This window comes from Pan paniscus, chromosome 6 (genome assembly GCF_029289425.2).
Source record: "Pan paniscus chromosome 6, NHGRI_mPanPan1-v2.0_pri, whole genome shotgun sequence".
Classification (NCBI taxonomy): domain Eukaryota; kingdom Metazoa; phylum Chordata; class Mammalia; order Primates; family Hominidae; genus Pan; species Pan paniscus.
The window spans coordinates 143,518,045-144,671,477 of record NC_073255.2 but is presented as its reverse complement, the minus strand read 5'-3'; the positions used below and the strand labels follow the sequence as shown (position 1 = coordinate 144,671,477).

The 1,153,433-nt window shown below is 39.0% G+C and overlaps 10 protein-coding genes, 3 long non-coding RNA genes, 1 other non-coding gene and 4 pseudogenes across 34 annotated transcripts; 4 read left to right on the top strand and 14 right to left on the bottom strand.

Moving 5' to 3' along the window:
* Positions 1 to 15,730: 15,730 nt before the first annotated feature.
* LOC100980369 (phosphatidylinositol N-acetylglucosaminyltransferase subunit C-like) lies at positions 15,731 to 17,388 on the bottom strand (annotated as a pseudogene).
* A 13,173-nt stretch (positions 17,389 to 30,561) lies between these two features.
* Positions 30,562 to 59,836, top strand: SLC26A3 (solute carrier family 26 member 3). The gene is made up of 20 exons (XM_055114818.1): positions 30,562 to 30,996; positions 31,494 to 31,633; positions 33,436 to 33,546; positions 34,141 to 34,322; positions 35,684 to 35,848; positions 37,868 to 38,020; positions 38,468 to 38,550; positions 42,032 to 42,179; positions 42,291 to 42,404; positions 42,510 to 42,587; positions 45,627 to 45,722; positions 47,115 to 47,221; positions 48,704 to 48,773; positions 48,866 to 48,958; positions 50,539 to 50,634; positions 51,258 to 51,491; positions 53,282 to 53,336; positions 57,352 to 57,494; positions 57,616 to 57,681; positions 59,379 to 59,836. The coding sequence occupies exons 1-20, from the start codon at positions 30,866 to 30,868 to the stop codon at positions 59,400 to 59,402; spliced, it is 2,289 nt and encodes a 762-aa protein (XP_054970793.1). The 5' UTR covers positions 30,562 to 30,865; the 3' UTR covers positions 59,403 to 59,836.
* A 3,596-nt stretch (positions 59,837 to 63,432) lies between these two features.
* CBLL1 (Cbl proto-oncogene like 1) lies at positions 63,433 to 81,527 on the bottom strand. Of its 4 annotated transcripts, none has more exons than XM_003811209.6 (6): positions 81,050 to 81,527; positions 76,173 to 76,340; positions 71,720 to 71,820; positions 71,250 to 71,333; positions 69,737 to 69,810; positions 63,433 to 67,089 (listed from the first exon to the last, which is right to left on the bottom strand). In XM_003811209.6, exons 1-6 carry the CDS (start codon positions 81,060 to 81,062, stop codon positions 66,054 to 66,056), a joined length of 1,476 nt encoding a protein of 491 aa, XP_003811257.1. In that variant the 5' UTR covers positions 81,063 to 81,527; the 3' UTR covers positions 63,433 to 66,053. The 4 variants fall into 4 exon arrangements, with proteins under 4 accessions (XP_003811257.1, XP_008961821.1, XP_008961822.1 ...); XM_008963573.5 differs by having other exon boundaries at positions 71,720 to 71,817; positions 81,050 to 81,185; XM_008963574.6 differs by lacking the exon at positions 81,050 to 81,527 and adding an exon at positions 80,389 to 80,848.
* Positions 81,158 to 82,479, top strand: LOC103784907 (uncharacterized). Its single transcript, XR_610589.6, has 2 exons — positions 81,158 to 81,293; positions 81,827 to 82,479. It is a non-coding gene; the product is annotated as an uncharacterized LOC103784907 (long non-coding RNA).
* A 26,772-nt stretch (positions 82,480 to 109,251) lies between these two features.
* SLC26A4 (solute carrier family 26 member 4) lies at positions 109,252 to 166,648 on the bottom strand. Its single transcript, XM_008963570.3, has 20 exons — positions 166,268 to 166,648; positions 164,640 to 164,779; positions 155,836 to 155,946; positions 153,733 to 153,917; positions 152,971 to 153,135; positions 143,968 to 144,120; positions 143,785 to 143,867; positions 138,199 to 138,346; positions 137,162 to 137,275; positions 132,934 to 133,011; positions 132,698 to 132,793; positions 131,375 to 131,481; positions 129,307 to 129,376; positions 127,246 to 127,338; positions 126,179 to 126,274; positions 125,319 to 125,549; positions 122,977 to 123,031; positions 117,157 to 117,302; positions 114,731 to 114,814; positions 109,252 to 111,913 (listed from the first exon to the last, which is right to left on the bottom strand). The coding sequence occupies exons 1-20, from the start codon at positions 166,429 to 166,431 to the stop codon at positions 111,890 to 111,892; spliced, it is 2,343 nt and encodes a 780-aa protein (XP_008961818.2). The 5' UTR covers positions 166,432 to 166,648; the 3' UTR covers positions 109,252 to 111,889.
* Positions 166,649 to 183,278: 16,630 nt separating this feature from the next.
* LOC129398200 (WW domain binding protein 1-like) lies at positions 183,279 to 203,833 on the bottom strand (annotated as a pseudogene).
* Positions 185,058 to 185,319, top strand: LOC112440510 (barrier-to-autointegration factor-like; annotated as a pseudogene).
* Positions 203,834 to 205,283: 1,450 nt separating the features above from the next.
* BCAP29 (B cell receptor associated protein 29) lies at positions 205,284 to 248,242 on the bottom strand. 7 transcript variants are annotated; one of them, XM_034964758.3, is made up of 9 exons: positions 248,131 to 248,242; positions 247,567 to 247,673; positions 244,447 to 244,547; positions 234,294 to 234,444; positions 232,397 to 232,532; positions 228,021 to 228,129; positions 215,152 to 215,252; positions 213,315 to 213,350; positions 206,728 to 210,269 (listed from the first exon to the last, which is right to left on the bottom strand). In XM_034964758.3, the coding sequence occupies exons 2-9, from the start codon at positions 247,656 to 247,658 to the stop codon at positions 210,234 to 210,236; spliced, it is 762 nt and encodes a 253-aa protein (XP_034820649.1). In that variant the 5' UTR covers positions 247,659 to 247,673; positions 248,131 to 248,242; the 3' UTR covers positions 206,728 to 210,233. The 7 variants fall into 7 exon arrangements, with proteins under 7 accessions (XP_034820646.1, XP_034820647.1, XP_034820649.1 ...); XM_034964757.3 differs by lacking the exon at positions 213,315 to 213,350 and adding an exon at positions 212,208 to 212,336; XM_063606332.1 differs by having other exon boundaries at positions 247,997 to 248,132.
* LOC112440624 (small nucleolar RNA U109) lies at positions 225,022 to 225,165 on the bottom strand. Its single transcript, XR_003028640.1, has one exon. It is a non-coding gene; the product is annotated as a small nucleolar RNA U109 (small nucleolar RNA).
* LOC134730814 (uncharacterized) lies at positions 239,985 to 244,248 on the bottom strand. The gene is made up of 2 exons (XR_010112783.1): positions 241,390 to 244,248; positions 239,985 to 241,017 (listed from the first exon to the last, which is right to left on the bottom strand). It is a non-coding gene; the product is annotated as an uncharacterized LOC134730814 (long non-coding RNA).
* Positions 248,243 to 249,991: 1,749 nt separating the features above from the next.
* DUS4L (dihydrouridine synthase 4 like) lies at positions 249,992 to 264,435 on the bottom strand. 6 transcript variants are annotated; one of them, XM_063606333.1, is made up of 9 exons: positions 264,228 to 264,257; positions 263,761 to 263,849; positions 261,772 to 261,880; positions 261,248 to 261,384; positions 257,163 to 257,284; positions 254,613 to 254,730; positions 253,126 to 253,248; positions 251,846 to 252,072; positions 249,992 to 251,126 (listed from the first exon to the last, which is right to left on the bottom strand). In XM_063606333.1, the coding sequence occupies exons 4-9, from the start codon at positions 261,361 to 261,363 to the stop codon at positions 250,879 to 250,881; spliced, it is 954 nt and encodes a 317-aa protein (XP_063462403.1). In that variant the 5' UTR covers positions 261,364 to 261,384; positions 261,772 to 261,880; positions 263,761 to 263,849; positions 264,228 to 264,257; the 3' UTR covers positions 249,992 to 250,878. The 6 variants fall into 6 exon arrangements, with proteins under 6 accessions (XP_063462403.1, XP_034820652.1, XP_008961808.1 ...); XM_034964761.4 differs by having other exon boundaries at positions 263,761 to 264,435; XM_008963560.6 differs by lacking the exons at positions 261,772 to 261,880; positions 263,761 to 263,849 and having other exon boundaries at positions 264,228 to 264,366.
* Positions 264,436 to 264,447: 12 nt separating this feature from the next.
* Positions 264,448 to 627,075, top strand: COG5 (component of oligomeric golgi complex 5). Of its 2 annotated transcripts, XM_003811197.6 has the most exons (22): positions 264,448 to 264,634; positions 270,313 to 270,452; positions 274,075 to 274,132; positions 280,086 to 280,140; positions 280,238 to 280,307; positions 301,083 to 301,203; positions 416,028 to 416,158; positions 456,264 to 456,429; positions 466,649 to 466,761; positions 466,959 to 467,036; positions 504,226 to 504,307; positions 530,102 to 530,306; positions 544,663 to 544,824; positions 546,997 to 547,096; positions 569,804 to 569,914; positions 571,390 to 571,452; positions 579,671 to 579,774; positions 591,791 to 592,028; positions 597,793 to 597,869; positions 617,236 to 617,362; positions 617,856 to 617,935; positions 624,829 to 627,075. In XM_003811197.6, the coding sequence occupies exons 1-22, from the start codon at positions 264,448 to 264,450 to the stop codon at positions 624,941 to 624,943; spliced, it is 2,583 nt and encodes an 860-aa protein (XP_003811245.1). In that variant the 3' UTR covers positions 624,944 to 627,075. The 2 variants fall into 2 exon arrangements, with proteins under 2 accessions (XP_003811245.1, XP_054970783.1); XM_055114808.1 differs by lacking the exons at positions 591,791 to 592,028; positions 597,793 to 597,869; positions 617,236 to 617,362; positions 617,856 to 617,935; positions 624,829 to 627,075 and adding an exon at positions 582,821 to 583,034.
* GPR22 (G protein-coupled receptor 22) lies at positions 340,686 to 358,685 on the bottom strand. 2 transcript variants are annotated; one of them, XM_057302927.2, is made up of 3 exons: positions 358,266 to 358,685; positions 356,406 to 357,336; positions 340,686 to 354,668 (listed from the first exon to the last, which is right to left on the bottom strand). In XM_057302927.2, exon 3 carries the CDS (start codon positions 354,640 to 354,642, stop codon positions 353,341 to 353,343), a length of 1,302 nt encoding a protein of 433 aa, XP_057158910.1. In that variant the 5' UTR covers positions 354,643 to 354,668; positions 356,406 to 357,336; positions 358,266 to 358,685; the 3' UTR covers positions 340,686 to 353,340. The 2 variants fall into 2 exon arrangements, with proteins under 2 accessions (XP_057158910.1, XP_063462401.1); XM_063606331.1 differs by lacking the exon at positions 358,266 to 358,685 and having other exon boundaries at positions 356,309 to 356,582.
* On the bottom strand, positions 378,309 to 388,854 carry LOC112440487 (large ribosomal subunit protein eL43-like; annotated as a pseudogene).
* HBP1 (HMG-box transcription factor 1) lies at positions 625,925 to 663,945 on the bottom strand. 5 transcript variants are annotated; one of them, XM_024929725.3, is made up of 11 exons: positions 659,219 to 663,945; positions 648,371 to 648,550; positions 645,824 to 646,052; positions 642,480 to 642,621; positions 641,962 to 642,073; positions 641,746 to 641,858; positions 638,990 to 639,146; positions 638,121 to 638,265; positions 632,290 to 632,607; positions 628,145 to 628,286; positions 625,925 to 627,033 (listed from the first exon to the last, which is right to left on the bottom strand). In XM_024929725.3, the coding sequence occupies exons 2-11, from the start codon at positions 648,537 to 648,539 to the stop codon at positions 627,016 to 627,018; spliced, it is 1,545 nt and encodes a 514-aa protein (XP_024785493.1). In that variant the 5' UTR covers positions 648,540 to 648,550; positions 659,219 to 663,945; the 3' UTR covers positions 625,925 to 627,015. The 5 variants fall into 5 exon arrangements, with proteins under 5 accessions (XP_024785493.1, XP_003811248.1, XP_054970786.1 ...); XM_003811200.8 differs by having other exon boundaries at positions 648,371 to 648,554; positions 659,377 to 663,945; XM_055114811.1 differs by having other exon boundaries at positions 659,377 to 659,437.
* A 2,973-nt stretch (positions 663,946 to 666,918) lies between these two features.
* Positions 666,919 to 786,876, bottom strand: PRKAR2B (protein kinase cAMP-dependent type II regulatory subunit beta). The gene is made up of 11 exons (XM_003811199.5): positions 786,329 to 786,876; positions 761,315 to 761,350; positions 709,275 to 709,327; positions 702,995 to 703,078; positions 689,129 to 689,235; positions 683,636 to 683,789; positions 679,022 to 679,123; positions 676,795 to 676,869; positions 672,984 to 673,049; positions 672,709 to 672,847; positions 666,919 to 668,975 (listed from the first exon to the last, which is right to left on the bottom strand). The coding sequence occupies exons 1-11, from the start codon at positions 786,633 to 786,635 to the stop codon at positions 668,842 to 668,844; spliced, it is 1,257 nt and encodes a 418-aa protein (XP_003811247.1). The 5' UTR covers positions 786,636 to 786,876; the 3' UTR covers positions 666,919 to 668,841.
* Positions 786,877 to 922,599: 135,723 nt separating this feature from the next.
* On the bottom strand, positions 922,600 to 966,073 carry PIK3CG (phosphatidylinositol-4,5-bisphosphate 3-kinase catalytic subunit gamma). The gene is made up of 11 exons (XM_003811195.3): positions 965,749 to 966,073; positions 961,619 to 963,625; positions 958,569 to 958,634; positions 958,233 to 958,458; positions 956,365 to 956,468; positions 951,820 to 951,966; positions 949,277 to 949,367; positions 948,318 to 948,448; positions 947,215 to 947,326; positions 945,190 to 945,347; positions 922,600 to 926,374 (listed from the first exon to the last, which is right to left on the bottom strand). Exons 2-11 carry the CDS (start codon positions 963,611 to 963,613, stop codon positions 926,096 to 926,098), a joined length of 3,309 nt encoding a protein of 1,102 aa, XP_003811243.1. The 5' UTR covers positions 963,614 to 963,625; positions 965,749 to 966,073; the 3' UTR covers positions 922,600 to 926,095.
* Positions 966,074 to 1,048,582: 82,509 nt separating this feature from the next.
* Positions 1,048,583 to 1,056,410, bottom strand: LOC130541657 (uncharacterized). Its single transcript, XR_008955739.1, has 3 exons — positions 1,056,228 to 1,056,410; positions 1,053,699 to 1,053,889; positions 1,048,583 to 1,051,435 (listed from the first exon to the last, which is right to left on the bottom strand). It is a non-coding gene; the product is annotated as an uncharacterized LOC130541657 (long non-coding RNA).
* Positions 1,056,411 to 1,153,433: the final 97,023 nt, after the last annotated feature.

Genomic DNA, 1,153,433 nt, shown 5'->3' with positions numbered 1-1,153,433 from the left:
TTCCTATTGTTGCTGTAACAAATTCACACAAATTTAGTGGCTTAAAACAATACAAATTTATTATCTTACACTTCTGAGGTCAGAAGTCCAAAATCAGTCTCACTGGGCTAAAATCAAGGTGTCAGCATGAAGGGTTCCTTCAGGGGGCTCTAGGGGAGAATCCATTTCCTTGCCTTTGCCAGCTTCTGGAAGCTGCTCACATTCCTTAACTTGTGGCCCCATCCTCCATGTTCAAAGTCAGCAACGTAATGTCATCACAGCTTCTTCTTCGACTCTATGCTCCTGCTTCTCTCTTATAAAGACACTGTGATTACACTGGGCCCACCCAGATAATCCAAGGATATCTCCTCATTTCAAGATCCTTAACTTAAACACATTTGCAAATTCCCTTTTGCCAAGTAAAGTTACATATCCATCCACTGGTCCCCTGAATTAGAACATGGACATCTTTGCAGGCCAGCATTATTCAGCTGATCACAGTACTATTGTAAACATAGTCTTGACCTCAGGTAACACTAAAAACGTTTCAGAGACCCCCAGGGTCCAGGCTGGCTACTCTACAGACACCCAAAATAATTGTGGTTTAAACAAAATGCATATTTCTTTCGCACATTACTGTTAAGGTATAAACTGTAGAATGGCTGTCATGGCAGTTCTACAGTGTCAGGGACCCAGGAACCTTTCCTCTTGCTCTGCCTTAATCTGTAGGATTTGGATGGTTTTGCCTTAAAGGTATCACCTTCATCTGTATGATTCAAGGTGACGCATTACCCATGGTTAAATTCTATCCAATGAGAAGGAGGAAAATGGTGAAAAGAGGGCACACTCTTTTTCTTTAGGGAAAGACTCAGAAACTACATACTTTATTTCTGCACATCTCCTGTTAGCCACACCTGGGCATGTGTTCACACCCAACTGCAATGGGACTTGGAAAGGTAGCCTTTAACCGGGCAATCATGGATCTAGCTAAAAATTCTATCAGAAGCAATAGAAGTCCCTACCTTGGTTCTCATGAGGAAAATCTAACCTAGTAATGGAGATTACTGAGAATAGCAGAGCCAAGACATTTCTCAAAGAAATGAAGCCAGACCAAGCCTTCCCTGAGGCCTACCTCTGAACTTTTCAGTTGCCTGAGACTTAACACTTTCTTTGTTTTAAAACCTATTTGAGCTGGGCGTGGTGGCTCACACCTGTATCCCCACACTTTGGGAGGCCGAGGTGGGTGGATCACCTGAGGTCAGGAGTTCGAGACCAGCCTGACCAATATGGAGAAACCCAGTCTCTACTAAATTAGCCAGGTGTGGGGGCGCATGCCTGTAACCCCAGCTACTCAGGAGGCTGAGGCAGGAGAATCGCTTGAATCCAAGAGGCGGAGGCTGTGATGAGCCGAGATCATGCCATTGCACTCCAGCCTGGGCAACAAGAGGGAAACTTTGTCTCAAAAAAAAAAAAAAACAACCTATTTGATTTGCAGTTTCAGTTATTTGCAACTGAAGCTATCTGCTTCAGTAACTGTATAGTATTTTTCCATTCAAAACATCTTACAGGGTCTTACCAGTTTATATGCAGTACAGGAAAAATAGCATAAATTATTTAAAGATGGAACCACCCAGAACATTTGGGGGAAAAAATCGTCACTATGTAGTTTTAATATTGATTCACATTCCTCATTAGCTAAAAATTCAACCATAATTTTTTTGAGAAGTCTTGAACACTGTGGATTAATGAGTCTAACTTCTTTATTGTATAAGTTGCAAGGCTACAATCGAAGGTAGTATCATTCAACACAAAACTAAGAATATCTTATTGGGGCTAATATGGGGTCTTCATGATTCACAGACTCTGGCTTCTTCCATCTTGTTCTATATCCTCTTAGAGTGGTTACGTGTGTGCATATGACCTCAAATAGCACCACCACATCTGAAGTCTCGTCAGCAGGAAAAGTGAAAGGAAGGTCATTCCAAGGCCCTCTGAGGGGTATTTATAAATTTTTATTGAGAGAAATCATCTATCAATAATCCTTTAGGTTTTACCAAAAAAAGAACATAAATAAGGGTTATCATTTACATAATTTATTTTGAATTTTAAAACAATGTTTTATTCCCAAAGCTGTAAAATAAAACAAAACACCAAATTATCATAGGATTTAAGAAAATGTTGAGGTAAAGGCACATTTTAGGTCATCAATCGATGTTGAATGAATGGATGATAAAAGACCAATCACAACAAACTTGCTAAGAAAATTGCATGAAAAGAGATGCTTATTTCTTTTATATAAACCAGAGATCTTGAGTTGTTACCCCCAAACTCACAATAGATGTGAGAATGTTCAATTCATATTTTCTGCTGTCAAAAATTTTCCTCTTACAGACTCAGAGAAAAAGTGTCTAAAAACTTGAATATAAGGAAATGAATTTTTTCAAACCAACAGGAAAGACAAAAAGGAATATTTGCCATTAGGAAAGGGTTATCAAAGTGGTCTTAGCCTTCACTGCTGAGCCTGGTATCACTTAGCATCTTAATAATATGCTCTGGAAGACGCACTGTATAGTCAGACTTTTGTATGTGACAACGTAGTGTTGGAAAATGAAAGGACAAGCCAATAGGACTGAACCTGTTTTGAAGACTTTTAAGGGCTCTATAAATATGCAAAGAGGTGGAACATGAAATTTGGAGTTGATCACTAATTCAAGTAAAATGTATAAGAGAATGAATTTTTGAGCTTACAGTTGTGTGTCTAGAAAGGGATATAAAATTCACAATGGTCTGTCCTCTGACTTTGCCTGCCTTTCCTTGCTGGATTAGATTGGATCAGCAGGGTGTCAAAGTGAAATATTTTTAATGTTACAGAACAAAAGAGAAAAGCCATTGGGAATACTGTTTTCTATTTTTTAAAACAGGGCAATGTAGTACTGACTGCAAGTACATAAAAGTCAATTATTAATTAGTATTAATTAATATGGTCAAGAAAAACTTCTCTCTTTTCAATAAAGGGAGTCATTTTTCCTTCCTTTTCATACCCTACTGCCCATAATGTATGTGTTCGTCCCTCTCTGTTTTTTGTTTTTGTTTGTTTGTTTGTTTTGTTTTGTTTGAGACGGAGTCTCACTCTCTCGCCCAGGCCGGAGTGCAGTGGTGCGATCTCAGCTCACTGCAACTTCCGCCTCCCAGGTTCAAGCAATTCTCCTGCCTCAGCCTCCTGAGTAGCTGGGACTACAGGCGCATGCCACCACGCCTGGCTAATTTTTGTATGTTTTAGTAGAGAGAGGGTTTCACCACATTGGCCAGGCTGGTCTCGAACTCCTGACCTCATGATCGTCCGCCTCAGCCTCCCTAAGTGCTGGGATTACAGGCATGAGCCACTGCACCTGGCCTCTCTCTGTTTTTAAAATTTTGATTACCCGACAAATAATACATTAAAGTTGGCAACATTTGCATAATCAATCTCTTCTTAATGAATTCAACAGACTTTCAATGATTATAAACAGTAACACTAGGACAAGAAATACTTAAACTTACAATGGGTCGCATTAGTCAAAGAGGTATAATAAATGAAAATATTGTGATTTTCGCATAGGAGCAATGCTGCAATAACAGGGTTATGTTTGTAACCAAATGTCTGATGCCATATATTGTTTTAATGACCATACTATCACATTTAATCAATTCTAAATTATATGCCACACAGTAATACACTTTTTAATGTGTATATAAATCAAAGACCAATTCAGTTGCACAACCAAGTGTAAGAATTGTATTTATTTAAGGGCGCCTATGGAGAATTTTGGTGGCAGGAGCAGTGCTGATCTGTATGAACGTTGATCATCCCAAGAAATATTGTATCTGGGGCTCAGGAGGCAGAGCAGTTCCTAGGAAATGATCTACATGCAGAAGAAACCGGGACCCTGAAGGTTCAAGGCCAATGGAGGCAAGGTAGGCCCCAGTTCATTCTTACACACTTCAATTGGGAGAAACTGAGGGTGGTCTACGAGCAGAGAGGAGAGAGTCTGAGGACTTCTATATTGAATACCTGGCAGAGCCAGGTAGTACCTCCTTTTACCCAAGCTTTGGTTGGCTCTGGGGATCTCCTATACAAAGCTTATCTGTTTTGCTCATTTTAGATGTTCTTTGTTTCTAGTTCCTCTGTTCAGCAATTGGAATAGTAGTATTTAATCTGTCCTATGAGCACATCCAGAGAATGGCATTTTTGCCTCACATTCACCAAAACCTTAAAAAAAAAAAAAAAAGATCAGTGCTATTGAAACAGGTACAAAAGGTGAACAATTACAGTTTCTCTTCTCATCTAAGCCTACTAACACTACCAAAATTTCTATCATAAATAACTCTTGGTTAGCTTTTTTGTTAACAAGTAAAATTGGTGTGATAGAAGGGAACTTTCCATTTTACCCTGAAAAAAACACTTTTTTTTTTTTACAATGACCATGTGTAACTTTTGCACCAAGAAAATTTTTCTGTTTTGAAAATGAGCATGGGAAAGACTATAGAGAAATGGATTGACTTGAATCAAATTAAAGAAAAGTGGAAAAGAAAATAAAATAGATACGGTAAAGCTGATTGATGCAAGATCTTGGGTAATGAGTAGAGCAGTTGAGGCTTCCCCTGCTTACTGATGACTTTCTACTCAAATTACAGCAAGGAGAGTTTACAAAAGGGTCTCAAGGATGGAAGTTAAGGGGTTTGACTGTGGGAAAACTTGTTCCAGGGGTAGCCCCTAACTCTGCCAGTCCAGATCCATGGTAACAGCAACAACCATCTCTTCTCCTTCAGAAGAAATTCTCCAAGAGCCTCACCAGCTCACCAGCTGTCATGATGCCAGTTTTGTCAATCTGTGATTCCGGAGTAGGGTCATAGCACAAAAGGGACTTAGCAAAGGAATTCAATGATGAAAACAGTATTTCAGAAAATTAAACTTGACAGCAGCATGTAGTATGAATTAGAAGATATAGTAGCAATAGGAAAAAACCCTAGAGAGAAAGTAGAAAATGGTATTTATTGAGCACACACTCTATGCCATAATTTTGGTTTTCTTACATAATTTAATCCTAAAATAACCCGTCTTCACTATGTAGAAGTTATTATTCTTATTTTACATATGAACAAATTAAAGGGTGATTAGGTGGCTTACCCACATTCTCACTGCAAATAAGTTCAGAATCAGGGCAGAGGCAACCTTAATGGAGATGGAAAGATGAAGCTAAGAGACACTGTGGAGGAGGAAGGGGATTTGGTGACTCCACAAGACAGTCAAAAATGAAAGAGGAATCAAGGCTGATTTCAAACTCCTAAGCCATGGTGTTAAAAGAGTAATGCGAATGAAATTGGGGAAACCAGGAGATAAATTTGTAGGAAAGAAAGGAGTGGTTTTTTTCTAATGTTAACAATAAAACTATAAGTATTTTTTAAAATTCAGCAATACAATATGATTTACATTGAAAAGTAAAAATCTTCTTCCTTTTCTCATTCCCACTCTCAAATCTTAGTGACTATTCACTGCCTCTTGTGTATTCTTCCTTAAAAGTTTCTTTCACACAAATAATTATCATACACTACCAACTCTTATTTACGTTGCCATTAATAGTATATTTTTAAGCTAGAGCTTTCCAGGTGTGCCTCATTCTTTTTAAAAGCTGCATAGTTTTTCACTGTACTCACTTATCCTTAACCAATTCTGTACTCAGTTAAACTTAACCAATTCTGTATTGATAAGTATTTTGGCTGTATTTAGTAGGATTGTTTATGGTGTTGTTTTTGCCACTGTTATTACTTACAACTACAAAACATTGCTGCAATGCAAATTCTTGTATGAAATTTTTCTTTTTCTTTTTTTAATTTTAATTTTTATTTTTGAGTTGGTCTCTCCTTATGTTGCCAGGTTGTAGTGTAGTGGCTATTCAGGCACAATTATAGTGCCCTACAGCCTCAAACTCCTGGGTTCAAGCAATCCTCCCTTCTCAGCTTCCTGAGTACTGGGACTTCATGTGTGTGCCGCTGTGCCCAGCTTCATTTTTAACTGACATATAACAATTTTCCATATTGGTGGGTTACATAATAATAATGTAAAATGATCAGATCAGGGTAATTAACATATCTATCATCTTGAACATTTATAATTTCTTTGTGTTGGGAACATTCAATATCCTCCTTCTAGTTGTTTGAAACTATATTATTATTAACTATAGTCATTCTACAGTGGCATAGAACACAAGAACTTATTTATTCTATCTAGCTGTAATTTTGTATCCTTTAGCAAGTCTCTCCCTATACCCATCTTCCTTCTATCTTTCACAGCCTCTAGTATCTCCTGTTCTACTTTTTACTTCTATGAGATCAACTTTTTTTTAACTTCTACATGTGAATGAGAACATGCAGTGTTTACCTTTCTGTTCCTCCTTATTTCACTTAACATAATGACCTCCAGTTCCATCTATGTTGCTGCAAATGACAGGATTTCTTTTTATGGCTGAATAATATTCGACTATGTATGTAAACATTTTCCTTATGGCTCTTTATGGTTCGTTCATCTGTTTTGGGCCACCTATGTTGATCTCATATCTTGGCTGTTGTGAATAGTGTTGCAATAAACTTGGGGGTGCAGATGGCTCTTTGATATACTGGTTTCCTTTCCTTTAAATAAATGCCTAGTAGTGGGATTGCTGGATCGTTAGGTAGTTCTGTTTGTAGTTTTTTCCAGAACCTCCATACTGTTCTCCATAGTGGCTGTACTAATTTACATTCCCACCAACAATGTATGTGTTCTCATTTCTCTGCAACCTCACCAGGATTTATTTTTTGTCTTTTTGATAATGGCCATCCTAAGTGGATCATTGTGGTTTTGATTCTGATGATTAGTGATGTTGAGCATTTTTTTCCTATATTTGTTGGCCATTTATATGTCTTCTTTTGAGAAATGCCCATTCAGAACATTCGACCATTTAAAAATCAGATTGCTTGGGTTTTTTGCTGTTCAGATGTTTGAGCTCCTTGTATATTTGGATATCAATCCCATGTTGGATGAATAGTTTGCAAATATTTTCTCTCATTCTGTAGGCTGTCTTTTTACTCTGTTGATTATTTCCTTTGCTATGCAGAAGCTTTTTCATTTTATATAATCCCATTTGTTTATTTTTGCTTCTGTTGCCTGTGCTTTTGAGGTCTTATTCATAAAATCTTTTCCCAAACCAATATCCTCAGGCATCTCCCCTGTATTTTCTCCTAGTATTTTAATGGCTTCTGCTCTTACATTTAGGTATTTGATCCTTTTTAGTTGATTTTTGTATATGATGAGAGATGAGGGCCTAGTTTCATCCTTCTGCATATATGAATATCCAGTTTTCCCAGCACCATTTATTGAAGAGACTGTCCTTTCCTCCAATGAGTGTTCTTGGTGCCTTTATCAAAAATCAGTTGGCGTATGAATTCACTTATAGGTTGTCTATTCTGTTCCATTGGACTATGTGTCTGTTTTTATGCCAGTACCCTGCTGTTTTGGTTATTATAGGTTTGTAGCATATTTTGAAGTCTAGTAGTGTGACGCCTTCAGCTTTGTTCTTTTTTTTCCTCAGGATTTCTTTGGCTCTTTGGGATCTTTTTGGGTTCTATACAAATTTTAAGTTTTTTTTTCTATTTCTGTGAAGAATGTCATTGATATTTTGATCAAGATTGCACTGAATCTGTCAATTTATTTGGGTAGTATTGTATGCAATTTTAAAACATATTTATGAACATGTATTTCTTTTTTTTTTTTTTTTTTTTTTGAGACGAAGTCTCGCTCCCACTGTCCCCTGGGCTGGAGTACAATGGTGTGATCTCGGTTCACTGCAACCTCCGCCTCCCAGGTTCAAGGAATTCTCCTGCCTCAGCCTCCCAAATAGCTGGGATTACAGACACACACCACCACACCCGGCTAATTTTTTGTATTTTCAGAAGAGACAGGGTTTCACTATGTTGGCCAGACTGGTCTCGAACTCCTGATCTCATGATCTGCCCACCTCAGCCTCCCAAAGTGCTGGGATTACAGGTATGAGCCACCATGCCTGGCCTATGAACATGTATTTCTGAGAGAAATTCATATTAATGGCAGAGCTGGCCGGGTGCGGTGGCTCACGCCTGTAATCCCAGCACTTTGGGAGGACGAGGTGGGCAGATCCCCGAGGTCAGGAGTTCTAGACTAGCAGCCTGGCCAAAATAATGAAACCTTGTCTCTACTAAAAATACAAAAAATTAGCCAGGTGTGGTGGCAGGCGCCTGTAGTCCCAGCTACTTGGGAGGCTGAGGCAAGAGAATTGCTTGAACCCGGGAGGCGGAGGTTGTGGTGAGCCGAGATTGCGCCACTGTACTTCAGCCTGGGTAACGAGAGTGAAACCCCATCTCAAAAAAATAAATTAATTAATTAAATAAAATAAATGGAAGAGTTAGGTCAAATAATTTCTTTTAAATTATAATAAATGTCTTTTAAATGTTAATAAATATTACCAAATAAACATACTAACAAATAGCCATACCTACAGAACACAGGGGGGCCTTACTCTCCACACTTTTATTATTTTATTTTATTTTATTACTTTTATTTTATTTATTCTTTTGGAAATGGAGTCTCACTCTGTCACCCAGGCTGGAGTGCAGTGTTGTGATCTTGGCTTGCTGCAACCTCTGCCTCATAGGTTCAAGTGATTCTCTTGCCTTAGCCTCCCAAGTAGCGAGGATTACAGGCGCCTGCCATCACACTCAGCTAATTTTTGTATTTTTAGTACAGACAGAGTTTCGCCATGTTGGCCAGGCTGATCTTGAACTCCTGACCTCAGGTCTTCTGCCCGCCTTGGCCTCCCAAACTGCTGGGATTACAGGCGTGAGCCACAGCACCCAGCCAGAATGTGTATTTTCAAACTAATTCATCTTGCCAAACTGACACATGAATAATGTGACTATATTGTTTTAAGTTGCTGCATGAAATGTTTTTTGAGTTTGAGGAGCTTCAAGGTCACTTACAAAGAGCATTCTTGTAGGTAGTTAGAAGTATAGGATCTACATTTGAATGAACAAGGAGGAGTATAGATGTTGATTTTGGAATCATGCCCATGAAAAACTAAAGTGTTCTAAAAGAGTAAGTGTACAGTGAAAAGAGCAGAGGAACAAAACTAAGCTCTGGGAATGAGAAGTGATGACAGAAAGAAGAAGATGAATCAGCTATAAGGAAACTATAAGGCCTAGGAAAATTCGGAGAAACTTAAGATTACAGAAGGCAAAAGAGGAGAGTCCAGGAAGTGAGACGTGTCACATGTTGCATCAAGAACTAGGAAAATAACCAAAAAAGAAGTTATTTGCTTTGTCAGATAAATGAAAACAGGTTTATTCAGTTTTATTATCCATATGGTGGAACTCATGTGAGCCACATCTATGGTTGAAACCTTTGCTATTTATTAGAAAATTCCACCATAACATGACAGATGAGAAACCCAGCTAGCTCTTTAAATTTTTCCAGAGACGAAGTTGGCCCATTTCCAGAATGTTAAATAATGCTGGCAATAAAATGGAGGGTAGTTTTGAAATGACCATTCTCACCATCCCATCCCAATGTACCCTGCACACCCATTGTTTTACTAGCAGTTGCACCTTTAAAATGAAGACTCTAGCAATGCAAGGGAGGCCCGAAAGGTTGAGGATAAAAGGTTATCGTGTTACATTTAAACATATAAAATTTAATCTTTATTCCAATATTGCTATAAGAAGTCTATTCATACTGCTACACATAATAAAATGAACTGAAATAAGAAGCAATAAAGAAATCATGACTTATTCTTGGAATGAGAATCATGAACCCTAGGTGACTAATGTCAAGACTGTGCAAAGTGTACTTCCTGCCAGTGTCTTAGCATCGCCTCCCACTCCCTTCCTCAACCACCCACACCCTCCATATATATCTGAAGATGACTTCAACTCCACTATGCCTCTCCAATCCAAGCTCTTCCAATGGAAGAAGAATGCCTTATAATTGTATTCTACAGGATTATTTCTTGTCTTCCTTTTGTACTCTCAAGACTCAAGTTTGACCAAGATAAAAGACATCAGAAAATATAATTTGTTTCTGACTGGTGATTACTCACTGATTTTACTTTTTGCTCTCTATTCTAAAATATGAGTTTTCATCTGATGTCCCTGGACTCATCTTTGTGGTGGTGGTGGTGGTGTTGCTGCTGCTGTTTTAGCTTTTTAAGAGATAGGATCTTGCTGTGATGTCCAGGCTGGACTGCAGTGGCTATTCAAAGGTGCAATTATAGCGCACTACATCCTCAAACCCTCTGCGCTCAAGTGATCCTCCCACCTCAGCCTTCCAAACAGTTGGGGCTACAGGCACACACCATAGTGGCTGGCTCTGGACTCATCTTGACACTGAGAGGGATTAGTAGAAATTCATATTAAATTTAGGAATTATATATTTGCTGCGTTAGACTCCTTTTGGGGTCAATCTTTATGAAGTATATAATAATAACTGTCTTGGCCGGGTGCAGTGGCTCATGCCTGTAATTCCAGCACTTTGGGAGGCCGAGGCAGGTGGATCACCTGAGGTCAGGAGTTCGAGGCCAGCCTGGCCAACATGGTGAAACCTCATTTCTACTAAAAATACAAAAAAATTAGCTGGGCGTGATGGCAGTCACCTGTAATCCCAGCTACTCGGGAGGCTGAGGCAAGAGAATCACTTGAACCCGGGAGTTGGAGGTTGCAGTGAGCCGAGATGGCTCCATTGCACTCCAGCCTGGGCGACAGAGCGGGGCTCTGTCTCAAAACAAAAACAAACAAACAAACAAACAAAAGAATAACTGTCTCATTTCCAACTTAACAGGGAAACAGAAAGAGATGCTCTGAATGGACACACTGGATCCTTGAAAATGAAGCCTGGAGTCTATTAAAAAAAATCAGTATGATTTGAAGTCAAGGCATAATAGTAAGTCTAGGGGAGGTGAAGTTTTGTTCCCTCCATGACCAAGAGATTTGCCTCCCAGTGTAATTTCTGCCCATTTTGTCAATGATGTTTGGGGATGCACCTGCAGTCAAACACTGACTGGTCAACTCAGGAGAAGGAAAACCAAGCTCATTATTTAAATGTAGTCCACTAATTGTTACACACAAATTGTCATAATTGGCCAGTCAGGCTAGCCACAATATTAAGTCTCTTAACTTTACTCTATAACTCTTCATATTTCTTCACATATGCAAGTCTGATGAAAACTATGGACACTTTCCCCTGAAAAATTCACATTTGCATACCCACCCCACCCTCTGACACACAAACATGCACACACATGTCTTTTGTAGAGCTTTAATAGATACCCTGAATTCTAACCACGTATCCCTGGGGGTGCCCAGACAGGCACTTCTGTTACCTTTAGATGAGTTTGAGTCAGGAAAATTTTATCCAGAGATTCTTCTAGTAAAATTCAGCACAGCCAAGAGGCCATGCCTTTCAGGCTATAGAGTAGGGTGATACCACACTACTAAATATAAAAATACCTCTCTCAAAAGTGATATGAGTAATGTGCTGTCACATCTGGAACAACCCCGTGGGTGGAAAACTTGATGGCTTGGGAGAACATGGAAGGACCTCCAAAATCCCCTTTTTTAAACAAGTGCTAATTTTCTTCTTAAATTGAGTACACGTCCAGGCTGGGCATGGTGGCTCACGCCTATAATCCCAGCACTTTGGGAGCCCAGGCAGGCAGACTACCTGAGGTCAGGAGTTCAAGACCAGCCTGGCCAACACGGCAATACCCCATCTCTACTAAAAATACAAAAATTAGCCCAGGAGCAGTGGCTTACACCTGTAATTCCAGTACTTTGAGAGGCGAAGGCAGGAGGATCATCTGAGGTCAGGAGTTCGGGACCAGCCTGGCCAACATGGTGAAACCCTGTCTCTACTGAAAATACAAAAAATTATCCAGGCATGGTGGCACATGCCTGTAATCCTAGCTACTCAGAGATGCTGAGGCAGTAGAATTGCTTGAACCATGCAGGCAGAGGTTGCAGTGAGCTGAGATGATGCCACTGCACTCCAGCCTGAGTGACAGAACAAGACTCAGTCTCAAAAAAAAAAAGAAAAAGAAAAAATTAAGTACACTTCCTTCCACCATAAATGGAAGAACAGAATAAAACAGGATTTTTTTACCTCAATCCAAATTTGTAAATGGGGTCACATTAAGATTTCAGTATAAATTTGAAATCTTTTAAAAGAAAGATTGGTGATTCTAGTCTATCATATTTATGCTTTAAATTAATATGCTTGCTTATTTGTTTATTGACTCAACAACCTTATTGAGCACTGGCTATGTGCCCAGCACTATGCTAGGCACATGGGACAGGAAGATATATAAATAAACACAGTCCATCTCCAAGAAGTGGGAGAATGGTGAGAAACCAAGAGTATTTAATGCAAGGTATAATGTCAAGGGATAAAGTGTGACAAGCTAAAAAAAGAACTGTTTTCTAGGATATACAGGTAAGTCAATACATTTGTTGTATTAAGCCTTAAATATTAAATTATTAAGTGTGCTTCTAAGTTATAATCATACAATGGCTTTAAATATAGTTTAGTAACATATACTATCAAAGCTTTAACTCCATGAAACCTGGGCTAAACTTTTAAAGGATATTCCTTATTTTGGTGTTTGAGGAAAAGTTTTTGCTTTTTTTTTTTTTTAAAGAAATAAAATGAACACCCATCATAACGGCTAAAACTGAAAAGACTGATAGAGCTAAATGGTGGCAAGGATAGGAGCATCTGGAACTCTCATATGTTGAGTGTAGGAATTTTAATCGGTAAAACCACTTTTCAAAAATTATTTAGCAGTTTCATATAAAGTTAAACATATTTCTATGCCATGACTCAGCAATCCTCCCAGGACCCAAGAGAAATAAAAATATGTTCACAAAAGACTTTTATAAGAAAGTTTGTAATAGCTCCAAATTGGAAACAATCCAAACTTCATTAACAAGACATTGTATAAACAGAGTTCGTCATATTCATACTAATGGAATACTATTCAACAATAAAAAGAATGGGCAACCAATACACATAACAATATAGATGCACCTCAAAAACACTGTGCTGTGAGATAGCAGCCAGGCACAAAAGAGAACGTACTGCACGTCCCATTTGTATGAAGTTCTAGAACAGGCCAAACTAATGAAAGATGATAGAAATCAGAACAGAAGTTGCCTCTGGCAGTTGGCTGTGATGAACTGAGAAGCACGAAGGAATTTTCAGAGAGAGGAACATTCTCCACTTCGGGAGGGTGAGTGTTACACGATGTGGTAGGCAGAATAATGGCTCCCAAAGATGCCCACATCCTAATACTCCAAACCTGAGAATATGCTACCTTTTATGGCAAAAAGGACTTTGCAGATGTGATAAAGGTTAAGGACTTTGCCGGGCGCAGTGGCTCATGCCTGTAATCCCAGCACTTTGGGAGGCTGAGGCAGGCAGATCACGAGGTCAGGAGTTCGAGACCAGCCTGGCCAATATGGTGAAACCCCGTTTCTACTAAAAATACAAAAATTAGTCAGGCATGGTGGTGCATGCCTATAGTCCTAGCTACTCGGGAGGCTGAGGCAGAAGAATTACTTGAACCCAGGAAGTGGAAGTTGCAGTGAGCCGAGATCGTGCCACTGCACTCCAGCCTGGGCGACAGAGCGAGACTGTCTCAAAAATAAATAAATAAATTAATTAATTAAGGACTTTAAGATGGGGAGATTATCTGGGTGGGTCTAATCTAACCATATGAGCCCTTAAAGTACAGACCTTTCCCTGGCTGTGGGCAGAGAGAATGGTATCAGACAAAAAGGGCAAAAAGATACAATATTGCTGGTGCTGAAGATGCAGGAAGGGGTCATGAGCCAAGGAATGTGGGTGGTCTCTAGAAATTAGAAGAGACCAGGAAATAGATTCTCCTTCAGAGCCCCCAGAAAGGAACACAGCCCTGTCAACACCTTGATTTTAGTCCAGTGAGATTCATATCAGTCTTCTGACCTACGGAAGTGTAAGATAATAAATTTGTGATGTTTTAAGTTATTACATTTGTGATAATTTGTTACAGGATCAATAGAGAACTAACACACATAGGTATACGCATTTGTCAAAACTCATCAAAAGGTACATTCAAGATCTATATATATATCACTGCATGTAAATTATATCTTGTTATGGATTGAACTGTGTTCCCCAAAAAGATATGATGAAGTTCTAATCCCCAGTACCTCAGAAAGCCTTTATTTGGAAATAGGGTCATTGCAGATCTAATTAGTAAAGATGAGGTTATACTAGCGAGTGGGATAGGCCCTTAACCCAAAATGACTAATGTCCTTACAAGAAGGGGAAAGACAAAGATATACCGTGAGAATGCCATGCAGTGACAGGGGCAGAGACTCAAGTGACACAGCTGCAAGATGAGGAATGCTAAGAAGTGATCACCAGGAACTAGAAAGAGCCAATCAGGGATTCCACTCAGTGTCTGCTGGGGGTGTGGCCTTGCTGACACCTTGATTTTGGAGTTCTAGTCTCTGAAACTATAGAATAAATGTCTATTGTTTGAAGTCACCCAGTTTGTGATACTTTGTTATGGCAACCCTAGGAAATTAATATATATCTCAAAAGTTTGTTTAAATCTGGAGTAACAAAAAGAAATAAAATATTACAGATACAGTTGAAGCCCCTTTCATAGTCCTGCCAGTAAACTTCCCTCTCTCCATGGAGGTAACCACTATCCTTAATTTCTTATCTATCATTTCATTGCTTATTTTTATACATTTGCTATATATCTATGAATCGAGCATTTTTGCATGTTTTTATTTTTTCATTTATTGGAACAAAAATAGAAACTCCTCATTTCTTTCTTTTTTTTGATAAGTGTATGGCTACAATGATTTGATATGTGTACACATTATGAAATGACTACCACAATGAAGCTAATGAACACCTCTATCACCTCACAGTTACCTTTTCTGTGTACATATATGGTGAGAACACTTAAGAGCTACTGTCTCAGCAAATTTCAAGTATACAATACAGTATAATTAACTGCAGTCACTGTGCTATACAACAGATCACAACAATTCATTCATCTTATAACTGACAGTTTATACTCCCAGACTCTGTAAACCACCACTTTATTCTCTGTTTTTATGAATTCAACCTTTGTTTTGTTTTTGTTTTTGTTTTAATGTATTGCAACCTCCATCTCCTGGGCTCAAACCATCCTCCCACCTCAGCCTCCTGAGTGGCTGGGATGACAGGCGTGTGCCAACATGCCCAGCTAATTTTTAAAATTTTTTGTAGAGATAGGGGTCTCAAACTGGACTGATCTCAAACTCCTGTGCCCAAGCAATCCACCCGCCTTGGCTTCCCAAAGTGCTGGGATTACAGGTGTGAGCCACCACGCCTGGCCTGTACTGTTAGTTTTTAATAGAAACCACATCACTTCATTTGTTACAGCAAATAATAAATAAGACACAATAATTCAAAAGGGACCCAAAAAGCTTTCTCATCCCACAAAATAACAGAAAAGATAAGCACCCAAGCCTTTGGTTAATTTTTTCCTTTGATCCCTGTTCTCTCACCCACATTGGCATGCTGCTTCCAAAATAGAACTTTGCCTTTAACTTTTACACGAGGTAAGATGCTAGTCCATCAACTTGCCTTCATAATGTAATGGAGGTACCTAACTTAGCTGAGGCACCTGGACAAGAATTTGATTTCAACTTCATCCTAAGGCCCATGACTGGTTTCTTTAAAAAGCTGCAGGTGAATGAGGTAGAAAGGACAGAGACATGAGATGGAAACTAGAGAAGGACGAAGAGGATGACTCCACGCACTATAGGACCGCAGGCCTCTCAAGGCTGAAAACTCAAAGAGCAGTGTGACACCCACACAGCTGGGGAGAGCACATGCCTTCAGTTTCTCCTGTAACATGGGCCATGGGGCAAAAATCTGGATGGCAAATGTCACCATGATGAAGGCATACAGGGACCAGGGAAGGCATGAGGACAGGCAGACAGAAGCAACGATGGCCGTGTTCAAGGACAATGTGATGGCTACAACGGCAGCATTGGTGCCACAGTGAAAGCAGATGAGGTGGCCTAACAGCGTGAAGACTAACACAGCACAGATGGTGTCAGTGCTGACAGAATGTCAGGGTCTTCGACACTAGCAAACAGCCATAAATGAAAGTAATGAAGACTACAGGCTCTTCAAGTCAGCCCACCAGACATGCCCACTCTACTTCCACCCTTCACCTCTAATCAAGATCAAATAAAACATATGCAGTCAGTGAAGAAGCCAGGCCAGTCCCAGAAGGCCAGTGGGAGACCAGAAACCCTTTGTCCATGTAACATCAGATAACCACAAAAACATAGACACCACGCAGCTGATGGATCACCACACTCAACTCAAATACCCCAGTCCAATATTGGTATTTCTGAGCACAGCTCTTTCAGGTCCACATAATTATCAGGGAAGGGCTGTCACTCACCTAAGGGCTTCTGCCACTTGCCCTCCTTAGTGTTAGTTACAGGTTGGCATGATTTCTTTATGCACTGTCTACTGTCCTATTAATGAAGAGTAGATAGCAGATAAAAGATATTAGGCTATTTATAAGGTCAGTAGACTATCAACCAGACTATCTAGTGGATTAAGGATATTTATTTTTTTTTTGCTATTATAAATATTGCATATTTATATATGCTAGAAATATTCATTAACATGAGTCAATGTTTGTTAAGGATACATACTAGTGGAATTGCCAGGTCTTAGAAGATATATATCTTCAATTTGACAAGACAGTCACACGCTGCTATCGGAAATGACTGCCCCAATTTACAACTCACAACGATAGTATAGGTGTTCCTATTGCTCCACAGCCTCTGTGACTCTTGGTATTTTCAGGCATTTCATTTTTACCATCTGATAGACAAAAGCAGATTTACCATAAAGCAAATGAGGTTTAGGCTTCAGGACCTTTCATTTGCATGGGCCCCTTCAAAGGCCCTGTAGTTAATTTTATATGTGAAATTTTGTAATCTTTTTCTTAAAACGACATCCACAAATTGCATAATCTTCATGCTCCACTGAAGCTAGTTACAGCCCTGCTAATGATGGATGTGAAATGTATATGGTTGTACTTACTTCTCCCTGATTACTAGTGAACTTGAACATATTTTCATATGTTAATTGGCACTTCAAGTTTTCTGTGAATTTTGCCTTTTGTTTATTGATTTGTAGGAGTTCTTGATATCTTCTGGATATTAATCTTTTCTAAGACTTAACTGGGCAAATACCTTGTTCAGTCTAGAGCTTGTCTTCACTTTTGTTGTGGTGTCTTCCATGATTTAATTTTAATAAAGATGGATTTGTCAGTCGTTTCCTTTATGCACATTTACGTGACTTGTTAAGAAATACTTTTATTCCAAGGTTATAACAGCATACTTTTTCTTCTAAAAGTTTAAAATTTTACCTTTTCTATTTAGGCCTTTGGTCAATTGAAAAAATGTGTGTGTGATTGCTGTGAAATAGAGATCTAAATTTTATTTGTTCCACATGGATAGCCAGTTGTCTCAGCACCATTTATTGAATAGTCCATCTTTTCTCTAATGCCACGTAACCTCTGTTATATATCAAGTTTCAATACATGTTTCTAGGCCTTCTGTCCTGTTCCATTGGTATGTTTATTTCCCACAGCACAAACATATAACTGCCATAATTACTATAGCTTGATAATAAGTCTTTATATCTGCAAAATGTTTCCCCATTTTTTCTTCTTCAAAGTTGTCAACAAATGTTGCATGTTCTCACTAATATGTGGGAGCCAAAAAAGTGGATCTCATAGAGAGAGAAAGTAGAAAGATGGCTACCCACAGGCTGGGAAAAGTAGCAGGGAGCGGGGATGGAGAGCTGTTGATTAATGGGTACAAACATGCAGTTAGATGGACGGGATAAGTTCTAGTGTTTCATAACACAGTAGGGTGGCTGTAGTTAACAATACATTATTGTATAGTTCAAAATAGCTAGAAGAGAAAATTTGGAATGTTCCCAAAACAGAGAAATGATAAATGTTTGAGGTGATAGATATCATTATTACCCTGATTTGATCATTACACATTGTATGCATACATCAAAATATCACATATATCCCATAAATATGTACAATTATTATGCATCAATTTCAAAAATTGTCTTGACTTTTCTTGGCCCTTTGTGCTTCCATACAAGTTTTAGGCCAAGTTTGTACAGTTCTATGAAAAAAAAAAAAGAAAAGAAAAGCTTTTTCATTGTAATAGCATTTATGTAATAGATTAATTTGAAGAAAACATCTATATGATATTGAACTTTCACACTCATGAAGATTTATGGCTTCATATTTTTCTTTTTTCCTTTTTTTTTTTTTTTTTTTTTTTTTTTTTTTGAGACGGAGTCTCGCTCTGTCGCCCAGGCTGGAGTGGAGTGGTGCGATCTCGGCTCACTGCAAGCTCCGCCTCCCGGGTTCACACCATTCTCCTGCCTCAGCCTCCTGCGTAGCTGGGACTACAGGCGCCTGCCACCACCACGCCCAGCTAATTTTTTGTATTTTTTAGTAGAGACTGGGTTTCACCGTGTTAGCCAGGATGGTCTCGATCTCCTGACCTTGTGATCTGCCCGCCTCGGCCTCCCAACATGCTGGGATTACAGGCGTGAGCCACCGCACCTGGCTATATTTTTCTTAGGTTTTGTTTTTGTCCTTTAATAATGTTTTGTAATTATCTCTATAAAGTTCATCATTATATATCTTTAGATAAGATTTACTCCAGCTAGGCACAGTGGCTTGCGCCTGTAATCCCAGCACTTTGGGAGGTCGAGGTAGCAGGATAGCTTGAGGCCAGGAGTTGGAGACCAGCCTAGAAAACATAGAAAAAACCCATCTCTACAAAATAAAATTAAAATTAAAAAATTTACTGCTGTAATCCCAGCACTTTGGGAGGCTGAGGGGGGCAGATCACAAGATCAAGAGTTTAAGACCAGCCTGACCAACATGGTGAAACTCCCGTTTCTACTAAAAATACAAAAATTAGCCAGGCGTGGTGGTGTGCACCTGTAATCCCAGCTACTCAGGAGGCTGAGGCAGGAGAATCGCTTGAACCCGGGAGGCAGAGGTTGCAGTGGGCTGAGATCGCGCCACTGCACCCCAGCCTGGGCGACAGAGTGAGACTCCATCTCAAAACAAATAAATAAATAAAATTAGCCAGGTGTGGTGGCATGTGCCTGTAGTCTAAGCTACTTGGGAGGCTGAGGCAGGAGGATCACTTGAGCCCAGGAGTTCAAGGTTTCGGAAAGCTATGATTGAGCCACTATACTCCAGCCTTAGTGACAGAACCAGACCTTGTCTCTTAAAAATAAAAAACAAAAAGGATTTATTTCTACTAATCTTTGTAGCTTTTGTTGCTATTACCAATGATATCTTTCTTTTTATTACATTTACTACATGGTTATTATTAGTATATAGGAAGGCTATACACTATGTAATATATATAGTGTAATAATTTGCCTTTGTTCAGCTTGTATCCATCAATCTTGCAATACTCTCTTATTTGTTCTAAAATAAATCATTTTTATGCTGATCAATAATTCTGAGCCTCTACCTTTAAGTGCAATATTTTCCAGTTCTTCCATCAACCACATCTAAATACAAAATTTAATCAGTGTATAGTGGTTCTGAATAAATATTCTGTACATCTGTTAAAATTATAAAAAGCAGTATTATACAGTAAAGACATGACAAAGTTAGGCTTTCTGGATTCTAGCTGGCTTCAATAAAAGTCAATAAAAATTAAAAATTGAGATTTCACCACAAATGAAAACTCAATCTATTCATTTGTAAAATAGGAATAAAAATACTAAGCTATCTATGGTTGTTATGAGGATTAAATGGGATAAACCCAATAAAACACATTGCAAAGTTACAGCCCATACTAAACACTAATTAAAGTTAGCTAATATTGATAAAAGAATGATAAGTGGCACCACAACTCATTCAGTTACGCAGTTAGCACAGGTGTGAGCCAGATTTAAAAACACAGGTTAAATTAATTTCTAACAAACGCTAGTGACCTGTCCACATTCTTTTGGAATTGTCTTATATCAAACATAATTCGTTGATTGAACTGTCATTGAACCACTATTTATTGAGTCATTGTTCTGTGGTAGATTCATTCTAGGTACTGGGCATACAGCAGTGAATTCGCCAAAGTCCCTGCCTGTGTGGGGCTTTCATTCTAATGAGAAAGCCAAACATTAGCCAAGTAAATAATTGTGTATTTTTAAATTATGATGCTATGTTTTAAAAAGTACATGCAAATTAACCAAGGGACTTAAAAAAATACTCTGAGAGAATGCCACAAGAGGGGCTAATTGAGATTAGGAAGTCAAAGTGGTTCTCCTTGAGAAAGTGATGTTGAAGCTAAGTAACAGCCAAACCGAGAGAGAGAGAGAAGTGCATTTAAGCAGAGAAAATGATGTCTGCAAAGAGTGGGCAAATTTGGGACTACAGGAGGCCACCATGGTGGGAGTGGAGAAAACAAAAGTAAGAGCAGAGTCAGATGAAGTTGGAGAGTTGTGCAGGGGGAGATCATGCAAAGACTTTGGAGGCCTGTTTTCCTCTGTGTAATCATCAGCCCCACAAAGAGGACTAGTGTGAAAAGATCATTCTGATTAATGAGTGGTAAAGAGATGGGAAGGGCTGCGAGAGGAAGCAAGAAGTGCAGCAAAAGGTAAGAGTGAAGATGAAGAAAAGTGATAGCTTTGGGATGTATTTTGGAGGCATGCTCAATAGGGTTTAAGGATGGATTGGCTGCGGGTGGGGAGAAGGTCTGCAAGAAGAAGTGTCAGAGATGGTTCCCAGGTCTCTGACATGAGTAAAGGGGAATATTCTTTACTGAAATGGGGAAGACTAGAGATGGAGCAGATTTGGGAGGAAAGATCAAGAGGTCTTAATCTCAATATGTGTCGTGTTTGAGATGCCTATGAGGCATCCAAGCAAAGATGTGGAATAGGCAGTTAAATATGGGGACCTAGAGAGCTGGGGTTAGAAATCTGAATGTTGCTGGGAGCCATGGGACTCTTATTTAGGGTAAGAGGGTAGCAAGAGAGGAGAAGGAAATTCAGAACAGAATCTTAGGAAATGCCAAAGAAAGAGTTAGAGGAGAAATTGGCAAAAAGGATGAGGTGAAAAACAAGTGCGTTAAAAAATTTTTTTTAGCATTTCAAGAAGAGAAGATTTTAGCCCGGCATGATGGCTGAGGCCTGTAATCCCAGCTACTCAGGAGGTTAAAGCAGGAGGATCACTTCAGGCCAGGAGTTTGAGACCAGCCCGGGCAACACAGCAATACCCCATCTCTAAAATTAACTAATTAGTTAAATAATTTTTAAAATAAAAAGAGGAGTTCATGAAAGAGTAGTCAGCAATGCCAAATGCTTTTAAGTAAGATGAGAGTTGAAAGTATTCATTGTGTTTAGCAACACAGGGTTTATTGCTCTTAGGAAGAGCTGTGGTGGGGGCAGAAATTGGAATGCAGATGTGGCCTGTGGCTGGGAGTTGGGTGAGTGTTCCTAATGAGGGCCTTTATCATACCAGGAGTTAACCTATACACCACACTTCTGCAGCCCATGACAGATTCCATGGAGTCATCCAGCCAAAAAACACCACCACTAAACTCTTATCTAAACAGGTTGGTAAAATGTCAAGGAGATAACCCTTGAGAAGATTCTTTTTTTTTTTAAGTACACGTGAGCATCTGCTGTGCAATCTCTGCAAACCAATGAAATTACATACACACAAGTGCATTAAACCACCCATTGGTGGTTTAATCTCACAAGGAACTTGAGGAAGCAATTTTCATCATCACTTCTGCTGATCAAAGTCTCAAAGGTCAAGACCACATTGCAGTCTTTTCATTGTTGTAAAAGTTAATGAAAGTTAATTATTAAAGCTGACAGAAAGGTAATTTGTCCACTGTCTTACATAGCCTATATATAGACATCCCTATGCATATGGATGCACACAGAGCCTGTAGACCTGAGTGGATGGACACTGCCTCTTAGAACTAGAACTTAGAACTTTATCTTGAAAATGTACCACTGTTGCAGAAGCTCCTCGCAGAGTATGTGTCAGGTAGGAACCAAATTTATGATTGTTATATTCAAACTGGTTTTCTGTTCCTTGAAAATGGTATTTTTTCTAATCAAAGCCTATTTAGGAGTTATTATGTTCTTGAGTTTATTCCATGTGTGTGAATATTTTGAATGAATCCACTAATAAGATATGCATGTATGTCTGGAGCGCTAGCAATGTGGAATAAATATTTAAGTAGACTTTAATTTAACAAGTAAATGGTTGTAGGCATCATTAAGTCTTAAATAGCCTTTTCAAAGATATTAGTGTTCTTGTTTTAATTATTCAGATAATTCCTTTAATTCTCCACTCAAATCTGACTTTATAGATAGATTGTCTGCTCTGAGGGTTGGCAAAAAAAAAAAAAAAAAAAAAAAAGCAAGCTTTAAGGAAAGAGTTTCTCCAGGAGAGAGAATCACCTACTAGAAAGGATTCAGAAAGGCCATCTGGTCCCAGCCAGGCATAGGGATATGTATCTATAGTCCTAGCTACTCAAGAGGCTAAAGCAGGAGGGTAGCTTAGCCCAAGAGTTTGAGGTCAGCCTAGGCAACATGGCAAGACCTTGTCTCTTAAAAAAAAAGGGAGGGGGCAGGGGACATACGGTCTAGAAGTGAGAGATTTATCTGCTAGACATCCTAGAAAGTCCAAGACTAAGGGAAACAGGGAGAGAAGAAAAGGCAATGAGAGTAAGAAGGATAGAGACTGGAAAGAGAAGAGAGATGGGGAGAAAATGGTCACTGGAAAGTAGCAGAATGCCCTATGCCACAAGTAGTATAATATAATATAATATATTAGTAATGTATGGGTACTTATCCCATACATTACTAACTCTATCAAGATAAAATCTATTTTATTCTTTAAAATGTCAGCAAAAGATTATACAACTTTCTTTATATATGCAAGTGAGGAACAATTTATCAAATTATTGGACTAAATAATTCTCTTTTCTGAAGTAAGTTAGTCATTTGGAAAAACTGTGTCATGAAATTTGACTGCATAAAGATCATTCCTTTTTTTTTTTTTTTTTTTTTCTGAGACGGATTCTCACTCTGTCGCCCAGGCTGGAGTGCAGTGGCACAATCTCTGCTCACTGCAACCTCTGCCTCCCAGGTTCAAGTGATTATCCTGCCTCAGCCTCCCAAGTAGCTGATACTACAGGCATGCTCCACTGTGCCTGGCATTTTTTTTTTTTTTTTTTTTTTTTTTTTTTTTTGTATTTTTAGTAGAGACGGGGTTTCGCCATGTTGGCCAGGCTGGTCTCGAACTCCTGACCTCAGGTGATCCTCCCACCTCAGTCTCCCAAAGTGCTGGGATTACAGGCGTGTGCCACCCCATCCGGCCAAGGATTATTCCTAATGAAAATTTAGGAAGCAACTAATTTGATTTCAGAAACAAGAAAAATGGGGTAACACAATACATACTTTGCCTTCTCCCTCTGGATAAGGGAATAAGTAAGTATATAAAGAAATGAACAAATGTTTAATACCTCCTAAACAGCTCACATTCGACTAAGAAACAAAATCATTCAGAAAATGAGAATGAATATTTTTCAATTACAAGAATAAATATGTAATAACACAGTCTAGTGCTTCTCTACAATAAAGGTCTTTGATTCTCCAAAGAGAAAAGAAGAGGCTCCTCTAGCCTCTGTGTCACTTTGTTGAGAAGCAAGGGGAAGAATAAAGCAAGTCACCTCAAGGAGATTTGTCCCCAGGCCACCAGGCTCATGTTTTGTGTTGTGGATATTGAGTGTAGGAGTGTGAGGCTTTCATGCTCAAAAGCAAGGACCCTGATGGTGCCTCACCTTGTTCTTTTACCTTGTCTCTCTTGGGGGTAGGGGCTGAGACCCCTGACATTGAATACGTAGCAGAGAAGAAGATGTAGTGGAGAGAGTCAGTTATTCACAAGATGTGGCTTCTCATGCTGGCTCTGGGAAGTTGAGAAAGTCATTTATCTTCTCTCATCTCCATTTCTTCATCTGTAAATTAGCGACAATACAGCCTATCTTGTCTGCCTCCATCCACAGTAATACTCAAGGAAGAAAAGTGAAAGTGCTCAGAAAATCTCAAAGCCTCACAGAAATGGCCAGGGATTCTCTTTCGCCTGCTGTGAGCCTACTGGGTGTCAAACCCCTTGCTATGGTGCATCCCAACATTTCTCTAATGGTTTAGCCTATGGGCCAACAAAGCCTTCTGTTTCAGTGTTTGGAACTCTCAATAACCTTTGACATGATTTGCTTATTGCCCACTGCTTTGTCATCACCCCTGCCAAACCTATCTGTTCTTTAAAGTCTAACCCAAGACTCACAGTTCCTTCACAAAACCTTCCTAACTCCAACCCACATTTACATCCCTTCTTCCAATTTATTATCTGCACCAATTATTTTGGGCACTTCTCCTGTGTATGTAAACTTTGGAGTTTAGGTCTACATCATTTATATATCTTTTGCTCATAGTTCAGTTTATTTCAACAAACTTTCTTGTATACTTACTATGTCATAGGACCTAACAAAAGAGGGAAAAATGGTTAAGATTTGGGCCTTGCCCTTGGGAAACTCAGTCTTAAAGGGAACAGAAACATAAACAAATAATGTATGACATGGAATAGACATATATACAAGGTACTTACAAGAAGGAAATGATCAACTCTACCTAGGGATTCCATGAAGGCTTTACATCATTTTCTTATCTTCTACAACTGTGTTAGGAACTGAGTTCCTGACAAATAATAGGCTGATACATGTTTGTTGAAGGAATGAAGAAATGAATCAATGGTCAGCTGAGTTGTGTTTTGTTTGTTTGTTTGTTTGTTTGTTTGTTTTTAGAGACAGGGTTTCTTTATATTGGCCAGGCTGGTCTTGAACTCCTGGCCTCAAGCAATCTTCCCACTTCAGTCTCCCAACGTGCCAAAATTACAGGCATGAGCCACTGCACCCAGCTGTGCTGAGTATTTTTAAGAATGAATTGGAATCTACCAGGTATTGGAGAAGAAGAACACAAAGGAAATCATGTGTACAGAGATACGGAACTGTTAAATATCATAGTGTGTTAGGAACCTGCTGCAATTGTGAAGGAGGAGTGAAGAAGCTTGTGAGATAGACCAGAGCCAAAACATGAAGGACCTCGTATGCCATTCTAGGAAGCTCGGATAGATAGATTATTTTAAAACTATGTTAAAACAAACTGGGATAAAAATGGAAAACTGCTACTTCTAAAGATAAGCTCAGAGTAAACATAAAGTCATAGAAAAGTTGGCAGCACTAACATTTTCCAACAGGTTCCAGCTGACTTTTGTGGACCAGTTGTAAATTCCGTCTAAACAGTCAATATTTAACTCACTTCTGAGACTGCTACCTATGAACTTAAGGCTAAGAAGCCTCCCTTTGTATACCCTGCTTTCAGTTTTAAGAACAGCCCTAGAAGGAAAATAATGGTCTCCTCCTTTTGCTATTAGGAAATTGAAGCCTTGGGCCAGGTGCTCATGCCTGTAATCCCAGCATTTTGGGAGGCCAAGGCAGGCAGACCACTTGAGGCCAGGAGTTCGAGACCAGCCTGGCCAACATGGCGAAACTCCATCTCTACTAAAAATACAAAAACTTAGCTGGGCATGGTAACAGGTGCCTGTAGTCCCAGCTACTCGGGAGGCTGAAGCAAGAGAATCACTTGAACCCAGGAGGTGGAGTTTGCAGTGAAATGAAATCGCGCCACTGCACTCCAGCCTCCACCCTGGGTGACAGAGCAAGACTCTGTCTCAAAAAAAGAAAAGAAAAGAAAAGAAAATTGATGGCTTGAATCACTGGCTTATAGCAAACATAGTTAAGATATGGCAAGGCAAGGATTTGAAACCTGGTGTGCTTAGTTGCCAAAGTCTCACTCTTTTCTGTTGTACCTCCCAATTAATTTAGGTTTGACTTCCTTCTTCAGCATCTTGGGCAATGTAGTAATAGAATTGATGAAAAATAGTAGTAACAATTATTGCCCACCTCAGCCTCTGACCCCTTCTGAGCTCTCTTAATCAACCTCAGTGCTGAGAGCCCTCCCCTCCATTCACCACTCCAGCCCTCTCCCATTCTGATGCCATCATCTCCCTGCTTCTATCCAGCCTCACACTAACCAGAATGTGGAGCTTTTTGTGCGCTTGATTTCTGATTCCTCTGGCTGCCAATGGAGATCCCTCTGAAGGTGCTCACTGGAGCAATTATTCTGCTTGTTCCCCCATCTCTCACCCACTCCCCCAAGTACAGTTATCAGGACGCTGCTGTATTTCCCATTGTCCAAGGACTAATTCATGAAATAGGGCTGGCTTACCTCTGGTTTTGCACTGACTGGCTCAGAGATATTTTGAGATCCATGAGGTGAGTTGTGTTTTCAGCAGATTTCAGGCACAGTATGGCATTTTCAGTGATGTCTCTATCGAAGGCCTTCCTCAGCTTGAACAGCTATGAAGGGGTGATGCTGCTAGGAGCTGCCTTGTCCAAGAGTGGAGGCATCTAATGTGACTGCGGAGGGGCTGGGAAGTGTTCTGCACCCTTGCTTGTCTGCTGGTTTCAAATGACCGCTAATTAAAGACAAATCCTAACACCGCTCATCAGCATCTTGGTTCAAATTAGTTGTTTCCCAGCAAAAAGGGCAGACCTCTGAAAGACTAAAAGTCTTTCACAGAATAGATAAACACTGAGTGGAAAGGTCAGGGTCAAAAGACACTTCTCAGCAGAGCGGGGCAGGCAGAGTGGAGGTTCTCGTAACTGGAGGCCAGTCTGCAGGTTGGAAATGGGTGGAACTTGAAGTGGTGGAGAGGTATGTACGTGAAAATCCCTAGAAATATCAAAAAGTTATTAATACATGGGAATAGTTAAACTGAGAAACTGAACTTCAGAAATTAATCCCAGGATTAAATTTCTGCTCAAAAAGGAAAAAAAAAAAAAAGCAGAGAACAACAATGTGTATGACTAAGCCACAGCACCAAGATATGTAGGTATATGAATGTCTTCATGTGTGTGTCTATGTATGTAATATATATATCATAAAGGCCAAAAAAATAATAAAAAGCACGTCATAGGGAAGCAAATAAAAGTGGAAATATATACAAACAAGGCTTGGGATTCTATAATTAGTAAGAGGAAGGGACTCTGTGAATGAATTTCAATCCCCAAATCCACTGACACCCTAAGGAACTCAGAGATCCATGAAGATAGAACATGAAAAGGCTTTTACATTAATATGGGCGTAATATTTGAAATTGGAATTGTGATTCCAGGAACCAGAAAAAAGTGTTTTCTAAGAATTTCTGGCAAAAATGTAACTTGTTCAGGTGAAAAAAGAGTTTAAACAATCTCTTTTTAATTCCTAATTAAAGATGAGCCGAGATCTCGCCACTACACTCCAGCCTGGGCGACAGAGCAAGACTCCGTCTCAAAAAAAAAAAAAAAAAAGGTCCTGCTCAAGAATCTCAGAAATGATGACATGGAGAATGTCATTAATGACTATCTGGAACGTCTCTTCAGCAGAGGCACCATTGGGTTAGTTGATTCAGAGGCCCACATTGTATGTTACACATGGAGGCATAGCTTTTGGAAACGGGGATGGGTGCAAGGGGAAAACAGAAAGGCTGGAATGTGGCCCTCAAGATTTCTCTCTAAAGTCTGGAAAGATTTCTTTTCTTTTCTTTTCTTTTCTTTATTTTTTGAGACGGAGTCTTGCTCTGTCACCCAGGCTGGAGTGCAGGGGCATGATCTCAGCTCACTGCAACCTCTGCCTCCCGGGTTCAAGCAATTCTCCTGTCTCAGCCTCCCAAGTAACTCAGATTACAGGTGCCCGCCACCACGCCTGGCTAATTTTTGTATTTTTAGTAGAGACAAGTTTTCACTGTGTTGGCCAGGTTGGTCTTGAACCCCTGACCTCAAGTGATCCTCCTGCTTCAGCCTCCCAAAGTGCTGGGATTACAGGCGTAAGCCACCGCGCCTGGCCGGAAAGATTTCTTAAGCTCCCCTGATTCCTACCCTGAGCAGTCCCCTTGCAGGCAGTGCTTGGGTATGAGGAGGAGGCTTTTACTGGCAGGACAGCCAGAGTTCAGGCTCTTGATTCAGCTGGAGGTATAAGAAAGCCCACTAAAGAGACAGCCATAGCCATCCTCAGAGAAGGAAACTGATTAGAAATGAAGTTATATTTCTCCCATCACTGTCATCGGCAAAAAAAATTAAAATAAAAAAAAATACAACAGCCAGAAGAATAAAAGTACCTTCAAGATCTTTTTTAGGGAAGACAACTAATAAATTTCTGTGAACTCCTTGAGGAAAGCATGAGTAAAGCAAGCAAAGAGCAGAATCTTTTTTTTTTTTCCTGGCCATAGCAGCATCTGACAGAAGTACAAATACACAGTGCTGAAGTCTTCTTCATCCTAAGGTTGGCTAGGTTGGTTCCTTCAAAGGATTAAAGCTGTTCTTATAAGATATTCCAGATACCCTTTGTGAGAAATCCAAGATGTCAGAAGTGATTGACCATGGATTAGATCTTAATTATTATTGCCCCAACCATGTTGTTGGTAATCAGCCAAAAAAAGACAAAAATCCATGCTCTGCACAGCAATGCACAAGTCACCTCCACTTTGTGAGCAAGTTCTTCTGACAATGGGAAGTACTGTCTAGTTAGTGGGATTTGACCCCTGAAGTGTGGGTGGAGAGATGGAAGAGGGAATGGAAACAAAAGAGAAAACAAGCACTTGGGAGTGGCAGGGGAGGAGAGGCCCAGAAAGAATAGCAAAGGAGGATCTAAATGTCATAACCGAGGCCCTGGTGGTGCACCTTTCAGCAACTTGGGAGGCTGAGGTTGAAGGATTGCTTAAGCCTAGGAGTTTGAGGCCAGCCTGGGCAACATTTGAAAGATCCCTGCCTCTACTGAAATATTTTAAAAATTAGCAGGGCATGGTGGGCCACACCTGTAGTCCCAGCTACTCAGGAGACAGGAGGACCGCTTGAGCCTAGGAGTTAAGAGGCCATAGTGAGCTATGATTGCACCACTGCACTCTACCCCAAGCGACAGTGAGATCCTGTCTCTAATAATAATAATAATAATAATAATAAGGGAGTCATAACTGAGCTCAGAGGAACTCAAATTCTGGAGATCAAGCCAGAGATGTGGGGCAGAAGCAGTATATTGTGGTCAAAAGTGAGTACGGAGGACTTTAGAGGAAACTAGAAAATGGGATGGGAGAGAAAAATGAGTGATCAAAGAGAGGTCAAGTGGGGCCAGCAGTAGAGGCCAGCATCTGATTCCTGGTTATAACTTGAGCTCTGCAAACATGCTGAAAATCCCATAAGGTATATGAGGGCACGGTGTAACAAGATACTATCTAGTGTGAGATAATTCAATTAATCACTGTGATTGAAGTTGAGGAACAAAACTTGGGCATTATAAGTAGTAATACAGAACAAGATTAGAGGGAAAAAATGCTAGCAGTTAGTTGGAATGTTCTTCGATTATGTTCATATTGAACAGTAGAGAAGCTGCATGACATAGAAAAGAGAGCAAAGAAGTCTGAAAATGCAGGTACCATTTCTGCCATGTTAACAAGCTGTATGTCCCAAGAAAAAGTATTTCCAATTTAGTGTGGGTTTGGAGTGTGTGTGATTATTTTATCATTTGTAAGAATAAAATAATAATAATAAAATAATAAGTGTAACTGCCTCAAAGAATTGTGAAGGCTAACTTGGTAATGTGCATTTAAACATTTTGTCAAATTGATCTTTTAAGCATAATAGAAACAGGATTGAGATAAGAATTAAAAACTTAAACATTTTGTGTAGAAAATGCTAATAATCAAAATAATAACTACTATTTAGTAAATGCCTATAGTGTGTTGGATGTAAACCAGATGCTTTGGAAACCTTATTTAATCTTCACAATCACCTGAAACTTGAATATCTTTATCCCCATTATACAGGCAAAGCTCAGAGAGGTTAAGGAACTTGCCCAGGATCATTCCTTTAAAAAGACCTTATTACTCACAAATGAAGTAAACAAATAATATTTAGTTTGTTTCATAGTTTCCTTAACTATAAATTGTAAAACTCTAACTCCCAGAAACAATAAGGAAATAACTGAAATAGGCAATACCTTTGAATTTCACAATTTTTTAATTTTACAAGGTAAAAGAATCAAATTTTAAAATTCTGTTGGGTAAATTGGAACAGTCTGGACTGGAGTTGGGGCAATAAAAAAACTTTAAATCTAACCTGTCCCAACACTTAAATGCCTTAACTTTGGAAATATTTCTGGGAAAAAAAGTTGATGAGAATATCTTGCCTTGTAAGTAAAAAATTGACTAATTGATTCATAAACTGAGTCAATTTTGTTACTTTTTGGCAAATTAAAAAATAAAGCTCTTGTTTACTTACCTAAAAGAGCCACGTCCAGCTCACTGGAATAAAACATCGCTGTCGCAAAACGCAATCTAGGTCCCTTAATCCTGCCTTTTTTGATCTTAAAAGGTGGTAACATTCAGTTCGGAGCTCACTCATCTGTAAATTGCATCACATTATCTCTGAGTTATTTAAGAAGCAAGCTCTGTTTGGTTTCAGGCATTTTTAACCTGCTAAAGGCAAGAAGAAGTGTTCACCACATAGTTGCAAAGGTCTTCAACTTGCCACAGCCAACAGAAAAATCAAAATGATTGAACCCTTTGGGAATCAGTATATTGTGGCCAGGCCAGTGTATTCTACAAATGCTTTTGAGGAAAATCATAAAAAGACAGAAAGACATCATAAGACATTTCTGGATCATCTCAAAGTGTGTTGTAGGTAAGATATTTTTTAAAGTATTGGCATTAGGAATACATTTTTGAAGCACTTTCCCCTCAATTTTCTAACTTTCCAACTCTCCTTTCTGGCTCTAGTCCACAGCCTACAGTCCTTTCCTCTTTAGTTTCCAAACCTCCTACTCCCTGACAGAGTTGGAAAGGTAGTGTCTAAAATGAACCCCATCTCGGCTTATCAACACGGTCTTTCCAAATTAGACAACTAACAGATGGGGACAGAGGAAAATTCTCATTTGAAATATTGCATGATTTGAGCTGAGGATGACAAATAGGTCTATTATGGTTAAAGAAAAGCAAGCATTTTAAAAAATCCTTTGTTGGTGACCAGAGGGCAGCTGATTATGTGTAAAGAATGTGACTGGGAGTGAAATTACTAGTTTAATCTTTAGCATATTACCAACTTTACCAATTTCCCACCGACAGGTACTAAACTTAAAATTTGATGTTAATTGACTGACCTGTGGCTTTCCATGTTTTCAGCTGTTCCCCACAAAAGGCCAAGAGAATTGTCCTCTCTTTGTTCCCCATAGCATCTTGGTTGCCAGCATACCGGCTTAAAGAATGGTTGCTCAGTGATATTGTTTCTGGTATCAGCACAGGGATTGTGGCCGTACTACAAGGTAAAATTTTTTTTAAGTATAATTTATATACCATAAAATTCTTCCTCTGAATGTGTACAGCTCAGGGACTTTTCGTATATTCACTAGGTTGTGCATCTGTCACCACTATCTAATTCTGGAACATTTTCACCACCACCAACCCCTAAAAATCCCTTACCCATTAACTTCACATCCCCCACTACCCTTTCTCTGTGGATTTGCCTCTTCTGGATATTTCATGCAAATGAAATAATACAATACATGGCACTTTGTGTCTGGTTTCTTTCACTCACTGTAATGTTTTCAAGGTTGATCCATATTGTAGCATGTATTGGTACTTCATTCCATTTTATGGACAAATAAGTATTCTGTTGTATGGACATATCACAATTTTTTTATCCGCTCATCGGTTGATGAACATTTGAGTTGTTTCCACTTGGGGGCTATTATGAGTTATGAGTAATGCTATTTTGAATATTTGTGTACAAATATTTGTGTGAACATGCTTCAATTTTCTTGGGTATATCACTAGGATTGTAATTGCGGGATCATATGGTAACTCTATATTTAATCATTTGTGGAACTGCTAACTTATTTTCTAAAGTAGCTACACCATTTTACATTTCCACTAGCAGTGTATGAGGGTTCAAATTTCTCCATATCATCAACACTTGTTATTGTCCATCTTTTTTCTTTTAGCTATCCCGGTGAGTGTGAAGTGGTATCTCATTGTGGTTTTCATTTGCATTTCTCTAATGACTAACAATATTGAATATTTTTTCCAGGTGTTTATTGGCCATTTGTATATCTTTTGAAACATGTCTATTCAAAGTTTTTATCCATTTTTAAATTGGGTTATTTGTCTTTTTGTTGTGGAGTTGCAAGTGTTGTTTCTATATTCTGGATACCAGACCCTTGTCAGATATACAATTTGCAGATAACTTTTTTATTCTGTGAATTATTGGTTAACTTTCTTGATAGTATCCTTTGAAGTACGCATTTTTAAATTGTGATTAAGTCCAGTGTATCTGTCTTTTTCATTGGGTGCTTATGCCAGGGGTCCCCAATCCCTGGGCCACAGACCAGTACAGGTCCGTGGCCTGTTAAGAACTGGGCCACACAGCAGGAGGTGAGTGGCAGGTGAGCAAATGAAGCCTCATCTGTATTTACAGCCACTCCTCATTGCTCTCTTTACCTCCTGAGCTCCACCTCCTGTTAGATCAGCGACAACATTATATTCTCATAGGAGTGCAAACCCTATCGTGAACTGTGCACGCAAGGGATCTAGGTTGCGTGCTCCTTATGATAATCTAATGCCTAATGATCTGTCACGGTCTCCCATCACCCCCAGAGGGAACCATCTAGTTGCAGGAAAACAAGCTCAGGGTTCCCACTGATTCTACATTATGGTGAATTGTATAATTATTTCATTATATATTACAATGTAATAATAATAGAAATAAAGTGCACAAAAAATGTAATACACTTGAGTCGTCCCAAAACCATCTCCCCTTCCCCAGTCAGTGGAAAAATTACCTTCCACAAAACCAGTCTCTGGTGCCAAAAAGGTTGGGGACTGCTGGCTTATGCCATAGGTGTCATTTCTAAGAAACCATTGACAAATCCAGGTCACAAAGATTTATACCTATGCTTTCTTCTAAAAGTTTTATAGTTTTAGTTCTTACATTTACATCTTTAATACATTTTGAATTAATGAGGTAACTTATTTTTAGGATCCAATTCTAAATACCATAAGAACCAAATGAGAATGTCTTTGATTCCTCTTGCACAGAGTAAGGGCTCTGCTGCTTGTGTGTTTACAGGTTTAGCATTTGCTCTGCTGGTCGACATTCCCCCAGTCTATGGGTTGTATGCATCCTTTTTCCCAGCCATAATCTACCTTTTCTTGGGCACTTCCAAACACATATCCGTGGGTAAGTCAGTTACTGAGCTGATTAATGCTCACATTGTTTTTTCTTTATGAATTTTATTAGCCATAGCTTGTATCAATTCCAAATTTCACATAATCCAGGAGAAGAGTCATGGTCTCCTGTGAGAATTAGGACCAGGGTTTGAGATGGAGGGCAGGGTCACAGATGGCAGCCATTTTATTTATTTGTTTATTTATTTATTTATTTATTTTTATTTTTTGAGACAGAGTTTTGCTCTTGTGGCCCAGGTTGGAGTGCAGTGGCACGATCTCAGCTCACTGCAACCTCCGCCTCCCAGGTTCAAGCGATTCTCCTGCCTCAGCCTCCCAAGTAGCTGGGATTACAGGCATGCGCCATCACGCCTGACTAATTTTTGTATTGTTGGTAGAGACGAGGCTTCTCCATGTTGGTCAGGCTGGTCTCAAACTCCCGACCTCAGGTGATCCACCCGCCTCGGCCTCCCAAAGTGCTGGGATTACAGGCGTGAGCCACCACGCCCAGCCTCGCCAGTCATTTTATATGCTCTTATTCTGTGGTTGAAAGACAATATGCTTTAGAGAGGCATATACTGACCACGATTCACCCACTGTTAATTAGGTCCGTTTCCGATTCTGAGTATGATGGTGGGACTAGCAGTTTCAGGAGCAGTTTCAAAAGCAGTCCCAGATCGCAATGCAACTACTTTGGGATTGTCTAACAACTCAAATAATTCTTCATTACTGGATGACAAGAGGGTGATGGTGGCGGCATCAGTCACAGTGCTTTCTGGAATCATCCAGGTGAGCACCTTCTCATGTAACTTGCCCACCTCAATCTGTTCATCTTGACTGTTACACATCTCTCTATTTTTCCTCCCCCCTGCCACTCCTTCCCATCTTCCCTTTGGTTTGTGTCTCTCCCTCATGGCCCATAGGAAATACTGTAAGAAGGGTCACTCACCACAACCAGAGGGAGAGGAGTGGGTCAACAGTACAAAAACGAATGAATGTGGGTCTAGACAGAAGGAAGAAGGGGAATGGAGAGGCACAAACAGTGACAAGCGAAATGCTTCAACATATATCTGGGAATTGATAGAGTCAAGAAACAGCATATCTGGGAATTGATAGAGTCAAGAAACATAACTGTATACAAGAAATCATCATACTGGTGGCTTTGGAATTTTTTTCTTTAATTCTTCAGCAACTATAATCTAGTTGGAAGGGATGGGGGCTTTGAACTGTTCATGTCAATTTTGGGGAAAACTGACGAGGATTATGGTGGAGCCTAAAGTCTCACTCCCAAGCCATATGCTGACACTCTTGCTGAATAGTGAAAATGTCATGGACTTTTTGAGATGTTGCCTAAGTTTATGGATAATGATATTATTGGTTAAGACCATTTCTTAAAGAAAGAAAAAGTCAGTTTCTACAAGGACATAAGCATGTGTCTTATTGACAATTTGGTTAGTTATTTCTAATACATTTCTGAACTTAGTATAGAAATGGAACCCAACTGGGCTTTGGGCAGCCACAGCTCTGGCTGCGTTCTGGAGACGTGAGCAGAAAGACAGGTCAAGTATCCAAGGGAAGGAGAATCCATCCAATTCACTTGATTGCAAAACAATGATGCTTTAGGGGGGAATTAACCATCCTTTTCCCCCAGCTAGAATCAAGCACTTCTGATGTCCAATATGCAGTTATGTATTTCTTAAGCAAGTTGAGCAACTTTGAGGAAATAGGATAGACACTCGCTCATGCATGCTCCAGCAGCTAGAAAGTATAACTTAAAATTACATCAGCAAATTTATGAGGGCTGATGCTAGGTAAGATTCTACTAGAAAAGGCCTATGAGTCTTCCAAAGACAGCACACTTAAAAATAAATTAAGTGCAAATAAGCCTGTTACTTCTTGGGGGCAAACTAGACTTATATCCTATGTGAATACCATGTAACGTTCCACCTGGATGATGCGGTGGAAGGGAAGGAGAGAGAGGAGCCCTGGGTGGGAGGTGTCCCAGGAGGCAGGGACATTTGCTTCTTCAAGGCATGTACATACAGGTTGAGCCTTTACGTTTTGTGTAATATTATTTCAGTTGCGGATCCTTGAGTTTGCTGAGGTATACTCCTAATCTATGCTGACAAAGGCTTTTGTTCTCTTTCCAGTTGGCTTTTGGGATTCTGCGGATTGGATTTGTAGTGATATACCTGTCTGAGTCCCTCATCAGTGGCTTCACTACTGCTGCTGCTGTTCATGTTTTGGTTTCCCAACTCAAATTCATTTTTCAGTTGACAGTCCCGTCACACAATGATCCACTTTCAATTTTCAAAGTAAGTATTTCTTTCACCTAAAAAATACTGAAATACATGAAACTCACTACTGTGTTTTTAGAGAACTTTCCTTTAATGCCTTTGCCATGGGGTTTACCTACAGGTTGTAAAATTTATTCATATTAAAAAAGAAAGCAGCACTTTGGGAGGCCGAGGCGGGTGGATCACGAGGTCAGGAGATCGAGACCATCCTGGCTAACACAGTGAAACCCCGTCTCTACTAAAAATTAAAAAAAAAAAAAAAAATAGCCGGGCATGGTGGCAGGCACCTGTAGTCCCAGCTACTCCGGAGGCTGAGGCAGGAGAATGGTGTGAACCCAGGAGGCGGATCTTGCAGTGAGTCGAGATCACACTACTGCACTCCAGCCTGGGCAACACAGTGAGACTCTTGTCTCAAAAAAAAAAAAAAAAAAAGAAAAGAAAAGAAAAAGAAAGTAAAGCCAGGCATGGTGGCTCATACCTGCAATCCCAGCACTTTGGGAGCCTGAGGCAGGAGGATCACTTGACACTTGAACCCAGGAGTTCAAGACCAGCCTGGGCAACAAAGTGAAACCTCACCTTTACAAAAAATAAAATAATTAGCCGGGCATGGTGGTGCATGTCTGCAGTCCCAGCTTTTTGGAAGGCTGAGGCAGAGGATCTCTTGAGCCAGAGAGTTAGAGGCAGCAGTGAGCTGTGATTGCACCACTGCACTCCAGCCTGGGCAACAGAGCGAGACATAGTCTCAAAAAAAAAAAAAAAAGAAAGAAAGAAAAAGAAAAGAAAAGAAAAGAAAAAAGGAAAGGAAAGAAAAGAAAAAGTAGCAAGGGAACAATACTGAAAATCAACCACATCTACTATACAGCTAATGTTAACAACAAAATTAAGTAACACTTCTCTTAGATTTGACTCAAGTATTTTCCAAAAGGAAAAAAAAAAAAAAAGTCTATGTTTTAAAAGCTTTACCATTTTGTCCCAAGTTTTAAACTGTTTCTTAAAATCTTATTTTGAAAGAAATTTGTTAATTGAGTTATGATGTTTTCCTGTTTCTTGAAAAGCATGTCTCATTCTTTTAGAATTGAAGTTCTTGGGTCCTTTTTGCATCCTGTTTAGAAAGCAAAAGAACATTTACCACTATGTAGATAGGGCAGCAGTTCTCCCCTCCTCCAGAGGATGCAAAGTAGAACAGATAGTGTTCTTAGTTTTAAAACTTGGGACAAAATGGTAAAGCTTTTAATAACATAGATTATTTTTTTGAAAATACTTGAGTCAAATATAGGAGAAGTGTTACTTAATTTTTGTTGTTAACATTAGCTCGATGGTAGATGTGTTTGATTTTTAACGACTCCCAAAAGTTTTTGGGAGTTGAGACAGAACTTGCTCCAAATTGGAACCAACACTCTCTTCCATCCAGAGGTATTCCAAAAGTGGAGTGTTCTAGAAGCAATTTGGGATCCAGTTTTGGCCTGCTTGAGCTTTTTGGGGTACGTGGATATGGAACCCAACTAGCTTCAAGAAGTATGTGCACATGCATAGTGCACAGTTAGCCAGAAAACTATTTTCCAAAAGTGACATAGAGAGTCAGCTAAGAAATATGAGGGGGTGTAAACCCCCAAAAAGGGCCAGGAATTGAGCATACTAAGCAAAACTATCAAAGATCAGAAGTTATTCCCTGGACAGAGTAGTGATGGCTGTGAAATAAAAAATGATGACCAAAGAGACCTAATAAGGGCAGAAGACCAGTGGTAAAAATGTGAAAAGTATCCAACAAAATTTGACACTAGCCAAAGAGATTCCCAGCAAAAATGCCAGAAGCATTCTTAAACTAGTGTGCCACCTACACTATGCTAACTTACTCTTCTCATATCTCCGTCGCTACTCTCTACAATTTCACAATTAAACCGGGGCAATACAGGAAATCACTATCAGTCTCTATCAGTCTTTTTGCTTCCATGTTTATTTTTATTTGTTTGGAGATGCGTTGTATCCAAATTGTGCATTAATATAGGGCTTTGGTGGTTTTTGTTTTTATAATTGTAGGTACTAGTGTCTGTATTCTCACAAATAGAGAAGACTAATATTGCAGACCTGGTGACAGCTCTGATTGTCCTTTTGGTTGTATCCATTGTTAAAGAAATAAATCAGCGCTTCAAAGACAAACTTCCAGTGCCTATTCCAATCGAATTCATTATGGTAATTGATCATTTTCAGACTCTGTCATAGCTACTCTACTGTTTATATGTTGTAAGTCCTTCACCATTTGTAGCTCAGGAAGTTTTAGTGGGGCAGAGGCCATCTCTGCAGTTTTCGGGCATAATGTTTAGCATGGTTTTATTTTCATTCAGAATTTAATAACTTCCTCTTATGATTTTGAGTTAATTTTTTCCATGTGAGACAAGGATAGTGCAGAGAGCAAGACCCTTGACAAAATGTCGTGTTAGAGCCGTTTGAATTTAGCTGTGGTTCTCAATCCTGGTGGCATGTTAGAATTGCCTCCGAATTTCTTAAAAAGTAACAAAGCCTGGGCTGGAGTTCTTACTTAACAGGTACAGAAGTGGGTTTTGGCAATTTATTTTTCTTCAAAGCAAGACTCTTACTTGCATCTCACATTTCTAACTTGGGCCATTTGCAACTTTGCAGACCGTGATCGCAGCAGGTGTATCCTATGGCTGTGACTTTAAAAACAGGTTTAAAGTGGCTGTGGTTGGGGACATGAATCCTGGGTAAGTGTGTCTTCGATGATGGCATCACCATGCACTAAGCAGAGAGTTAGCAGTAGTGACAGGAGAGGTACAATCCGAACTGCAGGTCAGCCTGCAGGTAACCCTCATCAGAATCCTCCCTGCACCCTGCATCCCTAAGGAAGGCTCACTGCTTTCCTTTTAGGAAGGTGCTACAAAGAAAGGCAGGGTGTGCAGCTCTTTTTTTTTTTTTTTTTTTTTTTTTTTTGGCCTCCCCACAGTGAATGCAGTTCTTAATATCAGAAGGCTTCTCCTTGTGGAAGAACTCACAAACAAGACAAGCAGGGACACAGACCAGTAGAAACTCACAGGAAAGTAAAAGTTAGCAAAGTAGTGAAAGTCTAAAAATAAGCAAAGTAAGGCCAGACGCGGTGGCTCATGCCTGAAATCCCAGCAGTTTGAGAGGCCAAGGTGGGAGGATCACTTGAGCCCGGGAGTTCAAGACCAGTCTGGGCAACACAGCAAGGCCCCCATCTCTTGTTTTTTTAAAAATATATAAATAATACCATAAAGAAAAATAGGCAAAGTAAACTGCTTCTCCTCTTAAAGAAACATCGAGTGAAACCAGATTTCCTTGTCCATAAATTACTATAAACAATATGTAATGCTTTGTTTGAAGTTACTGGAGCCAAGTTCTGAAAGTTCAAAGAAGACACTGAAGGAACACAGGCACTCCACGTGAGCAGTCCAGATAGGCACACTCTGTCCTTTCTCCCGATCAGATTCAAAACAAGGGCAGAGCAACTTTTCCCACTACAAAAGGATGAGAAGTCCAGTTTGTACAAGAATTTTAAAATGTATTTCATTACATTCAGTGGATTGAGAAGGAAGATCATTTTGTGTTGTTTTTTCTAACCACAGCATCAGTTTCTTCCACCTTACCAAGGAAAAGGTGTTTTCCTGTTTTGTTTTGTTTTGTTTTGTTAAAAGACTTCCCTCCCTCTCTATGCTTAACAAATATTTGAGAATTCGAGAAATCAACATTTATATGTACTTTTTTACTTTAAAACAGCCAAATTCTTTTAAAGGCAAATATATGTACTTTTTATTTTTTTAAAGAAAAAAAATTTTTTTATTACCAGATCTTCGTGTGTTACATTTCACGAATCTCAAGCATCACTTTTAATTTTTAAAGTTTTAAAGTGGAAATTAGGCTGAAACTGAACGACTGTTTCTAGGGTTTCCTTCTATTCTGCCACTTTGAAGTGATTTCACTTTACTTAAATGTCTTGGGAGACATAAACCAAATAGAAAAAATGAATACTTGCAAAACCAAACAGGATCTTGTCAGAAGGGCTTGGAAAATAAAAGATAAACTTAAGATCACTGAGTTACACCTTAAATACCTCAACAACAGTCTTATTTAGTGAATGTATTTTCAACGTCAGTGTATCTCTCTCCACAGTGTGTAGGGTGTGGCAACGAGTAACCATTACATTCAATAGAGTAGCAGTGTAACCTAGTAGGTAAGCTCCAGTGTTCTAGAGGCAGAGTACCTGAGATTTGATTCTGACTCACTTTTTGAGCTTGAGCACATTACCAAAAACTCTGTGCCTCAATGTTCTTGGCTGTAAAAATGAGGCTAAAAATAATAGCTATCAAGTAGGATTCTTTTAAGAGTTGAGTGAGTTAATACATGTAACATGCTTAAGTGCCTGACTTACAATAAATGTTCAAATTACACTACTATTGTTAACTAGTTTAACACCTAAATTAGGTAGCAAGCACTTGAGCTTTTTATGCTCCATTTTTTTTCTGGGTGATGATTGAGTAGGTATTTTAAGTTTTTGTTGATTGCAAATAGACTATAACTGGAAGGTAGTGATTATTAATTATTGCTAACCTACTGTTCATGAGTATGTCACCTTAGAAGTTATTTTGCAAAGTCTCATACACTAAATACAAATAATTTGGCTGAAGAAAAGTGCTCATTGAAACAGTAAAGGAAACACAAGGAGTATATTCAGATTCCAGAGGGATCCTATAATAATAGCTAACAGGCACTTTGTGTTTTACAGTGTGTAAATAGTATTTGCATTTATTATTTGACCCTCCCACTAAGCTGTGAAGAAAAGAGAACAAGGACGGGCGCCATGGCTCACGTCTGTAGTCCCAGCACGTTGGGAGGTCGAGGCGGGTGAATCACTTGTGGTCAGGAGTTCGAGACCATCCTGGCCAAGATGGCAAAACCCTGTCTCTACTAAAAATACTAAAATTAGCTGGGCGTGGTGGCACGCACCTGTAGTCCCAGCTACTTGGGGGGCTGAGGCGGGGAGATCTCTTGAGCCTGGACAGTGGAGGTTGCAGTGAGCTATGCACTCCAGCCTGGGAAAGAGGAGACCCCATCTCAAAAAAAACAGAGAACAAATGTTATTATCCTCGCTCTGCAAATGAGGAAATTGTGACTCGGGAAGGGCAAGTGGCAGAGCCAGGAAATGAACCCAAGTCTTTAGACTGTAAATCTTCATCACATCATTCTGTCTATGGTGTTCAGAGACCAGAACAAAAGAATAATAAGATCCTGGTTATTAAAAAACAAAAACATTCCAAGCTAACTTTTGGATTTATAATGGCATCAGATATAATAGTACTTCTTCAAAATTATGGTAAAATAGTACTTCTTCAAAATTAGAGATAAAAATGTATTACCATAGATATTCACAAAATGTGGAACAGCAATTCAGAAAGAGTTGATTGGACCTAATTAACCCACTTCCAATAAGTCTGATGTCAGAAATATATGCTTATAGGAGTGGAACATTTTAGTAAATTGATGTTGAGTTTAAGATACATGCACCTTTTATGATACAATTAGTAAATATAATTGAACTGGTCTACGTTCATAAGGCTTAAGCACAGAAGTACGCCCTGTGAGTTGAAGGTTTCTCTGACATATATCACCTTAAAGAGAAACCTACTCTCCATTAGGGTCATGGTTGCCTCTAGCATTTCTGTGAAGTGCAGGGCAGAGTCCAAGGCCCATCTCTTTGCCAGGAGTTTTCCATGAAAGGTTATTATTATCAATGGAAAGAAGACTTTTTTGCTTTCCTTGTCTCACAATTGTGTTTGCTCAAAGGACTTCATGTATGGATAACTATTGGGAGCATTTTGAGTGATGCTTTGCAGCCCAGTGTAACAATACAAGTGGAATAGAAGACATTTTGCAGGAAGCTTATTAAGAATACACACGCACATTATAGTGTGGTTTTACTGGCAAAATCATATCTGATTTACCACTATCCTTGGATTGAATTTGCAGTCTTTTACCAAATTCAGGCAGTGTTGCTTTTCAGCATTAAGAAAGCAGATTGCAAAATTGTTAGTGGAGCTAAATTCTCGTTAATCATACTCCAAAGTGAGACACAACTCAGCCTAGATTGCATTCATTCATTGATTTGCCCAATGGTTATATCAGTTTATAAATTGATTGGTGACATTCAGACTTGCTTAATTTCAATTTTAGATTTCAGCCCCCTATTACACCTGACGTGCAGGCTTTCCAAAACACCATAGGAGATTGCTTCGGCATCGCAATGGTTGCATTTGCAGTGGCCTTTTCAGTTGCCAGCGTCTATTCCCTCAAATACGATTATCCACTTGATGGCAATCAGGTAAGTAAACAAACTACACTGGGTCTCACTGGGCAACTTTAAATAATATTTTGCACACATAATATCAATGGTGCCACTTCTGAAAAAGGTTCCTTCTTGTCTTCCTGTCAGGAGTTAATAGCCTTGGGATTGGGTAACATAGTCTGTGGAGTATTCAGAGGATTTGCTGGGAGTACTGCCCTCTCCAGATCAGCAGTTCAGGAGAGCACAGGAGGCAAAACACAGGTATGTCAAGATCTTTGCTGCAAGCACTGTCCTAGCGTTAGTAACTAGGAAATTCAAGCCAGGGGAAAAGTTGAGTTGGTGATGATAATTTTTTTATCCTCACAGATTGCTGGGCTTATTGGTGCCATCATCGTGCTGATTGTCCTTCTAGCCATTGGATTTCTCCTGGCGCCTCTACAAAAGGTAACACTGTCTTTGGATAGCATCTCTACTTTTAGTGGTAAATCAAGGACCCCGGTTCTTAAATTCTGAAAGCACAAACTAAACTAGGGGAAATGAGGTAATGACAAACTCTCAAGTACTCTTCTTAGCCAATACTCTGTATGAGCCAAAAATATTTCTTTTCCCCTGGCAACATGTTCTGAATGTTAGGAACACAGATGCCCAACCTGCCTTATCTCCTCTACACTTTGCATGTGCATAGCCCCAGATAGAATTAATGTTGAAATAGGAGGGCACCCTGGCACCACACTTTCAACATGCATGGACTGAGTAGAGGTTTTCTTAAAGGTTAAGGTAATCAGGCCCTCTATCTAATTCAGAGAATGGCCCTACCAGCCACACAACTCATTCTTAGGAACACACCCTGAAGCTTCTAGAACTTTGGTTTAACTCCAAGACCAACACTGTTGGATTGTGGGATGGGAGTGAACAGCCAGCACAGACCTCCCAGCCCTACTCTCATGCTCCTCTGCGTATAAGCTTGAGGGTTTAGTTGAATACTTTGTAAACTGCTGCAGCACTCAGATATAAAACATACCATCAGACCCTGGAAAGCAAAGGCTCTCTAGGAAACAAGATGACAGTAAATACATTGTTCCTTGTGGTTTTAATATAATTTTGAGGTGGTACATGGGGCCCTGTTGACCTCCTTCTAATCCTGGCTCTGCTACTTATTATCTGTGTGATTTTGGGCAAATTACTTAACCTTGCTGAACCTCAAGCGCCACATTTGTAAAATAGAAAGGGAAATAATACCCACTACACAGAGTGACTATAAAAATAAATAAGATCATGTATGTGAACTACTTAGCTGAGGGTTTGGCATATGATAAATACTTGATAAATGATAATCATTATTGTTAATAATATTATTATTCTACATTGTATTACACTCCTGGCTATAAAAGACATAGAGATATGATACAGCCCACAAATGTCTATTGGCTGTTACCTAGGCCTTTTTTCCTCGTTGGTTGGTAGCCGAATGGTGACTTTGGTCCCAGGTTGCTGGATTCCCAGTGTGGTCATCTCAAAAAGCTCAATGGCCAAATCCATCTTCAAGCAGGGCAGAGAACAATTTGCCAAAAATATGCATTCTCCATAGGCTATACTTCTGATTTCAAAATAAGTGGCATAAAAGGAATGAAAAAGTCACCACTAAAGAAATAGAAGAATGTTATCTCAATAAAAATAAACGCACACACACTCACCCCTACAGAGAGAACTCCACCCTCTCATGCTTCTCCCCGGGTGTAAACTTGAGTTCTACCTAGCCCACATCAATTTGGAGACACTAAAGAAATAATTACCAAATCTTGTCCAAGATTTAATCAAAGCCCCTTTTATAAAGGGTCCTGTGATATGTTCTTTTTAGGCCATTGTGGTCAGGAATGTCTTTGTTTCAAACACCTAAATAACTATTTGCTTCTTTTTATCATATGAAGGCAAAATAACCCATAATAAAAGCTCATAATAGGTATTTATTGAGTGCTCACTGCCTGTCAGCAGAGCTCTAAGCATTTTCTCTTCATTTAATCCTTTATATCAAATGCAGTATGAATACCAGATTACTGCGGAAATTATCCCCCTTTCCTTTCTATGATTTCTTAATGCTCTGTAATCTTTACTTTAAAAGTAATCTGTTGTATATGTATGTCATCGTAAATTATTTCAAATTGTTTTTCCGTAGAATACTGACTAGGTGGGAAATAATGCCCAATGAAAAAAAAAAAAAGTCTCTTCGCACAGGTGTCTCTTGACATATTTTATACTTAGAGAATTAAAAGTCCTGCAAAATGGAGAGGCCCATTGTACAGTCCTCTGACTTCTTCGCCTAGCTACCACAATGGCGACATCTTACATAGCTGTAGTACAATATCAGTACTATACATTAGTATAGTATGTTAAGTAGATTACAGACCTTATTCAATTTTCACCATTTTTTAACTGGCATTCACTTGTGTGCCAAATTTTTAAAAAGTCACTTAAGACCATATTTCTTCTAAACTGTGACCTCTATTCTCACAGTTAGTAAAATTAATTGCTTAGATATTATATTATAAGGATTACCTGTGAAAATTAGAAATAGGCAGATCAGTTCAACTGTCCTCAAGATATAAAAATAAAAACTGTGTTTGCCTTTTCTTTGTACACTGTGTTTTCATGGTATAGCAGTATACAAATTCCATACTCCATTCAGAATAAAATAAATTGGCAGGGGGAACAGGACGGTGAGGGGCATGTTCCTACAATTACGATAAAATCCAAAGAACGAAGAGAATATACTTAGCTATTCAGCATTTTTCACCTTAACTATCACAATTCCTGCAAGATAAAAGATCACATTCTGGCTGTGGAAGAATTGGAAGCCTGAAGCGTGGCTGTAGGGACTAGTACTGGCCTGGGAAATATTCATTCATTGGCTCAGCCACTCATTCACTGACTAATTTTAAAGCCCCTCCTGTATGCATTTAACATAGTAGGTGCTGGGGATATAGCAGGAACTAGATAGATATGTTTCATGCTGTCCCAGAAAGCCCGCCTCAAGTCATCTCATTCCAGGACCTCAAGCTCCCCAAGCTTTTATTTTTTTTTTTAACAAAGAGCAACCCCCATCTCCTTGACTCCAATAAACAAACACACATTAGACTGTCTCTGCTTGGGAGGAATTTATTTCAAATGTTTGTCTGTCATAGGTCTGAAGGTCTGCCTTTCTCTGTCCCAAGGTGCAGGCTACTAAACGCCATCAGATCATCTATCTCATAATCACAAGAGCAGCCTAGGCCTTGTCACTGTTGTGGGGACAAAGTCATTCATAGGAACAGGTCAGAGTCCCAGTTCTGGTGTGTCGTGCATGGCATCGCACACCGGAAAAGGGTGTAATGCTTTGATTTGCTTTGAGGCCCTTTAAAGCACACACTTATCTATAGCCTTCACCTTTGCTTCCCTATGGTTTATTTCATTAACTTAAAGTACATCTGATGTTTGTGTTTTTCACAGTCCGTCCTGGCAGCTTTAGCACTGGGAAACTTAAAGGGAATGCTGATGCAGTTTGCTGAAATAGGCAGATTGTGGCGAAAGGACAAATATGATTGTGTAAGTAGAGGCAATAGTATTTGAAAGAGAGATAAATCACAATAGCATTTTAATGCTAATGTGAAATGCATGTTTATATTGTAAACTAAGTGAAATTTTGTTTCTATATATCCGTTCAAAAAAACCTTAGTTTGTTTTATTTGCTATTTTTAAATTGCATATTCTAATGGTCATTTTCTGGGACTTTAATTTTTTTAATGGCTACTTTTAATTTAAAAGAATGGGCCCCATGAAACACTAGTCTAGAACTTCCTTAGGCCTATTCTAAAAGTTCTTGCAGTAATCCCAAGTACCACAGAAACTCTCTGAATTTAGGGTACGCATGGCCTCTGTTCTTCATTACATAATGTTTTTGTTTCCACGAATCTGTGAAGAACTTATTTTCTGAACATTGCTTTTGGAAATACTCTCATTTGGAAAGGTTCCCCCTTGCTCTCACATGCTTTGCTATTTTAACAGGGTCAAAGTCTGTAGTGTAAAAATGCCTGTTAACATACCCTTAGGTATTTAAAGATCATAACTAGTAAACTACACTTGGTTTACTTTTGTGGGGTGTTTTAACACCCTTTTGGCATGCTAAAATTCTTATAAAGATAGCAACCACTAATTAAATCAACAGACCAAGAGTAAAACATTAGTATAAGCTCTACCAGTTAATTTGCTGATTTTTTTTTTAAGAGATAGGATCTCCCTCTGTCACCCAGGCTGGAGTGCAATGGTGCCATCCTAGCTCACTATAACCTCAAACTCCTGGGCTCAGGCAATCCCTCTGCCCCAGCCTCCTGAGTAGCTATGACTACAGCTGCACACCACCATCCTCAGCTATTTTTTTTTATTTTTTGTAGAAGCAGATTCTCACTATGTTGCCCAGGCTAGTCTTGAACTCCTGGCCTCAAGTGATCCTCCCACCTCAGCCTCCCAAAGTGCTGACATTACAGGTGTGAGGCTTCACGCCCAGTCTAATTTGCTGATTTTAATGAACAGCAGCTGGTTCTATTAGGTTGGTGCAAAAGTAATTGCCGTTTTTGCAATTATAATTATCACTGTGACAGATAATTCCATTTCCTAAATGAGTTGGAGATGGGATTAGAAATAAGTACACTTTCTTTGAATCCTCTTATATTTGTGTGTGTTTTTGTGGCCCAGAACCTGAGCCAGCAGAAATGACCTCTTGGGAAAAGTGTCTTCTGTGCACTTTGCTCCCTGGCCCAAGATGACAACTTTCAATTTCCACCACCTCTGGCAAATTTTTAAATTTTTTTTATAGGGACAAGGTCTCACTGTCTCTACAAAAAAAAAATAAATAAAATAAAGTTTTTTTAAAAGACCCCGTCTCGACATTGTACTTTAATCAAAGTAAATTGTAGTGTATGTGTTGCTTTCTTTTCACAGTTAATTTGGATCATGACCTTCATCTTCACCATTGTCCTGGGACTCGGGTTAGGCCTGGCAGCTAGTGTGGCATTTCAACTGCTAACCATCGTGTTCAGGACCCAATTGTGAGTGCTCAAAGTGCTCTGCATCCTGGCAGGCTTGGACCTGCCCAAATCAGAAGAGGAAAAAAAATGTCACTGGCTAAGAGAACAGTAGTTGGTTGATAGGTGTGCATTTCTATCAGGATGGGGCAGTTTATCCTCCCTCCAGTTGCTCATCTCAAGGCCTGAAGGGCAATAGCATGGCCCAGCTTTAGAACATCAGCCCAGGGAGGAGACTTGCTATTGGTCTGCTTCTGGCTTTGACTCCAGTTCAAATAAATCATATAAATCTCTGAGTCTCAGCTATAAACCAGAAGTAATTCTATTCCAAGCAGGTTTAATGTCTTTGCCTTGTACTTGTTAAACATGGAAATGTGTTACTGAGATTGTGAGATTCTTTCCATCTAGTGGATGGATTTCCTCTTTATAGGTTGTTAGATTGCCCTCGTACCTTTAAAATATGGAGCTGGATTAGAGAACTTCTCAAAGGCCCCTCTTACCTTAAAATTCCACAAAAGCCATTTGGAATTCTTGATTTTTAATAATCATTCAGTCCAAGCATCTTTTTAATTTTTATTTATTTATTTATTTATTTATTTATTTATTTATTTATTGTTTTTTGAGACAGACTTTCTCTCTTGTCGCCCAGGCCGGAGTGCAATGGTGTAATCTCGGCTCACTGCAACCTCTGCCTCCTGGGTTCAAGCAATTCTTCTACCTCAGCCTCCCAAGTAGCTGGGACTATAGGTGCCTGCCACTGGCTAATTTTTGTATTTTTACTAGAGACAGGGTTTCACCGTGTTGGCCAGGCTGGTTGGTGAATTCCTGACTTTGGGTGATCCGCCCGACTTAGCCTGCCAAAGTGCTGGGATTACAGTCATGAGCCATGGCGACCAGCCTTGATTTTTTAAAATCTCTGCCATGTAACATCACTACCATGTGGTTGCTCAGCCTATTTTGAATTACATGGTGTGACAGAAAAAGATGCTTCCTTGGGAACTAAGGAGTTCTAGAACAGAAATTGTTATCACAAAGTCAATCCCTGACTGATGGAATACATCCATATTGAAATACTCCCGAACTCTTTCATTTATTTGTATTTCATTCCATTTTTTACTGGGAACCCATCAAACATAGAGACAAACTGAATGGTCATAAGCAAGTCATTTTACTTTTCCATGTTCTCATCCATACAACTGGGTAATCATATCCACCTTACCTCATGGAATAACTGTGATATTCACAATCAAAATGGCAAAAGCATATGGAGTGCTTTGTAAACTGTAACATGACAAATGGGAGGCACTTTTTAGGTGCTGTGAGAGGACACAAAGATAAGTAAAACAAGGTGTTCACCTTCCAGAGTCTCTGATGGCATGATGATTCCCCAACCTTTTACATTTTGAAAAGTGAGCCTGCTTTGGTATGCTGGAAAAAAATCAGTGTTAGCCTTATAGGCTTAACAAACATACATGAATGATTTACTTGGTGTTTTTCTCCCTACAGTCCAAAATGCAGCACGCTGGCTAATATTGGAAGAACCAACATCTATAAGAATAAAAAAGATTATTATGATGTAAGGGAGATTCATTTTTTTCTTTGACTTGCTAAATGATATTAACTATGGATCTAATGGGCAACACCTAACAATGCTTCTCTGCCTTACAGATGTATGAGCCAGAAGGAGTGAAAATTTTCAGATGTCCATCTCCTATCTACTTTGCAAACATTGGTTTCTTTAGGCAGAAACTTATCGATGCTGTAAGGTTTGGGGTTATTTAATTTTTTTCCTTGTAATCTTACTGAATTCTGGGAATGTCATTGTTCTGTAAGGTCATTGTTGAGGCTGGGTTGTGTCACATATGTTGAGGTGGGGTTGTGTCAGTATTTTTTGTCCCACGTCCCAGAGCAGATGAAACTACCTTATGGGGAGTTTGTTAATAGGTTGGGAAATAAGCCTCTTCAGATGACATCTAATATAGAAGAATCCTTTTCTCAAATTCTGATGTAGAATAAAAGAAATTTACCAAGTTTTGGGCTGCTAGCTTTTAGTAGGTGTCATCCTACAGATTTTCTTTGGGCATCAACTTCAGAAACAATGAAGGAGCATTTAATATTTGACCGCATCCTCAAAGAGATTCAGTATAACAGTTGTAAATGAATAGTTAATACTGAATAACTATAAATACTGAGTGTCCCTGGCAAACTGGAGAGATGACGACAAGGAAGCAGTCTTGACAGTTAAGAAAAAAAGCTCAGTCCTCCCTCTTGAAACATGCCTTTGGTCTACTCTGTACCTTGCATACAGCCTCTGCCTTAAACCTTAACTATTATTATTAGTTTGATATGCATCTGATATTTTTCTACCAAGTTTTTTGTTGTTGTTTGCAAAATGAGATTATATTGTATATTTGGTTTTCTGTACTGCCCTTTTCGATTACTCTAGTAAACTTCCATCTAACTATATTTTTTGTCAAGGATTTTTTTTTTTTGAGACAAGGTCTCGCTTTGTCACCCAGGCTGGCATGATCACAGCTCACTGCAACCTCAAACTCCTGGGTTTGAGCAATCCCCCTACCTCAGCCCCCCAAGTAGATGAGACTCCAGGCATGTGCCACTACACCCCACTAAGTGCTAAGTTTTAAATCTTTTGTAGAGATGAGGGCTTGCTTTGTTGCCCAGGCTGGCCTTGAACTCGTGGCCTCACGGAATCCTCCCACCTCAGCCTCCCAAAGTGCTAGGATTAGAGGCTTCAGCCACCACGCCTGGCCAAGGATTTTTTATTACATAATTTGATCCTCCTCTCTTACTTATCTGTAACTAAATATTACAGCAATAAGAATTCATTAGTGTTGAAAAAAACAAAGATTAGCCTCAAATATAATACTAAAATTATAAAATAAAATTGTACAATAATAAATAACATACAATTATAAATTTTAATAAGATAAAAATTACATACAAGCAGAATACTTATGTAGGTGCAACTCGTACTCAATAAATAGAAAATAAGTAAAATAAAATTCCCTAAGAGTTGTGTAGGTTCCAAACACAAACAGATTCAAATAGAGTTTATGTCCATTCATGGATAATTTATGGATGAATCCTGGACTGTGTTATACAAAAGCTTTTGACTGTTGATAACTGCATACAGGTGGAGCAGACCATGGGTCTGACCCAATGTTCTGGCTGATGTTGTTTAAACCACTTTTAAATTTTGTCACAAATATTTTTATTATCTGTCCCAATCCCTCAAATCACTCCAGTTAAAGTTGTTAGAATTATGCTATATAAATAACAGAATATTCAGTACTCTTGTAACACAGCAATGGGTTTCTCAGGTTGGCTTTAGTCCACTTCGAATTCTACGCAAGCGCAACAAAGCTTTGAGGAAAATCCGAAAACTGCAGAAGCAAGGCTTGCTACAAGTGACACCAGTAAGTTCCTTGACCACATTTCTATGCATTATAGCTAAAAGCTTAGTAAAGGATGATTCAAGGTGTTAGTTCCATTCCTTTAAATGAAATGCCAGATAAACAAGGGATTTCATGTGTCAATGACTGTTATATTTTAAAATGACATCCTTCTGAGGGTCTCCCTAAAATTTTTATTCTCCTGGGAAAAGTACCAAACACAATTGTCTACAATCTTGTTGTTGTTTGAGACAGTGTCTCGCTCTGTGGCCTAGGCTGGAGCGCAGTGGTGCGATCACAGCTCATTGCAGCCTTGACCTCCCAGACTCAAGCGACCCTCCCACCTCAGCCTCCCAAGTAGCTGAAACTACAAGCACATGTGCCACCATGCCTGGCTAACTTTTTTATTTTTGCAGAGATGGAGTCCTACCATGTTGCCCTGGCTGGTCTCAAACTCCTGGGCTCAAGTGATCCTCCCACCTCAGTTTCCTAAAGTGCTGGGATGACAGGCATGAGCCACCACACCTAGTCCAATCCCATCGTTTGGCTCAACTCAGAATCAGTGCTTCTGAAACTCACTGGCTCTCTCTGACATACACAATGTTTTTCTTGGTCACAGTTTTCATACTTGTTATCCTCTCCTGCAGAAAGGATTTATATGTACTGTTGACACCATAAAAGATTCCGACGAAGAGCTGGACAACAATCAGATAGAAGTACTGGACCAGCCAATCAATACCACAGACCTGCCTTTCCAGATTGACTGGAATGATGATCTTCCTCTCAACATTGAGGTCCCCAAAATCAGCCTCCACAGCCTCATTCTCGACTTTTCAGCAGTGTCCTTTCTTGATGTTTCTTCAATGAGGGGCCTTAAATCGGTAATTTCTTTGTTTTTAATGGAAACAACCAATCAATGACTAAAGGTAAAAAAACAAAAAAAAATTGTATTTGTGGGCTGGGCACAGTGGCTCATGCCTGTAATCCCAGCACTTTGGGAGGCCGAGGTGGGTGGATCACCTGAGGTCAGGACTTCGAGACCAGCCTGGCCAACATGGCGAAGCCCCGTCTCTACTAAAAATACAAAAATCAGCTGGGTGTGGTGGCGTGCACCTGTAATCCCAGCTACTTGGGAGGCTGAGGCAGGAGAATGGCTTGAACCTGGGAGGTGGCAATTGCAGTGAGCCGAAATTGCACCACTGCACTCCAGCAATACAGTGAGACTCTGTCTCAAAAACAGCAACAAAAAAAACTGTATTTGTGGAAGGATGCTCCTTTAGGTAACATACATTTAATTAGAAGCAAATGATAATCTTAGAGTATTCCATGGAGGGAAAGGTGGTGTTCAGTGGACTCTTGAAAGGGCATTTTCCATGAGACTGGGTACTATATTGAAGGGAATCAAATCTACAGTTCTAATGTATGCTGAATCTGCTGGTGGACAACTATGCTCACGTTCCTTTCAAATTTCAATTCTGTGGTGTTCTCAAATCTTTGTGGGCACTGTGTCTAAATTATTCTGAAATCAGAGAAGATCTGGAAGAGTGGATCCTTTTGTTTTATCCTCATCCATTATAAGCTGATGAAATTTCACTTGGCTAAAACCCAAATAGATATATGAAAGAATAAATGTCACATGTGATTTCAAAACACGACTGAAACAATCAGATTGCAGTCTGTTTTCTTTCCACAGATTAATAACATTTCTAAAATAAATTAGTTTCTAACAGAAATGCAGAAACATATAAAAAGAAAATTTAAGAAATTCTACATCTTTCTCTCTTTTTCTTGGGTTTTCACAAAAATCTGCCCAAGTGAGAGCTGACCTAAGATAAGACCTATTAGGCATGGGTGAACTGGATACAAAATTAGAAAATGGAAGAATTTTTTTTTAATGTTAACATCATGTAACTCTCAAGTCTACTTGCGTTTTCTTTTCTTTTTTGGTTTTGGTTTTTGTTTATTTTAGCTTTTGATTACTTTAGCTTTTGTTTCTGCATTTTCACTCACACACACACATTTATTTTTTGGTTCTAGCAGTATAACACAAAGGACAGGGGCTCTAATTCTTAGTTAAGTGCCTAGAAGAGGTTCTGAAAGTGTTTACTGATGATGGCAATGACATTAATGATCATCTCACCTGATCAAACAATATAAGCTACTTTTCTTACTTTACATGATCTTACTCATATCACTACTGGTATTTGTTCTTAGCCTAGAGACCAGAAAAATGTATAAAGATTCATTGGTGCTAGATACATCCATTCATTGTGGACAAAAATCATTAGCAACTCATGGTCCATAGGTTCTTTTTTAAAACTTTTATGTAGCAAGAAAGCTCTAGTTGAGATCATCCCAAAGAAGACACTATTTTAAAATTAAATCAGAGTTGTTCTTACGAGTTTGAGACAGAACATTTTCCCATAATACTTCCTTCAAGAATGATCATTTTTAACTTCTTACTGAGGAGAAGGGCTCCTTTATTTGGGTTTATTTCTGTCACAGAGCCTTGTTTTTAACTTTAGTATCTTCTGACACTATTATCTCTTTTCAAAATGTTAAAGCTTCTAAAAGCAATATATCACCCGTAAGGTATAATTCTGATTGTTTTCTTTATATTTCTGACAAGTGAAACTGTTCCCTAAGGAAGATATACTTTTCTTTTTAACAGATTTTGCAAGAATTTATCAGGATCAAGGTAGATGTGTATATCGTTGGAACTGATGGTAAGTGGCTTTATTTTTGTTTTATGTTCTGACAATCACTTCAGGCTCACTGCCAACTCTCAATCTAGACAGCCTCTCCAAAGAATGAGTATTTTATATAGTCATGATGAAAATCTAATATGCAGCCAACCCAATAAAAATCCCTATGGAAACAGCATCTTTGTATTTTAGATATGTTGATACGTAATTAAATACATTCTACAATTTGAATCCTGATTTCATAGGCAACAAAGGAGGAACATGTTAACTATTTTTCACTCTAAACTTCCTGAAAAGGTAGCCTTGTTTTCTGTCTCTCTTCCTCCCTTCTCTTGCACAATCCAGCCCATAACAATTTGGTTGAGCTTCACCTGCTGATGAGACCATCCTTGCCAAGGTTATCAGCGATGTCCAGATTGTTAGGATTAACGGCCTTCATCTCAGGTCCCTCTGCAGCAGCTTACTTGAGCATCTGGCACTCTCTCTAGCATTTGTCTTTGAAACTCTCTCCCTCCCTGACTCTGGCAGGACAGTTCTGATTCACCTCCTACCTCTCAAACATCTCCTCAGGGTCTGACATTGGTTCTTCTCCCACTTTCAGTCTCCCCCAAGCTTCAACCGTACACTCTATACCATAGTTCTAATTCCACAGACTCTTTCTAGTCAATTTCCTACATGTTTATGATTTCATGTGCATCTACTTGTTAATGAATCCCCAAACTATACCTCCAGCCCAGGCCTTTCTTCTAAGCTGCAGACCAATGGACTCGACTGTGGACATCCCCAGGCACCTCAGATACACATTTTTAGAACTACGTATATGATTCCCCCTCCCAAAAATACTTCTTTCCTATCACAATCACTGCATCACTGCTTACCTAGTTTTCCAGATAGAAACCCTGAAACCATCACCAATTTCTCCTCTCCTTCCCTCTAGTCAATGAGTTACCAGGTCCTATAAATATTTCCTCTTAAATCAGTCTCTTCCTCTCCATTTCCAGAACTTTAATCTAGACCCTTCTCACTTCTCAACTAGGCCTTCTAGAAGGACTTTCTAACTAATATCCTTGTCCATCCCTATAATGCTCTCCCATCCCATTTTCTGAAAGAAGGCTTCTTCAGGAATTTTTCCGACAATAACTGAAAACATCCTTGCTTCCCCAGCCAGAGCACTGGGTCTTCAGACTGTTTGTATCTACAGAGTACGCACGTATCACATAATTTTGCAGTTCAGTTTCTGTCCCTACTAGACTATATGTCTTCCAGGGCAGGTATTGTTCCTGCTTACCTTCTTCCTGTCTCTTCCCTAGATCCTAGGACATGATGGGCATTCAGTAAAGACTTATTGAATACCTACTATTTATCAGGCACAGTTCTGGGTGCTGGGAATACAGCAGTGAATCTGACAAGCCTCTGTCCTCATGAAGCTTATAGTCTCATAGGAAAGCCACATAATAAACAAACAAAAGCATATTTCAGGTAGTGATAAGTGCTAAGAAAAAAGCAGAGTTAAGAAACAGAGGCTGGGAGCGGTGGCTCATGCCTGTAATCTTAGCACTCCAGAAAGCTGAGGCAGGCAGATCACTTAAGCCCCAGAGTTTGAGACTAGCCTGGGCAACATGGTGAAACCTCGTCTCTAAAAAAAAAAAAAATGTTAGCCGGGTGTGGTGGCATGTGCCTGTAGTCCCAGCTACTCAGGAGGTTGAGATGGAAGGATCGCTTGAGCCTGGGAGGTCGAGGCTGCGGTAAGCTGTGATCGTGCCACTGCACACTAGCCTGGGTGACAGAGCAAGACCCTGTCTCAAATCAAAAAAAAAAAAAAAAAAAAAAAAGAAAGAAAAGAAAGAAAGAAAGAAAAAGAAGAAAGAAAGAAGAAAGATGAAATAAGAAAGAAAGAGAAAAAAGAGAGAAAGAAAAAGAAAGAAAAGAAAAGAGAAAGAAAGAAAGAGAAAAAAGGAAGGAAGGAAGGGAGGGAGGGAGGCAGAAAGAAAAACTGGTGATCAGGGATGTCCAGCAATATGACATTTTGAGTACAGACTAGAACGAAGTGAGGCAGTCAACCTTGACAGTACTTAGGGGGAGCTTTTTAGGGAGAGGAGACAAGTGGTACACATGTCCTTCGAAAAGTATAAAATTGGCATCCTTAATCTCTCCGTTTCTACTGGATCCTGTCCCTAAAATATACAGACATATTCTAGTTTCAAGACTTTTTTAAAAAACTTTTAAGTTCAGGGGTACACATGCAGGTTTGTTACATAGGTAAACTCGTGTCATGGGGGTTTATTGTATAGATTATTTTGTCACCCAGATATTAAGCCTAGCACCCATTAGTTATTTTTCCTGATCCTTTCCCTCCTCCCACCCTTCACCCTCCGATAGGCCCCAGTGTGGGTTGTTCCCCTCCATGTGTCCATACGTTCTCATCATTTAGCTCCCACTTATAAGTGAGAATATGAGGTATTTGGTTTTCTGTTCCTGCATTACTTTGCTAAGGATAATGGCCTCCAACTCCATGTACCTGCAAAGGATATTTTTTTTTTAATTTTTTATATGTTTTTATATAGTATTCCATGGTATATATGTACCACATTTTCTTTATCCAGTCTATCATTGATGGGCATTTGAGTCCATGTCTTTGCTATTGTGAATAGTGCAGCAATCAATGTATGCATGCATGCGTCTTTATAAAAGAATGATTTATATTCCTTTGGGTATATACCCAGTAATGGAATTGCTGTGTCAAATGGTATTTTTGTCTTCAGCCCTGTGAGGAATCGCCACACTGTGCTTATACACTGTTGGTGGGAGTGAAAATTAGTTCAACCATTGTCAAGGCTTCCTTATAATTAAAAATATCCCCTTGATCCCAGAAACCTTTAATTTACTAACAATTTTACCCTTTCCTCATCATCCCAGATATTTTGGAAAGTATCTGTTCCTGCTGTCTCTGCTGCCTGGCATTCTTTTCTGTCTTTATCAAAGATTATCACCTTCCTTCCCATTGCATGCCACCCACTCCATCCCAGATCCTGGTGGCCACAGTGCCCTCCACGCTCCCTCTCCCTCTGTCACTGAAAGCTTCCTGTAAACAGAAGAATCCATCTTCATAACTGTGTACCTTCTCTTCCTCCACTTTTCTCCAAATCCTAGGCACGTTTAGACGGTATCTGCTCAAGTTTTCCCAGATACCCACCAAGAGGAAAATTTCTCAGAATTTTCATAGTACATGATCTATATCTCTCTTATATATTCAACAAAAAATATGAAGACATACTATGTGCTGGGAATTATTTTAAAACTAAGAAAACAATAAAGGAAAAAAACTAGATTGCTCCTTTCCCTCATTATTATACCACACGTTTTCTGTCAGTACTACAGGAATATATAAATGTTCTATCTTCCTTGAGGGCAAGATTCAGGTCTAATTTATCTTTTGATCTTTCTTATTACTCAGCCAGAGTTTTGCACATGGCAGACATAAGGTAATAGTTGGTTGAGTCATCTATGTAAATGAATGCTGTTTAGTGCCTACAAAAATGGGATTTCTCAAAGATGATTAGAGAGGTAAGTGGTAAGGAAGATGCTTTCTCATAAAACCCAGCAGCTTTGGGAAAATGGGCTACAATAAAGAACCACAGCATATCACTGGTCCATAAACATATGTTCCATTTTGGCAGAATCCCAAACTTTAATAAGAAGCCACACTTGATACTCTAATCATTAAGCAGGGAGATCAATTCACTAGGCTCCTGCCTAAATGAATTTTCTTCTAGGAACTACTGTTTTTCATTTGCTCCTTTGCCTTCCTCCTTTTTACATTAGGGCATTAAATTTTTTTTATTAGAAAGGTATTTGTTAGTTCCAAAAGACATTGTACTAAAGATAGACCGGTATTATACCACTGCAACCCACACACACTTAACCAAATGTCAATGAAACGCACATTTGCAAATGGAAGGTGAAATTACTAGCCTCAAGGGGAAACCGGTAGCCAAACAATTGTTTCTTCCTAAAAGTTATGTTTTTTTCTCTTCAGATGACTTCATTGAGAAACTTAACCGGTATGAATTTTTTGATGGTGAGGTGAAAAACTCAATATTTTTCTTAACAATCCATGATGCTGTTTTGCATATTTTGATGAAGAAAGATTACAGTACTTCAAAGTTTAATCCCAGTCAGGTATCAGCTCTTTGGTGACTTTCACAATTGCATAAGCAGCCATCTGCACTCCTTAAATTTCTCTTTTTCAACATTAAAAAAAATCAGCCCCTAATCCATATTTCCATTCTCTTTTTCTCAGGAAAAAGATGGAAAAATTGATTTTACCATAAATACAAATGGAGGATTACGTAATCGGGTATATGAGGTAAGATTCTTCAACAGGTTTATCTTCACCTAGACATCACAGCAAAAAAAACCCTTCAAAGTAGTGAGGCCACTTCCTGCATGTGGCAGAAAGTCCAGCACTTGCTTGAGCCTCTGTGCCTCATCCCTAGAAAACTGAAGCAATGCTAACCAATCTCACAGGGAGTTTTCAGGGAAAGAAACTCAGACCCGTACAAAAACAGGATGAAAAAATAGTGATAATAGATCTCCATTAATGCAATACTGAGCACATCTTCTTTTGTTTTTCAAACCACTTACAACAATGCTCTTATTCTGGCCCTGTAATAATCCACGTAGCAGGGAAGGTATTGCTCTTTCCATTTACAGGTGAATTAGCAATGAAAATGATAAGCGAATACACACCTCCCAATAGCCAGATGCTTGAGAAGTCCCTAGCACAGTGCCCAGTCAAGCAATGAAACAAGTTTCTATCCTTCCTTACTAGAGTGAGTTGCCAATTCAGCATTTAACTGGAGAGTCCCATTTCATTGTAGATGTTCATTTCTAGAACATTCAGTCCTTTAAAGCAATGTTTCTAGTTTGGGAAAAGTAGAATCACAAATTAAAATGGGTTTCTGCTGTAGGCCAGGTAGATGGCAGGTGTATTACATTCATTATCTCAATCCTTATAACAATATACAAAGAAGATATCTTCATTTTCCAAATGAAAAAAAAAAAAAGGAAACAGGCTCAGAGAGCTTAACTAATCTGCTTGAGGTCACATACCAAGTGACCCCAACAGGACTGCACTAAGATCTTTCTGATGACAAGATCTGTCTTCTGTTCTAGTACACCATCTCTATCCTCTAGTGAAAGACTTAACGGATTGAGGGACCAGAGAAAGAATTTAATGATTGTCTTCAAGCATGGCAGGCAGCTGGTGGTATTTCTCTTAGTTGAAAGGTCTCAAAAAAGGAATTTCTAGTCAAAATGAAAAAGAAATGTAGAGCATAAGATAAATCTGGAACATTATTAAGAGTGGTATCAAGTAGCAAAGGTCAGATGAAAAGGCCATTCTAGAAAATTGGATAGACCTGAGGTAAGAGGCGAATGTACATAAGCACCATGATTCTGTCTCCCAGGACTAGATTCCAGAGAAACCCAATAAAACTGGCACCTTGCCTGAGTACCTTATAAGAAAAGTCTCACACCAGAAACCCTCTCCTCAGTAATTGTATTCAGAATTGTCACCAAGTATTGGAGGATAAAGGGTAGGAACAGCATTTACCTCATGTCTGACCCAAACACTAGAACCAATTGTCTAACAAATGTAGCTAGCACAGTGGTGGAACTTGGCTTCCCCGTATTAAAAAAAAGAAATATTTAACACCAGCTCTTTGGTCTCAAGGAAGGTAAATCACCAGCTGTGGATAGGCCACCAGTGGTGACTGGGGTAACAGCTGAATATACCAGGCCAACACACATAGTCCTTTGGAATAAATGTGAAGAAAGATATTGCTACAACACACTGTACCATTACTTTAAGTTAGGCCTTTGAATTACAATGTGGTATCACATAGATTTATGTTAAACAAGCAGTGATGGAACGTACTTGATCATTAAAATTCAAGACAAAAAAAAACCTGTTAACTCTGGTAAATTCTAGCTCCTAAGATGTGATTATTGTAACAGACCTTGACGAGTATTTTAAAACAAGAACTTTCTGTCTTCTTCCAGGTGCCAGTTGAAACAAAATTCTAATCAACATATAATTCAGAAGGATCTTCATCTGACTATGACATAAAAACAACTTTATACCCAGAAAGTTATTGATAAGTTCATACATTGTATGAAGAGTATTTTTGACAGAATATGTTTCAAACTTTGGAACAAGATGGTTCTAGCATGGCATATTTTTCACATATCTAGTATGAAATTATATAAGTATTCTAAATTTTATATCTTGTAGCTTTATCAAAGGGTGAAAATTATTTTGTTCATACATATTTTTGTAGCACTGACAGATTTCCATCCTAGTCACTACCTTCATGCATAGGCTTAGCAGTATAGTGGTGCCACTGTTTTGAATCTCATAATTTATACAGGTCATATTAATATATTTCCATTAAAAAAATCAGTTGTACAGTGGATGTGTCTTGTTTTGTTAAATTTGTTAGCTTTCTGAAACATGCTTGCTGTGGGTCCTGTTATATAGTGGTCTGGCTGGAAACCTGCTACATGAGAATCTTCTAACAGAACCCCTGTAATCAGGCTTCTTTGCTCAGATTTTATGATTACCAGTTTTTTAAAGCATCCAACCTCCTATCCAGATTTTAAACACAATCCTTCTAATGTAATATCTGTACCTATATAGATTTAGTATGAAAACTATACAAGCTAAAAAATGAGAAAGCAAGGAAGGTGAAAAGAAAAGATGGGTAGCCAATTCTTCCGGGTCTCAGTGGGAAGAAGAAAAACAGATGGCAGGAAGTAGTATGACTCTCTTCTTTTTTCACTGCTGGTTATTATTTGTAACTCACAGGGCAGAATAACAGCTCTAGAGCTCAATTTATCTGGAGGAGATTCAGCACACCTGCTTCTCTTTTTCCACTGGCATGGCTCTTGGTGCAAATTTGTATTTATGTAATAGTTAGAAATTAAACATCAGCACCAACAGAAAAATATTCAACGCCCTTCATTAAACATCAAACAACTTTGTCAATGGGAAAAGCTGCCCCAACTGTTTTAGATCTTACCTCTCAACATTGTTGTCAAAGTACCTTTCCACTCTCTGGTAGTGTCTTTGAGAGGGTTTGTCTATTGGACTTAAAACTACATACACAAAGGTAAGATAAAGGTTATTTACACAGCCAATCTTAAAAGTAGAATATCAGCACTCTTTAATCTTCCCTTTTTGTAGAGACACGATCTATGTTGCCCATGCTGTCTCAAACTCCTGACCTCAAGCAATCCTCCTGCCTCAGACTCCCAAAGTGCTGGGATTACAGGTGTGAGCCATTGTGCCCGGCCACAGCACTCTTTATAATAGTGTTTAACTTTTTGAGTCATGGACTCCTTATAGAGTCTCATACACCCTATGGACTTTGGGGGAAAAAATACATATACACACACACACACACACAATTTACATATAAAATGCCTCACAAATCTTGGGTTAAGAACTTCTCCTCTAAAGAGAGTAGGAAGTCGAAATTGAAAACAGGAGCCTATTTACTCAATCATTTGGCTTGAAGTTGAGGCAAATGCCTTATATATAGGATTGTCGCTGAGGTCTCCATCTTCCCAAGCAAAGGTGCCCTCTGCACTCTTCTTGCCAACCAAACCAAACCAAACCAAACAAAAACAAAAAACTCAAGAAACAAGCACAAGCACTCCAATTCTTGTGCCCACATCACAGTACATTCAACCTTAACACCTTAGAGGTTTACTTATCCTTATCCTTAAATGTTTTTTTTCTTGTAGGCCACTAAGGTTGGGTATGCTTCTAGTAATGGGAATACATGGGGCTGAGCCTCTACTTGCCTGCCTCAGAGCACATATTGGAAATTTCCTAGTACCAAAATCTGATCCCTAATTTAGGAAGAAGTCAAGAGACCATGTTGGAAGATAAAAATAAACTTATATAAACCAGAACAAGATTGGAGGGGAGAGGATGCAACTGGGAGACAGAACAACTTGTGAAGAGACAAATACATTACAGAAATTCATAAAGTGTGAAAGTAATACATGTTGAGCAGTTTATCTTTAAAATTATTTTATAAGTTATTTAAGCACTTGATACATATTTTTGTCTAAACACAGGAACTTACCACTTAGAAATGTAAATGAAATTTTTTAAATGGCTGACCCTACACTGCATGAACAAGAATATAAAAGAGGGATATTTAATTCATGTTTCTAGCATCTTCCTCTGGATTTCAACATGTCAAGGCTGATCTGCTGATCTTCCCCTAATCTGCTCTACCAGCATTTTTTCTACCGCAGTTAATGACAACTCCATTTTTCTTAAGCTGATCAAGCCAAAAAATCCACCAGGAAATCCTACTGACTCTCTTTTTAAAATATAGTCATTTAACTGTCAAAAGAGCCCCAATAATGTCAGTACTATGATTTCCCCTATTTTTTAAAAAAGCAAAGTAAATGAAGACTCAAAGAGCAAGTAACTAGTCTAAATTAGATAGTCACAGGTGGTAAAGCCAGAAATCTGTCTGGACAGTCTAACTCTATACAACCCAGGCTTTTAAATATTAGAAAGCATCACTTCCCAAAAGAAATTAAAACCTAAATAAAAACTGATTACAAGATAGGACTAAACTCAGGAATAATTATAAGTGCATTCCACAGATTTGTTCCAAACTCACTAATTTAGCATTGTACAATTATATCCAGAAAAGCTGCTAGGAAATAGTAATGTTCAGAATTAAATACATTTTCTCTCATGGTTTTGTATGTATTTTGGTAATGTATTTTTAAACATTAAGATTTATGTCCTGGCCACAATACTTTGAATATAAGGAAAATTTTTGAAGAAAATTTAAAGACGACTATCAAGAACAATTCCTAAGTTAGAATGTAAGCTCCTAAAGGGCAGAGACCATCTATTTTGTTCATTATCATACACCCACATCTAACATATATAATAGGTATTTAACTTTATAAATCAATAATTCATATATATGTATCTTTATGTATGTCCTTCCACAAGTCACCCACTTCCCACTTCTTGATACCTGTAATGTTACCACCATCATCTCTTGTGTAAATTATTAAAACACCCTACTAACTGGTCCCTCTGCTTCCATCTTAGCCTCCTTTGTCTTATCACACAGTCAGAATAATCCTTTTACCAAAAAAAAAAAAAGTTTTAACATTTTTAAGTGAATAGATTTTTTTTAAAGAAGTCCTACCCAATTTGGAGAACTAAACCCATGACTTATTATTGTTCGTTTCAATTCTGTGCTTCTACAGTGCCAAAAAATACAAAATTTTTAAAGATGTGGATGTGGGAAAATTAAGCACTAAAGTGTTAAGAATTCTGCCTTAAAACTTTTTCCCTCAATGATGGAAAACTGAAGGGACATGAATCAAAACAAGATGTTTAAAAATCCAAATTAGGTTTTATTAGCATCACTGCCAAGTATTTTACCTGGCTTATCTCCACTTCTCGTTAAGCCTAGTATATCTGATACTGCTTTGATTACACATATACTGTATTAAGCAAACTGATTGGTTTCTAGGCCATAATTTAGCAAATTACAAACCAGTGAAGAGTAGTAAGTCCACTTCAATCAGAATATAGTATGTTTATATTAGCATGAAGAGTAAGTCCACTTCAGTCAGAATATAGTATGTTTATATATGCTTAACATCAACATACTAATTTGACGGCTAATCTAATGAAGAAATATCTTTGAGTACTCATGCACTTTTTTCATGTACTCATAATACGGGGCATTTTCAAAAAATGAAAGACGTAACTGTAGAGTTTTCCCAAAAAGATTACAAAAGATACTCTTCCAATATATTAGTCAGAACAAAGCCTTCGGCAGTTCCGTATACTTCATACAGCCTCTTACTGACTTTAAAAGATATGTTCAAATATCTCTTCCATTTACATTTCAGTGGTATCTAATTAGTATCTACATGATAATTTTGAGCAAGTAGTTTTTACAAGGCAAAATGAATACAGTTTCTTACAGTCTTTGCAACAGATATTTCCCCAAATACTGTATTATACTCTGAATAAACATGCCAATGAAGAAATATGACATTCAACTTGATGGTTTTAATCTTTTAGAAGTGAACTTACTTTTACTGTAGAAAGTTGTATCAATATAAACATGGAAAATTCTGCATTCTCCCAGATGTGCCAAAACATAAAAATTCATCTAGGCAAAATAGTATTTATGCTTCCATTTTATTGTTTTTAAGAATTAAACTGCCACCTCAGTAGTCTTAAGAGCAATATAATGAAACATACATACATTTAATTTAGACTTATGTCCATCATAGCTTCAAAGGCTTCCCTGAAATAAGGCTGGGATTCACATCTTTTTCCGTAAGGAAAGAAACACTAACAGTAATTTTGTTATCCTTCTACCCACCCACCCTCATTCAAACAATTGATGAATTCAAGTCTAACACGATTTAAAACTTTTGTCTGCTACAACATTCATCTGATATGCCTCCCTGCATAACATAGATTTCTTAAACCTAATTGAAAATAAATCATTTTTTTAAAACTCTACAAGGGTTCTCTTAATTCAAAATTTTATCATGATACTGATTTTCTCGTCCAATACATAGGCTAAGTGGTTTCTTACCACATTCAACTCTAGTGACTTTTAATAAAAGCAGGATAGCTCTTCATAAATAGTTGAGAAGCTCTAAAGTGATTTTGGCTATTTTCTTATTACATGGAACAAAGAATGGTTTGGATTTTTAACAGTAATATTTTAATAGCTCCTAAACAGGGGGATGAAAAGGAATCAAGTTTGCACCAGTCCAAGTACCTACAGTAATATGATAGAAGCACTCACCACCATTTCACACTATCACTCCCATGCTTTTAATAACAAGCATTTCTCACTAGAAATATTGCATTAACACTGGACTTTCAAACTGCTAAATGTAGAAAATCACTTGCCTGACTTAAAACAAAGAAGTTTATTAGTTATTTTTGGCCAGTCAAGGTTGAAACGGCCATTTTGTTATTTCTAACTTCTGCTCTAGGGTTCGGAAATGATTTTGCATCTGATCATTCAAGATGAGAATTTGTTTCACCTGTACCTGACAGAATAAAATGGTAAATTAGCAATCAGATCACCCTTTGTCAAAAGAAGTATGTTCTAAATGTATACACTACAAACTATCTAATAAATGATATCTGCATACTACATATTTCATGTTTTATTATGCACCATTTTAGTGGGGAGGAAAAACTTCACAGGGATTTATTCAAAGGATATAAATAATATCCTAAGAATGTTGATTTATACATACGAGTTCTGTATAAACTGTTAAGTGGTCATCTTAGCTAAACTATAACAAGCCCCTATAATGTAAAAGCTGACTCGAAAGGCACCATGTAAAGCACTGAAATCCACAATTTAGCTGTTATTTCCTCTTCTCCAATACAAAATTATCTGGTAGTCTTCACTGTTGACTCCATGCTAAAATGTTCCAAATTCAGACTGCTTTACAGACAAAAGGAATAGGAAATAAAAGTTTCTAAATTTCAAGTTAGAGGAAAAATCCTATCACACAGCAATGAAACCTGAGCAAATGCAAATTTGTGATTACAAGAATATGTCCTTCATTAATATATTATGCAAATTCCTCCATGGCATTCAAACTGTAGTTGAAAATCCTATAAACAAGAACCCACTTAAACACAGCATCAAACTCTACCATGAAATGAAGAATTACATAAAGCCTATTCAGCCCTATTCAGTTTAAGACAATGAACAAAACGGAACACATTTCATCTAAAGAACACCATTTAAACCCATTTAAACAGTTCTATAAAATAATGTTACTTAAGATCAGTATGTGTGGTGCATATGTGATTCCGACCATTCAGTAAAAAAGCATTAATGAGTAACAGCATTCCCCCACCAGCTTGAAGCCTGTAGAGTTGATTATTTTGGCCATCTCTTTCCAAATAATTAGTAATGTCTTTTAACATTACGAACAAATATATCTTAGTACTAGAATTCCAATGTATTTTGGTGCTCCTGAGGCTGCCTAAAAATGAAAAGGCATCCAAGTGAAGTGCATTGTATACTTACTATACCTCGAAACCTCAACATTTCAGTGCCTAAAATGTGAAATAATTCTCTATCATTTAACAGTCTGCCTTACAGCAAATTCTAGTAGATTTTTACTTTTAGGATTTTATTATAACTTTGGGAAATTAGTGGTAAAACATATGGTTTAAAAAACAGTATGTGGCTGCACTTAAATTCACATAAAAATAGCATTTTTACAACCATATTGAAATTTAATCCTTTTACACAGGTTAACAAAATGTATCACAAGAAAAACTAAACGTTGGGTTTAACAAAACAAAACTTTTGAAGTAAAACAATGAAAAATTTTTTCCAATTTTTTACAAATGGTCACCTCTGGGTCAATTTACTAAACTAGGGGAACAAAGAGATGTTAAAATATAGCTGTGCTCAACTGAGCCACTTATCTGTACTACAGTATGGTACTTGAAATCAATCTTAAGGTCAAGATTTAAAACCATTTTAAGAAACAAGACCCTATGTGTTTTATACTACCTCGGTAAGAGGTACTCTTCCTTCCCAAAACAGTCAAAGCTTAATTAAAAGACTGACTATACATAAGTTTTTTTCCCCCTCATATCTTCCGTTCAAAATACTATTATCATTGGTAATACGGTCTATATCTCGTCTGATCTGGATGATGTGGTCCAGGAAGTGGGGTTTGAGAAGGCGGACCCTGCAATCGTGGAGGAGGTGGTGGCCCTCTTGGTGCAGGCCATATACCAGGACTCATTCCCCCTGGTTGTGTAAATGGAGGGCTCAGAGTTCCTTGATCTTCAGTGAACTGGGGTAATGAGTTAGGATTATAATGGTGAGGAGGGGGTGCAGTTACAGGTGGACCACCATGTTGAGGTGGGGGAGGTCCTGGAGGAGGATGATTCATATAAGGTGGCATCTGGGCAATAATATGTCCAGGGGGAGGGGTTATTGGTGGTGGAGCAGAGGTCATTGGTGGAGGTGGAGCTTGGCTATATACCAAGTGAGGAGTACCTGCAGCCTGGGGAGGATGTGGCATTGGATGGCTTATTGGTGGTGGAGGAGGTGGGGGTGGTGCATAATGTTGCTGTGGAGGCATAATATGATGAGGGTGCGATACCACTGGTTGACCCTGATATTCAGGATGATGGTGAGCAGGTGCTGGGGCAGGAGGTGGTGGTTCTCTAGCACCTGAATTTGAGTCATCCTGAATAGGGACGGTTATTAAATTGCTGTGTTTTCTTGTTGAAATACGAAAGGTTTCCTGACTGACCGATCGAGGTGGAGGTGGAGCCATGGACAATTCTGCTGGAGGAGCACGAATATCCTCGTGTGGCTGATTATAGTGCTCATGTGGCACATGTTGCAAAGGAGGTGGTGGCATCATGATGTGCTGCTTTGGCGGAATATGGCTCATATGGTGCTTGTCTGGTGGCATTATAAAACGCTCAGGGATTTCAGTTGGTGGTGGGGCAATAGGAGGATGAACATTTTCAAGTGAAGCACGGGTAACAGGTTTTCCAGCTCTCATATGGCGATGGTTGATATGAGCCTGTAAGTCTCTCTGAGACAAATATGTTCTCTTGCACCCTTGAACAATGCTACACATGAAGAGAGAACCTCGTGTACACTGCTCAATTCGCTGCACAGGATCACTACAGCTAAATTAGAAGGGAAAAAAATGTGATTTACTAAAAGAGAATACAAAAAATTATGTAATTTTCAAAAATATGCCTGTTTTTAAAATTTGACTGTTACATAAAACATAGCAAAAGTCCACAATTAGAAGTTACAGTTATTCTATGCAAACCTTTAATCTTCCCTACTTTGTTGTCTGTTAGCCATTAAGATAGGCATTTCTGTCAACTTCACAACTCCTAATATCAAACGGTATGTTTCAAGAAGAGACCTCATTCTTTCCAAGGCCTAGAATTTATCCAGTTTTCTCAAACAATTGTACCTTCTGCATCCATTTGCCAAAAAACCCAGCAAGAAAAAAACCAACGGGTAGATTACTTACAATCATGGAATTCAAACTTGTATGGTATTATTGAGTGATAACTGTTTGTTGAGCAAATAATACTAAGTGGAAAACAGTAGAAGACACTGCAAGGACTACAACAAGTAACATCAGCCTCATCATTAGGGTTCTTAACATTAAACAAACTATTTCAATCCAAGCCTTGACTACTAAAAGTCCTTTAAAGAAGGGTTTTTTCTGAACTGTCAGACAAATTTACACTTTGCTAACTTTCTAATTTGTGAGCACTAAATTTAACTTAACATTTTCTTAAAAACTCAGGGTCAAAATTATAACTTTTTTCATTTACCATATTTAATCCATAATTGCCATTACAGCTTTCTTGACACAGTGGGGAAAGAGGACTGAAATAGGAATCTGAAGATCTTGGGATCTGGTATTGGCTCAGTAATTTGAAGTCACTGAACCATTTTTGAGTTTGTTTCTTCATTTATACAATGAGGTTAAAGTATCTACCTACTTCACAATGTTTTTATATCTATTTCATATTACCTAAAAGAATATTAATATCAAATGAAACAATGAAAGTGACAGTATTTAATCCCCAATTAAGCACTATATATAAATATATGTGTGTATACATATATAAGCAATTATCATTGAATATGTGTGTCAGGTCATTTGACACTATACTAAATGGCTCTATACTCTTGATTTTGAGTTGTGTCTATCTTTCCATCCTTACTATAAGGCTGGCACTCCTTACTGATGTTATTATGCTTCCCTTTAGTGGCCATCTGGCACACTTTTTGCTTCTAGTTCACTGTAAACTCCGAACTATCTCCACCTTAACAAGATGTGAAGCACTTTCTCTTGGGTGGTGCTTAAGAACAGTAATATATACTGTTTAACTCTGACTGCCATTTCTTCACTTCCTGATCTGGGTCTGTTAATCCAGATAGGCTTCTGTCCTAAAATTGCTACTAAGGACCACATAAGTGAGGTGTGACATTTAGTACTTTGTTACATTTAAGTCCATTAGTAAGGTTAGTACATTAGAATATTCAGTACATTAGTTACATTTAGTACCTTGGGAAGTAATTTCTTTAAACAATAAGTACCTTTTAATTTCCTTTTAATACTTATACAAAAGAGGAAACCTTTAAAAGTCCTCTAAATAATGTTTTATCACATCTGAAATCCTTTATCCCGATGAAGCAATTAAATTTACTATGTAACTTAAAATGAATGTATACCATGCCGAAAAATTAGGCCTGAGAGAAAACACCCAAAAAACAAGTGATATGTATTTCTAATGTCTTAATTCTTCTGAATTATAATTCAATAAACAAAATATTTTTTAAATTCATAGAACAAATGTTATAATCTGTTACTTTAAAATGCTAATAAAAACATGCCAAGAGAATTAGTTGTCACTGAGCTGTTAATAAATCACCCCTCTCTCTCCTGGTGACGTCAAATTTTCCTACACCATAAAAGGGAATCATTGCTGACAAGTGTCCACAGCTTTGTTATCAATCAATACCACAAATCTTGGTGTAGCTTTAAGCACAGGTTATAAGTGATCTAAGAAGCCTATGGCTACTCCAAGCAAGTATCTTTCATTCTTTCTTAAGCCTTCCTTATCAAGGATTCTGAACTGATATAAAAATTCTTATTCTGTTTTCTTCAAGACCATCCCAAAATGGACCTAGCTTTTTATAACTTGTTTGAGACTATGTAATGATGGTGTTCTAAGATATACTCCAAATACAATAATCAGATTTGAAAGTAACAAGAGCTTATATATACAGTGCTTACTATATGCCAGCTACTATATATATGTATCTGTGTACATATGTTATATATATATAAAACCTCATTTAATCCTAAAAATACCTCAAGGAGGTAGGTACTATTATCAGTCTCATTTTATCAATAAAGAATAGCCTATGACAGTAAAAACAGCTAATAAATAGCAGAACAAGGATTCGAACCCAGGAATTCTAATTCTGGAGTCTTTGCTCTCAATATATCTTAATACTTCTTTAATGTCCCATTTAAAAAAGTAACTTTTTTGTTTATAATAATACTTCTATAATGGCAAAGAGATTTCATTTTGACCAATTTGAGTTGACTGATAGTGGCTACCTTGCCCTATATTAAAGAGAAACCTAACGCAAGCTGGGCTCACAGAAAAAGATTAGCCATGTCTGTATGTTTCATTTCCTGCCTGATTTACATCACTCCCTAACCTTTAATCCAACTTATAAATCATTGCACTAAAACTTTATTATTTAAAAAAGGTAATGATAATCTTATCTTACCCTGGACACATCTTATCTCCCTTTTTTTCATGTAAAATAGCACAGTCATAGCAAAAAACATGCTTGCATGGAATCTGTAAACAAAGACGTATTACAGTTAAGCATATTAGAACTTATAATATTTTTAAAATACATATATATATAGTAACCTATACATAAGGCTTAGAAGACACTTGAGAATACCTGTTAAAATGAACATTTATTAAGTACTAATTATAATAACCTTTTTCAATCACAAAGCCTTTTGAGAACATGACAAAAACTATGGCTCTTTTCCCAATAAATGTACACACATGCATTTGCTTATACTTTCTGGAGGTGTAAACCCTATAAATTTCACCCATGGTCCCCACACGTTTTTTTCCTTTTTTTTAAGAAACAGATCTTGCTCTGTTGCCCAGGCTGGAGTCCAGTGGTGTGATCACAGCTCACTGTAACCTCAAACTCCTGGCTGATGTTCCCACCTCAGCCTCCAGAATAGCGAGGAACACAGGTGTGTGCCACCACACCAGGCTAATTATTTTATTTTATTGTACAGACAGGGTCTCACTAAATTGTCCAGGCTGGTCCCAAACTCCTGGCCTCTGGCAATCCTCCCACCTCAGCCTCCCAAAGCCCTGGGATTATAGGTGTGAGCCACCACACCCAGCCCCCTGCAGGTCAAAAACTCCTGAAGAATACTTTTAATTATGTGGGTTTTTTTTTTTAAATCTTGTTTCTCCTGAAACTATTCCAATGCAGTAAAATAACAAGTATGTCCTATATTTAACGTAAGCAGCATCTTCCTCTGGTAGTTTTAAGTTAATTAACTAATAAAAATCTAAAAATCAATCAGAAGGATACATTAAATGTTAGAACCACATTTTTAAATTCACAGCCTGTTACTATTTCTTTACTATGATGTTCAGCAAAGCAACAGTGCATAATCCACGCCATCTACCATCACAGGTATGTTATTGAATTCAATTTTTTTTTCTAAAGGCAAATGCAAAACTATCTTTTCTGGAGGGAAGAAATGTGAAAATTACTATAAAATTACAGTTAGGATTGTAAAATTTTTTAAATGATTATAATTCAATTTTCAGAAATAATAATTACTATTAAGCCTCTCTGAGTCTCAGGAAAAAAAGAGAAATTATAAATATTATTAATGTAGTTTTATGTAAAAAATTGTGGCCTTCAAAAATAAGCAGTTTTGTTCTATTTATTAAGAAACAAAAATTTCCTTAATAAACTAGAATAACTGTAAATTCACTGGTATCAAACACTCCAAAGAAATTAGTTTTCAGAAATTATTCTAATTTTCAGTTTTATTTAATATTTTATAAGAATTCAACAATTTGTCAAGATAATCATATTAAATTCATAGTATTCCAATACTTCCCTTAGTTATTTCATACTTATTTAAAATTTCGCAAACTTAGTCATTAAACAATGATAAACCTATCTAAATTTCAGAACCCCACCTCTATGCAAATGCTTACTTACAAAAACAATATTTAATTATACTTACCATTCTCCCATAGATTTTAATAGGCAATCCACACTTGTCACAGAAATGAACTGGTGTATCATCCTTTTCACCTAAGATGTTTATCTGTTGAAATGATATAATTAAAATTACCTTCTTATACAATTCTAAAGATTGTATCTACACAATGAATCGGTCAATATTTTATAAAAGTTATTAAAACAATTAGAAATAGAAGCCTCTTGGTATAATCTCCATTTATTCCCCACCATTAGCTGTGATACCATTAGTTTTTCTTCTTAGTGTTAACAGTTATTGATTTTACTGAAAATTACTTCAAATTATTCTTGAAAATAGAGTATTAACAAATGATTTGTATGTGCTGAAAATCATAGTTATAATAAGTTCATAACATTCTTAATGTATTGTGCATTACTCCAATAAAACATTTTAAGTATTTAATACTTAAAATATTTTATTGTTATAATACAATTTTTCACTTTTAATTATACCTGAAAGTCCCAAAAAAGGTGTCCAGGAAATCTTCGCTGATTTGCAAACAGCTCACCCCCTTTACAGTCATACCGTTCTTCTTCATTATAATCAAATCCTTCTGAGAAAAAAAAAGTATTGCCCATTAACTTTCCAAATCTCAAATTTCATTTTGGAAGCACATATACATGGCAAAATAGACCTTTTCACTAAAAAGCTCATCTGATGCCTTTCAAAGCTTTTCTAAGAATAAGACAATCAAGATTACTTTAAAACAACAGTTAGAAGTGATCTTGGTGATCTAGTCCAACTCTTTTACTTCATTATTGAGAATATTACTGTATGGAGACTCATAATAACTCAACATATAGAAGATAAGTGGCAAAGCCAGGAACAGACCTCAGATCTCTTGACTCCCATTCAAATGCTCTTATCAATTCATGAAACTATTTCTAATGTAAAACTTTACTGATTACTGATGATCATGCTTGTTGCACAAATTTTTAAGATATTGATCACCATTTATTCTAGTCTAGCTACAAAAATGGTATGCTAAGAGACTGATTTTATTGCCAATAGCATAATGAAAACATAAAGCATTCTATGGATTTTATTAGCAAACAACTTATCCTCTTCTTTAGCCCTAAAATGAGTGATTTAGACACTTTAACATATTCATATTTCATCCTGTCAATTAAAACCACTCCCTGATTAATTACCCAAACAACAGGAGCCATATCGTATTCTCATGTATCCTTTCCTACAATGCATTTATCAATATCAATAAACTTAAGATATATGAAGATGAAAGGGGCTCAATTTCTCTGGCCTAATTAAAAAGTTGATGGCAATCTTCTCATCTCCTACAAAAGAACAGAAAACCAATCAACAGTCTGATGGGAATTCTAGGTAGAATCCAATTACCTAAAGTAAAGCTGAGCAGACAAATATATCCCTCCAAGGAGCCAGGCTTCTCACGACTCTTTTGGCCCTAGAACTGGTAAACAGAGTAGCCAAGCACACAAGTTTTAACTTTACCCACATGACTAAATTACAGCACCTATACACAGACACAGACACAGACACACACACACAGAGAGACACATTCACATTAACACACAAACAATGATGCAAGAAGTTTTTGAAGCTGATAGACACTTCAGTGTACTGCTATTTAATTACTGCCAATACGAATGTATAATCCAAAGTCAGGATGCTCTTATAAGTTACACCTGAGTGTTCCTAGGCTCCTATATCACCCATTTACACCTTAGAAAAGCTGGTGTGATCTAAAATTCAAAATAAGGGAACTCAATTTTTCTTTTCTTTTTTTTGAGACAGAGTCTCACTCTGTCCCCCAGGTTGGAGTGCAGTGGTGCAATCTCCGCTCACTGCAAGCTCCACCTCCCAGGTTCACGCCATTCTCCTGCCTCGGCCTCCCGAGTAGCCGGGACTACAGGCGCCCGCTACCACACCCAGCTAATTTTTTGTATTTTTAGTAGAGACGAGGTTTCACTGTGTTAGCCAGGATGGTCTCAATCTCCTGACCTCATGACCCGCCCGTCTCAGCCTCCCAAAGTGCTGGGAAAACAGGCGTGAGCCACCACACCTGGCAGAAACTCAATTTTTCAAACCAGAAAATTATTGAGATAACAGCCAAGGAAATTAGGAGCACATTATCATTTTTCAGAGTAGTTCCACCTGTACTCCCATCATTAAACTATATATATTTTGATGGATGCCTAGGAAAACAACAATCAAAAACAAACTTATTTTACTCCAAAATCCGAGAGGGAAAGGAGAGAAAAGGATTTTGGCTTTTCTGCATTGTTTGAACTATTAAAGAATGTATTTGTACACTAACGTGTTGTTTTAAAAAACTATTTTTTTAAACAAAGCCAAAGCAGGAGTGACCCTAAATTAGAGGTAGTGCAACAGCAGCCCTAGGTTATTACTAACACGATTTCTAACATTTTGACTTGAAATATACTTGTTTAGATGGCAGAGGAACCCTACGATAAAAGAAACCATAATGTATGTTGTAACTAAAGCAGTTTGATTCTACAAAATAAATACAGACAAATTGCTGGAATAGAACAGAAAGTCTAGAAATACAAAAAAATACTTTTAATACAGGGGTCCCCCAACTCCCAGGCCTTGGACCAGTACCCTTGGCCTGTTAGGAATGCGGCCACACAGCAGGAGGTGAGGGAAGGGCTAGGGAGCATTACCACTTGACCTCTGCCTCCGCCTCCCGTCAGATCAGCAGCCTCATTAGATTCTCATAGGAACGCAAAACCTATTGTGAACCGTGCAAGAGAGGGATCTAGGTTGGTGCTCCTTACGAGAATCTAACTAATGCAACAGTTGCATCCCGAAACCACTCCCCGCACCCTGCCATCACTCTCCATCTGTGGAAAAACTGTCTTCCACGAAAACAGTCCTGGTGCCAAAAAGATTAGGGACTGCTGCTTTAACATATATAAGATAACAGTAAAATCCCTATTCAGCAAGGAAAAGAGTTGGGACAATGTTTCGAGGGAAAAAAAAAAAAGCCAGATCCCACCTTTTTTCCCCTTAATAACCATAAATGTTCTAAAGCAGTATCAGTGAACTTTTTCTGTGAAATGCTAAATAGTGAATATTTACGCTTTGTGGACCATATGGTCTCAATCACAATTACTCAACTCTACCATTATAGTGTGAAAGCCCCCATAGATAATACTTAAATGAATGAGCATAGCTGTGTTCCAATAAAATTGTTTATAAAAACAGGGCTACATTTGGCCCACAGACATAGTTTGCTAACCTGTAATCAAGGGTAAGATGGAAAAACTCTTTTATACTGGTGAAATAGGGGAAGGCCTTTCAAATAATGTCACAAAACCCAGCAGTCATAAAAGCAAAGACTGGATATCTGACTATATAGAATCTTCAAGATTCTCTGCAATAACTGTAATCCCAGCACTTTGGGAGGCCGACGCGGGCGGATCATGAGGTCAGGAGATCGAGACCATCCTGGCTAACACAGTGAAACCCCGTCTCCACTAAAAATACAAAAATTAGCTGGGCGTGGTGGTGGGCACCTGTAGTCCCAGCTACTCCGGAGGCTGAGGCAGGAGAATGGCATGAACCTGGGAGGCAGAGCTTGCAGTGAGCCGAGATCCCGCCACTGCACTCCAGCCTGGGTGACAGCGCAAGACTCTGTCTCAAAAAAGATTCTCTGCAATAAATATTTTGTATACAAAATTCAAAAGACAAATGAATATATACAATATAGGCCAGGCACAGTGGCTCACGCCTGTAATCCCAGCACCTTGGGAGGCTAAGGCAAGAGGACTGTTGAGTCCAGGAGTTCAAAACCAGCCTGGGCAACATAGCAAGACCCCATGACTACAAAAATTAAATATAAAAAATTAGCCAGGCAGGTGGGGTGCACCTGTAGTCCCAGCTCCTCACAGGAGACTGAGGTGGAAAGATCACTTGAGCCTGGACTATCGAGCCATGATCCCACCACTGCATTCCAGCCCAGGCAACAGAGTAAGACTCAGTCTCAAAAAAACAAAAACAAACAAACAAACAAAAATATATATATACACACACGCACATACATAACATATAACAAAAACCCTATTAATTTACAAAGAACTCAGAAGAAAGGATCTAAACAAGAATGATCAATACTATGAAAAAATATACACTCTTTCATAATTAAAATAAATTTACATCAAAACAAAAATTTTAAAAGGTTTCTAGTACTCAGTATTGGTGTATGGGAGTAAAAACTAACATACCTTTTTATTATTTTTTTTTTAATTCCAAAGACTTTAAAACTACAAATTTGGATATTTTAAAACTTGACAGATACTGTGGATTTTAGAGTTTGACAAGTACTGTCAAATTGCTCTTAAAAAAAAAAAAAGGCCAAATCTGTGCAAAGTACAAATTCTACAAAGTATACATACTAAACTGTATGTCCAAGAATATTTGGTGCAACGTTTTTTGTAACAGAAAAAACTGGAAAAACTGTTAAATAAATTATGGTATATCTATAAATACCCAAACCTATTTTTTTAATGAGGTACATCTGTATGTACTGATAAGAAAAAAATCTCAAATGCATATTACATGAAAAAATGGCAACTACACATAAAAAATTAATACTTTTGTATAAAAAAGTCAACAGGGATTATCTTTGGATAGAAGGATTTTACTTTTAATGTTATGCTTTCTGCAATACTGTTGAGATTATTGAACAATGGGCAGTATTGCTTTCAACAACAAAAGGAACCAAATCAAAAAATATTTATAAAGGAAAATAAAAATACAATGTGCTACAATGAGAAGTCAAACAAGGTTGAAGAATGAATAGAATATGTAAGACAAAAAGAGGTAGCTATAAGATCACACAGACTGTCCGAGGCAATCAGATAAAACAGAAAGAGTGTTGGACCTATTAGTTAAACAAATTACCTTCATCACCAGGTGGAGCCTTTGCAGGCATCCTGTTTATAGTTCTTTGAGTTCGCGGTGCAGGTTTCGCTTTGTTTGCTTGTTTGGAGATGAGCTTTATAGGAATTCGTCTGCGAACATCAAGACCACCCAAGGATCCAGAACTATTAGTGCCTTGTAACTCATTGTCTGTGTTAGGAAAAAAAAGTTGTAATTTCTTTTAGTTTTTCTTTTTAAAGATTATTCTGCCACAGGTATTAAAACAACATACCTAACATTATCAAGGTTAAAGATCTGGGTTCTGATTTTCAATATTACATTAAGTTTAACTGCTAATTTTATTTATTTTGGATCAACACTTAAGGCAATGCTTTTTAACCCCTTTTGAGATACGGAATCCTTTAAGAAATTGATAAAAGTTATAGGACCTCTCCCTAGAAAAGTGAATAAAATTTTTCACATAATTCCAGAGAAGTTTACAGAAACATGAAACCATTAATGAACCCAAGAACCATTGTCTTGAACTACAAGAGAATTTTTTAAAAGAAAAAGAGTAAGAAGGAGAAAAAGAACGAAAACCATCCCTGTCTCCATGTCTGATCATCAAGCATGCAAAGCAGAAAATAAATTTAGTAAACTGAACTTACTAATACTGATGAAGGCAAAATTAAATAATGCATTTGAAAATGAAGTTAAGAAATGTGATTATTCCTTAAGCGCAAAATAATTATTCTAAAAATCATTCAGAAATATAGTAAAAATCATTATACCATTTAGTAGTAAAAACATGCAATAATGTATTTGTGCTATAACATGTGACTGAGTTCTTAGTCGGCACTGTAATGGAAAATTATAATTTAAGAGGATGCAAAGTTCCTATACTACAACTAGGTCTAAACAAGTGTCACTTTCTAGTCCCTGGAGTCTTTGCTTGTTATTGTCTATAGAATAAATTAAGTCTTGTCCCATGAGTAACAGGAGTATTATTTCATAGAACTGACTCCATCTAAAGCTTAAGAGTTACCTTTTTTCAAGTAGATGAAAATATATAATACAGAAAATATTTAACTTGACCTACTAAAGACAAGAAGGAAAATGCTTAAAATAGGAAATACAAATAACGTATTTTTTAATTTGTAGTGTTTTAAACATGACAAGTTATTGAACAAGGTTGTATAACTGCCCCTGCAGGAAATATTACAGTCAAGACTGATAGCCAAACCAACCACATTAAATTCAGCAAAGCCAAATTTGGAAGTAGTAAGCTAGTACCAATGGCCTCCAAGGCTACTAGGATTACAGACACACACTAAGTTCACATTCATTTGCACTTTTTCTGAACAAAATATCCAACAAAATTAAAAATGGGTCCATAACGATTATTTTAATCTACTTACTACTCTTATAACAGCTAATCCTAAAACAAAGAGGGGTGGAATTACATGGTTAGCTAGAATCTTGAGTTAGGGTTAACCCAACTTGATCAGCTTTCAACACTTCATTAAATAGACTCACAAGCTGATTAATGTATTTGATCTGTTTTCATTGTAGTTGCTTATGTATGTAAAAGTACTTACAAGCAATGCATTGGCCAAAAGAAATATGAATGACTTTTTTCCTTGCTCAAAAAGTATTCCTGACATTCCAATGAACTAAAAAGCAAGTCGTTGTAGACATATAATCAGTTCAATGCTGTCCCTCAAATATTAAATATTCAAATATCAAAATGGTTTAATCGTTTTACCTTTGTGAATAATGAAAATACCAACACTTCATTACAAGTCCTTTTCACACCATCCTGAACACTTGAGGTCTCTACTGTTGCTTGCATAGTCTACCACTTTCAAGAGCTGGCTGGCCCTTCCCACTCTGCTTCACAGATTCAAGTTCATGAGGTACAGCATTTAATAATGATAACATTCTGGGTTTCTTTGGGACTTTTTTGCTTTTTGTTGTTTTTAAATTAAGAATCAGAGCATAAAGCACTATTTCCTTTTGAATACAGTAACAAATTATAAAGTCCTTAACAACAAAAATTTCTTAGATATTACATAGAAAGTGACTAAGGACTACTGGCCACTTCAGATAAATTCACTTTAAAAAGGCACAACACTTCCATATCATATAGTTTAAAAAAGATTGGGGATTTTTTATCTTGAATAAAAGGAACCAACAAATATTTTACAAAATCTGGGATCTTTTACAAAATCTGGGATACAGTTACAGAAGTGCTAATTCTTAGAATGACCAAAGAATAAATCCAGTGTTAATGGGGAGCCCCTTGGAGTAATTTTTCTGGCAAGATTCTATTAGAACACCTTCATTTTCACATTTGAATGTTTCGGTATGATCATAAAATGGGTCATTTTTGCATAATGTTCAAGGGTTTCATCTGTTTCCCCAAGGACCTCTTAATCCTTTAATATTACAATTATTCTTTTGAGATGCCTATCCTGTCATGATTCTTCAATTATCTAGCTAAGTGGCATTTCCTCATTTGTCAAAGCCTTTGTGATTTAAACAATTATCAAATTCATGTTTACGAATTTCATGAAAACCAGAATCTTCTACAAGGTTTATAATTTTATTTCACAATCAGTGCACAGTATTTGATACTGTCTTCTGATACTAAACATCAAAGAGATTGATTGATTTAAAAAAAATAAAATAGGTAAGAAGCTAGTGTTAAGCAGAAGGGACATCTGAGAGGGAACTAATTTTTTAAGTGGTCAGCTCATTCGTGAGTATTTTCATGTTAAGATGAGTTTTACTTCCTTAGGCAATCTCTAAACTTCAAGAATTAAGATAATAAACACTCTTTACACTCACCCCTATTATGATTTCCTAACATAATAGCCTCTAAACTATGGCAGGAACTTGACTCATAATTCCAGTAGTGGGCTCAAATAAGAATTACTTTCCTAAAGTTGAATGTTTGCTATTCTAACATCAAAATCCCAGTTTCAACTCTATAAATTCCCAAACACTGGAATTCTTTAGAGCCTCGTTCTAGGCCGGCTTCTCCTCTGAACACACCCTTCTTAAGTGGTCTCATCTGTCCTCATGCTTTAAAATACCAGCTATAAATAAAAGTACTAACTTCCAAATACGTATTTTCAGTGCAGATCTTTCCTCTCATCTCCACTTGGCATCTCTCCTGTGTCTCAGTAGTTATCTCACACTAGCAGTCCAAGACCAAACACTTGTTCCCAAATTCCCGTCTCACCTCTACAAAAAAAGATTGTTTTCTGCCCCAAGTTTTCCTCAACTCAATAATGGACCCTACCTAGTTGCTCAAACCAAAAGCCTAGGCATTTCTCCTTTCTTTCACATTCCTTCAAACACCACCAGAGTATTTACTGAAGCTGCCCATTCTCCTTCATTTTCACCAAACCAACCTTCCCTTCCCGTCTACTGCAATCAGCTATTTTCCATCATTCTTACCTCCCTCTCTTACACCATTCTTCATAGAACAGCCTATTATATTTTTTAAGAGACTGTGTTCCTCCTCCACTTCTGTTCAATGGCTTCATATTCACTTAAATTAAAATTCAAACGTTTACCACGGCTTTCAATGACCTGAATGATGTGCCTGCTGCCCTCCTTTCCAATCTCACTTCAGGACTCCTATCCTCTGGCTATTAGGAGGCTGCAGCTGACTTCACTGTATCTTCCTACCTCAGTGCCTTCGCACTTGCTGGAAATGCTCTTCCTCTTGCTTTTTTCCCAGGGCTGGGTTCTTCTCATCCATCAGATCTTAGCTTCCACAAAGACCATTCCTAACAACCCTCTCTGAAATTTCGTCCTATCAATCTCTCCACAGCACTCGTTTATTTTCTTCAAAATAATCCGCAAACATTAAAAAAATAATAAATTTTTAAAAAAAGAACGTATTGTCTGTGTTCCTCCATAAAACAGAAGTTCTATCACGGACCTGGTCCGTCTCGTTTACCATTCCATCTTCCATCTCCCGACCTATAGATATCTGCATGTATCTTGCATAAATAAACATACACACCTACATAAATAAACATACACACCTAATTATATAACCAAGTAGACATCTGATGAGTGAGGACAACTCAATACTCAAGAAAAAGCCTTTTTTTCTCTATTTGTGATACGGTCGCTATAAATGTATGGGGCACATAACTCCAAGAAGCACTCATTCAATATCCAAGAACCACAAAGAAGCAAAAGCCAGAAAATACATAACAAAGGGTGGAGCCACTCTTACTTGGAGAAAAGTATGAGAATGCCTTGATTTTAAACTCTTCTTTGTAAATACCCTCAAATGATGAGTAAGGACCTCAGCTGAAGCGCGGGGCATGCTTTTGGTTTAGGTAGAAAAACTGCTCCGAGTTTGATTCCAAAAACTCTATCAGACTCCCTTCTTTCACCCCTCTAGTCCATAAAGGATCGGAGAGACGACAGGAGGTGACCACTGCAGCACCCGCCCAAAGCTGACTGAGACAGCAGGAAGTCTCCAACCCATTCTCGCCCGTCCACTCCCAGCGTAAAGAGGATTCCGCGACTCGGAGACCGCAATCTACCCGCCAGTCTCCATAACGTAGGCCAGAGCAGCTGGGCTAAATAAAACAGAGCCGGGGCTCTCCCTTCCCAAAGGCCTACATCGCCCACTGGTCCGGGCTCGGAGCTCAGCAGAACCAGAGTAGGAGCGGTTGTTGCCGGCACGGAGGAGGTAGGTACCACACCAGACGGTAGGCCAGGAAACCGCAGGCCCCTGCCGGGCACAGGAAGGCATCTGTGAGATTTCTTCTCACTGCCACACCCTAGTGTTGTGGGGCGAGCGTAATCCCTTTTGCCTGCTGGGCGACCAGCCCCAGGCCGGCCAAGGGGGCATGGAACTGGGACCCCCACTGCCTCCGCCTCCTTACCAGTGTGATCCATGATTCGGCTCGCAGAGCACAGTGGGAGCGGAAGTCAACCGCGCCGGAGTCGCAGCGAGCGCTTGCGCACTGCCTTCCGGAGGCCGGGAGGCGGAAGTCCAAGCAGGTTGTCCCAATTTTGGCCTGCAAAGACTTCCTTCTCTCGCCTCTACTACCCAACTCCTGTGAGGGACTCAGGCATAGTTCGGGCGGAGGCAGAAAGAGCGAGCGCGCGAAGAACTTCGGTATCGAGGTTGCTAAGGCTTCTCCTCATGTGCTTCAAGAGAAAGTAGACTTTAACTGTGGAAAGGACACCAGGGGGACCGGGGAAGGGGAGAGCAGTGGTAAAAATGAGCCAGAAGCATATAAGGCGACTGCCCGCCCCCGCGGAGAGCTGCCTTCTGGGACTTGTAGTGCGCGGGGCCCCCGTAGCCGGCTGGCTGCGCAGGCTCGGCCGTTGCGCTGGCCCCACCCCGGCGGGCGGAGTAACGGTTTGGAATCCCCCGGGGTCAGCGAGCGCTTGTTTCCTCCGCCTGGTGTAGCAAAAGTGTAAACACGGGCGCTCCGGAAGGCGCCCTCCAGTGGGAGGTTGCTCAGGGGATGGCGGAGCTGTGAAACTCGCAGCTAGAAGGAAAGTCTCAACGCTTATTGTCTAAATTTTGCTTTGTCGTGACGAGCTACCTAGACCCACGCAGAGCTAACTTGGTATATGCCCCGGTTCCCATCTCTTAAGTCTCTTTACAGTTGAAACACGTTTATAATGCTTGACTGCCACTCACTTTCTAGGGAGAGCGCTTGTGACGCTACGAACCTCTCGAACACCTGACGACTGGGCGCCAGGGCCGGATGGAGGGTGGAGAGCCAGTGCGGCGCAGCTGCCTCCTCTTAACGGGGACACCTTGCAGGAATGTGCGGAGTGGAGCTAACGGGAGCGGATAGAAACCGAGGGAGGGGAAGAGAGCGCGAAGGCTTGGCCGGAAGGAGAGGTTAAAAAGGAAAGGCCTAAAATGAGGAAGAGAGTTACCACAACAAGCAGTACCTAGTTCCAGTTCTTGGTCCCAGGAGTTTGTGGTTGTTGCTGCTTTCATCTTCCTCAGCGAACACAAAAGGAAAGTGCCAAGGGGCGATTCCTAGGACCTTCAGTGCAGTCTCCACCTTGCGGACTTGGCTCATTTGTGTCCACTCCTTTCTCCAGCCTTTTACACTTGATGCTCTTGGATGAATAGAAAGGAGCACAATTAATGGAAAACACAAGCTTGGGAGTCAAGGGATTTGGGTTCTATTCTTGTCCTCCGTTGGTGACGACATCATTACCTTGGGTTATTCAAGCTTTCAGTGCCAGAGTTCCTATATCAATAAAAGATTATTACATTGACCTCTTAGAGAAATGTTTTCATGGTACTGAATTGCAAATAAAGTATGTGTAGCAATGTGTTGTATCTTTGTAGTTGTACGGTATTATCTGTGAATCATGCTGTGATGATCAGTGCGATTTAAGTGCACCATGTTATTTGGTGATTATTTTCCTGAGATCTTGTAAAAGATTTTTCCGCTCTATATATGCAGCTTTATAAACAAGTTTTTAGGTACATTCACAACTAAGGACATTTGTGAATCAAAATTACCCCTGCTTTTTTTAAATGTAAAGTCCTGTATTGCTAGGTGGTTTTCAAGATGCTTTCAGTTTCTGGGATTATTGTTTTGGGCATTGGGGCTTGCCTAACCTTTTTCCCATACCTCCCTATTTTTCTAAATACAGTGTTGATATAGTCAGGCATTTTTCACCAATTTGGGTTTTTTTTAAAAAAAAGTTTTCACTTAGAAAGTACTTCTTTTTCATATTAAAAAAAATTTTTTTTAGAGATGGGGCAGCCCAAACTGGAGTACAATGGCACAATCATAGCTCACTGCATCCTTGGACTCCCGGGCTCAAGGGGTCCTTATGCCTCAGCCTCCGGAGTAGCTGGCACTACAGATGCTCATCACCACCACTGGCTTTGATTTTTTTGTTCTATCATACTTAGCCTATCAGCTAACGGTTAACCTTCAGATTCATGGAAATCCAGGTTCAGAATAGTATTATTAATGTCTGCTGATGCTAATATTTAAATAATTAGATTAAAAAGAGCTTTCAAATTGTATTTTATATAATTTAACCTGTAAGTTAGAAGTTTTGTTGGCATTTTATGGTGCATCAAGAAAATTTACTGAGAGAAGAGGTACTTATTTTAGATCTGATAAAATGTTAAACATTTGTTTGATTTGATTTGACATCTCTTACTTTCAGGCATTGCTTTAGCATCTGTGGTCTGTATTTACCCCCTTAATTGTGGTTGCCTTGAATTACCAATGCAGTAGCAGTGTGATAAATTAATTTCTTTACCTATGTTTTATTACTGCCCTCTAGTATCTCTTTTCAGGGACCAGCGTGCTGTAACCAGTCACAATTTCTTTATCAAGAGTTGCCATTAATATTTATTTATAGAGCATAAGGTTTATATTGCTTATGTATAAGTTATATATAGTTTAGGTGCTGACCTAAGGTTTATAAAAGTGAAAACTTATTGTAATGGGCAGTCTGAAGCACTGAGGAGCACCTTTTTATCTTACTGGCAAGACCATCTACTACCTATGAATTATAAGGTAGTGGTCTCCAAGATGTTTTGATAGCCTCCCATTTACATAGTTACTGTTTATGCTATGAGAAAAGTAAGAGGGGTATCAGAGAGCTTGTTTTCCCCAATAGCCTATTACGGACTCCTCAGTACCAAGTAAGGACAAAAACCTTCATCTCCTAACACACTTTCAACTGTATCCCACTGAGTGCCTGCCTAGGACTGCATAAGGCAAAAGCTGTATAAATAATGGCCCCTACTTCAAGGATCCTACAGGATATCATTTTTAGAAATATGTGAAGATCTATATAATTTAGTTCTAAGTGTTGAGAGGAAATTCAGTGCTACCTACATTTAGATAAAGTAGTGGGACTGAGAGTAGTTAGGTTGGCTTTATGGAGGGATTTAAGCTGAGCCTTATGTGAATGGATAAAATTTGGAGAGGAGGAGAGCAATAAAAGGCATATCACACAGAGAAAAGCAAGGGCACAGATGTGAGAATTGTATGGTTTCTATAGAGGACAGTGAAGAGCTTTATTTGTACTCTTGATCCATGTTTGGGAGTTCTGAAAAAATAAGTTATTATGGAGCACCTTGAAAAAGTAAGATTTCAGAGTAACAGTAAAGAAATAGAGCAGTTAACAAAACCCAGCATAATATATTCATAGAAACAATATAATCCAGCAAAATATATTCAAAAACAATGAGCAGATCTTAACTTGGGGTGGGGAGATGAATCAGTTGATGAACAATCAGTCAGAATTAAAGTGTAATACTATTACACCTAGACCAAGAACAATTGACCAGGAAGCCAGAGATACCTATGATAGCCAAAATGCCATGAAGTATGAATGAATTGTTAGTAAAAAAAAAAAAAACGGATCCAGGTAGTGTCCAGTATATGTTAATACGTTTGATAAGCAGAAATGGAAAAGGCAGTAAAATATCCTGGTTAGATATATGCCTTATCAAGCTATGGCAGCCAGCTTTTCAAACACCGTCAAAAACTGGGCAAGAGGCAGATTCAGAGAATAAGAGGGAAATAGACTGTAAAAACAGAATGTTGCTGATTGAAAGCATTGTCCCGTTCCTGTCTCGAAGGAGATTACATTCTCGTTGAGGCCTGGCAATATATGTACTCATTTGAAAAGGAACCTTTTGATCTAGAGAGGTCCTGCAGCCTTCCTTCTTTCTGAGAAGGACAATTTTGTAGTGGATATCCTTTGAGCTGGATAGACCTGTCCCTCCCTACAGCTTCTTTGCTAATATAATTGCCTCCAGTTCACTCCTAAAAGAATGCTTAAGGTATTAAACTGCTCTGTAGTAAACAATTAGTCTGTATATTGTTTCCTAAACTTAAGAAGGCTTTTGTTCAAGGGCCCCTGACCCTAACCTCAGCTGCCACTCCATGCCAGTTGAAAAAGGCTTTCAGCCTTCCTTGGTGCTATGGTTTGAATGAAGGTATTCCTCCAAAATTCATATGTTGGAACTTAAACCCCAAGGTGGTGATATTAAGAGGTAGGGCCTTTTGGGAAGTGATTTAGCTGTGAGGGCTTTGCTGTCATGAATGGTATTGCCGTTAGAGTCTTCAGAGAGCTGCCTGTGAGCCATGTGAGGACAGAGCGTTCATCCCTTCCAGTATATAAGCAACAGGGTGCTCATCTCGGAAGCAGAGAGCCCTCACAAGACACTAAATCTGCTGACACCTTGATCATGGACTTCCCAGCCTCCAGAACTGTAAGAAATAAATGTTTATTGTTTATAAATTACGCAGTCTCAGGTATTTTGTTACAGCAGTACAAACAGACTAAAACACCTGGTCCACTTAGTTTGTAAGTAGATCCTGTTACTGTTAAATAAATGTTTCTGTCAGAAATACATTCTACATCATAGTCCAGTACATAAACTCACAACATCTAAGCATATATGTAAGTGTCATGAAACTATACTTACCCTTTCTATATGCAGTTCTCTCTGCTATTTTTATTCTGTCCCTTTAAAAAAAAATGTTGGTTATAATACACTAAAATAATGTCAAAGTGCACTAATTGGTTATAATTCAAGTTTGAAAACCACTGCTTTATAGCTCCCATGATGTTTTGAAGAGCTTTTTGTATTGGTCAGGGTTCTCTAGAGGGACAGAACTAATAGGATAGATAGATCCTATTATTATTAAATTATTAAATATCCTATTATTATTAAAGGGGACTTTAATTATTAACTCACACAATCACAAGGTCTCACAATAGGCCATCTGTAAGCTGAGGAGGAAGGAGAGCCAGTCCAAGCCCCAAAACTGAAGAACTTGGAATCCGATGTTTGAGGGTAGGAAGCATCCAGCACGGGAGAAAGATGTAGGCTGGGAGGCTAGGCCAGTCTTGTCTTTTCACATTTTTCTGCCTGCTTTATATATTCTAACCACCCTGGCAGCTGATCAGATGGTGCCCACCCAGATTAAGTGTGGGTCTGCCTTTCCCAGCCCACTGACTCAAATGTTAATCTCCTTTGGCAACACCCTCACAGACACACCCAGGATCAATATTTTGCATCCTTCAATCAAGTTGACCCTCAGCACTAACCATCATAAGTCTACTACTTGTCAGCTTGAACCCATACACATCTCCTGAGATCACACATCATCTTCAAATAAAGACAATAATAAGGTCATAATTACATCTAACATAATAAAACCATCCTTTGTACAAACGGAAACGCACCAATCCCCTACCCAAATACTATTACATAAAGTTAACAATATTTAAATGCTGATGTGAAGTCAATAAATCTTATGTCACATGGTAACAGAAAAAGGAAATAAAATGGAGATATTTTCTTAGTACAAGTGTATACATGCACAAACATGTTTTTAACAAAAGAAGGAAGAAATACTCAAGACAATTACAGTCCTTGTGTCTGCAGCTGGTCATGTGGTCGTAGCTGGTATTGATGACTACCCTCTTCTACTGTCCGTTCTGTATTCCATTTGGCTTCAGCAGGCACCTCAGCAGGTCATGGTTTTTTCCTGGTGGAGTGACCCAAACCTTCATTCCTGAAGTGTCTAGGCCATTTGTAGTCCCGCCTGGATTGTGCTGTTGTAGTTTCCTGTTAATCTTAATCACAGGGCATGGTAATACTAAGAGACACCCTAATGGATCTCCTGTATTCCATGTGTACTCTTCCCTGCCTCTGTTGTGGAGTAGTAGACTGATTTTGTCTTGATAGTCCAGGTCATTCACCCCAGCCAACACTGTAACTCCCTTCTTAGCCTGTTGACTTAAAGGTAATAAGAGCCCAAAGTGTCCAGGTAGCAATCTTAACTTCCAGTTTAATGGAATCATTGTGTCTCCTGGTGGCAGTGTTCCTCCCTCTGGAACTAAGACCTCTAAGCCAGCAGAACGTAATGTTGCAGGAACAGGAAGCAAAAATTTTACTAGTGGATCGCTAGGGGTGATGGTGAGTGGTGCCACTTCCATTTCCACCCTTTGATTCCTGGACCTGTGAATCCTGGCTATGGGAGAAACAGTACCATATATTGGACGCTGCTTCAGAGCATCCATGGCTTTCTGGAGGACTTTGCCCCAGCCCTGCAAAGTACTGTCACCTAGTTGGCATTGTGACTTCAAAAGGCCATTCCACCATTCTATTGATAGAACGGTGCTTCAGGGTAATTGGGGAACATGGTAAGAAGAGTGAATTCCATGAGCATGAGCCCACTGCCACACTTCTTTAGCTGTAAAGGGAGTCTCTTGGTCAGAGGCAATGCTGTGTGGAATAACGTGACAGTGGATAAGGCATGCCATGAGTCCATGGATGGTCATCTTGGCAGAAGCATTGCATGCAGGATAGGCAAACCCATATCCAGAGTAAGTGTCTGTTCCAGTGAGGACAAACCTCTGCTCTTTCTATGATTTAAGAGGTCCAATATAATCAAACTGCCACCAGGTAACTGGCTGATCACCCCGAGGAATGGTGCCATATCGAGGGCTCAGTGTTGGTCTCTGCTGCTGGCAAATTGGGCACTCAGCAGTGGCCGTAGCTAGGTTAGCCTTGGTGAGTGGAAGTCTATGTTGCTGAGTCCATGCATAACCTCCATCCCTGCCACCATGGCCACTTTGTTCATGGGCCCATTGGGCGATGGCAGGGGTGGCTGGGGAAAGAGGCTGAGGGGTGTCTACAGAACAAGTGGGTCATCTTATCCGCTTGATTATTAAAATTCTCCTATGCTGAGGTTACCCACTGGTGAGCACTCACATGGGTTACAAATATCTTCACTGTTTTTTACCCCTCAGAGAGGTCCATCCACATACCTCTTCCCCAGATTTCTTTGTCACCAATTTTCCAATCACGCTTCTTTCAAGTCCCTGACCATCCAGCCAAACCATTGGCTACAGCCCATGAATCGGTATATTGTTGGGAACAAGCCCCCCAAAATCTGGCCATAAACTGGCCCCAAAACTGGCCATAAACAAAATCTCTGCAGCACTGTGACATGTTCATGATGGCCATAACGCCCATGCTGGAAGGTTGTGGGTTTACCAGAATGAGGGCAAAGAACACCTGGCCCACCTAGGGCAGAAAACCGCTTAAAGGTGTTCTTAAACCACAAACAATAGCATGAGTGATCTGTGCCTTAAGGGCATGTTCCTGCTGCAGATAACTAGCCAAACCCACCCCTTTATTTTGGCTCATCCCCTCGTTTCCCATAAGGGATACTTTTAATTAATCAAATATCTATAGAAACAATCCTAATGACTGGCTTGCTGTTAATAAATACATGGGTAAATCTCTGCTCGAGGCTCTCAGCTCTGACGGCTGTGAGACCCCTGATTTCCCACTTTACACCTCTATATTTCTGTGTGTGTGTCTTTAATTCCTCTAGCGCCACTGGGTTGGGGTCTCCCTGACCAAGCTGGTCTCGGCAGTATATAATCACACATCTGGCCATTTCTCCTTCCATGCAAAGTGCACAACCGGGTGCACTGCTCAAAGTTCTGCCCTCCAGGAAGATTTCCCTTCACCACTGTCCTTCGGGGATGTCTTAGAAAGGGGCTGTAGTGCTGCAGCTGTCCACTTTTGGTTGGTTCCTGCATACCATGCAGAACCATCTGTGAACCAGGCCCTAGTCTTCTCTTCCTCTGTCAACTGATCATAGGGAATTCCCCATGAGGCCATCGGTGCAAGCTGGAGGAGAGAAGGCAGGGTGGCAGGATTGGAGACCATGGGCATTTGAGGCACTTTCTCATGTAACTTGCTTGTGCCTTTAGGACCTGCTCAAGCCTAATCACGTATATACCACTTCCACTTGATGATGGAATGCTGCTGTGCAGGACCCACTTTATAGCTAGATGGGTCAGAAAGCACCCAGTTCATGATAGGCAGTTCAGGTTGCATGATGACCTGATGACCGTTAGTCAAACATTCAGTTTCCACCAAAGCCTAGTAACAGGCCAAGATCTGTCTCTCAAAAGGAGAGTAGTTATCTGCAGAAGATGGCAGGGCCTTGCTCAAAAATCCTAGAGGCCTCTGCTGTTATTCACCTATGAGGGCCTGCCAAGGGCCCCAAACTGCATCCCTATCAGCTACTGACACCTCAAGCACCCATTGGATCTGCTGGGTCATATGGCTCAAGTGGCAGAGCAGCTTGCACAGCAACCTGGACCTGTTGCAGAGCCTTCTCCTGTTCTGGACCCTACTGAAAACTGGCAGCCTTTTGGGTCACTCAATAAATGGGCTGGAGTAACACACCCAAATGAGAAATGTGTTGCCCCCAAAATCCAAATAGGCCCACTAGGCATTGTGCCTCTTTCTTGGTTGTAGGAGGGGCCAAATGCAGCAACTTATCCTTCACCTTAGAAGGAATATCTTGATAGGCCCCACACCACTGGACCCCTAGAAATTTTACTGAGGTAGAAGATTTCTGAATTTTAGTCGAATTTATTTCTGGTCCTCTGGCATGCAAATATCTCACCAGTAAGTCCAGTGTGTTTGCTACTTCTCACTCACTGGATTCAATCAGCATAATGTCATTAATGTAATGGACCAGCGTGATATCTAGTGGAAGCGAAAAGTGATCAAGGTCTCTCTGAATAAGATTAGGACACAAAACTGGAGAGTTGATATATCCCTGAGGTAGGACAGTAAAGGTATATTGCTGGCCTTGCCAGCTGAAGGCAAATTGCTTCTGGTGAGCCTTATGGACAGGCATAGAGAAAAAGGCATTTACCAAGTCAATGGCTGCATACCAGGTACAAGGAGATGTGTTAATTTGCTCAAGCAATGAAACCTGGTACAGCAGCTCCAATTGGAGTTACCACTGGGTTAAGCTTATGGTAATCCACTGCCATTCTCCAAGATCCATCTTTCTTCTGCACAGGCCAAATGGGAGAGTTGAACAGGGATATGGTGGGAATTACCACCCCTGCATCTTTCAAGTCCTTGATGGTGGCACTAATCTCAGCAATCCCTCCAGGGATGCGATATTGTTTTTTATTTACTATTTTTCTAGATAGAGGCAGCTCTAATGGCTTCCATTTAGCCTTTCCCACCATAATAGCCCTCACCCTGCCAGTCAGGGAGCCAATATGGGGGTTCTGCCAGCTGCTAAGTATGTCTATGCCAATTATGCATTCTGGCACTGGGGAAATAATCATAAGATGAATTTGGGGACCCACTGGACCCACTGTAAGTTGGACCTGAGCTAAAACTCCATTAATTACCTGACCTCCATAATCCCCTACTTTAACTAGAGGACAACAATGACGTTTTCGGTCCCCTGGAATCAACGTCAGCTCAGAGCCAGTGTCCAGTAGTCCCTGAAGTGTCTGATCATTTCCCTTTCCCCAAGATACAGTTACCTTGGTAAAAGGCCAGAAGTCTCCTTGGGGAAGGATGGGAGAAAGATACTGTCAGTAATGTAGTGGGGTCTTTCATCAAGGGGACCCAGCCTCCCCTTCATTCAAGGGGTTCTGGGTCTGTAAACTGGCTCATGTCTGGAAATTGATTGAGGGGGCATGATTCTCTGTTTTTATAATTTAAATTAGTATTTTATCCATTTGACTTAGAAGTTTTCTGCTTATATAAATTAAGTAGGAATGCAGTAGGCTTCCTATCAATTTCACTTCTAGGAACACTGTGATTAATTAGCCAATGCCAGAGCTCTACATGAATCAGACTATTCTGATTGCCACTTTGCCTCTGCTTTCCATTACAGTAGCTACGCCCACCTTGCCTTTTACAGTTGAGTGCTGCTACTTTGCCCCTGCCACCTTGGGATCCAGTTATTCCCATTGTATTTAAATTTTGTAGTTGAGTGACTATGGTTCCCACTGTTAGCTCTGACATACAGAAAACAGCAATTACAGGGCTCTTCAAAGATGCAGGTGCTGCCCTCCCAAATGTGTTTTGCAAGGCATTGGTCAAGGATATATCTTCTGGACCCTCTCAGGTGGGATGAGTAGGTCTAAAGTGACTAATCCACTCCACCATCCCAGTCTCCCTAAGCCTTGGGATCCCTTCCTCTACATTAAACCAAGAGAGATCAGGCATTTCCAGCTTGCTCACAGTGGGCCATCTTTTAATCCATATTTTAGCTAACCAAGAAAATAAACTATTAGAACCTTTTTAACTCCCTGAGCTGCAACATTAAATGGTGTCCCTACTTAGTGGGCCCAATCAATAAATTCAGCCTGATCCAATTCTATGTTCCTTCCACCATTATCCCACACCCTTAATATTCATTCCCATGCTGGTTCTCCAGATTTCTGTTTATATAAATCAGAAAACTCAAGCAGTTCTTTTTGAGTGTAGTGCACCTCCTTATGGGTCACACTCAACCTCACCTCTAGGCACCCGTCAGGACTTTAGTCTAGTTGTAGGTCTAGAAGCAAAGAGAGGTGTTGGGGGTGTCTCCTGAGGAGAATCAACATTATCTTGCCTGGCAACTGCCTGAGGGGATGCCATCACTGTTGCCTCAGGCATCACAGGTGTCTCCTCAGACAAAGGTGGAAAGACTGATGGCAGCATGGGTCAGGGAGGGGATGTTCCCACTACTGGGGATGGGGAAGCTGTTCCTTCTGGCAAAAAAATGTTCATCAGATCTTACAAGCTCAGTGTCCCCAGCTTCATCAGGGTTCTCCCACACATCCCCATTCCAAGTTTCAGGGTCCCATTCTTTTCCAATCAATGCCTTCACTTTAACAGTAGACACCTGGCGAGGCTGTGCATTCACCTTTCATTGCAGATCAGCCACTCATGTGATGAGAGCTTGTGTCTGTTTTTCCACAATTTCAGCTCTTTCTCTACAGGAGATAAGACTCTCACTCAGGGCAATCTCAGCAGATTTGAGGCTCAGTGTCTGTTTCTGTGTAGGAAAACTGGGAGACAGAATCCCTGAGTTCATTATTTTCTTTCATCATTTTGTCCAGTGAACTTAGGAGCAACCAACCAACCAGCTCCATTATGTTCCTTGGTTCTCCACATATGGTCAAAGGTATTATATATAGAGTCACTAAACTCCTTGCCTCCCACGAGCAATGAATCAGGAGTGTCAAATGCATTTATTTCGCATAACTCTCTAAACAGTTCATACCAAGGACTATCAGTGTTCTCCATACTATTAGAAGTAGAGTCCTTAGCATTTTTGGGTCTAATCATATTAAGCAGCCACCTCCAGAAACCCCCAAACCAACCTAACTACTCCATCCTTAATATTCTGTTCCTCTGAACCACACTCCTGGTACCAAAATCTCATACACACACACACACACACACACACACATATATATGAGTTTATTCAGTATTAACTCACACTATCACAAGGTCACACAATAGGCCATCTGCGGGCTGAGGAGCAAGGAGAGCCAGTCCGAGTTCCAAAACTGAAGAGCTTGGAGTCCGATGTTCGAGGGCAGAGGGCATCCAGCAGGGGAGAAAGATGTGGGCTGGGAGGCTAGGCCAGTCTAACATTTTCTCGTTTTTCTGCCTGCTTTATACGTGCTGGCAGCTGATTAGATGGTGCCCATCCAAATTAATGGTGGGTCTGCCTTCCCCAGCCCACTGACTCAAATGTTAATCTCTTTTGGCAATACCCTCACAGACACAACCAGGATTAATATTGTACATCCTTCAATCCAATCAAGTTGACACTCAGTATTAATTATCACAAGCATACAGGCAAAAGACAGTCATTTTCAAACATGAAGGAACTCAAGCAACACAACATGCCTGAGTTTTTCTTGGGACAGGGTAAACATCTGTGTATATGTGTATGTTTATTTATATACCCATATGCAACAAGCAAATACAATTAGAGAAAATTTTAAACTCAGGAAGTAAAAAATTGGGAAAATAATTTATTGAACAGCAAGTATTTATTAGTGCCTACTACGTGCCAGACATTCTTCTAGACACTTCAGATACATCATTGAACAAAGCAAATAACTCATCATGCCTGCATGAAACTTACATTTTAGTAAAGTATAGCTGATTTAAATATGTAACTTTACTAATACTAAACAACTATGGAAATTATGATTAGAGAATAAAAGGCAAATATTTCAAACCTGGATAAAATAAATACCATGTAACTGAAAAATTGTTTTGGAGAGAGGAGACAAACCTAGTAGGTACTAATTTTTCACAAAGTGTCTACTTTTACAGTTTAAAATTGAAAAGCAGTTTAAAATACAGTTATATGCTGCATAATGATGTTTTGGTCAACTGCACATGCAAAGGTAGCCCCCTAAAATTATAATGAAGTTGAAAAATTCTTAGCACCTAGTGACATCATAGCCAACCTAACATCATAGTGCAACTCATTACTCACACGTTGCGGTGATGCTGGCATAAACAAACTGGTGCTACCAGTCATATAAAAGTGTAGCACATAAAATTATATACAATACATAATACTTGATGACAAATTATTATACTAGTTTATGTATTACTGTACCTTTTATCATTATTATTATTATTATTTTTGAGATGGAGTCTTGCTGTGTCGCCCAGGCTGGAGTGCAGTGGTGCGATCTCGGCTCACTGCAACCCCCGCCTCCTGGGTTCAAGTAATTCTTCTGCCTCAGCCTCCCGAGTATCTGGGACTACAGGCACATACTGCCATGCCCAGATAATTTTTGTATTTTTAGTAGAGATGGGGTTTCACCATATTGGCCAGGCTGGTCTCAAACTCCTGACCTCGTGATCTGCCAGCCTCGGCCTCCCAAAGTGCTGAGATTACAGGCATGAGCCACCATGCCTGGCCTTTTTATTATTATTTTAGAGAATACTACTACTTGTTTTTTTAAAATGTCAGCTGTAAGACAGCCTCAGGCAGGTCCTTCAGGAGATATCCAGAAAAAGACATTGTTATCACAGGAGATGACAGCTCCAAGCTTGTTATTATCCCTGATGACCTTCCAGTGGGACAAGATGTGAAGGTGGGAGACAGTGATACCGATGATCCTGAACCTGAGTAGGCCTGTGCTAATGTGTATCTTTGTCTTAGTTTTTAACAAAAGGTTTTAAAAGTGAAAAACATTTTTTAATAGAAAAAAACTTACAGAACAAGGATATAAAGAAAAAATATCCTGTACAACAAAAACACAAACAGCTGTACAATGTGTTTGTGTTTTTAAGCTGTGTTATTACCAAGAGTCAAAGACTTAAAAATTAAACAGTTTATAAAGTTAAAAAATTACAGTAAACTTAATTATTGATGAAATAAATTTTTTATAATTTTAAGTTAGCGTAAGTGTACAGTGTCTATAAAGTAGCATACAGTGATGTCCTAGGCTTTCACATTCTCTTACTGACTCACTCCATATATGGTAAGTGCCCTATACAAGTGTACCATTTTTTATCTTTTACGCCATATTTCTACTGTACCTTTTCTGTGTTTAGATACACAGATACCATTGTGTTATAGTTGCCTACAGTGTTCTGTACAGTAACATTCTGTACAGGGTTGTAGCTTTGGAGCAATAGACTATACCATATAACCTAGACGTGTGATAGGCTGTACCATCTAGGTTTCTGTAAGTTCACTGTACGAAGTTTGCACAATGATGAAGTCACCTAACACATTTCTCAGAACATATCTCCATCATTAAGTGATGCATGACTATTAAGAATAGTATCAAGAATAAAAAATATTCAGCCTCTTGGAGATTTTCATAATTTCTTAACCTAGAAAGAGCCTTTGGAAAAAATACTTCCCATGTTAAAGAAAAAAAAAATTTTTTTGAGACGGAGTTGCTCTGTTGCCCAGGCTGAAGTGCAGTGGCGCGATCTTGGCTCACTACAACCTCTGTCTCCCAGGTTCAAGCGATTCTACTGCCTCAGTCTCCTGAGTAGCTGGGACTACAGGCATGTGCCACCATGCCTGGCTATTTTTGTGTGTGTGTGTTTTTAGTAGAGACGGGGTTTTGCCACGTTGGCCAGGCTGGTCTCAAACTCTTGACGGCAAGTGATCTGCCCGCCTCAGCCTCCCAAAGTGCTAGGGATTATAGATGTGACCCACCACGCCCAGACTGAATTTTTTTTTTTTTTTTTTTTTTACTTCATGTCTTTTTGTTGTATCAAATTTAAATAAAATTAATTAAAATTAGAACTTTTAAATTAAAGAGGATCTATTGTAGAGCAGTCAGGGTCTAACTAGAAACTGCTTCAAGTATTTTAAATGAAGGAATTTAATACGTGGAATTAGTTATTCAGGTAATGGAAGAGCTAAATCAAACATGATAGTAGCAGGCGTGGTAGCACTTGCCTGTAATCCCTGCTACCTGGGAGGCTGAGATGGGAGGATCGCTTGTGCCCAGGAGTTTGAGACCAGCCTGGGCAACACAGCAAGACCCTGTCTAAAAAACAAACAAACAAACAACAATGACAACAAAAAACCCAAAACATGATAGTAAGTTAAAGTGGTGATTAGTAAGAGCCAGAAGCCACTCCGTTTTTAGACTGAAAGGACAAAGCAAGAAAGCAGTGTTCAACTGAACCACAGGGGCCCAAAGAAAGCACAGCTCCGCCGGGCGCGGTGGCTCACGCCTGTACTCCCAACACTTTGGGAGGCCGAGGCGGGCGGATCACGAGGTCAGGAGATCGAGACCATCCTGGCTAACACGGTGAAACCCCGTCTCTACAAAAAAAATACAAAAAAAATTAGCCGGGCGTGGTGGCGGGCACCTGTAGTCCCGGCTGCTCGGGAGGCTGAGGCAGGAGAATGGCGTGAACCCGGGAGGCGGAGCTTGCAGTGAGCCGAGATCGCGCCACTGCATTCCAGCCTGGGCGACAGAGCCAGACTCCGTCTCAAAAAAAAAAAAAAAAGAGAAAGCACAGCTCATATGAAGACTATACCCTGGCTTCTCCTTTTCTCACAGCCTCCAGTTTCCACGAGTCTCTCATTGACTGATTCCAGACAGATGTCAGCTGACACACAGGAGCCTAGGAAATGCAGACTGCAGAGATGAAACTCCTTGCAGTACTGGTAGAGCAGAGGCAGGGCAAGGAACAGGCATGTAGGCCTTGAATATACAGTACTGTAGTACTTTAGAAGTTTTGTTACCTGGCTACACATATAGATATATAGAGAGATAGTTGGGTGTGCTCTTCACCTGTCAGTGATAGTTGTCTTAGTCCATTCAGGCTGCTATAACAAAATATCATAGACTGGGCGGCTTATAACAACAAAAATGCGTTTCCCACAATTCTCAGGGCTGAGCAGTCTAAGATCAAGGTGTTGGCAGATTCAGTTTCTGGTGAGGGCCCTTTTCCTGGCTCATAGATGGTTTTCTAGTTGTGTCCTCACATGGAAGGCGGCTCACTGGAGCCTCTTTTTTTTTTTTTTTTTTTGAGACAGAGTCTTGCTTTGTAGTCCAGGCTGGAGTGCAGTGGGGCGATCTCGGCTCACTGCAAGCTCTGCCTCCTGGGTTCGCGCCATTCTCCTGCCTCAGCCTCCTGAGTAGCTGGGACTACAGGTGCCCGCCAACACTCCCGGCTAATTTTTTGTATTTTTAGTAGAGACATGGTTTCACTGTGTTAGCCAGGATGGTCTCGATCTCCTGACCTCGTGATCTGCCTGCCTCAGCCTCCCAAAGTCCTGGGATTACAGGCATGAGCCACTGCACTCGCTGGAGCCTCTTTTTGAGGGCACTAATCCCATTCATGAGGGTGCTACCCTCATGACCTAGCCACCTCTCAACAGTCCCACCTCCTAAGACCATCACATTGGGGGTGAGATTTCAACATATAAATTTTAGGGAGATAAAAGCATTCAGATCATAGCAAAAGTTATTCCTGAGTAGAATGATTTAGGGTGATTCTTAGAATTTTATTCTAGTCTTATTTGAGGGGTTTTTAGTTGGAGTTTTAATATTTTTCACCCACATATTTTGATGAGCTAAATCACTAATGAACTTAAGTTTAAAACTATGCTAAACTGAGGTAGAATTCTAGAATCATAAACATACAGTGTTTTCCAGTATTATCACCACGTAAGTCAATCCTGTATGTTTACTTGTGCAATTGATAAGCTTAGGTAAGAAGTTGATTCCACTTAGGTAAGAAGTTTAAATTAAATCTGAGGCAAATTAATTATGCATTGTATTTTTGTAACAGCTCTCCCCCCATTTCATTGGTAAGTATTTCAGTATGAATCTCTAAAATATAACATAGCGACAATGCCATTATCACACCTTTGTCTCTTCAAAAAGTCAAGGTCACGAGGGGAGAAAAGGGTAGGAGGACTTTTTTGAATTAATAAAAGTAAAGACATTTAATCACTATCATTATTTTAGAGTATACTACTACTTGTTTTTTAAAAATATTAACTGTAAGACAGCCTCAGGCAGGTCCTTCAGGAGGTATTCCAGAAAAAAGCATTGTTATCATAGAAGATGACAGCACTTTTTCAAATGCAATGAAATTGATTGGATCCAAATTCAGGGGAAAATAGCTATACAAGTTTGGAGAAATTTTAATATAGATGGGCTAGAAGATGATATAAGATAATTATTCTTGAGTATATTAATGGTATTTTGGTTAGGAGATGAATGCTGACTCGGTAGGAGGTAGCATATCATGATGTGCAAGTTACTTTCAAAATATATATAGGTAGATAGGCATATAGATAAGGCAAGGATGGCAAAATGTTAACAATTGGTGAATCTTGGTGGGGGGCATGTAGTATTGTATCCTTTCAACATCTGTGGTGTTGAAAATACTGTATAATTAAAAGTTGGGGAAAAAAACTCTAGACAGATTCATTTGTAACAAAAATAAATGGAAACAAAACAAATTAAAATAAAGGATATCTGGTGCTATAAATTGAATATTTGTATCCTCCCAACTCCACCTGTTAAAGCCCTAACCCCCAGTGTTTATAGTGTTTGGGGATGGAGCTTTGGATGATAATTAGGATTACATGTTCATGAGGGTGGGGCTTCATGGTGGGCTCAGTGCCTTTATAAGAAGAGACACTGAAGAGCTTTCCTCTCTCTGTTTCTCTCCACACACATGTGCTTAGGAAAGGCTATGTGAACACACAGTGAGAAGGTAGCTGTCTGCAAGCCAGCAAGAGAAGTCTCACCAGAACCCAGCCATGCTGGCACCCTCATCTCAGACTTCCAGCCTTCAGAACTGTGAGAAAGTAAGTTTCTTTTGTTTACATCACCCAGTCTATGGTATTTTGTTATGGCAGCCCAAGCTGATTCACACAGATTTTGGTACCAAGAAACAGGGTGCTGTGTAACAAATACCTAAATATGTGGAAGCAGCTTGAAACTGCATAATGAGAGACTGGGAGAGCTTTGAGATGCATACTAGAAATATGACCATTAAGGGCAATTCTGGGGAGGTCTCAGACAGAAATGAAGAACAAGTCATTGGAAGAATATAATAATTGGAGGAAAGGTGATCTTTGATATAAAGTAGCAAAGAATTTAGCTGGACTGTGTTCTAGTATTTTGTGGAAGGTAGAACTTGTGAGGCTGAATTGGATATTTTACTAAGCAAAGTGTCCGAGGAGTAGCTTGGTTCCTCCTGACTGCTTATAGCAAAATGTGAAATGAAAGAGATGAATTGAAGAAGGAATTAAGCAAAAGGGAACCAGAGCTTGAAGATTTGAGAAAATTATCAGCCTATCCATATTGCAAAAAATGAGAAAACTTGTCCTGAAAAGAATACTAAGGGTGTGGATGAACATCCATTTGATAAAAAGATCATGAGTGCAGTTCGTGAACACAATCAGCCATTTCAACAGAAAGCAGGCATAGAGATGGGATTATACCAGCAGAGACACCACCTGTTTGAACTAAAGGGGACAAAGAAAGAGAGGGCCCGGTGCAGTGGCTCACACCTGTATCCTAGCACTTTGAGAGGCTGAGGCAGGCGGATCACTTGAGCTCAGGAGTTTGAGACCAGTGTGGGCAACATGGTGAAACCCTGTCTCTACAAAAAATACCAAAAAAAAATTGCCAGGCATGGTGGCATGCACCTGTAGTCCCAGCTACTTGGGGGAGCTGAGGCAGGAGGATTGCTTGTGCCTAGGAAGTTGAGGCTGCAGTGAGCCATGATCATGCCACTTCACTGCAGCCTGGGAAACAGAGCCAGATCTTGTCAAGGAAAGGGGAGGGGAGGGGAGGGGAAGGGAAGGGGAGGAGGAGAGGAGAGGAGGTTGGAGAGGAGAAGAGAGGAGAGGAGAGGAGAGGAGTGGAGTGGAGTGGAGAGGAGAGGAGAGGAGAGGAGAGGAGAGGAGAGGAGATCCTGTCAAGGAAAGGAAAGGAGAGGAGAGGAGTGGGGAGACAAGGGGAGGGGAGTGGAGGGGAGGGGAGAGGAGGAGACGGGAGGAGAGAAGAGGAGAGGAGAGGAGAGGAGACCCTGTGAAGGAAAGGAAAGGAGAGGAGAGGGGAGGGGAGGGGAGGGGAGGGGAGGGGAGGAGATCCTGTCAAGGAAAGGAAAGGGGAGGGGAGGGGAGGGGAGAGGAGGGGAGGGGAGGAGAGGAGAGGGAAGGAGAGGAGAGGAGATCCTGTAAAGGAAAGGAAAAGAGAGGGGAGAGGAGGGGAGGGAGAGGGGAGGGGAGGGGAGGGGAGGGAGAGGAGAGGGAAGGAGAGGGAAGTAGAGGAATGGAGAGGAGAGGAGAGGAGAGAAGAGAGGAGATCCTGTCAAGGAAAGGAGAGGACAGGGGAGGGGAGGGGAGAAGAGAGGAGATCCTGTCAAGGAAAGGAGAGGAGAGGGGAGGGGAGGGGAGAAGAGAGGAGATCCTGTCAAGGAAAGGAGAGGAGAGGGGAGGGGAGGGGAGGGGAAGGGAGTGGGAGGTATGACTGACTTCTTGGATTTTACAGGACAGGACCATAGAGCTATTCAGCTGTGAAAGTGAGCTACTCTTCAGGAAAAGGAAAAAAGGACCCCAAAGGCAATTGAGAGATCATCAGGACTGCCACTCCTACCACAGGCTAGGAGTGCATGGGCCCAGGGGGATGGCGTAGGGCAAGACTGCCTCCACCTTGGTTTCGAAGGTCTCTGCCCAGCAAAGCTTCATGTTTGTGGCCGCACATTAGCAGTGGGGGTGATGCTACTACCTCAATGAGTCTGGAAGACCGAGATTTGAGCCAAAGAGGAATTTCCTCCAGGCTTAAGATATAACAGAATTTGCCTTGCTAAGTTTTGGACTTGCTTGGGACCCATCACTCCTTCCTTCTCTCCTATTTCTTTATTTTTGAACGGGGATGTGTATTCTATGCCTGTCTCGCCATTTGATTTTGGAAGCACGTAACTTGTCTGGTTTCACAAGTTCATAGCTGGAGAGGAATTTTGCCTCAGGATGAATCTTATCTGTACCTGGTTTAGATATTTAAATGAGACTTTTTACTTTAGGTTTCAGAATTGATCCTGGAATAAGACTTTTGGGGATTGTTGGGATGAAATGAATGTATTTTGCATGCAGTAAAGACATGAATTTTGGGGGACCGGGGGCAGAATATTATGGAGTGTATCCTCCCCCAATTTCATGTGGATGCTGTAACCCTCAGTGATGGTATTTGGGTATGGGGCCTTTGGGAGGTAATTAGCATTAGATGAGGTCATGAAGATTGGGCCCTCATGATGGGATTAGTTTCCTTATAGGAAGAAACACCAGAGAGCTTGCATGTGCCTGCCCCGAGGAAAGGTCTTGTGAGCCACACTGCAAGAAGGCTGCTGTCTGCAAGCCAAGGAGGGAGGTCTCACCAAAACCCAGTCATGCCAGCACCCTGATCTGACTTCCAGCCTCCAGAACTATGAGAAAATAAATTTCTGCTGTTTACACCACCCAGTCTATGGCATTTTGTTATGGCAGCCCAAGCTGACTAATATACCTGGGAATGACCTAATTTCCCTGAGTTGCACAGAAAATCCTTTACAGTACCATGAAAATAAAATATACTAGAAAGAGAAAAGATTGGTACTTAATTGCAGTGAATCTCTCACTGAGAGGCTAGAGAATAATATACTCTTTCTTTGTTAGGAATAAACACTCCAGATTGTTGGAACAGAGTGTGAGCTCTCTATCTAATTTGCTGTATGGGGAGGAGAGTGTCAGTCTTCACCTAACTTTAGCTATTCTATTTATTGTTACTGTTTGCTTATCTCCTGCAATAAGAGGCAATACAAATGATAGCCTAGTTCTCCTTAACCTAAAGGAATTCAGAATGAATCTTTTCTGCCCAGTGTCCAATTCAGGACATTTATTTGGCCCTTTATTAATGCCCCAGGGAACAATCTACCTGCTTCCTTGGACCCTGTTAACATTTAAATCTTTTTCAGCTATCTCTAGGGTGTTAAACCACACCATCAACATTCACTTATCAAAAGAAATTGTACTGATTTCTTTAATTGTAGAATTGACTCAGTGTTTTAGAATAGCAGTTAAAGGATTTGGGCTCTGGAATTTAACTCAGCAGTTTACTTCCCGAGTGGCCTACCTTAGGCAATTCACTTAACCTTTCTTTTTCTCAATTTCCATTATCTGTAAAATGAGGATACCTGTTCCCACCTGTAGTGTTTTTGTGGCAATTACATTAGCCAGTGAGGCCAGGTGTGGTGGCTCACACCTGTAATCCCAATGCTTTGGGATGCTGTGGTGCGACAATTGCTGGAGCCCAGGAGTTTGAGGCTGCAGTGAACTGTGATTGTGCCTCTGCACTCTTGCCTGGGCAACAGAGCAAGATCCTGACCCTAAAAATAATAATAAGTAAGTAAATAAAAAATAAATTAGCCAAAGAATTTAAATAACTAGCATCACAACTTTCACAATGCCTAACAAATAATAAGCACTTAATGACTGTGAGTCATCTTCGTCTTTGTCTTCATCATCCTCAAATTTGACAGGTAGATAAAAATCCTAGACAGAAACCGTTTTAGGAGATGGTGTCCACTAGGTGGCACCAGCCGCAGGTAAATAAAGTCTTCCACATACGTTTCACCAAAAGTTTGGAAGTCATGAAGAGATGTAAAATATTTTGCATTATTGCAATGGCAATAATGCAATATATATAGAGAGATATATAAATATATTGTGGCCCCAAAACTAGATATTTCCTCCCAAATAATTACCTAATGGATGTCTTACAAGCAAACATGTTTTGATTTGTGATTCCGAGGCCCCAGGAGATTCTGATGCAGGGATCAGCAGACGAACTTTGAGAAACTCTCGTATTCTGTAGCTGGGTATGATGGTACGATACTACACCTCACCATCTCAGGAGTGTAATTAGGGTCAGGTTTGGCTAACAAATGGAGCTTTTGTTTTGCAGAAATATATTCCTCCTACTTATGTTGTAGCAGGGTGTGATTTGGAGAAGAACCCTGTTGAAGGTCAGAGATTTTGTACCTAACATTCTGTGGAAGGAAACTCTTTGTGGGCAGTAGGGAGGGGAGTAGACAGCTGACACAGGGACAAGAACTTGGTTGGAAGAGCAAGAGTTCAAATAAGGTTTTTAGGCAGTTTTTCTACATGACAAGTAAATATCCGCAATCCTTTTGTAATTGGATGTTTTTCTGATATCTGAGAAACTCTTAGTAAAGCAAGAACAAAATGGGCTGGACATTTGAGTTATAATACTTTTCAACTTTTCTGTCTTGACTCCTTTCTGTTATCCCTAAGCCTTCAAGCAAAATCTTATTAAACATATCCTAGTTATGTTTAAGGGAAGTAAGGCTGTGTCCATCTTTGAGATGTATTATCATACCAGTTGAAACTGAGTTATAGAATTAAGGTGACAAGCTTTTAAAAATGTGAATGCACTCATTCATAGAGAAATTGAATAAAAGCCTGGAATTCCTACATAGGATGGACTGTTTTGTCATTCGGGTATCAAAGGGCAAGGTGATCCCAGAAGACTGGCCATGTAATACTCTAAATCAGCTGAAGACCTAGGGGCTGGAGATGGATCCCAGATGGGGAGAAGTTGACAGAAAAAAAGCATAAAAGGGTAAAAGTGAAGAGGAGATGTAAGCAAATTGGAACATAATTAAATTGGGTAGAAGAAGTTGAAAAGAGCATTTTGGGAAGTCGATCTGTCCTGGCCTTTCTGTCTTAGAAAGAAATAAAAGAGAGGCCTGTGGCAGAACAATTCCTTCAACTTCCTGACCCCCCACTCCCATCCCATCCTAAATTCCTTTCATCCCAGGGAAAGGGGAGTATTCATCCTATACAAGTTAGATCCCCTCTTGTCTTTTGTCCACACACCATCAGTTATCTATTCCCTCTTGTACATTTTCAATTCTTCTTTCATTACTAGTTCTACTCTCTAAGTATGTATGTGTGTGGGAGGATCCCTTGAGCACCAGGAGTTTGAGACCAGCCTGGGCAGTATAGCAAGACCCTCTTTCTATAAAACAAATAATACAAAAATTAGCCCGGCATAGTGTGGCAAGTCTGTGGTCCCAGCTACTCAGGAAGCTGAGTGGTAGGTTCACTTGAGCCCGAGATGTCAAGGCTGCAGTGAGCTGTAATTGTGCTACTGCACTCCAGCCTGGGCAACAGAGGGAGATCCTTTCTCAAAAAAGAACATAGTATCAGTGGTCACCAATATTTTTAGTTCTCCTTCCCTTCTTAGACATTTGGAAGTATTATATTTGCCCACTTTTTTTACTTTGGCCACCGAAATGTGAGTGAAAGTTACATGTTGCTTCTGGGTGGAAATATTTGAAGCAGGTTCACAATTCTTGCTTTTATTGTTTTCTTTTGTTCTTCCTTGCCTTCAAGAAAGGTGATCCTGTGTTGAGATAATAGATGTCTAAGATCAAAGCAGCCTAGAATGCTAAGTCATCACATGGAAAAAAAATTGCCTTGACCCACAGCAAACATTCAGCAAGAAAAAACCACCCCAAACTTTTCTTGTATAAGTCACTAAAGTTTTTGCTCTTTTTAGTTCTGAGGTATGAATGTGTTAGGTTACTGTAGTATAATTAAACCTATCCTGACTAATATAAATGCTATGCAAACACATATTTTAAATACATCTATTTTAGCCCCCACTTCCAACTAGCTGGCCACCCATAAGCCTCCCTAAACAGAAATTATGGAGCTGCCAATGCTTGTGAACTGACCCTCTTCAAGTCTCCCATATTTCAGTAATTATCAGCACCATCCACTTAGTTACTCAATCCAGAATTCAAAAACAGGGATTATCTCAATTCTTCCCTCTTCCTCCCCTCACAGTCTGATCACTAAGTTTTCCTAAGTTTGTCTCAAATAGATCCTGAACATCTGCAATGGCCTTCTTCCTGTTCCTACTTCCGGTCTTGGAATATTTTATATATATATATATAATACAATACCTTCTTGTGGTACAAAATCAGAAGTTAATAAAGGGTCTACAGTAAAAATTCTGGTACCCCCCAGGTACCCAGTTCCTTCCTGTAGGCAACCAAAATGACCAGTTCCTTTTGTATCCTTTGAGATATGCTCTGCACATAGAAACAAACAGTCTACACTTCTCTCAGAATAATCTTTTTTTTTTTTTTTTTTTGAGATGGAGTCTCGCTCTGGAGTGCAGCGGCACAATCTCAGCTCACTGCCACCTCCGCCTCCTGGGTTCAAGCGATTCTCCTGCCTCAGCCTCCCAAGTAGCTGGGTTTACAGGCGTGTGCCACCAGGCCCTGCTAATTTTTGCATTTTTAGTAGAAACAGCGTCTCACTATGTTGGCCAGGCTGTCTCGAACTCCTGGCCTCAGGTGATCCACCTGCCTCAGCCTTCCAAAGTGCTGGGACTACAGGTGTGAACCACTGCACCTGGCCAGAATAATCTTTTAAAAATACAAATCTGACCATATTTTCTGAGTCTGAAGCCTTTCAGTGCTTTCCCATTACAAACTTTTGATTGTTTAGCATCCTGGTTTGATGACCTCCTTGCCTTTTCTCTCTCTTACCACCCTCCAGTCCTGCTGATCTTTCACTTGTGAGACAACCCCCCTCCCCACTGAGTTCTTTCCTGACTCAGAGTGTTTACCTATACTGTTCCCTCTGCCTGAAAACTTTTTCCCCAGATCTGCACATGCCAATTCCTTCCTTAAATGTTACCTCTTTAGAGAGTGTGCTATTCTTATCATTCTCTATTATTGCCCTCCATTTGTCGCCTTCAGTCTCTACCTCCTTATAATGGCTATGGCTATGTAAGTAGTCATTATATATTTATTGGTATGTTTACTTCTTTATCGATCATCTCCCACATTAGACTATAAGTTCCGTGAGAACAGAAACTGTCTTTTTTTTTTTTAACCATTCCCTGGATACCCAGCCCCTAGTTCTGTGTCTATTACAAAGTAGGTGCACATTAAACATTTGATGAATGAATGAATGAGGAACAAATGGAAAATCTAATACTTTGGGGTAGGAATGCAGATGGGCAGAGGAAGATGAAACTAAAAAGAGAAACTAGCCTCAACTATTTAATCAGGCAAATTTGGCCTCCATATTGTTTCTCCCCTGAGTGTAGGTTTTTATCCCATGCCTCCTTACACCATGTGGCTGGCTCTGCCTCTGGTTAGGCCAGCCACTTATTATGCAGAAGAAGGGCTGGGGAGAAAGAAGAGCAGAGCATCACTCCCACACTTTCAAGCCCTTTAATTCTTTGGGAGAAGGTGGCAGTAAGCACAGAATGCTCATTTGCCACAGCTTGTATTTTGTTGTAAACATTTAATAACGGGTTTAAACAGAAATATTGAGCAATCACTCCTTGCTTTGTTTTAGGGACCAAAAGTTTCTTTATTACAAGCAAGTAAAATCAGAAGAAACAATGACTCTCACACAGAAACAGTAACATGTTTATAAGGAAATGTTAACTCCACAATCTCAAATCAATATCTACTTCTACCTATATGTTTTTAAGTAGCACATATTTCTTTTTCTACCATAAAAGTAGTGCTTCATGTAATTATAAATAATAGAATACTAAAATTATCTTTAAAGGATAGGCTATGAAAATAAAAATCACATCCATGGAACAAGCCTTTTATTTCTAAATCACAAAAGCGAGTATGTCTGCTTTCATCTCTTACTCCCTTTGGAAACAAAAAACAAAAGCCTCATTCATCTCCACTTTAATTTCACCTTCTGAATTTATTTCTAGATACCTAGATCACCTGATTGGATTAGTGAGGTAATGTAACCCAGCCATTTGTCTTTATCTCTTACCACACTGGAGGATAAAACCCAGGCTCCTTTATGTAGTATATAAGGCTTCTCGTTAGCTGGCCCCAGGCCACCTTCCAGCCTCATTTCTTACCACCTTCTTCCCTTACTCACTTAACTGGGAACTTACTGGAGACAGGTCATGGGCTCATGTGTGTGTTCTAAAGGTCTAGCCCTCTCTTACTCAACCAAATACTTCCAGGTCAGGGAATAGAAAGATGTCCAGACCTCCTTCTTTTGTATATGGCATAGGCTTAAAGGAATGGGTTAAATGATCCTGCTGTGCTGATTTACTACAAATCGATGAGCTAGGAAGTGAATGCAACTGGAGAGAGTAGGCTTCACTACTTTGGTCAACATGCGGAAATAAGAACCGTCCTCAAGTGTTAGGCAGTGCCACTAGTTTGCAAATGCCTTGACAAGAATCATACCTGATCTTTCTTGTGAAGAGTCTCTCCCAGCTTGCAGTACTGGCTGGCCAAGGACTTGTAAAATTCTTTAACATCTAAAAGGTGACCTTTACATGCTCCCCAGTATCACCTAGAGCTCCTCCATGGCTGAGGTGGCTGTGGGCAAAAATGAAATTGCAGAGAAAGAGTATGTCCTCATTGGAGGCTCACCAGAAGTCATTGCAAATGAATTCTACAACAGAATATTCAGTGTTCAACTTACCCTGACTATAGGAAGTCTAATATCAGAGCTATTCCTCTAATTCAGAATGTCTTTGTTCAGCCATAAGTCTGGGAATGGTGTCAGAAGAAGAGGTATATCTGCACTTGGAGTGCATTTTTAAAAGGGTCCCCAGAAGGAGTCTTGTGCTGATGGCATAGTTAAGCTTCTTGATTGTGGTGGTGTTTACACAAAGCTATACATGGGATAAAATTGCATAGAGTGCCCCAACACACACACACACAGACACACACACACACACACACACGTCCATGTATAACTGGTGAAATGTGAATAAGGTCTATGGTTTATACCAATGCCAATTTCCTGTTGTTTTTTTAAATTGTACTGTAGCTAGGCAAGATGTTAACATTGTGGGAGCCTGGGTGAGGGGTGCATGGGAATCTTGCCATATATTTCTTTGCAAATTCCTGTGAATTTATAATTATTTCAAAATAAAAAGTTTTAAAGGAGCTGGAAGGGGACTCAGAGTATTGGAGCACTTGATCTAAAACAATGCTTTGGGAATCACCTTGAAACTAGAAGACCTTATGCAAAAACAGCACCTCAATGTTCACGCCCAAAAATGTTCCTGAAGAAAAGGATGAAGTGGGCTGACTTGGTTGGCATATTCAAAATGGATATAGACATTAAAGGGCCTTTAATTCCCTGAAGCTCTGTTAACATACGAGTGAATTCCCAGGCCATTTTCTGGAGACCAATAGGTAAGGCAGACAGGCAAGCAGGTGAGCTGTCACAGTAAGTCTTTGGAATAGGCCTGCAAGCTCAGGAAACTCTGAATGTCTTATGTACTTAATGACTGCCATTCTCAAATTATGTTAACCTTACTCAGCATCACTGACTTTAGCTTAATGCATTCATCTGAGAGTATTTATTGCACCTCTACCGTGTGTCTGACACTCTTTACTCTTCTGAATACTTGGGATAGGTCCAGGAACAAAATAAAGAACCCTGCCTTGGTGGAGCTTATGTTCTAGTATAAGCGAGGCGGCAGGAAGAGAAACAGTAATAAGTGAATTACAGAGCATACTAGAAGCTGATATTAATGAAAAGAGCTGGGTAAGGGGGACCAAGAATTCAGGAGATGGTGTGGCATGTGGGGGAGGGAGTGTTGCTCACTTCTCTGAGTTCTTGAAGGATATGATTATATTGAAATCAATCCTCTATTTGGATTTTATTTTCCCATTATGAAATCCTCTACCCCACCATTCCTTTCTTCTTCTTAGTCTTTCTCTTCCTTCCACCTTTTATTTTACCTTCCTCTTTTCTTTCTTCCGTTAATTTTCCCTTTCTTATTTCTCTTCCTTCCCTAATTGTCATTCTTTTTCTCTGTGGTTCTCTTACCTTTTTCTCCCTTACTTTCCCCTCTGACCTTCCTTTCCTTCTCCCCTCATTGTTTCTACTTTTTCTCTCTTCCATTCTTTTTCTAGGTATTTGTCATTATGTGATTTTCTTACAGAACTGAACTTCATGTGATTTAACTAAAGTTTGTGTGGTTTTTGTTACACTGTTAAATTGTTTGCATGACAAATGCTACTCTAACTGAAACCAAACTTTCTTCAGATACCTAACCTGATGCAAATGGAAAATAACCCTAATTTCATTGATTCTCACCTCACAGATCTGAGCCCCAGATAGAGGAACCCCACCCCACCAAATATTTCTGGAATGTGCAAGGATGCCTCACCAGAATGTTCATAGTAGCACTATTCATGAGAGTCCAAAACTGGAAACGACACAAATATCCACAAACAGTAGGATGAATACATAAGTGGTGGTAAATTCTACAATGGAATGAATACTATACAGCAGGGAGAGTGAATGAATGATTGCTATATTGAATAAGATGGATGAATCTCTTGATTATAATGTTGAGTGAAAGAGGACAGACACAAAAGAAAGGGGGAAAAAAGAAATAATCTTTGATTCCATTTCTATGCAATTCAAAAAAAACAGATTTTAAAAGTCAGGACAGTAATTGCCCTTTGGGGCAACCAACTAAGAGGGAGCATGAAGAGTTTATGTGGTGCTGGTGGCATTCTGCTGCTTGATCTGGGCACAGGCCACCCTTGTGTGCTTGTTTGGTGAAAATTCTTCAAGCAGTACACTGTGATTTGTATCCTTTTTTACATATGTTGTGCCAGAATGAAAAGTTTGCTTAAAATAATAATAACCATTGCACAAAATAAACTGGAAATATTTGGATAAGAATCACAAGGTTTAACTGTGATATTTGTGAGTAATGTTGTTTATTGCACTGATAAATCTACAAAAAGGAATTACAAACAGAAGTGGTGCTATAAAGAATGCCTCATAATGATGACTGATAAGAGCAATGACAAACTTAGAATGAAGTATTTTTATTATATTTTATTTATTTATTTATAGAAACAGGGTCTTGCTGTGTTGCCCAGGCTGAGACTCTAACTCCTGGGCTCAAGGGACCCTTCCACCTCAGGCTTCCAAGTAGCTGAGACTACAAGGGCATGCACCACTGCTCCTGGCACATTCTTTATTATATTTAATAGTTTTGTTCAGAAAGGACACATCCGAGTAGTTTAAAAGACAACTTTACATTTATTTTTAAATGTGTGCAAATATTTTCAAATGTACATGATTTGATTTTTTAATTTGTTAAAACTCATATACAATACTGGAATCTTATCCTATAGGTTAAAAATATAACAAAAGGCAGCTTTAATTTCAAGTGAAATTTTCATTGATAAAACAAAACTAAAATTATGCTTACTATTCACAAAATACATAGAAGAGACAGTATTCCCACAGTCTGCTGACTTATGTCATCACAAATGAACCCAGAATTTACAAACTCTAGCCTTGTTGTAAAACGTAACTTTGGCATTTCCTTCAAAAAAGTGAGCAGTGCATATTTCCTTTATTGAACAAAGGTATTCATTCATTTTCTGCAAGACTATTACATTCAGTCTTTTTTTTTTTTTTTTTTTGAGACGGAGTCTTGCTCTGTCGCCCAGGCTGGAGTGCAGTGGCACGACCTCGGCTCACTGCAAGCTCCGCCTCCCGGGTTCACGCCATTCTCCTGCCTTAGCCTCCCAAATAGCTGGGACTACAGGCGCCCGCCAGCCACCACGCTCGGCTAATTTCTTTTTTTCTATTTTTAGTAGAGACGGGGTTTTACCATGTTAGCCAGGATGGTCTCGATCACCTGACCTCGTGATCCACCCGCCTCGGCCTCCCAAAGTGCTGGGATTACAGGCGTGAGCCACCGCGCCTGGCCTACATTCACTCTTTAGTGAGATGATTTGTTGTCAATATAAGCAAGTAGTGCTGCGAAAATGAGGCAGCATTATAATCCTAGTTATGCTGTAACCAGATTTACAACCAGAATTCAGGATTAACCCATTTGTATGATCATTAATCCTATTCTTTCAGAAATAGACACAGTGTTTCTGGTTGTATTTCACAAGAAAAACAGAGAAGCCATTCTATCTTTAGGCAGGGGTGACTGCAGGACTTGAGTGTGCACAAATTTTGGTAAATGCAGGGGTCCTGGAACCAATCCCTGGAGTATACCAAGGGATGATGTAGTTTTCAATCAAGCAAGACATTCTCAATTGGGGACCTGGGTATAACTTTTCTCTAGAAATGAAGTACAACTTCATTCACTCCAGTGTGAAATATATGGGAAAAGTCCCCAAGATCAAAGCCTGTGTTGTATAAAATATCTAGAAAATTGTTGGCACTTAGGAAAAAAATAAATAAAAAGAAAAGATACAAAAACTTTTGGTCAAAAAAACCTGTATTTTTCAGTATGTACATTCCAAATGAATGTTTTTATATTGAGTTCATTTAGAATGCTTTGTCTTTAAAAATTCACTTTAAACACAGACTACTATAGGTAGTTCAATTTTTAGATTTTTTTTTAAGTGGTCAGAGTTCAGTTAAAGATTACTTACTTTACACACTGCTAAAATTTTTGAGAAAAAATATAAACTCATTTTAATCACCATGGTTATGTAAGCACATCAAAAAAATTTTCACTCAGAATAGCACTGTTTTTATGTCAGATTTTACACAGATCATACCTATATATGCCTCCATGCAATGATCATTTCTATAGACTAAGATAATTAAAACTGCATTTTTAAACAAAATAATCTGTCATTTGTTATCTCAGTTGTGATCATGATTATTATCATATCAAAAAAAGATTTTTATAAACCATGAAAATCTCTTTATTATTTCATTTGTCTGCATCAATATTTCAAAATATATTGGCCTGGTTCTGTAGCTTTTAGGTAAACCATTTCCAGGATCAAAGAGATCCTCAATTCCGGCTATATGTAATAACACTTCATTATTAGATACTAAGCAAATTTGCATTTTTAAAACTCCAACTTATTATCCAAAGTTATTTTCAAAGGCTTTTATTGATAAATGCATTAATCATTTTATTTCAGCATTTACTAAATGTGACCTTACATGGTGATCAGTGCAGCTCATGGATATCCAGGTCAGTCAAAAACTGATTTTTCTTTATGATTAATCATTCGTGACTCGCTTGACCACAGAGGCTGTTGGGTCAGCACTCACTCTAACTGAACAGAGATATGCCAGGGCCCACGTGAACATTATTAGCAAATCTGTGATGTGGATCAGCAGCATATTATAACACCAGCTTATCCTGGACGCTGCCAAATCGTCTGAATAATTCTCGCCATTTTGCACATGTTAGGGATAAGGTGTTTATTTTATAAATAAAGCCTAGAAGCAGTCTTAGTGCTTCTCTTTCAATGGCTTAATAGAAAAAAGAATGAGTGTTTTGAGTCTGAAGAAATAGTCAATGCAGTGAGGAAGTTTTGTCTTGTATTCCTTGCTCATAGAGACCTCCCGAGCCCACTTTCAGGATGCAAGTGTACGCATAGCCTGTGGAAGCAAGGGAAAAACAAAGTGTTGATACAACTGAATTCTCCTTAAATCTGCATTATCTTTTTTATAAATATGTTTTTATAGTATTGATTGCTTACTGCTACTCATCTTAGGTGTATATCATCACAATAGAAATAGGGTAAAAACTTCATTTCGTATTCATTATACTTTTTTTTTTTTTTTTTTGGAGACTGAATCTCACTCACTGTTGCCCAGGCTGGAGTGCTGTGGCACGATGTCAGCTCACTGCAACCTCTGCCTCCCAGGTTCAAGCAATTCTCCTGCCTCAGCCTCCCGAGTAGCTGGGATTACAGGTGCCTGCCACCACACCCAGCTAATTTTTTTTTTTTTTTTTTTTTTTTTTTTTTTTTAGTAGAGATGGTCGGGGGGTTACCATGTTAGTCAGGCTGGTCTCAAACTCCTGACCTCAAGTGATCCCCCTGCCTCAGCCTCCCAAAGTGCTGGGATTACAGGCTTGAGTCACTGAGCCTGGCCTGTATTCATCACACTTTAATTGGATTTATTTAAGAGCAATGATTACTATTTATTGAGCACTTACTATGTACAAGGCACTGCTCTTGTTACTTTACATTTATCCTTTAATTTTCACAACTCTGTGGTATTATTACTACTTTACATGAAGATACTAATATGAAGACAGGATAAGTAATTTGCCCTGGGGTGCACAGCCAGTAAGTAGCAGAATGAGGACTAGCACCCAGGTCTGTCTTGTTCTAAAGTCCATGCCCTTGAAACTATTGTGCTATATTGTTTTACCATCTATAGAAACCCTCCCTGAATGATTATTTTACGTGGCAACCAATAAATATCCTATAATATAGCAGTCTTAAGTTTTAATGTTGACATATGAGTTTTTACTCAAACTAAGGCACCCTATATCCATAGAGTCATAAACTACTAGAGCTAAAAGGACTTCTCAGGTCGATAATGACTTTCCTGGGCTCACTAAGCTGGTGGGCCAAGATGCAGGTACTGTGATTTTCACTCTAGCAATGTATTTCCTCCACAGAAATCTCTGCCTGTCATCCTTACTGCCTGATTTCACTATAGGGGGTTGAATGTTTTCTTTGCAACATTTTTTCAAGACCTAGAAAAAGGCAGAGAAGGCAGGCTTATCAGATTTGATTATGACACCAGGTAACGGGTACTGGGGTAGACAATATCCCGGATGATAGATTCAAAACACAAAACTGGCCAATGTGGTGGCTCATGCCTGTAATCCCAGCAATCTGGGAGGGCAAGGCAGGTGGATTACTTGAGGTCAGGAGTTCAAGACCAGCCTGGACAACATGGCAAAACCCTGTCTCTACTAAGAATACAAAAAAAAAAAAAATTATCTGGGCGTGGTGGCGAGCGCCTGTAATCCCAACTACTTGGGAAGCTGAGGCACACGTGAGAATCTCTTGAACCCGGAAGGGAGGGGTTGCAGTGAGCTGAGATTGTACCACTGCACTCCAGTCCAGGTGACAGAGTAAGACTCAGTCACAAATAATAATAATAATAATAATAATAATAATACAAAACTATGTCAGTAAACAAGAACCAACAAGATGAAATCCAGCAGAAATAGGTGTAGTTCTGTATTAGGGTCAAAACTCAATTAAATAAATATAAGTAGGGAACTCTACTAGACCATAGCTTGTATGAAAATGCCCCAGTCTTTAGTTGGCCCATGCTCAATAGAAGCTAAAATTCTGATGTTGCTATTATGAAAGGAAACACATTTTTAAGCTGTAGTAATAGGAATATCTTGATGAGATCAAGGTAGGTCATGGTTGAATAATCTCCATGGTGGCCTGGCCGCATTTAGGGTTTTGTGTCCCCATCGTGACCAGAGAAGCATTGACTGCTTGTTTGTAAGGAATAGAAGGAACTAGAAGAGTCTCAACTGGAAGAGAGTCTGCTGGAGACCTGAGAACTATTCTCAAATATTTGAAGGGCTGTTCAGTGGGAAGGTCTGTGTTGCTAAGGAAGGCAGATCTCAGTTCACTAGGTGGTTACTACAGAAAGGCCAAATTGAGTTCTGTAAGCACAAGTAACATTTAGAGACTTCCAACCATGTAACAAACTCCTTTGAGAAGGCGCTAGTGGCCAATGTCTGGAAATGTTCACATAAAAGCTGAATGAACATTCATCAAGGATGGTGTAGGAAGGATTTCTGCATGGGCTAGAATGTTAGACTACTTGATTCTAAGAAATCTTTCAACTTTTTACAATCCTGTGATCTTCCTTCAGTGTTCACCTCTTATCCAGTGGCGAAGCTGCAAAATTTACTCAGATGCTACAAGTTCAGACAAGTTTCCTAGGAATAGTCTGATGTCACAAGAGCATCTGAAATACACAGAATCAGTCTAGGGTGGGGAGAGTGTGTTTTTAAAGCCTTTATCAGTCATATGAAGGAAGGTCATAGGGTTTCTGTTCCTCACATACTATTCCTGAGGCTTATAAAGTTCCTAGCTTAGAAGTTTCCTCTATTCATTTTTTTCCTACCCCATGGCCTTACATCTCTAGAAGAGCAGTATGCAGAGGTGTAGGTATCAAATCAGGAGCAGTGTGTTGGCTCTTGCCAGTTGCTGATCATCCCCAAATGCCTGGGACAAAAGATCCCCAAGTACTTAATGTCTTCAAGGGAGAATTCTTATTTTCTCTTTTTCCCTGCTATGAAGCCATCTTTTCTGCATTTGGGGGAATTATGTTCCCTGACAGTTCTTAATCAGATATATTCACTATTTGTATTACTCTAATTATTCAAAATGTAATTCAAATATTTTCTTCAGAAGAAAATGATCATACCTCGTCCTGGACATCAAGTTCTTCTTCCGTCAGCTCTGTTTCTATTAATTCAAGGGTATCTTTACAATCCTGAATGAGAGTGATCTTGAAAAAGAGAACACAGGGTAGAAATAGAATAGCATCAACCCACCTGATGCTCCACTGAAAATGATTTGAAGCTTTCCTGGTGCTTCTCATCTATCTTTACATACTTCAGAATCCTCTTCAGCTGTATTGTTCTTTTATATTTCCCAACTAAAATTTTTTGTATATCATTGTTTTGCACATTGAAAGGTGAACTGGTATACTTCTCCATTGTCTAAACTCCTTTTCAGCTCTCTTCCCCAACCTCTTGAGTGTATGCCTCTTAACAAGTCACCCCCTCTGCCTAAATGATTCAGCAGTCAATAGTGCATCTCTCAATGGCTAAGCTAAGAGCACTTAACACAGCGTTGAGTGTGCAATGAATGCACAGTGAAGCACTTGTCACTGATGACAAAAAACAGCCACAAATGGAATTGGGTGGAAATTAATTCTATTGGAGATGGAAACCAATGTCTATGGACCAAGTTGGTTATTCAGAAAAGCTCTACTTTTTAGAGGTGGCATGTAATTTAATCTTCTACACAGAGGAAACCAACGACAATTTTGGCTTTGTGTTTTGCATGGAAAAGGACATTTTCAAAGCAACTCCAAATATATATCCAGGCTAAAATAACATTTTGAAATGCTACTTAGCTACTTTTCAACTCAAATAGCCCAATTCTCTTAGCTAGTATGAGAACGAATTAGAGGGTTAAGTCCCTGTGCAAATGGTATGACATAATGGGAAAGGTAGAGGATAAGTCTAACTACAAGTTGTGTCCTGAGATAGTCCTGTGATGGTAAAATAAAGGGATAGGAAGAAGGTTGTGTCATTGCAGTCACAATATCTTTGATACAGAGGGACTCCCTCTTGAAGGAGTTTATCATCATTCACCTACTTATCACATATAAAGCTTTGTGCTAGACTCTGAGAAGACACAGAAATATAAGCCTCTTGATCTCACAGGCCACCAGGAATGTCCAACCCACTTTTAGTGGACCAGTAAGTATGTAATACAAGCATTCCATTATGCTTAGTCTATTTGTTTAAGGTCCAAAAAAATCCATCCCAGCCACTCACAATACCTCTCTGATTGCAAACAAGACTGAGTCTAACCTAGTAGAAACACTCTTGGTGAGTGGTTTTTATGACATTCATAGCCTAAAATCTTAGTAAGCATGGGTATAAACAAATAAAATAACTGTTTTCATGTTGGGAAAGAACTTGATACCTTGGTTCTGTTTTACTTTTAATGTGGGTCTCTTAAAGGATACTTCATATGATCCAACTTTCTTATCACCTATGGGTTAGAGAATTTTAAGTTGGATAGAAAAAGGTTTATGAATTTTCAATGATAAACAGTTTTTTTTTTTCTTTAGATTTGTAGCTTTACTCTTTTTTTTTTTTTCCTTTTTTATATTTAAGATCCACAGCTTGGTAGTTAGGACTAGTATTTTACCAAGGAACATTAAATAGAACAATCTCTCCACTACCAGTGCCTAAAAAGAATAATATAATATCATTTCCTAAGTTAGTTTTCTTCAATCAACTGCCAATCTACAATAAGGATCTACTTGTTCTATTTTTAGCAAAATGGGAAGCAATTTAAAATATCCACGATGTCACTGGAATCATTACTGTTATTATATCTTGATAGGTATTTGCTTTAGTTTCCTAAATTCACTATGAGAAATGAGATTCTTGTACCACCAGGAGCACCATTAGGCCAAGCCCAATGAACCAGACCAGAATGCTCACCTCTTCTGGGTATTTGACAGAAAAATTAACAAAATAATACCCATGGGAAATCAGGGCCTATTCTGGAGCCAGATGCGCTACTGTTGTGCCATGAGGCCTCCCATCAGGGCCTATTCTATTTTGTAGGGAAAAATTAACCCTGGGCTTATTTGTGGCTTGATTTTTAAATTTCTTTTTCAAAGATCACTTATGGCCTGGTGGATCCTGTTTAAAGACATTTATAATTCAAGGTTTTCCAGATTGCTGAGAATTTAAGTGGAATTTATGTACACAAATCCCAGATCACAAAAGATCCAAGATTCAATACTCTTAAAAGGCATTATAGCTAATGCCCACTTTTATTAATAAACCTACACATTGTAGAACTATTCAGTACTGGGTACTACCAGGTAATTTCCTATAAACTATCTTATTTAGTCTTCATATCTACCTAGCAAGGTTAATGTTTTTACTTCCATCTTACTGATGAAAAAAACTGAGGCTCCAAGAAGTTATATACATAGCTTAAAATTCAACAGCTAGACTAGACTTGTGTAATGTTTGCCATTTATAGAAATCATGATAGTTTAGAAATGATACATCTGTAGAAAGGTTGAATATTTACCGTTTCTAAAATGGAATCTTGACCCTTTTGAGATTTCACCTGGTTCTGTAGATAGAGTATAGCATCATGGACCGTCAAAAAGAATGTGTCCTTTCTAATGTTGTCGTCAAAGAACCCGCATTGCTCCAGCTTTTCTATCACATAATCTTCAAAAGAAAGACACAATGTTTTGTTAGTTCCTAGGAAAAGAAATTTTTGTTTGTTTGATTTTGAGACAGAGTCTCATTCTATTGCCCAGGCTGGAGTGCAGTGGCATCATTGCTCACTGCAACCTCCGCGTCCCAAGCTCAAGTGATCCCCCCACCTCACACTCCCAATTAGCTAGGACTACAGGCACACCCTACCATGCCCAGCTAAGAAAAGAAATTTTAAAGCATCAACCTATACTAAGTTTTTGTAGCTCCTCCTTTTATTTATTTATTTTTCTCTTATCCAAAATGTGACCCAGATTTGAAATGACAGTTTCTTTTCCAGTAGCATATAGAATGGTTATCCCACAACTGGTCATAGTCAACCTTGTGGACGATCACGTCCCTTTGGCCAAGCCAGTGTGTCCATCCTCCTGCTGCTGTGGGCCAGGCTGCTAATGTTTCACAGCTGTGCCCTTCTCTGGAGACTTTCCCTTGCCCGTTGGGAGCTGTGTCATCTAAAGAGGACTGGGTCTGTAATTCCAGCACTTTGAGAGGCCGAGGAGGGCAGATCACTTTGAACCCAGGAGTTCTGGGCAATATGGTGAAACCCCATCTCTACAAAAAAATACAAAAATTAGCCAGGTGTGGTTGTGTGCACCTATAGTCTCAGCTACTCAGGAGGTTGAGATGGGAGGATCACTTGAGCCCAGGAGTTTGAGGCTGCAGTGAGCCACAGTTGCACCACTGCACTCCAGCCTGGGTGACAGAGCAAGACCCTGTCTCAAATAAATAAGTAAATAAAGAGAACTGGGAGGTTTCATCCCCACACATGGCTGGCCTGCAGCCACTGACTGAGTCATTACTGGGGGAGAAAGCAGGTCCCCTTGCCTCAAGGAGGCATAACCTTCTGGTACTCTTCCTGTGGTGGTGCTCCCTGTGAAATCAGGGATCTACGCTGGGCTTCAGAAACCATGTCTTTGATCAGCTTCTTCCCCTTCCCTATCCTGCTCCCCTCACTGCTTCATAAATTTCCTCAGGTGTACTCTCAATAAATCGCTTGTGCAAGAATCCCCATCTTGGGCTCTGCTGCTAAAGAATTCAACCTAAGCCTTAGCACTTTCCTACGCACATACATTCATAAAGAAACACACAGAGACTCACACCCTTGAGAGTCCTCCTGTTCTAAGGAATCTAAGTAATCTCCAGCTTTGCCCTCCTCATAACAATATCCCCCCATTGTCAATATCCACCCCACCCCCACCCACTGTCAAGATACACATTTCCATACATTACCAGCTCTGTGGCACAAATTGGAAGTAATATCTTTCTGGGTTCAAAATGTTCTCAGAGTTTTTATGCTTTTTGTTTTTAAAAAAAAAATAATAGAGACGGGGTCTCACCGTGTTGCTCAGGCTGGTCTCAAACTCCTGGCCTGAAGTGATCCTCTGACCTTTGCCTCCCAAAGTGCTGGGATTACAGATGTGAGCCGCCATGACCGGCCTATTTACTTATTTAAATCTTAACTCTAGCTTGGCAATCAGAGGTTATTTAAAGGTTGTTTCTAATTATGGACTTATGAAGGAAATCAAAACAAGGCAGGAAGGAACCACTAGGTAGGAAAGATGTGGGAAGAAATTTACAAGTATGAAGAGATAAAGAAAATTGAAAAGAGAGTAATTTTTTCTTTTGTATAGGAGATAACCTTATATGGTCAAAATGATAAGGAGAAAAGAAAAGTAAATCTTTGTCCTAAGGTACAATGCCAATTTTAAAAAAGGAAGTACAGGACAAACTGAAGGTTTAAGCAAGTTGTAGAAGGTTTGTAGAAGATAAATATCATGAAAAATTTTATGTGATTGAGTTGGCTAAAAGTAGAAGGGAATTATTTATAAGTTTTTCTAAAAATTGAGCATTAATATTAAAGTACACTGATGGAAGGCTAAAGTGTGGGCCTATGTGTTGGAACAATAGAGTTTTCTCAGAGGATTGGTTTACTCTTAATAGAAAATTGTGAGAGGATTTTCTCTTCCAGGTAACTGGCCTAGAAAACAGAGATTTCATGTTTCATCAATATAACTCTTCTTGTGCTTTTTGCCTTTGAACTCTTTTTTCACTTTGGTTTTATTTCATAATGACCTATGATCCTATTTTGATCAAATGTTTTAAACCTTTGGTATTTGACAAACTTCTCAAAAATCAAAATTAAGTCTTTTTGACCTTGAACTAACTTTGGGATGTTCCAGAGGACCCTGGAATTTCTTAAAGAATCTGTAAAAGAGAGATGTTAAACCAAATGGCCTTATCTGATAGGTTAAATTATATGGGAAGCACTGTTAAAATAAGAAATGATGTTTAACTTTCTTTGTGCTATATTTTTATAGATATGTTATTAATATGTTCCAAAATTATATAACATTCCTAGAAATGTGATAGGTCTTGGTATAAATGCTACCAGTCATAATTTTGGTTATTTTAAATTGTTGTGTGCCACAGAAATATCCAAATATCCTTGTCAATTGGGTAACTCACATCAGATCTTTAAATATAGCCACTTTAAGTCTTGTTGTCCACAGTTAATTGTTTTGTTCTGATACTTTTTCTGAAAGCTCTTTGTAAGCCATTATAATTCTAAAGTGCTGTGACTTCAAAGAGTTATATGGGAAGAATGAAAAGAACTCTGACAAATACAGGTTTCTAATAACTTTGAATTCATACCATTCGATGGAATTAAACTGCCAGCCAAGATCAAACAGAGCAAGAATTAATTACATGAGACTGAATGAACTGATGGAGAAGAATTACAGGTTTTATGGCTTTTTTATTTGAAACATTGCTGGTTCTTTTAATATTTGTTTTCCAGATCTAAAGAAAATTTTTCTTTAAAGCTATCTGCAGTTTACAGCCACTTGGTTAAGCATACTTTTTTTTATTTTTTGAGACAGGGTCTCACTCTATCACCCAGGTTGGAGTGCAGTGGCACCATCTGGGCTCACTGCTACCTCCACTTCCCCAGATCAAGTGATTCTCAGCCTCAGCCTCCATGCCCAGCTAATTTTTTGTATTTTTTGTAGTAACGGCGTTTTGCCATGTTGCCAGGCTGGTCTCAAACTCTGAGCTCAAAGCAATTGTCCGCCTTGGCTTCCCAAAGTGCTGGGATTACAGATGTGAGCCACCGCACCCAGCCTTGTTAAGCATACTTTCATAAACAAAAATTGAAACATTTGCTTTTCCTCTCTACCTGATCCTTCCAGAATTTGGAAACTCTTCGTGAGTATTCTTATTTTTATGGCAATATGATTATTTACATGAAAGTTCAATAAGAATCTGTTCTTTTAAATAGAATACAATTGGAAAACATTGGTTATATTATCAAGGCTTTGAATAGAATATCATATTTGAAAATGTGCACAGAATTCCTGGCTTCAAGGGCTGCTAGCCTTACAATGAGTGAATAAAAAGTCGTTCCTTCCTGGGAGGCCCAGTAACTTCAAGATATTAGATACATCAGGCAAAGCCTAATGTCTGCCTTGGTTTGACTTCATAGCATCAAGACATTTTAAAAAGTCCAATCTGAGATTCCTTGTCAAAATTTTTAGCAAAGCAATTATTTTTTGGAGACATGGTCTCACTGTGTTGTCCAGGCTATAGTGCAGTGGCTATTCACAGGCACAATCATAGCGCACTGCAGCCTTGAATTCCTGGGCTCAAGCAATCCTCTCACCTCAGCCTCCCAAGTAGCTGGGATCACAGGCAAGCAACACCTCGCCTGGCTTGGCAAAGCAAATTTGAAAGGAGTCACCTATGTAGTTATTCTTGCTGTACTGTGTAAATAATCAATCAGGCCAAGTTTGAGACTAAACTTATTTTGTAAACAAATTGGTCTACCATGATCATCTTTGATAGAAATGGAGGTGACTATAGAAAGAAAAACATATGGTTCAAAAGAAAAGCATAGTAAAACTGTTCTTAGACTGTAGCCCTGTTCAATATTTATGAGTTTTTATTATCTACCTGTAGACTGAGCTGGATTCTTAATTCTTTTAGCTTTCACTAATATCTGGCTACAACACTCCAATGAAGACCAAGAACTACTCAGTTCCTGAAGCTCTGTAAGCTGAAGCTGAGCAACTCAGTGTAAATTTCAAGAGATGAATCTCATGCTTAAACTGTGGGCCACATAGAGAGTTCGCCAGAATGCTGGATGCCACAACTAGAGACAATAAAACTACAAACCAAAACAAGAAGTTGTCAACTTCATGCTGTAGACAGCTCCAAGACTGTCAGAACAAGACTCCCTATCATAAGATTCTTATCCCTTTTAATTTTCCCTTACTTGTGCCTACCTCTTTCACTTGGCAGGATAGTGCTGTAGTTAAAACTTCACAATGAGTAGCTTCTTTGGGTAACTTACACTTTCTGCTTTAATTTAAATCAGTCATGGAATGCTAGATTACCTGCTAACTCAACAAGGAAGCATCTGTGCAGTTGGGTGACACTTCTTGTTGCACATATATAAATACATCAGGTACTACAGAGAAGACTTCTTGGTTAAAACAGGTAGTCTCCTTGTCAGGCTATTCAATTTTAGTTGGTTTGGTTCATGGGAATCCTGGCTAAGGAGCATACTATAAACCCTTGGTATTATCTTCCTGATAGTCATAATAGCAGTCTTCCTGGTACATTATACCCTCTCAAAGTTTTAAATGTTTCCAAAAAGCCACCTGTCAGACATCGAATGGTCTCTCTCTGAAACAACAAAAACTCAGAGAAATACATGATAATGAGGAGGGCACCATAAGCTACACATGACCTCCTGAGACCAGAAACCCAAAATGATGGTAACAGAGTAGCGCTGATCTCCTACATTTTGTTCACTCTTACCTAGGTGAGAGCCTGATCAAAACGGGGAAAATCATCAAATAAAAATGGTAAAGGCCATTGTTTTAGTCCTCTTGAGCTTTGCCCTCCCAGAGCTTTGCAGCTTTTAGTAGCCAGAACGAAGGAGTAGAGCAGCCTTCGGTGGCTCAAGGGCCAAGCAGCTGTGCCCATCCTGGGGTCATGCAAGGCACAGGCACATAGTAAAATAAAAAATAAAAATAAAAGGCCATTGTTTTAGACTAAGCTCCTGCACTAGACCACAACAGACAAGACTAAAAATCAAAATGGAGTCACTCATGCTAAAGTTTCAAGTTATCAAACCTAAACTAAATTGTTATCTGATACTTGAAGAAATCAGGAGAGAGAGGTAATAGCAAATTTCCTAAAACAGGACAGTTTAAATTTCCAGTTGGCATAATAATAAAGCTTCCTCTGCAATAATCCTTATACAAAAAAGTATCCTGACATGACCTCATGTTAACTAATCCATTATTTTCCTATTGTTCTGTCTCACTGTCTCTGACTTACAAGAAAGTAACTTTGAATGGACTAATATACTCTTTGTTGCTTGCTTTTGCTGTCTTTGGCCTTTTCTGTCTATAATACCGAACTCCCGCTTAGTTCCTTGGAACACTTATTCTGTTTTATGGAATGAAGCAGTGCCAGATTCTAGAACTGCAAATAATGACAATTGAGATCTTTAAAAGAAAAAAAAAAAAAGGCCTTCAGACATAATGTGACCACAGTCCCAGGTAGGAGAAAGGGCTTATGGGAAAGTCTTACAGGTAGATATGTAGAGATATGTATTTACCTTGAAGTGATGCAAAATACACATTCACATCAATTCTTTGGAATTCTTTGACAATCTAAAAATAAAAAAGGAGAGTTTGTAACAATTAATAACCTTATCTGCCCATAATTCAGTAGCATTCAGTTACTTGCTCAGGAGAAACATTATTACTTTCATGGTTAATCAGGACTTTAAGGAAAGGTTATTATTGCAAAACCATGGAGGTTTTCAACCTACAGTAATGGTATAATTAGGATTATATCTCAAGAGATGGCAACATCCAGCGCTCAATAGCACAGCACTTGAAAGCGTGGAGGTGCTAAATAAGCATTTGTGGAAAGAAAAGAGTACAGGAGGCTTCTTAATATAGGCCCTGCTGATTGGAGAAGAGATATGGGTGTGGCTATGCTCATCGGGTTCAAAATGTTACTATTGACCTAAAAGTCAAGGCCTCTATTTTGAATGTCAGTGTCCTACTGTGATTTTATGCTACAGTTTTACAAGATGTTACTCATTGGGAGAAACTGGGTAAGGGGTATATAGGATCTAAATATTATTCCTTACAACTACATGTGAATTTATAATTATGTCAAAATAAACATTAATTTTAAAAAGTCAAGACACAAGACCCATGGTCAATAATAAAAGAGAATTTGAGAATTATGGAGGAAAACAAATCAAGACCTCTGTTCAAGTATAAAGTTTGGAGTCTTCTTTAGCTATCATAACTGTCATTATAATATTTGAAAGTAAATATTCATTGTGTGGGAAGTATTCTGGCATTAAATATGTTAAGACTGTCCCCAAAAGTAATTCATTGAACTCTCTGGCCAATATAGTCTACAATGGATCTCAGCCAATGCTTAGAGTGAAATGTACAACAAAGAACAAGAGTGTTTTCAAATGAGCTAATAACAAAATCTGCTAAGAGAACTAGAACAGAACCTGTCAGCATATTCTCATACTCTTTTGCCAAGCACAATCACTTCTCTACCCTACCTACCTAGTACCCACATCCTGGAATCATTTCCTCCCCTTATAGAGGTAGCAAAGAAGCCTTAGCTAAGTGGAACCTCAGTTAGGAGTCAGCTTTATATTATTACATCTGATTGTTGGTGTCTTGACCTGCTTACTTTTCTGCCTGACCCTTTTGATACCTACCTGAAGCTTCACTAAACTTGATGCTTCAGGTGATGTCCTATTCATCTTCTTTGGAGCACTTACTACAGTTGTTATTTATAAGATGACTTAATGTTTGCCCTCTCCTCCAGATTGCTAAGTCCCACGTAGGTAGAAACTGTGTCTACTTCATCACTAGTCTCTTGTGCCTGGCAGAGTGCTTAGTACACATTAGGCATTTCACATCTATTTGTTGACAGAATTAATGAACCTCAGCTTGCATAACTGGTTTCTGATATCATTAATGTTTCTATCCTGCATACTCCTCAACTCTTGCTTTGACTTTCCAGATGTCTGACCTGCTTCCTACTCTAACCGCTTAATAATGCCTGGCTTTTCCAGTCCTAACATACACCTGGTATTCCTTATCCTGTTGCTGTTAACATAACAAATAGAAATGTAATACTTAATAAACTTCTGCCCATTTTTTTGTTTTCATATACCACGTGTTATACATTCTCAGAAAGATAAAACATAATAAATGTGAATTAATTTGCTGGGGAGTATCTTTGAACCAGATATTCTTTTTTTTTTTTTTTTTTTTTTTTTTTTTTTTTGAGATGAAGTCTCACTCTGTCACCCAGGCTGGAGTACAGTGGCACAATCTCAGCTGCAACCTCCACCTCCCGGGTTCAAGCGATTCTCCTGCCACAGCCTCCTAGGAGCTGGGACTACAGGTGTGCGCCACCATGCCCAGCTAATTTTTGTATTTTTGGTAGAGACGGGGTTTCACCATATTGGCCAGGCTGGTCTTGAACTCCTGACCTCATGATCCACCTGCCTCAGCCTCCCGAAGTGCTGGGATTACAGGCGTGAGCCACCATACCCAGCCTGAACCAGACACTCTTCTAAACACCTTATATCTATTAGCTTATTTAATCCTTGTAACAACCTGTGAAGGTAGATACCATCATTACCTCCATATTACAGATGAAGAAACTGAGATATAGACAGATTAAGCAACTTGCCCAGGGTCGTACTGCTAGTAAGTGGTGAAGCCAGTATCTCCCCCAGGTAGTCTGGCTCCAGAGCCTATGCTTTAAAATATTACACTTTTTTACAAAAGCATTCACCTAGAAAAATTACAAAGCCCATGTATTTGCCCTGTTGCAATACTGGACAACCCATATCATTTTACTATTGCTAAAGCTCCAAATGTATAATTCAGAAAACCAGAACCTTACCACCCGCAGTGACCTCACTCCAACAACGTCCAGGAAAGATATAGCTCCACAGTCAAGCACAAGGCTATGGATTGGCACTTTGGGAACGTTCACTTTGACTGGAAGCTCAGAGTTCCAATCCACTTGAATCTCTATTTCCTTGGTTGGGATATCAAGTTCCTCCGGATCTTCAATATCCTCATCAGGCTCAAAAGCATTATTTGTTGAACCAGCATCACTTATGATGCCATTCTAAACGAAGAAAACACTGTCAACTTAATTGTCAAAGATTTGAAATCTTTCAACCATTCATATCAAATTATCCAAAAGACCTACACACTGTTCCTTGGTAAGCAAGACATCAAGGAGATGAATTTTTAAGGATGGGTTTCACCTCAGCCCAAACTTTGATGTTGTCTAGGAAGAAAACTGGGAGAACAGAGGAGCCAGGAAACTTTTGTTTTCTGGAAGATTGTGGAACTTTGCCAAGAAATACACTGGCCAGAGAGTCTGAGTAAAAGTTAATAGCTCCAAAAGTTTATGGACTTAGACTGCCTTCTATGGTGGGTAGTTTTCTGGCATTGAATTTGCACTTATTTTGTTCCTTTCAGTAAAAATAAAGTATAGAAAATAATGCAGACACTGTTCATGGTGGGGAAAAAAATCACATCCTGTGTTTCCAGGCAGCGCTGCTGATTTTATTTCATTCCCTTCGACTCCCTCTTGCCTATAAGAATAGCTCAGTTGTTCTTTGATATGTATATGTCATTTGTTCATTCACATCTGGATACTAAAGAGGGTAGATTTAATTTTAGACCCTCTAACTGCTCTCATCAGGGAAAGGAAATAATTTAAGGGGGAAAAGAAAGATGTCATCTCACCTTTGTTGCTCTTAATTGTCCACTTTTTATTAGTTTCTGTATTTTCCTCAGCGCTTTCAGCCTCTTATTATATACTCTAATGGCATCAAATCCAACCTTTGGAAATAAACGTCAAGTTACTTAAAATGCCTGGCACCTAAAGCTTATTAATGGCAACTGTTATCTGGAAAGGCTGTTTCTCAAAGGGTATAATTCCTTGAGCTATCCTGCCAAAAAAGAAATTGTAAGGTCTGATGGAGTAGATCTCTGTCTACTCCCAGGCTACCCTGCTCCTACCCAGAAGCTCTGAGAAGACAGTAGCATATCAAAGGCTCCAAGACAGTAAAAGACAAAACAGAAACACACACACACACACACACACACACACACACACACAAAGACACACACACACACACACCCCAGAATACCCTCTTTAGTTTAAGTCTGGGTTTTCCAAATTCCCTTGGTATCACAGAGCCCTTTTGTTATTGCAAAATCTGTGAACATTCCTCTGAATCAGTTTGCCCTGGAACTCACTTAGAAAAACACTGATTTAGAGGCAAACTCCAAGTTCAAAGCATGGCATGGCATTCAGTACCAGAATTTTCTACTTATTTATTCCACTAGTATATTTTACTTTTTGCTGCAACTGGGCAACCCTACCTCCAATACATGTTTCCACTGTCTCTCAGCTCACATAGTTCTCAAACACTTGACATGACTTTTTTCCTTCAGCCAACTGCCGCACAAAGCCTGTTAGTCCAACTAACCTGGATCTCTTCCTTCTATGAACTCTCAACTGTCTATACTACTTATTTGAAACTTACTCAAATTCTGCCTAGAAACATCTCTAATGTTTTTGTCTGGCATAGTTATTGCTACCTGGGTTTTAACATATGTGTTTTTTTAATCCCCAAATAGACTGTAAATTATTTGAAGGCAAGGATGTTATATTTTAATTCTCATTGCCCTACACAAAGGGAAGAGGGTCTAGGGCCTATTCCTGATTGGAGCCCAGTAAATACTTGTAGAATGAATGAAGTCTCAAAAGAGGTTAGAAAACAAATTTCTAGGGATAAAATACTTACTGTGGACTTGATACATTTTTTAAAACCATCGACATTGCCATAGAAAATAGGACTGGAAAATCTAAGAATCTTCACTCCTTGAGGTTCTTCAATCTGGCATTAAAAGAAATTGTCTGGGGTTAAATAATTTCAAGCCTCAAGTATTTAATTACATTTCTGGCTACTTAGCAAGAAGTCAAGTCACAGTTGCTCAGAGGAGCTGGGTAGCAGCACTCAACTTTTCTTTCTTTTCTTTTTTTTTTTTTTTGAGATGGAGTTTCACTCTGTTGCGCAGGCTAGAGTACGGTGGCACAATGTCGGCTCACTGCAACCTCCACCTCCTGGGTTCAAGGGATTCTCCTGCCTCAGCCTCCCAAGTAGTTGGGATTACAGGTGCTGCCACCACACCCAGCTAATTTTTCCATTTTTAGTAGAGACAGAGTTTCGCCACATTGGCCAGGTTGGTCTCAAACTCCTGACCTCAAGTGATTCACCCGCCTCAGCCTCCCAAAGTGCTGGGATTACAGGTGTGAACCACCGTGCCCGGCCTCTACAACTTTTCTTGAATAGGGAGGCAACAGGTTACAAAAACTCTTGGACCTCTACAGTCTCATAGAAGGTCAAAGTTAGAAAGGGCCTTAGAAAGCAATTTATTCAACCCTCTGATTTCCAGAAAAGAAACTGAGGCTTAGAACAGTGCCATGATTTGCCTGAAGTTCATACCACTGACCCTCCTGATTTTGCTAACATTCTTTAAAAGTAGCAAAGAAAAAAAGCAAAATCAATGGGATTTGCAGAACTGAGGTCTATGATATCATCTGTTCTCACCCTGACATACAATGGCCACACCCAAAATAGAACCCAGGAATCACAGAATCATAGACTTTTCTAGTCTTCAGGAATCAGCAATTTTAGTCTAGCTGCTTCAAATGAGAAAACTGAGGTCCTGAGAGGCTGAATGACTTGGGCAAAGTCTCACCAAGATGGAGCCTAGAAGTCAGAATTCCCTAACTCAGCTTAGAGCTCCCTCCCCAAAGCCAAAAAAATCTCTAAATCATTTTAGCTCTTAATGGCACTTGGCTCAACATAACAGAAAGATCACGGAAATAAATTAAGTAGCAGCTACTGAAATCCCAGTTTCAAGGTCCAACTTTTTTTAATGTTAAGGTAAAATTAGACTACAACTTCCTAGGGTTGACATTATTATTATTATTATTTGCTAAATTTGTATTTTCTTAATTTACTTTCTCTGCTTTTTTATCTTTGTTTCCCCTAGTCACCACTAAGCAATTTTATTTGCAGGTGACACAAGTCCATCAATGGGATGTTTAATTTCTTTGTTTTTCATTTCCTGTGTCATATTTTATTTCTTCTAATTCCAAGGATAAAGCAAAGTGTCAAATAATAAGGTCTCGGTCATAGAGAACTTGATAATCTCTTGTTAGAACTGAATAAAGAAAATATTACAGAAGATAAGAATTATATACCAGATAAATAAAATTTTGGATGAACATCTAGAAATTGCCTATTATTTTAAAATTCCTCTTACAACAGTTTTATATTAAAATGACACTCAGCTGGCCAGGTGCGGTGGCTCACGCCTGTAATCCCAACTCTTTGGGAGGCCAAGACGGGCAAATCACTTGAGCTCAGGAGTTTGAGACCAGCCTGGGCAACATGGTGCAACCCCATCTCTACTAAAAATACAAAAATTAGCCAGGCGTGGTGGCACCTGCCTGTAATCCCAGCCACTCGGGAGGCTGAGACAAGAGAATCACTTGAACCCAGGAGGCAGAGGTTGCAGTGAGCTGAGATCCTGCCTCTGCACTCCAGCCTGGGTGAAGAGTGAGACTCCATCTAAAAAGAAAAAAAAAAAGACATTCAGCTAGCATAGACAAAATTCATATAAGCCATGGGTGTCAGAAGGTGCACTGGATCAAAAGTTTTCATGACACTCCCTGTGGACTAACAGACTTTCCCAATAGGCATTTCTCCCTTTGGCTACCTTGTACGTAAAATGGAGCTGCTGAAACTTCAGGCTAGTAAACCCAAGTCCAGCAAATGTCTCACAAAGGTACATACGTTTTTGTAATTCTTGGTACTTTTGTAGATATCTGTGCTAGGGATGCTTCCAAGGCCATTCCAAGAAGGACTAGAAGAAAAAATATCAAGGTCAAGATTTTTTGGAACAGCCGTATTTTGGAATAAAAAGTTAAAAACAACAGCTACTAAAGAGCCCATCATTCTGGTGTTTTGGACTCTGTCTTTATTGCAGATGACATTTTCCTGTAGCTAACTCTGAAATGAACAGCTGGTGTTTGTGTGGAATCGGCAGGGGAGGGGAGAACTGTGCCTCTCTTCTGATGGCTGAGAGAAATAATGAGCATCATACTTGCACGTGCACAACACGTTATAGGATAAGCATAGAGCTTTCATGCATGTGAAATCTTATTTAAGCCCTGCCATAACCCTGAAAGGTCATCAGTATTATCCTGATTTTTATTGTTAACTAAACTTCTTAAGAGAAGTGAGAAAAGGCCTGGAGGTAAAGGGCAGCAGAGCCTCTGTCTTTAACCCCTGGGTCTTCCAGTGCCTGGCACTTCTTTGTGACTTAGTCATTTTTTATAGAAATAGGAGACTGGAGGACCAGAAATAAGTCCTTCCTGTCAACCAGACTATTGATTTCTTGTTCCTGATGCAATCAGATAAATTCCGTGATTCTTCATGTGTGACTAGAGACATGCTAAATACAATTCCTGAAGAAAGAGTATCTGTTTAGTGTACTTTCAGCATTGTGCTCTCTGGATCAGCATGATAATTACTGGAAATTAAATACTGTGGAGGATACTGCTTTTTGTTGGCTAAAAGCCTAGATACCAAACTAGCAGCTAAAATGTGCCACCAGTTATTCCTTGGCTTACAGGGTTGTGCTGATTTTTAACTTAAAAGTTTATAAGCTAATCTCTCTCTGTAAAACCCTTCTTTTCCAACCACATCCACACAAGAAAAAATAGACACTGAGGCATATACAGCATGAGAGACAGCATCTTCTAAGGAGTGTTTCTGAGACATGTCCTAGAAGCAAATTGAGAACTTTGGGAGCCTGCAAACCTTCTCAGGCCCTTGGGCAATCATTTAGGATGCTGAGGTAGAAAACACAAGCCTTTTGGGTAGGCACCAATATGCCAAGGTAGGGAAGGAGGGCAGGAAGGAGAACTGGCTGGTGGGACAGGAGAGGTGAGCTGATGCTAAGCTGAAGACATCTATCTTGATGTTTTTCCAGGTGTCTTCTTCTTTCACAGCCCAAGCACAGGCAGAGCAGGGGCCAGAAGTCTGGAAAGACGATGGACACATTGAGGAGGGAGAGAAAGACTCTGTTCCCCTCTAGGCCTAGGAGGGCACTTAACTAAGGCCTCTCTAGAATCAAAACAAAACCAACCAAAAAACCACCTTCAGGCTCCTCACCTTCCCTCACAGGCTGTTTTCCATTATTTAAATCATGTCTTTGCTGCCTTCACTCTGCATATGAGCTAATAGTTTCCTTCACATAATTGTGTGGTTTATTGGTTATATGCCTTATTGGTTATATGACAGATTTGAATGAATTTTGGCTGTCATCAGCTATTTTAAAGTCCTCCTGTTCTGGGTTATGTAACTTTTGGTTACTAGCTTTAAAAAAGAAAATGAACTATAATATATAACAGCTGTCTTGTCCCAAGCCTGGGGCCGAGCGCCTTACATTCCTCATCTCATTTAAAGAAGAAACTACAAAGCAACTTCAGCCTTTGACTAAACTATGTACTTTTTAGTCTTACCACAACTAAAAGGAGAGCACAGCAGTAGAGGACATGAGTAGGTACATAGGTTCAAATCTTAGCTCTGCCACGTACTAGCTGTGTGATCTTAGGGATGCTTCTTAGCCTTTCTGAATTTCTCTTTTCTCACCTGTAGAATGAGACTAATCAAACCTATTCATAGGCTATTTTTGAAGATTAAGTATGTCTGTGAAACACTGCTTAATGCATAGAAGCACTCAATATACAGTAACTATAACGAAAGAAAGTGGCTTCACTATATTTATCAAAATGGTATAAGGAAGCTCAGAGTGTGTTGTTCTGTTTATAGGAAATCTGGGTTTTACGTTACTCACAACTGAACTCTCAGGACCACAGTCAATAGTCCAAATATAAGGCCAGCTAGTAAACCGAGATCCAGCCCCAGAATGATGGACACTATACACGTAAACACCCAGATAACCTAGGGAAAAAAATAGAAATGAAAAGAATTATATTAATGTATCAGGTACCATCATGTGATAACTACCTATAAAAATAAGATCAATGATCCACAAACAATTTACAGTTTTTTTTTTCTTTTGAGACAGGGTCACACTCTGTTGCCCAGGCTAGAGTGCAGTGGAACCATGATAGCTCACTGCAGCCTCCATCTTCTGGACTCAAGTGATCCTCCTGCCTCAGCCTCCCAAGTAGCTGGGACTACCCACAGGTACATGCCACCAAACCCGGCTAATTTTTAATTTTTTATTTGTAGTAGAGACAAGGTCTCACTGTGTTACACAGGCTGGTCTCAAATTCCTGAGCTCAAGTGATCCTCCTGCCTCCCAAAGTGCTGGGATTACAGGCCTAAGCCACTGTGCCTGGCCAAACCACAGCTTTTTAAAAATATTGTGACTTCATTCATTTTATATTTAAGTAGCTGTAGAAACTGGGCTTCTCAATTAAGACCAACTGTCCCATTTTATTTATTTCTAAATTTTTGAATAGCTAATATATTTGCATGGTTCATAAGGGAATTATCATTAAAAAGGGGAAAACTCTTGCTCACAACCCTCCCCCTTCTCCACCCATTCCCAACTTCCCTCCCTCCTTGTATCCGCTTTTATTTCTGCCTGTGTCTGTGCTTTTCCCCAGCATTTCTATTCTGGTCTCTTTTTCACTTAACGATTTGTCTTGGAAAATTTTCCATATCAATATGTAGGAAGTCTTCTCATTCTTTTTACGGTTTAATTTAGAGAGGAACTCTGAAGGATTTAGCTTCTGATTTTTAGTTTCTCAGAATAGTTGTGAAGGTTATGTTAGTCAGAGTTAAAGTCAGCATGGGTTTTTACATTTTGTATTTTGTTTTTGCATTGTTTTGTATGTTGTTTGTCCTTCTAAACTAGGGTGTTTAAACATTTTTTTGCTTTTTGCGTTTAGAAGGCCAAAGGTGTATGAATGAGCCTCATATGGGATTCTTGCTGGAAATTGACCTTCCCAGAGATACAGAATCTTCACAAAATGCAGTTCACATGGAAGACTTCATGGCTTTGATTTACCCCCACAATTCTAATTTCTCCTCTGGAGTTCCCAAAGCACAAGTGAGACTTAGGGGATGGGGGGAATATAGTGACATGGCAGGAAGCATATAAGAACCAAATCTTATTTCAGATAAATATGGGTGGTAGGTGACTTACAGCATCAATCTTATTTTGTCTCCACAGACGAGGAATGTCACACACCTGCATAAACATCCCTTTCAGGTTGGCAATTACGACAGCTGCCAAGACCGACTGCCAAGAGAGACAGAGAAGGCTGTGTTATTCAGGGAATGGTTTTCCATGTGATGATTGTTAAATCTCCTGTTATTTATCTGGTAGCAGAGTAGTGAAGGGAAATTATGCAATCGGTATGCAGAGAAGCAGGGTTATACCTTCTGCAAGGGTTCCAGAAGCTTCCCCAGGGCAAGAATGGCGATCATCACAATCGCAGCAGAGATGATGCCAGCAACCTGGAAGACACACACCTCCTATGAAAAGGATTCGTCCTTCTCCCTGGTGTCTTCCAGCTCACTGGATGTGTGTATGAGACAGCCTGTTCACAGACACACTTCATACTTCCCTGCCTCCCCCTTCTGCTCAATACTGTCGAGAAAAGTGATAGTTATTTGCTCAAGCCACAAAACTGAACAAAAATGGCATCTATATATGCTATGGCAGAGAAGTTAAAGAAAATATGGAGACTGATCCTGTGAAATTAAAGCCAGTTTGACAGGGATTTTATTGGTGATAGTACACACCTGCGGTTTCGGCGTCCATTCAGGCCAACCTTCTAGTTATTTACCATGGCAGGAAACATGGACCAATCCCCCCTTTCCCAACAACAGAGATCATTGTCATATTCTTGGGAAATAAATTCTTATGGCACATAGCTGATTCTTCTGCATTATTGAAGCTGCAGCTATAATAGCAACTCTGATAACACTTCGTACTTGTAGCACATGGTCTCATTAAAGTCTCAGAGAAAATAAATTTACTCATCCTATTGCAAATTCGAAATGCCACATTTGCACATTGAGAGGTGGGATTGTGTCTCCTGCCTCCTCTGACAGTTCCACGGAGGCAGGCTCAGAGCTTTGCCCCAAGGCAGCCTGAAACAGTGGCTATGGAGTGACAGGGCAATAGCAGGGGTGAAAGGAAGCTTCAGAAACTTTACCTTCGCTGGCAAAAATAGCTCTCCTAAGATCCATACTAGTTAGGAGAGAGGCTGAGGGGGTGGGGACTACTCTCTCGTTTGATTAGATGACCAATGAATTCTCTGTTGAGACAGCTGGGGCAGAGCCAAGATGAAGATTAGAAGCTCTGAAACAAAGAAGAAAAGGAGACAGGGAACTACAAGCAAAGCAATCAGAGAGGAAACAACTGGGAAGATTTTGTTGAGCACAAGTGCTGTCTAGTGCAAGAGGTCTGAGTTACGGGAGACAGACACAGCAAATATAAACAGAAAATTAGAAAGCACTTGCTCTACCTGGCAAATTGATCATTTATATTTAGATTATAGTTGGGTCAGCCTGAGGCAATATGATGTGTATGAGGTACTAAAAAGCGTGCTTTGTATGTCTGGCTGGCTTTTCTATGCTCTTCCTATCCCCATCCTAGATTCCCAGTACCCTGGTGCTCTTTCCCTTCTCCTGACTAAGCAGAGAAGCTGATATCCTACTTCCCTCCCTTCTCTTCGCTTTCCTTCATATCCCTTCCCTTCCTCTCCCTTGTCCTTCCTTCCATTTTCTTCTTTCCTTCCTTCCCTTATCCCTCCCTTCCTTCCTTGCATGCAATTACTCAACCGGTATTTACCGAGCCACTTGCATCTCACTGTGGATGGGGAGCTCTGTGAACTGGAGAAAGATATGGAGATTTGGGGACAAGGACCACAGTCAGCTGCCAAACTCGTGGCAGGAGAGTGGCCACCTACTTGCCAATTATATGTCATAATGAGTCTCCAATTATGGGAGGCCAAGGCTCATTTTGGCCACTATATTAAAATCGGTGAGTGATCAATTATTTGCACTTACTTGATAAGGCTTGTTTGTGAGAAACTCTGTAGACTTTATATCTACAACCGGATTCAGTTACTAAAAAATTATTCTGTTAAGGGAGGGGGTAATCAGAGCTAAAGAGTGGTTTGTAATCAGAATTACTTTTCTGTGAGTCAGTGGAAGTCAGATGGGGGTGAGGGAAAGAAAAGGCTCCAATGTTTAATTCTTCTACAATCTGTAGATGTGCTAAAAACAGTTCGTGTCCACCAATACTCATTCTTCCATTCATTCATTCAGCAAATATATGCCAGGTGCTTCTTATGTGCCAGGCACAATATATGTATCATAGATGCTAAGATGCTATTCTTGCCTAAAGGAGTGAAACAATGAGCATTTACAAGTATGTGCTAAGACTTTACATTTTCTTGCCTAATCCTCACAATATCCCTATGAAATGGATGCAATTATCATTTCCATTTTGTAGATGCTGAAACTGAAGTTCCAACATAAGAGAAAACATGAGAAGCCACACAAGAGAAGCCCTGCCAGTTTATTTGTCCATCAGTCCCTGGATTTCAGTTCAGGCACTTAGACTTTTAACCCCAGAATTTAGTATACATTTCAATAATTAAACATGAAGCCATTTCTTTACTCGTTTCATTCTTTAATGCTGAAATCCTGGCATCCTTCATTCCTAAATATAATACATGTCAGTATGTGGCAGGGGGTATTAGCTTACCAGAACACCATTATCCCCCAAACCCACTGCCAAGGAGGTCACTTTACATGGGCATACTTACTGGGACAGCCAGCCCATGCCTCATTTGAGCCTGGAGGTAACATCAGGAGAATGGACATCAGCAGTTTGAGATTTGCCTGCACCTGCTGAAGACCATGTGCTCTGGAGAGCTTGTCAGTGCTCCGTCTCAAATGAAAGCAGCAGAAGTTCCTGCTGCTGACAGCTGCAGCCTGAAATGTGCACAGCTTTGGAAATTGGCTCTGACCTCTTCCCCTTGACCACAGATCTCTGGCTATGCCTCTGGATATGAGCTGTATTATTTTACCTGCTCCCTCAGAGCTGGAAATATTTGCAAAAAAAATAAAAAATTAAGAAAAATTCTGAAAATAAAATTTTTTGTTGAAAAGCAGCCAAAAAACTGGAAGAGGCCAATTCTTCCAAGTCTGTCACAAGATCCATTATAAATAGGAAAGGAGCATCACATGCATATTGGGGACAATTAAAGCTCTCCCTGGGCAAGTCACTGTTGGAGTCATTAGTTTTTTCAGTTATTCTCATATATATATATCAGAATATATATATATATATGTGTGTGTGTGTGTGTGTGTGTGTATATATTTGACACAGAGTCTAGCTCTTGTCACCCAGGCTGGAGTGCAATGGCATGATCTTGGCTCACTGCAACCTCCACCTCCCAGGTTCAAGTGATTCTCCTGCCTCAGCCTCCCAAGTAGCTGGGATTACAGGCATCCACCACCATACCTGGCTAATTTTTGCATTTTTAGTAGAGAAGGGGTTTCACCATGTTGACCAGGTTAGTCTCGAACTCCTGACCTCAATTGATCCGCCCACCTCAGCCTCCCAAAGTGCTGGGATTACAAGCATGAGCCACTGTGCCCAACTTATATTTATTTTTTAAGTGTCCCCGCCTTAGTAAAACCCATTTGAAGACTGTGAAGACTGTGCATGTGTGCGTGCATGTGTGTGTGTGTGTGTGTGTGTGTGTGTGTGTGTGTATTGCACTATGTAGTTTGGGTTTGTTGTTCTTTGGAATCTCAATGTACTTCTTACTCCTAAATAATAGTTCTTTCTGTGTTGGGAAGATAAGGACCTCAAGGCATAAGAGACAGAAGCAAAATTCCTGAGTCTGTCCCTTGTGCCCATCTGCTTGGTGTGGTCTCTTTGACTGTGTCCTGCTGGAAAGAGTGGCCTTTGAGTATGGCTCCTGAGCTTTCTGAACATTGAAGGAGGGATTATCCAGAGATTAACTAGGATGCTGGCTTTTTGGCCACCTTGTAAAGGCAACAACTGCAAACCACATTTAAAAGATAAGATTAAACCCACATGCAGAACTTCAACAACATAAATCTTACTCAAGAAGAAATGCCAAAAATGTTACAACAAAAATATTCTTGGCTAGCAAACTGTTGTTCTGTGGGACCAAACGCCCCTGGAGGAAGTTCCTGATCCTTCTAAAGGAAATGTGAATAGAGCTTTTCACTTTCCTGAAAATAGAATAGCTCCTAAAGCCAGGAAGCGCTTTTACCAGGCCATCTGTCTCCCCAGGTAACAAATTAACAAAAATCAGCATCCTTCATTACTGATTCCTTGTCAGTTGTTATTGACCACAGCAGGTAAGTGTAGCTACATGACAGGTAAGCACTGACAAATAGATTTGAGAATCACTGTATCAGAAAACCATACATGTTGTTTTTTAAGAGATTTCAGGTGAGGGAGTGGAACAAGAGGAATAGGCCTGAGGTGAATCAGATTAGGAAGTACAAGTCTGAAAGGCAAATTGTCCTGCTAAGCTCGGTGCGAGCCTTCCTCTGTTGCCATTCCTCGACTTGTTCTCTGAGATGGATATCATAAGGCTGTTGTTCCTACCTGTGTCTTTCCTCCAGTGCTCTCCTGGACGGCCGTGCGGGACAGAGCAGTGGTGGCCACAAAACAAGAGAAGAATCCTGAGAAGATGTTGCTGATCCCAAAGGCAATGAATTCCTAAGGAAGAGACTGGATGACAACGATCCTACAAATTGAATCTTTGCAAGACCTTCGCTGAGTATTTCAGGAAGTACATTAAGAATGAAAACTCCCATGCCTACTCTGCGTGGTGGTCCAGTTTAATTTTTACCGTGATAGGTACTTGGGGTCCTTGTACGACATCAGGAGTTTGGACTCCATACCATCTGAGAGAGGTCTCATTGCTCACGATAATTTTTAAAGTTGACAAGAAATAGCACCTGATCATTTGCTAAGCTTTTTCACTGCCTAGTGAATGGAATGTCTGCAGCTCTCACATAAAGTGTTTTTCTGTGGTTGAATATTCGCTATGAAGCATATTACGACTAGCAGTGCTGTTATTCTGCTTGATTACTAACCATTTAACTACTGTTATTGCTATACTGTATTTTCAGAAACATATAGATACAGAACTTGCAAATTTGCAAGCAGTGTGAAATCAGCTTACCTGGCAATGTATCACATGCCTACAAAAATTGCCTGCATATATTAACTGCACAGTGAACCACCTCGATTTAAAGTGGTCACAACTATTATTAATGTTTGTTGCACTGTTTTGTCACATTATAACTGCCATTAAAAATAATTGCCAAGAGGTACTGGGTTACATGAAGAATTCTCTTTCTGACCTAATATGTTCACTTTGAATGTTATTTATGACCTGACTGAATTAGCTCTTTTAAAATTAGTGTTATTTCAACTTATTTCTTAAAAAAGCAAAGTGATGCAGTGTGTCTATTCCAAAATAATTTCTAATTAGCAAACACAAGAGGAAAACCAACCCAATAAGGTCTGGTGAAAGAATCCAACCCCTTCTTTAGCTGACACCAAAATCTTTTCCATTTATGTTTTTTTCCTGTTTCCAGCCCTATAAAACCAGTTCAGCAAAAGGGCACCCATACCTGGTTCCCATCGATGGTGTAATCATACTTGGTGGCATATACTTTTCCTACTGACACTGCAATAGCATAAGCCACCACAGCGATGGAAAATGATGCAGCCAGCATCTCCGAGAACAAGCTCACAGGTGGAAGTTCAGGAGGCAAAAACCTAGTGAGTTTTTAAGTGAAAAATGCTGTGAAGATTTGACCACCATTCTTTTTCCCCATCTCATCAAATGCTATATCTGCTCAGTCACATATTAGACATGAAAGTACTTGATCCAAAAGAACAAAAAGCACACGAAATACATACATGATAGTAGCAGCTTTTATAATGTTTAATCAGAAGTTGGTGTTATCTTACTGGCTGATTTCTTTGTCCTCTATTTTTGAGCCTACCCATGCTGACTCTTCTCTATCTCTCACATGAATAAATCTGCTGTTACTGATTCTTTAATATCATACAGCCCCATCCATGCCATTTCACATGTTAGTGTTTCTCCTTCCACAATTCCATCTTAAAGTTCTTTGAATTTAAAAGAGATTCTAGCCATAATATGAGATTTACTGTGTTTGAAGAGGTATCAGCTCTGTTAAAGAGACAAAGAACGTATGATGCTAAAAGAGCTCAGTGGAAAATCCTTTTTTGAGAGCCAGGACATTTAAAATCTTCTTAAGGCAAAAAAGATTAAATTAATATAATTATCACAATGCTCCATAGTGACTAAAATATCTCAATGATTGTGGGGTCCAATGACTACTGTTTGACAAAACCAGAGCTACCCTACAAACCATATAAAAAAGTTAACCTACACATTATACCATGAGGTTCTCTCAAATATGAAAATTTGGGAGATGGACCTATATCTTGATGACTATCCATATGGTATAATTCCAGAGGCCCCCAGCCATGAAAGGTCTCCCCAACCTACATCACTTATGCCTAAAGTTTCTTTAATAAGGAAACTACATTTTCCCCTATAATTAGAGAACAGTGGTAAAAATAAAATAGAAATAAGGTTCTTAGAGAAAACCATAGAGAAAGCATCCTAGGTATTGTTGAATCCACCGCTCTTGTCTTGTCTTGTTGATAAAGGAACTTAGACCTGGAAACGTGAAGTGATTTGCTTGAGGTCAGTTAGTGGGTCCAGGTCTAAATGTTAGATATTAGACGATTTCCTACCTAACAAGGTCTGTCTGGTTCTCTGCCCTTGTAGCCTTACTCTCCCTACCAGTGAGGTTAATTTTCAGACTCCTTTTCTCCTTATATCCCATCCTACCCCACAATGAGACTGTGGAATGAACCCCATCTGTAGACAGACAGGATGTTGGAAACCCTGATCCAACAGTTGGGCGACTCAGCATGACATCACCTGCTAGTTGGGGTGTGACTTGGGACCACACTTCTCAAAACAGGCTCCTGACTTGCTCCTGAGACCCAGTCAACCCTACTTCAGGTCACTCGGACTTGTCAGGATAACTTTCCAGTTTCACATACAGCTTAGTTTTGACAGCAGCCTAATGCAATTTGCCTGCCTGGCTGCCTAGTTCTCCAAATATGACCTGATCCTTGATTATCCAGGTTTGCAAAGCGTAAAGTGCAAAGACTTAAGTCAAAGGACCAGAATCACTCTCAAATGACTTTAGGCATGTTATTTAAACCCACCACATCCCAGTTTCCTCAGCTGTCAAATGGGGACTATATATTCTTCTCATATGATTCAATGAGGAATCACTTGTGTAAGTAAGTAATTAGTATCTACACATATAGTAGGTTCTTGGTATATATTGGGAGAACCTAAGTCTGTCATACTCCTGCCACTCATGTCTGCTGTCTTGCTGAACCCTAAGTGTGCCAATTATTTGCCCCAAACCAATTGAAGTCCCGTCTGGATATCTTCTAATGACCTATAAGTAAGCCTTTTTTCCTTGCCCTTGCCCTTGCCCTTGCCCTCCTTCTGTAGATATAACTCTCCAAATTTTTTGCTCAGTGGGCCTGTTTGGCCCCAGCCAAGCATGTCAGGCCTGATCATAAGACAACACTATGAAGAACCCAAGGGAGTGAGCATGTGAACACACACTTATCTGAAAAGATGAAGACCGGGAGAAGTGAACCCTGAAGGGCCCAAAATTCCACAAACGACAGGCCAGCGTCATAAGCAGAATACCAAACAGAATACCAGAGTACTTCAGACTGGGTCTGAACACTTGGCAAATGCACCACCACTCCAGCTAGAGGAGAAGAGTAGCCCTCAGAAAGCAGCCAGGAAAAAACCCCTGTGGTTTTGTTGGCTTTGCCCCTGTGCCACACTTTCAAGTACAACTGCAAAGCACATACTTTAAAAACAACAGTAGGCCTGAATTCCCCAAACCAATGAATGGAACCCAGATTGATGGGACAGGGCATGTTCTGCAGGCCACCTATAACTTGATACATTCTAGGAAACCTGACAAAAGGGGTCTATAACAGTGCCTGTAATCCCAGCACTTTGGGTGGCTGAGGCAGGCAGATCACCTGAGGTCAGGAGTTTGAGGCCAGCCTGGCCAACATGGTGAAACCCAGTCTCTACTAAAAATTAGCCAGGCATGGCAGTGTGTGCCTGTTGTCCCAGCTACTCAGAAGGCTGAGGCAGGAGAATTGCTTGAACCTGGGAGGCAGAGGTTGCAGTGAGCCGAGATCATGCCACTGCATTCCATGCTGGGTGACAGAGTGAGGTTCTGTTTCAGAAAAGGAAAGAAAGGAAAAGAAAAAGAAAGAAAGAAGGAAAGAAAGAAAGAAAAAAGAAAGAAAGAAAGAAAAAGAGAGAGAGGAAGGAAGGAAGGAAGAGGAGGAAAGGGAGGGAAGGTAGGAAAGGGAGGGAAGGGAGGGAAGGGAGGGAAGGAAGGGAAGAAAGAAAGAGAATGAAAGAAAGAGTAACAAACATGACAAGAGGACCTCTAGAACTGACGAAGACAGGAGGCAAGACAGTGAATAGGGATTAAAATTTAGAGGACAGAGCCGTCAATCTTGTTATGGGTTTATACACACACACACACACCCACACACACACACCACAGAGATCATGCCACTGCATTCCAGGCTGGGTGACAGAGTGAGACTCTGTTAAAGAAAAGAAAAGAAAAAAGAGAGTAACAAACATGACAACAAGGGGACCTCTGGAACTGGCAAGGACAGGAGGCAAGAGAGTGAATAGGGATTAAAATTTAGAGGACAGAGCTGTCAATCTTGTTATGGGTTTACACATACACGTGCGTGCACACACACACACACATACACACAGACACACACACACCACTATAACAGAAGAGGTAAAAGAGAAGCCTGGGCAGGAAGAGTGAGGAACTGGGCAGATTACGAGTTGCAGATAAGGACCAGTTGCATGAGAAGAGAGGCACACGACTGGCCCTCATAGTGTCTGCTGGTTAAGAAAGCACCCAGGATGAGAGAATGAGTGAATCCTAGTGGGGCGCTTAGATGTTGACTGGACAAGGAAAAGTTGTATGTTTCTACCAGGAAAGGGAGTAGAGGGAAGGGCATGGAGCCACTGTTTTTGGCTGTCCAATGGGGCATTGTTATTGGGGACTAACTTATGGTCCTAACGTATGGTCCTAGGTTAGGAGTGATCCTAACTTATGGACCCTCAATAGGATAAAGGGAACTACGAGCAGCAGGCTTAATGGAGGATTGAAGCAGGGAGGAGATCAAAAGGGGGCATATCACAATCTCTCTGTCCCTCTTCCTTTCACTGTGCTTACCTCAGGGCCACTTTAAAACTCTGCTTGCTTTTTTCCAATCTCTCCACTCCCTTTCTTTTTCAGGTTTGTTAATATCATCAGAATTGCTTCTGTGCTACCAAGTGAGATCAGATAACCAAGGCCTTTGTTGTGGCTTGTTTATAATGACATAGGCTTGGGTATTTTATTCCTTCAACAAGTGTTTTCTGAGAGCTTACTGTGAGATGAGCTCTGCGCTCTGGGACAGAGCTGAACAACACCAATGGGGTCACTGCCCTCATGGAGTAGCTTAAAGTCCCTGGGGCCAGGCAGGTTAAATTAGCTGACCAAGCTGACCAGGTGGTCTGTCAAAGATTCAGCTTCATTAAACTCAAGGGCAAGAGGCTAGAAATCTGTTCTCAGGAGGAGAGCACAGGAAAGCTCTGCAGAGGACCTGGAGGGATAATTTAGGGCAGAAGAAATGAGTTCCCCAAACCAACTAATGGAACACGGATGGATGGGACAGGGCCTGCTCTGTGGACCACCTATAACTTGATACATCCTAGGAAGCCTGACAAAAGAGATCTGTAAAGTATCTTTTTCTGTAATTGTTTCTAACTAATGAAATTATGTAATTGTTAGATTAGATTTGTTGATCCTCTCTTAAATAGTTTCTCCAGTTTCCTTGAGGGCAAGAATCACTTGAGGCACTTTTGAAAAATATTAATTCCTGAGCCCCACCTCTGGAAAGCCTGATTCAATAGGTTTGGGGTGGGAACCAGGAATCTGTGTGAAAAAGGATCCCATGTGATTCTTACAAAAGGGTAAGTTTGAGAAACACTATAATGGATAGCATGTAAATTAAGTCCCATGTAGCCAGCTGTGCTTTTTCAAATAGTTTGGAACAGATATTAGAAGAAATTATAAGATTCATCAAATGGGAATACAGCAGTTCCCTGTAGAATAAGCTCTGGGAATAAGCTTGCCTGAGGAAGTTTCTATTAAGAGCATGGAAAACAAACACTGGTACCAAACAGTGGCTCCGTGCCCTTCCCTCCCCTCCACTCCCTTTCCTGGTAGAAACACCGGTACCAAACTCTTCTAGTCTTAGGGAAAACTAGTACTCTTGATTAACAGCAAGTCTAGTCTTAAATGTTATGAGTGTATGTTACAAATATAATAAACATCTAGGCCTCCTTTGTAACCCCATATGAGAAAATTATGGTGTAGGGTGTCTTGACTACTCTTCATTTCATGAGAGATCTCACTGGTGTTTCATAATAAGCTTGAGTTGAGGCTTCAGCTGTTTTCATTATCCTTGTCTTATATAGGAGAATCTCCTCAGGTCACGAAACTGGAAGGTGACAGAGATGAATGAAGGACCTTGATCTTTTACTCTTCTAATTCACCAAACTACCAAATGTTTCTAAAACTTCCCTTGAAGATAATGCATTTTACTTATGGGTACGAGGATATAATTATTATCCAAAATTGATTAAACTAAATGATAGAGAATTTAGGCCAGACGTCCCTGATTCCTTAAGCAGATTGTTCACAGTGCAATAGATGTTACTGAGAAATGATTCTATTTATATTATATTATAATGTTATGTATAAGTTTAAATCAGGACTCTGGTGTTAACCGTACATGTTCTGCCATGTTTTAAGAAAATGAAGAAAAAAGAGCATATACGGGCTGCTTTTAAACAAATGGCTTGACGTTTATCTACACACATACTGTTTGTCTTATGGTTGTTTCTTCAAGATCACACACAAATAGGACTATTGAAGGAGCATCAGTGAAATGAAGCTTGTAATAAAAGGTTTCACTTAAATAAAAAAGACTGACTTACTGACTTAATGTATTAGTACTAGGAGGAACACCACACTCACCCCCTTGGGATGGATTTAACAATGCCAGCATTGTAATTTTTTTCCAGGTTGGCTCCATATGAAATGGCAGTAGCAATTATCGTCTGAAATAAAACAAAAGATGTTAAAAACTCCATTGGTTTTAATAATTCCTTGCTTGTCAACCAAATAATGCTGAACTTTCTAACTACATATTCTACTTACCACAATTACTTCTATAGGAATAGGGACTGGGATTTTGTGTCTAAACCGATCATTTAATTCCTTAACTGCCATGCAGACGACAATGGTGAGCAATCCAGCAGTGAAATCAGCAAGATTGGTATCACCAATATTTTGAAAAATCTCAACCAGCGTCTATAAAAAGAAAATAATTTTATATACTTCCTGCTGTTACACGCACATGAGCACACACACACGCACACACACACACAATCAATTCTCATATGAATCTTCCCACATGAAAAACCATGATATCAGCATCAAACAACACTCAAAAGTTTCAGTAAAATGATAAAAATGTGTTGGTTGATACAGAGACCATTACATACATACAATTGCTGCAATATATATATACACCAAGTTTTTTATGATTGTTTACTTGGAAAGGAAAAACTGGGTGATTTCTACATTCTTATTTTTGCTTCTCTGTATTTTTTTGATAATAAAGATGTCTTAAAAGAAAAAATGTCATTATAAACATACTGCCTTTTACTTACAGAAATGCTTTACAAGTTTATATCTTAAAATGGGTTTCTAGGTGCTATCGAGTAGCCTGATTTTTACTACAGTGATACAGCATTGAGACTGAAGGCTGATAAACCTGAAATTCCCAGTTGATCAGTTGGTTGTTTTTGTGTGTGTGTGTGTGTGTTCTTTCTTTCTAGCTTTCTTTTTTTGGGGGCACAATTAGCCAGTATTTTAGGTAAAGTTCTTTCCTAAACCTGAATGATATAGATAATAACAAAAAATAACAAAAAATCCTAAAATACTTCATATGTGGATACAGGTAGACTGACTTCATTCTTTCTGGCAAAGAAAAGCTATTGAATTGACATATAGGCCAAGCATACTTTAATTTAAAAATTAAAACAATTTCATGTTTTATTTAAAAAATTTGATTTTATAATGATATAATTATATCAAATCTTTTTTTTTAATTCCTAAAGCTGAATTGAATCTGTAGTTTTTTTCTGTTTTTTGTTTTTAAATTATACTTTAAGTTTTAGGGTACATGTGCACAACGTGCAGGTTTGTTACATATGTATACGTGTGCCACGTTGGTGTGCTGTACCCATTAACTCGTCATTTAACATTAGGTATATCTCCTGACAAGCATACATTTTTGGAAATAAATTTGGCACTTAATTTTATTTCTCAAACTTGAACTAAGATAACATAAAAAAAACTTTTTTTTTTTTTTTTTTTTAGCTCTCTTGCCCAGGCTGGAGTACAGTGGCCTCGAACTCCTGAGCTCAAGCAATCCTTCCACATCACCCTCCAGAGTAGCTGGGGCTACAGGCGGGCATCTATATTTATTTTATTTATTGTAGAGAGTACAATAAATAGGCTATTTTATTTTTTGTAGAGATTGGGGCGGGAGGAGGTGGGGGCAGGGGACGGTGTCTCACTTTGTTGCCCAGACTGGTCTCGAACTCCTGGCCTCAAGAAATCCTCCTGCCCAACCTCTCAAAGTGTTGGGGTTACAGGCATGAGCTACCACAACTGGCCAAAAAAAATCTTTAAGTAGACAGATGAATCAATTCAAGAAAAACTAGTTTTGTTTTGTAAATAGGAGACTTCTGGGAATCAAGGGTGTTTTCAAGGAAATTAGCAAGGAAGAATCCCAAGGAAGAACACTAATATCTTTGTTATATTAACTTCAGTCCTGTAGAAGGCAGGATTTAAGAAGGTATCTTTGAGACGTTTCTTTGAGACAATCTCACAGTGAAGGTAACTTTTCTTTAAATGAGCTTTTTTATAGACATATTTTATAGGAAGATAAAAGAATGGAGCATCTTATAGTTTATAACATTTATAACATGTATTTTACTTATTTTCACAGATAAACTACTCTTAAAATAATTATAATGATGATCTGGTGACAATTATGTATGAGCTTAATGAACTTTAAGTACTTAATGAACCTTAAGTAATCTAGGAGTCACTTTGCCAGCAACCTCAACTCTCTGGAACACATTCAAGAAGAGTAAGGGAATGGGGGAGAAGTTATTATGCAAGCAAAATACCTCCTACCAAACACTTGGACTAGAGTTCAGGCATTTAACTTGTAGGAAGACTCTTGAACTTTCACTCAGAGGGTACTTTTGCTCTTTCTTGAAATCCAGTACTAACAAATTCACTTTGTCTGGTTTTCAGAGTCACTGAAAATTGCTAAAGGCAGGTACACTGACAGAAACAAGATGATGCCAGGGACAGCAGAGTGAAAAAGAAAATGGGATAACTACCACCAGCAGACACGATAACAAGAACTTAGGGCATTTAACACAGGAGCAAACAGCCCTACCTATCCCAGAGGCTTGAAGGTTATCATTGCTGTTTGGTCCTTTACATAATCAGTTTTCTGATGAATGACCCTGATTAATTCAGGAGCTAGGTATAACATTTTGATGAGTTGTCTATTCATTAAAGGTGTACTTTTCAACTCAAGATGCAAAAATTAAAACTTGAAAAACAAAACATTTGGAATCATTATCCCAATCACACAAACATTTTTACCTTACAAAAATAATCACTACAGGATTCCAGTTTAATCTATGAGAATCAATTAGACCTTTGAATAAAAAGTATGTCTGGTGGATTAGAAATGTAACATGAGGTTCAAAAACCAAAATCAGTTTATATTACACAATTGCATCATGCAAGGTATCTGAGTATGTAAATAAGTTGCCTACATATTGAGTAGTCATTCAGAATCTTTTAAGAAGAGCTCTATGATAGAAAGTTTAATCTGTGCAGAAATAAAACTCACCATGTAAACTGCAATAGTCAGTTTACATTATTATTGTATAATAATGTTATATAATAATATAAGAAAAGATTATACTTATATAATCATATAAGATTATATAATCATATAAGATTATATAATAATATAACATATAATAAGATAAGATTATATAATAAGATAAGATTATATTATATAATAAGATAAGTTTATATAATAAGATAATATTATATAATGAGATAAGATTATATAATAAGATTAGATTATATAATAAGATTATATTATATAATAAGATAAGATTCTATAATAAGATTATATTATATAATAAGATAAGATTATATAATAAGATTATATTATATAATAAGATAAGATTATATAATAAGATTATATTATATAATAAGATAAGATTATATAATAAGATTATATTATATAATAAGATTATATAATAAGATAAGGTTATATAATAAGATAAGATTATATTATATAATAAGATAAGATTATATAATAAGATAAGATTATATTATATAATAAGACTATATAATAAGATAAGATTCTATTATATAATAAGATTATATAATAAGATAAGATTCTATTATATAATAAGATTATATTATATAATAAGATAAGATTATATTGTATAATAAGATAAGATTATATAATAAGATAAGATTTTATTCTATAATAAGATTATATTATGCAATAAGATAAGATTATATTATGCAATAAGATTATATTATGCAATAAGATAAGATTATATTATGCAATAAGATAAGATTATATTATGCAATAAGATAAGATTATATTATGAAATAAGATTATATTATGCAATAAGATAAGATTATATTATGCAATAAGATAAGATTATATTATGCAATAAGATAAGATTATATTATGCAATAAGATAAGATTATATTATGCAATAAGATTATATTATGCAATAAGATAAGATTATATTATGTAATAAGATAAGATTATATTATGTAACAAGATAAGATTATATTATGTAATAAGATAAGATTATATTATGTAAGATAAGATTATATTCTGTCATAATATAAGATTATATTCTGTCATAATATAAGATTATATTCTGTCATAATATAAGATTATATTATGTCATAATATAAGATTATATTATGACATAATATAAGATTATATTATGACATAATATAAGATTATATTATGTCATAATATAAGATTATATTATGTCATAATATAAGATTATATTATGACATAATATAAGATTATATTATGTCATAATATAAGATTGTCATAATATAAGATTATATTATGTCATAATATAAGATTATATTATGACATAATATAAGATTATATTATGACATAATATAAGATTATATAAGAGTATATAATAATATAAGATTATATTATATAAGAGTATATAATAATATAAGATTATATTATATGAGTATATAATAAGATTATATAAGATAAGATTATATAATATAAGATTATATTATATAATAATATAAGATAAGATTATATAATAATATAAGATAAGATTATATTATATAATAATATAAGATTATATTTAACGACATAGAAATTAGACTCTACAAAAACACTGAACAGTACTTCTAATTTAGTTTACTGTTAAAATACCATAAAATATGTTAATAGTATGGATACACATATGATTCTGTATTTTAGCTTAGTATTCCAAATAATTCAAATTATGATAATGAACTTTTTGGTAATAGATAATATTTTACTATATTTCCTGCTGTGTTTGGAAAATTTTAGGACAATTTCATTTAGATAATTTCTTTGTTCTTGCCCAGGATTACCTGTGTTTATGAAACCATAAGAAAAAATTATGCCCAATAATGTGTATGAGAAAGTTGATCAATTTACTATTGGAACTGAATTTATTTTTGTTTATTTTATCTCTATGAATATCACAAATGCTTCACGACCACCTTTTGCTGTCAGGCATTTCCTTCCATATCTTTTGTGTATACATGTATAGATCAATCCTTAAAGTGTTACTTTAATACAATGTATAAATTTTACATACTGAAATAGGTACAAAGTAACAAATCTAATCAAGCTTAGTGGTGGCTTTCAAAGCTCTCACCCTTGTCTACTGAGGCAAACCATTCAAATTGAATGGTGGGAAATCAACCCCTAAGTGGACTGGGATTTACTTAGATAACTGAGTAGCTGCATGGTAGCATCAAGGGTATTGACTAATTCTAAACTGCTGCCAATACCCTGTCATTCTCCCTTCTGCCTCTTACATCCAGTATCTCTGACATTTGTAAATTAACTGATTTCTTTTTCTTCTAATATTTTCTCCCCTATTTCTTTGCATTTGTTATTTCTAGTTGTCAGCACCTCTTTGGGGGAGAGGGCAGGACAAACCAAAGTGCAACCTTAGAACAAAGATAAGTTAACACTCCAGGTAAAGTATTTTACAACAATCTTACAGTCTTTCCTGGGAGAATCCTCTACTACTCTGCATTTATTGAAGGATTCTTTCATGTATAATTGCAATGGTAATGTCATAAGCAAAATTCTCTGTTCAGAGACTAAGCGGCTCATTTAACCCTATGTAATCGTTTTCAGACCTGCTGATTTTTTTTTTTTTCAGAAGAGCAAACTTATATTCACCACCATATAGGGATGACTGAAATACCTTCTCCAAGTTGGGTGGCCTGTGAGGAGTTTCTTGCAAAATTCTATGCTGTATGCTAAACTGAGATTTCAAGAAAAATATTCAACAGGAAATAAGTTACATAATGACTGCACTTGGTTTAAAAACTATTTTTGACCTTGGTCTAGTGTTTCCTGCTCACTTTTGTCCCTGTCAAAGTGAAATCATTTGCAGAAAGTTTCTTCTTAAACATAATCCTATGAGACCAGAAGAACTATTTCTCCTGTTCTGCAGGGGTCCTGAAATGGCCATGGACCCAGGTCAACAATTAGTTTGGACCTCCTGTGATCTGTGTAGATGAAGGCCTAGCAATGTTTGCCCAGTGAGGTAAGAATACTCAGTAAGAGATGTCTTGGTAGGTTAATGAGTCACTGGGTTTGTATAGGGAGTGAACAGTGCCTGGCACGTGGTAAGTATTCAATATATGTTTATTGAATAGATAAACTGAATGAATGAGAATGAAGGACTAAATGAGTGAAGATTTGATGGAGAAAATGTAAAAGTAAGTAAAAGCAAGATGTGCCAGGGGCTGCAAAAGTTACAGAGCCTGTCAAAATAAGGCAGTCAGAGGTCTCAAAAAGAACTAAGGATTGGCCAGGTGCAGTGGCCCACACCTATAATCCCAACACATTAGGAGGCATGCGGTAAGATGACTGCTTGAGGCCAGGGGTTCAAGACCAGCCTGGGTGACATTGCAAAACCCCTGTCTCTACCAAAATAAAATCTTAAAATTTTTAATTTTAATTTTAAAATATGGGCTGGACATGGTGGCTCACTCCTTTAATCCCAGAACTTTGGGAGGCCGAGGTGAGAGGATCACTTGAACTCAGGAGTTCGAGACTAACCTGGGCAACATAGCAAGACATTGCCTCTACTAAAATTCAACAAAGAAAAAGAAAATTAGCCAGGTGTGGTGGGGCACACCTGTAGTTCCAGCTACTCATGAGGCTGAGGGGGAAGAATCGCTTGACACAGGGAGATGGAGGTCACAGTGAGCTATGACTGTGCTACTGTATTCCAGCCCAGGCAATGGGGCAAGACCCTGTCTCAAAAAAAAAATTCTTTTTTAATAGAAAACTGAGGATTTGACAGGAAAAAACATATCAAGAATGACCCATATAATGCTGAATCAAAAACTTTTGCTAATGTTTCCTAATAGGCTGGGTCCCGAGGAAATGAACGGCGAGCTTCATGAGGTCTATTCATCTGTGATAATAATAATAATAAACTCAATTCTTACTATGTGCCAGATATTGTGCTAAGTGCCTTACATGTATTTTCTTTTTCAATCCTCACTGCTCTAAGAGGTAGCTACTATTACTACTCCCATTTTACAATTGAGGACACTGAGGCTTAGGGAATTTGAGTATAAACATCATGGGTAGTGGGTGGAGAACCAAGACGCCAACTCAAGTCTGTTGAAGTTCAAAGTCCATGATCTTTTTTGTTTGTTTTTGGTTTTTTGTTTGTTGTTGCTGTTATTGTTGTTTGAGACAGGGTCTCACTCCCATCACCCAGGCTGGAAGGCAGTGGCATGATCTTGGCTCACTGCAGCCTCAACTTCCTGAGCTCAGGTGATCCTCTCACCTCAGCCTCCCAAGTAGCTGGGACTACAGGTGCGTGCCACCATGCATGTCTAATTATTTTTGTATTATTAGTAGGGACAAGGTTTTGTCATGTTTCCCAAGCTGATATTGAACTCATGGGCTCAAGTGATCCACCTGTGTCAGCCTCCCAAACTGCTGGGATTACAGGCATGAGCCACCACACCTGGCCTCATGATCTTATTCACTATGTTATTCTGCCTCCTCTGTCTATTCTCACTGCTTAGCGTAGTACCTGGCCTGTAGTAAGCACTTGGTAATATTTGTTGAATGGATGGAGTGTAATAGTATGGGATTATGGCACCATTATAAAATTGAGCAATTATTGACATACTCACCAATTCTTAGATATGTGTACATGGCCTTACATTGTTTTAGAAGCTAATAGGTGGGTCTTTAAAGACTCAAACTCCATTCTTAATGTTGACACATTATTTTTGTATGATATCATTCCCCCCAAGCTAGGATGACATCATGTTACTATTATCACCATTTTTCAAGCACCAATAACATGCTTTATATAGAACACATTTTTAGATCCGAAACCTTTTTCAAATCTAATTAGTGTGATCTACATCCTGCTTTTGCATTTCTTTTGCATGGTGAATCATCTCTGAATCTAATGTTCCTTTTCATCTATAATTGTTGAGACATTTACATTATGCATTTTACAGACTCTCATGGTTAGAAAAAGCTTTTAGAGATACATCTCCAATCATTTCATTTCACCAATAAAAAAGAAAAGATGCCTTGAAATAATCATTTCAAAATAACTCCTTTATTTAGAGTACTTGTTATGTACCAGCCCCTGGGCCAAGTGCTTATCTATTCTTATTAAACAATCCAGTGAGGCATATACTATTACTAACCCAATTTTGCAGAGAAGGAAACTGAGGCATGGTGATTGGCTCACATGGCTAGTAGACAGCAGAGCCAGAATTTGAATCAAGGTCCATCCAGTTCTAAAACTGAGCTTTCAATTAGCACCCTACATGATGTATCCACGGTCACTTACCTGTTAGAGACAAAGCTGAGGCTAGAAATCAAGTCTGTTACATTCCAGAGCAGCCTTTACTTCATTAGACCACTTTGTTTTCATTAATGTTTTTAAGTACAATAGTATTTCTGACAGAAGCAACCAAATGTTTTCAATGGCTCCCAAAGTATGCATAGAGAAATGTGGGTGCTCCAAGGCCGGGCGTGGTGGCTCACGCCTGTAATCCCAGCACTTTGGGAGGCTGAGGTGGGTGGATCACAAGGTCAGGAGTTCAAGACCAGCCTGGCCCAAATGGTGAAACCCTGTCTCTACTAAATATACAAAAATTAGCTGGGTGTGGTGGCGGGCGCCTGTAATCCCAGCTACTCAGGAGGCTGAGGCAAGAGAATCGCTTGAACCCGGGAGGTGGAGGTTGTGGTGAGCCAATATCATGCCACTGCACTCCAGCCTGGGTGACAGAGTAAGACTCTGTCTCAAAAAAAAAAAAAAAAAGAAAGAAATGTGGGCGCTTCAGACTCAAGTTTTGTTTTGTTTTGGTTTTGTTTTTGCTTGAAACAGGTTCTTGCTCTGTCACCCAGGGTGGAGTGCAGTGGGGCGATCACAGCTCACTGCAGCCTCAACCTCCAGGGCTCAGGAGATCTTCCCACCTCAGCCTCTCAAGTAGCACACTACAAGTGTGCACCACCACACCCGGCAAATTTTCGGATTTTTGGATTTTTTCTTTCTTTTCCTTTTCTTTTCTTTCTTTCTTTCTTTCTTTTTTTTTTTTTTTAAGAGATGAGGTCTCACCATATTGCCAAGGCCGGTCTCAAACTCCTGGGCTCAAGCAATCTGCCCACCTCAGCCTTCCAAAGTGCTGGGATTACAGGTGTGAGCCACCATGCCTGGCCCAGACTCAGAGAATGAATACAATTGTTTCTGGAATGAACAGTGACCCATCCCTGGAGCAAGAAGCAACACTTACATAGATAATAGAGAGAACTCCATTGTAGTTTTTGGTTGAAACATTGAGGACAATCTTTAGCTGTGAGACCAGCACTTGGAAGGCAGCAGCTGTTGTGAAGCCACCAACCAAAGGATCTGCCAAGTACCTCACTATGAATCCAATCTGCAAGCCACCAAATATCAACTACGATAAGGAAAAGGAAAGAAAAATTAAACGTTTGCCTGAGATAGAAACCTACTCTCTGGAAATACTAAATCAAGCTTAATACCAATGAAAACACTAGTAGCCTGCCTATAGCACAAAAATACTGGTAGAAAAAAATATGAATTTCTTAATACCCTATCACTCCCCTCCCTCCACCACTCTAAAATTTGAAAACTAAGTGTAATAAAAACCTTGAAGTATTTCTATACATGTACTCAGAAAAGCAAAAATCCATAGCTTATTTCTGTGGCTTTCGGTCCTGTGTCTCCGCTCACCAGAACGCTTTTTCTCCTTTATGGATTCCCGTATATTTCCCTTCTCTCATCCTCAATTGAATCACACATGTTCTTCTGCGCTTTTTTTCTGTCTCTGACTTTGATGGTAAGTGAGCCTTAATAAGTGGGGTCTTGCTTACTATTTTAGCATCTGACCTAAAACAACGTAATTTAGAAAATAATTTTGGGTTCCAGGAAATTACTTTGTTTTGTTTTTAGAAGAATCTTTAAGTCTATATGCTTTAAAGTTAATTTCAAATAAAAATTACACCCATCTATATTTTACTTGTAAGTTCATTACCTGTATAATTCCAACCAGCAGAGTCAGGGCACTGGCAATCAGGACTCTAGCTGTATCTCTAGCTGCAGTGTCTATCATAGTAGTATTTAATACAGTTCCATTGCTGCTGGATACGAGAAAGTGTTCGTCGGGTGCCATGCTCAGAACAACAGATCCCACCATTAAACTCACCACTGGAAAAGGTCCTGGGGAAAAAAAGTCTTTAACAATTAATCAGTTATTAATCACAAATGTTCAATGTGTCTGCATAGGATTTAAAAAATGTATAAAAGATTTAGCTGTGACTAGGAAAATATTGTTTGTTCACGAAAGAAGCTGAGCCGGACCCAGTGGCTCACATCTGTAATCGCAGCACTTTGGGAGACTGAGGTGGGAAGATCGCTTGAGCCCAGGAGTTCCAGACCAGTCTAAGCAACATAGTAAAACCCCATCTCTACCAAAATAAGACAAAAATTAGCTGGTTGTGGTGGTGCGTGCCTATGGTCCCAGTTACTTGGGAGGCTGAGGTGGGGGGATTGCTTGAGCTGGGGAGGTGGAGGCTGCAGTGAGCTGAGATCACGCCACCGCACTCCAGCCTAGGTGACAGAGCCAGATTCTGTCTCAACAACAACAAAAAGAAGCTAAAAACGCAGATATCTCGAGGCATTCATGACCTAGAAATAGGCGAGAGAGACACATAGGTAGATTATTAGAATACAACATTCAGGATGCTTCGTGAGTATATCAAAAGGTCGTCTAACCTGTCTGTGTGTGATCCTCATGTGTATGGGTGGTGGGGACAGGGATGAGAGTTGTCAGGAAAGGTTTTCTGGCAAAGGTAGCACATACATTGAGTGTTTACTTGTTCTGCTCAACTTTTATTTCATATAATCTCATTAATTTCCTAGAGTGTCCAATGTCCTGATCTCTGTGGATCTGAGTACCTTGATCAATATCACAGGGTCGAAGTTAGGATTAAAAAAACAGCAAAGGGAGTATGAAGTTTCTTTCTCTTTTTGTAAGACAAAACATTTTTTCATATCAAATGTCAATCTGTAAGATTTTACATTTTAAAAAATATTTTTTTTTCAGCAACTGCTCCGTTCACTACTGTTATTTTTATCCATGATGATGATGATGATTCTACCCTCTCATCATGGAAGGCTTTATGGTTTTGAGGTCTCAAAACCCAACCCCAGTCACCTGGAATATCTCAATGTATAGAATACCAAAGAGAAAAATCAGCTTCCATGTTCCTCATATCTAGTCAAGCACTCAACACTGATTGATTCTCCAAGGTGTGGAAGTTCTTTCAATCAAAAGCTCTTTCTGATCTCCTTCTAAGGAAATACAACTAAGGACAAAAACATGGGTTGGGGATAAAGTAGATGGTTGCATTTATTTCAAGAGGATCATCGAGGTAGACATGTCTAGCCAGCAGATGGATGTAGGAGCAAAATTTTCTCTAGTATAAATGTCAAAGTCACAAAATAGCATTAAAACACTCATTTACTAGGACATTCTAACAAACGAGAATTCAAATTTTAGGAATAGCAGGAAAACTTATTATAAGCCATACCAAGAAAGAAAGCCAAGCTTAGCTTCTAAATTGTTTTGGTAAGATTTTGCCAGTCTTCTAATATTAGTGATTTAAAATAAGTATGCTCTTTAATTAAATCATGAACATGTATTTGATGAACATACTTAGTAATTTCTAAGTTGATCCAGTAAAATGGTAGGTTCAAAGACCTTGTGTCATTTTTTCCCTGTCATTATCACTCCAAAAATGGAGTCAAATTGATCACGTTTTTAAAAACCAAAACATGCTAAAATGTTAAGGTAGGCTGTCATTTTCAGTTTTTTGATTTTTCCACTTCATTAAAAAAGTTACCTAACATCAGTGAATAGAAAAAGCAGGCAAAACACTGAAATCCCATTTCCCTGAGAACATTAACACAGATATATTAGGTTGGTGCAAAAGTAATTGCGGTTTTCACAATTATACTTTTAATTGTGAAAACCGCAATTACTTTTGCACCAACATAATAGCGGTATAATGCACTTAATATAGCCAAAACACTTTAAACATGAGCAAATATAATTGTAAAATATGCTTATAATTACCAACTGAGATATGTCTTGATGTTCCAAAGATAAAGTATGTCAGGATAGGGAAAAAAGCAGAGTAGAGACCATATCCGACAGGAACTGCAGCTAGTAGGGCATATGCCATCCCTGAAAGCACATGCAAAGTGATTACATTCACAAACCAAAGTTACAGTATGCAGAAAGTCCTCAACTTACAATGGTTCCACTTATGACTTTGCCTTTATGATGGTGCAAAAGCAATATGCATTCAGTAGAAACCATACTTTAAGTAACCATACAACCATTCTGTTTTTCACTTTCAGTATATTATTCAGTAAACTACATGAGATATTCAATACTTTATTATAAAATAGGCTTGCATTAGATTATTTTGCCCAACTGTAGGTTATTATAAGTGTTCTGAGCACATTTCAGGTAGGATAACCTAAGCGATGATGTTCCATAGGTTAGGTGTATTAAGTGCATTTTTGACTTAAAATATGTTCAACTTGCAATGGGTTATTAGGATGTAACTCATGATAAGTAGAGGAGCATCTATCTTTCTACTGCAGAAAGAAGGGCCTTTACACAGATACTCTCAATTTATAGTTTCGACAGATCAGCCTGTCCTGAGTTGGTCTCCTTATCTTGCATACAGACTGGCTATGCTAGGATGCAGAACAGGATCCAAATCACCTGGAACAATGATTGCATCTACAAACATCACCTGCTCAAATGAATGGACTCAGTTGATCAGTAATTCAGTCTTCCACCAATCAGATCAGTGGGAAAAAACAATCAAGTCAAATGTTGATTAAAAAACTTGGTCAGGCCTGGTGTCCTACACCTATAATCCCAGTGCTTTGGGAAGCCATAGGCAGGAGTATCAGTTGAGCCCAGGAGTTTGAGACCAGCCTGGAAAACATAGCAAGGCTCCATCTCTACAATAAAATGAATGAGCCCAGCATATTGGTTCACGCCTGTAGTCCTAGTTATTAAGGAGGCTGAGGCAGGAGGATTGTTTGAGCCCAGGAGTTTGAGGTTACAGCAAGCTATGATCGTGCCACTGCACTCCAGCCTGGGCAACAGAGCAAGACCTTATGTCTAAAAAAGAAAAAAAAAGTTTTGGTCAATTCACTCCAAAGGCTCAGACCAGTTTTGCACAGAGGCAGTTGTGTCTGAGCTCAATATTTCTCTGCGTTCTGAGGGACACAGTCATTGTTACACTGCCCTTTCTCCTTTTTTGGTGGGGAAGAAAAGTTAGACCCAAAGAAAAAATATGATAATTATACTCAGCAGCAGACAAGACAACTCTACCCTGATGAAGTTGACCAACTCCTCCACTAGGCAATGGCAGCAGCCCCTAGACCCATTAATGCCTGGCTATAGAGAAATCAACATTCTAGTTTACATGAGGGTTAGAAGAGGATGATGACATTCTTTTCCTTGGTTAAATACTTAGGTAGCCAGCATATCTTACTCCGTTTTACCTCCTCACCCTTCACTCACTCACAATGAGAGAAAATCAAGCCTTTTCACTCTTGAGTCATTAATAAGGAATTACATTTATAGTAGTTTATTAAAAATGGCAACAGCCTGAATATGCTGGCCCCCACACACTCAATATTACTTATCAGATGAACGTCCCCAAGCAGGGAAGTGGTTAACTAAGTTATACTTCATACTTCGTAATTCTATGAAATGAAATTGATGTGATGCTCAGAAGTACATTCAGTAACGTGGAGAGATGTGAAGTAAGAGGGAAAAAAGTGAGTAAAATCAAGATTCAAAACTGATAGGTATGTATGCTTCCTCTTTTGTAAAAAATACACTCCCACTCCAGCCTGTGGGAGTGTAGGCATTAAAAAAAGCCGGAGGGACCGGGCGCGGTGAGTCACACCTGTAATCCCAGCACTTTGGGAGGCCGAAGTGGGTGGATCAGGAGGTCAGGAGCTCAAGACCACCCTGGCCAAGATGGTGAAACCCCGTCTCTACTAAAAATACAAAAATTAGCCAGGCATGGGGGTGGGCACCTGTAATCCCAGCTACTCAGGAGGCTGAGGCAGAGAACTGCTTGAACCCAGGAGGCGGAGGTTTCAGTAAGCCGAGATTGCGCCACTGCATTCCAGCCTGGGCAACAGAGCAAGACTCCATCTCAAAAAAAAAAAAAAAATCTGGAGGTATTTTGAATAAAATATGAAGTAATTTACATATACAAGAAACACAATACACAATGAATAATATAATAAATTTTCATGTATCTATCATCTAGCTTAAGAAATAAATTACTGCCAATGCAGCGGAAACTCTCAGTATACTCTTCCTCAATCACATCCTCTTTCCTTCCTCTACCCTCAGAAGGCAACAATTATCCTGAATTTGGTGCTTATTATTTCCAGACATTTCATTATACTTTTATATAGATAAATATTTATGTGCCTAGTAAGATATTTACTGAAATATCAATGGGTTATCTGTATGGTAGGATCAGAGGAGACTTCTAGTTTGTGGTGGAGGTATTTTTTCATGTTCCTTATATGTATTTTCTAGTTTTCTACAATAAGCATTCATTCATTCAACAACAGTTGATTATGCACCTACCATGTGTCAGGCACTGTTAAAACAAAGTCTCTGCCCTTGTGGAGTTTGTATTCTAGAAAAATATATCTATTAGTACAATTGTTTTAATATACAAATTACAAACAGGAATTGCAATAGTCAGTAGTCCCAACAGCATGGAATAAAATAGGAAGGTGACTCCACAGAAGGAAGATAAGAAAAGAAGGAGCAGGGGATGAAAGCACAACTTGTCTATTTCATATGGACATTTTTCAAGTCCTTCTCAAACTTCCATTTCCCCAAACTGGGCTCTGCAGTTCTTAATATGCCTGGAAAAGGGGAGCTTTTCAGTTTTCATATAGAGTGTCCCATTTAGGGACCACTACTACTCAAATATACTGGAATCATCTTTATTATAAAGAAACTTGGTACAACAGTTTTAAAATTACACAATTTGTAAAGAAATCTGGGGCTAGGTGTGATGGCTCATGACTGTAATCCTAGCATTTTGAGAGGCTGAGGTGGGAAGATCACTGAGGCCAGGAGTTCAAGACCAGCCCGGCCAACATGGTGAAATCTCGTCTCTACTAAAAATACACAAATTAGCTGGGGATGTTGGTACATGCCTGTAATTTCAGCTACTCAGGAGGCTGAGGCACAAGGATAGTTTGAACCCAGGAGGCAGTGGTTGCAGTGAGCCAAGGTCATACCACTACACTCCAGCCTGGGTGAGAGACAGTCTCAAAAAAGAAAAAAAATTTGAAGAAATCTGAGCCATTGATTTAAATGATAGAATTTCTCTGTTGGTAGTCATGATTTATAGCATGGTGACAAATACTGGCAAAGCAGGTGCTAATAAACAGTTGAAATTTATATTAAATTTAAATTTCTTCTAAAGGTAAAGCCTTCCACCATGTGAGGACGCAGCAAGGAGACGGGCTGTCACCAGAAACTGAATCTACAGGCATCTTCATGTTGCAGAAATAAATTTCTGTTGTTTAAACAAACAAATAAATAAAAGTCAAAAGGAGAAAGCAGACAGCAGACTCCTTAAAGTTGTGAATAAAAATAGCACTACAAGGGTTGCATCGATCTTTTGCTGTCTGATGGGAATTTGTTTTAATAACAAAAATCACAAAGATCCCATCATCCTTAGCAACTTCCTGGCTTCCCAGTAACCTGAGCTGGTCTTCTTGGAGTTGTTCTACTACTCAGCTGCTCAGCCAGTGGTTACGGCATGGACATTGTCATCAATGGAAACCACACCACCACCTCCAAAATCTGAATTTTGAGCCTCTCTCCAGCTACAGCCTCCAAGCCTTCCAGCTCGTCTACTGCAGAATCCTTATTGCAACATTTATTTGTGCTCACGAGGCTTCTAATCAATTAACCGATCCACTTTCTCCCTATCCTCCACACCTTCCTGTCTTCACTTCCACCCTTGCCCACACAGATTCCATGGAATTTTGCAAATATTCTTAACTCCCTTTTTTCACTCTCTCTTTCCTTCCTTTTCTTGTCTGGCAAAACCCCAATTTGGCTGACCTCAAACATCCACCTTATCCATGAGAGCCTTTGAGCAGCTAGATAAACTGGACTGAAGGCATCTACATCTGGGCTAACCAATTTCATGTAAAATGTGTGACCACAAGTGCTAGATGGGCACTCAACACTGCCTGGGGACCCAGTTACATTTCCTCAGGGGGTGTGCCTTTCCTCTCCTTGAGACAACTATTCAAACCTCCCCTACTTACCTCAATCTGCCCAAACCCTTCTCCACCAGACTCAAAGTTAAGAGACATATTCTGCATTTAATCGAAAACACAGAATCCATGAGATGCTCCCAAGTTACTTTTCATCAAAATTTCAAACCTGTCTGCATCTACACCATTTGGGCTATCTTCCTTTGAAAATGGAAGAAATATCCCTCCTGCCTTTAAGGAGTAATTCTCCTAGTTCCGTTCTCAAACCCCTCCACGTTTGCCCCTTTTTACTACTTTGCTTCTAGTTATTTCTCTTGTACTTCTTGCACCACAGATCTCTTTCTTTCTACTAGGTCATTCCTATCGGTTCACAAATACGTTCTAGTATCTCCCATATTAAGAAAAACAAATTCTCCCTTCACTCTGTCTTCATCTCTTATCTCCCTCTGATTCATGGCAAAACTTCTTAAAAGCAGTCTGTAATCCTTCATCATACCCCACCCCTCAGGCAAATTCAACACTCTCAGCCCCTCTATGCGTTTTTTTTTTTTTTTTTAACCTTCTCTCTTGGCTTCTGATCCCACATTCCTTTGGTTGTTCTTTGTCTTCAACTTCCTGCACCAGGCTTTCTCAGGTTCTTGGCTGCCCCTCTCCTTGCCTTCCTAACTTCTAAGTACTCTGGCTCTCTTTTCGTCGACACCTGCCCTTTCTTCCTAGGTAATCACAGGCATTCCCACTCTTGTAAATATCACCTCTTCAGTGATGCTTTCCTGATTTTTATGTCTAGCCTAGACCTCCCCTCTAACCTTCACACTTGCAGTAGCTCCCACTTCTCTATGTGGCATCTCCACTTAGATGTCTCACCCCTGTGTCTCAAACTTAGCATATCCAAAAGGAAACTTGATTTCCTATCCCAAACCTGCTCCTCAGCCTGTCTTTGCCATTTAGATAAATGATGTAATGTTCTATCTGGTTGCTCAAGCCAACAACCTTGGAGGCATCAGTGATTTTCATCCACACTCATCATTATGTGTCAGTGATTCTTGCTGCACAATATATTCCTATCTTGCAGCTCTCTTCATAGCCTGCATCATCTGGTTCAAGCTGACACACCCATTCTCCCTTTAATTCACAGCAATATCCCCACAGGGCCAGGAATAGGGTGAGGCAAATGAGGTGCCTAGGGTACAGTATTTAAAGAGGCATCCTGAGAGTGAGTGCCTCCCTTACCTCATCCTAATCCCAGTCCTGCCTCAATTTATTTCATGGTTTACTCACCCTCCCCCACTGCACTCACCCACACTACAATTCTTCCTCTTCCTCCCTGGAAAATACTAAGTTTTCTGGCCTCAGGGCCTTTGCACCTTTACCTGGTACACTCTTTTTTTCTGCTTATCACATGGCTGTCTCCTTCTCATTCTCTTGTCTTTTACTAAATTTCACCTTCTCAGTAAGGTCTTCCTTGACCATTATATCTAAAATAGACCTCCCTTCCTGGCTGGGCACAATGGCTCACACCTCTAATCCCAGCACTTTGGGAGGCCGAGGCAGGCAGATAACTTGAGCCTAGGAGTTCCAGACCAGCCTGGGCAACATGGTGAAACCTTGTCTCTACAAAAAATACAAAAATTAGCCAAGCATGGTGGCACATGCCTGTAGTTCCAGCTACTGGCGAGGCTGAGATGGGAGGATCACCTGGGCCCAGGAGGCCAAGGCTGTGGTGAGCTGTGATCTCACCACTGCACTCCAGCCTGCGCAACAGAGCAAGACCCTGTCTCAAAAAAATATAAAAATAAAGACCCACCTTTCAAATTAATCCCTATTGCAGTATATTTAATCCACCACAATAGATATTGCAATCTATAATTATTTTTCTATTTATCTACTTATTTAATTCCCATCCCTACCCCTCAAAATAATTTTACAAAGCTCCATGAAGTCAGCACCTGTGCCTGTTAATGAACCACTGAGTGCACATGGCTGGATACCTGGCCTACAGAATTAGTTTATAAATATTTATTAAGTGAATGAATGATAAATGAATGTGTAACTGAGCCAGATTAACCTCCCAGAAATTCACCTTACACAGAAAACTTTATAGAGATAATGTTTCTAGAAAAGCATCTTACCCATAAAGTAAGGAACTACACAATAGACACCGGATTAAAATCCCAGCTGTACCACTTACCAGCCACGTGACCCTGGGCAAGATTTAATAGATTTTTTCACCTACTGAAAATGAAATAATAATAGACCTACCTAGCAGGATTGTTATGAGGATTAAATGAGATAGCTGGCAACATTCTTACTTAGCATAGTGTCTCATGCTTATAAACAAAATGAATTCTTATAAGATACTTGTCTATGAAAACTGGGGAGACATGGAGCATGAACCACCATTTTTTATATAAAGAAGATTCATTATCAGGAATGCAATTCAATCTTTTTCACTAAATATACCATCTATTATGTGCCTGTCTCTGTGCTAGGCACCTGCTGAACAAACATGAATTAGGCATGGTTCCTGTCCCCCAGGAGTCACAGGGTGTCACCATGTCACAGCCCTTAGAGCACAGTGTAGAATACTTGGCATTGTTTAACTTAGGAACCACACAGCCCATCCTAGTCTCTCTCCCGTCCACCTTTGTGATTAAGAACATGCTTGATCAGGCTGAGACTCCACCCTGGGTTCATAGGCCACCCTCCTTCTCTGCGGGCATCTACCTGGCCTGATCTGAGCAATCTTGAAAGCTCCATAGCCAAATTTTAGCTCACAATATTGCTCAACATTCATTACTAGCTTCTGAAATAGTCTATTTTCAAGCCATCCCCACCCCACCCTACTTCCCATCACTTGGCAAACTCAGACTTAGCCATCAGGGAAACTCAGCTTTGACATTCAACTTCCAGGAAGCTATTCAAGATCGCCTAAGACCGCTTTGAGTGAACCTCATTTGCACTCCCTTAGCAAGTAATTTGCACTCCCCTGCCACAGCCCTTATCACATTGAATTGTTTTCTCTTTCTCCATTGGACTATGAGTTCCTTGGAAGCAGAGGATGCATCTTATTCGTGTCAGCATACCTAGTGCCTGGAACATATTAGGTGTTTCACAAATTATAATAAATAAAGAAATTTCTGTTTTCATGATTCAGGGTCTTTGGGAAATTGGTCAGGGTGTTGGGGGTGGGGCAGAAATGAGATGGTGGGGATAGGGGACAGAGGAGAATGCCATGCTGCTAGGCACCAACTATACACAGATTTCTAAGATGCTTATGGGAATATTATGGTATGAACTCAGTTTATAAAAGAACAAATAACCGCCTATGTTGGCACATTTTCCCACACATTAAAATAAGAGGATGAATTTTTTAAAAAAGGGATGAGGGGCAGGCAAAACATTCATGTGGAGTCCAGGCTAGGAAGCTCCCTTCACTTTTCCTTAAGCCAGTTTCAAACTACACCTCAAGATCCATGTGTGGGAGGCTGGGCATCGTGGCTCATTCCTGTAATCACAGTACTTTGGGATACCAAGGAGGGCGGATCACTTGAGGTTAGGAGTTCCAGACCACCCTGGCCAACATGGCGAAACCCCATCTCTACTAAAAATACAGTAATTAGCTGGACATGGTGGCACATGCCTGTAGCCCCAGCACTCAGAAGGCTGAGGCACAAGAATCACTTGAACCCGAGAAGCAGAGAGGTTGCATTGAGCCAAGATCGTGCCACTGCACACCAGCCTGGGTGACAGAGCAAGACTCTATCTCTAAAAAGCAAAGCAAAACAAACCAACAAAAAAGATCCACGTGTGGATATAAAATAATTTAATGTGCTGCAATCATCATTTAAAAAACCTAAGCATAATAGAACAAAGTGAAAGATTAGCACATTGTTATAATAAATATTTCACAGGAACTTTAGATATATATGTATATATCAGGATGTAACACATTTCTTTTTTTTTTTTAAATCTTGACTTGAAACTCTTTACACATTTCTTATTGAATTGTGGTCAATGAAAATAGAGAAGCTGGCTGGGCGCAGTGGCTCACGCCTGTAATCCCAGCATTTTGGGAGGCCAAGGCAGGCGGATCACGAGGTCAGGAGATCGATACCATCCTGGCTAACCCGGTGAAACCCTGTCTCTACTAAAAATACAAAAAATTAGCCGGGCGTAGTGGCGGGCGCCTGTAGTCCCAGCTACTGGGGAGGCTGAGGCGGGAGAATGGCGTGAACCCGGGAGACGGAGCTTGCAGTGAGCCAAGATTGCGCCACTGCACTCCAGCCTAGGTGACAGAGCGAGCCCCCGTCTCAAATAAAATAAAATTAAAAAAAATTGGGAAGCCACTGCCTAGTATATGCCTCTAAATTGGACCTCTGCACCTAGTGGGGCAGCAGTTTCCCAGGAAGAGAACTCTAAGGAAGGAGAGAAAAGAGGTGACTCTCTCCACTAAGGGGCTCTACAGGAAAGATACAGGCCTTGAAGGGTAAGCAAACATCTGTCACAGACCTATGGTAGCTGGGGAGAAGTGTTAAACTCCTGCTGGAGACCAGAACTCTCAATCCGCCAACATCTTACCTTGCAGCGTGGCCACTAGCCCAGTACTAACTCCCGAAATGACGTCACTAAGCAGCCATTCCTTGACTCGGTATTTGGGGAGCCACTCCAAGATGGGCACGAGACTCTTTAGCACACCAAAGGCTCTCTTTCTTGAACAACTGTCAAAAAGCAAGAAAACTGGGTTTTCAATCCAATCTCAGTCACAACCAATTTGCAAATCACAAAGTTATGAACTGGATTCTGCTGATGTTTATAACTATTTGGAAAAAGAATAAGAATTTCCTGAAAATAATAACCCTGAAGTGCTTACCATGCTTTTGCCAAGAACTGTATCTATCCTTTTAAATGCACTCTTCTAGAGAACACAGGATTAAGTGTCCCACCCCTCGCTCACATTTTTAATCCTCTGAGAAAATATTCCTACACAAAAACCTATTTTCTGGTCCAGCCAGAGACTGATGGATGTGGAGTCTCTAAATGGAGATTAATTTTCAGACTCCTAATCCAGGCGCCTTATTATTATCATTTTCTTTAAAGAAGATAAACACACTGAGTATATTTTGGCAATACAAGCCTGGAGCTAGTTTTTACAAAAATCTTAGCATGAGGAATGTATACCTTATACCTTGCTACTTGGTAGTTTTTAAATTCAATGACCTATAGATAAAAGAAAAATATCAAAAGTAGGTGGTATAACTCCTGATTTGAATAAATTGTTTTTTAATTAAGGCATTTATGGGACGATTGGACATTTTAATAATGACTCAATTTTTGATATTAAGAAGTTATTTTTAGATATTAAGGTGTGATCATGAAATGTGGTTATATTTTTTAAGACTCTTTAAAGATATTCAGTAAAATACATAAAGACAGTATGCTATATGAGATTTGCTTAAAAATAATACTGGAGGGAGAAAGTAGGTGTAGATACAAGAAACAAGAGTAACTTGGATTTGATCACAGTTGAGGCCGAGTGATGGGTTAAAAACGGTGAGGGTGGGGAGTTCATTATACTACTACGTCTACTTATGCATGTATTTGAAATGTTCTATAATGAAAGGTTTTAGAAACTCTAATTTCTTTATGTTTGTGACATCTAGTTACGGCATGTTTGGGTTTAGAGACTGAGGGTGGCTTTCCCCAGGGGTCCCACAGCCTGCTGATGAAGTACTTGGCACACCCCGCGCTTCCCTGGGTTCTAGCTTGCATCCTGGTCTCTAACTGAATGGTAGCCCGCCTACTTAGCTTGAGTGTTTCAAGGACTCCTCCTGGTCAAGAGCTGGGTTTCCCTATTCATTTCATTTAAACAAGCTCCCAAGAAGGCAACAGGGACCCACTGTACCCCAAGAGGCACTCCAAGTTTCCTTCAGAGAGGAAAAAGAGAGATGGGGCTCCTAGAATCCACTCTCCCCAAAGGCGAGTTTCCCAGGTAAGTTCATTTCGGGCCCGAGACTGATGGAGCCACCCTCCGACCAGAAGGGCGGCGTGGAGGACCGGAGACGAAAGTCGGGCCTCTGGGAGAAGCAGCTGGCGCCCAGGGGCTCCGCCGCCCGCACCCCACTCTCGCCCGCTGGGGACGCCCTCCCCTCCCCAAGCCGTGGACGCCCCGCTCCGCTTCTCCCTACGCGGGCCCGCGCGGCCGCTACCTGCAGCACTTGGCCAGGCTCTCCCGCAGCGTCTTGCGCTCCTGCAGGCGCCGCTCGTGCTGTTGCTGGAAAGCGAGCTCGCTGTAGACCGGCCGCGACACCACGTAGCTGCAGCTGTACTCGGGGAGCTGCGGCGGCTCCGACCTGCCGCCTGGCGCTGCCATGACCTGCGAGCCAGAGGACAGCGAGGAGGGAGGAGACGCGGTAAGCGAGGACGATCGGAGGTGAAGAGCGAGGAACAGAAAGAACGGGATCACCTGTTAGCTGCAGCCAGGCCCCCCTGCACCTCGAGTCTGGTCCGCGTCCTGCAGCCCTCGGCGCTCGCGACAAGCGCCCCACGGCGCGCACGGCCAGCCTGCAGGGGGGCACCTGAGAACCTTCGGGTCTCGTGGCCTGCACCCGCTGCCCGGGGTTCCCCAAACTTGAAGAGAGTAAGCCCCTGCTCTGGGGGCTTCCCGAGTTCCACCCAGTCCCCTATGGCCCGCAGCCAGGGCGCTGTCCGCGTCCTGAAATCTCCCCCAAACCGAGGGGCTGGGGCAGGGGCCAAAGGCGCTTGCAAGGCTGGAAGGGGACACTGAGATTCCCTCCCTCCCCGCACCTGACCCGGGACGCAGCTCCAGGTGCGCACTGGAGGAGAGGTGCAGGCCCCCGGGCCAGGCGTGGAACCGTCAGGGCGCGCTCCGCGGGTCCCCAAGAGGCGGACGCTGCAGGCACATTCCAGCAGCTGTCGCAGCCCTCTCGGGGGCAGAACTTTCAGCTTATTGAGCAAGTCTCTCCCCTCGTCCTGTTTTCCGAGCAGCCTGTTCGCTCTCGGCGTCTCAGAAAGAAAGCTGTACTGCCCCCTGCCCACCTGATCCGTGCCCACTCAAGAGTCCCATCCGCAACCCTCGAGGCCTCCCCGGGAGTGGAGCCCGGGCCGGGCGGTGTGGGCATCTTCAGGGCGAACTCACCTGTCTCTGCTCGCGCCCCGCCCGGAATGCCCCGCGGACTACCCTTCCGCTGCCTTTATAGCGCTCTCAGAAGGCAGTGGGACGTTTTATTTACGGAGCAACAGACACCTTGGTCGAAGGGAAAGACACACACAGACTGCGGTCTTTCCCAACCGATCCTATCAGGAAAGAAATCCTACCCCTCCTGCATTCTTTCCCTTTCCCGAACCGGGAAGGCTGAGACTCTTACTGGCTGCCACGCAGGGGCCACCCGGATCCTCACTCATCCCGTTACTAATCTCAAGGGCTGCGAGGTCAGGGGCGGGCCAGGCCCTGTGGGACTCCTTAAAGAAGAGCAGAGCCCGCCTAGAGGAAGAGGTCCGTGGTCTCTGGGAGCCTGCCACAGGTGCTCTCATACCACATGGGGAGGAGAAGAGGAACAATGGCCAGGTTTCTATATTAATAAGTCCTTGAATTTCTAGAAAGTCTTTTAGGAGCATTCAATGGGTGGAGGATACAGAGAGTTCACGATTTACTCAGATTTTAGCCACTTATTCTACGTGTGCATGTGTGTGTGTTTTATTTCACAATCCAAATCAAGCCGTCCAGGTGGCCCTTTCTTACCCACTAGACTCTGTTTTTTCTTTTTCTCATTCTCCTGGACAATCAGGGAAGGAATAAACTGGACTACATGGAAATCAAGACTATAAGAGAGGGAGGAGGAGCCGGAGCTATCCTACCTCATCAGTGTTTTGTCTTCTGTTGGGATGAACTTTGTTAAAACTAATGCATGGTTAAGATGAAAGGCAGAAGGAAGGGTTTGATAAACCAGAACATTCTCGCCTGATTGTTAGTGTTCTGAAGTAAATACAGAAGAGGCTCCAAAATACAGACCTCTGTATATCAACCTTCCGTAATCCACCTACCTTGCATATGCAGACCATGACAATTCTACGAGCTCCTGGAAACAGAACTCAGAACTCCTCCCCAGAGAACCCTGATGCAAATTCTCTGAAATGGTAGTCAGCATGTGCGTTTTCCTGAGAAGTGAATGAGTCAACAGCTTTCAACAGATCTTCAAAGGCTTACTTCACCCAATGAAGTTAAGAACCACTAAAGAAGAAACCTAAAAGGAAAATCCAGGTCATGAACTTTGCAATTTTTATTCACATACAGAGAAGAGGGGAGGAATGTCTTGTGTATGTTTCACTTATGTATACCACTGGTTCTTAATAAAGGGCTTTTTTTTGCCTCCAGAGGTCAATGCCTGGAGACATTTTTGGTTGTCACACCTAGGGAGATGCTATTGGGATCTAGTGAGTAGAGACCAGGGATGCTGCTAAACATCCTACAATGAAGTTTGCTATCACTCCAAGGTTTTGCATGCGACTTAAACTGTACATTTATTAATAAATTGCTACATGTACTAAAATATGTATCTCTCTCCATATATGTATATATGCGTGTATTTTTTCATTATTGTTGGATGTATAGCTCAACTCCACTACAACAGAGGAAAGTATTTGTTTTAAAGTAGAATCTGAATACACTCACTCTGTATACCCTCATCCATACCTTCAAGGTCTGGTGAAAACACTATCTCTTGCAAGAACATTCTTTGATGCTGTTCAGAATTAACCCAGACCCTTTTCTGTATTCTCTTAATACCTTATCTGATCCTCTCTTAAGTTACTTCTCACTATTTACCTTAGTAACACAATTTTATTTACATACAAGTCCTCTCTCCCTCACTAGACAAAAACTTCTTGAGGGCAAGCACTGTGTCTCCTTTCAACCATTATTATCTTCTGTCATGTTTTTTGAACAGATTTATCTATAGCCCAAACATACCTTTTCAAAAAACTAAAAATTAATTTACATATTTGATCTAAGGCTTTGTTTTTCTCCATTAAGAGCATGCTGTGGATATCTTTGCAAGTGAGTGCATAAGGATTTTTCTTAACCTTGGAGATGGCTGTCTAGGATTTCAGAATATCAACTCATATTTGTAGCTCCATGGCAACTCACCTACACAACTCACAACTCTTTATTGAAGGCATTCTGTACCAATATAAATATAGTCCATATCCCATTCTAATATGGATTTCTGCTCCTTGTTGCTTGCTATTTTGAACACTTTTAGTCTGGTCCAGTCAGGCCTATAAACCACTTTGCATCAGAACTTGGCAATGGTTTGCTGGTTCAGAGGATTAAGGAGTGGGGTAAGGCTGGCAGAAGGACAGAAGAGAAAAGACTTGAATAACAACAGGAGGCAAAAGAGTAACTTAGCTTGGCTAATAGAATTCTTATTTGAAATGCATCTCTCTATATAAGAGTTTGGTTCAATAATCACAATATAATAAGTCCTGCATGTATCTGGATGAAGATAATTGCTTTTTTCTGTTCAATGCTTTTCTATAGCAGAAATAGCTGGGGCAGAACAAAATGGTATCTCTGTTATAGGATTCTATAAGGGTGTAGAACTGCTTTTCTCATAGGTAAAAGGCAGACCATTTGAATTTGGCTTTTTAAAAACAGAAGAGTAGGAGGAAATAACAGCTTGCTCTCTCCACCCTATTTAATTGTGATATTAAACACCTTAGATTACTCACTTGGGCTTTATAAGGCAACCTTCTCCTGTTTCACACAGAGGTGGGTGGTTCTTATTTATCAGACTTTTAAAATATTCAGGACTTCTTTCCAAAGAAATAGATGCATCACTTAAAAATAAATATCAGACAATATTATTGATACTTTACAGTACTTATTTAGCAGTTAATACTTTTTTAAAAGGCATTTTCTTATTTATCATTTAGGCATTTGCAGTGTAAGACAAACTCCCTTGTTTGATTATGCATTCACCTGTTCATTCATTCATTCATTCAAGGATTTATTAGGAAATTATTTGTGCTGGCTGTGGGTACAATGATGAACAAAAGCTTATACCCTGGCCTCATATTTATGGGTGCAGTAGACACTAATCAAATGGTCACAAAATGTGTATCTTATTTCACTGATTATAAAATACAGATTTTTCACATTTTATCAGGGTTCATGTTATAATTGATGATCTACTATATATTATAGTTTAATTGATAGCGTATTTTGTGATTCATAAAATAATTATGAGTTTTATAATAGAATTCTATAATTAATAAAATATAGATATTTACATAAATTTATAGTGTATCTATGCCTTTTTTTTCTTTTTTAGAGATGGGATCTTGCTATTTTGCCCAGGCTGGACTTGAACTCCCAGTCTCCAGAATAGCTGGGACTATAGGTGCACACCACCACACCTGACAGAGTATCTATGCTTTTGAGTGACTACGTGTGCTACAAGAATGATTTAATTGAATCCTTCGTTTATTTAACTTAAGAGCAGTCAATCTTGCTACATTATTTTTGTCTGAGAGCGAATATTGTGGTATAAATTTTTTTTTTTTTTTTTTTTTTTTTACAATTTAAAATGTTCTCAAATCAGAAGAATTGCAAAAGAATGCAAACATGTTGGCTGGGCGCTGTGGCTCACAGTGTAATCCCAACACTTTGAGAAGCTGAGGCGGGAGGATCACTTGAGCCAGGCCTAATCCTGAGCTTTTATTTCATTATGCGTGTTAATTTTCTCAAGATAGCAAATGCTAAATTTTTGTCATACTTATACAAAAAGAGAACTGAACTGAACTTTCTTTCTATATTTCTGATCTCTTCTTCTCTGAGCAACTTATTGGGCTTATTCTCAGTAATCATACAGTTTTGCACTCAATTGTTTTCTTGGTTTTTTGTTGTTATTTTTATCTTGCACTCAATTGTTTTCTATTTGTTTACTGTATGCTACTTTATTTTCTTCTCCAGTTATAAGATATGCTCCCTAGGGACATAAATAGTATATGTCTTTTATGGTGTTACAAAAATAAGATGTGCCTATAGTAAATAATTTGGAAACTACATTAATGTATAATATAGTAATCACATTTTATCTCATTATCCAGATAATCACTGTTTTGCTTATTTCTTTTTTATTTATTCTTTCTATGCAGACATAGGTATACATTTTTATTAAAGTAAAATTATAATGCTAGTCTCTTTATTTCCCTACACAATACCTTGACAAATTATGACAATATAATAGGTACCAGACTTGTTAAATTATTGATCAATTGATTGTTTAACAATGGAATTTTGAGAAATATTTGGGTAGAAAAAAAAACTAGTTTTAAAAGAAGAGAATCCAACCCTTAAAACATCAAAAAATGAAATTATTTGTAAATATTATGTGGCAATCCATTCAATTTTAAACAACTTACAGTGTCAATAAAACTATAACTCAATAAATTTCTCAGGCAGAGCCCATCTGCCTCTTCTTTAATATGAATGCAAACTTGATATGTGGTTTAGTAAATTGCTAGAATGAAATGATGGCATAGTTTTGGGTTTTGAGGGGTTTTCTGTGTGTGTGTGTGTGTGTGTGTGTGTGTGTGTTTGTTTTAAACAGGGTCTGGCTCTGTCACCCAGGTTGAAGTGCAGTGACACTATCTCAGCTCACTGCAACCTTCACCTCCAAAGCTCAAGCCATTCTCCACCTCAGCCTCCCAAGTAGTTGAGACTATAGGCATGTGCCACCACACCCGGCTAATTTTTGTATTTTTTGTAGAGACAGGGTTTTGCCGTCTTGCTCAGGCTGGTCTCAAACTCCTGGGCTCAAGAGATCCACCTGCTTCATCCTCCCAGGGTGCTGGGATTACATGTGTGAGCCACCACACCCAGCTGGGTTTCTTTTAATGTTTGTTTTAATGATGATTTTTTTTTTCAAGAGATGGGGTCTCGCTTTGTTACCCAGGCTGGTCTCAAACTCCTGGGCTCAAATAATCCTACCACCTCAGCCTTCCAAAATGCTGATTATAAAATGACATTACAGGCAGGAGCCAACCGCACTTGGCCTGGATGTTTTCTTTCTTTTTTTTAGAGATGGGGGTCTCACCTCAGTCCCTGAAGTAGCTGGCATTACAGGCCTGTGCCACTATGTCGAGCCAATAATGGCATAGTTTTCTAAGCAAAGAATAATTTCAGGACCCTTCCAAATTTCTTATTATTTAAGTGTATTGCACTTTTAAAGTTATCCTTGCATATCTTATCTCATGAAATCTGTGGTTTGTTAATGGAAGGAGAAAAGGGAAGCTTGAGGATTGTTTCAAGTAAACACTGATGTGCTGTGTTACCACGAGTTGGATGTTTAAGTATTCCATTCATTCGTTTAATTATTCATTCATTGATTCATACATTTATTTACTTACACCATGAGTATTTAGTGAACCCTTAACTTGTATCAAACACCATCTAAGTGTCGGGGATACAGCAGTGAACAAGTTTGTCAAAGTTCCTGCCTTCAAAGTACTTATATTCTAATGGGGGACAGTGATTATCAGCAAAAAAATAAATCAGATAACATTCTGTTGTGATGAAATGCTATGGGAGAAAGAGAAAGATGTCTTGTGGAATTATTGATGGAGCAACACACAGCAAGGGGAGGAGGAGGACCACCTTAGAGGGGGTGTTCAGGGAAGGCCTTTCTCTTTCAGAGGAAATGACATTTGAAGAGAGACTAAAGGATGAGAAAGAGACAGCCTTCCTGGAAGAGGAAACAGCAAATGCAAAAACTCTGAGTTAGGAAAGAACTTGATGCACTTGAGAAACAAAAAGAAGGCCGGCAAGACTGAAATCCACATAAGTCAGACCCGGGCACAGCAAACTGGACGTCCTCAGTATATATGTGGCAACTGAAACCAGGCATTTAGGGTGAGGAGAGAAGCAGATAAAAGACCAGCACCAAGCCCTCAGACGGTCCAACATTTAGAGGTCATTTATAGGAGGAGAGGAGGGGCCTCTTCTGTAAAATGCTGAGAATCTTTGAACTCAGGGGGTGAGGAAAAAAACACCTCTAAAATATTTTGAACTTCTTGCAGATACTTCTCTCAATAAAATTTCTTTTGTACCTGTATTTTTTAATGACACTTGTAAAGGGGAAAAAAAATCTGAACATTTGAAACTTGTCCCTCTTTTTTTTTTTTTTTCTGAGACAAAGTTGCACAGGCTGGAGTACAGTGGTGCAATCTCGGCTCACTGCAATGTCCGCCTCCTGGGTTCAAGTGATTCTCCTGCCTCAGTGGTACAATCTTGGCTCACTGCAACATCCGCCTCCAGGTTCAAGTGATTCTTCTGCCTCAGCCTCCCGAGTAGCTGGGATTACAGGCATGAGCCACTTTGTTCCAAGATCTCATCCAGGTTACCACATTACATTGGGTTGTCCTGTTTCCTTAGGCTCCACTTGGCTGTGATAGGTTCTCAGGCTTCTCTTGCTTTTCATAAACTTGACAGTTTGAGAAGTATTGGCCAAGTATTTTACAGGATGTTCCTCTTTTGGAATTTGCCTGGTCTTTCTCATTACTACAGTAGTGTTTTATGGGAGAAAAACCATACGAAGTGCCATTTTCATCATAAATTATCAAGGGTACATAGTCAACATGACTTATTGTTGATATTAACCTTGATCACCTGAGAGGTAGTGTTTATTAGGTTTTACCACTGTAAAGCAACTCCCTTTACCTCTCCCCTTTTCCATTCTTCTATAATCTCTCTTATTCTTTTTTTTTTTTTTTTAAGACATGATCTCATTCTGTTGCCCAGGGTGAGTGCAGTGGCACCTTCATGGCTCATTGCAGTCTCGATCTCCCAGGCTCAAGCGATCCTCCCACCTCAGCCTCCCAAAGTGCTGGGATTGCAGGCGTGAGCCACCTTGCCCAGCCCATTCTGCAATCTTCGGAAGGAAGTCACTATATGCAGCCTATGCTTGAGGAGTGGGGGGTTGAATTCCACATCCTTGAGGGTAGAATACCTAAATAAATTATTTGGAATTCTTCTGCAAGAGAGATTTGTCTCTTCTCCTCCATTTATTCATTTATTCAATTATTTCTTCATGTCATAAAATCATGAATATTTATTTTATATGTTGCATTATAAACCAACAGTACTTTTTAAGAAATCAAATTGTTCCAGGCTTGGCCATTAGGAGCTCTTTCAGTTGGCTTCTGTGCCCTTTGACATAGCCCCACCAATGTAGGGTGGTTTTGTCTTTTGGTTTTGGAGCATTTTCTTACTTTTTGGCACTGTAAGATGCTCCAGGCTGATCTTGTGTATTTCCTGTGTAAAATCAGCCATTTCTCAAAGGAACACTTGTTCCTTTTATCAGTGAATGGTATCAGCAACCAAGATCTGGGTGACAGAGTGTTCCCTGCTGCAGGGGAACTGTTGCTCTAGGCCCTTTCAGCTGACAGAGCAAAGAAATATGTGTGTATATTAACCAAGGCATATATACACATCAATAATATTTCTATATCTAATCATCTATATTTCTATTAAATTAAACATAAGTTCATACTAATTAAGAGATATTTTTATTTTATAGTATTTTGTACTATTTGAGGTGATGTTTTAATAGGTCAATTTGTTACTTTGTCAATCATTTTAAAAGAAATTATACTATGTTTGAAATGCCCTAGTGATAAGATAAATTATATATACGTATGTCTTGATAGTTGTGGATTACTAGATGCAAAACAAATGGTCTACTGGTATTGTTTGTTTGTTTGTTTTAGAGACAGGGTCACACTCTGTCACCCAGGCTGGAGTGCAGTGGTGTGATGATAGCTTATTGCAGACTCCATCTCCTGGGCTCAAGCGATCCTTCCACCTCAGCCTTCCAAATAGCTGGGATTACAGGCATGCACCACCATACCTGGCTAGTTTTTAATTTTTTGTAGAGATGGGGTCTCACTATGTTGCCTAGGATAGTCTTGAATTCCTGGTCTCAAGTGACCCTTCTGCCTTGGCCTTCCAAAGTGCTGGGGTTTACAGGCGTGAGCTACCGCGCTTGGCCCCTGTAAAAAATTTTGTGAATCAAACTTCTTTAAATATGTTAGGAGAATTAGATGATTAAGATAACTCACATGAGTTATTCTTTTATTAAATAAAGAATGAGGCCAGGCCCAGTGACTCATGCCTATAATCCTAGCATTTTGGGAGGCTCAGAAGGAGGACTACTTAAGCCCAGGAGTTTAAGACCAGCCTGGGCAACACAGTGAGACCTCATCCCTAAGTAAATAAATAAATAAATAAATAAATAAATAAATAAGCCAGACATGGCGGGGTACATCTGTAGTCCCAGCTACTTGAGAGGCTATGGTGGGAGGATCACTTGAGCCTGGGAGTTTGAGGCTGCAGTGAGCTGTGATCACACGACTGCACTCTAGCCTGGGTGACAGAGTGAGATCCTGTCTTAAAAAAAAAAAGAAAAACAAAGAATGATCACCACATGCTTTCGTATGTTGCATGACACCTCAACATGGTAAAAAATGAATTAGTTCAAAGATGGCCGAATAGGAACAGCTCCAGTCTACAGGTCCCAGCATGAGTGACGCAGAAGACGGGTGATTTCTGCATTTCCAACTGAGGTACTGGGTTCATCTCACTGGGGAGTGCCGGACAGTGGGTGCAGGACAGTGGGTGCGGTGCACCGTGCGTGAGCCGAAGCAGGGTGAGGCATCACCTCACCTGGGAAGTGCAAGGGGTCAGGGAATTCCCTTTTATAGTCAAAGAAAGTGGTGACAGACGGCACCTGGAAAATCGGGTCACTCCCACCCTAATACTGCACTTTTCCAACGGGCTTAAAACGGCACACCAGGAGATTATATCCCACACCTGGCTTGGAGGATCCTACGCCCATGGAGTCTTGCTCATTGCTAGCACAGCAGTCCGAGATCAAACTGCAAGGCAGTAGCGAGGCTGGGGGAGGGGCGCCAGCCATTGCCAAGTTAGTTGTTTGATTAGGTAAACAAAGCGGCTGGGAAGCTCGAACTGGATGGAGCCCACCACAGCTCAAGGAGGCCTGCCTACCTCTGTAGGCTCCACCTCCGGGGGAAGGGCACAGACAAACAAAAAGACAGCAGTAACCTCTGGAGAATTAAATGTCCCTCTCTAACACCTTTGAAGAGAGTAGTGGTTCTCCCAGCATGCAGCTTGAGATCTGAGAACGGGCAGACTGCCTCCTTAAGTGGGTCCCTGACCCCCGAGTAGCCCAAATGGGAGGCACCCCCCAGTAGGGGCAGACTGACACCTCACACAGCCGGGTACTCCTCTGAGACAAAACTTCCAGAGGAATGATCAGGCCGCAGCATTTACGGTTCACCAATATCCGCTGTTCTGCAGCCACTGCTGCTGATACCCAGGCAAACAGGGTCTGGAGTGGACCTCCAGCAAACTCCAACAGACCTGCAGCTGAGGGTCCTGACTGTTAGAAGGAAAATTAACAAACAGAAAGGACATCCACACCAAAAATCCATCTATACGTCACCATCATCAAAGACCAAAGGTAGATACAACCACAAAGATGGGGAAAAAACAGAGCAGAAAAACTGGAAACTCTAAAAATCAGAGCGCCTCTCCTCCTCCAAAGGAACGCAGCTCCTCACCAGCAATGGAACAAAACTGGAAGGAGAATGACTTTGATGCATTGAGAGAAGAAGGCTTCAGAAGATCAAACTACTCCGAGCTAAAGGAGGAAGTTCGAACCAATGGCAAAGAAGTTAAAAACCTTGAAAAAAAATTAGACGAATGGCTAACTAGAATAACCAATGCAGAGAAGTCCTTAAAGGACCTGATGGAGCTGAAAACCACGGGACGAGAACTACATGATGAATGATCAAGCCTCAGTAGCTGATGCGACCAACTGGAAGAAAGGGTATCAGTGATGGAAGACGAAATGAATGAAATGAAGTGAGAAGAGAAGTTTAGAGAAAAAAGAATAAAAAGAAATGGACAAAGCCTCCAAGAAATAGGGGACTATGTGAAAAGACCAAATCTATGTCTGATTGGTGTACCTGAAATTGACGGGGAGAATGGAACCAAGTTGGAAAACATTCTGCAGGATATTATCCAGGAGAACTTCCCCAATCTAGCAAGGCAGGCCAACATTCAAATGCAGGAAATACAGAGAACGCCACAAAGATACTCCTCAAGAAGAGCAACTCCAAGACACATAATTGTCAGATTCACCAAAGTTGAAATGAAGGAAAAAATGTTAAGGGCAGCCAGAGAGAAAGGTCGGGTTACCCACAAAGGGAAGCCCATCGGACTAACAGCTGATCTCGGCAGAAACTCTACAAGCCAGAAGAGAGTGGGGGCCAATATTCAACATTCCTAAAGAAAAGAATTTTCAACCCAGAATTTTCATATCCAGCCAAACTAAGCTTCATAAGTGAAGGAGAAATAAAATCCTTTACAGACAAGCAAATGCTGAGAGATTTTGTCACCACCAGGCCTGCCCTAAAAGAGCTCCTGAAGGAAGCATTAAACATGGAAAGGAACAACTGGTACCAGCCACTGCAAAAACATGCCAAATTGTAAAGACCATCAAGGCTAGGAAGAAACTGCATCAACTAACGAGCAAAATAACAAGCTAACATCATAATGACAGGATCAAATTCACACATAACAATATTAACCTTAAATGTAAATGGGCTAAATGCTCCAATTAAAAGACACAGACGGGCAAATTGGATGGTCAAGACCCATCAGTGTGCTGTATTCAGGAAACCCATCTCACGTGCAGAGACATACATAGGCTCAAATTAAAGGGATGGAGGAAGATCTACCAAGTAAATGGAAAACAAAAAAAGGCAGGGGTTGCAATCCTAGTCTCTGATGAAACAGTCTTTAAACCAACAAAGATCAAAAGAGACAAAGAACGCCATTACATAATGGTAAAGGGATCAATTCAACAAGAAGAGCTAACTATCCTAAATATATATGCACCCAATACAGGAGCACCCAGATTCATAAAGCAAGTCCTTAGTGACCTACAAAGAGACGTAGACTCCCACACAATAATAATGGGAGACTTTAACACCCAACTGTCAATATTAGACAGATCAACAAGACAGAAAGTTAAAAAGGATATCCAGGAATTGAACTCAGCTCTGCACCAAGCGGACCTAATAGACATCTACAGAACTCTCCACCCCAAATCAACAGAATATACATTCTTTTCAGCACCACACCACACCTATTCCAAAATTGACCACATAGTTGGAAGTAAAGCACTCCTCAGCAAATGTGAAAAAACAGAAATTATAACAAACTGTCTCTCAGACCACGGTGTAATCAAACTAGAACTCACGATTAAGAAACTCACTCAAAACTGCTCAACTATATGGAAACTGAACAACCTGCTCCAGAATGACTACTGGGTACATAACGAAATGAAGGCAGAAATAAAGATGTTCTCTGAAACCAATGAGAACAAAGACACAACACACCAGAATCTCTGGGATACATTCAAAGCAGTGTGTAGAGGGAAATTTATAGCACTAAATGCCCACAAGAGAAAGCAGGAAAGATCTAAAATTGACACCCTAACATCACAATTAAAAGAACTAGAGAAGCAAGAGCAAACACATTCAAAAGCTAGCAGAAGGCAAGAAATAACTAAGATCAGAGCAGAACTGAAGGAAATAGAGACACAAAAAACCCTTCAAAAAATCAATGAATCCAGGAGCTGGTTTTTTGAAAAGATCAACAAAACTGATAGACCACTAGCAAGACTAATAAAGAAGAAAAGAGACAAGAGTCAAATAGATGCAATAAAAAATGATAAAGGGGATATCACCACCAATCCCACAGAAATACAAACTACCATCACAGAATACTATAAACAACTCTACGCAAATAAACTAGAAAATCTAGAAGAAATGGATAAATTCCTCAACACATACAGCATCCCAAGACTAAACCAGGAAGAAGTTGAATCCCTGAATAGACCAATAACAGGCTCTGAAATTGAGGCAATAATTAATAGCTTACCAACCAAAAAGAGTCCAGGACCAGATGGATTCACAGCCGAATTCTACCAGAGGTACAAGGAGGAGCTGGTACCATTCCTTCTGAAATTATTCCAATCAATAGAAAAAGAGGGAATCCTCCCTAACTCATTTTATGAGGCCAGCATCATCCTGATACCAAAGCCTGGCAGAGACACAACAAAAAAAGAGAATTTTAGACCAATATCCTTAATGAACATTGATGCAAAAATCCTCAATACAATACTGGCAAACCGAATCCAGCAGTACATCAAAAAGCTTATCCACCATGATCAAGTAGGCTTCATCCCTGGGATGCAACACTGGTTCAACATACGAAAATCAATAAATGTAATCCAGCATATAAACAGAACCAAAGACAAAAACCACATGATTATCTCAATAGATGCAGAAAAGGCCTTTGACAAAATTCAACAACGCTTCATGCTAAAAACTCTCAATATATTAGGTGTTGATGGGTTGTATCTCAAAATAATAAGAGCTATCTATGACAGACCCACAGCCAATATCATACTGAATGGACAAAAACTGGAAGCATTCCCTTTGAAAACTGGCACAAGACAGGGATGCCCTCTCTCACCACTCCTATTCAACATAGTGTTGGAAGTTCTAGCCAGGGCAATCAGGCAGGAGAAGGAAATAAAGGGCATACAATTAGGAAAAGAGGAAGTCAAATTGTCCCTGTTTACAGATGACATGATTATATATCTAGAAAACCTCATCGTCTCAGCCCAAAATCTCCTTAAGCTGATAAGCAACTTCAGCAAAGTCTCAGGATACAAAACCAATGTGCAAAAATCACAAGCATTCTTATACACCAATAACAGACAAACAGAGAGCTAAATCATGAGTGAACTCCCATTCACAATTGCTTCAAAGAGAATAAAATACCTAGGAATCCAACTTACAAGGGATGTGAAGGACCTCTTCAAGGAGAACTACAAACCACTGCTCAATGAAATAAAAGAGGATACAAACACATGGAAGAACATTCCATGCTCATGGGTAGGAAGAATCAATATCATGAAAATGGCCATACTGCCCGAGGTAATTCACAGACTCAACGCCATCCCAATCAAGCTACCAATGACTTTCTTCACAGAATTGGAAAAAACTACTTTAAACTTCATATGGAACCAAAAAAGAGCCCGCATTGCCAAGTCGATCCTAAGCCAAAAGAACAAAGCTGGAGGCATCATGCTACCTGACTTCAAACTATACTACAAGGCTACAGTAACCAAAGCAGCATGGTACTGGTACCAAAACAGAGATATAGACCAATGGAACAGAACAGAGCCCTCAGAAATAATGTCGCATATCTACAACCATCTGATCTTTGACAAACCTGACAAAAACAAGCAATGGGGAAAGGATTCCCTATTTAATAAATGGTGCTGGAAAAACTGGCTAGCCATATGTAGAAAGCTGAAACTGGATCCCTTCCTTACACCTTATACAAAAATTAATTCAAGATGGATTAAAGACTTATATGTTAGACCTAAAACCATAAAAACCCTAGAAGAAAACCTAGGCAATACCATTCAGGACATAGGCATGGGCAAGGACTTCATGTCTAAAACACCAAAAGCAATGACAACAAAATGCAAAATTGACAAATGGGACCTAATTAAACTAAAGAGCTTCTGCACAGCAAAAGAAACTACCATCAGAGTGAACAGGCAACCTACAGAATGGGAGAAAATTTTTTCAACCTACTCATCTGACAAAGGGCTAATATCCAGAATCTACAATGAACTCAAACAAATTTACAAGAAAAAAGCAAACAACCCCATCAAAAAGTGGGCAGAGGATATGAACAGACACTTCTCAAAAGAGACATTTATGCAGCCAAAAAACACATGAAAAAATGCTCATCATCACTGGCCATCAGAGAAATGCAAATCAAAACCACAATGAGATACTATCTCACACCAGTTAGAATGGTGATCATTAAAAAGTCAGGAAACAACAGGTGCTGGAGAGGATGTGGAGAAATAGCAACACTTACACTGTTGGTGGGACTGTAAACTAGTTCAACCATTGTGGTAGTCAGTGTGGCGATTCCTGAGGGATCTAGAACTAGAAATACCATTTGACCCAGCCATCCCATTACTGGGTATATACCCAAAGGATTATAAATCACGCTGCTATAAAGACACATGCACACGTATGTTTATTGCGGCACTATTCACTATAGCAAAGACTTGGAACCAACCCAAATGTCCAACAATGATAGACTGGATTAAGAAAATGTGGCACATATACACCATGGAATACTATGCAGCCATAAAAAATGATGAGCTCATGTCCTTTGTAGGGACATGGATGAAGCTGGAAACCATCATTCTCAGCAAACTATAGCAAGGACAAAAAACCAAACACCGCATGTTCTCCCTCATAGGTGGGAACTGAACGATGAGAACACATGGACACAGGAAGGGGAACATCACACTCTGGGGACGGTTGTGGGGTTGGGGGAGGGGGAGGGATAGCGTTAGGAGATATATCTAATGCTAAATGACGAGTTAATGGGTGCAGCACACCAACATGGCACATGTATACATATGTAACAAACCTGCACATTGTGCACATGTACCCTAAAACTTAAAGTATAATAATAATAAAATTAAAAAAAAATGAATTAGTTCCTTCTTCCAACCCCATTTTTTAACTTACTCCTTCTCTTGGCTTTCCCATCTTGGTGAATGGCATCCCAATCCCATCCATCCCATTGCCCAAGCCAGAAATGTAGCAGCCACTTCGATTCCTTCTTTTCTGTTCTTTCATGTCATCTATGGTCAAGTCCACATTTTGAATAGCTCTCCAGTTCTGTCTGCTTCTGTCCCTTTCCACCACTGCTGCCTGGGGTCAGCTTAGGATTACCCCAAAGCAATAGCATCCTAATAGGTCTCTTTGCCTCTTCTCTTGTTCTACTCACAAATTATTCTCCAAAGCAGCCTCCAAAAGTCTAAGAAATGCAAATCAGGTCAGGTTCCTCCTTAGTTTAAAATCTTTCAAAGGCTCTCCATTGCCTTTGACAGGGCATTGCTAATGCCCTGCCTTTCTATGCACCCATGGCACTGAGCTCTCTTTTATCTCTGGACCTGGTGACTTGCTTCTTCCTCTGCCTGGAACTCTTTCCCCCTTTCTCCATCCCTCACTTCTTAGTTTAGCGTTCCCTTTGATAGTTACTTCTCTAATAACCAAAGGCAAGGTTAGATTACCTTCCTACATATAACCTTAGCACTCTTAACTATGTGTGTACTTACCACACTGAAGAGTACTTGTCTGAATCCAGTATTAGACTATAAACTTCCTGAAGGTAAGGAGTTTGTTTTTACAGAGACAGGGTCTTGCTCTGTTGCCCGGGCTAGAGTACAATGGTGTGATCCTAGCTCACTGGAGCCTCGCCCTCCTAAGCTCAAGCCATCCTCCTGCCTCAGCCTCCTGAATTGCTGGGACTACAGGCACATGCCACTGTGCCCGGTTAACTTTTAAATTTTTGTTAGAGATGAGGTCTCGTTATGTTGCCCAAGCTGGTCTTGAACTCTTGGAATCAAGCAATCTTCCCACCTCAGCCTCCCAAAGTGCTGGCATTACAGGCATAAGCCACCACCCTCAGCTAGTAAGGACTTTTTAAAGAATATAGTGGAGACACGTTTTCTCAGTTTCAGTCCTAGCTCTACCATTTTCTATCTGAGTGACCTTGAGCAAGTTATTTAGCTTCCCTTGACTCAATTTTATCATCTTTAAAATAAGATTATGTGAGAATACTACCTATCTCATAATGTTGGTGTAAAAAATAGTTGCAATGCCTGGCACATAGTAAGTACTTGATAAATGTTAACTATTATAATTGAGGTCTGGAGCCCTGGGAGCAGTTTAAGTTAGATCTTGGTATATTTTGAGCTTCATTCCAAAAAAAAGGTACATGAGTATATGTATATGCTATTTGATGTTGCCAGGAATAGTTAATTTTATCTGTCAAAAATTTCTTCCTAGCACACTCTTTTGAGTCACGGATTTTGGCTTTTAAGTAAGCTAAAGGTTGTTAATTGGGAGAATGGCCAGAAAAACTTATCCACAGCTTTCGAATCACATGTTGAACAAATCTGGCATCACAAGCGTCAAGCTGCCTTCTGTTTCTAATCATTTTTCTTTCTAATTTAGTTTCTCCCACCCAAAGAAATTATAATTTATTTTCATTGCAGTGTCCATGAAAGATGTCACAAGATGTAAAAGCAATTATTTTCAAGAGGATGAAACTCATATTTGCTGAACATCGCAGTTGGCTTCATCCCAAATGCTAAGCAGTAGCAATACTTCCCTGGATTGAGACAACGTGTTACTGATCTGAGAAGGCTGGCAAAAGTCTTGGCTGAGAAAACCTTTCTTCTCTTCTATATCTCTAAAATTCTTTAAAAATGAGCGTGCGTGCATGCGCATGTGCACACACACACACAGAGTGCATCATCTTAATTATGAAAGGTTCTCTAAGACCATACAGGTCAGTGGCCTGGGCCATGAAAGTTTTGAACCCAAGCCATGTTTCAAAATAGACTTCCTTATGAGAGTTTCACTTTTCTTCCTTACGTTTCACTTTTCTTTTCTAAGCTTTTCTTTCTTTTCATTCCCAACTTCTACTTCTTGCCCCCTTACTGTAACCTTAAAAGAATAACCTCTTTGCTCTTGATTTCCCCTATTTGGTCTTTCTCTTACATATCTTATGGTTTTCTAAGTTTAGGCATCTGTCCCTGCTTAGAAGTTCCTATAAAATGATGTAAATCAGGAAATGACCTTTTGTCAACCCTAAAGCCCATATCTTGTAAACAATAAAGTGCTTACAAAAAAAATTACAAGTATAGAAAAGAATAAAAGTCAGGAACAATGCTGTTTATTCCTCCTCTCTGTTTATCCAAATCTATACATCAAGCCTTACATCACAACCTCCTTTTTCTCCAGGATGTATCACCAGCACCTCACCTGGACTGAACACTCTTTCCTCAGAGATTTTACTGTATTTTTATTTCTACTACAGATTTGACATTATCTTGTAGTTATGCCAGTTCCTTCTGGGTTTATGTTAATTCCCAGCAGAAATAAGTTTCTTGAGGGCTAATCCTTATCTGTGACCTTGGGCAAGTTTTCTAACCTTTCTTACAAGTATTAGTAAGTAATAGTCATTCATTACATTGTCATAATAATGAAATACCATGATAGAACTTTCTGGGCCATAGTAATGTGCTCAATAAAGTTAAATCCTTTCCCTTTTCTCCTTCTTTTTGTGGTCTCCTCCATGGTGCCCATTGCCATCCAGTGGGAGGTGATATAGAGCACTGATTCAGAATATGGGCTGGAGTTTGATTCCCAGCTTAGTCACTCCCTAAGGAATTTAGGAAGCATACTCAGTCTCTTGTCAACCTCAAATAATCAAAAGGGTTAGAATCTAGTTTAAAGAGAGTTTATTCAAGCACAAAGTTGAGGATGGCCGCTTGGGAAGCACAGATTCCAAAAAATGAAAGTCAGTGTTTGAAAGTGTAGAAGTTTGGGCTCATTCACTTAGATAAGTTTGGGGAGCTTCACAGAATTTCAACCCTTTCTATATAAGGCTTTATCTTATTGGTTACGGCAGTCTTTTTCTTTTCAGGAAAGGTAATTTTACATTCTACACTGAAGATGTAACAGTCATGGAATCTTTTGCACCATCTGGCCTGAATTAAGTACAGGACAATAAAAGAGGACGATAATCTATAACAAAGATTAGTGATTGGAAGGAGAGAGGGTCTGGTCTCTGGTCTCTCCTAGTCATTTACAGAACACAAACAATGAGGAACAAAGTTAATCCATAGTGTAAAAAGCATATTGGCCGGAGAGGCCTGTTGTAGAAGGTACCGTTATGGGAACTGGAGCTGCTGATTAAGCTTGATTAAGATGACAACCTCCCGAAAGCACTGAGGCTTCACGGCAGAGCCTATGGGGGAAAAGCAGTGGGGAGCCTGGCCAGTATTGGTGAAGTGCTGGGCAAGAAGCTGGAGGAAAGGGGCTTTGACAAGGCCTGTGTTGTCCTTGGCTGGTGCTAAAGAAAGAGGAAGATCTTGCCCAGGTATGGCTGAAGGACACATGTAGCACCAAAGCCAAGCAGCCCCAGGACTGCTTTGGATGCCTTCAAGAGTGGTGTGAAGCCTTCTTGTGATGCTTTCTGGGAAGCCCTCAATGCCCAGCCCCAGCATTGCGTCTCCAGAGTTTGCAGCCAAGTAGGGGACTCCTCCTCTGTCCTCTACAAAGGAAATGATTGCTGTTGTTGTGCTTGTGTCTAGTGGACTCTAGGGGTGTTTTGGGAGTTTTCTCCCCTAACCGTTTCAACTTTTTTGCAATTCTAACTCTTTCATGCACCTCCCTTCCTTTTCCTCTACCTGGTGATACTTGCCAACTTTCCTGATGGATTTCTGGCCCCGTCCCTCACCCCTACCCTCACTTCTAGTGTTTCACACCATTTGGTTCCTTTTTTTTTCACAGAACAGTCATTGTCTCTGTGAAGATTTTTAGATCAATAAAGTCAGTGGCTATAAAAAAATAAAAATCAGAAGGTACAGCCACAAGCTACATGGCACAGACCACAGTCACATCTCACTCAAAGCTTGAAGTGTTTCATGGGGTTTGAACAGCATTTTAACTTTTATTTATCTTCACATTTCCCCCTTTTCATCAAGATCTTTCGAAGAAAGCACTGCAGATGATCTCAATAGTTTTGACTCCTTTTATGTTCAGGAGTTTCATCCCCCGTCACTAGGAAGTCTCATTCCTAGGATGTTACATTCCATACTGAGGTGGGATTGGATTTCTTAAGGAAGTCAATTTCTGGGAGATCTCAGATATCACAAATATATGTGAAAAGTAAGTTGAGCTCTCAGTGTATCCCTGAGGCATGACTGTCCATTGTACTGTCTGTTCTCCCAAGTGAAGGCAAAGAGAACTCGACTGTCTTTCTCCACAGGAATACTAAAACATGCACTGCATAAATCTATCACAGTGAAAAACTCACCTTCAGCGGGGATGGTAGTCAACAACATATGACTGTTTGACACTAGCAGATGGCAAGGAATAACTATGTTGTCAATTGCTCTCAGATCCTGTACAAACCTCCATCCTCTGTCATCTGGTTTTTTTACAGGAAGGGTTGGAGTGTTACACAGGCTTCTACAGGGAATAATCAGACCTCTTTTTATATAGTCTAGAACTATAGGTTGTATTCCTTCTAAAGCCTTTGGCTTTAAAGAATACTGTTTAAGGTTTGGAAGAGGTTTTGATGAGTTTATTTAAATTTTGATTGGGGAAGTCAAGATAATTTTTCCAGTATCAATGAAAGACTGACCACAACTAATCAGGTATTGCCTTTAACAATTTTTGTATTCGTTTATCAATCAATAATTCGGTGTCCTCTATGGCAATATAAATTGCAGCTTGTGAATTTAAAAGGATCAGATTCTGAAAAATTCATAGTGTCTAGTAATTCAACTTTGTCTTCTAATTCTAAAAATATTTTACCCTTTTGGGAAAAAGAAATATGGGTATTATATAGTTCTAAGAAATTTCTTCCTATCAAATGGATAGTGGCTTAGAGAACGAAGAGAAAAATACGAGTCTCTTGTAAAGGACCTACTTGAAAAGCTATAGGCTAAGATTTATGTGCCAATACAGGAATATCAGTGACACCCACCATTTAAATGGTTTACTTTAAGGAATGGGACCTTGTAATAAGGTGGGATTTGCTACAGATAATGCAGCTCAGTGTCAATAAGAGCTTATGTTTGTTCTCCATTTCAGATACTTTCTATTTCTCCCAAAATATAAATATGGAGGAAAGGCAAGTTCTCTTTAAGTTCCTTGGAGCACCCCCCTTTTCTTTTTTTCCTTTGCCTGTTGTTGTTGCCTCCATTTTAGTTTTCAGCAATCTTTCTTAAGGTGACCAGGGTGTTTTTGCAATAATGACAAAGCAGAGGGTTAAATTCATTCTGAGGTTTTTGGGGTATGTTTTGGAGGTTCGGACTGGGTAGATAATTGTTTTAGTTATAAATTCATAATCTTATTAGCCTTATTCTTTTGTTTGTCTTCTTTTTCTCTTCTTTAGTTAAGGCATGACATAATTGATCAGCAAAATTGACCAAATCATGAATGTGAGCAATTGTCCAACTATGGTGTTGTCCTTTTACTGTTAGTCCTAATTCTTCATCTAAGTAACCCACTTATGAAATTGAAATTGAGGAGAGTATCATTTTGATGATTAGCCTAACTCTCCTTGGATAATCCTGAATATGGTTTAAATATTTTTTCGAATCTCTCAAAATATGTCATTTCTGACTCATCTGAATTTTGTTGACATTGTTGTATTTTATTCCAGTCGACCATTCTTTGGAAGGTCAAATGAAGGGGTGGCTTGAGCAAAGCCTTTGAAACCTCATGGTCACATTTGTGGTCTTCTGAAAATGTATGAAAGTCCTTCAAGTGGTTCCTCCAATTTGCCTTAGCTCTTCCAATCTTTAGCTTTACTTTCTGATACTAACATGTGAACTACTTAATACAAATTGGAAAAATCAGGGTTGTAAACTTGAATATTTAGTTCAAATTTCCTGACAAAACCAATGGGGTCTTGGTGGGGATGAGGAAATTCCTTAATTATGCCTTTCATGTCTACCTTTGATCATAGTTGATAAGTTAAGGCAGGTTCTCCTCTACCAGATACCAGCCATTCACAAAATGTAGCTAAAACAACAGGAGTGGGAAGAAGGGGAAGGGGAGGAAAAGAAGGAAAGGCTGGGCAGTGTCGTTCAGATGAGGAAGAGATGGAGAATAAAGAGTTGGGGAAGCAGAAGGAGGAGTAAAAGATTTGGCAGTTTTTTTTTTTTTAATTTAGAAATGGTTTTAGAGGGCTTTTAATTTTCTTCCTGTAGAGGAAGAACTTTGTCAGAGAGCTTTTCAGATGCTTCTAAGTACTGTTAGAAGTAACTCTCCCAATTATTTTGTTTAATTTTAGAAATAGCTTTTTCTAATTGTGCACATAAATAAGCTAATTTAGGTATTTCAAAGATAGCCCACTTTGGTCATTGTTGTTTGGGGTCTTCATGGGTTAAGAAAGACAATTTTTCTAGATATTGACTGGAGGTTGCACCACAATATTATACAGGAATCCAGCTGGAATTTCTAAAGGTGGATCTCTCCTTAAAAAGGAAGACTCAGTTTTAGATGGATGATTGCCCATAATTTGGATTCTCTTTTTAAGTGATCAAAGATGAAATGGGAAAGATGTTTTTGATCTGGTATGTTGCTTAATGGGGATTATTCCTTGAGATGACACCAGTGAATCACTTCTCTCTTCTTACCTGTCTTGGTGAAAGCCAGGAATCCTGGGCACTTAAGGCACTAGAAGATCAGCCTTTCATATGTGCCCACCAGGTTAAGCAAGATTTCCTGTGTGTTCTTCTTTGAGAACTCCCTACAGTACTATTGCATGTTATGAGTAATGAGTTCAGACACTCCTGCAAGACCTTATTAGCCTAAGATGCCTTTTGGCCAGGAGAAACAGTGTCCCTTATCTTTGGTACTTATCTTCATCCTCATAGAAAGCTTTTCTCTCTTTCTTTCTTTTTCTTTCTTTCTTTTCTTTTTTTTTCCTTCCTTCCTTCTTTCTTTCTTTCTTTCTTTTTTTTTTTTTTTTTTGGTGGAGTCTCACTTTGTCACCCAGGCTGCAGTGCAATGGTATGATCTTGGCTCACTGCAACCTCTGTTTCCCAAATTCAAGTGATTCTCCTGCCTCAGCCTCTTGAGTAGCTGGATTACAGGCACATGTCACCACACCCGGCTAATATTTTGTATTTTTTGGTAAAGACAGAGTTTCATCATGTTGACCAGGCTGTTCTTGAATGCCTGGCCTCAAGTGATCTGCCTGCCTAGGGCTCCAAAAGAGCTGGGTTTACAGGCATGAGCCACCGCATCTGGCCATCCTTATAGAAAGCTTTTCTTTTTGGTCACTCAAAAACAAACAAAACAACTTTAGATATGTCAAATGAACCAAGCTTCAGAGTTTAGCCAGGTTTTTTTCTTTTATGCAAATTTTGCTTAAGCCACATTCACTTCCTCTTTTCAGAGAAACTTTCTTTCCCTGACCAAAATTCAAATGAGAGAAAAAGCTGTACAAATGTTAATGAGCAGTTACAAATAACACTTAACCTTAGAGAAAAGTGAAAACCACAAATCTGTGAACAGAAGAATATCTAGAGAACAGACAAAAACTCTTACCTTAAAGTAGAGCTTCAATTCCAGCTCCGTCAAGTGTGGAATTGGGTCACTTGAGTAAAGTCTGATTCTCAACCCAAATCAGGGAGATTCAAAACCTGAGAGGGTCTTCACCGGAGACCCTCTGCTGGCTCCAGTGAAGCCAGGTGAATGAAAACTGTTCATGCTGGTACCAGGATCCTAACTGTGGGCAATGCAGTGGGGAATCAACAGAGGCTTGCTTTAGGTCCTTTCATGGTTGCCAAAATGTCAACTTGAAATAAGCGTCAGAATCTAGTTTGATTTAAAGAGAGTTTATTTTGAATTTTGAAGAGAGTTTATTCAAGTACAAAGTTTGAAGATGGCCTGGGAGACACAGATTCCAAAGAATGGAAGACAGCACTTTGAAGTGTAGAAGTTTGAGGTCACTTAATATAGATAAGGTTTAGAAAGCTTAACAGAATTTCAATATTTTTCTGTATATGGCTGAATGTGTAGTTACAGTAATCCAATTAGACAAGGTAATATTTTTCTTTTCAGGAAAGGTCTATTTAACATTCCACACTGAAGATATAAAATTTGGGAGGTAATTAGTGCTACCTTAACTGAGTTAGGTACTGATAGGGTTTGGTTCTGTGTCCCCACCCAAATCTCATAGTGAATTATAATCCCCATAATCCCCATGTATCAAGGGAGGAAACTAGTGGGAAGTGATTGGATCATGGGGGCAGTTTCCCCCATGATGTTCTTGTGATAGTGAGTGAGTTCTCATGAGATCTGATGGTTTTATAAGGGGTTCTTTCCCTTTCATACACTCTCTCTCTCTCTCGTCTGCCACCATGTAGGATGTGCCTGCTTCTCTTCTACCATGATTATAAGTTTCCTGAGGCCTCCCCAGCCATGTGGAACTGTGAGTCAATTAAACCTCTTTTCTTTATAAATTACCCAGTCTTGGGCAATTCTTTATAATGGGTGAAAACAGACTAATACAGGTACAAAAAATAAGGCAGTTAATCTATCACAAAGATCAGTGATTAGAAGGAGGTCTGGTCTCTTGTCTCTCCTCATAATTTACAGAAGAAGAACACTGAAGAAGAGAGTTAATCTATAATCTAAGGAGCAGAAGTTACAACTCCATGCTCCATGGCTGAGATCACAGTCACATCTCTCAAGACTTAATGTGTTCTCTGGGGTTCCAAGAGCTTTTAAATTTTATTTATTTTCACATTCTCTATGCCTCATTTTTCTTATCTGAAAATTGGGGGTAATATTACTACTTGCTTCATGGGCTTGCTGCAATATTTAAATGACAAACAGTTCATAATGCAATTAGACTCTAGCACATGGTGAGTACTCAAGGAACCCTGGCTGCTCTTATCACAAGGATCGGTGTATAGCAGGCATCTAAAAATATGCAAAGTAAATTTGAAAAAAGTTTATGGCATAGAAGTAGATAAAGCAATCAGAACCTAGCACATGGTGAGTGCTTATTAAAAAGTACAAGTCCTTTTATTTATTTTTACATATTTATATTTTTGAGATGGGGTCTTGCTATGTTGCCCAGGCTAATCTCCTGGATTCAAGTGATCCTTCTACCTCAGCCTCTTGTGTAGCTGGGATTACAGGCATATGCAACCATGCTCAGCAGTATGAGTTCTTTTTTTTTTTTTTTTTTTTTTTTTTTTGAGACGGAGTGTCGCTCAGTCACCCAGGCTGGGGTGCACTGGCTGGATCTCAGCTCACTGCAAACTCTGCCTCCTGGGTTTATGCCATTCTCCTGCCTCAGCCTCCCAAGTAGCTGGGACTACAGGCGTCTACCACCACACCTGGCTAATTTTTTTGTATTTTTAGTAGAGACAGGGTTTCACCGTGTTAACCAGGATGGTCTCGATCTCCTGACCTTGTGATCCGCTGCCTCGGCCTCCCAAAGTGCTGGGATTACAGATGTGAGCCACCGTGCCCGGCCTATGAGTTCTTTTAATAAACAGATTGAGGTAAACTTGGTCACTGTTTTCTACCCAATGACTGTCTTCTTTTCTATTTAGTTTGCCAATCTATCTTACACCTGGACTGTAAGTGATTTGCTGCACCAGTTCAAACTGTGTTTAAGTCATAAAAAGGAAAAGTTTGGAAAACCAAAGTCAGAAATAATTAGCAAGTGAAATTATAATCAAACAGGAAAGGTGTTTAACAAGCATGAATGAGAGATTCCCAGTGGCATACATCTTATTTAAAATCTTAATTAGAGTTCTGGAAAAGGCAAAGTCATATGCTAAAGTAATGTTAATGTAATTACATTAGAAATGGATGGAAATGTGAATACAGGCTGATGACCTATATAAAGAAGCCTGTGGGCCAGGGCAGTGGCTCCTGCCTGTAATCTCAGCACTTTGGGAGGCGGAGGCAGGAGGACCACTTGAGGTCAGGAGTTCGAGACCAGCCTGGCCAACATGGTGAAACCCCATCTCTACTAAAATTACAAAAATTAGCCAGGCATGGTGCTGTGTGCCTGTAATCCCAGCTACTCAGGAGGCTGAGGCAAGAGAAGCACTTGAACCGTGGAGCCAGAGGTTGCAATGAGCCAAGATTGCACCACTGCACTCCAGCCTGGGTGACGGAGCAAGACTCCATCTCAAAAAAATAAATAAATAAAGAAGCCTGTGCACACTGGTTGCAATGGGGCAAAAATAAATAAATAAATAAATAAAAAGAAAGAGGTCAAAATAAGGCTTTTTTTTTCTTTCCAAAGAACTCAGAATGTATTATAAACATCTCATTAATCTGTTCAGTGTTTCTAGAAAAGTAAGATAAGGTACTTAATTGAGTCATATTACTTAAAATTGTTTTAAAAAATTTGTCAGTCTTATATTTTAAGAAATCAACTAGTTCTATAAAGGATGAGTAAGAGAAACCACAGTCCTCAGCCCCTTCTCCCAGTCTTCTTTTCCCAAAGGCAACCACTCTCAAATGCTTTAGCTGATTCTTTGACAGGTCTCTCTATAACTGTAATTAATACTCCTGCATTTCTGTTTATTTTTTCTCACTTTTTGCGATGAGGATTTGGCTCTCTTTCTTGTGTGCCCACCACTACCAAACCTCTGCACACTCGCTATTTCTCCATCCTCCTTAATACAGGGTCATAATTTTGGTCAGATCAAATTATGGTATTAATGGTATTTGGATTATTATAATGTTTTCTATTCAAAATGGAGGGGCTGGGTGTGGTGCCTCATGCCTGTAATCCCAGCACAATTGGAGGTTGAGGAGGTAAGATCACTTGAGCTCAGAAGTTCAAGACCAGCCCTGGCAACACAGTGACACATTGTCTCTATTGCTTAAAAAAAAAGGTAAAAAAAAAAAAAAAAAAAAGAATGAAGGTGTGTGGTAAACCACTATTAGTTTTCATTTGCTAGACATTTTTTGGGGTGAGGGGTTGTTCTTTTGAGTTTTGTCTTGTTTCTTGTTTGTTTTTTCATCTTGCGTTACTTGCTTTCTTTTCTGAGACCAGTAATATCTATCACTATTCAACCCCAATTCTCCAGCTTATCCCTACGTCTTTCAGTATGTTGATTCACATCAGGTATCTGATCAACTTCATGTTCTAGAAAAAAACCCCACCCAAAATTGTCTGAGCTGTTTCACAGCTAACAATCTCCCTTTACCAACATCCTGTAGACCTCTGCCTCTCTCTGTGTAGATCTCCTTTCTCAAATATTTTCCCATCCTTTTGGTGGAGTACATCCTCTATCCACTAGCTTCCCAAGAAAGGGTATGTGGGAGGTAAAGCTTTTGAGAACTTGCAAACCTGAAGTATGATTCTTCACTCATACTTGATTTGCAACTTGACTGGCCCATAGAATACTAGGTTGGAGATAATTTTGAAAGCATTGTGTGTTAGTCTGTTCTCACATTGCTCATAAAGACATAACCTGAGACTGGATAATTTACAAAGAAAAAAAGGTTTAATGGACTCACAGTTCCACTTGGCTGGGGAGGCCTCACAATCATGGCAGAAGGCGAAAAGCATGTATTACATGACAGCAGGCAAGAGAGAATGAGAGCCACATGAAAGGGGAAACGCCTTATAAAACCATCAGATCTCGTGAGACTTATTCACTACCATGAGAACAGTATGGGGGGGACAGCCCCCATGATTCTATTATCTCCCATCAGGTTCCTCCCACAACACGTGGGAATTATGGGAGCTACAATTCAAGATTAGATTTGGGTGGGGACACAGCCAAACCATATCACATTGTTTTACTGTCTTCTATCTTCCAGAGTTCCTTTTGGGAAATCTGAACTTGTTCAGATGCCTCAACCTTTGCGTGTTGTGTTTTCTGGAAATGTGTAGAATTTTCTCTTTGTGCGTTATTCATCAGTATGGGTTTTATGCTATGGTTTGAATATGTCCCCTCCCCTCCAACATTCAGGTGTTGAAACTTAATGGCCAAGGTGATGGTGTTAAGAGATGGGGCCCTTAAGAGATGCTTAGGTGATGAGGGCTCCTCCCCTTGTGAATGAGATTAGGTACACTGAAAAAGGGGCTTGATGGAGGAAGTCTGTCCTTTTTTGCAGCCCTCACCAGATACCAAACCTGCCAGTGCCTTGGTCTTGGATGCCTCAGCCTCTAGTACTAAGAGAAAATAAATTTCTGTTCTTTATAAATTACCCAGTCTCAGGAATGTTGTTATAGCAGCACAAACAAAATAAGACAGTTTATTTTTGGGCATTGGGCTGAGGATTTAGTGAGACCTATTTTTTCCTGAGGGCTCTTTTTTACTTTCTGATTTTTTTTTTCCATTTTTATTATGAGACAAGGTCTTGCTCTGTTGCCTGGGATGTAGTATAGTGGTGTGATCTTGGCTTACTGTGGTCTTGACCTTCTGGGCTCACGTGCCTCAGCCTCCTGGGTAGCTGGGACCACAGGCATGTGCCACTACATCTTGCTAATTTATTATTGTTCTTTTTTTTTGTAGAGATGGGGGCTCACTCTGTTGCCCAGGCTGGTCTCAAACTCATGGACTCAGACGATCCTCCTGCCTCAGTCTCCCAAAATTCTGGGATTATAGGTGTGAGCAACCTGAAATTTTTTTTTTATACTTTTCAATTCTGATTTCATGAGTGCATTGTAATAAAAATTCATGACGTTTCTGAAGACATTGAGAGTTTTGTTGTTCTTCCCGCACGCTTTCTGTTTTCACTATATATATTTTTTTCCTGTTCAGGTGTTTCTCGAATCTCTCATGCTTGATTACCTGCTCATATTTAAAAGTGGAGGCTTCAAGAGCTGCCTGGAAACTGAGTAAATAGGTGAGGCTTGATCATGGTGAGATATCCTGTAGGGTGAGCTGCCTGGGCCTTTGGTTGGGGAAGCCCTGATGTCAACATCCATGTGAGTGTATTTGGATCTTTCTTCTTGGGTCTGATAGATTCCCACCTACAAAAGACTTATTTGGTGTTCTGCCTGGAAGTAAATAACTGCTGCCATCATTCTGAGATGAGGAGGAAGTTTTGCATTTAGTAGGCATACATCATTTACTTAACCCTCCTGTTTTTTGTTTGTTAAAACACACCCTCTGTTTTACCCTCTTCAAAGAGGAAGACTGTCTTCTGCTGGGGTGAGGGAAGGAAATCACCCAGCATTTGGAGGAAGAGAGGGGCATCTAGGGATATAACTGCTTCTCCAACAGCTTTCAACCAACCTTCTTTCATCCATCACAGCCCTGCCCCTCTTTTCTAGGAGTAGTTGTGCCTTCAATGCCTGAGCCTTGATTATTTGGTGGTTTAAATTGACTTGGTTCTTGGAACCAAGGAGGAAAAAGAGTTCAAATTTTCATCAGTTTTACCAAGTCCATACCACCTGTTATCTGCTTTGTAGCTTTCAAAAAGTTGGTGCTATTTCTTCTCATGTTCACTGTATCCTTATAGGTTTATGCTTAAGAAACAAAAACAAAAACAAAACAAAACAAAACAAAAAACCCTTTACCATACCATAGTTTCAGTGCAGTTTAGGAGAGAGTGAAAGTGTGTGTTCAATTAGCCATCTTTTTGCAATTCTGCTTTTTTTATGGTATATTTTATAGTGTTTAGAGATTTTTTTGCAGCTGCCTTCTTTTGGAAAAACCAAAGGCAGCAGACTCTGGGCATGCTGAACTGGGGCTACTTGCTCCATTTCAATTCTTAAATTTAGAACTATGCCTCTGCTTCCCTCACAGACAGTCCAATTAAAAATAAAAACTCTCCAAATCAAGAATCAAGAACAGTTATGGGACTCTGATTGCAGAAAGCATTTTCAAAAGCATTTAGCATTCAAATAACTTACCCACTGAGATAGACAGAACAATGGTCTCCCAAGGATGTTCACATTCTAATCCCCAGAATCTGTAGGTCAAATTACATGTCAAAGGGGAATCAAAGTAGCAGATGGAATTAAGGTAGCTAATCAGATGACTTTAAAATAGGGAGATTATCCTGGGTCATCTGCTTGGCCTAATGTAGTCACAAGGATCCTTAATTGTGGACGAGGGAGACAGAAGAGTTATTGTCAAAGTTATATGATGTCAGAAAGACTTGACCATCTCTTCCTGGCTTTGAAGATGGAAGGGGAACATGAGCCAAAGAATGCGGTTAGCCTCTAGACACTGGAGCAGGAAAGGACACAGATTCTCCCCTAGAAGCTCCTGAAGGGAACCAGCTCTGCTAACAGCTTTTTTTGGGGGCAGAGGGGGGATCAATTTTTATTTGGGCTCCTCACAGTGGTTATAGTCACTCTTCCGAACAATCTCAGCACAGGAAATGCATCACCAAGACTGCCTAGAAAAGTCTGACCAGTAGCACCTTACTGCTTAAAATACACATATTCACAATAACTGACAAAGGATAATGTGCCTCACACAGGAATGTGTTTGCGTTTGCAAATCTCTCAACTGGCTGTAGCATCAAACCCTCCACTAACCCCTTCCATCTCATTCAGCTGGAAAACCAGTCTCAATCACATCTCCCGGCGCCGGAACCAATTCCTTATTAAATCTCTCCCTGAGCGGGGTAGCCTCCTGTAGCGGGGGCCAGACTGCGACTTGAGAATCAAGCCCAGCTCCACAGGTTGCATTTCCATCTTCTTGTGCCTTTAGGGTAGGACACTGCAATGAATCACACAGTTAGCACTCCACCACTTCCCCACTCTAACTGGGGAAAGGAACTTGAGAGAGTCAGAATTCATCCATTTGATCTGTTCACTGAAAAAGGATTCATTTTGGTAGAACTTGTTTGCCTTTGAGACACTTCAGTGAGTTATTTGGGATTCTTTAAAAAGGTGGAAAGAAAGGTGTCTGAGGGCTATGACACAATCCAGTCACCTTTGGCCACATGCCAGCTTGCTTGTGCCCACTGGACTCGGCAGAGGGAGGCAGGCCCTGCAGTACCCCCAGTGCCCTCAAAGCCTCCTCCTGGCAATTCTGGGCAGGGCCGAGGTCTGGGCCACAGCTAGTCCAAGACTGTCTTTGAAGACTCAATCAAGCTTCTGTCTGAAATTCCACCTTCTTCTGTCCCAGGTGGTTGTGGACACCCCTAGGGGCTGGTACAGAGGACCAGGCACAGCCGAGGGAGGCAGACAGGCTCAGAGCACATTTCCATTTACAGGGAACAGAACACAGGCTCCCATGTGTCCCCGGAGCAGTGTGCAAGTTGCAGTGGTGAGTAGAGTAAAACTTCTATGTTGAGCACAGTTATCTCTGGCAAACACAGGGGCCTGCAGTCAGTCCACAATGCTGTGGAATACACCTGAGTACATAGTCAGACATTTGCCCCATAAACAGTAAATGCGTAACATCAGTTACTTAGAGAGGGCCATTTGTGCTCCAGACATGTGGTTTGCATGAGGAGAATGGCTGTCACTCAAAGTATCTTCCTAGGGAAACAGGGCTCGGGCTCACACACAATGGTCAGGCACAAAGGGTTCACCCAAAAAGTTACAGTGTACGGACTTCACTCTGTTCAACATGGATTTTGGTTTTGTGGAATCCAAATGCACTAATTTACCTCACAGCCTTGGATTTGTCTGTTTGGGGACATGTATTTTTTCTATATATATATATTCTTACCACAACGTCAATGCCTTGTCTGAATATCATCATTGTTCAAGGGTGGGGGGAAATCAGATTCTTCATGTGAACAGGGCTGCACGAGGAATGTTCATTTCAGCTGTTTGCCGCCTCCATTCAGATTATTCCTATCACAGCTCAGCTGGTGATCCGAAGCTAAGCAACAGGCACAAGGATCCTGCGGGTCTTCCAGATGGCTGTGTTCACCTCCTATCTGAGAGACTCTTTACACAAAAAATGAGTTGCCCCACTCAAAAGGAGTGGGGACAGGGGCAGGGACAGAACATGAAAACCACAGATAACCAAGGTGTTTCTTCCAAGTGGTCAGTTTAAAACAGACAACGACCAGCCATCCATCCCCACAAAAAACCAAAAGACAAACCACAAAAAAAATTTATTCAGAATCAAAGACAAAATACTGTGTGAGAGCCAGGCTGGAGGGGCCCTTTCTCAGGGTCCATCCCTTCCTCAGTCTCCTATCTCTTTCCTCCTATGTGTGAAGAACAGTGAGACATAAAGACCCGCGGAGCATGTGCTCGGGATGGAGGCTGACGCCGGCCACCTGTGGGCACAGACCAAGGGGCAGAGATGCAGAAAGCTGCACATCTATCCACCACCAGAGCTTAGGGCCACCTGCTCACGGAGGTTTCAGAGACAGCCTCCACTTTAGCCTTCACACAAGACATCTCCTTCTGGCTCAACTGCAGCCAGGCTCTTTGAAGGCCAACTTGGGAAAGAACTACAAACGTCATTTTTCAGAAGAGAATTCTTGCCTGCTCACTGGTGAAGTTATTTTCAGTTGTCTTTTGTTGTCTGTTTTCAAAAGGAAAATAAAAAAAAGAAAAGGCAGTATAATCTTTCACACTGGAACCAGCCTGCAGCCAGCCAGAGGCCACTGGGAAAGGGCCTCTTAGTGATGCACACTGGATGAATCCATCACCTGGAATTTCACAGATCACAAGCCCCCTACCAACCTATCATACAACTGCCCATCAGCTCTAATCCTCCCACAGGATTAGCTCAATGCTGGCTCTGCAGACACTGGGAGCCACAGGCGACAAAGCCTGGGCCTCTGCAGGCTTCCTTCTTCACCCAGGGCTAAGATGGGTTGCCTCTCTGGGACTGAGACACAGTGACGTTCTCTTAAACTAAACTCAGAGCACAAATCCACTTCGTCACCAAGAATCATCTCAGGGCACAGTCCCAGCCTCCTTCCTTGGGGGCCTTTAAAACGCATCTCTCTGAACCAAACAGGTAGGTGAGATAGGACTTTAAAGGGAGAATAAAGGGGATAGGGATGGGGTATGAGGAATGAGAAACAGAACCAACTTCTCAGCCCTCCACAACATTGTGCCTTTGTAGGGCGAGAGGCATCCACACCCCAAACTGTACCTGGAGATGGAGGAAAATGCAGGAGAGGAGAAAAAAAAAAAAAAAAAGGAATCAAGTGGCTGTACCACTTTCTCTGAAAGTCATTTAATGCTTCTCTCGTGGTTCTCCCCTACCCTGGTTGCTTTGCCAAGTTCTTGGGTGCTGGCAGAGCCTGATCTAGCTGTGGGAGCTGCTGCTCTGGGAGTTGGGAGAGTACTGCTCGTTGATGGTGTTTAGCAGCAGGCATGCATGTAGCTGTGGCAGGTGCAGGTGCCCAGGCTGTCAAGCCTGCTCCTCGGAGGGCTGGAAGAGGCCTTCCTCCTCATCACCAGGAGGCTGCACATGGCAGCTGTCGCAGAAGTCCAGGGGCCCATCCAGTGCATCAGCGATGAGCATGTTGAACTCTTTAAGGCTATGATCATGGTGGCCCTGGCATACGCACTTCAATGCCCGAGTCACCAGTGAAGCAGCGATGTCTCCTGAGCATCTTCTCTTTGCTGTTGAGCGGTGCGCTGCCATGTTCAGAACTGTCATCTTTCAGCAGCTCCTCCTTACATTCTGCATCCTTGTCCAGGAAGGCCCCTGGGTCCAGCTCTCCCAGGCCGGCTACAGAGCCACTGGGCTGCATCCCCAGGGCTTTGGTGGCTACTCGGTCACCTGGTAGGTCAGAGGGCTCAGGATCAGCGATGCTTGGGGGTCTTGTGATACTTCTGCTGGGCTCAGACAAGGGATTCCCTTGGATCCCCTGGTGGGATTGGCGCCGGGGGACTGCCATCTGCCAGGCCTCACTGTGGAGGCAGGAGCTGCTGCTGCTGCATAGCTGGAAGGCACTGTATGCTGGGGGAGAGTTGGAGGCTGGTTCACCACTTCCTCATAAGGAGGTAGTTAAGTAGTTTAGCAAAAACCTGAAGTAAAAAGGCAGCACTGAGTGATTGAAGGCTTCTCGGCAGGGGATCAGGTTGATTTCATGTTGCCGATGCTGGGCCTGAAGGCGGTGCTTGGCTTGGCGGTGGTGGCCAATGTAGCAGCAGCTAAGGATGATGATGATGGTCCACACCAGCCAGAGCTACCAGAGTTCCTAGCAGTAGTTGCAGCACTGAGACTGTCTGCAGCAGTGTCCTCTGTCACAGATGTAGCTTTGATTATTGGTATGCACTCAGGCTTCCTTATCCTGTGGGGGTTCAGCCCTCGCTGACAGGGGGCTGGGCAGCGCCGGGAGGAGCAGGAGCACCGTGCCACCTAGGAACCTTCTCCTCTCCATCCCCCTCCTGCTCCTGTCCCTCTGCCACAGCACTGCCACCTCCCTCCTCCCTCTCCTCCTCTACCCTCTTCTTCCTCGTTCCTGCTTTTTTCTGCCGATAATTTGACTTTAGCACAGTAAGACTGATTTTGGACTTCTGACTGCTAGAATTGTAAGATAATAAATTTGTGTTGTTTCGAATCACTAAGTTTGTGGTAATATGTGAAAGCACCAATACGAAATGAATACACTCACTATAAATTAAAGAAAAAGTATGATTCATATTACTTTAAAATCTGAGAACCCAGAAACAAATCCACGCACCTACAGTGAATTCATTTTCTACAAACGTTCCAAGAACATACATTGGAGAATGGGCAGTCTCTTCAATAAATGGTGCTGGGAGAACTGGGTACCATATGCAGAAGAATGAAACTAGGTCCCTATCTCTTGCCATATACAAAAATGAAATAAAAATGGATTAAAGACTTAAATCTAAGGCTTCAAACTATGTAACTACTACAAGAAAAAATTGGAGAAATTCTCCAGGACATTGGACTGGGCAAAGATTTCTTGAGTAGTACCCCAAAAGCATAGGCTACCAAAGAAAAAATGGACAAATGAGATTACGTCAAGTTAAAAAGCTTCTGCACAGCAAAAGAAACAATCAATAAGTGAAGAGACAACCCACAGAATGGGAGAAAGTATTTGCAAACTATCCACCTGACAAGTGATTAATAGTATATATAAGGTGTCCAAACAACTCTATAGGAAAAAATCTAATAATCCAATTATAATATAGGAAAAAGATTTGAATTGACATATCTCAAAAGAAGACATACAAATGGCAAACAGGCATATGAAAAGGTGTTCAACATCATTGATCATAAGAGAAATGCAAATCAAAGCTACAATGAGATATCATCTCACCCCAATTAAAATGACTCATATCCAAAAGACAGGCAATAACTCTGGAGAAGGTGTAGAGAAAAGCAAACCCTTTGGACACTGTTGGAGGGAATGCAAATTAGTACAACCACTATGGAGAACAGTTTAGAGGTTCCTCAAACAACTAAAAATAGAGCTACCATATGATCCAGCAATCATACTGCTGGGTATATAACCCCCCAAAAGGGAAATCAGTGTATCAAAGAGGTATCTACACTCCCATGTTTGTTGCAGCATTGTTCACAATAGCCAAGATTTGGAAGCAACCTAAGTGTCCATTGGCAGATGAATGGATAAAGAAAATGTGGTACATATATATAATGGAGTACTACGTAGCCATAAAAAAGAATTAGATCCTGCCATTTGCAACAACATGGATGAAACTGGAGGTCATTATGTTAAGTGAAAATAAGCCAGGCACAGAAAAACAAACGTTACATGTTCTCACTTATTTGTGAGATGTAAAAACCAAAACAAGCACATAGGGAAAGAGAGTAGAAGGATGGTTACTAGAGGCTGGGAAGGGTAGTAGGGGTTGGTAGAGGGGAGGTGGAGAAGATTAATGAGCACAAAAAAATAGGAATAATGAATAGAACCTAGTATTTGATAGCACAACAAGGTGACTATAGTAAAAATAATTTAATTGTATATTCTAAAATAACTAAGAGTATAATTGAATTATTTGTACAAAGGATAAATGCTTGAGGGAATGGATATCCTATTTTACATGGTATGATTATTACACATTGCATGCCTGTTTCAAAACATCACATGTATCCCCATAAATATCTATACCCACTATGTACCCACCAAAAATTAAAAACTAAAAAAAAAAAAAATTAAAAAAAAGAACTCCAAAAAATTTTTGAGGTTTTCAACAGATTGATTATATTAACTCTGCCCTCCCATTCCTTATCTAGAGGAAGATTTATATGGAAATAATGATAGTGAAGCTTCAGGGCTTTTGGTACACAGGTATCAAGAATACTGGAGTTGTAGAGTGTCCTAGGTAGAAAGGAGAAGCTAGGTTGCAGCCGTGAAGCATCCCTGGTGAATTGTCCCAAGAGATCTTAGGAGAAAGGTATCTGAATCTCCAAACCTCCAGTTATTTGTTGCAATTTCTGTTCCTATTCTGAATAAATTCATACCTAATTTTGTTTTGGTAATTTTGTATTGTTTTTCTTACAGAGAACTCCCCAAGTTGTATCTGCTCTAGGCCCCAAATATTGAGATCCACTCTGCCCTTGCCTTTTTCTTTTTTAATTATTTATTTAATTTTTTTATTGAGATGGGGGTCTCACCCCTTTACCCAGGCTGGAGTGCAGTGGTGCAATCATGGCTCACTGCAGCCTCTGCCTCCCAAGCTCAAGCAATCCTCCCACCTCAGCCTCCTGAGTAGCTGGGACTACAGGCATGCACCACCGCATCTGGCTAATTTTTGGTGGAAATGGGGCTTCACCATGTTGCCCAGGCTGGTTTCGAACTCCTAAGCTTAAGTGATCCACCTGCCTTGGCCTCCCAAAGTGCTGGGATTACAGGCATGAGCCACTGCGCCTAGCTGCATTTTTCTTTTTTAAATAGACATATGCCAGGCCTGGTGGCTCACACTGTAACTCCAGCACTTTGGGAGGCTGAGGTGGGAGGATCACTTGAGCCCAGGAGTTCGAGGCTAGCCTGGGCAACAAAGTGAGAACCCCCCCAATCTCTACAAAAAATGAGAAAATTTAAAGAGGCTTGGTGTCGCATGCCTGTAGTCTCAGCTATTCAGGAGGCTGATGTGGGAGGATCACTTGAGCCTGGGAGGCCAAGGCTGCAATGAGCTGTGATGGTACCACTGCATTCCAGTCTAGGCAACAGAACGAGACCCCATTTCAAAAAAAAAAAAAAATGATGTAAAAACATCATAATATATGTGCATATATACATATATATGTAATTATTTTAATCATTGAGAAAGGAAAAAAAAGTTGCACTTAAGGTTCAAGTGACTAACAAAACACCTCAGACCCAGGCCCTTTCATAATATCAAATCTGCCAATGGGATTTGAAGTGAAATACATCCATGTCTGGATGTATTTTAAGAATGTTGGTCAAAATTGCATCTGATCCTATCATAATCTTAAGAAAACAGGACACACTCTGAAGATGGGGAATGGGAAGAGTCACCTGAAAAGAATCTGACACACTAGAATTGAACTGAATTCAATCCAGATAAGCAAACATTAGTTGCATACCTGAGCAAATGGGGCTCTGTGCTTTCTCTGAGGTGGAAGAAGAGGGGTGGCAGGGGAATGACTGATCACAGTTAAGAATAGGCATCCTCAGGCCAGGCACGGTGGCTCACGCCTGTAATCCCAGCACTTTGGGAGGCCAAGGCGGGTGGGTCACCTGAGGTCAGGAGTTCAAGACCAGCCTGGCCAACATAGCAAAACTTGGTGTCTACTAAAAATACAAAAATTAGCCAGGCGTGGTGGCGGGTGCCTGTAATCCCAGCTACTTGGGAGGCTGAGGCAGGAGAATCACTTGAACCTGGGAGATGGAGGTTGCAGTGAGGTGAGATCGTGCCATTGTACTCCAGCCTGGGCAACAAGAGCAAAACTCTGTCTCAAAAAAAAAAAAAAAAAAAAAGCCATCCTTAACTATCTACCAGTTTCAACACTGTGCATTTTCATTCCAGAAAACTAGGGGGTCCACCTTTTGTTTCCCAATGTTTTCAATGATGTAAAATGCACTTACAAGTGGTTAATATGGTTAATGCTACAATATGAATGTAGTTAATACCATCTAACTATACACTTAAAAGTGGTTAATACTAGTAGTTAATACCAAAGAGGTTGTACTAACCAACCACTTTAAAATGTATCGTTCAGTGGTATTAACTACATTCATATTGTTGTGTAACCATCACCACCATCCATCTCCAGTACACTTTTTATTTTTAAGACATTTTAAAATTCCATTAGATTATTGTTTTTAGATGGGGAAATTTATGACTGGGCATCAGTCTTTGTATAATGTTCAGAATAGTTCACCATGAGAAACTGTTAAACGTTCTTAACATGTATCAACTCGTTTAGTCCCACCAGCAAGACTTTAGAGTCTAAATCACCTTAAAGATGAAGAAACTGAGATGCAGAATGGGTAATAAATAAAGCAGATGAGATTTGAACACAGGTAATCTACGCATGTAACCACTATGTTCTATTGATTCCAGAGCATTTTCTGCCAATAAAGATTCTCATGAAATGTCACCAACAGGGGATAAGGTAAATGCCTTGTCATAGGACGACGGGTCTCATCCACCTTTTCTGCTCTCACATACTGGATGGTTATGGCAGTCTCATTACTAACACTGTTACCTGGGGCAGGAATTCTCACCGGTGGTAGTGGTAAACAGGGCATATGAGTCCCTGTGCTTTAAACAAACCGAACCCCCCAGGTGATGTGTATATGACCTATGAGAAGTTGTTTGTAGAATTCTGTTGCAGGAGAATATTGATATAGGGGGAACGAAAGCAGGTCACAAAACAGTATGCATAAAAATAGGTGTGATCTTATTTTTGTAAATATTTGTGTGTGTATATATATATATATATAAATTAGACAAACAGCTATTTTTTCTTTCATTTCTACATTTACCATGTATCAATTTTGTTTCAAGAGGAAAAAAAACCAACAAACTTAAAAAAAGAAAGTTTCAGCAAGTAAACCTCTATGGAGGATTATTCCAGGAAGCCCTTGGCTGAGAAGTGGTGCTCTAAGGGTCTTTTGTGCTACGGGAAATTGACAGCCCTTGGGAGAGACTGAAATTCTTTACCATGGGTGGTGCTTCAGGGAGAACAACGATTTCTGAAGGAAACAGACTTCAGAGAAGCCTGGCTAACCAGGAAGACACCTAGTTTAGGGGGCAAAGCCAACACTTCAAACACATTCTTTGCTCAAATTTAGGAAAAGAGGTGATCGCCAAGAAAAAGTTGGAAACTTTTTCCTAACTTGTTTACACACCTTGTTTACACATTAAGCTCTTATGTGCTATCTTTGTCTATATAATGTGCCTGAATGTTCTTGAGGTGTTTGTTCTTGTTGTGGTGTACACCATACTAAATACAAAGAGGCAGAAGAGATTTGTAAACTTTTATAATGTGAAATGCACAGCTATTGTGGGGGTGCGATGCATGATGCTGATTAATAATGGTTAAGTCAAATATAAAAAGTTGAGCATGCAGAGACAGTAGAGGATGTAATTTTTAATTAAGATCCCAACATAAAAGGCAAAGATACGAAGGTTTTGTGCTGCATAGGACAAACATATTTATGGCTTTTTATTATGTCTAGGATGTTGAGACAATGCATTGTAGTTAGCTGGTGTCATTCACAGCAATTCAGGACAGGTGTGGTGCTTATGGCGTCAGGGACACAGCTCCTTGTTGCTCCACTTTGCATGGCCTCGACCTCATGATCTAAGATAGCAGCATATATGTTTCAAGCAGCAGGACAGAGGAAGAAAAAAAAGAAACTGGCCCCACATGACAGTCCTATTTCCACTTACATACAAGGAGATGGAAAATGTTATCTTTATGCTTGACAGCTGTTTATAAAAAAATACAAAACTGGAGCATGTATTAACACAGGTGAATGAAAGAATGGATACTGGGGGACAACCGGTACCCTCTGCCACAAGCATCTACTGCAGGATGTCTCCACCTTGGCAACACTGACATTCTGAGTGAGAGATCATTCTTTGTTCAGGTCCTGTGCATTGTGGAATGGGTTTAACAGCCTCCCTGACTTCTATCCACTAGCATTCCCCTGGTTATGACAACCAGAAATGTCTCTAGGTATTGCTAAATGTTCCCCTCAGGATGACCTCTCCACTTCCTGTTGAGAACTACTGATTTACTGTGTGCAGGAACTGTGTTAATCACTGAGGAGACAAACCATAAATGAGATCATTTCAGATGGTAGTAAGTGCTATGATGAAAATAAAATAGGGTAAGAAGGCAGACAGGCCTGGGATGCAACATGTACTACACATGCAAACATACTGACAGGGGAAAGAATTTGGCTTGTTCCAAGAAGAATCAGAATGCAGGTATGCCAGGATCTATATCCTAGGGAAAGAACAACAAAAAGAAACAGGTGTGATTGGCAGAGCAGGTGGACTGAGTTGAGGCTGAAGAGTAGATGGGAGCCTGGTGAGGTCTTGGTGGTTTAATCTTAACTGCAGTTGGAAAGAATTGGAAGACAAGCAGGGAATGACAGTTGGAAAGAATGGGAAGACAAGCAGGGAATGACATGATTAGTGTTTTTTTTGTTTTTGTTTTAAACCAGGTGGCTGCTGAGAGCATGTATATGAGAGAAGCATTAGAGAAGATACAAGGAGATGAGGAGGTCGTCATAGTCCATGTGAGAGATGATGATGGCTTGCAGTTAGGCAGGGGCAATGGCAATAACAATGGCAAAATACAATTGAAGGAGAAAAGTAACTAAGATAGGAGATGGCTAAGGCTATCTTTGACTTATCCAAATGGCTAATAGGGAAGACGGAGTGGTGTTAAAGAGTAATTGTTTTCCACACCCCTTGAAATTCAGTTCAGGCCATTACAGATCTGTCCTGCATGCTCCTGTATTAATTTACTATGGCAGCAGTAACAAATAATCACAAACTTGATAGCTTGAAACAATAAATTTATTCCCATAGTTCTGGAGGCCAGGAAGTCCAATATCAGTTTTATTGGTATCTGCAGGGCCATGCTCCTGCTGGAAGAGGCTCTGGGGAAGAATCTGTTCTGTGCCTCCTCCAGCTTCTGGTGGCTGTCAGCATTCCTTTGCTGCGGCTCCATCACTCCAATCTCTGCCTCTGTGGTCACTGTGCTTTCTCCTCTGCTGTGTGGTAATATCTCCCTTTGCTTCTATATAAGCATAGATGTAGCTGCATTTAGGGCACTCCCAGATTACCCAGAATAACCTCTCCATCTCAAGACTAACTTAATCACATCTTTCGCTATAGAAGAGAACATTTCCAGGTTCCAGGGATTGGTATAGGGATATCTTTTGGGAAGTCATAATTAAGCCTACCACAGTTCCTAAAGTGTTTGAAATCATTTCTGGTGCAAGTAATAAAGTTGTGTTTGTGTAGAGATCAAACTGGAAAGAAACACTGCGAAAGTAATTTTAAAAATGCCGTTCAGCAAAGAAATGTTAGAAAAAGAATTTCATAAGTGGATTTCCAAGATTACTAAGAAAAGGATGAAAAAACACAGGAGGGTTCCATGGACTCTAGACGGATCATCCCAGACATTAAAGTCAATGCTTAAAAGCACGGTTATATTCACACATTGTATAGTGGGCACTCAAATGCACAATAGTCTGTCATGTTAGCACGGCTGGGGATAAGCTGGTGGTGGCACACAGATGGGAGGGATAGCGAGAAGGCAGTGGACACTGGAATGGGAATGCAGAACTGAACCAGCCCACAGAGGTAGGGCAAGGCAACAGGTTCGGGTACATCCAAGTAGCTGTGGCTAGCAGGCCCAATGAGGAAGCAGGACTGACACTGCAGCAAAGCAGAGACCACTAACAACTCCCAGAATGGGTAATATTTAGAGATCCAGGCAGGCTGCTGGCATCAGGCTAATATCTCAGAGAGTAGTTAAACTTTAGGCTCTTGATTGGGGTTCCAGGGCAGGACTTTGTCACTAAAAGGGAATCCTAGTTCTCAGCATACTAGGAAAAATAGCCAAGAGAGGAACTTATGCCCTAAAGAACAAGGCATGAATCTAATTAGCAGCACTGGGGTCCAAGATAGAGCTGGACAAACAACAAGGATAACTCATCCCAAATTCTGGAGTGCTTATCCAGAACTTGCTAAGTGCTACTTCCTAAAGACCAGAACCTCCAGGCAGATTTGCAAGAAGGGGGAAAGTCTAATAAAACTTTAGGTAATTCTGATGGAAAAAGGCAAGAATAACATTCCTGTGTTTGAATTTATAATACAGCCTAACACATAAAGAAGTCATTATTGACAATGGGAAGGAAAGTAATTTAATATGCAACATAACTCAATCCATGAAATAAATATTTATTTATGTAATACAATTTGCTAAACACCACCATTATTAAGGAGAGTACTAGGACAAACTACCAAACACAGCATATGAAACAGTTGGGCACGGTGGTAAAGGGCACAGACTCTGGAGCCACAGCTGGCTAATACACTGCAATATTTTATGTTTAGCAAATTATAGCTGGTCTGTGTATAACCAGAAGAGCGGTATCTGGGGGATCAGGATATCTAAATTCTAGACTCACAGCCTGGCCCTGAATCTAACTATCAATGTTGCCTTGGAAAAACTGCTCAAACTTTTGATGTCTAAAGTTTCAGACTTGTAAACTTGAGAGGGTTGAGGTCCAAGGTCCCTTAAATGTAAACTTTAAAATGCTTTTTTGGGAATCTTTCAAATCTTCAAGCTCTTCAAAGTGCAACCAGACTTTCTCCTTACTATACAGTCTGAACAACTTTGAGAATCACTGTATTATCTTAGTTTATATAGTAATCCTGACCTAAATTTTATTATTCTCATTTTGGAGACAAGGAAATAGAGGCCTAGGTTAGCATGGCTAAATAAGTGATAAAGCTGGGATTAGATTTTAACTCTGCCCATTTTAAAGCTGTGCATTTTCTATTTTTCTGTAAGTTAGTCTGACATTAGACTTAATTTTCACATAGTAGGCTAGGATTCCAAACACTCAATATCTATATGTTTATCCAGATAGCTCTTACTTTGATATTTCTAAGTCTATACTTTGAGCTAACATTTGCTCTGTTCTCTCCTATTTCAGCACTCCCTTTTCTTGTTATTTATGGTGTTGTCAGCCCATATGGTCTAACTCTCATTTCTTACTCCTGTTGAATGTCTCCTACATGTCTGTTTTTTAGCAGTAACTCCTGACTTTTATCTGAAATAAAATTTTTAGGTACTTGCTCATTTCATCTACTTTATGATGAAAAAAATTGGCTAGGTCTGAAGTTGGTGCTAGAATTATAATAAACAGAGGATGAAACAAAGACAAGAGAAATAAAAACTCCAGTATTTTCCTTTTTTTTATATTTAGGTTTTCATGAGACAAGGAAGATGATTTCATGTCTAAACACTGGAACAAATGAAATCATATTAATATTATAATCACTGCCATCTTCTAAAGGAAATTCTAAATGAATATTTGAATGGAAAAATAGTACTTAATATTTAGCTTTCAGAATACAGAAACATTGTAGAAAGACTGTGTGATACCAGTGTATGTATTTTTGAGGTAATATTTATATAATTAGTTACTCTCACAACCAAGGGAAAGAAATACTGCTTTTTGGATACTTTCTAGAAATACTGCTTTTTGGATATTTTCTACGTTAACTTTTCAAGAATTCTACACTGTTGTAAAATAAATTCAGTTCAGTGGTATAGCAGTTATACAAATATATGTAAGCTCTATTACTAGATTAACTTGAAACAGTAGAGTGGTTACTAATTATGTGTTATTAATAAAAATATCAACAAAAAGACCAAAATGTGCAAGGGCACAGTAACAAAAATGTAATTATCAATATAGCTATCTTATTAGAGTAAACCATAGTATCATCAGGCTTAAAAAAAACTAAGGTCATTGTTTTTTTCTGACTCTTCCTTATAAATACAGTGGATAACTCTGATCAGTTATCCTTATTTACATTCCCTGTGTACAAATTTGCTGATATTGAACACTATTTTCAAACACATAATCATCTGATTAAATAGGTTATTATTACTGAAAACTTATCAAAGCTTTCAAGGCTATTAATGGTTTCATGCAACTTAAAACTTCTAATTTTGGAAGCAACCAGTTAATGAATTTTTTCCTTTTGTTGGTAAACAGCCACCATATACCAATGACATTATCAATATGTAAATATGGTATTTAACATGCTTATATTTTTCTTAAGAGCTGGAATACAGACTTTGCAATATATCTGAAACATCATCAAATATTTTGATAATGCCATTACAATACAACCTATGTGTGGCATTAAAAAAATTACGAACCGGTCATAGTGCATTTTTCTGAACTTAAATTTTCTAGAGGCTAACATAACAAAATTATCATTTTGACACAGTATATTGCAAGTGTCTTTTATAAAGTTCACAGTCTTTTCTTGTTGCCTCTTTCTAAACGATCCTGTAAGGAAAAAAATATGATTTATGTAGTACAGCAAAGAGAAACAGATTCATAGACATGACAAGGACTTTTAAAAAACATTCTCTCTTCTATGTATACTTATGAGAATAATTAAATGTGAAAAAAAGGATTGAGAAAGTCTAAAATTTTAAAAACTATAAAATTTGTGGTTTTTACTTAGGAAAAAGAACACTCTTGGTAAGTTCATTTTTCCCCTTGCCTTAATCTATTTTGCTTTTGTTTCACAGGTTACACTAGGAAAACATGATTTCTAAAATTCCCCTACTGTTAACCCAATTAAGGTTTTTGGTAAATGAAAGAAGGAAGGGACAAAAACCTCAGCTAGGGTGGCTTTGGTTTTGTCCTTCAGATATTTGCCAACAGAACTGACTTCTCAAATTATACTTGGCTGATCATGTTATAAAGATTACTATATTACATCATTTAAAACTGAAGGAAAATGGAATAGAAATTAATCTTAAGAGATCACTTGTGCTAAGAAAGTAAATGTCTACATCATGAAAAATATCTCATAAAATGGGGTTGCAGAGTGTTATTGCTTGTATAAAGAAGTTCGTCAAGCTCTTGTTCAGGCTGAACATTAATGCTTCCATAGCAACTTTAATAACATTAACTTTTGCAATCAAATAAGAAGACAAGAGTAGAGGAGGTAAATTACTTTCACATGTTTACATATGTGGCCCCCTTTTGATAAAAAACAAAGCTTTAATGAAGCTATTATGGACAAGTCCCTTAAATGATGGCTGATTTTCCAAAATGAAATTTAAAAACTGGCAGGTGCTGATGGGTTTGTGCTGCCAATAATCTCTAGTTAGTTCTGTTTTTCTTTTTTTTTAGAAGAGAGGCAGGGCAAATAAGGAAAGGACTACATGTTTTGAAGGGACTGTTTTCTAATATTTATTTAGTGCCTATGACAGGGAGGGGACCAGATGGGGAAATCCAAAAGGATTTAAAAGATGCAAATTGGGATCTATTTACAGTAAAGAAATCAGCGTTTCCCTCTTTAACCTTTGTTTCCTTAATATTTTAATGATCTTTCGTTTTATGATTCTTCCAATGAAAGTATGTCAACTATGTAAAATTCAGGAAGCTAGTTCCAAAGAACCTTAGCATATAATTCAATATCTAAGATTAGTTTGACAACAGAAGTAAATTCATGAGGACAATTTGATAGAGCTTTTTACCATAGAGGATCTGTAACTATCTTTTGCTTCTCAAGCAGGGCTCAGACGAACATTAAAGCACAAGAGTTAAAGAAAAGGGTTCTCGGCTGGGCACGGTGGCTCGAGCCTATAATCCCAGCACTTTGGAAGGCCCAGGTGGGCGGATCGCTTGAGGTCAGGAGTTCGAGACCAGCCTGGCCAACATGGTGAAACCCTGTCTCTACTAAAAATACCCAACTTAGCTGCGCATGGTGGCATGTGCTTGTAGTCCCAGTGACTCAGAAGGCTGAGGCACAAGAATCGATTGAATTGGGGAGGTGGAGGTTGCAGCGAGCTGAGATTGTGCCACTGAACTCCAGTCTTGGTGACAGAGTGAGACACTGTCTCAAAAAACAAACAAACAAACAAAATGGGGCTCTTAATGATATCTAAATCTGAGAATCTTATACAGGGTCTCATATTGGACAACGGTGGGGGATGGGTAGGTGAAGGAAAAAAATGTAACCAGTCAGGACATAATAAATAGCATTTTTGATTATAAATATATAAAGTGCTTTCTTATACAGGATCTGGTTTAATTTTCATAAGGTATTACAACCTTTATTTAAGTAGTAAAGTACCTGAGGAGCATAGATGTCAAATGAGTCACCTGTGGGTTACAGAAGTGGTAAACTATGGAGCTGATATTTTGTTTTCCTTCCAACAGAGATATTATGGGAAATTGGTTTTACAGGTGATGAAAAAGTACACACACCAAACAGGGTGGTAAGGCACCTCTGGGATTATCAATAGCAGAAAAGCCACCACCACTTCTTGGGCTGGAGGGATGAGGGTTATGGAGCCCAGGTGCGAAGGCCAGTATGTAGAAGCTGCCCAGTGGGACCTAGAGGGAAGGAACTGGAGTCATAAAGGAGAAGGCCTCTACAGCAGAAAGAGTAGAAGAAATCCCTGGCTTTCCCCTTCCTCCTGCCTTCAGTCTTCTAGTGCCTGCCACTGGCTAAACCTGCCCAGACTGAGTCAGACAGCAAGGGAGCCTTGGAAACGGGCCTCCCAGAGATACAGAGTAAAGCAGTGGTGAGAGGAGAATGAATCCAAGAACACAATCCAATGATCAGCAAAGGCCAAAGAACATAGTGGTTAATGACGGAGGTTCTGGAGAAAGATTCTCTGACTTTGAATGCTATCACTTTCTAGTTACTTTCGATAAATTATATAACATCTCTGGGTCTCAGTTTCCTCATTCACAAAATAGGGATATTAAAATACTTTCAATTATTGAGCTGTCATGGAGAGTAAACAAAACAACATATACAAAGCCCTTAGCCAAGTGCTTAGTCCAGAGCATACTCTCAACAAATGACATCTATTAAATATTTCAAAAACTGGATACAAGCAGAAATTAGATCAAGTCCTAAAGTGCTATCAAACAAGGCCCTACTCTCGGCATGGTGTCTGGCATAATCTGGGATGGGGTCTTTTCCACAGAAACAGGTATAACAACTATTATAACAACTATTTTCTTGGGAAGGAATCACTTTTTTTTTTTCTGAGATGGAGTCTCGCTCTGTCACCCAGGCTGGAGTGCAAAAGCGCGATCTCGGCTCACTGCAACCTCTGCCTCCCAGGTTCAAGTGATTCTCCTGCCTCAGCCTCCCTAGTAGCTGGGATTACAGGCACTTGCCACCATGCCTGGCTAATTTTTTGTATTTTTAGTAGAGACAGGGTTTCACCTTGTTAGCCAGGATGGTCTTGATCCCCGTGATCTGCCCGCCTCAGCCTTCCAAAGTGCTGGGATTAAAGAAAGGTGTGAGCCACCACGCTCAGCCAGGAATCACTCTTAAAAGCTTTCTACTTCCTTTACCAAGAATGCAGCAGCTTCAGGCTGACTGTGGCTTTTCTGTGGGGAGGAAATGGGTTGAGGAAATCTCACTGTTATATATATTCTTCAGAATTAAGAGAACCAATGGCTGTTACCACAATGGAGACATTCAACAATGGAGACATTCAACAATGGACACTGGCCATAAGAAACTGAAGGCATACTTCTGGATTTCCTTTCTCCATTCAAAGATCTAAGCATGTCTGACATTATGGCAAAGTCCACTAATGTCGATACTCAACCTGGTTGAGTAAACCCTAATCTCACAAATAGGGGGAAAATGTTGTATTTCTAGGCAAGAGGTCTCTGAAGTGACTTCTTCACTTTCCAAGGTGGACTTTGAAAGATACCACGAATAATTATCATGCCCCAGTGAGGTCAGCAATTTTAGGGTCTCTATTTTCGAGATGGGGAAGGGGTGGTCTTGCTGACAATCTACCTATCTGCTCCAGGCCATGTGAACTGAGCCCTCAGTGTCCTGGGATTGGAGCATACAGGGTATTCACCCTTCTCTGGCTACCTTGTCTTTTGCTATTGTCAAAGTAGGCTAGTTAAACCAAACATGCAAACCAACTGGGAATATCAGATTACAAATATGTGCTTTGGATTACTTAATTACTGGCTTTAAACCAAGGCCAAAGTGGTTGGTTGAGAATAAGTCATTCTTTCAGCAAAACTCCTACAGAGGAAGTAATACAGATGATGATGATAATACCTATCATTTCTTGAGTGTTTACTGTCAGCTAGGCATAGTGCTAAAAAACCTACACATTTTATTTAGTTCTCTTAACAATCCAGTGAGCCAGGCATCATTATTGTTTCAATTTTTATAGATGAAAGAAGTGAGCCCCAAAGGGATGCTATAACCTGCCTAAGATAAAAAACCTAGCATGCAGCCAGGTATAGGTAGGTATTCCAAGTAGGTCCGACTACAAAGTCTATGAGTATAGTGTCTGCTTGCCTTGTGCCAGGAACAGTGCTGAGCCTTGGAGATACCATGACCATTAAGATGCAGGGAAATGTGTACAGTGAAATAAAAAGCTATTATTTGTAAAAAGCCCTGACTGAAAGCCACAAAGGCTGCCAAATTTTGAAGACAAGCCCAACCAGTCTGTCTTGGGAGAAACTGGGAGGGAAGGCCAGGGCTGTCTCTGGAATGGTCTCTTCCCCAATTGATCAAAGTGTGTCTGGGAAATCGATTCAGGTTACTGGCTGGCAACAGAAGGGAGGGAGGAAAGACAAGCCTAACAGGGATGACCATTTCTTTTACTGAATTAGAGAGAAAGAGAAAGAAAACCTATGGCCCAGATCTGACTTTGTGGCTTTAACAATGAAACATTTTTTTCCCATTTCCATCTTTCAAATCAACATTTGGAGGTAAACGATAAATTTGAACGCTAAAGTCTTGTCCTAATATGTCTAAAACACTGAGACAAGAGTAGTGTGATGTGGAACTTGAAATTCTGGCCTCATTTTGGCATGAATATGGCAAACATCCCAAAGAGCAAAACTCATCTTTTCTAGAACCAGTCTGTTTTCCAATGCTGCCACTTTTGTGGCTTAATTCTTTTGCTTAAAAATTCACCAAAACTGGAATGCTGTAAGTATGCAAGTCAGCAATTCCTTAAAATTATCTTGTATTTTCCTGCAATGTCCTAATCTTTACCCTCTAGGTAAAAATCTGGCTTCTTTAAATCGTTTAACAAAGCCAGGATTAAGTACATCATCTTGATTAGTTAAGGACAAATAACCCAAATAATTTACTTAGGTAATTACTATTTCAAAACATTTAGGTGCATAAAGTGCATGTCACACCCACCTGAAGTTCAGAGTGTTCTTTCAGGAGTTGATCATATTCTTTCGAAAGTCTCTCTGACTGCATCTTCATTTCCATCACATCATTTTGTGCCTTAGAAAGGGCTAGAAAATATCGAATAGTTTTATTTTTATTTCAGAATAATTTCAAATTTATAGAAAAGTTACAAGACTTAAATAGAGAACTCCTGTATAGTCTTTACTCAAATCCACTGTTAACATTGTGCTACATTTGTTATCATATTCTCTCTCTTCACACACACTATTATTTTCTTGACTCATTTGAGAATAAGGTGCAGGCATCGTGCCCCTCTACTCTTCAATACATTTCTGTGAATGTATTTCCCAGAAACAAAATATTATCTAACATAACCATAGTATAGTCACCAAATTTAGGAAACTTAATATGAATACAATACTTTAAATCTAATTTATCATCCATATGCCAATTTTTGGAACTGTCTTAATCATGTCCTTTTAGCATTTTCTCCACTGCTAGTCCAGGATACAGTGCAAGATCACATATTGCATTTAGTTATCATATCTCTTTCATTTCTTTTAATCTGGAATGATTCCCCACCATTATCACAGCCCTCTTCTCCCCATCTTTCATGATACTGACATTTTAAAGAATACAGGCCACTTTTTAGATAGAATGTTCTTTCACTTTGTTTTTGTCTGATGTTTCCTCATGAATAAATTCAGGTCATGCATCCACTTACATATGAATATAAGTGATATTAAATGCTTCTCAGGGCATCCAGAGGCCCATTACATCCAAAGTTCCTCTGTCCCTCACTGGTTTTTCCATTTTATACTTACAATTTTAACCTTTGTAACTAAAGCAGCAATATATAGGAAGACAATTTAGTCTATGCAAACATCCTGCTCCTCAAGATAATGGCACACAAGAATTACTATATTGACCTTTACCTACCAAGGAGCTACAAGTCATATGTCAGCAGATTCATAGCCTTAGATAGAAGTAAAATAAATAAATAAATATATATATATATAAAACAATACATTGTGAAGAAGGTGCTAATGAGCAAAATATGTAGAAGAGCTGTACAAAATGGGGTAGAAAAATTAGAGTTGTCATACTTGAAACTTTTATCTCATATAGTGCTTTCAGAAATCATTTTTCCAAACTCTGGGAATCCTGAAGTAGCTCTGTATCATATGTAGCCTTCAGAAGTTCTACATTTGGAAGTATTTTAGGGTAGGAGTTTAAGGGAAAAAAGTAGAACTTATAAATTTAAAAGCTACTTTTCTGGCACAATGAAATAAAATTATAGGTTCCAGTTATAAACAATCTTTTCTCTTGAGAAGTCATCATATAGGCATTTTTATATAAATATATAAGCCATTATCAACTAAAATGCTTTTTGTATCAGTACTTTCTAGACAGTATTGTCAAATGTTCTACATAGTTCTACATCTGCGTTGTCAATACGGTAGCCACTACTTAGATGTGGCTATTGTGAACTTTAAATGTGACTAGTTTAAGTGAGGACCTATATTTTCAATTTAAGTTCAATTAAATTTAAACAGCCACATGTGAGCTAGTGGCTAGCCATATTGGGCAGCACAGCTCTATAATTTCCTCCATGTTCCTTATATAGCTGCATAATTCTAAATAAGGTATTAAAGACCGATTTTGACAAATTTAATGTGATGTCACTTGCTAAAGGTATGAGTCAGGTATGGAAGACACTTTTGGGGATGGTTAGATTTCATTAGGACCACCTTCACAACATAAAGAGTTATACGTTAGTTTTCAATTTGGGTTCTACAAGGCATTTCCTAGAAGCTACTTGAAAATATGATGCATGGTGGTGGTATCTTCAGAGCTCAGCAAAAAAGTTTAAGACCCTGGATTTCTGGTACATAAAATACACAGTAGATTCCACAACCTAATAGTGGCTGACTAGCCTGCAATGGTGTTTATTTTTTTTTGAGACAACATCTTGCTCTACCACCCCAGCCAATTTTTAAATTTTTTGTAGAGATGAGGTCTCACTATGTTGCCCAGGCAGGTCTTGAACTCCTGGGCTCAAGCAATTCTCTCACCTCAGGCTCCCAAAGTGCTGGGATTACAGTTGTGAGCCACTGCCCCTGGCCTACAATGGTAGTTTTAAGAATGTTGTTGTTATGGTCCGAATGCTTGTCTCTCCACAAAATTCATATGTTGAAACCTAATTACCAATGTGATCGTATTGGGAGGCGTGGCTGGGGAGTGATTAGGTCATAAGGGCGGGGTCCTCATTAATGGGATTCGTGCACTAATAAAAAGAGGCCCCAGAGAGCTGCCTTTCCCTTTCCATTATGTGAGAACATAGCAAGATGGTACCATCTATGAATCACGAAACAGGCCCTCATCAGAGGCCTAATTTATTGTGGCCTTGATCTCAGACTTCTTAGCCACCAGAACCGTGAGAAATAAATTTCTGTTGTTTATAAGCTACTGAGTCTAGAGTACTTTCTATTAAGACAGTTGGTCAGGTGCTTGTAATGAACAGGAGTTGGTCTTAATGTTAAAAACGATTTATACTTGAATTTCTGACATTAAGAAGTTATTTAATAAATTTAGTATATCTTAGATATCAACCCAGTAGTTCCTTTTTAAAAGAAGCTAGAAAACCACTTGTACAGCCTATCTAGGAGTTTCTTCTGGTTACTACCGGTATAAAGTTATTAATGGAACAAATGCAGACAAATACTGTTTTTCTGCCACTTATTAAGCCAAGGTATAAACTGTGTTTCTTATTTCATTTTGTATTTCAGTGGATATTAATAAATCTAATGAATACTATCACTCCAATTAGGGGAGGCTATTATTGTCTAGACACATCTTGGACTGTTTCCCAGTCCTTTATCTCATTTTATAAAAATTATTGTGTTTTGGATGCCTTCCACCTCCTTTTGCAACTGCATCTGTAACCAAGGGACTATATAAACTTGTTATCTGACATGTGAATATGCTTATTTTATTTTGAGGCATATTATTTTGGAAACAGCATATATAAGAAAAATATTATTGGACAAGGAGGCTTTAGATGATACATCTAAGTTGCTACTGCAATTTTCTTAACTGCAAAAACGGGCTGCTATCACTTGCCAGTGGCTTTATGGAAATACTGAGGTATTTGCTAAGAATACTGGCTAGATTCAATAAGAGACTGTTATGTCCTAGGTTATGGTCCATTAGATATTTTTAAAGGCACATGCATCATTTATTAATATAGAAAATGAATTCAACTAATGTTACAGTGACACATAGTAAGCAAAAATATTTGTTGTCTTTCCAAGTGTCAAACGTTCACTTACGGAACTATTTGCAAAAGTGGGAGGAGCTGGTGAGACTAATGTACCGTGTAAATGTATTGTATCACTGTGATTTCGACCAGAGATAGAAACACTGCCAGTAAAGCTCTGCCAGGAAATGGAAGTTTTTAGAGGCATTGGCATGACAGCTAAAGTTGGGCTGCTGTACAATAGCTGCAAGGATTGAGCCAGAGGAAAACATATTTTATTTGAAAAATTTCCATATGTCTAGTGTTGGTTTCTTTCCAATTTATTTGGTTCTCTTTTTGAGAATTCAAGAGTGTGATACACTGGAGTTATTCAGTATTTAATCCTCACATGTACTACTCCTTTGCCAATGATCACTTATTGGATTGTTAATCTACAGTAATGCTTCCAAGATACTTGGAAAGTAGACACACAAACTTCTGTTCAGTAAGGACATAAATTGTGGTTTAATTATATTATCATTCTTTTGTACATGCCTATATTGTCAGGTCTGTGTAGGTAAAGATTTACATTTTATTCATCACTTCAATCAACACTTAATCTCTTTTAACCTCACACCCATCTATTGATAAAGTTTGTTGATAGCTATTAAGTTCCTTTATAGCTCTCCAATCCATACCTTCCACTCCAGCTCTGTGACCACTGTCCTCATTTCCAGATTAGATTATTAAGTGGATTTCTCATGTAGTTGCCCGTCTACTTTAATCCATTGTCTATAATGCTGTCAAAGTGATTGCTCTTGTGCCTAAAAACCCTCTAAGAGTGCCCTGAAAATGTTAACGTACAAACATGGCATATGAGGCCCTTCAGGATGGCTTCTAGGCCTACTGCTCAACTCTCTCCACTGGTTCCATCTTATTTTACACTCCAGTTGCCTTGAGCTCCTTGTAGTACCTCAAAAGTGCCATACTCCTTTGGTTACATGCTGCTCATTTTTGTTATAACACCTTGTCCATCTCCTCCTACTTCATCTGGCTAATTAATGTCATCCTTTAAAATGTCAAGAAAGTGTCGATCTCCAGTGTTGGCTTCTACTACAACTCAAGTTTCACCACAGCACGTATTGAACTGAAGGGCAACTATGCCCTTACTAGACTATGGACTACTCAAGAAACAGAGCTGTGTCTTATCTGTCTGTCTGAGTACCTAGCATATTGCCTAGTATTGGTAAGTGCTTAAAATATGCTCCTTGAAGGAATGAAAGAATGAATAAATGAAAAGTGTAAGCTTTAAGCATTTGAAAAATTCACTTGTGTGTAAACAGTTCACTTGGAAATGATAAATGTCAGGTGAACAATACAAAGTGTTACTTTAGTTACCTGATAGTAATCTTGATAAAAACACCTTCAATCAAAAACCAAAATACTCAGGATAGCCAAAACAAAGCAAAGAGACCATTCTTGAAATATTTTGAAGAAAATATACTCATGTTACAAATATCTCATACTACTCCAGAATCAAAAATAAAATATAAATAAATAGTACCAAAGAATCCAGCCCAATTAAAAAAAATCCCTAAACATTGATTCTAAGAATGGAGCAGGAAATGTTCAAGATAAGCCTGGAGTATCTTGTAATGCCAGAAAGTAAGGAAGTGCTCCAAAAATGAAACAAACAAACAAACATCCAAAATGGAAATGTGTCAAAGGGACACAGGAGCCAAATGAAAGAGCTCCCACTGGACAACCTGAACAATAAACTAAAGTAGTATTAAATTATAACCCAAATTATAAAATAAATACCTATGAGTCCATACTGACAAACAAATGGTAGAGAACAGACAAATCTGTGTAGAATTCCAAACAATTTACACAGATACTCTGCTTTCAAGGAGGTTGAGCGTAACTTCCCTTTCTTATTTTTTTTCTTTTTTTAATCCACTCATTTGCACACTGATCCCCATTTCTGAAGTGTGGGCTGTGAACAGCGATTCACAAAGATTACGGTATGGAAAAAGGAGGGAAAAGAGGAACTTTACAGTTCAGAAACTAGACAAGCACTATTTTAGCCAGGTGATCAAGGTCAACATCAAAACTGATAAGTTATGTTAATAATATGTACTCTTGACACAATGTGATGAAAGCTGGCACCTCTGTGACTTTCAAAACCTACACAAAAGTAGAAAACATGGAATCCAGGCCAGGCACAGTGGCTCACACCTGCAATTCCAGCACTTTGGGAGGCCGAGGCAGGCGGACCACCAGGTCAGGAGTTCAAGACCAGCCTGGCCAACATGGTGAAACCCCGTCTCTACTAAAAATACAAAAATTAGCTGGGCATGGTGGTGTGTGCCTGTAATCCCAGCTGCTCGGGAGGCTGAAGCAGAATTGCTGGAACCGGGACCCGGGGGGCGGAGGTTGCAGTGAGCCAAGATTGTGCCACTGCACTCCAGCCTGCACTACAAAGGGAGAATCTGTCTCGGAAAAAAAAAAGAGAAAGAAAAAGAAAGAAAACATGGAATTCAGGAAAGAGGGTATCAATACAGGAAACAGGCAAAGGAAATCCTCATAATGATGATGAATATATAGTTGTAATAATATGATATAGTAAAAGTTATGATATATTTAAATTGAAAGGATGGAGGGGGATGGGAAGTATGAGAAGCCAGGAGGGAAATTGGGTGAGATAAAGAGATCTAAGTCCTCGTCTTCCCTATAACAAAGTCAAAGATAATATCCCATACTGAAAGAGCAAGAAAAAACTACCTAAACACTGCATTTAGAAACCTGGAGGCACATATCAGAGAACATTTTTTTTTGAGACAGGGTCTTACTCTGTTGCCCAGACTGGAGTGCAGTGGCACAATCTTGGATCACTGCAACCTGTGCCTCCCAGGCTCAAGCGATTCTTCTGCCTCAGCCTCCCGGGTAGTGGGGATTACAGGCACGTGCCACTACCATCCGGTTAATTTTTATATTTTTAGTAGAGACAGTGTTTCACCATATTTGGCCAGGCTGGCCTCAAACTCCTGAGCTCAAATGATCCACGGGCCTCGGCCTCCCAAAGTGCTGGGATTACAGGCGTGAGCCACTGCGCCCGGCCTCAGAGGACATTTCTAAAGGAGTTGAATGTAGTTGCTTCTGGGGACAGGGCCTCAGGAGACTGCTCTTTTTCATTATAAGCCTTGTGTTACTATTTTGCTTTAAAAATATGTATATGTAAAACTTTGATAAAATAAAAAAAAGTAAAAGGTGCTCCAGATAAATACTCCCTTTTATAACAAAGGCTCCCAGAGCTGGGAAGACCTCTAGAGATCTAGTCCCATTTTTTATTTCCCTAACATAATTATAATGAAAAGAACATGCTAATTTCTTAAATCATTTCTTCTGCAAAGTTTTATTATTACATATCAATGGTTCTAATAAATGTTCTAAACAAACAGCCACGCTCTAACACTAATGAGAATTGGTTCTGTTTACTGGCATATCCTCTCTTCTCCCAATGCCCTACATTTAAGACTTGTGGCCCCATTTCACATAGCACACTTGTGTTCCCATTTTACATAGCACACTTGTGTTGTGAGCTAACAGATGCATAAAACCTGCCAGATCCTGTCCTAAAGATCCTAAGATTGCATGAAACATTCTTCAAAAGTGAAGAATGTGGCTTAATCACCTGCTGAACTTATTAAGTTTGGAGAAAGGGAAGTTACTGTGAAAAGATTTTTCTCATGAAAAATAAATATAATTTGAAGGTTCAAAAAGCCAACAATGAAAATACTTCTTGATAGTCAGTTTTGCTTAATTACATTATTTGGAGCTATATAATAGACACTAAAGTTTAACTAGTTCAGTCTCTCATTTTACAAAAGAGAAAACTATGCCTAAAAAGAGTCAATGACTTCACCAAGATTACCCAGTGTATCCTCAGATTTTGCAATGTAATTCATATAACTTAGCAAAAGCTATATGAACAGCTTCTAATATTTAGGGTCTACCAACAAAGTAAAGTTGGAATACAGCCAATTAATTAGATAATTCAAGCCAAAAAACTACCGCCCTAGATTACCTGGGTATTTGGAAGAGGTTTTTTATTTTTATTTTTAAATTCTTTTTACAATAAAAAGCTATCTTTTTCATTAAGCAAAAGAAATTCATTGTAGAAAATAATTTAAACTCTAGGAAAAAGTCATCTGTTGTACATACTAAGGAAAACCACTATTAATAGTTTAGTGTTTTTTCCTAATTGAAAGTGTTTTAAAACTAGAGTTGTACAGTTTAATTTTTGTACCTCACTTGGCCATAAACATGAACCTGCCATAAGCTGATATCATTAGAAAAGTATTTACCATGAAGGATTGTAGTAAACATGCATATCTAGGTATGGAATAAGACAGTAGAAAAGAACACCAAGGCATTCAAAGTAATTATCTCCTTCGATCTTTTAGGGGCTACATCAATGGACCCCTCAACCATACAGCATTATCATTCACTGCACCTAGTGTGACACATCGACTTCTAACAGACCACTCTGCTTTTTGCTTTGCTCTTCTCACTCAGAACAGTAGTATCATTTCACTCATTTTTCTGCCATTCTATGTCCATCAACACATTTAGAGAATTGTGCTCGATTACATCTTTAACACCTGGAACATTCCTTGATTCAGTATGCATTTAGCACTCTCCACTCATGTTTTTGGTAGACTAGCCCATGTTTCACACTGGGGAGGAAATGAATCCCTTTATGTACATATGTTTGGTTTACCATCTGGACTACAAGCTCTTCTGAGAAGAAACTGTTTTCTCTTGCTTTAATGTCCCTCTGTAGAGATTATAAAAGCTTTTCCTCAGGGTAGACATCGTTATGTTTGCTAGTACTGTGAGTAATATATAAGGTATCTTTGAATTTCTGTCTTAATATCTTCCCTATAGCTATTCCTCCTGGTTACTGAAAGACACATAGTTTATGAGTATAGGCCTTGACAACAGATAAGAAGCTCACAAGAAAGGGAAACATCACAACTAAATGGGAACGTAACAGGGAACCAAACAGGATGCAACATCACCATTATATATTAGTCTAAGAAAAGTACTCCGATAGCAAGCAAACCCTTTTTTCTGTTTTGACAATAACATCAATATGTGAAGATAACACAGAGATGAACTAATAAATGCTAATAAATCCTTTATTTACCTAACTAAAAGGATTGGTCATGAGTTTTATTTGCTTTAAATAATTAAAATACTATTAATTATATATTGCCTACTGGCACAACCATCAAATAAACTATACTATTCTTTCTTAATGCAGTTTTTTTTTTCAGTTGATACAAGAAGGGACAAAGGTGTCAAAGAAACAGAAACTTCCAGACATGAAAACAAATATGTTTTTTTCTTATTTAAATCACAAAAGTGCATTAAAAGGCAACAAAGCAAACAACAACAACAACAACAACAACAACAAAAATGACCAAAAACAGCAAACGGTTTTTAAGCATTAATAATTTTAAAATAAGCTGTGGGCTTTGATATAACTGTAGGTAAAAGATAACTAAGTTCACGTCCACAAAAATTTACAACTGTAAAACATGCTTAGGGTAAACTTTTAGAATTTATTTTTAGATGAATATATGGTTCATTTGTAAGAAACTGGAAATCATATGGTTTTAAACTTGTATACAAAGCTTATGTCTTATTCTTAACACTGAAGAGGCAGGTATTTAGGGTTTTGGGTATACAGATCAGCAATTCCCCTGTAATTTCTATCTTGTCTTGATCTCCAATTTCTCTGGAAAAACACTTCAGCTATTTTTCACTATCTGGTCCCTATGTTAACTGGCAATAAAAAGTAAAAAAAACTTAACATCTTCAAGGGTATCAAAGTTGGTCTGCAAAAGGTAATTTTAGTTTTGTTCAACGTAAGTCAAGGTGATATGAAAGCATTTATCCAGGAAGAGAGTTGAATTATCATTATTTTAAGTAGGGGACTAAGGGTTCTGTTTCCTGGTCCAAATCTAGTATCTCTATTGCGTGCTGCTAATACTTAGGTACCCATAATAGGTCTTTACACTCAGTTTCTCATTGTTAGTATATGCTTTAAGAAATTTATTTAAAGTATGCTTTATCCTCAAGAGGCACACTTTTTAAGGAAAGTGTTAATTATGCTCCACATTAAATGACTTTACAACGACTGAATTACTTGAAAAGTTCTTTTAAAAATTGCTGAGGCCCAGGCACAGCAGTTCATGCCTGTAATCCCAGCGTTTTTGGAGGCTGAGAAGGAAGGGTTTGAAGCCAGAAGTTCAAGACCAGACTAAGTAGCAAAACGAGACCCTGTCTTTACAAAAAATTAAAAAAATTAGGCGGGCATGGTGGTGCACACGTGTAGTCCCAGCTACTCAGGAGGCTGAGGCGGGAGGATCTCATGAGTCCAGGAGTTCGAGGTTGCAGTAAGCCATGACTGCACCACTGCACTCCCACCTGGGTGACAGTGAGACTCTGTCTCAAAAAAAAAAAAAAAAAATTGCTGATGAAACAAAGAAGGAACAAAGGAAAGCAGGAACAAACAGAAGAAAGGCATGGTCAAGAAACTTCCCCCAATTACTGTTTTCTCTTTTCCTTTATGTAGGAGACATATACTGCTAATTCAACCTTTACTACAAGATTGGCAGCCCTAAGAATTCCTTTTAAAATATGGGATATTTTTTATATCTATATGTATTCCTGCTCCTAAAAGAATGAAGAACAGACATTTCCACATGCAGCTCAATCACTTTTTAAACGATATTTACTTTTATCATTGCTTGGATGCATACAATGACTGAATGCTACATATTTCTAGTTATAAGAATAAAGGAGACCGGGCGCAGTAGCTCACACCTGTAATCCCAGCACTTTGGGAGGCCGACGCGGGCAGATCACAAGGTCAGGAGATTGAGACCATCCTGGCTAACATGGTGAAACCCCATCTCTACTAAAAATACAAAAAAATTAGCCAGGCGTGGTGGCAGGTGCCTGTAGTCCCAGCTACTTGGGAGGCTGAGGCTGGAGAATGGCGTGAACCGGGGAGGCAGAGCTTGCAGTGAGCCAGATCCCACCACTGCACTCCAGCCTGGGTGACAGAGTGAGACTCCATCTCAAAAAAAAAAAAAAAAAAAAAAAAGAATAAAGGAAGGTATTCATTTATGAAAATAAGTAGTTTTCCTGAAAGAGACCTTTAAAGTCAATCTCCTTGGACATCAGAAGGTTTTTCCACTAAATACAATGTCTGTGCTAGGGTGATATTACTGCACGGAAGCACCGGTAATAGTTTACAAACTTTGGTCAAAATAGGAGTTGGAGGTTAAAAACTGAAGGTGTTTGCCACTACTGATAGAGTGTTCTTAGTAGCTGCCTTCAGAATGCCACTTTTTAAATTTGGGGCTAACTAGCTTAAATAAACATTTGTATTTACGTTTTGTTTCCAATAATACACTTGGGAGAAAATGTTTCACTTAGATTTAAGTAACACAAAGGATAAGAAAATTCATATGGAAAACACCCTATTTTCCTCTAAAAAAAAAACATTGCTTTTTACTCAATTTTCAAATGTAAGATCTCTTTCTAAATCTTTCTTAAGCCTTGTCACCTTAACACCCTCAATATTTAGAAATCAGTGAATATTTTTGAGTGGTACTGTGCACAAAGCATTGTACCACTGAATTCATCCAAATCATGCACTATTAATTGATATATTTTCTTAGTTCTTACCTTACTGAATTTAACTGGTTTAGGTCAACAGAACATGACCAAGGAAACACCTTCTTTAGAAATGGAACTCTGATCTTCTCAAGGTCATTACAAATGTTATTTTTTAAAAAAACTTAGGGTAAATAAAACGTGTTCATAAAATATTATACATCTTGCTGGAACCAAACAGGACACACTCAAACAGGTAAAATCTGCCTTTACCTGAACACTAATTCACTTTGAAAGTAGCTCTGCAGTCTATACTTCAAACACAGAAGCTGGTATCAGTTGTTATCAGATTGTAAACACAATGCTTACATTGTCAAAGAGTTCATTTTCTCTAAAATCTGATTTTGTCTTTTAAAGAAATGCTCATGTAATACTAAGTTAAGTTTTATGCTAGATTTAAAGAGTTAAAACTCAAAATATCTCAGAGCTGGAATTTTTGAAAGGTGAAAGGAGAAACTAAATTGCGCAGGGTTAAGAGAAGTGTAGCACACATACACTCCTGTCTATCTTTTATTTTTGTGCCACCCTGCTTACAACATAAGAAAAGAGATTCTTGGTGGATACAGAAAAAAGAAAGCAGGATTTTGAAAGAATATTTTTGTGTTTTGGAAATAGATGGTTTCATTCTTCAAAAGAATTAGTAGCAATATTTTATGCAGGGTTAAAAAAGAACACTAGTTTCTCTTCTGAAATGTCTGTTGTAAACGGTAGGTAACTATTAAATTCATTTTCATATAAACAATAACATTTCTTGATCATGTTCGAAATCTTTTGGAATTACAGAAAAGGCAACAGTACCAACTAGAAGATTCTTGAATTTTGGGCTATACTATGCCAACTACATAATATACCACTTTGTCTATAAGGGTAATTTATTTTTTAACTTATTGCTTCTGAACTGTCTTCTTTTTTTCACTTGAAATAATAAGGAGGAAAGTGACTAAAGAATTTTGTATCACATAAATATTCTCCAGCGGATTTCTGTTCTATTCACAGAATTAGCTTTTATTTTTATGTTTTTCATCTCAAATTCAAATACATCCTGATTGAAGTAAACCCTATCCAAACAACGTCCCTTAACACCAACTGAAAGTGAGGTTTCTCAGTGTCTGGCCAACATAAAAAACTATCTGTTGTATGCAGAAATGTTGCAAATCATCAAGCCACAAACTTACACTGAGTTTTCTTGGATGACCCTGAATTTGGGTTATCTACTTTTCTGTGCTGTGCAGATGCAACAAAAATAATTTGTTCTTTGACTAAGAAAAAAACACTAGCAAAACTGTTTTTTTTTAATGTAGAAGAAATTGCTGCCTTCAGGAAAATGGAGTTGGGATGCTCCACTTCAAGCCTACACTGCAATGTTATGTGGGAAGGAGGCACTCAAATTCTTAGCTGACATCCCAGATATTGTTGCCTACTCTGTGCCTACCCATCTCTTTCAAGGAACGCTTTCCTTATGTCTAACAGGTAGAATATATTAGTGCTTGAAATAAACAATATATTTTCTTGTAAGAAAACTGTTACCCTACAATTGCTTCTCTGAGAGGAGGAATATACGATGATGGAAAAATGTGATTCTTTTTATAAAAACACATTTATAAACAACTTTTTAGGAACACAGCTCTTTTGCTAAGGCAAGAACATCTGTATTTACAACACAGATCTGAAACACCTACATGTTTTTCTGTATAACAGAGCATGTTTCTCTTGGCTGACACAATGTTTTATCTTCATATTTGAACAAGAATTTATAAATAGGTCATTCTCGGTATCTTAGAAGAACATTTAGGCATTAGTTTTGTTTTAGGAAAAACAGTGAAGTGTACAGCATAAAATATCATGCTAGTCGTTTTACTTTTTCACATGTACACAAAGTTACCATCTGAAGTCTTCCTTAATTCAGTTTTCAGTTTCTCCTGGTCTTCTACTAGTTTTTTATTTTCTGCTTCCAAAACACATTCTTCATCTTTACCATGGCTTTTCAAAATCTATTGCAAAAGGAGATACAGGAAGAAATAAGCTTAGATTGCAATAGCCAGACATTCTTACAGAAAATAAGCTGAGTAACCTATCTAAAATTACCTGTTTATAATTTATTCTTTGTCCTTTTCAGAATTTTATAGTTTTCTACAATGTACTTTTGCTAACAGAAACTTAATATTTGGGAAACACACAAAGAAGATTTACTATTATGGCAAAATCTCTAAAATGAACATAAGAATTTCTAGTTGTTGTGATTAAAATAATGTTCTCAAAAGTATTTAGGTAAATAACGTCAGTCTTTCTTCCTCAATTAATGAGAAATGTAAATCTAAGGGAAAAAAACAGTTCTGAGGATGATATTAATTAGAAAACCATTATGTTCTGATTGTAGAGCTATCTACTCAGCCTATTTTTATACAGACAAATTTGTAAGAGAAGAATATGTCAGAGTGGAGATGGGTAAGTGGGAAATGACAGGACCATTTCTACAGCTGGAAAGTTCTAATTTTCATTGAATAGTTTCCAAATTACTGTTATTCCATTAATCCTTTATAATGCTCTTTATATTTTAAAATTGATTCTGGCTTTAAAAATGTTAGTGTTTGTAGCTTATCTTTTCTAGGCAAGAAAAATTAAGATCCATATAGTAAAACAACTGATCAAAATAAAATTATCATGGAGTAAAAATTTAATAATCTGTATTGTGAACAGAAACTATAATTATCATCAGAACTAAGAAGCTGACTTAAAGAAATGATAAAGCATTTAAATTACCTAGAAAGACAAAGTAAATGTTTGAAAAACATAATATGTATACTGTTGTGGGTCAATAGATTAAATAAAGAGGCAGGCAGCAACTTTTTTTTTTTTTTTTTTTTTTTTTTTAAGAAACAGGGTCTCACTCTGTCACCCAGGCTGGAGTACAGTGGTGCAACCCATAGTCTCTTCAGCCTTGACCTCCTGGGCTTAAGTGATCCTCCCATCTCAGCCTCTTGAGTAGCTGAGACTATAGGCGTGTGCCACCATGGCAGGCTAATTTTACAAAAAATTATATATATATATATATATGTGTGCATATATATGTTTATTTATATATTTATATATAAATATATATAAATATATATTTATATATAATTTTGAAATATATTTATATACATATAAATTTTTAATATATTTATATATTTATAAATATATTTTTATATATACAAATTATATATATAAATTTATAGATCTATAAATTTATATATAAATATATAAATTTATAGATCTATAAATTTATATATAAATATATAAATTTATAGATCTATAAATTTATATATTTATACACGTGTGCGTGTATGTGTGTGTGTGTGTGTGTGTATACTGTATTGCCCAGGCTGGTCTTGAATTCCTGGCCTCAAGCAATCCTCTCACCTCAGCCTCCCAAAGTGCTAAGATGACAGGCATCAGCCACTGCACCTGGCCAGTGGCAGCAACTTGATACTGACAGGTTCTATAGTCAGGTAAAAAAGGAACACAGGAGAATTTTAAACAGACTAACATAAGAGAGGAATTTCTACTGCAGGGTGATTCATTTTCTAATGTAAGCCAATATATTCATCAAAACACAAAGTTCTACTGAGCAATGACTACATGCAAATATTTTTACAATGCAAGGTGCTGTAAGAGATAAAAATATAAGAGAAACATGGTCTCTACTTTTGAGTAACTTCAATCTAGTAGAAAGGACGAAACGAGCATAAAAACTGTAGCACAAGACCAAATACAGTACTACTGTGCTATATAGAGATTAGGCAGCTCAGAGAAGGAATTAAAGCTCTAATGCATATATTATATAATCCCAAGGACTGTTTTTTGGAGAAGGGAGGATTGAAATACATTCTGAAACTAAAGGAGCCTCATATCTTCTCAAATTAAAAGTTTTTCTTTTTTGTAAAGAGCAGCACAAGAAAAAAATTTCTCCAAATCTCTTTTAATGTGTTGCCTACTTCAAGTTGAAAACAACTCCAGCTATTACTTCACTGAATTCAGTTCATAAAATCTCCAGTGATTACCCAAATTAGAAGAGAATCATTGAGTTGCAGGAACGTTTTCGCTGACTGCTTGAATTTTCATGCCATTGACTTGGAAAAGGTGGATTTGTGTTAGTCTTGTAAATAAGCTTTCACTACTGCACCTGTAAACTTGCCTAAATTTATGATGTGTAACTTGACGCTGGAGAAAGACCAAGAACACTGAAATCTGAAATTTAATGATTACCAGCTACAACAACGCAAGCGTTCACTGTCTCATCCAAATTATCCCACCTTGGTTAAGTTACGTGGCTGGAAAAAAAAATCAGGGCAAAGTAAAGCTCTATCACACTGAAGTAGTAAAATTAAAAGTTAATTGGTCTTTCATAATTATTTCATTTCTTTAACTGAATATCAGAACAGAAAGGGGTCATAGGTACCACGTGGAAATTGTTCTATCGGATAACATAGGAGTTGAGGGCACAAAATAATGTGGTTATGAATGTGGATTCTAGAGTCAGGCTGCTTAGGTTCAAATTTTAGTTCTGTCACATATTAGTTGAATGATCTTGTACAAGTCACTTAACCTTTCTATGCCTCCATTTCCTCATCTATAAAATGCAGATAATAACAATACCAAACTCAAGGGACTTTTGTGAAAATTAACAGTTAAAAACCTTGTTGTGAAGTATATGAAGCAATACCTGGCACAATGTTAACTATTATTTATAGCTAAGGAACTTTGAGGCCCATTAACATAGGTGATTTGTGCTAGGTCACATGTTGGAACTAGCACCTAAGTCTCTCGGATCTCAGGGTAATGCAGTTTCCACTGGATAATGTGTCTCTGATAGAGAATGAAGAGGTATGGCTGGGTGCGGTGACTCTTGCCTATAATCCCAGCACTTCTGGAGGCCAAGGTGGGAAGATTGCTTGAGGCCAAAAGTTTGAGATCAGTCTGGGGAGGAAGGGAGGGAAGGAGAGGAAAGGGAGGAAAGGAAGGAAAGGAAAGAAAGGAAGGAAGGACAAAACAAAGGGGGTGTTTTCACAAGCTTATCTTTCCTTAGCTTATTTTTCAAAACCTACATGAAGTACCTTGAAACAGACGTCATCTTTTATATTCTCACTTATGGCCTTTGTTGGTCACTTTATTGGTCAATTAGTTATACTCTGGGCACTGACAGCTGCTTTTATGTGCTGCTCAAAGACTTTCTCCCCACTATGTACTGGCTTTAGCCCAGCATATCTGTGCCTCCTCTGATTGGGTCACAGCTATGCAGGAAGCAGCAAATCAGAACAGTATGGAAACAAAGGAGAGGAAAACAAACAAACAGAAAGAATAAATCACGCAGGGTCAAGGAATTGGTAATCATGACATAAGTTTCCTTGCATGGGTAACTGGTTCTGAAAACAATTCCAAGAGAAAAGCTGCAAAAGTATTTTGAGGAAGGTGCTTTTCTTAAAAGGGCAAGACTAATTTAAGTGTATTAAGTATGGTATGTATGAGAAAAATAACACTTTCCATTTTCTTAGAGCTAAAGAATAAGAGGAAAACAACTGAAGAGGAAAAAAAGCAGTGTTCTGATGGTTACAAATCATTACTCCAAAATGATGTGTATAATTTTAAATTAAGATATGTACATGATCAGTTGTTCTATAAATACAAGGCTGCGTGCTTTTGAGTTTAGTTATCACTATTAATCAAAGCTTTAATGACTGTGTTTTTATTTTTGCCACTGTGAAATGAGATCAAAAGATAGAAAATAAAGGAATAACATTAAAGATTTCAAATATTATATGCAATTATCAATCTGGCATCAATGACGTTTCTCTGCTTTCTATAAACCAATCATTTAAAAGAAAACTAAAATCTAGGCTTAAAAATACTTTAACTGAAAAAGAAATAGAAACAGTTATAAAGACTTGCTTTAGATTATAAAATAAACCTAACGGTAATGAAGGAATTAAAATTCATATTCCCAGAATACTATTTTCTCCTTAAATCACAGAAAATAGGTCCAATGGTATAAATCCACTATGGAGAAAAAGCAAATCTAAATAATAGTAAAAATATTAGTGGGAACAAGCATTTCTACAGAACAGTAAAACTATTCTTGAAATAATCATTACATAAAATACTGTTAATTATGGTCATTTTCTGCTTATAAAATATAAAAATGCTCTTTTTGATGCTGAAAACAAATGCATTACTCCTCGGGAACACCAACAACATTTAATTTTTACAAAGAAAATTAAATACCCTTTTTAGTTTTTCATTTTCTTCCATAAATTTTTTGGCAGCCTTGTTAGTATTTTCTGCTTGAGTTTTAAGTACACCTTTGTTTGACAGTTCTTTTGCCAGTTGAGTAATAAGCGTAACCAGACGTCTCAACACTCTAAGAAAAAAAACCAGAATAATGTATTACTGGCCAATCACCAGAAACTTATTTTAAAACAGTCATTGCCAAATTACTCCCCATTAGATATAGGTGTGGTGGTGGCAGATAATGTTTAGGCAGAACCCATTATTCTTTTTTTAATTCAAGTCTCTTAGTAAAAACAGGCCCGTGTCTCATTCCTTTGGAATCTTTGTTAGAAGACCAGCATTTAGAATACAGGTTCAGTGGTACTTATTTGTTTTCCTGTAGAAGGCTTTAGCTTGGAGGAATAGAAACAGGAAAATTTCAGACAGTGTGACAGGGCCAGTAGGAGAATTATTTTTTTTGGCCCAGTTCAAATTCTGCTATTTAAGGAACATTGTGTAAGGTCAAACAAGCCGAAGAACAGCTCATTCACATCTGTTTATGGGTAACTGCCATTGTTAGAAGAAATAGTGATGACTATCTTCAATTATTCATTCAGCAGACATTCCTTTACTCAGGAAATGCTAAGTGTTAAGACACTCTGCTAGGCACTGCAGACACAGCGGAAAACAGCAAAGTCCATGCCCTCGGGGGGTTTAGCTCCTAGTTGTGGAAGCAAAAGTTAAAACAGTATTTAATTACAACCATGAATGACACTAGAAAATGAAGTATATATACATTCTTTGAGCACTTGTAAGAGAAGACCTACCTACTTTGTGGGTAGTGATGGCCACAGAAGGCTTTGAGAAAGAGGCTAATGGATGAGTAAGAGTTAGCCAGGAAATGAGGAAAGAAAAGAGTGTTCTGGCAAAAGGAATAGCTTGTGTAAAGACTCTAAAATGGGAAAGAGTTAGGTACACCACAGAACTCAATCAATATCTGTTGCAAGATGGAATGAATGAATAAATGGTGAAGGTCTGTAAGGGTGGAATGTATTGTACATGTCAGAGACACGTATGAGACAAGGCTCCAAAGAGAGGCAGGAGCCTAATCATTCAGGGCCTTATGGACTGGGCAAACCTACAAGCTGTTAAATACTGTTTGTTACTTGGGTATATCATCTGAATTCTTTTACAAAGATGTTATAAAAAAATCTACAGGCCGGGCGCGGTGGCTCACATCTGTAATCCCAGCACTTTGGGAGGCCGAGGCGGGAGGATCATGAGGTCAGGAGATCGAGACCATCCTGGCTAACACAGTGAAACCCTGTCTCTACTGAAAATACAAAAAAATTAGCAGGGCACAGTGGCAGGCGCCTGTACTCCCAGCTACTCAGGAGGCTGAGGCAGGAGAATGGCGTGAACCCAGGAGGTGGAGCTTGCAGTGAGCCGAGATTGCGCCACTGCACTCCAGTCTGGGCGAGAAAGCAAGACTCCATCTTAAAAAACAAACAAACAAACAAAACTACAGTAGGCTGGGTACAGTGACTTGTGCCTGTAATCTCCGTACTTTGGGAGGCTGAGGTGGGAGGATCACTTGAGGCCAGGAGTTTGAGACCAGTCTGGGCAACATAGTGAGACCCCATCTCTACAAAAAATTTAAAAATTAGCCCTACATGGTGGTGTGCCGCCTGTAGTCCTAGAAATGAGAGGTTGAAGAGGCAGGATCACTTGAACCCAGGAGTTTGAAGTTACAGTGAGCTATGAAGGCACCACTGCACTGCAGCCTGGGCAACAGAGCGGAAGGTTGTCTCTCTTAAAAAAAAAAAAAATCTACAGTAAAGGTGGACAAAATGAGAAAGGGAAGCATAAGTCATGTTTTTAAATTGTGCTTCTATTATTATTTTTTACTTACAGCCAAAAAAATAGTGAAAATCCAGAAATGTAAAGATTTCTTTGAGACCTAAAAAGTTTCATCTGTGTGTGTTCATAGGCATCAGGTCTGCTGGTGGAGCTCTTCTCAATGGTATGAACTGAGGAATATTTCCTTACTTCTCTCACAGCATCTATTACAGAACAAAAGAAAACAGTACTTTTGGCTTTTACGAATATAAACTTGTTAAAAATGGAAAGCAGTTTTAGAAAAACTGACTAAACTTTTAAATAATGGACTTTAGGCAGAGGCGACCTTTATGTCATTCCGTCTACAGTACCCGGGAACTTTTCATGCTCAAAGTAGGTGCTCTATAAATGGACACTAGTAGCAAATTTTGAATTACTATAGCATTTTTAAAATTATTCATCTAGTACTTACCATCATTTTATTGTTTCTCGTCTCTAACTACACTGCAAACTACTATCCTTTACATTTTCTGTCTCTAAGATGACTAAAATTCAGCCTATTGACAAAGACAGATGTCATATCCCATTACAATCAATTCCAAGAGACTATCCCATTTCTCTTAGTACACTAGCATTTTATTACATATTATTACTTTAAATGATTGAGATTTTCAAAATATTTGGTTATACTGAAATTTCCACTGGCATAAGTTTGTTAACATGGGATTTGATCTGTGGTGGCATACACTCCTCCGACTAGTGCATAGCAGCTGCTACTGGAAAGGTTCAGACAGCTGCTCCTTTGATGCTTTCAGTTCTGGGAAGTCTCAGATGCAGGGGAACCACTTCTTTCCAGTGGAAAATAGATATCAGCTTATAAGGGTCTACATTGAGTGCATTCTTAGTTCCTGGATTCTTGTATGTACTAGGGAAGGCATCTGCCTTATAAGGTCTCAAAAGCCAGTGGAAGTATATGAACAAGTTTGAATGCTCCCCTTTCATGCGACCAACAGAAGTCTTGGGTAAGAGTTATTGCCACACAAGGAGACTCCAGTTAGAAAACTGGGGCCTTTTTGACTACTATTTTATTTTTAGCAGCTTTATTGAGATATAATTCACATACCATAAAAATTTACCTCTTTAAAATGTATAATTCAGTAGTTTTTAGTATATTCACAAAGTTGTATAACCATTACCACTATCTAATTTCAGAACATTTTGGTCACCCCACAAAGAAAATCTATACACATCCCTCAGCCCCTGGTGACCAGCAATCTGCTTTCTGTCTCTACAGAACTACCTGTTCTAGACATTTCATATAAACTGAATCATATACTATCTGTTCTTTTGTGTCTGGCTTCCTTCACTTAGCATAATGCTTTCAAAGTTCATCTGCACTGTAGTATGTGTCAGTACTTCATTACTTTTATGGCTGAATAATATTCCATTGTATGAATGTGGTAACATTTGGTTTATCTATTCATTGGTTGATGGCATTGAGCTGTTTCCACCTTCTGGCTATTACGAATAATGCTGCTACGAACATTCATGTGCAAGTTTTATATCGACATGTGCTTTCACTTCTCTTGGTACATACCTAAGAGATGAACTGCTGGGCCATATGGTAACTCTATGTTTAATTTTTGAGGAACTGCCAAACTGTATTCCAAAGCAGCTGTACTACTTTACGTTCCCACAAGCAGTGTATGTTGGTTCCAATTTCTCCATATCCTCAGCAACACTTGTTATTATATTTTTGATTATAGTCATCCTAGTGGGTGTAAAGTGGCATTTCTCTGTGGTTTTGATTTGCATTTCTCTGATAGCTAATGCTGTTGAACATCTTTTCATGTGCTTGTTGATCATTTGTATATCATCTTTGGAAAAATATCTATTCAGATCCTTTACCCATTTTTAAATTGGGTTATTTGCTTTATTTGTCTCCCAAATGTCTTTCATAGAATTTTTTTCAAACTGAGAATTTTATAATGGATACTCATTACATATAGTTATGTTTCTGTAGTCTCTTGACATATAATACTTTTTTAAAAAGGTGCCAGGCCAATTGTTTTCTAGAAAGTTGTCACATTCTGGCTGGGTGTGGTGGCTAACACCTGTAATCCCAGCACTTTGGGAGGCAGAGGCAGAAGGATAGCATGAGGCCAGGAGATGGAGACCAGCATGGGCAAAATGGCAAGACCCTGTCTCTTTTTTTAAATATTAAAAAATAAATAAATAAGCACAAAGAAAGTTCTCACATTCTGAATTTGTCTGAGTGTAGTCCAATTTCTTTCTCTAACTCCTGTATTTTTAGAAAACCAGAAGTCAGACTTGATTGCTTCTGCCAGGCCTCAGAAAGTAAAAATAAAATAAAACAAATACTTGATTGGATAAGGTTTAATACTTTTGGCAAGAATCCCTCATAGTTTATGCTGTGTAATGTTAGTTTGTCTCATACTTTTTGATGCTAAATTTGATTACTTAGTTAAGATGGTGTATTAGTAAGGGATCTCCAGGGAAAAAGAACCAATAGGGGGTGTGTGTGTGTGTGTGTGTGTGTGCGTGTGTGTGTGTATGGCGAAGAGTGGTACAGGGGGCAGACAGAGAAAGAGAGAGAGAGAGCTCGAGATTTATTTTAAGGAACTGGCTCATATGCTCGTAGAGGCTTGTTAAGTTTAAAATCTGGAGGGTAGACTGGCAGTCTGGAGATCCAGGGAAGAAATACATCTTGAGTCCAAAGGCAACCTGCGGGCAAAATTCCTTTTTGCTTAGAGGAGGTCAATCTTTGTTCTATTAAGGCTTTCAGCTGATTAGATAAAGTCCACTAACCTGTTTTTATTTTCCCTTTTACTGTTGAAATCTGGTAGTGTGAGTCTCCCAATTTTGTTATTTGTAAAGATTTTTTGACTGTTTTATGAGTTCTTTGCATGTCTGCATAAATTTTAGAAGCAACTGATCAACTGCTACAAAAATGCCTGTTGGGTTTCTGACTGGGACTGTGTCATGTCCGTAGAATTTTGGAAGAACAAACATTTTAATAATATTGAGTATTCCAACTGATGAAAAATCCCCATTTATTTTGATCTTCTTTAATTTCTTTCAGCAATGTTTTTATAGTTTTCTGTATAGAGCTGTTGTGCCTCTTTTATAAAGTTTATTTCTAAGGTTTTTAGGCTTCTTGGTGTACTTAGAAAATGAATTTTTAAAAATGTCATTTGCCTATTGTTTACTGCTTATAGTATAGAAATACAATTACTGATATACTGAATTTTTGTATACTGACCCACCTGTATTTTGTGACCCCACTATATTAATTTCTTTGACATAATAACTTTCTTGTAGATACTTTAGGATTCTTTCTTTCTTTCTTTTCTTTTTTTTTTTTTTTTTTCTTGAGACAGGGTCTCGCTTTGTCACCCAGGCTAGAGTGTAGTGATGTGATCACGTCTCACTGCAGCCTTGACCTCTTGGGCTCAAGCAACTCTCCCACCTCAGCCTTTTGAGTAGCTGGGACTACAAGCGTGAGCCACCATGCCTGGCTAATTTTTGTACTTTCTGGTAGAGATGGGGTTTAGCCATGTTGCCCAGGATGGTCTGCAACTCCTGAGCTTGAGCAAACTGTCCAACTCAGCCTCCCAAAGTGGTGGGATTACAGGAGTGAGCCACTGTGCCAGGCCAGGATTTTCTATAAATAATCATGTCATCTGCAAATAAGGATATTTTACTTCTTTCTTTGCAATCTTTAAGCCTTTCATTTCTTTCATGACTTATTATTACCCTGGCTAGGACATCTATTACTCAAATGAATAAACAGAGTGTAAATATCCTTGCCTTGTTTCCAATCTTATGGGGGAAGACTTTGATATTTAAGTATGATGCTAGCTTGAGGTTTTTTGTAGATCTTCATCAGAATGAGAAATCTTCCTTCTAAATCTTTAAAAAAAAACTGAGTGAATATTATTTTTTTCACTGTCAATATTCAATATAATGGGTAGATATTATTAAGGTGGAAACTAAAATCACCGATTTTAAATCTTTTTTAAAAATAAACATTCAAACCTATAATTTTTCCTTTAAGCAGTGCTTTAATGGCATCTTAAAACTTTAATATATTGTATTTTCATTACTGTTCAGTTAAAATATTTTCTAATTTCCTTTGTGAGTTCTTTGACCCAAGGATTACTAACAAGTCTTGTTTAATTTTCAAACATGTATAGGTTTTCCAGATTTCTGTTACTGATTTCTATTTTCATACTCTGTAGGGGCTGGGCACAGTAGCTCTCATCTGTAATCCCAGCATTTTGGGAACAGGAAGGATCACTTGAGGCCAGGAGTTTGAGACCAGCCTGGGCAACAAAGCGAAAGTCTCTATAAAATAACAAAAACAAAACCCCCATACTCTATATGATTCCAATCCTTGGTAGGACTTCAATCCTTTGTATTTATTGAGACTTGTTTTATGGCCCAGAATACAGTGTATCTTGGTGAAGAGAGTTTAGTATATTCATGTGCCCTTGCAAAGATTATGTACAGCAGGGGTCCCCAACCCCCGGAACCATGCACCTGTACTGCTCCACGGCTTGTCAGGAATTGGGCTGCACAGCAGGAGGTGATTGGCAGGCCAGTGAGCAAAGCTTCATCTGTATTTACAGCCACTCCTTATCGCTCACATTACTGCCCAAGCTATCAGATCAGTGGTGGCATTAGATTCTCATAGGAGTGGAAGCCCTTTTGTGAACTGCGCGTGCAAGGGATCTAGGTTGCACGCTTCTTATGAGAATCTAATGCCTGATGATCTGCCACCATCTCCCATCATCCCCAGATGAGAATGTCCAGTTGTAGGAAACAAGCTCAGGGCTCCCAGTGATTCTACATTATGGTGAGTTGCATAATTATTTCATTATATATTACAATGTAATAATAATAGAAATGAAGTGCATATAAATTTAATGTGCTTGAATCATCCCAAAACCATCCCCTGCTCCTGCATATGGAAAAACTGTCTTCCATGAAGCTGGTCCCTGGTGCCAAAAAGGGTGGGGACTGCTGATGTACAGTTTACAGCTGTTTGGAGAGGCTTGATTTTTATACTTTTTTAGGGTAAGTCTGTTTTGCTTTAGGCCTTAGTTATAGTAAATTTCTAATTCCTGGGATATAGTCTCTATTCCTAAGGAGTAGCCCTTCTGTGATTTTAGTGGAAAGGTTCAAGGTCTTTACCAAGCCCCTCTAACGTGATGAGGCTCATACTCCAAACTCTGTCTCTCCTTTGTGGCCAGCAGCCAAAATTTCTTCTCAGCCTTGCTGCTTTTTGCTGGCTGTTCCTTTTCATTGATCTCCTTGGAGTCTTTCCTACACATCCATGGTTGAAGAGTCAACCAAGAATTTAAGGGGAGTTTACATGTGGATTTTGGGGTTCCCTTTTTGGGTTCTCTCCTTTCTTAGACATCCTTCTTATTTTTGAATCTATCTGACCTCTGACCCCTTAAGTCAGTTAAGACTGTCTTTTTGCTTTGAGTTCTATATAGTTGTCTATGCCACATGACTGGAAAGCGGTTGGAAGAAAGGCTATATAAATGTGATCACACCCAGTATGATTCCCTTCTTTTAAGGGTTGACGGCCCTTTAGTTTCTGCCTGCTTTTGGTTGCTCTACAAGGCCTTCAAATACCTTTTTTCATATTTTATCGAGGGTTCATAATTTTTAACACAGGAGAAATAGTCTAATACAACCCGTTTTGCTATGACCAAAGCCAGACTCCAATGTCTTTAACAAAATTGTTTTAATTTATTGAGGCAAAATTCATATAACATAAAAGTAAACACTTTAAAGTGAACAATTCAGTCGTGCTTAGTATATTCACAATGCTGTGCAACTACCACCTCTATCTAGTTCCACATTTCCATACTCCAAAATAAAACCCAAATAAATCACTCTAAAACTTAAAAAATCCTTAATTTTTGACTTTATATTTGTATGCCATATCTATTCCTGAAAGTCTTAGTTTCTAATACCATGAACATACTAATTTGCTTGATGCTGCACTATACATAAAACATATTTTAAATTACCAACAATAAAACTATTATAAAGTTTCAGATTTCATTGTAATCCTCTTGGTTCTTAAAATGTACCTTACCAGCGAGGTAAAAAGTTAAGAGTACTATGTTCAAGAGTAATTATTTTTCTCTGTGTTATATATTGCAATCTGATGTACTATTCAGTTCATTTGTTCTGACTTATTTTCAATTCTACAGCTTGCTTTTTTCTAGCTCTGTACAATTTGAAGTTTAAATTCTAGAACAGTTTAAGAAGCAGTAGTAATATCTGTTTTCTGAAAGCAGTAGGGTTTCTTATAAAACTATCTGGTTTTTTGCTTTTTTTTTTTCAAATAGGGGTCCTTTTTGATAACTTTCTATAATTTTTCTATATAAATTAGTCTGCTTAAATTTTCTATATCTACTGGTGTTCATTGGTAAATCATATTTTTCTACAAAATTATACATTTTATCTAGGTTTTCCAATTTATTTGCATAGTTATATAAAGTAGTCTCTTAAATGATCTTTAGAAAATTTCCTGTATCTTAATGGCTATTTCCCCTTTGTCATTTCTCAGATTGCCTCAATAATATAGTAAGAGCATGCCAACCACTACCAAAAAACCAACAAAGATAATATATATTTACGACTTATTTTGAATAGGCAAATAGTGAGTACTATGAAGGATCATTATGCTTCGTGATTCATCTTCCTTGGTAATTAAATGGGAATAATTCTCCTGAATCCATTATGCAGAAAAGCTGAAGATTAACCAATAATATTAAAAAGGTTTATTAATGTCAATGGTCATGTAAACATACCTGTAGAATACATCACCTGTATACTAAAAAGGTAACTATGTCTGAAAAATGGAATGGAGTCAACAATAAGGGAAGGATGTGACATATAGTCAATTTTCTATAAACCATCTGAAGATGATCCAATTTTAGATCAGTTATGGAAACTTTCAAATTCCTGGGATGCATTTCTGCTAACACTAAACATACTCTTGAAATTCCCACTTCCATTCTGTCTCTTACCAGCACCTAAAATACACACACATGCACACACACTTGTATGCACACACTCAGTTAGTGTTGGCTCTAAGAATACAAATACTTCTTAATAGCTACCTTATTTTGGCTGGGTGCAGTGGCTCACGCCTGTAATCCCAGCACTTTGGGAAGCCGAAGTGGGTGGATCGCTTTGAGCTCAGGAGTTTGGGACCAGCCTGGGCAACATGACAAAACCCTGTCTCTATTAAAAAAAACAAAAATTAGCCAGGGGTTGGTGGCTCTCGCCTGTAGTCCCAGCTACTTGGGAGGCTGCAGCTGGAGAATTACTTGAGCCTGGAAAGTGGAGGTTGCAGTGAGCCGAGATTGCACCACTGCATTTCAGCCTTGGTGACAGAGTGAGACCCCGTCACAAAAAAAAAAAAAAAAAAAAAGAATACATATAAAAAGAAAATGTATAAAAAAGTTACCTTATTTAGAGAGATAACCAAGAAAAAGGAAATAAATTTCCAAGTAAAATATAAATTAAGCATGAGTAATCCACTGGTTTTGCATTATTTACATCATTGTAGTGGACTCAAACATCAGACTCTGCACTTTACATATGTTACTGCGTTTAAATCTTAAAACACAAAAGTAGGTGTCATTACTCCATTTTGGATGGAGACCTAGAGGATAAGCACCTATCTGGTTGCCTTAACTATCCATGATGTCCTTGTTCTCTGGGAATTAATTGCCCTGTTTACCCAAAGATGCAGGCTTCAGCCAGCAGTCATGATTCTCCCTTGTGACCTTCCTGGTTACAGGAGATGAGGAGTAGATACCTGGTGCTAGCTGGTCCAATTTTTTTTCCTTTGATGTGGAATTGGGATTCAGAGATGATGAATTAACCCTTGCATATGTCTGGAATGGGTACCACACCTGGCAGCTGCGTGGTACCCATTTACTGCCTTGGAGATAGACAGAATATCAGAGTCCATAATAAAAAAGAATGAAGTATATATAGGAAAAATGTATGGCCAAGAAAAGGACATTTCAGTTCCAGGTACTAATCCCTCCCTGGAATTTGGCTTCCTTCCTTTCTTGGGCTACTCTGCAACAGCCCCGTATTTTATTACAAATTTTTCCTTTTTTGGTCAAGCGAGTTCAAGTTGGTTTCTTTTTTTTTGAGACAGAGTTTCACTCTTGTCACCCAGGCTGCAGTGCAATGGCGCGATCTCGGCTCACTGCAACCTCTGCCTCTCGGGTTCAAACAATTCTCCTGCCTCAGTTTCCTGAGTAGCTGGGATTACAGGCACGCGCCCCCATGCCCGGCTAATTTTTGTATTTTTGGTAGAGACAGGGTTTCACCACGTTGGCCAAGCTGGTCTGGAATTCCTGACCTTAGGTTGATCCACCTGCCTTGGTCTTTCGAAGTGCTGAGATTACAGAGGTGAGCCACCGCGCCCGGCCAAGTTTGTTTCTAATGTAACCAAAAGAACTTATACTACAACTCCCCTCCCTTACATGATAAGTGACAGTTTTCAATAGAAATTTTTGTGATAATTTTAGAGTTAGAAGATCATAAAATCAGGAGCTGCAGAGATTCTTTCCATCTCTCCCTTTATTTCACAAGATGAATAAATCAAACCCAGGAAATAAAAGCCATTTCAAAGGTCCTTTAGTTAGCTGGTGGCAGAACTGGAACCGGTTTTCCTTATTGTTCTTTACTGACTTCTCATAACTAGTTATATGGCTAGAGATTCAATCCATAACATTAATAATGTACCATGAGACAAATATTTACATCTTGAAAAGAGGCACAAATCATTCACACCTTTCTGTTTTTGACAATACCATCCCTTCTCATACCAGATGTTCTTAGTTTTATAAAGAGGATTCTATTTGAGAGATTGGTGGTTTGGAACATGGAAGACATTTTCTGACAAAACAGTGTCAAAGATGGCGGTTAGGGTCCCAAGTTCGCCTCTCTAAATCCTATATAACCAACAACACAACAACTCTGAGGGAATTCTGAGGGAAAACATACTCTGTGCAAGAAGGGGCATTTCAAGAAGTAGCTAGGTAATCTTAGACAAGTCACTCAATTTCTCTGAGCTCAGTAACAACTGGAAAAACATGGTGATTATTAAGACTCATGGAACTTCTGGTTTGACAAGAACCTAAAGGTCTACTTTTAATTTTTAAAATACTGTTACCATGAAAATTTAAAACTGAAAACGAGTACTGATATTATGTAAACAAATGGGCATGGTCATTTCCCAATAAAACTTTATTTACAAAAATAGGTATTTGGCCCACAGGCTATATAGGTTGCTGACCCTGCTATGTAACAATGCTGTTATCACAACCAAAGTTAACAAAAATTCCCTAATATTATACAATCACTCCATATTCAAATTTTTGCGGTAGTCCCCAAATCTATGTTGCAGTTTTGTTTGTTTGTTTGTTTTTTTAAGGAAGGATCTTGCTCTGTTGCTCAGGCTGGAGTGCAGTAGTTCACTGCAAACTTGAACTTCTGGGCTCAGGCAATCCTCTAGTCTCTCAGCCTCCCGAGTAGCTGGGACTATGGGTGCACATCACCACACCTGGCTAATTTTTACATTTTTGTAAAGATAAGGTTTTGCTATGTTGCCCAGGCTAGTCTCAAACTCCTGGACTCAGGCAATCCTCCCACCTTGGCCTCCCAAAGTGCTAGGATTACAGGCATGAGCCACCGCGCCCGGCCATGTTTATTTTTTAATCCAGTCCAAATGCACACCCTGCATCTAAGACTCCTTTGGAGAGCCTAATGATTCTATTCTTTTATTTGCCTTTCTAACAGCTAAGCTCCTGGGTGCCTAGGACATCACAGTAACAAAGGAGAGACAACACCATGAAAAATAAAGTCTGGTAACTCTGAACAGCAAGGTATGCATTAATATACAGCATTTAAATCTTAAAATAACCTAGAAGGGGTTAAGAATCATTGTGCCCTGTTGAAACTTAAGCTTGAACATACAGAATGGTAGTTATCTATCAACTGTGTATCAATATATCAGTATTCACTCTATGTACTATCGATATACTATATAAAGTCAACTGTACACCAATTGTAACATCAACTCTATTAATTAAAAAGAAATTCATTTAAAAAAATAGAGTTATATTTATTCAAAGAAGGGATCTAGTACTTACCTAGAAATAGAACAATCAATAGGATGATAATGGTAAGGAAAGCCTTGTTCCAAAAAGTTGCAATTTTACCCCAGACATTAAATGAAAAAATCTTCTGCCATCTGTAAAGCAATACAATTATATTAGGTATAAAATAACTAAAATAAAGTTTTGAAATACTTTTTAAATACTGAAGTAACATTTTAGTAATTGTGTAGCAAGTGAAAATTACAGAAATTTAATTTTAAAATTTATTAATTCTGACATGACAGAATATCTCATGAATTAAAAAACAACTCTTTCAAATTTAATAATAACCTGATATTTGATTATCCTCTGGTGGCTTAAATATTCTAAAAGTAAACCATACATGAGCAAAACCTTAAAAAGGAATTCTTGCAGTAGTAAAATATTCTATTGTTGATAGAAGCTACTACTCTGTATCTTTTTCATGGTCAGAGAAATGACTTAGAAATAAAGATATATTGTTCCAACAATTGGCAACATTTCAGGAGTGGGGTCTAACTCTGCATACTGATTTTTATATAGTACACTTTTAACTCCAAGTAAAAGTTTCTCTACTTTAACCATGAGGGAATTATAAAAACTACCCAGGTATTATATACATAAATTGAAAAAATCTTAAATATGTAGCTTGATAATTTTCACCCACACACTATATATATATATAAAACCATGTAATTACTACAGATAAAGATGTGAACATAGAGGAAATGAGATGGGGAAATAGTCTAGGTGGATTGAACAGTATAAACAAAGACAGTGGTAAGAAAGCATGGGTTATAAATGGCAAAGTGGCAAAATAATCCATCACGCAATAGGAAAGGTAACAAACTTTGTACAAGGGCAATTTGAATGAGTAACACTTTAGTCAAAAGGAGGCAGAAAAATGTAGTAAGCACTTAAATAGCTTCAAGCACTTACAACTTGAAAAAAACAGTTTCACTTTAAGATTAGGACACATTTAAGATTTAAGATTAGGACAACTTTTAAGTAACTACTTGAAATTGGTGGGGTGAGGGAGATTCATACAGATGAATCGGTTCATTTTGTCTCTGCTTCCAAGTCCAAGCATTTTATATAGCCAATATTTAAATTATGCAATATAAAATTTTATATTTTTAAGAGAACATAAGTGGTAATACCTTGATCTAGGTCCAAATGTAAATTTACTTATTTCTTCAAGGTTTGGTGTGGTGTAAAAGGGAACGTAAGAGATCTCTCATAGGGAACAACTAGCAGTTGAGCACCTTATCATAGCTAATACCTATTGTGTTCTCACTATATTATGGTTCTAAGTACTTTTACATGTTTTATCTCATTTAATTACAACAACTACCATAAGGGGTAGACACCAGTACTATCTCCATTTTACAGATGGGGAAACAGATCAGAGAGGATCAAGAGCATGCCCAAGGTTAGTAACATGCAGTTATAGGTGACCTGATTTCTGAGCATGTGCCTTTAACCACTGGGTTATGTAAGAAAATAATAGAGACTAAATGATGAAATATTTTCTTTAAAGATTATGGTGATACAAATATAAAAGATAAAAAGATGTGGATACACACATAGGACATATTGTGAATGATCTGCGTGCATACATACCGTATTTTCTTTATATTTGTACATGAGAATACATTTATATATCATATGCAAATATACACACATCTATCTAATAGCTACTTGATCAGGATGGGTAAAATTTTTATTTGGCAGGAAGAAAAATATTGATCCATAAGTTACAGATCACTCTGATGGAGTAAAGATCAACTGACAATTTTTCCTTCTTTGCAAACCCTTAAGCCTTATCTATAAATTAGATGTTTATATACAAAATCTTTCTTTCTCTTGAGTATATAGGATTCTATCATTGCAAATATTACCAAAAAGCAAAACAGGGTGTTACTGAGTTTGAAACAAAACCTACAGGATGAGAGGCAGCATGATGGAGTAGAAAGAACACTGGACTAAGAGCCAGATTTTTTTCTAGAATCTGTCACTTACCAGCTAGGTAACCGTAGGCTACTTGCCCTCCTGGGTCTCAGTACGTGATATATAGAACATGGGTGGAATGGATCAAATAAGATCAAAGACCCTACAGTATAATTCAGTTTTTTTTCTTTAGTAAGAAACAACTTACTGAGCTTAGCTTAGCTGATAGAGAAGGACAGAAGAGAGCAGAAATCCAGGGAGGTAAGGAGCAAGTTAGGAGTTGTGAAAGACTATCTGGACCCTGAGCTAAGGTGAAACTTTAAGAAGTTTCTCCCAGTCCTGGGATTTTAATACACTTTAGTGGGTTATTTCTAGGATCTCACTTATGAAATACTTCCTTTTATGCCAGGAGTATGAACAAATGTCTTGCAACATTTTTATTACTTGTGTATTTCCCCATTCATACTATCAAATTTCTGGATCTAAAACTAAACGACTAAAAAGTAGGTTACTGCAAGGGTAAAATGAGCCACTGCTTGGCTTGAAACACTGTACTTGGTTCTTCAAGACCTTAGAAGTTCCGTCACTAAAGAACTAATGCTAATACATGGTTGTGATACTTTCCACATTCAGCACTTTTAATATACATTCATTAATTTTATGTGAAATCAAAAGTAGTAAAATTGTCATTAAACATTAATGAAACTATTTAACGGTTACAAAGGCGAAAACTAAGAATAATTTATTGGCTTTGGTTTCTAAATTGCTGTTCCAGTGCCTCAGTGAAACACTTTTACATCCATGCTGTACTGTAAACATGATTTATCCACTTACATTTATTTAGTTCATGGCTCCAATTCAGGGCAATAAAACAAAGGTAAAACCTGAGACAAGGCAGGGCAGGTGTTGAAAGTATAATCGTTGCTTTATTATATCTGTAATCAACAGAATCAAAAGTATAGGCGCCTTTTCTTTTAGAAGGGAAGAAAAAGTTATTTCACTTGTACACTTAACAGAGTTTTATATAAAATGTTATTTTAATATTGTCATTATATACTACCTAATTCGTTAGGTGAGTTTATTCTCAAAGACTTTCGAAACTTTTTAATGTTCAGAAAACTTTTTCCATTTTACATTAGGAGCGATCCAATATTTATCACAGTTAACGATTTGAAGGTTTCCTACCTCTGAGGAGGAATAAAAGGTAGGCAGAAGATTAAAATGAGTCCTATTTCGGCATAAAGAAAGGTTGCCACTGCAGCCCATTGAAGTGTCATTTTTTTTCTTCACACCTGAATGGAGAAACACTTATTTTATCTTGCTTGCTTTCAAACAAAACCGGGTTCAAGGCCCCGAGGCGCAGCGTTTCTGTCCAGGGGATGGACAGTGTCCCACCTTCCCCCACCTGGGAAGGCAGGCACGGACCCCGGTCAGGAAGGGGAAAAGGGTGGCCCGGGAAGCGGGTGTCGTCACCTCCCTGGGAGTCGTGGGAACTGGCGAGGCGGCCCGCTGGCCACTGCCTTTTCCGCCAGCTTCGCGGCGACAGAAGCCCAACGCCTCCCTCCACCAACGCCCAGCTTCCCGGCCCTCCCGCTCCCAGAAGGCGCCGCGGGACCTCGACCACCGCGCCGCGGACCGGGCCGGGCCGGGTCGGGCCAGGCCAGCTCCGCGGGGTTCTCCAGACCAGGCAGCGGCGCTCTCCCTCCGCGGCCTACGCCCCACGGGTCCCCGGGTCGCAGCCGCCCTTACCCGCCGGCAGCCCGCCTGGCTCCCCGCGCTGCTCCGCGGCCGCCGACGCGCGGGACGTCAGACGCCGCGGCTGGGCGGGGGAGGGGAGCCAGGGCCCCACCCCGCCTCCCGCCCCGCAGGCTCCCGCCCGCGGGTCCGTCCCGGCTGAGGTCACAGGCGGCGCGACCACGTTTATTGGCAACAATTGTTTTCTAATTGGCGGCAGGTCAGAGAATGAGTTAGACTTTTGACCTCATGCTTGGAGGTCGGAGCGCAACTTCTTCAGGAGGACAGACTTTCCACTGCTAAGTGCGGCCCCGGCGGGAGGGTGCCGGGGTCCAGGTCTAAGGAGCGGCGCCGGGCGGCGGGGCTGGATTGGGTGGTGCAAATTCAGCGAACGCGCTTAAGACGCACTCCTTTCCGGTCACCTACTCTCTCTTCATGGTGGGAACTGTTTGTGTCCAGAATTAAGCTATATTTAATAAAGGGCCAGGATGAGGTGGTCGTGCAGCATTTTGTTCTGGAGAACCTAGGATCAACTGTATGTCACAACATATTCCGTAGGCGTTCCCGTTCCCGTCCATGGGCTGGGAAGAGACAGTAAACTTTACCGTGATGTTTGGGGACTGGTACGAAAGGTGGGTATGGGGATATTCTTTCACTATTTTCCAGCTTTTCAAACTGTGCGTGTACATTTAAGTTGTTGAGTTTTTTCAACAACGTATCAGGAATTTAATAAAAGTACTATCCTGGTGACAATTATTTGGGGAATAGTAAATAAATGTTGAAAATTGATAATTATAGAATATAAAACATTCAAAAACACATTTAAGTTGGTGCTTTTTCTTAATTTATCACTAATATTCTAGATCACATGTAACAGAAAAAATAGAAAAATAGACTTTGAACATAAATTAACCATAAGAAAGATTTTTTTTTTTTTGAGATGGAGTCTCCCAGTGTCGCCCAGGCTGGATTGTGGTGGTGCGATCTCGGCTCACTGTAGCCTCTGCCTCCGAGGTTCAAGTGATTATCTGGCCCCAGTCTCCAGAGTGGCTGGGATTACAGGCGCCTGCCACCATGCCTAGCTAATTGTTGTATTTTTAGCAGAGACAGGGTTTCACCATGTTGGCCAGGCTGGTCTCGAACTCCTGGACTCAAGTGATCTGCCTGCCTTGGCCTCCCAAACTGTTGGGATTACAGGTGTGAGCCACCGCGCCTAGCCAGGAAGTTACTTTTTTTTTGAGACAGAGTCTTGCTCTGTTGCCCAGGCAGGAGTGCAGTGGCGCAATCTCAGCTCACTGCAAGCTCCACCTCCCAGGTTCACACCATTCTCCTGCCTCAGCCTCCTGAGTAGCTGGGACTATAGGCACCCGCCACCACGCCCAGCTAATTTTTGTATTTTTAGTAGAGACGGGGTTTCACCGTGTTATCCAGGATGGTCTTGATCTCCTGACCTCATGATCTGCCCGCCTTGGCCTCCCAAAGTGCTGGGATCACAGGCGTGAGCCACCGCGCCCGGCCAGGAAGTTACTTTTAATCAAAAGTGTTAGAACTTCTTGCCCATCCACGCTGGTTCCTTCCAAACACCGAGCACATTACTCTAGTGATGATGCTGTGCTCACAACACTAGGGTAATTCAATTCAGAGTTCTGACCATACCTCCCTATTTTGTACAGTATTCATAGAAAATGAAACAGCGAGTTATCTTTAAAAAAAAATGCATTAACTGAAAAGTGAAAACAGAATGTACTGAGAAAAAAGATGGCACCACAGTGCTTATGTTAAAATGGATTCATTCAATATTCCCAAACGTGAATTAAACAGTTTTACGTAATTGTTTCCTTATAACAGTTTTCATGTTGGCAAAACAAAATAATACTTTAATTATGAACGGTTTTATTTCAGTCTGAGACACTTAATTCTTGCAGTGCATGCCCACCGATAACAAAATCTATTAATAACACTCCAAAACCATGGGACTTTAAAGTTACAATCAACGGCTGAGAGGCATAAAAGTAATATTAAACACAGAGTATGAAAATTAGGTTTTAAAGTTAAAAACAAAACCTGGTTACTATTCTCTAGGAAATATTTCAAATATATAATCATCTCCAGGTTGGACACCAAATTTTCTATACTTAAGATATGGTAGATTGCAGTTAATTTTATCTTTTTAGGTAGGAGATTATTAAGCTTTCAATCTTTGGAGGATCTAGAAGTTTTGAAATGTACCAAATTTAATGTCATTAACCAAATGGAATTTTTAATATAAGTTCTGAGTGCAATTCTATTCAGAATTTCCTGTTCTTTTTCATTTTGGATGGATGTTGTTATTTGTTCCACCACTTTTTTGCACCTGCATACTTCTTGTTAATTTATAGATACTATAAGCCATAATTTCTTAGTATTAAATTTTATTTTAAAATGTTAAAAACATGATTACTTTAGGAAAAAATTCCCACTCTACCCATCCCCCCAATATCTATAGAACAGGATTCACAGCAGTATTTGTCAATGTTTGCCTAGGATGATCAGGATGTTTGAACCACTGGGAGTTTTCTTTAAACTGTGTATTTCTGGGTCTACTCCAGATCTACCTAATCAGAATCTCTGAGGGTGGTGTCTACAACTGATTTTTAAAAAACGCTCCCAGGGATTGTTTTTATACTAAAATTTGAGAGCTACTGGTTTAAGGTACAAAATATGACCTTCTGTGGTTTCACTGTGGGTCTAAAAGTATATATTAAAATTATTTGGGAAGTCTAGTCAAATGCCATAATGGTCTGTAAGGTAATCTATGATTGCTGATGTGCTTGACAGAGCATTAAATACCCTTTTTTCCTGCCTTGAAGTTATCTTTTCCATCATGTACATTAAATGTTGATGGAAACACATGTAAGGAGTCCCGAGTTCAAGAGCAATGTCAACCCAGTCCCAGATGCATTTCAGTGGGGTTTCCTCATATCCAGCAAACATGGCCGGGTTTGCTAAGAGTCCTCTTGCAACCATCACACCTACAAATTAAAGCACACCATATTTGTCCATACATTAAGAACCCCTAGTTATTAGTTCAAGCTCAATGAAGCAAACAATATATTTTTAAAAAGTATTATCACAAGGTTTTGTAATGTCTTTATTACATTAATATGTTTAATCCGATTACAAAAGAATTAATTTTGGTACCTTTTGTAAACCAGGAAAGTTTAAATGTACGTACAGAAATCTTTATTTTTTAAAGATTTCTATATTAAACCATTAGTCTTTAGTTTTTCTTTAGGGTAAATCTGGATTGTCATAAATTGGGCTGCTTAAAGTTCAGTTTATCTATATTCTCCCATCTAGCAATTATAGGGCTTGGCATGCCAATAATTTAAGGGAATAATGAAACTGCATAGCAGTTCTGGGATTCCTTTAGCTCTTATCATTCTCAAGTTCACTTACTCTTATTTCTAGGTGCTTTATTTTACTAGTAGGCTATCTGGAAAATTCTTCACTGGTCACTAGATATGATGGTGTCAGAAAAGTAACTGAATTAATTTATCCCAGTTAAGATAATCCATGTTTTTCTAGGTAGAAAACTTAACATCATTTTAATAAATCGCTTAGCTTAAAACAGTACAATGGGAAAATATGGCTTAATGTTAAACAAAACAAATGAAAATCAAATTAACATTACTTCCCCACTCTCATTTCTTCCCCCCCAATTAAAAGAACCCAAGTACTTATTTCTTACCATCTGTCCCAGTAATCCGCCACACATTTTCTGCTTCCTTTAAGCTTCTGATGTCTCCATTAGCAATTACAGGTATAGACATATTTTCCTTAATTATTTTAATGGAATCATAGTGCACTGGCTGATGTCTTTCTTCAGCAGTTCTTCCATGGACTGTAATCCAGGAAACTCCTGTTGCTTCAGCCTTTTGACAAAGATCTACAGTTCTTTTAAGGTCATCATGGATCCTACAATTTCAAAATTACATTTATCTGTTCACAGCACACGAATCTTAATGCTAATATTAACTGACTAAAATGATATTTCATCTACTAAATTAGTTAGCTTTGCTATATCATATTATTACTCTATGTCATTATCAGCAAGGTTTTCTTCAGGGATCAGTTCCTACACAAGACCTCAAATTTAGCTATTTCACTATTGACAACAAAGGACAAAAAACAAGTTTTATCTTAGACCTAGTGCTTCTATGTTTTGGCTTTGATAAATGAAAGAGCCATGAAAGTACTGTCACAGATGAATTTAAACCTTAATATTTGCTGTGCATGCCCCCATCCCCCAGTGGGAGAACATAATACTTTATCTTGAAATATGTTTTCAGGCTGGGCACCGTGGCTCACTCCTGTAATCCCAGCACATTGAGAGGCTGAGGCAGGTGGATCACTTGAGGCCAGGAGCTCAGGACTGGCCTGGCCAACGTGGCGAAACCTCGTTTCTACTAAAAAATACAAAAATTAGCGAGGTGTGGTGACACACACCTGTAATCCCAACTACTTGAGAGGCTGAGGCATGAGAATTGCTTGAACCTGGGAGGCAGGGGTTGCAGTGAGCCAAGATCGTGCCACTGCATTCCAGCCTGGGCAACAGAGTGAGACTGTCTCAAAAAAAGAAATATGTTTTCAACCTGTCACGGAAAAACTGATTCCTGGTTTATTTTCTTTTCATTGTGAAATTTTAGTGCAAATATTTTTCCTATTTTCTACACTTGGCACCAGTAATGTTTCTTAACATTAAATACTACATAGCTAAAGTTGAAAGTTTGGTGAAACTTAAAGGGAGGCTTTAACTTTTGTTAAAAGTACAAAGAGGAAGTTTTTCAGGACTATAAATGAAAATTATGGTATATATTCTTTTACTAAATGTCTTATTTTCAACATTTCCATACACCAGCTACCAATTTATTTAGGATAGATACTCCCAACAGCATCAGACAAAAGCAATAATCTTTCATTTCCTAAGTAATGGATTATCCTATCAATAGATTGAAATACTGTCTTTACCTTATTTTAATAGAAACTGAAAATCCAGGGGTTTCCACTTGATTTCTTACTTGTTTCACCATGTCTTGAACAAGCTCTGGCTTGTTTATTAAGCAAGCCCCATAACCTTCTGCCATTGCCCACCTTTGTAAAGCAAACACATGAACAAGTGAATTATAAATAACTGGAAGAGAAGACAAAATTCTGAAAGCACTGAAATGTAAGTGCATCCATTTCTCTAGTGATCTGGAAGAGAAGCAGATATAAAAAATTCATAGATTCAACATTTCTAAGTGGATCAATATGAGATTAGGAAAACATGTTCCCAGATCAAAAAGTACTCAGGAGAAATGGTTTTCATTGGCAAGTGAGAATATTAAGTTAAAAGTCATTCAACCAAAACAGGTTTAAATATTTGAAGTAATTGCAATGACTTCAGATTTTAAAAATTCCAAATTTGATGTTTATTGTGCATAACAAGAGGTTTTATTAGTCTCAATAGTAGAAAGATATTTTTGGTTTACAGCATTCCAATACCACTAAACAGCTAATTTTACCCTCCTAATGAGTATACAAATATGTCTAATCTGATTTCGATTACGCTATACTTAACAACTTTGCTTTTATTCTTTGGACACATTTTGAATTACTGATAACCTACTACAGTGCCAGTAAAGTAGAACTATTATTGTCAGGCTGGGCGCGGTGGCTCAGGCCTGTAATCCCAGCACTTTGGGAGGCCGAGGCGGGCGGATCACCTGAGGTTGGGAGTTTGCAACCAGCCTGACCAACATAGAGAAACCCCGTCTCTACTAAAAATACAAAATTAGCCTGGCGTGGTGGCGCATGGCTGTAATCCCAGCTACTCAGGAGGCTGAGGCAGGAGAATCGCTTGAACCTGGGAGGCGGTAGTTGTGGTGAGCCGAGACCACACCACTGCACTCCAACCTGGGAAACTCTGTCTCAAAAAAAAAAAAAAAAAAGAAATATTATTGTCAAATTAAGTACGCCCTATCAACACCCAGTTATTTAAACCCAAACAAGTAACTGTGGTATAGAAAGAAAAAGTGATTATAATAAGGTATTTTTATAAGGGGAATTAATTAGGAGGAAATATGTGGTGATTTCCTAAGTCAAACAATCTGTTTTCAGAGCAAGTATATCTGACATGACAGTAAAAATACATTTTAGGGATTGCCGTAAACATTAGATTCTCATATAACTACTTAGGGATGAGATTCAAGGCACAGCCACATAAAAATTCTATTGGTAAGGGGAGACAAAACACCTGTCAAAGGTCTATACATCATTTCAGTCATCAGAAAAGACCTTTGAATTTATGTTTCTAAATTACATTTCCCTATATTTTCTTCCTTCTTGTTTTGAGCCCTGGGACTGTAACTCTATTTTCTTTTTATTTTTTGGAAAACTAGAAAGATATTTTACCATGTTCACACAGTTTTTTTTCTACTCTTTTGGAAAATTCTTCCAACTTCTTTGAGCTTTACCTCTGAGGGCAACCACAGTTAATGTCTATTCCATTCGCATAAGGACAGACTATACGAGCAGCATCAGATAAAAGTCTTGCATCGTTAGCAGCAAACTGAACAATCAATGGGCAATCACCTGACAAAATGAATAGCTCAACATTAAAATTCACAGGAAAAAAACCTCATGCACACACACACCAAACTTTAATGTTTGTACAGGATAAAAGAGCAATAACGATTTTTTAGCCTAAGAAGCATCTGTCCAAATAATATAACATTAAACAATTTAAAATATTTAAAATTAAAAGCAATTTACACGGTAAAAAATTCAAACAGTATAAAATTTGATAAATGAAAACAATTCTAATACTTTTGACAAAATAGACCCTCTTCCCAAAGGTGAGAATTAGTTTACTGCATTCCAGAACAATTTTTTTGTATACCTGTAAAATTTAAACAAGTGTGAACAATCTATATATACCACTGTGCCTACTGTTCCTTTCTTTCCTCATGTATCTGGGAGATGTACTCAGACCTATTTTCTTCTTTATAGTGGGATATTCCGCTGTACAGATGGACCATATAGTGTATTTTTAGACTGTTTCACATGCTCTGAGTATATTCAAAGGGTAAATTCTTAGGAGAATTGTTAATAGGCATTTAACATACAACACTGTGATAGATATTACAGAATTATCTTCCAAGAGTTTACCAATATAGACATATACCAATATGGATAAAAGTTCTTGTTTCCTCACAACTTATCATACAGTGTATATCCAACATTTGAATATTCTAATTTGTGAGCTCTCTTCATATTCTTTGCATTTTTCTGTATATAATTTTTCCATTAGTTCTTTTTATTTGTAATTTTTTTAATAAAACAAAGAAATTAGTATTGCTATCTATCATGTGTTATAAATATTCTCCTCAGTTTTTTGTCTTTGAGTATATTTGTGCTCTTACATATAAAGGTTTAATTTTTTTTTTTTTTTTTGAGACAGAGTCTGTCACCCAGGCTGGAGTGCAGTGGCACAATCTCAGCTCACTGCAACCTCTGCGTCCCAGGTTCAAGTGATTCTCCGGCTCAGTCTCCCAAGTAGCTAGGATTACAGGCACCTGCCACCATGGCCAGCCAATTTTTGCATTTTTAGTAGAGATAGGGTTTCACCATGTTGGTCAGGCTGGTCTCGAACTCCTGACCTCAGGTGATCCACCCACCTTGGCCTCCCAAAGCACTAAGATTACAGGCATGAGCCACCGCCTCTGGCCCAAAGTTTTAATTTTAATACAGCCGAATGTATTAAAGCTTCCTAGGTTTTAAAGAACATATTTTTCGTATCCTTGGGTCAGTGTTATAAACTCTGTTTAGATGTATTTCAACATTTCTTTTGAGGAATACTTGTATGAGATTCACTGGGTGTTTATGAAAATGCAGATTTGTGGGCATCATCCTAGTTGCACTGATTCAAGATTCCTATGGCAATCTACTGATTTACAGGATTATCATGGTTTAGGAGAATTTGCTTTATTCTTTATGGAGATGTAAGGTGCTTTCCCTTTTGTAACTCAAGAGAGTTACAGAATTTCAATTTAACAACCATTTATTGGTCTAATATATTTCCAACACTGTACTAGATGCTGAGGATACAAATCAAGCTATTTCTAAAGCTACAGCCCTCAAGGAGGCCGAACCTAATGGGAGAAACAGGCATATAAAGAGGAAATCATAATGCAGTAGAATTAAGTGCAACGTAAGAGCCTGTGCTTAGCAGGGAGGACATGAGTAGAGGATGATCAAAAAAAAAAAAAAAAAAGATTCATGGCTACAAATATTGAGAGCTGAATGACGAAACATAAACTACAGTTTGCAAGAGAGAGAGGGGGTCTGGTGTGAGAAGACAGGGTATGTTCAAGGACTTAAAATAACTTAGGAATTTTGAAGGATAAAGTCAGTGGGGTGTGGGGAGAAATTGAAGGAAGATAAGGCTACAGAAGATGTATTCAGAGGTCAGATTATGAAAAACTGTGTATTATCTTTAGGTGCTGAAATTTTAGTCTTTAAGCCAGTAGTTCTCAACCTTTAACAAGCTCAGAATTACCTGGAGAGCTTTTAAAACACAGATTGCTGGACCACATATGCGGAATTTCTGATTTAGTACACCTGTAAATCTCCATTTCTAACAAGTTTCCAGATAATACTGACGCTGCTGGTCTGGGGATCACACTTTGAGAACAATGAGAGAAAAATTTACATGTTCAATAGGTCACTTTGGTCTCCTTGGAGGATAGTTTGGAATGGTACAAGACTAGAGGCAGTGTGACAGGAATCTACTCTAGTAGCCCTAGTGAGAGGAGAGGGTTTCAAAGTGACCTTACACTTTGGTATATACACTGATAGTTTGCAAGGCATTCAGTAATAACATGTAAAAAATACTTATTAAAAACACTAAAGAACTAAAGCTTCTTCACATAAAATCTCTAAATTGTGTTGTTTCTGATAAGATAGTTGAGTTTGTAAACAAATTTAAAAAGTTTTACAAAGTCAGTACACTCGGTTTCACATACCTTGATTTGTGGTAAATTCACTGTCTCTGGCTTTTATAGATTTGACAAAATCAGCGGCAACAATCATTGGTGTGTAACACAGATCACAACTATATTTTCTTACTAGTGTCCTAAAAGCCAACCTGTGAGCATATAAAACTTTAATTATGCATTTAGAAACACCACAAACATATTTTAGTGCATTGTTAAATATTTATCAGAGAAAGTTCTACCTATGGGGAGATGGAGGAGATTTACTTTTCCCTATTATTCCTGTTAAGTATTACTAAAAACCTTGGATATTATATATAAAACAAACACAAGAAAATTTTGAAAGGTGAAGAAAAGATGTCCAGATAGGCTAGTGACCTCAGGACCTGAGGAATGACAGGGTGGTGAGTTCTCTGGGTTTTATTTTTGTCTCAAATATCCTAGACTTGAAGAAGCTGGCCACCTGGAAACAACAATGGATGCAGACAAAACCAGCCCCAACAAAAGCCTTCTCTAACCAAAGGACCAGGAAAACGTTCAGACTGACCTAGTAAGACAGAAAACTTTTAGACAGTTCTACTCCAGCCATACTGTAGAAAAAGCTATGGCTTTATCTCCATTAGCAAAGGCCAAGTGGGAATCCTAGACTTCTACCCTCCAAAGGCTGTAACAAGGTGCTCCAACATTCTATTGATACCAAGGCCAGGTTAGGATCTGAAACTTTCATCTCTGGTGGCCACTGAGGTCACTCCCAGCCCAGTGGTATCAGTGGAGGCCACAAGAGGAGCCTGGACTTCCATGCCTGCCAGCAGTAATGAAGCACTCTTCTCCCTCCCTGCTTGGTGTGGTATCAGAGGAGGCATAGTGGAGAGCCAGGACTTTCATTATTGCCCAGCACATATGAGGCTACCCTCACCATGGGGAACTGGAACTCTCATCCCTGCCCTGCAGTAATGAGGAGCTCCTCACCCACCAGATGTCGAAGGAGGCCAAGTGGAGAACTTGGACTTCTATCAGATAGCAATGAGGTGGCACCACTCCCCTACATCATTCCCTGCTGGAGTGTTGTCAGAAAAAGCCGGTTAAAACAGAAGGTGCAATAGTCAAAATCAATTAATGTAATCCATCATATTAACAGGCTAAATAATAAAAATCACATGATCATATAGATGCAGAAAAGGCATTTGACAAAATACACTCATACATAGTTAAAAAAAAAAAAAGCTAACTCTCGGAAAACCAGAAGTAGAGGGAACCTTCCTCAGTTTGATAAAGTGTATCCACAAAATTCCTACAGAACACTTTTGCCTTAGGAACAAGGTAAGGAAGTCTGCTCTTATCACCCTTATTCAACACAGCGCTGAAACTTCTAGTCAGTGCAATAAGGCATGATAAAGAAACAAAAGGCATATGATCAAAAGGAAGAAATCCAACTGTCCTTATTTGCAGATGACATGGTTGTTCATATAGACTCTGAAGGAATTTACAAAAAAACTAGAACCAACAAGTGAGTTTAGCAAGTTTTCAGGATATAAGATCAACATACAAAAATCTATTTCTATGTGCTAGCAATAAACATGTGAACACCAAAAATTAAAAATTCTATTTACAAACATGCTCAAAACAAACCTGGGTGTCTTACAAAACATGTGCAGAACTTGTATGCTGAAAACTACACAATACTGATGATAGAAATCAAAGAAAATCTCAATCAATGGAAAGATATACTGTGTTCATGGATTGGGAGACTCAACCTAGTAAGAAAGTTCAGTTCTTCCCAAGTTGAGGTATAGGTTTCACACAGTTCTTATGAAAATTCCAGGAGGGTTTTTTGCAGAGATAGACAAGGTCATTCTAAAATTTATTTGTAAAGCAAGGGAACTAGAATAGCTAAAACAATTTTGAATAAGTAAATAAATTGGGAAGAACCAGTCTACCTGATTTCAAGACATATTATAGAGCTATATAGTAAAACTGTGTGGTATTGGTGGGGAAAAAGATACAAGATCAATGGAACAAAACAGAAAATGCTGATTTCTCACAAAGCAGCAAAGAATTAGCGGAGAGATAGCCTTTCTTTTTTTATTATTATTTTTGAGACAGAGTTTTACTCTTGTTGCCCAGGCTGGAGTGCAGTGGTGCGATCTTGGCTCACTGCAACCTTCACCTCCCAGGTTCAAGCGATTTTCCTGCCTCAGCCTCCCAGCAGCTGGGACTATTGGCATGCGCCACCACGCTGACTAATTTTTGTATTTTTAGTAGAGACAAGGTTTCACCATGTTGGCCAGGCTGGTCTCGAACTACTGACCTCAAATGATCTGCCCACCTTGGCCTCCCAAAGTGCTGGGATTAGGATTTGATGGCGTGAGCCACTGTGCCTGGCTGATAGCCTTTCAAAAATGATGCTGGAGTAATTGGACATCCATAGGCAACCTAACCTAAGCCTCACACTTACATAAAAGTTAATGCAAAATTGATCATGGACTTAAATGCAAAACATAAACCTATAAAACTTTTAGGGAAAAAAACTTAGGAGAAAATATTCAGGATCTGGGGCTACATAAAGGTTTCTTATACTTGACATCGAAAGCACAATTTACAAAAGGAAAAATTGATGTTAGACTTCATTAAAATGAAACTTTTGTTCTGCAAAAGATCCTGTTAGGAGCATGAAAGACAAGCCATATACAGGGAGAAAATACGTGCAAATCACACATCTGACAAAGCAGAATATATATCTAGAGTATAATAGAAAACAAGAAAACAAACAAATGGACAAAAGCACTTGAATAGATACTTCTACAAAGACAACATACAAATGGCCAATAAACACACAAAAAGATGTTCAGCATCATTAATCATTAGGGAAATGCAAATTAAAACTGCAATGAGATACCACTTCACACCCATTAGGATGATTATAATAATAAAATAAAAACTCCCAGAACATAACAAGTGTTGATGAGGATGTGGAGAAATTAAAACTCTTGTTCACTGCTGGTGGTAAGGTAACATGGTGCAGCTGCTATGGAAAGCAGTACAGTAGTTGCTCAAAAAATTAAACATAGAATCACCGTATGATCCAGCAATTCTACATCTGGGTACATAGTCAAAAAGAATTGAAAGCAGGGTCTCAGAGACCTGTTACAAACCATGGGTATTTGTATATGGGTATTTGTACACCCATAGTTCATGACAGTATTATTTGCAGTAGCCAAAAGGTGGAAGTTATCTTGTGTTCTATCAATATATGAATGGATATCAACAGATGAATGAACAAAATATACATAAAATGGAATATTATTCAGCCTTAAAAAGGAACAACAGTCTGATATATGCTACAACATGAATGAACCTTGAGGATGTTATGCTGCATAAAATATTAGCAAAATAAATCCAGTTCTGAACAAATACGTATAAGACTTATATGAGGTACCTAGAGTAGTGAAGTTCATAGAGGGTGAAAGTAGAATAATGGTTGCCAGGGGCTGCTGTGGGGAACAGTGGAATGGGGAGTCACAGTTTAATGTGATAGAATTTCCATCTTCTATGATGAAAAGAGTTTTAGAGATCAGATGCACAACAATGTGAATGTAATTAACACTGCTGAACTGTATACTTAAAAATGATCGAAAGGTAAATTTTATGTTACGTATATTTTATAACAAACTTCTAAAAAAACTCAATAGTAAAAGAGCAAACAATCCAATTAGAAGATGAGCAAAAGATACGAAGAAATATTTCTTCGAAAACTGAACACACAACTACCTTAGGACCCATAATTGCACTCCTATTTGTCCCAAGACTTAAGTTCACATAAAAATCTATACATCAATACTTATATCTATTTAATATCCATTATATACTTATAGGTAGGAGTTACAACCACCACCATTTTTATAGATATAAAAAGTGCAGCTCAGAGAAGTTAATTGTTTACTCAGGATCACATATATACTAGGCAAGTAGTAGCATCATGACTCAATTCTAAATCATGATTCCAAAGCTAAGAGTTTGAAGTTCCCATACGGTGGGTGGTCTTACAGTACTTTTAAAAAGTCAGAGCATAAAAGGGAAATTTCATCTTAGTTCATTAATCATTTTGCAACACTTACTTTGAATATCGAACCATTGGGGCACAGACTTTTACCAGCTGTCCAGAATGAAACATTTCTATGGGATCTTTTTTTCTTTCCTGACATATTGTCGTTTGCATGCAGTCACTCTTCATTAACACAGATATGTTTCAAATCTGAAAAAGACAATAAGCTTGTATAGAGAAAATATGTTTTCACTATATTAATTCCATTCTAACAATTTCAACTGCCAACAACATATATTTTTTATCAGGCTTGTGGGCTCAGAAATTTTTTTATTAATAGCTTATTTTCACAGTATCCAATATGATACTATAGAATGCTGCCTCTATTTGTAAGATAAATAGATGTGGAAAATTACCCAAGATAGTTGTGGAAACACAAGATGCAGAAAACGAGATTTTTTTTTTCCCTAGTTTACCATGTTGTAAGTTTTCATGTTATTTAAAAATTTTTTACATGTTACTTTGTTGGGATTGGTAAGCCAAGAAATTTGGTTTGAATTATTTTATATATGATACTCGACTGGCATTTGGAAATACCTTGTTTTATTCAGGAAAGTTAAATGGCATTAATAGAGCAACTCTTAAGTAGTCAGTGTTTCAAAAGATATGCTGGTGCTTTTATTGTAATTCTTGAATCCTGTTCTGTCTGTGAATCAGAAGATAAACGTTAATTATTTTTTAAAATTTTAATGTGATATTATCTAGTGAAAATTTCAACTATAATTCTACAATTGCATTGTAAATCACTTTTATACCCCAAGAGGTACAGGTACGAGTGATGAAATTATGGAGTTTGTAAATGTTTTACATTTGCTATACTTAAAATCCTACCATTTCACAGTGTTGGCTACTTTTCATATTCCAGTCCTTGGCCTTAGTAACTTAGAAACAGGTATGTATGAAGGAAAAATGAAGCAGAAAATAACAACAACAAAAAAAAGAATCAGATATGGGCCAACTTTAGAATGGTCTAATTGCTCAAACTTTAGAGTCTTTAACCTTTAAGCAAGGAGTTGAAATTAAAAATAGCCAAGGTACTTAAGGATGTCAGGATCTTGCAAGAAACCGCTGGAAGCACCAATATTTAAGTAACAGAGGAAAAGGGGAGAGCAAAAGAGACTGAAGATGAACTTTGGAGCTGGGAGGAATAAACCTAAAGAGTGATACTCAGAAAACAAGAGAGAGACCATTATGAAGGAAGGAGGGGATAGGTATCTTAAACATCAGAGAAAAGTAAGGCAAAAATAAAGCGCAACGGCAACAAGGTCATTAGTGATTTTAGCAAGAATTACTTCATTTTTATCCACTCCTGCAGTCATAGTAAATGGCATACAGAAGGCCTCAATATTTATTTGCTGAAATAATAAATCAGTAGCTTTCAGGGGACTGGGCTCACACCTGTAAACTCAGCATTTTGGGAGGCCAAGGTGGGAGGCTTGCTTAAGGCCAGGAGTTTGAGACCAGCTTGGGCAATATAGTGAGACCCCCATCTCTAAAAAAATTATAAAAATCAGCTGGGCGTGGTAGCAAGCAACTGTGGTCCCAGCTACTCCAGAAGCTTGGGCAGGAGGATCCCTTGAGCCCAGGAGGTTGAGGCTGCAGTGAGCCACGATCCTGCCACTGCATTCCAGCCTGGGTGACAGAGCTAGACCCCAACTCAACAAAACAAAACAATCAGTAGCTTTCTACCTTAGTTGTACACTACATTGACCCGAGGAGCTTTTAAGAATTAGCATGCCCAAGCCATACCCTAGACCAATTAAATCCAAACGTCTGGGCTCAGGATGCAGGCATCAGTGTTTTTATTAAAGCTCTTCAGGTGCTTTCAACGTGCAGCTAAGCTTGGAATTACCGGAATAAGTAAATCCAAAGATTCCAAAGCACCTGGTACAATTGTTTGTTTAAATGGGTTCCTACCTTACCTATTAACTCCTTTTAGAATATGGATTGAGTCTTATGTTTGTAAACTCATGAGAGCATGCAGAGTAGGGGGGTCAAAACTTTCGCTGTATGAATGAATATTACTCACTCTTCTAAAATCTTCCACTGGGGGGAATAAAGCCAAGGAAGGAAAAACAATTCCTAATTCACAAGTAATGAATGAATCACCCCTATTCCCATCATGACTAAGATCTTACATACTAGGGAAAATCCTCTGAGACAAAGAGAGCATAATGCAGTGTAGCATAAGACTTGCTTACCTGAGGTGTTATGAGTATGAAATGCATTTAGAGTTATAAAATACTTAGAACAGCGATAAGCACAGGATAAGTAATAGCACCTTTTTGAAACAGAATGTAGAAAACCACGTAGCTCTGGAACTGGATAAAATTGGTTTCCTGGATACATACCTACTGTACAAAATGAAAAAGTTATCTTCCAGCTTCGTTTTGCGAAGAAGCTTAAGACTGTCTTGCATACTTGTGGTTGCCTGACCCTGTTAATTTATCAGTATTTATCTTAGAAGAAAGAAATCTAGGTCAAAAATGCGAACGTATTAGTAAAGAAGATACAATGGGAACCAACCTGATGCTCTTACAGCGTCAATACTGTTAGTTGAGATGTGGACCATCTATCAGTTTGTAATTAAGAAAAAGTCTGGCACGTGACTGAAACTGAGGAAGAAGTAGAAAAGGCAAAAGGTCAAAGGTCTCATGGGAAGGAAGGAAGGTAGAAACAGTGAGTTTCATTGGTCCTTTTATGGTTCAGACTTCCTTCTTCATCGACTCTCCCTAATTCTCTTCACTGTTCATCCCCAGCAACTTTTCTTCCCAAGCATTTCCTGCGGGCTTTTATTACCCCAGGAGTGCCAATCAAGGCGTGGAACAGATAAAGCTGTGTAGCAACTAACGCGTGACGCTTGTGAGTGTGGAGGGCAAACGAAGCTCCCTGAAACCTCCGCTGTGCTCTCCTGCCTTACGCCGCGCGGCCCCCGTTCTGAGGTTTAATACTTGCTTCACAGATAAGCGCTGCGGCCACGTTCCGGTGCCCACCTTCTCCTTGGCCAGGGCACGACGCCAGCCCAGGGGGCGCGGCCCTGAGCTGCTGCGAGAGACAGCTGAAAGCGCCGGCCCGACGGCCTTGGCTCCCTCGGTGCGCTGGGCGCAGAGCACTCGGACCCTGGGCGCCCACTGCTCGAGTACCTGCGCGGCTCCTAGCCAGGCTTAGCCCAGGCGCGGGCTGAGAGTCAGTTCGCCAGGTGGGCCTGGAGCCATGGGCTGGGTGGGCGGGCGGCGCCGGGATTCTGCGTCACCACCTGGGCGGAGCCGTTCTGCTGCTGACGACATCAACCCGGCACCTGCCAACATGGAAGGTGGCGGCGGCAGCGTCGCTGTAGCTGGCCTCGGAGCTCGAGGCTCTGGAGCGGCTGCAGCGACAGTCCGGGAACTTCTGCAGGACGGTAAGGAGACGGGGTCTGACCAGGTCGTGGGGTTGGGGGTCTTCGCTGCTCCGCACCTGGACAGCGAGGTGGACCCAACCCGTTGCTTTGCAGAAAGTTTTCCAGTCTGGACGTGACCACTCCCCTCCGCCCGGCTCCCTGGCTTGGGTACTGTTCTAGCCAACCTATTTACTCTGGGACTGGCTCCCTCTTTTCTGGAGTCTTGGGGACACTTGGTTTCTGTGTGCTCCTCATTTCAACTCGACCCCCCCCCCCCCCCCGCCCATGCCTCCAGCTTCCCTGAAGTTTCGGGAGCCCAAACCCTGTGGACCGCGTTGGCAGCCAACGGCTGCTGCCGCAGTTCTTGACGAAGGGGTGTAGCGTTCGAGCTCTTCAAAAGTGTAAGCTCTAGAACAGACGGCAGACGCATAATGAAATAGGGCCTTGTTTTAAAGTAGAACTGGAAACGCCTACTCCTTTAACAAATGGACTGTACAGGTGACCCCTCTTGCAGGCTGGTTTTTTTTCCCCTCCTTTATGAGGCAGTTATCTACAGTGACACGTGGGGGAGGGTTTGAGACATTCGTTCAGGTTGGGATTAACCATTTGTACAGAATCTAGCAGTCAGATTTTATTGCTAGTCAGTTTGGAGAGAAGTTGCCCAAAATAAGAAAAGTTAGATATAATATACTTGAAAAGCATATTCAGTTGTGTCAATCCAGTTACCATGTCCCGAATCTCTTATCCTTCAGAATAAAGTTCACATTTATAAGCATAAAAATAAAGCCCTTCTCACCTGTTCTTAATTTTTTCTCTAGTGGCTATCGCATTCTACCTTGTACTAAAATCATTTGTATACTTGTTTTAATCTCTTCTGTATTGCAAACTTTTTTTAATATCCCACAGTGTGAATAGCAGTATCTTGCATACAGTAGGTGCAGAATGTTTTTTAAATTGATCATCGCAGTTAGAAGCACATGCACACATTTGAAGACCAAAGTGGGTAATAAATGAAATAAAGTTCCAAATTATTGTTTATTTTCTCTGACTGTTAAATATTTTATTGTCGTCCTGAATTACATGCCTTTTCATGATAATTTATGTACTTTTGTCAAAAGCAGTGATGTTTTCTGAACTGTTTCATGTTGGAAACTCTAGGTCCGGGTCTCTGTCTAAAACTTGGCTAAACTGAATTTAAACTTTAGATACAAGGCAGAGACCCTGATATATTTGCAATTGCTCCTGATACATGTGCAATTCTTGCCCTCAAGTAGTTCACCATCTAGTAGAGGAAATAATCTTGTAGAGCTATAAAGGTAGGTGCTGTAATATAGTGATGTAAGATAGCAGTAGGATTGCATATAAAGTAGAGCATTAATACAGAGGAGAATGATAACTGGGGGTTGGAAACTGGTTAGGAAATGTCAGAAAAGGCTTTCTAGGTGGAGACATTTTAAACTGTAGACAGGACTTCCCCAGGTGAACAGTGGAACACTGGATATATGTTTCAGTAGGATGTATTTCAGGAATTGTAATCAGTTCTTGGACGGTAAATACTCTTCAGTTCTGCCTTCTGTATTTTCCTCCTTGGTTCTCTGCCATTCTCCACAGTGATTGTTTAAATCTTCTTTACCCTTTTCAAACCTTTCGCTTCAAGCTCAACAAATGACTTTAAGCTTCCCTGGGGAGAAAAAGAGGATCCATCAGATGTGAACTTTCTCCATTTCTTGCCCATCAAACCTATGAATTTAACCTCAACGTATAACCATCTGTTGCACCTTTTTTCCCTTGCCTTTTCAATTGCAACGGAAGTGGAGCCTCTGCTCCTTTCTTTCTTTCTTTTTTTGTTTTTTTTTGAGACAGAGTCTCGCGCTGTCGCCCAGGCTGGAGTGCAGTGGCGCAATCTCGACCCACTGCAAGCTCTGCCTCCGGGGTTCACGCCATTCTCCTGGCTCAGCCTCCTGAGAAGCTGGGACTACAAGCGCCCATCACCATGCCTACCTAATTTTTTGTATTTTTAGTAGAGACGGGGTTTCACCGTGTTAGCCAGGATGGTCTCGATCTCCTGACCTCGTGATCTGCCTGCCTTGGCCTCCCAGAGTGCTGGGATTACAGGTGTGAGCCACCACGCTCGGCCAAGTCTCTGCTCCGTTCTAAGGATAGTGCCTCCTACTTTGCTCTGGATTTTTTTTTTCCTGTTTCCTAGGGACTCAGTCACCCTCAATCTATGCCATTGAAGTAACTTTGCAAGGTTTTCAATGACTTTCTTGCACATACGACAAATGGACACTTTTTTGGTCCTTTAACTTGTAATAACATTTGATTCCTTTCTTGAAATACTTTCCTCATGTGGTTTATGGGTGCCGTGCTTTTTAAAAATTCTTAATTCTCTAGGTGCTCTTTTCCAGGTTCCTGTAGATACTTGTCAGTTCAGTTTGTTCTGAATTAAGCGGTCTCTGTTGCCCCTCCACCCCCAACATTCCTGAGGAATTAAGCATTTCCAGCAGAAACTTTGATTCACTATATCGGGGATTTGGCCAATGACAGAGTATCGGATTGATAGGCTTGGTGAGCACAGATGCATAGTATGAAAATTGGTGAGGTGTTTCTGATATGCCTCCTATGGGAATGAGGAAACTATAAAAGAGAAGCATTATATAATTCATCTCTTTAAAGGCTGTCAGCCCTCAAATGCCACATCCCGTTGTGTTTGATCTTTGTAAGCTCTATGACAATACTAATACTTACTTTCTTTATCCCTTCTTTTGGCTTTTGCCATTCTTTTTTGTTTCTCTTTCTCCCTGAGCACTCTTTAGTCTCTTTGATTGCTTTCATTTTCTCTGTCCACCCCCCACTTTCCTGTCTTCCTCATTTTCCTGCCTTTTTGTGCATTCTAAAACTTTTTTTTCCTAAATCATCTGGTCTTGTCTGTGGTTTCAGTATGCTCCTTACCTGTCTTCTGAATTATAAAACTATATTTTTAACTGCCTACTGGACATTTCTATCTTAATTTTTTTATGATATGCCATTCCATAACCTGTATGGACATTTCTATTTTGATAGTAAACAAGCAGTGCTAGTTCTATAATACACATGAAAACCTACATAAGAACAAATAGTACAAGTTTTACATATGAAAAAATGAAATGAATTCACTTTTTCTGTTCTTCTCTCCTAATCTTTTCCTCTGGTAGTTTCTGTTATCTGTGTTTCCTATGTTGTTAGGTAAATGTGTGCTTGTTCCCCTTGTAAATTATGAATTCCTTGGAGGCAGAAGTTTATGTTCATCTTGGTATATTCGGTGTCTAGTGGTCTAAGTTAGTGCAAAACTAAATTTCCTGTATCAGTTGCTTAATCCAGAAATTTGGGAATCCTTGTTTGTTCTACCTAATCACCCATTTTCAGCTTGTCACTAAGTCCTACATCCTGTGCAGTGTGAATATTTGTCAAATTTGTCACTTTGACATTCTTAGTGCCACTTATTCAGGTCTTAGTCGGGCCTTCATTATGTCTTAGGCTGTTAACATGGTACTTTACTGGCCTCTGTGGTTCTATTTCTTGGGTGTATTGGTTAATTGGCTTTGTGGGAAAATAGAAAAAGCCCTGATTTTTGTAGTGTTTGCTGATTACCATGGTGTAAATACTCTCACCATCGTAGATTTTAAGATATCTGTGTGAAAGGTCAACTGGCTCACAGAATTCCTGAAAATGTAACAGTCGGTGCTCAAGAGCCAATAAGAGGCAACTTCAGCACATTGCTGTGTGACTAATCCTTTTTCCATCATCCTCTATACAGCTGCCAGGATTATTGTTCTGTAACATAAAGCTGGTAGTGCAATTTCTTGCGTTAAATGAGATATGGTTAAACATTTCAAATGTCTTACAAACCTCTTTTCAAACTGCGCTCCAACCTTTGGAACCACATCTGTCATTCTTTACCATTTCTGTCCAATATACATGTGCTATGATCTAGACACACTGAAATCAGTATTCCCCTTATTTCTCAAAATATGCCATGGCATTTGCCACTGCTAAACCTTCCCTTTGCTTGGAATGGCTTTTTTCATTTGTGTGGCTGACAGGACTCTTAATTCTGAGAAGCACTTGGCAAATTAGAAGGAAATGTGGTTCTCAGACTTAAAAGCAGCCAAAGTAGCAGTTTCCTTCTTTCATTCCACTACATTTTAAGAATAATCAAGAGTATGAGCCTTTACTTTTTGTTGTTGGTTGTTACCAGAATGATACTAATGATACATCAGCTGATGTATAGATTAGTTAATTCATGGAACCTGCCATGTGTCTGGTATTGTTCAGACACTGGAGAAGAGTTAGCAAACAAAACAAAGACCTTCTTCCCCTCTTGGAGCATACATTATAGCAGATGTAGACAATTTAGGTTTTCTTAAAAGTACTCTATTTTGTTTGTTTCATAATCTCTCTCAAGGCAGCTTTACTTGTATCTACTGTATCATTAGGAGATTTGGTACATGGTTACCATGAGCTCCCTTCTGGGTATCTATTTTTAGCTTTCAATTCTCTTAATTTTTCTTTCATCCACATATTTGTGGATTTCTATATTGAGGGGTATCTTTTTAACATCTGGTATTACTTCTGTTTTCTGTCTATTGGCCTATTTTAAACAGCTTTTCTTTCCATTAACATATTTCACCCATAAATCCTAAATTTCAGTAACACCTATAAATTTATATTTCCTATTGTTACTAAAATTCCAGATTCACTTTGCTATAACAGTATTTGTGTATTGATCTAGAGATATCTGAGGCCATAAATATTACATATATATATATATAGTCAATTTTCCTGTTGTCTTTTCACTGACAATGATCGTGTTTTCTTGGATTAATAGTTATAGCTAGTAGTTATGTTTTGTTTTTTTTTGAGATGAAGTCTTTTTTTTTTTTTTTTTGGGACAGAGTCTTGCTCTGTCGCCCAGGCTGGAGTGCAATGGCGCAATCTCAGCTCACTGCAAGCTCCGCCTCCCGGGTTCACGCCATTCTCCTGCCTCAGCCTCCCGAGTAGCTGGGACTACAGGCGCCCACCACCACGCCCGGCTAATTTTTTTTTATATTTTTAGTAGAGACGGGGTTTCACTGTGCTAGCCAGGATGGTCTTGATCTCCTGACCTCGTGATCCACCTGCCTCGGCCTCCCAAAGTGCTGGGATGACAGGTGTGAGCCACCGCGCCTGGCCAGAGATGAAGTCTTGCTCTGTCACCCAGGCTGGATTGCAATGGCACGATCTCGGCTCACTGCAACCTGTGCCTCCCGGGTTCAAGCTATTCTTCCGCTTCAGCCTCCGGAGTAGCTGGGATTACAGGCACCCGCCATGATGCCCAGCTAATTTTTGTATTTTTGTAGAGATGGGGTTTGAGGTTTCACCATGTTGGCCAGGCTGGTCTTGAACACCTGACCTCAGGTGATCCACCCACCTTGGCCTCCCAAAGTGCTGGGATTACAGGCATGAGCCAGTGTGCCTGGCCAGTCGTTAAGTTTTTAATCTCTTTCTCAATGTTATACTTCCTTTAGGGTCATGATAAAAGTAAGCATTAAGCAGTATAGTGGAGTGGTTCAGAGTATGGGATCAAAATATGTTAATTATGATTATAATTGTTCTGTTGTTTAATAACTGGTTTAGTACAGGGTAATTAAGGACTTTTCCTTATTTTTTCCCCAATCCAGAGTGTTATAGTGACTTTTTAAACGAAGACTTTGATGTAAAGACTTATACTTCTCAATCTATTCATCAAGCTGTAATTGCTGAACAACTAGCAAAACTTGCCCAAGGAATCAGTCAGTTGGACAAAGAACTACACTTACAGGTAATTCTGATCTTCAGGGTCCCTATGGATTATTCAGCCTAAAGTGATAATTTAGCATTTTTGTAATCTTATTAAATACAAATGCATATTTACATGAAGAAGTACATACTTACCAGTGTGACTTATTTTTCAAAGTAAATTTTTGAAATTTTCTGTAAACCACTTTTTGTTTGTGGAAAAACTAATATACCACCTCACCAAAGCCTTTCATTCATACTTCCTGTTCACCACCTTAACTGATGTGCAATGAATATAGTGGGCAAAAAATAGGATGTGTTCGATAAAGATAATAGAAAATGGAATTTTGGAAGTAAAACAATATGAATAAGAAAAATTGGGATGTTACATTCGCAATTCATACTTTATTAGCACAAAGTGTAGCATTTGCTGAAATTACAGAAAGTTGATAAATGTTATTGTGAGTAGGATACAATATGAGATGTTAGGCGACGGGTCCTAATTTCAGCTATGCTGTTAACTGACTTTAATATCACTTAATGTCTTTGAGTCTTGCTTTTTTGTTTTTTAATCTATCAGATGGGTTGGAATAAGCAAGAGGAAGAGGAGACTGTAGTAGATAACTTTGAAGATTCCTTCCTCTACTAAAATTCTGTAAATTTTATAGGGCGATTTTATGGCATAATTTCTAGTGTTGCCTTTGATTGAGTAGGTATTTCATACATATTTAAATGAATGAAGATATGTATGAAACATAGATTGTTTACCAGGAAACATAGATTTGGTATAACCTGAGACATATCCACTTGATCTTTTTTGTGTCTTAGTTTCTTTGAGTGGCTTAGATAGGACTGGGATGCCTTCTAAGGTTATTTTAACTCTAAAATTCTGATTATGTATCATTTGATTTCAATCTTTATTGACAGATATTTAGAAAACACGTTTAGGCCGGGCGCAGTGGCTTATTCCTGTAACCCCAGCCAGCACTTTGGGAGGCTGAGGCGGGCAGGTCATGAGGTCAGGAGTTCCAGACCAGCCTGGCCAACATGGCAAAACCCCATCTCTACTAAAAATACAAAAATTAGCTGGGCATGGTGGTGGGCGCCTGTAATCCCAGCTACTCGGGAGGCTGAGGCAGGAGAATCACTTGAACCTGGGAGTTGGAGCTTGCAGGGAGCCGAGATCGTGCCATTGCACTCAAGCCTGGGCAACAAGAGCAAGACTCCGTCTCAAAAAAAAAGAAAGAAAACACGCTTAATTGTCAAGCTTTGGGTTAGACTGTGGGGATAGCCAAATAAATAGAATACATTTCTTGGCTCTCCAAGGACCCACAGACCAGTGGCAGACACAGACAGAAATAATGGCAGGCAAGCGAGGCCTGTTTTAAATAGAATAGTGTAAGTTGTTTATGAGAGCAGGGATAATGTATTTAGTTTTGTCTAGAGTTCTCGGGGTGGCTTTTTGCAAGAACCACCTGGAATTCTTTTAGTCCTTTTATGCTTGGTATTTTCCTTATTCCTTGTATGCAGCATCTACTCTGCAGGAATCAATAAGAACTTAAAATGTATTTACTATCACTTAGAGGGGAGAAGTTGTAGTGGCCTAGGATGTGAGGTAGAGGAAGTCTCCGAGTCCCAGTAGTCTATATCAGTGAGATGACTAAAATTGTAAAACATTTACTATTAGGGTTTAGTGCAGGAACTAGAAATCACTCTAAGAAAGACACTTCATACAGAGAGTTTGGATGCTTATAAAATTGTTGGGTGAATAGCTAGTGGACGGAGTTGAAGGAACCACCACAGATGCAATACAGAGGCCTGGAAGTACCTGTTCTTACCTTCCATGCCAGTGCTAAAATTCTGCCTCTAGATATCTGATGACTAAATCCTGGAGTGATCAATGTGGTTCTCTTAACTGTCTCTAAATTCTCAGGTCTCAGGACCTTTATTACTAGCTGAAACAGTAAGCTTTCCTCTCTCCCTTTTTTTTTTTTTTTTGAGACAGAGTCTTGCTCTGTCACCCAGGCTGGAGTATAAGTGGCACGATCTTGCTCACTGCAACCTCTGCCTCCCAGGTTCAAATGATTCTTGTGCCTCAGCCTCCTGAGTAGCTGAGATTACAGGTGTGCACCACCACACGTAGCTAATTTTTTTGTATTTTTAGTAGAGACAGGATTTCACCATGTTGGCCAGGCTGGTCTCAAACTCCTGACCTCAAATGATCCACCCACCTCGGTCTCCCAAAGTGCTGGGATTACAGGTGTGAGCCACCGTGCCCAGCCTAGCTTTCCTCTCTCTTGTCTTCCACAACTCTTGGAAAAATCATTTAATTGGTTGCAAGGGAGTCTATGAAACTATAGTTTTAGGCTTTTTAACCTTACCAAAGTATTACTAGTGATAAAGGAGAATAGATAATTTTTAAAAAGTTCGTCTTGTTAAGATGGACATATTGATGACCGTATCAGTAGGCTGGGAAAAATTCAGACATCTTCTGGCAACCTTACGAATAAAAGACCGAGATGACCAAGAGTAATACTTTGAGTAGATATGATAGAAAGAAACTTGACAGAATGACAGTGATATCTGAAACAAGACAAAGTGGAGGATTTAGGGGTTCCAGTCTTTGGTGATTAAGAACTTCAGTCAGCAGACTAGACATGAAACTAAGTATTCATTGGAATAAAAGGCACACAATAATAAGGATTCCTGCATTATTCTAAAGATTTGCATGATTTTGTGATGTTTCTAGGAATGTCTTGCATGTCGCCTTTAGTAACCTTGGTTTTTTTGTTCTGGCCATCTGCAGTGCCCTAATTTTCATAAAAGTATCAAACATCTATAGGGAAAAGGATTTGCTGTGGGTATGTGACACTGGGAAACTGGAAGCAGAGAGATGTTCAGGTATAGGTGAGCACTGAGTGCTGTATCTTTCCAGAGTAGGATGTAGCCTTGGTGGTGCTGAATCAAATTCAAGAACAAAGAGAACCTGATGTTTGAAAATGTTCTTTAAAGGGAAAACATAATAATGGTGTGGCAATAATTAGCTGTTTTTTACATTTTTTGGCACAACTCCACTTGTACATCTCTTTAAGATAGCAAGGGGCTTGTCTGAGTGTTTGTGTTCCCCTAACATTCATATGTTGAAACTTAATCTCCAATATGATAGTATTAAGAGCTCGGGGCTCTTATTAGGGTTTAGTGCAGGGCTCTTAATACTATCATATCATATTGGAGAGGCCCGAGGAAGACTGTTTGCCCCTTCCACCATTTGAAGATAGATACAAGGTACCATCTGTAAGGAATGGGTTCTCACCAGATGCTGAATTTGCCAATGCCTTGATGCTGGACTTCCCAAACCCCAGAACTGTGAGCAATAAATTTCTTGTTTGTAAATTACTCAGTCTAAGGTATTTTGTGTTTGCAGTCCAAACAGACTAAGACAGGGCTAAGAAAAGGCTGTAACTCCTCTTGCTCTGTGTTGAACTAAATGTATGTGTGTTCCCGCTTACAGCTCATCTCAGACACACCTTAAAAACCTGTGTTTTTTTCTTTTGTATTTGTATTTGCCTCGTTTCTACACCAAGAGAGACTGTCCATTCTACATTGTGGTTACAAGGAAAAATACCTAACAGAGCAAAAGCTAATCATTTATTTTTGATTTTCAGGTTGTTGCAAGACATGAAGATTTACTGGCACAAGCAACTGGGATTGAGTCGTTGGAAGGTATATTTCTAATAACTGCTAGAGATTATGTAGAGCTAGACCAGGGATTGGCAAGCTTTGGCAAGCTACTTTGGATGGCAAGTATTTTAGACTTTGCCAGCCATACAGTCTCTGTTGCAACTACTAAACTCTGCCATTGTAGAGTGAAAGTAGGCAGATAATATGAAAACAAATACGTGTGGCTATGTTTCAGTAAAACTTTAGTGAAACTTTGCTGGCCCCTGAGCTAAATGATCTGGGTTCAAATCCTTGTTTTACTGCTTACTAGGTGTTTGACTTTGAGCAAGTTAGTTAACCCTTCTCTGCCTCAGTTTTCTTATTTGTAAAACAGGAGTATAATGTGTACTAACATAGCATTATTCTGAGGATTAAATGAATTAGCAAGATACTTAGAACAATGCCTGCACATATTTAGTGCACCTGTAAGTGTTAGTTAATTAAAAAAATAAAAACATCAACAATACCAGAGTGACTAGTAGTGGAAGAAGGCATGAATTTTTTTCTTATTTTTGCCTTTCTTGGAGCCTTTTTTGCAACTCTTTTTAATGAAAATATAGTCAAGTAATAATTGGATTTTTATTTTTACAAATCTACTTATTTTTGTTTGACTAAATCTTTTATGAATTTTTCATTCCCTCTTGATTAAATTAAACTACATCTCATAAATATGAAATGTTACTATTGTGTTTTACATTATTACTTGTGATTACTATTATTAATCATTGTACATCAGAAGAAAGGTAAGGGGTTTTTCTCGATGTTGATCAAATTCTTAAGGAGAGAGGATATTGTTTTCTGTGATGCAGTACTCTTTAATGCTTCCCCCAGTATTTCTCATGTACTCAAAGATACTAACTTATTCTCAGCATGTACAATATTTCTAAGATACCCTGATGAAGAACTTAGTATTTTTGGAAATAATAGTTTGTTATTTGAAATCTGGGATACATATCTGACTAGGTTCTTAGGAAGATTAGGAAGCTCTAAGTACCGATTGACTTAGTACTGGAAATTAATTGTTATTATTAGTCATTTCAACTTTTATTTTAGATCCGGGATGGTATATGTGTAGGTTTGTACCTGAGAATATTACATAATGCTGAGGTTTGGGGTACAAATGATCCTGTCACCCAGGTAGTGTGCATAGGACCCAACAGTTAGGTACTCCCTCCTCTAGTAGTCCCTATTGTCTATTGTTGTCATTTTCAGGTCTATGAGTACCCAATGTTTAGCTCCCACTTATAAGTGAGACTGTGCAGTATTTGATTTTTCTCTTCCTGCCTTAATTTGCTTAGGATAATCACCTTCAGTTCTATCCATATTGCTATATAGGACATAGTTTCATTCTTTTTTTATGGCTGTGTAGTATCCATGGTATATATGTACCATGTTTCTTTAATTCACTGTTGTTGGGCACCTAGGTTGATTCTGTGTCTTTGTTATTGTGAACAGTGCTGTGATGAACATACAAGTGCATGTGTCTTTATGGTGGAACAATTTATTTTCTTTTGAATATATATCCAGTAACAGGATTGCTGGGTCAAATGGTAGTTCTGAGTTATTTGAGAAATCGCCAAACTGCTTTCCACAGTGGCTGTACCTTCCCACCAAAAGCATATAAGCATTCCCTTTTCTCAGCAGCCTCACCAGCATCTGTTGTTTTTTGACTTTTTAATAATAGTCATTCTGAATGGTGTGAGATGGTATCTCATTGTGGTTTTGATTTGCATTTCTCTGATGATTGGTGATGTTGAGCATTTTTTTTTCATGTGTGTTGCCTGCATGTATGCCTTCTTTTGAGAAATGTCTCTTTATGTCTTTTGCCCACTTTTTAATGGAGTTGTGTTTTTGCTTATTGAATTAAGTTTCTTATAAATTCTGGATATTAGACCTTTGTCAGATGCATAGTTTGCAAACATTTTCACCCGTTCTGTAGGTTGTCTGTTTATTCTATTGATAGTTTCTTTGGCTGTGCAGAAGCTCACTAGTTTTAATTATGTTTTTCAATGTCATAATATTTTTATGCATTTTTGAGAGCAAGTAATATTTTAATGGCAATCTTGAAAACATGCTAGTTTTTTATTAATAAGGATGGCATGGTAGTACATTGAGTGTGTATAGGTCTAGATGAATCACCGCAACAGAAATATTTCTCATTGTGGTTTTTAAATATGTGTTTTAGTTCTATAATGTGCTTGTTTTTCCCAGAATGATGTTCAAAGATTAAAATATTTGAAATACACTGCTAGACTGAATTAGAATGATTATCTCTTGTGTGAGTGTGTAGAGTACAAAGGCTGGCTACTTTTTTCCTATGATTATCTCAGAATATTCACTAGATTATTTGAACATAAAAGATTGAAGTGTAGGCCAGTGTGCAGTGGCTCACACCTATAATCCCAGCACTCTGGGAGGCCAAGGTGGGAGGTTCACTTGATCCCAGAGTTCAAGACCAGCCTGGGCAACATAATGAGACTCTATCTCTATAAAAAATAAAACATTAGCTTGGCGTGGTGGTGCATGTTTCTAGTCCCAGCTACTTGGGAGGCTGATGTAGGAGGATCGCTTGAGCCAAGGAGGTTGAGGCTGCAGTGAGCTGTGATTGTGTCCCTGCCCTCCAGCCTGGGTGACAGAGCAAGACCCTAGACCCTGTCTCAAAAAATAAATAAAATAAAAAACTTTAAATGTGAATTGGTTAGCATTCATTTTAGCATGATGTGTCTAGATGTTATTTTGAGATGCTGAAAAGTAAGTGTGGTGTGTATACATATTAGAAAAATTGAATATTATTCTAGCTTCTACTTCATCTGCTTTATTCTCCTAAATATGTAAAATTTTTTTAGCATGTAAGTAGTTTGGAGGTATGTTTAAGCCTATTTTATTTAAAAATGTTCTTTTTAAAAATATTCTTCCAAATATTACTTTTGAGAATTTGCTAGGTTTCAGAAAGCTATAGCAATAGAGTTTTTGTTTTCATGGAATTTTGAGGAATATTTATTAAGCTTCTTTTTGTCAAAAAGAGGTAGCCTCCCATCCTGGCTAACATGGTGAAACCCTGTCTCTACTAAAAATACAAAAAATTAGCCAGGCGTGGTGGTGGGTGCCTGTAGTCCCAGCTACTTGGGAGGCTGAGGCAGGAGAATGGCGTGAACCCCGGAGGTGGAGCTTGCAGTGAGCCGAGATCGTGCCACTACACTCCAGCCTGGGCGACAGAGCGAGACTCCATCTCAAAACAAACAAACAAAAAACAAAGGTAGCCTCATTCATTTATTTGTTCATTCAGGCAATCAAATAGTAATTAATAACTTGTTAAGTACTAGGCACTTGTGAATGATAGACAAAGTCACTGTCCTTTTGGAACTATGTTCTGGTCCTGGAGGTAGATAAAAAAAAAAAAAGTACAGGTAGAAAACAGGGCTGGGCATGGTGGATCATGCTTGTAATCCCAGCTACTTGGAATGCTGAGGCATGAGAATTGCTTGAACCTGGGAGGCAGAGGTTGCGGTGAGCCGAGATCATGCCACTGCACTCCAGCCTGGGCAATAGAGTGAGACTGTATCTCAGAAAACAGAAAGAAAAATTTTATTTGTAAATTCTATAGAGAAAATAAAACAGGTGATGGGGATGGATGAAGGAGAGGGAAGGCCTTTTTGAGAAGATGACGTTTGAGCCAAGATCTAATGATGAGGAGGAGCCATCATGTGAAGATTTGAGGAGAAGACTGAACAATAAATGGGAAAGCAGGAATTCATTTGGCATGTTTGAGGGGCAGAAAGTAGCCCAGAATAGCTGATGTTTAGTGAAGGAGGGAGAGGATCATAGATAAGGTTCTTGGGAAGGAATTTGGATTTAATTCTAAATGCAATGGTAAACCATTGGAAGAGTTTAATCAGGTTATTGTATGATGAGATTAATACTCGGAATAGTTTACTCTGATAGCTCTGTAGAAAAAGGCAATGGTGGAATCAGGGACACTGGTTTGGAAGCTATTAGAATAGTTGAAGTTGATGGTGCATTGGATTAGAGTGGTGGCAGATGGAGTAAAATGTAGGCAAAGCTGGTAGGGTTTGTTGATGGCATATGAAAGAGCTGATGGAAAAAAGTCACCATGAGTTATTCCTAGGATTTTAGTCTCAAAAATTGGATAGATGATGGTATGAGTAATGGAGATGACATAGCCTGGAGAGAAGTGTGATTTTTGATGGGTTGGGGGGTAGGGCATAAACTGTCTTGGGTATCTTACATTTGATGTAACAGTACAGGGGAAGAGAGAGAAAGAGGACAGAGAGATAGGGAATGAGAACATAGGCAGATATATAAAGAAAATCTTTTTACATAGATGTATGTGTATACGTCTGTATGTGTGTGTGTGTGTATAAAATCAGTATTTTATTGAACAGATACTATTTAAAACTTTGGGACTGAATGAAATTCCTGAAAGATTGTAGATGGAGAAGAGCAGATGGCTGAGGATCACGTCTTAGGGTACTCCAGCACATGTAGAGGTCTGACAGAGGAGAAGTGGGAACAACTAATGAGATAATAGGAGACCCAGGAAGTGTGATGATTTGAAAGCCTAGACAAGGCCGGGCGCGGTGGCTCACGCCTGTAATCCCAGCACTTTCGGAGGCCAAGGTGGGTGGATCACGAGGTCAGGAGGTCGAGACCATCCTGGCTAACATGGTGAAACCCCATCTCTACTAAAAATACAAAAAAAAAAAAAAAATTAGCTGGGCATGGTGGTGGGCCCCTGTAATCCCAGCCACTCGGGAGACTGAGGCTGGAGAATGGCGTGAACCCGGGAGGCGGAGCATGCAGTGAGAGGGGATCAAGCCACTGCACTCCAGCCTGGGCGACAGAGCGAGACTCTGTCTCAAAAAAAGAAAGCCTAGACAAAAAATATTTTAGAAAGGGAGTAGTCAACTGCTGTGAATTTCAGAGAGCTGGAACAAGGTTAAGACAGAACCAACAATAGAATTTGGCAACTCGTAGATTTCTGGTGACCTTGGTAACATCTGTTTTGGTGGAGTATTGGTGGAAACCCATTGAGACTGGGTTGTGGAGAGGATATGATGTAAGAAAATGGTTATAAGTAATGGCAGTGTATTCTTGGCAGTGTATGGTGAATACACCACAAAACCAGCAGAAAAGTGGGAATCTTTGGTTCAGAGAGGATTCTATTGAACTGAACTCTGTTATTGTATACTTGTATGCTGATAGGAATGTTTATTTGTTCCAATATTATTTCATTTAAAATATGACAACATGTCTATACTTAAATTTAGATATTAATAGAATACTATGCTTTCAAAACAACTATGCCAGTTGGATATAGAAACTGAATTTTAAAGAATGGCATTCAAAATAATTAAATATCTGTACTAATTGAAAGCCTAAATAATAAAATTTATGCTTGATCTTCCTGAAAATATTTTTCCAATTTTGTGAAAATTTCCTCATGTTGTAAACCTAGAGAGTTGTAGACTAAGCTGTGGACTATAGTTTTAATATAGGAGTGATGGGGCAAAGGGGATATCATGGAGGATCAGTCATACTTTTTTGGTAATGTGTTAAAATATACATAACATAAAATTTATTGTTTTTAGCATTTTAAAACATACAATTCAGTGGCATTAAGTACATTTACAGTGTTGTGCAACCATCCTCAGTATCTAGGTCCATAACTTTTCCATCACCCCAGATGGAAACCCCATATCCATTAAGCAGTCAGTTCCTATTCCCTGTCAGGCTTCTTTTGTGAGGCAAAGATTGGAGGGGGAGACCAGTTACAGGCTTTTACAGCAGTGTGGGTAAAAGATACTGGTTGCTTGGATTAGGATGGTGACAAAAAAAGTTAAAATTATATATGCATGTATTTTCTTTTAATTTAACTTTTTACCCAGTTGGATGCCCTGTAAATTTGTAAAGCCAATGTAAACTTATGTTTTCCTAGGTGTTCTTCAGATGATGCAGACGAGAATTGGGGCTTTACAGGGAGCTGTTGATAGGTACTGTTCTTAATTTTATAAATAAATGGAATGGGAATGTTTTTATCCATTGATATTTTGAAAATGATTTTATTCTCACTCCTCTCTTTTCCTGTAGGATAAAAGCAAAAATTGTTGAACCATACAATAAGATAGTTGCCCGGACTGCACAACTAGCAAGACTTCAGGTAGTTTCTTACTTTTATTTCTTTATACTTTATTATTCATTTTGTTTTCATAAGTGGACAAAATTTAAGAGTATGAGTTTGGAAGAAGTAAGAGAATGGGAACAGAAGGTAAGAGAAAAGGAGAAAAAAATACTAAAAAGCCTTAAGATGTCTAGCTCAAAAAATACAAATCTAAAGCGAATTCTTTTCACTGTCATTGCAGTATATAATTGTTTATTAACTTACTTATATCTTCTTCAATTTCTTTCATCAATGTTTTATAGCTTTCAGTGTATAGATGCTTCACCTCCTTGGTTAAATTTATTTCTAACTTTTTTTTTTGTAGCTATTGTAAATGGGAAATGGGATTGTTTTTCTGATTATTTCTTTGGATAGTTCATTGTTAGTGTATAGAAATGCTACTGATTTTTGTATGTTAATTTTGTATCCTCTGACTTTACTGTATGCATTTATTCTAGCACTCTTTTGGTGGAGTCTTTAGGGTCCTTTATCTAGTTTTCTGTCTAAAGGATCATGCTGTCTGCAGACAGGGATAATTTTACTTCCCTTCAGATTTGGATGCCTTTTATTTCTCACTTGCCTAATGGCTCTGGCCAGGACTTCCAGTGGCTATGTTGATGAATAGTAGTGGTGAGAGTGTGCATCCTTGTTTTGTTCCTGATCTCAGAGGAAAAGCTTTCAACTTTTCACTGTTGATTATGATGTTAGTTGTGGGCTGGTCGTATATGGCCTCTATTGTGTTGAGGTACATTCCTTCTATAGAGTTTTTTTTGAGTTTTTAACATGATGTGTTGTTGAATTTTACCAAGTGCCTTTTCTGCATCTATCAAAATGATCATATGATTTTTGTCTTTCATTCTGTTAGTGTGGTATATCATTTATTGATTTGCACATGTTGAACCATCCCTGCACCCCAGAGATAAATCTCACTTGATCATGGTGAATGATTCTTCTAATGTGCTACTGAATTCGATTGGCTAGTATTTTGTTGAGGATTTTGCATCTGTGTTGATCAGGAATATTGACCTGTAATTTTCTTTTCCTATAGTGTCTTTGTCATTGACAGAAGGGTAATATTGGCCTAATAAAATGAGTTTGGAAATATTTTTCCATCTTTGATTTTTTTGGGGAGAGTTTTAGAAGGATTGGTATTAGTTTTTCTTTAAATGTTTGGTAGAATTCAACAGTAAAGCCATCAAGTCCTGGGCTTTTCTTTGTTAGGAGACTTTTTATTACTGATTTAATCTCTGTACTCACTATTGACCTGTTAAGATTTTGTTTCTTTATGATTCAATTTTTGTAAGTTGTATATGTCTAGAAATGTATCAGTTTCTTCTAAGTTATCCAGTTTGTTGGCATATATTTGTTCATAGTAGTTTCTTATAATTCTTTATATTTTTGTAATATCAGTTGTAATGTTTCTTTTTTCATTTCTGGTTTTGAGATTTCTTTTTTTTCTTAGTCTAGCTAAAGTTTTATTGATTTTATTTATCTATTCAAAACACCAACTCTTATAGCAAGGCATGGTGACACGCCTTTAGTCCCAGATACTCGGGAGGCTGAGGCAGAAGAATTGCTTGAGCCTGGGAGGTGGAAGTTGCAGTGAGCCAAGATTGCACCATTGTACTGGAGCCTGGACAAAAGAGCGAGACATTGTCTCAAAAAACAAAAAAAACAAAAAACCAAAACACAACTCTTGGTTTTATTAATCTTTATTGTTTTCCTAGTCTGTATTTAATTTATTTCTGCCCTGATCTTTATTATTTTCTTCCTTCTACTAACTTTGGGCTTTGTTTGTTCTTTTTCTAGTTCTTGAGGTTTAATACTAGGTTATTTATTTGAAATCTTTTTTGATGTAGACATTTATTGCTGTAAACTTTTGTCTTAGAACTGCTTTTGCTGCATCCCATAACTTTCGGTATGTTGTGTCATTTGTCTCAAGACATTTTAAAACTTCTCTTTTAATTTCTTTTTTGATCCATTGGTTGCTCATAAGCATGTTGTTTATTTTTTTTGAGAAATTTTTGGTGAATTTTTTGAAATCCATCCTTTATTGATTTCTAGTTTAATACCATTGTGGTTGGAAAAGATATTTGATATGATCTCAGTCTTCTTAAGTTTGTTAAGCCTTATTTTCTAGTCTAACATATGATCTATCCTGAAAAAAGTTCCATGTGCATTTGAGAAGAATGTGTATTCTGCTGCTATTGGACGGAGTGTTCTGTATTTGTCTGTTCAGTTTATTTGTTTTAGAGTGTAGTTAAAGTCTGTTGTTTCAAAATTGATTTGTTGGTTTTTTTCTTTCTTTTCTTTTCTTTTTTTTTTTTTTTTTTTGAGATGGAGTCTCACTCTCTCACCCAGGGTGGAGTGCAGTGGCCTGATCTCTGCTCACTGCAACCTCCACCTCCCAGGTTCAAGCCATTCTTCTGCCTGAGACTCCCGAGTAGCTGGGATTACAGGTGCCCGCCACCACGCCTGGCTAATTTTTGTATTTTTGGTAGAGATGGCATTTCGCCTTCTTGGACAGACTGGTCTCGAACTCCTGACCTCGGGTGATCTGCCTGCCTTGGCCTCCCCACGTGCTAGGATTACAAGTGTGAGCCACTGCACCCAGCCTATTTTCTTTCAGCACTTTGAATAGATCATCCCTGTCTCTCCTGGCTTACAAGATTTCTACTGAGAAATCTGTTCATAGCCATCTTGGGATTCCTTTGTATGTGATATGCTTCTTTTCTCTTGTTGCTTTCAAGATCCTCTCTGTTTTTGATTTTTGACAATTTGATTGTAATATATCTTGGGGTAGTCTTGTTTACATTGAACCTGATTGGAGATCTTTGAGTTTCCTATACCTGGATATTTTTTACATTCCACAGATTTGGGGAATTTTTGTTATTATTTTTTAAAATAAACTTTCTTCTCTCTCTGCTCCTTCTGGGACACCCATAATATATAAATTGGTTTGCTTGATGGCATCCCGTAATTCTCAAAGGCTTTCTTTACTCTTTTTCTTTTTTCTTTTTGTTCCTCTGACTGGATCATTTCAAATAACCCCTTTTCAAGCACACTGATTCTTTTATGTGATTGAGTCTACTGTTGAAGCTCTCTTTGGAATTTTTTTAGTTCAGTCATTGTGTTCTTTAGTTCCAGAATTTCAGTTTGGTTCATTCTTATGGTTTCTGTTTCTTTGTTGAACTTCTCATTTTGTTTGTTTATTGTTTTCCTGATTTTGTGTACTTATCTAGTTGTATTGTCTTGTAGTTCATGGAGTTTTTAAAAGATGATTATTTTGAATTACTTGTTAGGCAGCTCATAAACCTCAATATCTTTAATGTTTGTTCCTTTGGTGGTGTTATGTTTCCCTGATTGTGATTCTTGTTGCCTTGTATTGGTGCCTGCACATTTGAAGAAGTAGGAACTTACTCCACTCTTTGCAGACTGGCTTTGGCTGGCAAAGTTCTTCACCAATTAGCCTGACCAGAGATCCTAGGCAGGCTTTCTGGTGTGGTCTGTGGGCAGGCTTACTGCTGGTGTCTTCAGGCAGGCTGTTGTGGTACCTAGGTTAGCAGGTGCACAGGTCTGGTGCTTGGGTCCATGAGGTTTGGTCTGCAGACTATATTTACTGGGGCAAATGTGGGTCATGAGTTTGCTGGAGCAGACTTAGATCCAGGGTTCACAGTGCCAAGCTGGCCCCTTGTGGAGTGGACGCATTGACTATTAGGGCCCTAGTTCACAAGAGCTGGTCTGAAGCCTGGTCCCTTGGGAGCTGACCTGGCACTTGGACCGGCCTTTAGCTTGAATCTGCAGGAGCCAACCAGTTGCTGGCACCTGGGACCTTGGGGATGGGCCTGGAGCCTGAGTCCACGATGCCTGGCTTTCACTGGCACCTGGGACCATGGGGGTGGGCCTGGAGTCTGTGAGTCAGGCCTGGTCTTGGGTTTACCAGGGTTAGCCTGGAGCTTGGGTTTGCAAGGGTGGTCCTGGAGCCTTGGTCTGCTGAAATAAGCCTGGACTCTGGGTCCGCTGAAGGCTGCAGTCTGTGGGTGCTTGCTTTGTGCCTGGAGCCATGAGGGTCTTCCTAGAGGCTGGGTGAGTGAGTGCTGGCCTGGAAGCTGGGTCTGCAAGGGCTTGCCTGGAGACTGGGCCACTGAGGCAGGTGTGAGTCATCAGGTCTTGGGGGCAGGCCTGGCACTGGGTTCTGCTGTGATGAGCCTGGACCCTGGGTTTGCCAGAGGAGGCCAGGTTCTGCTGGGATGGACCTGGACCCTGGCTCTGCCAGAGGAGCCTGGACTTTGTGTCTGTTGGAGTGTGGGGCCACAGGGGCTGACTTGGAATGTGGACCCGTAGGGCAGGCTTGGAGCCTGTGTCCTTGTGTGCTGGCCTGGTGTCTGAGGCCACAGGTGCCAGCCTGATGCTGGGGCAGACCTGGTGTTTGGGGCCACTTGGGCTGGTCTGCAGCATGAGGCTTCAGGGGCTGGCCTGGTGCTGGAAGTCTGAGTGCTAACCTGGCACTAGGGCTAGCCTAACATCTTGGGCTATGCAGGGTTGCCTGGTGCTGGGTTGGGCCTGGAGCCTGAGTTGGGATTAGCCTGAAGCCGAGGGCTGGTCTGGAGCCTGGGGTCACTGGGACCAGCCTGGTAGTGGAGTGGGCCAGGAGATGTAGTCTGGAAGTACTGGCCTGGAGTCGGGCGGGGGCAGCCTGCCCAACACAGTTTTAATGGGGCAGGCCTAGTGTTGGGGCTGAGGCAAAGTCCAGTGCTCAATTCCTTCTCTTTTCTCTCCTCAACGAGCATCTGTCTCCTTGCTAGCTGGCTGGTGTTGGGGGACGCAGGTAATGTGACACTGTCCTTCCTGCTCTCTTCAATGTGCCTCTTTTTATTTCTGTGCTGTATTCACGTGCTGTAATGTCTTACCTGGTTTCTTTAACTTTTGTGAAGATGTTTTTGTGTATGGATAGTGGTTCAAATTAATGTGTCTGCAAGCTGGAGTCCTGGAAAGTCTTCCTCTGCCGTCTTACGAATGTCACTCATAAACATATCACATTGATTTTTTTTAACTAAAAATTATGCTTTAATACCCTGTTTTTTGGAAAGTATTATCCTTTTCTGAATTCATCTATATTGCTTTTCCCTTTTTTTTTTTTTGAGATAGAGTTGTGCTCTGTTGCCTAGGCTGGAGTGCAATGGAGCGATCTTGGCTCACTGCAGCCTCCGCCTCCCAGGTTCAAGGATTCTCCTGCCTTAGCTTCCCAAGTAGCTGGGATTACAGGCACCCGCCACCACATTTGGCTATTTTTTTGTTGTTGTGTTTTTAGTAGAGACAGAGTTCACCGTGTTGGCCAAGCTGGTCTCGAACTCCTGACCTCAAGTGATCCACCTGCCTCGGCCTCCCAAAGTGCTGGGATTACAGGCGTGAGCCACCATGCCTGGCCTTGCTTGTTTTGTTTCATTTTTATTGCTGTAGAATATGTCATTATATGAATATTCCGCTTATGGAATTTGGATTGTTTCCAGATTGGGAGCATTATGAGTAATATGGCTGTGAAAACTTTTTTACAAATATATGTTGGCTCATGCTAATACCCCTTTGTGTAAGTTATATCCTGGGAGTGAGATTTCTGGGTTATAGGGTTTCTGATTTTCAACTTTATTAGATAGTGCCAAACTATTTTACCAAATGGTTATACCACATATGCTATCAGTATATGAGAGTTCCTTTTAGTTTGTATCCTTGTCAACACTTAGTGTTGTCAAACTTGTTAGTTTTTGCTAATATTTTAGGTGTGTGGTGATATCTTGTTGTGGTTTTGTTTTTCTAGGAGCTAATTACTAAGGAGATTGAACCTCTTGTAAGTCATCTATTACGTGTGTTTCAGATATTCCTCTGCCTACCCATTTTTTTCTCCTTCTCGCTCTTGTCTGTTGTTGGAGAGAAGTTAAATTTATCTAATTTTTCTTTTATGGTTAGTTCTCTTTTATGAAAAATTCTCACAAGATAACTTTCTCTACCCTGAAGCTATGAAGATATTGTATATTGTCTTCAAAAACACGTATTGTTTTGCCTCATATGTTTAGATCTATAATCTACCTGAAATTGCTTGTAAATTTACTAATCTTTTTAATTAAGTATCTAATCTGCTGTTAATCCCATCCTGTGTGTTTTTATAGTTTTTTTTTTTTTTTTCTTTTTTGAGATGGAGTCTCACTCTGTTGCCCAGGCTGGAGTGCAGTGGCACGATCTCGGCTCACTGCAACCGCGCCTCCTGGGTTCAAGCAATTCTTCTGCCTGAGCCTCCTGAGTAGCTGGGAGTACAGGTGCCTGCCACCATGCCCAGCTAATTTTTGTATTTTTAGTAGAGACGGGATTTCAACATATTGGCCAGGCTGGTCTCGAACTCCTGACCTCGTGATCCGCCCGCCTCAGCCTCCCAAAGTGCTGGGATTACAGGTGTGAGCCACCATCCCCCGCCTATAGTTTTCATCTCTAGTTTATATTTGTGTCTTTTTATATCTTCTCTTTCTGTTATGACATTTATATTTCAATTTCATTTATATAAATACACACACGCATAAATACATATATATATATATATATTTTTTTTTTTTTTGAGACAGGGTCTCACTGTGTTGCTCAGGCTGGAGTGCAGTGGCACGATCTCAACCCACTGCAATCTCTTCCTCCCAGGCCCAAGCTATCCTCCCATCTCAGCCTCCTGAGTAGCTGAGACTATGGGCATGCACCACCACACCCAGCCAATTTTTGTATTTTTTGTAGAGACCGGGTTCTGTCCTGCTGCTCAGGTTGGTCTCGAACTCCTGAGGTCAAGCATTCCACCTGTATTGGCCTCCCAAAGTGCTGGAATTACAAGTATGAGCCACTGTGTCCGGCTGACATTTATGTTTTCATTTACCTTCTTGAACATATACATGTTTATAAATTTTTTTTTTTTTTTTTTCAAGACAGAGTCCCGCTCTGTTGCCCAGGCTGGGGTGCAGTGGCAGGATCTTGGCTCACTGCAACCTCCGCCTCCTGGGTTCAAGTGATTCTCCTGCCTAAGCCTCCTGAGTAGCTGGGATTACAGGCATGTGCCACAACACCTGGCTAATTTTTGTATTTTGAGTAGAGATGGGGTTTTACCATGTTGGCCAGGCTGGTCTCGAACTCTTGACCTCAGGTGATCCGCCTGCCTCAGCCTCCCAAAGTGCTGGGATTATAGGCATGAGCCACCGTGCCCAGCCTATAAAATATATTTTAACATTTAATTCTTTATTATTTCTAGGTTTGTTTTTGTTGATTGACTTTTCTTCTTGTTTCTTGTTATGAGTTTTATGTGTTTTGCTTCTTTACATACCTGGTAATTTTTTATTGGATATTAGAAATGTGTATTTTATGTTTAGGGTTCCTAGATTATTTAAAATTTCTTTTAAATAATGTTGGACTTTTTTCTGGTTCACACTTAAGTTACTTGGAATCAGTTTGATTTTTTTTTTTTATTTAATTTTAATTTTTATTTATTTATTTATTTTTTGAGACAGGGCCTTGCCCTGTCACTTGGGCTGGAGTATAGTGGGGCAGTCTTGACCCACTGTAACCTCCAAGTGCTGGGCTCAAGCAATCTTCCTGCCCCAGCCTCCCAAGTAGCTGGGACTAAAGGCACACACTATCATGCCCAGCTAATTTTTTTTTTTTTTTTTTATTGTAGAGATGGGAGTCTCACCATGTTGCCTAGGCTGATTTCAAACTCCTGGCCTCAAGTGATACTCCTACCTGGCCTCCCAAAATGCTGGGATTGCAGGCATGAGCCACCATTAATCTTTTTGAGATTTAGTTTTAAATCTTTGTTAGTACAGGTCCAGAACAGCCTTTAGCCTAGGGCTAGTTTAGCCCTGTTTACTATTAGGTCTTTCTACTGTTGTTTCAGTGTTTCTTTTCCTGTGCTTCCTCTCACATATGCACAGATTGGTACTCAGAAGACTGGAAGCTATTTTTCTGCTTATCTGCACAACCTCTGTTTTTGCAGCTTCTTTTTCTCCAATTCTCTGCCCATAAACACTAGCTTTTTTGGCTTTCTTGAAATGTAATCTCTACTTCCCAACTTCAGAGAGACTGTCATGCTCTGTTTCCCTTCCCTTCCCTTTGCTGTGGCCTGAAAATTGTCTCCCAGTGGTAATCTGAGACAATTGTTAAGCTCATTTTCTTGTTTCTCTCAAAGATCACAGACCTGTGTTTTCTGTTATCCAATTATTGTCCAATTATTCATTCCTGTTGTTCTAAAATTATTTCGTGTATTTTGTTCAATTTTCTAGTTGTTTAAAATGGAAAAGTAAGTCTGACCCTATTCCATCATTGTTAGAAGTCACACTCATTATTAAAAATTGAGTTATAAGTTACGTACCATAAAATAATCACTTTAACATGTACAGTTTAGGGGTTTTTACTATATTCACAAGATTGCATGTTGTGAATACAATATCTAATTATACTATAATATTATCTAATGCCAGAATATTTTCATTACCCAAAAAAGAAACTCTATGCCCATTAGCAGTTACTCCCTCTATCCACTTCTCTACGCCAAGCTCTCAACTAATCTGCACTAATCTGCAGTCTTCCTTTTTGGATTTCCCTATTCAGGACATTTCATGGAAATTGATCATTCATTATGTAGTATTTGCCTTCTTAATGTAATGTTTTCAAGGTTCATCCATATTGTAGCATATGTCAGTACAGTAAGTTCTTATTTAATGTCATTGATAGGTTCTTGGAAACTGCAACTTTAAGTAAAAGAACATACAGCAGGTCCTTGAATAACATGTCATTTCATTATAACACTGAGGAGGAAAAAACTGGGTTTTATTATACGTTGCTTTGTTGTTGTTGTTTTTTGAGACAGTGTCTTGCTCTGTCATCCAGGCTGGAGTGCAGCCTCTTGAGTAGCTGAGACAACAGGCACGCACCACCATGCCCAGCTAATTTTTTTTTTAATTTTAATTTTTTTTAGACAGTGTCTCTCACTATGTTGCCCAGGCTTGTCTCAAACTTCTGGACTCAAGTGATCCATCTTCCTCAGCCTCCCAAAGTGCTGGGATTACAGGAGTGAGCTGCCTGGTCCATTGTTTTCACTTAAAGTCAAAAGAACCAGTTGATGATGTTTAATGAGGACTTAGGTACTTCTTTACTTATATGGTCAAATAATATATCATTTTATGAATATATCACATTTTGTTTATCCATTCAATTTGTTTATCCTTTCATCAGTTGATGAATATTTGGGTTGTTTCTACTTTTTAACTATTTTTGAGTAGACTGCTAAGAACAAACGTTGCATAAATAATATTTGTGTGTGCTTTTTTTTTTTCAATTCTTGGGTATATACCTGAGAGCATATTATGGTAGGTCATATGCTAACTCTATGTTTAACATTTTGAGGAATGCCAAACTATTTCCAAGGCAACTGGACTGTTTTCCATTATTACCAACAATGTATGAAGATTCTAATTTCTGTACTTTTTTTTAATACTGCCATCTTATTGAAGTGGCATTGTTGTCTTGAGTAAATGGCCGAGTTTTGTTGTCTTACAGCCACACAAAACTAGGACGCAGACACACAAATAGTGATGTTCAGAGTGGAAGTTTAATAGGCGAAAGAAAGAGAAGAGCTCTCTCTGCTGCAGAGAGGGGTCCTGGAGAACTGGGTTGCTGCTTTTATGGTGAAATGCAGTTGAGTTTTATAGATGAGCTTGAGGAGGCAGTGTCTAATTTACATAGGGCATGAAAGATCGGTCAGACCAGGTGTGCTATTTGCCTAAGGTGCAAAAAACTAGTTAGGGCTAGGTGTGCCACTTGCATAGCATGTGAAAAAGCTGGCCGCCCTGCCCTAATCTTTTATTATGCAGATGAGTTCTCTGGCTGGCTGGCGCTGTGTTGCCTGCTTCTTTACTGTACATGTGGTGACAAAGAAAAGCAAAGATGGAGCCTCCATGTTGAACATACCTGGCTTCCAGGTAGCCCTTTTCTATTGACACAGCTGCTGGCATTCACCTGTTCAATTTCCAGCTTGCTTATCTATGTCTGCAGCTCGATTTTTCAGGCTGCTCTTTGTCAGAAAAGAAATGATTTGGGAGCTGCTTTTTGTTAAAAGGGAAATTCTGCCAAGGACTCTGTTGCCCTTATTATCTGCCTAAATAATTTCTATCTCCTGTATCATTATTGGGTATGAAGTAGTATCTCATTGTCATTTTGATTTGCATTTTCCTAATGGCTAATGATATTGAGCATCTTCTGTGGTGCCTTTTGGCCATTTATGTATCTTCCTTGGAGACATGTCTATTCAAATAATCCTTTGCTCTTTTTTTTTTCTTTCTTTTTTTTTAAAATTATACTTTAAGTTCTGGGATACATTTGCAGAATGTGCAGGTTTGTTACATAGGTATACATGTGCCATGGTGGTTTGCTGCACCCATCAACCCATTATCTACATTAGATATTTCTCCTAATGCTATCCCTCCCCCTTGGCCCCACCCCCTGACAGGCCCTGGTGTGTGATATTCCCCTCCCTGTGTCCATGTATTCTCATTGTTCAGCTCCCACTGATGAGTGAGAATATGCAGTGTTTGGTTTTCTCTTCCTGTGTTAGTTTGCTGAGAATGATGGTTTCCAGCTTCATCTTTGTCCCTGCAAAGGACATGAGCTCATTCTTTTTTATGGCTGCATAGTATTCCGTGGTGTATATGTGCCACATTTTCTTTATCCAGTCTAACGTTGATGGACATCTGGGTTGGTTCCAAGTCTTTGCCATTGTGAACAGTGTTGCAGTAAACATACGTGTGTGTGTATCTTTATAGTAGAATGATTTATAATCCTTTGGGTATAGAATGATTTATAATCCTTTGGGTATATACCCAGTAATGGGATTGCTGGTCAAATGGTATTTCTTGTTCTAGATTCTTGAGAAATAGCCTCACAATGGCTGAACTAATTTACACTCCCACCAACAGTGTAAAGTGTATAAGGAAGGGCTCCAGTTTCAGTTTTCTGCATACAGCTAGCCAGTTTTCCCAGCACCATTTATTAAATAGGGAATCCTTTCCCCATTGCTTGTTTTTGTCTGGTTTGTCGAAGATCAGATGGTTGTAGATATGTGGTGTTATTTCTGAGGCCTGTTCCATTGATCTATATTTCTATTCCATTGGTCTATGTATCTGTTTTGGTACCAGTACCATGCTGTTTTGGTTACTGTAGCCTTGCAGTATAGTTTGAAGTCAGGCAGTGTGATGCCTCTAGCTTTGTTCTTTTTGCTTAGGATTGCCTTGGCTATATGGGCTCTTTTTTGGTTCCATATGAAATTTAAAGTAGTTTTTTCTAATTCTGTGAAGAACGTCAATGGTAGCTTGATGGGAATAGTATTGAATCTATAAATTATTTTGGGCAGAATGGCCATTTTCACGATATTGATTCTTCCTATCCATGAGCATGGAATGTTTTTCCATTTGTTCATGTCCTATCTTATTTTCTTGAGCAGTGGTTTGTAGTTCTCCTTGAAGAGGTCCTTCACATCTCTTGTAAGTTGTATTCCTAGATATTTTATTCTCTTTGTAGAAATTGTGAATGGGAGATTGCTCATGATTTGGCTCTCTATTATTGGTGTATAGGAATGCTTGTGATTTTTGCACATTGATTTTGTATCCTGAGACTTCACTGAAGTTGCTTATCAGCTTAAGGAGTTTTTGGGCTGAGACGATGGAGTTTTCTATATATACAATCATGTCATCTGCAAACAGAAATAATTTGATTTCCTCTCTTCCTATTTGAATACCCTTTATTTCTTTCTCTTGCCTGATTGCCCTGGCCAGAACTTCCAATAATATGTTGAATAGGAGTGGTGAGAAAGGGCATCCTTGACTTGTGCCAGTTTTCAAAGGGAATGCTATGGGTTTGTCATAAATAGCTCTCATTATTTTGAGATGTGTTCCATCAATACCTAGTTTATTGAGTGTTTTTAGCATGAAGGGCTGTTGAATTTTGTGGCCTTTTCTGCATCTGTTGAGATAATCATGTGGTTTTTGTCATTGGTTCTGTTTATGTGATGGATTATGTTTATTGATTTGCATATGTTGAACCAGCCTTGCATCCCAGGGATTAAGCCGAGTTGTTCATGGTGGATAAGCTTTTTAATGTGCTGCTGGATTCAGTTTGCCAGTATTTTATTGAGGATTTTCACATCGATGTTCATCAGGGATATTGGCCTGAAATTTTTTTTGTTGTGTCTCTGCCAGATTTTGGTATCAGGGTGATGCTGACCTCATAAAATGAGTTAGGGAGGAGTCTCTCTTTTTCTATTGTTTGGAATAGTTTTAGAAGGAATGGTACCAGCTCCTCTTTGTAACACCTCTAGTAGAATTCAGCTGTTGATCTGTCTGGTCCTGGGCTATTTTTGGTTAGTAGGCTATTAGTGCTTCAATTTCAGAACTTGTTATTGGTCTATTCAGGGATTCAACTTTTATCTGGTTTAGTCTTGGGAGGGTGTATATGTCCAGGAATGTATCCATTTCTTCTAGATTTTCTGGTTTATTTGCATAGAGGTGTTCATGGTATTCTGTGATGGTAGTTTGTATTTCTGTGGGATCAGTGGTGATATCCCCTTTATCATTTTTGATTGTGTCTATTTGATTCTTCTCTTTTCTTCTGTGTTAGTCTGGCTAGTGGTTTATTTTGTTAGTCTTTTCAAAAAACTAGCTCCTGGATTCATTGATTTTTTTTGAAGGGTTTTTCATGTCTCTATCTCCTTCAGTTCTGCTCTTAGTTATTTCTTGTCTTCTGCTAGATTTTGAATTTGTTTGCTCTTGCTTCTCTAGTTCTTTTAATTGTGATGTTAGGGTGTCAATTTTAGATCTTTCCCACTTTCTCCTGTGGGCATTTAGTGCTATAAATTTCCCTCTAAACACTGCTTTAGCTGTGTCCCAGAGATTCTGGTATGTTGTGTCTTTGTTCTCATTGGTTTCAAAGAACTGATTTATTTCTGCCTTAATTTTGTTATTTGCCCAGTAGTCATTCAGGATCAGGTTGTTCAGTTTCTATATAGTTGTGCGGTTTTGAGAGAATTTCTTAATCCTGAGTTTTAGTTTGGTTGCACTGTGGTCTGAGAGACTGTTGGTTATGATTTTCATTCTTTTACATTTCCTGAGGGGTGTTTTACTTCCAATTATGTGGTCAATTTTAGAATAAGTGCTGTGTGGTACTGAGAAGAATGTATATTCTCTTGATTTGGGGTGGAGAGTTCTGTAGATGTCTATTAGGTCTGCTTGGGCCAGAGCTGAGTTCAAGTCCTGAATATCCTTGTTAATTTTCTGTTTCGTTGATCTGACTAATATTGACATTGGGGTGTTAATGTCTCCCACTGTTACTGTCTGGGAGTCTAAATCTCTTTGTAGATCTCTAAGAACTTGGTTATGAATCTGGGTGGTCCTGTATTGGGTGCATATATATTTAGGATAGTTAGCTCTTCTTGTTGCATTGATCCCTTTACCATTATGTAATGGGCTTCTTTGTCTTTTTTGATCTTTGTTGGTTTAAAGTCTAAACAATCAGAGACTAGGATTGCAACCCCCACTTTTTTTTTTTTTTTTGCTTTCCATTTGCTTGGTAAATATTCACCCATCCCTTTATTTTCAGCCTATATGTGTCTTTACACATGAGATGGGTCTCCTGAATTCATCACATGAATGGGTCTTAACTCTATCCAATTTGCCAGTCTGTGCCTTTTAATTGGAGCATTTAACCCATTTAAATTTAGGATTAATATTGTTATGTGTGAATTTTATCCTGTCATTATGATGCTAACTTGTTATTTTGCTCATTAGTTGATGCAGATTCTTCATAGTGTTGATGGTCTTTAACTTTTGGTTTGTTTTTGCAGTGGCTGGTACCAGTTTTTCCTTTTGATATTTAGTGCTTCCTTCAGGAGCTCTTGTAAGGCAAGCCTGGTGGTGATAAAATCTCTCATCATCTGCTTGTCTGTAAAGGATTTTATTTCTACTTTGCTTATGATGCTTAGTTTGGCTGGATATGAAATTCTGGGTTGAAAATTCTTTTCTTTAAGAATGTTAAGTATTGGCTGCTACTCTCTTCTGGCTTGTAGGGTTTCTACAGAGAGATCTGCTGTTAGTCTGATGGGCTTCCCTTTGTGGGTAACCTGACCTTTCTCTTGGGCTGCTCTTAACATTTTTTCTTTCATTTCAACCTTGGTGAATCTGATGATTATGTGTCTTGGGGTTGTTCTTCTTGAGGAGTATCTTAGTGGTCTTCTCTGTATTTCCTGAATTTGAATGTTGGCCTGTCTTGCTAGGTTGGGGAAGTTCTCCTGGATAATATCTTGAAGTGTGTTTTCCAACTTGGTTCCGTTCTCCCCATCACTTTCGGGTACAGCAATCAAGTGTAGGTTTGGTCTTTTCACATAGTCCTGTATTTCTTGGAGGCTTTGTTTGTTCTCTTTCATTCTTTTTTCTCTGATCTTTTCTTCATGCTTTATTTCATTAAGTTGATCGTCAGTCTCTGATATCCTTTCTTCCAATTGATCTATTTGGCTATTGATACTTATGTATGCTTCACGAAGTTCTCCTGCTGTTTTTCAGCTCAATCAGGTCATTTATGTTCTTTAAACTGGTTATTCTAGTTAGCAATTCCTCTAACCTTTTTTTCAAAGCTGTTAGCTTCCTTGCATTGGGTTAGAACATGCTCCTGTAGCTTGGAGGAGTTTGTTATTACCCACCTTCTGAAGTCTCCTTCTGTCAATTTGTCAAACTGATTCCCCATCCACTTTTGTTCCCTTGCTGGTGAGGCGTTGTGATCCTTTGGAGGAGAAGAGGTATTCTGGTTTTTGGCATTTTCATCCTTTTTGTGCTGGTTTTTCCTCATCTTCGTGGATTTATCTACCTTTTGGTCTTTGCTGTTGGTGACCTTTGGATGGAGTTTTTGCATGATGTTGGTGTTGATGCTGTTGATTTCAGTTTATTAGTTTTTCTTCTAACAGTCAGGCCCCTCTGCTGCAGGTCTGCTGGAGTTTGCTGCGGGTCCACTCCAGACCCTGTGTCCTTGAGTATCACCAGTGGAGGCTGCAGAACAGCAAAGACTGACTAGAAAAAAATCACCGTGAGACTAGTGTTAAGCATGAGAACTAGTATTAAATGAAAGTTATAAAGAATACTGTAATGACTATATGTTTTGGCAAAGAAATATAATTCAGCTGTAAAAAACAGTGGGAAGAGCATATGCAAACAATTTTAAAAACTATTTTCTGCCATCATACTTTTGACTGTAGTGTTTGTTTTGTTGCTCAGGTATTTTCTGTGTATTGTGCAGCAGAGCAAATGAATAATTATACATTATTCTAATTTTGTTATCTCCTGTGTCCTTGAGAGCTAGGAATCTTAATGTGGAAGAAATTATATACTGTTTATATTTATATAGATGTAAGAAGGCTAAATCCGCTACTTCTGATTTTTAATTAGAAGTATCAGTATGAACTTGAGATACTTTAATGTTATTTAAAAATAGTATATACCTTATATTTGTGTGTATATATATATTTGTGCATATGTATATGTATGTTAATCTGAGAATGTTTTATGTGTATTATGGCATAAATCAAATGAATATTTATGTGATATTTTAATGCTGGCATTTCCTTGCTATGTCTATGGAAAAGTCCCAGAAATGAACAAACCTAGTTCTGTGAATGTGGTCTTGAAATGCTGTTTTCTGCCTGGGCGCAGTGGCCCATTCCTATAATCCCAGCACTTTGGGAGGCCAAGGCAGGTGGATCACATGAGGTCAGGAGTTCGAGATCAGCCTGGCCAAGATGGTGAAACCCCATCTCTATTAAAAATACAAAAATTAGTCAGGCATGGTGGTGGGCACATGTAATCCCAGCTACTCAGGAGGCTGAGGCAGGAGAATCGCTTGAACCCTGGAGGGGGAGGTTGCAGTAAGCCAAGGTTGTGCCATTGTACTCTAGCCTGGGCGACAAAAGCGAAACTGTCTCAAAAAAAAAAAAAAGTAATGCTGTTTTCTACTAAAAGAAACCAGGGCTTCTTTGAGAAATCTTTGATTCCAGGTCTTGGGCATGAAATGTATAAAATGATTCTGGAACATTTTTATACCAGATACCAAGGAGGCTATCAACGACTGCTCGGTTCATGACAAAGGAACTCAGGAACTGACTTGAATAGGCTTTGGGTGACCAGCTATTTTAGTTTTACTACTGAAAGTCCTAAAACTTGGGAAACTTCTCAGTCTCAGGCAAAGTGGTACAGTTAATCACTCTCAGAGGCTTCTGCTGGCCGAAATGGAACACTTTGAGCATCAATAAGGATAAGAGCCATGATGGGTTGGGCATCCCTTATTATGTTTAAATCCATTTCATAAAGATATCAAAAAAAAAAAAAAAAAAAACCCCAGAACACCCACCTCCCCCCCGCCCCCACCGACTAATTTTTCATTATTGGTGAATATTAGGAAATTATTCCTTCATTTTGAAAACTAATAAGGGAAAGATTAAGTATTTATTTTTAGTTTTCAGTATGAACAATACTCCTAGGTAAACAAATAGTCAATGAGGTAAAGTTTATTTTTATAGAGAAATTTCATATGCTTGTAAATAAAGACAAAATGACAGAATTGGATTATTACTATTTTGCAGTCACTTATGTTTCAGTGGATTTTGACATTGAATATCAGTGGCTGATACTCAACACAAAAAGAGAGAAAATCATACATCTCTTAAAATATACCACCCTCTAATGTTTAATCTTGCCAAAAATACTAAACTTAAATCTGATGAAGCTGCCCACATCCAACTACTAATTTACAGGTAATATAGAAGATAGAGGAACTTGTTAAACTGCATCAAGGGAATACAGTCAACAAAACCCAGTCTGTGGGAAACTTTAGGACAGATGATCCAATATATTCAACAAATTGCAATGAAAAAAAGAGAAGGTGAGGGAACAGATTAAAAACAAGAAAAATTAAACCATAGCACTTAGGTATTTGTACTTCAGTAATAAAAAAAATAAAAGTAAGGAAGTGATTAATGTAAAAGAGTAGTGGTTTCTCTTGGTTGGCATGAAGGGTAATGGCATTGGGAGGGAGTAAATGAGGGCTTCTGTGGTGGCTCACATGATCCTGTCTCCTGATCTGTGTGTTGCTTCTAAGTTCCTTTAGCTGTGTATCTCTGAGTGTGGTTTTCCATGCTTGTGTTATTTAATAGTAAAAGTCTAAAATAAAAAAACAGGGAGGGAAAGGAAATTGATTGGAGGGGAGGCAGCTATATTGGGAAATGGTGAGAACTGATGCCTTATAGATCAACTTATAATAGCTTAGACTTATTAACTAAGGATTTTATTAAATGGTATTCCCAGAAGATTCAACATAATCTGTAAGTAGAGAGCCATTAAAGTTTACTAAAAAGGGGGTTGGAGTGCTGAAAACTGTGTTTTTTTTTTTTTTTTGAGATGGAGTTTCGCTCTTGTTGCCCAGGCTGGAGTGCAATATCACAATCTCGGCTCATTGCAACCTCCGCCTCCCGGGTTCAAGCGATTCTTCTGCCTCAGCCTCCCAAGTAGTTGGGATTACAGGCATATGCCACCACACCCAGCTAATTTTGTATTTTTAGTAGAAATGGGGTTTCTCCATGTTGGTCAGGCTGGTCTCGAACTCTCGACCTAAGGTGATCCGCCCGCCTTGGCCTCCCAAAGTGATGGGATTACAGGCATGAGCCACTGCGTCTCGCCCAAAAACTGCATTTTTAAGAAGATAAATCTGGCTGGGTGGATTTCAATGAGAGACTTGAAAGCTAGCCGAGAAACCACTATGTAAAGGTAATGGTGATAAAGATGTGGATTAGGGTGATGCTTGTAGGAATAGAGGTAAAATAACAACTTTTGTTTTATGCAGTAGGATAGTTGGTAAGACTTGGTGACAGATTAAGTATGGTTGCTAAAAATAAAAACAGTAGAAATAAAGATTGCATGTTTTGAGAGCATACCCTTTGTTGGGTAGGATTAGGGAATTCTGGATGACAATCTTAGAGTAAGAGCTTAATTTCTTCTTACGATGTATTTAAAATCTCAGAGGAATGAGATTTTACGTTCCAAATTGTTTATCTAAAAATGTCAGTTCTAACAGGGAAGGTGCTGATAATGTTTCCAGTGCAAGATATCCAAGTTACTGGTGTCGAATCCGTACAGGTCTGCAGCAACCTCAATTCTTGCCTCCTCAGAAGAAAGAATTCGACTGAGGGGCATAAGGCAGAAAAAGAGACCAAGGTACATTTCAGAGCAGGAATGGAAGTTTATTTAAAAAGGCTTTAGAACAGGAAAGAAAGAAAGGAAAGTACGCTTGGAAGAGTCCCACGTGGGCACTGAGGTCAGGTGCAGTGTTTAACCTTGATCCGAGGACTTTATAGCCTGGCTCCTTTCCCAAGATTCTTCCCTTAGGGTGGGCTGCCCACATGTCCAGTGCCCTCCTTACCCTTAAGAGGTGAGCACAGGCAGTGTGTTTAGGAATTTCTATGCATGCTCACCTGAGGCTTTCTTCCTTTTTCAGGTGGAGTGCCCCCGGAAGGTCATACTCCACCATTTTGTGTCTTAAAGCACATGCCCTGGAAGTTGCTTCTCCCTGGCATTTGCATTCAATTAACACTTTAATGCACCAGGCGTGGACCATCAGGAAATGTCCTCTCCCTGGCACTGACTGCCAATTTATCAGTTTTAGAGAGGCAATGTGATAACTTCCAAATCATCAACCGACGTTCCTAGTGGGTGGGGCAATAGCCCTCTCCTGCCCCACTCTTGACTGTCTAACTACCTGCAACAATAACAGTGATTGTTTTTGTTAAATGCATACTTGGGACAGAGATACGAGGGTGACTTTTCAATGTTATTTCTTTTTATTTCTTGAATTTTGAATCATGTGCTTGTATTATCTATTCAGAAAACGGATAATATTTAATTAAAAGATAAAGATGCCCCAATTGTCAATTTCCATGGGAAAAATTCTCCTTTGGCATTCCTTTTTTTTTTTTTTTTTTTTAATTTAAGTATTTCCGATTAGTTTCTCTGAAAAGCAGTCAGGTAAACATGTTTAATACTTGATTGGCTTTGACTTACATGTGTTTGTAAATATATGTTTGTTTTATGTTTGAGTATGGTGTATGCATACATACGGTGTATTGCTTGTGAGTGCATGGGTGTGGCTGTGTGTGGCTCTGGTGTATGTATTTATTTCACCCATAAAAGAATGTTTATACCTGGAGGTTCAGGGACCCTGGCTTCTCAGAGCTTTTAATTCTTATTGCCACCATGTAGGATTTTTCTCCTTAAACAGGGGAGATGTCCTTGCTTCTCAGTTAGCCTTGGGGCCATTCAAAAATGGTTGTGATGCAGCAGTATGGAATGTCTCTCTTTCCTTTGTAATCACTACTGAGGCTGAAGATCACTACATGTTGGTTATTCAGTATGTCACCCTCTACCACACTCTCCCTCATGCAACTGCTGTGAATCCAGCTTCTGTAATAAAGTGTCCTAAAATACATGAACCTTTATTTCTTATCTCAGCCTTTTGATAGCTAAAGACCTAGTATTAGATCTGGGAAAAGGAATAGGAAGTGTGTGAAATAGTTTTGTTGTTTATGTGCTTTCTCTTTTATAATTTATTAGTGATTAAAAATCACCACGCATGGTGGCTCACACCTGTAATCCTAGCACTTTGGGAGTCTGAGGTGGGAGGTTCACCTGAGCCCAGTAGTTTGAGAGCAGCCTGGGCAACATGGCAAAACCTCATCTCCACAAAAAATACAATTAGCCAGGCATGGTGGCACACGCCTGTAGTCCCAGCTTGTTGGGAGCCTGAGGCAGAAGGATCGCTTGAGCCCAGGAGGTAGAGGTTGCAGTGAGGTGTGATCATGCCACTGCACTCCAGTTTGGGCAACTGAGCGAGACCCTGTTCTCAAAAAAAAAAAAAAAAAAAAAAAAAAAAAAAAAAGATTAGGAAAATAATGAAATTGAGAGAAGTTTTAAGACTACTCCTGCAGGATATAGGAAAGAGAAGCTGGGACTGAAAATAACAGGAGGCAGTAGTAGGAAGCTGAGCAACCTAGCATAGTGATTGTCAATTTTGGCTGCACATTGGTACCACCTGGGAATATTAAAAACATGAAAACATAACTCATGCTTGGTTCTAACCCATAGAAATGCTGTTTTAATTGGTCAGGGCTGTGGCCTGGGCATTGGAACATTTTCAGTCTACCCACTTGAATTTGTAATCAAGACTGAGAACCACTGGCCTAGAGAAGAAAGCTGGTTTAGGACTGAAAGAATCCTTGGGTCTCACAGTGCCTCAATTCCAAGTTCTCTCCACTTGGGATGAATTGGAGTTTATTGTAAAATGTAAATATAGTACTTCCGTGTGTTCCCTAGGACATTTGATGCTTTTTAAGACTTGCGATTATTTAGGTTTGTGGTTGGTGGGAAACAAAAAAAGCATGAGTGAATCTTTAGCATCTGGAAAGAATGGGTAGATTCACATATTAAGCACAATGTGAGCCACTGTTTTTTTTTTTTTAATTTAAGTTCCGGGATATATGTGCAGGTTTGTTACATAGGTAAACATGTGCCATGGTGGTTTGCTGCACCTATCAACCCACTGTGCTTGTTATTACTATTTATTAATAGTAATAAAACTTCATGGATCAACTAACTTAACATTGTGATGTTTGCACAGGTTGCCTGTGATTTGCTTCGGAGGATTATTCGTATCTTGAATCTCAGTAAGAGACTCCAAGGACAACTGCAAGGGGGAAGTAGAGAGATAACAAAAGCTGCTCAGAGTCTCAATGAACTTGGTAAGTTTTTTTTTTTTTTTTAATAAAAAGTTAGTAGAGATTTAAATATTTTTAAGTCACTTGATTGGTTGACTTTTGTTATCACCATTAGCAAGTACTATTAAACAAATTTTTAAATAATTGGCTGTATACAATATTGTAACACTTCTCAGAATGAGTAAGTACAAGTAGTTGATTTCACTGAAATGCTATTTATTTTAATTATATAGTAAAATTGTCCTTTTTCATATACAGGTCTGTGAATTTTAATACATATACAGATTTATGTAAGCACTATTACAGTCATGATACAGAACAATTCCATCACTCCCCCAGCTTCCCTCATTATCCCTTCACGATGATGCCTACCCGCTTCTGCTAGTCCTGACAGCCACTGATCTTTTCTCCATCATTGTAGTTTTGTCTTTTTGAGAATGACACATAAATGGAATTACAAAGTAGGTGACCTTTTGAGGCTGTCTTCTTGTACTCAAAATAATACCTTTGAGATTTATTCAAGTTTTGGGGTGTACTAATAGTTTGTTACTTTGTGTTTGATTGAATACCATTGTATGAGTAGCCTGCAGTTTGTTTATTGATTCACTGATTGAAGGACATTTGTGTTGTTTCCAGTTTTTGGTGATTATGAATAGGTGTACAGGTCTTTATGTGAAGTTTTCTTTTCTCTAGGAAATATTCTAGAGAAATGCTGTTTTTAACATGACAAATCCCATGCTGATACTATGCCTAGAAGATTTTAAAAATTTATTTCTTTGTTCATTCTTTTCTCAGACATTTATTGCAGGACCTTGACAGTCAAGAGTTTAATGTTCATGGTTTTGACTATTAACCAGCTGCAAAGTCCATGATGCAGCAGTTCATAATTTTTCAGGCAAAATTTTGAATAGCTAGTGAGTGCACATAGAACTGCCCAACACTTTTAATGTGGCTTGGTGGTTTTCTTCTTTTCACTGGGTACCCACTTATTTTTCTGAAGTGGATATATGTAGTGGCATTTGTACTTTGTAGGCTCAGAAGTCTTTAATTATATCCATTTCAGATATCAAGAGTCTGCTTATTCTTGTTATTGTGCTTTGAAAGCAGTTATGCCAAAATAGTATCAGAGAAATGTACATTACATGTTCTTTCTGAATTTTCCTGTCTTTGATTTTTTGATTATATAGTCATGCTATGCTGTAATGCTTATTCCATATTTTTTGTTAATCAAGGAAATCCTTCACAAATAATGCTTCAACAGCATTGCAATTGTATACTGCTGAAATATAGGTTTTGCTTAGGAAAATCATTGGGAATATCTCTAACTTGTGATTTAGTAGGCTTGGAAAATGTCATATAAAAAGTTGAACTTTTAAGCTGGGTGTGGTGGCTGGTACCTGGAGGCCCAGTTATTTGGGAGGTGGAGGCAGGCAGAATTGCTTGAGGCCAGGAGTTTGAGACCAGCCTGGGTGAACAGAACAGATCTCCTCTTGGCTCTAAAAAGTAAAAATTGAGAAGTAAAGAAAATTAAAACAAAATAAAAGTTGAGCATCATAGCATGTGCCTGCTGTCTCAACTACTTGGGAAACTGAGATGGGAGGATCACTCGAGCCCACAAGTTAGAGGCTGCAGTGAGCTGTTATTGCACCACTGTTCTCCACCCTGGGTGACAGAGCAAGATCTTGACTCTTTAAAAAAAAAAAAAAAGTTAACTTTAAACAGTGAGTAATGCTTGTGTGTTGTTTTCACAGTATTATCTAAACATAGAAGGGTAAAAATCCAAGTATCAGCCACTGTTTTGCTCTATCACATTTAATATCTGTGCACCAACAATAGTTTGTAGGATTATGGAATCATTAAACATAGATGCATATTATTCCAAGGCTTATTATGGATGTTTGTCATCACTGACACTCCTTCAATATTAAAAAAGTGCTAAATTTTGATTGGATTATGATTATAATTTCTTCTATAGTTGACAGATTCTGTAATACAAATGGTCATGTCTTCGAAAAAAAAAAAACAAAAACAGGCACAGCCGGGCACGGTGGCTCACGCCTGTAATCCCAGCACTTTGGGAGGCTGAGGCGGGTGGATCATGAGGTCAAGAGATCGAGACCATCCTGGCCAACATGGTGAAACCCCGTCTCTACTAAAAATACAAAAATTAGCTGGGCGTGGTGGTGTGTGCCTGTAATTCCAGCTACTCAGGAGGCTGAGGTAGGAGAATCACTTGAACCCAGGAGGCGGAGGTTGCAGTGAGCCGAGATCCTGCAACTGCACTCCAGCCTGGTGACAGAGCGAGACTCTGTCAAACAAACAAACAAACAAAAAAACCCCACAAAAAAACAGGCACAAGTATTGATCATAATGTTCTGAGTTAGTATAATGCAGTGTAAAACCATTATCCTTCCAATGCGCTGTTGGCTTTACCTAAAGTTTTTATAAAGATTGTTAAAAAGTTTTTGAGAAAATATAGTTCATGGTGGAATGATCTCAAAGTGGATTGTGTTAATCTAATTTTTAAAAGCTTTGCAGATGATGTGTGACTTAATATTTGCAAAGACATCATGTCTTTTTTATTCACCACTGTAGTTCAGTCTTGACCAGTCCTGGCATTTATAATAAGGAGAAGCCAAGGAAAAATAAGTTGCTACATTTGGAATTAATATTTGAGTAAAAGTAATAATTTTGCAGTCACTATTACAGTTATACACATGTACACTAAATGACACTTCTGTGATTGGAACTTCTCTAAAATTGTCAGTGTCTTTATCAGTGTGGTTCTGTTTTTCATTAGAAAGCATTAGAAAGAATAAAATAATGAAGAGTAACAGTGTTTATACCATAGACCCTTGAAATTAACTTAAAAGCAATGTTTCAAACTTGAAAGGTTTGAGGCTTGATTTGGGACACCCAGATGAAATACATTGTTGTCTGGAAATTAAGTATATTCTATGAGACTGGGATGTGGAGTGACTACTAGTGGATACAGATTTGTTTTTAGGGTGATGAAAATGTTCTGGAATTAGATAGTCGTGACTTTTGTGCCACCTTGTCAGTGTACTAAAAACCACTGCATTGTACACTTTGAAAGGGAGAGTTTTATGTTCCGTAAATTTGAAATTCGTCAGTGTTGTGTGTATTAATACCTTTGCTTTTTTATTATGGACTAGTATTCCATTGATACATCATAGTTGGTTTATCCATTTACATGCTGATGGACAGTTGGGTTGTTCCTAATTTTTTTAATATTACAAATTAAGCTGCTATGAACATTCATGTACAAGTCTTTGTAGGAACATATCCTTTCATTTCTCTTGGATAAATACCTAGGATTGGAATGTCTAGATCATATGGTAGGTATATGTTTAGCTTTTTAAAAAATTGCCAAGATTATTTTTCAAAGTTGTTGTAATGTTTACATTCTTTTTTTTTTTTCTTTTTGAGACAAAGTTTTGCTGTTGTTGCCCAGGCTAGAGCACAATGGCGCAATCTCGGCTCACTGCAACCTCCGCCTCCCGGGTTTAAGCAATTCTCCTGCCTCAGCCTCCTGAGTAGCTGGAATTACAGGCGCCCGCCACCATGCCCGGCTAATTTTTGTATATTTAGTAGAGACGGGGTTTCACCATGTTGACCAGGCTGGTCTTGAACTTCTGACCTCAGGTGATCCACCCTTCTCGGCCTCCCAAAGTGCTGGGATTACAGGCGTGAACCACCGCGCCCAGCCAATGTTTACATTCTTACCAGTAGTATTTGAAAGTTCTACTTCCCCCTACAACCATGCCAACACATGTTACACTGTCTTAATTTTAGTCATTCTAATAGGTATGTCGTGGTATCTTGTTTTGAGTTTTCAAAAAAAGCTGTAGTTAATAAAAGAGTTGAGTAAGGTTTCAATATACTAGATAAATATACAAAAAATTAATTGTATTTCTGTATACTCCTAGCAACAAGCAATTGGAAATTGAAATTCAAAAATACCACTTATAACAGCATAAAAATATGACAGACTTAAGGATAAGTCTAACAAAAGATGTGTAAAACCTGTACACTGAAAACTACAAAATATTGTTGAGAACAAAGAAGACCTAAATCAATCAATCAGTCAATGTTGTTCATCAGTTGGAAGACTTAATATTGTTTATTAAGATGTATGTTCTTCCCAACTTTATCTATGAATTCAACAGAATTTCAGTTTAAATTCCAGGGGGGCTTTTAGAAATTGATAAGCTGATTTTAAAATTCATATAGAAATTCAGAGGATCTTGAATAGCTAGAATAACTTTTAAGAGAAAACAGAGTTGGGGGAATAACCCTACCTGATTTGAAGACTTATTACAAAGACTCCTTAAAGTAATCAAGACATAAAGATCAATGGAACAGAGATCTCAGAAATAGACCCACATATATATGAACAACTGATTTTTGACACATTTAGTAGAGAAAAAATAGTCTTTTCAACAGATGGTGCAGGAACAATTGGATCTCAATATGCAAAACAGTGAACTTGTATCCATACTTCATTTCACATAAAAATATTAACTCAGAATGAATTCGTGTCCTAAATGTAAAATCTAAAACTACAGAACTTAAAGTAGGAGACTCAGAAGATTTTTTTATTTTTATTTTTATTTTTTTCTTTTCTTCTTTTCTTAAATTTTTAATTTTACTTTAAGTTCCGGGATACATGTGCAGAAAATGCAGGTTTGTTACATAGTTATACATGCGCCATGGTGGTTTGCTGCACCTATCAACCTGTCATCTAGGTTTTGTTGTTGTTGTTGTTTTTTGAGACGGAGTTTCACTCTCGTTGCACAGGCTGGAGTGCAGTGGCGCCATCTCCGCTCACCGCAACCTCCGCCTCCTGGGTTCAAGCGACTCTCTTGCCTCAGCCTGCTGAGTAGCCGGGATTACAGGCATTCACCACCACGCCTGGCTAATTTTGTATTTTTAGTAGAGACAGGGCTTCTCCATGTTGGTCAGGCTGATCTTGAACTCCTGACTTCAGGTGATCTGCCCGCCTCGGCCTCCCAAAGTGCTGGGATTACAGGCGTGAGCCACTGCGCCTGGCCTAGGTTTTAAGCCTCACATGCATTAGTTATTTATCCTAATGCTCTCTCTCCCCTGCCCCCTGACAGTCCTTGGTGTGTGTTGTTCCCCTCCCTGTGTCCAAGTGTTCTCATTGTTCAACTCCCATTTACGAGTGAGAACGTGCAGTGTTTGGTTTTCTATTCCTATGCTAGTTTGCTGAGGATGAAGGCTTCCAGCTTCATCCATGTCCCTGCCAAGGACATGATTTCATTTTTTTTTATGGCTGCATAGTGTGTGTAGCACATTTTCTTTATCCAATCTATCGTTGATGGACATTTGCGTTGGTTTCATGTCTTTGCTATTGTAAATAGTGCTGCAGTAAACATACATGTGCATGTGTCTTTACAGTAGAATGATTTATATTCCTTTGGGTATATCCCAGTATTGGGATTGCTGGGTCAAATGGTATTTCTGGTTCTAGATACTTGAGGAATCGCCACACTTTCTTCCACAACTGTTGAACTAATTTACATTCCCACCAACAGTGTAAAAGCATTCCTATTTCTCCACAGCCTCGTCAGCATCTATTGTTTCTTGACTTTTTAGTAATTGCCATTGGCGTGAGATGGTATCTCATTATGGTTTTGATTTGCATTTCTGTAATGGTCAGTGATGTTAAGCTTTTTAAAATGTTTGTTGGCTGCATAAGTGTCGTCTTTTGAGAAGAGTCTATTCATATCCTTTGCCCACTTTGTGATTTTTTGTTTGTTTCCTTGTAAATTTGTGTAAGTTCCTTGTAGATGCTGGATATTAGACATTTGTCAGATGGGTAGATTGCAAAATCTTTCTTCCATCCTGTAGGTTGCCTGTTCGGTCTGATGATAGTTTCTTTTGCTGTGCAGAAGCTCTTTAGTTTAATTAGATACCATTTATCAATTTTTGTTTTTGTTGCATTTGCTTTTGGCGTTTTCATCATGAAATCTTTGCCCATGCCCATGCCCTGAATGGTCTTGTCTATGTTTTCATCTAGCGTTTTTATAGTTTTGGGTTTTACATTTAAGTCTTTAATCTATCTTGAGTTAATTTTTGAATAAGGTATAAGGAAGGAGTCCAGTTTCAGTTTTCTGCATACGGCTAGCCAGTTTTCCCAGCACCATTTATTAAATAGGGAATCTTTTCCCCATTGCTTGTTTTTGTCCAATTTGTTGAAGATCAGCTGGTTGTACAGCTGGTGTAGTGTTATTTCTGAGGTCTCTGTTCTGTTTCATTAGTTACATATCTCTTTTGGTACCAGGACCATGCTGTTTTGGTTACTGTAGCCTTGTAGTATAGTTTGAAGTCAGATCTCCTGATGCCTCCAGTTTTGTTCCTTTTGCTTAGGATTGTCTTGGCTATATGAGCTCTTTTTTGGTTCCATATGAAATTTAAAGTAGTTTTTTCTAACTCTGTGAAGAATGTTAATGGTAGTTTGATAGGAATAGCATTGAATCTATAAATTACTTTGGATAGTATGGCCATTTTCACAGTATTGATTCTTCCTATCCATGAGCATGGAATGTTTTCTTATTAGTTTGTGTCTTCTCTTATTGCCTTGAGCTGTAGTTTGTAGTTCTCCTTGAAGAGGTCCTTCACTTCCCTTAGTAGCTGTGTTCCTAGATATTTTATTCTCTTTGTAGCAGTTGTGAGTGGGAGTTCATTCATGATTGGGCTCTCTGCTTGTCTGTTGTTGGTGTATAGGAATGCTTGTGATTTTTGCACATTGATTTTGTATCCTGAGACTTCACTGAAGTTGCTTATCAATTTAAGGAGTTTTTGGGCTGAGACGATGGGGTTTTCTAAATATACAGTTATGTCATCTGGAAACAGACAATTTGACTTCCTCTCTTCCTATTTGAATACGCTTTATTTCCTTCTGTTGCCTGCTTGCCCTGGCCAGAACTTCCAATGCTATGTTGAATAGGAGAGGTGAGAGAGGGCATCCTTGTCTTGTGCCTGTTTTCAAAGGGAATGCTTCCAGCTTTTGCCCATTTAGTATGATATTGGCTATGGGTTTGTCATAAATAGCTCTCATTATTTTGAGATATGTTCCATCAGTACCTAGTTTATTGAGAGTTTTTAACATGAAGGTATGTTGAATTTTATCAGAGCCCTTTTCTGTGTCTGTTGAGGTAATCTTATGTTTTTTTTGTCATTGGTTCTGTTTATGTGATGGATTATGTTTATTGATTTGCATATGTTGAACCAGCCTTGCATCCTGTGGATGAAGCCGAGTTGATCATGGTGGATAAGTTTTTTACTGTGCTGCTGGATTCGGTTTGCCAGTATTTTATTGAGGATTTTCACATCGATGTTCATCAGGGATATTGGCCTGAAGTTTTCTTTTTTTGTTGTGTCTCTGCCAGGTTTTGGTTATCAGGATGATGCTGACCTCATAAAATGAGTTAGGGAGGAGTCCCTCCTTTTCAGTTGTTTGGAATAGCATCTGAAGGAGTGGTACCAGCTCCTCTTTGTACCTCTGGTAGAATTCGGCTGTGAATCCGTCTGGTCCTGGGCTTTTTTGGCTGGTAGGCTATTAATTAGTGCCTCAATTTTGGGACTTGTTATTAGTCTATTCAGAGATTTGACTTCTTCCTGGCTTAGTCTTGGGAGTGTGTATGTGTCCAAGTATTTTTCCATTTCTTCTAGATTTTCTAGTTTATTTGCGTAGAGGTTTTTATAGTATTCTCTTGGTGGTAGTTTGTATTTCTTTGGGGTCAGTGGTGTTATCCCCTTTATCATTTTTTATTGTGTCTACTTGATTCTTCTCTCTTTTCTTCTTTATTAGTCTAGCTAATGCTCTATTTTGTTAATTTTTTCAAAAAACCAGCTCCTGGATTCATTAATTTTTTGAAGGATTTTTCGTGTCTGTGTCTCCTTCAGTTCTGCTCTGATCTTAGTCATTTCTTGTCTTCTGCTAGCTTTTGGGTTTGTTTGCTTTTGCTTCTCTAGTTCTTTTAATTGTGATGTTAAGGTGTCGATTTTAGATCTTTCCCGCTTTCTCCTGTGGGCATTTAGTGCTATAAATTTCCCTCTAAACACTGCTTTAAATGTGTCCCAGAGATTCTGGTATGTTGTCTCTTTGTTCTAATTGGTTTCAAAGAACTTCTTGATTTCTTCCTTTAATTTTGTTATTTACCCAGGAGTCATTTAGGAGCGGTTGTTCAATTTCCATGTAGTTATTTGGTTTTGAGTGAGTTTCTTAATCCCGAGTTCTAATTTGATTGCATTGTGGACTGTTTGTTATGATTTCCATTCTTTTGCATTTGCTGACAAGTGTTTATTTCCAATTATGTGGTTGATTTTAGAATAACTGCCTTGTGGCACTGAGAAGAATGTATATTCTGTTGATTTAGAATGGAGAGTTCTGTAGATGTCTGTTAGGTCCACTTGATCCAGAGTGAGTTCAAGTCGTGAATATCCTCGTTAATTTTCTGTCCCGTTGATCTGTCTAATGTTGACAGTGGGGTGTTAAAGTCTCCCACTATTACTGTGTGGGAGTCTGAGTCTCTTTGTAGGTCTCTAAGAACTTGTTTTATGAATCTTGGTGCTCCTCTCTCTCTATATATATTTAGGATATATTTAGGATATATATTAGTATATATATTTAGGATAGTTAGCTTTTCTTGTTTAATTGATCCATTTACGATTATATAATGCCCTTCTTTGTCTTTTTTGATCTTTGTTGGTTTAAAGTCTCTTTTATCAGAGACTAGGATTGTAACCCCTGCTTTTTTTTGTTTCCCATTTGCTTGGTAAATTTTCATCTATCCTCTTATTTTGAGCCTATGTATATCTTTGCACGTGAGATGGGTCTCCTGAATATAGCTCATCAGTGGATCTTGACTCTTTATTCAGTTTGCCAGTCTGTACCTTTTTAATTGGGACATTTAGCCCATTTACATTTAAGGTTAAAATTGTTATGTGTGAATTTGATCCTGTCATCATGATGCTAACTTGTTATTTTGCACACTAGTTGATGCAGTTTCTTCATAGTGTCATTGGTGTTTTCATTTTGGCATGCTTTTGCAGTGGCTGGTACTGGTTTTTCCTTTCCATATTTAGTGCTTCCTTCAGTAGCTCTTGCAAAGCAGGCCTGGTGGTGATGAAATCCCTTAGCATTTGCTTGTCTAGAAAGGATTTCCTTTCTTATTTCTGCTTTGTTCATGAAGCTTAGTTTGGCTGGATATGAAATTCTGGGTTGAAAATTCTTCTCTTTTTTTTTTTTTTTTTTGAGACGGAGTCTCGCTCTGTCGCCCAGGCTGGAGTACAGTGGCGTGATCTCGGCTCACTGCAAGCTCCGCCTTCCGGGTTCACGCCATTCTCCTGCCTCAGCCTCCCGAGTAGCTGGGACTACAGGCGCCCGCTACCATGCCCGGCTAATTTTTTGTATTTTTAGTAGAGACGGGGTTTCACCGTGTTAGCCAGGATGGTCTTGATCTCCTGACCTCGTGATCCGCCCGCCTCGGCCTCCCAAAGTGCTGGGATTACAAGCGTGAGCCACCGCGCCCGGCCGAAAATTCTTCTCTTTAAGAATGCTGAGGCCAGGCGCAGTGACTCATGCCTGTAATCCCAGCACTTTGGGACGCCGAGGCGGGCAGATCTCGAGGTCAGGAGTTCGAGACCAGCCTGACCAACATAGTGAAACCCCTTCTCTACTGAAAATAGAAAAATTAGCCAGGTGTGATGGTGCACACCTGTAATCCCAGCTACTCAGGAGGCTGAGGCAGGAGAATCACTTGAACCTGGGAGGCGGAGGTTGTGGTGAGCCGAGATTGCGCCACTGCACTGCAGCCTGGGCGACAGAGTGAGACTCCATCTCAAACAACAAAAAAAAGGAATGTTGAATGTTGGCCCCCACTCTCTTCTGGCTTGTAGAGTTTCTGCTGAGAGATCCGCTGTTAGTCTGATGGGCTTCCCTTTTCTAGGTGACCTGACCTTTTTCTCTGGCTGCTCTTAACATTTTTTCCTTCAATTCAACCGTGAAGAATCTGATGATTATATGTCTTGGGGTTTATCTTCTCATGGAATATCTTAGTGGTGTTCTCTGTATTTCCTGAATTTGAATGTTGGCCTGTCTTGCTAGGCTGGGGAAGTTCTCCTGGATAATATCCTGAAGAGTCTTTTCCAACTTGATTCCATTCACCCCATCTCTTTCAGGTACTCCAATCAATCATAGGTTCTTTATTTTTACATAGTTCCATATTTCTCCGAGATTTTGTTCATTTTTTTTTCATTCTTTTTTCTCTAATCTTGTCTGTATGCCTTATTTCAGCAAGGTGATCTTCAGACTCTGCTATCCTTTCTTCCACTTGATCTATTCGGCTGTTGATACTTGTGTATGCTTCACTAAGTTTTTCAGCTGCATCAGGTCATTAATGTTCCCCTCTAAACTGGTTATTCTAGTTAGCAGCTCCTGTAACCTTTTATCAAGGTTCTTAGCTTCTTTGCATTGGGTTAGAACATGCTTCTTTAGCTCAGCAGAGTTTGTAATTACCCACCTTCTGAAGCCTACTTCTGTCAATTAGTTCATCTCATCCTCCGTCCAGTTCTGCGCCCTTGCTGGAGAGTTGTTGCGATCATTTGGAGGAGAAGAGGCATTCTGGTTATTGGAATTTTCAGCATTTTTTCACTGGTTTTTCCTCATCTTTGTGGATTTATCTACCTTTGATCTTTGAGGCTGATGACCTTTGGATGGGGTTTTTGTGTGGGGGTCTTTTTGTTGTTGTTGTTGCTTTCTGTTTGTTAGTTTTTCTTCCAACGGACCCCTCTTCTGCAGGTCTGCTGCAGTTTGCTGGGGGTCCACTGCAGACCCTGTTCACCTGGGTATCACCAGTGGAGGCTGCAGAACAGAAAAGATTGCTGCCTGCTCCTTCCTCTGGAAGCTTCGTCCCAGAGGGTCACTGGCCTGATGCCAGCTGGAGCTCTCCTGTGTGAGGTGTCTGTCAACTCCTGTTGGGAGGTCTCTCCCAGAAACATAGAAGATTTCTGTGACTTTGAATTAGACAGTGATTCTTAGATATTACCCAAAGCACAATTCACAAGAGAATAAAGTTGATAAATTAGATTTCATCAAAATTTAAGAAGCTCTTCAAATGATACTGTTACGAGAATAAAAAGACAAACTGTGGACAAGGAGAAAATATTTGCAAAGTATATTTGATAGAGGACTTGCATCCAGACATATCAAAAGACTCAAAACTTAATAGGAACTCCAACAACCCACTTAAAAAATAGGCAAAAGAGTTGAACAGACACTTCACCCAAGATGATGACAGATACGCATCTGTAAACATGCTCAACATCGTTAGGCATTAGGGAAATGAAAATGAAAAGTATACTATTATCTTATTGTCAGAGAATAAGCAGAATTATTTTAGTGCAGACATATTTATTGTACTTTTTAATGCAGGTTATTATGTAATAGTTTAAAAAATAAAACTACAAAGTGTAGATTGAATGATTAAGTTATATCACATAGATTCATGATTTTTCTTTAAGAAGAGTCTTGGGACTAGATGAAAATTTAGATAGGCATTACTACAAAGTGGTGATGTTATTTAAGCATGAGTAAGGTAAAGTACTTACTACATTCATGGCTGCCAAGAGACAGTATTTACCTGGGTAAATTTGTCATAATCCAGGATCTGTTCTCTTTCTTACTCTTTCTGGCTTAGAAACTTTATTTTGCTATACTGAGAATTGATGTAATAATTGTTTATAGATATTTTATTGCCTGACTTGTTCTAAAGAGGGCATTAATTTGACTAACAGTAAATCAAAAGATAATGAAAAAGAGACTAGCAACAAGAGTAAAAGAAGGATGATTTGTAGGGAGTTTCTTTGACAGCCCAGCTTTTACATTAAAGTCCTCAATTGAGGCAGGAAGGATTCATCATTCTCCTCTCCACCTCCCATCGATGGATACTCTGCTTTTGAGGGGAAATGGAATATGGGATTCACAGGAGGGTGAGGATGACTGTATCTCTTACACACCATAATGACAACTCATCCTTCTGAAATTTTCCCAATTCTGTATATTAATGCATTTAGTCTCTCGAATGTTAGAACGATTCTCTACTAATCCCACTTGTGAAAACAGAATTGTTAGTATATTTATGGTTCAAATGTATAGGTTACCGTGATAAACTTTGTCTCTTTTTTTAATATTCTTTGCTGAATCAATCTCTTCGTTTTATGAAGTCTGCTTATTTATCTAGCAAGATTTTTAGTTTTCATCAATAATATATCTATATCCCCCATATTGAGTCTCATGATAACATTAATTCTAGGTAGCTATTTAGTATTATCTAATCTATTTTTGACTTATCCTACAAATAGAGATTAAAGGAGGAAAAATTTTCCATAAGGTAACCAGACCATACCTTCATGAATACTCTTTAGTCTGTTTATGAAAATCATGATTTATAATTCGTTTAATTTATTTATCAAACAATTAGGTTTCAATATACATGAGCCCTGTAGCTTGTTAGAATCTCCTACAGAGTGAGTAAAATGCAGTTTCTGTGTTTGAGAAGTGTAAGATCTGTCGTTATCTATAAACTGAGCATAAAACTGATAATGACAACAACAATATATTGATGATGATGATGATAATATCCATGGGGTAAACCAGTCTCTGCCTAGTCTTCCTATTTTGGCTCATCTGCACTTTGCATGAAGTAACAATAAAAAAAACTTTGGTCATTCTTTTATCATAAAACTTGGAAAAATTCATTTACTTATTCAGCCATTGTTTATTGAATATCTACTATGTGTGCTATGTGCTATTCCAGACACTGAAAACACAAGACACTGAACAAAACAGAAACCCCCTACCCTTTGTAGAATGTATATTCCAGTGGGTCCTAAGGACACCCATCTGGTGTATCTGTAAAAATCTGATTCTAAAGCCTGAGCTGGTAAACCACCAATGCTATACTCTTTTCTTAAACTCTGTGGCAGCATTTAATTGCTTCATAAAAGGGATTTCTGCTATTGGTAGGTCTCCCAGTGTCCTTTAAAAAAAAATCACATTATTATTGTACTTTCTAAGAATACTTTATACAAAATAGATTTAAATGTATATTATAATTAAGTGAAAATGAGAAAATGACTTCTGGTTGAGCTATAACCTCATAATCCAAAATATAAAATATGTGTGTGTGTGTGTGTGTGTGTGTGTAAAATAGGCCATGTTTATATAGAAAATGTATTTTATGTTAGGATTGTGGGTTGACTGTTGTTAGTAACTTAATATTCTATTTTAAAGCTTTATTGCATTATTGAAGAATCATTTTTTAAAAGTATAATCAAGCAATTTGATATGATAGAAAATATTTCCTCTACTAATTTTAATCGCTTATGGTCTATTTTCTGAGTTTTACATTTTTATTGCCTAGCTGCAATATATTAACACCACGTGTCATGAGACAATATTCTTTTATTTTATTTTATTTTATTATTATTATACTTTAAGTTTTAGGGTACATGTGCACAATGTGCAGGTTTGTTACATATGTATACATGTGCCATGTTGGTGTGCTGCACCCATTAACTCGTCATTTAGCATTAGGTATATCTCCTAATGCTTTCCCTCCCCCCTCCCCCCACCCCACAACAGTCCCCGGAGTGTGATGTTCCCCTTCCTGTGTCCATGTGTTCTCATTGTTCAATTCCCACCTATCAGTGAGAAGATACAGTGTTTGGTTTTTTGTCCTTGCAATAGTTTGCTGAGAATGATGGTTTCCAGCTTCATCCATGTCCCTACAAAGGACATGAACTCTTCATTTTTTATGGCTGCATAGTATTCCATGGTGTATATGTGCCACATTTTCTTAATCCAGTCTATCGTTGTTGGACATTTGGGTTGGTTCCAAGTCTTTGCTATTGTGAATAGTGCCACAATAAACATACGTGTGCATGTGTCTTTACAGCAGTGTGATTTATAATCCTTTGGGTATATACCCAGTAATGGGATCGCTGGGTCAAATGGTATTTCTAGTTGTAGATCCCTGAGGAATCGCCATACTGACTTGCACAATGGTTGAACTAGTTTACAGTCCCACCAACAGTGTCAAAGTGTTGCTATTTCTCCACATCCTCTCCAGCACCTGTTGTTTCCTGACTTTTTAATGATTGCCATTCTAACTGGTGTGAGATGGTATCTCATTGTGGTTTTGATTTGCATTTCTCTGATGGCCAGTGATGATGAGCATTTTTTCATGTGTCTTTTGGCTGCATAAATGTCTTCTTTTGAGAAGTGTCTGTTCATATCCTTCGCCCACTTTTTGATGGGGTTGTTTGTTTTTTTCTTGTAAATTTGTTTGAGTTCATTGTAGATTCTGGATATTAGCCCTTTGTCAGATGAGTAGGTTACAGAAATTTTCTCCCATGTTGTAGGTTGCCTGTTCACTCTGATGGTAGTTTCTTTTGCTGTGCAGAAGCTCTTTAGTTTAATTAGATCCCATTTGTCAATTTTGTCTTTTGTTGAACATTGCTTTTGGTGTTTTAGACATGAAGTCCTTGCCCATGCCTATGTCCTGAATGGTATTGCCTAGGTTTTCTTCTAGGGTTTTTATGGTTTTAGGTCTAACATGTAAGTCTTTAATCCATCTTGAATTAATTTTTGTATAAGGTGTAAGGAAGGGATCCAGTTTCACCTTTCTACATATGGCTAGCCAGTTTTCCCAGCACCATTTATTAAATAGGGAATCCTTTCCCCATTGCTTGTTTTTGTCAGGTTTGTCAAAGATCAGATAGTTGTAGATATGTGGCATTATTTCTGAGGGCTCTGTTCTGTTCCATTGGTCTATACCTCTGTTTTGGTACCAGTACCATGCTGCTTTGGTTACTGTAGCCTTGTAGTATAGTTTGAAGTCAGGTAGCATGATGCCTCCAGCTTTGTTCTTTTGGCTTAGGATTGACTTGGCAATGTGGGCTCTTTTTTGGTTCCATATGAAGTTTAAAGTAGTTTTTTCCAATTCTGTGAAGAAAGTCATTGGTAGCTTGATGGGGATGGCATTGAATCTATAAATTACCTTGGGCAGTATGGCCATTTTCACGATATTGATTCTTCCTACCCATGAGCATGGAATGTTCTTCCATGTGTTTGTGTCCTCTTTTATTTCATTGAGCAGTGGCTTGTAGTTCTCCTTGAATAGGTCCTTCACATCCCTTGTAAGTTAGATTCCTAGGTATTTTATTCTCTTTGAAGCAATTGTGAATGGGAGTTCACTCATGATTTGGCTCTCTGTTTGTCTGTTATTGGTGTATAAGGATGCTTGTGATTTTTGTACATTGATTTTGTATCCTGAGACTTTGCTGAAGTTACTTATCAGCTTAAGGTGATTTTGGGCTGAGACAGTGGGGTTTTCTAGATATACAATCATGTCATCTGCAAACAGGGACAATTTGACTTCCTCTTTTCCTAATTGAATACCCTTTATTTCCTTCTCCTGCCTAATTGCCCTGGCCAGAACTTCCAACACTATGTTGAATAGGAGTGGTGAGAGAAGGCATCCCTGTCTTGTGCCAGTTTTCAAAGGGAATGCTTCCAGTTTTTGCCCATTCTGTATGATATTGGCTGTGGGTGTGTCATAGATAGCTCTTATTATTTTGAGATATGTCCCATCAATACCTAATTTATTGAGAGTTTTTAGCATGAAGGGTTGTTGAATTTTGTCAAAGGCCTTTTCTGCATCTATTGAGATAATTGTGTGGTTTTTGTCTTTGGTTCTGTTTATATGCCGGATTACATTTATTGATTTTCATATATTAAACCAGCCTTGCATCCCAGGGATGAAGCCCACTTGATCATGGTGGATAAGCTTTTTGATGTGCTGCTGGATTCGGTTTGCCAGTATTGTATTGAGGATTTTTGCATCAACGTTCATCAAGGATATTGGTCTAAAACTCTCTTTTTTTGTTGTGTCTCTGCCAGGCTTTGGTATCAGGATGATGCTGGCCTCATAAAATGAGTTAGGGAGGATTCCCTCTTTTTCTATTGATTGGAATAGTTTCAGAAGGAATGGTACCAGCTCCTCCTTGTACGTCTGGTAGAATTTGGCTGTGAATCCATCTGGTCCTGGACTTTTTTTTGGTTGGTAAGCTATTGATTATTGCCACAATTTCAGAGTCTGTTATTGGTCTATTCAGAGATTCAACTTCTTCCTGTTTTAGTCTTGGGATGGTCTATGTGTCGAGGAATTTATGCATTTCTTCTAGATTTTCTAGTTTATTTGCGTAGAGGTGTTTGTAGTATTCTGTGATGGTAGTTTGTATTTCTGTGGGATTGGTGGTGATATCCCCTTTATCATTTTTTATTGCATCTATTTGATTCTTCTCTCTTTTCTTCTTTATTAGTCTTGCTAGCAGTCTATCAGTTTTGTTGATCTTTTCAAAAAACCAGCTCCTGGATTCATTAATTTTTTGAACGGTATTTTGTGTCTCTATTTCCTTCTGTTCTGCTCTGATTTTAGTTATTTCTTGCCTTCTGCTAGCTTTTGAATGTGTTTGCTCTTGCTTTTCTAGTTCTTTTAATTGTGACATTAGGGTGTCAATTTTGGATCTTTCCTGCTTTCTCTTGTGGGCATTTAGTGCTATAAATTTCCCTCTACACACTGCTTTGAATGTGTGCCAGAGATACTGGCATGTTGTGTCGTTGTTTCCGTTGGTTTCAAAGAACATCTTTATTTCTGCCTTCATTTCGTTATGTACCCAGTAGTCATTCTGGAGCAGGTTGTTCAGTTTCCATGTAGTTGAGCAGTTTTGAGTGAGTTTCTTAATCCTGAGTTCTAGTTTGATTACACTGTGGTCTGAGAGACAGTTTGTTATAATTTCTGTTTACATTTGCTGAGGAGTGCTTTACTTCCAGCTATGTGGTCAATTTTGGAATAGGTGTGGTGTGGTGCTGAAAAGAATGTATATTCTGTTGATTTGGGGTGGAGAGTTCTGTAGATGTCTATTAGGTCCGCTTGGTGCAGAGCTGATTTCAATTCCTGGGTATCCTTGTTAACTTTCTGTCTCGTTGATCTGTCTAATGTTGACAGTGGGGTGTTAAAGTCTCCCATTATTATTGTGTGGGAGTCTAAGTCTCTTTGTAGGTCACTAAGGACTTGCTTTATGAATCTGGGTTGTCCTGTATTAGGTGCATATATATTTAGGATAGTTAGCTCTTCTTGTTGAATTGATCCCTTTACCATTATGTAATGGCCTTCTTTGTCTCTTTTGATCTTTGTTGGTTTAAAGTCTGTTTTATCAGAGACTAGGATTGCAACCCCTGCCTTTTTTTTGTGTTCCATTTGCTTGGTAGATCTTCCTCCATCCCTTTATTTTGAGCCTATGTGTGTCTCTGCACGTGAGATGGGTTTCCTGAATACAGCACACTGATGGGTCTTGACTCTTTATCCAATTTGCCAGTCTGTGTCTTTTAATTGGAGCATTTAGCCCATTTACATTTAAGGTTAATATTGTTATGTGTGTATTTGGTCTTGTCATTATGATGTTAGCTGGTTATTTTGCTCGTTGGTTGATGCAGTTTCTTCCTAGCCTTGATGGTCTTTACATTTTGTCATGTTTTTGCAGTAGCTGGTACCGGTTGTTCCTTTCCATGTTTAGTGCTTCTTTCAGGAGCTCTTTTAGGGAAGGCCTGGTGGTGACAAAATGTCTCAGCATTTGCTTGTCTGTAAAGGATTTTATTTCTCCTTCACTTATGAAGCTTAGTTTGGCTGGATATGAAAATTCTGAGTTGAAAATTCTTTTCTTTAAGAATGTTGAATATTGGCCCCCACTCTCTTCTGGCTTGTAGAGTTTGTGCCGAGAGTTCCGCTGTTAGTCTTATGGGCTTCCCTTTGTGGGTAACCTGACCTTTCTCTCTGGCTGCCGTTAACATTTTTTCCTTCATTTCAACTTTGGTGAATCTGACAATTATGTGTGTTGGAGTTGCTCTTCTCGAGGAGCATCTTTGTGGCATTCTCTGTATTTCCTGAATCTGAATGTTGGCCTGCCTTGCTAGATTGGGGAAGTTCTCCTGGATAATATCCTGCAGAGTGTTTTCCAACTTGGTTCCATTCTCCCCATCACTTTCAGGTACACCAATCAGACGTAGACTTGGTCTTTTCACATAGTCCCATATTTCTTGGAGGCTTTGTTCATTTCTTTTTATTCTTTTTTTCTCTAAACTTCCCTTCTCGCTTCATTTCATTCATTTCGTCTTCCATCACTGATACCCTTTCTTCCAGTTGATCGCATCGGCTCCTGAGGCTTCTGCATTCTTCACGTAGTTCTCGAGCCTTGGCTTTCAGCTACCTCGGGTCCTTTAAGGACTTCTCTGCATTGGTTATTCTAGTTATCCATTCGTCTACTTTTTTTTCAAGGTTTTTAACTTCTTTGCCATTGGTTCGAACTTTCTCCTTTAGCTCGGAGTAGTTTGATCTTCTGAAGCCTTCTTCTCTCAACACGTCAAAGTCATTCTCCTTCCAGCTTTGTTCCATTGCTGGTGAGGAGCTGCGTTCCTTTGGAGGAGGAGAGGCGCTCTGATTTTTAGGGTTTCCAGTGTTTCTGCTTTGTTTTTTTCCCATCTTTGTGGCTTTATCTACTTTTGGTCTTTGATGTTGGTGATGTACAGAAGGATTTTTGGTGTGGATGTCCTTTCTGTTTGGTAGTTTTCCTTTTAACAGACAGGACCCTCAGCTACAGGTCTGTTGGAGTTTGCTAGAGGTCCACTCCAGACCCTGTTTGCCTGGGTATCAGCAGCAGTGGCTGCAGAACAGCAGTGGCTGTAGAACAGTGGATGTTGGTGAACCGCAAATGCTGCTGCCTGATCGTTCCTCTGGAAGTTTTGTCTCAGAGGAGTACCCGGCCGTGTGAGGTGTCATTGTGCCCCTACTTGGGGGTGCCTCCCAGTTAGGCTGCTCGGGGGTCAAGGACCCACTTGAGGAGGCAGTCTGCCCATTCTCAGATCTCCAGCTGCGTAGTGGAAGAACCACTACTCTCTTCAAAGCTGTCAGACAGGGACATTTAAGTCTGCAGAGGTTACTGCTGTCTTTTTGTTTGTCTGTGCCCTGCCCCCAGAGGTGGAGCCTACAGAGGCAGGCAGGCCTCCTTGAGCTGTGGTGAGCTCCACCCAGTTGGAGCTTCAGGGCTGCTTTGTTTACCTAATCAAGCCTGGGCAATGGCAGGCGCCCCTCCCCCAGCCTCGCTGCTGCCTTGCAGTTTGATCTCAGACTGCTGTGCTAGCAATCGGTGAGACTCCGTCGGCATAGGACCCTCCGAGCCAGGTGTGGGATATAATCCCCTGGTGTGCCGTTTTTTTAAGCCCGTTGGAAAAGTGCAGTATTAGGGTGGGAGTTACCCGATTTTCCAGGTGCCTTCTGTCACCCCTTTCTTTGACTAGGAAAGGGAACTCCCTGACCCCTTGCGCTTCCCGAGTGAGGCAATGCCTCGCCGTGCTTCGGCTCGTGCACGGTGCGTTGCACCCACTGTCTTGCACCCACTGTCTGTCACTCTCTAGTGAGATGAACGCGATACCTCAGATGGAAATGCAGAAATCACCCGTCTTCTGCGTCGCTCACGCTGGGAGCTGTAGACCAGAGCTGTTCCTGTTCAGCCATCTTAGCTCCACCCACCCCATGAGAGAATATTCTTAAAACCAAATATGTCATAGAAGCATTATGATACATTTATTGTGGAAGAGAGGGGTAGTTTAAACTTGTTTCATCCACTGATGTTCTTATTGTAGCTATGATATTTCTTAATCTGATAAAACAATACTTATAGGCAAACGTTTCTCACTTATGTATAGATGAAAGTATGATTTATATAACCTTGCCATACAATAGGGACCCATTAATTACTGAAGTAATTAATGTTTTTTGAGATGTCTATAATATGTTGCAGTTGGTGAAGATTTTAGAAAGTTTTATTTCGGCCGGGTGTGGTCGTTCATGCCTGTAATCCAGCACTTCAGGAGGCTGAGGTGGGTGGATCATGAGGTCTGGAGATCAAGACCATCCTGGCTAATATGGTGAAACCCTGTGTCTACTAAAAAAAAAAAAATACAAAAAATTAGCTGGTCATGGTGGTGGGCGCCTGTAGTCCCAGCTACTCGGGAGGCTGAGGCAGGAGAATGGTGTAAACCCGGAAGGCAGAGCTTGCAGTGAGCGGAGATTGCACCACTGCACTCCAGCCTGGGCGATAGTGAGGACTCCATCTCAAAAAAAAAAAAAGAAAAAAGGAAGTTTTATTTCAAGCCTATTAAAATTGTTCATTGATAGGAAAGGTTGAAAATAAACCATGAGCTTTGAAAGAAGCTGCAGGCTACAGCCTACACTGTGAGCCAGGTGAAAAACTGTAAGTCCCCAGAGGGTGAGAGTGGAAGAGACTGCCTCCAGGATACACACCCCTACAGGGGAACCTGACAATCCAACCCACAGGGGAAGACCTTTATCCTACTCAACACTGGAACTGATTTAGGGAGTGGTGACATATATAAAAGTAGGAACGGCAGTGGGAGCAGCCTTGCGTGCTTTCCCAGTCTGCAGAGTAGACCAAGGGGAGCCATTCATTATTCTGCCTCACAGTGTATCTCATGGAAGTCCGCCAGCTAACTCAGGAAGCGTCACAGGTTGAAAGAACCTCCCAACTGAATTTCATGATAACCTCGAATGAGGAAGAATTTCCTAGGCCAGAACCAGAGGGTGAGTGGCAAGTGTCCTGTAGCCACAAGCTAGGGAGCTGGGTGCCCCAGCTGTGTGAGCCAACTGGGAGGGGCGTGACCTGAAACCTGTGGTTCCTGTTTTCCCGCAGGGAAGGCATATGGCTTGGGGCAGTTTTGAGTAGAAGGTCTAGAACTTAGCTGGATGCTGCTACTGGGAAACTGTGGGTATGAGATCTGCCTTGCCAAGTATGCGGGGAGCTGGGTGAGCTGGGTGAGCTGGGTGGGGTTTACTATCACCTGTTACTTCCCACTCCCTACATAAAATTCTCTGTGCAGCAGAGGCAGTTAATACAGCTCTCTGGAACATTACCCCAGTGCCAGAGAAACCTCCCTCAAACTCCTGCCCAGGGGCTGCTGCTTGCCCCACTTGTGGAGAGTCAGAGCAGGGACCTGCCTGACCCCAGCCCCCACCTGGCTTTACCCCTCCAGCCACCCTGGTAGTTTAACACAAAGGACAGAAACTTTCGGGAGCTTTATGGCCCTGCCCATTCCTGAGAAACCAAAGCACCGCCCCTTGGTAACATAAGACCAACACAAATACCACTGTTAACTACTGCAGCTGGTGCTCTTTTGCACACATCATTTCCTGGCTGGAGGCCAACTAACACAGTCCATTACATCATCTCCAGGTAGAATAATACTGCACCCAGGAAGGAGAAAACTTGTGCATGACCTTACCTGTCACCATTGCCTCTACTACCCTGGCCAACCAGGAGGTCCTGAGTCTCTCCACATAACCTTTTCATTACTACTACAACCATCATTTCAGAAAGCCAACACATTAAGACTGTCCATAACCAAGGAATCTCACAGTCTGTGTCACTTTCCTGCCACCCCCATCAGAGCTGGTGCTGGTACCCACTGCTGGGAGACTTGAGGACAGGCCATATCTCTGGATTCCTTGCAGGCATTCCAAGCAGCAGCCTAGAGTATGGCAGCCACACTGGGCATCTAGACCCAGAGGAACAACAGCATTCACAGTATTCTTACCCTTAGGGACACCTGTTTCTAGGGGAAGGGAGAGTGTACCACATCAAGGGACCACCCATGGCACAAAAGAACCCAGGCGGGAGGCCTTGAGTCCCAGATCTTTCCACTGGTGGGAAGTTTCTTTCAGGAGAGATACAGTTGCCGTGCTGGGCTTAGCAAGGAAAGTCTGCAGCTCTGCCCCAACAGTCAGGCAGTCCTGGTGCTTGTGAATAGCCTTGGAGAAGATGACTTCTTTTCCCCCTCATTCACCACTGCAGACACAGGTGGGGCTTTTCCCATGGGAGCTTGGCATGGGTATACCTATAGACAACCTCTCTGAAACACTTCAGGGTGACTGCATCCCCACAGGAGGAGCACTTTCCAAGTGCAGGATTGCATGAGAGGCAGAGGCACAATTCCTCTCCACTTGAAACATCAACATTCCTGCAGATGAATTTTCTGCCAGCCTGACAAGGGAGCTAAGGTGGCTCCAGTCCCTCCCTCTGGTAAGACCTCAGTGTGTTTCACTGAGAGCTTCCTCGGCCACCTCTGTCAAGGCTGGGACCTTTCCCCACCATTGGGTACTGCATTTACCCACCTGCTTTAGCCAAAGCTGGTTTTTACCTGTGGACACCTCCTGTATTGGCCTGAAGCCTAAAATATTCAATCCAGTAAATAAAATACTGGGGAAAAAATAAATATAAAAGTGCACATCACAGGGGAATGAGATTAAGCGTCAAGAGACCTCTACCATTTCAACCCTATGGGAGACAGTGAACTTGCTCACATGACCAACATATTGCTACTACAACCAGCAGCAGAGAAAGCTATCATACAAAGACTCTTAATAACCAAGGAACTCAGAGTTTCCACCCCTGAAAGCACCAAGAACTGAATTCTCTCTTTGAGAGATAAACAAAATGGATAGACCATTAGCTAGATGAACCAAGAAAAAAAAGAAGATTCAAATAAGCTCAGTTAGAAATGAAACTGGAGACATTACAACCAATGCCACAGAACGCAATAGATCATTTGAGACTACTATTAACACCCCTATGCATATCAACTAGAAAACCTCGAGGAAATGGATAAATTCCTGGAAACATACAACCCTCCTAGATTAAATCCGGAAGAAATAGAAACCCTGAGCAGACCAATAACAAGCAGCAAGATTAAATCAGTAATAAAAAAAATTGCCAACAAAGAAAAAGCCCAGGGCTAGATAGATTCACAGCTGAATTCTACCAGATATTCAAAGATGAACTGGTATCAATCTTACTGCAACTATTCCAAAAGATTGAGAAAGAGGGAATTCTCTCTGAATCATTCTGTGAAGCCGGTATTACCCTGATACCAAAACTCAGAGAGGACATAACAAAAAAAGAAAACTACAGAGCAATATCCCTGATGAACATTGATGCAAAAATTTTCAACAAAATACTAACTAACCAAATCCAACATCACATCAAAAAGATAATGCATGGTGATCGAGGGGTTTTATTCCAGGGATGCAGGGATGATTTAACATGTGCAAATCAATAAATGTGATATATCACATAAACAGAATTATAAATAAAAACTATATGATCATCTCAATAGATGCAGAAAAAGCATCCGGTAAAATCCAGCATCCTTTTATGATAAAAAACCCTCAACAAACTAGGCATAGAAGGGATTTCCTTCAAATTAATAAAAGCCATATATGACAAACCCACAGCCGACATCATACTGAATGGGGAAAAGTTGAAAGCCTTCCCCCTGAGAACTGGAACAAGACAAGGATGCCCACTTTGATCACTTCTATTCAACATAGTACTGGAAGTCCTAGTCCTAGTCAGAGCAATCAGGGAAGAGAAGGAAGTAAAGGGCGTCCAAATTGGAAAAGAAAGTCAAACTATCACTGTTCACTGATGATGTGATTGTATACATAAAAAACCCTAAATAAAGACTGCTCCAGAAGACTCCTAGATTTGATAAACAAGTAAAGTCTCAGGTTACAAAGTCAATGTACACAAATCAGTAGCACCGCTACACACCAACAACCACCAAGCTGAGAATCAAATCAAGAACTTAGCCCCTTTTGCATCTGCAAAAAAGATAAAATACTAGGATATACTTAACCAAGGAGGTGAAAGATCTCTACAAGGTGAACTACAAAACTGCTGAAAGAAAACATGGATGACACAAACAAATGGAAACACATCTTGTGTTCATAGATTGGAAGAATCAATATTGTGAAAATAACCATACTGCCCAAAGCAGTCTACATATTCAGTGCAATTCCCCATCAAAATACCAACATTATTTTTCACCGAATGGGAAAAAAAATCCTAAAATTCATATGGAACCAAAAAGAGCCCAAATAACCAAAGCAATCCTAAGCAAAAAGAATACATCTGGAGGTATCATATTACTGGACTCTTAGTTATACTACAAGGCTGTATACAGTTACCAGAACAGCATGGTTCTGGTATAAAAGTAGGCACATAGACCCAATGAAACAGAATAGAGAACTCAGAAATAAAGCCAAATACTTAGAACCAAGTGATCTTCAACAAAGCATACAAAAACATAAATTGGGGAAAGAACACCCTATTAAATAAATGCTGCTGAGAAAACTGGCTAGCCACATGTAGAAGAATGAAACTGTATCCCTCTCACTTTATATAAAAATCAACCCAAGATGGATCAAAGACTTCAATCTAAGACCCAAAGCCATACAAACCGTAGGAGAAAACCTAGGAAAAACTCTTCTAGACATTGGCCTAGACAAAGTATTCATGACTGAAATCCCAAAATCAAATGCAACAAAAATAAATAAATGGGACCTGGTTAAATAGCGTCTCTACAGCAAAAGAAATAATTGTCAAAATAAACAGACAACCCACAGAATGGGAGAAAATAGTTGTAAACTGTGCATGTGACAAAGAACTAGTATTCAGAAGCTACAAGGAACTCAAATCAGCAAGAAAAATAAATAATCCCACCAAAAAGTGGGCAAATGACATGAATAGACATTTCTCAAAAGAAGATATGCAAATGGCCGAGAAACATATGAAAAAATGTTCAACATCCCTAATCATTAGAGAAATGCAAATTAAAACCACAGTGAGATTATCAGCTTATTCCGTCTAGAATGGCCATTATTAGAAAGTCAGAATACAATAGATGTTGGTGTGGATGTGGTAATGCTTATACACTACTGGTGGGAATGTAAATTAATACAACCTCTATGGAAAACAGTATGGAGATTCCTTAAAGAACTAAAAGTAGATCTACCATTCAATCCAGCAATCCCACTGCTGGGTATCTATCCAAAGGAAAAGAAGTCATTATATGAAAAAGACACATGCACACATATCTTTATTGCAGACCAATTCACAATTTCAAAGATATGGAACCCACCTAAATGCCCATTGACCAATGAGTGAATAAAGACAACGTGATGTATATGTATATACACACCATGTAATACTACTCAGCCATAAAAAGGAATAAAGTAATGTGTTTTGCAGCAACACGGATTAAGCTGGAGGCCATTATTCTAAGTGAGATAACTCAGGAATGGAGAACTAAACATCAAATGTTCTCATTATAAGTGGGAGCTAATCTAAGAATACGCAAAGACTTACAGAGTGATAAAATGGACTTTGGAGATTCAGAAGAGGAAGGGTATTGAGAGTGTGGGATAAAAAACTGCATATTAGGTACAAAGTACACTACTTGCGTGATAGGTGTACTAAAATCTCAGAATTCATCACTAAATAATTTATTTATGTAATCACAACCACTTGTACTCCAAAAGCTATTGAAATAAAAATCAAAAGAAAAAAATACCATGAAACTGTTTCTAGTTTTCCCTTTATTGTGAGTCTGAAGTGACTTGTTTCTTAAATGCATTGAAATTTTTTGTGTGTGACAACTTCTTCATAGTTAATGTAATGTATATGTGTATATCTACAGTGTAATGACAGATTATAAAGATTTTCTGTTTGTACATTTGATTTAAATGGTCTCTAAATTGCTTACATATGTGACTGGGTTCAGCCACCACCAGATGGGGGTGATGTTGTGCTCAAATCCAAATGGCCAGAAAGGCTTATGCTTAGATATGTGTTTGTATGTGGTAGAGATAAGCATATAGAAATTATACACACAAGCACACAAACCTTTTTTAAAACTAATTGAAGTTAATGTTGCTAAAATTTATATTTAACAGGTAATACTCATAACTCATTTATGATTCTATTTGTTCTTTTATCATATAGTGTAAAAAATTCAGGGTAACATCTAGACAAAAACAAGGAGCTCTTTTACTGTAAACATTAGTATGTTGTTTTTCATACATTTTAAAGTTGCAAGCATTTCTAGATATGTGTTCTGTTTCATATGGTTGTTTAATAATGTTCATGGAAGCTCTGTATTTTACCTTACTATCACCCCTTGCTGGAAGACTTATAAAGTTTGAGAACAATTTATTTAGCTTAAGGTACTTCCAACTAGTAATGTATCAAAGTTTTTTATTTCTTGGTTCTAAGGGATTTTCTTTTTCATTTGGGTGCTTATGCCAATAGTTCTCAAGTTCTTTTCCCTTCTAGTATATATTACTAATAATATTAATTTGAAAAAAATGTGTCTTAATCTAAACAAAGTGCCTCAGAACTACAGGCTTAGTCTATTGTTGACTGTTCCTTTAAAATTATGCTAGCTTTCTTCTTGATGAATTACAGCTTTGGGTCTCTAAGTATAATATTGTACAGGAAAGTTAGGTGGGTTGTTCTACTTTTCATTGCCAAGATAATTTATTCCTTTATATATAGAAAAGCCAATAACAATATGAAACAGTTTTTATCAGTCTTTGTTTTGGTAAATACGGCAAATTAAGATTGCTAAAGGCTGTTAGAATGGTTGAATGTAAATTTATGATTATAGGTGTACCTGTAGAATTTTACACTTTCATATTGTATAAACAACAGGGCAGGGAGGCATGATCTTCTCAGAAACATATTCAGTAAAATAGCTTGCAGTTTTATTCATTTGTTTTTAACTTCTATGTTAGAGATTTGAAATCTCTTTTGATGAATCAGAAATGTGATTTGATGAATCTTTTAATATCATATCCCAAAGGAAGATACATGCTGATGACATGGTTTTATTATTACAACTAGGAATATATCCTGTTGCCAGTGGTGATAATCTATATTATTTCCTTATTAATTATATTAAAACTAAAGTTATTTCACTGTTGGAAAAAACCCTGAAATTATTATATCTGGTAAACCATTCTCTAAAACCCAATCAGTTTATATTATGTAACTAAAAAGTGCCTAATATATCTTATGGTGAATTTATTTTCGTGGGCACATCAAGAAGGCATGATCCTCAGAATGAGGTAGTACACAGAGATTTATGAAGTTGTTTCTGTAGCAATTACAGAGATTAGTAACATCTGCTTTGAAAAAAAAATCCGTATCTAAATTGCATGGTCTAGGTCTCTGGAAGTTCAGTTGTTCACTTCTCAAGTTTATCCAGAGTCGCTTCTTGAGGAGAATGCAGAATTTGTCAGCAAAAGTTCCTGAAAACCCCCTTCATATGTTCCAGGAAAGAACAATTGGATAGAATCTTATTTTTCAAGACAGGATGCCAACTCTTACATCTTAAATTGGTTTCCATGGCACGTGGATCTATATTCAGTGTAGCATACATTACTGATTGACTTCCCACTTCCTTTGTTTCCATTCTTTCTTTTTTACAGGGTCTCAGTTTGGTTGAGTGCTCTTCTTCCTAATAATACCTTTGGGCTCAAGGAAGGGACTACTTAATTGCACCAGTGCTTAAATCATGATAGATCATGATAGTTTCATTCCTTTACGTAATGGTTTAAACGTGGACATGCGACTCATCTGGGCTCAGGAGACTTGAGGAGAAGTGAGCTGGGGGATGTTTTAGAAAGGTTTTCTTTGCAAAAAAAAAAATGTAGATGCAAAGGAGGAATTAGAGCTGGAGGTTAGATACTATCCCTACTTCTAAACTTTGAAATTGAGATACACTATTCGCCTATTTGCACTGAATTAACAGACTCCAGTTCCGTCTTTAACATTCCATTCTGTCATCTCATTTTAAAAATTTCAGGCTAGGCATGGTGGCTGACACCTCCTAGCACTTAGGGAGGTCTGAGGCAGCCTCATCTCTTGAGGTCAGGAGTTTGAGACCAGTTGGGCCAACATGGTGAAACCCCACCTCTACTGAAAATACAAAAAATTAGCTGGGCATGGTGACGCGCTCCTTTAATCCTAGCTTCTCAGGAGGCTGAAGCAGGAGAATGGCTTGAACCTGGGAGGCAGAGGTTGTAGTGAGCCAAGATTGTGCCACTGCACTCCAGCCTGGACAACAGAGCGAGACTCCATCTCAAAAAAAAAAAAAAATTTATTCCTCTTCCCTTTGTTTTTTAAACTTTTCTGGATAGGTTAATAGGAATACCTTACGTTAGTGTGGTGTTTTTCTTTTTTAAATTTTAGAATGGTAAGTATGCTTAATATGAGATCTACCCTCTTAACAGATTTTTAAATGTATAATATGGTATTGTTATCTATAGGCATGGTATTGAACAGCAGATCTCTAGAACTTACTTATCTTGCTTTACTAAAATTTTATGCCCATTGATTAACAACTCCTCATTTCTTCCTCTCCCCCAGCCCCTGGCAGCCACAATTCCATTATTCGCTTCCATGCATTTGTCTATTTTAGATACCTTATGTCAATGGAATCATGCAGTATTTGTCTTTCTGTGACTGGCTTATTTTACTAAGCATAATATCCATAAGATTCATCCACATTGTTGCATATTTCAGGATTTCTTTCTTGTTTAAGTCGGAATAATATTCTGTTCTATGTATATATATCACATTTAAAAAATTCAGTCATCAGCTGGTGGACATTTAGGTTATTTCTGTATTTTGGCTGTTGTAAATAGTGCTGCTGTGAACATGAGAGTGCAGATACCTCCTCAAGATCCTATTTCAGTTATTTTGGATAAAAACCCAGAAGTGGGACTGCTGGATCGTATAGTAATTCTATTTTTAATTTCTTTGAGGAATCACCATACTATTTTCTATAGGGGTTGTACAATTTTGCATGCCCACTAACAGTGTAAAACGATTCCAATTTCTCCGCAACCTCACCAGCACGTGTCTGTTTTTTGTTGTTTTTGTTTGTTTGTTTGTTTTTATAATAACCATTCTAACGGATGTGAGGTGGTATCTCACTGTGGTTTGGATTTGCATTACTCTGATGACTGGTGATATTAATGATCTTTTTATATACTTGTTGGCTGTTTGTATGTGTTCCTTGGAGAAATGTCTATTCAAGTCCTTAGCTCATTTTTAATTGGGTTTTTATTTTTGCTATCGAGTTGTAAAGTCCCTTATACGTTTTGGAAATTAACCCTTTATCAGATACATGGTTTGTGAATATTTTCTCGCATTTCATAGGTTGCATTTTCACTGTCTTGTTTCCTTTGCTGTGCAGAACCTCTTTAGTTTCATGTAGTCGCACTTGTCTGTTTTTGCATTTGTTGTCTGTGTTTTTGGTCACATCTGTGAAATCATTGCCAAGACCAATGGTACAGAGTGTTTCCTCACGTGTCGTTCTAGGAGTTTTACAGTTTCAGGTCTAACGGCTAAATCGTTAAGCCATTCTGAGTTGATTTTTGTGTATGGTGTAAGACTAAGGGTCCAATTTCATTCCCTTGCATTTGTATATCTGGTTTTCCTTGTATTTGTTGAAGAGACTGTCATTACCTCCTTGTGTATTCATGGCAACCTTGTTACACATTGGTTTATCATATATGCATGAATTTATTTCTGGGCTCTCTACTCTATTGCATCAGTTTGTCTTTCTTTTTGCCAGTACCATACTATTTAATTATTATAGCTTTGTGTATGTATATATAAAGAAGTATGATGATACCAGCTATGTTATTTGTTTCTCAGAGTTCTTTTGACTATTCAGGGTCTTCTGTGGTTCCATATGAATTTTAGATTTTTTTTTCTATTTCTCTAAAAAATGACATTGGAATTTAGATAGGGATTGCATTGAATCTGTAGACCACTTTGAATAGTAGGGAAATTTTAACAGTATTCAGTTGTCTAATCTATGAACATTAGAAGTATTTCCATTTGTTTGTCTTCTTTAGTTCTTTAGTTTCTTTTATTTGTAGTTTTGAATATACAGGTCTTTCACTTTCTTACTTAAGTCTGTTCCTAGTATTTTATTATTTGGATGCAATTGTAAATGAGATTGTTTTCTTAATATCTTTTTCATATAGATTGTTGTTGGTACATAGGAATGACACTGATTTTTGTGTGTTGATTTTGTATTCTGCAACTTTACTGAATTTTTTATGTTAATAGTTTTTTGGTGGGGTCTTTATGCATTTCTGTAAATATTAGATCATGTTATCTGCAAACAAGGACAGTTTTACTACTTTCCTTTTGATTTGAATGCCTTTTATTTCTTTTTCTTACTTAATTGCTCTGGCTAGGATTTCCAACACTATAGAAGTTTTGGTGGAGCAGGTGCAGGCTAATACTTGTTTGTTCGTTTGTTTTGTAGAGACAGGGCCTTGCTTTGCCATTCAAGCTGGAGTGCAGTGGCAGTGGCGCAGACATATCTCATTGTAACCTCAAACTCCTGGGCTCAAGTGAGTCTCTTGCCTCAGCCACTTGAGTGGCTGGGACACAGGCATGCCACCATGCCTGGCTAATTTTTAATTTTTATTTGGTAGAGATGGAGTCTCGCTATGTTGTCCAGGCTGGTCTCGAACTCCTGGGCTCAAGTGATTCTCCTATGTTTGCTTCCAGAAGTGCTGGGATTATAAGTGTGAGCCACTGTGTCTGGCCTTGTTTTGTTTTTGATCTTAGGGAAAAAGCTTTCAGTCTTTCACAACTGAGTATTTTGTTAGCTGTGTGTTCTTCATATATGACCTTTATTGTGTTAAGGAAGTTTTTCTTTTATTTCTGTTTATTAAATGTTTTTATCATGAAATGGTGTTGAGTTGGGGTGCTCTTTCTGCATCAATTGAAATGGTCATGTGTTTTTTTCCCTTCATCCTATTAATGTGGTATATTATATTGATTGTTTTTTTTTTTGTTTTTTGTTTTTTGTTTTTTTTTTTCGAGACAGAGTCTCACCGTCGCCCAGGCTGGAATTCAGTTACACGATCTCGGTTCACTGTAACCTCCGCCTTCTGGGTTCAAGCGGTTCTCATGCCTCAGCCTCCCAAGTAGCTGGGATTATAGGCGCATGCCATCACACCCAGCTAATTTTTGTGTTTTTAGTAGAGATGGGGGTTTCTCCATGTTGGCTGGGCTGGTCTCCAACTGCTGACCTCAAGTGATCTACCTGCCTTAGCCTCCCAAAGTGCTGGGATTACAGGCATGAACCACTGTGCCCAGTCAGTTGACTGATTTTTGTATGTTGAACTACTCTTGTATTCCAGAGATAGATCCTAGTTGTTCATGATGTATGATCCTTTTAATACACAGCTGAATTTGGTTTGCTAGTATATTGTTGAGGATTTTTTTCATCTGTATTTATACAGGATATTGGGCTGTTGTTTTCTTGTAGTGTCTTTGACTTTGGTGTCAGGCAAATGCTGGCCCTCATAGACTGAGTTAGGAAGCATTCCGTTCTCTTTAATTTTTGGGAAGAGTTGTAGAAGTATTGATATTTACTCTTTAAATGTTCGGTCCAACTGGGTATGGTGGCATGTGACTGTAATCTCAGGTACTCAGGAGACTAAGGTGGGAGGATCATTTGAGCTCAGGAGTTCAAGACCAGCCTGAGCAAAATAGCGAGAGCTTGTCTCTTAAAAAAAAAAATAAATAAATGAATTAAAAAATGAATAAAAATAAATAAAAAATAAATGAAATAAAGTATTTGGCCAAACTCACCTGTGAAGTCATCTAGTCTGAGATTTCCTTTCTTGGAATTTTCTGCTTTCTTTTATGTTAATCAAATACTTTTGTGTCTTCTATTTTATTTTGTTTGTGCACTTTTTAGCTATGTGCTTGTACTATTTTTCTAAGAATTACACTGTAATTCTTAGAAATTCACTGGAGATTGCAACATGCATCTTTAATTACCACAGTCTACTTAGTGTTGAATTACTTCAGGTGAAATAGTAGCTGCTTTGAAGTCTTTGCTAAGTCTCACATATTAGCCCTCTCTGAATCAATTTCTATTGACTTTTTTTTTCCTTTTCATGCATATGGATCATGTTATCTCATTTATTTGCATGTGAAATAAATTTTGGTTGAAAACTAGACATTGTGGATAGTACATTTTATTGATTGTAGATTCTGTTATGTTCTCTGAGGATTGCTCATGTTATTTTTGTTCTAGCCTGTAGAACAAATTTAACTTGTCTGGTCTTAAACTGTACATTATTTTCCCTGCATTGTGTAGTTGCTGGTTTTGCTCAGTTCTTTAATCTTACAGCTGCCACTTTGGGAGTGTAGTACCTTATGGTTTTCCCTGTGCCTGTGTAGTTAGCTGTCGCCAAGGATTCTGGCAAAGTTGGTACTAAAATTATGGCCCTTACCTCTTTTTCCTTTGTGTGTTTCTTCCCTATCCTTTCAGTTGCCGTGCCAGCCATGAGCTCAGTCCTCTGACACCGCAAGTTAGTAAGGCCCCAGCTTTCTGCCATTATAGCTGTGCACTGTTTAGGGAATGCTATCAGTCTGAAAAAGCAGCAGACTCACTCATTTTACAGATCTTGTAAGGGTAGATTCCTCTCTGACTTTCGATTGCTTTTTTCTCCAAATCCCCATTGGATCTCTGCCACGCATATGTATGTTAATGATAAGGCGGGGATTTGGTCTTGCTCCTGTGGCTCTCAGGATTCCACCCACTGACCCCTCGTCCCCAGCTTTATGTGAAATAACTACTCTGCCTGCCCTGATTCCTGTTCTCAGCCATCTACAGAATGTAAGTCTGTATCTATGGGACTTGGAATGGGAGTTGTGGTAGTGAGTGCCATTAGACAAAAATGACCAGACTTGCAATTCTTACTCATTGCAATTTCTATAATTAAAAGTAAATCTTTCTTTGGTTATTTCTGTCCCCTTCAAATGCAGTTATTCATCGTTTAATGATGGGGATATGTTCTGAGAAATGTGTCTTTAGGTGATTCATCTTTGTGTAAACATCATAGAGTGTATTTACACAAACCTAGATGATGTAGCCTACTACACACCTAGGCTATATGGTATATCCTATTGATGTTGCTGTATTGAATATTGTAGGCAGTTGTAACACAGTGGTACTTGTCTACTTAAATATATCTAAACATAGAGAAGGCGACATATTATGCTAAGGTCACTGTGGCTGTGACATCGTAGGCAATAGGAAATTCTCAGCTCCATTATAATCTTATGGGACCACTGTTACTAATTAAAGCATCATTATGTGGCACATGACTATGGTGTGTTTTTAGAAATGCTTTATATAGGTTTAGAGCTTATCTGCTGGAAACTATGCCTGACCAGTTCACTCTGCCATTAGTGGAAGCTAGATGAAACTAATTTGTATTTGCCTGTTTCTCATAGGCACTCAAAGACTGTAAAATTGGATATGCATTGTAAATTTAAATCACTTTGATAACAATCTATGTAGGTTGAGAGCTTATGCATTATTTTTAGTTTGAAATTGGAGGTAATATTAAATATAAACTTAAATTTTATGTATATAAAATTTCTGTACTCCCAAAGAACAAACGGATATAAGAATGTTGTCAAGTATCTTTACTTTGGTTTTTGGGGTCTATTGCTATTAAATTACTTTGTTTTGAAAAGATGACATGTCTTGTGGAAATTTTTAATACTCAAATTAGTTTCATGTTATTATTTTTCTAGCTATTTAACAATTTATTTTCTAAGGCACATCTTTCCCTTATTTTAGAAGAACAGCAGAAGATCTGTGCCAATAGAAGTTGTTCTTTCTTTTTGCCAAAACTAATTCGAAGTAGCAACACCTTTTTCATAGTCTTTGAATATATTTAATATGGGGATTCTAAGAGATTCTAGATGTTGCATGTGTTGAACTCATGGGTCTTGTCACTGGTTTAAGTTCGGTCTTGTTTCTATGACAAGAACAGTGTTGTGCTTTCTAGAAGATATCATCTAAGCCTGTGTCTTCCAATGTGACTTTAGCCTTGTGGTAACATTATTTAGGGATTCAGATTTGTGGGACACAGGCAGTTAAGCAAAGAGAGAGGAGTCTAAAATTATAAATAAATTCTGTTTTACAATGAGAAATTTAATTTATTCAGCCTTAAGTTATGTTCACATATTTAGATATTCTTTGATTTCAAGAGAAGTAAGGGCTTAGTGATAATAGCTATTCTAATTGATGGATTTACTCATAGTGGTAATATTTAATGATACAATTGCTCAGTATTTTGAACTCTAATGCTTTTGATCCTAACAACTTTTGAGGCTAAAGGATAGTATCTTACTCTGTTTTGTACTGCTGTAAAGAATACTACAGATTATATAGTTTATAAAGAACAGAAATGTAGTATCTCACAGTTCTGGAGGCAGGAAAGTCCAAGAACAAGTTGTTGCCATTCAATGTGGGCCTTCGTGCTGCATCCTTACGTGGTGGAAGGTAGAAGGGTAAGAGAGATGAACTCTGTGTTCCTTTGTGGGATAAGAGCAGAAGTGAGAGAACCCACTCCTGCAAACCCTTTTTATAGCAGCATTGCTGTATGTGTACATAAGGTGGAGCCTATATGAGCTAAACATCTCCCAAAAGGCCCCACCTCCCAACACTATTACATTGGGGATTAAACTTCCAGCATATGAATTTTGGGGGACACATGCAGACCACAGCAGATCATGACATGTTCTGTGGTGTTTTTTCTGACTTCACATCAGTGCAGCTCAACAAGTATGGCACAATAGGCAGAATAATGGTCCCCCAGAGAGTCCTGGTTTAATCCTTGGAACCTATGAATATGTTACCTTACATTGCAAAAGGGTCTTGGCAGGTACGTTTAAATTATAGGCTTTGAGATGGGGAGATTATTCTGGATTGGAAGATGAAGGCAGAAGAGTGGGTAGGTGATGGATGAAGAGACAGGAAAGATTTGAAGCATGAGAAGTACTTGATTTGCCATTGTTGGCTTTGAAGATGAAAGAAGTAGATCATAAGCCAAGGTATGTAGATGTCTTCTAGAAGCTGGGAACTGTCCTCAGCTGATAGCCTGCAAGGAAGTGAGGTCCTCAGTTCCACAACCATAAGGACTTCCATTCTGCCAGCAACCTAAATGACCAGGGAAACAGATTCTCCCCTAAGGGCCTCCAGAAGGGAATACAGCCATGGAAACATCTTGGTTTTAGCCTATTGTGACCTGTTTTGGACTTTACCTTCAGAGCTATAAGGTAACAAATTTGTGCTTTTTAAGCCTCTAGGTTTGTGGTAATTTGTTACGGTAGCAATAAGAAACTAATACATGCAGCATTTGTACCATGTCAGTTACATGGAAAGAGTACTGTTTGTTTTGGAGGAAAAAGAATGATTTTTGAAGCTCTTCTCTAGAAAGACATTAGAGTTAAAACAAAGCAAAATAAACTACACACGCACACACACACACACACACACACACACACACACACACTACCCATTGTTGTTTTTGGTTTTTTGTTTACTATGTTTTGGCTCTTCTGACAGAAAAGTGCCAGAATTGTAAGACCTTTTATTGCCAGAAACTAGATATTTTTTTATACACAGATACAAAATATTAACTGATGATTTAAAAATAAACAGCTGTAATGGGATATTGCTTATAAAATATCTTTTATATGTGTCCATCTGTTTATGTGTCTGTTTTGGAATTATGCAGATTAATGAAGTTCATTCTTAGTCTTTGGGATACTTACGGGATATTATCACAGATCTGGCTACAGGTGCAGGGTGAGTCTATTTCTTAGTCATAGTTATTTAATTTCTCACGGAAGAATATATTTATTCAAGATTTTAGTACAGTGAGCAGGAAATTTCTCATGGAATTTTCTATTGAGGCTGCTTCTTCAAAATCATGTTTGTTTCACATTGTGTTGTGAAGAATCCTTGTGATTTGGATGAAAGGAATGTTGAGCTGTTTTACTCTGGTCCCCAAATTTTGCTTTGTTGAGGGTAGTTTGCTTTTATCTTGTTTATAAATTTGAGTTTTGTAAACTATTTTATTTGGAAAAGAAAAAGTTCCTTTGCTAAAAGGGCTTTGAAAATGAAAGCCATATTTTTTCCTGGGAGAAGTAATAGAACATTCATTGGCAGCTGTAGGGTACGAGCCTTCACCTGGGAAAAGACTTGAGGAAGAATTGCATCTTGGGACAAAGTGGAGAGCATGAATGGTTAACATATGTATCAGCAGTCTATGTGGAGTAAGAGAGTGAGTAGGATAAAATGGTGTTTTATTGGGATGTGCTGTATGATAACCCACATCCTCCAGCTTGATCTAGTTACTCTTCAGGGATGGAAGAGTACCCAGGATATTGATCTCTTCTTTGGAAGATAAAGAAGCAAAGTAATCTCTGCTTGGTCTTTTCCATTAATGCCAAGTTGTGATAATTGCAGGACAGAAGGTAGAGGATAGAGAGAAGGTATTTTGTTTGTATGCTGTTGTTTTTGATGAAGTTTGAAGATACTGAAGAATAGCCACCTAATCGATTGATTTAGAGACTTTCTACCTAAAACTAAGTATGAAATTGATATTTTAAAGTGAGTTAAATGGTAGCAACAACAATAAAAACTGCAAGGATTAGTTAGGAAGACTTCTACTGAGGGTAAATGACTTTGAATAAATCTTGTTGAATGGACACATGGAGGCTAGGTATTTTAAGATAATAATGAGAACAACACCGTATTCATAAACTTTTTTCCATCAAAGTAATACTTTACTAATACTTTAGAGGCTTCATAATATCATAAAGTGATGCCATAAACTATTGTAATCATTTCTGCTGTGTAATTTGTGATTGAGAGACAAGAAAGAATAGGCTTTGAAACCATTTAGATCTTGGTTTAAATCCCATTTCCATCCCTGTTTCTAACTGTGAATTACCAGAAGTTAACTTCTCACTCAGGTTTCAGAGGACTGTTAGGAAGATATAACAAGCCAGAGTAGATTTCCTTTGACCCTGCCCAGTATATAGTAGGTCCTCAAAATATTGCTTTCCTCCTGTTTTCTTTCTTTAGAAATATAACTAAACAACAAATTTGTGTGATATTTTGATGTCACACACTTGGATCACTTGGAGCATACATCATAATCTGTGATCATGTGTTCTACTTCTGTGTGCTCAAAAATACTATTCCCCATCCCCCATTACATCATGTAATGCTTTTCTTGGAAAAAAAAAGATGGTATTTTTGTACACACATTTCTCATGCATATTTTTCTGGGAACAAGATATTGAAGTATTACTGTAAAGATTTCTGCATTAAAGATCGACACTGGCAAGACACCGTGGCATGTGCCTGTAATCCTAGCTACTTGGGAGGCTAAGGTGGGAGGATCTCTTGAGCTCAAGGGTTTGAGGTTATCCTGGGCAATATAACAAGACCCTATCTTGGAGGAGGAGCGGGATGGGGGACGATACTGGAAGAGAGTAGAAACATTTAAGAAAAGTGAAAATCAAGTCTCTGAAATTTCTGTTGAGGTAAGAAATCATAATCATTCCTTTTAAAAATAATTTATTCCTTTAAAAAATAACTACATCATATAATTGAATTGAAAATGCATTTGTTAGTTGTTTTTTAAATAAAATTTCAGAATAATATAAAAGTTTCCATTGATTGCTGTATGGCAGGTATTATGCTGAACGTTGTTTGTGCTTATCTCATTGAAGCTTCCCAACTCTGTGAGGTAGATGCTGTCATTTTGCAGATGGGCAAAGAGAATCAGAATAAGATTAAGTAGTGTTCCCGGATCACACAGCTAGTAGGAAGAAGTCTTGGATTTCTTTTTCTTTTTTAAAAAAAAATCTCTTGGGCAATTATTTGCTGTGTTGCAAGTTAGTTGTTGAATACATATGCCCTTAAAGTTTTTGATATGACTGAGAGGCTTTCTTTGAGGGTCATTCCTTTATAAGTAGTTATTATGTTACATACTTAACGTGCATTCTGAAGTAAGTATTTGAGGTTACAATGTGAGTTTTCTTCCTCACTAAACATAGATTTTTTTCTTTTTTAACAATGGGTGAACTTGTTTTCTTGGACTTTCACTTTTATTTTTTCAACTTGTACTCTGGTAGAGGTGGTAATGGGGATCAGACTTCTGTAAGACAAAAGTATATGTGAACTTAGAACTTTAGTAAAATTTGGGTAGGGTTATAACAATATTGTTTGTCACCAGAAGCTGAGTGAACTATACAGCTTTCTTTTTTAAATTTAATGTGATAGATGGCACCTCTTCCATTGATGTGGCCTGCATTTTCTTTTCAACCATCATTTATCTCGGCTGAGATATGAGATTGGTTTGAGATTTAAATGTGTTCATTTTTAATATTCCAAGAAAATAAGAATACATTTTAGTGAAGAGTTTATATTTTGCTTCTGTTTACTTAAATGTATTTTAGAGAACATTTAAGGACATTAACCAGGCATCATTTAAAGGGTCCCTGCAGTTTTAACATTTTAGTGAAGTATGAAAAAAGTACATACACTGTAAATGTACAACTTAATGAATTTTCACCTCTATAGTTTTCATAGCCTGGCCTAATTACAGATACAAGAAAATAGAGAAAAACTTATTCAAGGAACATTCCAAAGGTTGGAAAAATCACAATGTTTGGTTGCTCAGGTCTCTAAAAATGGAAAATGGCAGGTTTCATATATGTGACATTATAACTTTGGGGAAATACATAGTTTTGAATGCAGGAGGAAGAAATGAGAAAAATGCTGTTATTTAAAAAAAAATTTTTTTTATTAATATTTTGAGGCAGGGTCTTACTCTGTTGCCCAGGTTGGAGTGCAGCGGTGCAATCTTGGCTCACTGCAACCTCTGCCTCCTGGGCTTAGGTGATCCTCTCACCTTAGGCTCTTGAGTAGCTGGTACTACAGGCGTGCACTACCATGCCCAACTAATTTTTGTATTTTTTGTGGAGGGATGGGGTTTTACTATGTTGCCCAGGCTGGTCTTGAATTCCTGGCCTCAAGTGATCCACCTTCCTTGGCCTCCCAAAGCGCTGGGATTACAGGCATGAGCTACCACACCCAGCCTATTATTCTTTTGGCTTAAACCAAATAATTGATAATTATTATATGTTTTCATCTTTTTCACTTTCTTCAAAATATTACAAGGGAATGAGCATGTTGTATAGTATGCTCATAAATAAAAGATAACAGAAAGCAAAACACAAGAGAAACAAGACCTGGATGTCTTAGTCAACAACTTAGTCTCAATCTAGACAGTACTTTGTGAGAAAATGTCTTTTTCTAAATATTGTATCCAGGAGACCAATTTATTTGATTTTCACAGGCTCAATTTTTCATATATATTTTTTATTTAATAATATAATTTTACACTTATGTTTGGTTATTATCAGTATGGACCCAAAATGTAACAGAGGAAGGAATTTTTATGAAGGCCTGCCATGTGCTATATTTTAAAATTTTTTTAAATAAATGGGCTTGGAATAATCAGCTCAATTTTGTATATTTTTAAAATGAAATACTACTGTCATAATGCTTTCAATGGTTTAATAAAACAATGTTTCTTATAAATATTTTTAATTTGTAAAGTTATATTAACAATATATGTTCATTGTGAAAACTAGAAAATTGAGGCATATGTTGATTGCTGAAAATTAAAAACTACAGATATAACCTTGAGATTCATTATCAGCATTTTCAGAAACTAATCTCTCAACTGTTTGCTTATGCATTACTGTGTTTATTATACATACTATTTTGTACCTAAGATTACATTATGGACATAATGCCATGTTAATAAACATAAATCTATGTCATAATTTTAGTGGCTGGATAATATTTAAAAACTATCCAATACTTTATGTAATAATCTATTGTTAATTATTTTAGTCATACTTTTTTTTTTTACTGGTATAGACACTGTTTTGATCATCCTTAAACATACATCTTCGCACAGTTGTTCAGTTTTTTTCCTTATGATACATTTTAGAAGTTGAATTTCTTGGTCAAAGGTCATGTTTGAGGTTTTTGCTTAATATTTCAAAACAAAATATATTTTGTGTAGTAACGTGAAAAATACTCATAGGTTTATCAAAATTATTAGTCATAAGCATTTAAAAATTATTTGCTAGCCAGGCACGGTGCCTCACACCTTAATCCTGATACTTTGGGAGGCCCAGGTGAGAGGATTGCTTGAGGCCAGGAGTTGGAGATCAGCCTGGGCAACATAGTGAGACCCCCATCTCTTAAAAAAAAATTAAAAATTGTTTGCCAAGCACATGTGAACATTGGTATATTAGTTTTAAAATTTATTCTAATTTGGATTTGTTTTTGCTGTATGTGGTTGAACAGCTGTGTGTTTGTCATTCTTTTTCATTGATGAGTTACCTGTTTGTATTCTTTGCCTATTTTCCTTTTGCCATGTTGGTTTGTAACTATTTTTTATACAGTAGAGGTAAATTTGCTTTACTACATAGGTTGTAAATGTGTTTCCCAGTTTATTCTTTGATGTTTTAGGTTTAATTTTAGAAGTTTTATAATTATACTTGTTAATCTTTTACTTAATAATGGATTTATTTGGTTCCTCACCACAATATTACAAAAATATTCACCTCCATATTCTTGGATATTTTTATGATTTTACTTTTACCTATCTGCTATTTTTTTGGTATAACTTAGGCACATAGCAACCACATCTCACAACTCTAGGCAGTACCATTTACTGTCACATAGACTATAATGTGAACTGTGCCTCCTGGAGTTGTACAACTCACTGACTTTGGGAATGGTTAAGCATTAAACCCTGTTTTTCCATTGTTTAGTTACTTTTCCAACACTACTTAATGAATAATCCATCACTTCACCACAGATTTGAAGTATCTTATTTTTCATAATAATTCTTACATTTGCTTGAGTCTTGTATGGACTTTCTATTGCAGTTCAGTTGTTTGTCTGTTTTCCTTTTTTAAATCTTGGGATTATGGTTTTTGTTGCATTTTAGTTATTATTCACTTATTACTATTTACAGCTAGATTTTTTTAGTGTTTTCTTTTTTATAGTTTTTAATAGGAAAATATAATTGGACATACGCATTTTCCACTGGCATTTTTTTTCCAAGACTGTGTCTTTGAGTAATTTGTAAGGCATCTTAATTCTACATTTGAAAAATATGAAGACATTGCTGCAATATCTGGATTTGAATTATTTTCTGTTATATATTATGTTGTATTTTAAGTCTCGGTGATGTATCTGGTTGAAGATTTGTGATCAGGGGTTGAAAATGAGCAGAATTGTATTTTAGGTAAATGGAAATGGAAATTGTGAGAGATTGCTAGCCTCTGACTTGATTTCTTCACCTCACAGTGGTCTAGGATATTGAGGGCGTAAACTATGATGATGGAAATAGAAAGTGAAAATGTATGTTTTTCACCATACACTTCCATACTGGTAAGTCTAGAAAGACTTTCTCTAGGCTTTGGGATTAAATTATAATTTTTTTTTGGCCTGGCAAACATGAATATAACCTATTTTTCAGCTTTATCTCTGTCTGTTTCTACATTCATAGAGTGTGGAGTATACTAGTGTCAAAGTGAATTGTTTCCTGGAGACTTGCTTTTCTTGCTTCTGTATAATTGCCCAAGTTTGTGCCTCTGCCTAATATGCTGTCCTTGCCCTGTTGCCATCAGCCAGTCTCATCCCTCATTCGGAGTTCATTTCCAGTGCCATTTGTTTTCTACAGCTTTTCCAGGTACATGTGCCTCCTTTTCCTTTGAGCCCAATTGCTCTTTACTTATATTCTTATGATATTTTGCTTTGTGACATTGATGTTGGCATATTTATCTTATCTCCTCTGCTTCTGTAAGCAAGTACAACCCCAATGTTTTATGAAATGTTCAAATTTGGCGTTGAGTGAGGGCTAAGTGCTATCATAATGGACCCTTTAAAAGTGCTTTTATAATTTTTTTCAGTGCTTACAAGATAAAAGACTTGTATACTATAGTAACTGGGATTTATGATTACTGTTGTCAGGCAATTTAGTCTGGTGTATTTGTGTCACTAGATTCTGTGACATGTTATTCACTAAGTTTTTAGAAACATTTATGTAGTTTGAGAAGCTAGTTACATTGTAAAATTGGTAAGCATATGTGTTAATATAAATAGTACCCATAGAAGAATAATGTATTTAAAAGGGTCTTATTTCTTGTATTTGACAATGGTGATAAAACATTTGTGTAGTGTCTTTTATCATGTAGTTCAGAACACAGTTAGCTCTTATTGTATGTTCTAACTGTATCTTTGAATCAAATCATCAGTTTTGAGGATCAGAAACTTCAGGCAAAGTAGACTTTTCTTAAAATTAGTTAATGAAAGTTCAGTTCTTTAGCTTATTTCAGAATTTGGTAACAGCAACCTCTGCACAAAACAGAGTGGCATTCTCGAGATTTTAGTCTTCGCTTCAGCTCTGGTGGCTATTCAAGTTTTTGTTCTGCACTTAACCATTTCTCTGTCAATTATTTTCCATAATTTTGTTGAGAGAGAATATTTATGGAAGGTATTTCTGAAGGTTATCAGTCCATGCTCCATTTCTCTTAATTAGTGAATCTCTGAAGGTTGTGGGGTAAGGGAAGGAGAAGGTAACTGTACTAGAAAACCTAGAGGCCATTTTTGTTTTTAAGACACTTGTCTTCTTTTCAGTTGGAGGTACTACCCTCCCCTTTCTACACAGTCTGATTGACCTCTTAGGTGTGTTACGAAATGATTCAAATCCACTGTTTTAACATTCTAGAATCTATCCCTGGATTAAACCAGAGTTGCAGAGGGTTTTATACCTAGACAACCATTCCCATCTAATTCTTTTTACTTAATTTCACTTTAGTTTGATGTTATTATTGTACATTGAGGAAAACTATAATCATTAGCTATGTGAGACTTCTTGTTGCCTTTTCTATAAGGTTGTTGTGGCCAGTGTTATACATTGAGGGATATAAGAAACAACCATGTGAGACTTAAGGTATCATTAAGTGTATATAGTTGTGGAATATATAGTTGTGGAAAACATTGAGAAGACCCATAAGAGACATGGGAAGGCCCATGAGAGTCACTGCTCTCTGGTCTTAGTACCAATAGTTTGTACTTCTACTGAGCATCTAGGGAGTTTTTAATCTTACCAATGCTGAGACATGTAATCAGCTCCTTTTCCCTGTTTAAATGACCTAGTAGAAAGTATGTAGAATTCAAAGAAAGAGCCTAAAATAAAAATTAAAAAGAAATCATAAGGAGCAATTTGTGGCTCACCTCTTGTAAGAATACAGGACTTAATGATACAAGTATTGTTTCATTCTTTTCATGCTGTTTGCTCTGATTTTATTATTTTTTCATTTAGTTCAGTTGTGTCTAAAATTCTTAAAGTCATCTTGCTGGTAGCGATGGTGCACGCCTGTCACCCCAGCCACTCGAGAGGCTGAGCAGGGAGGATTGCTTGAACCCAGGAGTACGAGGCCAGCCTGGGCAACCTAGTGAGACCTTGTCTCAAAAAAGAAAAATAAAATGCTAAAGTTATTTTATATTATCTTTAGGATAAGGGAGGATATATATAAATAAAATTATATCTAACATTTACCAGTTTTGCTTCCCTGCTTTCTTCCTAACACTGATGATGATTTTTATTTTAGTTTTGGGTTACATACTCTTTGGAGGATCTTACTGAATTTGTGAATCTTTGTTAGTGGCTTTACACTGTTTATCTGGAATATATTATTTGGCAAATATTTTTCTGTAACATGGCCATATTCAGTCACCTGAATTATTGAGTTATGGTCTTTGTATCTTTTTTTTTTTTAGATGCAGTTTTGCTCTTGTTGCCTCCCAGGCTGGAGTGCAATGGTGCGATCTTGGCTCACCACAACCTTTGCCTCCCAGGTTCAAGCGATTCTCCTGCCTCAGCTTCCCAAGTAGCTGGGATTACAGGCATGCACCACCACACCCGGCTAATTTTGTATTTTTAGTAGAGACAGGTTTCTCCATGTTGGTCAGGCTGGTCTCGAACTCCCAACCTCAGGTGATCCACCCACCTCAGCCTCCCAAAGTGCTGAGATTACAGGCATGTGCCACCATGCCCAGCCTTGTCTTTGTGTCTTTAAGTTGTATTCACTGGCAGCTGATTTTCAATAATGCTCATTTTCAATAAGTTGTGATAGGTTAGTTTCATGATTAAATCAATGAAAATACTAAAAACCAAAAGTAATAACAAAAGATAATATCGATGTGGTTGGAAAAAGTTCTTAGTGAAAGGGTTAATAAGAAATGTTCCTAGAGTAGTGTTTCCGTAATACCATTTGCGGCATTTATTAAGTATCAGTGTTACCTAAACTATTATAATACAGAATAGGAATTTAAAGGATGTCATAAAATTATCAAGATTAGGTTACTGTTTACTAAATTGCATTAATGGTACAAAGTAAATAATAACAGCAAAAGAAAAATGTTTGATTCAAACCTCTACCTAACCTGAATGGCATTTGTTCAAAACATACAAAATACAATTTGTAAGTATTTTCACTGCAAGTTTATTTTAGAAGTAATTCTTTTATGTCAGTTATGTTTTAGTGGAAGTTTTATAGTGAAATGAACAAAAATGTGCAAGAATAGTACTTCTGGTTTGAGTAAGAATTTTATGAAAAATAGTAGCCATGCAGTTTTATAATTAATTGAGTAGTATGGTTGAGTGAAGTACATAACAGTTTATGGTGAATGTTTTGTGTTTGATAGCATTTTATCTTCTGAGAGTATATGGTTCTTAAAGGAAGCTTTTGTCTAGATAACCTTGTTTAAAGAAACAACATTATATTTCTTAGAAATCTAATGTAGTACTGGATTATAGTATATATAATCCAACTAAAATTTAATCAGTTAAAATGAAGTAAATGGAGGAGTTTTTTTCAAGAAGGCAGTACAGTCTGAATTAAGAGCTGCTTCTGTGCCTTTTCATTTATTACGTGAATATCACCTTGATACATAGTCTGTCTTCTGATATCTAAAGTAGTAATTCTTAAACGTCAGCACACAAATCACCTGAGAGTACTTATTAAAATATATATTGGTTGGGCTTGGTGGCTCACACCTGTAATCCCAGAACTTTGGGAGGCCAAGGCGGGAGGATTGCTTGAGACCAGGAGTTTGAGACCAGCCTGGGCAACATAATGAGACCCTGTCTCTACAAAAAAATTTTTTTTAATTAGCTGGGCATGGTGTTGCCTGCCTGTAGTCCGGGCTACTCAGGAGGCTGAGGTGAGAGAATCGCTTGAGCCTCAGAGTTCGAGGCTGCAGTGAGCCATGATTGTACCACTGCACCCCAACCTGGGTGAGAGAGCGAGTCCCTGTCCCCCCCCCAAAAAAAAAAAAGATTTTTTTTTCAGGACTGCAACCTCAGAGATTCTGACTCAGTAAGTCAGAGAGTCAGAGATGGGGCCCAGGAATTGGCATTTTAAAAAGTACCACAGAATCTCTGATAGAGGTGGACTACATTTTGAGAAACAACCTTCTAAACAAGATACAACAATAGGGTCTGAGGTTAAAAATTTGTTTTCAATTCCACTAATATTTACTTACCAGTCGGTATGTATCAGGTACTTTTTTGGGAGGCATTATAAAAGCAGTATAAAGGTATTATAAAAGTAGTGCGAAAGTACATTAGTATTACCAACTGTTATTGTATTGTGTGCATTTAAGACAGTTTTTATAAAGTAGGTAGCTACAGTTTGCTAGCATTTTGTTGTTTGTAAGAAGTGATAGTTGGAAAAAATTTAACAGCAAAAGAAAAGACAAAGCTTTTTGAGAATTGAGAGTGAGACTTTTAAAGTACAGAGTATGTAAATTTGATATTTTATATTTCAACCTGTCCTAAGGCATTAGCAATATTTTGGATGAAATATATATCTTTGATTCTTCTTTACCCAATCAATATGCAGTATACCCAACCAGTGTACTCAGTTTATAGTATATGACATATGGGATTGTGTATAATATTACTGGCTGATTGAAGTATAAATATGTTGATATATAATTATTACCTCACTACAGTCCCATATGTATTTCTCACTCCTACAGTCTACGTTTAATATGGCCAGTGCTCTCATTTGTTAGCATTAATATTTTAAAATTTTATATTAAATTTAAAATTTAATTTTTCAAATCTTATGAGTATTATGTGTCCACAGCTGTCTGAGGGAAAAGCAGTTTCCCCATAACCTTGTCATCCTCGCTAGCCACTTTCTCTCTTCATCCTGAGAAATTGGTTGATGTGCTTTGGTAGTCTGCCTTGCTTAATACCTCTGAGAAAAATATGACATATTGCTCTCATGGAAGCAGGGTGATGAAAATGACCTCAATCCCAGACAGACTTAGCTCACCTCCCTTATCTTACTTGATGCTTCAGGGTTTGATAGTGGCAGGGAGTTGATATTGGTGTCAGTGACAGGAATGACAGCACATTTTACCACTTGCTGGTGCAAGTACAAAGCTGTCATATTTGAAAGCCATGGATACAGCTTATGGAGGCCTGTAGAAAATGTATGAATAGAATGGGAGAGACACTTAGGATTATTTTCACATGTTGTTTTAATATGAGCAAGGGAAGAAATATTATTGTGATTACGTTCACTTGGCTCTTTTTGTCCTAAAAAAATGAGTATTTCTTAAAAGTTATGGCTTTTGTATTAGTGATAAGCCCACTTTTCCATTTGTTTCCACATTTCAATGCCATTTTGTTCTAAATATCTGTAAATTGTAATATTTAATATTTATTCTGCTTGTTATGATGCATTGTTTGTTGTTATATTTCTAGTATGTGCAGCCTGTCAATGGGGGTGTCTTTTGCTTTTTCGAATGCTTTTTAGAAAAAAGTCAATCTTCAAATTAGTTTTCTTTTGTGAGCTCTAACCTACAATTCTGTATTCTATTCGTATTTCTCTAAGAGCTTAGCATCTTTGAATATTTTAGGTCTTTTTCCAGCCTCATCTGGGTTCTTTTATTTCCTTACTTTCTCTTTTACGATATGATCTGAACTTTTAAAATTTCTAACATTTATTATTGGTCAACTCATTTTTAACTTTTAACTTTCTTAGAGTTCACTGCAGTCCCTGAGTGGGGGCTTACATTCATGAGTACATACAAGTGCTCATCTGAGATACAAAGAAAATAGTTGGTCAAAGTTTACTTTAGTTTTCTTATTTCTCATCTTATTTAGTGAAAAGGATAAAAGAAATACATTATTTTATGGTTTTCCCATTGCTTCTTGCCTTCATTCTGAAATATAACCTTCTCAGTTGCCAAAGGTAACTTGGCAATTAAAAATTTTAATTTTTAATTGAAACTGAAAATGTGAATTTTCTAACATGATTTTGAAATACAGTTTGAAGCCACTTAAATGGACAGAAAAAGCTTTATTTGCCCTTTCATTACTATTGTCCTTTAGAAATGTTGCAATTTTAAAACATTTTAATTAAAAACTGTTTTTATGTAGCCATTAACAAAGAATGAGGACGATATGTTTATAAAGAGTTGGATGGATGCCCATAATAAATTATTCAGGGAAAAAAGCAAAGGATGACATTTGTGTGTTTCACTTCATATACATTGGTATTTTCTCACTGTGTATTTTTTATAGTTAAAATAGTTGTTAGAAAATATGTGTTTAATGGAAAAATGGAATGAACCAATTGAAAAATATATAAAGTAGATAATTTAAAATGTCAATTCGAAATTTTCATTCCGAATAGCTTCTAATAACTAGAACATTATTTAATGTTATTTTCCTTCATTGAGTTTTCTGCCTTGCCAGATATTCTTTTTGTTTTTGCCTGTGTTATCAATGTAATTTATGCAAAGCATAATTAAATAGTTATTTGAGTATTGCGGGTAATCTGTTTCTTATGGTCTTCCTTATGGTCATCATTTTTAATTCTTCAGTCTCTTATGCCAGTTTTCTTTCCTAGCTAGTTAGTAAATATTGACTCTGCCTTCACGTTGCCTGTCACATCTGTACACTCCCTTGTCAAGCTAGTGCCATCACTTTTTGCCAGGCCTTTCACTAGCTATGAAGGTGATGGCAGCAGCTTCCTATCTTCTGTGTCTCATCAATTCTATGTATTGCTGCTTTATTTGTTTTTTTGAAGCTCATTTTTTCACCTTGTAATTCCCCTGCTCAGATACCTCTTCTAGCATAAGATAGAAGGCTTTCTGTCTTATGACCCAAATTTAACTTTCTAGATAACTTCTCGCTACTGTATTACCTTTCTTCCAAAGAACAATTTGCTCTTCCAGAATATGCTGCAGCAGCTTTATTCAGCAATGTTTTTCTTTTTACTGTTCTTAAATTCAACATGATCCCTTTCTTCTAAAGTCTATTAAGAACTTTATTCTTCTTTTATAGTATTTACCACATCTACCTCTGATTTTAGGTAATGCCATACTTTTTAATACCTTGACTCTAGATTTTAAGCTCTTGAGGGTAATGACTCTTTCATATAATTCAGAGTATCTGCCAAAATGCCTCTTTTCTGTAAGATTTTAAATGCTAATTGAATCACAAAGCTTACTTAATTGTGTAATCATGAAATGCAATAAAATTAAAAGTTTTATTGACTTTGGGAAGTAGCCTTGAAATACTATGTGGAATAAGCCCTACTAAGGTCCTGTTTTCTAATGATTTTAGATTTTTTAACCCTTAAGTCTAATTTCAGTTCAATGAGGAATCTGGTTTTTAATGCCCAAGGAACTGAGATTTTGCTACACATTCGTCCCCCCTTATCTTCAGGGATACATCCCAAGACCACCAGAGGATGTCTGAAACTATGGATAGTATTGAACCCTATATATAGTATATCATGTACTATGTTTTTTTCCTATACATACATAACTATGATAAAGTTTAATTCATATATTAGGCACAGTAGGCTATAACAACAACTAATAATAAAGTAGTACAATTATACATAAATTTATAAATAAGTTTAAATATAACAATTTAAAACTTATAAATTGTTTATTTCTGGAATTTTCCATTTAATATTTTTGGACCACAGAGTTCACCATGCTAACTGACCATGGGTAACTGAAACTGCAGCAGGTAAAACCACGGATAAGGGGAGACTACTGTTATTTTAGTTAAAGGATGAAAGAATAGAACATACAACTAAAAATTGACTTGGGTCAGAAGTACAGAATTATCATGAATGGCCCTTTTAAAAGACATATAATTATAAATAATTCTACCTTCACAATAAGTTTGAACATTTGTTCAGTAGTAGTTGGTAGAGTAACAACTCCCTTAAATTAACACACAAAACAAAGCAAATAAAATGTACCACATCTTGTTGAGCTCATCTTTGGTTGGTATTTAAAATACTATGCAGAATAAGCCCTACTAAGGGCTACTAAGGGCTTCTTATCCTTTGGAAGAACTGACCCAATTAACTATGTAGAAATTGATATCTATGCCTATGATTTATGATATATGGATAGAAAAATTTAGTTTTAAGAAAGATCCCATATTGAGTTTATTGTTGCCTCTATTGCTTTTGCATTTTTAATTTTTTCATTCTAACAGGAAGAATTAGCCTTAATGCTTTTTTGAGCAAAATTATTTGAAATAAGGTGAAAAATTCACACATTGTAATGAAGACCAACGTAAAGAAAATAGAAATATTTCATCTTTTCATAGAACAGATGTTTAATACAAAAAGTTGTCTAAGCTTCTCATTCTCACATTTAAGCTGAGGTCAGTAGTTGGAAACATAGTTGTGACTTGTTCTTGAAGCTAAATTTTTAACACATAAATATTATTTTGGTTTACATATTATATACTACTTAGCACATTAAAAAGCTGTTAGAAGTTTTCTGATAGGTATGAGTTTTCTTTGTCGTAAATCAGTTGATGCACTTTTGTATACCTGAAAGATCATTACAGGTGGTCAAAAATGCTTGTTAAATGTCTGCTTCAGTGTCAAGTATAGAAATGATAGCAGTTTAAAGGGCAATGTAATATTTACCATTTATTTCTTATTTAATTTCTTATTACAGAGGACAAGAAGGCATGAAAGCAGTTTAGACAAATATATTAGAAATCTCTTTTTATACTGAGTTCTTTGGCATAGTTATAAACCTGAAGAGTAAAAATATTTAAAACACAAGGGAGTTTTTCTTAATATGAAGGTTCTAAAAATAGTCTAATTTTTATTAAGATTATAAAACTAGATATTAAAATTTTAATTTATGCTTGGGAGTCCAATTATAAAATTCATTTTTTAAATTCTTAAATGAAGATATTAATAAGCTTGTTTTATTTCCTGGGGTAAAAAATAAAAGAAGATTAGGAGCTGGTCTGTGCCAAATGTATTTACTAAACGAAAATTTTCTTAATCCTTTTGTGCCTGAAGTGTTAATTTCTCTTTGGGGTTTCAGAAAATATCTTACTTGCTTATGCTACATTTTGTCAAATTGAAGCATTTTTTTAAATTCCAAAAAACAGTAGAAAATAAGACAGAAGGAAATTGGGCTTTTGCCAAGATTTGACATTATGTTAACATTATTATCAGATGTAAATTACTATTTAATTTGTCATGTAACCTTAGTGAGTTCAAGCTACTGCATGGTATTCATTTCTCCAAGGATTAGGTATTCAGTAAACTAGACTGGATAAATCTCATTTATTTATATAAAAGTGATATATTATTGAATTTTTAGACATTTAATATTTTCTTTAAAAATGAATTGCTACTTGGTTTAGTGGATACAGTTTCAGAAAATAGAATAAAAGTTGCTCAGCTGACCAATTACAATGCAGTATTTTCCTATTTTAAATAACTTATTGCTAAATTTCTGATAGTGATATTGACACTTATTGATAGATTATTACATTATAACAATTGGAAAATATTTGTTTGATATGAGGTTCCCAATTCTTGTAATCTGTAGTTAGGGTTAGTAATTTCATGATTTTCCCACATGAGTTGAGGGTGGGAGAGAAAAATGCCTAAAGTTAAATTAAGTGATGGTATGGTAGAAAAGTGACAAGACTTATTGTTACCTTAGTGATTTCAGTGTGGAAATAAAACAACTACATTTTGAATTACTTGGGAGCTATGATTTGGTGGGAACATTGTATAAAGTGTATTACCCTAAAGTTGTATGTATCTAAAATTAGAGGCTTTGTTAGACTTTTCTATAATGATTTAAAGTCTTTTTTTTTTTTTCATTCCTGGTATTCAGATTTGGGTAGTTAACTTTCTATTATACAAAAGAGCTGAGTTGAATAAAGTTAGGAAGTCAGCTTATTTTGATGTACTGTTCTTTTTTTTTTTTTTTTTTAAATCATTGCACTATATTAATCCAGAGCATTTGGCTTAGACTTAAGCAAAGTGAGGAAGGAAGAAAGAGGCTGGTGTTTTAGTATTCTTCCTTCCCTTTAGTTTCATTTCATTTGTATATTATAGGCATACTGTCCTTGAACTTAGAAAATCAATCTTTTTTTTCCTAGTAAACATGAATTTTAAAGTTTCTCTATTTTGGTGTGTATACAGAGGTTTTTTTGGTTCATTAATTTTAAAATTTTGATAAATTCTATGATTTTTTACATTTAAAAGAATAAAGCTTCATACGTACTTAATTATTTTTGATGCATCAAATATAGCAAATACACTATACCAGGAAACATAGCATAGTGGTATGGAAAATACTGGATTGTTTTGAGCCCATAATTTTGGTTTTTAGATTAAAATGCTACTCCAGTTGTAATCTAAATATATCTGTAGTTTGTGGCTTAGAAACAATGCATTTTAACTTAAAAAATAAAGCAAGGATACCTATGTCAGTTACATTTTAAAGTTATACACTGTTTTAAGGCTATGTATTTATTCCTTAAAAAATATGACTTACATGAATATTTTCTGTTGGACATAATATTGACAAAATATACACATGATAGTACTTTAACAAACTGCCATGCAACAAATACATTAAGTAATGAAGAAATTGAATATATATGACCTATCTAATTGACATTCACATTGAAAATTTACAACATAACCAATACTTAAAATATTTTTCTTATATTTGGCAGTAATATCAGTTTTTACAATTTAAATTTAAAACTCATTTGAATGTGGATTTGGTGAAACTTAGACTTTTCTCTAGTCTGTGACAACCTGAGGCACTAAACATTTTTCTCTTATTTCACTATCTTCAAAGGTAATTTTTTTGTTTCTTTTAGGATCTATCCAAGAGTTGTGTATTACAGCATTATTAGGCAGGGGATCAGCTTCTACTATAGAAACAACTCGCTTTTTCATTTTACTTTTCAAGACCTTTTGAAATTTTTGTCTAGTGAATGCATATAATAGAGGGTGAAATATAGTTGTTCCATAAGCCATGACTAAAAAACACAATCTTAATTTTACTAAAAGGTCACTTGGGCCTAAACATAAAATGGTGGTATTTAAAACAGAAATTGGTGTCCAGCAGAGAAGAAATGTAGAAATAATCAATAAAGACATCCTGAAGACTCTCTTTTGTCTTTCTCGTCGTTCACGGTGTCGTTTCACAGCTCGCCGGAGGGCAATTATTACAGAAACTGAAGTTCTTACACCAAAGACTACATTTCTCCCACCACTGCTTTGTGACATGTCTGTAGCCTCATGTTGTGTGGTTAGAGAAATTGTCTTTTTCTTTCTTGCTTTCTTCTTCTGCCCTGTTGAAAATCTTGTGCCTATTCGAATATTAAGAGCCTGAAGTATTTTGGTGTATGTGATTAACATTACTACAACAGTGAAAAAGAATATTGGGATCTGTACTAACAGGTGATAATACATTCCCAGTTCAGTGTAGTATTCATTTGTACTGACACATAAAAGTGTCTTGTTTTCCCAGGTATTTCCACTTTGAAGACTGAAAAAATTTACCTCAATAAAAGGAATCAGGAAAGAGAAAAAAGAAAAAATCCAAATGGATATCATTAACATTACAGCTCTGCCCATTGTCAGAATTCGGTTTGCAGGTTTTACAGAGATGTCATATCTGTCCAAAGTGATAGCAAAAACGTTGATTGCTGTTGAGACACTTGCAAAAGATACACAAGCCTCATGGAAACAGCAAATGAGAGCAGTGTTACTCTCCAGTGAAAGCAGAAGGATAACTATAGTTAGAGGAATACATCCCACACAAATTATTACATCAAGTACATGAAGATTCATTGTAATAATGTTACTGACAGAGTTGATTAAGTTGGATTTCATGCAGTAAAGTACCAATACAGTGAGGTTGCTGCCAAGTCCCAACACAATTTCTAACATAAGAAATCCGGTGAGAGACACTTGAAAGCTTAACGGATATGATAGTGGTTGGTACATATTGGTGTTGATGTCATCAATGTCATCTCGCACTGTAATGTTAGATTCAGACTGCATGTTGATTTCCAGAATGGGAGAAAAACACATTCTTTTGGAGCAGTTGGTTTTTTTCCCTAGAAAGTGAAATAGAATAAACTATTTGATATTTGGCAATTTAAATGACGTATAACGTGTTCTTTGTAAGAAAAAAAAATCTTTCAATTGTGTACTTAGTTTAATTTTTAAGTTTGTAAACTATTAATAGAAAATGTAGAATTAAGAACCATCAAGTTTGCATTGTTTTGATATAAAAGAAAATTGTGTTTTCCTTTTGAAGAAATAACTATGGAAATTGTTCCCCTGTAGTGCAAAGTTACTTAATATGCTAAAGGGCTTTTCTCATTTGAGTATTTCAAGCTTATTATTTGAGATAAAGTGTATTTTTGTATGATAAAACTTCCTAGCATACAAAATTAATTTCAGCCCAGTGTCTTAAAATTTCATTTAAATGTTGTGAGTAGGTACCAAATGAATGCTATTTTAATATGCTCTAGCATAATGAGTGTAGGTGTAATTATTCCTGTGAGATTTCAAATGAACAGGACAAATGTTCATTTAAAATGACAAATGGTACAGAGCACTAGTTTGAGATGCTTTATCCATGTTGATTGAATTCATATTCAGAAGTCAACAATGTGCTTGGTGATATTTGGAGTTATTTCCCACAGAAATAGGCCAGTGATTAATATTTTACATATCACAGTTACAATGCTCACTGAACTTTGCAATTGGCAAACTTAAAAATTAGAAGAAGTGGGACATTATGCTAAAATAAAAAGCTACAAAGCTTGGTAAAAGAGCATTAATCACTCCTATGAAATGATTTATTTTGTGACCACACCCTCTTGTATCTTGTGGAAACAGAAAATTGAAATTTAATATCACATTAAGAAATAGCCATTTTTGAAGTAGTTTAAAGGAATATATCAGTTGACATTGTTTAAACTGAGTTTTTAAAGTAAAAGATGAAATTTTAGGGAAAAGGAGTATGTGAAGCCCGTTTTTTGAGGAAGCTTTTAAAGTTACACATTACCTGTGAAGCCTTTTGTATATATCACCCATTGTCTAATTTTGAAGAAAAATTAAAAAAAATACAAACGCTTTTGCTAATTCATGCAAATCTATATTTTAATATATAGGGGTTTAGAATAATTTGTAAAAAATAATGTCTAATGTTCTGGGCTAAAATGTCAGTTAATCAGTATATTCATTTTAAAATATGAACTCATACAACCAACTATATTTCACATTTCAAATACAGCATTTCAACTGCAAAATCATATTCAACATAAATTATAAAAGCTAATAATTTTCAAAATTCATGTTAACTTTCACTTGATGTTATATTTGACAAGTTTTAGAATACAGTTTTATTTATGCACTTTTTTTGGGAATAATATTGCAGAAACACAAATGGTAACATTATTTCTTTTGAATTAGTATGAAGTATTACTAGAGGTATATTTATTCGAGTAAGTTAAGGTCTTAGCTAACATTGAAATCCTATAAAAATGGAAAATTTTAAGTGTGCCAAATTTTCTGAACTGACAGATTAAACATCAGGTCTTTGTCACATCAGTTAGATTTATAATTAAATAAAGCAGAAATGTCAAGTTAAATGATGATTAAGAAAAATACATTTTCTCTAGAGCAAGATTCTGTTCTTTCGTAAATGTTAAACAGTGTGGTGGGGTGCATGCATCTTCTGACCTACCTGTTTGCTGTTGCCTTATAGGCCTTTTGGTTCACTATGACAGTTTTTGGCAAATTGATACATGATATCATTGACAGATTTTGACATGAATTTTTACCTGACAACAGTGAAGTAGCTGTGTTTTATTTCATGTCTTGTAGGAATTCTTTCGTTTTCTCTCCAATACTTCAACTGCATGCATTATGAGATTTAGTTGGCTGATGGATTTCTAAAGAACAGTACATAATATTTGTATTTGTTTTGCTTTAAAAAGTCACGGCCAAGAGGAATTTCCTCAGATGATAGGAATTATGTTTCCCTTTGATGGAGTACATGATAATATTTCTTTATTTTCCAGAATATGTGAAAACAAAAAAGGAAACATAACGTTTGTAGCTTCTAAAATATATTTAGACATCCTTTTGTTACCATTGTAAATCTGTTTTTAATAGCAGTGCTCACTATTTTGAAATGATTTCTTGATCACATAACTTGCTTTATATTATAAATCCAGGCCATGTCCTTTTGATAAAAACCATCTGCTGTTTAATTTTGTTTGTTTTCATTAGAAGAGGATACATAATTGGTCATAAAAGTCAGATAGAAAAATCCATTAGTCATACCAATTGATATGAATATCTGAATATTTAGTGCTGAAAACACTTCCTAAATCTTCCTTTTGTGTGCTGATAAAGTATTTTCTTTTCTTTTTGGAAATTAATGTTTCATTATGTCTTCCAGAATCAGTAACTTCCACAATTCTGGTATATGAAAGTATAAACTTCCCCTTTTAAAAATTCTTTTCAGGCTTTTACAGTTATATTGTTTTTCTTTTTGTGGTTATTTTATGTAGCATCTTCTTAGGATACAGTTGATTTTTTATATTCCATCAGTAATGTAGACCTATTCCCTGGTTTTAACTCCTTAATGTCTTAAAGTCGTGTTGCAAGAACATCTTGCAGTTCGTAGTTCAGACAGCTAGGGAGATGCTCAGTCAATTGCATTCTTCATATTGTCAGTTGTAAATACTGAATTAGCTGCTATCGGCCCTTGTGAAAAGAAGAAAATTGGTTAAGAAATAGGGTTTTTAATAATTTGTAATTAATTGCAAGTTACTTTAGTTTTGTTTAAAAACTATCCAGTATTTGTTATCAAAATAACCAAACTGTTATTATTAGAGCCACAGCTATATGCATAAAATTAAGTTTCTTTAAATAAGTCTTTTTTCCTAATAAAGATTGTATATATTATGCTATTTAACAATAGAGTTCACATTTCAAATACAATTGTGAGAGAAAAGCTATATTTTTTAAAACTAATTTCTGCTCTCATTTTAGAAGCTAACCTGTATTTTCAGAGATGATGAACAATTAGCATACACTAAACATACTGTTATTTCTTCTTTGTAATAAATTTAACAACATTTTTTGCTCTAAAAATATTGTAACTTGCCTAATTATTAGCACATGGTTTGAATTTTAACTCATTAAAACAGATTTCATAAGATACTATAAATTTCCATTGATGAATTGTTCATGTGGTTGAAATACAAAAGGTAATAAAAATTGTAACTGCAAATTAATTTTCAATGAACATGCCAAATAATAAACTTAACATAAAATTAAGTAATAAGTAACAGCAAAATAGTAAACCTAGTTCTTTTAAGAAACATAAGCATTTTTGAAACACTGGAGAAAAACTGTACTGATTACATTAAGAATATTTAGTATATCTGAAGTGACTCAAAAGCTGTCTTCATAATGAATTTACAAAGAATATTTGTATTTAACAATGCATCCTAAAAAATTACATTTAAAATGTAGCATGTCTTAAAAGAAATAGATCTTAAAATACATGTCTAACAATAAGTAGAATTAAACAAACTCTTAAAATTTAGGCTGAAATTTTTCAAAGTAATTTTTACCCCAACTATGCCGGTTCAAAAGCAGCTGTATACTATAATAGGAACAAATCTTACCTCTGCTAAAGATTTGATAAATTCTTGATGTAGTTGAAGCATTTCCAGTTTGGATTGATTCATTTTGTTCACTTGTTAGTAGAGGACTGGGGGAAGAGGGTCATAAACATCTCTTCGAAAATGACCTTAATGAAAATATGTGTCTGTAGTGTGCCATTGTTTCAGCAGTACTGCTAATGTATGGAACATGTAGTGCTGCTTAGAGGCTGCTGCAGTCTCTCACTCTTCCTACTGTGGAATCAATAAGCATCTGAAAATACATAATGAAAGTAATTTAACATACTGAAGGCTTCTCGTCTCCAGAGACAACATTTAGATTCAGCCTTTCTAAAAAGGAACGGCACTGCTTTTCAGAGGAAAGCCTGTTCCGGGCAGCTTTTGCAGAATGACAGCCTACCTTGTCGCTTCTCTCCACTGCAGAGAGATGCAGTGTATTCACTAATTTTGATTGGTCAGTTGTATTGGGCTTAAACTGTGCTTCATATGTATAGCAGGGATTTCCCCCGCTCCCCACTGTTTTATATAAAGGACACTTTTAAAAAGGCTAAATTTATGAGTGGTTGTATGTTGTTCTTAAATAGAATATGTGTAAATTAGTATTTTAAAAATGTGTATTCTATTCTGGTTTGTTGGTCACTTATGCCAAACATTAAAAAAAATGCAGGGAGGTGGGGGAACAGGAAAGAATTACATAGTAAAAAGTATATATGCTTTCTAAAGCCTTGATAATTGCATTTGAGAATATTTTAGTCATATATAGGTTTTTGATTGAGATTCTTTGTTCTACAAATAGAAACCCACTGCATCTTTACTGTGAGCCACATTGAATTTTAAATAGTTTGTTTGTATTCAAGTCATCTTCTCTGGGTATTCCAAATTGTTGTGAGCATCTCAAGGTGTTAAACATTGTCATGACTTCAGTATTCATTCATTTGGGTATTCATTCATTTCATTCATTCATTCATTCAAAATAGTAATTAGATTGACCTAAGGTGATAATACCCTAAAATATTTTTTAAACATTTCATTATAGTAGCTTAGTCTCGGGTATAAAACTTCAATCAGTAATCATTGTATTACTTTTGGAGATTACTACTTGGTCTTCACCTTTCATAACCCTTTTATTTGATAGATGTATACTGATCATTTGCTATAATATTTTATTTCAATTGGCTTATTCTATTTTTGACCTGGGCACATTTCTTAGTAGATTGCTGTTTCTTAAATATGATATGTAGCTACACGCTAATATTGTTAGTAAAATATTATTTTAAAGGATAAAGTAAGTTTCATGTCTTTATAAGTTATAAAGCCAAATCATTATAAGATAGATACATTTTCAAAATGAAAATAATGGTACAAGTACTGAATATGTAAAATTAAATATTTAAATATTTAAATTAATTTTAAAAAATTTAATTAAATTTAATATTAAAAATAAAATTAAAATATTTAAAATTAAATTTCTATTAATTTTAGTTACCTATAAATAAGTTCCTGTTTTTAATGATGAGGATAAATTTCTTTTAGACTTAAGTAGATAAAACAGCTGGACTCTGTTGACAAAATAGAAGACATTACATGTGGCTAAACTGATAGAATGTTAATTATCACCTGTTTCCATTATTTTAGGAATATTTAGTGACCTTCATTTTTCAAAATGTATACTGGTTTTTATTTGCAATTGGAACTATTCTCTTATTATTTGAAAAGCAGTATGCATTTTTATAATCTTCCACTGGTAGTGTTGAATCTTTATACGGGAATAGCTGACCAATATGAGTTGTGAGTTGCATTTCTATAGAAGTTGAGAGTAATATGGTGGAAAATTTTGTTGTGAATTTCTAAAATCTTCTGCACAGCTTTGGGTGGCAAGGCTTTGGTAATTCTAAAAATGAAAATGTTGTGCTGCTATTCATGCATTTTCAAAGTTGGGGAAAAGGATCTTGCTAGAATGCCAGCCATTTATAAAGAAAACTTACACACACTGAACACACACACACACACACACACACACACACACCACAGCACACACATTCATTTAAGCTTAAAACTAAGACCAGAGAAAGCATGGCATCAGTGGAAATATGTGATGGGGATGAGAAGATTATTAACACAGCAGAGTGCTTTTCTGCCAGAGTTCAAGTATTTGCTTATGTTTATCATCAGAATATCCCCATGAAGTAGAAGAAACAAAGGTACAGAGAAATTTACTGACTTGAAAGTGTCAAGGTAAGTTAGCAGCAGAGTCAATGTTAAAACTGCAAACCACGCTGTACTAGGCGGTTGGCCTTCTCTCTTTGGAAAATTATGAAGGTCTTGGGACTTAGAATTGGATAATCTAGATTTAGTTGCTATTTATTACCTATATAACTTTTGGCAAGTCAAACATCCTTTGGGTCAACTTTGATTCCTTTTGTTGAAGTATATTTTTGTGCTTTGTTTAACTCTTTGTGAGACAGTGTTTTCAAGTTATATTCAGATTATTTCAAAAAAACAAAATCTGGGGTTTCTGAGCCATAATGGTAGCTCGAGCACAGACAGTGCTCTTTATTTTCTGTATGAGTAACTTGTCTCCAAGGATAAATAAGATATCACAAACTTTTTTTATTGTGTACAGTGCTTAGTATAATTTTATTTCCTTTTTAAAAACCACAAATTGGTGATTAACAAGGTATGCTGAAATCTTAACAAGGTAATTCCAACTTTCCCTGTTTTTAACAAATATGCAAATATCTCAACTACTGATTGAGAATCAGATTATATTATTTTCATGAAAAAAATTAATTACAGGCCGGGTGCAGTGGCTCTCACCTGTAATCCCAGCACTTTGGGAGGCTGAGGCGGGTGGATCACTTGAGGTCAGGAGTTTGAGACCAGTCTGGCCAACATGGTGAAACCCTGTCTCTACAAAAAATACAAAAATTAGGCATGGTGGCACAAGCCTCTAGTCCAGCTCCTCGCGAGGTTGAGGAATGAGAATCGCTTGAACCTGGGTGGCAGAGATTGCAGTGAGCTGCGATTGCATCGCTACCCCTCCAGCCTGGGCAACAAGGTGAGACTAGGTCTCAAAAAAAAATAATAATAATTTCAGATTATCAATTTATGAAGATCCTTGTTCCCGTAGTAACACTCACACTTGTGCATTTAATATATTTTGTGCAATTAATATAACGTTTATATACTAACCTAGGAGAGCAGTTTGACTTCCTAATAATAACTAAGCACTAGATATGATTCTAACCCCAAAATACAGCTCAATTAAAATCCTTTTTTAAAAGTCGTGCTTTTCTTTTTAGTTATAAATATTTTAATTGCATATCTGTTTTAATTCCTCCTATGGGAAGTCTCTAACTAATTTTATGTATTTGTTTTCTTAAATTTGGACAACCGTGACTATGACAGAGTAATTTATTGTATATTTACATTGTACTATTCATATCAAATCATTCTTACCCAGCTTGTGGCTAGTTCTGATGCCACAGTTTTGAAGATTCTCTGAGTTTGTAAATAAAAACTCAGCTTTGTGAAATATTGGAATTCACCATAACTGAAAGTACTTTGAAACAATTTTAAGGTATCTATGTACAAACAATTTTTAATTGCTGAAAATCAGTTTTAAGCTGTATTGCGACAAGGGTCCTTTTTCAGTGGATACTTAGCGTAGTAAACCTTGAACTCTCTCTGATACTGGAGCCCATAGAAAAAAGGTTTATTTTGCTTTAATGCCAATTCAGAGATTTTATTTGGCTTCTCAACTTTACATTTCTTTCACAACAAATATTTTATCAGAAAAATAGAAATGGACCATCTGCTGAACTTCCATCAAGTGGGGAGTAGCAGAAGTCATAGAGAATCAACAACATTGGTGATTCATTTTCTATATGAGAATAACTGAATACTGATTATATTTGATAAAGCACATGCATCAGAATTGCATACACTTAACAGATAGAAAATCCAAAGCCATTCTTTCCCATCCTTCCCTACTTCACCTAAATTGGGCATTTACGTTTTTTTCATTTTTATTTTTCACACTGTGTTTGTAAGTCATTTGCCAGTATCACATACATTATAAAAGTGAATACATGGCATTTCTTTGCCATTTTTCCATCCATACCTACACTTTGGATCCTGTGACTATTATTACAATTTATCCTCCCTCTGTTGCACAACTGTTGGCATGTCTACTTTGGGGCTTTGTCCAAATTATTACCTTCATGTCCAGTTTTCTGGTTTACTGTTTTGACTGCTTACTATCCCTCTTTGCCTTCCTAAATATTATGGATTTTATTGATGTTTTTCTCTTATATTTTCATCAAGGAACTACACAAGTAGCCATGTTTGTGCTCCATCACCCCATTGATTTCTCTTTTCTCTTGCTTCCTTTTTTTCTTTGCATAATTCTCTTACTCTTAAGTTATGCAGAATCAAATTAATTTTGTGTCCTGAGGCCAAGTCCATTGATCAACTAGATTACATATTTAACAAAGCTGTGTCAAGTCCCCTGTTTTGTGCTGTTATGACTCTTATGCTGTGCTGGGGGACATAGCTGACTGTCTACAATCTAGTGCTCTGTTATTGATACTAGTTAGATACATAACATTTTTGTAAGAAGGCTGCCATTCTTTATATAAAGAGCCTGAGAATGGCAGAGTTTCACTATAGGCTGTAGTTCTACTATAAACTCAGTAACATCCACTATACTACTTGAGTCATCCATTTGGGAAAATGAATGCATTTTAAGAGTTTAATTAATAATTCTTAAAGACTGTAATCACTGGTGTCTTTCTGCCAGGTATATTCAGCAGTGTTTCTTCAGTTACTGCTACCTTCTGATCTCTGTTTAGGGGTGCAATATCTATAAAAAGTCCTGCTGTTATTTTGATTGGTATTGCAGAGAATCTGTAGATCAGTTTGGAAAGAAATGACATCTTAACAGTATTGAGTCTTCTAACTTATGAACATAGTATCTCTACTATTTTTAGGGCATTTTACATTTATTTCGTCAATATTTTGTAGTTCTTGGCCTATAGATCCTGCACATATTTTGTTAGATTTGTATTTAATTATTTCTTTAGTACTGTTGAAGTAGCACCTAATTTTTTAAAAAAAATCCAGTTGTTTATTGTTAGTATATGTAATTAGGATCATATTGAACTCATATCCTGCAACTTTACTAAATTCATATATTAGTCTTGGGAGTTTTTTGTGTGAATTCCATGGTATTTTCTATATAGACAATTGTCTGCAAATAGAGATAGTTTACTTTTTCCTGAAACATGTGAGACTTACTTATATTCTTGCCTTCTTGTACTGCCTAGGACCTCTGGTATTAGGTTGAATGGGAGTGTGTTGGGAGAAACAATCCCCATAAGCCCTGAATATCCCTGAACATTCCTGCCGGATATGCTGAGAATGCAAAGCCCTAACAGAACTACCCTTTACTCCATCCATTTCTCAGGAAGGGGTTGTAGCTAGCAACCTTGAGGAATGAAGTAATGACACCCTAGACAAATAGAATACAAGCAGACTTGCTTTTCTTTGTTATAAAAATGGCAACTTTCCCAAGCTCAGTGCTCTTCAGCTGTGAAAAAACCCGCAGTATACAGAGCATCCACAGTCCCTTTGCCAGGGACTTGGAGGGCAAGGTGAATTTTCACTGATATCATGCTCATACTGCTTGCTGCATCATGGGTAATACAGTTCTTTGGTTTGGACCCAGGCATCTTACATCTTATGTTGGCATCCATGAAACAGTAACAGGCTAGCTTCACAGCTTATAAATAGGGTAGAATCCCAGACCCTAAACAATTTTTGACATTTTTGGCTACAAGCATATGATGTTGACAGAGATATGGTTTCCTGTAAGAGAAAAAAAGCTCTTGTGGGCTGGTTTAGAGGATATGAGACCAGTAGCGAATGCTCTTGTTTAAGTGGTGGGGTAGTAGTACAGAGTAAGAGTCTCCTAACGACCTGCCTGTTAATGAATTTTTTGAGGCTAAGCAGTGAGGGGTGGAAATGAATGAAGCTTCTCAAATAGTGCCTTGGTTATTGCTCACTCTCTAGGCTGGAGGAGGAAAAATTATTATTATATCAACAAAACAGCAAGCCTCAGGGCCCTAAGGCAAAAGGCAGTATGGCTGTAGCTGCTGAATGAAGGGCTTCTGAGAGCTAACATAAAAGATGTCAGCAATGAGGATGTGGAGCTTTGGGTAGACTAAGTATATTATAAGTTCGTTTGTGGAGTCTGAGTGGGCAGCCACTTGAAATTGAATGTAAATGCAGTCTTGCTGACTGGTACATAGCTGCTCTTTTACTTTGTGGACTCCCATTTTTCTCTACCCCCTCTATTCTAACCTCAGCTGCTTAAGATAAAAGCCAAATATGGTAGGGAACCTCAGGGAGGGAGAGAAATTCAGACTTTTTTTTAGCTCTGTTGACTAGAGATGCTCAATTCGCCATCCTACGTGGTCCTGTGGGAAAAAAGCACAGTAGGTGTCAAGGTAGGCTGAAGGCACTGAGGACTGCAGGGTGGAGTTCTAGCAGCATGCACAGGGGCAAATTAGAGACCCCTAGGCCCAAGCACTTCCAGGAGCACAGCGTCACCCTGGAGTGAGAAACCAAAGCAGAAGAAAAGCCTTCCCACCACCACAGTCCTCTGCAGAATAGATTTTCCCCGCTACCTTGTCTTCCCCATGCTCCTGGTTAGGAAATAATGTAGTCTCCTGGCAGCTATGGCTGTAGTCCCTTTTGTGCATATGTTAAATTCCTTGGTCTGTGTTCCTACAGGGGGTAAAACACTCAAATTTTAAAAAGCTAAAATGTAGATGGAGCCTCTGGGCCTATTCAGTGTACTATTGTTTTGGGTTCCTCTGCTAAATGTATAATTAGTATTGATAATTTTATGTTCTTACACTATGAATACTTATAGATTTAGAGGAGATTCTCCTATTCATGGGCTGCTGCATGTAGAGAGGTGTTCCCCTGTCCCCTTTCCCCTCCCTGGGTGATTCAGCAAAAATAATGTATCATCCCAGGAGGGAAGAAAAGAAAATCACAACTTTGGTTAAAGGCTCCATGACTGCTGGAGAACTCAACCATTTCCCAGTACAGCAGTGCCACCTGCCTGACCCAGCTACCAAGTGCATCTCTTTTGAAAAGGCAGATACAGCTTTGAAAAGGGATGCAGCTGACCTGGCCTTAGTATCATTTTGGCTTTCCGTGAAGTAGAACCTACCCCTTTTGGGGAAAAGCTTATTTCTCACTTTGCCACCTGAAGCAAAGCAATTGACTCATTACTGCCCTGGATTTAAGGAATTTCTTGTAAATACCTGGGCCTGTTTCACTTACAGTTCAGCCCAATTAAAAGCTGATGCAGTTGTTCAGGGTCAGTGCCAGCTACAGAAAAGTGAGAGTGTGTTCCATCACTCCATTCTTATAGCTTTGACCAATATGCCCCTTGATTAACCTTTTTATATTTTTACTGGCTCCTGGCCTGTTGCCAATAGCCTAACCTTCAGGTCTGCTGTTAGAAGACTAACAGATTTAAAACAACTTTTCTTCGGAAACAAATTATAGTTGCCAGTCAGACAGTCTGGCTTACTCAAACCTGTACCTCCCAGATTGCCATCATTTCTACCTGGATTCGTTATTGTATCAGATATGGTAATAAATCCACTATAATAGTCTGGGCAATCATTGTGTCCTGGTTTTTGGGAATAGGGACTTCAATCAGTGTCCCACCCCTGCTTCCGCTTGTAGGATGAATTCCTTTTCCTCCTTCATGGCTAAAGATTTTTTTTTTTTTTTTTAGGCATTTTTCTTCTCCTAGTTCTAATGTGTTTTCAACAGTGCTCAAAGCGTATTGGGGTTGTTGCCCTTCCCTCTGGGGTTTAAGGCTCCCCTCTGACCCCTTACCCCCCATATTAAAGATGGTAGAAAGGATCCAGCCTGGACTTCATGCTTTCCCTCAGTGGCTTCATGCTTCCCTCAAGCCTGCACCATGAGAAATGCTTTCTCAGGCCTTTCACCATACACTCAGTCTTTTTGTGTATGCCTGTGAACATCTGGTGAGATCTTTGCAAAAGTCCATGAATGGGTATGAATTCCCTTTGTGTCTGTAGATCCTCTGGCTTCTATATTTTCTTGTGAACACACACTTAGCCTTTAGCAATTCATTAACGGTTTTGACTGAATTATTCTTACTGATGTCTAGTATTGTCTTCCCCAGGTACTCAAGTGCTCACATCCCATGTGTCCTGCCTTTCATTAGAATTTGGATTGGTTGGTTTCCCAGTAACTGCAGCACTCTGATGAGTTCAAGAAGTTTCTATTTGTAGATCATTTGTTTTTCCCTTGTTCTTTTTTGTAGTTACAGTGTGAGCTATGTTCTATCCAGCTTCGTGCATCTCATATGGAAGCTGGGATTTTAATTGATATCACAATGAACCTGTCTATCTGTTAGGGAACATTCACACCTTTGTATTGAGTCCTCAGATCTTTAAACATGGTATATTTCTCCACTTATTTAGGTTGCTTTAATTTCTCTTGGTAATATTTTGTAATTTTCAGTGTAGAGGTCTCACACATATTTTGTCAAGTTGGATAGTGCTAGACTCATAACATTTTTGATACTATTACAAACAATATTTTAAAATTTTGATTTTGTTTATATAAAGAAATACTGTTGAATTTTGAATATTGAACTTAAACCATATGATTTTGCCAAACTCATTTATTTATTCTTTTCTTGATTCCTTACAATTTCCTTCTTACAGAATTATATTTGAATAAACAAAGGTTTATGTCATCCTTTTCAATCTTAAATCTGTTTTGGTCTTGCCTTATTGCCGTAGCCAAGACCACAAGTAATATTAAGTAGAAATGGTGAGAGCAGACATAACTGCTTTTTTCCATGTCTTCAGGGGGAAAGTATTCAATCTTTCATTATTAGGTTTGATGCTAGGTATACGGTTTTTATGGATATCATTTTTCAGGTTGATAAAGTTTCCTTCTTTGTTGAGAATTTTTATCAGGAATGCATATTACATTATTTAAGATTTTTTCCATTTAATGAGGGTTCATATGGTTTTTCTCATTTAATCTAGTAACATGATAAATTACATGGATTTGTTTTTTTAATGTTAAGCCAACCTTGCATTTTTGACATAAACCTATTTTGATAGTACTACCTTTTCAGATATTGCATGGTTGTATCAACAATTATTTTTAAAAAATCTTTTGCCTATGTAGTCATAAGGCCTATTGGTCTGTCATTTTCTTTTATTTTAATATTTTGATCTGGTTTTGGAATCAGGACAATGCTGGACTCCAGTGAGTTGAAAGATGTTCTTTTTCTCTAATTTTGAAAATGTTTTTGTAAGATCAGAGTTAGTCCTTTCTTAAATGTTTAATAAAATTCACTAGAGAAGACATTTGAGCCAAGAAGTTTTATGTTGTTCAAAGTTTTAAATTATAAATTCAAATTATTTAATAGATAATAGATTCATATTTTCTATTTCTTCTGTGTTTTGATATATATCTTTTGAATAATCAGTTTACATTTAAAAGTTGCTAAATTTATTAACATCAACTTGTTTTTAATATTTCCTCATTGTATTTTAATTATCTGTAGGATCTGTGCAGATATCTTCCCTTTCATTACTGATATTTGACAATTTGTATCATCTTTTTTTCTTTTTGAGTTTGCCTACAAGTTTACCAATTTTCTCAATCTTCAGAAATAATTAGCTTTTGATTTCTTTGTTCTTAATGAACAATGTTGTTATGTTCTTTTTCTGTTTTATTGATTTCTACTCTTTAGTATTTCCTTTCTTCTCTACTTTGGTAAAAGTTTCATCAATTTAAATTTTTTTTATACATGGTTCAGTATTGTTTTACCAACATTCCACAACTTTGGATGTTTTATTTTATATCGCTTAGTTCAGTATGCTTTCTAATTTTCCTGAAGTATCTCTTTGCTGTTACTTGGGTTATTTCAAAGTATGTTGTTTTTTTTTTCTTTTTGAGGCAGAGTTTTGCTCTCTCACCCAGGGTGGTACGATTACTGCTCACTGTAGCCTCGACCTCCTGGGCTCAAGAGATTCTCTCACCTCACCCTTCCAAGTAGGTGGCACTACAGACATGTGCCACCAGGCCCAGCTAATTTTTGTATTTTTTGTAGAGACAGGGTCTCACCGTGTTGCCTGGGCTGGTCTTGAACTCCTGGACTCAAGCAGTCCTCCAACCTCAGCCTCCAAAAGTGTTGGGATTACAGGCATGAGCCACCGTGCTCGGCCAAGTGTATTTTTCTAGTTTTTAAATACTTGGTGATTTTTCAAAGTTTTTTGTTATTGGTTTCTAATTTAATTTCATTATGGTCAGAGAACATAATTTGTATGATTTCTGTTTTTTTAAATTTGTTTAGGTTAGTTTAATGGCTCAGTATATAATCTATCTTGGTGATTGTGCTGTGTACTCTTGAAAATAATGTGCTTTCTCTCATTGTTAGGAGTAGTGTTCTATAAATGTCAAACAGGTCAAGTTAATGATAGTATTGTAAAATCTTCTCTAGCCTTACCGATACTGTTTTTACTGTTCTATTAACTTTTTTTTTTTCCCTGAGCCAGAATCTTGCTGCATCACCCAGGCAGGAGTACAGTGGTGCTATCACAGCTCACTGCAGCCTCAACCTCCTGGACTCAGGCAATCCTCCTTCCTCAGCCTCCCAGGTAGCTGGGACCACAGGTGTGTACCACCGTACCTGGCTTTTTTTATTTTTCCCAGTAGATATGGGGTGTCCTTATGTTGCCCAGCCTGGTCTTAAACTGCTGGGCTCAAGGATCCTCCTGCCCTGGCCTCTCAAAGTGCTGGAATTACAGTCGTGAGCCACCACACCTGGCCCTGTTCTATTAACATTTAAAATAAAGATAATTTTTTTTTTTACTGAAAAAAAGAGTTGTGAAATCCTTGCCTATAATTGCAGATTTGTCAGTTTTAGTTTTTTGACTTCATCTGGTTTTTGTTTCATGTGTTTTTATCGGGTGCATGCACATTTAGGATTGCTATGAAATACATGTCTTTGTGCTCAATGATAATCCGTTTCTCCTGTCAGTAAAGCTATTCCAGGTTCATTCTATATAGTTTGCATCATATATATAGATTATTTTTTAACCTTCACTTTTAACTTAACTTGTTTATTTTTGAGGTGTATTTTCTGTTGATAGTAATGGTTTGTTCTTGCTTTTTAAATCCAATTTGATTGTTGTCTTTTAATTAGAGTGCAGAGTATTTGCATTTAATCTAATTTTCATATGGTTAGGGTTACATCTTCTGCCTCTCATTTGTTCTGTTTGTTCCGTGTATTCCTTGTTCATTTTTTCTGTTTCCTACCCTTTTTTGGATTCAGTAATTTTTACATTTCCATTTTACCTTCTCTGCTGACTTATTGGCTGTATATATATAATAATATAAATGTGTGTGTATATATGTACATATAATATATATAATATATGTACATATATTTGTTATATATACATATAATGTACATGAAGTACATGAATTCTCACTCTGTTGCCTAGGCTGGAATGCAGTGGAATGATCTTGGCTCACTGCAACTTTGACTTCCTGGGCTCAAGTGATCTTCCTGCCTCAGCCTCCTGAGTAGCTGAGACTACAAGCACTTACCACCACACCTGGCTAATTTTTGTGTATTTTTGTAGAGGTGGAATCTTGCTATGTTGCCTAAGGCTGGGGTCTTCAACTCCTGGCCTCATGTGATCCTTCTGTGTTGGCCTCCCAATGTGTTGGGATTACACATGTGAGCCACTGCACCTGGCTTAGCTATATTTTTTAGTTTTCTTGTTTTAATGGTTGTTTTAGGTTTTTTGATATACATGCTTAACTTACACAGTCTAGTTTGAAGTAATAGCACATCATGTATAATGTTAGAACCTTACTATTAATACAATATAATTTCTATTGGCCCCTTCCATCTTTTCTGCTGTTTTTTACTTCATAGTACAGTGTCACTATTTTTGTTTTAAATAGCCAGTTATCTTTCAGTTTTTTAAAAAGTTTATGTTTATCCGCATATTTGCAATGGCATTGTTCATTTCTTTTTGTACATCAGGGATACCTTCTGGTATATTTTCCATCAGCCTAAAGAACTTACTGTGACAGCTTTTGTAGTGCAGGGTTGTTTGCAACAAATTCTTTCTGTTTTTCTTGTCAAAATATGTTCTTTTTGTCTTCATTTTTGACTTTCACTCAATAATAGCTCTATACAGACACTTTATTCTTCCATCATTCAAAAAATGTTTTGTTGTTTTATGGCATGCTTGGTTTCTGATGAGAAGTCTGTGATCATTCTTATCTTTGTTCCTCAGTTCTGTGATGTATCTTCTTTCCTCTAGCTTCTTTTAAGAGTTCCTCATTATTTCATTGTTTTTATAATTTTCATTGTGATGTACCTTGGTGTAATTTTTTGTGTGTACTCTCCTTCCTTGCTTGGGGTTCACTGATATTCATGGATCAGTGTTTTTGTTGTGGTTGTTGCTGCTATTGTTATTTGTTGTTTTTGTTTTTTCATCAAATTTGAAAAAATTATTTCATTGTTTCTTCAAATACTTTTTTTCCTTAGAACATTATTCTCTTTCTAAGACTTCAAAAACTCCTATTTTAGACCGGGCGCAGTGGCTCACGCCTGTAATCCCAGCACTTTGGGAGGCTGAGGCGGGGGGGATCACGACTTCAGGAGATCGAGACCATCCTGGCTAACATGGTGAAACCCTGTCTCTACTAAAAAATACAAAAAATTAGCCGGGCATGGTGGCGGGCGCCTGTAGTCCCAGCTACTTGGGAGGCTGAGGCAGGAGAATGGCATGAACCTGGGAGGCGGCGCTTGCAGTGAGCTGAGATTGTGCCACTTGCACTCCAGCCTGGGCGACAGAGTGAGACTCTGTCTCAAAAAAACAAAGAAACAAACAAAAACTCATATTTTAGACTTGGTATTTTTCCCCATGTCATTGATGCTTTTTTTTTTTTTTTTTAGCTCATAGCTTTAATTTGTTTGGGTAGTTTTGGTTGCTCTGGTTCCTGTTTCATCACTCTTTTTAATCTTTTATAGTGTCTGATTTGTTGTTAAGCCCCTCTAAGGAACTTTTCAGTTCAAATATTGTGTTTTTCAGCTCTGGAAAGTTTTATTTGATTAATTTCTATAGTTACAATTTCTCTCTATTGTATTCATGTGTTTCTTTAAATCTGTGAATATACTTTTAATAGATATTTTAATATCTTTGTCATGTAATTTTGTCATCTTTTTTGCATTCTAGTATTTCTAATAATTTGTTATTGGGTGCTGGTCATGTTGTTGGAATACTATGAATGGATTTTGTTATCCATTCATGAATGTTGTACTTTGTTCTATCAGGCAATTAAGTTACTTGTGGATCAACTTGATCCTTTCACGCTTGTTTTTAAGCTATGTTAGGGCAGCTTTAGAGGAACATTTATTCTAAGGCTAGTTTAGCCCTACTGTTAAGGCATACTCCTTCATAGAGCCATATTGAATGCTCCTGTTATTTAATGGTATCTCCCTTTTTAGCATTCCAAGCTAGAATATTTTGCAGTATCCTGTGAGTTTGAGAGTTGATCAGTTTTGCAGATTTTCTGGTAGTGGTTCTTTGCCTGGCCTTTTTGAGTCTCACTGTGTACATTTATAACTTAGTATTTCTTTGAAGATTCAAGAGTCCCTATATAGAATTTTCTGGTACTGTTTCTCTGCTTAGCTTACCTTTTTTCTGTTATTCTGACCTGAGAATTCCAGCTTTCTCAGCCCTTCCTTAACTCAAATTTGTCCCTTCAACTAATTGAGTTCGTTGTGTTTACTGAGGTTTTCCCCTTACATTATAGGGGAAAGTATATTTAGCCGGAAGCTAAAGTATATTTAGCTGAAAGCTATATTTTAGGGATCACAGTCCTGCATTGCCTGCTGTCTAATATCTGAAAAGAGTAGTTTCATAAATTCTGCCCCATTTTCTAGTTGCTAGGGTAAATCCTATACCAATTATTCTGTTAGGTTGGAAGTAGAAGTTTTAAATCTGTTTTTACAACTTAATTGTCATGGCACTTCTTTTAGCAATTATGAACTACCTTGAGGCATTTCTTTTACTGGTATCTTAAAGTTATGTCTTAAAGTTATTGAAAATCTTTGGTGGTGGTTTTACTTTTTACTCCTTGTTTCTTATGTTAGAACCAATAGGTTAGCAATATTCTGAATCATGCAAATCTGATTCTTGATGTTTAAAATATCTGCTCTGGGCCAGGCACAGTGGCTCATGCCTGTAATCTCAGCACTTTGGGAGGCCGAGGCAGGCAGATCACTTGAGGTCAGGAGTTCGAGACCAGCCTGGCCAACATGGGGAAACCCTGTCTCTACTAAAAAATAAAAAAAAAATTGGCCAGGTGTGGTGATGTGTGTCTGTAGTCCCAGCTGCTTGGGAGGCTGAGGCACAAGAATCGCTTGAACGCGGGAGGCAGAGGTTGCAGTGAGCAGAGATAGCACCAGTGCACTCCAGCCTAGGTGATGGAGTGAGACTCTGTCTCAAAAACAAACAAACAACAGATCTGCTCTGGACAGTTTTCTTTCATAAATGCTTCCATAATTTTTTTGTTGTTGGAGGAAAAGATGTGCTGGAGAAAAAAATCATAAACTATACAAATTTATGCCCTATGATCTCTAGTCATTTCTCTGTCTCTCTCTCTCACAGGTGTTATTATATATACCATCAGTTAGCAAACTTTTTCTACAAAAGGCCAGATAATAAATATTTTAGGCTTTGTGGGCTGTATATAGTCTGTGTCACATATTCTTTGTTTTCTTTTTCAACCTTTTAAAAATGTAAAAACATTTTCAGCTTGAGGGCTGAGACCACCACCACTTTGTTCCCATAACCTTCCCCTTTCATTTTTACCAGGAGACCTTACTTCTTACTTTATTGCAAAAACAAATAAATTTTATCAACTTTTTGCTTCCTGTGCATCTCATCTAAAAGCATATCTAGACCTTCAATTATTTGTCTATCTTTCATTCTTGTGTTGAGGGAAGATAGATGCATGTCCTTTCGTTTAAGCCTAAACCCACTTTGTGGATTCCCCTTCCATATTCATTCACACGTTGTTCTAGTTTGCACTCCTATGTATTATCTTCCCTGACTCTTCCAGCTATACTCTGTTAACATGCTCTGTTCTCACTTTATTCCTGCTGCTTTAAATTTTGTATTCATGCCATCCACCACGACAGCTTATCTTATTATGTACTTTTAGTTGAGTTTAAATTGCAAATGGAAAAAATAATGGTCTTTAAACTGTAATAAAGTACTTAGGTATAAGGTGTTTTACATACTCATTTCTGAGTCAATCTTGGCAACATTTTCTTTATTTCATAAATTAACAGCTTTTTTTCCTCCAGTGACAACATATTAAGACATATTAGAACATCTCAAGCAAAAATCTTCTGCGATGGGGAAGGAAATACTCTCTAAAAGGCAAAATATCAAGTACAGATTTTTTTTTTTTTTAATTTTAGGAATCAGACTAGATCTAGGCACATTGTGTTGCAGGCATCACCTCACAAATCTGCCAACGCATGTCTTTTCTGAGCTTCAACACAGCTGCTGTCCTAACCAGCAGCTCTCCTTTCCTCTCCTTGATAGTGGTTTGCATTTTGGTGTTATGGTTTATGTTGGGGAAGAAAAAATACAAAAGAATCTCTTTTTCATTTTTCTTATGATACTATGGGTTTAAAAAACTATAATGTGAGTTAAGTAGCAGTGGCTTCTTCAGGATCATCCTTATACTAAGAAACACAAAGGGCATTAGGTGTTTTAAATATAGATGAGTCCATTTATATAAAAAATACTTTAAAGAATAAGATTACTTGTAAAGAATAAAGACATTAAAAAACTACATGTTCTTACAACAATTTGTTCTATTCTTTTTTCCCTGTAATACAGTTATTCCTCCCCCGTTCCCCACACAACAGATTTGTAATGTAAGAATAGAATCATGGTGCAGCCTGCAACTCCCAGAGGTAAAACACACAGTACTAGACTTCCATCTGTAGATTTTACTTTTCAGATTTCATATTATTTTCTCAGAGTTAAATTCAAATTTAAAATCATTTAAGATTTCAAGGATTGTATTCATGTTGTTCTTTTAAGTGGTTTCATCATATTGGATTCTGTGTTTAGATATTTTATTAAGCATAATTTATTATTTTTCAATTATATACACTAGGCAACTGCTTGTGTCTTAAATTTTAATTGCTTGCTTTTGTCATATTGAATTAGTTTTGAAATAGTCTTTTACTGTTGAATATTTCCCTTTTGATGAACTTAAAATAGTATCATTAATGAATTTTTTATCTTTTTGAGTAAATTTCTTATTTGTTTTGATTTGGATATTTCACATATACAAGCATAACTCAGAATTATTCAAAATTGAAGAAATGTGGTATGAATCATCTGAAGGATCAGTAATACAATAATTTAATATTTTTAAATTCATGTTTGACATTGCACTTGGATTTGGAAACATTTAGCCTAGAATAAAGACAGTTTATTGGTATTATAATAGCTGTGTTAAGTATTTGAATCTTTTGAATCACAAATGAACTCTTATACTAGTAGAATCAAAATCTGTGCCATATTGTGCTCTCTTTTTGAACATGTGATGTAATGAAGATATTTCAGATAAGTTAAAAATACCATTGTTTTACTAGCTTTAGAAAGGAGACCAGTAAAAGTGTTATTTGACTGATGTAATCTGGGGGAAATTGCTCTGTGAAAACATTAGGTGATTTTGCATTTAGATTTTGACTGTTCTTCCTCGTTATAGAAGATTCTTAATTTATAGTAACTTGTTTATTTGCTGAGACAAGAGTATAAAATACATTTGGTTTTGCTGATGTTCAGGAAGAGAGTCATTTAGCTAATGTATGAGCTTAGCTTTGCTTACTTACCCAATTTCATCCTTGTTAGTTATCTATATATTCCTCAGATTCTCATTATTAATACCATATGCAGCAACTCTCAAAACTCACATTTAAAAACTGGGAAAATCTTGAAATTCCTATTGTTTATATCTATTGAATGTACTATATTAATATGAGAGATTTAACTCCTGTACTTTCAGTTGTAATGCTTACTCACTTTTATTTTGTAGACATGTGACTATTGTTCAGATTATTTTGAAAATCACCATAGGAAGGTCTGATTGCTTGGTTAAACATTTAACAAATATTCATTACATTCTGTGTGTCCAAAACGGTATAAGGTGCTAAGGGAACAATGACAATGCATTTGTAGTTTAGTAAAAGATGCAGATGAATACACTATGATAGTATACAGTAAGTGCAGTACTAAAGATTAAGTATAAGGTGCTATGCAGTTACATAAGACAGACACTAGTCTGCAGGGAAATGATCATGGAAGGCTCTCCAGAGGAAGTGGATAAACTAGATATGAAGAATACTCAAGTATTTGCCAGATCAAGGGGATGGGTGCTTGTTCAGATTGGTGAAAGTGTATCATACAAAGAGACAGCCTTTCCTAGAAGAAATTAAAGATGGGGAATACAAGAAAAGAAGGACAGTTCATTAGTCCGTTTTCACACTGTTGATAAAGACATACCCGAGACTGGGAAGAAAAAACGGTTTAATGAACTTACAGTTCCACATGGCTGGGGAGGCCTCACAATCATGGGGAAAGGCAAGGAAGAGAAAGTCATGTCTCACATGGATGATAGGGGCCAAAGAGAGTGCTTGTGCAAGGAAACTCCCATTTTTAAAACCATCAGAAACTCCCATTTTCAAAACCATCAGATCTTGTGAGACTTATTCACTATCAAGAGAACAGCATGGGAAAGACCCGCTGGCACGATTCAATTACCTCCCACCGGGTTCCTTTCATGACAGGTGGGAATTGTGGGAGTTACAATTCAAGGTGAGATTTGGGTGGGGATGCAGCCAAACCATATCAGACAGGGAAGCGTTGAGAGATAGGGCCAAATATTATATGGCCATCCAAGCCATATTAGGGAATTTCAACTTTTACAGGAGAGCATTGATGACTCCAAGGGAGTAATGTAATCCGACTTGTATTTTAGAAAGATCACTCTGACAATAATGTCAAATGGATTGGAATATTGGGAGCATAATTAGAGATAGGGAAGTCCAGTATGCCAGGCAAGAGTTCATGGTGATAAGAATTAAGGATGGAACAAAGTAATGGGATCTGTTTTAAGGAGATATAGGAGCAGTGAGGTGTGGTTAAAGAAGTAGGGCTGACTTGCAAAATTAAATGGATAGTAGGTCTACTCACTGAACCATTCGTAGGAGGAATGGTTCTGTGAGGGATAATTATATGTACATAATTAATCCTTGAACAATGTGGGGGCTAGGGTTGCTGACTCCCCATGCAGTCAAAAATCCATGTATAACTTTTGACTCCCCAGAAACTTAACTGCTAATAGCCAATTGTTGACTGGAAGCCTTACCAATAACATAAATAGTTGATTAACACATATTTTGTATGTTATTTGTATTATATACTGCATTCTTACAGTAAAATAAGCTAGAGAAAAGAAAATGTTATTAAGAAAATGATAAGAAAGAGAAAGTATATTTAATGTTCATTAATTGGAAGTGGATCATCAAAGATTTTCATTCACATCGTCTTCATGTTGAGTCGGCTGAGGAGTAGGAGGAAGAAGAAGGGTCGGTTTTGTCTTAGGGTCGCAGAGGCAGAAGAGATGGAGGAGGTAGAAGAGTAGGCAGGAAAGGCAGGCACACTCAGTGTAACTTGACAGAAATACATGGCAATTTCTGTCTGACTTTTTTGCTTTTTCATTTCTCTAAAAATGTTTCTGTATGGTACCAATCCTTTCATCATTTACTTTAGTTTCAGCACCTGTAATATGGAAGGGTCCATGTTATAAAAGAAGTCAAAAGTAGTCTTGAATAATTGGAACCATTCTGCTAGATTGTCTAATGTCAATTTGTTTTCTGGCACTGCTTCTTCTACATCTTCTTCCTTATCTTCTGGCACTGGTTTGGAAACACTCCTGAAACCCTTCACCACTGCCACCTTTTTCTCATATCTATGATCTCTTTCATGGTTTCTTTGATTGGCTCTGCTGTAAATCCTGTGAAGTCATGCACAACATCTGGATCCAGTTTTCTCCAGCAGTAATTTATTGATTCAGGCCTGATGGTTTTCATGGCTTTTTCTGTAACAGCAATGGCATGTTCAGTGGTGTAATCCTTCCAGACTTAAATTATGTTCTCTCTATTGGAGTTCTCTTCTATAGCATTGACAGCCCTTTCCACAGAGTACCATATGTAATGAGCCTTAAAGGTCCTTATCACACCAGATCTAGATGTTGAATTAGAGTTGTTGTGGTTGGGGCAAGTAGTCTACTTTGATGCCCTGGATGTTGAACCTCATGGGGTTCTGGGTGGCCAGGGCATTGTCTGATATCAAAATAACTTTAAGGCAAGGTACTGACTTCAGGGACAAACCAACAGTGGAAGCAATTAAGAAAAGGTGTTCTCGTTGTCCAGGCCTTCTTGTTGAACAACCAAAAGACTGGCAGTAGTGTTTATCTTTTTCCTTCAAATCTTGGGGTTAGTAGCTTTAATAGATAAGGACAATCCTCCTGATCATAAGCCCAACTGCATTTGCACAATACAATGGAGCTAGCCCATCTCTTACTGCCTTAAATCCTGGTGCTTGCTTTTCTTCCTTACTAATAAATGACCTTTATGACATGTTTTTCCAGATTAGGGTACTTTTGTCCACATTAAAAACCTGTTCAGGCATATATCCTTTCTCCTCAATGATTTTCTTAATAGCACCTGGGAACTCATCTGCTTCCTCTTGAGCAGCAGAAGCTGCTTCTCCTGTTACCTTGATTTTTTTGTTCTTGTTACATAAATTAAGCCTTTATTCTAGGCTAGTGTTGTCTCAAATGATAGAGCTTCTACTGGCCTTTCAATTTCTTCAGTCTTCTGATGGCCATCTTTGCCATGTTGGTGGAAGTGGCATTGTAGATCCAGGCACCATCAGCTACTGTTTTCATGTAGGAACCACAGTGTAAGATCCCTACTGCTTGTTTCTTCATCTTGGTTTAGCCACAGAAGGAGCAGGTGTACTTGGCAGGATGGCTGATTTCAGTTTTCTTCAGTGTTTTCCAGAGGGAGGCACCATAGCAATCCCATATTTACCAGTGATTTCAACCTACTTGGTGAGTTTTAGCTATGTAGCTGTGAACTAGACACAAGCCCAGAGAGGACTATCTTGATATTTTTAAAGCCACACCCCTTTCTAAACTTATTAAACCATCCTTTGCTGGGATTAAATTCTCCAGCTTTAGATCCTTTACCTTCTTTTTGCTTTAAGTTGTCATATGACCTCACTTATTTCTTGAATCATATAGCTGTGCCTTTTTTATAGCAATCATGCACCCACATAAAAGCTACATTTTCAATATGAGATAAAAAGATATTTTGCAAAAAGTGCTGCTGTAGCTGCAGCAATGGCTTCACAATTTTTCTTTTCTTTTTTTACAGTGGTCCTTATGCCGGATTCATTTATCTTGAGATGGTGGGCAACCATAGCTGCAGGTCTCAAAATTCAGCACATATCAAGCAATTCAGCTTTTTCTTGTAATGTCCTGTCTTTTCTCTGCTTCTTGGAAACACTTCCAACAACATCACTAAGGGCACTTCATATGAGTCCTATGAAGTTTTTCAAGGTTTATGGTATTGCATTAAAAACTATGAAAAATAAGTGAGAACTGCAAGAGATCACTTTCTATTGTGATAACACAATACTGGAGAGAGACAGACTGCTCAAGTGAAGATGATAGCATCACTTAACATTTAAGGGGATAATTGTAACACTTGAGATCACAGCAATAGCAAAAGGATGTGGCTACCAAATTGTTACAGTAGTACAGTATGTACTACAGTTAATTTTTCTGTTTTCTTTTACTTTAAGTTCTTGGATACATGTGCAGAATGTGCAGGTTTGGATACATGTGGAGAACGTGCACGTATACATGTGCCATGGTGGTTTGCTGCATCTATCAACCCATCATCTAGGTTTTAAGTCCCGTGTGCATTAGGTATTTGTCCTAATTCTCTCCCTTGCCTTGCCCCCCACCCTCTGACAGGCCCCTGTGTGTGATGTTCCCCTCCCTGTGTCCATGTGTTCTTATTGTTCAACTCCCACTTATGAGTGAGAACATGTGGTGTTTGATTTTCGTACTACAGTTAATTTTGTGCAGTTGTGATTTAATACCACATCTTTATGTTTGTTTACATTTTTCTCAACTGTGAATGGTGCCATGTATGGTCTGCAGGTGTTTTCATGAGTTTTGATAAATTTTAATTTTTATAATATATTTGTGTATATTTTATGGTAGTGATAAAATAGACTGGTATCCACATATATTTTATATATTCATGACATATATTTTTCTTAATTTTTTTGATATTTCTAGGCTGTGTGGTTCATCTGCAAGTTTTTTCAAATTGTTGCATCAGATCTCCAAAAAAATTTCCAATGTATTTATTGGGAAAAAAATCTGTGTATATGTGGACCTGCACATTTCAAACCTATTCAAGAATCAACTGTACTCTGGGACATGTTGAATTTGAGGTGCTTATTAGACATCCAAGTGTAGAGAGCTAATAGGAAACTGTATATGTGGATTTGAAGTCCTGGAGAAAGAAAAGGGCAGAAGACACAGATCTGAGAGTTGCCACAAAAGGGGGGAAATAGGACAGATATCCTGAGGAATTCTAACATGTAAGGGGTGAGCATAGGAAGAGAAGACCAAAAGACTAACAGGCATTAGCTAGAGAGGTGGGATGGTATGAAATGATGGAAACTAAGAAAGCATGGTGCTTTAAGGATGAAATATCAACATTGTAGATGAGAGTTGAAGAGTAGCCTTAGGATTTAGCCAAAAAAAAGAAAGAAAGAAAAAACATGGTTGGTGACCTCCGCAAGACAGCTTCAGGAATATGGTAATCACACAAGTATTGAGATCAAGGTGAACATTAGTGTGAACTCATTTTTCATATGCCTCTTTCAATGAAGAAGTAATTTCAGCTGTTCAGCAATATAACATTCCATGTTTTGGGGGAGGAGGGTGTCAGTAAGAATATTATTATTATTTTTGAGACAGAGTCTTACTCTGTCATCCAGGCTGGAGTACAGTGGCATGATCTTGGCTCACTGCAACCTCCACCTCCCGAGTTCAAATGATTCTCCTGCCTCAGCCTCCCATGTAGCTGGGATTACAAGCGTGTGCCACCACGCCCAACTAATTTTTGTATTTTTAGTAGAGATGGGGTTTCACCATATTGGCCAGGCTGGTCTCGAACTCCTGAACTCAGGTGATCCACCCACCTCAGCCTCCCAAAGTGCTGGGATTACAGGTGTGAGCCACTGTGCCCGACTGTCAGTAAGAATAAAATTAATTTGTGGAAAGTTATTTTTGAAGACTTTATAATCCAAATAAAAGCCTGATTTATGAAATGCTGTAACCTGGAACTTTAGATTTTAAAAGAAAAAGAGAAATAGATGTCATAATGTAGCTTGAATTTGAAATAACTGGGATTTAATCTAAACTACCAATGACCTGGAGTTTCATCTTATAGATAATATATGGTTATTGACAGAGTATTATGAGATACTGTATGAAAAATGCTATAATGCCTATAGCCTCTAATATAATACCTTGTCAAGTATGTGTGTTTGTATGTAAATATGTGATATACTGAACACCTTATATATAACTATATCCTGGTTAATAACTTCAGGACACTTTTCCTCTTCGTATGTATATTATCGTGTGACAAAGTGAAAGTTTAAAACAACAAACATTTATGAAATTACATCATTTCTGAAGAATAATAGCCCCCTAAAGATGTCCATGTCCTATTTCCCAAAACCCCCAAATATGTTACATTATGTGGTGAAAGAGACTTTGAAAATATGGTTACAATTATGGACCTAGATATGGGCTAAGTAATACATGAGACCTTAAAAGTGGAGAACTTTTCCCAGCTGATGTTGGAAGAGATGAGTCAGAGAGGTGAGGCAGAAGGGTGTTCAGAGAGATTCAAAGCGTGAGATGGAAGTAGGGAGCTATGAGCCAAGGAATGTGGGTGGCCTCTAGAAGCTGAGAATATCCCCCAGCTGACAGGCAGCAAGGAAACCAGAAAGTCAGTGCTGCAACTACAAGGAACTGAACCTTGTCAAAAACCTGGCTGAATCTGGAAGCAGTTCTTTCCCAGAGCCTCCATTAAGTAACACAGACAGCCAATACCTTGATTTCAGGTTTGCAACACCCAGAGCAGAAAAAGCCAATTGAGCCCACTGGACTTCTAACCTACAGAACTGAGATAGTAAATTGTATTGTGTAGAGCCACTAATTTTGTTGTAATTTGTCATGGCAGCAATAGTTAACTAATGCAAAGGGGTGGGAATCCAGAAGTGGCTTAGCTGGGTGATTCTGGCTTAGGACCTCTCATGAGGTCGTAGTGAAGTTGTCAGCCAGGGTGTGACTGTGGTGGAAGGATGTACTTTCAAGCTGACTCACATGGTTGTTGGTAGGCCTCCATTCCTCACCATGAGGGCCTCTTTCCAGGGCTGTGCATGATGTGGCAGCTGACTTCCCAGTGTGAGTGGGGAGAGAGAGAGAGAGACAGTGAGAGCATGTGGGTACACAGTATAGAAGCCATAATGTTTTTTATAGTCAAATCTCTAATATGATGTATCGTTATGTTTGCTGTATTCTGTTGTTCACGTGGACCAACCCTGGGATAATAATGAATTACATTACAGAGGAATGTGATTACCAGGACGCAGGGATCATTGGGGGATCATGTTGAAGGCTGGTTACCGTAAGTATGTGTGCCTAAGATGACAAACTGTCAGTTCCGTATTACCTAATTAGCCATATATAATCCCAGGTCTGCAGTGTAATTTTAAGCAAGTTATTTAGCCTCTCTAAAACTCCAGTTATTCATTCAAAATTGAAATAGTTGAAATTAGTTTTATGTGTCAACTTAGCTAGTTTAAGCAAATAAGGTGTTTCTTAAAGGTCTCAGGACTTACTATTTTTGAATATGCGATTTGAAGATTAAGGATCTTGAGATATTTTTGATAAGTTAAAGGAATGGTTGAATATAGAAGACTATCACTGATTTACCTTGTCTCAGATTATTCTTGAACTGGTCAAGTTTGTCATATCATGTGAATATGGCTGCTCCCTCTGTAATGACATGGATTGTTCCTAGAGCTGCTGAGTGGTGCCTTTATTGCAAGGGGCACTATTCTCAATGAGGTCTTTATGAGTGGCACTTGTCAAGTTGTGCAGTGGGCAGTCTGTGTATCCCTACACAGTGGCCCTGTATTTATGTATTTTTGACAATTTTAGGACTTAAGTCTGTAGGTATAAGTGTCTCTTTTGTTTGTTGGTGTGTCTTGTAGCATAGTGCCTAGTGCATGATTACTCAATAAATATTTGTTAAAAGAATGGATGAGTGCATGAGTGAATGGTTGATGGGGCAGTATCACTATTCAACTACTTAAATGCTTTTCATCGTATACCATTCTTTTAGTCATCACAATATTTTTTATTTAATTTTATATTGTGATACCAAGAAGATTCTATTTACACTAAAGAATGAAATAGAACAGTTTGTAAGATAGTGGAATAAATGAAGGCATAAGTACTTGCTAGCTAGTTTCTGATAGATTAAGGCAATTTTCCAATTCATCTTTCATTATATAAGTCCAAAATGGATTAACAGTAAACCTGTTTGTAAATAGTAGTCTCTTATGTGTTGAAGAATTGCTTTCAGTTTGTGTATGCTCATCATAAGTATAGAAAAGTTTAATAATCTTAAGTATTTTATGGGCGGTATGCAAGATAGTTTAGTTGAAGAATCTTTTCAGGAATATTTTAGTTGAGGATATTGTATCTTGAGGAATTATGCTATTCTCTCTTACTTAAACCTTTAGAAATGTGTATGGTTTTAAGTAAAAATTTAACAAAGACCTAGGAAGAGTGTGTTTTTGTAACTCCACTAATATTTATTAGCTACATTTCTACAACATTTTTTTTTGAGACAGGGTCTTGCTGTGTTGCCCAGGCTGGAGTGCAGTGGCCTAATCACGGCTCACTGCAGCTTCGAGCTCCTGGGCTCAGGAACTCCTGGGCCCCTGGAAGCCCCTGAGATTCTCCTATCTCAGCTTTCCAAGTTGCTGGGACTACCAGTGCCCGTCACCACTGGTATTTTTTGTAGAGACAGGGTTTTGCTATGTTGCCCAGGGTGGTCTCAAACTCCTGGGTTCAAACAGTTCCCCCGCCTTGGCCTCCCAAAGTGCTAGGATTACAGGCATGAGCCACTACACTTGCCCTACATTTCTGCTTATTAGTTTCAGTTATAAGAAATTATGAGGGTATGTGTGTCACAATCCAAAAAGAAGTACTCTTTAAGACTGATGCTTTTTTAAATTGTATTTTTGGTCATCCAAAAGAGTTGTGTTACTCAACTTCAATTCAATTTTGATGTGTTTCTTATGTGAAAATCGCTATTCTTTTATTACAGGAGAGGCATAGTCCTTGCTCTTTAGAGTTTATGATATAGTATTTGATGATTTGGGATATGTAAAACTAAGAGAAGTATAAAAATAACTTTAATATGATCAGTATTCAAAAAGAGATATTAACAATGTGCTATGAAGGTTCAAAATAAACCATATTGTTTGAAGAATTAGAACAAGTTTCATTAAATAAAGTAGGGGGTGAAAGAACAGGTATAATTCTGAAAAGCAGGGTTGGAGTGGCGAAAACAGTGTAAGAAAACTGCAGGTATCTTTCAGCTTATAAAATCCTGAACCATTTGGCCTGTGCAACTTTTCATGGCTAACTTTTTACTTTTAATTATTGCTCTGAGCGATGATAAGATGGACTTGAATAATTTAAACTCTGTAAAAATAATACTGAATAATTTAGACTCTATTGTAAAAATAAATTATATGATTAATTTGCTGCTCTATCCTGCAACCAGCCAGTTTACTGAGGATAGGAGAATTGTGGTAGTATTAGCTAGACTAGAGGATAATACAGAATATAGAGACTTATAGAACTGAGAGGGACATAGAGAGACCAGTTAATTCATCATCCCCGTTTTGAAGATTAAGAAACAACAGAGAGATAAGTGCCCAGTTTTCTACACATATTTACTCTGATGGAACTGTTCCTGTGTAAGTCTATGTCTTTCAACTGTCAGTCCATTAGGACTATTTGAGGTAGGCGTCTAATTCATTTTTGTTAAGGTAACTGAATCTGAAATATTTAATTTGTGCAGAATCTGTAGATTCCTACAAACAAATCAGTCCAGTGCTTTCCCTGCTTTCTGTGTCTCTTACTAGAGATCTCATTTATAGCTCACCTAGAAGACGGTAGAGAATATATGAAATATATAATATCAATTTGGCTGTAGGAGAGACTGTGAGTGGGATGGGTAGGAACATAAGTATGCCAGTTGGCATAAGTCCTTCATGGCACAGAAACATGAGGAAAAATTCTAAACTATGTTGATAGAGGAAGAGATTGAGCCCACCATAAATTAAGATTAGGATTTTAACAAAAAAAATATTTCTGGGCTGTCAGCAAAGTCATTTACATTTTTAGTTTTTATTAGCATCACAATTTAAAGTCTCTCCTCTATCATAATACTTCATTACATTAGAGATAATATTTTGGCCTGAGGTATTTTTTGACAGCTTTATTAAGATATAATTAACATATCATGTAATTCACCCATTATAACTTGTGCAATTCAATGGCTTTTAGTATATCCAGAGAGTTGTGCAATTGTAGCCATAAACTAATTTTAGTAGATTTTTATTATTCCCTGAAACCACTTCATACCTATTAACAGTCACTCTCCTTTCCTCCCCAAACCATGCAGTCCTAGGCAACTAATATTCTAGAACCAATATTCTGTTTCACAGGTTTGACTATTGTGGATATTTCATGTAAATGGGATAATATAATATATGATCTTTTATGCCTGGCTCTTTCACTTAGTATATATTTTCAGGGTTCTTTCACATTGTAGCATGTGTCAGTACTTCATTCTTTGTAATTGCCAGATAATATACCATGTATGGATATACCACCTTTTGTTTTTCTTTTCATCAGCTGACAGACATTTGGGTTCTGCAAATATTTTCTCTTTTTCTGTGAATTGTCTTTTCTGAAGTAATTTTATTTTAGTTTAAAGGTAATACAATTTGAGAGATATAACATCCTATTTTCATGGACCTGCAGCAAGGGAAAACCCTTGATGTTGCATCTTTTAAACATTATTATAGACTCCTCTCAAGCTTGGAAAGAGATTAGGATGTATAAATTAAGGAACTGGAGAGTTATACTGCTAGGTCAGCTATTTTATTACAGTAGATTCCAGACTGTATCTCTAAATTCTGTTCTTTCTTTCTGGTGTTTCTTTTTCCAGCTTTTAAAATCTTGTATTTGTATTCTCTGAAACACATCTATTATAGCATATTATTGGGTCTGCCATCTACCCAAAGAGTCTGCAACCCTAAATTATCTCTCTTGGTGACAGATTACATGCTACAAGTTTCTCTTATAGACTTTTTTTTTTTTTTAGGTGAAATTGATTTAAACCTCAGATGAGACTGTATTTCCAGAAGGTAACATGTAGCCAGAGGCATATATGTGAAAGTAGGGAGGGAATATGGTTGACATACTGTTGGGCTGATGTTTACCTTTAGTGCATAGGTATTTTAAAAAAAAAAAAAAAACCTGTGGGTTACTCCTGACACATACAGCCATATCAAGCTTTCTCTTTTGTCAAGGCCAGATGTATTAGTCTGTTCTCACATTACTATTAATATAAAGAACTCCCTGAGAATGGGTAATTGATAAGGAGATTTAATTAGCTCCTGGTTCTGCAGGCTGTACATTCTTCTGCTTCTAGGGAAGCCTCAGGAGACTTATAATCATGGCGGAAGGCAAAGGGGAAGCAAGCATGTCTTACATGGCTGGCAAAAGGAAGAGAGCAAGGCCAAGGGAAAAGTGCTGCACACTTTTAAACAGCCAAATCTCTTGAGAACTCACTGACTATCACAAGAACAGGGGGGGATGTCTGCCACCATGATCCAGCCACCTCCCACCAGGCCCCTCCTCCAACATTGAAGATGACAATTCAATATGAGATTTGGGTGGGGCCACAGAGCCAAACCACATCACCAGATGCTTGGTTCTTGAAATTGTGTAAGATTTCTTTCCTTACCTTTTAGATAACATATTTGCTCAGTTCATGGATCATAGTTTGGGCTAGAAGGAAAAGAGCATTGCTAAACTAATGCATACCAATAGGTTTATTATTTTGAAGAATATTTCTATTTTAAAATGTGACTTATTAAATAAATCCCTGATTGATAGAATTTAAACTCTTTTAGTGAAGTGAATAACTTTGAGCAGTGGAGGAGATTTTTGAGCATTAGTCATTAAAATTTAGCACATATGGTCTAAGTAAATGCCAGAAGAGATACAAGTAATGTGCTGTGAAAATTCAGAAGATGGATAAGTTATTTACAATTTGGAAGGTTAGAAAATATGTTATGTGGAGCTGGCACTTGAACTGAGTTTTGAAAGATAAGATTTTATTGGGCTATTTGGAGATTGGGAAGGTGCATACACTTGGAGTCAGGGGAATAATCTTCTAGTTTGACTAAAATGTAAGCTCTGGATTACAGGTCAAACATTGGATTGAATGCACACCTTTATTTCTGCTCTCTCCTTTATGTTCACTAAAATGACAGTGAAGGGCTAAAAAGGCATAAACGACAAAAACAAAGAATGGAGACAAGTTAAGGACTCAGTCCCCTAAGATCGTTCCCACTGCAGATGGCAGTTATAAGTCCCAGGTTATCAGTAGTATTTCTCATCTACCTGCTGTAGATTAAGGGGTTTCCCACAACTCCCTCCTCAGGATTGGTAATTCTTTTTTTTTTTTTTTTTTTTTTTTTGAGACGGAGTCTCACTCTGTTGCCCAGGTTGGAGTGCAGTGGTGCGATCTCGGCTCACTGCAACCTTTGCCCCCCTGGGTTCAAGCCATTCTCCTGCCTCAGCCTCCCGAGTAGCTGGGATTCCAGGCTCCCGCCACCATGCCCAGCTAATTTTTTTTGTATTTTTAGTAGAAACGGGGTTTCACTGTGTTAGACAGGATGGTCTCGATCTCCTGACCTCATGATCCACCCACCTCAGCCTCCCAAAGTGCTGGGATTACAGGCATGAGCCACCACGCCCGGCCTGGGATTTGTAATTCTTTAGAACAACTCACAGAGCTCAGAAAAGTGCTTAACTTAATATTACTGTTTGTTGTTGTTGTTTTAAAATAAAGTATACAACTCAGGAACAGCCAAATAGAAAAGATATATAGAGCATAGTACGGGGGAAGGGGCACAAAACTTCACTTCCCTCTCCCATGGGTTGACCTCTCAGCACCTTGATGTATTCATCAACTCAGAATTTCTCTGAACCCTGTGGTTAGGGGTTTTTATGGAGGTTCCATTACATAACCATGATTGATTAAATCATTAGCCATTGGTGATCGACTCAGTCTTCAGCCTCTTTTCCCTCCCCAGAAGTTGGTGTGGGGTGGGATTGAAAATTCCAATCCTCTAATCATGCATTGATCTTTCTGGTGACCAGCCTTCATCCTGAAGCTGTCTAGTGGCCACCATCATTCTATTAGCATGCAAAAGACCGTCTTATTAGTCCAGAGATTCCAAGGATTTTAGGGGCTGTGCCAGGAACCTGATACAATATTTGGGACAAAGATGAAATATTTATTTTTTATTATATTACAACATCCCTCTCAGCTTTTTTTTTTTAACCAAGAAAAACAACCAAAACTGAACTATCATATAGCTGCTGAAAGTTGTAGTTATTTTACTGATTTCTGCTGAGGTGTTGAGAATTAAGACCAGAATAATCTTATGGTAATTAATTCATTCAAACAAATACATATTGAAGTTCTCCTATGTCCTAGATATTACTCTAAGCACTAGCGATACAACAGCCAAATTTCTGCTCTCAAGAAGATTAAAAGAATGTTTTAGGGACAGTTAGACAAGTAGATTCATACACAGTACCCTTTACTGATGTGGAGAATACTGAGTGAGGAGCCATTTTATGGGAGAAATAACAGTTCATTTTGGAAGTATTAAATTTGGCCTACCTTTCCACTACCCAATGATATATTAGTCAAGAAATTCATGGAGGATGTTGGGGCCGAGGATATAAATTCAGGGTAGACAGTGTGTCGATTACAATGATCCAAGAGGCTCAGCTCCTTCTCAGCAGAATCATAGGCCTGCCTCTCCCCTTTGCAAGTTCACCTTACCAAACTTAGACTCCTTCTCTCCTTCTCCTTCAGCACCTCCTGTTTTCTAATGTATCCCATTTTTGAAATGTCATTTTGGCACAAAACTTCTACTTCCTTTTGCCCAGTCTCTCAGACCCTGCTAAAGTACAAAATTGTCTTTATTTGCAGATGACATGATAGTCTACTTAGAAAACTCAAAAGGATCTATTACATTAGGTTATAATCTATTATATTTTACATAATTATTACATATGTAGTTAATATGGTTATGTTAAATATATTTAAGAAATATAATTAATAAAATTTAGCCAAATTTATGGAAATAAGATCAATTTATATAAATTATTTTCCTATATACTACATATAAAGTTATAAGTGTAATTTTCTAAGTAAAAGATACATTAAAGTAGCAGCAGAAAAGTAATGTATTTAGAAAAGAGCAGGTTTGGTGGTGGTAGGAACAAAAGCCTATTTATAATGGGCTCGAGAAAATGGGGAGAGCAAATCCAAATAGAATACTGACAACTTACCTGAGGAATTTTCCTGTAAAGTGCAGCAGAGAAACTAGTAGTAACTGGAAAAGGATGTAAATTTCAAAGATTTTTTTTTTTCTTTTATAAGCTGTAGGAATTGCATCATAGTTATATCTGATGGGAATGATTCCGTAGAGAAGGGAAAAATTGATGATGTAAGAGAGTGAGGGGAGCATTCCTGGAAGAATGTCCTTGATGAGGCAGGAGGGCATAGAACCTAGTGTACATAGTGGAGAGGTTGGCCTTATGGTAATGATCGTGGGATTGGGTAGCAGAAATTGGGTTGAACACAGGATCATTAGAAGAGAAGAGGTCAGGAAGTGGTGATGAATGGCATAGTTTGATGATATGAGATTCAAAGCTGGAGTTTTGAAGAGGGTGGAGGGAGAAGAGCCTGGAAATATCAGTAGGAAGCAAAGTGGACAACAACCTAACCTCCAGACCATGTGGTAGAAGGGATAAAGGAGAAAACATTGCCTACTTGAAAGACTGTAGAAGGAGAGCCAAGTTTCTGTTAGAACAAGAAGGTATGAATTTATTTTCTTCATAAAGCCTGTTTCTCTCTGATCTAAATTATATTCCTTCTCATGGTCTTTTCAAGCACTTAAATCGCCTCTAGTTTATAATTACTTCTTTGTAAGTACCATTGTTTGGTTGTAAACAGTATAAAGTCTCCCATACAGTAGCTTAACAGTAACAGATGCATCTTTCTCATGTGATAGTCCAGGGGTATTGTAGGGTAGGAAATATAACTTCTCAGTCCTCCTAAGTTTGTAGTTGGGAGAGAGTCCTATAACAAAAGACAGAGTAAGAAGAGAAAAACAAGCAAGTTTGCTAATGTGTGCAGTGCACATCACTCAGGAGAAACCTCAACGAAAGATAAAGCAGTGGCTTAAAACTCTGGCTTATATAACGTTTTTGACAAAGAACAATACATTTTAGAGAAGTGACAAGACAAAGAAAAGCAGTTTTAGGCTTCCAGAGGCGGGAAACCGTGGGAAGGTAAATTTATGGGAATAAACTAATGGAGTAAGATTTGTTTGCAGATTTCTCTGGTGCTGCCTCTGAGCTGGTAAGACTTGTCTCCAGTAAAGGAGAATTTATATCCTGTCTTGGTAGAAAAGAGTGGAGGATAGAAAGAGCCCTTAGTCCATTTGCTGCTTCTTAATTGCCTTTAGCTCAAAAATATTTATGTCAAAGAGTCATATTTTGGGATGATAGAAACTAAGTTTCTTCTCTTTTTCTGGTCCACTATGCTTATTTTCATCCATAGGGCCTCAGTAAGATTGCTTTATCTTCAGGCATTGAATCTAGTTTCCAAGTAGGAAAAGAAGGAAGAGGTATTGACTACCTGAGAAAGTAAAACTTTCCCATAAGTCTTTGACAGATTGGAACATATATCTAATTGGCCATTTCTTGCATGTTAACTGTTTCTCATGGACATATTTTGCTAGAAAAGGAGATTTATTTAGCTGGGCACCTTATTACCATGAACAAAATTATAGTTTGGTTAGTTATGATCAAGGGGAAAGTGGATATTGGTTTAGAAATTTGCAGGTACTGTAATGAAAAAATACTTAGTATATACTGTTGTAGGAAAGCAAGAATTTCAGTTTCTATGAGGAATGTCTGATTTGATTATGGTTTAAAAATGCATATTAAGATGTACATTAATATGTGCATCTAAATATATATAAATTAAAAATAGACATGTGAAATGTATATTAAAATCATATACTTCCTTTCTGAAGTATCTAAGAGAGCAACTGTCACAGAGTAGCTATTCAATAATAGTTGTCCAGTGGAAGGACTTTAAGTATCTGAAAGAGCACCTGTCACACAGTGGCTATTCGATAATAGTCGTCCAGTAAAAGGCAAGACATATTCACTTTCTTCCAGGCACCAGTATTCTATATTTTTAGCAGAAACAAGAAAGAAGTTACTATGGTTCTTAACCTAAGATGCCTAAACCTCAGGTTTTGGCTTGTTGTTTTAAAATGATGCCAAAGGGCTATGCTATCTACTAACATAATAGATTAATACCAAGCAGAATGCACTGGGGCTAGCTATTCACCATTTTTGGAGTAGAGTAGGCAGAGGAAAGGGCACTTGGTGACGTAGTCAGAAAGAAATCATGTGACAATGTGTTATAATGCCTTACACTGATGTAAAAATTCATGGTTTTTAAATGATTTGGTAAATATCTCATTTGAAACTCATACTAATTCAGAGAGGAGATCCCAATTTAATGAATGAATAAACTGAGGCTCATTAAATTCCTTGTCTAGGTTTGCATGGCCGGTAAATGGTGAAGTTGAAATTAGATCTCTGATTTTTGACTTGGTCAATACATGCTGTTTGACCACAAATAGTGTCATTGAAATGTCTTACTTAATTCAAGTATTACTGTAAATGGACATTGACTTCTTTGAAAAGACGAATCAGGGTTATATTTGCTTTATAAATACATCATACTATTTGCAATTATTATTAAATACTACACTTTTTATTTAAACAAGGCACACTGCGTCTTGATGACATTTGCTGAGCACTCATGATCCAACTCTGCTTTAATTCTCTATTGCTTTAGAATTTTTATTATATTCCTTTATTCCCCTTTTAATTCAATTTTAGTTTTCTTTCCATCAGTTGAAAGCAAAAATTAACATTTCATGAATTTTTATTTACAATAAAAGTTTAAAGTGAATGCTACACATAAAATAGAACTTTTTTTGTCATAAAATATGCATAACAAAATTTGCTATTTTAACCAATTTTAAGTATGTAGTTTTATGGCATTCAGTACATTCACATAGTTGTGCAACCATAACCACCACCTGTCTCCAGAACTTTTTTATCTGTACCAACCTGAAACTCTGTAGTCATTAAATACTAACTGCCCATTCTCCCCCACCCTCAGCCCCTGGCAACCACCATTCTTATTGTGTCTATGATTTTAACTACTCCAGGTACCTCACATCAGAGGGATTATATATTTGTTTGTTTGTTGACTAGCTTATTTCATTTAGCATAATGTCTTCAAGTTTCATCTATGTTGTATAGCATGCGTCAAATTTTCCTTCCTTTTAAAGGCTGAATAATTCGCTGTATGTATATACCACATTTTGCTTATTCATCTGTCCATGGACATTCAAGTTGCTTCAGTGTCTTGGCTACTGTGAATAACCAACCTGTCTTCATCCTTCCCTCTCCCCATCCTTCCCAACTTCTGTCTGGTTATCACCAGTCTATTCTCTACCTCTATGAGATCCACTTAATTAGCTCCCACATATGAGTGAGAACATGTGGTATTTCTCTTTCTGTGCATATTTCACTTAATATCATATCCTCCAAGTTCATCCATGTTGCCACAAATGATGTGATTTCATTCTTTTTTATGGCAGAATAGTATTCCATTGTGTATATATACCACATTTTCTTTATCCTTCATTCATCAATGTACATTTGAATTGCTTCCACCTCATGGCTATTGTGAATATTGCTGCTATGAATATGGGCTTACAAATACCTATTCAAATCCCTGTTAAATATCTTTTGGTATATATAGAAGTAGAATTGGTGGACCATATGGTAATTCTATGTTTAGTCTTTTGAGAAACAACCATACCATTTTCCACAGAAACTGCATCATTTTACATGTCTGCCAGTGATATATGAGGATTTCAGTTTTTCTTTTTTCTTTTTTTTTCTGGGACAAAGTGTCTGTCGCCCAGGCTGGAGTACAGTGGCACGATCTTGGCTCACTGCAACCCTTGCCTCCTGGGTTCAAGCAATTCTCGTGCCTCAGCCTCCCGAATAGCTAGGATTGCAGGTGCCTGCCACCACACCCAGCTAATTTTTGTATTTTTAGTAGAAACGAGGTTTCACCATGTTGGTCAGGCTGGTCTCAAATTCCTGACCTCAAGTGATCCACCTACCTTGGCCTCCCAAAGTGCTGGGATTACAGGTGTGAGCCACCGCGCCTGGCCAGATTTCAGTTTTTCTATATACTCCTCAACAATTGTTATCTTCTGTTTTTCTTTTTTAATTGTGGAAAAAACAAATACCATGTAATTTCCCATCTTAGTCATTTTTAACTGCACAGTTTAGTACTATGTTTATATTGTTGTAGAACAGATTCCCAGAATTTTTTCCCCTTGTAAAATGGAAATTCTATACCTATTTAACAGCTCTTAATTTTCCTCTCCCCCACCTGCTGGCAACCACCATTCTACTTTCTGTTTCTATGAGTTTGACTACTTTAGATAACCCATAAAAGTAGAATCAGACAGTGTTTGTCTATTTGTGACTGACTTATTTCATTTTGCATAATGTCCTCATAATCTGTGTTGCAATATGTGACAGGATTTTGTTCTTTTTTTTTTTTTTTAAAGACGGAGTCTCCCTCTGTCGTCCAGGTTGGAGTGCAGTGGCATGATCTCAGCTCACTGCAACCTCCGCCTCCCAAGTTCAAGCGATTCTCCTCCCTCAGCCCACCAAGTAGCTGGGACTACAGGCATTTGCCACCACATCCAACTAATTTTTTGTATTTTTAGTAGAGACAGGGTTTCACTGTGTTAGCCAGGATGGTCTTGATCTCCTGACCTAGTGATCCGCCCACCTTGGCCTCCCAAAGTGCTGGGATTACAGGCGTGAGCCACCGCACCCAGCCAATTTTGTTCATTTTTAAGGCTAATATCCTATTGGGTTTATAATGCCACATTTTCTTTTTCTTTTTATCTTTTTTTAAAATTTTATCTCTTAATTTATTTTTTATTTCAATAGGTTTTTGGGAGCAGGTGATGTTTGCTTACACAAATAAGTTCTTCAGTGGTGATTTCTGAGATTTTGGTGCACTCATCGCCCAAGCAGTGTACACACTGTACCCAGTGTATATACCACATTTTCTTTATGCATTTATCTCTGCCAGTGGACTTTTGGGTTGCTTTTACCTCTTGGCTATTTTGAATAATAGCTGCAGTGAACATGGATATGCAGATATTCCTTTAAGATCTTGTTTTCCATTTTTTGGGGTGTATGCCCCAAAATGGGATTATTGTATCATATGGTGATTCTAATTTTAAGTTTTTTCCAGGAAGGTCTATATGGTTTTCCATAACAGCTGCACCATTTTGCATTTCTAGACACAATGCACAAAGGTTCCAATTTTTCTACATCCTTGCCAACAGTTGTTATTTTCTGTTTTGTGTATTTTTTTAATAGTGGCCATTCTAACTGGTGTGAGGTGATATTTCATTGTGATTTTGATTTGCATTTGTCCAATGATTAGTGATGTTGAACATCTTTTCATGTGCTTGTTGGCCACCTGTCTCTCATCTTTAGAGAAATGTCTATTTATATTCTTTGCCCATTTAAAAATCAGGTTATTTGCTTTTTTGTTTCTTAATTGTAGGATTTCTTTATATATTCTAACCCTTTATTAGAAATATTATTTGCAAATATTTTCTCCCATTCTGTAGGTTGCCTTTTCACTCTGTGAATTGTGGTATTTACATGGAAATTTTACGTTTTGATGTAGTCCAGTTTATTTTTAACTTTTTTTGCCTGTGATTTGGTGTCAATATGTGAGAAATTGCCAGATTCAATGCCATGAAATTTTTCCTTTATGCTTCTTCTAAGAGTTTTATAGCTTTAGCTCTTATGTTTAGGTCTTTGATCCATTTTGAGTTAAATTATGCGTATAGCTAAGGTAATGGTACCATTTTATTGTTTGGCATATGGATATCCAGTTTTCCCACCACCATTTGTTGAAAACACTGTCCTTTTCCTGTTGAATTGTGTTGGCACCATTGTCAAAAATCATTTGACCTTACACGTAAAGGTTTATATCTGGGCTCTCTATTCCACTGATCTGTATGTCTGTCTTTATGCCAGTACCAGACAATTTTTATTATTGTAGCTTTGTAATATGTTTTGAAGCCAGCAGGTGTGAAACTTCCATCTTTTGTTTTGGCTGTTTGGGGTCCCTTGAGATTCCATATGAATTTTAGGATGCCTTTTTCTGTTTCTGCATGCACACACAAAATGCTGTTGGGATTTCAATAGGGATTGCATTAAATCTGTAGATCAATTTGAGTAGTATTGACATCTTAACAATATTAAGCCTTTCAATTCAAAATCATGGGATATCTTCCATTTATTTGTGTTGTCTTTAATTTCTTTCAGCCATACTTTGTAGTGTTCAGAATACATGTCTTTTGCCTCTTTATTTTCTCTAAGTTTATTCTTAAGTGTCTTACTCTTTTTGATGCTAAAATTGTAAATGGGATTATTTTCTTAATTTCCTCTTTGGATTGTTCACTGTTAGTGTACTGAAATGCAACTGATTGTTGTGTGTTGATTTTGTATCCTACAACTTCGCTAAATTCGTTTATTTTTACAGTTTTTTTTTTTGGTGTGGAATCTATAAGGTTTGCTATATCTAAGATTATGTCATCTGTGAACAGAGATAATTTTACTTCTTCCTTTCCAATTTGGATGCCTTTTATTTCTTTTCTTGCCTAATTGTTCTGGCTAGGACTTCCAGTACTATGATGAATAGAAAAAAATAGAAAATTTTTTGTAGAATTTTTTTTGCGAAAATGGATGCATCCCTGGACTTTTTATAGTACATGGTAGAATATATGTACTATAAATAGAATATGACTTCAGAAATCCCCATTTTTCTTCCTAGTTAGAATTTTTTAAGTAGAAAAGACTTTATTTTCATGTAGAGGCAGCTTTTCTTATAAGGCCAGTTTGATATTAATGGTAATTTTTGGTTAAGTGATATTCTTACACTGAAACGATTGCATTTGAGTTTTTAAGCATTATTGTATTTTCCTCTGGTCTGTACTTATGTCATGTTCTTATTTCAGTATCCTAAGTTCATGTCCTCAGAGGATTAGGTGGTACTATCCTGTTAACTTCCACTCCCTCTCTTTTGTATATCAATTACTCTTGAATTGCCAAAATATTTTGCAGCCTGGCATATTTTGTCAGTTTGAATTTTATTTTAACCCAGCAATGTTTTGTCTGACCTCTCTGTGTTTACTTTTTCAACTTTAGTTTACTACAGAGCAGTTATTTTTATAGAACATTATGGTCTTTTCACTTGACATACTCTTTTTGATTATTCTTTTTGTACTTAAGATTTAATGCTTATGCCAAAGCATTCAAACACATGAGATAGGATATGGTCAAAATAAGAATGGCAAAATGATGGTAATTGTTGAAACTCAGTAATGGGTACAAAGGATCATTCTCTCTTCTTTCATGATATTTTTACAATAAAATGTTCACACACACACACACAAACACACACACACACTTCCTGTTTAAAATAGCAGTTCTTTAGGCTCTGTATTTGCAGTCTGACCTTTATTTAAAAGTCATTGTTGATTGGGCAGGTTCGTACCTTTAATCTTAGCACTTTGGGAGGCTGAGGGCAGGCAGATTGTTTGAACTCAGGAGTTCTAGACCAGCCTAGGCAACAAAGTGAGACATTGTCTCTACAAAAAATTAAAAAATTGGCTAGGTGTGGTGGTGCATGCCTGTGGTCCCAGCTACATTGGAGGCTGAGGTGAGAGGAAGTTGAGCCTCAGTATCCTGAAGCTTGAGCTTGGGAAGTTGAGACCACAGTGAGCTATGTTTGTGCCATTGCAATCCAGCCTGGGTGACAGAACGAGACCCTGTCTAAAAAAATTAAAAAGAAAATCAATGTGGCAAATAGGATTTTTCTAGTAAATAATAAAATCTAATAGTAAGATGATAGAGTTTGATGATGCCCCAAATAAAAAATAGATTATCTTTCATATATTCTCTATACTTCAGTGATTTTTCCCCATCTTTTTATTTTAAAAAGTTTTAAATTAGAGAAAAGTTGAAAGAATAGTAAAATAAACACCCCTTACCCATAACCTAGATTTGCCAGTTGTAAAACCTTTGCCATGTTTGTGTTATCTCCCTCTATAGATATCTTTACTAATTTTTTGTCTGCCTGTTTTATCAATTATTTATAAAAGGATATAAAACTATTTGACATAATTGTAGATTTTCAAATTTCATTCTTTTTTATTTTTGCTACATTTATATCAAACTCTGTTGTTATGTGCAGACACACTTAGGATGTATTGGGTGTATTAGTTCATTAGGGATGCTGTAACAAATTACCACAAATTTGATGGCTTAAAACAATACAGATTTATTTTTTTACAAATCTGGAGATTAGAAGTGTGAAATGAGTTTTAAGGGACTAAAATCAAAATGTCAGCAGAGCTGGTTCCTTCGGAACACTGTAAGTTAGTTTTCTGTTTGTTTGTTTTTGGTTTTGTTTTTTTTTGTTTGTTTGTTTTTTTGGTTTTTGGAGGTTGTCCACTTCCCTTGGTTAATGGCCCTGCATCGTATCACCTTTTCTCCTCCTGCTTCCATTCTCACAGTGCCTTCTTCTGTAATCAAATCTCCCACTGCCTCTATTTTATAAAATCACTTGTGATTTTATTAGGGCCTGTCCAGGATAACCTCCCCATCTCAAGACCCATGGCATATCTGCACTGTTCCTTTTAGCATGTAAGGTAGCATTTCACAAATTCTGAGGATTAGGTTGTTGGATATCCTTAGAGTACATTAATCTGCCTAGCACAGATGGCAGCACTTCCCAAATTGTTTTATAGATTGAGTGCAGTCCTTATCAGAATCCAAATTGGTGTTTGCTGCAGATATTGTAAAATGATCCTAAAATTCATACTGGAATGCAAGCAACCCAGAATAGCTAAAACAAATTCTAAAAAGAATAGCCAAAATCAACTTGAGAAAGAACACAGCTGGAGGACTTACACATACTGATTTTAAAACTTAGTACAGAGCTACAATAATTCATACAGTCTGGTAATGGCATAAAGATAGATATGTAGATCAGTGAAATAGAATTGAGAGTCCAGAAATAAACTCTGACATTTATAGTTAATTAATTTTTAACAAGAATGTGAAGACAATGTAATTGGTAATGAATAGTCTTTTCAAAAAATTGTCCTGGGACAACTAGTGTCTACATGCAAAAGAATGAATATGTATCACTTCCTCATACCATGCAAAAAAGGAACTAAAAATGTATCATATACCTAAAGATCTAAAACCATACAATCTCTTAGAAGAAAACATGAGTAAATTATTGTGACCTTGGTTTCTGAGATAAAACACCAAAAGCACAAGTGACAAAAGGAAATGAGATAAATTACACTTCATCAAAATTTAAAACTTTTGAACATTAAAGGACATTATCAAGAAAGTGAAAAGACAATCCACAGAATCAGAAAAGATGTTTTTAAATCATGTATCTGACACAGGGTACTTGCATACAAAATATATAAAGGACCCTTACAACTCAAAAAAGACAACCCAACTGTATTAGTCCGTTTTCATGCTACTGATAAAGACATACCCAAGAGTGAGCAATTTACAAAAGAAAGAGGTTTAATGGACTGACAGTTCCATGGGGCTAGGGAGGCCTCATAATCATGGTGGAAGGTGAAAGGCACGTCTCACATGGCAGCAGATGAGAGAAGAGAACTTGTGCAGGGAAACTCTCCTTCATAAAACCATCAGATCTCATGAGTCTTATTCATTCTCACAGGAAAGACCCATCCCCATAATTCGATTACCTCCCACCAGGTGCCTCTGACAACATGTGGGAATTTTGGGAGCTACAGTTCAAGATAAGATTTGGGTAGGGACACAGCCAAACCATATCACCAACTAAAAAATGAGCAAAAGCCAGACACAGTCCTGTAGTCCCTGCTACTCTGGAGGTTGAAACAGTAGGATTGCTTGAGCTCCAGGAGTTGGAGATCAGCCTTGGCAACATAGCAAGACCCCATCTCTTAAAAAAAAAAAAAAAAACTGGGCAAAGAATTGAATATAGGCATTTCTCCAGAGAAGATGTGCAAATGGCCAATGAGCACATGAAAAGGTGGTCAGTATCATTAGTCATTAGGAAAATGCAAATCAAACCACAATGATATACCACTTTACACCCCCAAGAATGACTAAAATTAAAAAGACATATGGTAACATTCTACTCCCTCTGAGCTGTCAGATCCATAATATGCTACTCTTCCAAGATGATATTTTATTTAGTTCCTTTGAAGGATTAAGTAAAATATGGTTGTTCCATAAAGATTCCCTATAGTAAGGGACAGCTAAAATATTTTAGATAAAATTTTAAGTGGTACTCTTAGTAATATTCTGTTACTTAGTATCTTTCATTGTACAATAGGTTTGTCACACACTCATTCTTGGCTTTTTTTAAACAGCAGACAAGAAATGTTCATGGTGGAATTGACATGGTGACCTCCATTTTATTTAGCAAAATATCTGATGCCTGTGCTTCAAGCCAATATAGTTTTTGTTCTACCTTCCTAACTCCTCTTTATAAGCATATTCATTCATTATGAAAATTGTGTTTAGTAGCTCAAGAGCTCTTAAGCTAAGAAAATATGAGAACTTGCTGGTAATACGCCAGTGAGTGTTGTGTAGAAGATTAAACAGCTCATCCTGCAGCTGCTCTGCATGTGGAACCTTCATTGACTTCAATTCTCAGTTAACTCTTTTGGTCTATAGCTTCAGGCCTAAATTGGGGGTTGATTGAAGATAGAAAAAAATGAATATAACAGAGAGAAGATGTTTTAGTTTCCTAGGGCTACTGCAGCACATTACTCAAACTGAGTGCCTTAAAACAACAGAATTATTCTTACATAGTTCTGGAGGCTAGAAGTTTGAAGTAAAGGTGTTAACAGAGCCATACTCTCTTGAAGGCTCTAGGGGAGGAATCCTTCTTTGCCTCCTGTAGCTTTTGGTGATTGTGGTCATTCTTGTTGTTGCTTGACTTATAAATGTGTCATTCCAATCTCTGCCTCTATCTTCACATGGCTTTCTCCTAGGTCTCTGTGGCTTTACATGGCATTCTCTTCTCTGTAGCTGGGTCCAAATGTTCCTTAAAAGGTGTCTTTTAGGGGCACCAGTCATTGGATTAGGGGCCACCCTAATCCAGTTTAACTTTATTTTAACTAGGATAGTAGCAGGAGGCAGACAAATCCTAAGCAGACAGGGACAGGTCCCTGATGAAACCCCACCTTCAAATGAAAGACAATTTAAAGTGTGAAGGCCAACCTACAAGTCTTAGATAAATCCACATACCAGATTGAGAACCTCTCTTCCTGTTTAGCGTACTTTCCTCTGATTGATCCCCACCTTTCACCTGTTTTACATATACCTACCCTTTCCTAATTGGTTTTTTGTACTGTCGAGCCCACCTTTGAGTGGTGCCTTTGTTGTAGTCTTTTTTGCATACTCACAAACCAGTCAGCACGCACTTCCCATTCTGAGCCCATAAAAGCTTCGGACCCAGCCACACTGAAGGAGAGACACCCGCCTTTGAGTGGGGGACCACCCTCACATCCCCTCTCTGCTGAGAGCTGTCCTGTTGCTTAATAACACTCTTCTCTGCCCTTCTCAACCCTTGATGGTCAGTGTAATGTCTATTCTTCTTGGATGCAGGACAAGAACTTGGGAACTGCTGAATGTGTGTATGAGCTGTAACATGGGTGGGCTGGGGCAATCCCAGCCCAGCCACAGGCTGAGCTGGTGCACAAGCAAGGCACAGCCCAGTGGGCTGAGTGGGTAGGATGTCTCCTGTGGCAGGTCTGGGGCTGAGCGAGGCTTTGGTGGAGGCGTCACCAGCTGGAGGAGGTCCAGCTGGCAAAAGTCACCGAGAAAAATCCAGTGTCAACTGTATTACACCTGGGAAAACCCTGCTTCCAAGTAAAGTCACATTTACAGATACTGAGGGTTAAGACTTCAGTACATCTTTTTTTGCATAATACAATTCAGTCCATAACAGAAGAGTATATATTTTTGTCCTAAAATGTATTTAATTCTCAAGTTGTGAAATAATTTGTGTGTGCATTGTTTTCACAGGGAGTTAACATGAAGGGAGTTTAGTGAAGAACAGTGAATAAGAGAAGAAATTATCAAGTTTGGGCCATGTAAATTTTGATGTATAGGAAAAGCCAAATCTCAGTTGCTGATCTCTGGTCACCTCTCTTGAAGTCCGTGGTAGTTTGGAACCCTCCATTATTTTCCTTACCTCATGACCTCCACTCTTCAGCTGGACTCCAGTGTGGTCTATCTATATAGCCTTACTTTTGGAGAGAGGTCAATAAAGTGTTTATGATCATATAGATGAACAAGACCAGAGGAATTGATTTTTGTGGCCAGGTTTGTCAGATTGGCCCTTCACTGCTGTCGTGCAAACCTCGAAACCCGTATTATCGAATAGTAGTCAGAGATTACTCGGATATTTTTCTGGGGCTGCAACCACTGTCAGTTTCTTTAAGTACTTCATCTTTCTCCAGAACTCCAGTTCCTTACTGAAGTTAGGGTTCCTAGTTGAGATCAACTGAATCTACTATACCCAATTTAAGTAGAAAGGATTTATTATAAGATTTTAGAATGTATAAAGAGAACAAAGTTTTACAGGTCTAGAGAATCAAACTTTGATCTGAATGCCCCAGACAGTTGAAACACACAGCTACACTATGGGGCCATTCTAGCAACAACACTGCAATGGACAGAATGTTTATGTCTCCCCCAAATTCATATTTTGAAATTCTTACCTCCTAATGTGGTGATATTAGGAGGAAGGGCTTTTGAGAAGTTATTAGATCATCATGATGGAGCCCTTATGAATGCTATTAGTGTCTTTGAAAAAGGGATCCCAGAGAGCCCTCTTGCCCTCTTCTGCCATATGAGGATACAAGCCTACAGCCCAGAAGAGAGCCCTTACCAGAAGCTGACCACGTTGGCACCCTGATCTTGAACTTCCAGCTTCCAGAATTGTGAGAAGTAAGTTTCAGTTGTTTATAAGCCACCCAGTTTATGGTACCTTGTTATAGCAGCCTGAACTAAGACAAACACCATTTGCGTCACTTTCCAAATCCTGCCTTAGTAATTATGAACTTGGGCAAGTTAATTAACTGCTGTGTGCCTCAGTTTGATCATCTGTAAAGTGGAGCAGATAAATGTATTAAATGAGTTGTTGTATTAAATGAGTAATATACAGGTTCTTATAACAGTGTCTGGAGACATAGGGTCTGTAGTGCTCGAACTGCTATAACAAAGTACCACAAACTGGGTGGCTTAAATAACAGAAATGTGTTGTCTTACAATTCTGGAGGCTAGAAGTCCAAAATCAAGATGTCAGTAAGTTTGCTTCCTTGTGTGGTCCATAAGGGAGAAGCTGTTCCATGCCTCTTGCCTAGCTTTGGTTTGCTGGCAGTCTTGGGAGTTCTTTGGCTTATGGAAACTTTACCCCCGTCTCTGCCCTTGTCTTCACATAGCATTCTCCATGTGTGGGTATTGTCCAAGTTTCCTCTTTTTATAATATAAGGACACTAGTCATATTGAATTAGTGGCAACAGCCCTATGTTTAAATAAGCTCACATTTTGAGGTACTGGGAATTAGGACTTAAACATATGAATTTTAGGGAGACACAGTTCAACCCATAACACATAGTAAGCATTATATGAATGTTTATTATTATTGTTATTTCTGATGACTTATTGTGTTATCACCCCAGGTAGTTCTTCTAACCTTTTACATCAGCGTATTGCATCTGTAATGTGTAGATTAGAGAGTAGATATTCTGAGTTAACTTAAAGCCCTTAAAATTTGCAGACCTTAGTAATTACCATTAATAATGTTCATGTTATTTCTTCATAGTATGGACTCTTCTGACTGTGGATATGTGACTCTCATAATACCTATATAATATTTCTTGTGTTTTTTTTTTTTTAGTAAAATTCAGAAATAGAATAAAAATTAATCTGACTAGAAGTTGTTATGGTATCATGTATATGAAGATTCTGTGGTCATTAATGTTTATATGATGGAGACTCTTCATAGGAGAGTAGGATATAAATAGATGTGTATCTTCCTCATCTTTTTTTTTTTTTTTTTTTTGGAGACAGAGTCTCACCCCTGTATTATTGCTTGTAAGTGCTTTATACTATATTAATAAGACCCTTTATTGACCTGATTTTTAAAGGAGTAAACAAAGGGCTTCTATCAGTGGATTTATATGGATTTTGTTTCTTTTAGTATTGCGTCTAAACCAGTATGAAGTAGTCACTGTGTTTTTCTAAGTGTGTTCCATGGGTTTTAGTCTTACTGGATCTTTTGAAAAATCTGAAGGGAAAAAAGTGGGGAATGGATGGTATCCTGTGGATAAATAGATGTGGGAAATGTTATATATTATATTCTTCTTTTGGATGTTCATTGTGCACAGTAATGGTTTTGAGGAGTATTGTGGTAAAGTACCTACTTAATTTTGTGTTTACCCTAGGATTCCCTTAAGTTATAACACCTATTAATATATTGCAAATTCAGTGTCCACTAAGCTTTTAATTTTTTGGAGTGCTTGGACCTGAGTGAAGCAGACCCTCTAGCATCCATAATTAAGAATTATGTGATCAAGTTTAGCTCTTTGGGAACAAAACACTTTAATGTATATAAGGGTATCATTCAGGATTTTGGATAGGGGACAGCCTGGTTTATAATTCTGTTTTCTAGTCTGTCAAAAAAGGTATAATGTAAATGTAGAATTAATATCTGTTTCTGTCTTTATACAGTGCTAAGCATATAGGCATTTAATGGCTGTTTGAAATAGAAAATCCTTCTTGATGTCTTTCGTAAGCATAGTGAAGAGGGAAAATGCTTTTTTCAGGGGTTGAATAAACCCCATAGCTCTGTTTGATATATTTCTTTTGCAGTTTTTCTTTTTTTCAAAAAAAAAAAAAAAGTTTTGTTGAGGTATAATTGGTGTCAATAACCTGCACTTGTTTAAAGTATATAACTTTATACATTTTTATATATTTATAGGCCTGAGAAAGCATCAACATAATCAAGATAATAAACATATTTATCACTCCCAAAAGTTTCCATGTGAAACCTCCCTTCCACCCTTCTCTGAAAACCCCTCCAGGCCCCAGGGAACCACCAACCTACATTTTTTATTTATTTATTTTTTATTTGGAGACAGACTCTCGCTCTGTTGCCCAGGCTGGAGTGCAGTGGCATGACCTCAGCTCACTGCAACCTCTGTCTCCTGGGTTCAAGTGATTCTCGTGCCTCAGCCTCCGGAGTAGCTGGTACTACAGGCACGCACCACCACGCCCTGCTAATTTTTTGTATTCAAGTAGAGACGGGGTTTCATGATGTTGCCCAGGCCGGTCTCAAACTCGTGAGCTCGGGCAGTCCGCCAGCCTCAGCCTCCAGAAGTGTCAGGATTATGGGTGTGAGCCACTGCGCTCAGTCTCACTAACCTACATTCTACTTTGCGTTTTCTAGAAATATTTTGCAATCTGTGTCATCTGTTCATTGTTTTTCTGCATTCTTTTCATTATTTTTAAATTTTACCTCATTTGTTGACTTATTAGCTATAGAATCTTAGTTTGTTGTTAAAGGGTTCATAGTAAACATCTCTAAATTATCAGTGTGTATCTTCCTTGCATTCCCAGAAGAAATTCCTCATGGTCATGGCATATTATTCTTTTCATATGTTGCAAGATTCTGTTTGCTAATATTTTCTTGATATTTTTGCATCTCTGCTCTTGAGGGAGATTATTTTGTAGGTTTTTTTTTTTGTAATGTCTTTGGTTTTTGTATTAAGGTAATCACATTTGCTAGTGTTTTGAAGACTTTTGTGTATATCTCTTGAGGGATAACGTTCTGTAGCATTCTTTTTTTCCCTACTTTTGGGAAATGTTCCCTCTCTCATTGTATAGAATTGATTTCTTTTTTCAGTGATAATGAAAACATCTGGGCCTGTTGATTTCTTATTCAGAATGTTTTAAACTACAAATTCAGTTCCCTTAATGTTCTAGATCAACTCAGATAATCTTGTATGAGCTCTGGTCATTTTGCTAAGTTGTTCAGTTATTCATAGTTTTCCACGATGATATGCCTGTGAGGTCCATAGTTATATCTTCTTTTTAATTCCTGTTACTGATACACTTAATTCTTCATCACATCCCTGCCTGATTAAGAAATTCAGACTAAAATCTTTTACAAAAGCAAATATCAAAATATAAAACTGTGGTTTATAGAGGGTTATCTAGAAGACTGATGAACAGTAATCTGGAGAGGAAAGATGCCTTTTTTTGATCCGTTCAACAAACTTTGTATCTTTGAAATTAAAATAAATTGTATTGCAAAGATTAAGGCTTATCACAACAACCACATTTGAACTCTTTCTGAAGCATCAATCTTCTTGGCTGCAATCATATCAGATACTCTACAAAGAACACAGCTACTAGAGAATACTGAGATAAATAACAAATTTAAATTAAGACAAAACAAAACAAACAACCATTAAATAACACCAAACAACATGAATGTTTAAGGGTTATAATATTGACAGAACTAATTTATCCAATCACAAATGAGATTTGGGCTTTCCACATACTGAATAGTGTTCCAGAAGCCAAGGAGAATAATGTTCCAGAAGTCACTTAAATCTAAGATAGTCCAGTTTTTTAAAAATTGCTTTAAAGATACATCCACACACAGACACATAAACACACACAGAGTCATGGCTTGCTTTTTTTTTTTTAAGTTTCATTAAAGAAACCTTAGAGAACACAGATGTTAGTGGAAAATGTCATCCAAAACTCCAAGGACAACTACATATACATTTGATTTTCAGTTCATTATTCTGGATGCAAATAGTGTTTTATTTTTATTTATTTGTATTTTAGTTTAGTTTTGTTTTGTCTGAAATAGAGTCTTGCTCTGTCACCCCAGGCTGGAGTACAGTGGCACAATCACAGCTCACTGCAACCTCCGCCTCCGGGGTTCAAGCGATTCTGCTGCCTCAGCCTCCCAAGTAGCTGGGATTACAGGAGCATGCCACCATGTCCAGCTAATTTTTGTATTTTTAGTAGAGACAGGGTTTCACCATGTTGGCCAGGTTGGTCTTGAACTCCTGAACTCAGGTGATCTGCCTGCCTGTATTTGGAATACTTTAATCATATTTAAGTAGAGATCTGATGATGAAACATGTCTTTGAAGAAAAATATTTTCAAGACAATTTTTCACATACAGTTGCAGAGTGTTGCTAATAAGGTGTAATATAATTGAAAACACAGTAAAATAAAATTATAAGGCAAAAATTTTAAAGTCGTGGTATTTGCACAGAAACGCAAATGGCTTATAGAGAACAGAGAACATAATAATGTGGGCTTAAAATTTTAAGATTTTAATATGTGATAGCCTAAATATAATTAGACAAATAGAAAAATTATAAATAAAAGCTCACAATATATAAAACCAATAATTTAAAAAAATTTAACGAATACAATGCTTATTCCAACTAAAAATAATTTCTTAACCTTTAAAGAATGAATGAATTACAAAAAATATTTTACCACCAATTATCTATTTTTTTCTAATAGTAAAAATAAAAGAAAAAGAAAAAGAGAATGGAGGAGGTATATTTATCAAATGAAATAGAGAAAGGCATCATCATCAAAAACACATAAAGAATTTATAGTTTTTTTTTTTTTTTTTTGAGACGGAGTTTCACTCTTGTCGCCCAGGCTGGAGTGCAGTGGCACAATCATGGCTCACTGCAACCTCCGCCTCCCAGGTTCAAGCGATTCTCCTGTCTCAGCCTCCTGAGTAGCTGGGATTACAGGCATCTACCACCATGCCCAGCTAATTTTTGTATTTTTTGTAGAGACAGGGTTTCACCATTTTGGCCAGGCTAGTCTCGAACTCCTGACCTAAGGTGATCCACCCGCCTCGGCCTCCCAAAGTGCTGGGATTACAGGCGTGAGCCACTTTGCCTGGCCAAGAGTTTATAGTTTTAAATGGGAAGATAACCAAAGCCTGTTAAATAACACGTTCATGTAACAGAATAACCATAAGTCTATATTTGAAAACCTATTAAACCTTTTTAATAATCTTTGAAATTAATCTTTACATAAAATGAAATAGTAAATATTCACTGACACATCTTTAAAATATGTAAAAATATATTTCAATTAAAAGTTATTTCTTACAAAAATTTTAGAGAAAACAGGTACATCTTTTCAGAGGCCAAATATTACATGATAGAAAGAATACAGAACTAGAAATGAGAACACCTGTGCTTTAATTATGCTCAATTCTATGACCCAAGAAAAATCACTAAACTTTTCTGAGACTCCAACAGTGAAGATTAAAAAACCTGTGTTGCTAACCAAGTAGGGTTGTATGGAGCAAGTAAGGCAATATGCATGAAGCACGTTTTGTAGACCGTAAACAACTACATGCAAGTTATTAGTTATTATTTTCATAATAGGGTATTATTCTTTTGATCGGGATAGGGAGAAGAAGGACCCGGAAGAACATGTAGAGATAATCTTAAGGAGTTCAGGTATTACAGAAAACAAACACAGGTTAAAATTTGTTTGTTTGTTTTGAGACGGAGTCTTGCTCTGTCGCTCAGGCTGGAGTGCAGTGGTGCGATCTCGGCTCACTGCAACCTCCGCCTTCCAGGTTCAAGTGATTCTCCTGCGTCAGCCTCCTGAGTAGCTGGGACTACAGGCGTGTGCAACCACGCCTGGCTAATTTTTCTGTATTTTTAATAGATATGGGGTTTCACCATGTTAGCCAGGATGGTCTCGATCTCCTGACGTCGTGATCCACCCGCCTCGGCATCCCAAAGTGCTGGGATTACAGGCGTGAGCCACCGTGCCCATCCTAAAATTTGTATTTTTCTGACTAGTTCTTAATTGATACCATCACATAAACTATGCATAGAATAGCCTCAGGCTTAAGTAAACTCCTTTAGCTGAATCTTTATATTTCAAGTCTAAGGCACTTCTCAGGACACGTTCATCTTTCTTGTTCTTCAAAGCTTCATGGAAATTTAGAATCAAAAGTCTTCTTTTTTGTGTCTCTCACAAAAGGGGGAAGGAAAATACCTTACTATTAAAAATGAGAATTAGTTTTCCTTTCCTAAGTCTCACTCTGTGTCTGCTTTGGCTACCACAAAAAATTGCTCAGAGCCAATGGAAAGAAAATACATTGTCCATCTGTTCTTCTGGGCACCATTTTTCCTTTTTTCCTGACTTTCTAACTGTGATACTGTTGATATGACATTATACTTTAAAAACATGAATTTAAACAAAACCTCATCCCTCCATCGTCAACAGAAAGATATTTCAGGTACTTTATTGAATGCCTACCTTCCAATCAGTACCTAGCTAGAAATAACTGTCAATATCTCTCCTTAGATGCCCTAGGTAAAATCAGCAGGGATATATAAACAATGACCACTACCATAAACTAAGGATCTAATTGACATCTACAGAGCACTCCACCAAGCAAAAACAATACAAATTCTGCTCAACTACACATGGAACATTATCCAATATAGACCATGTTCTGGGTCACAAAACAAACCTTATAAATGTAAAAGAATTGAAATAATACAAAGTATGTTCTTTGGCTGGGCACAGTGGCTCATGCCTGTAATCCCAGCACTTTGGGAGGCCGAGGCAAGCTGATCACTTGAGGTCAGGAGTTCAAGACCAGACTGGCCAACATGGTGAAACCCCATCTCTATAAAAATACAAAAATTAGCCACACGTGGTGGTAGGTGAAGCAGGAAGCGGGGGCGGGGGATGGGGGCGGGGGATGGGGAGGTTGCAGTGAGCTGAGATTGCGCCACTGCACTCCAGCCTGGGAGACAGAAGGAGACTCCGTCTCAAAAAAAAAAAAAAAAAATTGTTCTTTGATCATAATGGAATCAAATTAGGAAATTTTCTAAACCTTTGAAAATTAGTACATTTTTAAATAATCAAGGGATCACAAAGGATCTCTGAGAAATTTCTCTTTGATTTTGAATTGAGTGAAAATGAAAATACAAAATCAAAATCTGTGAGATGCAACCAACGCAGCAGTTAAGAAGGAATTTAATAACATTAAGTGTGTTTTTAGAAGAAAAACTTTGTTATTAGAAAAAGGTCTCAAATCAATAATACGAACTCCTGCCTCAAGAAACTAGAAAAAAGGTAAAATAAATCCAAAATTAGAACAGAACTAATAAAGAAGATGAAATCAATGAAATTGAAAACAGGAAAATAGAGAAAAATCAATCAAACCAAAAGTTGACTCTTTGAAAACATCAATAAAATTTGTAATCTCCTAGTAATACCAACGAAGAGGAAAAGGAGGAAAACAAATTACTAATTATATAATAATATTCACTGTTTGCCTATCATATTTGCTATGAGTATTTTCCCAGGCTGTTGATTTTTAAGTTTTTGTTTACATTTTATTTCTTGAGGCCAACATGGTGAAACCCTGTCTCTACTACTAAAAATACAAAAATTAGCCGGACATGGTGGCATGCCCCTGTAATCCCAGCTACTTGGGAGGCTGAGGCAGCAGAATCACTTGAACCCCAGAGGCGGAGGTTGCAGTGAGCTGTGATTGTGCCACTGTACTCCAGCCTGGGGTGACAGAGCAAGACTCTATTTCAGACAAAACAAAACTAAACTAAAATACAAATAAATAAAAATAAAACACTATTTGCATCCAGAATAATGAACTGAAAATCAAATGTATATGTAGTTGTCCTTGGAGTTTTGGATGACATTTTCCACTAACATCTGTGTTCTCTAAGGTTTCTTTAATGAAACTTAAAAAAAAAAAAAAGCAAGCCATGACTCTGTGTGTGTTTATGTGTCTGTGTGTGGATGTATCTTTAAAGCAATTTTTAAAAAACTGGACTACCTTAGATTTAAGTGACTTCTGGAACATTATTCTCCTTGGCTTCTGGAACACTATTCAGTATGTGGAAAGCCCAAATCTCATTTGTGATTGGATAAATTAGTTCTGTCAATATTATAACCCTTAAACATTCATGTTGTTTGGTGTTATTTAATGGTTGTTTGTTTTGTTTTGTCTTAATTTAAATTTGTTATTTATCTCAGTATTCTCTAGTAGCTGTGTTCTTTGTAGAGTATCTGATATGATTGCAGCCAAGAAGATTGATGCTTCAGAAAGAGTTCAAATGTGGTTGTTGTGATAAGCCTTAATCTTTGCAATACAATTTATTTTAATTTCAAAGATACAAAGTTTGTTGAACGGATCAAAAAAAGGCATCTTTCCTCTCCAGATTACTGTTCATCAGTCTTCTAGATAACCCTCTATAAACCACAGTTTTATATTTTGATATTTGCTTTTGTAAAAGATTTTAGTCTGAATTTCTTAGGCAGGGATGTGATGAAGAATCAAGTGTGTGGAGCTTTTTAGATAATTTTATGATTGTGTTCTGAGAATGGCCTCAAGAAATAATATGTAAACAAATAACTTAAAAATCAATAGACTGGGAAAATACAAAATAATGGGAAAATAGCAAATATGATAGGCAAACAGTGAATATTATTATATAATTAATACAAAGGGATTTAAGACAAAAAGGGAGCAAAAATTATTTAGAAATTCTCAAGAGGAAATATAGTTAATAAACAGTATTCAGCTTCATAACTTAGATTAGACTATCAATAAGAACATATTTCTTATAGAAGCATATATAATATTCAAAAACAGTAGTAATATCCAGTGCTATCTGTGGTTAAATTACTCCCATAGATTGTTGGAAAAAGCATATAAAGTAGTATAGCCATTTTGAAAAGTAGTTTGATAATTTGTATCAAGAAGCTAACGTGTTACTTTGATCCAATAATTCTGTCTTTGATTCTCTCCCAAGAAAATAATTCTGGATATTGAAAATCTTTATAAAGATGTTTAAAGTAGTCATTTATGATAACAAATATTCCATCTTAAACTGAAGGTTAAGTAAATTTTGGTCATTAATTTGATGAAATATTGGGAGCTGTCAAAAATTGATATTTTTATAAGGACCGTCTTAGGGTAGGTAAATGTATCTAATATTAAGTTAATAAAGAAGACATTGTAAATAAGTATAATTACAAATAATAAGAGCAAAACAACTCATGGGTAAAAATTTAAAAGGATAGATTTAAAAAGAATATAGTAGACATTTACTTTTAAGCTCAATCAAGGTTTTAAGTATTTTAGAAACATCTGAAGGTTGCTTCTGAGACATATATTTGTATGGTGCTCTTTATAAAGTTGGTGTGTAGGAGGGAGCCACTTTTGTTGGTGACTGTCGCCAGCTGCCCAGACCCTGTACCTCAGTTTTTCCTTTCTCTGCACTTTCTCACATAAATATCCAGGAGGAGGGTATATGCTGTTTTTCTGTTACTTGAGGATTTGGAGATTCATAAATTTCTGAGATATTGCTGTGCAAATTCCAATGCTCCACTGGCCAGTGGTTGCCTCTGTGTTATGGGGTTATATAATTTCCCCTCTTTTTAATATTTCTCTGACTTCTAAAATATCTTTAATGAAAACGGCATTATCTTAAAAGCTTTTATCCAGTTACCAGTTAATAATCTTTGCGTTAAACTCTTCTCCCTGAGGTAATATATTCTGCTTTTCCTATAATGTCCCATCTGCTGTTAATCTCATACAGACATTATACATTTTAACTGATTTGTCTTACTTTATTATCCATGTCTATTTGACATGGTCCGTCTTTTTTGATGGGGGAACATATGAAATACAGTTATAGTAACTGTTGTGAAGTCCTTGTCTAAAAATGCTATACTCTGTGCCATTGGTTCATACGTAGTTTTTAATGGGAAAATATAAAAATGCAAAAACACATTTTTAGCATATATAAGTTATAATACTGCCCACTAAATTTAAGAATTAGTGTATTAGAATAACGTTGTATCTGCTATCTCTGCTAATTTTTCCAAATGTTGTTAATGTTTCTATGTATCCCAAATAATATATAATTTAGTCTTATGTTTCTCAGTATGAATTACCTGTTGCTGTGTTTTCTAAAAGTTGTTCCTTAACATTATGTTATTGAGATTCATTGTTATTGGTATTTATACCATATGTACATACCTGTCATTTGTCTATTTTCACTCTTCTGTAGTAGTACTTGGAATGAATATATTACAAAATTTTTTTCTTTTATTGATGGTTATTTGTATTTTCAGCTTTGTTTTTAACAGTGCTACTATGAACATTCTTGTACATGTCTTCTGATACACATATATGAAAACATTTCTGGGGTATGTGCCTAAGAATGGAATATTTTAGTCATGGGGCATACACATATGAAACCTTATCAGATAGTCCCATATTGTTTTCCAAACTGGTTTTTACTAACTTACAATGTTGCTATTTATATATACACACATATATACATACGTGTATGTGTGTATATATACACACACATATATACATACGTGTATGTGTGTATATATACACACACATATATACATACGTGTATGTGTGTATATATACACACACATATATACATACGTGTATGTGTGTATATATACACACACATATATACATACGTGTATGTGTGTATATACACACATATACATACGTGTATGCGTGTATATACACACACATGTACATACGTGTATGTGTGTATATATATACACACATACATATATACATACATGTATTTATATACATATACATATATACATTCATGCACACGTACATATATCCCTATGTATGTATGTTACTGTTGCAATTAACACTGTAATAAATGCGTTTGTGCTCAAATATATTCACCTTTTTCTTCTTTTTTAAAATTATTATTTATTCCCAGAAGCAGAATCATTGATTTAGAGGATGTGATTTTTTTTTCTAGTAGACTAGCCACCTTATTTTAATTTTTGGTATTATTTTTCTTGACTTCTATTTACTTTTTAGAATTTAGTTTTATTTATTATGGAAGTTATACATGTGTAATAAACTCAAATAGCTCTACAAGGTTTGTTTTTAAAAAATGGCAATGCTCTGCCTTCTTCCTGGCCTCATTTACTCTTTCTCAGAGGCAAACTTCTCAGTCTTTTTCAGCTAATTATTTTAGTATTTGCCTCCATATCTGTAAATAATCTGCTTATATTTCTACTTTTTAATTTTTAACTTCTTTGACTCCTCATCATGGTGCATGAAGATTTACCCTCCTCATTCCTTTCAACTTCCAGCACCAACCCAATTTCATACGTGCATTCCTCATTCATCTAGTTTTCTTCTAAATAAATAATTTAGTGCTAACATTATTGTGAAACATAAGTGCATAGCTGAATTCTTTAGCAAACTGTAGTTGTACTTTCCTTTTTTTGTTTTCATTTACACAAAGGAGGAGGCTAGTGAAAGAAGGGACAGTGGGCCGGGCACGGTGGCTCACGCCTGTAATCCCAGCATTTTGGGAGGCCGAGGCGGGTGGATCACAAGGTCAGGAGATCAAGACCATCCTGGCCAAAATGGTGAAACCCCGTCTCTACTAAAATACAAAAAATTAGCCAGGCGTCGTGGCGTGCACTTGTAGTCCCAGCTACCCGGGAGGCTGAGGCAGGGGAATCACTTTGAACCCAGCGGGCGGAGGTTGCAGTGAGCCGAGATCGCACCACTGTACTCCAGCCTGGCAACAGAGCAAGACTGAGCCTCGGGAAAAAAAAAAAAAAAAAAAAGGGACAGTGAGGATTTTGGAATCAATAAAGACATTTTCTATTGCAAAATAGGAGAACATGTTAGTCAATGTGAAGCCAGAGGTTCATGAATGGAAGGGCAACTATAATAAACTAGAATAAACCAGAACATTTATTCCGGTAGCCATGTGTACTATTGACTAGAATATTGAAAGCCTAGTAAAATGACTGATGTGCTTGAATTCCCTTTTATCTAATCTAGTAGATTAAATTTTTCTCATGTTAAGTAAACCAAGAGATGATTAATATCATTTCTTTTCCACTAAAAGCACTAGTCTCATAGTTTTCTCCTAAGGAGATGATAAATACATTAAATTCAAATAGATTAGTTTCATTTCCTGCTACATCATTGTGGTATATGAAGGGATCCAAGAGATATTTGTATTAAGTGGCTAGGAAGTTAATTCTGGCTGTGCACTCCACATTGATTAAGGTTTAATTGTCAAGATGTGAGTAATGCTGCCATATTTCAAAATTTGGCATTATATATATTTTTAAACGTTTACATATTTTTAAAAGTTAAACTAGTTATTTAATACTTTCATTGTTCTAACCTGGGCAAATTTTTTGAACAGTTATATCTGTTATGATTTTTACATCTTTACCCTTTCAATGTGCAAATTGGAAGAATATCGGAGGAATACTATCTCTTTGAATATAAGCTCTATTCTTTTGAGGCCTGGGATTATCTACTGAAAAGACTGTGGTCAGAAAGACCAGGATTTAAATTCTGTTTTACCGGTTACTAGCCAAGTGAATTTGTTCAGATTACTTAGATTCTTCGGATTTTAGTATCTCCATCTAGGTATGATGAGATTTCTAGCAAGATTGTTTAGAAAATTACAAGTAACAGATGCATTAAAGTAATACACACTTTGCGTCTAGCTTAATGTATTATACATGCTATATCTTCAAAAATGTTAGTCATTGTTATTAGAATCATCATCATCATCATTTTGTTCTTGGCTCCAGTCTCTAGATGTGCTTGACAAAGAGCAGATATATAAAGACTTGTAACGCTGATAGTGATTGTATGCATCAGATAAATGGGAGGGGAAATTTAGTATCATAATCCCTCTATTCTTCTGTGGTGAAGGGCAGACGCTGGGGTTTGTTACTACATTTTTTTCCTGTTTTTTTTTTTTTGTTGTGTTTTTTTCCCTCTGTTGCTACATGTCTCTTACTGAAAAGCAGGTTTGTGGAATAATTAGTAACTAAAATAATATAGACCTTTCTCCCTCCCAGCTCTTAGAGCCCTTTGTACTGCAAATCTAGCATGTTGTTTGGTTACTTCTTAAGGTGAGTGATTGTAAATATGGTTTGGATAACTGGGGAGGTGGAAGCTGGTGGTGGTTATATAATATGATGAGGGCCACTTTTTTGCTTTTAAAAATACTGGGGCCCAGCTACTCAAGAGGTCAAGATGGGAGGATCACTTGAGGCCAGGAGTTTGAGACCAGCTTGAACAACATAGTGAGACCCTGTCTCTTAAAAAAAAAAGAAAATAGTTGGATGTGATGCCAGGTACTGGTAGTACCAGCTACTTGGGAGGCTGAGGTGGGAGGACTGCTTGAGCCCGGTAGTTCGAGACTATAGTGAACTATAATCACATGTGTGACAAGCCACTACACTCCAGCCTGAGCAGTGTATTGAGACTTCCCCCATCTCTTAAAAAAAAAAACAACAGCAGCAGCAGCAAAAAAACTATACTTGCATCTTGAGAATTTTCTGAAAATGTGAGAATATTTATTTACTTTAAAATACTAAATTTGACACTTTTAAATGTGATCTCTTGACATTTCCTTAAACTTGTAATAATCATCATTTCTATTCTTGCCTTACCAAATCTGTCTTATTTGGAGCATTTAACTCCAGCATAAATTACTTATTAAATAGGAAATATTTGGGAAACTGTATTTTTTAAAATACGGATTTTGAATGGCAACCCTGTTTAATAGCGTTTTTTGTTTTTTTTTTTGAGAAGTTATACATATTTTGATACCTTGATATTTATTCAGTATTGAAATATTTGAATATGTATGTTTTTGTTTTAAACAGATTATCTTTCTCAAGGAATAGATCTTTCTGGAATAGAAGTGATAGAAAATGATCTACTTTTTATTGCAAGAGCCCGACTTGAAGTGGAAAATCAAGCTAAGCGCCTACTAGAGCAGGGTTTGGAGACTCAGGTAATAAAAATAAGACTGTTTTTTAATGTAAAAAATGTGTCATAATACAGGTGAACATTTGACTTTGAGTTCAAAAAAGTAATATGTGTCTTATAGTAATATATCACTGAGAAAGTATGTCTACAATTTAAATCAAAGAATGGGTCATCGTTAAGGGAAATTTTAATATATGTTTAATATATTTAATTTAAAAATAGACCTAATGTTTCTAATGTATAATGTATATAACATGAAATGTATTTTTTATGATGTGCATATATAGATAGATAACTAGCTGACCATGCCTGCTTTGTCTAAAGCACGATTGCTCATTTAAGCCCTTCAACAACCCAGTAAGATTGGTATTATTGTTAATTTTATTTTGCAGTTGAAGAAACAGAGCTTAAATAAGTTGTTGAAAATCACATAGCTAGTAAATTATTTAGTTTGGATTCAAATTTTAATCACTCTAGTCCCAGAACTTTGCACTCTTAATCATTATGCCATAATTTAAAAAATTTTTGACTTGACATTTCTCCTAAGGTATCATTTTCCTGATGCTTAATTTTCTGAATTGGAAGAAATTCAAAGGTATTGATGTATTAGATTCAACAACTTAGAATTAGATCTTAGATCTACCCTTGTATTATACCCAGATATTTTCTCCATTTGTATTGGGCTCCAATATAATTATTAATAGAGTTTTTTCATATCCTCTAAATCAGGAATTTCATTTTGTGCATTTATGTTGGACAGAAACAATATTATTAATGTGCTGTTCTTAAGCCTCTAAATCAAGAAGGTACTTATTTGGCTTCTGATTCCTAAATAGTTGTAATTTTTAAAATATAACTGAATCAGGTACTTTTTCTTTTAAAATTGAATATCATATACAAAATGAAAAGTGGACAAATCATAAACTTTCATATAGAATGAATACCACAGTGTGAACATACCTGTGAAATCAAAACCCAGGATAGAAATAGGACATTATCAGTACTCCTAGAGTTTCTTTACCCTCTCTCACAATTTTTACTCTCTTCTGGCTTCCCCAAAGATAATTATTATTCTAACTTCTAACATTAGAGATTACTTTTAGTTGTTTGGTCAATTATGTTTTAACTCTAGGTCTCCCTGTAAGGATGAAACTGTTACACCGTTTAAAAAAAAAAGAGTATTTCTCTACATTAAATAAGAGAAGATACCTTTCTTTAGATCTTCAGAAGAGAAGGAAAGATAACTCTATTAATCAAACATTTTGCCCTGAATTTCAAAACAAGAAAGGGCAGTTACCTTCCTAAGAAGTGGCCGCTGGATTTGACTCTGTAGCCCTCCATCCTGTATGAATTATGCCTTCTTTGGGATTTTATGCAGGGAATTTATTTTCTATAACATATTGTCCTCTTCCTCATATGGTTGTTTTCATCTCCTAATCCTTCTGTGTCTCCCATCTCTAGGACTTCAGCAGTACTGTTTTCTCTCCATTCCAAATCCCACATCCTGGATGTTACCAATACCTATGGAGATGGTTATTCTCATACGTTGGGCTCACAGTCGTTTGACATCTACTAGCCCAAACTTGAGTCTAGTGCCCTTCCCTTCCATCCTATTTCAGAATCTTTCCCTCCTTATCAACGTTGAATATTGTCATTAGTATCATTTGGTCTAAGTCTCCAGTGTCTCTTCCTTTGACTGTAGATTCCTGTTTTTTCTGCCCTCCCACTCCCTTGTTCCTGTTATAACTCATAATTCTTTTATTAACCTAAAACATCAATCTGTTGGCCGGGCACGGTGGCTCACACCTGTAATCCCAGCACTTTGGGAGGCCAAGGCGGGCAGATCACCTAAGGTTGGGAGTTCGAGACCAGCCTAACCAACATGGAGAAACCCCCTCTCTACTAAAAATACAAAATTAGCCAGACATTGTGGTGCACTCCTGTAATCCCAGCGACTCGGGAGGCTGAGGCAGGAGAATTGCTTAAACCCACGAGCCGGAGGTTGCGGTGAGCCGAGATCTTGCCATCACACTCCAGCCTGGGCAACGAGCAAAACTCCGTCTCAAAAACAAAACAAAACTAACCCATCAGTCTGTTAACTCATCTACAGCATAAATGTCTTTACTACTCGATGGTTTTCTACTCTGTCAACCTCATGTCTGTCCCCTTCTCTGGCTCTACTTATTTTTTTATATTAAATTGATCAAAGATGTGTCTCTTCAACTATTCACCTCACTAATGATTCTCAAACTTCACCATGCATCAGAATTGATGGGAGGACTGGTTAAAACACAGACAGCTGAGCCCAACACCCAGAATTTCTGATTCAGTAGATCTGGTACCAAGAAGTATTCCCCTTGATGATACCCTCAAATTATTTCACCCTTGCCTTTCTACTACTCCTGCACAGCAAAATGCCATCTGTGGACCCTGCAACATTTATCCCTATTTTACTTCTATGCCTAGTCTTTTCATTGCTCTTAAAAAACAAAAACAAAACAAACAAAACAAAACAGACAACTGTAAGACTGTTGTAACTAAAATTTATGATTCTTAGATGCAGCTGGGCTTCAATTACTTTTTTATTACGTCCAGTTCCCTCTTCCATTTCACAGATGGTTGTTTCAGATTTTCTTTATTCACTGTAAACCTCCAGTCTCTTCTCTCTCATTGTCATGAGATGATCTTGTCACACTCCTTACAAGGAAAATCAAGGTCACAAGGCATGCATGTTTTTGACTTCATGCGAAGTTCATTCTTAAGGACACAACTCCATCAGATCTCTAACCTTCCTATTTAAGGCTAATTCCACACCATCCTTTCTGCCCTGCTTCTTTACTTTGCTTTTTGGCTTATCTGAATCTTCAACCTTTTCCTTTTTATTAGCAGCAAACAAAGATACTAAAATTTCTCTCACTTGAAAGGAAAAAGGATTCTTCAATGTTAACTGTTTACTTAGTTATATCTTATTATGTAACTATTTCCTAGTCTGTTTACTTCATAGTCAAACTATTTGGAAGAATAAGCTGCTCTTACTGTCTCCTTTTCTTGACTTCTCATATAGTCCCCAGTCTACACTATTGTGGGTTCTAACATGACTTCTTCAATGAATCTACTGAAAGTAGATTACTTCCAGTAATCTACTGAAAGTAGATTACTTCCAGTAATCTACTGGGTGACTACTGGGTGACCTCCCAGTTTCCCAAAGGACTTTTTTTTTCTTTTCTCAAATTTTTGATATTGGTAACCATTTCAACTTCTTGACAACCTTTCTTCTCTTCGTTTCTTTATCTCAATCTCTCCTGTTTTTTTTTTTTTTCCTTGACATTGCTTTTTGGTTTCTTCATAATTGTAACAATTTCTGCTTACTTCCTTAATCTTTGTGCTCTCTCTGTGTGACCACTTTTTATTCTAAATGCTTTTCCTTGATGATCTCGTATATTCCCATTTGCTGATAACTTTAAAATCTCAATCTGCTTCCAAGATCTCTTTTTGTAAACACCAAATCTTTATAGCTTCCTGCCCTGCCTGCAGGATGCTTGTATTGGTTAAAGTTTGTTTATAGAGAACAGAACTTACTTTAGCAAGTTTTAGTAGATAGGGGTTTATTATAGGATATGGTTGGGAGGGCTCAAGAAAAAGACCATAATCTGAGCCTCTCAGAACTACTGAACTGTGGAGAATTGGGCAAGTTGGGCAGATATTGCTACCTCCATGTCAGGAAACTGCCCACTGGTGTTTTATATAACCTTCATTGCATTTGATAGCTTCAGAGCCATATTTCCTCTGACAAGATCTGGATCAGCAAAATAGATGTCCCCTGTTCTGCCTTTTGGCACTCATAATGCTAGGGACTATACACCAGGCCCCATTAGAGCTGATAGAAGAAATCCAAACACTCTATGACCAAGCTTGGCAGGGAAAGCAACAGAAGTAGGAAAAGTACAGCCTCTGCCATCTAAATGTCAAACAAGTTCTTATAGTTAACGGAACATTAGTCATATCTGGACCCTTTTACAGCAAACACATACTAAAAGGAAGCCAGAATGTATATTGAGCAAGCTCATTCTTAGTATCATCCACATTATTCCATGAGACCATCATAAAGACTCTGTAACTCAGAATATTAAAACACAGAGTTGTCAAATATATCTTCTCCTGTGTTTGTTAGCTGCTGTGGAGCACCACTATTCAACTGGAAAACTTGGAAATCAGCTCATCTAAGGACCAGCACACTTTTTGCGAAGAGACAGATAGTAAATAGTTTAGATTTTATAGGCCATTTAGTTTCAGTTATAACTACTGAACTCTGCTGTTGAGGCAGGAAAACAGTCATAGACAATATGTAAATGAATGAATGTGGTTGTGTTCCATTAACACTTTATTAGCAAAAACAAGCAATAAACCAGATTTGTCCCACGAGCATAGTTTGTTGACTCCTGTTCTACTCTGATTGTTTCTGTATTCTTGTTTCATACCTTAGCTTTCTCATCCTGATTACTGTATTAGTCTTCTATTAGTGTCTGATTTCCATTTAATACTCATACTGCTTCCACAGTGATCTTAATATAAGGCATATCTAGTCATGTCCGTTTGCTACTTAAAATTCTTCAACAACTTTGCTCTTTATAAATCTCAAACTGTACCCCCATTTGCTTTTTGCCATCTTGCTACATCCCCAAATGACACTTATGGCTGTCCCTTGTTTCCCTGAACATAACAGGTTTGTTCAGCCTCTGTGGTTTGCATTTAATGTTAAATATTCTTTGAACACAGTTACTGGTCGAATTTACCTGGCCGTTTGTTTTGTATTCATTCTTTACCCAACTTTGTCCTCCTTAACTTCCCCAAATAGCCTTTCCTGATTCTTGTGGGTGGTTTTAGAACCTCTATTTAGGGTTATAATAGCACCTTTGAAAAAAAAAAAAAAAAAAAGAAGATGCTTAATAATGTTATTTATTATATTTGAGCATTTTATTTATCACACTTGTTATAATATATATATGTTTTGATGTACTCACTGGATTGACGTTCATTAAGACCTAGTACTATATCTTTTATCTCTGTTTTTCCATTCTTTGAATTGCTCAATAAGTATTTGTTAAATATTAAATAATTGGATAAAACACTAGATGAAGGTCTTAATGTTTATTTTTCTTTTTCCTTTTTTGAGATGGAGTTTTGCGCTTGTTGCCCAGGTTGGAGTGCAGCGGCACAATCTCGGCTCACTGAAACCTCCGACTCCTGGGTTCAAGTGATTCTCCCGCCTCAGCCCCCCGAGTAGCTGGGATTACAGGCACGTGCCACCACATCCAGCTCATTTTTGTATTTTTAGTAGAGACGGGGTTTCGCCATGTTGGCCAGACTGGTCTCAAACTCCTGACCTCAGATGATCCACCCGCCTCTGTCTCCCAAAGTGCTGGGATTACAGGCGTGAGCCACAGTGCCTGGCCCTAATGTTTCTTTTGAAGGATGATTGCTCAAATTATCAAATTCTTTGATAATTACTTCTCAAAGAAATACTTAAGGAATTCCAAGTCAACCTTGAATAAAGATGAATATTTCTACAGAAAATTGATATTAGCATAGTTTGTTTAGTTGTGAGAAAGATGGCAATTTATATTTCAGGGAGTGCAATGTCATAAGCCTTTTGTATTAATCTAATGGGAAACCTTATGTATATATACTACCTAAAATTTTGCATCTATGACATGTTTTTGATGTATACATTTGTATATATCTTTATGCAGTTCTTAAAATTTTATTATATTTTAGAGTCATGGGACTCAAACCAAGTAATTCTAGAAAGGAAACAGTACCAACGTTTTTGAAACCAAAATATTATCTTCAATAGGGTTGGATAAATTTAACATGTCAAAAAGGAATGGTTACTTTTAAAGGCTTTTTGTTTTTTGATTTAATTCTCTTATATTTAAAGTAAGAAAGTATTTTCTAGCCTAGTTATTTCTAAATAAATATATATTAGATATTTTATTATCTTGTGCACATTTTTACCAGTTGTCAAGTTTGACTTTTCTTTGGTTTTTAAATTCATATTAAAAATTAAGAGACTGACAAACTTTTAGGAAGTTAGTGTTCCTTAAATATTGATAGTTTTGTTATCTGTTTAGACTATATAAATTTATTCAAAAGATTTATCAAAGTAGATGACTGTTGTTATTTAAGCAGTGGCCTATTTCTAATAAATCAGATTAAAAAGACAAAAGTATGAAAGTAATGTGTGTCTGCACGGGTAGGTGTAGAATGATCTGCATAGATCTTAGAAAAATAGGAGTCAGGGAACTATAATTTTGTTGTATGTCTCAGCATGGTTCATAGGAGGATAGGTTCTGCTCAGTGGAGGGGGAGTATTTTCTCCCTGTAAGGCCATATGTATCATATTATCATAGTTTATTGACATTATCCCTTAATATTATCCAATTCATTTGTCTTATTTAGATGTATAAAGTAACCTTCTGAGTACAATTTGGCTCCTCTGTTAGTCCATTTGGGTTGCTGTAACAAAACACCATAAACTGGGTGGCTTATAAACAGAAATTTATTTTTCACAGTTCTGGAGGCTGGGGAAGTCTGAAGGCTGGAGGTGCCAGCAGATTGGGTATCTACTGAGGGCCAACATTCTGATTCACAAATGATGCCCTCTTGATGTGTCCTCATGTGGTAGAAGGAGCAAAGGCACCCTCAAGCTTCTTTTATAAGGGCATGAATCCCATTCATGGGTGCCCTGCCCTCATGATGTAGTCACCTCCCAAAGGCCACACCTTCTAATACTATCACCTTGGCAGTTAGGATTTCATCGTATGAATTGAGGAGGAAAGACACAAACATTCAGACTATTGCAGCTTGCTGTATAATTTTCCTAAAGGGAGAAAATGTATTATCTGCCAATATTAACATTCTGGTTCAGTTCATGAAATTTACTGTATTTCTTATGTATAAATTGATATTTGTGTTTGTAACATCTTTCTGAGTTTAATTGTGTGTGTCTGTCTTCCTCAGACCTAGCTTTCTCACAAAGTCAAGTTTCAGGTTTTGTGGAGCTGAGGGGATTAAACTCTTAATAATCACGTCACTGAGATAAAGCTTCTTGGGAAGCAGGCTGTCGTAGTAGAAAGAGCCTGTGTTTGGGAGCTAGTGCCTTTTCTTCTCAGAGAGCAACAAGACAGAGGTGTCATCCAGCTCTGTCAGCAGGCAATTTAGGAATTAAGAGTGAAACGAACCATTGTTCAGTCTCTGTTCTTTGTCAGGCTCTGTGTTAGTCACTTTACATTTGTTATCTCAATTGCAGTAACAGATCTGTGAAGAAGATATAATTATCCATTTTCTGTATGGTTAAGGAAACAAAGAGATGGAAAGGTTAGGAAATTAACTGAAGATTACATAGCTGGCAAGTAATAGAATCATGATCTGGAGCTCCTGCTTCCTCCCTTCTTTAGTAAGACCAAGCAGTTTATTCTAACTTTATTAAATAATTATATTGAAAATTATTTGACAATTTGTGAAGCAATTTGTATTGAAAAGGGAATTTTTATAGCATAAAATTTTTTTTAGGAAGTCTCCATTTGATGATTAATCTAAACTGGTCCTTCAGCATTCCTCAGAATTTTTGTTTTCTGGCCAACTGTTTTTTTTTTTTTTTCATCTTCTGAAATTACTGTTTTACGCTCTCTTTACTTTCCATCAACCATCTTCTCTTGCCATACCCCCATTTTACTCTGAGCAGATGTCCTTAATTCCTGCTTCACTGAGAGTCCTCTCACACCACCTCTGCTCTAGATCCTATTTTTTATTTTCTTAGAACCTTATCTTGTTGACATTTCCATCCCTCATTTCCCTTATACTGTCTCCTTCTCATCAACATTTAAACGTGCACATTTTCTGCTACTCTCCTCATATGTTCTCTGCTTTTCAGTCTCACAAGCTTTCTATTAGTCGTTCACATCCCATTTTCCTTTCTTCTTTAGGGCCTTGGTACTCTTTTTATGCCTGGAATATGCTTCACGCTCCCTGTTAGAACAGATGCTACAGCTTATATGTATTTTATCCTCAAATTATATTCTCGCATGTATCAGAGATTAAAATAAATGTATAATGTTTATTATAAATATAGACTAAAAGAATTACAGTATTTTAACTTTGAAGTACTATTGCATTCATGAATGATTACGCACTTAGTTTATAGGCTCTTAGCCTGAATAGATGTTCAGTAAACAAGGAACTTTTGAAAAATTACATCATATTATCAGTTACATTTAATAATTAATTTCTGACATTAATTTGATTCCTCAAAAGTGTTGATGATCCTCTCTTATTGAGTATGTAGTTGATGCCCATCATTTTCAATATCAGTTCATTGTAAAAGTTAAAATAGCATGAGTCTTTAGTGCTATCTTTACCAGTTGTGAAATTAGTAGTATTTAATAACACTAAAAATTCTCCATCTTCATTGTCTTCAGTGATTTTTAGATTTTTGGTTATTGACTGATAATTCAATGAGATCTTTTGTTAAAAACTAAATTGTTACTTTCTGTTGAATCATGTTAAAGAAATGGGTGATGTTTCTATTCATTGAATTCTGCCCTCACTAAAATCATAAAAATAGTAATAATAATAATAATAATACAGTCACCTAACTGTAATTTGCAGATAAATTGTCACTTCATTTTTATGGCTGCTATGTTCCCCATGCATCCTCCTTAAATTCTCCTTATGTTGAAATCCTAACCGCCAAAATTATGTTATTTGGAGGTCGGCCTTTGGGAGGTAAACAGGTCATGAAGGTGGGACTCTCTTGAATGGGATTAGTGCCCTTATAAAAGACTTTTTGCACTTACTATCTACCTTCCCCTCTCCTTCTACCCCTCATTTTACTCAGAGCCTGAGAGAGCTGCTTATCCTTTTGCCATGTGGGATCATATTAAAAAGGTGTCCGTTGTCAGGGAAGGGAACATCACACACCAGGGCCTGTCGGGGTTAGGGGGCTAGGGGAGGGATACCATTAGGAGAAATAGGTAATGTAGGTGATGGGTTGATGGGTGCGGCAAACCACCATGGCACGTGTATACCTATATAACAAACCAGCACATTCTACACATGTATCCCAGAACTTAAAGTATAATTAAAAAAAAAAAAAAAGGGTGTCTTTCTGTGAACTAGGAACATGAGTCCTTATCAGATACCCAAACTGCTGGCACCTTGAACTTGAACTTCCCGGTCTCCAGAACTGCAAAAAATAAATTTCTCTTGTTTATAAGCCCAGTCTATGGTATTTTGTTACAGCAGCCAGAACAGACTAATATAATAGCTATTCCTTTGTTATCTGAAGCAACTATTTATTAGAAGAAAGTTAGTGTAATTTCTTTTTTTAGCATTCCTTTCCAAACCAAAATTGTTTTAGTAAATGCAAATAACCTCTTTCATCAGTACTGTTTTTTCCTAATTAATTGCCTAAGTGTTTTGTATTTATTTGTATGTTTTAAATAGCTTTGTAGTATTATAAAATACTATCATATTGCAAAATGTCTATTTTCAGATTTATAAACTAAATGACTGTTTAGATATGGAGGAGCTACTGTTTCTTTCTACACAAAAAATACGTAAATAAACTTCTGACCTTACAAAAGTCTTATTACTTCTGTATCGGAAAGATTTATAGTGATATCACTACCATTTTCTTTGGAAAAATTTGGAAGGACTGGTGATGTAGAGCACATCTTCTGGGGATGCACAGAATATGATCATATTAGAAAAAACATTTTTCAACTCTATAGGCAGTCTGTCACAGCATGCAACTAGATATGCCATCCACCTGCAGCTCTTCCTGGTTCCCATTTCTCTCTTTTCTACTCACCATACAATCTTTCACTGACAGAAGTCACACAAAGAAAGGGAGAGGACATTATTTGTTTATTTATTTTTTCAGGATTACAACAGACTCCATTACCTCAGGCTTTAACTAGCTTTCAAAAATAGGTGGTAGAAATTGTGATCTGGATCAGTTCCTGCATCACCATAGATACCAGTCCCCCACAGTAAAATGATGACATTTTAATTAGGAAGATGACTTTACCTTGTGAATTAGAAGCTTTCCCAGTAAACAAGTATGAGACTTTCTGGAGGTTCAAGGTGGAGGAAGATAATGTGTTTACTTGTCTTTAGAGGTCATCAGGAAAGAGGATTTCTGTGTTCACTTCTTTCAGAGCTTAGTACCTGGCTATAATCTCGACCCTGTGGTAATTGTTGCTAGTGATAGTAACTAAGTATTCATGAACTTGCCTTTTCCCTAAAGCAGAAGACCTTCTTGGTCAAGCCTAGGGTCCTGGTGCTTATCAACTGTCAGCCAAAAGTACCATGACAACCTTAGAGAAGCCAGCTCTAGAGAACCTAGACCTAGACCTAGCTACTCTAAGAAAATAATGTAGAATTGAAGTTAAGTAGATAAATATCTATATAGTATACAGTAAGAAATTTTGATATTATGAGCTCTTTTCACTTTTGCAGTTAAAAATTCTGAATTATTTCTGGTACAGCAAGGATACTAGTTCAAATGCATTGTGTTCAGTGAGCTCTATGGAAGTTAAGCATTATCTTAAGCTTCAAAAAGAAGGTCCTCCTAAAGTTGAACACAGTGATTCCTTTTGTAGTTTGCGATAGTAGTTCTGCAGGCAGCAAGCAATTGTTTTGGGATGTTTTCCTTCCCTTATGACCCAACAAACACCATTTGCCTAGCTTTAAAAGGTACAGCTTTTATATATTTAGCTGTTTTTCTGACTTGTCTCATGGATTATACAACAGAGCCCATCATTTGGGCCTGTGTAAACTCCTTTGTATATTTGGTCCCAGTATTGTTTTTACCACTAACTAGAGTTTCAGTAATTTTTCCCCTCTTGTTCAAAACTTGTTCCTTGGCACACAGTAAACAACTTGAAAGAATGAATGTAGTAAGAGCTCGCGTATTTCCTTTATGACCTTCAAATGATAATTTGCTGTTGTTTCCCCAAATATTTGTCTGTTTGTTCCCATCACTATAGCTTTCATTAGATTTAATGGAGACCTGATGTGGAGTACATTGGTATTCAATTAAATAAACTTTATGACATGTATAAATAATAATTTTAAAAGTTACTCTTCGGCAATTTCTTTTTAGAGATAACATTGTATATCGTTATTAATAATAGTTACATAATATGTACCGTCATAGCTTTTATAATTTAAAAGGATATTTTAAAACTAATCATTTAAATTTTTTTTCTCTAAAGCTTAATGTTAGTTGTGTGACATGTCCTTTTTATTTTATCCTTAAATTTGAATGGAAATTAATTTGAACTCTTACATAACACCCAAAATCATGGGTTGGTAAACTACAGCCCGTGGCCTGTTTTTTATGTTGCCGCAGTGCTAAGAATTATTTTTATATTTTTAAATGGTTGGAAAAAAGCAAAAACAAACAGCATACGTAGTGTGCAAAGCCTAAACTATTTGCTGTATTGCACTTTAAAGAAAAAATATGCTGATCCCTGCTTTAAATAATTGATTTTCTTGGCAGATACTTTCATCTTTTCTTTTCTCCTGCTCTTTTTCTCTCTGTCTACCCTTTCCTCTTTTACGATGTGTCAATTACCATACGGCATTTCTGTATGCTTTTGTTTTACACCAAATGTAAAGTATGACTTTTATTCTAGTTTCTATATGCAGTCATGTTATTTTCATATTCTTTGACAAATTCTCTTCTTGTGAACAATCCACAATAACATTGGCTACTTTATTATTTTATTTTATTGCCATCTTGCAGTGTGGACTTACATCTAATTAACTGTCTGCTTTTAGACTTAGGGTATTTTGGTGTTATTACTTCCCATAGTTTTCCAGTTCACTGAATGCATTTCATTTCAGTTATTCATGTGAATAATTTTTCAATAATGGACTAAATTTATTGTATTTCATATAGAATTCTGTTACTGCTCTTTGATTAAAATTTGGTAGTCACTGTAGTCTATGTGTAATTGCTTTCTGCTTCTCAAAAATTTCTCAGAACTGTGTTTGTACTTGTATAAATCTATATGATTTTACTTAATTTAAACACTCTTGTGCTGGAGTGTTATTATAGTAGTAAATACTAGAATTTTATTTTGTAATTCAGAAAAATTACAGGCAGCAACTTTTTGTCTTTATAGATTAATTTGCATTTCCATGGTTTTACATAATTAGAGTTATACAGTGTGCTCTTCCTCTTATCTGGCTTTATACATTCAACATAATTATTTTGAGATTCATGCGTGTTATGTGCATTGATAATTTGTTCCTCTTTTATTATGTCATTACTTATGGAAGTATCTTTATACGTTCACCTATTGATGAGCATTTAGGTTATTTCTACTTTAAGACTATTGTAAATAAAGCTGCATTAACACTCAAGTACAAGTCTTAGTTTCAGCTTATATTTTCATTTCTGTTAGGTTAATACCTAAGGCAAAAAAAAAAAAGGTTAGATTTTTGCAAAGACTATTATGTTTACTTTTTAAAGAGAATACCAGTTTTCTGAAGTGGTTCTATTAGTTTACATTTCCACATCCATAGTTTAGGGTTCTGGTTCCTCCAGATTGTTGCCAACATTTGATGTTAGGAGTCTTTTTAATTTTAGCCATTTTAGTGGGTGCGTAGGAGGTTCTCGTACTTTTTATGTGCATTTTCTTAATAACTACTGATGTGACAAACTTTTTAACTGCTTAATAGTGAAGGTTTTTGTTCAATTTTTGAAGGGTTTGTTGTCTTCTCATTACTGAGTTGTAAGAATTTTTGTTACATTCTGGATGTAAGTCTTTTATCAAATTTTGCATTGTAAATTGAATTAGTCGGTTTTCACACTGCTATAAAGACATACCCACGACTGGGTAATTTATAAAGAAAAGAGGTTTAATTGACTCATATTTCCGCAGAACTGGGGAGGCCTCAGGAAACGTATAATCATGGCAGAAGGGGATGAGGCATGTCTTACATGGTGGCAGGCAAGAGAGAGGAGTGTGTGTGGAGCTAAGGGGAAAGAGCCCATTATAAAACCATCAAGTCTGGTGAAAACTCACTCACTATCATGAGAACAGCAAGTGGGAAAACCACCCCCATGATCCAATCACCTCCCACCAGGTTCCTCCCTCTACACATGGGGAGTATGAGGATTACAATTCAAGATGAGATTTGGGTGGGGTCACTGCCAAACCATATCATAAATATTTTCTTCTGTGTCTTTCCTTTTTTTCTGTTATCATGCACTTTTAGTGTATAGTTTGATGAGTTTTAGTAAACTTATTTATTTATTTTAATTTTTTTTTTCAGACAGAGTCTCGCTCTGTCACCCAGGTTGGAATGCAGTGGCACGATCTCGACTCACTGCAACCTCCATCTCCTGGAATCAAGCAATTTTCCTGCCTCAGACTCCCGAGTAGCTGGGGCTACAGGCACATGCCACCACACCTAGCTAATTTTTATATTTTTAGTAGAGACGTGGTTTTACTATGTTGGCAGGGTTGGTCTTAAACTCCTGACCTCAGGTGATCTCCCTGCCTCGGCCTCCCAAAGTGCTGGGATTACAGGTGTGAGCCACCTTGCCCAGCCAAGTTTTAGTAAATTTATACAGATGTGCAACCATCTCATAACCAGAATATTGCCATCATCATACAAAAGTTCCTTCATGCTTGTTTGTAGTCAGTTCCTCCTCCTACCCCCAAACCCAGGCAATTACTAATTTGGTAGATTATAATTTCTGTCTTCTTAGTTTTTTTCTGAAAATTTTATATAAATACAGTCATATGACAGGTAATCTTGTGTATCTAGCTTCTTCACTTAGCACAATGTTTTATTTAGAATGATCCATTTTGTTGTATGCAGTGATCCCCAGCCTTTTTGACACCAGGGACTGGTTTCATGGAAGACAGTTTTTCCACACATGTGGGGGCAGAGGTGGTGGTTTTGGGATGAACTGTTCGCCTCAGATCATCAGCATTAGATTCTCATAAGGAGCACACAACCTATGTCACTCGCGTGTGCAGTTAGCAATAGGGTTCGCACTCCTATGAGAATCGAAGGCTGCTGCTGATCTGACAGGAGGCAGAGCTCAGGTTATAATGCTCACTCCCCTGCCGCTCACCTCCTGCTGTGTGGCCCAGTTCCTAACAGGCCACCGACTCTTACTGGTCAGCAGCCCAGGGGCGTTGGGAACTCCTGGTTGTATGTATAAATAGTCCATTGTTTTTCATTGATGAATAATATTCAGTTCTATGGATATATACATTTTGCTTGTGTCTTGATAAGTTGGTAGACTGCTTTTGTTTATTATGAATAATGCTGTCTTTTCCTCCCTTGATATTGTCTTTTTGAAAAGCAAAATTTTTTGTTTTGATAAAGTCTAGTTTATCCATGTTTTCTTTTGTATATTATGAAAGAAATTTTTGCCTACCTAAGGTTACAAAGTTTTTGTCTCATGTTTTCTTTTAGAGGTTTTAGAATTTTACATTTTAATTTTTATGTACAGTGCAAAATTAATTTTTTTCCATAGAGAAAGTCAGTTTTTTGAGCACCTTTTGTTGAAAAAGACCTTTTTTTTTCTTTCATTTAATCCTTCATTGTAATTTGTGGATACCTTTGCGTTTTGAGGTTATTTAATTTCCTGTCAGTCTTTCCCATAATGGTTTTAATATCTATTAACGATTTCTGCCTAAATCTTTTTCTTAAATTACTTAGGGATTATGAAAGTGTGATTTTCTATTTTTGTTATTCCTTGTGTTTACTAGCTGCGATTATTTTGTAAAGAACTTTAACTCATCAACTGTGCATATTTGGTTACCCTGAATTGCAGTTTCTTTTGAAAATGATATATAAATACTTAGAAATTTCACTGTCATTACCACTTTATAGAGTAATGAGTTGATACAGTAGTCATCACCAAAGTTAGCAGATGAGATGTGATTTTATTTTTTTGTTTTTCATCTGTTAAAAATTATTGTTATGGGCCCATGTATTTTTTTATATATTGTCTTTCAATCAATTTGGTGCTGGATGAGGCTGTATGAACTGTTAACAGCAAGCTAGATTAATAGTGGCTTAAACCAACAGATTTGACTGGGTGTAGGTGGTGCTAACATTGTTTCAACTATTCAACAAGGATTCAGGCCTTTCTTTTTTCCATTCCATCATCCTTAGTGTGCTTTTGCTTGTCCCATCATGGTCACAAGATAGCTGTCATGCCGGTAGCCATTATGTCTGTGTTCAAGGTACAGAGGTGGGGCAGAGCCAGTTGTGAGTCAAAAGGTGTTGTTATAATATCCTTCCCCAAATTGCCTAAGCCAACATGTCCTTATGTCTCACTGGCCAGATTTGAGTCACATGCCCAGCCTAGCTATCAAGAAGACTGTGAAAACAAGTGTCTGGCAAAGAGGAACAGAATTGTCAACATTGGCTCAGGCTACTTATCAGCCATTGCCTGAGAAAATTAGGTTTTTATCAAGAAAAAAGAAGAAAGGAGTTTTGGGCAATAGCTAATACATAATGCTTGCCATAAATATCTTTGGTAAAGCACAGAATGACTTTACATTTTATTATATTTAAAAATAAGCTATGTTTTTATGGCTTGCCACATTAATTTGTCATTATTCCATTTTCCTATAAAATTCATTTTATTGTTAAATAAACATTTTCAATAGTTTCCTTTTAATATTAATTACTATTATCTAATATGACTTGGAATATGTTATTCTGTGTATTGACATTATTTGAAAACTTTAATGCCAAACTATGACTTGTTAGAATGTCTTCTTCAGATATTTTGTTAAAAATTGAGAAATTAAAATAGCTCTTCTTCTCCATATTGATCATTTTTATACTCTCTTCCTCATTTTTTTAGGCACTCGGTGTATCACTTTCTGTAGAACTTTCCTCTTCTAATCCATGTTCATCTTCATTCTACCTCTTGTCATTTTTCTCTCATTTCCCACCCCCCACTCCTCACCCCCCTGGCCTTTCTATATAATCCTTTTTCTTTTTCTGCCTCTCTTCAAAATAAAGGCTAGAATAAAGTTGATTTCTGGTGTATGAGATCATATTGTACTATTAAATTTCCTTTTTAGTATCTTAATTTTATTTGTATTATGTACTGTTGACTGTTGATTGTTAACAGGTTCTGAAATAATTATATTAGGTTAGCTGAGAAGTACACATCAAGCATTAATGGGTTGCATGTTACTGAATCAGCAAAGCTACTGCTAAGCTCTGAATCACAACCAAGGTAGCTAATATAATTCTTGCTTTTAAATTATGGTATTTAATATGATTCTCTTTTCCTTTAATTCTTGTAATCTCCCATGGAGCTCCATTAAGTTTTCAGTCTTCTAGACATGTGTTATCTCCAGAAAAAGTGTTACGTGTGTGTAACATAATAGAGCATATGCACACAGATATTATAAGCTGCCTTAAATATTTTGTCCTGTTATATAGTTGTCACATGTATGGTGTTTTGGATTTATTAAGTGTTCTTCATAAATATTAGGATTTTATAATTTCTCAATGATTGTACATGATTAAGGTACTGTTCTTTTTATTGTCTTAAATTTACCTGAAAATCGGCCTAATTTTATTAAATACATATTCTACCCAGGGGGAGTGGTTTAAAGAATTATCTGCTTTGGCTGGGCGCAGTGGCTCACGCCTGTAATCCCAGCACTTTGGGAGGCCAAGGTGGGTGGATCACCTGAGGTTGGGAGTTTGAGACCAGCCTGATCAACATAGAAAAACCCTATCTCTGCTAAAAATACAAAGATTAGCCAGGCCTGGTGGCACATGCCTGTAATCCCAGCTACTTGGGAGGCTGAGGCAGGAGAATTGCTTGAACCCAGGAGGCGGAGGTTGCAGTAAGCCGAGGTCTTGCCACTGTACTCCAGCCTGGGCAACAAGAGTAAAATTCCTTCTCAAAAAAAAAAAAAAAAAAAAAAGCTCTGCTTCATGGTAAAGACGATTTGATTTGTACCTTTTACACACTATTTAAAAAAGCTGTATCGCTTTTTAGCAGTTAGGATTGTCTATACAGTGAAAGATAGCTACTTTGAATTTTTGCTTGAGTTGACTTTGCATGTTTCTGACTATAACCTCTGTCTTTGGGAAAACACAGTGAGTTGGGAATGTGTTGATCATTTCTTTCTTTCTACTTCCCTCCACCCTTTACTTCTCCCTCCCTATCTTCATTCTCCCTCTCTTTCTCCCCACTTTTCTTTCCACCCCACCCTTTCCCCGTCTTTTTAATGTGATTCTGGGGTTTCTTATTTTTCATTTTGAGTGTGAAATGGTGCACTTATTAAACTTTGAAGAAATATTTTAGTTTTGAAACATCCATGCTAATAAATTATTTTGGAAGTAAAATTTTTAAATCTCTGTGTGGTTTTCCAGTTAAAATCAGTTGGACTCAACTAAGTCTTTATCATAAGTCAGAGTTTTGTGAACTGAGTCACTTTGCAGAATTTCATGACTATAACAGCAGAGCAACATGAGCTAAATTTGTATTCTGTATTTGTCCTTTTCCTTCCCTCAATTTGTTGCCCTTCTTTTATAGACGAAACACTTAAAAAAGAATTTAACTTCTAAAGAATATTTTATTAGAGGAAAAAGTAAAATGTGATTGTTAGTCTTCATGATACAAGGATTTCCTTTCAGAGTTTCAATGTTAATGGTATTATCCACTGTGGGCCCCTGGACTTGCATATTTATGTCATTTTTTGCATTTTATTTCTCATCAAATTCCGTCACTTTTTATTTCTAATTTCAATTATATAAAGTTTTAAAAATCCTGTCACACTTGATTTAATGCTGTATTTATGCTCACAAAGGTTATCTCATATTAGCCTATGGCTTTGTAAACTAAAATATTGCTTGCTATTTCATGAAACAATCTTTATAGCAGTCTTGCTACATCTCTGTTCCATTAGCTATGCCAGCAGTTGCTTTGGTTACAGTGTTCCTGTTTTGGCAAGCTTGGGTATCTTAAACAATTATGCTTCTTGTCTATTTTTGTGGAATTTTATTTTCCTCCCATGTAATGCTACAGAGAGGTTGAGAAAGAAAGAAAAAAATCACATCATATTTATTTCTAAAGCAGGGGAAATATTTTGGTTTTGTAAAGAAAACGATTGTGCCATATTCTGAAATGCTTTTGAGGATGAGGAAGTCTTTTTTTTTTTTAAGTATCTTTTTCACTTAAAAAATATCTTTTCTGGCCAGGCATGGTGGCTCACGCCTGTAATCGCAGCATTTTGGGAGGCCGAGGCAGGCGGATCACAAGGTCAGGAGATCGACACCATGCTGGCTAACACAGTGAAACCCTGTCTCTACTAAAAATACAAAAAAAATTAGCTGGGCGTGGTGGCGGGTGCCTGTAGTCCCAGCTACGTGGGAGGCTGAGGCAGGAGAATGGCGTGAACCCGGGAGGTGGAGCTTGCAGTGAGCTGAGATTGTGCCACTGCACTCCAGCCTGGGCAACAGAGCGAGACTCCATCTCAAAAAAAAAAATAAATAAATATCTTTTCTACCCTGTTACATGGTCTTTTATCAAATTTTATATTATAATCTATGAGGTTAGGAAATTTCATAGAAGATTGATTTGTTGAAACTTACAGTGACAATTCATAGAAAAGTTATTCTTAGAATATTGATTATCCAAAGAGAAGACATTGTCTAGAAGATAGCGCAACTTTTGCAGTATAATTTATCTTTTTCTAGCGTAGTATTTTAAAAATGGTTTTGGTCTGTTTGAGATCTTTTACAATTGCCAGAGAACATATCTCACCTGCAAAATGGGTACATCTGGAGATCGTGTAAAGTCATGGGTTGACAGGATGACCTGTTGGAGGGAGTACAGAATGAGAGTGAAAGACCCAAGACCTGAGCCTGGCCTGCCACCAAGCAGCTGTGGGCCCACCCCCTTGGTAGCTTAGTTTCCTTAACTATAAAGTTAGCATTATGCTACTTATCATGCCTATCTTGTGATGACAAAATAAAATCAGTAGGTGTAAAGGCCTTTTTAATAGCTGGAAGCAATATTTACTCATAAGGTGTTATTGATCACGGGGAGAAAGTGTCTTCTTGGAGTATACTGTTTTCTACAGATCGTGATGGGGTATTGCAGTGAATGCAGACCACCTAGGGGCACAGAGTACCAAGAATGGGAGTGGTTTTGTAAAGAGGGAGTTTGGTAGGGGATGTAAGGAAACAGTAGAATTCCTAGAGCTGATCCTGGAACATTGAAAAAATAGGTATACAAAGCAGGCAGTTCCAAGATGAGCAGTGAATTGAAGTACTCACATTGTATTTGTCAAGGTTTCTTATGCAGTGAGAAAGAGGACTTCATTAGGGACAATTTATGATTTTATTGACCTAAACTGTAATAAAATTGTAATTTATAGCAGAGTATGGGGAGTCTGGTATGCGAGGCAAGAAGTTGATTAACTGTTCTCTGCTTGCTTAAAACCGTCAAGCTCCCCAGAGAACACAGTGACCTGGAATACTAAGAAATAAGAATTTTTTCCATGGACAGTTTTTATGGAGACTTTAAAGTTGAGGAATACATGTGGTATGCAGGCGCCTTTTAGAAGGTTTGAGCTAACGTGTGTATTTGTACAGAAAAATAACATAAGTAATGGTTTCCAAACAGTGACCTGCAGATTGGTGGCAATCATGCCAAGGTTTCATCAGTCCCCTCTACAATTAAAAAAAGGACATGGTAGTGACTTTTTCATAAAGCAGTGTTAATGCTACTTAAAAACAGCTCTAATTCTGATTTTTATCCTTTTTTTTTTTTTTGGTATTTCAATATTCTTTCCCTCATGAATTAGTGATAGTAGATAGTGAGTTGTTTTTTAATATTCTTAGTGAAACAGAAAATTCATTGGTCATTCTACTTCCTTTTAAGCTTTATTTTACCAATTTTTCTAAAAAATAGGCCTTTCTTTAATTGGTATTAATGGTTATTTGCAAATAAGCATTGTTATTTGGAAAAAACATCAACTTTAAAATCAGACTTGAAGCCCTACTCTGCCGTCTATTCCTTGTCTCTTAACTTCTCTATACTTCAGTTTCCCTGTCTTTAGGAAATGATAGCAACTATGTTGAACATTTTTTTGGGGAAAAGTAGACATCATATATGTAAAACACCTAAAATAATGCCTGGTTCATAATAGGAGCTCACTAGATGATTGCAGCAGAGAAACTATTGTTATAAGACCATAATTTTCATCATTAGTAAATTGGGTTTTCTGTCCTTGGAATAAGGATCATACCCTTTTATACTCTGTGCAAGGAACACCTGGGCATTAGAGAACCAGGTAAACCTCTGGAGGAAAGTGATCAACGTGGTATTGCTGAGGAAAATAATGTTTTTTTAGGGGCAGGGACTGAGTCTCGCTGTGCTGCCCAGGCTGGAGTGCAGTGGCGCAATCTCAGCTCACTGCAACCTCCACCTCCCAGGTTCAAGCATTTCTCCTGCCTCAGCCTCCCAAGTAGCTGGGACTACAGGTGGCCGCCACCATGCCCAGCTAATTTTTGTATTTTTTGGTAGAGACGGGGTTTCACCATGTTGGCCAGGGTGGTCTCGAACTCCTGACCTTGTGATCTGCCCTCCTTGGCCTCCCAAAGTGCTATGATTACAGGCTTGAGCCACACGCGCCTGACCAATAAGGTTTATTAATTTGGCTTTCAGGGATGATGTAAATAGTGGTTCTCAAACTTTGGTGTGTATATGTCACTTGGGATGCTGCCTTGAAAAAATGCAGATTCCTCCCACATGCAAAGGAATGAAATTATTCCCTTACCTTGCACCATATACAAATATTAACTCAAAATGGATTAAAGACCTAAAGGTAAGACTTGAAACTATACAACTTTTAGAAGAAAACATAGCGGGAAGTGTCATGACATTGGATTTGGCAGTGATTTCTTAGATATGACACCAAAAGCACAGGTAACAAAAGCAAAAATAGACAAATGGGACTACATCAAACTTGTAAACGTTTGCACAGCAAAGGAAATATTCAATAGAGTGAAAAGGCAACCAATAGAACAGGCTGAAATATTTGCAAACCATTTATCTGATAAGAGGTTAATATCTAAAATACACAAAGGACGCTTAGAACTCTGCAGGGGTCCCTCCCGCAGACCCTGACCCAACGACAGATAAATAATGTACACTGACACAGATATTATGCTTTTCAGTCTGCTGAGCGTCCAGGCAGCTTACAGACTCCCAGGAGAGTGCCATAAACAGTTGCAACTGGGGCTGTACTCGCTGGCCTTCCGGGCATTTATTCAGCACACATTAAATGACAAAAGTTTCAAGTAAACATCACGGGAAGGTAATCACCGTTGCCGACCCTCCCCCCTCCCCCCACCAAGTAGAGAGCAATCATGCATCCATGGATGGTCAAAGGTTAGTCTTAGGACCACATGAGTAAACAAGCTTTTTAGATAGACCCCTTTACATTCCTATGTTAATTACCTTGCTATAGCTCAAAGAGGATTAGGGTGCCTTCAGCCATAACTTTATCCTGAGGCTTTTGCAAAAACCTTCTGGCCTTCCAAGAAGGTTTATTTGACAATTTTTCCCACCATCCTGACTGAAACCCTACATCTCCCCCTTTTCTGTATCAAGCCTTATTGATTGGAGAGCGCAGATATATGCAGGAACAGATTTGTCAGGTGTGGCGATCGTTGCTCTTATTCTGGCTTTGCATCCTAGATAAGACAATCATGAGTATAATTAGCAACATTCTTTTCCAGTCAAAGAGTGACCCCCAGGAGCGGGGGTCTAACCAGGAGATGATCTTGCATACCCTTCCATATGGCTGTTTGTTGGCTGTGTAGATCTATAGTGTGAACGGATTCTAAAATTTTAGTTTTAAGTTGCTTTACGTCTGCTGTTAAATTGTCATGAAAGGTTCCCCAGAGGTGTTGTTTCACCTCATCCCAACTGTGGATTGATTAATTCCATGGTAGAGAAGTGACACAGATTATGTTTATGCTACTAGTTTCAGTTTAATTGCTATCAGAATGTTAGTGCATCTTGTGGCTCCCCCACATATTCCAAAGCAGCCTCGAGGGCTTGCAGACGTGCAAGAATTTTTTTTATCTATACCTTGCTGTAAGAGAGGTTCATTAGACACATTTTTGGCCAGATTACCTACAAAAGCAGCTGTTTGTACTGATTCAGTAATAGATGCCACAGCAAGGCGAGCAGTTGCCGGGATGATTATGGCTGAGACCATAAAGGCCATAAGCGTAACTCTGAATCTTTTGTGTCTGACAGGCACATTCTAAGGTGGCAAGGGCAGAGGAATCTTGCCAATCACGTGTCAAATTGACTGGTAGGAATGCCTCAGATTGTCTCCTTAATACCATGGCACTAGTAATATTTAGAACAGATATATTGTAATATATTGTAATTAGTGATACATGAGTTGAACCAAGCCTGTTCTTGCACCCGGGTCACAAACGTGGAGTATTGGGGTGAAATAGAAATATTGGTTCCCTTAAGGAAAACATATGGATGGATAGTGCAAATTAGGCACTGATGAGTGTGATTGTGAATAAAGGTTATAGTATAGTCATTACTGGAATTATGATATGTCGCATGCCAGGTGTTAAGGGAGGTGCCAAGATGTCCCAGGTGTCATAAAGTGTCTTGGGGGTGGCATGGACTTTACTTGGGGTCTGGGATATCCCATCCCCCCATCGGCCCAAATCATAGGGGAATGGGACGTGGCAATGAAATGCTGATTGAGTCATGACAGGTGAGGACATTAGTAAGGCTGCCCTGCAAATGGCCATGGGGGCTCCAGTCTAAGATGTTATAGTTGCCTCACTGGAGGCCACGGGCTTGTCCCCTGTGACAGACCTCCCAGCTAAAGTGAAATCCATTACTTTCCCGGCTTTGTCCTTTAGCACAGGAAGGAATGTTTGGGAAAGCGGCATTGATTGTATTACCTGGTTTGAGGCCACCTGCAGCTAAGGCTGTTAAGGCATTTTCTTTGCCATGATTTAGCCATAATTGTGTTTGGGCAGAGATACACAGTAAGGGTTAAAACCTTTATAATTTACATACAGTGGGAGAATAGTGGAGTTATACGTAGTGTTATCTGGCACCTTAGTCCAATGTGTGCCATTATTGAGGGACCCCACTGGGGGTAAATCTATCCCTCCTAGCCAAGCAGTCACGTTATTATAGGCTGGGAAGCGGGTGTCTGCCCAGGTGACAGGGCGAAAGAAAGGCGGATCTAAGATATGAGCCCAATAGAGTGTAGCAGGTACAGGTTGCAGACAAAGTGAGAGCATATAAAGGATCAATACCCTATGTGAGTTGCAATGTACAACAGAAGGCATAGCTAGGAACAAATTATTTGGAGTAAATGGTGTCTGTGTCTGGAGTAGAATTCGTTCAGCCTTCTGAGTTATCCTCTTCAGCATCAGGTGACATTTGAGGCTTGTGTCGTCTGTGGAAGCCGCATTGTCCAGGGCTGCGGGTCCTGTAGGGTCAGTTCCCTCATCTCTGGTACCAGGTTGGGTCCTAGGCACGCCATGGTGTGGTTTGATGCGCCATGCTGGAACACAAAGAGGACCTAAGGGGGTGTGAACACAAGCATGTCCTCTTCCCCACATTAGTAATTCACTTGGACCACACCATACATTACTGTTCACATCTTTCCATGAAACTGCAGGTTTTATACCTTGAGAGGTTTCAGCAAAGTGCTTTTCTACAGCTGATTGAAATTTGTCATCTAAATTTAAAAACTTAAGGGTAAATAAGGCTTGTGCCAATAGTGTTGCAGGGTCTTTACCCATACTCTCCCTTTTCTGTTTTCTGAGCATATTTTTAAGGGTGGAGTGGGCACATTTTACTATGGCATGTTCTTGGGAGTTATATGGGATGCCTGTGGAATGTTCGATGTTCCATGAGTGACAAATTGTTGAAATTGTGAGCTGGCATAAGCTGGACCATTATCAGTTTTAATTTTTTGGGCCACCCCATAAACGCAAAAGTTAAAAGATGTTTAATGACATACTGGGTTGATTCTCTAGGCAAAGCATGGGCACTAATTAAGTGAGAATTGGTATCAATGGATATATGTACATATCTAAGTTTTCCAAATTCAGGGGTGTGTGGAACGTCTGTTTGCCATAACTGATTAGGTTCTAATTCTCTAGGGTTAACACGCGTGGAGATTGCCTGTGAGCTGGCAATCTGGGCATTGTAGGATAATTTGTTTAGCCAGTTTCTGGGTAAGTTGAAATTGTTTAGATAAGTTTCTCCAATTTTGGTGGAAAAATTGATGTGATTGGGTGGCTTGGTCAAGCAGTGATGTCATAACCTGAAGGTCTGCTTGATTATTACCATAAGCCAATGGGCCAGGCAGAGAGCCATGGGCTGGAATGTGTGTGATAAAAATAGGTTGTGTATGTTGATCTAGCAATTGCTGAAGTCGAAGAAAAAGAGCACACAGGGTGGGCTCAAGAATGTACCTAATTAAGGCTGTTTCAAGGTTCTGCAATAAATAAACAGAGTAAGCTGAGTCACTCACGATATTTATGGGCTGAGTGGAAAAAGTTTCCAAGGCCAGTATCAGAGCCCCGATCTCAGCTCTCTGAGTGCTAGTAAACCCAGATCGAGTGATTGAATTATATGGTCTCCACCAGACTGCTGCTTTTCCATGTTTATCATCCGGTTTTTAACTGCTCCTTAACTAACTCATGGGCTCTTTGTTAATTTCCCTTCAGAGGTTACTGTTTACTTAAATTGGATTTGGAGAGAGTCACATTAGGGGTAAGAGAGATAACAGTGGCCATCATCAGAAATAGGTCTATCAAATTCTTAAATTTTACTTAAATTTTAGCAGCAAATTATAATCTGAGATGTTGCTTGTATACAAGGAACACACGAAATTTTGCCCTGGGCTACCTGCGGAGCTGGAGAGCTGAGCAGGTGGGCCCCAGGGTGGCAGCCACTTTGCACTTGCTTAGGCGCTGCTGCTTTTCTGCTGCTGGCTGGGTGGACCTTCCCGTTTGCACCTCCTGCCCCTCCCCAGCAGGCCAGCTCTGGCGTGCCTGGCCTGGCTTCCTGTTGCTGCCTCCGCTATCCAGGCTGAGTTCCCAGGAGCATTTGCTGGCTCTGAGTTTGTGAGCTTACCCGCCGCAGAGCCTTTCTTTTAATTTACCATCTGCTTGACCATGGGGCTCTGGCCTCTAATGCTTTATCTTTTTATAAGTGTTAAAAGAAATACTCGATTGCCTTGTCAATCTTGCATTACTGGGCAAGCTAAGAACTCCCCTTCTAATGCCACTTGCTTAAGACAGGGTCTTGTAGCTGCAGCGTTATCTCTTGTCTTTTTACCTATTTATTGGAGGAGGGGGTTCAGGCAAAACCTCCATTTCCTCTTTGTTATTTTGGCCCGGTGATAGTGGGGCTGAGGGAAAAGGAGGCGGTAAGGCAGGTGACTTTCCTCCTCCTTCCCCTTTTTAGGCTCTCTGTTGTATAACGAAGCCAGGGCTGCCTTAATTAAAGCCCACAGCATTAAAGATGGTGCTGGGACCTGTTGCCCTTGTGCATAATGTTGTTTCAGATTTCTCCCTACTTGTTCCCAGAGCTTTATGTCTAGCATGCCTTTTTCCAGGAACCTTGGGCTTTGGGTTACAACAGTTTGCATCAGGTCCCTTAATTGTGCCTGCGAAACCGAGGTTCCACTAGCTTCAAGCAGCTGTTTAAATACTTTTATATACTGTTTCTGTTGAGCTGATAACTGTGGTCCCATCATGAACCCTCAGCCTGAACAACCCCCCCCAAACTTGGAGATCCCGAGTGGGCACCAATGACTTACTGATTACTCACTGACCGCGTGGTCCTTTTCACTTGTTTTCGGCGGTCCGTCATGCTTCCTCTGCAGCGTTCCTCACACGGGGCACCAGCTGCGGGGGTCTGTCTGGCAGACCCTGACCCAACGACAGATAAATAACGTATACTGACACAGATGTTATGCTTGTCAGTCCAGCTGAGGGTCCAGGCCGCTTACAGACTCTCAGGAGAGTGCCATAAACAGTTGCAACCCCGGCCCCGACTCCTTGACAACCACCCCCACCCCCGCCCAGTAGAGAGCAATCATATACCTGCGGATGGTCTAAGTTTAGTCTTTAAAGAAGCTATTTAGATAGACTCCTCTATATTCCTATGTTAATCACCCTTGCTATAGCTCAAAGAGGATTAGACTACCTTCAACTGTAACTCTATCCTGAGGCTTTTGCAAAAACCTTCTGGACTTCCAAGAAGGTTTATTTTACAGTTTTTCCCACCATCCTGACTCAACCCTAACAGAACTCAACCACACACACACACACACAAAACCTGGTTTAAAGCTGGGCAAAAGACTTAAATAGATATTTCTCCAAAGAAGATATACAGATGGCCAGCAATCATGTGAAAAGATGCTTACTGTCATTAATCGTAAGGGAAATGCAAATTAAAACCACAATGGGATATTACCTCCACCCATTAAGATGTCCATCAAAAAAAAAAGAAAATAACAAGCGTTGGCAAGGATGTTGAGAAATTGGAATCTTTCTGCACTGTTGTTGATAACTCTATACTCATTAAATAACTCCCCATTGCCCTCTTCTCCTAACCTCTGGAAACCTCCATTTTACTTTGTGTCTTTATGAATCTGACCACTACAGGTACCTCATGTTAAGTGGAATCATACATTATTTGTCTTTTTTTGACTGGCTTATTTCACTTAGCAAAATGTCCTCAAGGTTTATCTGTGTTGTAATGTACATCAGAATTCCTTGCCTTTTAAAGGCTGAATAATATTTAATTGTGTATATATGCTATATTTTGTTTATCCATTCATCCATCAATGGACACTTGGTTTGCAAACATATGTATTGTTTTCTGTTACCCTTATGTATTGGTTTCCTGGGGCTGTCATTAAAAATTTACACAAGGGTAAAAAAGAATTTAAGAAGAAAAAATTGCCACAACTGGGGTGGCTTAAAACAATAGAAACGTATTTTCTCACAGTTCTGGAAGCTGGAAGTCAAATCAAGGTGTTGGCAGAACACCTTGAACTCTTGAAGAATTCTTACCCTCTTGTGAGGTTCTGGTGGTTCCCATCAATCTCAATCCTGGGTATTCCTTGCTTTGTAATTGTATCATTCCAGTCTCTGCCTCTGTTGTCACATGGCCTTTTTCGCTGTGTGTCTCTGTGCTTTTCTTTTAAAAGGACATCAGTCATTGGCTTTAAGGCCCACTATAATTCAGTATGACTTTATCTCAACTAATTACATGTGCAAAGATGCTGTCTTCAAATAAGGTCACATTCTGAGGTTTGGTTGGACATGATTTTTGGAAGGACATTGTTCAACTCACTGTGCCTTCTACAATTTAATTCATCTGTTAAGCATATAAAGATGTATATTAGCTCTGACTACCATAACAGAATACCATAGACTGGATGGTTTAAACAGCAGAAGTTTATTTCCTCACAGTTCTAGAGATTGGAAAGTCTAAGACAAAGATCCAGCAGGATTCAGTTTCTGGTGAGGGCTCTGCTTCTTGCTTACAGACAGCCACGTTCTTGCTGTGTCCTGCCATGGCAGACAGAGTGAGCAAGCTTTCTGGTATCTCTTCTTCTTAGGGTACTGATCCCATGAGACCAGCCCTCCCAACCCCTTGTCATGACATTGTTGCAGGACTTTTCCTTAGTTCAGCTAACGATGGGGTCCTTGTTCGTCCCATGGCCACAAAAATTTAGGCTTGCAGACGGTTTGAAGGGTGAGTGAAGCACAGTTTTACTGGGGGAAAAGGGGGAAAACAGGGCCTCTCGCAAAGCCAGAGTCCCTGGTACAGTGCTTCCTGCCCGGCAGTTCAAATCCCAGGTTCCACACAGGAAGAGGAAGGGCCAGGCTTCTCCCTGCTGCAAAGGCGGTGAACTTCCCGAGGCTCCACCTCAGTGGGCAGGCAGGTTGGAGTTTCTCCAGGGACCCCCTCCCACCTGGCTGTTTCATTCCCCCCTCTAAAGAAGTACATCTAACTGCCATTAGATGAAGGGTAAAGATGAAGACTGATCTTAACTGCTTCTTGCTGACAGGGGGCGCTATTTTGGGGGAAATGGCAGTCAGAGCTTCCTAGAGGCCAATCTAAGGGTTCCCAGCAGAAGGAGCCATCATCAGAGGCTCTGGTTGTGTGACCATTTGGAGTCTGATGGCTTGAAGGCAAGAACAGACAAACCATCTTATTAGAAGACATGTATCAAAATGAAACAAGGGGAGGGGTAAGGACAGCTCAGAAATTCCGAGGCCTTCTACCAGTTTGCACAGGGAGAGGGAGGCCAAAAGCCTGACTGGCAAAAAAAACTTTATCCTTTTGGTGGTATGTTGGGCTTCTGGGATCTCTTCCCCTGAGCTTAACCCTAAGCCAGCGAGTTTGAGAAATTCTTTCCAGTTTGGAGGATGCATCTGAAGGGAGTGTCCCCTAGTACAGAGGCACAGTTACCTATCAGTGAAGAGAGGACGGATGAGAAGAAAGAAAAAAGTTAAGGCATCTTTTAATGGCTTCCCGGGGGTTCAGAATGCATTAGAAAGGGGTACAGACTGAAGATGAATGGCTGCCCATTTAGAAAGAGAGGAACAGGCAGCCCTGGTTCCCTTCTCTTCCTACCAGATACCTGGGGTACGTGAGGGAGAGAGGGAAGAGTGTCCTCTTTCCCTCTTCTGTCCTTGCACCCCCAAGTTCCAGCAACCTTGGCAGGTACCGCAAAAGCAGCTTGCACCCTTGAGGTAGGGGGGCCTAGAGAATAGGAATTATCCACTCTTACCTATGTCTCTCTAGCACCTACTGTTAGTAATCTTGGAGTTCCCTAGACCTCATTTATGCCATGGATATTAACCTGGCCTTTATCCATGAAACAGGAAGGTTGGGGTTGGCTTGTCAGGAATGAGCCACGCTCACCTGCGCTGTGCCTTTTAACTTCTGTTGTCATCTGCCTCTGGATCCCTCAGGTCCAGTTTTCTTTCCTAGGGCTTTGACCCAAAGCTTGGAATTGAGCCTGGGACAAAAATGTGTCTCGGAGGCCGGGCGTGGTGGCTCACGCCTGTAATCCCAGCACTTTGGGAGGCCGAGGCGGGCGGATCACGAGGTCAGGAGATCGAGACCATCCTGGCTAACACGGTGAAACCCCGTCTCTACTAAAAATACAAAAAATTAGCCGGGCGTGGTAGCGGGCGCCTGTAGTCCCAGCTACTCGGGAGGCTGAGGCAGGAGAATGGCGTGAACCCGGGAGGCGGAGCTTGCAGTGAGCCGAGATCGCGCCACTGCACTCCAGCCTGGGCGACAGAGCGAGACTCCGTCTCAAAAAAAAAAAAAAAGTGTCTCGGAGGGGTTGCATGGACTCCTTATCATTAAGCTGAATGCTAAGGTGAAACTGTGTAATTGAGTCCTCCTCCAACAAGGGAGAGAAAATGATGTCTTGTGACACACCCAGATAACTGGTAGCTATAGTCATGCTTGCCAGGATTTGGGTGTGTGGTGCTTGGCTTTGGTTAGCTCCCTTGGTCTTACTTTCCCAAAAGGAAACCTCTGAGTGATGCACATCCTATTTATTCCCATCACCTGGCAGGATTTGCAGGATTTTAGCTCAGAAATAGAAAATTGATCCAGATTTTTACATTACCCATCCCTCTTGTTCTTTCTGAGTTGCAGCTGGAGACTGCTGTTTGATTTACAGGAATAAGTAAGGTTAGTCTAAAATGTAGGCGAAAACTTAAAAACAACTAGTGAATTTAGAATTTAATGACAAATATATGATGAGTTTTGAAACATAACTTCTCTGTCTCCAGTCCTCATGTTTGTTAAAAAATCATCACAGGACTGAGTTCTTTGAAAAATAGACTTTAGGCTGGGTGCGGTGGCTCATGCCTATAATCTCAGCACTTTGGGAGGCTGAGGCGGGTGGATCACTTGAGGTCAGGAGTTCAAGACAAGCCTGGCCAACATGGTGAAACCCCGTCTTTACTAAAAATGCAAAAAATTAGCTGGGCGTGGTGGTGAGCACCTGTATTCCCAGCTACTGGGAAGGCTGAGGCAGAGGAGAATCGCTTTAACCCGGGAGGCAGAGATTGCAGTGAGTTAGAGATTGTGCCATTGCACTCCAGCCTAGGTAACAAGAGTGAAACTCCATCTCAAAAAAAGAAAGAAAAAAAGAAAAACAGACTTTAGTTTTATACTTGGCCTGGTTATTTGCATAAAGTGCAGCAAGAATAATTATTTCTACATAGGCCTTTTGGAGTGGCTTTGATGGAATTCTGTTCCACAAGGAATCTCAGATAAGACCTTTTAAAGCCGAGCCCAACCATGGGTTTGTATCCTCAAATACCTGTGATTTGGGTGAGCCTGTCCTCTTAAGGTCCCAAGATAAACTTGGAGCTCCTGGACCTGTTAGAAAGGGACATTCTTTACTGACCACAGGTCAGGAACCCTGTACAGGGACTGAGTAGATGAGGGTTTGAGGCCAGTTTCCCCACTGGACTTTTATGGACTCTGCAAGTCACGACTGACCCCTTAAAGAGAAGCATACCCTTCCAGTCAAAGCCTTGGTAAATTACCAGTTTTTTCAGTTGTGTCATGTTGCAAAAGAAAAATGGATTCTTGTTGCACTGATGCAAACAACTATATTGCCATAAGAATACTCACAGATAGTTTCCAAATTTTAGAGGAACTAGACAGAAACAAACATGCTCCAGTCTTGATCACGGGGGGTATACCTTACCCAATTATTAAAGGCCATAAATGTATAAAATAAGTTTCCTTGACTCTGAAAAACAAAACAAAGGTCAGCAATATTCCAACCAAAAGTCAAAAAGTTTGCTTCAGCTTTCTGAGTTCAGTCGATAATTGGTTAATTATTGTTTTGCTTGATATTTTTGAACATTTTAGCTCTTCGTGAGTCTTATACATTTTCCTTTATTCCAATGTCGCAATCTCCAAAGTTATGAGAAGCCTGTATTTGAGAGCACCTGCCAAAGTTCTGTAGATTATAAACCATCTTTTGAAAAGGATAAAAACAAGACAACAATTGTCTGTGAATTGCAAAATGTCCAGGGTACAGTTCAAACACAATTGACGAAGTTTGGTTATCTCTATGGTTTCCAATAACTTAACCTTAATTATGATTAGTAGCATATACTTAGACATTAAAATTTTAGAAATTCCATACAATTTGGAACATATGTTAGCAATATTTACAAAAATATAACCTAAAGAAGACTGAACATCATTTTGGCAATCCCATGTAGCTAAACATGTCAAATAATTCTGTTTACCTCTCTTTTCTAGACATTTCAGGGACCCTCTGCACTATCTGAAAAACCAGGTGTCAGGAAAGACAATTCTGAAACTGAAGTTTGATTTTGGGAAGCCTTTTTAATATTTTTAAAGCACTTGATTTTATGAAATAGAATTCCAGATTAACATAAACGATTTTATTTTGTCAAAATGACTCAGAAATTTTAAAGCAGCAAAAACCTTTTATAAACCTTTTGAATTTAATTAATATGTTCACACAGAGAACCTCTTCTGCAAGATTAATTCCCACAATTTATGTGGGAATTTGGGTTCTATTTATGTGATGGATTACATTTATTGATTTACGTATGTGGAAGCCAACTTGATCAGGGTGGATAAGCTTTTTCATGTGCTACTGGTTTTGGTTTGCCAGTATTTTATTGAGGATTTTCACATCGATGTTCATCAGGGATATTGGCCTGAAATTTTCTTTTTTTGTTGTGTCTCTGCCAGGTTTTGGTATCAGGATGATGCTGGCCTCATAAAATGAGTTAGGGAGGAATCCCTGTTTTCCTATTGTTTGGAATAGTTTCAGAAGTAATGGTACCAGCTCCTCTTTGAACCTCTCGTAGAATTCGGCTGTGAATTTGTCTGGTCCTGGGCTTTGGTTGGTAGGCTATTAATTACTGCCTCAATTTCAGAACTTGTTATTGGTCTATTCAGGGATTTGACTTTTTCCTGGTTTAGTCTTGGGAGGGTGTATGTGTCCAGGAATTTATCCATTTCTTCTAGGTTTTCTAGTTTATTTGTGTAGAGGTGTTTATAGTATTCTCTGATGGTAGTTTATATTTCTGTGGGATCAGTGGTGATCTCCCCTTTATCATTTTTTATTGTGTCTAATTGATTCTTCTTTCTTTTCTTCTTTATTAGTCTGGCTAGTGGTCTATTTTGTTAATCTTTTCAACAAAACCAGCTCCTGTATTCATTGATTTTTTTTAAGGGTTTTTCGTGTCTGTATCTCCTTCAGTTCTGCTCTGATGTTAGTTATTTCTTGTCTTCTGCTAGCTTTTGAATTTGTTTGCTCTTGCTTCTCTAGTTCTTTTAATTGTGATGTTAAGGTGTCGATTTTAGATCTTTCTCTCTTTCTCCTATGAGAAATTTCCCTCTAAACACTGCTTTAGCTGTGTCCCAGAGTTTCTGGTACGTTGTGTCTGGTACGTTGTGTCTGTGTGAGAAATTTGAGTGAATTTCTCAATCCTGAGTTCTAATTTGATTGCGCTGTGGTCTGAGAGACTGTTAGGATTTCCGTTCTTTTGCATTTGCTGAGCAGTGTTTTACTTCCAATTATGTGGTCAATTTTAGAATAAATGCGATGTAGTGCTAAGAAGAATGCATATTCTGTTGGTTTGGGGTGTAGAGTTCTGTAGATGCCTATTAGGTCCGCTTGGTCCAGAGCAGAGTTCAAGTCCTGATATCCTTATAAATTTTCTGTCTCGTTGATCTCATATTGACAGTGGGGCATTAAAGTCTCCCACTATTATTGTGTGGGAGTCTAAGTCTCTTTGTAGGTCTCTAAGAACTTGCTTTATGAATCTGGGTGCTCCTGTACTGGGTGCATATATACTTAGGATAGTTAGCTCATCTTGTTGCATTAATCCCTTTACCATTATGTAATGCGCTTCTTTGTCTTTTTTTATCTTTGTTGGTTTAAAGTCTGTTTTATCAGAAACTAGGATTGCAACCCCCGCTTTTTTTTTTTTTTTTTTTTTGCTTTCCATTTGCTTGGTAAATATTCCTACATCCCTTTATTTTGATCCTGTGTGTGTCATTGCACGTGAGATGGGTCTCCTGAATATAGCCCACCAATGGGTCTTGACTCTTTATCCAATTTACCAGTCCGTGTCTTTTAATTGGGGCATTTAGCCCATTTACTTTTAAAGTTAATATTGTTTTGTGTGAATTTGATCCTGTCATCATGATGCTAGCTGGTTATTTTACCTGTTAATTGATGCAGTTTCTCCATAGTGTCCGTGGTCTTCACAATTTGGTATGTTTTTGCAGTAGCTGGTACTGGTTTTTCCTTTCCATATTTAGTGCTTCCTTCAAGAGCTCTTGTAAGGCAGGCCTGGTGGTGACAAAATCTCTCAGCATTTGCTTGTCTGTAAAGGATTTTCTTTCTCCTTCGCTTATGAAGCTTAGTTTGGCTGGATATGAAATTCTGGGTTGAAAATTCTTTTCTTTAAGAATGTTGAATATTGGCCCCACTCTCTTCTGGCTTTTAGGGTTTCTGCAGAGAGATCTGCCGTTAGTCTGATGGGCTTCCCTTTGTGGGTAACCCGACCTTTCTCTCTGGCTGCCCTTAATATTTTTTCCTTCATTTCAACTTTGGTGAATCTGACAACTATGTGACTTGGGTGCTCCTCTTGAGGAGTATCTTTGTGGTGTTCTCTGTATTTCCTGAATTTGAATATTGGCCTGTCTTGCTAGGTTGGGGAAGTTCTCCTGGATAATATCCTGAAGTGTGTTTTCCCACTTGGTTCCATTTTCCCTGTCACTTTTAGGTACACCAATCAAACGTAGATTTGGTCTTTTCTCCTAGTGCCCTATTTCTTGGAGGCTTTGTTCATTTCTTTTCACTCTTTCCTCTAATCTTGTCTTCTTGCTTTATTTCATTGAGCTGATCTTCAATCTTTTATATCTTTTCTTCCGCTTGATCGTTTCGGCTGGTGATACTTGTGTATGCTTCATGAAGTTCTCGTGCTGTGTTTTTCAGCTCAATCAAGTTCATTTATGTTCTTCTCTAAATTGATTATTCTAGTTAGCGATTTTTCTAACCTTTTTTCAAGGTTCTTAGCTTCCTTGCATTGGGTTAGAACATGCTCCTTTAGCTCGGAGGAGTTTTTTATTACCCACCTTCTGAAGCCTACTTCTGTCATTTCATCAAACTCATTCTCCATCCAGTTTTGTTTCGTTGCTGGCGAGGAGTTGTGATTTTCTGGAAGAGAAGAGGCATTCTGGTTTTTGTAATTTTCAACCTTTTTGCGCTGGTTTTTCCTCATCTTTGTGGTTTTATCTACCTTTGGTCTTTGCTGTTGGTGACCTTCAGATGGGGTTTCTCTTTGGACTTCCTTTTTGTTGATGTTGACGCTATTCCTTTCTGTTTGTTAGTTTTCCTTCTGACGGTCAGACCCCTCTGCTGCAGGTCTGCTGGAGTTTGCTGGAGGTCCACTCCAGACCCTGTTTGCCTGGGTATCACCAGCAGAGGTTGCAGAACAGCAAAGATTGCTGCCTGTTCCTTCCTCTGAAAGCTTCGTCCCAGAGGGGCACCTGCCAGGTGCCAACTGGAGTTCTCCTGTATGAGATGTCTGTCGACCCCTGCTGGGAGGTGTCTCCCAGGCAGGAGGCACTGTGGTCAGGAACCCACTTGAGGAGGTCGTCTGTCCCTCAGCAGAGCTCGCTTCAGAGCCAGCAGGCAGGAACATTTGAGTCTGCTGTAGTTGCGCCCACAGCCACCCCTTCCCCCAGGTGCTCTGTCCCAGGGAGATGGGAGTTTTACCTATAAGCCCCTGACTGGGGCTTCTGCCTTTCTTTCAGAGATGCCCTGCCCAGAAAGGAGGAATCTAGAGAGTAAAGATTATTTTATTTACCCGTTAGGTTGATGCTCTTATTTTTGCTGTTATGCACATGAGGAAACTAAGCCTTAAAGAGGTTAGATAATTTGCCTTTAGGTTTTGACTGCTAAGTGGTAGAGTTTGGATGCTGATCTAGGTCTGGCTCCAAAGTCTGTGAAATAAGAATAACAAAAAGCTAGTAATGGAATACAAAATCCAATAGAAGCCAAAATTTAGTTACTTAACAAGATTAACAAATTAAATTGATAAATACCAACAAGACTGATGAGGAGAAGGGAAAAAAGAGGCACAAATTACCACTATCAAGAATGAAAAAGGTGATCTAATAACAGACCCAACAAAAACTAAAAAAATTAAGACAATATTAAGTATGAGTTTATACCAATTGATTTGAAAATTTAGATGAAATTGACAAATTTCTGGAAAACAACATATCAAAAATAACACTAGGAAAATTATAAAATCTATCTAGTTCTATATCTATTAACAAAATTGAATTTATTATTAAAAAAACCTTTCCTTGGAGAAAACTCCAAGGCCAATCAGCTTCACTGGGGCAATTCTTCCAAACATTTAAGGAATAAATAAACCAGTGTTATGTAAACTATATCCAAGAATTGAGAAAGAGGGACCAAACATATGTACCTGCTCATTTTATGAGGCCAGGTTAATGTCAATATGAAAATGAGAATATTGTAAGGAAGTAAAATTACTAGTTGTCGTCCTTTAAAATCTGTACAAAAATAATAAGCAAAGTGTTAGTAAATGTAGCCACAGAGATCTAAAACTGATAATGTATTATGACCAAGATGGCTTTATTCCAGAAATATAACATAATTTCTCAAGTAAAGGAGGAAAATTATTATCTCAATACATACTTAATAACATTCAAAATCAATTCATGATTAAAAATACTCTTAGCAAGCCAGTATGTTTAATCTGATAAAGGGCATTTCTAAAAATCTCGATGGTGAAATATTTAAGGCTTTCCATTTGATATTAGGGATGATGCAAAAATACCACTCTTATTTCTTCTACTCAGTGCAATACTGAAGATCCTAGCCAAAGTAATAAGAAAAGCAATGAAATAGAGGAGAATGGGAAGGGAGAAATAAAAATTATTCAGAAATACCATGGTTATATAGTTAGAAAAGTCAAAACAATTTACTGATTGTTTACAAAAATTTAAAAACATATAATTTATATCAAAAAATAATAGAAATAATTTAAACTAAAGATATATAAGACTTTTTCACAGAAAACTATCTATAAAACATTAAGAGAAATTAAAGACCTGAGTAAATGAAAAGAGATACCATATTCATGGATTTGAGAACTCAATATTACAAAGATATCCATTATTTCTAATTTTATCTATAGAGTTAATGCAATCTCAAACAATACCTGAAAACTTTTTTTAAAAAAGGACATTTGTCAAGCCAATTTTGAAATTTATATGGAAGTGTCATATATCAAGAAGAGCCTATATCAAATTGAAGAACAGAGGCAGAGGACTGCCAAATCTGGTATTTAAAGCTACAGTAATCCAAGTGCTTTCTTGGATTATACATACACTTAAATAATGACATGGGAAATTTCTTTACAGCTGCCTCATTTTGATTTTTGGTCTCTACTAAAAAGTTTAAAGATAAAACAGTCTTGGGAGAAAGTAAAAGCAAATGCTATACCCCTTGTAATTTAGATAGGTGAATTGTAAGGATAGAGAAATGGTAGAGATTTGAAAGTCCAGAAACTCACACACATATTTAGAAATTTGGTTTATTGCAAAGGTGGCTTTTTGGGAGTGCGGGTGATTTTTATTTGCTCTTTTTTTGATCAATTGGGTATTCATGTAGAAAAACACTAATCTTGACTCCTATTTCACATTGTATAGAAATTAATTCCAGGCGAATTGTATTTCTGAGCATGAAAGATAAACCAATAGAGTTTCAGGAGGATAACTTTATGAATGAAAGATATCTTTATGAATGTGGGGTGGGGAACACTTTTCAAACAATACCAAAAGTACTAAACCGTAGAGAGTAAGATTAATAAAATGGGCTACATTCAAATTAGGAATTTCTTTTCCTTAAAATACTTGATTAAGAGTGGGAGAACATATTTGCAGTACATATAATTATCAAAGTGGTTGTATCCAAAATATATAAACAACTTTATATGTAAATGACAAAAAACAACTAGTTAAAAAAAATGGGCAAAAATATGAATAAGTTCTTCACAAAAGAAGATATCCAAATGGGTAATTACCATGTAAGAAGTATTCAGTTTTTTAATCATCATAGAACTACAAATTAAAATCATAGTACTCACTCAAAATAATAGCCAGAATTAAAGGAATGATCATTTGAATTTTTGGCAAATTTGTGGGGCATCCACAATTTTCATATATCGCTGGTGGGAGTGTAAATGGCTGCAATGGCTTTGTAAAATTGGCAGTATCTGCAAACTCTAAGTGTACTAATATGATTTAGCAATTCTACTTTTGCCTGCAGAAATGCATATGTATATATGTTCACTAATAGAGGTGTACAGAATGTTCATGGCAGCATAAATTAAAATACCTAAAGGTAGAAGTAAGCCTATTATTTATCAACAGTAGGATGGATAAACTAAAGCAAATTACTACAGTGGAATACTTCACAGCAGTAAGAAATGAATCAACTACTGCTGCATCCAACAACATGGACGAATTTCACAAAAAAATATGTTGAGTAAAAGGGACAAGCCACAAGATAATACATACTGTATAATTCCATTTATGTGAAATTCAAAAACAGAATAAATTTTTGGTGTTAGAAGTAATGATAGTGATAATATTTGGAAAGGTGCAGTTTGGGGAGCTACACAAGATTCAAAGGTGCTGATAATACTTAGCTTCATGATCTAGGTGATAGTTAACTAGGTGTGTTCACTTTGTGATAATAAAGCTGTGCTTACATAATTAGCATACTCCTCTGTATGTATGTTACTTAAAGAATTTTATTTCAGGTAATTATTTTGCAGTTTTTTTACTGGCATAATCTATGTGTTAAGCTGTAAATATGAATGCCATTAATTGAAAAAGTGAACATGTTAATTGACAAGTTTAAAATTACTTCTAGAATTATAAATATTGTAAATTGTATTATAAATAGTGCTGTAATATATACTTCTTTAATGATGAGCTATATTTGTAATATAATACACCATTACGTTAAAATAATGCCAATAGATTTCAGAAGTAACCTTTTCAAACATGTTTTGAGAAGTTGGAAGTTAGTAATTTTTGGAGCGGAGAATTTTGAAGAGTGGTTTATTTTAGCTAGGTGTTTTAAGTGAAAAATTTAAGTGTTTTTTAGTTGTTGTATGCATAAATCTTACAGCGTACATTCAGCTGATAACACTGAAACTGTACTGTGTGTGGAGAAGCTATGCTTTTCAGATCCTCTGATAATAGTAAAGGCAATAAATATAGTTTTAAAGTATATCTGTATTCCAGTTTTATGAGGTGAAAGTATTCTTTGATATTGCTCCAGTAGTGCTTTCTTGGATTATACATACACTTAAATAATGACATGGGAAATTTCTTTACAGCTGCCTCATTTTGATTTTTGGTCTCTACTAAAAAGTTTAAAGATAAAACAGTCTTGGGAGAAAGTAAAAGCAAATGCTATACCCCTTGTTTTCAGTTAATAATTTTTTATAAAATAGCTCATTTTCCTTGTTGGCATACATTAATATAGAATTTACAACATAGAATTAAGTTCTATTATGACCATATTAAATTAAGCTTTTTTATTAGAACATTTTAATTTGAAATAATATCCATTTGGTTCTTTTTATTGTTTAATTAAAAAGAAAAAACTCAAATGAGTATTGTTATTCGCCAGCCATGTTTCCTGTTATTTTCTTTAAGCTGAGTCTACTTTGCCTCTGTGTGTGAGTTTATGTGTATGTCTGCAGCATGTACTATTATTAAAATAACACCAATAGATTTCAGAGGTAACCTTCTAAAATAAATTTAGTATAGAAAATAGGTTAATGAAATAATTTAACATTTTAACCATGTGTCTCTGATAACAGACACTTACTAATGCGTGAGAGGATTTTGAGTTATTTGGGCCTGAAAATATATGTCAGTGTCTCAACTTCTAGCTTGATAATTTGTTCGTTAACTTAGCCACAAATCCAACAACCCATTTATATCACTCTGGACATAATCCACTCATTGATGATATTTCAATACCTCCCTCATCTTCTGCCTCTCTGCTTCACTCTGCTCCATCATGGCCTTCTTGCTCTTTCCCTAGCATACTAAGCACATTGCTATTTCAGCACTTTTGCTAATACCACTGCCCCGATCTGTATTTTCCCATATCTTCCTTTGACTCCCTCAGTATATTCAAGTCTTTGTTTAAATATTACCTCAGAGGTGCATTCTCTGACTAATCTCTGTATAATAATTCCCATCATACTCTATTCTTATTCCCTACTTCACGTTTTTATAGCACTTGTTACTACCCGTTATTCTGTTTTATTTATGTTTTGTACATTTCTCAATAAATATAAGTTCCATGAAGACAGGAACTTAATTGGTTTTGTTTCACTACTGTTTTTCCAGCACTCAGAGCTATGACAGATACTGTAGGCACTGTATAAATATTTGTAGTTAGAATGAATTAATGGGTCAGTGAAATATAATGAATAAGTCTGCATGGTTCAGCTCTCAGTCAACTCCACAGAATTCATTTATTGTCTAAACAAATGTAGAAATAACAAATGTTATTTCTAATATGGTTCTTTTTATAGGGATTGGTGGTAGATTTTAAATAAGCTCGAATATTATACAACAGACTTTCAAACTTCTTGTTATTTTTTAAAGGAGGACAAAAATGGTAAGGGGGAAAATAATATACATAGTATTTAACTTTGTCTTTTATGAAATAAATAATGTTTAAAAATAATCTTCACTTCAAAATGTGTTTTTTCTTGTCTTTGATAATTTTAAAATATGGTAGTATTTAAATATGATAGGACTGCTGAAGTCCTGCTTAAAGTTGTATATTTATGTTGATTTTGTTTGTTTTCCTATTTATATCTGTTTCCACCCCACCCCACCTTTTTTTAAGAATCCAACTCAAGTCGGAACAGCTCTTCAGGTTTTCTATAATCTTGGAACTTTGAAGGATACTATTACCAGTGTTGTGGATGGATATTGTGCTACTTTAGAAGAAAATATCAACAGTGCATTAGACATAAAAGTTTTGACTCAGCCTTCCCAGTCAGCTGTGAGAGGTATGGATGTGGTTTATATTTAGCTTCTTTATTTATTTATAACTGAGAAGTCTTTTGAATAGTATGTGAAACACTCATGTTTCAAAGCAATCTAATGACTCATTTTTTAGTAGACAGAAAATGAGAGAAGAAATTATGTTTCAGAATTTATTTATATCTTTTTTGTCTAATCAGTGAGTTGAACTGGCCAACTGGTATATTCAGAACTTCTAGATAAAGATCCATAAACTGTAGCGTCATTTGGTTGAGAGGAAACAGATGCAAAAAATAAAAAATAAAAAGGCAAGGAACATATTTTTCTTCTAAAATCCTTATCCTCCCATGTACTTCTTAAAGACAGAAAATATTTTTTAAGGAATGCCGTCTCTACTTTAGCTTTCTGGACTTTTCTTTATGATAATTCTGGTACCCAGGAAAAATAATGACTGACTGTGGAGATAGAAACTGATAAAATCCTTGGCAACATTACAACTATAGTAAAGTCTAAAGAAAACTATTAAAGGATGGTAAATTCAAGGTAGAGAGGAGTAGCCTTTCATTAGGAGTCTGTAAACCTTTTCCTACCAAGACATACCTGGTGATATTTACATATACACACAGTTCTCCGTAAAAGAAGATAGAAAAGACCACAGATTATGTCCATCCTTACTTACTTGCTGCCACTCCATCTCTCTGTTTCTCCCCTTATATTCATTCTTCCTTCCTGTTGGTAAGGATGAACTATGCTTTCTCCCAGCAAAGACCAAGCACTCTGCAGTTGTATTAGATCCCATCACTACAAGGTATTGCTTTAGCAGATGCCTTCTTTCTACCAGGTTGACAATGTTTCTTTCTTTGCATCTCTTTCCCTTCACATATAGTTGTGTTATTGTATCTCCTTTTGCTTAAAACCAATTAAATAAATATATCTTAATTTCTTTCTTCAGCTCTACTACCTGCATGTTATTTCTTCAGTCTTCAGGAAAATTTCCCAAAATGTTATCTATAGTTAATGTTTCTGGTTTTTCTCCTCCCATTTTTCTGTTGAAGGCACTCTGATCCATCACAGGGTTGATGGAATAACTCATATTGAATTAATAACAGTTCCTGATCCATAGCTAATAGTAAAAAAAAGTGGCTATTTATTAATTTTTAATTTTTTTTAGATTGTTAATTTTTTATTTAAAAAAATATAGATGGAGTTTTGCTATGTTGCCCCAGTTGGTCTTGAACTCCTGGCCTCAAGCAATCCTCCTTCCTTGGCCTCCCAAAGTGTTGGGATTACAGGCATGAGCCACCATGCCTGGCCTGTTATTTTTATATTTGCTATATAAATGTGACCTTACGTAATACTGAATATATATAACTTTTAAGTTGTACTGGATAAAAAGAGATAAAAGAATCTTAGGTCTTAAAGAGATTTTTAAAGGTTAGGCCTAGCCTCAGAATAGGTTTGTATTGAAACTATTCCAGAAAGAGATCTTTGAAAAGAACTTGCCAAAGGAGATTTTACTCTTGGCTTTTCCCAGCAATTATTCTCAGAAAGTTTGATATAATGTTTAAATTTCCAGGAGCAGTTTAATCTCATTCCCCCTTGTGTCGTCAAGAATGGGGAAAAAAATGAAAGCAGTTATTCATGTGCTGTCAATCCTAATGTATGCCTCTTTTGTTGAGAGAATTAAAAAAAGCTGCCTTATTACCATGTGTTGACAAGTGGATACCATGATTTAACACAGAAACCTTAAGCATCAGTTCTTTATTATTTTCTTTAAAAGCATAATCACAATTATTTTATATATATATATATATATAATTTTTTTTTTTTAGCTGGAGTTTCTGGTCACCCAAGCTAGAATGCAATTGCACGATCTTAGCTCACTGCAACCTCTGGTGCCTGGGTTTAAGCAATTCGCCTGTCTCAGCCTCCTGAATAGCTGGGATTACAGAAGCCCACCACCATGCCCAGCTAATTTTTATATTTTTAGTAGAGACGGGGTTTCATCATGTTGGCCAGGCTGGTCTCGAACTCCTGACCTCAGGTGATCCGCCCACCTCGGCCTCCCAAAGTGCTGAGATTACAGGCGTGAGCCACCGCGCCCGGCCAATTATTTTATATTTTAAAATGTTTTATAGACAGTATTAATGTTAGTTTCCTGATCTTGTTTATATTGAAGTTATGTAGGAGAATGTCCTTGTTTGTTGGAAATACACATTAAAATATTCAAGAATGATGGGCATGAGGTCAGTAACTTCCAAGTGGTTCAGGGAAAATTTTTTTTTACAATACTTACAATTTTTTTATAAGCGTAAGATTATTTCAAAATTTTAAAAATAATAGGATTCTGTCAGTGTGTGTTTCTGAGAGTGAATGGCTCACAGCTGTTGAGTATCTAACACAACCACTACACGGGAGATTGACAGTCGCATTCATGAGTGTGATGGTGCATGATCTCATTTTCAATCTGAGACTTCCTAAGAAGAGAAAAAAAATTATACGCACACACACATATATAAATATAAATAATACAATTTTAAGTATAAAAAATAAACAGCCTGTAACTCAATAAGAAAAAGGTAAACAACCCAAGAGAAAAAAATGGATAAAGAATATGAATAGGCAGGTCACAGAAGAACACATTCAATAAACATGTGAGAAGATATTCAGCCTCTTTTTGGAGGATGAACTAGTTATTAAGGAAATACAAATTAATCATCAGATTGGCAAAATCTAAGACAGAACTAAGTTCTGGACAAGAGCAGAAACTCTTGTAAACTATGCAAGGAGAATAAAATTCACTTTACTCAATTTTATCAGTTTTATCTCTAAGGTGGAAAATGTGTTCACCTTATGATGTTATACTTTCTAAGAATATACTGCAAGGAAAATCTGGCATGTATATGTAAGAATTTTTGTTACCTGGCCGGCGTGTTGGCTCATGCCTGTAATCCCAGCACTTTGGGAGACTGAGGTGGGCAGATCACTTGAGGTCAAGAGTTTGAGACCAGCCTGGCCAACATGGTAAAACCCCCTCTCTACTAAAAATACAGAAAAATTAGCCGGGCGTGGTGGCACATGCCTGTAATCCCAGCTACTCAGGAGGCTGAGGCAGGAGAATCGCTTGAACCTGGGAGGGAGAGGTTGCAGTGAGCCGAAATAGTGCCATTGCACTCAAGCCTGGGCAACAGAGCAAGACTCCATCTCAAAAAAAAAAAAAAAAAAAGAATTTTTGTTACCTCATTGTTTACAAATAGTGAAAAAGTACAAGCAATGGATAAACTAGTTTATTAAGGGGATTAATACACAGCATTTAAATTAACAAATTTCCCAGTATAGATAATGGTCAAAAACAGCACATGAAAAAGTTACAGATACATACATACAGCCTGATACCAATTTAAAGCCTAAGAATATGACAGACTATATTAAATTGTTTTTGCATGTGCACATATGTACTAACAGTGTAAATACGCACATTGGAATAATGATAAACAAATTTAAGATACCAGTGCTGGGCATGGTGACACATGCCTCTAATCCCAGCTACTTGGGATGCTGAGGTGGAAGGATCACTTGAGCCTAGGAGTTCGAATCCAGACTCAGCAACATAACAAGACTCTGTCTCTTAAAAACAAACTACAAAACCCGATACCATTACATCTGTTGAGAGAGCAAGGGAAATGAGACCAGCAAAGGAGAGTACAAGGAAACTTCACTTTATTTAGTGTTGTATTTCTTAAAGCTTGGTGGTTAGTGTTCATAACATTATTCTATATGCTTTTTTGTATGCCTGAAATATTTAACAATAAAACATAAATGTTGAGAAAGTCAAACAATGAAGAAAGATGATGATGAAGCAAAGTAGACAACACAGAATATCCAAATTTCATCACCCAGATAGATACTGTAGTTGTTACTATACAGTGAAAAGTAGTCCATACATTTATCTGTGCATTATATGTTATAGAAGGGTAAATGGAGAGGCATAAATGGAATTTTAAGATACATGCTTTTTAAAAATACCTTTTTATTATAAAACTTAAAGAAAAACATAAACATGTAGCTTAATGAATTATTATAAGGTGAACACTTCCTAGGCTAAACCAGCGATCCAGAAACCTGTTTATGTACTCCATACCAATCACAACCAGCCCCTCTCTCTCTCATATGTAACCATTATCATCCTCACTTTTATATTGATAACTTCCTGTGTTTTTCTTTTTATAGTTTTATCATTCATATGTGTGAACTTAAGCACCATAGTTTAGCCCCACCAGTTTTAGAAGTACACTTTTTAAAATAAAAAGTATTTTACTTTCATTCAACAGAATAATTAGAAATTTATGTGACATCAAGGACTTAATGAATTTCCAATTAATGCTTCTTCATAAGAAATACTAGATCCTAATTGATACCTCTAAATTTAAAAGTAGTGAATGAAAGATTAAAAAAAAATAAGAAATTGAAGTCATTTGTTACTAAGTCTGTTGAGTCTTTACTACTAAATGTGGGAAATAGGCATACTTACACTTTTCCCTACCCGCCCCCCATCCTCATTTGCCTGTTGTTAGTTATGTTATTTTTGAATGATTAATGTTTTTTACATTTTATTCTATTTTTAAATTATTTTAATCTCTGGTTCTTTTAATATGACCTCTGCATTTCTTTTCTCTTTTTTTCAGTAGCTTTAGGGGTACAAGTGGGTTTTGGTTGCATGGATGAATTGTATAGTGGTGAAGTCTAAGATTTTAGTGGATGGTCACCCGAGTCATGTACATTGTACTAATATGCTGTTTTTTAGCCCTCACATCCCTCCTACTCTCCCATTCTGAGTCTCCAATGTCCATTATACCACTCTGTCTTTTTGTACTCATAGCTTAGCTCCCACTTATAAGTGAGAACATATGGTATTCAAGTTTCCGCTCCTCAGTTACTTCACTTAGAATAATGGCCACTTGTTCCATCCAAGTTGCTGCAAAAGATATTATTTCATTCTTTTTTATGGCTGAGTAGTGTTCCATGGTGTGTGTGTGTGTGTGTGTGTGTATATATATATATATATATATATATATATATATATACACACACACAACAGTTTCTTTACCCACTCATTGTTTTATGAACACTTAGATTGGTTACCTGTCTTTGCAATTGTGAGTTACATTGTGATATACATACACATGTAGGTGTCTTTTTGATATATGACTACTAGGTAGATACTCAGTAGTGGGACTGCTGGATCGAATGGTAGATGTACTTTAGGTCTTTGAGAAATCTCTGTACTATTTTCCATAGAGGTTGTACCAGACCTCTCCATTTCTATATTCATCTCTCCCTTGGCTGGATATCATAATCTAGTTGATTTTTCAAAATGTTTTATGGGTACTGTGCTTTCTGAGTCCTTGTGTAGTTGGTGGTGTGTTTTGCTTTTATGCTTAAATGATTTGGCCAGGTATAAATTTTTATTTACACTTTCTTTCCCTTAGAATTTTGTAGCTGTATGTGTCCAAATAAATAACGTTTTTCTTCCCCCGCTGAATTGGAAAATGAGACACAAATGTAGGAGACAAAAAAGGTGACAATTGTAATGTTAGTTTTATTACTGTTAAAAAAAATACACCGAAAGGCATAGCTTAGATTTATGACCAAATGGATTTTTTAATATATCACCTCAAAATTAAACTTATTTCCCAATTCAGCCTTTCCCACTATACTTACCACTGGTAGAATGTTGGTCAGAATGCACCTTTTATATATGCAAAGCCTCAACAACAGAGAAAGGAAGAGACTGAGCCAATTAGGCTCAGTTTCTTATTCAGATTCACTCATCACTCACTCCTCTTCACATGGGGAGAATTGTATAAGAGGTAGGGAAAGAAGACAAGAAAGTTACTTTAGCTGAAGGCCCTTCATATGAAAGGAAAATGGAGGGTCCCATCTACCATCAGACATTACTTTACCAACTGCTGGGTTTTAGTGTTGTATTAGAGAATTATGAGACTGATCAGATTTTTATCCCACACTAGCTGACTTGCTTTTTCTTGACTGTCCAAATGGTTTTTCCTTTATCTTTGAAGTTTAGTGACTTCTTTAGGATATGTCTCAGTTGAACGCTGTGTGTCAGTTTTTGTGTGTGTATGTGTGTTAAAGTATGTTCCCTTTTATAGAAAAGTTTTCTTCCATTGTATATTGAATGTTTTTCTGTTCCATTTGTTCTTTTCAAGAACTTTATGCATATATCAGATATTCTCTGTTTTCCATGTCTAGTATCTTCTTGCACTTGGTGCTGGGCATGCTGTGGGAGAGAGGGTGTCATGGATGTGGAAGTCTGATTCTCTTAATATTTGCTTGGAGTTTTTTCACTTTGCTTCCAGTATCTTTGCATTTTACTTCATTTTGTATTATTTCCTCTTGCCTATTTCACATGTGTTACTATGTTTTCACTCTCGTTTATTGTAACTTTTGTTTTTTCTAATATGGTCCTTATTTCTATAATATTTTTCCAGTGAGTATTCCAGTAATTTGAGACAGTGGAAAACTGAGTATCCCTTTCTATTGTTTCTTTGGTGATATATGTTTATCATTGCTTTTAGCTTATATTCCTTTCTTCCTCCTTCCTGCCACCCTCCCCAGTGTCTATGTTAAGTCTATTGTTGCTTTGTTTCTGATGATTATTCATCATTGAAAAGTGCTAGCTATTCATTGAAGAATAGTGTAGGCATGGCTGAAGGGAGATACCTGAAGCAGTCTGCAATTTAATTTAGGTTTGTTGTCTACAATAACCATTGACCAGTTTGTTACTTTTTACCTTGGGAGCACATCTGTTCTCAAAATTTGTATCATTCAGAAGCTTAGTATGGCTACCAGTAAAGCTATTTAAGCCATTTCAGTGTTGAATCCTAGCATTCTCAGTATTTTTTTTTCTTCATCTCACTTTACCTCCAGTAGTCTGCCCCACACTCAGGGGCTAATTCTTAAACAACATAAATATCAATTCCTTATGATTTTCCTTCAGCTTTTCTTTTTTTTTTTTTTTTTTTTTTTGTCATTTTGCAATGTTGAACATTCCCTGGCCTGTCCTAATCTGTAGATCTCAGCTGTAATCAAAGAATCCTTAGATAGCTTGTGCAAATTCTTACAATTGGTTTTAAGAGCAATTTACTTCTTCCTAATGATCTAAGTAAATCCTAATGATTTACTTCATCTCTCTGGTTCCTTCTTCATTTTGACTTATCTACAGCAACTGGCATGCATGCTTCATAATCTCAAGTTTGAAGTTTTGTTTGATTGTTTGTGTCTTTGAAATTGACATTTTCTATCTTTTGTTTGATTTTCTTTTCATTGGCATTCAAGAGAAGAGAGTAAGAAAATGATTTTATTCCACCATCACTAACTAGAAACCATTTTTTAAGTATTATATCTATGAAGAACTCTTAGTTTATTTTATCACTTACATAAAACTTAAGAGACTATTTTGTTTCTTGAGTCTATTAAAGCTAACTGGTAATGGCAATGTCTTGTATTTCTGCTTGTATTTAAAAGAATAATAGGTTAAAGGGTTTCATAATTATAATAAAACCAAGTCATACATATTCCAGGAATTTGACCTATTTTTTTAGTATTCATAAAGGCACTACATACCCTTTTCTCACTGTTATGAGTTCATTCTTTATATAACATATGAGACAGCTGCAGATTGTTACAGTATTATCCATTTCCTGTATACCTTCCCTTAATAGTCTTTGCATAGCACTGCAAATATTCTAAAGATTCATTAGATGCGGATTTCAAACAGATATTATCTATATTTTTTAAGCCAACATCTTTCTCATAGATTATTTTATTGCTTGCTACTATTATCAGATTAAAGAAATAACTGCATCTGTTTGCTAAAGGTACATGTAATTCTTTTCTGAATTGTTGAAAAACTACAGTGAGGTAGTTGACACACACAGTCCCTCTGGTTTTCTTGATCTTGTCCTCCTTAAAAGCAGGGATATAGAATGACTAACCAATGATGAGTTCTTCTACTGCCTGGTATTAAACGTCAGTTTGGAGTGAAATGTATGCCTTTCAATTTGGGATTAAAATTTCTATTTTTTTATTGAAACATTTCAAACCTTTACTTATAGATTCCTGTGTGTGTTATATACAAGAAAATTCTTAGTCTCACTCTCTAGAAATTTCGTATTGATACATTAATATTATTTAAGGTGCAGTTCATACTCAAAATTTTATTGTTCCCCAAAATGTTTATGTAAGTTGATTTCCCCTGACTGAAACCAATGAAACCAATCAGGGATCATGCTTTTCTGTTGGCTGTCTTGTCTCTTTAATAAAAAACAGCACCACTGGCTTTTTTGTTGTTGTTGTTAATGGCATTAACATTTTTTGGAGAGCCTCATAATCTGAATTTGTCTGGATTCATGTGATATTTTCTTCATGATTAGCTTCAGGGTAAACATACTATTGGTAAGATGATGTTGTGTACTTCCTATTACATCATATCAGGAAAACAAAATTATTTCAGTTTGTTTCATTATTGCTGATGCTAAATTAGATCACTTCATTAAATTGGCATATGCCAGAGTGCTCCTTTTAATACTATGCCCTTATCTTTGTAATTAGTAATTTATAGGTGCATACTTTGAGACTATGTGATGAATATCTTGTTCTCAATAACTTTTTTTTTTTTTTGAGATGGAGTTTTGCTCTTGTTGCCCAGGCTGGAGTGCAATGGTACGATCTCGGCTCATTGTAACCTCCGCCTCCTGGGTTCAAGCAATTCTCCTGCCTCAGCCTCCCGAGTAGCTAGAATTACAGGCATGCAACACCATGCCCGGCTAATTCTGTATTTTTAGCAGAGATGGGGTTTCTCCATGTTGGTCAAGCTGGTCTCGAATCCTGACTTCAGGTGATCCGTCCACCTTGGCCTCTCAAAGTTCTGGGATTACATGCATGAGCCACCATGCCTGGCCAATAACATTTCACTTAGTGTTTTGGTATCCATCGATACTCTTTCTCTTAATTAACTTTGCAACTAGTAGTTGTAAAATGGTGATTTTTTTTTTCTAATTCTGTCATTCTTTCTGCATATATTAGCTGATACTCTTTTGTAAAGAGCATTTCCATCCTTTTTAAACATTTGAGTTTCACTGTGTACTCATGAATTATTTTTTAATCATTGTTTTATAATTCATTACCATCAGTATTATTTTGGATGGCCAAATTCTCTGAAATTTGTGTTGTGGAAGCCCCCTCCAGTCAACTTGATGTATCCTTTTGAAAAATTTCATTTGTCTTCAAATACTTTATTGCTCACTGGCACAATATCTACCACATTCACCTTGTATTTTCACTGCTCCAAATATGAAATCACTCTTTTTTCCACTGAATCCTGCTTTGTTTTTATTGGAGAATGGTCTTAGAAATCAAAATTTGGACACTACATATACTTATTACTATTGAGGAACCATTGTCTCTCTGACTTTCCAGTGGATAGAGTTGGGAAATACCTCTGATTCCCGTTACGTATTTGTGTCTTTATTCTGTTAACACTGAGAACCTTATTTTGCTCCATTCCAAAATATACCTAAACTAGTTTCAGGATTACTACTTCAATACTACATCCAGCAAAAATCTATTTAATAAAGTTCAGTATTTCTTTGTAATTTTTTTGTGCATAAATGTGTCTCACTAAAGTCAGCGTTCTGTAAGTAAAAATTCCGTGAATTAAAATTGTTTTCCTCCTGTGTGGTTATATTGTCAATTTGATATACAGTTAGTTTTATGTGTTTCGGTATGTGTTTATGTTCAGTTTTAGGGTTTTTTTTTTTTTTTAAGAAAGGGGATACAATACACATACACACACATGTGCATACACAGGATAAATGGGAAATTAGTGAAGATGGTTTCCTACAAGGGGCATGAGAGTGGTAGGAAACAGAGGAAGACTCACCTCCATCCCTGTACCTTTCACCTGTTTCATTTCCCACCATTCTCACACCTTTTGTAGGAAACCATTTTCATCAATTTCCATTTTATCCTTCCTGGGTATGTGTCGCTTCCCTTTCTTTCTTAAGCATAAAAGGTTAAGATTCTTACTCAATAAATTATTTCCTAAAGAAGGAACTTCTCATTTTTTAGCTTGCGTATGGTTTTCATAATAACATATATATATATATATATATATTTGCCTTTGGAAAACTTTATTTTTCATTGTTCTTTCTCACTCATAACCAGGGGGACCTGGACGATCTACCATGCCAACCCCAGGAAATACTGCAGCTTTGCGTGCCTCACTCTGGACCAATATGGAGAAACTTATGGATCATATTTATGCTGTTTGTGGACAGGTAAATATTTGAAGGAGTGGAAAAAACATTAATATGGATTAACTCCTGGTTATTCCAAATTGTGTGACCTTGGGCAGGTTTTTTAATCAATGAGCATTCAAAATACCTCCACTAGCTGATGATAATGTACGTAAAGGTTGCCATTTCCCTTTTCTTGCTTTTTCTATTGCCTAAGCTTTACATTTGTTTCATTTAAGGTACAACATCTACAAAAAGTATTGGCCAAGAAGAGAGATCCTGTTTCTCACATTTGTTTCATTGAAGAAATAGTTAAGGTATGTTTAAATGAAAATATTTTTACATCTTTCTTGTACAAAACAGGAATATATGAGTCAGCATCATTTGTGTTACTACCTTATAGAGTGGCTACATATCAGATGGCAATAGAGAAGTGTATTTCTTGACAACTATAATAATGTTCCTTGCAATATAAATGTAATCATGGGGCTGGGTGCGGTGAGTCACGCCTGTAATCCCAGCACTTTGGGAGGCCAAGGTGGGTGGATCATGAGGTGAGGAGTTCAAGACCAGCCTGACCAATATGGTGAAATTCTGTCTCTAATAAAAATACAAAAATTAGCCGGGCGTGGTGGCATATGCCTGTAGTCCCAGCTACTCGGGAGGCTGAGGCAGGAGAATTGCTTCAAACCAGGAGGCAGAGGTTGCAGTGAGCTGAGGTCGCGCCACTGCACTCCAGCCTCGGCGACAGAGTGAAACTCTATCTCAAAAATAAATAAATAAACTAAAATAAATGTAATCATATTTGTTTATGGAGTAGCTGCCAGCAATAGTATTATTTATAGATTAATTTCTGTAATGTATATACTAATTTCTCATTTTCTGTCATATAAATGACAGCTTATAAGTGCTTTAAAACTTCCACTAGAGAATAAGGTGAAAACTTTTGATAAATACGACATTTAAATAGAAGTCATTATAATGTGTTTACTGAAGGTCATTGATTTTTCCCATAAAGTACTTTGCTATATTCATTTTCCATATTCTGAGATCTTTCTGTCTTCCACCAATCTACTAGCCTCATGGGCCATAAGAATTCTTTCCATGCATAGGAATCCCTGATTCTACATTTTATTCATTATATTGATGTGTTTTTGATAATGATTCATAGGATAATGATTCTACCGATTGTTAAATCCTAACCTCCAGTAGCCCAAAGAAAAAAGTTTCCTGAGTTTCCAGTGTTATGGTATAGGTAATTTCCTTTGTAAGTCCACAATATTAAATATTTTGTATACTGTGTGGAAAGCCTCCAGGACTATCCCTCAAGTTTGATGATTTATTAGGAGGATCGATAGGACCCAGTGTCACAGGATCCTTAGGGTGTCACTTCGCCAGCCAGAAACTCCTGTGACCAGTGGTGCCTTCTGCCTGAATATCGCTCATGCCCGCTGGGCTCGTTCCGCCCACTTGGCCTAGCAGGTTGCACTTGGCTCACACTACCAGCCCAGACCCCACAACTGACAAACACGAGCCAGGGACAGAGCAGTGAGTGGTATGTGAGTGAGAAGCTTGGGGTCCAGCCACTGTGCACAGCCAGGCATACTGGCTGCTGTGGCAGGGCAGGCAGCTCCAGGTGTCAGCACAGGTGCTAGCTCCATGTGAGACTGCAGCTGGATCAGATGTACTACACACAGCTTATGCTGCAGGCATCTAGATGAGGGGAATGTAGCCCACATCTAGATGAGAGGAATGTAGTGACACCTGGAAACTCAAGAGACACCAGGAACTGCAGAATCCCAAAGAAGGTGTCACAACCCTGGCTCGGGGTGCATTTAGGTGTGGGCTTCCCAAAGGGCCACAGCTCTTCTCTCCTTCTTGTTGCCCAGAATGTGGTGAGCAGTGGAGGCATGTTTCAGCCCTGTTTGTGTTACAGCTTTTTTAGTCCAGCCATTTGGTGGGTCCTGAGTTCTTGTCCCACATCCAAGAAGAATGAGGTATGTGGACAACTGGAAGGTGAGCAAGGCAGAGAGGAGCTTCACTGAGTGGCAGACCCGAAGTGGGTAGCTCCTTTCTGCAAGCAGATCGTCCCCACAAGTGTCCAGCTCTTAGTGGAGAGGTGACCTGCAGTATTTAGCTCCGTTCCACAGGCAGACCATCCTGATGTCTGTGCAGCCCTCAGTGTAGAGGAGATCTGAAGTGGGTAGGTCCCATCCACAGGCTGGTCATCCCGACATCCATGCAGCCCTCAGCATAGAGGAGACCTCGAGTGGTTAGCTTGTATCTGCTGGTAGGTCATCTTGCCACCTGTGCAGCCCTCAGTGGAGAGGAGACCCAGAGTGGGTAGGTCCCTTCTGCAGGCAGGTCATCTTGATGTATGTACAGTCTTCAGTAGAGAGGAGACCTGGAGTGGGTAGGTCCCATCTGCAAGCTGGTCATCCTGACATCTGTGTGGCCCTCAGCAGAGAGGAGACCCAGAGTGCTTAGCTTGTATCTGCTGGCAGGTCATCCCGTTGTTTGTGCAGCCCTCAGTACAGAGGAGACCCAGAGTGGGTAGCTCCTATCCACAGGCAGATAGTCCTGTCGTCTGGCTGAGTCAGGGGTTTTTATGGGCTTCAGAAGGGAGGAAGGGTGTGCTGATTTGTCCATGGTTGGCGATGGGCAGGCCTGGAAAAAGCACCATAACTTCTCACTCCAGTCCACAGAACTGGCAGTCCAGCCCCCAGGCTTCAGATCCCTGGCTTAAATGTCGGTCCTCACCATGGACTCGCCCATTTCTGCCCAGGAGCCTTTCTGCCTCCTGCCACCATCAACCTGTCATCCACAGCACTCAGGCTGTTCATGCCAAGGGGCATCTGCAGGCCCTCACTGATTTGCCCTCAACACTCCCTCGGCCTTCCTCCCATGCTTGTTGGTGTCCAAAGTCTGGAGTGGGCCAAGGTGGCAGAGGGCTGGTGTGCTGCCCTGAGTGTGCACACACCTGGCTGAGATGTGACAGCACCTGGGCTCGGCCTCAGTTGTGCTGTGAAATCAAAGTAGGTGCTGGGAGTTGAGAGAGGCCAGGCAGTGGGAGCAGGCACTTTCAAGCCTGTGGAGGTAGGGGGCTTCCCAGGTCACCAAGAACACAGGGATGCCTGGGTCCACAGCCGTGGCTGGGCAGCTGCAGCTATAGCCATGAGGGCAGGGTCCCACCCCTCCAACTCAGAAGTGGGTGGGACTCCTGCCAGCTCTCCACTGCAGCCAGCCTCATGGCAGTGGCTGCTCCAGACAGGTCGCCCCTGCCATCGCCAGCATATAGTGGTACTCATGGCTGTGATTTGTGACAATGAAAGGATGCGCAGCAAAATCAGCAAAAGGAAAAAAAGATGCATGGGGCAAGGTCTAGAGGAGACCAGATGCAAGCTTCCAAAGAGTCCTCTCCCACTGTAGTTAGACTTGACCTCCTTGATTATTCCAGTAGCAAGTTATGACAGCATGCAAAAAGTGCTGTCTACTGGGAAAACTCAACTTGAGCTTATGAGTCCAGAGTTTTATCAGGGGTTAGTTAATGCCTAAAGAAATACCAAATTCTAGACTCCCAGTAGAAAAGCAGGTGTTCAGTATAAACCATATTGTTTGTCACAGACAATTTAGGTACGGTGAACAACTCTTAACAGAGAATTATGGGGTCCTTCTCAAAATCTGAGTTCCTAGATGCTAGCCAAATACCAACGTTGCAATCAGGATTTCCTGACAATAGCTACTCAGACCTGTTATGTTAACTCTTTTGTGCACATATATTTATATCAGTAACTTTACCCTGCTTTCTACTTGGCTTTCAATTGTGTGAAAGAAACAATGAGATGCTTTTGTCAAGGTGTATAGTCACTCATGTTTTGCATTTATTACTAGATGGGATAATTAATATTGGGCCTTCATATTTACAGACAAACAACTATACTTGCAGTGTTTTCGTTCATTTGTTGTGATTTTGGCTGTCTTTCTACACAAATGAATCTATTTAGTCTTTATGTGCAGTGGCCTCATTTTGAGCTTTTATTATCAAATACTTTGCATATTGTTATTCCTTTTGAACAATTTAATATTCTACAAACAACATAAGAACAGTTATAATGAAACAACTGTACTCAGGAGAATCTAAGGAAAATATCAAAAGTAAATAATACTGCTATTTAGGAGGCTTATTTTTGTAATATTACATTGGGTAGAGTTTCTACATAAAAACACATATAAATTCTTGATAACAATAAATTATTAAGGTGAATGAACACTGGCAACTTGTGCAGGCCAGATTTTAAATGCGTATGAGTCCAGGCACAGTGGCTGATACCTGTAATCCCAATAATTTGGGAGACTGAGGTGAGAGAATCTTTTGATGCCATGAGTTTAAAACCAGCCTGGGCAACATAGGGAGACCACATCTCTACAAAAACTAAAACAATTAGCCAGGAATGGTAGTGTACACCTGTAGTTCCAGATATTCAGGAGTCTGAAGCAGGAGGATTGCTTGAGCCTAGGAGTTCAAGGTTATAGTCAGTTAAGATTGCACCACTGTACTCTAGCCTGAGTAACAAAGTGAGACCCTTTCAGGAAGAAAGAGAGAGAAGGAGAGAAAGAGAGAAAGAAAATGCATATGAATCATTACTGATTAAAAAGGATTGTTAGGTATAGGGATATATGCTTTTTATTCACCTATTTCATGTACTTAAAAAACTTCTCATTAAAATAAAACCATTAAAGATTGCTGTTTCAGACACTATTCTCACGCTATTTAAGAATATATTCCTATGCCACACACACATACCTATTTATATATAAATTTTAATGTAAATTACCAGTTTAGTTGAAATTTTTTTGAGGGCAATATTTATGAAAAAATTTAGTCTCTTGGAATTCAGTGTACCTATCTATAGAAAAGATCAGTCTTTTGTGAAAAGTCCAAAATGACGTTTCCCTCTCCATACTTGGGAATTCCAGAGCAAGAGAAAAGTAAAAAAAACCTCAAAAGACAGCACATAAGGTCCTCAATATTTAGCACAATTTCTTTGAATGGTCTTTTTCTTCAAATCTTTATTATAAAGCTGTAAACAAATATTTTTGCTAAGGATGTAACTACCAAGTAAGAACATTATTTTTCTAGTTAAGATAATTATCATTGGCAATAGAACCTTTATAAAAAGTTCAGGATTTTTAGAATGATTTGGGGACCCTAAATAATAACGCTTATATTCTTCAGGAAATTTCAAACTTGAGTAGACAACGATATATCTCTTGAGTCACTGAAGAGTGATATATGCACCAAGATCTCTTTTTCTAACCTCTTTTCAAGGAAAAGGTTATGAATAGAATGTTCTTCTTACTCTACAAGTTTTTGCAGTTTTAAGATATTTAAGAAGGATATATCCTGATATTGAAAATTCTTTCTAATTTAGTGGCTTAGCCTTTTATACCTGTGAATAAAATTTTATTTATTTTAAAAATGAAGTAAAACAGTATAACTAGTTCAGGATGAAATAATATTAGAATTACATCATATGCTTCCTATAATATTTGTTCAGAAATTAATACTTTTTTCCCCTAGGGCAATCATTACTAGCAAGTATCTTTTCTACACTGGAATCTGTCTATAACAGACTTAAAAAAAATGTACTGAATTTTTTTTCTTTTTTTTATTCAAAAGCTGCCTTTGAGAAAGTAAAATTTTTAATTACTTATTTTATTATTTTGTTTTATTTATTATGAGTCAGGGTCTCACTGTATTGCCCAGGCTGGTTTCAAACTCCTGGGCTGAAGTGATCTTCCTGCCTCAGCCTCCCAAATAGCTGTGACTACAGGTTTGCACCACCACACTTGGCTGAAATTTGTACAAGCAGTAGTCTGTACTTGAAATTCACTGAAAGCTAATTTAATAGATATGTTTTCTTTGGTTTAGAAAATGGATTATAAACAGTTACATTATTAATTCCATATCAAGTAGGAAAATTAAGAATATATTTTCCAGATTTCTTTGTTTTCAAACCATTTGGTTTCAATGCTTGTGTAATTCACTGTAAGCTATGATGAAATTTCTGTATTTCATTTCTTCTTACCAGCTTGTTTTATTTCTACCCAAAAAAGCCTTTATTTTACATTTTCCTTTGTTAAATAATTTTTATAATTATTTTCCTTTTATTGTAGTTCAATATCTAGAGTTGTTTTAAAATTAATTTTTATTTTAGGGCAGCTTTAGGTTTACAAAATATTGAGCAGAAAGTACAATGTTATGCATTATGCAAGAACCATGGGACTATACCGTGCTAAGAGCAAACTCTAATGTGTAAACTGTGGACTTCAGTTGATAATGTAACAATAGTGGTTCATCAGTTGTAACAAATATACCACTGTGCACAATGCTTTATGCAAATGTATGTCATGGATCCACCATTCCAGTATCACACAGAATGGTTTTACTAGTTTCACTTCCCTAAAAATTCCTTTCTACCTATTCATTCCTACTTGAATTCCCTTCTGAACCTCTGTAACCACTGATCTTTTTACTGTCTTCATAGTTTTTGCCTTTTTCAAAATGTCATGTAATTGGAATTATACAGTAAGTTGCCTTTTCTGAATGCCTTCTTCCACTTAGCAATATGCGTTTAAGGTTCCTTCAATGGCTTATTTTGGTTTGGTAGTTTTCTTCTAATCACTGAACAATTTTCCATTACCTAGCTATACCTCAGTTTGTTTATTCATTCATTTATTGAAAGATATTTTGGTTGCTTCCAGTTTTTGCCAGTTATGAATAAAGCTACTGTAGACATTATTGTGTGGTTTTCACCTCTTGCTCAGCCTTTTGCATTTTCATCTCTTTTGGGTAAATACATAAGAGTTGCGCTTGCTGACTGTATTGTTAGACTATATGTAGCTTAGTAAGAAACTGCCAAACTGTTTTTGAAAGTTGCTGTATCATTTTGTATTCCCATTAGCAAAGAAAGAGAGTTACTTTTGTTCCCCATCCTTGCCAATATTTGGATTTGTCAGTGTTTTGGAGATCGGCTATTCTAATAGGTGTGTCATGGTAACTCATTTTTTAACTTTATGTTTTCCTGTAGATTTTTTAAACCTGTGTTTGTGAAAAAATTTTTCATTAGTTAATGTTCTAGGACTTCATCTGTAGAAAAAAACAAACTGTCCTGCTACGCTCATTATTTAATAATCTTTATGTGTTATATTTTATAGTCAGTCTGCCCAGATCCCTAAAATATGTTAAAAGTGGTCTAAAATAATTTACATAAGAGTAAGTATAGCTTTTAGCATTTGGAAAGCCAAATCTTAAAGGGCTTCTTTTGTAACAGTTATTCAAGTAGTGTCAAGGGCAGGACAATGTAGTAATTAAGAATTTTGACCTGCTATCAGACAGGTATGATTTGCTACCACTGATTGTGCAACCTTGGGTAGGTCATGTAATCTCAAATATCAGATGAGGATAATAATAGTGCCCACAGAACTGAGATATTATGAGGGAAAGTGAAATAATTTACACTTATTTCAGAGACTGACTTGACAATTTGCTATCATAATTATTAATTCAGTTTCGCTTTTTTTTTTTTTTTTTTTTTTTTGTTGAGACGGAGTCTCACTCTTGTCGCCCAGCCTAGAGTGCAATGGCGTGGTCTCGGCTCACTGCAACCTCCACCTCCTAGGTTCAAGCGATTCTCCTGCCTCAGCTTCCTGAATAGCTGGGATTACATGCACTCACCACCATGCTGGCTAATTTTTGTATTTTTAGTAGAGATGGGGTTTCACCATATGGGTAGGACTGGTCTCGAACTCCTGACCTCATGATCCGCCTGCCTTGGCTTCCCAAAGTGCTGGGATTATAGGCATGAGCCACCACACCCAGCCCTAATTCAGTCTTTTTTTAATGCTGGAACTTTTATATAGGGTTCATAAACTGAACAAATGCTAGCTAGTAAAGAATCTTGCCATGTGAGAAAGTCAGTTTTACTCAGTAGTTCTAATAACATGATATGCTTGTACATTAATTGATGTAGAGTATCAGAAATTTAAATTATTGATCATGCTTCCTTAAATAAACCAATGTCAAGGATTTCCTCTGAATGTATCAAATTCATATGTCTCACTTTACTAAAGTGAGTTATGACCTAACGTGGTAATTTTGTTGCTATAACAATTTGAAAATGATATTTCTTAGTTGTGTTCTGCAGAGTCTTGTGAGAATTATTAATTCTAAAGTATATACTTTTTTTAGCAGACAAAAAATAAACATTTGGGTTTACTTTAAAACTTAGTTTTCAATGTAATCCTCCAAATATGCCTTGGTTTTTGCTAAGATTTTGATTTCAGATGACAGAGACAGCTGTGTAGATTAGTGTTCAAAGTGTAATCTTAGGAATGTTCAAGGGAAAAAAAAATCCCACATGATAGTGGGATTCTGTAACGCTTTACTAGTTCAGAAGTTTTTACAGTTGATGGCTATAATGGTATAAAGGATATATCAGAATATAAAGAGGGCATAAATGGTCTGAATATAAAATAAAACTTGACCAATTATATCTGGTGTAACAATCTTAGGGACATTTTAGTTTATTATTATTTCATTCCTCTCAGCTCATAACCTAAGCGGTATTTTAGTTTAAATGTAGAGCCTTTTGAAAGCTATTTTTTAATTGAGATAACTAATTCTGCTTCTGCATTAATAAATGCCCTGGCTAGCTTATAAAATTATCCTGTTATTTTCAGTTTATATGATAATTTGAAAAGATATATTTATACCTATCCATATTATTTTGGCATTTTAACATTGAATATTCTTTTTCTCTTACTATATTCTGTTTTCTATGGTTTATATGAATGGATGCAGTATTTCATTTTTAAATTAGAATTTTAGGTTGATTATTAGACATTAAGAAATTCAATGTTGGTATCTTTAAAACCAGTTAAGAGTTTTATTATCACTGTCTAATCACCAGTACTATATAATACTTTGCTTGAAAGTGAGTGTAGCAAATTATTGACAAATTATTAAGGATCTACACATTGGAAAACAGGCTGTAGATTCTTATTTGCAGGATTAAGCCAGCTTAGCTGTGTGGGGGATTATAGATATGATACTTTCATTTTCTAAGCCAGAAATTTTTATCATTAAACAGAATCTTGTAATCATGTGTATAGGATGCATTAAACTAAATTTGGAGAGCATTCAGCATTTTCAGTTGCTGTACTAATGAGAATCGTAACTATGAAAAATAATGTGTTTTCTTTTACCCTTTTAGACATATCAAATGATTTGAAAATAGCATTAAAGACTGTAACTCAAAAATTTAGGATATCCAAATTTGAAATCTTTTGAAATTTAGGACATCCAAATTTGAAATCTTTTCAATATTATGAGATAAATGTTCAACTTATTTATCTATGGAATCTCAATTTGATTAAAATACTGAATAGGGATAAACCAGGTAGATTTCTGTTTTTTTTTTGTTTTTTTTTTTTTACAATTACCTTGCAAAGGACCATTTTTTTTTTCAATTTTATTATTATTATACTTTAAGTTTTAGGGTACATGTGCACAACGTGCAGGTTTGTTCCATATGTATACATTGTATACATGTGCCATGTTGGTGTGCTGCACCCATTAACTTGTCAATTAGCATTAGGTATATCTCCTAATGCTATCCCTCCCCCCTCCCCCACCCCACAACAGTGTGATGTTCCCCTTCCTGTGTCCATGTGTTCTCCTTGTTCAATTCCCACCTATGAGTGAGAACATGCGGTGTTTGGTTTTTTGTCCTTGAGATAGTTTGCTGAGAATGATGGTTTCCAGCTTCATCCATGTCCCTACAAAGGACATGAACTCATCATTTTTTATGGCTGCATAGTATTCCATGGTATATATGTGCCACATTTTCTTAATCCAGTCTATCATTGTTGGACATTTGGGTTGGTTCCAAGTCTTTGCTATTGTGAATAGTGCCGCAATAAACATGTGTGCATGTGTCTTTATAGCAGCATGATTTATAATCCTTTGGGTATATACCTAGTAATGGGATGGCTGGGTCAAATGGTATTTCTAGTTCTAGATCCCTGAGGAATCGCCACACTGACTTCCACAACGGTTGAACTAGTTTACAGTCCCACCAACAGTGTAAAAGTGTTCCTATTTCTCCACATCCTCTCCAGCACCTGTTGTTTCCTGACTTTTTAATGATCGCCATTCTAACTGGTGTGAGATGGTATCTTATTGTGGTTTTGATTTGCATTTCTCTGATGACCAGTGATGATGAGCATTTTTTCATGTGTCTTTTGGCTGCATAAATGTCTTCTTTTGAGAAGTGTCTGTTCATATCCTTTGCCCACTTTTTGATGGGGTTGTTTTTTTTCTTGTAAATTTGTTTGAGTTTATTGTAGATTCTGGATATTAGCCCTTTGTCAGATGAGTAGGTTGCAAAAATTTTCTCCCATTCTGTAGGTTGCCTGTTCACTCTGATGGTAGTTTCTTTTGCTGTGCAGAAGCTCTTCAGTTTAATTAGATCCCATTTGTCAATTTTGGCTTTTGTTGCCATCGCTTTTGGTGTTTTAGACATGAAATCCTTGCCAATGCCTATGTCCTGAATGGTATTGCCTGGGTTTTCTTCCAGGGTTTTTATGGTTTTAGGTCTAACATGTAAGTCTTTAATCCATCTTGAATTAATTTTTGTATAAGGTGTAAGGAAGGGATCCAGTTTCAGCTTTCTACATATGGCTAGCCAGTTTTCCCAGCACCATTTATTAAACAGGGAATCCTTTCCCCATTGCTTCTTTTTGTCAGGTTTGTCAAAGATCAGATAGTTGTAGATATGTGGCATTATTTCTGAGGGCTCTTATTATTAGTAAGTACTCTTATCTGTAAAGGTTAGAGGATTTCTTGTTTTACTTGTATAGGGACCAGATGTTCTTAAAGGCTGTGTCACTACAGTACATACAAATTCTACATAAATTAGAAAAAGATGATTTTTAATGTACTATTAAGCTTGCAAAAAATAAGAGAATCTTTGAGGGGCATCCATGCGTATATAGATACATGTAAAGATAAAATAGTTGAACCTGTAGTGAGGATTTGTGAGTGATAGGTGAACGCACAAGATGGGGTTGTCTTGAGGTTAAATACCCACATCAGTGATGGGATCAATACTCTGTGCTTTGGGGATGTAGCAAGATGGAAGAAGAAACTTGAGAGTCTTGCATTACACCAAGACCCAGGGTAGTGGCTAACATGATCCTTAATTGGTAACAACGTGTCACTCCCGTAAGAAACAAATGCAGTTCCTCTGTAGAGGAACACATTTTTAGTTTTAGCCACCAGAATTCTTATATTAAGTTTAGACAAATATAAGCTCACAGTAAAAAATTGCCAATCTCATAAACTAGAGTCTGTGAATGAGAGCAGAAAAAATAAAAACAATGCAAAATGGCTTTTAGACTCTTGAAGAACTTCTCAAGGATGCTATGGATTTCAGATAGAATTATCTGATAAAGAATCTAAGGTATCTGTAAATGAAATACTTTAAAATATGGAATAAAAAATTGAGAAACAAGTGACTTAAAAATTACTAGGTAGATCTGAAAATGAACCAGTAGAACATTTAGAAATAAAAATCAAGTTGTCGAAATAAAAGAGCAGATACAGTAAACACAAGATTACAAAAAGCTAAAGAGCAAATTAGAGGTCTGGCAGATAGAATCAGTGAAATTATCCAGAATGCCTCATAAAGACTAGGTTATGAAGAATATGAAAGAGAAATTTAAAAATTATGGAGGATCCAATGAGGTTTTAATATAAGCCTTACTGGAAGAAGAAAGCCAGGAAACTCTAAAAGAAAATCTGTATGATCCTCTCAATACATGCAGGAACAGCATTTGACAGAATCCAACATCTATGTCTGATAAAAAATTCTAGGCAAACTAGAAATATAGAGGGAAGCTTTCTCAACCTAATGAAAGACATCTAAGAAAAACGAACTGGTAAAATCAGACTGGGTGCAGTGGTTCATGCCTGTAATCCCAGCACTTTGTGAGTCCGAGGCGGGTTGGGTCAATTGAGTTCAGGAGTTTGCGAACAGCCTGGCCAACATGGTGAAACCCTGTCTCCACTAAAAATACAAAAAAGGCTGGGCGCTGTGGCTCACGCCTGTAATCCCAGCACTTTGGGAGGCTGAGGCGGGCAGATCACCAGGTCAGGAGATCGAGACCATCCTGTCTAACACAGTGAAACCCCCGTGTCTACTGAAAATACAAAAAATTAGCCGGGCGTGGTGGCCGGCGCCTGCAGTACCAGCTACTTGGGAGGCTGAGGCAGGAGAATGGCGTGAACCCGGGAGGCGGAGCTTGCAGTGAGCCGAGATCGGACCACCGCACTCCAGCCTGGGCGACAGAGCGAGACTCCGTCTCAAAAAAAAAAAGCCAAGCATGATGGCACGTGCCTGTAGTCCCAGCTACTCTGGAGGCCCAGGCAGGAGAGAATCACTTGAACCTGGGAAGCGGAGGTTGCAGTGAGCAGAGATCGCACCACTGCACTCCAGCCTGGGCGACAGAGCAAGACTCCGCCTCAAAAAAAAAATCATATGTAATGGTGGAACCCTAATGCTTCTCCCCTAAAATAGGGAAAGGATTTGTTTTTGTTTTCACTACTTCTGTTTAACATTGTTCTAGCTAGTGGAATAGGCAAGAAAAATAAAAGGATTCCAGTTTAGAAGAGAAGAAAATTACATTTATAGATTACATGATTGACTATATGGAAACTCCATTGGAACCTACAAAAGCTATTAGGGCTAAGTCAATATATAAAAGTCAGTTGTACTTCTGTAAATTGGTAATGTACAGTTAAGATATATGTTTAAAAATATGTACAATTCAGTATAATATGCAAAAGTTGTACTTTTATATATTAACAATGTGCAATCCATTGTTCAGGAATTGATCAATGTTAAAAACTCCAGAGCCAGGCATGTTGGTACATGTGTGTAATCCCAGCTACTCAGCAGGCTGAAGTGGGAGGATCACTTGAGCCCAGGAGTTCGAGTCTGCAGTGGGCTATAATGGCATCACAGCACTCCAGCTTGGGCAACAAAGTGAGACCCTATCTCTTTAAAAAAAAAAAGAAAAATTCTAATATTGATAACTGTACTATGGTTACATAGGAAAATGTCTTTATTCCTAGGAGATCACTTAATTATTTAGTGGTACAGAGCCATGATGTGTGCAACTTACTTTCAGATGGTTCAGAGACACATAAAATGAGGATGGTAAAGTAAATGTGGCTCGTGTTAACAAGTGGTAACTATAAGTATGCAAATAATGAGTGGGTTTTTGGGGGGCTATTCCTGCATATTTTCTGTAAATTCAAAATTATATCAAATTAGAAATTAGAAAATAAGAGGACAATAAGAAAAACTTTATGCTAATTTTTAAATACAAGTAGAAATGGACAGATGTCTAGAAAAATACAACTTTCCAAAACTGCTCAAGTAGAATTAGAAGCCATCCACAGTCCTGTAGCCTTTAAAGAAATTCAATCAGTAGTTGAAAGTCTACAGATCAAGAAACTAGTAGGCCCATATGGTTTTTCAAGAAAATTCTACCAAACTTTCAAGGAACAGATTATGAAGTTTTTCTAGAGAAGACCCCTTGCCCAACTCTTTCTGTGAAACTAGTATGACCTCTGTAACAAGACCAGTTTAGGGTTACAAGAAAGGAAAATTACAGTCCAGTTATGCTCAGGAATATATATTGAAAAATTTTCAATATTACCACAGAAGTGCAGCAGTATATACAGATGACATAACTATCAAAATAGATGTAGAAAGAGTATTTGACAAAATTCTTTTTTTTTTTTTTTGAGACGGAGTCTCACTCTGTCACCCAGGCTGGAGTTCAGTGGTGCAATCTCGGGTCACTGCAACTTCCGCCTCCCAGGTTCAAGCGATTCTCCTGCCTCAGCCTCCTGAGTAGCTGGGACTACAGGTGTGTGCCACCACCCCTAGCTATTTTTTTGTATTTTAGTAGAGACGGGGGTTTCACCATGTTGGCCAGGATGGTCTCGATCTCCTGACCTCGTGATCCACCTGCCTCAGCCTCCCAAAGTCCTGGGATTGCAGGCATGAGCCACTGCGCCTGGCCTTCGATGCCCTTTATCCTTGCTTATTTTCTGCATTGTACTGGAGGACTGACCCAGCATAGTAAAAGAAGAATAAGAAATAATAGAATTCAAATACATGTTAAAATTTTTTTAAGTTTTAAAATGTTTTGAACGAACACATAACAATTGTACTATTTATAGAGTACATAGTGATGTGATACATATAATGTGTAGTGATCAAATCAGGGTAATTCACATATCCATCTCAAACATTTATCATTTCTTTGTGTTGGGAACATTCACTATCCTCCTTCTAGCTATTCAAAACTATATAATGTATTATTGTTACAGAGTTCATATATTTGAGAGCAATTCATTTCTATTGTTTATCTTCACATTTGAACAAATTGCAGACCTATCAAAATCTATAGAAAGCTACATGTAAAATCAAAATAATCTATGAATGCCTATAATTCTATTTAAGGGTGATATCTTCTTGCTTTGTTTCTAACTTTTATACTGATTCATTCTCTCTCTCTCATCCCCCTCCCCAGTGGTAATTATTTACCTATAAACTTTTAATCCTGTATATCACATACTTGAGTTATAAAGTCCTGGACACGAACACAACCCAAAGTATAACAGTTTTTTCCTGATTAGGATCATACGTAATACCTCTTTTTAACAACATTTGAAAGAATGTCAGGTGGGATGGAGGAAAGTTCTCCCCAAACTCTTTAGTTGTTTGAGTGAATCAACTTATTTATAATCAGAATCACTTTCTGTTTGTCTCTCTCTCTTTGATGCAATCATTGCTTGGGTGTATAATATATGTGAAAATTTCTAGAATATTCTAGTACATTATGATATACCAATCATTTTTCATCAAAATTGAAATGGTGAACACTTTCTCAATCTTAAAGTTAGAAACTTGCTGAATATTTAAATGGTTTTACCTTTTCACACAAATGGGTTAATATCCTCCTGTTGATGGGGAGCATCACACACCGGGGAATGTTGTGGGGTAGGGGGAGTGGGGAGGGATAGCATTAGGAGATATACCTAATGTAAATGACAAGTTAATGGGTGCAGCACACCAACATGGCACATGTATACATATGTAACAAACCTGCAGATCATGCACATGTACCCTAGAACTTAAAGTGTAATAATAAAAAAAAGAAAAAAAAATCCTCCTGTTTATGTGGTATTAGAAAACCTGCAGTGAGCAGACACATATGGGTAGAAGTTAGATGAAAGTGTGAACAGTTCATTGTCTTTAAAGTTGGCTCCAATTATTTTCTCGTTTGGTTTTTCTCTTTATTTCCTAGGGAATGCTTAGACTTTAAAAAAAATCACCATATGACCCATAGAGAAAAGTAATATCTAATAATGAAGTGAATGTTTTACAAAATTTTCTTGAACAAGTTTTGCCTAGGCAGTGGGACACAAAGTTGAACAAAGTGACCTAGTCCTTGCCTTCCAAAAGCTGCTTTCCCCCCTTGTTTCCTTTCCAGTCACAGTTGTTTCCCTCAAGGAACCCTTCACAAGACTTATTTTAATATTCCATGGAAATATTAACAGAAAATATCCTTCATTAGTTTTAAATGATAAAATATTAAATTATCTGAAGAAAGAAAACTTATAATGGGAAGGCCTAAAGAAATGTTTCCATAATATGTTTGTTCTTTATGTGTAAAAATGTATTTAGAAACTGTAGAAAATGGAAGATTCTGTCAGAGTAATAGGCTTTTCTCGCAATCAGTTATGAATTTTTCACTTCCTCAAAATTCTATACAGCATCAATTAGTTTACATAAGGAATTTGCCGATACTAAAACTACTTTTTTTAAGTAAAAGTGAAAGATATTATTGGTTCTGTTATATAATTAATGCATGAGTATTATACTTAAGCTGTACAAAATTGTATGTAATGTATATTCTGATTATCTGATACAAAGCAAAGTAATACCAGATTAGGCTGCTTGCTCAAATAGCAAAATATGCTGAAATGAAATATGGTTTGTTTGTTTATTTTTAGTAATCCAATATAAATTTGACATACTCTTAGGTGGGCATATAAATAGTTTCACTCCAACCTAATTCATGTGATTTCTTGTTTTTATTTTTTAATTGTGATAAAAGAATTAGTTTAAGAATTACATTACTTAAAACTTATCAACTTAAGTCTAAGTGTACAGTACAAAAATAGTATTACCTATATGTTCTCTGATGCTCTCGGTTGTGCAACAGATCTCTAGATCTTTTTCATCTTACAAAACTGAAATTCTGTATCCATTGAACACCACCTCCCATTTCCCTACCCCTTACTTTCCCCTGGCAAACACTGCTCTACTTTCTAAGTGCCCGACTACTTTAGATACCTTATATAAATTGAATAATACAGTATAGGCATACCTTGTTTTGTTGTGCTTCACCTCTATTGTGCTACACAGATACTGCATTTTTATTTTTATTTATTTGTTTACAAATTTAAGGTCAGTGACAATTCTACATCAAGCAAGCCTATTGGTGCCATTTTCCAACATATGCTCATTTGTGTCTCCATGTCACTTTTGGTAATATTGTCGCAATATTTCAAATTTTTTTGTTATTTTATCGGTTAAGGTGATCAGTGATCTTTGATGTTACTATTGTATTGTTTTGGGGCACCATGAACGCCCCCATATAAGATGGCAGACTGAATCAGTAAGTGTGTGTGTTCTGACTGCTCCACCAACTGGCTATTCTCCCAACCCTGTCACTCTCCTCAGGCTTCCCTGTTTCCTGAGACACAACAATATTGAAGTTAGGCCAATTAATAACCCTACAGTGACCTCTAAGTGTTCAAGTGACAGGAACTGTCACATGCCTCTCATTTTAAATCAAAAGCTAGAAATGAGTAAGCTTTGTGGAGAAGACATGTTGAAAGCTGAGAAATGCTGAACACTAGGTTTCTTATACTAGTTAGCCAAGTTGTAAATGCAAAGGAAAAGTTCTTGAAAAAATTAAAAGAGCTATTCCAGTGAATACATGAACGATAAGAAAGTAAAACAGTCGGCCAGGCGCGGTGGGTCACGCCTGTAATCCCGGCACTTTGGGAGGCCGAGGTGGGTGAATCACCTGAGGTTGGGAGTTCAAGACCAGCCTGACCAACGTGGAGAAACCCCATCTCTACGAAAAATACAAAATTAACCAGGTGTGGTGGCGCATGCCTGTAATCCCAGCTACTCAGGAGGCTGAGGCAGGAGAATTTCTTGAACCTGGGAGGTGGAGGTTGTGGTGAGCCCAGATTGCACCATTGCACTCCAGCCTGGACAACAAGAGTGAAACTCCGTCCAAAATAAATAAATAAATAAAGTAAAACAATCTTATTGCTGATATGACAAAAGTTTGAGTGGTCTGAATAGAAGATCAAGCCAGCCACAACCTTCCTTTAAGCTAAAGCCTAATCAAGAGCAATATCCTAATTCTTAAATTCTGTGAAGGCTGAGGTAGGTGACGAAGCTGCACATTTTCTTGTTGGAAGCTAGAGAGATTAGTTCATGAGGTTTAAGGGAAAAAAGCTACTCCTGTAACATAAAAGTACAATGTGAAGCAGCAAGTGCTAATGTAGAAACTATGGCAAGTTATTGAGAAGATCTAGCTAAAATCATCGATGAAGGTAGCTACACTGAAATCACAGATTTTCAATGTAGATGAAGTAGCCTTAGAAGAAGATGCCAACTAGGACTTTCATAGTTAGAGAGCGGAAGTCAATACCTGGCTTCAAAGCTTCAAAGGATAGGCTGATTCTCTTTTTAGGTCTAATGCCCCTGGTAACATTAAGTGGAAACCAGTGCTAATTTACCATTCCACAAATCCTAGGGCCTTTAAGAATGATGCTAAATCTATTCTGCTTGTGCTCTATAAATTGAACAGTAAAGCATAGAGGATAGCACATCTGTTTATAGTGTGGTATGCTGAACATTTTAAGCCTACTGTTAAGACCTGCTCAGAAAAAAAAAAAAATCCTTTCAAACTATTACTCATCATTGATAATATACCTACTCACCTAAGAACTCTGATTGAGATGTATAAGGAGACTAATGTTGTTTTCATGCATGCTAACATAACATCCATTCTGCAGCCCATGATTAAGAAATAATTTTGACTTTCAAGTTTTATTATGTGTTTTTGGGTTTTTTTGTTTTTTGTTTTGAGACAGGGTCTCCCTCTGTCTTCTACGTGGGAGTGCAGTGGTGCGATGTCAGCTCGCTGCAATCTCTGCCTCCCAGGCTTAACTGATCCTCTAGCCTCGGCTTCCCAAGTAGCTGGGACTGCAGGCATAAGCCACCACACCTGACTAATTTTTGTATTTTTTATAGAGATAGGGTTTTGCCATGTTGCCCAGGCTGGTCTCAAACACCTGAGCTCAAGCAATCTGCCAGCCTTAGCATCCCAAAGTACTGGGATTGCAGGCATGAACCACTATGCCTGGCCTTATTATTTCTTTTTAATTTTTGTTACTTTAATTTAAACTTTTACTTAGATTTTAAATTCATGTTTGTTACATGGCATATTGCATGATGCTGGGATTTGGGGTATAAATGATCCCATCCCCAGGTAGGGAGCATAGAACCCAACGGTTTTTCAACCTTTGCCCCCTCCCTCCTTGCCTCCTCTAGTAGACCCAAGTGTCTCTTGTTGCCATCTTCATGTCCATGAGTACCTAATATTTAGCTCTCACTTATAACTGAGGACATGTGGTAATTGGTTTTCTGTTCCTGTATTAATTTGCTTAAGATAATGGCCTTCAGCTGTATCCATGTTGCTGTAAAAAGACATTGTTTCATTCTTTGTTTGGCTGTGTAGTATTCCATGGTGTTTACATGCCACATTTTTGTTATCTAATCTACTATTGATGGACACCTAGGTTGATTCTCTGTCTTTGCTATTGCGAATAGCACTATGATGAACATACAAGTGCATGTGCCTTTTTGGTAGAATGATTTATTTTATTTTGAATATATACCTAATAATGGGATTGCTGGGTTGAATAGTAGTTCTGTTTTAAGTTCTTTGAGAAATCTTCAAATTGCTCTCCATAATGGCTGAACTAATTTACATTGCCAGAAGCAGCGTATAAACATTCCCTTTTCTCTGCAGCCTCGTCAGCATCTGTGGGTTTTTTGGGGTTTTTTTTTGTTTGGTTTTTTGTTTTTGAGACAGAGTCTCGCTCTGTTTCCCAGGCTGGAATGCAGTGGCGTGATCTTGGCTTACTGCAATCTGTACTTCCCAGGTTCAAGCAAGTCTCCTGCCTCAGCTTCCCAAGTAGCTGAGATCACAGGTGCCCACCACCATGCCCAGCTAATTTGTGTACTTTTAGTAGAGACAGGGTTTCACCAGGTTGGCCATGCTTGTCTCAAACTCCTGACCTCAGGTGATCCGCCTGCCTCAGCCTCCCAAAGTGCTGGGATTATAGGTGTGAGCCACCGCACCCAGCCTGTGGTGTGTGTTTTTTTTTTTTTTTGGTTTGTTTGTTTGTTTTGACTCTTTTATAATAGCTATTCTGACTGTTATCTCATTGTGGTTTTGATTTGCATTTCTCTAATGATCGAATGTTGAGTATTTTTTCATATGTTTGTTGGCTCCTTGTATGTCTTCTTTTGAGAAGTACCTGTTCATGTCTTTTGTCCACTTTTTAATGAGATTATTTGTTTTTTGACTGTTGAATTGTTTAAGTTCCTTACAGATTCTGGATATTAGACCTTTGTTGGATGCATAGTTTGTGAATATTTCCTTCTATAGTGTGGGTTGTTGGTTTACTCTTTTGATAGCTTCTTTTGCAAAGCAGCTCTTAAGCCTAATTAGGCCTCACTTTGTCAATGTTTTTGTTGCAATTGCTTTTGAAGACTTTGTCGTAAATTTTTTCCCAAGGCGAATGTCCAGAATGGTATATCCTAGGTTTTCTTTTAGAATTTTTATAGTTTGTGGTCCTACATTTAAATCTTCAATCCACCTTAGTTAAATTTTGCATATAATAAAAGGTAGGGATCCAGTTTTATTCTTCTGCCTATGGCTAACCAGTTATCCCAGGACCATTTATTGAATAAGAAGTCGTTTCTCCATTGCTTATTTTTGTAGACTTTTGTAGTTTATTTTTGTCAGATGGCTGTAGGTGTGAGGCTTTATATCTGAGTTCTCCATTCTGTTCCATTGGTCTGTCTTTGTACCAGTACCATGCTGTTTTGCTTACCATAGCCTTGTACTATAGTTTGATGTTGAATAATGTAATGTCTTCAGTTTGTTCTTTTTGCTTAGGATGCTTTAGCTATTCAGGCTCTTTTTTTTTTTTGGTTCCATATGAATTTTAGAATACTTTTTCTAATTTTGTGAAAAATGAAATTGGTAGTTTGATAGGAATAGTGTTGAGTCTGTAGATTACTTTGGGCAGTATGATCATTTAAATGATATTGATTCTTTCAGTCCATGAGCATGGAAAGTTTTTCCATTTGTTTGTGTCATCTATGATTTCTTTCAGCAGCATTTTGTAGATCTTATGGAGATCTTTCACTTTCATGGTTAGATGTATTCCTAGGTATTTCATTTTTTGTGTGTGGCTATTGTAAATGGGATTACATTCTTCATTTGGCTCTCAGCTTGGACATTATTGTCGTATAGAAATGCTACTGATTTTTATACATTGGTTTTGTTTCCTGAAACTTTGCTATAATCACTTGTCAGTTCCTGGACCTTATGGTGTAATCTTTAGGATTTTTAGTTACAGGATTATATTGTCAGAGAAGGCATAATTTTGACATCCTGTTTTCCAAATTGGATGCTATTTTTTCTTTCTCTTACCTGATTGTTCTGGCTAGCACTTCAACTACTATATTGAATAGGAGTTGTGAGAGTGGGCATCCTTGTCTTGTTCCTGTTCTCAAGGGGAATGCTTCCAGAATTTTTCCATTCAGTATGATGTTGGCTGAAGGTTTGCCATAGATGGCTCTTATTGTTTTGAGGTATGTTCCTTTGATACCCAGTTTCTTGAAGATTTTTATGAAGGATATTAGATTTCATTGAAAGCTTTTGTCTGCATCTATTGAGATGATCATATGGTTTTTGTTTTTAATTCTGTTTATATGTTTAATCACCTTTATTGATTTACATATGTTGAAACAACCTTGCATCCCAGGAATGAAGCCAACTCGATCGTGGTGAATTAACTTTTTGATGTGCTGTTGGATTCCATTTGCTAGTATTTTGTTGGGAATTTTTACATCTATGTTTATCAGCAATGTTGTCTGGTGGTTTTCTTTTGTCATTTTGCCTTTGCCACATTTTGATATCAGGGTGATGCTGGCATCATATTATGAGTTAGGGAGGAGTCCCTCAATTTTTTTTAGGGGGATTGGGGGAGAATAGTTTCAGTAGTATTGGTGCCAGCCCTTTTTTATGTCTGGTGGAATTCTGCTGTGAATCAGTTTGGCCCAGGGCTGTTTTTTGCTTGGTAGATTTTATTACTGATTCAGTTACAAAACTTGATATTGGTCTGTTCAGGGTTCCAGTTTCTTCCTGATTTGATCTTGGGAGATTGTGTGTTTCCAAGAATTTATTCATTTCCTCTAGATTTTCTAGTTTGTATGCATAGAGATGTTCCTAATAGTCTCTGAGGAGCTTTTGTATTTCTGTGGGATCGGTTGTAATGATGCCTTTGTCATTTCTGATTGTGCTCATTTGGATCTTCTTTTTTTTCTTTGTTAATCTAGCTAGTGGTCTATCAGCCTTGTTTATTACTCTTTCAGAGAACCAATTTTTGGTTTTATTAATTCTTTGTCTGGATTTTTGGGCCTCAATTTTGTTCAGTTCCACTCTGATTTTAGTTATTTCTTTTCTTCTGCTAGCTTTAGGGTTAGTTAGTTTCTTTGTTCTTGGTTTTTCTAACTCCTCTATGTGTGATGTTAAATGATTAATGAGAGATCTTTCTGACTTTTTGAGGTAGGTATTTGGCACTTAAAACTTTCCTCTTAACACTGCTTTTGCTGCATCACAGAGATTTTGGTATGTTATCTCTTTTCATTTTTTTCAAAGAATTTTTTTATTTCTGACAATTTCACTGCTTGCCCAAAAGTCATTCAGAGACATGTTGTTTAATTTCCATGTAATTGTGTGAGTTTTGGGAGATCTTCTTGGTATCAATTTCTATTTTATTCCACTGTGGTCCAAGATTATGATGGGTATTTCAATTTATTTTTAATTTATTGAGACTTGCTTTATGGCATAGCATGTGATGAATCTTGGAGTTTGTTCTGGGTGCAGATGGGAACATATATACTGTAGTTGATGGGTGGAGTATCCTGTAGATATCTATTAGGTCCAGTTAGTTAAGTGTTGAACTTAAGTCCAGAATTTCTTTGTTAGTTTTCTACCTCCATGATCTATGGAATGCTCTCAGTGGGGTATTGAAGCCCCCCACTATAATTTTGTGGCTGTCTATATATGTTTTGCAGGTCTCTGAGAACTTGTTTTATGAATCCATGTGCCCCAATGTTGGGTGGATGTATATTTAGTATAGTTAAGTCTTTTTGTTGAATTGAGCACTTTATCACCATATAATGCCTTTCTTTATCATTTTTTACTGTTGTTGGATTAAAGTCTGTTTTATCTGACCTAAGAACAGTGACCTCTGCTCTTTTTTATTTTCCATTTGTGTGATCTTTCTCCAACCCTTTACTTTGAGCTGATAGGTGTTACTGCATGTGAGATTGGTCTCTTGAAGATAGCAGATAGATGAATCTTGTTTGTTTTACCCAGTTTGCAATTCTGTGTCTTTTACCTGGAGCATTTAGGGTATTTACATTCAAGGTTTATATTGATAGCTGAGGTTTTGAGCTTATTATGAAGTTGTTAGCTGGTTGCTTTGTAGTTTCTATTGTGTGGTTGATTTGTAGGATGTGTTGGCCATGTAAAGTGTGTGTGTTTTTGTAGTAACAGGTATCATTCTTTCATTTCCATGGTTAGAACTCCCTTAAGGATCTCTTGTTGAGTATCTATTCTTATGCTTGTTAGCCATTTTAATATCATCTTTGGAGAAAAATCTATTGAAGTCTTTTGTCTATTTTAAATCACGTTATTTTTGGCTGTTACTATATATTCTAGATATTAACTTATTGTCCATTATATGGCTAGCAAATATTTTATCCCATTCTGTAGGTTGCTTTTACTCTCTGTTGTTTCCTCTACTGCATAGAAATCTTCAAGTTTGATGTAGTGTAATTTGTTTATTTTTGCTTTTGGTATCATATATAAGTAATTGCCAAATCCAGTGTCATGGAGCTTTTCCTTATTTTGGTCTAGGAGCTATAGCTTTAGGTCTTATATTTAAGTCTAATCTTTTAAGTTAATTTTTATGTATGGTATAAGGTAAGAATTCAGCTTCTTTCCTTTGCATGTGTATGTATATCTAGTTTTCCCAGTAGTATTTATTGAAGAGGCTATTCTTTCCCCATTTTGTAGCCTTGGTGTACTTGTCAAAGATCATATGGCCATGTACTTGAGGGTTTATTTCTGGGCTATCTATTCTATGTCATTGGCCTATATGTCTTGTTTCATACCGGTACCATACTGTTTTGATTATGGAAGCTTTGTAATATATTTTGAAGTCAGAATGTATGAGACCACTAGTTTTGTTTTCCTTCTCAAAAAAGATATTTGAGGTCCTTGAGACTTCATATGAATTTTAGGATTTTTTTTTCTTATTTCTACTAAAAATGCCATTGAGATTTCTTCAACACAAAAATTGATTTCCTTTTATTGAAGAAAAATGTAGTTGTGGACAAAAACGTGGGTGTTTGTTGATGGCAGCCCATTGTTCAGCGCATTATGGTAACATTATGCAGCTTTAATGCTGAAGTGGAATACCTCTCAATTCTGAGGACACTGGTTTTGATCCTATTTTTAAAAATTGATACATAATTTCTGTACATATTCATGGGGTACTTATGATATTTTCTTTCATGCATAGAATGTAATGATCAAGTTAGGGTATTTAGGGTATTCATCTCCTCAGGTACCTATTTCCATGTGGGAACATCTCAAGTCTTGTCTTCAAGCTATTTTGTAATAAAAAAATACATTGTTGTTAACTATAGCCACCTTACTCTGCTATTGAACATTAGAACTTATTTCTTCTAACTGTATGTTTTTAGCCATTTACCAACCCCCACTTTCTCCCCCACCCAAAACACACACCCCTTCCCAGCCTCTTTGATATCTATCCTTCTTCTCTCTCCCTCCATGAGATCAAAATTTTAAGCTCCCATATATGCCATATATGAGTAAAAATGTGCAATCTTTTGTCTTTCTGTGCTTGGCCTGTTTCACTTAATGACTTGCAGTTCCATCAGCATTGCTGCAGATGTCCAGATTTCATTCTCTTTTTGTGGCCAAGTAGTATTCCATTGTGTATATATGTCATGTTTTCTTTATCCATTCATCCTTCAATGGACGCTTAGGTTGATTTCATATCTTCGCTTTTGCGAATAGTGGTACAATAAATATAAACCCCTTTGATACACTATATCCTTTTCTTTAGATAAATACCCAGTAATGGGATTGCTGAAGTATATGATAGTTCTCTTTTTAGTTTTTTGAGAAATCTCTGTACTATTTTCCATAGTGGCTACACTAATTTACCTTTCCACCAACAATGCGTAAGTGTTCCCTTTTCCCCGCATCCTCACCAGTATGTGTTATTTTTTGTTTTTTTAATAGTAGTCATTCTAACTGGGGTAAGGTCATATCTCGTTGTGGTTTTGATTTGCATTTCCCTGATGATTAGTGATGCTGACAATTTTTTAATGTACCTCTTGTCCATTTGTATGTCTTCTCTTGAGAAATGTCTATTCCAGTCCTTTGCCCACTTTTTAATGGGATTATTTGTTTCTTACTGTTGAATTGACTGAGTTCTTTCTATGTTCTGGATATTTGTCCTTCTGGCTCCCAGGCGGTCTGCACTGGTCTTGGCTGTGGCTGCAATGAGCTGGCTGGGTCATTCCCCAGGCCCACAGGTGGCATATGCAAGTGAGTGACTGCTGTGGTAGTAGCGGTAGCCTGGGTTATTTGAGAACCTGCTGTACATCATTTTGTTTAAAATTACAATTCAAAAACCCTGTCAGTGACTTTAATTGAGGAATGTTGTGAACTCATAAATTGATTTAAAATTTTTTTATTTTGTAATAGATATACATATTTTCAGGTATATGTGTTAATTTGTTACATTCATATAATGTGTAAAGATCAAATCAAGGTAATTGGGATATCCATCACCTTAAGTATATATTTTATTTATGAATTTGAATTATTCTCTTCCAGCCATTTTGAAATGTACAATAGATTATTGTTAACTGTCATCACCCTGCTGATCTATCGAACTCTGGGTCTTATTTCTTCTATCTAACTGTATATTTGTAGTCATCAATCAGCCCCTCTTTGTGTCTCTCTCTCCTCGATTTTTTTCCAGCATCTGGTAACCACCAGTCTACTCACTGTCTTCATGAGATCCACATTTCTAGCTCACACATAGTGTAAGAATATGCAATATTTCTGTTTCTGTGCTTGGTGTATTTCACTTTTCATACAGTTCCAGCCATGTTGCTGCAAATGAAAGGATTTCACTCTTTTTTATAACTGAATAATATTCTACTGGGTATATATGCCACATTTTATTTATTTATCCCTTGATGGACAATTAGGTTGATTTCATACTTTGGCTATTGTGAATAGTGCTTCATTAAACAAGGGAGTACAGATATCTTTTTGATATATTTTATTTCTTTCTTTTGGATGATCTGGCCATTACTGAGAGTGGGGTTTTGAAGTTCTCTACTATTATTGTGTTGCTATCTATCTCTCCTTTTAGATATGTTAATGTTTTCTTTATATACTTGGATGTTTCAATATTGGGTGCATACATATTTATAATTGTTATATATCTTCTTGCCAAATTGACCCCTTTCTCATTATGTAGTGATCTTTGTCCTTTTTATAGTCTTTGGCTTGTAGTCTCTTTTATCTGATATAAGTATAGTTTTTCCTGCTCTTTTTGGTTTCCAGTTGCATAGAATATCTTTTTGCATCCCTTTACATTCAGTTCATGTGTGTCTTTGTAGGTGAAGTAGGTTTCTTGCAGGCAGTGTATAGTTGAGTCTTGTTTCTTGATCCATTCAGCTACTCTGTGCCTTTTATTATAATTGTACAATTGAATCCATTTACATTCACTGTTATTGAACTCACTACTGCCATTTTGTTGTTTGTTTCTGGTTTTGTAATTCCTCTTCCTTTTTCCCTTTCTTACTGTATTTTGTTAGCGCTTAAGTAATTTTTGTCTGATAGTATGTTTTAATTTGTTGCTTTTTATTTTTAGTAAATGTTTTAGAGACTTTTGAATCATTATTATGAGGCTTACAAAAAACATAAGTTGTTTTGTTTTATTTTATTACTTTTTGAGATGAAGTCTTGCTCTGTAGCCCAGGCTGGAGTGCAGTTGTGCGATGTCAGCTCACCGCAACCTCCACTTCCCGGGTTCAAGTGATTCTCCTGCCTCAGCCTCCTGAGTAGCTGGGATTACAGGTGCACACCACTGCACCCAGCTATTTTTTGTATTTTTAGTAGAGGCAGGGTTTCACCATGTTGGCCAGGCTGGTCTTGAACATAAGTTATTTTAAAGAGATGACAACTTAGATGACAAAAGATACAAAGAAAGATAAAACTTTAAAAACTTTACATTTTAACTCCATTCTCCTACATTCTGACTTTTTGTTTGGTCAATTTCCTTTTTTTCACTGAGAAAACACCTGTGAATCAATTTACATATTTTTGTGTTGCCTATAAATATAAAACATGTCAATCTTTAAATATCAATATGATATATCTAACAGATTGCTATAGCTATTATTGTTTTTCATAGATGTGTCATGCTAGAGTTATGAGTGGATCACACAGCACAGTTACAGTATTAGAGTATTCTGGTTTTGTTTGCGTACTTAATTTTAACGGTGGGTTTTATATCTTCAGATGTTTTTGTTTATTTGCATATTACTGGTTTTTTTTTTTTCTTTCAGAATTTTAAGAACTCCATTTAGTATCTCTTGTAAGACAGGTCTGATGGTGGTGAATCCTTTCAACTTCTGTCTTCTTCCTTTTTGAAGCATAGCTTTGTTGAATACAGTATTTTGGATAGCATTTTTTTTTTCACTTTGAAAATGTTATCCCACTCTCTCCTGGCATGTGTGGTTACCATTGAGAAGTCTGTTGCCAGACCAATTGTAGCGCTCCTTTATATAGTACTGGTTTCTTTTGCTGCTTTTAGGATCTTCTCTTTGTCCTTGGCCTTTGAGATTTTAATTATGATATGCCTTGGGGTAGTTTTATTTGGTTGTAATCTGTTTGATTTTTTTCAACCTTCCTGTAACTGGATATTCATAGCTTTCTCAAATTTTGGAAGTTTTTTTTATAATCTTCAAGCTTGGAACACTTCTGTAAGATCAACTTCTTTAGCTTCTGCTTATGAGTGGAAACATGCAGCATTTATCTTTTTGTTCCTGGCTTATCTTACTTAACATAATGTCCTCCAGCCTCATTCATGTTACCTTGAATGACAGGATTTCATTCTTTTTATGGCTGAATAGTATTCTATAGTGTGGATATACCACATTTTCTTAATCCGTTTCTCTGTAGATACTTAGGTTGATTCCATAGCTTGACCAGTGCTGCAGTAAACATGAGAATGAAGATACCTCTTTGACATACTGATTTCCTTTCCTTTGGATATATACCTAGTACTGGGATTGCAGGAATTTTCAAAATACTAGTAAACCATGCATTCTTAACTGGGGGCAATAATGACCCCAAGAGAGAGAAAATAGTTCTCATTTTTCTTTCTTAGTTTCTCTTATTAGGGAGAAACTAAACCTTATTAATCAACCTTTAACACCATTATTTGACAGTGATCTCTAGGTAAGTATGAGATTAGGCATTAGGCATTTGAGTTTAAAGAGGAACTTTTACTTTTTACTCTATGTATGTTAGTATTGAAATTTTTACATCCAGAATTTACTGTTCTAGTTAGCATTAACATTTAGATTATCTCTATTGCTCCTCCAAAAAATTTAAAAGAATAATGGAAACATCATATTTAATCCTTTCATCCAGAGACAACGCCTGTTACTATTTTGTAAAAAGTCTTTGTGTTTATCTGTATTTATTTTAATAAATGCTATCTGTTCTACCTTCAAAATGTATTTAAAATCTGACTACTTTTCACTATCTTTGACTGCCTCATTAATCTAAGCTCTTATTTTATAAAACAAAAAGTTGATTGCATTATAAATATTTTTTTCTCTCTGAACAATGTACATGTAAAAGCTAATATTTTGATTTTATTGGAAATTCTTTGGGTTTCTTATTTTGCTCTGTAGTGTGTGTATAGGGTTGTACATGTATAGGGTTTCTTACTTTGCTCTGTGGTGTTCATCTTGAAGTTCCTATTTAATTTCCATAGCTTTCTTCTTTGTAATGAGACAGCAAAATGTTTCCCCCCGAAGGCTATTTTTCAACAAAGAGAAATTTTTATTTGCCTTATTTTATTTGCTTTGCCAGGATCCCTCTGCTTTGAATCCAGAAAATGATTAAGAACTAATTTAAAATTAATATATACTTGGTTTCTTTGATCAAATCGGCAGGCTTCCTTATTCACAACATGATTTATCCGCAGAGATCTCTGGCATAGACCTTTTGCTAAGTTTTTTACACTGTACTTCCTTTGATCTTAATTTAGCTCCCTCTGCTTCTCTCTGACCTCCTCTCAGTAAGCACACTGACTTACAAACAATTTATCAAGGACCAAAAAAAATTGTATTGCTTATCCTCACCTCCCCCTTTTGCCTCAAAGGTGTCTGCTTCTTTTTCAGGCTTAGTTTTCACTTTTGTTTTTTGATTCCACATCATCCCGTCTTGGTTTTCTCCGGTATCAACTTCTTTCCTCCTTCCTTCTTTTCAGTGTTTTACCATCTAAATATTTTTTTAAAACAGCAAAAACCTGAGTCCTTTATTTTCTTCTAAACACTTTTTTCCTTCACACTCAGGTTTCAGTAAGCTACCTGGTATCTCTACTTCCCTGCTTCTCTTTTGCCCCACACCCTTGATGTCAAGGTTTCACTCTACTGAAACCTTGTTGGTCAGTGCACCTTAGTGACCCAGCTGCCAAATCCTTCTGCCCACTTCTCAGACCATGTTTACTTCACTCCTCTGAGGTGATTGACCACTTCTTCTTAAATCTCTCCTCCCTCAGGTATTCCCACTCTTCAGAATTCCTTTATTGATGCCTCCTCCTCTTCATCCCCTTCCTTTTAAAATATTTATAAAATTTCAAACATATACCAAACTATAGAACCCAAGTATAGGACAGTGAATACCTATGTACCTGCCATCCAGTTTCAGTGATTATTAACTTATGCTCAATCTTTATTTTATAATCATCTCCACCCACTCCTCTCTCTCCACTCTGAATCATTTCTTCCACCAACTTTTAATTGATTTATTCCCTGTGGCCCACCCTCAACATTATTTTCTTCCCATGCCACATGCAATATATGGAAAAGCTCGCACAGGCTAATAGTTTCTACCACCTCTAAATGCTGATAACACTTAAATCTATTTTTTTAGCATAGATCTTGCTGAAAAGCAGTCAGTGGCCAGGTGTGGTGGCTCATGCCTGTAATCCCAGTACTTTCAGAGGCCAAGGCGGGCTATCACATGAGGTCAGGAGTTCGAGACCATCCTGGCCAACATGGCGAAACCGCATCTCTACTAAAAATACAAAAATTATCTGGGCGTGGTAGCAGGTGCCTGTAATCCCAGCTACTCAGGAGGCTGAGGCACGGGAATCATTTATCATTTGGACCCTGGAGGCGGAGGCTGCAGTGAGCCGAGATCGTGCCACTGTACTCCAACCTGGGTAACAGAGTGGGACTCCATCTCAAAAAAAAAAAAAAAAGAAAAAAAAAAAAAGAGGCAAGCAGGGTCATCTCCACTTGGATGCCCCACAGGTTCCAGAAGCATAAGTTTAAAAGAGCACATCTTTCTTTGCCCACCTGCTGCTCCTTCTTAAATTCTATTTTGGTTGCATAATCTTCATCCTCCTAGTTCTTCATAAATATATTTAGTCCTAGTTATTAATAAATACATCTTCTGGCCCATCAAGTTGTATCAGTTTTCCTGCTGCCCACTCTTACTCTACTACTATGGCCATAGAAAGGTCCCTTTTGCCTAGATTTTTTCAGTAAATTCCTAACTGATCTTTTTGCCTGTAGACTTGATAACACCCCGCACACTATTCATCTTCCACATTATTATCAGAGTGATTTTCTTTTTCTTTTTTTTTTTTTTTTTTTGAGATGGGGTCTTGCTCTGTTGCCCAGTCTGGAGTGCAGTGCTGTGATCTCGGCTCACTGCAAGCTCCGCCTCCCGGGTTCACGCCATTCTCCTGCCTCAGCCTCCCGAGTAGCTGGGACTATAGGCACCCGCCACCACGCCTGGCTAATTTTTTTGTATTTTTAGTAGAGATGGTGTTTCATAGTGGTAGCCAGGATGGTCCCGATCTCCTGACCTCGTGATCTCGGCCTCCCAAAGTGCTGGGATTACAGGCGTGAGCCACCGTGCCCAGCCCAGAATGATTTTCTTATAGCACAGCTTGATCATGGTATTATCTTATTAAAACTCTCAAGCGGTTCACTATTATGTCTATGATGAATGTAGACATACCTTGATCTGATCCTTGTCTTACTTTCCATTCTTATGTCCTCCCTCTTTCCTGAATGCTCACTTTTTATTCAGAGGTTAGAAAACACTTTTTCACATCTCTGTGTACTATTAGCTGGGTGTGGTGGCACGCACCTGTAGTCCCAACTACTCAGGAGGCCTAGACAGGAGAATCGCTTGAACCCGGAAGGTGGAGGTTGCAGTGAGCTGAGATCGCACCACTGCACTCCAGCCTGGGCAACAGGGTGAGACTCTGTCTCAAAAAAAAAAAAAAAAAAAAAAAAAAAGGGGGGGGGATCTAGCTCAAGAGATCCTGATTCTTCATAACAAAATAAATCCCATGAAAATATTATTTCTGCTATTTACATGAGGAAATCAAAAGCTCAGAAAGATGAAGTCACCTTTCTAAAGTCACAGCACAAGTGGTAGACCTTGGATTTAAGTCAAGGTTATTTGACTTCAAAACCCATACTCTTTTCACTATACTCAGCACAATAAGGTTAGCATGAAAGTTTGGACCTTATTCAATGTGCAGTAAGAAGCTGTCAGATATATTTGAGCCAGGAAATCCATGGTCAATTTGGTGTTATAAAGAGAAAAACTAAAGAATATATGCTTTGAAAGCTGTTTTGTTTAAGTATTAATTATTCTAAGTTTCTCTGTATACATTTAATTATGTTGAAATCAATGGCTAAAGCAAAGGCCAAGCCATAATTCTAAATAATAGATTTATCTTTAAAAAGTTCTGACATTTTTGTATATTTTACTTTTGTTCTATTTATATGTAATAATATGTGTCTGTTTAGTTTTATTATCAGCTTACGTGGTCTCAGCCAAAAGTCCAAATTTCATTGTTTCTTAAAGTTAGAATTATACTGTTTGTATTTATAACCAAGGAACAAGGTCAGAAAGATACTTTAAATTACAAATGTTACCCTGAATTGATCTGATAACATGATTCCATTTAACTTAATGTAAGACATACTGGGAGTCAGTTATAAATAGATCATTGTCAAATATCCTTCCAGTTCAAATCTACTTGAATTATTCAAAATGTATTTCAATTAATTTTGTTTCAAAATGTTTAGAAGCAAATATGTAACAGGCTGACTTGACTTGAAACAAGCACAGTGATTTTTATATAGCTTCATATTTTCTTTATGCAGGAAATTATATTTATGTGATGTAGTTTTGACAATAAAATTTTGTTTTTGTTTTCTTAAAGACAGGGTCTTATTCTGTCATCCAGGCTGGATTGCAATGATGTGATCCTGGCTCACTGCAGCCTTGAACTCCTGAGCTAAAGCAGTCTCCTGCCTTAGCCTCCAAAGTAGCTGAGACCACAGGCACATGCTCCCACACTCAGCTAATTTTTTAAATTTTTGTGTAGAAACGGGGGGGTCTTTCTGTTGCCGAGGATGGTCTTGAACTCCTGGCCTCAAGCCATCCTCCCACCTTGGCCTCCCAAAGTGTTGGAATTACAGGTATGAGCCACTGCACATGGCAATAGCATTTCTGACTATCCTTTGATAATTAAAATTAACATTCTATCTTTTTATATTTTGGTAGGAGATATAGATTTACTATTATATAGTATAGTATATGTACATATACTATTATATATGTGTATATATAGGGATACTTCATACATACACAGCATATACATATCTGTATAAATAGATGGGTATATAGATATAGAAAATCATTGCTTTAACATACTATCTTACCCCCAAATCCACTTTTTTATTATTATCTTCTATACTTTCCCATTCCCTCTGAATCTACTTTATCTCTCTTTATGTCTCCCAAGGACTTTTCACATCCTTTCTTGTTCCAACAGCTATGTGTCCTTCTTAGTACATCTCTTTAGTAGCTGCCTCTAGCTGTTAATTTAGACAAGTCCTTGGGATGGATTGATTGATTTATTCAACAATTGTATTAGGGTATCAGGGTTCTTCAGAGAAACAAAAGCAACAGGAAATGTTATATATTTGTATATAGAAAATAAGGAATTGGCCAATGGGATTATGGACACAAGTCTGTAGATCTGTAGTTGGCAAGCTGGAAAGCCAATGATGTAGTCCCAGTCCAAAGGCCTGCAGGCTCAGACCTAGAAAAAGCTGGCGTTTCAGTGGTGGCGTGTGCCTGTAGTCCCAGGTACTCAGGAAGCTGAGGCAGGAGAATCGCTTGAGCCCGGGAGGCGGAGGTTGCAATGAGCCAAGATCACACCACTGCACTCCAGCCTGGGCGACAGAGCGAGACTCCATCTTAAAATAATAATAATAAAAACATAATAAAATAATAAAAATAAAATAAATTGTTTTCTGTTTCCAAAAAGTTTCCTTAAAAATATTTTTACTATTGTTTTAACTAGTGAAATTTCTTAAGAGTTTTATGGGGGAAAGAATCTCAGGCTATGATAATTGTACTAAAATGTGTATTAGAATAACTTTTTTAAATAAGGGAAGTAACTAATTCATTTTCCCTGTCCCCCATCTCTTGGCAATTACCATTATTCTTTCTGCTTCTAAGAGTTTGACTATTTTAGCTACTTCATATAAGTAGAATCTTGCAGCATTTATCTTTTTGTGACTGGCTTGTTTCACTTAGTGTAACATCTTCAAGGTTCATTCATATTGTAGCATATGATAGGATTTCTTTCTTTTTTAAGACTGAAGAGTGTTCTATTGTAAGTACAGTCATATACCACATAATGACATTTCAGTCAATGACAGGCTGCACATACAACTGTGGCCTCATAAGACTGTAGTACTGTATATTTGCTGTGTCTTTTTGATGTTTAGATACACAAATGTACTATTGTGTTACGATTACCTACAGTATTCATTACAATGACATGTACAAGTTTGTAGCCCAGGAGTGATAGGCTATCACATAAAGCCTACTTGTGTAGTAGGCTATCCCTTCTAGGTTTGTGTAAGTACATTCTGTGATTTTTGCACAATGACAGAATTGCCTAATGAGGCATTTCTCAGGCACATTCCTATCATTCAGAAATGCATGACTGAATGAATATACTACATTTTCTTTATCCATTCATTCTTTGATAGACATTTGGGTTGTTACCATCTCTTGGCTTTTATGAATAATGCTGCAGTGAACATGAGTATTCAAATAAATCTTCAAGATCCTGCTTTCAGCTCTTTTACTTATATACCCAGAAGTGGAATTGCTGGATCATATGGTAATTTTGAGCAACCTCCCTAATGTTTTCCATAGTGGCTACACTATTTTACATTTCTACCAACAATGCACAAAATTTCCAGTTTCTCCACATCCTCGCTGAGACTTGTTATTTACCAGTTTTTTATAGTAGCCATCCTAATGGATGTGAGATGACATCTCAGTATGGTTTTGATTTGCATTTCCATGATGATTAGTGATATTGAGCATCTTTTCATGTGCTTGTTGGCCAGCCATTTATTTATTTGCTTTGGAGAAGTGTCTACTCAAGTCCTTTGCCTGTTTTTTAATCATGGTATTTGTTTTTTTAATTGTTGAATTGTCAGAGCCATTTATATATTCTGAATATTAACTCCTTATTAGATATATGGTTAGCAAATGTTTTCCCCCATTCTGTAGGTTGCCTTTTTACTCTATTGATTGTTTCCTTTCCTGCACAGAAAATTTCAAGTTAGGTATACTCCAGTTTGTCTATCTCTGCTTTTGTTGCCTGTGTTCATGGTGTCCTATACAAGAATTATTGCCAAATCCAGTGTCACAGAGCTTTTCTCCTATGTTTTTTTTCTAGGAGTTATAATTTCAGGTCTTAGGTTTAGGTCCTTAATCCATTTTGAGTTAGTTTTTATACATGGTATGAGGTAAAGTTTCAACTTTATTCTTTTGCATGCATATATCCAGTTTTCCCAGCAGCATTTATTGAAGAGACTGTCCTTTTCCTATTGTGTAGCCTTGGCACCCTTGTTCAAGATTGTATGACTGTATACTTGATCGTTTATTTTTTTGTCTCTCTACTCCATTGGTCCGTATGTCTGTCTTTATGCTGGTACCATACTGTTTTGATTCCTGAAGCTTGGTAATATGGTTTCTTCCATTTGGATGGGTTTTATTTGGGTTTTTAGAGATAGGATCTCCCTTTGTTGCCCAGGCTGGCTGCAAACACCTAGGCTCGAGCAATTCTCCCACCTCATCCTCCAAGTAGCTGAGACTACAGGTGTGTTCCACTGCACCTGGCTCTGTAATATGTCTTGAAGTCAGGAAGTCTGAGGCCTCTAGCTTTGTTTGTTTGTTTTTTCCCTCAAGAAAGATATTTGGGATCCCTGGAGATTCTCTATTAATTTTAGTATTTTTTTATTTCTGCAAAAATGCCATTGAGATTTTGAGAATCTGCAGATCATTTGGGGAGTATGGACATTTTAACATTATTAGGTCTTCCAACCCATAACACAGTATGCTTTCCATTTACTTGTATCTTCTTTAATTTCTTTCAACCATATCGTATAGTTTTCAGTATACAAGTTTTTTACCTTCTTGAATAAGTTTATTCTTAAGTATTCTTTTGGATACTGTTATAAAAGTAGGGTAGTTTTCTTCATTTTTTTCTGTCTATTTCATTGTTAGTTTGTAGAAACACACTAATTTTTATGTGTTGATTTTGTAGGCTACAACTTGGCTGAATTCAGTTATTATTTTAACAGGCCTTTTTGAGGAGTCTAGGATTATCTACATAACAAGATCATATCATCTAGAAACAGATATAATTTTACTTCTTCCATTCCAATTTGGATGCTTTTTATTTCTTTTTCTTGCTTGGTCCTTCTGGCAGGACTCCTAGTACTATATTGTATAGAAGTGGTAAGAGTGGGCATCCTGGCCTTGTTCCTGATCTTAGAGGGAAAGCTTTCTGTTTTACACCATGGAGTAGGATGTTAGCTGCAGATTTTTCTTATGTGGCCCTTATTATGTTGATGTAATTTCCTTCGAGTCCTAGTTTGTTGAGTGTTTTTATCATCAGATGGTGTTAAATTTTGTTGAATGCTTTTTCTGCATTAATTGAGATGACCATGTGGTTTTAGTCCTTCATTCTGTTAATGTGGTATATTATACTTCCGTAACATGATGAAAAGCATCTACTTTAAACTAAGATACGCAAGACATAATACCTAAAATCTTAGGAATCTGAATGTATTTTCTGATCGTTGCATAAGAAATCAACAATGATTTGATTTGCCTTGTTTATGATTAACAGTTCTTGAGTAAATTTACAACCATAAGACTTATTTTAAAAAGGAACAATTAATAATGAAAATGGAAGTGTACACAGGTATAAAAGTCACAAATCAGTATTTTTCATTGGTCATTTTGTTCACTTGTCCAAAATTATAATTTTATTTTTGGGACTGTAGCAATATTTTAACATTAGAGATATTTTATTTTATTTTTACTCTTACTTTTTTGTTTGTTTGTTTGTTTGCTTCTTGAGACTGAGTTTTGGTCTGTTGCCAAGGCTGAAGTGCAGTGGCGCAATCTTGGCTCACTGCAACCTCGGCCTCCTGGGTTTAAGCGATTCTCCTGCCTCAGTCTCCCTAGTAGCTGGGATTACAGGCATGCGGCACCACACCTGGCTAATTTTTGTATTTTTAGTAGAGATGGGGTTTCACCATGTTGGGAAGGCTGGTCTCAAACTCCTGACCTCTGGTAATCCATCCGCCTTGGCCTCCCAAAGTGCTGGGATTACAGTTGTGAGCCCCTGTGCCCAGTCTTAAAATATTACTTTGAACCATATGAAGTTGGCATTTCTGGCTGCAAAAATAGTAGAATATTGGCAGTATTATATTGTATACCACACATGTGGATGTATCTTAAAGTATTTGGCAAAATTTCTAAGAGTGTGATTCTATTTTAACAGTGTTAAAGTTCTTTGTCTTTCTTTAACAAATGATACTTTAATTAATATTTGTCTTTTCTTTATAGTGCTTACTTTTTAAAACATATATTCAAAGTTGAAAGTATCATGCTAAACTGAGTAGTAGCAATTCCTTTGAGTTTTTTTGAAACTATATCTAGTCTTCAGCCATTCTCTTTTGTAATAGTGAATTATTTCTTGTTAGTTGTCCTAACAAGCATGATGTAAGCAGGCTTTTGTCTATCATTTTGTTATAGTCACACAAATTGCCCTCCGTATTTAAAAAAATGATGATGAGAGTAATAATTTATGTAATAATAATAGCTAACATTCATTGAGTTTATTGTATTTCAGGCATTGTCCCAAGACTTATATTAATTTGTTTAATCCTCATAATTATCCTGCAATGTTATCACCATTTTTCATATGAAGAACAAAGGCCCTGAATGGCTAAGCAACATGCCCAAGGTTACACCAGCTATTATGTGGCAGAGAAGAAGAATGACTGACTACTTGAACATAAGACATAATTTGAATTATCTTTATATTTCCATTTAATTAATAATTCTATTGTTTGATGGTTAGATGTCTAAAATTTTTATTTAAATTTTAAATAACTTTTCAAGGTTACATGTTACCCATTATGATTTCTTAAAATAAATGCATTTTTTTATTTTTAAAAAATTTTTGTTTGTTGTTCACAGGATGGACAACCTGAAATTTTCTACACATTTTGGAATTCAGTTACTCAGGCACTTTCTTCTCAATTTCATATGGCAACAAACTGTAAGTTTACTACTTATTTTGAAAATGAATTTCAAAGTTTTAAGTTATTTTATCATTTGATGTCAAGAAGCTTTGCTGTATTGGTTTACAAAACATTTTTATTGCTATTTTAAAATTCCTGGCTAATTGTCATTTTGTCTAGATGTTTAATCTGGAATCTCCTAGACATATATTCAGTAAACAAAATTTTTACACATTTTTGTAATTAATATTTAGAATAAAATTCTCCAGAAAAATAAGTCAATATCTTATTATTCAGACATCAGAAGAACTCTGTCTGAATTTTTCCTACATAGAGTGTGTAAAGCAGTTAATGTTGAAAAATTTAGTTCATGCTTTTAGAATTAGTTTATAACTAAAAGATATAAAAATACAGAGACTTTGCAAATTTTTTATTGTTAAAAATGAAGATTTAATGAATAAACAGGTGAAATATCTACATCGTGAATTAAAAGTTGGTCATTCAAATATGTTCCACAAAACTTTTTCTTAATTTCTTTATATCATGAAATAATGGACTGGTAGATCTATACAATGAAATATGCAAACCAGCTAATATCTTACGCGTGTGTTTGTCTAAATACTTTAGGTAAGAGCATATAATGTACCTAGGCCTTTAAAAAGTGTTAAGAGTTCATTTCTATTTAAATTTTTATTCACAAGCATTTACTAGAAGGACTTACTGTATGCTAAATATTATTTAGCCACTGCCCTCCCTACACTGACCAGAGTTAAATAAACTAGTCTGCTTGTCTCTCTACTTATTTATAATGAAGTATGTAGTAAGACAGTAACCACAAAGAGGTCTTCATTCATTTGTAGCTAAACAGAACTTAAGCTAATGGGATATTAGGATCCATTTACTCCATTTAGTTGTAGTGTTTCGTTTTCTTTTGTTTTGTTTTTTTCCAGACGGAGTCTTGCTCTGTCACCCAGGCTGGAGTGCAGTCGCGTGATCTCGGCTCACTGCTACCTCTGCCTTCTGGGTTCAAGCAATTCTCCTGCCTCAGCCTCCCTAGTAGCTGGGACTACAGGAATGTACCACCACACCTGGCTAATTTTTTTGTATTTTTAGTAAAGACGGGGTTTCACCATGTTGGTCAGGCTGGTCTGGAACTCCTGACCTCAAATGATCGGCCCGCCTTGGCTTCCCAAAGTGCTGGGATTACAGGCATGAGCCACTGCGCCCGGCCTGTTCCGTTTACTTGTGAATCACACTGCTCATTTTGGGAGGGAATAAATATCGTATATTTCCTTGGTTTTTGTTTTTGCTGAGCTTTATTGAGATATAATTTATATGCAGTAAAAGTCACCAATTTTAAACATAAAATTCTATAATGTTTGACAAATGTTTACATTCATATAACCATCATTACAATTAAGATATAGAACATTTCCATCATCCCCAAATTTTCTTTATGTACTTTTGCAGTTTATCTGCTACCTTCACTCTCTGGGTCCTGGCAACAACTAGAATCATATAGTATACATTATTTGATCATCAGCATAATTAAGATTCTTCCATGTTGTTGCATATATCGGTAGTCCATTTCCTTTTAAATTGTTGAATTGTATTCCATTGTGTAGATATATACCACAATTTTTTATCCATTCTGCAGTTGGGAAACAAGTTGGATTATTATGAATAAAGTTACAGTTATTTACATACATATATCTCTTTTGTGGACATATGTGTTCCTTCTCTTGTGCAAATATGTAAGGGTGGAATTGCTCAATTATTTGGTAAATGTTGTTTAACTTTACAGAAACTGCAGTGCTATAATCCAAAATGGATATACCATTTTGCATTTCCATCAACAATGTGTGATAGTTCCAGTTGCTCCACATTTTTGCCAATCCATGATATTGTCAGTTATTTTAATTTTAGTCATTCCAGTGGGTGTGTACTAGTTTTTTTTATTGGGGTTTTAGCTTCCACTAGACTAATGATGCTTTCTTAGTTCATTTGGGCTGCTACAACAAAATACCACAGACTGGGCAACTTATACACAACAGAAATTTATTTCTCACAGTTCTGGAGAAATGGCAAGTCCAACATCAAGGTACTGGAAGATTTAGTATTTGGTGAGGGCCTGCTTCCTGGTTCATAGACTGTGCCTTCTGACTGTGTCCTCACGTGTTAGAAAAGGATAGGGAAGCTATCTGAGCCTCTTTTGTAAGTGCACTAATCTCATTCATGAGGATTTTCTCCCCCTGACCTCATCACCTCTGAGAGAATCCACTTCCTAACCCCATCACATTTGGTGAGTAGGTTTCAACATATGAATTTGGGGAGATAAAACCATTCAGACCATAGCAGATGTTGACCACATTTTCACAGGCTTAGATGCCATCTGTATAACTTTTTTGGTTTTGTGTTTGTCTAAAGGATTGTCCTCTGTTTTTATTGTATTTCTTGTTCTCTTACTGAGTCCCAAGGAATCTTTGCATATTCTGGGTTCAGAGTACTTCCTTAGTTGCATGTTTTGAAGATATTTTCCCCTAGAATGTGGCTTGGCTTTTTGTTTTCTTAACAGTGCCTTCCAAAGGACAAAAGTTTTAAATCCTGATCAAATTCAATTTATCAAAGTTTTAAATTATTTGTACTTTTTTTGACCTAAAAATTATTGCCTAATCCAAAGTCAGAAGCATTTCCTCTTACATTTTATTTTAGAAGTTTTACTAGGTTTGAGTTAATTTTCGTGTATGTTATGAGTTATCTCAACATTCATTTCTTTTAGAACATATGGCTCCAAAAAATTGTTCTCTGCCTATTGACTTCTTGGAAACTTTTGTTGAAAATCATTTGGTTATCTATAAGTAAGACTGTTTCTGGACTCTGTTTGGTTCCATTTTTCTGAATGTCTATGTTTACATCAGTACAACAGGGTTTTCGTCACAGGAGTCAAAGTCCTCCTATTTTGTTCTTCTTTATCAAAGTAATTTTAGTTACCATAGGTCTTTTGCATTTCCATATGTGTTTCAGAATTTTGTTCCTCCAATAATTGACTCCTGGGATTTTGATGAGGATTGCATTGAATCTACAGATCAATATGTGATGAATTCACAGTTTAATATTGAGTCTTCTGATCCACATCCTGTATTATTCTATTTATTTAGGACTTTTACATTTTTTCTTATAAATGCTTTATAGTTTTTAGCATGCAGTTCTAACAAATCTTTTCTTAAATTTATCACTGTTTTATATATTTTGATGCTATTCTATATGTTATTTTTTCATTTTACTTTATAATTGTTGATTTTTAAAATAGAGAAATACAATTGATACTTGTATTTTGACTTTGTGTCCTCTGACTTTGCCAATCTTACTTATTCTAGTAGTTATTGGTGATTTCTTACAAATATGAAAGTCTCAGTTTTTGGAATAAAAGAAAGCAAATGTAAAACTCACTTATGGAAGCCCTTTGAAACCCTGATGTCTAAGTTGGGTAAAGAGGTGCCTTCTGATGGTAATCATTACTGGGAGGTGGGGGTGTAGAAGAAGTCCTGTTTTAACTTTGCTTGGACTCAGTTTACTGGGAAGGAAAGGATGTCTGTACTTAACCAATCATGGTTTTCTGTTCACTGAGCTTCCAAAAACATCAGTGTGAAGTTTTTCTTAAGCATTATCATCTCCTTTCTCTCAGAGAGTCCTGTAATTATGGAGAGGGTCTCATTTTACAGTGTGACAGAGGGGACCTATATTTATACCTTTAATTATACCTCCCTCTGATCTCTCTTTCCATACTTATCCTTTAAGATACTAGACAATGAAATAGATCTTCTTTTACTGACCAACCTAACCTGCAGTTGCAACCAGTTTTAGACTTGGACAACCAGAAAGACACCCTTGATGTGCATCATGACTTAGGCTGGTTGGGGTTTCCTTGTGCTGATTACTGAATCTTGAGATCTCTTAGTGTTGCTGATGTTTAGATAAAAATTCAATCAAACAAAACAAGATTATATTTCCTACCATTCACACTAAGAGGGGAACCAGGAGCACTGCCAGTTTTCCATGGATGTTTGAATGATCTATGGCATTTTGCATAGAAAAGATATTCTAAAAGGAAAATTGTCATTGAAAAGTTTTATGTAAACAGATATAAATCCCTGTTGTTGCTATTAAGCCATCGCTCACATAGTCTAACCTTTAGTTACACACTTTAAAAATATTTAAAATAGTATAAGTAATTATTCCAGCATAAGGTAGGTAAAATCAACATCTGTCTTCTACTATTTATATCACAAAACTTCACAGAGTCACCAATTTTTCAGTGTTGACACAATTTTTTATCTTGTCTATGCCATCTTGCCACCTCATTCTCCTTATCTCTCATTTGTCTAGCCCTAAGCTTGCCTGCATGGATCTTTTCCAACATGTCACACTCTACAACATCAGAGTGTTCACTCTTTTCTAAAGAATTATACTTTTCAGTTTTTTTTGTCGTTGTTGTTTTGTTTTTTGAAATGGAGTCTCACTGTGTTTCCCAGGCTGAAGTGCAGTGACTATTCACAGGCACAGTCATTGCACGCTACAGCCTTGAACTCCTGGCCTCCAGTGACCCTGCTGCCATGGCCTTCTGAGTAGCTGGGCCTACAAGAGCACTACCACACCCAGCAGGTGATGTTTTTTGAAACTGGAGAAAACCAGTTTCTTATCACTCAGTCACTCAGCATAATAAATTAGAGATTAGTTGTGTTGGATCCTAAATCACTTAAATTTTGAAAAGAAAGAAAAAAGGTCATTTAATGGACTTTTACTTCCCTACATGGAAAGGTAACTGCTACTTTAGATGTTCTCCCATTATAAACTAGAACAGTGAGTAAAATTTGTGAAACACCTGTTTTCAGACATTGGGCAACAGGCAATATAGAACTGTGATCTCAGATAAACCAAAACAAATTGAACACTAAAATCACCCCAGCTTTCTACCTGGCAATTTCCAGACAGCTGCACACACAAAAAAATGGGAATCAATATATAGTCTGCCATTCTTACTGATTCCAGAACTCTTTAAAGGATTACAACAAAATCTGTCACTTAACAATATAGTATCACATATTCAGCATCCAATTAAAATGAGTGGACATGAGAAGAAGCAGGAAAATGAGACCATAACCAGTAGAAACAGAGAAGCTGAAGTATCAGTAGTATAAGCAGACTAGGAATTTTAAAACACTTCTTATAAATGTTATAAATGTGCTCAAATATTTTAAAAATAACATAAACATAATGAGATAAATGGACAGTATCAAGAAGAATCAAATGGAACCTCCACATATGAAAAATATAGTATCTGAAATTAAATGCAGATTTAACCCTGAGAAGAAAAAAAAAAAAACAAAATCAGTGAACTAGAAGATATAGCCATAGACATAATTCAGAATGAAGGACCAAGATTTAAAAACAAACTTAAAAAATTATTAGAGTCTTAGGACCCATGGGACACATCAAGCAATCTAACATATGTGTAATTGGAGTTTCAGAGCCAAGAGAGGAAGGGAAAAAGAAAAAAGTTAGAAAAAAATAGTTGTTGAAAATATGTAAAACATTTTTGTTATGGACTAAATGTTTATGTGCCACCTCTTCCAATTCATACACTGAAGCCCTAACCCCCAGTGTAACTGTATTTGGAGATAGGGCATTTATGGAAGCAATTAAGGTTAAATGAGGTCACAAGGGTGGGCCCTGATCTTATAGGATTACTGTCCTTATAAGAAGTGACGCGAGAGAGCTTACTCACTCTCTGTGTACACAGGCACAAGGAAAGGTCATGAGAGCACTTAGCAAGAGGGAGGCCATCAGCAAGTCAGGAAGAGAAACTCAGCCCTACCAGAACCTTGATCTTAGACTTGTATGTAGCCTCCAGAACTGTGAGAAATAAATTTTTGCTGTTTAAGCCAAAAAATCAAAAACAAAAAAATTATTTATGGCTGTAGTTGCAATGCATCTGTTGTCACATATTAATTTAAAATGTGCTTTATCACTCTAAAAAGTTTTTTAAAACCTTGAGGTGGCTATCATTTTATTTTCTTTCTTTAAATGAGTACATTTAATTTGTACTTTGAATATTTCGTCTCTCAATATGACAGGAATCTACAAAGAAAAAAGCCATTGGCGGCCAGGCGCTATGGCTCATGCCTGTAATCCCAGCACTTTGGGAGGCCAAGGTGGGCAGATCATAAGGTCAGGAGATTGAGACCATCCTGGCCAACATGGTGAAACCCTGTCTCTTCTAAAATACAAAAAATTAGCTGGGTGTGGTGGCACGCGTCTGTAGTCCCAGCTGCTCCGGAGGCTGAGGCAGGGGAATCACTTGAACCTGGAAGGTGGAGGTTGCAGTGAGCCGAGATGGCCCCACTGCACTCCAGCCTGGCAACAGAGCGAACCTCTGTATCAAAAAAAAAAAAAAAAGAAAGAAAGAAAAAAGCCATTAGCATACTTGAAAAATTTCAAGCCTTTAACCATTATATCTTCCGATATTGTTTATTATTTATTGTTTTAGTACATTTTTAGTAAAATCGTAGAAGGTAAACTAAGGAAATCACAGAAACAATAAGTAAGTTGAACTCCACAGAATAAGACCGGGATGGAAATGCCCTTGTCCGCTCATTCTAACATCTATGTTAATTCTGGGTTTTTGTTTGGTTGAATTTTCTTTCCATCAGACCTGATATTGTTCTACTTATTTGCATGTCTAATAATTTTTATTGGATATTAAACATGAACTTAACCTTGTTTGGGGCTGATTAATTTTGTCATCTCTAATACTGATACTATCAGATTACTTAAAGACAGTTTGATCCTTTTGAATATTGCTTTAAGATTTATTAGCGAATTCAAAGCAGTAATAATCTGCTATTTATTTCCCAGTTATGAGGCAACATTCTTCTTAATACCCTCAAATTATTACCCTGTGAATTATGAGGTTTTCCAGCCTGGCTTTAGAGAATAGGGACTATTCTCAATCTTATGTGAATGTAACAGGATGTTCCCTCTAAACCTTTTTCATAGTTTTCCCCCAAACTCTGGAAGTTTAATGCTGATCAGTGCTTTGCTGAATACTCAAAGGGAACCCTTTGCACATCTCTGGAATTCTCTGTCTGTGCGCCTCTGTTCTCTCCGGTATTCTATTTTGTGAACTCTAGTTGTTTCTGTTTGGCTGTTCTGGAAGGGAGGGGATAGAAGGAAGGGTATTTTCCCTCTTTCCGTGCCATGGCCTGGGAAGTCCTTTAAGGTAATGAGCTGGGGCACTCATAGGGTTCATCTCATTTGTTTCCTGACTCTGAGGAATCACCATCCTATGTTGCGTGTTAAATGTCTTGAAAGCCATCTTTCATATATTGTGTATTTTTTGTTGTTTCAGATAGGGTGGTAAATCTGGTCCCTATCATATCATTGTGACCATAAGCAAAAGTTCCTCATTAAAATTTCAATGAGAAACTTTTGCTTATGGTCATGATGATTTAAATAGTGATTAAAATATTTAATGATTCAAATTTAAATAATGATTAAAAGTATATTTCAGAATATTATATGGGAGTGTGTGTGTACGTTTATTTAGTGATACTGTCATTTACTTGTCAGTGATTATCTGCTTTTCTTTTTTTTTTTTTTTCCTGAGACGGAGTCTCACTGTGCCCCCCCCCCGGCTGGAGTGCAGTGGTGCGATCTCCATTCACTGCAAGCTCCGCCTCCTGGGTTCACGCCATTCTCCTGCCTCAGCCTCCCGAGTAGCTGGGACTATAGGCGCCCACCACCACGCCTGGCTAATTTTTTTTTTTTTTTTTTCTATTTTTAGCAGAGACTGAGTTTCACTGTGTTAGCCAGAATGGTCTCAATCTCCAGACCTCGTGATCCGCCTGCCCTGGCCTCCCAAAGTGCCGGGATTACAGGCGTGAGCCACCACACCCTGCCTGCTTTTCTTTTCTTAACCGTTACAAACCTTCAGTATTCTCCACATCTCTTCCTTTATCTCCTGGGTCATTAGGACAATTAATGTCATTAAGAAATTTTTTCCTGTACCTTTCTTCCAAATAAGAGCCTTATTTCCTCCCTTTGAGCCTCAGAAGATAACTTCTTCTTCAAGGTCACCCATTTACCTGGTGCCCACATCTACTCTGTTTATTTCTCTCTCCTAGCATCATCATTTATATTTCTCCTTTTTCTGTGTTGGATTTCTCCTTCTCTTTTAATTTCTTTTCCTCAGCTATAAACCTATTCAAGTTGCTCCCATGTAATAAAAAATAAAACAAAACTAGAAAGTTCCTCTTTAGTTGCTGTTTACTCTCTCTCTTTTTATGTAAATTTCTCCAAAGAGTAGTTTGCATTTTTTGGTGTTCATTTTCATTCTGTTGATTTCTCAACTAGGTGTAATATGGCTGTCTTCCATCATTCTATTGAAATTGTTCTCATTAAGGGAAGCAATGACCTACTTTTTAATTGCCAGCGTATGTTTTCAGTTCTTATCTTATGGGACCTATCTGTCTTGTATAGTGAAAGAAGCTAATGACAGGAAACATACAGTATGTAGACAGAAAATCCCATTAATATTTCACCTTAGGAATAGCCTGCTACTTCTAATACCATAATTACTTTAATAACTTCCTTTGGGAGAACTCCAAAGTAAGTTGTTTATAAAGTACCTTCAATTTTTATAGCACATACAGTCCCTGAAATGTACTGTAGTACTTCTTAGAATTATAGACAGGCAATATTAAGGAAGTGCAACCATCTGCAGAGTTGAGGATTACACACAATGTAACAGATTGTCTAAGTAAGTAATGTTTTGGCAAAGTATATCTAAAGGAAAATGTTCCTAGTTAGGAATATGTTCTTTCTGATTATACATGTTCATGCTTAGTTAAAAAAAAAAAGTTCTATTAGAAGGTATAATCCAAGAGCTTGACAATAAATTTACTTCTTTTTGGAAGTATGCTTGAAAAATCTAGCAAGTACATCTCTTTTTACATGTCTAAAACCCCTTGTGCAGTATTAGTCTCTGAAAACTCTTAAGCCACTCAAAGAAGTCATTCATACAAGTTAGAGTGCTAACATGGTTATATATCTGTAATACTTGGCTTCCCAAACCAAGAATGAATAAGAGATACATTGAGATATATGTGTTACCAGATTTTAAAAGTTTTAAGGCTTGAAATACTGTATACTAAAGCTCATTATCTTTACCTTTTTAAAACATATAGTGATAAAGAGTCAAATCTTTCCAAGAATTAGGGAGATAAACTACATGAGAATGTATGTTCTTTAAAAAAAAAAAAAAAGGTTAGAATAGTATGCAAGTTGAGATCATATTGTGAATATTTCTTGAAAATTAATGTCTACCTTAATATGTATATACTTAGGCAGATAAACCTAATATACTCATTTAAAGTACTTTTTAGAATTTTGATCCTTGCAATGGAAGTATTTTGTTACATAGTTCTAATGAGCCTATAAAGTACCATCCTAACACTGTAACACAAAAAGAAAACTTTCAATTTGTGTTAAGGGCTTGAGATAAGAGGGATCTTTTAGGAAAGTACTAAAAGTTTATATACCTTGGAAGAAAGTAAATCTAGCTATCAAGTAAGTGCTTTGATGTTCTATTTGGCAGAACAAATTTGATCATGTCATTTTCTGATTAAAATCCTGCATTGACTTCCAATAATCTTTGTTTTGTTTTGTTTTATTTGAGACAGAGTCTTACTCTGTTGCCCAGGCTGGAGTGCAGTGGCACGATCTTGGCTCACTGCAACCTCTGCCTCCTGGGTTCAAGCAATTCTCCTGCCTCAGCCTCCCAAGTAGCTGGGATTACAGGCACGCCCACCATGCCTGGCTTTTTTTTTTTTTTTTGTAGTAGAGATGGGGTTTTACCATGTTACCCAGGATGGTCTCTTATCTCCTGACCTCGTGATCTGCCCGCCTCGGCCTCCCAAAGTGCTGGGATTACAGGCGTGAGCCACTGTGCCCAGCCAGACTTCCATTAATCTTTTAAAAAAGTATTTATTAAGCTATAATACTCATTAAGAAAAAGTGTGCATATTATAATTTCACACCTAGATGAGTTTTTCAAATTTTAAAACATCTGTATAACTAAGATCAAGTACAGCATCGAGAATAAGAAACAGTATTATCTGTAGTCCAGATGTTCCCTTCATGTCCCCTTCTAGTTTCTACCAGCCCCTCTCAACAAGAGATTTCTAATGGAATTTTTTCCACTAATTTCTAATGGAATTTTTTTAAATTGTTATTTTTCTTTTATACAGATAAAATCATCTAGTTTGTGCTCGTGTCTCCTGTGTGACTTCTCTTGCTCAAAATGTTTCTAAAAGTCCCCCATATTGCTGCATGTACTTGTAAGTCATTCTCAAAATGGTAAAATATTCCATCCTGTGAATATACCATAATATGTTTATCTCTCATATTATTGATGAGCATTTGGGTGATTTCCCATTTTGTGCTACTTTAAATAATGGTACCATGACAATTCTGTGCAATTTTGGGAAATTAACTCAAAAATGGAAAATTGATAGGCAGAATAATAGTCCTTCCAAAGAGTTCCATGGCCTAATCTCCAGAATCTGTGATTATGTTACCTTCATAGCAAGAGGGATTTTGTGGATGTGAGTTAAGGATTTTAAGGTAGAGAGATTATCAAGATAATCTCTGATCATCTGAGTGGACCCAGTGTAATCATATAGTCCTTTTAAGAGTAAGAGGAAAACAGGACTCAGAGGAGGAGATGTGATAATGGAAACAGAGGTAGGAGTAATATAATTGCTTGAAGGGGGGCCACAAACCAAGGAATGCAGGCAAGTGGAAAAGACAGGGACAGAATTCCCCCTAGAACCTCCAGAAAGAACATGACTATACTGCTGACACATTGATTTTGGCTCAGTGAGACCAATCTCAGACTTCTGACCTCCAAAACTATAAGAAAATACATATTAGTTGTTTTCTCAGCTTATTAGGTACTGTCAGAGAGTTTTCCAACGTGGTGGTACTCATTTAAACTCTCCTTGGCAGTATATGAGAGTTCTAGTTTTTCCACATGCTTGTTAATATTCGGTATTGTCTTCCTCTGGCATTCCAGTTGTGTATATAGAGGCTGATTATTTCAGTTCACTCTAGGATTGGGTTGGTGTGGGGCAGGTGCAGTTTTAATAAACACTCAGTTTGCCTTTCATTCTCCTATTTTACTTTGACATGCTTCTCCCAAGCTTTTAATTGAGAAGTTGGAGAGTCTTTGTCCTGAAATACTGAGGTTGATCTAGCTTTGCTGTCCAAAGGTTCACAGACTTCCCACCTCATGAAACTTTAGACCTAGTGAATGTCTTCAGGATAAGACCTTGCTTGTGTTTGTGGCATGTCCTTTCCCCACAACTGGTCTTTTGTTTCCTAAGCCTCACAAATGGGAAGAAACTTCTACTCCACTTTTTGAAGATTTACACCTAATTCCCTGGCTTCCCTCACAATCGCAGAACTCAGCCAATGTCTCATGGGAAATCCAGTTTGAGATTCCTTAAGTTTCTAATTTTTCACTCCTGTCCTGTGAACCCCTAAAAGCTTTGTTAGTTTTTCCCTTCTTCTGCCGAGGTCCTCTGCTTCTGCCAAGCATGAATTTTTTTAAATAGATAAGCCTTCTTTAATTGTTACAAGAAGTGAACTGGTCTGCCTCCACTCTTCTTCCATTACTCTCAAAATGCAATTCAAATATGACTCTTCTGGTCCCTTCCTATTTCCTCAGCACTCATTAATTTTCTTTCTATGTCTTTATCTCATACTTAAGCCTGAATTCTTGAATGAATCACCCTCTTTCTCCTCAGCATTTACAAATACCTGAAACACATGTCTATATCCTCCCCATCATCTCTGTAACTCATACTTGTCTTTTCAGTCCCAGGGTAGAAATGAAGTGTTCCTTGACGCCTCTTTCCCCATGCCCACCCAAACATGAGCAGGACCTCTTCTGTCAGTTCCCACAAAATTCTTAATGTACCCGATTTCAGCACTTAGCCCACTGCATTATAATGGCTCATCTACTAGCTTATCTGAGTCTCCCACTGGGCTCTGCAAAAAGCTTCTGCCTACCTCTTTCCATGCTATAGTCCTGTCAGAGAACACAATGCTCAGTAAATAACGTTCTGTTGAGATGGATCCCTAAAGTGTTAAATATTTAAAGTCTTTATTAATTTGAAGGAACTCTGAAGAGAAAACGAACTGTAAAAATCAAAATAATCTTTATTTTTAAAAACGGACTTATAAGCTAAAGGAGACCCAAATATGAAATACTTTTAGAAAACAAACAACAATATCTATACATGATAAACAGGGACATGAAAAGATGGTTGCAGGAGCATTAGTGGTGATTATTATAGGATGGGAAGCTAGGATGGGTTCACAGAAAAAAAAAATCCCCAGTTTACTCTGTATGTCAGGGTAAATTCCAAGTGGATCAAACAATTACATATGAAATATGAAACCATTCAAGCCTAGAATAAGCTAGGAATCGGGGGAAAATTTTCTGATTCAACATCCAGAAGCAATGATGAAAACCTTGATGATTTGATTATGTTAAAAAATTTTTTGCGTGGAAAAAAACCTTGAGCAAAAAAAAAGGAAAAATGACAAAATAGAAAAAAAATTTTTAATTAACACTAAAGGTAAGGCATTAGTATCTCTATTATATAAAAAGCTTCTAAAATGGGAATTAAAAAGCCAAAAACTCTATAGGGAAAAAAATGTAAATACGCTCGATATCACTTATAAATAGAGAAATGCAGAACGTACAGAGAGACATTATTTCTCATCTATCAAATCAGCAAAAAATCAGAAAGTTTGATAACATACTCTATTGGCAAGCCCGTGAGGAAAAGTCAGTCTCACACATTGTTAATTAGCATACAAACCGTATGGAGGGGCATTTGTGAGTTCTCAACAAAATTATATAAGCAGCTACTCATTTACCCCGAAATTCTACTTTTAAGGATCTGTCGCATAGATGCACTGGCAAAAATTTAAACAGACATTCACCGGGCTATTTGTTGCATGATTCTTTGGAATACCAAAAATTGCACACAACCCAAATGTTCATTACTGTGACATTAGTTAAACAAACTATGTTGAATCCACAGAACGGAATGTTGAATCCATAGAATTCCATAGAATGGAATGGATTTTTTTTTTTTACATATGTGCTGAGAACTTTTATTGATGCCAGTCGAGATTAATGAAATATAGAGCATCTTTGTTGAAGATAAACTGAGGGAAATACCACAACTTTCCATTGCTGACAGGCCTTTGTTATCCAGCTGTCTCAGTCCTGGGTGTGTGTACTGGGTGCATGCCCTTGCCTCTTCTTTTGGGATGTCTTAGTGTTAGCACCTGCTCCCTAATGACTAGCTTTTCTGCATAGTTTGAAGCTGCTTCATTTTTGTTTTTTGTCTTTCAGCAGTTTTCAGTTTTTAGTTTTTAAGAATTGTCCTCTAACTGGTTTAGAAATTTGTCCAGCCTTTTGGGTTGTATTCCACACATGTTCTTTATCGTTTCTTCTCCCTTCAAGGGTGTCCGTAGCATCTGCCATTAGCGACTGCAGCACTAATTTTTATTTTAGCATTTTGTGAATTCCCCAAGTTGTACAGAACACTTGTGTTTACATTGTTTTTATAGAACTAGCAGAATAATACTGATGTATTTTTTAAAAATGCAAGCCATTGCTTCTCTAATTTGCCCACAAAGTGGGCAGCTTAAATTCTGTGAAACATCTTTATAAAGTTTATGAGCTTTTTATTCCACTTCTGGTGAGCCATGGTTGTGGCTTTATGAAGTAGCACTGTGTGATCGGTATATTAATATGCTTCTACAACGAGCTTTTTCTTTGTTCGTGTTGGATTGTCTGGGGAAACATCCCAAGTCTAACTGGTATCACTGGGGAAGTTAATCACATGATATTAACTATAGTTTGGGAGAGTGGCACATGCAGCTATAAAAAGAAATGAGGGGAAAAAAGGAATGAGGAATATCTTTACATACTACTTTGGAGAGGTCAAGATTGTTAAGTTAAAAATCAATGGCTAAATATGTGTATAGTACACTTTTGTTTACCTAAGAAAGAGGTGACATAAATATACATTTTCCTTATATTTTTAAAAAACTGAAGGATAAACTATAAAATCCAGAAAAATGGTTGCCAGTCCTTGGGAGAGAAGGGGTTGGGTATGAAGAATACATTGGCAGGAAGAGGGATAAAAGCTAGACTTCTGTGAATATACGAATATACTTTTTGTGTAGATTTAAGTTTGAAGCCATATAAGTATTTTACACATTTATAAAACAAAATGAAAATGAAAAAATTCCTAAAATTACAAAGTAAAATTAAATAAGTGAATGTAGATGTGTGACACAGCCACACAAAGCCAACTCTTTCATTTGACTTTCTGCTTATTTGATGCCTTTACTTTTAAACTCAGTAATTTGTTTCTTGTATTCCTACTGGGATACCCTTAAAGGACAACAAAAACTGCCCCCACAACCCATGAACTCTTTTCAGTAATCAAGATATTGATGATAGCATTACTACTACACCTACTAGCTTATCTGTGTCTCCCACTGGGCTCTGCAAAAAGCTTCTGCCTACCTCTGTTCCATGCTATAGTCCTATCAGAGAACACAGTGCTCAGTAAATAACAGACATTCTGTTGAGATGGATCCCTAAAGTGTTAAATATTTAAAGTCTTTATTAATTTGAAGGAACTCTGAAGAGAAAACAAACTGTAAAAATCAAAATAATCTTTATTTTTAAAAATGGACTTACATGCTAAAGGAGACTTGTTATTTTCAGACTGTTGTGTGTGTAGTGTGGGATAAAGTAAATGAATAATCAAATTGATATGATAGCATTTTCAGCATGAGAGAATGAAGATGCAGAGTGAATGAGATCAAAGTGAACTGATGATGTATTTTTTTCTTTAAAAAATATTTGATTTATATATATTTCATAGCTCTGACCACCGAAAAGCCCTAGAAATAATTGTCATTCAGTAGTACTGAACCCCTTTATCACTTATGTTGTGGTCTTTCCACATGATTTCCCATTTTAAAAAACCATAATTCCATGAGGAAATGGCTGATTCCAGATCTGGGGCAGGAAATGTATAGAATAATTCTGTAACCCTTTACATTAGAAAGCCAAGGAGATATCAGAGACTACTGTGGGGTTGTATTGAAAGGGCTCAGAAAACACTTGGAATAGACCATCTACCAAAGATGGAATAATTTTAGTATACAATAAAGATAACAATTGCAAGGGATTGTCTAAATCCAGCATATATTCATAGTGATACAAATAAAGAAATACTTTTTTTATTGGTAATGGTTGGTTACCATTAATGATGGTATGGAACTTTGAAAACTGGTAAATAAAAGGAACACGATCAAACATGTTTTTCTGCCTTTCCTAAACAAATGATACCTCAGAGAAACCAAATAATTCATGAGATAAATTTCTATTTATTTAAGTATTGCCTCTAATAAATGCAGAATGAATGTTGGAATCTCTTCATTTTGCAGTCTTCAATGAATTAGCAGACCTAAGGATGATTATTAGTGGCTGCTAATTTTATTTAAAAAGGCAAACACTTCAAAAAATTCAGTCACTACATATGCAGTAGTCCTGTTAGAAATGATAAAACCTGGAATCTGATCAAATTCTTACCTATATCAGTGGTTTTCAACTTGGTTGCTCTTTAGAATCACTTGGACAGTGTTTAAAAATCCCAAAGCCTGGGCTGTAATTACATTAGAGTCTCTAAGAGTAAGACCCAAACATAAGGAATTTTAAAAGCTCCTCAGTTATTTCAAGATGCAGTCAAGGTGAAAAACACTATTTTAGATTCAACTGATGATTTACAGGAAATACAGGATCAGAGGATGGAATCTGCAAAATCTAGGCTATGGGAAACTCTGTAGGACAAATGTCCCAGTTTCTTAGACAAATAATGAAAAAGAATAAAATGAGAGAACTACAGATTAGGTTGATGATATATCAACTAGTTATAATAGGTGAACTATTTATGGATCCTAAATCAAACAAAGCATTAAAAAATTCCTAACTCAATCAGGCAGATGTCACCACTGATTGTTAATTTTGTAAAGTATAAGAGAACTGTGGCTATGTATTTTTGTGTAATTTTTATTTTTATTTCAGTAATTCGTAGGGTTCAGGTGGCTTTTGGTTACATGGATAAGTGTTTTAGTGGTGATTTCAGAGATTTTTGTACACCCATCACCCAAGCAGTGTACACTGTACCCAATATGTAGTCTTCTATTCCTCACCCCACTCCCACCCTTCTCCCCCATCATGTCCCTAAAGTCCATTATATCATTCTTATGTCTTTGCATTCATATAGCTTAGCTCCCACTTATAAGTGAGAACATACAATATTTGATTTTCCATTCCTGAGTTACTTCACTTAGAATAATGACCTCCTGTGGCTATATAAAGAAAATAGTTCCTACTATTAGATATACTTGTGATTATGAGTGAAATGATAGAGTGCTATTGGCTCCAAAATAACTGGTAGTGATGGAGGGGCATTGGCCAGGATATAGATAAAAACAAGAGTTGACAAATGCTGAAACTAAGTGATGGATACACAGAGGTTCATTATACTATTCTCTCTACATTATATGTTTGAAACCTATAAAAACAGTGTTTTCAGAATTTTAAGGAAAGCACTTAAGGCAGAGGAAGGAAGTCAGCACAGAAGAATAAGAAGAAAAATTTAGAGAAGTAGAAAATACAGGAAAGAATGGGGTCATGGACAGTATTTTTCAAAGGAGAGAGTGATCAACAGAAATCAAATGAGAGATCAGAAAAACGCCCACTGTTGTTGGCAATTGGAATGATAGCGTGATTTTCACCAGAATAATTTCAGTGGTGTTGTGGCAGTTGAAAGTCTGGCTGCAGTCTGGAAGAGGCAAGCAAATGTGTGCAGACTGTTATTACAAGGAGCAACAGGACAGTGGCTGCAAATGAATAGTTTATAGAGTTAAGGCGGAGTGTGTTGGCATCTTGTTTGTACTTTTTTATGTCATGAGAGAGCGTGTTCAGGCATCTTTTGTTGATCCTAAGAGGAAGCCAGTAGAAAGTGAGGTGCTAAAAATACAAAAGAAACAAATAATCTTGGAGGAGATGAGTTGGGATGAAACAGAGAACAGAAATTGAGAAATAGGTCTTGGACGTGTGTTCCTGTCAAAGTTGAAGACTAGAAATAAACGGGAAGAAGGTAGAAAATTGAAGAGTTTCTTTCCTAGAAGCCTTTGTTTTTCTGTGAGATAGGAAAGATGGCCATTTTCCTATCACCAGTGGATTGAGGCTTACAGAGTTAGAAGTTTGGAAGAGATTGTGTATGCTTTATATGCCTGTTAAAAAATAAAGGATTGCAGTACAGAATGCATACCTAGTTGGTATTGGATTCCATAACTTTGTGTTGCTGCCATTATGAGGAGGAGAAACAATAGAAAACCAAAATGTGAGAAATCTCTTAGGGCTATAGACAGATATTTTCATTCATTCCATCCTAATATTTTGTATATAAAACTTGCATTTTAATATCTGTTAATCTTAAATGAGATTTCTCTGAGTTTTACAAAGGTCTGTTTTATTTCTATTCTGGCTTGAGTTTTTCTGAACTATAATTAAAGAAAATTACATTTATTTACAATTAGCTTTAGTTCATATAAATGTTTATTTGCTTCTAAAAATTATTACCCACTTCAGTGGCTAAAGCAGAAAGAATGATGAAAAACATTAACTTGGGGCAAATGACTTAGCTGTGTTTTGTTCTGGTACTCTTTTTTTATGTCTGAACTATTTTTAGTGTATTTGGGCATTTTTTTCCAATAATACTCTAGACAATTATATTTTTTATGTAAAACTGATTTTGTTTTGTCATTGTTTTGTATTAGGAAGGATTAATATACTTTACAGTATATAAGTATTTGAAAAGTAGGTGTTTGCAAGTTTGCTGTATGGCCTTTAGTATTTGACTTTTATATAATTCCCATTAATGTGAATGAAATATGATATATTTTATTGTGGCAGAAAGATTCTAAGATTGCCTTCAGTGACATCTGTCTACTGGTATTGGCACACTTTTGTAATCTTTTCTTCTTAAATATAGGCAGAACTTGCTTCTAACTTGTACATACAAAGTGCGTATCCCTCCTGTGATTAGGTTGCATACGGTTTTAACCTCCATTTTGCTCTCAGGCTGTCTCTCTATTGCCTTCTTTGCTTGCACATTTTGACGATACAAGCAGCTGTCATACCATTCCACTTGGCAAGAGCCAAGGTCAGCTTCCAGCTAACAGCAAGCTAGAAACTGAGGCTCTCAGCTCACAAGGAACTGAATCCTGCTAACAACCACAAGAGCTTGGAAGCAGATCCTTCCCCAGTTGACTCTTCAGATGAGACTCCACCCATGGTTGATACCTTGATGACAGCCTTGTGAGAGGTCCTGAAGCAGAGGACCAAACTAAGCCATGCCAGGATTCCCAACCCAAAGAAATTATGATATAATATATGTATGTTTTTAAAATAAGCAGTTAATGTTTATGGCAAGTTGTTACATGACAATAGATAACTAGTACATTTATGAAACAAAATATTCAAGACATCCTAAAGGCAATAGATTACTGGCTTCCTTTGCTTTCATAATCTGGGTGATATAGGTGAAGGCCTGGCAGTTGATTGAGAACTGGGCCAGTTAGGAAAAGGAATGAGCAAGAAATGGGTAGCAACCTGCTCACAAAGGCGGCACTTAATTAAGCTATGAAGGCTGACTGTTTCAGGCCAAATCCTCCAAACAACAGGCAGTTCTCTTAAAATATGACCAGCAGCCTCTACTAGGATAATCTATTCCATGTCCTTTGCATTTGCTGTTTCTTCTATCTGAATTGCTCTTTCCCTGAATATCCAGATGGAGCATATCCTTGCTTCATTCAGAGAGGTCCTCCCAGGTAAGTACATAAAATAGCACATCCTATCTGTCTCTTCTCTAACCTTGCTTTATTTTTCTTCAAGACATTTAGCACTTCCTGACATTATGTTACATAATGACTTGTTTATTGTCCTTCTTCACTCGAGTATAATCTCTATATGGAAAGGAACTTGCTTATTTTGTTTACCCTTGCATATCCAGCTTTTACAACAGTATTTGGCATGTAGTAAGTGGTCAGCAGATATTTGTTGAATGGATGAATGCTTAAATCCTTCCAGGTATATTTGGCACTGCCCAGTATTTGGGCATCTGAAGGTTGGCAGAGTTTTAAGGAGTACTGCCTTTTCTTGGCCAGACCGCAGCCAGTTTCCTAGACAGGAGGTCTTTGGTCCTTTTATAGGGAGATGCAGGAGAAGCAGCGTCATACAGGCTGAGGTTTAGGCACAGCTAGTCAAGACTAAGACAAGACCTAAGATTGCTCCAACTCTGGGATAAAGAATACATTAGAGCTGTCCTGTGAAGCCTTAAACCAGGGATGTAGGGGTAGTAAGAAGATTAAGATAAGGCTGATATAACTCCAAGGGGGAAATGACATAACTCCAAACCTAGACCCCCTTTTCATTCTACTTTCAATTCATTTGTTCATTCAGTAATTGAATGCTAAGTGTTAAATCTAGGTAAAAGAAACACAGAGGAAAATAAGTCAAATAATAACCCTGCTTTCATTTAACTCACATTTTAAAGGGGAAGGACAGTCAATACAAATTAGTAACTTCTTACAGTGTTCAGGGCTAGGGAAGAAAGTAAAAGAAGGTACTGGAATAGAGAAGATGGGAAGAGAGAAATTGAGCACATAGACTATTTATGTCCTTTAATCTTCATGTGAATTAGCTCAAGGTTTCGGATGGGTCTGTCCCTACACATTTTGGAAGCTGTGGGGGTTTTTTTTGCAGTGAATTCAAGAAGACAAAGATAGGGGAATAAAATCAAAGGCAGACTTTCTTAATCAGAGGTTTTTCCCCAGACCTATTATTACCTGGTAGGAGTACAATACATAGAATTATCTTCTAAATTATAAAATATTGTTTTAATAGTAATTAGGTTGTTTAATGTGAGTTTAATTTCCACATTTGTGCCTGTGTTGTAATCACTAGTGATTAATTAAAAAAAAACAAGTTTGCACAAGGCAATAATCTGAATAATACATTCCCAGGTAACTGGGAATTAACCTGTAATTTTCCTTGTATAAATTATTTGATTATCAGAATGTACAGTAGGTGTACTATAAATTTTCATCAAATAATTAAAATTGTATAGGTAATATGAACACTTTATAACTACATATCAAATAAATTACAGTAGAATTTACCTTTGGCTGGGTGTGGTGGCTCATTCCTGTAATCCCAGTGCTTTGGGAGACTGAGGTGGGAGGATTCCTTGAGCCTAGGAGTTTGAGACCAGCCTAGGAGTTTGAGCAACATAGGGAGACCCCATCTCTACAAAAATTAAAAAGTAAATAAAATTACCTGGGTGTAGTGGTGCATATCTATGGTCCCAGCTACTTGGGAGGCTGAGGTAGGATTGCTTAAGCCCATGAGGTCAAGGCTACAGTGAGCCGTGACTGTGCCACTGTACTCCAGCGTGGGTGACAGACTGAGACCTTGTCTCTAAAAACAAAAAACAAACAAACAAACAAACTTAGCATCAAGATTTAAATATATAATACTTGTTTGTAAGCTTTAAATATAATTGACTTAAGTAACTTACAGTTAATTAATCAATCACATTTGCTGAGATAATATAGACAAAGTTTGGCTTAAACCCTCAGTAGTAATTTGTTCTGTATAGATAAGATTTTTGTGAAAATGATACTGTCCCCTAAAAAAAAAAAAAAAAAATTCAACTGGGCATGATAGCTCACACCTGTAATCTCAACACTTTGGTGGCCGAGGTGGGAGGATCATTTGAGACCAGCCTGGGCAACAAAGTGAGTCCTCGTCTCTAAGAAAAAAAAGAAAAAAAAACAAAAACTTCATTCTGTTATTTAAGAAATATTTACTTCTGCTATTACAGGCACTGTGCTAGGTACCAAACGTGCTTTGAAGAAAAAAAGCATTGTCCTTGCCTTCATGGAGTTAACAGCCAAGTAGGAGAAACATACTTCAATCAAATATGTTTAGAACTTTATTACAACACAGCAAGAATCATGAGCATTAGCATATTGTTTTTTAGTTTCACATGCCTCCAAATATTATAGGGTGATATGACATGGGCCCATGTGGATGGTGCATGTACAGAGATTGCATGGCAGGTAAGGAACTTTGAGCTTGAAGAAACTACTACTTTTGTAGTGAATAGTAAATGAGTCTGCTGTCTGTCTGCAGGATGATGTTACCATATCTCTCAAGATTTCTTGCCAAATACAAGAGCAAACCTAGGGCCTTGCATTATTGGCATGCCGTGAAAGAACATATAGTGTTACTTGAGGCCCATGGTGCATTGCTGCTTTATCAGGGAAGAGGGAGGCCAAAGAAGTTTTCTCTGAGATAATTTCTCTTAAATAGCTTTACTGAGGTATAGCTGGCATACAATAAACAACACATCTTGAAACTATACAATTTGATATGTTTTGACATATGAGTACACCCCTGAAATCATCACAATAATCAATCAGTGAACATATTCATCACTGCCAAAAGTTTCCTTGTACAGCTTTGTAATTACTGTCTCCACTATCTCCCTCCCCCATTCCCAGGCAAACACTGATCTGCTTTTTGTTACTATGTGGTAGTTTGTAGCTCCCAGAATTTTGTACAAATTGAATGATTTAGCATATATTATATATTCTTATTTGTTTGGCTTCTTTCATGCAGCATGATTTTATTGAGATTCAGCTATATTGTAGTATGTTTTTGTTGTTGCATAGTATTCCATTGCATGGATATATTAGTTTGCTTATGCATTGGCCTGTTGATGGACATTGGATTGTTTCCAGTTTTTGCTACTACAAATAAAGATACTGTGAATGTTCAGGTACAATTCCTTATATAGATATATACTGTTATTTTTATTGGATAAATATCTAAAAGCAGAATTATTTAACAATATGTTAGGTATATAGTTAACATTTTAATGAAATGCTAAATTCTTTTGTAAAATGAGTATACAATTTTTTATCTCCACAAGCTATACAAGAGTTCTAGTTTGTTTATCCCTGCCAATATTTGATATGGTCATTTTTTTTTTTGAGGCAGAGTCTCACTATGTTGCCCAGGCTGGAGTGCAGTGGCACGATCTTGGCTTACTGCAACCTCCACCTCCTGGATTCAAGCAATTTTCATGCCTCAGCTTCCCAAATAGCTGGAATTACAGGTGTGCACCACCACACCTGGCTAATTTTTGTATTTTTAGTAGAGATGGAGTTTCACCATGTTGGCCAGGCTAGTCTCAAACTCCCGACCTCAGGTGATCCACCCACCTCAGCCTCCCAAAGTACTATTCACTACACAAGCCACTGTGTTCGGCTGTGGTGTGGTCACTCTTTTTAATTTTAGTCATTTGAACAGTTATGTAGTTGTATCTCATTGTGGTTTTAATTTGCATTTCCCTATTGACTAAAGAGGTTGAGTATTTTTTTCATGTGTTTGTTTGCCATTCATATACCTTCTTTGATAAAGTTCCCATTTTTGAAGTTAGGCTATTTTCTTGTTATGGAGACTTGAGAGTTCTTTATGTGTTTTAGATAAAAGTGCTTCATCAGATATATGTGAAATTGATTTTCCCTTTCTGGGGCGTGTATTTTCATTTTCTTAGCCGTATTTTTTTGAAGAGCAGACACTTTTAATTTAGATGTTGTCCAGTTTATCAATTTCTTTTGCAGACCATACTCTTGGTTTCATATCATGTCTAACTCAAGGACGGAAAAGTTCCCTCAGATGTTTTCTTTTAGAAAATTTAATCTTTTTTGAGTTAATTTTTGTATAAGGTACAGAGTGTGGGTTAAAGAGGATTTTTTGCATATAGCTATTCAATTGTACAGTATCATTTGTTGAACTCTACCCTGTGTCTACTAAATTGTGTTTGCACCTTTGTCAAAATTCAGTCTCTCAGATATGTGTGGGTCTATTTTTGTACTCTCTATTCTGCACCATTAATCTATGTGCCTGTCTTTACCCCAGTACTAGTGTATTAATTATTATAGTTTTATATGTCTTGAAATCAGGTTGTATTAGTATTCCAACATTGTTGTTTTTGTTGCCCTGACTATTCTGGGTTCTTTACATTTTCATATGATTTTTGGATCATTTTTTCAATTTCTACTAAAAGAAATCCTGCATTGATTTTAAATTAGATTACATTTAATATAGAGATTAATTTAGGGATAATTTACATTTAACAATATCTTGGAACTATGAATATTCTCTCTTTCCATTTATATAGGTCTTCTTCATCTCAGCATTGTTTTTGTAGTTTTCAGTGTGCAGCTATTTCCCATTTTGTCAGATATATCTATGTATTTCATATTTTTAGTGCTATTCTAAGTTGTATTCTTTTAAAATTTCAACTTCTGATTGTTCATTGCTAGTATACAGACATATGACTGAGTTTTGCACATTAATCATATCCTGCAACTTTGCTAAATTCAGTTATTATGTTAACTCTAGTAGCTTTTCTCATATTCCATCAGATTTTCCATATAGATGCTTGTATATTATCTTTCTAAAAAGACTGTGTGCCTTTCCAGTCTGAATGTCTTATTTATTTACTTATTTACTTAGGCCTCATTACACTGGCCAGAACCTCTAGGATATTAGAAGTGGGGAAAGCTAACATTGTTGTCTTGTTGCTGATTTTTGAGCAAAAGTATTACTTATTCTCTTAAGTATTATATTAGCTGTAGTTTTTCATAGATGCCTTTTATTAGATTAAGGGTGTGTTCCTTTCTGTTCCTAGTTGACTGAGAGTTCTTAGTAGGAGTGAATGTTAGATTTTTTTCAAATGCTTTTTCTTCCTCTATTGAAAGGAGCATACGCTTTTTCTTTTAAGTTTGTTAAAATATGAATCACGTTGATTGATTTTCAAACATTAAGCTGACCAGGTATGTTGGCTCATGTCTGTAATCCCAACACTTTGGGAGGCCAAGACAGGAAGATTGCTTGAGCCTAGGAGTTAAAGAACAGCCTGGGCAATATAGTGGGACTATATATATATATGGAATTCCATATATATATATATATGGAATTCCATATATATATGGAATTCCATATATATATATATATTCCAGATAATTCCAGATATATATATATGTGCCAACTATGAATTTCTGACATAGATCTCCTTGGTCATGATGTATTATACTTTTTATATATTGTTTGACTAGATTTGATGACATTTTGGTTATAATTCTTGCACCTATCTTGATAAGGAATATTGTTTTGTAGTTTTTATTTTTCTTTAGTATCTGGTTTTTATATCAGGGCAGTGCTGGCCTCAGAATGAATTGGGAATTGGTATAGAATTGCTTTTATTTCTTTCTTAAATTGCTTGATAAAATTCACCACTAAAGTCATCTAAGCCTGAAGTTTTTCTTTGTGGAAAGATTTTTAACTAAAAGAATCAACAGGTATAGTGCTATTCAGTCTATCTATTGCTTCTTGAGTGAGCTTTGTTAGTTTGTTTCTTTCAAGGAAATTGTGTATTTCATGAAAGTTTTCAAATTTATTCAGATAAAGTTGTTCATAATTCCTTTATTACCCTTTCAGTATCTGCAGAATATTTTGTAATATGTAATGAGATCATCTCTGTTATTCTTAATATGGGTAATTTGTTTCTACTGTTTTTTCCTAATCCATCTGGCTAGAAGTTTGGCAATTTTACTTATCTTTTCAAAGAACCAGTTTTTGGTTTCAATATTTCTTGTTTTCATTTTCTGGTTCATTGATATCTGTTCTCAGAGCTTTATTATTTTATTTCTTCTGTTTACTTTGGTTTTTATTTGCCCTTCTTTTTCCATATTCTTAAAATGGAAGTTTAGGTCATTGATTTGAAACTTTTCTTCTTTTCAAATGTAAATATTTGCATAAATTTCCCCCAAGTACTCCTTTGGTGACATCCCACAAATTTTGATATGTTGCGTTATAATTTTCGTTCAGTTCAGAATACTTCTCATTTCCCTTTTGATTTCTTTTTTGATCCATGGGTTATTTAGAAGCATTTTGTAGTTCCAAATATTTGAGGATTCTTTTCAGGTATCTTTTTGTTACTGATTTCTAATCTAAAACTATTTTGGTTAGAGAACAAGCTTTGTATGGCTTGAAGCCTTTTCAATGTATTGAGACCGGTGTAATGGAACCAAATATTGTTGATCTTGGTAAATACTCCATGTGCACTTGAAAAGAATGTGTGTTTGCTATTTTGCATGAAGTATTGTGTGAATGTAAATTATTAAGTCAGTTGGGTGTTAGCGCTGTCCAGTTTTCTGTCCCGATTTTCTGTGTACTTATTTTCTTGATTCTTGAAAAAGGGAATTGAAATCTTCAACTACAATTGTGGGCTTTTCTATTTTTTTTTTAATATAGATTAGGTTTCAAAATATGACCTGCACATCAAATGCAGTGAATAGTCAGAGTGGAAAATTATTATTATTAGCATTATTATAAAAGGCCTCATTAGAACACATCTTTGGTTTGCCCTATAGTATGGGTTATTTGGAACATATCTTCATATGCAAAAGAAACATTTACTACATTTTATTATTTTTCTAATTCATATTCTTGTTTTGCTTGGCAGCTTCTATGTTTTTGAAGCAGGCATTTGAAGGAGAATACCCTAAATTATTACGTCTTTATAATGACTTATGGAAGCGTCTTCAACAATACAGTCAGCATATCCAAGGGAATTTTAATGCAAGTGGAACTACAGACCTCTATGTTGACCTACAACACATGGAAGATGATGCACAAGATATATTCATACCAAAAAAGCCAGATTATGAGTATGTTTGTTTAATTTGACCTGTTAGTTGGCATCTTAATTTTATTTTTATTTTAAATTTTATCTTTTATTTTTATTTTAAATTATAAATTAAGTATATACCAAGTCTCTAAATATTTGTAGTTTATTTGTATACCTTAAAAGACTTTGCAAGACTTTTAACTGAAGAAGTCAATTTTTCACCCTTAGTTGAACACTTCTGGCTCCTGCTGGAGTCAATTTTAAAGTGTAACACTAAGTAGGATGATGAGAAGCTAGAAGATGATCATGCTGTGGTCATTGTATTTTAATCGATGTTATAATATACCTGTAATTACCTCAGACAGTATCATTTATTGATGGACCACTTGCATAAATGTGACATAAAAGGAACTTGGGTGTTCAGAAACTACAGGGGAGATAAATCTTATGCTGGGATAGGTTCTCAGTCAATGTGTTAAGAAAAAGCAGAGTGGATCACTAGGTCAGGAGTTCGAGACCAGCCTGATCAACATGGTAAAACCCCGTCTCCACTAAAAATACAAAAATTAGCTGGGCATGGTGGCGCTCGCCTGTAATCCCATCTACTCGGGAGACTGAGGCAGGAGAATCGCTTGAACCCAGGAGACGGAGGCAGCAGTGAGCTGAGATCACGTCACTGCACTCCAGCCTGGGTGACAAAATGAGACTCCGTCTCAAAAAAAAAAAAAAAAGGCAGAATGTACTCATCCCTTGGGTATTTGTAGGGGATTGGTTCCAGGACCCATTGGGAAGCTCAAGTTTTTTAGGTAAAATGACATAATATTTGCATATAACCTATGCACATCATCTCTAGGTTACCTATAATACCTAATACAATGTAAATGCTATGCATAGAGTTATTATACTATATTGCTTAGAGAATGATAAGAAAAAATGTGAATAAATGTTTCATTACAGCCACGACCATTGTAGGCCTAAATAGGTTTTCAATCCATGGTTGGTTTAATCCTTGGATGTAGAATTTGCAGAAATGGAGGTCCAACTGTATAGTTAAAATTACCCCTGAAAATCTCTTAGGTCACCCATGAAGTATAGTAGTATAGCCATATTTAGGAGCCATATTGGAAACCAGTATACCATCTCAGCAAGTTTAGCCCGCCCAGCTTTTCCTCCAAAATTGAAAGAGTATTTTAAACTTTCAATTTGAGCATCAGATCAAGTGATTGGCTTTCACACCTTTCTTTAAACACTAGAATCATATTTATTGTGTCAAGACTGGCTAAAGCAGTAGCAGTTTCTTATCACCTATCTTGTAAGAAAAATGTTGGATAGACTCATGGGTGCTGTTTAAACAGTTGTTTGTTTCTCTTTTAATTTTATTCCTAAATACATATAGTTGAATTTGTGTCCAGTATAGTTAGAAGCTCTGACTAGCAGAATACAGTATATGGAAGTTCTGACTCATGCTGGGCAGTGTGACACATGCTTGTAATCCCAGCTACTGGGGAAGGTCTCTGGAGCCTAGGAGTTAGAGGCCAGCCTGGGCAGCATAGTGAGATCCTGTCTCTCTTTAAAAAAAAAAAAAAAAAAAAAGAGTAGTTTTGACTGGCAAAATAAATGGCCATGATAGGTTAGAATCATAGAATGAGACCAGATTATCTTCTCAATAACTCTTTTATAATAGGCAGATTCAGTAAGTCCTAATAGAGAGGGCAAAAGAGAACAGAACCTATGTCTGTTGATCTGCAAAGATTTAATGATATATCATATTTTTAAAAAGTATATATAAAATAGCAAATATAGTATTCTATTTCTGCCTTAGTTTTATTTTAAATCTATGTGCATGTACTAAAAAAGGTCTAGAAATATACAAAGCAAACAGTAACAGTTATTTCCAGGAGGTGGAATCCTAATTTTGTATTTTCTGCTTTTATGTAAAATGAATATATGTTCCTTGTGTGAAAGAAAGAAAAAGAAAGAGAAAGAAAAGAAAAGAAAAGAGGGAGAGAGAGGGGAGGGAGGGAGGGAAAGAAGGAAGGAAGGTAGGTCACTGTGTGAGGAAGGAAGGAAGGGAAGGAAGGGGAAGGGAAGGAAAAGAAAGAAGAAAGACCGTGAACTTTGGAAGGCCAACGTGGGCAGATCACCTGAGGTCAGGAGTTCGAGACCAGTCTGGCCAAAACAGTGAAACACCATCTCTACTGAAAAAACAAAAAATTAGGTAGGCGTGGTGGTACATGCCTGTAATCCCAGCTACTTGGGAGGCTGAGCAAGAGAATGGCTTGAACCTGGGAGGCGGATGTTGCAATGAGCCGAGATCGTGCCACTGCACTCCAGTCTGGGTGACAAAGCAAGACTCAGTCTCAAAAACTAAATAAAATAAAACAGTAAATTCAATGGAGGTAAAACAAATTAGAGCAAAAAAAGCTACTGTGTTTTCACTAATAGGATATTATTGTCACTTTTTGGAGATGAATTCAGTAATGTGGTTGGTGAGGAAAACGAGATATAGGAGGCCATATTCGAAGATGTCAAAACATCTTGAGGGTTCAAGGACACAAACAAGGAAGAGTTGAGTTTTCATAGATGGAAGTAGCCAGTGGAGAGAAAAAGAGATGGGAGATGTAAGAAAGAAAAGAGAAAATGAATGGAATCAGGCCCTAGAGGAATCAGAACAGAATCAAAACATGAATAGCCAGGATATCATTTTTCATGATTCATTACTTTTGTCAAATTTTCAGTATTGATAATTGCTATGAAGCAAATAAAACAATGCTGTAGAGTTGCTTACTATATAGGATGTCAGAGAAAGCTTCTATGAGGAGGTAACATTTGACCTGAGATCTAAATAGTGTGGAAGAATCAACCATGAGAAATTTAGAGTAAGGTTTTTGCAGGCAGAAGAACAAATTTAGAGACCTTAGGAAAATTAAGACTGGGTGCGGTGCGGTGGCTCACGCCTATAATCCAAGCACTTTGGGAAGCTGAGGAGGGTGGATCACTTGAGGTCAGGAGTTCGAGACTAGCCTGGCCAACATGGTGAAATCCTGACTCTACAAAAAAAAAAAAATATATATATATATATATATGTGTGTGTGTGTGTGTGTGTGTGTGTATGTGTGTATATATATATGTGTATATATATGTGTGTATATATAGATGTGTATATATATGTGTGTGTATATATGTGTATATATATGTGTATGTGTGTATATATATATGTGTGTGTGTATATATATATATATATACACACACACACACACACACACACACAAATTAGCCAGGCATGGTGGCACATGCCTATAATCCCAGCTACTCAGAAGGCTGAGGCAGGAAAACTGCATGAACCCAGGAGGTGGAGATTGCAGTGAGCTGAGATCGCGCCACTGCACTCCAGTCCAGGCAACAGAGCAAGATTCTGTCTCGAAAAAAAAAAAAAAAAGAAAGAAAGAAAATTAAGATGAGGAGGTTTGAAGAACAGAAAGAAGCCAGTGCAGCTGGAACATAGTGAATGAAGAAGGGAAGTGTTTAAGATTGGATCAGAGAGGAAAGGAAATGTGAGATCAGGTAGAGCTTTACAGGCAATGGTAAAGGGCTTGGAGTTTATCTTAATAAAGTGAGAAACCATTGATTCAGAGGAATGATGTGAACTGATAAACATTTTAAAATTAGCACTCTGACTGCTATGTAGACAACTTAGAGGGGGCCAGCACAGAGTTGGAGAAGTGGAAGATGGAAGCTATTTTGTTTATCCAGATAAGAGATGATAATGACTTGAACTAGGATGAGCAGATGAGGTGGTAATTTGGTTAGATTGATTCAAGATGTATTGTTGAAACAGGATATGTAGAGGGCAAGCCATGGATTTGAGAGGACAGGGGAATCAAGGATACGACTAGTTAATGGAAGACTGACTGGTTAAGATAGGAAAAATTTTTTCAAAGCATTGTATTTAATTAATATTTTTCTTTTGAAACTGGTGAATTGAAAATGCAAATAGAGTTGTTGAAAAGGTAATTAAATATGAGTCAGGGCTAGAAATATGTATTTGGAAGTCATCATGCACTTATTTTTATTTTTATTTTTTTAGATGGAGTCTTTGCTGTGTCACCCAGGCTGGAGTGCAGTGGTGTGATATCTGCTCACTGCAACTTTTGTCTCCTGGGTTCAAGCGATTCTCCCACCTCAGCCTCCTGAGCAGCTGGGATTATGGGCACACACCACCATGCCCAGATAATTTTTGTATTTTTAGTAGAGACAGAGTTTCGCCATTTTGGCCAGGCTAGTCTCGAACTCCTGACCTCAGGTGATCCATCCACCTCAGCCTCCCAAAGTGTGGGATTACAGGCCTGAGTCACCGCACCCTGCCATCATCATGTACATTTTTTTAAATCGTGGAATTGGAAGAGATTACATAGGGAAGGGGTATATATGGAGAGAAAAGAGAGCCTTGGCCCAAGAAAGGTACCAGCATTTATAGATTAGACAGTGGAATGGCAGCCTACAAAGGAAACAAAGACAGAAAAAGTGGTGAGATAGGAGGACAACTAAAAGCAGTGTGGAGCCCCAAAGAATGAGTTCATTTAAGTTGGAGTCCAGAAATGGTCCTAAGAGCAAACAGCAAAATGAAGAAACATCTATTCAAGAAAGTCTAGGAAAATGTGGTCAGAAAAACTGGAGCCTGTGGTATTTGAGTCAAGATTGTTCCCATCTTACCCGCCTCAGCTTAGTGAAGTGGAGATCGTTCTCTAGACTGCAGTAGCCAAGAACACAGGGCTCCCTCCTAGCTCTCAGCTGGAAGGCTCTCTTCCTGGGAAGAGCAGGGCCTCCACATTTCTAATAATGACCTCAGCAGAAAACTGCTGAGGCTAACTTTCAGGTAAGCGAGGTCAGGAGTAGGGAGCTCCCATATTGTGCCCAATTCCCACGCAATGAATGGGTCCTTGAGTATGGCAGGCTCAAAGTACTGGGGCCCTAATTACCTTTGCCTGGGCTTTTGAAATAGTGATTCTTTGCTGGGAAATATAAACTGAAAGGACCTCATGCAATTGCCTTCCACCAAGTGCTCACTTCCTAGAATGAGGTTGTTCCCAGACCAAACTGAGGGTTGGGCTGCTATTTCTCGCTGCCCAATAACAAGATGCAGAACTGGAGAGGAGAAGAGTTTTTTATTTCTGTAACCAGTTGCAGGGATAAGGCCCAGAAAATATTGCCACACCAACTCAAAATTACAAAGTTTTCCAGAGCTTATATACCTTCTAAGCTGTATGTCTACATGTAAGTGTGCATTTATCTGAAGACATAAGTGATTAACTTATTTTAATCTATAAGTTCTGAGTCTTGAAGACCTTCCTCTGGAGCCTCAGTAAATTACTTCATCTAAATGGGCCCCAGGTGCTGGGGTGATTACTCTTATCTTCTCTCCTACTAAATCATGGAGGTTTGGGGAGTTCTTTAGACTACCTATAAACTTGTTTGTGGAGGCCTGGAGAGTTTCTTCAGATCCTCAGTAAAACTTTTTAAATCCTAAACGGGTCCTGTTAAGAATTCCTTTGTTATCTTGTCATGCTTTAAGGCCCAGGAAAGGCCTAAGCAAAACTCTTGGTAGGCTTTTGTTATATCTCAACCTTTGTATAAGGACATGGGCTCTTTCAGCTTTTAATATTTAGCTTAACCACTCAGTCAGTTCTAAAAGTTGTTATGGAGGCCTACATTAGTGAGACCTGGTCTTCTACAAGGTGTCAGTCAGAAAGAAGCTTGCCATTTTCTCCACCCTCAGGTCCAGAGCCCTGGCATAAAGATTTTTACTTGGGTAGAGGCAGGCAATAAAACAGGTCCTGGGTCAGACATGGCAGTCGGTCAGCAGTTTGGGAGACCAAGGCAGGCAGATGGCTTGAGCCCAGGAGTTTGAGACCAGCCTGAGCAAAACAGACCCCGTCTCTACAAAAAATAAAAAAGTTAACTGGGCTTGGTAGTCCACACCTGTAGTCCCAGCTACTTGGGAGGCTGAGGTGGGAGGATCACTTGGGCCTGGGAAGTCAAGGCAGCAGTGAGTGGGGATCACACCACTATACTCCAGCTTAGGTGACAGAGCAACACCCTTTCTAAAAGAAGGAAATAGAAAAAGAAAGGCAAAGAAAGGAGAGGAGGAAAGGGGGAAGGAAAAGGAAAAAAGAGAAAAACAGCCTCTATTCTCTTCCCCAAGTAAGTGACTTCATTTGCAACTGAACCTGGAGAAGTTTAAACCTAAGGGTATTCTCAAAAAAACCCTGGCAGTGTGGTGAAAGGCAATGGGAGGAGACTTGTAGTTCTAGTGAAGATAGCTGAAGGTAAGCTAGCTCCAAGGAGAGATCCCGAGAATAAGACAGCTGGGAGGAGCCCCTCCTGGAATCAGAACAGATATCAAACATGACCTCAGAAAGGTTCTATCAAAGGAGCTACAGTTAGCTCATTTGTAGATTCCTTTGTAGAGGAGTTTTTGCCTCAAGGCATTGTTGAAAATGTAGAGCAGTCAGTTAATGGAGTTTAGTATCTGGGTGTGGTCAGAAAAAAAATGAGGAAGATAATCCTGCCATTAGCACTGCCATCTCAAGGTGACTATTAGCATACCCAAAGCTGTGTCTAGCTGAGGAACATCAGAGATTTAAGACTGTGGGAGAGAGATAGACTTCATTAAAATAATCCAGCCAATCACTAAACAGATAAAAAGCAAACAACAATAACAAGCCTTAGAGCTGCGGGGACCAGTACCCGGAGTTGCAACAATGTATCTAAAATGCCCAGTTTTGGCTGGTTGTGGTGGCTCATGCCTTCCTTTAGTTCTGTGAATAGCTTTGACCTGGCAGAGAAAAGAATTCACCAACTTGAAGCTAGGGTGATAGAGATTACACAAGTCAAAAAACAGAAAAGAATGAAGAAAATAAACAGAGCCTCAAATAAATGTGGGATACCATTAAGAATACCAACATCTATGTTATAGGAATACCACAAGGAGAGGAGACATGTAATGGAGAAAAAAACTTGAAGAAATAGTGAATGAAACCTTCCCAATTTTTTGAAATACAATAGCCTATCCATCCAGGAAGCTCAACAAACTCCAAGTAAGATTGATGCAAAAAGACCCACAAACAGATACATCATGGTAAAAATGTCAAAAGTCAGGGACAAAACCCTGAAAACAGCAAGGGAAAAACTATACAATCGGCTGGGTGCGGTGGCTGACGCCTGTAATCATAGCACTTTAGGAGGCCAAGGCAGGAGGATCGCTTGAGGCCAGGAGTTCAAGACTAGCCTGGGCAACATAGTGAGACCCTGTCTTTACCCACTCCCCATGCCCCCTTCCCAAATACAACTATACTTCACTTACAAGGGAGTCCCAATAACATTAACAGCTGACTTCTCAGCAGAAACAAAGGATGCCAAAAGGTGGTGGGCTCAGATTGCTCAAAGGAAAAAAAATGAGCCAAGAATCCCATGTCCAGTAAAGCTGTCCTTTCAGAAATGAAGGCAAAATACTTTCCTTGATTTAAAAAAGAGAATTTGTTGCTAGCATTCCAGCTTACAAGAAATACTAAAGAAAGTTCTTCAGGCTGAAAGCGAGTGACCCCAGATAATTCGAATCCCCACAAAGTAAAGGTAATTATGAAATTATAAAAGACAATATAAACACACATTTTCTTCTTCTCTTAACTGACCTAAAAAGCAATTATATAAAATAATATGTATCGACTGTATAAAACAAAAAGTGTCTGAGACAGGTCTCTATTAATTTAGAGGTTTATTTTGCACAGGTTAAGGATGTGCCTGGGAAGAAGAGACTCTAGTCACTGAAGGATCTGAGACCTGGATTTTTTCCAAAGAGGGTTTTGAGGACTTCAAGATTTAAAGGGGAAAGAGTGGGCAGGAAGGGAAGGGGAAAAGAAAAAAAGTGGGGAGGGTAGGTAGTGAGATAAGTGGTCACATTCTTGTGAGGCTTTGATTAGCACTCACTGAATCCACATGTTACATGTGAAAGAAGAGCGTACAGGAACAGTCAGTTATGCATTTGTTTCATGTTCATCAAATCTGCATTTGTCTCATAGTGGGCAGTAGAATTATTTCTAATATTGTCATTGTACCTATATGTGAAGATAAGCTGTTAATTTACAGGATCAGGGTGAGGGAGGCCACCTGGAGAGAGATGTGGCCTTCCATCTTGCAGCTGTTTGGGAACAAAGGAAAGGCATTTTTTTTGCATAACTCAATTTCCAAGCTTAACTTTTATCTTTGGCATAACAAGTTTGGCACAGGAGGTAGGTAGGAACAAAGCTGAAATTTTCTAGGAAATGATGACAGATAGTAAAATAGTAATTATAACAATTCATTGTTGGGTTTATTAACATAAACAGATGTAATATGTATAACAACACCACAAAGATAAAATATTTAGGAATAACTTTAACAAAAGGAGTGTAAATTTATACTCATAAAACTGTAAAATATTGTTCAAAGAAATATCTAAATAAGTAGAAAAGCATCTCATCTTCATGAATTGCAAGACTTGACCTTGTTAAGATGGTAATGCCCCCCAAATTGATATATATCGATTCAGTACAGTAGCTATCACTATCAGAATCTCAGCTGAGTTCTTTGTAGAAAGTAACAAGTGCTTCTAAAATTCATAAGGAATTTCAAGGGACCCAGAATAGTTAAAACAATATTGAAGAAGAAGAAGAAAAAGAGTGTAGGAGGGCTCACAAGTCACTACAAAGCAATTTTAATCCCTATGGTATAGTACTGCCTGGCACAAGGATAGACATAAAACTGAGAGTATAGAAGGAAACCTGTAAATCTATGGTGAGTTGTCTTCAAAAAGTGTAAAGACCATTCTTTCGATCGAGAAAGAATTATCTTTTAGACAAATGGTGTTGGGACAGCTGATAGTGACATGCAAAATAATGAAGTGGTGCCCTTCACATCATATACAAAAATTAACTCAAAATGGATCAAAGATTTAAATATTAGATTAAAAATATAAAACAAGGCTGGGCACAGTGTCTCATGTCTCATGCCTGTGATTCCCAGCACTTTGGGAAGCTGAGGTGAGAAAATCACTTGAGTCCAGGAGTTTGAGTCCAGCCTGGACAAGATAGGGAAACCCCATCTCAATCAATCAATCAATGTAAAAATTAAAAATATAGATAAATTTTTAAATATATATATATCTCTCTCTCTGTTAGAAAACATAGGGGCAAATCTTCATGCATTAGGATTTGGTAAATAATTCTTAGACATGACACCAAAATCACAATCAACAAAAGACAAAATTATATTTAAATGATATTTTGGACTTTCTGAAAATTAGAAACTTTGCTGCTTCAAAGGATTACCAGTAGGAATGGGTGAAAATATTTCTGACTCATAGATCTGGCAATTGACTTGTTTCAGAATATATAAAGAACTCTTTTCAATTCAACAATAAAAAGACAAATTACTCAACTAAAAAGTGGACAAGGGATCTGAGCAGACATCTCCAGAAAACATAGATGACCAATAAGCACATGAAAAAGATGATCAGGAAAATACAAATCAGAACCACAATGAGCTACTATGTCACGCCCCCTAGGATGTCTATAAACAAAAAGACAAATAGTAGCAAGTGTTGGCAAGGATGTTGAGAAATTACTATCCTCATATGTTGCTGGTGGAAATCTAAACTGGTACAGGGCCTTGGAAAAGGGTTTGGCAGTTCTTCAAACTTTTTTTCTTGAAACTGGGTCTCGTTCTGTAGCCCAGGCTAGAGTGCAGTGGTGCAATCACAGCTCACTGCATGCTCTAACTCTCCGGCTCAAGCAGTCCTCCACCTCAGCCTTTGAGTAGCTGGGATTACAGGCGTGCACCACCATGCCTGACTAATTATTTTATTTTTTGTAGCGGCGAGGTTTTACTTTGTTGCACAGGCTGGTCTTGAACTCCTGGGCTCAAGGGATCCTCCTGCCTCAGCCTCCCAAAGTGTTGGGATTACAGGCATGAGCCACTATGTGCGGCCTCTTCAAACTATTAAACATAGTTACCATATGACCCAGCAGTTTCGCTCCAGATGTATACCCAAGGGAAATAAAAACATATGTTCACGTAGACATTTGTATGCAAATGTTTGTAGCAGCATTATTCCTGATAGCCAAAAGATGGAAACAACCAAATGTCTGTCAACAGACAAATGGGTAAACAAAATGTGCTATATTCATACAATGAAATATTACAATTAAAATATATACAATATTAGCCATAAAAAGAAATGAAGTACTGTACATGCTGCAACATGGATGAACCTTGAAAACATTATACTAAGTGAAAGAAGACAGTAAAACACACACATACACAGATACACACAGTATATTATCCCATTCATATGCAAATCCAGAATAGCAAAATCTATAGAAACACAAAGTAGATTAGTGATCGATTGGGCCTGGGGATGGAGTGAGGAAGGTGGAGTGTTGTAGTTAAAGATACAAGATTTCTTTTTGAGGTGATAAAATGTTCTAAAATTGACTATGGTGATGATAGCACAGATCTCTGAATATACAAAATTCATCAAATTGTATACTTTCAGTGATTGAATTCAAGTGGTGGTATGCTATGTAAATTATATATATGAAAGTTGTCAGATTCGACATGGAGTCACTTGTGTCAAAGCCTGGCAAAATAGAGCTGGGGGACGGTTATGAAGGGAGAGCTGTCACACATGATTTGCCTGATAACAAGAACTATCACAAGAAATTTTTCTCAACTGCAGCTTACTACACAAGTCACACAGGGACAGCTAGCCACTTAAACAAGAACATTTGCCTGACACACTATCTCACAAGCCCAATCCAAACTGCAAGGGCCTAACCATAACACTAAAATTGCAAGTCCTACTTTGCAATTTACTGACACTCACCAATCAGAACTCACCAGCTCTTGTATAAGATGCTGCCAGTGCCAGTAAACTGTCTTTGAAAACAACTTGCATAACCTCCTTTTCCCCCAATAAACTCCAGCCTTTCTTTTGTTTTCCAAGCATACCAGAGGCCACCCTGTTCTGTCTGTAGGTCCAAGATAGCAATCCTGCTTCTCGTATGTTATTCCCCAATAAAACCTTTTTACTTAGAGATATGTCTTTATATTTTTTATGCTGACATATCTTTTTCCTTTTTTTTTTAACTGACACATAATATTTATACATATTTATGGAGTACAGAGTGATGCTGTGATACATGTATAGCGATCAGATCTGTGTAAGAAGAGAATGGGATAAGAAGAGATAGATTAAATTATTTTGGGAATTTTTTATTTTAAAAAAAGGAGTGAGGTTACCTCTTTCATTGAAATAATAAGAAAGTCACAGAGAATAGATGAAGTTGTAAGAGGGGGAAAAACAAGAGAAGTGCCACGTTGAGAAAGGTCACAGCCAGTGGTTTTCTCTTAGGGTAAAACCAAGACAAAAGTCATCTATAAAGATTGAAGAGTTGCACAAGTAGAATTTTAGGTTATTACTTTGACCTTCAGGTCTCTTGATTTTAAAGAAGTTTGTATAAATGTCCAGTAGAAATCATTTTTTCTCTGAAGTACTTGGCCAGCTTAGCAGCAGATACAGAGAACATCTCAATAACATTTTCTTAGAACTTTGAAAGGAAGGTGAATTGGAAAAATCAGGGTGCTAATGAGAGCACCTTGAAATGATGGCTATGGAAAAAGGTTGACTATAGACATGGTGGGCTGATGGAGGCTGGAAGCAAGAAGGGGTCATGTAGCATAAATTACAATAAGGTCAAAGAACAAGTTCTTTAGAGTAAAATATACCACCCTTATAGATATGCAAAGCCCAACATGACGTCCATCTGTTTTCTCTGATATTATCTTGTACTACCCTCCTGTTACTTGATCTGCACCTCTGGCCAACACAGTCAGGTATGGTCTCTCCTCAGGGCCTTTGTACTTGATGTTCTTTCCTCATGGAAAGCAATTTCCCTGAAAATCTACACAATTCGCTCACTCTTTTCCTTCAGGGCCCCTCAGTAAGCCTTCCTTTGCCTCATCCTATCTAAAATCGGATGGAAAAGGAAAAAAGACTTAAACATTATTCTCTATCTTCCTTGCTTTATTTTTCTCTTAGCGCTTATCATTATCATATTCCATATTTAACTTATTTTAAATTTTTATTTTTGTGTGTATCTCTCCTGTTACTGTGTAAGCTTTAAGAAGACAGGGAATTTTTTTTTTTTTTTTTTCTTGACAGAGTCTTGCTGTGTCGCCCAGGCTGGAGTGCAGTGGCATGATCTTGGCTCACTGCACCCTTTCCTCCTGGGTTCAAGCAATTCTCCTCTCTCAGTCTCCTGAGTAGCTGGGATTATAGGCACATGCCACCATGCCACCAGGTCCGGCCGGGAATTTTTTTTTTAAAGCAAGTTCTCTACTATATTTTTGCACCTAGGAAATACTTGGCAAATATTGTAGTGACTTAATATTTGTGGAAGGAAAAGTAGAGATAGAAGGTGGGGCATGTAGACAGTTTCCTTTAAGCTTGAAGATCTTAGAGGTGGAGCAGTTCAAAGTGATGACTCAAATTTGGAAGCCCCCTAGTAAAGCCAAAAAAGGTTATTATAAATGTAGACTTTTAATATAGGACATATTTTAGAAAAGATGTTTGACATTGTAGTTACCAAGGATCTTTAACGGTAGATTTGGAGAACGGGAAAGTGTTAGTTCTTATAATTCAGTGCCAAAATTTCTGCAGAAGTGGGAAGAGGCTTCTGAGGTCAGTAGATGTCATGAGTAAAAATAGTGACATTTAAATAGATGGCTCGGACTTCAACAGAGGATTGCTTCAGACACATTTAGATACTAAGTTCTTTCATGCTTCCATCATGGTCTTGGTATCTTCATCTATTACAGAAATTATTATAATTAGCATTTTACCTGCCAATTTCTTCACAAGACTGTAAAGCACTCTTAATCTCTATCTTCCCAGCACTTTACAAAGTGCCTGGTGCATAGTATTCTCAGTAAATATGTGTTGAGTGAAATACTTACTGAATGAGAAAACATTAAGAGATAACTATGGAATTATGATGTTGGAGCCAAGAGCATTCTGACCTCTAGGTCATATCAGTGGACCAGAAGGGTGAAAAAAGAGAAAGCCAAGTTTCATATACATGAAGGAGCAGGTTAGATGTTTTAAAGGTTAACTTTTTAGATGAAGGAAAATTTGTTGTTTATAAAAGAAAAAAGACAATGCAAAAGCTGGTGGAAGGATTGTAAACAGGGATGATGTGAGAAGACAATTAATTATAGGAGTAAGGAAACATGAAAATAATGGTTATAGACATTTGATAGTAATTGTCGAAAGAAAAGTGTAAGATCAAATAGTTTGACTGCTAAATGAAAATCAGCATGAATTATTAAAGATATGGGAAGTGCAAGCAGGAAAGAAATGTTTCTCAGGTTACATTTGATGTTGTGAAGAATATTATAAAACAAAGTAGCATAGAACTCCACTTGGGAGTATTTACGTGATTTTAGGACTTCCATAAATACTTTTTATTTTGTCTCACTCTTGTTAGTAACACAAAAATGGAAAACATAAAAACCTAAGTCTGTACACTTCCCTCTCAGTCAGTGAGCTTTACTGGGGAGGCAGCTATGGATGGAAAGGGCCAAGCTAATGGAGCAGGTCTCTGCAGGCTGGTCTTTCTTCCATATGCTTCGATAACTCTATAGGTATGATTTGCAAGTAAAGGCATAGCCCCCATTAGCATTCATAGGATTTTACTGTTATTCTTTTAGTTTAAGGAAACAGATAATACAGTAGGTATTGGTGCATATTATTGTGCATTTATAGTGGGGACTTACGTAGAGATTAAAATGTTAATATAGGCCGGGCACGGTTGCTCACACGTGTAATCCCAGCACTTTGTGAGGCCGAAGCGGGTGGATCACTGGAGTCAGGAGTTTGAGACCATCCTGGCCAACATGGCAAAACCCTGTCTCTACTAAAAATACAACAATTAGCTGGGCATGGTGGCGGGCAGCTGTAATCCCAGCTACTTGGGAGGCTGAGGCAGGAGAATCGCTTGAACCCAGGAGGTAGAGGTTGCAGTGAGCCAAGATTGCGCCATTGCACTCCAGCCGGGACAACAGAGTGAGACTACGTCTCAAAAAAAAAAAAAAAAAAAAAGGTTACTATGGTCCTGAATGTTTAATTATGAAATATATTGGTAAATATGTACATTGTGAAACAAATTATTTTCTTTTTCTTAATATAGAGTTACATTTTTATGGGAGGTGCATTTTTTAAAAAGGTATTTACAGCCTGATACAATAGCATTTAGCTCTGTGCAATTTAAGTTAGTTTTTAAAAAATTTTGTTTCCACAGTCCAGAAAAGGCTTTGAAAGACTCACTACAACCCTATGAGGCTGCTTATCTATCAAAATCCTTGTCTCGACTCTTCGATCCTATCAACTTGGTTTTTCCCCCGGGTGGTCGTAATCCTCCTTCCTCTGATGAACTTGATGGTATTATTAAAACTATAGCAAGGTATGTATTTTTTATATAGTGGCTTGCCATAAGATGACTGCCATATTTGTTAGTGATATATGATAGCAGTATCTTTTTAATTTATTTTCAAATTATTCAAGTAATTAGGCCCACAATTAAATTAAGAATTTTATAGTAAATGAGTGCACACATAGTAAGTACTTGAGATTCAAATTAATAAAATAATTTAAATACCTTAAATATAGTCTAAAAACAGTCTATTATAATTATTCTATATCTTGCCAAGGATGCAAAGTAAACCTAGCTCTTTGTATGATAGTAAATTTCTTATGTTACACAAGAAATCAAATATAATAAACGATTTTATAAATTGAGAAACTAAAACATACAGGTTAACCTTTTTTTATCCTAAACTCCAGAAAGTGCTTCATGGCAGAAATAGGAATATAACTTTGATTAGCTTGTGTTCGCTATTTTAAGCTTTTTAAGTGAATGTGACAGCTTTTAAGACTAAAAAGGGAAGATATCCTAGCAGAGGTGCCACCTGAATGCCTGCAGACAATGTAATTATATACTGTTGGCTTTAGACACTTATTTAAAAGTTATCCAGACCAATTTGCAGTTGAAATTATCTCAGTTTCTGTCATGACTAACAAGTTGTCATAATAGTAGATCTGTATATTTGAGATGGACGTTTTAAGGAATAAAAAATAGTATGAGACTGAGGTCTAAATTCTTTTAAAGATTTGAAGATGGTGATTCTGAGGCGTGGAAGAGTAAGACTAAAAAGCCACAGGTGGCCAGGCATGGTGGCTCACGCCTGTAATCCCAGCACTTTGGGAGGCGGAGGTGGGTGGATCACCTGAGATCAGGAGTTCCAGACCATCCTGGTGAAACCCCATCTCTACTAAAAATACAAAAATTAGCTGGGCCTGGTGGTGCACGCTTGTAACCCCAGCTACTCGGGAGGCTGAGGCATCAGAATCGCTTGAATCCGGGAGGCGAAGGCTGCAGTGAGCCGAGATCACGCCACTGCACTCCAGCCTGGCTGACAGAGCGAAACCCTGTCTCAAAAAATAAAAATAAAAAGCCACATGTATAATAATATACATAAGCATATCTTTTGCTGCAAACGTATCTACAAATTGTCTAGATTGCCCAGCATCTTGGTCCTAAATCTCTCCACAATTGCCTTGACTTTCCTTCTGACTATAGGTCTTAGTAACTTGATCTCTTTGACCTGTTTATGTAAATGTTAAAGAGGAATCTCTCCCATTCCTCTGTGCAACTTGGCAATGCTATAATCAAATATAATCTACAGCTGGAAGAATCATGCTTATGCTAGTGTTTAATAAAATTTAAAAGTGAACATTAACAAAATTATGTCTCAATACTATATGAAAGTGCATTTTTGTTACACATAGTATGCTCTAGTATTGTTTCAAACTTTCAACTTCTTTAAAAAGAGAATCTGGTAAGATTTACTCTACTACTTTAGGGACAATAATTTTCTTGCTGTCCATCTGTATATGGTTTTCTATATTATTTTTAATTTCTAGTGTTCTTTCCATGGTCTTCGTAAAATACTTTTTTTTTTTTTTTTGGCGGTCAGATCAAATACCCCAATTAATCCAATGTTAAAGTTGAAGCATGACAAAAATATACTTTAAGAATCTGAATTTTAAAAATTTGTAATTATAGTCCTGTTATGCTTTTATATTATTTAAAAAGCTACTCTATTGAAACTAGCATGAATTGGCATAATTTCTACAGAAGCTGAGTATCTTTATATATCATGTGTAATTTATATTTTTAGCCTGTGTCCCTTTAAGGTCATCATTTCCATTCAAGAGCTGTCATTTCCTTGCAGATGTCTGTGATATGCAATGCCTCTGCTTGCACTTTATCAGTATTAGCGAGAGTGCTACTTTAAAAATCTGTACACAATTTACTCCTTTAATCACAGACTGAACCCACATATGACATGCTTTTGTTAATGAGAAACTGGTCATTAAGGAAGCCATCTCCAGGTACTTTTTCCAAGTGCTGAATTTAGGGGGTAAAATGAAACAATGCAACCAGTTCTTGGAAGCAGTGAAATCTATAAAAAGAATAACCACATTGCTTATTGGGTTTGAGTTTTTATCTTGCTCTTTACTTTGTTGATGAATGATGTTGCTAATATTTAAAAACTGTTTTTATTTTCTCCAGTGAACTAAATGTTGCTGCTGTTGATACAAACCTCACATTAGCTGTGTCAAAAAATGTGGCAAAGACCATCCAGTTGTACAGTGTAAAATCAGAGCAGCTTGTAAGTGGTTTCCTTTATCTGTAAACTTTAATGATTTTATTTAAAATTACTAGCTATATAATACTTGACTAATCATAAATATTGAATTGACTATTTACTTACTTCCATTTTTACTGTAGTGAAAGTTTGTAACTTCCTGATGAATTTAAACCAGAAAAAAAATTTCTGTTAACAAAAAAATGGCCCTCCTACACATTGTCAATACACTTTCAGAAGACAAGCAAGTTTTATAAGGTTTCCTTTTTTAACGCATGTGCCAATTAATGGGCTAATTATATATTTTTAAATATTTAAATATTTTAGTAATTTACATAAATTATAATTATGCATGATCAATCAAATTTTCCCTTTTGTGTGACCACTAACTCCATATATCATTCATGCATGGTCACCTAGTATGAAATTGACTTGAACTGTTAGAAAACTGTTGGAGGAAGTAAAGTACGTAAAATTTTAGTAGAAAAATGTTTATTTACTTTTTAAAGATTCCAACCCTAGAACCTGGGAATTTAACCCTAAAATTATTCTATTTGAAATAGCTATATGCATGCATTTAAAATAATAAGTACATAATTGAATCATAATCTTAATTCTATACATTAATGTTTGAAAGTTAAGCACACATATTTCACTAGTATATATGTATGCTAATTGAAATCCAAACAAAATGAGACTTCAATATATTTTTTTTACCATTATTGATATACTAATTTTAGACAGTGTGTCAAAATCTGATTGTCTCCACTATCTTTAGAATGTTAGCTAACTACATTTTCAGTTTATCCTCTCTAACCATTCCCGGTTGAAATACCATAATAAACAAAATAATCTACTTTTATCTATATCCAAGTTGTTTCAGTTTGTTCTGTGATAATTTTTAGGGTAAGTTGATGACATACTGAAGGATTTACATAAAATGATCCTTGGAGGTAACAGTCATGTTACGAGGCTTCCTTCTTTTAGTTCCCATGGATGGCCAGATTTTGTTTGCAAATATGGTACTATTTTCATTCAATCGATCTTGTAGTCTTGACAAAATCATCTTAGAAGCATCTTTTTAAGAACTTTATTGAAAACTAACCATACAGAGATATGGAAGCTCTTTGTAGGAAATTACTATGAATTTAGATTACTAATTTTTCTCTCAATCTTTGTTTAAATCTTTATTATAATGTTCACTGCTTCAAAAACATGGTTATTGCTATAAATAAAATTCAGTGTTATATCTAGTAGAGTATAGTGTAATTACTGACAATGCTAAGATCTGAAGATAACACCGTAAGAAAGATCCAGCATGTATATAGAAAATACCTTGCATTGAGAGTAGGGAGGGACAGTGGTAATGGTAATATGTACTTCAGTTAACATAGTAATGGCAAAAGGCTTAGACGAAATCAAAATATCTGCAAACATTTCACTGAGTTGATACTGTTGATCAAATTGTCAGTGGCTGTAAATTACTTAGGCCTATCTAATGTACCTGCAGTGTTGAAGGCTAACAGAAAATCATTGACATTTTTTGGTTTTTAATTGGATTATATCTTTTTTTATTAAAAATAGTTTTATTTTTCACCTTTCATTTTAGTGTATAAGGGAAGCTTAAGCATTAAATAAGATTATAAAAAGCATCATATGCCTTATTTTTAAAAATATATTATTGACTAATGTCTTAAGTAACAACTTGCTGTTAATGTTTGTTTCTTGGCATTTAATAACACTCTTCTACCCCTCAATGTGCTAAAATTATACCTGTTTTGTTCTTTAATCTTTACAAATATTCCTATTTTTTTTTGGAATAATTTGACTGAAAACATTTAGAGGAAGATAGCCAAATTGTAAGTCTTCAGTGGAAGAAAGACTTGAAACAGATTTTTGAATTGGATAACTACTCTGTCTATAAATGGAAGTATTGACTTGAGATTTGGTATGAAAACTAAATCAATGAGTAGGAGATTCTTTTCAAAGATGAAAAATTTAAGCTTCCAGTCCACAAGATTAAGAAATGACAGAATCTGTTGTTTCCTGACTTTTTAATGATCGCCATTCTGACTGGCATGTGATGGTATCTCATTGTGGTTTTGATCTGCATTTCTCTAATGACCAGTGATGATTAGCTTTTTTTCATATGTTTGTTGGCCACATATATGTCTTCTTTTGAGAAGTGTCTGTTCAGACCCTTTGCCCACTTTTTGATGGGGTTGTTTGTTTTTCTCTTGTAAATTTGTTTAAGTTCTTTGTAGGTTCTGGATATTATCCCTTTGTCAGATGGATAGATTGCAAAACATTTCTCCCATTCTGTAGGTTGCCTGTGCACTCCGATGATAGTTTCTTTGGCTATGCAGAAGCTCTTTAGTTTAATTAGATCCCATTTGTCAATTTTGGCTTTTGTTGCCATTGCTTTTGGTGTTTTAGTCATGAAGTCTTTGCCCATGCCTGTGTCCTGAATGGTATTGCCTAGGTTTTCTTCTAGGGTTTTTATGGTTTTAGGTCTTACATTTAAGTCTTTAATCCATCTTGAGTTAATTTTTGTATAAGGGGTAAGGAAGGGGTCTAGTTTCAGTTTTCTGCATATGGTTAGCCAGTTTTCCCAACACCATTTATTAAATAGGGAACCCTTTCCCCATTGCTTGTTTTTGTCAGGTTTGTGAAAGATCAGATGGTTGTAGATGTGTGATGTTATTTCTGCAGCCATAAAAAAAGATGAGTTCATGTCCTTTGCAGGGACATGGATGAAGCTGAAAACCATCATTCTCAGCAAACAAACACAGGAACAGAAAACCAAACACTGCATATTCTCACCCATAAGTGGGAGTTGACCAATGAGAACATGTGGACACAGAGAGGGGAACATCACATACCGGGGCCTGTTGGCAGGTGGGAGGTAGGGGAGGGACAGCATTAGGAGAAATACCTAATGTAGATGAGAGGTTGATGGGTGCAGCAAACCACCATGGCACGTGTATACCTATGTAACAAATCTGCACGTTCTGCACATGTATCTCAGAACTTAAAGTATAATAAAAAAGAAAAGAACAGAAACGAAGGAAGAAGGGAAGGAAGGGAAGGAAGGAAGGGAAATCAGATCATTAATAGAATGCTCGAGCAGTGAGATAAAGGAAAGCTAGAATTTTAAAGATAAGCATGTTTTCAGAAAGAGTGACTTGCAAATACAACCTGAAATGTACATTGAACAGCTTTTCATAATCTGAAATGTATTTCCCTAAAGATTGGTTATAGAAGTTTCTTGGCTACTGAAACGTTTTAGTATACTTAGTTATAGATTTTATTCATATCAGGAGAAAGGCTTATAAAAGGTTTTTTCAAGCTGATTTTTAATATTCTGGGGTATAGTAGATTATTAACATTAAATTACATGTAGAGTGCGTTATATACTTATAACAATACATCTGAAATTATTTTTATGATTACGTATTTTTTTCCCTAAGGCTTTTCTGTTACTAATCACCAAAGGTGTGTGTTATACAAACCTAAATCTCTGTAAGGATAAATCCTTCAGTCCTTCTGAATCCAAAGCGATACCAGAGAATTTATTTTTAAGAGTGAGGTTGGGCCACAAAAATAACTACCATCATTAACCTTTATAGTGAATCAGGAATTGTGCCAAGCCATTTATATATATTATTTCATTTATTTCACAACAATCCTATGAAATGAAAGTATTACTGTCCACCACTACAAAATGTAGAAATTGAAGCTGAGAACAGTTAATAGCATGAGTAATATAGACTACTAAAATTAGAATGCCTGGGAGCAGGTGTTGGCACTAGCATTCAAATCCAGACCAGACTGTAAAACAAGCTTGTCCAACTCGCCTTATTTTTCACTGTTGTTGTTCTCTTGTGTTTTTTAGGCTTTTAGCAGCCTGAAGCCATGGTTTTTAGTTTCTATCTCTAGTGCTAAGCAGAAACGTATAATGAGTAAGGGGCTTTACTGGCCTAACCAGAAACAGAAACTAAGAACCCACGACTGTATTCTCTCCCATGTTCACCTCTGCACCAACCTTTAATACTTTATTTCTGATCTGTAGCTTGTATATAAACATAACATCTTTTTTATTTAAGAAAAGTTGCATTGTGTTATACATATTGTTTTGTGAATTGCTCATTCATTTTACAATATATCAAGATCTACATTTACTATGTTAATACGTGCATAATATATTTTATTTATGTGTAGAATAGTTTATTTTACTTCTGTGCTCTTAATGTATAGTTAGATTATTTCATAGTTTCATTTTGAAATAATAGGGATTTAGCATTGAGGCTTCACATCTGAGTTCTAAGCAATAGGATTTAGTTCCTGCAATATGTGTTTAACTTAGTATGGGTCATGTGAATATCAGCTTTCTAGATGCTCTTTTGTAAAAATGAGATCAAGGTTTTTTAGATTTTCATTTAAAAATTCTTATTTGTCTTGACAGCAATTGTGAGGTTATAATTAATTTACTAAGAATTTTATGTTTCAAATACACACATACCTATAGGTGTAATATCATAATATTTTATGATTAAACTGAACAAATTATTTAATGGTGATATATTGGGGATTTGTTTGTATAGTCTGAAATGTGACCTTTAGAAGAAAAGGTCACTAGACCTTACAGTGGAAAGTTTGGGGTTTTTTGTTTGTTTTTGAGATGGTCTCACTCTGTTGCCCAGCCTGAAGTACAGTGGCATGATCATGGCTCATTGCAACCTCTGCCTCCCAGGCTCAAGGTATCCTCCCGCTTCAGCCTCTGGGCATGCCAGCATGCCTAGCTAATTTTCTTATTTTTTGTAGCGATGGAGGGTCTCGCCACATTACTCAGGCTGGTCTCGAACTCCTGGGCTCAAATGATCCATAGCCTTGGCCTTCTGAAGTACTGGGATTACAGGTGTGAGCCACTGTACCTAGCCACAGTGGAAAGTTTGAATTAGTGTTTTTCTTATCCTCTGTGTGTTAAAAGGAAACTAAAATATTAGTACATAAGGGAACTGTTGTGGCACCTTTAAAATTTATAGGCTTGTAAACTTTTTTGATATCAACTTTGGAGGCAAATATATTAATAAGTATCCCTTTTAAAAACTGAAGGGTATTTTCCAACAGTAACCATTATTTGATGGTTCCAGGGAATGGCATCTAGAATCTTAGTGTAAATGGCAAATGTTATGAACTGTGAGAAAGGAGATTGGCATTTAATCAGGTTGCAGACCATTTGAAACAATAATATGAATGACATTTAAGGGGAGGTCTCAACTTCAATGCATATCAGTAGCTATGTATGAGGTCAATAGTTCTAGACAATAAGGTTTTATTTTAAGGCTTTGTAAATACACACTTTATTCTTTATATAATTTTATAAGTTGGAGATTTGACATTCCTATGATGGAAAAAAACATACATGTGTGATATTTAAATGGTATAGAGACATATGAGCTCAAATATTAGTTCAATTTTTTTTTTTTTTAAGTTTTAAAAGTATTGGCCAGGTATGGTGGCTCATGCCTATAATCCCAGCACTTTGGGAGGCTGAGGTGGGCAGATCACCTCAGGTCAGAAGTTCAAGACCAGCCTGACCAAAATGGTGAAACCTCATCTCTACTAAAAGTACAAAAATTAGTCAGGCGTGGTGGCGCGCCAGGAGAATCGCATGAACCCAGGAGGCGGAGGTTGCAGTGAGCTTAGCTTGCACCACTGCACTCAAGCCTGGGCGACAGACCAAGACTCCATCTCAAAATAATTAAATAAATAAAAGTATTATTTAATGGAGATTTTAATGCCATCTACATGGATTATCACCCCATATATTATTATATGGTAATAGCTTATGTTGTTAATATGCAAAAGAATAAAAGATCAAAGGCAATATGAAATCACTTGGAAGAGTTTTTATATTATGTGCAAACAGATGAAACAAATCAGTAGTGTCTTTTTGACCAAATGCACTTTCTCTGTGATACAAACACACCAATCCCTTTAGGTTACCTAGCTAGCCTCTTGATCCTTTTTTTTTTTTTAAGAGATGGGGGTCTCACTATGTTGGCCAGGTTGGTCTTGAACTCTTGGCCTCAAGCAACCTCCCACCTCGGCCTCCCAAAGTGAGCCACTGCACCTGGCCCTCTTGATCCTTTAGATAGCCTGGCACTTTTTGTTACCTCTCTTCTTACGTTGGACTATTTTAGGATTACTTCATCCTTTCTTCAAGACGGCTTTCTGGCCTGACACACTGGCTATACCTATAATCCTAGCACTTTGAGAGTTCGAGACAGAAGGATTGCTTTGAGCCCAGTAGTCCAAGACTAGCTGGGGCAACATAGTGAGACCTTGTGTCTACAGAAACAGAAGAAAAAAAGATAGCTTTCTGACTTGCTTCTCAGACTTGTAAGAGCTTGATTTTCTGGGGGCTGTGGCAAGTCAATACTAGATGAACTGTCAGGACTAAGAGTCAGTAGATCATATTGAAAACAGAGAGCAATGACAATATTTTCAAGAGAAGGTAAAAAATTTGAAATTGTTAGTTAAAGCAGGTCAAAGTCTGTATTAGTTATATGTTGTCATAAGAATGCTGTGTAACCAACAACCGCTGTTGGCGTGGGTGACACGCAGTAAGCATTTATTGCTCATGCTTCTCGGGTCATATGGAGTGCTAGCTAGGTGTCTTTTCTGAGGTTGGCTGGGTTTACTCACAAGACTGGCTGGCTGCTGTTCTAGGCTGGCCTTAACCATATTAAAACTCTGCTCTATTATACATAGTTCTAATCCTGCAGCAGCCTATCCTGGGCCTGATCTCACGGTGAAGACGGGGCGCAGGAGAGAAAATATTCCCGTAAGTCTCACCAAAACAACCCCTCCACAGTGCAAAATTAAATAGCAAAGAATGTAGATACAAAGGAGGTGAAGAGTGGGATGAATTATGTCATCTATCATAAAGCCAAATTGAGAGTATGCAACAATGAAAAAAGAGAGCTCATGAACTTTTTTAATTTTAATTTTTAATATTTAGAGACAGGGTATCGCTATGTTGCCAGACTGTTATGCAGGGCGTATTCACAGGTGCGACCAATGTTCTCTAAAGCACCAAACTCCTAGGCTCAAGCAATCCTCCTGCCTCAGCCTCTCAAGTAGCTGGGACTACAGGCAACTCCACCACACCTGGCTGAGCTTTTATTTTTATTCCCAAAGATGTACGCTCCCTACTTGAATCCTAATGGTGTGTTTGTGTTAAATTTTATGTCATTTGACACCACCTTCATTGCCAAAGAAGAGAGAAATTCATTGCTATGGTAATTTACTTAATGATTTCAGTTAATGCTAATATTACTATAAAAATCAAAAGACTTTTTCCTATATGGCTTTTAAATTATATATGTTGACCTCTTATCACATTTTCTAATCTTTATTGTCCTAAACCTCTTTTCATTACCACAGGCATATAATATTCAAACATTTTCCCTTTTCTATTTTTTTATCTTTCTCATTTAAAAATTTTTTTTCTTCATTCCAGAGTATGAAGTTTTTTTAGTCTCTGAGTAAATGGAATCCTCCACACCCACCCTAGAAAATATTAGTATTAGAAGTTTGAAAAGAAATTGAGCAATCGAATCTTGAATTCAATTGAGCAATTGAATAACTTTTTACTTACCATGTTATCACTTCAGTACCATCAGGAAGATTTTTGAAATTTGTTATTTAGTTTTTCCAGATGTTCTCATTGAGAGGATTGGCCAATTACATAGTCAGTCTTTTACTGGGATTGGAAGTCCTAACACTATAGAGCTTGTATATCTGTTGAAGCATATTAGTGATCAAGTACAGCTTTTAATCTTACCCTGTTCCAAGGTATGGACTATAATTTAATTCCTTCATGTGTGCTTAAAAATTACACTATTTGAAATTATATTTCTGGGAGATAAAATTGTCAACATTTAATCAAGGTTAGGCTGTGGTTTACTCAGAGCACCCTCCTTCCTAGCGTACACCCACATACAAATACATATCACATTAAAGATATACCTGTACTCATAATAAGATCGAAAGAAAACCTGCATTTACTGCCCAGGGCCGCTATAGGTATCATCCTAGTGTGACAAACAGCAAGATTGCCTTGCAAATGGAACTAAGGCCAAAACATGCTCAGGAACTACATCTGCAGTATCCCAGTGTGACACCAGCTACCAGCAGTAGATAGGGTTCTGAATTGGAGACATGTAGTAATGGTATGAAGGGAGGCATGATTAATGGGGCAACTGTAACTACCCCTCCCCCAACACACGTATTAGGCACAAACCCAGAATGAGGGAGGAGACTTCCTTTTAAAAATTAGGACGCAAACTAAAACTCTGCATTTGAGTATAAGCAAGCTTGTTTGAATCTTAGAAGCTATGGATTGTCTTTGATTATCCTTTGCTGTATCAGACATGTAGCACACTTTTGAGCAGCTTTTACTCAACTCACTAGTATTAGGTTGTGCCAGTTTAGAGTACTTTCTGAGACATATCTAAAAGCAAAAATGGTGACATGGAAAGATTCTCGCTGTAATGGGAATTAAGAAAAATCCTCTTTCTCTTTCTCTATCTCTTAGAAAGTCTTAGCATATTCAATACCTTAGGGCAGGAATTGATAATCTAGCAATGGGAATGGGTTTAGGGGATCTGTAGATCCTAGGAAATTATAAAACATATAAAACTTAGTTCCATTTGCAAGTTTTATGAAAACAAAAATATTTCTCAAAATATTTTTGAAATTGTGAACCCCGTATATCTGAGACAGGTCTCAGTTAATTTAGAAAGTTTATTTTGCCAAGGTTGAGGACTTGCAGAGACACAGCCTCAGGAGGTCCTGATGACACGTGCCCAAGGTGGTCAGAGCACAGTTTGATTTTATACATTTTAGGGAGTCATGAGACATCAATCAACATATGTAAGATGAACAGTGGTTCCATCCGGAAAGGTGGGACAACTCAAAGCAAGGAGGGGGCTTCCAGATCACAGGTAGATAAGAAATAAATCGTTGCATTCTTTTGAGTTTCTGAATAGCCTCTCCAAAGGAGACAATCAGATATACATTTATCTCAGTGAGCAGAGGGGTGACTCTGAATAGAATGGGAGGCAGGTTTGTCATAAGCAGTTCCCAGCTTGACTCTTCCCTTTAGCTTAGTGATTTGGGGGCCCCAACATTTATTTTCCTTTCACAGAATTTTTCTGGGAAAATGCTCTAATAGATTTTAAAGAGGCCTGTGATTCTTCCTCCCCAAATAACTGATAGATACCTGGAAAATCCCCCAGGTATTTCAAAGTTAAACAGCAAACATTTAAATGATCTATAGGCCAAAGAGGGATATTTTTAAAAAAATTTCAAACTAAATAAAAATGAAAATAGAACAAATCTATTGGCATTTGTAGGATGCAGCTTAACTCAGCAAAATTCAAATCATTGAATACTTTTATTGGGGAGGAAAAAAGATCTCAATCAAGGATCTAATCTTTTACCTTAAGAAACTAAAAAGAGGGAAAAAAAGGGCAAATTAAACCCATAATAAATAGTAAGAAGGAAATAATAAAGATGAGGCAGAAAACAATCAAACACAAAAAACCAATGAACATGATTAAAGCCAAAAGCATATTCTAGAATTATGATTTTTAGTAAAATCATTGTATACAAGGTATCACTGAAAACCAACTATTTCTATCTACCAGCTACAAACAGAAAATAGAATTTACTTTATAAAAGGCTATTTACAGTGGCAGCAGAAAATATCAAATTCCAGAATTTGGAGTCTTGCTGTGTTGCCCAGGCTAGATGCAATGTCGTCATCCTTGCTCACTGCAGCCTGGAACTCGTGAGCTCAAGGGATCCTTCTGCCTCAGCCTCCCCAGTAGCTGAGATTTCAGGCATGAGTTACCACACCTGGCAATCAAGACACTTTTTTAAGAAGAGGAACAATGCAGAGCGATTTGCTCTACTACATAAGAAGACTTATAAAGTTATAGTAAAGGCCAGGTGTGGTGTCTCACGCCTGTAAATCCCAGCAAACTTTGGGAGGCTAAGGAGGGAGAATCACTTGAGATCAGGAGTTAGAGACCAGCCTGGGTAATTGAGTGAGATCCCATCTCTACAAAAAAAAAAAAAAAAAAAAAAAAAAAGTTCTAGTTAGGATAATGAAGTATAAAATATTAGCACAAGTATAGAAAAATGGAACATTGAAAGAGAAACAGTCCCACACATATACAGTCACAGTATATTCAAATTCACAGTAAACAATTAATTTTACCAAACAGCCACTTTTCTCCAGTTTAAACATCAACTGCCTAAAATAACATTACCGAAACTAAATGTAGTATATATTTTGGAAGTTTGGAGAAAATGAAGGAGTAAAGGGGTGTGTGTGTGTGTGTGTGTGTGTGTGTGTGTGTGTGTGTGTGTGTATAACATCTTTCTTTTCTTGGGTCTAGATTTTTTATGTTCACTTTTGGTAATTCAAAACATATGTGAGGCTGGGTGACATGGCTCACACCTGTAATCCCAGCACTGTGAGAGGCCAAGGCAGGTGGATCGCTTGAGCCATGGAGTTCAAGACCAGCTTGGGCAACATGCGAAACCCCATCTCTACTGAAAATACCAAAATTAGCAGGATGTGGTGGGTGGCACATATCTGATGTCCCAGATACTTGGGAAGCTGAGGCAGGAAGGATCACTTGATCCCAGAAGGTGGAGGCTGTAGCAAACCAAGATCATGGCCACTGCACTCCAGCCAGAGTAATAGAAGGATGTCCTGTCTCAGAAAAAAAAAAAAAAAAAAGCACGTGTGAGTACTATCTTTGCTAAGAACCGGAGAGAGAACTTTTTGAAAAATTTTATGCCTTTCAGTTCTGTTTCAATTTTTACCATATGCAAGATTTTACAAGAAGGAATAATTTGATTAGTATTCAGAGGGAGTGATCACAATGAATGGGACTGAAGAGGCAAGTCCAAGTGCCTAAAAAGGCAGTAGCAGCCTGGCAATTACTGAAGCATTGTGTGTTCTGGACTTTGGTTATACTGCCATAAAGTGATACCTTCAACCCCAGATCCTCTTGCTTATAAGCGTGGACTCTTGAATACTGACAGACTTAAAACTGATTAAATGCTCTTGCTTTTCCAGAATTCCTCGTGACCCAGTCTGACATCCTTGAAACTATGTAACCTTAATCCTAGATCCTGCCAGCTCTAGCAGGCCATAGTAAGGGCTGTGGCCTTCACTCAGAATGAGAGGGAAGCTATTTAATGGTTGAATGCAGAAGGAGGAAATCTAATGCAAAAAGGAAGGATTAGAATGCAGGAAGTAATAATAAGTAATAATAAGCACAAAACATTGATAAACATATAGGTAAATCTAATCTTTAATTGCATAAAATAAGAAATAATAGTGACTAATATGGAACATAGAAGTAAGATGGAACTAAAATACAAGTCCACATTAAGGTATAAAATGAGGAAAGAGTGATGGATTTTAAAGCGTTTTAAAATGCATGTCATTGTTCAGAAGGATTGTAAAGCCATAGATATATTCACTTAAATTGAATATATATATATATATTTTTTGAGACAGAGTCTTGCTCTGTCGCCCAGGCTGGAGTGCAGTGGCACGATCTCGGCTCACTGCAAGCTCCACCTCCCAGGTTCATGCCATTCTCCTGCCTCAGCCTCCCGAGTAGCTGGGACTACAGGCGTCCGCCACCACACCCGGCTAATTTTTTGTATTTTTAGTAGAGACGGGGTATCACCGAGTTAGCCAGGATGGTCTCAATCTTGTGACCTCGTGATCCCCCCACCTCGGCCTCCCAAAGTTCTGGGATTACAGGCGTGAGCCACCGCGCCAGGCCTAAATTGAATATAATATTAACAATTTAATTATGACTACTGAAAGAATAGAAATAGAATATATAACTTAGAATTAAGTTAATGGAAAAGGGTAAAAAAGGAAACTATCAGTTGAGTAAAAGGCTGAAAAATATACAGAAACAAAAGAAGCAAAAATTGAATCATGACAAATAAGGGAAAGTTTATAATAAGGTAGTAAAATAATTCCAACATATACATCACTGATCACAATAAATGTAAATATACTAAACTGGCCACTGACATTTTTCAGTTTGCATAGAATCAATGGCTGAATTCAGCTTCGTGTGACATACCTAAAATATAAGGACAGATAAAGGATGAAAGTAAAGGAATGGAGAAAAAATATTTCAGGCAAATACTAATCAGAAGAATGCTGACATAATGATATTAACATTAGACAGAATAGACTTTAAGTCAAAAAGCATTATTAGGGATTGTGAAGGTCACATATTGAGAAAAGGAACAATTTACAGGAAGGTAAAGAATTATGATATACCTTACAAGACAGCCTCAGACTAATAAAGCACAAGTGGATAGAATTATAGAGAGAAATGGACAAATCCACTATCAAAATGAGAGACTGTGGTGGGGAAGAGGGTCAGTCAAGCCACATTGGAATTATATCCTTTAAAACTACTTCTCTTGAGATGCTTTCTCAAACACTTATAGCCATTTATGGCAAACACAATCATAGAATGACGAATATAGTGCCATGTTTTGCAAACTGAATTCCTGCTTTCGATCAGGTAATGAACCTTTTTTCCTGGTTTTACATTATAAACATTAATATTAAAACCAATATACAGAAAGAACCTAATTAACTTGGAGTTCAGTAATACACTTTTTTATTATTAGGACTTTAGCTGAACTGAATATTATTGTTGGACTGTATATAAAGAATTTCTTCGGCCAAGTGCAGTGGCTCACGCCTGTAATCCCTGCACTTTGGGAGGCCGAGGCAGGCGGATCACCTGAGTTCGGGAGTTTGAGACCAGCCTGACCAAGATGGAGAAACCCCGTCTGTGCTAAAACTACAAAATTAGCCAGGCGTGGTGGTGCATGCCTGTAATCTCAGCTACTAAGGAGGCTGAGGCAGGAGAATCGCTTGAACCTGGGAGGCAGAGGTTGCGGTGAGCCGAGATTGTGCCATTGCACTTCAGCCTGGGCAACAAGAGCGAAACTCCGTCTCAAAAAAACAACAAAAAGAATTTCTTACTACGAAAAGTAATAATGCATGTAAGATTATAGATTTAATTACATTTTTTAAATTATTTTTTAAAAATAGAGGTGGGGATCTCACTATGTTGTTCAGGCTGGTCTCGAACTCCTGGCCTCAAGCGATCCTCCCACCTCAACCTCCCAAAGTGCTGGGATTACAGGTGTAAGCCACCATGCCCGGCCCTTACCCCAGTTATTTTTTTAAAATTGTATTGATTAATTAGGCCTTAATACTAGGAAGCTGGGATTTTAGTTATTCTGTATCCCTCAAAGTAATAAACTGTCATTCTTTTTTGAAATTCTGTAGTTTGAAGTTTAGTTTGTACTATAATCAAATTACTATAAATCAAAGAAGCCTTATTCTGTACATTTCATGTAGATATGAAGGATTGTTTAAGTTGTTAATAAATTACTTACAGTATTCATTATTGGAAAGTGGGAAAAGCTCAGCATACCTGAAAGTGAACAGTTCTTTCTTTTTCAAATAATTAAAAATATGCAGACTTATGACTCTAAATTTAATTAACAAGGCCAGTGTTTAGGTCATGGGTAGGTAGAAATTCTATCTGCTGTTCAAAAGCTTAAGACCCTTTCAGGAAAAATAAAAGCTCTTAGAGAGGATAATAGATTTGATTAGATGATTCATTCTTAGCAAATTGTGTTTGCGTTTCTTATCCCCTGTATTGCCAGGTGGAGATTTTGACAGGAGCTTGGGTAATCTAGAGAAGGTTAATGAGAAAGTTAGGTTGAGAAAGGGGCTTTGTGTGGTAGGAATTGGTGGTATTTGAGCAACAGAGTTTTGAGTTACAAAGTTGTATTTTATTCCTGTGTGGTGTTCGTGCTCATCTCTCATGCATAAACAAGACATGATTTTGTTTCTTACTTTTTGGTTATATATTAACTGTTCAAATTGGATCCCATCTCAAGCTGTCATCTCTTTAATAACAGATTTGTGTGAAGATTTAGCCTGATGTTAAGATACAACATTACCATTGAGTCTGTTCTGTGGTTCAATTATACCTGTCTTTATTTTGTAAATAGCTAGTAAAAAACCTCTTTTTAAAATTAAGTTGCCAAATATTTGATAAATTTAACAGTCCGGGAGATAACTAAGAAGCAAGAAGGCAATGAAATCATTCTCTGAACTGCTAGAATTGATGTTCCACTGTCCATATACTAAAGCACACACACATAACTCATAGGAAAGTCTCCCGGCTTTAACATGGTTAGTCCTCTGGTTTCCCACTTCAAAGCAAGTTAGACCAAGATGAGAGAAGAGTATCAAAAAAAGATCAAAAAAGAGAAAGTTTACACCCTAGGAATAACTCGTATTCCTACGAGTTATTAAACAAGAAAGTTTACAACCTAGGAAGGACTCGTAAAATCACCAAAATTTAAAGAAGCATAGGAAACACCAAATATCAAAAGAGGTAGTAATCTAAGTTTGTTTAATGAATGAAGGGGAATGCAGCTATATATACCCTGCTAAGCTTGGATGAAGTCACTAAAAGCAGAGAAGAGATGTAATAGCATAAAAACACTGCTCAAACACTTGTGAACATTTACAATGGTTAACCTAAGTAGAATTTGCCTTCTTCAGGTACATGTTCTGTGTATCTTATTTATGAAACCAGAAAAGTATGGCATACGCTGTGAGAATATTTTCTTGAAAATATTTTCTGATAGTTTTAGCACTCAAGAAAATTAGTTTCATTTATTATCAAAATTTAGTTAGATTGATGTGCTGGGAAAGTGACAAATTGCTGTGTAAACCTACAGATTTGTCCTTTATTATACATTTTCAAAAACATACCCTAACCCTGGATTCCACATAAAGTATAATTTCTAATGTATTACAAACTCTGTCACACACACGTGTGTGTGTATTATTATTATTGTTGTTATTATTATTATTTGGAGACAGGGTCTGTCACCCAGGCTGGAGGGCAGTGATACAGTCACAGCTCACTGCAGCCTTGACCTCCTGGGGTCAAAAAATCCTGCCTCAGCCTCCTGAGGACCTGGGACCATAGGCAAGAACCACTATGCCCAGCTAATTTTTTCATTTTTTGTAGAGACAGGGTCTCACTATGTTGCTCAGGTTGGTCTCAAACTCCTGAGCTCAAGCGATCCTCCCACTTCGGCCTCCTAAAGTGCTGGGATTACAGGCGTGAGCCACCATGCCCAGCCTATACAAACTATATTTAGCCTGAAGGATCTTTGATAATTTAATTGTGAGCATATACATATTTAAACATATAATTTTACATTTTTATAGGATAATTGACATGTTATAATAAACTAAGTGATATTTAATCATAACTCTTACATTCCTTAATCTGAACCAGGTAATCTATGATAAAAGCATTTGAAAAATAAACATGAATAAAAATTAAGGCTGAGTGCAGTGGCTCACACCTGTAATCTTTGGAAGATCCCAAAGGTGACTTCTTGAGCCCAAGAGTTTGAGACCAGTGAGGGCAAAAAGTGGACCCTGTCTCTACAGAAAATTAAAAAATTAGCTGGCCATGGTGGTATATGCCTGTGGTCCCAGCTACTCGGGAAGCTGAGATGGGAGGATCACTTGATCAGGAGGTCGAGGCTGCAGTGAATCATGATCATGCCACTGCACTTCAGCCTGCGTGACAGAGGGAGACCCTGTCTCAAAGAATAAAATAAAAATTAATTATTTTTGTCTGTGTCACAGATCAGTAGATTAAAAAGTACCTTGATGAGATTATCTTTCCCCAAATCCTTCCTTTGGTCAAGTAAACAATAACCAAAGCAGTTTATCTTGTCGTATTATCTTAAATCTTTCAGAGATAGAGATTGTATCCTTTTAATGTTTATAATTTATGAAATTATATTGTATAACAATTTCTAAGTATATTCTACAAGTAAACCTTTTAGATACTTTATGGAATTCCACAGTGCCTTTTACTAGTATTTTACTAATCTTCCTCTTTATGTAATGTTTCATACTATTTCTTTACATTTTTGCTTTTTTTTTCCAGTCTTTTTGTGAAAGCAAACTGCTACATAGACATATCTGCTTTCTTTTTTTACAGTTAACAGTATAACTTTAGCTACTTTCATTGTTTGTTCCATCATGTGAATTGCCTAATAGACCCAACCATTCCCTTATTCTTAGACATGTAGGGTTTTATGATTTCTCAGTTTTATAAATATAATCTTTGTGTATAAACTTTTCTGTATTATTTTCTTATGATACATTTTCTGGGGTTCGTTTTTGGTTTTTGTTGTTGTTTTGAGACAGGATCTGGATCTGTCACTCGAGCTGGAGTGCAGTGGTGTGATCTTTACTCACTGCAATCTCCACCTCCTGGGCTCACACCATCCTCACACCTTAGCCTCGCAAGTAGCTGGGACCTACAGGCGCGTACCACCACACCTGGCTAATTTTTGTATTTTTTGTAGAGATGGGGTTTTGCCATGTTACCCAGGCTGGTCTCAAACTCCTGGGCTCAAGCGATCCTCCTGCCTCAGTCTCCAAAGGGCTAGGATTACAGGTATGAGCCACCGTGGCCCGCTCCATTGTCTGGAATTTTTTTACAATATATTTCTTAGGATATTTTCTTACATATATAAGGGTATGGCAATTTTGAGGCTCTTGGAATATATTGCTCCTTAGTATCTCGTGACTAGAGGATCATTGAACTGTATATCTAAAAAACTGATGTGATGTAGATCAGGAATTGCTAATAGATTTTATGCCCTGGGTCAAGTCTTAGAGATTTGTAGTCACTGCCTGGAGTGCAATGTTGAGAGACCATAACAGGGCCACAATTGATTATTGATGTCTTCTATATGCATGGGAGTGGGCATAAATAGACCACTAGAAGTGTTTCCATAGTATCTGGAAAGTAACTTACTTACCCTTTTGTAATTTATAAGTAATCTATAATATATTATTTTGTTCTTTTTAGACATTTTTCGGAGCCATCAACTTTATAACTCCCCACAAATAATTCTTAGATTTTCTTAATGGAAACTTAAAGTTGTCATCCAACTCATCCCTTGAATTGTCAGTTTTATTTCTTTTACTTTTAGTCCTCAGGCATGATGATTAGGGAGATTTTGGTCATTTCATCTGCAGATTAACAGTTATATAAAAACATTCTTCATGTTATTATAACTATGTAGTTTATTGTTTCAATTATCTAGTCTCATCAGTTGTTTCTCACACATTGAATTCACATGCTGTTCCTAATGAGCAGATGTACAGAATTAGAATTTCTGAAGAATATTTTGTTCAGATAATTAAATTTTAAAAAATAGTGTATCTTGTCATTTGCACATAAGAATTATTTTAATTTTTATTTAAGGATTTGTTTAGCATTTGGATTCCCTCTCATTCCTTGTGTGTGTGTGCACGTGTGTGTGTGTATTTGTGTGTGTGTTTTAAAAATAAACTCAAATGCAACTCTTCTTGTTTCTAACATCTTTCCAGATTGTACTGGAATAGTGTAACATGATTAACCAGTATGTACATTTCTCCTATTTTACAATGTTGAATCTCTTATTGCTCCCACTTTTCTAGTTCCCTCATTCTCAGTGCTTTACAGCCAAAGCTGTATTTTTGCACCTTGGTACAATTTTATTCATCTCAAATAAGATAGGCTTTGAAAAAACAACCATATGTAATAAGCATCTTCTACTTTGAGACGCCTTGCTGAACATGTACATGAATTAGTGATGCCAATTTTAAGGAGCTTACAGGAAATGGCTTGAGATAGTAAAGGTTAAAGTGGCTGAAGATGGGTGGAGGATTATGAAGTAGTTGAGGTGCCTACTTTATACAAGATACTTTGTTACCACAACCCAAATGGAGCAAAACCTACTCTGTAACTCCAGGCAGCTTCACTAGCATTTTGTTCTCATTCCTAAATGCTAATCTGTTCCTTTGGCCCCTAGCCAGTACTGAGATAGACTAGAGGTTGGGGGAAGGAACCAAGCAAAGGAAAAGTGAAAAGAAAATATGAATAAGACATAGAATTGTCTGGAGATAGAAATATGTGGTATTACCATTTTTAAGGCATTTTACAGTTTACATAGCATACTTTGGTATAAACTGTATTATTAGTTCCGTGTTACAGATTAAGAAATTGAAGCTACAAGTCACTCAGCTAGCAAGTAGTAGGGACGGCAGACATTCTGGGAACAGGAGTTTTCTGATTGCTTCTATTTTTTCAGGGAAATATACAGCAAAGTCATCAACTGAGAAAAAGGAGGAGGGAAGGAGGTGTCGGAGATTAGAGAAATGAGGAGAAGGTGAGGAACAATCTCCTAGGGGCTTAGGAGCATGAATGGGATATTTAACAGTATTGACAGGCAACGCCAAGAACCCACCTTGGTTTAGTGATCACAGATTTAAAGTCCAACCAGTGAGAAGCTCATTCAGCTTCTCACACTCAGGCATTGACTTGGTTTCACCCAGGACTAGAATTTTCCTAAGTGACCATGAATATATGTATTCTTAATACCCTGCCCCACTTGCTCTCTGAAAACTAATGAACTCTCCAGGCCCCAGTTTAAAGCCAGTATCTCCACAGTTGCACTGGATCCCATTTCCTCTCAAGATACCACTCACTGCTGAAAAGATATCACTCACTGCTGAAATTGATTTTAATGAATCACGTAATCTAATCCAGAAAGGAAGGAAATAAAGAAATGGGTATCAGGGACTCCTGTGAGATAGCATGAGAAGGTGATACATTTGGGAGGTCTCAAGGGGTTACTGAATTATTGGAATTAGAATCAAAGGGACGGCCAGTGCGGTGGCTCATGCCTGTAATCCCAGCATGTTGGGAGTCTGAGGTAGGTGGATCACTTGAGGCCAGGAGTTCAAGACCAGCCTAGCTAACATGGCAAAACCCCATCTCTACTAAAAATACAAAAATTAGCCAGGCATGGTGACGCATGACTGTAATCCCAGCTACCCAGGAGGCTGAGGCACAAGAATCACTTGAACCCAGTAGGTGAAGGTTGCAGTGAGCCAAGAACATGCCACTGTCCTCCAGTTTGGGTGACAGAGAGCCTATCTTTAAAAAAAAAAAAAAAATCAAAGAGAAGCATAAATATATCTACCTACTGTGTACTTACAGAAATTAAAATTAAAAATAAGTAAAATCAAAGGGAAAGATTTGAAATGGCAGCCTGAGAGTAGCATACTTGAACTCAGATTTGAGAGAGAGTTCAGTCATTATAATGGCAAGATTATAGAGTGTGACCATGGAAGAAGATAAATGAGTTGGAGTGAACAGTAAGATTGTTGAAGGAGAAGAGGACAAGGAATCGAGAGCCCGTTGTATCTGAAGGATCATCTATTTGAATATTGATTTAATCAAGAAGTATTGCAGGGTCAACAGCAATGAGCAAACCTAGTGCCCAGATCTTTGTCTCTAATTCCATTTTCCACTAAAAGGAAACAGAACTCTTTGGAAACATGGCTGATTCCAGATAAAAATATTTCATCAATGTAAATCTGTGAAGTTGATAACAACTGTGGTTTTTTAAGAAAATATCCTTATTAGGAAATACACACATTGAAATATTTAGGGGTAAAGGGCCATAATGTATGTATAATTCAGAAAACAAATTATGCACGTTCCTGTATGTGAGAGAGAGAGAGAGAATACAAATGATAAAGCAAACAGGATAAAATGTAACATCAGTAAATCCAGATAGAGAACATACAGTATTCCTTGTACTGTTTTTATTTTTGTAACTTTCTGTAAATTTGAGATTACAGTTGCATAGGTCCACTTATACACAGATATTTTTCAACCAAAGGCAGATCAAAAATGCCCTATTCACAGGATATAAAACCTGCATATATAGAGAGCCAACTTTTCCTGTACGCGGGTTCCTCAGGGCCCACCGTGGGACTTGAATATGCGTGGATTTAGGTGACGGGTGGGTGTTACGGTCCTGGAACCAATCCTCCTTGTATACTGAGGGGAGACTGTATTTCCTAAAAAAAACAAACAAACAAACAAAAAAAAACTATGACAAGAGTGGTGTTGGAGAGAAACACAAGGTCATCCACTTAGCTAAGTATTGGACTTGGACTGATTATATTCTGGGCGGTAAAATCAGGATAAGCAGCAGATTATTTACATCTCCAGTCTTTTGGAGACTTACATTTTTTCACTTTGATATTTTTATTTTGTTCTTTGTTTTTGGCATGATGACGTTTCATTTTTAGTTCTTTTATATCAATAATATTTTGTACCCAAAACTATAAATTTTTTTATGTAGCTTTGTAGGTCTTTTGAACTTAAGTCATCTTCTCTTAACCTTCATTTTCACAAGGTTCACAGAGCATCAGTTGATAACCTTGGAATCCTGGGATTTTTTCTATGCTTTCTTAAAAAACAGTTTTATTAAGATATAATTCACATGTCATATAACTCACCCATTAAAGTGTACAAGTCAGTGGTTTTTAGTATATTCACAGTCAATTTTAAAACATTTCATCACCCTAATAAGCAACTTCATACCAGTTAGCACTCACTCCTCATATACCCCACTGCCCCACTGCAATTTCCAATCGACTTTTGCCCATGTAGATTTGCCTAATCTGGATATTTCATATAAATGTAACCATTTAATATGTGGCTTTTGTGGTTGGTTTTTTCACATAGAATAATGTTTTCAGAATTCACCTATGTTGTAGTATGTATCAGAACTTTATTTCTTTGTGTTGCTAAGTAATGTTCCATTGCATGGATATTCTACATTTTATTTGTCAGTTGGTTGACATTTGCATTGTGTCTATTTTCTTATTATTATGAACAAATGCTGCTATGAATATTTGTGTACAGATTTTTGTGTAAACATATGTTTTTATTTCTCATATATATATATATATATATATATCACTAGGAGTTGAACTGCTGTGTCACATGGTCACTCTGTATCTACCTTTGAGGAAAGACCAGATTGTTTCCAAGCAGCTCCTCCAATTTTACATTCCCACCAGCAATGTATGAGGGTTCAGTTTTTCTACATCCTAGCCAGCATTTGTTATTACCTGTCTTCCTCATTATAGCATCCTAGTGGGTGTGACTTGGACCTGTCTATACTTTGAAACCCCCAAAATATGATCAGTCCTCAATAATAAAGGATCTCCACCCTTTTCTAGCAGCAAGCATATCTCCTCATTAAATACTGAACACACAAAACAAATTGAAATAAAATAACATAAAAATTCTTCCCCTTTCCCATTTCTTTGTTCTTCAAAATTGATTGGAGAGAATCTCAAGAGAAGTAAGAGAGATTGGATTTTTAAAATTGTACAGCTAGAGCTTGTAACTTTTAAATGCCCATTATAGTCAGATGTATGTTTAGCATTTGACCCCCCCTGCCCCGAGTCTGCCATACCCACTGATGCCACTCACCATGGCCACTTACACTTCCAGAGTGCCTTATGCAGGAGCCTCTCCACCTCCTCACCTTGGCACAGAGCCCATCATTTGCTTTCTCTTGGGAGGTCAGAGCTTCTGTTAGTATTAGTTCACCACATTATTGATTAAGTTGGATTTTATGGGCTCTTCTAAGTGCTTAAGCATTATCTTTTTAAGGTAGTTCTACAGGAAAATAAATATATTTTCAGGCCACCACCTTAGAACACAGCTTGATTGCAATTGTGATTATCTATGTCCATGAGGAAAGTCAAAATAAATTGGAGTTGTTTAACCTGGTTATACTTTCTATGTCCTGATCAAGTTTAATTTATCTTTAAATAATAATTATTATAAAGGATTGGATTAAAATCTGATCAATATGAGAATGGTTGATATTTTTTTTCTTAAATTTGAACCATGACAGTTAAGAGATTAACTCAATAAAGCATTCCATGTCCATTTCCCTAAAACTCATGAATTTAGAAGTAAATTAAAGGTCAAGTGTAGAAAGTTTTTAATACCACTTCTACTGATCATCTATACACAGTATAATTTTGGGCTTTTTTTAATCTATAAAAAATCATAGTAATACCCTCTTTGCACAATTCATTTCATTAGTGTATTAGGATGCCTGTCAAATATACATGGGATTTAGGTTTATTTTTATTTATTTCTCTGTCTAGCCATCCCCTTTCCCCCTCCCTCCCGTCTCTCTCTTCTCTCCTTTCCTCCTCCCTTTTTTTGTGGGCTTATTTCTGAGCATTTGAATAGAAAGAGCCCAATTGGCAGTTGCCGGAAGGTATTCCTTAGGATTACTATGTTATTATATCAAAATAATAGCACACATGGGGCATTTGGGTCACACCTGCCTCAAGAGTCCATCAGCTGTGAAGTATAAATGGAGCTGTTCTTCCCGTGCAAGACCAATTGTGCTTCCACATCCATGGTGTTTTCTCTACACAGATTGCCGGTTTTACCTCAAGTCCAAAGCTTTAACTTGACCTGAATATTTCCAGTTAACATTCTCTTTGTCAGAGGGGCATGAACTTCTCCCCGGTTAAAGAATATGTGTGTGTGTGTGTGTGTGTGTGTGTGTGTGTGTGTGTGTGTGTGTGTGTGACAGAGAGAGAGAGAGAGAATTATCATTCTGACACATTCTTTTGATATTGAATTCTTACAGCTCTCCACACAAGGAGATGCAAGTCAGGTGATTGGGCCTCTTACTGAAGGACAGAGAAGAAATGTGGCAGTAGTGAATTCACTGTATAAGTTGCACCAATCAGTAACAAAGGTAACTATTTTATTAAGTTTTTTTTACTTAATTTTAAATTCTTCTTGCCTCAAATTTGGACAGTTTACAAATTGTTATTTAGTACTTTGGAAAAGAATACAATGAAAATGTGATGATTATAAAATAAACTAAGGAGTTAACTCTTTTAAACAGTCTTTGATTCTGGCCTTCATTGTTTGTATGACTTTTTGTTTGCACATTCAGTTTAAAACACATGAACTATAGCTCCTCAAGTTAATTAAGTTTATTGAGCAAATTATTGGAGGACAAATCATACATATTTCATACTTATTGAAACGTAATTTGATACACTGTGGATGGTAGTAAATTATAGCAAAGCTAATGACAGAATAAGAATGCTGAAGCCCTCCAACATGTCAAAAATGTTCTATTAATATCTTTGCATTAAAAAGTCAGGGAGGAGCTGTATTCAAAACTGAATTTTTATGATATAATCACTGATGACTGCTTACACATAGATAACATGTACTCATTTTGCTATTTTTCTACTAGAAATTTGAAAGAAATGGCTGAACCTTGTTTGTCTTCATATATTATGTCTAAGGTGAACTGTATTGTTAATTACTAAAAAAGCAACACTTTCAAGTCCATCTGTGACTCTGGAGTAGCTTGTGCTTAATTATTCTCTATAGGTCATTTTTGAAATATTTTATAAATAGGAAGATAATAATTTAGGAGACCTGAAGAAAGCTAATGGGTAAATGATGTTCTTGAAAACTTGACTTATAGTATGAGCTTTAATATACTAGATTGTGTTTTAGAATAATTCTAAGTGACTATTACTCACTTATTTAAAGATTTTAACAAGTCCTTTTATCAATTAGCGGTTTCTAAAAACATGTATTTTACACACTAAACAAAATACATGTTAAAGAGTTATTAACAGGTAAATCTCAGAAGGGTAAAAATTATTAAAAAACACCAAATGATGTATTTTCCATTTTCTTTAATCATTACTCCAAAGCACCACAAGCAAGGAAAGATTGTGTTCTATCTAGCCTGCTTTAAATGTCTTTATTGATATTTTCAAAATTTTCATGATGTTTGTATTGATTTGTAAAAATTGAAATGCTGACATTTTTATTTTAAAGACTTGTTGGAAATCAGAGTCAGCCTAAAGACATGAGTGAAAGAAATGAGTAAATATGGCTTTATTCTGACCTTTTCAAGTTAAAACTTTATAATTAAAACCTATGTAACATGAATAAAGGAAACCTAGCTCTTAGTATTTATTAATGTTATTTGAAGTATGTGTTTGCTTTATACACAAAATTATTTTTCAACCTATCTTAATAAATACTGATTTTTAAAATCATGTATAAGATATTACTGTAAAGCAATGATAATATTGTATATATACTTTGTGGAAACAGCTTTATTATGCTATGATCAAAATTAGTATTTACAGAAATAGACTTAAGCAAAACTATAACTGGATCAAAACCTTGTTCTAGGTTGTTTCCAGTCAGAGCTCATTCCCACTGGCAGCTGAGCAAACTATAATTTCAGCTCTAAAGGTAAAAGAATTTAATCTTTGACTCTATAGATCAAAGTGGTTTTAGGATTATTTGTTTTGCTGAGTGGGCAGTGTCACATTTTATAATAATTCAGAATCCTCTATATATACAAAAGTAGCATGTTGATAATTATCCTAAAGAGAATAGATAACAAGTGTGTTTATGTTTTCTAGAATTTAAAAATAGACCCTTTTGGTGTCTACAGATTGTGTTCTACTTATGACAGTTGTGTACATAGAAGCAAAAGTCTTACATGTATTTATCTAATGGCAGTACAACCCAGTATTATTCCAGTAGAGCAGTGGTTCTCCAGCAGAATCATTTTGTCCCCAGGTGACATTTGACAGCATCTGGAGACATTCTGGATTGTCATGACATGGTAGAGATGCTACTGGCATCTAGTGAGTAGAGGCCAAGGATTTTGCTGAACATCTTGCAATGCATAGGACAATGCCCACCCCTCTCTCATAACAGAATTTCCCAGTCCAAAATGTCAGTAATGCCAAGGTTGAGAAACCCTACTTTAAACTGAGGCATAAAACCAGAACATATTCTCATTTTTTCTATACAAACATAACTATACCCTCTTTCTATTATTTAGGAAATTGCATAAACAATAATGGTATGAGATTCAGAGCCATATGTAGTTGACAGTATCTCTTTTAAAAACAAGCATATTATCAAGAGTACTAGAGAGGCACATTTTGAAATATTACTACAACCCTTCAAGTTACGTATTTGTATTCCCACTTTATGTATCTTAGAAATAATATCTTGCTCAAGGTCATATCGCTGGTAAATGCAGACCTCATTAACTCTAAAGAGTTATGTCTACTACACCTTGCCACCATCTTTCCTTTATTTGCTAAATATTTATTTAGTACTTGGCGAGTAAGTAACTAAGGCCATAAAGCGTAGACTTTGGAGCCAAACTACCTGTATATGAATCCTATCTCAGCTATTTAACCAGCTATATGACCTCAAACAAGTAAATAAGCTCTCTCTTGCCTTAGTTTCTGCATCTATAAAATGGTACAATAAACCTACACAAGAGTAATAAATTTCAACTATTAGATTGGATTTACATCTCTAAGGGAGAGTTTTAAAATTGAGATGAAAGCCTACAAGTAAATCCTATGGAGAAACACATATTTAGAGAAAAGAGGAAACAAGGAAAGAACAATCAGAAGAAGGAAGAAAATTAGGAGAATACAGTGTCACAAATCCTAAAGGGGAAGGGAGCTTCTAAAGTCAAATGCTTTAGAATTTACAGGGAATGAGGATTTAACAGGCACCAAAATATAAGGACACTAAATTCATATATGAATGGATTTGATTCATTGAGGGTAAGAGAAGGAGACAGTCTATTTTCCCCCAGTGTATTAGAAGTATACTTGTATGTTTTCTCTATATCCCTTTTTCCCCTAATGTGCTTTAAAATATTTTTCCATAATAAAATAATTGTTTTTAGTAAGGTTGGCATATGTATCAATGATCATAAAATCAGGTCAATATGACAAATCTTAAAGTCTTAACATTCTTGGTTCCAGACAGGGAATGGATACTCTTCTATAATTCCACATTTTTTTCTTCTAGCAGTAACTATCAAACATTTTTTTGATAACTACCCAAAATAAGTACATTTTACTTTGTGCCCTCATACGTAATAAGCATTTATAAATATATACATACATATGTAATTGCATAAAGTGTACTTCTATACACATAGTTGATACAGAAGTTTCACAAAGTAATACTTATCCTTATTTTGTGTACGCATTCTAATGTTTTCTATGCTAGTCTATTACTTTTTAAAACATTACGATACTGACCCACTGAATTGATTTTTTTGACCTCTAATGGTCAGACACAACCCACAGTTTCAGAAGGTCCATTCTCTGGATTAAGACAGAGTGCCTTCACTTTGATGATAAAAATCACTTGGAGAGTTAAAAATAGAAATTACTCATAGACTGTATTTCAGTATAGGGTAGTTTCTCTGAATCTTTATTTTTAACAGAAAACAAAGATTATTCTTTTAATATATTAGCTGGAGTCAGTGCAGGGAAAATTGCCCTAATCTTGGGCTGCAGCCGTGACTCTGAGGTTTGCTTGCCAGGACCAGTGCTGTGTGTAGCTGGGTCTGTACTTTGCTAAGGCATACCAATTTTGCCTTTTCGAACTCGATAACAGAAGACTAGCAATAAGTACAAGGCCCTCCTGCAGTGGCCTCATCAGTTAGAGACTTCATTGCTCATGTTAATACACTCAGTGAAAGTTTTAACTTTGCTATTTAAGTCTTATAAAAAACTGTTATGACTTATTAAGTAAAAAGTAAAAAAAAAAAACCTGACTTAGAATAAAAAGGAATGTTGAATTTCATAAAATTGTTGGAAATTTAATAAGTCACTTTGAATTCAAGGTAGAGAGTTACGATGTATAAATGCCTGCAGCCCAACCCAGAAATCTGCTTGATTTTATTTCATAGAGAAGATATTAAACATACTTTTTAACTTACTGAAAAATATAGATATAGACATATAACAGTCCTTTCTTCTCTACCTTGAGATTTTATCCAAAATTAAATGTTATTTTAGGCTTGAGGTTCATCATTACCTATTCTTTTTTTTCATTTATTCAAAAATATTTATTGTCTGTCATATGCCAGGTATTAGTGATACACAGTGAAAGTCACAAATAAAGTCCTTTCCCATGTAGAGCTTTTATTGTAGTGAGGAGCCCAGTGGTGATAAGCGCTATGATGAAAAATAGAGCACAGTAAAGGATAGAGAATGGGGATGGAAGGAAAGTGCTATTTTATATAGGCCTCTCCAATCAAGAGACATTTTGGCAAAAATCTGAAGGAAGTGAAGGAGTGAGCCAAGCAGCCATCTGGGGCAAGTGTTCCAGGAATAGAGACCTGAATTGGACAGGCTTGTAATAGTCACAGAACAGCCAGGAGGCCAGAGTGGCTGGAGCAGAGTGAGTGAGAGTAAAGGAGCAGGAGTGAAGTTGGAGAGCGAGCAGAGCAGGGGTTGGGTGGAGAGCAGATGCAGAGTCTCCATCATCACATATTCTAAACATTGTCTAATATGTTATGAATGACATAATTAATATTGAGTATACATTTAGAGTTATTTCATTATAACCACCATAGCTATATAAGTACCATTTAAACCCCTTGGTCCAGTAATTCTGATCCATTTTTTACTGAGATTTGTCTTGTGCAGATAGTGATTACATTGCCAAATTTATATATGGCAATGCTTCTTTCTCCCTTTTTGTGTGGGTTTGATGTTCTATATAAAGGAATATTCCAGATTGCTGAGGCTCCAATATTTTTGTAATTTTAACTATTTTAGGTAAATCTTTTTAAAATGTATAACATATTTCCCTGCTTTGTAAAGAGCATAGGAAATATAATCTAATCTCCTTTCTCAGTTTCCTTGTTAGTTGTTAGTTTCTACCCATCCTTGAAATGAAGGCATTCCCCAAGATGCTCTCTTCTCTTCCTATTTCATATTTTTCCTAAGTGGGAAACCTCACCCAGCAATAAAGTTTTCTATGTAAACCACCATATCTTATGCAAATAGGGATTTTTATTTCTTACTTTCTGATCTTTATGCCTATTTTTCCATGCCTTGTTTCACTGTCCAGGATCTGCAGTACAGTGTTGAATAGAACTGGTAAGAATGGACCTCATTTACTTGTTTCTGACCTGGGGGTAAAGCATTCAGTATTTTACTATTGTAAGTATAGTATTAGCTATAGGTTAATGATATAATAATGTTAGCTGTAGGTTTTTGATAGAAGGCCTTTGTCAGACTAAACAAGTTCCCTTCTATTCTTAGTTTTCTATTTTTTATTATAAATGGTGTTGAGTTTCATTAAATAGCTTTTTCTGCATCTATTGAAATAATCATATGGCTCTACTCTTTTATTCTGCTAATGAAGTATATTATAGTAATTTATTTTCAAATATCAAACCAACCTTAGTCATGATGTATTACCCTTTTTATGTATTCCTGGATACTTAATGTATCCTTTTATGTATTCCTGGATACTGATTTACTTAATTTTTGTTAAGGATGCTTACTTACATCTATATTCATAAGGAATATTGTCATAAAATTTTCTATGTCTTTATTTGGTTTTGGTAGCAAGTTAATACTGGCTTCACTAAATGAGTTTGAAAGTGTTTCCTCCTCTTCTGTTTCCTAGAAGAGTTTGTGTAGAATTTGTTTTTGTTTTTGTTTTTTTTCCTCAAGTGTGTAGTAGAATTCACCAGTGAAGCCATCTGGGTCTGTAGTTTTCTCTGTAGAAAGGCTTATAACTACACATTAATTCATTTAATAGAGAAAGGGCTATTTGTGTTATCTATTCTTCTTGAATGAGCTTTGATACTTTGTGACGTTGAAGGTATTTGTCTACTCATCTTAGTTATCTAATTTGTCAGAATAATCTGTGTAATACTTACTATCCTTTTGTGGTTGGTTTGTTTAAAGACAGGGTTCCACTGTGCTGCCCAGGCTGGAGTGCAGTGGCTATTCACTGGCACGATTATGGCGTGCTACAGCCTTGAACTCCTGGGCTCAAGGGATCCTTCTGCTTGAGCCTTTGAAGTGGCTGGGACTACAGGGATAAACCACTGTGCTGAGCTCACTTAACTATCTTTTTGATGTCTTTAGGACCTATAAGAATAACCTCTTTTTCATTTTTGATGTTGTTGATTTGTGTTCTCTTCCTGTTTTTTTCTCGATCAATCTAGCTAGGAGTTTAGCAACTGTGTAAATTTTTTCAGTGAAACAACTTTTAACTTTACTAGTTTTCTCTGTTTTGTGTTTCAATTATTTCTGCTTTTATCTTTCTTTATTTTCTACTTTTTGCTAGTTTCAATACTTTCTGTTTATCTTTGGATTTGTGAGTTTTCTTTGCTATTTTTTAAGATTTATTTGAGACTTTACATCATTGATTTTAGACCATTTTCCCCACAAATAAACATTTAACGTTGTAAATTTCCCACTAAGCACTGCAATTTTTCTGTGTTATACTTGTATCTTCATTCAGTTTGAAATATTTTTCTAATTTCCTTTGTGATTTCTTATCTGAGTCATGGATTATTTAGAAATGTGTTTTTAAAATTTCTAATTACTTTTGGGTTCTGCATATATCTTGTTACTGATTTCTAATTTAATTCTGATAACAGAATTAAATGTTGATGGTTTTACCTTTTTTTAAGTAAAAGCAAGTTTATTAAGAAAAGAAACTAAAGAATGGATACTTCATAGGCAGAGCAGCCAAATGATGATTTTTAATGATTATTTTAAATCATCATTTAAAATCTGATGAGCTTAAATTAAATTTTATCATGTGAGTGTGATGGCAAAGAACACTCCTAATTTTCTTTTGCCAGAAATGTATTTCACTTTCATCTTTGAAGGATATTTATACAGAAAATAGAAATATGGGTTTGAAAGATGTTTTTCTCTTAGCACTTAAAATATGTTCCACTGTTTTCTGGCCTCCATGCTTTCTGATAAGAAGACATTACTTATTAAAATTAGTTCCCTTGTATGTAATCTTTTTTTTTTTTTTTTTTTTTGGCTAGTTTCAAGATTTTCTGTTTATCTTTGGTTTTCAACAGTTTATGATGTGCCTAGGCATAGTTCTCATCAAAATTATCCTGTTTGGGATCTGCTGATTTTCCTGAATCTGTAAATTCATGCTTTTCATTATTTTGAGAAGCGTGAGGCCTTTTTCCCCCCCGAGTAGTTTTGCTGCCTCATTCTCTCTCTGCCCCATTATTTTCTTTTCTTACGGGACTCCAGTTACCAGTATATTAGACATTTTGCAGTTTTTTCTTAGGTTTAATTATTTTTTAGTATTTTTTCTCTTCTCCAGAGAGATTTCTGTTAATTCTGTCTTCAGGTTCATTGACTCTTTCCTCGGTCATCTCTACCTATAATTCTTCTACTAAGCCTATCCCGTCAATTTTACAATTTCAGCTACTATAATTTTTAAGTTTAAATATAACTTTTTTTTTTACATTTTCATTCACTCTACTGAGATTTCCTATTATTTTATTTATTGTGTGCATATTTTTCCTTGCCTCATTGAGGTTCTTGCCTGATAATTCTAGAGTCTGGTTCATCTCAGGGTTAAGCATCTCTTGATTGTCTTTTCCCTTGAGAATTGATAAAATTTCCTAGCATTTTATATGTGTAGTAATTTTGAATAAATCCTGAACACTGTGAATGTTATGTTGTGTAGAAACAGGATTTTTTTTTTTTTTTTTTTTACCTTTTTTTATAAGCATGTTGGTGATTTTGCTTTACAGGCAATTAGCTTGGTTATACTCAAACTGTGTACTGTCATACCTTCAGTTGGCCACACCTCAATCAGTTCACTTCTTTGAGCCTCAGTTGCAAGCCACATTTAGTTTGCTCTGCACATGCATTATTGATAGTTAGCTGAAGACTCGTGCCGAGTTTAAACATAAAATTAGGCGGTCTTCTCTGGCTCTCTCCTTTTCAAGCTCCCTCTCTCACTCTCCAGCAGCTCTGTACCACTGCTGTGGCCTTATAGTTGTACTCCTTTTTGTAGTCTAATTTATCCAGTTTACTCTCCAACATGGTTTTTCCTAAATCCAAATCATTAACCACATTTTGTCTATTGCTTAAAACCCATCATTGGTTTCCTGGTACCTTTAGGATAAATTCCTAACTTCTTAGTAACCTATACAAAGTACACCTCTTGCTGCCTCTGTCTCTTCCAGGCACTTATACTCCATATATGCTGAATGTCTTGTGGTTTCCCAAGTGCCTCAGCTTTCCCAAACTCCTATGCTTGGGAATCCGAAACTTTTTGAGTGTCAACATGACGCTCAAAGGAAGGTGCTCACTGGACATTTTCAGATTTTGGATTTTGGGTTACTCAACATGCATAACGTTTTAACTATTCTCACTAGACTCTGAGCTCCTGTATGGAGGGCAAACTATATGTATACACACACACACACACACACACACACACAATCCTGTACATTGTATATTTATTTTTACCAGAGATTAAGGGTTATAGATTAGGAATTTAATGATTAAAGGTCCTATATTTTACCTTTGCTCATTGATTTTGATCATTTGTATGAGCCAAAACTATCTATCTTCATTATATTATCTTTGAAGTGTGTATAATATATTTACATTTTTGATTTTACGTGTTTTGAGCCTCAGTCATTATTTTCACACTAAAAGCCCATAACTAAGACCTAGGGTTTTACATCAAGTAAATGATGATTTATACCTCCCTGTTGAACAGTTTCCCAACCATGGCACTATCAACATTTTGAGCTGGGTAATTCTTTGTTATAGGGGCTGTTCTGTATTCCGTAAGATGTTTAGCAGCATCTTTGTCCTCTACCTACTAGATGCTAGTAACACACTTGTACCCCCATCCCCAACTGTGACAATGAAAAATGTCTTTAAGCAATACCAAATGTTTCCTGGGGAACAAAACTGCCCACAGTTGAGAATCACTGCTGTAGAACTCTCAACTGAAACCTAATTCATGAAATGCCCAACTGTTGTGCCCTATTAGAAACATTGTTCTGGAGCCTACTTGCGGGTAGAAGGTGGGAGCAGGGGAAAGAGCAGAAAAAAATAACTATTGGGTACTAGGCTTAGTGCCTGGGTGATGAAATAATCTATACTACAAATCCCCATGACAAACTCCTATATAATAAATCTGCACATGTACCCTTGAACCTAATAGTTAAAAAAAAAGAATCAATGTCTGTTTATTATATTCACTCTGGTTAAAAGCATATGATGTTGTTCCAATTCTTAAATAATTACTTTTGGTCCTGCCTGACTCTTTTGTGAAACTTAAATGTGTTCATTTGACCTTTACCTCATTAGTGGAACTACTGTCTTCTTGCATATGCCTTCCCTTTTTCATGGGCTTATTTAACCACTGAACCTTTTGGAAAAAATAAGAGTGGGGGTGTTGAAATTTGTTAGTGCCATGTTCCACATATTTTAAGCTTTAAAAATCATTACCGACAGTGGTTAGGGAGAGGAGCAGACTTCTGTTAACTTAGTCTGCATTTGATATAATATGAAAACTGTTAGTCACGGTGTTTCTCACATCTCAAATTTCTTTGGGTTGTTTTTCTTTAATCTTGCCTCTTCTTTTTCTTTCTTTCTTTTTTTTTTTTTAGGCTATTCATGCTCTTATGGAAAATGCTGTGCAACCCTTACTCACTTCTGTGGGAGATGCTATAGAGGCCATAATCATCACCATGCATCAAGAAGACTTTTCTGGGTAATTACTTCTAACCAAATTTTTACTAACTTTTACTGCCTTTATTTTGTATTCTCACCTCTATGCTTACTCCCTAAGCTGCCCGCCTGCCATCCAGGGCCTTGTTCCTTTTGTGATGGCATTAGTTTTCAGCCCTCTTCATTACCCATTGTGAGCGCCATTCACAGATTAAAATTTTTCAGTTCTCATTTTCATCACTTCTCTCCTCTTTTTAAAAACTTTTTCTTTAGGAACAGTATCACATTACATGTACATACATTTCTCTCTTATTGAAACATAAAATGAGTCTGTGGGACTTAGCCTGGTACTTCAGGACTTTTGGTAGTTTGTACCGTCTCCCCTTCCCAAGCTTGTCTTTTTCCTTACTTCTCACAAATACCCTCTACTTCAGCCCCTTTGTTACCCCTTGGCATAGGCATGGTATTCCTTGTGTAAAATGCCCTGCCTCTGCCACTGTGCTAGTCCAAATCCTGCTTTGGCTCTGGGCAAGCTGCAGCCCAACCTCCTCCAAGATTGATTTTTCTTCCTCGGAGGTTATGTGACAATCTAATCTGATCACATCACACCTAGCCACAAACACTATGGTGTTATTCCAAACCTGTTTCATATGTGTCTTGCTCATCCATGTCATAGGTATCCTGAGAATAATAATCATAGTTCCTAATCCAATATTTACAGAAATCTTTTAAAATAGAGTAAAATGGTTTTGATTCAGTGTATTAGAAAACTTTGGAGCATTTAGAATAGTTATTTGCAAATGCTTGCTGTGATTTTTAAAAAACTTAACCACATTAAAGCTAAATACTCAAATATTAATATGTAGATATGTATTTTATATTCCCAAGTTCATAGTTATTATTTTTGAGCAGTCCTGTTTCTCTTTACATTCTTGTTGTTTTAAAGAATATCTGTTTTATGAAATTTCCATCTATGAATTTAGCTATTTATAGGAAAATATTGATTATTTCGCTGTCCTCTACTTTTTCAACTTATTATTTCATTTACAAAGTTTTTAAATTTTTTCGTAACTTTTATATTAGGTTTGGGGGCACATGTGAAGGGTTGTTACATAGGTAAACACGTGTCATGGAGATTCGTTGTACATATTATTTCATCACCCAGGTATTAGGCCCAGTACCCTGTAGTTATCATTTCTGCTCCTCTCCCTCTTCCCACCCTCCCCTGTCAAGTAGACCCCAGTGTCTGTTGTTTCCTTGTTTGTGTTCATAAGTTCTCATTATTTAGATCCCACTTATAAGTGAGAACACATAGTATTTGGTTTTCTGTTCCTGCAATAGGTTGCTGAGGATAATAGCGTCCAGCTCCATCCATGTTCCCACAAAAGACATGATCTTGTTATTTTTATGGCTGCATAGTATTCCATGGTGTATATGTACCACAATTTCTTTATCCACTATGTCATTGATGGGCATTTAGGTTGATTGCATGTCTTTGCTATTGTGCATGTGCGATGAACATGCACATGCATATGTTTTTATGGTAGAATGATTTATATTCCTCTGGATATATAGCCAGTAATGGGATTGCTGGGTCAAATGGTAGTTCTGCTTTTAGCCCTTTGAGGAATCACCATACTGCCTTCCACAATGGTTGAACTAATTTACACTCCCACCACAGCGTATAAGTGTTCCCTTTTCTCTGCAACCTCACCAGCATCTTATTTTTTTGTCTTTTTAATGATAGCCATTCTGACTGGTGTGAGATGGTATCTCATTGCGGTTTTGATTTGCATTTCTCTAATGATCAGTGGTGTTGAGCATTTTTTCATGTGATTGCTGGCTGCATGTATGTCTTCGTCTTCTTTTGAGAAGTGTCTGTTCATGTCTTTTGCCCACCTTTTAATGGGGTTGTTTGTTTTTCCCTTGTGAATTTGTTTAAGTTCCTTATGGATTCTGGATCTTAGACCTTTGTCAGATGCATAGTTTGCAAATATTTTCTCCCTTTTTGTAGATTGTCTGTTTACTCTGTTGATAATTTCTTTTGCTGTGCAGAAGCTCTTAGGTTTAATTAGATCCCGCTTGGCAATTTTGCCTTTTATTGTGATTGCTTCTGGTGTCTTTGTCATGAAATCTTTGCCTATTCCTTTGTTCAGGATAGTATTGCCTAGGTTGTCTTCCAGGGTTTTTATAGTTTTGGGTTTTGCATGTAAGTATTTAATCCATCTTGAGTTGATTTTTGTGTATGGTGTAAGGAAGGGGTCCAGTTTCAATCTTCTGTGTATGACTAGCCAGTTAGCCCAGCACCATTTCTTGAATAGGAAATCTTTTCCCCACTGCTTGCTTTTGTCAGCATTGTTGAAGATCAGATGGTCACAGATGTGCGACCTTATTTCTGGGCTTTCTATTCTGTTCCATTGGTCTATGTGCCTGTTTTTGTACCAGTACCATTCTGTTTTGGTTATGGTAGCCTTGTAGTTTAGTTTGAAGTCAGGTAACGTGATGTCTCCAGCTTTGTTCTTTTAGCTTAGGATTGCCTTGGCTATTCAGGCTCTTTTTTGGTCCCATCTGAATTTTAAAATAGTTTGTTTTTCATTCTGTGAAGAATATCATTGGTAGTTTGATAGGAATAGCATTGAATCTGAAGATTGCTTTGGGCAGTATAGCCATTGTAATCATACTGATTCTTCCTATCCATGAGCATGGGATGTTCTTCCATTTGTTTGTGTCTTCTCTGATTTCTTTGAGCAGTGTTTTGTAGTTCTCATTGTAGAGATCTTTTACCTCCCTGGTTACCTGTATTCCTAGATGTTTTATTCTTTTTTGACAATTATGAATGGGATTGCCTTTCTGATTTGGCTTTCAGTTTGGCTGTTGGTGATGTATAGGAATGCTAGTGATTTTTGTGCATTGATTTTGTATCCTGCAACTTTGCTGAAGTTGTTTATCAGCTGAAGGAGCTTTTGGGCCAAGACTATGGGGTTTTCTAGATATAGAATCATGTCGTCTGCAAACAGAGGTACCTTAACTTCTTCTCTTCCTATTTAGATGCTCTTTATTTCTTCCTCTTCCCTGGTTGCTCTGGCTAGGACCTCCAATACTGTGTTGAATAGAAGTGGTGAGAGAGAGCATCCTTGTCTTGTGCTGGTTTTCAAGGGGATTGCTTCCAGCTTTGGCCCATTCAGTGTAATGTTGGCTGTGGATTTGTCATGGATGGCGCTTATTATTTTGAGGTATGTTCCTTTGATACCTAATTTATTGAGAATTTTTAACATGAAGAAGTGTTAAATTTTATCAGAAGCCTTTTCTGGGTCTATTGAGATAATCATGTGGTTTTTGCCTTTAGCTCTGTTGATGTGATTAATCACATTTACTGATTTGCATATGTTGAACCAATCTCGTGTCCCGGGGATGAAGCCTACTCGATTGGCCTGAAGTTTTCTTTTTTTGCTGTGTCTCTGCCAAGTTTTGGTATCAAGATGATGCTGGCCTCATAGAATGAGGGTTGGGGAGGAGCCCCTCTTCCTCCATTTTTTGGAATAGTTTCTGTAGGAATGGTACTAGCTCTTCTTTTTACATATGGTAAAATTCGGCTGTGAATCCATCAGGCCTCAGACTTTTTTTAGTTAGTCAGCAATTCATTACTGATTCAATCTCGGAACTCATTATTAGTCTGTTCAGGGAATCAGTTTCCTCCTGGCTGGGTCTTGGGAGGGTGTATGTGTCCAGGAATGTGTCCATCTCTTCTAGGTTTTCTACTTTTTGGGTTTAGAGGTTTCTGATTTTTTTTTTCCTATGGGGTCAGTAGTAACATTTTCTTCCTCATGTCTAATTGTGTTTATTTGATATTCTCTCTTCTTTATTAGTCTAGCTAATGGCCTATTTTATTAATTTTTTTCAAAAAGCCTACTCCTGGATTCATTGATCTTCTGAATGGTTTTCATGTCCCTGTTTTCCTCAGTTCAGCTCTGATTTCTGTTACATCTCATCTTCTGCTAACTTTGTTGATTTGTTCATGCTTTTCTAATGCTTTAAGTTGTAAAGTTAGGTTGTTAATTTGAGATTTTTTGGCTTTTTGATGTCAGCATTTAGTGCTATGAATTTTCCTCTTAACACTGCCTTAGCTGTGTCCCAGAGATTGTGATATGTTGTATCATTGTTCTTGTTATTTTCAAAGAACTTTTTGTTTTTTTGAGATGGAGTCTTGCTGTGTTGCCCAGGCTGGAGTGCAGTGGCGTGATCTTGGCTCACTGCTGCCTCCACCTCCTCGGTTCAAGCGATTCTCCTGCCTCAGCCTCCTGAGTAGCTGGGATTACAGGCCCGCACCACCCCTACCCCAGCTAATCTTTGTATTTTTTTTAGTAGAGACAGGGTTTTGCTATGTTGGCCAGGCTGGTCTCCAACTCCTAACCTCAAGGGATCCAGCTGCCTCAGCCTCCCTAAGTGCTGGGATTACAGGCATGAGCCACCACGTCCAGCCCAAAGAACTTCTTGACTTCTGCCTTAATTTCATATATTTACCCAAAAGTCATTCAGGAGCAAGTTGTTTAATTTCCATGTAATTGCATGGTTTTGAGCAATTTTCATAGTCTTGACTTCTGTTTTTATTGTATTGTGGTCTGAGAGTGTGTTTGGTATGATTGATGTTCTTTTACATTTGTTGAGGATTGTTTTATGTCCAATTATGAGGTCAATATTAGTGTATGTGACATGTGGTGATGAGAAGAATGTGTATTCTGTTGTTTTGGGATGGAGAGTTCTGTAAAGGTCTATCAGTTGCATTTGGTCCAATGTTGCATTTAGGTCCTGAATGTCTTTGTTAATTTTCTGCCTTGATGATCTATCTAATACTGTCAGTGGAGTGCTGAAGTCTCCCACCGTTATTGTGTGGGAGTCTTTGAAGGTCTTTGAGATTTTTTTTTTTTTTTTTTGAGACGGAGTCTCGCTCTGTCCCCTAGGCTGGAGTGCAGTGGCGTGATCTCGGCTCACTGCAAGTCTACCTCCTGGGTTCACACCATTCTCCTGCCTCAGCCTCCTGAGTAGCTGGGACTACAGGCACCCGCCACCGCACCCGGCTAATTTTTTGTATGTTTAGTAGAGATGGGGTTTCACCGTGTTAGCCAGGAGGGTCTCGATCTCCTGACCTTGTGATCCACCCGTCTCGGCCTCCCAAGGTGCTGGGACTACAGGCGTGAGCCACCGCCCCAGGCCGAGACTTCTTTGAAGGTCTCTAAGAATTTGCTTTAGGAATCTGGGTGTTCCTGTGTTGGGTCCATATATATATAAGATTGTTAAATCTTCTTGTTGAATTGAACCCTTACCATTATGTAGTGTCCTTATTTGTCTTTTTTGATGTTTGCTGGTTTGAAATTTGTTTTGTCTGAAATTAGGACTGCAACCTCTGCTTTTTTCTGTTTTTCATTTGCTTGGTATATTTTCCTCCATCCCTTTATTTTGAGCCTGTGAGTGTCATTACATATGAGATGGGTTTCTAGGGTGATCTCACTGTTCCTTCCCCAAATCGGAGGCAGCAGAGGAAGGGATCTTAGTAGTGGCTGTGGCCAAGGGTCGTTTGCTTGTCTCCTGGGGGCTCCACCCCAGACAGATGCATGTTAGCACTCACTCACTAGAGTCAGCCCAGTGGGGGAGGGTCTAAGCTGTGGGCCTAGCAAGGAGTGTCTATGCTGTGGGCCCAAGCCAGGGGTTCTCCTGGTGACAAGCAGTGGGGTAAGAGGCAGGGGGACCTGTGGGAGACAGACTGGTTTCCTCTCCTTGGGTTGACTGCAGCTTGTTGGAGGTGTGGATAAGGTACTTAGGGTCTTTGCTCCTTCATTAATCCAAGGGTGACAAGGGCAGTTCCATTGCAGGGGCAGTGGCAAAGAGGCTCTCAGCTGCCACTGGAGGCTCTGCTCTTGGAGTTGCTGAGTTGCTACTGCTTGATAGCTCTGGCTGGGGATGGCTGGAGGCCCAGGCCTGCCCGGTGAAGAGATATGGGAACAGGTACCCATGTAACAGTCTGGCCACTTTGCCATAGGGCTGCTGCAGTATGCTTGGGGCCCATTCCAGTCCCTAGTAGACTCGGATTTTCCAGTGCTTGGAGTTACCACCAGTGAAAGCACTTTTCTGGGCAGTGGGGGTTCCCCTGGCTCTGTGTTGCTCCCGGGTGAGGCGTTGTCCTGTTTTGCTTTTCTTCATTCTCTGTCGGTCAGGTTGTTTCCTTGATTAGTCCCTGAGTACCTGGATGTTTCAGTTGAAGGGGTCTGTTCCTCTCCATGAGAGCCCTGCACACTAGCTGCTTCTAATTGGCCATATTGACCTCTCCCACATGGGAAATGTGGGAAATGTCAAAAGATCAATCTAGGCTGGGCACAGTGGCTTATGCCTGTAATTCCAGCACTTTGAGAGGCTGAGGCGGGCAGACTGCTTGAGCTCAGGAATTCGGGACCAGCCTAGGCAACATGGTGAAACCCTGTCTCTATAAAAAATACAAAAATTAGCTGGGTGTGGTGGTGTGCATCGGTAGTTCCAGCTATTTGGGGAGCTAAGGCAAGGGGATGGTTTCAGCCTGAAGGAATTGAGGCTGCAGTGAGCCGTAATCATGCCATTGCACTCCAGGATAGATGACAAAGTAAGACCCTGTTTCAAAAAAAGGAAAGATCAGTCTCTATTTTAAAAAATATATGAAGCACAGGCTGGGCACGGTGGCTCACGCCTGTAATCCCAGCACTTTGGGAGGCCGAGACGGGCGGATCACGAGGTCAGGAGATCGAGACCATCCTGGCTAACACGGTGAAACCCCGTCTCTACCAAAAATACAAAAAAAAAAAAATTAGCCGGGCGTGGTGGCGGGCGCCTGTAGTCCCAGCTACTCGGGAGGCTGAGGCGGGAGAAGGCATGAACCCAGGAGGCGGAGCTTGCAGTGAGCCCAGATCACGCCACTGCACTCCAGCCTGGGCGACAGAGTGAGACTCTGTCTCAACAACAACAAAAAAAAGGCCAGGCGCGGTGGCTCACGCCTGTAATCCCAGCACTTTGGGAGGCCGAGGTTGGCAGATCACGAGGTCAGGAGATCGAGACCATCCTGGCTAACACGGTGAAACCCCGTCTCTACTAAAAATATAAAAAAATTAGCCAGGCGTGGTGGCGGGCGCCTGTAGTCCCAGCTACTCGGGAGGCTGAGGCGGGAGAAGGCGTGAACCCCGGAGGCAGAGCTTGCAGTGAGCCCAGATCGTGCCACTGCACTCCAGCCTGGGCGATAGAGTGAGACTCTGTATCAAAAATAATAATAGTAAATAAAAAATAAATATAGATAGATAGATAGATGGATATAGATATATATATGAAGCACAGAAGGGTAAAGCGAATTCTACCCAAAAAAAAAACTATATTTGGAACTCAGTATAACATAGGATTATATAACTGCTGATTACCAATATTTGAGAGGAAATGGTTTTTGTTCAAAAGTGATCTGAAGTGTCCCAGTTAGATCAATCATGAATGCCTCTCAGAAGGGAGCCAAAACAAGCTGATTTTTGAAGGCTTATTCTATAATAACAGTGGTGACATACTTTTAATTTAATTAGTGAGCTGCAACTAGTGCCTATAGATAACACATTAGACATTAACAGCTGAAAGTTAGTTCCCAAATAGATGTGTTTTTACTAATTTGCTTAAATACTAGTGAGCCAAACTGTTTCTTCAACTGATAGGTTGCCATGAGTATGAAGCATTATTTTAAGGTGCCTAACATTGTCCTTATTTTTTTTCCCAGTTGCTTTGGTGACTCCATTTCAGCTCAGTGTATACAACAGTCATTTGAGATTCATGTATACAGCAGTCAGTTGAGATTCCAGTGAAAGTTATTCATGTATAGCAGTACAGGCATATGGAGCACTGCTGCTTTTATTTAAAGTATTGCCCCCATGGCAGTAATTTTCCTACTTTGTAGAATCTTGTGATTAGTAATTCTGTAATGGCATGTCATTTCATATATATATGGCTTATGTGAAATATGAGGTGGAGTTGGATTAGTCAAGAAACAGAAATTGCCTTTATTTTAGGGCCAGCCCCCAGGGATAACAATTAGAAAAACAATAGTGAAAACCTGACCCTTCAAGCCCTCCACACCTATTCCTAAGTAAAAGGAATAAAGTTTACCTTCAAGTCTAACTTACATGTGGTAGGGTTACAGACTCCCCTGCTATTTAAAGAGTAATCATGGGCTGGGCATGGTGGCTCACGCCTGTAATCCCAGCACTTTCGGAGGCCGAGGCAGGCAGATCACTTGAGGTCAGGAGTTTGAGACCAGCCTGGCCAACATGGTGAAACCCTGTCTCTACTAAAAATACAAAAATTAGCCCGGGGTGGTGGCAGGCAGCTATAATCCAAGCTACTGGGGAGGCTGAGTCAGGAGAATCGCTTGAACCCTGGAGGCAGAGGTTGCAGTGAGCCAAGATCGAGCCACTGCACTCCATCCAGCCTGAGTGACAGAGTGAGATCCTGTCTCAAATAAATAAATAAATAAGTAAAGAGTAATCATCAACATGGTTTCTTGGTATTTGAAATTTATTTTAAAAGACTGACGTGTTTCTTTCCAAATTAGACAAAAATTAAAATGTAAATATCTGATTGACATAGAACATTGATTAAAATTGTTGCAGTCAATGTAAAGTGACTCATATCTGATTACAGTTTTGAGTAGGGAAGGGAAGGCAGTGAAAGCAGAACTCTACATTATTAAAGTGATAGATGAGCCCCTTTGTGGAAGGGAGAGCACTCACACAAAAGGTTAGTGGCATGAAGATTAACATTCACTTCTTGGTTATGCGTATGTTTAATTCTTCTATTTATATATATTTGGCCACAAACCAAGTCTGGACAAATTAAAGAGAGCTGAAATCAAGTATCTTTTCTAATGACAATGGTATGAAACTAGACATCAATAATAGGAGAAATCTTCGAAATTTCACAAATATGTGGAACTTAAACAACATGCTCCTGAACAACCAGTGGATCAAAGGAGAAATCAAAAATATCTTGGGACAAATGAAAATGGAAACAAAATGCATTTTGTTTAAACAAGTAAAATATCTATACACTGAAAACTATAAAACATCAATGAAAGAAATCAACAAAAACACAAATAAATGGGAACATATTCTGTGTTCATGAATTGAAAGAATATTGTTAAAAGGTCCATACTACCCAAACCAGCCTTCAGATTTAATGCAATCTCTACCAAAATTCCAATGTCATTTTTCACAGAAATAGAAAAAAATAATCCTAAAATTCATATGGAACTACCAAAATCTCTGAATAGCCAAGTCAATCTTGAGCAAAAATAAAGCTAGAGGTATCACACTACCTAATTTTAAACTATATTACAGAGCTACATGATGATTAAAATGGCATGGTGCGCTGGCATTGACCAATGAAACAGAACAGAGAGCCCAGAAATGAGCTCACACATTTACAGTCAATTGATTTTCGACAGAGGTGCCAGGAACACTCAATGGAATAAGGACAGTTCCTTCAATAATAAATATGTATTAGTAAAAATGGATATCCAGATGCAGAAGAATGAAATTGGACCCTTATCTCATACCATATGTGAAAATCAAATGAAAATAGATTAAGAACTTAAATGTAACACCTGAAACTAAAACAAATTTAAGAAAACAGGAAAATCTGAGCAATAATTTTTTGGATTTGATCCCAAGAGCTCAGACTACAAAGCAAAAATAGACAAATGTGATTACATTTATCTAAAAAGCTTCTGAACAGCAAAGAAAACAAGTGGAGTGACAACCTATGGATTGGGGAAAATACTTACAAGCCATACATCTGATACGGGGATTAACGTCCAAAATATATAAGGAACTCAAATCAATAACAAGAAAACAACCTGATTTAAACATAGGCAAAGGACCTGAACAGACATTTCTCAAAAGAAGACATACAAATGGCCAACAGATATGTGAAAAAACATTCAACATCACTAATCATCAGGGGAATGCAAATTAAAACCACAATGAGATTGCACCTCACACCTGTCAGAATTGACTTATCAAAAAGATGAAAGATACCGAGTGTGAAAGACGATGTACAGAAAAGGGAACCCTTGTATACTGTGGTTGGAATGTAAATTAGGCAGCCATTATGGAAAACTGTAAGGACGTTTCTCAAAAAACTAAAAACAGAACTACCACATGATCCAGCAGTCCCACTTCTGGATACATAACCTAAGAACTTGAAATCAGTATGTAAAAAAGATATACGCACTTCCATGTTCATTGCAGCATTACTTACAATGGCCAAGTTATGGAATCAATCTAAATGTCCACCAACATTTAGATTGATAAGTGGATAAAGAAAATGTGGTATACATACACAATGGAATACCATCCAGCCTTCAGAAAGACAGGAATTCTGTTAATTGCAACAAATAGATGAACCTACAGAACATTATGCTAAGTGAAGTAAGCCAGACACCGAAAGACATATATCACATGACCTCACATATCTGTTGTCTAAAACAACCGAATGCATAGAAACAGAGAATAGAATGGCAGTTAGCAGCTATGGGGTGGAGGGAATAGAGAGATGTTGGTCAAAGGGTACAAAGTTGCAGTTAGGAGGAATAAATGATAAGTATTTAAGGTGGTGAGTATGATTACCTTGATTCAGTCATTCCACACTGTATACATATAACATTACTGTGTATCCCCTTATTATATATTATTATAATTCATCAAAAATAAACATTAAAAAAAAGAAATAGATTGGCACCATTTTTGGATAGGGAGGCTTCTTTTATTTGTTTGTTTTTGCAGCCTGGCCTTGTGGAGTGACAAACCTAGAGTAAAGCTAGGCTATGCAGTTGTCTGAATCCGGGAAAACCAAACCCCACATGAAGATGGCCGTCATTTACTAAGGCTCCCCTGTACCCAAGCGCCACTCCATCATGTGATGATACTGCAAACAAAAATGTTCCACCATACACCCTTCAGCAGCCTTGCTGTTGTTGGCACAGTCTTATACCTGTATGAAATCCCTTCCTGCTGGAACATAGGCCTACTTCTTCTATCTCTGTCTGCTTCTGAAAGTGACGGACCTCTGGTTAGCATCCTATTTATAGTAACCACTGCTGTATTTGAAGATAATTAAGTTCAACTCATTCTCTTGCTCTAAGCATTTTAGTCATATCTGTTGTTCTTCTATAGACCATCACCAATTTCTCTACGTCATTCTCAGAATATGGAAACACTTAACTTGCTTTTTGAAAAAGATTCAGCATGATGTAGCCAGTGATCTCATTTATTAGAAAATATCAGGTGTTAGCTAGTTTTGGTATATCTCTTTCCTATAAATATTTCACATTCTTTTAATATATTCTTTAAAGAGCAATTATAAACATTTATAAATTATAAATAGTATTTCATGGAGCATCAGCTGGTATCATTTGTTGATCCAAATTAAAGCCTTTCCAAACCTCATCATCTAGAGGAAAAAATTGCATGCCATGTGTACTGTTACATAACCATTTCCACAGTCAGAATTCTGTTGGACTGATCTGATTAAATAGCACAAGAGCAGAGAGATCTTTGCCAAGAATTTGTATAGGGAAAGCAGCATTTTCTGCCATTGCAAAGTATAAAATGCTATTTCAGGATCCATTATTGATGCATTCAGTTAGCAGGCAAAACATGTGAGTGGATGGAGAGTTGAGAGGCTGGGAGGGACCTCGAGAGGCCAGAGAGTAGCACTTGTATGATTCATCCAAGACAGATGGTTGTCTATTTCATTCTTAATAATCTTTAGGTAAATGGATTCTAAAATTCCTTCAGTAATCCTCCTGGCATCTAAACCACTTTTTGAAATGTAATTTTTAAACATTGTTTTCTGCTAACGCTTATCAAAAAGTAATTAATGTCTTTTATACCATTAAGGGAAAACATTACAAAGGATTGAAATAGCAGCATTGGTGGGGAGAGGGGTACAAAATCAAAGAGTGTGATTTAGTGCAGCGGTGCTGAAAAGGGCTGCTTTTTCTTTTACAGGTCATTATCCAGCTCAGGAAAACCTGATGTTCCTTGTTCTCTGTACATGAAGGAGCTACAAGGTTTCATTGCCAGAGTTATGAGTGACTATTTTAAACACTTTGAATGCTTGGATTTTGTCTTTGACAACACTGAGGCTATTGCCCAAAGAGCTGTTGAACTTTTTATCCGCCATGCCAGTCTCATAAGACCTCTTGGTGAAGGTGGGAAAATGCGACTTGCTGCTGATTTTGCACAGGTACATTGATGAATTACTACAAAAGAAAAAATGTTTTGGCCTCAATATCATCTATTAAATGAAAGAATGTGTTTTCATCAGTGTTTTTAAAGAGTTGCAGCACAAAGAAAAGTAAGCCCACTTAAGCATAAATAGTTAAAAAAAAAAGGGAGAGTTTAAAGATACTTTTATACCAGATATATTTTTCTTTGTATTTAACAAAATAATTATCCCTCTCTTTGGTATTTCAAGGTTAAGGTGAAATAGCTCATTCCACAGGAAAGCAGCACTTCCCATTTTTATTTCATATGGGATTTTCTCACTATTTTACTGTCCCAATAGGTCAAACCTTGCTGACCAATAATGTAGGCAATGAAATCATATTTCAAACAGTGAAAAGAGACCGCTTGTTGCCATGTCACCATTCCAAGGCAGTGTTCCCATTCCTTTAAATGCACAGTGGGCCAGGTAGACATAGAGTCTGATTATTTGTTCTCTCTCTATCAGGTAGAGTACAGTTCTTCTCTGTGGCTAGCCTTGAAATCATTTCAGGCTATCTGATGTGTGTGAGAGATAGAATGACATTAAAATAGCAAAACATTATCAGCTCTTATAGAAAGCGTTTTCTTTGTCCTTTAGACAGATTTTTTAAAGCCTTTCAGTAGGCAATGAAGAAAAACCCCAAACATGTTTTCATTAAAAGATTCAGAAACAAAGATGATTGTTATTTTTGTATAGCATACCAAGGGTAAAATCTTTTTTTTTTTTGAGACAGAGTCTTGCTCTGTCGCCCAGGTTGGAGTGCAGTGGCACAGTCTCAGCTCACTGCAACCTCCGCCTCCTGAGTTCAAGTGATTCCTCTGCCTCAGCCTCCCGAGTAGCTGGAACTACAGGCACGTACCACCACGCCCGGATAATTTTTGTATTTTTAGTACAGACAGGGTTTAACCATATTGGCCAAGCTGGTCTCAAACTCCTGACCTTGTGATCCACCCGCCTTGGCCTCCCAAAGTGTTGGGATTACAGGCGTGAGCCACCACACCTGGCTGGGTAAAATCATTTTTAAGCCTTTCAAAGCTGTTAGCTTTACTAGTCCAAATAGTTACTGAAATGAATTCTTCATAGCAATTTGCCAGATCCTCCCCACTTATAAAGATAAATGTTAATGTCAATATTTATTCTTGTGTGTATCCGGGAGTGTGTCTTGCTTCATTATTTCTACATGGAGGAAAGGACCTGGACAGACTGCTTGTATCAAGTCAGTGGTTGTCAGGTGCTCCCTCAGACTTGATACACTTTCAAAAAAGGAACAGGTAACACAAACCTAAACTTTCAAGAGCCTGTTTCATTGCAAATTGACTGATGCAGCAGTTAGTCATTTTCATCTCCAAATAATATTCCTGGGACCATTAGACCATAGAAATGAGCCTTCATTTGGAAAATATGCTTGTAGTAGCCACAGCATAAAAACAGAGATTAAATGTTACCATTAATATGGCTCTTTTTACCTTTTACATTTTATGAACTTCATTCTTAGGCACCCGTACATTTAACTTTGTTTTACAGGTACACTTGGCTTAAAGAAAGTTATTTGTAAATAGTGTCTTATTTGTCCCTTACTGGGGTTCCAGATTGCTTATTAAAAACCTGATGATGTACTAGAACCTCCTCTTATTTGTTTTAAAAAAAAAAAGTGTGAACTATACTCAGATGGTCTCTGTTCTCCTCTTCCCCTTTCCTCCTTAATTTTGTTTTTCTTTTTGTTTCATCTTCTTTCCCTGGGCTCTCTCCCCTACCAGCTTATTTGCATTCTGCTCCAGCTGGTTCTTGAGTCACTTTCCTGGAGGCAGCACTTCAAGTCCAATTAGAGTGGCAGCCGAGCAGGAGATGGCCAAAACGAGAGTGCTGTAGGAGAGAGGCTTGTTTTTGTTTTTTATTTTAATATGTTCCCTTATGGGTCCTGAAAGATGGAAAGTACTGTCCTTTAACCCTTGCTACTGCCGCTAACACCTGCTCAAAATGCATAGCATCCAGAGGCAGGGGTGAGCTTCCACCTTTCAAAAAACTGCATTATTCAAAATGTTATTTGGCATCCTTTTTTCTTAAGACATGTTGTCTAATAAGCCAAACTTTTCTGGGTCCCTTCCCTTAAGGTAAATTAAACTCATCAGTCATTATTACTAACTTATGCTCAAAAGCCTCTTGTTTCCTGTTTTTTAAACATAGAAGAAGCATTTACACACACAGCATTTACTCACTGTTAAGCCCTGCAGTGACATTTGGTTGCAGCAGGCAGTGTGGTATCGAAAAGCAGATTCCTTTGTTCACCCCTGTACAGTGTGTCCCAGTTTCAAAACATCCTGACACTCACCTTGGGGATGGCTCCAGTCCTGTGGATCATGGGTACAGAAAAGACAGGCGGAGGCACTATCATAATTAATCATATCTGTGATCATTATCTTTGGCAAATATTGTTCTACTGTTATGTCATGGGCTCCCCCACCCACTTTTTAAATTAAAATTAAAATTTCAAGGTTTTATTTCATTTGGTTTGGTTTCTTGCCACAATTGCAATTATGTGCTGTACCTCAGCTTTTAGCATCACATTTGGTTGAAAGTGTTTTTCGGGGGTCAGTCAAAACATTTAAATAGCATTACTCTAACATTTATATTCATGACAGGCATCAACTGGGGACTAGAGGGGTTTTCAACTGCCTTATTATTGAAAGTTCTATCAATTCATATTCAAAATTAAACAAAGCCATTGAGGTCACTGAAATCAAAAATACACAAATACTCCATGGGTTTAAAAACTGTTCTTGTGATAAAAGTGCCTGCCATTCTAGCATAAAGAACAAAAAGAGCTCAAGAAGGGACCTATAGACCAGGTTTGGGAATACTAGTTATTTGCCGTAAAGTCCAATTGCAAAGACAGATAATGACGTATTTTCAGGATTTCTTTAAGAATCCTAACTTCTCCTCACTGGCACCAGTGCAGGAAAGAGAAAGTAGTTGCAGGGTGCCATCTGGAGGGATCATGGTGAGGGAAGTACCTGACATCCAGCCCCCTTAGGAATCCAGGTCATGGGCACGAGGTGGTTTCCTACAGGTAATTAATTCCCCACTGTGACCACATGGTCTCAGTGCCTACACTGATCACACAGCAGTTCTGAAATCACTAAGCCTGTCCACGACACTGGGGTTCTGCTGATTCTGAATCTCTTTGGGATCTTGCCCACAGTGTCCTCTGAAGCACATACTCCCCCTCCACCCCTCAGTTTATTTTCTTAGCTGAAGGAAAGAGTGGCTATTGAAGTTGGTATTAAATTATTTAGTGGTACTTCTAGCAATTTCTATTTATAGGTCTTCTGGTGCCCTTTAAGCATACATTTATATCTATTTCACTTTGTGCCTAAAAATATTAATTTAGAAAAGAAAACAAGACAATCAAAATTCTAATTTTTGTTCTAATTCCTATTGCCTTTTCTTCTCCTGAACAATATCAGGGCAGGAGTACCCTAGGAGTATCCAAAGAAGTCCTGTGGTTAACCAAATGTCTGTGGTAGGGAAGGAACAGCTATGTAATTAGTTCACCGTGCCTGCAGCTGACCGCTCATTCTCTCCAAACGGGGGCTGGAGAGAAGCAGTTGCACATGCCACTTTTGTATCCACTGCTAATGGCAGAGTCACCTCCTCTTACCACAACACTCTTGCCCTTTAAAACATGGCCTTTATTGTTTAATGGAATTCTGGAAGAAGAAAATGATTTACAATATCCTAGAGGTCCTTTATGGATAAAAAAATTTTATTTTAAACATTAAACATTTTGAAATTGTCCTGCGGCATAGAAATCTTTTGCATAATCATACATTTTCCAGCCATTCGAGGTCATATTTTCTCATATCGTAACTTTTTCCTAGCCATTTATTTGTTTTAACATTTGGTCCTGCTCAAGTGCTAAGGCAAAGGTTGTCTTTGAAGACAGTGATTCCACTAGAGTAGTTGAGAAATTGACAAAAACACTTCGTGAAAAATATATAATTTCAGTATGTAAAAAACCATTATATAGAGAGAGGTATTTGAATGGAATTATATCAAAGATACAATGATAATCACATTTTTCCTTTGTGCTCAGTGTAAAGTAAGTGACACATATGGAAAGAAAACAGAAATTCCTACCCAGTGAATAAATGAAACAGGTTCCAAAGAACAGCCTATCACCTACTATCTTTTGAGTTGGGCACACTGGCTCACAGCTGTTCTGTTTTGCACTGTTGGCAAGAATCCTTTTTCTTCCTTACATTTTTATCTTTATATTTATTTATGATTCTTCATTTATAGTTTCCCAGCCATATAAGGTTTCCTTCTAGGACATGCAGTATGCAATCCATGTCTTTAATATGTTAAGAGAGAAATTAACCTGGTTACTGTTCATCCTCAAGACCATCCCAAGGAAGCTTCTCCAACTCTCTCGACACTGAGGTCATAAGTTTGACATAGCACTTATCATTTTGCTTAATAAGAATCATTATGTGTGTATGTATGTATGTTTATATATGTTTTTATGTGGACATATACACAAATACTTTTGATTTTGTTGATAATCATATAGTTTTAATAAATAAATATCCCCTTCTTCATTAAATTTGAGAATTTAGTGAAGGCAAGATAGTCTAATCATCTAATCATCTTATCCTCATATCTAGCTTGGTACCTAGCACTAAGGCGGTCAAAATGTTTCTCAAATGAGTGATCGATTGGGTCTCTATAGTGTACCCATGGCAAGGAGATTTTAAGCAATTTTTTGTAAGGGTGGCCAGCAGGACAGAAGCCTTAAATCATATGTGCTTCTTGAAGAAAGGTGCTGTACTATCAGGGAGCAGCCTATTCTCAACCATTTTCTAAACCATTCTTTACCAGGGCGCTATTTATAGCAAGAGTGGAGAAGCAGTCTATCACCTGAGTAGCACATATGCAAAAAGTTTGCATATGCACTTGGTAGAAAAGAACAGGTAACCTAATTAATGACAAGTAGAATTTCCAGTCAAAGGAGGAAAATAAAGAGAAGTGAAACCAAGATTTGCTAAATTCTTGAGTTAGGTAGCATATTAATTTATTAATAATTGAAAAGAGAAAAATTTTTAAACACTGATAATAATTGCTGACAATTAACAGCACTTATATGCTATGCACATAAAGCTTTGTGGGATTATCTTTTAATTTGCATTATTCTATTAAGTAGGTATTGTTATCTCCATTTTACAGATGAGAGACCTGAGACTTAAAGAGGTGAAGTAACTTATCCAGGGTCACAAACTAGTAACTAGTATCAGCATTTGGAATGCTGATATAGATGTGCTACTAAAAGCTCCAGAGTTAGTCCTTTTAATTACTTGAGCCACACTGACTGATAAAAATTGTCATCATTTATATTGAATGTAAAAAGACTTGTAATGCCTGAAGTATAGGCATGCAGTCTTGAAAATTTTCCTTTTCCTTATTTTTCAATGGATAAATGATATAAACTTTTTCCTTTTATATAACAAAAAATGGTTTTTTTTATTTTCATGAAGGAATTTTCTCATCTTGGGCCCTCTTAGTAAATAAATGCAAAAATTATGTAAGTGCTTACCTTTTAATAAATTTAGTTGGCCATCACAACTTGCCTTACAGTCCAGATAAAATTAAGTTTACTGCAAGCTACAACTTTCTGTGATCCGGGTCTTTCCCAAATTCCCCTAATGATTCTGACATTACAACAATGGAGTATATTTTAATATTTCAGATGGAGTTGGCTGTGGGTCCATTCTGTAGACGAGTATCTGATTTAGGAAAGTCCTATCGGATGCTGAGATCGTTCAGGTAAGACCGAATTCTTTGTTCATACATTCATATCCTCCAGGCAAATAAATCCTTTCTGTGCAGGTTGAACTTCATAAAATTGCCAATATTCAACCATTTTTGATCTACAACAATGGCAATTTCATGATTCATCTTAGAAAGTATTCAAATCAGAAACCCATATAGATATTTATGTAATGACTAATAAATTAGAGGGTATGTGTATTTTCTTAGTCACAGTTCACAAGATTAAGCTGGTAAATTATGCTTTTCTTGGGGAGAATTTTTATTTTTAGCTTCCGATTCTTATAGAAATGTAATACTAGGCAATTCATAATTATATAGACAAGTTTTTCTGAAATGTTGATTTGTTAATTTATCATTTTTAACCCAGTCTGCTTCTAACAGGTCATAAGTTACATTCCAAGATATGGATATGATAAAACTATTGAATGAAGTATTAAAAGAATCAAGTTCATGGCTGAGCACGGTGGCTCATGCCTATAATCCCAGCACTTTGGGAGGCCGAGGCAGGTGGATCATCTGAGGTCAGGAGATCAAGACCATCCTGGCCAACATGGTGAAACTCTGTCTCCACTAAAAATACAAAAATTAGCTGGGCATGGTGGTGCACACCTGTAGTTCCAGCTACTGGGGAGGCTGAGGCAGGAGAATCGCTTGAACCAGGGAGTCAGAGGTTGCAGTGAGCCGAGATCACGCCAGTGCACCCCAGCCTGGCGACAGAGTAAGACTCTGTCTCAAAAAAAAAAAAAAACAGAAGAATCTAGTTCAATGATGAAGTGCAGAGAATGACTATAAATGTAATAGGTAACTTAGCCTAATGCAGTTGAGCAAAAAATTTAGTACTGAGCGGAGAAATCACTTTACAAAGAAACACAAGAGTTGATTCATATTCATGATCTAACAGAATACCAGTATAATAGAGAGAAAAGTCCTTGTCAGTGCTGAACACTTAGATTTTTTTCAGCTCAGATTTTAAGGAACGTTGAATAACATTGAGTAATGACTGGGGTCTTTACTAGCCGATTTTTAGAAGATAAGGAGATGTTATTCATATGGCTGTTTATTTAGTAAACCAGAACTTTATAAGTTTTTTACATCATAGCACAAACAGAAGAAGATATTTTCTTTTGTTTTTTGAGATGGAGTCTTGCTCTGTCACCAGGCTGGAGTGCAGTGGCACGATCTTGGCTCACTGCAACCTCCACCTCCCGGGTTCAAGCGATTCTCCTGTCTCTGCCTCCTGAGTAGCTGGGATTACAGGAACACGCCACCACACTCAGCTAATTTTTGTATTTTTAGTATAGACGGTGTTTCACCATGTTGGCCAGGATGGTCTCGATCTCCTCTCCTCGTGATCTGCCTGCCTTGGCCTCCCAAAGTGCTGAGATTACAGGCGTGAGCCACTGCGCCTAGCCGAAGAAGATATTTTCATTTAAAAAGGTGGCCAACCCTAAGGGCTGAGGGGATCAACATAATATTTTGTGACCACAGCATACCAGATGGGAGGCCTTTATATAAACTGTCCATAATATCCAAGTGCATAATGGTTGAAGATTTCTCAATAAGGATAAGATAACAGAGTACAGGTATGCAGCTTTCTAAAAACCAACTCAGTACTGAAAACTAGAGGATCAATAAGCAGTATGTCCTTTAAATGATCGCTTTGCTCTCTTCTGTCATCAAGCTTTGGTAGTAGAAACTTCTGGTGGAATATAAGAAATATAAGAATCCAATATTGTTGATTGAGAGGGAATCCGTATATTTTACCTCGCCTGTTTGTAATTAGCACAGGCCTTTTTTTTTTTTTTTTTTAATGGCAACACAAGAGTCTGGATTTTATTTTTTCTCAAATGAAAGATCACTGCCCATCTGTACAGAGATGAGTTTTAGGAAAACTTAAAGTGAGATCACAAATGCTTTCAGATACCTTCTTTGGATCAGCTCAAATCTTTTTAAAACTGTTTAAGTATTTTGTTGAAGCTATAGAGTTCTGCACTACCAAACGTGGGCGAGTTGAAGGATGATGAGGTCCTGAGGTTGCCAATCCATTGGTCATCTGTTTGTACCATAAAAGTCACTTTACTAAAACCCCTGTACAGTCATTTACTCTTGAGTAAGATGGTAACACAGCAATCCTAGCTGGGTAATAAAATGTTGCCCTGGCTGGCTGAGTCAGTTAACATACTGGAGGATATTAACCATCTAGTTATTGAAAAAGGTACGAGAAAAGCTGTGATTTAGCATTGCTATAGGAAGATTTGGCTTTTTTTTTTTTTTTTTTTTTGAGACCGGGTGTCACTCTGTCACCCAGGTTAGAGTGCAGTGGTGCGATCTCTATCTCAGCTTACTGCAACCTCCACCTTCCATGCCCAAGTGATCCTCCCACCTCAGCCTCCTGAGTAACTGGGACTACAGGTGTGCGCCACCATGCCCAGCTAATTTTTATATTTTTTTGTACAAACGGAGTTTCACCATGTTGCCCAGCCTGGTCTTGAATTTCTTAGCTCAAGCTATCTGCCCGCCTCAGCCCCTCAGACTGCTGGGATTACAAGTGTGGCAGGTATAAGCCACCACACCTGGCCTAGGCTATTATTTTTTATAGCCCCAGTCCCATGTTTAGTTGTTTATTGCATTATTGCACGTGCATGTATAAAATAATGCTAATTCAGCCTGGCCAACATGGTGAAACCCCATCTCTACCAAAAAGTACAAAAATTAGCCAGGCATGGCAGCACACATCTGTAGTCCCAGCTACTCGGAAGGCTGAGGTGGGAGAATCGCTTTAACCCGGGAGCTGGAGGTTACAGTGAGTCGAGATTGTGCCACTGCACTGCAGCCTTGGTGACAGACTGAGACCCTTTACCACCCACCACCCACCCCCCCCCCAAAAAAATAGTGCTAAGTTTCCTGTTTGCTGAGGCAGGATGACCTTCATGTAAGCACTCTTAAAGTTGTGTCACAGTATGGAGATACAAGGTCTGAGGATAAGTTTCACTTAAGACATCTATTTTAAGCCATTTAAGATGGGAATTTTCTGCCAACCCTTTCCAATTCTCACATGAGAGAAAGAATCTCTAAAGGAACATTTAAAGTTTGGGTGACACCTTCTAATACCTATTTATAGAATCAAGAATCGCTTGATCAATGTATAATTTTAATAGTTCTACTTTTTTTTTATATCTAGCTTCTTATGGCGTAACAGTTTTCAAACTTTTGACCATGACCCACAGTAAAAGATACTTTCTATTGATATTTGGCATATACTTGTATGCAAACACATGAACACACTCAAATCTATATACATATACATGGACACCCATATGTATGGTTCATGAAATAGTAATTACCCTTACTTCATGTGATAACCTCTAACATTTCTATTTCATTTGATTATTTTAACCCACTAAATTAGTTTAATGACCCACTCATGGCCTGCATCCAGCCATTTCTCAGATTTCTCACGAGGCCCTTAACTCTTGAACTTTAGTTGCTCTAGTGACGGGGAGCCAAGTTTTTTCCTTTCCACAAACTGTGAAGATTTATACCCTTTTCTCTTGGGATTCTGGTATCTCTGAGGTTCCTCCTGCAGATGACATCTTAGCTCCCAAGGCCTCAGGCACATAAGAATAATTGTCTCTTGCCTATGGAGTATCCTTCATAGCTTGAGTTAATTGAAAAATTCCAACAGAGGTATTTTTCTATAATACCAGTATATTTCTATATTTATATTGAATCTACAAAAATCTACTGAATTAATCCTAGTGCTTTCTCAGTTGTTTGATGGGACTGATACAACTATTTTATAAAAAGCGTAGGGTTAGGATTAACTGGATCAAGAAATAAAACAGAAGTATAATATATTAAGGGGTTCAAATCCAGCCCTGGTCTACAAAGAATGTTTTCAGTCCTATCGGATGAGAAGAAGAGAGATGTGAGCAGGTGCTGCGGCCTCTGCCCTGCACCATTGTTGGGAAAGCCCTGGCCCTGCCAGCTTCTTTGCAGTTGTCATGTGAAGAGAATTGACTTGAGAAAGCTTACCCATGTGGCGGGTCCTACCAAATTCCTTCCTAGAGAGGAGTAAATCAGTACAGAGCCATCTTTATTCTAATAACCTAATTATAGGCCCTCTGTTTTACCTACCTGCAAAATCTTGTTAGAGATCTGTCTCTTCTTCAAAATGAGTCCTGAGCAGTTGCAGTGAAAAGCTTACTCTTATTAATATGTGCACTTCTTCCATCTGTGCTGTGGGCTGTGACAAAGAATAGGCATCATCCAAGTTAGACCTTGGCACTTGTTCAGGGGTCTCCTCACCAAAGACTCTCAATCAAACCAAAACCAGTTGAATGGTAGTCAGTAGGAGATTGCCTGAATAAAATATGCTAAATTCATAGGATCAAATATATGCAGACATTAACAGTAATATTATTAGTTAATATCTGGTAAAATGAAAAATACTCCCTAGTGCATCACTAGGTAAAACAGGTGACTAAGCAGTATATGGTATGACCTCTACTATTTTTGTGTGTGTGTGTGTGTGATGATGTCTCGCTTTTGTCCCCCAGGTTGGAGTGCAATGGCATGATCTTGGTTCACTGCAACCTCCGCTTCCCAGATTCAAGCGATTCTCCTGCATCAGCCTCCTGAATAGCTGGGATTACAGGCCCCTGCCACCATGCCCGGCAAATTTTTGTATTTTTAGTAGAGACGGGGTTTCACCACGTTGGCCAGGCTGGTCTCAAACTCCTGACCTCAGGTGATCTGCCTGCCTCGGCCTCCCAAAGTGTTGGGATTACAGGCAAGAGCCACCATGCCCAGCTGACCTCTACTATTTTTAAAATAATAGCATCTACTAGCCTCAGCAACATGGCAAAACTCTGTCTTTACAAAAGACAGAAAAATTAGCCAGGCATGGTGGTGCACATCTGTGGTCCCAGCCACTCGGTAGGCTAAGGTGGGAGGACCTGAGCTCAGGGAGGTCAAGGCTGCAGTGAGCTGTGATTGGGTCATTGCACTCCAGCCTGGGTGACAGAGTGAGACCCTGTCCCAAAATATAAAATAAATGAATAAAAGTATTTGTTTGAATGGAGAATAAAAGACAAAAAGGAAAAACATGAAAATATCTTTGACTAAGATTGTCACTTGGGGTTTTTTTTTAGGGTTTTTATTTTTTTTTAATTTTCTGCCTTATTTTATTTTTATAGTCAGAAAAGTCAAATACTATTTTTAAATCTCTCTCGCATTGTTTTTCCCATTTAAAAATAACCATGGAGCTAAAAAGTAATAAAAAAAATGTACTAAAACATTACCCAATAAAGAGCAGGCGTGAGTTGACAAGAAAAACAGGCAGCCAAACAGCCAAAAGCCAGTAGGTTGCAATAGCCACAGAGGGCCTCAGTTCCAATTAGGGGCAGTGGCTGCAGGGGAGGGCAACGGGCTCAGTTCAGGGGTCCCTTCATAATGGAAGATGACAGTGCCAGCTGGAGTTTGAGTCCAGACCACACCCAGCATGTACACACATGCACACGCCCTCATACATACACACACACAGGCCTTAGTAGGTGCTCCCTTCCCCCATCATGCAGCCATCTGCCACGGGGCACTTTCTTCTTGATGGTGATATTAGTGGACTATTTATGTAAGCCAGCAAGCTTCTTGCATATATTTACATTTTACTGTCTACATTATAGTTTCTCAGGCAGCGGGAATCTTTTCATACTCAGTAGAGAATGCTGCCTCTGAAAGCTTTTGACATTAGTGATTTGCCCCTGGGTGATTTGTATTTCTACACAAGACACACGTGTCAGAGCTATAGAGACCCCGTCTTTGTCCACCTCTCTGCAGCATGGCATTATTCCCTAAGTAGTGTTTGTGAGGTTGTTACCTCAGCTCCTCCTGGCCAGAGGCCACAAAGCTGTGACCCTTGACATTGTCAGTATAGATCTTTGTGAGGCGCAAAGGGCAGAAAAGGGAGCAAATGCTCTTCACCAGCTCAGGGGCACAGACCCTGCCTTCAGGCAGGCCTCACCACCTTTGCTCCTGAAGGGACAGCTTGTCCCTGATGATGTCCACAGTCTTCTCGGCTGGAAGCTCATTTCCAGCTAGGCTTAATGAAAGGGCAGTGAAAGCTGTCAGGAGATAGGGGCTGTGTTCTGATGGATCTTTTAGCATGAGGAGCAGTGGAAGAAGAAAACTGTCAATAACTAGAATGTAGTGTTCCTGTCAATTGTTTTTAATTATAGGAGTGATGAGGGTTTTCTAGGTCTACAGTTTGTATTTATGATCCTCTGTTGATTGAAATTCCAAACCTCTGTGCCTGAATGTTTATAGAACTGAAAGAAGGCCGTCTCTGCAGCTTCCATTTTTAGCACCTTTAACACTAAGACCCTCCAGATGCATTCTGTCTTTTCTTTCCGCTTGTGGATCTGGAGCCCTTAACCCATCCCTTGAAATAACGGTTTCTCTGAGGTTTCTGGATTCTTAATTCTAAGTTTCAGATTTCAGTGTTACAGCCAGAAGGCAACCACCATCTTGGACTTAGTTGTTTTGTTGCTCTTTGCTACAACTTTGGCAGTGCTAAGCACACCCAGGTAAACATGAAGAGTTGAATATTTAGTTTATCATCATTTTTATAATTTCTGACAACTATTATTTGGTTATTTATTTTATACCAAGCCTGTGCTGAGTGTTTTACTGATACTTTCTCATTTAGCCCTCACAGCAGTTAAAAGTTAGGTATGATCCCCATGAGGCAATTAAAACCCACAGCAGCAAAGTGGGAGAATCTGGGAGCCACATTTTAGACCCAGGCTGCCTGATTCCAAAGCCTGTGCTTGTAACCACCATACCCCACATCTTATTCCAGAAGTTTCTGTTTGTTTTCTATCTGAATGGTCCTGGAACAGGATTTGAATGCTTACGTGTATCATCCAGGAAAATCAGAAAATTTTAAAGAGAATCTAAACTCCCCACTTTAGTGGCCACCTCCTGCTGCTGAAATGCCTCATCTCACTGACTTCTGTTGCATTCAGGCTCCCAGACAGTACACAAGGAACACTCAGCCAAATGTATGCTTTTATTCTTAGAGAATGTCTGCCCAAATCCCTGCCTCCTTTCCTACCTGGTCTGCTGGTATAGACAATCTAGACTGAGACAGGGACATTTCTAACCTCTCTACTTTGAACCCAAATCAGCCTCCTGCTTCATTCTCTCCTGGGACCCACATGGCCCCTCGTGCCACAAACTAGGCCTCCCTAAAGAATCTCCATAGAAATGCTCACCTTCTGCAGGCCTCCAACACTTTCTCTTCTCTCTCAGAGGCCCTCATTGTGTCCTGTGCAGAGAGCATGGCCACCTGTGCCCTGCCCCCCAAAGGGAATCATGTTCCTTCTCCCACTCTTTCATTTCTGTGCTGCTTCCAGACCTCAGTACGCATACTTAGTGGTCTTGCTGCCTTCCCAGGCCCTTCAGCAAGAGGAGGTCAAGATGGGGGGATGGCAAGTGGCATGGAAGAGAATGATGCCTATATCTGTCTCAGGATACCACTGATGTTAGGTGTGGACACAGGAGCAGCAGGATTTTTGCCTTACTTCATGATTGGCCTTAACAAGCTGTCAGAAGACTGACAGCTGCATAGCTATGAATCGTTTAAATGTGAATCTTGCTGAGTAGAAATGCAGTTTTTTTTTAATGAGACCTAATAGTTGACAAATTGACACTACCTTCTGCCTGTAAAGTTCACCCTTGAAAGTGCTGCTATATTTAGAATATTATGCTCTAAGAATGATATTGTGGCATTTGGTGTATCTGCATTTTATAACACCTTATTTCTTTTTGTTTCATAAAGCACTTTAGATGGTTATTTATTTTTTAACTTGCTAGTGTTTAAAATTCCACCTGGAATCAGGGAGAAGGGAGTGCTCAAGCTATGTTCTTTCAGCCTCTTAAAACAAGCACCCAAAACAAAATGTCTGTGTTTGATGTTTACAGGTAATTATGACAGTGATGCACAATACAGAGTCAAATCTAGTTTTGCTTTTCATAGATTTTTTGACAGTCCTGTTAAAAGGGACAGGTGAGGCTGGGCGTGGTGGCTCACGCCTGTAATCCCAGCACTTTGGAAGGCTGAGGTGGGCGGATCACGAGGTTAGGAGTTTGAGACCAGCCTGGCCAGCATAGTGAAATCCTGGCTCTACTAAAAATATAAAAATTAGCTGGGCACAGTGCCATGCACCCCTGTAATCCTGTAAGCCACCTCAGAAGGCTGAGGCAGGAGAATCACTTGAACCCAGGAGGCAGAGGTTGCAGTGAGCCGAGATAATGCCATTGCACTCCAGCCTGGGCGACAGAGCGAGACTCCATCTCAAAAAAAAAAAGGGGGGGGACAGGTGATTACCCAGAAGATTCCATTTTAAAATGAGCTGGTTCTTACCAGGCCTGGCTTAGACAGGCATCTCAGCCAGAAACCTCTGTGTGGGCTGGGCTGCTAGACATGCTGTTATGCGCATGTACTGTTCAGGTTGTTTCCCTCTCCTTGTCTGTCTCCGTCCTTGTCCTTCCCCTTCTGCCCTTCTTTCCTTCCTTGTATCATTTACAGTTTGCGTCAAGAATATATTGGAAGAAAAAAAGAAAAATGTCAATATTCAAACCATAAAACTAACTTAAATTGCTATAGATAAGTTTCAAACTTGGCTTTAAACTTCATGAAGCCAAAGATAAGAGAGAAACAGAATCAGCTATCTGATTCTCATTATCAGAAGGAAGAAAATGTATCAATTCCTAAGAGAAAGTTAAGCATCTCTTTTTTTTTTTTTTTTTTTTGAGACGGATTCTCACTCTGTCACCCAGGCTGGAATGCAGTGGCACGATCCCGGCTCACTGCAAGCTCTGCCTCCCAGGTTCACGCCATTCTCTTGCCTCAGCCTCCCGAGTGGCTGGGACTACAGGCGCCCACCACCATGCCCGGCTAATTTTTTGTATTTTTAGTAAAGATGGGGTTTCACCATGTTAGCCAGGGTGGTCTCAATCTCCTGACCTCATGATCTGCCTGCCTCGGCCTCCCAAAGTGCTGGGATTACAGGTGTGAGCCACCACACCTGGCCAAGAAAGTTAAGCATTTCTTGGCACTTAATTCTAAAGTACTTATAAGGACTTTTATACAGAGAGCTTCATACAGGAAGTACTAAGAGATGGGAGGACCAAAATTCTTGATCACCTTCCTGTTGTAGAGGTAGTATAGGATTCCATATGGCTGCTGTTCGTTAACAATCAAGGACTGTCATATAGGACTGAACCCCACCCCCACCCCTGGGGTCTTCTCACATCGTAAACTAGGGTTCCAGATGAACCCTACTCTATCACATGGCATGAGCAAAGAATGGGCTCTAATGGAGAAAGGGAAAACTCACAGGACCAATGTACTGCTGAACACGACAACCAGGGACAGCAGGACAGAAGTGAGGGCATGAAGCCAGGTGCAGTGGCTCATGCCTGTAATCCCAGCACTTTGGGAGGCCAAGGCACACAGATCACTTGAGGTCAGGAATTTGAGACCAGCCTGACCAACATCGTGAAACCCCGTCTCTACTAAAAATACAAAAATTAGCTGGGTGTGATGGCAGGCGCCTGTCATCAGCTACTTGGGAAGCTGAGGCAGGAGAATCGCTTGAACCTGGGAGGCAGAGGTTGCAGTGAGCCAAGATTGCACCACTGCATTCCAGCCTGGGCGACAAAGCTAGACTCTGCCTCAAAAAAAAAAAGAAGTGAAGGCATGAGTCCCGCTATCCTTTGCATCCCTCAAAGTCCCCTTTCAGGGCCTGGGCACACCGGACCTACAATATGAACTTGTGACCCAGTGGAGGGACTTCTTATTACACTTTTTCCCTGCAATAGCTCAAACATGAGAGCAGCCTCGTCACAATGAGCAGGTTAGAATCATGGGCTGGATTTGGAGTTTAGGGAGCTGTCTGGGAATGTCAGCTGCTCAGCATCCAGGGACCATAGGGCTGCAAGATATTTTAGCTTTTTCTGTTGGGGACAAATAGTGACCAGTCTATGGAGAGCAGAGCTGAGGCATAGCCTCGTCATCATTCCAACCCAGAGTCAGTTTCCAGAGGCCTTTAAGACAACACCACCCATTACCCCAGAGGAACTTAAGGTCACACCATGTGAAAATAATTCCGAAAGAGACTGTGATTATATGCTTCAAGTAGCTAAGTGACTAGAGGTCCATTTTGACCCAAAGATAGAATTTGGAGTACCCAGAGAAGTGATGATTGTGTGACCTTCAAATGATGATCCTGTACACATTAGGTTTCTCAGATAGGTTTTTCTGTACAAGTTGTTGACAGTTCAAAATTGTACTTTCTCTAGAGGTCTTTGTTTCTGTATATACTGATTCTGTGAATCAGCATAGCTGTTCTAGAAATAGGATGAGTAGTTGCTACAGTTGATATTCTAAAAGAGGCTGCATTGCAGAATTAAGAGCCAGGCTGTCTGGGTTTGAATCCTTGCTTTGCCACTTCTAGCTTTTACTGGATTTCTCTATGCCTCTGTTTACCCATCTGTAAAATGGGGATGTAATAGTACCTAACTCATAGGATTTTTAGAAGAATAAATGAGTTAACATATATTTGTTTATTGTATACACTTATGGGGTACAAAGTGATATTATATGTGTACCGTGTGGGATGATTAATTCAAACTAAAACATCACCTCAAACACTTAGCATTTTTAATGATAAGAACATTTGAAATTTATTCTATTAGCAATTTTGAAATGTACTATGCATTCCTACCAACTATAGTCATCATGTTGTGCAATAGATTTCAAAAACCATCTTCCTCCTAACTGTAACTTTGTACCCTTTAACTAAAACCTCCCCATTTCCTCCCCCCTTAGCCTCTGGTAACTACCATTCTGTTCTCTGCCTCTATGAGTTCTATTGTTTAAGATCCCACAAATAAGTGAGACCATGTGGTATTTGTGTTTCTGTGTCTGGTTTATTTAACTTAACGTAATGTCCTCCAGGCTCATCCGTGTTGTCGAATGACAGGATTTGCTTCTTTTTGAAGGCTGAATAGTACTCTATTTTGTATATATGTCATATTTTCTTTATCTACTCATCCATTGATAGACACTTAGATTGATTCCATAACTTGGCTATCGTAAATAATGCTGCAGTGAGCATGGAAGTGCGCTATCTGTTCAACATGCCAATTTCAAGTCTTTAGGATATGTACTCAAGTGGGATTGCTAAGTCATATTGTAATTCTATTTTTAGTTTTTTGAGGAACTGCCATACAGTTTTCTAAAATGGTTGTATTAATTTACATTCCCACCAACAGTGTACAAGGGTTCCCTTTTCCCCCACACTCTCATCACAATCTTCCATTTTTTAAAATAATAGTCATTCTGACAGGCATGAGGTGATATCTCATTGTGGTTTTAATTTGCATTTTCCTTATGATTAGTGATGTTGAGCATTTTTTCATATATCTGTTGGTCATTTATATGACTTTTTTTGAGAAACATCTATTCAGGTTTTTTGCACATTTTTAAATTGGGTAGTTTTCTTGCCATTTTTGTGTTCCTTATAGATTTTGAATGTTAGCTTCTTATCAGATGTATGGCTTTCTTCTAATCTATTAGTTGTCTTTTTATTCTCATTATTTCTTTTGCTGTGCAGAAGCTTTTTACTTTAATGTAATCCCATTTGTCTATTTTTTCTTTTATTGTCTCAGCTTTTGGGACCAAATCCAAAAAGTTACCTCCCAGACCAGTGTCATGGAAGTTTCCCCCTATGTTTTCTTTCTTCTAGTTTTTTTACAGTTTCAAGTCCTTTCAAGACCACACCTTGACTTTTATCCGTTTTTGAATTGATTTTTTATATGGTATGACCTAAGGGTCCAAATTATTCTTCTTTAGATGGATATCCAGTTGTCCCAACACCCTTTATTGGAGAGGCTGTCCTTTTCCCATTGTGTTTTCTTGGCACCTTTGTTGAAAATCAATTGACTGTAAATGTGTGGGTTCATTTATGGGCTCTATGTTCTGTTCTGTTTCTTAGTGTTTCTATTTATATGCCAGTACCATGCTATTCTAATTACTATATAGCTCTGTAATATAGTTTAAAATTAGGTAGTGATACCTCCAGCTTTGTTATTTTTACTTATGATTGCCTTAGCTAATCAGGGATTTTTATGGTTCCATATGAATTTTAGGATTATGTTTTCTATTTCTGGGGAAAAAGACATTGGAATTTTCGTAGGGATTGCATTGAATCTGAAGATTGGTTTGGATAGTATGGACATTTTAACAATATTAATTCTTCAAGTCCGTGAACACAGAATAGCTTTCCATTTATTTTTTTGTCAATTTATTTCATCAATGTTTTACGGTTTTTAGTGTACAAATCTTTCACTTCCATGGTTAAATTTATTCCTAAGTACATTTATTCCTAAGTATTTTACATTCTTGTAGCTATTATATGTAGGTATTTTCTTGATTTCCTTTTCAGATCGTTCATTGTTATTGATTAGATTTGTCTTAATTTTGTATCCTGGGACCTTATTCCTTTATTAGTTCTGTATTTTGGTGGTATCTTTTTGGTTTTGGATATGTAAGATAATGTCATATGCAAGCAGGTAATATTTCATGTCTTTCTTTTCTATTTGAGTGCCTTTTCTTTCTTTCTCTTGCCTAATTGCTCTGACAAAGACCTCCAGTAGGATTATGAATAAAAGTGCTTGCTGACAGTGGACATCTTTGTCTTGTTCCTGATCTTAGAGGAAAAGCTTTCAACTTTTCACCATTGAGTATAATGTTAGCTGTAGGCTTATCGTATGTGGCCGTTAATTTGTTGAGAGTTTTTATTATAAAAGGGTGTTGAATTTTGTCAAATGCTTTTTCCGCATCTAATAAAATGATCCTATGGTTTTTGTCTTTTGTTCTGCTGATACGATGCATCACATTTATTGATGTATATATGTTGACACATCCTTGCATTTCTCCCAGGGAGAAATCTCATTTGATCATTGTGAATAATCCTCTTAATGTGCCGTAGAATTGGATTTGTTAGTATTTTGTTGAGGATTTTGTATCTTCATATCTATGTTCATCAAGGATATTGCCCTGTAAGTTTCTTCTATGTCATTTTGTGGCTTTAGTATCAGGGCCTCCTAAAACTAGCTTGGAAGTATTCCTTCCTTTTTGATTTTTTTGGACAAGTTTGAGAAGGATTGGTATTAGCTCTTCTTTAAACCTTTTATAGAATTCACCTGTGGAGCCATCAGGTCCTGGGCTTTTCTTTGATTGGAGACTTTTTATTATGGATCCAATCTCTTTACTCATTATTGGTCTGCTCAGATTCTCTGTTTCTTCTGTTTTCTATTTCTTCTTGATTCAGTGTTAGTAGATTATATGTGTCTAGGAATTTTATCCATTTTTTTCTAGTTTACTGGATTTGTGGCCATATAATTTGTCATAGTAATCGCTCATTATCCTTTGTATTTCAGTGGTACCAGTTGTAATATCTTCTCTTTCATTTCCAATTTGATTTAAGTCTTCTCTTTTTCTTTTTTAGTCTAGTTAAGGGTTTGTCAGTCTTGTTTAACTTTTCAAAAAACTCTTTGTTGATTTTTTCCCCCTGGTTTTGTAGTCTGTATTTATTTCTGCTCTGATCTTTGAATTGTTTTCCTTCTGCTAACTTTGGGCTTAAATTTGTTCTTCTCTTGTAGTTTCTTGAGGTGTACCATTAGGTTCTTTATTTGAGATGTTTATTTTTATTTAAGTATTTGTTGCTATAAATTTCCTTCTTAGAACTGCTTTTGCTGTATCCCATACGTTTTGGTATATTGCATTTCCATTTTCATTTGTTCCAAGATGTTTTTTGATTTCTCTTTTGTTTTCTCCTTTGACCCATTGGTTGTTGAGGGGCATGTTGTTTAATTTCCACATATTTGTGGCATTTCAAAGATTTTTCCTATTATTGATGTCTAGTTTCATACCATTCTGATTAGAAAAGATACTTGATATGATTTCATTTCTCCTAAATTTGTTCAAACTTGGTTTGCGACCTAACATATGACATATCCTGAAGCAAGATACGTGTGCACTTGAGAAGACGTCTATTCCCTTGCTGTTGGATAGAATATGCTGTATATGTCTGTTGGGTCCATTTGGTCTAAAATGTAGTTCAAGTTCATTGTTTCCTTATTAACTTTCTATCTGGATGATCTGCCGTTGTTGAAAGTGAGTTATTGAAGTCCCCTACAATTACTGCATTGTAAGTTATTTCTGTCTAAATTATTTAATATTTGCTTTACATATTTAGGTGCTCTGATGTTGGGTACAGATATATTTACAGTTGTTATATCCTCTTGATGAATTGACACCTTTATCATGATGACTTTCTTTGCCTTTTTTAATTGTTTTGAGCTTAAGTCTATTTTGTCTGATAAAGGGATAGCTAGTCCTGCCTCTCTCAGTTTCCATTTGCGTGGAATATCTTTCTTCATACTTTCACTTTTATTCTTCGTGTCCTTAGAAATGAGTTGAGTCTCGGGCCAGGCGCAGTGGCTCATGCCTGTAATCCCAGCACTTTGGGAGGCCGAGGTGGGTGGATCACAAGGTCAGGAGATCGAGACCATCCTGGCTAACACGGTGAAACCCCATCTCTACTAAAAATATAAAAAATTAGCCAGGTGTGGTGGCAGGCGCCTCTAGTCCCAGCTACTCCGTAGGCTGAGGCAGGGGAATGGCGTGAACCCAGGAGGCAGAGCTTGCAGTGAGCCGAGGCATTCCAGCCTGGGCTACAAAGTGAGACTCCGTCTCAAAAAAAAAAAAAAAAAAAAAAAAAAGAAGTGAGTTGACTCTTCTGTAGGCAGCACATAGCTGGGTTTGTTTGTTTGTTTGTTTGTTTTTTTGAGACGGAGTCTCACTCTGTCGCCCAGGCTGTAAGTGCTCTGTGGTACAATCTTGGCTCACTGCAAACTCTGCCTCCTGGTTCACGCCATCCTCCTGCCTCAGCCTCCCGAGTAGCTGGGACTACAGGTGCCCACCACCACACCCAGCTAATTTTTTGTATTTTTAGTAGAGATGGGGTTTCACCATTCACAGGATGGTCTCGATCTCCTGACCTTGTGATCCACCCACCACGGCCTCCCAAAGTGCTGGGATTACAGGCGTGAGCCACCACACCCAGCCAGCTGGGTCTTATTTTTTATACATTCAGCCATTTTTTCTTTTACAAATGGAGATTTTATTGCTCTTAAAATAATTATTGATAGGTAAGGACTCAATAATACTAGTTTGTAGTTTGTTCTCTGATTGTTGTGTGGATGCTTTGTTTCCTTGTTCCTCTCTTGCTGTCCTCCTTTGTGGTCTGATTGTTTTCTGTAGTGGTATGCTTTGAATTCTTTCTATGTATGTTTTGTGCCTCTACTCTAGATTGTTGTTTTGTACTTACCATGAGGCTTCCAAAAACCATATACTCATAACAGGGTATTTCAAGCTGATAACACTGAATTTTGATAACATACAACAACTCTACATTTTTATTCCCCTTCCCTACACATTTTAATATTTTGATGTCAAAATATACATCATTTTGTAATTTGTATCCCTAATTTGGGCTATACTTTTGTTTTCTTTTTTCTTTTTTCTTTTTTTTTGAGACAGAGTCTCGCTCTATCACCCAGGCTGGGGTGCATTGGTGCCATCTTGGCTCACTACAACCACCACCTCCCAGTTCAAGCGATTCTCGTGATTCAGCCTCCTAAGTAGCTGGGACCACAGGTGTACACCACCATGCCTGGCTAATTTTTGTACTTTTGGTAAAGACAGGGTTTTGCCATGTTGACCAGGCTGGTCTGGAACTTCTGGCCCCAAGTGATCCACCCACCTCAGCCTTCGAAAGTACTGGGATTATAGGCATGAGTCACTGTGCCTGGCCTTGAGCTATAATTTTAATAGTTTTTAACCTTGTATTAGAGATAAAATTATTTTACAGACCACTATTACACTTCTAGATTTTTCTGAGTATGACTCTATATTATTTATAGCATTGATTTTTGTGTTTTTGTATATTTTATTAATTAGCAGCCTTTTATATCAGCTTAGAGAACTCCATTTAGCAATTTCAATAGGCAGGCCTACTGCTGATGAACTCCATTAGCTTTTGCTTGGGAAAGTTTTTATTTCTTTCTCATTTCTGAAGGATAGCTTTTTTGGTTGGCAGCACTTTAAATATATCATCTCATTTTATGCTGCCCTGCAGGGTTTTTGCTGAGAATCCTCTAGTAGCCATATTGCAAGTTCTTTGTATGTAACAAGTTTCTTATTTCTTGCTGTTCTCAATTTTTTTGTCTTTTATTTTTGACAGTTTATTATGTGTCTTGGTGAACTCCTCTTTGGGTTGAATTTTTAGTACAAGTCTACAGTTAAAACTTGCTATTTAATTTTTCAGTTCAGTTGTTGTTGTCTCCATTTCCAGGATTTCTATTTGGTTTTTGTTATAGTTTCTGTTTTTCTGTCAGATTTCTCATTTTGTTCATATATTGTGTTCCAGATTTCATTTAACTTTTTATTTTTATATTCTTGTAGTTTCCTGAACTTCCTTAAGAGGATTGTTGTGTAATTTTTGTTGATCATTCCATAGATGACCATCTCTTTAGGGTCCATTATTAGAGCTTTATTAATTTCTTTTGGTGGTGTCACTATTCCGCTAATTCTTCATAATCTTCATGTCCTTGTATTGATGTCTGTGCATTTGAGGAGACAGCCACCTCTTCCATCCTTTAGAGGTGTTCTTTAGCATAGATTTAACTTCATTATTTACTTTAGCCTGTGATTCTGGATGAGCCAGCTGATATCAACCCCAGGGAGGCAGAGCTTGCTGTCAGTTTCTCTAGTTGGCTGGGTCTCTGCCTTTGCTCTGAGTTTGGATGCGGCTGCTGGCTGAGCTTCACCTTCCAGCAAGACTACTGGCTGGCCTCTGCAATCAGGCGGAGCTGCTGGCTGGGAACTGTGATTGCTTCTAATATCTGGCAGGGTCACAAAGTGTATTTCCCTGTTGGGGAGTATTGCTATTTGGGTTACGCAGTTGGGCAGGTCGGCAGGCTGGGCTCTAGGTTTAGATGGATCACTGTTCTAGACAAGTCCAGAGGTTATGCTCCATAGTCCTTGCCTGGGCTGGACCATGGGATGGGCTCTGACACTGGGTGGAGCCACTGTTTGGCGCTGCTGTTTGGATTTCAGGGTTTGGGCAAGTCTAGCCACTGTTCTCTTCAAAAAATGCACTGTGGTGGGCATCTCTTTTCCTGGGTAGGGCCTTGGGGTGGGCTCTGAGGCTGGGCATAGAGGCTAGTTTTCTAGGGACTCAAGCCAGGTTGAACTTCTTGTTCAGCTTCTGGGAGCAGCCGACTCAGCTTTGTAGGTAGGGTAGATCGTTAGCTGGTCTCTCTGATCAGGTGCCGCTGCTGGCAGCAACACAGAGCTACCACCCAGATCTGCACACCAGTCACTGCAAACTCCACCTTCTTGATTTGTTTGACACCAGGGGATCTTGCCCTGCAGTTACTCCATTATTCCCTTTGAGGCAAGACAGTCATGGGCTTCCTTCAAAGCAACTCAGAATGCTAGGGAAGCTAGATCTCTACTTTCAGTTCTCTTTTCCTCTGTAGAAAATGGGGGCTTAGGAGAATCCCCCCTGTGGCTCTGTGCTGACTTGGAGGAGTGGGAGGAGTGATATGGTCAAGGTGAAACCATGCCTCTTACTCTTCTAATGCAGTTTTTATATGGTTCTGTGTTCCATGTAGGTGTTTTCGTTCTCATTCCCAAGTTTTAGTGTCTTCACAAAGATGTTCTTGTCTGTGGATAATTGTTAGTTGGATTTTCTGTGGGTAGGCAGTGAAGCCGGGAAGTTCTTCCTCTACCATCTTGCTGACTTCACCCTCTATAAAGCTTTAAACGGTGCCTGACACACTGTAGGTGCTATACTGTTGATAATGAGAATTATGTTAAAACTAGGAGCTTTTACCTAGATGAAGACAATGTCATCCACACAGAGGACTTACAGAGATGCCTACAAACAAATCTGAAATATTCTCAGCAAAGTTTTCATATTTGTTTAGATACTTGAATTATCACCTAAAGCTCTGCAGCATTGAACACTGTGAAATTATTTGGACCTTGCAGATTTTCAAGGCAGGTGCATCACATTTTCAGTGTGGCCATAAGACCTTAGTTGTCTTCTCATGGAATGTCTGGTTTGGAGCTTTATGGCTTTCTGGTGATAGACAACATAAATGACTGAAATGCTTCCCCAGTAGCTAAGGAAAATAAATTACAACATAATGTTATTTGATAGAGATAGATTTTTACTTGTAGAATAGTTAATATAAAGCCATCTTTACTAATAATAATTCTGTATCTAATGAGAACCAGCTATCTATTGAGAACATTCTTGACTCTTGACCTTATCATTAGTGTAGGGAAGAAGTTCACTTCTCTATTTTGTACAGGCCTTCATTCATAATTAGAGTAATTAAGTTGGGGTGAAGAAAGACCCCAGGATACAGTGCTGTTTTACATGGTTCAGAATCATTATCTGATCTGTCAAGAGATGTTGCTGCCATCTTACTACTTGGGATTCAATGTCCACAGCTCCGCTTCTAATCAGCTCTCATCCATAAGAGCTCAAAGCCAATAACAGTTCAAATAATTCTTGCCAGCCTTTTGCACCAGGTGGTATATAATTTGTAGTGGAATGGATTTGCCTGCATGCTCCTTCTGTAAAATGTGGACAATGAAACCCATACATGTAATATAGTATAAGGGAGCTAGCATAAATTTTTGATGGAGTGTTCAGCAAAGTAATAACTTTGTATATACAAAGACATATTTGCCTTTTTGAAAAGTTGTGTAGAAAATGTTTGAGTATACCACATTTGATTATGGTCCAAAGAAGGATTCTATTTTAAATAAAAGCTGAAAGGATTGATGAAGATAAGAATCTGTTAATAACAACTACTTGAAGGCTTTACTTTTGTTCTTTATTTGCTTTTAGCCTTGTAATTAGATGAACTTTATAAGGAGCATTTGCTGAGTCCGGTGGATGTCAGACTCATAGACCAATGAACCGGGGGTCAAATGGGAGCTGAAGGGTAGATCAGCCTGTGAGCACGTGGGCAGGTGGGGGTGGAGGCTTGCGGGCATCTCAAGGCTGAATAGAGTGGTTAAGCAGTGGAGGGCTCCTTCAGTAGCCAGTCTAGGAAAAATGCTATTCTACAAGGAGAATGATTCTCCCACCAAATCACCTATTTCAGTATTGAACAGTGTGAAATAACTTCTGTTTTTCCCGTCTAGGCCTCTGCTCTTCCAGGCAAGTGAACATGTAGCCAATAGTCCTGCATTGGGGGATGTGATTCCGTTCAGCATCATTATTCAGTTTTTGTTCACGAGAGCACCCGCTGAACTGAAATCTCCTTTCCAGGTAATAAATAAAGTCAAGCCAGAACCCTTTTGTGACTCTTCCCATTACCTGTGTGAATCCTGAGCCCCTACTCACTGAATGATTCCTGGCCCTCTGCTGCTTTGTTTAGTTGCTGATGTCTATCTTTGACAGTGAATAGATATTAGAAAAGGAAAACTCCCACTGCTCAATGTCTTCTTTCTCAGCAGTGCAAAAAATTACCTGATGCATCCAGAATTTACCTTTAATAATGACACAAGTAATTTGTGTTCATAAAGAATTTTTGATGGCAGCCCCATTTTCTTTGCTGACCCACCATCAATTGGCAAATCTAGAAGGCTCCTTGGTAGTCAGGAAGGTGCACCAAGGCCTATGCCCCCTTCGCACTTCCCTTGGACAGGTTTTGGGGCAGTTTCACCTTGGGAATACTTGAGAGTGCTTTTCGAACCAGCACTTGCTGCCATTTACTAAAGAATGCTTATGCACTCTCTCTAATTGTGTTTCAACCCTGCAGAGGGCAGAGTGGTCCCACACACGCTTCTCTCAGTGGCTGGATGACCATCCATCTGAAAAGGACAGGCTCCTCCTCATCAGGTAAAGCCAGGTGCTCTGGGGGCACCCATCTGGTCTGGAAGCCCAAGGAGGGTGGGGATGCAAGAGAGGATGAAGGAGCAGTGCCTGGGGGCATGGACATGTGACTGCACCTTCCAGTGGCGGGCCACCTCACTGCCTAGGCACGGGTGCTGGAGCAACCAGCAGTTGGAAATGTTGGCCACAACATCTTTTGCTTTCTTTCATTCCAAACCTTCATATCCCTGATGTGCAATCCTGTATCCCATGCAACCCTAAGGACCATGCATTTGTACCTTTGAAAATCATCATTTGCTATGAAAAGTTTTGCCCTAGCTCCCCATCTTTTACTTCATTTTTATGTGCTGCAGTTACTGAATTGGTGGAACACAGATGTGAGTGAATTTTTAAAAATACCCAAGTGCGAAACAGTTCTGAGGAGGAAACAAGAACAACCCAGCAGCCACTTGGATACCATGGCCCTCCAGTAGTGCCCCATGAATGCATTCACATACATATGCATGTGCTCTTGCCCACACGTGCACACACCCCCATGTACCCCAACCATGCCCAGGGTGGGGTGCTTTAACTGTCATACATGGCTTACTAAGCAACACTCTTCCCTGCAACTGCTCTCACCATCACCAGAGACCTCTCAGCCACCAAACATTCCCATTCTTACCTTACCACTCTGTAGCTTTAGCTACAGTTGACCGCCATTTCCTTCTGTAAACTCATAAACTGGGACTCAGCACATTTTTATTGATGCTGAGCTCACATTTTATCAGCATGGTAGGCCCTGGGCCAGGAACCGAGGATACGAAGTAAGCCGAGATATGGCCCTGTCCTCTCAGAGCTTGCATTACACCACAGCCATCTGTTTCTGTTCTAACTTCTCTGGCCATTTTTTTTGTGTGTCATTTGCTGAATTATCTTCTTCTAGCCATTCCTTAAATGCTATCATTTCCCATATTTTCTTCTTCTCATCCTGCCTCTGCCTTGGTTCCCAGGGGAGCTTGTCCAGACCCATGCCTCTAGTGCCCCTTCTATACTTAAGAGCCCTCAGGTCTGTGACTGCCTCTGGATGGGGCCTTGGCCCAGTAAACTTGCTATCATATGTCACCACCCACAGAAATCTCAACCCCAGAATGGTCAAAATAATTCTAATCTTTTCTCTCAAACCTTCTCATTCTCTTATACTCCCTGTCTTGGTTGGGAGGTCACAATCACCTAACTAGCCAAGCCGGAAAACCTTTACATCATCATTCAACTCCTCTGTCATCCTTATTCCTCAAACCCACTCTTTTGCGTCTCTAAAATAGCTCTTGAAGTCATTCTCAACTCTCCCAGGGGATCCCAGTTCTGTTGGTCTGGGCCCACTGCACCCAGTGATCCTTTGTTAGCCTCCGTGTCAGGTGATGAGTTGAGTTCCCTAAAGCCAGAGTGGGGCTGACATGATGAGGTGGTTCTAAACCACATGTGCACACAAGAATCATTTACATAGCTTGGAAAATTCCTAGTGCCCAGGTCTCTCACCCTTGCCTACCTCAGAATCTCTGGGGTAGGCCTGCTATCAGGATTTCTCTATAGCTCCCCAAGAAGGTCCAGGGTGCAGCCAAGGGCGTGAACCCCTGCCATAGTGGGTCATATTTCAGTTAGGATGAAAGACTGCTGAGGAAGCTATGACAGGTCAGTAAGAAACATCAGCCTGTCAGCTTTGTTTCCAGAAGTGACCCTGAGCCCTCAAGCTTGGTACCCACATCCCACATGAGCCACTGGCCCTCTGGGCATATGTGTGGATAAAGATTAGCTCGGACCCTGCTCTTTTTCCTTGCTTATCTGTTACTCAGCTATGAACATCTGACACAGAAATGGGAGAGGTTACCAGCCCCGGTGAATGTTCCTGGTAAAATCTGCCTTCGGGAAAGGCTTTGGATTTGGGTGAGGAGTTTGGGCCTGGGCTAACACAGGGATTTGCAGTGTCTGTGTGGATTATTTTTCCCGAGTCCCAAAGATTCACTCAGCTGCAACACACTCAGTAATCTTAAAAAGAGGATTCAGTTAATTGAACACGTTCATTTTTCTCATCTTAACAAGTTGGTCATTTTTGTCGTCTTAACAAGTTGGAATGAGTTCATCCAAAACAGTTGTCCTGCTGTGTGTACATCACAAATCTGTTTTCTTTTGCTTCTCTTTAAAAATGTCTCCTGAGTGATTTCATCAGCAGTGCTGTTGCTAAGGCTATATTTAGCAACTGAAAATCATGCTCAGAAATACTGTCATGCTTTTTTAAAAAGGCATATCCATCCCTCCACACATGGCTGATTCCAGAACCTTCATGCCCTTAGCAAAAAATTGAGCTGTCCTTCAGGGATTCAAAAAAATACTGTACTCCTGCTGCACCCCAGGCTCTTGGCAAGGAGGGGACTTTTGTCCTAGAGAATGTTCTTTCTTATGTATTATTGCAAAACAATTTTGTTCTTGCATACTGAAGCATCACTGGATGAATTTCTTTCCCCTGTAGACAAACCGAGGGTGAGTATTGCTCTTTAAATGTCAGTAAATTTGTTTTAGCTTCTGGGGCAAACCTTGTTGTATACTCATTCTGTTCCTCCCAGCATAATATGTTAGGTTGTCATAAAATAGGGCAAATTGAGGATAGTGTAACTACTGCTGCTGAATAAATGGGAAATAGTGAACCATCCTGCCTTCCTGTTTTCTTCTGACACCAGATGCTTTCTGGAGCTTAAATGAATACTAGTCAAGTTCATTTGAAAATCAGAGTAATAACTTACTCATGGGACCAAGTGGTGTAAATGGGGGCAGTTGTATGTGTTCAGCCTGCATCAGGCAGGTTCTCCAGACACGTGTGCTCCCTCAGATGCAGAGGCAGCCGCCTGGCTCGTGCCTGTGGGTAAGTGTTGAATGTGTTTTCAATAGAGTCTTTGATGGAAAGATTTCTCAAGCTCTGTAACAGCGGTGGGGTTGGCCTCAAATCCATTTACTCTGGATATTTGCCGTGGAGAGCAACTCTTCTTCTTATGGCCCTCTTTGAGTAGGAGTACACTTTTATGATGTCAAAAATGTTCACAGACCTTATTAGCCTAGTGGTACTTTTATCTACACCATCAGAGAATGCTTGGTGCCATGTGCATCCTTGGATCCCTTGCCCTCTTGCCATGGTCCAGGGTCCACAATCTGGAAGCCATTCCCTCAGCTCCTCTGTATTTCTGCAGAACTCCCAAGATCTCCATTGATGGAGGGAAATGTTTCTCCTCCTGGTACCATGTCACTAGCTACCTATCAGTTCTGTGAACGGAGTGTCTGAAATAGGACGAAGAGGGAGGATGGAACCAGGGAAAAGCCTGGGCTTAACTGCTTATTGAGGCATGTAGTGTATCTTTAAGTCATTTATGCATTTCAGTACTTACTAATCACATTGAATATTTAAATGCCTGACAGAAATCAATGTTGTTTTCCATGAAAACTTCCACTTGGCTAGTTTTTGTCATGTTGAGCAGTGTTGCCATGTTACCACAAACCATTCCTCTACTAATCGTGTTTTGTTTTTTTCTCAATAAGGATAACCTCAATAATCTACTTATTTTGGTTACAAACCAGAGTTAAGACTGTTACATAACACTTGGCCTGACTTCCAAGAAAGCTAATGTTTTGCTTAAGCAAATGAAGTAATTTAATAAGTACTCGAAAATCTTGCTCTAATTTCATGTGGGAGGGCAGCTTAATCTTTTTTGCCCCATACTTCTGATGGTGTTTTTGATGACTACCCAAAAATCTAACCAAACTCATTTCTGATCTTTCTTCTACATGTTGTGTAACTTACGTGATGTCTTATCCTTTTAAATGCCAACGAAACTAAGTTGATTTTTGTCCATCAAATATATCTAATCCATTCACTATGAAATGATTGTAGTTCCTGTGAATTTAAACACTTCTTATACGCTGATACATACACCTTGGTGTCTTAAAGACAGATGAGCCCTTGGGGATTTCTTTACTGTATATGATTCTGTAGGGACTACATTTGGGGAGTGGAGACAATTTCCCAGCATGGCATACCAACTAGAAGCATATTACCAAAAGAAGCAAGTTTTTTTCATAGAAAAATATCTCCATTCAGGGTCAGCTCTGGTTTAACTAAGGCATCTCACAAAACATTGTTCTCTAAGAGCACCAAATTCCATCTTGCATGCCAGTTGAGAGTGGTATGTTAGCTGGGACTTGAAACTGGGTATGTGAGCTGAGTAATGGTATGAACTTACATGTTATTTAAAACAGCTACACTTCTTCTGGCTCACGCCTGTAATCCCAGCACTTTGGGAAGCCGAGGTGGGCGGATCACGAGGTCAAGAGATCGAGACCATCCTGGCCAACACGGTGAAACCCCGTCTCTACTAAAAATACAAAAAAATTAGCCGGGTGCAATGGCGGGCGCCTGTAGTCCCAGCTACTCGGGAGGCTGAGGCAGGAGAATGGCGTGAACCCAGGAGGCGGAGCTTGCAGTGAGCCAAGACTGCGGCACTGCACTCCAGCCTGGGCGACAGAGCGAGACTCCGTCTCAAAAAAATAAATAAATAAATAAACAGCTACACTTCTTCAGTAAGGGCTTGCCCATCCCCCTGCATACCTGATTTAAAGTACTCCTGCCCTGACCAGAGCATGGAGCCAGCCTTCAGGGATTCCAAAATGCCGGATCCTACTAAGTCAAGGCTGTTGATACAGAGGTGAGATCGTTTCACAAACCTGTGGTGACTCCAAGATGGTTTCCATTCTTTCCTGCTGCCTGGAGTTAAGAAAGGCTTTCCTTAAAAGGGAGCATTGAAGCCGAGTCCTAAGAGATAAAGAGCTGCGCAAGAAAGTAAGCAAGGAAGGGTATTCTAAGGATAAGGAAGATAATGTGCAAAGGGCTAAGAGAATGTGGCTCTTTAACTGAAACATTCAGTATGGCCAAAGATAAACAGGCCCTTTGGCACCCCCTACTTTGTTAGGCAGAGACAGCTTAATTTCATAGTAATGTATGAACAAACACCCTTGATCTTTCCCTAGGTGGGCAGCCAGGTTGGGCCATACAAATGGGGCAAATATGCTGTGCACATTACTTGGTAACACAAAAATGGAAACTAATGATTTGAGGGTCTTTTTAGGCCACATCAAGCTATCTAAAACCCAGCAGTAGCACAGAAAGGGCTGGGAGCAGCTTGATGATGAAGCTGGTATTCAGTTGGGTTGAGTCTAGGCACTGACCAGAGCATGGAACCAGCCTTCAGGGATTCCACAATGCTGGATCCTGCTAAGTCAAGGCTGTTGATACAGAAGTCAGACCTTTCCAGATTTCCTATAAAGAACAGGGCACGGCAAGTGCTGTAATACTTCAGGGGAAATCTCTTGCTATAATGTGGAAGACTGACCAGAACAGGGGAGAAACAGCAGTAGGATGCTCACCACCTTAAGAGGCTACAGCAATCATTAGGGCACAAGATAGCAAGGGTTCAAAGTGAAGCGAAGGGGAGAGGAGGGACTGGATGTGGAAATGTGTGTAGCAAATTAATAGGATTTGGTAATTGTTTCGGTGTAGGAGGGGAAAAGAACTAAGAGACCTTAAGTTGATGGTGCCCTTTGTTGAAATAAGGGAAGGCGGGCAGAACGCTGCCCCAATTTTTTGACAAATGAGTTTGAGGCTACCTGGAAGCAAGTCAGATAAAACTGTCCAGAGGACAGGAAGAAGCAGAGATCAGGAGGGGGAGGTCGAGGGCTGGAACTTAAGAGATTTGAAATCCCTTTACGTATGACAGTGGCTTGTGGGATGAAGGGCACTACAAACTGATCAGTGATAGCCAGACTCTGGGGAAGTGTTTTCCCCACAATTCAATGAAAAATCTTGAACGAACCCAATTAGATTAGTATTTTCAGTATTTGAGAGCAAAAAAACCACTTAAGTGCTATCGTATGGGAGCTGAGTAATGGTATTAACTTACATCTTTATACAAATGCTCCAATCTCAAACCGAAATTTTGAAGAAAATATGACAAAAATGTATTTGTGTACCTGGTACTTAAATAGACCAATAATTAAAAATTAATCTCGTAGCCATTCTTTTTAGCTCCACTTAAACAGACGATCTGGTTCAGGGACTGATGAACTTTTTCTGTAAAAGAAGGGCCAGATATATTTCAGACTTTGCAGGCCACATGGTCTCTGCCTCAACTATTCAACTCTGCCATTGTGTGAAAGCAGCCACAGACAATATATAAATGAACAAGCATCAGGCTAGATTCAGCCTGCAGGCAGTTTGCTAACCCCCAGCCTAATCCATGAGATCATAATCATAAACAATGGAATGGTACATCCCCTTGATTAAATTCAGACAGCTTCCCGATCATGTATTTTGCCATTACAGCCCAAGAGCACTTATTCTAGTTGTTGGTTGTTCATAGTTCATCAAATAACAAGAATATAATGCATCTACTGGTGTTACCGAATGTGCCAAAGGGCCCCATCCCCTTGTACTCTTGAGCGTGCCTTTCAGAGGCGCAGGATGCCCCTCGTGAGCTCTGGGAGTAGGCACAAATGCCCATTCCGTTGCCGGTGTCTTCAGTAGGGAAGCAGGGAAAAGGGAAATTAGAACATATTTACACAGCCAGAGGACTCCGAGTATATGACTAGACCAGTAAGAACAATGCAGACTGAAAACATGGTTATAGTTTTTCACACTAAACGTAGTAACCATAGTAACACTACCAGTAAACGAGTGAAGGCTGTTGGTCACTTGGCTTGTGAAACCGAGCATTAACAGTTCCAGAAATGAGCTTATTAATAATTTTTATATATTGGTATCCCCTTAACTGTTTTATGTGATTTATCTAATATTTTGACATTGTTTTCATTTTGGTTTTCAGGGGAGCCCTGGAAGCTTACGTTCAATCAGTGAGAAGTAGAGAAGGCAAAGAATTTGCACCAGTTTATCCCATAATGGTTCAGCTGCTTCAAAAGGCTATGTCTGCTCTTCAGTAATGACATGAAATCTTTGTTCATCTCCACTTTGTGCTAACCCATTCATAGTTGGCAGTTAAACACATACTCCAAAAGACTGCTACTATCTACTATTTTAAGAATGTAATTGATTGTTCGGTATTTCCTATCGACGTTTATTCACCTCTTTAGCACTTATACTTTAGCATAAAAAATGTTGAGTTATCACCACCTTTCAATTCCATGGACCTGATTTTTCCAGAAAGATGTTTTCCTCTTTCAGATTTTTGTACAAGGCTAAAATGTCTTTCCCATCCATAACCAAGTCCTCCTATGGGTACATAAACCCAAAGTCCCCACTTCTTTTAAAGGGATATGATCAAGTTATAATATAACATGTACCCTGCTTCCCCCAACCCTGCCTTCTTCACTAAATAAGCATGTAGCTCAGTGGTTTCCAAATTTGGCTGCACATTCGTATCACCAGGGGATTTTTTAAAAATCCTGAAGCCCAACTTGCACTCCATATTAATTAACATGTCTAGGAGTGGGAGCCTGACACCAGTATTAAAAAAAAAAAAAAATCCCCAAAATGATTCCAATAGACAACAAAGTTGAGGAACCACTGGCACATCCCAAGCTAAGATACAAGGTTAAATGGCCTTGTTTAAGTATGTCATACTGGATTTTTAAATAAAGCAAGGCTTTTGTTACACTTTGTCATGTTATTAAAAGCAGACCTTTGGGCTGTTTAACCGTGTAACAAAAATGCCACGTGAAAAATAAAAATTTTTATTGTATAGCAATTCTCTATAAATAGTAGATAATCTAAGTCCTTATTTTCTGATGGCTCTTGTTTCACTATTAACATTTTTGTTTTTAATTTTTAAAATCCCATCATCAGCAGCCTCCTAATTAGCAGTGTTAGGAATTTGCCTTATGTTTTCCATCTCCTGAACCTGTTATTCTGAGAACTCATAAATAAAATTCAGCCAAGATTAATCAATCAGTAGACGTCAGAGATAAGCAACTCTTTTTTCCATTTATTTGAAATAATATACAAGAATATAGTGTGCAAAATTTAGGGGCAACATCATGAAGAAGTGTGATGAACTGAAATCAATTTTACAGCTGTGATTCCTAACCAGAAACACCACTTGGTAAGTAACATGAAAAGCCATGATTGTAGCTCAGAGCAAAAGCAGCTGTATTGCCAATGTATTTGCTCTAATTTTAGACAGTTGGAGGAAAATTAAAGTGCAAGTGTTGCACTGCAATAAGTGCAAAGTCTGCCCCCACCATAAAGATTATGATGACAAAATATATTTAAGATACATGGCTGAGGAGATACAGAACACGAAGTTAAAAAATACAATGGTGTTGACTGTTTGTTAATAGCACCATTACAGTGACTATATCCCAATGCTATTAACTAACTTTACCTTGGCCTGGGCTAGGTCTCCATTGGAAATAATAACGGATGGCTGCTGCCACCTGGTGCATCAACTCAGCATGCCATGGTAACTGCAGCAGGTGGCTCTTAGGCTGGGACACCAACACCAGCCACCTGCCACATGTTCTGGTAGCCTCTTGGCACTGACCAGACTAGGAGCGCCTATGTTTGGCACAGATGCTGAGCCATGTGGTGGTTACTCGAGGAAAGGCCGACTCCCAGCTTCTGCTTCATTCCATCATGTGTACAATACAGATTAATAAGCAGTAAGGAGCCAATGTATAAACAGCAGTTACATATTTTTTAAATTCCCCTTTCGTACAATTTAAAATAAAACATGTATACACTTCTCCTCTCTTTCTACTGTACTTTAGCACCACAGGATATCAATTTTCAAGCCTATTATTACCTGATAGACATATATGAAGTTTGGAAGAAAAATAAGGCAATTTGGTTTAAAATGTTGATAGTTTTAGCTTAATGCTCTAATGGAGAAAGCAAATCCTCACTCATATTATTAAATCATTTCAAGACTCAATGCTATCAGTATCTTATGGTCACACGAATTGAGGACAAATGGTGAGACCTTGATCTTCTTAAGTCTTTCCATCAAGAGTCAATGTATATGCAAATATAGACTTAAGAACATAAGCATCCTGGTTTAATGTTGTTGTGAGCCCTGTGGAAATAAAATTAAACTCAGTGAATGTTTACAAATCAATGCATAGTAATCCTATATATGAAAGCTAAGATGTATAAGATGTTTATAAATTTACTATTAGAAAATACTGCTTTCTTAAAGGTGATTTTAAAAAGCTAGCTGATATCTGATGGCTCAAGCATCCAGAAAATGTATGCAATGATAAGACATTGACTAGGATGAACAGAAAAGGGATACAGGAAAAGTCCGAACACATGAAATTCTAAATTAACCAAGAACTGCCAAAACTCAGTTCAGCCACCCTCTCATCTGACTACTGACTGACCACTATTTTTAAAGAAATTGTGAAAAATTTAAACAGATGTGACCTGCATTTTACTAAGAAACAGGCACATGTACACAATGAATTTAAAACATCTTTGGCCAGCCCTCCTACTATAAAAATATTGATATCTTCCCTTCATTTTTAATGATACTTCAAATTGACCCCACTATATCACATGTAATTTTTTTGCAATTAATCTAAAAACGCTGAACCTAAAAGATGCTAGTTTAGTAATGGAAAAGTTATAAGAAACAAGTCTATCCAAGATAGCTTATCATACAGACTTGTTTGCCACCATTCCTGGGCCTATTTCTTCTCCTCCTTGAAATTTTTCAATCTAGAAATTCTGTGCCAATGGCACAAGTCCCCACGAATGACAGCTAACATACCCCCACACCTCCAGCCTTATTGGTCCCTCACCAATTAAGGAAAAAAAGCTGTTGAGACAATCCAAAAATTATTAGAGAAATTTTCTACTGTGATATTAATGGATTAATAATGCTTATCTTTCAACCCAACTAGAAACACTGCATTCCAAAATTATTTTTCCAACTCAATGTTTAGAACAAACATTCTTTTGAAGTTTGCCTGAGATTTCGACTTGCCATGCTAAGAGAGTAAATGACACTTGAGGAAAGGCAGTCTTTATATGATGATGTGATAACATTATTAGGTTTTGAAGTATAAAAATGCTAGAGACAGCATCAACACAACCTCTTAAAGGTTGTAACAACTGCTCCAACATGCCAGTACACCTGCACGGATAAGGCAAGATAATTTTAAACACTATTTATTGAAACATACTGAATTGGTTCTTTTCCTCTTCCAACAGTCAGGATTTAAACGTTTCTGTTCTTCAGCCAAAGCCTTTGCTTCTAATGTGTACATTCTTCTCTCTTCATTCTTCATTTTCTTCCACCTGTCACCAAGGATCACACTTATGGCTCTGTAAAATAAATATTTACACAATGCTGAAAGCACACATTTTTCATAAATCTCATGTCAAGTGCTGCTACTTCAGGAGAAAAATGTGAAGTTAAAAAAGATGAAAATCTTGTCTATCATAGAGATGGGAAAAGGTCAAGGCCATAATGCTCATTTCCAGTAAAATCCCGAATCAAATAATCCATTGTTCCGCATCAGCAGCATGAAGTATTCAACTTGTACTAAAAGCTAATCTATTTGTGCCCGTAACCTATCAAATAGTTTTGATAAAGGTCTTTTTTCATTCAATCATAGTGAAAGTGTAGAATTAACTATGCATATCTTACTATTTCTCTCTTAAGAGAAAACCAAATAAACCTTTAGACAGTATTTTTTATTACTTGAGAAAACTGGATAAACTCAAAATGCTAAGAAGCTAAACTGATAAGACTACATCATGACAAATATTAGAAGCTGTTTTCTCCTGTTTGTTACTCTGCTATGAAACCTACTAAAACAGTCTCACCTAGGGCACACAGATGTAAACCACCTTCCTTCTATGAAGAGCTTTCAGCCATTCACTTCATGACACCCATATAAAACATAAGGTCCTGGAAATTTTGCACAAAGCACATCAAGTGATTTTTATACTGACTGATATGGAAGCCAAAGCAACAGGCATTTGTGCCTTCGAACAGTAAACCACAGAAGCTCTCCTACAAGTGTATTTGTCTTTTTATCCAATAACTTAATGCAGTTAAACATTGTGCTGCATTTTCCTTAATTATAAACCAATTTTTGGGCTGGACGTTGTGACTCATGCCTGTAATCCCAGCACTTTTGGAGGCCAAGGCGGGCAGATCACTTGAGGCCACGAGTTCAAGACCAGCCTGGCCGACATGGTGAAACCCCGTCACCCCATCTCTACTATTTGCCAGGTGTGATGGCACACGCCTGTAATCACAGCTACTGGGGAGGCTGAGGCACTAGAATCGCTTGAACCCGGGAGGCAGAGGTTGCAGTGAGCCGATATCCCGCCACTGCACTCCAGCCTGGGGAACAGAATGAGACTCTGTCTCAAAAATAAATAATAAAATGATAACCAATTTTTATATTCCATTTGCAGAACCCATTAAAAAAAAAACTTTTAGTCTTGGGTTAAAGGTACCATATAATGGTTGACACATTTAAACAAATCAATAAATATTCACACCATCTCAGTCATCCACAGTAGGAAAGAACATGAGATGTTTTTGAAGGGGGTGGCACTTGCGAAACATTATTTTAAGCTAAAAGATGACAGGTAATGAAATGTACACAATGCTGTAGACTATACTCTGTGTTCCCTAACAAACGTAAAATATACACATCTAAAGATTATTTCTGCAGTGAATGTTACATCCAGATGGACATTTATAGCAACTTAAAATGAGCTACATGTCTCTGACCTATTCTAGTCTCCATTCCCTCAGAATTTGCCTCCAAATGAGAATCTTTATTCACTGAATTAAGGCAGCTTTATTAGAGACAGTGAAGAATCCAATTTCAAAATTATGATTTATCCCATTCAGTTTAGAGATAGGTGATATCTGATGGCCCTCAATGTTAGATGATTACCAGTATATCACATGGGAGCAATGCTAAAATGCAAAGAAAATACCAGATTTGGCTGGGCACGGTGGCTCACATATGTAATCCCAGCACTTTGGGAGGCAGAGGTGGGCAGATCACCTGAGGTCAGGAGTTCGAGACCAGCCTAGCCAACAAGGTGAAACCCCATCTCTACTAAAACTACAAAAAATTAGCCAGGTGTGGTGGTGCATGCCTATAGTTCAAGCTGCTCAGGAGGCTGAGGCAGGAGAATCACTTGAACCTGGGAGGCAGCAGTTGCAATGAGCCGAGATCACACCACTGGCACTACAGCCTGCGTGACAGAGCAAGATTCCATCTCATAAAAAAAAAAAAGATTTTTGAGCAATAAAGGGTATAACCTGATTTAGAGATCCTATAAAAAGATCAGAAAACAAAACATCTAAAGATAAAATGAGATTTACACCCCTTGTAATCAGGATAGTCCAGTTCCCCAGAATTGGAAATAAATACAGAATGCATCCCAGCTGACATTCTCAACTACTGGCGGGGAAGAGACTTACAGGGACGTGAATCCTGTTTCTAGATGTCAAAGGATATGTTTAATAATTAAATACCAGAAATGTACAAAAAGAGAAATGCAGCATGTACCTGTCACTAAATCTAAGGCCAGTCATTTTCTCAGGAAAAACAAATTGAGCAAGGGGAAAGGTACAAATTACTCTTAAAATGTCTTTAAAGCCTAAAAGTCAGTCACAAAGAAGTAGACTTCCAAACTAACTTTTTTAAAAAAACACACTTAAACCCACTCTTTTTACTGAAGAAATGGATTACAACTTAAAGATTAATTGCCAAAAGTCACACAAATGACTGACAGATCCAAGAGTTAAAACATTTCAATAGTATTAAAAAGCCTCTTAGCGCTGGGCCCGTGGCTCATGCCTGTAATCCCAGCATTTTGGGAGGCCAAGGTGAGCGGATCACTTGAGCTCAGGAGTTTGAGACCAGCCTGGCCAACATAGTGAAACCCCATGTCTACTAAATATGCAAAAAATTAGCTGGGTGTAGTGGCGCATGCCCGTAATCCCAGCTACTCGGGTGGCTGAGGCAGGAGAATCGCTTGAACCCACAAGGCAGAAGTTGCAGTGAGCCAAGATCCTGCCACTACACTCCAGCCTGGATGACAGTGAGACTCCGCCTCAAAACAAACAAACAAAAAGACTCTTAGAATTCTTGACTCACTAATTACACACTTATGTGTCTAAAGGAACTAGGACAAAGCTATTCATTACTGTGGTAACACAGTAATGACTTTTCTCATGATATCAAGATAAGGTAGTTTTGATCCTCAGGGTACAAAGACTGGAAGAAGACAGCGTTATTAATATATGGAGAACTTGACTGGTTTGAGAGGGATTCAGTAGTAGAGGACTCGGAGATGAGTAAGGGTACAGGCAACAGAGTAGGAAGGACTTGAGTTGATTTTTATTCCCAGCTTCTACTGAGGACAGCTCTTAAGTTCACCGTTTTGACAACTCTGGCAACTTGCTACAAATTGCCAGTTCCCCGTACAATCCATAGTTGACTCAGGTGAAAAGCTGTTCCATAAAGATAGAATTGTTAATTGTTAGAACTGTGTCCTCCAACAGATAAATAACATGATTTTAAAAGGTAGATCTTGCACTTTGGGAGGCAGGCAGATGGCTTGAACCCAGGAGTTTGAGACCAGCCTGGGCAACATGGCACAACCCTATCTCTACAAAAAATACAAAAATTAACTGGGTATGGTGGCGTGTGCCTGTAATCCCAGCCATTCAGGAAGCTGAGGTGGGAGGATTGAGCCTGGGAGACACAGGCTACAGTGAGTTGCGCCGCTGTACTGCAGCCTGGGCTATGGCACAAATAATAAAAGGTAGATACTTACTACTAAGGTAGGTAACCTAATTGTCTATGTATTATAAAATAATTACATATAACCCTAAAAATTCCACTTAAACTTTTTACTTTAAAGTCAACCTGGCCGGGCACAGTGGCTCACGCCTGTAATCACGGCACTTTAGGAGGCCAAGGTGGGTGGATCACGAGGTCAGGAGTTCGAGATCAGCCTGGCCAACATGGTGAAACCCTGTCTCTACTAAAAATACAAAAAATTAGCCAGGTATGGTGGTGGGTGCCTGTAGTCTCAGCTACTTGGGAGGCTGAGGCAGGATAATCACTTGAACCTGGAAGGCGGAGGTTGCAGTGAGCTGAGATCGTACCACTGGACTCCAGCTTGGCTGACACAGCGAGACTCCATCTCAAAAACAAACAAAAAAGTCAACCCTAAGAGTTGAATAAAAGCTATTAAAGAATAAGTTTACTTAACTATTCCAGTTACCATGAACCGTATTGAAGTGTTACTCATTTATTGTAATCAGAATTATCACTATTTTTACCTGTTATCTTTCCCTGGATACATCTGAGTATATTCAACTCTGTATTTTTTGGCAAAAAGCATGAAGGCATTCATTGGTCTTTTGCACTTATTAGGAGAAGTGGCACTCACAGTCCCTGAGCTGTGGTTTTTGACAGCTTTAGCATACAAAGAATTGGAAGAGAGCTGTGATGATCCAGGTGAGCCACAGTTTTTACTGAATCCAGATCTTGCAAAGTCTTGACCACCAGGTCCTCCACAAGACAAAGATGCACGACGCTGGCGAGCCATACTACTTAACACATAAACTGCAGAAGAATCCATAGGTGTGAAGTCATAGCTATAAAATTAAAAAAAAATAAGATTTTAATTCAATTTTGAATTCTCTGATTTCTAAAAAGCAGGTTAAAAAAAAAAACTTAACATCTGATTGGAAATTTCAGTGCATTTCCCCCTATATCATGTTACCAACACTAACAACTTTTGCCACTGATAATTGCTTATAAAATGAAATCTGTATATGTGCTAACTGAAATTAATTTTTTTAAAAAACCTCTGCAGATAATACAAAAGCTTAAAAAAGACTTTGAACCCCCCAAAGGAATGTTATAATCAGCATACTTTATTCATAGCAAGTAACTCCTCCAAATCCTACACAACCCACTTATTCTTACTTTAAATTCATTTCTGGACAAATGTGACAATATGGTTTCTTGGCCTATAGGCACCCAGACCTAGAAAATTAAAATGGAGTGGCAGGCAACATACCAGGCCTAAGGACTACTACAGAAAACAAATGGTTGGGAAAGGCAGTGAAAAGCTGTTAAATGTGGCTAAAGGAACTTAAGGACAGGCCTGGTGGCTCACGCCTATAATCCCAACAGTTTGGGAGGCCGAGGTGGGTGGATCACCTGAGGTCAGGAGTTTAAGACCAGCCTGGGCAACATGGTGAAACCCCATCTCTACCAAAAATACAAAAATCAGCTAGGCGTGGCAGCACATGCCTGTAATCCCAGCTATTCGGGTGACTGAGGCAGGAGAATCGCTTGAACCCGGGAGGCAGATCACAGCACTGCACTCCAACTGGGCAACAGAGTGAGACTCCGTCTCAAAAAAAATAAAAAACAAATAAAGGAACTTAAAATGCCCAGTGATCTGGGTCATTTGTTTAGGTAGAGAGAGCCATACATACATCAGTCTCCCGAAAGGCCATCCATGACCTATAACATAGCCTAATAACATAAAGTTCATTGTAAAAACCTGCCTTTGTCAGGAAAGGCCACATTTTGTTCTGTATGTTCAGTTTACATAGACATGGAAATAGGCTAAAGAATTCTCTTTTGTTCCAGCATTAACTCTCTTTCTGCCTATAGTACTTTTCTATCTTCTTGGCAGGAAACCTTTTATTCAGCTTCTAATCTGAACCTAGCTCCTACTTCCTTCCCTGAAACAGAAATTCCAGTAATACATCAAAATAGGTTAATATTAGCTACAGGAATACCATCTACCTAAAGGTAAAACATGAGATTACAAAATTCTAAAGATAGATGGAAACAGCCAAAGGAATGAGGGCGGTCCATGCCACTGACTACACACAGTAAATGACTTCTACCACTTATCAAGCACACAATGTCTTTTTTCTGAAAGTACTGCATGAAATAAATGTACTTAAACTATGACTCCAAAATTACCTCATGAATGCTTAGCAATCAGTATTATGTCAGGAAAACAATGTCTGCTTTCTAGGTTTGCAGTTTTTGTAAGATATCTTCAGCCCCTCCCATACATAATTTAGAAAAATAGCAAACTTCAGCACTGACACAAAATTACCCATCTCTACTGATGGAAAATGATTACAATTTAAAATACTAAAAGATACTGGGTAAGCTAATTACTAAAATTTGAAAACTCCACCATCTAGTGGCACAAATATAACTTATCATCTACTTCCATTATGGATACAACTTAAATCAGTTTTAAATATTCAGTCACAAAATTCAATGACTAACATTACTGCAGCAGTAATGACACAGAGTATCTTTAAAAACAGCTTCATCTTTTGCTATACTACCTTAGGTAAGCATTCATTCTCTTCACTAAAGCACCTGTACCCAAATGTGCCTTTCACAGCTCTACTTTGTGTACCTGCCATTCCTTAAGCTTAGAATGCCCATTCCCACTTCACTGTCTAATCATTAGTCTTAATGGCAAACTCCACAATAATGTAGTGCCTATTAACCATGTCACATATATTAACTTATTTAATCCTTCCAATATTATCCCCATTCTACAGATTTTTTTAATGGAGCCACAGAAATATTAATTTACTCAAGCTTCCACAGCAAATCAATTGCAGAGCCAGGATTTGAATCCAGGCAGTCCAGATCGAGCTCATGTTCCTATCAGGCTACATTGCCTCTCAATCAGCATGTACATCTACTGTATACATTTACTAATCCATTTCCTTCTCTAGATTGGAAGCAAAGAGGTATGGCCGTTCTTAACTCATTTTTTAATCAATTCTGAATAACATAATAATGGAAAATTTTAACTGAGTTCAAATTCCAGCTAGTAATACGACCTTGGGCAAGTTAAATAAACCCTGTAGCCTCAGTTTACTTATCTGTAAAATAAATCTATGCTATGCAGTGGTGCCAAAAAGAACAATAAACATAAGACACAGGGCAGAGGCTGGCACAGTGTATTTTGCCATTAGGAGTATCTATTATTGTAGAAGTATCTTAGGTGAGTAGCTAGAGAACTCAAAATTTGGAATCTTTACAAGATATGGGCTTGAATCCTAATTCTGATACTAACTGCCTTTGTTTTGGGCATGTTCCTTAACCTCTCTCAACTTTACTTCTCTCTGTAAAATGAGGATATAATCTACAAATAGGGTAATTAATATTAAATAAATTAACATTATATATATAGTAGGCACTCAATAAGTTTGTTAAATCATATTACCTGAACAGAAATGTCAACTTCAAAAAGTCAAAACTGACTGTTTTAAACCCGCCTGAGGCCTAGAAGGTTGGCCTCAATTCTCAATGTTTCAGAATGGGCTACTTACAACAGAACCTTGAATTATGTATGAGAGCTCATCAACTGATTGCTGACTTCTGATTCTTCCCGAGCTAGAAACTACTCACATGTCCTCTGTAAACCATGACCCGAGAATTTGCTTGGAGCAGTCCAACTTGGACTTTTTCCTCTTCTTACCTCTTTCTCTTCTTGCCCTCCCCCTAGGCCAGGCATCATCTCCCTTAACCAGTCTAATCCACAATGAAAATAAAGTCACTTTCAGCTTCTCAATTTTTTCCTGGTTTCTCCATGATGATACCACCCATTTCCACTCCTTTGCAGGGTGGGTGCTCCTGCTGTTATATTGAAGTCACTCAACAGTAAAATGAGACCAATGACTAACATCATCTTGGGAGTGATTATTATTCAGTGAGATCAAATGGTAAGAATTTGCTATCTCAGAAAAACAGGAATTAGGCAGGCAAGTTTTCCCTTTTACTTTAAAAAAGCTTGGTGCTATGTAATAATATGTAAACTTTACATATATTTGTAAGTTATGAAGCATACAAATAAATGAGTGAACCCGCAATCCAAATTAAGAATAATATTTCCAGTATCACTAAGTTCCATATTTGCCACCCCAGAAATAACCACTCTCCTGAATGTTAATCATTCTTTTTCAATAATTTTATTATGAAAATATTACTCATAAATACAACATATAAATACTACAGTAGCATTAGTTTTATTAATATCTTTCTTAATATATGATACAGTGTTTCATTATGCAGAAATGACTGCTATCCTTTCAAAAGTCTACTTACAAGGTTGACCCTTGACTAATTTCTAGAACTTGGATTTTGAGGGGTCCCATCATTCCCACAACTGAGAAGAGTAGTTTACTGTGCCTAGACTGGATATACAAACAACACAGTTTACTCTGAATGCCTGCTTTCCTTTTGGAAGTTTGGATTTTGTTATGTGCCAAGCAGAAGAAACCTACATGACTGCTCTCAATAAAAACCCTAGGTGCCAAGTGCGCCTAACAAGCTTCCCTGGGAGACGACATTTCATATATGTTGTCACAGCCCACTGCTGGGGAATAAAACATGCCCTTAATTCCACTGGGAGAGGATCCCTGGAAGCCTGGCTTCCCTCAGACTTCACCCCACATCTTTTCCCTTTCCCAATTTTGCTTTGTATTAGTATTTTTTTGCCATAATAAGTCATAGCCATGAGCACAACTATGTGCAGGGTCTTGTGAATTCTCTGAGCAAATCATCAAACCTGGGGGCTTGATGATTAGGGACCCCTGACATAATTATATAATGTGTATTACAAACCATATATAAGGGTTATTTTATTTATTTTTAAGGAACATGATTCCATAAAATAGACTCATACTGTATATTTCCAAGACTTATTTTTACTTAACATTGTTTTAAAAATTGATCCATGTTTTAAAGTTTGTAGCTAAGGTTCATTCATTTTCCACTAATTCCACTATATGATTATATCACACTTCATGGATTCACTCTCCAGTTAATAAGTATTGATATTGTTTCCACATTTTTGCTATCATGAGTAATACAGCTACAAACTTACTTGCACCATCTCCTTGAGCATGACTACAAGAATTTACTTCTCTAGGATATATATAAAAGAGGAATGAAACTGCTAATACTCACCTTTACAAGATAAAGCCAAATTATCTTCCAAAATTTTTCTATCAGGTTACAGTCTCACCAAAACATAGGAGTTATCATTAATCTATATATCCTAAGTATCAGTCCTTAAAATTTTGACTCATTTTTCTAGTTTTTCAAAAAAGAGTGTATATGAGGGATGTAATCAAACAGCATTAAGAGCATAAGCTTGTAGACATTTATCGAGCATGTGGCTTGTGTCAGGCCCTATGCAATTTGCTTTTTTAATAATAGTTTCACTCATCCTCATGATATATAAAACATACTAATTAAACTGAATGAAATAAAATCTACAGGCCAGCAGGGACTCTTGAGAATTCTCTACTTAGTGCCAGTACATGCCTATGGATTTGATAATTATCTTAAAGAAAGAATGGGTCTTTAAATCCCAGATACCTACACACAGACTTTCTCTGGGTTCCTTCTAGGAGCAAGGTGACCAATTGTTCCAGTTTGTCTAGGACTGAGGGGTTTCCTGAAAGCTGGACTTTCAGTGCAAAAACCAGGAAAGTCCCATATAAATGAAGATAGCTGGCCAACCTTCTGGAGTCAGGACACATGGGTTCTTGTCCTATTCTGCCACTTACTAGCAACGTGATCTCAGGAATAACCACTTCCCTCTCTAAGCCTTTCTAGATGTCAAGTTTGGGCTATTTTCTACTATTTGTTAAACCATGCAACTAATGCCCTTGGTCAAAATGAGTATGAAACAAAGATACAGTTAACTATTATATCAAGAAAAATACAGTTAACTACAAAAAACACAAGAGATTTATAAGCTGTTTAAGAACAACTGGCCAGATATCACAACTTTTTAAATGTAACTATCAAAGCTGAACCATTAAACTCTTGGTCATGTAACATGTGATATTCTTCCTAATCTAATCCTAAATGTTTTATAAACTCAATTTTCCTATATGACAACTACACGCAAAACTCTCTGGTAACTATTATACTTTAATTACCTAATATGTTTTCATTTCATACTTTCCTCTTAATAATTCTTTTATAATTCTCAAATCTTTAAAGACTGAACTTCCTAAATATCTGACGTTACCATCATTAGGGAAATGAAGGGCAAACTTTAAGAGGAAAATAAAACAAAGAATTAATCCAATATTACCTTTTAAATGTATCAAAAACACCTGAATCATCAAAATTAATGGCATCGGGGTGTCCAGGAGGTAGACATACATCGCCAATATGAACTTCACAACATGGAATGCCATGCTGTACCACAGTCAAGCTTGGATAAAATGATGACCAACCTAAAGTTAAACAATGTTGCATAAAGGATGAGGACTCACAGAAAGCACCCTACTTTAGAACAGACATATCATTTCTATATCTTAAAAATAAAAAGTTATTGCTAAGTCTCAAGAGATTCTCTAACACAAGTCATGTATCTTTACAATAAAGTACTAGGTAAGTATTTCCTTTCAGCAATGTAAAAGCCCTCCAAAACTAGCTTATTGTTCAGCATTTTATTATATATAGAGCTCCTCTATCAATCAGCACTTCCATCCGTCTACAATGACAATGAGCACTTCCAACAGTCTACAATGACAATAAGTGATAAATGACTGAGACCATAAAATAGTCTCTGAATTATAAAATCATCTTTAACATGGTGTTACTGTAATAAGGCTCTGAAGAGTGACTCAGGTTTATATCATATTTGGTAACTCTTAATGAAAATGTGATTACTAGATCACTACATTCCCCAAACTATACCAAGATAATAGAAAGCTTATTATACTATGCTACATGAATCTAAAAATTTCTCATACAGGAAATAAAGTTCCACCTGACTGCTAAGATACTTACGCACCATTAGGTATTATTATAAGCATTCCCTATGGTAGTTTTTTATTTAGTTTGAAAGATGTTTTCCCCTCAAATTTTTTCTTAATCATCAAAGCTACAGACATAATTACAGATTTAAGAAGCTTTGTTTAAAAAAAGTTACTACAAATGCAATTCAAGCCCTACCTTTATTTTTAACATAGAAAGGGTGGTCCAGCTTACACTCTACGGTAAGTAAACCATCTTCTACTGTACCAGGATCAAAAGTCAACTTCAGTACAGACTCGCCAAATGATACACTTTCTTCATGTGATAACAACTTTAGACCATCAGAACCATAGCCCTGAAAATATATGCATAGCGTGAATGAATTGGAAATGTTCAATTCAAAACACTGTGAAGTTCCCATTACATGTAAGACTTTGTGGAAAAGGTAAAAATAACCAAGACAGGATCCCTGCCATTAAAGAGCTTTCAAACCCGGTAGTGAAGAAAGACACATATATAAATAACTAGACTGGAATAAGCACTTACACTCAAGTATAAATAATGGTGATGCAGTTTAATAAAGAGTTATTAATACCAAAAGAGATTAAGGAGGATTTTCAATTCCAACTGGAACTGAGATTTAAAAGAAGAATGCAATTTAGAAAGATGCCTTGCACCAAGAAATTTGTAATTAACAATAACTTTGGGGAGTGCTGAGTATTTGCTAAAAATACAAGGTGAGTTCAGATTTGGGGCAAATAAAGCTAATAAGGAGAGGCCAGTTAGTAAAGGCCTCTTAAAGACAGGCAAAGTACTGACAATTTTTGCTTAGAAGGTATTGGGAAATCAATCAAAGTGTTTTTATCAGCATGACTGTCAATTTTTAAGATGATGGTAAATAAGAAAAGACTCTACAGAAGAAAAGATCTCATATTCAATTACCTGAGGATATAATGAGAGACACCTATTATAGACCTGAATTGACAAGTGCGATAGTAATAGAACCAGAAAAATTTAAATTCAATGAATATTGAGCATTTAACACATGCCACATGGTAGGATCTGAAAATACAAACACTAACAAACATGATCCTTACCCTTACATTCACAGAAAAACAAAGGAGACAAACACGCCAAAAGCTTGCTATAGTATCCAATCATAATTACGCTAACGCATGAACAAGGTAATGAATAAGAGAGGATGACTTAAAAATCTTTACAGAATTAGAATCAAATGAATATAAATAAAGGGAAGAAATAGAATAGTAAAAGACAACTTCATGGTTTTGAATCTGGTAATCAAGAAGGATGATAATAACAACTTTAAAAGAATAGGAGGAAAGTAAGCCAAGAAGAGGAAGAAAAAGGTAAGGGCAGTTTTGGTCACACTAAGCTTAGTTCAAAGAACTGACTGATATTCATGCAGAGATGTCTAACATGCAGCTGGAAATGTGCAGGTGAAGGCTATAGACATAGATTGGCAAATAACGAAATTACAAAATCTTCCCATTCTCAGGGCTGCAGGAGGCCTTAAAACTAATCCAATCCCATTTTTCAGATCAGGAAGCCAATACTCAGAGGGGTTAACAATCTGCCTAAGGTCAGTAACACAGATAATTGCTGGAGAAGCTATAAAGAGAGCCCAGGTTTCCTGACTCCAAGTCCAGAGTGCATTCCACAGGACATGATGGAGGTGCTGCTGACATTATCAGGAGAGAGGAACTGGTGAAGAAAGTGAAGGGGGCAGAATCTTGTCTAATATTCAGCACTGCGGGCAGTCAAGTACCAGGCCTAAAAGACTGAGAATCAGGATGCTGCCATGCTACACAAATCAAGGGAAGACAATGTCAGGAACTAACCCAATGTGTCAAATGTTGTACAGATGTCAAACAGAACAAACGACGTCTCTCTTCCTAGAAATCAGAATAAAGATAGTAACCTTTGAGACAATTTTTGTAGAGTAGTAGAGGCCAAAGTTAGACTATTGTGAACTTCACTAAAGTGAAGAGTAAAGCAAGGGGAGGAAACTGAAGGCAGCCAAGACAGGACAATTTTTCTCAAAAGACTTAATAGTGAGACATAGCAGGATCAAAACAAGAATTTGTACAAGCACACTTCACATGCCCATTTTCTTGCCTACAGGAGAGATGGAGAAATTAAAAATTTCAAAGTGAAAGGTGTCAACTTTATCCTAATATTGCTCGCTACTGCTTTTGCTCATCAACTTAGAAAATGCTAGTTTTAGTAACTTAATATGAAACAACTTATATAAAGTAACTTAATATAATTGGCTGTCAATAATCTACAGGGGAATTAATCACTTTGTAGATTACCTAAGGCAAGGCTTTGGTTAGTTTATTCATTACATATATATATATTTTTTGAGACAAGAGTCTCACTGTGTTGCCAGGCTAGAGTGCAGTGGCGCAATCTTGGCTCACTGCAAGCTCTGCCTCCTGGGTTCACACCATTCTCCTGCCTCAGCCTCCCAAGTAGTTGGGACTACAGGCGCCCACCACCACGCCCAGCTAATTTTTTTGTATTTTTAGTAGAGGTGGGGTTTCACCATGTTAGCCAGGATGGTCGCAATCTCCTGACCTCGTGATCCACCCGTCTCAGCCTCCCAAAGTGCTGGGATTACAGGCATGAGCCACTGCGCCCGACCTCATTACGTATTTTTAATACCAGTTTTCCCCATTGTAAAGTGTATAAAACACGAAGAAGCACCAAGAAATATACTATTTCCCATCCAAGAAAGCATGTTAGAAAGGCAAACCTAAAATCATTGCTCCTCCCCATCACACTAAGCAATGAGTGGTCATAAAAATGCTCTACCTAAAATGTACGATGTCATTTAAATATGAAAGTGAATGGAGGATATTTCTGTAGATTAACAATAAATCTTGTTTCATTTGGAAAGATTTTGAAAAAATTTTTAAGAATTTTAAATCAACCTTGTGAATGCCCATTTGAAGATCTTCCTCATTATCACAGCCTTCAGCTCTAGCAAAATCTTCAACATCTTGCCATTCCTTATTGCTTCCCTTATGAAAGCACAGTCGTGTGCCTAAGGTTTAGGTAGAAAGCAAGTATTAGACACGTGACTGTACTAGACAAGTAAGCTGTGGAAAATTCAAGGTTTTTTTTGTTTGTTTGTTTGTTTGTTTTACCTTTCAAAAAACAGTGCCAGACAGTTGAAGGCCAGGAATTGCACCATCCCAAATCATCATCATCTGACAGGGAGGACATGCAGAAAATGCCAGATTCTGACTCACTATTTGCCTATGGAGAAAAATATTATCAACTTTTTAATTTGTTTTTAAAATATACCTTTTAATATCTGTTTTCATCCCACGTCTTTAGGCCCATGCTTATAGGTGGATAACTTAGTAATTCTAACCTTAGGGAAAATATAATGCCTTCAAAAACTGAAGGTTGTCAGGCTGTGGGAGAATTTGCTAAAAAAAAAAAAAAAAAAAAAAACACACACACAAAACAAAGTTTTTGGAAGCTTTAGTTATATGCACATTCCCATTAATAATAAGCTTTCCTAACACATAGCAGAGCTGTATATAAAATCAAATCCAGATCACTAACAGAACAGTGAGACTACTTCCTATGAGGAATGTTAATGTATTTCAACTGTTGTACAAACTTTGTAAAAGTTTAACCTCATAAATAAACTTACCCTTTCATGTCTTACTGGTGTTTCCTCCTTCCAATGGTGATGAGGGAAGGCTGGTTCACTCTTCGAAGAAGAGGACACTGGTGGAGGGCGTGCATAGGAATGTAAACTTTTGCTAGTGGCTATGATGTGTACAGGAGATGATCTAAAATAAAGCAACAGTTTCAACCATAAGCATAGGTCCTTAAAGTAGATCTTTCCTATTAATGAAAGAACTTCATATTTAAAACGCCAATGTTATTACATTGAACACATTTATGGTAAACACTAGTAAAGACAGCAAGATTTCATTTTATAATTATATTCCTTAACTCCTTATCCAAACCCTCCTCACACATTTTAGACATCGGTTTTTTCAGATTTGACAATATATTTTAAACTACGACTATGGTTTCATTTATTTGTCCCATTCATTTTTCTATCAATACATATACATGTGTATATTTCGTTTGTGAATGATAATACCCCCTCTAATGCAGGACGTCCTATCCATTTCTTTCTTCTACTTTGATGTACTCAGTAAGTCTCAGTATGAAGACAGCATTTAAGCTTAGTGTAACCAACTCTGAACTCTTTATCTACCAACCACATATCACTGGGCAGATACAAGAACTACCTTAAGCAAAAATGCTTACACTTTTTATAGCAGAGAGCAGCCTATCCGCCCTCCTTGTAACTGGACACTATTTCTTGTTTTCTAATACAAACTTGCTGAAAAGCAACTACATATAAGGTCTAGTTATTTTTTCTCCTCAAAGATCACCTTAAAAAAAAAACTTTATCCCTTGCCCTCTTTTCTTCCCCTCAAAAGTCTCTTTTACCAGACAATGCTCCCTTTAGAGTATATGGAGCTCCCAGGAGCATACCCAGATCTTTCCCTCACAAACAGACCAGATATTCATGGGTGGGATAACAGAAAGAAACAAGCCTATAGAGGATGATGAATGATGTGTATGGACTCAGCAGTCTGGAAAGGAAGCAGAGAGGAAGACAGCCAGGTGGAGGAGGGAAAACCATCTGAAGGTAAGGTCCCAAATCAGGATAATTGTCTGAGATGCCAAATACAGATCTGGTCCTTAACAGAAAAAGTTTATGCATGTCTGTACTAATACTCTTTTTAAAAAGGAGAGGAAGGGCCGGGTGCGGTGGCTCATGCCTGTAATCCCACCCAGCACTTTGGGAAGCCAAGGCAAGTGGATCACGAGGTCAGGAGATGGAGACCATCCTGGCTAACACAGTGAAACCCCATCTCTACTTAAAATACAAAAAACCAGCCAGGCATGGTGGTGGGTGCCTGCAGTCCCAGCTACTCGGGAGGCTGAGGCAGGAGAATGGCGTGAACCCGGAAGGCGGAGCTTGCAGTGAGCCGAGATTGCACCACTGCACTCCAGCCTGGGCGACAGAGCAAGACTCCGTCTCAAAAAAACAAAAACAAAAAAGAGAGAAAGGACATCTTTCCAATTTTTCCCTTATTCCCTGAGAATTCGTATTAGCCCTTCAATTTCTACCTTATCCTCATTAACATTTTTCATTTTACCTTTCCAGAAATTACTTTTACATAAGGATCTATACTTTCATGTACACATCACTCCTTAAATCAAAAGGCCCTCAGATTTCCATGCATTGTAGCACACTCTCCAATTTCTGATTTCAAATTATATGCTGAATGTTTCATCTTTTGCCCAAAAACTGCCCATCCTGTTATTACACATTTAGATATATATGAAGTATCAGAGAATGGCCAAACTGCTAAATATTCCTTTTGTTCATTCCTGACTCCCTAATTTTAAAAAGTGAGTTTTATCAGTTCTTCTGTTTAACCATTTAAAACAGAAGTAACAAAAAGTAAAAATAAATAAAAATGAAGGGAACAATGTGATATTCTAAAATGTATATGGCCTAAATACTCTGTGAAAATTAACATGCTAAACACGTCCAAACACTAACAGCATTGATTTCTTCATCTCTCTCTCTATTCAGGGGTAATATAAATTTTTACCTGTCCTCAACTCCTTAACTATAAAGACTTCAGATATCAAAGCTCAGTAACACAGTTTAACACCCAACAATAAGCTGCATGAGCAGACAGTGTTAGGAGGTAGGCCAGACAGCAGAGCATTACTCAAAATGCTGGACAGAATAATACGTCCTCAGGGAGATACTCCTTTCCTTATGTCTTATGTTTTTATTTACACTGATTTTCTTCTGAAGGGTTTACTCACTTTCCATAAACTGTTATTATTAATCCTATGACTCTGCTGTAAAAAGTGAAAAAAAAGTATTATCTCTAGAGAAAGAAAAAAAAATCCAATAGTTAAATCAGGTTTTTTTAAAAAAATAAATAAAAGAATTTTTAGCTTTTTGACTATTAAGATTACAATGAAAACTAGGACTATAAAGGAAATAACAACCCTGAAAGGAAGTTTTCTTTCCTGTGGAAACGAACACGGAATTAAACTGAAGTTAATTAAATTCAATTTGCTCTAGTCAAGATCAATATCCTGCTAAATGTAAGAAAAGCAACACAACTTAATGGGTTACAAGAAAAGTGAGATTTCACACCTAATAAGTTTATTCTTTAGCAATGCATTACACTCAAGAGCACTAACAAAATTTACAGTTATTCCTACATTACCTAGTATAAAACTCTGGTCTATCATTTTCCACTCACAGGTGTGCAAATATGGGCATTTCTCTCCCTTATAAACTGTCATATTTATCCATTTCTTTTTAGGGATAAATAATGAAGTGTTTTCCACTTAGGTCTCCCTAGGCATATTAGCTGGAAGCTTCCATAATTTCATAGCACAACCACTCATTTTCTTAAACTCTGTCTGGATATATGAAACAGTGATTTTTACCAATGGGAACCCACTTTTGTAAGTTTAAGATTTTAATATTAGCAAATTTTAGAATTAGCAAACAGGCAAATAATGTAAGGCCACATAAACTATGGAAGAAATAAACCTAGACCAAAAGGAACCCAACTAAAGGTTGATAAAAGTTTAAAATATAATCTTGATTACAACTCTGCTTCCTCAGAGAAATACAATTTTCATTTCTACATGTAGAAATGTATAGTAAAAGTATTTCATGGTCTAATTTATTTTAAACATTTACAAATTTTTTTAATCTATGGTTCTCTTTATCACCTTTTTCTAATTCTCAAAATATGAAATCATGGTAGTGAGTGAAATAAGTCTTTGATCATTAGATAAGGAGCTTAATTCTAATGACTTAAATTCTAATAATTTAAAGTATTACTACTTTTAAACTAGAAAAATTTTTAAATAAAACCTTTGTGTAATGATAGAATGTTTCAATAAAAATATAATAAATGCTCCTACCTATTGTAAAATGAGCACTGCATCAGTGGACTTTGTGGACTGGTCGCGATATTAGCCAATTCTGTTAGCCAGTCCACCTCATTTTCACGGTAAGTAGTTTCTGGTATGTCTGAGGTATTTTGGTTCCAAGATGATCTTGGGTATTCTTGATGTGAAACATCTGAACTCAGCTGGTACATGCCAGATTGGGTAGGATCACTTTGAACTGCCTGAAGTTCAGGAAGGTCATCTGCAAATAAGCACACTCAAAATCATAAAAAGGAAATTACTAATACAAGGAACAATATTATAACTGCAGTTAAAAGAGAAGTCCTCAATTTTAGCTAATTAATTTTGAGAGAGGAAAATCATAAATTTAACATTCTGTTCACAGACTGGAAAAACATGGTTTGGTTTGTGTTTTCTGCTTCTTATTCCCCCTAGTGTTTTGTACCTCACCTAGGAGTGATCCATATGCCACTGAGATATTTTTACATTAACAAGTTAATGAAGAAAAAGGCATTTTATGTGTGCAATATGGACTTATTACTCACATACTTTAATAACCTGTTATACAGACTATAATGAAAACAATAATTTCCATAATGATAATATAGATCACATAAATATTTAGCTACTACTTACACAACTCTGTGTTAAAGTATTTCTTTTTACTAATAAATTCTGAACTTGTTAATATTTACTGGTTATTTATCGGTTATTTTTTCCTATAAGTGCATTCCTAAAAGGCAATTCATGATACCCTTTCAGCTCCCCATAAGATGACTGGAAATATTACCCAAGTACCACTCATGCACACACCAAGCACTATAAGGAACATGAATTCCAAAATACTGAATTCTTAAAAAAAATTATATATATATTCTTTTAAAAAAATCATATATATGTCTGTATGTATGTGTGTATGTAGTAGGGAAGAAAAAGCATCTTGAAGGCTTAAAAAAAAAAACTCTCCATGAAACACATACCTACAAACTCCACAAACCTATTGGGTCCCTTAAATATACAAGTCAAGAAAATTTCTAGTCTCCTAAATGTCACTATAAAAGTATGTATAACTCCTATTCAGGCAAATATTCCAGAATAGTCTACTAAAACCGAAATGTCCTATCTTAAAAAAAAAAAAAAATTGTTTTTTTTGAGATAGGGTCTTACTCTGTTGCCCAGGCTGGAGTGCAGTGGTACAATTATAGCTCACTGCAGCCTTGGACCCCTGGGCTCAAATGATCCTCACGCCTCTGCCTCTCAAGTAGCTAGGACTACAGGCATGTACCCACCATGCCCAGCTAATTTTTAAAGAAAATTTTTGTAGAGATGATATCTCACTACGTTGACCAGGCTGGTCTTGAACTCCTCCCACCTTGTCCTCCCAAAATGCTGCGATTACTAGCGTGAACCATCATGCCAAGCCAAACTGAAATGTTTTAATTAGAAGTACTGACTCGGGATATCCATTCGTAAAAACTGACTTCTTTCATGGAGTCATGAAGGAGCCAGGAGTTCTAGAACATCACACTAATTTAAAATAATTGTACCCTACAATTTTCATGCTGATATAGCTATTTCCTTTCCCTCACTGCCTTTGACCAACATTTATTTACTGCAAAGGGTTCATTTCTGTTTCTGAAGTTCAGGAAATTACTTTTTAAACGAAGTCATAGGTGGAAGGGGCATGTTATTTATACTCCCCTCGGCCCTAAGTTTCTGAGTTCCTCCTTAAACCAAAAACTGAGGAAGATCAACTACCTGATTAAAATGGCACTCCTTGCTCAAAAGTAACCAGTACTCAATAAATACTAGGGTCCAGAAAATCCTTGGCATTCAAGCAGGTTATGTGTCCCAAGAGCTTAAGATCTCTAAATTTCCAAACATTACCATAGTACATAATCTCCTCCATTTCATCATTTGTAAAATTAAGACAGCTGTATCTTCTCCCCAGGTTTTTATAAACATGAAGGAAACCCCCATATATTAAATGGGGGCAAAGCCAAGCTGAAAAGCTGGGCAGCAAGCCAAGGTGACTCATTAGCTCCATACTCCTGAACACCAGCCTCGAAGCAATACAATTCAAAAACACACCTCAACAAACTTACACATTTCTAAAGGTCACATATCTCCAGGAGTAGTTTAGCAATAGTAACAACCATAAATGTCAGATCCTCAAGTTTCAAGGGTCCACTGTAATTTCCACATCATACCAGCAAATCTGCCACGAAGAGTGGCTAAGCATATTTTACTGAGCTCTCTCAAGTATATTTCAAAAGTAGCATCTTTCGAAAAGCCACGAGTGGGGTCCAATCTTTACACACAAAGTAAAGTAGTTTAATTTAACAATCTGTAAATGAGTGTCTACGATAACCATAAATAGCCCAACTCATGTTGGTTTTAAGTAGTATTTTAAAAGCAATAAAAGAATGCTGAAAATTCCTAATATACAAATACTTCATATCCCTTTCTAGCCAGTCAAGGTTGGTGGAGAAGCGGGCTAAGTAGAAAAATTTATCTGAATCTTAGTGAGATTTCTATATAACTTTTAATTTTGCTTACCAAGCTCCATGTGTTCATCACAGGAGTTATATCCAGGTGAAGATGGCAAATTCTCATTACACTGCAGCAACTCCAATGAGTCATTCATTCCTGAGGCTCTCTTGTCCATCACCAACAGGAGTTTCTGTACTGCATTAGGCATCTGATTTGTCTTCACTTCCCACACCATGTTATGGTGCTCTGACTTAAAATAAAAACGACATTAAGAAATGATGTCAAGCCATGCAATTTGGGCAGTACACAAACCTAAAATAAATCAGAGACATGACAATGTTGTTTTGTTTTTTTTTTGAGACATAGTCACACTCTGTCACCCAGACTGCAGTGCAGTGGCGTGATCTCGGCTCACTACAAACTCCACCTCCTGGGTTCAAGCGATTCTCCCGCCTCAGCCACCTAAGTAGGGGGGATTACAGGCACATGCCACCACGCCCAGCTAATTTTTGTATTTTTAGTAGAGATGGGGTTTGGTCAGGTTGGCCAGGCTGGTCTTGAACTCCTGACCTCAAGATATCCGCCCACCTGGGCCTCCCAGAGTGCTGGGATTACAGGCGTGAGCCACCACGCCCGGCCACAGTGTTAGATTTTAACTTAATCATACACTGCCATTTATAGCTCCCTCAAATCCTTTAGACCCGGATGACTCCTTAACATCTTGGCCTACAACTGAATACTCAGCACTAAATCACATCTCAATCCCAAAAGATTAATATCTTGAATTATAAAAAAAAGTCTTTTCTGCTGAGGAAAAATGGCATTGTATATACTTTTATTTAACCTAGTAACCGTCCTTTCAGATGCAAAAACTGAGACTAATAGGACTCTTTTTTTCACTTGTACCTTCAAATTCAAAAGGAAATTTAAAAACTTTCCTTAATAAAAGTTAAAAAAAACTGGAAGAATATTCTATTTTGTCCTTTTTTAAAGATTCTATTTTAATGTCTCTGTTTACTGTGTTTTTTATTTTGTTTCTTCATTCTGAAAGTGAACTACTTCAGCACACTTAAAAAAAATACATTTTCTTTTTTTTGAGACAGAGTCTCGCTCTGTCACCCAGGCTGGAGTGCAGTGGCACAATCTCGGCTCACTGCAACCTCTGCCTCCTGGGTTCAAGCGATTCTCCTGCCTAACCCTCCCTAGTAGCTGGGATTACAGGCGCGTGCCACCACACCCAGCTAATTTTTTGTATTTTTAGTAAAGACAGGGTTTCACCATGTTGGCCAGGCTGGTCTCAAACTCCTGATCTCAGGTGATCCACCCGCCTCGGCCTCCCAAAGTGCTGGGATTACAGGCATGAGCCACCGCACCTGGCCAAAAAAAGTACATTTTCTAAATAACATTTAAGAGTTTCTTAAAATGGTCATATATTACAATTCTCATAAAAATAAAAATGTTCTTAGGTTTTCTTAATGAAAATTTGGGACCTAGCCATAATAAAAGATACCTGTCATTCTGAATAGGATATTATGTATAGAAAGATGAATAATCATCATGGGAAATTTAAACAACTAGTACATCTACCTGCAAGCCTACAAAATTATCACAAGGAAGAGAATATGGGTTAATATATTTAAATAATTTCTCAGCAAAATCCAACAACTAAATATTATTATGAAAGGAAAATGTGGTTGTCTCTTTTATTTCACCCTTTGGACAATGATCGAATTTGTTCTTTATTTAACATAAGCAACAATGGTAAGATTTTTCTGATTTCTCAGGCTCTAGTCTAAATTCCATTTTTTAAAAAAGTTCTAGCCTGATGCAGTAGCTCATGCCTATAGTTCCAGCTACTTAGGGTAGACTGAAGGGGGACGACAACTTCAGCCTATGCGTTGGAATCCAGCCTGGGCAATGTAGCAAGACCCCCCCTCTTAAAGAAAAAGTTCTAATGAGTGAATATGAAATACACAAAAAAATCCTGACTTTTGCAACAACATATTTTTCCTCAAAATAAAGCAATAAAATATATTGCTGTTAAAAGTCACTGAAAGTCAAGCACCCCAGTGCAGGCTGATCAAAACTGCACTGAAAAAATGTTAATCACTTAGTATTTATAAGCTTTCTAAGTCATGATGTTAATTACCAATAAACACCGATGACACTGATAAATTTCTTTCTACGAAGACTTTTTCATGATCTTTTTGGTTTTGAAATGTATTCCTGACTAGAAAATATAATCACTGTGCAAAAAAAATGGGAAAAAAAAATTTTTTGGAAAAAAAGGAATATGATTACTTCTAACCCCACCAACCAGACTTAGATACTTTTAACATTTTGATGTATTACAATCCAATTTCTTCTTCATGTACACATATACTCAATCATGTTTTTCTTCATATTTCATATTATAGTTTGATACCTTTTGGCCTAATATAAGTTCATAAGCATTTTCCTATGTTATTTTTTCAAAGCTCTAAATGGTTAAATATACATCAGAAGGATGTACCGAAATTCACTTATCCCCTCTACTACTGAATATGCTATTCCCAGTTTCTTCACTCTTCTAAACACTGAATTTATATTCTTATTTTTTAAAAGTATTTGCTTACATCTGATTATTTTAGATTGCTAGATACAGGGTTCTTGACATATAGCCCAACTGCATGCATATTGCCTTACTGTATGTCTAATATTCTGTTTTGGATGCTATCTGCCTATATCCCTCAAAAATAACCCTTAGCCTGGGCACTGCTTTAGAGCCTTGCTCAATACTGACTATACAATTTGCTACTATTATGGTGTAGCAAAAAGGGCACTGGGTTAGATGTAAGGAAACGGGTTTTGATTCCAGCTTGATCACTTACCAAATATATGACCTAAGTGACTGAGTTTCTCTTCATCTGTAAAATAGAGCTAATGATACCTGCCCTACTCTCCTCTGATAGTAGTTGTGAAGATGAAATGAAATAGTGAAAAAAGTGTAAAATGATGTCTTTTGAAATTTTTTTATCCCCAGACATAGGGCAATATTAAACATACTTTGGGTCTGTAATGTCCTAAATAGAACAGTTACTGAAAATACATAGTTAACAGGTGGAAACCAGATAGCTATTCAGTTTCAACAGTCTCCTCCCTAGGAGATATTATGACAAGTCATCCAGCACATCTCCATAAAAATCATGTATCATGCCATTACTTCAGGCCCCTAAAAGATGAAATTTGGAAGAAATTAACGCTTCTCCAGTTTAGTACAATGTACTGATCACAATCAGTCTTAGCATATAGTTACAGCAAATATGCTGGGATATAACAATTTCCCCCACAGAACTAGCGACTAGAGAAAATGTGTAACACAAATCTATTTCTCAAGTATGAAATCACGATTTTGAGCCTCCACTCTCTCCCTGAAAAAAAAAAAAAAAAAAAAATGGAGCAAATTTAATTTCATCAGTGATTCTCAACTCTACTCTGTGGCACACGAAATCATACATATGCTTAAAAAAATGTTGTCCAGGCCCCATCCCCAGAGGATCTGATCTGTTTGGTGTGGGGTATGGCTTTGTGCACTAGTTTTTGTTTCCAGGTGCAGAATACTGAGATACACTGGGCTAAAAATGGTTGCTAAATTCCTACTTATTAAAAAAATCATTTATTTAATAAATACTATGTACAGGGCATTGTATTAGTTGCAATGCTGGATCTCACTAATGAACAATTCATCATGAGTCTGACTTTAGTGGAAAGATATAAGCAAATGACCATAGTTCTACAGAGCAGGACTTGGCTATGAATGGGTTAAAAGAAAACAAGGGGCTAGATCAGTGGTTCACGCCTGTAATCCCAGCACTTTGGGAAGCCGAGGAGGGCGGATCACGAGGTCAGGAGTTCCAGACCAGCCTGACCAACATGGTGAAACCCAGTCTCTACTAAAAATACAAGAATTAGCCAGGTATGGTGGCACGTGCCTGTAATCCAACCTACTCAGCAACCTGAGGCAGGAGAATCGCTTGAACCCGGGAGACAGAGGTTGCAGTGAGCCGAGATCGCACCACTGCACTACAGCTTGGGCAACAGAGCGAGACTCCATTTCCGAAAAAAAAAAAATGAAAAAAGAAAAAAAGCCGGGTGCGGTGGCTCACGCCTGTAATCCCAGCACTTTGGGAGGCTGAAGCGGGCAGATCACGAGGTCTGGGGATAGAGACCATCCTGGCTAACATGGTGAAACCCTGTCTCTACTAAAAATACAAAAAATTAGCCGGGCATGGTGGCGGGGGCCTGTAGTCCCAGCTACTCGGGAGGCTGAGGCAGGAGAATGGCGTGAACCTGGGAGGCAGAGCTTGCAGTGAGCTGGGATTGCGCCACTGCATTCCAGCCTGGGCGACAGAGCAAGACTCCGTCTCAAAAAAAAAAAAAAAAAAAGAAGAAGAGAGGGAGGTCTCCCAATGAGAGAAACTCACATGAGTAAACTCATATAGCTGGCAAAGTCCTAGTGAGATCAGATTATAGAATCTAGTTTTACCACAAAGTAGGATGGCCTTGTGTGTGATGTGATCATGAACACTGAGGCTATACTACTACTACTACTACTACTATATGTCTATACTACTACTACTATAGTCTAGGATCAGAGTCTTCAATTGTAGTTTAGGAAAACTATTTATTTATTTAGAGACAAGAATAGGGGCTCTGAAATCAGGCTGCCTGAGTTTAAATACCAGATTTGCCACTTGCTAGCTATGTACCCTAAATAATTTACTTAAAATCTTCATGCCTTGTTTATAAAATGGAAATAAAAGTACCTACCTCACAGGCTGCTACAAAAACTCAGTGAGATCATGTAAAATGCTCAGAATAGCGCCTAACACAAAGCAAACTTTCAATGTACAGTGGCTAGTGTTATGATTAGCAATTATCAGACAATGAAGAACCACTGATGATTTTTTTTTTTAAAAGAGGTCTGACATGATCAGAACTATACTTTAAAACAGTCTCTTTGAGTCTATGGACAAAATCATACTGAAATACTGTATGAGTATGCAGGAACACCTATAATATTTTAAGGAGGGTATTTTTTTTTTTAAAGAGAGCACTCACATTCCCAGTCTCTATGAAAGCCACCCGTCTCCAGCTTCCTTTGCAATGGTTCTCAGTGCAGATTCCTTATTTAGTAACTCTTAAGAGAGAAACTAGTCATACTATGTGAGTTCTTTAAACAGCTAATATTAACAGTTTAGATAGGAGATTTTAACTCTTTCCATAGAAGTATTTCTGGCATCTTAAGTATACAGAATATAATTTAACCTATTTTGATAACTAAAAATCCTTATGAATATCCGTACTATGCTTCACATACAGATGTGAGCTGCACAGTCAACCTTATCTGAACTGAAAACATTTCCCATTTTTACCTTTATTATGAAATTTAGAAGCTGCACTACACAGGTATCTCTCTTCAGAGCTATCCTCTGTGTATGAACAGTGCTGTTCTTGGGGTCCACAGAAGCACAGCTGCAGTCTGTCTTGTCTTCCCCCTCCCTCTGCAGAGCTCTTTGGTTTCCTCATTCTTTCCAGCTAGAACTTTTTTCTTCCCTACAGCAGGTCCTGCAGTTTCCAACATTCACCAAGTATAGTACACTAACGTCTCTTTGCAACTTCTATCATTTCTTCAGCACTTTGTCTTAGTTATCAACCACCATCCCAAAACTCCTTAAATGAAGTTGGAAAAAGACATTATTTTAAAAAACAGAGCTACCTATAAATAACCAAAAGAACCAAATAAATATTTACTGAATATAAGTTCTATATGTTCACACCTCTCATTGCTCAAGGCTATCAGAAGTTTGGTCCTGAGAAAACTGAAGTTCCGCTACTGTAAAGCTACCATACAGTAAGAGAAGCTACACTTCAAGACAACAGACTTCAGTTTCACTCTGACTAGCTGTGTAACCGGGGACAGGTCACTCACTCAATCTCAGACTCACGGTCGGTCCCTCTACTTACCTCACAGGGCTATTCTGAGAGTTCAATACATGAAAACAAAATTCAAAACTATATACAAATGGAAGTTTTCTGTCTCTTCTATTCTCAACTATTCTGAAGAAAGAAAGCAAGGTCTCCAATACAATAAAGGAATACCAGGGAAGCCCTTACATTTCTTACTCCCCTACATATATTATACCAATTACATACTCATTTTGATAAACAAGCTCCTCTTTCAAATATCTCCTGGTAGAGCTAACCCTATTGTTCATTCATGCTTTTGTATACTGCTTTGGTATCAGATTCAACACAGCTTGCCTTGTATTTTAGTTAACTCTGCACATGTCATCTCTTCACTAGATCAGTGATTCTCAGTAACTATTTTCCAGAAGTTGTACTCTGAAATGTCATGTTCAGTGTCACAAATTTTACTTTCTTAGAAGGCCCCATTGCTTTTGGTATGCAAACTTCCAGAAGCAAATATCCAGAAAATCTTAAGACAGGAGAGAAAGAGAGAACTAGAAAAACCTAAGTCTCAATGAATGAAGAAGGAAACTGAGTTTTACAAAATGCTTACCTACACAGCACTTCCATGTACTTCATCTAATTTTATTTTAAACTCAGAACAACTCTGTGAGTAAAGTATTATTATGGATGAGGAAAACAGGACTATGATGACTAAATGGGATCATTTTCTTTTTGAAGGCGAGAGCTGAGAGGGAAAAAAGACAAAAGGTATAAGCCAGCATGGGTTACTTCCTGCTTTCAAGTGCCTATTATTCCCTGAATCCTTACTTTTCCATCATCATTATGGAATCCACAGCAGGATCTTCTATATGCTCTCCCCTAATCCTGAAGGATTTCCATAACCAGTCCAGACTACAGGCTGAAATTGTTTTCAAAGAGTAGGTGAAGAAAAGGTAATTTGCAATTAATTTCTATCTCTGAAACTGAGGTATTTTAAATGGATTACATAATTACACGCTAAAACAAGCCTCCATAACAAAGTATATTAAATGCAACTTCCTATACCAAAAGCATCTCTGAGGCCGTAATGCTGTTCTTTTAGAGTATTTTCAACAAAACTTCAAAAGATTTCACAGGTATTTGTCTACAACTCTAGTTTGCCACAGGGCTACAAGAAAAGACAAAACAACAACAAAAACCCTTAGTGGATTCATTTTGGTCACTTACCACTTTCATGGCCCTGAACAATTAAATCTCTAGGCCTGTTTTCTTATTTGGACCTGTTTTTTTAATTTGCAAATAAGACTAGTGGCCAGGCCCAGTCACTCAGGCCTGCAATGCCAGCACTTTGGGAGGCCAAGACAGGAAGATCGCTTGAGCCAGGAGTTCAAGACCAACCAGGGCAACATAGCAAGATCCCATCTCTAAAAAATTTTTAAAAATAAGTAAAAAAAAATGGGACTAGTACCTATCTACCTATCAGAATTGTTGTAGGTATAAAAGATATTACATCCCACAGACACTGCCCAATCCACATCTATACAAGTTCTTAGTAATTTCATGCTCATTCAACATGAAATACTATATTGATCAAGACAATAGAAAACCCATTAATAGCAGAAGCAGTCATCCACAAACTGTTTTAGGAGTACTGTCAATTCAAGTAAGTATTTAAGATGAGTCATATAAGATAAGTCACATATTAAAACGACATCATCTAAAAATTCTTATGAAACTTGTTTTCCTAAACTTTGGTGCTTCATAATTTCTATTATCATTTTCTATGGAGAAACTAGAAACATAATTTTCTCCATAATGTGGTTCATTGAGTTTACAAAACTAAGATGAAACTAGAAAGTGAAATCAAAACTTCATTCTATAATTTATCAGTCGAGTAAGCACAAACAATATTTTGCTTTAAAGTGGTTAAATGGCTCCTCAAAAGTATAAGATAAACTCCTAAACATTTTTACATTATCTATAAAAACTTGTGGGAAAAGCTTTTTTTTAAAGCTATGATCAATAACTTTTAAAAACTCAACCACAATTATGGAGAAAATTATGTTTCTAGTTTCTCTATAGAAAATGATAGTAGAAATTATGAAGCACCAAAGTAAATGCTGATAAGTATATGAAAAATGTGAATGTTACTGATACAGGCAATTAATAAGAATATTAGAGTATGCCATTTTTCCCTGAATTTTGTGATAAGCAGGTATCTGGCAGCTTTAATTTTTTTTTAATTCATTGTGATTTATTTTTCCATTCTAAGTAAATACTCATTTTCATACTTAACAGACATAAAATTCCTGGCATTGACTTTTTTTTTTTTTTTTTTTTTTGAGAGGAAGTCTCGTTCTGATGCTCAGGCTGGAGTACAGTGGCCTGATCTTATCTCACTGCAATCTCTGCCTCCCGGGTTCAAGCGATTCCCTTGCCTCAGCCTCCCAAGCAGCTGGGACTACAGGTGTGCGCCACCATGCCCAGCTAACTGTTGTACTTTTAATAGACAATTTCACCACGTTGGCGAGGCTGGTCTTGAACCCCTGACCTCAGGTGATCCACCCGCCTCAGCCTCTCAAAGCGCTGGGACAGGCGTGAGACACCGTGCCGGGACAGTAGTAACTTCTAATGGATAATGTATGCATGGGGTGGAGAGGGGAGTACCAGTATTTTTATTTCAAACACATATACAAAACACCAGCTTGCAATTCACCCTGAAGAACCTCAGCACAGAGCAGTTTAGTAAGTCCATGCCATCGTGCCATATGCCTTCTTCACTGGCCACTTCGATTAGTGAGGAAAGAATCCAAAGAAGTTAAAATATAGTAGGCCGGGCACGGTGGCTCACACCTGTAATCCCAGCACTTTGGGAGGCCGAGGCGGGCAGATCACGAGGTCAGGAGATTGAGACCATCCTGCTCAAAATGGTGAAACCCCGTTTCTATTAAAATACAAAAAAATTAGTTGAGAGTGGTGGCGCGCACCTGTAGTCCCAGCTACTCGGGAGGCTGAGGCAAGAGAATCGCTTGAACCCAGAAGGTGGAGGTTGCAGTGAGCCGAGATCGCACCCCTGCACTCCAGCCTGGCGACAGAGCGAGACTCCCTCTCAAAAAAAAAAAATATATACATATATATATACATGTATATTTATATATTATATATATACCTGTATATTTATATATTTTATATATATACATGTATATGTTATATATTTTATATATTACATATGTATATAGTGAAGAAAACAACTCTTACAGTGACAGTATCATGTTTGAAGTCTGAGAGGTATGCCCTGTGAAGCACACAGGATAGCGGAGACATGTAGGTGGGCAATCCTGGGAGAAGGTACCCTTTTAACTAGGGTATGTAGTTAGGAGTTTGAGAAGTTAAGAAAGAGGAAGGGTTTTCGAGACAGAAAAGATAAGTAGGTTTACAAAACTAAGACGAAACTAGAAAGTGAAATCAAAACTTCATTCTATAATTTATCAGTCGAGTAAGCACAAACAATATTTTGCTTTAAAGTGGTTAAACGGCTCCTCAAAAGTATAACATAACCCAAAAACTTTAGGGAGTGGATTTAATTCTCAATATAATTCAAATTTCCTTGAAATTTTGTCAACTACTGTCTACCTTGCAAGAACTGAGTTTAACCAAGGCAACTGAACAGATGACCGACTCTACCACACTCATTTGCAAGATAAAGGAAAATAGCAAAAAAACCCAAAAGTACAAGACATACATTGCAGATTTAGATCACTGTTAAATGACCAGAAAAGTATTTCCAATGTTAAAATTATTCTAATTCTCAAAAAGTACCTTTAAATCAAAACCACTATTAGGAGTGGTTACGGCTATTCAGGGGGAAGTATTAATAAAGCTAAAGCCTCCATCCGAGCTGTTAGTAGGACTCCATCGCTTCCCAGTATGTATAACTCCTTTTCTAAGCCTCCTCTCGTCCTGGCACCAGTGGCACCATGAGCCAAAAACAAAACAAACAGAAAACTTGAGTATTACCTCGCTGTCAGTGCTCCTTCTAAAAACGACTGTAGCTGAAAACTCCCTAAGAATGAACTCGAGTGTAGAGTGCACAGCGGAGAGTGAAACACCCTAGACAGCACGCAGCATTTAAAGCTACAAAAACCTGGCTGTCCACTTCGCCTGGCTTGTTTTGTTTTGTTTCAATCGGCCTGCGGTGGCAGCATGGGTTGAAAAGCGGAGACTGGAATCGCCTGCCAAGCCTCCTCCTTGGGTCACACAGAGCGGTGCCTCCCGGTTCACGCCAAGTCCATCCCCCACCCTCTTTCGCCATTCATCGCGTTCCCCTCCCTTCCCCCCATCATGTGACCGCAGCCCGGACTCCGGGCTTGTTTTTCCCCTCGGCTCAGCCCCAGCGCGCAGGCGCCTGGGAGCCCATTCATTCGAACTGCGTAACAATGAGCCCCGGGGCCCAGCGGCTCCGCGAGCTCCTCAGCTCAGCCAGAAGCCCCCTCAGTCCAGAAGGAGGCGGCGCCTCACTGGGGTCCCCCACCTCCGGCCAGCCCCCCACCCCTGGCCAAGCTCCGACCCTCCGCCCACAAACAGGGAGTTGAAGTCAAACTTTCCTGGGCAGCCCCGGCGCCGCGTCGGCCCCTTCCCCCGCCCTGGCCCGCCCCATCTCCACACCCGGCCCGGCCACCCACCGCGCGACCTGGCCCGGAACTTCGCCCTCCCCCTGCCTCCTCCCGGCCCCCGCCCGAGACCCCCTAGCGCCGCCGCCGCGAAGCCCAGGTGAGCTCGCGGGAGACGCTGCTCCGGTGGGCTCGCCGCGGGCACCAATCGAACGGTTAACTGCCCCCACCCCAAGGGCAACCCTCCGAGGAGAAGGAACGAGGACCCGAGCCCTCCCGTCTGCCCAATCCCCCGCGCTCCTGCCCCTCCCTTCCCCACCCCCACCTCTTCCCGAACTGAAAGACAACAAACCTGCCGCGAAGTGCCGGCAGCCCAGGCGCGGGCCGCTCCGGCCACGACAACACCACCAGCAGCTCTCGTACCCCCTCTCCGACCGACGTCGGCCTCCCCCGCGCGGGTTACTGCTCCCGCGGCAGCTCTTAGTCCTCAACCGAAACTTTCCTACTTACCAAACCCGTCGCCATTACCAAGTCTTTCAAGCTTCGTCTTCCCCCTCCCCTCAACCCCCTTGGGGTTGAGCCCCGCCCAGCTCTTTCGCCCTCTTATTGGACTGCAGAACTGCCATTCGGTTCTTCCCCTTTCCCATTGGGTGGTACCGTGGTCCGTCTCGGGGGGCGGGCATGTATTGACTTTTGTGTTGTGTTTACTGGAGAAGATGGCATGTCAATCACAAGAGTAAGTGCTTCGGATTGGACTATTGCCGAGAGTCCGGGGACCCGAGCCAAACTTTGTCCCCGAAATGGATTGTGGGTTCGTAGTCTCAAGCCTTGGTCCTTGGCTGTGGGAGACTGCTGGCCGGGGAAGAGCTGGACTACATATCCCAGAGGCGCTCGCACAGCGCAGTCTTGATAGTAAACAAGAGTCATAGGGACACGTGTATCAGCTCGTTTGTTTTGGTGTCTGGGACAAAAGGGAGGGGGCGGAGGAAGGGAGTGTTTTAAAGCTTGGGCCTCTTCTTTTCCTCCGGGCCTCTGCTAACACTTAGAGCGGCCCAAGCCTCTTGCAGCACCCAATCCGGGCCATAAACAGCCAGAGTTGCTCTCTGCTCAAGAGTTTGGCAGGAGGCCAGGGTATTGTTTTAGTGCGAGGGGAAGGAGATGACTGCACCAGCGGAAGTACTGCAGGCTAGCGAGGGACTTGGTCACCCACAAATCACGGCCCCCGGCACGAAGGGGCCGAAAGTGATGCTGGGGGCTGCACTGGCAGTGGGAAGAACTAGAAGTCCTTTCTCTTGTGCCTTGCCTCACCACTCCCAGGACAGCAACTTGAGATTGCCTTGTCAGCTCTGTTCAGTTCACCTAAGTTTGTTGAGCCGCCACCTAAGTGCCAGGAAGAGTGAGGCTGGGGGATGGACTGTGAGCAAGCGAGAAGCTGGAGTCTAGAGAATTTACAAAGCGGGGCGGGGGCGGGCGATTACGAAATTGAGGCAAGTTAAAGCGGCATTTTCCATACTGATTAGTATGCTCGTTGGTTAACGTAATACAAAGGGTGTAATGTATGACGTAAACTGATTTAATTTGTGAATCATCAGTAAGTTTCTCTGGTGAGTTTTATTAACCCTCTTTTCCTTCTAGACGTTTTCTCACTGATGAAAGAAACTGTCTTTCCATTTCATTTCCACTAGGAGTTCCTCAAGTTACGAATTCTCTGACTCACCAGAGACGCTTCCCTGCTTTATAGTTAACTTCTCTTTAAACATGGCTGTCCATTCACAGTCGGCTGCATCTAGTCAATAATTGGTGTCTTTACCATTCACATTACAAAGGCATGATTAAGCTTTTTTCCCCCCTTTGAACCTTTAGTGTTTAATCATTTAAATTGTGCTTTAGATTTTATAACTTTAGATCACCAAATATATGCTTAGAATTAAGATGAGGAAAACCTACATTAGTAAGAAATCTGTAAAAGCAAACCTTTGGACAGAGCCAGAAATCACACAGCTAGTTATTTCTTTAAAACCTCCTGCATTTCTTGGATTTTTAAATATACCTGAAAGCCGCGTAACAAATCGAGAAATCCAAAATAAGCCCCCATATGTTGAAATCGAGTTTAAAATTCTTGAGAATTCCCCATTTGAATCCGTGAAGTGAAATTATAAAGTAGTCCTCCCGTGTAATCAAATACTTACTTTCTATGTTCACAAATAGTAATAAAGCATTCTATTTTTTATTAAAATAATTCAGAGGAGAGCCAACAGAATGCTTAATTTTTTTCCCTGAGGAAAAAGGACAGGATTTGAATTTATCATCTTTCAGAAATTATTAGTGACTCAAAGAAATGAATGTCTCTGCTACTTTGTGTATGCTTTTCTTTCTTTCTTTTTTTTTTTTTACAATGGAGGGTCATCGTGTACTAGAATAGAAAATATAAACTCTACTCCAACATGTAATTTCTTGACAAAAAAGAAAAATCTGTGAAGTTCACCTAATTATTTAAAATTGTTTTGAGATATTTATGTCTAACTAACTCCTCCTAGAAAACTAAAAAACTTTTCTCTTAAAAAAAAAAAAAAAAAAAAAAAAAAAAAGACCTGGCAAGAGATTGACATACTGCTTTACCCCTCTCCAGTACACAAACTGTGAGATCTGCTTTCAGCTAAACCTTGTTTTTAAAAGTTAAACTATTTTAAAGTTTTTACCAAATGCCTTAGTGGTGATTTTTTTTATCGGGGGACACCGGAAATGGGAAAAAAAATTCAACTTTAGATCCAGATATTGTACAATATGTTACAAATAATAATGTATCCTTTAATAGCTCCGTAAAGCCTTTTCCATTCATTCAGAAACGTTTAGTTCCATTTTTTGACCACTGTGCCAATTATTGAGAATAAAGATAGAAAACATTTTTTGCACACTTTTTCTCATTTTTATCCAAGTCTTTAATATGAGTTAAATTTAGATAGTTTAGTCACAACTGATTAAATACTAGTATCAGAATTCGCTACACCTTTAAGTGGACAATTAGTCCAATCTTCTGACTTCCGTGGGGGGCTAAATGACCACATTAGTAGCTTATGTGTATTTAACAGAGACATCATCATTAATTGAGTGACCAATAAAACTAGCCAACTTATAAGCCAGAACAAAGATCAAAGTACAAAACTAGTAAGATCTCCTTCGAAATTTTTACATGTGCTAATTATACTCTCAGACTAAAACAGATATAACTACAGTTTTTAACTATCCTTCAGATGTTTCCATGATAAAATTGAAGTTAAAAAATCAGTTACTTTAAATAACACCTCTTCTTGATTGGTACAGTCACCATATCTATACACACATATACACACATAAAATGTATGCAAAAAAAGTCAAGAAATTGTCAAATCAAAATGTCTTTCCAGCGGTTTGTAAAGTTACCTCTGTTATCTTAAATATCAAGTTCTAATTTGTTAGAGATAGTAAAAAACGAACAGAAGAAAAACAAAAAACCGATAAATCCTATTTAGGAGTGAAATAATGTGTTTCCCTGATTCCACCATATTTGACACACCAATGACTGCTTTGCTGAACTAAAGAGAAGTTCAAGTACATGCATTGCCTGATATTGAAAATAATCACTTTGAATTGTCAAAAGGTAAACAAATGAAATCACATGAACAAGTACTAAATGGAGAAATTGAACACATGTATGGTCTAAGTACTTCTCAAAGTTTTCAGACAGCATCTTGCATGTTTAAACTCCAACAAATATCCTTCCATATACCTTACTATCCTTTCAAGTGAGTTAATTTTCTAATTAGTTCAAAGTACTCAGGTAATTCAGTCAAGTTGTAATGAAATCCACAGGAGCTAATGATGGCCATTTTAGAACTGAGTCATCTGTCTCCTGTTCCTGTAGTTCTTGATGCAACTGAAGTTTAGATTTTGCTCCGATGACCAGAAAGCAAGACCTTTCTTCAGTGGCTGATAAGCTAATGTCTTAACACTATAACCACATTAGGAAGAAAAATCAACGTAAAACGGAAGAATCAAAATGATTGTGTCTCCAGCTTGGGTAATTGCAGTATGTTGGGGAAGGGTGGTTATGTTGATGTTATTGACTGAGGGAATGCTGGAGAGGATAGCAGATTTGGGGACTGGGAGGAAGGGAAAGGATAGGTTCAACCTCGGGTGATGAGCATGCTGTGCAGGCAAGAAATTTGAGTCCAGAGGTCCTTGGGCAGCTGAATATATTCATCTGGCATTTAGGAAGTCCAAGTCTGGAGAAATAAACCTGGGTATCCTCAGGACATAGAGAGGAGTACTCATTTTTTTATCCCAATTTTTCCCAAAAAGTTTTTGTCAAGTCTAATTTGGTATAAATGAAAATGTATTTAGAGAAGGCAACAATTCTATTTCATCTCACTCTCGATGTTTAAAATCAAGCTCAAATGACTATTCTCATGTCCTGCAAGTTTTCTAGAGATCATTACTGTTATCTGAACTATTTAACACAAACTCTCACATAGTATTTTCTACTCCCGTCTATTTGGTATCCTAGGACCTTCTCTATGTTTAGTTGCTAGCAAAAAGTACCTCATTTTAAGTGTAATTATGTCGGATAAAGAGCAATTAAAATTGTAGGAATAGGGCGGGGCACGGTGGCTCATGCCTGTAATCCCAGAACTTTGGGAGGCTGAGGTGGGCAGATCACAAGGTCAAGAGATCAAAACCATCCTGGCCGAAATGGTGAAACCCCATCTCCACTAAAAATACAAAAATTAGCTGGGTGCGGTGGCACACACCTGTATTCCCAGCTACTCGGGAGGCTGAGGCAGGAGAAACGTTTGAACCCAGGAGGCAGAGGTTTCAGTGAGCCGAGATCACACCATTGCACTCCAGCCTGGGTGACAGAGCCAGACTCTGTCTTAAAAAAAAAAAAAAAAAAAAAGTAGGAATAGTACACACATCGCTTTTATCACACTGTGCTAAACTGAATATTGTTGCTTACATTTGTCCCCCCTCCACATTTACATTCTCTCCTTATCAGTCACCATCTCATGCGCTTTTTTTTGTCTGGTCCATAATAAGCTATTAAAAAAATACCTACCTGTGGAACAAATGAATAAAAAGGGGAGACAAGCAGCATGAATTTTCTCATATACAGCGTAGTGTAGCACTATATATAGGATGCTGGTCTGAATATTTGACTTTGTTAAATAACTTGCATGCACTTTAACTGTCACTTCCTCTATGCAGTCATTGTTATTATTTGAGAACATGTCTCATCTTTCAGCTATGTTTGTATGATAAGCACTATTATTCATTTTTGTTTCCCTCACAGTGTGAGTCACTCAAAGGCAAACCAAGTATTGGGTTGCTGCAAAAGTAATTGTGATTTTTACCATTTTTACCATTTAAAAAATGGCAAAAACCACAATTACTCTTGCACCAACCTAATTAACACTTCAACTCCTTCAAGTTATACAGAATATAAGTAATAAAAATGTTGAGGATATTTAATTAAGTTCAGCTTTAAAGTGCAATTATGAGAAAATAGATTTACCAAAGATGTCTTTATAATGTGCACCTTTCTTAAAATATTGCTTGGCTTTTAAAAAATGTCATTTGTATATACTTCAAGAATATAGTCATTATGTAAAGGAAGTACACTTGTATTAAATGTCAGCCCTTGGCCTAAGAGAGGTGATGAAGTTTCAGGGATGCAGAGTTTATTCTCTTGTTCCTCAGCAAGATCTAGGAAGGTTTCTGATTAGGACCAAGATGGAAAACCAGTCATCAATAGCAACTTTATCTGAGATTTTAACTGGTCATATTTCCTGTTCATAAACTCATTCGAAGGTCTACTTTGTAACCTTTCTTTTCAAGTTAAATAGAAAATATTTAAGGTTTCATGTCTGGGTTGTTACAGTCAAAAGCTACAGAAAACTTTCCCTTGTGCCTGAAAAAAAGGTCATTTTCTGTTTTCCAGTGACAGTAAAAAATGTATATGCTATAATGAATCAGTTATAATTGGTGCTGATAAAACATGATTTAATGTATATACATTTTGTAGCAGCATTTTTTATATTTGGAAAAATGATGAGACTCAGGCTATGGTTACATCAAAATCTGTGAAAACCACCTCCTTGGTAGGTAGCATTCATTTTTGTGGTGTAGACATTACTTCCCTATCATGTATCACCACATTTTCCTATATATGTGATACATACTTCTTCAGGATTTTCTAGGCAATTTTAGATTTATAAATTTGAAGCATAAAAAGGTAAAGAAAGACCCAGATCTGTTGGTCACATCAAAAGTTTTCCTCTCAAAATAATCTTATTCTCTGCATTGGAAACTATATACCAATTTATATGCCAGGCTCATTAACATTATTTGGGAAAATATATGAGGCCATGAATTGGATGAGGAATCAATAGATCTCAATTTTCCATAAGTTCTGCCATTGACTCACAAAGTAAATGACTTTAGTGAAGTCACTGATTGTCCTTAGGTATACAAATTGAACTGATTTAAGGTCTCATAGTTATTGACACAAGTCTTCTGCAAATAACTGGTATACTTTACTGCTTATATTTCCATAATTCATTACACTTTTAAAGGGTTTTTATACCTGTGAAGATGAACAACTCTGTAGTCTATTCAACCAGTTTTGCTGCCTTTAAAAGTATTCTAGAACAGGTAAGGTTGTCTCAACTTATTCCAATTCTTCCTTTTTTGTCAAAATTCTTTCTGATACTTGGCATCAGGCTATACCAAACACTAAATTTTAGAAGCCAGCATTCCTTAAAAACTATATTTCTCTTAGGTAGTAATTTTTTTTTTTTTTAAGAATCCCGTCCAGCAATTTAACAAAGCTCTGCCTTAATCCAGATGTATGACTCACCTCTCTAGGCCTACATAGTATTAATTTTCCTTAAGAATGGCAAAGGTCATCTCATCCTTTATAACGTTTTTTGAGAAAGGAAAAATTCTATCAGTATCTGTAAAGATGCTTTGGAAAGGGAAAGAACACAGCGTTTTTAAATTTTACGTTTCAATAAAATCCGAAGTCTCTTGCTTCATGCTGTTTCACTTGAAGACTTTTTAAGCTTGTTGGGTTTTATAGACGGAGTCTCGCTCTGTCACCAGGCTGGAGTGCAGTGGCACAATCTCGGCTCACTCCAACTTCTGCCTCCCGGGTTCAAGCGATTCTCCTGCGTCAGCCTCCTGAGTAGCTGGGACTACAGGCACATGCCACCACGCCCAGCTAATTTTTGTATTTTTAATAGAGACGGGGTTTCACTATATTGGCCAGGATGGTCTCGATCTCTTGACCTCGTGATCCTCCTGCCTCAGCCTCCCAAAGTCCTGGGATTACAGGCATGAGCCATGGTGCCGGCCTTTTAAAGCATTTTAAATGGCATTTAGCCAGAGTTTATAATACTAATCCTAATGGTAACACATATACATTCACCTAAGTTGTGTCACAGGTAACGTGTATGTTAAAATATCTGCACTAAGCCCTAGTACATATGGATATGTAGAAAACAACACACACACACATACATACACACACACACACACACCCCTTTATTTAAAATAAGGGAAAGCACCGTCACTCTTGGGGAAAAAGTCCTCACCCCTTTCCTTAGCCACGCATGATACACGAGAGGCTCTGTCCTTGAATGAATGGTCAACAGAGAATTCTCACATAGTAAGGAGTGTTGATTAATAATTAAATAATGACATCCACAAGTCAAACTTGAGCTGTTTTAATCAGATAATTTTACACATAAATTCCTAGTTAGCCAGATTTATTTGGTTATTCTAAATGGCCAAATAAATCTGCAACACACCACAATTATTTCTCCCACACATGATGAATAGCTAATAATTTTAAAAACCTATTGCCATACAGAACCATACTTTCTTACTATGTTATACCCTGGGGGTTAGCTTCCACATGCCACATTGCTATCATGCTTTTCAATGAATTATGCATTATGCACGTCAGAAAACCTTAAAGAAACAAGCAAAAGAGTATGAAAAACAATAATTCATGTATTTTATTATAAAAGTGTGCTTTATTGTAAGGAAAATTTAAATATAACCAACAATACTGAAAATAATGTACGTGGCATTTATAGCCTTGGTCAAAGTTCTTTATTAAACAGGCGTTTGCTGTTCCATGAATAGTTAACAATTAGTTTATGCAACAAAATAGATAACTTGAAAAAGTGAGTAAGAATACAGAATGATGAACCAGGAATCTGGAGTTCTTTTGTGTTTTTTCTTGTTTAACAGACATGGCTTTTAAAATAAAATCTGAAATATAAAACAAGTCATCTTCATGTAGAGAGCTCTCTTTTCCTACAAGAAGGTTTTGCAAAAATGTTAAACAGTGTTCTAAAAATGTGGCTGAAGTAATACTTTACATACTTTAACTTCTTATATATACATTATCCAATTAACATTCTAACCACATTTTCATATACAAGTGGGACCATAAACATTCTCTAGTAAGACTACACTAGCACAGAGTAATTTTACCCATGTATATATATATTCATTTGAAACCTGTTTCCCAAAATGAAATCACTCATTTAAAAGCAAACAACTGGTTAGAATTAATGTCTCTAGACACTGGGTCATGGGGCCTAGAAATCATGTAAGAGTATATTGCTTTGGTTGAATATAATTAAATTCATCTTATGTGGCAGCATACTGAGCATATCAATGAACAATGAAAATCTAGTACATCTGAGTTCTTTCTGCACTAATTTCAACTATGAGTCTACATTAAAGCAATGGCAAGGCCTAATGGTATATATGGTAAGGTCAGAAATTCATTTTGTCTTTATATAGGGTTATGCTCATAAAAATTTGTTTCTATTCCTCTAGAGGATGTTTTTAAGAATTAAAAAAACCAAACAAACCCATATTGGCTGCTGATCAATGAGATTGTGGGTTGGCAACCATCCTAAGGAAGAACGGAAACCCAAGGGAACAGATGTCTACATAGGACTGTATTATGCAGGCCTAGTGAAGAACAAAGAAATAAACTGTGGGCATGCTGATAAGGATCCCACATTATTTTTGGGATAGGAGAGATTTTTTAGGTGTAAAATCTTAAAGAATACAAAAAATGTCGGATCTTAAGTTTAAATCACTTTTTAAAAAAACAAAACTTTGTGACATTAAATGTCAAGATCAAATTTTTAAAGACATAGAATACAGAGAATTGCAAAATAAAAAAAAGCAGAGATATGCTTGATGAGGGAAAAATGCATTAATGATCTCTCATCTAAAACACTGTTTTCCTTATTATCGTAATGACTAAATTGCCTGTCCATAAAACCACTGGAATATGTATGTTACTGACATTATGCCAACAAAGTCAAAATGTACTTTATTGCAAAAATATAAAAAGTTTTAAAACTGCATATGATATTTTATACCATTTCACCAATAGGCCAAGGCCAGCACATAACTTATCAAGCTAGAAAACTTTAAAACAAAAATGATTAAAATTTTACTGTGTTTAATGAGTTATAAAAAAAAGTGATGCCATGCTGTGTAGCATGTTTAATTGCCAAGTGCCCTCTTACATGGGGATAGTCACTAATATGATTATCAGTCTGAATAAGTAAAACACATATAGCCTATGATAACATCCTTTAATTATCTTCTTAAACACAGATACTTTCTATATATTACAATCATTTTAATAAACCTTTCAGTCATAATTTTGTGGAGTACAAAGTCATTTTATCAGTATGTTGATTTTTTTATGAACTACTCTTTAGAAAGTGATGTTAAAGCCTATTGACTATTAAATCACTACTGTTTATTGATACGTTGTAAATGTAAAAAAAGGAAAAAACCTGAAATCACAGAAAATGCTTGGCATCTACACAAACACATTCTCAGTGGACTAACCACTACTGTGTAATTTTGTCACTACAGGTCTTGCTCCATACTTTTGCTTCATGCAGTGGGTTCAACAATATCCATGTTTGTTCCAAACAGGGCAACTAACTGTTCTTCATAGGTAGCGATGTTCCTTTTCATAATTTCCATGCAAGGTCCCAGAAGCCTTTCAAATGCTTGCACATCCATTGCTGAGAAAAGAGAAGATTTTTTTTAAATAACATTCTTTGCAAATCTGCAGAATTTCTAAGTCATTTACGATACCGACTCCATATATATCAATAATGCAATGATATTTTAGGTAAATACTATAAAATACAAGAAAAAGCATAATGATAAAAATGTTCCACTTGAAAAAGGAAGCAGCCAGGGCCACACTCTTGGACCACACTCTGCAGTCCCTCGGCAATATGATGAGCAATGCTAAGTTGGTGGGAGGTTCCTGGTCCAAGCTGAGAAAAGAATGAGGGACTATCATGGAAAGACCTTAGAATTTTAAAAAATAAATGTGCTGTCTCCACCTTAGCAATGTGAACTCCTCAAGGGTGGCACAAGAGTGTTTTCTATCCTGTGTTCCCTTCTCAGGGTTTAAAATGCCATGTTGTGAAGGCCAAGTGCTAACCTTTTGTAAGTTTTGCTGCCATACTATGTCTATGCAATCCAAAAATGGCAGCTGACATAATGCTTTTGTTTACTTCTATAAGTACATGCTAGAAATCACTTTGCTTGCCTGTCTCCTGGATTTTAAAACTGGATTTATAATATATAAATAGAAAATATGATCATACTCTATACATAAAAGTACAAATTAAAATAGATCTTCTTTGCCTTTTAAATTAAAGATAAAAAGATAAAAAAGGCAATGTTTACAAGAATAGGGTGAATGGGCATTATGGCACTGCTAGTAGCGTACAAATACAAGTAATCTGGCAATATGTGTCAAAAGTTAATTTTTTAAAAACCCACTCCTGAAAACCATTTCTAAGGAAAACTCCTATAATACAGAAAAGTCTTCTGTGCACAAAAAATTGCTCCCCACAAAAAAGTTGGAGCCAAAACCTTCAAAGTATTTACCACTAAGGAATGATTAATTTATCGTGTATATATTTACCTAAAAGAATTTTAAAATTTGGTGTAATAAAATAAGAACATTCCTAAGCTATAATGAACTTTAAAAGTTGTTTGGAAAACTGTTTAACAACTGGAAGCCCACACAAATAAAAAGGACAAGAAGGAATTATAATAGCAGAAATCACTGAGTGGCGGTGGTATGTTTTTTCTACATTTTCTGTATTTCTCAGGTTTTCTTTGATGTGAGTATAATAATCTATTATTGAAAAAAAATTAACAGACTTTCACTCACTCACCTTTACTCTTTCTAATAGACTTTCACTCACTCACCTTTACTCTAATAGACTTTCACTCACTCACCTTTAATAGACTTTCACTCACTCACCTTTACTCTAATAGACTTTCACTCACTCACCTTTACTCTAATAGACTTTCACTCACTCACCTTTACTCTAATAGACTTTCACTCACTCACCTTTACTCTAATAGACTTTCACTCACTCACCTTTACTCTAATAGACTTTCACTCACTCACCTTTACTCTAATAGACTTTCACTCACTCACCTTTACTCTTTCTAATAGACTTTCACTCACTCACCTTTACTCTTTCTAATAGACTTTCACTCACTCACCTTTACTCTTTCTAATAGACTTTCACTCACTCACCTTTACTCTTTCTAATAGACTTTCACTCACTCACCTTTACTCTTTCTAATAGACTTTCACTCACTCACCTTTACTCTTTCTAATAGACTTTCACTCACTCACCTTTACTCTTTCTAATAGACTTTCACTCACTCACCTTTACTCTTTCTAATAGACTTTCACTCACTCACCTTTACTCTTTCTAATAGACTTTCACTCACTCACCTTTACTCTTTCTAATAGACTTTCACTCACTCACCTTTACTCTTTCTAATAGACTTTCACTCACTCACCTTTACTCTTTCTAATAGACTTTCACTCACTCACCTTTACTCTTTCTAATAGACTTTCACTCACTCACCTTTACTCTAATAGACTTTCACTCACTCACCTTTACTCTAATAGACTTTCACTCACTCACCTTTACTCTAATAGACTTTCACTCACTCACCTTTACTCTAATAGACTTTCACTCACTCACCTTTACTCTTTCTAATAGACTTTCACTCACTCACCTTTACTCTTTCTAATAGACTTTCACTCACTCACCTTTACTCTAATAGACTTTCACTCACTCACCTTTACTCTAATAGACTTTCACTCACTCACCTTTACTCTAATAGACTTTCACTCACTCACCTTTACTCTTTCTAATAGACTTTCACTCACTCACCTTTACTCTTTCTAATAGACTTTCACTCACTCACCTTTACTCTTTCTAATAGACTTTCACTCACTCACCTTTACTCTTTCTAATAGACTTTCACTCACTCACCTTTACTCTTTCTAATAGACTTTCACTCACTCACCTTTACTCTTTCTAATAGACTTTCACTCACTCACCTTTACTCTTTCTAATAGACTTTCACTCACTCACCTTTACTCTTTCTAATAGACTTTCACTCACTCACCTTTACTCTTTCTAATAGACTTTCACTCACTCACCTTTACTCTTTCTAATAGACTTTCACTCACTCACCTTTACTCTTTCTAATAGACTTTCACTCACTCACCTTTACTCTTTCTAATAGACTTTCACTCACTCACCTTTACTCTTTCTAATAGACTTTCACTCACTCACCTTTACTCTAATAGACTTTCACTCACTCACCTTTACTCTAATAGACTTTCACTCACTCACCTTTACTCTAATAGACTTTCACTCACTCACCTTTACTCTAATAGACTTTCACTCACTCACCTTTACTCTTTCTAATAGACTTTCACTCACTCACCTTTACTCTTTCTAATAGACTTTCACTCACTCACCTTTACTCTAATAGACTTTCACTCACTCACCTTTACTCTAATAGACTTTCACTCACTCACCTTTACTCTAATAGACTTTCACTCACTCACCTTTACTCTTTCTAATAGCCCTACTTAGGGAAATTACCTGCCAGTTTCTAATCATCTTCTGTTCCATCCAAATTTAACACTTGATTAATATTATACTTATTTAAACCCTTTTAAAGAATGACTTCTCTAAGAAGTTAATTCTAAGGATCCTTGCAAATCTTAAAAACATTAAGTTTATGCTATTGAATTATGGATGAAAAGCACAGAGAGGGTAATAACTGTGAGATCAATTTTCTTAAAATACCCTCCATATTGCCACCTTCTAAACTGTATTTTCTTATCAAAGTAAGTGATTTCTCAGATATATAATCTCAGATATATACAGATGTCTGCACCTGAAGATGACATTTCTGCCAAGCTACTCTGGTAAAATAGTAATAACAACTGAACAGCAAAGAACATTTGACTGTGCTTTGACAAACCTGAACCTTTGTGTCCCAATACTGTAATGAGTAAGGATTCTCACAACATGTCAGCATTCCCCGCAGATCTTAATAACGGACTTTATAAAAATAGTACTTTAGCCTTCTCTTTTGAGGAACATAGCACATGTTGCTTATTTGAGAGATTCCATATAAAACATGGTACTTGGAACTCTTATTTTAATGACTAATATGGGATGTTATTTCATATATACACAAAAGAGCAAAATGTATCTGGATGTAAAAATTTCGAAGAAAAAATGGCTTCCACAAATTGATTTTATAAGGCAGTGAGTCCTAATCTTGTTACCTTTTGTGGGGACCACAAAACCTGTGAACCCAATAAAATGATTCACTCAACATGAATACATAAAATGCAAACATAAGTTCAACCAGCAGAAGCACGCCCACTGTTGCAATCCCTACCTAAACATTTGACAGTCCCAATGGCGTGGGCAGAAGCTGCTCGAGGTTTGTTAGTTACCAGGGCAAGCTCTCCAAAGTACTGTCCCCGCGAGCATCGAGCGATTTCTACTGCACCATTCTCTTCCACTTCTGATTTACCCTGACAAGGCAATTAAAAAGATGAGCTTTTCCTCAGCTTATGAAAAATAAAATTAACCTCAGTCTAAACATCAAAAAGTAGATCTGTTGTGTTCCTTGCTAACAGTATGTGGGTTCTGAGGACTTAGAATGCTTACCTTTCTTTTCATAGTAATTTTCACTTCTCCAGATTCTACAATGAAAAAAGAATCAGCCGAATCTCCCTATTGGAATCAATAACAAAAACAGACGGTGAAAATGCAAATTAATTGACAACAATCTTGTTACCTTTCATATCCCTAAAATTGATCCAACCCCAAAGTACACATATTCACCTGAAAAGTGAAATCCTAAGGGAACAAGCTGTCTCGGTTTCTAAATCAAGAGGTTTTTTTTTTTTTTGAGACGGAGTCTCACTCTGTTGCCCAGACTGGAATGCAGTGGCGCGATCTCGGCTCACTGCAAGCTCCACCTCCCGGGTTCACACCATTCTCCTGCCTCAGCCTCCTGGGTGGCTGGGACTACAGGCGTCTGCCACCACGCCCGGCTAATTTATTTGTATTTTTAGTAGAGACGGGGTTTCAACGTGTTAGCCAGGATGGTCTTGATCTCCTGACCTCCAGATCTGCCTGCTTCGGCCTCCCAAAGTGCTGGGATTACAGGCGTGAGCCACCACGCCCGGCCCTAAATCAAGAGGTTTTGATGGACAATTATGTAGTAATGATTTCATTTGTAAAATTATTTGAAATAATACTTTCTTTTTCCCCCCCAAGATGGAGTCTCGCTCTGTCACCCAGGCTGGAGTGCAGTGGTGCAATCTCAGCTCACTGCAGCCTCCACCTCCTGGATTCAGGCGACTCTCCCACCTCACCCTCCCAAGTAGCTGGGATTACAGGCATGTGCTACCACACCCAGCTAATTTTTTTTTCCTTTTTTTAAAATTTTACTTTAAATCAGGGATACATGTGGAGAACATGCAGGTTTGTTACACAGGTAGACATGTGCCATGGAGGTTTGCTATACCTATCAACCTGTCTGGTTTTAAGCCCCGCATGCATTAGGTATCTGTCCTAATACTCTCCCTACCTTCACTCCCCACCCCCTGACAGGCCCCGGTGTGTGATGTTCCCCTCCCTGTGTCCATGTGTTCTTACTGTTCAACTCCCACTTATGAGTGAGAACATTCGGTGTTTAGTTTTCTACTCCTGTGTTAGTCTGCTGAGAATGATGGCTTCCAGCTTCATCCATGTCCTGCAAAGGACATTATCTCATTCTTTTTTATGGCTGCATAGTACTCCATGGTATATATGTACCACGTTTTCTTTATCCAGTCTATCACTGATGGGCATTTGGGTTGGTTCCATGTCTTTGTTATTGTAAATAGTGCTGCAATAAACATATGTGTGCATGTGTCTTTATAGCAGAATGATTTATATTCCTTTGGGTATATACCCAGTAATGGGTTTTCTGGGTCAAATGGTATTTCTGCCATCAAAAAGTGGGCAAAGGATATGAACGGACACTTCTCAAAAGAAGATATTTATGCAGCCAAAAAAAAAAAATGAAAAAAAGATCATTACTGATCATTAGAGAAATGCAAATCAAAACCATAATGAGAAACCATCTCACGCCAGTCAGAATGGCAATTATTAAAAAGTCAAGCAACGATAGATGCTGGTGAGGCTGTGGAGAAATAGGAATGCTTTTGCACTGTTGGTGGGAATGTAGATTGGTTCAACCATTTTGGAGGACAGTGTAGCAATTCCTCAGGGATCTAGAACCCGTATTTATTTATTTTTTTGTATTTTTATTAGAGATGGGGTTTCACCATGTTGGCCAGGCTGGTCTCGAACTCCTGACCTTGAAGTGATCTACCTGCCTCAGCCTCCCAAAGTGCTGGGATTACAGGCGTGAGCCACTGTGCCTGGCCTTGAAATAATATATTCTCTACCACTGTATTTCTGCTAAAAAACCAAGAAAATGTGGCAACACAGGGGTAAGAATTTCACCCAAATTTCAGCCTAGATAACAGCATACATAGTTGGAAATGGCAACACTGCTGTGTATGCCAGCAGCGTCCCCTTAGTTGGCAGAAACATGTCTGCGGATCCTGTGCTCCTGAGGAAGTGCCGAGACGTGCACCCTGCGTCATCCTAACATTGCAAGCATTGGTGTGGTGACCCAAGATAAGCCATCAACTTGCAAAGAGCAGAAAGCATCCAGATGGAGCCGGAAGCAGCAGATGTGGGCCTTGACATTTTCACTACAGTCAACTGAGGACCAAACTCTGACATGCTAGCCTACTGACATTCCATTTCAAGGCTTTGGAAGGACTTCTAAAAGAAAAGTGTTGCTCTACCCATATACCTGTTCTTTCTTGCTTTTGTTTCTTAATGAACTCTGCCTTGATCTCCAATGATGCAGTCTGAATTAAACAATACAATATGGAAGATAATAATACAGACACTGACTTCTCTAAGCCTCTCAAAGTGATTCTGGAGAAACAAAATATTTCAAAACTCCTTAATACAAATTCAAGAAGTTTAGCATCTGATTCTATCACAAAAATAAATGTTGAATTTAGATTTTTAGAATATAGGGCGTATATGTATATTTATAAATGCTTAAAAGACAACAAATATGTAAGAATATCCTTAATAAACCCTAAGTATAGCATATCTCCTTTCCCTTATTCTTGTATCAGGTTTTCATAAAAGCTTCATATTAAGTTTTCGAGTGTTCTGAATCATAATAGGTCTATTAACTGCTGAGTAATTTTTAACTATTTTTAAAGCACTCTCTAAGTGTATGTAAAACTGGTGAAAACTGAATATGGTCTGTGAATTATGCCAATGTCATTTTCCTAGTTTTGATATTGTTATTAACAGTGATGCAAAACGCATTAGGAGAAACTGGGTGAAGAGTACACGGGACCTCTCAAAACTATTTTTGCAACTTCCTGTGAATCTATAATTATTTCAAAATAAAACCTTAAAAAATCATTTAAAACATGCTCTTTGCTTTGTTATTTACTAGTTTATATAGCAGAACTTTAATCTTGCTTGACTCCATTTCTTCCCAATCCCTGACTGCTCTAACACACACATACACACACACACACACACACACACACACACACACACTCAGCAATGGGAGAGGGGTGTTGATCGAAAGATTTACTTATGTATTTGTCTTCTAAAACAATTCTTTCTCTCAGTCTCAAAGACCTTGAATCTTGTTTCCCATATAAAGGAAAAGACTGCATTTCAGATAAAGAGCACAAAACAGTATAAGGCTGTGATACAAAAATTACAGAATCTATTAAAAATCCATTTTAATCATTTGCTTAGTGCTTCAAAAATATAACTAGGAAACAAGGTACTATCATCTGCATGCTTTACCTGTGAACTTCAACAGTCTTCACAAATTCTACTTTTGGTAGCCCTACTCCAACCCAGGTATCTAATATTATTGGTTCCAGTTGGGATCTTAGAAAAGTATTAGGGATTAAATAACATGTTGACCCACATGTAGTCTTGGAAGCCAAAACAGTATATGTTGCAGTGTGTTCCTTTCTTGGTGAATTTTATCAAGGAGCAGCCTCAGGAATTTTCATCATGAACTGATCATGCAAAACTCTATAGAATTTTCCAGTGTACTTTCTGGGTCCTCATTAATGCCATGGAACATTCACCTGTTTTTTCCTCTTATAAATGACTACAATGATGCAGAAAACCATTTGATGGTTTAATACACATTCATTAGGAGTTAATTACATAAACAAAAATATTCAATAGAGTAATGACTATAAATGAAACCATTTTTAACAGGTCATTTGGTAGAAGTAATATTTATTTAACCCATCACTGCATACTAATTTTAGAAACATGAAAAGTTTATCAAGATCTACCACTACATGAACCTTTTGGAATATAACCCTAAACTGAATTACATTTCAAAATATCATACCTGAGCAATGATTTGTTCTCCATCGTTGTATACTTTGGTGCCTATCACATCTACTACTTTCAGGCGTTCAGAAAACTACAAAGAAAGAAAAACAATATTAAATAGAAACAAATTAACTGGGTAAGCTTATCTAGTTCGGGAGTAAAAAACTGGTAGCCTATAGGCCAAATAAATCGAGCAGTGTGTAGGTTGTATATGTGTTTGTTGTATTAATTACCAGCCAGCATTTTAGAATAATTTTTCATAAAAATTGAATCTCCAGCTTCTCTTGAAAAATCAGCATCACATAGCCCATATTTCCACATGGCAACAATAAAACTATGGTGGGATAGCAGCTGTTTCTTTAATGAAATACATGTTCTCCAATCTGCCAAAGTCCCTTCCTGGCTTGGTTTTCTTCTCTGTGTTACCTGCCTAGCTCTGAAGGCACCAGATTTCCAATCCCTGACCTACTTTTATTTAAAGAAATATGCTGCTGGAAAAGATCAGCTGTCTACCACGCACTGTGTGATGTGGACAAAATTTTTACCAGGTGTAAGCTGATAATCCAACAGAGACATTCAAAAGGAGAAGCACTGCTGTTTTGACACTTGCCATTTTATAAGATGTTGTGGGTACATATATATGCCTGTCTTTAATTACTCTCAAAATACTTCAAATACGACAGTGAAATAGAAAAGCATTTAATTTAATGATGAAGTATGGAAAATGAAGCTGAATTTTTAGGGTAACAACAACCTACTCTCTCTCATAAGTCTCTACCTTCAAAGATAAAAACCTAAGAGCTGGTCTCATTGAGAAGACCTCTGGGCTGAGAAATGAAGGAGCCCTGCAGCTGTGTAGGAAGACATTCCAGACAGACGGCAAGTATGAAGACCCCGAAGTGGGTGTGGGACAGGTGTGTTTGAGGAGTGGCAAGAAGCTGATGTGTCAACAGAGAGATGATGAGTGTGGAGCAGTAGGAAATGAGGTTGGGGAAAATGGGTGGGGGAATGGGACAGACTGTGCAGAGCCTTAGAGGCCATGTGAGGAGGAGCTTAAATAGAGCAGTGCCACAACCAGGGATTTTAAAAGATTACTCTGCAATTAGCCAGGCAAGAGGTGATGGTGGTTCATATGAGTCAGTGCTAACTCGAAGGTTTCTGGCCTGAGACACTGGAAGGATATGTTGCCATCTGCGGGGAAAGAGAAAAGGAGTAGATTTGGGACATACTAGGTTTGAGATGTCTATTAGACATCTGAGAGGAAATCTTACATTTGCAGTTGGATAAGTAAGTCTGACCTTCAAGGGAGGGGCCTTGCCCAGTGATATCAATTTTAAGAAGCATCAATATATGGACAGTACAGGTGGTCCCTGACTTACAATGGCTTGATTAATGATTTTTCAACCTTACAGTTGTTTGAAAGCGATAGAAACTATACTTCTAATTTTGAGTTTCGATCTTCTCCCAGGCTAGCGATATGCAGTACAACGCCAGGCAGAGAGCCACAACGCCCAGCCAGCCTCACCACAATGAGGTGAACAACCCATGCTCTCCAGTGCACTGTGCTGCCAGGTGACTGTTCCCAGCTGTAGGCTGATGTGAGTGTCCTAAGCATGTTTCAGGTAGGCTAGGCTGAGCTCGAATGTTCCATAGTTTAGGTGTATTAAATACATTTTCTATTTATGATATTTTCAACTCACAATGGGTTTATTCGTAAGGTAACCCCATAGTAAGTCAAGGGACATCTGTATTTAAGGCCATGGGATTCGACATGTTCACCAAGTGAATAAGTGTATCCTGAAAAGAGAAGAGGCCAAGGACAGAGGCCTGGAATGCCAGTTTTAAGAGGAGAAGAAAAGAGGAATAAACAGCAAAGATGACTGAGAGGAAGAGGCCAGAGAGGACATTCTATATCTAGAGAACGCCTCACTGTAAAGTTACAACTAGTGGCTCTTGTCTACATCTATGTGATTATATTAAGTCTGCTATCAGATAAAGACCATATATAAATTTGCTATAGATGCTGGGTAGGAATGTATTACTTTCAAATAACAAAACAAATGAAATTATAGATAGCAGAAGAAACAGTGAGTTCTAAAAATTAGCACTACCATTTAATCTTTTCAAATAAAAACATGGATAGATTTTTTTTATTCAAAGAAATTTTTCTATAGAACTAAATATTCCTAGCAAAACAGAAACTTTTAAAGCAAAATAAAATAAAAGCATAAACATATACTTACCTCCAAAGATTTAAGGAATGGCAGTGACTCAATAAAGCTTTCATACATTTTTCTCTTTTTGGCATTGTTTTTCACAATTATTCTCCTGAAGGTTACCCTGTCCTACAGGCAGAACAGTTAAAGGGTAAATTTTATGGGGGTAAAGCTATACAAATAGTTTTATTTTATTCCCTACAAGAAACAATGATTGAAGATTCTGAAATAAAAGATTAACATCATTATACTTTTAATGCAACTCATTTCATATTTTTATTTCGTCAAGCACAAAATATAATACAGAACCACATAAAATACTGTTTTCATTTTTTTTTTTTTTTTAAAAGAAAGCATCTGTTGACTTTTTATACATAACAGAAATCTGACCAATATGTTGGGCTCTGCCCACAAGGAGGCGCTGTCACAGCATTTTAAAAAATGTATACTAGCACTCTGTTCTTTTACTCTGTTATGTACTCTACGTTCTTTTTCATATCCACATTATGTCAAAATTTTCTTGTCAAAAATGTGGAGGGATGCCCAAAGAAATTATAAATGCTTAAAGTGATGGCTACTCCATTTACCCTGATGTGATCATTATATATTGTATGCTGTTATCGAAATAGCTTATGTACCCTGTAAATATATACACATAATATGTACTCATAAAAAAATTTTTTATTTAATGTGAAGGCACAGAGAAACTACAACTATGTTTTTGAGTAAGATCTAATTCCAGTGTTTACCATGTTCACAGTCTAAAATGTTCCTGTTTATACTATCATGCCCTCAAAGATACAGAACTCGGTTGAAGAACTAGTAAAAATTTTAAGGATACAGCTCAAAACATAATTTTCCTAAAAATTTTATTTTAAATAATTTCTCATAAAATATTTTAATTCTTTAATAAAAGCCTCAATAATTATGTTAGCTTGGCATTCATTAATAAACAATTATACCATTTTAATAAAGTAAAAATTGGGATATATTATTTAATAAATTACTATGCCAATATTTTAATGTTTTTTACTTTTATTTTTAATTTTTGTGGGTACATAGTAGGTGTATATTTATGGGGTACATGAGATGTTCTGATACAGGCATGCAACATGAAATATGCACATCATAGAGAATGGGGTATCTGCCCCCTCAAGCATCTATCCCTTTGAGTTACAAAAAATCCAATTACATTTATTTTAAAATATACAATTTTATTATTGACTATGGTCACCCTATTGTGCTACCAAATACTAGGTCTTATTCATTCTTTCTTATGCCAACATAATAAGGCTGAATTTAAATGAACTAGTGCAATGGAGAAAAATGCCAGTATAGATGAAAGTCTCTAGGTGTGATGGACTGCAACTGAATGTTTCTATCACTCTAAAATCCCTCTGTTGAAATCCTAATCACCCAGGATAGTATTAGGTGGTGGAGCCTTTGGAAGATGGTTAGGTCATGAGGCTGGAGCCCTCATGAATGGGATTAATGTCCTTATAAAAGAGATCCCAATGAGCTCCCTTGCCCCTTCCACCATGTGAGAACACAAGTAGAAGACGCTGTCTGTTAAACAGGAAAACAAGCCCTCACCAGACACCGAATCTTCTGGTGCCTTGATCTTGGACTTCTCAGTGTCCAGACCATGAGAAATAAATGTATGTTGCTTAAGTCACCCATTCTATAACCGTCTGTCATAGCAGCCCAAAAGGACTAAGACACTAGGAAATTAAACATCTTGTTTCCCAATTTGGTATTGGCTGTAATTTGGACTTGTTTTACTCCTAACACTTTTTTTAAAAGAAAATTTTACAAGATAATTAGCACAAATATTGAAATTATTTCCAAGCCTGGCTCTGCATCAGAATAAGCTATAGTATTAAAAAAGATTTCTGAGACACCAGACCTTAATGACTCAAGATCTCTGCATGTAGGGCTCAATAATTCATAAATGCTCCCAAAGTGATTCTGATATGTAATCAGGTTTGGAAATCAGGTATAACACCATTGTATGGACAGCGTTTATTGCAAAACAGAGAAGACTCAAAATAGCTTAATGATTTAGAAACTAATCATAATCAGTTATATCTCTCAGAAAGAATTTTCCATTAGTAACCTACCTCTTCACACCCACTGTGACATATAAAGTCCAGAATTTCAAATACTTTCATCCTGAAGCCATTTCAAAAATCACCTTTCCAAATCATCAGTATAGTCACGTAGATCATGTTAGCCCTAAGGCTAATAGTGACCAAATATTATTTACAGAGTGAGACTATTCTGCAATGGACTTTTCTCTTGGGCTTTTTTTGCTTATCTTTACACACCTGTATTTATAAGGCAGACCTCCAGTCTGTTGACCTTAAAAGAAAAATTTATTTTCTACTCGACTCTCCCTGAGAAGGAGTTATTATAATTAGTCAAGTCACCCTTAAAAAGTAGGCTTGAAATACTAAGTAATTATGTTAATTATTCTAACTTTTTTAGAAAGCTATTATATGTCAGGAGGATTATCACAAACTGCCCATTTTTATAAAATTTAATAACATGTATAGACTACTAAAAAGCTCTGAAAATGCTTAATCCTATCTTAGGAACTTAAGTAGTACGTGCACTAGGAAATTCTGGGTCTTTTATACCCCATTAAAGTTTCTACAAGAGCTAAAAACTATCAGTATTCAAAGAGGCCAACCTATAAAACAGTTGATCTTATTCTGAAGATGTGCAAGGAGGCAGTTTCCTCACTGTGTGACAATCTGACAATCTGAATCTGAATGGCAACCCCATTGGAATGACTACATTTGAAAAGTAAACCTTCCTGAATAAAACAGGTCATGGCAGATGCTAGATTTATCCCACCACTTTAATGACAGGCAGACAAAGACTTCTGTGGGTGAAGGACTGTCCTGGTTTGAAGTTTTTTCTTTGCTGGCTTTGGGTATTCAAATCACTGACAGTTCTTTCCTTTTCCCTGAGACAATTCAGCTTTTCCTCTAAACCTGAAAAAAGTGACTCATCACATTTTAAAATAAGTATATAATAACTGGTTCCAATTAAAAGAAATGTAAAATGTCTTGTCTCTTTGATCAAGAGATATTTTTTATCAGCTGAACTGACTTCAGAGTCAAATGCTGAACTGTGACTAAATAATGTGTGACTTCCATAATGCTATATACAGTAGTCCTTGGAAATGAGACTGTTAACAGACTTCATATTTACTTCAACCTCTTCTCTTTCCACAAAAGGATTTGAGAGAAATAACCCAATAAATGCATGTCAAAACTAGTGGGTGGGCTATTTTCAACAATTTTAAAAGAAAATACATATACTGTAAACATTTCCCTAAATCGATGCTGTTTAAAGTTTGGCCTGACATCAGGCAGTACTGCCATCTCCTGGGAGCTGATGAGAAATGCAAAAATCATGGGCCTCACCCAAGAACCACTGAATCAGAATCTGCATTTTAACTGGATTCCCAGGTGATTTGTAAGCATATTAAAGTTTGAGAATCACTACCTTAAATACAATCCTCCAGAAGGAGCTTTAGTAGTGCCTAATAATTTGCATCCCATCATATGTGAAAATATTGCCCGAATATATCTTTAAACCAGCTTTTAAGTCTTGCGGGAATACCACATTAAGAAATGTATTTAAAAGTACTAATGCTCAGGTCCCAGTGCTGAAGATTCTGATCAATTTGCCCGTGGTGAGGTCTAGGTAAGAGGATTTTTTTTGAGACAGAGTCTCGCTCTGTCGCCCAGGCTGGAGTGCAGTGGCGCAATCTCAGCTTCACTGCAAGCTCCGCCTCCCGGGTTCATGCCATTCTCCTGCCTCAGCCTCCTGAGTAGCTGGGACTACAGGCACCCACGACCGTGCCCAGCTAATTTTTTGTATTTTTAGTAGAGACGGGGTTTCACCGTGGTCTCGATCTCCTGACCTCGTGATCCGCCCGCCTCGCCCTCCCAAAGTGCTGGGATTACAGGCTTGAGCCACCGCGCCTGGCTAGGTAAGAGGATTTTAAAAAAATACTCCAGGTAATTCTGATGTGGGGCACATGAGCACAGCCACCAAGCATTTTTTCCCTACACAACTGCTTTTAAATGCAGAGTAGTTACCAATCAATTTATAGCACCAAGAGCATCCCTTTATACTGGTTTCTCAAACTCCGAATTTCTGATGCAGTAGGTCAGAATCAGTGGGTGGGGCCCCAGAATGGGCATTTCTAAAAAGTTCCCAAGTGATACAGCTGCCAGTGTTCAGGGGACCACACTCTGGGAGCCACCACTTTATCAGATTATAATACTTACCTCAGAAAGCTATCTGAGAAAAAGTACTTAAGGCTGTGTTTGTATGGCTGGTTATTTTCTAAGAGTGGGTAAGACAGGAGCATTCTGAATCTGAGTGTCTTTCCTGGGCCACCAGGTCCCAAGCTCCTGACTGGACTGGAGGAGTGGGGGCAATGACATCAGGATCTGACTTAGTGCAGTCTTAGTGCCCTACAGTTCAGCATTCAGTGGCTGCTTAATAAATTACCTGATGACTGATGATCTTTAAATTAAAATACTACATGCGGCATTTGTAACACTGTCATAGCAATTGCTACAAATCATAACATTCAGGTCAAATAAGTATTTTACTCACCAAACCCCACAGAGCACCAGGAGAGGTAGCAGTGATTGTAGCTGCTCTGGGTGTATTGTACATTAAGGCCAGTTCGCCGAAACTCCCACGATTATCATAGTTACCAACACATCTTCCAACACCATCACATTTCACATAAATATCAAATGTGCCTCTGTTGGACATATGTAGATTGGAGGTTAATTCAAATAAAATCTCATTAAAATAAAACATTATTTCAGAAAAGAGCCCTGTGAAATAAAAATCTTATTTCCAGCCTGTTATCCCCTCCGATGACAATAAAGGGGAATCAATCTGTGCCATCTGTTCCAGACCATGTGCCTGCTGGGAAAAATGGGACTAAACAATAAAAATTTGGAATAAGGAATGATAAAACTATAACTAAAGACTACAACCAAATAGTATATGCATAAAAAACCATCTGGAGAGGCCGGGTCTCACACCTGTAATCACAGCACTTTGGGAGGCTGAGGCGGGTGGATCACCTGAGGTTAGGAGTTTGAGACCAGCCTGGCCAACATGGTGAAACCCTGTCTCTATTAAAAATACAAAATATTAGCCAGGTGTGATGGCAGGATCCCATAATCTCAGCTACTCGGGAGGCTGAGGCAGGAAATCACTTGAACCTGGGAGACGGAGGTTGCAGTGAGCCGAGATTGTGCCACTGCACTCCAGCCTGGGTGACAAGAGCAAAACTCCAACTCAAAAAAAAAAAAAAAAAAAATCATCTGAAGAGGCTGGGTGTGGTGGCTTACTTACACCTGTAATTCCAGCAATTTGGAAGTCCAAGGTAAGAGGATCACTTGAGCCTAGGAGTTCAAGACCAGCCTGGGCAACATAGCAAGATCCCATCTCTATAAAAAATTAACCTTAAAAAAAGAAAGAAAATCATCTGAAGAAACATTTATCAAATCACTGACTGTAGTTATCTAAGAGCATAAGAATAGTGAGGGATTCTAGGCATATTCGCTATCTAATTTAAGAGTTTCTGTTTGTAACATGAACATATTATTACTTTTGTGATCAGAAGAAAATAACTTTTTAAAAAGAATCTAGCTATAGCAATTTGGTTAGCCACTACTCTACAAAACTTACTAGGGTCCTTTATAATCTATAGCAGACATTGGCAAACTATAGCCCACAAACTGGCTATCTGCTTTTGTAAATAAAGTTTCACTGCAATATAAACACTCTTGTTTGTTTATGTGTTATCTATGGCTGGTTTTATGCTACAACTGCAGAGTTGAGTAGTTACAACAGAGAACATATTGGCCTGCAAAGCCAAAAATATTTACTCTCTGGCCCTTTACTTTAGATCAACCCCCATTCTAAAGTTAAAAAGTAGAAATTCAGACTAGATATCTAACTCTGGTCTTTTTATAGTTTTTTGGTGCTTATCTTTTAACTGGGGTTCTTTTTCTAGGCAAATAAGGTTCAGTTTGCATGTCACTGCACTTCGTATTACCCAGACCCTATATTCACGTAAACTGCATTCTTTGTGTGGATGACTGACTTTCCACATACTGTATTTTATCAGAGAACATGCTTTCAAGGCTTGCACCTGTGAGGGCAGATAGAAAAAATTCTTTGGCTTTATTCTGTTGACTAAACCCTAACACAGACAAGGAGTGGGGATGTGCTGCTAAAAAAAAAAAAAAAAAAAAAAGTGGCTTTTAACATTAGAAAATCATTATGGGCCAGGCCTGGTACCTCATGCCTGTAATTCCAATGCTTTGGGAGGCCAAGGTGGGAGGATTTGAATCCAGGAGTTCAAGACCAGCCTGGGCAACATAGCAAGACTCTGTCTCTACAAAAAACCAAAAAATTAGTCAAGTATGGTGGCACATGCCTGTACTCCTAGCTACTTGGAAGGCTGAGGCAAGAGGATCGCTTGGGCCCAGGAGGTCAAGGCTGCAGTGAGCTGTGACTGCACCACTGCACTCGAGCCTAGGCAAGAAAGTGAGACACTCTCCCTGCCCCTCCAAAAAAGAAAGAAAAGGATTATTAATAATAAAGAAGCAATAACAGCAGAAACATGATAGACAGTAGATATTATTAATAAGGAAGAAAATAATTGGCTTTCATGGCCAGGCACAGTGGCTCATGCCTGTAATCCCAGAACTTTAGGAGGCCGAGGTGGGCAGATCACAAGGTCAGGAGTTTGAGACCAGCCTGGCCAACATGGTGAAACCCCGTCTCTACTAAAAATACAAAAAAATTAGCCGGGCATGGTGGCAGTCACCTGTAATCCCAGCTACTCGGGAGGTTGAGGCAGAAGAATCACCTGAACCCAGGAGGACAGAGGGTGCAGTGAGCTGAGATCGCGCCACTGCACTCCAGCCTGGGCAACAAGAGCAAGACTCCACCTCAAAAATAAATAAATAAATAAATAAGAAAAGAATTGGTTTTCAATGTAATTCACGGATAGAATGACTATTTCAAGGGAAACTACTAGAATTTGTCCCATGGATAATCATTTTTCAAGTACAGGTTGAGTTTCCCTCATCCAAAATTCTTGGGACCAGAAGTGTTAAAGATTTTAGATATTTTCAGATTTTAGAATATTTGCACATATAGAATGAGGTATCTTGGGAATGAGACCCAAGTCTAAATACAAAATTAGTTTATGTTTCATATATACCTTATACACACAGCCTGAATATAATTTTATTTAATATTTTAAGTAATTTTGTACATGAAACCAAATTTGTGTACATTGAACCACCAGAAAGCAAATGTGTCATTATCTCAACCACCCATGTGGACAATCTGTGGTTGTTCAGCATTACCATCATTCCTGACTCTGAATTTATATGCTACCAATAAGCCATCATTTTTTACTTGTATTCACACATAAGTACTTAACAGTAAAAAATAAGACATACCATTAACACAGTAAAAACTAATGTGTTTGGGGCAACTAAGCAGCATAGTAGCATCCCCAGAATACCTGCACCAGCTGCCAAACAAGAGCAACCACAAACAATGGCAGGCTTGCAGTCTCCACCTACAATGCTATATTCTGATTAAAGTTACTGTACCTCATACACTAACCCCTTTGGGGATGCTGAATAAGCTGTTGTGTGCCTGCAGTTTGACTGTAAACCATCACATGAGGTCAGGTGTGGAATTTCCACTTGTGCCATCATGTTGACGCTCAAAATGCTTTGGAGTTTGGAGAATTTCAGATTTTCAGACTAGCAATGCTGTACAGATTAAACTCTTCGATTTACACTATTTATACTTTTGCGCTGAAACTGTTCTTTATACTCGGTTACTTTGAATAGGGTAAAACAAAGCCAAATGTGCTGAGGAGAAGTAAAATGAGCTATCAGTCCAGTTGAAATCACATCAGTCTAAAGTCTGTTAAAATACCGCAGGCTAGGCCAGGCACACTGACTTACACCTGTAATCCCACCACTTTGGGAAGCCAAGGCAGGCGGATTACCTGAAGGCAGGAGTTCGAGACCAGCCCGACCAACATGGTGATACCTTGTCTCTACTGAAAATACAAAAATTAGCTGGGTGTGGTGGCGGGTACCTGTAGTCCCAGCTACTCCACAGGCTGAGGCAGGAGAATCGCTTGAAACTGGGAGGCAGAGGTTGCAGTGGGTCGAGATCGCACCACTGCACTCCAGCCTGGGCAACAGAGCAAGACTGTTTAAAAAAAAAAAACAAACAAAAAGCCTTGGGCTGTTTTTTTCACACAGACTTCTTCTCTGATAATGCAAGGCCTCCGGCAGGCAAGAACCTCCAGAAAGAACATGAACAGGGCAGGAGACCTGGCTGTGGAGTTGGCTCTACGCCAGTCATTTGGGTGATCTGAACCAAGTGCTGTCACTTCTGTGGGCCTGCATGTTTTCATCTACCAAATGGGTGACTAGGATCTAACTGAAAAGGGAATAGACTATATACAAATGTAAGGCAGTTTTGAAAGTCAAAAATCCCCACTAAATGATTAAGATCATAGAGGGTTAGGGCTTCTCATACACCTCTACAATTAAACACACTTAGGTGCATTTCTGAGGTGTTTCACTGATGATAGCTATTAATGATACAAAAATCATTACTTTGATTCACATATAGATAACTGGTTTATTCTATTCTAAAATCCTGGCTAGTGCTTCAGCCACAGGTCACCAGGAATTAGGGATGAGGGAATGGGAGAATCAGTGACAACTCTTGATTTAAACAGCATGCGCGACTGACGCATGAAAGATACCACCCACAGAGCCAAAATAACGAAATGAGGCTTCAGGAGACCAAAGAGGTCATTTTCACCAAGACCTCTGAGGTGAACACAACCCAGCCCAGAGAGCAAACGTAACCCAGTAAGTCAGGCTGGGAGAGGACCTGCGTTCCACACACAAGGGGAGGGGTCAGGGATGCCAATTGTCTCATGAACACTTATCATTGTTTTACAAAAGTGAAGAAATAAGGACTCAGCTCAGGCTGCTCTGCTGTTAGATTTCAGGATTCATCTGTTGCATAAGGCATATTGTTCTATGATGAGGTAAAGCACAACTTAAATTTCCTGAAAACAGATTTTCAACACAAATGCAAGACTTCTTTAAATAATTATAGAGTTTTTTAAAGACAAATATAATAATATACAATTCTTGGAAGGATGCACAAACTACTTACTTATGTGGACTGGATGATGTTAAAGCAGTAGGAAGAAAGACTTTTCACCTTATGCCCCTGTGAAATATTTGCATTTCCTATTTTTATTTATTTATTGTTATTATTATTTGAGACAGAGTTTCACTCTTGTTGCCCAGGTTGTAGTGCAAATGGTGCAGTATCGGCTCACTGCAACCTCCACCTGCCGGGTTCAAGCAATTCTCCTGTCTCAGCCTCCCAAGTAGCTGGGATTACAGGTGTGCACCACCACACCTGGCTAATTTTTTTTGTATTTAGTAGAGACGGGGTTTCACCATGTTGGTCAGGCTGGTCTTGAACTCCTGACCTCAAGTGATCCACTGGCCTTGGCTTCCCAAAGTGCTGAGATTGCAGGCCTGAGCCACCACACTCCGCCAATTTTGAATTTTTTAAACCATGAGCATGTTTTACACAGTTTATAAAAAAAGAACCTTTTAAGAAATACCAATTGAGGTCTACTGTGAATTAATATCTCAGATGCTATATTATACTGCTGTTCTCACTGTAATAGGCATCTAGTACATACTAATACTACTACACAATATCTCTCAATTAGAATTCAGCAAATGAAGATGCTCACGTTAAATGACTGACATTTACAGATTAGACTAATCAAAAGTCATTAGTTCCTCTATAAACTATGTCTCTTTTCATGATCCACTGTGGTTTCACTGCATGTACTCACAACAGGTTTACAGTGCCTATTATGTAGTAATAAGAGTAGTGGCAATAACAACTATCCTATATTAACCTGTCAGTTGCCGTAATAATGGTTGAGATTTTACACAAAAGGTTCTTTAAATTTCAATAGTAAGGTTGGGCAAAACTTACCTATCAATTACATAAAAGTTGTCACCATCGTCACCTTGATCAATTACATGCTCCCCATCTTTGACCAATTTTTCAAACATGGCATCTAATACTTGAGACATCTGCTCCTATTTTTAAAAAAGATGGGATATAATCTTTATGTTTATCTAGAACATGTTTTCTTAAGTAACCACAGTTATATTTCTGTGAACAAGTCCAAAGAAATGGAAATAATCATAACTACCACTAAATGTTGTCAGAAAAATACATAGTAGTCTTTCTTACCACATACAAATAAGATGATTATATACTCTCACATTCAGTATTTGAATGAAAGTAATTATAATTAGTCTATTTTAGAATATTTGCAACTATCACCACTTTAAAATGAAAATTTAACCACCAAACCACCATATACCTTGTGAAATATAATCTTAGCAACTAAAAAGGATCAGGTTAGTAAGAAATTATTTCAAATTTCTTTTAAAGATACCCATTTTTAAAAACTTCCTTATATTAGTCATCACTAAAATTTGTGTACAGATAACCTAAATACTTGGTGAATTTAGATCCTGATTCCAATCTTCTTTTTGGTTTAGCACCAAAATCAAAACAGAACAAAAAAGAAAAACAACAAAGTAAAACAAAAATGACTGTGGCAAATATTCTGTCACTATTCACTGTCATTAAGGTTGGCTTCAAGCTGCATCCACTGAGCTCACTAGGGCAGATCTGTCAGAAACATCAAAAATACTATTCAACAACTAATTAAACTACGTAAAATTTTTATTCTGTCAAAGTGTGATTGACAAGGCTCAAGGATAAACTTCAAACTGATGAGAATAAACTAGGAGGTGAAAGAAATCTTTAATCAGAACAAATACAGGAATAATTCAAAGAACTCTGAAAAGACAGAATAAATGGATATGAGGAAATAATACAATACAATGGAAAAGTCTAAAGATTTAGAGGGTTATTTGTTCTGCTACTTATTAGCTCTGAGCCCTTGGTCAGGTCACTCCTTATGGGCATACAAAAGGTATAATGCTAACTGCCCATGCCAAAATCAATTACTATTATACATAAACTAAAGAGTTGAAGATAGATTCAAAGGGGAAAAAAGATGCAAGTGGAAAACACAGGTTGAAGAAACAAGATATTCTGAATAAAGAGGATAACAGATCACATGTGATTCTCTCCCTTTTGAGACCGCATGAAAATGTTACAAGGCATATGAAGATATGAATCTACAATAGTATAGAGTACAGGAAGGGACAACTGATGGATGAGAGAGTTTCAGGGCGAAGGTAAGTAACAAGTGGCAGAGAGAGCTGCCCCAAGTTGCACAGGTGAGACTGCAGTGTGGAGGGGCCAACATGCCTTGCAGAGCACCAAGAGGGTCCAAAGTGGGTAACATCTGGTTCTGCCAGCATGGGACTGAGACACAAAGCTAAAGACAAGCGGACTGATTTAAAGTCCTGCAGAGATTAGTTGACACCTTCCTTCAAAATCCCTCTACCCTAACACAGAATGCCTAGCAGCCAAATGTGGACCCTCAACTCCTCCCAGACAAAAGATTAGAGAGAAACTAAACAAATTAGAACTAGAACAGATACTGTGAACACTGGTGCCCTAGAACAAAAACCTTCATTTGGTAGGACTTAGGGGTTCCCCAATGTAACAGCTGGCTCCCTGTCAGCTCAAGCTAAACAGTGCACTGGTTGACAGGCCTGCCCTACTTACTCAGAGCTCTAAATCAGCTTTATGTTGCTCCCCTGGTAGCCTACAAGACTAAGATAAACAGCAAAATGACAACACATGAGATAGATATTTCAGGAACTGTAGAGAGCTTTTGCAGAGACATTTAAGATGATATTATATCCATGAGACCAAAAAAAAATAGGATGTTAGGAAAAGAGCAAATCAGAGAAAAATGGGTAGCTTGGAAATTAAAAATATGATTGTCATTTTTTTTTTCTTTAAAATAGATTTTTTTTGGCAGGGTTCAGTGGCTCATGGCTGTAATCCCAGCACTTTGGGAGGCCAAGGCAGGCAGATTGCTTCAGCCCAGGAGTTTGAGACCAGCCTGGGCAACATGGCAAAACCCCGTCTCTACCAAAAAAAATAAGCTGGGCATGGTGGTGCACACTTGTCGTCTCAGCTACTCAGGGGGCCGAGGTCGGAGGACTGCTTGAGCCTGGGAGGTTGAGGCTTCAGTGAGCCATGATCGCACCACTGCGCTCCAGCCTGGGCAACAGAGTGAGACTCTGTCTCAAAAAAAATGAGTAGTCTCAGCTACTCAGGAAAGGCTGAGATTGGAGGATTGCTTGAGCCTGGGAGGTTGAGGCTGCAGTGAGCCATGATCACACCACTGCACTCCAGCCTGGCAACAGAGTGAGATTCTGTCTCAAAAAAATGAGTAGTCTCAGCTACTCAGGAGAGGCCAAGATTGGAGGATTGCTTGAGCCTGGGAGGTTGAGGCTGCAGTAAGCCATGACTGTTACACTGCACTCCAGCCTGGGCAACAGAATGAGACTCTGTCTCAAAAATAAAAAATAAAATAGAATTTTTTAGAGCAGTTTTAAGCTCATAGGAACATTAATCAGAAAGTACAGACATACTCCACATATCCTCTACCCCAACACATGACACAGACTCCCCCAAGATAAACATCCTCCACCGGAGTGGCACATTTGTTACAACTGCTGAATCTATACTGACATCATTATCATTCAAAGTCCATAGTTTATATTAGGGTTTGCTATTGGTGTTGTACATTCTATGGGTTTGACAAATGTATAAAGACATGTATCCACCATTACAATTTTTTTAAAGGTAAATAAAAGAGTTAAAAAAATTAAAACCAAACACCTCCAAAAAAGTCAATAAAGAGATGAAAAGAAAGGAGTGCCAGAGACAGTAAAAGAGAAAACAAAAAGGAGGAAATATAAACAATACAGGATGAATTTTCTAGACCCAAAGAAAATTTTGGTCTGAAAACACAGGTTTTCAGACCAAAAGGGCACACTCAAGTGCCCAGCACAATCAATGACCATAAATCCCCACACTAGGATGAAATAATGTATTTTTAGAACACTAAAGATAAAAGATCTGCAAAGCTTCCAGAAAAGAGAAAGGGGGATTCTTAAAAACATGAAAAGTTACTCAACTTCTCTGAAAATGAAGAGAAATCCAAATTAAAATCGAAATGAGATGCCACTTTTCACTCGCCAGATTCAAAAAGATACAAATGTTAGAATATCACACTGTGTTGGAGACCGTGTGGGAAAAGAGGCATTCTCACACAGACTTCCGGTGAGAAGGTAAAATGGAACAAACTCTAAAAAAGCCATTTGTCAAAATTTAATAAAATTTCAGATATGCATAATCTTCCACCTCACTGTTCCTTTTCTAGGAAGTTATTATATAGATATTTATAAAATGCATCACCATTTTTCTTTGCATCACAATAGCAGAAGACTGGAAACAAACTAATAGTTTATCAACAGGGCACTGGATAAATAAGCTGTCATATATCCATTCACCAAAAAGCTCTGCTGTTGTAGGCATGTAGGGATTTTCAGACATCTGTCTTTCAAAGGAGTCACTGGCAGCAAGAGAACACTCAAAGAAGGGTAATCAAGAAATGTGAAAACCTGCAATGAGGGAATTTCAGGAAACAAGGCATTTAGGTGACAGAAAAGACCTATATGAGAATACACCAGTTATCTTCTGTTCAAACCATGACATCAGTAGTTCTAGAGGCCATAACTGGGACTGTTGGGTGGAAGTTTCATGGAGGTTTTGGCAGAATATAAAGACCTGCCTAGGAATGAGAGCTGTCTAGCGGTGACAAGGGCTGCCTTGCAAATAATTTTGCCTTTTCCAGAACATTAAATAGTTGGAATCATGCAGCACATAGCCTTTCCACATTGGCTTCTTTCACTTAGTATTATGCATTTAAGGTTCTTCCATGTCTTCCATGTCTTTTCATAACTAGATCACTCATTTTGTCCACTGTCTAGATGTACCACAGTTTATTTATCCATTCACATACTGAACAACATCTTGGTTGCTTCCAAGTTTTGGCAATTTTGAATAAAGCTGCTACAAATATCTGTGTACAGGTTTCTGTGTGGACCTAAGTTTTCAACTCCTTTGGGTAAATACCAAGGAGCATGACTACTGGAGAGGATGGTAAGAGTATGTTTAGTTGTAAGAGACACCACTAAACAATCTTCTAAAGTGGCTGTACCATTTTGCATTTTGCATTCTCATCAGCAATGAGTTGTTGAACCACCTATGTTCACCAGCATTTGGTGTTGTCAGTGTTCCAAATTTTGGCCATTCTAATAGATGTGTAGTACTATCTCATTGTTGTTTTAAGTTGCATTTCCCTGATGACATGTGATGTGGAGCATCTTTTCATATGCTTGTGTGCCATTTGTATATCTTCTTCAGTGAGGTGTCTGTTAACATCTTTGGTCCAATTTTTTAATCTGATGGTTTACTACTGTTGGGTTCTTTGTATATTTTGGATAATAGTCCTTTATCAGCTGTGTCTTTTGCAAATATTTCCTCCCAGTCTGAGCCTGTCTTTTCATTCTGCTCACAGTGTCTTTTGCAGCAAAGAAATTTTTAATTTTAATGAAGTCCAGCTTATCAATTCTTTCATGGATGTGCCTTTGGTGTTACATCTAAAAAGTTATCACCAAATCCAAGGTCATCTAGATTTTCTCCCATGTTATCGCCTAGGAATTTTACAGTTTTGTGTTTTACATTTATATCTGTGATCTATTTTGAGTTAATTTTTGTGAAAAATAAAATGTCCATTTCTAGATTCATTTTTCAGATATCTAGTTTTTCCAGCACCATTTGTTGAAAAGACCATCTTTACTTCATTGTGTTGCCTTTTCTCTTCTGTCAAAGATCAGTTAACTGCATTTAAGTGGGGCTGTTACTGGGTTCTCTGTTCTGTTCCACTGATTAATTTGTACATTCTTTTGCCAATACTATACTGTCTTGATTACTGTCACTTTATACTAAGTCTTGAAGTCAGTTAGTATTAGTACTTTAACTTTGTTCTTTTCCTTCAATATTGTGTTAGCTCTCCTAGGTCTTTTGCCTCTCCAAACTTTAGGATCAGTTTGTTGGGACTGCATTGAATCTACAGATCAACTTGGGAAAAACTGACATCTTGACAATAGTGGGTCTTCCTATCCATGAACATGGAAATCTCTTCATTTATTAAATTCTTCCCCGATTTCCTTCATAATTTGATAGTTTTCCTCACATTGATCTTATACATATTTTTGTTAGATTTACATCTAAATATTTCATTTTGGGGGGATGTTAATATAAATGGTATTGTATTTTTAATTTCAAATTCCACTTGTTCACTGCTGATATAAAGGAAAGTGATTAACTTTTGTATATTAACCTTGTATCCTGCAACCTTGTTATAATCACTTACTAGCTCTGGAAGCCCTTCCCATTTTCTACTTAGATAATCATGTCATCTGTGAACAAAGACAGGTATATTTCTTCCTTCTCAATACATTTTACTACACTTTCTTGTCTTATTGCATTAGCCAGGACTTTCAGCACTATGTTGAAAAGGAGTGGTGAGAGGGAACTACAAATTTGTTGAGGTGAAATTCACATAACATAAAATTAATCACTTTATTTTCCTTTTTTAAAATTGTAACTACCCCAGTGGGGATGAAGTGGTATTTCATTGTAGTTTTGATTTGTATTTCTCTAACGAGTAACCACGTTGAAAATTTTTTGATTGCCAGTCATTTGTATATTCAAGCACTTTGCCCATTTCTAAATTGGAATTTTTGTCTTTTTATTGTTGAGTTGTGTTATTTATATATTTTGGATACTAGATCTTTATCAGATATATGATTGGCAAATAATTTTATCTTCTGCAGACTGTCTTCGCTTTTTAAAATAATGTCCTTTGATGTACAAAAATGTTACATCTGTGTGAAGTCCTATTTATCTTTTTTCTTTTCTGCTTATGTTTTTGGTGTCTAAGAGTCCAATGCTAAATCTAAGACCATAAAGACTTACTCCTATGTTTTCTTCCAAGAGTTTTATGGTTTAAGCTCTTATATCTTTGGCTTTTGATCCCTTCTGAATTAATTCTTGTATATGCAAAGGAGTCTAGCTTTGTTGTTTTGTGTGTGGATATCCAGTGATTCAGCACTATTTGTTGAAGAAACTATTCTTTTTCTATTGAATGGTCTTAACACTCTTGTGGGAAAATCAATTGGCCATAAGTACATAGGTTTATTTCTAGATTCTCAATTCTATTCAATTGTTCTATATGTCTACCCGAGCCCAGTATATTGTTTTGATTACCATAGCTTTTCAGTAAGTTGTAAAATTAGGAAATGTGAATCCTGCAACTTTGTTCTTCTTTTTAAATATTGTTTTGATTACTTGGAATCTGCTGTTATATGTACAATTATAACATAGTGGCAACAGCAAAACATTAATGTGTTATCATGATTTAGCTTTATAATACATAAAAGCTAATAGTTTAAACTTGTATAAACAATACTGATGAAAATATTTTTTAAAAAGAATATGGAACCTCTATAAATACTAATATATTGTTAAATTTGAAAAGAACAAGGCAGGCCAGGCACGGTAGCTCACACCTATAATCCCAGCACTTTGGGAGGCTGAGGCAGGCAGATCACTTGAGGCCAAGAATTCCAGACCAGCCTCGCCAACATAGTCAAACTCCATGTCTACTAAAAATACAAAAATTAGCTGGCCATGGTGGTGCACACCTGTAGTCCCAGCTACTCGGAAGGCTGAGGTACAAGAATCACTTGAACCCAGGAGGCGGAGGTTGCAGTGAGCCATGATCGTGCCACTACACTCCAACCTGGGCAACAGAGCGAGACTCTCAAATAAACAAAACAAAACAAAACAAAAAACAGGGCATAACAGTGTGTCTATTCTGCTGCCACCAAAATTTGAAAAAGAATATATTTGTATGTGCATTGCATGACCCTGGAAAAATATACAAGATAGTACTAAAAGAACATAGTTCCTGAGAAACTGGGTTTCTGAGAGGCAAAGGTGAAAAGGAGATTTCCTTTCACTGACTACTCTTTTGTTCTTTTTGAATGTTTGTCAATTTTACATGTATACTGATTTATATTTTTTAATTAACTAAAAAAACTCTAATTAAACTGAGAACATAATTTTACATCTTCATATAGGCTAAGAAAAACTTTTGGAAGAATGATGGTGATGGGTTTGCAGGAAGCAGTTTTCGTCCCCTCCTTGGGTCCCTGTGTGAGCTCTGGCATCTTTTTTTGGAACAGCAGCCAAGGTTGAAGATGAAGCCAAGGTAGCAGTGAAACAGCCCTTTCGTGATATAGTGCTAATTGGCCCCACAGGGACCATTCTACCCAAATGAGTTCATCAACTCAGGCAACATATGGTCACCTATCAAAATTCTAAAGGTTGATTAAATGATTTACTAATATATTGTTTTGCTTGCTATTTATATATTGACTTTTTTAAGGCAGGTAGAGGGTGAACATCAGCTTTATTGATTAGTTCTGACTCTAAATGTCAAATGGGGAAAAAAGATGAAATAAATTGCTATAGTAACTATTTTGTGATGTTGGAATTAGCTGCATTTGAAAACATTATAAAACTGAAGAATTCATACACGGATATACGAAAAGGCAATTCCTGATAAAATACAGACAGGTGTCTGTTCTAGTCAATCAAAATGTAATTTCCCCATAATTATGCACAGAGTGAAAAGAACTTAGGAAATATTTAATATGCAGAGGCTTATCATGATAACTGACAACTACTGTAGGAAATCCACATCTAATTCTCCTACAGAATGCCAATTCAAGACTGAGCTCAGTAAAGGGCTCTGACTCACTTAAGAAATAACAATTTACTCTTCATTAATGAAAGAGCCTATCATATAGCCTAAGAAAATTATTTCAGTTAGCCTCAAATTAGAAATATTTCAGGAGGAAAATGGCCTACTGAGTGGAGCATTAAAATATTCATGAAAAGAATATCTTCAAAGAGATTAATAATTATAAATGCTGTGCTCAACATATGAATATACAGCTCTCTAAGGAAAAATTTTCTGAAGTCTAGGAAGTGTAAGATTTTCAAGCTAAATAATGACTTCGGGAAATTCAAATGAAATAGTAGACACAAAGCCAAGATCATTCTTCTTGCTAATCACTAATTAGTTTCCCCTTCCTCCTTCAAGTTTTCCCATTTCAGGAAAAGGTGGCAACTTCGCAGTCACTCCAGCTAGACACTGGGAGCCATCCTAGATTCTTTCCTTCAGTCCCCAACTAAATCAATCACCAAGTACCAAGTTCTGTTAACCCTTTTTTGTGAAACCATTCTTTTCTGTCTGTCCCTTTCCCCCTTCCCTGGAGTTCAGGCCCATTTCTCTTCCCTAGATCATGACCTCGTTTTCTTACTGGGCTTCACTCTTTTGTTCTTGTCTGCTTCCCCTGTTTTTCTCCCCTCTTTAACTCCATCTTCGACATTATCACCAAAGTGACCTTAGATAAATCTGATAGTTACATTCTCTGACTAAAACTCTTCAGCTGTGCCCACTGCCTACAAGGCAGTCCAGTGCCACAGCATAGCATTCGAGAAAGAATGGGCCTTCCTGATACAGCATCCACATCTTAGCTCCATCACTCCCATCACTAGATGGAGGCCATCCATCACTGGACGGTTGCCACTTTAGGCTCTAGTGATAACATTCAGTACTTTTCCTCACCTGGTGATTCCCTCCTCATTTTCAGAGGGCACAGCTCAGTGACCTTTCCAGCTTTCTGAACTGTTAGGGTAAGCTAAGAGACAGACATCTTCTCACCATGCCCTGACCATATTACAGCAATATATCATGTTTTCCCAACATGCTTTGCAGATGTGTTTGTACTCTCATTAAATTATAAATTCCAAAAGGACAACAACCATCTCTAAATATCTTTGTGGCCTCCAACACTTTAAACAGGTCTTGAAACATAGTAGTCAAGAAATTAAAATGAAAGGAGCTGCATGATAAGCAGATTATATGAGCTGAATATGTAATTCAATTAAAACACATTTGGGTTATTGTAAATAATGTGTATCATAAAAAACTAGAAAGCTACTTTACAATATGAGCTTAAACTAAAACCTCTGATCTGCCATGTTTTGGGCTAAATGTCTTATTCCAGCTGGTAATTTGCTGAGAAAAATAAATTTTACTTACTTATATCCTATATCATCTCTGGAAGGATTTAAATAGTAAGGGAGTCATTCAAGGTGGTCTGAGCTCAAATTCAAAAAAAAGGTCTTCTGAAAACTACTATGTATATACATTTGCTTCTTCTCTATAAAACATTCGATCATGACAATTCAGAAACTGGATGTTTTTTCCCTCTATGTGTTGGTTTTTAAAATACATATTGACCTTCAGCAAAGCAGTGGAAAAAAGTCTAAAAGAACTCTTATGTTTACAAAATAATCACACTAAGCAAAGATGCTCCTTGCCAGACTGTATTAGCAAAAGCTTTCTTAAATATTAATAATTTTAAATGCAACCAAAATTTTCACAATGCTTTTAAAGAGCTAAAGTTGAAATGGCAAGGAAGATCAATTAATTTAGAAGACAGAACAGAACAGACAACATCCCAGGAAAGCATAATTAGCAATGATTTATGCCTGTGTGTCACTTAACCCTACAGACACCAGAATTTCACGACTTAGTCCCCGCTGAAGCATTAAAATACTGGTTCATTGAATAGGAAAGCATGCAAACATAACACATGTAACAGTAACCAAATACTGAACTTGAACATTTTCACATCTAGCTCTAGTCTTTGGTATTCAAAGTATGTTGTGGGCCAAGAACATCAACATTACCTGGGAGCTTGTGAGAAATGCAGACTTTTCAGGCTCCATTCCAGACCATGAGAATCCAAATCTGCATTTTAACAAGATCCCCTGATGATACATCAGCATATTAAAGCTTGAGAGCACTGTTTTTGGTGACCTCTGAAATTCTCCCATGTAAAGTTCTAGTCAAAAAATACAGAATTCTTGAATAAAGCCTACCTCTAAGTGTAAAACTAAGGATTAATTTTACCACTGCCTTCTGTGTGCCTCTGGAGCAAAAGAGTTAAATACTACATTGGTCCTTGCCTTAGAGAACATGGGATCCATAGGCAAGCTTTGATATCAACTCAGGGTACTGAACCAGGTCTTTGCTTCCTCAGCACTAACTCCCACTGCTGGTAAGTGGTGGTACTCGGCAAACGTGGATTGAATGAACTGAGCAAACAAACTGGAATGGACAAGGATATATCAGGGCCACTCTGAACTACTGAATTCATACCATGAGACTGTAACTATGTTCAAGGGTTTGGCATAACTTTTTTTTATTTTTATTTTTTTTGAGACAGAGTCTCGCTCTGTTGCCCAGGCTGGAGTACAGTGGTGTGATCTCAGGTCACTGCAAACTCCTCCACCTCCGGGGTTCATGCCATTCTCCTGCCTCAGCCTCCCTAGTAGCTGGGACTACAGGCGCCCGCCACCACGCCCGGCTAATTTTTTTGTATTTTTTTAGTAGAGACAGTGTTTCACCATGTTAGCCGGGATGGGCTCGATCTCCTAACCTCGTGATCCACCCACCTCGGCCTCCCAAAGTGCTGGGATTACAGGCATGAGCCACCACGCCCGGCCTGGCATAACTTTTAACAAGACTTGAATTAGATATTACTTAAACACCATCATTTTATTACAAATCTATCCAAAACTATTATTTAGGATTAAGTATGTATACTTAGATAACTATAAAAGTGTCAGAGGTGCATCAACCAGAGCAACTCCATCTTGAATAGGAGCTGGGTAAAATGAGGCTGAAACCTACTGGGCTGCATTCCCAGATGGTTAAGGCATTCTAAGTCACAGGATGAGACTGAAGGTCAGCACAAGATACAGGTCATAAACATCTTGCTGATAAAACAGGTTGCAGTCAAGAAGCCGGCCAAAACCCACCAAAGCCGAGATGGTGACGAGAGTGACCTCTGGTCATCCTCACTGCCACACTCCCACCAGAACCATGACAGTTTACAAATGCCATGGCAATGTCAGGAAGTTACCCTATATGATCTAAAAAGGGGAGGCATGAATAATCCACCCCTTGTTTAGCATATCATCAAAAAATAACCATAAAAATGGGCAACCAGCAGCTCTCGGGGCTGCTCTGTCTATGGAGTAGCCATTGTTTTATTCCTTCACTTTCTTTTTTTTGGTTTTCCAGCTATGGTAGAACTACTCTTTTTTTTTTTTTTTTTTTTAGTGGGGAACTTTTTTTTATTTTTATTTTTTTTATTTTTATTTATTTATTTTTTATTATACTTTAAGTTTTAGGGTACATGTGCACATTGTGCAGGTTAGTTACATATGTATACATGTGCCATGCTGGTGCGCTGCACCCACTAACTCGTCATCTAGCATTAGGTATATCTCCCAATGCTATCCCTCCCCCCTCCCCCCACCCCACCACAGTCCCCAGAGTGTGATATTCCCCTTCCTGTGTCCATGTGATCTCATTGTTCAATTCCCACCTATGAGTGAGAATATGCGGTGTTTGGTTTTTTGTTCTTGCGATAGTTTACTGAGAATGATGGTTTCCAATTTCATCCATGTCCCTAAAAAGGACATGAACTCATCATTTTTTATGGCTGCATAGTATTCCATAGTGTATATGTGCCACATTTTCTTAATCCAGTCTATCATTGTTGGACATTTGGGTTGGTTCCAAGTCTTTGCTATTGTGAATAATGCCGCAATAAACATACGTGTGCATGTGTCTTTATAGCAGCATGATTTATAGTCATTTGGGTATATACCCAGTAATGGGATGGCTGGGTCAAATGGTATTTCTAGTTCTAGATCCCTGAGGAATCGCCACACTGACTTCCACAATGGTTGAACTAGTTTACAGTCCCACCAACAGTGTAAGAGTGTTCCTATTTCTCCACATCCTCTCCAGCACCTGTTGTTTCCTGACTTTTTAATGATTGCCATTCTAACTGGTGTGAGATGATATCTCATAGTGGTTTTGATTTGCATTTCTCTGATGGCCAGTGATGATGAGCATTTTTTCATGTATTTTTTGGCTGCATAAATGTCTTCTTTTGAGAAGTGTCTGTTCATGTCCTTCGCCCACTTTTTGATGGGGTTGTTTGTTTTTTTCTTGTAAATTTGTTTGAGTTCATTGTAGATTCTGGATATTAGCCCTTTGTCAGATGAGTAGGTTGCGAAAATTTTCTCCCATGTTGTAGGTTGCCTGTTCAGTCTGATGGTAGTTTCTTTTGCTGTGCAGAAGCTCTTTAGTTTAATTAGATCCCATTTGTCAATTTTGGCTTTTGTTGCCATTGCTTTTGGTGTTTTGGACATGAAGTCCTTGCCCACGCCTATGTCCTGAATGGTAATGCCTCCTTCACTTTCTTAATAAACTTGTTTTCACTTTACAGACTCACCCTGAATTCATTTTTGTGCGAGATCCAAGAACCCTCTCTTGGGGTCTGGATGAGGAACCTCTTTCCTGTAACAAAAGGATAACTTAAAGCATTCTTGTCTCAGTCCCTTGTTTTCTTTTGAGAGCCTAGTGCGTGTACAGAGCCGTGAGCCATCTGCTACTTACAGAGTGATGCAAAGATACAAAAGACACAGTTCCTGCCCTCAGACAATGGACAGATGAAGTGACTGACGGATCCTGGGTCTGGTCAAATTTAGGCCTATCAAAGCCAGTAATGGAGACTCAGAGATGGACATACAAACTCGTAATGTGTGGGCCTAACATAAATCTCCAAAGTCACACAATGTACTGTGTTCTGGAAGACGTAATATAAACATAAATTACACTAGAAACAAAAGAGATTTTTAAAATATTTCAGACTGTAAATATGACGCAGTATATAACTGGTATGATGCAGTACGTGAATCTTTATAAAAACGTCCTTTTTAAGAAGACCTCATTTTAAAAAGAGCAGGTATTGATTTAATGCTTCTCCTCTAGGGCATCACCAAAAACTTGAAGATGTTGAGTTTGACCAAATAAAAAAGTTGAGGTAAGTTACAAAAGTTGACTCTATTTTCACATTTGGAATATGGCAGCAGAGGTTCACTCCTAAATAACTATACAGCAATGACTAAGCATAATCTGAGATGAAGGAAGCAGAATATGTACATCACAGTGCAAGACAAAGTCTGAACAGTACGTGCACTCATACCAAGAGTGGGTATTCTAGAAATACCGAACCCAAAAATTAGAGATTTCCAAATCCTTATAAAGGACCAAAAAAAAAAACAAAAAAAACCTCACCTTAAAGCCGAGTGAAATATTACTTTTAATCTGTATAATACACAGATAATGAGTTTATACACATTCAAATATAATTACTACCACTGGCTGTAAAGAGAAACAATCCTCCATGGGCCCTGAGCATCCCTGCATATTCCTGATGGGTACGAAGAGGGCAAGTTCCTACCATCTTTTTACCTGTGCCATTTCTCAGGGCTGTTTTTGTAGCCCTGAGATAACATCTTGAGAGATGAGAGAATATCTTCCACAGGACAAACACCTCAGGCTTCTTTACTTCTTGCTCCAACAGCAGTATATTCCCCCAAACTCAATATTCCTCTCCTGCAGTTCAACCTACTGTGCATTCAAGCATCTGCAAGGGGGCCTTTACCATCACCCCAGGGTGATGTCAGCTTACAAAGAGGGCAAAACTCAAGACCCTGTACAGTTCTTGACACTGTCACTGGGGGAAAAAACAAAGCCATTTCTATTATTAAGATTTATCTTACCGGATCCAGATTCTTAAACAGCAGGATGTCTTTGCAAGCCTCTTGCAACCTATTTCTTTGATCATCAGTTTTTGGATGTATAATCTAAAAGGACATCAGATTTAAAAAACAAAGACATTAGCCAATACCATCTCACTCAAAGAGATTTTAAAAACTAACAAAAATCAGAACCAACATTAGAAAGAAGAACTGTTAGCGCTCAAGTCTGCTTCAGGTTGGTGCTGAGATTCACTTTTGGTGACTGGTAACTTATAAGCCTACCAAGTAGGGGAACATAATTCACCTTGTTGTGGGGAGGTTGGTATCCATTCATCAATATAGCACTGAAATGTTTTTCAAAAGCATATTTTCCCCTAGGTTAGCAAGTTCATTATGCACACAACTGTGACTGGCTAGGAAGGTTCCAAAGCTCCCAGCCAGTGGGGACCTGTACAAAAGGACAACAGGTGCCAGCAGCTACACTGAAAATTTGGACTGCTGTCATTCTGTTTCTACTGAGTTTAATACTCCTTCAGGATGTAGTTCTTTCTTTTGAATCTTGATAAGGTCCCTGGAAAGAAGTAAAATGTTTAAATGTATATGGCATTAGATGCCGAATATATTTTTACACATGTGGTATGTACCTGCCCCACAGCGAGCAAGTGATTTTTAGAAGGGAGCAAGCAATCATGCACTGCCACTCCAAGAGAATATGTGTTCCAGGGAAAAAGAGTCCAAGGAGGCTGGCTGGTGCACTGATTTCAGAAGGAACTCAAGGAAACTAGTGTGCTATATTCTCACTAAACTTGTATTCTAGAGTGTGAAGAGTGGCAGAATGCCGTGTGTGTAAGTGTGGCTTGCTATCTCTCGAGTCCCTTTTCACTAGCAGGAGGCTCAACTGACTTGGACCAAAAGGTCCACTCTTTTGTGAACATGAACAATTTGTAACTATAAAATGAGTTAGAGAGGCAAGGGGTAGTCCTAAAAGCAGCAGACACGGAGTTGGTTTTCCTGAAGACCTACACACCACCCTTTCCTATTCCAATGCTCACTCAAAGAGTGACCACGAGAGCTGATGGGCAGGTACCTTGCCTCTTCAGGCAGCCTGCCCTACCATCAGAGCATCAGAGCTCACAGAATCAGGCAGCAGTGGAGTTTATAGCCACAAACATCAAAACTCACAATGGGAAATTTAAATCAGCATTTCAAACCACATCAGATGGCTAAAAATTAATGAAAATTATAAGCCTGAAAAGAACTGGGGAAACTTATAGTATTGATAAACTATTTATATGTAAACTATTGACATGTATACCATTTATTTGCATTATGTAAAGACTACATGAAAGAACTACTAGCTAGTAAGAGAAAGGGTCACTGCACTTTCCCCTCTAAGGGTAAGGTAGATGTAAACCTTTGTTTACTATCTGCCCAATATTCATCTCAAACTAGATTCTAAGATGACACACAAACACAGACAAAGTAGATCCCGGGGACTTCTCATTCACTGCTGCAAAAGAAACCTTTAAAATTCAGGTATTAACCAAACCACACCAACCAAACTTCACTTCCTCCTACTTCAAATAAGGAAGGCTAACACACTAAAACAAAACAGAAAGTCATTTCTCACTTCACAAAATCCATCTAGAACTTCAAACCAAAGCAACCGAGATGTCTGCCTGCGGAGAAGCTGTTCTCAGAAAGGAAAGGGGGGAGAGTGCATCAGGCATCAGTATCGTGCACCTGCTTCGCTCTGGTCAACTTTATGTCTTTCTCTCCAACCCATTCAATTCCTATAAGCCTTCACACAGAAATCCAGCTTTTTTCCTCTTCTCTCTTCTTCCTGCTACCTCTCTTACCAATGACGACTTTTTTTTTTTTTTTTGAGACAGATTCTCACTCTGTTGCCCAGGCTGGAGTGTAGTGGTGCGATCTCAGCTCACTGCAATCTCCGCCTCCCGGGTTCACGCCATTCTCCTGCCTCAGCCTCCTGAGTAGCTGGGACTACAGGTGCCTGCCACCACGCCTGGCTTTGTTTTTTTTTTGTTGTTGTTGTTGTTCTTGTATTTTGTATTTTTAGTAGAGACGGGTTTTCACCGTGTTAGCCAGGATGGTCTTGATGTCCTGACCTCGTGATTTGCCCAGTTCAGCCTCCCAAAGTACTGGGATTACAGGCGTGAGCCAGCGCGCCTGGCCTCTTTTTTTTTTTTTTTTAAGACACAGTCTTGCTCTGTCACCCAGGCTAAAGTGCAGTGGTGGTGCACTCAGTTCCCTACAACCTTTGCCTCCTGGGTTCAAGCGACTCTCCTGCCTCAGCCTCCTGAGTAGCTGGGATTACAAGTGCCTGCCACTGTGCCCAGCTAATTTTTGTATTTTTATTAGAGACAGGGTTTCACCATCTTGGCCAGGCTGGTCTCAAACTCCTGACCTCATGATCCACCCGCCTTGGCCTCCCAAACTGCTAAGATTACAGGCATGAGCCGCTGCACCCAGCCCAATCACCATTTCTAAGTAGTATTTTTTTCTCAGCCCCACCTCCATCACTATGGTCTACTGCTCTCCTCCTGTTTCCCTTTTCCCTCAACCTGCCATTACTCCTCAGCACTCAGAGTCCACTCTCTGTAATTAACCTCGTCGGTAAAATCCCTCTTCAATGGGGAAAGTAAACAGCCAGAAAGCGGGTGTGGTCTCTGACACTCCAGCTCCTCTGTACTGCAGCCACCTGCTCTGAAGCTGCTCTCCTACATTTTTCCTCTGGGGCTTAGCATGATCCCACCTAAGGGATCTCTCTCTGGATCACTGAGGCCTCAGCAATACACCCAAAGTGTGATTTTAGTGTACTAGAGGCCACTTTGGTTTTCATTAAAATTCATTCCTGATTTCAGATAAAAATTTTATTTGTTAAACAAACATAGCATAAATACATGCCAGGTACTATTCTAAGGGCTTTACTAATATTAACTCATTTTATCCTAGTGACAGATCCCATGAAGCAGGTTAAGAAATTTAGAGTTGAGGAAATCAACTTGCCCAAATCACTTGTCCAATGTCATCCAGTCCACAAGGTGCAGAGCCAGAATTCATGCCAGCCAGGCCAGCTACAGAGTCTATATTCTAAACCAGGGATCAGCAAACTACACCTGCAGGCAAAGCTGTTTTTGTATGTATGGCTTCTAGGCTAAGAATAATTTTACATTTTTTAATGACTGGGGGAAAAAAATCAAACAAATGATAATATTTCCTGACACATAAAATCTATATTAAATTCAAATTCAAGCGTCATAAAGTTTTAATGTAACCCAACAGACATGCCTTTCATTGATGTATTACCTACAGCTGCTTTCAAGCTACTATAGCAGAACTGAGTAGTTGCAAAGGAGACCCCATGACTCCCCAAAGCCTAAAATATTTACTCTCTGAAAATAGTGCATTTTTCAGTTAAAAAAAAAAAACTTTACCAAAAAAAGTTTGCCACCTTCTGCTCTAAATTTCTGCTGCCTTTCCATTAAAAAAAAAAAAAATTAGAAAACCAGTTAACAAGTAAGGTTTTAACTTAGACATTTTCTTTAAAGAACACTGTATATCGGTCGGGCACAGTGGCTCACGCCAGTAATCCTAACAGTTTGGGAGGCCAAGGTGAGTGGATCACTTGAGGCCAGGAGTTCAAGACCAGCCTGGCCAACAGGGCGAAACCCCATCTCTACTAAAAATACAGAAATTAGCCAGGTATGTGGTGGTGCATGCCTGTAGTCCCAGCTACTCGGGAGGCTGAGGCATGAGAATCACTTGACCCAGAGGCTTGGGGGCTGTGTTTTGATTCCTACACTGTTTCACTGTTTCTTTAGCACTTCATGTTTTTTAACTTTTCATTAATTTATTCACTTGTCTGCTTCTGCCACTAGACTGTAAGCTCCAAGAGGGCAGAGACTTGTCCATTTGCTCACCACTTTACACCTAGCACCAGGCCAGATATACAGGTGGAACTCCAAAAAATTTTTGTGGAGAAACATAAGAAATACTCTACCCTTATTAGCTCTTCTCTACCAGTTTCTACATGCTAGATCTAGATAACCCTTACATTTTCATTTATTAAAGGCATTCCAACTAAAATCTGTTATTTTCCAAAATGAGTCTTAAGTATTTACATTTTCTTTGAATTCATATCAGACGATAAATTTCTGTTTATACTACAGACTTAATGATTTGGTGAGTCTCAGAAGTAATACAAAATGTCCAAATGAAATGTAATTTTATCACAATATAGTATACATTTTCCTCATAGATATTTCCCAATATCCTTCTAGATCTAAATAATTTTGAAATCTGTAATAATCATTCCCAAGCATGTGGTGTGGTTTGCTTCATAGTTGTTGAGACTAAAGTAAGTATAGTTTTTAGTAACACATTTAGAGGAGAGAATACTCAACCTAACTGATAACCTAAAAGCACTTTGCTATAATCAAACATATAATACATTAACAAAAAAACTATTAAATATAACTTTAAAAGGTGTTACAGGGGACAGATCTTAGGGTAAATACACACCCCACAAAGATTCCTCCTCCTCTAGTAACTGCCCTTATTTACAGAAGTGGTTCCCAAGTAGGTTGGACTTTTTGACCCTGGCCCTACCCTGGGCCAAAGCTGGGTCCATCAGAAACTCTTGGGAAATTGGAATTTTGAACTGAGAGACACAGTAATAGAGATGGGTAGCTGAACCCGTTTCAAAGACACTACACTAAGTCTTACACTCTTGCTCTTGATGGACACCAGAGGCGGGCTGGCTCCTGCCTGCCAGGCCTACAGCTTGGCCTTTGAACGCTTTCTGCAGTTCAATATGATCTCCAAGCATTTGTCTGATAATCTCTCCCCAGTGTTTTCTTTTTCACATTTGTCTCCATAGGGTGAGGTTTTACACAGTCAAATGAATCTTAACTGGTATAGCCTCCCCAACAAAACTATTAGAAATTAGCTGGAGTGAACCTGCCAAAACACTTTATTTACCTCATCAATTAAATGGCAGCTAAAATTCAAGGCCTAACAGCTTTTGAATCAATGAGATACTGCATATTGTTTTTAAACTGTATTGCAAATGTTCATTAATTTAGGTTTTTATTAATTTAAACCAGCTCATCTCGATTGCTCTGATCTCAATTACTAAATCTTATCATACTCATTTATACACAAATATAAAGAAGCATGTTGTCTTCATTGCCACCCGGTATTGTTTCTGCTAGATACATAAAGTATACGGTAGGCAAGGTCTAGTTTTTCAGACTATACAGAGGGGTAACAGCACATCACAGATTAGTAAAAATACCTTAATCCTAAAACAACATCATTTCCAGGCTAGGATTTATAAACTTCATGAAAAGAACTGAAGTTCTAATAGTGAGAAATGGGCTTCCACAACCCTGGTAGTGGGAATCCCCATGGGTCCAGGAATAAAATGGGATTTCAAGATCTTCCACGTTGTAAGCCTCCTGATACCACTGGATTTTACATAAGTTTCAAGGAGCTTAATGATGTAATGACTTAGGGACGTAGCAGCTGCTTCTCCACATGAAACCTCAATCTTACTTATGTACTTTTCAGAGCTACAAAAATAAGTTTTTGTTTATACTGTTTAAGGCCAAAGAAACAAGAGGCACTTTTGCAACACATGTACTCAAAAAAAGGGGGGGGAGGGTGACGCAGAAATTACTACTTTCCATTTCCAGGCATAGTCATCTTTTAGTTTACTTTTTACTAAATAAATAGTAGAACTGAGCTGAAAGACATAGCTTAAAAACTGCTGAAATCACAGTGGACAAATTCTTACAAAAACATTAGGGCCTGCAAGAAGTCAGCTGCTGAGCAAACTATGAAGACTCACAGATTTAAAAAATAATCCTAACTGCTGTACTGACACACTGGATGTGATTTTACCGTGATTTGTTTGTTTCAGAGTAACTTTCCGTTGTTATAAATTAATAGGCGTAGAAGGTCTTTCCCAGTATTTTTGTTTACTAGAAACACTGTCTAAGAAAAATAATATTAGCACTATGAGAAAGACAGCTGAAAACACTTTTCATCACCAGGATATATTTTGTAAAGAGAAATACTCTCTGGATAAAAATAATTCTGCAAGATTCACAGCAGGAGTAGGCTATTGGAGATGAGACTAGGAAAAGAAACAGTCAAAATAATTCCATTATGTCTCCTGTTAACCTACATGCCTGTTAAATCTTTTCTATGATTATTTTCCTTATATATGACAAGGGCATCAATTTAAAATTCATTCATTCAGTAAATTACATACCCTGGACTCTGCATCATCTTCTTCTTCATCAGGATTATAAGCTTCTGCACATACTATAAAAACAAAAATGAACATCTTAAAGATTGTTTCATCAAAAACCATACTACAATGAGTACATCGTTAACACTTAATGAACAAAAAGAGTACCACGGTATAAAAAACCATTAATTCACCTCAACCAGGAGAAGCAGTCTACCCCCCAAAATTGGTTTCATATTGCAATTTATAATTTACTTAAAAATAAAGCTGTATTTTAGGGCATTGACACGTTCTTTTTTATTTCTCCTATTTAGAGAAACATAGCTTAAACCTTTTCATTTTCATTTCCAAGGCATGATATCTAAACATTACCTAAAGGAACAGAAACAAAAGAAAAGGCTGTCTGCCATGAAATGATGAATTTAATCATATAGTTGTGACTAACTTTCACAAATTATCCATAATCTAAATATTATGGAACAAATATTAACATTTTGCGTACTTCAGGGACAAATATTAACGTTTTGGGTATTTCCTTCCAGTCTTTTTTCTGGGTTGAGTTTACATTGCATATGCAACTTAAAAACCTACTTTTTTCATTTAACACTATAAGAATTTTGCATGTCATTAGAAACACTGTGTAAAGATTATCATTTAAGGATTGCAGATTATCATATGCCGTAAATAACTACTTCTCTAATACTGAACATTTAGCTGGCTTATATTAAAACAACTTGGCAGTAAACACCTTCATGTCTACATTTCAGATTATGCTGTAAGCATTATTCCCAAAGTTATTTGCGGGGGCTAAATTGTATGACCATTTTTAGGGCACATTTATCACCATGTTTCTTTCTAGAAGGATTGTACCTATCGATTGTCCGACAAAAAATATGTAATAAGACTCCCCTAACTGTACAACAGAATTGGATGCTATTGCTTAAAATCTTTGCCAATTTAAATAAATAATTTAAAAATTTTTAAAAAAATTATTAAATAGTTCGAATTTAATAATATTTAAAAAATTTTTAAATTATTTATTTAAATTGACAAAGATTTTAAGCCATAGCAAATGTTTATAGGATGGTTGTATTTCCTCCTTTGTCCTTATCTATAGGAAATATTTGGTTTTCTTTTTGACTTAAATTAGTTTTTTCATACCACTTTATCTGTCATATTACTCACAATCATTTTATCCAATTTGCTTTTCAATTGTAACTACAAAGTTTTTATAGATTATGCATATTTATTTTAATGGCATGATATCTATGAGGAAAGAAAATTCCCCAATGTGTTTTAAACCCAACATTAAACATCACAGAAGTATCACTGCTTTTGACCTTGAAAACCCTTTCCTTATTTGCAAATCTGAAGATTTACTTCTTTTTCATTCAGTTGTTTAAAGGTAGAGCTTTTTACATGTACTATTTAATCTACATGGAGTTTATTCTGGCATAGATATAAAAATTTAAGGACAAAGAATAAATGAAAGGCTGACGAATGTCTTCCTAGGTCCCTCAGGGTGGCATCAAAAGTAGTATCATCTTTGGTACCACTATTCCCATTATTATTATTATATCATAAAACATTTTATTTCCCCCAGGCACCACTCTAAACACCTGAACCAGTGACTCTTAACCAAGAGACTCTTAACCAGTGACTCTTAACCAAGTACTAACCAGAGGTGATTCCACCTCTGTGACATTTTAATTGTCACAACTATAGGGGGTTAGAGGGATGCCACTAGCATCTACTGGGTACAGGGCAGGGATGCTGGAAGCATTCTATGATGCACCGAACACCCCGCCCTGAACAGAAAGAATTACCTGGCCCAAAATGTCAACAGTACCGAGGCTGAGAAACCCTGATCTAAAGTACATCATCTCATTCAACCTCACAACAACCTTAAGGTAGGTGTTAATGTCATCACTTGACAGATGAAAGACTAGGGCACAGGAAAGCCAAGATCATACATCCCAGTAAGTGACAGGACCCACATTTTATCCAGGATTGTGTGTCTTGACTCCAAAGCTCTTGCTCTTAACCACTATTCTACACATGACTGCTTTGGTGAATTTATCCGCGTAATTCCTGGACTTCAGCCTTCAGTCTCAGAAACGTAACAGAAATGGACCAGTCATGCAGAAGCAGGCTCACATTAAAGAACCTCACTGACATATGAAACCAGGCTCACATTAAAGAACCTCACTGACATATGAAACCAGATTGCCAATTTAGTAACTACCTTCCTGAATGAAGGATGGGACCAGCACAACTAGCTAGATCTCTCTCTGCTGGAAAACCAAAGCAGCAGCCAAGTCACTATTGAAAGATTGCTTGGTGAGCAGGAAATGGGAAGTAGGAAACTTTGTTAAATAAATTGAATGTTTCAGGGAATCAGGCTGGACAGCCTGAGGCACTCAATAGGGATGGCCCTGCCAATGTGTCTGGGACACTTTAACTGGGTTGGCTGCAACTCTCCAGAGAACACAAGGATATCTACTTCTAAAGCTTGGCTCTCTAACTTTCTGTCCCCAGAGATGGCCAACTTCATAGGCAGGAATGCTACATAATTTGTATGGCCCAGTGCAAAAACAAAACAAAACAAAACAAAACAAAAACCACCATATATGGGCCCCATCTTCAAAAATTAAGACTTTCCAAAGGACAACAAGAGCAGAGCATTAAACCAAATGCACGGCCCTCGTGAGTGCAGGGCCCATGAAGCTGGCCATGTTCACAGGATTGACACATTCAACGAGGTGGTGCAGTAGGCAGTAGGCAGTAGGCAAGATATTTGGTTAAGATTAACTTGTTTTACACATACACACACCCCCACCCTCTGATCCATTACTGTTGATCTTAAATTTTAATTCACAGAAAGCAATCCTAATTCTCAAATTTCTAAGTGCCTAGCCCCTAAGTCCTAATTAAAAATCATCTGGAGTAAGAATCTACTATTTTTCCAAAGAGTTTATCAATTGTCTCAATATTATTACTTAACACCCTGTTGATTTGTGATACCCACTTTATCACATAGTGTGTTTGTCTGTTTCTGGGCTGTTTCACTGAACTATACATTGTGCCAATACTACAAGGACTTAGTTCTTGGCATTCCTGTTGCAATTGTTTCACTACATTAGAATTCATCTACCCCCACCTTCTGCAGCCAAATCAAAATAAAGTATTTGCAGTTCTGTAAAGCTGTCATCGTGCCTTATAAAGCTCCCTATCAACACTTAAACTGTTTCTTCTGATTGAACTCCCTCCAATCTCCTTTCCAAGTCAACCCTTCTCTCCAGCCTCAACTAAAAAGTCAGATGGAGAGTCACATCTTGACCTTTCACCCACACAGAACTAATTCTGGAAACTCCACTTCTGTGCTCATCCTTTGCACTCTCGCAATACAGTGGGACGAGCTCATTATTGTCATTTACCACACTGCATGCTTCCAAAGATGTTACAAGCTGTTTGCCTCTCCAGGCTGAGACGCAGCCCTCCAGGGACCGACTGTGTGCTCTTGTTCATCTCTGTATTTCCCTAGCACTGACTTGGCACATTGCCTACTAGCTCAATGCTTTTTTTTTTTTTTAAATAAATGACTGGTTGATGAACAAACAAGCTTGCAAGGTCCTTGAGGGCAGAGATGTCTTTTTAAAATATCTCACAATAATGTACTTGTATTATACACACTCAAACACACATTGAATGAATGAATGAATGAATGAATGAAAACTTGCTCAATGTTAAAATGTCCTACACAATTTGTCCAAGAAATGGGGACAGAGAGGATGAGTGAAAATGAGAGTCTTTTGTCTTACTCACCAAAATTCCTGGCACAAAGATTAGGAGGTCAGTAAATATTTCTGTAACAAATAAATGAATGAATGGCTCTATCTCTGGATGGGCACTCAAACCAAAGCCTCCAGATAACCTGTACTCCCTTGTGTTCTTTCTGAAACATATTTGCCCCATGCCTCCTGCGCAATCTGAAATTTAGCTTGAAACTATATACTTCATCCTTTTTGTTTGGCAATTAAACAGTGGTGAGAACCAGAATCTTATTCTTTAAGTGAATCTTATATTGAGGTTTCCCTGTTTTGTTGTGCATATATGTATATACTACACTGGTTATACAGAATGGCCCAAGAATTTAAGCAGATTCCCACATTGCAGATAGAGTAATGTGCACTGGTGTAGCCAGACAATGGTCACAACTTGCAGGACAGAACAGGAAAATACCAACTATACTGACTTCGCATATTGTGGGACTTGGCCCTCAACCTTTTCATGTGCTATACATAAAGAATGATAGATGAGGGATTATTCAACTTCCAGGATTTTTCACTAAAAGCCCATAACATTTTGTTGTTGATGTTTTAAAAATCAGTATGGTCAAAACGACTCTGCACTAGACAAGTATACATGACCCATATTCGCATCCTGGCTAGCAAGGAGTTAAAGGAAGCAGACTGAACTCCACGATTCACTGGGTCCTCAGCTCTGGCAGAGTCTTGCACACTCTAGACGCTCAGTAAGTATATGCTGAAGGAATAAAAGGCAAATACAGTTTGCACAGAATGCGTGGTTTAGAGGCCTTCAATCTAGAAAAACTGACTTCCATAAAATATATAAAAGTTAATTTGCCAATGTTCTCAATAAACTAAGATTTTAGCATACTTATTTAAATAATAATTAGCTTAAAATAAAGCTGTTACAAAAGCACAGGTGTATTAAATAACAGAGTTGTGACTCAGTAGAGTTAAACTTAGCTTATTGAAGGGGAAACGCCCTCCTACAAAGGAAAAAAAAATTACCTTTTTCAAATATTAGTTGAAGGCATGCATCAACCAAGAAAACTCGTTCTTAGGGGGCAAAAAGACTTACTGTATTTTTTTATAAAGCACAGATATACGTTCAATACATAAACAGACGGTATTTCTGTGGCAGTAAAATCTCATTGGGGGCATTTAGGGGGAAACAGTCCAAAAAGACTGGGGGTAGGGGATGATAATGGAAAAAAGATTGAGAAACACTGGTAAAAGGGTATAACAATTATATATATACACACATATATATACACACACATATATATATACACATACATATACACATATATACACACACATATATATACACACACACATACATATATATATATATGTATGTATATATATAGCTAAGTAAAGGGAAGAGGCACAATGACAAGTTAATAGGCTTCCCCCGCCCCTGTTCATTCACATTTCTGCCCAGGTAATTTGGTATAGACCTGTTCTCATCCATTAGTAATGCTCTTAAATTTGAATTCACAGAGCAAAGGCATTGGAAGAACATGCCCAAAATATAGAAGTTCACATTTTGTTCCCAAATCACATTTGCCTAAAAGACCCACAGGAAGCCTTATTTATTCATTCAAAAAATATTTTTTTGAAATGTGGGGGATGACATAAAGGGGATAAAGGGATAATGCAAAGCATCTATGTGTATGTATACATATTCTTTTGTTATACATTTTATATAATGTGTAACTTGTTTTGCCTACACATTTTATATTACTTTCAATATTATATATGTACTATATTTAAAACATTTATAGAAACAGTCTAGAAATCAAGACAGAAATAGAATGATCATGATAACATCAGTGCCACAATGACGATATCTACAAAGTGCTGGAGGAACACAGACGAGAAAGGAGCAACCAGTAGCTCAGAGGGCAGGGAAAGGCTTCACAGCAAAGGAGGTTCCCTAAAGAATTAACAAAGAGTGGGAAGAAGAGATTGCTTTGTTTTGTTCCATTTTCCTAGCACCTAGAACAGTGACTGGCACACAGTAAATGTTAACAAAAATGACCGAAGAAATAAATGGTCACTTTAGTCAGTGAGAAACGCTATTATCTTCTTCCTTAACCTTAGGCATAAAGAAACTGCATACTGCATATGTCAGATTAGACTGGCTTACACAACAGTTACAAACACTGCCATAACCTCAGTGACTCAAAATAACATGAGTGTATTTCTTGGTCACATAATATGTCCACCTCAGGAGAGTGAGTACTTGGTTCCACTTCCTTACTGAAGGCTGCAGGCTAATGGAGCCTCTGCAATTTGGAAGGCCACCAGTCCCTAAAGCTTCTGCCTAGAAGTGACAGATGTCTCTTCTGCCAATAAGGAATATATATCACATTGCATTAGACAAGTTATATGGTCAGTCCTAACTTCAGCAAGATGGGGAAGTGCAAGTGTTACTACAACCTCAGAAGGCAAGAAAACCAGAATTTTGTGAATACCACTGATGACTATCAAAAAAACCATTTGATGGCCCCAACACAAGGTGTTTCTCTCTCTCTTATTCTCTCTCTCCCTCTCTCTTTCTCTGGCTTAAGGCAAATGGAGGAAAGGCTGAAATTGACATCACCATTTACATAAAAATAGGTGGGAAGTTCATAATTTAAAAGTCTACAGAATAAGGCTGTCTCATAAACTCTGAACAGAACCATTACAATTTCCTTACACCTTTCAATTTTTAATATTTTCCTACTTCCTGCATCAAAATATTAAAAGTTACTATAATCCACTCGGTTACAGGCTACATTTCAGCTATAAAAAACGCAATATAAATATATCTTTTACCTTTCTGGCAGAAATTTTGGCACTGTTCATGAAATAGTACTTAAGTGAATATTTAATTCCCAGACCAGCGATGTTCATGTCAGCAAAATTTTACTATAAAGATTTTAGCCAAGATACTTAACTGTATAACCCTGTCTTGATGAAATAACAGAAACACAATTTCTATTTAATCTAGGATGTTCTGCCTCTCCCCAAGGTTATCAATGGAGCTTTAGGAACTAGCCATTCACAAACCACTTTCTAGTTCTCTATAAAACTGTATTTTTTACCTTTATTTAGGTAGGTTCTAAACCATCCCAGACATGTAATTACTATTCCTAAAAAATTTCTGTAAAATTTTTTTCCTATTACTTCTACTATAAAATATTCTGCTGTCTCATAAACATTTTAGATATTTTAAGTATTTGACTAAATTGCCATGATTCATTATAAGCCCATTATTTTTTGTAGCCCTTTAACAGCAGTATTTAGAATAAAACTCCAAATTTACTAATTCCTTTTTATGTTTTTATGTTTCTAAAAAGATTTTCCTTTACATGTATACCACTACTCTTTAAGGGACTGTATAATTAATTAACATTCACACCCCACAAGTAAACGTCAAGTTCAGGACACTACTGGGAAGGGTATTGCTGAAATACATAAATAAGCAGCAATTGAGAGCTTCAAACAAATAAAAATTTGCTCTTCATTTGGTATTTTCCTCTTATTAAAACTGTACATGCTGGCCAGGCATGGTGGCTCACATCTGTAATCCCAGCACTTTAGGAGGCCAAGGCAGGTGTATCACCTAAAGTCAGGAGTTCAAGACCAGCCTGGCCAATATGGCGAAATGCCCTCTCCAAGAAAAAAAAAAAAAAAAAAAATTAACCGGGCATGGTGGTGCATGCCTGTAATCCCAGCTACTTAGGAGGCTAAGGCACGAGAATCACTTGAACCCAGGAAGTGGAGGTTGCAGTGAGCCGAGATGGTGCCACTGCACTCCAGCTTGGGCAACAGAGCAAGACTTAGTCTCAAAACACACACACACACACACACACACACACACACACACACACACACACACACAACTGTACATGCCAAACTCTTTAATCTGGTTTTTGTAATGTGCAATTTTTTTTTCTTCAAAAATGCCTCCAAAGGAAAAACAATACCCTATGTCAGAACCCACATACGTTTTGTAAATAATTTTTTATTCTACTCTTGGGTTCCAAAGAGTTAAAAACTTAAGTATGTGTACCCAATCACTGGAACTAACCTCAATAAAGTATCTTTCTACAACATGCTCTACAAGTATGCATTCAGTCTATAAAACGTCAACCATTTCTTTTAATAACTGACTTATTTATAGCATGGCACAATTAAGAGGACACGGCATTCAATCGGTTTATAAAAGGAATCCTATCAACAAAGAACGTTTCTAAGAGGATGAGTCCAGAACAGGATAGGCTCAAATATTCTACTTAATTCTACTGTTCATACATCATGAGTAGCCCGTGGGATTCTGAGAATAGAGGAAACACCACACAAACCTTCACTCTTTCACAATGGAACAGTGGTCCCCTCTAGCTCCCAGTGTTCCTTAGATAAAGATACAAGACTAACCCAAGAAAAGACAGGTGCATGTAATCCATGGCATTTTACAAATTCTCTATTTAAAGTAAATTTTCTTTAAGACAAAAAATAAAACCTCACAAATGACTAAGAATAAGATAAACAGATATAATAAAAAGAGCGAGACGAATAATTCGGAGGATAATATGTTTGGGAAACTATCCATTTTTTGAAGTCCATGTTGTTTGCGACTAATCATCAGAATTCCTCAATGCTGTTCTCTAGAACTATCAAGCAGCAGAGAGTAAGTGGATCAACTTGTACTAGAGGACAGAACTGTAATAGAAACTATATTTGTACTTTGCTGAAAATGGTCTGGTAAGGATTTCTAAGCATTGCAGTTGATGAATATTATGAATTTTAAGAAATTAAAATGCCAAGGTGACATAAAAACAGAATCCTAACACTTTGGTTAAAAAGTCAACAGCTTCCCAAGAATTTGTGCCAATGCTCTAATTGTTTAGATAATATGATCATCTCTTGGCATTTATTTTGGCCTGAGACCTTGAATCACATTCATCTAAATATAAATACTAACTGATAATGAATGATATAGCTACATTTACCAGAATACAATTTTGTCTTTCAGATATAGTAAAGCTAAAGTTACTTAAAGCTTCTGAGTAGTTTTATTTACTGTTTTTGAGATGAATGCTGTCTAGCATACACGTATCAGAGAATTATAGGAACAGAAATATTACAGAATCCTTCCCCAATTTATTAATATATTTTCAGAACAAGTATCATTTGACCTGATGGCTTTAGGATGAGCAATTTGAACTAAAATATAGCCATAATTATAAGAAAATAGTTTAATTACTGGCTTCTAAATTTAGTAATAAAACTATCAAATATGGGCTTTAGGGGAACATATTTCAATCAAGCCTCTCTACTGATTATCAGAAGTCTAAAAAAATTATTGATGCTATGAAATATAAGCAAATTGTGATACAGCAATGCAAATCAATATCCAAAGATTCAAAATATAGAACACATATTTACAAAACAATACAATTCAGACTGGTTTTTTCATTAATTAAAGGCAAAAGAAATAAATCCATGTAAAAAATGTAATAAGCATTTCTTCTTGAAAAGTTCCATTTCCATTTTGTAAAGGGGAACTCATCAGCCTTTTTTTCACGCGTTATTTTCTGTGAGTTCAAACTACACATTTGTCTTATAAAGTCTGCTTTAAAAAAATAAAAATAAGATTTGGTAAACATTTTCCTAAATTATTAGGTACTCCTGTAAAACAATTTTTAAGTGGCTGCATAGGAATCAGTAATAATATATGGATATTTATTTTAATTTGTGTTTTTTTGTTGGAAATTTAGATTTCTTCTTTTTTAACTTTCATTTCTTCAGATCAAGACTTAAATCAAGATTTGTGAGATGATAAATGATAAATTTAAATGAACCTTTAAATTAAAAAGAAAAATGATGTGATATAAAGACAATAACAGACAAGAAATATAAACTAATAATTAAGCATTTTAAGTCTATTAAATTAGCAAACTTACTTGTTTCTTGATAAAAGTCAGTATTAATTAGAGAGGATGCCTAGTTTGGTTTTTGGTTCTTTTTTTTTTTTTTTTTTTTTTTTTTTTTTAGAGACACAGTCTTGCTCTGTCACCCAGGGTGGAGTGCAATGGTGCAATCATAGCTCACTGCAGCCTCAAACAGACTGGGCTCAGGCTGTCCTCCTGCCTTAGCCTCCCAAGTAGCTAGGACTACAGGAGCACACCACTGTTCCTGGCTTTTTTTTTTTTTTTTTTTTTTTTGGTAGAGGAGGCTCTTGCTATATTGCTTAGGCTGGTCATGAATTCCTCGGCTCAAGCAATCCTCCTGCCTTGACCTCCGAACATGCTACGATTACTGGCATGAGCCACCTCACCTGGCCAGGATGCAGAGTTTAGAATAGACTTTTTTACATACTACTGGTGAAATTCTAAATTGGGGGTGGAAGTGGGAACAGAAGGGTCAGTTTAGAAATATTATTAAAAGTCTTGAAATTCTTCATGCCCAATTCTGTAAGTGCTCATCAAGTAATTTGATCTGAATAAATGACAGTTTAAAAAGAGATATCTAAATTCCCAACAAAAAGAAATTAAAATAAATATTCATATATACTACTGATATCTATGTAGTCATTTAAAAATTATGTTTTAGATAAGATCTGGAAGAACTATCTGGATTACCAGGCAGAGCCTCTTGTTCTCTTCCCCTATTTTCTCCCAAACAAACACAGAGACTCTCTCTGTGTTTTGAGCTGCCTGGAGATGTGACCACCACCACTGGGACTGCACTTGGTCAGACCAGAAGCTGGCACTGGGATCTCACCCAAGGCCTGCTGTGACTACCACCTGGCTATGGCCTATGTTCACTCAAGGCCCTGGGGCTCTACAATCAGCAGGAAGTGAAGTCAGCCAGGCTTGTGTCCTTCCCTTCATGGTGGCGAGCTCCCAAGCCCCAGGCAGATCCAGAGGTGCCATCAGCAAGCCAGGGACTACAGTCAAAAATCTTAGAAGTCTACTTGGTGTTCTACTGTACTGTGGCTGAGCTGGCACTGAGACAGTCCTTCCCACTCTTCTCTCCCCTTTCCTTAAGCAGAGGAACCTCACCCTGTGGCCACCACCACTATAGACCTATGGGGTGTACTGCCAGGCTACTGCTGATGTTCCCTTAGGGAGGGCTCTTCAGTCGCTTATGATGAAGGGTGCCTAGCCTGGGACGCTCCCTTTGGGCAGTGGGCTCCCCTCTGGCCTAGGGCAAGTCCAGAAACGTCATCAATGAGTCAAGTCCTAGAATTGGGGACCCCAAAAGCCCACTTAGTCCTCTACCCCTCTGTGGCTGAGCTAGTACCTAAGGTGCAAGATCCAGTCCCCTTTATTTTTCCCTCTGCTTTTCGCAAGCAAAAGGAAGTCTCTCCCTGTAGCCACCACAGCTGGTAATGTGTAAAGTCTCACCTGAAGCCAGCAAGTCTCAAAGACTCACCCAAGGTCCACAGTGTACTACCTGAGTATTGCTGCTGGTTATTCAGGGCCCAAAGCTCTTTAGTCTGCAGGTGATGGGGCCTGCCAGTACTGGGTCCTTCCCTTCAAAGCAGTAGGTTCCCTTCTGGCCCTGGGTATGTCTAGAAGTATCGTCCAGGAATGAGGGCCTCGGAAGAGGGCCTTGTGGCTCTAACGGGTACCACCCTACCCTACTGTGGCTGAGCTGGTATCAAAGATGCAAGACAAAGTCCTCTTTACTTTTCCCTCTCCTCTCTTCAAGCAGAAGAAAAGGGTCTCAATTGGAGCTGCAAGCTATGAAGCCTGGGGTTGTGGAAAGGGTGATGCCGGCATTCCCTTAGCCATCCCAGTGTCTCAGTAACTCGCGTGCCTCTCCAGTCCAATGGCTCTGAGCCCACATCAGCACTAGGATTTGCCTAGGAGTTCAAGTCTTTGTGGCCTAGACTGTTTTTCAAGTTTATTTACGGCCCCAGAGCACTTTAGCCCAAGGTGGTGAGGCTTGCCGGAACTTTCCAACTGTTGGGATGGGCAATTCTCCTCTAGCTAGGGCTGGTTTAAATATTCCTTCTGTGGGCAGGCATCAGCTGAGTTAGTTTGCTTTTGCTTCTTGCTGTGACAGGGCATTACTGAGTGCGATATAATGTCTCACAACTGCTACACTCTCTCTGTCTCCCAAGTACATGGATTATCTCTCTGCACCATGCGGCCACTGCTGGAGGATGGTGGAGGGGTGGTGCTGGTAACCCAAGACTGTCTCCTACCCTCCTCAGTGGCCATTTCAGTTCTATGGAGTTAAAACAGGTACTGTGAGTGCTCACCTGATTTTGGTTCTTATGAAGGTGTTTCTTTTGGATAGTTGTTCAATTAATGTCCTTCCGTGGGGTGGGGGAGGAACAACTGGTTGAGGCTTCTATTCAGTCATCCTGCTCTGCCCCTCCTAAAAATTATGTTTTACAGGAGTATCTAATGACATTGGAAATTGTTCATCAACTTTTACTATTTTTTTAAGAGAGTTTCAATATAGATGCACAGTTTGAACCTACAGAAAATATCCATGAAAAAATTCTGGTAGGATAGACACCAAAGTTTGTATGGTAGCTATTCCTCGGTAGTATGATTATGATATTCTTATTTTTCTATTTCTTCACCTTGCTAGTAAGATAGGAGATTAACAGGGCTTGTTTTCATGACACTGCTGATCAAAACAGAATGTAGGCCAAGCACAGTAGCTCATGTCTGTAGTTCCACAATTTAGGAGGCTGAGGTGGAAGGATTGTTTGAGTCCAGGTGTTTGAGACCAGTCTAGGCAACATAGTGAGACCTCATCTCTTAAAAAAAAAAAAAAAAATTAGCTGAGTGTGGTGGTGCCTGCCTGCAGTCCCAGCTACTTGGGAGCCTGAGGTGGGAAGACTGCTTGAGCCCAGGAGGTCAAGGCTGCAGTGAGCCAAGATCATGTCACTGCACACCAGCCTGGGCAACAAAGTGAAAATCTGTCTCTTAAAAAAACAAAATGAAAACAAAAACAAAAACTAGGATGTAGTAAAGAGACCAGCCCAAACCAGCTAGGACTAGGAATTATAGTTCATTTGCATAAGACATTCCCACCAGCACCACAACAGTTTACAAATGATGCCACAGCAATGACCTGGAGGTTACCTTACATGGTTCTGGGAACTCCTCACCCCTTTTCTAGAAAGTTCATGAATAACTCACCCCTTATTTAGCATGTAATTAAAAGTGGGTATAAATATAGCTAGCCAGCAATCCACAAGGGCTGCTATGAGCCACTCTGCCCACTCTGCTCTGGGATAGCTCTGCTCTGTCTATGGAGCAGTCATTTGGCTGGACACTGTTGCTGTAAGAACTTGCTTTTCTTGAATTGTTTCCTGAGCAAAGCCAAGAACTCTCCCAGGGTGAGCCCCAATTCTGGGGTTCACCTGTATCAGCCTGGCAACCATGAAGGAATAAACAACACTGAACAAGATGAACATGACAAAGGGGCTCAGTAAAAATTGGGGCTCTGGAGCTATAACACTATGGAGCTCTAACTCTATAAGGCTGTAGAGCTGTACAGGAGCCAAAGGCACTTTTTAGAGCCAATCATCATTCCTGGTGACTAATAATCTAAGCGAAGCTGAGGGAAACCTTCACCCAGATGCCAATTTAAGACCAACCAACACCATATGGCTTCGAAGGACAGGTGAGTCTCCCCTCTGTTCCCCCTTGACATTGATCTTTTTGGGTGAACCAAGAAGAAGGAACAAGGCCTCTGGCCTGGTAGTTCATTATCCCCTATCATTTGGGTGTCCCAGACAGGAGCACGCCTGCCATGTCCTTGTCACGCTTTCTCTCAAATCTTTTTGTCTCTTTAGTCTCTAATAAATGGCTGTTTTACTCTAATGCTTATTTTGTTTTCTTTCACATCTGTTGTCTTTGCTTTGGCTATCTGAGCAACTGTTTCTATTCTATGTAAGTCGGGACACTTTCCTAGACTGTTTTGAATCCTCTTTTGGTAATTTTCAGAAGTCCTCTGTTGTGCTAACTTTGGGATGCCAGAGTCACGTTGTCCAGTGGCCCCAACTGTGTTAGGTCTCGTGCCTTTGGGGTTCATGATGGGCCAACTCCTGGATGCTCTGGGTTTTTTGGCATTTCATGTTCCAGGTTTTTCAGCATTTGGCACCCTGTTAGGGTTATTGGTCTTTTGTCATACTGATCATTTTCAGCCTCCTCTCTCTGTGCTTTTTTTGGAATTCAGACTATGAGAATCCTGTCACCCTATTTTACCTATCCTTCTACACTTTGCTTATTAAAACATCTCTTGGCCGGGCACAGCATCTCACGCCTGTAATCCCAACACTTTGGGAGGCCAAGGCAGGCAGATCCCAAGGTCAAGAGATGGAGACCATCCTGGCCAACGTGGTAAAACCCCGTCTCTACTAAGAATACAAAAATTAGCTGGGCATGGTGGCGCGCACCTATAGTCCCAGCTACTCAGGAGGCTGAGGCCGGAGAATTGCTTGAACCCAGGAGGCAGAGGCTACAGTGAGCCAAGATCGCACCACTGCACTCCAGCCTGGTGACAGAGCGAGACTCTGTCTTAAAAAAAACACCTCTTTTGTCATATTCTGCTTGCTGGTGGATGCAGTGATCACTTCACTACCCATTCATACCTCATAATTCACTTTCTTCACACCCTAACTGTACTTAGGCTCTCAGGAATTGATGGCATTTGTACTACTGTCTAGCAGAGATCCCTGTTAGGGGGACAACGGCAAGCATCCCAGAGGACTCATTGCTAGGGTACTTTTTAGGCAACTGAAGCAAAGTCAAATTAAATCGCTTAAAAAGAAACTAATTTTCTTTAGTTTAGCAACACCACTTGGGTCCAATACAAATTGGGAAACCAAGAAATTTGGCCTAAAAATGGCTTTTTTTTTTTTGAGATAGAGTCTCACTCTGTCGCCCAGGCTGGAGCGCAATGGCGCCATGTCGGCTCACTACAACCTCCGCCTCCCAGGTTCAAGTGATTCTCCTGCCTCAGCCTCCCGAGTAGCTGGGATTACAGGTGCCCACCACCATGCCTGGCTAATTTTTGTATGTTTAGTAGAGACGGGGTTTCACCATGTTGGCCAGGCTGGTCTCGAACTCCTGACCTCAGGTGATCCACCCACCTCAGCCTCCCAAAATGATGGGATTACAGGCATGAGCCACCACACCCAACCTAAAAATGGTTCTTTACATTATGATACTATTTTACAATTGGACTTATTCTGTAAAAAGGAGGAAAAATGAGGAGAGGCCCCTTATGTGCAGGCTTTTATGGCATTTTATCAGGATCTTGACTTAAGGGACAACTGTAGGATGTGTCTAGCTCATGTTACTTCCAGGCACCAAGAAGCCACACCAGATATCCTAGATTATCTCCTTCTAGCCACTCCACCTAGAAGGGCCACACTCTCTCCCCTGGGAGCCCCCTCGGTCCCTTGATTCTGAGGGGGGTCCTGCCAGTTCTCCAGTGTAAGATTCTACCCCCAAAGTCACCAAACACCCCTCTGACTTTTACAGCTAGCCTCAGACTATACCCCCGACTGCCCAAGGAAGTGAATCCAACCAGTGCCACCAGGAGTGGGACCTCACATCACCCCCCAAAATCAAACCTGCATCCCTTGCAGGAGGTAGCTGATGGAGATGGAGGGAGAGTCCACAAACATGTACCTTTTTCTATGTGCGATTTGGCTTTATGCAAAGGAGAAATTTGGTCAGTTTTTGGAGGATCCAAAGAAGTTTATAGAGGAGTTCATTAAGTTGGCCAAGTCTTTCGACTTAACTTGACATGAGTTGCAAATATTATTGTCCATCTGATGTATGGTAGAGGATAAACAAATGATTCTGGGTACTGTCCATGAATATGTAGATGGAGTGGCCACTCATAACCAAGACCATGCCATTTTTCTTGTGGGGTGCGATGCAGTTCCAGATCCAGACCTTCAGTGGGATTACCAGAGGGGTTCCCAAGACCTTAAATGCAGAAATCACGTGCCAACTTGTTTAACAAAAGGTACGGAAAAGTGTGTGGTTAGGCTAGTAAATTATGACAAGGTTAGAGAAGTAACTCAGGAGACGAATAAAATCCCTCTCTGTTCCAGGGCTGTTTGGTTGAGGCACTCAGGAAATACACTAATGTAGACCCAGATTCCCCGAAAGGGTGGGCTATCCCTGGTATGCATTTTATCACTCAATCTGCTCCTGACATTAGGAGGAAGCTACAATAGGCAGAAATAGGACCTCAACCCCCCATGAGCTAACTCTTAAACATGGCCTTTGGAGTTTACAAAAATAGGGACAGGCAAAGCAGGCAGAAAAAAAAACAAAAGAAATAGCCAAAAAGTACAATCATTCACAACTGCCTTAAGCACTCTTCTGCCTCAGGGTTAACCATCTCGAGGAAGTGTTGCAAGATCAGTGTCTGGAATGCCCAGACAAGAGCCCCTGACTTGCTGGTCCTGTAACCAGAATCAGTGTGCCTACTGTCACTAAGAGGGCCACTGGAAAAGGGACTACCCCAGGCTCCAAAGGCCACCCAAACCCATAATGGCCAAGAGAATAGAGGACTGATAGGCCCCAAGGTTCCCCACAGCTCCCAATGACACCTTACCATCTCCACAGAGGAGCTTCAGATAGCCCTTGATGTAGCAGGCAAGGATACTGAGTTCTTACTAGACAAGGGAGCAGCCTTCTCAGTGCTGACCCATTTCTCAGGGATACTGTCTTTCCAGTCTTATACCATAACTGGGATTGACAACCAGCCAAAAATTAGGAGATTCACATACTCCTTTGGTTGTACCATGCGGGACCACACATTTTTCCACAGGTTCTTGCTTATGCCTAAGTGTCCTATTCCTTTACTGGGAAGAGACTTATGTTCCCACTTACAGGCCACAGTTCAATTAGGAGAGCCTCATAAAAATGCAATAGGCCAGGCAGGAATACTACTTCTAGCTCTAAGTGCTTGCCTTCATACAGGTAAAGAAAAGACCTCTCTTCCACTGCATATCACTTCTCAAGTAGTCCTCTGTTTCAGACATGGAAGTTCCCGGTAGAGCTGCTAATGTAACCCCAGTTCAGTTTTGTTTAAAACTCAATGTTGGTTACCACGGAAAAAAACAGTAATTTTTGAGACCAGAAACACAATGGGGCACACAACCCATGACAGTAAAGCTTTTAAAGTATAGACTTTAAAGTACTAACTGGCCCTGTCAGTACCCATGTAACATCCCTATTTTGCCCATAAGTAAATCAAATGGGGAACAGAGATTAATTTAGGATCTGAGGGCAGTTAATGAAGCAGTACTCCCAGTCCTTATACAACTCCTACTAGCTCCTAATAGCTCCAATAGCTCCTAATTCTTACACAATATTGACCCCTGAAAATGCTAACTGATTCATGGTATTAGACTTAACGGGTACTTTCTTTAGCACACATTTGCACCCAGACTCCCACTATATTTCCAGTATACTTTTGCTTTTGAATGGACTAATGCAGACACTCTTGCTACATTTCAGTTTACCTGGACTGTCCTCCCTCAAGGTTTTAGGGATAATCCTCATTTCTTTGAAAATGCATTGGCAAAAGAAATAAGGTAACTACAGCTTAATAAATGGATCCCTCCTACAACATGTGAATGACCATATTAATTTTCAGCCTTACTAGGGAGGACTCTGAAAAAAATACAATACAGGTCCTTAATTTTGTGGGGAAATGAGGGTATTGAGTATACCCCCGCAACGAGGCCCAAATTTCTGTTCAAAAAGTTAAATACATGGGATACATTCTCACCCTTGGGACAAGGACTTAGCCCAGGAATGAAAAGAATTCATTCTGGCACTCCAGACCCGTGAAACTAAGAAACAATTAGGAATTTTTTTGAGGCGGGGAGGGCAGGCATAGTGGCTCATGCCTGTAATCCCAGCACTTCGGGAGGCAGAGGCAGGTGAACTGCCTGAGCTCAGGAGTTCGGGGCCAGCCTGGACAACACAGTGAAACCCCATCTCTACTAAAATACAAAAAAAAATTTGCCAGGCGTGGTGGCATGCACCTGTAGTCCTAGCTACTTGGGAGGCTGAGGCAGGAGAACTGCTTGAGCCCGGGAGGCGGAGGTTGCAGTGAGCCGAGATCGTGCCACTGCACTCCAGCCTGGACCGACAGTGCGAGACTACGTCTCAAAAAAAGAGAAGAAAAAAAAAAAAAAGAAAAAACATTGTGGGGAGAATGGCTGGATTCTGCCAGATTTGGATTCCCAGGTTTGGGCTCATAGCAAAACCACTCTATGAAGCTCTAAAAGGGAATAATCAGGAGCCTTTAAATTGAGACAGAACCTGCTAACAGGCATTCCTAATGGATTGATCCAGCAATCTTTATGTGGCTGAAAAACAAGGAATAGCTTTGGGTGTTCTAACTGAAAGATTCAGGAAGAATCCTAGACCACTGGCTTACTTCTTTAAACAGCTAGACCAGGTGGCAGCTGGGAGGCCAGGATGCTTGCAACCTATGGCCACCACCACTCTACCGATAGAAAAAGCCAGTAAGTCTACCTTGGGACAATTACATGTCATAACAATTACACGTCATGGAGGCTTGTAGAGTTTATCAAGTGCCTCTGTGACTGTCTCATTTCCTGTTAAATTTCTGGTTAGTTTGCTGGTCTGTTTGCGGCAGCCAGGACCCAGCCTCAGGCTATCTGAGCTTCTAGACTTCCTGCATGTCCGTCACCCAGGTCACTGTAACCAATGGTGCTGCTGGGCAGGGGCTGTATTTGTGTGTATGTGTGTGCTTTTCTTGTGTTCTCTCAATCAAATCAGTTTCCTCTTGCAGCGAAACTGGTAGAACCCTGGGGTTTGCCTACATCAAAGGTATAGAGGAAACTATATTATTACAAGAGTGAGGTAGACGTTGGCTCAATATTCCTTTTTAAGTGAATGTTTTAATTTTTATTAGAAATAAAGTTCTCAGTTTTACTATAACATTGTTAATGAAATTTTTTCCTATTTCCCAAGAAATTTTAGTGCCTTGATTCTGATAATTACAGAAGTTGCATATTTTTAGAAAGTATTAAATTTTAAAAGTAATTTTGAAAAGCGATTAGATACATTTAAAAGACTGATTATTAGCAAGAAAACATTTTTGTTTTAATCCCTTCTTATGTTTGAGATATGAACATTTCAGAGAATTTTATAATTATCTCTTTTTTGGAGATATGAATGTTTAAGGGAGCTGTGCAGTAATATATTTTGAAAAAATATTTCTTTCAGCTGAGCATGGTGGCTCACACCTGTAATCCCAACACTTTGGGAGGCTGAGGCGGGCAGATCACCTGAGGTCAGAAGTTCAAGACCCACCTGGGCAACATGGTGAAACCCCATCTCCACTAAAAATACAAAAATTAGCTAGGCATGGTGGCAGGCGCCTGTAATCCCAGCTACTCAGGAGGCTGAGGCCGGAGAATCACCTGAACCCCAGAGGCAGAGGTTGCAATGAGCTGAGATGGTGCCACTGCATTCCAGCCTGGGTGACAGAGCGAGGCTCTGTCTCAAACAAACAAACAAATCTTTTCTTCCTGATTATAAATATATTCTTGATGAAAATGAGGAAAACCTAATAATGCTGGTGAACCCCAAAATCGGGGGGTTCTTGGCTTTGCTCAAGAAACTCTGGAAGGGCTCTTGGCTTTGCTCAAGAAACAATTCAAGAGCAAGCTGACAGTGAAAGAAACCAAATTTATTAGAGCAACAGCGTATAGCCAAATGGCTGCTCCATAGACAGAGCAGGGCCATCCCATAGGCAGAGTGGCCCAAAGCAACCTGCAAGGATAGCTGTATTTATACCCACTCTTAATTATATGCTAAATTATTCACAAACTTTCTAGAAAAGGGGTGGGGAGTTCCCAGAACCATATAAGGTAACTTCCAGATCATTGCCATGGCATCATTTGTAAACTGTCTTGGTGCTGGTTGGAGTGTCTTATGCAAATATATTATAATTCCTAGTTCTAGCTGTTTTTTTTTTCTTTTTGAGACGGAGTCTCGCTCTGTCACCCAGGCTGCAGTGGTGCAATCTCGGCTCACTGCAACCTCTGCCCCTCCAGGTTTAAGCAATTCTCTGCCTCAGCCTCCAGAGTAGCTGGGATTACAGGCGCGTGCCACCATGCCCGGCTAATTTTTTGTATTTTTAGTAGAGACGGGGTTTCAACATCTTGGCCAGACTGGTCTTGAACTCCTGACCTTGTGATCCACCTGCCTCAGCCTCCCAAAGTGCGGGGATAACAGGCGTGAGCCACTGCGTCCGACCTGTTTTGGTTTTTTTGTTTTGTTTTGTTTTGTTTTTTTACTATATCGTGTTCTGATCAGCAGACTGGTGAGTCTTGCTGATCTCCTGTCTCACCTTGGTTACTTGAAAACTATCTTTAGAAGCACAATACAGCAGAATGAGGAGCATGGTCAGTCCTCATCTCAAAAGGCAATGAGGAAACTAAACAAAACTGTAAAAAAAAAAAAAAAAAAAAAAAAAAGATCAGGGCTCTGGAAATCAACCAAAGGCATACAACAAATTAAGAATTTATTCATAAAAATAGCTACTGATTTTGAGTTAGGACAGTGGTAGCCCATGGCATTCCTGCCTAGGGCTGCAATCCCTCACCCACCAGGTTGGTCAGCATGGTGGTTCTACCAGCTTTGCAGGAAGAGGCTAACTTGATTGAGAGAATACAAGAAAAGCAAAAACAAAACAAAACCAAAAAACCAACAAACAAGCAGGAAGGGTAGAAGCTTAGATAGCCTGACGCTTGGTCCTGGATGCAGTGAACTAACCAGAAATTTAACAGAAAATGAGGCAGACATGAAGGCACTTGATAAATTCTCCAAGCATCCATGGCTGCCTGGAAGGCAGTGTGGGTAGGAGAAACTGGGCAGTGCCCTAGGCCTCTACATATCTCTAGGCTGTCGAGGTGGCTACAGCGCACTTAGAGGAGGTATGAGTTAGCTTGGCAGAAAGTAAAAGCTAGTATACTTGAAAACTGCCTAAAATTTGGATGTGCCCCCAAACTCACACAAGTCCCATTGCCCTTACAATCTGACCAACCACTGGTCACTGCATCACGAAGACACAGGGGCTAACCCTGAGAGGCCAGGGTTAAAAATAAAAACAAACAAACAAAAAGCAGAACCATTAGCAGCCACATACCATGGCAAAGACAGAGCATACAGATTTAGTAGACAAGCTACAAAAAAAAAAAAAAAAAAAAAAAAAGCAACAACCTGGAGAGAGAGGAAATCAGAATCCAGAACTGCTACAATATATAATCTAAAATGTCCAGTCCTCAGCAAACTTGTAAGATATGCAGAGAAACAAGAAGTGTGATACATATTCCAGAAAAAAGCAGTCAACAGATATGATCTACAATTGGGCCAGTTGTTAGACTTAGCAAAGATTTCAATTTCAAGGCAGCTATTATAAATATGTTCACAGAGCTAAAGGAAATCAGGTTTAATCAATCAAAGAGTAACGACAATGACTCAATAAAGAATCTCAATAAAGAGAGGAATTCTAAAAAAAAAAAAAAAAAAGCAAGTTCTGGAGTTAAAAACCACAATAACTGAGATGAAAAACTCATTAGGTGGGCTCAAGAGATTTGAAGTGGCAAAAGAAAGAATCAGGAACCTGATGACAGATTAAGGGAAATTATTCAATTTGAAAAACGGAAAAAAAGAATGAATAAAAATGGACAGTCGTAGATATCTGTGAGACATCAAGTATACTAGCTTAAGTATAATAGAAGTTCCATAAAAAATGGAAACAGAGAGAGAAGCAAAGAAAAATGTTACAATAAAATGGCCAACTTTCCAAATTTTACAAAAACATTTATGTAGATTCTAGAAGTTCAATGAACCTCAGCATAGAATAAACACAATGAAATCCATACCCACACACATTTTAATCAAACTGTTAAACTCAAAACCAGAGAAAATTGTCAAAGCAGTAAGAGAAAAATGATTTATTTCATACAAGGGAACAACAAAACAATTACTAACTGCTAATCAGAAACAATGGAAGTCAGAAGGTAGTGAGATGGTATATTCCAAGTGCTAATAGAAAAAACTATTGCCCAAGAATTCTCTATCTAGCCAAACTATCTTCTAACAAGGACAGTGAAATAAATAAACTCATGCCCCGATAGAAAATTCAAAGTGCCAACAGAAAAAACTATTGCCCAAGAATTCTCTAACTAGCAAAACTATATTTTAACGAGGACAGTGAAATGAACTCATGTCCAGATAGATAACACTGACTAGGAGTATTTGCAGCTAGCAAATGCACCTAACAAGGAATTAAAGGAACTCTTTCAGGCTAAAAGGAAATGATACTAGATAGTAACTCAAATCTACAGGAAGAAATAAAGAGCACCAGAAAAGGTAAATATGTGACCCACAGAATGATATAAAATATTTATAAACCATGTATCTGACAAGGGATTAATATCTAGACTATATAAAGAACTCCTACAACTCAACAACAACAACAACAAAAACAAGCAACCCAATTTAAAAGTGGGCACAGGACTGGCCGGGCACGGTGGCTCACGCCTGTAATCCCAACATTTACGGAGGCCAAGGCGGGCGGATCACGAGGTCAGGAGATCAAGACCATCCTGGCTAACATGGTGAAACCCCATCTCTACTAAAAATACAAAAAATTAGCCAGGCATGGTGGCGGGCGCCTGTAGTCCCAGCTACTCAGGAGGCTGAGGAGAATGGCATGAACCCAGGAGGCGGAGGTTGGAGTGAGCTGAGATCGCGCCACTGCACTCCAGCCTGGGCAACAGAGTGAGACTCCGTCTCAAAAAAAAAAAAAAAAAAAAAGATTTCTCATGCAAGATGGCCGAATAGGAACAGCTCCAGTCTACAGCTCCCAGGGTGAGCAACGCAGAAGACAGGTGATTTCTGCATTTCCAACTGAGGTACTGGGTTCATCTCACTTGGGCTTGTCGGACAGTGGGTGTGGCCCATGGCACAGGGCGGGGCATCACCTCAACTGTGAAGCACAAGGGGTCAGGGAATTCCCATTCCTAGCCAAGGGAAGCCATGACAGACAGTATTGGAAAATCGGGACACTCCCACCCTAATACTGCGCTTTTCCAACAGTCTTAGCAAACGGCACACCAGGAGATTATATCCCGCGTATGGTTCGGAGGGTCCAACACCCACAGAGCCTCAATCACTGCTAGCACAGCAGTCTGAGATCAAACTGCAAGGCGGCAGCGAGGCTGGGGAAGGGGCATCCATCATTACTGAGGCTTGAGTAGGTAAACAAAGCAGCCTGGAAGCTCAAAGTACGTGGAGCCCACCGCAGCTCAAGGAGGCCTGCCTGCCTCTGTAGACTCCACCTCTGGCAGCAGGGCATAGCTGAACAAAAGGCAGCAAAAACTTCTGCAGACTTAAATGTCCCTGTCTGACAGCTTTGAAGAGAGTAGTGGTTCTCCGGGCACAGAGTTTGAGATCTGAGAATGGACAGACTGCCTCCTCAAGTGGGTCCCTGAACCCCCGAGTAGCCTAACTGGGAGACACCTCCCAGTAGGGGCCAACTGACACCTCATACAGCTGGGTGCCCCTATGAGACGAAGCTTCCAGAGAAAGGATCAGGCAGCAACATTTGCCGTTCTGCAATATTTGCTGTTCTGCAGCCTCCGCTGGTGATACCCAGGAAAACAGGGTCTGGAGTGGACCTCCAGCAAACTACAACAGACCTGCAGCTGAGGGTCCTGACTGTTAGAAGGAAAACTAACAAACAGAAAGGACATCCACACCAAAATCCCATCTGTACGTCACCATCATCAAAGACCAAAGGTAGATAAACCACAAAGATGGGGAGAAACCAGAGCAGAAAAGCTAACGATTCTAAAAATCAGAGTGCCTCTTCTCCTCCAAAACACAGCTCCTTGCCAGCAACAGAACAAAGCAGGAAGGAGAATGACTTTGATGAGTTGAGAGAAGGCGGCTTCAGACGATCAGTAATAACAAACTTCTCCAAGCTAAAGGAGGATGTTCGAACCCACTGCAAAGAAGCTAAAAACCTTGAAAAAAGATTAGACAAATGGCTAACTAGAATAAAGAGTGCAGAGAAGACCTTAAATGACCTGATGGAGCTGAAAACCATGGCACGAGAACTACGTGATGCATGCACAAGATTCAGTAGCCAATTTGATCAAGTGGAAGAAAGGGTATCAGTGATTGAAGATCAAATGAATGAAATGAAGCGAGAAGACAAGTTTAGAGAAAAAAGAGTAAAAAGAAATGAACAAAGCCTCCAAGAAATATGGGACTATGTGAAAGACCAAATCTGCGACTGATTGTTGTACCTGAAAGTGATGGGGAGAATGGAACCAAGTTGGAAAACACTCTTCAGGATATTATCCAGGAGAACTTCCCCAACCTAGCAAGGCAGGCTAACACTCAAATTCAGGAAATACAGAGAATGCCACAAAGATACTCCTCGAGAAAAGCAACTCCAAGACACATAATTGTCAGATTCACCAAAGTTGAAATGAAGGAAAAAATGTTAAGGGCAGCCAGAGAGAAAGGTCGGGTTACCCACAAATGGAAGCCCATCAGACTAACAGCAGATCTCTCGGCAGAAACTCTACAAGCCAGAAGAGAGTGGGGGCCAATATTCAACATTCTTAAAGAAAAGAATTTTCAACCCAGAATTTCATATCCAGCCAAACTAAGCTTCATAAGTGGAGGAGAAATAAAATCCTTTACAGACAGACAAATGCTGAGAGATTTTGTCACCACCAGGCCTGCCTCACAAGAGCTCCTGAAGGAAGCACTAAACATGGAAAGGAACAAATGGTACCAGCCACTGCAAAAACATGCCAAATTGTAAAGACCATCCACGCTAGGAAGGAACTAACATCAACTAATGAGCAAAATAACCAGCTAAGATCATAATGACAGGATCAAATTTACACATAACAATATTAACCTTAAATGTAAATGGGCTAAATGCTCCAATTAAAAGACACAGACTGGCAAAGTGGATAAAGAGTCAAGATTCATCAGTGTGCTGTATTCAGGAGACCCATCTCACGTGCAGAGATACACATAGCTTCATAATAAAGGGATGGAGGAAGATCTACCAAGCAAATGGAAAACAAAAAAAAGCCGGGGTTGCAAGCCTAGTGTCTGATAAAACAGACTTTAAACCAACAAAGATCAAAAGAGACAAAGAACGCCATTACATAATGGTAAAGGGATCAATTCAACAAGAGCTAACTATCCTAAATGTATATGCACCCAATACAGGAGCACCCAGATTCATAAAGCAAGTCCTTAGTGACCTACAAAGAGACTTGGACTCCCACACAATAATAATGGGAGACTTTAACACCCCACTGTCAACATTAGACAGATCAATGAGACAGAAAGTTAACAAAGATATCCAGGAATTGAACTCAGCTCTGCACCCAGCAGACCTAGTAGACATCTACAGAACTCTCCACCCCAAATCAACAGAACATACATTCTTCTCAGCACCACATCACACTTAATGCAAAACTGACCATAGCTGGAAGTAAAGCACCCCTCAGCAAGTGTAAAAGAACTGAAATTCTAACAAACTGTCTCTCAGACCACAGTGCAATCAAACTAGAATTCAGGATTAAGAAACTCACTCAAAACCACTCAACTACATGGAAATCGAACAACCTGCTCCTGAATGACTACTGGGTACACATAATGAAATGGAGGCAGAAATAAAGATGTTCTTTGAAACCAATGAGAACAAAGAAACAACATACCAGAATCTCTGGGACACATTTAAAGCAGTGTGTAGAGGAAAATTTATAGCACTACATGCCCACAAGAGAAAGCAGGAAAGATCTAAAATTGACACCCTAACATCACAATTAAAAGAACTAGAGAAGCAAGACCAAACACATTCAAAAGCTAGCAGAATGCAAGAAATAACTAAGATCAGAGCAGAACTGAAGGAGATAAAGACACAAAAAAACCCTTCAAAAAAAAAAATCAATGAATCCAGGAGCTAGTTTTTTGAAAAGATCAACAAAATTGACAGACCGCTAGCAAGACTAACAAAGAATAAAAGAGAGAAGAATCAAACAGATGCAATAAAAAATGATAAAGGGGATATCACCACCGATCCCACAGAAATACAAACTACCATCAGAGAATACTATAAACACCTCTATGCAAATCAACTAAAAAACCTAGAAGAAATGGATAAATTCCTGGACACATACACCCTCCCAAGACTAAACGAGGAAAAAGTCGAATCCCTGAATAGACCAATAACAGGCTCTGAAATTGAGGCAATAATTAATAGCCTACTAACCAAAAAGAGTCCAGGACCAGACGGATTCACAGCCAGATTCTACCAGAGGTACAAAGAGGAGCTGGTACCATTTTTTCTGAAACTATTCTAATCAATAGAAAAAGAGGGAATCCTCCCTAACTCATTTTATGAGGCCAGCATCATCCTCATACCAAAGCCTGGCAGAGACACAACAAAAAAAGGGAATTTTAGACCAATATCTCTGATGAACATCGATGCAAAAATCCTCAATTAAATACTGGCAAACTGAATCCAGCAGCACATCAAAAAGCTTATCCACCATGATCAAGTGGGCTTCATCCCTGGGATGCAAGGCTGGTTCAACATACGCAAATCAATAAACGTAATCCATCATATAAACAGAACCAAATACAAAAACCACATGATTATCTCAATAGATGCAGAAAAAGCCTTCAACAAAATTTAACAGCCCTTCGTGCTAAAAACTCTCAATAAACTAGGTACTGATGGGACATATCTCAAAATAATAAGAGCTATCTAGGACAAACCCACAGTCAATATCATACTGAATGGGCAAAAACTGGAAGCATTCCCTTTGAAAACTGGCACAAGACAGGGATGCCCTCTCTCACCACTCCTATTCAATACAGTGTTGGAAGTTCTGGCCAGGGCAATCAGGCAGGAGAAAGAAATAAAGGGTATTCAATTAGGAAAAGAGGAAGTCAAATTGTCCCTGTTTGCAGATGACATGATTGTATATTTAGAAAACCACATCGTCTCAGGCCAAAATCTCCTTAAGCTGATAAGCAACTTCAGCAAACTCTCAGGATACAAAATCAATGTGCAAAAATCACAAGCATTCTTATACACCAATAACATACAGAGAGCCAAATCATGAGTGATCTGCCATTCACAATTGCTTCAAAGAGAATAAAATACCTAGGAATCCAACTTACAAGGGATGTGAAGGACTTCTTCAAGGAGAACTACAAACCACTGCTCAACGAAATAAAAGAGGACACAAACAAATGGAAGAACATTCCATGCTCATGGATAGGAAGAATCAATATCATGAAAATGGCCATACTGCCCAAGGTAATTCACAGACTCAACGCCATCCCAATCAAGCTACCAATGACTTCCTTCACAGAATTGGAAAAAACTACTTTAAAGTTCATGTGGAGCCAAAAAAGAGCCCATATTGCCAAGACAATCCTAAGTCAAAAGAACAAAGCTGGAGGCATCATGCTACCTGACTTCAAACTATCCTACAAGGCCACAGTAACCAAAACAGCATGGTACTGGTACCAAAACAGATACAGATCAATGGAACAGAACAGAGCCCTCAGAAATAATACCACACATCTACAACCATCTGATCTTTGACAAACCTGAGAAAAACAAGAAATGGGGAAAGGATTCCCTATTTAATAAAGGGTGCTTTGGAAACTGGTTAGCCATATGCAGAAAGCTGAAAGTGGATCCCTTCGTTACACCTTATACAAAAATTAATTCAAGATGGATTAAAGACTTAAATGTTAGACCTAAAACCATAAAAAACCTAGAAGAAAACCTAGCCAATACCATTCAGGACATAGGCATGGGCAAAGATTTCATGACTAAAACACCAAAAGCAATGGCAACAAAAGCCAAAACAAACAAGTGCGACCTAAGTAAACTAAAGAGCTTCTGCACAGCAAAAGAAACTACCATCAGAGTGAACAGGCAACCTACAGAATGGGAGAAAATTTTTACAACTTACCCATCTGACAAAGGGCTAATATCCAGAATCTACAAAGAATTTAAACACATTTACAAGAAAAAAATCAAAAAACCCCATCAAAAAGGCAAAGGATATGAACAGACACTTCTCAAAAGAAGACATTTATGCAGCCAACAGACATGAAAAAATGTTCATCATCACTGGCCATCAGAGAAATGCAAATCAAAACCACAATGAGATACCATCTCACACCAGTTAGAATGGCGATCATTAAAAAGTCAGGAAACAACAGGTGCTGGAGAGGATGTGGAGAAATAGGAACACTTTTACACTGTTGGTGGGACTGTAAACTAGTTCAACCGTTGTGGAAGACAGTGTGGCGATTCCTCAAGGATCTAGAACTAGAAATACCATTTGACCCAGCCATCCCATTACTGGGTATATACCCAAAGGATTATAAATCATGCTGCTATAAAGACACATGCACACATATGTTTACTGCGGCACTATTTACAATAGCAAAGACTTGGAACCAACCCAAATGTCCATCAGTCATAGACTGGATTAAGGAAATGTGGCACATATATACCATGGAATACTATGCAGCCATAAAAAAGGATGAGTTCATGCCCTTTGTAGGGACATGGATGAAGCTGGAATCCATCATTCTGAGCAAACTATCCCAAGGACAGAAAACCAAACACCGCATGTTCTCACTCATAGGTGGGAATTGAACAATGAGAACACTTGGACACAGAGTGTGAAACATCACAAACTGGGGCCTGTCATGGGGTGGGGGGAGGGGGGAGAGATAGCATTAGGAGATATACCTAATGTAAATGATGAGTTAACAGGTGCAGCACACCAACATGGCACATGTATACATATGTAACAAATCTGCACGTTGTGCACATGTACCCTAGAACTTAAAGTATAATAAAAAAAAAGAAAAGAAAGTGGGCACTGGACTTAAGTAGACATTTCTCCAATATCACAAAGTCATTAGAAAAAGACAAGTAAAAATCACAGTAAGATACTTCATACCCATTAGGTTGGCTATTATCAAAAAACCAAAATAACAAGTATTGGTAAAGATGTGGAGAAACTGGAACCCTTATGCACTGTTAGTGGGAATGTAAAATGGTGCAGCACCATGGAAAACAGCACAGCAGTTCCTCAAAAAAATAAACAGAATCATCACATGATTCAACAAGTTCACTTCTGGGTATATACCTAAAAGAACTGAAAGCAGAGACACAAACAGATATCTGTACATCCATATTCACATCAGCATTATTCACAATAGCCAAAGGTAGAAGCAACCCAAGTGTCCATCAACAGATGAATGAATAAACAAATGTGATATTTACATATAATAGAAAATTATATCATCTTAAAAAGGAAGGAAATTCTGACCCACGCTACAACATGAATGAACCTTCAAAACATTACACAAAGTGAAAGAAGCCAGTCACCAAAGGATAAATATTGCATGAGTCCTCGTCTATGAGGTACCTAGAGTACTGAAATTCAAAGAGACAGAAAGAATGTTGGCTGCCAGGGCTGGGAACAGAAGGGAATGAGGAGTTAAGTATTTAACAGGTACGGAGTTTCAGTTTGTGAAGATTAAACAGTTCTGTGGACGGATGGTGATAATGGGTGCACAGCAATGTGAATGTACTTAATACCACAGAACGATACACCTAAGAATGGTAAAAATCGTGAATTTTATGTTATGTTTAAAATTGTAATAAAAATACATAGACAAATTTTTTTTAATTTTAAATAAGTATGTGAGTAAACAGAAAAGACTAAACATAAATTTTTGCTCTTCTCTTAATTTCCTTAAGACATCACATTTCATAAAGCAACAACTATAACACTGAATTGTTAGGTTTATAACATATGTAATATATAGGCAATAGCAGCACAATGGGCTGATAGTCTATGTCCCTCATTTCCTCTTAGTCCACACACACTTCAATAAGAGTGTTTAATCCTTAAACACCGCTATCCCCTGAAAGACATCATCTCCTTTCAGCTGCTTCCTGGATAATGACCACCATGAAAGGAAGAGGTAGGACTATAAAGACCTATTTTGAAACTTCAGGATTCTATCCTGACCATTTCTGGTAATGATACATCTGCTAATTTCATTCGGTGACACACACACACACACACACACACACACAGACACACACACACACACTTAATGGTTCCCCATCACATACAGAATAAAATCCAAATTCTTACAGTGACAGTGGCTTTCAAGGCTACCCTCCCCCACAATCTGATCCAAACCTATATTTAGGGCCTCTTCTTCCTATAATAAAGCCCACATATTCCAAACCTTATTAGACTATTCACTATTCCCTGAACATCATATTAACTTACATGGTTTGCTGAATTGGAAATTTATTCCTTCCACTACCCATTCCCACCTATAAAAATCCTTCTCTTCCCTCAAATCTCTGCTCAAATGCCACATCCTCCCTGACACTTTTCCCCAAAATAAATACATGAGTTAGGATTAAATACTCTCTTCTACATAGAAACACAGAATGCACCTTATTTATGTTTCTGTTTCAGTAGATTCGCATCTTACATGGGGGATAAATTCTAAACAACATATGAGGCAAAAATCTTCTATCGTCCAGGTTATTCTTGAAAATCCCATAGGAAGCCACTGCTGGAGACTGTCACATAGCCCTACAAGAAGTCCAAAATAGTGGCATTTCCACCATTAAAACTGATTGCCTTTTCCTTGTAAGCACTAGAAGTTACTGCTGACTTGTATTTAGACGCCATGTTATATGCAAAATGGATATCTTTAAGCCCTAGAAATGTTCATGCTCTGGGAGGCATGCAGGAACCAAGTGAGCCTGCAGGAATGGCAGATTCACATTCACAGGCTCTCACTGTCCACCTACTGCAGGGCACAGACTCACTGAGTGGAATGTGCATGCAGCTCCTTTGTGCTTGTGCTCTCTGTGGCATAGGTTTAGTAGAATCAGGGTAGGTGACATTTGTCATGATGCACCCTCCTCTGGGAGGAGAGTCATCATACCCATTTAGCTCCTCTAGGACTCGGGCACAAGCTATACCTTACTTACCTTCAGCAGTCTCATAGAATGCACATATGAATGTCTTGCAAAGGGTGAATAATTATAAATGCCTTTGAATTTAACTAAAGTGACAGCACAACCAACCACATATGAAACTATCTCTTCTACAGTTATTACAGTATAATCATTCCAAAAACGATCCTTTTTGCACCAAAAAAAACCAGTGCTCTTACAAATTAGAAATGCTTACAGTTCTGGAAATAATATCCAATCTGATCTTAAAATGCAATAATTTTGCATAATGAGGGAACCAGGTGGTTGGCTGCTCTTAATGTTCTGAAGAAAATAACATCAAAAAACAGTTCATAAGATGAAAGATGACAGTGACCTTTAGCCTCCCACTTTATCTCTTTGAAAAACCTGTGGTGTAAATGTAAAGTATTATTTCTTTTTTGGGACCTTTTCCTTTAGTAGCTAGAAGAACTGATATGCAAGATAATGGTCCCATTCTTTTAAAGAGAAACATTTGTCTAGTATTGTTATTTCCTGTCATTCTATGTTAAGTATTATTCTGTTATAAACAGTAATGTTTCTCAACAGAAAAAGACACATCCAAACGGGTCACCTGCAGTTGCACAGCAGGTGGTGAAACAGGTGACTTGAGCTTCCCTCACACAAGAAGCTCAGGGATTGTCAGTTTTCTCAGATTTGCAAACATGCTGAGTAAACTGCAGATGTCCCCTTAGGCTGGAAAGGAAGCTCAGCGAGCCAACAGAGACACTGCCTTTGGCAAAGAAAGACAGAGGGCTTCTCCAGGGCAGCCAGTCTAAACTAAAAATCAGCTGGCAGATACAGTTCTCATAAGCTGACATGGGTCAGTCAAAATTAGCTCCAGGTGAGGTCAGGGTTTCTGAGCCCTGTGCCATAGCAGACCCCATACGGGCAAATGAGACAATTTCCAGGTCAATCCAGGATAGCTGGGCTAATTAGAATGCTTTCCTGGGATTTTGGGGAAGCCTTGAATGAGAGGGGATGTCAGGTCCACCTCTTTCTTGCTGCAGCTGTAAAATGTGGAACTGCAGTGGTGATGGTCCTCACCATATGGAGCAAGTAGCTGGCCACAAGAGAGAATCAGAGGCAAGAGATGGAGAGATTCCTAACAGGGCTCAAAACCAGGTTCCAGTTGCTTCTGAAATCCAACTGCACCCCTACCCTTGCTGTGACTTGGTGATTCTGTGAACCACACCCCTGCCATCTCAATAAACCCCCTTTTCACTTGATTGAATTCAAGGTGTTTGCACATTGCAGTCACTTGCAACCAAAGAGAATTCAGATGTTAAGAATACGTGTTTAAAAAGATCATGACAAGGAAAACAAGACAATCCAACCAGTTACCAAAAGTAACTAAGAATAAAACCATAGGGTAGTCATTGATAAGAAAGTAGTATTTGCAAGATGACAGATTCAAATGTTAGTGACTAGTCAATAGAATTATAACCACAAAATGGGTGATACATAACTCAGGGATCATGTGTGGTTCTGAAAGGAGTGTCCATGACTGTTTTATCTGCTTATCTGTGCTGGTAGAGAATGTAAATGATAGTCTGCAAAACTGAAGTTATTCTCTTCCAACAAATTGTGCTGAGCAAATGAATAAATCTGCAAAACAAGTAAGGTTGGCCTTAGATCTTTAATTTAGTTTTTATGTTCCATGTATTTCAGAACCACTGCCTGGTATTTCTTTATAAATAGCTTTGTTTTTAGAAAAATGATGCATGTACCCTGCAAATAACTTTTTAACTATCAAAATTTTATTTTACCATAGGAAAAATGGTCTGAAATGCCTCTGGCTTTAGCAAAACTGATACATGGAAACAACTTTTATTTACTGACCATTTATATATAACGCAGTAGTTGGTTTTTATGAGGGAGACAAGTACTAAACAGGGTCCCTAAACTCTACTAATGTAGAACCTGGTTAGGAAGATAAATCCATCTGTTATGGGAGGAGTATAAATTATTATCCATGGTTACATGTAGAATGACTGATCAACAGTATGAGGAAAGAGCGCAGAATTCAGAGAGCCTGAAGCATAATCCCATCTCTGCCATTTTTTTCCTGCCGCTTATTATATGACCTTTACACATTGCTAAGTATTATGAATCTCAATTTTTCTCATGTGTAAAATGTGACTATTTTTTTATTTGTTTGTTTTTGAGATGGAGTCTCGCTCTATTTCCCAGGCTGGAGTGCAGTGGCAAATCTTGGCTCACTGAAACCTCCACCTCCCAGGTTCAAGCAATTCTCCTGCCTCAGCCTACTGAGTAGCAGAGATTACAGGCACAGGCCACCGTGCCCAGGTAATTTTTCTATTTTTAGTAGAGACGGGGTTTTACCATGTTGCCCAGGCTAGTCTCGCACTCCTGACCTTAGGCGATCTACCCACCTCGGCCTCCCAAAATATGATTATTAAAACCTACCTCCGGCTGGGTGCAGTGGCTCATGCCTGTAATCCCAGCACTTTGGGAGGCCAACTCAGGTGGATCACTTGAGGCCAGGAGTTCAAGACCAGCCTGGCCAACATGGCAAAACCACGGGTCTACCAAAATTACAAAAATTAGCTGGGCGTGGTAACACACGCCTGTAGCCCCAACTCCTCAAGAGGCTGAGGCAGGAGGATCATCTGAACCCGAGAAGAGGAGACTGCAATGAGCCAAGATCACACCACTGCACTCCAGCCTGGGAAACAGAGCAAGAGTGTCTCGAAATATAAAATAAAATATAAAATAAAATAAAAGCCAACTGTATGAGAATCACATGAAGAGTAAATCTCAAAAAATAGATTGATATATTTGGCTTAAGCTGCCAAAAGACGTAAGAATGATGTCAAAAAGATAAACATTCACACTGCTGACAAATGAGGGAATAAGCTCCAGACCTTTGCACACAACATCTCCTTTCCCTGGAATGCTCTCCTTTCCCCTCACCCTCCACCCTGTACTTCCCAGGCCTTGGCTGAAATGTCAGCTCCTGAGAGAGGCATTCTCTGACCATGTAAATAGGTGCTAGGCATCACTCACTAGATAAATAAATCACCCCACAGATTCTGATTCAAGATAACTGCATAGGATACCTGAACGAGGTTTCCGCCCCTATGAAAGACCATGCTGAAGAACCCACCTCCAACGAGTGGCTCACTGGATTCAAACTCTGACTGCTCTCCTGATAAGCTGTGGGTTCCTTCTACCAGTTAATTTCTCTGTGCCTCAGTTTTCGTTTCTTTAAAACAGAAATAATAATAGTATCTAAAAGCTGATGAGAGAATTACATGACATACTGTAAATCAATGAATGTTTAGTATACAGTAGGCAGCCACAGCTTGGTTATATGAGAGCATTTGTGGCTGGTGTAATAGAAAATGGGGTTAACAGAGTAACTGAGACTGTAGGTTCCTGAGGACCCTGAGTTAAAATGTATAAATTAAATTAAAATGTATAAACTTTATCATATGTGGGATGTTAGGGCAGAGATGTACTAGGTGAGTGAGAAAAGAAGAGGAAGACTAATTCAAGAGAGATAAGTAATCTAAGTGTATGATAACTGGAGTGGTGGCAATAGAAATAGAAAGTAACGAAAAGAGACAGGGTTTCACCAGGTTGCCCAGGCTGCTCTCGAACTCCTGAGCTCATGCAATCCGCCTGCCTCAGCCTCCCAAAGTACTGGGATTACAGAGAGAATGCCTGAATTTGAATCCAGTCTCTGCCCATCAGTCACTGTGTAAGCTTGGGAAAGGACTTAACCTCTCTGGATCAGTTTCCTTACTGGTAACATTAGAACAGTAACAGTGCCCATCATATAGAGCTGCACTTAAATAATAAAATGATTTAATACATGTACAGCACTTAGAAAAGCTACTGGCTCACAGTAAGCTCTAAATAAATGGTAGCTATTATGATTATTTAAAGTGGTTCTTACTGGAATTCCAGGTTCTATTTATATTAAAGTTTGTATGCAAAATGGAACCCAAGTTCTTTTTCAAAATGAAATATCTTTATGTTATGCAGCACCACGTTTCTAATGCCCTTAATATAGTACTTTTCAAGTTTAAAAGGAGGAAATAAGAAAAAAGTCCATATTTGATGGATGAAAATGCTTTTAGGAAAAAAAAACATTAAATGTGAATTACATAAATGTTCTCTATGTATTTATTTCACTTTTCTGCTACATTCTCAATCTAAAATCAATCTTAAGTAAGAGGACTTAGACTGTCAAAATAATATACTATTTCAGAGGGGCATACGTTCTTAAAAGGCACATAATAGAACATATAACATTTTCCTATGTGTGAAAAAGTTTCACTGCAATTTTATAAAACTATTCTGTAATTATTTTAAAGCCATGAAGTATACATAATCTTAAAAGTGTTTTAATTTGTGTTAAACAATAGTTGTTATACGTTAGTTATATTTTAAGAACATAATTAATAATCAATATGCTATGACCAAGCAGAGTTCATTCCAGGAATATAAGGATAGTTCGATATTAGATAATCTATTGAAACTTACCATATCATTATGTTTACAAAGTAAACCAAATTATCATATGGATGCTATAAAGACATTTTCATCCGGTGAGGGGGCGCATGCCTAATCCCAGCACTCTGGGAGGCCAAGCTTGGCAGATCACTTGAGCCCCAGGAGTTCAAGACCAGCCTGGCCAATGTGGCAAAGCCCCATATCTACAAAAAAATGCAAAAATGACCCAGGCATGGTGGCGCACACCTGTAGTCCCAGCTTGTGGGAGGCTGAGGTGGGAGCATCACTTGAGCCTAGGGGTGAGCTGAGATCATGCCACTGCACTCCAGCCTCGGCAACAGAGAGTTTGTCTCAAAAAAAAAAAGACATTTCTGAAAATTTCTACTTTTAATTTAAAAAAAACCCTACTAATATTAGTAATGCTACTAGCAAGCATATATTCTCACTATACTTTAAGAAATCGGTTAAGTATTTTCTATTCATTATCTCATTAATTAACCATACCTTATGAGCTGGGCTGTCTTACTACCACATTTTATGGATAATGAACTGAAGTTCAGACTAAATAACCCTCTCAAGGTCAAACAACTAGTTAGTAGTAAAGCCCAAATCTGAACTCAAAGCCATTGAACCTCAGATCTGTACACTTACAAATCAGAGAAAAAAAAATTTAACAGGAAATTCACACAAGAAAATATAAACGGTCAACAATAATTAAAAGGAGCTATGCTTCACTCATAAATAAGGAAATGCCAACTGAAATATAACTGAGCTAGCAAATTAACAGACATTTCAAAATTCTGTAATATCAAGTGTTTTACACTGTGTTGAACCTAAGATTGGAATATGAATCAGCATACTGTTTTAGAGGGCAATTTGACAATGCCTATACAAATTTCACATGCTCAGATTTCATGCTGCTTTGATTAAGCAATTCCACTTCTAAAAAATATATCCTGTAGATGTACTTGCAAAACTATGCAGGTATTTGTACCTAAAAACTAAATACCCTTGTTATATACATTTCAATACACACATATAATGGGACACCATTAAGAAGTATTAAGAAGCAAGAGGTGGCTTTAAGTCATTAAAAAGCAAGAGGTAGCTTTAGAGGTAAGGTCATGGAAAACAGAACACAATACACTATTAAGTGAAAAAGACAATGTTCAAAAAATTGGATATAAGTTTAATTTCAACTAAATATGTATGTGCATAAAAACACCCAAGGAAATACACAACAAACTATTAGGTATGGCTATTTTTTAGGACTGGGACTGGGAACACTGTAGAGATACAACCCTTTGTTTTCATTTTATACTCTTCTGTACTACTTCACTTTTTTACCATAGCATTTATCAATTTTATAATAAAAGTTTTTTAATGATGTAACATATATGCATATACTAATCACAACTATAAAAAAAGATTGATTCATAAATATTACATTTTGGAAAAATTTTGATAATTGAACCTTACAGTGAGAAACATGACCTCATCATTAAAAAGGCCAAAAAAGTATTTTGACTTACTCTTGCTGAATATATGGAAGTTGGAGATGATTTCAAATTAAAACACAGAAAATTGGTACAATCATCACCTTCCACTCTTCATCCATGCCCACCTCCCTTGTATATTCCTCCCTCTCCTCACCTTCTTCCAAATCATCATAGAGCGTCTATTATTGCTTATAGATGGCTGAGAGGGCAGGTCTCATCCATTCCAAGTTATACAAACAGAGACAAGTAGATCTTTTATTTTTCATAGGATCCATAACTACAAAGGAATATGATATTTAATAATCACAATTCTACAAACCAAGCAAACATGACTTCCTCAGTTGTTAGCATCTCCCTTACGTATATACCTGTACTATTAATCTTCTGTTTGATTTGCAGATACTTCAAAAGTATGTAGGCCGGGTGTGGTGGCTCACACCTGTAATCCCAGCACTTTGGGAGGCCGAGGCGGGTGGATCACCAGGTCAGGAGATCGAGACCGTCCTGCCTAACACGGTGAAACCCTGTCTCTACTAACAAAATACAAAAAAAAAATTAGCCAGGCATGGTGGCAGGCACCTGTAGTCCCAGCTACTGGGGAGGTTGAGGCAGGAGAATGGCGTGAACCCGGGAGGTGGAGCTTGCAGTGAGCCGTGATCGCGCCACTGCACTCCAGTGTGGGTGACAGAGCGAGACTCCATCAAAAAAAAAAAAAGTATATAGATGGTAGTCATTATAATAGGAATTAAATTGATTTTCCCAGTATTAAGGGTTTTCTCCCTGATCCAGGGAGAAACAAAGAGCAATAATAAACCGAACTAAACTGTAAGCAAATCACTCCTAAAAATGTATAAGTTTCCTATTTGTATAAATGAATACTACGCTTTACATATTTCTAGATATATATCCACTAATACGGTTGGCAACAAGATATTTTCAGATTTCTAGCTGAAAAGATAATAACATAACATTTAAATTTAGATCAAAACTAATCTGAATCACTCAGATTGACTGCTAGAAGCAATAAAATGTGAACTATTTTATAATTTGGGGCACAGAACTTTGAATGATGAATTGATTAAAATATAAAGAACAACTTTAAAATGTAAAAAACTTGTTACCAAAAAAGCACAATAATTTAAATGCTTCACCTATAACAGTATGCATAGAAAAACAATGCTGGTACTACAAATTACCTAACAATTGTCTTTTCTCGCTTTATTGGAATTTAGTGCAAAAAAATATTTAACATAACTTCCAGACTCAGGATAAAAACTTTAACAGGAGAAAATAGGTAGAAGTGGTTTGATTTCACTTCCTGCAGAATAGTCAAAAACACTTGCATGATCTGGTCTTAAAGTAATCAAGACTGTGACGGTCCTACTAGTCTATAATTCCATTTAATAAAATAGCTAAAAACTAGGTTTGGCCAGACGCAGTGGCTCACGCCTGTAATCCCAGCACTTTGGGAGGCTGAGGAAGGTGGATCACAAGGTCAGGAGTTTGAGACCAGCCTGGCCAATATGGTGAAACTCCATTTCCACTAAATATACAAAAATTAACCAGGCATGGTTGTGGGCGCCTGTAATCCCAGCTACTTGGGACGCTGAGGCAGGACAGTCGCTTGAACCCAGGAGGCAGAGGTTGCAGTGAGCCGAGATCATGCCACTGCACTCCAGCCTGGGTGACAGAGCAAGATTCTGTCTCAAAACAACAACAACAACAAGAAAAAACTAGGCTTGACTCAGTACTAAGGAATAAATTAATAATATTAAAAATAAAAAGTAAACTGTGCCTCAGTTTCCATATCTGTAAAATGGAGATAATAAGAAAACTCCCTTCAAATATTGCACTAGTGATTCTCATAGGTCATCTCAGGGAAAGCAAAGTTGAGAAACAGCACTCGACACACAGTCGACCGTGCATAAATTTTAATTAGTATTGTTGTCATCATCACCATCATCTACTTTTGCAAATTAGACTACTAAGACTCATAATCAAAATAATCTTTATTCAAAAATTTGAGCTACTTCCCTTATTAGAGAAATGTATTCCTTGATAAAATTCCCTCAGAGGGGAGGGAAGGCTTTGGGAATTATAAACTCTATTTTTTTTTTTTTTTGAGACAGTCTCGCTCTGTTGCCCAGGCTGGAGTGTAGTAGCACAATCCCCTCAAGGGATCGTCTCACCTCAGCCTCCCAAATTGCTGGGATTACAAGCGTGAGCCACCATACCCAGCCTCGGAATTATAAATTCATAAAAAACATTTTGAGACTCACAGGTTACCTTCAAAACTTATAATGACCTCTGCCTCAGAATCTCTGTTATAGATGAGACACACATTGTGACTCTCCTGCAGATACAACCTCCATCTAAGACACTTCAGTCTCACCAACTATACAGTCTAACACCAAGATCCCTTCTAAAGCAATCATTATGCCAGGCACGGTGGCTCACAGCTGTAATCCCAACACTTTGGGAGACCAAGGTGGGCACTGGATTCTTTGAGCTCAAGAGTTCAAGACCAACTTCGACAACATGGTCAAACTCTGTCTCTACCAAAAATATAAAAAAAATTAGCTGAGCTTGGTGGCACGCATCTGTGGTCCCAACTACTCAAGAGGCTGCAGAGGGAGGATCACTCGAGCCTGGGAGGCAGAGGTTGCAGTGAGCCAACTGCACCGCTGCACTCCAGCCTGGGCGACAGAGCGAGACTCCATCTCAAAAAAATAAAAATAAAAATAAAAATAATTTAACTAAAGGAAAATTTTAACTTCACTTAACTTATAATTAATTGTCTATGTAATATAACATGAATGCTTATTTTTTAGTCAATAAAATATAATTCTGAATTACAAATTTTTTCATTATTCTAAGAAGAGCTTTCAATTCTAAGAAATGTATTTAAAATACATTAAATAGCTCTCTTCATATAAATGTACTTAAGAAAAGCAGAGCAATTAAAACAAATGTTTCTAAGGACACAAATGGGGGGAATGATAAATATAAGCAAGTAAGAAGCAATATCATTTTTGAAGTAATATGAAAATAAAATACATTATTTTTATGGTACAGAATTCAGAGGTAAATTGTAAGTGGTAATGTATCAACATTATAAAAAGAAAATTTTGAGATCCACAAAATCTAAATAAAGTGAAAATACCAAATAGGTAACTTGAAAGTAGCAATTTATTTTTAGAAAGCCACAAGAGTAGTTAAGGCAAACCTGTTTTCCATTTCTACTGCAGATTACCACTCAGCAACCTGCTAAAACTCAGCACATCTGGTAAGCTGCTGTTCAAAAATTGAATAAAAGCTATGTGTATTTGCTGTATTTGTAGCCTATATACTCTGTTAGGCAATGCATATATTAAAGTATCCATACCTGTTTTTAAAGGGGAGCTATAACTTGGAATTCTGTTTTAAAATATCTAAGGAAAAGGTCAGCTGTACCTTTTTTGATGGTCAATAAACACAACATTTTGTAATTCCTTGAAACACGTCTAACAACACTATCATTTAAGCTGTTCCGTCTTTCAAGTGAAAGGCCCCTTCTTTCCACTATTCTGAAAACAATATACTGTACCATTAATGTATATTTTAATTTGTTGTCAATTTTATGGTACTGTCTTCTGTAAAACAACATTAAAATCAGTGTTCTCTGGTTTTAGTAACTCATGAAAAAGTAGAAAAACTAATTCGGGGAGGGGCAGGGAAGGGGAAGACCCTGATTCTTACTGGTAAAGGGAAGACAAGACCTGAATACGTATTTTGGTTTTTAGTTGCAATATTAACTTTTAAAATATCAGAAAACATTATCCAATGATTACCTAGTATATAATATATTGCTGGGCTCTCAGAGATGAGACTTACAACCCAATGATTGTAACATTCTCTAGTAGTCAGCTCCAAAGAAGTAGCTGGTTCAAGATGCTGATGGGGTGGGGGTGGGAGGGACTGCATTTGCACACACCTGTTCAAAATACCAGTTTAGATTTTTAAAAGGTGGATCAATTTGCTTTCAAAACTACAGTCTACAAATACAGTTTATGATGAGAGACTGAGGTTGCTTTTCTGTTTTCATCTAAAAAGCTAAAGGATGTTACATTTCAGAGCAATCTTTGCTCTCCCCCACAAATAACAATACAATGTTAAGTTAACCCAAATTTGGGGTAGGGGAGTTAGTTGTAATACATACACAAAATTATGCACTTTGGCCAATTAATATTAGGTGGGATAAGTTACAAGAGGAAAGAAGAGACACTAAAATTATGGTGTTTTTATCAGGTTAAAATTTGAAAAATCCAGTCTAATAATATATAAAAGTTTACTTTGCACTCAAAATGTGTCAGACACTATGCTAAAAGCTTTGCCTGCATTCTCTTCCAGAATAACCACAATCTGGTTTTACAGAAGGTCATTTAAGTAAGTTGCCCAAGGTCACACAGCTAACAAATGATGTACCTAAGATCCTAAACTGTATCTGCCTGCCCTGGGTCCAGCCCAGCGCCCAACACATTGTAGGCCCTCATTGAATATTCGACTGTTAAATTTAAAAACAGCTCCAAATCCAGCCTCTTTACTTCTACATCATATTGCCTTCTGTACCTAAGATAAGTATCAGAAGGTTACAGTGCTCTCATTGGGAAGCTAACAGAGTTAGCCTTAAGGAAAGTTTAGCTAAACAAGTATTTACAGTGAATAAATTATAATCTAAAAACTATCAATCCAACTATGTCCTCTTTGCTCTGTCACCCTTGGTCATCCACAAGATGTAAGACCCTCCAGACCATCATCTTTTCCCTAATTTCATCTCCCCATGCCTTAAGCTTCCCTAGACTGCAAGTACTTCAAGGGCATAATGTGTTTACTGCTGTGCCTAGTGTAGTCCCTGGCAATGGTAATTGCTTGCAAATATTTCCTCAAATGAATTGCTGCTCTGTGGCTTCCTTCTGTCCATTACTACCCTCCTTCCCAACACATTCCCCACACCCTCACATTCTTTTATAAAACATTACTGACTTTTCTCTGCCTTGGTTGAAACTTGATTCTTCTCCAAGAACACTCCTTCTCTTAGACGGTACCACTTCCTGCACACAGTGGGATCTGAAAGATAGTGAGGGCACGCTGTGGCTCCCCACACTGGCATCTGGACCACTCTATGGTGCTCCCACTGAAACCTCTGTGCTCCTCCGAGAGCCATGGCATACAGATGCCCCTTCCTGACTGGTACCTGGCTCACAGTTTTCATTTCACTCCAATGTGCCACCATCGTAGGCAGTCAATGTCCAAGTTGAAAACCCATTTGAGAGCCCATCCTCAACTTATTTTGGCTTCCTTAATTCCAATAAAATGTCACTCAGCCTGCCCTTTAGCAGGCTCACCCTGTAACTATATTCACACTGGTCCTTACCCCAGCACACACTACCTCAGGAATCTCACACCGCTCTACACACATGCCTGGCGAAATCTTCCCATCCTCCTTGCATTCTCATTTCTTTACTTCACATTCTATTTTTTCTTTGACCTCATCCAGAGTGTCCTTGTTTCTCAGTCCATTAATTATGAACCTCACTGTTAAGCATAGGGAAAAAGACATGTGAACAAGCAACTACAACATCAAACGATGTGTAATAGTAACGGTATCGGAAGGAAGGAAGGGAGGGAGGGAGACAGGAAGGAAGCTGATGGCAGGGAATGTGGTGAGCTATAGCAAGGCCTAGATAAGAGAGCCCATGGCATGCTCTGAATATGAGCAGGCATACATGGAGGCAGAACGCAGGCACGCCACGGCCCTGAAGCAGGGCTGCCACACGCCACCATTCGACAACTCAAGGGCACCATTCATTCATGCAGGCTGTCCTGACAAAATGCCAAGTTAGCAAAATAAGGTATGTTTGTTTGTTTGTTTAATAATCGCTTCTTTTAGATAAATGTGCAATCTTCCTTTATAAAAGCTTTTTGTGAGAACTTTCTTATCTCATGTAGCACACACCATGGTTGTATCACCTAAGCCACGGCAATCTGCAACAAGATAAGTACAGAGAGTAAAACAGTGTTTAGATACAATTATAGCAATTTGATATTGCTGTGGCAAATTTGTATTTCTCAAAAGTGCTGGTCTGCAGTGCACTGGGAAAACAAAAACGAAAAACTGATCCTTCACACAGAGTTGGTGAAGTAGTGACCTAAACTCCGCTTGTAATTAAAGAATGGTTGCACTACATCTAAATGTCTATTCTATCTACTCATACCTATTTTATACTATTTTATAGATCTAACTCCCCGACCCCTCTCCCCAACAGTGGCAGTGTTCCTGTAATTAAGGCACACGGGGTTTGGTGGGTTACATAATTCCCATGTTATCTTCCAAGCGCTTCCACATCTACTGGCAAAACCACCAGTGTGAAGAGTCTGAGGACACTATAGGCGCAGAAAGATCCTCCCTTCCCACCATGCCCCAACCTGAACAGCTGCTTTCACTATCTTCCTTTCTCCTTTCCCTGGGGGGCTCTAAGAGAACTCTGGGAAAATGCAATTAAGTTCAAGAGATAATCTAATTTCTCATTAGCCTTGAGGTAGCTTATCAGCATTCCAGGGCCTAACAAAAAAGAACCAGAGACTCAACAATGCCACAGATTCCACTGGGTTCCAATTCCCAAGGTTGCTTAAGTATCAGTAAACAAGCACTGCTAGAGTGTAGAGCAGGAGGGGCAAGTGGCTGGAAATGAGCCAGGAGCAGTACTTGCTCTGTTCACTTGGATTATTCATAATGAATCACAGCGAAGAACCCATTTTATTATAATACTAGTGTGGGCACTGAGAGATAACAGGTGCATGAAGTGACTTGGAGGCCCCCTAAATGGCTTCCATCCCACCCAAGGAACAAGCCTGGACAAAAGCCCCCAGGCCTGTGCCCTGGCAGCTCAGAGAACCTCCTTAGGTCCCAGTCCCACCTTCCATCCTGTCTTCCCACCTCCCTTGCTCAAGACTGACACCTCTCGTTTCATCCTGTTGCCTCAAATTCTCTTTCTGACCCTTGATTTCAGCCTCACCCTGGGTGTCATCCTTCTGACTAACTCTTCATGTCAAGCTTTGCAGTCCTGAAGCCATTTCTTTTCTTTTTTCTTTTTTTTTTTTTGAGGGAGTATCACTCTGTCATCCACGCTTGGAGTGTACAGTGGCGCAATCTTGGCTCACCGCAACTTTGCGTCCCTGGTTCAAGCGATTCCTCCGCCTCGGCCTCCCAAGTAGCTGAGACTACAGGCACACGCCACAACGCCCAGCTAATTTTTATATTTTTAGCAGAGACAGGGTTTTGTCATGTTGGCCAGGCTGGTCTTGAACTCCTGACCTCAGGTGATCCACCTGCCTTGGCCTCCCAAAGTGCTGGGAACACAGGCGTGAGCCACCATGCCCGGCCTCAAGAATCTGTTCTTCATGGGTTATCTACTGTTTCATTACAACAATCATCTGGTGAGTTAGGTATTATCCCCATTTTATACCCAGAGAAACTAAGCCTTAGAAAGGTAACTAAGGATACACACACACAGAGACACTTTTAATACGTAGATAGGTGAGTAACAGAGCTAGTACTCTAACCCTGGTCTGATTCCAGAGCCTATACAGCCTCTCCTGGTAAGGCAGATGTTAACATTTTGAAGCAATGGTAAATTAAAGGATGAAATAACTCCTGGCCTTAAGTCCCTGCTATCCATAGCCAGTGGGCATCTGCTCACTCCATGCCATAGGTGCTTGATGGCAGAGGCAAACTGCATAGCAACATATGGTGAAAATGGACTTTTTACAGCAATACTGAATAGAAATACCTAGAATAGTCTCTCTCCTTATAGTCCTTGTAAAACCTATGTTATAAACCTTAAAGACAGCACAAATAGTACCCTTCCTGTGAGGCAGGCCCTGGAAAAACTGTATGTTTTCTCCTTTTCACTTTGAGGATATTACGGCATTTACTACACTATGAGTCATCATCAGCTTCCCTGCTAGACTGCGCACTTCGTAAGAACTGTATCTTATTATTCGTGGCATCCCCAGCACTGTACCTGACACACAAGAGGGACTCGGTAAATGTTTGCTGAATAAACTAGTATATTAATTAAAGTAGTATTTTCCCAATATGCATTCCCAAGTATTGGTGATTAACAGGCTTATTAAAAATGAAGCTAATTTCAAAAAACAAAATATGAATGTAACTATAATTATACCAGCAAATTGGTTTGACAATATAGAAATGACCTCTGGAAAAAAATAATTTGGGGGTTAAAAGCTGTTATCGTCAAATAACCTTAAAGTAGAAACAATGAACACCAAGGCTACAAGATATTTCCCAAACAAAACAAAAGGAAGCATATGTTCCGTGAATCAAGGAAGCATATGTTCCTTGAATCAGATTCAAGACAAGATCTGAACTTCTGCTATTTCACTAATTTCTTGGGGAATAATCATTTCTGTTCAGGGTGATTTCACTGAGATTTGTAATATCACATTTTACACAGAAGGTGTGTGAGATTGAAATTTAAAGATTAATTTCACCTGTGAATTATTCTACATCATAGTTTATAGAAAATTATAAAATTTTAGTTCTGTTAAAAATATACCACAAAATTCTATGTTCATACTATGGCAAAAAATTAAAGAGTGGTTAACTACATGAGAAAAGAAAATCCTTCTATTATAAGAAATAATTACTTATTAGAACAAGTAATTGCTTTCAAGTAGTCCTTGAAAGCAATAGTAAATGTCAATGCAAAGATTTCATGGACGTCGGTGGGGCATACTGAACAAACAGCAGCTGTGCTAATGCCATCTATGAATGCATAACAGGCGGTATAGGGAACTGTCTTACGGTTAGGAATAACCTTCAAAACTCTGAAAAAGCAAATTTCAAAAACTTCAGGGAGTCAATTTATGAAAGGCAAGAAAAACTGAGTCATGACAATTAAATGCAATAAAAAATCCTTGAATTAGCTTGAATTTAAAAGAGAGAGAGAAAAAAAACATGATAGGACAATGGAGGAAATCTGACTCTAAACTCTGTATGAGATAATAGTATCGTATCGATGTTAAATTCCTTCAGTGTTATATTACCTAGAAGAATGCCCTTTTTCTTGGGAGATACAGGCTGAAGTATTTAAGATTCCTAAAAGTTTCAATAAAAAAGAGTGTGTGTCTGTGTAAAGATGGAGAGGAGAGAGCATGCAAATGTGGCAAAATATCAACATCTGGGGAGCCTAGATAAAGGCGCTCACTGAACTCTTTAAACTGTTCTAGAAGGGTAACTTTTTCAAAACAGTATCTTAGGATTAAAAAAAAAATTCAGAGTTCCAACTTCATGATGCAAGGCACTGTCTCAAGATTAACTGGACATTTCTAGCCCCTCCCCAACTCAGAGACAAAACCACAGAGGAAAACCATTACAATTTTTTAGAAAACCTATAATGTATAAACAATAAAAAGATGCCCATATTAAAGGATTACTATCAAACAGTATTATGACTCTCTAAGGCTTTATTCTGACAGGCTAAGGCAAAAAGCTGAGGGGTTTATGGCTTTGTTTTAAACCACGTTCATAAGAAGAAGGCTGAGAGCGAACGTTTTGAAAGGCCTAGACTCTCTGCTGGGGGCTTCATTAAACTCATCCAATACCTATAATCACAGCACTTTGGGAGGCTGAGGCAGGTGGATCCCTAGAGCTTGAGAGTTCAAGATGAGCCTGGGCAACATGGCGAAACCCTGTCTCTATAAAACACACAAAAATTAGCTAGACATTGTGGTGCACACCTGTTCTCCCAGTTACTAGGGAGGATGAGGTGGAAGGATCACTTCAACCTGGAAAGTGGAGGCTGCAGTGAGCCAAGATCATGCCACTGCACTACAGCCTGGGTGACAGAGTGAAATCCTGTCTTAAAAAAAAAAAAAAATTGCCAGGTGTGGTGGCTTACACCTATAATCCCAGCATTTTGGGAGGCCAAGGTGGGCGGATCACGAGGTCAGGAGATTGAGACCATCCTGGCCAACATGGTGAAACCCTGTCTCTATTAAAATACAAAAAATTAGCCAGGCATGGTGGTGTGCAGCTGTAGTCCCAGCTACTCAGGAGGCTGAGGCAGAAGAATCGCTTGAACCCAAGAGGCAGAGGTTGCAGTGAGCCAAGATCATGTCATTGCACTCCGGCCTGGTGACAGAGCGAGACTCCATCTCAAAAAAAAAAAAAAATTTAAAAATAATAAAAATCATCCAATTTAACCCTCACAAGCTTGAATATAGCTATTAAGATCCCAAGCTGAAAGAAAATAAATAAAATTAAACTCAAAGAAGTAAACAACTTACATGCAAATTCACAGAGAAAATGGGAAAACTCTAGTCAGTACAACTTCAAACCCTAGGATCTTTTCTATTTATTAGGTGAACAGTGAAGCAACGGGATTATTTCTTGATTAAAGCTTTACTCTTAAAATATTTACTGAGCTGCTACTACTACTACCACCACTAAATTTTTATTTATTTATTTATTTATTTATTTTAAACGCAGTCTCCCCCTCTGTCGCTCAGGCTGGAGTACAGTGGCGCAATCTCAGCTCACTGCAACCTCCGTCTCCCAGGTTCAAGCGATTCTCCCGCCTCAGCTTCCCAAGTAGCTGGATTACAGGCGCCCACCACCAAACCCAGCTAATTTTTGTATTTTTAGTAGAGACAGCGTTTCATCATGTTGGCCAGGCTGGTGTGGAACTCCCAATCTCAGGTGATCTGCTCACCTCAGCCTCCCAAAGTGGCAAAATTACAAGTGTGTACCACAGCGCCCAGCCACCACCACTAATTTTTAATACTCACAACAACAAATGATATATTATTTCCATTTTCCACCAAAAAGAATAATCTTCCAAAAAACAAAAAGCCCATATTGTAAAATGGATTATGTGGCCGGGCGCAGTGGCTCACACCTATAATCCCAGCACTTTGGGAGGCCAAGGCGGGCAGATCACCTGAGGTCAGGAGTTGGAGACCAGCCTGGCCAACATGGTGAAACCTCGTCTCTACTAAAAATACAAAAATTAGCCGGGCATGGTGGCATACACCTGTAGTCCCAGCTACTTGAGAGAATTGCTTGAACTTGGGAGGGCGGAGGTTGCAGTGAGCCAAGATCGTGCCACTGCACTCCAGCCTGGGCAACAGAGCAAGGCTCCATCTCAAATACAAATAAAATAAAATGGATTATGGATAATGATTTCTCTGTTACTTTATTTTATTTTATTTTATTTTTTGAGACAGGGTCTCACTCTGTTGCCCAGGTTGGAGTGAGTGGCACAATCTCAGCCCACTGTAACCTCCACCTCCAGGGTTCAAGTGAATCTCCTGCCTCAGCCTCCCGAGTAACTGGGACTATAGGCACGCGCCACCATGCCTGACTAATTTTTGTATTTTTTGGTAGAGAAGGGATTTCACCAAGTTGGCCAGGCTGGTCTCGAACTCCTGACCTCTAGTGATCCGCCCACCACGGCCTCCCAAAGTGCTGGGATTACAGGTGTGAGCCACCACACCAGGCCTCTCTGTCTTAAGGATGTACTGATAAGAAGGGATTATTAAGAGCTGAAGAGCATTTTAAGAGACCAAAAGCAGTATTTCTTTTTCTTTTGTTTAAAAATGGGACCATGAGGTACTGTTTAAAAATAAGGTTATGGGGTGCTGTCAGGATGCTATCAGAGATATATCTGGATTTCAGAAGACATCTGACAGTTTTTCATCATGTTTTGTGGAACTCATCCAATCTAATCAGTAAAGTTGGGTCCTATTCTTCTGGTGCCCATCTACGCTTCTCTTCGTTAGTCATGCTTTCTACATGCCTTCCACTCCTGTACCAAGTAGGATGCTGGCTTATACAACCCTGAAGCCTCTATAAACTCTTAAGATGCTAGGAATTCTGTTTGAAAATACTGAGTGAAACTGATTCCTTTCACTTACAAAAATAAAAACTGACACGTTTGTGGGGCAGCACTGAACACATGAAGAAGACAAGAGACTATAGCACAAATAGTGTTCTTAAAAGTGTAAAAATAATCCTAAAGAATGTATTTGTTAAGCATAAATATTCCTCTCACCTTCATAACAAAAGAAAAAGGTATCCAAAGGGGAAATGTTTTGTTTAAATTATTCAGGTTTGAAATATTTATGTTTGATAGATGCAGTATGAATATCAAAAGCCAAAAACTCAAAAGATTTAGGAAAGTCAGTTAATGAGTTATTAATTATAATTCATAGTAATTTTTTCTTTTCAATCAACAATGATAGAACACCTAGCACTACACATTTTGTATTTATTGTTGTAATATATACATATAGCATTTACTGTTGTAACTTTAATTTAAAAACAGATGAATAAAAAACAAACTCTTACGTTGTACAGACTTCCAGTTGATTTTACCTGACTTACTTTCTTCCCCTAAATTACCATTCTTACATTAAAGTTTTATGGGTTATGAAAAGAAAAAGTATCTCTGAAAACTCAATCAGAAAAGGTATCATAAGAAATCTTTTTAATTATCAAATACAATTGACTGCATTTTGAGAAAATTATCATTTCTTTTTTATTTTCAGGAAATGTTACTTTTTAAAAAAGTTAAAGTACATCTCTACTACTAAACTTCATGTTAGCACTAAATTAAATTAACAAAAAAACTGTAGCATTTCCTCCTCAGGATGTCTTAAGAGTGTTTCTATATTCTTTGCCAAAAACATTTTAGACAAACTTTTATAAGAATTAAGAAAGTCTCAAATAAAATACAGAGAAGTAGATGATTAAATAAATCCTCTTCCCTTTTTTCTTATACCATTTTTTTATTCAAAGTATTAAATAATTTTATTTGCCTTGCCTGAAAGACTAAAAATGTATATAAAATGCTTAGCACAGTGCCTGATCCATCAGTGGTACTCCATAAATTAGTTCTCTTTTCTTTCTTATAATTAATGTCAAGATTCATTCTCCTGATGATTTCCAGCATATTATATTATTGGGATAACAATTTTACTCCTTTTAAGGCTTACTGCTGTATACAGCGTGACTCCTGAACTTGGTATCATCTTATTTATACCAAACTGTTTCCTGTTGTTTTCACTGACATTTCTTATTACCTGTCATTCTGGGAATAAATGCAACATTTGATTTTAATGTGTATTTCTTTGTGGCATTACATCATCTCTACAATTCTGGCCAAGTCTTGCTAAAATGTACTGGACACACATGGGGGTGGGGTATAAAATAATGGCATTTCAAAACTAACCTATACCCTGGAGCCCCTGATCTATCAATTAAAATATATATATATTTATTTATTTTTTATTTTTTATTTTTTTTTGAGATGCGGTCTCGCCCTGTCACCCAGGCTGGAGTGCAGTGGTGCGATCTTGGCCCACTGCAAGCTCCGCCTCCCAGGTTCACGCCATTCTCCTGCCTCAGCCTCCCGAGTAGCTGGGACTACAGGTGCCCGCCACCACATCCAGCTAATTTTGTTTTTGTATTTTTAGTAGAGACGGGGTTTCACCATGTTAGCCAGGATGGCCTTGATCTCCTGACCTCGTGATCTGCCCGCCTCAGCCTCCCAAAGTGCTGGGATTACAGGCGTGAGCCACCTCGCCCAGCCAATGATACGTATAATGTACAACAAATACTAATAGAACGTGCCCAGAAATAAATGTCACATGTCATACGGTTTGAGGTAGAAATGGTGATTATTTATTCTATGACTCTTAACTGTGTTTCTATTGAAAGAATTTCACCTCATGAAGACAAGGCATCACAATACTGATTCTCTCTTCTTCCTCCCCTATTCCCACCACTGCTCATAAAGGACTACTACACTAGAATATGATCACACTTGATAGTTCTTTGGGATAAAATTTGACGCCTTACTGACATAAACATAATGTCTCATTCCACAAAAGGCATTACAATCTACACTTGTTTTCACCATTTAAAATAAACACGCCTTGAGATTACAAAAAGCTCAGAATGATAAAGTAGATGTTATTCCAATATAGCATATTATCCTTATAGACCTGGTCACTACATAACAAGAGTAAATTATACCAGTAACTGCTGACAAATCAAAAATAAAATTCAACATTAAAATGTCTTTAATATTACAGCACAGGTGGAAATAAGGTAATTTTGTGAAATAAATGACCCATTTGTATTATATCAACTCCAAAGATGATCTGTGTGAAATGTTTATCTTGGGTTTAACAAAAAATTTCCAGGTATACTTAAAGAGTAATTTTCTCAAATCAAATATTACCCTCACTTCATTTGTCCTCTTACACAGAGAAGATAAGCCATATGGTGAATTTTCTAAATAATAGTTTATCTCAATGCCCAAACTCATTTAACTTAAGCCATTTTGGACAGAAGTGCTCTTAATTCTGTCTCATACTTCCCCAGCAGTTTAAATAGTACACAGTATATTGAAGTTAATGTATGCCCTTGTTAATGGCTAAGGCCTATCATGCTGACTACATTAGGGTACTGTAGTATATTTAAACCAGCAATAGCCTCAGGGGCACAAACAAATATAAAGCAATTTGCTCCTATTCTAAATGGTCCCATAATGACAAGTTCTTATACCTGCATTTTAAGAGTTCTCCTGTCCCTTATTAAAAACCCTCTTATGAAAACAAACAAACAAACAAAAAAACACTCACTCACTTATCACTGTTTCTAAGGTGTCCTTTACCCATCTGCTAAATCACTGTTTCTAGATTATGGCTGGTAAATCAGACAACCATACAGATAGTAATTCTATCAAGAGCAAGAATAACACCCTGGGCTGAGAGTCTCCATTTAAAAAGGCCCACCAGTTTAGTACACAGTGTGACTTTCAGTGTAGCCACTCACATTTTCAATTGCATTTGAAATTGCTTCCTAGGTAGGGCATTTTCAATTGCTTCCTAGATAGTGATTATATCAGATAGTTGTGTTTTCTGGGAGAAATAACTGACAAATAAAGGTTTACTATACAGCAATTATTCTTTGTACCTTCTTGTCCAATATTATCATTTTTTAAATGTCACCATTAATAAACAAAATCCATAATATAATCAGACTTACCTGAGGCACGCCTTGTGAATCGGTTTATTACTGGAGCTAAAAGAAAAAGCAGAATAATATGATTAGATTAAAAGTCTAATTTTCCCAAAACCCTGAAAAGGCTCAAATTGGTAAACCATCTTATAATTTAACTAAAGAAAAAGATGAATAAATAAGAGGAAATACCATGAATATACGAAAATTAAATGCTGAAATTCATTAATAATCAAATAAATATAAATTGAAATCAATATTTTACCTATTAAATTAGCACTTTAAATTAAAAGAAAAATCCCTAGTTACAGACAGCTAAAACTACTGAACTGGGAACCATATAAAGCAATACAATACCTTTAAACAACAATTTGGCAATTACATCAAGTACTATAAAAGACTTGTGTCACTTAATAGGGTAAATCTACTAGAGATTTAACCTAAAGAAGTACTACTAGTGAAGGAAAGAGCAATGTATGAATAAATCTATTCAGCAGCATCATTTCTTAAATGATAAAATTAGAAAACAGAACAGAAATTGCTCATGTATGTTGAAATCATCTTTAGCTGAAGGATAGTATATCCTTGAAAGTCTCAGATTTATAGTTCTGACAGTTTTTGTGCAATCCAAATGTCCATAACACGCAAATCTGTCCACTGAAAGCTGCAATCTCATCCTGGTGTGCGCACCACTCAGCTGGCAAGCCTACCATCTGCCCACTCCTCCGACTCAACTCAGCTCTGTATCTTCTTGGTTTTGATGACATCGTTATCTCAAGAACTGAGGTTTTTAAAAACATGTCTTTCTCAAGAGAAGCAGGTACATTTCTGGCTCATGTTATATAAAGAAAGGACACAATGTACTATGCAGTATTTTGGTAACAGAATGTCATGAGTCTACTTCAATACTTTTAGAAGAGTAATTATGAAATTTGTTTACACTATGGAAACACCAGGTCAAGTAAAAAGAGAAGACAAAATTTTTATCAGCAGTATGATTGCACTGCATGAAAAATATGTATGCACAGGAACAAGTACTATAATAAAACTATGTCAGATGTGTAGTGCATTAATCCTTACAATCATGCTATCAAATATCAGCACCTTCGGCCAGGCACGGTGGCTCACGTCTGTAATCCCAACACTTTGGGAGGCCAAGGTGGGCAGATCACCTGAGGTGAGGAGTTTGAGACCAGCCTGGCCAACATGAGGAAACCCCATTTTTACTAAAAACTACAAAAATTAGCTGGGCATGGTGACAGGTGCCTCTAATCCCAGCTACTTGGGAGGCTGGGGCAGGAGAATCGCTTGAACCCAGGAGGCAGAGGTTGCAGTGAGCCAAGATCACGCCACTGCACTCCAGCCTGGGTGACACAATAAAACTCAGTCTCAAACAAAAAAAAAATCAGCATCTTCAAACAACTGATGAGTACATTTTACAGTAAGTCTCAGAGAAATTTATTAATTTGTTTTAGATCACACAGTCACTCTTCATCACAGCTGGAGAATCTGAATTTACGAGTATCTTGCATCAAAACGCTGCCTCAGAGAGAACAGAAAGTGAAAATACAGATTCCTGAAATCATACAATAAGAGGTGAATATTATCTTCCTTCGTGATCTTCATTATGATTAAAGATTAACTTTGTGAAATAATTCATAAACCCAATTATCAAGATATTATCATTTATAACAAAATTATATCCTCCAAAGTGACTGAAAGACATACAATATTTACTATTTATATACCACAATACTTTAGTCATATACTTGCACAGTCACAAATTACTTATTAAAAACTTGCATCAGATAAATTGTGTTATATATATTTTACTACACATACACACAAAGGCCCATCAGTTTTCAAACCCCTTTTTTGCAACTATTAAAGTTAGTCTAAAGAGTGCCACCCCAGCAAGCTACTAGGACAATGAATGGAAACAAAATGCAAAAAAATGCAACCACAGGAATGCAGAACGGAGAGTGCAAGCAGATATAGGCAAGATGAAGGTTAAAAACTTCTCTCAGTCTTGGGGCAAAAATATAGTAGACATTCTCTGCCCCCCTGCCCCCTCCAGCCTCTTTAGATGATGAAGCCACAGGACTATGAGCTCCTGGTTTAAAAGGTCGGGAAGTCTTTGTTTTCCTGGGATCCTTAGGTTTCTGTGTCTTTCTGAAGTGTTTAAGGTAAAGGTTTTCCACAAAGGTGGCATCGCTATCTAGAAGATGTTTTCTAAATTTGTGGGGGCAATTTTGATTGTCACAGTAATTCAGAGGACACCCTTCCTTGGCTTTTGTCAGGCAAACTCCACAACAATCCTGCACAACAAAGAACTGTCCTGCAACCTTCAACTTTTGTCCTGCATAACTTTTAAAACATCCCACTGGGCATTCACAATGGCAAAAAAAAGTCCATTTATAACCATCTGGGCCTAAATCCTAATACAGCTCTTTATATACACTTGATTCATTTATGCAGTTTTAATATACATCAAATTTTCTACAACACAGTGACAACATCAAATTTGGGTTTTGTTTCTTGCTTTGTTTGGAATTTTACTAATAGATGTTCATCATTTCAGAAAACCATGCGACTACTACAATGCTCCTTATGGTATTTGGATTCCTAGTACAATGCTTTTTGATCAGACTCCGTTTGCAGCTTTTATATTCATAGAGCCTCTACATCTAGGTGGGACAATCTAACTACACTGTCTTCTTGAGTACATGCTGAAACACATACCTACTGAAATACATTTTACTTGCTATAAATTATTTTATTTCTCCTTGATATTTCTGCTAGACATTCTATCAATTTCTAAATCGTGAGTAGACAGGTTATAAGTCTATGATTTTCATTTTCCGACAGTAAATGGGGCATAGGATTGGACAGTTAAGAAGATGGGTGCACCAAGCAAGTGGTATGCAGTAATTAAGGTAAATACTGGGTTTTGAGAACAATCACCAAAAATCCAATCTCTCATACCCATATCCCTCCATTTCCACTTGCAGGGATGAAACACAAATGTTTCCTGTACAAACTTTCAGCAAGTTAACGGTCACCTTCATCATTTTTCTAAGCTTTTTAGTCTAATTACCAAAATAGAGAAGAAGGCTGGGATTCAGGGTGGAGGCCTTGCTGGAAATAAAGAAATGTGCATCTGGCCAAGCTATGCCTGGTCCTCTCTCTCAGGAATTAAGTCAGGGAAGGGGAGCAGGAAGGTGACGATGGGCACTGCCAACATCCCGACCTTCCACATCACTGGCAGGGAGGGGGTGAAGCATGGGGCATGGACAGACCACCCAAGTGGCAGACAGGAGCCTTGGGCTCTAATACTGGCCACATTGCCTTCTGATGGCATAGATGAACCATGTAACCTTGACTTAAATTTTCAACTTGTGATATATGGAGAGTAAAATCTGCCCTGCTTCTTTCAGGGGGTTTTTCTGAAGAAAAAAACCTGGCCAGGCATGGTGGCCCACGCCTGTAATCCCAGCACTTAGGGAGGCCGAGGTAGGCAGATCACCTGAAGTCAGGAGTTCAAGACCAGCCGGGCCAACATAGAGAAACCCCATCTCTATACTAAAAATTAAAAAAAAAATTAGCTGGGCATGGTGGTGAGCACCTGTAATCCCAGCTACTCGGAAGGCTGAGGCAAGAGAATTGCTTGAACCCAGAAGTCAGAGGTTGCAGTGAGTGGAGATCCTGCCACTGCACTCCAGCCTGGGCAAAGAGCGGTACTCCATCTCAAAAACAGAAAAAACCTAAACATCTTTGGATGTACCTGTCAACTATAAATTCCTATTCAAATGTAAGAGACTGACGCTTATTTACTGTAAACTAATATTACCGCTTTTTAAATATAAAAAATACACAGCAATACAAATTCCCAAAAAATGTTAACAGATGAAGTTATCTTAAAATGTGACAAGTCAAATTAAATTTTCTCAGACTTTTTGTTTTTACCTTTAGATTTTCTTATTCTGTGGATATTTGGTGAATACACACACACACACACACCCCACATAGAGAGAAAACTAGAGACTAGGATAGAACGAAAAAATAGGAAACATATTGTATGCCTGGAGAAACAAACAATATGATTTAAGAACAGAGTAAAATCCTAGCATTTTTAAGAGAATATAACCTAAGATCTCAGTGAATCCCCAAGGAAAAAAGACAAAAATATTTATATAAGGTTTGACTTTCTCCCCAACACTACTGCAGTGGAACACTGAGTCCTATGTTCCTATGAATATCTTCGTGCTTGTATAACCAGAGATATCTTCTGTTGCCAAACTATATTCCACTAGATTAGTTTAGTTCCTACGCTCCCAAGAGACCCAGAAGTGTAACTGATTCAAGTCTTCTTTAATCCTTCCGTGTCCTTACAAGAAAAATCCTCCATTACTCTGGATAAACCGAAGAAGTCTCTCTATCTCAGCAGTGAAAACAGCCTCCCATACCTGCTGGACGGAGTTCTGCACCAGGCCAGCAGGAACTGCTTATCTGCTCACCTCTTCATGCCCAATGCCTATCACAGTGCCTGGCAGATAAAGGTGCTGAGTAAATACCTGCAGAATGCATCAATAAACTCTGCAAAGAAACAGAGCAAGTCTCCCTCTCCCCATTAATTTTGTTGCTGTATTGAGTGTGGATGCTGGGCACTGGAATTGTAAGAGAGTCCCTGCCCTTGAAGAGCTTATTAAGTCTAGTTGTATTTTCAAATACAACGGCTTCAAAGACTTACACCCTGCAAGTAGCTACCTAATTTAGAAATACTGCAGGTGAAAGAGAAATCCAGTAGAAGACTAAAAAACCTAAGATAATCTATGAAACTAAAAGGTTGATAGCAGTACACACAGTTTGCATCTCTGAGCATACTCCTGGGAGGGAAACTCCAAGTTAAAGAAACAAGAGCCCTGAGCTGTGATCTGCAGTCATAAACACACACACACACACACACACACACACACACACACACCCCGAGCAAACAAAAATAAAAAACAAACTACCCTATCTACACTGGAGCTGTGTTAGTTAAATTAGCCTTTTGCAGAAAAGTGTTCATATACCCTAAGTGAAATATACACAATAATCTTGGATTCAGCTGAATAATTTTAGCATCCTTATCCTCCCATTAATCACCTTTTCTAGCAACAAACACTTTCTGAATCTGTTAACTGTCTAAATAAAATATTCTAGAAACTGTGTAAATTGAAACCATGTAACATAATTATTTTTGACAGAGTAAATATTTAGTGCAGAATAAATGAATTTCTCTTATGCCTGTGCTTCAAAAATTAAAGTGAAGTAAGGCTCACCCTTGAACCAAGGAATAATTAACTTTTTCAAAAGGTCAACAGCAAACAGGCAAATAAACAACAAAACTTGAAAATTTTTCTGATTAACCTAACACACACAACTTGCAAACTTTTAATACATACATAATTTCTGGTATTGAAAAGGACCACTTATTTTCTATATTTTTGTTAAAAGGTACTGAACCTTGACCACAATTATTAATACTCAGAGATACTTTACTCATCACTGTCTTGTAAGCCCTTTAAATACTATGTATTTCTAGATACACAGTGCCTAGGAATTTGTTGAGATTCAGCCTGTGAAGGGGCTCAAAGGTACAAGGACAGAATAATAGTTGGCGGGTACCCTCCAAGGCTTCATGGTCTTGGTCTCAAGGAGACACAGATTATGAACCATGTACCTCAAGGCACTTCTTATGAGACATAACGGGAGCTGTTTGAGAAGCCAGCACTTGGGAGACCACTTTTCTTCTTCCTTTTTGATTATACAGCAAAGAAGCACAGAGATCAGGTGTCCAACCCACTCAGACACGTGGATTACGGCTGGAGGTGGGGCAGAGTAAGACGAAATATCGATGCTCCTTCTGCTTTTACAAAGTGCCAACTTCAAAGACTTTCTTTATATTTACTAACCGAATTCCTCAAAATATAACTGACATTTTAGAATATGAAAGTAATAGAATGATTAAATTAGAAAAAAACATATTTTTGCTTGTGAATGAACATGAGTCTCCACTTCTTAATTCATGAGGATTTTACCAACAATGCCCTCTTAGAAAAAGAGAGAAAAATACAGTTTCAGCTAGAAGAATCCTAAAATGACTAAGTTTTTATAAAACACAGAGTTGAGGCAGTAACAATGTCAAGAAAAACATTCCCAAATACTTTCAGGATTTTAAATGTGGGCTCAGAGTTAAGTAGAAAGGAGTGGGAAACGCCACTGTCAAGACGATGTAAATTCACTTTCTGCTTCTCCATACACAAAACTGTCTCTTTTAAGTCTGTATGGTCAGATTCATGTAAAGAGCAGATTTATGGAGACCAATGTTCTGCTTGTAAGAGTAAACAATCCAAACTAGGCTAAGAACACCGGAAAAGCTGGAAGCTGCAAAGAGTTCAAATTGCTACATGTCTATAAAGTCACAACAAAACAGCTCCAGAGAAGGGTAATTGGGGAGAAACAAACGGGAAAAGACAGGAGGGAGACTTTGAAATGAAGAGCAACTGAGAGAATAATCAGGGATGTGATTAAGGTTGGCCTACTAATAAGAGTACGGTTATAGAAAATACCCATATTCAAAGCCTTCCTCATACAACTCCCAGAATGAAGATATTCCTGCCATTCCAGTCTCAGCTCAAATAACTCCCTCTCAGGAAGCTTTTCCCTGAACACCCAGTTTAAAGTTGCCCCTCTTGTTCCTTTCCATGGTATCATCCTGTTTCCTTTTCTCCAGAGCTGGCAAAAGAGACCTGTTTTATGTTTATTGTCTGTCTCCTCCTTCGCTACATTATAAGCTCCATGAGGGCAGGGTCTTTCCTTGTCTGTCTGCTTCATTACTGTATCCCCAAGGCTTAGAACACTGCTGGCTACAATATACATTAGGTTCAAAAATGCTAAAGCAATAGTGCTAATGAAAAATAATATAATAGGGGTGGCACCTAAAGATCATTTGGCCAGGCATGGAGGCTCATGCCTGTAATCCTGGCACTTTGGGAGGCCCAGGTGGGCAGATCACATGAGGCCAGGAGTTCAGCCTGGCCAACATGGTAAAACCCGTCTCTATTAAAAATACAAAAATTAGCCAGGCATGGTGGTGCACACCTGTAGTCCCAGATACTTGGGAGGGTGAGGCATGAGAATCGCTCAAACCTGGGAGGCAGAAGTTGCAGTGAGCTCAGATCGTACCACCGCACTCCAGTCTTGGTGACAGAGTGAGACATGGTTTCAAAAAAAAACAGCAAATGTTATGTATACAAGTATTAAGTTTCTGAAACCCATAAATTAAAATATATAGTACTGGCTAAAAACATAAAATAGACTTTTAACACTAGAGCTTGACTAGTCTTTGGCTTTTTTTCAAGTAGTATTATTAAAAGCAGTACCATTTATGCCCCACAATTATGAAAATGTAACCTGGTTTTAGTCTCTAACAAGAATAATGAAAGATTTCACAAGATAATCAGAGCAGAAGGCAATGGCATTTCTCAATAAAATGTGGAAAAAAAAGATTTCAAGAGTGTCCACATTTCCAATTTTTTTTTTAAAAAAAGATGTGAAACTGACATACAATAAAATGTACAATTCAATGAGTTTTGATAAACATATACATCCACAACCAACACTCCAATCAAGATATAAAACATTTTCAACACCTTGGAAAGTTTCCTTGAACCCCCTTACAGTCAATTCCCACTATCTCATAGGCAATTACTTGTTAGGATTTCTACCACTGTAGTTTAGCTTTGCCTGTCTTTGAACTTCATGCAAACATAAGATTAATTCCTACTGTTCTTTTTTATTGATGAGTAGTATTCCCTTATATATATCGCCATTCTCCTGTTGATGGACATTTCAGTTTCCAGTTTGAGCTATTTTGAATAAAGCTTTTATAAATATTGTTTAATATTCTTCTAAATATTCAACCCTTTGTTGGTAATATTCATTGAAAAAACTTCCAGTCTTGTGCTTGTCTTTTCATTTTGTTTACAATAACTTTGGTTGAATAAAAGCATATGTTTACAACCATTTTGTAAATGTTACTTTTATTTCTCTTAAATACCTAGGAGTGGGATTGCTTGGTCATAGGTGGGTGAATGCTTAACTTTATAATATACCCACAGTTTTCCTAAGTGTTTATATCACTTTATGCCCTCCAGGACCATATACGAGTTCCAGCCAACATAAGGTATGTCTTATTTTACCCATTCTTGTGTGTGTTTAATGATGTGTGTGTTTAATGGTGTCTTACAGTGGTTTTAATTTTCACTATCCTGATAACTAAAAATATTGAGCACTATTCCACGTGCTTATTGGCCATTCTTATGTCTTCTTTTTTTTCCGAGACAGAGTCTCACTCTGTCGCCCAGGTTGGAGTGCAGTGGCACAGTCTTGGTTCACTGCAACCTTCGCCATCCCGGTTCAACCGATTCTCCTACCTCAGCCTCCCAAGTAGCTGGGATTAAAGGCATGTGCCACCACTAATTTCTGTATTTTTAGTGGAGACAGGGTTTCATCATGTTGGCCAGGCTGGTCTCAAACTGCTGACCTCAAGTGATCTGCCTGCCTAGGCCTCCCAAAGTGCTGGGATTACAGGCATGAGCCACCGCACCCAGCCATTCTTAGGTCTTCTTTATTGACGTGTTCAAGTCTTTGCTCAGTTTGATTAGGGTCTTCTTATTATTGAACTTTACCAGTTCCTGTTATATATTCTCAGCAACAGCAAATTAAAATGTATAATTTTTAAAATCCCAGTTGTGATAAGTTACATAGGAATAAACCTAAGAAAAGATAGCAAAATCCTTATGGAGAAAATTATAAAACATTATTGAAGAATATGAAAGGAAGACTGAATAAAGGGAGATATATCATGTTCATGGATAGGAAGACTCAGTATCATTAAAATATCTGTCATCTCCAACTTTGTTTATAAATTCAAGCAATTCCAATAAAACTACCAATAAAGATTTTCTACAAAACTGAAGAAGCATATCCTAAAAGTTTTATGGACTAATAAAAGCCTACAAATGATTAAATCATTTTAAAGCAAAAAAAAAAAAGTGAGAGTTACCATACCATATATCAAGACCATTTTAAAGTCACATTAATTAAGGGAAAGAGGCATTGAGGAAAGGACAGCAAACCCAATAGAACAGAACAGAAGCTTGAAGTACATTCACATGTATGTGGAAATTTGTACCTTCACAAATAAATGGAAACTTAACATTTAAAAATCAGTGGGGGAAAAAATGAGTCAACACATGATGCATACTAAAATAATGAAATGAGATTCCCTAATTCATACCATATATAAGAATAAATTATAGATTAAAGCCTTAAAGATGAAACTGAAGACTTACAAATTTTTACAGGAAAATAAAGAGATTACCTTTTTAATTTGGGTTAGTGATGAAATCCTTAAACAAGGCAAAAAAAATCACAAGCAAAAGGAATGATTAACATTAGCCTACATTAAAATTAAAAATTATGTTCAAAGTTATTGTAAACAAAATGAAAAGACAAACCTAAGATTGGGAGATTTTTTTCAATGACTATTGCCAACATAGGGTTGGTAGCCAGAACATTAAAGGAAGGAAGGAAGAGAGGAAGGGAGGGCGGGAGGGAAGGAGAGAAATCCTTCTACAAATCAGTAAGAAAAACACAATCAGCCAGATGGGAAAAATGGCAAAAAATTTTCAAAGAAAATAAACTACAAATACAGTCAATGAACAGGAAAAGATGTTCAATGTCACTAGCAATAAGAGGAAAACAAATTCAATTCACAGTAAGATGCTATCTGACATCCATCCTACTGTCAAAGCTTGTTGAAATCTGACAATATTGAATGTTCGCTTCAATGTGAAAATCAGGGACTCATACTGCTGATGAGAGTACAAACTGGTGCAACGCCTTTATAAAGCAGATATGACAATGTGAGGTGAAGTCAAAGCTTGCACCCCTACAATCAACCTTTCCACACTTAGGTACATACCCTATAGCAGCAGTCCACAAACTTTTCGATCTCAAAATCTCTATATACTCTCAAAAATTATTTGCGTATATGGTTATATCCATTGATATTTATTGTATTATAAATTAAAACTGATAAATATTTAAAATATGAATTTAAAAGAACTTACACGTTACTAATAACATATTTTGATTAAAAAAAACTATATTTTCCAAAACAAACAAAGCTTAGTAAAATTTAGAATGACTTTGTTTTACATTTTTGCAAATCTGGTATGATAGAAGATGGCTGCGTTCTCGTATTTGCTCCTGCATTCAATCTGTCGCAATATCATACATCATGTACCCTCTGGAAAACTCCACCGTAAGCTATCATGCTGAGAGCATGAGAGAAAAAAAGGCAAAAAAAATCTTAGAAGTATTATTATAATTTTCATCCTATGGACTCTTGCAAGGTCTGGGAAGAGAGGGAAATGGTCCCCCAGAGGTATCCAGACCACACACTGAAAACTATCTTTAAAAACTACATTTGCCTAACACACATACATACACACACACACACACACACATTCACTACAGCACTATAACAACAAATTGGGAACAACCAAAATATTTACCAAAGAATGGATAAAGTGTATATTTATACAAGGGTATACTACATAGAAGGTTAAAATAAATGAACTAGAGAACTAGAACTACATGAATCAATGTAACATCTCAAATGCCCTTCTTAAAAACAAGTTGATGGATAATAATTTACATAAAAGAAACTTTTATAAGTGCAAAATTTATACAAATTTCTAACCTAATGCCTATGTAGTAATACTACAAAACCACATAACAGAAACACAAACACTAAATGCATCATGGTGGTGGTTATCTCTGGAGAGAGAAGTTGATGGAATGGGACAGGAGAGAGTACACGAGGGGCCTCCTCCTACTGCACATGTGGTATATTTTAAAAGAAAAAAAATAACAACTTTTTTTCTTTTTTTGAGACAGAGTCTTACTCTGTCACCCACGCTGGAGTTCACCGCAACCTTGGCCTCCTGGGTTCAAGCGATTCTCCTGCCTCAGCCTCCCAAGAAGCTGGGATTACAGGCATGTGCCATTACATCCGGCTAATTTTTGTATTTTTAGTAGAGATGGGGTTTCATGATGTTGGCCAGGGTGGTCTCGAACTCCTGACCTCAGGTGATCTGCCCGTCTTGGTCTCCCCCAAGGGCTGGGATTACAGGCGTGAGCCACCGTGCGTGGCCAGAAAAAAAAATAAAAAACCTTGAAGGATGCCAAAATGTTAAAATCTGTCAGAGCTAGAGGACTGCTTATATGAGTGTTCCTCATTTATCTGTGTCTTTCTGTATATTGAAAATACGTCACAACAAGTAAAAGAGAAAAAAAATTCTGCTCTACTCAGTTTTGGCAGATAAAAATCTCTCACTATGCTCCGATACTATCAGCCCAACCAAATTAGTTCCAAATGTACTTTAATGTAAAATGTGCTCCTAAAATATTTTTCATAAAATATTCTTTTTACAAACGGGTTTTTGTTAAAATTCAAACACTAAAATACCTTTTGGATTCCATTTAAGGAATTACAAGAAAGGTATTTCAAGGAATTATTATGCATCAAAAGTCCTAATATTGCTTGGCTGGTAAACTGCTGTTAACAGTCAAATAAAAAAATCAAAGACGTATGAACAAACTTCATGTAAAAACAAAGATCTCAAAAGATTGTCTTTATTTTCTTCTAAAAATAAATTATTAGCAATTTGTAGTTGAATAAGTACAGAATTATAAGTTTTCAGAATAAAAACACATACTAATGTAAGACTTGGAGATGTATTAATTTGTCCCACCATGAGCTTACTTTTATAAATATTATGACATGAGGAAAGGGCAACAAGCTGTCAATTTAATGCCAACTAATTGTTTGCCAATTAATTTGTATTTCAGGCACACAGTTATGTTTTTCTACAAGCATCTGCCTCATTTAAATAAAGTAACAATTTTCAATACTTCTACCTACAGGTTCCTAAGTTGTTCAAAAATTACCTGCTAAACCTTGAATTTAAGACCATAAACTTGGAGACTGTGTACACACACATCTATTTACTCTATCAGTTAAACACTGTTTCTCAGGGGAAAGGATGGTATGAAAACAAAGCAAAGCTTTATCCCATCTTTTTTTTTTTTTACTTTTTTTTCCAAGTCGGACTATTTACCTCAAATTTCAAATGGAATTAAAGGAGGACACAAGATTTAAAGAACTGCAAGTTTTAAAAAATTTGAAACACTTAACTAAAAGATTTAAAGACTTTACTTTCATATTTTTCATTAATAACTTTTTTAAAGTACTATTACTATACTGGCTTGAGAGCAATCTCTAGCTTATATTTCTAATCAAATTTCATTTTTTTAAAACTGTCGTGTTCTCACTGAATTCTAAAACTTGTATTTGTTTGTTTCCTTTTGGTTTTGTTGTGTGTTTTTTTAACACACATTAATGCTTAGTGTATGCCAGGTACTGTTAATTCATTTAATTCTCAAAACATCCCTCTGAGATAGGTACTATCTTTATTCCCATTTCATAGATGAGGAAAATGAGGCACTCATCATAAAATACGTAACTTATTCAAGGTCCCAAAAGTTATAAATGGCAGAGTCAGGCTTCAAATCTAGAGTCTATACCAAAATGAAATCACACTCTTAAAAAAGCTTCCACTATTTCAGATGTTTCACATAATTACTCTTAAGTTTTTGGCAACTAAAAGCAATCTGGTTTATTTTTGCTTTTTTCCATAAAAGCAAATTGCCAGGTTTAAAAAGTATGAGGCAAAGGAAAAGGAGCTCTAGTGACCACGTTTATGAAAATTAGTGGAGTGGGAAAAAAAAAAAGAATGACATCACAGTACAGGAGAGAAGAACTGAGGAACGAGAGAACACATTCAGTTTAGGATAAAATTGTATGGAGGTGGCTGAAGAACATGCAAGCAAAGGTATTTGGTAAGCGGGTGGATATGTCCATTTCAATCTTAAAGAGACAGGTCTGTGCTGGAGCTAGAGGAAAAACTGGAGGAGTCCAAACAGCAAGTGGGTCTTGAGGGGTCAGCAGAATTCAAGCAACAGAGGGAGGAAGGCAGCTTGCCTTGCAGAGTGGCAGGAATGACGAGGAAACGCAAAAAGATGGAAATGGACAAAGCAGGTTCAGGGCAATAGATCAGTTTTAGATTAAGCACAGAGTTCACATAAGCAGATGCAATGACATACAGCATTAGTGGTTTGTGGGGGGCCAGAATGTCACCTCAATTACAATATGAAATCCTACAGGCAAAAGAAGCCTGTGCACGTGCGTTCTGTGCATTTTGTAGTGTTCAAATGTCAGGCCCAAGCCTCACGTTGTATTTTTAATACAACGAAGTCCAAATCTATGAGACCGAACTGAAGATAGGCTAAAGCTTTTATATTTTATGAAACATCTTAAAATACAGTAATGTAAAACATTACTAGGAGACTATTATTAAAAGTCTATTTAACATCGTCTCAGCCCAAAATGTCCTTAAGCTGACAGGCAACTTCAGCAAAGTCTCAGGATACAAAATCAGTGTGCAAAAATCACAAGCATTCTTACACCAATAACAGACAAACACAGAGCCAAATCATGAGTGAACTCCCATTCATAATTGCTTCAAAGAGAATAAAATACCTAGGAATCAACTTACAAGGGATGTGAAGGACCTCTTCAAGGAGAACTACAAACCACTGCTCAATGAAATAAAAGAGGATACAAACAAATGGAAGAACATTCCATGCTCATGGATAGGAAGAATCAATATCGTGAAAATGGTCATACTGCCCGAGGTAATTTATAGATTCAATGCCATCCCCATCAAGCCACCAATGACCTTCTTCACAGAATTGGAAAAAACTACTTTAAAGTTCATATGGAACCAAAAAAGTGCCCAAATTGCCAAGTCAATCCTAAGCCAAAAGAACAAAGCTGGAGGCATCATGCTACCTGACTTCAAACTATACTACAAGGCTACGGTAACCAAAACAGCATGGTACTGGTACCAAAACAGAGATAAAGACCAATGGAACAGAACAGAGCCCTCAGAAACAATGCCGCATATCTACAACTATCTGATCTTTGACAAACCTGACAAAAACAAGCAATGGGGAAAGGATTCCCTATTTAATAAATGGTGCTGGAAAAACTGGCTAGCCATATGTAGGAAGCTGAAACTGGATCCCTTCCTTACACCTTATACAAAAATTAATTCAAGATGTATTAAAGACTTAAATGTTAGACCTAAAACCATAAAAACCCTAGAAGAAAACCTAGGCAATACCATTCAGGACATAGGCATGGGCAAGGACTTCATGTCTAAAACACCAAAAGCAGTGGCAACAAAAGCCAAAATTGACAAATGAGATGTAATTAAACTAAAGAGCTTCTGCACAGCAAAAGAAACTACCATCAGAGTGAACAGGCAACCTACAGAATGGGAGAAAATTTTTGCAATCTACTCATCTGACAAAGGGCTAATATCCAGAATCTACAATGAACTCAAACAAATTTACAAGAAAAAATCAACCAACCCCATCAAAAAGTGGGCAAAGGATATAAACAGACACTTCTCGAAAGAAGACATTTATGCAGCCAAAAGACACATGAAAAAATGCTCATCATCACTGGCCATCAGAGAAATGCAAATCAAAACCACAATGAGATACCATCTCACACCAGTTAGAATGGCGATCATTAAAAAGTCAGGAAACAACAGGTGCTGGAGAGGATGTGGAGAAATAGGAACACTTTTACACTGTTGGTGGGACTGTAAGCTAGTTCAACCATTGTGGAAGTCAGTGTGGAGATTCCTCAGGGATCTAGAACTAGAAATACCATTTGACCCAGCCATCCCATTACTGGGTATATACCCAAAGGATTATAAAACACACTGCTATAAAGACACATGCACACATGTATTTAATGCGGCATTATTCACAATAGCAAAGACTTGGAACCAACCCAAATGTCCATCAATGATAGACTGGATTAAGAAAATGTGGCACATATACACCATGGAATACTATGCAGCCATAAAAAAGGATGAGTTCATGTCCTTTGCAGGGACATGGATGAAGCTGGAAACCATCATTCTCAGTAAACTATCACAAGAACAAAAAACCAAACACCGCATGTTCTCACTCATAGGTGGGAAATGAACAATGAGAACACATGGACACGGGAAGGGGAACATCACACACTGGGGCCTGTTGTGGGGTTGGGGGAGGGAGGAGGGATGGCATTAGGAGATATACCTAATGTTAAATGAAGAGTTAATGGGTGTAGCACACCAACATGGCACATGTATACATATGTAACAAACCTGCACGTTGTATACATGTACCCTAAAACTTAAAGTATAATAAAAAAAGTCTATTTAAAATATTTACATGCCTAAGAAGTTTTCAATCATTTTACATTCATACACATTTACCATTAGACAGTGTTCAATATTTTAAAAAACATTTGCACACCTACTGTGAGCAAAGCACAACACATACAGGAAAGACTTAGAAAGAGAGGGTATATTCCTGCACATTCTTGCCTACCTAGACTGAGGACCCCTGACATCTGCAAAGTTGACTGATGGAGGCCATATTCATCCTACCATATTGATAGTATTAACGTCAAGGAGGGAAACTTGCAAAAATATTTGGTAGGGTAAAATATAAACTAAACCTTTGGGAAAAGAGTGAGATTTAGCAGAAAGACAGGGAGAGGGGAGTGAGAATTCAGGACCAAGAGAATGACTTAAGACAAGAATATTTGGCTATATCAATTTAGAATCATGTCATGTGCCGCTATATACTGTGGTTTTTGTTTGTTTTGTTGTTTTGTGTTGTTTTGTTTTGTTTTGAGATGGAGTCTCACTCTGTCAAGCAGTGCTGCGATCTCAGCTCACTGCAAGCTCTGCCTCTCGGGTTCACGCCATTCTCCTGCCTCAGCCTCCCGAGTAGCTGGGACTACAGGCAATTGCCACCACGCCAGGCTAATTTTTTTGTGTGTATTTTTAGTAGAGACGGGGTTTCACCAAGTTAGTCAGGATGGTCTCGATTTCCTGACCTCATGATCCGCCCGCCTCGGCCTCCCAAAGTGCTGGGATTACAGGCTGTGAGCCACCACACACGGCCTACTGTGTTTTATTTACTACTTAATGGATATTTACAAAAGAATTGCCTTTCTTTCATGTATTTTTACACTTATTTAATAGGTAATCCAAGCACATGCTAAACATTTTTCAAAAGTTACAAGAAAGCAAATAGTGAACGATCTCTCTCCTAACAAAATAACCTGAAATACTCTACGAAATTGCATTTCTTTTCAACTATTTTAAACTTTAGACTTTCTTCTAATTCTGACCGGTATTTCCATAATTTACTGATTCCTAACCAGAAAACTATAATATGATTCTCTTTGTCCCATCCACAAATGTTGCACCAAAAACATTACCACTATACAATTGAAATTCAAGGTATATACAGGAAAACAGGTTTTAAAAGAAAAAGCCTGGATTTTCCCCTTCAGGTAACGTAGTTTTACTTCCTTTTTATAAGATAGAATTTTCCTCTGTATTCTGCCAACTTCTGTTGAGTCAATTAACTTACCGAGTGACTGTCTTTTAAAAAAGACACACACACACACACACACATACACACACACACTCTCTTTATAATCTAGAAGCTTGAATCAGGGAACCAAAATTGATCATGGCTACGTTATATATTACTAGAGTATCAATTTAAGTGGTATTGTTTAGAGCTGTAGTCTCCAAAACGGGGTTCATGTATGCCAAAACAGTGTATAAGGCTATATGTTGGGATGTAGGAGAAAATTACAACTTGCTTAGAATTGCTTTTTACTTCCTCCTTTCAAAATTTATATTGTAGGAAGCTTTATCATACATATAAGTCAATATATTGTCACATGTATAAAATTTATCAACATATATTGGGGTGTACACTCAAATATATTTTGCTAATAAAGGTATATAATAAAATAAATTTAGAGAATTAAGCAGCTCAGTACATGAGGTGATTATTTCTAAAATAAATAAATGTAGGCTGGGTGTGGTGGCTCTTGCCTATAATCCCAGTACTTTGGGAGGCTGAGGCAGGTGGGATCACTTGAGGCCAGGAGTTCCAGACCAGCCTTGCCAACATGGAAAAACCTTGTCTCTACCAAAAATACAAAAATTAGGCAGACATGGTGGCACACACCTGTAATCCCAGCTACTCAGGAAGCTGAGGCAGGAGAATCACTTGAACCCAGAGGCAGAGGCTGCAGTGAGCCAAGATGGCACCACTGCACTCCAGCCTGGGTAACAGAGCAAGACTCTGTCAAAAACAAAATAAAATAAAATAAACAAATGTACTGAGTTTCTAAGGTACATGAAATGCTAATTTGAGTTGAATAGACAGAGAATGCAAATTGTAAAAGGGAGAGATCAATGCAGGGCTAGCCTGCAAACTTTTAGAGGGAAAAGTAGGTAGCTTATTTTTTGATATGTGCTTATTTTCAACCACGTTACTGCTAAAAGAATTACTGAAATGAAGTGTATAAACCGTGGTTGAAGAGGAAGACCCTGAAGTCAGATTACCAGGTTCAAACCTTGATTCCACCAATTACTCTGGGTAAGACTAAATCACATATGTGTAAAGCATCTGTTCAGATGACAATGTGTAAAGCACTGTTCCACATCTGATACATCAGTAGTCAAAAATGTTAATAATAACTAGTATTAAATAAAAAGGACACCATTTATTTATTTTTTTGAGACAGAGTATACCTCTGTCGCCCAAGCTGGAGTGCAGTGGCGCAATCTCGGCTCACTGCAACCTCCGTCTCCAGGGTTCAAGTGATTCTCCTGCTTCAGCCTCCCAAGCAGCTGGGATTAAGGCGCCCGCCACCACGCCCAGCTAATTTTTGTATTTTTAGTAGAGATGGGGTTTCACCATGTTGGCCAGGCTGGTGTCCTATTCCTGACCTCAGGTGATCCGCCTGCGTCGGCCTCCCAGAGTGCTGGGAATTATAGACATGAGCCACCGTGCCCGGCCTAAAAGGACACCATTTAAAAGACATTAGTTTTCTATAATAATGAGAACGAAACAGCCGAATCATGTTTTAATTCAACATGACCTTTGAAAAAGATGCTTTTTGGGTGTAACTGAAATATATTAGAACAAATGGAACAAACGGCTTTTTTCCTTCTCTTTTTACCCCCCAAATTCCCCTCAACATCACTCCCATGGACTATTTTGTCTTGGAACAGCTAATGTAAATTAAACAATGTCATCCTTAGTCAAACAGATACAGGAATAACTGTATACAGTATATCTTCTTGGCTTCACTTTTATGTGGAACATGTGTTTACATTTTGACCTTTTGTCTTTTTTTTAATTAAGAAACATTTTTAAACAGCAGCAACTGGAAAGGCCTTTTTTTTTAGTTTCCAAACATATTAAGCTACACATGGCAGAGCCTATTGCTGAAACATTTATAAATGTTACACCAACTGTTTATAGTTCTGATTTTCTTATTTGATTGTTTTGTTGTCATGTAAGCCATGACCTGAAAATTTTAGCTCAAATTCTTTCCATAAAATTACATAATGAAACCGTCTGAGTCATTTTGAATTTGTGAAGCACAAAATTCGCTCTCATAAAATAATGATAAGCATCATACTGAGGTTTTTAGAGTAGGATTTTGTGACTGTCCCAACCACAACTAGATGATATAGATAAGACAGGAAGGACAAGAACAGGATCAAGAACACAGTAAGAATTCATCCAATTCAGAAAAATCACTGCATTGTTGTTTCTTTTCCATTGTCTCTTCTTAAGCAAGTGATAGGAAAATATAGTCTAATATTAGATTTCACTTCATTGAAAAAGAATCAAAGAACAAAAAAACCTGGAAATTCTGAAGACAAAAGTACTTTCCTTTAGCCCATCCTTTTAAACCTTATCAATCAACTTGATGGAAGACAGAAAAAATTCATATGATGTAAGTTAATATAAATAGCGCACAAAATGTTGGCAACAGTTGTATGAACAAACTCAAATTTATAAGGCCAAAACCTACCAAATTTGGATAAGGAACTTCTCTGTCTCTCACCTGCCCCATCTATTAACAAAATCGATCATACATACTATCTATGAGGCCATCTCTGACAAAAGGATGGTGTCTTAAGTCTAGGCAGGGAGCAGTGGCTCACGCCTCTAATTCCAACACTTTCGGAAGCTGAGGCAAAAGGACTGCTTGAAGCCAGGAGTTCAAGACCAGCCTGGGCAAGAAAGGAAGACCCATCTCTATCAAAAAACAAACAAAAACAGAAAAAAATGAAGTCTAAAGAGAGTAAATGTAAGACGAATCATTTCTTTTTTCTTAAAATAAGAACTATCCTACCTTCCAAGTTTCACACATTGTTTCTAATAGGCCATCCCAGATCGCAGCACTTTCTGTGATTCTCCACACTTCTAAAGTAGACCCTGCAGTTAGTCACTTCAGTCTTCTTCACTGAATCTCTCACCTTTAAATATTCCATCATTCCCCAACCTCCACTGTAGGACTTTATTACTACTACTACTGACAAACGATTTTCTTAATGGGTCAAAAATAAACCCCAAATTGATGGATTCATAGGTCCCCTGTTTGTATTTGCACAACTGAAAAAGAAACACAATTGTTTTTCAACATAGCTGTTAACAAAATCTTGACGGCTGGAAATTTACTGGAATCCATGGAATGAGATTTGCAACAATAAAATAACCATTCAATATTCACTCCTGTTCTACCCAGACACAGCACATCAATTTATGTGCATCCACAAAAAAAAAAAAAAAAAAAAGCTGGTAACTGTCTTATCTAAAATAATAGCTAAATGGTTTGGTTTTTGATAGAAAAATTAAAGTACTAATGCTTCAATTTCTGTTTAGGTGTTTCCATTGTATGTCTTCAAAGTATAAGTTACTCAAGCAAGCCTTCACAACTGGTTTTACTTCTCTCTTGCTCTCTCCCTCCCCCTTTCCCTTCTGACTTCATTATCTTTCTCCCTCTACCACCCTTCTTCCAAAGCCCAAAGTAATAGATGGTAAGAGAAGAAGTTTTTTGGTTTCCCAATTTCAACCCCTAAAGCAATCCACTTACTATTACTAGTAAAATGAATAATATTCTTAACTTCTGCTTTGAAAATCACAATCACTATCTCTAACTCAAAATAAGTTTTATTATCTTTTCTGACACTATTGTTTTATGCTCATAACTAAAATAATGGCTTCAATATTTTAGCCATTGTCATGAATGATTTAATCCATTTCAGGAGGATTTAAAACCACCATGTAAATCTCTAATAGCCAAAAACTATAAAGTCTCATTAATTACAAAATCCTGGAGCTCTTAGCTACAAATTATGAGCTGAAAAGATATGGATTTTATTACTGTATAACATTAAATCCTAAGTAAAACTGCCACATAAGCTCATTCCCTGCTTCATCTCGCCAAGAAGTGCAATACTGGATTCATTTCCATAAAACACAATGAAATTGCTATTCTGCAAAAAAAAAGTATATAACTCTGTAAGATTTTATATCAATGATATAAACTTTACAATATTTTGCTTGACCTTAAGGATGTTTTGTAAATTCTCCAAATTCCCTTTGAACTGTAAAAACCAAAAGGTAGGTAAGATTCCAACAAGACTGGACATGGGACAGAGTTAAGAGGATTAAGCCACAGTTATTACATGGTAAATTTCTATTTATTACTTTTGATATGCTTGTCTTATGGGGTATGAGTCTATATTTTTGGTATGTGTATCTACTTTGAACTCTAGATCTTTTTCTTCTATAACTCAGAAAATCAGCTCTTTATTTTCTATCACGGTAGTTATTTTTTCTCCCAGGTTGACTGCTCTGCATGTGCCCATGTGTAGTTAATTTTGTTTCTGACCACTTGTCCATTTATCAGAATAATCTGAATGGTATTTACTTCATTTTTTGTTTCAGCAATTCCACTGAAGAAATTATTGGGCAACACAAGATCTCTTGATGATGCCTATATAAAATCATGAATTACCACAGATTTTACTCCAAACTAGTACTGATGCAATGCTATAGCCTACCGTAAACCTTCTAAGAAATTCAAGGCCTAGGGACGCTACCCTTTCAGACGTGACACGTCAAACTGTATTTGCTTTCTCTAGGACGGGGAAGAGGGAGACACAGTAGATGCCAAGAGGTTTCCATTATGGCTTCTTTCTGGCCTTTGAGAGTTTCCCTAGAAAGGGTCACCATAAGCCACTATCATTCTAACATCTAAAGCTTGCTCTTTCGACCAGAACTGATAGCAAATGGAAAGTAACAATTAGAATTTATAAGTCTGGAAGAGAATAGGAGAGGGAAAAGAAAGCTATTAGAAGAGGAAGGGATCCTTTGGAAAGGTAGGAAAGAAGATGACCTTCACCCATCTGACTGTTTGCTCTAGCGCCACCTACAGCCACACCACCTGACCCTCAAAAATCACCGACCCCTGGCCAGACAACATTTTTTCCAGCTAACTGCAGGTGCCTGGCTTATTTGATTAAACCACCACATTATAAGGTCAAGGTCACATGCTTGATCCCTACGTTTGTCCTACGTTTGTCAATGGGCACAAGTTGCATGGTCAAAAACTTGCCTTTTAACTCCAACCTCTCATAAATACCATCACTTACGTTAAAGACATTCACAAGAGAGGATATGAACCAACAATGCAAATCCATCAGCATTACTAAAAAAAAAAAAAAACAGGAAAACCTGACTTGTGAGTCAGCCCACAGAACAAATTCCATTTAAGAACTCCCTGATCATCCTGGGCTTCAAGGTTAGATACATAAGAGTAAGAAATCAGGCTTCCCTACTTACTCGTTTTATGTGTGACCTTGGACAAGTTAATTTTTCAGAACTTTAACAATAAAACACATTAAGGGTCCCAAATAGAGCTTGACATATAAGGGATACTCAGGTTATGCTAGCCCCAGCACCATCTGGAGATAGAATCGGGCAGTCAAGAGCACAGGGATGAAGCCAGGTCCACCTGTATCCCAATCTTGATTTTGCAGCTCACGTGAAACACTGGGCAAGTGATGGCCTTATCGTTCTCATAAAGCTGAGACAAAAAAATTAAAGCATTTAGACAGCACACAGCAATTGTCAACTAATGGCAATTATGTTTTAAATGTTAAGAAGAATATAGTATTATCACTATCTGTTAATGTTTTCCAAAGTACAGTCATGGAACTATTGATATCAGAATGACCTGGGTGGGATGTCTACTGAGGGGGAAGAAAAGGATATCATGTCCCATCTCAACCTATTTAAAAAAGCTCTCCAAAAATGGTACAGGGTAATGGTCATTTCTGAATCAAACTTCCTTGAGATAGCTATGAAAATTTCAGAATTACTGACCCAGCAGGTCTTGTGCTGTGTCATAGTAAATTAAGACTTGTTTTCCAATCCTTATTCTTTACTATGCCAGAATTGCCCAGTATCTGGGGTTCTTTTCTAATGAGACACATTTCTGGACATAGATGTCAAACTGATAGGCTCATACTTTTTAGGATCACTCCTGTTTTTTCCCCCAATGGTACTATTTTGACTTTTTTTTTTTCTTCTAACCAGGGGTCAGCAAGCTATGGCCTTGATCTGCAGCTAATTTTGTACAACCCCAACCCTCAGAAGGTGTATGTGTTTTAAAAAAAAAAATGAAGAAGAAGTGATCAAGACCACATGTTGCCCTAAGTCTAAAACATTTACTATCCGGCCCTTTACAAGAAACCTTGCCAATCACTTTGTAGCCTATAATTAAATGTTTTTCAACTGGAGGTCTCAATACAATTTAAAATAGGGAGAAATAACTGATTCAAATAGGAAATATCAAAAAGCACTGCATCTGACAGAAGGAAGTACCTGTACTATTGCCAAAGTTTCTGTTATACAGATGTATGTGCCTCCTGGATAATGATCAAATTGTATTTGGTTGCAGTCAAAAAGTTTTAAAGTCCTTGGGGGTGAGGCTAGGGAGTAAATAGTGCAATTGTTTAACAAGTTTAACTTGTTTAAGTCACACTGAGCAATTTTTACAGCAAAGGTGCCTTGGAGAATATAAAGCCATATAAAATGACCCCTGCTGTTCAGAAGTTAACGGCTTATTTCTTCACTACAAAATGAAAATGGAATCTTTTCTGTGCGCAATATATTGTTATAAGGAGAAAATGCAATCATCAATGCAAAGTACTTCAACAAATGCATTATACAAACAAAATATTCTGATTGTATTAACAACATATCATACAGAATATATATATATATGGTCTTTACCAAGCCCCTTAGTTCCTAGTTTTCTCCAACCTGGGAAAAGAGTCCTTTTTTTCCCCTTTGTGTGTGTGCACGAACATGTCAGGAGCATAAAAGAAGTATTAGATATCTCTGCCCTTTCTGTCATCCGTTACTGGCTGCTGCTTCTTACCTATTTAAAACATGCATTCTTTTCTCTTTCTCGTTTCTGGTAGGAAAAGCTTTTGATTCGATTCTTGTGCAAAAAGAATTATTAAGACTATGTTTATCCTCTTGGGGAAACATTTAGAAGTCCAAAATTAAAATTGTAAGTAACAAGCTTCACTTTTATCTTCACAGAGCACTAATTTCCAGGGTTTCTGGGATTGTTTTGGACAAACTAAAACTACACTAATTTTATAATCCATTTCAACATGTAATCCTGCAAAGAAAAGAAACATCTTCCTAGGAGCATACACAAGGAAATGAAACGACACTTTTAAATGTTTTCATTTTATGAAATACACTGCGGACACACAAACCACAAGCAGTGTAAATAAATAAAAGCTAGTGCAATGCTGCATGCATGTTTGCCTTACACCACAAAGAGAAAACACTTGCACACTGCACTCCATGGTATTTTAGCTTGGGTTGCCATAAAAATGAGATTTGGGCATGTTGTGTAATACAGGGGGCTGTAAATGAGGGTGTGTGTCTGGGTGTGTTAGGGAAAGAGGGTTGTAAGCAGAAGGGGTGGGACTTGCCAGGAGCAGCTATTTGAGAAAATTCCTTTTTCTTTCCCATTCATTCTTTCTAGCTCTACTGTCTGGCACAATCCTTACAATTACTCACTGGCTTTTCATTCTAAAGACAACCAACAAGCTTTCAGAACTTCCTAAGGTGTTTTTCTCATACACTTTTAAAAAAATAAAGCACCAAATCATTCAATATGTCTTTTATATAAAAAGCAAACCATTAACCCATTTCCTCGTTCCAAAGACCCCCGTGGGTTTCAGACTAAATAGAATCCTTTGTTACGTGTCCAAAAATAACACAACACGGTATTGGTAAATTGGAAAATAATAGATAACTCTTATTTCCAAGAATGTCAGAGCTACTGGCCATAAATTTTCTGCCCCAGTGAGTCCAATTTCATGCTTCTTTTAGTGAATCTACCGTCCTAACAACAGTAACGCCAATCATATTAAACACGGTTCTCCTTTTCTCTTTCGACATTCCATTAATAAATACCAGGGCTGAAAGAAGACGCCAAGCGGGCCAGTTTCTTTATGCACAATGGTATCCTCTAAGCGAAATACCTCCAACCACAGCGAAAGTTGTCTTTCTAGCAGATGCCCACCCCAACCGGCCCAGGCAGAGGGGGCAAAGGGTAAGAGGGAAGCGTAACATCCCAGCTCTCCCACCTCTAGAGGAAGGGAAGAGGGTATGACAGAGAGCGGAGTAGGAAGGTGGGCGAGTGGGAGAGACAGAAATGGATGCTGAGGGGGTGGGCGAGATGGGAAGGTAGGGAAAGGTGGAGAATGCGGGGAGAGGTGGGTGCGCAAAGCGGCAAGATCCGAGAGCACAGCGGGGAGCGGTGGGGGGCAGCGAGAGGATCCGGGGTCGCGAAGTGGGGGGTCTGGTCCTCACCATTGAACGCCCCTGCGTCCGCGGGCGCCGCCTCCTCCTCCTCCCCGTCCTCGGAGTCGGAGTGCATGGGCTCCTCGGCGAAGTTGACCCCCTTGCTGGGGGTGCCGCCCCCGGCAGCGGCGCCCAGGTCCCCCCAGGTCCTGCCCTCATGGCCGAAGCGCGCGGTGCCTTTGCGCTCGTTCTCCTGCTGCAGGCGGGTGAAGTGCTGCAGCGCGAACTCCAGCAGGTCCGCGGGCTGGTGCCTCAGCACCTCCACCGTGAAGCCCTGCAGCAGCTCCGTCAGTCCCGCCGGGATCTCGATGCTCATCCTGCCTCCGGGGCGGCAGGCGCCTGGGCGCCGCCCTCGCCCCCTCCCCGGCACGGCCTAGGGCCCCGCGGCTGCCGAGCGAGCGCCTACGGCGCTGGCGCGCTACCGGCTGCGAGCGCGGCGCACTGGGCCCCGGCGGCCCGGCTGGCCCGGCCCGCGGCTCCCGGCGCGCGTCTGCTCCGTGTGGTGGCGGCGGCTGAGCGAGCGCGGCCCCGGGAGGGCTGGCAGCATCTCCTGCTCCTCCCGCTCCAGCCGCGGCCGCGCCTCTCCCCCGCCCGGGCGCCCCGCCCCCGCCCCGCCGCGGTGCGCGGGAGGGGGCGCAGGAGAGCGCGCCCACGTGACCCCCGGAAACCATGGCAACCTCCGTTGGCTGGCGCCGCGCACCCGCCTGTCAGACCACCGCAGGGCTGCGCGCCCGGGCCGGGTGAGGCGGAGGGAGGCCCAGCGAGGCCGCCTTCGTGTCCACCTGTCCGCGCGTCCAGGAGTGGGCTGGCCACTCGCCCCGCTTCCCAGGCGTCATTCGCCATGGTGAACCCCCGCAGAGGTGGTGCCAGGAGATTTGTCTTGAAACTTCAGCCTCCACCTTAGTAGTGGCATTTTATTTTCCTTCTAGAATCTAGTTGCATGATAAGTGTTGCTAATGTCCTTTGTTTAAAGTCTTATGGTGGTACTGGTTCTCTTTTGGACAAAGAAATGCTACCCCATCTTTGTGACGTCTTTCTTTTTCTTCCCCACATTTTATCCAGCCTTTCCCGATCCATCCTGTTTATTATGTTTCGTCTTACTGATGCTATTCCGTTGTGCACTCCACGCATTTACTATTTATTGAGACAAAGGCACCATTTATTGAGAGGCACCTATCAAAGTTAGTTGATCTCTTTTAAATAGAATAGTGCAGGATGAGGCGCTTATTATTTTGAAACTTTCCTTTATGCTTTGAATGATTTTTGACTTGTATCTCCAAAAATTGAAATACTTCAGTATAAAGAAAAATAGAATTACTAATGTGTGCTTTTAAAGTAGAAGGCTTTGACTTTGAAATGAGGCTTACTTTGCAAATGTTTACAATTTTGAAGTAGAGAAAATTGTCTTTTGTCAATTAAATGCTATTTAAGTACGCATACTTCATTTTCTACAATTATCATATCATTGTAAATAAAATATTTCAAGAGCAAGCTCACTTGGTTATTCTGATTTATCTTCCCACCCACGGAAGAGTAAACACATGACTGGGGAAACTCCAAGTCTAGAAATCAGAGATGTAACGAACTAGTCCCTCTTGTAAAAATGGATCTTGATGTTAACCCTTTGTTAATGATGCATCCTGTATTGACTCCATGAGCCAATGTATTTCTCTATTTTCATTTCTTAACAACTTTATAGTAATAATGTTACATTGCTTTAAATATACAGTAGTTAAGTGCTTCTAATTGTGTCGAGCATTTTAAGAATTAAACTTTTGGCCGGGCGCAGTGGCTCATGCCTGTAATCCCAACACTTTGGGAGGCCGAGGTGGGCGGATCACCTGAGGTCAGGAGTTCAAGACCAGCCTGGCCAACATGGTGAAACCCCATCTCTACTAAAAATACAAAAATTAGCGGGCATGGTGGCAGGCACCTGTAATCCCAGCTACTCAGGAGGCTTAGGCAGAAGAATCGCTTGAATCCAGGAGGCGGAGGTTGCAGTCAACCGAGATCGTGCAGTGCCATTGCACTCCAGGCTGGGGGACAAGAGTGAGACTTCGTCTCAAAAAAAAAAAAAAAAAAAGAATTAAACTTTTATAAAATATGGTGAGCCTCACATGTCACCGGTTGGAGCACAATGTTAGTACTACTCTCTACCGTGTAAGCATTATTATTTTTACGGATCTGGTAATCTAAGATGCATGTGTATCACCTGTCTAAATTTGTGATAATATTTGTATTAATTATGATAAACACTGCTCACATGTGGCAGAAAATGCGAAATACAATAGCTTAAGATTTATTTCTCTGGAATCTAAATGTGGGCAGTTCAGAGTTGGTATTGAGAGGTGACAGCGTGCTGGCAGTCCTCACAGCCCTCACTCGCTCTTGGTGCCTCCTCTACCTGGGCTCCCACTTTGGCAGCGCTTGAGGAGCCCTTCAGCCCGCCGCTGCACTGTGGGAGCCCCTTTCTGGGCTGGCCAAGGCCTGAGCCAGCTCCCTCAGCTTGCGGGGAGGTGTGGAGGGAGAGGCGCGGACGGGAACTGGGGCTGCGCGTGGTGCTTGCGGGCCAGCGCGAGTTCCGGGTGGGCGTGGGCTCGGCGGAGCCCGCACTCGGAGCGGCCGGCCGGACCCACCGGCCCCGGGCAGTCAGGGGCTTAGCACCTGGGCTAGCAGCTGCTGTGCTCAATTTCTCGCGGGCCTTAGCTGCCTTCCCGCGGGGCAGGGCTCGGGACCTGCAGCCCGCCATGCCTGAGCCTGCCCCCAACTCCGTGGGCTCCTGTGCGGCCCGAGCCTCCCCGACGACCGCCGCCCCCTGCTTCACGGCGCCCAGTCCCATCGACCACGCAAGGGCTGAGGAGCGCAGGCGCACAGCGCGGGACTGGCAGGCAGCTCCACCTGCAGCCCTAGTGCGGGATCCACTGGGTGAAGCCAGCTGGGCTCCTGAGTCTGGTGGGGACGTGGAGAACCTTTGTGTCTAGCTAAGGGATTGTAAATACACCAATCGGCACTCTGTATCTAGCTCAAGGTTTGTAAACACACCAATCAGCACCCTGTGTCTAGCTCAGGGTTTGTGAATGCACTAATCGCCACTCTGTATCTAGCTATTCTGGTGGGGACGTGGAGATCCTTTGTGTGGACCCTCTGTATCTAGCTAATCTGGTGGGACGTGGAGAACCTTTGTGTCTAGCTCAGGGATTGTAAACACACCAATCAGTGCCCTGTCAAAACAGACCACTGGGCTCTACCAATCAGCAGGATGTGTGTGGGGCCAGATAAGAGAATAAAAGGAGGCTGCCTGAGCCAGTGGTGGCAACCAGCTCGGGTCCCCTTCCACAGTGTGGAAGCTTTGTTCTTTTGCTCTTTGCAATAAATCTTGCTACTGCTCACTCTTTGCGTCCATACTGCCTTTATGAGCTGTAACACTCACCATGAAGGTCTGCAGCTTCACTCCTGAAGCCAGCGAGACCACGAGCCCACCGGGAGGAACTCCAGATGCGCCGCCTTAAGAGCTGTAACACTCACCGCGAAGGTCCGCAGCTTCACTCCTGAGCCAGTGAGACCACGAACCCACCAGAAGGAAGAAACTCCTAACACAACTGAACATCAGAAGGAACAAACTCTGGACACGCCACTTTTAAGAACCGTAACACTCACCGCGAGGGTCTGCGGCTTCATTCTTGAAGTCAGTGAGACCAAGAACCCACCAATTCCGGACACAGTGTGGTACTCCATGATCATCAGGGACCCAGGCTCCCTCCAGCTCATTGCTCTATGATCCTGTCTGTGGTCCAAAATGGCTGCTCCAGGGCCAGTCATATTTTAGCTAAGAGGAAAGTGAAAAAGAGAAGGGAAGCTCCCCTCCCCTCCCTTCCTTCTAGGAAGTTAAACGCAATTCCTCTTCTATCCTCTTGGCTAGAACTTAGTCAACATGGCCACACCTTTGGTGTGGCAAATTGCATTTTCCAAAGACGGCTACAACAACATCTCCTACAGTGTGGCGTGGCCACTACTCACTAATGAATTGAAGTCTTATTTCCCCTCCCCTTGAATCTGAATGTGCTTGTGATTTCTTTGACCAATAGAGCATTGTAAAAGTCAAGTCAGCATGATAGAAGAAGCCAGCCCTGTACTGGATGCCCTGGCTGAAGCCTTGTTCCACAGAATCTGTGAGCATAATAAAAAGGTTGTTGTAGGCCTCTAGGTTTTGAGATAATCTGTTACACAGCAATAGCAACTGAAACCAATGGCTATTAGGAAAGTTTGGAAATGTAATATTTATTTTGAGCAGTCACGTGCCAAGTAAACATTTGGGAATTAAAAAGAACCAAGTCTGGACGGGCACAGTGGCTCACTCCTGTAATCCCAACACTTTGGAGGGCCAAAGAGGGTGGATCGCTTGAGCCCAGGGGTTCGAGACCAGCCTGGGCAACATAGGGAGACTCCATCTCTATAAAAAAATACAAAAATTGGCCAGGCTTGGTGGTATACATGTGGTCCTAACTGTTCGGGAGGCTGAGGTGGGATAAGCGCCTGAGCCCAGGGAGGTCAAGGCTGCAGTGAGCTGTGGTTGTGCCACTGTACTCCGGCCTGGGTGATAGAGTAAGACCTTGTCTCAAAAAAAAAAAAAAAAAAAGTCTGGAGATAATTATCAATCTCTGCCACAATGTCTAATACCTTTTCCCTAGGAATGACAAAATAAAAAAAAGCACTACTTTTCCAAACATTATTAAGAGCCATATCTTGTTAATGCCATTTTGTGTTTCCAAATTCATTTATTTCTTCTTGTAGATTTATTATATGAAGCATGGTAGACAGCTCTCTGTCATCAACCACAATGCCAATGTTGTGTGGTTCTCATTTCTTTAAGAATATAGAAATGATTTCAAGCATGAAATGCGTAATTGGATTAGATGACCTATATAGTCTCTTTCATCCTGAGAGATTTACAATAGTATAATACTAAAACAAGACTTATTGGACTTGAAACATCTTTGCAAACAGCTCTTTGGTAATTTTTCATTTGCATCAGTTCTTAAATCAATAACCATGACCTGAAAAAGTAAAGCTTGGTCCTGATATTCCCATTACATTAGCATTGTTCTCAGAACAAATGTTCACTTCTCAAATCATATCCTGGCTTTTATTCACTACCACATAACCTTTTTGGTAATATTTTATGATTTCTTTTGCTTTCATTTTCAGAATATTTCATTTTGAGCCTTTTGAACAGTGGCTTATGGGAACTATGTATCTCATGTTCCTTAAAAGAGCATCACTGATACTGATTCTTTGGTTGTGGATTTGCAAAGCAATTTGCACCAGTTTCTCAGAGAATCAGACTGGAAGCAATGGCAAATGAACTCTGAGAGCTCAGCATTGAAATGAAAAGAGTGCTATCAAATTTGTTTTCACACCAGGAAATTAAACAGACCCATCAACTTGCTTATATGTAACTGCCAAAAAAACAAAGTCAATGGCTTGGGCAAGCAGTACAGAATAATAACTATGACCAATCAATCATGCAGCATTTCCTGTCAATAGTTAAGGTGTTTCCTGATCAAGTCTCTGGAGTGCAAGAAATATATACCCACTCAAGGAAAAAAAAGGAGGCAATTGAGAGGATACAGGGCCTGTTCTTGCCCAAGGCTGACTGTGATCATCAGCCTCAGTTTTACGTACCTTTAGCATTTCAACACTGACTACAGTTTTGGTGTCTCTGATTCATATTCTCAAGAGAGAATCAGGTTAGTTGGTCTTGACCATCTAGTAGATTGCCTGGCCTTGACTGGTCTAGTAAGTGTGGCCAGTAGGGTGCCAGATAAGGAAGTGGTCAGGTAGTATAAATACATGATAAGGCCTGCCTCTTCAGCAGAGGAAAGTCCCGAATACTGGGAACAGTCCCAATGTTATAGAGGTGGTACAGATACTTCACAACATGCCTGCTAAAAGATGGTCACCTCATAGCCTGAAAATCTTACAGACATTTGGACTAAAAGTAAGTAAAATGTTTAATCTCTATGTGCAACTTTGCAAAAGGGTTGCCGCTAGAAAACTAGTGATTCTCAAATTTTACCAAGCATCTGAATCACCTGGAGGGCTACTTAAAACACAGTTGCTGGGCCCCATCCCCAGAGTTTCAGATTCAGTAAGTCTGAGGTAGGGCCCGAGAATTTGCACGTCTATCAAATACTCAGGTGATACTTAGGCTGTAGGTCTCGGGACCACACTTTGAGATCCACTATGCTAGATTCACTAAGGAAGAGCTTATGTTCATGCTGAATAGGAAGCTGCTTGAAGCAACTTTTTTTGCTTAATATCAACACATAAGTTTTTCTTTGGCTAAATCAGGACGAAATGTATCCTCATTATTCTCCTTTAAGGAATCTTGCAAAGTTAAAGAGATTCTTAAAAAGCAACAGAGAATATGTCCTTAAACATATTTCATAAATAGAATATGGGTTTTCTATTAAGGACCACGTTGGACACAGAAGTTTATCTCTACTCCACTAAAATAATGGCTAAAGGAACACAGGAAAACTCAAACAACAAAAAGAACAGGAGAACCACAATACAAATTTAAAATAATTTTAATTTTTTTTGATTATTCAGCCTTAAAAGGAAGGAATTTCTGACACATGCTAGAAGACATTATGCTAAGTGAAATGTCAGTCACAAAAAGACAAATACTGCATGATTCCACTTATATGAAGTATCTAGAAAAGTCAAAATTTATAGAAAGAGAAAGTAGAATGGTGGTTGCCAGTGGCTGACTGGGGAGGGGAGAATGGGAAGCTGTTTAATGGGTAAAGAGCTTTGGTTTTGCAAGATGAAAAAGTTCTGGAACTGGTTGCACAACAATGTGAATATATATAACACTGCTAAACTGTACACTTAAAATGATAAAGATAGTAAACTTCATGTTATGTGTACTTTATCACAAATTTTTTAAAAATTAATTCTTTAATTTAAAAAAAGAATAGGAAAAGAGACAAGAACAGATGAGAGTTGTCTACTAGAATTTTGGAACTAACAGCAAACTGAAGAATGCTGGAACCTAAGCCTGGGTGAAGGGTCAGTGAGAGCAAGCCAACAAGAAGCAAGATCACATCTGTATTACAGAGCACAGAGTCTGAAGACACTGGGTGTCTCTGGAGGGCTGGTAAGGGGTGAGGATTGGTTAAATGACTGTAGAAAGAGCTGATAACACTGTCCACCCTCCAGCCCCTTCTCTATCTTATGTAGGCAAGTAATTGCTCTTCTTCATTCCCAGGGGGAAGTGGAGGAATTTATTTTCTAGAGAAGTTTACACAGCTTACTATGGGGATGAGATTCTATGCTAAAAAGAGGAAGATTGATCCTGATTAGTGAGCTACTTATCGGTGGCCTCCTTCCCTTCTGGACTCCCCAAATTTTGGACAGACAGATGTATACCCTCTTAGGCAGGAAATTAGAGAATTCCTTTTTAAGGAACTGACCAGCCCAAGAGACAAGACCTACAGTTGCTGACATTGGAGGGTCCCCATTGAAAAACTCAGGTCTCCGTGTTTTCACTCCATTGTGAAGTCCACTGGTCAGTAACCACCACCCCTCCACATACTTTACAAGTATGAAATTGTGCAAGAATCCTGACTTCCAAGAAAACTTATTCATATGAAAGACTAGAATCAAGATAAATGAATTAAATACATAAAATCAAAGAAGTAAAAACTGAAGTGTGAACGGAAGAAAAAGTCAAAAAGTCAAAAAGGCATTTTTCTCTAACATACAATAATGATAACAATAATTCCTAACATTTATTAGATACTGTTCTAGATACTTTATATCTATTGACTCATTTAATTTTTACAAGAACTCTAAGAGATATATTATTACACTACAGATGGATAAATCAAGGCACAGAGAGGTTAAGTAATTTGCCCAAGATCCCATAGCTAGCAAATGGTACTGGGATGGAACCCAGTCTGGCTCTAGAGCCACTGTGCTATATTTTAAAGAAATAAGAAAGAACTTTTAGAAATTAAAACTATGACAGTAGATATACAATCTATAAAAGGGTCCAAGATAAAGCTGAAGAAATTACCAGAAAGTAGAACAAAATAAAAAATCTAGAAAATAGCAGAGAAAAATAAGAAAATTAAAGGATTTAATTTTTAACATTGAAAAAATAGTTCAAGAAAGAAGACAATGAGAAATGGAGAAAATTATTAAAGAAATCATACAGTAACTTTTCCTAGAATTGAATGATATGAATTTCCAGATTGGAGGGGCCCATGGACAGGCTTATGGGACAATAAATTAAAATATCCTCACTAAGTCCAGAATGCTGAAATTTCGGAACACTAACATAAATAGAAGGGTATAGAAGCTTTCAGAGAGAGGAAAAACAAAACAAGACAAAAAGAGACAAAACTAGAACAAATCACATCTGAAAGCTCAGGAATCAGAACATCATCAGACTCCTCAACATGGCACTGGTAGCTGGAAGACAATACAACTAATATCCTCAAAATGCTGAGGGAAAACTATTTTCAACCCAAAATTCTATATTCAGCAAAATAACGGTAGACTGAAGATACTGTCAGACATGTCAGTTTTACATAATATAAATTCCCATTTCCCTTTGTCAAGAATCTAAGTTTTACCAAAACGAGGAGATAAACTGAGAAACAAGAATATACAGGCTCCAGTAAGCAGAAGGGAACTGAGACATGCTCCCACCATGACATCAAGTAGCCTACCCAAACCTGTTCCCACATACTTCACTTCCTGTCTGTTAATGTTCTGTCTACCTGTACTCCATTCATTCCCTCTGACCTACTCAAGGAAATTGCTCCTGCAGTTGTCACCTCTCTCTTCTGTGTCATCAGTGTTTCTCTTCAATTGAGCCATTCTGTGGCAAACAAACTCTTGGGTGACTGCTTTCTCCCTGCTATTCAGGTCCTGTGCAATCCCCTTTCTTTCTTTTTTTTTTTGAGACTGAGTCTTGCTTCGTTGCCCAGGCTGGAGTGCAGTGGCGCGATTTCAGTTCACTGCAACCTCCGCCTCCTGGGTTCAAGCAATTCTCCTACCTCAGCCTCCCTAGTAGTTGGGATTACGTGTGCCCACCAACACACCCAGTTAATTTTTGTATTTTATTAGAGATGGGGTTTCACCATGTTGGCCAGGCTGTTCTCAAACTCCTGGCCTCAAGCGATGCACCCACCTTGGCCTCCCAAAGTGCTGGGATTACAGGTGTGAGGCACTGTGCCTGGCCACAATCTCCTCTCTTGAGCATGAGTGATACTGTAACTTTGTTCTAGACAATAAAAAAAACAACAAAGTTGAAGGGATTTTGCAGATGAATTAAATGAATTGCAGTACCAAAGCAGTTTTTTTTTTCTTTTAGTTAATTAAAAGACAGATTATCCAGGTCCTGACTTAATCAGGGGAAAGCCCTTTTAAGAAGGGAGAGATTCTCCTTGCTGGTTTGATGAAGTAAGCAGCCATGTTGAAAAAGCCCATGTGAAATACTTTCTTCACTTAGCTTTCATGATTCCACCTTTTCTTAGCTCTCCTCTTGTCTCCTGGCCACATCTTGTCATCTTCTTTACTGAATATGACTCATCTTCCTGACCTCTCAGTGTTGAAGCACTCCAGACATCTTTCTCTGCACTCACTCCCTGGGTGATCTCATCAAGTCCAGTGGCTTTAAATTCTATTTATATACTGATAATTCTCAGGATAGTGATGAAGGACCTGGGATAGCTGTGGTTCAGCAGGTCTAGAGATCATCCAGGTCCAACTAGAAGATGAAATCAAAGACATAGAGAAGGAAGTCCCCAAGAAAAAGGAAAGAAACTCATAAATTATCTCATGTGTTTGATTATATTGAGAAAAACTACACCTCTGGCAGAGACTTTGAGGAATAAATAAATTATAGTTCAGAGAAAACTAGGCGATTGAGGGCTGGGCACGGTGGCTCACGCCTGTAATTCCAGCACTTTAGGAGGCCGAGGGTGGGAATCACGAGGTCCGGAGATCGAGACCATCCTGGCTAACATGGTGAAACCCCGTCTCTACTAAAAATACAAAAAATTAGCTGGGCATGGTGGCAGGTGCCTGTAATCCCAGCTACTCTGGAGGCTGAGGCAGGAGAATGGCTTGGACCCGGGGGGCGGAGGTTGCAGTGAGCCAAGATCACGCCACTGCACTCTAACCTGGGTAACAGAACGATACTCTGTCTAATTAGAACAGTCTATGCCATCGGGATGCTGATTAGCAAAAGAATTCTACACCTGGGAATCTTGCTTCTTCAGTTTCACAAGTGACAATGGAGTAACTAAGTTGGAGATGGCGCCACTGCACTCCAGCCTGGATGACAGAGTGAGACTCCGTCTCAAAAAAAAAAACAAAAAAAGAAAACAAGGCAATTGAAAACAGTGCAGTCTACTTCAGGGAAAACAGAAGTTGAAAAAAATGGAAATACAGTCATAGAACACTATGTGCCTTAGCAATAAGCAATATTTATGTAGTCACAACAATGAAAACAAGTATCAATACAACCAAAGAAGTGTGGTATGATTTAGGAGCAGAAAAGAGAAGGGGAAGATTGCATATGTCTGTGTGACTGTGTGTACTTTTCTGTGTGTGTGTATCTGTGTATATGCTGTGGGGGCACTAATTCTGATATTTCATAACAGGAAGTCAATGGAAATTCTAAATGAATCAAGAAATAAAAACATAGGTATTATTTAGAAATATGTCATTGAAGAGCAAGAGAAATCACTTACATAAGTGAAGGTGCCTTTGAGAAATGGGAATGATATACACACATCACTTTGATTAAGTTGAGGAGTATGGATTTCTACAGCAGGTACTAGGTTACAGGTGCCTCAGCATTTCTTACAACTCTTTCCTTTATTTCTGGGCATAAGGGTCCACATAGCTGAGATTTTCCAGTTGCTATTTAGTGGGTTAAACATTTAGTGGGAAATTCCAAACCTGCATCTTCAAGTTTTGTGAGTTTTAGAAATCAGAGGCTCTTAAGACAAAGAGCCACTTTTTACAGGGAAAAGTCTTCAGGATGTTCTCTAAATACTCTATTTATTGTCTTTGTTTTATATTGTTTTGTTCTATTTCTGTGATTTTTTTCCCTTGATCCTCATTTTCTCTCTCCAACTTAGTTACTCCATTGTCACTTGTGAAATTGAAGAAGCAAGATTCCCAGGTGTAGAATTCTTTTGCTAATCAGCATCCCTATGGCATAGACTGTTCTATTTTTGCTTTCAGTCCTCCTAGAGCAAATGTGTGCTTTATTTGAAGAACAGTTTACCATTTACCCTGCTTCAGGGTCATAGTATCTTTTGTTTGTTGAACTGTATGGTCTGCTAAATTCTGTTTAGTCTTTCTCTTGCCAACAGAAACAGATTGCACATGTATCAAAGCACAAGGGAATACTTTCAGGTGTTTAAAGTACATTTTATTTACCATTTTAAAGGTAGACATTCTACATTTTCCAATTCTTTTACTGTACGAGTTCTAGAACTTGTAAAATCACACACAAGCTAGGCCTACCTAGCAGACATAGAGAGGGGTATGATTTGTAGTGGATGTATAGATCTTTTTCTATCTGCAGCATATTGTGCATTAATTAATGTTTTTATTCATCAATGAGAAGTCTTTGGTGTTATCCCTCTACAGATGACTCCAAAATAAATGAAATTTTTCATTCAATCTTCCCTCTTAACCACCAAGCCACAATTTCATTTACCTCCTGGAAGACTCTGCATATGGGTACATTGCCAATACCTCAAATTCAATAACCAAACTTGTCAGGAAAAAAAACCTAGCTCTCTTGCAGTGAGCCAAGATCGCACTACTGCGCTCCAGCCTGGGCGACAGAGTGAGACACCATCTCAAAAAAAAAAAAAAAAAAACACAAAACAAACAAACAAACAAAATCTAGCTCTGTGCTCTCAGAATTGTTCTTCCCCGTTATCATTCTCTATCTCTGTAAGTGGTGTCATAACACCTTCTAGTCTCCGGCTTAGACTCTCAGAGCCACAGTTGACTTTTGCCTCTGCAAGGGCCAAAGGAGAAAGTTCCCCTTGGCCCTCTGAAAGTTCACTGAAAAAAACTCAGCTCACAAAAGGCAGATTAATAGCAGAAATGGCATACAAATTTACTTAACATGTATACATGGAAGCTTTCAGAAGGAAGACCCACAGATACAGGAGAAATTGCCCATTTTTATGCTTAGGTTCAATTCAACAAAGTATGGACAGCCATATAGAAATATGACTGGACAAAAAGATTAGGATCTGATGCGAATAGACAGAACGGGGAACCTCAGCAAGGCCTGTCTGTCTAGATTATTCCTGGTCCCTGAGTGTGCATTCTTTCCTTCTGGGTAGAGGGCAGGACCTTCTGTGGAATGGGGGTCTTATGACCTACAGTCAAATAAGGTCAGATAATTTTCTTTATAGCAAGCTTTTACACAGAAAGGCAGAGTGAAAGTTAGAGTAATATTTTTAGATTTTATGCCTATCTTGGGGGAAAAGGGGTTCTGGTTTCTATGACCTACCTTGGAGAAGAGGGATTCTAATTTCTATGGCTGGCCTTGGGAGACAATGGGACTGAGAGACAGGACAGGAGATGCCAGAGAACACTTTTGCTTCGGAAGCCTTCATTTTATGGCATTGTTTTCTGAGCCCCAACATCTCTCATGTCCCAAAGCAGATTGGTTGTCAAGTCCTGTCAATTCTACTTCTGTGGTACCTTGCTGACATTTGTCTTCTTCCTGCCATTTCTAATGTCACTGTCTGTCTTAGTTTGCTCTGGCTGCCATAACAAAGCACCATAGACTGAGTGGCTTAAACAACAGAAATTTATTTGAATGGAGGTCCAAGATCAGGCTGAGGTCTGGTAATGGCTCTCTTCCTGGCTTGTAGATGGCCACCTTCTCACTGTGTGTTCACATGGCCTTTTCTTGGTGTGTGTGCATGGAGAGAGGGCTCTGTTGTCTCTTCCTCTTCTTATCAGGCCCCCAGTCCTACAAGGTCCACCCTTATGACCTAATCTAACCTTAATTATCTCCTAAAAGCTCTGTTTCCAAATGCGGTCACATTGGGGGTTAGGACTTCAACATATGAATTTGGAGCAAGGGACACAATTCAGTCCATAGCACCATCCTAGGCTGGGTCTTCATCACTTCTCATCAGGACTGTTGTCTCTCAATTAACCATCCTGTCTCCAGTCTTTCCCATTTCTAGTTACACGTTATTACTTAAGAAATCTTTTCTGGGTACATTTCTGTTTATGTCATTTTCTGCTAAAAATAAAACAAAAAATTTCCAATGGCTTTGTATTTCCTGGAGAATAAAAGCAAACCTCATTATCATGAAATCTGAGGACTTCCATAATCTGATTCCAACCTAATTTCCCAGCTTTAGCTCAAAGTCTCCATCTTACCATTTATACTATAACCAAACGGGAACACTTGCCTTTCTCTGAACATACCTTTCAATTTCCTGTCTCCGTACCTTCACTTACTATGTTTGCCCCATTTGGAAATCCATACCCATCCTCCCCAGTCAAAAATCCTACCTCCTGCTCAAGTGCCACCCCCTCATGAAGACTTATTTCACCCCTTGGCCAGAAGTAATTGCTGTCTATGTTGTACATTCTTTTGTACTTGTAACTTTTTGTTTCTTTGGGCATTTGGTCTCCCTTTGGAAATAATGTATTGGAAGATACCTGGCTTGCACACATGATAGAGCAGGATCCTTAGCGGTCCTTAGGCGTACCTAGCAGGCATTCAGTGAGTATTAATAAATACTCACTGAATATTATATGAATTCATTTCAGTGTTTATTAATACTCACTGGATATGATATGAATCAATTAATGGAAATGATAATGTTTCATAATCAAATGACATAAGATAGTATTTAGATTAGTGACTTTCAAGCTACATTAATTGGAGCCATATTCTATTCCATACTTCAGGCTTTGACAAAATATTTCATTTGAAGAAAGAGTTTTGTTGCTAAATATTCTAAACCATTGATCTTATTCATTTCCTTCAATTTGTAGTTGAGAGAAGCGAGGCCAGATGGAGGTTAAAAATGACAAAACCAAGGTTTTCCAACCATTTACTAGCAGAAACAGAGTCAGCAGAATATATATAAACCATATCAACTAGAATGATCTGTTTGTAGAGCAGCTTAGAGACCTCATTCTTTTCTAAGACATTACCCTGCCACAGGGAAAATTAAGAAAGAAATCATCCTAACTCAGTGAGGACACCTAAGGTTAAATTTTGTTAAATCATTTCTTGTAGGCACCACTGGTACTTCAAAACTATGAAAAATTTCATTTTCCCAAGAAATGTGTTACTCCTCATGGATCCTAATAGAATAAGGGTGTTGTCTTAAAAGATTGGACATAAGCTAAAAAATAAAAATAAATAAATAAAAAAAACACCTCACAGGCCTTCACTGTGGCTCATTCCTGTAATCCCAACACTTTGGGAGGCTGAGGGTGGATAGACGGCTTGAGGCCAGGAGTTCAAGACAAGCCTGGCCAACATGGCAAAACCCCGTCTCAACTAAAAATACAAAAGTTAGCCAGGTGTGGTGGCACACACCTGTAGTCCCAGCTACTCGGGAGGCTGAGGCAGGAGAATCACTTGAACCCAGGAGGCAGAGGTTGCAGTGAGCCAAGATTGCGCCACTGCACTCCAGCCTGGGTGACAGAGAGAGACTCTGTCTCAGAAAAAAAAAAAGAAAAAGAAAAAAGTCACATAAACTCTTTAAAATATAAACAAGCACTGAGGGAAGATTTGAGCAATTCCCCAGAATTTCTCAGGGGCTATGTTAAAGTAAGATCATGCAATAGTTATAATACCAAATATACCTACTGCTTGCATATGCTTGCATATATGATAAAGTTAATGTTATAATGACATTTCTACCTATTGCTAGTTTTTAAATTATTCTTCTTTGGAATTTCTTTAAACGAGGCCCTTCTCAAGTTTCCCAAGAAACGAGGAAGGATGGAAGAAATATAGAAAGCTTCCAACAGTATTGTTTTTACTGCAATGTTACTTTCCAGTAGTAATTCACTCTTAGCAGCCCAGCCTGACAACGCTTATCTATGTATTTAAATAGAACCTGCCACTTAAGGAACTAAGAGCTCTATAAAGCATGCCTTTTTTGGCACGAAATAATCCAGGGAGGATGGAAAGCTATTGGGAAGAGAGTTGAAACCTGAGTTTATCATCAACAATAATAATAATATGTCCAGGATGCAGTCCTGGGCCAATTTATGTATTTAGATTAGATGTTCTATTTTTGGAGCACATCCCAATGAATCAAAAACATTAACGCTGAGACTTGCAGTAAGCAAATGAATAAGAACAAGCCTTGGAAGATATTTGAAATGCAACCATTCTCCAGGATTTAAAACTGTAGAAAGTTACCTGTTTGACATAGATTAAGGAACATATCCTTTAATAGCTGCAGTGACTCTCTGAAAGAGAGTTCATCCATGAACTCGACATTATTTATAGCACTTACTCTGTGCAAGGCACCATGCTAGAAGTTATGGTTACACCAAAGGACAATTAAGATAGAGGCAAACTGTTCCTGTCCTTATATCCTGGTTGGAGAAACTGACATTGAACAAAAATAGAAAACAAATTACATAATTATGAGAAATATAAGATGGTCTGAGAGACTATAAACTGGGATACTTAATTCAGAGGTGAGTGGACATGCGTCCTTTTTACCGATTTGCTGGTATTGGGCAGAAACGCATCATCGTTTGCTATTAAATAGAGCCTGAGAATGTTATCAGCAGGGCTGCGACAGGGAGAGCAGCTGATACCATTATGCAGATCCTTGGTTTAGAGCCAAAGCCCCCGAGACAGCAGTTGGCAAGATGTGGCCATTTTCCATAGGGTTGCCTCCCCTAAAACACATCTATCTCCCCACAGTGTGCAGGGCCCTGTCTGATCCTCCCAGCTGGCTTTATTGCATAATTGCAGGAGCCTCTGATTCTAGCAGAAGTGGGACAGACAGGTCAGCATTAGTCATGAAAAATATACTTGACAATCTTCTTTTTTTTTTTTTTTTTTGTTTTACTTTTAAGCTGCCAATGCTGTGTTCATAAAACTTCATAAATATGTTTAAAACAAATTTTTCTGGGTGATAAAAGAAAAAACTTGAAACATTAACAATGTATTTATCAAAAGCCAATCTCTTCTCTTTTCATTATTTATTGATAGGCTTCTTCTACTCATTTTTATAGCTTGCACTTATTGTTAATATAACAGGAATCTAAATATGAATATCTTCAACCTACTCTTTATGTATTTTTTGTTGTGAGCTTTTATTTTTACTCCTTAGAGAGAGTTTCTTCCTAAAATCTGGTTGCACTATTTTGTGTCAAATAATTCCTTAAAAATCCAATTATTTCTGTGTTCTTGTGTTACATTCTCTGTCACTCCTGTCTCCTACCCTCTTTTCTTATTCTTTGAGACGGAGTCTCGCTCTGTCACCCAGGTTGGAGTGCAGTGGTGCGATCTCGGCTCACTGCAAGCTCCGCCTCCTGGGTTCATGCCATTCTCCTGCCTCAGCCTCCAGAGTAGCTAGGACTACAGGCGTCCGCCACCACGCCTGGCTAATTTTTTGTATTTTTAGTAGAGATGGGGTTTCACCATGTTAGCCAGGATGGTCTCGATCTCCTGACCTCATGATCTTCCCACTTCGGCTTCCGAAAGTGCTGGGATTACAGGCGTGAGCCACTGTGCCCTGCCGCATCTACCCTCTTTCCACTTTCTACTTCTTTTTTTTTTTTTTTTTTTTCAGAGACAGACTCTTGCTGTGTTGCTCAGGCTGGTCTCAAACTCCTGAGCTCCAGCGATCCTCCCTCATTGGCCTCCTGAGTAGCTGGGGTTATAGGCGTGTACCACCACACCCAGCTTACTTCTTGCTATCTCTTTGAGTAACAGTTCCTGAACGGAACTCTATTAATCCTCTGTTCTCTATTCATAACTTCCAGAAATCTTTGTTATTTGGCTTTCCTTAAAAAAAAAAAAAAAATCACTTCTGAGTCTGTAGTCTTTCTACAAACTTAGACCTAAATACCTAAAGTTTCATTATTTTCATTCACTATCACTATAGGAAATTTTCTACAGAGAGCTATCCCATTCTATCTTTTCCCTCCCTTGAGTCAAGATCAGTCTCAATTGGCTAATCTCTTTTACTCATGCCTTCCAAGTTGTGTTTGGGTTCATTGACAGCCCCTATAACCACCCTACCCCTCCCATTTCCTCCATTCAACCTTAAAATTAACTGACCTCTTTCCTTCCTTCCCCTTTAGTTACCCAACACTTTTCAGTTTTTAGACAGATTGAACATAACATTTTAAAATACTGCTTTTTTTTTTTGAGATGAAGTCTTGCTCTGTTGCCCAGGCTGTAGTGGAGTGGCGTGATCTCCACTCACTGCAACCTCAACCTCCTGGGTTCAAACAATTCTCGTGCCTCAGCCTCCCAAGTAGCTGGGACTACAGGTGCCCACAACCATGCCCGGCTAATTTTTGTATTTTTAGTAGGGACGGGGTTTCACCATGTTGGCCAGGCTTGTGTCAAACTCCTGACCTCAGGTGATCTACCCGCCTTGGCCTCCAAAAGTGCTGGGATTATAGGTGTGAGCCACTGAGCCTGGCCTAAAATATTGCATTTATTATGTCTTGTTCCAGCCCTAATGAATGTTCCTTCTCCTTTGGGGAAGTTGTGGTATGTAGTTGACTGTGATGCTCACATACAGCGTAAATTACAATGAAATCAGAGAGAAGGAGCACTGAAGTCTTGTGTTCAAATCTCAAACTCTCTCTTACAAGGTTTGGGACTCTCTGGGTCTCAGTTTTTTTCTGTAAAATGAAGGAATTGGATACCAGATAATCTCTAAAACTCCTTTTAGGTCTAGAGATCTATGATTCTATTTATGTCTCAATAGAAATACCTCACATTCAATACAATGTACATACCCATAATTTTAAACTCTGCAGGAAGTCAACTTTGTTCAATATTCTCTTTAATATCCCTTACAGTTTTTGTTTTGTACCATTTTTATCTTTTCAGAAAATCGGATAATGAAGATTTTAATGAAATTAATTTTTCTTTTCTTATTCTTTAAAAATTTTTTTCCTCTTTCCTGCCTCCATCACTCTATAGTTGTTTATACTGAATCTAGACCTACGTATTTGTCACCAAAATGAAAATAGAATCCATCTGTTCCTGTCATCCTTATAATAATATTATTTTTGTAGGCTACAACTTACATGTGCTCTTTCCTCTAGTTATATACAGTACTGGCCTTAAACCCAAAGTCCAATTTTTAAAAATAATATTTAAAATAACAATAAGGTTGATCATAGAATTATTTGAAAAACAAGAAATTTTGCATAGTCCCAATATTCAGAGACAACAACTGTTATTTTTTAAAAATAAATTTGGAATCATACTTTATATTTTTCTCCTGATGCTTAGATAACAAAATAGACTGCCTCTACCATTTTTAATTCTGTCCCCTTTTTATTTATATACCTTCACTTTTCCATAAACAATAGATTCCTAAGCTGTAATAACCCTTCAGTTTCACTGATTATGCACAGAAATTTTTGCTTATTAATGTTTCATTAGCATTTTTCTCATGCAGTGTATTTTCAGTTTCTATTATTATTCATATCGCTGAGGATTGCATGAATATTCGTGCCTTATTTCAAGCTCTATCCGTAATGTATTGGAATGCTAATCACATTTTGCCTAGCATTTTTGTATATTTCACACAGTTAGAAGGCAACCCATATGCTGGCTCTGTTTTTAAATGATTTATGCCTGATTGTATTGACTACTGTCTCCTGAGACAAAAGCACTAGTTCACGCTCTTTTAAGTTATTCTGTTATTGGCTTCAAAATACTGGAAATTCTAGTCTGTCATCTTCTTGTAACATTATTTAGGCCCGAGGTATTATCCTGTTGCTGGCTACCATTAGTCTTTGCAGTTAAATGATGAAAAAAATTTTAGTCTGAATTGTAAAATGTTGAGTGCCTCTAATTTCTACTATTCTTTTGTTAGTTTCCTTAAATGAGATAGCAAAAAGCACCAGTGTCATGGATTTTATTATTTCCCTTTTCCCAAAATCAAACTGAATGTATCTGCCAAAGGCTTATTTTAACAGTAGGGGAATTATTTGCAAATGCAGTGGTAAGCCAATCTGTTCCAGGAACTCTCTTTTTCCTCATGAACTTTATTATGCTTTCTAACTCTCAGCTGTTTGCCTCTGCCACTTAAAATCCAGTCTCCCATTAGGAAAATAAAAACAGTACAATCCCAGAGCATTAGAAGGAATCTTATTTCATCCTGCTTTAAGATTACTTGCATAATCATAAGAGGCTGTCTTGCAGAGCTGGATGGTGTGGACATTCATCATTCTGTAGAAGTCTTGGGGTCACTCACAGAAATTGCTGACTCATCTTTTGTTTTTTTTGTTTGTTTTAGAGACAGTGTCTCTCTCTAGCCCAGACTGGAGTGCAATGGCACGATCATAGCTCGCTGCAACCTCCAACTCCTGGGCTCAAGCGATTCTCCCACCTTAGCCTCCTGAGTAGGTAGGACTACAGGCATGCGCCACCACACTCAGCTAATTTTTTTATTTTTTGTAGATTTGGAGTTTAACTTTGTTGCCCAGGCTGGTCTCAAGCTCCTGAGCTCAAGTGATCCTCCTGCTTTGGCCTCCCAAAGTGCTGGGATTACAGGTGTGAGTTACCACACTAGCCTCATCTTTTTTTTTTTTAACTGATATTTATTTATGTAAATAAATAAACATTTTCTCCTTTATCTGATTTACATCTTTTAGTATATCTCTGAATAAAGCTTTTACTTGAGTCAGTGCCATTTTTCACCTTTCATGAATGTGTTTGCCCATTTCTTCTTTAATTTCAGCGATTTTTTTCCTCTCTGATACATTCCCCTTCTTTTGGCTGCCCCCTTGGTGTTACACAGAGATGGCCCCCTCCCCAGCCTGCCTTCCCCCACATTGCCATCTCTATCTCATGATCTGACATGCCTCACCAATTTCGCATACTCTAAGGCATTTTCCTCAACGACTCTTCTGATTGCAAGCACAAGGAACAGCTACTCTCACTATTATCTTTCACACTACATTTTTCACAAAATTCCTTACTTTGTATGATATTCACACTTCTTTAGTTTTACTTTTCTCTTTTAATGTTTGTTCATTGAGAGTGAGAAGATGAAAGCTGAATGGAAAAGGAATCAAAGAGCATTTTTTTTTTAAAGTCTACATTTAGAATGAATGATAGCTACCAAATATCAGCATGAACAACCAGGGGCCTTTCAGCAGAAACTTCAGAGGACCCCCTCATCCTGTATTAAATATAATATGAGGCCACAAAAAGAGGGGTTCATAGGGAGACATCTATACTTGGCAAGCAGGACTATGTGTATGCGTGTGTGTGTGTGTGTGTGTGTGTGTGTGTTTCATGAAGGCTCAAACCATAGGAATAATTGTTTGACAAAGTGAACAGCTACTCTTCATTGAAATGAAAACTTTTGTTATGGTGGTTGGTGACTGTAACTTTGGTTATTTTATGGAGATTTACTGGTCTCTGATAGCCATCTCCACCCCAAATATTAACACTGAACCAGAAGAGCTTCCTTTAGCCTCTAGGCTCCCTGAACGTCCTGCAAAGACTGTCACAAGAATTCTAGATGGAAGAATCAACTCTTGGAGCTTGAGGCAGTTTTAGTATAAAAAAAGATGATAGAGGACTCAGCATTTTTTTTTTCTGAAGTCTATAAATTGTGTGTGTGTGTGTGTGTGCGTGTGTGTGTGTGTGTTGAAATTAGGAATGGTGAAGGCTCTTGATTTCAAAGCTCAGTGGCATAAAGAGTAACCATGTTCTCTCACAAAATTTTTTCCATCTTCATAAATAGAGTATTGGGCTTCTATAGACCATAATCTGACCAGAGTGACATTTTGCAAGTGTTTAAATTGTAAAACATTTTTTCTTGGATTCTTACAAAAACCTTGACATTCTGTGCTCCAAATGTGTTGGTTTGGCAGTTCCTCAACTCATCAGCCTTTTGTGTTATCTAGTTATTCTCTTAACAGTTTTTGGCAGTGGTGTGCAAGACTGTTCTACAAGCAGTATTTTTTTTTCTGATGACTTTTTCTCTTTGTTTTTTTTTTCTGTCTTTCTTTCCCTTCCTTGCCATCTTAATGAACTTTTGCTCCATAACAGATTACCCTCAAACTTAGCTATTTAAAACAACAAACATTTATTATCTCACAGTCTCTGTGGGTTAGGAATTCAGGAGCATATAAGAGAGGTTGTTCTGGCTCTGAATCAAAGTCAAAGTGTTTTCCTTGGCTGTGTTCATCTGAAAGCTGGACTGGGGCTGGAAGATCTGCTTCCAAGATGGCTCACTCAAAAGGCTGTGGGTAGCAGTCTGTAGTTCCTCTCCACAGCATTGCTTGGAGTTTTACTTTTGTGTTCTCACAACATGGCTGCTGGCTTTCCCCAGAGCAAGTGTTTGAGAGAAAGAGAGAGAGCAAGGAGAAAATCTTATTTCCTTTTATCCCCTAATTTAGGAAGTGACACAACATCTTTTCTATCATATACTGTTCATTAGAAGCAAGTTATTAAATCCAGCCTATATTCAAAAGGAGAGGAATCCAGCTCCACCTCTGGAGAAATAAAAAAAAATTTTTTTTTTGAGATGGAGTCTCGCACTGTCACCCAGGCTGGAGTGCGGTGGCGCAATGTCAGCTCACTGCAAGCTCCACCTCCCGGGTTCAAGTCTCCCCAGTAGCTGGGACTCCAGCCTCAGCCTCCCCAGTAACTGGGACTACAGGCGCCTGCCACCATGCCTGGCTAATTATTTGTATTTTTTAGTAGAGACGGGGTTTCACTGTGTTAGCCAGGATGGTCTCGATCTCCTGACCTCATGATCTGCCCACCTCAGCCTCCCAAAGTGCTGGGATTACTGGCATGAGCCACCACGCCCCACCTGGAGAAATAATTATTAAAGAAATGGTTTACACATTAAAAAATCACCACACCTACCTTCTTTTCCCTCCCTTTATGGGAATTCTTGTTCGATGAAAAAAAAACTGGGGTAAGACAACACCAATATTGCTTTCTTCTTCTAGAAATAAAGATAATGTCCCCAGAGGAAACACAGTAGCAGAGAATTAGGAACCAGAAGGCCAAATTTACCCTCAGTCCTGTAGTTAAGGAACTTTGTGATTTTGGGTGAACCACTTCACCTTATCTGCCTCAATTGTATTCATTGTTAAGATCTAGACACTCTTTAAGATTCCTTTTAAATCCAAAATTCTATTTTACTTCCTATATTTATTTTGCAGGGAAGTGTTACTTAAAATTTGCTCTTTCAGAGCCCCCGAAATGAAATTTCTAGTTCTTTGGGTCTCAATCACTATATAATCCAATTAGTCACATACTCTGCTCCAGTCTTATTTGGCTTTACCTCCCATTGGTGATATATGAGTCTAAAATCAATATTCTACCTATATCAAGGTCCCAACAGGAAAGAGATGGCAAAAGCGAAGTAGATACTGAGAAGAGTTTAATAAAGACATTATTTACAATGATATGGACAGGGTTCAGGGAGACCAACAAGGGACACTGCAATATCTTCAGGCTGTAACACCAAGGAAATATTACCACTCTGAGGCCCAAACTGGAAAAGGAAGACAGCTATTACTGAAGCTCAGAAACAAAGAGGGCCCTAATGACAAAAGCTGTAATCTTTGGTCTGGATGTGTAACCTGTTTGTAGTGATCACATAAGGAGGGAACTGAGGGATTAAATATCTTGACATTTTCCTCCTTTCCTTTCACCTCTGACATCCCATTCATTGGCCAAACTCAACTTTGGCTGCCTAGAGAATAGATCTAGTACATGGAAAATAGGCAGCACACCTCCAAAACAAGGTTAAAATTACACTCTGAATATAAACATGGAAATAATTAAAACATGATAAATAAAATCAGACTTACATAGGGAGGGCCCAATAGGTTGTGAGTACTCAAAGGTAATCTGGAGGATCTATCTATGTGCCACCTTAGGGGGACAAGATTGACGAATTGTAATTATACCTAAGAGAAATTATATTTAGTTAATTATATTGTACTCTGTCTGGAAAATGAATATGTAAATGTAAGTAGGGGGGTCTATAAAATGGATATTGAGAAAGAGGGACTGTGATAGTCCCTCTCTCAGTGCCCAGAGGGACAGTGCCTTGAGCCATGAACACAGATATCTTCTGTGAGGCAGATAATGGTTGTACAGTGCAGATTAGTGCACTGGGCTATCACTGCTTGGTGACACTGCATTAAGATCATGTAGCTCACCCCCGTTCTTATGATCCATTCTCTTTGAACAAGCCATTGATGGCAACCTGGCTCCCGCTTAGATTTGTCTATTATGTAAGAATATGCTGATCAGAGAATCCAAATAGCCAAGTCTTTCAGAATTGTTTTTTTCAGTATAAATCAACAGATTGGTCTTCTGGTGGTTGTGCCATTGTGAGCTTGGCTAAGGTGTGTCCATCCCTAAGAGGTATACATGGATGGGGGAACAGATCAGATTTCTGCTCCTGCAAAGCCCCAGAGGCAGCCTCTGGATTGAGGGAACAACCAGCATGGAATCCAAGTCAGCCTGTTAGTGCCCGCCATGTGCTTCCCAGCCCCTGCACTTACCCTGTCTTGGCACCTGTCACGGTTTTTGTTTGTTTGTTTGTTTGTTTGTTTGTTTAGACAGAGTCTCGCTCTGTCTGCCAGGCTGGAGTGCAGTGGTGCAATCTCAGCTCACTGCAACCTCTGCCCCCGCAGGTTCAAGCGATTCTCCTGCCTCAGCCTCCTGAGTAGCTGGGACTACAGGCATGCGCCACCACACCCGGCCTGTCACGGTTTATTATAATTGCTTGTTGTCTGTTTCCATTGCTAGGCCCTAAGCTCTGTGAGGACAAAGACCATGTTAATAACTATTTGTTGAAGTGGATGAATAAAAGAACAAATGAACTTGTCAAGGTATGTTTGCAGATCTTCCCAAAAGTTACCCAACTTCATTCTGCATTTTTTTACCCCCCGATAGGAAACGATCATTCTGCAAATTTTATTTAAACTCCAGCACCTTAAATTAACATCCTGCTACATGGCTTATTTGGAGCTCTTATTTTCCCTTGAACTTGGCTCCCTCATAGAGCATCCTTCTGCTTTATCTTTCACCATTCCTCATTTGGAGCTAAGTCCTAATCCGTTTTCATCTCTGACAATAGTCTTCGCTTGTGCCTTAGCCTTTTTCATTTCGCTTCCCCATAATGCTCTTAGCTAGGCCTGCTTTGATCACATTTTCTCTTTTTATTCCATTCTTTCTGCCTTTTTTTTTTAGTAACTAGGTGCTCAGAATTTCTGGGTTTTATTCGTTTCCCCTTTTTTTGCTCTTGATTTTCTTTCCATTTCTATTCCTTTCCCCTTTTTTTGCTCTGGATTTTCTTTCCATTTCTATTCCTTTCCCCCTTGCTCTCACTGCCTTGAATTGTGTTTCCCAGGCCCTTCCCCCTTCTTTGCTTCGACTTGCTCCTCCATCCATTTCAAGTGAGGCCTGATTCTTCCCTTTTGTCGAAGAGCCTGTATGTTCCTGGTTACGGCTGCTGCCAGTGGTTTTATGCCTCACTGCTCTTTCCTGGATCTGATAAATTAATTTGATATACTACTAAAGAAAGGTTTTATAGTGCAAATTTTCAAAGATAAATAAAAGTGGGGAGAATAATAGAAAGACAGGAGTTCTTTCCTGTCAGCTTCAGCCATGATTAACATTTGCCAGTTTCTAGGTGTGACCTTCTAAGATTTTTGCCTTACTAAGCTACTACTCTCTATGCCTTCAACCCACAAGTAGGAAGCAGATCATAATCAGATGCCCTCCTGAACCATGGAATATCCAGGTAGACTTGACTGCCTGCTCCCTTCACACACTCTGAACAAATCTCTGGAGAGTTCTCAGCGCGCTGTTCTGTTACGAATTTTCTTCTCTCTCCTCTTCTTGACTATGAACTCTTTAATGGTAGCAGTTTTATCTTCTTCATCTCTAGCACCTTGCACACAGTGCATGACACTTAATGGCCCTTCACAAAGACATTGTTGAATGAATGAATGAATAAAAAACTGTGCTGCAATGACTTATCTCTACTTCAAGTTTAAAAATTCAGCTATTCTGGTCACCTCTCTGCAATGGTCTACTCTCCCTTATCTAATTTCCAACTTTTTTCTCTGAAGAAATGCAGTTTCTTGGCTGGGCACGGTAGCTCATGACTGTAATCCCGGCACTTTGGGAGGCCGAGGCAGGCGGATCACAAGGTTAAGAGATCAAGACCATCCTGGCCAACATGGCGAAACCCCGTCTCTACTAAAAATACAAAAATTAGCCGGGTGTAGTGGCGGGCGCCTGTAGTCCCAGCTACTTGGGAGGCTGAGGCAGGAGAATCACTTGAACCCGGGAGGTAAAGGTTGCAGTGAGCCAAGACCGCACCACTGCACTCCAGCCTGGTGACAGAGTGAGACTTCGTCTCAAAAAACAAAAAAAGAAAAGAAAAGAAGAGAAAAAAAATGCGGTTTCTCACTCAGTTGATATAGGTTATGTGTTTTGATATCATCATTGATACAATATCTGCATTCTATATAGCAATCATTTGGTCTCTAAATAATATAATCACCAACAATGTAGCACTTATTATGTGCCAGGCACTGTACAAAGTCCTTTGCAGATGTTATCTCTATCAATCCTAAATCGCAAAACCCCATGAGCTGGAAACTAGATTATCTCCATTTTCCAGATAAGAAAGTCAACTTTGGGAGCCCACGGTGGGTGGATCATGAGGTCAGGAGTTCAAGACCAGCCTGACCAACATAGTGAAACCCCGTTTCTACTAAAAATACAAAAATTAGCCGGGCGTGGTGGTGCACCCCTGTAATCCCAGCTACTCAGGGGGCTGAGGCAGGAGAATCCCTTGAACCTGGGAGGTGGAGGTTGCAGTGAGCCGAAATTGTGCCACTGCACTCCAGCCTGGGTGACAGAGCAAGACTCTATCAAAAAAAAAAAAAAAAAAAAAAAAAAGAAAGAAAGAAAGAAAGAAAGTCAAGATACAGGGAAATAAATAACTTGTCAAGATCATATCACCAATGAGTAAAGGAGTCAGTATTTAAACCTAGATCTATTTGATTCCTGACCTAGAGCATCTAACCACTATGCTTACTACCATGGAAGTGGTCTTTATTTTTGGTTGGCTTAGTGCTATTTGTGTCCAGCCAATAGCTCTAAATTTTCTCTCTAGAAACTTTGTCCAAAATAAATAAGCAATCACTCTATTCCTAATGCTTAAGCCATGCTCTTTTTGCTCTTTCACCCTTGGCAATGGAATCACTGCAAATATGTCTCTTGAAGTCTTTCCCAGTGACTTTATAATCTGGGTTCCCACACAATATCCTCATGCAAGCACTTGTTGACTGCTTTTCATCTTATCTTGATGACAAATAGTCCTTCAGAAGGCTTCATAATCTATTCTTTCCTTCAGGGACTGAGTAAGTCTTTTCCTTCTCCTTGTAGAAACACAAGTCCACACTTTTTTCTTTTGTTGCTGAATTCTTCTACCTTTACTCCTTCCATCACTTCAGTCAACCTGGTCTTCAAATCTTCCTATCTTGGGCTTACTTACTACTTCATGTCTCTGACTGCTAGAGTAGACATACATTTTTGTGTGATCAGTATCACTTTGGGGCATTACCCTTCACACTTATCATTCTCAATCCATGCGTTCTGGTGGAACTGGCCTTAACCCCTGCTCTGGAGGTGGACACATAACCAGGCCTAGCCAATGGTAATTACTTCAGCCATAGTGATTGCATCAGGATGGCCACATGACTGATGATAAACCAACCAAATCCTTTAAGGAACTTGTGCTATCAAGCAAGTCACTCTTGAAATTGCAGGTACCAAGGATGATGTAAACCTGAAGCTGCTGGTGGCCATCTCTGCCACATGTGGAAAGAGCCTGCTTGACAATGAATGGAGCTCTCACAGAGGATGCAGTATTAAGAAATGGAAAAATAAATACTCCTGACCCTGTAAATTAAAGCACGGATCAAACCATGCCCAAAGTCACCTCAACCTCTGAACGTGAAAGCCATCAACAGGAAAGAATTCTACAGAGTAGATCCCTGTTATGAAGAGAAACACAACATCCACCTTCATAAAATGTAAACACTATATTTGATTGGGCGTTATGGGACGAGGCAGATATAAGAGTAAGAAGTTTTAAGCCATGCCCTGAGCTGGCCTGAGGGGCTCCATAAAAGTTCCTTTGGAGCCACGATGGAAATAAGAAAGCTGGGCTAAGAATAGTTCTGAATTTATTTTCCATACTGGGCTTCAAAACAAGGCTTCTGAAGAAAGGATCTCTCTGTTGCTAACAAAAGCAAAAACAAAAATTTTTGGAAATCATTGACACAACACTCATGTTAGTTCTCCCAGAAACCCAACTTCTACTTTCTAAATCCTGCTTTGCATCCTATTTTGGCCATATTTACATCCCCAACTACACAATCATTTAATTGCCTTTCATACTTTTTTTTTCTCTCTCTTGTAGTCACTTGGGGGTGATAAATCAGGCGTCTCCTCCACATACTCCTCTCTCCTTTCTCATAGGTGTCAGCCAATTCAGATATACAATAAAATTCAAATTCAGCAAATACTTATTTGCTGTACAAGGTAGTACGATGTGCTATATTTTGTAACATTCATTGAATCTTTCAACTCCCTGAGAGGTAGGTAGCTATTGATATTTAAGTTTGATGAATGTGGTGAAGTGATCATCTCAAAGGTCACAAGGCAAATTGTTGACAGAGCTAGAAATACAACCTGGACCACAGTCAGGTATATATGAAGAGCCCAAACAGATAGCCTTGGATTTAAATCCTGATTTGTTACTTACTAATTTTTGGAACTTGAGCAAATGATTCAGCCTCCTTGAGCGTCAGTTTTCTATCCATAAAATGAATATCCTCTACTTCATAATGACATATGTGGATTATATTAAATAATGTACTGAATGCATTAGCACAAAGCTTCCTCAGCAGCTGTTAGTTTCCTTCTACTCCACCAGGAAATACATAGGTTCCTCTATCCATAATGATTTGCACATTAAAAAGGACTCTACTAAGATGTTAACTCCCTTTAAATACTGTTTTACATTTAGATGCTCATACACGCAGAACACATTATGCTATAAGTCGTTAATACTTAGTCATTTCTTTATTGATATGACTCTCTTTGGCCAGGAGACAGCAAAGGCCAGTGACTCTGGATTCTCAACACAAGGACTCATCGTAGAAAAGAATCAACACCAAATTATTTTGCACTTTTACCTGACAATGATGAAGAGGGGAGGACCCACAGACTTTCAGTAAATTGTGACCTCTTTTCAGCCATGTGAATCCAGCTATCATTCACTAAATCTGCAATTGTATATTCAAGCCTAATCTATGCCATACAGTGTTCTCGGGGCTGGAGATACAGTGTGAACAAGACAATCCAAGTGTGTGGGAAGAACCAGAAGAATACGAACGATTCCTGCATGCTACCCTGCTACCCTCCTGCCCTTTTTGGCCCTTATCCTTGGTGCCGTAGTTTAGGGTGGGGAGTAGAAACTTATGTTGTTGTACAGCTGAGCTAAGGATGATTTTACATTTTAAGGAGGTCCTATGTAGCCTGCAAAGTCTAAAATATTTACTATTGGCCCTTTACAGAAAATACTTGCGGACTCCTGGTTTAGAGTGACCTGTGTCATTCATCAAGACTGGAGTAAATGGTTTAATCTTATGCCTATTAGAATATTTTTTATTAATAATTTGTTATTTATGTAAAACATTATTATTGACTATGATTGTTAAACAGTATTGAAGAATAAAAAGTGACTGATAGTGGGAGGGTAGACTTTTTATATCAATTTTGTAAGAAAATAATTTCTTTTGTAAGTCACTTGACTATAACTTGTTTTCCTTGACTACAACCGCCACATAAAATATGGACCTTCCAGGCCCGGCACAGTGGCTCATGCCAGTAATCCTGGCACTTTGGGAAGTTGAGTGGGTGGATTGCCTAAGCTTAGGCGTTTGAGACCAGCCTGGGAAATACAGCAAAACCCTGTCTCTACTAAAATACAAAAAATTAGCCAGGCGTGGCAGTGCGCGCCTGTAGTCCCAGCTACTCAGGAGGCTGAGGCACGAGAATCGCTTGAACCCGGGAGGCAGAGGTTGCAGAGAACCGAGATCACGCCACTGCACTCCAGGCTAGGTGACGGAGTGAGACTCCGACTCACAAAAAGATAAAGAAAAGGAAAAGAAAACAATATGGACCTCCTCTATATAACTTTTCTGGGGTTTTTCTATTTCTTTTTTCCTGTACCTACTATGGAGGATTAGAAGATGACCCAGAAAAGCTATGATAAGGGGGAAGAAGAAGAGAAGTTAATTTGCCATTACTCGTGCCCTTTGGCCTTTACTACTTAAAAATTCCTAAATGTACTCTACGTTTCTTCTTTCTGCCATATTTATTAAAATAAAACAGTCCTCCTTTTATTTTTTATTTTTATTTTTTTTGAGACGGAGTTTCCCTCTTGTTGCCCAGGCTGGGGGGCAATGGCGCGATCTCAGCTCACTGCAACCTGTGCCTCCCAGGTTCAAGTGATTCTCCTGCCTCAGCCTCCTGAGTAGCTGGGATTACAGGCATGTGCCACCACACCCGATTAATTTTTTGTATTTTTAGTAGAGATGAGGTTTCTCCATGTTGGTCAGGGGGTCTCGAACTCCTGACCTCAGGTGATCCACCCGTCTTGGCCTCCCAAAGTGCTGGGATTACAGGCGCAAGCCACCGCACCCGGCCAATAGTCCTCCTTTTATTTGTCTAAATGGTTCTCAGGACTTTCCCTCATTCATGCACCCATATAATTTCCTGACTTTCCTTTCAGTAAGGATCACTGGCTAGCAGGAACTTACTCAATGGCTTGGCTCGTTGACATTCGCTCCTAAGGGTAATTCTGAGCCCAGGAGTTGCACCCTCTTCTTTCTCCTATAAACTGCTTCCAGGTAACACGACTCTCAGTGCCCACCCTGAGCTTGTGATAGGCTGTCCTGGTATCACCCTATTATAGAGGAGTCTGTGCCAAACTAAGCTCACATTGCACATGATTTGATGAGTCTTGCAGCTCTAGCCACGAGTATCCTGGCTTGGGTATCAGCAGACTAATTCCAGCGCCTCTTCCTCTGATTTGTTGTTGCATTTGGGCCAGCTACTTAGCTTCTGAATGCCTAAATGTTCACGTCTGTAACATTAAGATAATGCCAACTTTCATTTCAGCTTCTGGGAATAGAATTACACCGTATAGGAACATTGATGTTCCCATGGTAACAGTCATGTAAAGTATCTAGCATGCCACTGGAGGCAATAAATTATAAGTATGTGTAACAATTCTTAACTGACACGGTAATAAAAAATTCTTACAGGAAATCCTGGGGATATACTTTCACATTAATTTACATTCATTATTTCAAGGAGAGTTCATCATTCTGCTCCAAACCACCTAATTCTAAATTCACAGAATAAAATCAGTTAGCACACCCTGGAGCTGCTGAGTTCAAAAGCAATACAGAATGCTTCCATAACCTGTGTAAGGGGAAGGAAGAGAATGGCTTCCTGGGACTATGTATTAAAACCAGGGAGGAGTCAATGGGTATGGCTTGCCTAGGAAGAGATGGCTCCAACTTTCAACCATCTGAAGAAAACAGGAAATGTTAGGCAGTGCTACCAAAAACAAATTTGTTGTAATATTATTGTTGCTATTATTTGGAGAAACTTTAAATATACAAAAAAACAAAAATATAATAATTATCATCATCCAGAAATGATCAATATTCACATTTTGGTTTATAGCCTTCTCATCTTTTTTCTATACTTATATTTTTTCAAATATTGTTTTATAACCTGCTTTTTGATTTGTGAGCAGTTTTCCAGGTCATTAAAATTTTTCCAGAACATAATTGGCTGAATATAGCATCATGAGGATGTCACAATTTATTGAAGCAATTCGCAATTATTAAACATTAGCTTGTGTCCTGAATTGGCTTTTAATTAAAATCAATTCATGTATCAGTGTGAGACCTCATACTAATTTAGCTGACATATTTTAGACCTACCCATGATCCATCCATAATACTTCAATTACTTACAGCACTCTCTTTCTTCCTTCCCGGGCTCTTGTTATCAGCCAGATACACCCAAAGTTTTCTTCAAAAACAAATTCCCAAAAGGAAAGGGCTCTTAATTGAATTTTGTTTTTCCATTGTCTTTGGTCCTTGTATTTGTATCTTGTGCCTAAAACATTGTTTTCTTTTATTTATTTACTTATTTATTTTTATTTGAGACAGAGTCTTGCTTTGTTGCCCAGGCTGGAGGGCAGTGGCGTGATCTTGGCTCACTGCAACCTCCACCTCCCAAGTTCAAGCGATTCTCCTGCCTCGGCCTCCCAAGTACCTGGGATTACAGGCAAGTGCCACCACGCCCAGCTAATTTTTTGTATTTTCAGTAGAGACAGGGTTTCGCTATGTTGGCCAGGCGGGTCTTGAACTCCTGGGCTCAAGTGATCCACCTGCCTCGTCCTCCCAAAGTGCTGGAATTACAGGTGTGAGCCGCCATGACCAGCCTTTTGTTTTCTTTCTTGATCTTATTAAAATTTTTTTTTTGTTGTTCCTGAATTCTTACCTCCTTTAACTACAATATTGATCTCTTTAACTCCAAATTCATTCTCTTTTGATGTTATTTTTGACTTTCTCTTTTAACAGGGATTTTGTTCCCTAACTAACCCAGCAGATCTCAAACTTTTTTAGTATCAAGATCCCTTTAAAAATTTATTGAGGATCCCAAAGAGCTTTTGTTTATGTGAGTTGTATCTATCGCTGTTTACCATATTAGAAATTAAAAGTGAGAAATTTTAAAAATGTTTAATATTTAAAGTAACCAAGCCAGGCATGGCGACTGATGCTTGTAGTCCCAGCACTTTGGGAGGCCAAGGTGGGAAGATTGCTGAGGTTAGGAGGTTGAGTCTGCAGTGAGCCATGATCGCACCACTGTACTTGAGCCTGGTCAACACAGTGAGACCCCATCTCAAAAAAACGTAACAGTAAGAAACTTACTACATTTAACATAAATAAACATTTTATGAAAGATAACTATATTTTGCAATGGGAACATAAATTTAGTGAGAACGCTGGCATTGTTTTACACTTTTGAAATCTCCTTAATGCCTGCCTTAAGGATTCTCCTATCTGCTCGGCATCAACACTGTTTCCACATGTTGTTTTGGTTGAAGCATATGAAGAAAATCTTGCCTCACATAGATATGTGGTTGGAAAAAGAAGGACTGACCTGCAGACCCCATGAAAGTTCTCAGGAACTCATAAGGATAATTTGCCCACACTTTGAGAACTGCTGCTCTAAACTGTCTCTAATTACTGTATGATCTTTTTATGCTTCAGTTTCTCTTTTTGTAAAAAATGGGCAAACAATAGTACATCAAAGTGTTCTGAAACTTTAACATGAAAAATGCTACAGTGATAGGCAGAAATCTACACCTGTACATAAAATAGGAAAACACTTCCTTTGGGGCATGTTGGAGACATGATGCTGCCCCCAACATGATTACTAAACAAATTGGTGGCCAGGCACCGTGGCTCATGCCTGTAATCCCAACATTCTGGGAGGCTGAGGAGGGAGGATCACCGGAGCTCAGGAGTACAAGACCAGCCTGGGCAACATGGTAAGATGTTGTCTCTTTAAAAACTAAAAAATAAAATTAGCCGGGCATATTGTGGACCCAGCTACTCAAGAGGCTGAGGCAGGAGAATCACTTGAGCCCAGGAGGTTAAGGCTGCAGTGAACTGTGACAGCACCACTGCACTCCAGCCTGGGCAAGAGAGCAAGATCCTGCCTCAAAACAAAAAACAAAAAACACAGTGGCTCACACCTGTAATCCCAGCACTTTGGGAGGCCAAGGCAGGAGGATCTCAAGGTCAGGAGTTTGAGACCAGTCTGGCCAATAGGGTGAAACCCCGTCTCTATAAAAATACAAAAATTAGCCGGGTGTGGTGGCGGGCACCTGTAGTCCCAGCTACTTGGGAGGCTGAGGCAGGAGAATCACTTGAACCTGGGAGGCGGAGGTTGCAATGAGCTGAGATAATGCCAGTGCACTCTAGCCTGGGTGACAGAGTGAGAATCCGTCTCAAAAACAAAAAACAAAAAAACAAAAAAACAAACAACAAACCATATTGGTTTACCAACATAGTTTATAAAGCAAGTTACTCTTTGCAATAGACATTTAGGTTTCACACATAACCACTGCAACACAAAATTGGGAATTTTCCAAATAAAATCAAGACAGTTCTTCATGTAGTTTTGGTAAAAATAATTTTTTTCAGGAGCATAAGGTATGAATTCTGGCTCGATTTCAAAATGGAGGCATATTTCTCTGAAACCCGCTGCCTAGTTATCTTGGCATTCTTTGCTGTGTAAAATGGACTCATGCTTCATTTCTTGGAAAATGCTGAATGTGTCTCATTTTAACTTAATGAGGTCAGGGAGGAACTAATCACTAAGGGACTTTTTGTTTGTTTGTTTGTTTGTTTGAGATGGAGTCTCGCTCTGTCGCCCAGGCTGGAGTGCAGTGGCACGATCTCGGCTCACTGCAATCTCTGCCTCCCAGGTTCAAGCCATTCTCCTGCCTCAGCCTCCCGAGTAGCTGGGACTACAGGTGCCTACCACCACGCCCGGATAATTTTTTGCATTTTTAGTAGAGACGGGGTTTCACCGTGTTAGCCAGGATGGTCTCAATCTCCTGACCTTGTGATCCGCCCGCCTCAGCCTCCCAAAGAGCTGAGATTACAGGCGTGAGCCACCGCGCCCGGCCCACTATGGGACATTTTTAAGTCAGAATATAAACTTTCTCATGGTAGACCTCATAATGAAGTCTGTGTACCGCAAATGATCCACTATAAGATATGATGATTGTCATATAACATTCTCTACAGTGGTTTTGATTGTGTGCACTTGGAGTTGAGGTGTAAAACTGGAATGTTTGCATCCTTCATGGGACCTATTTCACAACAGTGCACATTCTGCTTAATCGGATACAGTGACTCAATCTGTAGAGGAGGGATTTGGGGGCAGGATGGCACAGAATCCTGTCTTTAATCCCCAGCCAGAAGTCAGTAACCTGTCCATCCTTATAAAAGCCTCATGGTGGACTGGGTGTGGTGCTCACGCCTGTAATCCCAGCACTTTGGGAGGCCGAGGTGGGCGGATCACTTGAGGCCAGCCTGACCAACACGGTGCAACTTTGTCTCTACTAAAAGTACAAAAATTAACTGGGCATCATGGCGCATGCCTGTAATCCCAGCTACTTGGGAGGTTGAGGCAGGAGAATTGCTTCAACCTGGGAGGTGGAGGTTGCAGTGAGCCAATATCATGCCACTGCACTCCAGCCTGGGCGACAGAGTGAGACTCTGTCTCAAAAAAAAAAAAAAAAAAAAGCGTCATGCTGGTGACTCTTGTCTTTTTAGGGCCAACGGTATTTTTCTTCCATCTGCCCCAGATCCGGATTGTATCTCAACATGCATCCCGTGGTGTTGAAGAGTAGTTGCAGTCTGAATTTCAGAGAGACTGAGTTGTGTTTGCATTTGGAAAAGGGAGATAATGGTCAATAGGAATGGATGAGGACAAAATGAAAATGGATATGAAAGTGCTTTGAAAACACTTTATGCTTCATGTAAGTTAAAGAATTGTTTTTATTTTTATGCCTAAACCCTCCTTATTGTGAGGTATTGTGGCAAACAGGGATGCACCAGGCCTGGAGGTTTTTTGTTTTGTTTTGTTTTTCATTTGCTTCTATCAGTCTAGGGAAAAAGAACATGCTGGATCCTTCACAGATCTTCTTATGCTAATCCTCTCTGTGGAGTTCTTGGTGTTGACATTGGCTATAAAGCCAGTTGTTGATCTGCACCCCTTCTTTTGTCATAAATGAAAAGTACAATCTGGTACTGAACATTTTTATCTCCCTGTATAATCTGATGACTTGTTCTGCCAGGAAAAATTGATTGCAGCATTCATTATCAATGACTTTATTTTTCAAGTTTTTATACTTCTTTGATATCTAAAAATAGCTAATAAAATCACCGAAGATACAATTGATGAGAATATATCAAACACTTTAGCATGCACATCCAACATTTTAAAAATCCTCTGTTAATTATTTTTTCAGTTTATAGTAATCAGGAGCTTGGCATTGAAATGATGTCTGAACTTAGAAATTGGTTCTTGAGTAAAACCTCAACTTCTTTGTGTTTAATTAGATTTCAGTTGCTCCACTTAAAAAAGGTCACCCAAATTTGGAAAAGACAACCAATTCTAATTGTGACAATCTAATGCTTGCTGAATTTTCTTAGAAAGGTTAAAGTCCTTTTTTCCATTCACTTGGTAGCATTTATCCAGTACTTTTTTTTTTTTTTTTTTTTTTTGAGATGGAGTCTCGCTCTGTCGCCCAGGCTGGAGTGCAGTGGCGCAGTCTTGGCTCACTGCAAGCTCCGCCTCCTGGGTTCATGCCGTTCTCCTGCCTCAGCCTCCCGAGTAGCTGGGACTACAGACGCCCGCCACCACGCTCGGCTAATTTTTTGTATTTTTAGTAGAGCCGGGGTTTCCCCATGTTAGCCAGGATGGTCTCGATCTCCTGACCTCATGATCCACCCTCCTCGGCCTCCCAAAGTGTTGAGATTACCGGCATGAGCCACCGCGCCCAGCCGCATTTACCCATACTTTCACCACAGCACACCAAAAAAAATCTTGAGTCCTCAAAAAAAAGGTAATTATATTTTAATGGATTAGGCTTTGATTCCTTGTCTCAGCGGCTTTATCAGCTTGCTGTGTGCAAATATTTTAGACTATGTGCACCTAGTTTTCTTTGTGGTAATAATAGAACTGTGTTTCCCACGGGTCTATTAGAGGTGCTGTAGATTGAATAAGAAAATGTCTATAAATGGCCAGGCGCAGTGGCTCACGCTTGTAATCCCAGCACTTTGGGAGGCCGAGGTGGGTGGATCACCTGAGGTCAGGAGTTCGAGACCAGCCTGACCAACATGGTGAAACCCAATCTCTACTAAAAATACAAAAATTAGCCAGGCATGGTGGCACACACCTGTGGTCCCAGCTACTAGGGAGGCTGAGGCAGAAGAATCACTTGAACTCAGGAGGCAGAGGTTGCAGTGAGCTGAGATCCCACCTCTGCACTCCAGCCTGGGTAGGAAAGCAAAACTCCATCTCAGAAAAAAAAAAAAAAAAAGAAAGAAAATGTCTATAAAGCTCTTAGAGTGGCCAGGCACTGTGGCTCAGGCCTGTAATACCAGCACTTTGGGAGGCCAAGCCAGGCGGATTACCTGAGGTCAGGAGTTCGAGACCAGACTGGCCAACATGGTGAAACCCCGTTGCTACTAAAAATACAAAAAAATTAGCCGGGCGTAGTGGTGCACACCTGTAATCCCAGCTACTTGGGAGGCTGAGGCAGGAGAATCACTTGAACCGGGGAGGCGGAGCTTGCAGTGAGCCGAGATTACACTATTGCACTCCAGCCTGGGTGACAAAAGGGAAACTCTGTCTAAAATTAAAAAAAAAAAAAGTTTTTAGAGTATCTAGAGATAGCTGGGTCATACATGAAAGTGTGTGTTTCTAGAGAGCCAAGGTAGAATAAGATGGGTGACTCAAGGAGAGAGCTCAATAGGAGTCAAGGCAGGGGAACTTGAAAGGAGCCCTGAGAAATGTGGGCTGGAGTTGCATGGGCTTCCTGAGCTGCCATGCTTCCCGTGACAGTATGAAGCTGTCAGGCTGCATAGTATTCATAGCATTCCTTGGTTCCCATGGAAAATGGAGGCCAGTTCTAGATTATGCCTGAGAACTAGATAAAAGATTCCAGATGTTCTGTGAACCATGTCAACTTAGTTTACATACAGATATTGAGCAAAATGAGAAAAATATTTTAGCCAAAGATTATAACCCAGAACATCTCATATGGACCATGATTCAAACACAAACTGAATTCCCTTTTTATTTTTATTTTTTTGGCTCCCAACAATGTATAAGTAGCCAGGTATTTTTTTTTAAAAGCAAGTATCACCTTCATTTTTGTGGCCTTTCTCACATAGCTGCATGGAAATTTCAACTATGATGGAACTATTGCAATACTGTTTTTCCTTACTGCTGGAAGTATCACTGAATGAGTTTTGCATTACAGTAAAATAACACCCTGAGCTGTCATGTTCCCATAGTTGTCTCTGAAAGTAAAAGCTGTGATCACATCCAAGTTTAGAAGTAGGGGAAGAGGGACCGAGATAGGGAAGGCTATCGAAGCTGCCACTGTTGTAACTGCTGCTGCAGTCACGCTGATAAAGACAAGGGGAAGCAGGCCAGCCTGAGATTCTGGGCCTTAAAGCCCTGGCTCTACCAGCAGGAGAGAAAAATAGCAGCTCTGAAGGATTTATCAGAAAACTTTTTTAAGAACAATGTTATGGAAGATGAACTGGTCTCATATCTCCAGCGTTTCTGGCAAAAACAGCTTCCACTCTTACTCAGGTAGAATGACCACACTAAGAATTTAAGACATCTCATAGGGATATCTGTCCAAAGCCTCTACGATGTGACTCATTGTCAGAATTTTTAGGAAAAGACAGTTGACTGAGTAATGAACTTTCAGGAAGGCATTTACTAACCTTCAGTTATGGGGGACTTGCAGAAAATGACCTTTTAGCTCCACATCTAGCTAACACACTAATTCCGTTGAAGGACTCATTATAGAATGCTTTTCTGTTCACGGTGAGGACATTTTCAGGGCTGAGGGACCTAGCTACAACACATGGCTCAAGAGAAGCTAGCTATTGATTTTTCCCTCTTATGTTTTCTCCTTACTCAAGTCCTTATTCTCTTTTTTAAACTGTTGTCAAGAAATAATTTAATCAACTCGTTTCTCCAAAGAAGCAGAAAAAGCAAATAACGAAAAAGGTTCCATGTGTTTTCTTTCTCAGGGGTATTTTCATTAGGGAACTAAGGAATGAAACACTGCATACAGAATTGCAAGCATCAGCTAGCCCAGTGGGGAGGTATTTGGGCAGCAAGCCAAACGTCGCCCATTCTACATAATTGTCCCTCTCCTTTTTATTTTTTATTTTTATTTATTTATTCTTTGAGGCAGAGTCTCACTCTATCGCCCAGGCTTGGCTCACTGCAAGCTCCGCCTCCCAGGTTCACGCCATTCTCCTGCCTCAGCCTCCCGAGTAGCTGGGACTGCAGGCGCCCGCCACCATGCCCAGCTAATTTTTTAAAAAAATATTTTTAGTAGAGATGGGGTTTCACCGCGTTAGCCAGGATGGTCTCGATCTACTGACCTCGTGATCCACCCACCTCAGCCTCCCAAAGTGCTGGGATTACAGGCGTGAGCCACCGCGCCCGGCTGTCCCTCTCCCTCATAACATGGTAGACCTGAAGGGTTCCTGCTAACACGGTAGACATCTCTCTTACAGCCACTTCAGAAATCACAGCTGGGGGCGGGTGCAGTGGCTAACACCTGTAATCCCAGCACTTTGGGAGGTCGAGGTGGGTGGACCGCGAGGTCAGGAGTTCAAGACCAGCCTGGCCAAGATGGTGAAACCCCATCTCCACTAAAAATACAAAAAATTAGCTGGGCGTGGTGGCAGGCGCCTGCAGTCCCAGCTACTCGGGAGGCTGAGGCAGGAGAATGGCGTGAATCCGGGAGGTGGAGCTTGCAGTGAGCTGAGATAGTGCCACTGCACTCCAGCCTGGGCGACAGAGCGAGACTCTGTCTCAAAAAAAAAAAAAAAAAAAAAAGATTTGGGGCCAATGTAACTTTACAGCAATTATACAACAGTTTCCAAGCTGAAGCCTACCTTTGGACGGGGTGGAGGCATCATACCTGGGAGAGAGGTCCTTGCCAAAGAGGGTCTCTGCCTTTCCTCAGGATGATTGCTATAAAGAAAGCAAATGGGCTGGGTGCGGTGGCTTATGCCTGTAATCCCAGCACTTTGTGAGGCGGAGGTGGGTGGATCACTTGAGGTCAGGAGTTCGAGACCAGCCTGGTCAACATGGCGAAACCCCGTCTCTACTAAAAATGCAAAAATTAGCCAGGTGTGGTGGTGCATGCCTGTAGTCCCAGCTACTTGGGAGGCTGAGGCATGATAATCGCTTGAACCCGGGAGGCAGAGGTTGCAGTGACCCGACATAGCGCCACTCTACTCCAACCTAGGGGACAGAGCGAGACTCTATCTCAAAGAAAAAGGAAAGCAAATAGAAAAATTGTATTACATAAATTACAGTAAGGAATACCAATGCAACATTAAATATGAAACTGCCCTCCTTCCATTATTTATTCAGAAAATGCAAGACTTTCTTCATAGTAATGTCCCCCCTAATTGTATATCATGGACTAATTTGTCTTACTTTGCATCCTTGTGAAGCTTGTCAACTAACATCAGAGGGAGCCCCCCAAAAGGAGTGTGCAGATTGCATGGAGTCGTTGTATCAAAATCTCTGCACACCGTTTCTCTATTTCCCTGACAAACCTAACAATCAAGGACACCTGTTCTTTCTAATGTTATAATCCTACCCCGTAACTGACACTGTGGATGCTTCAGGTTGAAAAATTAGAAGTCACATTGTTTTTGAGGGAATATGATTTACAATAAATGCCATTACAGACATTTGAATAAAATGTTTTTGGAACGGAAAGAAGGAAATAATGAACTCTAAGGGGAAGGAAATTATATTGACAGTAACAATAATAATGGTAGCTACTATTTATTCAGCTATTCAGTTAGGCCTCAAATGTACACTAGTCCTTCATTTTGAGACAGAAATGTTCTGTTTCAAATGGGGGAGGAGAGTAGGAGACAATTCTCTGCCAATGTTGCTGTTGATTGAATAATGAACTTTCAGGAAGGCATTTATTAACCTTTTTGTCTCACCTGCTTCACCTGTATAATGCGGGTGATATTAGTGTATCACAAGTTTCATAGGAAAACTTCAAATAAAAACAAGTGCATAGAAGCACTAATCTGTTTCCTGATAAATAGTAGTGAGCATCAGTAAAGGTATTGCTCTGTGTGTTGACATTGCCAATATGTCTTGGCATTGGTTATGGGTGTTGAAATACGTTACATAAGCTTTTTTGGAGGTGAATTTTGGCTTTTTGAAATACTGGCACATTTTTAGTAACTTAGAATTGAAAAGGTTCAAATACACTTTTTTTTTAACAGATGCAGAAATAGAGGGTTAAACAGAGAAAATGACTTGCACAAGGTGATATTGCTGGAAAAAAAGTGGACCCAAAGTATGAGTTTGGATCTGTCTAATATCAAAATCCGTGTTCTTTCTACCGTCACATCGCATCTCACCAACAATGCTGTTTTTTTGTTTGTGTGTGTGTGTGTTTGTTTTTTAGACAGAGTCTCGTTCTGTTACCCAGGCTGGAGTGCAGTGGCATGATCTTGGCTTGCTGCAACCTCCACCTCCTGGGTTCAAGCCATTCTCTTCCCTCAGCCTCCCAAGTAGCTGGGACTACAGGCGCGTGCCACCACGCCCAGCTAATTTTTTGTATTTTTAGTAGAGACAGGGTTTCACCGTGTTAGCCAGGCTGGTCTTGATCTCCTGACCTCGTGATCCGCCCCCCTTGGCCTCCCAAAGTGCTGGGATTACAGGCGTGAGCCACCGTGCCCAGCCAACAATGCCATTCTGAAAACATATTATAGTGATGTCAAAAGAATTGTGATACTTTTAATGAGACAATTTCCCTGACACCAGCCATGACTCTGTGATACCTCTGTGGCCATTCAAAGTCCACTGAGGCGAGGATCTTGACCTAGAACCAGCAGCTAGCAGGGCTTTCTCTCTCTCTCTCGCTCTCTCTCTGTCTCTTTTAGAAAGGGTTGGGGAGTGGAGAATAACTCCAACCAACCATTCTTATGAGCACACCAGCTACTAACATTTCATGCCTTCTTTACTAGAACCATTTTCTTTGAATGTCTCTTAGGAGACTCTTCCCTGAGAACAAATAGGCACGTTGGAATCTTTACTATATTTAAAATGACTATATATATGTGTGTGTGTATATATATATTTTTTATATTAAAAAATATAAAATATATTTATATATATATAAATATTTAAATAAATATATATATATTTTTTAGACAGAGTCTAGCTCTGTCACCCAAGCTTGAGTGCAGTGGTGTGATCTTGGCTAACTGCAACCTCCACCTCCCGAGTTCAAGCGATTCTTGTGCCTCAGCCTCTCGAGTAGCTGGGACTACACGCATGTAACACCACACCCGGCTAATTTTTTGTATTTTCAGTAGAGATGGGGTTTCACCATTTTGCCCAGGCTGGTCTTGAACTCCTAACCTCAAGCCACCCTCCTGCCTCAGCCTCCCAAAGTGCTGGGATTACAGGTGTAAGCCACCGCACCTGGCCTAAAATGACTACATTTTCTAAGACACACATTCTGAATAAATAATTTTTTTCCTGATTACTGAGTTTATTATGTAAAAATTCTTATAAAGATATGAAAATTGTATAACCATTTAGCTATGGTTTTTAAATCAAATTCTTATATTAAAAAGAGTAAAAATTACAGAAAAGTGGAAGTACTTTGGGACTATGCTGTATTTTAGGATACAAAATAAATTAAAAACCTTAAAATGGGATCATCTTCATCCCTGTGTGAACAAATTTAAAGAAAAATATATTCTTATATTATTCTTATTTTAGGATCTGATAGCAAGAAAAAAACTTCTGATCAATGTGATGGCATTTTAGAAACATTAGCACAAATTAAATAAAAAGTTGTATATAAAGTATGATTCTGCTGTGATCAGCACAATGCCTAATAACTGTGTTATCTGGCCAGCCCACTGCTGTTTTTTAAAACCCCAAAATATAGAATAAGAAGAAGTAACCTTTGTTTTCTCCACTGTGGTCAGTAGCCTAAATTCTTATTCAAAGCCATAGTCACCAGGGCAGTTCCAAGAAGGCTGCCATAGCTACAAAGAATGAGAAATGATTCTACTTTGCTACCATAATTTTTTGGTTTCTTTTTTTTTGTTTTTTTCTTTGAGAGACAAGATCTTGCTTTGTTGCCAGGGCTGGAGCACCGTAGTGCAATCATAACTCACTGCAGCCTCAAACTCCTGGGGTCCAGCAATCCTCCTGCCTCAGCCTCTCGAGTAGCTAGGACTGCAGGTGACCACCACCATGCCCAGCTAATTTTGTAAAAAGTTTTTTTAGAAATGGGGTTCTCACCAAGTTGCCCAGGCTGGTCTCGAACTTCTTGCCTCAAGCGAACCTCCTGGCTCAGCCTCTATCAGGTTTCAAAATTTTACTTTAGCCTTTGCAATGGAATTTAAATTGTGCCAGCCATCTTTTATTAGTCAGACCCAGAGGATTTTTATTGTTATTTTGAATCAGATCTATTTTTGCTTAATTCTATGGGAACCACACATAGTTTGTACATTTGCCAGAAATTTATTTTCCAATGAATATTACTCAATTCTAAGTAAGTACATTCTGCATTTTCATACTGGGACATAGTAGGGGTGAGTTCAATTAGGAACATCCATTTTTAAATTATATGATGTAGCCTGAACTTTTTTCTAAGTCTAACCTGCTGCTAACTAAAAGTAAGTTAGGGTTTTGCTTATTGTTTTTCAAAGTAATACATTTTAAACAAAGACAACCTTTTATTTATTTATTTATTTTTAGACAGAGTCTTGCTCTGTCCCCCAGGCTGGAGTGCAGCAGCAAATCTCATCTCACTGCAATCTCCACCTCCCGGGTTCAAGCAGTTCTCCTGCCTCAGCTTCCAGAGTAGCTGGGACTAGAGGCATGTGCCACCATGCCTGGCTAGGTTTTTTGTATTTTTAGTAGAGACGGGGTTTCACCATGCTGGTCAGGCTGGTCTCAAACTCCTGACCTCAAATAATCTGCCTGCCTCGGCCTCCCAAAATGCTAGGGTTATAGGTGTGAGCCACCATGCTCAGACAAAAACAAGTTTTAAAAAAGTCATTAAGAACTGGTTTGTTACAGCAGTGTATCTTATCTGTTGACTATACCACAGCTTTGAATTGTATAACCGTTTAATATCTGTTCATTCACAGAGCTAACCAGCAGATAACATAATGTTAACAACAATAACCAGAAAATTAATATCACTTGTCCTTCTATTCAACACAAAAAAGGAAATATTTTCTTACCTAACTTTTGGAGCATGATTTATATGGAAAGCTTGAGCTTGTTCCCAGAGGTGGGAAGACCTCTTGCTCTACTGCATGGGGTGTCAGAATATGGAATATTAAGACTGTGTCTCTTTAACCCAAGAAAAGCAGAATATTTTCACTTGCAGCAAAGCTTAACTCCCAGGACTGGAAGAAAAAAAGAGGCAATCTTATTACAAGACAGAACCTTCATGTGTCTCAGACCCTGAGGGATTCATAGATGTTATATTTTATTCAGTGGAACAACAAAATCTTTGAGCAAAACTGTCGAAGCAAAATCTATAGAAAATGATGAATCCTTCATTAAAGCTTAAAACAAACATGGAAATAAAATTACAAAGCTCCTACAAAGACTGTAGAAAAGAACACCAGGGAGAAAACGGAGGGGATTTTTAGTAAATGTCATTTATTCTCTCGTCAAAAAAGAAAACAAAGCGGGTTTCTTTGGTTGGCTTGGTTTTCCATTGTAAAGACATAGACCACAGAAGACTGTGTGACCTAAACTAGCCATGAGAATAGTTATTTGCCCAAACATGTGAGGCATGAAATAAAATTTTATGTTTCGTTTAGCCTTTCAGATGGACAGAGATTTTCTTTTAAAATGTACCTTTTATACAGAGAAAATGATAAAGAGTAAAATGTAAATGGTCCACAATTCCATTGGCTAGATAACTCTGTTGATATTTTTATTATATTTATTTATTTATTTATTTATTTTTGAGACAGAGTCTCGCCCTGTCACCCAGGCTAGAGTGCAGTGGCACCATCTCGGCTCACTGCAAGCTCCACCTCCCAGGTTCACGCCATTCTCCTGCCTCAGCCTCCCGAGTAGCTGGGACTACAGGCACCCGCCACCACGCCTGGCTAATTTTTGTATTTTTAGTAGAGATGGGATTTCACCGTGTTAGCCAGGATGGTCTCAAGCTCCTGACCTCATGATCTGCCTGCTTCGGCCTCCCAAAGTGCTGGGATTACAAGCGTGAGCCACTGTGCCCAGTCAACATTTTAAAAATTAAAAGTAATACAAACACATATTTTTAAAAATTCAAATATTAGTAAGTTCTGAGAGGTGTAAATGAAAAAAGATGTGTTCCTCCCTTCCCCTCTCCTTGCCTCTGCTTAACGACCAACCTATTTCTCCAAACGAGAAATTGTTAACAATTGCTGTTTATCCTTGCATAAAAGGGAATATGTCTCAGGATACCAGCATATACCCTAAGATATATGCTGGGGTGTGTGTGTGTGTGTGTCTGTGTGTGTGTGTGTTTGTGTGTGTGTGTGTGTGTGTAAGATTTTTTTTTCACAAAGGTTATGCTATTCCATTGTATATTGATTTTTTTCATTTAATATTATATATTTAATAATATATTTACAGATCTTCCCATATCAGCATACAAAAAGCTATTACATCATTTTTAAAGACTTGATTTTTATAGCAGATTATTTTTAACAGCTGTAAAATAGTTCATTACACAGTGTGCCATAAATATATAATCAGTTCTCTATTGACTAACATTTAAGTTGTTTCTAACTTTTGTGAGTATATCTGTGAAGACTTAGCCGTTGAATAGCTGTGAAGAAACGTCAACATTTTAAAATTTTATAGATATTATCTAATTTGTTGAGTGAGCTTTCTCTCCCACTAACAGTATTTGAGAGTTACTATTTCTCTAGATGAGGTATTATCAAATTTTAAATTTTTACCCAAGAGAAATTCTCTTGAGTTTAGAGTACTCTCATTTAATTCTTTTTTTTAAATGGATGGACTTTTTTTTTTTTTTTTTTTTGGGACAGAGTCTGGCTCTGTCGCCCAGGCTGGAGTACAGTGGCGCGGTCTCGGCTCACTGCAAGCTCCGCCTCCCGGGTTCCCGCCATTCTCCTGCCTCAGGCTCCCGAGTAGCTGGGACTACAGGCGCCCGCCACCACGCCCGGCAAATTTTTTGTATTTTTAGTAGAGACCAGGTTTCACCGTGTTAGCCAGGATGGTCTCCATCTTCTGACTTCGTCATCCGCCCGCCTCGGCCTCCCAAAGTACTGAGATTACAAGCATGAGCCATCACGCCCGGCCAATGGATGGACATTTTAACTAAAGTAAACCAGAGTACACTTGTTTTTGAAATACATGTTGTCTTAACTCAGTGGTATGTGGACCTGTGGGGGGGAAAAATACTTTAAGATTGGATTGGCAAAGGTGGCTAACACCAGAGTAAAACTTTGTAGGCCAATAAGTTTTAGGAAACTTTCTAAAGAGTAAATTAAACTGATAACTCTGGTGTTCAAAAGCTAATGTGCAGCTGAGAGGAGAAATGGGGAGTTGTTTAATGGGTATAGAGTTTCAGTTTTGCAAGATGAAAACAGCCCTGGAGATTGGTTGCGAAACAATGTGAATGTACAAAACACCACTGAATTTCACACTTAAAAATGGTAAAGATAGTAAATTTTGTGTGTATTTTACCACAATTAAAAAAAAAACTAATGTACGAGATCATGCATCCCTAGAGAAAGAAGACAACTATTTAAGTATAGTTTCAAGAGTTTAAGGGAAGAACTTCTACCAGAAACTCAGTTGAATACTTTCAGGGGCCAGTTAATATTGTTACACCATCAGAAAGGGCTCAGAATGCAAGGATCCCCAGTAATGGATTTAAATTTAATCTAAAGCACAAATGACTAATATCTGCAGCAGTAATCTCCCCTCTTGTGCTGTGGAATAGTTGCCCTACCAGGGCATTTCCCCATCAGGGAAAGTATCCGTTCTCTTGAGCCTAACCAAACGTTTCTCACATAAACTTGCAGTCATAGCCTTCAATCCCAATGACCAGGTTTAGCACCTGGAATGAAGATGCTGAAGATGAAAACCTAGTTATGACCAAGGGGCTCAGGTCATTCATTCATATGTCAGGTCTGACATACACCATGGTTTACAAGCACTCTATAATTATTTTTGTCATCCCTCACAGCCACCTTGTGAGAAAAGCCAGACTGAAAGGGACAGTGTGGTCTCCAGAATCTAGAGAAAATAATAACACTTTTGTTCACAATGACTCTGAGACTCAGGGTACTGATTGCCAGAGCAGACAAATCACTGTTATAAAAATAAAATACATTTATCTTGGAAAGGTGACTCACTATGAATGCTAGGGAATTATCTAATTAAAGTGTTTCACAAATAGAATAAGACCATTTCTCGAATATTCAATGGAAGTTGGATAGCTGCTTGCTGATAGCATAGAGCAGAGCATCTCAACGACGGCTGAAGATTAGAATCACTTGGGGGATCTTTTAAAAGTCTGATTCCCTGGGGTCATCACAGACCAATTAATCAGAGTCACTGAGGTGGGTCTTCAGGTGATTTCAAAGTGCAGCTGAGGCACACAGTTTCTCAATTTCAGTGTGCATTATCCTTGGGCGGCTTGCCTCCACCTGTCCACCACCCCAGAGAAATTTGGTTTCGTAGGTGTGGGATTTTCTCACAGATCTACATTCACACATGCATCTCAGGTGATGCTGATGCAGATGATCTCTGGTCCGCATGTGACTACTGCTACCGGACTGAAGTTCCTGATTTTTCATCCTCATCACTTACCTTTTCTGCTTCTCCATAAATCTTCTCCCCTGGGCTTTGTTCTTGTGGCTCTTCACCCCAAGCTAATCATTTTTATTGCTTTGCCCTGGACTATGCCCAAGATCTTCACATATTACTTACAATGAGTGGCTCCAAACTGGCCACATAATCCGATGAAGTCCTAACCAGGGCTGAAAAGAATGGAAAGATGAAAAGATGATGTCATGGTTTCGTCATGTCATGCTTTTGCTAAATAACTCCTGGATTCATACTTTTAAAAAACAAGAACACAATATTCAACACTCACCAACATCAGAATGTAATATTAGGGCTGTTTTGCTGAGTCACAATTAACCTGTTGCCTACCATGAAGGTGAAAATATTTTCAGCCAAGCTTACTAGAATTAGCCCTCTAAAGTTTGTATTTGCATTTTTTGTTTAGAAGTTTTGTCATTATTAAATGTCATCATCATTATTTTTGACCACTGCTCAAGTTAATGTCATTGGCAAATGATGAACACATGTATGTTCCATGATTCAAGTTGTCAAGAGAAATTGTAAACATTCTGAACTCAGAACAGATCCTGTACATTCAAATTTTGTATTTCTCCCAGGCTCACCTAGAACTCTATATGCCTATTTGAATAATCACAGCACAGTTTAGGGTGGTCAGAGTCAATGTTTCAGAGCAAAAAGAGAATGGGCTTTGGGTAAGATAAACCTATTTCAGAGTCCCAGCTCTGTTTCTCAGTAGGTAGGTGACCTTAGGCAATAACTTAATCTTACAGAGTCTCATGTTTTCTCTCCTTTGGAAATGTGCAACTACAAATCCTCCCTCAAAAGGGTATTTCATGAAATGAAAAAGTGTTTAACACACTGACTTACTGTATTTATAGTATCAATTATATATGATACTACATTTATAATATTTACATATTAAAGTGTCTATAAATATTAGTCTTTTTTCCTTTCATGTAATATATGATAGATAACATGCATAGGTGAGAGTATACATATGGATATTTTTCTTTCTTTTCTTTTTTTTTTAAGACGTAGTCTCGCGCTGTCGCGAGATCTCAGCTCATTGCAAGCTCCGCCTCCCGGGTTCACACCATTCTCCTGCCTCAGCCTCCTGAGTAGCTGGAACTACAGGCACCCACCACCACGCCCGGCTAATTTTTTTTTTTTTTGTATTTTTAGTAGAGATGGGGTTTCACCGTGTTAGCCAGGATGGTCTCGATCTCCTGACCTTGTGATCCGCCCGCCTCAGCCTCCAAAAGTGCTGGGATTACAGGCGTGAGCCACCGCGCCCAGCCTACATATGGATATTTTTCTAACTTAGTCTGCTCTAAGAAATTAGGGGAAAGGAAAAATAATTCAAACTAGCGTTGTACTAACCCTCAGAAGGGCATTCAACCAAAGGTGACTGGGTTATGCTCGAGCATCAGGCGATATTGGGCAGGGGGCACTGGGTGCTGGATGGGAGCCAGACCAGGAAAGCTTGGCCATGGCCAAGAATGAGGCTCAGGGTGAAGCCAAGGAGACCAAACAGAGCCAAAGAGGGGCAGATGCCAGTGCTTGAAGGCAGTGAGGGCTCAACACCGAGCAGTAGTGGCCCTCAGAGAACCTGGAAGACGCCTAGAAGAGGCAAAGGGTCAGCTGTAAGGAACAGATCAGGAGCCCAAGGCACTACATCAGGGGAGAGAGTGCAGCTGGGGCCAGGAGGGACTCTGGAGCAGCACGGCCCCAGGCTGAGGTCGTCTATGAGACAGGTTACAGTCTGTCTTCCAGAGCCACTGTTGTCTTTTTATGTGAACATAGCTAAACTTCTGTTCTCATATTCGGCTTTTTGGTAGGCTTTTTTGGGTGGGTATAAATGTATTCTTCTATAATTAGACACACTGCACTAGGAAGAGTAGGCTAAATAATATAACTCCAAAATCTCAGTGACTTAACAGCATAAAAGCATATTATAAACTCATATCACAGTCCACTATAAGTAGGTGGGGAGTATTGTAGGGAGGGGACCCTGTTTTATGCAATTATCCAGGGATCTAAGTTCCTTTCATCTGGTGGCTCTGACATCCCCAGCAGGGATTCCTAATTTCTTTTTTTTTTTTTTCTGATTCCTTTCTTTTGTTATGAATTTTCTTGGAAGTTTAGTGAAGTCTATAGACCCAATCTCAGCATGAGGTTTTCAACTGGATAAAGTAAAATACACGGGGTTTTTTTTTTTTTTTTTTTGAGACGGAGTCTTGCTCTGTCGCCCAGGCTGGAGTGCAGTGGTGCAATCTCGGCTCACTGCAAGCTCTGCCTCCCGGGTTCACGCCATTCTCCTGCCTCAGCCTCCCGAGTAGCTGGGACTACAGGTGCCCGCCACCACACCCGGCTAAATTTTTTGTATTTTTAGTAGAGACGGGGTTTCACCGTGTTAGCCAGGATGGTCTTGATCTCCTGACCTCGCGATCCGCCCGCCTCGGCCTCCCAAAGTGCTGGGATTACAGGTGTGAGCCACCGCGCCCGGCCAATACACGGTGTTATAAAAAAGCCGATTAAATCAAATTACTCTTATGAAAATAATTACAATGTAAAATTTTGATAGTGTAATAGATGTGTTTCCTTATTAATGTCCATTGTTTTTCACAGGAGGCATGTGCCTGCTGCAGAGCTCCCCAGGATTCATGGGAGTGCTCCTGCTAACCCCGAGTCAGGGCCAGCGCCATAGCTGGGTGCCCACCACACGCTTCGTATAATGTTCCGTCACCTATTGCTGCAGAACAAACTGGCCCCCAAACTCAGTGACTTCAAACAACTGTTTTATTTTGCTCATGATTTGGTGGGTCAGGAATTTGGAAAGATCTTAGCTGGGCAATTTGTCTAGGATCTACATGGTATCCACTAAGACAGCTGCTAGATGATGGAGTTCCAAGATGGTTTCTTCACTCACACGTTTGGCACCTCGGTGCTTCTTGGCCGCAGTGTCTACATGGCTCGGGTTCCTCACAGCACGGCGGTTTCAGGGTAGTCATACTTAGATGGCAGCTGGCTTCCAAAAGCAAGTGTTCCAAGAGTGGAAATCGAGTATAAATATGGATATTTTTCTAACTCAGTCTAAGAAATTACAAGAAAGGAAGAATAATTCAAACTTGTGTTGTAATACTAAGCCTCAGAAAGTCACTCAACAAAGGGTGACTGGGTTGTCCTCCAGCATGAAGCAGTGCTGAGCGGGGACCACAGCATCACTTCTGCCATAGTCTACTAGTCAAAGCAGTTGCAGAGTTCATCCAGAGTCAAGGAGGAACGGACACAGTCCTCACCTCTCAATGGGAGGGACATCCAAGAACTTGTAGCTGACTTTAATCTGCCATATATTTTTTAAAATCTCATTTAATCTGTATAATAACACTATGAAGTAGGTGTTACAGTCTCCATTTTACTGATGAGGTTTGACCATGCCTTGTCCAATGAGGTGTAAGGAGGAGTACTGTGTAACTTTTAAAGATGTCCCTATGACTCAAGGATGTCAAAAAATTTAAGTGTCCTTAAAGAAAGAGTTCTTTATCTCTTCTGCTGAATGCCATGCAGATGTGATCACTGGCACTCAAGCAGTCATTCTGAAACATGAGGGAGCATGCTAAGGTGGAGGAGTAGTAATACAGATGGAGCCCCAGTCTTGACGATCACGGAGGTGCCATACCCGCCTTGGGCAGCTGCCTCTGGACTCCATTTAAAAATGTGAGAAGGAAACAAATTTACCTTTTGGTCTAAGCCACGGTTATTTGGGGATTTTCTGTTTCTTACAATTGAACGTAATCCTAAATAACATAGAAGAGCTGTATACATTTGGGGATATGAGTATCAACTTTGTCATGACAGCTTCATCTCAGTGATATGGAAGTAGAAGGAAGCAGGAAATCATTAACAAACTGAAATAACTATGGAGAAGACGTATCCTAGAGCAGCTCAAGAAAGAGAGGAATCCTGGGCAACATACTGAGACCCCCATCTCCAAAAAAAAAAAAAAATTAAAAAATTAGCTGAGCACAGTGGTGCATGTCTGTGGTCCCAGCTACCTTGGAGGCTGAGGTGAGAGGATCGTTTGAGGCCAGGAGGTTGAGGCTGCAATGAGCTGTGATCACGCCACTGCACTCCAGCCTAGGTGGCAGAGTAACACCCTGTCTCAAGAAAGAAAGAGAGAGAGAGAGAAAAAAAGAAAGAAAGGAAGGAAGCTAGAAGGAAAGAAAGAGAAAAGAAGAAGAAGGGAAGGAAGGAAGGAGGGAAGGAAGGAGGGAAGGAAAAGAGGAAAACTCAATGTATTTATCCACTTAAAAATATTTCAGGTTGGCCAGGCATGGTGGCTCATGCCTGTAATCCCAGCATTTTGGGAGGCCAAGGTGGCAGATCATGAGGTCAGGAGATCGAGACCACCCTGGCTAACATGGTGAAACCCTGTCTCTATTAAAAACACACACACACACAAAAAAATTAGCCGGGTGTGGTGGCAGGCGCCTGTAGTCCCAGCTACTTGGGAGGCTGAGGCAGGAGAATGGTGTGAACCTGGGAGGCAGAGCTTGCAGTGAGCTGAGATCGTGCCACTGCACTCTAGCCTGGGCGACAGAGTGAGACTCCAACTCAAAAAAAAAAAAAAAAAAAAAAAGAACAAAAAAAAATTCAGGGTGGCTAACATATTTGCCAAGGAACTGGAGATAATTTTAGGTGAACTCAAAAATCATGTGTGTTTTTAACACATATGAATAGGAATGTCCTGAGGGGCACTTATAAGCTGTGCTCTCCCATGCTGCTTGACCATTCCAGCTTTTTTGCTTTGCTCATTCCAGATTTAAAATCTTGGGCAGGAGCATCTGATTGGCCAAGATTGAGTTACACACATGAGCCAAAATATCCAGGGATGGTGAATCAAGGATCAGGTTCTTCCACTAAGACCTATATGATGGGGAATATCATAAACATAGGAAAGAGGCCCTTCAGATACCCTACAAATCTCCAGTACACTTGGCATGCAATCCCTCCCCAGCAGTCACTGTCATATAAGTGAAACCACAGGCTATGTGGGGGGCTGAGGGTGGGGGGAGGAATTTTTTGTTTGAATCCACACACCAGGGCATGCGTTTGGATTCAGATGGGTATTCTCCATTCATGTGCATTAGTGATATTGGGGACGTGGGGAGGGGCTGTAAGGAATGTTGGTTCATGAGATTTTTAAACATTTTTAGCACCAGCTTGTGAAGGAAGTGTGAGCTACTTCCTTCTCTCATACCAGATGCCTCCTTAAGTCTTTTGATTTCTTCCTTCCCATCAACATGCTCATTAACAAATTCAGAAAATATGGTTTTGATTAAGTAAATGGATAAACAGATGCCAAACCTGGGCGGAATAACAAGCAAAACTAGTGATGTTTGCATAGAATTGGTTTTAGGCTCAGTATTCTTATTTCCTTTGGTGGTTTGCATAGTGGAATAGAAAGGTAACTTATAACATTTCCAAAATAAATTTTCAGCATGAGAAGAGATACACCTTCAATTTGGGATGGTTTAGATTTAGTAGGAGAAGTTACCAGAAATCATCCTTAGAAATGAGATTAATTTGCTGGAATGAGAAATCACCTCTTTGAGTGTCAATTTCCCCACATTGAGGGAAGTGGCCTAGACAGAGCCCAGATTTCCTTCTAGTCTTCGTCTTTAAGAGTATGACGATGAAGAAAAACCATATAAATAGATAGTCAGTGCTGAAAAACATTCAGTAGTTTTTAGTGGTTTGTATGTGAATATGTTATTATAAGGTGAAACGATTGTAAATGAAAAACCATCTACAGTTTAATTCAGTGGTAGCTCTTATCTGTGGGTTAGCATTCTTAGTTGCAAACAATAAAAATTATAATTTAAGCAAAAAAGCAATTTATTGAAAGGAACTTGGACAAGTCACAGAATTTCCAGGAAAGCCAGGCTCAAGACTCAGGTGAGAATAAGAGCCCAAATTATGCCACAGAACAGAAGATGGAACACACCTGTTATTGTCAGTAAATGCTGGATGTCCCCGTTGGCTTCACAAGGCACAGATGAATTCTTGAGCATCGCAGCTTCTTTGCTTCATTTTTTTTCTAGATTTAAAGTTTTGGGAAGGAGTAGCTGATTTTGCACCTGGGCCCAAATTTCCAGGGATATTGAAATTAAGGATCAAACTCTTCCGCGAAGACCTACACAATACGGAACTCCCCTAAACATAAGAAAGCGCCCCTTCAAATTCCCTACAAATTTCTACCACATCTGGCATACTGAGGATCATCTTTGCCAGTCCAGAGACGGGAAGAGAAGAAATAGCTTTTCCTAAAAGTCATTATATTATTCTACAAGTGAAGAAGCAAACATCTCTATTTATTTAGAGTTTCACCTCCTAAAAAGGCACAGAACTGAAAAACACATGCTTCTTGATGCATTAAAATTTAATAGTCCATTAGACATGCAGAGAGTACATTAAGTCTGTCTGGATAGAAATAGTGAATGTTTGTTTCAGTTTTTGTAGCCCAGCTTCTGAACTTCCTTCTTATATCTGCAAACAAGAATTGTTTACTTTGTACAGAAATCTTTACTGTGTGCTTTACTGTGGTGCACAGGTTGCTAATATTTGACAAGCTGAAAATTCAAGATACATCCCTTCTTAGCTTCCATTACAGCTGTGTCTTGGGCACATGATGTAGACACCACAACCAGATGTGCCTGCCCAGACCTTGGACTGGGAGCTGGGGACAATGATGGAGATGGTGAGGAAGGCTCTCTGGCAGTGGGGCAGTAGAGGTGGTAATACTGGTGGCTGCCCCAAGTGCTGAAGGCCAGTGGTGTTAGTGGTACAGGTGTCCAATGTTTGGTACTGGTCAAGAGTTGTCCTCTGTAAGCCAGTTCTGCAGTATGATTTTAAATGGTTTTCCTGGCTGCATAACCATGATCTTAATTGTCCAATCATTCTGGTGATTCTGATACCCAGTGCTCTTTTAATGATCTGTTTCTTTTCTTTTTCTTTTTTTTTTTTTGAAACGGAGTCTCACTCTGTCGTCCAGGCTGGAGTGCAGTGGCGCGATCTCAGCTCACTGCAAGCTCTGCCTCCCAGGTTCACGCCATTCTCCTGCCTCAGCCTCTCGAGTACCTGGGACTGACTACGGGCGCCCGCCACCACGCCTGGCTAATATTTTGTATTTTTAGTAGAGACGGGGTTTCACAGTGTTAGCCAGGATGGTCTCCATCTCCTGACCTCGTGATCCGCCCACCTCGGCCTCCCAAAGTGCTGGAATTACAAGGTGAGCCACTGTGCCTGGCCAATGATCTATTTCTTTTAAATAAACCAGAGTAGGCCTCTGGGAACTAAAACTCTGATTGATACATTTTGATACATATTGGCACCTTAGTATCCTCTGAAAATATCCTGCGTAGGGCCTGATATCCAGTAGGAGCATGGTAACTATTTGTTGCAGACAGGAAGAAAAGAAGGAAAGAAAAGGAAGGAAGGAAAGAAAGAAAGAAAAAGGGGTAGAGCATGTAGTTTGGAAGCTAATTGTTTTGTCACAATTTGTAATTTTGAGGGGTTGGGTTCACCCAAAAAGAAAAATAGAGGGTACCTGGATAGTTTACTGCAAAGTCACAAGGACAACAAAGATTGGAGATTTATTTTGAGAGAGTCAAAAGAATAGATGTGATTTGGCCTTACGAGAAAATGCAGGGTCAGGCGTAGTGGCTCACGCCTGTAATCCCAACACTTTGGGAGGCCAAGGTGGGCAGATCACTTGAGGTTAAGAGTTCAAGACCAGCCTGGCCAACATGGTGAAACCCCGACTCTACTAAAAATACAAAAATTAGCCAAGCATGATGGTGCATGCCTGTAATCCCAGCTGCTCAGGAGGTTGAGGCACGAGAATCATTTGAACCCGGGAGGCAGAAGTTGCAGTGAGCCGCGATGGTGCTGAAACAGAAATTAAAAGAAATTAAAGAATGCGTAAGCAAAAACTCAGTTGTATGTAAGAAAACCCAATTCCCCCTGAGGAAGAGAGAGTTGGAGTCCTTTAAAATTAACTGCCTGTTTTTCTGTGGCTAATGAGACTTATCTCTCCCTTTCCCAGGCATTGTGAAGACTGTTTCTCTAGCTGTGCAGCTGCAAGGTCACTAGACAGATAATCTGAAGTCATAAAACATGTTGTGCCTTAAAAAGTAAGAAATAATGTAATGCATGTCTCAACTGAATAACTGTCTTTGTTTCTCGCTTCTGTAATATGCTTCCCCCTGCACAGATCTCCCCCCGCCCCACGAAATGCTTAAAAGGTAGCTTGACTCTTTGTTCAGAGCTCAGTCCTTTGGATGTTAATCCAACTAGGTCGGTGCACCTAAATAATTAAATAATTGCTCCTCAACCCCTCAGTCTCTCTGATTCCTTCATTATCCCACAGCATCGCCACTGCACTTCAGCTTAGGCAACAGAGTGAGACTCTGTCTCAAGGATAATAATAATATAATTAATAAAAAATATAAAACTCAGGTGCAGAAATAAAAATGTATATATTATTATATAGGTTCTGCTACATGTAATAGATACTCCAAATAACTGTTTTAAATAAGATGAAAATTTAATTCTTTCTTATGTTACAGTAAGAAGTAGATGGTAAGAGAGATGGTGTGGAGGTTTTATTTCATGAGATCACTCAGGAATCCAAGTGTCTTCTTATTATTCTATAATACTTAGCATATTGCCCTTACCTCCATGGTCCAATATGGTGCACCATCATATCCATCTCCATGTTCCAAGCAGCAGGATAGAAAATGGAGGCATGGGGCCGGGCACGGTGGCTCATGCCTGTAATCCCAGCACTTTGGGAGGCCAAGGTGGGCGGATCATGAGGTCAGGAGCTTGAGAACGGCCTGACCAACATAGTGAAACCCCATATCTACTAAAAATACAAAAATTAGTCAGGCATGGTGGCACATGCCTGTAATCCCGGCTATTCAGGAGGCTGAGGCAGGAGAATCACTTGAATCCAGGAGGTGGAGGTTGTAGTGAGCCGAGATCATGCCACTGCACTCCAGCCTGGTGACAGAGTGAGACTCTGTCTCAAAAAAAAAAAAAAAAGAAAAAAGAAAAAAAAAGGAAAAAAGAAAATGGAGGCATGATGGGAATGCCCCTTTCATTATGACACATCCCAAAAGTTAAACATTTTACTTCCCATCACATGCAATTGACCAGCTCTTAGTGACATGGCCACACTTAACTGTAAGGGAGGCTGAACAATGCAATCTTTATTTTTTTTTTTTTTCGACATGGGATCTTGCTATGTTACTCAGACTGGGCTTGAACTCCTGGGCTTAAGCAATCCTCCCTTCTCAGCCTCCTGAGTAGCTGGGACTACAAGTGTACACCACTGCACCTGGCTAACAATGCAGTCTTTATACCCAACCTCCATGCAAATGTCTACCAAAAAAAGGTTCTATCATTATAAAAGGGGGAGAAAAGATATTGGAATGCTGCCAGAAATCTCTGATTCCATAAATAGCAGACACACTTTAACATATGGAATTAGAACAGAATATAATGGAATTTTCTCTGAGGGTTGCTGAACATAGCTGAATGTGAGAAATGCCTCTAGATGTCATTAAATGGGACATTCTTCATTTATAATGAAATAGGTTGAGAAAAGGGACAGGTTATGCTCAGTCTCAGCCCTAATGTCTATATTCAGAAAAGAAAAGGGTAAAAGACTGGACTGAATGAAAGTTTAAAGGTCTTTCTCAGGGCAAATTGCTAATGTGAAGAGCTGTATGCTTGGCAGAATGTAGTGTGACTACCCAAACATTCCTCTGGGCCTTTGTAGAAAATGTAATGGCCCATAAGGAGGTCAAAGAGGCCTTGGGGCTAGAGGAGACAGAGAAAATACCAAGGGAAATTTACAGATGACAAACGCAAGGGCAAATTGGGTGCAAGTTCAAAACTGTGGAAACAGCATGGAGAGATAGAGGGCACGTGTACATCTGAGTTATCTTGCAACATACTACTAGGGGCAAAGAGTAATGGGGTTCTAAGCCACTGGTGGTAAAGGCAGAGGGCAGTTTCCAGAGAATGACAGCTGAGGAAGAACCTCCTGGGGCCACTGCTGCCCAGCTGACAGGCTCCTGGGCTGACTCTTCCGAATTGTACTTTTTTTTTTCTTTTGAAATGGAGTCTCGCTCTGTCACCCAGGCCAGAGTTCAGTGGCGCAATATCAGCTCACTGCAGCCTCTGCCTCCTGGGTTCAAGCAATTCTCCTGCCTCAGCCTCCCCAGTAGCTGGGACTACAGTCACCCCCCACCACGCCTGGCTAATTTTTTTGTATTTTTAGTAGAGACAGGGTTTCACCATGTTGGCCAGGCTGGTCTCGAACTTCTGACCTCAGGTGATCTGCCTGCCTCGGCCTCCCAAAGTGCTGGGATTACAGGCATGAGCCACTGCACCCGGCCCTGAATTGCACTTTCTGAAGCAGTCTTCAAGCACCTGATTTCCTAGAAGAGTGGTAATACTTGGCCTGTCTTCACCACTGTAAATGTCTGCAAAAGCTTTGGATAGATATTCCCTCTTCTCATGCTCTCAGGTTGATTATAAAGATACACATGTCACCCAAGCCACCTATGTGTGTCACAGGGTGCTCTGGTTTAGTGTTAGTGTTTTTGTTTCCTTCCATTTCTGGCCTATTGCAATTAATTTAAGGTGAGGTAAATCCAAGGAAAAACATGGCTGAAGGTCTATCTATTCTTATTTCTAGTGCAATAACATCTTGTACACTCTTCCCTATTCTGGACCACTGAACCCAGGAGGTAGAACTTGCAGTGAGCCGAGATCGTGCCACTGCACTCCAGCCTGGGTGACAGAGTGAGACTCCATCTCAAAAAAAGAAAGAAAGAAAGAAAGAAAAATGGACTATTATTATTTCCAGAAATTATTCATAGGAGTCTTCAATAGTGAGCATCTGTTGGTGTGCATAGCATGCCTTCCCTCCCTTGTTCTGGTAATAACACATTTCCTTACTCTGGGGAACTACCATTCTACACGGTTTCATTATTCCTGGTCCCACTCAGTTGCCAGGGCATAGAGATGGGCATTTGACCCAAGCAGGGACAATCCTGTGGTTCTTCCTTCCTTTAGCAGCAGTGAGTGTTTCAAAGTGTGGGCCTGGAATCCAAGGAGGGCCAATCAGAATTCTTCTTTGGCAGTGACAGGCAGATGTGGCTTAAAATAGTCAATCTTTCTGCCAGGGCTGCTAAGCTGAGATAATGAAAGTTTTGTGATAGAGGCAGCCATCTTCCCTGCCTGCAAAGAGGAAGCCCATCTGAGATGGGAAGCAGTAAGGCCAATACACAAAAGAAAGAATGGAGAGGTTGTGGGATAGGGTGGGGAGGAGAGGGAGAGACAGAGGCCTTATGACTCTGAGTTTTGGGGGCTGGCAACCCTCAGCCAGTTCTTACAAAGAACTTCCCAGTTTGGAAGTTGGAAGTGTCTCTTTTTGTGCTTAAGGTAGTTTGAGTTGAGTTACTGTCATTGTAACTGAAAGAATCATGGCTAATATGCCCTATATACTAAATTTGTTCTTTTCCCTTTCCTTCCTGCCCTTGGACTCCTTTCTTTCCAGGCCCCTGTGTGACGAGGCCCTTAGTCTGAATTGGGACTGCCAGACTCTTCTGCAGGACCTGTCTCTCTTCTTGTCTTGGTTCAGGAGTTTTCCATCTCTAGCTAATATTCCTGGTTTCCTTGGCTGTATTGACCAACTGTGACCCACAATCTTTATTTCCTCATTTCTTCCAAAGTCTCTCCTCAACAGCCCTCCAATGTCCGTCTCCCTTATAATCACCTGAATCAACTTCCATGTTTTCCTTTGAGCAGATGTAGCCAGCTCAGTTTTTGCTCTTTGTTCTGCAGCTGGTTCCCTTATGTCTTTATTTTCTTCAGATCTTAATCTTGAGTCATTTGCATAAATGTGTTTCTTTTTGACAGGAATGTTACATACCAGCCCCCTTATATCCTGCCAACTTTTTTTTTTTTTAATACAGAAGACACTTCTCTGCTATGTTTCATATCCAAAACACTTCCTGACTACACTTTTTTTTCTTTGAGATGGAGTCTCGCTCTGTCGCCCAGGCTGGAGTACAGTGGTGTGATCTCAGTTCGCTGCAGTCTCCACCTCCTGGGCTCAAGTGATTCTCTGGTCTCAGCCTCCTGAGTAGCTGGGATTACAGGTGCCTGCCACCACACCCAGCTAATTTTTGTAGTTTTAGTAGAGACAGGGTTTCTCCATGTTGGCCAGGCTGGTCTCGAACTCCTGACCACAAGTGATCCGCCCGCCTCAGCCTCCTAAAGTGCTGGGATTACAGGCATGAGCCACCACACCTGGCCCTGACTACACATTTCACTCTGGTGGTTTAGAGCTGCCTCATCTCCAGCTGCTCCCTATCTCAAGTAAAATTATCAATCCCTAATGAAAACCACAGCAATTATTTAATTTTGTTAATTTTCATGCCAACAGTTCTATTTCTCACTTATTCTCCAGTTCAAGCCTCAAACCAGGCCCTTTATGGAGGGCTGTTAAATTTTCACTGTTGTTTAAAGGCAAGTCACACAGCTCTTCCTTAGATTACTCTTCCAATTAATAAATGCAGAAGGAATAAATAATATAAAAATTCAACATTAGGCAAACACCATAGTAACAACTGTTGCAAGAAAGAACCACTAATGAATGCTAGAATTAGTGGACAAAGTCCAGTGAGAAACAGGATATTTGCATAATTTCAAAGAATCTCCCCACAAGATATTTATTCATTATGAAGAGGGAAAATTGTAACTCTACACTGGCGAATCCTAGAAGTGATCAAGGTCAACATCACCACGAAGACCCATCAGTATCACATAACCATGCTGTGATGCACTGAGAAGTGAACAACATCCCTTCTGTGATGTTCTTGACAAAAATGTACAACCTCAATCTAGTCATGAGAAATCATCAGATAAACCCAAATTGAGGAACAGTCTGCAAAATAACTGACCAGTACTCTTCAGAAATGTCAGGGTCATGAAAGATGAAGAAAGACTGAGCAACAATTACAGACTGAAGGAGACGAGGGAGACAGGACAACTAAATACACATAACCCAGGATGGGATCCCAGACAGGAAAGGGACAGAGGACAAGTGGTGAAATTTGAGTAAGGCCTGTAAATTAGGTAGTATTATTCTATCAAAGTTAATTTTCTAATTTAGATCACTGCCCTGATTTATTGTCTGAGTTAATAGCCTAGGCATCAGGATTTTTTTTTTTGGGATGGAGTCTCTCTCTGTCACCAGGCTGGAGTGCAGCAGTGCAATCTCGGCTCACTGCAACCTCTGCCTCCCGGGTTCAAGTGATTCTCCTGCCTCAGCCTCCCGAGTAGCTGGGATTACAGGTGCCCGCCACCACGCCCGGCTAATTTTTGTATTTTTAGTAGAGACGGGGTTTCACCATGTTGGCCAGGATGGTCTCTATCTCTTGATTTCGTGATCCGCCTGCCTCCGCCTCCCAAAGCGCTGGGATTACAGGCGTGAGCCACCGCACCCAGCTGGCATCAGGATTTTTAAAAGCTGCATGGGTGGTTTTAATGTGCAAAAGGAGGAAGTATTACATATCAATAACAGTCTAGACACTAGCTTTGGTTTGTCCCACTACTCTTTTGTACTAAATCCTTGCAAAGATTGCAACTAGTCATTGCCTTGAGGGAACTCTGTGATAGATTGGATTTCCTAGAGGGAAGACATGGCAGATCAGACAGGAGCCAGGTCTGAATGGTGCTCCATGCTCTAGCTACTCAGGAGGCTGAGGCATGAGAATCACTTGTACCCAGGAGGCAGAGGTTGCAGTCAGCCAAGATCCTGCTATTGCACTCCAGCCTGGGTATATACATATGCTTACATACATACTTATGCATAAATTTAATGAAAGAGGGTAAGATCATACACAGACAACTATGAAACGTTGATTTATAAAATTATAGAAGACACAAATAAATGAAAATATATCCTGTGATCATGGATTCAAAGAATCAATATCGTTAAAATGTCCACACTACTCAAATAGAGTCCCAAATAGAACTCTTACCTGATAGGTCAACAATGTAACCAGTCAATAACCAATGTTTTTCTTGTGAACAAGTAAGAATTCCTGAACAACTTTTGTATTTTTTTGTGTGTGTGATTTGTTACTCAAAGCAATCTACAGATTCAATGATATCTGTATCGAAATTCCTTTATAATTTTTCACAGAAATAGAAAAAACAACCCTAAAATTTGTATGGAACCACAGAAGATCATGAATAGCTAAAGCAATCTTGAGCAAGAACAAAGCTGGAGGCATCACACTTTCTGATTTCAAAATATACTATAAAGATGTAGTCATTAAACAGTATGGTGTTAAACAGTATGAGCAACAGAGCGAGACCGTCTCAAAACAAACAAACAAACAAAAAGTTCAGAGATGTTTTTCATCAGCTCTTCGAGAGGTCCAGGCAGGATGGAGCATGAGACACCCTTGGCAAAGGCCAGCTCAGTTACACATCCTTGTGTCGCTTTGCCCTCCTTTGTTTTCCTCCCACTATCCTGTACTACTGCTCCTGGAATCACATTTCTGAATAATGACTTGCTCACAAGTTCCAAAGGCTCCTGGTTTTGTTTTTGTTTTTTTTGAGACAGAGTCTCACTCTATCACACAGGCTGAAGTGCAGTGGCACAATCTCAGCTCACTGCAACCTCTGCCTCCTGGGTTCAAGCGATTCTCCTGCCTCAGCCTCTCGAGTAGCTGGGATTACAGGCATGCACCACCAAACTAAGTTTTGTATTTTTAATAGAGACGGGGGTGTCACCATGTTGGCCAGGCTGGTCTCGAACTCCTGACCTCAGGTGATCCGCCTGCCTCAGCCTCGGAAAGTGCTGGGATTACAGGTGTGAACCATCGCACCTGGCCCAAAGGCTCTATTTCTGAGAGAACCCAGGCTAAGATGTCTTCAGTGAAAACAATAAAATCACACAAAATTAGGATAATCATGGAAAATCCAGGACGTCTAATTTGGGGATAAGATTGTCTTCTGTTATTTGAGCTATCTGTCCCTCTTTTCTTCTTTCAAATGGAAGACAAAATGGCTAGTCCAGTATCAGCTTGCTTTTTTTTTGGACCAGTCTGCTTTCATTCTTCAAATTCCCTTTGCACTCTCTCTTCTTCAGTGGTTTCATTTGCAGCTGACAGCTAACCCTCATTACCCCCTTGGCCGAAGTCAGAAGAAAATAATGAGGCTTAAATAATTTTTCTACTCTGTTTAAACAAACTCCCACTGGCCAGCCGCTGCTGCTGTTGTGCTTACAACCCTCCTTTTTCTTCCAGCTTCTGAATATCTCTGCTGATAGTTAGCTTCCACCATCGTTCACCTTCTGCCCAGCCCACCTGCTACCCAACTTCCCCATCCACGCCTCACACCTTGCAACTTTCCTCCTGTGCCTCATCACCGTTCACTCCGTCAGCCTCTCTTCTTCACACCTGCCACTCATGAGCAGTTTACGCTTTCCAAGACAGCAGCCATGCTGTGACGCAGGTGGGAAAATAATCAATGAACAAATAGTCCCTACGGGCCTTTTGACTTGTCCAAGACTACAATCATTCACGTATTCATTTGGCAAACATGTATTGAGTGTCTCATATGTGCCGCACATTGTTCCGGTGCGAGGTGTACAGCAGTGATAAAAGAGACAAAAAAAAAAAAAAAAAAAAAAAATCCCTGCTCACATACAGCTTACCTTTCAGAGAGTGGCAAATTAGTGATAGAGCTGGGACACAACTCTACATCTCTTTATTTCTAAAATAGTCCTTTTTCTATACCTGTTTCCCTAATGGCAGACATGGCACTCATTCTATATCTCATGGTGTACTAGTCCGTTCTTGCATCGCATAAAGAAATACCTCACTTTGGGCGCGGTGGCTCACGCCTGTAATCCCAGCACTTTGGAAGGCCGAGATGGGCGGATCACGAGGTCAGGAGATCGAGACCATCCTGGCTAACACGGTGAAACCCCATCTCTACTAAAAATACAAAAAAATTAGCCGGACGTAGTGGTGGGCACCTGTAGTCCCTGCTACTCAGGAGGCTGAGGCAGGAGAATGGCGTGAACCTGGGAGGCAGAGCTTGCAGTGAGCCGAGATCGTGCCACTGCACTCCAGCCTGGGCAACAGAACGAGACTCCGTCTCAAAAAAAAAAAAAAAAAAAAAAAGAAATACCTCACTTTGGGAGGCCGAGGTGGGCAGATCAGGAGGTCAGCAGATTGAGACCATCCTGGCTAACATGGTGAAACCCTGTCTCTACTAAAAATACAAAAAATTAGCCAGGCATGGTGGCATGCGCCTATATTTCCAGCTACTCGGGAGGCTCAGGCAGGAGAATCGCTTGAACCTGGGAGGCAGAGATTGCAGTGGGCCAAGGTCGCGCCACTGCACTCCAGCCTGGGCAACAGAGCGATACTCTGTCTCAAACAACAACAACAACAACAACAACAACACCCACAAAAGAAATACTTGAGGCTGGGTAATTGAGGAAGAAAAGAGATTTAATTGGTTCATGGTTCTGCAGGCTTTATAGGAAGCATGGTGCCAACCTTTGGTTGTCTTTTGGGGAGGCCTCAGGAAGCTTACAATCATGGCAGAAGGCGCAGGGGGAGCAGGTGTGTCACACAGCAAAAGCAGGAGCAAGAGAGAGTGCTAGGGGGGAGGTGCTACCCAGTTTTAAATGACCAGATCTCAGGAGAACTCACTCACTATAGAGAGGACAGTACCAAGGGGGATGGTGCTAAACCATTCATGAGAAATCTGCCCCCATTATCCAATCATCTCCCACCAGGCCCCACTTCCAACATTGGGGATTACAATTCAACATGAGATTTGGATGGGGACACAGATCCAAACAATGTCACATGGCTAAATTTTCTTATGAGTCATCAGGCTCAAGACTAAAATTTGTCATTGACACACTACTCCCAGCAACCCCAGATTCTTCTCTGTTGAGCCTCTACAACTGTTAAGGATGTTCAGCTTACCTTTCCCTATCTTGGCTCGAACTATGCAAGCTGAAGGGCAGGAAATGCCAGGTAGAGCAGGAGAGGCTGAACCATGGCTGAACCATTTCAGCCACGGTTCCACTCTGAAGGGACATCAGCTTTTTCCCACTGATGTCCCTTTTCTTTGTGATTTTGAAAAGACTTTGCCACATTTCTCAGACCTGTGACTTGATATTTATTGTAACAAAAAACCTCTTCCTTATGTAACAGCCTGCTTTAAAACCATCGTTATTATTAGTAGAGGTACAATTAGTTAATGAGACAACTGATATCTGTGATATCTGTGTAGGAGCAGTTCAGCTTTACTGAAGAGCCAGTTGATTCAGCTAGAGGCTGTGTGAGATACAATGTCTCCTACTTCCCCTCATTCCCTGCAAAGGCAATGGGAAATGACGGAGTGCTTTTTCAGTTCAGTGTGTACTCTCTTTGGGAATTTGCCATTGTTGTTTTTGAAGATAATGGAATTTATGCCACAGGATCCAGGTAGAATGCTATCCAACTTTTCTGTTTTCTAACAGAAATTAGGGCAAGGGCATCTCCATTTCTTGATGGATCTGAAAGATGAACTGGCCACTCAGCAGCTGACCTGCATTTACAAGGTCTGATAAGCCTCCCCTCCCCTCTCTCAATGGTTTGCATCCTGACTACACAAGATGATTGGAGGGGTTTGAGATCTGCTTCATTTGGAAGAAAAAAAAATCCCTATTAACCTTTAGAGATTAATTGCTTTGGATTGAGTATTGCCTCTCTTAACATCTTCTAAAATGTAAATACTTTCTGGAAGGAAGGAACACATTACGTTTTTTACACATTAGTGAGTTTTATCACATCAGCCTCCTCTATTTGAAATAGCTGGGCAGAACGAGCTCTAAATCTCTATCTTTAGGGAGGGAGGTAGAGAGCCTTGGAAGATATGAGGGATACGCTAGTCCCAAGGACTAACACAGGGCTGGCTGACCCTTTGTGATTACCAAGGACACGGTAAGGGTGATGCTGGGAGGGGAGGGGAGGGAGAGGCCCTGAGGGTTGTCGCTTCTGTCCTGGGGCCTTTGATTGCTTTAGCTCCCCTGTGGACATGTGGGAATAAAGCTGCTTCTGAGAGGTCCCTATGACCCCGGCAGCCAGGTTAAGCGATATTTCTCAAACTTTTCCCCACTCTGAGCCAGGCCACAGGCAATCATGACAATGTGTCCTAGACATAACTGGTTTTACTTTGGCTTTCTCCTAAAGCAGTGGAAAAAAAAAAAAAACCAGTAAAAAGGATATAAACAAGATAAGTTCACGGAAGCATGGCAAGGCTCCCCGTTGCCTCCCTTTTATTTTAGGGAGGGCTTTCTGGAGTTCCATGACCTTGCTAGCCGTGCAAAGATGCCTTTTATGCTCCAAGTCAGAAAAAAACATACACTAGCATACAAGGCTATGATTTTACTACCCAGAAAGCTACATCTCTCAGACCTGTCTGGGTTTACAGCCTGGAAATTCTTATTGCATCGGCTCTGGGAAAAAAATCTCACTTATCTAAGCTTATGCTTCTGGGGTGAGTTTTCCATTCACGTCCACTAGGGACAATGGCCCACTATGCATTCAGATCTTTCCAGGGGTCGGACACACTTCCGTCAGTAATGGCTGCCCATTCTGGTGGTGACTTCACACAGCAAAGGGAAAGACAAAAGTAACAGCAATTCTGGAGAAAAGAAGCTTCTAATACACTCCACAAAAGAGGGAGGGCTCCAGGCCGTGGTCCCTTTAAAATACATATTTTTGGTGCTAATGAAAAATAACAAAATAAACTGGCACAACAGGTGACTTTATATAGCTTAAACTAATTTCCAATTGCTGCGAGGTGTACTAAAGGTCGTAGTAAGGATATCTATAATGTATTCTCTTTAATTTTATGTATGTTAATTACAAATGCCTGGATTTCCAACATTGAGGAATATAGGTTGCCTTTAAAATTGTGATTTTTCATAGCTGTTTTGGTTTTCATGTTGATAAACTTTTTAAAATGCCATCAGCAGTCTAAGACATGACTTTCTGTACTCGGAGGCTAAAGACGTGACAGTTTTTCTGCTTTCTAACTCCCCCTATCTTTTTGGAACAGGCTGTGACTGTGGGCGGACTATTCTGATACCATTGCTTTGGCTGTGCAGTATTTTGCAGCTTAAAAGTAAAAGTTCTCTCTGTTATCATTGAACATGCATCCTTGCTAAACACACAATGGATGTTCTGTAGATATAAATGAGTTCCTTCGATTCTGATGTTTCAGTTCAATGGCTCTCAAATTTCAGCATGCATTTACATCACCTGGGAAGACTTCTAAAATGCACACATCTAGTGTTACCTACAGAGTATATGATTCAGTAGGCTGGGTTGGGTATCAAGGATCTGCATTAATCTGTGGCCTGAGGACTGCATTCTGAAGACAAATCATTACCTTAGGGCAGAGTTTCTCAACCTCAGCACTATTGCCATTATGGTTGGATGATATTTGTTGTGAGGGCTGTTGTCTGCATTGTAGGATGTTTAACAGCACCCGTAGCCTCTCCCCACGAGATGCCACTAACATTTTCATCCTCCTCCCACTTGTGACAACCAAAAATGTCTCCTGGAGTGGTGGATTTGAGAACCAATGCCTTAGAATCTTTGTCCTTCCCAACTCAAATGTCCTGGCCGCCCGAGCATTCTTGTGACGAATTTGTGTATGGGGCTCTTGTCCCAAGCATATTTTTCTTTTCTTTCTTTCTTTCTTTTTTTTTTTTTTTTTTGAGACAAAGTCTTGCTCTGTTGCCCAGACTGGAGGGCAGTGGTGCGATCTCGGCTTACCACAACCTCCACCTCCTGGGTTCAAGCGATTCTTCTGCCTCAGTCTCCCAAGTAGCTGGGACTACAGGTGCGTACCACTGCACCTGGCTAATTTTTGTATTTGTAGTAGAGATGGGGTTTCACTATGTTGGCCAGGCTGGTCTCGAACTCCTGACCTTGTGATCCACCCACCTCAGCCTCTCAAAGTGCTGGGATTACAGGCGTGAGCCACCACACCCAGCCTCCAAACTTAGTTTTCTTAGGAAGCTGTATGATAAAATGAGGGTTTTCTTAGTCACTTAGAGCTTAAACTAAGGGCACATGACCATTACCAACCCCCCAGACAACTTTTATTTGACCAGAACAGATTTGGTTCATTATTAAAATGAGTTACTAACATTTGCAACTTGAGATATATCCATTTTTAAAATTTTCTTGAAAATTCAGGAGATCCGATCACACGGGCCCACACTCCTATGAATAGGTTCTGGGCGTGGTGGCTCATGCATGTAACCCCAGCACTTTGGGAGGCCAAGGTGGGTGGATCACTTGAGTCCAGGAGTTCAAGACCAGCCTGGGCAACATAGTGAAAGCTCATCTCTACAAAAAATAAAATTTAGTCGGGCATGGTGGCCCATGCCTGTAGTTGCAGCTACTTCGGAGGCTGGGGTGGGGGGATGGCTTGATCATCCCATTGTGTTCTGGCCTGGGCAACAGCGTGAGAAGCTGTCTCAAAAAAAAAAAAAAAAAAAAAAGAATCAGATGGACTGGACTAGGGGAAGAGCTGCACCTAGAGAGCCAGATGTGCTCTCCAGTTGCCCAAGTCCCCACGTGTCCGACCTCACTCATGTACAGTACCTGTCTGGCTCCTAAGGGCACTGGATTTACAATTCTTGGTTTAAAGTTTCATAGCCACTAGCTGAGAATGCAGCATTCCTTATGGAACAATTCTACTAGGGTTGGCAATGTTGGTGCTAACTCTTGAATGTATTCAAAGATTACTTTGATTGCAAGGCAGTGGGCCAAGTGTTTTAATCTCCTATGATCACGATATCTTCTCATTTTATGATACATTTATGTGGAGTTTTATGTGTTTTCCCTTTCTGGAGCAAAACTTGGATCATAGGCACTCAGCCTCCTTTGCACATTCCACGAATGCTTTTGTTGTTTAGGAACACAACTCGGTGTGTCTGTTGAGAATTCTCTCTCAAGTGTTAGTTCTTGATCTGGCTAATGGATCATTTCTAGGAAACAGAGAAACAAAGGAAAAATAGGTGTGTGATGCACTCCCAGCCACACTGTCTCTCATCCCACCTGAAATAACAATGTCATATGTAATGATTAGAGACTGAGAGTTGCATGGAGGAAATGTCATGGTGGGGAGGGCTGGCTTCTTGGGCATGCAGCCTATGCCTGTGAAGGTCCTGGGCTTGGTTTAACACTCTGTTGCTGCCATCTTGAAATTCTTAAGAATTTTTGAACAGTAAGTCCTGCAATTTCATTTTGCACTGAGATCCACAAATTATGTGGTTGGGCCTGTCTAAAAGAGGGATTTAAAACTTTATTATTGTGGGAGGTGAAGAGTGTTCAAAAATGTTAGTTCAGGAATTTCATTACTGTAAAGAGAAACAGCATCCTTTTCCCTTGCTGAGATAGGGATTCCACTTATTCAGAAAATTAACAGACAAATTCTGAAAACCGCTGTGTGTGAATTGCTAGGAGGCAAGAAAATACAGATGATAAGGAGGGCAGTATGGTGGTGTGGAGCCAGGTATGAATGGATTTTAATGAACTTAGACAAATCACATAATTTCTCCTCTTATTTATGCCTCTGTTTCTTGTGCCATCAATTTTCAGCATTACCTATTAAGTCTCAGCTTAATAAAAAGATGTTGGTGCCCCCATTTTTTTAAGCTTTCCTCCTCCTTCCATGGCCCTTTTTTTTTCCTTACCTGTAAGAAAAAAAGGCCTCCTTCTATGGCCTTAGTTTCTTACCTGTAAAGTGAGGATAATAGTTCTGACATTAAGAAGTTTTAAGGATTTTTTTTTTTTTGAGACGGAGTCTCGCTCTGTCACCCAAGATAGTTGTGAGAGCCTAGTGCAGTGTCTGATACATAGTTGGCCCTCACTATATGGCAGTTCTATTAATATTAATATGGGCCTTTGCTCTCAAGGAGTCTAGAATCTAGAAGGGGAGATAGATACATTAAATCATGGCAGTAGAACCTGGTGCATTAGTTGGCTCAGGCCACCATAAGAAAATATCATAGACTGGGTATTTCTTAAACAGTAGAAATTAATTTTCTCAGAGTTTTGAGAAGTCTGAGATCATGGTGCCAGCATTGTCAGGTTCTGGTGAGGGCTCTCTTTCTGGCTGGCAGACACCCACCATCTCACTGTGTCCTCACATGGTAGAGAGACAGTTCTGGTGTCTCTTCCTCTTCTTATAAGGGCACCAGTTCTAACAGATCAGGGCTCTACCCTTATGCCCTCATTTAACCTTAATCCACCCCCAACTCCCTGAAGGCTATCTCCAATACAGTCACATGGAAGTGAGTATTAGAGCTTCAACATATGAATCTGGGGATGGGGTGAGCGGGACAAAATTCAGTCCATAGCATCTGATATAAGTACAACTAGGGCACAAATGAAAGTGCCCTGCTCAGCCAGGCACGGTGACTCACACCTGTAATCCCAGCACTTTGGGAGGCCGAGGTGGGCGGATCACCTGAGGTCAGGAGTTCATGACCAGCCTGGCCAACATGGTGGAACCCCGTCTATACTAAAAATACAAAAATTAGCCGGGCGCCATGGTGGGCGTCTGTAGTCCCAGCTACTCGGGAGGCTGAGGCAGGAGAATCACTTGAGCCCGTGAGGCGGAGGTTGAGAGATGGTGCCACTGCACTCCAGCCTGGGCAACAGAGCGAGACTCTGTCTCCAAAATAAATAAATAAATAAATAAATTAATTAATTAATTAATTAAAAAAAGCAAGTGCCCTGTGCTGCTGGTGGGAGCAGGGGAGGGGACATCAGAGAAGGTTTCACAGAAGAGATGATTTCTGAAATACATCTTACAATTTTTTAGTCAAAAAAGTATATATTCAAGAAAACAAATCAAAGAACATAGAGGAGTTTTTAATTAAAAATAATAGGCAGGGTGCAATGGCTCATGCCTGTAATCCCAGCACTTTGGGAGTCCAAGGTGGGCGGATCACCTGAGGTCAGGAGTTTGAGACCAGCCTGGCCAACATGGTGAAACCCCATCTTTACTAAAAATACAAAAAAATTATCTGGACGTGGTAGCACGTGCCTGTAATCCCAGCTACTTGAGGCACGAGAATTGCTTGAACTCAGCAGGCGGAGTTTGCAGTGAACCGAGATCGTGCCACTGCACTCCAGCCTGGGCAACAGAGTGAGACTCTGTCTCAAAAAAAAAAAAAAAAAAAAAAATTCTTCCCACCTCTGTCTAGCCTCAGATCTATTTTCCACAGTCAATGGTATGGACCAAATATTTGTATTCTTCCAAAATTCCTATGTTGAAACCCTAATCCCCAGTGGGATGCTGTTTGGAGATGGGGCCTTTGGGAGGTGATTAAGTTGTGGGGGTGGAGCTCTCATGATGGGATTCATGCTCTTACAAGAAGAGACATGAGACAGCTTGCTTCCCCTCTCTTTCCCTTCGCCATGATAAGATGGCCCTCTTCAAATCCAGAAGAAGGATGTCACCAGATATGGGATCTACGAGCACCTTGATCTTGTACTTCCCAGCCTCCAAAACTGTTGAGAGATAAATGTTTGTTGTTTAAGGCACCCAGTCTATGGTAGCTGGTTATAGCAGCCTGAACTGCCTAAATCAACATTCAAAAAAGATTTCTGTTGTAACTGTTCTCATATTTGATATTCTCCTTTACTCCTTTCAATGCTGGATGTCTATCTTGTGCCATATTTTTCTTTCAGCTTTTCCATTGATTACCTTTGTGAGTATGAATAATTTATGCCTCTATTTCTTGTGCCATCAACTCTAAGCACTTTCTATTGAGTCTTAGCTTAATAAAAAGATGTTGGTGCCCCCATTCTTTTTTCTAGCTTTCCTCCTTCTTCCATGCCCCCCCCCCTTTTTTTTTGTCAATTACCTTTTTGCATGAACAAGATTACCTATTTGTATTCTGCTGTGCTACCACAGTCTAGTCTTCCTTGCAAGCCAAAAAAGCAGCTTTTGTGTTATCAGGCCTGTGCAAATGCTGGCTCAAGTTACATGCTAGAAACACTTTACTTCTTTACTGGTCCAAATGATACACTCAGGATCAGTAGGACAATTTCTTTTCCTCAAGGTCAAATGAATTTTCTCTTCTTACAATTAAAAAATGTCTTAAAACAATTATGCATTTGAGCTTGCTACATATTTAGATTTCTTTTTCTTGTCGAGTTTTATTTTAAAATTTCTAAATGTACTCCTCTCTGTTTTCTTCTTAAAGCCCTGGCTTCAACAAATCCTTTCCATCATATCATCTGTTAGATTATTTCATCTTTTCCATCAATATCACCTTTTTAGGCCAGGCGGGGTGGCTCATGCCTGTAATCTCAACCCTTTGGGAGGCCATGGCAGGCAGATCACTTGAGGCCAGGAGTTTGAGACCAGCCCGGCCAACATGGTGAAACCCTGTTTCTACTAAAAGTACAAAAAATTAGCCAGGCGTGGTGGTGTACACCTGTAATCCCAGCTCCTCAGGAAGCTGAGGCATGAGAACTGCTTGAACCCAGGAGGCAGACTGCAGTGAGCCAAGATTATGCCACTGCATTCCAGCCCGGGCGACACAGCAAGACTTTCTCTAAAACAAAAAAAACACTAGATAAAATTTGGATTGCAGAGGGAAGAAAAAGGCAGAGAGACAGAGACAGGACTAGCTGGATTTCCTAGGCCGACTAAGAATTCCTAAGCCTAGCTGGGGAAGGTGACCACACCCACCTTTAAACAAGCGGCTTGTAACTCAGCTCACACCTGACCAATCAGGTAGTAAAGAGAGCTCACTAAATTACAAATTAGGCTAAAAGCAGGAGGTAAAGAAATAGTCAAATTATATATTGCCTGCGAACATAGGGGGAAGGACAATGATTGAGATATAAACCCCAGGCATTCGAGCGGGGAGTGGGCAGCCCCCTTTGGGTCCCCTCCCGTTGCATGGGAGCTCTGTTTTCTCTCTATTAAATCTTGCAACTGCACACTCTTCTGGTCCATGTTTGTTCCAGTTCAAGCTGAGCTTTTGCTTGCCATCTACCACTGCTGATCGCCGCGGTTGCAGACCCGCCGCTGACTTTCACCCCTCTGGATCCGGCCAGGTGTCCGCTGGGCTCCTGATCCAGCCAGGCGCCCATTGCCGCTCCAGATCGGGCTAAAGGCTTGCCATTGTTCCTGCACAGCTAAGTGCTGGGGTTTGACCTAATCGAGCTGAACACTAGTCGCTGGGTTCGACCATTCTCTTCCGTGACCCATGGCTTCTAATAGAGCTATAACACTCACTGCATGGCCCAAGGTTCCATTCCTTAGAATCCGTGAGGCCAAGAAACCCAGGTCAGAGAACAAAAGGCTTGCCGCCATCTTGGGAGCCACTCGCCACCATCTTGGGAGCTCCAAGAACAAAGACCCCCGGTAACAAGACCACTTGGAGACAGGAATAAAGAAAACATCATGGCTTGAACTGCCTCCCAGGTTCAAGTGATTTTCCCACCTCAGCCTCCCGAGAAGCTGGGATTACAGGCATATGCCAACACACCTGGCTAATTTTTGTATTTTTGGTAGAGATGAGGTTTCACTATGTTGGCCCAGTTGGTCTCAAACTCCTGACCTCAAGTGATCTGCTCCCTCGGCCTCCCAAAGTGCTGAGATTACAGGTGTGAGCCACTGCTACCAGCCTATGTAGTTTTTTTTTTTTTTTTTTTTTTTTTTTTTTTTGAGACAGAGGCTTGCTCTGTCGCCCAGGCTGGAGTACAGTGGCACCATCTCGGCTCACCGTAAGCTCTGCCTCCCAGGTTCATGCCATTCTCCTGCCTCAGTCTGCCAAGAAGCTGGGACTACAGGCGGCTGCCACCATGCCTGGCTAATTTTTTTGTATTTTTAGTAGAGACGGGGTTTCACTGTGTTAGCCAGGATGGTCTCAATCTTCTGATCTCATGGTCCACCCACCTCAGCCTCCCAAAGCGCTGGGATTACAGGTCTGAGCCACGGCACCTGGCCCAGCCTATGTAGTCCTTAGAGTGGAAAAACTAACTCTGCAAGCATGCAGACATATCCTTTGGCTAAATATCTCACTCTTTTAATTTTATAGTCTCTGTTACTGCTTCCGAAGTGGGTGACTTATTCCTATCTGAGTAGAACTGAATAGAAGAATAAAAAGACCCTAGGGGTGCAAGTGGGAAAAAAAATAGTCTTTCCACCTCTATTTAGCTTTAAATCTATAAATCTATTTTACACCTAGGGGTGTAAAGAGGGAGAGAAACACACAGGAAACATATGATTAATGTTTCAAGATATAATCCCACCACAACTGGTGGAATATTATTTTTCCTTAGACTTTTGAAAGTAGAAGTCCACTTTTTTTAGCACCCACTGTTAACCAATGAGAAATCAGATGCCGGTATGGCTTGTTCTTTTGTGTCTGACTTGGTTTTACTTTCTGAAAGATTTTGAGGTAGTCTCTATATGTTTAGTGCTCTGAAATTTCATAGTAATGTGTCTAGCAGTAGGTATTTTTAAATTTGTGAACTGGGCATTTAGTAGATCCTTTCAATCTGAACATTTATGAACAAGAGGCTTTATATATTTTCATTATTTCTTTGACAATTTTGTCTTCTTCATTATCTCTGTCCTTTCTTGAAATTTTATTTGTCTAATGTTAGACTAATGCCGAATTGGTTTGTCTCTTAGTTTTTAAATATTGTGGCAAAATATACAAAACATTAAATTGTCCCTTCACTTATATCTCACCCCCTGCCTTCATATCTCTTTGTCTTTTTGTTCTAACATCTGAGAAATTTCCTTGACTTTTCCATTCTTCTAGTGTGTTTTTTTATGTCAATAACTAATAATTTCTAATGGTTTCTTCTGTTTTCTGATTGCTCCTTTTTAATAGAAACGTATCCTTGGTTATGAATATCATTTGAGTATTTTAATTACAATTGCTTTGTTTCCTAAATTATTTCAGTGTTTCTGATGATTTATCTTGGTCTCTCTTGTTGCTGGTTCTCTCTTGTTGCTGGTTCTCTTCATTGGAAGAGAACAGTCCTAATTTATCTATTCACATGTAAGAAGGAGAGCCTGAGTAGCTAATGTGGCTTTCTTTTGTCTTCCTTTTGTTGTAAACTCTTCAGATTGAGATTCTGCAAGGGGTAAGCAGGCAGGGCTGTGGGATGATAGGCTTTGCTCTCAGGTGAGCAAGGTAAGGGTTGGCTATCAGGCTAGGTATCCTTTCAAGCAAATGAATGAAAAGGACTTTATTCAGGGACACCATTGTCCACCCTAGAAACCTTAGTTTTGCCAATTAGTTCATGTGGAGTTGGATGGATGATTCAAACAGATCAAGTTTGAAAATACAATAGATACCTTTGGAATTTTTCCAGTGTTGATGCTTTGTTTTAAGTTAGTGAGCCACAAACTATTTGTATTCTTTTAATGGAATTGAAAACATTCTCTACGTTTTGTTTTGTTTTGTTTTTGTGACAGTCTCACTCTGTCATCCAGGCTGGAGTGCAGTGGTGAAATCTCAGCTCACCGCAACCTCTGCTTTCCGGGTTCAAGTGATTCTCCTGCCTCAGCCTGCCAAGTAGCTGGGATTACAGGCTCCCACCACCACACCTGGCTAATTTTTGTATTTTTAGTAGAGACAGGGTTTCATCATGTTGCCCAGACTGGTCTCAAACTCCTGACCTCAAGTGATCTGCCCTCCTCAGCCTCCCAAAGGGCTAGGATTACAGGTGTGAGCCACCATGCCTGGCCCATTCTCTAAATTTTGAATATGAATTTACTTGCAATAGGAACTATTTCACAAGTAGAGTATGTAGATGTAGGGATGAATTCAACACTATAACTGATTTATTTAAAGAAAGAAGGATTTATCTACATATTGGGCTTCTACTGCTATTGAGATAGACATTTTACAAGCAATTGAACTCAAATTACGGAGTTACTTCCACCTGCCAATTTTTTTTTTTTTTTTTTTTTTTTTTTTTTTTTTTTTTTTTTGAGAGGGAGTCTTGCTCTGTCATCCAGACTGGAGTGCAATGGTGCAATCTTGGCTCACTGCAACCTCCGCCTCCCAGATTCAAGCGATTTTCCTGCCTCAGCGTCCCAAGTAGCTGGGATTACAGGCATGCACCACAATGCCCAGCTAATTTTTGTATCTTTAGTAGAGTCAGGGTTTTGCCGTGTTGGCCAGGCTGGTCTCAAACTTCTGACCTAAGGTGATCCACCTGCCTCAGCCTCCCAAAGTGCTAGGATTACAGGCATGAGCCACTGCGCCCGGCCCACCTTCCATCTTTATTTGGATGTTGTTTTATGGTATATGCCAGTAGGCTAGCCTTGTTATATGCTTCAACTTAAATATATATATAAGTTTATTTTTTATTTACATTATCAATATGAATGCATATATTTATATGTCAATTTTCTAAATTTGCAGGAGATGTGTGTGTGTGTGTGTGTGTGTGTGTGTGTGTGTATATCTCCATTAATCAGTCAATGTAGATTTGGTAGCTCCGATGGTTCTATAGTCCTGTTAAAAAAGAATTAAAAGTACTCTGGTACATCCAAATGATAAAATATTCCCCAGTCTTTCCACTTTTTCTACTTTCTTCTTCCCTCCTACATAGAAGTTTAATAATCGTTCAGAAAATATGTATTCAATTCAACTTTTTTTTTTGAGATGGAGTCTTGCTCTGTCGCCAGGCTGGAGTGCAGTGGCACAATCTCGGCTCACTGCAACCTCCACCTCCTGGGTTCAAGAGATTCCCCTCCCTCAGCCTCCTGAGTGGCTGGGACTACAGGTGCGCACCACCACGCCCGGCTAATTTTTTGTATCTTAGTAGAGATGGGGTTTTACCATGTTGGCCAGGATGGTCTCAATCTCCTGATCTCGTGATTCACCCACCTCAGCCTCCCAAAGTGCTGAGATTACAGGTGTGAGCCATGCACCCGACCCTCAATTCAACTTTTTTTATCATCCATTATGCGAATCCTGAAGCCTATTCAGCATCATTTTGTTTCTAGATTGTGAAGACTGCAGGATCTTCATATTTTGACCTAAAATTGGTAGACTGTCTTTTTGTCCATCTGAGTTGCCTCTACTTAATTCGTAGGCTTTAACTCTGGCTAGATCCTGAGGCACATGATATATTTTCCTTCCCTTGTCACTGTGGAACCTGATGAGTAGTCTCTGGGGTTGTTTCCTTCCTGTACAGACTGGACCAAAACAGCTGTCAGTACAGAGAGTGAGTAATGTTGAACAACCCTAGACTTTTTCAGCAAAACCCTAAGACTCCTTTGTCATCCTCATTCAAGTCGGACCTCCAATTTTCTGGAGTTAGCAGAAGCCCAGGCTGGAATTCTCCTGTGCATTTAGATTGCTGCAAGGCCCACAAATACTCCACAGAGAAACCTATGGCCACTCCAGAAGTCTGCTGTCTCCCAGGGTGAATGCTGAATGCTGTGCTCACATTTTCCTTGCAGAAACCCTAAGGAAGGCCCGGCAGCCAAGAACTAGCCAGCTCTGCTTCACAAAGTGAAGTTCATTCGTACGCTAAAAGTAGAGAAGGGGTCAAAGGGCAGCGGGGAGTTGGGTCTGGACTTCTCAAATAGGTTCCTACTCCTTCATGCCCCTCATTTCCCACATATCTTTTGGAATCTAGAGAATGAGTGACCCTGTTTGTTTACTATTTTATTTCTATTTTTTGGTCTTCATTTCTGGGAGGTAGCTTCATTCCTGGGAGGTAGCTTCATTCCAAGATGAAGCTTTCAGAAGAACTTAACTCCCAAGCTCCTTTCCCTCAGTAACATAAAGAAGGCATTCAGTCTCCAGGGATTATATGAAGTGTTCTTCCTTCTGTTTTGCTATGTTTGAAATGCCTGTTCCCCAGTGCCGTAAAGAAATAGCACTTGAACATAAATTTAATTTCCTCAGCAAGGCCATTTTTACTTCCTGCAGAAAGGGTACACTCACCAGCAGTTTTGCCACGAGAGTACACCAAACAAAGGAGACAGGGTCATTTATAACCTGACACATCCACCCTACTGCTGTGTCCAGTTTCCGTTGGTTGGAACGGGACCTCACATTCTGTATTTGTCCCGATTGGCTAGCAACTTAGAACCTTTTAAAAGAGGCAAAGGCAGAGGAGAACAAAGGAAGGAGGAAGTAACTTGTGGAATGCTGGGAAAGGTAAAAACACCTTCAAATACGGAAGAAGAACAGGCTGTGACCCAATGCTTGCTTGGACCAGTCTAAGCCTGCCAGGGCAAATATTTAGGCTAAATTGTGGGAGCTAAGAATATAAAGTACATTGATTTCTTTACCACGGCTAGCAGATATTTAAGAATGTTAGCACAGGTCTTCAAATACATTTTGCTTCTAAGAGAAGTTACTATTTATTCCTAATGAAATGGGGAGGAAAGTCTTTGAAGAGGAACCTCTACTTTACTTTTTACAGCTAGAATGTATCTGACAATGAATAAATTATGTGCAAAATTAGGTATATTCATGCAATAGATGTTCAGTCCAACAAATAAAAAATTTTAATAAAACAAATTGAAATAAAAACTCTCTAACGGCCTCTTTTCTGTGGTCCTGGAGATCTCTGTCCCCATCTGCACTCCCTTGCTCAGGCTCTGCTTTGCCCCGTTCCGGTCCACCCCTGATACAGGAGGGAGGCAGGGAAGTGCTGGGTAGAGAAGGGCGGGATCCCTGGAAGGGCTCCACCCTCAGGCCTGTGCATGCAGACCTAAGTGAGAACAGGCACTCCTGTTTTCACGCCCAAATGTTGCATTTTCCAAGACCACTTTGGCCCACCATGCCCCCCCATCCTGTGCCCATATAAACCTGAGACCTTAGCGGGCACAGACACAAGTGGCTGAATGTCGGAACCAGCAGACCAGTGACAACGGAACAACGTGGCAGAGAAAGAGAGAAGAGGAAGGACGCCTGGAGGCCTAGGGGAGTTCAGCCTGGAGGCCTAGGGGAGTTCAGCCTGGAGCAGTCAGAGAAGAGTGAGCCACTGGGCAGCCCAGCTACAGGGGAAGACCACTCTCCCCACTCCATCCCCTGCTTCTCGCTCCCTGTCCATCTTGCTGAGAGCCACCTCTACCACTCCATAAAACCTTGCACTCATCCTTCCAGCCCACATGTGATCTAATTCTTCTGATACACTGGGCAAGAACTCGGGATACAGAAGGCTGTCACACTGGCCCCCTGCCCTTGTGATAAGGCAGAGGGTTTATTGAACTGATTAGCACAAGCCATCTGTAGATGGCTAAGCTGAAAGAGCACACTGTAACACACACCCGCTGGGGCTTCGGAAGTCGCAGACCCCCACCCATAGACACTGCTGAGGGGCTGGAGCCCAAAAGTGCTCCCTACTGCCTCTGTACCTGCCCCCCTGGGAGTCTGAGCAGCGGGGCTACTGAAGGAGTGAGCCACACCCTTGTTGCACATCCTGAGAGGGGCATAAGGGAACTCTCCTCTTTCACCCCAGCCCTCTCAGTTTAAGATACAAGCATTCACCTAATGAGTAACTGGTGATGAATGAACAGTAACTGGAGAAGGCAAGCAATAAGGAGGAGAGCAGCTCCCAAGGAACTACTGACATCCTTGCAATGGCATTCGGAGGTGGCTCAGCATAGCTCAGTCTGAACCAAATCCATGCTAAGAAAGAGACAGAGTGGGAATTTATTATTATCTTTTCAAATACTTGCTGGAGTCACTTGCAAATCAGAAGAAATACCACATCGTATGCAGCTATGTTGCCCACCTATCTGGAGCTTTAGAAAGGATGCTCTCAAAAAATTAAAATGAAGGAGGTGGCACAGAATTAAACTATGAACTCCACACAATGGTACAGAATAGAATACGGAATGTGGAATATGCAAAGCCATTACAAAGACAATATTCTTCAGCTTGCAAGACAGTGAACTGACTAATACTAAGCAAAGCTAAAGAAATAATGTGAAAATCAGGAGCATGGTGGTCAGCTTGGGGATTAGAGTCATAAGAAATAGAAAATATAAGGAACAGTTGGCAGGACCCTCCAAACCATTGTCCAGAGGAGATGAAATAATCCCCCTTCTATTGGTGGGACCAATTCCATCATGTAGGTGAAGCCTCAGGCCGTCTCAGCCTGATGCCATTAGCATTGGATTTATCTGGAGAACTCTTTTTCTTCTGATTTCCTGCTCTCCAGGCAATCTTTGATTATTATCTGACTTCCTCTGTCATTTTGCCTACGGAAATGGATCTGTTACAAGGGCTTTTAGTATTCCATTTCTTACAATAGTTTTCTTTTTCTGACTGTAAAAGAACAAAATGGCATTTTGACCACTATATTATTTGGCCTGCCCTGTAGGTCCACCAACCTGAGGAGGAAGGGCTGGTTATACAATCCATGAGTGTTCCTGTTCCTGGGAGAGGTACTTCTCATTATAAATGAATAATCTGGTATTCCGTTTTGGGGGCTTAGTGAATATGAGTCTGTCCCTGAGGAGGGTTCATATACTTTGAGAGCACTTGGGTTTCTGAGCCTGGAAGGAAGAAAACCTGGCTCAGGAACGTGGAAAGTTCTCTTGGTGAGGACACAGCCTACTGAGCTTTATTTCCTATGTGATAAGCACATATGCTTCAAGTTGCTGTTATTTTTCCATTTTAGGCAAAGATAAAATGTTCGATGCATAATATAAGATCCAGTGTTTACTGTGCATGATATGCTCCATATTAACATCTAGGTTTCTAGAACATAAGTGTGGCATTGTTTTCATCACAGTCACACTTTTAAAAATTCCTCTAAACTCAGTATAAAATAAACAATGTATTAAAATTTTAACTTAATTAAAATCCTAGTGCAGATGCATTTATTACTAGGTCTACTAATTAAGTAGGGGAAGGAAGAAGGCAAATGAATTATTTCAACCCCAAACTCAACCCCTCCTATTCCCCTACATGCAAGGGATGATATGAGATTTGTGCCAAGAGATGAGAATTTCCATCTTGTTTGGATTATGCTGGAATGCTTTTGGAAGATACGTAAGAGAAGAAAACAGTATGATTCTCTATTTACTTCTTTTTTGGATACACATTTATAAGCCCTCAGAAGCATGCCTCAAGAAAGCATGATTTCTAATCTAAAGTAAGCAGAAGCTGGGGTTTTTGAACGGAATGGCAGGATTGCCTAAGAGGGGATCCTCTCCGGTGATAATGGCTGCTGTTTCCATGGCAATTGCAGATTCACCTGCACATCCAGTCTCTGCTCCTTTTGTTCATAGCAAACTATCATTAAGCAGCAGCCAGTACTATCAGCAAGGCAGAAGCATTTAAGGAAACTGGTTCCCACCATTCTGTGTTCAGATCTTTTGTTCTGTAATGGATCTGCAACTCCCTAGTGTCTTGTTGACATAATAGCATGAGGGTGCTAGAAAAAAATGTTTGTGATCTCACCTGGGCCAAATTTTTCTGAGAAAGTTGTAGTGTTTAATTCTCATATCCGGTAATTCCCAAACACTAGTATGTCTCAGAATCCTCTAAATTTGCAAAAATTCCCAGGCCCCACCTCCAGAGAATCTGACTTAGTAGGTCTGAGATGGGGGAGAGGTTTGAGGTGGGGCTGAGGACTGATTTTTTTTTTTTTTTTTTTTTTGAGACAGTCTCGCTGTGTCGCCCAGGCTGGAGTGCAGTGGCGCGGTCTCGGCTCACTGCAAGCTCTGCCTCCCGGGTTCACGCCATTCTCCTGCCTCAGCCTCCTGAGTAGCTAGGACTATAGGCGCCTGCCACCACGCCCGACTAATTTTTTGTATTTTTAGGAGAGAAGGGGTTTCACCGTGTTAGGCAGGATGGTCTCGATCCCCTGACCTCATGATCCGCCCGCCTTGGCCTCCCAAAGTGCTGGGATTACACGCACGAGCCACCGTGCCCGGCGGAGGACTGAATTTTTAACAGGTACCATAGTTTATTCAGTTACAGATGGTCCCAAGACAATATGTCAGGGACACCTTATTTTGGATACTCTCCAAATAATCCGGAAGAGGAGAGAATTGGACACTGTCCCCTTCATAATTTTAAAGAAGCTTATGATTTTAAAGAGAACAGTTGACTCTCAACGAATTTCTCTGGCAAAGAATCTAGTTTGAATATACTCAGGCCATATGGCTTTAGTTAGGTGGCAAAGTCATTTTAGGATCGGCCTGAGTGTTAGATTTGCTTTTGAGGCTCAGATCATTATAACTCGTTTTCAGGGCTCCCTCAGAGCAGTATCTAACATCTGCTTTCTCATCTATAGAAAAGACAAGGAACTACTCCCATGGCAGGACAAGGCCAGCTTCAGAAAACAGGCAGGTGGGGCTGTTACTTCCAAGGGCAAAACAAAGATCAAGTACTAAACCATGCTCTACCTTTCTCATAAAGGTCAGTGTGGGCTTCAGCTTTAGGAAGGCTGGAGCTTCAAAGCTGTAGGAGGGAGAAGAAGGCATCTCTTTGATTCCTTTTCTTGCTGATGCTTAAAAAAGCTATGAGCCCCACACCTTGAAGAAGACCTCCTGTAGTAATCTCTCTTCCTTCATCTTTCAATTTTTCAGCCTCCTAGGCTTTAGATGTTCTAAGATAAAGTCTCTCCCCACTCTTTTAGTGTCTAGGTTGTGCTGATGCCTCTTTTAAACATACTGTGTTTGTTAGATACAGACTACTGCAGGCACTTGCCTCTGGGGATGGCCTTGGAAAAGACTATGGTACATCTAGGAAACCTTCCCACAGAGTTGGCATTTAAGGTACACAGGAATCACACTTGGTGGCTTAAGTTTAAATTCAGAGCATCCTAAGTACACTTTGCTCCTGCCCCAACCCCACAGTCCCCCATTTCAGAAATAACTTCAGCGTGCATGTGCCGAAGTGCTGCAGGTGGTACTTGAGCTTTTATTCAAATGCAGTTTCTCTTTGAAGGAGAACAAAGTAGATTGGAATAAAAGTCCTATTTTTGGAAAAGAGAAGTGATGCCCTGATAGATATTTGCAATGTAAAAACTCCTTTCTATAGGAAAGCATCCTCAATTACTTCACTTTCTTTACAGCAGGTGACTCAGGAAGAGCTCCAAATCACAGCAAGTACCTGTTGACCATGACTGCTTATATTGCTGGTAACTTGGTAGCTTTTCCCATTTTCACAAAATGAGAACAAAATGACTGGTTTCCATTGCAATATGTAGGCAATTGTTGGCAACCGCTTTTATTTTTATTTTATTTTATTTTTTAACCTCTACTCATTGTTGTGAACTAGAACCTCCCTTGCATCAATAACTACAGGGCCAGCTTTGTAAACAAGTCACAGTTTAGGGGTGAGTGCAGAGGTGCTGAGTTATTATCTATGTCAAATGAACTACAACATGGAGTTGCTCTACCTTGAAAGTGACAGAGAAAAGAAGCAGTAAAATGTAATGGTGAAACCTGCAAGTTTGGGAACCAGGCTGCCTGAGTACTAATCCATGCGGTACTGCATTCTCAATAGGCTCCTTATCTGTAAAATGGGAATAATGAGAGCTGGGGAGAATTATACAAGGTGCCTTTAGTGGAGGGCCAGCACTTAGCCAGGGCCCAGTACACATTTGTTATTCTGGATGTGCTATTCGATGGAGTGATAGCTCAGGAGATACTCCTAGATTTATTTGGAAGATCAGGGAGACAATGCTATCACTTATTTGGACTAGAAGAGTTAGCTCTCTGGTTGCCATCTTGTATTCATGGGATGGATGCTCAAATCAGCCCCTGTGAATCCCTTAAACAAGCAAGTGGGAGCAAGCATGCCAATAGAGTTGAATTTGGTGCTAGCCATTTCTGTTTCCTGTCGACCAAGATCCCCTTTCCTACACACCCAGGTTCCATGATCAGATCTCTTTATCAGATCTTATGGCTTGCCTCTTCAATATTAAGAACTGCCATTTAGGGCCAGGTACAGTGACTCAGGCCTGTAATCCCAGCACTTTGGGAGGCTGAGGCGGGTGGATCACTTGAGGCCAGGAGTTCCAGACCAGCCTGGCCAACATGGTAAGAACCCATCTCTACTAAACACACACACACACACACACACACACACACACACACACACACACACACACACAATTAGCCGGGCATGGTGGTGCGTGCCTGTAATCCCAGCTACTCAGAAGGCTGAGGCTGGAGAATCACTTGAACCTGGGAGGTGGAGGTTGTAGTGAGCCGAGATGGCGCCACTGCACTCCATCATGGGCAACAGAGCGAGACTCCATCTCAAAAAAAAAAACAAAAAAAAACAAAACAGATCTACCATTTAGCCATTTATTGTCAAGCTCTTTTTACTGTCTAAAAAGAAATCAGGGGACTCTTTGTCTCAATGGAATCATTTCTTCCTGTGCAGTTGAATAAAGCAGAAGGGTTTGGAATAAACAAGGAAAAATCCAGCTCTCCTTGATGCCTCCAACCCCTCACCTCTTAATCTCTTCATCCCTTCTTCATATGTCCATTGAGTACCTATCCTGTGTGCTAAGTGCTAATGACACACAGTGAAGCAGATAAACATGGTCCTGTCCTCAAGACACTCATATTCTAGAGAGAGAATGATCATAAACAAGAAAATGGACAAAGAAACAATTTTATGTTGTAATAAGTGTTTTAATAAAAAGAAAGAAGGAAGGGGCTGAAAGAAGAGAACAGTGGATCAGAGAGTTGGGGTGCTACAATAGATAGGGTGGTCAGAGAAGGGGCTGCTATGGGTGGGACCCTAAGCTGAGAAAAGACTGCCTCTTTGCGAGGTGATTGTGGGCAAGGTGATGTTTTTAACAATGAGCCAGGCTTGGGTTGAGATGAGGAGGTAAAAGTTCTTTGAAAAAGGCTGAGATTATGATGCTGGTGCTGGGCTCAGAGCATATACCCCAGAGGACTCAGGGAAATATGTATATGGGGTGGGTCCTTGAGTTCCTGGCAGATCAGGTGTATACAGAACACAATGCTAATTCATTAATTCATTCTTTCACTCCACAAGTTTATGGAGTATTATAATAGGTCATGTACTATTCTGGGTGCTTGGACTACATTAACAAACAAAACAAAGATTTCCACTCTGGAGATTGTGTTCTAGCTGGAGAAAATAGAAAACAACTAACAAAAGTAACATGCAAGAAAATTATGTCCAATATTGGAAGGTGTTAAGTGCTATCAAAAAAAATAAGACAAGGTAAATTAAGGTAAGGAGGAATCGGAAGTGCCAGGGGTAAAGGTATCTGCACACACGTGTGCATATGTTTGTGTGTATGTAATTTAAAATAGAGTGGTCAGCACAGGCCATGTCAGAAGGGAGTGTCTTAGTCCATCTTATGTTGCTATTGCAGAATACCACAGACTGGATGATATATAATGAACAAAAATTTATTTGGCTCACGGTTCAGGAAGCTGGGAAGTTTAAGAGCATGGTCTTGGCATCTGGTAAGGATATTTGTGCCGTGTTGTCCCATGGTGGAAGGCAGAAGGGTAAGTGAGGGTGACAGTGAGAGACAGGGAGCACTAAACTTGTCTTTATAACAGCACAGTCTTGAGATGATGAACCCACTCTTATGATAATGCCATTAATCCACTCATGAGGATGGAGCCCTCATGGCTTAATAACATTTTAATAGTTTTACCTCTTAATACCGTCACAATGGCAATTAAATTTCAACGTGAGTTTTGGAGGGGACGTTCAAATAATAGCAGTGAGATTAAAGGTGAGGGGTTTAGCCTTACAGGTAACTGGGGAAAGGGGTCCAAGCAGACTGAACAGCCAGTACAAAGGCCGGAAAGTAGGACATGAGACTCTGGTAATGAGTATCTGGGGGACCTGGATCTCTGGGGTGACTAACCAGGGATGTGAGGCACCGTGAGCCAGTCCTGAGGGTCTCTGAGATGAAGTGGGGCTGCAGCTCCTAAGGCACACCGCACTGGTGCTCACAGCAGCTGCCACTCTAGAGGCTGGAGCTGGTGTTGCAGGTTTATGAGCTGAGACTCAGGAGGCTGTGGGTGGGACACTGCCGGGTACTGGAGTCATACAAAGATGCTGACCTGCTTCTCTCTCTGCCTCCAAGATTTCTGAAACCCTTCTCTGTAGCACCACTCTGGCTTCCTCAACCTCCTAAAAGGCTTCATGGACCCAAATTGCCGGTATCCTCTTCTAGTCCTATCTTGTTCAATCCCAACCCCAACTCCTCAAGGCAGAGGACTTCAATGAGAGGTTAGGAGGGAAGCAACCAACCTGAGCTAACAACCCAGGGCTTTCCGGGGTGGCAGGAGTTTTGACTGAATTCCTGGGAGTGCCTGTGGCTGGAGTGCTGTGTAAGCTTATGAGTTATGGGGCTGAGAACTGGGCATTTAGATGGTAGAAAACCAGAATATTCAAGGTCAGACAAATTTTGGTTTACATTTCACCTTTGCCACTTTTTAACTGAGAGACCTTGGAAAAGTTATTCTGTTATTCTCAGGCTCTCCTAGAAGCCTCGGGGAACCCTGGGCAGCTTTTGGATTTTGAAACCCCTACCTTTGGACATATATATACAAATATATATATTTGAAGATATAATTCACATACCATAAAATTCAACATTTTAAAGTGTACAATTCAGTGGTTTTTATATTCATAAGGTTGTACAACCATCACTAATATCTAATTCCAGAACATTTCCATTTACCCCCCAAAAAAACTCATATACATTGGCAATCACTCCACATTTGCTCCTGCCCCCAGCCCCAGCAATTATGAATCTACTTTTTGTGAATTTGCCTATTCTGGACATTTCATATAAATGGAATCATAGAATATGTGTCCTTTTGTGACTGGTTTCTTTCATTTTGCATAATGTTTTCAAGGTTCATTCACATTGTAGCATGTATTAGTACTTCCTTCCTTTGTTATGGCTGAATAACATTCCCCTTGGATTTATCTTATTTTATTTTATTTTTATTTTTTGAGACAGAGTCTCTCTCTGTCACCCAGGATGGAGTGCAGTGGTATGATCATGGCTTATTGCAACCTCGACCTCCCAGGCCCAAGCAATCCTCCTGCCCCAGCCTCCCAAGTAGTTGAGACTCCAGCCACACACCACCATGCCTGGCTAATTTTATTTATTTTTTGTACAGACAAGCTCTCGCTGTGTTGCCCAGGCTGGTCTTAAACTCCTGGGCTCAAGTGATCCTCCCACCTTGGCCTCCCAAAGTGCTGGGATTACAGATGTGAGCCACCACACTGGGTGGTCCCTCTGGATTTAGTTAGCAGCAGGGATCAGTGGATTCCTGTAAGACCTCTGTGATGAGGCTTCAACCTACTTTCCACACAGATTTGCCATCCATTAGCAGTCTATACCTCCTATCCCCTAAGCTTGATGCCTGTATACAAATGCTTTTACTTTTATTGCCTTCTAGATCCTGGGTATGTATCCCTGTTGGGCCGTTGTCGAGCTGTAAAGGAGACATACTAATTGCTATCTTACGTGTTGTGGTAAGGGCAAATGAAACAGCTTATAAAAGCATCTACCCTCCCCCTTTGCACTGTATGTGCTTCATAGAGGACTCCATTAGTTCATGAAATACCTTGCTCTCCAGCCACTCAGGAAGAATGTTTCTAGTCTCCTTGTTCCTCTGATACGGCTGGGAGCAGGGCTTTCTGGGGTGGCAGGAGTTTTGATTGAGTTCCTGGGGGTGCCTGTGGCTGGGATGCTGTGTAAGGTGCCTACTTGCTTCACCTGCTGAGCCCCAGGGTATATGCAGTGGGTGTCTGGGGGAAGCTTGGATAGTGTTTTTAGATAAAGGCCTGAAAGGAAAGCTGATAAGTGACTATAACTGACATGATGAGACCCCTTGGTCTCCAGCCAAAAGTGTTAAGTCTTAGCTTGTGTCCCAGCACAGCCAGTTCCTCATCTTATTGCCTCACTTCTCTGGCCTAGCCAGTCACCACTTCTCCTTGCCACTACTCACCATCAGTGAGTGATGCTCCAGAATAGGAGGAGTGTTTTTCACATAGCCTCAGGCAACTTGCAGGCTCTGTAGCTCTAATCTGAGCTGCAGAGAGGGAGACTTCTTGGCACTGAAAATCCTGGCTGGGTGGTGGGGTAGGGTAGAAAGGTGAGGCCTTGAAAACACCAGAAGGAAAACACCTTTCTTAGGACATTTAGGAAGAACCCTGGAAAGATCCAGAAATTCAGGCAAAAAGGGAATGGTTTGGGAAAGACTGGAGAAAAGAAGTAACAGCACACTGGTTTGATTTTGGGGGTACCTCTGTACTGTGATCCACCCCTCTTATCATCACAGGTCTGCCTCTCTTGTTTGAGCACCTGGAGCAGTAGTTCTTTTGTTTTTTATATGGAGTGTCACTCTGTCACCCAGGCTGGAGTGCAGTGGCGTGTTCTTGGCCCACTGCAACCTCTGCCTCCCAGGTTCAAGTGATTCTCCTGCCTCAGCCTCCTGAATAGCTGGGATTACAGGCACATGCCACCACGCCTGGCTAATTTTTGTATTTTTAGTAGAGACGGGGTTTCACCATGTTGGTCAGGCTGGTCTTGAACTCATGACCTCGTGATCCGCCCACCTCGGCCTCCCAAAGTGCTGGGATTACAGGCATGAGCCACCGCTCCCAGCCTTGGAGCAGTAGTTCTAAGTCATCCCTGTGTAGCAGAATCACCTGGGGAACCTTTAAATATGCAGATTCCTAGGCCCTTCTCTCAGTGATTCTGATTCCCCTGGGGTGGGGTCCTGGCAGTAAGTATTCCTTCCCTTCCTCATCCTCTCTCTCTCTCTCTTCTTTCTCTCTTTCTCCCTCCCTCCCTTCCTCCCTTTCTCTCTCTCTCTGTCTTTCTCTCTTTCTTTCTTTCTTCCCAGGGTCTCACCTGTTGCCCAGGCTGGGGGGCAGTGCTGTCACACAGCTCACTGCTGCCTCAACCTTGTGAGCCCCAGTGATCCCCCAATCTTAGCCTCCCAAGTAGCCTCCCAGGTGCCACTATGCCAGCTTTTTTTTTTTTTTTTTTTTTAAATCTTTGTGGAGACAGGGTCTCCCTATGTTGCCCAGGATGGTCTTGAATTCTTGGGTTCAAGTGATCCACTCATCTAGGCCTCTCAAAGAGCTGGGATTACAGGCATGAGCCACCATACCTGGCCAACACAGGGAGACCCTATCTCTACAAAAAAAAAAAAAAAAAAAAAAAATAGCTGGCATAGAGGTACCTGCCTGTGGTCTCAGCTACTTGGGAGGCTGAGGTTGGGGGATCACTTGGGCCTGGGAGGTTGAGGTTGCAGTGAGTTGTGATTGCAAAAGTGGGCAAGGGACATGAACAGATACTTTCAAAAGAAGACATACATGTGGCCAACAATCATATAAAAGATTATTTTATGATAATCATAAAATAATCTGATCATTGGAGAAATGCAAATCAAAACCACAATGAGATCATTGGAGAAATGATCATTGGAGAATCACTGATCATTGAAGAAATGCAAATCAAAACCACAATGAGATACCATCTCACACCAGTCAGAATGACTATTAATAAAAAGACGAAAAATAGCAGATGCTGGTGAGGTTGTAGAGAAAAAGGAGCACTTATACACTGTTAGTGGGAGGGTAAATTAGTTCAACCATTGTGGAAGACAGTGTGGTGATTCCTCAAACACCTAAAAACAGAAATACCATTCAACCCAGCAATCCCATTACTGGGTATATACCCAAAAGAATATAAGGTTTTCTATTATAAAGACACATGAACACATATGTTCATTGCAGCATTATTCACAATAGCAAAGACATGGAATCAACCTAAATTTAGCCCATCAATAATAGACTGGATAAAGAAAATGTGGTGCATATACACCATGGAATACTATGCAGCCATAAAAAAGAATGAGATCATGTACTTTGCAAGGATTTGGATGGAGTTGCAGGCCATTAGCCTTAACGAACTAATATAGGAACAGAAAACCAAATATTGTATATTCTCACTTATAAGTGGAAGCTAAATGATGAGAACACATGGACACAAAGAGGGGAACAACCCACAATGGGACATATTGGAGGGTGGAAGATGGGAAGAGGGAGAGGATCAGGAAAAATAACTAATGAGTACTAGGCTTAATATCTGGGTGATGAAATAATCTATACAATAAATCCCCATGACACAAGTTTACCTATGTAACAAACCTGCATGTGTACCCCTGAGCTTAAAATAAAAGTTAAAGAAAGGTGTCCAGGTGATTCTAATGTGTACAAGGTTAAGGAGCACTGAGTTGGAGTCACCTCTCACTCACCTCCAAGGAAACGTTCTGTAGGCTGTCGTACAAGAGCCAGCAAGATGCCGTCTTCTGCACATCTTGGAGAAAGCCTGTGTCTTAGTCCATTCATGTTGCTGTTGCAAAAAATCTTAGACTGGGCAATCTATAAACAGCAGAAATTTATTGTTTACAGTTCTGGAGGCTAGGAAGTCCAAAATCAAGGTGCCAGCAGATTCGGTGTCTGGTGAGGGCTTGCATTCTGCTTCCAAGATGGCACTTTCTTGCTGTGTCCTCATATGACAGACGGGGCAAGGGAGCTCTCTTCAACCTTTTTTTTTTTTTTGGTAAGGGCATTAATCCCATGACCTAATCACTTGCCAAAGGCCCTAACTCCTAATACCATTACCTTGGGGGTTGGGTCTCCACATCTGAATTTTGGACCATAGTAGCCTGCTTTCAGAGTTGAGGGAATCCCTGATCTAGCAGGAGTTCATCAGAGGCATTCCCCTGCCTTTACACTGATCTGATCACTGCCAGTACCGCCTGTTTGGCTTTGTGGCCATGGGCAGCCACTTCTAGAGCAGGCTGAGTCTGTTCCTCCAGAGCAGTAGTCTGTACTAATACTTGTCCAGGTTGGAAGGCATGAGAGGGAAGCCAGCAGAAACCACAGCAAGGCAATGTGGGCAGGGTAACTAGTCATAGAAAGTGGGCTAAGGCTTCAGGACTATCTCCTATCAGCTCTAGTATTTGATTATTTGTGAGGTCCATATTTCTTCTTTTTTTGGAGACAGAATCTCACTCTGTCACCCAAACTGGAGTTCAGTGGTGAGATCTCAGCTCACTGCAATCTCCACCCCTTAGGTTCAAGCAATTCTCAGCCTCCCAAGTAGATGGGACTATAGGCGCGTGCCACCACACCTGGCTAATTTTTGTATTTTTAGTAGAGACAGGGTTTCACTTGTTGGCTAAGCTGGTCTCGAACTCCTGACCTCAAGTGATCCACCTGTCTTGGCCTCCCAAAATGCTGGAATTACAGGTATGAGCCACCGCGCCTGGACTGTGAGTTCCATATTTCTAATCTCAACAACTTTCCTAAATGATTGTTATGAGGTTCCAATAAAACAATGTATTCATGAAAGGGCATTGTAAATTGTGAAGTTCAACAGAAATATTCATTATATTATTATGGAGTGGCCTCAAGTCCCTCTTTTCTTTTGAGTGCTTAGACATCTCCCCAGTAGATTGGAACCCATCTCTGTCCCAGGAGTTTGGGGTCTCAAACAACAAAGGGTCAGGAGCAAACCTGTAGATTAGTAAATCTCTTTGTAAACATATTTACAAAATATGATGCTGCCAAACTGGATGGTGAGGACAGAGTGAAATGTTTTTTTCCAACAAAAGGGATAAAAGGATAGAAAACAAAGTGAGCCCTGCATGGCTGAATTCATTGGAATCCTGAGCTCCTGTGAGGGCTTGAAACTCTCTTACTTTTTTTTTAGACAGTCTCGCTTTGTCACCCTGGCTGGAGTGCAGTGATGTGATCTCTGCTCACTGCAACCTCTGCCTCCCAGGTTCAAGCAATTTTCCTGCCTCATCCTCCTGAGTAGCTGGGATTACAGGCACCCGCCACTATGCCCGGCTAATTTTTGTCTTGTTTTTTTTTTTTTTTTTTTTTGAGACGGAGTTTCGCTCTTGTTGTCCAGGCTGGAGTGCAATGGTGTGATCTCAGCTCACCGCAACCTCCACCTCTCAGATTCAAGTGAAACTCCTGCCTCAGCCTCCTGGGTAGCTGGGATTACAGGCATGCGCCACCACGCTTGGCTAATTTTTTGTATTTTTAATGGAGACAGGGTTTCTCCATGTTGGTCAGGCTGGTCTTGAACTCCCCACCTCAGGTGATTCACCCGCCTTGGCCTCCCAAAGTACTGGGATTATAGGCATGAGCCACTGCGTCTGGCTGTCTTTTTTTTTTGAGTAGAGACAGGGTTTCACCATGTTGGCCAGGCTGGTCTCGAACTTCTGACCTCAAGTGATCTGCCTGCCTTGTCCTCCCGAAGTGCTGGGATTAAAGGTGTGAGCCACCGCACCCAGCCTGGAAACTCTCTTTCTGAGAGAAAGCTGAGGCCAATGCAAGGACAGGTCAGTGCACTGGAGCCCATGGGAGGCCAGGGACAAGGGAGAGCCTTCCCAGGATGGGGCTAGGTGAAATGGGGATGCCAAGGGGCTGCAACTTGAGTGGGTGGAGAGAGAATGCAGACAGGACACAACAACCTAGCTGCTTTTGCTCCCCTAAGGGAGCTCCCTGAGGGCCCCCAAAAGTTCTCTAAGGACCTGATGTGCTTGTCTACACCATCACAGAAAAATCCCCACTCCCCCTACTCCCATCCTTACCATCCTTGCTGAGGCCAGCACATTTCTCCCATACTGGCAGGAGGAAGGAGGGGCATCTTCTCCTTGTACTCAAAGGTAGAGGCGGGTGGAGTGTGCAGCAGATCCTGCAGCAGGCCCGTTTTTCACGAGAAATGCCATTTATGGGGAAGCAGGGAGATGAGGAATCTGAGCAGGAGGAAGTGGGTGGAGAGTGCAGGAGTCTAGAGGATTTGTATTTTGCTGTTGCTGGGCAGGGCTCTGAGAAAAGGGAAGAAAGGAGAGAAAAGCACAGCCCTGGTCATCATTCTGGTCACTGTCACCACGGCCACAGCTGGGCCATGGCTCAAGCTCAGCAGGAAGAAAGTGGTGTGTTGCTCATGTGACCAGAGCTGAGGTCTCCAGACAAGCTCTTATCAAACTCCACAAAACTGCTCCAGGAGGAGGGGATATGGGCTTTGTGAAAATACCTAGATAAATTCCCAATTATTCGTGTGCCTCTTTCCCATTTTAAGAAATACTTTACCTTTTAACTGTTTGGATTCTCACAAGAAATCTGGAAGGGAAGTTGAGCCAACGTGAGCAATTCCATTTTATAGGGAAGCAACCTGGGGTTTGCAAAGGTGAAATGAATCATCTAAGAGTCTGGACTTGTAGGTGGTAGTGCTGTGAGTTGGACACATGCTGACTTTAAGTTGTTTGGTATTTGCTCACTTTTCATTTTTGTTTCTCTCTCCAGTGCCTTGAATTTGGTCCTACCAATTCTGCAGGTGGGCAGATCAGGTCGCCGGGCCCTCCGATCTGACATCCCTTCCTCCAGCTCTCTGAGCAAGCTCACAATGTGAGCATGTTTGTGTCTTGGCTCCACTGGCCAGAGACCAGGTTTTTGGCTAATGTGCGAACTTGAGCTCCTGCTTTTGCTCTATGCATTGTGTATATTTAATCATATTTGACGGAATTTACTTTAGCCCAAGTTCAGCCTGTTAGCCTTTTTCCTCTCATTGTCTGTTGCATTTTTACCCACACTCCATGCAAGTGATTTGTCTTCCCTTGGACTTCAAATAGACGGTTCCCTCTCACCACCCACACTGCCACAGAAGATGCTATCCTTTAAGAACCTCTCGCTCTTGCTCTTGGAAGGGGCATTTACTTTTGGGATAGACTCTTGCCTTTGGAAGAGAAGCCAAAGTTTTTTTGGCTTTTTGGCTCTTCTTCTTTAAGCTGCACATTTGTTTTACTCTTCCTTTCCCTGTCTCAGTTATTTTCCAAGTTTCTTTCCTGAACTGACTTGAGACTTCCCCTGCAAAGTCAGCCTGACATTTTCCTGCTGCTCTGAGCCCTTCCCCATTTAATTATTCCAACTAAAAATCATACTAACTTTTTGTTCTTGTTAAAAAGAAAATAAACAAAAAATTAGGGACCAATATTTTAATGTGCAGTTCTCTTCTGGGTTAAAGTGACAGGCAGGGGCCCGATCATGGGATGGTTGCACATTTGCCGAGTGTGTTCTCAGGCATTTGATTGTCACAATAACAACGACGACAACGATGTGAGGCTGGCAGTGTGGGAATTATCATCCCCATTTTACAGTGGAGGAAACGGAGGATCATAGGGGTTGGCTGGCTCATCAAGGGTCATCTAACTTCAATATTGGCCTTCAATTATGATTCTGAATTTTGCATAAGAAAACTTACTGTTTTGGAGTAGAGTATACAAGTTCAAATACAGAGTCTAAGTTGATATTGGGGGTGCTTAGGAGATATCAGCTTGACTTCTAACATATTATACATCTTAGTGAATTAACTCTGGCCCAAGGGCTGGCCGGTCCTCAAGACCTGAAGTCTCACAAGCTCAGTTCAGCCCTGTCTGTGTTCCAGAGGTGATCAGATATTGGTTGCTGACACATCCTATCCAAGCTCCAAGGTTGCACATTTTTTAAGATAAGTTAAACATATTACGGTCAAATGTTCCAGTTCTAAGAGCTAGTAACTTTCTATACCTCCAATCTCATCTATTAAGTGCTGATTTATATTTACTCTCAGAGAGCCATCTTACTTCTGTTTCTTACGGAACATCTCACTGTCACTTCCACGTACCACTTATAGGGCCAAGAGAGGTCTGTTTACTCTCAGTTAAGCTGACTTTTCCTCTTTTTGCTCCAATTATCCTATTTTGGTAATTTCATTGATATTCACAGATTCTTCATTTCTTGCGGCAGGGAAGACAGATGCTATATCTCACCTTCTGCATTGTGTTAATATAGGGTCCTTACTCATTGTTTCCACGAAAAGTCAGACTCAGGAAACTGTTATTTCCATTTTAATTTAATAACACTTTCTTTTGGGAGACTAATCTTGGAGACAGAAGGAATCTAACACAGTGATAACATTCTTACCTCAATAAACGCTTCTCTAAACCCTGCCTGAAATGTTCACTTCACTGTTGTTAGACTGCCTGTAAACCTATTCATTTCAGATTTCACTTTGAAAAAATGTGAAAACAATTGGATCAATTATTTGTCCATTAATTCAGCAAATATTTGTTGAGCACTCTTTCCATGCCAGACACTGTATTATGTATGCTTCGGGTACGCTAAGGCAAGGAGTCTTTGTTCTCTGGAAGCTTGCAGGCTTATGTGGAAACCAGAAAATGTGCAAAAAATTATACGACGGAGGATTATACGAGATAGTATGGGAATCCTTGGGTTTATGTGTGGACATTCTAATCCTCTGGCAGCAGCTGCATCTCCCAACAATTACACTTTCAAATGCTTGACACCCTCTTTCTCCCCATGGCTCCAGCTCTCCCTGGGCTCTGATATTATTTCCTCCCCTTGTCTCTTCATTCCTGACATGGTGATGGTTTCCTACCATTGCTAATCTATGGGCACACCATCTTCCTTTGTTGATTCACTTAACTCTTCCCACACCTCTGAAAGTGGTTCTTTCATTCAAGGGTCTTCATTTGAACCACCTTAGGTGAGTTCTGTTTCTGCCAGGACCGCTGTTATTGATACAGGCACCAGAACAAGAGGGATTTCTGCATATGCAGGGAGCTAAATGTAGTAACTAGGACCCAAGTATAGGGTGTAAGGTGGAGGGAGGATAGATGAATGGTTAGGGATGGGGCTGAAAGATGCCAACTCACGAATGCTGGAGATTTTTATTCTGAAAGCTCTGATTAGCCATTGAAGGATTTTAAGCAAGAGAGAGACATCGTTAGATTTCTACTTTAGAAGGAAAGCTGGCTAGGCACGGTGGCTCACGCTTGTAATCCCAACACTTTGGGAGGCCCAGGCGGGCAGATCATGAGGTCAGGATATCGAGACCATCCTGGCTAACATGGTGAAACTCTGTCTCCACTAAAAATACAAAAAATTAGCCAGGTGTGGTGGCGGGTGCCTGTAGTCCCAGCTACTTGCGAGGCTGAGGCAGGAGAATGGCATGAACCTGGGAGGTGGAGCTTGCAGTGAGCCAAGATCACACCACTGCACTCCAGCCTGGGGGACAGAGCGAGACTCAGTCTCAAAAAAAAAAAAAAAAGAAAGACAGCTTATTGGCTACTGTGTGTAGACTGGATTGTCAAGGTGGTATGTGAGTGGTTAAGACGAGATTAGCTAGGAGGTACATAAGCACATAAGATGATTGGAGCTGAATCAGCTAATGGTAAACCTTAGCAGGTTTCTTACCTCTGTAAGCCATTGATTCCTCTATCCTCCCTGAGGATGAAGTCACTCAGGGAGAGGTCTAGTTAGTCAGTTTTTCTTCAGTTTCGGAGAGCTACCCAGTATCTTTCTGATATGTATGTGTGTGTTTGTGTATTTTTTTTTCTTATAACCAATTTTCCAGAACTAGTTTCTTTTGTTTGCAACAAAAAATCCTGATAAAAGATTCAAGGAAGAAATGAATAGAGTCCATATGGGATAGGTCCATTCCACAGATACTTAGGAATAAGTATAACTGACTGAACTTGGTGATAGAAAGAATGCATGTGGCCAAGTGGCCAAGGGAGACAGGAGTCAAGAATGACTCTTGGTTTTTAGATTTGAGACTTGGTAGATGATGCACCATTCACTAAGATGAAGGACATTGGAGGAGGATCACATTTCCCACTCCCACTGTGGGGGAGGGATGAGTAACTCAGTTTTGACAAGCTGAGTTTGAAGTGCTTATGGAAATGTCCAATAGATACTCGGTTATGTGGCTCCAGAATTTAGGAAAAAGATCTGGCTGGAGATGGAAATTTGGAAAGCATCGGCTTATTAGTAGCAGCTGAAGCTGTGGGAGTAGATGAAGTCACTCAGGGAGAGTATGTAATACGAAAACAGGAGAGAGAAGAGCTGGGAGGAGAAAAGGAGTCCACCTAGTGAGAAATTGGAGATGGTAGAGTACAAGGGATTGAAGTAAGCATGGAATCTAGGGTGGAAAAGAGTAAAGGAAACTGCTGCCTCCAGTCCTGGGTGGGATTCAGAACTGGCAGTAGCAGTCTGGTTGAATGGTGGCTGTATTGTGATGATCTAGAAGAATAGAATGTGGTGGTGGAGGCGGAAGTGGTATGGAGTCTAAGATTTCCAAGATGGAGCAATTCTGGGGAGTAATTAAACTCAAGGTGTGGTCATGAGACTCAAGGTACTGTGAGCCTAAGGTGGCTTATGCATGGAGATTTAAAGTCCTCCAGGTGGAAGAAGTGACCCAATTGGCCGAGTTTATGTTGAATGTGTAGTGAGGTCAGAGATGAGAATGACAATGAGCGACTAAAGGAAGTATTAATAGTTTGGAAGCGGAAACAGGAGAATTCTGCAACCTTCCTTGCAATACACACAAACAGAGCTTGAAAATACAGAACAGCTCTTACCCTAGTCCCAGAGGACTACAGAAAAGTGGTGTCACAGGGACTGCAGAGCTTCCCTCTATGCAAGGAGAGTAGAGAGCAGGGAATTTATTTGAACAGGTTGAGAATAATAAAGAAGTTTGTTTACCACCAAATGGGGAATCCAGATGATAATAAGAATGAAGGAGGAAAATTGGATTTTGGGAGCAGAATAGGGAAGGGGATAGATGATAACTGTGTTCAAGGATGATGGAGGTGTTACTGGAATTCTGATGACAGTTAAGTTTATGCTGGTGCTCAAGCTTGGTCATTACCCGTGAGTGGTGGCCTTTGCTTTTCTTTGGCTTTCCACAGGACAAAAGTGAAAACAACTGGGCTGCAAGAAACTTTGGGATATTTGTTTTCTCTCAAGAAAGTAATTTTGACTGTAATATAAGAAGCCACTCTGATAGGAATATCCTCCAAAAGTATTGAATTAAGTGTTAACCTGACATTTTAACACCGTAAACATTTTAAACATTAGTTCTTAGTTTTTGCCTTTGCCATACTCTACATCTGAGGTCAGATACAAATGTGCTTCTGTGAAATAGTTTTCTGAAAAGTTTTTGTGAATTATAATTTATATATATATACATAATGTACTTTTTTCTAAAAAGATACATACAGTGGGTTCAAGACAAGGAGGAAGAATTATATCAGTGTGAAAATAGAAGCTATTTGGTCTAAGTTGGAAAACCAGCAAAGAACATTATTTCTTGCTAAAGGATTAGGAAAGACTTAAAATAGTTATCTAAATTGTCAATTCAGGAACATTTTTGTGCAATATACAAAGGGTTCATTAGCCTACTCACAATGATTTTTGACATTGCCTTTTCTTTTTGTCATCCAGACCTACTCTGATATCTTCAGGTAAAGAGATGTAAGAAAGTTCTTTGGAGAAAATCTCAATTCTCTCACAACAGATAAGAGGATACTCTCCAGAAAAAGAGAGCTGAGGGTTCTTGAGCTAATGACTAAAACCCCTAAGGCCACTTCTAGTTGGTTAATTCTGACCCCTGGGGGTTGGTTTCTGTAAACGCATCTACTTCAACACTAAGGCAGGACATGCATGACTATAAACTGGCTGGCCCTGCTTTTAAAAAAGAACCTTCACTGAACTGAAGCAAGAATGTGGAGCCATTCATTACCAAATTGAAGAGAAAAAGTGGTATTAAGAGGCACTTAAATGCAAAAGTGAACTCATTTAAAAAATAAAACAAAACAAAGGACTTCATAATGTACTGGCAATAATAATTACCCAGAAAAGGATGCATTATTTACAAAATCATAAAATGTCATTGTTTGTCAATTTTCTTCATAAAGACAAAAACCGGTAAATCACAGTACCTCTTTCTGTTTTTTTCTTTCTTTCTATCTTTCTTTTTTTTTTTTTTTTTGAGACGGATTCTCACTCTGTTGTCGAAGCTGGAGTGCAATGGTGTGATCTTAGCTCACTGCAACTTCTGCCTCCCAGGTTCAAGTGATTCTCCTGCGTCAGCCTCTGGAGTAGCTGGGATTACAGGCCCTTGCCACCATGCCCAGCTAATTTTTGTATTCTTAGTAGAGATGTGGTTTCACCAGGTTGGCCAGGCTGGTCTGGAACTCCTGACCTCAGGTGATCCACCTGCCTTGGCCTCCCAAAGTGCTGGGATTACAGGCGTGAGCCACTGCACCCGGCCCTACAGTACCTCTTTCATTAAAGCATCAAATATGTGCCAGGTATGTGCAAATGTACTGTTACATGGCCCATGTAACAGGAGAGAGTAGGATGGTGCCATTTAGCTCTGGGGAAGCTTATATTGGTAATAGATGGAATTAGTAAAGGTAGGAATCTTAACTTATAATTTTATTTTAAAAAGGCACAATAAGTATGAGAATGAAAAAAGATTCAGCATATGAGACTAAGGCTGCAAGGAATTCAGTATTTTTCTCATTTGTCCTAATACCTCATGGTGGAGAATAGGCCCTCGGGGAGCTAAATCTTTAGGTTTGTGAAAGACTGAGAGTTGAATTGCTGCTAATGCCAAGTCCCCAAAATAAAATAAGAAACTAGTTAGCTGAAATTCCTGAAGGTCTTTAATATCACCACAAAATACAGATCATGTGAAAGATTTTGCTCAAGAGCGTCTTCTAAAAATCCTCAAAGAATGCTTTCCCCATTATTTCAACTATTCAGCCATTGATTGATAGAACTGGCTGTAGCATAGAACTATTTCTATGCAGTGGCATTTGATGAGTAGGGTCTCATTTGTGCAAATAGGGTAGACGTAGGGAAACTTTCTAGTCCTAATACAACTGTGGCCAAGTGGAAGGCTTTGAGTATTTCTACTAGAAAATGTTGTTTCCTGGCTTGACTCCAGAAATTAAATGGTGGGCAACCCAGTAGATCTTAATCAAAACTGTGAGGCAAAATTTGTCCTTGGTCCATTCATCAACACTCCTTCAAGCTTTTTTTTTTTTTTGAGCACGTAGGCCAGGCATGATGGCTCACGTCTGTAATCCCAGCACTTTGGGAGGCTGAGGCGGGTGGATCACTTGAGCTTAGGAGTTCAAGACCAGCCTGGACAACAGGGTAAAACCCTGACTCTAGAAAAAATACAAAAATTAGTCTGGTGGGGTAGTGCGTGCCTGTAGTCCCAGACACCCAGGAGGCTGAGGTGGGAAGATTGCTTGAGCCCAGGAGATGGAGGGTGCAGTGAGCCTGGATTGTGCCACTGCACTCCAGCCTGGGTGACAGAGTAGGGCCCTGTCTCAATAAATAAATCAATAAATAAAACACTTATTATGTGTCAGGTATAGGTACTAGGGATACCTGGTCCTAAACCTAGTGAAATGAATATTCTAATGAGAGAATAAAATAATGACTACAAATTTTGATGGACATTATTTGGGAAACAGACAGGGGAAAGAAAAAAATGGGAAATATTTAAACTGGGCTTTAAAGATGAAAAGGAGCTTGAGTTGGGCAAGATCTTAGTGGGTCCAAGAATCTGAGAAAGGCTAGTTGGAGTTTGGTAAGATAGAGGAGAGAAAGTATGATGAGGCTGGAACTGGTATCTTCTTACCTATCATTTCAGTCTCGCTCTCCACCTTCCGTGACCCAAAGCACAGTGTGTTGTCAATCATTCATTTATTCTGTCAATATGTAGGCACTATTCCAGCTGCTCAGAATAGGAGAGAGAACCAAACAGACCAAATTCCTGCTCATATGGCTCTTACATTGTAGTAAACCCCAGGACGTTGATTTGATTACTGTCTTCTATAATGCTTGATGTGAAAGCTGGATATGTGGATGGAAAGAGATAGAGGTGAAGTGGGAGTTGGGGGAAGGAGGGAAACTTGATACAGGGTGGTCTGGGAAGGCTTTATGATAAGGTGACTATTGTCAGCTTTTCAAAATAGAAAAAAAAAGATATCCCGTATGGCCAACGGGATGTTAGTTGATTGGCTTAAGATGTTGCTTGTCCTTGGAGTATTTTATTCAACACTTGACACAAAGTGCATTGGGGTAGTCCATTTGCTCCCTAGAAGTGGTTGGAATGCAGACTAGGGGTGAATATGTATGGGAATTAGAGAAAGATTCCTGGAGAAGATAGAAACAAATAAGGTTTTGACAGAAAGACAAAGGAAAAAATAATATTCCCAGCTGAGAGAACGACTTGAACAGAAGCCTCGAGGTATTAAAGTATGCTTTTATTGTGTAAGTTTTTTGTCACTGTGGGAAGAGGGAGTGGTGCATCTTTGTCAGTTTAACCCGAAAACACACAGCACTTCAGGTATTTCAAGAAGAGGAAATGTAACGCAGAGAATAGGGTATGTAAGTGATGGAAGGGATAAGAAGTCAAACAGAGGCGGTGAGGCAGCTCAGAGTTCAGCTGTACCAGGGAGCTGCTGCTTCCTCTAGGACTGGAGGGAAAGAAGGTGGTGCTACCACAGCCCAGGATCTGGGGCCATCTTGTGGAAGTGGGAATCACAGTAGACCTTCCTTAAGGCAATGGGGTCTATGAAGGAAGAGAATGTTCCGTGGGAACTGGGAACAAGCCAGGGGAGGAGGTCAGCGTTAAAGATGCTGACCTGAAGCAGACAGAGGGGCAGGATTCCGGCCTTTCCCCGACTCCTGCCTTCCAGTCTCCTGCCGCGGCACCCACTGGCCAACGCTACTCCAAAGCTAGAGAGAGGGAAAGGGAGCTTGGGAAGTGTAGTTTCTAGGGTACAGAGCAAAGGGAGAAGGGCAGGGAGTGGATGTGAGAGCAAACAAGCAAATTACCACCAAGTGGATGAGGGGAGCAAAAGAAGGAGGGCAGGGCAGTTGAGATTCAGGAAATGAGGCTGCAAGGGAGGGGTAGATCAGAAACAAATCATGGCAGCCTTTGGTAGCTAAGGAGATTGGGCTTTATTTTTTGGCCACAGGGAGCCATAGTAGGATTTTTAAGAAGATATTAATTTTTATGAGTTTTTTAAATTATAAAAATAATATACATTCATCATAAAAACATTCTAACAGTACATAAATTTAAAGACAACAGTAAAATCAAGGTTCTCAACCTCCTTCTAGACTAACTACCTCTCCTCCCATCCCACTCTCCACAGGTTAGCAGTTTGGTACCCCCACCGACATTACTCAAGTGTATACAAACAACACATATGCACATGCTCTGCTGTGTATAATAAGACTCATTTGTTATCTATATATGCATACTATGACCCCATTTATGTATTTATATATATATAAAGTACATATAGATACACAAACAGGGTCATAGTATGCATATTTATATACATAAATACATAAATGGGTTCATATTAAACATTCCCTTCTGTAACTTTCTTTTTTCCACTAACAATACATCTTGGACATTTTCCATGTCAATACATGTAAATATATGCATCTATCTTAATCTTATTAATGGCTATATAGTATTCTAGGGTGTGGATTTTATTTAACTAGTGCCTTATTAAGGGGCATTTTGACTGTTTCCAGTATTTTGTTCTGATGAGCAATGTTTCAGTTAACAACTTTATACAGGCTGGGTGTGGTGGCTCACGCCTGTAATCCCAGCACTGTGGGAGGCTGAGGTGGGTGGATCACCTGAGGTCAGCAGTTTGAGGCCAGCCTGGTCAACGTGATGAAACCCTGCCTCTACAAAAAATACAAAAATTAGCCGGGCGTGGTGGCAGATGCCTGTAATCCCAGCTACTCAGAGGCTGAGACAGGAGAATTGCTTGAACCTGGGAGATGGAGGCTGCAATGAGCCAAGATCGTGCCACTGCACTCCAGCCTGGGCAACAGAGCAAGACTCCATCTCCAAAAAGAAAAACAAAACAACAACAAAAAACAACTTTGTACATAGTCATGCATTTTTGACTAAGTATCTACAAATAAAATTGTTAGGTAAAAGGGAATGTACCTTCCTAATTGAAAATACATGATCAGACCGATGATGATGGCTCACACCTGTAATCCCAGCACTTTGGGAGGCCAAGGCAGGAGGATTGCTTGAGGCCAGGAAATTAGACCAGCCTGAGCCTGAACAACACTGCAAGATCCCATCTCTACAGGAAAATTTTTAAAAAATTAGTTGGGAATGGTGGTGCATGCCTGTAGTCCTAGCTACTTGGTTGGGTGAGGTGGAATATCACTTGAGCCCATGAGTCTGAGGCAGCCATGAGTTATGATTGCATCACTGCATTGTAGCTTGGGTGACAGAATACTACCCTGTCTCTTAAAAAAAAATGTGGGACAGGGGCCGGGTGCGGTGGCTCACGCCTATAATCCCAGCACTTTGGGAGTCCGAGGCAGGTGGATCACGAAGTCAGGAGATCGAGACCATCCTGGCTAACATGGTGAAACCCCGTCTCTACTAAAAATACAAAAAATTAGCCGGGCAAGGTGGCGGGCACCTGTAGTCCCAGCTACTGGGCTACTGGGGAGGCTGAGCCAGGAGAATGGTGTGAACCCGGGAGGCGGAGCTTGCAGTGAGCTGAGATTGTGCCACTGCACTCCAGCCTGGGCAATAGAGCAAGACTCTATCTCAAAAAAAAAAAAAAATGTGGGCCAGGCGTGGTGGCTCACGCCTGTAATCCCAGCACTTTGGGAGGCCGAGGCAGGTGGATCACGAGGTCAGGAGATGGAGACCATCCTGATCGACGTGGTGAAACCCCATCTCTACTAAAAATACAAAAATTAGCTGGGTATGGTGGTGGGCACCTGTAGTCCCAGCTACTCTGGAGGCTGAGGCATGAGAATCGCTTGAACCCAGGAGGCGGAGGTTGCAGTGAGCCGAGATCATACCACTGCACTCCAGCCTGGCAACAGAGCAAGACTCTATCTTAAAAAAAAAAAAAAGTATATGCACACACACATAAATGTGTACACACATACACATATATATGGATTTGTATATATATGTATATATAACCAAATTGCCACTGCACCAATCTATGTTCCCACCTACAGTAAATCAAACTGTTTATCCCATATCCTCAGCAACATTGATGATTGTGATTTAAGTGTTAGTTAATCTGGTAGTTGAAAAGTAATATTTAATTGTTCTTTAAAATTTACATTTATTTCATAGTAAAGAAATAGAATATTTCTCATATTTGTTAGTCATTTATATGTCTTTTTTCCATTTTTCTCATTGAAGGGTGAAGTCTTTTCTTACTGATTTTTTTTTTTGAGACAGAGTCTTGTTTTGTTGCTCAGGCTGGAGTGCAGTGGTGCAATTTCGGCTCACTGTAACCTCTGCCTCCTGGGTTCACGTGATTCTCCTGCCTCAGCCTCCTGAGCAGCTGGGATTACAGGCGTGCACGCACCACCGTGCCCAGCTAATTTTTTGTATTTTTAGTAGAGACAGCATTTTACCATGTTGGCCAGGCTGGTCTCAAACCCCTGACCTCAGGTGATCCACCCATCTCAGCCTCCCAAACTGCTGGGATTACCGGCGTGAGCCACCACGCCCGGCCACTTACTTTTTTTTTTTTTTTTTTAGACAGAGGCTCACTCTGTTGCCCAGGCTGGAGTGCGGTGGTATGATCTCGGCTCACCGCAACCTCCGCCTCCTAGGTTCAAGCGCTTCTCATGCCTCAGCCTCCTGAGTAGCTGGGATTACAGACACCTGCCACCATGCCTGGCTAATTTTTTGTATTTTTAGTAGATAAGGGGTTTCACCATCTTGGCTAGGCTGGTCTCGAGCTCCTGACCTTGTGATCCACCTGCCTCAGCCTCCCAAAGTGCTGGGATTACAGGCGTGAGCCACTGCGCCTGACCTTCCACTTACTATTTTTAATTGCTGTTTGTATTTTATGTAAATTAGTCCCTAGACTTTAATTTGTGTTGCAAATATTTCCCCCTATTTGCTAACTAAAAAATATTTAAAAGGGTCATTAGATTTTCTGCACAGTCAAACTGATCAGTCAGCTATATCTAGTTGGCCTATCAAAGACTAAACTTTCAGGGTTAATAAAAAGTGGGGGCCAGATGCAGTAGCTAAATGCCTGTAATGCCAGCACTTTGGGAGGCTGAGGTGGGCAAATCACTTGAGTTCCGGAGTTTGAGACCAGCCTGGGCAACATGATGAAACCTATCTCTACAAAAAATAAAAAAAATTAGCTGGGTGTAGTGGCTTGTACCTGTAGTTCTAGCTACTTGGGAGGCCAAGGTGAGAGGATCTCCTGAGCCCAGGAGGTTGAGGCTGCAGTGAACTGTGATTGTGCCACTGCACTCCAGTCTGGGCAATACAGTGAGACCCTGTCTCAAAAAAAAAAAAAAAGTAAAATGAGTATGATGTTAGGGTAAGTAGCTGAAGCTTTAGAGGAAAGTGGGAAAATATAATGGATCTGACGTTGTTGAAAATAGATGACATTCACAGCTAGAGGATTAAGGCATTTATTTAAAATAATATACAATTGTGTTCTACAAGAAAATGTTTTTCTGTAATTGACACAGAGAAACCTCATTGTTTGCCTTAAGAGAACACTTCATTAATCCTGTGGTGCAGAAAGGAAGTTGGAATCTTGCATTTATCTGTGAGTGTCTCAACTCTTTATGTATAACATTGGTGGATTTTAAGGTGTTGGTATTACGTGTGTTTTTGGGAGAGGTATTTAAAGAAAAATCCAACTGTTGAGGGAATCTAAAAACACCCAGATTTATTTTATTTATTTATTTTTTGAGACGGAGTCTCAGTCTGTTGTCTAGGCTGGAGTGTAGTGGCGCGATCTACGCTCACTGCAAGCTCCACTTCCCGGGTTCACGCCATTCTCTTGCCTCAGCCTCCCAAGTAGCTGGGACTACAGGCGCCCACCACCACACCCAGCTAATTTTTTGTAATTTTAGTAGAGACGGGGTTTCACTGTGTTAGCCAGGATGGTCTTGATCTCTTGACCTCGTGATCTACCTGCCTCGGCCTCCCAAAGTGGCTGGGATTACAGGCGTGAGCCACCGTGCCCGGCCAAAACACCCAGATGTTTTAAGATCATAAAGAATTAAAGAATTTTCCAAGAGACTCTCTGGTTTATTTTCCAAGCTTCCTCTGCTTTTCTGGCTTTTCATCGTTCTTTCTTTTGGAGGACACAAATCTCCATTGAAAAGATATTTAGGGCTTCAATATTGTTTTAACTGGGTCAGTGAACAGGAGGAAATGATCTGTAACAGTGAGTGGAAGACCTCGTATAGGGATGATTGCTTGATAATTGCATTTTGTTCAAATTCTTAGGAGCTACTGGGAATATTAAAAATGAAAAAAAGCTTTGGGAAATCATCAACTAAATACCAGTGCTAATGGATGATATTTGTCACAGACTGTGATATAGCAAAGTTTTTTGTAGCTGGGCGTGGTAGCTCACACCTGTAATCCCGGCACTCTGGGAGACCGAGGTGGGCAGGTTGCTTGAGCCCAGTAGTTTAAGACCAACCTGGACAACATGGCAAAACCCTATTTCTACAAAAGTACCAAAAATTAGCTGGGCCTGGTGACGTGCGCCTGTAGTCCCAGCTACTTGGGAGGCTGAGGTGGAAGGATTGCTTGAGCCCAGGAAGTCAAGGCTGCAGTGAGCCACGATCGCATCACTGCACCATGGCACTCCAGCCTGGGTGACAGAGTGAGACTCTAAAACAAACAAACAAATAAACAACCCAATCAACCAACCAATCAACCAAACAAACAAAAAAACCAAAAAACAAAGTCATTTGTGCCCTTTATCCGCTCATTGGACTAAGATCTTTGGGAGCTGTATCTGAATCACTTCTTAATCCCCACAGTACTGCATATAATATTCAGTAATCATTGTGCCCAAATGAAATTTCATTTAAAAACACAAATTTCACCATCTTAAGGAAACTAGAATCCCGTCAGCATGGAAATATGAAAAAAGCGCAAATTAAATATAAGTGGGGAAAAGCCTATCTTAGTGTGCTGAGCTCTTATTGCATTAAAATAATTCAATTATTCCATTTTCCATTATTGAACTTTTCTAGATAGAGGGATATCTCAGCCAGAACATCCTAGAAGAGCTTTCGAGACAATCTAATCAAAAGTTCGGCCTGAGAGCAGGCTACCATCTAAATATGCTGGGTAGAAGAGAGAAAAACTGATAGAACCCCAATCTAAATTTAAATTTTAAAATTTAAAATCACATATTAGTGTTTCTCCTCCAGTCTGCTCTTCTTTCTATCTTCCTAGAGAGCTTCTCTTACCCAGGGAAAGCTATCTTTGTAGCCCTTTTCTTCACACCCTCCAGTGACTGGTTTCAGATTTTTAGAAGGCTGTGGTATTTATTTATTTACTATACTTTAAGTTCTAGGGTACATGTGTACAACATGCAGGTTTGTTACATATGTACACGCATGCCATGTTGGTGTGCTGCACCCATTAACTCGTCATTTACGTTAGGTGTATATCCTAATGCTATCCCTCCCCACTCCCCCGACCCCATGACAGACCCCGGTGTGTGATGTTCCCCTTCCTGTGTCCAAGTGTTCTCATTGTTCAATTCTCACCTATGAGTGAGAACATGCGGTGTTTGGTTTTTTGTCCTTGCAATAGTTTACTGAGAATGATGGTTTCCAGCTTCATCCGTGTCCCTACAAAGGACATGATGAACTCATCCTTTTTTATGGCTGCATAGTATTTCATGGTGTATATGTGCACATATTCTTAATCCAGTCTATCATTGATGAACATTTGGGTTGGTTCCAAGTCTTTGCTATTGTGAATAGTGCCACAATAAACATACGTGGTCATGTGTCTTTATAGCAGCATGATTTATAATCCTTTGGGTATATACCCAGTAATGGGATGGCTGGGTCAAATGGTATTTCTAGTTCCAGATCGTTGAGAATCGCCACACTGTCTTCCACAATGGTTGAACTAGCTTACTGTCCCACCAACAGTGTAAAAGTGTTCCTATTTCTCCACATCCTCTCCAGCACCTGTTGTTTCCTGACTTTTTAATGATCGCCATTCTAACTGGTGTGAGATGGTATCTCATTGTGGTTTTGATTTGCATTTCTCTGATGACCAGTGATGATGAGCATTTCTTCATGTGTCTGTTGGCTGCATAAATGTCTTCTTTTGAGAAGTGTCTGTTCATATCCTTCGCCCAGTTTTTGATGGGGTTGTTTGATTTTTTTCTTGTAAATTTGTTTAAGTTCTTTGTAGATTCTGGATATTAGCCCTTTGTCAGATGGAAAGATTGCAAAAATTTTCTCCCATTCTGTAGGTTACCTGTTCACTCTCCTGGTAGTTTCTTTTGCTGTGCAGAAGCTCTTTAGCTTAATTAAATTCCATTTGTCAATTTTGGCTTTTGTTGCCATTGCTTTTGGTGTTTTAGACATGAAGTCCTTACCCACGCCTATGTCCTGAATGGTAATAGCTAGGTTTTCTTCTAGAGTTTTTATGGTTTTAGGACTAACATTTAAGTCTTAAATCCATCTTGAATTAATTTTTGTATAAGGGGTAAGGAAGGGGTCTAGTTTCAGTTTTCTACATATGGCTAGCCAGTTATCCCAGCATCATTTATTAAATAGGGAATCCTTTCCCCATTGCTTGTTTTTGTCAGGTTTGTCAAAGATCAGATGGTTGTAGATGTGTGGTATTATTTCTGAGGGCTCTGTTCTGTTCCATTGGTCTATATCTCTGTTTTGGTACCAGTACCATGCTGTTTTGGTTACTGTAGGAAAGCTGTGGTATTTAAAGGCTGGCTGCGGTGACTCATGCCTGTAATCCCAGCACTCTGGGAGGCCAAGGTGGGCGGATCATGAGGTCAAGAGATTGAGACCATCCTGGCCAACATGGTGAAACCCCATCTCTACTAAAAATACAAAAATTAGTTGGGCGTGGTGGTGGGCTCCTGTAGTCCCAGCTACTCAGGAGGCTGGGGCAGGAGAATCCTTGAACTCAGGAGGCGGAGGTTGCAGTGAGCCGAGATCACGCCACTGCACTCCAGCCTGGCGACAGAGTGAGACTCTGTCTCAAAAAAAAAAAAAAGTCTGTGGTATTTAAAAATCTGCTGGTACCAAAGTGCTAAAGGCATCAGTCAAAAAGAAGTGAATGCCTTCAATTTAAGGCACATAAAAGCACCCGTGGACAGAAGAAAAGGACCTTTTGGGTTTGGCAATATTGTAAAATAGTAATCAATATTATACTTTTTTTTTTGAGATAGAGTCCTGCTCTGTCATCCAGGCTGGAGTGCAGTGCCATGATCTTGGCTCACTGCAACCTCCACCTCCCAGGTTCAAGCAGTTCTCCTGTCTCAGCCTCCTGAATAGCCAGGGCTACAGGTGTGCATCACCATACCTGGTTAGTGTTTGTATTTTTAGTAGAGACAGAGTTTCACCATGTTGGCCAAGCTGGTCTCGAACTCCTGACGTCAGTTCATCCACCCACCTTGGCCTCTCAAAGTGCTGGGATTACAGGTGTGAGCCACTGCATCCCATCCGGCCTATCATACCATTTTTGAAAAAGATGCTGTTGATATTGAGCAATACCTTTCTCTTTCTATATGAACATAGTTACCACACAGTAGCCCGTGAAATTGATAGGATCAGGTGATTTCATTTTAGAAATCACAGTAGGGAGAGATGAAAGCAGGGAGAAATTAATTCATTTGTATAGCATCACTTTTGTCCTAAATTAAGATGTGAGACTGAATCAATACTTGCAGTAGGATAAGACCAGGGGAAAAAGAGGCATATTAATACCAGAGTCTTAGTTTTAGAATAGAAAGAAAAATACCCAGAAAAATAGGCAACAGTAATTACTATATTAATGTTTTCTCCTCAGGGGCAATTAATCTTAGGTTAAAATCTAACAGGAGGTTGGTCTTAGGGAAGACTGGGTTGATTAAGGGAGTTGTTAGAATTGGAATGAAGACCTGATGGATTCACTTTTTCTTAAGGGCCTGCAAACAGAGCAGATTTTCATTTAGTGTTATTACACAGAGGTTGTAGCTAAAAGCAACATAGATAAGTCAGCTTAAATTCTTGGTGAGTCTTCTGATCTTAGGGTTCAATGATACAAGAATTGGTATTTCCTGGTATTGTCTCTGATTTACTTTCAGTAGAAAAGTTTTATTAAGATATAATTCATATACCACTCTTCATTTAAAGTGAAGAGTTTTAGTATATTCACACAGTTGTGTAACCATCACAATCAATTTGAGAACATTTGTATCACCCCTAAAACAAACCCCATAACCATTAACAGTCACTCCCCATTTCTTTTCAATCATCCCCAGTGCCAGGCCTAGGCAAGCTCTAATATATTTTCTATCTCTATAGATTTACCAATTCTGGACATTTAATGTAAGTTGAGTCATACAATATATGGTCTTCTGTGACTGGCTTCTTTTACTTAGCATATATTTTCAAGGTTCATCCATGGTGTAGCATGTATTAGTACCTAGTTCTTTTTATTAATTAATATTTCATTGTATGACTACATTATATTTTATTTACCCATTCATCAATTGGACATTTGGGTTGCTTCCAGCTTATGTCTATTATGAATAATGCTGCTATTACTGTACAGTTTTTGTGTGGACATAGGTTTTCATTTCTCTTGGTATGTATTTAAGAGTGGAATAATTGGGTCACATAATAACTTGATGTTTAATCTTTTGAGGAACTGCCAGACTGTTTCCCAAAGCAGCTGTGCCATTTTACATTCCTACCAGCAGTGTATGAGGATCCCAATTTCTCTATATCTTTGCCGACACTCATTGTTCTCTGTTTGATTATAGCCATCTCAGTAGGTATGAAGTGGTATGTCATTGTGGGGTTGATTTATATTTCCCTTATGGCTAATGTTGTTGAGAAAACTTTCATGTGCTTATTTAATACTTTCTATGGAGAAATGTCTATTTAAATCCTTTGCCCTCATCAAAATTGAATTATTTTTCTTTCTTTCTTTTTTAATTTTAGAGACAGTGTCTTGCTCTGTCGCCCAGGCTGGAGTGCAGTGGCATGATCATGGCTTACTGCAGCCTTGACTTCCTGGGCTGAAGTAATCCTCCGCCTCAGCCTCCTGAGTAGCTGGGACTACAGGTGTGTGCCACCATGCCTGGCTAATTTAAAAAAAAATTATTGTTTGTAGCAGTAGGGGGGGAGGTCTCACTATGTTGCCCAGGCTGGTCTTGAACTCCTGGCCTCAAGCAATCCTCCTGCCTTGGTCTCCCAAAGTGCTGGGATTACAGGTGTGAGTCGCTGCACCTGGCTTTATTTCTGTTTTTATTATTGAGTTATAAGAGTTTTTTATTTATCCTAGATGCAAGTGTCTTATCAGATATATAATTTGAAATTTTTTTTTCCATTCTGTGTGGGTTTTATTTTATTTTATTTATTTATTTATTTTGAGACAGAGTCTCACTCTGTCGCCCAGGTTGGAGTGCAGAGGTGCGATCTTGGCTCACTGCAAGCTCTGTCTCCTGGGTTCACGCCATTCTCCTGCCTCAGACCCCCGAGTAGCTGGGACTACAGACAACTGCCACCACACCCGGCTAATTTTTTTATTTTTAGTAGAGATGGGGTTTCACCGTGTTAGCCAGGATGGTCTCGATCTCCTGACCTTGTGATCTGCCCGCCTCGGCCTCCCAAAGTGGTGGGATTACAGGTGTGAGCCACCACGCCCGGCCCTGTGTGTTGTTTTTTTAATGTTCTTGATGGTATCCTCAGAAGCACAAAAGTTCTTAATTTTGATGAAATTCAATTTATTTTTTTCTTCTGTTGCTTGTTCTTTTGGTATCATATCCAAAAAACCCATTGCCTAATCCAATGTCATGAAGATTATATCGAAGATTCCTTCTAAAAGTTTTATGATTTTAGCGCTTAGATTTAGATCTTGGATTCATTTTGAGTTAATTTTTGCATATGGTATGAGGTAGAGTCCAACTTTACTTTTTTGCTTGTTGATATCCAGTTGTCCCAGCACAATTAGTTGAAAAGACTGTTCTTTCCTCATGGAATTGTCTTTGCACCCTTGTTGAAAATCACTCAAACATAAATGTGAGCATTGGCCAGGTGCGGTGGCTCATGCCTGTAATCCCAGCACTTTGGGAGGCTGAGGTGGGTGGATCACCTGAGGCCAGGAGTTCACGACCAGCCTGGCAACATGGTGAAGCCCTGTCTCTACTAAAAGTACAAAACTTAGCTGGGCGTGGTGGCGCACACCTGTAGTTGCAGCCACTGCACTCCAGCCTGGGAGACAGAACAAGACTCAGTCTCAAAAAAATAAAATAAAAATAAAATAAATGTGATCATTTATTTCTGGACTCTCAATTCTAGTCCATTCATCTATGTGTCTGTCCTTATGCCAGGACCACGTGGTCTTGATTACCATACCTTTTAAAATAAGTTTTGTAATTGGGAAGTTTGAATCCTCCAACTTTGTTTTTTGTTTTTGAATATGTTTTAGTTATTCTGGGTCCCTTGCATTTCCTTATTAGGATCAGCGTGTCAATTTCTGCAATGAAACCAGCTGGGATTTTTTTTTTTTTTTTCTTTTTGAGACAGAGTCTCGCTCTGTCACCCAGACTGGAGTGCAGTGGCGCGATCTCGGCTCACTGCAAGCTCCGCTTCAGCTGGGATTTTTAAAATGTAAATTATGTAGAATCTTATTGAGTCTCTGATCCATGTAAATGAATGTCTTTTCATTTATTTAGGTCTTTAATGTATTTCAATAATGTTTGGTATTTTGCAGAGTATAAGTTTTGCACTTTTTTTGTTAAATTTATTATTAAGTATTTTATTATTTTTGTTATTGTAAGTAAAATTTTTTTTAAATTTCATTTTTTAAAAATTTCATTTTCAGATTATGCATTGCAAAGTCTATAGAAATACAATTGATTTTTGTTATTTGATTTACTTTTGCTCTAAGGTAATAATTAAGCTCGTAACAGAAAATCTAGCTGCAAGAAATACTGCTTGTTCTAAATAGATTATGCTAATGAAATAGAATATTATAGCACAAACAGTAGCTTCGTTGTGTCCTAAGGATGAAAATATCTAATTAAAAAGCAGATACATAATGCAAAGGCATTTAAATATATCATAGCAATCCCATAGATAGCTTTTAATGCTCAAGTACCCCAGAATATGTGAATAGCATCATCTGTTTCTGTATTTACATAATTTTCACCAGCAGCAGTTAATAATTTAACTACTGGCACTCTAATGCTCTCCTTTCACGTCTCAACTCAGATGTCAATTCCCCAGAAAGTCTTTCCTGACTCACCTATGTATGGTTGCCTTCTTGTATTTACTTGGTAACCCATCATCTATTTCTTTAATGACACTTATTACAATCCATAATTATCTGGTTTGTTTATTGTCTCTCTCTCTTCCACAGAGTGTAAATAAGCCTATCAATTTATCACAGCCTAAGTTTACATATTACTTGACTCATTCATCATCACATTAAGTAATCTGAAAACATTTGAGAGTTACAACTAGAAGCCTCTAAAAGAAACCTTGCCTCTATAATACAAGGGAGAGCTAGGTCCTTGGCACATTCAGGTTTAAATAGTGGAATATCGCATATAGCCATGGACTTGTTCATATCGCATATCTGATCCAATGCTAAATTTAATTTTATATCTGTGTCTATAATTTTGGATGAGAACCATCACTACCTAAGTCCTCTTTACTTTTTACTCCCCACCTCAAGCACTAGTGTTTGATATTCTTTAGGTGGCAATTTTTAACTTTACAAAACCCAATTAGAAGACATTACTTCATGAGGACTGATGTACACTCTAAAGAACTGTACAGATATGAGGGCCCGGTCCGGTGGCTCATGCCTGTAATCCCAGCACTTTGGGAGGCCGAAGCGGGTGGATCATGAGGTCAGGAGATCGAGACCATCCTGGCTAACACGGTGAAACCCCGTCTCTACTAAAAATACAAAAAATTAGCCAGGTGTGGTGGCCGGCGCCTATAGTCCCAGCTACTCGGGAGGCTGAGGCAGGAGAATGGCGTGAACCCGGGAGGCGGAGCTTGCAGTGAGCCCAGATCACACCACTGCACTCCAGCCTGGGCGACAGAGCAAGACTGTGTCTCAAAAAAAAAAAAAAAAGGAATTGTAGAGATATGAATATGATGGGTCAACTCACCCATTAGCTAAATACGTCAACCCTCACATCAGCCTCAAAGCCTGGATTCAAAGTTAATTTCCTACAAAAAATGATAAATTAGTACTATTAGTACTAAACATAAACCTTCAGATTTGCTCTTCACTAGTTGGGTTCTTGGTTGTTAGATCTGCAAGTGTCTATGCTCTACTTTGTGGTTGTCTCAGGGATGTTAATGAAAGGTTTTTAAAAATCTACATACATTTAGATTCTAGTAATTCTAATTGTCATAATAATATTAATCATTTGATTATTTAGTCCAATTAATTACACACCCAGAAATCTCTCATTCTATTTCATAGTTTCTGTATCTAGACCTGTGTAACTTCAAAATATTCTCAAGTCAATTCAAATACTTAGTAAGCCGGGTACGGTGGCTCACACCTGTAATCCTCAGGCTCAGGAGTTCGAGACCACCCTGGGCAACAGAGTGAGACCCCCATCTCTGCAAAACAATACAAAAAAATTAGCCAGGTCTGGCAGCACACACCTGTGTTCCAGCTACTCAGGAGGCTGAGATGGGAGGATAGTTTGAGCCCTAGAGGCAGAGGTTGCAGTGAGCCAAGGTCGTGCCACTGCACTCCAGCCTGGGTGACAGAGCCAAAAGGTGTCTCAAAAATAAATAAATAGATAAAAAAACTTGGCCAGGCACAGTGGCTCACGCCTGTAATCCCAGCAGTTTTGGAGGCCGAGGCAGGCGGATCATGAGGTCAGAAGATTGAGACCACCCTGGCTAACAAGGTGAAACCCCGTCTCTACTAAAAATACAAAAACAAAATTAGCCGGGCGCCCGTAGTCCCAGCTACTGAGGCAGGAGAATGGCGTGAACCCGGCAGGCGGAGCTTGCAGTGAGCCGAGATAACACCAGTGTACACCAGCCTGGGCAACAGAGCAAGACTCCGTCTCAAAAACAAACAAAAAGCAAAACAGAACAAAAAACCTTTAAAAAAGTACTTAGTAAAGACAAAATATTCCAAGTATTCAAAATTGCCTTACATATTTGCCTTACCATAAATATAACATTTTAGGAGCATTCTGGAGATTTCGAGAAAAAGGGAATGCAGCTTTTAGTTATGAACCAACACATTTTTAATTTGTGATTTGCAGACACAGAGCAGTGAATTTAGAGGGCAGAGCCACTAACAGAATGATAAGCCCTCACTGATCTTTGCAGGAGAGTTGATGGCAGTTCTTGCTCACACAAATCCTGTGTTCATTTGGATTGCTGGCTTCACTTTAGGGCTAAGAAGAGCAAAGGCCAGGAAGGATAAGAATCATTCATCAGTGATAAACTTTGGAAGAACTTGAGCTCTTGTGTATTAGAAAAATTTAGAAAGCCAAGTTTATATGAGAAAGTTTTTCCTAAATAACAGTTCATCCAGACTAATTAGGGAACATGATTAAATTTTTCCTAAAAGTGAGCCAGGAAAAGATACAGGTAGAAGGCATAAAATTACCCTATCTCTGAAGAAATTGTGTGATATTCTGAATTCCAAATATTCCATGGTGTCTGGCATAGAAATGTTTGAAAATCATATTGAAAGAGAAGGGACATTATCCTGAAAGTAGATTGGGTACTTTCAGCTTTGACCTCCTGGCATCCTAAGTATTGAGGATGGTTTCAAGTAGAAAGAGGGATGCTGTTTTGGAGGCTTTGATTAGTAAGGGAGACTGGAGTAAGCACTGCTTGGGCTATTATTTCTTTCCGTTGCCTATTCAAGACTTGTCAGTGTTATAGTTGTACTGCCTGTTCTGATCTATTAAATGGAGACATGCAGTCTCTTCCATATCTTAGAATGATACTCCCTTGTCCCATGTGATTTTCATCTGCTATATTGATGTTGGACATGGGAGAAGACCTTGATACCAAGATATAGGACTCATGCCTTAAAATATCAAGAGTTTCCTTGTTGGACATTTGGCTTGGTTCCAAGTTTTTGCTATTGTGAATAGTGCCCTGGATTAAGAAAATGTGGCACACATACACCATGGAGTACTATGCAGCCATAAAAAGGATGAGTTCATGTCCTTTGTAGGGACATGGATGAAGCTGGAAACCATCCTTCTCAGCAAACTATTGCAAGGACAAAAAACCAAACACCGCATGTTCTCACTCATAGGTGGGAATTGAACAATGAGAACACATGGACACAGGAAGGGGAACATCACACCCCGGGGCCTGTTGTGGGGTGGGGGGAGGGGGGAGGGATGGCATTAGGAGATATACCTAATGTTAAATAACAAGTTAATGGGTGCAGCACACAAACATGGCACATGTATACATATGTAACTAACCTGCACGTTGTGCACATGTACCCTAAAACTTAAAGTATAATAATTAAAAAAAAATCAAGAGTTTCCAAGGAAGAAATAACATGGAGCTTCCAAGATAAGCATCTTTATATTAGAGGCTAAGATCACAGAGGCAGGCTGATTTCTTCCTGATAAAAACCCTGGGTGTTAAGGAGATGGAAGAGAGGAGGAAACAGGAAGATGACTGAAATATTGCAGTGGAAGGAGGGGTCCTTAATGCTATGATCTATATGTTTCTGTCTTTCTAAAATTCATATTTTGAAACCCTAATCCCCATGTGATGATTTTGGAGGAGCCCTTGGGACATAATTAGGCCATGAGAGTGCAGCCCGCATGAATGGAATTAATGCCTTTATAAAAGAGGCCCAAGAGAGACCCCTTGTCCCTTCTGCCATGTGAGGACACAGCAAGAAGTTACCATTTATGAAACAGGCCCTCACCTGACACTGAATCTGCTGGTGCCTTGTTCTTGGACTTCCCAGCCTTTCAACGTAAGAAATAAATTTCTGTTGTTTATAAGCTACACTCTATGGTATTTTGTTATATCAGCCCAAATGGACTTAGATGCTTATATAAGCCTGGTTGTCTATAATATATCCCCTTATGCCAGATAAGAATCATTCTCAACCTAGCTCCCTTGGCACTTTGGGAATTAAGGAATCAATAATCTCTGAAATTCTGCAAACCTAATAGTTCTTTGCCCCTCCCTCCCTCTCTTTCTCTTTCCTCTTCTCTTTTTTTCTTCTTTCTTTTCTTTTCTTTTCTTTCTTTGTTTCAGACAGGGTCTCGCTCTGTCATCCAAGCTGGAGTGGAGTGGTGCAAGCTTGGCTCACTGCAACCTCCCTCCCAGGTTCAAGCAATTCTCCTACCTCAGTCTCCTGAGTAGCTGGGACTACAGGTATGTACCACCAAGCCTGGCTAATTTTTGTGCTTTTTGGTAGAGACAGGGTTTCACTATGTTGGCCGGGCTGGTCTCGAACTCCTGACCTCAAGTGATCTGCCTGGGTCTCGAACTCCTGACCTCAAGTGATCTGCCTGCCTCGACCTCCCAACGTGCTGGGATTACAGCTGTGAGCCGCCACACTCAGCCCTCTTTCTTTTCTTCTCTTTTCTTTGTCTCTCTTCCTCCCTCCCTCACTCCCTCCTGTCTCTCTCTCTTTCTTACCTTACCCAAGACTCTGTAAGGTCACAGCTATTGGAAAAGGCCCTGAGAGACCTGCCCTTTTCCAGGTTACTTTTATTCTAATCTGCAATGAGGTCTGAACATGACTGCATTGAGAATTCAGATTCAAATAATTTTTAATAATCAGTAAGCAATCTCCTCTTGTTCCCGGAGAAATCCTCATCACCCATTCTGATATACACTATAGGACTTGCTCTGCTTCTCTTTGATAAGCCAGAACTTGCAAATCCTTCAAAAGATATCAAAAGCTACCTGAGCATGTTTTTCTCACTGAACAAGCTGCTAAAGAGAGACTTGACATTAAATAACCTTAAGCGAAATAAGCCCAACCACTGTTCCTGGAGCTGCAACTGAGGAACCCTGGCCTTGACCCTTTAGTGGATAGCCTAGGACAGGGAAGAGTCCTCAAGCTGCAGCACCTGCTTCTTGAGAAGGTGCACGTGCAAGCTCTTTAGAAAAGGTTTCCAGGGAAACCATATGACTTCTATTCTTCTTTTCTGAAATTTATTAAGCACTAAACATGCCTGCTAGTGCCTGGAGTTCTCATTTGAAGTCAGAAGCTGCTGAAGAAAAGCGTTTGCATGAAACACACCCACATACCCAGAAATCATTTTTATGCTTCCTTCACTAAATGTCAGCTGCATACTCCACTGGGGAGAACTAATGACCTGAGTTCACTTAAGGGGTGAAAGAAAGGAGGTTTAACTTCTGTTAGTTGAATTGCTTTTCTTTCGTGTCGTTGTGATGGCTATTAATGAATGATAGTGATGTTCAGTTTGAGCAGTGGTGTCTTCCCAGGGAGACCCTACGTACCTAGGCTATGCAGAAAACGTGAATACCAGAGAATGTGTTTTTTTCAATGTTTATTTTAGATTCAGAGGGTACATGTGCAGGTTTGTTACCTGAATATATTGCATGTTGCAAAGGTTTGGGGTATAAATTATTCCATCACCCAGGTACTGAGCATGCTACCCAACAATTAGTTTTTCAACCCTCCCTCAACTCCCTTCTCTAGTAGTCTCTACTGTTGCCATCTTTATGTCCATAAGCACCCGATTTTTAGCTCTCACTTATAAGTAAGAACATGCAGTATTCGGTTTTCTGTACCTGTGTGTAATTCACTTAGGAGAATAGCCTCCACCTGTATCCACGTTGCTGCAAAAGACACAATTTCATTCTTTTCCATGGCTGCATGGTGTATATGTACCATATTTTTTCATCCAATCCACTGTTATTGAGTACCTAGGTTGATTCCATATCTTTCCAATTGTGAACAGTGCTGTGATGACCACGCGAGTGCATGAGTCTTTTTGGTAGAACAATTTGTTTTCTTTTGGATATATACCCAGTCATGGGATTGCTGGGTCAAATGGTAGTTCTAGCTTAAGTTCTTTGAGAAATCTCCAAACAGCTTTCCATAGTGGCTGAACTAATTTATATTCTTACCAACACTGTATAAGTGTTTCCTTTTCTCTGCCTCACCAGCATCTGTTGTTTTTTGAGTCTTTAGTAACAGCCATTCTGACTGGTGTGAGATGGTATTGTCATTGTGGTTTTGATTTGCATTTCTCTGATGATTAGTGATGATGAACAGTTTTTTTTCTGATGATGATGAACAGGTTTGTTGGTCGCTTATGTCTTCTTTGGAGAGTGTCTGTTCATGTCTTTTGCCCAACTTTTAATGACATTATTTTTTTATGCTTGTTAAAGTGTTTAAATTCCTTCTAGATTCTGGATATTAGATCTTTGTCTGATGCCTAGTTTGTGAATATCTTCTCCCATTCTGTAGGTTGCGTATTTACTCTGTTGATAGTTTCTTTCTTTTTTTTTTTTTTTGAGATGGAGCCTCACTCTGTCACCCAAGCTGGAGTGCAATGGCATGATCTCAGCTCACTACAACCTCTGCCTCCTGGGCTCCAGTGATTCTCTTGCCTCAGCCTCCCGAGTAGCTGGGATTACGGGCACCCACCACCACACCTGACTAATTTTTGTATTTTTAGTACAGACGAGGTTTCACCATGTTGGCCAGGCTGGTCGTTCAAGACTGGTCAGGCTGGTCCTGACCTCAGGTGATCCGCCCACCTCGATAGTTTCTTTTGCTGTGCAGAAGCTCTTTAGTTTAATAGGTCCTACTTGTCAATTTTTGTTACTGTTGCAATTGCCTTGGCCTCCCAAAGTGCTAGGAATAGGCATGAGCCACTGCCCCTAGCCCCAGAGAATATCTTGATGTACATTTTTTGTTTTAGACAAGGCCTCACTCTGTCACACAAACTAGAGTACAGTGGTGATCACAGCTCACTACACCCTCAGCCTCCTGGGCGTAAGTGATCCTCCTACCTTGGCCTCCTGAGTAGCTGGGACCACAGTTGTGCACCACCATAATCAGCTAATTATTAGAAATATTTTGTAGAGACAGGGTCTTACTATGTTGCCCAGTTTGATCTCAAACTCCTGGGCTCAAGCAATCCACCTGCCTCTGCCTACCAAAGTATTGGGATTACTGACATGAGCCATCTGATGTACATTTTTTAATATGCAAATAAATATTTGAATAAGAAAATTACAGAAAATTAGGCTGAAATATTTCTATATCTACATATCTGCATTAATGACCAAAGAGTTTGAGATATAGCCATCCCTTGGTACCTGCAGGAGTTTGGTTCCAGGACCCCCTGCATAAAACAAAATTTGCACATATTCAAGTTCTACAATCAGCCTTGTAGAACCTGGATACATGAGGAGTCAGCCTTCTGCATATGGGGTTTTGCATTTGTGAATACTGTTTTGTTGAAAAAAAGCTGCATATAAGTGGCCCCATGCAATTCAAACCCATGTTATTCAAGGGTCAACTATACTTGGTCTGCCATATTTCCAGTGTCATAGGGGTAGATCCCAGCAGCCATGTCTCCACCATGCGATCCCACATCCCTGATCATAACTGATGGGCCCTAATGTGGACTCTTGACCAAAGCTCAGCCAGTGCCATTTGAAGTCGAACAAAAGATTCTGGAAGTTTAAACTAGGTAATCAAATCAGAGGAGAGCTGAGAGGCATCCATGCTTAACCACCTACTCACTCAAAGAAGGAAAGCTGATATGCAGGGAGAGAGAAAGAGATTAGAGTCCACACAGAGAAAGATACAGCAGAGGGAGGGAGAGAGAGAAAAGAGAGATTGGAAGAACTTGCGTTGGCTCTCTAGTTCCTGTTTCTTTGCCTGGGAAGCCTGGGTGTACTCTCTATTGCAAGATTTTGTGAGACAGATTGATATCCTCAAAATAAATTCAACTTTGTTCTTTTTTTTTTTGATGATTTTTCTAGGTATTTTTTGCAACTGTTATTTTTTTTTATTATACTTTAAGTTCTAGGGTACATGTGCACAACGTGCAGGTTTGTTACATAGGTATACATGTGCCATGTTGGTTTGCTGCACCCATCAACTTGTCATTTACATTAGGTATTTCTCCTAATGCTATCCCTCCCCAAGCCCCCCACCCCATGACAGTTGCTGGTGTGTGATGTTCCCCACCCTGTGTCCATGTGTTCTCATTGTTCAACTCCCACCTATGAGTGAGAACATGTGGTGTTTGGTTTTCTGTCCTTGTGATAGTTTTCTTAGAATGATGGTTTCCAGCTTCATCCATGTCCCTACAAAGGACATGAACTCATCCTTTTTTATGGCTGCATAGTATTCCATGGTGTATATGTGCCACATTTTCTTAATCCAGTCTATCATTGATGGACATTTGGGTTGGTTCTAAGTCTTTGCTATTGTGAACAGTGCCACAATAAACATACGTGTGCGTGTGTCTTTATAGTAGCATGATTTATAATCCTTTGGGTATATACCCAGTAATGGGATGGCTGGATCAAATGGTATTTCTAGTTCTAGATCCTTGAGGAATTGCCACACTGTCTTCCACAATGGTTGAACTAGTTTACACTTCCACCAACAGTGTAAAAGCATTCCTATTTCTCCACATCCTTTCTACCATCTGTTGTTTCCTGACTTTTTAATGATTGCCATTCTAACTGGCATTAGATGGTATTTCATTGTGGTTTTGATTTGCATTTCTCTGATGACCAGTGATGATGAACATTTTTTCATATGTCTGTTGGTTGCATAAATGTCTTCTTTTGAGAAGTGTCTGTTCATATCCTTTGCCCACTTTTTGATGGGGTTGTTTGTTTTTTTCTTGTAAATTTGTTTAAGTTCTTTGTAGATTCTGGATATTAGCACTTTGTCAGATGGGTAGGTTGCAAAGATTCTCTCCCATTCTATAGGTTGCATGTTCACTCAGATGATAGTTTCTTTTGCTATGCAGAAGCTCTTTAGTTTACTTAGATTGCATTTGTCTATTTTGGCTTTTGTTGCCATTGCTTTTGGTGTTTTAGACATGAAGTCTTTGCCCATGCCTATGTCCTGAATGATACTGCCTAGGTTTTCTTCTAGGGTTTTTATGGTGTTAGGTCTTACATTTAAGTCTTTAATCCATCTTGAGTTAATTTTTGTATACAGTGTAAAGAAGGGATCCAGTTTCAGCTTTCTACATATGGCTAGCCAGTTATCCCAGCACCATTTATTAAATAGTGAATCCTTTCCCCATTGCTTGTTTTTGTCAGGTTTGTCAAAGATCAGATGGTTGTAGATATGTGGTGTTATTTCTGAGGCCTCTGTTCTGTTCCATTGGTCTATATATCTGTTTTGGTGCCAGTACCATGCTGTTTTCATTACGTAGCCTTGTAGTATAGTTTGAAATCAGGTAGCATGATGCCTCTAGCTTTGTTCTCTTCGCTTAGGATTGTCTTGGCTATGTGGGCTCTTTTTTGGTTCTATATGAACTTTAAAGTAGTTTTTTCCAGTTCTGTGAAGAAAGTCAGTTGTAGCTTGATGGGGATACCATTGAATCTATAAATTATCTTGGGCAGTATGGCCATTTTCATGATATCGATTCTTCCTATCCATGAGCATGGAATGTTCTTCCATTTGTTTGTGTCCTCTTTTATTTCCTTGAGCAGTGGTTTGTAGTTCTCCTTGAAGAGGTCCTTCACATCCCTTGTAAGTTGGATTCCTAGGTATTTTATTACCTTTGAAGCAATTGTGAATGGGAGCTCACTCATGATTTGGCTCTCTGATTGTCTATTATTGGTGTATAGGAATGCTTTTGATTTTTGCACATTGATTTTGTATCCTGAGACTTTGCTGAAGTTGCTTATCAGCTTAAGGAATTTTTGGGCTGAGACAATGGGGTTTTCTAAATATACAATTATGCCATCTGCAAACAGAGACAATTTGACTTCCTCTTTTCCTAATTGAATACAGTTTATTTATTTCTCTTGCCTGATTGCCCTAGCCAGAACTTCCAACACTATGTTGAATTGGAGTGGTGAGAGATGGCATCATTGTCTTGTGCCAGTTTTCAAAGGGAATGCTTCCAATTTTTGCCCATTCAGTATGATATTGGCTGTGAGTTTGTCATAAATAGCTCTTCTTGTTTTGAGATACATTCCATCAATACCTAGTTTATTGAGAGTTTTTAGCATGAAGGGCTACTGAATTTTGTCAAAGGCCTTTTCTGCATTTATTGAGATAATCATGTGGTTTTTGTCGTTGGCTATGTTTGTGTGATGGATCACACTTATTGATTTGCATATGTTGAGCCAGCCTTGCATCCCAGGTATGAGGCCGACTTGATCGTGGTGGATATGCTTTTTGAGGTGCTGCTGGATTCAGTTTGCCAGTATTTTATTGAGGATTTTCGCATCGCTGTTCACCAGAGATATTGGCCTAAAATTCTCTTTTTTTGTTGTGTCTCTGCCTGGCTTTGGTATCAGGATGATGCTAGCCTCATCAAATGAGTTAGGGAGGATTCCCTCTTTTTCTATTGATTGAAATAGTTTCAGATGGAATGGTACCCGCTCCTCTTTGCGCCTCTGCTAAAATTCGGGCTGTGAATCTGTCTAGTCCTGGACTTTTTTTTGGTTGGTAGGCTATTAATTATTGCCTCAATTTCAGAACCTGTTATTGGTCTATTCAGAGGTTAAACTTCTTCCTGGTTTAGTCTTGGGCAGGTGTATGTGTCCAGGAATTTATCCATTTCCTCTAGATTTTCTAATTTATTTGAGTAGACATGTTTATAGTATTCTCTGATGGTAGTTTATATTTCTGTGGGATCGGTGGCGATATCCCCTTTATCATTTTTTATTGCATCTGTTTGATTGCGTCTTCTCTTTTTCTTCTTTATTAGTCTTGCTAGTGGTCTATTTTGTTGATCTTTTCAAAAAATCAGCTTCTGGATTCATTGATTTTTTGAAGGGTATTTTTTATCTCTATCTCCTTCAGTTCTGCTCTGATCCTAGTTATTTCTTGCCTTCTGCTAGCTTTTGAACTTGTTTGCTCTTGCTTCTCTAGTTCTTTTAATTGTGATGTTAGGGTGTCAATTTTAGATCTTTCCTGCTTTCTCTTGTGGGCATTTAGTATATAAATTTCCCTCTACACAGTGCTTTAAATGTGTCCCAGAGATTCTGGTATGTTGTTTCTTTGTTCTCATTGGTTTCAAAGAACATCTTTATTTCTGCCTTCATTTCGTTATTTACCCAGTAGTCATTCAGGAGCAGGTTGTTCAGTTTCCATGCAGTTGTGAAGTTTTGAGTGAGTTTCTTAATCTCGAGTTCTAATTTGATTGCACTGTGGTCTGAGAGACAGTTTGTTTTGATTTCTGTTCTTTTACATTTGCTGTGGAGTGTTTTACTACCAATTATGTGATCAGTTTTAGAATAAGTGTGATGTGGTGCTGAGAAGAATGTATGTTCTGTTGATTTGGGGTGGAGAGTTCTGTAGATGTCTATTAGGTCCACTTGGTGCAGAGCTGAGTTCAATTCCTGGATATCCTTGTAACTTTCTGTCTCGTTGATCTGTCTAACATTGACAGTGGGGTGTTAAAGTCTCCCATTAATAATGTGTAGGAGTCTAAATCTCTTTGTAGGTCTCCAAGGGCTTGCTTTATGAATCTGGGTGCTCCTGTATTGGGTGCATATATATTTAGGATAGTTAGCTCTTCTTGTTGAATTGATCCCTTTACCATTATGTAGTGGCCTTCTTTGTCTCTGTTGATCTTTGTTAGTTTAAAGTCTGTTTTATCAGAAACTAGGATTGCAACCCCAGCTTTTTTTTTTTTTTTTTTTTTTGCTTTCCATTTGCTTGGTAGATCTTCCACCATCCCTTTATTTTGAGCCTATGTGCATTTTTGCATGTGAGATGGGTCTCCTGAATACAGCACATCAATGGGTCTTGACTCTTTATCCAATTTGCCAGTCTGTGTCTTTTAATTGGGGCATTTAGCCCACTTGCATTTAAGGGTTATATTGTTATTTGCGAATTTGATCCTGTCATTATGATGTTAGCTGGTGATTTTGCCCATTAATTGATGCAGTTTCTTCATAGCATCAATGGTCTTTACCATTTGGTATGTTTTTGCAGTGGTTGGTACCGGTTGTTCCTTTCCATGTTTAGTGCTTCCTTCAGGAGCTCTTGTATGGCAGGCCTGGTGGTGACAAAATCTCTCAGCATTTGCTTGTCTGTAAAGGATTTTATTTCTCCTTCACTTATGAAGCTTAGTTTGGCTGGATATGAGATTATGGGTTGAAAGTTCTTTTCTTTAAGAATGTTGAATGTTGGCCTCCACTCTCTTCTGGCTTGTAGGGTTTCTGCCGAGAGATCAGCTGTTAGTCTGATGGGCTTCCCTTTGTGGGTAACCCGACCTTTCTCTCTGGCTGCCCTTAATATTTTTGCCTTCATTTCAACCTTGGTGAATCTGACAATTACGTGTCTTGGGGTTGCTCTTCTCAAGGAGTATCTTTGTGGTGTTCTCTGTATTTCCTGAAGTTGAATGTTGGCCTGCCTTGCTAGGTTAGGGAAGTTCTCCTGGGTAATATCCTGAGGAGTGTTTTCTAACTTGGTTCCATTCTGCCCGTCATTTTCCAGTACACCAATCAAATGTATATTTGGTCTTTTCACATAGTTCCATATTTCTTGGAGGCTTTGTTCGTTTCTTTTCACTCTTTTTTCTCTAATCTTGTCTTCTCTCTTTATTTCATTAATTTGATCTTCAGTCACTGATATCTTTTCTTCCACTTGATCCAATCGGCTATTGAAGCTTGTGCGTGCATTATGAAGTTCTCTAGCCATGGTTTTCAGCTCCATCAGGTCATTTAAGATCTTCTCTACACTGTTTATTCCAGTTAGCCATTCATCTTTCCTTTTTTCAAGGTTTTTATCTTCTTTGCGATGGGTTAGAACACACTCCTTTAGCTCGGAGAAGTTTGTTATTACCCACCTTCTGAAGCCTACTTCTGTCAACTCATCAAACTCATTCTCTGTCCAGTTTTGTTCCCTTGCTGGCAAGTAGCTGTGATCCTTTGGAGAAGAGGTGCTCTGTTTTTTGGAATTTTCAGCTTTCCTGCTCTGGTTTATCCCCATCTTTGTGGTTTTATCTACCTTTGGTCTTTGATATTGGTGACCTACAGATGGGGTTTTGGTGTGGATGTCCTTTTTGTTGATGTTGATGTTATTCCTTTACTGTTTGTTAGTTGTCCTTCTAATAGTCAGACCCCTCAGCTGCAGGTCTGTTGGAGTTTGCTGGAGGTCCACTCCAGGCCCTGTTTGCCTGGATATCACCAGCGGAGGCTGCAGAACAGCAAATATTGCTGCCTGATCCTTCCTCTTGAAGTTTTGTCCCAGAGGGGTACCCATCTGTTTGAGGTGTCTGTCGGCCCCTACTGGGAGGTGTTTCCCAGTCAGGCTACATGGGGGTCTGGGACCCACTTGAGGAGGCAGTCTGTCCATTCTCTGAGCTCGAATGCCACACTGAGAGAACACTGCTCTCTTCAGAGCTGTCAGACAGGGACGTTTAAGTCTGCAGAAGCTGTCTGCTGCCTTTTGTCCTACTATGCCCTGCCCTCAGAGGTGGACTCCATAGAGGCAGTAGGTCTTACTGAGCTGTGGTGGGCTCTGCCCAGTTTGTGCTTCCTGGCCTCTTTGTTTACACTGTGAGCTACTCAAGCCTCAGCAATGGTGGATGCCCCTCCCTCTGCCAATCTGCAGCGTTGCAGGTTGATCTCAGACTGTTGCACTATCAGTGAGCAAGGCTCAGTGGGTGTGGGACCCGCTGAGCCAGGCATGGGAGGGTATCTCCTGGTCTGCTGGTTGCTAAGCCTGTGGGAAAAATGCAGTATTTGGTCAGGAGTGTACCCTTTCTCCAGGTACAGTCTGTCACGGCTTCCCTTGGGTAGGAAAGGGAAATCTCCTGACCCCTTGCACTTCCCAGGTGAGGCGACGCCCTGCCCTGCTTCAGCTCATCGTCCATGGGCTGCACCCACTGTCCAACCAGTCCTAATGTGATGAACCAGGTACCTCAGTTGGAAATGCAGAAATCATCTGTCTTCTGCCTCGATCTCGCTGGGAGCTGCAGACTGGAGCTCTTCCTATTCGGCCATCTTGGAAGCCAGTGCCCCATCTTTGTTCTTCATGAGAGTGATTTTCCATTATTTCCAACCAAAAGGCCCCTCATAAAAACACTGAGCTTTGCTAGAACCATCCTTTACCCCATTTCTTTCCAAATGGGCAGGGCTTGCTGGTTGTTGGGCCTGCCATTTCTGAACTAAGCTGTGCTGTGCTCCATGTTCTATATTACAGGACTGCAAGGGCAGCGTCCTCCTGCCCTGGCTATCTGAGGGGTGGGTGGCGTGACTGTGGCCATGCTCTTCACACTGGAGGTGGCTGGTGACCTATCCAGGAATGCTGCTTCCCAACCATGTGGTATTATATTTTTTTGATGACAGTGACCATGGGGCTTTTTGTAGAACTGACGCAGAGCAGGTTGGCTAGGGAAACAGAGTCAGGGAGATTCAAAGTTTTCCCTGTGAAGGAAACTCCCAGGTTTGGGGAACTTTTGGGTTTAGGATCATAAAATGGTAGACAAGAAAGGGACCTTTGGCAAAGTCCAGCTCTACTTCTTCTTTGTCCAGATAAGAATCAGAAAGCCCAAGAGGCTGGCATGTCTTGCCCCAGGGGGGACCCAGGACTCCCCATGTCCCAGATTCTCTCCCCATCCCATCTGCTTCTAGTACTTTCTTGATGAAAAGAGAATCCTGCATTCTTCCATTTTGGGCTATGGTAGTAATACATAGAATAGAGTTCTTATGTCACATATATGGCTATGGATTTTATAATCCTAGTGTTGAAATTTAAGTCATTTCTTTTTAAAGCAAATTGAAGAGAAATGTGAATCCACAGGTAATATGAAAGAATAATTTTTTTTTTCTTTCAGTAGACCTGTGTATATAGTGTTTGTCTGACTTCAACCCAAGTTGTCTTAGGTTGTGCTTGTTCTGATATCCGGTAAACCATGATAACCCATTAAGGTCACCTGAACTTAGTTAACATGGGTAGAAGCATGCTATATAGAAGAAATCAAGTTTTGACTTTGTACCATATGCCCCCCCAGATCATATTTATTACAAAGACGATTCCAAAATCTACTTCTCTTTTGATTGCTAGACACTCTATGTGAAGTCCTGAACAACTATTTGGTCCATGCCATGCCCATGATCCTGTCCTGATTCACACCATTTTGTCTCTTGTCTACTCTATTGCAGTTTTCCCTGCCTCTGGGATACTCTTTCTCTCTCAATTTTTTTTTTTTTTTTTTTTTTGAGACAAAGTCTTGCTCTGTCACCCAGGCTGGAGTGCAGTGGCACGATCTTGGCTCACTGCAACCTCCACCTCCCAGGTTCAAGTGATTCTCCTGCCGCAGCCTCCCCAGTACCTGGGATTATAGGCACGTGCCACTATGCCCTGCTAATTTTCTGTATTTTTAGTAGAGACAGGGTTTCACCATGTTGGCCAGGCTGGTCTCGAACTCCTGACCTCAGGTGATCCACCTACTTCGGCCTCCCAAAGTGCTGGGATTGCAGGCATGAGCCACCATGCCCGGCCTCTCTCTCAATTTGCTTCAACAGATTGCGGCTGGAATAATTTTTTTCTATTTTTTAATGAACAGTTTCTTTTGCCAGATTCGCAACCATTTCTTCTTTTGAAAACAGCACTTAGATTTTCCTTTAAGTACCACCCCCCTCCCACTGTAAATGAGTTAATGAGGCTTGGATGGTGCCAACCCTACTCTCTGTCTCCAAGGATGGGCAATGTATTTCCCTGGCCATGGTGTTCATATTTGTACTGGGTGACCAAAGTTATCACATGAGACTCAGTCCAGGATCTTGATGGAACTATTGGGGAAGAAGCAATCTCTTCTCCCAAGAGAGTCTAAGCTATTAGGATTAAGCCTCAAGCTGATTTGATTTGCCATCTTTGCCACATCTTTGGCAAGAACTCCCTTGAGAAAGAAATCAAGAAGAGGAAAGTAGAGCCAAGAGATGACATCATTTTATTCCTTGGCATCAGTTGAGCCTGAAGCCAGATGCATCTTTGAACTTCCCAGTTAAATGAACCAATACATTCTTTGTTGCTTAAGCCAATTTGAATTAGGTTTCAGTTACTAGCCACCTACAGTGTTCTTACTAACGAATGGCCATATCACTATTGTTCTTAACAGTTATTAATGCCTTTCTATTACATGCAGAATAAATCCAGCCTCCTCTCCTCAGTTTCAAGGCCCTTGTAACCTTTGCTTCTACTTTTCAACATTAAGCTGGCATTCCTGCCATAGTGCTCTACTGGTATTTCTTGACTCACCTTGCATGTTCACCTCTTGCTGTCTTTGTCTTGCTGCTCTCACTCTCACCCCATTTGGAATGCTCTGACCCACACGTTGAGATCCTACTCATACCTCAAGACCTACCTCAAATGTCACTTTCTCTAGAAAGCCTTTCCTGGTCCCTTAGTTGGAAAAGCTCTTACCACCTTTGTAAGAGCTCTTTATTTATACCTTGAATATAACACATCACAATCTGTCTTGTGTTCCTAGTCAAGAGGTCTTGTTTATATTCCCGCCCCCATGCTCAAGCCTAGAACAGAGTGGGCATCAGTAGATCATGATTTTTCACAGATTTTCTTCTATTATAGTCAAGTGTGCATGAGCCTGTTCCCTCCACCAGACAGTGCCTGACTTATTTTTGTTTCCACAGGATGATCTAGTATGGGTGAGGGCCACATGCATAATCGACGCTGAATAAATGTCTGCTGAATGTGGATTTGGTTTTAGAGGCTTTCACAGTGATTTTCATAGAGGTTTTGGTGGTACTGAGCCAGTTTCAACCACTGGTTTCAATGCTCTCATCTGTGACTTCACTCCAGCTCTCAGCACCATCTTATTAGGCACTCTAGCCAGTTTTAGCTACCTCTGAGTGATCTGTGGCAGTGTTTGCTAAAATCTAAATGAAGGCAGAAGCAAAAGCATGGCTAACAATCATTCAGGCCTTTTGAGGGCTTCTGCAAGAACTGTCTGAATGCTGATCCTTTTCCTTCTAGCTGAGGATGAATGGCTGTTATTGCTGTTAAGAGAGTAGCAGCTTTAAGCCTGGGACTGACTTCCCTTAAATGTTTCTTGATAGTTTCCATTTGGCTTGATGCTTGCGATTGAACTTGCTTCTTCGAATAAACTAGAAGTTAGGAGAGGGGAAATGAGAAGAAAAAGTGGGATCATCATATTACAAAACACAGCTGAGTGGGAGCTCCCCTTCCACCACCATCATCATCATCATTATCATCATCATCATCATTGCCTGAGTACCTGCTGGGGTACTTGATCTTGCTCCAAGATCTAGGGGGAAAAAAATCTTACATTTTATTTATTTTATTTTTATTTTTGAGATAAACTCTCACTCTTGTCCCCCAGGCTGGAGTGCAATGGCGTGATCTTGGCTCACTGCAACCTCCGCCTCCTGGTTCAATTGATTCTCCTGCCTCAGCCTCCCGAATAGCTGGGATTACAGGCATCTGCCACCAGCCCAGCTAATTTTTTGTGTTTTTTTTTTTTTTTAGTAGAGATGGGGTTTCACTATGTTGGCTAGGCTGGTCTCGAAATCCTGACCTCAGGTGATCCACCCACCTTGGCCTCCCAAAGTGCTGGGATTACAGGCGTGAGCCACCACGCCCGGCCCAATCTTACATTTTAAAAGTGGGTTTGTCTACATATATGTAACACACCTGTGGACATTTAGTTGTTTCTTTTTACTTATTTGTATTAGTCAGACTTTTGGGTCTGAAAGTTTCTTGACAAGGGGAAACTAGCAAACTTTATACACATGGATTATCCCTAGTTTACTGGCTGCAGGTGCTGTTTACAAGTCCTGGTGATGTTTGTGACTTGGCTGTTTTTAGATTTAACTGACACCATCAAGTAACTCCCGTGTGCTAGGCGCTATGCTAAGTTCTTACCCACACATTAATGTGTTTGTCTTCTTTAATCTTCATGACAACTCTGAAATGTATTAGTTATCTATTGCCACATAACAAATTATCCCCAAACTTGGTGGCCTAAAACCACAGTATTTATTATCTCATAGTTTCCATAGATCAGGAATCCAGGGATGGCTTAGCAGAATGATATAGCTCTGGGTCTCTCCCAAGGCTTGACTTGAAAGGATACCCACCCTGACTCACCAGTGCGGGTGCTGGCAGAATTCTATTCCTCACGAGCTGTTGGCTGGAGACCTCCCTGGGTTCCTTGCCACATAGACCTTTCCACAGAGCATCTCACTACATGGCAAGGGCCTCCATCAAGCTGAGCAGGTTCAAAAGAGAGCTAGAGAATGCCTGCAAGGTGAAAGTCACAGGCTTTTTATAACCTAATCTTGGAAGTGAAATTGTACCGCCTTTGTCATGTTTTATTTGTTAGAAGCAAGTTGACAGGTCCAGTTCATACTCGAAGGAAGGGAATCACACAAAGGCATGAGAACCAGGAGGCTAAGATCATGAGGACCATATTAGGGGTCTACCTCCCACAGAGCTAGGTATTATCCGGCCTCTTTTACGGCTGAGAAAATTGAGGCACCATTTGAAAAAAGAGAATGATGATGCATGTATGTGTGTAGTTCATCACGTACGATGACAATTCATGTCTCTGAGTATATTGCGCAGCACAGATTGGTACATATTTTCAGCCCTCTTGTTGATTTGACTTTCCTCATTCACTGAATCTGCCTCTATGTCCTACAGAGCCTTGCTATGCAAAGTGTGGCCTGGGGACTGCCAGCATTGGCTTCACCTGGGAGCTTGTTGGAAATGCAGAACCTCAGAGCCCACCCTAGACCTGTGGAATCAGAGTCTGCAACCCCAGGTGATACATGTGCATGGTGAAGTTTGAGAAACTGCTCCACAAGGTCTCTTTAAGGTTCTCTGCTGACTTCAAGTGTTCCTGTGCTCTTCTGTCTGCTGGCCCCGTGAGGGGATTTTTTTTTTAGCAGTAGTGAAGAATGTGTTCTATTCCTACACTATTTTAAAACCAGAGCGGAGCCAGGCATCGTGGCTCATGCCTGTAATCCCAGCACTTTGAGAGGCCAAGGTGAAAGGATCGCTTGAGCCCAGGAGTTTGAGACCAGCCTGGACAACACAGTGAGACCTCATCTCTACAAAACATAAAAAAATTAGCCGAGTGTGGTGGTGCATGCTTCTGTCCCAACTACTTGGGAGGCTGAGGTGGGAGGACTGCTTGAGCCCAGGCAGTCAAGACTGCAGTGAGCCATGATCACACTATTGCACTCCAGCCTGGGTTGGAGCAAGACCCTATCTCAAACCAAACCAAACCAAACCAAACCAAATCCGAGAAAATAAAGCCTCTGAAATGAAAGCTTCTTATCACCTACTATTAATATCTTGTATAAATAGCAACAAGGTAATATAATAATAATGAGGTCTCTTAATACTCTAAAATGGAGCAGGAGCCACTGGTACAGATAATCATACACAGCAGACAATTAAAAATGAAACTTGGCATTTGGCTCTAGAATGAACTGCAGCAAATCTGTCCAGAAACTGAGCCTTCCTAAATTATGTTTTATTTAGGCAACATAGATGAATCTCAAAAGCATTATGCTATGTGAAAGAAGCCAGGCACAAAAGACCACGTATTGTAGGATTCCATTTATATAAAATCCTAGAAAATGCAAAACTATAGTGATAGAAAGCAATTCAGTGGTTCTTAGGGGTTAGAATTGGCTGCAAAGAGGTATGAGAGAACTTTCTGGTGTGATGGAATTGTTCTTTATCTTGAACATAGTGGTAGGTGCATGGGTTTATGTATTTATTAAAACTCATCAAATTCTACATTTAAAATTGGTGAAAGTTATTCATGCAATGTTCCATAAAGCTGATTCAAAAAGCAAATGGGAGTTGGTAGAATTGTCAATTGATTCTAGCTTCTCTAATTTTCTTTAAGCCCAGACCCAGGAACTAATTTGCATTGATTAGAATAACTCATCAGAGAAGGTTGCTATTTAGAAGATTCCTTGGTATCTGATGTTGACAGAGAATGGAAATTATTTTTCCTTTGAAGTCCTACTGAGAAGATACTGTACTTAGAAAATTGTTAAGATTTTCATCATTTAAAGTACTCCTAAAAGTCACACTCCAAGGGTGATGCCATTGAACTTTTGGCTTTAATTTCTTGAGATTTTTTAGCCTTCTTTAAAAAGAATATAGAAATGATAGTGATCACTTATTGAGCAGTAACTCTTGGCCAGAATTCTACTTAATGCTTCACTTTCATTATTTCAATTAATCAGCACAGTAATTCTGTAAAGCAGGTACTATACTGTCCTCCCTAGTTTACAGAGGAGAGGGCTGAAACTTGGCAACTTGTTCAAGTGACAATTGGTACTTGAATTTGAAATGATCTAATGCCAAAACCACCTAAACCACTCTTTACTTCTATCTTACCTATTAACTGCCCTTGCAGTGTCTTGCTCAGGCTCTAAAATAGATTATCCCCGAATTGCTGGCTTAAGGTCACCTTGTGTCCACAGCCACACATGCTCACTCTGAGTTTTCTCCAGGATCTCATGAGTCTCATACTCCTTTAAATCTGCACAGATTAAAGTAATCAAATCCATCTACCTGCTGAAAGCCTGTAGAATGTGCCCTGCCACTTTAAGCAGGTAGTGCCTGAGCAAGGAGTTGCTTCAAAAATGAGGAACTGTCTTCTCTGAACCATAGATTGGGGAGAGCAGATCCTGGGAGAGGTCAGGGATTTGGCAGTGATGTGTGGCCATGGGATTTGACCGGAGGAAGCCCTCAGTAGTAACAGGGCTGTTTTTTTTTTCTGTTTTTGTTATTGTTGTTGTTGTTGTTTTTGTAGAACAGGGTGCTTAGTGATGCAAAGGAGAGGTGCAGAGTGGAGGGTGCTGGGGACCAGCATAGCTTTGGCCACCATACACATCTGGTGATGGGAGGTGCTGTGTAGCTACAGACCTTGCACACAGTGGTGATAATGATGGGTGGATCCCTGCCAGGTAGTAAGGACCCATTTTAACTTTTACGTGTAATCAAAAGATTCTGAGTTTGATTCTCCGAGTATAAAACTTCTCAGATGGCTGTCCATCTGCTGTGAGAGGTAGAGAATCGCCACTGAGGTGCTGCAAATGGACTCTGTGTTCCTTGGTATATCCCTGTGCCCCATTACGGTCCCCAAGACAGATGCCAAGTGCATTATGGATGCAGACTCAGAGTCCAGCCCCAGAGAGAAAATTCTTACCCAAGCAGCAGGCAATGAGCTTTACTCATACTAATGAGCAAATGCTTAGAAAAGAATCTGACATTCATGAGAAGTGAAAATGAGGCTGTCTGCACCTCCAAGGGGGACCTCAGATGTGAGCTAGAGAGCTCCGCATGGCCAACTGGCTGCATGAGGTCTGCAGATCTGAGAAGAGCTGCACCAGCCAAGGCATCCCTCACTGATTAATAGACAACATCCTTAGAGGCCCTTCTCCAAAAGCATTGCTATTTTAGGGGAGAAATCAAGGCCAGCCTTAGCAGTACAACAGATCAAAACCAGGTGTGGCTGGTAAAGCAGGAAACTTTTACATGGACATTTTTACGCCAAGAAGTTCTGACAATAGCTTTGATGCCACTACTTAATAATTATTGACTTCACATAATTTTTTTTCCTTTGAGAAACCAAATTTTCTGAGCTTTAAATGAGTCATGATGTAAGCTAAAGGATATAATTATTATGCAGACTGTGTTGTTTTTCAAAATGAAAAGATATAACTTTTTCCCCTTATAAAGAAATTCAAATAATATAAAGTCATTTCCTAAAACTCAATGGAAAAAAATAAATGTGAGGTAAAAAAAAAAAAATCACTATTTGCCGGGCACGGTGGTTCACGCCTGTAATCCCAGCACTTTGGGAGGCTGAGGTGGGTGGATCACCCAAGGTCAGGGGTTCAAGACTAGCCTGGCCAATGTGGTGAAACTCCATCTCTACTAAAAATATAGAAACTAACCAGGCGTGGTGGTGGGTACCTGTAATCCCAGCTACTCGGGAGGCTGAGGCAGGATAATTGCTTGAACCCAAATGGAGATTCCAGTGAGCCTACACAGTGCCACTGTACTCCAGCCTTGGCAACAGAGTGAGACTCCATCTCAAAAAAAAAAAAATTACTATTAACAGTGTGGTGTAAATACATCCTCCCAGCCTTTTCATGCATATATAAGCCTACATTTTAACTCAAATATAATCGGAGCATAATACAGTCCTGTAACCACCTTTTTCACTCCTCAGTATGTCACAGATATCTACATAGATCTCAATACATTTTGATCTAATTTATCTTTTCAAAGGCTTCATTGTGAGTCCACTGTATGGATGTAATTTCAGTGTAATTTCAGTCTCCTACTGAAGGACTTTTAGGCTATTTTGAAATTTGGTTATTATAAAGAATGTTGACAACTTATTTTTGACCATAAGTCTTCCCATACTTGTGCAATAATTTCTAAAGGATAAATTCTTAAATGTGGACTTGCTGGGTCAGAGAATAGATACCTTGATTTTGATGTTTTGTCAAAATGCCATGCATGAATTTCCCAACTTGCACTGCTTTCGACAGTTTGATAGAGTGCCCTTTCTCTAAAATTAGTACTCACTCTGGACTTTACCAGTCTTTACTAAGCTGATAGGGAAAATAAACTTACTTTAATTTGCATTTGTTTAATCAATCATGACTTGGGGTCTGCTGTCATATGTTTATTGGCCACACATATTTCTTTTCTTGTGAATTATTTTCTGATAAGGTATTTATCTTTTACTTATTGAATTATTAGACCTTTTATATATTAAGAATATTAGCCCTTCACATATTTTGCATGCAATTAAATCTTTTTGTTAACAGCAGAAAAGAGATGTACTTACATAAACTCTGTGATCCCCCTACTAAAAAATAAAAGCCTCCACAAAATTTTTGGGTACTGACACTATTTTAGTTCCCTAGAGATCCATAACAAAGTGCCACAAACTGGTGGCTTAAAACAATAGAAACATATTCTTTTACTTCCAGAAGCTAGAAGTCCAAAATCAAAGCACTGGCAGGGCATGAGCCCTTGGAGGCTTCTAGGGGCGGATCCTTCCTTGCCTTTTCCAGCTGCTAGTAGCCCCAGGTTTTTCCCTGGCTTGTAGATGCATCTCTGCCTCCATCACATGGCACTCACCTTGGATGTTACTTGGGTTGGGGCCACTCTCATAACTTTGCCTTAACTTGATTATATCTGTTATAACCTTATTTGGAAACTATTTCCAAATAAGGTTACATTCACAGGCACCAGGGTTGAGACTTCAACATATCTTTTTGGGGGACAAAGTTCAACCCACAACAAACATGCACCCATTATGAAGTATCAGCTATCACTAACATATTACAAACATGGTAAGGACTGGGACTAGGTCAATCTTGCTCCGTATTTGAATCCCCAGTACTTAGTGCAGTGTCTGGTAGGTGGTGGGCCCTCAATAGTGATTTTTTTTCTTTTGAGACAGGTTCTTGCTCTGTTGCCCAGGCTGGAGTGTAGTGGCGTAATCATGCCTCACTCCAGCCTCGACCCTCTGGGCTCAAGCAATCCTCCCACTTCAGCCTCCTGAGTACCCGGGACTACAGGCATGTGCCACTACACCTGGCTAATTTTTGTATTTTTTGTAGAGATTTTTTGTACAGTATTTCACCATGTTGTTTCCTAGGCTGGTCTACAACTCCTGGGCTCAAGTGATCCGCCCATCTTGGCCTCCCAAAGTGCTGGGATTACAGGCATGAGCCACCATGCCTGGCCAAGGTGTGTGTTTTTTGTTCCCCAGATACCTGTCCTGAAATGAATCTTTGAGAATATGCAGATAAGCACCAAACTAGAACCAAATTTATTTATCAGAATTATTGAGCTGGATGAAACAGAAAATCAGCCAACAGAACACTTAAAAATACAAGTTTATTTTCTCCATATTGTTAAGTCTAATTATGATTTATTTCAAAATCATGAAAAGCAGAGCCTAGCATACCAAATGCTAGGTCAGATTTGCTCTGGAAACTTACTTTCTAGATTATTTTTTGGACTTACTTAAAAAATAATTAATTTCCATTAATATAGCACTAATAGCCTCCAAATTATACTGCAGAATTCCTATATGTAACCTTTTTTAAAAAAATAATTCATCACCTGAAAAAGATATATTTACTACAGTTAAGTTTTTAAGTCAACAGTTTTCTCTGGGAATTGATATATTTTATCTATAATGTCTCCACTTCTCCATACTTTCATCAAAGTGTCACTGAAGCAGCTAAATGCAGTCCTGTGGGGCTAGGTCTACAACATCTGCTTAGGTTTATTTTAGTGGACATGGTTCCAGTCTAAGAGCAATGGGCCACTGTTCTAGGTCCTAATGTACAGCCATAGAGCCATAGAGATGAGGTATTTCGATTTGAACAGAAGGAACATTTTGACCCAGGCACTATATTTACCACTCATGCAGACGTGGTAGACCGTGTGTGCTAAACTGAACACCAAATCCATCATTCAGACCCACACAGTGCTGGTCTCATGGACCCATGCAGTCACACAGAGCCTCATGCTCAGAAGGGCACTGTGCTTGGTGTGACAACTGCTGTTGCCATCTCGAATTTCTTAATAATTTTTGAATGATGGGACTGCATTTTCACTTTTCACTGGGCTGTGCAAATTATGTCGCCAGTCCTAGATATACATAAAAGTTGCTTTGGCCTGATTCATCTGACTTGTGATCTGTGTTTTCACCTGGCATTGAAGATAGAGCTGTGGGTAGTTCCCAGTAGCAGGATGATTCTAGTTCTAGAACATTTTCAAAGGTATAGAAGTTGTTGGTCATGTAATTCACTGCAAACAGTAAAGGAAGGAAGCCCACAAAGATGATTTTTATTTATCTATAAGTCTATAGAACTGAAATTATGCTCTTTGGAATACGGAAGAATCAAGCCCAACTGTGATATATATATATATATACACACACACACACATATATATATATAAAACTGTGATATATATGTGTGATATATATATATTAGCATATATATGTTATATATATATATTAGCATAATGAAATGAAAGAACTGGTTCATTTGAAGAGGAAATATGTATGCACATGTGCCAATAAGCTAAATATAAATGTATTCCTCTCTAATCTTTTTTTCATCATCAAGAAATTATTTCAGCAATTCAAATAAAAAGAATCTGTACAAGGTCTGAACTTGGCTATTGTTTATCAGAATAGTGAAAACATCCTCTTCTGAATTAGAAAGTACTCTTCCTGCCTTTCTTCAAAAGAATAGTAGGGAATAGTTGGTCCAGAAGTGCCACAAAATGTTTATCCTCCATTTATAGATAGGAATAAACATTTCATTATAGGGCATGGTCCTCTGTACAGGTGGGTAGAGTGTGATTTTAAAAGGACAGGTTGCCAAAGAAGAGGAGTTTTTTTCTAGATACCTGTGAGATGGGGAAAAGCTCAAAGGGCAAGGAAGAAGAATCATCTAGACCTTCAAAGGCCACGCAGGGCTTCCAACTCTGGCTGTGAATTAGAATCACCTGAAGAATCTAGAAAAATATTGATGTCTGGGTCTCATCCCACAGTAATTAAATTATAACCTGGGAATGGAGCGCAGGCAAGGGTGTTTTTATTTTTTATTTTATTTTTTTGAGACAGGGTCTCGCTCTGTTATCCAGGCTGGAGTGTAAGGACATGATCATGACTCTCTGCAGTTTCCACCTCCTGGGCTCAGGCAATCCTCCTGCCTCAGCCTCCTGAGTACCTGGGACTACAGGCACATACCACTATACCCAGCTAATTTTTTTTTTTAAGAGATGGAGTCTCACTGTGTTGCCCAGGCTGATAAGAGTGTTTTTAAAAAGTGTCCCTGTTGATTCTTCTTTGCAGCCAGGCTTAGGAACCTTTGGGCTTTTGCACACATTTAAAAAAAAAAAAAAAAAAAGAAAAGGTCTGGACTACCTCAAAGTCAAACAGGTATCTATTTTTAAAATTAAAAAATTAAGTATATATTTATATCTGATTATACTTAAACAGAGACACTGTTAACATAGTTTTTTTCTATGTAATGTATTAACTACAGGTAATTACAAAATATTTTATAAATAATTTAATGGTCTCTCTAAGGTTAAACAATACCTCCAATAAATAACGAGATATTTAAGAGATGAAAATATTTTTAAAGTAAGATATTTCAATTATTTTCAGGAAATCTGAAGGATGTGTCAAAGTTTAAAAGTCCTTTAAATGGGAAATGGATAAGGCAAGTAGTGTTCTTCCTAACTTGGAATATTTTTAAGATATTAAATATCTTCTTCCATTAAGAAAAAGAAAAAACTGTTCAGGCCAAAGTTTAAAATTAAGGCATTTGGAAACTAATTCATATTTTCTAGAATGCCTCCTTTAATAAGATACTTGAAAAAAAAGTCACTAAACATCTTTACAAATAAGAACCTAAGATTCTAATAATCCTTGAGAAGTAATTATTTTTCAACTAATTTTTGAGTTATAGAGTAAAGGTGTTCTTGAAGATTTCACAAGTCTGTAAAGAGTTGTGGGAGCATCGCAATTGATGAAAAAGGGAGGCAGGGAAAAAGGAAGGGAAGAAATGTCAGGCATAAAAGAGGCCCTGTAGTTACTTCCTGCTGCCATGCTGGAGAAAGCTATACTAATCATACTAGATAACTCACTCTTGTGGACAGAGTTGACACAAAAAGTCTCATCTCTATTTTTTCGTATTCATAACCCTGGAACAAGACCAGCAGAGGAAGGTCAAAGCACAACGGTTTAGATTTCTCCTGCTGTGTCTGTGTGTCTCAGTTATACATGACAAAAGAATTGAATTGCAAAAGACACTGAAAAGACTAACTCGCTTTCCTTGCTTTTAGCACACCACTAACACCTGCAGACACTAAGGAGATGTTTGGAAGCATCATTTAAGGAATGAGACAAAGGTTACAATGATTACATCTTTTTCTTTAAAGAGCTTGAGGAACACAAAGATAACCAAAATTGAGACTAAACCCAGATGAAAATAGATGTCATCAATTATTCCAAAGAATTTCCAGAAGCACTCAATAGTAAGATAGTCAAAATATCAGGGACAATAAGGAAGTCATCAGTCTGTTTAAACCGAGAATATTCTCCAATGCCACAGACAAATGAGAAAAAACCAAACCTGCAAATAATCCTAGCACTGGACATTGCTTAACCAAACAATCAGCAATGCCAACATCTTTTCTCCAGGGAAGAGTTCAGGTAGGAAAAGAGCTATACTTCTGAAATGCCAGCTTTCACAATGTCTATTGCATTTGAAATCCAAGTTCGATGATTGCTATGCTAATTTAAACCATAGAACACTAACTTGTTTTTGATTCTAGCCTAAAGTATTAGGCTGAATGTTTCTCTCCTTGTTTGATGCCAAGAACAAGATGTAGAAACCAATTAAACTGCACAGTCCATCCTTTGTCTCTGCAAACTTCGATCTGATCAAGAAAATACTTTTTAGCATCCTCCTCATTTTTCCCCACTGTGAGGGCATCCCGGATGTATTCAATGTCTTCTTTGCTTGTTAACTGGGGCATTCCTGTCATCAGCATCATGGAGAACAGGATGATCAGTAGGTTTGTGTGATGACGAAGGGCTAGATAAGCCTTAACACAGATGTCCTGGATAAAGAAGAAGAAAATGCTGTTACTGTTGTTATGGTAACTAACAAGTAGGCTGAAGATTACAGGGATGTACTGAAATGTACATAGAGTTACCTGTCCATGAGGAGAAACCATCAAGGTCCCTGCCTCAGATGAAAAACTTGATGAGAAACTGTTTTTATAATCTCTTAAATACTTCCATGTAGTTGCATATATCCAGGGAGTGCTCAAGGAAAACTAATTAATACAGACAAGTTTCAGCTTATTTCTTACTCTACCTTTTTAATTCAGTTTCTTTCCCAAGAGATTGAGGGTAGACATTTCTGTAATTTCTGAAGAGCAATGAGTCAGCTTTTGAACATCATACTGGAATCAATAAACTTTATGTAAGTGTAAATAATGTTTGCCAAGAACTAATGAAATCCAAAGCACTGATGGAAATGTGTTTGAGATTAAGTTTTCATCTTTATTTTATACTCTGTTCAAGTCTAAGAAAACAGATGAATTAGCTTTTCACTCTGATAATCAAAATTGTTAAATGAACTTTGAAATTTTAATACAAATTCTGAACACTGAGTGAGAGAGAGGGCTTTAAAAAATGCTATGGCTCATGGTCCCCCAAAAAGCTTTGGAGCAGGTGATACAGGTGAGCTAAGTCTGCTTATTAAGCAATAGGTATGGTTATGCCATTTAAATTGTTCCAAAGCATAGAAAAATGCAAGAGTCTCAATTTTACAACATGAGAATAATCCAACCTTAATACCATAACTTGACAAAGATAGTATATTAAAGAAAACTAAAGTTAGTGATTATATATATATTTCAAATAATAAATATTGAGCATAATGTTAAAAGATTAATACACCATAGCCAAATAAGATTTATTCTAAAGCTGAGGGATTAATTCACCATAAGGTACTGTATTAACATCTATTTTTGATTTAAAAAATATATGACTTCATATGTCATTAAAATATGACAATGTGAAGAATTATTTGAAATTATAAAAATAATTCTAAATAATGAAATACCAGAAAAAGAAGTGAAGTATGAAATCAGAAAAGTGGGCCTGGTGCGGTGGCTCACACCTGTAATCCTAGCACTTTGGGAGGCCAAGGTGGGTGGATCACTTGAGGTTAAGAGTTCAAGACCAGCCTGGCCAACATGATGAAACCCCGTCTCTACTAAAAATACAAAAAAATTAGCTGGGTGTGGTGGCATGTGTCTGTAATCCCAGTTACTCAGGAGGCTGAGGCAAGAGAATTGCTTGAACCTGGGAGGTAGAGGTTGCAGTGAGCTGAGATCACTCCACTGCACTCCAAAGTAGGCAACAGAGTGAGAGACTGTCTCTAAATAAATAAATAAATAAATAAATAAAATAAAATCAGAAAAGTGAAGGAAAACTTATTATTTACAAATGACCTAATTGTCTTTAAAAAATCAAATATTACTGTAACTTGTTTTTAATAAACTAGGTTTTTATAAAAATTAATAAATAGAATGCTGTAAATAGGATCCACAAGTTGGAAAGTAAAATGCAAAAACAGATGCTAAAATCAATGGTAACAACAATAACATGATTCCTAGGATGAACACATAAAACATGTAGAACCTATGCTTTTATAATTTTTATAATTTATAATTTTTATACTCTTAAAAAATTCTAAAACTTTAATTTCTGAAGAGCAATGAGTCAGTTTTTGAACATCCCTCAGTGACGAGACTGCTTATAATGATATAAATTATTCTTAGATTAATCTATAAACATAAAATTTCAATACAAATTCTTATTGGGTGTTTAAACTCAGATATGGTTTAAAGTTCATCTGAAATAATTAGGGCCTGAGAGAACATTTTGAAAAAGTATAATAATGAAAAGTAGTGCTTGCCAAACCAGATATTAAACCATTTTATAAAACTACATTATTAAAAACAGTGCAAACCAGTATGTAGTCTTCTCCCAAAAAGACAAGGAATTTTGTGGAACAGAAGGGAAAGTTCAGAGACATACTTAAGTATATAAATATGATATATAATACAGGTGGCTTTTCAAATTGGTGGGGAAAAGATCTATTATTTGATAAATGGGACCAGGACAAGTGGCTCATCATTTGGGGGAGAAAATAAAATTCTACTCCATGTGATATACCAAAAATAAATTCCAGATGAATTAAATTTAAAAAGGGAAAACATTTAAATAATCATGGAGTGGGAAAGGACTTTATGAAGATGGCTTCCATGGTGGACTCTATGAGGAAAAGATGGTGAGACTACAGGAACTTAAAACTTTTGAGAGAAAAAAAGCTATACATAATATTAAAAGTGGCTTAATGACAAAAGAAAATGTATTTGCGACATGACAGATCACTCTTTCAACCCCAGCCCCCTAATAGTTCTTAAAAATCAATAAGAAAGAGATAATTGGCCAGAAATACAGGCCAAAAACATAACAAAAATCACACTGTAAGACATAAAAACAGATAAACCTACAAAAAAATGCAACTTCATTAATATTAAAAAAAGTAACTTAAAATGAGATGGAAAATTTACCTAAAAACTGGACTTTTTTTTTTTAGTCTTTTAAGGACAATACCCAATGTTCACATTTTATAAGCTGATGGTAGATAGGAATACATATAATGTTACCAGCAGGTAATTTGATTAACATGCATCAAAAGCTTTAAAGTGCTTATAAATGTTATATAACTTAATTGTGATGGTGGTTACATGACTGATGCATTTGTCAAAATTCACAGAACTGTACACCTAGAAAGGGTGATTTTACACCTCCAGCAAGCTGCAGCTGACCCAAGGAGAGGAGGCCAGTGTGTCTCCCGTGCATCCCACACACCCCCCGCACTGCTTGACACAAGACAGGAAACCCCTGGCTTGGGCCCACAGCACAGACTCTCCATCCTGGGCTGCTTGCACTGAGCCACTGCTGACCTGCATCTCTCTGGGGTGGAGTCCCCAGGTGACAAGCAAATGACCCTTGGCCACAACCAATACCAAAGTCCCTTCCTCTGCTGCCTCCAAGTTGGGGAAGGAACATAAACACTGAGATTACACAAGAGCTGCAGTGGGCATCCGAGGAGTGCCAAGTCATGATCTACAGACAGCACTCAAGGGGGAGAGAAACCCACACTTTCAGAGCATTGAGAGAGAACATGGCTGCAACTGTGAGTTAACATGGGGGAGCCACACAACCAAGCAAGAGTCTACCAACCGACCAATAAGCCTAAGTGCCACCTGCTGGATCATACCCCAAAGCTTCAGCACCAAAAATACCTCACTAACATACCTCCCTCTGAAACCAGGGACAAGAAGTCAGCTTCAAATAAAGACCCTGCACAAAGCCTTGGCCTGGTGAAAACATCCAGAAAAGAATTCTGTTGACTGTTCTCAATCTACAACTGGTTAAAGGAGCACCCACATGCAGAGATGAGAAAGGACCAACACAAGAACTCTCGTGACTCAAATGGCCAAATTGTCATATGTCCTCCAAACAACCACACCAGTTCTCCAACAAGAGTTCTTAACCAGGCTGAACTGGCTGGAATGACAGACACAGAATTCAGAATATGGACAGGAACAAAGATCATTCAGATTCAGGAGGATGGCAAAACCCAATCCAAGGAAAATAAGAATCACAATAAAGTGATGCAGGAACTGAAGAATGAAATAGCTGGTATAAAAATGAACCTAATGGGTCTGACAGAGCTGAATAACACAATATAAGAATTTCACAATTTAATCACAAGTATTAATAGCAGAATAAGCCAAGCTGAGAAAAGAATCTCAGAACTTGAAGACTGGTTCTCTGAAATAAGACAGTCAGACAAAAATAAAGAAAAAAGAAAAAAGAAAAAAAAGAAATGAAAAAAAAAACCACTGAGAAGTATGGGATTATGTAAAAAGGCCAAATCTACGAATCACTGGCATCCCTGAAAGGGAGGAGGATAAAGCAAACAACTTGGAAACACATTTCAGGACATCATCCATGAAAACTTTCCCAAGCTTGCTAAAGAAGCTGACAGTCAAATTCAGGAAATACAGAGAACTGCAAGATTCTACACAAGAAGATCATCCCCAAGATACATAATCATCAGATTTTCCAAGGTCAAAATGAAGGAAAGAATGTTAAAGGTAGCTAGAGAGAAAGGGCAGGTAACCTACAAGGGAACCCCATCAGGCTAACAGCAGACCTCTCCACTGAAACCCTACAAGCCAGAAGAGATTTGGGGCCTATATTCAACATTCTTAAAGAAAAAATCTTCAACCAAGAATTTCATATCCAGCCAAACTAAGCTTCCTAAGTGAAGGAGACTTAAGATCCTTTTCAGATAAGCAAATGTTGAGGGAATTCATTCCCACCAGACCTGCCTTACAAGAGACCTTGAAAGGAGCACTAAATATAGAAAGGAAAGACTGCTATCAGCTAATACAAAACCACACTTAAACACACAGACCAGTGTCACTGTAAAGCAACCACACAAACAAGCTAACATAGTAACCGGCTAATAGCACAATGACAGGATCAAATCCATACATATCAATACTGACCTTGAATGTAAATGGGCCAAATGCCCCACTTAAAAGACAAAGTGGCAAGTTGAATAAAAAAGCAAGACCCAATGGTAATGCTGTCTTTAAGAGACCCATCTCATGCGTAATGACACTCATAGGCTCAAAATAAAGGGATGGAGGAAAATATACCAAGCAAATAGAAAACAGAAAAAAAGCAGGGGTTTGTCCTAATTTCAGACAAAACAGATTTCAAACTAACAAAGATCAAAAAAGACAAAGAATGGCATTACATAATGGTAATGGGTTCAATTCAACAAGAAGACTTAACTATCCTTAATATATATATATAAAGTAGCCTAAATATATATATAATCCAAATAAACACAATTAAAAATGAAGAAGGGAATGTTATTACTGACCCCACAGAAATAAAAACAACCGTCAGAAACTACTACAAATATGCACACAAACTAGAAAACCTAGAAGAGATGGATACATTCCTGGACACATACACCCTCCCAAGACTGAGCCAGGAAGAAACTGATTCCCTGAACAGACCAATAATGAGCTCCAAAATTGAATCAGTAATAAATAGCCTACCAACCAAAAAAAAGCCCAGGACCTGATCAATTCACAGCTGAATTCTACCAGATGTACAAAGAAGAGCTGGTACCCTTCCTATATAAGCTATTCTAAGAAATTGAGGAGGGACTCCTCCCCAACTCGTTCTATGAGAGCAGCATCATCTTGATACCAAAACCTGGCAGAGACACACAAAAAAGAAAACTTCAGGCCAATATCCTTGGTGAACATCAATACAAAAATCTTCAAATACTTGCAAACCAAATCCAGCAGCACATCAAAAAGCTAATCCACCATGATCAAGTAGGTTTCATCCCCAGGATGTAAGCTTGGTTCAACATACGCAAATCAATAAATGTGATTCTCACATACAAAGAACTAAAGACAAAAACCACATGATTATCTCCATAGACACAGAAAAGCCTTTCGATAAAATTCAACACCCTTTCATGTTAAAAACTCTCAATAAACTAGGTATTGAAGGAACATATCTCAAAATAATGACAGCCATTTATGACAAACCCACAGCCAACATTATACTGAATGGGCAAAAGCTGGAAGCATTCCCCTTGAAAACTGGCACAAGACAAGGAACCCCTCTCTCACCACTTCTATTCAACATAGTATTGGAAGTCCTGGCCAGAGCAATCAGGCAAGAGGAAGAAATAAAGAACATCTAAATAGGAAGAAAGGAAGTCAAACTATCTTTGTTCGCAGATGACATGATTTTATATCTAGAAAACCCCATAGTCTCTGCCTAAAAGCTCCTCCAGCTGATAAACAACTTCAGCAAAGTTGTAGGATCCAAAATCAGTGTAAAAAATCACGCATTCCTATACACCAACAACAGCCAAACCAAGAGTCAAATCAGAAAGGCAATCCCATTCACAACTGCCACAAAAAGAATGAAATACCTAGGAATATAGCCAACCAGGGAGGTGAAAGATCTCTACAATGAGAATTATAAAACACTGCTCTAAGAAATCAGACAAGACACCAACAAATGGAAAAACATACCATGCTCATGGATAGGAAGAGTCAATATCATTAAAATGGCTATACTGCCCAAAGGAATTCAATGCTATTTCTATCAAATTACAAATGACATTCTTCACAGAACTAGAAAAAACTATTTTAAAATTCATATAGAACCAAAAAAGAGCCCAAATAGCCAAGGCAATCCTAAGCAAAAAGAACAAATCTGGAGGCATCATATTACCTGACTTTAAACTATATTACAAGGCTACAAAAACAGCATGGTAATGGTACAAAAACAGGCACAGAGACCAAAGGAGCAGAACAGAGAGCCCAGAAATAAGGCCACACATCTATGACTGTCTAATCTTTGGCAAAGCTGACAAAAACAAGCAACAAGGAAAAGACTCCCTATTTAACAAATGGTGCTGGGATAACTGGCTAGCCATATGCAGAAGATTGAAGCTGGACCCCTTCTTTATACCATATACAAACATCAACTCAAGCTGGATTAAAGACTTACATGTAAAACCCAAAACTATAAAAACCCTGGAAGACAACCTAGGCAATACCATCCTGGTTGTAGGAATGGGCAAAGATTTCATGACAAAGACACCAAAAGCAACTGCAACAAAAGGAAAAATTGACAAGTGGGATCTAATTAAACTTAAGAGCTTCTGCAGAGCAAAATAAATTATCAAGAGAGTGAACAGACAACCTACAGAATGGGAGAAAATATTTACAAACTATGCATCTGACAAAGGTCTAATATCCAGCATCTATAAAGAACTTAAACAAATTTACAAGAGAAAAACAATCCCATTAAGAAGTGGGCAAAGGACTCAAACAGATACTTCTCAAAAGAAGACATACATGCAGCCAATAAGCATATGAAAAAAGCTTAACATCATTGATCATTAGAGAAATGCAAATCAAAAGCACAATGAGATACCATCTCCCACCACTCAGAATGGCTATTATTAAAAAGTCAAAAAGTAACAGATGCTGGCGAGGTTGTGGAGAAAAAGGAACACTTACACATTGTTGGTGGTAGTGTAAATTAGTTCAACCATTGTGGAAAGCAATGTGGCAATTCTTCAAAGAGCTAAAAGCATGACTACCATTTTGATCCAGCAATCCCATTACTGGGTATATACCCAGAGGAATAGAAATCATTCTACCATAAAAACGCATGTACAGAAATATTCACTGCAGCACTATTCACAATAGCAAAGACACAGAATCAACCTAAACGCCCATCAATGATAGGCTGATTAAAGAAAATGTGGTACATATACACCATGGAATACTATGCAGCCATAAAAAAGAATGAGATCATGTCTTTTGCGGGAACATGGATAGAGCTGGGGGCTATTATCTTTAGCAAACTAATGCAGAGACAGAAATCCAAATACCGCATGTTCTCTCTTATAAGTGGGAGCTAAATGATAAGAACTTATGAACACAAGGAAGGAAACGACAGACACTGGGATCTACTTGAGGGGAGAGAATGAGAGGAGGGAGAGGAGCAAAAAAGATAACTATTGGGTACTGGGCTTAATGCCTGGGTGACGAAATGATGTGTACAACAAACCCCTGTGACATGTGTTTACCTATGTAACAAACCTTCACATGTACCCCCAGCCAAAAATAAAAGAAAGGGTGATTTTTACTCTATGTAAAACATACCTCAATAAACCTGGCTTTAAAAACATCTATATCCTTTTACCCAGCAACTTCCATGCTAGGAATCTATCTTTAAAAATACTGAATAATTTTGCAGTGATTTATCTATAAGGATGTTCATTAGAACATGGTTTAAAATTGTGGAAACTTGAAAGCAATCTATTAATAATGTCCTACAATAGGGGACTGATAAAAAAAGATTCACAAAAAGTACTTAAAATTGCATGTCCTGGAACTACTAGAAAGATACTGTAGAAGGATATTTAATAAACATGTAAAAGTGTTTAAGAGGTAGGTATAAAACAATGCATCCCATTTTGGTAAATTAACACAAAATATTTATATAGAAAAAAGAATATAAATTTATAGGACAAAATATTAATAGTGAGTTTTCTTTTGCTTTTAGCTGATATTGTCTGTGACATTTGTGTGTGGTAGGGTAACTGCAATGATAATTGAGGTCAGGCTTGTGTCATTCTGTATGTCAAGGCTGGGCAGGGTACACATCATCCTAAGCAATACAAAACCCATGGAATATTCTGGCATTTTCTAAGTGAGACAATATACATAAAGCGCCCAGCATGGAGGCCGGTACATAGTGAAGGCTCAATAAACGTCAGTCCTCTCCCTTGCCTACCATCCCCTCTGCATTTCCTCCCTGTTCACCAAGAAGCGGGAGACTTGTGTGGGCTGTTGCTGCTGCTGCCCAGCCATCACTCGTCCCCTGGAAGTGGCCCCAGTGCATTAGTGCTCTTGCATTCTTAATGACTCCACTTATGTCCGGAAATTATTTTCTTTTGCTCATCCGTAGGACCCACTGAGGTCTCTCTCATTTCTTAGTAATTATACAGGCTAAGTGCAGACTTCACCCCAGGCAACAGCCTCATTAATTTGCCAACTTGCACAATTTTCACAAGGACATAGATGGGGATGCCTTTTGGTTTTGAATTAGAGTACATTCTGATTTTTAATTATTTTCTGTCCTTCCATACACTGGGGGGTCCACATAAATCCCCTGCTGTGTGAGCCCACTGTGTGGTCAAACTCTTTTTAGTAGAAAATTTTCGAGGAGGGAAATTAACCTGAGGCCAAGTTATTATAACACCAATCCACTGGTGCTCAGTAAATACTTGTTAAGCAGTGATGCAGGAATTCACCTATCCCTGCTGTACCCAAGGAGAGGCGTTAAAGGAAATAACTGCCCTGCTTTTCTCGAGGGCTATTTCACTCACATAAAGAATTTCTGTTGATTCTAATTTATTCAGATAGTTCTAATTTTCACACACAAGGATCTCTTCTATGAGAAAGAAATTTCTTCCCCAGTTTAACTGCACGTCCCATGCTTGTCAAACACAGTGTCGAGATTCTGACGGGCTGTACACACTTAGAGACTTGGTGCAGCTTTAATCAGCCTTTGCTGAAAGGCAGTGTGCTGTGGTGGTTAACAACACAGACTCACATCAAGCTGAATGAATTCTAATTTTGGCTTTATTACTGGTAAACTATTTATCACTGGAGAAGTCACTTAACCTCTTTTAAATACAGATTAAGAATAATAAGAATGATACCCATTTCATGTTGTTGTGGTGAGATTTAAGTGCTACATAAGTAGTTGGCTATGATTACTAATCAATACCACGAGGAGCTGCATTATTGAATACACATACTGTTCAATGCTAAGGGGCTCACTGTCCCTCTAGACCATCTGCCCACAAGGTCTCTTAGTAAAGGCCTAGGGGGTGAGGTAGGTTGGAGTCGGGGATAAGCCTCACTCCAACCAGTGTCAAAGGGAGGCTGTCATGGTGCTGGCCCACTGAGGTGGGCAGGATGGAAGCATACAGCAACACTGGCTTCCTGCAGGTGGTTCTCTCACCCTGGGGGGCACAGCCGAGCACCTGCCCTGCCCGCTCAGTCCCAGAAGTTTCATTTCTGCCTTTTGGACTCAGCCACAGGGTCTGTGGGAGTGTTCTGACACTACCTTGGCCTAGTGGCCTATGGTTTCAGGGACTATGAGGATGTGGCCTGGGGAGCTCAGGGGAAAACACAGAACACAGAAGTTACTGGCTGTAATTTTCCCTTCTGCCAGGGCTGCCTCTCCTTGACCTCAAACATCCTCATTCTCTCCTTCTCAACTGACTGTTGAAGGATTTGTATTATTGAGAGAAGAAGAGTAAGGGAAAAATCTGACTTCGAGGACTTGGTTTAATGCACTTGTTAATGACTACAAATGTGGGGAACATTACATTATTATTAATGCCATTAGCTAGAACATTCTCCATTAGTAGCTAATAAATAGATTGAGCCTACGTAGTACATCTGCTCTCAATTTCATTGTTGATTCAAATGCCTTAATAATAGCATCTAGTACTAACAGAAAGAATTGTTTTTACAAAGCTACCGCCCTCAGAAGTCTTGGGAACAAAGGAATTCATTATCATTTCAGGGCCCAAACTTTTACTTGATTTGCTAACTGCCCCAACTATCAGTTCACTAAACTGAAAACAAACTACTTTTATATACAATCTGCTAATTTATTAACCACTGATGAGCTGTGGCTGCTACAGACTGTCTGAGGTCACATGAAATACTTAAGATCAAAATCCTCCATTTTCATCTAGAAATGAAGTGGAACCTCCACTTACTTTTCCTAAATAGTAATGTTGCCTCTGTCTGCTAGAGGAAGGAGACAATGGATAAAAATCATTCCAGTCAAAGGCAGAGAATTTTGTTTTTTGTTTTTTTAATAAAAATCAATGCATTGGCTAGCCAGTCTTTAGGAATTATTTTGGCAAAACAGAGAAGGTCACTGATTATTAGACCTAACAGTGCATGAGAGCACACTTTCTGGTAAATCCCAAAAAGGAGTGTGTCTGGTACTTGGCCATGCATTTGATGAGTTTGAATTAGGATTTTTATCTGTAAGTACTTGAAAAGTGATTCTCAGACTAGCTCTGTTTACCAGGGGAAGGGCTGTACTGTCATCTTCTCGAATATTTAGCTAGAAGCACATTAGAAACCTAAATGCTACAATAAGCTATTCTACTTTAGTCAATATTCTGATAGCATGCATGTAGGGGTGTGTGTGTGTCTGTGTGTGTGTGTGTGATTTATCCTCCAGCCTTGTTCCAAAAAGGATTTAAGGTGGACTATTTGGCGATACAAAAGTCAAAATAGCATTAGTTAGAATTGGCTGAAAAAAGGAAAGGAAACAATCCACAATGGGTTGGGGAAGGAGGCTAATTTAAAACTGTACATCACAAGTCCTATATACAGTCATGTACTGCATAACAATGTTTTGGTCAACCATGGACTGCATCTATCATAGTTGTTCCATAAGATTATAATTCCATATTTTTACTGTACCTTTTCCGTTCAGATGTGTTTAGATGTGTTATGCACTTGTGTAAGTGCATAACATTGTGTCACAACTGCCTACAGTATTCAGTAAGTAACATGCTGTACAGGTTTGGAGCCTGGGAGCAATAGGCTATATCATATAGCCTACGTGTGTGGAAGACTACCACCTAGGTTTGTGTAAGTTCACTCTGATGTTTACACAATGACGAAATTGCCTAATGATGCATTTCTCTGTATGTATCCCCACTGTTAAGCAATGCATGACAGTACTTGCTATAGGAAGTCTTCAAATATATCTCTAGCTAAAAGGACATAATCTGTTAACTGTAGTCAATGTTCAGAAAATTTAAAAGAAAACATCTCTATTTAGGAGAAGCACAGCTTTTCTAGAAACTGAGACCAGTAGAATTTTCACAAGAAGATCTTAATGGAGAGAGTATGTTTTGTAATATGGTAAACAATGTCCTTGACAATATTCTATGTTAGACAAAATGTTCTGAAAGAAACTAAATATTGAGAGAATGATGTCAATTAAAAGGTTATTATCTTTCCAGTTTTGGATTCGTATCTTTTCCAGAATAGTAATTTAAATTTGACAAGCTTAATAAAGTCCTAACAGTTTGACAAGCCCCACAAGTCTGCATATGGGGGAGATATCACACCAACATATTCAAACTCCTACAAATGGCTGAAATCAGACCCTTCTTTGAGGATATCTTCCAATGCATAACATGGAGAGATAGTGAGTACTGAAAGTCTTCACACTGAGACAGAGGAGGCTGAGCCTGGCCTAGTCAGTGGGTCGGGGTGCAGATCCCAAGACGGAATCCTTTATCAGCTCAGTACATTATGGGTGACAGATGAACTGGTCATCTCCCACTTGACCTATAATAGACCTTAATTATGGTTATTTGTGATTAATCGAATGAGCTCCAAATGACTTCTTTGCTTTGCTCTACCCTCCACCCCTCTAATCCAGCCTATGTACTGCTTCAAATTGGACCCAAATTTCCTTTCTTGACTCAAATTCTACTACACACTTCCAGAAATACCCACTTTCTATCCATACCAGGTAAATATACTTCTTGTTCCCAAATACTGATTGTATGTACTTTTCTAACTTCATGCACTTGCTCGTGCTGTTCTTTCTGTCTGGATGTTCCCTCCCTTCCCTGTATCTGCCTGGAAAAATGAAACTGAATTCATCCCTTAAGGCCTGAGAAAAACACATGCTTCTCTGAATAGCCCTTTTCTATCCTCTAGGGCAGGATTAATTGCTCCCTCTGCAAACCACTGTGGACACTCTTAGCACAAGGTATTTCTTGGCACAAAGTTGTGTAAGTAGCTTTCTTGCCATGTTCTGGGGCCATGTTCTGTTGTCTCACCTATGCCCAATGCAGTGTCTGATACACTACAGATAATCTGCATACATAAGATGGATGAATGCTTAATGTTCAGAAGCCAAGTTCAATATTGGACAAGATTCACTACTTTAAAATCAGGATGAATTAGGGAACAACTGTATTTGAAAGGGACCAAACTGGGAAAATATCTTGCCTTGCCAAAGGCAGTACCTGATCCTTCTTTATGCCTGGCACGGTGCCTAAACTGTAGTATGTATTTAGTCGGTGTGCGTTGAATTAGTGTCCTATTTTGGATATGGTGAATAAGGCCTGATAACTACAACAGGCTAGAGCAGGAGGCTGAGAAAATCCAGCCTAGCAGGTTATAAGTATAGACAAGGATGAGGGTTATCACACAAAGGAAGGGGAGGTAGAGAATAGTGACCGGAAATGATGCTGAGATGGCTGCAGCCCTTGGAAGAATGTCAGATCACAAGGTCTCTGTGGTCCCTGTGGCTGGGCTTGGGAGAATACTCGAGTCTCCAGCAAGAAAAATGACAGGAGGGATTAGGGCCCTAGTTCTAGCAGCTGGGTAACAAACAGAGGGACCTCTGGTGGAGAAACTGAAACAGAAGCAGTTAAAACAATGTGGGACCCAAGAGTAGAGCTAGACCACAGAAGAGATGGACTCTGGTTGAATAAAGGTTCTTAAAAACCTCCTGAGTCAGGACGCTGCATAGAGACTGGGCATGTGGCTGAGCCTCCAGGTTGGAGGCTTGGGTATACGCTGGCATGGGGATAAGACTGCGGAACTGGAAACAGGGTGGGCCTGATAAAACTGGCAAGAAAATTTCCACAGTCATCCTAGATTAAAATAACACAACGAATGGGCTCCAGACTTTTCTCCTATAAAATGCTTCTTAAGAGTGACATCTAGGGGCAAGTGCCTTTTAAAGACAGTCCTCAAACGACCTGCTTTGCATAGATTTGTCTGTAGATGTGTTATTTGGCTCCCCTGATGACTTCAGATTTGCTTGGTGCCTACTGTGTGCACAGAGCATCTCCAAAATGCTTGTTTATAAAAGAACGAGTTGTTCCTGCCCTTTATCCACTGTCCTGTATTGAATGTACACTATGTGTATATACTCCATGCCCTGTTCTCTTGGCAAAAGGTACAGCTCTGACTGGAAAGAAATATGTAAGATTTATGTCAATAAGGAAATCTCTACAAGAATGTGAATATGTACCATATTACACTCACATATTTGTATTATTTAATGAAACATTAGATTTCACAGTTGGATTTAGTTCCTCATCCAATGTACGCATGTTAACCTGCCTCCTGAAGGCTTATTACCTTCCATGTGATGATGGTCTGTCAATCTGGGCCTGAGTTATTGTGAAACTCACAGAATACAATGTATGATATGGAAGGAAGACACCCCAGAGGTTATCCAGTTTGATCCAGCTCCTCCCCTACAAGGTGCTGTCCCTCCACTACTCCACTCAGCAAATACCTACTGAGTGCTTACCGTGGCTCAGCCCCTTGTGAGGGACACAGGACACATGTGGCCCTGCTGCACAGAGCTCACAGTTGGGATAGGGAAAGACAAACAGAAAACCAGTACAAATAAATGTATTTTGTGATACATGCAATGAAGGACCTGGCAGGGGACTGTGGCAAAGGGTAACAGGAGGGAACCTGATTTAGAAAACTGCTCTGCAGAATGACATTTATGCTGAGACCACAGGGCAGCACAGAGCATTCTGGGAAGAAAGCAGTGGGTAGCTGGGATGGGGGAAGATGTGGAGGAAGGCCACAGTGATGAGGGAGCAGATGAGGGGAACAGTGTGGCATGAGGCTGGAGGGACAGCCTCACACAGGGCCTAGCAGGCCAAGCCTGGATATTTAGATTTTATTCAGAATGACAAACTACCATCTCATGGATGTTAATCAGCCTTACTCAATTTGAAGAGACGAACATATCTATTTCTTAAGTTCAGTTTTTAAGCAAATGCTGATTAATTTACAATCTTCTAGAAACTTTAACATGTTGACAGTATTATCTTTGGAAAGCAGGATAATGAATTTTTATGTCTTTTGGTATTTTCAATATTTTGCTGGCTCTTGATTTTAATAAACAACATTTACTAGTTTTAAAATTTTAAAAAACAACACATTCGGGGCTGGGCACGCTGGCTCACACCTGTAGTCCCAGCACTTTGGGAGGCTGAGGCAGCCGGATCACGAGGTCAGGAGATTGAGACCATCCTGGTTAACACGGTGAAACCCCGTCTCTACTAAAAATATGAAAAATTAGCTGGACGTGGTGGCAGGCGCCTGTAGTCCCAGCTACTTGGAAGGCTGAGGCAGGAGAGTGGTGTGAACCCAGGAGGCGGAGGTTGCAGTGAGCCGAGATCACACCACTGCATTCCAGCCTGGGCAACAGAGTGAGACTCCGTCTCAAACAAAACAAAACAACGAGAACAATAAAAAACACATTCTGACATTTAAAAAACTTAGAAGCCAAATTTCATTTGCCAATGATATAAATACATTTGTTTATTATATATATTCTATAACTGTTCAGTGAAATTTAAAATAACATGGTCTAGAATAAATTACCAATGAGTAAAAACACTGTTTTCTTTTTTATTCCTCCCATAAGGGAGATTTTTCTGTGGAGAATTTATCAAAATCATCACCATTGAAATGTGTTTGTTTAGCACCTGTTTGTAGGATGCTGCTCCAATGGCTAACAGATACTCCTGGGTTCAAATGCTGGGCCTTGGTTTTGTGTTTCTCTATCTAATTATAGCTTGTTCCTGAACTCTCCCCTATTCTAGAAGTAAGTGTGACTATGGTCCTAGGCTAAAGTAGCTCCCTTGGGAAGCAGAGAGGTGGGATGCAGTAGAGCTTATTTCAGTTCCTCTTACTTCCATGCTCAAGCCACTAGTTAGGTATGTTTTTCTTTGTGGACCAGGCTCACCCCACCCTTAACAAAAAAGTGGGTCAATTTTTCTCCATTGTTCCTAACAGGTTATTCAAATACGCAGCATGTATTAGTTAACCTTATCAATTCAAAATAAGCGATTCACTGGAAATGAGGACACCTTTAATTCAAAATGCAAATGTATACAACATTTCCCAGCTTCCCTAAAAATGGCAGCCTTTATTATACAAGATTCTGAGACACTATTTGGAGAATTTAGAGATGTGGTCCCTGATCTTGAAGAACTTCAATTCTAAAAGAAAACATAAAACCAAGAAACAGAAAATCTTTTTGGAAGGCTTAGCAGTATGTAAAAGAAAAAAAAATTACCACAAGGTCATAGTCAAATGATGAAAAACTCTGCTGTCCATCTTTGTCATGCTGTAAACTTTGGAAATTCTGCATATATGTATGTTAAAGCTGTGGTGTTCAGGTTTTTTTCCTGTTGTGAAGGATGAGGGAACACAGGGAGAGGGTAAGCAGAGAGGGGTTGGGGAAGGGGAAGCAGAACAGGTGTAAGTGGAGTTGGAACGCCACTTACTCTTTAAGCAGAGCATGCTACTTTGTTTTATATATTACCTGAGATCTCATTTCAAAAATGGTTTCTCAACTTAAAAGTTTTCAAAGTTTGAAGACACACTGTGATGACTACAACAATGGCGGCTACCATTTATTGATTTTCTGCTATGATCTAGGCACTGGGCTAAGCATTCTGAATATTTCATTTAAGTAATCCCTAGAAAAAGCACAGGAAGTAGGTCTTATTATTCCCACTTTACAGATGAAGGAACTGATGTTATGAAAGGATGAATAATAATCATATATGTGGTTATTAAGTCGCAGGTCCAGCATTCAAACTCAAGTTTCTCCGCTACAAAGCCCATCCTTTCAACCACCATGTTATGCTGTATGTGTGCTTAAGGCTCAACGTGCACAGATTCACAGGCACTTAACATGTATGCTTAACACGTATGTTTAACAGTACTCCAAAACACGGACACACACAAGTACAACAAATGTACAAAAGTGTGTTTTTAGTGGAGCACACTGCCTAAACGTTGCTTTAGTAAAAAAGGTTTTAATGGCTTGAGAAACAAACTTTGGTCACTAAGGATGGAGAAATACTCCAGACTGAGAGGACAGACTGCACAAAGCCTCACTGCAAAGGTTTGTTGCTTTGGGTGGAAGATGCCGATAGCGGGAAGAAACCTCTCCTTCGCCTCCCTATACTGCAAACCTTTTTGTGAAAGCATATTTTGAAACTTAAAAATAGCAACAACAGCAAAAAAAGAGAAGTACTGCTGGGATCTGACAGGGTGATATGGGCACCAGGGGGTCTATGGGAATGTTGTCAGCAACGGGACAGATGTGCAGTCATTCTAGGAAAAATTACTGGCAAAAAGGAAGATAACATATATACAAAAAGAAGGAGAGTCGGCTGGGCACAGTGGCTCACGCCTGTAATCCTAGCACTTTGGGAGGCCGAGGCAGGCAGATCACAAGGTCGAGATAGAGACCTGGCCAACATGGTGAAACCCTGTCTCTACTAAAAATACAAAAATTAGCCAGGCATGGTGGCGTGGACATGTAGTCCCAGCTACTCTGGAGGCTGAGGCAGGAGAATTGCTTGAACCTGGGAGGTGGAGGCTGCAGTGAGCTGAGATCATGCCACTGTACTCTAGCCTGGGTGACAGGGAAGACTCCGTCTCAAAAAAAAAAAAAAAAAAAAAGGAGAGTCGTCAATGAGGCCAAATTCCTTGCGTATGTCTGATTCTTTAAGTTGCAGTTTATTGCTGCTCTGTTTGTCTGAAGCAAACAGACAAACAGATGAACCCCGCTGACAGGAGAGAAGACATGAGTGTTTTCCCCCCTTTAAATGGTGAAATTCTTCCAGGGTTTTCTTTTTTTTTGGAACCATTTCTCTGTTCCAGGAAGTTATCAAAACATGTGATTTTTAACTTTAAAGAAAAACAGGACTGAAATGTGTCAACTCCCTGGAAATAGCCTGAAACTCAATTGAGTTTATGCAGAAAAACACACACTAAAAATCACAAGACCATCTGGCCACAGAGATCTCAGTTTCTCTGACAACACCACTGGAACTGTGGGAGGGTAAGTCTTGTAATCACCAAATTGAAAATCAGTCAGGAGAACAAACAAGAACAGACAGGTTTCAAAACAATGTATCCTACTTCCTGTTCTACTGAACTTCAAGGGTCATGTCGTCTCCCAAGGGTAACCTTGGACTCAAGAAGAGACTCAGGGAAAAGAGAGCAAGTCTGAGATGTGAAATGCAAAGCAAATCATGTGTAAGATGTACTAAGGGAGGTGGCTATTTAAAGGGCACCCAAGGCAAATGTACATAAAAGTAATTATTCTTTGCCTTTGTTTTGTGTTTGTATTGCTATAACATAGGTATATTACAGTAGTAGTTACAACTGCTATGAATTATGTTCATTAAGTTATTAATTTTGCCAGTATTTAATTCTCTTTGGTATTTGAAGTATTTGATAGTCAAAACTGGATACAGACCAGGAAGGAATGGAAAGCCAGTAGAATCTACGCCAAGCTCATCCAACCCGAATGTAGCCCAGGATGGCTTTTAATGTGGCCCAACACAAATTCGTAAACTTTCTTAAAACACTGTGAGGCTTTTTTGTGATTTTTTTTTTAGATCATCAGCTATCTAGTGTATTTTATGTGTTGCCCAAGACAATTCTTCCAATGTGGCCCAGGGAAGCCAAAAGATTGGACTCCCCTGATCTACACACTCTCAGGGAGATGGACAGACTCATGTAGGAACTTGTTTACAGGTAAACAGGAAAAGCTAGAGGTCTTAGTAGAACTTGTGGTCAAACCAACAAGATTTCAAATGAAATATTGGGTATTCTGCCTTATAAAAATGAGATAAGCCCAGTTGGCACATCGAGAATTCACCTGTAGCAAAAACCAAGAGAAGCTCACAACCTTTTGTGAGTTCTGAAAAATATGTGTAAAATTTGAGTCTTCTAGCTAAGGTCTTGAATAGACAAATATCTAGTGGCTAACCTGCTCAGCAGACACCCTTCCTGAAAGCCCTCTTTAGTGCCAGCATCATCCTGGTGTTCCACATTTGCCCATCCCACTGCTTATGAAATATTTCTACTTCTGTTTGGTTTTAGGTGGGAGGATTACTGAGAAGTGTCATTTTGCACCTGGGAAAGGAATGAATGGAAGTGAAAGGGAGGAGGTAGGGTTGGCCATGCCAGAAGAGGGTAGGGGTAGAGGCTGGACTGGCCTCCAAGCTGAGTGAGAGGTGAAGACTGTGGCGTGCTGCAGGAACCATCTGCTTGGGTGCTATTCTCAGCAGGCGATGAAGGAGGTGACTTACCTGAAATTTCTGGAAGTGTGGGCTTGTCTTCTTTCCAGAAGTTCCCATCACAAAGAGGAAGTCAGGGGTTAGCACAAATGGCACTCTCTCTTTATTAATGCCCAGGAAACTTTTGTAATTCCCAAGAATGTGCCCGAAGTCAATATGAAATAGGTTTCCTTAAGAGAAGAAAGTATCTGACATCATTACAGTGGCACAGCACTTTGTTCCTTAAAATATTTCTTTGAGTTGCCTAAAAATGAGCTATCTTGTGTTGAAAGCATTTTTTACAATGTTTGTCAGTTTGTGATATTTTTCGTCTTAGCAGGTGTGTGAAAGTCGTAGCCACAAAACATTCTTTGAACCAAGTATGTTTTTGATATCCTTCTGGTGTTCTTTAGATGACAGCCAGATGCCACTATAAAATTCTCATCTCAAAATTATTCTTAGAAACATAAATCAAACTCTCTGGCCACTATGTCATCATCATCCCTAAGACTCTCTTATGCTCTTTACGCAACTCAGGATAGACTGATGTTTCACTCTGCTTGGGGGCAGGGGTTATTCACCTTTTCCTTTTGAGTAGCCATCTATGGCCATACCATCCTGAATGTATCTAAGCTCATCTGATCTCAGAAACTTGGGCAGCATGATAGAAGCAAATCATTTTGAGTCTCCTTTGGGTCAATTTCTACCACTACTACTATCACCACCACAATAATCATCATCTTATTTGTTTAGCCCTTTATCATTTCTATTGTCCATAAATATATTATCTCTTTTAATTCTCATAGGAAGTAAGCAATCTGTCCCCATCTGATGCCTTTTCCAGATTCTACTCTTAAAATGGCCCAAATTCATAGAGAAAAATCTCATGCTTTGGTGGCCACTACTGATTACTGTCAGAGTGGACAGTGAACCACTAAAGTGGAGTGGGTTAGGGAGATTTAAGGATATCTATGAGTTCTTTCTGTTCTTTCTCTGCAACATCTGTCACTGGTGATCACTCCCACCTTCGCCAGCTTCTGGGATATGACCCTCTCCTAGTTTCCCAGCGGTCCCTCTAACTTTGCCTTCTTAAGACTCATTTCCTGCCTCTTCCTCCTTCACTCACACCTTAGTCCTCAAGTGAGGTGGTCTCTCTAGAGCAGAGGTCCCCAACCCCTGGGCCATGGACAGGTCCATGGCCTGTTAGGAACTGGGCCACACAGCAGGAGGTGAGCGATGGGCAAGTGAGCAACTTCATCTGTATTTACAGCTGCTCCCCATTGCCTGAATTACTGCCTGAGCTCCACCTCCTGTCAGATCAGTTGCGGCATTAGATTCTCATAGGAACACAAACCCTATTGTGAACTGTGCACAAGAAAGATCTAGACTGTGCACCCCTTATGAGAATCTAATGCCTGATGATCTGAGGTGGAGCTGAGGTGGTGATGCTAGCACTGGGCAGTGGCTGTAAATACAGATTAACATTAGCAGAGAGGTTTCACTGCACAGAGACCATAATAAATCAATTCCTTACATATCAAAACCCTCTCAGTGAGTGGCAAGTGAAAATTGAGCTGCATCTGGTGGCAGGCTTTATAGTGGCAAGTGAGTTGAAAAAAAAGTGTGCAATAAACGTAATGCTCTTGAATGATCCTGAAACCATCCTTGCTCCCCCACCCCTTTCCGTGGAAAAGGTGTCTTCCAAGAAGCCGGTCCTTGGTGCCAAAGAGGTTGGGGGCCACTGCTCTAGAGTAACTGAAGCACCAGTGTCCCTACACAATGACTTCTAAATATGTGCCCAGTCTTAAACTCCATTTAAAGACTACTCCGTTCTGAAAGGAGGGGGGCATGGGGAGTTAGTGTTTAATGGGTACAGAGTTTCAGCTGGGGAAGATGGAAAAATTCTGGGGATGAATGGTGATGATGGTTGTACAACAAGGTGAACATATGTAATGCCACTGAACTGAACACTTACAGTTAATTAGAGTTAAAATAGTAAATGTTATGTTATATATATTTTACCACAATAAAAGTTTATTCTGCACTAAATAAACTCACCTGTCTCGGTGATCATAATATTGTCATTGTGTCTGTCGCCTATTCCAAGAACAAAGGTTGCCACACAATAGCCTGCACAGGAATAAACAAATCTCTCCACTGCTGCCTGAAACTAATTAAAATGCATTTGAATATTAGTTGTCTTCTAACTACAAAAAGCATCATGAATCTACAAATGACTTCTAAAAAGAGAATATTCTGGAAACCATTTTCAGAGAGCAAGTTAGTTGTGCCTGATTTCATCAGCATTATATCTATGAATTGCCAACTTTCTCATTGCTCTGCTTATATTTTAGGTGAAGATTCAGTGAATCACAATGGCATGAGGAAGAAACAAGAGTCAAAGGGCAACAGTAATTTAATCAAAGGGTTCACTTCCTCTCCATGCATCACTTGCCAACAACTATATAGAACCCATGGTAATTTCTCCTTCATTTGTGAACATGTTTTGCTTGTGACCACTAAGAGTATGCTTGGGTTCACAGATCCCCATGTATAACAGATTAATAAGTGCTACTCATTATATTTCCTCCCCAAAAGGCTGCTAACCATGCAAATGAGAAGTGCTAATCCTGTGCAGCAGAACTTTAAACGACAGCCAAACAGCTAAAACACAGCTTGTGAAGGATTGAGCATATGCACTTCCAAGGAATGGTGGAAGTGACATTTTCAGCATCCATGATTTACCATTTAGATTAGAGTTCAGCAGTAAATTATAAATTACTTTGTTGTGTATGTTGTATTTCCCAGGTACGTAAGAATTTATACATGGTAACTAAATATCTTGGCTGAACAACAAAAATAGATAGCCATAAAAAGTGCTAACAGATTATTTTACAGAACCAAATTTTAAGCAAAGTATGCCTGATAATCAAAAGAGAAGCAAATGCTCATGGAGTCCTGAACTGAGTGCCTCTGTTTCACACAGATATGCTGTCACCACGGGAGGGTACTTAAAACCTCCATTATTTCACAAGTAAAAAACTTCACTAATATGTCAGGAGGCAAGACACTGGCAGATTCTCTGAAAACTTGAAGCCACTACTGCTATATAAATGACAACTTGCAAGGAGCCATTAGACTGGGAAAAAGCATGAGCTCACCTTTTCTTCAGTAGGGGATTTTTCTTTGAGCCAGTGATTCAGGACTTCATCTTTAAATGCTCCCGTGTTGCCCACTGTGCTTTGCTGAATTTTGGCAATTGTCGTGGCATCTTTCACAATCTCGATCATTCCTACAGAAGGATGCACAGAGTCTGATGGAGATTGGGGGCCAGTGCCTGGCCCAGAGGAGGAAAGGCTATGTCTTTGTTGAGTGAAGGGCAGAGGGTTTTTTTTTTTTTTTTTTTTTTTGACCAGAGAGCTATTTTCCAGGTCTATGCTATTGGTTTTCTTATGAGGAATAGAAAGGAAAGAGGGAGGATATGGAAGTTGTGTGGGATATGTTTTCAATATCCCAGAATGACAAGAGGAAAGGGCTGGTTTTGAATAGTAATAAATAAAAGCATTTATATGCTGAGCATATCCTTCCTCAGATGGCAATCTGTGCCTTTTCCTTTTTTAAATTACAGGGTTAAATGTAAATGGTTTTGTAGAGTTCTCAGATCAGAAACTTGAATAAACATATGTTTGACTGAAACTAATGCTGAATGTCTATAAAAATACCTGATAGTAGAGTGTGTAATAGCTTTGATAATGTGAATTCTGGAATACTAAAATAAGTGACAGATCTTTCCATCTATTTTTAAATGTTTTTTGTGAGAGAAAAGTTTAATGTGTAATGAAATGAGTTAAAGTTTAGAGATGGAGAAGGAAAGAGGAGGGAACAAGTTCTTACTAAAATCATTTCCATGTATAGTCACAGGGATTTGAATCATGCATTCATGTATTTTCAATATATCCACATTAAATTGAGAGTCACATTCACCAGCATAGAAATGTTTTCTTCCTTTTTATACAGATTAAGATTATGATTTTTCAGTTATTAAATGTCTACACTGAAGGAATTATAATCTTTTCAAACGAGCTGAGTGGTCTATTCATCTCCTGAGGTAACTACATACCTATTTTGTCACCAGTTGAAATGCAGCCATATGGCAGGAGGCACAGATCCAAAGATTCAGTCTCCCAAATAGACTCCATGATTCGTAGAATCTGGGCATCGAAACACAGAAATGCTTATATTATATATATATTAACTTAATATATTTTTCTTCTCCCTTAAAAATAGCAATCATATCTAGTAACACAAAATATAAGAGTAAATGTAAAACATATAAGTAACAACTGTACGTTTATTGGTCAATCTGGTACTCTAAAGTTTCTCTTCTTTGTGAGCTTGTTAATTTTGTTTTCCGAAATGTACCTTGGGGAAGAGGATAAATACATTTCTTGTTTTGTTTTGTTTTTGTTTTTGTTTTGTAGATGGAATCTTGCTCTGTCGCCCAGCCTGGAGTGCAGTGGTGTGATCTTAGCTCACTGCCACCTCCACCTCCCAGGTTCAAGTGATTCTCCTGCCTCAGCCTCCTGAGTAGCTGGGATTACAGGCGCGCATCATGATGCCCGGCTAATTTTTTTTGTATTTTTAGTAGAGATGGGGTTTCACCATGTTGGCCAGGCTGGTCTCAAACTCCTGACCTCAAGTGATCCGCCCACCTTGGCCTCTCAAAGTGCTGGGATTACAGGCGTGAGCCACCATGCTTGGCCAATACATTTCTTTTGGAGTGGGTTTTAGCTGTGGTTCATCACCTCTCTGTTCAAATGTTCTGCTTTACTTGTGCCTATTTTACCACAAAACTCTAACATCCTTACACATATTTATCACTCTAAGGCAACAACCAAAGCAGCAGTAACTACAACGATGATAATGATAGCGAATATATACTGATTGCTGCTTTATGTGTGATCCTTGCATTGCCCTATAATGTGGATAGGATTATTATTCCCATTCTACAGGTGAAGGAACAAAGCCTTAAAGAGCTTAAATAACTTGCCCTTAGCTGCCAAACTATGTGCCCCAACAAATAAACAAAGTAGGCTGGGCATGATGGCTCACACCTAGAATCCCAGCAATTTTGGCGATTAACTGGCTCATGCCTAGAATCCCAGCAATTTTGGCAACTGTCATGGTGTCTTTCACAATCTTGATCATTCCTATAGAAGGATGAAGAGTCTAATGGAGATTGTGGGCTAGTGCCTGGCCCAGAGAAGGAAAGGCTATGTTTTTGTTGAGTGAAGGGCAGAGAGGTTTTTTTTGACCAGAGAGCTATTTTCCAGGTCCACACTGTTGGTTTTCTTATGAGGAAGGGAAAGAAAAGGAGAAGACTGTGAAAGTTGTGTGGGAGGCTGAGGTGGGAGGATTCATTGAGCCAAGGAGTTTGAGGCCAGCGTGGGTAACATGGCAAGACCCCATCTCTACAAAAAATATAATTTGCCAGGTATGGTGGTGCGCACCTATAGTCCTAGTTACTTCAGAGGCTAAGGCAGGAGGATTGCTTGGGCCTAGGAGTTTGAGGCTGCAGTGGGCTGTGATCGTGCCACTGTATTCCAACCTGGGCGATAAAGCAAGGCCTCATCTTAAAAAATTAAAAAAAAACAAAACCACAAAGTACATAAAGGGCAAAGGCAAACTTTCACTCAAAATGAGAGGACCAACAGGGTAATTTTTGTGTTTTTAAAGTGTCCATCTTCAAACAATTCAAAATATTCTACAGATTTATTTGAAATTTAATAAACTTGCAAAAAGTTTGAAGGATTTCTCTTTTTCTTTTCTAAAATACCTCCTGGACAAAACATAGATCATTCTTGAAAGCAAAGCAAAGGCAAAGCAAAGGTATTCCTGTTTCTATATTAGAAATAAGTAAAAACAGAAACTTATAATTGGAAACATGACCAGTTTTAAATAGGCTACCTTGAAATCAATGTAATTTGTCTACTTCAAATAAACCATATTAAGTATTAGAAATTATTACCTCTACAACACTGACCAACTAGAATCTGGAGAATATTACTTTACAGACTTGTGAAGCTAAAGTTTATCTAGAAATGTTAGAAAATATGAAAATAATTAGCACTGATATATTGACCATTCACCTTCTGCCCTAACAGTACTTCACTCTTGTCACTTACCTGCAGGATTTCTGTGGTGACCTACTTGTTCATCTTTCTCCTTCCCATCAAATCATTTGCTTGATTTGTTTATGTGCATCAGAGGAGATGTATCTAAAAGAGTGCCTAGAGATGTGCAGACATGTCTATGGGCAGGAATGAAGTGAGTGCTGGGGATAAATATGGCTATTTTCTATGTTATCAGGCTTAGAATGGGGTGTATAAAAAAGACATTAGGTGAGGGAGGTATATCTGGCTACTTGGGAGTGTTAGATATGCAACTTGGACAGAACCATAATGCTCATTAGATTGCATATCTAATATATCTAATAGTCTGCAGCCAAATTCCCCAAGTGAAAACTCTCTATGATGTAATATTTGATCACAACTCATCACTTGAAAGAAGAGAGTGGGAATAGAGCCAGTAGGAGAAAGCATGTTTTTGATGTAATATAGAATTGTTTTCAGAGAATTGAAAACAATCTTAAAATTAGCATACCTGTAAAATAAGCATGTCTTGGCGCAGATCATCACCATGTTTAAAGATAATTCCAATTGTTTCATTTGATAGGGCTGTAGGATCAGCACATTTAAACTCAAGCCACAGTGGTTTTTTCTTGGAGGCCATTACTTTACATTTTTCAATCTGTAAGGAAGCAGTCACATGTTCCCCACACACAATGAATAACGAATATACATGGTGGAGACACAAATTCTCTTGCAAAACATCACTATAAACAACAAGGACAAAGTCCTAGTTGGAAAATGATTTTCAATATTTGGGTAAAAATACAGAAGTTGTTTTGAGCAAATCTGGAAATGCCATGTGAGAGCGAATTCACAACTCTTAAACCAGTGCCTCTCAAACTGTGCTCCAAAGAACCACAAGAGTCTTTGGAAGTGCCTAAGAGGTATGGCAGATCTCACCCTCCCCACGCACACAGAGCTCTGACACTCCCACATCCTCTTTAATAGACAGCAACCTGGCTATTATATTTGTCCGCCTTCTGAGATTTAATTTGAAAAAAGAATTCTAATGCTACCACAATGTCAAAAAAACTATTATTGCAGAATCAGATGCAATAGGCTACATCTAAGAAGATGAAATTTAACAGAAATAAATGGAAAATCTGGCATTTAGGTACAACACGCCCTCCCTCTAAACCTCATACATCTAAATAAATTCAAGGCAGGGGAAATGTGGCTTGGCAGTTACTCACTTAAACATAAAAAAGGTAGGTGTTTCAGGCAAAGGTGAGTTCACCACAGATCAAAATTGTGATGTAGTCATTTAAAGAAGCAAACACAATTTGAAACTGTATTAATATGTCATAATTCCTACCAATCTTTAAATAATGGACAGTGGATAGTGTGTACTTTTACTATAGGGCCAGTTTGCTGGTAATTGTATATAAAATTAAACATTCAGGGGAAGAACTTCCTCATCTTTTCATGTGGCTTTGCTGCTACGGGAGTTGCCGTCCTGCCATAAACAACTAGAAAACTATGCAAAATATATAAAACTCTTTTCAGACATTGAACAGGCAGTGTAGGTCCGTGATCCCCAAGAAAAGGAAGACAAATGAAGTGAGCCCTGTAATTGCCCCAGATTACTGCCTGGGGGCTGTTTCTAGGCTACAGCACAGAGGAAGGAAATCCAGACTGAGCCTAGAGTCCAGCAGTCTTAATTACTGTAACTGAAGTCTCAGAGAGGAGAGAAAAGAGGCAACATAAAAAATTGGTTGAAAAATTTCCAAATTTGATAGACTATAAACTCACAAATTCAAGGAGCTCCATAGACTCCAGCAGCCTAAACACAAAGGAAACCCATACCAGGGTACATCATAATCAAATTGCTGAAAACCAGAAATAAAAAAGAATCTTAAAAACAGCCTGGGGAAAAAGACGTATTATGCAGACACAATCAAAGATAAGACTCATCATCAGAAAATATGCAAGCCAGAAAAAAATGTTACTGCAAGAAAAAAACCAGTCAATCTAGAATTCCATATTCAGGGAAAATATTTTTCAAAAATGAAAGCAGAATAAAAGTGTTTCAGATAAACAAAAGCTGAAAGAATTTATTGTCAGCAAACTTGCAGTAGAAAAGATGTTAGAAGCTCAAGGAAATGTGGACCGATATAAGGCAATAAAGAGTACCAAAAATGGTAAATATGTAGGTAAACAGTTAAAAATTATTTCATCTATTAAGTCTGTTAAGTCTATTTTTTAACTGTTTAGGGCAAAAATAGTAACTTATTGTGCCATTTATAACATATATAGAAGTTAAAATCATAATAAAAATAATGCAAAGGATGCGGGGGTTAATGGAAGTATACTGTTGCCTGTATAAGCACACGTATATGAAGTGCTTTGTTATTTAAACATAATCAAGAATGTGTGGTATTGATGTAAGGACAGACATTTAGATCAGTGGAACAGAACAGAGAATCTAGGTGTAGACCCACACATATACGGTCAGTCGATACTTGACAAAGGTGCCAAGGTAGTTCTCCAGAAAAAACAAAACAAAACAAAACAAAACAAAACAGTCTTTTCAACACGTGGTGCTGAAAAATCTGGATATTCATATTAAAAAATGAACTCTGACCTTCACCTCACACTGTACACAAAAATTAACTCAAATTGGATTGCAGACTTCAATGTAAGAATTAAAACCATAACCCTTCTAAGAAAAAATATCTGCCACATTGAGTTAAACCAGAATTTCTTAACCTTGGCACTGTTGCCATTTTGGGGTGGATAGTGTTTGCTCTGGGGGACTATCCTGTACCCTGCAGGGTATTTAGCAGCATCCCTGGCCTCTACCCACTAGATGCCAATAGCATTCTCCCAGTTATAACCATCAAGAATGTCTTCAGACATTGCCAAATGTCCCTTGGCAGACAGAGGGATTACCCCAGGCTGAGGCACTGGATTAGATAGATTTCTTTTTCATTTCTTTTGAAACAGGGTCTCACTCTGTAGCCCAGGTTGGAATGCAGTGGCACAAACACAGCTCACTGCAGTATCAAACTCCTGAGCTCAAGTGATCCTCCCACCACAGCCTTCCAAGTAGTGGGGACTATGGCACGTGCCACCATGCCCGGCTATTTTTTTTTATTTTTTGTAGAGATGGAGTCTCGCCATGTTGCCCAGTCTGGTCTCGTACTCCTTGCCTCAAGTGATCCTCCCGCCTTGGCTTCCCACAGTGCTGGAATTACAGGTGTGAGACACTGTGCTAGTCCTAGACAGATTTCTTAGATAAGACACTAAAAGCACAAACCATTTAAGAAAAAGTTGCAAATTTGACTTAATCAAAATTTAAAGCTTCTGCTTTGAAAGACACCTCTAAGAAAATAAAAAGGCAAGCCACAGACTAACAGAAAATATCTGTAAAATGTATATCTGATAAGGAATTTGTATCCAGTTTATATAAGTAACTCTCATAACTAAAACTAAGGTCCAGGTGCGGTGGCTCACACCTGTAATCCCAGCACTTTGGGAGGCCGAGGCAGGTGGATCACGAGGTCAGGAGATTGAGACCATCGTGGCTAACACGGTGAAACCCTGTCTCAACTAAAAATACAAAAAAAAAAAAAAAATTAGCTGGGTGTGGTGGCGGGCACCTGTAGTCCCAGCTACTTGGGAGGCTGAGGCAGGAGAATGGCATGAACCTGGGAGGCGGAGCTTGCAGTGAGCTGAGATCGTGCCTCTGCACTCCACCCTGGGCGACAGAGCGAGACTCTGTCTCAAAAAAAAAAAAAAGAAGGCAACCCACCTAAAAAACTGGTGAAATATTTGAATAGAAAATTTTCAGAAGAATGTACTCTAATGGAAAATGAGCACATAGAAAGACACTCAACCTTATTATGGAAATGCAAATAAAAACAATAGTGAGATACCACTTCATACTCATTTGAATGGCTAAGTTTAAAAAGACTGATGATAACAAGTGCTTGCTAGGATGTGAAACAACTAGAACTCATCGTATACATTGCTGGAATTTAAATGGTATAACCACTTTGGAAAAATGGTATCTTGTAAAATTACACACACACACCATCTGACCCAACTACCCCACTGTTAAACATTTACTCAAAAAATGAATGGAAAACAAACTGTGGTATATCCATACAAGGGACTACTACTAAGTCATAAAAAGAAACAAATTACTGATACATACAATAACATGAATGAATCTTAAAAGCATTATGGAAAGTAAAATAATTCAGATATAAAACTATATACTATATGATTCCTCTTAATAAAAGTCTAGAAAAGGCATTTTATGATAGAAAGTAGATCTGTTGCATTATCAGAGAGAATGGGAGGAGAAAAAGGACTAACTGCAATGGGACATGACAGAACTTTTTCTGTAACATGTCTATGGAAATGTTCTAGATCTTGATTGCGGTGGTGGTTATATAATTGTATACATTTCTCAAAACTCACTGAATTCTACTTTTTTTTTTTTTTTTTTTTTTTGAGACGGAGTCTTGCTCTGTCACCCAGGCTGGAGTGTAGTGGCGTGATCTTGGCTGACTGCAGCCTCCACCTCCTAGGTCCTAGTTCAAGCAATTCTCCTGCCTCAGCCTCCCGAGTTGCTGGGATTACAGGAATGCACCACCATGCCTGGCTAATTTTCTTTTGTATTTTTTAGTAGAGACGGGGTTTCACCATGTTGGCCAGGCTGGTCTTGAACTCCTGACCTCGTGATCTGCCTGCCTCGGCCTCCCAAAGTGCTGGGATTACAGGCGTGAGCTACTGCGCCTGTTCCCTGAATTCTACATTTTAAATGGGCAATTTTTATTGTATACAAAGAATATCTCAAGCTGATTTTAAAAAATATGGAAGGGAAATTATCTGGTATTGAGGCTTTCATAACCAGTGATTAGACAAGAGCTTATGAGAAACCCATCCAGAGACTCTCCAGCTTCCCTGTCTCTGCATAAACATTAGCTTTTAAGTACTGGGCCCCAGCAAGCACGTTAGACATCTTCAAGACATAAAGACCACATGGAGACATCCAAGTGATACCTACTGCCAGCGCTCCTGCTTTCAGTCCAGGATCATATGGAACTCTAAAGCTTTCGGGGAGTTGAGAATTCTGCAGGTTTTCAAGCTTTTGTTTAAGTTGTGAAATAACTGTAATTGTCAAAAAGTACACAAGAGTTATGTGAGTTCCAGAAATCATCAATATTATCTATTACATTTCCTGAGAACACATTTATTCATAGCATTCTATATATTTGTTCTGGTGTAGAGCAGGAGAAATGTGGGTGGGCCCTGCCTTTGAGGAACTAACCATATGAGGCGGCAAGATACATTGGGCTTAAGGTGAGCAACATAACCATGTACACATACTACAACAGGGGACAGAAATATGTGAATATATGTGGGATAACACATAGACACCAACACAATCCAAGTAGAGAAGTATGCTCTGAGGGTGATGCTAAGGAATTAATACTGTAGTTTTCTTTCCAGCACATTAAACTTTAAACTACCATCTGATTTGAGGAACAGACATTTTAAGAAAATAATACATGGAATTTGGTTAGGGTTCTGTAATTTCTTTTCAGAAGAGGAAGTTAGGTTCTGTAGAGAAGTAGAGAAGATGGATGTGACAGCCTTAAAATTCTAAAGGCAAAATATGTGAATTAAAAATTACTGGATAACTGACAGAATGAGGGTCAGTACAAATGTTTTCCTTTCTTAAAATGCAAATAAAATATTATTATTACCATCATCATTTTTAGGAGGAAGCATTGTAAGAATCAAAGGGAGAAAGAAATTTTAAATATTCAGGAGTTTAAAATACTGGTTGAGTACATGAAGTGTCTATGTAATGAGCCATAGTGCTAGGTCTAGGTATATAAAAATGAAAAAGAGATATTCTCTAGATTCAAGGTTGATACAGTTTACCAGACCAGGAAGATATGTTAAAGACTTTAATTTAATGTAGTATCAATCAAAATCTACAGAAATACAGAGAAGGAGTGATTAATTTTCCTAGGGCAGGGGCAGGTTTTCTTAGGGTAGGAATAAGATATTGGAAACGGCTTGAGAGAGAAGGTGGTGTGTGTGTGTGTGTGTTTATTATCTTTATGCACACACACACACACACACAGATACAGAGTCGTCTCTTGCTGTCTGTAAGGATTGGTTCCAGGACCTCCTGCAGATATCATAATCCATGAATGCTCAAGCCCCTGATATAAAATGGTATAGTATTTGCATATAACCTATGCACTTCCTCCCATATACTGTAAATCATCTCTAGATACCTATAATATCTGATACAATGTAAATGCTATGCAAATAGTTGTTACACTGTACTGTTTAGGGAATAATGACAGGAAAAAAAGTCTGTACATGTTCAATGCAGATGCAATTTTTTTCCCAAATGTTTTCTATCCATGCTTGGTTGAATTTACAGATGTAGGACCCCAGATAGGGAAGAATGAATGTATCTCTATATATCACTCTGAGATATATAGATGAAGAAATGCCAAAAAATTAAAATAGCCTCTCAAAAATTCATCATTTTATAAGACTGTAAACTTGAAAACTGTATGTGCATATTCAGAGATGTGAAGAAAAAGGTAAAGATTGGGAAATATCTAATCTTTGTGTATGCAACTGTTCTTAAAAACTACATCTTACATCTGCATAATGCTGCTTAATTTTTCAGTTAAGAATATGTAAATCTATAGTTAAAAATTATGAACTTGTAAAAGGAGAACTTTAAATTTGTTTACTCCATGCAGACAGAAAACTCAAAAATGTGTTCTTGGTGCCTTCAGGAGGATGCAACTTGGATTCCAGGAAGAAAAAGAATTATAGGAACAATGGCATTTGGAGATGAAGGCATTTGGAAAGAGAACACAGAAAATATAGCCACCGTACCTTGGGAACTGACGTCATACTTTTCAGCAGAGAGCGATTTAATATCAAGGGTGACTTTTTGTAACATCTCGATTACTTGGACTTGTTGGGTAAAGTCGTGCAGCATGGCTGTGCCACAGCCCCTCAGATAGGCTTCCAGAATCACAGCGAACCTCTGCTGATAGTGTCTGGACTGGGCTATCTCACTTCTCAAGAACCAAAACAAAAAGTGACCAATTCTTTTGTTCTGAGGGCAGGTACAAGAAAGTTGAAATTATTATGACTAATGCTTTAGGTCTACCAGTTAATTCTTGGCAACTTAAAATTTCACGCTATTATCAAAATGGAAGTACTTACTCTTAAACCACGCTTCAGCAGAAATCTGGCAAGGGCGCTATCATGGTATGGTTCAAATTTCACAGCCTAAAGGAAGAACACATTGGCATTTGTAGGACTGTACTCTATGTCGTTGAATCAGGGAAAAGGAAATGGAGAAGAACTGGTGCTCTGCTTTACTGGGTCTTCACGGCTAGAAAGATGAAAATCTTAACAGTCACTTAAGTTTAATCCTGTCTGTTAGAGGACACTTAGGACCAGACTGAACCACTTGCTTAAGATCATAGAGCAGCCGATGACATAACTGGGATTAGAGGCTGAAACTTTTGACTCACAGTCATGTGCTGCTGATAAATTCAAAGGTGAAGAGGTGAGGGAATTTGCTCTAATTAGGTCTTACTGGTTTTGTTGGAGGGGTAGAGGGGGAAGATGGAGACACTGTAACCAATCTATAAAGTGGAAGGTAAGAGGGAATGTGAGAAAGAAAATGGACAGTGGAGATATAGTATAATACACGTAAGGAGAAAAATATTTGTTAGATGGAAAGATCCTAAAAGCCCTATAGCTTCCCTTTTCGGCATCTCACTGGCAAGTCACTGAACTGTCTCACAGGTCCTTAACTACAAGTAAACAGTGGCTCTAGATCAATCCACACAGAGCAATCCCTACCCTCTGCCACACTGTGGTGTGTACAGAGCTTTCTGTCCAAAAGTCCCTGATTTTATGTTTTCTTAAGTATAATTTGATCTTCGTTTTTAGTGTTTAGTAATTTTCATATCACTTGGCTGATGTTAGAGAATATTGACTTAGTACAGCTCCATTACTGACGAGGAAGAACTGATAAAATGTAAAAAACACAATTAAATCTTGTGAGTGCATAGGTGTTTCATTGTTCTCTGTGCTTTTCTGTAAGTTTGAAATAGTTCATAATTTTAAAAGCAGCAACACTAACAAACATTGTTCAGATTATTATAAAAGCATATATAAAGTTAGAGGATAGATGTCATATGTAAACATGAAGAGAGACTTAATATTAAATATCTCAGAGTATACACTTTATGAATAGAAATGGTGTACCCTTTTTTCCTAAGGAATGGAAGAAATTCACATTCTAGTTTATATTTTAGGAACTGGAGGCTTCTTGGAAGGATTTATAATTCTTCCTCTGGTTTTCCAGTTTGGACATGATCACTAGTGGCTTCATCATGTTTCAATTATACAAGTGTTTACAAAAATGCTTTTCAAAAGTATGGTCAAATAGGTGCCACTGTAGCTGCATCAAAGGCCTTAATTCTGAGAATGTGGTCTTTTAGCCACCAGTACTCATTTTCGCAATGTTTTAAGTTTCTAAGCCAGATGTGAGTCTTTCTGACCTTCTTCAGGTTTCACTTCTGTAAAGACAGTGCAGATCTCAACTAGGAGACCATTTTGATCAGGAATGAGTCATTTAGCCATAGCTGAAAATGTCTCAAGTAGTTTTACAAATGACTATTCTTCTTCAGATTTAAGACCACAAATTCAATGTTAATATTATGTATTGACCTCTTTCATTTAACACATTTCTAAAAAGAACATTATTCATTTTCCAGCTCTTTGAAGTTTACTTGTGAACATGACAATGAAAAATAATTCCTGTTAGCCTTGGGGTTTGCAACAGAGCTCATCCAAGTTTTTTTCATGTTGTTTCTGTTATGGAGAGCTAGAAAACTGAAGATTCTTTAATTATTCTAAAATTCTTCAGTGTTATACAAATATCTCAACTAGTGAAAAAACTACTGAATATATTTAATGGATGAAAACAAAGCCAAATGTAATGTTTCAAGTATCTAACAGGAAGGTGAAGATTGAGAGTTTAAGTTGAGGCTATCCAAAATGCTTATCAGAAAACTCCAGAACTTCCTATAAATACGGATAGTGATTAGACAGTTTAGTGTGTAAAATTTAGTCTGGCTAATCCTAAAGATCTCAGGTCAAATGTCACTTACTCAGAACTGTCCCTGGGTCTCTTAATCAAAATTAAGTGTCCCTTGGACCCCTGGACTATTTTCTCATAATACGGTATAGTTTTCCCTAAAGTATTTGTCACAATTTGGTATTAAACATCTATTTGTGTGTGTACTCATTTAATGCCAGTCTTCTCAGTACATGTTGTTGAATTAATGAATGAAGGCTGTGCTCTAAAATAGCATTTCTATTCAAGTTCCTTTACTTCCTTTCCCTTGTCAAGCAGTACAATATAAGTTGAGAACTGCTAAAGTGAGCAGGGGAACTGTTCCCCCTTCTTTCTTTAACTTCTTAACTAAACCTTAGAAAAATCACTTGTCCTCTCAGGACCCCAGGGAACATCATGAGAAACGGAGTAGAAATACATACAGTCCTGTACCTATCTGCAGAGAGGAGCCGTCAAGACTCTACCCAGATATGAGATATTATTCTGTGAACTGTAACAGACATACACAGAGAATAAGACCTTTTATCTCTAGCCCCAGAATCCTGACACCAGACTGATGAAGGATATGGTGGTGGATTTGTGAAGGATTTGGGGTAGTGAAAAGAGCAGGATCTGGAGGCAGACCTCCTGGGTTTGAATTCTGGTCTACCTCTTTCAAAGTATGTGACCTTGGGCACATTACTTAGCCTCTTTGTACCTCAGTTTCCTCATGTAAAAAGTGCAAATGTCAATTTGACCTCCATCACAGTTATTGGAAGAGTTAAATGAGATAATACACTGAAAGCATGTCAGTCACTTGGAGCCTTGGCACAAGAAAGCATTCAGTAAGTGCAATCTATCATTAAAATAATAAATGAGAACAAAGTATTCCCACAGGGCCAATTCTCCTAAAAACGTGAAGTACTAATGTCTGCAAAACCCTTGTCAGCAAACCCTCCAAGACAGTAAAAATGTACATGGAACAGTTTACTACTTTTTGAGGCAGCTTCATCATATCTACTTTTGCTGATGATGAAGCTCTGAACAAAGGGCATTTGATGACAACTGAATGGAGTGCCTGTGCATATGCAAATCAATTCCTTTTGAGAAGGCTTCCATTGATAACACCAACATCCCCTACCTGGACCAATTGTAGAAGGTAATGCAGAACATCATCGTCCTCCAAGCTCTCCAGTTTCTGAACTGCAATGGCTCTTACATTTTCATCTGAGAAGTTGCAGTCCAGGAGTTGCATTGTTAACCCAACATCCAAAGCACTTTGATCCCAGACTTCCCTTCTGGCCAACAATTGGTATGTTTTGGCCACAATTTCTTGCTGTCCCCATTTCACTGAACTAAATAGCTTAGGATATGCTTTTGGGTGCTTAAGGCTTTCGTATCTAAAATGCCAGAGCAATTCTTTGTCCTCTGCTGTGAGAGGGTTAAGTGGATCAGTGGCTATGATCGCCTCCAATTGCTTGCGAAGCTGGTTGGGCATTTCTGCTCGAACCCGGTCCCCTTCCGGGTCAGGGGTGGGTTGATGCTTAGGCAGGGCTATCGGGTGGCAGTAATTGTCCAGAAGAATGGAGATGGACATTGAGTTCTCCTTGTCTGGGTTAGTGGCAGACGTGAGTTTGTCAGCATTGAAGCTTCCTTGGTCTTCTCCCTTCCCAGATATCTGCCACATGTGGAGGACGTATTCTCCACGGCGCAGGAGGAAACGGTGGTCTATCAGCAGCAGGTTCACATAATAGAGAAGCTGAACTTTGCCCTTGGACTCAGAACTGGGGGACTCTGCAGAGGCCTTGCTGGACAATGCTGGAGCTTTACCGCAGTAGATCTGGAGGTTCAGTAGAGCCCCTTTGGGCAAGTCTTTGATTTTGATACTGAACTCAAGCCACACATTCCACAGCACCTCCTCTGTGAAGGGTTTGGGGCTGGTTCTCCTTTGGCAAAGGACTTGTTGCCCATGCTGGATGTTTGCCTCTACAAAAACTGTGAGGTCGGTGTTCCGAGGCAGGACGGGGATATCAATGCCTCTGATCTTAACCCTGAACTTGCGGTCGCAGTCCCACAGGGACACGGTGAACACACTCTCGTGGTCCTTGCCGTGGATGGTAAGCTGCTCATGGTAGCCGGTGACTCCCGTGCAGTCGTCCACCAGCGGCCACTCTTCCTTCCTCACCTCGTCTAGGGCCGGGTCTGGAGGCGTGTCCAGTACCACGTGAATCTCTTCTCCGTTCTTGAGGCAGTGCCTCACCCACTGGAAGTTTTTGATGGGCGTTTCGCCCACCAGGTACTCATCCCGGCCACAGACGCGCAGCACAAAATCCTGTTCGCTTTGGCTTTCGGGAATATCCATCAGAGATTTCTTCTTGGCCATCTTGGTGAAGAAGCTCTGCAGGATGGCGCCGGGGGTGTCGTCGGGTGAGACCTTAATGGTCTGGCTGGTGGTGCTGCGGTGAATGACGATGAAGATGCAGTTGTTGGCAATCTTCTTCCACAGGTACTCCGGGAGGGGCTTGGACGTCACCCACGGGTGCATGGCATAGAGCTTGGGGTCGCGGCTGGCCACCTCCGCCATGCGCGGGGTCACCAAGCCACGGCGCGTGAACTCCAGCTCATCGTCGTGCACGTTGCTGACGTCAGTGACGTCATAGCCAATCAGCGCCGTGAGCTGCCGCTGGAAGGCTTGGGACTCCTCGGAGGGCGGGTGCCGCTGCACCAGGTGGATCTGGCCCGGGCTCCGGTGCGTGGCCTTCCAGTAGCGCAGGCAGTCCAGAGTCTGCACCACCTGGTACTTGTCGTAGATCTCGTACCACTGCCCCTTCTTCTGATAGAGCAGGAGGAAGTGATCCGGCCCCAGCCGGTGGTAGAAGTCCGCCGCCACGCTGGTCTCCAGCGCTCGCAGCCACACCTGGGCCTTCATCTGCTCCACGTTGCCGTGGCCGGCCACGTGCAGCAGCGCCGTTTCGGGGCTCTTGCATTTGCGCTGGCTGGTGGGCAGCACGAACTCGATGGGGATGAGCTCCATGGAGGACAGGCTGGCCGCAGCACTGCGCGGCTTCATCCTCCGGCGCCTTCGGCAGTTGTCCTCTCTCAGCACCACGGGCTGTTTATAGTTCTCCAGCTCCATGCCCTATGCGACCTGGGAGCGGAGGGACACAGGGATTTGTCACAAGAAAGGCACTTTCCCCTTATATTTTCTGGTGAGATGAGGGAAGAGGAGGTATAGGCGGCGTACATGTGCACAGGGACCCAGAGGGACCAAGTATTTTAAACTGGAAGCACTACAGCCCTTCAGAGCGTGGGCTTTGGAGTCGGGCCGGTGAGTCCTGGCCCAGCCACTTACTTTCTGGGTGATTTGGGCTGTTTAATCTCTGAGCCTGTTTCTCATCTCCCAAACTGGTTAGTAATGAATGCCCCAGAGGGAGAGTTAAATAAAGTAATACTTGTTCAATATGGGTGACAGGTATATGGGGGCTTATTGGTCGTTCTACTTTTGTATACTTTGAAAATTTTAAAGAGGTAGGTAAAACACTCATCCAGCACAGTGCATGACACATTATAATGGCTCAGAATGGACATTGTTCTTAAACATACTGAAACATATAGATTACTAAAATAGTACAGTTAAGGATCAAGTCGCAGTTTACAAGGTGCAACACGAGATGCCAAAAAACCTCACTCTGAAAACAGGCCTTTAACTTACTTCCTCTTTGTTAAGTCTCACACTTCTTGGAACCCAGACATCTCACCCAGCCTTGCTTCACGTTGCCTGTTTTCAAACTGCCTGGACCTAGGATCTACTCCCTAATAAATTTCCTGCCTCTTGGTTTCATTTTTTCTTTCTAATTAGGAAAGCAAGTCATTTCATTTGTAAAGCTAAAACATATCGGAATTAGTAAAGTCACAGTCAAAACCATTTGCAGATATGTAAAATTTTGAATCATGGAATTTGTCAGCATTCTGGCTGTCACTGCTATATTAGGGCAGTATCTTAGAAGAGTCACCCAAGGCTGTACTCTCCCAATAGGAACATTTAGGTAATTTTAACATTGTTTAATTAATTAATTTAAATTCATTTGATCTGTCTCTACTTAATAATGGAGGAGCTACAGGATGGAAGGCAGGATTTCTGGACTCCAGTGACCTTCTGTTAAGACCCCCAATCATTTAACTTCTTTTTTGCTCTAATATTTTCATTTTTGTAACACAAATTCACAAATTTATTCTCATTAACCTACTCACTCTTTCCACAAAATTCAGTAAGTACCTACCCTTCACAAAGCACCTAAGTATAAATGGGATATACTGCAATAGGAAATCCTTCAAATAATAATTGAAATTTGAAAGGTATTGACACTGAAAGATTAGGTATTTTGCTTTCAATGTTTAGTATCACTACATTGTAATACATTATATTCTAAACGAATCAATTATTGAAACAAAAAATTAATGTTTCAGAAAATATCGTTTACTCTCTTAAATAACTAATGTTAGACTTAAAACTACATTATTTCCTTAAGAAATAGTGGAGCATTTGATGTATACCAAAAAGGAGAGCTTGATAAAAAGATAAGAAAGACAAATTTCATTTGATCCAAACTTATGTTCAAATCTTGGCTTAACTTTTAAAACCAATATTCCCTCTCTTAAAATATGAAGTTATACTTAGTAAGTGAAACCAACTGTCCCAAAGAACTGTCTCTTGTGGCTTAAAACATTCATTTTGGTCTTTTGCTACATTATAGAATAACTAACAAAGAAGAGAACTGTAAGATACATTGATATTGACACTAACTTGAAATAAAACATGTCCAAATTTAGGCAGCATATAAATACACAGCAATAACTTCTGCCTCAGTGATACCAAACGATCTTATAAGATGCAGAGGAAAACAGGCTGACTAATACTCACTGGTTTCCTTCATGGTTGAGGCTATGAAGCTTTCCCCTTTTATGAGAAGATGTTGGAAACACTGTAAGTACAGTAATCTTGAAGCATGCACTTGTAGGAATATGAAGCCTGGCTGCCGTGCCCTCCCTTTTCCTCCCAAAACAAAAACAAAAATGTGATGCACCTGCAAAACTATTGCCGGAACCTTGTAGATATCCACAATACAGGTTGGACTAGACAATGAAACACAGACATTTGGTGGTAGTATCATCTCAAGAACCGACAACAGTTTCAGATAATCTAGCCGAGAAGGAAGTGCCACTATTCCGAGTCAGACCCCACAAAGAGCAAAAAATAGAAGGAAGCAATACCTGATAAAGCAGCGGAGGCGATGATGCTGAAGGATCATTTGTTTAATTTTTGAAAACAAAACAAATTCAAACCTACCCAGTGTGCGTCTAAATTCTTCCGCTTTTCTGGGGCTCCCTTCATATCCAGATGCAGAGGAAGTGTTGCAGTTACCAGGAAGGAAGTTTTAACCAAGTTGATTATACGTGTGATTGCTCATTTTAAAAGTGTCAGAAATGCATTTCCTGTTTTAGCATAGACAGGGTAGGAGTATGAGACTGAGCAATGTTTACCATGGTTTTTCTTTTCTTTTTTTTCTCTTTGAACTAATTTTTCAAAAATTGTGATACCGAGACAAAATGACATAAATCCAAACCAAAATTACCCATTATGAGACATAAACATATGAAATATCTTTGTAGCTAGTTCTAAGAGCCACAGTATTAGGTATCTTATTAGGAAGACTTTTACCAGTCAAATTAAACTCATTCCCCTCCTGGGAATTCAAAAGAATCCTTGTTCACACACGCTAACTGAGGGGTGGGGGAAGAGAAACCTAGTCATCTTGAGGACTAAGTTATCAAGCTGAAAATTTTTAAAGCCATGGTCTGCGAGCTCACTTCCTTAGCTTGGTGAGAGCTTTCTCTATTTTTTCAGAGCATTTGGGGCCTAAAATATCACTGGCTCAAACTGAAAGCACTGCAGCATGTGCATGTGTGTATATAAATGTGACATACTGCAGTAAGTAACCCTTCAAATAATGGTTGAAATGCTAAAAGTATTAAAATTGAAAGATGAATAAAAAGGTATTTTGATTTTAATACTAAGTACCACTACATTGTAACACATTATATTCCAAACAAGGATCAACTATTGAAACAAAAATTAATGCTTCAGAAAATATCCTGTGTTGAGGATGGAGCCTTAATGTCAGCAATGACTGATTAATTGACTGTAGACAAAACAGAAGGAGGTTGCCTGTTATCATGGGGAAATTGGGGAGCTGAACACTGTTACAGCATCAGGCAGATTCCATCCTGGGAGGTGGCCCCTGATTCCTATGGGAGTAGAGAATGCATAGAAAAGCCATCCTGAATCATTTTTAGAGTAGCGTTGTATCTTCCAGGTGACCTCAGTTCTTTCTAGAACCTCCAAGCATCCTGAACCAGCGCCCCCTCCCTCCATCTCAGAATTCCCTGTGCTAGAGTTCATCCTCCAGTCGGGGTGTTGAGGGACTCCAGCTGAGCTTCAAGGGCAGCAGATAGAATGGAGTTGACCTCACAAGTCTCTTGGAGGTATGTAATTAAGAGTTCCTCTGAATTACTCTGATATTGAGATAAATGATTGATTTGACTTATTTCCTTTTACATATGCCACTTGGGTTTTAACTTTTAAATAGCACTGTAATAGTTGACATCAGCAGGCAAATAATTTAATTCAAAGGCTGCCTCCCAAATATTTAGAGGGGTCTTATCAGCTTCTCAAAGTATATTCCTATATAGGAATACTCCCTTAGGAGGCTGGCAGCTTTAGAAGCGCCAAGGCTGGCTTTCTTGGTTGGTCCTGAGGGAAGATCAACACACTGTAGCCACCAAGCCATGATGTGAGAGCTTGCCAAGCTGTGTTTTACCCAGAGTGTGTGGGAGGGTTCCTGGGGGTGGGTGGAGTGGGAGGAGGTTTGAGGGTGGGAGGGCTGACCTCAGAGGGACCATGAGCTTGGCCAGCCCTGTTCCCCAGACCATTCAATAGATCCCTTCCCTGTCCTGGCTCAGTCACTTCCAGGGGGCCAAGTCCCAATCTGGCACTGCACATACACACACATGCCACATTATTCCAGAAACACGAGACTCAGCCTCTTGGCCCTGCCTGCTTCTGAAGGAACTATTCAGCTAAGTTTGATTAGGCAAAGGATTTTCTGTTGTATGACTAAACTGGAAAATACGTCAGGTTTATTGGTGGCTTGAGATTAAAAGTACCCTGCTCTTCCCCAAATCTTAATATAGCCGCTAAAATTTGACTATCTGTAGTAAATGTTCCCAGTAAGAAGTAATGGCAAAGATTTCCTTCCTCTGTGGATACTTCCTCCATGTAGAGGCATCCTTTACAAGTAAGAATATTTTATATCCCCAGAATATTTAGAAGACCTTCAGTCCTCATTAATATCCCATTTTAATAATATTTTTCCCTTCTGTGAATCTGTGGACACAGAAATCATTTTGGTTGGGAAAAAAAAACACAATCAAAGACTCTGACCTTCTATATCATATCAGTGGTCACAGCAATGACAAGATAGAACAGTTTAGAAAATAAGAACACAGTAGGAAGTATCAGTGATCAATAGACATTAAAAATTATTTGTTTTGAGGAAGGCTCTTTGCAACAGCCTTCAGAGAGATTATTTATGGTCTACTTGGAGAGACAGAACATGCAGAGGAAAGAATAACATGTGCAATGCGTTAGCATATGCAGTCCAAGCGGTTTAACTGTGTGATGTAACTTTCATTATGCAAGCCAACAGTTTACTGGAGGAGTTCACTTTGGGTGAGATTTGAAAATTTTTGTTTTAAATGTGCAGGGGAAGGTCCAGGATTCAAGGCAAGAGGAATCACAGGGGCAAGTCCTCAAGCCAGAAGGCATCTGTGGGACAGTGAACAGATCAGTTCACTGAAATGGAGAGTCTGAGAAAGATAGCAGTGTGAGAGACAGGGAGAGACATGGCCAGACAAGTGTGTGCTTCCCATACGTACTTCATGTGTTGCCACATGTAAATAGTGGTGACATGTGTATGGCACACTGGGGTGAACTGAGGAAGCTCCTCAAAGCATGAGACAACGGGTGCATCCCCAAGGACCTCACCGCTTTGGGCATACTGGCTGGGAACTCTGTTATTGGTTATTTACTGTTGGAGTAGCTATGTCACTCAGACTGGAGGGAATCTTTCATCTTGAAAAAACATGATCGTCTTGTCATTTTTTTTTAGCTGAGCTTCAGATTGTTTATACATTGTGATAAAAATGCAAAAAGGCATTTTAATCTAATCTGACAGTTTAGTTCACCTTCATACCTTGCTTTGTTGTCCGAGCACAAAGGCAAACCTTTATGAAGCTGTGCCTGATATTTTTTGGTCTGTATTTGGTAAGATTTAAGAGAAGCATCCTGGTATTGTAGAAACACACACATTCATGAGACCTAGGTTTATTCCTGCACATTCTTTAGGCCTCATATATGCCCCTTCATTTCTTTTGGCTTCCTAATCTACCAAATGATAACAACCACCCTACATATTTCACAGGAAGTTGTTATAAATCTTCAGTTTTCAATGGAACAAAAACTTATCTCACCGTACTATGTAAGATATTATGTTAGATGACTCTAGAAGGTACAGAATTCCAGGTATCAAACACCAACACGACACACAGAGGAAGAAGAGTCCATGCCATCTTGTGTGTTTCTTTTTCAGAGAGAGGAAGACTTTCCCAAAGGTCTTCTGGGTCCCCTTATGTCTCTGGCCAGAATTGTGGCAAGGGCGCATTGATACCTCAGCCAATCAATAGGAAAGGGGATAGAATTATGTGAATGGTTTAAGCTAATCAGAATTTGTCCCCTGAGTTCTGGCTGGCTAGAGAGTGGTGGACACCAGAACCAAATGTCAGGGCTCTGACTGTAAAGACAAATGGGATTAGGGAGGATTGTAGGAGACTGTACCACTGTCTTGATGCCATTAGGAATGTAGGCTATTATTATGCCGTGTGGGTGGAGGGGAGCCACTTCAGGTTCTGAGAAAAGAAGCTATGGGAAATCAGTCACAGTCAACACAACTCCATGGACCTACAGCCAGATCTAGGTCCCTATGGGACCTTCCACTTCGTTCTCCATTCTTAGTATCAGAAACTGACCATTGAGCACATTTTTTATGTTTCCTTGTTTAGTTAAACTTTGACAATACATAGTAGTAAGCACTTCACAAATTTCTGGAAAAGATTTTTCTATAAATTGGTTTTGAAAAATCCAAAATCCTTTGTGTGATACTTTATTTTTATTTTGTTTTTTATTTTTGAGACAGAGTCTAGCTCTGTCTCCCAGGCTGGAGTGCGGTGGTGTGATCTCAACTCACTGCAACCTCCACTTGCCAGGTTCAAGTGATTCTCCTGCCTCAGCCTCCCGAGTAGCTGGGATTATAGGCATGCGCCACCATGCCCAACTAATTTTTGTATTTTTAGTATAGACTGGGTTTCACCACATTGGCCAGCCTGGTCTTGAATTTCTGACCTCAAGTTATCCACCTGCCACAGCCTCCAAAAGTGCTGAGATTACAGGTGTGAGCCACCACACCTGGCCTGCATAATACTTTAGACCTTTTATGATTTATCCCTTATGAACTATCCTTAACTCTCTATTCCAGATTCTCCTCTTCCAATTCCCTTCCATGATTGAATTCCACCAATTTCTGCTCTCATACCTTCTGTGTTCCACCACACCTCTGTGCCTCTGTGTGCCACTCCCTATGTCCTATCCCCTCCCCTCATTCTCTCTCCTCTCCCTCCCCCTTCTCTCATCCCTTCAGCCATTTGACCAGCTCCTGCTTCATTGGTATTCACAGTGAGTAACCTCCACTGAGAGGGCTTTCTGGTCAGGAAAGCATAGGGTTAGGGAAGCTTTCTCCCAATAGTAACCACCACAATAACAATATCACCACCAATAAGTGGAAGCTCTTTTTTAGGGAAGGGTCTCACTCTGTTGCTCAGGCTGGAGTACAGTAGTGCAATCTCAGCTCACTGCAGGCTTGACCTCCCGGGCTCAAGTGATCCTCCCATCTCAGCCTCTCAAGTAGCTGGAACTACAGGTGTGAGCCTCCATACCCGGCTAATTTTTTGTATATTTACTAGAGATGAGATATTGCCATGTTGCCCTGGCTGATCTGGAACACCTGGGTTCAAGTGATCTGCCTGCCTTGGCCTCCCAAAGTGTTGAGATTACAGGCGTGAACCACTGTGCCTGGCTCACAAACTCTTTTATGGCACTTTCTTTGAGTCTTACGTTGATCTAAGAACTTTAGTACATTCATTCATTTAATCCTCACATCCTTCCAAGGAGAGAGGCGCTACTATTGTCTCCACTTACAGGTGCTAAAAGCAAGGCACAAAGAAGTTGAGTGGCTTGCCCTTGGTGCCACAGGTGGTAAGTGGCAGTCATCATAGCACTTCTCCTGGGTGAGGACAGCTGGTGACTGGGCTGCCTCCTCTACCAGACTGGGTTCTTTGAGTGACTGCTCTGTATTGACTCGCTGTATTCCCCAGAGCTTAATATAGTGCTTGCCACATACAAAGCCAGGCCTTGATAAATGTTGGTGGAATGGTTAGTTTGTATAGAGTCTCTCTTTTTGGAAGCCATTGGATTCCTTTGTATTTACAGGAAGCAATGGGAGTACTGAGTGATATTCGCAAAGCCTCCCAGACTAACCAAAACCCAGACAGCCCCTCCCTTCCATGTAACCACGTAACGTAAAACTCTCCAATCTGCCTCCTCTTCAAACCTTGCAATGTGAAACTTGGGAGGAAAATGGTCTGTAGGGTGTGGAACTTAGGAGGGAACCTAGTTTGACATTATAAGAAACCACAATGCTTTAGAAACATCTCCTTTATAGCTCTTATTTGGTCCAATTTAGTAGTTTTCTTTGTTGTTCCATTCCTAATATTGACTGAAGTATAAGACCAAAGACCGTTGGTACCGTGTCCTGTGAGCAAGAAATCCTCCCATGGAATGGATATCCAGACCCATCCCTGAGTCCCTGCCTTCAGAATTACCTGCTTGCTGCTAAGGAATTTTATCTATCTACCTATGCACCTATCTAATCACCTACCTAACTGTCTCATCCACCTCTCACACACACACCATGATCCTGACAGAGACAAAGCTGATTGCAATAAGGGAGTAGTTTCCGAACCAAATCTGTTTCCTTCCTTCATAGGCTTTTCCCTGTTCAAGAGCATAGCAGAGGGTCCTAGGAGAGAGGAAGAATGAGTAGACCAGCTTGGTTGGAGTCTGCTCTCAAATCCCTGGCCCTGAGGCTGGAAGGGAGATTATAATAGGAGCTGCTTCTCAGGCCTTCTTAGGGAACATTGTTCCTTCCAAAGCCCTGGGTTCTCAGCTTTGAGTCTGGCAGGAGTCACATCCAGCTGGAAGGAAGCCAAGAGGGTGCCCCACCTCTCCAGGTTCAGAAAAAGGTCACAGGAGCAAAGCAGGCTTGGGCTGGGAAGTGGGTGTTGGGGCTGGCCGGGAGCCAAGTGCTTTTCTGGCCCCCAGGAGGGTGAGCCGGGTCACTGTGAGGCCACGGCCCTGCACCTCCTTCTTCTTCTTTTCAAGCAAAAATCAACTTTATTCCAGTGGCCTCTGTACTGCTTTGTTCTCTGATGGGTAGACAAGGACCTTGCGGGCCACGGGCACTAGCTCCTGCAGGGACCTAGGGCGGGACAGGAAGGGATCTCTACCTGCCTTGCTCTATACCTAGGAGGAATCTTTTTGCCTTCAAAGATTGGCCTGCATTTTCTGGAATTACCCATCATGTGTGTCTGTTGATTCAAGTGAGAATTTTCTGCAGATTGGGAAATGCCTTGCAGGGTGTGTCTCAGTGAGGGCTCGAGTTCTCCCGGGTGTGCCCCTCTGCTGCCATAGCGGTTCTCATTTTCTTTTCAAATAGATGCCTGGGCAGTCTCCATTCCTCCAGCCTTTTTCATTCTCTCCTCCTCCCCTCTTGCCTCCTTTTCTTTTAAAATAGTATGTACAACCTGAAGGGGAGGAGCTTCTGGGTTGCTGGTAGTTTCTTGATGGGGTGCCGGCCTAGCTTATGATCAGTTTGTGGAAGTTCATGAAGCTTGGCACATACAAAGCTTGTGCACTCAATGATCACTTTTCTGTATGTGAATGTCAAAAATTAATTTTACCTAAAGATTTAAGCTACTTTCCATACTTTTTTTTTTTTTTTTGGAGACAGGTTCTCACTGTATCTCCCAGGCTAGAGTGCAGTGATGCAAACAGGGCTTATTGAAGCCTCCATCTCCCTGGCTCAAGCAGTTCTCCCACCTCAGCCTCCCAAGTAGCTGGGACTAGAGGTGGTGCACCACCATGCCTGGCTAATTTTTAAATTTGTCATAGAAATGGGTCTCGCTATGTTGCCCAGGCTGGTCTCGAACTGCTGGCCTCAAGCAATCCTCCAGCCTTGGCCTCCCAAAGTGCTGGGATTACAGGCATAAGCCACTGTACCTGTCCATACTTTCTTAAACAATTAAGAGTGTTCCTCGCCCACCCCACCCTCCTTTTCCTGCTACATTCTTGCAGACTCCTTTCCATGTGAACCTTGAAGTTTCAAGTGGAGCCTAGTTTGGAATTGTTGGGTTTGCCTCTCACAAGCTCTGCCCTTGGCGTAGTGGCTCCATCTTTATATTAGCTGGGGGCCACAGGTAATTCAGACTCATTTGGAGGGAAAGGGGTCTTCCATTCAAGCTGATGTTGTGGCATTCCATTCAATTATTCATTGACTTATGCAATAAATGAGTGCCATGAGTGCATTGTGTTCATGCATTCATTAAGCATTTGTTATTGAATATCTTATGTAATGGCACATGGAGTTTCTGTGTGCATGGAACTTGAAACCTAGCAGGGCAGAGAAGATGGGCACCTGTCATCATCACAAAGCATGGCATGTAAGAAGTGTCCTCCGGGCTGTACAGGGAAAGGGCTGCAGGAGTCACAGCAGGATGCTGCCCTTTCCAACTGAGCCTTCCAGCAGAAAGGCCGCAGTAGAAGTGGCAGGGAGAACAGCGCAATTCAGCTAGGCAGGGGTGAGGGGAAAGAGCATTCCAGAGAGGGAATAGTGTAAGGCAGCCAAAGTTCAGAAGAGTGAAATTCATTCACTTAAGTAGCCTTGAATGGGAGAGGAGGCCCAAGGAGGGTGGGCTCTGGTCAAGCCATGGTGTTCCTGAGAAGGCCATGGCAAGAAACATGGCCTTCATTTGTAGACATTGGTAAATAATTACGAAGAACTAAATTGAACAGGGTGGAAGTGGGAGTAGGTGAGGGGATGCAGTACATCTCTAAAGACCCCCTGCTTTCTTTTTAAAATCCTGGCTTTATTCAAGTATACTTAACATTCCACCCCCACCCCTGCCAGTTTTAATCTTTGACATAGTTCTCTGAGAAATGAAATAGTCTTAACATATTCATTATGTTATGCTAACTGTGCTGATCGCTGTAACAAAATCTCAGTGGCATATTTCTTTTTCACCCTATAGTCCCATGCAGGTTGGATGGAGAGGAGCTGTTCTAATCATTCATTCTGGACCTGCCTCCTTCTAGTTGGTGGTTCTGATTTTCCCTTGGGCCTTGAGTCCTCCATTCAGTCTGAGAATGGCTCACATTTTTGTGCCCATTTTCCATTGGCCAGAACTCTGTCACCATGACCCATCTAACCATGGGATTGGCTGGGAAATACAGCCTATCTATGTGACTAGAGGGAAAAGAAAATAGGTTTGGCAAACCCATAGCATTATGTTTGCCAAGAAAATACTATACATAATAGAACTTTATGAATATGATAAAATGTAAGTACTATCCTACATCTAATTTCACGTGTTATGAATTCTATCATGAGACACTTAGAATTATAGCCTTCCACCATTAGACAATCATTGATGTCATGATTATATCTTGTCTCTATGTTGAGTGGAAGTGACAAGTAAAGGGTTTTACAAAACTAGAAACTGGCAGTCCTACCCTGTTGCCTTTTCCAAACTGTTCTATAACGATGCAGTTCTTCCTTCACTCGCCAGGAAATTCTGTTCTAATCAGACGGTGCACATAACATGAAGAAAGATTAATAGGTAGCTACGGGATTACATTGTTAGAACTTGTCATTGTCAAGGCTAACCCCAGAAATTTTTTTTTTTTTTTTTTGAGACAGAGTCTTGTTTTGTCGCCCAGGTTGGAGTGCAGTGGTGCCATCTTGGCTCACTGCAACCTCCTCCTCCCAGGTTCAAGTGATTCTCAGATCTTAGACTCCCAAGTAGCTGGGACTACAGGTGCCTGCCACCACGCCTGGCTAATTTTTGTATTTTTAGTAGAGACAAGGTTTCACCATGTTAGCCAAGCTGGTCTCGAACTCCTTACCTCAAGTGATCTGCCCGCTTCAGCCTCCCAAAGAGCTGGGATTATAGCCACGAGCCACCGCGCCCAGCCCCCAGAAACTTTAAATTCACACTTTTGAAGTGTTTTGTCAATTTATTCTTCTACCCCATCACTATGAAAGTTTACCATAATAAAAGTTTATTTTTGTGAACTTTAAAAATGAAACTATTTTTTGTAATAGGTTTATATGTACTGTCAGCAGGGAGGGAGACTGGTGGAAGGTCTGTGTGATGTAGTCATTTGGAGACTGGGATGACAGGGGCTCTGCTTTCTTCAACACGTGGCTTTCAAGAAAGCCTCAGGCATCAATACCAGGCCAGAAGATGAGAGTGGAGGATGGTGCAGGAGGTTTAGGGCTGGGTCTAACAATGGGAAATGCCGCTTCCATCAACATTTCATTGACTATTGTGAGAATGGGGGTCGGAGAAATACAGCTCCTGTTTCAGTTCAGCAGTGACTCTACCTATGGTGGGGGTGGGGATGGGGTGGAGACAGAGGGCCGGTCTTTGGTGAATAACTAGTCATCTCTGCCACAGCCAGGCTACCAACTTCTCTTTTTTTTTTTTGAGATGGAGTTTAGCTCTTGTCATCCAGGCTGGAGTGCAATGGCATGATCTCGGCTCACTGCAACCTCCTCCCAGGTTCAAGAGATTCTCCTGCCTCAACCTCCCGAGTAGCTGGGATTATAGGCACCCCTCCCCATGCCCGGCTAATTTTTGTATTTTTAGTAGAGACAGGGTTTCACCGTGTTGGCCAGGCTGGTCTTGAACTCCTGACCTCAGGTGATCCACCCTCCTTGGCCTCCCAAAGTGTTGGGATTACAGGCGTGAGCCACTGCGCCTGAACCCAACTTCTCTTCCTAAAAAAACTTACATGTAGTACCCTGACTCTGCCTAAATTAGATGTACTAGACATACTGCTTTTACGAAAAAGAAAGGAAACTTTGCTTTAATATGATAGTTCTAAAATAATTCAATGTTTGTTGTTGGTGATATGATAATATAAATTTGTTGGACTGATAATGTGAGTCCCAGACAGGGGAACAGTGTGGATTATTACATGGTGCCAAGGTCCAAAGGAGATGAAAACCAAAGGCAAGTGTGGTAGTCAATAGGGCCGGTCATGCGTACTCCAATTCTCCTCCTGCAAGAAGGCAGGAGGTACAACTATATTCTCCCACCCTTTGAAATTAGGGGTTATGATGTGATTTACTTTGACCAATGAAATGTGAGAAGAAATTTGTCACAATTTGCCATGTTTCCTTCCCTCTGCTGTGGAGACCTTGGGAGCACTTGTGATGGAACCATGTCTCCCTGACTCCTGGGAGACTGGGGTCAGTAGAAACCCCAGCTGACCCATGTTGGACATTTATGTGGGCAAGAAATACAACTTTGGTGGGTCAAGCTGTTGAAATCTTGGGATTGTTTGTAACCATAGTCCAATTTAATATGTTCTGATTGATACAAAAGATTATTCTTGAAAAAATAGGCTGACATAATATTTTGGATCAGATTTTTATAAGGTTAAATTTCACTTGATAGGATTTGAAATGTAAGGATTTCTTGGGGGTGGAAATTTAGTTGAAATCAACTTTAAGTGATATAAAAAATTCTATTTATTCATTAAATGTGATACTTAATTTAAAAATGCTTCAAAAGTGTGATATTATAAACTCCTTTATTATACAAATACCAGAGAGACAACTAATAATTTATGTAATGTTTAAGGTACAAAATTATAGAAAAATATTAGCAAATTTCTTTTATCAGCAGCTTTTAAATGAGATATAATTTTCAGGGTTTTAGATGTGTTTTTTAGTAAAAGTAAATTATATTTAAATCTTTTTATCTTTCTTTATGAAACTGCTCCTCCTTTCCCACAGGGATTTTGTGTGGCTTTTCTTAGAACCTCCTCCTTCTTAATGGTATTGAAATAACCACAATTAATACCAGATGATCCTATTTCTCCTTTTGTCTCCTCAGTTCTGTTTTGAAAATTCTGTGATTACTGTATTTAAATTGCAGTATCAGTGCTAAATTGCTAACAGTGCCAAGATTCACCGTGGATACCTTATATTCTTTGCCCCCTGTATGCCTCAAAATGAATAAAGATGATGACAATACTGAACTGTGTATATACACCTTAATGTGAGATAATGGGTTATGAGTCTATTTCACAGTACAGAATGAAGTTCAAAGCTTGGTAGGAAACAGGGTGGGGTATACTAATGGTTCACAAATGCCAGTTTATGTCCTGGCTACATCAAAACCCTCTGGGAAACTTGTTAAAAACACAGATTCCTAGGTTTCCCTCCAATTTTCCTGAATCAAAACATCCAGAGAAAGGAGTTGGGGATCTGTATTCTTAACAGTCTCTCTCTGTAATTCTGCTGGGCAGAGGGTCTGCCTCAGCAAAGGGCATAGAGGGCCATTCAGAGGACAGCACATGGAGCAGAGTGCCCTCCTTGTCTTCCATCTGCCATGAGGATATGTGTGTACTTCACTCTGTGCACAGAAGCCACCTTGAGATGGTGGTGGTGACACTGTTTGAGAAGGGAGAAAAAGTTCTGATAGGGAGTTTCAACTTTTTGTTTTTGTTTTGAGACAGAGTCTCGCTCTGTCACCCAGGTTGGAGTGCAGTGGTATGATCTTGACTCACTGCAACCTCTGCCTCCCAGGTTCAAGTGATTCTTGTGCCGTAGCCTCCCAAGTAGCTGGGATTACAGGTGTGTGCCACCATGCCTGGCTCTTTTTGGTGTGTGTGTGTATTTTTAGTAGACACAGGATTTCGCCATGTTGGCCAGGCTGGTCTTGAACTTCTGGCCTTAAGTGATCTGCCCGCCTGGGGCTCCCAAAGTGTTGGGATTACAGGCGTGAGCCGCCACACCCGGCCAGGAGTTTGAACTTTGACTTAGCTAAATATTTACCTCCAAAGAGACCATTTCAAAATTGCTAACACTGAGGTACTTTTAAATGGAAAGTTTAATTTTTTCCTGTTGGTGGGAATGAAGGCCCTGAAAGAAGATGAGATCAGGTATAGAAAATAGATGTGGTTTTTTCTTTGCACAACGGAATCATGGTGTATATAACATCCCTCTATTTGGTAACTTATCATTTCTAAAATTTATTTGACATTAGGATGGTTTTTCAAGTAAAATTTATTGAAAATTCTGTGGAAACTACTGTTCCTTGGAATGTATTTTGGGAAATGTTGCTCCAAATTATTTTGCTTCGTGTGTGTGTGTGTGTGTGTGTGTCTGTGTGTTCAATGTATATTTATACAATCTTGCAAAGCATTGTCATGCATAATTGGTGGCTCCCCCAAGTGGCAAACTCAAAGCACTATTAGATGGCTGATATGGGGGGTATGATGCCACATTGATTTGAAGATCTCAGCTCCTAAAACTGAGATATAAGAATGAACAAACATGGAATGGAAGGTTCAGTGTCTTAGTTTAAATTTCTTAAAAATGATGGATTCCAAAATTGAGATAATTATTTGAATGCAAGTCATTTATTTGGGAAATAATCCGAGGAAGCCTGGTGAAAGAATGAGATGGTGAGACAGAGAAGGGGGAAGTCAACAACAGATATATTGATGACCACTCTGGGCATGAGGACTCAATTCCTCTGGTATCCTCCAAGAAAATAGGTGAAACATGCCTCAGAACTGGCCTGTTGATGGAGAAGGAAGTTGATTATTTATTCTTCATTGGTTGGGGGTTGCTCCTGTGCACATTAATTCTTTGGCATTTCTGGTCTCTCCTAAGCTTGGGCTGAACATGCCACTGGGTAGTGAGATACAGGTGCTTAAGGTTAGAATCTTTTGGTATTTGTGGGTACTGTTTTCTGAAGACTTCTACATGGGGAGAGGGGGATATGAGAGGTTTATTGACAGCATCTGCCATACCCAGGTTAACTCTCATGTTTTAAGGTCACTGCTTCTGCTCCTGTTGGCAAAAGCTACCTCTTATATTCTGGGGTTGTGTCATCAGCTGGAACTGCCTATTTTGGCACCAATTATATGATCAGTAGTAGCATGTAATACATTTTCAAAGGACTTGCCATAGAAACAAATTCTGGGGACATCTTTTCATCTTACGTTACAAGAAACAAATGGTGTTTGATAAAAGCTGACCCATAAGTAACTTAAATTCTGAATATAGGATGAAATGTAGACAGGCATTTCATGGCCAAGTTAGTGCTTGAAAGTCCGTCAGATTAGAATCCATCACTGGTGATATCGTTTGGCTGTGTCCCCACCCAAATCTCATCTAGAATTGTAGCTCCCATAATTCCCACATGTTGTAGGAGGGACCTCGTAGGAGATAATTAAATCATGGGGGCAGTTTCCCTCATACTGTTCATGTGGTAGTGAATAAGTCTTATGAGATCTGATGGTTTTGTAAGGGGAAACCCCTTTCACTTCATCCTCTCTTGTCTGCCACTGTGTGAGACATGCCTTTTGTCTTCTGCCAAGTAAGACACGCCTTTCGCCTGCCACCATGATTGCGAGGTCTTCCCAGCCACATGGAACGGTGAGTCCATGAAACCTCTTTTTCTTTATAAATTGCCCAGTCTTGGGTATGTCTTTATCAGCAGCATGAAAGTGGACTAATACAACTAGTGACCTGTGAAAATGGTCTCGATCAAATCTAGTCCACTATGCTTAGGCAACCTGACAGGTCATCATGGTAACAAACCTGAAATGAAGTAGTTGACTTATTTTAGCAAACATTTATTGGGTCCTTATGTTTATAATAAAGAGCATACTGAAGGTGATTTTAAAAGTGGTATTACTGAACTTTGGAGCTGCTTGGAATTATGCAGCATGCATTATGAGCCTGTTTAATGTAATGGTTAGGAACATGGACTCAGGAACCAGACTGTCTGGGTCCAAATCCTGGTTCCATTGCTTGCAAGCCTGCCTTGGACAAGTAACTTCACATTTCTGCCCCTTTGTTTATTCTATACAATAGTACCTCCTTATCAAATTCTAAGGATTAAGTGAATGGATATACGTAAAGCTTGTAGAACAGAATCTCACACAGGGTAACCAATAAGTACATTTTAGCCATTAAGTAGCTCCATCTTGGTTTACAGATGAGGGAACTCCAGCCAAGAGATGCTTAGTGACCTCCTCAAGGTTACTCTGCCTTAAACTCATAGCAGAGTTTAGATTGGAACTCATGTCTTCTAATTTCTAGAGCAATTTGTTTTCATTACAAGTTGCTGAATGATGGCAGATGATCTCTACAGTTTAGATGTTTGTTATTATTTGAGAGACAAAGTCAATAATATTTTGAGAGCAATTTAAAAAGATTATAAATGTAGGATAAGGCTGGGTGTGGTGACTCATACCTGTAATCGCAGCACTTTGGGAGGCTGAGGCAGGTGGATTGCTTGAGCTAAGGAGTATGAGACCAGCCTGGGCAACATGGCAAAATCCTGTCTCTACAAAGAACACAAAAATTAGCCTGGCATGGTGGCATGTGACTGTGGTCCCGGCTATTCAGGAGGGTGAGGTGGGAGGATTGCTTGAGCCCAGCTGGTTGAGGCTGCAGTGAGCCAAAGTTATGCCACTGTACTCCAGCCTGGGCAACAGAGTGAGACCCTGTCTCAAATAAAAATAAATAAAAAATAAACATAGTATAAAGTATCACGTAGAATCTATGAATGCTAAATGTAGAAGAAACTAAAAGTAATGTGTGGAAATCATCATGGTGTCAAATTATTATAGAATCTTCCTGAAAGAGAAGAGCCTTGAAGTTTGTTTGGCTCTTGGCTCATGCTTTTAGCAAGCAATGGATTTGACTGGGAAGGTAACATGGGAAAGGAATGTGGATAAAACATTAATGCCTGAGGAGATGGGCTGGATTGTGGGGGTGCTGAGGTTATAAACTGGTGGCTTGAGGTAGGATCTAGGCCCATGTATATGTTTTGTTTGGCCTACACAGAGTTTCACAAAAATTTGAGTTGGCTATTTTATCAGTGAAGGTTCTTCAGAGGAACAAAACCAGTAGAATATGTATGTGTCTATATATGTATGTATATACGTGTGTGTGTATGTTTATATATGTACAGAAAGCATGCATATATACACATAGAGAATACATACATACACATGTGTGTGTATTTAGAGAGAGAGAGAGAAAGAATTATTTTTAAGGAATTGGTTCATGTGATTGTGAAAGCTGGCAAGTTTGAAATCTGTGGGGCAAATCAACCAGCTAGAAATTCAGATAGGATTTTTGTGTTACAGCCTTAAGTCCAAATTCTTTATTCCCTCTTCTCTGGAAACCTCAGTGTTCTGCTCTCAAGGCCTTTAACTGATTGGATGAGGCCTCTGCACATTATTGAGGATAATCTCCTTTGCTTAAAGTCAGCCAATTTTAGATGTTAACCACATCTACAGAATACCTTCACAGCAACATCTAGATCAGTGTTTGACTAAACAACTTGCCACCATTGTCTAGGTGACACATGCAATTCACCAACACGGTTACCAACATTTAAAAAAATCTCTAGATTTTAAAAGGAAGAGTCAGAATTCTAGCTTCTTTTGAAAAATGGAAGATCTGGCAACCCTGAAACTGCAAGTCCTTTAGATGAGGAAGGGGCAATGGTGGGAGTGGGTAGGTTGGTTCCTTTGTGTACTTTAATATGAGTGGCTCTATTTTTCATCTGTTTTATGTTTTGTGCTGCTCAAGTGTTTGAAACTACCCCTTAAGACTAGCATGGCCACTTTACAATGGAAGAAACCAAAGCCCAGCTTCTCAGCTTGGTTTTGTATGACCAGCTGTCTTAGTCCATTTTCTGCTGCTGTAATAGAATGCTACAGACTGGGTAACTTATACAGGATAGTTTATTTGGCTCATGGTTCTGGAGGCTGGAAAGTCCAAGGGTGTGAGCACCTTTGTGCTGTGTCATTCCATGGCAGAAGTGCAAGTGAGTGTGAAAGACAGTGAGAGGATGGGGGATAAACATCCTTTCATAAGGAACTCACTCCTGAGATAACTAATCCCACAATAATTCATTAATTCATCCATGAAGGCAGAGCCCTCATAACCTAATCACTTGTTAAAGATCCTACCTCTTATTGTCACAATTAAATTTTAACATGAGTTTTTGAGGGAGCATTCAAACCACAGCACTGTCAACAGAAAGCCTTTGAGCACTCTCCAACGGAGTAGTCATGCATTCCCAGAAAATTCTTATCTGGTGAGAAATAACTGAAGTAGTGAGAGACAGGGAGCCAGAGGATCAGTGCAGAAGCCATGCCATTATCCATGTGCAGCATCCATGTCCTAGACCAGATAATGGCTCTGAAAATAGAGAAAGAAAATGAGAAATAACTGTACACAAGCTGAATATCAGTAAGTAAGGAGTGGGCAAGGCAAAGAAATCTCTAAGGTGTCGAGCCTGTGGACTAGGAAAACAATGACACTTTTGGCAGAAATGGGAAAACTGGAAAGGGAGTCCATTTGAAGGGCCAACATCTTTAAAATCACTTATTGCATTGGGGGCTTCCTTTTTTTAATAGTAAAATTACTTGAAACTGGATAAAATAATTTTTTTAAATAATTCACTTTTTTAAAAGCTATACTTCACTTTTATCCATCCTCCATTCCTTAAAACAAATCAATGTTTTACTTTGGCTGTGAGAATTTGCTGACAGCAAGTGCCAGGATAAACATAGTGTCTGATAGGAATGACTGAAAATTTGGTAATCTTATAAATGTATAATTTTTACCTGTATTTTAGATTCTAAAAGATTTATATAAAGAATTTAGAATCTTAAAGCTTGTAGATAAAAATATACATTTAAAAAATGTAGCAAAATAAGCATAGGTAATATTAAATGAATTAATTTCTTATTAAAGAAAATGTGTGAAATAAATAATACACTTTTAACCTCTGTGATGAATTCTCTAGAAATAGCTTTAATTGGCTCCAATACAACTGCCTTTTTAATATATGTAAATTAGCACCTTGCATAGTGTGCCCGAAGGTTAGCTATTCAATTTTAATATAATTTTCCCTTTAAGTTAATGCTCTCTTAATTGAACTAGTTTAGAAATGTCCTCAATCAGAATTAAACTCTGCACAATCTCATCCTTAGATAATCCTCAGTTATCCTCTCTCAGAATGCTTTGTTTATATATACCCTAAGTAAGAATACCCTCTTTAACTCCAATATGAAAGCATCCTCTGAACCGATCACTGACTTGAATGGGCTGCATCCTCACCAATACATTGTATATAATATCTTGTCTATAGCTATATGTGTTAATGTTCTATACAACAACAACATTTAAAGAAGGTATAACTATGCGACCAATTAAAAGACTTTAGGAGAGCAGAGAAGTAGACAAGACAAGGATGAGTGTAGTAGAAAGACTGAAAAACGGAGACTGAATTTTAGGAGATAGCTACAATGGGGAGTTGAAGAAGGGAAATCTAGCCATACAGAGATAAAGAAGAACTACAGAGAGTCAGTCAGAGGAACCAAGAGAACCTTGCTGTCTTAGTCCATTAGGACTACAACAAAATACCATAAACTGGGTAGCTTTATTTATTTATTTATTTCGAGATGGAGTCTTGCATTGTTGCCCAGGCTGGAGTGCAGTGGTGCAATCTTGGCTCATTGCAATCTCCGCCTCCCTGGATTCAAGAGATTATCCTGCCTCAGCCTCCCAAGTAGCTGGGATTATAGGCACCCGCCACTATGTCCGGCTAATTTTTTTTGTATTTTTAGTAGAGATGGGGTTTCACTATGTTGGCCAGGCTGGTCTCGAACTCCTGACCTCATGATCTGCCCACCTCGGCCTCCCAAAGTGCTGGGATTACAAGCATGAGCCACCGTGCCCAGCCTTATGTGATTTTTTTTAGAGACAAGGTCTTGCTTTGTCACCCAGGCTATAGTGCAGTGGAGTGATCATAGCTCACTGTAACCTTGACCTCCTGGACTCAGGTGATCCTCCCACCTCAGCCTCCCGAATAGCTGGGACTACAGGCATGGGCCACCAGCCCAGCTAATTTTTTGTATTTTTTAGTAGAGATGGGATTTTGCCATGTTTCCCAAGCTGATCTGGAACTCCTGGGCTCTGCGTGATCTCGAACTCCTGAACTCTGGGATCTGCGTGCCTTGGCCTCCCAAATTATTGGGATTACAGGCCTGAGCCACTGAATCCAGCCAACTGGGTAACTTTAAACAACAGAAATTTATTTCCCATGGTTATAGAGGCTAGGAAGACAAAGATCAAAGCACCAGCAGCTTTGGTGTCTGGTGAGGTTGGTGATGGCAGTCTTCTTGCTATTTCCTCACCTCACCTGGCAGAAGGAACAAGAACATTCTCTGGAGTCTCTCTTTTTTTTTTGAGATGGAATCTCACTCTGTTGCCTAGGCTGGAGTGCAGTGGCTCGATCTCAGCTTACTGCAACCCCACCTCCCGGGTTCAAGCACTTCTCCTGCCTTGGCCTCCCGAGTAGCTAGGATTATAGGCATGTGCCACCATGTCCGGCTAATTTTTGTATTTTAAGTAGAGATAGGGTTTCGCCATGTTGGCCAGGCTGGTCTCGAACTCCTGACCTCAAGTGATCCATCAGCCTCGGCTTCCCAAAGTGCTGGGATTGCAGGCGTGAGCCACTGTGCCTGGCCTGGAGTCTCTTTTATAAGGACCCTAATTCCATTCATGAGGACTCTGCCCCCATGACTTAATAACTTCTCAAAGGCCTCATCTCCTAATACCATCACCTTCGGGGTTCAGATTTCAACATAAGAATTTGGTGGTGGTGTGGGGGAATGGGAGGCAGTCACAAACATTCAGACCATAGCACTGGTGTCAGAGAATCCAAAAGAGAAGAGCTTTCCAAGAGAAGGTCAAAATGGGTGGTGATCAACCAGGTCAGAAACAGCAGATGAAAATGTTGAACAGATCATTGAACTCAGTCGGCAAATGTTTGGTACTGATGTGGAGAGAGCAATTTTGGGTGGAATAACTATCTTCTTGAGATGCAAGTGGATTTGAGAGAACAAAGAAGAGGGAATAAAGACACAGGCTGCAATTCAAAGAAAATTTTACCACCTTTAGCCAAGAGCTCACTGTTGACTCTCTTGAAATGCCTCATTTACTTCAATTAATGACTGAAGCAAACTATTGGTATCTGTAAATTATACTCAAAACAGTGACTTCATATTGTTTCCATTAATTACCCAAGACAGGAGTTCATTAGCTAGTGAGAGCACACTAATGATTTGCCCAAGTAGCTGTAATTGTGGTGTTATTAAAATGCTTGGATTAATATCTCCTTTACCATGGATTTATCTGTTCAGAGATGGGACAGTGGCTGTCAATTACAGAAATAGAATTTTTTTGTCTCTATATCTAGGAATCTTTTTACTCTAAGGCTGGCAGAAAAATTTTAAAAAGGAAACAATTTATAGAAGTTATAGCAATTCTCTAAATTGTACCCCATGCTAAACAGTAAGGGTCACCATGGGAATATTCCAGAAATTATCTTTGGAGTCTTCTCACTAGTCCTTCCATTACAGCCTTCTGCTGCATCTGAAATTGCTGGCCATTTTCTCAATTGAAAATATACTCCTTTGGTTCGTTAGTTACCAGCTCTTCTCTGGTTTCTTCTTCTCTGACTGTCCCCCCACATCTCTGACTCTCCCCCAACGTCTCCTTGATTCCTTTTCCTCTGCCAGCCCCTTAAAGGGCGCTTTCTCCCCCCGGGTACAGTCACAGCTCTCTTCTTACTTTGTGCCTCTTCCTGGAAAATCCCAGGGCTTTTCCTGTCACTCAGACTCAGGTGGTCTCCACATGCCCAATTCCTTTCTCCTTAGCTTCATTTCCACATTCCCAGCTGCCTACTGAGCAGCAACTCTGGGAGGTTTTACAGGCAACCTGAACCCAGTATGTCCAAAACCAAGCTCACACTCTGCCCTATCCAGTGCTTCATTCATTCCCCACCAGACCTGCTCCACTTCTGTTGGTTGATGGCATCAACATCTACATGGCCAACTGAGCTAGAGACCTCAGAACCATCGTCAGTGCTTCCCCCTTCCCACCTCGCACATCCAGTTGGTCTCTGAATTGTGGCCGCTCTGCTCTTTGACATTTTAATCTACCTACTTATTTAACTATATTCATTCAACAAATGAGTCTATTGTGTGCCAGGCACCTGAGTGATGGCAATTAACAAAACAAAGTCCATGCTCTTGGAATATATATCTAGTAGGGGAAGGTAGGCAGTAAACAAACAAAACAAAAAATACACACTGTAATCGTAGCTGGTATTAAGCGCTAGGGAAAAGAAGCAGAGTAAGGGGACAAAAAGTGGTGGAAGGGGATTGCCATTTTAGTTAAATTTGAAACCACCTTAGCAAAAATTATAACTGAGGAAATTATGACAGTGAAAGAAATCAGACATAACCAACTCCATCTTGGTTCTAACCTCTATGCTGTCCTTGTTCATTCCTGGGCATAGGCTGAACTAACCTTGGGAAGGAATATAGTTTGTAGTTTAACTTTGAAACAAAAATGATAATAGCCCTTTCCCCGAAAACACCAAACCAAACCAAACCAAAACCCTTCTTGCCTGAGGACCGGTCTGCCTTTGCAGGTCTAACAAATTAGCTACAAGAGTAGAAATTACGGTTTAGGGGCCATGCAAGCTCTGGCTGCAAGAGTCTCAACCTCCCCAGATTGCTCCTGGGAATAACATCACTGTTGTAAAACCTAAGATCAGGGCTTGAGATATTTTGAAGATCCTCATTCTGATGCACCAGCTGACATTGCCCAGACCAGTAATCTGGCTCAACCAGGTCTGCATCCCATCCAGGAACAGAAGACAGCAATAAAAACTCACTTCGACCCCCTGTGATTTCATCTCCAACCCGACCTATCAGCACTCCCCACTTCCCGAGCTCCTACCTGCCAGATTATCCTTAAAAACTCGGATCCCTGAGTTTTTGGGTACACTGATTTGAGTAATAAAAAAACTCTAATCTCCTGCACAGCCAGCTGTGCATGAATTACTCTTTCTCTATTGCAATTTCCTTGTCTTGATAAATCATTTCTGTCTAGGCAGTGGGCAAGGCTAACCCTTTGGGCAATTACAAATTGATTTAAGAAGACCTCTCTGATGAGGTAACAAATGAAAACACATCTGAAGCGAGCAGGGAATGATGCTGTGACTTTCTAGACATAATCATGCTCCTGTATTCTCCCTGTCTCTAGCCTTCACCACCACTCCCCCGACAGTTTCCTTTTTTTTTTTTTTTTTTGAGGCAGAGTCTCACTCTGTCGCCCAGGCTGGAGTGCAGTGGCACAATCTCAGCTCACTGCAACCTCCGCCTCCCAGGTTCGAGCGGTTCTCATGCCTCAGCCTTCCGAGCAACTGGGATTACAGGCATGCGCCACCACATCCAGGTAATTTTTGTATTTTTAGTACAGACAGGGTTTCACCATGTTGGCCATGCTGGTCTCAAACTCCTGGCCTCAGGTGATCCACCTGCCTTGGCCTCCCAAAGTGTTGGGATTACAGGCGTGAGCCACCACGCCCAGCCTCCTGAGTTCCCTAACTGGCTTTCAGGCTCCATGCTTCAAACTTCATATTTCTTGGTTGCATATGACCTCTCTTTCCTGCTCTGGAACATCCACTGTGTGGTCCAGTACACTGAAGTCATTAACAGTTCTCTGAACGTCCTACCATTGTTTATTTCCTTAGACTTTTGTGTGTGTGTGTGTGTGTGTGTGTGTGAGTGTTGTACCTTTTGCCTGGAATGCCCCTTCGTTAACACCTGTGCTGGAAGAACCCTTGGCCTTTCCATATTCTTGTAAACTGCCTTATATTTTTTTCCTCAAATCTAAGGACAGAGAGTAGACACTTCTCCTAGAGTGGCCAGGTTTTGTTCCTGAGTACTAATCAATTTGTATATATATGGCAACAATTTTTTTTTTTTTTCAAACAGAATCTCACTCTGTCACCCAGGCTGGAGTGCAGTGGTATAATCTCGGCTCACTGCAACCTCCGTCTCCTGGGCCGAAGTGATCCTACTGTCTCAGCCTCCCAAGTAGCTGGGACTACAGGCATATGCAGCCATGTCCAGCTAATTTTTTTGTATTTTTTGTAGAGATGGGGTTTCACCGTTTTGGCTAGGCTGGTCTCAAACTTCTGACCTCAAGGGATCCACCCATCTATGCCTCCCAAAATGCTGGGATTACAGGTGTGAGCCACTGTGCCCAGCCATGGCAAGAATTTGATCTGAAACTTCTATTGTAACATCCACCTGGTAGTAAGTTTGTAGAGGTGACCACCTTTCTTCTAATCTGACAGTTGTTGATTGACCAAATTAGCTTAGGTTGGTATGCAACACTGAAATATTGATACCCCTGTCCTATAAAAGCATGATCAAATATTGTTCAGGTTACTTTGGGTTTTAATTTCAGGAAAAAGGGGATTATTTTTCTCAGACAATGTGTCTACACAGGGGCAGTTGCTGTTGATGATGTGATAGAAGATATATCCCAAAGAGTTTATTAATCAACAATAATCTGCATCGCTTCTCTGATTTCCCCTATAAGATAATGCAAGCATAACTTAGCCTGGGGTTTAGAATTACAGACTGAGTGAGCCAAGTTGGTTAATGAACAATGACAAAGAGACACCTTGTGAGATTTGTGAATATAAAACTAAATCCATGACTTCTGGCTTCACTTAGTGTGGAATAATCACTTATATACCCTTGAATGCCATTTTGTTTTGCTCTCCATGTTATTAAAAGACTAATTTTGATTTTCAGACTATAATGGATGTGGAATTGGCATTTCACTTTCCAGATGTGCTATTTGTCTCAGGACAATGCAAGTGAAAAGTGAAGCAGAGTGTGTTAATGGCCTACAGCTACTCTACAGGAGATGTTTGCCTTCCCTCTAATGGACTTAATCACCAATCACTCAGCCCATCTTTAGGAGACCTCCCTGGCTGCTGAGAACAAAGGGCTGCACAGCTTGTCACTCTTCTCATAGCTGGCTGCTTCCTCTTCTGGTTTGCAGCAGTGTCCTGCAGTCTGCTGAGAGGCCCCCCAGGCATCTCAAACCAATGGTCCAAAGCTGAATGCAGCATTCTTCTCATTCAAACCCTCTCTTCTTCATGCATGTCCTGTTTCAGTCAATGACATCATCATCTGCCCAGATGCCCATGCCAGAAACCTGGGGATTCCCTTTGGCCCATCCTGCCTCTCACAAACTGCATCTAACCAGCCTCAGGTTCTGTTGATGCTAACTCCGAAATAACTCTTGGAATAGATCCACTTCACTGTGCCCCATAGCCAAAGCCCCAGTCCAGGTTGTCACTATTAAACTTAGATGACCCAGTACTACCCAGTTTCCTTCCTTTCTTTTCCTTCCAGTAGGATATCATTTGAGATAAAAACACATATTTATTTTATTTCTGTATTTTCCTTTTTACATCCCCTCCATTCAACCATGCACAGTAATGTCTACAGTAAATATCTACCATAAAAAATGGGAGAAGTAAGTTTAGAAAAATCTAATACTTTAACTGTGGGGTGGGTTATTTCATGGTTCATGAAATGTGTGGGGTGAGTCTGTGTAGTAGCTGGCCAGCTGTTCCATGGGTCTGACTATCCTGGTGGTAGTGGTTCACAACAGCTCAAATGTCAAAAGGGCCCATTCTGAGCTCTGTGTCTGACTGGGACTTCCAGGACTATAATGGTGATGGCAGACATTTTCCAGGTTTGTTGGTAGAACTCTCCCCTCTGCCTCCCTGCTCTCTGATCTGGGGTTGCCTGCCATCTATCCATTCATCTGCTCTTCCTTCCATGTCATTCACCAATTCCTCCCAGAATGTGTCAAAATTATCCTGTCTCTGCTAGAGAATGGGGGCTAGATGGAGACCTAGAGTTCATGGTAGTCATGCTATAACAAAATTTTGATATCACAGGTACGTTTTCGTGAATTTTTGTTTTGTGCTCACTGCTTTAGGGTAGGTATATAGAAGGTAAGAAATTCTTGATTTTGCTCCCAAAACTTTATCAATAGATTGTGATGTTGACTATGGAAAAAACAACCTGTCTAGGTCAAGGTAATGGGAGAAAAGACTTTACCCCAGATAAAAATACAATCTCCTGCCCCTCCCTAATTCCAACTCCTGGTGGAAAGAGAGAAATGTGAGGGAGGTATGCGAATAAAGTAGAAAGGCTTAGGTTCAGGCTTCTGGAAGTACCCAGGGAGGCAACAGGACCCCAGAATGAAATGCTGCACATACATCCAGGCGGAGGGGGCAAGAGTACCCACTTATACACACCTAGGCCCCATGCGATCTTGGAAAAGAAGCTGATAAATGCAATTCCACTGGTTATAAATAATAGAAAACCTCAAATGTGTTACCTTTCTCAGAGAAATCTTTATTTTGTTTTATCAAATTTGTGTAAAATTATGGTGTAAGTTTGTCACATGCAGATTGTGTAGCAGTCAAGTCAAGCCTTTTAGGATATCTATCACTTGAATAACATACACTGAACCCATTAGAGATCTTTATTTTAATGTGAAGCAAATCAGTCTGTTGTCTTGTAGCTGTAGGCCTGGAGATGAGGTAGGAGAGAAAAGGTGGCTAAAAGGGCTTTCCTGGCTCTTCCAGTCCCTAAGATCAGCCTTCTATGCTGTCAGCACAGGCAGGGGAGGTTTGGGTTAAATGCACAGCGTGGGGCCTTTCCTTCTGATTTGCATTCCCTAGGGAGGTAGAGACTCAGTTAAAAATTACTGAAAAATGAGTCACTATTGCTGATGGGATGGAGTATATTTCTCTTGTGTGTCAGAAAAAAAGTTAGCAACTGTAACTATTATGTTTGTAAAGAACTGAGAATAATCTGAGTAAAACATTTTTTTCAATGGCACCAGGGCTGAAAGTTTTCACTACTGTTTCAGAATCAACGTAGTTCTTTACATTCTTTAATACAACTGAGGTATATCTGGCTGTGAGATGAACTGAGTATTTTCAGTTAGTATATGTCAAATCATGGGAATCGCGAATAACAAGAAATCTCAGAGTCATTCTGAGTGATTTGTGACCTGAGTAGCTAATTTTCTGACCATACGCCTGACAACTCTTAAATATATGCATCTTGTTTATATACTACTAAATTGTGAAAATATTAAGGGTAACTTAGTAGGTAAGATTGCCCACAGGTGTGAAAAAATTAATTACTAACTGCTTCTTGCCTACCAATCATTTAGATAGATAGATACACATGCATACATAATATATGTGTGTGTGTACATATGTAATATTCACCAATTATTTCTAGATATATTTAACTTCTGCATTAATGATAAAACTAAGTATGTACATAAAACTGTAAACTTCACGTGTGTTATTGTAAACATTTCATTATAAAACTACTTCCTTTTTTTAGTTGACACAAATCACTATGAAGCTGCAAATCCATCTTATTTAAATTCTCATTTGAGTAAGTTCCTGTGACTGCATCACAAGTAAGTAGCAGGGTGTCCCCTCAGGGTTGTCCTAATGACAAGAAAGGCTCAGAGCCTCAGTGAAGTCAACTGTGCAACACGTCGCTGGTTAAATGTCTTGGTGGAACATCAGATAGAGTGTAGTTCTTTCCAGAAGTGTGGTCTCACTAAGATGGAAAAAAAAAGCCATCAAAAAAAAAGCAGCCAAGTAAAGATCTTCAGATAATTTTGAACTAAACAATTTGAATTAGATATGGAAGTGTGAAGCCATGCATTACTGGGAAAAATCATGACCAAAATGAAAGCCAGCATTCTACCTCTAACATTACGAATATAATTGCTCCTTAAATGTGCTTCCTTGCCAAAGTGAGGGTGAACAGAGTTTTCGTAATGTAGATCACACTTTAAATGTGTCGGAAAAGCTAATGATACAAAGAATCATGAAGTGTAGCCTTTTCTAAATTGAATACTTAATTGCACATGCAGGATTATGTGTCATCTTTGGTGCAATTATTCGCAGGTTTTCTTGACATAGGTTTCATTTTTGAATGAATCTAAGAATCTATAGATTGTAAGATGAACCATTAGTTTATGTTCCACCAAGAAATAAAATTCTGTGACAAATGAACTCTGATATAATGCTTTGTTGCTTATTTTTATATGTGTTGAAAGACCTCCTAGACAAATTTGGACATAGATTTTTACTTTATATCAATCTAATGCAGCAGTTCTCATTAAAAAAAATCTCAGAATCACTTTATACTCTTAAAAGGATTCTGAGATATTGTTTAGGAGCCCCAAAAGCTTTGGTTTATGTGGATTTTATCCATTGATCTTTGCAGTATTGGAAATTAAAATTGAGAAATTTTCAAAACTTTTATGAATTGCTTTTAAAATAATAAATTCATTATACATTAAAATATTTTGTACAAATATGTCGTTAAAATATGAATGTGAAGAGTAGTGTTGCTTTACATTTTTTCATATTCCTTTAATATTTGGCGGAATAAAATTTAGCTGGATTTTCATATATATTTCTGCATTCAATAATTCAATAATAGCCTTTTCAAGAATTGTGAATATTCAAAACTTGACAAATGGTAGTTCCTTAAACATTAGTTGCAGTATTGTTAGCAGTGGCAAATCCATATGGGTTGGCAGCAACCTCAATTCTTGCCTCTTCAGAAGAAAGAATTTGACCAAGGGTCATAAGGCAGAGTGAAAGAGAGACCTAGGCAAGTTTTAGTTACATGCGTCTGTGTGAAGAGACCACCAAACAGGCTTTATGTGAGCAACGAGGCTGTTTATTCACTTGGGTGCAGGCGGGCTGAGTCTGAAAAAGGAGTCAGCAAAGGGAAATAGGGGTGGGGCAGTTTTATAGGATTTGGGTAGGTAGTGGAAAATTACAGTTAAAGGTTGTTATCTCTTACAGGCAGGGATTGGGGACACAAGGTGCAGGGTGGGGAGATCATGAGACTCATTGTCCAGGGGAGGAATGTCACAAGGTCGATTGATTAGTTAGGGTGGGGCAGGAAAAAATCACAATGGTGGAATGTCATCAGTTAAGGCAGGAACTGGCTGTTTCACTTCTTTTGTGGTTCTTCAGTTGCTCCAGGTCATCTGGATGTATACCTGCAGGTCACAGGGGTTATGATGGCTTACTTTGGGCTCACAGGCCTGACATTCCTGTCTTCTTATATTAATAAGAAAAACAAAACAAAATAGTGGTGAAGTGTTGGGGTGGCAAAAATTTTTGGGGTGGTATGGAGAGATAATGGGCAATGTTTCTCAGGGCTGCTTCAAGTGGGATTAGGGGTGGCATGGGAATCTAGAGTGGGAGAGATTAAACTAAAAAGAGATTTTGGGGTGAGGGATGATATTGTGGGATTGTTAGAAGGAGCATTTGTTGTATAGAATGATTGGTGATGGCTTGGATGTGGTTTTGTATGAATTGAGAAACTAAAGGGAAGACACAAGGTCCGAATAAGAGAGGGAGAAAAACAATTATCAAAGGACTAAGAATTGGGAGGACCCAGGACATCCAATTAGAGAGTGTCCAAGGGGGTTCAATGTAATTATTTGCTTGGTTGGTGAGTTTTTGGGCTCTATCCTTGAGTTTTTTTATGTTGTCATATACCAGGCCAGATTGATTTAGGTTAAAAACAACACTCTTCATTTAAAAATATACAGAGTCCTCTTTCAGCAGTGAGTAAGTCGAGGCCCCAGTGGTTTTGGGGGACAACTGCAGCTAAAGAGTCAACCTGGGCCTGAAGGACTGATAGAGTTTGTGATATGTCTGCAGTGCTAGCAGAGAAGTCATTAGAGAGGCTACGGAAGGTCGTGACAGAGGTTGAAATGCCTGCTATTCCAGTTCTGAGAGCAATAGTGGAGGCAGAAAGTCCTAAACCAACAAGCAAGGGAATTAGTGGAATAATCCTTTTTTGTTGTGTTGGTGTCATGAGGGGAACAGGAAGCTGTTTGGTCCCATTTGCAAATTGAATTTTGGGGGAAAGGAAAACTAGTGTGCATGTGCCTGTCCAGTTAGCAGGAGGCACATGTTGGTGGATGAGCCACAGAGGAAAAAGAGACCTTGTGTAAGGCAAAACTGGAAGTGCAAAGTGAAAAGGTGAGAGGGTGTACTAAAAGAGGTGTCTTGCACCCAGACTCCTAGGGATCCAGCTAAGGCAGCAGCCATCAGAGGTTGTAATGGAGACTGATGGGGTAACTGCACAGAGGGGGAGGTTTGATTTTCATGGTGTATGAGGAAACGTTGAGTGTCTATGAGCAATCTCTCACTGGTATTTGTGGGGCTGGGTATGAGCAAACAAGAAGGGCTGGGAGGAGAATCTGAAGAATGAGGGGAAGGTAGCCAAGGATGGAATGAAATACAGGGCAAATGTCTTCCTAAGCAATGGTAACTGCTAATGTTTTTAAGTTTGTCAGTATTGATAGAGGGCTTATCTGTAATGCGGAGCTGAAAAGCCCCATGTGTGTAGCTGGGCTTTGGAGATGAAGAGTGAAGGAGCATAGAGAAGGTGAAAGGTTACCTAAGGGAATTCTGGTGGGTCTTTGCTGGGAGATGCACAAAGGAGCGGCAACAGGGGTAGCAGTTTGTGTTGTGAGGGGTCCAAATATGGGAGGAGTAGAATTGACATAAGGAGAAAGGTTTTTAAGTAGATGCAGAGAAGAGCATCAGCTTGCTGATATGAAATGTCTGAGGAGGTTTTTCTAGACCTGTCTAGAAAGTAAAGAAGTTCTTCAGAAGAGTAAAGATGAGGGCTGTTAAAGGAGGTTCGGAGATGTAGGGAGACAGGAGATGTTGCCTAGTTGGTATGTAAGGTGGGGAGAGCCGTGTAAACGCAGGAAGAAAGGGAAATGCAAAGCCAGCAATTGTTCGCTAATGAGGGATTAGAAACAGCTAGGAGAGAGTGAGTGAGATTGATAGTGTGGTGGAGATAGCTGGGGAGAGGTAGAGAGTGACATAAGAATGAGAACGAGAATAAGAGTGAATATAAAAGTAAAGACTAGGACTTCATCCGGGTGGAAGTTTTGGAGGGTGCCCTGCCAGCAAAGATCATCTACCCACTCCAAGAGGGAGTTAAGAGTGGCATTTTGGGGATAGTACCAGGAGATATCTGCTATGATAGTTTGGAGGAAAAGTGTAAACCAGCAGTGTAAACAGCGTCAGGGCATTTATGAGTAGTTGAGAATGGTGAATAGGAGTATGACTAGACAGAAGAGAGCAGGGATGGCAAGTTTTTGGGGCACAGTCCAAGTAGTGGGGGTGACTGCGTAAAGCCCTGTTGCAAAAAGTAGGGTAAGGATGAATAGACCTAATAGAATGAAGGGATGTATTAGGGTCATAAGGGTTATTACTGTTCTTCAGGAATGCGAGTGAGTTTAAGGGAAGTAGGGGAGAGTACTTGCGACTTCCAGGAGGAAGAGGAGAGACCAGGCTGGCTGTCCGATGGACACAGCTTTATTCTGGAATGGTGAACCCAATAGGGAGGGTCCTGTAGACAGACAGCTGTTGGCGTGCTATAGATGACTAGGTAGGGTCCGGTCCATTGAGGCTGTAGAGTTTAAGGGAACAGACTCTTAAAAGAACCGATCATCCAGCTAGGGTGTCTTCATATAGCTGGGAATCTGGAGTAGGCAAGAGAAGATTAGCAGCCTGGCGAATTTCCTGTCTAGCCTCCTGGAGGACTGGAAGATAGTCACCCAGAGGGCTGGTGTCTGTAACAAGATTGGGGCCGAGCAAGAAAGTGTGTCCATATAAAAGTTCAAATGGGCTAACACAGTGAAACCCCGTCTCTACTAAAAATACAAAAAATTAGCTGGGCATGGTGGTGGGCACCTGTAGTCCCAGCTACTTGGGAGGCTGAGGCAGGAGAATGGCATGAACCTGGGAGGCGGAGCTTGCAGTGAGCCGAGATCATGCCACTGCACTCCAGCCTGGGTGACAGAGCAAGACTCCATCTCTTAAAAAAAAAAAAAAAAAAAAAAAAAAGTTCAAATGGGCTGTACCCTGTAGCATCTAGAGGGCAAGCTCTAATTCTAAGGGCAACTGGTAGAAGTACTGTCGAGTCCTTTTTAAGTTGGAGGCTGAGCTTGGTGACGTGTGTTTTTAAAAGACAATTAGTCCATTCTACCTTTCCTGAAGATTGAGGATGGTAAGGGGTATGAAGATTCCACTGAATACCAAGAGCCTGAGAAACAGCTTGGGTGATATGACTAATAAAAGCCGGACCATTGTCAAATTGAATAGAAGTAGGGAGGCCAAATTGGGGAATTATATCTGTTAGAAGGGAAGAGATGACTGCAGTAGACTTTTTGGAGCTAGTGGGAAAGGCCTCGACCCATCTGGTGAAGGTGTTGATCCAAACCAGGAGATATTTAAATTTATGGACATGGAGCATATGAGTAGAGTCAATCTGCCAATCTTGTGTTGAAGTAAATCCATGAGCCTGATGCGTAGGAAAAGGAGGAGGCCTGAGAAAGCCTTGGGGGCTGGTGGTATGATAGACATAGCATTGAGAGGTGATGGTCTTAAGGATGGATTTCCATGAAGTGAAGGAGATGAGGAGCTCCAGGAGGCGAGACAGAGGCTTGTATCCCACATGGAAGTGGTCATGAAGGGAAGAAAGAATGGACTGAGCTTGTGAGGCAGGAAGAATGAATTTTCCATGATCTAAGAACCACTAGCCCTGAGTTGGAAAAGGCTGGTAGAGCAGATTTTCAGAGTAGGTGGGAGTGATAGAGGAGAAAGAAAAATACTGGCCCTCTGGAGTGGGGGCTGGAATATTAGCAGGTGTGGAGGCATTGGCTATTCTTTTGCTGTCCTGTCAGCATAGGCATTTCCTTTTGCAATAAAATCTGTAGGTTTCTGGTGTCCTTTACAATGAATGACTCCAGCCTTGGCCGGCAGGAGAGCAGCCTTAAGGAGGGCTTTTATTAGAGAGGCATTGATAATGGAAGAGCCTTGTGTGGTAAGGAAGCCTCTTTCAGCCCAGATGGCAGCATGGTTATGGAGGATATGGAAAGCATATTTGGAGTATTTGGAGTCAGTATAAATGTTAATGTGCATTCCTTTAGCGAGAGAGAGCCTACGAGTTAAAGCAATCAGTTCGGCTTGTTGGAAAGCGGTGGAGGGAGGAAGTGCAGCAGCTTCGATAATAGAAGTGTGGGACATGACAGCATATCCAGCTTTAGCTGGTGAAAATTGATTGGGTTTAGAAGAACTGCCATCGATAAACCAAGTGTGGTCTGGGTTTGGAATTGGAAGAATAGAAATATGAGGAAAGGGGGAAGATGCCATGTATGTTAGGGAAATACAGTCATGTGGTTCAGGACTTGTGTTGGGTGCTATGTGAGAAGCTGGGTTGAAATTGGGCCCATGGGTAATAGTTACTGTTGGAGTTTCAACAAAGAGTGAATAGAGCTAATAGAGCTGGAGGAGTTGAGCGGCAGACAATAAATGTGAAAGGTGTGAAGAGGATATTAATGCTTGAAGGTTGTAAGAACTGTAAAGGTAATTGGAGCATAGCCTGTGACTTTGAAGGGCTCTGGAAGTATTAAAGTGGCGGCTGCTGCCACACACAGACACGAGGGCCAGCCCAGAACTGTGAGGTCAAGTTGTTTTGATAGAAAGGCAACAGGTCGTGGGCCTGGCTCCTGTGTGAGGACTCCAGCAGCACAGCCTTTTATTTCAGCTGTGTGTAAGGAAAAAGGATGGGACCAGTCGGGAGTTCTTGTGTGGGAGCTGTCTCCAGGGCCTTTTTGAGAGAGCGAAAGGTAGAGTGGGGAAAAGACTTAGGGTCTATGGGATCAGTTAAGTTACCTTTTGTGAGCTTGTAAAGTGGTTTGGTTAGGATAGCAAAGCCTGGTATCTGGAGTCGGAAATATCCAACAATGCCTCAGAAGGAAAGGAGTTGTTTGGTGGTGGGGATTGGGGTCTGGGAGATTAACTAAACACGGTCTGCAGGAAGGGCACATGTATGTTGGTGGAGGATTATACTGAGATAGGTAACGCTAGGGGAAGAAATTTGTGCGTTGGAGGGGTACACTCGGTACCCCTTTGAGTAGAGATGTTGAAGAAGCAGGATAGTGTCCAACTGGGAAGATTGGTAAGAGGGGCTGCAAAGAAGATCATCAAAATATTGAATAAGGTGGGAGGCAGGTGGGCGAAAACAAAGCAGATCATGAGAAAGGCCCTGGCCAAAGTAGTGTGGGCTGTCCCTGAAGCCTTGGGGCAGAACAGTCCAGGTGAGTTGTTGGGATTGGTGGGTGTCAGGGTCAGTCCAAGTAAAGGCACAAAAGAGGCTGAGAGGAGGGATGCAAGGGGAGAGTAAAGAAGCCACCTTTGAGGTCGATAACAGAATAGTGAGTTGTGGAAGGGGATATTGAAGATAGGAGGGTGTACGGGTTTGGCACTATAGGATGGATAGGAAGGATGATTTGATTAATAAGGTGAAGATCCTGAACCAACCTGTAAGACTTGTCCAGTTTCTGGATGGGTAGCATAGGGGAGTTGTAAGGAGAATTTGTAGGCTTTAAGAGGCCATGTTGTAACAGGTGGGTGATAACAGGCTTTAACCCTTTTAAAGCCTATTGTGGAATGAGATATTGGCATTGAGTGGGGTAAGGGTGATTAGGTTTTAATGAGATGATAAGGGGTGCATGATTGGTCACCAAGGTAGGAGTAGAGGTATCCCATACTTGTGGATTAAGGCAGGGAGATACCAGGGGAGGATGTGAAAGAGTTGGGTAAAAGTGCAGCAATGAGATGTGGCTGTAGCCCAGGAATAGTCAGGGAAGCAGATAATTTGGTGAAAATGTCTCTGCCTAATAAGGGAATTGGGCAGGTGGGGATAACTAAAAAAGAGTGCATAAAAGAATGTTGTCCAAGTTGGCACCAGAGTGGGGGAGTTTTAAGGGGTTTTGAAGCTTGGCCGTCAATACCCACAACAGTTATGAGGGCAAGAGAAACAGGCCCTTGAAAAGAAGGTAATGTGGAGTGGGTAGACCCCGTATCTATTAAACAGGGGATGGACTTACCCTCCACTGTAAGAGTTATCTGAAGCTCGGCATCCGTGATGGTCCAGGGGGCTTCCGAGATGATTGGGCAGCGTCAGTCTTTAGCCACTAAGCCGAGGAGATCTGGGAAGAAGTCAGCCAGGAGCCTTGGCTTTTTGCTCCAGTAGGTCTAGGAGCAGCTGTAATCCAAGTTGGACAGTCCGACTTCCAGTGGGGTCCTGCACAGACAGGACAAGGCTTAGGAGGAATCCCGGGCTGTGGGCATTCCGAGGCCCAGTGGCCAGGCTTCTGGCATTTGAAGCAAGGTCCACGAGGAGGTTTTGAAGGAGTGCCTGGAGGTTGCGGTTTTGTTGTTCTGAGGTTTTTGTGTGCCATGGGTGCGGCTGGGATTTTTCTTATGGTGGAGGCAAGCAGTTGCAGCTTTGAAATATGTTGTCGCTTGGCTGCCTCTTCTCTGTTGTTAAACACCTTGAAGGTGAGGTTAATTAAATCTTGTTGTGGGGTTTGAAGGCCGGAATCTAGTTTTTGGAGTTTTTTCCTAATGTCTGGGTCCAGGACTGTAAAGCGTCTAAGGGTAGCCGCCAAGCGGGCCGTGAACTGAGCTGGGTTCTCGTCCTTACCTTGGGTGGTTTCTTTAAGTTTTTCATAGTTAACAGCTTTGTATGCTGCCTTTTTGAGCCCCTCAACTAGGCAAGAGACCATGTAATCTCGCCTAGCTATATCTTGGGAGCCTGTTTGGTATCCCCACTGGGGACCCTCCTGGGGAACTGCCCTGGTGCCTTCTTGGAGGCCTGGCTTATGATGCCGGCGGTCATCAGTGTGAGATTGGGCTAGGTTATAAACTCTTTCTCACTCATCTGGGGAGAGGGTAGAAGTCAGGATGACATCTAAGTCACTCCAGGTTAAATTGTAGGACTGAGTTAAATATTGGAATTCCTGTATATATTTAGTGGGGTCTGATGTGAAAGAGCCTAAATGCTGACTGATCTGGAAGAGGTCCGAAAAAGGCACATGTACCCTGACTATGCCTTCAGCTCCAGCCACCTCTCTAAGAGGAAATTGTTGGGCAGGTGGGAGAGAGCTAGTCACGGAACGAAACTGTAAGCCAGACCAGGTGTGAGGAGAGGAGGTAATAGAAGGGTTATAGTGTGGGGGAGTGGAGGCTGTGGAAGAATTGGGACATGATTCAGCCCGGCGAGGAGAGGCCGGTGGAGGAGGAGAGAGGTCAGAAGGGTCAGTGGAAAAGGAGGATTCAGAGGACTCTGAGCTTGGGGTGGAGACCGAAGGAGTGGAGGGAGAGAAAGAAGGAAAATCTGGGACAAGTCACATTGGGAGCAGAGACTAGGGAGAGAGCAAAGTGTAAAAAAGGCCTGGACGTAAGGCACCTCAGACCATTTGCCTAATTTTTGACAAAAATTATCTAGGTCTTGTAGGATAGACAAATAAAAATTGCCATCCTCTGACCACTTGGAACTATTGTCAAGTTTGTATTGGGGCCCAGCGGTATTACAGAAGAATATAAGATGTTTAGGTTTTAGGTCAGGTGTTAGTCGAAGGGGTTTTAGGTTTTTAAGAACACAGGCTAAGGGGGAAGAGGGAGGAATGGATGGCAGAAGCTTGCCCATAGTGGGGAAGGTAAGTTTAAAGAGGAAGGTAGAGACATAGAGAAATGGAGGTAGGCAGCTGCCAGGCTTCTAGTAGGCATCCCTGACTGAGTCCTGGGCTGTAATGTGGGTGAGCAGCCAAAGCAAGTGTCCCTGCAATTGACCTGCCACCAATGGAGTGTGGGTGAATGATCAAGGCAGGCGTCCCCGCTATGATCAGACACCAAGGGAAGACTGTCTTCCCAAATCCATGACCGACATCGGAGTTTTTGAGTTCATGGATAAAATGTGTCTCCTTTGTCTCTACTAGAGAGGAAAAAGAACTGGAATTGGAAGGATAGGGAGATTGAAGGGTAGCGAGAGAGGCTGGAGAAGAGAGTGAAGAGACCGCTTACCCAATTTGAAATTGGTGAGATGTTCCTTGGGCTGGTCTGAGGACCCAAGGTCATAGGTGGATCTCCTCCCGGACTGTGGGTGAGGACAGGGGGCTGGTCTCCTGAAGGAGTCCCCCGTCTTGGGTTTTGGCACCAAATGTTACATGCGTCTGTGTGAAGAGACCACCAAACAGGCTTTGTGTGAGCAGCGAGGCTCTTTATTCACTTGGGTGCAGGCGGGCTGAGTCCGAAAAAGGAGTCAGCAAAGGGAGATAGGGGTGGGGCAGTTCTATAGGATTTGGGTAGGTAGTGGAAAATTACAGTTAAAGGTGGTTATCTCTTATGGGCAGGGGCGGGGGTCACAAGGGGCAGGGTGGGGAGATCATGAGACTCATTGTCCAGGGGAGGAATGTCACGAAGTCAATTGATTAGTTAGGGTGGGGCAGGAAAAAATCACAATGGTGGAATGTCATCAGTTAAGGCAGGAACTGACTGTTTCACTTCTTTTGTGGTTCTCCAGTTGCTCCAGACCATCTGGATGTATACATGCAGGTCACAGGGGTTATGATGGCTTAGCTTGGGCTCAGAAGCCTGACAGTTTTAGAGTAGGAGAAAAAGTTTAGTAAAAAGTTTTAGAGCAGGAACGAAAGTAAAGTACAATTGGAAGAGGGCCATGCGGGTGACTTGAGAGATTCAAGTGCACAGTTCGACCTTTGACTTGGGGTTTTATACCTTGGCATGCTTTGGTTGGGGGTGAGTGGGTGTTGCATCCCTTCTTTCCCTGATTCTTCCCTTGGGGTGGGCTGTCCGCATGTGCAGTGTTCTGCTAGCACTTGGGAGGGGCTGCAGGCCCAGTGTGTTTACTGAAATTGTGCACATGCTCACTTGTGGCGTTTTCCCCTTACCATTCAAATGCTCCTAGAGGGAGGTTATATACCAGTTGAACTCTGTCCTTTTGCCCATTAATGTGCATGCTTGAGCCCATATACCCAACTCCTGAGATCTTATTGGGAAGCTGCGGATCACCAGTTTCAGGTGTTTTTATCTATTGGGGGATTGCCTTTCCCTGGTGCTGTTTATGTCTGACTACCTACTGTAACAATATCAAATCTGAAACTACATCAATGAACTTTCATAATCTGTTATATTAAAGTTGATCGGTCTGTCTTGCACTTTGAATGGATTTTTTTATTCATGCATGATTTTGTAACATCATGCAATGGTCATTTAGAAAATATGGGTCCACTGAGTTATGCCAATTTTCCAAATGTTGACACATTTTATTATACAATATCCCAAAAAAATCACATTTCTTACTATCACCATCGACCTCATCAGAAGAATCTTGAAGTATTGGGAAGATATCAAGTTCACAGTGACACAAGGTTTTTTAAGATTTGATTTTTGCTTGGAAGTATAATATTAATTACAAAAATGCTTCTTTTCAAGATAACGATAATACTTTGTTATGCAGCAGAAGTACTTTTTGCTTCATTAAGAATATTCTTATGAGAATTCAGCTTTTAAAAAATTGTGGTGTGCAGTAGTAAGAATACAGTGATTACTAGTAAATTTGGTGCCACTGGCTTGATGTGTGCTAAGGCACCATCAATTATATCCATCAGTACTTTTTACCATCTATACAAATGTTAACACAGTGAAAAATACAAATAACACCTTGGCATTATTATGAAAACAGAATTTGTTGTTGTGGGCCCCCTGAAAGGGTTTTGGCACTCCCAGGAACTTTTAGACCACACTTTGAGAGCTGCTGTTCTATTACTCATGTAGAATAAAAACAAAAGTGAAATAAATTATTTAACATATTATAAAAATTTCTTTGCAGTCAGTGACTCCTTTGAAACATTTTTGGATTTAGGGTCAAAAATCCACACACTATTATATACCAATATTATACAAATTACTATTGCATATGTTGTGATTCTTCCATCTCTTAAAGCAACATCCAGAATCAAGTAGCAATGTGAAAATTGGTATCAGTTTCATGAATGTTATATCCAAACCTACAAATATATAATTTTGTAGTAATATGAATTGGTTAATATTGCTAAATATATATTCCTAAGGGGTCATATGGAACTATTGTGAATATCATATTAATTTGTGAGTACCCTAGAACCAAACTAATCCCTCTGGAATTGGAGTGCTAAGAGAAGCTTTGACATTATTGGGAAATGCTACTTAGTTAGCATAAGAATCTGGGTGCATTCAAGCTGAGAAGAAAGATTTGAAAAATTAATTCATTTGTATTTTACTTAGACATTTCCATCTCTCACATCTCCCAAGTGTCAAAGCAACAGCTCAGAAGTCAGCAGATACATCCCAGAAACCTTCAAGTCATTCAGCGGGAGTCAACTTTCATTTTGAGATCATAGGGCATACATAGTACAAGACATGCAAAGAAGTGTTTTGCTGGGTCCTGAATGGTGTTAGTCATGAGAACAGATGTTTAGGATCACGGGTTATATTGTGATATTGTGTCAGTTCTGAACACCTGGTTCCCAGGAACAAAGGTGACCATGTGTTCTCTGATACATTTCTTTTCTAGTTTTGGTAACATTAGGGGCCTTTAAAGCATGGGGCCCAGCTTTTTGAAAGGAGAACAATAAAAAGTTAATTGATGTACAATGTTCTTTTATATAAGCATGAGGAAGCATTGGTATGTGTAGCATGGGGGATAATCAATCCAGAGGATAGAGGCACACTGAAGAAAACACACAATCTGATTCCAGTGCCAGCAGGTGAATACTACTGCCCAGGGGGTCCCAGAAATTGGTGGATCAGTCTTTGGACTGGTGCCTTTGTTTGGATTTATATGATGTTAGGGGACTCTGTTGACATCGACATTATTTACAGACATTATTAAATCTCCCCCCGGCCACACACACTAAAAACACTATAAAACTTGGCATGGTAAAAGTAATCACCACAACTTATGAAAACTGCTTCCCATTTATGCATAATTACTATGCAGCAGAATGTTAAATAGACACATCGCTGAAGGTGCCGAATTAGCTTTTCTGCAGTTTTGATAACACTAAACTCTGTTCACATACACACAACTAACATCATTTATTGCACATGTCCATGGTTGTCTGCATAAAATAGAGTATGTACTCTCTGTGACTATATTAAGTTCCCAATGTTTGTTTATCACCGTAGATATTTTGCCACAAAATTTAGGACTAAGTGGTTGAGAATATATGTTTAGCTGTGGACCAAATCCATGATACCCCGGAAGTCCAACTGAGGCCTCTCAAGTGTAAAGGAACAGCCAGGGTGGAGTTACAGATGAGCTGAGGGATTTAGTAGAATAGTAAGATTTTATTGTCTTGGGCGTTGGCAGCAAAAGTGACTATGGTGGCCATGAGTGTCCACCTAAGTCCACATAAGCAAAACCTGCTCTGTGAACAAAGTCTCTTGAGACTTAGACTCTAAAACCAGTTCATCAGAACTAATACCAGAGACAGCCATCCTGTGATGATGAAGTTTTATTGTTATAGATAAGACCACACAGGACTTAACGAGAAATGCATGCAGATAAAAAGACACGACAGATTTTTAATGAGAATGCTTTTAATTAATATATTTTTTGGTGTTGAGGGTGACACAGGGAAGGATTTTACTAAAATAATAAGAGAGGGATGAAGTTGTGGAAACAACACACTTGAGACTAGAAAGTGTAAAAATGGAGGACTTCACTGTTTCTCACTACAGCTAATTCCAGCTACTGCTTATAAAAGCTGTCATTCTTCATTTCTTTAAATGTTAATTATAATCATAAAGGCATTACTGGAAAATGCCTTCTTCCTATATAGGTCCATATGGCAGGAAATGTTTCATAAGTGGTTGTCCTTTTTATTAGAGTTGATTTCAGAAAATTATTTTAACCTGTATTCAAAAATGCTGTCATTATCTGTTTCTATATCTGCCAGTGTATTTATTAGTCAGGGTTGTCCAGAGCAACAGAACCAATATGGTATAGCTATAGCTATAGATATAAGACAGGGAGTTACTGGGGGAATTGGCTCATGCTATTATAGAGGCTGAGAAGTCCCACTGCAGGCCACCTGCAAGCTGGTGGAGACCATGGAATGGTGATAGCATGGCTCAGTCCAAGTCCAAAAGTCCAGAAACCAGTGGTGTAATTCCCAGTCCAAGCCCAAAGGCCTAAGAACCCAGGAGGCCACTGGTGTAAGTCCTGGAATCCACAGGCTGAAGAACATGGAGTTCTAAAGTCTATGGGCAGAAGGAGAATATCCTAGCTCCAGGAGAGAAAGAGATTGAAAATCATCTTTCCTTTGCTGTTTTTGTGTTGTTGTTCTATCCAGGTCCCCAGCTGATTGGATGGTGCCTGGCCACATCAAAGGTGGATCTTTCCCACTCACTCCACTGACTTACACACCAATCTCCTCTGGAAACACCTCATAGACACACCCAGAAATAAAGCTTTACCAGTTCTCCAGGTATTCCTGAATCCAGTCAAGTTGACACCTAAAATTAACTATCACAAGTCCACTGCTTGTCAACTTGGCACCCACACACGTCTCTGTAAACTGTACTTAGTCTCCAAATAAAGACAATAACAAGGTAATAGTCCTACCTAACCTGATACAATTATCCTGTCGCTCATGCTTGTAATCCCAGCACCTTGGGAAGGTGAGGCAGGCGGATCACCTGAGGTGGGGAGTTGGAGACCAGCCTGACCAACATGGAGAAACCCTGTTTCTACCAAAAATACAAAATTAGCCGGATGTGGTGGTGCATGCCTGTAATCCCAGCTACTCAGGAGGCTGAGACAGTAGAATTGCTTGAACCCAGGAGGCGGAGGTTGCAGTGAGCAGAGATCATGCGGTTGCACGCCAGCCTGGGCAGCAAGAGTGAAACTCCGTCTCAAAAAACAAAACAAAACAAAACACCACTAAACCCTTACCCAGAAGAGGAGGTAAAGTCCTTGAATGATGTTTACTTGTCTCCTGATATCCCATAACTTAAATATTATGAGGTATTATTAACAATACTTAAATACTGATATAAAGTCAATATATCTTATGTTAAATGATTCAGAGGAATGAAAACAAAGATACTTGTTTAATATATGTATATATAAATACAAATGTATTCTTAACAAAATAGGGAGAAATATGACAATTACAGTCCTCATTTCTGTAACTGGTCACATGATCATAACTGGTATTTATAACTACTTTCTTCCAATATCCATTCTGTATTCTCTTTGCCTTCAACACACACCTCATCTGGTCATGGTTCTTTACCTGGTGGGGTGAACCTTCGTTCCTGAAGGGTCTGGGTCAATTGTAGTCCTGCTTGGATTGGGTTGCTGTAATTTCTCATTGACTTTAATCACAGGGTTTGGTAGTACTAAGAGATGCCCTAAGGGATCTTCCATATTCCAGACATATTCTCCCTAAACCCCAATGTGGAGTACTCATCCAGTTTCCCCTTAGTAGTCTGGATCAATTTCCCCAGCCACCACAGTAACTCCCTTGTTTGCCCGTTGACTCATAGGCACGAGAAGCCCAAAGTGGGTGGCAGTCTTAACTTCCAGTTGAATGGAGTCATTGTTATGTCTCCTATGGCAGCGCTCTTCTCTGATGCTAAGACTTGTAGGCCAGCAGAGCATAAAGTCACAGAAACAGGAAACAACATTTTGCTACTGGGTCACTAAGGATAAGTGTGAGTGGTGCCACTCCCATTTATACCCCTTGATTCCTGGAACTGTGAATCTTGGCTATGGGAGAAGCAGTACCATATATTGGACACTGGTTCAAAGGATATATAGCTTTCTGGAGAACCTCATCCCAGCCCTGTAAAGTATTATCACCTAGTTGATGCTGTAACTGTGACTCAAAATGCCATTCATCAAGCCAGTTGCTTCAGGACAATGGGGACCTTGGTAAGGTCAGTGAACTCCGTGAGCATGAGCCCATTGCTGCACATTTTTGGTTGGGAAGTGAGTTCCTTGGTCAGAAGCAATGCTGTGTGGAATGCCAAGATAATGGATAAACATTCTGTAAGTCCACAGATGGTCGTTTTGGCAGAAGCATTGCATACAAGGAAGGCAAATCTATATCCAGAGTAAGTGCCAGTAAGAACGAAATGTTGCCCATTCTATGATGGAAGTGGGAGTGGCACCATTTGCCATTATCCCTATTGACCCACTAGAAAAATGTTGTTTCCTGTTTCTGCTTTATGCTCTGCTGGCCTACAAGTCTTAGCATCAGAGAAGAGTGCCGCCACCAGGAGACACAACAATGATTCCATTCAACTGGAAGTTAAGACTGCCACCCAGTCACTTTGGGCTCCTCATGCCTGTGAGTCAACAGGCAAACAAAGGAGTTACTGTGTTGGCTGGGGAAATTGATCCAGACTACCAAGGGGAAACTGGATGAGTACTCCACATTGGGTTTAAGGGAGAGTATGTCTGGAATACAGAAGATCCCTTAGGGCATCTCTTAGTATTACCAAACTCTGTGATTAAAGTCAATGGAAAATTACAACAACCTAATCCAAGCAGGACTACAATTGACCCAGGACCTTCAGAAATGAAGGTTCACCCCACCAGGTAAAGAACCGTGACTAGCTGAGGTGCTTGCTGAGGGCAAAGAGAATACAGAATGGATATTGGAAGAAAGTAGTTATAAATACCAGTTATGACTGTGTGACCAGTTACAGAAATGAGGACTGTAATTGTCATCAGTATTTTCTCCGTATTTTGTTCAGAATACATTTGTGTGTGTGTGTGTGTGTGTGTGTGTGTATACACACATATATTAAACAAATATCTTTGTTTTCATTCCTCTCTTAATCATTTAACATAAGATATATTGACTTTAGAGACCCGGCACAGTGGCTCACGCCTGTTATTCCAGCACTTCGGGAGGCTGAGGTGGGCAGATCACTTGAGGCCAGGAGTTGGAGACCAGCCTGGCCAAAGTGATGGAACCCCATCTCTACTAAAAATACAAAAAATTAGCGTGGTAGCACGTACCTGTAATCTCAGCTTCTCAGGAGGCTGAGGCACGAGAATCACTTGAACTCAGGAAGTGGAGGTTGCAGTTAGCTGAGATCATGCCATTGCACTCTGGCCTGGGCAACACAGCGAGACTCTGTCTCAAAAAAAAAAAAGATATATTCACTTTATATCAGTATTTAAGTATTGTTAATTTTACATCATAGTATTTAAGTTATGAAGTATCAGGAGACAAGTAAACATCATTCAAGGACTTTACCCCCTCTTCTGGGTAAGGGATTAGTTTTTTATTGTATGCAGGATAATTGTATCAGGTTAGGTGGGTCTATTACCTTGTTATTGTCTTTACTTGGAGATTAAGTTCAGTTTACAGAGAGGTGTGTAGGTGTGTAGATTAAGTACAGACAAGAGGTGGACTTGTCATCATTAATTTTAGGTATCATGTTGACTGGATTGAGGAATACCTGGAGAAGTGGTAAAGCATTATTTCTGGGTATGTCAGGGTGTTTCCAGAGATTGGAGTAATCAACCTGCCACAAGGTAGCTGGCTGATCCACCGAAGCCAGTGATACTGTATCAAGGGCTCAGCATGGGTCTTGGCTGCTGGCAGATTGAGCCCTCAGAGGTGACTGTAGCCAGGTCAGCTTTGCTAAGTGGAAGTCTATGTTGCTGAACTCATACATGACTTCCATCTCTGCCACCCTTGGCAATTTATTCTTGAGTCCATTGGATGATGGTAGGGGTAGCTGGGGAAAGAGGGTGACTAGTATCCACAGAATGGGTCATCCCATCTCCTTGATTATTAGTCCTCCTCTGCTGAGCTCACCCTTTGGTGAGCATTGACAAAGGACATAATCATCTTCACATCTTTTTCCCACTCAGGTCCATCCACATATCTCTTCCCCAAATTTCTTTGTCACCAATTTTCCAATTATGTTTCTTTCAATTCTCTGACCATCTGGCCAAACCATTGGTTACAGTTCATGAATTGGTATATAATTCCACATCTGGCCATTTCTCCGTCCAAGCAAAGTGTACAACGTGGTGCACTGTCCAAAGTTCTACACACTGAGATTTCTCTTCACTGCTATCCTCTAAAGATGTCCCACAAAGTGATGGTATTGCTGAAACTGTCCACTTTTGGATGGTGCCTGCATATTATGCAGAACCACCTGTAAACTGGGACCTCTATCAATTGATCATAGGATACTCCCCATGAGGCCATCGGTGCAGGCTGAGGCAGTGTAGTTGGAACCAGGGGCATTTGGGTCACTTTGTGTAACTTACTTGTGCTTCAGAACCTGCTTGGGCCCAGTTATGTGTATATCACTTCCATTTGATGATAGAGGTCTGCTGTGTATGCCCAACGTTATGGCTTGGTGGGTCAGTTAACACCTAGTTAATGATGGTCAGCTCAGGTTGCATAGTTACTTGGTGGCCCATGGTCAAATGTTCAGTTTCTACTAAGGCCTAGTAGCAGGCCAAGACTGCCTCTCAAAAGAAGGGTCATTATTTGTGGATGATGGCAAGGCCTTGCTCCCAAAATCCTAAGGGCCTCTGCTGCAATTTATCTATGGGGACCAATGAAAGGCTTCAAACAACATCCTTATCTGCCACTGACCCCTCCAGCACCATTGGATCTGCTGGGTCATATGGCCCAAATGACAGAGTAGCTTGCACAGCAGCCTGGACCTGTTGCCTCTGCCTTATCCTGTTCTGGGCCCCATTCAAAACTAGCAGCTTTCCAGGTCACTTGGTAGATGGGCTAGAGTAACACACCAAAAGGAGGAACACATTGCCTTCAAAATCCAAAGAGGCCTACTAGGTATGGTGCCTCTTTCTTGGTTGTAGGAGGGGCCAGATGGAACACCTTATTCATCACCTTGGAAGGGATATCTCAACATGCCGCACACTGCTGGACCCATAGAAATTTCACGGAGCTAGAAGGCCCTGAAGTTTGGTTGGATTTATTTTCCACCCTCTGACACACAAAATGCCTCACCAGTAAGTCCAGAGTGCTTGCTACTTCATGCTCGCTAGGTCCAATCAGCATAATATAATGGGCCAGAATGATATCTTGTGGATGGGAAAGGTGATCAAGATCCCAGTGAACTAAATTGTGACATAGAGATGGATAGTTGATGTAATTCTGAGGTAGGACAGTAAAGGTGTATTGCTGACCTTGCCAGATGAAAGCAAACTGCTTCTGGTGGGCCTTATGGACAGGGTTGGAGAAAAAGCCATTCTCCACATCAGCAGCTATATACCAGGTACCAGGAGTTGTGTTAATTTGCTTAAACAATGAAACCACATCTGGTATAGCAGCTGCAATTGGAGTCATCACTGGGTTAAAACTACAATAATTCACTGTCATTCTCCAGGATCCATTTGTCTTCTGTCTTCTGCACAGACCAGATAGAAAAGTTGAATGGGGATGTAGTCGGAATCTCCACCCCTGCATCTTTCATGTCCTTGATGGTGGCACTAATCTCTGCAATCCCTTCAGGGACGCAATCAGTGGATTTTGATTTACTATTTTCCTAGGTTGGGGCAGCTCTAATGGCTTTGATTTGGCCTTTCTCACCATAATAGCCCTCATTCCACAGGTTAAGGAATATGGGGATTCTGCCAGCTGGCAAGAACGTCTGTTCCAATCATACATTCTGGAACTGAGGAAATAACCACATGATGGGTTCACAGACCCACCAGACCTATTGTGAGTCAGACCTGAGCCAAAGCTCCATTGCTAACCTAACCTCTATAAGCCCTTGCTGTGACTTGTGGGCTGCAGTGACTTTTTGGGTCTCCTGGAATCAATGTCAATTCAGAGGCAGTGTTCAGTAGTCCTGAAAGATCTGTACTTCCTTTTCCCCAATGCACAGTTATGCTGGTAAAAGGCCGTAGGTCCCTTTGGGGAAGGATGGGAGAAAGTTTAATAGTGTAAATTTTCAATAGTGTACCAGGGTACTTCCTGGACAGAACCTGGCCTCCCCTTCATTCAAGTATTTCTGGGTCTGTGAACTGGCTCAAGTCTAGGAATTGATTGAGAGGGAATGATTCTCTGTTTTTATGTTTCAAATTAAACCTTTGTTCACTTGACCTGATAGTTTTCTGTTTATACAGATCAAGTAAGAACTTAGTAGGCTTCCTATCTATTTTACTTTTAGGAACACCATGGTTAGCTAGCCAACACCCTGGATTTACACAAGTCACACTATTCTGATTGTTGCTGTGCCTCAGCTGTCTAAGATGGTAACTATACACACCTTGCCTTTGATAGATGAGTGCCACCATTTAGCCCCTGCCACACCAGGTTTCAATTATACCCATTGCATTTAAGTTTTCCAATTGAGTGACTGCAATTCTGTCATGATTGGTGCAAGGTTAGAAATAACCAGGTCCATGTGTGGTTGTGTCTTTCCACACTGTCAGGCTTTTGTTGATAACGTTCCAATCACAAAAGCCAGAAGCTGCATGGAGTTCCCAAGGAAACAATCCCCTTTAGTACTTCCTGCTCACTCAGTGGTCAGAGCTTCAGGCACACAGGCTCAAGACATTCCACAAGTCAGTCAATATTGCAAACCATACATAATAGTATACTTAATCAATATATAAATGTTACAGGTTAAACATTCCATAACAAAGTCACATTTAAAATCAAGAGGAAAAAGTATAGGAGAAAGTGTTAATAAGCCAGTCCAGGGAGGGCTAAGAAGACAAAAGGAATCCTGGTTTGAGCCAGATGGTCTGTCAGCCTTGCAAGTCCTTGAGGTGGCAGAGCTTTTGGCTGCAGACACCAAGTTCTTATTGTAAGTGACTGCAAGACAGTGTCATTAAGGCAGCCATTTGGAGCTGCTGAAGGCCTGATCTTTTACAGTCATAGAGTATTCTGATGATGAGAACTGACAGTGGAAGGGTGTGCTTGTTTGTGTCTTTATCTCACTGGATGTGGTCTTTATTTTTTATTTGTTTATTAAACAAAACATCTTATCCTTGTATGCAAAGTGCCCTGTGAAATATAAAATGAAGCCTTTTTCTAAGATAGAATTAGCTATGTCAAGGGTGCTCTATCCAGGTCCCCACTGTAAGGTCCAACCTACAGAAAAGCACAATCATAGCACTGTTCAGGGATGCTGGGGCTCCCCCACACATCTATTTCTCAAAGTATTTGGTGAAAGTTATGACTTCTGGGCCCTCCCAGTGTGGGTTAGTAGGTTTTAAGTGACAAATCCATTCTAGCATTCCAATCTCCTTTTAACCCTTTCCTCTACATTAACCCAAGGGAGATAGGGGATCTCCAGCTTGGCTTCATGAGTCATCTTTTGATCCAAGTTTCAGGTAAAGAGGAGAAAATATAATTTCTTTTCTCAACCCTCATAAGTTTGTAGATGGGACACTTTTGTCACAAAAGATGGATAAGAGAAAAACAAGCATTTTTATTTATTTATTTATTTTTTGAGATGGAGTCTCACTCTGTTTCCCAGGCTGGAGTGCAGTGATGCAATCTCGGCTCACTGCAACCTCCACCTCCCGGGTTCAAGCAGTTCTCCTGCCTCAGCCTCCCAAGTAGCTGGGACTACAGGCGCCCTCCCACCACACCTGGCTTTTTGTATTTTTAGTAGAGATGGGGTTTAACCATATTGGTCAGGCTGGTCTTGAACTCCTGACCTCAGGTGATCCACCTGCCTCGGCCTTCCAAAGTGCTGGGATTACAGGCGTGAGTCACCACGCTCAGGCTTCGTTTTTTTTTTTTTTTTTTGAGATGGAGTCTTCCTCTGTCACCCAGGCTGGACTGCAGTGGTGATATCTCAGTTCACTGCAGCGTCCGTCTCCTGGGTTCAGGTGATTCTCTTGCCTCAGCCTCTCAAGTAGCTGGGATTACAGGTATGTGCCACTACGCCTGGCTAATTTTTATATATATATGTATATTTATTTATTTTTTGTTTGTTTGTTTGTTTTTGGTAGAGACGGGGGTCTTACCATGTTGGGGAGGCTGGTCTTGAACTCCTGACCTCAAATGATGCACCCGCCTCGGCCTCCCAAGGTGGTGGGATTACAGGTGTGAGCCACCGCGCCTGGCGAAACCAAGCATTTTAATTTAAGCATGCAGTGTGCATTATGCAGGGGAAATATCAGTTCAAAAGTGCCTCTCAGATGGTGGCTTAGGGTCCCAGCTTAGATAGCATATCTAATAAAGAACAATAAATTTAGAAACAACAAGACAAAGGAATAAGCAACTTTTCCCAAAAGGTGAGAAAACTATCAGACAATAGTCAAGTTTGTTCCCAGAATCCTCTGGCCCTGCCGGTACCAGTGTCTGAGCTGATAAGCAAGAGAGAATTAATATCTCTGTCTTTAGGTAGAAAGGGGAGGCAGAAGACCCCCTGTATCCTTTTCCCTGGAATTTTATGGCCTGCCAAAGGTAAGAAAGAGCAGCTCAGATAGCTCTTTCTGCAACTGTTGCTTTCCAATTGCCTCTGGCTTAAAGATATTTTTGTCAAGAAGGTATATTTTGGGGTGAAATATTCTGGTTTCCTTCACAGCCAACCAATCAACCAAACTGCTAGCACCTTTCCTAACTCCTCTAACTGCAGCATGCAATGCACAATCTCTGCTTAGTGGGCCTATATTAATAACTTTGGCCTGATCCAACTTTATGTTCCTTCCACCATTATCCCACATCCTTAATATCCATTTCTATACATATTCCCTGGATATCTGCTGTCATAAATTAGAAAACTCAAGTAGTTCTTTTGGAGTGTGGTGCACCTCCTCATGGGTCACACTTTGTCCCTCTTAGGGCCTGCTGGGACTTGAGTCCAGATATAGGTCTAGAAGCAAAGAGGGGTGGGGAAGGGGGGTGAATCAACATTGTCTTGCTTAGCAATTGCCTCAGCAGAGGCCATTACCATTTTCTCAGGCTATGCAGAGTCAAACCCTGAAGACACAGGTGGAAAGGCCATGTCACTGTGAACTGGCACCAGACGCTGGTGCCACTGGGGGTGGGGGTAGGGAGGCCACTTTTGCTGGCCAACAAGACTCATCAGAATTTAGGAGCTCAATGTCCCAGCTTTATCAGGGTCTTCCCACAAATTTCTACTTACAGGATCCCATTCTTGTGCAACCAATGCCCTCACTATGAGACTGAGAGTTCAACTTTTGTTGTAATTCAGCCAGTCACCTGACAATGGCTTGTGTTTGATTTTCAGCAATTTCAGGCCTGTGGCTACAGGAGAGAAGATGTTACCTTAGGGCACACTTAGAAGCTCTTAGGCTATTTATGTGGAGCTGGAGCTAGAAATTTGAATCCCTGAGCTCATGTTTTTCTTACATTACTGTGTCCAGTGACATTAGAAGCAGCCAACCATCCTCATTATATTCCTTGGTTTTTCACAAATGTTTGAAAGTATGATATAGAGAGTTACCAAGTTCCATGTGTCTTATAAGTGGTTGATGAAAAGTATCAAATGTAGATATTTTGTGTATCTCTATAAACAGTTCATGCCATGGACTATCCAATGCTCTCTGTACTACTAGAAGTGGAGTTTGTAGGATTTTTAGGTCGAATTAAATCAGAAAGCCAATTCCAGAAAACCCCAAACCAATAAAGGAAACTCATCCTTAAAATTCTCTTCCTCCAGAACCTCCCATGTTACCAATATCTGTATTAGTCAGGATTGTCCAGAGAGAGAGAACAAGTAGGATGTATGTACATAGATAGGTAGGTAGATAGATAGATAGAGGTAAATATAGAGATAGAGATATATAAGAAGGGACTTATTTGGGGAATTAACTCATGCTATTATGGAGGCTAAGAAGTACTACCAAGGGCTACCCACAAGCTAGAGACCCTGGGATAACAAAATCATTGCTCAGTCCAAGTCCAAAAGCCTCAGAACCAAGGAAGCTGATGATGTAATTCTCAGCCTGAGGCAGAAGGCTCTGGTGTAAGTCCCAGAGTTCAAATGCCAGAGAACATAGAACAGTCCAAGGGCAGCAGAACAAGAGCCAGAGAACATAGAGCAGTCCAAGGGCAGGAGAACAAGAGTGTCCCATTTGCAGGGAGTGAGAATGAGAGAAAGAGAGAGAGAGAGAGAGAGAGAGAGAGAATTTTTTCTGCCTTTGTGTTCTATCCAGGCACCCAGCTGATTGGATGGTGCCCAGCCACATTAAGGGTGGATCTTTCCCACTCACTCTACCAACTCACATGCCAATCTCCTTTGGAAACACCCTCACAGACACACTCAGAGATAATGCTTTACCAGTTCTCTAGGTATTCTTCAATTCAGTCAAGTTTACACCTAAAATTAGCCATCACAGTTATGATTGGGATTTGACCTTTGACCTTGTGTCCTATCTTGCCACTTGAGTAGAGGAAAATGGACTGTGGGAGACAGTGCAAGCTAAATAAAGGGCACTTGAAGAAGTAGACCTGGCTGTTAGATGAAGCACAATTTAATCAAAATTAGATGTGCAAGTATGCATGCATTTTTGCTAATGATATTCTGAGGAATGCAAAGTAAATTTATTTTACCTGCATTTTGACTGAGAAATGAAGATATTAGCAGAGAGTGATGAGAAGCAGGTGGCATTAAAAGCAAATGCATTTTTAATTTTTCTTTGTTATAGTTCCATGGTTGTTAAAAGAGCAAGGCTTTTTCAAATCATAGCCTTAATTCAAAGAAGTTTAATTCTGGATGGCTAATGGGAACTGACTCAGTTATTACTTTTTTCCAGTGGTTTATAATTATTGTTTTTGAAATTACTTTTGAAGCTAAGCTCTTCCCACAGTGCTCTCTGGGTGATTAGTTTTACCATAGATTCAGGTGGCAAATCTCTATCCATTACTGTTTTGAATATAATCAAGAGAAATGTAGTTAAAATTTTTTGTTATTGTGACATCTTCAAGGAATAATTTGAGTTTGTCTGAAATTGTATAGTGCACTCATTCAAACACTCAATGTCTTTTTTGGGTCAGGCTCCTCAGAGCAGAACCTGGGCTGAGGACTCATAGGAAACTGAGCAGGAAATTGTACTCCCACGATGCAGTCATTGGCTGCAGGCTGCCCAAGGGAGATATAAATGCTGTCACTTCCATCTCCTGCACGAGGTGGCAAAACAGCTCCAGGAGCCCCAGAGCAGTGCTCCAAAGATGAATTGGATGTGTGGGGCCATTGGAACCAAAAGCACAGAAAGGGATACGCAGAAACAATACAAGGGTAACAAAGAGGTGATGGGATCGGGAAGAAGCATTGATGGTGTCCGCTGTATTCAAACAATATATTGAGCACCTACCGTATGTTGAACAGTGTTCAAAGCCCTGGGGATTCGGTGGAGTATAAGCCAGTAGGGCTTTCATGCTAGTGGGAGAGATGGTTAATATAATAAGTAAGCTAATATATGAATAACATAATAATAGCATGATGATCCATGCTATGAAGAATAGGAAGCAGTACAAGGGAACAGAGAATGAAGGGGTGCTATATTAGATAGGGTAGTCAGGATAAGTTAAAAAAACAAATTCTATGAAAAATATATTTGGGTTTCCATGGGGCTCTTATCCTTTGGGAAGTACTGGCATTGTGTATTGTTTCTTCCTAACCCTGGGAACTTCTTTCACATGGAACTCATAGAAGGGAAGTGTGCCTCCTATTTGAATAAAACTATCACAATAGGTATTCTTGACATAGGAATAACAAACATGAAGTAAAAGGCATTTTTCTACCCTCTGCATTTATTTCTAAATGCTCTGAAGTCAAATATTTGGGGAAGCAAAGAAAGAAGAAAATTGGCTTTGTATGTTAAGAATTCTGGTAATGTGTATTGGTAAGCATCTCAACTCTGATTAAGAATATTGAGAAAATCTAAGTTGTTTAGGGGAAAATGGATAGAAAAGAAGGAGGAAAACACAGTCATCTGGCTTATTACATAAAACTATCTTTGATGTTTTTAACTGAAAATCCAAGAGAATCTAAAAAGAGACAGTAAACTTTCTAAAGAAAGGTATGTAATGAGGTCATAGTGTTGCCGAGATGACAGTCAAGGTCAGTTATTGGATATTCTGTTGCAGAGGTGACTAGATTCTTGTCACTGTATCATGCTGAAACTCACAAATGACTGCCAATCACAATTGTGCCAAATGATTGGCACAATTTGAATATACCAATCAAAGTCACAAATGACCCAAATGACTGGGTTTACGTTTGTGGGGAATCTTACTGGGAAGTGTCGTTTTACAAATTCTTTCTCCTGATTATTTCATCTGATGCAACTTCTGGTAACCTCCTTCAACTATCTTGTTACTGTCCCCCAATTTCTCTGGTCTTTTGCACCAGAAGGATGGACAGGAGGTGGTGGTGGAAGAAGCCAAATAGAATTTGCTAGCAGGAATAGAAGGTGACTCATTTTCTCCCTTCCTTTCTTACTTATTCCCCGTGATAAATGTTCCAGGACTTTTCCAGTTGAAAGGAGAGAAGATGAGACATAAGTTATAATGGTCCCACTGTGTAATTTTTAGTAGGTAATGAATGCTTCACAGCTTTGTTTTATTAGGAAATATGCATGCTATGTTAATAAAATGGGTTGTGGAGTTTGAAATTTCATTAATGAACATTAAATATTATCAAAAGGCTAATAATTCATTATAATTTTAAAATTAAACATGAGCTCATCAAATAATTTAAATAATTTAATCTAGTAATGTTGAGATGAATTGTGGGGCAATGCTCTTCAGTGCATACTATTTTATTTTATTTATTTTAATTTTTTTTGAGACAATCCCACTCTGTCACTCAGGCTGGAGTGCAGTGGCGTGATCTTGGTTCACTGCAAACTCTGCCTCCTGAGTTCAAGCGATTCTCATGCCTCTGCTTCCTGAATAGCTGGAATTACAGGTGTGCACCACCACGCCTGGCTAATTTTTGTATTTTTAGTAGAGACAGGGTTTCAGCATGTTGGCCAGGCCGGTCTCAAACTCCTGGCCTCAAGTGATCCACCTGCCTCGGCCTCCCAAAGTGCTGGGACTATAGGCATGAGCCACGGCACCAGGCCCATACTATGAAAACACCCACACACACACATACACACACACACACACATGCACACACACACAAAAAACCCCACAACTGTTAATGGACAATGAAATATGTAACAGTGTCTTACTTTATTTTGTGCTGCTGAAACAGAATACTTGAGACTGGGTGATTTGTAAAAACTAGAAATGTATTTTCTTACAGTTCTAGAGGCTGGAAAGTCCATGACCAAGGAATCTGCAGGTTCAGTTGTCTGGTGAGGGCTGCACACCAGAGAGGCACTTGGAGTGGGGGATGATGAATTTAGATTGGGGTGGTTAAAGAAGACTCCTCTAAGGAGGCAACATTTGAGATAAAAGGAGAATGATGGGAACCCAGCCTTGTGAAGCTTGAGGGAAGAGCTTTCCAAGCAGAAGAAATAGCTTGATCAAAGGTCCCTATAGCAGGAACAGGCTTGATGTGTTCAGTATTCCATGATGGGAAAAATGTACATTTATATCACTATTAGCTTTTAAAATCATCTTTAAATTATTATATCACGTCTGTAGTTAGTATATAGACAGCACAGTGAGGTGCCACCCAGTGAGAGCCATATTAAGGGGACAGGCCAACCAGACATAGAAAGATGGGCACCATTTTATAAGAGGTGTTAAAGCATCACTGGAAAACATTTGGAATGTGGCACCCCTAAACTCAGGTCTCCACGTACAAGTCCTTCTTTAAGTAGCGAAGCTTAGGGACCAATGTGATGGTGAGGTATCTGAGGGCATTGAAGTCTCTGAAGTCTTTTTGGTGCTCCTTGTCAACTGCTTTCCCGACAGCCTCTGCCAGTAGGATCCAAGGATGCAAAGATCCAACCCCAGTTGGAGCTGTCATACCCTGGGAAGGAAGGAATGAGTTACAGAGCATGGAGGCTGAGCTTGTGTGTGATTTTCACTCTGTTGCTCAGCCTCTCTTCCCTCCCTGCTGGGTGTGGCAGCCAGAATTTAGTCAGAAGTGCAACCCATGTGAGGAGCTCGTGGCAAACCCTCAACTGCTTTATTTAGCAGCAGACCTCACTGAGGCTGGGGAGGAGGAAGGATGGGGCTGGCTGCTCTGCTTAACTGTACATCATCCTTTTTTTTTTTTTTCTTTTTTTCATTGGTATTTACCTCATGGCCCACCTTGTTTCCAGATCTTGCAGCTTTTGAGCAAGAGGTTTTTCTGGAGCTCTGTTGGGGAAGGCAACTTACTTAATAGAATGAAGGCTCTGCTTGGCTTTCCTTTAATCTGATCCTAGATTTTTCATATTTTCCAAAAAGCCTCAAAGTTTCTGGAGTAAAATGGTGTCTGTGGCAGAGACTGCTGGTTGTCTACTCCCAAATATCTCTCCTTTAATAAGAGAACCCCGGCCGGGCGCGGTGGCTCACGCCTGTAATCCCAGCACTTTGGGAGGCCGAGGCCGGCGGATCACGAGGTCAGGAGATCGAGACCATCCTGGCTAACACGGTGAAACCCCGTCTCTACTAAAAATACAAAAAATTAGCCGGGCGTGGTAGCGGGCGCCTGTAGTCCCAGCTACTCGGGAGGCTGAGGCAGGAGAATGGCGTGAACCCGGGAGGCGGAGCTTGCAGTGAGCCGAGATCGCGCCACTGCACTCCAGCCTGGGCGACAGAGCGAGACTCCGTCTCAAAAAAAAAAAAAAAAAAATAAGAGAACCCCAAATTCCAGCTGGGCACATGACTGCCAAGCTAAACAAAAACAAACAAACAAACAAAAAACCCACAAAAGAACAACAACCCTACATTCCCCAAATTATTTGCAGTCAGATATGACCCTGTAACTAAGTTCTGACCAATAAAACATAAACAGAAATCATGTGTGGGAATACACACTAATATCTTTAAAGAGAGAGAACATGGCCTCCTTTCTTTTTTCTTCATCTTTCTGCCTGAGACATGAATGCAATAGCTGGAGCTCTAGCAATCACATTGAACCACAAAGAAGAATGGTGGAGGTAAAAACTAGAAGGAGCCAGGGTCTGTGATAATCACCATAACTGCTCTGAAATGCTTATTTCTAGATTTCTCTTATGTGAGAGAAAAAGAAACTGTCTTGTTTAAGCTACTGTCATTTTGTGCTGGTTCTATAGCCAAATCTAATTCTAACTGATACAGTTCCCTTTTTGTTTTTGAAGAACCTATTCAGAATTACACACATACACACACGCACACATACAATGTGTATATATATATATATGCATACATACATATATATGTGTATGTATATATAGCGTATATCTATATATACGTAATGTCATTTCACTGGGAAGTGAGGAAAACTTCTTGAAATGGAAACTTGCATGCAAAGATTGTCTCAAAAAGAATGAAAAAATTACTTGAATCATGATTTTGTATTTTTTCTTCATAATTTTTTCATCCTCCTATATCCTTACAGAGTAAGTGCTTAATAAATCTTTTGACTTTGAAAACATTGCAGGCTCATCATTATTATAAAATGTAATTTTTAAAATATTAAAAGTTACATAATGAAAACAATTGTAGACTTGGATTCAGAAGATGTGGTAGATAGTGGTGGTGCTTGGCCCAGAAGTCCATTACCTGGCCATGGTACCCATCTTCCAGGTGCTGTAGACTCAATGAGTGTAAGCTCCTTGCCCAGAGATGCAGCTTCCATCCACCAGGGGTGGGGTGGGGTTGGAGGGCAAGAGGCAATGAATGATTGATAAAGGGATATAAAAGCCTTGCTCTCTTGTCTCAAGGCAGGAAAAATTTGTGGAGCACTTATGCTCCAGAGCTCCCCACGGCATCAGGCTAGTGATAAACTCTAGCTGACCCATATCTTAGCCCAGCCCCTTCCCCTGTCCTATTCTACTTCCCTTATGCACATACAGGTGTTTGCTCCCTCAATAAATTACTAGCATGAGAATCCTCATGTCAGGCTCTGCTTCTAGGAAACTTGACCTAAGAGGGAAGATGTAGGTGGCTGTCTCAGTTTTTCTGTATAGCCTTAGGAAAGCCACTGGATTTTTTGAGCCCTTTTCTAATAAATCAAAATGAAGAGAATAACACTCTGCTTATGGGCTTTTTGTGAAGCTTAAATGAAGTAATTATATGTAAAAGCATTTTTTGTGGGCAAATATATTATTAATAACTAGTATTTAGAAAAATAGAATGTAGTTGTGAACAAACTTTCATAGAAATAGATTTTAGGTATCAAGTACTTGCGCTTTATGGTAACTATATTTTTACTACTGGGTATGCTATTTCATCTATAACTTACTATACTGTATATAATACTAATACTTAGTCACCAATTTGTTCCTTGCTGATTGCTTCTCAATTGTATTCATCAGTCTTATCAATATTTATGGAAATTTGTCACTTTTTTCTACATATGTTTGACAAATAGTTATTAAATTTTTATTTTTTTGAGATGGAGTTTCGCTCTTGTTGTCCAGGCTGGAGTGCAATGGCACGATCTTAGCTCACTGCAACCTCCACCTCCCGGGTTCAAGTGATTCTCCTGCTTCAGCCTCCCGAGTAGCTGGGATTATAGGCACCCGCCACCATGCCTGGCTAATTTTTGTATTTTTAGTAGAGACGGGGTTTTGCCATGTTGGCCAGGCTCGTCTTGAACTCCTGACCTCTGGTGATCCACCTGCCTTGGCCTCCCAAAGTGCTGGGATTATAGGCATGAGCCACCGTGCCTGGCCCTAAATTTTTTATGTTACTCAGAAGCAGAACATTATTGCAAGACTCAGATTTCAGTGTTTTATTTCTGTGAAAGCCTTCTGGCAGCTCATGGCCAGGAATCTGACAAAGCTGGTACCATGGTCAGAATGTGTCCCCCTGCTCCCCTGGAATTCATGTGTTGAAATCCTAAGCCCCAAGGTGATGGCATCAGGAGGTGGGACATTTGGGAAGCATAAGTGCCCTCATCAAAGAAATCTCAGTGAGCTGAGACTTCTACCACATGAGGACATAGGGAGAAGTTGCCATCTATGAACCAGGAAGCAGGCCCTCACCAGACACTGAATCTGCTGGTGCCCTGATCTTGGACTTCCAGACTCCAGAACTGTGAGAAATAAATTTCTGTTGTTTGTAAGCCACCTAGTACATGATATTTTATTGTAGTGGCCCAAGTGGACTAAGACAGCTAGGCCTCAGAACAATGAAGGCAATTATATTGCCAAAGGCCTAGGAGTAGCATGGTTGTTGGTTCATTCATGACTTGGCTCTATTTGCCACTGGTTTCCTCATCTACCTGCGCCCCTACCGCATGCTTCGTGCCATCACAGTTATCAGCCTGAGTTCATGCCTCCTCCATGTTGCTAGGCCATGAACCCTCCCCTGGCCACTTGTCTCTCTCTTTATCCTTTAAGTGTGAGGGGCGATTCACATAAGGAGGGAGGGAAAGAATACCTGGGAAATAACATCACCCTGCACTTAAACATCATCAGTGTGGAAAATACCCAGCTAGACCATGCCTTGCTTTACCCGAGATGAGAGCTGAGCAGACTGTAAACCAAAAATAAAATTCCGAGGCCTCCTGCAACCATCTGAATGGACTGCCTCCCAGCCAGGGCACTCTAACATTTAACCTGAAAGACTGGTTCAGGCCATGACAGGAAGTGGGGGTCGAACATGCTTCATTATACCCCTCCAGCATTATCATCAACACAGACCTTAAGTCTGATAAGACACATGTGCAGTCTATTCTCTCTAAAGCCTGCTACTTGGCTTTAGGAGGCTTCATTTGCATGATAAAACCTAGGTCTCCACAATCCCTTATTATAACCCAGACCTTCCTTTCTACTAATGATAACTCCTTCAACCAACTGTCACTCAGAATACCTCTGACCTGGACGACCCCCACCCTTTCCAGCTGCAACCAATGTAAACCTTACATGTATTGACTGATGTATTATTATGTCTCCCTAAAATGTATAGAAAGAAGCAAGCTGTATCCCAACTACCTTGGGCATATGTTGTCAGGACCTCCTGAGGCTGTGTCATAGGCATGTCCTTAACCTTAGCAAAATAAACTTTCTAAATTGATTGAGACTTGTCTAAGATGCTCTTGGGTTTACAAGACTAACAACAAACCCTCAACACTCACTTGTCTCAAAGCTTTTCATTTTCACAAAGGAGATACCATCAAGAATGTGAAAGAAAAGGCTGGGCATGGTGGCTTGTGCCTGTCATCCCAGCACCTTGGGAGGCCAAGGCAGGTGGATCACTTGAGGTCAGGAGTTCAAGACCAGCTGGCCAACATGGTGAAACCCCATCTCTACTAAAAAAAAAAAAACAAAAACTAGCCGGGTGTGATGGCACGTGCCTGTAATCCCAGATACTTGAGGGGCTGAGGCAGGAGAATGGCTTGAACCTAGGGGATGGAGGTTGTGGTGAGCCAAGATCGACCCACTGCACTCGAGCCTGAGTGATAGAGCAAGACTCAGTCTCAAAAAAAAAAAGAAAAAAGAAAAAAAAAAGAATGTGAAAGAAAGGACAAGAAAGAAACAGCATCTGTGCATGAATGTGACTTCCTGACTCTATGGAAGGAAAAATTTCAACAACTTGAGTAAATATTTTCTTCCTCATTATGGGTTTCAACTGTCTGCGAAAATTAACGTTAGCCCCTGAAGAACGTGTGGAAGGACTTGGTGTAATGGGTCCCGCTTTAGATCAACAGGTGTTAACTAAATTGGAGAGTGCTCTCAGCTTTCAGGTGAGTTCTCAGCAGGAGGTTGGCTGGAGGGCTAGATGCTTGCCCTGGACAGCCCCTCCTCTCCCAATCTCTGATTGTTCAGAAGTGCACGGCGGCATCAACAGATGTGGTTGATGGTCTTACTGAAGTCCCTGATGAAAGGCCCAGGTAAGGGGACATGATCTAATGGGGGAGGGTAGATGCATTCTAGGTTGAGGATGGATCCTCCTGGGTGAGAGGCACAAATTTCCAGAAGGTGGTGGAGGTTTTCCTCCTGAAAACTAGAAGCAAGGGTCTCTTTGAGGGTGAGCTGTGGGTGTGAGGAGATTGGAGTCAGGTTACAAACAGGTTGCTTCTGAGTCCAAGCAGGAACCCTGTTGTGAAGAGTTAACATCTCCAGTGCTTGTTGTCTTAGGATTCTGAAGAAAGCCAAATCTAGCACTTAGCTTAACTTTTCCTTGTTTTCTTTTAAAATTACCTTGACCCTTCGGTAAAGAAGTTGTCCCAAACAGGCTGGTGTAGGTGGATTGGGGAAGCTGGATTGCAGAGTCAAGGTAGCAAAAGGGAAGGTCAATGATTGTGTCTGCAGAGAAGCATCAGTAACTTGTGGGCGTCTCACTTCCTGGGATTTCAGTTGAGGAGCAGTGGGGCCGTGAGTGGGACTCTTGGAAGACAGAAGAGCACCATGAGGTCCTGAGACAGAGCTCTTTGTCTGGGGAACTTCTCAAATCCTCACACTTCTGTCAAAACATTGTGTGGGGAGAGGGTGGGAGTGCAGAAGGTAGGATGGGATAAATTCAAGTAGAAAGTATAATTGATTGATAACAAGATCACTTGAACTTTAATTTATGATTAAAACCTTAAGCCTTAAGACTGTCATTCTGGTGTCATTCGGACATTAGCCAAGACTTTAGGTAAGAAAGGATGTATTCAGGAGGGAGGAACTTGATTGTGCTTCAGGAATCGTATCTCCTGGGACATTAATCACTTCACCCATGAGGCAGTCCTTTGATGGCAATAGCAGGTTTTACTACCTGAAACCAAGGAAGGCTAAGTGGGTCATTGGCCTCCATGGTTAGTAGCAGAAAAACGTGGCTGTATTTCATGTATAAATCATGTATTTCTGCCTGTCCTCCCAAAGGAGTTCCTTTTCCTTAGAGTAAGAATGCTCCAAAGAGCACGTGAATACATTTAACAGAATGAGATGCAATCAGAGGTGATTAAAAGCATCAGTGATGCTGATTACAAGTCAGGTCAACAAGGAAGTATGTTTCCTTTAAATGCATAAGTGTTGCTACTGTGATAGCCTTGACATCTATTTCTACATGTTAGTGGATCTGACACACAGTCACGCACAATAAAGCCCTATTTTTAAAACTACAGTCACTGTAGTCAGTCATTACAAACACTCCTTTACCTACTGCTTTTGATTCACAGTAACTATCTAGCAAAACCCTGGATAAATTCAACTCTGCCTGACACCTGTGCAGTTGATTGTGGCAGGTGAGTTAACACACCACCACCCTGATGTCAATTGAATTAATGGCCATAAACCTCAAGTGGGCCTTTAATGCCACACTTCTCTATTCACTCTTCCACTTTCCTGGGTGACTTTACTCCTCCTCCTCCTTTACCCTTCCCTCCTCTTTCTCCTTCCATTTGAATTGAGGTGTAATTTGTTCTCAGTGAAATGCACAGATTGTAAGTGTGTAGTTTGGTGACTTGAAAAATGCATTCATCATGTAACCCATACCCCAGCAAGATATAGGACACTACCATCACCCCGGAAAGTTCCTTTAAATCACTTCCCAGCCAATTCCTGCACCACCACCCCCAGAGGCCACCACTGATTTTTATCCTTGGTGACCATTTCACTCACACCTTTTCCTTGCCTCAAATCTCCAACTCCTCTTCCCCATCCTCACTGTCAGCTGATGATCTTGTTTCCCACTTTACTAAACAAAGGAAAGCAATAAGAAGAGAGCCTCCACATGGTCCCCACCTGCTCCCAACTTCTACAAATGACTTGGCATTTGCATCCTTCCTGTCTGTACCTGGGTGGTCTATCTAACTGTGCTCCTGTCTAAAATTAGGTCCTCCCATCAACTTCTGTTCGTTAAGGGTAGCACACCAGCAAGTCTTTCCTCTTTTTCTTGTATAAATTTTCACACATTACTGGGCCTACTCTAATTAACATTTATTTCTATGCTATTTGCATCCAATCTTAAAAAAGAATAAAACATTCTTTGACCCCACTTCCTCTGCTAGCCCCATTTCTATGCCTCTTTTTGTAGCAAAACTCAAAATGTGGCTTATACTTTCTGACTTTAATTCTTCCCTATTCTCTGTTAAACTCGTATTATCTAGGCTTTCACTCGTGCCACCCCATGGAAACTACTCTTCTCGAGGTCACCAAATGACTTCTACATTGCTAAATCCAATGGTAAAGTTCTCAGTCTCCAGCAGATATGACATAATTGGTTCCCTTGCTGCTCCTTTGATGAGACTTCTTCACTTGGTCTTCGTAACACTGTCTTGGGTTTCTTCACTGCTGAATCCTTCTCAGTCTCAGTTTCCCCCGGTGAATTCCTTGTCTTTTTCCTTAACTCCTCCTGTTGGCTTGGCTCAGCTCAGCCTTTGGTCTTCTACTTTCTCTGTCTACACTTACTCTCAGTGATCGCACCTGGCTTAGGGCTCTAAATGCCAACCATGTGATGATGTTTTCCAAATTTATGCCTCCAGTCTAGATATCTGACCTGAAATCCACCCTATATTATCCAGCTTCCCACTTGACGTCTCCACTTGAATGTCTGATAGGCAGTTTGACCTGAACATGTCGAAAAGTGAACTCCTGATCTACCACTATAAACTTTTTCACTGACAGCTTTACCATTTGGGTTGATGGTTGCTCCATTTTTGTGGTTGCTCAGGCCAAGATTTTCAAGTCTTTCTTGATGCTTTTTTTCACTTATACCTCACATTCAATCTATCAGGAAATTCTGTTGGCTCTGAATGGCTGATAATAGATAGTATTACTTTTCCCCAAATAATCTAATTTTTCCTCCTGCTGTGCCTCTCCCTGCAGGAGTATTAAATATCCCCACTCTGTTGAAAATAGGAGTGGCCATACAACTTGCTGTAGCTGAAGAGATGTGAGCAGAATTGATAGACATCATTTCTGGTGGGTGCTTTAAGAGCTAGCATGTAGTTTCCATGTCTTCTTTCTCCCTCTGTCACAATAGCTTAAGATGTTCCAGATGGAGGCTGCTCTACCAGCCTGGACCCCGAGCCATATCAACAAGGAGCAGAGTCATAGTCAGCCCTCCCTGGACATGAAGTGTTGTAAGCTGTTGAGATCTGGGAGCCTCTTGCTACTGCAGCTTAACTACCTGTGGTGACTGAAACACACTCTTTTCAAAATGTAGCCAGAATCTGATCACTTCTACTACTGCCCTGGTTGAAGACATCATCATCTTACTGGGCTCCTTGGTTCTTTCTTCATCCCCTGCTATCCATTCTCAATGCAGCAGCCTGAGTGATCCTGTTAACATTGGGTCTCATTTCTCTGTCCAAAAGTCTGTAATGGTTCCCATTTCATTTAGAGCCAGAGCCAGTCCTTACAAGATCGAGGAGTCCCACCATGATCTCATTATGTCTCTCTCCTTATGTCTCACCACTCTCCTTCTTGCAATCCCACTGGCCTCGGCCTCCTTCCTTCACTCAGCAGGTGTGTTCTCACCTTTGGGCTTTCCTCTGAGCTTTTCTCTTTGCCTAGAATGCTCTGCTCCAGATACCTCACATGTAAGTTCCTTGCCTCCTTCAAGTTTCTGCTCAAATACCACCCTTTCAGTGAGCCCTACCCTGACACTCTATTTATAATTGCACGCTTCCCCTTCTCCACCTTAGCACTCTTAATCTCCATTACCTGCTCTACCTTTATTCTCAATAGCCCTTAATCACCTTTCAGCATACTGTATCATTTACTTTTTACATCATGTTTAGTGTTATTTATTGCCTACCTCCCCCGTTTGAACGTAAGTCCCACAAGAGCGGAGATCTTTGCCGTTTTGTTCACTGATTGTACTATTTAGCTATTTCAGTGACAGGATTTAATACCTAGGTGAATTTCAGAACATATTTATTGTAGGAGTATTGAAGCTAGAAAGTGGTGGTGCTAGAAGGAAGAGATGGTTAAGCAAATCAGCAGATGGGATCAGGGCCCAACCTCACACAACTCAGAGTGCCAGGAGACAGAGGCTCTGGATGGATGATGAGCTGTAGCAGTGGTAATATCTGTGGCTCCTCTCATTGGCAGTAAGACAAAAAAGGCTTGCTCCACCCTCATAGCCTTTGGGTTTCTTGTTCTTTAGATATCCCATAGTTAGTTATATAGGGTGCTAGTTTTAGAGCCATGCTCATATGTCACATAGCATTTTTCTTGACTATCAATATGCAACTCATCACTACCTTTCTTGTCCATTCATAACCATGGATCCAGTAGAGGCTGGGTTCTCCCATGGTGGCTAAACAACACAGTTCACTGATCTTTTGGACCAAGAACCCAGAATAGTACCTGGCACATAGTAGTTGCTCAACAAATTTGTTGCCTAAATGAATTTGAGAGAACAACCAACTCCAGGAGTAAAAGAAGTATTTTCTCAAAGTAAATCCTCACTTTTCAGTCTGGCTGCATATACACTTTGACAGATAAAGCTCTGGACCATGGTAATTGTGAGTGAAACAAATGTCTGATTGAGGCTTAGCTGTGGGTTTATTTTCCAAGAAAACACTCCAGAATATTTGAGACCTTGATCAAAGGCGTAAGTGCAGTGATACTTAAGGTCTTTACATGACTAAAATGTTATAATTGTTCACACAACGCTAGTTAATTTGCAGTTAGTGGTTGAGAAGATGGGCTCTGGAGCCTGATTAGGTTCAAATCCCAACTCCACCACTTATTATAATAGCTGTGTGACCTGGGGCCAGTTACTTAACTTCTCTGTGATTCATTTTCCTCATTTGTAAAATGGCAGCAATAGCAATACCTACCTCATAGGGCTGTTGTGAGGCTAAAAAAGTCAATGAATGTAACCGTTTATAGCAGTGCCCAGCATAGAGGAAGTAATATGTGTCTGCTTTATTATCATTATTATGTTTATTATCCCTACATTTTCTTAATTATCCACTTGTTGTACTAAGTGGATTCTGAGAGCCAGGAAAAAGACATTGAGTTCCTTAGAATGCTGTTGCCCAAATGTCTGTTCCCTATGACTGTGCTTGGTCAAAGTTATACTATTAGTTTCATATTTGTTTAATTTTTGATAGGTTGGGGTAAGTAGCAGAACAAGTTTTGTTCTTAAAAAACAGCCTTTGGATTTTCTGTTTCCCTCAAATCCCCTTCTCAATCTGTAGTAATAGCCCAGGCTTTTCAGAAAAGAGAGATCCACTGGAAAGAAAAAGTCGTTGACACAGCCCACAGAAAGAGAGACACCTTCAGGATATGTGAAAATGTGCTTTAAAGAGGAAATGAAGACTACAGGTAAGTTTTCTTTTTAATGTTTTTTTCCCCTAAAATATGCCTAATAAACATGTATATTTTAAAAATTAGAATAAAATACAATATAAGATAGAGAATTAAAAATCATGCACAAATTCCTAGTTAAACAGCTGTGCTACAGAGGGTCATAGACAGCAGACAGAATGGGGTGGGGAGGACGACAGCAGCAAGTACAGATTTTGGAACATGATGGTGCATAGCCAGAAGATGTGTGCAGTAGGAGTGAGAGGTGGGCTTTCCTACATACTTCAAATCATCTAGAAGAGGGAAAGAAAAATCAGAAGGTCAGAAAGACTCTCAGCTGACCAATAAACAACACTTGAACACCTACTGTATGCAAATTACTGTGCTAGATACAGTGAGGAGTATAGCCATGAGTAGCACAGGGTCCCTATCCTATTGTCAGAGACGTGTGAACCAGAGCAACTCCGTCTTGAATAGGAGCTGGGTAAAATCAGGCTGAAGCCTTCTGGGCTGCGTTCCCAGACTCTTAAGGCATTCTAAGTCACAGAATGAGATAAAAGGTCGGCACAAGATACAGGTCATAAAGACCTTGCTGATAAAACAGATTGCAGTCAAGAAGCCGGCCAAAACCCACCAAAACCAAGATGACGACAAGAGTGACCTCGGTTGTCTTCACTGCTACACTCCTACCAGCATCATGACAGTTTACAAATGCGATGGCAATGTCAGGAAGTTACCCTATATGGTCTAAAAAGAGAAGGCATGAATAATCCACCCCTTGTTTAGCATATCATCAAGAAATAACCATAAAAATGGGCAACCAGCAGCCTTCGGGGGTGCTCTGTCTATGGAGTAGCCATTCTTTTATTCCTAATAAACTTGCTTTCCCTTTACTCGATGGACTTGCCCTGAATTCTTTCTTGAGTGAGATCCAAGAGACCTCACGTGGGGTCTGGATCAGGACCCCTTTCTGGTAACATCTTTCTGGCGACCACAGAGGGACTATAGTGAGGAAACCCCTGGTAAGTGTTGGGGTCCTGTAACATCTTTCTGGCGACCACAGAAGGGACTATAGTGCAGAAACCCTAACCCAACGGCTACCTCTGGGTAAGTGGTGTGGTCTTGTAATATCTTTCTGACAAACCCTGAAGGGATAATACCTAGGAGACCCCCACCCCAACCCAAAGGAAACAGACTGCAGCACTGATTGGATGACTTTGGGTAAGTTGCGGGGTACCCAGGTAAAGAATGGGATTGGGTTAGAGGCCCAACTTAGGGGAGTTAGAGTCTCTTCTAAGAGAGGGTTAAAGGCTCCTCTCAATAAAAGGCAAGGACACTTGACCAACCTTGGTTTAAAGGTCAGACCTAGGAGAATTAGAGTCCCTTCTAAGATTTAGGGAGTTAGAGACCCCTTTCAGTAAAGTCCCTCTTGGTAAAGTCCCTCTCGGCTAAGAATGGGTTTGGCACTATGGATGTTAACTGCTATTCTTTGGATTAATCTGCTTTGTACTCTTTGCTGATGGCTGTGGGTGACAAGGTTAGGCATGTACAGGATCGTGAAACATGGGGAGATTTTTCCTCCCTAAAAGGGGAAACTTGAGAGCTGATGGCACTGCTGGAAAAGATTCCTTTGCGACCAAAAAGTGGCCACTTGAACTTTTGATTCAGTGTTGCTGCAATGGGCACGTCTTTCTCTGGCCTCCCTGAGCAGCTTGCCTTCCCCACCCTGCCACAGGCAATCCTTTTCTCTCTCTCCTTTCCCTTTCTTATCTTTTCTATTACTCAGGGTGACCATCTTGCCCAGAGACCACATGTTGAAACTCCTGGTTGGAAGTTGGATTAACGATGATGGGGGCAAGTTTGAGGCTTGCCAGTTTGATACTGGGTGCCTAGCAGAGTGGCTAATGTCTACATTTTGTCACATATATTTTACTCTGGCCAGAATGGAAGGAGATAATTTGTCCTTTGTGTTGCATCTTGGCCCCCAGGGCTGTGGTGCAGCCAGCTGGATCACTAGGGCCACTCAGGGAAAGGGAACCCAGAAGCCTGGCATGCTGGCAAGAGGGTAAGAATTTCTTACCAGTCAGACTTCTGGCCTCTATGTGTGTGTGTGTATGTGTGTGTGTGTGTGTGTTTGTGTGTAAAGTGGATGAGGTTTCCCTGTGGTCAGTCATGTCCTTGGAAGCTTGACCTTGTAAGCATGTGGCAGTACTTTCTCTTGGTCTCTGCCATCACAACGGTGGTCCGGGTTCAGGATTCAATTCCTGTCTTAGAAGATGAGTTCTTTGTCTTCTTCTGTCTATTTATATGTGTTGTGTGATGTCTGCATATGAAAGAGCTTTAACTGATTGGCTTAAAAATAAGAGCTTCAGTTAAATATTTGGTCAGAAAAGTAAAAAAGTGTAATGCATTTTAGTTCATGTGACTTTAGTAATGTTTGGGAAATAAAGATAGTTTTAAAGATTATTGGTAAAAAAGACATTTGGTCTAAATTATGCAGGTCAGATATTAAGTTTGTTAAATACTTAACGGTCATAATCTGCTTCTTTGACTTTGAAAAATTGTTCAGTTTATTTTGGAGCATTAGATTCTAAGTAAGTCCTAGGACACGTGAAGTTAAATGCTGGGAAGAGTCAGACCTTATCTACATTTCTGTCTGGGTCCTAGCCTTCACATCTAGTAGATAATTAAAATCACTTACTAACCAGGGTTTTCACCAAAAGTAAAAGTCACTAAGAGTTAACAGAGTAACATGTGTCTTAGACTACTGAAAAAAAGTTCTACATGCAAGGCATGTAAGGAAAGTAGAATGTGTTTTTGGTAAAATATTATAAAAACACATGGGAATGTGTATTTTTCTTGCCTAGATTAAAGGATTAAAGGATTGTTTTAAGTTAGATAAAGCTGAAGGTTTAAGCAAGTTGTGAAATGTTTATGAAAAATTAATTATAAAAGAAATTCTGTGTGTAAACTTACTGGCTAAAGTAAAAGGGGTATTACACAGTTTTTCTATAAATCAAGCATTGGAATTAAAGCACAACAGGTTTTTCTTAAGAGCAAAAAACGTGCCTATAATCTGCTCTTTAACAAAAATTTGTAAAGGGTTATAAAAGGTTTATGAAAATCTTACCTTATAGTGAAACATTAAAATTGGGTAGATACGGCTATAAGGTTTTATTAAGAATTGAGTTTAACGTTAATAGTATACTAATGCAAAGGTGAAATTGGGCTTTTTGGTATATTAAAATCATACAGAAAGCATTATCAAATGTAAAATAGCATTTGGCTTTCTTTGGGCTGTATTTGTATAAATATGCTATTGGTATGTGTTCCAAAATTATTTTTAAAAACTCCCGGCTGGGCGTGGTGGCTCATGCCTGTAATTCCAGCATTTTGGGAGGCTGAGGCAGGAGGATCACGAGGTCAGGAGGTTGAGACCATGGTGAAACCCCATCTCTACTAAAAATACAAAAATAAGCCGGGCGTGGTGGCAGGTGCCTGTAGTCCCAGCTACTCGGGAGGCTGAGGCAGGAGAGTGGCGTGAACCCAGGAGATGGAGCTTGCAGTGAGCTGAGATTGCACCACTGCACTCCAGCCTGGGTGACAGAGTGAGACTCCGTCTCAAAAAAAAAAAAAAAAACCCTCCTGTAATTGTAATATGGCTTAGTGTAGGTTATTAATAATTACAATTGCTAAATAAAATCATTGTGTGACACAAAGGTAACCGACATTTCCTAGTCAATTGTGGCTCAAATAGTGGCTGTCCTAAGACTTTTTGTCATCTGCAGACAATTGTCTTGTTTTAATCCTCTTTAGAAGGTGGTTTATAATCAACCATAGAACTCTGACAGGTGCTCTTGAATGCACGTTTCTAATAACTTTGGTGATTGTGACATTAGAATAGAGGAAAAAAACTTTCAGGATTTTCATGGAGAGCTGAAATGTTTATGAATATCAAGTAAAACAGGAGTTAACTAAATTAACTGAACCAATAAAAACTGAAGTAATCTTTTTAACTTTTTTCTTAAAATGTTGCCGATCCTTCGTTTTGTTTTTCAGAGTCAAGAAATACTTTTCTTTTAAGCTATTTACAGTGTTTAACAATTGAGTAAAGTATATTCCTATGAACAAAATTTGGAGCATATTTGTTTCTCGTTACCTGATTTCTCCAGAATTTGGAAACTATTTCTGAGTATTCTTAATTTATGATAATAAGTTATTTACATAAATGCAATAAGAATCTGTTTTCTTTTGCAACAGAACACAATTGGAGAAATTGGTTATTTTACCAAGGCTTTGACTGGAATGGTGTGCTTTCCTTTAAGGAATCAAACTTGACTTGTAAAGTCAATAAAAGCCCCTTAGGGAAAAGCCTCACACCTTGCCTACAACAGTCCCGGTATAAGGTTTCAGACGTGTGGTAAGTAAAGAATGTCACTTTCTAACAGGCCTAGAAGCACCAAGTTATCTTGGGACCCCAAGAGGAAGGGAATTTACTCAACTCATAGGTATTTGAGGGTGCAAAGCCATGGCAGGGCTCAGCTTTAAAACAAGTCTTATCTAAGATTCCTTCTATGGAACACAGTCCCATCAAAGCCAATTTAAAAAGAGCTTATGTGAAAAATAGTTACTCTTGCTGTACTTTATACAAATAATCAGGCCAACTATAATAAAGCAAATCAGTCTTACCATGATTTGTCTTTTATAAAAATGGGAAACTAGAGACAGAAATATTACATTTCAAGAAATATGGTACACTTATTAGATTCTAGTCTTATCAGTTGTTTTTAAGTTTGTTTCTATAATTTAGGCTAACCCTGTGAACCACCAGTGATCTCTGACTGCTGCTCAGAAGAAACAAGAGGAATGGGTAACGTAAAAATCTGAATCAATATTCTAATTCTGGGTGTGTACTGAAATCATCTAGCAACTCCGTATCAGCTTGGTTCCAACAGCTGCTCAGTTCATGGAAAACCCTCTAATTTAGTTTACTCGGAACAATTTTACTTATTTTGCTTTACTGTTGTGAAATATATTGCTGTTGCATGTAAAAATGCAGAACAAGCTTACTAAATGTTTTCTTAAACTGAACACTTATTAATCTTCCAGATATCACCTTTTGTCAGAACTTGGAGTTATGAATGGCACATATACCAATGCTTTCTGACTGAGCTCCTCTCTACCCTGAATACAAGAGACCCTAATAGTTAGGCAGGAATATTGTCACCCCTGTTCAGCCTGAAGAACTTACAGAAGGTGGATCTTCATTCCTCGGCAACCCTTAAGATTAAGGGTGCTCTTATAAAAGGGAGGGGGGAAATGTCAGGCATGTGAACTGGAGCAACTCCATCTTGAATAGGAGCTGGGTAAAATGAGGCTGAAACCTATGGGACTGCATTCCCAGACTGCTAAAGCATTCTAAGTCACAGAATGAGATAAAAGGTCAGCACAAGATACCGGTCATAAAGACCTTGCTGATAAAACAGGTTGCAGTAAAGAAGCTGGCCAAAACCCACGAAAACCAAGATGGCGACAAGAGTGACCTCTGGTCGTCCTCACTGCTACACTCCCTCCAGTGCCGTGACAGTTTACAAATGCCATGGCAATGTCAGGAAGTTACTTTATATGGCTTAAAAAGGGGAGGCATGAGTAATCCATTCTTTGTTTAGCATATCAAGAAATAACCATAAAAATGGGCAACCAGCAGCTCTCGGGGCTGCTTTGTCTATGGAGTAGCCAATCTTTTATTTCTTTACTTTCTTTTTTTTGAGACAAAGTCTTGCTCTGTTGCCCAGGCTGGAATGCAGTGGTGCAATCTCGGCTCACTGCAACCTCTGCCTCCTGGGTTCAAGTGATTCTCCTGCCTCAGCCTCTGGAGTAGCTGGAACTACAGGCACATGCCACCACACCCGGCTAATTTTTTGTATTTTTAGCAGAGATGGGGTTTCACTGTGTTAGCCAAGATGGTCTCAATCTCCTGATCTCGTGATCTGCCCGCCTCAGCCTCCCAAGGTGCTGGGATTACAGACGTGAGCCACCATTCCTGGCTTCTCTACTTTCTTAATATACTTGCTTTCACTTTACTCTACAAGCTCATCCTGAATTCTTTCTTGCCTGAGATCCAAGAACCCTCACTTGGGGTCTGGATGGGGATGCCTTTCCTGTAACATCTTTTTGGTGACCACAGAAGGGACTCTAGTGAGGAAACCCCCGGTAGGTGTTGGAGTCCTCTAACATCTTTCTGTTGACCACAGAAGGGACTATAGTGTGGAAACCCCCTTCCCAAAGGCTACCTTTGGGTAAGTGTTGGGGTCCTGTAACACTATTGCATGCACTTCAGAGGAGGAAACAGACTCTACAGCAAGTGTATCATCCCTTCTTTTGGAGAGAAGAAATGTTTTACAGTCATAATGCCAGTACTTCTCTAAGTATCCTTTTTCAAACCAAGTTCACCAGGAGGGCCAAGACTCATAATGAAAACGCAGACTCCCAGCCCTCTCCATTCCTGCTGACTCAGAATGGCTAGAGCCCACAGCCATGAGATCTGCCTTTAATCAAACACTTCAGGTGATTCTTACGCACAATTTAAAATGCTGGAAACCCTGTTGCTAAGTGATAGGTATCAAATGAAGAAAAACTGCTGTACTTTTGACCGGAGTGGTGATGGGGATGGAGAGTTTCATGGAAGAGAGTTTGAACGGAGGCTTCAGCTGGTTTTATTAACTGTGGCAAAGAGGAGGTGGCATTCCAGGAGCAAGGAATGATGGTCAAAGGCAATGAAGTGCACAGGGCATCAATGGCTCTAGCATAGAGAAGAGAGAACTGCCCCAAAGTCTCTCACAGATGTGCACTCCAGGCCAACCAGACAGTGTCTCTTGCCTTCTCCAGGGCCATTCTGCAGCCTCTCAGGCCTCCCTTCCATGTGTAAGCAGGGTGACATTGGAGAGGAATTGAACCATGGAAAGTTAGTTTTGCTCTGTGCTCACTTGTCACTGAGTGAGCTAAGCTGGCCGGCTTTTTGCCTTCTGTCAAGTCAGCTGCTCTCTGAATTCAAGCAGAAGTATGAGAAACTGGTTACCACTCAGGCTTGAATTTTGCTGTTCTCACTTCTTGAGAGAGCCACAAGCTGACTCTATTTCCAAATGGCAAACAGCCCTCTCAAGGCTACCCTCACCTTAGAGCAGGACCGCACAGCACAGAAAGGCCAGCGCTTAGCACACCAGGCATATGGAGCAGCTCAGGTGCCTCCGGGTGAGTAAGCGGCACACAGCAGGAGGAGATCAGATGTTACTAAGCAGCACGAGGTCTGGGCCAACTGTTGCATCCTTCCTTACTTGGCCACCTGGAAGCTGTCAATCAACTGAACAACAAGCATCTAATGGCTGACAGTACTTGGAGCCAGTGCAATCAGCCTCAACCCCTTTGTTTATTTCCACTTGATGTTATTTGATGAAATGTCTCTTTGGATGAGAGCCTGGTATTCATTTCCCCAGGAAGTCTGGGGTCTGGGCTCACCACTCCACAAACCCCAGCCTTGCCCCACCCTCCAACTCTATCAAAGACTACCACTGCCTCCCTTCTGGCCTTCTCCCAGCATGGTGTAGCAGAGATCATGATTAACTGGAACAAAGTAAGACACAGGCATGGCATAATGAACGTGGTGATGCCAGATGCCCCTCCTAGGAAGGACTTGTTCTAGCTCTGGGAGTGCTGTCAGCAGACAGTTGTCAGGTACCAACCCTTCAGGTCCACCTCAGTTGCAGAGAGCTGCCTTCCCCAAGGCCAGTCCCTCCTGTGAGGCCCATATCCAGTGACTGATGGAGACAGGTGTAGAAAAGCCTGGCTCTTTGGCCCAGTGCTGGCCGATCCTTCCACCCTCCCCTTCTCTCCATAGATACTAATCCTAAGGGCACTTCCTAGCAAACACCTACAACCTGAGTTCCCAGAGAACCCACCTTGCCAAACATGAGTTTGAATTTCATCTCAATGGCTCCTGAGGCCTGTGGCTTTGGGGAGACAATCACTTATTTTTTGTAAGCCTTAATGTCTTCATCCAATAAATGGGAATAATAGTAACTTCATAGGATTATTGTGTATGCGGAGTAATCCCTCATAAATATTAGATATCATAATCTTGGGCAAGTTTATGGCTTCTGGGAGCCTTGGATCCTTTATGCAAAAATGAGAACAATACTACTTACATCTCAGGATTTTGGTTAAACTTGTATGACATAATGTATGTCTTGTTATATGCGCAATGGATAAGTGCCCCCGCCCGCCACCATTTTCCCTTTAAAATACCCACGGAAACTTTATATAGTGAATTGAAAAAATAAATTGTGTTTATTTTCTTTTTCTGTATTGCTTGCCCTTCATCAGTGTATAGGACATTTGTATTTGGAGGATAAAAACTGAATGCAGAACAGAAAGGCAGGAGCTAGGGTGGAACCCTGGATTTGTGGCTCTGTTCTCTTTCGTCACAGCTCAATGGCCAGCTCCTCCGGGAAGCTCACCCTGACTAACTCAGTGCATTCTGCAAATTATTCATACAACCATTGATGACCATCTCTTTTTCCTTGATTCACTTTTTTAGTCCTTATAATAATATAGTTTCATGAATTACAGGATTTCTATGTTCTTATTGTAAGCCTCTGAGAAGCAGAGACGGTGTCTGTTTTTTAAGAGAGTATGCCTGGTGGAATACTGCCATTTTCCCTGGGAGTGTTCATTTGTTACTGTGCTAGTTACCAGCAACGAACTCTTCCAACAGTGCTGAGTCCTGCTGCAGCCCCGAGATGCTCCAGGAATTCCAGCTGAATTGACAAGAAATCTGAGAGCCAGATGGGGCCTTCTGAGGCCACCTAGTCCAACTCTGATCATCTTACCTTTCTGGAAACTTATTTTTGGTCATCTCCTTCCCTCATTTAAAGGCTCATGTGAAAATTTTTGCAAACCCATCTTTATTATATCTTCTGTATTTTATAATTTGATAACTCTCAATTTTTAAAAAAGCTTGGTCAGTTCTAGGAACATTGTCTTACACTGACACCTGCTGGGCAGGTGGAAAAATAACAGGTACCTGTAACACTAGTGTCTTTTAGGACTAGAAGCAGAGAAACTCCATTCATCTTTCTTTAATAAGCATCTTTCTTACAACTATCCTAATTTTAAACTTTCCTTTCCCTCTTCTCCCACTAAACCTAAAGTCTGGATTTTATATTTCTTGATGACTCTATTGCTAAAAGCCTATAGCACCATTAAACAACATCATTTCATAGACAACACTTAATGCTTAATGATGAACAATAATCCCGCTCATTACCTGTGACCTTGGTTCTGCAAGCACTATACCTCCAAACAACTGAGCTGTCGAGTGGGCCCCATGAAAAGTAGGTGGCCATTTTTAACCCTGGATTCACCCAGTTGGCCGGAACTGTGAGGCCATCTGATCTGGATCAGAGTGTCTCGGTGATGGAAGGAAGAGTCATTCAGTGTGAATGTCAGAGTTCTTATTTTGAAAGTTTTTCCAGGGATCACGACCCCAGTAAAAATTTATTCAAGTGTTTCATCATCCTAATGAGACTTTGTTATAAACCATGTCTCTCTCTCTCTGCTTTTATTTAAACACTTTTTTTTTCTGTCCAAACAAATTCCAGCTCTAATAGTCCTTTTATTCCAGGAAAGGATGGACAAACAAGTAAATAAAGTATATGATTTGTCAAATGATCATAAATGCTAAGTTTTACAAAAGGGCAGGAAGGAAGATAAGGATTGCATGTGTGTGTTTGAAGAGGTGGTTGCTTACTGCTTATAGAGCCGTGTGGGGGATGAAGGCTGACCCAGGAGCCTTGGGTTTCTTGTGGTGACATAAACAAGGTTAGAAAGTATGCCGAGGCTGAGGCAGGAGGATCACTTGAGCCCAGGAGGTGGAGGTTGCAGTGAGCCAAGATCGTGCTATTACTTTCCAGCCTGGGTGACAGAGACTCTGTTTCAAAACCAAAAAAAAAAGTATGCTGAGGTTTAGAAAAGACTAATCAATATCCTATTATAAAAACTTTATGATATTTTAATTTATTATCATAAAAACTTTACCAGATATACCAGTAGGCTATATTCTAATTATCCCCCTTACCAATCCCTTTCACTGTACTTTTTTGGGGTTTATTTAATAACTTAATCATTAAAAGTACTTTCTAGTTGGGTCCATACTTTTTTCCGGCAAGTGTTGATTTAGAGAGGAAGACAGGACCCAGGGTCTGAGCCTGTGGCATTTGTTAGCACTGCATGGGAACTAATTGATCCTCTGGGTCATCTGGAACTTGGAGAAGGAGGCACTGAAGAATTCAGATGGGGTGCACAGAGGAGGGGGCCTGATGCCTGGGATGGATGGGCCAGGCAGACTCAGTGAGAGGAAGGGAGGTGGATTTTGGATCTGGGTAAACTTTAGGTTTGAAAAGTGGCTCTCCTCCTTACTAACTGTGGATCTTGGGCAGTTACTTATCTCCTCTTTGCCTCAGTTTCTTCATCTGTATATGGGGATAACAATTCCATCTTGAATAGTGCTTGTTGACACGGTGCTTGGCACATAGTAGGTATGAAGTTATTTCTATTCCCTGTTTCAGAAGGAACGCTATTTTGCTTATGTCTGGCCCTGTATCTGCTCTGAACACCCCACTGCTCATTGTTCTTTCACTTGATCCATGCCGGTTCTGAAAATCTTTAGAATTCAAGCCTTCCCCTTTTCAAGTGTTCTGGCTGCCACAAATGATCGCTCTTCTCTTAAACTTCTCCGACATCCTTTCATCCTGGCATTTTCAGACTTCAAAAAACGGTCTTAGAGATTTATTGATTTAACAAATGTTTATTAAGCTCTTACAAAGTGCTAACACTGAAGATAGAACAGTGAACAAAACAAACTAAAATTCCTGCTCTCAAAGACCTTTCATTCTGGGAGAGGATGGAAAAACAAGTAAATAGAGCTTATGAATTATCAAATAATCATAAATGCTAAGTAAAAAAACAAAACAAAACAAAATGCAGTGCAGGAGGGGTGATTAGGATCGTGTGTGTGTGTTTGAGGAGGTGGTTGTTTGCTCTCATAGAGCCGTGTGGGGTCTGAGGGCTGACCTGGGAGTCCTGGGTTTCTTGTGTTGACATAAACAAGGTTAGGGAGCATGCTGAGGTTGATCCTGGTGGTCTCAAGGAGGATAGTGGTGTGGAGTGTGAAGGCTGGGGATTGGTAGGTTGGGCTCCAGTCAGGAGCATACAGAGTCCCCTCTTCATTCCTGCCAAAGGCGTCCTGGAGGAGAACATGGGGAGGGGCCTCCTGATTACACCTGGACCACAGAGAGTTGGTGGGCTCCCCTCTCATTTGCTTCCTTCAGTTCCTGATGACAAGACAGGCTGTGGGGACTTGGTAAATGTTGACTTCTTAAGACTCAGGCCCTGACAAGTGCATTGTCCTGCCCGGCTCTTGGCACATTGCATACCCTTCTGAGTCTCTATTTCTCCTTCATCTCTAGGAGGAGGAGGAGGAGGCTGGCCTCTTATATCGATTTCTGCTAAAAACAAATTCTGTGATGTTAAGAAGTTTCAATTGTATCTCCATTGTTGGAGTTTTGAACAGAAAATAGAGAATTTTAGGGTCTAGATAGAATTTTTGGTTTATTTTTTCTTTCCAGTTGGCTTTGGAAGAAAAGGATGCAGGAAAGGAAGACTTGGCTTCTGTTGCTGGTTTAGAGGAGTGAGATTAGGTTTCCTGGATAATAGCCAAACCTACCAGAATAGGGGGATTGGATCTTTCAAAGACTGGGAAGAATTTGTTTGGCAGGAGATTTGCTGACTTGATCAAGAGGGATTTTCCACTCAACTTTTCTGGGAAAGGGAGAAGAAAATCCTGGTAAAATCAACTTAAATGCTCCCTTTGTGGATATTCATGACCCTCAGGGCTGAATTAGTTGCTCCTGTCAGTTTCCACAGAAAGGTGGGAAGAAAGATGGAGCCAAGGGATAGGATAAAGGCCAGTGATCTGCAGGAGCAGCAGTGCGTGTATGATGAACATTTAATAAGTGGGCAATGAATTAACAAATAAAGAATGAAAGACAATCAGACAAACTGTATTAGGCCTTGCTATAAGGGAATACATGAGACTGGGTAATTTATAAAGAAAAGTGATTTAACTGACTCCGAGTTCTGCAGGCTGTACAGGAAGCATGACGCCAGTATCTGCTTGGCTCCTGTGGAAGCCTCAGGGAGCTTTTACTCATGGCCAAAGGCAAAGTGGGAGGAGGCATGTCACATGGCAAAGCAGGAAGAAGAGAGGTGCTACATACTTAACAACACTTTCAGTTATTTATTTATTATTTTTGAGATGGGGTCTCACTGTTGCCCAGACTGCAGTGCAGTGGCTTGATCACGGCTCATTGCAGCCTTGACAACCCCCTCCTCCTCCCCGCCCTGGGCTCAGGTGATCCCCCAACCTTAGCTTGCCAGGTAGCTGGGACTACAGGCATGCACCACCATGGCAGGCTAATTTTTTATATAGCTGGGGTTTGCCGTGTTGCCCAGGCTGGTCTCAAACTCCTGGGCTCAAATGATCCACCTGCCTCAGCCTCCCAAAGTGCTGGGATTGCTTGTGCGAGCCACTGTGCCCGACCTGGGTGCTACGCACTTTTAAACTACTACTCACTATTGCAGGGGCAGCACTAAGCCATGAGGGATCCACCCTGATGATCCAGTCTCCTGCCACCAGGCCCCACCTCCAACATGGGCAATTACAATGCAACATCAGATTTGGTGGGGATACAGATCCAAATTGTATCACAAACCAACAGGTAAGAAGAAATGGGGAGGTACAGGAAAACTGGCCTTAGCTTTGCGTTAATCCCAGACAAATTTCAAGAATGGACTATTAAATGTGGTTTATGATTACTTAGAAAATGATTTTTTCATGATTTATTTTGAAAAAAATTATAGACCCATAGGAAGTTATAAAAAATGTATAGGTCACGAGGTCAGGAGTTCTAGAACAGCCTGGCTAACATGGTGAAACCCTGCCTCTACTAAAAATACAAAAATTAGCTGGGTGCCTGTAATCCCAGCTACTTGGGAGGCTGAGGCAGGAGAATTGCTTGAACCTGGGAGGCAGAGTTCGCGTGAACCGAGATCGTGCCACTGCACTACAGCCTGGGCAAAAGAGCAAGACTCCGTCTCAAAAAAAAATGTATATATATATATATATGTGTGTATATATATATGTATATATATGTGTATATATATATGTATATATATGTGTATATATATATGTATATATGTGTGTGTGTGTGTGTGTATATATATATATATATATATAGGTTCACTCTGTTTCCCCCAGTGATAACATCCTGCCTAACTATAGCACAACACCAAAACCAGGAAATTGGCATTAGGCCAATCCACAGAGCTCATTCACATTTCACCTGTTTGATGTGTTCTTGCATGTGTGTGTATGTATAGTTCTCTGCAGCTTTTGTAATGTATAGGTTCATGTAACCACCACTATAATCAAAATATAGAACTGTTCCATCACCAAGGCTGTGTCGCTATCCTGCATCCACTCCTACCCTGATGAACAATCAGTAATCTGTTCTCCATCTTTAGAATTTTTCATTTCAAGAATGTTATATAAATGAAATCATATAGTATATAACTTTTTAATATTGGCTCTTTTAGGCTAGGTGTGGTGGCTTATTCCTATAATCCTAGCACTTTGGGAGGCTGAGGTGGGAGGATCACCTGAGCTCAGGAGTTTGAGGCTGATCATGTCACTGCACTCCAGCCTGCGCACCAGAGCAAGACCCTTTCTCCAGAAAAATAAAATAAAATAAAATAAAAACAGTTTGGCTCTTTTCACTCAGCATAATTCCCTTAAGAGCTATCCAAGTTGCTGCATTTATCAATAGTTTGTTCCTTTTTACTGCTGAAAAGTATTCCAGTGTATGGTGTATGGATAGACTACAGCGTGTTTAACCATTCACCTGCCGAAGAATATTTCGGTTGCTTTTGTTTATTACGAATAAAGACATCATGAACATTCACATACAGGTCTTTGGTGAACGTTAAGTTTTCAAAGCTTTGAGATAAGTACTCGAGAGTGCAATTATTGGATTATATGGTACTTGTATATTTAGTTTTAGAACAATTTGGCAAATTAAAAAAGAGTGCCTCTGACTGCTAGCAAGAGGTGGGACTCCCTTGGATTGGGGTCTGTCTGATCATTACTCTGCCAAGGAACCAGCTATGGGACAATGGACAATTCGCCCAGCCTCTCTGTGCCTGCATTTTCTTTTCTGCCACTTAACAAAAATAGTGCCTTCCCCACAAACCCCACAGGCAGTTATGAATAATACATTTATGTAGAAGTTCTTTAAGCAAAACATAAACATATGACATTAGTATTTCATTGAGGACCAAATATACCCTTAAAAACTAGCATAATTAATTTCTCTGTCCGACTCCCTCACCTTACAAAATTCCTTAGATTTTCCCGTTCCCCTCTCCACCTTTTTGAGCTGCGTCTCAAAATGCAGCGTGGCTGGCTCCAACAGAGGTGCTCTTTTGTCTTGGGAACTGCTTTTCTAGTCTAGATCATTAAGCTTTCTCTCCTCTCCTAAATCTGCACTCTAGGAAACTGATCTTGTTTATTCACCCTGTGCTCTTGTAACTTCTTAGGTGTCTTTACGTCTGAAAAATACATGAGCCCCAGACCAAGGACTACTGTCCAAACTACTATTTAGCTGAATCCACCCAAAAATACAAGCTTTAATTTGTCTTAAAGAATAGATAAATATTAGTTTAAGCTCCATAATGAAATATAAGTGTAGATTCACTTTACTCACAGTTCCACTGAAAATTGTGTGTGTACATATGTGTGAAATAGGTTGAAAGGGGGCTATTTTTTAATTACCATAATTTGTCTATATTTTTGCAGAGAATAGTAGGATATTCTTTATGGTTTGCTATTATGGTCATCATTACCTTTAATTTTTAACTATGTGGTTATTCACTAAAGGGATTGGGTTCATGGACTTAGGTCAAAAATTGAGAATTAAAGAATTAATGGTCATTTATGATCATCATTACCTTTAATTTTTAACTGTGTGGTTAATCACTAAAGGGATTGGGTTCATGGGCTTAGGTCAAAAATTGAGAATTAAAGAATCCTTTGGGGGATATTTTAAGGAAAAGAAAGAACTGGTGACCACAACGTCTTTAAATTAAGTATGAAAACACAGTTAGGATTTCTAACAGTGAACTAAATAGAGACCCTGGAATAATTTCAAGTTTTCTTAATTTGAATGCTTATTTGCTATTCATACTTGATTCTCCCCACCTCTGTAACCTCATTAAGAAACAGAGTGATGTGTGTATCAGAAAAAGAGAGAAAAAATGTATTTTCCTGATTTCAGGAGGCACTAGGAAGAGTGTCTTGATGAAAATACCTTTCAAAAGTCTGCCACATAATCCTGAAATCCACCATTAGAGACTTATTACTTTTTAAGCACTAGTTCTCTAGAAGGCAGAGATATTCAGCTGCTGCCAGTTGAGAACACAGAAACAAGGCCACGTAGGGTGAACTGCAGAGCACAGGCTCTCCAATCAAAGGGAGCTAGGGTTGAATTTGGCTGTGGCATTTACTAGCCGTGGGATCCTGGGCAAATTACTTTTCTCTGAGTCCCAATTTATTCATCTTTAAAATGGGGTTAATAATGACTACCATATGAGAAGTACAATTTAAATGAGCACAAGTTGTCTCTCCATGTATATATATATATATATATATATATATATATATGAGAAACTTAATATACTACCTGGTTTAAAATAGGTTCCCAGTACATTGCAATGATAATTATTAGCAATAGTAGAAATATTTAATTCAAATTGAGATTTGCATAGCTTTAGGGGTACATGAAGACATCCCAAGAGCTATGCAGACTCAGAATCAATTTCCAAATTCTTTCTCTCTCCCTCTCTCTCTCTCTATATATATATTTCTATATTTGCTCAAAAGTGCCCCTGAATCAAGCTGCTTCTCCTTATCCACCTTTTCTTTTATAGCTCCTTTTCTTCTGCCCTACAAAAAAGTGACATATTTTTCATCCAACTCAAATTATACTGTGGTACCTTAATTGCCCTGGGTATACAAACCTCTGGGACACCAAGCTGAGGAAAGTCAAACTATGGGTATTTGAGAGAGAGAGAGACTCTCAAAGGAAATACTCTGTTGAAGGAAATACTATGGGTATTTTCCTTTAATCAAACCAGCATAAACCAAAGGTGCAGGGCATATTATCTTTCTCTGTCTTATGCTTATCTCTTTTAGGGGCAAAGCATACCTTAAGCAGGTATGCTCACCCATGTCGGGGTGTTTGGACTTCAGGAGTATCATGGAATTAGGCAGGAAAAGTGATGGCATTTTCCTCCTGTCTTCACTACTGGCAAAGAAGGCATTGTTCCTGAGGAAAGAGACTTGAGAATAAAGCAGGCTGGGCACAGTGGCTCACGCCTGTAATCCCAGCACTTTGGCAGGCCAAGGCGGGCAGATCACTTGAGGTCAGGAGCTCAAGATCAGCCTGGCCAACATGGCGAAACCCCGTCTCTACTAAAAATACAAAAATTAGCCGGGCATAGTGGTGGCACCCCATAATCCCAGCTACTCAGGAGGCTGAAGCAGGAGAATCGCTTGAACCCAGGAGGTGGAGGTTGCAGTGAGCCGAGATCACACCACTGTACTTCAACCTGGGTGACAGAGTAAGACTCCATCTCAAAAAAAAAAAAAAAAAGAAAAAAACAAAGAGAACCTCTATTAGAAATATTGGCCGGGCGCGGTGGCTCACGCCTGTAATCCCAGCACTTTGGGAGGCCGAGATGGGCGGATCACGAGGTCAGGAGATCGAGACCATCCTGGCTAACACGGTGAAACCCCATCTCTACTAAAAATACAAAAAATTAGCTGGGTGTGGTGGCGAGTGCCTGTAGTCCCAGCTGCTCAGGAGGCTGAGGCAGGAGAATGGCGTGAACCTGGGAGACGGAGGTTGCAGTGAGCTGAGACCGCGCCACTGCACTCCAGCCTGGGTGACAGAGCGAGACTCCATCTCAAAAAAAAAAGAAAAAAAGAAAAAAGAAATATTGAAGATGGCAGTAAGTTATTCATCCAGGTGGCAAACTCATGGGAGGTCTCTGTCTATCTTGAAATATTCAAGATTTGTAAGGAGTGTACTGGGAAATGCCAGTGAGCTATGAACCACATTTTCTCTGCAATTTCACCATCTCAGTAATGAGAGCAAGCTCTGTGAATACTCTCATTTAGCTGCATTTTACTCTATGTCTCAGGAGTGTAATTTGCATAACTTCAAGGTGAAAAGACTACAGTTTCTTCCAACATATCAAGGCTACATTTTCTAACAAAAGAAACACATATTAGAGGTAAGTTAGTATTTTGTATTTTCTTAAATATTTACTCAGATTTATAGGAGAAACACTTTCATTAATTTTTGCTAAAAGTTAGCAAAATATGAAATCTATATTCATTTCTGAGGAAGGTACAGGTCTCCTGCTCACTGTCACTCATGAACAACTTTCCCGTTCATGTATTAATTCCTGCCATGTAGTTATTAGGTATATAAGTCAGCTTGTATTGCCATAACAAAATACCATGCACCAGGTGGTTTAAATAACAGAAATTTATTTTCTCATAACTCTGGAGGCTAGAAATCCAAGATTAGGGTGTCAGCATGGTCAAGTTCTGGTGTGGGCTCTCTTCCTGGCTGGCAGATGGCTGCCTTCTCCTTATATCCTCACATGGGGGGCAGGAGGAGAGAGACAGAGAGTGAACCAGCGAGAGAGAGAGAGAGAGGGCACATGAACGAGAGCATCTGGCATCTTGTCCTCTTCTTTAAAGGACACCAGTCCTATTGAAGTAGGACCCCAGCCTGTGACCTCATTTAACCTTTATCACCTCTTCACAGGCACTATTTCCAAATATAGTCACATTAAGGGTTAAGCCTTCAAAATATAAATTTTGGGGGAATGAAATTCAGTCCACAGAATTAGCATTAAGTAATTTAACAGGAATATATTGCAGATTATACTCTAACTAATGTGCTTAGAGGTCCTTAATGTGCTTTCCATAATCTTGTACTATACTTATTCGTGACTAAGTTCTTTCTCTTGCTGTCAACTTACATAAAGTATTTAAACTATACTGTCAAAAGCAGAAATCTATTGGTTCAAAAGCAAAAAAAAATTTTTCCAAAATGTAAATCTAATATGCAATGACCTGAACTTTAGAAAACTGGCTTGATTGAATTAGGATTAATTTCTCCCTTTCAGATGTTAATATATTGATTTCAGTTCTGCTAAGTGTATTGTCTTCAGTCATATTTGGGTAGAAGTTATTAGTATATACATGAATATCCCCAAGTGTCTGTCCTTCTGTCATTTCTTTAGTCTGCATTTTGAGACATTCTTAAAAAATGAAATTTGGCATTGTATATAGGTCTCTGTTCACAGTCAAGGAGAAAAGTCCCCAAATGCACAATTTACAATTTTCTGTTTTTGTTTCTAACTCCAGTTTCATCTTTTTTAGGTCCATAAGCAAGATGCCTGTAAGTAAAAGGGTGATGGTATAATCAACAGCCATGTGATAAGTCTTGGCCAAGCTTTTTTGGGTCATACTTCCTGGAAACTTAGAAAGTGAGCTCTAATAATTAGGTAACACATTTCTTCTTCTTCTTCTTCTTCTTCTTCTTCTTCTTCTTCTTCTTTTTGTAAATTAGGTAGTTTCCAATTCTTTGCTTTCAATAAAATTAAAGGAGGACCTAACCAAGTTGTCAACAGATAGGCCAATAGTTTTTGATAATAGATCACTATGTACTTTTTGACTTATAATCAAGAAGGCATTCAAATAACAGAGTGACGTTTTTATCAGAAAATGCCTAACATTCTCATTACTTATTTAATTGAACAAGTTTTCTCAGGGCTTACGTCTAAAAAAATAAAAAATAAGAGTCGAATTGACGCTGACTCTGTCTCATTTTAACAGTTAGGAACAGCCACAGATACACAAACTAATTTAAAAAGATCCATTCATTTAGTTTAATTTTCCAATAACACATAACTTGCTATGTTTTATAATTATTTATCAAAATATGCTATATATTTATGTTGCTTTGGTCAGTTGTATACTAAAAATCATTGTAAAAATAATTCAATCCAGAAAACTTCAAAATTTTTAAAAGGAATAATACAAATTTTTCGGTTGTTAAAAAAGAGGTTGTTGGTGAATTTTTAAGACTGAGGGTGGGAGAGTAAGTGTCAAATTGCTATGGTGTTTAGAGTTCATTAGATACAAAGTGTGATATATTTTATTTAAAAATCAATATTTACGATATGCTAAAAAGTACATATTTTGAAGTTATTCAAATTTATGATGAAAAATCTTAGGTGTCTGTTTGAAAATGTGCAAGGGGATACATAGTTTTTCAAAGTTCCTTTAGGAAGTACGAGAGGAATTAGTTCGAAGACCGCTTATTTAGCTGATCAAATCTTTACAGTTTTAACAGTTGATGGTGACAAACTTCATGGAGAAAAGTAGATAAAAAGAAGGACATGCGTGGGTGTGTTGTTGATATGGGCTCTTGTGACAGAAAACTAGACTTGGTGAAAAAAAAAAAACAAAATAACACATAATTCCCAAGTTCTTAAATTTTCTTGGCCAGCACCTTTGAGACATAGCATATCCATTGTTTATGAACTTTGCAAAGCAGATTTATGAGGTTGGTTTTTCTTTTGGATGGGCTTAATTATGTTGGAGACCAATAATCCACTGTTTTAGCCATATTACCATGTGCCTGGCACTGTGCTAATTACTAGAGATGCAGAGATGAACAAGGAGAGAGGATCCCTCAAGGAACTGACAGGATAGAAGAAAAAGGGAAGTTAAACTAGTCTAAGTTGGAAATCAATGATGATGTGCTTTAGGTATTTTTCATTTGTATTCCGTATTTGCACAAAAAACTTGAGATTGGGTAAAGATCTCCCTCATCATCCAACCCGTTGAGGAATGGAACAGGATGGAACAAAATGGTGGAAGGAAGGTGAATTTGCTCTCTCTTTTTGAGCTGGGACATCTGTCTTTTCCTGCTCTCTGACAATGGTGCTCTTAGTTCTTGGGCCTTTGCACTTGGGCTGATTTGTACCACCAGCTTTCCTAGGTCTCCAGCTCACAGACAGCAGATTGAGGGACTTCTCAGCCTTCATAATCATGGGAGCCAATTCCATATTTCTCTATCTCTATACCTCCTATGGGTTCTGTTTCTCTGGAGAACCCTGACTAATACAAATGGTTTATAGTACAAGATTCTCCGAATCCTTGGGGTTTGGATTTTGATGTTTAAAGTTAATGCTCTAAAATTTAAAAGAAAAAAAAAAAAGAAAATCCATTTTTTCTTCTCTCAAACTCTTGCTACTTACAATAGAGAGCCATACCCCCAACCCTAAATGTGCCCAATTTCATCTGATCTAGGAAGCTAAGCCCAACTAGGGTTGGGCCTAGTTAGTATTTAGATGGGAGAAAACCAGGCCCCTGTAGGCCATGGTTTCTGGTGTCCACTTACCAAACTCTCCTCTGTAGTTCATGATCAATGGCTTTTGTTCTGCCTGGATGGTCCTACCCTGTTGTACCCAGAAAGTGTCTGCTGACTGCTGAATGGTGGGTGAAAAGAAAGGGCAACAGGAATTAGAAAGCATGTGGTTTAATAATTTTTAAAAATTCCCTACTTTAATTAGGAAGTGATGCATGTTTCTGGAATTTTCACCAAGAGATCATGGTGTTTCTAGGAAGCTGGCTAACTATGCCTGATATATTTAAAAAACAAAAAAACCCCAAACCCAAAAAACTACAACCTACTCAATTACATTGCAACTTGCCGGGAATTAAGTAATGGTGTTCTCAGAATTGGAGAGTACAATGTAATCAGTGTTTATCTGATTCTGTGCTGAAGAGTCTGGGCTTAACTTCCTGAGGACCAGCAGGCTACCTAGCTGGTAATGTCTCTAGAATGGAGAGCAGCTCATCCAAGAGCCCAGCTTTTGAGGGCATAGAGTTGATGAATTTCATGGGAAAGGCAGGACCCTTCACTCCAACTTCTAGCTGTTTGATAGCAATTCTCAAGCTTTAGTATGAATACAAGTCATTTAGGAAGATTGTTTAATAATATAGATTCCTGGAACCCCCATACAGATCATCTGATTCATAGGTCTGGGTTGGGGCCTAGGAATTTACATTTTTACATACTTCTTCTGGACCATGTTTTGAGACCTTTAGACTCCCATTTGGAGAGCCTAGGATAAAAATTTAGGAATTGTTGAAAATACCATCCTGAGATCCAGACCGGAGGGGCTCCTGCCCTGGGGTCTGTGATTTAGAAGGCCCTGCTCTGGCCCTCCCCTGGCCATGTTGGTCTCCATGGGATGAGGAGTCTGGGGGCTCTAGGGGATATGCCAACCTTGAGACTGTGAGCAGACTTCCAGACTGTGATCTGGGGAGAGAGAGAGAGACAGAGAGAGAGAGGTTGATTTTGAAGAACTGGCGCCTGTAATAATAGAGGCTGAGAAATCCCACAATCTGCTATGTGCAAGCTGGAGCCCAGGAAAGCCAATGGTGTAGTTCAGTCCAAGTCAAAATGCCTGAGAACCAGGGAAGCCAATGGTGTGAATCTCAGTCGAGGGCCAGAGAAGATGTGATGAAATGTCTCTGCTCAAGCAGGCAGGCGGCAAGCAAGTTAAGGGCGAATTCCTCCTTCCTTTGCCTTTTGTTCTCTTCAGGCCCTCAGGAGAGTAGATGGTGACCACCCACACTGGGGCAGACACCAACTTTGCCAATCCACGGATTCAAATTCTAATCTCCTCTGGAAATACCCTCACAGACATACCCAGAAATCAGGTTTAATCCGAGCACCTGCGTCCAGTCAAGTTGCCACATAAAATTCAGCATCACAGGTGCTGAGCTGGCTCCTGACTGTGCAAGGGCTTCTTCCCTGGTCTGACCTCCAGAGGGCATACCCTGCTGGGTGTGTCCTTATGCCTGAGTAGTGGCCAAAGGGCAGCTGTTTGTGGAGGTGTGGATGGAGTTGACTGTGTGAGCTGCAGCATGCACTAGTGGCCCCAGGAAGTTCCTCATTCATGGAGGGCTGGCTGTGGGAAAAGAGGGAGCATGGGCTGTGAGCCAGGAGTTGGCACTCCCTGTGCCACCGCATTCCTACCTTGGGTTTCTGGGTTGTTTGGAGGGTATATTTATCAGATAGGAGGATAGGATCTTTTATTCAGCAGTTTGTTAGCTTTGATTTATAACTTCTAAATAACTAGACACATGGTTTGGGGACCTTAGTCTGTACTCTTGCTTTGGGCCCCACAAATGTTAGAGGCAGAACAGATCAACATTTCCAGATTAGTAACATCTTAGACTTGATTTCTTCTAAACAAGAATTGTCCTTCAAGCCAGGCCCCAGGGAGGGAAAAATGGACAAAAGGTAAAGGAAATATGACCTCCAGGCTGGCAGGGCCCAGGGAGGGAAAACCCAGCTTGTGTGGCAAGGCAGCAAATCTTGGCGTGTCCTTTCCAAGCCCTGTCTGCATCTCAGGTAAGGAGTGAGAGAATGGGAGTGGGGCATAATTCTGTTTTGCAGAACTGACAGACTTGAGCTATCTTGGGGGACCCAAAATCTGGGTTTTTCTAATTTCATTCTCTCCAGGATTCTAGCCTCCCCAGCATGAGTCAAGTTGTCCTAATTTTTCCTAGAATGAGATAATAGTCTGAAAATGTGAACACTTTTCTGGCTAACTTTAACATATTTTCAAAAACAATTGCACATAAAAAAGACTTGTTCAATTATTTTATAAGGGGATTAACACGGAAACTTTTTTTTTGTATTTCACACACATTGGAATGTGTAAAAGGCAGTGTTACATGGCAGTCACTACTTGATACCATATTCCACATACTTTAATGAAAATATTCCTTAAAACACCCAATTACTTTTCTCCCATTAGATCTGCTATGTACAGTTGTCCAAGTTGTTGACTGTGTAAGAATACTTAGCCCAAGAAATGAATAGGATCTAAAATCCAGCCTACTGTCTCCTTGTCAAGCTGAGTGCCCTGACATGGCCTGCATTCACCAGGAGGAAGGATGCTTTTTTCTAATCACAAAAGTCACAGTCTGCTTGTCAAACCACATACCTTGCTCATGAGAGGGGCACGTTTGCTGAGGTTACCCTCAAAATAATAGAGCTGAGGATGCTAAAATGATGCCATATGTTGAGGAATAGTGAAAGCCTTCTGGGGAGATGGTCATCTTGGAATCTGATTACTTGCCCTCGCCCTCTCTGCACCCTCTCTCCCTCTCTCACTTCCACTGCAGTGAAGAGAAAGAATGCCTTTCTGGGAAAAAAATTACTGGCAAAAAAAACAAACCAAACCAAAACAAACGCCAAGAAACCCCACAACAACACAGCTGCTGTGATTTCTGTGGGTCCCAAAGAAAAGAGGAGCTAACTGCTGCTTCAGCCTGTGTAATAGCCAGGTCCTGGGACAGAATTAGCTACAGTTAGAAAATAAACTCAACAAGGTGAGTACAGCTGGAGATGGAACATTTACTGCTACCCATCTACTAGCTTGGAATCAGGGAAGTAATTAGTCCAGTGTGGATCAGCATTGGTCATGGACTAGAGGAGGACATCTACCCTTGCCCAATCCTGAAGCCCCTTTTGGGCCCTGCTGGAACTCACAGTCCATTATTAGCAAAACCCAATAGTGTCAACCTTGGCTCTGACTCTTCCAGCACCATTCTCACTCTGATGAAAACATGGCTGTCCTCTGGGAACACTGCCTTCTGATTCTGTCGTTATTCTCCTTGTCCCGTGGTGGCTGTGGTTTGCTCCCTCCAGTTGTGCCATGGGGCCTGGAGGTGGGGTGCGTTTCTTTTACACTCCTCATTGCCACTTCTGCATCATTACCTCTTTGTCTTTCCTAAAAGTGTCCTGCATCGAATCTCAGGTCATCAGGTTATGTCACCTGACTTCTCATTTTGTGACATCTGTCATCCTGAAGTCATTCCCCCTGGTTCCTCAGTATTCCTGCCTCACCATTGCATTCCTCTTCCTGTCTTAACTCTGGGCAAGTTCAACTTACACATGGGTTGTCCCTCCATTATCCTGGTCTCTCAGTTCCCTACCGACCTTTCCTCTCACAATCTGGTCCTTCCCCTTTCATCACCGTGATTGCAGACCCTGTCATTTCCCACAGCTGTGTGGCCTCCACGGCTGCAAGGCATGCCGCCCACTCTAGGACCCCTGCTTCCTCTCTTCCTAGCACGCTTCCTCAATCACCCTGTGTGCTAGAACTGTCAAAGCAAAGTGCCACAAATTAGGTGGCTTAAAGAATAGAAATGAATTCTCACACAGTTCTGGAGGTTGGAAGTCTGAGATCAAGGTGTTGATGGAGTTGGTACCATGTAGGGGGCTGCCCCAGGCTGCTGTCCTGGCGTCTGATGAATTGCTGGCAATCCTTGGCTTGTAGACTCATCACTCCAACTTCTGCCTTCGTGTTGACATGGTGTTCTCCTTGTGTGCCTGTCTGCACCCAAATTTCCTATTTTTATAAGGACACCAGTCACACTGGATTAGGACACCCCCTCATCTTAACTAGTCAGGATAAGTAAGGTAACATTCTGAGGTACCAGAGGTTAGGACTTCAACACTTAAATTTTTTTTTGAGGGGGGCATACAATTTAACCCCTAACATGCTCCATCTCCAGCAGTCCTTCCACTCCCATCTTAAATTCATGAACATAAACCCTTAATGCTGCTTGGCAAAGGCAAACATACTCCCTGATATGGTTTGGCCCTGTCCCCACCCAAATCTCATCTTGAATTGTAGCTACCATAATCCCCATGTGTTGTGGGACGGATCTGGTGGGAGGTAATTGAATCATGAAGACAGGTTTTTCCTGTGCTGTTCTTGTGATAGTGAACAAGTCTCACAAGATCTGACGGTTTTATATAGGGCAGTTCCCCTGCACACGCTCTCTTGCCTGCCGCCATGTAAGATGTGCGTTTGTTCCTCCTTTGTCTTCTGCCATAATTGTGAGGCCTCCCCAGCCATGTGGAACTGTGAGTCCATTAAGCCTCTTTTTCTTTATAAATTACCCAGTCTCAGGTATTTCTTCATAGCAGTATGAGAATGGACTAATACACTCCCTCCCCTATGTCATCAGTTTTTCCCCTCTTGGCCTCATCATTACTATCACCATATAAAGATGCTCTTATTTCTCTCACATTAATTATATTAAAAACTTTCTTGACCTCACATCCACCTGTAACTCTCCCTCCGGCTCTACTATCTCTGCTGCTCTTCACTGAATGATTCTTCTGGGGTGGTCTATACTTACTGCCTTCAATTCTTCTCCTCCCATTCCCTTCAGTCCCTTCCAATCAAGCTTTTGCCTCTACTACTCCTCTGAAAGTTCTCATGTCAAGGTTAACACAGTTTGTAGTATTAGTGAATTTCTTCTTTTTTTTTTAATCATGGTTATCCTCGATGAAAAATTGAACTTACTCCCATTTATTGCATGCATTAAGTGATGAGGTTTACCCAAAGCTCAGGAAAACAACAAGGAGAAGGTGAAATAATGAACAATATATAGATTGGCAGGAAAAATACAGAATGAAAAAATTGTTTAGAAGAAGGTAATCCTTTTATAGCATTGGCCACTCTATAGAGATTCGATTTTTAGCATTTACATTTACACATTTTAACCAATTACTTTGCCCACTTGGAGCACGTGGATGCATTTACACTGACCACTCTGTGTCCTTCCAGGTTTTCCCTGGATGGCCTTCTTGATGTCTGGCAATTTGGAATCCCAAGCCCTTTCTGGGATTATTACCTAGCCCCCAGGTCAACCCTCTCTAGGGATCCAGGGTGGAGGAGGGAGGAAGAGGAGGGGGTGGTGGTAAAAGGGGGTAGGAGCAGGAGGATTTAGTGGAACAAAGGGATGAGAGAAAATAGGAAAGAAGAAAAAGCAGCAGACCCAGGCAACATGTGCTGTGGCTATAAAAACTGTTTTCTGTACTGTCTGCTGCAACTAAATTTTAAAAACATGCTTACCCTTTTTTTTTTTAAATGAACAAACTCCTTCAGAGGGGGTGGATTGTATAGTTTCTGGCATGCTGCAGGGGAGAAAAAGTCCATCTCGATAACTTATAAGCACGCTTTGAATTCAGAACTTTACAATTCTTCGGAAACAACTAATGAAAAAAAAAGTGCTGTTGTGCTGACTGTGAGTCACTTCCCCACCCTATGATTCACTAAGTCACAAATGCTGGACATGCGGACAGGGGAGAAGGACTTTTGATTTTGAGGATTCATGAGCTGATTCAGTACTGTCTTTATGTTTTGACGCTATCCAAGTTCGAGCTTTGAGGTGTTTTGGCATCATAAAGCAGCATCAAGGTTAGGGATCAAAGGATGGGAAAAGCCAGCATGAGTGAAGGTTTGTTAGCTAGAAGCGTCCAATTCTTGCATAATATCAGAAGGCAAGGTTAGGCAGCTACTGATAGCATGGATGCTGAAGAAAGCTGAAGTACTTTCAAATCCAGATAGCTCCAATTGCTTGCTCTCCTATGACTACTCTTAACTGAAATATTTATAGTGGCTCAAGAACGACAGCAAAATAAATATCCTTGGGCTCCCCACTGGTCTAAATCCCTTCACAAAAAACCTTGTCACTGGAAACACTGATAAATACTATATGTTTAGAAAACATCATATAAAATATCCAAATAAATAAGCTATACAGTAATTGGTCCTTTAAATTATTTTAAGGAGGTAAAATTTTCTAACATCTGAATTTCTACCTGTCAGAGGCTTTTGAACCAGAGCAATTCCATCTTGAATAGGGGGTGGGTAAAATAAGGCTGAGACTTACTGAGCTGCATTCCAGGAGGTTAAGGCATTCCTAGACACAGGATGAGATAGGAGGTCGGCACAAGATACAGGTCACAAAGACCTTGCTGATAAAACAGCATGCGTAAAGAAGCTGTCCAAAACCCACCAAAACCAAGATGGTGATGAAAGTGACCTCCAGTCGTCTCACTGCTCATTATACGCTAATTATATAATGCCCTAACATGCTAAAGACACTCCCGCCAGTGCCATACAGTTTACAAATGCCATGGCAACATCAGGAAGTTACCCTATATGGTCTAAGAAGTCGGCAGGGGCAGAGGCGGGAACCCTCAGTTCCGAGAATTGCCCACCCCTTTCCTGGAAACTCATGAATAGTCAACCCCTTGTTTAGCATATAATCAGGAAGTAACAAAAAGCATCATCAGTCGAGCAGCCCATGCCGCTGTTCTGCCTGTGGAGTAGCCATTCTTTATTCCTTTACTTTCCTGATAAACTTGCTTTCACTTTACTGTATGGACTTGCCCTGAATTCTTTCTTGCATGAGGTCCAAGAACCCTCTCTTGGGTTCTGAATTGAGACCCTTTCTGTAACAAAAACATTTAACTTAATTACGACGTCATGACATTCTGGAAGGTTTCTTTGGAATGATGTCCTAGTTTGAGCTCCCAGTTTGATAGTACAAGTTGAGTATCCTTAATAAAAAAATCTGAAACCTGAAATGCTCCAAAATTTGAAATTTTTGAGTGCCAACATGGTACTCAAAGGAAATGCTCATTGGAGCATTTCAGATTTTGGATTTTTGAATTAGGGATGCTCAACCAGTAAGTATTATGCAAATATTCCAAAACTGGGAAAAAATCAAAATTGGAAACACTTCTCATCCCAAGCATTTCAGATAAGGGATACTCACCCTGTAAAACTTGAACATTCTTGTTAGTAGAAAATTAAATGTAATGAATGAGATGAATGTACCTGTATTTGGTTTTTCTGTTTTAAGAAACTAGATGTTCAAAGATTATTAGCATACACTCAATTACAGAGATATTAAATACTAATTGGATTGTGACTCTGATTTTATTTTCATCTAGATTATTTTGATTTACCTATGACATTATTTCATATCATTGCTCATAGGAAGCCTACCTTTTTGCTTGGTAGTGAGTGTGAAGCAGCTGAAAGAAATGGAGATATTTGAGAAACTACCAGCTGGTAACCAATATATACACTTGAGATACATCTATGTATTTTTCAGATTGGAACAGTGAGTGACTATAGGTTCCAAAACAAAATTTGGTGTTAAATCCCCCATGAGTATCTTGTGCGATAGCATATTTTAAGATTGCTGAATTCATGGGGGAAAAAAGCATACTGCTAAACCAAAATGCATGAGTACAGTTGAAAAGTTAAAAAGTTATATTCCTGTTTTTGAAATTTTACCCCAAATTTTGACAACAACAACAACAAGACTGCTTGGTTAAGTTTATTAGATTAAAAATATTGCTAAAATCAGGCTAAATATGCATGCAAAGTTCCTTCTGATATGAACTGGCTGAAAAACATTAAAAATCAATGGAATTATAAACTAAATCATGCCTTGAGCTGTGAAAGACGAAATGACCATCACAAGTAAACTGATAGGCATGAGTTCTCGATAGGCAATGACTTACTTATGTTAAAAGATGGAAGAAACATAGATCAGTGTAGTTCAAGCCCTTCACAAATGTTAGAAACCAAGAAATTGAGGTGCACAGTGGTTGCTTGACTTGCCCAAGGTCCCATGACTTGTCAGTGGCAGAGCCAGGCTGGAATTTGACCCTGCATTCCAGGAATGAGCACCTTTATTATACCATGCCAGGCCAGCACCAAAATTCCAGGACTGCTTTTACAAGTGTTACATTTAACCAGGGTTCTTAATTACTAGCTGGTAAGGAATTTGCATAGAACCATATGGATGTAGATCAAAATCATGTGATTAAGTGTTTCACAAGTGGTAAATTACATATATATGTACATATATACATATATGTGTATATATATGAATGAGATAATTAAAATTACTTTAAAAATATACTTAATTTAAAAAAAAGCCTTGGGATCATCTATTGAGATGAAAACAGTAATGTCATGGAAAGATTACCAGATGTCTACAGGAACTGACCTCCCATCTTGCCCTGCCATTCATTGGCTGTGGAATTGCTTCATTTTCCAGTCAGCAAAATGGGGATGTTGATGACTGCTGTACCTTCAATAAACACTCTGAGGATAAATAAAATAGAATAAGTGGAGTGTTCTGAGGGTTTCTTACCTTCCTAAAAGAATTAAAATAGGAGAATTAGGCTTTAGACCACAACTTGTTTAACTTATGTTGCTGATGACTACAAGTTTCCTTGCAGTTATGAGTCAGTGATTCTCAGGAATTCCTTTTTGCACTACTTAACCTTTAAACTGTTTTCTTTATTGAACCTTAGATTTAGAAGACTGAGAAATCACCTAGCGATTTCTCCTCTCAGTTCAACTACCCACTCATAGAAATGCTGATACAGAACTTATTCCTGTGCAAGGTAGTTTATTCCGTGGTTGGAAAGCCACAATATAGAAAAATGTTCATGTTATTGAACAAAAATTTATCTCAGTGTAATTTTTTTGTCATTCATTGTTATTTTATTTTTCTATAGGTTATTGGGGTACAGGTGGTATTTGGTTACATGAGTAAGTTCTTCAGTGGTGATTTGTGAGATTTTGGTGTGCCCATCACTTGAGCACTATATACTACACCCTATTTGTAGTCTTTTATCCCTCACCTGGCTCCCACCCTTCCCTCCAAGTCCCAAAAGTCCACTGTATCATTCTTATGTCTTTGTGTCCTCATAGCTTAGCTTCCGCATATAAGTGAGAACATACCATGTTTGGTTTTCCATTCCTGAGTTAATTCACTTAGAATAATAGTTTCCAATCTCATCCAGGTCGCTGTGAATGTCATTAATTCATTCCTTTTTATGGCTGAGTAGTGTTCCATCATATATATTATATATATATAATATATATATTATATGATATATATATTCTGTCATGTATATATGATATACGTATCATGGAACCAACCCAAATGCCAATCAACCAATTAGTGGATAAAGAAACTGTGATATATATATATATATATATATTCCATCATATATATGTGATATATATCATGTATATAATTCCATTATGTATATATGATATATATATTCCATCATATATATATCATATATATATGGTTGAACTACACTGGGCTTTAACTACACTGATCTATGTTTCTTCCATCTTTTAACATAAATAAGTCATTGCCTATATTCCATCATATATATATGATATATATAATCACAGTGTAATTTTTAACTGTAATCTTGGTTTTTTTTGTTTTGAGTTACACAGATTTTATCAATTCTTAAATTATTTGAATTCAACCATCAAGTTTCTCCTAAATTTTCAATGTTGTAGTAAGAAAGAAGATAGCATTATTAAGTGGCTACTGTGCAATATTAACACTTTTATCTGGGTGTTGCAATTAAAACTCAAAATAAGTTAACGCCAAGTAACCTCCATTCCTGCATTGATGAGACTAGTAAAGTTGCTAAAACCATAAGCCCTGAATTTAGGCACACCTGGATTTAAGTCTTGGCCACTTACTAACTATAAATTGCAGAAATTACTTAGCCCCTCAGGCTTAGCTTCCTCGTTGATAAATTTTAAAAGCAATAATTCTAATGATAATGTGGTGGTTATGAGGTTAAAAAATATAAGGCCTGGGCAACATGATGAAGCCCCATCTTTGTAAAAAATACATAAATTAGCCAAACATGGTGACGTGCCTGTAGTCTTAGCTATCGGGAGGCTGAGGTGGGAGGACTGCTTGAGCCTGGGACGGGGAGGTTGCAGTGAGCTAAGATTGTGCCATTGCACTCCAGCCTGGGCAACAGAGCAAGATCCAGTCTCAAAACATATGTATATATAGCATGTGACTATATAATGCATAGTAACTGTTCAATAAATGTAAGCTATTGGTATTATTAGTCTCTCTCTCTCTGTCTTTTTTTTTTTTGGCCTTATGTTTATCCCAAATAATTTGTATTTTCTTTGTTTTGGGCCTGATTTCTATATGAAGAAATAGTTTTGAATTGTCTCCTGGTGTATTAGCTCTGTCTCCCTAATTTTTAAATTGAAATATTCATAAACATGCATTCTGTGGTTTTCATGTTTTTGACAAAAATATTGAACAGAAATGAGCAAATCATAAATTCTTGGAGTTTGCCTTTTAAGGTTGAAGTCAAGTCTTTGGCCAATATTCTTTGGGTGACATTGAATGCCTAACTGTGAAGCAAACCACCAGTCATCTTGCTGTTACCTGGGCCCTCATTCCTCCATCTTAACAACAAAAGGTGTGCATCACGATATTTGGCAAATGCTATGCTAAAACCAAGGCATACCATGTGCATGCCTTCCTCCTGACACACAGGCAACCAAATCTAAGAAAAGAAGTGAGACTGGTTGGCATGACTTGTTCTTAGTGAATTCACACTGGTTAGTATTTGTTTACTGTATCTTGCCTACAAATCATCCATTTTAGAATTTTGTTTGGCGTCTGCATGAGGCTCATCAGTTTACATACAGATCTCATTCTTTCACTATTTTTAGAAGTAGAAACATTTTCCAGCCATTAGTCACCTTTTCCATTCTCCTTGATTCTCAGGAGCAGTTCTCTGATCTCATCTGCAAACTGTTTTGATGCTTTGGGATAGAATTTGTATTAACAGAAGTTTTGAAGTCATTCAGAGTAAGTGAAGATTTCTCTTACTATCTCTTTTTCTATTGTAGGTTTTAATTCTCTCTTCATAATGTTTGCTTCAAAATTGATGTTCATCTCTCTTAGAATATGGAAGGAAGCAGAAAATTGAATGGTTCTTTGATTATGTTATCATTTGTTAAGGTTATATTGTAATTTTTTTTTTTTTTTTTTGAGACAAGGTCTTGCTCTGTGGCCCAGGCTGGAGTGCAGTGGAGTGAACATGGCTAGTGAGGGCTTACTTCCTGGGCTCAAGTGATCCTCCCACCTCAGCCCCGAGTAGCTGGGAACACAGGCGTGTGCTACCACACCTGGCTAATTTTTTACAAAGTTTTGTAGAGATGGAGTCTCACTTTGTTGCCCAGGCTGGTGGGCAAGAGATCCTCCTGGGCTCAAGTGATCCTCCTGCCTTGGCCTCCCAAAGCATTAGGATTACAGGTGTCAGCCACCATGCTTGGCCTAAGGTGATATTGTCTGAGATACAGCATAGGTTTTTCTTCCCAGATCTTTTCTTGGTTACATAGATTAAAAAGAAAAACAGCTTTCTTGCTGTCTTTAGTGTTTATCTCTGCCCCTACTTTATTTTAAGACTTTATTCTCATAATACTCTAAACAAATTTTCCGTTTCTTTTATCGCACGCTTGGGTCTGTCCACCCCATCCGTCCTCTGAGCCATAGGAACCTCGAGTCTTCCTACTCCAGATCTAACCCTCCTTTTACCTCCTCTCTGAGAACTGTGTGCTCCTAGACTATTTTTCTATTCTTGCTGTTTATGTTTTCAGCACAAGCTTGTTTATGGTCAATTATCTGAGATTATTTCTATTATATTTTCTTTCCAGACAGCATATCTTTCCTCCTAAACAGGATCATTTTTGTAATGCTCAAGTAATCCTGTTTTCAGAGTCTACATTCCTCTTCTAAACATATTCCCTTGGGCACTATTATTTTCCTTACTTTTTATGAAGCCTCCTTTCTGAAGGTCTGACCATTACCTTTTTCACTATTATAAACATCAAGGCCATTTTATCCCAAGGTTTGCTTGTTTCTGCATTTGACACCTCCTTCTTTCTTGTTGGAATCCAGGATAAAAGTTTCCCAAATGTATTCCTTTACCTGCTGAGGGAAAATTGTCAGTAACCCAAACCAAGAACAAACTCTCCGTCTGCTGTGCGCTGGGTTGTATGTGTGCCTTTCCCCAGCTTATGTCCACCTGGAGCCTGTGAATATGACCTTATTTGAAAATACAGTCTTTGCAGATGGAATCAAGTTAAGACGAGGTCATACTGGATTAGAATGGGCCCTAAATTCAATATAACTGGATCCTTATCAAAAGAGGAGCATTGGGACACAGGGACACAGACAGGGAGAAGATCATAGGTGGAGACTGGAGTGATGCATCTGGAAGCCAGGGAGCACCAAGGGTGGCAAGCAACTGCCAGAGGCTAGGAAGAGGCAAGGAAGGTTCCCTAGAGGCGTCAGAGGAAAACATCACCCTGCCAGCACCTTAGTTGCAGACTACTAGCTGCCAACACTGAGATAATAACTTTTTGTTGTTTTAAGCCACCTAGTTTGTGGTGATTTGTTATGGCAGCATCAGGTAACCAATACATGTGGTTAATAGCAGGATACCACTAACTGGTTCCAGGTGGCCAATTCTGTAGCAGTTTTGCTACATGTATCAGAAGATAGCATGGCTATGTGGCAAGAATATAGACTTTAGGCTTAAAGACCCATGCTCGAGTCTTAGACCTACCACCGATGAGTTGGGCGATCTGCAGCTGCTAAAAGAAAAATTTTGGACAAACTAAATTTAACAGAGTTTAATTGAGCAAAGAATGTTTCATGAACTGGGCAATCCCCAAACCAGAATAGATTCAGACAGACTCACGTGAAAAGGATTTATGAACAGAAAAACGAAAGTGAAACAGAAGTGAGGAATAGGAACAGCTGGATTGTTACAGCTTGATGTTTGTCTTATTTGAACATGGTTTAAACAGTTGGCCATCTGCAATTGGCTGAAACTCAGTGATGGGTACAAGAGCAAGTTACAGTCTGTTGATACATCCAGTTAGGTTACAGTTCACTATGTGCAGAGAAACCTTTAGCCTCAACTTAAAAATATGTAAGGAGGCAGCTTTAGGCTAAACTTAATTTAACAGGGCATGGTCAATTAATCACTTATAACTTCCATAAAATAATGATAATGTATTATTCATCTGATAAGTCTTCTCTGAGATTGAAGAAAATGTGAGAAAGCACATTTTAAGTTATAAAGCCCCAACAAAGGCTATTGTATTGAGCACCCTTGACATAAGTAACTCCATCTTAAAAAAAAGACTCCATCTTACATTTCACGGGACACTTTGCCAACAGGGATACGATGTTTGCTTAATAAATTTGTAATAAATAAAGACTGCATCCAACCAGATAAGGGCATAAACAAGCACACACTTCCACTATCAGTCCTCTGGTGGTCGTAAAAAGAGCAGGGCTTCAGCAGCTCAAAGCAGCCATCTTAACTGACATGCTCTTACTGTCACTAGTGATCAACACCTGGCATCTGCTGCTGAAGGTTCTGCCCACATCAAAGACTTTTCCTTTCAAGACCTTTCCTGGACCGCCGAGCACAGACCAGGAGATTCTTTCTGTCTTCATCGTCACTTTCCTCGGACTACCTCATTAACCCTTTTTCCTATTCCCTTTCTCTTGATGTTAAATATTACTTTGGTGTGGAATGTTTAATCTTAACATTTATATGTTGATGAAATATACTACTATATATGGTTTGCAATGTTGACTGACTTGTGGAGTGGCTTGAGCCTGTGTGCTCTGACTACGGAGTGAATGAGAAGTACTAAGGAGAGAGTTGCCTTCTTGAGAACTCCATGTAGCTTGTGGCTTTTGTGGTTAAAATAGCATCAGTAAAAATCTGACATTGTGGAAAGACACAAACATGCATGGACCTGGTTATCTCTGACTTTGCCCTGCTCATGAGAACTATCTAGGATTGTTTTACCCAATTTCCTTCATGTGCTGGGTATCTGTATTACAGTCCTTCAAAGATACTACTTCCATCTCTTTCTGGGTTTATCCACTTTTAAATACTTCTACCCTCAGATTTTAAATTTCCATTGGAATATATACATTCTTGACATACAATTTTCCTATCCTATCCTTTCAAGGAAATGTTTTCCTTTTGAACAAGGTATGCATGCTCTTTTAATGTTGTATTCCAGGTATGCATCTCATCAGTGAGTCTCAATGATCCTGAGACAGTATTTACCAATCCTTATCTAAAAATCTTCAAAGTATGGATATGGTGTGCATGTGACATACACACATTTGAGTCCTAGAGTTTTTTTTAGGTCTACTTCTATGACATCATCTCTGGAGAATTATAAGGTTTCTCTTCTGTGGGATCCTTGCAGTCTTTCATTGTGTCTAGTTTTGAGTAGTTTATGTCTGATTTATCTTTTTCTGAGATTTGATCTCTTCTTCACTCTTGTGCTGGGTACGTCTTTTTGCCCCACCCCCTCTCTCTGCCCCGGCACCCAGTGGATTTGAAATAAGCTTCTTCAGATTTTCTTCTGGCTGACTTTTCATTATTTGCTTCATGCAATTTTGTTGTCAGGCAGACATTACTCTGAGTTAGAATATTATTGTATAGTTTTTAAAAAACTTTTTAAAAAAGCTCCCCCTTTTTTCTCATAGCCTAAAAATAAAGTAGACTTAAGAAGGAATCCCCCCTGCCCCAATATCTGAGAGGCTGTCATGTGGAAAAGGGATTAGACTTACTCTACATAGACTCATGCGTGGAGATTACAGAGGCAGTGTGATCCTAATAAAATAATAAAACTTTTCTAATGATCAGAGCTGTCCAAAAACAGAATGGCATGCCTTGTGAGGCAGACAGCTCTATTTCTGGAAATGTTCAAGGGAAGTGCCTTAGGTCAGGTTCTCTAGTAGGAGAGCCTGAAATGGAGTGACTCATTAAGGGAGTGGGTTCAGGAGAAGCCAGTAGGGGAGTAAGCTGAGCAGGGGACGGGAGGGGAGGAAGCTGGGCAAAGATGCGTGTACGCTAAAGTCTGACCCCAACCTGATCCTGCGGGAGTTCTGGGGCATGAATGGTATCACAGAATTGTCCTTCCTTGGGTCTTTTGTGCTTCTTCATCAGTCAGTCATTGCCTGTGTGCTGCCCATGGAGGGTGTGTGTGTTGGGTAGGGAGGCATACGCCTTACAGGCATTTCTAGGCAAGACAGCTCTGCTGAAGGCTATTCTTAGGTTAGGGGTACAGCTGTGAGTTGCCAACAGCCAACATTCACACAGCTGGGGAATGCAGGCATTTACCAGATAAACAGGACCTGAGTAGGACCCCAATAACACCTACTGCAAAGAGGAACAATTATGCAGAAGCTTTACTTTTTTTTTTTAAAGATAGGGTCTTCCTCTGTCACCCAGACTGGAGTGCAGTGGTGCAATCATAGCTCAGTGCAGACTTGATCTCTCAGGCTCAAGTGATCCTCCCACCTCAGCCTCCTGAGTAACTAGGACCATAGGCACACCACCATGACCAGCAATTTTTTTTTTTTTCATTTTTTTTGTAGGGATAAGGTCTCCCTATGTTACCCAAGCTGATCTTGAACTCCGGTGCTCAAGTAATCCTCCCACCTCAGCCTCCCAAAATGCTGGGATTAAAGGTGTGAGCTACCACACCCGGCCCACATTGCCTTTCTTTATACCATTCAATGTGAGATAGTGATACCAATGGTGAGAATATAGATTTTGGTCTTGCTGAGGGCTTGTGTCTTAGTCTGTTTTCTGCTGGGTAATTTATAAAGAAAATAAATTTATTTGGCTCATAGTTCTGGAGCTTGAGAAGTCAAGAGCATGGCACTGGCATCTAGTGAGGGTCTTCATGCTGCATCATCCCCTGGTGGAAGGCGGAAGAGCAAGTGAGTGTGCAAAGGGGGCTGAACTCTTGCAATAACTATAACTAACCTACTCTTGTGATAATGGTGTTAATCTATTCATGAGGATGGAACCCTCATGGCCTAATCACTTCTTAAAGGCCTCACATCTTAATAGTGTTGCAATGGCAATGAATTTTCAATATGAGTTTTGAAGGGGACAACATACAAACCATAGCAGCTTGATGGAGTTGTGTCGGGAGACAATTCTTCAAGGGTCCCTTACATTTCTGCACATTTTGTGAACAGAGGCACAAACTGCTTTTGTATTGATTATCTTTTTAAGAACCTTTGCATTACGAACTGCCTTGGAAGATGGCATCTTCCTATGGAGCAGAGGACAGATTATTTACTGTCCAATATGATAAAGATAATGTCTGTTTGGGAGCAAAGTTTGGGAAGGTTTTCTTGCAGCCCATTATAAATGATTGAGGTTCCTTAAACTTGGGTTTTCTTTAGCTGTGATGTAAGTCCATGTGTGTGGAGCATCCATGCAGTTGCTTTGTGGAATTTGGTGGGTGTGTCGGGGGAAGGGGAACTAATATGAACGTGTAGCTCATGCTCCTTTCCATGCTCTGGGTGATAAAGTCCTTTGTCTCTGAGCCAGAAGTCTGGTGCCTTCTGTCAGCATTCATGCAACAGTAATAGGCTAATATGTTAATTTGCCAAGTAGAATATAATCTCAGACTCTTTATAGTTCTTGACAAGTTGACCATTTACTATTGAGGAATCATACTTCCCACGATGATTGGTTTAATGATCACAGAAGAAAATATGTTCTTGTTTTCCAGAAAAATAAAGTAAGGAACTTTGATCCCTTTGACCATAGGCCAGCATTTATTATTAAAGTGTTTTTAAACCCCTGCTATTTGGGGATGTCATGACTAATGACTGGAAGCAGATTAACATGGAGAGTGGCCAGTCTTGGCATTTATAGGGGCTTTTCTTTTGTCTCTAACATCATGACTGTAGGTAGCCATCTTCTCTATCTTCTTAGGAGATAATACCTGGCCCTAAATCCTGTTTGCTATTTTGTGCCTTGGCAGGGCTGAGGGCAACCAAAGACTGTGTGTCCATCAGAGCTTCAGTGAGATGATGAGGCCTGTGGCGCAGTGGTCCATTGGGATCAATCACAAACCTTCCCCTGCCTGGGCAGAGGACTGCCAACTCCAGCTGACACAGAACATTGCCCTCCAATCTAGCTCTCAACCCCACCTCATACATCAGGAGCTGTTTGCCTTCCTGTGACAAATCAGCTGGCATCTGGGAGCAAAGATCACAAAAAGGAGAGAGAGGATAGGGGAGCAAAGACGACAAGGAGGAGAGGGGAGGGATATGGGGTTGGGTTGAGAAGGTTACATGGGCCTCTGATTGCTTCGGGCAGAGAGCAGTGAGTTAAATTAAAGCCACCTTTATTAGAATCAGATTGTTGCTCCACTCCCATACTTACCTGACAGTGACTTTAGCAGTAAAGAATAAAAATACATAGAGTTTAAAATACTTGTCAGTGTATCACCTACTTGTTTGTTCTCTTTAATCAATTGTCTATAAGCTCAGTAAAGATGAGTATTCATTTTATAGCAGCTATGTGGGAGATCACATGACAAATTTAAAAAATGAGAACTCCAGTTCTAAATAATTAATGGCACATAGTCATGAAACTTTCGTGCTTTTCGTAACTTGAGCTGTGGTCAGTAGATTCTCCTTTTAGTAATAATTCAAATAGTGGGCCCACCATGTTGTATGGCAACTGAAAAATGTTTGTTTGATTTTTGCATTTATAAGTTATTTCCTGATAATCTATAGTAATTCAGTTGTTATTATTATTATTATACTTTAAGTTCTGGGATACATGTGCAGTGCATGCAGTTTTGTTACATAGGTATACACGTGCCATGGTGGTTTGCTGCACCCATCAACCCGTCATCCACATTAGTTATTTCTCCTAATGCTATCCCACCCCTAGCCCCCACCCCCTGACAGGCCCCGGCGTGTGATGTTCCCAACCCTGTGTCCATGTGTTCTCATTGTTCAGCTCCCTCTTATCAGTGAGAACATGTGGTGTCTGGTTTTCTGTCCTTGTGATAGTTTGCTGAGAATAATGGTTTCCAGCTTCATCCATGTCCCTGCAAAGGACATGAACTCATCCTTTTTTATGGCTGCATAGTATTCCATGGTGTATATGTGCCACATTTTCTTTATCCAGTCTATCACTGATGGGCATTTGGGTTGGTTCCAAGTCTTTGCTATTGTGAACAGTGCCGCAATAAACATATGTGTGTATGTGTCTTAATAGTAGAATGAATTATAATCCTTTGAGTATATACCCAGTAATGGGATTGCTGGGTCAAATGGTATTTCTAGTTCTATATCCTTGAGGAATCACCACACTGACTTCCACAATGGTTGAACTAATTTACACTCCCACCAACAGTGTAAAAGCATTCCTATTTCTCCACATCCTCTCCAGCATCTGTTGTTGCCTGACTTTTTAATGATCATCATTCTAACTGGCATGAGATAGTATCTAGTTTTATTCTAAAATATATTTCTAAATTATTAAAATACTTTCTGGGAGTTTGGGCATAAAGAATCACCCTCACAAAATAAAAAATCAGGAAATACCAAATGTCTTTTACTTTGTATTATCTTGACTAAGCAATTCACAGCAACTGCCTCTAATGGCTATTTGAAAAACTCTCTTCTGTATTTATATTTAAAATATGCAATAGTCATTATAGGTATTGGGAAATTTTCTTTGCTATTATTGTATTTGGTCTTCGTGGTCTGAAATGTCTGTGGCTCTCCTGCTTTTAGAATCCACCTTCTTGGCCCCTAGTTCACTGTATTCTAACATCAATACACCCAACATGGCATCATGAGATTCAACATTTTATAAAAGGCTTTTACTATCTAAAGCTAACTTTGTATACGTATTCCTTACCTTTTGCTGGAATATGTTCTTAGAGACCAAAATAAAATGAATGGTCAAAATGCAGATTGTACTGTTCCATAGAAACATTATGTTTGAGAACTATGCCCATGAGCTATCATTTGGTACTGAGTACATTTAGGTTCAATTAATAAATTCTCATGAAAGCAATGATACAACTGTTATAAATTTTATCATTATTTTGAATATTAAATGTATATTAGAAGTCTTCTGGGCAAAAATGACCATACCTAATGGGGACATAGGAGTGTAATGTTTAATATATAATATTCTGCATGTAATATATTTCATACATAATATATACAGCATATTCATATATTATTCATATATTGACCTCTTGGGCTCAATCTGTCCTCCTACCTCAGCCTCCTGAGTAGCTGGGACTATAGGCGAGTGCAACCACACCTGGCCAATTTTTGCATTTTTTATAGAGGCGGGGTTTCACCATATCACCCAGGCTGGCCTTGAACTCCTGGGCTCAAGTGATCCGCCCACCTCCACCTCCCAAATTGCTGGGATTACAAGCATGAGCCACCACATCCAGCCTAGTATTACTTTTGTTTCAAAGTTAAACCATAAGCTAAATTCCTCCTGAAGTTAGGAAGAATGGCCTATGCCCAGGAATGACCAGGGACAGCTTGGGGCTCAGAAGCAAGACAGAGTCAACTATGTCAGATTTCTCTTGCTGACATAATTTTGCAAAGGCAGTTTCATTCTCGTCTAAAGAAAATGACGGGTTTGCCTGGAGAGGAGAGGGCTTCTCAGATGGATGTTGGGGCCTGATGAATATATGGAACTGAGTTAATACTGGTGTCCACAACAGAGATCAAAGAAAGAACAATTAGAATAAAAGTGTGTTTTGCCCAAAGCTCCCAGCTTTGGCTATTTTCTGACCATGAAGCTGCAGGGGAGTCAGCCTAATGAAGTACGGGAACATGGAGCTTGCAATCAGTCCTTCTGTGGGAAAGCAGTTGTGGGGCAGTATGCATATATAATGCTAGTTTTAGTTAAAAAAAAAAAAAAAAGGAGTCTAGCTATCTGAAGATCTAGAAGAATATGCCACAAACTATGGACAGAAGCTACCCCCAGGAAGTAGGAGTTTAGAGGGAAGGTGAGAGGGGATGAGGGTGGGTTTTTCACTTTTTACTTCAGACATATATTGTTTGAAAGTTGTGTCCATGAACAAATCTGTTATTTGTTTTATAAATAAAAATATTAAAATAATAATTGCACTAGGAAGATGTGGTTAGAAACACACACATATTTATGTCTGGAAAGATATACATCACAAATATCAGCAGTGTTTCTCTCTAAGCAGTACACTTATAGTAGAGATTTACATCCTTTATGCTTTTCTGCATTATCTAATACTTGGGATCCTGCTGTCAGAAATAGCCATTAGAGCAGCTAGACATTTGAAGGCATCAGTTAAATATTAGAGTTGAAAGCAATGACGTGCTGGTGTTTAACAAGGGGCTACCTGAAAAGAATGAGCATGCTGATTTGTGAGATTTGCTGACTTCTAAATACTCCCACCACAACAGATGCCACATGACCAACGTGGAGTCACCAAGTGGAACGGGGAAGAGATGTGCACAATGGCCTTCTCTCCAGCTTGTGTGAGCCGGCTCCAACACACATCCTGTGGAGCGAGAGTTTGGTGAGTTGGGATTTACTGACTCAGATCCCCTGGCTTGATTTTCTTCTCTAGCCCACTCTCCTTGGTCACATGGAGAGCAGGCCCAAAAAGGCGAATTTGGGAGAGGTAGCTGCTTGCTGAGAGTGGAGTTGAAGAGGCAGCTGCACTCTCTGGCGTCCTGGTTAGTCATGGGTCTATTGCAGAGAGGGGCCTTCATTTTGTTTTTATTAACAGAACAATTAGAACGGCTGACACCTCTTCCCACCACTGTTGCAAACACAGGCAGGGTAAAGGCACTTAGGAAGTAGAGGTATGGAGGCAAGCAGCAGACAGATGAAGCAAATTAAAGTCAACAGGTGCATCGAATGCAGGAGGCCCACCTGTATTCAATTCCAGTAAAGTTTGTCTGCTCAGTGTAAACAACTCAGTCACCCCCTCTTTTATTATCACTATAAGCATCCCATGCTCTCTGGCTATGCTCTGGTCATGCTTATCCCGCAGTGCTGCCTTTTATTTAGAAGGAAAATGGACTAAGCTGGAAAATCTGGCTGGCTGTACCCTTCAAAACTATAAAAGCAGGAAAAAGAAATTAGCCACATTCCTCTCCCTGCCCTCTTGTCTATTTATTGCCAGCATCTCCCCTTCTCCCGCCCCCGTGGAAACCTCTTGATTTCCATTGACTTTACATCTCACATGATGTCCCTTCCATGTAAGACCATAAGCATCATCTCTTTTTTTCTGAATAGAGAAAGCCTGTTCTTCCACTGGGCCATGTACCACTATTCCCTCCCCACCATGGAACATAGTGCCTTTGTCCTACATAGTCAGTATCCTCATTGCTCCTGAGTTTTCTTCAGTGGGGCCTAATGGTGGGAGATAAAATGATCTAGTTGAAAAGCAGAGGTAGGAGATGGGTAGCTACGACCGTCATTATTTCTACATAAAGAAACCACAGGGGAAAAAGAGTGTCTGGTTGACTTCCGGGGAGTTGTTGCACTAGCCTAGGATGAGAATCACCCTTAAAAGAAAGCTTTGCATTTTTCAACACCTAGATTACATTAAAAAGTATTTGGGTCAACAACTGTTAGTATTCATTTGTATAGCTTTATTGTTTTTTAAAGGGAAGCATATATGTAAGGTTGATAGGTTGATAAACATTTGTATGCACTTACATAAATAGAAACATTTTATCTGCACACACATCATATACCAAATATTAATATGTTTACCTAAAACTAAAATTTTCCCATTAATGTTTAATTTAGATTTGAATATATTGGTCATCAGTGAGGGGGGAGTTGAGATGTTTTTGCTGTTTAAAAATAGGTTCTAAAGAACATCTGTATTTTCTTGATAGAGGCAGTAAGCCATTTCTGAGATGTGATGGTGAAAATAACAGAGTTATGTCATGAACCCACAGTTCTCATCTTATTTTACTTCTGCACATGCAGGAAAATTGTGATATGGGCTCTTCATGGGCCACTGTGACAAAGGGGGTGGTGTAAGGGGTGGTTACAGGGCTTAAGAAAGCTGAACAGAATAAGGTGGTGGTGGGGAGGTGAGGAGAAAAGGGAATGTTAAAACTCAGTTTTATCCAAAAATAAAGAAATAAGATTTATTAATATTGTATATATGAATTGATAGGCATGCATGAAAATAATTTGCACTTAATTTAAAACATTTATTGGGCAGGTAGGACCAGGTGCAGTAGACTACTGTGTAGCAGGTGGGATGGATACATTAGTGGACCATGGGCAGAAAGAGACAGAGAATAAAGTTTATCTGGTGGTGATAACATCAGGGAGAAGAATAGGTCAGGATGAGGGGGACTGTTCTTTTATGAGGAAGGGTCAGGGAGTGCCTCTCTGACAACAGACTGAATTTGAGCAGAGATGTAAAGAAAGGGACCAAACCACACAGATATCTGGAGGAAGAGCATTTTAGGTGGAGGAAGCAGCAAAAGCAAAGGTCTTGCTGTGGGTGTACTTAATACATTCTAGGAAGAGCAAAGTGGCCAGTGTCACTGTGGGGGTTGGTCTGAGAAGTAGCTGGCCTACAGATCTGTCGGGCCCTGAGGCCGTTGCCAGGACTTTGGCTTTTGCTTTGAATGGTGGGGAAGTCATGGGAGAATTTGGAGCAAAGAGCTGTTCTCATCTGACTTATATTGAAACGGACTAACTCTACTGTGTTAAGACTCAACAGTGAGGGCAGTGATGTGCAAGACCAGCTGGTAGTTCACTAGCCCCAGGAGCAGTTGTCCTGGCTTAAACCAGGTCAGCAGCAGTAGAGATGGTGAGAAGTGGTCAGATGCGGCTTCTATTTGTAAGGCGGTTCCAATACTGCAGGGCTGGGACTCTGGGAGGCAAGTGAGACACCTTGGGTGGAAAATTTAAGAAGAAACTCACCTGGCAACATGTCATTGAGTAGGTAAGAGGGGACAAGACTTAGTGCAGCAGTTGGCTTATTAGAACACAGACAATTACTTCATCTGTAGTAACTGGAGGGAGGGCAGAATATTTGGGCATGGAGCCAGTGGTTTGGCAGATGTGTGCATGGGAGGAAGTGGAGCTTCTTTTGATTACTCTAGTTTTTCAGTGAATTAGAAAGCAGGGTCATCAGCTGGGTGAGCTTTCAGAGAGATGGAGTTTTGCAATGAATGAAGAAGGGTGAAATAATCATGTAGGAGGGTGAAAATGAATGAACCAAGTATACGTAGCAGGGTTTTTCAGGTGTTACTAGGGGCTCCTTGAAGTAGCAGTTGCAGCGCTGGCACTGGAGCTGTATGCTCAGAATTATTTACCCATTTCTTTATTTTACCCATGGGGAGGCATGGAAACCATAGCTCTAGATCATATAAGATCTGCCAAATTGGCTTTACAATCCATGCTTGAAAATCTGCTTTAAAAAATTTCAACAATAGCTGCTACTCTATGTCTAAATAAATCATGTCTGAAAATAACCATTTGAAAATGATTAGTTTAAAAAAGAAATCAAGAACACAATCCTATTTACAATAGCATAAAAAATTATAAAATACTTAGGAATAAATTTAGCCAAGGAAGTAAAAGTTCAGTACATTGAAAACTGTAACACTGATGAAAGAGGTTAAACCCAGTATACTGTGTTTGTGGACTGGAAGAATTGATATTGTTACAATGGGCCTACTACCCAAAGCAATATACAGCTTCAACGTGATCCAACAAAGTCTTATGGACATTTTTCACAGAAATAGAAAAACCAACTCCAAAATATATAGATGAAAGACTTTCCCCGGGACCTAGAAGCTTGAGCGGGTGGGTGGCCAATAACTCCTACCTTCTCAAGCCCAGTCCCAAAGCGCAAGATCACTTGCGCCAGCAGCGTTCATCAGCAAGATAGCAGAAGCAGGAAGAGAGCTGGCTGGAAGACATGTACTCCCTGAAGACTGAGAGAGAGGCCATCGGGGTACCGCGTAGCAGTTACATCAGACTGAGACGCTTCCTGTTTACAGGAGACTATAAAACCCCTGCTCTGTCCTCATTTGGTGCCGACGCCATTTTAGGCCTCAGCCCGTCTGCATCCAGGAGCTCATTAAAACAGTGTGTTGCTCCACACCGCCTTGTGTTGTTCATTGTCATGCTCTCAGGGTTCAAACCAATACAAGAGCCTTACAATATAAAAACAGAGAAGACCCCAAATAGCCAGAAAAAGCTGGAGAGAGAAAAACAAAATTGGAGGTATCACATTTCCTGATTTCAAATTATATTACAGAATTGTCATCAAAACAACATGGTACTGGCTTAAAAACAGACACAAAGACCAGTGGAACAGAATACAGAGCAGACATAAACAAAAGCATATATGGTCAGTGAATTTTCAACAAGGCCATGAAGAAGACACATGGAAAAAACATAGTTTCATTAATAAATGGGGTTGAGAAAACTGGATATCCACATGCAAAAGAATGAAACTGGACATTTATCTTATACCATGCACAAAAATCAACTCAAAATGAATCAAAAACTTAAATGTAAGACCCGAAATCATAAAAATTCTATAAAGAAATTGGAGAAAACCTCCTTGATATTGTCCTTGGCAAAGATACTTTAGATATTACACCAAAAGCATGGGCAACAAAAGCAAAAATAAACAAGAAGAACTACATCAAATTAAAAAGCTTCTGCACAGCAAAGGAACTAATCAACAAAATGAAAATGCAACCTATGGAATGGGAGAAAATATTGCAAATAATAAGGGATTAATATCCAAAAATATCAAGAGCTCACACAACTCAAAAGTAGAAAAACAAATAACCTGATTAAAAAATGGGCAAAGAAGCTGAATAGACATTTTCCTAGAGAAGACACAAAAATGGACAACAGGTATATGAAAAATGCTCAACATCCCAAATTATCAAAGAAATGCAATTCAAAGCCACAATGAGATATCACCTCACACATATTAGGACAAGTGAACTGTTGGTTGGAATTTAAAATGATGCAGCCACTGTGGAAAACAATATGGTGGTTCTTCAAAAAATTAAAAATAGAATTACCATGTAAATCAAAAATAAAATTCTAAGCCCCCCCAACCAACTGAATGGACCCCTCCTCTCAGCCAGGGGCATTCCAAAGTTAACCTGAAAAACTAGCTCAGGCTGTAATGGGAAGAGGGGGTTAGATGTGCCTCATTATGCTCTCCTCCCTTTGGAATTCAGGCACAACTGACCAACATTAACATTAAAACAGAGAGCTTAAGGCTGACAAAACAGACTCTGTAGCAACAAGACACCAAATTCCAACCTTACTCTGGTATAGCATCACATGACGGATAGCAGGACCTGAAAGAAATGGAAGTATTTTACTCCCAGATATGTTTCTTTGACATGTTTTGAAATGGCCCTGTAAAGCTGTCTCTTATGGGGAAAATCTACATTCTCTAGAGAATCCCCTTCTCCTCTTCCCTTCCAGGTCTTTTCCCTGATCCAGCAGAGAATTAACTAAGAGTCTGGCACCTTTTAAAGTCTTGTTTGTTTGTTTGCTTGTTTCTTATTTTTAACTTTTATATTAGGTCTGGGGGCACATGTGAAGGTTTGTTACGTAGGTAAACACATGTCACAGGGGTTGTTTTACATATTATTTCATCACGCAGGTATTAAGCCCCATATCCAATAGTTATCTTTTCTGCTCCTCTCCCTCCTCCCACCCTCCCCTATCAAGTAGACCCCAGTGTCTGTTGTTTCCTTCTTTGTCTTTGTAAGTTCTCATCATTTAGCTCCAACTTATAAGTGAGAACTTGTGGTATTTGGTTTTCCATTCCTGCATTAGTTTGCTATGGGTAATAGCCTCCAGCTCCATCCATGTTCCCGCAAAATACATGACTGTGTTCTTTTTTATGGCTGCGTAGTATTCCATGGTGTGTATGTACCATATTTTCTTTATCCAGTCTATCATTGATGGGCATTTGGGTTGATTTCATGTCTTTGGTATTGTGAATAGTGCTGCAATGAACATTCGTGTGCATGTGTTTTTATGGTAGAGTTATTTATTTATTTATTTATTTTGAGATGGAGTCTCACTCTGTTGCCTAGGCTGGAGTGCAGTGGTGCAATCTCGGCTCACTGCCACCTCTGCCTCCTGGGTTCAAGTGAGTCTCCTGCCTCAGCCTCCCAAGTAGCTAGAACTACAGGTGCATGCCACCATGCACGGCTAATTTTTGTAATTTTAGTAGAGACGGGGTTTTACTATGTCGGCCAGGCTGGTCTTGAACTCCTGACCTCATGATCTGCCCACTGCAGCCTCCCAAAGTGCTAGGATTACAGGCATGAGCCACCGCACCTGGCCTACAATGATTTATATTCCTGTGGTTATATACCTAGTAATGGGATTGCTGGGTCCACAAAGTGGTAATTCTGCTCTTAGCTCTTTGAGGAATTGCCATGCTGGTTTCCACAATGGCTGAACTATTTTACACTCCCACCAACAGTGTATAAGTGTTCCCTTTTCTCTGAAACCTTGCCTTTTTAAGTCTTATAAGAAACATTTTAAATCTATTCTCTCTGAAGCCTGCTACGTGGAGGATTCATCTGCATAATAAGAACCTTGCTCTCCACAATCTCTTATAATAACCCAGACACTTCCTTCTATTGATTCCAGGTCTTTAGGTAATAACTAAAATCTTTCAACCAATTGCCAGTCAGAAAATCTCTGAATCCACGTATGACCTGGAAGCCCCCTCACCTGCTTAGAGTTGTCCTGCTTTTCCAGACAAGACCAATGTACATCTTACATGTATTGCTTGGTGTCTTATATCTCCTTAAAATGTGTAAAACCAAGCTGTAGCCCAATCACCTTGGATACACATGCTCAGATCTCCTGGAGCTGCGTCATAGGCCAGGGTCACTCATGTTTGGCTCAGAATAAATCTCTTCAAATATTTTACAGAATTTGACTCTTTTCATCAATAACCATCTGGTCTAGCAATACCTCTTCTGGATATTTATCCAAAAAAATTGAAGGTACAAGATATTTGTACACCCATGTTCGTAGCAGCACTATTCAAAGTAGCCAAAAGGCAGAAGCAACCCAAATGTCCATCCACAGATGAATGGATAAAAAAACACAATGGATTATATACTATTCAGCCTTAAAAGGGCAGAAAATTCTGACATATGCTACACTACAGATAAACCTTGAGGACATGATGCTAAGTACAATAAACCAGTCCCAAAATACTGTATGATTTCATTTATATGAGGTATCTAAAGTAGTCAAATTCATTTTATTTGTTTATTTATTTATTTTATTTTTTTTGACACGGAGTCTCACTGTGTCACCCAGGCTGTAGTGCAGTGGCATGATCTTGGCTCACTGCAACCTCCACCTCCTGGGTTCAAGAAATTTTCTTGCCTCAGCCTCCCAAGTAGCTGGGAATATAGGCATGTGCCACCACACCCAGCTAATTTTTTTTTTTTTTTTTTTTTTTTAGTAGAGACATGGTTTCGCCATGTTGGCCAGGCTGGTCTCGAACTCCTGACCTCAAGTGATCCTCCTGCCTTGGCTTCCCAAAGTGTTGGGATTACAGGCATGAGCCACGGCGCCTAGCCTCAAGTAGTCAAATTCATAGAGACAGAAAGTAGGTAATTGCTGAGGGCTGGGGGAGGAAGGATTAGGGAGTTGTCAAATGGGTATAGAATTTTAGTTTTGCATGATGAAAAAGTTCTAGAGATTGGTTGCATAACAATGTGTACACTTAACACTACTGAACTGTACAGTTAAAGAAATTAAGATGGTAAATTTTGTTATGTTTATTTCATTTTATAAAATAAAAGATAAATCGATATGTGTTGGCCAGAGTTGGGGTGAGAGATCCCTCACTCACTGGCCTGTTACTTAAAAAAAGAAGGAAGTTAGTTGCCTTACATAGAGCAGGCCCTTCTAACAGTTCAAGGTAGCTTTGTGTTTGTTTATTTTTAAAAAATCAGAACGGTGTGCAGCATGTACTATCTGCTAACCTTAATGTTTTTGTAGGAAGGCTTCTTTTTAAATTAAAAATATTTGCAATACCACTCATATCCAGGAGACATCAAGGCATGTACTCAGAATGAGTGTTTTGACTCTGGTGGACAGCTAAACGGTGGGAAGTGTAGTTCTTGGTTCTGTCAGCAAGGCATCGTTTTTTGCTTTGTTTTTTTGACTCCAGAATTCCTGTAGTCTGAAATGGCTCCTTCCACCAGTCAATCTACTCAAATCTAGCTTAGCTGCACATCTCCCCATTTCCTTGTCCTAACTCTATTCCCCTTTTATTTCCAGCAGCACACCAGGTATGCACACCAGCAGCCTATGCCAACGTCTGTCAGAGGTGGCAAATTGTTGACTAACATCTGTTGGAACTGCTTCCTGATTTAGCAGGAAAAAAAATTAGAATTTTCTTCACTGGGGGACAGAAGGTCAACATAGAATCATCAGCTCCTTTATCTGGATTCCTTATCTCTGCTCTTTTTGTTCTTTTGCCTGCCAAGTTCTCTACACCCTCTCAGGTCTTGTGACTTTGCTGGCACCTGTTCCCTTGCTCTGACAGTTCCTGCTAAGTGTCCCCTTGGCCTGCTGATCCTCTGCTTGGGGTTAGCTCTGCATTCTGCTACAAGCAGTGGAGATAGGTGAATCCCAACTTCGGATTACATACCTGATTCTAGACACTTCTAGATCCTCCCCTAGACAACCTCTTTATGAAGGGTCTTCAGGCCACAGCTGTTTTCAACTCATGGCTTCTAATAGCAGGTATACATCAAAATCATCACTGTGAATATTTGAAAATTTTTTAAAAATTAGATGCCTTCTGTGAACAGGGCCAGAGTGGGGCTTGGGAGTGTGTCTTTCTAAAAAACAACAACGATAAAACAAAAACCAAAAACCTACACGGAAAACAGTTTGGAGATTTCTCAATGAATTAAAAATTGAATTACCATTTGACCCAGTGATCTCATTACTGAGTATGCACCCAAAGGAAAATAAATTGTTTTTCCAAAACGACACATGCACTCATATGTTCATTGCAGCACTATTCACAGTAGCAAAGTCACAGATTCAACCTATGAGTCCATCAGCAGTGGATTGGATAAAGAAAATATGGTATGTATATACCATGGAATACAACACAGCCAAAAGAAAGAACAAAATCATGTCCTTTGCAGCAACATGGATGCAGCCAGAGGCCATTATCTTAAGTGAATGAACACATAAACAGAAAACCAAATATCACATATTCTCACTTATAAGTTGGAGCTAAAGATTGGGTACACATGGCCATAAAGATGGGCACAATAAACTCTGAGGTCTCCAAAAGCAGGAAGGGAGGGAGGGGGTCAGGGTTGAAAAATTACATTTTGGGTACTGTGTTCTCTCTTTGGGTGACAGGGTCAATAGAAGCCCAAGCCTTAGCATCATGCAATATACCCATGTAACAAACCTGTGCATGCGCCCCTGAGTCTAAATAAGAAATTAATGAAAAACACTCAGGGGATTCTGATGACATGTTTAGAGTTGGGAATAACTTCTTTGAAAGGAATCAGTTGTTGAAAGGACAATCCAACATTTGTCCTTCCCTGACTTGGCCATCAGAGCTACTCTGCTCCATTGACTCTCACCCTCTTAGAGCCCCTGTGATTACAGACTTCCCTTATACAGGGGCAGGTAGAAGAAGATAATATTTAGTTTAAATTAGGGATAATATATTTTCATCACGTGACCCTTCCACCATTATAACTAGTCTCTGGAGCTGAGCATTAGTGACTCTTGGACGGGTGAGTCACAGAGAACAAAAGTTAGATTTGTGGCTCTTGATTTCTAAAATAGATGCTTGAAATTTATGCCAGTGACAGTAGACTGGAAAGTCAAAGAATTCAATAGCAAGGGTCTGCCCTTTTGGGAGTCTATTCAGATCCAAAAACGTAAGGACTCAGTTCCTGAAGTTTATGCCATAAACAAAAAAGCTGGGAAAATTCCTTGATGAAGGAAGAACCAGTGTTTCCACCTAAAAGGAGCTAACATTAGTCCAGCAATAAGGGAAGGAGAAGAAGTAGTCACTGTATCTTCAAGAAGGGATCTTGTGCTGCATCCCTGACTCAGCATAGCCACGGGAGGGGACCTAAGAGAAACTTGAGATAGGTTTAAGTCAATATCCCAATGGGGCCAGGCTTCCCAGAGAAGCCCTCTGCTTCAACAATGTGCAGCAGCCTGTGAGCGACGTGTGTCAACAAAGAGGACACACGCCAGTCTGAGTCTCCCTTAGACCCAAAGGGCGGAAGACTTCCTACATTTCCCCCATTCCTCCAGGAGGGTTGCAGAAGCAGCAGAAAGAGGGATGATGGAGAAGGGACTCTGAGGCCACAAGGAGAGGATGCCATCACAGGGAGTGGCCTGAATGATACAGACTGGAGTTCACAGTTGGACACCTGGCCTCTGCAGCACAACAGATGCTACTGACTAAAGACCAGGCAAGGCCAGGCACTGTGGCTCATGCCTGTAATCCCAGCACTTTGGGAGGCTGAGGTGGGCAGATCACTTGATGTCAAGAGTTCAAGACCAGCCTGGCCAACATGGAGAATCCCTGTCTCTACTAAAAATACAAAAATTAGCTGGGCACGGTGGCACATGCCTGTAATCCCAGCTACTTGGGAGGCCGATGCTGGAGAATTGCTTGAACCTGGGAGGTAGAGGTTGCAGTGAGTTGAGATCACACCACTGTACTCCAGCCTGGGCACCAGAGTGAGACTCTGCCTCAAAAAAAAAAAAATAAATAAAAGTTGAAGACCAGGAAGACAAGTCACATCTCAGCAGAGACTGGAGTGGACAGAGAACCATAGGATGTGATGGCCCCCTTCCCACAGGTGCTTACGCTTCTCTCTTCACTCACCTCCTTATATGGGCAGAACTCCAGGGGGAAGATGAAACACGGTTCCCTGGACTAACTGAGAAATGTCTAAAGTAATTGAATCTGTTTGGAAATGATGAGATCGCATTTTTGCCATCAGCAGAAATGGGGGCTTGGGATAAGATTAAGTTTATTAATTGAGGGGTCAGTGGGAGTTATGAGCCTCAGATTGCCAAACTGCAATCATTAGTTGATACACCAGAATCTAAAAGTAACAGTGAATTTCATACACGCATTAATGATGAGATGATTCTTAATTGTATACACCACACTATGATGGACCCTTTGGAGATGCCGTGGTAAATGTGCTGACAGAGGTCCTCTGGGCAAGTCTAAGTCCCAAAGGAAGGTAAGAGCTGCTGCAAGTTTATGTAAGTTTTCAGAAGGCTGTCTTTTAGTGACAGAGAGAACAACTTACTCAGGGATCCCAAGGTTTATTTCTATCTGAAGCCCAGACATGTATAGAGATGTCATTAGTGCTGATAGATGACTTTTTTCACTTTTTTATTGTATATATTTAAGGTGTACAACACGATGTTTTGATATACATATACATGGTGAAATGATTACTGCAGCCAAGCAAACTAACCTATCCGTCACCTTCCATAGTTACTTTGTGTGCAAGTTTGTGTGTGTATGTGTGTGTGTGTGTGTGTAAGACCACCTAAACTCTACTGACTAAGCACATTTTCATTTCAAATACAATATTATTAACTGTAGTCCTCATGCTGTCCATTAGATCTCTAGACTTATTCATTCTACATAACTGCAAGTTTGTGCCCTTTGACCCACTTCTCCCTTTCACCATCCCTGGTAACCACCCGTGTAACTCTCTGTTTCTACATATTCAATTTTTTTTTTAAGATTCCACATATGAGATCATGCAGTATTTTTCTTTTTATGTCTGCCTTATTTCACTTAGCATAATGTCCTCTAGGTTCATCTATGTTGTTGCAAATGACATTATTGCCTTCTTTTTAAAGACTGAGCATATTTCTTTGTAAATAGATTATAAAAATTGTGGTGTAAATAGAGCTATGCCACAGTTCTTTTTATCCATTCACCTGTCAATGGGCATTTAGGTTTTTCCCATCTCTTGGCTATTATGAATAGTACTGCAATGAACATGGCAGCACAGTTACATCTACAGGGTGCTGATTTCATTTTTCTTGGGTATACACCCAACAGAGGGGTTGCTGAGTCTTATGGTAGTTCTATTTGTAAGTTTTTGAGAAACTTTTGTACTGTTTTCCATAATGACTATACTAATTTACATTTCCACCAACAATTCACAGGGTTGCAATTTCCCCACATTCTCACCAACACTTGTTATTTTCCGTTTTTTAAAACCAGCCATCCTAATGGGTAAGAGATGATATCACATTGTAGCTTTAATTTGCATTTCCCTAATGATTAGTGATATTGAGTACATTTTCATATGTTTGGCCATTTGCATATCTTCTTTGGAGAAATATCTATTCGAGACCTTTGCCCATTTTAAAATCAAGGTTTTGTTGTTGTTGTTGAGTTATGAGAGTTTTAAAAATATATTCTGGATATTAATCCCTTATCAGACATATGATTTGTAAATATTTTCTCCTATTCTGTAGATTGCTTTTTCACTCCGTTGATTGTGTCCTTTGATGCACAAAAGTTGTACATTTTAATATAGTCCAATTCATCTATTTCCACTTATATTGCCTATGCTTTTGGTGTCATATCTAAGAAATCATTGCCAAATCCAATGACAGAGAGCTTTTCTCCTATGTTTTCTTCTAAGAATTTTAGAGTTTAAGATATTATGTTTAGGTCTCTGATCCATTTTTGAGTTAATTTTTTGTATATGATATAAGGTAAGGGTCCAATTTCTTTCTTTTGGATATGAATATACAATTTTCCCCGCACCATTTGTTGAAAAGACTGTCCTTTCCCCATTGAATCATCTTGACATCTTTGTCAAATATCAGTTAACTATATATATGAGGGTTCATATATGGATTTTAAAAACAGCTTTATTGAGATGTAATTCATGTGCCATATGTCGAAAGACAAAATCACAACAAAGTTAGTTTAAAGATCTTCATTGGCTTTTATTTGTGACTCTAGAATTGGGCAAGAGCTTATTCCATGAAATAGATTAAGTGTTCCAGTGAGCTGAGTACAGGAGTTTGGCTTTATAGACAGAAAAGGGTGGAGGAAAGCAAAAGCAGGAACAAAAAGTGTGTTGGTTGTTTCAAAGCTACTTTCCTTGTAAATGTTAAAGCAGAGGGGACTTCCTTCTCATGCCAGCTAAAAATAGTCTGTTTGGGGATTTGGCTATTATTTCTCTCCCTCTCTTGATTTCTTGAAACAACTTAGTTTTGGCTCAGTTCAAACTAATGGCCTCCTATAATTTTTTTTTCTTTTGAGAGGAGATCCTGCTCTATCACCCAGGTTGGATTGCAGTAGTGCAGTGGTGCTGTCGTAGCTCACTGTAACAATTGTTAAATCAAGGTTAGCCTAAAGCTGCCTCCTTACATATTTTAAGTTCACTCTAAAGGTTTCTCTGTCATTGTGAACTATAACCTAAATGGAACTGTAAACAGACTGTAGTCTACTCTTGTGCCAATCACTGAGTTTTGGCCAAAGGTGGCCAACTGTTCAAACTGTGTTCAAATAAGGCAGATGCCAACCTGTAGCCAATCAAGCTGTTTCTATTCCTCACTTTCATTTTCTGTAAGTCATTTTCCTTTTTCTGTCCATAAATCTTCTTCCACCATGTGGCTGCACTGGAGTCTCTGAGCCTACTCTCACTCGGGAGGCTGCCTGATTCACAAATTGAATTGTTCTTTGTTCAGTTAACGCTTTTAAATTGAATTCGGCTAAAGTTTTATATTTAACATCTTGAACTCCTAGGCTCAAGTGATCCTCCTGCCTCATGTTCCTGAGTTGTTGGGGTTACAGGCCTGAGACACTGCATCCAGCCAAATTTTATTTAACACATATAATTTACCCATTTGAAGTGTACAATTCAATGAGTTTTTAGCATATTCACAGACTTATGCATTCATTGCCACAATCAGTTTTAAAATATTTTTGTCACCCCAAAAAGAAACCCCATATCCTTTAACTGTAAACTTTCCACTGCCTACAACACCCTCTACCAGCCTTAGGCAAGCATAAATAAACTTTCTGTTTCTATAGATTTATCTATCCTGGACATTTCGTAGAAATGGAATCATACAATATGTGGCCCTTTGTGACTGGCTTCTTTCATTTACCGTAATGTTTTCAAGATTCACCCACATTGGAGCATGTATTATTACTTCATTCCCTTTTGTGGCTGGATAATATTCTATAATATGGATATATCACATTTTGTTTATCCATTCATCTGCTGATGGACATTTGGTTTGCTTTCACCTTTTGGCTATTGTGAATAACATTGCTATAAATATCTGTATAGTGTGTAAGTTTTTGTGTGGACAAATATTCTCATGATTCTTGGGGTATACAGTGAAATTGCTGGGTCATATAGGAACTATGCTTCTTATGTGGATTTTGAATATGAGAGGAGAACTGGTTTCCAGGAGACGGAATAATAATCTGGTGAAGAAGAAAGAAAAATTTGGGTTTCAGAAGGTCAAAAATGACTGAAATTAAGTAGAGCCAGAAATTATTAGTTCATAAACTATTTTAAAATTCACATCCAGAAGTATTAGTTTATCAGGTTCACATTCCTTGGACATAGTATCAACAAAGAGGCTAAGCTAGAGTTGATAAAATAGGAGAAGTTCAGTAAGAAAGGAAATAACTGATGTGGTATATCCCATGATAAAAATAAGGGAAATAAGTGAAAAGGAATTGGTCAGTGGCAGTCCTTTGATTTCCTTTAAAGTCAATGATTGTAAACTCTCCAATCCTGAAGGTTTTACATAGTCAGAAGAAACAATAATTTAGAGGGGCCAGGTGTGGTGGTTCATGCCTATAATCCTAGCACTTTGGGAGGCTGAGGTGGGTGGATCGATTGAGCTCAGGAGTTCGAGACCAGTCTGTGCAATATGGAGAAACCCCATCTCTACAAAAAAAATACAAAAATTTAACCTGTAGCCCCAGCCGCTTGAGGGGCTGAGGTGGGAGGATCACTTGAGCCCAGGAAGTTGAGGCTGCAGTGAGCTGAGATCGCACCACTGCACTCTAGCCTGGACAAAGTGAGATCCTGTCTCTTAAAAAAAAAAAAAAAAAAGAAAGAAAAAGAAAAAAGAATTTAGGTTGATTCACAAACTCAAATGCCCATGGGGTCAGGAAAGTAATGTAAATTAATGGATCAGTCTTGACCACAAGACAATAGGGAGTGGTGTGCAATGTGGTGGTCTGGGGACACATGCTTATCTAAAGCCATTGAAATTTAAACTTTTTAAAAATACTCCGACAGCCAATCAAAACATGTCTGCAGGTGAACCCAGCCTTCAGTAACTAGTTGTAATTCCTAAAACAAAATAATGGGGAGGGGAGGGATACGGCACAATTAGGGATGTTTTCCCTTTCTAGGCCAGGCCATTCTTTGAGTTTTACAAATATAATAAAATATTTCAAGATATCAAGAGGGAGGAACCAAAAGGGTCACTGTTCCCAGCAGCCAAGTGTGGCCAGTAGGATGCGATCCTTAGTAACATGCAACTTTCGAGTTATGCCTTTCAAAGGAAGAACGTTCTCTCTCTTTCTTTCCCTTCTCTTTGGCGCACCAGACACAGTGGTGGGATATTTTGGACAATGCAGACAAGAGTAATAGCCTAGGGATGTCAGGGCAAAAAAATAGAAATGGCCTCAACTTTGTAGTGCGGACTAGCCATACCCGTGCAGGCATTTATTTTAGAGAGAAATAAAGTTCTAACTTTTTTAAGCTACTGCTATTTTGGGTCTAGCAAATGCAACCAATTCTATACCATAAGTAGAATATAACCACACGGCTAATTTCATTTATTATATTAGTTAAGGTTCAGTTACAGAGAACAGATTTAAGAAGATTATGACAAGGAATTAAATGGTTTGTAGGAATGTTGTGAAGAGCAGATGCTAGAGTGAGCTTTTGGAAATGACTCTGAAAACCACACAGCAAAATGGTGTCACCATGGCAGCTGCTATGTCTTCCACGTCAGAAAGCCACTGCTACAGAAAAATGCAGGACTGGCAAGGATGCCACAACAAACAGGAAACTGTCATTACTGCTGAGGGCTCTGGAACCTCAGTCTATGCTATGATCTGCTCCAGTAACCTGGTACCTTGTGCCTGTGCGTGACATCCACAAAACTAAAGAGTGCACTAGGACCTCTGCTAATTTAGCTGGAGAGAAATTAGTTACTTCCAACTGTGCCTGCTAGCAGAAGCCGCAGAAGCTCTGCCTCTGCCTTCTTTTTGCCTTCCAAAAACTTGCATGAATGCATCTGATTGGCTAAATCTAAATCTCCTTTAAAATCCTGTCTGCTAGGGAATCTGGGAAATGTAGTTTTCAGCTTTCTAGGCTCTGCAGTTCAATAAGGCACACTAGAAACACAGTACAATGAATGTTCAGTACCAATCTACCATATATACACAGTATCCCCTCATAAGAATGGTGCCTGCCTGCCAGAACTGAGATACACCGAGACTGAACTCAAAGGAAAACTCATACCCTTATATGCTCTAATTAGTAACCAGAAAGAGAAAATAAATGAACTAAACGTTTAACTCAAGGAGCAGGAAACAGAACAACAAGCTTAACCTAAAAAATACAGATAAATTATTTTTAGATAAAATCTTAAACTACTTTTAAAGCAGAATGACTAGTAAATTAAAAGCTTGCTACAAACACAATAAAATACAAAAGTCTCTAGAAGAAAACACACATAACATTCAGAATGGTAAAAGGGACAACCCATATATACAGAGGGAAAAGTTTTAGACATTTCAGTATTTAAAATAGGACAATGAACTCCTATGTACCCATCAGTCAACTTCAACAATTATCAACACATTGCCATTCTTGTTATTTATCTTCTCTCCTTTCTCCCTCCCTCTTTTCCTGACTCTCCCCAACTTATTTTTCCCTTGGAGTATTTTAAAGAAATTCATACAATATAGTATTTTACTTATAAATACTTCAGTATATATCACAAACAAATTAGGACTTTAAAAATTTGAACCTTAACCATAATAAATACCATTACACTGAACAAAAGTAATAGTAATTTCTTTGTATCATCTAATAGTCTGTGTTCAACTTTACCTTAAGTTCTCAAACTCTTTTAACAACTGTTTTCTTCAAATCCACGTGCAAACAAGGTCTACACACTGCAGTTAGTTAATTTGTTGTTCAGTCTTCAAGTCTAGAATAACTATCCTGCTCATTTTTCCCATAGGTCATTTTTTGTTAAAGACACATAGTCATATGTACACTGAATTTTCTAATTCTCAATTTGACAGATTGTATCCTCATAAAAAAGATAATTTTTAAAAGGAGAGCTGGGCGTGGGGACTCATGCCTGTAATCCCAGCACTTTGGGAAGCTGAGATGGGAGGATTGCTTGAGCCCAGGAGTTTGAGACCAGCCTGTGTGACACAGTGAGACCTCGTCTCTATTAAAGAAAAAAAAAAAGGAGAGAGAGAGAGAGAAAAAAGATTAGATATAATTCTATGATGATAAATTTAAGTACTTTAGGAAAATGAGGGATTTTCTAAGAAAATAAAAAGTTCCAAAATTTACTTACAAACAGGTGGAAATAATAAATAGATCCCAAAAAGGCATTGGAAAAAAATTTAAAGAATTATCAAAAAAAAAGTCCCCATACCTAGAGGTTTTATAGGTAAGTTCTTTCAAATATTCAAGGAGCAAATAATTTGTTTTTATTTTTAAGATCTTTAAGAGCATGGAGAGAATATAGAAATCTTCCCAATTCATTTTACAAGATTACCCAGAAAATGATTCAAAAGTTTGAGAAGAACAGCATAAAGATGAAAACTACAAACCATTATCTTATAAATATATATATATATTTGGAATATATATATATTTATATATATATTTATATATATTTATATATTTATATATATATATATTTATATGTATTTATATATATTTATATATATTTATATATTTGGAAAAGAGAATAGCAGCAAAATGTTAAAAGAACCATGCACTATAAGCAAATAAGTTTTATCCTAATGATTTAGAGATGATTCAGTATTAAGTATTAGGAAAATTTATTAAGTAATTTAACACATCAATAGATTAAAGGAGAAAAACCACAAGAACATCAAAATAGATGCTAAAATGGCATTTAATAGAATTTAATAGAATTGAACATTCATTTCTCATTAAAAACAAATTTGGCAGACTAGGCATGAAAACATAATAACAAATTTCAATCTTAAAAGTCGATACCATACTACTCTGAGCCTATGATCACCACTATTATTTAACATTTTCCTTGGAGGACTAGCAATTATAAAGCAAGAAAAAGAAATAAACTGTGCAACCTTGAGAAAAATATAAAATTATTATGTTTATCTCCTTGAAAAAATACAAGAGAATCAACCAAGAACCATCTAGAACTAAGAAAAAAGGTTCAGTTGTTTTCCTCTATATCATTTATCTCAGAAAATGTAATAGAAAAAAATGTCATCCCCGATAGCAAAAAATAATACAATACATGGGAACAAATGTAGCAAGAAATATATATGTCCCTAAATGAAGAACACTGCAAAACATTACGAAGGTTTTAAAAAGACAGTCATCAGGCACAATTAAAAAATTAGCCGGGCATGATTGTGCATGCCTGCAGTCCCAGCTACATGGGAGGCTGAGGCAGGAGGATCACTTGAGCCCAGCAGGTCGAGACTTCAGTGAGCTGTATTTGTGCCACTGCCCTCTAGCCTGGGTTACAGAGAGAGACCCTGTCTTAATAAATTAAAAATAAATAAATAAATAAATAAATAAATAAATAAAATTAATACATGGAGACATATTCATGTTCCTGAATCAGAAAATGATGTGGTAAAGATGCAACTTCTCCCTCAAAGTAATCTATCAGTTTTAGCAGAAGGATAAAGGACACAGACATTAGCAGAGGACGTGATATCCAAGCAAACGGAGCTGCAATTCATTTTTTTGTCTGTTTGCTTTTACCATCACTGCTTAAAACTTTTACATTAAATATTTTTAGATGGAGTGTGCACTATATTATTCTGGCATTCCCTTTTGTTTTAAACCCCGTGGCTCCACACATTTAGGATAATACCTATGTGACTGCTGATTTAATGCCATCCCTACTCAAATCCAAGCATGGTATTTTCTAGATAATAACAATATGATGCTTCACTTTTTCTGAAAGGATAAACAATACAGACTCGTCAGGGCTGGCTACACAATTTTCAGGGCCCAGTGCAAAATGAAATTGTGGAGCCCCTGGTACAAAAAGAAGAGAAAAAGTGCTGTTACAGTTATTAAAATACAAAACCCATTCCTTTCTTTTCTTCAATGTTCTCTTTCTCAACTAGTCATGATGTTTTAAATTTGCTATTTAATGTTGTTCTAGGTAAAGAAAATTGGAATTTTCAATTACTAGTATGAAATTTTCTGTTCATCTATTTTATTTTTATTTTATTTTATTTTATTTTATTTGAGACAGAGTCTGACTCTGTAGCCCAGGCTGGAGTGCAGTGGCACAATCTCGGCTCACTGCAACCTCTGCCTCCTGGGTTCAAGTGATTCTAGTGCCTCAGCCTCCCAAGTAACTGGAATTACAGGTGCCCGCCACCTTGCCTGGCTTTTTTTTTTCTTTTGTATTTTTAGTAGAGACAGGGTGTTGCCATGTTGGCCAGGCTGGTCTCAAACTCCTGACCTCAAGTGATCCACCCACCTCAGCTTCCCACAGTGTTGGAATTACAGGCGTGAGACACTGTGCCCAGCCTTGTTCATCTTTATATTATGCAATGCCAATTTTAAATGCAAATATAGTAGCCCTTTACTCATATGTGTCATCACTGAAAATACACAATTTATATTTTGTAGCTTGCACATGCATGTTTTTTACTGTTACACAGCAGTGGAAATGCTATATAAAACATATTTAACTCTTTTTATTTCACCTCTCTATATCGCTTCATGCACATTCTACCAACACACTCTACCCTCAGCTTACTGATGAGTAAAGAAGGACTGAAAGGACATAGAACATGGGTTGCCCTATCTTTCTGTTTCCTTCGATGTCATCATTTTTAGCATAAGTGATTAGCTAATGCAGGGAAATAACATAAGTAAGAAAGGATACGATAGACTTACTTGGTTATTTGCATTATTAGAATGCCTTCTTTCTGCATTTGAAGAATGAAAAGGGTTACCTCTTGTAACACACCTACTTTGTACTTGCTCTGAGTCTCACTGAACTCCTATGCATCATGGTCCCACCAGAATTCTATGCTTATAGGGAATTGTGAATGTTAAATACAAATGGGACAGCAAGGAATGATAGGCACACGCATATGAATATCTTTTCAGCTCACATGCATGCGCCTTTGTCCCATTGGACTTCACTTACAAAACAAAGTTGAAAAATAAATGTATTAAGAATTTCAAGGCTGTGTGCAGCGGCTCATATGTATAACCTCAGCATTTTAGGGTGCCAAGGCTAGAGGATCGCTTGAAGCCATGAGTTTGAGACTGCAGTGAGCTATGATTGTGCCATTGCACTATAGCATAGGTGGCAGAGAGAGACCCTATCTCTAAAAATTAAAGAAAAAATTTAATAAAAATAAATAGATAAAAGAATTTTAAGACAGTGACAGCAGAGCATTAAAAACCACATATGGGGCCCTTTTGAGCCCTGGGCCCTGTTAGACTGCATAGGTCACACGCCCATGAAGCAGGGTCTGAAACTAGCTCACCATTTTTAGGAAGGAAGAGTAATGATAGAAGGGACTTGCTTTACATAATTTTACATAATACTATGTAGTAAAGGATTTGGTTCTACTTAAGTGAGGTCTGGCCTTCGCCCTTGGCTTCTAGGAGGTAGTCAATGACAAAAGTGTCTTTGTTTTTAGGGTGCGAACTGACCACTCTTAATTTTAGGGTGGGGCTGGCCGTGCCGGAAAGATCAACCATGTGATTTACGGTGGAGGCCTTGGTCATCTGGTATCAGTCCACCTTGAGACTGAGTTCAGCCACATGGGGAATCAATCAATCATGCCTACATAACAAAGACCCAGTAAAAACTCTAGACACTGAGTTTGGATATCTTTCCCAGTTGGCAATACTCCATGCATATTGTCACACATTGATGCCAGGAGGGTAATGTGTCCTGACTCCACGGTGAGGACAATGGAAATTTTGCATTTGGAACACTCACAGACTCTACCCTGTGTCTCTCTTCCATTGTCTAATTTTAATCTGTATTCTTTCTGTGTAATAAACTATAACTGTGAATCTAATAGCTTCCAGTGAGTTCTGTAAATCACTCTACAGAATTATTAAATCTGAGGGTCATTTTGCAAACCCCTCAAACTTGCAGTCAGTGTCAGAGGTGAGGGTAGTCTTGGAGACTGTGCCATTAAACTTTACAGTTTGGCTGACTCCAGGTAAATACTATAGAGCAAAAATAATGAAAATGGTACACTGTTGGTACAAGAGTAAATAAATTAATAGCATAATGGAGAAAATGTAGAAACACTGAACTCTACATAAAAAATTAGTATATGATGAAATAGCATTTATTTTATTTTAAAATGTTTTTACACAAATAAGTTCTTTAGCAGTGATTTCTGAGATTTTGGTACAACCGTCACCCAAGCAGTGTACACTGCACCCAGTGTGTAGTCTTTTATCCCTCACCCTCTTTCCCTGCTTTGCCCCAAGTCCCGAAAGTCCACTGTGTCATTCTTATGCCTTTGCATCCTCACAGCTTAGCTCCCACTTATGAGTGAGAACGTATGATGTTTGATTTTCCATTCCTGAGTTACTTCACTTAGAATAATGGTCTCCAATTCCATCCAGGTTGCTGCGAATGCCATTATTTTGTTCCTTTTTATGGCTGAGTATATAATATTTTCAGTATTCCATGTATTATACACCATATTTTCTTTATCTGCTCATTAATTGATGGGCATTTTGGCTGGTTCCATATTTTTACAATTGTGACAAAGTAGCATTTTAAATCAATGAGGACAGGAACGGACTTTCAATAAATGATGCTGTAACAATTGGCTTATCATTTAGAAAAGTTTTCTGCTTTAGAACACACAACTCCACATGTATTAAGAATATAAATGTGAACAATAAAAATATAGAAAAGATATCATCTGTGTAAAGAAGTTATTTCTATGCTTAATGGCAAAATTTTTTTAAAAATTGAGAGATTTGATTATTTAAAATGAAAACAGTTCTGATCAGCAGATAATCTGCACAAACAAAATCAAGTCAAATGAAAAACTGGAATCATACATTTGGAATACATAATACAGAAGAAGGATTAATATGTTCTACACACACACACACATTATATATATATATATATATATATTTTTTTTTTTTTTTTTTTTTGAGACAGGGTCTCACTCTGTCACCCAGGCTGAAGTGCGGTGGCACAATCTTGGCTCCCTGCAGCCTTGACCTCTTGGGCTCAAGTGATCCACCTTGGTCTCCCAAAGTGTTGGACATGAGCCACCACACCTAGTATATTCAATATATTTTTTAAAGCCCTTACAAATCAACAATGTAAAAAAACTTGAGGGGAGCCTGAGGGAATTCGCCCATACAAATAAACACAAATATCCAGTAAACACTCACAAATTGAATTCAACCTTAAATGACAGAAAAATACAAATTAAAACAATTAGAAGGTATGAATTTTTGCTTATAGCAAGTATCGTTTAAATGATAATACCCAGTTTTTTAAATTATACTTTAAGTTTTAGGGTACATGTGCACAATGTGCAGGTTTGTTACCTGTGTATACATGTGCCATGTTGGTGTGCTGCACCCATTAACTCGTCACTTAGCATTAGGTATATCTCCTAATGCTATCCCTCCCCCTTCCCCCCACCCCACAAGAGGCCCTGGTGTGTGATGTTCCCCTTCCTGTGTCCATATGTTCTCATTGTTCAATTCCCACCTATGAGTGAGAACATGTGGTGTTTGGTTTTTCGTCCTTGCGATAGTTTGCTGAGAATGATGGTTTCCAGCGTCATCCAGATAATACCCAGTTTTGATAAATATTCAGAGAAATAAAACTTTCTCACTGGACCAATAGGGGTAGATATTAGTATAGCTTTTTTGGAGGACAATGTGATAATGTGTATCAAATGTCTTTAAAACATTCATGTCCTTTGAACACATAGAAATGTACTCCTAATAAACAATTATGAATTATTTGTCTATGAGAATATTCATAATAACACACTAGGAAACAACCAAATGTCGAATAATATGGGAACAGTTAAATACAGCTACCATGTAGCCATGAAAAATGATAATGTTGGAGAATAACAGCATAGAAGAATGATGTCCACAAGATGGCAGAATAGAAAGTCCCAGCCCTCATTCTTCTACAGAAACACAGATTTAATAATGATGTAAGTAACAAAATACCTTTATGAGAAGACTAATTCTAATTAACAGCTTGCAGTACCCTTGGATAGGCACAAAACCAAGAGCAGCTGTGCTGAAACAGATAACAAAATGAATTTCACTTTATCTACATCAGCCCCTTGCCCAAATCAGCACAGTTCAGTGACTCCTCCTTTGTGGGGAGTGGGGGAGAGTGGGGAAAATGTCCAATGGTTCCCAGCCTTTCAAGATGCTCCCCAAGGGGCTAGTTTAGCACACACAGAGTGTTGAAAAGATTGGTATTGTTACAGTAGCTAGACAGGCATGAGCAGGGCAGGAGAAGGCTCTCCCCCAACCCACCAGGAATGTCAGGTGTCCCTCAGGTGATGGTTCGGCAGTTACCACACTGCTTCCCTAAAAATGATAATTTGGCAGCTGTTGCCAAAGGGCTGGTTTATGCTCTGCGTCACAAAGAGCACTGAAGAAAATGAAATAGTCCAGATTCCTGGGGCAGCTGTTGCTGGCATGGCTCTGAGAGATTGGGATAATGTGCATAACTGAGGCTTCTCCCTTAGGAAAGAAGGGAAAGAAGGGAAACTGTGAAAAAATCCTTTCACAGTGCTGATTGAGAGGCCAGTTTCCATCTTGCCTCACACAGATCACTGATGGAACAGACACAGTCAAACACCAGAGGGAGCAAGAGATATGGGCTCCTGAAAGAAAAAGGCTGAATGCCTAGAGCAGCTAGGAATGAGGGCCCTGAATCTCTAGCTAAGTTGATTGATGAAGGCCTTTCCTAATCAAAGCCAGTCTGTAAAGACTGTGAAAAGGGACTGTTTCTTCAGGTGTACAGACACCAGTGCAAAGCTACAAGGACATGAAGAATCAGGAAAATGTAACACAATTAATAGAATGAAAGTAATCTCCAGTAACTGATCATAAAGAAATGTAAATTTATGAACTGCCTGACAAAGGATTCAAATAATCGTCTTAAAGAAGCACAGCAAGTTGCAAGAGAACACAGATAGACAACTAAAAGAAATCAGGAAAATGATACATGAACAAACTAAGAATATCAACAGAAACAGAAATTATGAAGAACCAAACAGAAATTCTGAAGCTGAATATAATAACTGATCTTAAAAATTCACTAAGGGGCTTCAATAGTGGACTTGATCAAGCAGAAAAAAATAATCAGGAAACTAGAAGACAGGTCATTTAAAATTATCCAGCCAGGAGAGCAAAATGAAAAAGAATGAAAACAGTGAATAAAGCCTAAGGGAATTATGGGACACTATAAAGTGAAACAGTTTATGCATTACAGGAATTCCAGAAGGAGAAGAGTGAAAAAAAAAAGAAAGCCTATTTAAAGAAATAATGGCTGAAAACTTCCAAGATCTGGGGAGATAAATAGCCAGATTCATGAAGCTTAAAAAAATCCCAAACTGGATGAACCCTATATACAGAGATATATTATAATCAAATTATCAAAAGCTGAGAACAAAGAAAAATTTAAAAACAAGAGAAAAGTGACTCATCATTTACGAGAAGCCCCCATAAGATTGTCAGTGGATTTCTCAGCAGAAACCTTGTGGGTCAGAAGGGAGTGAGATAATCTATTCAAAGGGCTGAGTGGGGGGAGTGGGGGAAAAAAACCCTGCTAGCCAAAAATACATTACCTGTCAAAACTGTCCTTCAGAAATGAAGGAGAAATAAAAAATGTTCCAGACAAACAAAAAATGGAGAAATTCCATTACCACTAGACCTGTCTTACAAGAAATACCAAGTGGAGTTCTTCAAGTTGAAATGAAAGGACACTAAACAGCAATATGAAAGCACACGAAAGTATAAAACTTAGTAGTAAAAGTAAATACATTGACCAACACAGAAAACTGTGGTAATGTAATATTGATGGATACATTTAGCTCTAGTATAAAAGTTAAATGAAAAAAGTTTAAAAAATAACTATAAATATGAAAATTTATGGATAGATATACAACATTAAAAGAAGATAGAAGCTGGGTATAGTGGCTCACACCTATAATTCTAACACTTTGGGAGGCTGAAGATTGCTTGAGCCCAGGAGCTGGAGACCAGCCTGGGAAACATGGCAAGACTTTGTCTCTACAAAAGAAACAAAAAAATTAGCTGGGTGTGGTGGCACAGGCCTGTAGTCCCAGCTACTTGGGAGGCTGAAGCAAGATGATCACTTAAGCCCAGGAGGTTGAGGCTGCAGTGAGCCATGTTCAACCTAGGTGACAGAGCAAGATCATGTATCAAAAAAAAAAAAAAAAAAAGATTTAAAGTGTGACATCAATAATATAAAGTGTGTGTGTGAGAGATATAGAGTTTCTGTATACAATGGAAGACAAGTTATCAGTTTAAAATAGACTAGTGTGTTTCATGCAATCAAGGTAACCACAGGGAAAATTCCCATAGTAGACATACACACACAAGAAAGAGAAAGGAATCAATGCAAATCACTATAAAAAGTCAATAAATCACAAAGGTAAACAGAAAAAAGGGAAAGAGAAACAAAAGAAATACAAAACAGAAAGCAATGACAGTAGTAAATCCTTACTTATAAATAACTACTTTAAATATAAATGAATTAAACTCCTAATCAAAAGACATAGAGTGGCTGAGTAGATGAAACAACAAGATCTAACAATGTGCTGTCTACAAGGGACTCACTTTAGAATCAAAGGCACACATAAGCTGAAGGTGAAGAGATGGAAAAAGACATTCCATGCAAATGTAACCAAAAGATAGCAGGCTGGCTATACTTATATCACACAAAATAGACCTTAAGAACTATCACAAGTGACAAAAAAGGTCATTATATAATGATAAAAGGGACAATTCATCAGGAAGATATAACAATTATAAATGTATATGCACTTAACATAAGTGCACCTAAATATATAAAGCAAACATTGACAGGTTTGAAAGGAGACATAGCAATACAATAGTAGTGGAGGACTTCAATACCTCACTTTCAACAATAGAACATTCAGACAGAAAATAAATAAGAAAACAGTGCTGCACTGAAACAATACCATGGACCAGATGGATCTTACAGACATACATAGAACATTCTATCCAATAGCAGCAGAACACATTCTTCTCAAGTGTACATAGAACATTCTGCAGGACAGATCACATGTTTGGTTACAAAACAAGTTTCAACAAACTTAAGAAGACTAAAGTCATACCAGGTATCTTTTCTAACCACAATGCAATGAAACTAGAAATCAATAATGTAAGAAGAAATGGAAAATTCTCAAATATGTGATTGTCCCTGGATAACTCCTATTCATCCTACAATGCTCAGTTTAGGAGATGCCCCTTCTGGTTATCTTTCTTCATCCTCCCATGCCCATCTTACCAGTTCTCATAGCTCTTCCTTTCTGTGGAGGGAGCACTTGATAACCTGCACAGCCCTTGATCACAATGCTTATTAAACTATACTGTAATTCAGTTTGCTTAGAATATAAAATCTTTGAGGGCAGGAACTGAGATGATCACTTTTGTATTTGGAGTACCTAGCAAGTGCCAGGTGCTAGAGTTCAATGAATGTTTGCTAAACAAAGGAATCATTCTCAATGTTAAATCCCACACGCCTATTTAATAAGAACTCCAGGTTCATCTTATTTCATTTTTAAATTCTCTCATTATTCCAAACTCAAAATTAATGTTTATGGGGGCCTGAAAGTTCGTTTAAACTCGTAAATCAGGCTAGTGTTGGGCCTCAGGTGAAGTAGAGTGTCCCTCTAAAAGCATTCAAATTTTAGAAGTTTTGTTTTTTTATTTTTACTTATGATAAAAATATATAAAATTTATCATCTTAAGTGTACAGTTCAGTAGTATAAAGTATATTCCCATTCTTGTGCAATAGATCTCTAGAACTTTTTCATTTCACAAAACTGAAACTTTATACATGTTAAACAACAATTCCCTATGTTCCCCCTCTTACCAGCCCCTGCCAACCAACATTCTACTTTCTGTATCCATGCATTTGGCTACTTTAGATAACTCATATGTGTGGAATCATACAGTATTTGTCTTTTTATGACTGTCTTAATTCGCTTAGTATAATGTCTTCCAAGTGCATCCATGGTGTAACACGTGACAGGATTTCCTTCTTTTAAAAGGTGAAATACTATTTCATTTTCTGTATATAACACATTTTGTTAATCCACTTATCTGTGGATGGACATTCAAGTTGCCTCCACCTCTAGGCTATTGTGAATAATACTGCAAGGAACATGGCCATCCAAGTATCTTTTTGAGATCCTGCTTTGAATTCTTTCGGAAAAATGTGTTTTTTCAAAAACCCATTGCTGGCCAAATAAAATATAGCTTCTAGCCAGAGGCAGACTGTAAGATGCCAATTTACAATTCCTGTTATTTTTAATGTATTTTGTATAATGGGGACAATAGAAAGGCAGTGATAGCCCTGACAAAGAACAGAAAGCTCTGAGTCCAGTAGGATGAGAAGGAATTATCCAAATGAAGATGTCTAAGGACAGTTGATACCAGACAAAGTGAGCAGTATTAAGAAGAAAGTATGGGAGCAGACAAATGACTGGAGATGTCTGAATCTCGGCTGAAAGTGATGACAGTGATGAGAGGCAGGATGGTGGTGTTAGTAGTTTGCAAGGTGAATATCATTGATATTAAATGTCTTTGAGAGTATCATCACTCATATTCCAGGGTCAAAGGAGTCTTTAGGTGGGCAAAGGTGCTAAGCCAGGCATCAAAGCTCCAAAAGAGCAGAGCAGAGCAGAGAGAACAGACACCAACGACAGCAGCAAGCAATTGTGGATGAAATTATCAACTAAGGGAGTTTCACATGGGCATGAGGCGATAATCAAGATTTGACAATAGGGAGAAAGGTTAACGCGGTCTTTGGGAGGAAGGGCTCTGAAAGAAACTTTGCTGGGCAAAGCAGAGCTCTGGCAAATTGAGCTTCACCCAGTCTTGTCCTGCAGAGAAGCCAAGTCTCCACTGAATACAAAGAGACACACCCTTCTGCCTGGACGGTATCAGTAGGTAGGAGAAAGGATCCTGAGGGAGAAAAGATGGGGTCAGAAATGTATGATATGGGAGTGTTTTGGTGGCGAGTTGTGGGGTGGAACCTCTTGTGGTATCCCTCGGTGGTGAGATGGACCTCCCACACAAAATTTGGTTTAGATGTCAAGACTCATGATGCCACACGTACACAAAGAGGGGATGGAAGGTTTATTGCACATGTAATGAGGTTTTCTAGAGGGAACAGGGCAGGCTCCCAAGCAGATCTGAAAATGCCTTGAAAGAGCAGGGAGGGGATACCTCCCTGCTTGGGGTTTTATAATAGTTAGGGAGTGAGGCTGGGTTGCTGGTTTCCTCATGCTGGCCAACGTTTGTATGGTTTGAATTTCCCATCGGTGCCAAAGGAGCACCAAGGCTTTTTTTCTTTTTTCTTTTTTTAAATTTTTTTTTTTATCAGCTTGCTTGGATGTGGGGCACAAAAGGAAGGAGGCGTGGCAGGGCTTGACAGCTGTCAGCTGTTAAACATCAACAATGGAGTCAGACTCCTTATTATTGAGTACTAGAGAGCACTGGTGAGCCTGAACCTCAAGATAATTAAAACCACAGGGCTGCCCATAGGACATGCACTTAATTCCTTAGAGGAAGTCGGTAACCAGTGACTGTAGAGGCCAAGACTCTATAGCCTATGTGAAATTTTGGGACTTTTGTAATTTTCCATGTTTCTCATTTGTATTATTTTCTATTTTCTGTTTGGGTTATTACAAAAATTCACATAACAAAAAGGGCCAATAATTTTGTCATCTGGGATCGTGTGTGTACATATATGCACATGTATGCATTTATAGTGTGTTTGTATGCTGGATATAGCTCATTGGCACTCAGCCATTTCCAGCTCTTTTTTTGAATGCTGGAAACCACATTTCCCTGACTCCTTTGGATGAATTTATTAAATACGCTTTGTTTTACATGTAGAAAGCAGAAGTGAAACAGAAGCCACCTTCCTTCTATTGTCTGTTTTTCTGTGTGGGAACAAGATCTTGGACCATCTCCAAGATCTCACGTTTTTCTGAAGTGGTGTTCTAGTGTTCAGACATTAGCTTCGTAGATGGTTATAGGCAGTTGTGGTATGGCAGCAGTAGCTTCTCGATCCTGACTTTCTGATCCTGGGACACAGCTATCCTTTTGGGTTCATGAACTCAAAAGTTCCAGTGTCAGCCTGCTGACTGCTCACCATCCTGATTGCTGCAGAGCAAGTAGCTTGCCTGGATAGTCAGTTCTGCATTGTTCTAGGAGTTATTCCTGGAGGCCCAACCTTGAGCCTGCTCCTCCAGCCATTCTAGTTCACGTGTAAACACCCAATTTCCTTTATTAAATTCCTTTGTGCTTAATACAAATAGATAGGTTTCTATATTTTGCCCTGAACCTTTATTATCATTGTATGTTTGTGTTAGTAGAGGGGACTGGTATGGGGGCAATGAAAATGGGGGGATGATGCTCAGCTCTAAACCTTTCTATGACATAGGGGGGTATAGGGACCCTACAGGTGAGAGAATGGTGGCCTCAATGGAAAGATTGGCTGGGACCTGAGAAGACCTTCTGGATCAGAGGGGGAATGCAAGGAAAAGGCGTTTGGGGTTCCCAGAAATCTTCCCTCTGACTCTACTGAACTTGGGGCTACAAAGAAAGTAGGTCTTAGGTGAATTTCTTGAATCAGTAGTTAAATGTGTTTAATATCTTATTTATTGTTTTGCGTATGCATTGTTTTCATTCTAAATTTCTAGAAGCTTATTCTCCTAAGTAGTTTTTATACTCTCAGTGTAATCATAGTACACTTGGAAAACCCCAATTTCTTTTTCTTTCCTTTTTTCATCCATAGGTGAGAGGTAACTTGAGTATGGTCTCCATTGAAACTCATACGCCTATCCCTAAATTTAGTAGATAAAGAAAGAAACTTACTTAGGGCAAACATGGTGACAATTTCCAAGATGATTAAAGTAACACTGAGGCCTTAATGTATCATACAGTGCTGGCAGGGGAAGTAATTCTTTCATTCAATTCAACAAGTACTTGTGAGGTGTATTAAGCTTTGTCACTTCCTGGGCCTCCACCTCCTCTCCCTCTTATCCAGCTTAGCCACTCACTTTCATGACACACCTTGGAACCTCTCATCACCTGGAACTGTACCACCTCTGCAGTCTTTACCTCTGATGTACCATTATCTGATTATAAACTCCTACTTGGCAGATGGATTTGCCTTCTATTTCAGTGAGGAAGTTGAGGTTTCTAGTTGGGAATTTCCTCAACTTTTTGACTTCAGCCAATGACCTTATTTAAACCCATAACCTGATATCCATAACCACTTCTTTTACTCAGTCTTAAATCAATAATTTAAAAAAGTTTTTATTAACACATAATTCAGATAACATACAATTTCCCCATTTAATGCGTACAATTCACTGGTTTTTAGTATTTTCACAGAGTTGTGCAACCATCACCACAATAAATTTTAAATCATTTTCATCACCACAAAGAGAAATCCCTTGGCCATCCGTCCTCATTCCCCCATTGCTCCTAGCTCTAGGAAACCACAAACCTACTTTCTTTCTCTGTGAATTTCCATATTCTGGACATTAAATATAATGGAATAATACAATATATAATCCTTTGTGACTGTCTTTTTTCACTTAACATAACGTTTTCAAGGTTCATCCACACTGTGTCATGTATCAGTTCTTCATTCCTTTTTGTGGTTGAATAATATTCAAGAGTATGCTTATGCCACATTTTATTTATACATTCATTAGTTGATGGACATTTGGGTTATATCTAACTTTTGCCTATTATTAAGAATGCTACTATGAATATTCACACACAAGGTTTTATGTGGACATATGTTTTTATTTCTCTTGGGTATATACCTAGGAGGGGAATTGCTGAGCTATATGGTAGCACTATATTTAATTATTTGAAAAATTGCCAGACTGTTTTCCAAAAGATGTACTATGTTACATTTCCATTAGGAGTGCATGAGAGTTCCAATTTCTTTACATTTTTGCTAACTTGTTATTATCTAACTTTTTGATTAGAACCATCATAATCTGCATGAAATAGCAGCCCATTGTAGGTTTGATTTGCATTTCCCTGAGGCTAATGAAGTTGATCATTTTTTTCATGTGCATATTGGCCATTTATATATCTTTTTTGGAAAAATGTCTATTCAGGTTCTTTGCTTTTTTGAAAATTATGTTATTTGTCTTTTTATTGTTAAGTTGTAAGGGTTCTTTATATATTCCACACACAAGTCCTTCATCAGATATATGATTTGCAGAAATTTTCTCCCATCCTATGGGTTGCCTTTTTAATTTCTTAATTGTGTGTTTTGAAGCAGGAAAGTTTTTTTTTAAATGCTATAATATCCAATTTACTTATTCTTTTTTGTTGTTGTTGCTTATATGTTGGGTGTCGTAGCTAAGAAATCATTGCCTACTACAAGGTCATGAAGATTTACCTCTGTTTTTCTAAGAAGTTTATAGTTTTAGCTTTTACACTTAGTTATTGGATCCTATTTGAGCTGATTTTTATACAGATGTGAGGTAGGATCTAACTTCTTTTTTTTCAGATTGTGTCAGCACCATTTATGGAAAAGACTTTTATTTTCCCATTGAATTGATTTCCCTTGTTGGAAATCAATTCAATGGGAAAAAATTTCCCTTGTTGGAAATCAATTGACAGTAAGTGTGAGTTTACTTATAGATTTTTAATTTCATTCTATTAATCTGTATGTCTTATCTTATGCCAATACCACACTGTCTTGATTACTGTAGATTTTGTAGTAAGTTTTGAAATGGGGAAGTGTGAATCCTCCAACTTTGTTGTTTGTTTTCAAGGTTGTTTTAGCTCTTCTGTTTCTTGCGCTGTCATATAAATTTTAGGATCAGATTATTGGTCCAGAATTTTGATGGGAATTGTGTTGAATTTGTAGATCAGTTTGGGGAGTATTGCCATCTTAACAATATTAAATTTTCCAATCCATGAACATGAGATGACTTTCCATTTATTTAGGTGTTCTTTAATTTCTTTCAGCAATGTTTTGTATTTTTCAGAGTATAAGTTTTGTACTTCTTTTGTTAAATTCATTCCTAAGTATTTTATTCTTTTTCATGCTATTGTAAACAGAATTTGTTTTCTTAATTTCATTTTTAGTGTATTCATTGCAAATGTATAGAAACACAATTGATTTTTTAAATATATTTTTATTATACTTTAAGTTCTAGGGTACACATGCACAATGTGCAGGTTTGTTACATATGTATACATGTGCCATGTTGGTGTGCTGCACCCATTAACTCGTCATTTACATTAGGTATATCTCCTAATGCTATCCCTCCCCCCTCCCTCCACCCAACAACAGGCCTGGTGTGTGATGTTCCCCTTGCTGTGTCCAGGTGTTCTCATTGTTCAATTCCCACCTGTGAGTGAGAACATGCGGTGTTTGGTTTTCTGTCTTTGCAATAGTTTGCTGAGAATGATGGTTTCCAGCTTCATCCATGTCCCTATAAAGGACATGAACTCATCATGTTTTATGGCTGCATAGTATTCCATGGTGTATACATGCCACATTTTCTTAATCCAGTCTATCATGGATGGACATTTGGGTTGGTTCCAAGTTTTTGCCATTGTGAATACTGCTGCAATAAACATACGTGTGCATGTGCCTTTATAGCAGCATGATTTATAATCGTTTGGGTATATACCCAGTAATGGGATGGCTGAGTCAAACAGTATTTCTAGTTCTAGATCCTTGAGGAATTGCCACAGTGTCTTCCACAATGGTTGAACTAGTTTACAGTCCCACCAACAGTGTAAAAGTGTTCCTATTTCTCCACATTCTCTCCAGCACCTGTTGTTTCCTGACTTTTTAATGATCACCATTCTAACTGGTGTGAGATGGTATCTCATTGTGGTTTTGATTTGCATTTCTCTGACGGCCAGTGATGATGAGCATTTTTTTTTTATTATACTCTAAGTTTTAGGGTACATGTGCACAACATGCAGGTTTGTTCATATGTCTGTTGGCTGCTTCAGTGTCTTTTTTGTGTGTGTGTGTGACGGATTCTCGCTGTCTCCCAGGCTAGAGTGCAGTGGCGCAATCTTGGCTCACTGCAGGCTCCGCCCCTCTGGGGTTCACGCCATTCTCCCACCTCAGCCTTCTGAATAGCTGGGACTACAGGTGCCTGCCACCTCACCTGGCTAATTTTTTGTATTTTTAGTAGAGACGGCATTTCACTGTATTAGCCAGGATGGTCTTGATCTCCTGACCTTGTGATCTGCCCGCCTCGGCCTCCCAAAGTGCTGGGATTACAGGCGTGATCAATGTCTTCTTTTGATAAGTGTCTGTTCATATCCTTCGCCCACTTTTTGATGGGGTTGTTTGTTTTTTTCTTGTAAATTTGTTTGAGTTCTTTGTAGATTCTGGATATTAGCCCTTTGTCAGATGGAAAGATTGCAAAAATTTTCTCCCATTCTGTAGGTTGCTTGTTCACGCTGATGGTATTTTCTTTTGCTGTGCAGAAGCTCTTTAGTTTAATTAGATCCCATTTGTCAATTTTGGCTTTTGTTGCCATTGCTTTTGGTGTTTTAGACATGAAGTCCTTGCCCATGCCTATGTCCTGAATGGTATTGCCTAGGTTTTCTTCTAGGGTTTTTATGGTTTTAGGTCTAACATTTAAGTCTTTAATCCATCTTGAATTACTTTTTGTATAAGGTGTCAGGAATGGATCCAGTATCAGCCTTCTATGTATGGCTAGCCAGTTTTCCCAGCATCATTTATTAAATAGGGAATCGTTTCCCCATTTCTTGTTTTTGTCAGGTTTGTCAAAGATCAGATGGTTGTAGATGTGTGGTATTATTTCTGAGGGCTCTATTCTGTTCCATTGGTCTATATCTCTGTTTTGGTACCAGTACCATGCTGTTTTGATTACTGTAGCCTGGTAGTATAGTTTGAAGTCAGGTAGCATGATGCCTCCAGCTTTGTTCTTTTGGTTTAGGATTGACTTGGCAATGCGGGCTCTTTTTTGGTTCCATATGAACTTTAAAGTAGTTTTTTCCAATTCAGTGAAGAAAGTCATTGGTAGCTTGATGGGGATGGCATTGAATCTGTAAATTACCTTGAGCAGTATGGCCATTTTCATGATATTGATTCTTCCTGTCCATGAGTGTGGAATGTTCTTCCATTTGTTTCTATCCTCTTTTATTTTGTTGAGTAGTGGTTTGCAGTTCTCCTTGAAGAGGTCCTTCACATCCCTTATAAATTGGATTCCTAGGTATTTTATTCTCTTTGAAGCAATTGTGAATGGGAGTTCACTCATGATTTGGCTCTCTGTTTGTCTGTTATTGGTGTATAGGAATGCTCGTGACTTTTGCACATTGATTTTGTATCCTGAGACTTTGCTGAAGTTGCTTATCAGCTTAAGGAGATTTTGGGCTGAGATGATGGAGTTTTCTAGATATACAATCATGTCATCTGCAAACAGGGACAATTTGACTTCCTCTTTTCCTAATCGAATACGCTTTATTTCTTTCTCCTGCCTGATTGCCCTGGCCAGAACTTCTAACACTATGTTGAATAGGAGTGGTGAGAGAAGGCATCCCTGTCTTGTGCCAGTTTTCAAAGGGAATGCTTCTAGTTTTTGCCCATTCAGTATGATATTGGCTGTGGGTTTGTCATAAATAGCTCTTATTATTTTGAGATACGTCTCACCAATACCTAATTTATTGAGAGTTTTTAGCATGAAGGACTGTTGAATTTTGTCAAAGGCCTTTTCTGCATCTATTGAGATAATCATGTGGTTTTTGTCTTTGGTTCTGTTTATATGCTGGATTATGTTTATTGATTTGCGTATGTTGAACTAGCCTTGCATCCCAGGGATGAAGCCCACTTGATCATGGTGGATAAGCTTTTTGATGTGCTGCTGGATTCTGTTTGCCAGTATTTTATTGAGGATTTTTGCATCGATGTTCATCAGGGATATTGGTCTAAAATTCTCTTTTTGTTGTGTCTCTGCCAGGCTTTGGTATCAGGATGATGCTGGCCTCATAAAATGAGTTAGGGAGGATTCCCTCTTTTTCTATTGATTGGAATAGTTTCAAAAGGAATGGTACCAGCTCCTCCTCTTACCTCTGGTAGAATTTGGCCGTGAATCCGTCTGGTCCTGGACTTTTTTTCGTTGGTAGGCTATTAATTATTGCCTCAATTTCAGAGCCTGTTATTGGTCTATTCAGAGATTCAACTTCTTCCTGGTTTAGTCTTGGGAGGGTGTATGTTTGGAGGAATGTATCCATTTCTTCTAGATTTTCTAGTTTATTTGCGTAGAGGTGTTTATAGTATTCTCTGATGGTAGTTTGTCTTTCTGTGGGATCGGTTATGATATCCCCTTTATCATTTTTTATTGTGTCTATTGGATTCTTCTCTCTTTTCTTCTGTGTTAGTCTTGCTAGCGGTCTATCAATTTTGTTGATCTTTTCAAAAAACCAGCTCCTGGATTCATTGATTTTTTGAAGGGTTTTTTGTGTCTCTATCTCCTTCAGTTCTGCTCTGATCTTAGTTATTTCTTGCCTTCTGCTAGCTCTTGAATGTGTTTGCTCTTGTTTCTCTAGTTCTTTTAATTGTGATGTTACGGTGTCAATTTTAGATCTTTCCTGCTTTCTCTTGTGGGCATTTAGTGCTATAAATTTCCCTCTACACACTGCTTTAAATGTGTCCCAGAGATTCTGGTATGTTGTGTCTTTGTTCTCACTGGTTTCAAAGAACATCTTTATTTCTGCCTTCATTTCGTTATGTACCTAGTAGTCATTCAGGAGCAGGTTGTTCAGTTTCCATGTAGTTGAGCAGTTTTGAGTGAGTTTCTTAATCCTGAGTTCTAGTTTGACTGCACCGTGGTCTGAGAGACAGTTTGTTATAATTTCTGTTCTTTTACATTTGCTGAGGAGTGCTTTACTTCCAACTATGTGGTCAATTTTGGAATAAGTGCGATGTGGTGTTGAGCAGAATGTATATTCTGTTGATTTGGGGTGGAGAGTTCTGTAGATGTCTATTAAGTCCAGTTGGTGCAGAGCTGAGTTCAATTCCTGGATATCCTTTTTAACTTTCTGTCTCTTTGATCTGTCTAATGTTGACAGTGGGGTGTTAAAGTCTCCCATTATTATTGAAACACAGTTGATTTTTGTAAATTGATCTTTTTGTCCCTTTTCACCCTCACCTTTGATGTAAATTGATCTTTTATTCTGCAACTTTGCTGAACTCGTTTATTAGTTCTAATTGTGTTTTTAGTGTATTTCTTAACATTTTCTATGTATTAGATTATGTCATTTGTAAATAGAGGTAGTTTAACTTATTCACCTTTCAAAGCAAAAAATAATTAAAGTGCACTTATTATGTCTCAGGCAATGTGCTAAGTTCTTTGTTTACATTAACTCTGATCTTAGAGTAGCAGGGAAATTCAGAAGCTCTCCTGGCCCCCAACAGTTTCCCCCACATAGAGTTTAATTGGAACATGCATAGAGCTGACTCCATTTCATCTGAATGATAAAGAGATCAATCAATGAAGACTGACACAATTTTTTTCTGTGGTATAGTTTGGCTCAAACAAGACAGAAAATGTGTCCATTGTTCCAGAAAGGAGAAGGGCAACACCATGCTGATAGGAGAATGATTGTTTTCTCAGCACAAGATTAGACCTTGTCTGGCTCATCTTGATAGGGAGTATTTCTGTCATAGGCACTAGATATGTCACAGTTCTCTCTAGTGGAAACTCCAAACGGGGCTTAGAGCTCTTGTGTTCACTCTTGCTGACAGTTTGAACCCAACCTCTTCTGTTCTGCACCTTCAGAGGCCAGTGTTAATTGACAGAGGAGAGCCTTGACAAGCATCTGACTACTTAGTTGTGAGGCTTTGTGTGTAATAGCAAACATGGGATGCCTCTAGCGGTGGCACAGCCTCCTACAGGAGAACATGGATTTTTCGGAAGGAGGTGAGTTGAGTCATCAAACAGAGAATCTTAAAGGGGAGACTGGGTACTGGGATATCTGAAATCAAACTGGGGCAGAGAGGTTGGAGTACAGGTTAGCAGGCAGAGAGGAGGCAGCCTCTTTATAAAAGTTAGTCCCGGCTAGGCACAGTGGCTCACGCCTCTAATCCCAGCACTTTGGGAGGCCAAGGCCGGCAGATCACGAGGTCAGGAAATTGAGACCATCCTGGCTAACACGGTGAAACCCCGTCTCTACTAAAAATACAAAAAATTAGCCAGGCGTGGTGGCACACACCTATAGTCCCAGCTCCTTGGGAGGCTGAGGCAGGAAAATCGCTTGAACCCAGGAGACAGAGGTTGCAGTGAGCTGAGATCGTGCTACTGTACCCCAGCCTGGGTGACAGAGTGAGACACCATCTCAAAAAAAAAAAAAAAAAAAAAAAAGCTACTCTAGAAGGCTTCTCTGGGGAGGTAAAAGGAAACAGCTATGTTCACCATGAATTTATTCTTTATTTGCACTATAATATTGTTGTAGATGGGATTGTCTGGAAGTTGATACAGAGATAGAGTTTAGGATGTCAAATATTTTTTGGAGATTAGCATCTGTAAAAGGAAGGGAAAAGAAGCAGGATGAGGGTAAAGGTGAATTCAGGTCCAAAAAAGCCTCAGCAAACCTGAATGGAAGCTCCAGAACAAATATTTCACAACAGAGTTGTCTCACATCTGACCAAAATGGACAGAATTGTATACCCCTGTTTCGATTAGTCACTAGATGCAGGCTGCTTGGGAATATGTGAGGTCGGATCTCAAAGCTCTCTGAAGTTTAGGCAAATGCTGAAAAATAAGTCGGCTGGAGACTGTTGTTTGCACTCATGGCTGCTTGGCAGCAAGTCCTTCCTTGGAGGAGAATCCGGGTACCTCCATATCTCTATATCTACTATAACTGTATCCTATTTGAAGAACTGAATCTACTTATTAGTCTGAAGTGTTTGGTATGGTGAAGGCTGTTGGGTCAGGCTACTTCCCCATTCTTCCTCCTGTGAGCTTTTGTGGCAAATGAAGACCTAGTCATGTTCCCCTTCCACCATGCATGGATTTTGATGTAAAAGTCATCTTGTTTGTGGGCCATGAGAGACATGATCATCCCTTAGGTTGGGAGTACCTCTCTTTTCCTCTCTATGGTTTCTGGAAATGCTTTAACAGTCTTGAGGAATTATCATAAAGGACGTATCCATTTTTCTCTTCATTCCTTTCTTGGTGCCTCCTCTTGTTTTTCTGCCAGATGGGGTCACTGTATGTGTATGGCCTTAACTCTTGGTTCTTGCTCTCCTGCTACTTGCTTCAAAAATGGATAATGACTGGGACCTTTCTCATATCTTATCTCCAGTGTGGTAAATAGACTGGGCAGAGTGTCCCCTCTAGCTCCTCTGCCTGGCTGGGAATGCACATTCAATACAAGGGAAAGGCATTTTGACCTCAAGCCCAAACTATTTTCTTCATTCCAGCTTTACCATGAATAAAACTGATACTTTGATATCCATTGGTCACATGAGTCTGTTCTCAATTTGGAAGAAGCTGGAAGAAATGAGGTAGTGAATGACGAGGTTCTCCCAAATTCCAACAACCAGGAGGTGTTTGGGGAGATCCTAGGTACAAAAGTGAGGTTAATTCTTTTGATTTCCATCATAGTGGTGAATGCCTGGCCATATCAGGTTGCACATAAAACAAACATACAAGGTGTGCATAAATCCATTTTAACAGACGAGGAAAACTCAGGCCCTAACAGATTACTTCACACTTAAGAGGAAGATAAACTTGAAATCAGTTTTTCCTTCCCAGTCACTTTTTAACCCATTTCAAGCAAGCATCCTTCATAACCACTTCACTGAAATTGCTCTTGCCAAGGCCACCAAAGGACCTTGTTTTTGCTAACTCTATCAGATACTCTTTAGTCCCCAACATTTTTGACATCAGGGACTGGTTTCCCAGAAGACAATTCTTCCATGGGAAGGGGTGGGAGGTTGGGGGGGAATAGTTTTAGGATGAAACTGTTCCACCTCAGATCATCAGGCATTTGTTAGAGTCTCATAAGGTGAACACAACCCAGATCCCTCAAATGCACAGTTCACACTAGGGCCCTTGCTCCTATGAGCATCTAATGTGCCCTAAAATCTGAAGGAAGTGAGCTTAGGCAGTAATACAAGCAATGGGGAGCTGCTGTAAATACAGATCAAACTTTGCTCGATTGCCAGCCACTCACCTCCTGCTATGCGGCTCAGTTCCTAACAGGCCATGGATGGGCCCCTGCTTTAGAAATTATCCAGCTGTTTAAATGCTCACTTCTTAGCAGCTTCTGACATTGACCTTTCTTCACTCCTTGCTTCTTCTGGTGCTGCTTTGTTCTTCTGCTTCCTTTCCACTGGCTTCCATGCTGTACACTCACTGTGGTGCTCACCTCTCTGGCCATACCTTCTTTGGTATGGCCAAACTTCTTGCACTTTCAGTGTTCATGTTCCCCATTGTTCTGCTTTTGGTCTTCATGGTAGGTAATAGGGTCTGGCTCACTCACCACACGTTTCAGTTCAGCTTCCTTATAATATGTGGAAGGCAGAAAGCTCAACACACAAAGCCAAAGCAAAACAAAGCAAGCCATTCTTCAAATGTCCTAGAGTTCTGGGTATAATTTACCTTCTGACAATCAGACAGATACATTGTATGAGACTTAGATTTGCAGTTAATCTAGGAGGAGAGAGTCAAGGCACAGGGTCATATTTTTGCTGGTGGAGATTTTAGTGAACATGATGTGGTTTGGAAGCAGGTAGTGTTAGTAGTTTCTCACATGGCAGTTTGCTAATTTTACAGATCCCTGATCATTTTTAAGGCAGCAGCTCCTTCAGCTACCCAGTTCTGTAGTGTGGCTTTGGGAATTGTTTCTAGAACCTTAGAATGGAGTCTTTTTTTTATTAGCTTTTTAAAGTAAGCCATTTAATATTCTGTAACAAACCCCTTTCCTCTTAAACCAGCTACAGTGGATTCTGTTCCTTGTAACTGAATACTGACAATACAGTACTGGTTAGTTTGGAGGTTTTTATGTTTTTCTTAAAAAAAATTCAATGGGCCATTGATGGGCAATATTACCCAGTACCACATATAAATGTCTTCTAATTGTATATCTGCAGACTAGGCAACTCTACTAAGCTCCAGATTTATATATCCAACTGCCTACTGGACATCTCTATCTGGTTGTCAAATAGTGTATCCAAAACTAAACTAATATTTTCCCTTAATTTTTATTTGCTTCCCATCCAGATATATGACCTAGAAATTGTATAGCTTTCCTATACTTTGTTGCCATCTTTCTCAACTTCCCATCAGTTCCAAGACCTGGTGATTCTAGTTACTAAATATGCCTTGTGTCCAAACCCTTCTCTCTCTCTCTCTCTCTGCTACTAGTACCTTAGTTCTTATCTAGATTATTTGAACAGTTTTCTCTTGTTCTTCTCCTTTTCCTTCTCTTCTTCTAGGTTTAAAAATATGTCTTGAAGATAAGCCTGTTTTTTGTTTTCACATGTTAACATGTCTAAAATTGGGATGCGTCTTATAATCAATGGTGTCTTGTACTTGCTGTCAGCCAAGAAGTTGTTCTAACATAGTGATTGTTACCTACTTGTACAAACTTGGTTTTTAGGATGATATGAGTAGACCACAGCAACTCCTTGATATTTTATTCAACAATCATTAAAAGGCCATTTGAGGCAGGAATATGGTCCTGATTCTTGTATAATAAACTTTTATTGACACTTTCTGGTAAACTCAAGATTTGAGAGCAGCAAAAGCTACAGAATGGGTGCCGGTAGCCTGGGAGGAAACCTGTAAGACAGTATTGGAGCACTTTTTGAATAGATACTACACATCACTAATACTCTGGATAGAACAGGGATCAATATCAGGTGATTTTAGGCTGTGGAGTGGTGAGATGCGGTGGAGGAACAATTTTTAAAGTGAGCAAAAAAGATCTTTTCTCTCAGAAAGATTACATCTATCCACACCCAAAGTATATCTTTTTTCTTTTTTGAGATGCAGTCTCACTCTGTCGCCCAGGTTGTAGTGCAGAGGTGCAATCTCGGCTCGCTGCAACCCCAGCCTCCCAGATTCAAGTGATTCTCCTGCCTCAGCCTCCTGAGTAGCTGGGATTACAGGCACTCACCACCATGCCTGGCTAATATTTATATTTGTTGTAGAGACAGAATTTTGCCATGTTGCTCAGGCTGGTCTTGAACTCCTGAGCTCAAGTAATATGCCCATCTCGGCCTCCCAAAGTGCTGGGATTACAGGCATGAAAGATCCTTAAGACCTAAATTTTTATCTTTAGTTAGCCTTGGCTTCTGTTTATATGTGGTAAAAATTGTTTTTAAAGAATAATCTCAAGTATTCTGGAAGACAGGTATCTCCAAACTGATGAACATTTTTTTCTTCGAGAATTTTTCAGTAATGATGATTTTGTTTCCTTCATCTCCAGTAGGCAGTCATGGCAACTTGGTAACTTGAGTCACGTATCTGAAAAATGATAATGAAATGGTAGTATACCTTGCACAATAAAGACAGTGGCCATTAAATATTTTTAAATGATGCAAAAGTATTTATCACCAGTTGCCAGTAGTCATGCTCAGTAATTTCCTCCCTGGCTTTGCTCTGCCCAGATATCTTTAAAAGAATGCTGTAAATGTCACAACTCATTATGAAGCTGAACATATTACAGCATAAAAAAAACAAATGCTACTTTTCTAACAATAGTAAAAAGTTGTTTAATGCAATTCTTTTAAACATTTGCTTATCTTCTTTCATCTTCTACCCAGTTCTGCACCCTTCCCCCACACATGACTATTAACTAAGTCACAATGAATGCTCCCATTGCCTCCTACTCAGCTGAATCAACATTTCCGGAGGCTGTGACTAATAAAAGCCACAGCCCATGGTATACTTGACTTTTGAAAATCCTGATTAGCTTTAAGGGCATAATTATGTGTACCTCTACTTATAGAATGAGGAAGTTGATTTGAGCTATGTCTCTAAATTACACTAAAAACTACAAAAATAAGTCAGACTTCATTAAGATTATTAACTTATTTGGCTTTTAAAAAAATGTATTGACTGATTACTTAGGTATTCTGAGATCATCATGGTGTAAACTAAAGCATTTGGCTAATAGGATACTTAATGGTCCTTTGCTTTGCTATTCATGGCTCAAAATAAAGGGAAGTGTAGAAAAGGAAAGATCTAATCTCTGAAAGGCAATCTAACAGATACTATATCTCTGAACATAATTTTGTTTGTTAATTACCATGGAGATAAATTAATCCAAGAAAAAGGAGAGTACTTCATAACTCCAAAAACAAATGAGTCTCTTCCAGTAGTGTCACTGTGTATTTGTCGTTGAACTGTGAGTATACTTTTAATTTCTCCCAGAAAGAGGATCCACTGAGAAAAAGCAAATTGTGCATTACTTTGGGTGCTCCCCTTTGATTGACAGCTATGCCCATAAGGTAAACTTCCCTTGGCTTAGTGCCCACTCCTGTCCAATAAGCAGGGCAAGATCACTGGATACTGGCCACTCAGAGGAGACCATGGGCCTAGCAGAAATGATAGGTAGGATTAAATAATTTACTTTTCTTCTTCCAATCACAGCCAAGTGCTTTGAAAATGTAGTGTTCAATTTTCTGTCTTCAGTTTCCCATATCCCCTTAGATTCTCAGCTGCTTGTACTCTGCTTCTGTCCCCAACACTCAAGTGAACTTCTCAAAACAACTCTTACTGATGCCCTAATTGCCAAATACAGTAGACTGTTCTCTGTCCTTATGTTTCTTGAAGTTGTTTAAACAGTTGGCATAGTTGACAATCCTTAGATTTCTCTGGAGATTTCCCTTCTGATGCTTCAGTTACTTCTTAGCTTCTTTTCTCTTCCATTTTTTTCAACCTATTATCATTGGCTTCTTCTCCATAGCCTTTTACCATGCTACAGGTTCTACCACATTAAAGGAAAGTTCTTTCCCCTAAATTTGTAATTCTTCTTAGAGATCACCCTATATTTTTCCAACTTCATTATTAACCCCCCAAAATAATATAAACCATTCTCTGCACTTTATCATTGCTCATTTACTCTAAAGCTCTCCATAATGAGTCTTACATCCCATCAACCTAGTGAAGTGGCTTCTGCAAAGTCATTAAAGATTTTCTAACTATTTAAAATCCTCATCTTATTTAACTTCTCTTTCCAGCACTTGACTATATTGATCACTTCCTTCATAAAATTCTCCTCCTTGGTTTCCATTACATTGCTCTTTGCTGGCTCTCTTCTTGCCTTTCTGGACATTCTTTTTCAGGCTTTCCACCTGTTAAACACTGATGCTTCCCATCATCTTGGCCCTTTTCTCCTCTCACAGTCTAAGCAATCCTAGCATAAGCTCACTCTTTTTCATGGCTTTACCCACCCCACACATGCTGACGACCTGTATGTAGTCTACAGAAGTTGGTATCTTGTACTTTTGCTTCTGCTGTACAGTGTTGCCTTTGACTGAGGGTCTTCTGCCAGCTTTGGAGCACTTCTCTGGGAGAGATAGTGAAGGCAGCCCTCTTCATCGGTGCAGAATTTGCCCCAGGCAACCCTTTTTTCTGCTCTCAAAGACCAAGACACTATGTTTATCTCCTCTCTCAACTCCCAGGGCCCCTTTGGAAATATAATTCTGGTGGTCCTATGAATTAAGCTTTGAAAACAAAATCCTTTTAACTGTTTTCTAAGGTAAACAAATACCAGACCTCCAGGACACACTGCTTGGTTTCTAGATGTTCTACCCCTATTTCAAGTATAGCATGTCTGCCAGGCCCGAATGCTGGGTGCCATCTTGTGCTCCTCATCCTCCTCATTTCCTGTGTTGAGCCAAACCTGTAGATTTTATTGTCTAAATGTCCTTAAAAACCACTCTCTTGGCATGTCCTTGGTGGCATTGCCTCTATTCAAGCCCTACTTACCTCCTTCCCTTGCCGTTTCCTCCAGTATTCCTTCCTCCAATTTGTCTTCCACACTGTTGTTAGAGGGATCATTTAACTATAGATCTGGTTACATTTATGTCTTACTTATAAAATATTTTTATGGCTAGCTTTCCAGTGATTTTATGAGATGCTCAACCTTCTCAGTGTGTTGGGCAAGGCTTTTGATACTCCTCCTTGTGTTCTCTCTTGCCTTGTCTCTTGCTATCCTGTGCACCTACGATACATATTTTCTCTAGTTTCTGTGTCTACTTGTACATGTTTGTCTCTCTGTCTATAATGCGTCTTCCTCCATCTACCCTTTCCCACCTATTGCCTTCACCAACATCTACTCATCAGGGAAATGCAAATTAAAACCACAATGAGATACCATGACATATCTATCAGAACGGCTAAAATTACAAAGACATACAATAGCAAGTGTTGGCCAGGATGTGGAATAGTTAGAACTCTCATACATTGCGGGTAAGAAAATACATTGGCTCAAATACTTTGGAAAGCTGTTACCTATGAAAGCTAAACACATTTAAAATCATTTCAGAATCATCAGATCCTGTTAGAAGCAGTGGGCTCCAAATCCATGTTCTCATAGCATTTTACTATGGCATTATCACACTTGCTTATTTTCTTATTTGTTTTTCTCAATAGACTGTGGCATCTTTCAGAAGGAAGAGCTGGTTTTTTTTGTTTTTTTAATTATACATTTAGTTCTAGAGTACATGTACACAACGTGCAGGAGGTTTGTTACATATGTATACATGTGCCATATTGGTTTGCTGCACCCATTAACTCGTCATTTACATTAAGTCTTTCTTCTAATGCTATCCCTCCCCTATACCCCCACCCTATGACAAGCCCCGGTGTGTGATGTTCCCCATGCTGTGTCCAAGTGTTTGCATTGTTCAATTCCCACCGATGAGTGAGAACATGTGGTGTTTGGTTTTCTGTCCTTGTGATAATTTCCTCAGAATGATGGTTTCCAGCTTCGTCCATGTCCCTACAAAGGACATGAACTCATCCTTTTTTATGGTTGCATAGTATTCCATGGTGTATACATGCCACATTTTCTTAATCCAGTGTGTCATTTATGGACATTTGGGTTGGTTCCAAGTCTTTGCTATTGTGAATAGTGCCTCAATAAACATACATGTTCATGTGTCTTTATAGTAGCATGATTTATAATCCTTTGGACATATACCAAGTAATGGGATCACTGGGTCAAATGGTACTTCTAGTTCTAGATCCTTGAGGAATCGCCACACTGTCTTCCACAATGATTGAACTAGTTTACACTCCCACTGACAGTGTAAAAGGATTCCTATTTCTCCACATCCTCTCCAGCACCAGTTGTTTACCGATTTTTTATGACCGCCATTCTAACTAGTGTGAGATGGAATCTCATTGTGGTTTTGATTTGCATTTCTCTGATGACTAGTGATGATGAGCATTTTTTCATATGTCTGTTGGCTGCATAAATGTCTTCTTTTGAAAAGTGTCTGTTCATATCCTTTGCCCACTTTTTGATGGGGTTGTTTGCTTTTCTCTTGTAAATTTGTTTAAGTTCTTTGTAGATTCTGGATATTAGCCCTTTGTCAGATGGGTAGATTGTAAAAATTTTCTCCCATTCTGCAGGTTGCCTGTTCACTCTTATGGTAGTTTCTTTTGCTGTGCAGGAGCTCTTTAGTTTAATTAGATCCAATTTGTGTATTTTGGCTTTTGTTGCCATTGCTTTAGGTGTTTTAGTCATGAAGTATTTGCCCATGCCTGGGTCCTGAATGGTATGGCCTAGGTTTTCTTCTAGGGTTTTTATGGTTTTGGGTCTAACATGTCAGTCTTTAATCCATCTTGATTTAATTTTTGTATGAGGTGTAAGGAAGGGATCCATTTTCAGCTTTCTACATACGGCTAGCCAGTTTTCCCAGCACCATTTATTAAATAGGGAACCTTTTCCCCATTTCTCGTTTTGTTCAGGTTTGTCAAAGATCAGATGGTTGTAGACGTGTGGTGTTATTTCTGAGGCTTCTGTTCTGTTCCATTGGTCTGTATCTCTCTTTTGGTACCAGTACCATGCTGTTTTGGTTACTGTAGCCTTGTAGTATAGTTTGAAATCAGGTAGTGTGATGCCTCCAGCTTTGTTCTTTTTGCTTAGGATTGACTTGGCAATGCGGGCTCTTTTTTGGTTCCATATGAACTTTAAAGTAGTTTTTTCCAATTCTGTGAAGAAAGTCATTGGTAGCTTGATGGGGATGGCATTGAATCTGTAAATTACCTTGGGCAGTATGGCCATTTTCATGATATTGATTCTTCCTGTCCATGAGCATGGAATGTTCTTCCATTTGTTACTGTCCTCTTTTATTTCATTGAGCAGTGGTTTGTATTTCTCCTTGAAGAGGTCCTTCACGTCCCTTATAAGTTGGATTCCCAGGTATTTTATTCTCTTTGAAGCAATTGTGAATGGGAGTTCACTCATGATTTGGCTCTCTGTTTGTCTGTTATTGGTGTATAGGAATGCTCGTGACTTTTGCACATTGATTTTGTATCCTGAGACTTCGCTGAAGTTGCTTATCAGTTTAAGGAGTTTTGGGGCTGAGACAATGGGGTTTTCTAAATATACAGTTATGTCATCTGCAAACAGGGACAATTTGACTTCCTCTTTTCCTAATTGAATACCCTTTATTTCTTTCTCCTGCCTGATTGCCCTGGCCAGAACCTCCAACACTATGTTGAATAGGAGTGGTGAGAGAGGGCATCCCTGTCTTGTGCCAGTTTTCAAAGGGAATGCTTCTAGTTTTTGCCCATTCAGTATGATATTGGCTGTGGGTTTGTCATAAATAGCTCTTATTATTTTGAGATACGTCCCATCAATACCTAATTTATTGAGAGTTTTTAGCATGAAGGGCTGTTGAATTTTGTTGAAGGCCTTTTCTGCATCTATTGAGATAATCATGTGGTTTTTGTCTTTGGTTCTGTTTATATGCTGGATTATGTTTATTGATTTGCGTATGTTGAACTAGCCTTGCATCCCAGGGATGAAGCCCACTTGATCATGGTGGATAAGCTTTTTGATGTGCTGCTGGATTCTGTTTGCCAGTGTTTTATTGAGGATTTTTGCATCGATGTTCATCAGGGATATTGGTCTAAAATTCTCTTTTTTTATTGTGTCTCTGCCAGGCTTTGGTATCAGGATGATACTGGCCTCATAAAATGAGTTATGGAGGATTCCGTCTTTTTCTGTTGATTGGAATAGTTTCAGAAGGAGTGGTACCAGCTCCTGTTTGTACCTCTGGTAGAATTTGGCTGTGAATCCATCTGGTCTTGGACTTTTTTTGGTCGGTAGGCTATTAATTATTGCCTCAATTTCAGATCCTGTTATTGGTCTATTCAGGGATTCAACTTCTTCCTGGTTTAGTCTTGGGAGGGTGTATGTTTGGAGGAATATATCCATTTCTTCTAGATTTTCTAGTTTATTTGCGTAGAGGTGTTTATAGTATTCTCTGATGGTAGTTTGTATTTCTGTGGGATCAGTGGTGATATCTCCTTTATCATTTTTTATTGCATCTATTTGATTCTTCTCTCTTTTCTTCTTAATTAGTCTTGCTAGCGGTCTATCAATTTTGTTGATCTTTTCAAAAAACCAGCTCCTGGATTCATTGATTTTTTGAAGGGTTTTTTGTGTCTCTATCTCCTTTAGTTCTGCTCTGATCTTAGTTATTTCTTGCCTTCTGCTAGCTTTTGAATTTGTTGCCTTCTGTTTCTCTCGTTCTTTTAATTGTGATGTTACGGTGTCGATTTTAGATCTTTCCTGCTTTCTCTTGTGGGCATTTAGTGCTATAAATTTCTCTCTACACACTGCTTTAAATGTGTCCGAGAGATGCTGGTACGTTGTGTCTTTGTTCTCATTGGTTTCAAAGAACATCTTTATTTCTGCCTTCATTTCATTATTTACCCAGTAGTCATTCAGGAGCAGGTTGTTCAATTTCCATGCAGTTGAGCGGTTTTGAGTGAGTTTCTTAACCCTGAGTTCTAATTTGACTGCACTATGGTCTGAGAGACAGTTTGTTGTGATTTCTGTTCTTTTACATTTGCTGAGGAGTGCTTTACTTCCAACTATGTGGTCAACTTTGGAATAAGTGCAATGTGGTGTTGAGCAGAATGTGTATTCTGTTGATTTGGGGTGGAGAGTTCTGTAGATGTCTATTAGGTCTGCTTGGTGCAGAGCTGAGTTCAAGTCCTGGATATCCTTGTTAACCTTCTGTATTGTTGATCTATCTAATATTGACAGTGGGGTGTAAAATTCTCCCATTATTATTGTGTGGGAGTCTAAGTCTCTTTGTAGGTCTCTAATGACTTGCTTTATGAATCTGGGTTCTCCTGTATTGGGTGCATATATATTTAGGATAGTTAGCTCTTCTTGTTGAATTGATCCCTTTCCCATTATATAATGGCCTTCTTTGTCTCTTTGATCTTTGTTGGTTTAAAATCTGTTTTATCAGAGACTAGGATTGCAAATCCTGCTTTTTTTTTTTTTTTTTTTTTGCTTTCCATTTGCGTGGTAGATCTTCCTCCATCCCTTTATTTTGAGCCTATGTGTGTCTCTGCACGTGAGATGGGTTTCCTGAATACAGCACACTGATGGGTCTTGACTCTATCCAATTTGCCAGTCTGTGTCTTTCAATTGGGGCATTTAGCCCATTTACATTTAAGGTTGATATTGTTATGTGTGAAATTGATCCTGTCATTATGATGTTAGCTGGTTATTTTGCCTGTTATTTGATGCAGTTTCTTCCTAGCATCAATGGCCTTTACAATTTGGCATGTTTTTGCAGTGGCTGGTGCTGGTTATTCCTTTCCATGTTTAGTGCTTCCTTCAGGAGCTCTTGTAAGGCAGGCCTGGTGGTGACAAAATCTCTCAGCATCTGCTTGTCTGTAAAGGATTTTATTTCTCCTTCACTTATAAGCTTAGTTTGGCTAGATGTGAAATTCTGTGTTGAAAATTCTTTTCTTTAAAATTGTAGAATATTGGCCCCCACTCTCTTCTGGCTTGTAGAATTTCTGCTCAGAGATCAGCTGTTAGTCTGATGGGCTTCCCTTTGTGGGTAACCCAACCTTTCTCTCTGGCTGCCCTTAATATTTTTTCCTTCATTTCAATCTTGGTGAATCTGACAATTACATGCCTTGGGGTTGTGCTTTTCAAGGAGTATCTTTGTGGTGTTCTCTGTATTTCCTGAATTTGAATGTTGGCCTGCCTTGTTAGGTTGGGGAAGTTCTCTTGGATAATATCCTGACGAGTGTTTTCCAGCTTGGTTCCATTCTCCCCGTCACTTTCCGGCACACCAATCAGACGTAGATTTGGTCTTTTCACATAGTCCCATATTTCTTGGAGGCTTGTTCATTTCTTTTTACACTTGTTTCTCTAAACTTCTCTTTTCGCTTCATTTCATTAATTTGATCTTCAATCACTGATACCCTTTCTTCCACTTGATTGAATTGGCTACTGAAGCTTGTGCATGGGTCACGTAGTTCTTGTGCCATGGTTTTCAGCTCCATCAGGTCATTTAAGGTCTTCTCTACACTGTTTAGTCTAGTTAGCCATTCATTGAATCTTTTTTTCAAGGTTTTTAGCTTCCTTGTGATGGGTTCAAACATCCTGTTTTAGCTTGGAGAAGTTCGTTATTACCAACCTTCTGAAGTCTACTTCTGTCAACTTGTCAAAGTCATTCTCCATCCAGCTTTGTTCCATTGCTGGCAAGGAGCTGCGATCCTTTGGAGGAGAAGAGGTGCTCTGGTTTTTAGAATTTTCAGCTTTTCTGCTCTGGTTTCTCCCCATCTTTGTGGTTTTATCTACCTTTAGTCTTTGATGATGGTGACCTACAGATGGGGTTGTGGTGTGAATGTCCTTTTTGTTGATGTTGATGCTATTCCTTTCTGTTTGTTAGTTTTCCTTCTAACAGTCAGGTCCCTCAGCTGCAGGTCTGTTGGAGTTTGCTGGAGGTCCACTCCAGGCCCTGTTTACCTGGGTATCACCAGTGGATGCCTGCAGAACAGCAAATATTGCAGAACAGTAAATATTGCTGCCTGATCCTTCCTCTGAAGCTTTGTCTCAGAGGGGCACCCAGCTGTATGAGGTGTCAGTTGGACCCTACTGGGAGGTGTCTCCTAGTTAGGCTACACAGGGGTCAGGGACCTACTTGAGGAGGCAGTCTGTCCATTCTCAGAGCTCAAACACTATGGTGGGAGAACCACTACTCTCTTTAGAGCTGTCAGACAGGGACGTTTAAGTCTGCAGAAGTTGTCTGCTGCCTTTTTTTTGGCTATGCCCTGCCCCTAGAGGTGGAGTCTACAGAGGCAGGCAGGCCTTGTTGAGCTGCGGTGGGCTCCACCCAGTTTGAACTTCCAGGCTGCTTTGTTTACCTACTCAAGCCTCAGCAATGGCAGATGCCCCTCCCCCAGGCAGACTGCCACCTTGCAGTTTGATCTGGGACTGCTGTGCTAGCAGTGAGCAAGGCTCCGTGGGCGTGGGATCTGCTAAGCCAGGTGTGGGATATAATCTCCTGGTGTGCCATTTGCTAAGACTGTTGGAAAAGCACAGTATTTGGGTGGCAGTGTCCCGATTTTCCAGGTACAGTCTGTCACAGCTTCCCTTGGCTAGGAAAGGGAAATCCCCTGACCCCTTGTGCTTCCTGGGTGAAGTGACGCCCCCACCCTGCTTTGGCTCACCCTCCATGGGCTGCACCCACTGTCCAACCAGTCCCAATGAGATGAACCAGGTACCTCAGTTGGAAATGCAGAAATCACCCGTCTTCTGTGTCAATTATGCTGGGAGCTGCAGACCGGAGCTGTTCCTATTCAGCCATCTTGGAACCATCCAAGAGCTGTTTTTATGTCCGTATTCTGAAAGACTAGTACAAGTCTGGTACATAATGGGTATTCAATAAATGTTTTTTGAGTGAATTACACATGTACTTTGAAGGAATAGAAATAGATACTTGATGGCAGTTCTAAGTCAAATTTATTAATTTATGAATGTGTAGGATTTCTTCTTATAGAGAATGAAAGCCATATAGCTTGATGTACTTCCCCTTTGGCATTTTCAGAAAACCCTGCAACTTTAAAACCCAGACTTGAAAATATCACCACCAAATCATCTTTATATAAAATAAAAAATGAAATTAAATGAAATTAGCACATCATACCACTCACCTAGCACAAATCATCAGAGATAGTAAAGTAGCATCAAGAGCCACTTGGAGACAGGTCAGCCTGGATTAGTGAAAGTTTATAGGAACATCAAGGGAGTTGACATTTAGATTCATACCTGATGACTTCTTGCTTAAAATGTAATTGAAGTACAAATTGATACATTGGCAACCAAACATAGTAAAGATCATCTAAGGAAACAAAGGGAAGAGATCCTATGAGCTACTTCAAATGAGTCATCTGATACAACAGAGTGCTGGACTTAGTTCCAAAATTTCTAGAAGCAAAGGCAAAAGAAAATAAGTGATTAAATCACATAGCTTTCTGTTTCTGTTGAAAGGACATGTAAATTCATACATGCAAACAAAATCAACTGGTTCGTAAGTGACAGAGCCAGAATGTGCACTTACCTGTCCCCAGAGCTGGTGTTCCCTCAGCACTCCAGGCTTTCCCCTCCTCACAGGGGGACATTCTCTGTGCATCCATCCACACTGGTCAGGGTGTATCTAACCTAGACAGCAAGGTTGCTTCCCAGAATAGCTAGACTGGTTACATAAACTTCAGACTTTATCTGTGAAAAGGGGTTTATTTTGAAAAGCTTGAGAATCTCATAGACGGGTAGTAAAGGATATCAAGTTTACCTAAACTCCTTCCATAATGTTTGATGAAAGAGTGGAGTCATAAAATTCGTGGTTGTTTGGTGCTCTCTAACTTTTCTAAGGGCAAATGAAGGACAGGGTAAGAGACCTTATATCATGAGTGCATTGAGAAGAACATTTCTCTCTCTAGTCAGTGCATCTACAAAGAGGAAAGGAAAGAAAGAATGGTTTGTCAAGAGATGTGCTTATTATCCCATTTTTCCTTATGAAAATTATTTTCTACTTAGGTTACTGGTGTTTTGCCCAAATCATTCCTTTGCTTCTGGAAGGTTTTTGTTAATAAGGTGGTTCAGACACTGAGACAGGTATCTTTCTTTCTATCCTATATCCACATTCTTCTTTCATAGCACCTGTATCTGATGGCAGCTGGAGCACTTCCTGATGTCACCTTAATATAAATGCAGTGAGAAAAGGATGCCAGTAAAGCAAACCCAAGTTCTCCCCAATACAAAAGTGCATACAGACTGACTGCAAAGCAGGCTCTACCAAATAAATGCATTAGACAACTTGTTTTCTGCTTTGCTGTCATCTGTCTTCTCTTTCAGAAGAATATTCCGTTATGCTTGAAGCCCAAGTTATGCTTGAGAACAAAATGTCTGTGTAATGTATGTGTGGCTGAATGCCATAGGGATAGGGTAGGAAGGAAAGAAACAATATATTCTTCTATATAATCCTACTTTTCCACTGTTGAGAATAAAACAGGATTGTCTAGTTTAATGAAATTAAACTAATTCTCTAATAAATTAGGTGAAAGTGCTATATTAATCATCTAATACCAAATAGAATTTTAAAATATCACCAGTACAAAACATCAACCTTATTTAAGCTTCTAATCTTATTCACCCTACGTGTATTGCATACTGTTGTAATTTACGATTGGTAATTCATTTTTTGAAAATCATATATAAAACATGGAATTACATTTAATCTTTTAAAAAGCCAAGAAAACATGGAATCTATTAATCTCTGCTAATTCCACTGAAGTATCAGTAAAGGGAATTTTTAAAGGCATAAACTTAAAAGACAAGGAGAATGGAAGAGAAGACAATTGCACCAAAATTTGGGGAATATGAAAGCAAATGGTGAGACCAGAGGAAGCCTAAGACTAAATGAAGTGAGGACTGCCTAAGGGAAGATGAAGTTCTTCTGCAGAACCTCAGAAAAATCCAGAAATTATACCTGGAAGTGATTTGGGTTGCAACTCCAAAGAAGAATCAGCTGGGCTCCTAGATTCCCTTCCCATGTTCTTTACAAAGCAACTGTCCTCTCCCAGCTGGGCAGAAGATGGGAGGTGATACTCTGAATCAGGAAGGCTCTGGCCTTAGAGACGCAGACACAGCTGTGGGCAGAGCACCACCTGGAAACAAGGTAATGCTATGTGTTAAACAGAGAGAATCCTTCCTCCCTGTAGCCTGCCTTTTCCTACTCAGCTCCAGGAAAATGTTGACAGACGGGCTTATATATCCCAAGCAGGAATTTGAAGGATTTCTCTTCTGGAGACTGACCAATCCAAGAGAAAAATGAACAGATACTGACTATTGAGGATTCCCAGCAAACGGCTGGGTCTGTATCTATCAGTGAAGTTCAAAAGCCCCAACCACTCACCCTCTATTTTGCAGTTCTTCATCCTTACATATGAACAAAGATCCAAGTATCACTGAATACCTGAGCAAACTCTTTAACATAAAATAGAGTGTATAGAACAGAAGAAAAAAGACTTGCAGGGTACACAGATTAAGGCAAGGAACAGAAAATACTAGAAAATTATAAGTAAAATTTGAGAAGTAAGAAAAGATAATGCATATGAAAAGAAACATTCAGAGAACAGCAACAAAAACTCTTAAACATTAAGTACATGATAGCAAAAGTGAAAAATTTAATAGAAGATTTAGAAGATAAAGATGAAATCTTTCAGAAGGCAGAAAAATAATAGAGATGAGAAAAAGGAGAAAATAGACAAGAAAATTAGACAAGGGAAAGGAGTTCCAGAAATAAAGAGGTAGGAAAACAAAAGAGAGAAAATTAACTAAGAAGTAGAACCAAAAACAAAACAAAACAAAAAAAAACCCAGAACAGAAAGACTTGAGTTCTCTAATTAAGTATTTGGTACAGTGATGGGAGGACAATGCAGTATGAGAAATAGTTATGAATTTTCAGACTTCTGAGAACAAAGTGAAGAAGTTAAACCTTCCAGAAAGAAAGAAAAATAAAACAAGTCACATGCAAAGTTTCAGGAATCAGAACAGCATTGGGTTTCTCAACAGCAATGTTGGAAGGTAAAAAAAAAAAAAAAAAAAGGCGGGGTGCGGTGGCTCATGCCTGTAATCCCAGCACTTTGGGAGGCCAGGGAGGGTGGATCACTTGAGGTCAGGAGTTTCAGAGCAGCCTGGCCAACATGGTGAAACCTTGTCTCTATCAAAAATACAAAGTAGCTGGGCGTGGTGGCAAGTGCCTGTGATCCCAGCTACTTGGGAAGCTGAGGCAGGAGAATTGCCTGAACCTGGGAGGAGGAGGTTGCAGTGAGCTGACATTGTGCCACTGCACTCCAGCCTGGGCGACAGGGCGAGACTCTGTAAAAACAACAACGGAACAATCTCCTTATAATGCTGAGGGAGAATGATTACCAACTCAGCATTCTATACCTATTTACACTTTTAATCAGTTGTGAAAGTCAGGTATAAAAACTCAAAAAATTTAACTAACGTGCACCTTTTTGCAAGAAACTACTGGAGGAAATATGCCACTCAATGAAGAAGTAAACTGGGAAAGTTGGTGCCATAGGTCCTAGATACTGAAAGGCACCCAACACAGGAGCAAAACTCAGGCAGTTCCCAGACTGGTGTTAAAGAGACAAAAGAGGATGATGGAAGAGAAGCAGGTCAAGAGAAACACTAATTCAGAGATTGGCACGAGAGGGTTAAGGAGGCCAAGCAGGATGTCTCTAAGAAGTAATAAAACTGACATTTTAACAGATGCATTTGACAGTTTTGAGAGAGTACTTATAGTTCTGTTTGAAAGTCAAGATATAAATAAGAGATGGACATAAAAAACTAAACAAATAAAAAAGAAGCTGCTAATAACTCCAGGGACAGAAAAAAAAAAGCAAGCAAAGAAATATATTATGCCTACATGTTCAGCTGGAAATGATAGTCATATAATCATATAATATAAACAGTGAATATTGATGTAACTATAATTATGACATTAATGGAATTAGATATTCGATTGGAGAAGTGTGTGTGTGTGTGTGTGTGTGTGTGCGTGTGTGTTTTGTGAGAGAGTTAAATACTCATTTTTCATTGGGAAAAAATAATATTTAAGATTAAAAAATTGAGACAGTATAAGCGTGGTATTTAGAAATTATGAAGCTCACTATCAGAAAAACAACTATAAAGTGGAAAACTAGTCTGTCTTATCTCAAAATTAATGTAAACATTTCCTACTTTCCCCAGGGAGTGGAAAGTTGGAAGGGAAGAAGTAACATTTCGAATTTTGATTTTTTACAAAAAATTATTGAATTGAGTTTTAAAACTATGTATGGTTTACAGTTTCTAGTTTAGCATGTAAGAAACTTGGAAGTTGCTGCCTTGTCTAATAAGTAAAAAGCTGAACACAATGAAAAACAATCAGCCTGTTTTAGATTCATAGGAGAAGTGATGTCACAGGGCAAACCTCTGCTCCCCAGACTGGAGAGACCATCAGGTGAATACAGGAAGTCACAACTTACTGGAGCAGACACCTCTGCAGTAACCAGTGCTGGGGAAGGGAAACCTGAACTGTGATTGAAGAATTGCTGGAGGCTTAGTGTGGACAAGTCTAAGAAATAAAAACCCCAAGGGACCCCAGGCATCAAGGGCCCCCACAGTTTTGTGAGTTTTACCTACTGGTGTTTTACCAGTTTCTCACAGTGAATGTCAGAGAAATATCTTCCTGTGCTTCCAGCAGGGGTGGGGAGTCAGGGGAAGGGACCATTTTGAAAACGCCAGAACATTCTGTTCTTAGCAAGATCTTCTCTCAGAAGAAACTAATCAGAGAGCCTAACCTGTTGCGGTTTTATCAGAGCCTAACTGAGCTGAAGTCAAACTCTAGCTAACTTTAGCCCTCCCGTCCTACCTTTGGGTGAAAAAAAAACTGAGAAGAACTTGTGAAGTTCATAATCTGGAGGCACAGGCTCACTAACAGACTGAGACCTAATTAATCATAGGACTATAGAATGCTTCCCCTCCCCACACAGCTTACCACCCATTACTGAAGTCCAATTTACAGCAGTTCCTTTTACCCAGTCCATCATGCCTGGCTGTCAACAAAAACAACAAGGCATACTAAGAGGCAAAAAAACAGTTTGAAGAGACAGACCAAGGACCAGAACCAGACTGAGATATGGCAGTGTTAATGGAATTATCAGACAAGGAATTTAAAACAACTATAATTAAAATACTAAGGGATAAATGAATAAAGTAGACAGCATGCAGGAACAGATGGGCAATATAAGCAAAGAGATGGAAATTCAAAGAAAGTACCAAAAAGAAATGCTAGGGGTCAAAAACACTGTAATAGAAATGAAGAATGCCTTTGAAGGAGTTATTAGTAAACTGGACACAGCTCAGGGGGAGTTAAAAAAAAAAAAAAAAACAGCTTGAGGATATTTCAATACAAGCTTCCAAAACCAAAAAGAAAAGAGAAAAAAAATACTGAAAAATACCAGAACAGAATATCCAAGAACTATGGGACAACTACAGAAGGTATAACATGTGCATAACAGGAATACCAGAAGGAGAAGAAAGAGAGAAGGGAAGAGAAGAAATACTTGTTACATTAATGACTTAGAATTTTCCCCCAATTAATGTCAGACACCAAACCACGGATCCAGGAAAGTCAGAGAACACCAAGCAGAATAAATGCCAGAAAAATTGAACCTCAGCATATCATTTTCAAACAACATAAAATCAGAGATAAAAAAAAATCCCCAAAGAAGCCAGAGGAAAAAATACCTTACCTATACATGAGCAAAGATAAGAACTATATCTGACTGTTCCTCAGAAACCATGTAAACAGAAAGAGTGGAGTAAAATATTTAAAGTTTGAGAGAAAAAAAGTCTACCTATTTGGAATTTTGTACACTGTGAAATTATCCTTCAAAAGTGAAGGAGAAATAAAGACTTAATCAGACAAACAAAAATTGAGGGATTTTATTGCCAGTAAGCCTACCTTACAAGAAATGTTGAAAGAAGTCCTTTAGAGAGAAGGAAAATGATATCAGTCTGTAACTCATATCTACATGAGGAAAGAGAAAGCATGGGAGAATAAATAAGTGAAGGAAAAATAAACACCATTATTTTTCTTAATCTTAAGTGATCTAACGTATAACAATTTGTTCAAAGTAATACAAGCAACAATGTATTTGATTATGTATATTTTTATTTATATATAAGTAAAATGCATGACAGCAATAATACAAAGGATGGGAGGAAGGAATTTGGATTATCTGGTTATTATAAGGTACTGGCACTACCCCCGAAGTAGTATATTGTTATATTGTTATTTGAAAGTGAACTTGGACTTGTCATAAATGTATATTGCACACTCTAGGGCAACCTCTAAACTAAAAAAATGCATAACTGATATGCTAAAAAAGGAGATAAAATAGGTTATATAATATGCTCAATTAAAACCACAAAGGCAAAAAAAAGAGTGAAGGAGAAAGATAGAAACGAAGAACAAGGGCAATAAAAACAAAACTATCAAATTTGGTAGATAGTAATCCAACTATATCAATGATCACTTTGAATGCCAATGGTCTAAATGTACCAATTAAAAGAGTATCAAAGTATATCAAAATACAAGATCTAAGTATGTGTTGTCTATAAGAAATACACTTTAAATATAAAGACACATGTGAATTAAAAGAAAATGGATGGAGAAAGATATATCATGCTCACATTAATCAAAAGAAAGCAGTAATGACTATATTAATTTCAGACATAGCCTACTTCAGAGCAAAGAAGGTTATCAGAAACAAAGAGGGCCATTATATAATGATAAAAGGGTCACTTCTACAAGAAGATGTAACAGTTTTTAATGTGTATGCACCTAACAACAGAGATTCAAAGTATGTGAGGCAAAAAACTGATAGAATGGCAAAAAAATAGATGAACACATTATTGTTAGAGACTTTAATACCCCTCCTTCAGAAATGAACACATATAGCAGGCAGAACATTAGTAAGAGTGTAATTGAACTAAATAGCACCACCAGTCAACTGGATATAATGGACATGGACTACTTCATCTAACAACAGAAGAATATATAATCATCCCTCAGTATCCACGGGAGATTGGTTCCAGGATCCCCCTCAAATACCAAAATCCATGAATGTGCAAGTCCCTGATATAAAGTGGTATAGCATTTGCATATAACATTGGTGCATCCCTCTGTATACTTTAAATCATCTCTAGATTACTTATACCTAGTACAAGGTAAATGCTATGTAAATAGTTGTTGTTAGTATTATTGTTGTTAATAGTATTATTAGTATAATTAGTATTAATAATTGTTAATAGTATTGAGGGAAACATGAAAGAAAAAAGTCTGTACTTGTTCAGTACAAACATAATTTTTTTCAAATATTTTCTATCTGTGGTTGATTGAATCCATGAATACAAAATCCACAGATATGAAGGGCTGACTATATATATTCTTTCTGAGCTACCATGGAACACTTACCAAGACAGAACCACATTCTGGGCCATAAAACATATTTCAACACATTTTTTAAAACAGAAATCATACAATGTCTGCTGTTAGGCTGCAACAGAATTAAACTAGAACACAGTAACAGAAAGATAGCTGGAAAATCCTCAAATATGAGATTAAACAATAAATTTCTAAATAAGACATGGGCGAAATAAGAAATCGCAAGATAAATTTAAAAATATTTTAAACCAAATGGAAATGAAAATACAACTTACCCAAATTTGGGGGATGCAGTTAAAACGTACATGGAGGGAAATTTATAGTATTGAATGCATGCATATATTAGAAAAACAGATCTAAACTCTACCGTCTAAGCTTCCACCTTAGGAAGTTATAAACAGAAATTAAATTACCCAAATTAAATCCAAAGTAAGCAGAAAGAAAGAAATAAAAATTAGAGCAGAAATCAAAGAAATTGAAAACCTGAAATAGAGAAAATCAATGAAACCGAAAGCTGGTTCTTTGAAAAGATCAATAAAATTGGTAATCCTCTAGCCAGTCTAAGAAAAATGAGAGAAGATATGAATTGCTAATATCAAGAATGAAAGAGGTGACATCATTGCAGATCTGGTGGACATTAAAAGAATAATAAAGGAATACAATGAATAACTCTCTGCCCACATTTGATAACCTAGATAAATTTACCAATTCCTTGAAAGATAACAATCTTCTAAAACTCACACAAGAAGAGATAAACAATGTGAATAGGCCTGGATTTATTAAATACATTAAATAAATAATTAATAAACCTTCCATGGCAGAAAGCACCAGGCCTAGATGGGTTTACTGGTAAATTCCACCAAATGTTTTATTTTATTTTAGAATTTCTTTTGTTATTATTATTATTGTTATTTTTGAGACATGTCTCACTCTGTTGCCCAGGCTGGAGTGCAGTGGCAAGATCACTGCAGCCTTATCCTCCCAAGCTCAAGAGGTCCTCTCACCTCAGCCTCCCAAGTAGCTGGGACTATAGGCATGTGCCACCATGCCCAACTAATTTTTGTATTTTTTTGTAGAGACAGCATTTTGTCTTGTTGCCCAGGCTGGTCTCAAACTCCTGAACTCAAGCAATCTGTCCACCTCAGCCTCCCAAAGTGCTGAGATTACAGGCGTGAGCCACCATGCCTAGCCAATTCCACCAAACGTTTAAGGAAGACATTATACCAATACTCTACAATCTCTTTCAGAAAATGGGAGCAGAGACAGTATTCTGACTCTAACTAATTCAATGAGGCTGGGTATTACTCTAATTCCAAAACTAGGCAAAGGTATTACAAAAAAAGAAAACTACAGCCCAACAACTCTCAGGAACATAGATGCAAAAATCCTCAACAAAATATTAGCCAACTGCATTAATAATGTATAAAAAGAATTATATACCAAAACCCAATTAGGATTAATCCCAGGTGTGCAAGCCTGTTTCAACATTTAAAATGAATTAATGAAATCCATCACATCGAAAGGTTAAATAAGAAAAATCATATGATCATATCAATTGTTGTAGAAAAGGTATTTGACAAAATTAAAGCCTCATTCCTGATAAAAACTCTCAGTAAACTAGGAATAATGAGAATTTCCTCAACTTTATAAATAATTTCTACAAAAAACCTACAGCTAACATTATACTTAATGGCAAGAAATATAAAGCCTTCCTTCTAAGACCAGGAACAAAGGGAAGATATCCCCTCTCACCACTGCTTTTCAACATTGTATTGGAAGTCCTAGCTAATACAATAAGAAAAGGAAATAAAAGGTATACAGATTGGAAGAGAAGAAATAAAACTATCTTTATTTGCAGATGACACGATCATCTATATAGACAATCTGAAAGAATCCACAAAAAAGATTTCTGGCATTAATAAGCAATTATAGGCCAGGTATCATGGCTCATGCCTGTAATCCCAGCACTTTGGGAGGCCGAGGTGGGCAGATCGCTTGAGGTCAGGAGTTTGAGACCAGCCTGGCCAACATGGCGAAACCCTATCTCTACCAAAAATAAGAAAAATTAGCTGGGCACGGTGGTGCATGCCTGTAATCCCAGCTACTCAGGAGGCTGAGGCACGAGAATCACTTGAACCTGGGAGGTGGAGGTTGCAGTGAGCTGAGATCATGCCACTGCACTCCAGCATGAGTGACAGAGCAAGAATCTGTGTCAAAAGAAGAAGAAAAAAAGCAAAGCAATTATAGCAAAGTTTCAGGATGCAAAGTTAACAAAGTAAACATACAAAAATCGATCACTTTCCTATATATCAGCAATGAACAAGTGAGATTTGAAATTTAAAACACAATACCATTTATGTTAGCATCCAAAAAGATGAAATAAAGTTGGCTCTCTGTATCTACGAGTTCTGCATCTGTGAATCCAATCACCTGCAGATTAAATATACTCATTAAAAAAATAAAAAGTAACAATAAAATACAAGACAAATAGAAATATAGTATAATACAGTATTTACCTAGCATTTGCATTGTATTAAGTATTATATGTAATCTAGAGATGATTCAAAACCTACAGGAGGATGTGCATGGTTATGTGCAAATGCTACACCATTTTATATTAGAAACGAGCATTTTTGGAGTTTAGTATCTGTGGGGGGTCCTGAAATCAACATCCCATGGATGCCAAGGGACGACTGTGCTGAGAAATAAATATAACAAAATCTGTACACAAACTTTATGAGGAAAACCAGAAAACTGAAACTAAAAAGGAACTAAATAAATGGAGAGATATTCCATATTCATGGATAGGAAGACTCAATATTATCAAGATATTAGTTCTTCCTAGCTTGATCTATAGATTCAATATAATCCCAGTCAAAATCTCAGCAAGTTATTGTGTGGATATTGACACACTGATTCTAAAGTTTACATGGAGAAGCAAAAAAAACAAAAAACAAAAAACAAAAAAAACAAAAAACAAAAAACACCAGGATAGCCAATACAATATTGAAGGAGAAGAAAATTGGAGGACTGACACTACCTGAATTTAAGACTTACCATAAAGCTACCATAATCAAGATAATGTGGTATTGGTGAAAAATAGACAAAGGGTGAGAATAGAGGGCCCAGAAATGAACCAACATAAGTATAGTAAGCTGATCTTTAACACAGGATCAAAAGCAACATAATGGAACTAGAAATGTTTTGAACAAATAGTGCTGAGGCAACTGGACACCCACATGCAAAAGTAAAAATTTTTATAGGCCTTACATCCTTCACAGAAATTTAACTCAAAAGTGGATCACTGACCTAAATGAAAAACTATAAAACTATTGAAAGAAAACATAGGAGAAAATCTAGATGATCTTCAGTTTGATGATGACTTTTTAGATATAAAACTGAAGGCACGACTCATTAATGGAAGAACTGATAAGTTGAACTGATGAAAATTTAAAATTCCTGTACTATGAAAGACACTGTCAAGAGAATGAAAAGACAAGCCACAGACTGAAAGAAAATATTTGACAAGGGACTGTTATCTGAAATATATAAAGAATTCTTAAAACTCAACAATAAGAAAACAATCAGATTAAAAAATGGACCAAAGACCTTAACAGACATCTTACCAAAGAAGATATAAAAATGGCAAATAAGCATATGAAAAGATGTTTCATTTCATATGTCATCAAGGAAATGCAAATGGAAAAAATGAGATCCCATTACACACCTATTACTATGGCCAAAACCCAGAATACTTACACCACCAAATGCTGGCAAGGATGTGGAGCAACAGGAACTGTCATTCATTGCTTGGTAGCAACGCAAAATTTAACAGCCACTTTGGAAGACAGTTTTGTGGTATCTTACAAAATGAAACATATGATCCAGTAGTTGTACTTCTTGATATTTACCCAAAGCAATTAAAATTTGATGTCCACACAAAAACTTGCAGCTTTGTTCATAATTTCCCAAACTTGAAGAAACCAAGGTGCTTGTATACATTCAATAGGCGAAAGTATACATAAACTGTGGTATATTTAGACAGTGGAATATTATTCAGCCCTAAAAAGAAACGAGCTATCAAACTATGAAAAGGCATGGATGAAACTTAGGTGCATACTACTAAGTGAAAGAAGCCAATCTGAAAAGTCTACATGTTGTATGATTCCAACTATATAACATTCTGGAAAAGGTACAACTAGGGAGACAGCAAAAAGCTCAGTGGTTGCCAGGGTTTAAGGAGAAGAGAGGGATGAATAGGCAGAGACAGAGAATTTTTAGGGCAGTGACATTACTCTGTAGGATACTATAATGGTGGATACATGTCATTATACATTTATCTAAACCCATAGAATGTAGAACACCAAGAGTGAACCCTAATGTAAACTATGGACACTGGGTCATAAGGATGGATCAAAATAGGTCATTAGTGGTAATAAATGTACAATCATGGTGGGGGATATTGATAGTGGGGGAGGCTATTCATATGCAGAGGCAGAGAGTATATGGGAAATCTCTGTACCTGAACCTAAAATCACTCTTTTTTTTTTTCAGAGTCCACAGAGCTATTTTATTATTATTACTATTATTATTATTATTATTATTATTATTTTAATTATACTTTAAGTTTTAGGGTACATGTGCACATTGTGCTGGTTAGTTACATATGTATACATGTGCCATGCTTGTGCGCTGCACCCACTAACTCGTCATCTAGCATTAGGTATATCTCCCAATGCTATCCCTCCCCCCTCCCCCCTCCCCACCACAGCCCCCAGAGTGTGATATTCCCTTTCCTGTGTCCATGTGATCTCATTGTTCAATTCCCACCTATGAGTGAGAATATGCGGTGTTTGGTTTTTTGTTCTTGCGATAGTTTACTGAGAATGATGGTTTCCAATTTCATCCATGTCCCTACAAAGGACATGAACTCATCATTTTTTATGGCTGCATAGTATTCCATGGTGTATATGTGCCACATTTTCTTAATCCAGTCTATCATTGTTGGACATTTGGGTTGGTTCCAAGTCTTTGCTATTGTGAATAATGCCGCAATAAACATACGTGTGCATGTGTCTTTATAGCAGCATGATTTATAGTCATTTGGGTATATACCCAGTAATGGGATGGCTGGGTCAAATGGTATTTCTAGTTCTAGATAGATCCCTGAGGAATCGCCACACTGACTTCCACAATGGTTGAACTAGTTTACAGTCCCACCAACAGTGTAAAAGTGTTCCTATTTCTCCACATCCTCTCCAGCACCTGTTGTTTCCTGACTTTTTAATGATTGCCATTCTAACTGGTGTGAGATGGTATCTCATAGTGGTTTTGATTTGCATTTCTCTGATGGCCAGTGATGATGAGCATTTTTTCATGTGTTTTTTGGCTGCATAAATGTCTTCTTTTGAGAAGTGTCTGTTCATGTCCCTCACCCACTTTTTGATGGGGTTGTTTGTTTTTTTCTTGTAAATTTGTTTGAGTTCATTGTAGATTGTGGATATTAGCCCTTTGTCAGATGAGTAGGTTGTGAAAATTTTCTCCCATGTTGTAGGTTGCCTGTTCACTCTGATGGTAGTTTCTTTTGCTGTGCAGAAGCTCTTTAGTTTAATTAGATCCCATTTGTCAATTTTGGCTTTTGTTGCCATTGCTTTTGGTGTTTTGGACATGAAGTCCTTGCCCACGCCTATGTCCTGAATGGTAATGCCTAGGTTTTCTTCTAGGGTTTTTATGGTTTTAAGTCTAACATTTAAATCTTTAATCCATCTTGAATTAATTTTTGTATAAGGTGTAAGGAAGGGATCCAGTTTCAGCTTTCTACATATGGCTAGCCAGTTTTCCCAGCACCATTTATTAAATAGGGAATCCTTTCCCCATTGCTTGTTTTTCTCAGGTTTGTCAAAGATCAGATAGTTGTAGGTATGTGGCGTTATTTCTGAGGGCTCTGTTCTGTTCCATTGATCTATATCTCTGTTTTGGTACCAGTACCATGCTGTTTTGATTACTGTAGCCTTGTAGTATAGTTTGAAGTCAGGTAGTGTGATGCCTCCAGCTTTGTTCTTTTGGCTTAGGATTGACTTGGCGATGCGGGCTCTTTTTTGGTTCCATATGAACTTTAAAGTAGTTTTTTCCAATTCTGTGAAGAAAGTCATTGGTAGCTCGATGGGGATGGCATTGAATCTGTAAATTACCTTGGGCAGTATGGCCATTTTCATGATATTGATTCTTCCTACCCATGATCATGGAATGTTCTTCCATGTGTTTGTATCCTCTTTTATTTCCTTGAGCAGTGGTTTGTAGTTCTCCTTGAAGAGGTCCTTCACATCCCTTGTAAGTTGGATTCCTAGGTATTTTATTCTCTTTGAAGCAATTGTGAATGGGAGTTCACTCATGATTTGGCTCTCTGTTTGTCTGATGTTCGTGTATAGGAATGCTTGTGATTTTTGTACATTGATTTTGTATCCTGAGACTTTGCTGAAGTTGCTTATCAGCTTAAGGAGATTTTGGGCTGAGACGATGGGGTTTTCTAGATAAACAATCATGTCGTCTGCAAACAGGGACAATTTGACTTCCTCTTTTCCTAATTGAATACCCTTTATTTCCTTCTCCTGCCTGATTGCCCTGGCCAGAACTTCCAACACTATGTTGAATAGGAGCGGTGAGAGAGGGCATCCCTGTCTTGTGCCAGTTTTCAAAGGGAATGCTTCTAGTTTTTGCCCATTCAGTATGATATTGGCTGTGGGTTTGTCATAGATAGCTCTTATTATTTTGAAATACATCCCATCAATACCTAATTTATTGAGAGTTTTTAGCATGAAGGGTTGTTGAATTTTGTCAAAGGCTTTTTCTGCATCTATTGAGATAATCATGTGGTTTTTGTCTTTGGCTCTGTTTATATGCTGGATTACATTTATTGATTTGCATATATTGAACCAGCCTTGCATCCCAGGGATGAAGCCCACTTGATCATGGTGGATAAGCTTTTTGATGTGCTGCTGGATTCGGTTTGCCAGTATTTTATTGAGGATTTTTGCATCAATGTTCATCAAGGATATTGGTCTAAAATTCTCTTTTTTGGTTGTGTCTCTGCCCGGCTTTGGTATCAGAATGATGCTGGCCTCATAAAATGAGTTATGGAGGATTCCGTCTTTTTCTATTGATTGGAATAGTTTCAGAAGGAATGGTACCAGTTCCTCCTTGTACCTCTGGTAGAATTCGGCTGTGAATCCATGTGGTCCTGGACTCTTTTTTGTTGGTAAACTATTGATTATTGCCTCAATTTCAGCTCCTGTTATTGGTCTATTCAGAGATTCAACTTCTTCCTGGTTTAGTCTTGAGAGGGTGTATGTGTCGAGGAATGTATCCATTTCTTCTAGATTTTCTAGTTTATTTGCGTAGAGGTGTTTGTAGTATTCTGTGATGGTAGTTTGTATTTCTGTGGGATCGGTGGTGATATCCCCTTTATCATTTTTTATTGTGTCTATTTGATTCTTCTCTCTTTTTTTCTTTATTAGTCTTGCTAGTGGTCTATCAATTTTGTTGATCCTTTCAAAAAACCAGCTCCTGGATTCATTGATTTTTTGAAGGGTTTTTTGTGTCTCTATTTCCTTCAGTTCTGCTCTGATTTTAGTTATTTCTTGCCTTCTGCTAGCTTTTGAATGTGTTTGCTCTTGCTTTTCTAGTTCTTTTAATTGTGATGTTAGGGTGTCAATTTTGGATCTTTCCTGCTTTCTCTTGTGGACATTTAGTGCTATAAATTTCCCTCTACACACTGCTTTGAATGCATCCCAGAGATTCTGGTATGTTGTGTCTTTGTTCTTGTTGGTTTCAAAGAACATCTTTATTTCTGCCTTCATTTCGTTATGTATCCAGTAGTCATTCAGGAGCAGGTTGTTCAGTTTCCATGTAGTTGAGCGGCTTTGAGTGAGATTCTTAATCCTGAGTTCTAGTTTGATTGCACTGTTGTCTGAGAGATAGTTTGTTATAATTTCTGTTCTTTTACATTTGCTGAGGAGAGCTTTACTTCCCAGTATGTGGTCAATTTTGGAATAGGTGTGGTGTGGTGCTGAAAAAAATGTATATTCTGTTGATTTGGGGTGGAGAGTTCTGTAGATGTCTATTAGGTCCGCTTGGTGCAGAGCTGAGTTCAATTCCTGGGTATCCTTGTTGACTTTCTCTCTCGTTGATCTGTCTAATGTTGACAGTGGGGTGTTAAATTTTCCCATTATTAATGTGTGGGAGTCTAAGTCTCTTTGTAGGTCACTCAGGACTTGCTTTATGAATCTGGGTGCTCCTGTATTGGGTGCATATATATTTAGGATAGTTAGCTCCTCTTGTTGAATTGATCCCTTTACCGTTATGTAATGGCCTTCTTTGTCTCTTTTGATCTTTGTTGGTTTAAAGTCTGTTTTATCAGAGACTAGGATTGCAACCCCTGCCTTTTTTTGTTTTCCATTTGCTTGGTAGATCTTCCTCCATCCTTTTATTTTGAGCCTATGTGTGTCTCTGCACGTGAGATGGGTTTCCTGAATACAGCACACTGATGGGTCTTGACTCTCTACCCAACTTGCCAGTCTGTGTCTTTTAATTGGAGAATTTAGTCCATTTACATTTAAAGTTAATATTGTTATGTGCAAATTTGATCCTGTCATTATGATGTTAGCTGGTGATTTTGCTCGTTAGTTGATGCAGTTTCTTCCTAGTCTCGATGGTGTTTACATTTTGGCATGATTTTGCAGCGGCTGGTACCGGTTGTTCCTTTCCATGTTTAGTGCTTCCTTCAGGAGCTCTTTTAGGGCAGGCCTGGTGGTGAAAAAAATCTCTCAGCATTTGCTTGTCTGTAAAGTATTTTATTTCTCTTTCACTTATGAAGCTTAGTTTGGCTGGATATGAAATTCTGGGTTGAAAATTCTTTTCTTTAAGAATGTTGAATATTGGCCCCCACTCTCTTCTGGCTTGTAGGGTTTCTGCCGAGAGATCCGCTGTTAGTCTGATGGGCTTCCCTTTGAGGGTAACCCGACCTTTCTCTCTGGCTGCCCTTAACATTTTTTCCTTCATTTCAACTTTGGTGAATCTGACAATTATGTGTCTTGGAGTTGCTCTTCTCGAGGAGTATCTTTGTGGCGTTCTCTGTATTTCCTGAATCTGAACGTTGGCCTGCCTTGCTAGGTTGGGGAAGTTCTCCTGGATAATATCCTGCAGAGTGTTTTCCAACTTGGTTCCATTCTCCGCATCACTTTCAGGTACACCAATCAGACGTAGATTTGGTCTTTTCACATAGTCCCATATTTCTTGGAGGGTTTGCTCATTTCTTTTTATTCTTTTTTCTCTAAACTTCCCTTCTCGCTTCATTTCATTAATTTGATCTTCAGTCACTGATACCCTTTCTTCCAGTTGATCGCATCGTCTCCTGAGGCTTCTGCATTCTTCACGTAGTTCTCGAGCCTTGGTTTTCAGCTCCATCAGCTCCTTTAAGCACTTTTCTGTATTGGTTATTCTAGTTATACATTCTTCTAAATTTTTTTCGAAGTTTTCAACTTCTTTGCCTTTGGTTTGAATGTCCTCCCGTAGCTCAGAGTAATTTGATCGTCTGAAGCCTTCCTCTCTCATCTCGTCAAAATCTTTCTCCATCCCGCTTTGTTCCGTTGCTGGTGAGGAACTGCGTTCCTTTGGAGGAGGAGAGGCGCTGTGCGTTTTAGAGTTTCCAGTTTTTCTGTTCTGTTTATTCCCCATCTTTGTGGTTTTATCTACTTTTGGTCTTTGATGATGGTGATGTACAGATGGGTTTTCGGTGTGGATGTCCTTTCTGTTTGTTAGTTTTCCTTCTAACAGACAGGACCCTCAGCTGCAGGTCTGTTGGAATACCCTGCCGTGTGAGGTGTCAGTGTGCCCCTGCTGGGGGGTGCCTCCCAGTTAGGCTGCTCGGGGGTCAGGGGTCAGCAACCCACTTGAGGAGGCAGTCTGGCCGTTCTCAGATCTCCAGCTGCGTGCTGGGAGAACCACTGCTCTCTTCAAAGCTGTCAGACAGGGACATTTAAGTCTGCAGAGGTTAGTGCTGTCTTTTTGTTTGTCTGTGCCCTGCCCCCAGAGGTGGAGCCTACAGAGGCAGGCAGGCCTCCTTGAGCTGTGGTGGGCTCCACCCAGTTTGAGCTTCCAGGCTGCTTTGTTTACCTAAGCAAGCCTGGGCAATGGCGGGCGCCCCTCCCCCAGCCTCGCTGCCGCCTTGCAGTTTGATCTTAGACTGCTGTGCTAGCAATCAGCGAGACTCCGTGGGCGTAGGACCCTCCGAGCCAGGTGTGGGATATAGTCTCGTGGTGTGCCGTTTTTTAAGCCGGTCTGAAAAGCGCAATATTCGGGTGGGAGTGACCCGATGTTCCAGGTGCGTCCGTCACCCCTTTCTTTGACTCGGAAAGGGAACTCCCTGACCGCTTGCACTTCCCAGGTGAGGCAATGCCTCGCCCTGCTTCGGCTCGTGCACGGTGCGCGCACCCACTGACCTGCGCCCACTGTCTGGCACTCCCTAGTGAGATGAACCCGGTACCTCAGATGGAAATGCAGAAATCACCCGTCTTCTGCGTCGCTCACGCTGGGAGCTGTAGACCGGAGCTGTTCCTGTTCGGCCATCTTGACTCCTCCCCTAAAATCACTCTTTAAAAAATCTATATACAAGCATAACTGGCACATATTAACTTAAAATCATACAGAAATTAGAAAATTTGACAACTGTATGATCTTTGTATTGGAAAAGATGTTACTAGATCATTCAGTGGCTTTCAAACTTTTTGGACTACTGTTCACCATTAGAATATATGTCACATAACAACCTAGGACACACACACACACACACTTTGCACCTACAAAACCATAATATATATTTCATGAAACAATGCTTAGGCATACTATTTGTAATCTGCTGATATTTTTAATAGTATTTTTCTCTTTTTTTTTAAGAAAATGTGTTGGATTGTGACTCACTAATTAATTTCGTGAACTGTGATTTGAAAAACACTAATCTAACCCAACATTTGTTGTTTTGGACCCAACCCCTCATAGAAAACTTCCTGATTCCCACTCAGCACTGATCTTTGGCCAAGTGCACCAACAGGACTCCTGAGGTGGTTTAGGGGTAGACAGGGTTCAGTGAGACCATCTCACATTGGAGCCGACAATCTCCTTCAAGTCCTCTGGAGCCAAGCTTGGAGCAGGAATACATCTCGGTGAATGCAATAGCTTTCTGGGTCCTACAGTGATATAAATATTTCAATCAACACTTTTGCACATGGGGGTACTTAATAAATACTTGCTTTGCTGATTTGGCTTCATTTGTTAATAAAAGCCCACTAAAACCTTATCATAAGCATGCACTTATTCTCTTTGTTTTTTTGCTATTTAAATAGAGCTGTTGGCATGTTAAATGGTTTGCATTTGTGTTCCCATTTGACTCGGTAGATATTGATCCATTGCATCTTGAAGGGTTCAGTGTTCAGAGTGATGCTGAAGCTCCACCACTGGTGTCATTCTTTTGAAAGGTGCTCATACATCATTTGTCACTCAAGTACATTCAACTTCATTCACAAGGGATGGACTGGAGTGGTCCAGCCATGCAGGGCTTTTTTGTTAAGCACACCAAAAGGATGCACATTTCAGACATCTCAATGGACCAGATCCTCACAAAAGGATGAAAAGTGTTTGAAAACAGGAAACACAGAATAGTGGAAGAGTTTGGTTTAGTGAAAATATAGGCCTCTGGAAACTACTGTGCTCCATTTCCCTTAATTCTTGAACTTCAGATATAACAAATGAACTGCTAATGTTATAAAGATTAGACCCTGTCTCTGGGGAATAGGTAAAGCTACAAAGACATTGAAGATTAGTGGAAGCTTGTCTGGTGTGTGGTGAACTTAGGATATAATCTTAGCTGACTTAACATTTTGTCATCTGTGAATTTTCTTGAAAGTTTTCTAGAGGGAAACACTGATTGACAAGTTTTTAAGGTTTTTTTTTGGCTTGTTTGTTTTGTTTTTAAACTAAGCAGAAATTCATAAACATGTATTATAAAGTTGTCACTCATTCTAGTGGCTCTCTGTTTTTTCTTTTCAAGCTTGTGGAAATTGTACATATTTTTAATGCTTTCAAATAAAACATACATCAAAGGAAAAAATTCTTTTCCTCTGAACAATTTAAAATCCCATTAAAACGCTTTATACAGGCCGGGCGCAGTGGCTCACGCCTGTAATCCCAGCACTTTGAGAGGCCGAGGCGGGCGGATCACGAGGTCAGGAGATCGAGACCATCCTGGCTAACATGGTGAAACCCCGTCTCTACTAAAAATACAAAAAATTAGCCGGGCGTGGTGGTGGGCGCCTGTAGTCCCAGCTACTCAGGAGGCTGAGGCATGAGAATGGCGTGAACCCGGGAGGCGGAGCTTGCAGTGAGCCGAGATAGCGCCGCTGCACTCCAGCCTGGGCAATACTGTGAGACTCCATCTCAAAAAAAAAAAAAAAAAAAAAAAAAAAAAAAGCTTTATACAATCTTAAATTCCCATCAGAACATATCACAAACTGCTGGTCAAGAGGAAAGCATATGAGAGACTTGTTTTAAAACAGAAGAGTAATAGTTATATTTCTGTGTCTATTTTTGTAACTCAGTTGAAAACCGAGTTATAACCAAAGAAAGATACTTAAAGAATGTATGGAGACCTGGAATGTGAGAGTGAAAGATCACCGGTAGATTGCTGCTATTGATAAGGTGCATTATACACCTTATCAATATATATAATATATATAATGTATATAAATATACAAAGTATAATTTAACCTCTGATGAAGTGTTTCTCAAAGTTTTATCTGTGGGCCAGTTTCATCAGAATCACTTCAGGTGCTTGTTAACATCTGAGGTTAGCTGGCTCCTCATATCTGTGAGTAGGGTCCAGGAAGATATGTCTGACAAGTTCCTCAAGTGATTTTGATGAACACTCAAAGAAAGAACCACTGCTCTATTGATGGGGGATTGTGCATGGAAGTTGGAGGGAGTAGGAAGTTCAGAAAGAAAGATGGAGTTGGGGAGAGAGAAAGGGCAGAGAGAAGTGGGTAGAGGGAGAGAGAGAAAGAGAACCTGGCCACTATTTATAAGTGTAGCAGGAATAAATATTCTCGTGCTACTCCAGAAACCTTAAAAAACAAACAAACAAACAAAACAGTGATTGTTGCTCTAGGTTTTCTAGAAAGAGGCGTGTCTGGGAGATTTACACAGTGTATCTGAAACCCTTCTTGGAATCATGGAATTCTCTAAAAGCTGCTGAAATTCTCTCCTCCTTTTTCTTATTGTCAGACTGCACGTGTGTGCCATTTTCTGTTTCCTTCTTTGTCCTATGTATCATGGTAATCACATGACCATTCTCAATCTATGTTCTGAAACATTGACCCTTTTGTTCTATGAACAAAGCTTTCAGAAGTGCAATTCTTTTTAAAAACTATTTTAATCTGTTATATACAAATCATGTAGTTTATATAACGTTAAACAATGACATTATATATCAGAAAGGGGAGCAGATCAAATACTTTGCAGATTGTAAATTATCCAAATCTACTGATACTGCACAGATGCTGTTTTACCCTAAAAGCGAGGAACTAGTGGTTTTTGAGTAAAATCTTACACTAAGCACTCCACTTTGTGACTCACAGTGTGGTTTGCAGACCAGCAGAATTGCCATCACCTGGGACATCATTAGGAATGCAGAATCTTGAGTTCTCCCCAGACATACTTAATCCAATTCTACAGTCTAAAAATATCCTCAGGTGATCTGTATGCACTCTCAAGTTCCAGAAACACTGTTTACCACTCAGTTCGTTTTAAAACGATGAGAAGTTCCGTTAACTGCACAACAGTACACATTTCTGCTAAGTAATGGTAGTTTTTATACATGTGGAGTTTTACTCTTGCCATCTGAAATGTTAAAGCTGGAAAAGATGATATAATCTCAAATTTGCAAATTCATGGCCCTGGGCCTTTTGCAAGCCCAACTAAAAACTTTTCAGAAACCTTCAAAAGCTGTTAAAACCACAGGAAGTGTAATTCTTCCTCCACTTTGACTGCCTTTCTCCAGAGTAGCAGTCTTCTGGAATTCCAGTGCATACATTTCTCCACATTGCTATAGAAGTAGGCTTTGGACATGTGACCCATGTGTAGACCCTTCCCAGTCTTGCAGGAAACTGATTGTGTATGTCTACACACACTGGTCATTGTTATAATATAAATTCAGCTGGCATATTTCATGTCTAATCACTATAATATAATAGGTGAACAAAGTAGGAGGAAGGCCCTGGTGGCATTAGTAAGAAATAGCGTCAGCCATTTAAATGGGAAATCTGGGTGACTTGACCTGTGAAAAACAGTTTTTTGTTTTCCCAAAGCCATTTAAGATAATTATGTTGGAGTTTCAGAGTGACATGGTTGGAGGGTGTAAGAGACTTGTTTGGGTCCCACTTGCTGTTTCTTGCACCTGGTAGGACCTCATCTGGAACAGGTGGATTATCTTGTTATGAGCTGAAGTCTCTCACTCTAAGACACAAGAAATCACATAGCAACTGTGGTGTTCTTGTCTAAGAATCTACCTTTCATGCTTATTGAAGTACATTGTAACTTCTGTCAACTACATGGGTCAGAATGGGCATTTTTGCCAAGCCTGAGACCTAGACTGCCCTGTGATGACTTTGGTCCTCTTTAGAGGATGCCAAGTAAAAAAAGAAAAAAACCTTTATTTATTCTCTCAAGATGGTAGAGAAAACACACACACATTCTCTCTCACACACGGACTTGAAACTAAGGGAGAGATCAATCACTTAGATTGTTTTAGAACCCAAATTTTAAAAGTTTGAACATTTAGTAATGAGTAGTAATGAGTAATTTAATAATTTAGTAATGGGTAGTAGTACTAGAACATGAATGGTAATATGATTACCCCAAAAGTTGCCTGCTGTATAATTAGTGAATTGATATATTCATTCAACAAATATTTACTGAACACTTAAATGCCAAGTACTCTGTTAAGAGCTGGGGGTTTGAAGGAAATTGGAGTTGATTCATGACTTCAAGACTTTTAGAAAAAAGAAATAAAGAAGCAAGAACGAAATAATGTGGTAAGTGCTAAAATGCAGGTATGGGTTTAAAGTTACATAACTGCCAGGTGCTGTGGTTCATGCCTGTATTCCCAGTATGTTGGGAGGCTAATATGGGAGAAGCCCAGGAGTTCGAGGCTGGCCTGGGCAACATAGTAAGACTTCATCTTTACAAATCCTTTCTTTAATTACATAAGAAGTAGTGCCAGTAGTCTTAACTGAACAAGATGAGAGAGTTCCTTTTTTTACTGTAAATCTACCTACTTCAGATAGGTAGTGATGCTTAATTTCTCTATAATATTTAAAATTAAAGAATGATATCAACTCATTAGTATTCAAATTGTTCATTGTGGACATTTTGATTTAAAGTTTGGACAAGAAGCATTGACACGCTATTATTACTATGAGTCTATGTTGGGTCAGTGGTTTTCAAAGTGAGGCCTGAGTGTCTTTGGTAATTTACAAAGGTCCTCAGGGAATTCAGGAAAATGATGTCCTGTGGTTTTAATCCTGAAATGTAGTTATACTTTTTCTAGCATCAATTCTTCATTTACTTAATATATTCCTCATTTGTATCCTATCAAAAAAGTGTTTTCTCCATTGAGTTTATTTTACCTTTTTAAGGGAATAGATGGCCTGTAGGGACTTTTGCCTCATAAATATTGTCCAAAATTTTTTGCAAACAATCAAAAGCAGAAGACCAGTTTCAAGATGATAGAGTTAAAAAATATGAATGTGCTTGATGTCATTATGAAACAGGTTTGTCCATTAGAGAGTGTAAAAGTATTCTGTGTTTATTATGATTTCTGAATATATAACTTGTTCCTCAAAGTACCAAAATGTATCTTCAATCCCCTGAAGCTTCTCATAGCCAGATAAATAGTGAAGGGGGTGGGTGTCAAACAGTACCACTAGTATTAAGGCCATGAGCTTTGATTTGATAGCCTTGAAATTTCATGGAGTCTGAGGATTGCACATTCAAATATATTACAGAGCACACAGTTTACAAAAAACCTTGTGATCATGTTTGATTGAGGACCCAGTAAGAACAGATGTAAGAACTTTTCAAAAACAGCCAGAAATTTATTGTAACCTTTCAGGATTATTAAAATTCTGTGGAGTTCAAACAAAGCATTTCTACGGCTTTGCAACTCCTAGTCAAGGCTACAATTCTACATCAAAGCAGAAATTCCTCTAAGAGAAAATCTGAGAAAGTTCATGCTTTTTCACTGAAGACCAACCCTACAACTCAAACTCAGGAAAGTTTTTGGATTGTTTTTTCCTTGGTTTTCATGGTAGATTACTTAATGTAGTAAAACATCGTACTCAGAGGCTGGCACTCTGCTGAACAAAAGATAACACCCTTTACTCCTCCTCCATGTTATACTGTGAGAGAAATTGATAGACTAAATTAAGGTACTTTCAAGTGAAAGAAGGACTCATCAAAGTAAAGTGAAATAATAATTATAATATAAAATCCCAGAATAATAGTTATCACAAAGGTGATACTAATGCTGCAGGTCAAAATATTTTTAAAAGTTTAAATAAAGGCCCTGATTGATGCTGGTTTATATCTTAGTTACATACATTTTACCTGGTGTTCTACATAGAACCCCGCTTCCTGCTCTGCTCCAAGTTCTGTCTGAACATTATGTAGCCTCTGATGCAACAAAAATTCATGCGTTTGTCTGGATATATATGGCATCTCAGTAGATAGAATAAAAATGTCTTGAATCTAGATTAAACCTTATCTCAATCTTTGTCACCTTGGAAAAGACCAAACCATCATATACTTCATAGTGTGAAATGTGTGTGCGAAATCCACACATTGAGGATGACAGAATGCCTTTGGAAGCCTAAAGCATTGGAAAGGATTTGGTGCTCCTCCCCTTCTTTGCTAATGTCTATAATCTAAATTGCTAAATAAGAGGAAGGAAGTCGAATAAAGTTCTGTTTTTTTCCCCATAGTGACTACTTTGATGCTCCTTTGGGAAATATTAGATGCCACATTCCTTCACAATACACATTCCCATTATTACGTGCCTTGCTCTGCATTGCTATAAGCAGGTGCCCAGTCCATCTGTTATTCTGGTTGTGCCTCACTTTATATTACATGTCCCTAAAAATTGTGACTGAAATGAAATGTAAATTATGTGGAATAATATATCATGATGGTGAATTACTTTATCAAAAAATGATTTTATGGCTCCGGGGGGCAGTTCCAAGATGGCCAAATAGGAACAGCTCCATTCTACAGCTCCCAGCATGAGCAGCGCAGAAGACAGGTGATTTCTCCATTTCCAACTGAGGTACCAGGTTCATCTCACTGGGGCTTGTCGGACAGTGGGTGTAGGACAGTGGGTGCAGCCCACCAAGTGTGAGCCGAAGCAGGGCGAGGCATCATCTCACCCAGGAAGTGCAAGGGGTCAGGGAATTCCCTTTCCTAGCCAAGGGAAGCTGTGACAGACGGCACCTGGAAAATCAGGTCACTCCCACCCTAATACTGCGCTTTTCCAACGGTCTTAGCAAACGGCACACCAGGAGATTATATCCCATGCCTGGCTTGGAGGGTGCCACGACCACGGAGCCTCGCTCACTGCTAGCACAGCAGTCTGAGATTGAACTGCAAGGTGACAGCAAGGCTGGGGGAGGGGCGCCCGCCATTGCTGAGGCTTGAGTAGGTAAACAAAGCAGCCTGGAAGCTCGAACTGGGTGGAGCCCACCACAGCTCAAGGATGCCTGCCTGCCTCTGTAGACTCCACCTCTGGGGGCAGGGCATAGCTGAACAAAAGGCAGCAGAAACCTCTGTAGACTTAAATGTCCCTGTCTGACAGCTTTAAAGAGAGTAGTGGTTCTCCCAGCAGAGAGTTTGAGATCTGAGAACTGACAGACTGACTCCTCAAGTGGGTCCCTGACCCCCAAGTAGCCTAACTGGGAGGCACCTCCCAGTAGGGGCAGACTGATACCTCACACGGCCAGGTACTCCTCTGAGATGAAGCTTCCAGAGGAACGATCAGGCAGCAACATCTGCTGTTCAGCAATATTTGCTGTTCTGCAGCCTCTACTGCTGATACCCAGACAAACAGGGTCTAGAGTGGACCTCCAGAAACTCCAACAGACCTGCAGCTGAGGGTCCTGACTGTTAGAAGGAAAACTAACAAACAGAAAGGACATCCACACCAAAACCCCATCTGTATGTCACCATCATCAAAGACCAAAGGTTGACAAAACCACAAAGATGAGGAAAAAACAGAGCAGAAAAGCTGAAAACTCTAAAAATCAGAGTGCCTCTTCTCCTCCAAAGGAACGCAGCTCCTCGCCAGCAATGGAACAAAGCTGGATTGAGAATGACTTTGACGAGTTGAGAAAAGAAGGCTTCAGATGATCAAACTTCTCCGAGCTAAAGGAGGAAGTTCGAACCCAATGCAAAGAAGCTAAAAACCTTGAAAAAAGATTAGATGAATGGCTAACTAGAATAACCAGTGTAGAGAAGTCCTTAAATGACCTGATGGAGCTGAAAACCATGGCACGAGAACTACGTAATGCATGCACAAGCTTCAGTAGCCAATTCGATCAACTGGAAGAAAGGGTATCAGTGATTGAAGATCAAATTAATGAAATGAAGCGAAAAGAGAAGTTTAGAGAAAAAAGAGTAAAAGAAATGAACAAAGCCTCCAAGAAATATGGGACTATGTGAATAGACCAAATCTTCGTCTGATTGGTGTACCTGAAAGTGATGGGGAGAATGGAACCAAGTTGGAAAACACTCTTCAGGATATTATCCAGGAGAACTTCCCCAACCTAGCAAGGCAGACCAACATTCAAATTCAGGAAATACAGAGAACACCACAAAGGTACTCCTCAAGAAGAGCAACCATAAGACACATAATTGTCAGATTCACCAAGGTTGATATGAAGGAAATAATGTTAAGGGCAGCCAGAGAGAATGGTCGGTTTACCCACAAAGGGAAGCCCATCAGACTAACAGCAGATCTCTCAGCAGAAACTCTACAAGCCAGAAGAGAGTGGAGGCCAATATTCAACATTCTTAAAGAAAAGAATTTTCAACCCAGAATTTCATATCCAGGCAAACTAACCTTCATAAGTGAAGGAGAAATAAAATCCTTTACAGACAAACAAATGCTGAGAGATTTTGTCACCACCAGGCCTGCCCTAAAAGAGCTCCTGAAGGAAGCACTAAACATGGAAAGGAACAACTGGTAACAGCCACTGCAAAAACATGCCAAATTGTAAAGACCATCAATGCTAGGAAGAAACTGCATCAACTAAAGAGCAAAATAACCAGCTAACATCATAATGACAGAATCAAATTCACACATAACAGTATTAACCTTAAATGTAAATGGGCTAAATACTCCAACTGAAAGACACAGACTGGCAAATTGGATAAAGAGTCAAGACCCATCAGTATGCTGTATTCAGGAGACCCATCTCATGTGCAGAGACACACATAGGCTCAAAATAAAGGGATGGAGGAAGATCTACCAAGCAAATGGAAAACAAAAAAAGGCAGGTGTTGCAATCCTAGAGTCTGATAAAACAGACTTTAAACCAACAAAGATCAAAAGAGACAAAGAAGGCCATTACATAATGGTAAAGGGATCAATTCAACAAGAAGAGCTAACTATCCTAAATATACATGCAACCAATACAGGAGCACCCAGGTTCATAAAGCAAGTCCTTAGAGACTTACAAAGAAACTTAGACTCCCACACGATAATAATGGGAGACTTTAACACCCCACTGTCAACATTAGACAGATCAACGAGACAGAAAGTTAAAAAGGATATCCAGGAATTGAACTCAGCTCTGCACCAACTGTATCTAATAGACATCTACAGAACTCTCCACCCCAAATCAACAGAATATACATTCTACTCAACACCACATCACACTTATTCCAAAATTGACCACATAGTTGGAAGTAAAGCACTCCTCAGCAAATGTAAAAGAACAGAAATCACAACAAACTGTCTCTCAGACCATGGTGCAATCAAACTAGAACTCAGGATTAAGAAACTCACTCAAAACCGCTCAACTACATGGAAACGGAACAACCTGCTCCTGAATGACTACTAGGTACACAACGAAATGAAGGCAGAAATAAAGATGTTCTTTGAAACCAACAAGAACAAAGACACAACATACCAGAATCTCTGGGACAAATTTAAAGCAGTGTGTAGAGGGAAATCTATAGCACTAAATGCCCACAAGAGAAAGCAGGAAAGATCTAAAATTAACACCCTAACATCACAATTAAAAGAACTAGAGAAGCAAGAGCAAACACATTCAAGAGCTAGCAGAAGGTGAGAAATAACTAAGATCAGAGCAGAACTGAAGGAGATAGAGATACAAAAAACCCTTCAAAAAATCAATGAATCCAGGAGCTGGTTTTTTGAAAAGATCAACAAAATTGATAGACCGCTAGCAAGACTAATACAGAAGAAAAGAGAGAAGAACCCAATAGACAATAAAAAATGATAAAGGGGATCTCACCACTGATCCCACAGAAATACAAACTACCATCAGAGAATACTATAAACACCTCTATGCAAATAAACTAGAAAATCTAGAAGAAATGGATAAATTCCTGGACACATACACCCTCTCAAGACTAAACCAGGAAGAAGTTGAATCTCTGAATAGACCAATAACAGGCTCTGAAATTGAGGCAATAATTAATAGCCTACCAACCAGAAAAAGTCCAGGACAAGACATTCACAGCCAAATTCTACCAGAGGTACAAGGAGGAGCTGGTACCATTCCTTCTGAAACTATTCCAATCAATAGAAAAAGAGGGAATCCTCCCTAGCTCATTTTATGAGGCCAGCACCCTGATACCAAAGCCTGGCAGAGACACAACAAAAAAAGAGAATTTTAGACTACTATTACTGATGAACATCGATGCAAAAATCCTCAATAAAATACTGGCAAACAGAATCCAGGAGCACATCAAAAAGCTTTTCCACCATGATCAAGTGGGCTTCATCCCTGAGTTGCAAGGCTTGTTCAGCATACGCAAATCAATAAACATAATCCAGCATATAAACAGAACCAAAGACAAAAACCACATGGTTATCTCAATAGATGCAGAAAAGGCCTTTGACAAAATTCAACAGCCCTTGATGCTAAAAACTCTCAATAAATTTAGTATTGATGGGACATATCTCAAAATAATAAGAGCTATTTATGACAAAGACACAGCAAATATCATACTGAGTGGGCAAAAACTAGAAGCATTCCCTTTGAAAACTGGCACAAGACAGGGATGCCCTCTCTCACCACTCCTACTCAACACAGTGTTGGAAGTTCTGGCCAGGGCAATCAGGCAGGAGAAAGAAATAAAGAGTATTCAGTTAGGAAAAGAGGAAGTCAAATTGTCCCTGTTTGCAGATGACATGATTGTATATTTAGAAAACCCCATCATCTCAGCCCAAAATCTCCTTAAACTGATAAGCAACTTCAGCGAAGTCTCGGGATACAAAATCAATGTGCAAAAATCACAAGCATTCTTATACACCAATAACAGACAAACAGAGAGCCAAATCATGAGTGAAATCCCATTCACAATTGCTTCAAAGAGAATAAAATACCTAGGAATCCAACTTACAAGGGATGTGAAGGACCTCTTCAAGGAGAACTACAAACCACTACTCAACAAAATAAAAGAGGATGCAAACAAATGGAAGAACATTCCATGCTCATGGGTAGGAAGAATCAATATCGTGAAAATGGGTATACTGCCCAAGGTAATTTATAGATTCAATGTCATCCCCATCAAGCTACCAATGACTTTCTTCACAGAATTGGAAAAAACTACTTTAAAGTTCATATGGAACTAAAAAAGAGCCCACATTGCAAAGTCAATCCTAAGCCAAAAGACAAAGCTGGAGGCATCATGCTACCTGACTTCAAACTATACTACAAGGCTACAGTAATCAAAACAGCATGGTAGTGGTACCAAAACAGAGATATAAACCAATGGAACAGAACAGAGCCCTCAGAAATAATACTACACATCTACAATCATCTGATCTTTGATAAACCTGACAAAAACAAGAAATGGGGAAAGGATTCCCTATTTAATAAATGGTGCTGGGAAAACTGGCTAGCTATATGTAGAAAGCTGAAACTGGATCCCTTCCTTACACCTTATACAAAAATTAATTGAAGATGGATTAAGGACTTAAATGTTAGACCTAAAACCATAAAAACCCTAGAAGAAAACCTAGACATACCCTTCAGGACATAGGCATGGGCAAGGACTTCATGTCTAAAACACCAAAAGTAATGGCAACAAAAGCCAAAATTGACAAATGGGATCTAATTAAACTAAAGAGCTTCTGCACAGCAAAAGAAACTACCATCAGAGTGAACAGGCAACCTACAGAATGGGAGAAAATTTTTACAATCTTCTCATCTGACAAAGGGCTAATATCCAGAATCTACAAAGAACTAAAACAAATTTACAAGAAAAAAACAACCCCATCAAAAAGTGGGCAAAGGATATGAACAGACACTTCTCAAAAGAACATATTGATGCAGCCAACAGACACATGAAAAAATGCTCATCAGCACTGGCTGTCAGAGAAATGCAAATCAAAACCAGGATGAGATACCATCTCACACCAGTTAGAATGGCGATCATTAAAAAGTCAGGAAACAACAGGTACTGGAGAGGATGTGGAGAAATAGGAACACTTTTACACTGTTGGTGGGACTGTAAGCTAGTTCAACCATTGTGGAAGACAGTGTGGTGATTCCTCAAGGATCTAGAACTAGAAATACTATTTGACCCAGCCATCCCATTACTGGGTATATACCCAAAGGATTATAAATCATGCTGCTATAAAGACACATGCACACGTATGTTTTTGTGGCACTATTCACAATAGCAAAGACTTGGAACCAATCCAAATGTTCATCAGTGATAGACTGGATTAAGAAAATGTGGCACATATACACCATTGAATACAATGGAGTCATAAAAAAGGGTGAGTTCATGTCCTTTGTAGGGACATGGATGAAGCTGGAAACCATCATTCTCAGCAAACTATTGCAAGGACAAAAAACCAAACACCGCATGTTCTCACTCATGGATGGGAATTGAACAATGAGAACACTGGGACACAGGAAGGGGAACATCACACACTGGGGCCTGTCGTGGGGTGTGGGGAGGGGGAGGGATTTCATTAGGAGATATACCTAATGTAAATGACGAGTTAATGGGTGTAGCACACCAACATGGCACATGTATACATATGTAACAAACCTGCACGTTGTGCACATGTACCCTAGAACTTAAAGTATAATAATAAAAGATTTTATAATATTTCTCAATTTTCCATTTTTAAAGTTTGAATTTTAATATACCAAATATTCTCAACGTGGATCTCACGTACATTTTATTTTGAGGTTGACAGAATCAACCAATCAGTGGATACATACAGTCATGGGTTGGCACTGTGATGAAAACCAGGGATTCAAAGTAGAAGATGCAGCCTTTCCCAGTGAAATGATGAGACAGGTGTGTGTTCATACACACCCCTAACAAAACAAAGTCACACACAGTAAATGCCAAATGATTAGTGCAGTTACTAAATAATTCGGTGTAGTAGAAAGTGATCACTTGATGGAGAGGATTTAGACAGATAGAAAGGAAGTGTAAGAACAATGTAGGGCCGGGCGCAGTGGCTCCAACCTGTAATCCCAGCACTTTGGGGGGCCGAGGGAGGTCAGGAGTTCAAGACTAGCCTGGCCAACATGCTGAAACCCTGTTTCTACTAAAAATACAAAAAATTAGCTGGGTGTGGTGGCAAGTGCCTTTAATCCCAGCTACTCAGGAGGCTGAGGCAGAAGAATCACTTGAACCCAGGAACTGGAGGTTGCTATGGGCCGAGATTGTGCCACTGCACTCCAACCCCGGGTGACAGTGTGAGACTATGTCTCAAAAAAAAAAAAAAAAAAAAAAAAACAATGTAAACATAGATTGAGAAGGCAACTGACACCAAGATGTCTATAGGGAATTGACTAGGAATCTAGAAGAGTGATTCATTCATTAATCCATTGTTCACTGAGTTGTTGGAT

Excerpts from the sequence above, each read along its gene's own strand:
- COG5 (XM_003811197.6), top strand. The coding sequence starts at position 264,448 with ATGGGCTGGGTGGGCGGGCGGCGCCGGGATTCTGCGTCACCACCTGGG. Across the intron at positions 592,029-597,792 it reads TTGCTGCTGATTTTGCACAG|ATGGAGTTGGCTGTGGGTCC; the intron begins GTACATTGATGA and ends TTAATATTTCAG. Across the intron at positions 617,936-624,828 it reads GACAGGCTCCTCCTCATCAG|GGGAGCCCTGGAAGCTTACG; the intron begins GTAAAGCCAGGT and ends TTTGGTTTTCAG.
- GPR22 (XM_057302927.2), bottom strand. The coding sequence starts at position 354,642 with ATGTGTTTTTCTCCCATTCTGGAAATCAACATGCAGTCTGAATCTAAC.
- SLC26A3 (XM_055114818.1), top strand. The coding sequence starts at position 30,866 with ATGATTGAACCCTTTGGGAATCAGTATATTGTGGCCAGGCCAGTGTAT. Across the intron at positions 38,551-42,031 it reads GTTGGGGACATGAATCCTGG|ATTTCAGCCCCCTATTACAC; the intron begins GTAAGTGTGTCT and ends TTTCAATTTTAG. Across the intron at positions 50,635-51,257 it reads GCTTGCTACAAGTGACACCA|AAAGGATTTATATGTACTGT; the intron begins GTAAGTTCCTTG and ends CCTCTCCTGCAG.
- HBP1 (XM_003811200.8), bottom strand. Across the intron at positions 646,053-648,370 it reads TGATGAACACATGGAGCTTG|ATGACCTTCCTGAACTTCAG; the intron begins GTAAGCAAAATT and ends GCTTATTTGCAG. Across the intron at positions 641,859-641,961 it reads CTGGCACTGTTTTTTGAAAG|GCACACGACTGTGCTTTCAT; the intron begins GTAAAACAAACA and ends CCTAAACCTTAG.
- DUS4L (XM_034964761.4), bottom strand. The coding sequence starts at position 261,363 with ATGAAGAGTGACTGCATGCAAACGACAATATGTCAGGAAAGAAAAAAA. Across the intron at positions 254,731-257,162 it reads TGAATTTACCACAAATCAAG|GTGATTGCCCATTGATTGTT; the intron begins GTATGTGAAACC and ends TCATTTTGTCAG. Across the intron at positions 253,249-254,612 it reads AACTGTGGTTGCCCTCAGAG|GTGGGCAATGGCAGAAGGTT; the intron begins GTAAAGCTCAAA and ends TGCTTTACAAAG.
- BCAP29 (XM_034964755.3), bottom strand. The coding sequence starts at position 247,658 with ATGACACTTCAATGGGCTGCAGTGGCAACCTTTCTTTATGCCGAAATA. Across the intron at positions 232,533-234,293 it reads TTTTCACTATTTTTTTGGCT|AGTGTTGAGACGTCTGGTTA; the intron begins GTAAGTAAAAAA and ends TTTTTTTCTTAG. Across the intron at positions 215,253-228,020 it reads ATTAAGGAAGACTTCAGATG|CCCTTTCTAAGGCACAAAAT; the intron begins GTAACTTTGTGT and ends GATATTTTCTAG.
- SLC26A4 (XM_008963570.3), bottom strand. The coding sequence starts at position 166,431 with ATGGCAGCGCCAGGCGGCAGGTCGGAGCCGCCGCAGCTCCCCGAGTAC. Across the intron at positions 131,482-132,697 it reads GACAAAATAAGATTGATGCT|GTTATCTGGGTGTTTACGTG; the intron begins GTAAGTCACCTA and ends TTTTTTCCCTAG. Across the intron at positions 114,815-117,156 it reads AAGATTCCATTTTAGAAACG|ATCACTCTCATTCAGGATTG; the intron begins GTAAATATTCAA and ends CTCTTTTTCAAG.
- CBLL1 (XM_003811209.6), bottom strand. Across the intron at positions 71,334-71,719 it reads ACCTTTTTTGGGACTTTCAG|ATAAACATCTTAGGTGAAAA; the intron begins GTATAATTAAAA and ends TCATTTCAACAG. Across the intron at positions 69,811-71,249 it reads TTAAAATCTATGGGAGAATG|ATTCCATGCAAGCATGTTTT; the intron begins GTAAGTATAATT and ends CTTTGTTTACAG.
- PIK3CG (XM_003811195.3), bottom strand. The coding sequence starts at position 963,613 with ATGGAGCTGGAGAACTATAAACAGCCCGTGGTGCTGAGAGAGGACAAC. Across the intron at positions 951,967-956,364 it reads TGAAAGCAGGAGCGCTGGCA|ATTGAAAAATGTAAAGTAAT; the intron begins GTAGGTATCACT and ends GCTTCCTTACAG. Across the intron at positions 948,449-949,276 it reads TTCAACTGGTGACAAAATAG|GAATGATCGAGATTGTGAAA; the intron begins GTATGTAGTTAC and ends ATCCTTCTGTAG.
- PRKAR2B (XM_003811199.5), bottom strand. The coding sequence starts at position 786,635 with ATGAGCATCGAGATCCCGGCGGGACTGACGGAGCTGCTGCAGGGCTTC. Across the intron at positions 676,870-679,021 it reads CATTCCTTAAATCTTTGGAG|TTTTCTGAACGCCTGAAAGT; the intron begins GTAAGTATATGT and ends CTTTCTTTGTAG. Across the intron at positions 673,050-676,794 it reads GAGAACAAATCATTGCTCAG|GGAGATTCGGCTGATTCTTT; the intron begins GTATGATATTTT and ends TGATTCCAATAG.